The sequence below is a fragment of the Phyllobates terribilis genome, unplaced genomic scaffold (assembly GCF_046119375.1).
Source record: "Phyllobates terribilis strain yellow unplaced genomic scaffold, ASM4611937v1 Scaffold_11__3_contigs__length_659146591, whole genome shotgun sequence".
Taxonomy (NCBI): domain Eukaryota; kingdom Metazoa; phylum Chordata; class Amphibia; order Anura; family Dendrobatidae; genus Phyllobates; species Phyllobates terribilis.
This window is the reverse complement of record NW_027362771.1, coordinates 378,227,115-379,380,547: the sequence shown is the minus strand read 5'-3', so window position 1 is coordinate 379,380,547 and position 1,153,433 is coordinate 378,227,115. Positions and strand designations below refer to the sequence as shown.

At 44.5% G+C, this 1,153,433-nt stretch overlaps 3 protein-coding genes and 1 long non-coding RNA gene across 11 annotated transcripts in view; 2 read left to right on the top strand and 2 right to left on the bottom strand.

Annotated features, from left to right (window-relative positions):
• The window catches only part of MYO1E (myosin IE), a 192,976-nt gene extending 47,561 nt beyond the window's left edge, over positions 1 to 145,415 (bottom strand). The window contains exons 1-18 of one of the 2 annotated variants that reach the window (XM_073652953.1): positions 145,092 to 145,415; positions 67,481 to 67,624; positions 62,631 to 62,720; positions 55,979 to 56,073; positions 50,891 to 50,978; positions 50,507 to 50,596; positions 50,200 to 50,331; positions 43,472 to 43,606; positions 42,355 to 42,487; positions 36,804 to 37,000; positions 35,180 to 35,260; positions 35,016 to 35,102; positions 34,450 to 34,536; positions 32,730 to 32,897; positions 24,733 to 24,818; positions 20,691 to 20,772; positions 20,330 to 20,436; positions 19,723 to 19,821 (exon numbers count right to left, since the gene is read on the bottom strand). In XM_073652953.1, the coding sequence (XP_073509054.1) occupies positions 19,723 to 19,821; positions 20,330 to 20,436; positions 20,691 to 20,772; positions 24,733 to 24,818; positions 32,730 to 32,897; positions 34,450 to 34,536; positions 35,016 to 35,102; positions 35,180 to 35,260; positions 36,804 to 37,000; positions 42,355 to 42,487; positions 43,472 to 43,606; positions 50,200 to 50,331; positions 50,507 to 50,596; positions 50,891 to 50,978; positions 55,979 to 56,073; positions 62,631 to 62,720; positions 67,481 to 67,624; positions 145,092 to 145,094 (1,904 nt within the window). In that variant the 5' untranslated portion in view covers positions 145,095 to 145,415. Of the gene's footprint in view, positions 1 to 19,722; positions 19,822 to 20,329; positions 20,437 to 20,690; positions 20,773 to 24,732; positions 24,819 to 32,729; positions 32,898 to 34,449; positions 34,537 to 35,015; positions 35,103 to 35,179; positions 35,261 to 36,803; positions 37,001 to 42,354; positions 42,488 to 43,471; positions 43,607 to 50,199; positions 50,332 to 50,506; positions 50,597 to 50,890; positions 50,979 to 51,062; positions 51,088 to 55,978; positions 56,074 to 62,630; positions 62,721 to 67,480; positions 67,625 to 145,091 lie in introns of those variants that run through there. The other variant, XM_073652954.1, reaches the window with a different exon arrangement.
• A 158,906-nt stretch (positions 145,416 to 304,321) lies between these two features.
• Positions 304,322 to 379,890, top strand: LOC141165189 (uncharacterized). 4 transcript variants are annotated; one of them, XM_073650821.1, is made up of 9 exons: positions 304,322 to 304,455; positions 308,672 to 308,896; positions 309,009 to 309,428; positions 311,296 to 311,325; positions 327,292 to 327,381; positions 329,311 to 329,335; positions 333,388 to 333,419; positions 376,521 to 376,798; positions 379,558 to 379,890. In XM_073650821.1, the coding sequence occupies exons 1-8, from the start codon at positions 304,326 to 304,328 to the stop codon at positions 376,787 to 376,789; spliced, it is 1,221 nt and encodes a 406-aa protein (XP_073506922.1). In that variant the 5' UTR covers positions 304,322 to 304,325; the 3' UTR covers positions 376,790 to 376,798; positions 379,558 to 379,890. The 4 variants fall into 4 exon arrangements, with proteins under 4 accessions (XP_073506922.1, XP_073506921.1, XP_073506920.1 ...); XM_073650820.1 differs by having other exon boundaries at positions 311,293 to 311,325; positions 379,558 to 379,889; XM_073650819.1 differs by having other exon boundaries at positions 311,242 to 311,325; positions 379,558 to 379,889.
• A 45,250-nt stretch (positions 379,891 to 425,140) lies between these two features.
• Positions 425,141 to 497,639, bottom strand: LOC141166353 (uncharacterized). The gene is made up of 3 exons (XR_012251285.1): positions 497,440 to 497,639; positions 429,217 to 429,299; positions 425,141 to 425,327 (listed from the first exon to the last, which is right to left on the bottom strand). It is a non-coding gene; the product is annotated as an uncharacterized lncRNA (long non-coding RNA).
• Positions 497,334 to 957,753, top strand: CHRNA7 (cholinergic receptor nicotinic alpha 7 subunit). Of its 4 annotated transcripts, none has more exons than XM_073652949.1 (10): positions 497,336 to 497,943; positions 498,202 to 498,341; positions 790,747 to 790,791; positions 832,050 to 832,159; positions 879,488 to 879,567; positions 886,122 to 886,289; positions 887,227 to 887,421; positions 903,941 to 904,027; positions 908,115 to 908,224; positions 949,325 to 957,752. In XM_073652949.1, the coding sequence occupies exons 1-10, from the start codon at positions 497,889 to 497,891 to the stop codon at positions 949,847 to 949,849; spliced, it is 1,515 nt and encodes a 504-aa protein (XP_073509050.1). In that variant the 5' UTR covers positions 497,336 to 497,888; the 3' UTR covers positions 949,850 to 957,752. The 4 variants fall into 4 exon arrangements, with proteins under 4 accessions (XP_073509051.1, XP_073509050.1, XP_073509052.1 ...); XM_073652951.1 differs by lacking the exon at positions 497,336 to 497,943 and adding an exon at positions 608,843 to 608,938 and having other exon boundaries at positions 498,215 to 498,341; XM_073652950.1 differs by lacking the exon at positions 886,122 to 886,289 and having other exon boundaries at positions 497,334 to 497,943; positions 949,325 to 957,753.
• The last annotated feature ends 195,680 nt before the right edge of the window (positions 957,754 to 1,153,433 follow it).

Genomic DNA, 1,153,433 nt, shown 5'->3' with positions numbered 1-1,153,433 from the left:
TCTGGTGCGTACTGTGCTGTCGAGACTACCCAGGAGAAGCAGTTGTTTGAAGAGGGTGGTGTAGATGATGAGGTCCTTGACCCATCATGGCGTGAGGGACAGGAAGGTGGTGGGAGCAGCTCTGAGGAAGAGATTCCCCGAACGGCCCAAAAAGGAGGGAGAGGGAGGGGGCAGACTTGGTTGCCTGTAGCCTCCACTTCGGCACCCATTAGGAGCATGGCTCTTCCAAAATCCAAAGCGGGCGCTCCCAAGACTTGCAGTGCCTGGTCCTTTTTTGACACAGTTGCAGATGACATTTGCTTTGTCAAATGCAAGCTGTGTAATCAGAAGGTGAAAAGAGGGAAAAGTGTCAGCAACCTCAATACCACAAATATGTGGAAACATGTGCGGACCAAGCACGTGGTGGAGTTACACAAACACACTGAAGACCTAGGCCAACCTACAGCGCCACCTACCACCTCTTCAGCTCGTGTTGTAGCCTCTTCCTCCAGCTCACACACAGCTGGTTCGGCTTCCTCACAGGATCGCCATGGAAGAATCTCTGGCACTGTTGTACAGAGACACAGTGTAATTCCACCCACAGCACCACTTTCCCAGTCATCCTCACACTCCCAGGCCAGTCTACAGCCATCGTTAGCACAGGCATGGGAGAAAAGGCGCCCATACTCGGCAAACCACCCCCGAGCACAGGCTCTGAATGCTGGCATTGCTAAACTACTGGCCCTTGAAATGCTATCATTCAGGCTGGTGGAGACTGACACATTCCGTAACTTTATGGCATTGGCAGTCCCACAATACAACGTGCCCAGCCGCTTTTATTTCAGCAGGCAAGCCGTCCCTGCCCTGCAACATCATGTGGAGGGAAAAATTAAACATGCGCTACAAAACGCCGTCAGTAGCAAGGTCCACCTGACCACTGATGCGTGGACCAGTAAGCATGGACAGGGACGATACCTTTCCCTCACTGCCCATTGGGTAAATGTTGTGGAGCCGGGTACAGATCTTGAGAGTGGCGCTGTACGTGTTCTGCCAACTCCAAGGATTGCAGGAATCCAGTCTGTACACATTGACTCCTCCTCATACTCCAGTTCCTCTGAATCAGCGCTGCAGGAGCCGTCACGGTCTACCTCCACATCGACCCGTGAACGGTTACCTGTTATGATGACCGATATGAGCACAGCCGTGGCCAAACGTCAACAGGCCGTATTAAAATTAATTTCTTTGGGGAATCGAAGCCACACAGCGCAGGAGCTCTGGAATGCCATCAAGCAGCAGAGTGACGTGTGGTTTGTGCCAGCGAATCTCCAGCCAGGCATGGTAGTGTGTGACAATGGCCGAAATCTGGTGGCAGCTCTGGGCCTAGGCAACCTCACTCACATCCCATGTCTGGCACATGTGCTCAACTTGGTCGTGCAGAGTTTTTTGAGGGACTATCCGGATCTTGATGCACTGCTTCACAAGGTCCGCATAGAGTGCGCTCACTTGCGGCGTTCCAGCAATGCAAGATCACGCATTGCAGCTCTGCAGCGCCGATTATGTCTTCCGGAACATCGCATCATATGTGACCTACCCACCAGGTGGAATTCAACGTTACATATGTTGGAGAGGTTGTGTGAGCAGCAGGCAGCAGTAATGGAGTACCAGCTGCAGCAGGCGCAAACAAGTCGCAGTGCGCGCCGTTCACACTTCACCACCACTGAGTGGGCCTCTATGAAGGACATTTGCCACGTTTTGCGTGCCTTCGATTATTCCACGCGGATGGCGAGTGCAGATGATGCACTAGTCAGCATGACTATCCCCCTTATCTGCCTGCTTGAAAAAACACTGCAAGCACTAAGGGACGAGGTTTTGGAAGAGGTGGAGGATGAGGAGTCACAAATGCCATCTGCTTCTCTACAGTCTGCGCAACGTGGTTCCTCACAAAGGCCTAGGCAGGGGACACTTTGTGAGGAGGATGAGGAGGAGTCAATGGATGAGGAAGACATCTGTCCAGAGGAGGGAGGTACACAATGCTCTAGTAGTCAGTATCTAGAGCGAGGGTGGGGTGATGCAGAGCAGGCAGAGATCACGCCTCAAGCAGGGGACAGCGTTTCTTGGCCAGTTGGCAGTCTGCAGCACATGGTTGATTTCATGCTGCAGTGCCTCAGAAACGACCGCCGCATCGCCCACATTCTCAACACGGCTGATTATTGGGTGTCCACCCTCCTAGATCCTCGCTACCGGGACAACTTACAAAGCCTCATAACACCATTGAACCGGGAGCGTAAAATGCGGGAGTACCAAGACGCACTGGTGCATTCCATCATGTTCTCCATTCCAACCGAGAGCAGTGCTGCTAGTGCTTTACAAAGCAGCTCAGTGCGTCGAGGCAGTGGAGGAAGCTCTGCACAAAGAGGGAGCAGAAGCAGCGCCTCAGCACAAGGCAAGACCAGTATGGCCGAAATGTGGCAAAGTTTTGTGTCCCCGCCGCCACAAATGTCTACACCATCACAGACAGCTCCAGTCAGCAGGAGGCAACGTTTCCGTCAGATGGTGACAGACTACATGTCTTGCCCTCTTAGTGTACTCCCAGACGGCTCTTCTCCCTTCAAGTTTTGGGTCTGTAAGCTGGATACATGGCCAGAGCTTAGTCAGTATGCACTGGAGGTGCTAGCTTGCCCTGCTGCTAGTGTATTATCGGAACGCGTCTTTAGTGCCGCAGGTGGTGTACTAACAGACCGTCGCATGCGACTATCCTCCGATAACGTTGACCGGCTTACTTTTCTCAAAATGAACAAGGCCTGGATCTCTCATGAATTTGCCAGTCCTCTTCCAGAATAAATAATTGGTTGGCAACAGTATCCAGGTCTCCTGTTCTGTTCATGTTTCTACCACCTGAACTGTAATCCCTGAGCTCCAACACCGCCAGTTGGCGCTCGGAAGTGCCGTCTGCACAGTCAACACTTGCTGCCGTGTTATTGGGGTTCAGTAACGTCAGCTGTTCTCCTGCTGTGCGGACGGCAATTTCTCCTGATTTGTCCACATCCACTGTACTACACATTTTAAAGTTGCTCCAATTACTCCTCTGGCTCCTCTGTTTTCATTCTTATCCCTGGGCTCCAGCACCGCCAGTTGGCGCTCGGAAGTGCTGTCTGCACAGTCAACACTTGCTACCATGTTATTGGGGTTCAGTAACGTCAGCTGTTCCCCTGCTGTGCGGACGGCAATTTCTCCTGCTCTGTCCACATTCTCACTACTACAGATTTTAAAGTTGCTCCAATTACACCTCTGGCTCCTCTGTTTTCAGTATTATCCCTGGGCTCCAGCACCGCCAGTTGGCGCTCGGAAGTGCCGTCTGCACAGTCAACACTTGCTGCGGTGTTATTGGGGTTCGGTAACGTCAGCTGTTCCCCTGCTGTGTTCACGGCAATTTCTCCTGCTCTGTCCATATTCACTGTGCTACTTATTTAAAACTTGCTCCAATTACACCTCTGGCTCCTCCGTTTTTAGTATTTACCCTGGGCTCCAACACCGCCAGTTGGCGCTCGGAAGTGCTGTCTGCACAGTCAACACTTGCTGCCGTGTTATTGGGGTTCAGTAACGTCAGCTGTTCTCCTGCTGTGCGGACGGCAATTTCTCCTGCTTTGTCCACATCCACTGTACTACACATTTTAAAGTTGCTCGAATTACACCTCTGGCTCCTCTGTTTTCATTCTTATCCCTGGGCTCCAGCACCGCCAGTTGGCGCTCGGAAGTGCCGTCTGCACAGTCAACACTTGCTGCGGTGTTATTGGGGTTCGGTAACGTCAGCTGTTCCCCTGCTGTGTTCACGGCAATTTCTCCTGCTCTGTCCATATTCACTGTGCTACTTATTTAAAACTTGCTCCAATTACACCTCTGGCTCCTCCGTTTTTAGTATTTACCCTGGGCTCCAATACCGCTAGTTGCTGCTCAGAAGTGCCGTCTGCACAGTCAACGCTTGCTCCAGTGTTATTGGGATTCAGTAACGTCAGCTGATCCCCAGCTGTGTGTCCGGCAAATTCTCCTGCTTTGTCCACATCCACTGTAGTACGGATTTAAAACCTCCTCCAAATACACCTCTGGCTCTTCTGTTTTTAGTATTTACCCTGGGCTCCAGCACCGCCAGCTGGTTCTCGGCAGTTCCATTGGCTCTTGTACCTTCTGCTACCCATCCGGGTTCCAGTACCGTCAGCTGGTTCTCGGCAGTGTCTTTGGCACGGGTACTCCCTCCTGCCCAGCCTGGTTCCAGCACGCCAGCTGTTTCCGGGTAGTGTCAACGTCACTTTGCCTCCAATGCGTTGTCCTGTCGTGTTGCGGTCGGGTTAGCCGACTCTATGGTGCCTGCAGTTTAGGTGACTCCTATGTGGGCTGCGGGATCTGGCAATGAAGGCTGGTTCCATAGTGCCAATAGGACAAGCACCCTCTGTAGGACTGTGGGTTTTGGTAACTGCGGCCGGCTCGCGGCCTTGAACTTTTTTTTTACATGGGTACCTTCTGCTACCCATCCGGGTTCCAGTACCGTCAGCTGGTTCTCGGCAGTGCCTTTGGATTAGGTGCCTCCTTCTCGGTATCCAAGTTCCACCAACGTCTGCTGGTCCTTGGTAGTGCTTTCTGGCACAGGTACCTCCTGCTTAGTAACCGAGTTCCAGTAACATCAGCTGGTCCTCGGTAGTTCCATTGGCTCTTGTACCTTCTGCTACCCATCCGGGTTCCAGTACCGTCAGCTGGTCCTCGGTAGTTCCATTTGCTCTTGTATCTTCTGCTACCCATCCGGGTTCCAGTACCGTCAGCTGGTTCTCGGCAGTGTCTTTGGCACGGGTACTCCCTCCTGCCCAGCCTGGTTCCAGCACGCCAGCTGTTTCCGGGTAGTGTCAACGTCACTTTGCCTCCAATGCGTTGTCCTGTCGTGTTGCGGTCGGGTTAGCCGACTCTATGGTGCCTGCAGTTTAGGTGACTCCTATGTGGGCTGCGGGATCTGGCAATGAAGGCTGGTTCCATAGTGCCAATAGGACAAGCACCCTCTGTAGGACTGTGGGTTTTGGTAACTGCGGCCGGCTCGCGGCCTTGAACTTTTTTTTTACATGGGTACCTTCTGCTACCCATCCGGGTTCCAGTACCGTCAGCTGGTTCTCGGCAGTGCCTTTGGATTAGGTGCCTCCTTCTCGGTATCCAAGTTCCACCAACGTCTGCTGGTCCTTGGTAGTGCTTTCTGGCACAGGTACCTCCTGCTTAGTAACCGAGTTCCAGTAACATCAGCTGGTCCTCGGTAGTTCCATTGGCTCTTGTACCTTCTGCTACCCATCCGGGTTCCAGTACCGTCAGCTGGTCCTCGGTAGTTCCATTTGCTCTGGTATCTTCTGCTACCCATCCGGGTTCCAGTACCGTCAGCTGGTTCTCGGCAGTGTCTTTGGCACGGGTACTCCCTCCTGCCCAGCCTGGTTCCAGCACGCCAGCTGTTTCCGGGTAGTGTCAACGTCACTTTGCCTCCAATGCGTTGTCCTGTCGTGTTGCGGTCGGGTTAGCCGACTCTATGGTGCCTGCAGTTTAGGTGACTCCTATGTGGGCTGCGGGATCTGGCAATGAAGGCTGGTTCCATAGTGCCAATAGGACAAGCACCCTCTGTAGGACTGTGGGTTTTGGTAACTGCGGCCGGCTCGCGGCCTTGAACTTTTTTTTTACATGGGTACCTTCTGCTACCCATCCGGGTTCCAGTACCGTCAGCTGGTTCTCGGCAGTGCCTTTGGATTAGGTGCCTCCTTCTCGGTATCCAAGTTCCACCAACGTCTGCTGGTCCTTGGTAGTGCTTTCTGGCACAGGTACCTCCTGCTTAGTAACCGAGTTCCAGTAACATCAGCTGGTCCTCGGTAGTTCCATTGGCTCTTGTACCTTCTGCTACCCATCCGGGTTCCAGTACCGTCAGCTGGTCCTCGGTAGTTCCATTTGCTCTTGTATCTTCTGCTACCCATCCGGGTTCCAGTACCGTCAGCTGGTCCTCGGTAGTTCCATTTGCTCTTGTATCTTCTGCTACCCATCCGGGTTCCAGTACCGTCAGCTGGTTCTCGGCAGTGCCTTTGGATTAGGTGCCTCCTTCTCGGTATCCAAGTTCCACCAACGTCTGCTGGTCCTTGGTAGTGCTTTCTGGCACAGGTACCTCCTGCTTAGTAACCGAGTTCCAGTAACATCAGCTGGTCCTCGGTAGTTCCATTGGCTCTTGTACCTTCTGCTACCCATCCGGGTTCCAGTACCGTCAGCTGGTCCTCGGTAGTTCCATTTGCTCTTGTATCTTCTGCTACCCATCCGGGTTCCAGTACCGTCAGCTGGTTCTCGGCAGTGCCTTTGGATTAGGTGCCTCCTTCTCGGTATCCAAGTTCCACCAACGTCTGCTGGTCCTTGGTAGTGCTTTCTGGCACAGGTACCTCCTGCTTAGTAACCGAGTTCCAGTAACATCAGCTGGTCCTCGGTAGTTCCATTGGCTCTTGTACCTTCTGCTACCCATCCGGGTTCCAGTACCGTCAGCTGGTCCTCGGTAGTTCCATTTGCTCTTGTATCTTCTGCTACCCATCCGGGTTCCAGTACCGTCAGCTGGTTCTCGGCAGTGTCTTTGGCACGGGTACTCCCTCCTGCCCAGCCTGGTTCCAGCACGCCAGCTGTTTCCGGGTAGTGTCAACGTCACTTTGCCTCCAATGCGTTGTCCTGTCGTGTTGCGGTCGGGTTAGCCGACTCTATGGTGCCTGCAGTTTAGGTGACTCCTATGTGGGCTGCGGGATCTGGCAATGAAGGCTGGTTCCATAGTGCCAATAGGACAAGCACCCTCTGTAGGACTGTGGGTTTTGGTAACTGCGGCCGGCTCGCGGCCTTGAACTTTTTTTTTACATGGGTACCTTCTGCTACCCATCCGGGTTCCAGTACCGTCAGCTGGTTCTCGGCAGTGCCTTTGGATTAGGTGCCTCCTTCTCGGTATCCAAGTTCCACCAACGTCTGCTGGTCCTTGGTAGTGCTTTCTGGCACAGGTACCTCCTGCTTAGTAACCGAGTTCCAGTAACATCAGCTGGTCCTCGGTAGTTCCATTGGCTCTTGTACCTTCTGCTACCCATCCGGGTTCCAGTAACATCAGCTGGTCCTCGGTAGTTCCATTGGCTCTTGTACCTTCTGCTACCCATCCGGGTTCCAGTACCGTCAGCTGGTTCTCGGCAGTGCCTTTGGATTAGGTGCCTCCTTCTCGGTATCCAAGTTCCACCAACGTCTGCTGGTCCTTGGTAGTGCTTTCTGGCACAGGTACCTCCTGCTTAGTAACCGAGTTCCAGTAACATCAGCTGGTCCTCGGTAGTTCCATTGGCTCTTGTACCTTCTGCTATCCATCCGGGTTCCAGTACCGTCAGCTGGTCCTCGGTAGTTCCTCAGCTTTCTTGTACCTTCTGCTACATTTCCAAGTTCAAGCTTTTTGAAATGGTTCTTGGTAATCACTCTGGATCTCCCTGACGAGGACCCTGAAGACGAGGACCCTGAAGACCAACCCTAAGAAGACGAGGACCCCGAAGACAATGACCCTGAAGACGAGGACCCTGAAGACCACCCCGAAGAAGACGAGGACCCTGAAGACCACCCCGAAGAAGACGAGGACCCTGAAGACCACCCCGAAGAAGACGAGGACCCCGAAGACGAGGACCCAGAAGACCAACCCGAAGAAGACGAGGACCCCGAAGACGAGGACCCCCGAAGACGACGACCCTGAAGACCACCCCGAAGAAGACCAAGAAGATGACCCTGAAGAAGTTGACCAAGAAGACAAAGAAGAGAAGACAAGCACCAAGATACAGAAAAACAAGAGACAGAAAACCAAGAAGCAGAAATACAAGAAGCTGCAGAACAAAAAGCGGAAGAACATTAAGCATAAGACTAAAAATCAGAGCAAAAGATAATATCTAAATTATAAGCAGAAGATGACTAAGCAGTGTATGGGGGTGAGTCCGTTCCTCCTCGTGGTGCCCCTGGAAAAGACCTGCTGCTGCAGGCCAAACTGAACGCGGACAAATCCTGTTGTAAATCTTTTGTGACGGGCAGAACGAAAGGTGTAATGTCCAACCTTTTATAGATAACAACTACAGGAATGCCTGTCACAAATAAGAATATGATGAAGAAGAAGAATATGAAGAAGATGAAGAAGTAGAATATGAAGAATGTAAAAAAAAGAATAATACGAAGAAGGTGAAGAAGAAGAAGGTGAAGAAGAAGTGGATGAAAAAGATGCTGAGGATGATGAAGGAGAAAGTGTGGGAGAAGTAAAAAAGAAGGTGAAGAGCATGGAAGTAGTGAAACATAAATATCTGACAAAATATAAAAATACTTAACATAGTTAATATTTCCGTAACTCAGAACATAATAAAAAAATATTAATTCCTGCTATTCCATTTGACTGAGCTAAACCTCTATGCCTTTATTGTCTCCCCCACCTCCCCCAATACATTCTACATTATTCTTAGTTGTTTTCCTTCATGTAGAAATAACCTACAAGGAAAGAAAGGGTTTATTTTAATTCCGATATTTATGTCCCATTGACTTGCATTGGTTTCCGGTATCGGAATCGGCGATATCCGATACTTTTTCGGTATCGGTCCGATCCAATCCGATCCGATATTTCCCGATATCGGAAGGTATCGCTCAACACTATTCGTGACAGATTGCATTTTTAAAGGCAGTTCAGGTTAAAAGTAATCACAGCTATACTCGTATAGAAAGAAAATCTCTACTTTGTCAATTCATTCGATACGTAATTTTTTTTTTTTTCTTCTTCTTACACAAACCCACCAACATTTAGTTTGGTATGAATCTTACAATGTATCAGTGGTGTGTCTTACTTAAGTGACATTTTTAGTTTAAATAGAACTTTGAATTATTTAATTTCTCCTCTTACTGTATACAATTACCATATATTAGAATATATGTTACAGAATTTATATTAGAATTATATTACATACATGATCATCTAAAAGTACAAGCCCACATTTCTATTAAATATTAAAAGTGTTCACACCCCAATTCTAGAGATCTTCCATCAATGCTAATTTGTCACAATCCACAGTTCTGATTTTTCTACAAAATATTAGAAAAAAATTAATGGTTTGACTAATGTATGCCTATACATGTGTAACAAGCTTTGGTTATTAAGGCAATTGATTCACAGAAACTACTAGTGTCACGGTTTCAAAGTCTAAGATTTTTCTTGTGCTGCACCAGTTCTCTGGAATGCGCTGCCCCAGACAATACTGTGGATACTGTGAATTAATCAAATTAACTGTGCCCTAAAATACATCTTTTTAGAGAGGCCTTTCACATCACCTTACTAATGTAACTGCTCTTAATGCTTTTCTTGGTAGCATTTTGTATCTGGACAAACAGATGCAGCTTAAATGAACACTCGTATTATAAAAATGGCTGGACCACAAAATAAAATCATTTTTTACCTTGTGTGTCAGCCCTACTTCCCTATAGATTGTAAGCTCTTGCGAGCAAAGCTCACTCCTCTTGAATGAATTGTTGAACTATATATTATTCGGTAATGTCAGATATTGTTTGTACATATACGGTAACTCCTCACTAGTAAAATGGGTCGGATTAGTAGTAGTAGTAATAAATTAATAATAAAGTTGTGCTGCAAAAAAAATAGGGCTTCATAAACTGCATTGTAAAATACGGATATAATATGGAATTATATTGAAGGCCTTGAAAGTTTATAAGCCAGTGTGCCAAATAGAAATACATGATCACTACTGTTGAGAGCATTAGTCCTCGGCACAGGCTGTAATTGTGTACCGTCTACAAGACAAGTTTCTAGGTGGAAAGAATTACATAATCCGTAATAAAACTGCTCTGTTCATAAAGTTCTCTTATCAATTATGGCAATAACTTCCTGAAAATGGAAGGGATGGAAACTTCAAAGTTCATTTCTTAAATCATATCTGACAAGTAAAGGGAATAAATAGTTATTTTAGTTAATAATGTTGAATGGCTATGTAAAACGGTCCTAATGTCAGGCCTCATTTGGCCACTCGCATCAAATGAGATTGTTTGGGTGGGCCATTATGGCACAAGGTTCACTCTGTTAGGTCGGCTTTATAAATATTGGGCAAGGAAAAACTTGGACTGAAAGAAAGTCTTGCTCTCTAAGAACCTTACTAAAAATCATAACAGTTGGATTGCTAAATTTCCTAAAGTATTTTTCCTGAATGATGTTCATAAGTGGTTAATCTAGAATTCTAGGGCGCCATACGGTTGCCTTCTTCCAGTTATATTGGCAGTGTAGGCAGCACATGGTAATGGAATTAGTGTAGGCCAACAGCAAACGAGCTCCCTCCGCACAGCCTATTACCTGAACGCATGTGGAAAGCAGCATCTAATTAATCCAATAATATTATTGTTAGTCACTCAAGTGTGACATTTCTTTCTGCTTGTCAAAGGCTTTCAACAGACAAAATGTCACTTCTGAATAACAAATGAAAAGAAAAATATTGGCGAATTTATAAGCGGTGTTTTTTCTTTCAGAAAGAATTGGGTGGGGGTGCTGTCTCAACTCTCAAATATTGCACAGGTAAGAAGGCATTTTATCATTATTTTTACAACTGCTATAAATGTGAGAATATTCTGCAGTGCTCTACTGGTAATCAGGACATTTTAGGTACATGATCAGGGGCTTAACGATCGCGGATGAAAAGGTCGCAACCGGGCCTGTACGGGTGAGGGGTCCGCTCACACCAGCACAAACTTCAACTGGATGTGCATCCTCAGACAGACATTCAGCTGAAATGTATTGCAGCGCAGGGGTTCGTGCACTGCAATACATACTGCCGGCCAATCAGAGGCCAGTAGCCAACGTCGGGGTGCACATGACTGGGGGCGCACGGCAGTGACGTCATGAGTTCCCGTCGCTTGCACGAGAAAGTCAGCTGCAAGCTTCAGAAGAGGACACCACGTGGTGGAGGAGCAGAGGGAAGGAGAGTAGAATCTTTTTTTTTTCTATGCATTAAAGAACTGCGGCAGATTGGGGGACATATACCAGGATAAGGGACACACATACCACGAAGGGGCGCGGGATAAGGGACACGCATACCACGAAGGGGCGCGGGATACGGGACACGCATACCACGAAGGGGCGCATGATAAGGGACACGTATACCAGGAAGGGGCACAGGGTAAGGGACATGTATACATTTAGAACACAGCAAGAGCTCATACATATGACCAACATGCGGGGGCAGATGGGGCGGGGGCTGGTTGTGGCCCAGGTGCAAATTTTGCACCAGAGGCCATTGGACTCTTGTTACGCCACTGTACTTGATGACAGCCATGTAAGACCTTTTATAAATACTTGGAGAGATAGGCTCGTCTGCTAGAGCTTACAGTTTTAGGCTTTGTTCCCATAATTTGTCTGTTCCATTTTTAGAACAAATAGAATATATAGCCAAAACTGAAGCAGGGAGATCATTGATTATGGAGTCCATCTGGTTTTGGGGCTCACTTTTTAGAATAGAGGAAACCGTTCTGCAAGCTGCACTTTTATTTTTGTTCTCATAAAAGGACACCAAACAGAAACCAGATCGACTCCGTAATAGTCAATGGGGCCCCTCTGTTTCCGTTTACATCAATTAGCAGTTTTGAGCATGAATTCCGTACGTCTGTTCTTAAAATGAAATCGACAAATGCAGTTATGACACAGTAAGTGGAAGTGCTTATAATTACAGGTGTTATTTTATTCATCATGATAAATGGGACAGACATCAGTGGGAGTGCGCAGTTATAAAGTCCACTCTGGATAAAATAGAAACAGCTTGGAGGATTCAATAAAGTAGCAATTGAGCTTTTTATTAAGGTGTAAACATGTTAGACAATAAGATTGCAGTCCTTGATATCAAAGTGTAATAAGTACCACTGAAAGACGTGCTTTCATAATCTTTTAGTTCGATTTTGTAGAATAAGGGTATTTATTACTCATTTCTTATGTATCACTAAGATATTCAGTAGTGCTGTACAGAGCTCGTCACCAGTCACATCAATCCCAGTCCTCAATGGAACTCCATCCATTTTTCCATTTAAGACGCAGACACTAGGGACACTGACTGCAGACTTGTGCATCTCCACAGTGCATACTGTGAGGATTCTCCAGTGCCAGCAGCAAGACAGTGCAGTCATGTCACCAAGTATGCGATATCCATACTTCTGGCCATATTAAATCTAATAATCATTTTTATTTATATAGCACCAACATATTCCGCATCACTTTACAATTACGTAGGGACATATACAGACAATATAAACAGTACAATGTATCATATTTCAACAGCTACAGGAGGATTGAGGGCCCTGCTCGTAAGCTTACAATCTATACGGAAAAGGGGGGACACAATAGGTAAAACATGGTCAACAGCCAGTATCCGTATAAGGACAGTTACCGTGTGGTATTTGGTGCATGGAGGATGTGGAGACAGAGGAATAAGCAGGGGCAGATTAAGATTAACATTTAGGAGGGAACAGGGAAGAGTTAGGTTGGTGAGTTGAGGTGGTAGGCTTGTCTAAACAGATGTGTTTTTAAAGCACACTTGAAGACATGGGGGCTAGATATAAGTCAGATTATTTGGGGCAGTGCATTCCAGAAAACTGGCGCAGCAGGACAGAAGTCTTGGAGACAGAGGTGTGAGGTTTGGATTAAGGAGGATATCAGTCTTCGATCAGTTGCAGAACGGAGGGCACGGGAGGGGCGATAGACAAAATGAGGACTGAAATATAGGGCGCTGCAGAACTGTGGAGAGCTTTGTGGGTGAGAGAGATGAGTTTGTATTGTATTCTGTGGTGAATGGGTAACCAATGCAATGACTGGCACAGGATAGAGGCGTCGGTGAAGTGGTTTGATAGAAATACGACTCTGGCTACTGCATTCAGAATAGATTGGAGAGGACAGTTTGTTTAGAGGGAGACTGATCAGAAGAGACTTGCAGTAGTCCAGACAAGAGTGAATAAGAATGACAGTAAGAGTTTTTGCAGTATCAAAAGTGAGAAGAGGTCAGATTCTGGAGATCTTTTTAAGGTGCAGGTGACATGAGCGAGTGAGTATATGGGAAATAAAGGAAAATTGTGTGTCAAATATGACTCCAAGACAGCGAGCTTGCTGCTTGGGAGTTATGGTGGCGACACCCAAGGAAATTGAAAAGTCAGGTATAGGTAGGTTAGCAGAGGGAGGAAAAATAAGGAGTTCAGTTTTGGAGAGATTCAGTTTCAGATAGAGGGAGGACATGATGTTAGAGACAGCGGACAGACAATCACTGGTATTTTGTATTAGAGTGGGGGTGATATCAGGTGAAGAGGTGTATAGTTGGTGTCATCAGCATAGAGAGGATACTGGAAACCAAATCTGCTGATGGTTTGTCCAATAGGGGCAGTATACAAGGAGAAGAGGAGAGGAACTAAGACTGATCCTTATGGAACCCCGATAGTAAGGGGAAGATTAGAGGAAGAAGAGCCGGCAAAAGACAAAGTGAAGGAGCGGTCAGAGAGGTAGGAGGAGAACCAGGAGAGAGCGGTGTCCTTGAGGCCTATAGAGCGGAGCATAGTGAGGAGGAGCTGGTGATCCACAGTGTCAAAAGCGGCAGGGATGTCAAAGAGAATCAGCAGGGAGCAGTGACCATTCGAGACTTTAGTGAGGGCAGTTTCAGTAGAGTGTGAGGAGCGGAAACCGGATTGTAAAGGGTCAAGATGAGAGTTATCTGAGGAGATAGCGGATTAGACGGGAGTGGACCAAGCGTTCCAAGAGTTTAGAGATGAAGGGAAAATTAGACATAGGTCTATAGTTAGCAGTGTCGTTCTCGTCCAGGGATGGGACATTCCGACTAGACATGTGCATAATCGCTCAATATAAGTGAATTGAGTGATGCTGTGCACATCCAGTCGGAAAATGGCTGGGAGTATGGATATCGCATACTTACAGTCACATGACCGCTAGCACCACAGAACCCTTACAGCGAGCTGCGTGGATTCAGGATTCAAAAGCCTGCAGTCACATTCATGATAAACCTGGAAAACCCCTTTACTAGGAAGTCTATTAACCTCTTACTATATTTCTGAGTGTGGGGCAACATTTGAGTACCCAGAGGAAACCAATGCAAACACAGGGAGAACAAACTAATGTTATAGATCTAAGAAAAGAGCATTCCAAAGTACAGGTGCAGCTCGAGAGTACTGCTGAAGGTTTAAGTGGCAGTATTCAAAAGCAGTTACTCCTCTCCACATAAATGAGCAATATGAAACTGAGCCACTTCTCACAGACAAGCCGTGAGTCAGGGAAGTCAAGGAGTCCGAGATCAAGAGCCAGAAGGGTACATTATAAACAAAGGGAAGAGACAAAGGAGTAGCCAGGTAACTGTCTGATGTCAGAATATTAAGAGGATAACGGATCAGAGCAAAGGGGCTAGGCAAAACGGATGGTTAGAACGAGGTCCAAGGTTGGGCAGCAAAAAGATCCACAAGCAAAGCACAAGGCACAGAGAAACAAACCACAGAGCTGAATCTACACCTTGCAGAGATCTGGGAATGGCAGGCCAGCTAAGCAGCTGAGCAATCACCTGGGACAGGGAACACCTGAAGGCAGTCCAGCACCTCCCAGTCTCAGATTGGCCGGCCGAGCTGTCAATCAAAACATAGTCATCTTAGCACGCATCTGCACTAGACTGGATGGCAGAGCTGTTAGTAACTGCATCCAAGACACACTGAGGGGTGGAGTTGTGACAACCAATTTCACTAGTAGGCTGAAGCAGTATGGTTGAGTGGCTATCTCATGACATGAGAATTTAAAGTTTAGGATATATAGTGAATTTTCTAAGCAATAATGTTATTAATCTCACCAGATTTTGTGTGACAGATCCACCAATGTTGAGGTGACTGGATCATATTGGCAGAACTATTGACATTGCATATATTACATCTGTCTCAGATAGAGGTAATACATATAATGCTACCATGGTCAAATGGTTATTATGAATGATCTTAAAAAGTGCACCATTCCACTGCCTTTGAGGCTTCCCGTTTTCGGGGGTGAGGCGGTGTGCTCGGGATAATTGACAGTTCTAAACATCTCCATGGCTGCACCGTTCCTGAACATTGCCATCTTCTACGCTGCTAAATAAAGTAGCTTTGCCTCTGCTGAACAAAGTTAGGCAGATAAGAAGCAACACTTGTAATATCTATAGCAAATAACTTGCAAGGCCACACTCCTTGCCTAGGAGATCAGCCATGGCTGATAGACTGTAGAGATGGCTAGTAACTTAAGCAACGATCAGTAAACTATAGGATTAAATTCCCACCATGCTTCAGAATGGACAGGATTATTAAATATGAAGTCAAATTGCAATGTTGCTTATTTTTAAAAGAACTTTGTAATTTCACCCATTTCTAATTATATTTCCATGTAAGGGTACAGGGATTTTCTATCACCAGTTTTTATGCAACCTAATTTGAGAGCAGCATTATGTAGAGACATAGACCCAGATACCAGTGATGTGTCACTTATTGGGCTGCTTGCTGTAGTTTTCACAAAAATATCACTGTTTTAATCAATAGATTATCCCTCAAGGCCTAACAAACCTGCTGCCATATAGTCCTCCATATTCAAGAGCTCAGTATAATCCCGCCCCCACCACTGATTGGCAGCGTTCTGTGTACACTGTGCATAGACAGAAAGCTGCCAATCAGTGGTGTGGACGGGTTTATACAGAGCTCGGCATTCAAAAAACTGGTAAGTCTGCAGCAGATAAAACACTGACTATCAAAATTGCAGCAAGCAGCCCAGTAAGTGACAACTGGAATCAGGGTCTCTGCTACCCAATCTGAGAACAGCATGATGTAGAGGCAAACCCCTGGTGACAGATTCCCTTTAAAAATGTTACAACAATAACATTATTCATCTAAGTGGCAGTCTTTTCTGTGGACTGTATTTAATCATGGCATTTTCTGATCTGCAGCAGAAGCTTGTCGATAGCTAATGTATATTCTACCTGATATATAAAGCACAGCTTCTCATTTTTAGTCTGTAAATATATTGCGGTGATCCAACATCTATGGAAACAATAGAGCTAAAATGGTAGAAAAAGTGATTATTTTTCATTTCTTTGGATTGTTTCTGGATAGAAAATGTAGACATTAAAGCTTGTGTTTCCAATGACTGTACATTTCAAACACACCAGTCATTCACTGGGATCTTTGCATGCAAATAAAAAATACTGCACAGAATTGGCTATTCACATCTCTGGTTATTCAGTGCCGCCAGGAATCTGTCAGAAGGAGATCGCAGCAAATAGAGAAACACGCATTTCCAGTGCTGCCGGGTTCTTACACACAACCTCTTCCTTTTATTACAGCTCTTAGGACATGAATGATGTCACTGAATCAAAGAGTTACACACTAATCCTGATCTGCAGCATGGCTGCCGAGTGTAAGCTGGCCAAACCTGCAAGTGCTTATTTTCCAACTTGCAAGACACAATAACCCTCTAAATAAACTGTGTGATAGATTGGAGGACCCGTCTAACAAAAGTGATCATAGCGTATTAAAAGTATTACCAACTGACCATAAAAGTTGATTGTTAAAAATATATATTTTTTCCAATCTTTGATTTTTTGCAGAAAATAAAGTGCAATACTGAGCTACGTAACAATTAAGGGGGCGTATAAATCCCAGCAGCAACCCAGTCCCTGCAAGCAAAACTGTAGAACCAACCCATGAGTGAATTAAATTTTACAATTTGATCTTTACACATTGATAAAATAATATTCCCATCTTAAAAATGTATGGCATCTGAGGTATATGCCATTAACACCTGATCAATGTGGTTCCCAACTCTCTCTGCAGTTACCCCCCTCATTAAACTATGGAGATGATGACGGCCATGAGTCAGCGCAGAGTAGTTAACACCCCTGTACTCATTGATCAGGGTCCCAGTTTTATGCCCATTTAGGCTGAAAATCACATCGGTGAGAATGGAAAGACACCAGTGCTGTGTTTACAGTCTCTACTAGAAGTTACACGCCAGGATGAGACGTTTCCCCTTCGATGCAACTGAATGTTGATAAACTTGATGGATCATGTGGTAAGGTGGAGAGAAAGCTGTACACTCCCTAGTGCAGAGAACATGAATAGCCGTCTGCATAGCACACATGGGTGTGGTGAAGAATTACACATGCTTTCACAGATCGCACAAAAAAGAATGAAATGATGGGCATCCTTTGGGTGCGTTTCCCCTTTAAACACTGAAATTTCACAAAATTTACACAACATAGATGACACAATATTGGAGCATCCAATTTCTGTGTGAAGGGCGTTGTGACGCATACAGGTCAGGGGCACACAGACAGAAGTGGGCCCCTGTGCAAGAGCAATATATGCGCCCATTATAGTCCAAAAGCTCATCATATTGCACAATTCCACCTAGTTTGGGAGGTATAATTGGGCCCTCTTACCTCTTGGGCCCCTGTGCAGCAGCACAGCTTGTAATAATGGTAGGTCTGTCACTGATACAGACTACTACAGCAGTCAAGATCTTTCATTTTCCTGAAGCACAGCAATGATATTGGAATAATAAAATAAGCATTAAGCTTTGGCATTTGGATAGCATGGTTAAAGGGGTTGTCCACTACTTTATATGATCCCCCAATGTATTCCCCCAGGGGCCAGAAGTGTTTTTGTAAATACCTTGAGGTGCCTTTTCTGCATGCGAACGGCGCTATCACTGGCCGCTTACAGGCATCACGTGACCCCCGGCTGCAGCCGACTCTGACATCCGCTGACTTCACGACAAGTCCAGGCTGCAGCCGAGGGTCCCTCTTCCGCGTTCCAACGGTGGCTGCTGGGTTGTGGGCAGGGTTACCCAGCATGTAACACCCAGCATCCACCGCGCGCTCTCCCTCTCTTCATTCACTGGGAAAGCGCGCGGTGGATGCTGGGTGTGACACATGGGGTAATCCCGCCCACAGCCCAGCGTCCACCACGTCACGCCTCACTTGACGTGTCACGTGATGCCTCTGAGCGGCCAGCGATAGCGCCACTCAGAGGCAGAAAAGGTACCGCAAAGTATTTACAAAAACACTTCTGGTCCCCGGGGGGATACATTGGGGGATTCATATAAAGTAGTGGACAACTTCTTAAAGGTTGTAGGATACATTTGTCTTACTTATGGAGATTTTCTTTAAAAGGGGTGGTCCGCCATTTTATATTTATGGCCTATCCTCTGGCTAGATCATTAATATCAGATTGTGGGGGTGCAGCGCACAGCACCCCTGTTTATCAGACGTTCTCTGTGGTAGCAGAAGCCAGATGTGCTCAGTTATAGAGCGGAACTACACAGCTCTATTAACAATAAAGTGGCTGCAGTGGGGTACTGCACATTTGCCTCCTAAAACTTCAAGAATTAAAGAGGTTGTCCACTACTTTTTAACTGATGACCTAGCCTCAGGATAGGTCATCAATGTCTGATCAGTCAGGGTCCCACACCGGCACCCCGCCAATCAGCTATTCTCAGTGTTGGCGGCCGAAACTGCGCGATTGTGGAGTTGCTCAGTCTTCTGATAGTGGCCACAGCAAGGTACTGCACAGCAGCTTCCTATTGATATGAGTAGGAGGCGGATGTGCAGTATCCTGCTGTGGCCATTGTTAGAAGACTGAGCAACGCCACAATCCAGCAGTTCCAGGCCACGGCCGACATCGAGAACAGCTGATTGGCGGGATGCCGGGTGCCTGACCCCGACTGATCTGATATTGATGACCTATCCTTAGGATAGGTCATCAATATAAAAGTACTGGACAACTCCTTCAAATACAGAATGAGAAGTTAAAAACAAAAAAAGGAGAAAATGGTTATTCCAATGGGTTATTCATAAAACATTTAAGCAAATGCGGTATTTCAGCATCACCATAAAGAGGAAATTCTCAGACTCACTTTACCACTCCCTTAGTTTGGCACTTTTCTACATTGGGCAGGGAAACACAGCCGCCGTATAACTCCTGCAATGATCGCATCGCACTGAATGGACGGGCTGGCACCTCTACTGACCTGAGCATGACAGCATGATGGATTTCTATGCAGCTGTCAAGCTCCGGTCAGGAGAAGTGCAGGTGAGTACTAGGTTTACCATGCAATCCTCGGACGAGAAATACGGCAGTGTACCCCTGCCCTTAAGAGAAGTCTGTCCAGAGACCACAAGATACTGTCTCATCAACTTGCAGAGTTTTCAGATCTCAAAAAAACAATATAAAAACAGAACCTGTACAAAAACAAAGATGTGCAAAAGAAATGTCTAAAACTTAGTAGTTTGTGAAAATCTGTAGTATATAGTTAGACCCCTGAATGATGTAACCAGATAGGTCTGGATAAACTGCCAGACTTCCCTAACTTGTATGTCACATTTAGCAGATTGTCTCTTCAGAGAGGAAGAGGACTAGAACTCTAGTGTCACCTACAGGAAGTAGCAATCCTAAAAGTCAATAGTGACCCTTTAATGAGCCTTATCACATGACTTAGGATAAAAGCCAATACCAGAAACTCAATTTGCAGACACTGTTTTGGGGTACTGCCCCTCGTCAGTGCAAAGTGTGAGTTCTGGCTTGGCTGGGTGAGAGGCGGCAGACCTGTATCTAGGGGTAATATTTCGCCTTGTGGAGAGTGACATGTTAGAGGAATGCCATCCTCACCTCTGCAGGAATTTCTTGAACACCCTCCTGTAGGCATATCCTGCTCGGCGCACGCGGATGTTTTCCTTCAGACCCAAATATTCTACTTGATGTTTCACCCTTTGGAAAAATCAGAGACTTCGATTACAATAGTTGAAAAAGGTCAAGGTTACACGAACACAAAGTTTTCAACATACCATATAGACATGCCGAATTCTTGCAGTTCTATGCAAAGCTAATATTACAAAATGCCATGTTCAGTGGGAAACCCGAGTCACAGAAGATCTGTAGGATGGACCATACAGTGATCCATCATATAGTTTAGACAAGCTATTTTCCAAAATGATTTAGGGAATTTGGTCTAGAAACATATTTCTATCACAGTAGCCAAAAATGATAAATTTAAGACCACCAAGTTTAGATAAGTAACTTAATGACCCCGACGGTATATACAAATAATGCTTTAATCCACCCTGATAACGATGTCCTTGTTTTAAAGGTGTTAGACTGAAATTGTACAAAGTAAAGCAAACTACTACTAGGCGATTCCCTCTCTAGTGGTCGCATGTTGCACATTGAATGATAACCGCTTAAATCTTAATACCTTTATAAATGAATGGCTACATACCTGCTCTCCTCCCAGTCCCGAGGTTTCTTGGTTTCATTAGGCTTGATGCAGCGGATATAGTGTGGGGTACACTTCATCAAGGTGTTCACCAAGTCATTGGCTTGTTTCTTTAAGAAAAAAAAAAATGGTAATGAGCAAATTACTGCACAGATAATGATTCACTTACACAATGGACAGAGCAAGAAAACTATTGCTAGACTTACTAAAAAAAGTGATATCATAAGCACCAACATAAAGCAGCCTAAAGCGATGAGAAACTAATTTGTTACTGCTTTCCTAGAATCTGTTCAGACCTGCGCAAAAATCAAAACGTGAAATCTATCAGTACATCCTTATTTAGATCCTACTTTCAGAAACTTGCCTTGATTTTACTGCTTGCCGTTGTCGGACGACCCTTCTTTTCGGCTTGAAGATTTTCAGGAAATAAAGCTTTTATAAAAGGCCTGAAAAAGGTTAAAAAAATAAGCTTAGAGTAACTAAATATTTGCTATTTTTATATGTTCTAGTCTTGCAATTAAAGGGGTTGTCCGGTCTCCAACTACAAGTCTGAAGTCACTATGGACTGCAGACTAGTGAATACTCAAATTGCGCGATGTTAAGATTCTCTGGTGTCAATGCCGGGAACAGAAGTCGTGTGACCGCAAATATGCGATCTGCATACTCCTGGCCACATTCCACATAGGCTGCTTATGGCCTCGCTCAATACACTTGCTTTGAGTGCGGCCGCACCCATTCAGTCGAAGTATGGCCAGGAGTATGCATAGCACATACTTGCAGTTGGCGCATGTAAGAATTCACAGATCTTCAGCCACAGTGTGACTGCAGGCCTGTAGCTTAAGACCGGACAACCACTTTAATTGCAAGTTAATTGGTGAGAGCCTTGGTCGTGAGATACACGCCGATCGCTCAAAAACACCCCGAGCGGTGCGCAGCTCTATAGATTGGAGCGCACGCACAGATCGAAATATGGATGCAGTAGAATCATAGACTTTCTACTGCCTCTGTACCCTGCTCTGTGTGCGCGCTCCACTCTCCAGAAATGTACACCTTTAGGGAAGTTTTTGAGCAATCAGTGGGGATCTCACAACCCAGACCCCCACCAATTAAGAGAACAACATGTAAAACATAACAAACAACGTTTCGTTACTGTAAATGTAAAGATGCCAATGTACCTTGAATAACTATCTGGTAATCAAGTTATTTCTCCCAAACTCCCATACATATTCAATTGATCATGCATGTGTTGCCAATATCAGATGTCAAACAAGGGGAGAGGGGGATTAACTGGGCAGGAGAGGTTAGGTTGAATTGGAGCGGTTCAATGGTGCTACATGAGAGGTGGGAGATGGACTACATAACAGTGCAAAATATCTGTAATCCTGGGCGCAGAAACATGATGGAATGCTGTACTAGTAGAGCGGAGACAAAGTGATCCCAGATATTAACATATTTGCAACAAACATGCAAGACTTTGTGACCGTACTGGAGCCGGTCAGATGTTTAATGAACAAAAATTTTCTAGGCACTGTACACCGGCTGACTTAACCCTCAGGAAGGCCGAACCATGGCAAATTTCATCTGTACACAGACATAAATAACAGCTGGGCACTGTCATCAAAGATTAGCTTGTGGGAGAACCTGAGGTTCTGTACAGCTTTTACCAAGTATTCCTTTCATTTCTGGCACTCCTTTGTCAAAACACGCAGTCATTTTTTGTAAAGACGTAGTCTGAGAGGTTATTTTCCCAACAATTTGTAGACCACAATTGCTATTTTTCTCTCTCGATTGTGGTTTTATGTACAATCCAGAAGGAAAGAACCGGTCATGCAATGTAAGCCTAAATGTCAACTACTCCCTTGGTGAACAGCAAGCCATCTTTGGTGCAAGGAAATAAAACGGATAGTCAAAAGGTTTGGTGAATAGTGGGTTTTCCAAGAAAAAGTCAAGGTGTTTCAGTAAAGATGAAGATGCTGCTTAACCCATTAAGGATAGAACAATTTTTCATTTTTGCACTTTCATTTTCTCCTCCCCTTCTCGCCTATATTCCATTGCTTACAAAGCCAAATGAGGGCTTGTTTATTTCATGGAACTAGTCCTTTTGAATGACACCATCGATTTTATTATACTGTTTACTGGAAAATGGGAAAAAAACTCAAAGTGAAGTGAACTTTTTTTTGGGGAGGGAGTGGGGGAGTTTATGCTACAGAAAAAAAAAAAAAAAAAAAAAAAAATCACCAGGAAATATGATTGTTCATGTCAGTGATTATTACGATAATACCAAAGGTGATTTTTTTTAAAATTTATTTATTGGGGAAAAAAATTCAGAAATTCGTAAAGAATTTTTTTTCCCACAAAATCTGCAACATTTTTATTTTTTTGTTGATGAATCTGCACAAGGGCTTGTTTTTTTGCGAGGTGATCTAATTTTTGGGGTATGTAAACAATGCTTTGATTGCTTCTTATTGCATTTTTTTGTGGAGTTGCAGCAACCAAAAACCCCCATTTAATTTTTTCTTCACTATACAGTTTTACAGCTTGGGTAAATTAATTGTAAAATGTATATAGATCGGACCTTTATGGACAGGTCAATAACAAATAAATGTAAAAAAAGATGTACATTTGGTAACTGGGAAAAAGGGGAGCGATTTGAAATTTTTTTTTTGTAATTAAAAAAAAAAACAAACAACTTTTTTGCTTTAATTTTTACTTTGTTAGTCCCCTTAGGGGCCTTGAACCTGTGACCATCTGATTGCTTCTACTATACACAGCACTACAATACTATTGTTGTATATAGTAAAAATCACTGTCTATGATGCCGGCTGGACATCACAGAGAAGATCACATAAGAGGCATGCGGGCATTCAGCTGGCCCCTGGCTGTCATAGAAACCCATTGGCTCCCTGAAATTGCTCAGCAGGGAAGCCAATGGCCACCCGAACTAACATCCAAGCAGGATCGTTGCTCTTAAATGCCACTGTCAGCAATTGTGGTTGTTTCCTGAAGACAAGGTTGGAGTACCTTGAAACGCATAGATCCACACCACGGAATAAATAATTGTTCTATCTTATTGATTCTCCGCAATGTTTTGTGGGACATTGACAGCAGCGCAGGAAAGCCACCTATCTCCTTCCACTTTGACATTAATGGCAGCATTCAGCTGGCCCCTGTCTGTCATAGAAACCCACGGGCTCCCTGCAATCGCTCCGACGGGAAGCCAATGGCCACCCAAACTAACGTCTAAGCAAGATCACTGCTCTTAAATGCCACTGCCAGCGACATTTAAGAGGTTAACAGCATTGATTCACCTATCCTCTACTAAAGTCAGCACTTACACTTACAGTAGTACCCATGAAACTAGAAGTGATAGCATGAATCCTGTGAAAGCAATATCCTTTATATTACAGGAGCTGATAAGACTGATATATAGTTGAAAAGTAGAATCCCAGCGACTTCAGTAGTCTGGGCAGTAGGTATAAAATAGGCTGTGATTTATAGTAGCAATCAAAGGAGATTTGGAGCAAAGCCAAAATATGCAACAGATGGTTTATTAGAAACTATTAGAACAACTCCTCCCCCAGAGAGCTAGTCTACCATTATTAAAAGGGAACATGTCAGCAGAAAGTTTCCTGTTTATGTAAATGTATTTCACTCCATTTTTCCATGTCACAATCTATATTTAAAAATGAAATCTTGCAATTGTCATACTGGCCTCTAGGTCTTCTACTATAGACTCACTTTTTCTGTACAGGAGACTGTTCAGCAGTCTCATCATCATCAGAGACAGGATTACAATGACAGGTATAGCATCTCTACATAAAGTAGATAACACAGTTCGACCATTCACAATAAGTGATTGTCACAGCTCACCTCCAACCCCTCCCTTCAAAATGGCATTTGCCCTAATAAGAGCAAGTTGAGATTAAAAACTCAGAAGCCTTCTTTACAAAAGATGGGGTCTGACTCAGTTTAGTGCTGCTAATGTCTATATAGAGGTAGGAGCCTTAAATTAGCTCAAGGAACCACTGAAGATTGCAAGATTTGTTTATTTCATTAAAGAGGTTGTCCACTAGTTTACTATTGATGACCCATCAGAAGACGGAGCAGCTCCGCAATTGAGCATTTTTGGCTGGCAGCCACCGAGAACAGCTGATCGGCGGGGGTGCCGGGTGTCAAACCCCAACCAGACATTGATGAACTATACTAAGGATAAAGCAGTGGACAATCTCTTTAATATAGAATACATAAAAACACAATTTAAACAATAAGCAATTTTCTGATCACTAATGAAAATCTCTCCTCAGGACAGTCAGAACAAGAATCAATGAGTACAAAATGATGCACAAGATAAGAATTACAAAATAAGGGGACTATGTTAGGGAGAAGATCAGATGCTGAATACTTACAACTGGCTGCTTTGCATAAGCTCAATGAGGTCAGTAAAAAGCACATCCCGATTCCGCTCACAGAATCCATCCATGTCATAAGACACCTGCAGAATAAATAGAAATGAGGGACCCAATACTTTCCCAGCTGCATTTTCGGAGATTCTAAATCATAATACCTATGTGTTTAATATTCTCTTTCCCTTGTAGTTTTGTCAAACTATTTTTCAAGTTGCCTGCAGTTTATTACCAATTATGGTTAATTTCTCCTGACTCTGTACGGCACAAGAGGATGCAGGTGGAAAACAGAAGTAGGACACTATTGTTATGCAGGAAGAATAGTAAAAAGGAACCTTCAATGATTTCCTAACATTGTATGATGGACAATCACTTTACTCCCCAAAACGGCCTCAAATAATTCAGAAGCCAATACTGGGGTGACAAAATAGCAGAGGTCATGCCGTATGACAATATAAGGAAATGTGCTAGTTTGTCACTCCAGTACCTTTCAGTCTATATCACAATTTTATAACTCGTCATGTACAGTAAGTAAACATCCATGTATCCTGGATTTCTCAGGAACCAACCCCTCTAAAAGCTACGTTCACACAACCATATTTTTGATTGGAGTGCTGTCCATAAAAAATAAAATATGACCTCATAAGGACAACTTTCGGATTGAACGCAGCAGGAAGCCGGTTGTCTGTCAACATGACGTCAGCATTGGCACCTCAAACAGCAGAGCAGAAGAGAAGGAGCTGCTCTGTCAATGCAACATCACAGGAAGTAAAAAGAATCACCACCAGGAGCGGGCCATGACTGCTGAGCCGGGAGAGATGGTAACAGGGCAGAGCTGGCAGGTAGTTAGTATCTACCTGCTGATAAGTACTTAGCCTCATAGGAAAAAAAATGTAAGTCCCAGATAACTCCTTTAAGTGCTGATGTATAAAAACGAACTATAGAGATAATACAGATGAAAAAAATCTTTATTTTTTTTCAGGATGAAAATCAGCTAATTTCAGAGGATCATATCAAAAATCGTCTGAACACATAATTTCTCTGCTACTAATATGTAGTGTATACACAGCTACCAGATATTACAGTATGTATTGTATTAAAGTAAATGCAAAGAAAATCCACTTCTAAGTGCCGCTCGTGTTCCTCTGTCACTTGTGTATGTTCGCACACTATACTAGTGTTGTATTTCTATCCTGGCTCCAATTACATTTAAAGATCCCTTTGATATTTGTTATTTCCACTTAAGTCCTTTCTGCTGATAAAATTAAATCTGCTTTCCAGTTTTTACTGCGTTAACCACAACACGATTATAAAAAGGAGCGGGCAGAGCAAAGTGTGCGCGGCTGTCAGCACATTCTTAGGCAATTAAACAAAATGCATACACACAGGGAGTATTAAACAAACATCAAACCCCTCGGAAAAGCCTGGCATCATGAGCACGAAATGAAGACTCCACTAAATATTTCACCTACACAGAGGACTTTACAGAGAGTCATTCTGGATTAACTGAATTGGTGTTGAACAGAATTAGCTTTATGATAAGTCACACTTGCCCATCTAGTTTCACGGGGAAACACCAGCTGTAATATGCTGTCTTGTATATACATAGTCTTACTTGGCCTTGAAGATTGTATTTCATTTACCTGACTAAATAAGGCCAAACGTATATTTATTTTTGTTATGTGACCATCTTATTAAAAATAAAATGTTGAATATTTCCGTTTTCACAGTGTCCACATGAGCGCATACTGTTATCATGACATTTTCTATATCTCTTTTGTGGGATTTGCTGTGTAAACTGGGATAGGGTCAGCAGCAGACAGGGGAATTAATGAAGGCTTTATTGTACTGCTGACGGCTTTGTTGATGCGGTATAGTACCAACATATATTGTATACACAGAAAAAGATTTGTATGCCTCTCCCCTGGCACCTCCTAGTCTCTGGGGCAGGGGCTGCACCCCAGCAATTCACGGAGACTTTAAAAGGCCCATTGACAATTCATTGACCATTAACACTTTAATTACCACTGTATCATGTTCTTAGAGTAGTAGTTTAAGGGATTTCAATAGGCACAATAAGATATTGAAGCTCTTTAGAAGGAGATTACAGCGCTATGTGCGGTTCAATCGCAATTCTTAGACTATCGCGACCAGACTTGGTATTAGGCATGGATCAAAGACATTAGTTGCTTGTTGCTTTTCATGACAGCATCAATGTGTCTGAAACTTTTATCGGTGTATTGGCACGGCTCTACTCTAATGGAGAGTCATCAGTCACCAATCATGGGTTGTCAGCACTGAAGGCAAGGTAAGCATTTTGCTCCCAAACCCAGATATAGGTCTGAGCTCTTAAAATAATTTCATCCAAGTAACCCCTTTAGAAAGTATTAATACTCCCTTAGTACCCCCATAAAAAAGTAATGAAGCTCCCTGAGCGCCCCCACCAAAAGTAAAAATGGCACCTTTGTAGCACCCATCACAAAAAAAAAAAATCTAATTCCGCGAATACGAACAATTAACCGAGCCTTCTACCCTGCACTCAGATCGGACTGACGCAGGCAGCATATTGCAGTGACAACATTGCACCACCTGCGCTCGGCTGCTGAAATCTTGTAGGTTGCAGTCTACAGGACTGAGCGTGGTGGGCCTGGTAGCCTAGAACTCCCTGCTCCACCACAGAAACCAACTGCATTGGTGTCATGTTGACACCGAAACGACACAAAGTGGTGCTTGTCTGGAGATCCAGGGTACCTGGCCAAAAGTCTGGGGTAGGAGTCCCAGATCTTCAGCACTGCTTGAAAAAAGAACAGGTAAAAGGTCTATTATAGATATAAGCAAGTTTTATCTTACATGTTCTGCCTTATACTATGCATGATATTTCAGGTTTCCTGTTATGATCTGCTACAAGCACTACAATAGAACTAAGCTGGATCCCTACGATGTAACGGGGAACCTGATCCTGCGATCAGACCCGCTAAAGTCCTCGGCTAGTCTGAACGAAGACCTATAGATGTGAGGGAAGGGATCCCTACAAGAACTAGGGACTGGGAGAAAGATGGACACCTCCTAGCAGAAATTGTAGCAGAAAAAGGACAAACAAAATAGAACATAGAGGTCCGAAGACCTAGCAAAACTGACAGAGAAAGGTAACAGAGTACCAAGCTAGCTCAAGAGTAGAAATTACAATGAAGTCCAGCAAGGCCAGGAGGGCGGAGCCGGATTAAATAGGCAAAAATGGTCATGTGACCAGCAAACTAGAAAAAAAACTAACAGGAGAGTTCTAACAGTACCCCCTCTTCTAAGAGGATCCTCCGGATTCCCTAGGCCCGGGCTTATTAGGAAACCTCCTGTGAAACGCTCTGACAAGTCTGGAAGCAGAAACATCATCCGCCCTCACCCATGAGTTATCCTCGGGTCCGAAACCCTTCCAAGCGACGAGATACTGCAAACTCCCCCTATACCGTCTAGAATTTAGGATGCGGGAAATTTCATATTCCCCGTCCTCCACCACCGGAGGAACAGTGGCAGAGGCGTCACCAACCGACACATCAGCTTTTTTCAACAGAGAAACATGAAATACCGGATTAATCTTCCAGGAGGTAGGAACCTCCAACCTAACAGCAGATTGGTTAACTATCTGAACCACCTTAAAGGGCCCTACGAACTTGGGACCCAATTTTTTAGAAGGAATCCTCAATCGCAGATTCTTAGAGGACAACCAAACCATGTCACCAACAGCAAACAAAACCTCTTGCCGTTTCCCATCAAAGTACCTCTTAGATTTTTTGTTAGCCTCCTGAAGATTACCACGCACATCCGTCCAAACTTTCTCCAAATCACCGGAAAAACTCTCCTCCTCAGGCACAGCCGATACCAATTTGGAGAATGACCCAAAAGACGGATGTCTCCCAGAACAACAAAAAAAAGGCGAACACCCAGCAGAAGAGGATGTATGGTTGTTAAGAGCAAATTCAGCAAGTGGCAGAAACTCAGACCACCCCTCTTGATTGTCCGCCACAAAACAACGCAAGAACTGCTCAACATCCTGGTTCTTTCTTTCTGTCTGGCCATTAGACTCAGGATGATATCCGGATGAAAACGACAAATGAACTCCCAACCGGTCACAAAAGGCACGCCAAAAACGAGCCACGAACTGAGGTCCCCTATCAGAAACAATGTCAGTAGGAACGCCATGTAGTCTGACAATTTCCTTGACAAAGGCCTTAGAGAGTGTCTTAGCGCAGGGCAGTTTGATGAAGGGAACCAAGTGACACATCTTGCTAAAACGGTCCACGACCACCCAGATGACCGTGAAACCCTCAGAGGGGGGAAGGTCAGTAATAAAGTCCATAGCCAGATGTGTCCAAGGTGCACTAGGAACCTCCAGAGGGCAAAGCAACCCCGCAGCAGGAGCATGCGAAGACTTAGATCTAGCACACACAGTACATTGATGCACCCACTTAATGACTTCCTTCTGCCATCCAGGCCACCAAAAACTGCGACCCACAAGTCTCTTGGTCTCAGAAATTCCTGGATGACCTGCCAACCGAGACTCATGACACTCAACAAACAAATCTCTCCTAAAGGCTCTAGGCACGAACAACCTCCCATGGGGAGTGTTAGATGGGGCATTCTCCTGAGCTTTAAGAATCTCATCCTCCAAAACGGAGTCCAAAGCAGCAATCACAACACCTTCTTGTAAAATGCTCCCCTCCTCCTCCTCAGCACCGACCATGGGAGAAAAGCTGCGAGACAAAGCATCAGCTTTAACATTCTTGGTACCCGGGATGTAAGTAACGGAAAAAAAGTGCCCACCTAGCCTGACGGGCATTCAAGCGCTTGGCAGCATCAAGATAGATCAGATTTTTATCATCAGTGAAAACCCGAATGGGAAATTCAGCACCTTCCAAGAGATGACGCCAGTGTTCAAATGAGAGTTTAATAGCCAGCAATTCCCGATTACCAATATCGTAATTAAGTTCAGTCTCAGAAATTTTTTTTGAAAAAAAGGCACAGGGATGTACTCCATCCTTGTTTTCCTGAGACAACACCGCACCGACCCCCACAAAAGAAGCATCAACCTCAACCAAAAACGGCTTAGTCACATCAGGCTGCATAAGGATGGGAGCAGAGGTGAACCTCTCCTTTAGAAACACAAAAGCTTCAATGGCCTCAGAAGTCCACTGAAAAGCATTAGCACCTTTCCTGGTGAGATCGGTCAGTGGTTTGACAATAATAGAAAAATTTTTTATGAATTTTCTGTAATAATTGGCGAAACCCAAAAACCTCTGTATCGATTTCAAACCAATAGGCCTAGGCCATTCCTACACAGCTTGAACTTTAACCGGATCCATCTCAAAACCTTCACTGGAGATAATGTAGCCCAAAAAACTAATTCTCTGTACAGCGAACTCACATTTCTCTAGCTTAGCAAAAAGCGAATTGTCCATTAATAACTGTAAAACCTCACGTACGCTCCGCCAATGAGACTCCAGATCCGGCGAATAAATCAAAATGTCATCCAAATACACAACCACATTTTTGCCGATCAAAGGTCTAAGGATATCATTAATAAGATTCTGAAAAAATGCTGGAGCATTGGTAAGACCAAAAGGCATAACCAGATTCTCAAAATGACCCACAGGAGTGTTAAAAGCAGTCTTCCATTCATCACCCTCCTTCATGCGCAACAAATTGTATGCCCCCCGGAGATCAATTTTAGAGAACCACTTGGCCCCCACTAACTGGTTAAACAAATCAGGAATCAATGGCAGTGGGTAAGGATTGCGTACAGTAATTTTATTAATCTCACGAAAGTCCAGACAAGGACGTAAACCGCCGTCCTTTTTTTTAACAAAAAAAAATCCAACAGCCACAGGAGACTTGGAAGGCCTAATGTGACCGGCGGCCAAGCTTGTCTATATGTATTCCTCCAAAGCCTTTCTCTCAGGAATAGTAAGATTAAATAAACGACTTTTAGGAAGAGTCGCTCCAGGGACAAATTCAATGGTACAATCATAGTCTCTATGGGGAGGCAAAATTTGCGATTCCTTCTCAGAAAAAACTTTCCAAAAATCCTGAATAGGTACAGGTAATTCCCCTTTATCCACAGCAGCAATGCGCCCGTTACAACACTTGTCATAACACGTAGGGCTCCAGGACTTAATTTCATTGGTAGACCAATCTAGTACAGGATTGTGCAATTTTAACCAGGGTAACCCCAACACTGGAGAAGGCAAATTATTTAATACTACCAAATCCAAATTCTCTTGGTGAATACCATTAATAGTGAGGGGAAATTCACAGACCTTGTGAGTAACACTCTTTAAGGGAGAGCCATCGACAGAAACCACAGCAATAGGGGATGACAAAGGTTTGGGTTTTAATTTAAGTTTTTCCAGGAATCCCCCATCAATCACATTCAGAGTAGAACCACAATCCACAAATACCCGAAATTCAATTAATTCTTCCTGAGCAGTGGTAGTAGCAGAAAGAAGTACACCCTTAGTATTTAAACAGGCTATACGAGCATAACTGACCTTTTTTTTTTTTCTTTGTTCATACGAAGCACACAGTTCTTAATGAGATGATCAGATTTTCCACAATAAAAGCACAAACCTTCAGAAAATCTGCGGTCTTTTTCCTGAGAGCGGGGTGCCATCGCCCCAATCTCCATCGGCTCACCAATGTCAGTACAGACCCTCTCAAGACTCGGAGCTGACATGGCAGAGGATTTACTCTCATTAACCCTTGCACGCAGTTTCCTGTCCACCCATATAGCTAATTGCATTGCCTCCTGCAAGTTTCCAGGTGAAGGATAAGCAATCAGCAGATCCTTAACCCTTTCACCTAGCCCCGTAAGAAATGAACTTTTCAAAGCTGAATCGTTCCACTCCACCTGAGCAGACCACCGACGGAAGGGAGTACGATAATTTTCCACATTACCTGATCCCTGCCTCAAACGTCTTAATTCAGACTCAGCAGATGAGACACGATCAGGATCATCATACAACAACCCCAAAGCAGAAAAAAAACTATCCACTGATCTAAAGCACGAATCACTAAGTTGGAGAGAAAAGGCCCATCCCTGAGGTTCTTTGCGCAAAAGTGACATTATGAACCCTATGCGCTGTGATTCATCACCAGAGGATCTGGGTCTCAAACGAAAATACAATAAACAAGCATTTTTAAAGGAAAAAAAATCTTGTTGTTCACCAAAAAATAGATCAGGCAGACGTACCTTTGGCTCTACAAAATGTGCTCCAGGGCAGCTACTCACGTGTTGTTGGAGCTTGACCACCTCCAGAGAGTCCCTGCAAGCGTTGAGCCAAATCCTGAACAAAGACCATGATGGAAACTGGGGGTCTTTCCTTAGAGAAATTTTTTATTTTTTTTTTTTTGGGCTGGACTTACTGTTATGATCTGCTACAAGCACTAAGGAAAGACAGATGATCTGTCCCTACAATAGAACTAAGCTGGATCCCTACGATGTAACGGGGAACCTGATCCTGCGATCAGACCCGCTAAAGTCCTCGGCTAGTCTGAACGAAGACCTATAGATGTGAGGGAAGGGATCCCTACAAGAACTAGGGACTGGGAGAAAGATGGACACCTCCTAGCAGAAAAAGGACAAACAAACAAAATAGAACATAGAGGTCCGAAGACCTAGCAAAACTGACAGAGAAAGGTAACAGAGTACCAAGCTAGCTCAAGAGTAGAAATTACAATGAAGTCCAGCAAGGCCAGGAGGGCGGAGCCGGATTAAATAGGCAAAAATGGTCATGTGACCAGCAAACTAGAAAAAACCTAACAGGAGAGTTCTAACATTTCCCTCAGACCGTCTGGGTTTACCAGTGTAACTTGTATCAGTACTATTGATGCTCCATGGGAAACCACATTGCTGCTAATAGGTCTCCACATTCCTGAAATTTCTCATGTATTACAGTAACCTGTTTTGCCAACCTGATAAGCTGCTTGCATTTTTGCCTTTGCTAACGTACCTTTCCAGCATAGTGATGAATAATAAAACCCTGATTCCAGCTGTTAAAATGTTCATGAGTCCCCACCGCCATCTGGAGCTTCTGTAAGAGAGTCTGGTCTGCTCCTTCTCCCACGGCATGCATTGTGGCACATACATCATCCAAAATACTCATCACACCTGGTGGATTCTGAAGAAGCCAGCAAACAACAAGCACATACAGTAAACATTAGGAAGTCTTTACTTGTTGTTACAACAGGCTGGAAGTCATCATGTAAACACATTTATATAAAGACCTGATCATTACACTCACATTTTTGTGCAATGTGTAGACACAGAAGATCTGATGGGAATCCATAACAAAATACAGTACATGTGAATGGCGTTTTAAAAACTATTCACAGGTAGTAGAACCTGTACCTATTTAGTTATGAATTTGCATTGTATATTAGCTGACACTGAAAATGCATGGTGAAAACAAATTCACATGTGACACCCCTACCGTGACAATGTTTTGAATATTGACATTTTTGTCTGTCATACAATTAAGACACTGAAGTAAGGCTTTGTTCACATCTGATTTTGAAGCTTCTGAGATAATTATGTTCCTTCATTTCTCTGGGGTATTCACCAATGTGCAAGGAAGCATCCATGTGTCATCTCACTTTAAAGACAAACTTCTTTGCATGTAAGAAGTGTATTCCTTTTGAGGTATGGAATTTATTATTAAATATATCTATATAAACAAATCCATTTTTACAAATTGGAGATTGGTAGATATTCCAGTCTATTACACATGTGTGGTCATATAAAGTGCAAAAAGACTCTGATCAGTCTTCTGATGATCAGCAATGGTGCCAGACAGAACCCATTGACTAGATCAGGGTTTGTCAGACTTCTGTCACAGCACGACGTGCTATTTTGGCTGGATCTAAGACAGGAGATCTGAAAGCAGCAGCATCAAACTCCGATGTGTCCAAGAGAACTCTGATCCACATTTTATACCAATACATAACCAATTAGTCTTGTTTTATCTCCATATAAATTCTTTAGAAAGACAGTTCAGGACCCGCTTACGCCAGCCAAAACATTGGTACGGTACATATGACCCATTGATACCACCATGTGTAATTTCTTATGCCAATGTAGGTGTTGCCTTACACTGTTCAGGTAAAGTGACTGATACTCAGCAATAAATACAACGGCATATAATTAAGCCATAAATTACAAAAATATGTACTGTATAGTGCTCTGCTGAAAATTAGGGAAGAAAATGGTATGTTTTACTGAAGAGTACAGAGGCTTTACCTTTAAAGAGAAACTTATTGGCATATAATGAGATCGGTATTACTTATACTTCTAAAAGCAAATGTATTTTTACATGAGTAATACGCACTGGAGATTGGTACCAGTCCAATATAAGAATTTGAGTTAAAGAATGCGGCTTCTGCATCCAATAATGATCAACTTGCTACTGTTTGTGTGTTATTGGTGCCATAATATAATAAGCTGATCATTATTGTATGCAGAAGGCACATTCTTTTACAAGAATTTTGCTTGGGAAAAAAGGGATCAGTTCACATTTAGCTTTCATGCATCTACAGGTTACTGTAGATTGATGCGGTCTCAACACCACCATTGTTAAAATATGTGTTTGGTCATTAAACTGTATAAAGACCAGATTAATATAATAAAAGCAAACTGATGTTAGGGCTGATGCAGAAAAACGTTGTTACACTTACCACCTTATTCTCAATGAGGTCACACACAATTTTATTGTTAAAATACTCTATAGGAGTCCATCGGATTCCTTCCTGGACGTATTCTTCCTGCAAGTCCAACGACAAGCAACTATAACTAATGTATCATAGCAAGAAAAAATCCAAATAAGGTCAGAATGCTGATGGAAAGGGGTAAACCCATCTCCAAGATCCTATCCCAATCTGTAATAGGTGTAATATTAGCAAATACTTCCAATTAGAAATGTAGTGTTGTTCTTCTTATAAGCTACTGCAATGCCCTGTACTTCAGGTAAGCAACATAGCTTAGGTATCCAGGGTTACGACCATTCAGTGACAGTTATTAGTGGTCGTAACAATAGATATCTAAGCTACTGCAATGCCCTGCACATAGGACAAATGACATAGCGAATGAGAAGAACTATACATTTCTAATTGGAGGCATTTGCCAATTGTATCATCATTACACCTACTACATATTGGGAAAAGATCTTGGAGATAGGAATACCCCTTTTAAGCCTTATCCTTGTAGCTATATGAATTGTAAGTATATCCACAGATTTACTGACCTGTTCTGCTTTGAGAGTCAGCTCTATAAATATTTGCTGTAACTTTTCATTAACAAAATTGATGCAGAACTGCTCAAATCCATTTTTCTGAAAATAAACAGATACAGATTTTGATGTATAGATTGTTGTCGGTAAATTGGCACTTGTGCCTTCATTTAACTTACCTGGAAAATCTCAAAGCCATAAATATCAAGCACACCAATATTGTATTCTTCATGATCCTTCTGCATAGCTTTATTAATAGACTGAAAAAAAACAAATATTCTTCAGTAAATTACTGTGCACAGACTAATGGCATGCTTATCAATTCTTATATACAGTACTGAGCAAAGGTCAGAGCCCATCAATTTTGTCTGTGTAACTTCCTGTTAAAACCACCATAAAGAAAACTCATTGGGGCAGATTTATCAATCGTGTCTAATTCTTGGACAGAGCAAATTTAGACTAGTTAGTAATAAAAAGCACCCGATTTATCAGACAGCATGAACCACTATGAGAAATCTGGTGCTTTTTAAATACTGTCTAATATAAGCTTACACCGCCTATTTGGCATAGCCTGCTCAGCAAAACATTGGGCCAAAAATGTGTGCCACAATATTGGTGGAATGTCCCTGTTTAGAGAAGCTGCACTCCCTTGCCAGACAAGTACAAGTCATGAAATGCAGGTTTTTTTGGTGCCCTCCAGAATTCTGCCACCTTTAGCTTGATAAGTTTCCCTCTCCTTGGGCTGTGATTGTAACGTTTCATAGTTGAGAAGGCTGAAAGGTTGAAGACATCGCTCCAACAAGTCCAATCTATAATGGTAATGCATTTTTCCAGAAGAAAGCACCCCAATCTTGGCACCATCTTCCAATGCTTTTCTTGGTTTACATACTATTGCCTTATTCTTCTTATGAAGAGCCTAAATGTATATCCATCAGTAAGCAGAATCGTACTCTACATCTCAGATATCCAAATTCAGTTTTCCAGTTCAATTTTTTTTGTGCTTAATTCCTTTCTCCATAATGGACTCCTTGGCAGGTCCCTTCAAATTTATAGCAGTGAGAAGTCTTCTACAGTGGAAGGTAGACAAAGTGTGGAGTTCCTATGCAAAACGAGAATGTGGGCTCTACGCTCTCCAATCAGAGAACCCATTTATGTCCTTCTAGCAATCTACCAGTCATTGTGAGCTATGAAATTAGTCCTGTCTCTAACATGCAAGCTGTTAGACAAGGAGTGACCGTTACCTTCATGCCTACTGGCCCCCGTGTAGCTGCACATTTTCTACATATAATATATCTACCCCCTAGAAAGACAGAAAAGTTTGCATTTTTTTAAATGCTCTGAAGAAAGAGTATGGTGGTATTGTTACAGCGCTTATTGTCCACATGGTGACCAAGTCTTCTTTTTTATATAGGTTATATAAGTACTTGGCAGTTTCAATTGATGATTAAAATAGCCAAAGACTAGATCTGTGAATTTTCCATAGTATTATTTCAGGTGAACGTGTTGACTTGGTAATGAAATAAGGTCACTATATGATTAGAATGTTCAAAAACCCTATAGAATATTATTTATTTTTACTTTTGCTGAAACTAAATCTCATGTAGGTTTAAGGACCCCAAGAAGAACAGGAGACTAAACAGAAAAAAAGATATTTAGAACGTTCTTCAGGAGTAAGTTTCTCAATAAACCTGATTACACATCAAGACAAAAACACTGGGGTTGGAAAGATCACGGTCAGGTTTATGTAAGTAAAATAAGGTTAGTACCACCCAAGCTTACACGTGTACATAAGGTTATACTTACATCCACCAGAAAATCAAATAGACGAGAATGCAGTGCTTTGGCTAACGCGTCTCTGGTGTAACAAGCTTGCTCCACGTTCAGGGTCACATTGATGGACTCGGACTTGCCGCCCCACTTGCTGTCCATCTGCCTGCTTGTTAACTTCTCTTTTAAACGACTCTCATTTATTCCAAGAAGAAATGTAGGGAATGCTAGAACTGCAAATATATGAAACTATTACCATGTATAGCAAACAGGTACAGCACATCCAGAAGCCACATATTGGTTTTATTGAGAAAAAAAGATGTTTAAGAAGAATTGCCCCATTAGAAAAACACATGCCCATATATATTAAGGAATACGGATGTCAAAGGGGTTTTCATCACAAAGGAGCCGCCTTTAATAAGCCAGAGCCATTTAATATTGGTGGACTCAGCCAGTTATTTGCCTACTGCTAGCAATTGTAAAGTTTTCAAGAGTTGTACCCAAGTTTTTGTTTCCTAAGGTTAGTCTTGGAGAAGAAATCCCTTTAAGACAATGCCTATGACAAAGCTTAGAACAAAAGTAATTGGATGGCTCTTGACATGCTAATAAGGTTCTTCTGGACTGAGAAGACCCAGCTTGTTCTGGATTCACTTTATAGATTTCTGTGTGTATGTATATGAAGGCTGACTCTATAGCCAAGCAAACACCAAGAAACTATTTTCAGTTGATCTTAACTGAAACATAACACAAGAAACAAATGAGCAAAATACTTAGGTGCGGATATTCCACAAGAATATAACACCTAAAAACATGTATAGTTTGACCAAGAAGATAAATTTACTGCCACTAGGAGTGAAAAGTTACTTTGAAGCAATGTCAGATTCAAGAGGAACAAAAACATTCATTAGTTATTATAAAGCGTCCACGTGACACGCATTTTCTGGACAATGCTTTCGGCATACAAGTTAAACTTTCCTATACGGAGGGCCTTCACACAAAAAACAAATATCCCTGTGTACTTCTTTCTTTACAGTGGGACCATTTGGGTGAAGTATGTCGCTGTATGCCTATAAAATGGTGTAGAACTTCCATGGTAAGTGAATCTTTCTAACATACATCGCTGATGCAGTGTGCACTGAGCCTTACAAATTAATGCGGAGGAAAAAACAGAAATTACAGTTACAGGCAAACGCTTGGCTTAATTAATCTTATTGCAAGGAGCCTGCATACCAAATCTCCTTGGAGACTTTTTTGACCGCCGCCAAGCTCATTACTGTACTGATGTTTTTAAGTTTTGCTTTAAAGTATACTTCATTATCCCTACTGAGTTTAAGATAATTAAAATGAGATTAAGAAAACAAACGATTCCTGAAGGCGTCATAAGATTATTTAGGTAATAAGGCCACGTTATTAAAAGTCCTATGTGCCCAGTATTCGGTCTATGGGATTTTTTAGTACTTGTGTAAAAAAGACAATTATAAGTGTGCATATATCCAGATATGGTTTAAGAAGAGATTAACATTTTTTGCTTCTCACCATTTACATTATATACATACATACATACATACATACATACATACATACATACACCTCACTAAATTTGAATATTATCAAAAAGTTCATTTATTTCAGTTCAATACAAAAAGTGAAACTCATTATACATAGTCATTACAAATAGAGTGGTCTATTTCAAGTGTTTATTTCTGTTAATGTTAATGATTATGGCTTACAGCTAATGAAAACGCAAGTCATTATCTCAGTAAATTAGAATAATTAACAAAAACCTGCAAAGGCTTCCTAAGCATTTAAAAAGGTCCCCAAGTCTATTTGAGTAGGCTCCACAATCATGGGGAAGACTGCTGACTTGACAGATGTCCAGAAGGCAGTCACTGACACACTCCACAAGGTCCCAAAGTTCCAATTTTCATTTGGAAATCAAGGTCCCAGAGTCTGGAGGAAGAGTGGAGAGGCCACAATCCAAGCTGCTTGAGGTCTAGTGTGAAGTTTCCACAATCCGTGATGGTTTGGGGAGCCATGTCATCCGCTCATTTAGGTCCGCTGTGTTTTATCAAGACCAAAGTAAGCGCAGCACTTCATGCTTCCCTCTGCCGACAAGCTTTTTGGAGTTGGAAATTTCATTCTCCAGCAGGACTTGGCACCTGTCCACACTGCCAAAAATACCAATACCTGGTTTACAAACAACAGTATCACTGTGCTTGATTGGCCAGCAAACTCGCCTGACCTTAACCCCATAGAGAATCTATGGGGTATTGTCAAGAGGAAGATGAGACACCAGACCCAACAATGCAGACGAGCTGAAGGCTGCTATCAAAGCAACCTGGGCTTCCATAACACCTCAGCAGTGCCACAGGCTGATCGCCTCCATGCCACGCCGCATTGATACAGTAATTGATGCAAAAGAAGCCCCGACCAAGTATTGAGGGCATTTACTGAACATACATTTCAGTAGGTCAACAATTCTGATTTTAAAAACATTTTTCGAGCAGTTATAAAGTATTCTAATTTACTGAGATAATGACTTTTGTGTTTTCATTGGCTGTAAGCCATAATCATCAACATTAAGAGAAATAAACACTTGAAATAGATCACTCTGTTTGTAATGACTATATATAATGAGTTTTACTTTTTGTATTGAACTGAAATAAATGAACTTTTTGATGATATTCTAATTTAGTGAGATGCACCTGTATATATGTATATTATTTTTACTCACTTATAGAACACCATTAATTCCACAGCGCTTTACAGACATTATGGGCACGGTGCCCATCAGGACTCACAATCTACATTCCCTATCAGTATGTCTTTGGAGTGTGGAAGGAAACCGGAGAACCTGGTGATAACCCACACAAACACGGGGAGAACATACAAACTCCTTGCAGATGTTGTCCTTGGTGGGATTTGAACCCAGGACCCCAGTGCTGCAAGGCTGCAGTGCTAACCACTGAGACACTGTGCTGCCCGTGTGTGTATAATGTGAAATATATATATTATATATATATATATATATATATATATATATATTATATTATATTATATTATATTATATTATATTATATTATATTATATTATATTATATTATATTATATTATATTATATTATATTATATTATATTATAATATATATATATATATATATATATATATATATATATATATATATATATATATATATATACATACATACATACATACATACATACATACATACATACATACATACATACATACATACATACACACACACATACTGACCCCCAACAAGATAGCGAGACTGGAAGAACAGTTTTTAAGATCAGGATTGTGATTCCTGCATCACATTGTTCCCCGGGATCCTGGAAGCAATTTCTACACATTAAAAAGTATTTTACTTTCCCCCATCCTCTTTCTTCTAGATTAATAGCAGATTGTGGCCACATTGCTGCTATATCTGTGCACCATATTAGTGCTAATGATGGGCTAAGTGTGATGGAAGGCAGAATGCATGCATACAGGAATTACTGTCATCCAGCTCACTTAAAAGACATTCGCTACAACACACTGTTGTTCTAAAAATATATCTGATATCGAGGCATATCAATTTCTCCTCATGAAATATCAATGGGTTATTCTGGCTTGTGGCATCTTTACTTCCAGAAGCGCTCTAACGCCTGCCCAGTCTATTCCCATATAACAATGAAGTGACAGATCAGGCAGGAGGCAAGATATCGGATAACTAGTGACGGACACATAATAGTCAGCATGGAGGAGACACATTTCAACTTCATTCGGATAATCCACGGACCAAAAGTAATGTAATAAAAGTCAGATGTATTAAAGGTGTTCTCCTATTTTGCAGTTTTAATATTGACAGGTGATCCTTATTTTAGATTGGAGGGAGTGTGACTTTTTGCTCCTCAGGTGCTTGAAGGTGATGTGGTGCTCCCGCGAGTCCTGTGTCTTCAGTAGACCGCCATGTTGGACATTCAGTAGTGGCACTGCTGGAGTTTTGCCCCATATGAGTCGAATCACCATCAATCTGAAACTGTTGGCCTATACTAAAGCCCCCGTCACACTAAGTGAGATCGCTAGCGAGAACGCTGCTGAGTCACAAGTTTTGTGACGCAACAGCGACCTCAGTAGTGATCTCGTTACGTTTGACACTTAGCAGCGACCAGGCCCCTGCTGTGAGATCGCTGGTCGTGTCGGAATGGTCTGGACATTTCTTTGATTGTTGAAGCCCCGCTGGGTAGCATGCATCGGTGTGTTTGACACCTTACCAATGACCTTGTTAACGACTCAGACACAGAAACACATAGGCGTGCATCGTTATACAGATCGTTACGGGTCGCCGCATCGTTGGGAAGATTTGACTCACCAGTGACCACATAGCGACGCAGCAACGATCCCTGACAGGTCGTATCGTTGTCGGGATCGCTGTAGCGTCGTTTAGTGTGACGGGGCCTTAAGGCTACGACAGCAGTTTTGAAGAAATGGAAAACCCCCTTTAAATTTGTACACTGAGCAGCAACAACAACCGTATAAAATGCTTTAAAATGAATAAAACAAGTCCCTCCAATAATTTCTTCTAGCATTGATACAAAGATGTCAAATAAGATACGTGACAAATAAAACAGCTATCCTGGTTTCCATAGTTAAAAGTGGTAGTCATAGACAGGAATGCAATTTTGTATATAAGCATCTTTGCACATCTTAAAGACCAATAAAATTGATTAGCAATAGAGGACTAAATTACGTCAACCTTTCAAGCCCACCTACGACCTTCGTCAGACAATAAAAATCAAGAATGGGAGACAGAATCAACCATGAGCCATCTTCAGGTAGTGATGAGATCATGATCGGTATCCTATTTCCTTCTATTATGCTTGACTTGATGGTCTAATGAAATTGTGACAAATGGTCATACATTATGTACATTAATTGTTAGTGAATTTGCAGAGGATTATCCGGTTTGGATTGTTGTGAATGCTACTTTTACGCTATTTGAATTACTGCCTCATACCATGTAACACATGCAAGTTTCAGGTAATACAAAGGTTAGCATTTTCAATTAAAACCAACTTCAGAAGTGTTTTACAAATGACATAATAAAATGCACAACAAAAACACAAGGTGTCTATAGACATTAAAGAAGCACTTTGGTTATTTTTTATTCCCTAAACCTGTGTGAATGTAAATGTAGTGTAGGTGTAATATACTCACAGATTGCCATCTTTCCCAGTTTCCAGCACCGATCTGGTCCTCCGACTCTCCAGATCACACTGGGGTCTATGTGATGCAAAGTCGCTTTTACAATGCAAGTCTATGGAGCTTTAGAATGAGGCTCCATAGACTTACATTGTAAGAGAGACTTCCGGCTCAGAGTGTAGTGCGATTAGGCTGGTTGGAAGAGCTGTCACTCAGAGGAGAACTGGAACAGCGCTGGACACCAAAGAAGCCAGTGATTGTTGAGTATAACACACTTACATTACACTAACATATATATACATGTTTAGGGAATAATAAGAAAAAGTAACATGAGTGCTTCTAGAAGGATCAGTCCATAAGTCATATACAGAAATACCTACACTCTTCACTCTCCACTGCTGCATAGTTTCCTTTTTCTTTGAAGCTAATGTTACCCAGATGGAGAATTCCTGCTGCAATCTGCAACACCATCGCTTGCTCTTCAGCAAAAATACCAATGACACTCATTGCATGCTGTAGGGAACAAATGAGAATTTTAGAGATTAGCTGATCCTAGCATCTCATATATACACATACATTTTTTTAAATTTTTTTTTCATTTTATAGATTTTCTTCACTGTACTAAAGCAGGTATGGGAAGGGAAACTGCTGGTTGAACCATGAGCAATGGTTTTCTAGTCCTTTTTCAGGAAACTAGTTTAGCTTAACAATCCTCAGAAGTTTACACTGAATGCATCAATCCCTTTAAATTTTCTCATATATGGAATAAGGGTTTTCCAATGTTACATATGCATAATTGTTAGGACTCCACACTCCTTAACTTTACTGGTGAAAGTTTTGCAGAAGCACTGCCAACTCCTTATATTGTTGGTGGCGATGTCATAACTAGTTGACCAGGTGTCAAGAAATTTCAGATGTCCTAAAAGTTTGTTGGGAGTTCAAGGTAAAATCAGAAACTTTCAGAGATTTAAGGCTTTAATCAATGAGAGAACTAAAAAGCAAGTGTTCATTTCCCCGCCAGCTCCAGCATACAGGAGAAGGAGCATTACATAGTGCTCATTAAAGTCAATTGGATGGCTGATTAAAATATGTATGTGCAGGCTCCTCCAGGGTGACAGACACTGTCAGTTTCAACACTGATTAACAAATGAGGGTCCTGAACCATACACAACCCCTCCAAGGCAGTGTTCACATAGTGCTTGTGATCTTCATTCATTTTCTGGTGCATGCCCCTACTCACTAGGCCTACTGGGCTGTACTTTTGCCAAGTATAAATTACTTTACTGTATAGAAGGGTAGTAGACCATCATTCTAAGCAGAAGTGGAAGCCTATGGTCACATATGTCAGGGTATGCTCTGCTGCCTTTCACCAGGGTAAAAAAAAAGTTATAGTAGGCCTGTGATGGCTGACAAGGAGAACTACTCCACTTTTCCCATACACTAACTTTGATAAATTACCCCAATATATACAAATGTAAACAGACAAATATCACTTACCATGGTTTCTTGAAAGTCCCTCTTATCATTAATGTCATCTACTTTGTAAGAGCCAGACTGACTAAGGTAGTAATAATAATCTAGGTTTGTAATCCCAAGGTCATTCCTTTGTTCCTTAGAAGCGCCTTCAATCAACTGCAGCAAGTGATAGAAAACATTGGGATTATGTTGCGTTTTCCGCCACAATAATTTCACCCACATACACATTGTACATTGTGATCTTATAGGGAATTCGTCACAAGGTTTTGGCTACTCATCTGAGAGCAATCAGTAACTGTACTCGCACACAGGGATGGTGTATAGTTCTACATTAAGAAAACAGCATTTAGCATCACCCAACCGGCAACTGAATATTTAAAGAGAACCTGTCACTTGAAAAAAAACACTATTAACCTGCAGATATGGGTTAATCTGCAGGTTAATAGCATTGTGAACCTGCCCGTTGCCTGCACTTAGACCCCCCCCACCTATGTTCGAGTTGCAGTCATAGGTGTGGTGCCAACTGCTGGCTCAGCATGCAGGGGCAGGGGCGCGGTTACAGCCGCAGCTGTCTATACAGAGCCCGAACACTGCCGGGAGGAATAAAGTTAATTTCCTCCAGCAGGGGTCTAAGTGCGGCAAGTTCACAACGCTATTAACTTGCATAATAACCCCATATCTGCAGGTTAATAGTGTTTTTGTCAGGTGGCAGGTTCACTTTAACATCCTATAATGCAAGAGGTTGGTGTATCCATTTAATATCCCTAACTGGCCTGAACGTGGTTTTGTACAACTTGATATATCTGGACTTTTATATTGCTTATATTTTGTAATATTTTTACTTAATGCGGTTTTCTTAATATAGAACTACACACTTATCACTATGTGCGAGTTATTGTTTGGTAATCCAAGTTTATCCTGTAGTGGTTCAGGACCACTACTCTTAGGCAGGTGATATTTACAGTGGCTATTAGCGCCAGTGGTATTTCCTAACATTCCATCTGAGAGCAGCATTATGTTGTGACAGAGACCCCGATTCCAGAGATGTATCACTTACTTAGCTGCTTGCTGCTGTTTGGATAAAATCATTTTTATCTGCTGCAAATCTACCAGTTCCCTGAAAGAGTTCTGTATAACCCACCCACACCACTGATTGGCAGCTTCTGTGTTCACGGTGCATAGGCAGAAAGCTGCCAATCAGTGGTGGAGGCAGGTTTTATTCAGCTCATATATGGAGGACTATATGGCTGCAGGTCTACTAGTCCTCTAGTGATAAAACAATGATTTCAGCAGCAGGATATTATCAAAACTACAGTAAGTAGCCTAATAAGTGACAATGCTGAAATCAGGGTCTCTGTCTGTACATTATGCTGGTCACAGATAGGGGGAAAAAACATTGTGACAGATTCCCTTTAAATATGTTAAAGCAACACTCCAGCGTTTTTTTTTTATTGCAGTGCTGGAGCGATTCTACCAATCTAAGTTCCCTTCCCCTAGTCTTATACTTTATAGCCACCATCATCTTTTATCAGCACCGCTACAGTCGGTCTCCAGCCTTTTGTGACCTGCCGGATCACTCTTGTATTTGCTGGAGTGATCCTGAAGTCACAACAAGCCAGAACAAGGTGCTCAGACTTCCAGTGAGAGCTTGTGATCATTACCTCTGACTTTTGGTCAGTCAGAAGTTGCGGTCATAAGATTGTGGTGCTGGGAACAGCGTCTGGTAAATATAATACTAAGGGAAGTGAACTTCGATTAGTAGCATCACTCCAGCACTGCAAAGAAAATAAAGTGGTGTATTAAAAGGAGTATTCCCATCTCCAACATCCTATCCCAATATGTAGTAGGTGTAATACTAGCAAATACCTCCAATTAGAAATGTAGTATAGTTCTTCTGATTCACTGTCGCTTACCCCATGTGCAGCGCATTGCAGTAGCTTAGGTATCCATGGTTATGACCACTGCACATTGTAAGAGACCTAATGAATTAGAAGAACTATACTACATTTCTAAGTGGAGGCTTTTGCTAATATTATTACACTTACTACATATTGGGATAGGATATTGGAGATGAGAATATCCCTTTAAGTTTATCTCCACATAAGGCAAGGGATAAAAGAGCAGGTTATCATACAGTATTGTGTCCCACTGGTCCATAGTCAGATAAACATGTCTGACTTTAAAAAAGTAAAAGATTTTGCCCTATTGGACAATTTTTTTTTAACAAAGTCAGTCTGTGTTTTAGCCAAAGTTACAAATACAGGTTCTAAAGCCCATTAGACCTCAATCAGCCGTCCATCTGTTTTTTTTGGGGGGGGGTGGTGGGGTGAGAGGAGAAGAGGTGCGGGCAGTGGTTGGTGTTCGTAGTAACCATCAGTTTTGGATCCCATTTGATTGTGCGTATTATATAATTAATATATAATATAATATAATATAATCTATATGGAACTGAAGGTAACTGGATACTAAGTCACAGTAAACAATGTTTGTGTTTGTTTTCACTCTCACCCCCTTAATCCTTCACTTCTTACAACCACCCCTAATCCCTACACTCTTCATCTCTCCCTCCATTCTCCCCACCCATCTCACCTCCTCCTCAGAGCTATTCCTCAACATACAATCCTTTGTCTCCAAACAGACAGCCATCTCATGCCCTCTCCAGCTCCTACCTACCAACGCTTTCTCTGCTCCTCCTCACTGCCGGTGACATCTCTAGACATCCCGGCCCTGTTCACCACATCCCTACAATCACTTCCACCTCCTACCCACGATCTATCCCAAACTGTCGTAACCCTTCTAACCTTATACCCATCCGCCCAGCCCCCGCTTCCCCAGTCCCTCTAACAGGAGCTCTATGGAAAGCTCTCAGTCTGCAACAAACTTTCCTACATTCACGACCTCTTCATCACTAACCAGATTTCCTTTTCGGCATCACTGAAACCTGGCTCACCCCCTCTGACATGGCCTGTCCTGCTGCACTTTCGTACGGCGGATTCCACCGCTCCCATACCCCCCGCCCCACTGGCAAGCATGGTGGAGGAATAGGTTTCCTCCTCTCAGATAACTGCTCCTTCACCCATATCCCACTGCCGCCCTCCATTACTCTCCCCTCTTTTGAAGAGCACTTCGTGCGCATCTACTCCCCCTCCAGCTGGCTGTCATTTACCGCCCCCCAGGATCACCCACCACTTTCTTTGACCATTTCACCACTTGGCTACTTCATTTCCTCTCCCTTGACATCCCCACTATCCTCATGGGCGACTTTAACATCCCCATTGACACTTCCCTCTCAGCTGCCTCTAAGCTTCTATCCCTCACTTCCTCCTTCGGTCTTACTCAGTGGTCTTCCACACCCACCCACAAAGACGGCCACACACTGGACCTCATCTTCACCCGCCTCTGTTCCTCATCTAACCTCTCTAACTCACCTCTCCCTCTCTCTGACCACAACCTACTTATATTCTCTACCCTCTCCTCTCCAGGGCAACAATCCCCACTCCACAAACTTGCATACCCTCGCAGAAATCTTAAATACCTTGACCTACACTCACTCTCTGAATCCCTTCTCCCTCTTACAGACATAAGCTCCTTACATGATGCAGATGTTGCTGCCACTTTATACAACACCACAACAGCTGCAGCTCTCGATTCCGTCGCCCCCTCTCACACATACCAAAACTCGCACAATCAACAGACAACTCTGGCACACCAGCCTAACTAAAGAACTGCGACGGGCCTCCACGGTTGCTGAGCGTAGATGGAAAAGATCCCACTCCAATGAGCACTTCATCGCATTCAAACAGTCCCTCACTACCTTCAAGTCCACACTCACTGCAGCAAAAGAAACACACTTCACATCTCTCATATCCTCCCTGTCTCACAACCCCAAACAACTATTCAACACCTTCAATTCTCTCCTCAGTCCCCCAGTGCCTCCTCTCTCTCCTCTTATTTCAGCTGAAGACTTTGCCTCATTCATCAAGCAGAAGATTGACACCATCAGACAAAGTTTTTGCCTAAAGCACCCACAGCCCCTCCCCACACCTACTCAACCCTCCTCCTCCAAAACTACTTTCTCCACCATTACGGAAGATCAACTTTCCTCTTTACTCTCCAAATCACACCTCGCCACCTGTAAACTTTACCCAATCCTGTCCCACCTCATCCCAAACCTTACCACCATCTTCATCCCAACCCTAGCCCACCTCTTCAACCTGTCACTAACAACTGGTGTCTTCCCCTCATGCTTCAAACATGCCTCAATCACACCCATCATCAAAAAGCCCTCCCTTGACCCATCCTCTCTAACTAGCTATCGCCCCATATCACTTCTCCCCTATGCCTCAAAACTACTGGAACACCACGTATATTCTGAGCTGACCTCCCCCTCTCCTCCTGCTCCCTCTTCGACTGCCTACAATCTGGTTTCCGACCGCACCATTCTACTGAAACTGCCCTGACTAAAGTCACCAACGACTAGGGTTGAGCGAGTATGTTCTGTCCGAGTATGCTCGGGCCGAGCTCCGAGTATTTACAGATGCTCGGTGATCAGGTTAAATCGCTCCCGTGTGCATGATTTGCGACTGTTTGACAGCTTTATTACATGTGAGGAATGTGTAAGAAATCGGCATTCCTCACATGTAATAAAACTGTCAAACAGTCGCAAATCATGCGCACGGGAGCGATTCAAACATATCACCGAGCAGCTGTAAATACTCGGAGCTCGGCCCGAGCATACTCGGTGAAAGGGTTAATAGAACATACTCTCTCAACACTACCAACGACCCATTAACCGCCAAATCCAAGCGACACTACTCTGTCCTTCTCCTCCTAGACCTGTCATCTGCCTTCGACACAGTGGACCATTCCCTCTTACTACAGACACTCATCTCTCGGCATCACAGACTTGGCCCTATCCTGGATCTCCTCATACCTAACAGACCGGACATTCAGTGTCTCCCACTTGCATACCAACTCCTCATCTCACCCCCTATCTGTCGGTGTCCCCCAAGGTTCAGTTCTAGGACCCCTACTCTTCTCCATCTACACCTTAGGCCTGGGACAGCTCATAGAGTCTCATTACTTTCATTAACACCTCTATGCTGATGACACACAGATCTACCTCTCTGGACCCGGTATCACCTCCTTACTAACCAAAATCCCACAATGTCTGTCTGCGATTTCATCCTTCTTCTCTGCTAGATTTGTAAAACTTAATATGGACAAAACAGAATTCATCATCTTTCCGCCATCTCACTCAACCCCCTCAACTGACCTATCCATCAACGTCAATGGCTGCCCACTCTCCCCAGTCCCTCAAGCTCGCTGCCTTGGGGTAATCCAGGACTCTAATCTCTCCTTCAAACCACATATCCAAGCCCTTTCCACTTCCTGCCAACTCAAACTCAAAAATATCTCCCGGATCCGCACATTCCTCATCCATGAATCTGCAAAAAACACTAGTGCACGCCCTCATCATCTCCCGCCTTGACTACTGCAACCTCCTGCTCTGTGGCCTCCCTTCAACACTCTCGCACCCTTCCAATCTATCCTAAACTCTGCTGCCCAACTAATCCACCGGTCCCCCTCGCTATTCCCCGGCCTCTCCTCTGTCAATCTCTTCACTGGCTCCCCATTGCTCAGAGACTCCAGTTCAAAACTCTAACCATGGCATATAAAGCCATTCACAACCTGTCTCCTCCATATATTTCTGACCTAGTCTCCCGTTACATACCCGCACGCAACCTCCGATCCTCGCAAGATCTCCTTCTCTACTTCCCTCTTATCTCCTCCTCCCACAATCGCATACAAGATTTCTCCCGTGCTTCCCCCTACTCTGGAACTCTCTACCCCAACATATCAGACTCTCGTCGACCGTGGAAACCTTCAAAAGGAGCCTGAATACCCACCTCTTCCGACAAGCCTACAACCTGCAGTAACCACCATACTGCTGCACGACCAGCTCTACCCCCACCTACTGTATCCTCACCCATCCCTTGTAGATAGTGAGCCCTTGCGGGCAGGTTCCTCGCTCCTCCTGTACCAGTCGCTGTCACACAATGTTCAAGATTATTATAATTGTTTTTGTATGTATACCCCTTTTTCACATATTATAGTGCCATTTATACCATGGCGCTTTACAAATCATAGTTGTTTTTTTTGCAGGCACTCAGTCCACAAAAAAAACAAAAAAAAAACAACAAAACACTGGTATGTGAACCCCTTTAAAAAAAAAATGGAAAATCAGTGGCAAAAATCCATGAGAAATTACAACGTGCGGATTAAACCTGAATCTGTACAGAATTCTGCACCATCTGAACTCAGCCTTTATTCCTTACACAATGTGGTTGATTTTCAGATTGTTACTTAGACTTGAATTGCATTCAATGGACTTAATCAGTAACTCGTGTAATCCCACATGATGACACAATGAGCTTCACAGTTTATTGCACTCCTTTGCCAAGTATTAGCCACCGAAGACAGTGTAACAATAATATCATCTGTTGACACGGGAATAGATTTTAAAACATTTAATAATATTAATATGACATTAGCACCCAGACATTCCTACAGGGAACTGCAGAATTATTCAGGTCAGAAGGCCTTGGAACAAATATGTATATATACAAATGGAGAACAGAAAGCTAAAAAGAAAACAATCCAAGATTCTTTAGTACATGCACTTCTTTTTTTTTTTAAATAATAATTCACAAATTATATTAAATAATATTTTCTGTTCATGTTCATACCTGATAAAAAATATGAAAACTTCTCTCTCCTGGATTTCTCATCACCACTCGAGATTTTTCCAGCAAAAAGTTAGATATTTTGCCTCCATCTGGTTCTCCTCCGGGGCTGAACTGGATTTCAAAGTATTTTCCCTTTTGGAAATACAGATTTAAAACGTATCATGGATAACTGAATGCACTAATATATTAGCGTTATCTGCTTGGCTGATCGAACTAAATCAATTTCTTTGCTATGGTCAATTAAGAGAATCAAGATTAGGATGTTACATACACAACTGCATAAGAAAGTGAAATATGTGCAACTTACAAATCTACTGGAGTTGTTATTTCTGACCGTCTTTGCATTCCCAAAGGCCTCTAACAAAGGATTGGACTGCAGAATAATATCCTTCACGTGCTGCAAATGACAAAAAGGAGACTGCTATCAACAAGTCATATGTTGTTTTGGAAAAAGACTTGCTGTCTAAAAGATTTCTTGCAGAGCTGTAAAGGTGGTTTTTGCCCAAGCCCTAGAGGAACATGCAGAGTAATATCACTATGTCTCAGAAGCCTTACAAACAGACTGTAGCCAGATGTCGTATAATGTCAAATTACCTACTGAAATGTTTTGGACTGCTGGATGTAACATCCTTTCTGAAGAAGATATCATTTCCAGCAGTATTTAGCACAAGTAAAAAGTAGTTTTCTTTACCTGAACTTTTGGGCCTCCTCCTGATACTTTAGAAACGTAGCCCATGATGTATTTCGCAGCGACTGTTTTTCCTGCACCACTTTCTCCGCTAAGTAGCAAAAAAGAAGGGAATATACATCATATGCACCAAAATATTATCACATCATAAAAATATGCAATTTAAACAAGATACTCTTAAAAACGGTATTCTCAAGTTGTCCCTTGAGCAGCTCAGAGCTCTGCAGTCTCCTTACTTCCTGAATACTTGGGGGTGGGTGCTCTCCTTGAGTGACTGTTAATTAATGTGTAGTAGCAGAATGAAGCTACTCACCAGAACTGTCTGTACATGCTTGTTTTCCAAATCTACACTGTTCGTTTGCATATAGAGATACAAGAGACTTTGAACAAGCACACGGGTGAGGAAAGTAAGTCTTGACTAGGAAACTTGCTCTGGAAATTGCTCAAGTTGAATGTCAAGGGCTTGTAATTCTACAGGACTGATAAGAGCCTTTCAGGAGCTGAGAGGTAGTGAGAGCAGCTGCATAAAAACCAATAGGCTGGAGAGAGCTGACTGGTATGTTAAAAGGGACTGTCAGAGCAGAATGACTGTTCAAACCAAGTACACCTCGGTGCTTCATAGCGGGGCCAATCATTTATATACACCTTCCTAACTGCTTGGTTTCCATCTATCTCCACCCTTCTGGCTCTATGAAGCCAGAGCTGTCAAAGAAGAGGGGGGTGGAGATTGAAGGAAAACAAGCAGGTGGGAAGCTGTATTTAAATTATTGGCCCTGTTCTGAAGCACTGAGCATCAGGACTTCATTTGAACAGTCATTCTTTGTTGACAAAGTTCCTTTAAGAGATAACGCCTTTTGTGGAACATAACTACTGCACACACTCAGCCAAACACTGGTGGCTGAGCTCCATGGAAACCAGCTGTGCACTGTGCAAGATAAAAAGCTCTCATTGAAGGAGAATGACAGCAGATCGTTAAATAAAGAATATTTGGAGTGCATACACAAGGAGAGTGTTCAAGGTGATCGTGAAAAGGGAGCGAATCCCTAATATACGTTCAAGGAATTATTCACTGCACATTGAATTCAGTTCAAACAAAAAAGTGATGTTTATTCATTTATATAGGTATAGGTAATGCATTCAAAAGGAAGAAATTGCTGAAAGTCCTGTGAATGTTATAATACTCTAATAAGGGAGAATGATAGGTTTGGTTTGATATTGATACTAGTTATGCAAGAAGTAATATAGAAAGTTTCAGCATTGTTAATAGCTTTGTAGAGAAATAAGAATTAGGCCACGTTCACACGTTCTGTATTTATCACCTACTCCTGGTTTTGACTTACAAATACTGATGTAAAATACTGAAGTGGTGACTTTTCCTTTGATTGTTCCACTCCTGATTTTGGATTACAGATACTGATGTAAAATACTGACCAAATACTGAATGTGTTAAAGGGGAAAGCTATTTATGATGTGAAAGACAAAAAAAAAAGATAAATGACAAAGGCGGCCAGTCAATTATAAGATAAAGCAATAATGGCAACACTACTAGGGCAATTAGGGAGCATTCCTTTAGTAGAGTTGACTTGCGGAAAATACAAAAACATCTCAGCATTAATGGAAAATATATGGAGTACAGCAAAGATTATATGCTACTTTTCATGAAAGGAGAAATGGAAATGTGGCTTTGGGATTATATATCGGAAGCTTTGTGGCTAGGATGAGGTCACCCACCCACATGAGGATGGTGCAGAGGACAGCTTGCTTAGATTGTAGCGTCACTACAAAATGTTGACATAATGCAGTACTTTAAATAGATGATGGATACATGTGCATTCTATGTATATAGCTTTATACTGTCAATCTATATAATTGTCTTATCCCGTCTGTCTGTCCTGGAAATCCCGGCTCGCTGATTGGTCCGGCCGCGGCCAATCAGCGACGCGGCATTTCAGAAAAACATGGCGGCCATTAGCGGCTCATGTGTGGCACGGAGGTCAGCAGCGATGCAGCCGGGAGATGCAGCCGGCTGCTCGCAGCATAAGTCCCCCGACCGCAGGGGCCGATGACCTACATGCGGCTATCGTCGGAAGATCAGCGGCTACGGCCGCTTGTCTCCCGAGGACAAGTGTGACGCCTCTCCCCTCCCCTCTCCTCTCCTCTCCTCCCGTCCCTCCCCCGCTTGATCAGGACCCCGGCATCATACTTACCCCTCCCGATGCCTGCGCAGCAGCTCCTGTGTCTTCCGCTGCAGCTCTGTGACGTCTCAGGTCAGAGGGCGCGGTGACGTCTTTACACCGCGCTCTCTCCTGACCGGTCACAGAGCACAGCGTGAAGATGCCGGCTACGCTGGAGTCCAGAGAAGCAGTGAGGTGAGTATTGGATTTTTTTTATTTTTTTTTGTATGGGGCCATAGGGGACCTGCATGGGGCACTATGGGGGGATGGGACATCCTGAATGGGGTATTATATAGGGGGGATGTGACAGCCTGCATGGGGCATTATATGGGGGGAGAGGTGACATCCTGCATGGGGTATTATATAGGGGGATGTGACATCCTGCATGGGTCACTATAGTGAGATGTGACTTCCTGCATGGGGCATTATATGGGGGGAGAGGTGACATCCTGCATGGGGTATTATATAGGGGGATGTGACATCCTGCATGGGTCACTATAGTGAGATGTGACTTCCTGCATGGGGCATTATATAGGGGGGATGTGACATCCTGCATGGGGTATTATATACGGGGGATGTGACATCCTGCATGGGTATTATATACGGGGGATGTGACATCCTGCATGGGGTATTATATGCATGGGTTATTATATACAGGGGATGTGACTTTCTGCTTGGGGCATTATAAAGGAGGGTCGGGAGACATATGCTAGAATACCCGATGCGTTAGAATCGGGCCACCATCTAGTTTTGTAATAATTTTCTATTCCTTTTAAAATTTGTTTTATTGTTTAAGCTCATTAAACAGTTGGCTACAATCAAAACATTAATGGGCAATAGCTTTCTACTTGTAGGTATGGTCACAAATTCATCAAACATGTTTTATTTAGGGTTTGTAACATCTTAAAACGGTCAACAACTTGACGTCAAAAACACACTTGGTTTGTGAAAGGGTGAAATGTCCCATTACAATTACAAGAATTTGGCATGGTCAGGTATTTTGAAAAAGGAAATTTTACAAATATCCGTCATGCCTAGGAAAACATGAATATTGTAAACCAATACAATAAATAAGGAGTATATTAAAGCTTTATTCAGATACACTACCTTCCTACTCATAAGTGCCTGATATTTCAGAATACTAGGTTTTGGTGGAGTTTACCATGAGACATATTTATAACTTTTCTGTTGGTAAAAGGCGGCATATTTTTTCATTGTTCTCCTAATGTCTCATGTTTTATCCTAAAAAGGTAAATTTAGGATATTACCAATGAATTATGGCATCTCAACTAAAGGTGTCTTTTACAGGGAATCTGTCACCAGGTTTTTGCTACCCCATCTGAAAGCAGCATGATGTAGAAAAAGAGACAATGATTCCAACGATCTATCACTTACTTTACTGGGTGCAGTTGAGTCAGTTTTTAGACCTTGATTCCAGTGATGTGTCACTTACTGGGCTGTTTGCTGCAGTTAACAAAATCAGTGTTTTTTCAGCTGCAGATCTAGCAGTTCTGTGAATTCTGAGCCCTCTATAACCCGACCCCACCACTGATTGGCTGTTTTCTGTGAACACTTGGCAGAAAGCTGCCAATCAGTGGTGTAGGTAGGGTTATACAAAGCTCATGAGTATGAAGGACTACTTGCCACCAGGTCTACTAGTGTTGCTGATGAAACACAGATTTTAATCAAAACTATAGTAAGTTGCCCAGTAAGTGACACTGCTGGAATCCGTGTCTACATTCTGATGCTGTCTTGTGTATGGCTTTCAGTTAAACATTCTAGAATTTAGTGTACATGATTCTTCTTAAATGTCAGTAAAAAATAACCAATGGTTTAATGAACATAATTATTTTTTCCGCACTTATTTTTTCTACATAGATAATAAGGTGAGCAATCCTCCAGTTCCTGTGAATCCCCATGTGTACCATCCACTTTACTCGCTATCCAGGGGCTTTAATTACACTTACTAATAAGGCGCCTCCTCTGAGGTATGACTGGTGATCACAGCATGATCATTACTAAAAACAGATGGACTCATTAGCTTTTTATTCTCCCCAAGCATAGCAAACTTTTGAGGTTTGGGCAAAAGATGCCAGGATATGAGTCAATTGGGACAGTTGTCCACTGGCAGGATCACGTGAAACAACATTTTTGGAAGACCACTTTCCAAACTTTGTGGGACACACTAACAGAGTAAAGTAAAATACATAAATAGTAAAAATATTATCACTGGAAAAGACCTCAAAACAAGCAATTAGTCATTTCCTGACCACCATAGATGTGGTATTAAGCTAACCCTATTCAAAGAAAGAAACGCTGCAATAGAGGAAACTGCAGAGACCTTCCTAAAGTTACTTCTGACAGGGATTGTTAGGACAACACGCATCTAGCTGACAACTAAGAATTTTTAGCTTCTACAGCATACATGAAAGTGTAATACATTTTTAGGGAAAAAAGGGTCATCTTCCTCACCAGAGTCCACAAAGGTTGGATTTGCTTTGGAAATTCTCAGAAGTTAAAGTAGTTGTCTGGTCTTCTGATAAAATACTGCAGCCGCACTGCAAGCAAACGGCACGCTGTCAGGATTCTCCGGAGTTGCTGGCGAGACCAAGTAGTCATATGACCGCAAATATGTGATTTGCATACTTCCGGCCACATTCTGACTAGACGTGCTTGGTCTTATTCAATTCACTTATATTGAAAGGTGGCTGGAAATATGGAAATTGCGTACTTGCAGTCACAAGACCACCCGTACTGACCGGCAGCACCAGTGGATCCAGACAGCGTGTGTTGCACACCCTATAAAGATTCAGAAGTCTGCAGTCACTAACAGAAGTCCCGAAACCCTTTAAATCCACAGGGAAATACACAGCAGATCAAATTGTGTAAAATGGAGTCAAATTGATAAATCTCTTACCTTATAATGACACATTGGTTTTCCCTGTCAATGATCATGTTTCTGTACATGTTGTCAGCTAATGCATAGATATGTGGTGGATTTTCATACTGAGCCTAGAACACAATAATAAAAAGTTGGAAAGTAAAATAAAACTGTCTTATATGCAAGTTGTCGCAATTGGTCAATTTGTTAATACATTTAGATCTGTGACCAAATTTCATAATACAATCTATATACATTAAAAAGTTGAGACTGGTATAGTTATTCTGAATAACAGTAAAAATGGATATAATCTTCAAATAAAAACAAGCATTTTATGAGTCCAGCTGGAAATGGACTTATAAAAACGCTCACCAAGAACTATACTTTGAAAATATTGGAATGGTTGCAAGTACACCAGCCTCACCAAGTCTAATATATCTGTTTATTAATGTAGACCAATTCATTTTAAGCTCTACACTGAATAATAAAAAAAAAACCTACTCTACAACTTTCTGTTAATCATTATCATAACATTACGTGCGTCACTGTGATAATGGTATGTATAAAGTCCCTGTACAGCTGGAGTTAAGGACTAGAATATAGTTTGTCATTATTTCTCAAATTGTGATGGATCACTGCATCTAAAAGGCAGATCAGGAGATTTGTAAGAAAAAAAATCCTGTATACTAAAATGTGCAAGCTTTTTAGGCAGATGTGTCAAAAATGCTGCAAAGCAAGAATGCTTTAAAAAAACAAACAAACCCGGGAAAATTAAATAAAAATAAACTATCAATTAACAGAATAAAGTGAACAAACAAAAGAGAAATTTAAATCAAATCAATATTTGGTGCGACTATTCTTTACTTTCTAAACAGCATAAATTCTTGTTCAAAATCAGGGATTTTGTAGGATTATAGTCAGATATAGAAGTAGGCAATTATACCAAACAAGTGATAATGATCATGTTCATGCATAGGTTTAAACACAGTAACTAACTGAAACAGAAACCGTTGTGCAGGAGGTTTAAAATGGGTGAGGAACAGTCAAACTCTGCTACAAAAGGTGAGCTTGTGCAAGACAGTTTCATGATTGATTACACTCAGTAGGAGAAACAATCTTCTAGGTATGATACCTTTTAATGGCTAACAAAAATAGAAAAAGTGATGTTACAAAGCAAGCTTCCGAGACCACTTCGGTGTCATCAGGCATGGTATAACAAAGTATGACCTGTTACATAAAACAGACCATGGCAGGACTGAGAACAGCAACAAGACACAAGGTAGTTCTACTGCATCAGCAAGGTCTTTCACAAGGGTTTCAATATGTGCAAACTAAGCACATTTTAAGAAGCACCAAGAAATGGGCATTGTTGAGGATCGTAGACAGTGCTTGGCAAAAGTTACTTGGAGCAACAGGTGAAAGACATCATGCTTGCTTCCCTTCAAAATTGTCAAGCAGTGCCATTTACCTCAGAACTGGCCTGGTGGGACTCCGCTACACTTATCTGCTACTCAGAAGTCTGGCCAGAAGTGGTCTTCATTAAATAATTGCGGTCAAAAAGCTATATCTTTGATCTAGAAACATGGTCAAATAACTCATCTATGCACCAAAATATATGAACTGGGGGTGCAGAAAAATGGCAGCAGGTGCTCTAGATGAAGGAGTAAAAATCTGAAATATTTGGGTGTAACAGAAGGCAGTTCATTTGCCAAAGTGCCTGCAAGTAACAGTGAAAAGTGAAGCATGGTGAAGGTCCCTTGCAAGTTTGGGACTGCATGCAGTTAGGGATTTGGTCAGGATTACTGGGGTCCTCAATTCTGAGAAGTACAGGAAGATAATTAGTCTTCATGCAATACCATCAGGGAAGCGGTAGATTAGCTCAAACTATTCAACAGCAGGACAATGACCCCAAATATACAATGTCATTAGGCACAAAGGCCCCATATCAACATTGAATTGTTTTGGGATTATATGAAGAGAGACGGATTTGTACAAGAATCTGCAGAAGATATTGGGTTAGTTCTCCCAAGATGTTTGGAACGATCTACCGGTCAAGCTCCTTCAAAAACTGTGCAAATGTACCTGGAAAAATTAATGATGTTTTGACGTGAAAGGGCAGTCTGCCCAAATATGGATTTCATTTAGATTTCTCTTTTGCTCGTTCACCTTTTGTTTTTTAATCAATTAACAAATACAAACTAACACCTATAAAACTAAAGCATTCTTCCATAGCAAATTTATTTTATTTTTTTAACACCTGTAAAACTTTTGCATACTGCTGTAAATGAATCTGATTTAAATATCTCAAGCAATGGGTCACATATTTCCACAAGAAAAGCCTTTAGATCAGCATATGCTGTCACTTTCCTGAGCACATACGACACACAGATGTATTAAGAAAATTCAAAAAATATTTACATTTTGGCAAAACTTCTATAAAATCTAATATGGAATGAAATCAATGTTTTATTGTACGGTATCACAAAAGTTTATTGCCAAAGTTTGAAAGAAAAAAAATATCATTTGTCCCAAACATAGTATCTGGGTCACTATGTCCCTGGTTCCTCCTGTGTCCATCCTTGATCACTTACGGTTTATACACCGGTATAATCCACATAAAATGAGGTGACAGCTTATATTACAGTAAGACCATGGTCGTTTGAAGTCTTTGCAGGCCTAAGACTATGTTCACATGTTTTGGAAATCTGTTGAATATTTGATAACAAATCCACAAGGAAATTCACAAGTAACACATGAGGATTTGGCTGCAGATTTTTCCCTACTTCATTTACTGAGCATTTAATAGGGGGAAAACTGCAATGAAAATCTGCACAATGAGGAGCATGCTGCAGATATGAGCACTTTCACTTTTGTGCAGGTTTTTCTTTGCAACGTCTGACTGGGATTTTGAAAAAACATTTACTGTAAATTGCTGTTGATTTGCAGTGTGGAAACTGCATTGTAAATCTGAAACGTGAACTTGGCCTAAAAATCATCATTGACAGCACATATTCCAGTTTAAAACAAGCGATATTATGCCAGCAATGTGAAAACCATATAGAGACCATATGTATTAATGAAGTTTTGTCCCCATACAGTTTGCATTAGCCTGTATAAAAGGGGTTTAAACGAGTAGCTCTTATATTGTCAATCACGCTAGTTTAGCCGAATATTAGGTTTATGGGCTTATTCTAATTAGTGGCCAATAGTACATCATAAATAAGGTGGTTTATGCCTCTCGGTAGGGATTAGATCTACATAAAAAAAAATCTGTAAAATGTTGTTCAAAGTGAAAATGCACTAAAATGGATAAAGAAGCTAATTAGGTCTACACATCCCCAGGATGTGAGTAACAATCATAAAAACCCCAAAAACTTGTAAATAAACTTTTAAAAAAAAATAAATAAATAACTAAATTATTTTAAACTTCTCTAAAAATAATTATTTTGTAATAGAGTTATCATTTGGAAATCTTTCATAGTTTTAAAGGTTGGAAGACAAGTCCATCCAGTAGAACCTGTAACCTGATGTGTTGATCCAAAGGAAGGCAGATACTAATCGCCCCATGTTAGGCAGTCAGATGGATGGATGGATGGATGGATGGATGGATGATGCATGGACTAGTGGCTGGTGGCTCTTCATTAATTTCGATGTAGCTGGTGTCACGCTTGGTTGGAGAGCCGCGGACAGTCCGAGCATTGTGGTCTGATCTTGGCCTGATTTATATGGCTGCCTGACTGCTCTCTTAGGGGCATCATTCCTACCTAACTCCCAATATGGCAATATAATACTGCATACTACCTAGAAGTATGTGCTGAAGGACTGAAGGTGAAGGATGGTGCACTCACTACCAGAAAAGGTTACATCATCCTTTCTAAATAAAAGGTGGCTATTGATTACTATTACCCTGACCTACAGTAATAGTCTGTGCTATAAGATAGCAACTCATACATTTAATCAGAAAATAGTAACCAGGTACAATCGTTTCAAGAGCTTGTGTTTTGTGCAACCAGGATAAAAGAAATAAACCCATCTGACGTGCCGGCCCTCACATGATCAGAGTTTACACAGATCTGCCGCCGTCACCATTCTATTCTGAGGAGAGGAAGTGGCCAGCTGCATTTCATTGGACTCATTGTACAGTCACTTTGATTCATCTTTTTTTTTCTAAACTGACTTTTATATCTTTAATGATTTCCTTTTAGTACGAAGCGCTAACAAATAATAAATATGTTTGATCACGGCAATAAATAGATCTGTCTTTGTTGCTGGTCATGAACAAAGTGAAACGTGGACTGTAATCCAGACCAGATTCCTCATTGGTGACATCTAAGGGCTTTCATGTTAGACACAAATACGGATATTGTGGTATTCTTTACTGTAAACTAGATAATATATGCATCATGGAGTACAGGAGAATATAAGATTCCATATGTTTGATCAATATATAGAAATGCAATGGACCGTGTACCCTTTGTAATTCGGAAATGTAGAGTCTTAATATATACTGATAACTAAACTATTTCAGACACAATGGGCCCGATTCATCAAAGATCTCGCTGGCGTAAAAGCTTTGAAAAGTCGCTAAATTTTGGCGCAACTCAGTTGCGGCAAAATTTTGCAGCTTTAGATGCCAGTTTATGCCAGCCAGCTCGTTTAAAGGGGTCTCCCACAAACAAAAGTTCATTAAAAAAATTGTCTGTGTCTGACCGTGTACGGAACATACCACATCTCCTGAGCAGGGGGGGGGGGAGCAAAAGACAACACAGACATTACAGCTGGGGATCGCAGAGGATTCATTTTGTGAGGTAAAATATTTCACTGCCTGTTATTAAACAATATTTTACCTCACAAAATGAATCCTCTGTGATCCCATGCTGTAATGTCTGCATACTATTTTGCTTCCTCCCCTGCCCAGGAGATGTGGTGTGATCAGACAGTGTTTCGTACATTGACAGCCAAAGCCAATTTCTAAAATTAACTTTTGTTCATGGGGAAAAAACCCTTTAAATTTATAATGAACTGTGTTGTTCTTGGCCAGAAATCTCACTCCAGTCCCTGACTGGAGTAAGATTTCTGGGATGGCGCACACCACTTGTCAGACACTCCCGATTCATGAGTCAGGAGTGTCTTGACTCCAGTAGTGTTCACACCGGTTATGATGAATCGGGCTCTATATATCTAAGCTAGTTATGCAACTATATAGCTAGTTATGCAATTACTAATTAACAAACCGCTGCAAAAATATTCCAAGATTAAACATTATGATCGAGCACTAGAGCTTGGAAATAATTCATACTGAAATTGAAGTCCTGAACTATCCACAGTAATCGCACAAATACCTTGTGCAAAAAGTCAATATGAGAATTGTCATGATTGACAGAAGTAGTCCACAACTTTCTTCCTCATAGAAAAATGATGAGGATGTGTGATCAAATGTATCCATGGCGCTCCATTCTTTATATACTGTATATCATGCATTCCCTGTTCAAATTATTTGTATCCCACTGTATTTAGCGAGGACATGTTGGTGGATTCATACTGCCCGATCCAGCATGAAACAGACACTGTTATTTCCGGTATGTCGGCTTAAGGGCGCAGTCAGATGACCATATAGTACGGACGACTATGGCATCACAGTGCACGGACAGGCCGGCGGCACTCCTGACAGCTGCATAGAAATACATGCGGTCGCGCTTGGGTCAGAAGAGCCGTCGGGCAGTCCAAGCATTGGCATGCGATCGTCGTCCGTTTTATACAGCCGTCTGACTGCAACCTTACTCTGAAATGCGGTGGAGTTTAAAAAAAAAAAAAAAACATCATCCAAAAGCAATAGTCGCAGCTATTTCACAATAACAGATAAATTACCAGCGGTCTCTCCCTGACCACTCAATATGTCCCTATTCAGGGTTGCAAATTCGGATGTGTTGGCAGGAATAGCACTGCACAAAATATCTGCATTTTTTACAATTCATCAAAATGGGTGACAAACGCTGCAAACATGCTGAAAGAATTGCCATGCAGGATTTAAGCAGTTTCAAATCTGCCGCAAGGAAAAATCAGCATCATGTGCATGAGACGTCAGAAGTTCCATTCTTTGCTGGGACAGTAAAATGCTGGCTAATATAAATATAATATAATATAATATATATATATATATATATATATATATATATCTCATTTTCCTGGTCTATAGACTGCAACTGACATTTATAGATGACATCAATGGTTTGCGCCTACAGTGTTTTTTTCAGGTGAGCGATCCTGCCAAAATTTTCAAAAAGGTACTTCAGGACGCGTGGACATTTTTTTCTTTTCCACTAAAGCATCTTTTTTTAGAGATGTCATTTTTCAATATAAAATGTTGGAAAAAACATGTTATAAAAAAAAAAAAAAAAAAAAAGAGAAGGACACCTGGGCATCTTCTGGCCGTTTTTTTTAAAACTTGCCATTGACTTCCATTATAAAATTATAGAGCATTGTCAGAGTGGAAATTGCCCGAAGAACGGTCAGATCACTTCTTTTAACTTATTGGCGTTTTTGGAAACCTGAAGTGGTTAAAAGACGCTCACAAAAAAAACTGAGCATATGACCTGCAAGTCATTTTTACATACAAGAATTAACAAATGCATGTCTGAGTATTTTTCGGACGCTTTAGAGGGCTTCTAAATCATAATGTCATACTTACAGCGCCTTGGTACATTTCAATCTCCTTTTCTCCAAAGTAAGGCATTTGTTTAAATGGATTCACAGAGATCAAGACAGGTCCAATGTATGTCTGTGAGCAATTAAGGTCAATAAGTTAACATTTTTTTGAACAATTATCAGTTTTAAAGTTCAATATGTTTATCCTCCTGATCGGTGCAGCAAGCTCAAACAGCTGACTGACAGGACCCCCTCTAATATGATGCAGACAACCCATCATGAAGGTGCTTGAAACTTTCAGCAGAGGTGGCTGGAAAATCTTAGTAGGCAAATTTAAAAAAGCCTGGGATGAACCTATATCCCCCTCAAGCTAAAAATAGTTTTTTTAATTCATAAAGGGAAGAACAGCTAAGATTTAATCATGGTAAAATCCCTTCAAAGAAGAAGTCGGACATTTTCTCTTGTTAATGCCGCTTTCTCACTCAATTGTCCATATAAGAGCTGCTGGTGAGGGAGCGCAAGACCAGACCTGTCCATCAGCTCCTCCACTTGTAAATCACCTGACTTGGGAAAGCATTCCAGAGTTTTCATTCATATGCAAATTAGGTGTTAAGTGCTCTGGGCATGACAGAGCACTTTGAGATTCTGACTCCCAAGGTTGTTTCCAGCACCAGCTTTAGCTTGCTAGGCCACTGTTTGATTTCCTTTGCTGGTCTCTGACATTACGCAGACAGTGAGCCATCAAATCAAGCTAAAGAGGCTGGTGCTGGGCGGGAAACAACCTGGTCGAGGAAGTGGCTAGTTAGTGCTCAGTCATGCCCAGAGCACTTAATGCCTCCCTTGCATGTTAATTAAAATACTGATTTCTTGGGACTGCAGCAACAGATAAAAGAATTTACATCAAAAAAATCTGCATGCCCACGGTTGGGTGTGGGGTAATTAACTCACTGACAAACTGTCCCTAAATGTCTCTCCCCAAAGTCTACAATTTTTAAGCAACACAAGGAAAAAATTAAAATAAAAAAAACACTATGCTTCACTGCACAAGCTCCAAAACTAGAAGTCAAAGCTAGGAGTTAAGATAGTGTTAGCATGATGATACTTTGTTTGAGGGCAAAATATATGTCCTTAGTAGGAAGCTTTTTATTTTTATTTTTTTTTTATAGAATTTCCTAAAAATTTGCAGATTCTATCAAATCTGAATTTTTGGGGATTTGATTTGCACAAAGTCAGAAAAATGGAGATCATTTTAGCTGAACAGCCTATCATTGTCTGCACTTCTTTATAAGTTTTACCCTCTCCAATCAACTTTTTAATCAAAGTACACTGTTCTTCTGAACAAGGTCTCAAACGACCCACATGTCTCAGGCTTTCAAGGAGAAATGCATTCACACCTGTTTCTTCACAGAATGATTGACCTCACTAATTGAACTCCACACTGTTATTATTTTGAACACTCCCCCTTTCAATTAATTATTCAAATACACAGACTCAAAAACATGCAGATCATGAATGCGGAGCCTGTTGGTTTTCTTAGATCATGTGGTAATACAATTTATACCAAAAGCAGTGATTAATCTGGTTAGTCATATTGGACTGCTATTTTGAACACTACTGTATATGTTTGGCCTACACATTAAGAGCATTTCAAGGCGTACATGTCGGATGTACACAGCAGGCATAATGTGAACAGAACCTTACTGCACCCAAATTAATGTGTTACTTATCAGGCCTTCTATAATACAATGTCATAAAGCACTGCTTAGTTAGGAAAAAATGGGAAGTCAGCAGTTTTCAAAAATGTATTCATCATTAAAAAGAAGAAGTACAAAGAAAATATGGGACAATAAACGTCAGACTAAAATAAATACATTGTGTAAAAAAAAAAAAAAAAAATCTATACATTGTGACAAAAAAGGGAACAAATACAATATGTTATGCTGGCTTATTCCCATATGGCAGTGGACTTCATAACCTGAAATATCACATATACAAAGTCTAAAATGCATGGTGTCATGTAAACTAAAAGGAGGTTGTGAAACATTTATGGTAAATAGGTCACTGATGAGAGAAGAGACTTATGGACACTCAGCATATAGAATATGGGCTTTTACTAGAGCATCCTTCATGGACAGGACAGTTTGTAGATAAACAATGGCACCATTTGATCGCGTGTGGAATAATCCAGCCTTCAGTGGCACAGTTTATCACTCATTCATGACTGCGCACATAAACAATCAGTTCATTCAAAGTCTACTGGACGCTACGCTAATCCTTTGTGGGTTCTAAGACTCAACATTAATGGAATGTCCCCGCTTCCACCAAACAGTTATTCACTGCTTTACATATATACTACATCACATTAAATACCCAGGATGGATACTAAAGGGGTTTTCCAAGCTATGACACAAAGCACACTATGTGAATGCAGACTGCTGAAATCGTGGCAGTGCGTGATGCGCTCGCTGTCACGATTCCCCTGTATTCCCCATGCGAGTGGGCAGTCATGTTCTAATGAGAGTCTAGTAGGTATGTGACTACAGCTATGCAAATTGCATACTTTAGTCTCCCTGCGAATGGGCAGTCATGTGATTTCGAGGGGCATCATGACTGTGAATGCAAACTGCCAAATTGTGGCAGTGTGCAATGTCCAGAGTGACTGCAGACATTTATGCTCAGCCCGGAAAACCCCTTTAAAAAAGGGGATATTCTAAGACCACTGATTCACTGCAGTGCTCTCTTGGATAGTCAGGGATTTCACTGCTGTAGCACAGTAAACAAAGACTGATGGTGAAGTGTTGACGCCCCAATTATCTGCGAGACTGCTGCACCCAATCACTTGCCTCAGTGGTGGTGTGGTCACATGGGTAGTCATGACACAATCGAGCAAGACAGGCTTAAAGAAAGCCCTGGAGCAGCAGAAAATCGATCAAGTAGCTAATGCGTTTTACATTTAATGCAATTTTACCTCCTTAGATGCATTATTTAATGAGTTGGCAACCCCCTTCAATTTGGCAAACTGAAAAATATATTTATTAAAGTATTTAATACAATATTTAAAAAGCTCACGCCACGACATATGGAGTTGTCCTAGAGTCCTTAAGGACTAGTTTGTGATATTATAAGGAACATATACCTAAATAATTACTGTACTTATTCACATTGAGGAGCATGGAAAAACAACTGAATTCTCTTGTTGCACAAGGAAAAAAAAGGGAAGATATCCCAATATTTCCTAAGCTGGCAGTAGAACTCACGGATGTCAAAATTATCCTTTCTGAATAGATTGATAAAAGTAACAGTGGCTAACAGCCAATCTTCCCGAATGACTTAACATCTATTTTTTTCACTTATTTTTAACGAGAGAATAAACTCTAGAAACATCATCTGCCAGAACATAACGGAAGATTTTCCATTCACAAAAGGCAACACAAAGCTATTATTTTCAAATCCAATGGGGAATAAAAAAAATTAATGGGAATCTTTGATGTGAAGGAAAATATAGTAACAATTCCACTATAAAATTCTGCTGAGTCTAAAAGGTTTTGGTAGTAAGATTTGTAAAACAAGGCAAAAATGGTATGATGTGCTTTTTTTTAATAACGAAACTAGCAGTTTTCAATATTTAAAATATGGGATGCTAATACTATGATAGTTATTTCTTTGCCAAGATACAGTTTGACATGTTTTTATTCCCATTTGTAGAAGTGATCACTTATTTCTGGGATAGGAATTAATTTGCTGATCAGTGGGGGTCCGACTGCTGGGACCTCCACAGATCCCAGAGAAAGGGTCAGCAGAGTCTCATCTGAATGGAGCTGCTGGTTAGACACATGCACCACTGCTCCATTCAGTCTTTATGGGACTGTCAGAAAAATCTGGAGCACTGCACTTGGCTAGCTCATCCCATAAAGAAAGAATAGAGCTGTGGTACACATGTGCATTCAGACGTGGTGTTTCAGAGCAGTGCTCTTCGGATTGGTGGGGATCCTACCAGTTACACCCCATCAAATCAGCAAGTTATCCCCTACTTATATATAAAAATTAGAAACTCTTTAGATGGGAATATAACCCTTTAAGTGCACTCTATACAGTTTTAAAATAGTAAATGTGTTTATAGAGGAGAAAACATTTCGAACAAATATTGGTCAAACATAAATTGAAAGGGCACCATTAAGTTTGGACAGTGTACACCTAAGGGCGCATTGCCATCCATTTTGGAATGTTTTTCCAATTAATATCCTGACTATGCACCACAACATTGTGTGGGAAGAATCCTATTGAGTATTCCAGACTGGGGATTAATATGCATAATGGCAATAATTTCATGATTAGACATTAGTTGCACTTTAATTAGAGGTGCTGGCGGCACTTTGTGAAGTTGATGAGAAGGATTTGGAATGTGTTGTGCAAAGGAGAGGGACAGCAGCTTAGACAACTCGAAGGATATCTGCCCCCCAACTGTCCTGTCCCACAGCCCACAGTTATTCTTCTGGGTGTGCCCCAGGCCAGCCTAATTCAGATAATACATTTTGACCTAAAAATGTTATTTTGACTTTCTACAGAATTATGTGAAAAATAGCCTTGGGCAACCTGGGTGATCCAATGGTGCAATTAACCAGAGTTACTAAATATCGCCATATAAGAATATATGGTATATACTCCTATGCAATGTCTAAATTACTGTGCTACATTTTCAGCATCCACAAACAGTAAAGAAGACTTTAGGTTATTAGCTGGAGAGTTGAATTGCCCCAGAGTACATATGACATGAGTAGAGCTAAGCATATCGAATCTCCTCTCCAGCAATTTGATAATGTAAGATATTACTTTTCAAATCAGAATTAGGCTGTGACTTCATGGATCTGGTATGAAATACAGTGGAAAGGATACAAAGATGAAGTCATCCATATAGCGCTTTTTCAAGTTTTCCACTATAGAATCTTCAGTAATTTTGGACAACAGGACCATATCATCCACTCCGCTGTGCTTGACATTGTGGCTTTGCCAGTGGTATCTGTAATGTCCTTTGCTGCCCTGTAAATAGAACAACAATAGTACTTGAGAAAATAGCATTACAGTGAATCAGACATGCAGCTTTTGTAGTAGTTTTGAGCCAAACACCAGAATGGGTGCTACAGAGAAAAGGAAGTATTAGGGCAGAGACAGACTGCCGTATTTCTCGTGCGAGGATCACATCGTAAACCTTGTACTGGCTGTCTGCTCTCCTGACCGGAGCTTGACAGCTGCATAGAAATCCATCATGCTGTCATGCTCAGGTCAGTAGAGGAGCCAGCCCGTCTATTCAGTGCGATGCGATCGTCGCATGAGTTATACGGCAGTCTGTCTCTGCCCTTAGTCTTATTTATTGCATCCTTCGAGGATGCAAAAAAAAAAAAAAAAAAGTATACAGACATTACAGCACTTGATCGCAAATAATTCTCGGAGATAAAACCTTGTTTAAAAACAGGCAGGGAAATGTTTTACCTCAAAGAATTAGCTGTGATCCCATGCTGTAATGTCTGTATACTCTTGCTTCCTCCCCAGCCCAGGAGCTGTGGTATGATCAGACCTTGTTCCTGTACGGTCAGACACAGCCATTACACAGTACACAGCAGGGGCACATTCATAAGATCTCAGCACAGGAACATTTTTTTATAACACATCCAATTGTGGAAGTTATTATTCCAAGATCTATTGATTAAAATTAATTTTTGTCAGTGGGAAAATTGATCCGAGCACAGACCGCAATGCATGGACAGGCCGCGGGTCTCCTGACCGGAACAGGACAGCTTCATACATTTCTGAGGCGGTCACGCTCAGGTCCGGAGAGTCCTGGCCAGCCTATGCATTGTGGTCCATACTGGGACCAATTTGCATGGATGTCTGAATGAGCACTAAGGCTTAGGTTTTTTTTTTTAAATTGGTTTTAGAATACTACTAAAGTTGGCATGCAAAACAACAAGTCATTATTTATGTAAACCTGACACTTTGCTTTCCACTTAGTAATTGGGAACTAAATAACGGGTGATAACTGACTGCAAAGTTGTGAAGCCAATTAACAGATTATTATAGAAAAATTGTGATATGTAAGAGTATGGTGTTCAATGAGGTGTACTTTAAAAAAAAAAAAAAAAAAAAGGGAACATCACCACCATAACTAAATATAAGCCCATTCTTGGATTATAAGAAGGTCCTGTATAAACCATACACTTATTTCTAGGTTATAAATCTGGCTTGCGGTATACAAATTAGTCAGGACTAGTCTGGCCTTGGATCTTGTATTCACGTCGAGGGGAACAAGAGGACATCCACCACACAGGCAATGCCACAATCTCGGCTCTGCAATGCTCATGTGTGAATGGACCCCATGGTCTGTTCTCCTGGCCGGGCCACGTGCTTCATCAGTGCACTGTGTATGTCCAGTCAGGTATTAAATATGCAAATTTCCTCTTCAGAGAGGAATAGTATTTGAACTCAAACTCTATTGCGACCTACTAGAAGTAGCAATCCCACGATATGTCAATATCGACAGTTTAATGCGCCTAGCCGCATGATTTAGGATAAGAAGCCATACCAGGAACTCCATTTGCAAACATGTGTTTCGGACTGTTTGCCTCAAGAGTATAAATCCTACCTTGCAGACAGCCGCAGTGAAGCTGGCGGTGAATGATCACGTCCCCTGGGCATGATAAGATCCAAGACTTGACTATGACTAGTCTTTGGGAATCAATGCCCAGCTTTGATTAGGCTTATTTGCATAATGAGAGAGATTTTTTTTTATTTTTTTTTTACATAGAAATAAATATTATAATAAATGTGACCATTTAGCAGGGGCTTGGAAGCTGACAGGTTCATTTTAAATTAAAAGGAACGATAATGTAGGTGTGCAGCAATACCAGGTTGAGATCCATGTAGGGATCAGACATTACAACTGACTCGCTCTTTAAAAGGTAAAACATTACTTAAAAACAGGCAGGGAAAGGTTTTGCCTCACAGACTCAGCTGTGATCCCCTGCTGTAATGTCTGTATACTCTTTTGCTTCCTCCCTGTCCAGGAGCTGTGGTATGATCAGACCATGTTCCTGACGGTCAGACACAGCCATTACACAGTACACAGCAGGGGCACATTTATAAGATTATCTCATCACAGGAACATATTTTTTTTTATTTTTTAAAAACACTCCCAATAGTGGAACGCCCCAATTAATAGATTGTGGAATAATAAAGTGTACTTCGTTCGTGGGTAAACCCCTTTAATAACATTTTAATTAAAAAGGGTAAATCATGAATTAATGATCAGCGGGGGTGCCTCATCAGTTGAGGCCCTATAGCTAAATGGGGATGTGCTGCAGTACCAGGTCCAGATCCATGTAGGAATTAGCTTCTGTGCCTAGATTTAAAAATATGTGATACGTAAAAGTGGTTACATCCATGGATATGCTCCAGCGACATCTGCTTAAATCACCAGGTCAAGCCAAATTCAGTTTGTGGGCGATGCTGGTGATGGAAGACATGTCATGGCCAAAATCACTGTACGGTACAAGTACTGACCAGCCAGAGACACTGGTGTGGCCGAGATCTGTGGTACTACCGGCCAGCAGGCTAAGGCATCCTTGCCTCAGACTCACGACTGCAACCAGCAGCTACTTAATGGACGCAACCCAGATCTCATATGGATTAAAGCACATGTGTCAAACTCTGGCCAGTGGGCCACATCTGGCCTTCAGGGTGATTATATTTGGACCACAACGCCATTTGGAAGACTAAGTGGGGCCCATTATTCTGCATGGGAGGACTATGTGGGGCCCATTACATTGTGGGGAGGGCTGTATGGGGATCACAGTTGGGGCATCATACTGTGATGGTGTCACCATTCTTGGCCTGGGGAGTTGAGTGGGGGAAGGGGGTACAGTAGGGTCATCATACCATAAGTGTCGAGGAATTCACTGTGGGGGTATCATACTGTGTTTGGGGTGCACTTATGTTTGCATCATATTTTATAGGGGCAATGAAAGGGCAATCTAGGGGCTTCAATAGGAGGAAAATTACTCAGTAAGGGCAGCAAAGTTGTGACCCCGCCAAATATTAAGGTGTTTGTTTTTTTAAACTAAATATCAAGGTTGCCCCCGCCACTTTGTCCAAGTTTTTAATTTTGGCCCTCTGCGTATTTGACTAGCAGATCCCTAAGGAACCAAGTCCTTCAACCTTTAATCCAGGGATGTCAAACTCAGAGTGGCTAGCGCCAAGTCTGTTCAAGGAAGCCTTTTTTTGAGCTAACAGACTTTACAATAGTGTGGCATTTAATGTATAAATCTTTAAATTAAAAAGGCAGATCATGAATGTTTCATCAGTAGGAGCACCTTATCAGATCAGTCCCTTTTACTTAAATGGGTGTATGCTGCAGTATCAGAACTAGATTCATGTATCCACACAGGGATGATCCTCTGTGCTCAGATAAATATTAACGAAGCCTTATTTGTATGGGGAGCAGTACTCCCATAAATAAGTCTCCACAAATGAGACATTTAAAGATCTCCCTTTAAAACTGGACCTGTCACCAGATTTCACAATATAAACTGCAAACCTTATTAAATTTGTCTTAGTCCTGATGACTTTGATGTTCATTTGAAGACTAGGACGAAAAACAAATAAAAATAATTCAGAGTGGCTGTCTATTCCTAAGAGCGCTATTTAATAATGAAGGAAATTTGTTAAAATTGGGTGACCGATTTGCTTTACAAATTATATCCATGGTATATTTATACTAGTGAAAAATCATCAGCAGGGTTAGTTTTCAATACCATCTCTTTGCTGATCATACACATCATTCACTGATCAAGCCGAGCAGCCAGGGAGCGGGCCCCGGAGCTGCACTCAGCGAGCAGTGTCCGGTCACTCACTGAGCGCAGCTCCGGGGCCTGCTCTCTGCAGTGCGTCATTCTCCCCGGTGTGATTGGTCGCATGGATTACAGCGGGGGACACTTATGACAGGTGAGTATAAGGATTTTTCATTTTATTCTTATATTCACAGTTGGACACTGCGGGAGCAGACACTACTACTCTCATCATTGTCCCTGCTGGTGCTGATTGCAGTGCTTGGTACTTTAACTGAGTTAAGCTGTAAAGTAGGAACGATTCCATTTTCAACCCTCACTTATATTAAAACGGTAGAAAGTGAATCTCTGATGACGCTTCAGTTTTTAGAAAGGATTCCCAATGCCTTTGCTTAAAAAATCAATTTACTGTATTTATCGGACTATAAGATGCAGTTTTTTCATCCAAAATTTTTGAGGAAAGTAGGGGATGCGTCTTATAGTCCGAACATATGTTCTGTGGCTGTGGGTGGTTGGGGGCTGGGGGCAAGAGGTAGAGGATTGGGTCACAGGAGGCGGCAGCAGCCGAAGCTTGCTGCAGCCTACGCTGTGCCTGCTGCTAAAGAAAATTAACATTCCCTGCCCAGCTCCCCACACCCATGGGCGTGGAGAGCAATGAATATTCATTTTCCTTAATAGCGCACACTGTACCTGCAGCGCGGCTCCTGCTGCAGCCGGCGGTCTGTGTGTCCGCTATTAAAGCTCATGAATATTTGCTACAACAGACTCCCATGGGTTGTAGTGAATATTCATGGTCTTTAATAGCGGGCACACTGACCGCCGAGTGCAGCAGGAGCCGCACTGCGGCTACATTGTGCGCGCTATTGGAGAGTGAATGGTCACTGCTCCCCACGCACACACAGTCCCGGCATGGGGAGCAATGACTATTCCAGCATAGCACTTCACTGTGTGAGGGCGCATGGCAAGGACGCCATGCGCGGCTCACACAGAGAGAGTGTCGGCAGCAGAGCCAGACGCAGCGCTGGAGGAGAGATGAGGGGAGTATAATGGTTTATTTTTTGTGGGCAGTGTGATGGGGATGGGGGTGCCAAGCATACAAAGATGGGGATGAGGGCCACGCATACAAAGATGGGGATGAGGGCCACGCATACAAAGATGGGGATGAGGGCCACGCATACAAAGATGGGGATGAGGGCCACGCATACAAAGATGGGGATGAGGGCCACGCCTACAAAGATGGGTGATATTAACAATTGTGGGACATTACCCCAATACCAGTGTCAGCAGCAGACCTCCTTCCCCCATAACAGTGCAGCATGACCACATTTTTTTGCTTACATTTTTATTTCTATTTTCCTCCTCTAAAACCTAGGTGCGTCTTATAGTCCAAAACATACGGTACATATGGATGGATGAAATCGATATTGATTTATTAGTTGTGATTACAAGCAAAGTAAGACTGTTGGATCACATACGATTAGAAAAATGTAAAAATATTAAAAACATAACGCATTTCAACTCTTAGGAGCCTTCGTCAGGTGTATAGCAGGTATACCACAAATACTATTTATACTTGTCCTCCCTGTTTGTAAGTGTGGTTCTCTCTCACTGAGATCCAATCATTGTGATTAGTATTCCTACCAATCACGGGGAGGGCATTTTTTGGAGGTCACTATCGGGCACACTGATTTATTTTTATTTCATCTAAAATTACCCAATTAAATAAATTGGGTGTTTCCATAGAGAATATGTGAATGATTGCTAGTTAGTTATCATGGATGGATGATAAATATTATTTACGTGGTATACCTGCTCTACACTTGACGAGGGCTCATAAGAGTTGACATGTGTTTTAGGTTTTTAATATTTTAACTTTTCTAATCAGATGTGATCCAACAGTCTTTGAATGTAATCACAACTAATAAATTCATATCGATTTCATATGTAAATTGATTTTTAGGCAAAGGCATTGGCAATCCCTTCTAAAAACGGAAGCGCCAGAGACTCACTATTATATTCACGTGGAGGAGCTTCTGGGCCAGGAAAGCACACTGCCACGGCTATCGGATGAGCCGCATGCCGCAGGAGGGATTCCAAACAGTTGAAAGCTACTACATAGCACAACCTGCTCAGGTGAGCACATTACCATTCATTCTTTTTATATTACTTTATATCATAATGACTGTGCTTAGGTAGCGTGCTCTTTTCTTTTCCTGCGCAATATATTTCTAAGATTATATTAAAATGGATTATCCAGTTTCTGAAATAAATGAACCCCACTACAAATGCTATTTAAAAAACAAAACAAAAACACTACTCACCTTTTTAATTCTCTGCCGATCCAGGTGCCCCCCTTAGTTTATGAGAAGTCAGCACGTGACTGCTGCAGTGGTCACAGACAAGGGGGAACGCAGGAGCATCTGTGCTGGATCAGTGGGGAATTGTAAAGGTGGTCAGTCGTTTTTCATCATTTTATAGCATTTACTGCTGATTTTATTTTTTATTTAGTTTTGTAGAAACCGGATAATCACTTTTAACCTAAACCTGATGTCGGCACTTTAATAGTGATGACTAGTACTTTTTTTTTCCATGATATAGTAGATATGTAGAGGTTCTCTAACTGTAGTACTGCATGCAGTTACTGAATATTATTTAACTTAGAGGCTATAAAAAGTAATAGTGGTGAATCTACTGTGGAATAATGAAACAAGAATAAAATTCTACCTCCACTTATGGGCAAAGAATGTATTCAGCAAAGTGCTATATGGCTGCGCGCACATGTGGGGCAGATGTCAACATACTGGTACGCAGCTCCACAGACTGGTGATGTGGCTTGTTGTCATTTTTAAAGCTTAAAAGACATTTTACCAAAAAAAGGAAGAAAAATGCTAGAGGAGTAATTCAACTCTTCAATACATTTCCTATTTTAACTGCAGTTTCCTGCATTTCTGAAGCTCAGGAATGTGCGGAATTTCTAGCACCAGGCAGCGCTCACATCTACAGCCCTTCTGCCCACAATAGGATATTGGATTGTTCTCAGAAAAAAAAAAAATATGTTCATTATAAAGCACTAAAACTGACTAACATATTAAAATGTAAGCCAAATAGATGTAGGTAACAGAATTCTACTAAACATAGCGATCTATTAAACACGTGGACAAAATTGTTGGTACCCCTCGTTTAATGAAAGAAAAACCCACAATGGTCACAGAAATAACTTGAATCTTGCAAAAGTAATAAATTAAAAATCTACGAAAATGAACAAATGAAAGTCAGACATTGCTCTTCAACTCAGCTTCTACGGAATTTTTAAAAAAAATTAAACTCATGAAATAGGCCTGGACACGTGACCACGTGTGTAGATACATGAATTGTGTTACTTTCACGTATGTTAGGCATCCCTTCTGCAGTAGGGACAATTTTCATAGTTTTTTTTTTTTATCCCAGGGAACACTGCCTGACCTTTAAAAACACGCTACGACATTTGGCATTTTCCATAAGGAGAAACATTACCCTCTTAAATCCAAAAATTCAACTGGATCTCCAAGCTATCATGGTGTCTTGTGGTCCTTAGTAACCAAGGCCCAGGTGCAAAAGCTAACTGAACCTCCACCCGTTAGGACATGTACATACGACATCTGTTAGAACGCTGGTGTACCCACTAGGACTCAGGAAAATGCCAGCAGTATTTTACTGAAGTGTCTTTTTTTTTTTTTTTTTTTACATCTTTTCTGCCATCACACCACACACCAAACGCATAGGTAGCCAGTCATTTTCACACCGCAATGCATATTGTTTTTTTTTGGGCATTTTTTAGAATTTTTTTTTATTTTATTTTTTTTAAAGCAGATCTAAAGAGGAATCGGCCTGAAAAAAAAGCTGTGTGCTTATACCATGACTTTTATTTATCCATAATTGCCTGATGAGGGACAACCTGTAGCAAAAGAACTGCCCATTGATAAAACAGCAGATATAGCTAACAGGCTCATTAAATCCAGTCTGTGCTCCTGATGCTATGGTTATAGATCATCTGTGGTTACCATTATCAGCCTAGAGTGCAAGGAATACAAACTGTAACAGTTGTATGTTCGTGGCATACTTCTGGGGGTTTCCTCTGGGTACTCGGGTTTCCTCCCATACTCCAAATTCATACTGATAGGGCATGTAGATTGTGAGCCTCAGTAGGGACAGTGATTATGTCTGTAAAGCGCTGTGCAATATTATGGCGTTATAAGCGAGTAAAAATAAATAAGGAAAAAAGATCATCTATGGCCTGCGACGTCAGCACCGCCAACTGTATCGGCATCCAGGATGCCGATACAGTTAAAAGCAATGATGGAAGCGGGAAGCTGTCCACACCCTCCCCCATCATCCTTCCTCTGTCTGATATCTCAGTGCACCGGCCATGATGTCACTATCTTGCACCGGCTGTGCCGAGAAAAGCTTCAGAGCCCTCGCTGCCAAGAGCAAAGCAGTGGGGGAATGAGGAAAGGCGAGTATTTTTAATGTGGGGCCCATTTTGCTTTATGGAGGTCTATATGGGGGCCCATTACACTGTGTGGAGGGCTGTGTGGGGAACACAGCTGGGGTCACCATACTTTGCCAGGAAGGTTGGGGGGTACAGTAGGGTCATCATACAGTGTGTCGAGGGTACTGTGAAGGAATACACTATGAGGGTATCATACAGTGTTCAGGGGGCACTTCTGTTGGCATCATACTTTATGGGGACAATTAAAGCGTAATCTAGGTGCTTCAGTAAGAGGAAAATTACTTTGTAGTGGTGCAAAATTGTGAGATTAATATTCGGTGGGGTCACAGAAGAGTATAAGTTTTTTTTCTTTTTGGGGTAGGGGGCAATTATAACTTCTGCTCTGCGGTCCCATGATTTTTTATATACACCCTTCCCAGTGAGGAAATACCCAATGCTCTGGTCATGTGATCGGACCCTTAAGATCTATTAATTAAAATGTACTTTGTTCGCAAGACAGCCCCTTTAAGTTTGTTTCCATTCAAAAAGTTCATCGTTTTGTTTGATAAGGAAAAACGTCCTCAATTGTAGACTTTTTTTTTAATAAGTATCAAGTTGGCCCGCAACTTTGTCTAAGTTTTTAATTTCGGCCCTCAGTATTTGAGTTTGACATCCCTGATTTACAGCCTAATAAAACATTAAATAATTTAAATATTATGAATAAAACAATAATTTATGGCAATAAATAACATTGCAACATTTGCGGTCTAGTTTCTTCCATAATGTCTTTTTGTCTCATGGTTAAACATAGCAACATATTGTTATATTGACTCATTATCAGCAGACTTCATGAAGTCATCTCTTCAGACATCTGCCAGACCTGTGTTCTCTCTGTATAGCCACACACCTTTCATTACACTGCATGTAGCTGTAGTTCTGGCCACATAACCCCCATTTTATTGCTCTATTGGAAACTTGGGATTAGCGTTTTGCACCTCCAAATCAATCATCTCCGATCAATAAGCCAATATTTAAGTAAAGTTTTTGATTAAAAAACAAAGTACAACGGCTCAGGGTCCAATGCAACTGTTACCATGGAACAATATACCATAACTGCGCTCAAGAGGTCCTACTTGCATTAGATTGCAGTAGGCATGGGAACACTTAAAAATCTACTAATTAAAGCACTAGTGTACAGCAAATAGTGTACAGCGTCAGAAGAGCACATGGACTGAATATGCAGAAGTCAAATCATATTTCCACCCAATAACCACTTTTCATGTAAGGGCTTGTTCACACACTGGTTTTACCCTTGAAAAATGTGCGGAAACCACCCTCAACCCCCCCCACAAAAAAAAGCAAGTGAATGAAAGGTCTGAAATGTCATGCACCTGCTGCTCAATTTTATTTTGCAGATTTGAATAAAACTTTTTCTTTAAATTCTTCAGCATGTCAAATTCTCAGCGTTTTTCACCCAAATTAGTGGGAAAAATGCGCAAGTAAAAAGAAAAACGCATAACAAAATGTAAGTAAAAACATACGTATTTTCAACAGCGTTTTTCCCTTCACTTGTATATTTGCAGATTTTTCAGTAGCAAAAATCCAACATGATACATATTATAAAAGTTGCTTACAAGTGAATCTTATGAATGGGAGGAATTTTAACTTATGGCCTTTAAAAATGTGTGATTTCCAAATCTTGGGAATTGTAAAGAATTCAGGTAATAGAATATATATATATTTTTTTCCTTTTCCTTTTTTTCAATTTTTCATACATCTACACACACGGATCACAGAGAAGGAAAGAGATCGGGAACTGCAGATTCATTTAGTGCATTCAATGGTGATATTTTTCTTCCATGAGAGACCTTATGTTATCATTTGATAAATTCCAGATCCTATATTAGTGAGGATTTCTTTTTTTTTTAAACCAATTATTTTTATTTAGGTTTCAAAAATTTACAGCAAACAGTTATCAATATACATCTAACAATTCACATAACGTGTAGTAATACAGTCAAAACCCTCTCCCCCCTCCCGCCAATACTCCTTATGCCGGGCATACCTGGGAACATTGACAATCATATTACCGCCATCCATGCGGACCATATTTTCCCAAAAGTTCTCTCTCCATGCCTCCGCCTGTAAATGCTTTCCTCTAAATGCATTACCGTACGTGTCTGAGCAATAAATTCCCTCCTAGTGGGGGGTTCCGAATCTGTCCATTTTCGTGCTATTAGTTTGCGTGCCACATATAGCAATCGCGCTATCGCCACTTTGTAATGTTCTGAGACAGGTATTCCATCCACCTCCCCCAAAACACACAGCACCGGGTTTCTGTCAATTGTACATGTATAAGCCCTCTCAATTTTGTTAACAACGACCAACCAATAAGCCACTAGCCGTGGGCATGACCATAGCATGTGTAGCAGTCCGGCCTGGTCCGTGCCACATCTCGGGCAACTGGAATCTCCCCTCAAGCCCGCCTTGTATAGGCGCAGCGGTGTTTTGTATGTCCTATGTATTATGTATAATTGGGAGATCCGTGCCTGCTCGCTTAGACAGATCTTCGGGACATATTCTAGAATTGCCTCCCATTGTTCTGTTGTGAGGGTACCCACCTCCCTTTCCCATTTACTCTTTGCAATGAAGTGATTTCCCCCCAGATAGGAGTGCAGTAGGTCATGATATAAGCTCGATATGACTCCCCTCGTCCCTCCCTTCATACATACAGAGTCTAGTACAATGTCACCCTGAACCGTCATGGCTCCCAATCCACACTGTGCCCTCCAAGCATGTCGAAGCCTATAGTATTGAAATCCCCATACCAAAGGCAAATCAAATTCTTCTCTCAATTTCTCAAAGGTCTTCAGGTCCGTTCCACTCTGCAGCTGGCACACATATCTCACTTCTTGCGCCTTCCAATTGCCCATTTGACACAGCTTATTAAGTTCCGGCAGATGTTCATTGCCCAACACCGGTGAGTACTTAGTCAGCCCGTCCACCCCCCTGATCTTTTTAATAGTGTCCCATACCTTCTGAGTCAAGCCTAAGGTAGGATATATTGCTCCCAATTTCTTAAAGGTACCATCCTCTAACGCCTGGACCAGTGGGCGTCTCCCCGACACATGTACCAGCACCCGGCAAGCTGCCCCTCCACAATCGGGTTCTCTCCATCCCCTGACATGCTGGCCCTGTACTGCCAAGAAATAGACCCAGGGATTGGGTGCGGCCAATCCTCCCTCCTCCTTCCCATTTTGCAGAGTTCCCAATTTAATCCTTGCCTGCCTCTTGCCCCATATCAAGGATCTGAAGATAGAATCAATACCCTGAAATCGTTTTTTTTGGTAGCCATATCGGTGAGTTGTGCAAAACGTACATTAGTTGTGGCATAAGGACCATCTTAATCAGGTTAGTTCTACCCGTCACCGTCAAAGCCAATTGGCACCATGCGCCTATTTTCTTTTTAAATTTCTCTAGCAGAGGAACTAAATTCAGATCCGTGAATCGTGTCAATGGAAGCGCCACCCATATCCCAAGGTATTTAAATTGTGAAACCAGCTGGAGCTGCTTCCCCCTCTCATCTATCTATTAGTGAGGATTTCTACCGCCACTACTGACAGGGGTATATATACAAAACATTAATACCAGGGAACTATCAGAAAACTAATACTATATAATACACTGCACGTCTTGATGACCTGCTCTTCTGTACAGACCAGTTCTCAAGCAAAGAAAATTCACACAAAAATTGTGCAAAACAATTGAATTTTTGATGTGGAAAAATCTGCTGTTGAAATTTACACCATGTAACCAAATGGGAAAAAAAATTCTGCACCACATACATGGTATAATTTTCCCGCTGTAATTCTTTCCCTTGATTGTGTTGTGGATTTTAGATGTGGAATCCCGGCACATGGATTTCAGAGCATAATTTCAACTATTACACAAATCTGCAAAAAAAATAATCCACAGCTCACACAGCAAAATCTACAATCACAAAAAATAGTTGGACCACAGTATAAAATGTAAATAAAATAAGAATTCAATAACTTGGAAATCAATTACAGCCATAGTTTATTCACAACAGAACATAGCACACGCAACAGAAGGTGAAAAGGTAGAAAGATTCAGAGATTCTGGAGAAATCCATGTGCACAAGGGACCTGGGATCAGGAATACGTCCAGAAATAATGGTCTAAACACATTTCACCATGCAATCTACAAATGTAAGTTAAAGCTCTATCATATTAGGAAGAAATCATATATCAACATGATCCCAAAACGCTTATGTGTTCTCTGGGCCAAAGCTCATTTAAAATGGACTGAGGCAAAATGTAAAAGTAAATAGCCGCCTGCAATCCAGACCTTTCACTAATGGATCATTGCTGGATTTTTCATTCCATAGTGCAACAAATGTTTTCTGAAGACTGGAGCAGCTAGAATCCTACATCAGACAAAAATGGGATAACATGCCTCTCCCAAAACTCCAGCACTTGGTCTCCCAACTTCCCAGATGTTTACAGGTTGTTGTAAAAATAGGAGGTGATGCTACAAAGTGGTAGACATGGACCCATCACAACTTTTTGAGATGTGTTGCTGCCATCAATTTCTAAAAAAAGTGTTTTTTTAAATGCAATGGGAAAATATAAGTCTAATGTTTACCCTCTGATCTATGTCAGATATTCTTTTGTGAATAAAATATCGCTATAAGATTTCCAGATCATTGAATTTTCTTTATATTTTATACAGCATCCCGACTATTTTGGAATTATGGTTGCATGTTCGTGTCTTGTGGCTAATTAGAGTGCCATATTTTTACTTCATATGTATTTATCCTCAAGAAGAAGCACATAGTACAGAAAGAAAAAGCCCTCAGAAAGAAGTCTTCGTGAGTAACTCAACTGTCAATGTCTATCAACTTCTTATCCATTTTGTGCTATATGGGTATATCCCTATAAGGGTATGTGCACACTATCCGTGCTGTCAGCGCTTTGAACGCAGTATACTTTATACTTCATCTAAAGCGCTGCATGCAGGTGAGTCCGCATGTGTTGATTGAACCTTGCGGATTCACCGTATTCAATACATTGCACTGATCTCATTTCTCTTGCGGAGGCTAGCGACTCCGCAAGAGAAATTGACATGCTGTGGTCTGGATAGATGCGCTGCATGTCCGTGTCCGCGGGTGATCTGCAGTTGTATGGAGACCCATAGTGGGCATGGGATTTCTTGAAATCCCATCCACTTTGCTTGTAATGTAGAACGCTGCGGTTTGTACGCAGCGCAAGTGTGCTCTCCGCAGCGTTTCCTGACCGTGTGCACGTACCCTAACTATGTAATAAACAAAATTTGCTGCAACGGTTTTTTTACCACCCAAAGGGTGTGTCCGTATAAGGCCACGTTCACACACTCAGTATTTATCATAATAACTACAGAAGTGGTGACGTGTTTCTATTATACTTTTCCTGATTGTTCCACTCCTGATTTGGCTTATATATAGTGATCTGAAATACTGAATGTGTGAATGTGGCCTTATTGGCATTTACAGCAGAACGAAAAGGATTCACTCAATAAACTGGCATAAAAGGTCCTAATGTATGCATGCATGTATTAGTATCATTCTGGCAATGTGCATTATTGGTAATTATCCTTAATAAAAAAGCTAAATCGGACAGATTACCATTCATAATTGCCCATAATAAAAGCTATATACATTCCTTGTGTCTGTGTTGTACACTGCAACAAAGCTCATGAACAATGACTGCAGCTTACAGAATGTGGCTTATTCGTCACATTGGATAGTATGAGCATGGTAATTAGGCGCAGAGCTCAACGGGATTCATGGACTCAAAGATAGTTCGTTGTAAATATGGCACATTTTTCTGAGCTGCTGTAGCACGTAATTAAAAAAAGTTATATCATCTATCTAATTATATAAAAAAAAACAAAAAAAACAAAAAAACAACAAAACACACTTTCACACAGTTCCAATATGCGATTTTTACTTCTGCATAGACTTCAATTGATTTGAAAAAAAAAAGTAGCCGGTCCTCCTAGGATTACTCAGGGAGACAGTGCTGTATTTGAGGAAGAGAATAAATATCAGATTCCAAATTTTATATAAAAGGGAACAATTTGTGCAAGACGGCAAACAGATGTGCCTACAAATGGAAACCATATTAATGCAAAACAGGAATCAGAAGAGCAGATACACTAAAAACGCTTTAAAGTAAAATTGAGCGCTTAAGCTTTTTTATTAATATGGGATATGGCAGTGTCCCTAAACCTTAAAGTGAACCCAAAGACAGACCGAAAAATAAACTGAAGACTATGCATCAATTCTACTTTTTGGAATTGTATCAAAATGGTCAACTGATCAGTGTCCCCTGAGATCCGATAAAGAGAAGGAGCCAGGCATACAAAGCACACCATATACTCCGTACCAGGCATTTTCATGTGTCACCCAATGATGTGCCACTTCTAGGAGACATGGTTTGGCTTCCTGAAAGTAGCTCAGGCTTTATAGGGGCAATGGTTACCAGTTTATGAATGTCAATTCTCAGGTCTGAACCTGCATGATCAGTCTTGATTACTTCTAGACCCAATTAGGTGAAGGGTACAGGCAAATAAAAATGAAATTGCATTTTCTCTTGCATGTCAGCCAATTGCATTCATCACTGCTACTTATGACTTGTAGTAAAGTGATCAACAACCACCATAAAAGGGGCTGTACATAAGAGAAACCGGTTTATTTTTTCACAAAACAGTGCCACATTTGTCTACGGGTTGTGTGTGGTATTGCAGCTTAGCTTTTAAAAGTGAATTAGACTGGAAACCACACAAACCACGGACAGGTATGGCACAGTTTTTGGAAGAAAGCAGCCATGTTTTCCTAGGCCTTGGGTTACACTGCAACCTCGGCTGCGTAGTCAAAAAAAAAAATCACGATGTGCAGCTTCCACATCGCAGCATAGCGCAAATACAAGGGGTGACATTGTGCATTGAGGAGTAAAAGGAGATGGATATTTCGGGTTGACCGCGCTGCTGCTGAAAAAGTAGTCGTTCCTCGCTGTGGTAGCATTTAATAGTGGCTTTTTTACAAGTTTCAAGTTCATACCGAACACTTTTTAGAAAATAGACAACCCTATATGAGCTTGTAGCTAATAAACTGTGCTACCCTAGGTATTCATAAGTCATGGTTTGGGACACATGAATTAACTGTCAATCACTTGCTAGCTACAGCAGCGAAGTAATTACACAGTGCTGAGCAAAAATCATTCTGTAATCACAGTAAATACGGTCGGGTTTACACCAAGTTACCATGATCCTGATGGGACTTCCATGACATAGTAACTGGCTGGCTGTAAAGCAACCACATTCACATTACGGTGCCATTCAGCATCACTATGCTGCCATCTTTGACCACGACGTGTGTTGTGTGTAAATTCACTGTGTAGCCCCCAGGCCTAAATCTCTAGTTTAAATAAAACAAATGGCAAAATAATGCTGAGAAGCTTGTAAAACTACAAAGGGTTAATGTGCAGTTCTGGATGGATATGAGTAATCTTCATTCTGCTGCGTCTATTAAGCTAGAAATAATAATAAAAAAAACAGGATGCCCCCTCTTTTTCAAACAAAATCCATTTTCTTACCATTGCCTTAGTCATCGGCATCTGCAGAGGGTGGTTTCCAAAATAAAAACACACTGCTCCTTATTTGCTTGCCATTCACGCTCGGACCCCTCAGATGGCATCATTTTAACCATTTCAGTTAACCATATGCAGAAACTACTTAACCCAGGCAGACATGGTGAGAACCAGCCCTCCACGTAGACACGCCGCCGCTCTTCATCTTTCACTATATAGAAGGTTTGTTAAATCTGCGCTTTACATTTAGTAACTCATGTGTGCTCCCACAGTGCTCGGCTCTGGAAAAGGGAACCCAGACAAATTCTTCATTTAACTTTACACTCAAAAGGATTCTCCCTCTAGTAAAATTATGGCATTATGCCTGCATATTCCATCATGAATTGATCATGAGGCTGCAACTGCTGGGACCTCCACAATCAGAATGATGGGTCAACAGTACAAGTTAAATTGGGTTTCCCATCCTTAAAGAGAATCTGTCAGCAGGTTTTTGCTATGTAATCTGAAGACAGCACGAGGTAGGTGTTAAAACACAGATTTCAGTGATGCCTCTCTTATTAAGCTCTGGTTTTGTTTGCTTGCAATGACCGTTTTAGCACCAGGAGCATATCATTGCTGGACACAGCAGTGCATGCCTGGCAGTCAGACTCGCCCCCTCCTGTGATCGGCACCTCACTGTCTATGGACATTGTATATACAGAGCCTGGTGTGTGTGGGGTTAGCTTCCTCAGCTCTGCTGTATTGCTCAAATCTAAAAACTGATTGTGACAGAACGAGTGCACCCAGTAAACTAAGTGATACATCGTTGGATTCAGCTTCTCTTTGCCTACATCAGGTTGCTCTCAGATCAGGTAGAAAACAAATACTGCTGACAGATTCCCTTTAAAAGTATATATAACACTTCACTCACAGTAGGCAACACTAGGGGGTATAATGGAGTCTAGACACAATGAGATTTAAAATTACAATTTTTATTGCATCATACTAAAATATTACACAAACAATTTAAAAAAAGTTAAGCAGGAAAATTTCAGCTGACTTTTTCCTGCTCAACTTTTTTTTAATTATTTCTGTGTAATATTTTAGTATGATTCAATAAAAATTGTAAATTTAAATCTCATTGTGTCTAGACTCCATTATACCCCCTAGTGTTGCCTACAGTGGGTGAAGTGTTATATATACTGACTCTGGAGTGACTAAATTCCGTTTTTTTGACAGGTGTTAGTTTATCCCTTTAAAAGTAGTCTGACACTTGAATGGGGTTCACTTGGGGGGGGGGCTGTACAGTTGAGAGGCAGAGAACGCCAAGGTTCAGGGGGAAGGAAAAAAAAGGGTGATGTAACGCTACAGCAGCACTATGGCTCTTCTATTCACCTGATCAGTGAGGGTAATAAGACATCACTTTGTAAACTTGGGCAAACTGCAGCCCAAGGGCCACATCTGGATTTTTGGTGCTTGTTCCTGTCTGGACGGGACAGCCAAAGGGTTGGAAACGCAGCCACCCATCTCTTGATGTTGCAATTTCACTTAAATCTACATCCGCATTAGGAGGGGGCATAATACGTTGTGTGTAAGGGGGGGTGGGGTCGGAGAGCGCTGGTTATCAAGGTACAGTACAAGGACTGAATAGCAGGAGCAGTGGGATTTACTGCTTTTTATAACCATTTTAAATAGGGAGAAAATCATACGGTTTTGATTAGCTGCTAGTGATGAGAGCAGGTTACAACAAGCCCATCTCTTGGCAGGAAAAACGCTCCGTAAAATAGGCACTTTTTTTCAGCTCCCCCCCCCCCCCAATTATGAGTGAAATCTGCAGCAAAAATGCTGAAATAATTGGCATTCTGCAGATTTAAATCTGCACCTCACAAAATAAGCAACGTGTGGATGAGACTTCAGGATTCTCATTCACTTTGCTGACATCTGGAAACCCTTCAGGTTTTGTAACAAATCTGCACAGAAAAATAAAGACGTGGCAAATCTGCAACGTGTGCACAGGCCCCAACATGTCTTAGCAGTAGTCAGAAGACTCAATTCTGCTTAGTATTGAGTGATCGTAACAATATTATTAATAAGCAGAATTCAGTTTGGCCTATTGGTTGAGCCCCCCACAACAGTCATTGTCTCATGTGGCCCATTGGGAGAATAAATTGCCCACCCCTGGTTAATTTGATGGGAATAATCATTTAAGATATTAATACGCCTAACTTGATTCATGATTACAGTATAGCAGCACTTAGTACTAAGTAGGTCAGGACAACTGCCTAAGACTACGGTCACATATTCAGTATTTGGTCAGTATTTTACATCAGTATTTGTAAGTGAAAATCAGGAGTGGGTGATAAATACAGAAGTGGTGATGTGTTTCTATTATACTTTTCCTCTGATTGTAAGCCAAAACCAGGGGTGGAACAAACACTGATAGTGGGGCCGTAGCCCAATAGAGGTACTATTACCCACACTAACATACAGCAATATTCCTGATTCCATTGTGTACTACTTGTACATTTAACTAAATAAATGTGCCCTACATAATAGTCTTTGCTTCAAGACCATAGTCCGAAAACATTGCTCCATTTGTTCATGAAAGGTTTGTCCCTTAGATCAGCAAATGAAGGAAGTTAGTCATTAGGATTTTGGCTGAGAAATCATACCCCAATGACCTAATTGTTCCTATGTATTAAACATCTCAGAGTATGCCTTGGTTACACCCTGACTAAAGTGCTCTAAATTGCCAGGTCTTTGACTTTCACATTTGCTGAACTGCAGCCAGATAGAAGCCAGCCAGTAAATGCCTTAATTGTCCAGACAGGAGCCTGTCAACAGGAGCATTACGCAGCATCACCTCCTTAAGATTTAATAGTGAAAAGTAATATTGATGGGAATACAAAGCTTTATACGGGAGGTTTACAATAACATTGTGTAGAAATGAAGACTAATGAATTTGACAGCCTCTATGATGTACAAATACAACCAGTGGCGTAAGATTCGGACCGGGCTCCCCTCCCCCCAACCCCTCCGCTCTGGGATATTTGTCCCTTATCCTGGGCTCCATCCTTGTATACATGTCTCTTATCCTGGTATATGTCTCCGTTCTGCTGCTGTTCATTAAAGCATAGAAAACAAACAAAAAAATTCTCACCTTCCCTCCACTTCCTAGCCACACTGTCCTTTTCTGAAGCCGGCAGCTGACTTCAGCGAGCAAGCGACGACAGCACTGCCATGCACACTGATGTCAGCTGCTGGTCTCTGATTGGCTGGCAGCATGTATTGCTGCGCATGGACCTTACGGGTCAGTGTGCCGCAATACACTTCAGCTTAATGTGCATCCGAGGAAACACATACAGTTGAAGTTTGTGCAAGCATCGGTGGGCCCTTCACCGGCCCCTGGATACAACACATTCACTGCTTCCCCAGAACAAGTGAATGAGACTTGCACTACAGTAACACCTATCCTTACTAGGTAGCTGGTTACTGGCATCCAGATGGTTAAGGAGTTTGACCATGTTCACACTTTGCATTTTTGCAGCAGTTTTTTATGCAAAATTAAAAGCAGCTTTTTTACGATAACAGCAGAAGCTATAATATTTTACTGTCACTGACAGTGTGCAGTTTTACTACTAACATTTGTTACCGTCCATGCTTTGTGAAAGTGAACTGCAATTTTACCTGCAAAGCTGATGCGGACATAAGCAACTGTCCATTAACTGCACTGATGAACAAATACTTGTCATTACCCAGAGTAAGATTCTGCATATTCAGTTCAGAAAGGGTGTAATCCAGTAAACAAATATCTTGCTTGATACTCATTAGAATAAGCGCATGTGCACACATTTGGTTTTTGGTGCAGAATAATATATTGCAAATACGAGCGTTGGCAGGAAAACGGCTGCATCAAACACATTTTTCACTTTTCTGATGCATTTTTATGTGCGTTTTAGCTATGTTCCTATGAGGAGCTTTTGGTGAGTATTTTACGCTGCATATTTTAGAGAAAAAAGCAAGTAACCCATTTTACTTATGGGTGCAGCAAATCTGCAACATCAAAAACTTTATTGTGGGAACTTAGCCTTGTCCCCATTCATTTCAATGGGTGGAAAACGCTGCAGAGATGCTAAAAGAATCAACATGCAACGGATCTGAAAAAATGCTTTTATGGATCAATTATGCAAGATAGAAATAAGCTGGATGTGCACGAGACTTCAGAAATCTCACTTTGCAGCATGATCTGCCTTTAAAAACCGCAGCAGGTGAACAAACCCTAACCCTCTGAGACCAGCATGTCTTACACACTGGGCTTTTACATCCCAAGGTGCCCAAGAGCTGTGTTAACACTGCCTACAGCATATAGGTGTAGTATATTTTAACTGACCAGTCATGTGACAGTTTTTCATTTATGACTAAACAGCGACTTAAATTCATCCTAAGAAATAAAAACCCTTTAAAAGAGAATCTGTCAGCAAGTTTCTGCTATTTAATCTCAGGGCAGCATAATGTAGAGGCAGAGAGCCCAATTCCAGGGATGTATCACTTATTAGGCTGCGTGCAGTAGTTTCAAGACTATCAGAAGGAGATTAGCACTACTGGACTGCAGGTCAGTCAGCCTATTGTGTGTAACCCCACGCCCACCACTGACTGGCAGCTTCCTCTGTACACTGTGCATGGTCAACCAGCTGCCAATCAGTGGTGTGAGGGTGTATACACAGCCCAAAGTCTTAGCTCTGCGACATCTCTACATCAGACAAGACAGGGATTCTACCAAAACTGCACCAGGCAGCTCAGTAAGTGACATACTGCTGGAATCAGGACCTCTGTCTTTACATTATGCTTCTATAGCAAAAACCTGCCAAGAGATTTCCTTTAAGAAATAAAAATTAGGCAGAAAAACTTCTGGAAAAAAACAAAAAAAAAGTGAACTTTGCTTATTGACATCATCTGTGAAATCGAATAGTAGTCATTTCATGAATCAGCACCTAGTATGATGTTTATACCATACCTGAACACAAGGTGTGACCATCTATCGGGGTGTGACACAAGGTTGTCATTCTTTATAAGCAGAACATGCCTAGAGGAACACTGAGTCACTCTGCACAGGTCCTAATTAATAAAACTCAAGAGTTGTTGGCATCCCGTCTGTCACGTTACTAGAAGACTTTAAATGACTGCACTTCAGGAGAAATTCAGTTTCATTATAACTATCAATGTATTCATCTAATCTATTGTCTGTACAGATCTGTCAGACTATTCTGTAAGGGCAGAATACTATGGGGACAGGTCTGCGCACTCGTTAGACATAAAAAGGGACACAAAACAAATTGGTGGCTTCAAAGAATTCACCAATGCCCTAGTTTAGAAATCTGGTGTATTCATGCCAGACCTTAGGGTGGTTATTGATGGCTGCTGTATATCTGCTTAATCAGCAGCTCATCATGCACTGTGAGGAGGGCGATACAGTCAAGTGCCGCCCTCACAACTACATCGGACTCAAACTATGGCCATGTTCACACGGTCAGTATTTTACATCAGTATTTGTAAGCCAAAACCAGGAGTGGGTGATAAATACAGAAGTGGTGACTTGTTTCTATTATAGTTTTCCTCTGATTTTAAGCCAAATCAGGAGTGGAACAAATACTGATGTGTGAAGGTAGCCTATGTGTAAGCCTGGCTCTTATTGGCCAAGAAACCACGTAGGGGTAAATGAAACTAGACAAGCATGCTAAATTCTGTAAGGGGAGAGTCGCACAAGGATCGCAACGCAAAGCTCGGACTGGCTGTCCGCTCTCCCAACCCAAGTGACCGCTGCATAGAAACTCATGCTGTGACGCTCAGTCGGGAAAGCTGCCGGCAGGTCAAAGCATTGTGATCTTTGTCCGAGTTATATGGCAGTGTGACTCTCCCCTCATTTTGTAATATATTCAAAAGTTAGAACTCTTCTGTCAAATATTTTAACTTCTTTATTTGGTGACTATTTTATAGTTCGGCATTTAACTTATTCCCAAGATGACCAGTGAGATAAGGTTCAGCATAAAAAAGGGTGGGGGTGGGGATTTAACAGGCTCCTTATCACAGGTAGGATTACAATGACAGGCAACACCTCTATACACAGCACAGCTGATAACACAGGATCCAGCTATAACACAATAGTTGATGTCACAGCTGACCCTGCGCCTTCTCCCTTCACAATGGCCTTTGACCCAATCTTTATATTTGAGCATCTAATGAGAAAGTGCAGAATCTGGTGATTATGGCTAATGTCCATATGGATTTCCTGAAGACAGGAAGTTAAGAATCTAAAAAGACCCCAGTGATCAGTGTGAAAACTGCAAGATTTCTACTTTTTTTAGATTTTGATAAAATAATTCACGGCAGAATCTGCTTTAGCGCACAGTCAGACGGCCGTATGACACGGACGACAATCGCATGGCAATGCTTGGACTGGCCGTCTGCTCTTCAGACCCAACAGTGACAGCATGTACTTCTATACAACTGTCACGCTCGAGTCAGGAGAGCCGCCGGCCATTCAGAGCACTGCGATGCGATTGTCGTCCATGTTATACGGCCATCTGACTGTTCCCTTAACATAATAAAACAAGCATTACTTTACTACTGAAGCCCCTGTGGCTACAATACCACCTCTATACTGTTCCCCACCAGTATTAGACAGCTTGAGCCTCTGCCACATTGTAAACTACCACTGCTGCAGCCAATCACTAGAGTCATTGGTCATGCAGTGACGTGTTGTAACAGACGAGCAGCAGAGAAGAGGCACTGCAGCAGCAAGGGCTACAGCAGGCAAGTAATGATTGCCTTTTTATTTTAAAGCAGATCCAACCTGAAGGCCATTTTCCTATGAAACTGAATAATCCTTTAAGATGGGACCACCTTCAACTCACTTCTGGGGGAAAAAAAAGACCACTATCCCCTAACAGATTTGCACCAAGTTTATGATTTATCCTCTAACCTATTGATGGGTGATAAGTTATTGATCACTGGGGCTCTAAACTGCATGAAACCCACCAATCCCAAGAAGGACTTCATAAAAACCCTTTAAACAGCTACATCAATGCACATTCACACATTAGAAAATGTATCAATTTATAAATGCTATGTTATTAAATATAGTCTACTTTTAAAATAATGAACTATGATAAGCCACACGTATTTGTATCATGGCTAAAAAAGTCTAAGACTACGGCTGTTCAATAACCAAGACTAATCAAAGTCATCATATTCTACAGAGCACTTTTCCCCATCTTGATCTTCAGCATCCACAGCACCAAAGTGAAAACTAAAAAGTAGATAATTTACCCAGAGATCCCTACCAATCAGGCACTGGTTATTAGAACAATTAACCCATTTCATTTAATGTGCAGCCCAGTCTTTGTTCTTGAAGGTGTATTTTCTTGGTGTGCCAAAAAAAATACTTGGTCCATTTGCTTATAACCACAATAGAAATAGGAGGGAAAATAATGACAGTAACTTTGATCTACATGAATTACTTGATGCTAGAATCACAATCTCTATTTAGTATTTCTTGAATTTTGTCTCTTGTATGAAAAAAAATAAATAAACAAAAACACAACATTTTCCAACAGTGTGGCTGGCAGTTGGGCAATCCAGTCTGGCTTATGAAGAGTTAACAAGGACAGACTAGTAAAGGATTACAGTAAATCACTGGTCAGAGAACCACTGCCAAGATCTAGAGGCCACACACTGCTAGAGTCATAAATTGGACTATTGTTGTAACTGAAGCATGCCTATAGTGGACATACAGTTGTGCTCAAAAGTTTACACACCCCAGCAGAATTTTTCCTTTCTTGGCCTTGTTTCAGAGAATATGAATGGTAACAAAAAAACTTGGTAAAAGTTGAAGGAAAGATGGATGCAGCACATTATCAGCAAATACTGGAGGCAAATTTGCACTCAACAGCCCGGAAGCTGCACATGGTACGTACTTGGACGTTTCAACATGACAACGATCCAAAACACAAGGCCAAGTCGACCGGTCATTGGCTACAGCAGAACAAAGTGAAGGCTCTGGAGTGGCCATCTCAGTCTCCTGAACCCAATATCATTGAGCCACTCTGGGGAGATCTCAAGAGCGCAGTTCATGCTAGACAGCCCAGGAATTTACAGGAACTGGAGGCTTTTTGCCGAGATGAATGGGCAGCTTTACCATCTGAGAAACTAAAGAACCTCATCCACAACTACCACAAAAGACTTCAAGCTGTCATTGATGTTAGAGGGGGCAATACACCGTATTAACAACTGAGGTATGTCAACTTTTGATCAGGGTCATTTGGATGTTTTTGGTTGTCATTAAGATTTAAAAAGAGAAAACACAGTAGTTTGACAATAAATGGCTTCACCCAACCAATAACCATGAGTGGAGAAAAAGTTTTTTTTTTTTTTTTTTGTTATCATTCATATTCTCTGAAACAAGGCGAAGAAAGGAAAGATTCTGCTGGGGTATGTAAACTTTTGAGCACAACTGTAGTATGTCATCTTTAGGGTACATTCCCAAGTTCAGGACTCGCTGCAGCCCTGACACTGCAGAACTTCCGCACTAATTATGCAAATTAACAGACACGTAATTTTTTCTTTTTTTTTTTTCTTTTTTACACATGCCGATTTTCCTCATTGATGGAAGTGTATGGGGAAAATCTGAATGCGTACCTGCAAGAGAAATTGCCTTACTGTGGATCTGAAATTAGCATCGTATGTAATTTTCCATAGGTGTACAAAGACACACAGTGGACATGGGATTGTTAGAAAGCCCATCCACTATGCTGTAACATCTGGCTGCAGTCAAAACGGCAGCAAATCTTGAACCTGGGAATGCACTCTTAAACGCATCGTGGGCACACAGCCTAAGTGTTTCCGCAGCGGCAAAAACACTGCAGAAACGCTTAAAAAACGCATGGTAAAAGGCCTGCCATGTCCCCCAATGATAATCCGCATGTGCTCTGCACATGCTGCGGAAATTTCTGCTGCGGATTATCATTGCGGAAAAAAACGCAGCATTACCAATTATTTTGCGGAAGTGCTGCGTTTTCGCCGCCATTGACTTGCATTAGGAGCCAATTCCGCAAGACTGCATCCGTACTTGCCCAATTGGCGCGTTCTAATGTGCGGATGGTACCCGGGTGTAGAGGAGAGTCTCATCCACACCCAGGTACCATTAAAAAAAGCTGTAAAAAAAATAAAAAATAAAATATATACTTACCTTCCGGCGGCCCGCACTGCATTCCTCCTTGCTTCCCGGCACTTCGCGATGGAATGAAGGACCTGCGCTGGTGTCAGAGTCATGTGATGGGTCACGCGACGCTGACGTCGGCAGGTCTTTCAATCCACCGCTGCCGGCAGCCGGGACAGTGAAGCAAGACAGCGCGGGCCATCGGAGGGCAAGTATAGATTTATTTATTTATTTTTTGACATGCTCTCGGGTCACACTATATAAATCCATGCTGTTTGCATGGATTTATATAGTGTGACCAAGTTGACAAGCACTTTCCAAGTGATGCTAAAATCGCTTGGAAAGCGCTTGTCAACCCGCATGCGGAAATGCATGTGAAGAACGCATCACATCCGCATGTCCCTGACAGGAAAAAACACATGTACAATCCGCATGTACAATCCGCATGCGTTTTTTTCTGCCAGGGAGATGCAGAAACGCTCAGGAAAAAATCCTGAGCATTTCGGCATCGTAGGCACATAGCCTTACAGTTTATAGATTTAAAGGGGTATTCCCATCTCCAAGATCCTATCCCAATATGTAGTAGGTGTAATAATAATATTAGCAAATACCTTCAATTATAAATGTAATATAGTATTTTTGATTCGCTATCTCTTTCCTCAAGGTCTTGCAATGCCTGCACATGAGGAAAGAGATAGCGAATCAAAAATACTATATTACATTTATAATTGAAGGTATTTGCTAATATTATTATTATTACTACACCTACTACATATTGGGATAGGATCTTGGAGATGGGAATACCCCTTTAATGCCACCCCATACTTCACTTATGGTAAGCAGCTATTTGTTTGTAAAACTGAGCCCTGCCCCCTTATAACTACCATAAAATTAGCACTAATGAAAAATTGTGCATACTTCGGTGTACAGATATCAAATTTAAAGGGGTTGTCCGGTATTTTAAAAAATTGCCAGAGTGTTTTAATGCTAAATACAGCCTTCTTTCTAATTACCTTGCTCTGTTGATACTGCCTGTGAGCGGCGCTATCGGTGGGCGCTCACAGGCAGCACGTGACCCCACGCTGACTGCTGGGTTGTGGGCGGGGTTATTCCCCTGCGTCACACCCAGCATCCACCTTGCGCTTTCCCAGTGAATGAGGACAGGGAGAACGCGTGGTGGATGCCGGGTGTGATGCAGGGAACTAACCCCGCCAACAACCCAGCAGTCACCGTGGGGGTCACGTGCTGCCTGTGAGTGGAGCTATCAGCAGCGCACGGTAATTAGAAAGAAGGTTGTATTTATCATTAAAACACTTTTTTTTTTTTTTTTTTTTTAAATACCAGACAATTCCTATATAAAAATTAAAAAAAAAGCACAAACTGGCCAATTTTGACCAGGACTGTGTCCTTTGAGGAGTGCCAGTGTTATGGGGGTACAGTACCGATCAAATGTACATAAGCTAACGTATTAATATACTTGAGCAATAGCCAGATTTTCTCTGTGGGCTTCTGTTACAGACCTTCACACAATTGCCAGTTTCTGTGAAATGTTATAAATCCATTTATTCTGTGCACTATGTAGATACTAATAAGCAGAGAGAGGAAACAGATGTTCATAGCCCTAGAGGTTACACAAATAGCTAACGTGTAATGCCAGTGATGCACTACTCTGCCATAGGTCACACACATGTGGTGTGCAAGTATTACCAGTTCACTAAGGCAGGAATAAAAGTAAAAGACAATGTAGTACGTGACGCCAGGGTGCACTGTATTAACTTCTGTGACCTGGTGTGATGATATGTTGTGCACCCGATAGTCCAGAAAAACAGACACGGATAGGCTATTGGTAGACTTTACTTCTTGCAACAAATACAGGTAAATCCAGACAGACGATTTAGCAGAGTTTCTATTTCAATGCAGCAAGCACAGTTACTTTCCAGTATGATAATGTAGATACACAAATGGTTCAGTGACTGCTGAGTCCTAGCTTCTGCTTATCTGTACAGTCTTTATCACACAGCTGTGACTGTGGACTCATACACCAGATACCTGGGCTTCCATACCTGTTCCTCAGCTTGTGGCTGTGTGCCCATGATGCGTTTTTCAATCATTTACTCAGCGGAATTTCCACAGCGTAAACGCTTGGTAAACCTTCCCCCATGGTCTCCAATGCAATCCCCATGCTGCGGATTTTTCCGCAGCGTTTATGCTGCGCTCAAAAATCCGCAGCATGTCCGTTAATTTTGCGGAAGCGCTGCGTTTTCGGCGCCATTGACTTGCATTAGAACGCGCCAATTCCGCAAGACTGCATCTGTACTTGCGTAATTGGCGTGTTCTAATGTGCGGATGTAAAAAAAAAAGAATAAAATAAAAAAATAAAGATTATATTCACCTTCCGACGGCCCCCGGACTCCTTCCCTGTGCTTGCCGACAGATCGCGCAAGACTGAAGGACCTGCGCTGACGTCACAGTCATGTGACGGCAGGTCTTTCAGTACAGCGTACCGCCGCGATCTGCCGGCAGCCAGCACAAGAGCGCAGCAAGTCTCGGGGGCCATCACAAGGAAAGTATAGGTTTTTTTTTTTTATTTTTAACCATTCTCTCGGGTCACACTATATAAATCCATGCCAGTTGCATGGATTGATATAGTGTGACCAAGTTGTCAAGCACTTTTCCAAGTGATACTAAAATCGCTTGGAAAGTGCTTGACACCCGTATGCGGAAATGCCAGTGAAGAACGCTTCATTTCCGCATGTCCCTGGCATGAAAAACGCATGTGACGCACCCCCTGGGCCGTGGGGAACCCGGAACCGGGCCTTCTAGGAGTGCTGGGGGTTGTAGTCCTTGCGTGGCGATGACCCGGTCCCGTGGCTCAGGGTGGTCAGACCAATGGCGGATTTACTGGTATTGTCCGACTACGCCACCCGTGGATTGCGGTCAGGTCGAACCACCGCTGCAGGGCAGACAGCTGAGGCTGGTGTTGTGGGTGCAGCAGAGTATGGTATAACTCCCCACGGGAGGAGTATAGCCTCAGGGCAGTGTGTAGGGAGGATGGGGGTGATGGTGCAGGAGTAGCAGTGACGACACAGTCAGTGATGCAGTCCAGGGCCTTTACTCACAGTTCTTATACTCCAGACCACTTCTACAGGTACCGGCTGCCCATGTCGCACTGTGCTCACCAGGTGAGGGGCTCGGCCGACTCCCAGGTATCTCTGAAGTGCTTCACAGGACCCCCTTTGTGTGTCCTTCCTCTGGCCTGTCATACCCCACCAGTGACCACGCTTCTGTCCAGCTGCCTCGGGCCTTGGCGGGCAAACAGGGTCCAGGGAAACGGAACGCACATGTACCTTCCTAGCGGGTGTAGGGAGGGGCTGCGCCACTTGAAATGTCGCAGCCTCCGGTTCTTAGCTGAGGGTAGATTCGCGCCTCCACTAGTAAGGGATCCGGTACCCTCTCTTGGCCTGACCCTCTACGCAGGTAGATACGGGCGTGCAGTGGCGACTGGCCGGTCTGCACCCCTGGGATCCCTTCGTTCCTCTGTTCCTGGAGCCTCCTCCGCTCCCCTCTCCTTCCTCTCTTTCTTTCTCCAGGCTTAGGCCTCCTGACAGTGCCAGCCTGGGGAGCAGAGCCATGCAGCAGCTCTGCTCCCTGACTTCTCCTCTCACAGAACTCACTCACTAAGATGGCCCCCACATTTTTATACTCCTCTCTGTGCATCCAGGAACTGCTTCCTCTCTGCTCCTGCACTACTGGGTTCCCCCTGTTCTGGGTGTTCCCTCCCTCCCACTCCAGCCAGGGACATGGTCTGTCGTGCTCGCTGCTGGGAGCACCGTCGAGCTGTCCCCCGGAAGTGTGCAGCTGTCGGGGTCCTGATCCACACTCCATCCTTACCTGGAAGTGAGATACCACACCTCTAACTGAGATGCAACACCTCTGTAGCAACCGAGCCCTTGGGGTGCTACACATGTACAATCCGCATGCGTTTTTTTCTGCCAGGGAGATGCAAAAACGCTCAGGAAAAAATCCTGAGCATTTCTGCATTGTGGGCACATAGCCTAACACCGGCAAGATCAGACACCACAGGATGTCTCCTCTTTCTCCCTGAGCACACACTGAGCTAATCTCAGGACCTTGGCATGGTGTCTAACCATGTGACCTTATTGCCATATATGGAAAGCAGGGCTAAGGCTATGATCCCATGTTGCAGAAGTGCTCAGGATTTTTCCTAAGCGTTTCTGCATCTCCCTGGCAGAAAAAACGCATGCGGATTGTACATGCGTTTTTGCAGCCAGGGACAAGCGTTTGTCACGCGTTTGCACATGCGATTTCGCATGCGGGTTGTCAATCGCTTTCCAAGCGATTTTAGCATCACTTGGAAAGTGCTTGACAACTTGGTCACACTCTATAAATCCATGCAACCGGCATGGATTTATATATAGTTAAAAAAAACAAACAAAAAAAAAAAACACACATTATACTCACCTTTCGATGGCCCCCGGTCTCCCGATGGTGTAAAAGGACCTTCCATGACGTCATTTAGTCATGTGACAGGTCATGCGTCCGCCGACGTCAGCGGTTGGGTGACCTGTCACATGACTAAATTACATCATGGAAGGTCCTTTTACACCATCGTGAGCCACCAGGGAGCCTGGACGCACTGTACAGGAGACTGGGGGCCATCAGAAGGGGAGTATAATGTCCCCCCCCCCCCCCCCAGGTACTATGGTACCTGGGCCCAGAGGGGAGTCTCCTTCTCCAGACCCGGGTACCATCCGCACATTGAATCGCTTAATATCCGCATGTGCACATGTAGTCATGTGGATATTAAGCGATTCAATGCAAGTCAATGGCAGCAAAAAACGCCACGATTCCGCAAAATTAATGGTAGTGCTGTGGATTTTCCTGCAGTGATAATCCACAGCGGAAATTTCCACAGCATGTGCACAGCACATGCGGATTATCATTGGGGACCATTGCATGCCTTCTGCCAAGCTTTTTTTTTTTTTAAGCGTTTTCGCGGCGAAATTGCCGCTGTGGAAACGCTTAAAAAACGCATAATGGGTACGCAGCCTAAATCATGAACTCTTGGTAATCTGTTATTGTGTTCTGCTAAGTACATCACTCTCTGCATATATAAAACATTCTGTACTTTATGGGCAAAGGGAATATGAACATTGTGCAGACATAATGAGATAGCTGCTGGCTCTGCTACATCGTAAAGTGGCATACACATACAACTTTAGGGCACTACACATGTACTCCATAATATAACCAACATAGAATAGGCATGCAGTGACAGGTCACCTCGTGATCTACATTTAAGAAAAATATATCCAATGACTCATGGAACCATCCCTTTTGGATACGGTGAGCCATAGCGCGGGACAGTCCCGTATTGCGCGGGACAGTCCCGTATTGCGCGGGACAGTCCCGTATTGCGCTCACTGGTCAGTGAATAAATTCAATTATATTACTCACCTCTTTCTCCTGTGATCAGCCCATGACTCAAACTGGGAACTCAGTGTCCAGAGGCTGCAGCTCTCAATAGTGAACATAGGAGGATTTAGTTGTTATCTTAACTCTACAATGTAGTCAATGAACCCAGAAACAGCTCATACATCTCCAAAATAAATTTTGTATAGCAATGTATTTTTATGGTACCTGTATACTGAGCAGAAGAAAATTATTTTTTTGATACTATAAATAAAAGTAGTAAATTTATGAGCAATGTAAATTTTTTTTATTCTGCGAGTCCATGGTCTTGAACCCACAACCTTAAGGCTATGTGCACACGATGCAGAAATGAAGCAGAAAATTTCTGCATCATTTCTGCATCTCCCTGGCAGAAAAAACGCATGCAGATTGTGCATGTGTTTTTCCTGCGGATTCACAAGCAATCCGCATGTGGATTGACAAGTGCTTTCCAGGCGATTTTAGCATCACCTGGAAAGTGCTTGACAACTAGGTCACACTATATAAATCCATGCAAACAGCATGGATTTATATAGTGTGACCCGAGAGAGTGGTAAAAATAAAAAATAAATTTACACTTTACCCTCCGATGGCCCGCGCTGTCTTGCTTCGCTCGGTCCCGGCTGCCAGCAACTTTGAATTGAAAGACCTGCCGACGTCAGCGTCACGTGACCCGTCACATGACTCTGACGTCAGCGCAGGTCCTTCAACTCACTGCAAAGTGCCGGGAACCAAGCAGGAGCGGTGCGCGGGCCGACAGAAGGCAAGTATACATTTATTTTTTATTTTTTTTACAGATTTTTTTTAATGGTACCTGGGTGTGGATGAGACTCTCCTCTCCTCCACACCCGGGTACCATCCGCACATTAGAACGCGTGGATTACGCATCTACATATACAGTGATGCGTAATCCATGCGGTCTAATGCAAGTCAATGGCAGCGAAAACGCCGCGTTTCCGCAAAATTAATGGACATGCTGCGGATTTTTGAGCGCAGCATAAACGCTGCGGAAAAATCCACAGCATGGGCACAGCACATGCGGATTATCATTGGGGACCATTGCTGCCCTTCTACCATGCGTTTTTAATACGTTTCCGCAGCTGCACAAACGCTGCGGAAAAGCATTAAAAACGCATCGTGTGCACACAGCCTTAAACATTACTGACACAAACAATTAACCTGCAGAGCCACAAGCTATAGTGATATCAATGTTAGAATTTGGTCTACTTGATCTGTACTGCAGGATCTGCCTAGGATAGTAATACACTGATACATAGTACACAGCAGTGTATTTCTATTCTACATGGAGAAAAACGTCATTTTCAATGCGTTTTGTAAAAAATAATGAACATCACAAATCAGCAAATAACACGGACATATTTGGTGCCTCTAAACGTAACGATCCGCAGAACACAGCGATCAGATTTACGGGAGATCAGTAAATGGCGTAAAAAAAAAAAAAAAGAAAAAAAGCGCCGTCATTGATATTTTTTCTTTATTAAACCCATAAAAATAATGTAATAAAACTAATGCTGAGGCAGTGTTCACACGTAGCGTAAATGCTGCGTTTTTTGCTGCAAGTGTCTGCAGCACATGATGCAGTAACAATCTTCTCTGACTATTGTGTGCTTGCTGCGTTTTTTTTATGCATTCTCCTGCTTATTTGATGTGATTTTGGGGCAGATATGAAGCAGTTTTTAACTCTTAATAGTACAGAAAAGCTTTGATTCTGCGCTTAAAAATGCAGCAGCGTTTTTTTTTTTTTTTGCATACGTTTTTTCAGAAGAAGCCTACAGAGAAAAAAATGCACCAAAAAAGCAGAGCAGTGATGAGCGAGCGTGGATTGTTAACCCTTTTGGCGAGCACGCTCGGGTGTTCGCCGAGTATTTTCGGCGTGCTTGGCCTCTATGTTTGAGCCGCAGCGGCTGCATGTGTCGCAGCTATTAGACAGCTGTGACACATGCAGGATGCCGTGGCACATGCAGCCGCAGCGGCTCAAACATAAATGCCAAGCGTGCTTGCCGAAAGGGTCAACACACGCTTGCTCATCAATACTGCAGAGCTCAGTAGTGTCTTCAAACGCTTTTATGTGGAGCCAAAAAAAAAAAAAAAATGCAGATACTTCATTAAGTGCAAAATCAAAGCTTTTCTGTACTATAAAAAGCACCTTAAAAATGCGACCACATAAGCGCCAGAGATGCATCAAATAAGGGGGAAGAGAGATTGTTGAGGAGTTTGGTGCAGAAAACAAAGAACACAGTATTTCTGCAATGTGTGAACACGGCCTTACATACAATAAAAAGCCAGATGTCGTCTAGTGATGCTACATAAAGAGGAGAACGTTCTGGCGGCTCTGACTGTGAATGAGGAACAAAATATAATCTACAGGTCCCAACAAGAGATGAGCAGGACGCACAGATGACATCGCGCTGCCATGAAAGATAAGAGCCGCCAGGCAGCACTGATCTGGACGCTCAACTGGAGACCCGAGAACCCATCCGCTCATCTCTAGTCCCAACTGTCCCGGATACAGCGGACAGTCCTGGATTTGGGTCTACAACCTGCAGTCTCGGCCGTTTGCTGAATTTCCCTTACTACCAGTGCCCCTCTGAGAACTCCTCCTGCCAGGGGAGAAAGGTAATGGTAAATTGGCATGGATTGGGGTGTGGCCAAAATTTGCATACACCCCAAAGCCTGTCTCATGACTGTCAATTCTAAATTAACTTAAAAGGGAATGCGTCACCCCCCTGGGAGATATCAGACCTCTACTATGGCCATACAGGGTATAGAAAAGTAAATCTATACATACCTGTATGGCCCATAATAGAGGTCTGATTGCAGAGAAATCTGGTTTTATAAACTGTTTTGCACAGGCTTGGCGTCCGTGGGATGCCAATAAATCCCCGCCTATATGCTTAATTACCCCCCCCCCTCCCACCTGCACGTCACAGGGTCCTGTGACATGTACTGTGCTCCCTGACTTCTGGGCATGCGCCGCTCACAGAGCGCGCTTTGCTTCCTCCCGGTCCCGTCTCTCCGTGCTCTGCGCCGCAGGTTTCTATTGCACAGGCGCCGGGAAGTGACTGACTCCCTGGTGACTGCGCAATAGAAACCTGCGGTGCAGTCAGGGGTGGATAAGAGTAGCAAGGGCCCCGGGCATGTCACATGATCCCCTGTGATAGATCATGTGATAGTTCACGTGAAATTAATTTGGCACAATATTAATATTTAATTATATGACTTAATATTGAGCAGAATTCAGTATGCTGACATCCCCTATATACAGTGGGAGGCTGCACGGCACCCCCCCCCCCCCCAGAGGCAGGCCGCACGCCACCAGAGACAGCGGGAGGCCGCATGCCCCCCCCAGAGACAGCGGGAGGCCGCCTGTAGCCACCTATACACAGCGGGAGGCCGCACGGTGCCCCCCCCCCAGTGACCGCGGGAAGCCGCACGCAGATACACAAAAATACACATAAACAGACATCACACAATGATATCACCCTGCACGCACACACACAATCCCCCGGCTCAGCTCCAGTCGTCCAGCTCCTCTTCGGTGCAGCAGTGCAGGGCGTACACTGCGTGACATCACACTTGTAGACACGGCCGCGCACAGGGCCGTGTCTCCTAGCTGTAACATGGCCGGGCCAGCACACAGGGAAGTTAACAGGTGCAGTGCTGGCCCGGCCGAAGAAGAAACAGCTGCTGGGGGAGCGGTCCGGGGGCCCCCCCGCCTCTGCCTGTTGGTATGTGCTGCATTGGCGCCGCACATATTATAATGTGAGCAATCTGGCCATGGGCCCCCCGGAGCCCTGGGGGTAGCCCACATTGCCCTCATTATATCCGCCTATGGGTGCAGTGCACAGAGAGATGGGCCAGGAAGAAGCAAAGTGCGATCTATGTGAGCGGCGCTTTGCGCATGCCAGGGAATTCAGGGAGCACAGTGCACATCACAGGGCCCTGTGACTTGCAAGGGAGGGGGAAATATGGTAACTAAGCATCTAGGCGGGGATTTCGGGGAATAAAACAGTAAGGCGGGGATTTCTTGGCGTCCGGGAGATGTCAAGCCTGTGGAAAACAGAAGTTTAGAAAACACATTTCTCTGCAATCAGACCTCTGCTGTGGGCCATATAGGCATGTATAAATTTACTTTTCTATACCCTGTATGGCCATAGTAGAGTATCGCCCAGGGGGGGGGGGGGTGACACATTCCCTTTAATTTTGCCTAAACAACATCAATATATTGCACAGCCAGTCGTCATCGTTCACATCTGTCCTGGTCTCTAACTGCGCGCACATACTACACATCTGACACTCAAAACAGCAAACTTAAACCAATTAACCTGTCACTAGGTTTTTGGAGTGTGGGAATATACCAGACTAGATGGATAAACCTCCTACACACCGGGGAGAACATACAGACTACAAATGTTGTCCTTGGTTAATAACTTGGATTTGTTGCAATATCTTAAAGTTAAAAGTACATGATTAAGAAATTCTCAAGGCGATTTGACTAATTTATGTACCGCATTAACCAACGTCAATAGCAGTGGACTAACAAACTACAACATCTGCATAGTCAGTACTACGGCGCTGTAGCTATATGAATCCGTATATTGTTTACTGATGCAAATGCAGACAACATGGCATAAAGCCCCTTTGTATATTAATCTAGAACTGTAGTGAGACTGACCAGAAATACTAAATACGTAACTGTTTACTCAGTGTTTGAGTCACAGAAAACCCCCGCCAGATTTACAGATTACGGTGTGAGACAAGTCTTTTTCTCAAGCCGTTTTTGTAAACATACGGCACACTGCCTCCTATATTATTCCGTTTTCCTGGGCAGCTTACAAGTTGATAAAGTATTTCTGGATACTATGAATAAGTGCAGGTACCTGCTGCAAATTTTAGCATTATGAAAAAGGAGTAAAGATTTAATCGGTTACCGTGATACAGGACCTCAATGTTTACCCAGGAGAATTTCAATAATGCTGATTTTTATTCCCCCCCATAGTAAAACATTGACGCTGCAACGTCAGAAGAGCGCAGGGGCTCTGAAACAGTGCATGCAAGCAGTATAGCAAACACGCGCTACTTGTCTAGCAGACTGGCCATCTCTGATAGATTGGCCAGTACCCTAACCACTATTACAATTATAGAATAAAATCCCTCTCTTCTTGAGAACAAAGAGGATTTTCAATAAGCAATAAATTGCAAAGTTGCTGGTTTTTATAAGCAGTTTACAATTGTTGCAATGCTTTGAGGGCTCGCTCACAGTGTATACATTGGACGAGCGTTGCTTAGGTTTTAGCGGATAGCACATGGACCAATATTATTCTATGGGGCAGTGCTGATCAGCATTTTTTTCTCATACCAATTTGGCATGAGAGAAAAAAAAAAATTTGTAGCATGCTGCGATTTGTAGTGCAATCAGATCACACTAAGCTGACACACCGATCAAACTCGGCTCAGAGTGTGATGAGGGTATCATTTACATAATCTATCCAATTCTCTTGTAAGAGCGTCTACGGTCATGTGACCTTGGCCTTAAAAGGAATCTGTCAGCAGGTTTTTGCTACCTCATCTGAGTACAGCCTGATGTAGGCAAAGAAGCAGAATCCAATGATGTATCACTTAGGTTACTGGGTGCAGCTGTTCTCACAGTTTTTAGATTTAGAATGAAGCAGAGCTGAGAAAGCTAATCCCGCCTACTCCAGGGCCAGGATAGACAGTGTGGTGCCTATCACACGAGGGGGCAGAGTCAGACCAGGAGGCACAAGCTGCTGAGTGCATTGATAAGCTCCTGGTGCCAAAATAATCATTGCAAGCAAACAGAACCACAGAGCTTGATGAGAGACATAGCTGAAATCTATGTTTTAACCCCTACAGCATGCTGTCTTCATGTTTACATAGAAAAAAAACTGCTGACAGATTCCCTTTAAAGAAATAAACCGAGGCATATTCACCCACTAACACCCCCTGTAAATGCAGCAAAACACGCACAGGTGGTCTGGCATCCTGGCTGCAGAGATCTGACTGGAAGGCTAACGTCACAACAGTTTCTCATTTAAATTAAAAAAAAAAAATAAAAAAAAAAGCTAATTAGGCTGATCCGATTCTCAGACATGAAGAATAAAATAAAAAAAATCTCCATCTTCTCCATTCAGTCAATCCGTGACAATGCGATTGTTCTTGCGATTGGAGTGCATTTTCAGTAAGAGGTAAATTGAAAGATTGCTTGTTTTTACAAACGCTATACAAATGTATCCATGTAAGAAGAGGAGACATCCTTTTAAAGCACCACTCCAGCGTTTTGGTTTGTTTTTTTGTAGCTGGAGTAGTGCTACTGATCTAAATTCCCTCCCATCAGTCTTCTACTTATACGGTGCTGTCTTCATCTTTTATCAGCACCGCTCCAGTCAGTCTTTTGCATGTAGTGGCCTACCGGATCACTCTAATCCTTGCTGGGCGATCCGGAAGTCACAACTCAAAGCAAGTCTATGAGGAACATAAAGGTTCTCATAGACTTACATTGAGAGCTTGTGATCATTACATCTGACTTCCAGTCAGTCAGAAGATGCGGTCACAAGATGGTGGCGTGGGACCAGAGTGGCGCCGGGAACAGCTGAAAACGACAGTTGTAAAGTATAATACTAGGGTCAAAGAACTAGTTGCATAACAAGCAGTAAAAAAAAACAAAACATAAAAATACACACTGTAGTGGTGATTTAATGTTTTAGAAACAGTCTAACAGTTGACTTTTGTTTTAATATATTAGACAACCCCTTTAAGGCTATTCAACCTTGAGTCTACATTGTGCCCAAGCCCAATGCAGATAATAAAGATCAACATAGAAAAAGTCATCTCTATGAACACCTTTTAATACTTCCAATGTGATAGATTTAAAGTGAATCATGGTAGGCGTTAACACCTTATTCTTCGATATAATAAGTCTGGTAAACTACAGGAGTAATACAGGGAAGAGGTTGTCTGGCACACCGGGGGGCAGTGAAGGGAGAGATTGGTAAGGAATCCAGTAATCTGGATTTTTCTGGAAATTTTGAGCAGGATGGCTCAGGCCATTCAACTAAACTACTTTTGCTATCCATACTGGACTATACAAAGCTATACGACCATAAGACCCAATAAAGAAAACCGAACAAAAAACAAAAAAAAAGTCAAAATACACAACATGGCAAGATTAAAAAAAAAAACTTTAATATACAGTGGTGGCCAAAAGTATTGGCACCCCTGCAATTCTGTCAGATAATACGCAGTTTCTTCCTGAAAATGATTGCAATCACAAATTCTTTGGTATTATTGTAGCGCCCCAAGGGCTCGGCCGCTACAGGGGTATTGCACCTCTGCCAGAGATGTGATATTCCACTCCGGGGTAAGGATGGAGTATGGACCAGGGCTCAGGTAGCTGCATACAGCACACTCACCCCATTTCCGAGGGACAGTTCAACGGTGCTCCCATTAGACACCAATGCAGGCACGACAGATCACGTCTCTGGCTGGAGTGGGGAGGGGGGAGGAAAAATCAGTAATGTAGGAGCAGGAGGGGACGGTTCCTGAGCGTAGGTAGGAGCCCATTGGTTGCTGGTCACCATCTTAGATCAGGGTCAGTCTGTTCAGTGAAGTTCAGTCAGAGGAGAAGACAGGGAGCAGAGGCTCTGTAGGAGCTCTGCTCAGGAGTGGGCCTAGAGAAAAGGCCGAGAAAGGAGGAAGAGAAGGAACAGGAGAAAAAGGAACAGGAGAGAGAGAGAGAGAGAGAGAGAGAGAGAGAGAGAGAGAGAGAGAGAGAGAGAGAGAGAGAGAGAGAGAGAGAGAGAGAGAGAGAGAGAGAGAGAGAGAGAGAGAGAGAGAGAGAGAGAGAAACAGAAGGGCTCAGGAACAAGAAGGTGGAAGGGACCCTAAGAACCCATGAGAATACAGGGTGAAGGGTCAGGCAGATTAAGGGTACCAGATCCCAAGTTGGTGGAGGACAAACTACCCTCAGCCAAAGACCAGAGGTCGTGATCATTTATTGGTGCGACACCTCATCAAACCTGCTAGGAAGGCACCATATAGGACAGCGGGGAACGGGGCCCACGTTTACCCGCGCAGATCCGCGGCAGCTGGACAAAAGTGGGTCACTGGTGCGGCAGGCCAGAGAAAGGACAAAAGGGGGTCCTGAGCCAGACTTCTGAACTGCCTGGGAGTTGACAGAGCCCCACACCTGGTGGACGCAGCACGGCTCGGGCTTGTGTGTACCACATTGAGCATGGAGAAAAGAAAGACCAAAGAACTGTCTGAGGACTTGAGAAGCCAAATTGTGAGGAAGCATGAGCAATCTCAAGGCTACAAGTCCATCTCCAAAGACCTGAATGCTCCTGTGTCTTCCGTGTGCAGTGTCATCAAGAAGTTTAAAGCCCATGCACTGTGGCTAACCTCCCTAGATGTGGACGGAAAAGAAAAATTGACGAGAGATTTCAATGCAAGATTGTGCAGATGGTGGATAAAGAGCCTCGTCTAACATCCAAACAAGTTCAAGCTGCCCTGCAGTCCGAGGGTACAACAGTGTCAACCCGTACTATCAGTCAGCATCTGAATGAAAAGGGACTGTATGGTAGGATACCCAGGAAGACCCCACTTCTTACCCCGAGACATAAAAAAGCCAGGCTGGAGTTTGCCAAAACTTACCCGAGAAAGACTAAAACGTTTTGGAAGAATGTTCTCTGGTCAGATGAGACAAAAGTAGAGCTTTTTGGGAAAAAGCATCAACATAGCGTGTACAGGAAAAAAGAGGCATTTAAAGAAAAGAACACGGTCCCTACAGTCAAACATGGCGGAGGTTCCCTGATGTTTTGGGGTTGCTTTGCTGCCTCTGGCACTGGACTGCTTGACCGTGTGCATGGCATTATGAAGTCTGAAGACTACCAACAAATTTTGCAGCATAATGTAGGGCCCAGTGTGAGAAAGCTGGGTCTCCCTCAGAGGTCATGGGTCTTCCAGCAGGACAATGACCCAAAACACACTTCCAAAAGCACTATAAAATGGTTTGAGAGAAAGCACTGGAGACTTCTAAGGTGGCCAGCAATGAGTCCAGACCTGAATCCCATAGAACACCTGTGGAGAGATCTCAAAATGGCAGTTTGGAGAAGGCACCCTTCAAATATCAGGGACCTGGAGCAGTTTGCCAAAGAAGAATGGTCTACAATTCCAGCACAGCATTGTAAGAAACTCATTGATGGTTACCGGAAGCGGTTGTTCGCAGTTATTTTGGCTAAAGGTTGTGCAACCAAGTATTAGGCTGAGGGTGACAATACTTTTGTCCGGCCCATTTTTGGAGTTTTGTGTGAAATGATCAATGATTTGATTTTTGCTTCATTCTCTTTTGTGTTTTTTCCTTGCAAGCAAATTAAATGAAGATAATAATACCAAAGAATTTGTGATTGCAATCATTTTCAGGAAGAAACTGAGTATTATCTGACAGAATTGCAGGGGTGCCAATACTTTTGGCCACCACTGTAGATGGGTCAATGGGTGGCACTGTAGAAACAGGCACTCTCACTTTATAACTATACACAATGTAAAAGAGAAAATTCAGATAATACAAGTCTTGAACAAAAGATATATTCTACATATGTAAGGAGATCAATATAAAAATTACATAGCTATGAGAAAACATATCTACAGTATTAGAGTATATCACGTATGCCAATTATGCACTGTAGCTGCTGCAATGATTATATAGGACTCAACAGTCCAATGTGAATCAGCACTGTATAACTATGTCTAACCAATAAGGGGATTAAGGACTGGGAAGATCAGAAATCTACCCCACTCGTTATCTGATCCAGTGAAGAAGAAATCACAACACATATGTAAAGTGCTAGTGCAATAAAAAAAATTTAATAGTGCAGAAACACAGGTAGCGGTCAAAGATCTCATAACATACCTAATTGTTCCCAGGAGACTTGTATGGTGCCGGCCTCGACGTGCGTTTTGGCGTGGGCCTTCGTTAGGGGGTGAGCTATACGACCATAAGACCACGGCCCCACTATCAGTATTTGGTCAGTATTTTTCTCAGGAGCCAAACCCAGGAGTGCGTGATGAATGCCGAATTGGTGACTTGTTTCTATTACACCTTTTCTCTGATTGCTCCTCACCTGGTTTTGGCTCCCACTCCTGAGAAAAAATACTGACCAAATACTGATAATGGGGCCATAGCTTTACATCTAGTTCTGTGGTGAGCCGAAACAGGCACATACTAGGCAAGAACAGTTATAACCTTTCAACAGTCACACTAGAGACACGTCATGCCATTTTATATAGGAAGATTATCGATGATGTGGTGTTCTGTCCATGAGAAGACGTCCTTTTATGCTCTATATTCAGACCATGTATTACATGAAGACTTCATGACTTTAGACGTCTCGGTTTTGCTACACAGAGTGAAAACCTTTCTTCAGCGGAGGTTTTCTGAGGTTACCATTCGAGACTTGAAAAGCACTGTTAAAGACTTGGCTGCTGGCGACGTCTGAGGTAGCTCGGCTAGCACTGATCAATCTATTATTTATGCTGAAGAAACACCACTCAGTCCAGCGCTAATAAAATCCTAGCTTTAATAATGTAACCACATCATGCATTTTTTTAAAATACATAGCCTGTTCATTGCCGGGCATGCCACTTTAGACAAAATGTTACCCTGTCAGCATTAGGACCCAGGAAGATATTTCAGATGTACAACATCTGATCTTGCAATATGACTTTATAAATGTAATGTCTTAAAAACAGAACAATGCAGAACGCACTTGACCTTGCATTAATAATGCAGACATATAATGAATAGAACATAAGCATGTAATACAACAAAATGCACTTCTTCCGGTATGGATAGATCTTAGTAAATCTGACCCCACTCTAAACAGCGGTTGCAGATAATATATTACATACCATGGTGCCAACAGTTTAAATAAGGAATAGGAAAATCTTTAATCTGCCCTTTCCGCACTGCCACCTTCAGAGCTCCTGGATTAAAAAGACATTTCAAGCCAAAAAAACAGATTCCGCTCCAAATTCTACATAAAAAACGCTATCAATACGTTTTGAAATTCAGATCACTGAACGGAGGGGAAAGCAGGGTCAGCCGTGACATCACCTATTGTAATTGGTGGATCCTGTGTTATATAGGCAATACCCAACATTATATTCCCACCTCTGCTGATAAGGAACCTTAAAAAGAACAGTAAGCGTGCAAAAAAAAAAAAAAAAAAAAGCCCTAGTGACCAGCGTGAAAATTGCAAGGTTATCATTTTATTTTTATTTATTTTATTTTTAATAAAGATCATAATATGGGGGGGGGGGGGGTGGAAAGGTTGCCAGAACTATTTTTTTTAATACATGTATCAAAAACCTAACTTAAACAATAGGTCATTTACAGATATCTTCTCTGTAAGCCATTCCCCGATAACTGAAACAAAACGGAGAGTGCAATGTCCCTTTGGCTGCTTGGAAAGCTGAGAAAACGGATGTATATAAAGTCTAACATGTACACCACTAACAATCTATCCTATGATGAGCCAAACAGAGCTGATCAACTATGAACGAAACTACTGTATAGTGAGACTTTACATGAACTCTCCAAGAAAAACCAGACAATGTATCAACGCTAGTGGAGCCCGAGCACACCATGAACAACAGAGTCAAAGAGCCTGAACTTCTTCCAAGCTACTCAAAATAAAACACTCGCTCAGCAGTACATAAAGGATGAGCTACAAAAATTGTGTCTGGCCAGAAAAAAAAAAAAAAAAAAAAATTCCCAGTCTGTAAGAAATGGTCTACATACTGAAAACTTAATAGATTTTTCCCTGAATAGCTCCACCCAGGTTTCTATGAAATACGGTACATTTCCAGTCTCTTGTCCCTTTTCCAGTTCCCAAACAGGAAAAGAGGCAAAAAAGTGAGGAGTCTAAAAATCCAGTGTAATGGACTATTTCAGTGAAATGTAGTGTGACTGGCAGCCTTGGGAAGGTTTTATCACGTTTCCCAACCATCGTATGGGGACTAAACATGCAGTTGTCAGATTTATGTAAAAAGGTATACATATACACACATACAATTTTTTCCTGGCATTTTTCAAGTACTAAGGAAAGTGTGATGGAAAAAAAAAAATCAAAATACAATATCAAATCAGAGCATGCGGCCTAAAAAAAACAAAAAAACAAACGACACAATCAAATACTTTGTGTATAGACTTTTCTAGATTTCATTATATACTATAAAAGAAACATTTAAAGCTCCAAAAACTGAAAAACACCAAAAGGATAAAAAAGAAAAAACACTGCACTGAGATTTTAGCCTAGTCATTTTCCTCCACCATTTCACATGCTATTCTTTGTAAAAGGCCACGGCCCCACTATCAGTATTTTTTCTCAGGCGTGGGAGCCAAAACCAGGTGTGGAGCAATCAGAGAAAAGGTATAATAAATGCAGAATTGGTGACTTGTTTCTATCTCCCACTCCTGGTTTTGGTTCCCACTCCTGAGAAAAAATACTGACTGAATACGGATAGTGGGGCTGTGGCCTTAGAGAGTCCCATTCCACCACTCTGTGTGGCAGTTTATACTTAAAGCCATAAAGGACTGGGAAAGTCACTGGTACAGGGTTATCATCCCTCCACGAACACATAGTCTCCCACTAGTCTCTAGGCCAGGCGCGAGGAACCTCAGGCCCGAGGGCTGTTTGTGGCCCACAGCAACTTTCTCCGGCCCCTGGGCAGATTCTCAGGGGCCGCAGTGCTCGGGACAGTGGTCACATTTTGATAGACCTTTAATTCCTTCTTGCGAGAACACTGGAGTGCATGCACTGAGGGATTACAACCTGATGCTGGCCAGTTTAAGGCTGTGTGCCCACGATGCATTTTTTAAGCGCTTCTGCAGCGGCAAAAACACTGCAGAAATGCTTAAAAAAATGCATGGTAGAAGGCCTGCCATGTCCCCCAATGATAATCCGCATGTGCTGTGCACATGCTGCGGAAATTTCCGCTGCGGATTATCATTGCGGAAAAAAACGCAGCACTACCAATTATTTTGCGGAAGTGCTGCTTTTTCACCGCCATTGACTTGCATTAGAACGCGCCAATTCCGCAAGACTGCATCTGTACTTGCGTAATTGGCGCGTTCTAATGTGCGGATGGTACCCGGGTGTAGAGGAGAGGAGAGTCTCATCCACACCCAGGTACCATTAAAAAAGCTGTAAAAAAATAATAAAATAAAAAATAAGTATATACTTACCTTCCGGCAGCCCGCTCCTCCTTGCTTCCCGGCACTTCGCGATGGAATGAAGGACCTGCGCTGACGTCAGAGTCATGTGAAGGGGCACGCGACGCTGACGTCGGCAGGTCCTTCAATCCACCGCTGCCGGTGAAGCAAGACTGCGGGGGCCATCGTAAGTATATGTTTATTTTTTATTTTTTGACAGTCTCTCGGTCACACTATATAAATCCATGCTGTTTGCATGGATTTATATAGTGTGACCAAGTTGTCAAGCACTTTCCAAGTGATGCTAAAATCGCTTGGAAAGCGCTTGACACCCGCATGCGGAAATGCAAGTGAAGAACGCTTCATTTCCGCATGTTCAGGAAAAAATCCTGAGCATTTCTGCATCGTGGGCACATAGCCTTAATGTCTGGAAATATTTTGTGGACGGAGTTAGCACATCCGATAAATGAAAACAGCTGCAGCCCTGCTGTCTCCTGTGATGTCCGTGCTCCAGCCCCACAGTCTCCTTGTGTATAAACTCCAGCTCCAGTGTCCTCTATGTGAAGTTTACTACATACAGCAGTCTTGGTGTCTCCTATGTGATGCATACAGCAGTCTGTCTCCTGTGTGATATATATACTGCAGATCTCCCACTACTTGCTTCTATAAATGTAATGTGAGCAATGATGAATTTCCCACTTTGAGGAGACCTGCAGTGCAATTTACATTTGTGTTCGGAACAACTTACTGCTGCAAGTTCTTTACAAAACTTAGAGTTGACTGTGATCCAGACTGACAAACCCAGAAAAGCAGTTGCAGGTAGCAACATGGTCAATACCACCCAACATCACAGCCACACCAAAGAGAAGGAGTTCCAGCCATCATATTAGGGGTGAGTTCATCTGTTTGACCCAATATAGCAAGATCAAAGTTGAAATTTTTATTTTGCAGCCCCCTAATGAAGGTATAAATATTGAAATGGCCCTTGGAAGAAATAAGGTTCCCCACCCCTGCTCTAGTCCGTTAGCTACTGGTTCTTTATCTCCTCTTCTTCCAAGAGCCATAACTTTATTTTTCCATCCACTCAGCCATATGAGGGCTTGTTTTTTGCGGGACAAGTTATACACTTGAATAGCATAATTCTTTTTATCATGCGATGCACTGGAAAGCGGGGGGAAAAAAATTCCAAGTGGAGCAAAATTTAAAAAAAAAAAAAAAGCATCCGCCCACCATCTATCATGTTCACTATACGGTAAGAATGACCTGGAAATATGCATGTTTGATATTTCCATAATCGTACTGACCTGAAAATCCTATGTATTGGCATTAAATTCAAAAATTTGTTAAAAAAATAAAAAAAGTTGGTCGTCATTTTTTGAAACATTTTACATTTTTGGTCAATGGGACTGTGTGAAGGCTTATTTTTGCACCCTGAGCTGATATTCTTATTTATACCATTTTGGTAGATACAATGTTTTGATCACCTCTTAATGTTGGCGTTAAGATTTTTTTCTCATTGCACTGGTCGGTATAATTAAATATTTTAATAGATTGGACGTTTCAAATGTAACAATACCACTTTTTTTTTTTTTTTTAAATCAGGCAAAAAAAAAAAAGATTTGAACTATATATATTTTTAGAAACTTTTTTTTTTTTTTACTTTTCACTGCATCTGTTAGTGCCCCTTAGTTGACTTGAACCCGAGATCATCAGATTGTATATAGCAAAAACCTCAATAAAGTACTGCTGTGTATTTATATATGTAAAAAACAAACAAACACAGTCTCCTATGAGCACCAGCCAGAAGCTTGCATTCACAAGAGTACAGTCTTAGGGGGTCTTATAACCCAGGCTGCCATGGTAAACGGCCCCATAATCGCATCACAGGGGTGTCGAACAATGCATGGAATGATGCCCCCACCAGCACACTAAGTGCCACTGTCGGAGACTGACAGCGGCGTTTAACAGGTTAACAGCCGCAGGTGGCGCTCCACCCCATGCGTGACTGTTAGGGCGGGTTTCACACATCCGTATATTTCTGGTACCGGAAATCTGTCCTGTGTGGGTCACACATGTGTTGCATCAGAATCACAAGTACCGGAACCTGGGAATCAGCGCTACAGTTAGCGCTGCTCCCAAGCGCAGGGTGCTGAACACTGCCCTCATGGTTCCCTGCCGGCGCTGAGATCAGCAACAGCAGGGGCAATGATGAGGGTAGTAGTGTCTGCTTCCGCAGTGTCCATGTGTATAAATAATAAAATAAAATCCATATACTCACCTGTCCAGAGATGTCCCCCACTAATTCTCTGACCGCTGATGCCGGGCAGAATGAGCCACTCCAGCTAGCGGGCACGGAGCTGAGCTCAGGAGCGGTGTCCTATTACTCACGGAGGGCAGCTCCGGAGCAACTCGCTGCAGCGGTTCATTCTCCCTGGCTCTTCAGCACCAGCAGTCAGAGGATTACAGCGGGGGGACATCTCCGGACAGGAAAGTATATGGATTTTATTCTTATTTGTACACATGGACACTGCAGGAGCAGACACTACTACCCTCATCATTGTTCTTGCTGGTGCTGATCACAGCGCCGGCAGGGAACCATGATGAGGGCAGCATTCAGCAACCGGCGCTTTGGAACAGCGCTAACTGTACACCGATTCCCAGGCGCCAGTACGTGTTACACTGATGACACATGGATGTTCAGCGCGAGACACTTTTGCGGACCATGCATCCGCAAAAAAAACAGACATGTCACCGCGTGGAGCACACAGACACACGGTCTGTGAAACACAATGACATGTGCGTAGACCCATAGATTTGAATAGGTCTCCCTGTGTCAGTGTCTAAAGTACATGTGGAAACGATCACCACAAATACCGGAGATACTGACGTGTGAAAGAGCCCTTAGAGGCGGATGATGGCAGATTATCACAGCCAACATCTGCCTACTTGCAGATCCTCAAATGAATGTTAAGGATATTAGATACCACAAAGTACTTACAGTGGTGCTTGAAAGTTTGTGAACCCTTTAGAAGTTTCCATATTACTGCATAAATTTGGTACTGTGTACTTACAATTGCTCATTTTGCCTTTCTGCCCAGTTAATTCTTCTCTTTTCCATTAGGTCTATGACATCACGTGATTAAAAACTGACTAGCTGAATCCTAAGCTCTATGTAGAAACAGGAGGTAAATTTTCCCTGTATGAGTCATAAGTCACTGCAAAAGTCCCTGGCAGAGGGGAGGAGCAAAGCTGCTGCAATTTCACAGAATATGAGGTTACTTGCACCAACTCTGGGGTTACCATTTGCTTTTGGAGTGATCTTTGTTGGGCGACTACTCCTGGGGAAGGTCATAATGGTCTTGAATTTTCCCTCATTTGTACAATTGGGATTGGTGGAGTCTAAACTCTATTGAAATGGTTCTGATACACTTTCCAGCATAATGAGCATTAAAAGGGGCGTTCTGAAGTTCAGTCATTTTTCTCCTAAATAAATATTTAGTGTCATAATCAAAATTGTTTAATATACTTCAATAAAAAAATAAAAAAATTCCCTATCCTTCCCCAACTACCAGCATTTTTTTTTTTTTTTTTTTTTTTTTTTTTATGACGCTTCATGTGAGAATTCAGTAAATGCTGGGACTCAAAGCGCCATCAGAGGCAGGGGCTGCGGTCACTGCCGCAACCCCTACCCACTCAGTGACACTCGATTCAGGGGCTGGGCTAGTCCCAGCTCTGTCACTATGCACAATGCCAGCGTACTCTGTTGCTGGCTCAGATCAGCAGTAACGAGCCGGCAGAGTGCGCTGTTCTTGTGAACACTGCACAGGGACTAGCCCAACCCCTGAAACAGGTCACTTATGATGCTTAAATTTCAGAGAGGGGGCAGAGGCTGCTGCAGTGACACAGATGCCATAGATATCTATGGGAATGTCCAAGAACCTGCTGCTAACATCTTAGTGCCAGATACCACAGGACGTTTTCAGCTCATATTTTGATGGGTCAGAGCTGTTTTTGGCAGCACAGGGGAAACCTACACAATATCAGACAAAACACACACACTTTTTTAAATTTATGAAAAAGTGTAACAATCTCAAGCAGATTTTAGCTATAGTAGGACACCCTAGATCTAGAAGAGCCCTCAGTAGAGACATTAATTGAAAAGCATTTCTCAGTACCTGGCTGAATCAGAATGCGGCGTACTAGCCTAATGGGTACAAAGCCAAGAAATTCTAAGACACAACACATCACCATTTGTTAAATAAACACATTACTGCTGACATATATTAATATAATATTTATTCTAGAGATCTATGCCAGACATTACATGATTGCTACCAAACTGGCGAAGAAGAAGGATGAACATCAAGTGCAACATGTTAAAAAAAACAAACCTAAACCTGTCTAAGAATTCAGTGTAATCTAGTTTGCCTCAGAACATTTTGCCAGGTCTCTCAACTTGGTTTTTAAGAGGTTTTATTTGCTAAAGCGAGGAACCTACAGTGGTGGCCAAAAGTATTGGCACCCATGCAATTCTCTCAGATAATATGCATTTTCTTCCTGAAAATGATTGCAATCACAAATTCTTTGGTATTATCTTCAATGAAAAAACAAAGAGTTGTCCTAAAGCCAAATTGGATATAATTCCACACCAAACCTAAAAAAAAGGGGTGGACAAAAGTATTGGCACTGTTTGAAAAATCATGTGATGCTTCTCTAATTCGTGTAATTAACAGCACCTGTAACTTACCTGTGGCACCTAACAGGTGTTGGCAATAACTAAATCACACTTGCAGCCAGTTAACATGGATTAAAGTTGACTCAACCTCTGTCCTGTGTCCTTGTGTGTACCACATTGAGCATGAAGAAAAGAAAGAAGACCAAAGAACTGTCTGAGGACTTGAGAAACCAAATTGTGAGGAAGCATGAGCAATCTCAAGGCTACAAGTCCATCTCCAAAGACCTGAATGTTCCTGTGTCTTCCGTGCGCAGTGTCATCAAGAAGTTTAAAGCCCATGGCACTGTGGCTAACCTCCCTAGATGTGGCAGAAAAGAAAAATTGACGAGAGATTTCAACGCAAGATTGAGCGGATGGTGGATAAAGAACCTCGTCTAACATCCAAACAAGTTGAAGCTGCCCTGCAGTTCGAGGGTACAACAGTGTCAACCCGTACTATCTGTCGGCGTCTGAATGAAAAGGGACTGTATGGTAGGATACCCAGGAAGACCCCACTTCTTACCCCGAGACATAAAAAAGCCAGGCTGGAGTTTGCCAAAACTTACCCGAGAAAGACTAAAACGTTTTGGAAGAATGTTCTCTGGTCAGATGAGACAAAAGTAGAGCTTTTTTGGGAAAAAACATCAGAGTGTACAGGAAAAAAACAGGCATTCAAAGAAAAGAACACGGTCCCTACAGTCAAACATGGCGGAGGTTCCCTGATGTTTTGGGGTTGCTTGGCTGCCTCTGGCACTGGACTGCTTGACCGTGTGCATGGCATTATGAAGTCTAAAGACTACCAACAAATTTTGCAGCATAATGTAGGGCCCAGTGTGAGAAAGCTGGGTCTCCCTCAGAGGTCATGGGTCTTCCAGCAGGACAATGACCCAAAACACACTTCCAAAAGCACTATAAAATGGTTTGAGAGAAAGCACTGGAGACTTCTAAGGTGGCCAGCAATGAGTCCAGACCTGAATCCCATAGAACACCTGTGGAGAGATCTCAAAATGGCAGTTTGGAGAAGGCATCCTTCAAATATCAGGGACCTGGAGCAGTTTGCCAAAGAAGAATGGTCTACAATTCCAGCAGAGAATTGTAAGAAACTCATTGATGGTTACCGGAAGCGGTTGTTCGCAGTTATTTTGGCTAAAGGTATTAGTATTAGGCTGAGGGTGCCAATACTTTTGTCTGGCCCATTTTTGGAGTTTTGTGTGAAATGTTCAATTATTTGATTTTTGCTTCATTCTCTTTTGTGTTTTTTCCTTGCAAGCAAATTAAAAGATAATAATACCAAAGAATTTGTGATTGCAATCATTTTCAGGAAGAAACTGAGTATTATCTGACAGAATTGCAGGGGTGCCAATACTTTTGGCCACCACTGTATTTAATCGAAAAGCACCATAATATGCCTTTATATAACAGCAATGGAGAATTCTAGTACTAAAGATTGACTAAAAATACAGCAGTAGGCTGTATATGTGAAAAATCAGTACCAGAGCCAGTGTTTTTCCAGTATGGATAGAGAAAGAAATTACCAAGCTGCGCCTATACTTTGCAATGTTAAACATGTAAAGCACATGATCGGCACACACTTGCCACCCGTGTGCTGTACATGTTTTTCATGGACCCATAGACTTGTCATCTGCGCTGCTGGAAAAAAAAAAAAAACGGACATGTCTCCATTAGTGATGAGCGAGTGTATTCTTTACCATTCGCACGGATAGTACGGTATTCGGGTTACTCGTTATTCTGCGAGTATTTGTGTACTCGCCTCGCTATAGTCGGATGTCCCGTCCTGCAGTTTTGGCGCCTGCTTTACAGCCACTAAACATGCTGGGCTTGTTAACCAATCACAGTAATGCCGCAGACATCTTGGTTGTGGCATTACTGTGATTGGCTAGCCGCCCAGCATTATAGGGTCTATTTAAGCCCTGTCGCCGCCATTTTGTGCACATTGCATCTGGTGCCTGCGTTGTAATTCCCTAGCTTCTCAGCGATCTCTCCCTAGGGAGAGTGTTTAGGCCTCTTGATCAAACAAAAGCCTTTAAGGGCTACCTGCAGTGTATACTAGTTCTGTGTTTAAAGGAGCCGCTCACTAGCTCCATAATACCACCAAAAAGTAGCTCTTTTCAGAGCTGAAGGCACACAACAAAGTCAGAGTACAGGGAGGGAGAGATTGTGTATTAAGTAGGGAAAGGTTAACGTGTTCTTCCAGTGTCCATCTTAAAACAGCTCATCAGAGGCAAAGCAATATTTTTCCAGCACACAGTAGTAGTATTTTCCTGCACCAACCTCATGAGCGGTGATCAGGCTATTATCAGCGCAACCATCCCGTTGCTGTGTCTCTTGAAACACTCACTGCATAAACTCAAAGAGGAATCTTTGAGTACCCAGCATGTTGGTATGGAGCCAGATTTCCCAATGGGTGATACAACCCAGCCCAGCCAACAATGGGTGATGAGGAGGAAGAGGACTTGTTTTTCTGTGCTACCAAAGGGACTCGTAATGCTACAGAGGGGACACCCACCCCAAGATTCATGTCTTTCCAGGCTGGATGGGCTGGAGAGGAGGAGAGTCAGCGTGAAGAGAGGATGGATACTTTTTCTACTGTTGAGGACACAGAATATTTGCCTTTTTTGCAGCTTGGCCCACATGGCACAGTTCATATGTAAGTGTTTATGGCAAGACCCTCGTGTTATACACATTTTATCCAACAACCTATACTGGTTGGGCACCTTTCTCAATCCACGGTACAAGGAGAAATTCTCTTCTTTCCTTTTGGAGTCACCGAGTTTTACAATGGAATCGTTCAAGAAGAACGTTGTAGATCAGTTGCTTTAAAAAATCACCCTCAGACAATGCTGGTAGCAGAGGTACCGGCTCTTTTCAACACCAAGGGATAATGGGGAGAAACACGAACAGCTCCAACAGAGGTGGGGGGAAAATGTCCACAAATTGGGCAATTTTCAATAAACCAGCACAACAGCAAGGGCTATCTCTGCCTCTAAAATGCCAAGGAGGGATAAGTTGCAGAACATGGTCAAGGGGTACTAAAGTGATCATACGCGTGTCCTTTCTGACACTTCAGTTCCCTTTAATTATTGGGTGTCTAAGCTGAACACTTGGCCTGATCTCTCCTTATATGCCTTGGAGGTGCGGGCCTGCCCGGCTGCTAGATTGGTGTCAGAGCGTGTTTTCAGTTCTGCTGGAGCAATCACTGATAGGCGCACTCGCCTCTCCACAGAAAATGCAGACATACTTACTCTGATTAAATTCAACGAGGACTGGATATCTCCACAGTTTGTATTCCCTCCAGATGACAGCAAGCCAACCTAAATTCACCAAAAATGCAGATTCATGCTACTGCTGTTAACGTTGCCCCCTTCCCATAAAAAAATAGTTTCCTTCCTTCGTCAACCATGACTCAGCCCATAGGGCTCATTTTTTACAAACCCTATGCACATTATGCAGTGGACAAACCAGGACAGTATTCCTACTCCAGTCTAACTACTATTTGTGATTGGAGGCCCTTGGGATGGTGGCTACCTACGTCAACCATGACTCAGCCCATAGGGCTCATTTTTACAAACCCTATGCACATTGTGCAGTGGACAAATCTGGAATGTACAGTGGTCCTACCAAATTAATATTTGTCATTGGAGGCCCTTGTCACAGGTTGTACCACATTGTGACTGAGATCGAGGATACATATTCAATAGAAATGTACTGTCAGTCACCCTATTTGGCAAAAAACATGCATGGCTTGTGCCACATTGTGACTGAGTGTAAATTTCTATTGAATATTTATCCCCTAACTGTTGATGACCAACTGATGGCCCTCTGAAAACTTGAATTGAGGGTCACAACTACTACAGTACTCCATCGTAGATAATGTTTGATAAGGGAGGCCCTTGTCATGGAATCTCCCTGCACCCATGACAGCCCCCAGGAGTAATTTTTAGAAATATGATGCACATTCTGCACTGGACCAAGTAGTACAGTATCAAGAAGTCTTCTCTTCCTATATAATCTGGGGAATATTGACAGTCAAAATCTGAGCCATTTGGAGAAGCCGCTCCAACCCATCCTGGAGGGGGGCAACATATATCCTTTGTCTTGCACAAGTGATATATTTGAGCTCGTCATCCACTTGACTAGTGCAGCTTTATTTTTCCGGTTCACAGAGTTCAACCTGAGGATCGCAGGCCGCACTCACTGCTACCTTCTAGTTCTCCATGTCTCTTTGCCTTTTTCTCTGTAGTCTCTGCCCTTAAATGAGTTAAATAATAGAGTGAGGGCCCTACAATATGAACAAGTGAGGGCACTCTCAAATGTATTGTACACAAGAGGGACCTCCAAAATCTCTAGAGGAGGGCACTTCAAAATGTATGTTAGGCTGTGTCCACAATGCAGGAACGCTCAGGATTTTTTCCTGAGCGTTTCTGCATCTCCCTGGCAGAAAAAAAACGCATGCGGATTGTACATGCGTTTTCCTGCCAGGGACATGCGGATGTGAAGAGTTGTTCATATGCATTTCTGCATGCGGGTTGACAAGCGCTTTCCAAGCGATTTTAGCATCACTTAGAAAGTGCTTGACAACTTGGTCACACTATATAAATCCATGCAAACAGCATGGATTTATATACTGTGACCCGAGGGAATGTCAAATAATAAATAAATCTATACTTGCCTTCCGAGGGCCCCCGCAGTCTTGCTTCACCGTCCCAGCTGCTGGCAGATCGCGTTACACTGAAGGACCTGCCGACGTCAGCGTCGCGTGACCCGTAACATGACTATGATGTCAGTGCAGGTCCTTCAGTCCATCGCGAACTGCCGGCAAGTGAAGAGAAGGAGAGCGGGGGCTGCCATAATGTAAATATATTTTTTATTTTATTCTTTTTTTTACAGTTTTCTATGGTAACCAGGTCTGGAGGAGAGTCTCCTCTTCTCTAGACCCAGGTACCATCCGCACATTAGAACGCATGGAATGCGCATCTACATATACAGTGATGCGTAATCCATGCGGTCTAATGCAAGTCAATGGCGGCGAAAACGCAGAACTTCCGCAAAATAATTGGCAGTGCTGCATTTTTTTTCCGCATGGGCACACAGCCCTACAGGGTCACACGAAGGCTCTCTCAAAACTCAGTTTTCCTGCCTACTACAGGGCTTCTGAACATTTGAATTTAGGGCCGCAGTATCACATAGTGGTGGTGGAGAAGGGTCAAGCCCAACGCTACAATGGGCACATTGTAAACTGCTATTGAATATGTATTCCATTATGTGAGTGTCAATGATGGAGGGACCGCCCAAATGTCTAAGTAACAGCTGTCCCTCCAAAACGCATGTTACAGAGCCACCTGAAGCCTCTCAGGTCAAAGATCAACATACCTACTAGTACGTTCAAGCTGTGCTTGTAAAGTGCTGGGGAATAGCGAACTAAAAATTATGTATGACAGAGGGACCTACAGAATGTATGAGTCAGGGCCCTCCCAATTCAAACAGACGAACAAAAGCCACAACAGTATGTGTGAACAAAGGCTAAAAAGGGATATTTTTTTGGTTTCTCTGGCTTACTTAGCTTTATATACAAGTGATTGTGCAGTTAAAACGGTTTAACCTTTTTGGCCTGTTAACTGCAATTTAGGCTAGGTTTGGTAGTTGTTCTTGTGTGTCTGTAAAAGTGCTGTAATACTGCGACAAACTTATTCCCAGAAACTATATGCGAGTCAGAAATACATGCAGGCACATTCTCCAGGCTCTTCCCATTCTGTTACATTACTTTCCCATCCATTTCAGCCTTTTTCTCAGGCCCCCAGACCCTTTTGTAGGGTCCAGCAGAAAATTACTTGCATTTCCCATTGACTTACATTGTACTCGCTATTCGGAACGAATAAGCGATTACAAAAGTACTCGTTACGAGTATAGCGATTACGAATATTACGGTACTCGCTCATCACTAGTCTCCATGTGTTTTACATGGACACAGTCAAGTGTCAAAAAGCAGGCATATGACTAGCACTATAGGTTATAATGGGTACGTGTTTAGCAAAATCTAAACATAGCAAGACAGGATGATGGGCGGGAAAAAAAAAAAAACAACTGATGGAAGTTTCCCCAAGCTTCGCCTTACAACCGGACACTAAAACATGTATAGCATCAAAGTGCTGCCAATCTTTTTTTTTGGACCACTTAACTTGAATGGACAAATTTGGGTGAGCTTCGACTATAGGTGTGTAGAAAAAAAATATTGGACAAGTGAAAAGGTGCATAAAATAAGGTGTGTGCGCAGCTTTATAAAAAAATCAAATAGCACATGTAAAACAAAAAAATGGACCTGTGAATGAAGCCTTATATGAAGTATGGTTTTTAGCTTGATCTGTAGTATGTTTTGTATGAAAGCAAGAACGTCACATCAGCGTAAACTTCCACAGGGAACTCCGCCAGCCACAAATACCTATACACATTATCTGATCTCTGGTTTAATTAAACACCTTAATAATTAGGATCAGATGGAAATATTTAAAAACCACCCTTGTACAGGTTTGAGAAGTCAATGTAATGCAATGGCACAATAACGCAAGATTCACTGGTTAAGGATTGATTTCTTTTCAATGAATGGGAGGTTGTCGTAGCCCATCATTCCTCTGCATTTCTATACTGCTGATAGTTTAAGTCAATGCATAGATCATTGCCTTGTCAGTGCCAAGCATGGAGCAGGAAAAACCCAGGAAGATTTTATATATTGTATGAAAATTAATGTTTTGTCACACAAGGGAAACTATAATGTAGTTTGTGGACGCTGAAAGTGTCAAAAGGCACCAAAGTCCACATCTAGTAAATCGAACGTCCGCAGCACATCACTAGATAGGCGGTAGAGTTCCCATGAGTGCATTACGTCAGCAGCATCCAGTCTATATTATCACATTTGCTTCCCTCAAATGTAAGGGAAAGAAAATCTGCAGTGTTAGGTTAGTGAATCTTTAGATATGTAAGCAATGGAGTATAATTAAAGGGGTTAGCTGACATAAAAAAAGATTTGAAATGGGATAGACGTTTTTAAAGCAATAAACAGAAGCATAGTAACCCACTATAAAGCCACGGCCCCACTATCAGTATTTGGTCAGTATTTTTTCTCAGGAGTGGGTGATAAATACAGAATTGGTGACTTGTTTCTATTATACCTTTTCTCTGATTGTTCCTCACCTGGTTTTGGCTCCCACTCCAGAGAAAAAATACTGACCGAATACTGATTGCGGAGCTGTGGCCTAAGTGCAAGGGTGGTCTGTGCCTTGACCAGAGGTAATGTCGCTGAGGCAAGCGATTCTCCAAACTGCACGTAGTGAGGTGTCCCTTTAGCCAGTCGCAGGCCTCAGATCAGGTGACTGAAGGGGAGGTCATAGTTGCTGGCCCCTATGCAGACCACCAGTGCAGCCTGGGCTAGATCCAAGAGCGTCAGAGCAGGTTGAACGACCCCTTCAGCAGTGGTAAAGCCAGTGTTTCATATACAGTGATTATTTGTTACAAACTCATGATTTACAGTGTACCACACTTTGTGGCTGCCAGGATTAGGTTATTCAAATTTTTTTTTACAGCTATAGCAAGAATATTTATTCTTTGAAGTAAGTGTTAATACACTAAGAACCATATCTTAATCCTTAAAAGCATCTTTTATAAGTAAAAATGTCAGCTCCCTAGCCACTCCTAAACCACCACAAGTTTATACATTAGCCTATTCCTGGATTATAAAATGGTTATTTATGTACTATACAATTATTTCTAAATCTGAAAGATAAAGTTATAAATCTTGTTCCTGGGGTGCAAATTAGCCAGGACTAGTCTGACGGGGCGTTGTTTCCCCCAGACTAGTCCTGTCTCAGATTTTATAATCACGCCCAAGGAGGGGGTGATGGGGACGGCATAACACCCACTACAATGGCAACGTCACTATCACGTTTCCATAATGCATGACCATGACATTTTACCTTCCTGGTCATGAACAATGAAGCTGGGTGTATGGTCGGTACACTCTTGGGGGGAACTTAACTTTTAGACTTAAAATAAAAATTATACAGTTTTAATAAAATATGCCAGATTCTGTTTTGCCATTCCTCTAGAAAACATGAATAGACTGAGAACTAAGTTTTGCCATTCCCCTTGTCGATAGAATGTATCCCTACACATGTGGAAACTGCCCAATCAGTTCTTATAGTCCGGGGTGTTGTGACCTCTTCTGTTCCCACTATTGTCCTTTTAAGGAGGCATACAATAAAGGAATTTATAGGCAAAGAAAGTACTGTACATTGTAAAATATGCCAATCTGAAGGGAATATGCCCTGGTGAGATGCTCCTAAGTATAAGAGGATAAATGATATTTGGCAGTCAGAATTTAATTCAAAATTTATGGGCGCAGATTAGATTCTACTATCATTAGACCTAGCATCAGAAGTCCCTCATTCTCAATATACTTACGCTCTGTGCATTTATTCCCCCCCCAAATTGGAAGCACTTATGGCATTTTATCAGCTGCAATTATCGTTTACCATAAACATGGTTTTGTTTTTGCATATATATTCGCTTTTTTGTTACTGACACATTTCCCAGTGCTTCAAGTTTCTCTTAAACTGCAAAATTGCTTAGCGGGATGATGCCTTAAAAACAGATCCATATAAGTTTGCAAGAGAATTGCTGGGCTTCTCATGCTGTAACCACGAAGCTAACATATTTTCCATGTATTTACCTTGGCGAACAAAGTAGTGCAAGAAAAAAAAAAATATGGTTCACTAATGTGAACCATGTGGTCCTAGCTACCCAAGTGTTCTGGATTCTGGCGGAGGTCAGGGTTATGGTAGATGCTACTGGAAGGGAAATTCTGCATTCAGGAGTATTATAAAATATCTGATATCATTTCTGTAGGAATATTTATTAGTCTTCAAGAAAAAACACCTAGATATTAAAGGGAAAGACTGATCATCTGAATTCCCAGGACTAAAACATCACTTAAACGGTATTTGCTAACTTCATTACTACATAGAAGGCACTGAGATTTTTTTCTTCATTTTACAGGATTTTGGGGCAGCCAGCTGCCTAAACTGCTGCCCTGATCTGTAAATAGTTTAGGCATTTGCTTTACAGCCACATCGACATAACTTTAAATTAGAAAATTCACTGTAGGAGACCTGCACAGAGACCAATGTGAGGGAGTGACAAACCCTAATCATATAGTGACCATTGAGTCTTCAAGGAATATATATTTTAGAGAGCCGCTAGATGGCCATAACAATTAGTAATAACCCACATCTCTTGGAAGACTATAAAAACTTGACAAGTAAGGGAGGAGAGTGAGGTCAGAGCCTAAATAAAATTAGTGCTCAGAGAAAAGCACTTTGATATCTATTTAAGTAACACTGTTGTAAACACTGATGTGTCACCTACATTGTCATTAGGTGTGACCGCCTAGCAAAGTTGTGAAAGATGGCCCTGAACAGACAACACAGGAGTGTACAAATTCACTAAAGGGGTTGTTTCATGTTGCAGCTCAGAATTTCCGAGTTGGACCATCATTTATTTTTCAACAGGACAATGACCCCAAACACACCTCCAGGCTGTGTAAGGGCTATTTGACCAAGGAGGAGAGTGATGTGGTGCTACGCCAGATGACCTGGCCTCCACAGTCACCAGACCTGAACCCAATCGAGATGGTTTGGGGTGAGCTGGACCGCAGAGTGAAGGCAAAAGGGCCAACAAGTGCTAAACATCTATGGGAACTCCTTCAAGATTGTTGGAAGACCATTTCCAGTGATTACCTCTTGAAGCTCATCAAGAGATTGCCAAGAGTGTGCAAAGCAGTCATCAAAGCAAAAGGTGGCTACTTTGAAGAACCTAGAATATAAGACATATTTTCAGTTGTTTCACACTTTTTTGTTAAGTATATAATTCCACATGTGTTAATTCATAGTTTTGATGCCTTCAGTGTGAATGTACAATTTTCAAAGTCAAGAAAATACAGAAAAATCTTTAAATGAGAAGGTGTGTCCAAACTGTTGGTCTGTACTAATATATATATATATATATATATATATATATATATATATATATATATATATATATATATACATATATACATATATATATACACACATACATACATACATACATACAAGATTTATTCAGTCGCCCCAGATCCAGGAATGCATCTCTGCTGCTGCCCCCGGTCATTGTTGACAGTCTGCAGTGGTGACAGTATGTACATGAATGCTGCAGTTAGTCACTGGGCTCCTTGACTAGCACCAGCGACATCATTGCTGATCCCTATGATTGCCTATATTGGTCACATGCACTGGTGTTCTCGTGTCACTGCAACAGCAATGAGGCATTGCTGGACCAGCAGAGGATGAGTAACTTGGCTTTTAATATTGTTCTCTGGTGCAAGCATGTGGGCATTAAAAAAATAAAATAAATTTAAAATGGAAGACACCTTTATGTTTTAGTTTTCACCATTCACTGTTAGTAATGGTATTTATCGGACTGGATGTAGCTCCATGCAAATTTTAGAATGTCATGAGGGCTACACCAAAACTGGAAAAGTAGGAAGACATCTTCAAGTATTGCATGGTGCTTTTCAATTGACCGCATAGACATGATGGGTTCCCCAGAAAGAAAGAAAGACTTTGTATCCATTCTGCGATGGATAAATTATAAGATCTCGGATCTCCCACTATTGAATGGGGTTTTCTGAAGAAAATTGCCTAAAGGTGGTCTCTGCCATTCTCGGTTTACCTTTCCATTTCAATGAGGTCCCCATTTACCCGTTGGAACGCTACAGCAAAAGTCCTACAATCTTTAGGCAAGTAATTGGCTGCAATGGTCACATTGGTTATTTTACTGCAATGAATGTCAGTCTACCTAAGACCAGCAGTAGGTCTGTCATGCTAAGGCCACGGCCCCACTATCAGTATTTTTCCTCAGGAGTGGGTGATAAATGCAGAATTGGTGACTTGTTTCTATTATACCTTTTCTCTGATTCTCCAAAACCAGGTGAGGGAGAGAGAAAATTGCAATATCTAGATAGGTGTATAGAGGCCCATTTCCAACAACCACCACTCCAGTGTTTTAATGGTACATTGTGTTTGCTAACTGTGTTAGAAGGCTAATGGATGTTTAGAAAACCCTAGAAAACCCTTGCACAAGTATGTTAGCCAAGCTGAAGACGGTTTGGCTTATTTGATAAGCTATAAAATTGACCTTCCTTTGAGCTAGTTGAGAATCTGGAGCATTACATTTGTTTGTTCTATGAAACTCTGAAAATGGCCAGAAAAAGAGAACTTTCATGTGAAACTCGACAAGAATAGACTGTTCTTAGAAATGAAGGCTATTCCATGCGAGAAATTGCTACAACGGTGTGTGCTACTCCCTTCAGAGGAGAGCACAAACAGGCTCTAACCAGAGTAGAAAGAGAAGTGGGAGGCCCCGCTGAACAACAAGACAAGTACATTAGAGTCTCTAGTTTGAGAAATCGACACCTCACAGCTCCTCAACTGGCAGCTTCATTAAATAGTACATGCAAAACGCCAATGTTAACATCTACAGTGGAGAGGCGACTCCGGGATGCTGGCCTTCAGGGCAAAGTGGCAAAGAAAAAGCCATATCCGAGACTGGCTAATAAAAGGAAAAGATTAATATGGGCAAAAGAACATACACATTGGACAGAGGAAGATTGGAAAAAAGTTTTATGGACAGACGAATCAAAGTTTGAGGTGTTTGGATGACACAGAACAACTGAAAAGATGCTGGAAGAGTGCCTGTTGCCATCTGTCAAGCATGGTGGAGGTAATGTGATGGTCTGGGGTTGCTTTGGTGCTGGTAAAGTGGGAGATTTGTACAAGGTAAATGGGATTTTGAATAAGGAAGGCTATCACTCCATTTTGCAACGCCATGCCATTCCATGTGGACAGCGTTTGATTGGAGCCAATTTCATCCTACAACAGGACAATGACCCAAAGCACACCTCCAAATTATGCATGAACTATTTAGGGAAGAAGCAGGCGGCTGGTATTCTATCTGTAATGGAGTGGCCAGTGCAGTCACCAGATCTCAACCAAATTGAGCTGTTGTGGGAGCAGCTTGACCGTATTGTACGCAAAAAGAGCCCATCAAGCCAATCCAACTTGTGGGAAGGGCTTCAGGAAGCGTGGGGTGAAATTTCTCAAGATTACCTCAGCAAATTAACAGCTAGAATGCCAAAGGTCTGCAATACTGTAATTGCTGCAAAGGGAGCATTCTTTGACGAAAGCAAAGTTTGAAGGAGAAAATCATTCTTTCAAATAAAAATCATTATTTCGAACCTTGTCAATGTCTGGACTATATTTTCTATTCATTTTGCAACTGATTTGATAAATAAAAGTATGAGTTTTCATGGAAAACACAAAATTGTCTGGGTGACCCCAAACTTTTGAACGGTAGTGTGAGATCTATCTATCTATCTATAAAAAAAAAAAAAAGTTTAAATCATACCCCTTTTGCCCTATTCAAAATAAAAACGAAAAAAAAAAAAAAAAATATCTATTACACATATATTTGGTATCGCCGCGTTCAGAATTGCACGATCAATATAAAAAAAAAAAAAAAAAAATTTAATCCAAATCGGTAAACGGCGTAAAGAGAAAAAAAAATTCGAAACACCAGAATTACTTTTTTTGGGTTGCTGCAACATTTCAATAAAAGACAATCAAAACATTGGATCTACCCCAAAATGGTATAAAAAACGTCAGCGTGCAAAATATAAGTCCTCACTCTGCCCCAGATCTCAAAAAATGTAGATGTTACGGGTCTCGGAAAATTGAGATTTTTTTTTAAGAAACTTTGGATTTTTTTTTTTTCACCACTTAAAAAAAGAACCTATACATGTTTGGAATCTACGAACTTGTAATGACCTGGAGAATCATAATGGCAGGTCAGTTTTAGCATTTAGTGAACTTTTTTTTTTAACACACAGACGTGAAATTGCACTTTTTTGGCAATTTCACCGCACTTGGAATTTTTCCTGTTTTCCAGTATACTATATGGTAAAACCAAATGGTGTCGTTCAAAAGTACAACTTGCCCCGCAAGAAATAAGCCCTCACATGGCCAGATTGACACCCCCCCCCCCCCCCAAAAAAAAAGTTATGGCTCAGGGAAGAAGGGAAGCAAAAAACTAAAATGCAAAAATGGAAAATGGCCCAGTCGTTAAGGGGTTAAGCAAGTCGCACTGCGGTATTGGCACTCGCACCAGCAATACTGAAGAACCCTGGCTGCATATGCACCGAATGCCATCAGGATTCAGAAGTCTGCGGTCACACAGAATGGACTGCAGACTCATCCAAAGCCTGGACATCCCCTTTAATACAGACAATTTCCAGCTAAAAAAGAGTCAATCATTATCAGATACATCTGTACATGTGTGTATTTGTATTCATCTCAGAAATAAACAAGTATAACAATGAAAGACTCACAGGAGTCTGGAATCTCTGCTGTGTCCAGAAACGTCACTTATTTAGAGCTTTGTTGTGTCCTAAAAATAAACTTCCCTTGGTCAGCAGAAATAGCAGAACACCAGCAACACTGATAAGGCCCAGTAAGATACAAAATAACCTCAACATTCCCAAATCCCAGTACACACAATTCACAGACTAGAGAGTAACTGGATGTAAATGAGATGGCATCTGTTCCATTCAACTTGTATTAAAAAACAGCTGGGCACACACCAACACAATGCCGACAGTCTCCATTGCACGTTGTAGTGTTGAGGACTGCTGTCCTAACCGGATATATTGCTTTAAGATTGGCTTTACAAGTCTAGCTTGTTTGGTAAGGCAGATTTTAGGAAAAGTCATTACAAATACATGAAACAGAACAGATCTAGTGTCCATGTACTGTATACGTTCTCTAGCAGATGATAAAGCTGAGCTCCTAGTCACTGGCTGCAGGTCCAGCTGCTGTTTATATAGTGTAAGGAGCAGGAAATCTATTGAACATGTGGAGCTCAGATGCTGGAGCAGGTGGTGAATTCATTCCTATGTAAATGGATCCTATACAGAAGGCTCTGAACTGCGGCCCCTGCTTATTTCTGGCCTATGAAGGGCATGTGACATCTCCACAGAGGTTAGAGAAGACAATACTCAAATTGAGAGCACATGGACATCGCTTGATGCAGGATAGCATTCAATTTAGCCGGCATTTACAAATCAGACCTGTAAAGGGTTGTGTTAGACGAGGCACGCCGACATTGGCATATGGAATGGAGCACGAGCATACTACACCCTTCCAGTCTTTTGTTTGCTGTAAAGTCCACAAACATTATCTTCCATAGCTTGGTAATTTTTGGCACAGTTTCCATGAAATGTATCATTGCACACTAGCATTTGAGTGGTTATTTCCTCTAAAACCAAATAGAAGACAGTAGAAAAGCTAAGGATACTGCTCTGCAGGGGTGGACACATCATTGGTGCAACCTGTTAAAAGTCCCAAGAGGCAAGGTGGAATTGTGAAGTATGATGAGCTTCTGGACTGCAAAGAGTCCATATACTGTTTTTGTACAGGGGTCTCTTCTGTCTGTGTCCGCTCCTGCTGCTTTGCTAGAACATGGTAGATTCTCCCATACCTGCCCTTGACCAACATACATCACTGTTTTACATATGGATTAAGGATGAAGTTGGGAAGGGAGGGTATGTCAATCAGTTGGGGTAGACAAATATCATTCAGGGCGAATTAATTCTTAACACCCTCAAAAATAGCAAATAGGTGGGTCGCTGAGGGGTAATTGGGAGGTTGAATGCATTAAAATAGGCAGGAAACTAAAATGGAAAACAACTAATCTGTTAGTCCTCTCCATTCTGGAAGTTACAGGTTGAAATCCATGATCAGTCTGGGTCCTTCACTTATTCCAGCTTTAGTCTTTGTTGGATTTTTTTGCATTTGTGAAATAGCAGCTGCGAGGAACAGCATTTCATTTATGCAATAAAGTGATGTGACAGTACAATCCACCACAACTCAATGAAGGTCAGAATACCAACACTCAATGTGGGAGCCTTGCTACTTGGCTAAAGGTATCACAACGAGACAGCACCCACATTATCTGACAATCCATAGAAGGAACATAAGTTTTTTTTCCATAAGCAAGAGTTAAATAGGGATGGTCTCAACTGCTTCATGAGCACACAGCTCCCAGCCCTTGATTTCCTGCTTTGCAGGGGATGGTGCACTCTTGAAGATTGACGGTTCAGACCAGCAGCATAGTCAGTGATACGAATGGAGTGCTTTCTCAGGCTGCTAGCAGCGGTAGCGGAGCCTCTGCAGCTTGGGAGAAGCTTAGGGGGGCTGAAGCTAGTCGGCATCAGCGATCCAGCCAGCGTTAGAAAGGCACGAGCAGGCTCTAAAGCAAAAGAGCCTGATAGCTGTCACTGCTCTACGCAAGAACAAAATGTTCAGTATTTTACATCAGTATTTCTAAGCCAAAACCAGTAGAGAAACAGAGTAAAAGTATAATAGAAACACGTCACCACTTCTGCATTTTTCACCCACCCCTGGTTTTGGCTGACAAATACTGAACATGTGAACGTGGCCTTATTCCGAGACGGCAGGGTGGCCAGAAACCAAGGCAAAAAGCTGTACACTATAGAATTAAAAATCTCTATCTAAAGCACTTTGCAGTTTTCACCACATTTAAACTTGAGAAACCCCCTATAACCAACCAGCTATGCTTAGAAAATATACTAACTATAGTGATGCCTCACATCAAAACAGAAGGCAATGAAGAGTATGAAGACTGCAAGCAATATAGCTGGAACTGAATCAAACAAAAGTCAAGGGCAAAGAAACCAAGCGACACATGCTACTCAATTACTGGCTGTGCAGTGAAGCCTTTGTTCACCGTCTGGATCGGTTTACCATCAATATTCAAGAACATGAGTTATGTAAGAGTAAGCTCAAACTGGCATCCTCATATTATGTCAGAGTGTGTTCAAAAATAAGGCAGTCCAAAACTTCAATAAAAAAAAGAAAATAAGATGTCCTGTACATACAGTGGGTATAAAAATACTACACACCCCTGTTTAAATGCCAAGTTTGCTATATAAAAAAAAAAAAAAAAAAACACCTCATACCAATAAGAATAATTTCCAAACTTTTCCACCTGATCGGCCGGGGTCCAACACCCAACATCCCCGCTGATCAGCTGTCATCGGTGTTGGAGGAGACTGGAAGTGCTCACTTGTGGAGCTAGCCATCTACTTGTAGTGGCTGGGGCTTGGTACTGCACATCCACCTACTATTCAAATCAATAGGATGCGAATGTCCAGTAAGAAGCCCCGGCCACTACAAGTAAACGGCCAGCTCCACAAGTGAGCACTTCTGGCCGGCTGACACCACCTGTGGTAACAGCTGATCAGCAGGGGTGCCGGACCCCGACTGATCAGGCATTTATGGCTCATTTATATGGGAATGCCGGTTAGATTAATCTTATACAGCACCACACTATAGTGTATTATGGAGTATTGTCAATCTGTGTGATGCAGTCATGTGTAGGAGGCCTTAGGCTGCTCTGCTGACTTCCATACAACCTGTTGTAGCAAAGTTATCTATTCTCACAGACCAAATGTTTATTGTTGATTAGAAATGCAGAGCCTACGCACACAAAATACCAGGTAAAAATCCTTGGGCAGAAACACACAATGTCTTCAGATAGTAGTAGGTGTACACCTTCTAGGCTTAGCTTTCAGAACAGGCAGGGTTACCAGTCCAACAGGTCAGGACTCTCGGAATTCTTATTGCTATTAGATACTCTTCTAAAAAGACACTCCAGCCACTAATCCCGACCACAGTTAATATAAAGAACTTCAATAACAGATATTCACCACCACTGGCAGAAGGAGATTTTATGCTTGCTAAATACACACCTGTATTCATTCTTAAAGGGGATGTCCTCTTTATATTTTACTAATTGTGTTTGGGAGATGATTTTGTGTCATTACAAGTTCTCCTCCTGCACTTGCTAGTGCCACCTTCCTCACAGAAGAGCTGCCGGTGGAGGAGCGTGTGACCAGACCTGTTTATTAGCTCCTCTAACAGAAAAACAAAATTCAGCTGGTGGACAGGTCTGGTCGCATGCTTCTCCACCAGCAGATATTCTGAGGATAAGAGCTGTGCAGTCTGAGGTATGTAACACTAACAAAAGCAGGAGTAATACATACAGGTGAATCTCACTAAATTAGAATATCATTAAAAAGTTAATTTACTTCAGTTCTTCAATCCAAAACATGAAACTCATTATATATAGTTATTACAAACAGTGTGATCTATTTCAAGTGTTTATTTCTGTTACTGTTGATGATTATGGCTTACAGCCAATGAAAACACAAAAGTCATTATCTCACTAAATTAGAATACTTTATAACAGTGTGAACAATGTTTTTAAAATCCAAAATGTTGGCCTACTGAAATGTGTGTTCAGTAAATGCACTCAATACTTGGTCGGGGCTCCTTTTGCATCAATTACCGCATCAATGTGGCGTGGCATGGAGACGATCAGCCTGTGGCACTGCTGAGGTGTTATGGAAGCCCAGGTTGCTTTGATAGCAGCCTTCAGCTCTTCTGCATTGTTGGGTCTGGTGTCTCTCATCTTCCTCTTGACAATACATAGATTCTCTATGGGGTTAAGGTCAGGTGAGTTTGCTGGCAAATCAAGCACAGTGATACGGTTGTTTGTAAACCAGGTATTGGTACTTTTTGCAGTGTGGACAGGTGCCAAGTCCTGCTGGAGAATGAAATTTCCATCTCCAAAAAACTTGTCGGCAGAGGGAAGCATGAAGTGCTCTAAAATTTCCTGGTAGATGGCTGCGCTGACTTTGGTCTTGGAAAAACACAGTGGACCTACACCAGCAGATGACATGGCTCCCCAAACCATCACTGATTGTGGAAACTTCACACTAGACCTCAAGCAGCTTGGATTGTGTTCACTCTTCCCCCTGACTTTGGGACCTTGATTTCCAAAAGAAATGAAAAATTTACTTTGCATTTACTTAGTGTCAGTGACTGCCTTCTGGACATCTGTCAAGTCAGCAGTCTTTTCCACTACGGGACATTTTTAAACGCATTGGAAGCCTTTGCAGGTGTTTTTTGTTAATTATTATAATTTACTGAGTTAATGACTTGTGTTTTCATTGGCTGTAAGCCATAATCAACATTAACAGAAATAAACACTTGAAATAGATCACTGTTTGTAATGACTATATAATACACTGTGTGCAGAATTATTAGGCAAGTTGTATTTTAGAGGATTATTTTTATTATTGATCAACAACTATGTTCTCAATCAACCCAAAAGACTCATATTTTCAAGCTTAATATTTTTGGAAGTTAGAGTGGTTTTTTTTTTTTTAGATTTGGCTATTTTAGGAGGATATCTGTTTGTGCAGGTAACTATTACTGTGCGAATTATTAGGCAACTTAATAAAAAACAAATATAATCCCATCTCACTTGTTTATTTTCACCAGGTAAACCAATATCAGTGCACAAAATTTAGAAATAAACATTTCTGACATGCAAAACCAAAAAAATTAGTGATCAATATAGCCACCTTTCTTTATGATGACACTCAGCCTTTCATCCATAGATTCCGTCAGTTGCTTGATCTGTTTTCGATCAACATTGCGTGCAGCAGCCACCACAGCCTCCCAGACACTGTTCCGAGAGGTGTACTGTTTTCCCTCCCTGTAGATCTCACATTTTATGATGGACCACAGGTTCTCTATGGGGTTCAGATCAGGTGAACAAGGGGACCATGCCATTATTTTTTCTTCTTTTAGACCTTTACTGGCCAGCCACGCTGTGGAGTAGTTGGATGCATGTGATGGAGCATTGTCCTGCATGAAAATCATGTTTTTTCTTGAACGATACCAACTTCTTCCTGTACCACTGCTTGAAGAAGTTGTCTTCCAGAAACTGGCAGTAGGTCTGGGAGTTGAGCTTCACTCCATCCTCAACCCGAAAAGGTCCCACAAGTTCATCTTTGATGATACCAGCCCATACCAGTACCCCACCTCCACCTTACTGGCGTCTGAGTCGGAGTGGAGCTCTCTGCCCTTTACTGATCCAGCCTCTGGCCCATCAAGAGTCACTCTCATTTCATCAGTCCATAAAACCTTTGAAAAATCAGTCTTAAGATACTTCTTGGCCCATTCTTGATGTTTTATCTTATGTTTCTTGTTCAAAGGTGGTCGTTTTTCAGCCTTCCTTACCTTGGCCATGTCCCTGAGTATTGCACACCTTGTGGTTTTTGATACTCCAGTAACATTGCAGCTCTGAAATATGGCAAAACTGGTGGAGAATGGCATCTTGGCAGCTTCACGCTTGATTTTCCTCAATTCATGGGCAGTTATTTTGCGCCTATTTTGGCCAACACGCTTCTTGCGACCCTGTTGGCTATTTGCCATGAAACGCTTGATTGTTCGGTGATCACGCTTCAAAAAGTGGAATTTTCAAGACTGCTGCATCCCTCTGCAAGACATCTCACAATTTTGGACTTTTCAGAGCCCGTCAAATCTCTTATCTGACCCATTTTGCCAAAGGAAGGAAAGTTGCTTAATAATTAAGCACACCTTATATAGGGTGTTGATGTCATTAGTCAACACCCCTCCTCATTACAGAGATGCACATCACCAGATTTACTTAATTGGTAGTTGGCTCTCAAGCCTATGCAGCTTGGAGTAGGACATGTATAAAAAGTATCATGTGATCAAAATACTCATTTGCCTAATAATTCGGCACACAGTGTATAGGAGTTTCACTTTTTGTATTGAAGAACTGAAAAAAATTAACTTTTTGATGATATTCTAATTTAGTGAGATGCACCTGTATATTACTAAGTTCCACAAAATTACATCCAACACATTTGCTAAAATAAGGATAAAGTGGACAACCCTTTTAAGTTGCTTGCTTTGGAAACCCCCCTATTAGTGAGTTCTATTTCTATAAATCCTCTCTACTTTATTGGAACTGCAAGACGTTAGTAGAAGTTTAAGTAGACTGATATTTGGATCATGGTTGCAGAGAATACACATTGTATGTCACTTTCATCCGATTTCATTGTTGCACTCAGCTGGAAACAAAAAAAAAATGTGTTTATTGTAGAGAACTTGCAATTTCCCCCCAGAGTGTAGCTGTGCATTGTGTTATTATTCTTTCCCTGTGGGCTGAGCAAAAAGTCCACGGGTCAATGGCTACACATGAAGCCAACACTGAATAATTGCATCTAGGATGGCTGAAACAGCAATTTCCCTTGGGAGAAAAATACATGTTCTCCGTCTGTTAGGCTATGTGCCCACGATGCAGAAATGCTCCGGATTTTTTCCTGAGCGTTTCTGCATCTCCCTGGCAGAAAAAAAACGCATGCGGATTGTACATGCGTTTTCCTGCCAGGGACATGCGGATGTGAAGCGTTCTTCACATACATTTCTGCATGCGGGTTGTCAAGCGGTTTCCAAGCGATTAGCATCACTTGGAAAAGTGCTTGTCAACTTGGTCACACTATATAAATCCATGCAAACGGCATGGATTTATATACTGTGACCGAAAGAATGGTAAAAAATAAAAAAAATAAATATACACTTACCTTCTGATGGCCCCCGGAGTCTTTATCAGATGCGTCCTGGCTGCCGGCAGCGGTACACTGAAGGACCTGCCGATGTCAGCGCAGGTCCTTCAGTCCATCGCGATCTGCCGGCATGAAAGAAAGAGTGCAGCGGGGGCCGTCAGAAGGTAAATATAATATTTCTTTTTTATTTTATTCTTTTTTTCACAGTTTCTATGGTACCCGGGTCCGGAGGAGAGTCTCCTCTCCTCTAGACCTGGGTACCATCCGCACATTGAACGCATGTATTCCGCATGTCCTTATCTAGTGAAGTGGAATACACGCGTTCTAATGCAAGTCAATGGCGACGAAAACGCACCGCTTCCGCAAAATTGGTAGTGCTGCGTTTTTTTTCTGCAATGATAATCCGCAGCGGAAATTTCCACAGCATGTGCACAGCACATGCGGATTATCATTGGGGAACATGGCAGACCTTCTACCATACGTTTAAGCGTTTTTGCCGCTGCAGAAACGCTTAAAAAACATTGTGGGCACACTGCCTCAAGGACATCGAATACAGTTTACAATGCTCTTTAATTTTCTGAAGAACAGTCTATAAAAAGCACCAATACATAAAAATATGGTCATCTAGAGCCAGTGATCATAGAAAAATTCCCCAAGTCATCCAGTCTTCTGCTTGGGTGTCATAAAAGGATTGCAAAAACATGGCTGACTGAGACATGCCCACCTGTCCACAGACTGTGTGTGATATTGCAGCTCAGTTCTATTAAAGGGAATGTAGAGAAGCTGAAATACTTTAGGCAAACTGTTGACCGGTGTGGTACTGTTTTAGGAAGAAAGCAGCCATGTTTTTGTAATCCTGGGCTCGTTCACATGACTATTTTCGGTCTGAGTTCTGTCCATGGAAAAACGGAACGGGCAGCACTCAGTGTTACTTGATGAGGCAGTGCAGATGAGCATTTCTCTGTTATTTTTTAATGACTAAATCTGCGTGAAATAAGCCATATAGAGCCACAGTATAGTATCCCATGTTTGCAGATACAGTGCACTTCTGAAACATAGCTGTAAATTATTAATAGCTGCCACTGTAGAAAAAACAGATCACATACAGACTACACAAGGATGACAAGCGAGAGAAAAAAAAAAAGTCTGAATGATTTATATGTTTGACTCCACGGGGTTAAAAAAACAAAAAAAAACAAAACAAAACACAACCTCAGTTAATGACTGAAAAATGAAAATGCTACAAAAGCAGATTTTGTAAAAAAATATAAATTCCAGTTTGGTATTGCCATAAATGTACTGATCTGGAGAACCATATTACCAGGTCATTTTTACTGCACAATGAACGCCATCAAAACAAAATCCAAAAGACAATTGCGGAATTCCATTGAATGGTGCAATGGATGGTTTCTCTCAAAAGTACACCCTCATATGGCTATATCGACAGAAAAATAAAACAGTCATGGCATGGAAGAAGGGGAATTAACAAGGATTTATTTTATTTTTATTTTTTTGGGGGTATTGCATTGTAATAGCAAAACTAGAATACACTGAATACCTGAGACGTAAAAGGGGTTCTAGACAGATTTATGCAATCACTTTGTGACTGCAGATTGTGGAACCATGACAGTGTGTACAGTGCTCACTGTCAGTTTCCCTGTATAGATCACAGACAAGCAGATGAGAATCTACATGACCACAACTACACCAGTCACATACTTCCGATAGTGTTACCGCCCCCACACGCTGGGAATAAAAGGCAATCATAACAGTGTGCAGATTGCACACAGTCATAATTCGGCAATCTTTAGAAGAGTGCAAAAACTTCTCTAGAGCCTGGTAAACCCCTTTAATATGAAACTTGACTATCCAATACTTCTCGCAGGGCATGCTTTACTCCCATCCCTCAATTAACTGGTTCTTAACATGTGTCCAAAATAAGTCACCAATAAGTCACCATCTGGTCATTTGTGTGTCAAGTGGAAGGTCAGGGTTGATTTTATCTTAGCTTGGTCTGACCTCAGGATTCTAAAAAGTTCAAAGGCATCAAACACTTCCTGTCCCTTCTGCATTGTCCTTTCACATCCATGAAGCACGGATAACACAATGTTTCTTTTTATACATACAGCATTGCTTTTTAAGATAATTTCTATGCCTGTGATCTTTGCTCTTCTAAGTGCCAGTTTGCTGTAGCTCTTAACAGTTTTGTGGCTAAGGGTATATTCACATTGGCCAGTGTTGCTGTGATTAAGAAAAAAAAAAAATAAATAATTATACAGACGGAAAACCTGTGCCCCAGTCACAAAAAGAATACAAAGGTTTTTACAAACATTGTTGCACTCTTTTGGATTACTTTGTGGTGTAAACTCTCCGCTCTCCCTTTCCCCACCACCACCTCTCAACTGGTGATTTTCTGTTGTGATGTATAAAGGCTGCGTTCAAAAGTCACGGTTGTAATGCGTTTTGTCACGATAGTGGAAAATGACAGCAAAATGATTTTTTTCTTTTTTACGCTATTGCGTAAAAAAAAAAAATATATATATATAATATTACACACACACACACACACACACACACACACACACACACACACACATCATGACCGCAACATATGAACACAGCCCAAATTAAGTGATTACATTGCTAATGGCCTTTGTTTCTGCATGGAGTGAGGAAAGATAAGAATAATCGTTTATGTTTTTATGGTTTAATGTGTCTGAGGACAGCGCCAAGGCGGGAGCCAATATTACAGAATGGGGCTCAATATGGGCAACATTACAGGAAGGAGGCAATTATTACAGGACGAGGGACAAGGTTACAGAATGAGTGGGGGAGTAGGCAGGAGATGGCTGAATATCAGTTTTACCGAAAGCTGAAAGCTAACCAGCTTTAATAATCCTTGATAATACTTTGGTCTACTCTGATTAATAAGAGTTCTTTACGTAATAGCCGCTGAAAATGCATTGAAATGTTTCTACTGTGCTTTTTCAGGAGCAATTTGGTGGAGGAAGTATTACTAATAGAGCACAGTATCTCCTTATGGTACACTTCATTACATGCATGCCATCTTTGCAGTGTAACATAACCAATGCTGGTTTCAAAGCAGTATTAAAAAAAAAAAAAAAAAAATTTAAAACAAAATATAATAAATCACATGCACAATCTAGCTTCCAGCTAACTGTACAAGCTGACATTTCTCAAATTTCAAACATAAAGATGAAGGACTAGTACCAAAAAAAAAAAAAATATATAAAAACCTACAGGCTTCTCACTGTGACCTACTGTACTTAAGTCAGAAAGTATTGCTGCTGCTATTGTTGTGCATTGAGTATGTATAGCTATAGTAACTGGACAAGAATGGAGTCTACAGGAAGGATTAAATCACCAAGTAAGGAGAAATTTTGCAATGGAAGCAATAATGAATCTGTACAGTTTAGATGTACTGGGAAAAGCCAAACCTAGCCGCTCCATTCTTGTAGTCTATTGCGCTGGATACCAGCAATCACAAACAGGAGGTTACCTTTCCTTCCTTCTACAACTGAATGACTAGGCTTCCACCCATTGTAACCAATACCCCTATTATATTGATGGCTGGACCACACACTACAAGCACTTTGTCACCTTTTGTGTCACTACTTTTTCCCCATAGATTGTAAGCAGGTCCTCACCGCTCTTGGCATTTGTTGATTATGCTAGTAGTAGTTGTCACCTCTTGTCCAGCCAGTAGCTACTGTTATCTCCTCTTCCCCAATAATGAACACAGCCCTCCCTTGCCCAATAAGCATTAATGCAAGGCACAGTTGACATTGTTCAGTCTCCCTCTCTGTGGACACAGAGTGCCCCTTCCAGTAGTTGCTTCTACCAGCCTCGCGTCCACTCTCAAAAGTCAGAGGTAACAAATTGGACAGATATTCATTGTTTTTTTGTTTGTTTTTTGACGGCCAAAACAGACAAGATTTTCAAGCGGAAACTGTCAGGAAAGAAACGTCTTCTGTTCCTGGAAAGGTTTGTAGACCTTTCTATTGGCGCGTCTTTTCAGCATATTTTACAGGTTACATATGGGTTAATAGGAGAACCCCTTGTCAATCTGAATGTTCGCACCAGTTAAAATAAAAACGCCTATACTCCCCTCTGATGCCAGCACTCTGGTTCCCAGGGCCACATGAGCCATAAACCCAATCTGCGCTGGAGTCACTGTCCCCGCTTTTGGAGAAATCAATCAAGAGGAAGTTAGCGCAGCCCTGAACTTCCTGTTGATGTTTGATTCATCCAAAGGGGAGGCCAGTGACTCCTGCGCAGATTGGGTGAAAGGTTCACGTACCATAACCTCACGTGAGCCCCCGGAGTGAGAATGCCGACTCCACTGGAACGGAGATGGCACCGTACGGGAGTATAAGTGTTTAAATTTTAACTGGGGCAAACATTCAGACTGAGAAGGGGTTGTGCTAGTAGTGGACAACCCCTTTAAGTAATGAGTAAAACAAGCATTTTTTGGCAGGGGTGTGAAAACGCTCCCCAGGGGTCTTCTGGGAATTTTTTTTTTGCCTTCTCCATTGTAAAACTATAGGGCAGCTTGCAAGTGAAACACCTGAAGAATGGTCAGGTCACTTCTTTTAACTACTTGGCATCTTTAGAAACATAAAATGGTTAAAAAGGACACTTAAACTTGAACATATGAACAGCAAGTCGTATTACATAGAAAGATTGTTTTGAGATTTTTCTATTAATTTCTGAGTGCTTTTCAGAGCAGACCCACTAAACCCACGCAGGAAAAAAAATAAAAATGAACAAATCATACATACACAAGTTATGTATGATGTAAAAAAATAGAAGTCATAATACAGTAACAGCGTGAATGGAGCTCAAATAAAATACTAGTCATGCTTGTAACCCTAGTTCTACATTCTCCTATACAGGTTGGCATGGTCAAACAAGTAATACTAGTGCAAACACGTCATGAGTATGGGGTCTCACAGGTGAAACACGGAAAAGTTTCATGTAAGGCTTTTATACTTTTACAAGATGGTTTTATTTCAATAAAGGACTTATTTTAAACAGAAAGAATAAACTGATAAGGAGCATAGACTCCACAAGGTTCTCTTAAATACCCCTGTGCACAATTCAGGGCTGTGGAGTCGGTAAGCAAAACCTCCGACTCCACGACTCCCTCATACATGGCTCATGTTTAAGTGATAAATTTACTGTAGCACAGATTCATCTCAGATAAAAGTCTAGACCCTTAGATCAGGAATAGGACATTTCATAACTTTCCCAAACTCTTAAGAAAAAAATATTCCCCACAAACTGCATTGAACTACTGCACCCAATTTATTAGATATTTTAGGAGTCGGAGTTGGTCTATTTTATACTGACTCCACAGCCCTGGTGCACATACAGCGTGACTGGTACAATATGGATAGTAAGTAATCATACAGAACGCACGACAATCTCAGTGTATAGACAAGCTTTATTGAAGGGACTAGAGGTGGCCTACACAAAAGATGTCCCCCGTGGAAGCGACAGCCCCCTCCTAACACTTGGGCTAACCTCTTTCATAGAGGACATTCTCAGAGAGCAGATATTGCTGGGTGTGAGCAGGTACAGCAGCACACCTGTAACATGTCATCACCATGACACACCTGTCTCTGCAGACACGTGACAGCGATGCACGACCAAAACAAACGTCTTTCCTTGTTGTAATGAGTAATGCATTATCTGCCAATTCATCCCAATGATACTGTGACACCAGAAGTGATCACATAGACGGAATTAGGTGTGTGATGAAAGTCTGATGACAGCCACTCTGTCCTTCCCAAAAACAGCTCCAAGTCAGTCAGGAAATGAAAGCAAGCAAAGAGGAGCCACAGCAGCTTACACCCAGCTCAGTGTGCAGCCAGCACACTGCCTCCATTCACCAGTGCGCTCACCCAGTGGGAAAGGTGTAAACACCAGCAGTATGGAAGGCAGGACTAACACAAAGATGCCTTCTCTACATACACACACCTCCAACCTTCCTTCCAAAGGCAGCGTTAACCCTTTCTACTTCCAAAAACCTGCCTCCTGTTTCATGCCCAGACTTACTGCTAAGATATAGCTGCTTTATAAATTGTATTATGACTAAGAGACTTCTCCATTGCTGGGGCCGGTTTCCTTTTATTGTGCTTTGGATACCTTTGACCTTTGGTGGTCTGGTGAAGACTATAGACCCCATCCCATAATAATGCTTTAAATGGGCATTCACACCCGGTATATCCCATTTAATATTAACCTCATAGTAGGAATATTTTTTTTCTATTTTGAAAAAACACACATTACTGTACTGTTTAAGCTTTACAACCCTCTGCAGTGACCTACATTCTGGGGTCCACAACATTGTGGTGATTGCCACGGTCACCCCCAGCATTAATGGTCACACTTGTGCAGTTTTAGCAATACATTTTGCAGGTAGGATGACCAGAAGCCTGAATGCTGGAGCATGTGCGTAACTACACCACCTCTCTGCAGCTCCACTGGATGACTCCAGGGCATGCACAGAGACCCTCGAGCCAAATTCTTACCAGTGGAGCCCGTTATTCTGTATGGAGGACTGTGTGGGGCCCATTATTCTGTATACTGGTTGGCCAGTGACTTTGTCCAAGTATTTAATTTTGGCTCTCACTGTGTGTGTGTGTATTTCAGTTTGACATCCCTGCACTTGAGTGCCAGTAGTGTAGTTCTGCCCAAAAATAACCCTCCAGAGCCCTACAATCTGCAGTGACATAGATATTTCAGAAATGACAAATCTTGATAAGAATAAATATTTGACCACAACATCTATAGGTTCTGACGGTTAATTACATGCACTATATAGGAAACAGATCAGTACTTCATACTGCATAGGCCACATTCATGCGTTCAGTATTTTCCATCAGTATTTGTAAACCAAAACCAGGAGAAGGTGATAAATACAGAAGTGGTGACGTGTTTCTATTATACTTTTCCTCTGATTGTTCCTCTCCTGATTTTGGCTTCAGGTTTAGGGTTCAGAAACATGAATAGGAGTCAGCCATTCTACCACTTATAGGTCTCATGAGGGCATCTCTTTTGGAATAGTGGCCAGCATGGCAACCAGCAAATGAGGTCTGGTCCAGCTTCTGAAACCCATCAGCTGTTATTGCTTCTTGGCCAGACATGTTCCCTGCAGGAATATCTGAATGGCTGTCCATGTAATACAAGTCTAGGCCAGGTCCACCACCTTACAGAGCGGCTATCTGTTCTGGCACATGGGGGAGGTCCTGAGTGCTGGGCTTCCTGTAATGTAAGATTTACTGTACATAATGAAGTCAGGTACAATGATGTCCCTATGGAGTCTGTAACCCTAGAGACTGGGAGGGAACACACAGGGCTGCTCTCTAGGAGGGAGCGCACCGGGTCCTGGAGGTGATCACCCAGATTTCCAGCTTATTAATTGTGTTTGCATTAAGCGCAGCAGGGGGATGATCAGGCTCCCCGGCCAGGTACAGCCCTTCCTACAAAGGACAGGGTTAAAGATTTACTAGGAACAAACATTGTAAAGTGAAGAAAGGGGAAGAAGCCGCACATTAACCACACCTGTCAGCGCTCTATACCTACTGTAGTGCCACCATGGCACCGGCCAGAGGGAGCATCTACTGTACTAGAGGAGCAGGGTGAGAGGTGGTTTTATAGGACCAGTAACTGGGTATCTGAAGCGTGGCACTTCTGTACCCCTGTGAAACTGGCACAGCCCTAGCCAGGCTCTCTTCAGATGAGTGCTATAGCTGAATAAGCTGACTGTGGCTTTTTAGCACCAAGAGCACAACCACCTCCCTCCCCCCATGATACATCCTGACACCGGGGCACTCAGGCAAGGAGCACTGGCATTGTTGTGGGCAATATATACACCGCCACACAAAATATCTAGTGACGTCCATTTGATTGTCACCTTATGTCAGTTCCAGTTGGTGATAGAGATCGGTGCTGATGGGGCTGAGGAGACAAGGGGACCGGTCTTGTAGGACCCCAGACAAGTTAGATGATGCATTGGGCTGCCAGCCAGATAAGGACACATTAGACTGGATTTAATAAGGTCTAGGACTTTATAAGGCTTTTGAAAACTCCTTAAGTCCTATCAGAGAGAAATATTATGAGACAGATAGATATACATGTCAGACTGGATCTAATCTATAGATATAACGTCTCATACACACACATATATTACACGCTAGATCCAGAGTACCCGCAGCATACCCCGCTATCACACACGTCGGTGCCAGGAGCGGGCAGCACTCACCATGGTGCAGGCTCAGTGCTGGGACGCGGCAGGTTACAGGTCTTCCTTCCTGATGTGTATCCTGAGTCCAGCAGACATGAAGGGCTCCTACCCCAGACCCAGGACAGCAGCAGGGACGAGGGGCAGAGCGCGGGTGGCAGAGCCTCCTGTGTAGCAGAGCCTCCTGAGTAGCAGAGCAGCCGTCACTGAGCTCCTGGAGCCGCTGTCTGCGCTGCCGCCTCTTCTCCCAGTGGATGCTCCTGAGGTTACAGCTGCAGCCGCTTTTCCCCTCAGTCATGCGATTTACAATGATATTCCAGGCACCAGTCCGGGCTGTCCCTGTCCATAAATGGCAAACAAAGCTTCACGTCAGCCAATCAGCGGCCGCCAGACCACGCGTCACCGCGTCCCCAGGGAATAGGACTGGATGGCCGGAGCGGAGGGAGGCAAAGGGTTTTGGGAAATGTAGTTTTTCGCCGCTCTTACCATATGGAATAAGTAGTATGGAGGGAGGACACAGGCTGCTGGGAATATGTAGTTTATGGTGATCCCTGTGGGGATTGTCCTGCTGTACATTACACCAGTGACAACGCCAATGAATTAAATCTATCACCAACCCAGGGACACACACCAGTGGGCCCCCACAGGAGCAAGAGAGGGCCACTGCCACCTCCACAGGATTAGGCCTGGAGAGGTCCCATATATTGTTCTTGTTCAGGGACCTCTTCTGTGTGTGCCCACTCCTGTATCTATCTATTTATTTAATCTATCCAATCAAATCAAATGGGCTTTATTGGCAGAACATGTTAGCATTGCCAAAGCAAGTGGTAAAACAATGGGGGGATGGGGATAGGGACACATCCAGGGTGGGCTATCTGGGTCCATGACATATCAGACTCCTCTTAGTCTGTGGCAGGCAGTGACATAATCTACAGTATATCATAGAATAGTTAGACAGATAGATAAGATACGTAGGTAGATAGATTCTGGTGTCTGGATTAGTTTTCGGCTCTTAGGTCTGGTCTGCATTAAATAGATTATCTGAGCTTTATAAAAAAAAATTGCATTTTGACAGCGGTTAGCATAGTGAGCCAAGTAAAGGAATACAACCCCTGGCAAAAATTATGGAATCACCGGGCTCGGAGGATGTTCATTCAGTTGTTTAATGTTGTTGGAAAAAAAGCAGATCACAGACATGGCACAAAACTAAAGTAATTTCAAATGGCAACTTTAGGGCTTTAAGAAACACTATAATAAAATCAAGATTAAAAATGTGGTACTCAGGGTAATTTTTTTCAGACCAAGCAGAGGGTAAAAATTATGGAATCACTCAATTCTGAGGAAAAAATTATGGAATCACCCTGTAAATTTTAATTTCCAAAACTAACACCTGCATCAAATTAGATCTGCTCGTTAGTCTGCATTTAAAAAGGAGTGATCACACCTTGGAGAGCTGTTGCACCAAGTGGACTGATATGAATCATGGCTCCAACACGAGAGATGTCAATTGAACCAAAGGAGAGGATTATCAAACTCTTAAAAGAAGGTAAATCATCACGCAATGTTGCAAAAGATGTTGGTTGTTCACAGTCAGCTGTGTCTAAAATCTGGACCAAATACAAACAACATAGGAAGGTTGTTAAAGGCAAACATACTGGTAGACCAAGGAAGACATCAAAGCGTCAAGACCAGAAACTTAAAGCAATATGTCTCCAAAACAGGAAATGCACAACAAAACAAATGAGGAACGAATGGGAGGAAACTGGAGTCAATGTCAGTGACCGAACTGTAAGAAATCGCCTAAAGGAAAAGGGATTTACATACAGAAAAGCTAAACATAAGCCATCATTAACACCTAAACAGAAAAAAACAAGGTTACAATGGGCTAAGGAAAAGCAATTGTGGACTGTGGATGACTGGATGAAAGTCATATTCAGTGACGAATCGCGAATCTGCATTGGGCAAGGTGATGATGCTGGAACTTTTGTTTGGTGCCGTTCCAATGAGATTTATAAAGATCACTGCATGAAGAGAACATGCAAATTTCCACAGTCATTGATGATATGGGGCTGCATGTCAGGTAAAGGCACTGAGGAGATGGCTGTCATTACATCTTCAATAAATGCCCAAATTTACATTGATATTTTGGACAGTTTTCTTATCCCATCAGTTGAAAGGATGTTTGGGGATGATGACATCATTTTTCAAGATGATAATACATCCTGCCATAGAGCAAAAACTGTGAAAACATTCCTTGAAAGAAGAAATATAAGGTTAATGTCATGGCCTGCAAATAGTCCGGATCTCAATCAAATTGAAAATCTTTGGTGGAAGTTGAAGAAAATAGTCCATGACAAGGCTCCAACCTGCAAAGCTGATCTGGCAACAGCAATCAGAGAAAGTTGGAGCCAGATTGATGAAGAGTACTGTTTGTCACTCATTAAGTCCATGCCTCAGAGACTGCAAGCTGTTATTAAAGCCAGAGGTGGTGCAACAAAATACTAGTGATGTATTGGAGTGTTCTTTTGTGTGCTTGTTTTTCATGATTCCATAATTTTTTCCTCAGAAGTGAGTGATTCCATAATTTTTTCCCTCTGGTCTGAAAAAAATTACCCTTACTTAGTACCACAATTTTTATCTTGATTTCTTTTAGTGTTTCTTAAAGCCCTAAAGTTGCCATTTGAAATAACTTTAGTTTTGTGCCATGTCTGTGATCTGCTTTTTTTCAACAACATTAAACAACTGAATGAACATCATCTGAGCCCGGTGATTCCATAATTTTTGCCAGCGGTTGTAGTCACTTTCTATTCCTCTGCTGCTCCATGACATTAGTCCACTGCCCCTCATGAGAGTCTTATATACTAACCAACATTCACAATTAAAAATTTAAGACATTTAAAAGGGGTTATCTGCTTTCAGAATTCTCTCCATTATTTCCAATCCATTTTGTAATGCACTTACATTTGTGTGTCTCCTTCTCGCTTCCGGGGTACGTGGCCACGGTCAAGAGCCGCTGCAGGTTTGACGCTGCGTGTTTATACAGCGTCAAACACGCAGTGTCCAGATGTTACAGCTTAGTGGATGGGATCTCTACAAATCCCATGTCCACTATGTGTGCATCAGAGGCTGCAAATCACCTGCGGACACTGACATGCGGTGCGTCTTTCAAGACTGTAGCATGTGAAATTCTCTTGTGGAGTCGCTAGTCTGCACAACAGAAATTTGACCACTAGAAAGTATTGAATGCTGTAAATCCGAATAGAATGCAACGTTTTGGACGCAGCAAAAATTTGCGTCCAAAGCGCTGCTATGTCCAGATCGTGGGCATAGAGCCTAAAATAAAAAAAAATGCCTGTGTACCCACACCTGTGATCCTGTACCTGTGGCCATCCTGTGTTCTTGCACCTGTCCTGTTTGTGCCTGAATCCAACATTCGTCTACCAGCCGTATCTCTCTTGCTATTCCAGTTCCTGACCGGTCCTGCTTCCCTGCCCCTTTGGGGGGTCAGCTGCCACGGCTCCGGGGTCTGTCCTGGAGTAGCACCTGGTGTCCACCTGGGTTCAAGTCTAACCATACCATCAGGGGCTCTAGTGAAGAAAAAGGTGTTCGCTTAGTTACGCCCCTCAAGGCTCTCCACGGACCGTGGCACAGTGGTTCCACAACCACGTGCGTAACACGGAGATGCGTTCTAGACATACGAATGAAAGAGACATTGGGTTACCATTATGTACACTGTGTATATGATCCATTACATACATACATCCCTTGCCAGTTTTTATAGATCGCAGGTGTTCTCTAAACCTGACAAAAGTTGAATTGTCTTTCTGATGAAGTAAAATCTGCACTTTTATACTGTATAAGAGCTTATCAATGAAGTCTGAATGTCATGTAATAAAATAATGAACCGTGTGGAAATATATCTTCCCAATCTAATGGTCTTGACAATTCAATACTGAACTCAAAATGAACAGTGTCCACATTTCATATTCGGACAGAGATAGATTTATTAAGCCAATTTGATATTACATCACAAAAATATCCTCTCACTAGATGATCACACAAATTTTTGCATGTACGAAAGGTAATGATTAGTAGTCAATATGATGAGGAGTACAAAACGGTTTTCACTGCGCTGCTGGTTAGTCCACATGGAAATATCATACCAATGGTTCCAATAAAGGATTTTAAATCTCTTTTTATTGAATTATTGTAAGATTTGTCTTACCTTATCCTGATGAAGAAGTTGGGCAAAACTTTGAAACGCGTTGATTTTAATATGTAACGGACAAGAATTCAATAAAAAGAGATTTAAAATCCTTTATTGGAACCATTGGTATGTTGTTTCCACGTGGACAAACCGGCAGCGCAGTGAAAACCGTTTTGTACTCCTCATCATATTGATTCCTGATCCCAGTGATCTACGGTTGTGCAGCAGCTGGTACACACTTACATTAAGTTGCAGGTTGCAACCTGCTAAGGTGAGTGCATTTTCAATATCTTTGCACTGCTTTTAATCAGTTAAAGCCCTATGTTGCGGTCATTATTTTTCCAGTAATTTTACTCAGGTAATGATTAGTGATTTCCTTGCTCCGACTGCTAAATCTGCATCAGAGTCAATAAAATGACAAGATCTGCGGATGGAGTTTTTTGTGTGTTGAGCTAATGGGCTATGTTGGAAAGAGAAAACAAATTGTGCATCTTCTCTTTCATTTATTTTCTTATATAATAATATTTATAAAGCGCCAACATATTCCGCAGCACTTTACAATTTAGATGGGACATTTGCAAGACATTACATGATAACACATAATTCAACAATTGATAAAAGGAGTCTCAGCTCACAAGCTTACAATCTATTAGGAGAGTGGATGAGACAAAAGGTAAAAATAAAGTGCTTGTAGTGTATGGTCCAGCCATCAGTATAATAAATAAATAGGGATATTCAAATAACGGGATCTGAACACAAGTATATCATGATTCTGATTAATAGCTCTAGTGAATGCTTAATTTATTACAGATCCAGGATACCCTCTATCTCTAAGACGCTTTGCCAAATCCATTGATTGTTCAATGAGATGACCGTATCCACTACTTATTCTTCTAAGACAAATAAACTGACTATAAGGGACATTTTTTTTTTTAAATTATGTGGATGGTGACTCTTAAAGTGCAGGAGGGCATTCATGACAGTTGACTTCCCAAAACCCTTGGTGACAACATGATTTTCTACTATTTCAATACTGACATTGAAAAAATGTAATTTTCAAATCCCCAAAAATGAGGTAAATGTTATATTAAGATGATTGACATTTAAATAAACCATAAAGTCTGCAAACTCTTCCACAGTGTCTGCCCAAATGGTAAAAATATCATCATTAAAATGTGACCAATGTTTTACGCACCCCAAGTTTAGACAGCAGAAAATAGGAAAAACATTTTTACTCCCAATTAAAACTTCCCTTAGGCTGTGTGCCCACGATGCGTTTTTTAAGCGTTTCCACAGCGGCAAAAACGCTGCAGAAACGCTTAAAAACGCATGGTAGAAGGCCTGCCATGTTCCCCAATGATAATCCGCATGTGCTGTGCACATGCTGCGGAAATGTCCGCTGCGGATTATCACTGCGGAAAAAAACGCAGCACTACCAATTATTTTGCGGAAGTGCTGCGTTTTCGCCGCCATTGACTTGCATTAGAACGCATGGATTACGCATCACTGGATATGTAGATGCGCATTCCACACGTTCCAATGTGCGGATGGTACCCAGGTCTAGAGGACAGGAGACTCTCCTCCAGACCCGGGTACCATAGAACCTGTAAAAAAAAAAGAATAAAATAAAAAAATAAATATGATACTTACCTTCTGACGGCCCCCGGTGCACTCGTCCTCCCTTGCCGGCAAATCGCGATGGACTGAAGGACCTGCGCTGACGTCATAGTCATGTGACGGGTCACGCGAGGCTGACGTTGGTAGGTCCTTCAGTGCAGTGTACCGCGATCTGCCGGCAGTCAGCACCGAACGAAGCAAGACCGCGAGGGCCATCGGAAGGTAAGTATAGATTTATTTTTTATTTTTTAACATTCTTTCGGTCACAGTATATAAATCCATGCCGTTTGCAAGGATTTATATAGTGTGACAAGCACTTTTCAAGTGATGCTAAATTTGCTTGGAAAGCGTTTGTCAACCCGCATGCGGAAATGCATGTGAAGAACGCTTCACATCCGCATGTCCCTGTCAGGAAAAACGCATGTACAATCCGCATGTGTTTTTTCTGCCAGGGGAGATACAGAAAGGCTCAGGAAAAATCCGGAGCATTTCTGCATCGTGGGCACATAGCCTATTGGTGGAAAGTGGAGAGCTCAATATTAATAATTTTAATGCACTAGGGTAGAATAGGGAAGTAATAAATCTATTAGGATTTCTCTGCACCAGGCAGTACACATATATACACAATAATGCTGCATGGACAGTACACGCACACTCAGCTTTGCTACATACACACACAGCTTTGCTACATATGATAATTTACAAACACACAGCTCTGCTATGTATGAACATTTACATTCACACACAGCTCTGATACATTTATTTACACACATTGAACATTTATATACACACACAGCATATGTGCAAATGCACATTTACATTCACAGTCCTGCTGCGTATGCACATTTACATACACAAATAGCTCTGCTACATATGCACATTTTCATACCCACAGCTTTCTTGCATATGCACATTTGATTGATCACATGACCTGAAATGTTCTTGAGTTAGTTAGGTGGAAGGCCCTCCATCTGCTCAGTAAGTGCAGTCTCAGTGAAGTTCCCGGTAGCTTCCTCCCCTGCCCTGCACTGATCGCATTGATCAGTGTGGGGCACGAGGCGAGAGAGAGCAGTTCTCTCCGTGATGGGGAAGGAGGCTGTGTCAGCATTTTCGTCGATCATAGGAAGCTGTCTCAAGACTATAAGACACACATCCTTTTTAGCAAGATTTTTTTAAATGAAAAATGCTTCTTATAGTCTAAAAATTATGGTAGACTGTTCCTCCTAAGAGGCTAAAAATAAATTTGTAAAAGTTGGGAACACTGGCGTGCCTATTGTAGTTCCAGTGCTTTGCGCACACTAGTGGCCTCCAAAACAAAATGTATGGTGCAAAAGTTCAAATTCCAGTGCGTCACATACAGTTAAGACCAGAAATATTTGGACAGTGACTGAATCTTGGTGATTTGGACTCTACATGCCACTATTTTTTATTTAAAATGAAACAACTGAGATACAATTGAAGTGTAGACTTTCAGGTTTTATTAACCTGGTGTGAAGACCCGGGATCTTCCTTGGGCATAATACTAGTGAGGGTAAAACAGTATGGCAATACTTTATTGAACTGCCAAATAGACAATAAACATATAGAACAGTTCTAGCAAACACCCAAGATGGTGCAAAATTACACAGGCTCACCCCTCCGCTGGCCCGCCGGGAATAGAGCAGCTGTGACTTTAGGACTTCCAGTTCCAACTACCTCAACCAGTGGCATCCCCACTTTGGGTGGACACTCACAGAGAAGAGGTAGCTGCAAGCCTAGGAAGCTGACAGTCTATTGAGGCACGTGGCCAGGAGACCCAAGGGTTCCACCCTGGCTTCTCCGAACATATCAATGGAACCAGGTGACCGGATGGTCCCAACCTGGCCTTCTCTGAACACATCCAGGTGACCGGATAGTCCCAACCTGGTTTTCTCTGAGCATATCCATGGGTTCCAGGTGACGGGTGGGTCCCTGTCATGCTAGTTAAGGGAAGGACCAAGTGTACAATGGTGGATAAAGGGGGAAATCCCAACAACCAAGGAGAGTGGAGACCCCTAGGGAAATCTTACAACACCCTGACTCCCCTAACGTCCCTAAATAGGTTCTGCACCTATTGCTGAGCAGGATACCTAATCCCTGACTAACCCTAGAGCTAGGCCCTAGGTAGGGAGGGGAAGGGGTGAGCACTAGTCAGCCCCACTGCAACTTAAGACAAACAAGACAAACAGCCAAGGGGATACACTTAGCTTTGAGAAGACACCAGACAGATCACAACAAATATCCACCAAGGAACTCAAATAAGAAACTAGCCGACTGCTAGAACTCCAAGCCTGAACAGAGGAAAATAGTTCTATCACCAGTTACTCTCTGGACAAACTAAGGGGTTTTAAATATCAAGCAAGGGTGTGACAATTAGCAGCAGAAGGTGGAGATCACTGCTGGGTCCTAGCGAGAGAAGGATACCACTACACTACAGAGATGAAAAAAACAAGAAGTTTTCTGCAAAGACAAGCGCAGCAATCTTCTACAGCTGGATTCAGAATGACTGTCTGTCAAACCTGATACACCCGTGACAGTCCCAACCTGGATTTCTCTCGAATGTAACCGTGGGTTCTGTGATAGTCAAGCATATCTGTATCCCTCTGGTTGGAGCCATGCTGTCCTGTAGAGCTGTCACTTAGAGTGTTTCTATTTGTGGTTTTGTAAAAAGACTCTTGATACATAGGCCCTAACGCCCTTATATAATTCACAACTGTCCTTCAATACATTTTATACAGGTCAGGGTGGAGGTGAGATGAGTTTAACTCTCCATTGTTTGAGCATTTAATTAATCTGCATAGCTTATACTCCTCTGCTCTGCGAGTCAACAAGCCACAGGGCCCACACAATGGTTGATCAACATATTTAGCAAACATTCATTGTTCAAAGACCCTGTGCAAAGATAACAGTACAATAAACTGCAGGAGCTGATATAAGATGTAAATAACAGCTATTCATCAATTAACAAATATCAACTCAACCTACAAGAGAAGTCAACATTCAGACTTATGACAAAAGTCCATGTTTCTTGTCCCACCTGAAGAAAGAAACACATAAATTCAAAAAGTCAACATTAAAATAAAGGTGTATGGCTCCTGGCCTACTGCATTTACACGTCTGAATAATTAAGATTAAAAGCTAAATCGTCACACGTGAGTTACACAAAAATATCCTGTGAAACGTTTAGGAATTACAACCATTTTTCTGCAGAGCCTCCTATTTTCAGTGACTCAAAAGTAATTGTACAAATTGACTTTACCATAAAGTAATTTTTCATTTTTAATACTTTGTGGAGAATCATTTGGAGGCAATGACTACCTGAAGTTTAGAAGCCAGGGACATCACCAAACACTGGGTTTCCTCCTTTGTGATGCTTTGCCAGACCTTTACTGCAGCTGACTTCAGTTGTTGCTTGTTTGTGGGTCTTTCGGCCTTAAGTTTTGTCTTAGGCATGTGAAATGCTGCTCAATGGGGTTGAGATCTGGTGATTGACTCGACAATTGCAGAATATTCCACTTCTTTACCTTAAAAAATTCCTGCGTTGCTTTGGCAATATGTTTTGGTTCATTGTCCATCTGTAATGTGAAGCACCATCCAATCAACCTTGCTGCATTTGGTCGAATCTGAGAAGAAAGTATAGCCCTGTACACTTCAGAATTCATCCGGCTGCTTCTGCCTTCAGTCACATCATCAATAAACACTAGTGGCCCAGTGCCATTCGTAGCCATGCATGCTCATGCCATCACACTGCCTCCGCCGTGTTTTACAGAGGATGTGGAATGTTTTGTATCATGAGCCGTTCCAAGCCTTCTCCATATTTTTATATTTTTTTTTTCTTCCCATCATTCTGATTCAAGTTGATCTTAGTTTCATCTGTCCAAAGAATGTTTTTCCAGAACTGGGCTGGCTTCTTTTTTTCCGGCAAAGTCTAATCTGGCCGTTTTATTTTTAAAAGTAAGAAACAAAGTTCACATCAGCTCACCAGTGCAGGCATTGATTCACAGATGGTGCGGTGCACAGACAAATACTGACTCTGGTTTCAGTTAAGTAGACATGGAGAGAAAAAGGCAAAAATGCCCAGCTATTGCGGAAGCTGGAATTTTTTGCCTTTTTATCTTCATTTCTATTTTTAAGGCTGATTAATGGTTTTCACCTTGCGGTGAACCTTCTGTATTTGCTCTGATTAAGTCTTCTCTTTATGGTAGACTTAGATACTGAAACACCTACTTCCTGGAGAGTGTTCTTCACTTGGATGGATGTTGTGAAGGGTTTTTTCTTCACCGTGGAAAGGATTCTGCAATCATCCACCACTTTTATGTTCCATGGACATATAGGCCTTTGTGAGTTCCCAAGCTCATCAGTGCACTCTTTTTTTGCAGATTGTACCAAAGTGTTGATTTGGTTACTTATAACATTTCTGCTATCTGTCTGATGGATTTCTCTTCCATTGAGAGCTCTTTTGACCGCATGTTGTGAGTTCACAGTAACAGCTTCAAAATGCAAATGTCACACCTGGAATCAGCTCCAGGCCTTTTACCTGCTTAAATGATGATGGATTAATGAGGGAATAGTCCATGCAGCCCATTAAAAAGCTTTTAAGATAATTGTCCAATTACTTTTGGTCCCTTTAAAAAGAGGCAGCTACATATTAAAAATCTATAATTCCTAAATGCTTACTCCAATTACGATGTGAATACCCTCAAATTAGCTTAGAGTCTGCATTCTAAGCCCATATTCATTATATAACTATATTTTGAATGTGTATTGGTAAAAGCAAAAATGCCAAAGCTTGTGTCACTGTCCAAATATTTCTGGAGCTAACTGTATATACATGACATAGGAGATACTGGGACTAGTGTATACAGGCCAAAGATAGATTCATATGCACCATTGATGAACGTGTGCTGAACTCGGCTGGGCCTCCCACCAGGTCCAAAAGCAATATATACAGTTGAAACCAGAGGTTTACGTACAATATATAAAAAGACACATATACATGTTTTTCTCAATATCTGACAAGAAATCAGAATAAACCTTTCCCGTTTTAGGTCAATTAGGATTACCATAATTTTTTATATTTGCCAAATGCCAGAATAATGAGAGAGAGAAAATTGCCACCCTGAAAAAGCTTAGGGCATTCATATATTAGAATAGCTTATGGGTGACAGATGCCAAACAGAAGAAATGGAGGCCATAACATAAGGTGTGAACAAGATTGTGTATTCATTAGAAAATCAGTATTTCAAACCACCTGAAATCTTTGCTCATGGCACTTAGCTACTGTCTTCAATGCAGGAGCGTGTAATAAAGTGAAAGAAGTGTGCAAAACAGTAAGGATCACCAAATGAAAAAATATATTTTTGTACTGTGTTAGCCAGTAGATAGAAAAATATTTAGATTTGAGAGTCCTCAGTGGTTGATACCTTTTAATGGCTAACTGAAAAGATGGTAACAAGTTGCAAGCTTTCGAGACTACGCAGGTCTCTTCATCAGGCTAGTATAATGCAAAATCTGAAGAGTCACATATTTATACATAATAAGACACCGAAATAATGCAATAGATGAGGCAGGTGACGGAAAGCAGAGTTATTACTATGGGAGAGATAAACAGTTCTGGCTATAAATATTTTAGCCGTTAATAGATAAGGAGTGTGAAGATTTTATTGTCCTGTGACTAGGTCCAGTGTTATGATGACCCCAAAAGTCTGATGGGCACATTCCTTAGTTGATGTAGAATTATATAAATCCATGCGACATATTCATTCCTGCTCTGAAGGTGTCAAAGGTCACCATTAATTTATATTTTGAGATTCTTCTTTCTCTTTGAGATTTGAAATTACCTTTCAATACCAGTTATTTCATGCCTTTGATGCTGTGATCAGGGGAACAAAAATGCTTGGCTACAGGTACATCTATTCTTTTTCTTTTATTGTGTGGCGATGATGATTCATCCTTGTCCTAAGTTTTTGCCCTGTCTCCCCTACATAAAGACCCCCAGTTGGACATTTGGTACATATAATTAAGTACACTTCATTAGATGTGATGCAGCTGAAAGCACCTGGGATTGTAGCGTCGGCGTCCCTGCCTCCTGCTAGGCAGAGACGCCGTTCCTCTCACCTCCCTGCTCGCCGCTTCCCGGGCACTGTGCTTAGGGCGCGCGCGCTCCCTCTCTCTTAAAGGGGCCGCGCGCGCCGTCCTAAGGAGTCCCCGGCCAATTGCCGGTGGAGCTCCCATATATAAGGCACCTCCTCCAAAATGGAGGTGCCCGAGCAAAGTTGTTGCAAAGCCTTTAACCTCTGCTTAAGCCCTCAGGTCCCGTTGCCAGTCTGTTTTCCAGCTCTGTCTACCTGCTTGCATTCCCTGCGGTCCGACAGTCTGTCTACCAGCATCCGCCAGTCTGTCTATGGACCAGTCCGCCTGCGGATCAGGAAGCACCTGCCTGATACCTGCCTGATACCTGTCTGATACCTGCCCGATACCTGCTTGATACCTGCCTGAGACCTGCCTGAGACCACCTGCCAGCCAGCTGAGAGACTCTTATCCGCTCACCTGGGAACGCTCACCTGCTACCCGCCAGCTAGCCTACCTGGAGGCTCTGCCGTCACCACCCCCCAGCCAGCCGAGAGACTCTTACCCGCTCACCTGGGAGCGCTCACCTCCTACCCGCCAGTTAGCTTACCTGGAGGCTCTGCCGTCATATGCCGTGACCACCTGCCAGCCAGCCGAGAGACTCTTACCCTGCTGTCACTTGCCGTGACCACCTGCTTGTCTAGAGACTCCTACCCTGCTGTCACTTACCGTGACCACCTGCCTGTCAAGAGACTGTTCCCGTCACTTGCCGTGACCTCCTGCCCTTCTATCCAGAGACTGTCACTTGCCGTGACTACCTGCCCGCCTTCCCTGGGAGCCACCCGCTTCCGTACAAGGACTGCCCCTTTGTATAGTAGCTCAGAGGTTCCACCTCCCAGACCCGTTACAGGGATCTTGTAGTCCTGATGTGAATTGGGGATATTTATCTTGTCTGTGGTCGTTATAAACAGACAGGTTTTAATTTTTTTGTGGTTGCAAGGAAATGTACCTGTAGCTATTGGAGATGGCAGGGAGTTCAGCTCTTTTTAATCATTGCAAGCAAAAGATTGTAACCATATCTATTAAAAGTTATATTTTATTGATACTTAACAGAGATCCTTCTGCTGTAGTTTTGAATTCCCATCTGAAGAGATAATAAGGCCATTTAGATTAATGGAAATTATGCTTGATTAATAACTCTGGAATGCTTCAATGAATCCCAGTAATTCTGAGAGTGTTAGTCATGCTGTACAAAATAATTTGTAAATAACATTTCCCATTTACTACTTTACATCAGCATTATTTTTTAAACATAATTTTGTTTTGTTAGGAAGTTAGAAGGGTTAAAAGTTTATCAGCAATTTCTATTTTTTTTTTCAACAAAATTTACAAAAACATTTTTTTAGGAAGCACATCACGTTTTAAGTGACTTTGAAGGGCCTATGTGACAGAAAATACCCCAAAGTGACACCATTTTAAGAACTGAACCTCCCAAAGTGCTCAAAACCACATTCAATAAGTTTACTAACCCTTTAGGTGCTTCACAAAAAAGAAAGCAATGTGGAAGGAAAAAATTAACATTTTAATTTTTTCCACAAAAATGTTCATTTAGCCCCAGATTTTGAATTTTTGCAAGGGTAACAGGAGAAAATGAACCATACAATTTGTTGTGCAATTTCTCCTGAGTACGCCGATACCCCATATGTGATGGAAAACTACTGTTTGGGGGTGTGGCAGGGCTTGGAAAGGAGTGAAATGGTGCGCCATTTGACTTTTGTACCTCAAAATTGGCTGGAATAGATAGGGGACACCATGTCGTGTTTGCAGAGCTCTGATGTGCCTAAATAGTGCAAACCTCCCACAAATTACCCCATTTTGGAAACTACACCACTCACAGAACTTATCTAGAGGTGTGCTGAGCACCTTGAACCCACAGGTGCTTCACAGCATTTTATAACTTTGAGCCTTGAAAATGAAAAAAAAAATTTTTTCCTGCAAAAATGTTGCTTTAGTCCAAATTTTTGATTCTCACAAGGGTAACAGGAGAAAATAGACCATAGACAATTTGTTGTGAAATTTCTCCTGAGTACAACTATATCCCATATGTGGTGAAAAACTACTGTTTGGTTACACATGGCGGGGCTTGGAAGGGAAGGAGTGCCAATTGAATTCTGGAGCCCAATTTTGGCTGGAATAGATTGCGGGTGCCATGTCACATTTGAAGAGCCCCAAAACAGCATAAACCTCAAGTGATCCCATTTTGGAAACTACACCTCTTGAGGAATTCATCTTGGGGTGTAGTGAGCCTTTTTAACCCTAATGCGATTCACAGAATTGTATAACATTGGGCTGAGTCAATGGAAAATGATCATTTTTTCCAATAAAATGTTGCTTTGGCCCCAAGTTTTCAATTTTCAAAAGGGGTAATGGGAGAAAATGAATGGTACAATTTGTTACGCAATTTCTTCTGAGTGTGCTAATACCCCATATGTGGTTGAAAACTACTTTTGAGGCACAGTGCTAAGCTCAGAAGGGAAGGAGCACCATATTGTTGTGCAGATTTCGCTGGAATGATTTGAGGGTGCCACTTCACATTGTCAGAGCCCCTGAGGTGCCAGAACAGCAGAACCCCCCATAAGTGACCTAATTTTACAAACTACACCTCTCAATGAACTTATTTAGGGGTGCAGTGATCATATTGACACCAGAGGTCTGTCACTGAATTTTATACGATTGGGCGGTGAATAGAAAATAATTACATTTTTTGGCACAAACATTTTGTTTTAGCCCCAGATTTTACATTTTCGCACAGAGAAATGGGTAAAAATGGCACCAAAATTTGTTACACAATTTCTTATGAACGTGACAATACCCCATTTGTGGCTGTACAGTACTGCTTAGCCACACAGCGAGACTCGGAAAGGAAGGAGCGCTATTTGACTCTTGGAGAACAAATTATAGTAGAATAGTTTGCGAACAGAGCACATAAGTGGCAGAAGAGCAGAATCCCTCTTCAAGTGACCCCATTTTGGAAATTACACCCCTTTGGGAATTTATCTACAGGTTTAGTGACAGTTTTAACTCCATGGATGTTTGCCAGAAACAAGCAGCAGTAGATGTTGCCGAGTGAAAATTGCAAAATCTGCCATTGTAGTGCACATACGTTGTAGTGCTCATCACATTGTAGTGCCTATATATTGTGGACACCTTGTGCTTCTGGAGACATGGACCCTGTAAATTAAGTGGGCTTTCATCACTACAGAGATGCCAAACATGTGGACTCTAAATGTGGTTTAGGAACACTGCGGGGGTCAGAAGGGAGGAAGGCATTTTATTTGGGAGCGCAGAATTCACTAGATTTCTTTAGGGGGGCAAGAAACCATAGCGCTCTTCCAGAGCCTTTGTGCTACCAGTATTGTAGAAGCCCCCTATATTTCCATTGACGGGGACTTGCTTTTTTGTGTATTGAGTTGAAGCTTTTATTGGGTACATTTTACATAACATTTTGAATCACATTTATCATGTGCTCGACACTGAGCGCTTACATCAGGGTTTCCATCTAAATCTCAGAATGACGTCATTTAGATCAAACACCTGAGGGATCCATTCACTATAATGAGGCAGTAGAGTTACTCTGGACTCCATCTGGCCCCTGTTTAGCGGTGTCCTTCTTTTCAGAGGTGCAAAAAACTGTGTTCGACCATGCTTTTATGCATGCTTAAAAAGACTGACACTGACAGATCATAGGCCAGACAGAGTCCAAAGTGTCTCCATCTGCCTCATTATAGGGAATCTTCCATTGAGGGTTCCGTCTGAACCATGTATTTCAGAGATTTACACGAAAACCCCAATGTAAGCACTCAGCGTAGAACGCAGGATAAGTGTGAGCCGAGCCGAACTCTGTGATCTTTGGGAGGCAGAATGAACAAATCAACAGAAGGTCAATAATTGGTTTTATTTTTTTTTTCGCCATTCCTTGTGTGGTATAAGTGATTAGACGACTTTATTCTTTGGGTTGGTGCGACTACACCGACACCATATTTATGTATTTTTTTTATGTTTGGCTGTTGTCACACACTAAAAAACATTTTTTTTTTTTTGCAAAACAAAGTTTTTGTGACTCGCCCCCTGGGCCGTGGGGCACTCGGATCCGGGCAATAGGGAGACGATGGGGGTAGTAGTGGCGACCCGGTTCCGTGGCTCAGGGTGGTCAGGCCAGTGGTAGTCCGTTATGTGCTATTATGTCCGACTACGCCACCCGTGGATTTGCGGTTATTAGGAACCGCCGCTGCATGCAGACCGCTGGGGCTGATGAGGTGTGCAGCTAGGGTAGTGTGACTCCCCACGGGAAGAGTGCGGCCCCAGGGCAGTATAATGGATGTTGGGAGTGATGGTGGTGAGAGTCCCAGTGCTGAATATACAGTCCCCTGCGAACTGGTTATCTGCTGGAGAATGTGGAATCCTCCCAGCCTCAGACACCAAAGTCTGGTAATTTAAGTTCGTGATCTGCCAAGACAGGCTCACTTCGCCTCTTGTCTCTGGCTTGTGGCTCTCCTACTGCCACACTTCCTCTTAGGTGCAATACAACTGTCTGTCCCTGCTCTGCTCCGGGACACGTCTCAGTGCTGAGACGGGCCATCCAGTTCTCTCTAACCCTGCCCCCAGTACCAGCTTTTATAGGGACAGCCTGCTCCCCCTACTGGCCTGAGACAGGAGGTACTGCATGCTAATGTTCCCCTGACTAGAGAACCTCCCCCTTGCTCTCAGACACAGCTTTATTACATTTTGTGGCATCCAGGCCAGGGTGACACATTTCCCCCTAGTGAAATTTAGTACTCCGGGACTAAACAGTAAACAAAGACAATATGCATAACCATAAAACATTAATAGACAGACGACGCACAAATTGAGTTCTTAAGGTCACAGTGTGGCCTGTGACCGGGTGTCCATATCACCAGCACAACGGGGAGCCTTAACCAGGTGGGGGTCTGTCCTACCCCAAGTCCTTTACAGTCTTAGTTCATTCCTTGGTTAGGCTCCGAACGCAGTCCATACAAGGTCCCGGTTATAAAAAGTCCATAACCTGTGAGTCCTTACGGTAGCTGCAAGAAACTGAAACACAGAATTACCAAACATGCACGTAACTTGGCAAACATTTCAACATTTGGCAACAGGATTATTTACAATTTTAGTACACACTATATTTTCCAGCGAGCGGGTATCTGCCCCTTTGTGCCCCTGGTTGACCTCCTTAACCCACTGTCTGGTGGTGGACTGACTTGGCTTTCCCCACTAGCGTTAGGGGTGCAGCTACTAGCTGGGTGTACAGGTAGGGCAGGCAGCTGTCTGCGGGTCCTTTGGCTTACCGCAGGCATGGCAGGCTCACTGTCAGCAGAGGGTTGACTCTCCTGGGCTGCTGATACAGGCTCTTCCGCCTCTGGAACCGCTTGCTCCTCTTCACCTTCCGGCTCTGGTGTTGGTTGTTGCTGTGCCGGTTGCAGGAAATGCAGGACGGGTACCACTATGGCATCATTTATGCGAGTCCAGGACTGAGGGAACTCTCCGAGAACGGTGCTGATCATTTCTTCCTTGTCCTCTGCGGGTTCAAGGTCACTCTGATCCTCTTCTGCACTACGGAGTTGCTCGGGGCATCTTTTGAGGTGGTCTCTGGAGACGGTGCTAGTGGTTTCTCCTCCGTCCTTGGTGATCACGCACACCTTCGGGTTGTCGTGATCAGACTGCAGTACGGTGTAGGGTTCCCTTTCCCTTTCCCACTGGTCGTCCAACTTATGTAGCCTTCTCTTCCGCTTCAGGACTTGCTCACCAGGTTCTAGGGGACCAGCAGGGGCGTGTTGGTTGAAGAGTTTTTCTTGCCTCTCTCTCACCTGGGCCAGGCTCTTCTCCACACTCTCCTGTACCTTCTTGTACTGCAGTTGCCTTTCCGTATCCCAGTCTGCATCCGGGGAGGTGTCCTCAGGTGTTCCCATCTCCAGGTCTACGGGCAGCTTACCTGGTCTGGCTCGCATCAGGTAAGCCGGGGTGCAGTTGGTAGCATTCACAGGGATATGATTGTATAAGTCTATCAGGTCCGGCAGTTTTTCTGGCCACAGACTGCGTTCCTCCAGGGGCAACGTCTTCAGGAGATCGATAACTATATTGTTCATCTTCTCACACATCCCGTTGGTTTGTGGATGGTAAGACGTTGTCCGAATCTTCTTACAGTCATAGAGGTTGCAGAACTCCTGGAAGATTTCAGCTTCGAACGCTGGACCCTGGTCTGTCAGGACCTGTTCCGGATACCCGTGTGGACGGCAGAAGTATTGCTGGAAGGCTCTGGCCGCTGTTTGGGCTGTCAAGTCCTTTACCGGGACCACCACTAGGAAACGGGAATAGTGGTCCACGATTGTCAGGGCATAGATGTATCCTGACCGGCTGGGAGCCAATTTGACATGGTCCAGAGCTACCAGCTCAAGAGGCTGCGTGGTGACGATGGGCCTCAAGGGTGTCTTCTGGCTGGCACGGTCCTTCCTCCTTAGGTGACAAGGGCCACAGTCTCTGCACCATTTTTCTACAGCTCCTCTCATGCCGACCCAAAAGAACCTTCCTCTTAGCAGGAACTCCAGTTTCTTCCAACCGAAGTGTCCCGCTCTGTCATGGTAAGCCCCCAGGACCATAGCTGCATCCCGCCTTGGGACCACGACTTGCCAGGTCAGCTCGTGCGTCCGGTGGTTGACAATCCTTCTGCACAACTTGCCTTCGTAGAGGAACAGCTTGCTCTTCTCTTTCCATAGCTGCTTGGCTTCCTCTGGGGCATCTGGATCTAAGCGGGCGTCTTCCCGGGTCAGCGATCCTTCACCAGGCGGATTGCAGGGTCACTATCTTGGGTCTCGGCCCAGCTGTGGTGAGGTAGGGGATTGATCATCACGGTTGTTAGATCCTCCTCATTCACGCGGTGGGAGTATTGAGCGGCTCCATACCGGTGAAATGCGGGGAGTTCTACCTCCTCCAGCTCTTCTGGGTCTTCGTCACCTTCAGGTAAGTGAGGCATTCTTGATAGGGCGTCCGCATTGGCATTGGTTTTGCCTGCCCGGTACTTGATCACGAAGTCATAGTTGGAGAGACGGGCACCCAGTCTTGCATTGTCCAGGTGTTGTCCGTGTACACGGTGAACTTCGCGGAGGCCAGGTAATGCTTGAAGCGTTCCGTCACGGCCCACACCACCGCCAAGAATTCTAGCTTGAAGGAGCTGTAATTCTCCGGGTTCCTCTCGGTGGGCCTCAGCTTCCGACTGGCGTACGCGATCACCCGTTCTCTGCCCTGTTGGTTTTGGGACAGTACGGCTCCCAGTCCCACATTACTGGCGTCTGTGTGGAGAATGAAAGGCTGGCCATAATCAGGGTAGGCCAGGATCTCATCCCCAGTGAGGGCCATCTTTAGCTGGTGGAAGGACTCCTCTTCCGGTTTATCCCACTTGAAGGGTGGCTTTTGGCTCCTGGACTTAGACTGTCCGATTAGGAGGTCCTGCATGGGAGCCGCCATCTTAGTGAACCCGGGGATGAACCTTCGGTAGTAGCCTACCAACCCGAGAAACTGTCTCACCTCTTTGATGTTCGAGGGGCTTGGCCAGCTCTTGATTGCCGTGACCTTGTCAGGGTCGGGGGCTACTCCTTCCGCGCTTACCACGTGCCCTAGGTACTGGACCTTTGGTTTCAGCAGCTGACACTTCGATGGTTTCACCTTCAGGCCATAGCCTGCCAGGGCTTCGAACACCTCAGCCAAGTGCTTCAGATGGTCCTCGTAGGTCTTCGAATAGACGATCACGTCGTCCAGGTAAAGGAGGACCGTCTCGAAGTTTCGGTGCCCTAGACAGCATTCCATCAGCCGCTGGAAGGTCCCTGGCGCGTTGCAGAGCCCGAAAGGCATACAGTTGAACTCACTCAGTCCCATCGGGGTGGTGAAGGCGGTCTTCTCCTTGTCAGCCTCTGCCACAGGAGCCTGCCAGTACCCGCTAGTAAGGTCCAAAGTAGAAAAGAAGTTAGCTGATTTTAGTGCGGCTAAAGACTCCTCTATTCTAGGCAGCGAATATGTGTCTTTGTGAGTGATACGGTTGATTTGTCTATAGTCCACGCACATTCTCATGGTGCCGTCTTTCTTTTTCACCAGAACCAAGGGGGCTGCCCAGGGGCTACAGCTATCTCTAATGACCCCAGCTTCTTTCATCTCTCTTAGCATGCCCTTGGCGTTCTGATAATGTGCAGGGGGTACAGGCCTGTGTCTCTCTTTTATTGGTGGGTGGCTCCCTGTGGGGATGTGGTGTTCTATCCCTTTTACTCTGCCGAAGTCTAGCGGGTGCTTACTAAAGACTCTCTCGTACTCCTGTACCACCCGGTAGACTCGTTTTTGGTGCAGGGGAGTGGAGTCAGCACCCACGTGGAGTTTCTGGCACCAGTCCTCCTTTTGTTTCTGGGAGCCATTACCCTCCGCCTGAGGAGATGGAGGCAAGGGTTCCACGGCCCTGATAGCTTTGTGTTCGACAACAAACAGTTTGGCGATTGTAGCGTACCTGGGTAAGTGTACTTCCCTCTCCCCAATGTTGAGGATGCGGACGGGCACCCTCCCATGATGGACATTAACCACCCCCCGGGCTGTCAAAATGGTGGGCCTGCTGTCTGAGTACACGGGTTCTACCTTGGCTTGGTAGTCTCTACCTCTCAACCCGATTGCAGTCCGACACCAGATCATCATTTCACTTTTGGGAGGCATGGAAATGGGGAATGGGTCACTCATTCTTACTCTACCGATCTCACCACCAGACAGTTCTACCTGCTGCCGTCTCATCAGGGCTTTTATCTCCTTGTTGAGGACTCTCTGTTGGCTGGAACTAGCATTCACCGCCACCTGTTGTAGAATTACAATTACCTCTGAAAGACAATTTTCAATTACATTAGTACCCACAGTTATTTTAGGGTGACTTTCACGACGGTCCATGTCCACAATAATCACTCCCTGTGCCGGTAGTTCAACTTTACCAATTTTAATGGTCATCTCCTTGAACCCCATCTGCGGCACGGGTAAGCCATTACTGGCGATGATGCTCAAGTTACTGCCTGAATACCGTGTGATATCAGCATCAGTCCAATACTGCTTAAAAAGTACATAAGGGATAGTGGTTACTTGCGACCCAGTATCCAGCAAGGCGCTCATGGGGATACCTTCCAGCACCACGGGTAAAATCGGGCGCCCCTCAACGTACCATAAGGGCCTGGTGATCTTATGCCTGGGGGTTGGCCCTCTGCCCCAGGTTGGACCCGTTTAAATTACAGTACCTGGAAATGTGTCCGGGCTGGTTGCATCGACGGCAAATGGGCTGTCCATCCTCTGCGTAGCGGTCTGTGGGCCTCCCTCGGAACGACGGGGTCCTCCTCTGTCGACGCCACGGGACATCCTTCGGACTTGAAGCCAGCTCGATGGGTCTTGACGGGTCCACTTGCAACGCCTGGACTGTCCTGGTCAACGCCGCGACGCTCCTGGTCAGCTCCTGGACTTGGTGGTGCAGGTCTTTCGATGGGGCTTGGTTCAGGGCCTGTGCATCAGCCCACAAGGGGTCCATAGAGGAGGGCGTCGCCTCCTGGTGGTAGGTGAGAGCAGGGCGCCGGGGGTTTATAGCGCCACTGGTTGCAGATTCACGGAGCACCCTTATGGCCCTGTCCTTAAATTGGGCAAAGGTCAGGTCGGGGTTCTGAAAGAACATGAGGCGCAGTTGGGCCCTGTGGGCGCTAGACAGCAGACCTTCTATGAATTGTTCTGTTAGCAGCTTATCCGTATCCTGCACGCTGCCAGGGTCAGTTTGTTGAATAGCCCTCAAGGCTTCCTGCAGATTTAGGGCATAGTCTCTAATGCTGTCCTGTGCCCGCTGCTTACATCCATAGAACCTCATTTTAATTTCAGCGGAGGTACGTGTGTCAAAGGTACCCCGCAGCCGGGCCAGAATACCCTTCACGGTCCTTTTCTCCTCAGTGGGCCATGATTTTACCTCCCTTTGGGCTGCGCCAGTTAACTGCCCTGTCAATATGCCGACCTTCTGCTCCTCTGTCAGGGGGTAAACCTGGAACAAACTGTACAGCCTTTCTTTAAAGTCAGTTAGGGCATGGGGCTCCCCTGAGTATTTGGGCAGCCAGGCCACTCCAGGGATGTAGGGCAGGGAAAAGGGCATCACCGCTGCTGCAGCTGTGTTGGTGGTATTGGGCGCCTCTGTGTCCGACATCTTCCTCCCCCCTAGTTAAGCGTGGCCTACCTTCCGACGATCCTCTTCTGTAGGCCGCGGCTCCGCTGCTGCTGCTATGGACGAGGACCTGGCGTCGCGTCCTGATGACGTCAGCGTCGCTCTCTCTCCCTTCCAGGACCTTGCGCAGCGTCGGTGCGTGGGGCGGAGCTTCGGATCTCACGCGGTTTTGACGTCCACGCCCCTCTTCTTCCCGCGCGGCGTCCTGAAGATGGCGTCCGATGGCGGGAAGCAGCTGCGGATGGCGGGAAGACGGCAGAAGACAGCGGGAAACGGTCCAAGATGGCGTCTGATGGCGGGAATCGGCTCCGGATGGCGGGAAACTTCGCCACAGGTAAGTTACAAAAGTCTTTTTTCAGGCACGCAGTACCCGGTGGTTATGGGCACGAAATCCTGCCGACTACGCCAAAGCTGACTCGCCCCCTGGGCCGTGGGGCACTCGGATCCGGGCAATAGGGAGACGATGGGGGTAGTAGTGGCGACCCGGTTCCGTGGCTCAGGGTGGTCAGGCCAGTGGTAGTCCGTTATGTGCTATTGATTATGTCCGACTACGCCACCCGTGGATTTGCGGTTATTAGGAACCGCCGCTGCATGCAGACCGCTGGGGCTGATGAGGTGTGCAGCTAGGGTAGTGTGACTCCCCACGGGAAGAGTGCGGCCCCAGGGCAGTATAATGGATGTTGGGAGTGATGGTGGTGAGAGTCCCAGTGGTGATAGTGCTGGAGGAGCAAGGAGCACGCAGACAACAGGTTGCAGTCCAGGGTCTTTACTAGAACAGGTAAATTGACCCACAAACAGTCCCAGCTAGGAGGGGACTTGAATGTCTGAGAGCAACGGGGAAATTGGCCCTGGTCAGGGTGAGGGTGTAGGCCTACCGTGCTTTCTGCGCTCCTTCTGGCTATCTCCTCGTTATAGGGTAACAGCCCACGTTTCCGAGCTTTCCGTGTATTCTCGCCTGTATGACCTGCGACGTGGGTTCCTTTCTGCTCCCAGCCTTGTACGGCTTTGCTGGTCCCTTCTGTTGTGGCAGGGCCTCCAGGCTTCTTAGGCCAAGGAATATACAGTCCCCTGCGAACTGGTTATCTGCTGGAGAATGTGGAATCCTCCCAGCCTCAGACACCAAAGTCTGGTAATTTAAGTTCGTGATCTGCCAAGACAGGCTCACTTCGCCTCTTGTCTCTGGCTTGTGGCTCTCCTACTGCCACACTTCCTCTTAGGTGCAATACAACTGTCTGTCCCTGCTCTGCTCCGGGACACGTCTCAGTGCTGAGACAGGCCATCCAGTTCTCTCTAACCCTGCCCCCAGTACCAGCTTTTATAGGGGCAGCCTGCTCCCCCTACTGGCCTGAGACAGGAGGTACTGCATGCTAATGTTCCCCTGACTAGAGAACCTTCCCCTTGCTCTCAGACACAGCTTTATTACATTTTGTGGCATCCAGGCCAGGGTGACACATTTGCATCACCATATTCTGAGAGCTATAATTTTTCGATATTTCGGCCGGCAAAGTTATGTGAGTGCTTGTTTTTTGCAGGACGAGTTGACATTTTTATTGCTACCATTTTTGGTCATATAACATTTTTATAAAAAACTATTTTAGAAAAAAAAATAATCGTTTTTACGTCGCTATATTTTTAGAGCTATAGCCTTTTTATTTTTTCGCTGATGGAGCTGTGTGGTGGCTTAGTTTTTGCAGGACAAGATGATATTTTCAGCTATACCATTTTTATTTACATTCGACTTTTTGATCACGTTTTATTCGTCTTTTTGGTCGGCAGTATGATGAAAATGCATAGTTTTTGCCATGTTTTTTATTAATATTTTTTTTTGCGATGTTCACCGAAGGGGTTAAATAGTGTGACAGTTTTATAGGCTGGGTCGTTCCGGATGCGGCGATACCAAATATGTGTGCTTTATTTATTTATTTTAGTTTTTACATAAATTATATGTATTTATTGGATTAATATTTTTTTGTTCTTTATTTTATGATTTTTTTAAATTATTTTTACAATTTTTTAAAACTTTTTTTTACCTGATCTAATACTCTGCAATGGTTTTGCTTTGCAGGGCATTAGATCAGGTAATCGCACATGGAGGAGGCGTGTGAGCTCCTGCTCTGAGCAGGATCTTACAGGCCACTGTACCTAGATGACCCCATGGCAATCTTTCGGTCCGGGGTCACCTTAGAGACCATCGGCATAACGCAATCGCAATCGTGTTGTGCCAATCGGGGCAGAGAATAATAGAATGTTAGGTCCATTGCCTTTTCGAGTTGATGGTGTCAAAAACCTTTTAAATAAAATGGCTCACAGTTGACATTTACAGATAGTTGTTACTCAGTTTTCTTGTATTATCCATCAAGCCCAAATGGTTTTGCTGCCAGAGCTCCTTGCTCTTGTGCCACTCATGCATGCATGTTGCATAACAACCACAGATCCCCCTCCCCATTTTCCCGAACTTGATTCTGAGGACCCACTTTTAATCTCTAGAAAACAAAAGTGTTATTATTAGAGGAGGTTTTCGAACCAGACTAATTTTCGTCAGGCATTGTATCTTACAGTATTGTCATAAGATCCACAATGTTAGGATCTGTCTCTACTTATCTATTTGAGCTGTCATCAGGTGATCACTAGTGATGAGCGAGTATGTTCTGTTAACCCTTTCGCCGAGTATGCTCGGATGAGCACCGAGTATTTACAGCGTGCTCGGTGATATGTTTGAATCACTCCCGTGCATGATTTGTGACTGATAGCTTTAATACATGTGAGGAATGTGTAAGAACCAGACATTCCTCACATGTATTAAAGCTGTCAAACAGTCGCAAATCATGCACACGGGAGTGATTCAAACATATCACCGAGCACGCTGTAGCTACTCGGTGCTCGCCCGAGTATACTCGGCGAAAGGGTTAACAAAACATACTCGCTCGTCATTAGTGATCACTCATATGTGATTTTCATTCTTTTGGTCATGTGTCAATCAGCTAATCTTCCTGCCTCTCTGAATATTAATGTTTAAGCATTAATGAAGCAGGAAGAGAAGTTATTCAGCACAAAACCAAGATAAGTATGTAAATCGCATATGCTCAGACGTGATGACTGATCAAACTGGCAAGCTGGACCAAGTATACTACACATTGCTAGGATTTGGATTGATAACCCTGGCCTTGAAAACCCCTTTAATAATAATGCAAAATGACACATGGGAAAGAGATGTGCAGTGTAGCTCCACAAATGTTTGCATCTGGCCGTTCCTGAGGCCATTACCGCTGATCAATAGGGGTACTGAGTGTTGGATCCCCACCAATCCGATATTAATAACCTTTCCCAGGGTTAGGTCATCAATGTTATTTTCCCAGAGAAGCCCTTTAGTGTTTTCACCTATGATATCCCCCTAGATACAGTATGAAGCCTTCACAGCTCCTCTAAATGCAATATAGGGCCCCCATAACTCTCTTATATAAAATATGTACATATATATGTATATATATCCAGTTATGTGTCCCCACAGCTCAGCTATGCACAGTATATACGGGTTTACAGTGACAGAGAGGAGACAGAAGACCGCAGTGTCTGAGTTTATGTACTCCTGCGTTGAGTAGAAGCACTTCTAACTCTTATCAAATGGTGCTGGTTTCTTTCAGCAGTGCAGGAGTTAATCTGCTCAGCTTGGAGTCTCTGTAGCTTCCTTCTTGGCAGTTCTCAACTGTACAGTATCAGCAACTCCTCTCTCCTATATAGTCTCTGCTCTGGCAATCTATATTGCCAGCATTAAGTATTATACTGCCTGGTGAGGAGGGGCGTACATAGCATAGGAATCATGGGGCCCCATAGCAGAAGTTCTAGTTGGCCCCCCAACCCATCCCCACCTCAAAAAAAAAGAAAGAAAAATATTTATCGAGATCACAGAAGAGCATATCTTACAACTTTCCAGCCTTTACATAGTAATTTTCCTCCAGCTGAAGTCCTAGATTCCTCTTTCATTGCCCCTATAAAGTATGATGCCAACAAAAGTGCCCACCAAACACAGTATGATATCCCCATGGTGAATTCCTCCACATTAGCCTCCACATGACAGTATAATGACCCCACTATACCCCGCCTCAACTACCAAGGCAAAGTATGGTGACCCCAACACAGTATGATCCCTAACTGTTACCACCACACAGCCCTCCATGCAGTATAATGGGCCTACATACAGGATAATGGCCCCACACAGTATAATGGCCCCCACACAGCCCTCTAAACAGAATAATGGCCCATAGTATAATGCACTCCCCAATGGTCCTCCACAGAGTATAAGACACTCCCCATGGTCCTCCACAGAGTATCAGGCTCTCCCCATGGTCCTCCACACAGTATAATGCACTTGCCATGGTCCTCCACAAGGTATAATGCACTCGCCATGGTCCTGCACACAGTATAATGCACTCACCATGGTCCTGCACACAGTATAATGCACTCCCCATGGTCCTCCACACAATATAATGCACTCGCCATGGTCCTCCACATGGTATAATGCACTCACCTTGGTCCTGCACACAGTATAATGCACTCCCCATGGTCCTGCACACAATATAAGACACTCGCTATGCTCCTGCACACAGTAAAATGCAACCCCCATGGTCCTCCACACAGAATAATGTACTCCCCATGGTCCCCCACACAGTATAATGGACTCCCCATGGTCCTCCACACGGTATAATGCACTCACCATGGTCCTGCACACAGTATAATGCACTCCCCATGGTCCTGCACACAGTATAAGACACTCCCCATGGTCCTACACACAATATAATGCATTCGCCATGGTCCTCCACACAGTATGATGCACTCGCCATGGTCCTCCACATGGTATAATGCACTGCCCTTGGTCCTGCACGCAGTATAATGCACTCCCCATGGTCCTGCACGCAGTATAAGGAGACAGATAAGGGCTCAAGAGAACAGCAAGTTACATGGCCCCAGCATCTTCACCATCTGAAGTAACCTGGGGAACAGGGATAGATAGAACGCCCCTAGTGTTAGGGACAGGGTAGGAGCACCTGGTCCTGGGTTGTCAGACAACAGCATTGTGACATCCTCTATATGCAATATGGGTGCCCACAGCTCCCTTTTATACAATATGGGATCCCCACAGCTCCCTTATATACAGTATAGTAATCACGGCTCTTAATATACAGTATGATGGCCCACAAGTCCCTATATACGGTTAAGGGGCCCCACAGGTCCCTTATATACAGAATTTCCTCATTTAGTGCATTTGGTATTTGCAACTTGTACTTTACATGGATTCTGCTCATTGCATTGTGGTATTACCACTATATATTTGACGTCTGGCTGCCTTTTAGATTATTTTTTCCTTAGCATTGCTGCTACTCTTTTGGTGTTATTATGTATTTTATTATTATTATTATTTTTTTTTTATATAGCACCATTGACTCCATGGTGCTGTACATGGGAAAAGGTTTTCATACAAAATACCGATCTCACTTACAGTAAACGAACTAACAATAATAGACTAGTACAGAGGGAAGAGGACCCTGCCCTTGAGGGTTTACGTTCTAAAGGATGATGGGGAAGGAGACAGTAGGTTGGGGGGTTGCAGCAGCTCTGGTGGTGGTGAGGAGGCAGAATGGTCATTGCAAGCTGTAAGCTTTCTTGAAGAGATGGGTTTTCAGGTTCTGTCTGAAGGATCTGAATGTGGTGGCTAATCAGACGTGTTGGGGCACAGAATTCCAGAGCATGGGGGATATTCAGGAGAAGTCTTGGAGGTGATTGGGTGAGGAACGAATAAGTGGGGAGGAGAGAAGGAGGTCTTAGAAGGACCGGAGATTACGTGAGGGAATATATCGGGAGATTAGTTCAGAGATGTACGGAGGAGAAAGGTTATGGATGGCTTTGTAGGTCAGTGTTAGTAGTTTGAACTGGATAAGCTGGGGAATTTGGAGCCAGTGAAGGGCTTTACAGAGGTGGGTAGCAGAGGAGTAGCGAGGAGAGAGATGAACTAGTCGGGCAGCAGGACAAACTGGAAAGGTGTGTTAGCAGGTAGGCCACAGAGGAGGATGTTGCAGTAGTCGAGGCGGGAGATGATGAGGGCATGCACAAGCAGTTTAGTATATTGAGGGTTGAGGATGGAACGGAAGGGATGTATACAGCAGTGTTATATATATTTTGTGTTTTTCACCTCTGCACATCAGCTTTTTGGAGTTTTGGGTATACATATTTTTCACTATTTAGTTGGTCTCTGTCTGAGTGCTTTTTTTTTTGTCCCACACTCTCGTTTTTATCTGATTTTAGCTTAATGTTTTTCATTTGCTTTAATAAAGATTATGGATATGTTATTTTGATTGCTTTTTCTTTTCAGATTTGTTTATTCACAGTATCTGCATCCTTCGTGTGCAGATATTTTTGAAATCCAGACACAGTACAAGAATGGGGAGAGCTGATGCCATTTGTTACTGGGTTATCCCCGACTAAGGGTCCACACAGTGATCATAAGATCTGTTGTTATGGATGTCCCTGAAGGAGAGGGCAGGGCCCACCAGAGGATGCTCCGGTTCTTTGGTGGGCCAGTCCGATGCTGTGCAAAGTACTCAGTGACTTACAGTGAAGTGTATTGAGTTCCACCCAAGTGTCTGTCATTTGGCTGGGAAAAACTAGTTGGGATTTACATAATCTGTGATTTAGTCATAGCTTCAAATGTATAACTAGCTTAAACTGTTAAACAGGTGTTTTTATTAAAAATTCTTACAATTTTTGGTGCCCTTAAATCATTATATTTAATTTTATTTCAGTAAGACAAATACACCTGTGCTAACAATAGAACAGTTATGTATAACTCCACTTCAGACCTACTTGTGTGGAGGAGGAATTTAGTTTTCCGTCTTGCATAGTAGCTTTGTTTTCGTAGAACCGTTTAAGCCGAAGCATTTCCTATTACTATTCCCATTGCTTCCCACAGATGTCATGACTAATGCTGACCTTACATGGTTATTTCCTGGATTTTGATCCTGTTGATGTATTTGCCTGTTGCAGGTTAGGACCTATCAATGGTCAGTCATTTGTAAGTATTCCAATTCTATATATTTTCTTTGGCTCTACATCACTAAAAAAAGGTATATTTAATGATGAAATGTAAGGCTAAAGGTCCAAACCAACTTATGATGAATTAGATTGCCTTATCTGGCTCATATCCAGCATTGTTTCTGGAGGTATTGAAAGTCTTCAGTTTCCGTCTTTGCTGATTTCAGAAAAGTAGGTCTCAGTTCGAAAAGGATACAGATATATTTCTTTGTTTTTGTAGACTAGAAATTGTGTTGTGTAATACTTATAATTATTATATAAAAAAATCACAAAATTATTTGATTTTATACTACTGCCTATTGCAGAATACATACCTAAGAAACTAGGCATACATACGATATACAGTACTGGCAAAAACTTTAGTCACACCTACCAATAGGAGTTTTCTGCCGTATTTTTCACACAAATTAGAATAGCTAATACATTGTGACCGAAAATAAGTAATACAGTATAGAACCATCTTATATTTTAGGCCCGATTCATCATTTGCTTTTTTTTTAAGTCACTTTCCTTTTTCGTCTTGTGTTGGGTATTAGTTGCTGTTTTTGGTGCAAACTTCATAAAATTTGGCGCCTGCGATTCATGAATTTGTCTCAAAGTCACAAATGGTCTTTCTTCCTGTCTTGAACTATTTTTGTGACTTTTTGGCACCAAGAGTCACACGATGGTGCCAAATGTGACCAAAATTTTGTCAAAATGCTGGAATAATGAAAAATGCACCAGGGGGGACTGAAGTGAAGTTGCAACAAATTTTGCGACTTTTTAAGGCTCACGATCAGGAATTCTAATTCCCGCACTTGTGTTTAGGTCATATGTGGATTTACCGCATCTAATGACTTTCTATTATGGAAATTAACATGCTGCAGCTCGTAAACCCACACCGCAAGTAAGTTTACGCAGCATTAAATAGAAGCACAGTGGGCATGGGATTTCTATAAATCCCATCCACTGTGCTTGCAATGTAGAATGCAGCATTTTGGAGGCAGCGAAAGTATGCTGTGTCCAAAATGCTGCTATTCCTGATCGTGGGCTCGTAACCTTAAAAAGACGCAATTGATGAATCAGGCTAAAACATCTGGAACTGCTAGACTCTGGCACAAAGCACAAAAAAACAAAAAAACATGCAAGCTCATATAAAAAAGACTTAAACAAAGACGCAAATAGAATAATGAATTGGGTGCAAGCAAAAAATAGGTGGAGAACACACCAAAAAAAAAAAACAGGCGCAAAGTTATAAGGAATTGGGACCTTAGTTTTTTCAAAGTGACCACTCTTTGCCTTGATAACAGCTTGCGTTTTGGGTCATTGCCCTTTTCAGTAAAGTAACTCTTGGTCTGTCTTTCCTGTGGTGATCCTGGTCAATGGTTTTGATCACTGCACTTGCAAAAATGTTCAGAGTTCTTGATTTTTTTGGCTTTGATACTGTATATAGAGAGGCTATGTGGGTGCTCACACTGTAAACAGGGTGCTAGGTGTGGGCTCATACTATATGTAGAGGGGCTATGTGGGGTCTCATACTGTATATAGCAGGCTATGTGGTGGCTCATACTGTATACAGGGGGCTATTTGAGGTTTTTGTCTTGGAACTCTCCCATGCATGCCATTTTTGCCCAGTCTCTTTCTTATGGTGGAGTCATGAACACTGACCTTAACTGAGGCAATTGAGGTCTGCAGTTCTTTGGATGTTGTTGTGGTTTTTTTTGTGACCTCTTGGATGAGTTGTCGCTGCGCTCTTGGGGTAATTTTAGTCAGCTGGTTACTCCTTGAAAGGTTCATCACTGTTCCATGTTTTTTGCCATTTGTGGAAAAATGGCTCTCACTATGGTTTGCTGGAGAGCCTAAGCTTTAGAAATGGCTTTATAACCTTTTACAGATTGATAGATCTCAATTACTGTGTTTATCATTTGTTCCTGAATTTCTTTGGATCGCAGCATGATGTCTAACTTTTGAGGATCTTTTGGTCTACTTCACTTTGTCAGGCAAATCCTATTAAGGGATTACTTGATTGAGAACAAGTGTGGCAGTAATCTTGCCTGTGTGTGGCTAGGGAAATTAAACTCAGCTCCCCAAAGATGTGATAAACCAGTTAATTTATGTTTTAAGGGGGGGGGCAATCACTTTTTCACACAGAGCCCTGTAGGTTTGGATTTCTTTTTCCCTTAATAATAAAGACCTCCATTTATAAACTGCATTTTGTGTTTACTTGTGTTATCTTTGTTTAATATTTAAATTTGTTTTTTGATCTGAAAAATTTAAGTCTGACAAACATGCAAAAGAATAAGAAATCAGGAGGGGGCAAACACTTTTTTCACACCACTGTATAATTATAAAAACAAATAAAAGCTGAAAAAATCCACCAAATGTGTCCATATTAAAACTAACACGTCTCTTCTAATGTCCATGCCAAGGTAAACCACTGTTCAAAATAAATTCGGACTACAGTAAGAATGTATGACATCATGGAGTCTAGCATGTCCCTCTATGTGAAACCTGAAAGTGCAAAATACATACAAATGTATACATATATATAGTTATGGACTGAAGTAATCAAATAAAGATGTGAGTCCTGTATAGATGACTGATAAGTCCTACACAAAGACAAGAAAATCCAAATGATGCACTAAATTCAAGTATATAAAATAATGTCCAAGTACAACAAAATAGGTATGTGCAAGCTATGTCTAATGAACACATAAAGCAGGGGGGTGTGAGATGAAAAGAACAAGCATGCTTGCCAAGGCTGATAATGAGACTAACCGTGGAAAAAAATAAAAGCAAAGCAATCATGTATAAGTGGAACCTGCGTGCGAGGACAAAGTATCTGTAAGGCGTGGAGACTCCATGCGTATCGCCACCAAAAGCGTGGGTTCCTCAGGGGTCATGGTGGGTAAAATGAGAAAAGTTCGTTCAATATATATGCAAATTTCATAATAGATAATAAAATGATTATTACCATATGGTCAGAAAGACGTGAGGTCCAAAATGGTGTATAGGCACAGGCGTGTGACGTCAATCAATGAAATGTATCTACTGCGCCTGTGCGCACGGCAAGCAGTCACAGCTTGTTTGTGCAGGTTTGTGACATCAGTCAAAGAAAAATGTGCTGCACCTGCACGAACTGCCCATGGTCATGTTAACCAATTTAACCAAGCAGGGACATGAATATGCAAAACATTATTATGTCAACGAGTCGAACAGAGGACCCAATTCACATGTGTGTAAATATAAGACCAGCATCTTAAGAGAATAAATCAGTGTAATAGTATTATTCCAAATAGATGGCACAACGATATCCCCACAACGATAACATAGTGATGCCATTTAGTGCTGAAAAGTGCAAGAGAACATGATGATTATAGGTATCGTCCACTGAGCCCCAAACATGTATCTCATCAAGTAAATACCAGATGCAATATATGATTAATACATATACTATTAAGTGTGCCCCAAAATATGGTTGCAAAAATTAAAATGGAGAATGTGAGAAGCAGGTTTTTATAAAAGTAATCCATCTTCTAATTGTCAGATAGGTTGCTTCCACATTTACTGTATTACAGCTTTGCCTTTCCTAACACATTTTTTATTTTCTTTTTTTTCACATAAGTTCTTATTGGAAACATTCTGCCCTTTGACATCGTCAAGGCGTCTTACTTTGCTCCACAATTGGGACCAGCTTCTCATCTTTTCCATTTGTGATGCACGTTTACAATTTTCTAGCATTTCTGGGACTTTGTACCAGTTTATCTACAAAGAAACTTTTCCATACTCTATTTTATTTTTCATTTTGTCATTAATTATTATGATAATTTTTCTCTACTTATTATATTTTTTATTTTTCATTTTATTAACACATTTTTCTCTTCAATGGCCTCACCTCCAGTGTGTCACTCTTTTAGCTGTTGGTGTGTATTAACATTGACTATATGCCTACAGATTGACAGATTTCACACAAATGTACCCACTTCTGTGGGCCTTGAATTGTTACGCCACTACTGTTGTGTTTTTGACATTTTTCTAAATTACCTTTTGATAGTGGATTGATTGGATGCACACTGTCAGCTACCATGTACATCTCGTGATTGTTATTTGCTTGTAGTACATGCTTTCCACCTTGAACGTTTTGTGAAAAATTCATTTGTTCTATTGTAGAAGAATGATGAAAGGTGTCGGTAATTCCGCGCTCCTCCATTAAATTAGATTATACAGGATCCAGTCCTTTTGTGATAGATTTATTCCTTTGACAAGCTAAAAACAGACGCGTTTCGTGGATGTCCCGTCCACTTCTTCATGTGTATAGCTTAAGAGAGGTTAGCAGCAGGGAACATATATACCATGTTAAGTGCAAAAAAACTGGCGCCAAAATGCCAGCAGCTTTTTTTTTTAAACAAAACTTTACATATTCCTTAAAACAGTGTGTCTGATAGTGTCATTAGAAGGACACTCATAAAAAAGTAATGAGAGTTGTATAAAATTGAAATAGACTTAAAATATCTTCCACATAAGTTATAAAGAGTAAAAAATATATATATACAGTACAGACCAAAAGTTTGGACACACCTTCTCATTTAAAGATTTTTCTGTATTTTCATGACTATGAAAATTGTACATTCACACTGAAGGCATCAAAACTATGAATTAACACATGTGGAATTATATACTTAACAAAAAGTGTGAAACAACTGAAAATATGTCTTATATTCTAGGTTCTTCAAAGTAGCCACCTTTTGCTTTGATGACTGCTTTGCACACTCTTGGCATTCTCTTGATGAGCTTCAAGAGGTAGTCACCGGAAATGGTTTTCACTTCACAGGTGTGCCCTGTCAGGTTTAATAAGTGGGATTTCTAGCCTTATAAATGGGGTTGGGACCATCAGTTGTGTTGTGCAGAAGTCTGGTGGATACACAGCTAATAGTCCTACTGAATAGACTGTTAGAATTTGTATTATGGCAAGTAAAAAGCAGCTAAGTAAAGAAAAACGAGTGGCCATCATTACTTTAAGAAATGAAGGTCAGTCAGTCTGAAAAATTGGGAAACTTTGAAAGTGTCCCCAAGTGCAGTTGCAAAATCCATCAAGCACTACTAAGAAACTGGCTCACATGAGGACAGCCCCAGGAAAGGAAGACCAAGAGTCACCTCTGCTTCTGAGGATAAGTTTATCTGAGTCACCAGCCTCAGAAATCGCAGATTAACAGCAGCTCAGATTAGAGACCGGGTCAATGCCACACAGAGTTCTAGCAGCAGACACATCTCTACCACAACTGTTAAGAGGAGACTTTGTGCAGCAGGCCTTCATGGTAAAATAGCTGCTAGGAAACCAATGCTAAGGACAGGCAACAAGCAGAAGAGACTTGTTTGGGCTAAAGAACACAAAGAATGGACATTAGACCAGTAGAAATCTGTCCTTTGGTCTGATGAGTCCAAATTTGAGATCTTTGGTTCCAACCACCGTGTCTTTGTGAGACGCAGAAAAGGTGAACGGATGGACTCTACATGCCTGGTTCCCACCATGAAGCATGGAGGAGGTGTGATGGTGTGGGGGTGCTTTGCTGGTGACTCTGTTGGGGATTTATTCAAAATTGAAGGCATACTGAACCAGCATGGCTACCACAGCATCTTGCAGCGGCATGCTATTCCATTCGGTTTGCGTTTAGTTGGACCATCATTTATTTTTCAACAGGACAATGACCTCAAACACACCTCCAGGCTGTGTAAGGGCTATTTGACCAAGAAGGAGAGTGATGGGGTGCTACGCCAGATGACCTGTCCTCCACAGTCACCAGACCTGAACCATATCAAGATGGTTTGGCGTGAGCTGGACCGCAGAGTGAAGGCAAAAGGGCCAACAAGTGCTAAGCATCTCTGGGAACTCCTGCAAGATTGTTGAAAGACCATTTCCGGTGACTACCTTTTGAAGCTCATCAAGAGAATGCCAAGAGTGTGCAAAGCAGTCATCAAAGCAAAAGGTGGCTACTTTGAAGAACCTAGAATATAAGACATATTTTCAGTTGTTTCACACTTTTTTGTTAAGTATATAATTCCACATGTGTTAATTCATAGTTTTGATGCCTTCAGTGTGAATGTACAATTTTCATAGTCATGAAAATACAGAAAAATCTTTAAATGAGAAGGTGTGTCCAAACTTTTGGTCTGTACTGTATATAAAAAGAGTAAAAAAATATATAAAAGAGTTTTTCGTATATATATAGTAATTCGAACCCGTCTTTCCTTGGAATTATATGACATATCAAGACAACGTCCATGGTTAGTGCCTCTAGACCAGAGGTCCCCAACCGCCGGTCCGCGGACCAGGACTGGGCCGTTGGGGTTTTTCAGCCGGTCCGCGGCGCCGCTGACAGCTAGCTCCGCGGCCCTGCGCCTGGTCAGAGCTCGCTCTGTGTGGATTTATAATGTTTTCTGCCATAGCCGTGACAGCTCGCAGCTCCTGGCAGAGAACATTATGCAGGACGGGGTGGGGCGTCGGGCGGGTCTTAGTGACGCGGCCCTCCACAGCACAGCATGGTGTGTTCCTGACGGGGTGGGGCGGCAGGCTCTCCTCACTGACACGCCCCCGGCAGAACATGTTATGTGGGGCGTGCTGGGGCAGCAGACTGGCTTCAGTGACGCGGCTCCCGGTACCGGTGTTCAGTGTGTAGCGCTGCTAAGCAGCAGCGCTGTATACACTGACGCTCAATGTACAATGCTGCTACTTAGCAGCGCTGTACACCGAGGTCCCGCCAGCATCCTCCCCATACAGCTCCACCCCTCCATAACCCCACCCCCATATGACCAAAGCCCCGCCCCCACCCCCACCGGGCCATGGAAAACTGGTCTTCCTTATAGCCGGTCCCTGGTGCAAAAAAGGTTGGGGACCTCTGCTCTAGACCACAGAGGTATCTGATAGTTGGTCAACATTGTTTAGTCATTTTTTTCATTTTTTAGGAGAGATACAACTGTATGAACGCATTAACAAGAATTAGCATAATTATAGTGTATGTTCATGGTGTAACCCTGACCAGTTTATGCATATGCTTCCTATCTTGTCCGTGTCCCTATTGTCAGGATGAAATATAAATATGCTTCTTGTCACCAATAAAGCCAAAGCAGCGATTAAATTAAATTAACCGCATCAAGAGGAAAGGGTATGATAGTATTTTGTGCTCCTCCTAAGATCTAATTTCACAAGGTTTACTATCCCGGATAGTAGGGATAATGAAAATGGGTACTCAATGATCCCGTAAGTCAATTGGATATGCGACGGAATCTCCTCTTGTGCAAAGCGTGTTGCAGTACAGTCTGAAATAGTTTTGCTCCATTAGGGGGTGATAATCTGGCAAATGAGGAATTGAACTGACATGGGCTGCTCTCTTCTATGTTTTTGATGATTGCGGATCGCACTGGCGCGTTGCGGTCCTGAGTGGAAAGAAAGCCTATGACCACACCGGAGCATTGTGGCTAGGTGCGGGAGATCACTTGTTGTATGGAATTGACGGATATCTTTTTGAGAGTGCTGGAAGGAAGCTAGCTAAAGAGGAATTGGAAGTGGGACCCATGGTGACGGGAGGCGCTGTGATATGACACCCCAGGAGATGAAAGGGAATGCTGAGCCACTGTAATATTGTTAATGTAACATGTGTTGACAAGGCGCTGCACTGCAACATCTTAACAAGTAAGAGGGGATATTGAGCCTTTTTGGTGTTTAAAGAGAGGAACTTTGCTGTGACCAGTATTTTAGGTGCTTTTTAGAGAAAGGTCTCTGTGATCTCATTTAAACCTCGTGGTTTCAGTGTATCCAATTTGTATATCCAGTAGATCTCTTTTCTGTTGTTACCATGTCACAGTCCCGCAAGGTAAGCACATTCTCATTTAATAATTTGGTTTGCCTGGGTAACAGCACTATTGCGCCCCCGTTCTTATTTCTTTGTAGTATATTCCTATTGCAATACTGGCATATTTGTGCGTACGTCCATTATTTTTTTTTTGTGTGTCAATACCCCAACTTACCTGAGTTGAGAATATATCTATAGTTACCTTGATCATTGAAACTGGAATTTGACTGAAAAATAAGCACTCATTTTCTTCCGAGTTACATCCAATGTTATTACCTTCTTCCTTCTGCCATTTTATGCCTTCTGCAGTGTACAGTATGTGATTCTGTAGCACGAGTTTGGTTAGTCCATATGTGGTGTTTTTGATTTGCTAAACTTGTGGAGCTGCAGCTTGATTTGTTTTTTTATTTTGCACATGTATTAATTCTTTCTTTATTTTTACTTTTTATGTATATTTTCTTCATTGGATACATCATTTTTCATCTACATTCTGTGTTGTACTATGATGCACCTTGTTGCATTATTATACATTTCCACTTTTACATATTCGAGCACATTATACAATATTGTGTATACATATGACAGAAGACAACATCATCTTCTGTGGGATCTCTTACTCATGGTATGTTCTTCTATATGTTAAAATAGCCACTAGCATTTTATTACACTTGAGCTCTTTCACGTTATTACTAGTGTTGAGCGAGTATGTTCTATTAACCCTTTCGCCGAGTACGCTCGGGCCGAGCTCCGAGTATTAACAGCTGCTCGGTGTTATGTTTGAATCGCTCCCCGTGTGCATGATTTGCGACTGTTTGACAGCTTTATTACATGTGAGGAATGTCTATTTCTTACACATTCCTCACATGTAATAAAGCTGTCAAACAGTTGCAAATCATGCACACGGGAGCGATTCAACCATATCACCGAGCAGCTATAAATACTCGGAGCTCGGCCCGAGCGTACTCGGACAGAACATACTCGCTCAACACTAGTTACTACTTCTTTAGACAAGACTATATGGTTCCAGAATATTATATATAGAGTTTATTTTTAACAACAATAGTTATTTTTATATATATATTTCTGTGAACAGAGAATCGTGCAATTATGGCGTAGGTATATGGCTAGGTACTTTCATGCATTGATAATTACCAACATGCAAAGAAAATGAAATAAGTATTTCTTATTTATATAGTGTGAAGTGATGTAATTCATTGTTGTGTTATATATAATTTTTGTATTTTTTTGCTACCTTGCACATTGTCTTTTCAGCGCATTCATGCATTTAAATATTAATCCTATTTGATTTGCGCAAGCGCATTTTGGGGCACGTGATGGTATTTGTATTAATCATATATTGCATCTGGTACTCACTTGATGGGATGCATATTTAGGGCTCAGTGGACGATACATATATTCATCATGTTCTCATGCACTTTTCAGCATTTAATGGCATCACTGTGTTTTTGGTGTTATCATTGTGCCATCTATTTGGAACAATATTATTACACTGATTTGTTCTCTTAACATGCTGGTCTCATATTTACACGCATGTGATTTGGTTCTTAACATATCATGGCTCATTCTTGTATTCGCATGTTCGATAGCAAGGTCTCTGTTTGACTCATTGACATCATAATGTTTTGCATATTTATGTCCCTGCTTGGTTAAATTGGGTAACATGACTATGGTACACTTGCGCAGTAATATCTCTTTTTGATGTGCCTATGCGCATGCATGTACTGGATTTTTGTATGTTATGATTGGTCGCCATGCGCATTTGCGCAGTATAAATATCTCCTCTGTCTTGAATCATTTTCACACACCTGCGTATGCATGTTTGCCATGGTTCATACGAGCAGGCTTCAGTAGATATTTCTTTGACTGACGTCACACGCCTGCGCATACATGCCGTGATTGCTTGCTGTGCACACAGGAGCAGTAGATACCTTTCTTTGATCGACGTCACGCGCCTGTGCATACACACTTTTGGGAAACCAATTTCATTGAGTGCATGCGAATTGTGGACCTCACGTCATTATGACTATTTGAACCCGTTATCTGTATAAAAGACACCTGTCCACACACTCAATCAATCACACTCCAACCTCTCCACCATGGCCAAGACCAAAGAGCTGTCTAAGGACACTAGGGACAAAATTGTAGACCTGCACAAGGCTGGGATGGGCTACAGGACAATAGGCAAACTTCTTGGTGAGAAGGCAACAACTGTTGGCGCAATAATTAGAAAATGGAAGAAACACAAGATGACTGTCAATCTTTTTCTATTGTATCAAATACTTATTTTATGCAATAAAATGCAAATTAATTATGTACAAATCATACAATGTGATTTTCTGGATTTTTTTTAGATTCTGTCTCTCACAGTTGAAAAATAACAGACCACATCATTTTTTTTATAGGGGGGGTGGGGGGACTTGCAAAATCGGCAATGTATCAAGTACAAAAAGATGCCCGATCACAATCCATATTTCCAGACCCCCCACTTCTGTGTTTCAGGCAGCCCCCAAATCTTTTTGTAAGATGCCCGATCACAATCCATATTTCCAGACCCCCCACTTCTGTGTTTCAGGCAGCCCCCAAATCTAAGAAGCATCATTGTCAGAAGCTCCCTGTCATCTCCAATAGCTACAAGTACATTTCCTTGCAACCACAAAAAATGTAAAACCTGTCCATTTATAACGACCACATACAAGATAAAGATCCCCAATTCACATCAGGACTACAATATCCTTCTGCTTTCAGCTGCATCACATCTAATGAAGAGTACTTAATTATATGTACCAAATGTCCAACTGGGGGTCTTTATGTAGGGGAGACAGGGAAAAAGCTTAGGACAAGGATGAATCATCATCGCTACACAATAAAAGAAAAAGAATAGATGTACCTGTAGCCAAGCATTTTTGTTCCCCTGATCACAGCATCAAAGACATGAAATAACTGGTATTGAAAGGTAATTTCAAATCTCAAAGAGAAAGAAGAATCTTGGAATATAAACTAATGGTGACCTTTGACACCTTCAGAGCAGGAATGAATATGTCGCATGGATTTATATAATTCTACATCAACTAAGGAATGTGCCCATCAGACTTTTGGGGCCATCATAACACTGGACCTAGTCACAGGACAATAAAATCTTCACACTCCTTATCTATTAACTGCTAAAATATTTATAGCCAGAACTGTTTATCTCTCCCATAGTAATAACTCTGCTTTCCGTCACCTGCCTCATCTATTGCATTATTTCGGCATCTTATTATGTATAAATATGTGACTCTTCAGATTTTGCGTTATACAAGCCTGCGTAGTCTCGAAAGCTTGCAACTTGTTACCATCTTTTCAGTTAGCCATTAAAAGGTATCAACCACTGAGGACTCTCAAATATTTTTCTATCTACTGACAAACACAGTACAAAAAATATATTATTTCATTTGGTGATCCTTACTGTTTTGCACATTTCTTTCACTTTTTTACACGCTCCTGCATTGAAGACAGTAGCTAAGTGCGATGAGCAAAGATTTCAGGTGGTTTGAAATACTGATTTTCTAATGAATACACGATCCTGTTCACACCTTATGTTATGGCCTCCATTTCTTCTGTTTGGCATCTGTCACCCATAAGCTATTCTAATATATGAATGCCCTGAGCTTTTTCAGGATGGCGATGTTTAATAGATGCGATTATAGCTAATGGGTGACGGATAACACTGTAAGATATACATTTAATGAATCCTAAAAGCCTATGACACATCTGTTAAATGAATGCCTGAGATGGATGCCAGACAGTGACATGTTCTCCTATCGATTTCCATATTAAAAAAATAAATACTTTAACACTCTATGTTCTATAGAGCCCTACAGACATGTTTAGTGTGTACAATAGAAAATTTCCAGGTACACACTAAATGCACGGCAAAATAATGGTGTGAACAATGCCTTATCAGTTATACTTAATATTCTAATCCACCTGCTATTTTAACAGAGTTGTTAAAGGGGTTGTCCTGACTTGGGTTTTAAGTCTGCAAGTCAGCAGTTACTCTATGTGACTACAGTCTTGTGAATCCTCACAGCGCGCAGTGTGTGCACTGTCAGGATTCTCCATTACTGGCACCAAGAACGCGCGGGCACGTGACCGCAAATATCCTATTCGCATACATGCGGTCAAGTGCTGGCTAGACGTGGCCAGCCACAATCAATACAAGTGAATATTACGAGACCAGACACATCTAGTCAGAATGTGGCCGTAAGTATGCAAATTACATGCTGATGGCCACATCACTGCCTGCTCCCAGCTCTGGAAAAGCCTGACAAGCAGACACTGCATGCTGGGAGGATTCACAAGTCTGCAATCACATTGAGTGACTGCAGACTTGAGTCCCAAGGCTGGACAACTCCTTTAACCCCTTTACGACATAGGGCGTATTAATACGTATCTGTGCCCTTAGCCTTATGGACCAGATATGTATTTATACGCCCTATCTTTAATGTGGCACCACGACCGAAGTCGCGGTGATAGCATTAAATTCCGGTGCCATCTTTCCTTAGGGTAGATGGCACCGGCATCTCGGGGGTTGTCGCCGCCCCTTCACACCCACGATCGCTGTGATTGGCTGTTCAATTCTGAACAGCCAATCACAGCATTTCTCACTGTTTCCGGCAATCAGATTGCCGGAAACAGTGATGTGCAGCCTAGGATCGGTGCTCCCAAGAGCACCGATCCTAGGCTGTTGCCTAGTAACCCCAGCCCTCTCCCCAAACTGCTAGGATCGGTGCGATCGCCGATCAAATCGATCGCACCGATCACAGCGGGACCGCGCAGTAACAGGGCGGTCACGGGGCAGTGACCGGCTTGTGACCTGCCTGTCACCTCCCCATGACCCCCTGTGATGTCATAGATCCCCCAGCCAGCCCCCAGCCAGCTCTGATTGGAGCGATCGATGATGACATCGATCGCTTCAATCAGAGTACCTGAACACAGGTGACAGGGCGGTCACAGGGCGGTGACCGGCTTGTGACCTGCCTGTCACCTCCCTGTGACCACCTGTGGTGCGTGCCCAGGCCCCAGCCATCTCTGATTGGTGCGATCGATGTCATCATCGATCGCACCAGAGTACCTGACCGGGAGGTGACCGGCCTGTGACCTGCCTGTCACCATCCTGTCACCCCCCCTGTGACCACCCTGCAGATCCTCACACTTGGTGAGGATTTCTACAGAGCGGTCACGTCTGATCTGCGCTGTGCTGGGCCTTGTAGTGCCATAGAATCTTCTGTTACACTACAAGACCTTTCTCCTACCTGCTCCAGTCGCTGCTGCTGCTCCGGCATCCTGCTGTGGTCTCCAGGATCCTGGATCTCCTGCTCCGGCGTCCTGCTGCTGTCTCCAGGTTGCTGGGTCTCCAGCTTCGGCGTCCTGCTGCTGTCTCCAGGGTCCTGGGTCTCCAGCTCCTTGTCTTGCTTCTGCGGATCCTGCTCCAGAGCCTCTTCAAGAACCTGCTGCTGATCCTGCTGAAAGAAGAACAGAGAAGACTTTGGTAAGTCCATCTCTGTTCTCCCCTCATCCACCCCTCTCCCCCCCTCCTTTTACCCCCAATCCTCCTCCCCCCCAGTTTTTTTTTTTTTTTTCGTGCGTCCTGCAGTGGCCGAGCGCTGAGCAGAGTTTACGTCACTGATCAACGTCCATGCTCGCTGCTTTTTCTTGTCCCTGTCAATTCCCCCCCCCACCTTTGCACCACATCCGCGCACACACCCAGCAGCTGCCGAGAGTTGATTGGTGACATAGTTCACCGATCCGCACTCGTGCTCGCTGTTTGCACCACCTACGGTAGTTCATTTTTTTCTCTTTTTTTTTTCAGAAAAAAAAAGTTCACACCAAGCACACTGACACACAGACACTCTAAATAAAGTACTGACACACACGCACCACATACATGAGAAAAAAAAATGTCCGGCTCATCCCAAACTCGCTATTCAGCGGAGGAGGCATACGCTATTGTTGCCTCCGACACTGAGACTGACAGCGAGGGCAAGGATCCCACATTTCTTTACTTTTCCGACGCCTCATCGTCTTCCTCTTCCTCCTCTTCTTCCTCCTCTTCCTCCTCAGGTGCTGCTGGACCGCCCCGCAGTCGTCGCAGGAGAGAAGATGTTCCAGCGCCCCCCACTACTGATCTCGTATGGACCTTGCCCCCTGAAAATTTTGACCCACTGATTCCTGATTTCGTGGCGGAATCAGGAATCAAGTTTGACACCACCGGCTTCACAGAAATAGACTTTTTCAAAGTCTTTTTCTCTGCGCATTTTATAAACCTCATGGTGGGCCAAACTAATTTGTATGCTCATCAATTTTTGGAACAAAACCCCTCTTCATCATTTTCTAACTGGTCTCCTGTAGACGCAGAAGAAATGATGAAGTTTTGGGGCCTGGTCCTTCATATGGGGATGCTGAAAAAAACAGAGGTTCAGCAATACTGGAGTGTTGATGCTTTGTATAACACTCCAGTGTTCCGAACGGTCATGACCCGGACACGTTTTGAGGCCATCCACAAGTTCTTGCATTACCAAGATAATGCAAGGTGTCCTGCACGCGATGACCCAAACTTTGATCGTCTTTTCAAAGTTTGGCCGGTCATCGAGCACTTCAACAACAAGTTTGGTGAAGTGTACGTGCCCCAAAGGGACATCTGCGTGGATGAGTCCTTAATTTATTTTAAGGGGCGGTTTGGATTCCGGCAGTACCTGCCCAGTAAAAGGTCCAGGTACAGGATCAAGCTGTATAAACTTTGTGAGAGTACCTCAGGGTACATGAAAGAAAAAAAGCAAAGGGTAGAGTAGGCAACAAGCACAGTAAATAATCAAATATAGAGGCAGTGTGTTGAAAACATTGTAGAAATTTTATTATAGAAAAGACATACAACACCACTTAGTTAAAAAATACAGTTAAAAAACATATAAGACAAAAAACGCATGGACAGAAATACCCCTCTAGAGAGTTCTAACATGTGAATCCAATAGGTATAGTGTACATACAGATATCTACATCAGAGAATATATGGCACAAATCTAATATGAGATCCAATGATCCTTGTTGTATAAACAGACCGCTATAATAAGCCCTCTGAATGATCTATATGACATAGGTATAATATAAGATCCGATAATCCTAATACTGCGAACAAGCTACTACGATGAGCCCTCTGAATAATTAATAAAAATGTCACTATAATAGAGAATTCAAATATCAGGGAAGAATATATCCTCCCAGAAATAAGTGCATATCTGACAGTTAAGGATCTAACAGAGAGGCTGCATGAATCAATCAAAAGGTATGATACTAACCATATGGGTTCGCAATAGAATGCAGGGGATGTCACCGATGCGTGACCCTACGCGTTACGCCATTAAGTCCTGGCTTCCTTAAAAATAAAAAAGTGTTTTTTTTTCCACTTTTTCATTTTTACGAATCAATTTGTGAAGCACCTGGGGGTTCCAAGTGCTCACTATGCATCTAGATAGGTGCCTTGGGGGGTCTAGTTTCCAAAATGGGGTCACTTGTGGGGGAGCTCCAATGTTTAGGCACACAGGGGCTCTCCAAACACGACATGGTTCCAATTTGTTAGCGGACACCATATCGCATTTGGAGAGCCCCTGTGTGCCTAAACATTGGAGCTCCCCCACAAGTGACCCCATTTTGGAAACTAGACCCTCCAAGGCACCTATCTAGATGCATAGTGAGCACTTTGAACCCCCAGGTGCTTCACAAATTAATCCGTAAAAATCAAAAAGTGTTTTTTTTCCACTTTTTCATTTTTACGAATCAATATCTGAAGCACCTGGGGGTTCCAAGTGCTCACTATGCATCTAGATAGGTGCCTTGGGGGGTCTAGTTTCCAAAATGGGGTCACTTGTGGGGGAGCTCCAATGTTTAGGCACACAGGGGCTCTCCAAACGCAACATGGTGTCCGCTAACAATTTGAGCCGATTTTCCATTCAATTTGTTAGCGGACACCATGTCACGTTTGGAGAGCCCCTGTGTGACTAAACATTGGAGATCCCCCACAAGTGACCCCGTTTTGGAAACTAGACCCCCCAAGGCACCTATCTAGATGCATAGTGAGCACTTGGAACCCCCAGGTGCTTCACAAATTAATCCGTAAAAATAAAAAAGTGTTTTTTTTTCCACTTTTTCATTTTTACGAATCAATTTGTGATGCACCTGGGGGTTTCAAGTGCTCACTATGCATCTAGATAGGTGCCTTGGGGGGTCTAGTTTCCAAAATGGGGTCACTTGTGGGGTAGCTCCAATGTTTAGGCACACAGGGGCTCTCCAAACGCGACATGGTGTCCGCTAACAAACTGAATGGAAAATCGGCTCAAATTGTTAGCGGACACCATGTTGCGTTTGGAGAGCCACTGTGTGCCTAAAAATTGGAGCTCCCCCACAAGTGACTCCATTTTGGAAACTAGACCCCCCAAGGCGCCTATCTAGATGCATAGTGAGCACTTGGAACCCCCAGGTGCTTCACAAATTAATCCGTAAAAATAAAAAAGTGTTTTTTTTCAACTTTTTCATTTTTACGAATCAATTTGTGAAGCACCTGGGGGTTCCAAGTGCTCACTATGCATCTAGATAGGTGCCTTGGGAGGTCTAGTTTCCAAAATGGGGTCACTTGTGGAAAAGCTCCAATGTTTAGGCACACAGGGGCTCTCCAAACGCAACATGGCGTCCCCTAATTATTCAAGCAAATTTTACAATCAAAAAGTCAAATGGCGTTCCTTCCCTTCCGAGCCCTGCCGTGCGCCCAAACAGTGGTTTTTCCCCACATATGGGGTATCTGCGTGCCCAGGGGAAATTGCACAACAAATTTTGGGGTCCATTTTTTCTTGTTACCCCTGCGAAAATAAAAAAATTGGGTCTAAAGTAACATTTTTGTGAAAAAAGTTAAATGTTCATTTTTTTCTTCCACATTCCAAAAATTCCTGTGAAGCACCTGAAGGGTTAATAAAGTTCTTGAATGTGGTTTTGAGCACCTTGAGGGGTGCAGTTTTTAGAATGGTGTCACTTTTGGGTATTTTCTGTCATAAAGACCTCTCAAAGTGACTTCAAATGTGACGTGGTCCCTAAAAAAATGGTTTTGTAAATTTTGTTGGAAAAATGAGAAATCGCTGGTCAACTTTTAACCCTTATAGCTCCCTAACCAAAAAAAATTTTGGTTCCAAAATTGTGTTGATGTAAAGTAGACATGTGGGAAATGTTATTTATTAACTATTTTGTGTGACATATCTCTCTGATTTAAGGGTATAAAAATTCAAATTTTGAAAATTGCAAAATTTTCTACATTTTCGCCAAATTTCCATTTTTTTTCACAAATAAACGGAAGTGATATCGAAGGAATTTTACCACAATCATGAAGTACAATATGTTACAAAAAAACAATCTCAGAATCAGTGGGATCCATTGAAGCGTTCCAGAGTAATTACCTCATAAAGTGACCGTGGTCAGAATTGTAAAAATTGGCCTGGTCATTAACGTGCAAACCACCCTCGGGTGTAAAGGGGTTAAGAAAAGTTATTTTCATTTCTTTCTTTAGTATGGTCTGTACTTGTTTCCTCTGAATCATAAAGTGCTGTGGAATATTATTATTTGTCAGTGATATTACTAATATTTGAAGTGTGCACTGTTTTGCCAGAGTACTTTTCTAAAATACACCTCTGCTGCCCTCTACTGCTGAAATATATTTTCTGTAACATTCGTGTTGAACTCACCGGCTTGAAGATTTGCACAGTAAACAAGAACTTGTGTAAAGGAAAAACGGAAAAATAAATCTTCTTAGAAGTGATCAGTTTGTCAAAATTGCTGCAAAAGAACTCATCCAATAACTAAAGAATATACACATCTTTTTGAACATAGGTTAAAAACAAGCAAGGGAGAAAAAAAAAATCCAAGACAGATTAATTAGTAATGTAGCATGCAAATTGCCTCTTCAGAGAAAAAGAGGACTTGAACTCTATAGCGCCACCTATTGGAAGCAGCAATCCTACGTCACAATCAACTCTTTAACGAGTCGTGCAATATGACTTAGGATAAAAGCCAAATCAGAATCTCAATTTGCAGACACGGTGTTTCGGGCTGTTGGCCCTCGTCAGTGCAAAGTATGAGAACTGATTTGGCTAGATGAGATGCACTGAGGAGGGCCAACAGCCTGAAACACCGTGTCTGCAAATTGAGATTCTGATTTGGCTTTTATCCTAAGTCATATTGCACGACTCGTTAAAGGGTTGATTGTGACGTAGGATTGCTGCTTCCAATAGGTGGCGCTATAGAGTTCAAGTCCTCTTTTTCTCTGAAGACGCAATTTGCATATTAAATTTCCCAGAGGAGCATTGCACGGCGAATAAGCCTCCTTACCTTGACATGCCAGAGCTGGTATGTCACTCTCCACAAGGAGAAACGTTACCCCTTAGACCTTAATGTAGCATGAACACTTTTTTAAGGTTAGAATTCTAGGGAACTCTGGTGTTTAAAAAATATATTCAATTAGCTTCCCTATTACGGAGGAAAGCTTATTGAATATATTTCTGATCATCTCCGTGAATGTGTTCTTATGTATGTTCAATCACATACGGTAAGTTACAAATCTTGAGGTGTCTCTACTGTGTTCAAGAATGAAGTATTTTGCAGCATAAGATGTATTATGAGTAGAAGCCTGACTAGTATAATATAAATGTTTTCTAATCTTATATAACCACAACTTTTTTATATCAATATATGGAAGGCATGGCAGGCATAAGAACGTTCCATACATTCAAAACGCGTTGGTTTTTCATGTTTTTTGTTTTTCATGTTGCTTCCGATGCTGCAATTTATTACCAAATTATAATTAAATAATAAAGAAAACTAAATTTGAATTCATAATACATTGATGTTAGGCTCAGGTAAGGTGGATCCTCCAAAACCAAGGTCTGGGTGGGTACACGGGCAACGGCCGTCAGTACCTCGAACGGGTGAGACATGTGTAGCGGTGTCCAAACAACACTGTAAGGCAGGATTCAAGTACGGCACAGCAGACGAGGAGGCAGAAACAAAACACCGGCTTTATTACGTAAAAGAGGATATATGCCGGAAGATAGGAATAACAGTTTTTATAACAATGATGTTAATAACATAAATATAAGGAGAAATAGCTGAAGCGGGTCACAAAATTATGCTCCAGCTATGGCAATGATAGTACAATACAGACAGTATAAATCAGGTTTACAAACTACTATCGGCTAATTCACTACCTTTTTTTTCCGCTAAGCAGGCAATGATGCTACAGCATCCTAACTAAAGAGAAAACTGAACTACACCCTCATACAGTATGATACTGGTGTTTCACTCACAATTGTGCGGTTCAGGAATAGACAGGCTGCTGCTGCTTGGTTCTGTTGTAGCTGAGCCGGATGATTTATGCTTGAGTTCTTTCTCCTGTAGATTTGATCTCTGTCTCTCTTCCAGTCAGGCTAGTCTTATTCCCCTCTCAATGACGAGGGATGGCTGACACACTGTGTTATCTGTTACATCAGGTCACCAATCTTGCAATAATCCAGTCTATTTTCAGCATCTTCCAAAACTTTTCCCTCCTTGTCAGAGTATCCCATGCATCAGGGCCTGGGCGCCGAGAGGGTCTGAGAAAACTGTCCCACACCTTTGATTATTTTTTCCCCAGAGAACATCAGGTCCTCTTATTATCTCTCCTTATGAGGACACAAGCAAATGTCCTGTCTGTTACCTCAGACACACACAAGGTCTCTCTCACTTCTTGGTTCTTTTCCCATCAACAGAACACACCAAAACAACACGGTGAAGCGACTAGTCCTAGATCAATAATCAGAGGGGAGCATGGTCTCTTAAAGTCACAGTGTCATTCAATGTCCAGTAAGGGCTGACCCCCTACACATGCAGCGCACGGATAGCTAGGATATTGGAAACCGCAGGCAGTCAGGTGTCATCAAGAAGACCACGAATGGGCAGCTGGTATGCTGGAAACTGCAGGAAGGTAGGAGACGTATAGGAGACCGTTGATAGACAGCTGGGATGCTGGAAAATGCAGGCATGCAGGATACATCCAGGAGATCATGGACAGGCACCTGGGATGCTGGAAATCACAGGCAGACGGGAGACATCAAGGAGACCATAGACAGGCAGCTGGGATGCTGGAGGCCATAGGAAGACAGGAGACGTCCAGGAGACTGTAGGCATGAAGCTGGGATACAGTGACCCGCAGGCAGGAAACTTCCAAGAGACAGCAGATAGGCTGCAGAGCAGGTCAAGGGATTTAAAGCAACTCAGAGTCTTAGGTGCACTGAAGTCTTAATATTGAGACACAGGTGTGTGTCTTGGTGAGCATTATATAGGCCCAGGTGCCCACATGGGATCATGCTGAGCCATTTGCAAAGTCCGACATAGAGAACAACAAAGTCTAGTGGAGCAGGGTGAGGGAAGCAAAGCACGGAACTGGTACAGGTACATAACTGTACCCTCCTCTTAAGGCCCCTCCCAGAAGAATTAATAAAGGAAGAAAGCAGGGTGAGGGAAGCAAAGCACGGATCTGGGACAGGTGGATAACTGTACCCTCTTGTTAAGGCCCCTCCCAGAAGAATCAATAAAGGAAGAAAGCAGACACTTCATGAGTCACATTGGAGCATTTAAGTTCTTTTTCAGTATCCAACATCTCTCTTCAGGATCATATCCCTTCCAGTCAATCAATTAGAGGAGATTACCGCAAATCCTCTTACAGTCGAAGATCTGGTTGCTCTCATGCTCCTTGTTGGCATCAGAAGCGGGAGCAGGGACAGTCTTGACCATACAAGAGAACTTATTGAGGACCAGATGACGTAGAAGAGAGACATGAAAGGCATGAGGAATTCTCAGAGTGGGAGGTAGTTTAAGACGGAAGGTAGCTGGGCTTACATGATTAGAAGTTTGAAATTAACCATTGAACTTATGGTAAGTGCAAGTCTTCAAGCGGACGTTTTTCAAGGAAATCCATACCTTATCTAAGGGAGCGATGTTGGGAACAGGTCAACAGTGTCTATGAGCACTCTTCTTAATTTAGCTGCAGCTGCAGCAAAAGCTAACTTGTACCTTAGTCTAAATGTTATGGGAGTCTTGATGGACGCTGTTCACAGCAGGAAGTGCGCTTTTAGCTGTAATAGGGCACAAAGAGAAAAATGGCGTAAATCCAGCTCACCAAGAGGATTAATATGACAAGAATGCTATATTTATTCAAACATAAAAACATGTAAAACATATATTTATAGAGATCCATCAGATATGAGGCTCATGGAGGTGGAAGCTCTGTCCCCAACCACCACTATTTCTCCCTGTGTGGCGTCCCCACCTTACACAAGCACGTGTCCCAGAATATTTCCCGTGCCCTCACCAATGCAGTTACTTGGAAGGACCGCCTAACCACAAACACGTGGACAAGTGCTTGTGGCCAGGGACAGTACATCTCATTGGGTTAATATTGTGGAAGCTGGGACACTGTCGGACCCTGGGACGGAACACATCCTCCCGACGCAGGGGATTGGGGGTCCTGGGTCAATCAGGGTTGCCCCCACATTCTACAGCTCCTGCACCTCCTCCTCCTATTCAGTGTAACATACCTGGTGGCGGGCTTGCATGGTGCACCATCTCCCACTATGCAAGACCGCAAACTTGATCATCAGTCCAGTCTGCTAGCCTGGCTTCTTTCCATGCTGTCTGCCTCTGTTCTGGCTGCTTAGGGCGGCGGCCCGGTCACTTCCTGTTTCTTGTAGCTGCTGTGGGCACACCCCTAATGCGTCCTCAGCCTATTGCTGTCAGTCATTGGATATTTAAACCAGCTCCACATACAAACTGGGGCCTGAGCACCTTTAACATTCAGTGTGCTCCTTGACTCTGAATGTGCCAGGTCCTGTTCTGTTTTTCCCTGCCTGTCCGCCTTCCTGGAGGCTGTATTTCCAGGCCTGTCTGAACACGCTCCTAGCCTGTTCGTTTCTGCCTCTGGGGGCCGTATACCCAGCCTCGTTCCTGTATTTCGCTGCAGTAAGAGTTCCTGTCTGAACTGTCTCCTAACCTGTTACTTGTTTTGTCTCTATGTTCGTTTCCTCCCTTTTGCTGCACTGTCTGAACCAGCTCTTGGCTATACCTAGGCTCGATCCTGTATTTCGTTGCAGTACAGTTCCTGTCTGAACTGTCTCCTAACCTGTTACCTGTTTTGTCCCTATGTCCGTTTCCTCCCTTTTGCTGCAGTGTCTGAACCAGCACTTGGCTATACCTAGTCTCGTTCCTGTATTTCGTTGCAGTACAGTTCCTGTCTGAACTGTCTCCTAACCTGTTACCTGTTTTGTCCCTATGTCCGTTTCCTCCCTTTTGCTGCAGTGTCTGAGCCAGCACTTGGCTATACCTAGGCTCGTTCCTGTATTTCGTTGCAGTACAGTTCCTGTCTGAACTGTCTCCTAACCTGTTACTTGTTTTGTCTCTTTGTCCGTTTCCTCTCTTTTTCTGCAGAGTCTGAACCTGCACCTAACTCCTACTCGTTGTCGCTGTAATTCTGTTTGTGAGTTTGGAGTCCACTCGCTACTTCTTTGCAAGTACCTTGTGTGTATCTGGTTCTGCCTTTCCCTTCCTGTCTGTTCCGTGTGAACAGAGCCCTGTCCCCTCTGCTCTTTCTTTGCTCACCGCTTTTGCGGTTTATCTCTGCTCTGCTTTGTCCACCGCGCCTGCGGTTTCGCTCTGCTCAGCCTTGTCCACCGCGCCTGCGGTCTCGCTCTGCTCAGCCTTGTCTACCGCGCTTGCGGTTTCGCTCTGCTCAGCCCTGTCCACCGCACTTGCGGTTTCGCTCTGCTCAGCCCTGTCCACCGCACTTGCGGTTTCGCTCTGCTCAGCCCTGTCCACCGCACTTGCAGTTTCGTTCTGCTCAGCCTTGTCCACCACACCTGCGGTTTCGCTCTGCTCAGCCTTGTCCAATGCACCTGCGGTTTCGCTCTGCTCAGTCTTGTCCACCGCACCTGCGGTTTCGCTTTACTCTGCTTGATTACCGCATCTGTGGCTCTGAACCTGTCTCCTAGTCTGTACTGGACCCTACCCAGCCTGTGCTCTAACCTGCCTGTTCCTGTATTCCCCGGTGTTGGTCAACAGCCGTGTCCGGGGCCTGACCTGGAGTCGCACCTGGTCCCTCTGCTCGGTTCCTCCCTGGTGCACAGGCGTCATTAGCCGTCGTGCGACCTTGGTCGGATCGGGTAGATACTTAGTTACGCCCCTCCAGGCACTCTCCGGTTCATGGTCCAGTGGGATCACTAAACATGCACACGCCAGTCAGTCCGGGCGTGTGCATAACATTCAGTCTCCATCTCCATCACTTGATTAATTTTTTTCAGGAGATATTACAGATTATGGACTTAAACTTCATGGGTGCCAATAACAATAAGCAGGACTGTATGCTTAGGTGACAAACAGCACACCGCTGCAGAGTTGTTGAAAGCTGTAACAGAGAAGGCAGATCTGTGGCCCTTACTGCTGAAGCTACAGCCAGGCATGGTCGTGTGTGACCATGGCTGGAACTTGGTGGCGGCTCTGAAGGTGGGCAAGCTCACACACGTACCATGCCTGGCCCATGTGCTCAACTTAGTGGATCAGCGGTTTCTCAAAACCTATCCAGATCTGCTAGAGTGGCTTATGAAAGTAACCTGCATGTGTGCCCATTTCAGAAAGTAAGCTACAGCTTCTGCCGCCCTGGCAGTGCTTCTGCAGCATTTGCAGCTTCCAGCTCACCGACTGGTGTGCAATGTGACCACGCGTTGGAAATCAACGTTGCAGATGTTTGGAATGTTTTGTGAGTAGAAGAGGGCAGTTGTTAAGTACCAGCTTCAACACGCCAGTCGGAATTCAGGTCAGCCTCCACATATAAAAGCTGATGAGTGGGCATGAATGTCTGACATCTGTGCCATCTTCCAAAACTTTGAGGACTCCGCCAAGATGGTGAGCGGCGATGACGCCATAATTAGCGTCACCATCCGGCTTCACTGTCTACTGAAACGCTTGCTGCTCACAATTACAGAGGAGGCATTGCAGGTGGAGCATGATGAGATGGACAAGGAACTATACAGGGTGATGCTACACAGCCCAGCTTCATCTCATCTCAAAGCGGATTGGGTGATAACGAGGAGGAGGAGGAAGAGGAGGATAACATGGACAGTCATCCTCTTGGTGAGTACAGGGAAGTCTTGGCTGTTGGCAGTCTGGCGCACATGGCTGACTTTATGTTTCGCTGCCTTTACCGTGACCCTCGTGTTGTACATATTTTAGACATTACAGAAAACTGGTGCGGCACGAGAGAAATCTTGGAGACGGAGGTGTGAGGTTCAGATTAAGGAGGACTTTAGTCTTAGATCAGTTGCAGAACGGAGGGCACGGAAGGGGTGATAGACAGAAATGAGGGATGAGATATAGGGCGGTGCAGAACTGTGGAGAGTTTGGTGGGTGAGAAAGATGAGTTTGTATTTTATTCTGCAGTGAATGGGTAACCTAACAAGTGCAATGAATGGCAAAGGGTTGAGGCATTGGTGAAGCAGCTTGATAGAAATACGACCCTGGCTGCTGAATTCAGAATGGATTGGAGAAGAGAGAGATTGTTTACAAGGAGACTGATTAGAAGAGAATTGCTCTAGTGAATAAGAGTGGCAGTAAGAGTTTTTGCAGTATCAAAGGTGAGAAAAGGTCGGATTTTGGAGATGTTTTTAAGGTGCAGGTGACATGAGCGAGTGAATGATTTTCCATGGGGGAATAAAGGAAAGTTGTGTGTCAAATATGACTCCAAGACAGCAAGCGTGCTGAGTGGGAGTTATGGTGGTACCACCTAAAGGAGATTGCAAAGTCAGGTATAGGTAGGTTAGTAAAAGTCAGATATAGGTAGGTTAGTAAAAGTCAGGTATAGGTAGGTTAGTAAAAGTCAGGTATAGGTAGGTTAGTAGAGGGAGGAACAGGGGGTTAAGAGGGAGTTAATTTTTGGAGATATTCAGTTCAGACCCTTGTTGAAGAATTATAAAAAAAAAATTCCCATCTGACAACGCTGGCGGCAGAGGTCACAGACAGTTTATTGGATAACCAAAGAGTACAGGTGAGGGAGACACACACCAGATGCGGCAGAGGCAGGGGAATGCTATCAAAGGTTTGGGACACTTTTCTCAGACGCTCCCAGTGCCCAGGCCCTGATACACTAGGTACTCTTACAAGGAGGGAAACGTTTTGGAAGATGCTGAAAGACTACCTTGGCGACTGTATCAGCATTAGAGATGAGCGTTGTTCTACTCGAACTGTTCGCCAATCTCAAATTCGAGCTGTTTTGGGCGGTGTTCGATCCGTTCGGCGAACACGAACGATTTGAGAAAAATTCAGCTGTTCGAGGTTATGTTCGATAACTGTTCGTGCACCAAAATCATAACTGGATTTTTTCTCAGTAATGATGAAAATTAATGTTAATACGCAGTTTGAGTGTACAGCGGGGTGGGGGGAGGGGCAGGGGATGGATCTCTGCAGGAATAATGAAGATCTCCATTTTTTTTTCTCTTTCCCGCATTTGCAGTGGGGAGGTGCAGTCTGTCAGCCTATCAGCAGCGCACACACGGAGCGAACTGCTGTTTTTCACACAAGCAAGGGCATGTGTCATTGGCAGTGTATGTCACATGTCCTTGCCCTATAAGACCAAGCCATTTTCCCCGTCGCCACCATTTTCTCACTGCTGCAGCTGCGTGTTAGACGGCACCGCTGTTGCTGTGTGCGCTATACCTTGTTAATTTCAAGCAAATTTTCGCACAAATCTACAGATAGCTTGGGAGTAGGGAATAGTTGTGATTGCAGTCCTTTTAAGGACTAGCTTACAGCATTTCCTACGACTTTTATCAGGCAGGTCTGTGCTCTTAAATAGCTAGATTGTGGGAGTAAAGACTAATTGTAATTGCAGTCCTTTTCAGGACTAGGTTACATCAGTTCCTATCAGTTTTTGCCAGGCAGGTCTGTGCCAGTGCTGTGCAAGTTTTTTTCACAGCATTTGGCTGAATCTAGCAAAGCTAATCCTTTTTGGCCTATTGCAGAGTGTGTTAGTCAGTGGAGTAGCCTATCTGTGTTGCAAGATATACCACCTGTGTATAGAATACCAATTTTTTACTGCACCTAGTGAAGTAAAATCTTTTGGGCATAGCATCATTCTATTAGTCCATCTATACTGACCTCCATCAGGTTGCAAATTGAATATAATTTTTTTCTGCATCTAGCTCTGAAAAAATATTTGGGCTTCTAGCAGTGTGTGGGACTTGTTCTATTAGTCCATCTATACTGACCTCCATCAGGTTGCAAACTGAATATAATTTTTTGCTGCATCTAGCTCTGAAAAAATATTTGGCCTTCTAGCAGTGTGTGGGACTTTCTCTATTAGTCCATCTATACTGACCTCCATCAGGTTGCAAATTAAAAATAATTTTTATCTGCATCTAGCTCTGAAAAAATATTTGGCCTTCTAGCAGTGTGTGGGACTTTCTCTATTAGTCCATCTATACTGACCTCCATCAGGTTGCAAATTGAATATAATTTTTTTCTGCATCTAGCTCTGAAAAAATATTTGGGCTTCTAGCAGTGTGTGGGACTTGTTCTATTAGTCCATCTATACTGACCTCCATCAGGTTGCAAACTGAATATAATTTTTTGCTGCATCTAGCTCGGAAAAAATATTTGGCCTTCTAGCAGTGTGTGGGACTTTCTCTATTAGTCCATCTATACTGACCTCCATCAGGTTGCAAATTAAAAATAATTTTTATCTGCATCTAGCTCTGAAAAAATATTTGGCCTTCTAGCAGTGTGTGGGACTTTCTCTATTAGTCCATCTATACTGACCTCCATCAGGTTGCAAATTAAAAATAATTTTTATCTGCATCTACCTCTGAAAAAATATTTGGGCTTCTAGCTGTGTGTGGGACTTGTTCTATTAGTCCATCTATACTGACCTCCATCAGGTTGCAAACTGAATATAATTTTTTTCTGCATCTAGCTCTGAAAAAATATTTGGCCTTCTAGCAGTGTGTGGGACTTTCTCTATTAGTCCATCTATACTGACCTCCATCAGGTTGCAAATTAAAAATAATTTTTATCTGCATCTACCTCTGAAAAAATATTTGGGCTTCTAGCTGTGTGTGGGACTTGTTCTATTAGTCCATCTATACTGACCTCCATCAGGTTGCAAACTGAATATAATTTTTTTCTGCATCTAGCTCTGAAAAAATATTTGGCCTTCTAGCAGTGTGTGGGACTTTCTCTATTAGTCCATCTATACTGACCTCCATCAGGTTGCAAATTAAAAATCATTTTTTTTCTGCATCTACCTCTGAAAAAATATTGGGCTTCTAGCTGTGTGTGGGACTTGTTCTATTAATCCATCTATACAGACCTCCATCAGGTTGCAAACTGAATATAATTTTTTTCTGCATCTACCTCTGAAAAAATATTTGGGCTTCTAGCTGTGTGTGGGACTTGTTCTATTAGTCCATCTATACTGACCTCCATCAGGTTGCAAACTGAATATAATTTTTTTCTGCATCTAGCTCTGAAAAAATATTTGGCCTTCTAGCAGTGTGTGGGACTTTCTCTATTAGTCCATCTATACTGACCTCCATCAGGTTGCAAATTAAAAATAATTTTTATCTGCATCTAGCTCTGAAAAAATATTTGGCCTTCTAGCAGTGTGTGGGACTTTCTCTATTAGTCCATCTATACTGACCTCCATCAGGTTGCAAATTAAAAATAATTTTTATCTGCATCTACCTCTGAAAAAATATTTGGGCTTCTAGCTGTGTGTGGGACTTGTTCTATTAGTCCATCTATACTGACCTCCATCAGGTTGCAAACTGAATATAATTTTTTTCTGCATCTAGCTCTGAAAAAATATTTGGCCTTCTAGCAGTGTGTGGGACTTTCTCTATTAGTCCATCTATACTGACCTCCATCAGGTTGCAAACTGAATATATTTTTTTTCTGCATCTACCTCTGAAAAAATATTGGGCTTCTAGCTGTGTGTGGGACTTGTTCTATTAATCCATCTATACAGACCTCCATCAGGTTGCAAACTGAATATATTTTTTTTCTGCATCTACCTCTGAAAAATTATCGGGCTTCTAGCTGTGTGTGGGACTTGTTCTATTGGTCCATCTATACTGACCTCCATCAGGTTGCAAACTGAATATAATTTTTTTCTGCATCTAGCTCTGAAAAAATATTTGGCCTTCTAGCAGTGTGTGGGACTTTCTCTATTAGTCCATCTATACTGACCTCCATCAGGTTGCAAATTAAAAATAATTTTTTTTCTGCATCTACCTCTGAAAAAATATTGGGCTTCTAGCTGTGTGTGGGACTTGTTCTATTAATCCATCTATACAGACCTCCATCAGGTTGCAAACTGAATATAATTTTTTTCTGCATCTAGCTCTGAAAAAATATTTGGCCTTTTAGCAGTGTGTGGGACTTTCTCTATTAGTCCATCTATACTGACTTCCATCAGGTTGCAAATTAAAAATAATTTTTTTTCTGCATCTACCTCTGAAAAAATATTGGGCTTCTAGCTGTGTGTGGGACTTGTTCTATTAATCCATCTATACAGACCTCCATCAGGTTGCAAACTGAATATAATTTTTTTCTGCATCTAGCTCTGAAAAAATATTTGGCCTTCTAGCAGTGTGTGGGACTTTCTCTATTAGTCCATCTATACTGACCTCCATCAGGTTGCAAATTAAAAATAATTTTTATCTGCATCTACCTCTGAAAAAATATTTGGGCTTCTAGCTGTGTGTGGGACTTGTTCTATTAGTCCATCTATACTGACCTCCATCAGGTTGCAAACTGAATATAATTTTTTTATGCATCTAGCTCTGAAAAAATATTTGGCCTTCTAGCAGTGTGTGGGACTTGTTCTATTAGTCCACCTATACTGACCTCCATCAGGTTGCAAATTCAAAATAATTTTTTGTTTGCATCTAGCTCTGAAAAAATATTTGGCCTTCTAGCAGTGTGTGGGACTTTCTCTATTAGTCCATCTATACTGACCTCCATCAGGTTGCAAACTGAATATATTTTTTTTCTGCATCTACCTCTGAAAAAATATTTGGGCTTCTAGCTGTGTGTGGGACTTGTTCTATTAGTCCATCTATACTGACCTCCATCAGGTTGCAAATCGAATATAATTTTTTTCTGCATCTAACCCAGCCAATAGTTTTGGCCTAATACCACAGTTTGGCCACTCAGCTCTGCTCGGTTCCCATCCATTGTTTTTTTGTGCAAACAACTCCAGAGTTGTGAATTAGTTAACCACCAAAATGAGTGGAAAAAGGCCTGCTGCTGGTGGAAAGGGGAATAGGCGTGTTGGGAAGGGGAAAAAAGGTTGTGTCCGTGGGGTAGGTGTTAAAGCAACAGTAACATCTGCAGAAGAAAGACCATCTTCCAGCCAAACTAAAATGTCTACTTCTTTTAGCGGACAATGTGATAAGATCCCTTTCTTACGGCCACGCCAATCGCTACAAATTCCAGATGAGGCACAAAAACAGCAGGTGCTTCAACGGATATCAAGTGCTCCTTTAAGTGGGCTCTCCTCCACATCAACTTCAACATCACAAATACTCCAGTCCTCAAAGGTGTCACCCCAATCGCACTTGCTTCCTCACAGCTCCCAAATCTCCAGCTGCCCGTCTGAGTATGAGGTAGAACAGATGGTTGAGTCTGCAGAGCTGTTTACTCATACTATAGCCTGGGAATCAGAGGTCGACTCCAGCGCTTCTGTGAATCCAGACGAGGAAATGATCTGCACTGATGCCCAGAATCTTTATGAGTCGGATCCAGGACCAGACGCAGAAGGTTCTGTCCATAATGTAGACCCTCATTCCCAAACTGTAACTCCTGTTGGTGGAGACAATGAGGAAGACGATGATGAGACTCAAATACCTGATTGGAGCGACAACTTTAGTTTTTTGTCAGGGCAGGAACAGGTTGGCTCTGAGGACGACGGGTGTGATAACGCACAGGGTGATGATGATGAGGTTGGAGATCCCACTTACTGTCAACCCACAGTCAGCCAAGAGATGAGGTCAGCAGAGGAGGTGGAGGAAGATGCTAGTGACGACGAGGTCAGGTTGCGCCTTCCTGGACAGAGACGTAGTACTGGAAGCACGTCAACAACTGCATCCTCAAACACAACTCTGCCTCTCACCACAAGTCGTGGTGGCTCTTCAGGTCGCATGGGTGCTAAGCCTTGCATAGCCTGGGCATTTTTTCAGATCGATAAAGATGACCCAACTCGTGTTATCTGTAACATTTGTCAGCAAAAGCTAAGTAGAGGCCAAAAAATACATAGTTTGAGTACTTCATGCATGAACCGGCACATGGACATGAAGCATAAGTTGCAGTGGGAAGCTCAGTGTGCTACAATGCGGCCTAGCCGGCCGGGCCAACCACCGTCTGCCATATCTTGTGCATCCGCGGCCTCTTCATCCTCTGTGACTGGGGGGACAGCAGTCACACCTGTTTTGGGGCGCAGACCTGCCACCTCTTTACCCGCAACAGCCAGCGTGATTGGCAGATGATCATTTTCTTTGGAGGTGGTAACACCAGCTGGTGTTGAGCGCTGTCCGACATCGATAGCACCACCTTTGGATCAAGGCAACCTAACATGTCCGCCTGCATCTTCCTCACAGACCGGCAGTTTGCCGGGGACACCCTTATCAACCCCGTCTAAGCACAATAGCCAGCCCTCGGTCCCTCAGGTGTGGACAAGTAAAAGACCATTTCCTCCTAGCCATGAGAAAGCTAAGAGGTTGAATTTCACCATCTGCAAGCTCTTGGCTACAGAAATGCTGCCTTTCCGCCTGGTGGACACAGAGGATTTTCGAGACCTTATGTCCGTCGCAGTGCCCCAGTACCAGATGCCCAGTCGGCACTACTTCTCAAAGAAAGGTGTGCCTGCGCTCCACCAGCATGTCGCACACAACATCACCGCTTCTTTGAGAAACTCTGTGTGTGACAGGGTGCATTTCACCACAGACACTTGGACGAGTAGGCATGGACAGGGGCGTTACATGTCGCTGACTGGGCACTGGGTAACTATGGTGACAGCAGGACAAGGGGCTGCTGTCCAAGTCTTGCCGTCCCCACGAGTTGTGCGTCAATCCTCTTTATGTCAAAGTTCCTCCACTGCTTCTGCCTCCTCAACCTCCTCTCGGTCTTCCACCTGCACCCAAAGCCTGTCTGGTCATGCCACAAGCTTTCTAACTGCGCAGAAGGGATCCTGCACACCTCCTTACTATGCTGGCAGTAGGGCTCAACGTCATCAGGCGGTTTTTACTTTGAAATGTCTGGGAAATGTGAGTCACATAGCTGAGGAGTTGTGGTCAGCTCATTTCATGAATGGTTGTCTCCACTGGACCTGAAACCAGGGAAGGCCGTGTGCGACAATGCTGCAAACCTGGGTGCGGCCCTTCGCCGGGGCAATGTCACACACGTGCCTTGTATGGCTCACGTGTTGAACCTGGTTGTCCAGCAATTTTTAGCCCACTATCCCAGACTAGATGGCCTTCTGCAGAGGGCACGGTCGCTGTGTGCTCACTTCCGCCGTTCGCATCCCGCAGCTCAGCGACTTACATCTCTACAGAAGTCGTTGGGCCTGCCACTTCACCGGCTAAAATGCGATGTGCCTACCCGGTGGAATTCAACTCTGCACATGTTGCAGCGACTGTGGCAGCACCGACAAGCCCTGGTGCAATACGTTCTGACGTATAGCCTGGGCCAACGAGATCCAGAGGTGGGGCAAATCACGCTGGAGGAGTGGTCTCAGATCAGGGACCTATGCACCCTTCTGCACAGTTTTGAAATGGCGACGAAGATGTTTAGTGCTGACGATGCCATTATCAGCATGACTATTCCGGTGATTTACATGCTGGAGCACATGTTAAACAGAATTCGGAGTCAGGTGGTGGCACAAGAGGAGGTGGAGGAAGTAGAGGAGGAGGAGTTGTATGCGGAAGGGCTAACATCTGCAAGGTCCAGACGGTCGGCAGCACCAAGGCGGCAGGCATGTGAGGGTGGGGGAGATGGTTTTACCAGGGCGCATGGTAGCAGCCAAACTAGTGAGGAAGGTGCAGGAGCCCAGGAAGAAGTGGAGGACGAACTGATGGAAGACTCATCAGATGAGGGAGACCTTGATCACATTTCTGTTGTGCGAGGTTGGGGGGAGAGGACAGAGGAAGGAAGCATGATTGTTACCTCGCCACCAACACAACAGGGACTTGGTGCTCCTGGATGCGCAACACACATGAGTGCCTTCTTGCTGCACTACCTGCAACATGACCCTCGAATTGTGAGAATTAGAAATAATCCTGACTACTGGGTTGCCACACTGTTAGATCCCCGGTACAAAAGTAAATTTGCCGAAATTATTCCTGCCATAGAAAGGGATGCACGCATGCAGGAGTATCAGCAGAGACTGTTGCAGAATCTTACATGTGCTTTTCCACAAAACACCAGTGGTGCACGTAGTGAATCTCACAGTTCCAACTTGCCAATCGTGGGACCGTCAAGTTTTCAGCACTCAAACCGTAACAGAACCACAGTATCTGCTGGTAACATCAATTTTGCGGAATCATTTCACCACTTTTTTAGCCCATCCTTTGCAAGGCCACAGGAGACAAGAAGTCTGATACATAGTCAACGCCTAGAGACGATGGTACAGGAGTATCTCCAAGTAAACATTGAAGCCATGACTGTGTCACTGGACCCTTGCTCTTTTTGGGCTTCCAATCTGGATAAATGGCCGGAGCTAGCCACTTACGCCTTGGAGATCTTGTCATGCCCCGCAGCCAGCGTTCTGTCTGAGCGTGTGTTCAGCGCTGCTGGTGGTGTGCTGACAGATAAGCGCACGCGGCTCTCCACTGATAATGTAGACAGACTCACGTTCATAAAGATGAACAAATCATGGATCCGAAACGACTTTTCTACCCCTGTGTCATCCTGGGAGAGTAAAAGCTTGATGATTGGTTAAAATCACCCTACCAACCGTTTTAAGCTTTCAAATTACTAATCATGTTTATCTGTATCTTGGCTGGAAAATAATTTGGGCTTTGTAGCAGTGTGCAGCACTGATTCTATTAGGCCATCTATAATAAGCTCCACCAGATTTAAAATTACTAATCATGTTTATCTGTATCTTGGCTGGAAAATAATTTGGGCTTTGTAGCAGTGTGCAGCACTGATCCTATTAGGCCATCTATACTAAGCTCCACCAGATTTAAAATTAATAATAATTTTTAGCTGCATCTAGCCCGGAAAATAATTTTGGGGCTCCGAGATGCGCAAGACACATAAGTGCCTTCTTGCTGCACTACCTGCAACATGACCCTCATATTGTCAGAATTCAAAGTAATCATGACTACTGGGTTGCCACACTCTTAGATCCCCCAAACTTTTCGATCAACCTTTTCATTTTAATAAAGACCAAAAAAAATGTCATTTTTGAAATTATAAGCATTAGCAGGTTATTAGAAACCGAAATCAAACAGTTTTCAACTCAAAACTTTATTCTAGGTGATGTTACATTTTCACATAGGACCCCTTGTTCGAAAGGAGCTTCTGAACTCTCTCGTCCATTGAATTTGTCAGGTTTTGGATGGTTTCTGCTTCAATTGTTTTGCATGAGGACAGAATACCCTCCCAGAGCTGTTGCTTAGATGTGAACTGCCTCCCGCCATCATAGACACTCCTTTTGATGATGCTCCAGAGGTTCTGAATGGGGTAGAGGTCAGGGGAGCATGTGGGTCACACCATAAGTTTGTCCCCTTTTATGCCCATATCAGCCAGAGATGCAGATGTTTTATGTGCAGCATGAGATGGTGCATTATCATGCAAAAAATGATCTTGCTGTGAAATACACGGTTCTTCTTCTTGAACCATGGCAGGAAGTGCTGTTTGAGAAAATCCACATACATTATGGAGTTCATCTTTAGCGCCTTCAGGGATCCTAAAGGGGCCGACAATCTCTCTCCCCATGATTCCAGCCCAAAACATTACTCCACCTCCTCCTTGTTGGCGTTGTAGCCGTGTTTGCGTGGGGTGTCCATCAACCAGCCATCCTCCACTCCATCCATCTGGACCATCGAGCGCTGCACGGCACTCATCCGTGAACAAAACAGTTTTGAAATCAGTCTTCATGTAATGTTTAGCCCACTGGAGCCGTTTCTGCTTGTGTGAAGTGGATAGAGGAGGTCGACAGGATGGCGTATGCACAGCTGCAAACCTCTGAAGGACCCTGCATCTTGTTGTTCAGGGGACGTTGGAGGCACCAGCAGCTTCAAAAACTTGTCTGCTGCTATGACAAGGCTTTTTTGCCGCTGCTCTTTTAACCTGACGTAATTGCCTGTAGGAAAGAGTCCTCAATTTGCCCTTATCAGCACGCACACGTGTGTACTGTGAATCAGCTACATACTTCTTGATTGCCAAGACACTTCATCCTGATCATCGCACAATGTTGATTGTAGTCATGCCTTGACCTAAACACTCCACAATTTGTTGCTTCTCAGCAGCCGACACATCCTTTTTCTTTCCCATTTTGGCAGAAAATGTAGGCTGCTTAATAATGTGAGACAGCCTTCTTAAGTAGTCTTGCCTTTCATTGGACACACCTGCCAAACTAATTAGCACAGGTGTCTGCAATTGCTTACAGTGATATAAAGAGCCCTGACACACATCACCATCAATGAGTTTAACTGACAAACAAACAAATTCTTCCCTTATCACTCCTAAACACTTTTTGCATAATAATTTGGAACACAGTGTACATGTGCTTTTCCACAAAACACCAGTGGTTCACGTAGTGAATCTTACAGTTCTAACTTGCCAACCGTGGTCTGTATGGAGTTGTTCAATAAAGGGCCCAAAATTAAGATAACATAGATGGGAGAGGTCTCTATGAATAGGAATTCCTAAGTATTTGATACCCTGTGAGGGCCAGGCAAAGGGAAAGTTGGACTGGATGGAATCCTATATGGATTTGGGGAGGGAGACATCGAGGGCCTCAGACTTCGCTGCATTGATTTTAAAATTTGACCATGTAACAAAGTGATCTATTTCAGCCATAACAGCATGGATGGATATATGTGATTGAGTGATATATACTAGGACATCATCAGCAAATAGTGAGCACTTGTACTCGGTGCCTCCCACCTCAATCCACCTAATATTGGGGTTATGGCGAATTGATGAGAGCAGGTGCTCCGTCACTAGGATGTATAAGAGAGGGGACAGAGGACATCCCTGCCTTGTCCCATTGGTGATTGTGAAAGGTGATGAAAATGTTCTGATGCACCCCCTGGGCCTTGGGACACCCGGAGCCGGACCCTTTTTGGTGGATGCTGGTGGTTGTAGTCTTCGTGGCGGCGACCCGGTTCCGTGGCTCAGGGTGGTCAAACCAGTGGCGGAACTATTTATGTGGTTTTGATGTTTAAATGTCCGACTACGCCACCCGTGGATTGCGGTCAGAGTGAACCGCCGCTGCAGGGCAGACCGCTGAGGCTGGTGTTGTGGGTGCAGCAGAGTGTAGCATAACTCCCCAAGGGAGGAGTATAGCCTCAGGGCAGTGTATGTGGAGGATGGGGGTGATGGTGCAGGGCAGCAGCAGTAACGACACGGAGTCAGTGATGCAGTCCAGGGCCTTTACTCACAGTTCTTATTATCCAGACCACGTCTGCAGGTAACGGCTGCCCACGTCGTACTGTGCTCACCAGGTGAGGGGCTCAGACAACTCCCAGATAACTTTGGAGCGCTTTACAGGACCCCCTTTGTGTGTCCTTTGTCTGGCCTTTCTTACCAACCCTTCTGTCCGGCTGCCTCGGGCCTCCTCTTGGTAAACTTGGCGCCAGTTTCCCTGACCCTATGTGGTGCCTTCCTAGCGGGTGTAGCGAGGGGCTGCGCCACATAAAATGTCACAGCCTCCGGTTTCTAGCTGAGGGTCGTTTCCTGCCTCCACTAGTTTCGGGGACCGGTCTCCCCCTTTGGCCTGACCCCTCCACGCAGGTGGATTCGGGCGTGCGGTGGCGACTCGCCTGTCCGCACCCCTGGGATCCCATCATTCCTCGTTCCTGGAGCCTTCTCCGCTCCTCTTCCTTCCTTCTCCCTCTTCCAGGCCTGGGCCTCTGTTACTAGGCCCGCCTCCGGAGCAGAGCTCATGCAGAGCCCCTGCTCCCTGCCACTTCTGCTCAGACTTCTCTGCACTGAACTAAGATGGTGCCCACCTTTTATACTCCCTTCTCAATGCACCCAGGAACTGCTTCCTCCCTGCTCCTGCACTACAGGGTTCCCCTTCCTCAGTGTTCCCTCCCCCCACTCCAGCCAGGGACAGGGACTGTCGTGCCCATCTCAGAGGCATATTGGTCGCCCTGCCTCACGGCAATGTGGTGTAATGCATGCAGGTGTCGGGTCCTGATCCACACTCCATCCTTACCTGAGAGTGAGATATCACACCTCTGGGTGAGGTGCAATACCTCTGGGTGCTACAGTTCCATTTATCTTCAGCCTACGTGACGTATTGTGATACAGGGCCGTGATTTTGGCTATAAAAGGGTCCCCTAGACCCCTACCCCAAGCTTTTTAAGAGAAACATATATGGCGTGCCAGGAGACTCTATGGAATGCTTTCTCAGCATCCAACGAGAGTATCTAATTACAAATTTTTAACTGCATCTAGCCCAGGAAATACTTTGTGCCTAGTAGCAGTGTCTGCTAGTCAGCGGATTATCCCGGCTGTTAAGCAAGCTACACCACCTGTAGTTTGGACACTTAATTTTTTCAAAGGAAATGCCTCGGGACCACGGGATACTCAGTGAAGAGCATCAGGAGGCACCCCAAGGCATAGGGGCTGGGACTGGCAGTAGGATGCCTTGCGGTGGACAGCCGAGCTCGATCCTTATAAAAGCTTTTTAACTGCAGCAGCTTTAGTGGACGCTACTGGAGCTGGAATTACGCGGCTGCTGGCATGAGACTTGCCCTCCAATAGATCCTTGTAAATGGATTTAAAGTGTATTCATTCAAATTAGAGAGACAATTTAAATTAAAAAGCTTAGAGCTGCCTCCACCACAGGGGGGCTCGCTCGACCCACCAGCGGACAGGCACCAGTATTGGGAGAGGGGGGCTGGCCGTCAGGGTTCACCGCGGCTCTGGCACAAACCCGGCGACACGGAGGTGGCACGGGCAGGAGCGGACTGAACGTGTCGGCTTCTCACTTTTTGGATTTTAGAAGGGCATGACATGCCTATATCTGTGTCTCCCCCTCCTTTTACTCCTCCACCTCTTTTCTTTTCGCATGACTATATGTACTTGTCACTTTTCCATGTGTTAGTTGTGTCTTCTGAGCAGTTTGTCAGCTTTTGGACACCTTTGAAGGTGTTTTCTATGTGTTTCTATGTGTTTTTGTTTGCCTGCCATTGGTTTTAACGGTGTTCGAAGGTGTTCGACGAACAGTTCGGCGAACACACGGGTGTTCGACGAACCGAACCGAACTCGAACACTACGGGGGTGGCTCAACACTAATCAGCATCCTCCATGATTCCGTTCTGTGCCTTACAACTGTTGGGGGTCTATTCCCATACACCCCTTCATACCCAGACATGGGTAATATGGATTTCTTCTATCCTCCACCACCATATCACTAGGGTGACTATCAGGCAAAGCCGACATAATATTTTTTAAGTGTGTTTATGATGCGTGTAGGAACTATTTTTAGAAGCCTACCTTATTAAACTTATTAAACCTGACAGGACACACCTGTGAAGTGAAGACCATTTCCGGTGACTACCTCTTGAAGCTCATCAAGAGAATGCCAAGAGTGTGCAAAGCAGTCATCAAAGCAAAAGGTGGCTACTTTGAAGAACTTAGAATATAAGACATATTTTCAGTTGTTTCACACTTACTTGTTAAGTATATAATTCCACATGTGTTAATTCATAGTTTTGATGCCTTCAGTGTGAATGTACAATTTTCAAAGTCATGAAAATACAGAAAAATCTTTAAATGAGAAGGTGTGTCCAAACTTTTGGTCTGTACTGTATATGTATACCCCCCAGGGGTAAATGTCTTTAAATTGAGTATAATATTTGACACGTTCCATAAAAATGTCAGTATTACTACCGCAGTAGTATCTGATAGTCTGACGACCATGGTTTTAGTCAGCAACCTTGTAGTACACTTAGTATTGGTCAGCGACCAGGTGTGAATAGGTTCAAAAACACACAGCTGCCATACTTTAAATGGAGTAAAATATTTGACACGCTCCCAAAAAATTCAGGATTATTACCGCAGTAATATGGGATCATGTCGGATGACCACGGTTTTAGGCACTGGCCTTGTTGGATGGTATTTGTCCGGGACCAAGCATAAATAGGTTCAAAAACACACAGCTGCCATACTTTAAATGGAGTAAAATATTTGACACGCTCCCAAAAAATTCAGGATTATTACCACAGCAGTATGGAATCACGTCTGATGACCACGGTTTTAGGCACTGGCCTTGTAACAGATAATGCTTCTAGTCAGTTTGCCACCACCACCCTGTCTTCCACACAGTCCAGTCTCAGGAGCCGTAAGTCTGGACCACTTATTCCTCACCCTGATACTCCTTCCTCCCACCATGCCGATTGCCCGGAGACAAGTGATACCACACTTGGACACTCCGAAGAGCTGTTCACATTTCCATTTATAGATTCTGGCCACTCGCTCGGTCCGCTGAAAGCGGGGCAAGAGGAGATCACATGTAGCGATGCCCAAATATTTGACCAGCCACGGTCACACGAAGGCGACGGTGGGAAAGTGCAATTACTGTCGCAAGAGGTGGATGATGATGATGACGAGACAAAATTGTCAGCAAGTCAGAAGGAGGCCCAGGGTGCTTACGTGGAAGACGAGGTGGTGGACGATGAAGTCACTGACCCAACCTGGCAAAGTGACATGCATAGCGAGGACAGCAGTGCAGAGGGGGAGGGGGGCATAGCACCACACCCTCCATGCACAAGCTAACTGCACTCGATACTTGACTATTGCACTTAAACATACTGGCTGATGATCGGATCATGCAGTATTATATGATTATGATTGCCAGACCTGAAATAACAAGCACTTTTCCCCAATTCTGTCCACCCATTTCCTTGTAGATTGTAAGCTTGCGAGCAGGGACCTCACTCCTAATGTAACTGTTTAAACTGCCTTACCTTGTATTTTGAATTTATTGTATGTACATGTCCCCGCTTAATTGTAAAGTGCTGCGGAATATGTTGGCGCTATATAAATAAAAATTATTATTATTATATTATCAGTACCACAACAGGCAGGAAGAAGCAATGGGGTGTCCGCAGACAAGGCAGGCAACTGTTCCCCAAAACACCAATAAGAGAGAAGTTGCCAGTCCAACTGTTAGGTCTTCCCGAGCCTGACTCTTTTTTAAAGACTATCCAGTTAACCCAAAAATGCCATTTGCAACATCTGCCATGCCAGCATCAGCAGGGGCAGCAAAACTACCAGCCTGACCACCATCAGCATGCTCAGACACATGACAGCAAAGCAACTGACTAGTTGGGCCAAACGCCAGGGTCCAGAAACAGTGTCTGCGGTTGACACCACTGCCTCTTCCGCTGTTGCACATGCACGCCAAGCCTCTGTCCATAATGCAGGCGAAGATGCCTCCCACCCTGCATCTGTCGTTGCACACTTGCAACCATCACCGTCAGCAATGACGTCCACGTCCTTGTCCGATCGCCAGCGCTTTTGTTGTCCCTACCCCAGTACTTGGAATGCAAGCGCAAATACGCTGCCACCCACCCACAGGCTACAATACTAAACTGCCACATTTCTTGACTGCTTGCACTGGAACTGTTGCCTTTTAGGCTTGTGGAGATAGAAGCTTTCCGAAACCTCATGGCAGTGCAGTCCCTCGGTACTCGTTCCCCAGCCACCACTATTTCTCCCAGTGTGCTGTCCCCGCCTTACACAAGCATGTGTCCCAGAACATTACCCGTGCCCTCAACAATGCAGTTACTGGGAAGGTCCACCTAACTACGGGCACATGGACAAGTGCTTGTGGCCAGGGATGATACATTTCACTGACAGCACACTGGCTTAATATTGTGGAAGTCGGGACCCAGTCGGACCCTGGGACGGAACACGTCCTCCTGACACTGAGGATTGCGGGCCCTGGGTCAATCAGGGTTGCCCACACATTCTACAGCTCCTGCACCTCTTTCTCCTCCTCTTCTTCAGCCTACATCCCCGAAAAGACCACATCAGTCGGAAGCTGGAAGCACCTCAGCACTGCCTCGGCAAAGCGGTAACAGAAGCTGTGCTGCAGCTAATATGCTTAGTGGACAAAGCGCACACCGCTGCAGAGTTGTTGACAGCTGTAACATAGCAGGAAGATCTGTGGTTGTCACCGCTGAACCTACAGCCTGGCATGGTCATGTGTGACAATGGCCGGAACCTGGTGGCAGCTTTGAAGCAAGGCAAGCTAGCACACATACCATGCCTGACCTAAGTGCTCAATCTAGTGGTTCAGCAGTTTCTCAAAACCTATTCAGATCCGCCTGAGCTGCTTGTCAAAGTACGCTGCCCTTTTCAGAAAGTCAGCTACAGCTTCTGCCGCCCTCGCTGTGCTTCAGCAACATTTGCAGCTTCCAGCTCACCGACTGCTGCATGATGTCACCACGCATTGGAACTCAACCTTGCATATGTTGGGAAGGATTTGTGAGCAGCAGAGGGCAGTTGTTGAGTACTGGCTTCAACACGCCCATCGGTATTCAGGTCAGCCTCCGCAAATAAGAGCTGATGAGGGGGCATGGATGTCTGAAATCTGTGCCTTCCTCCAAAACTTTGAGGATTCCACCAAGATGGTGAGTGGCGATGATGCCATAATTAGCGTCACCATCCCACTTCTCTGTCTACTGAAACGCTCACTGCTCACAATTAAAGAGGAGGCATTGCAGGTGGAGCACGATGAGATGGAGCAAGGAACTATGCAGGGTGATGCCACATAGCCCAGCCTGATCTCATCTTTACACGGATTGGGTGATATGGCCTCTGGACACTCAGGACCAGGTTTCTCAGGATAAGAAGTGTGAAATGAACGAATCAACCTGGGAGTGTTCACCTCTGATGCTGAAACCCACATCCTCTCTTCTGGACCATAACCCTTCCAGTGCACCAAGTATTGTAGGAAACGACGTTCAGCGAACAATTTTACTGAACCTAGCTACAACCACCAAAACCACAATTTTGCCTGCAGAAACCAGTAGGTCCTTAATAAAATCCATGGACAAGTGTGTCCATGGCCTACTAGGGATAGGTAGCGGAAGAAGTGTACAAGACCAACGGGTATGCAAAACCTTAGAACGCATGCTAATACTACAAGCAGACATGTGTTCAATCACATCCCGATGCAACTCCGGTCACCAAAAATGACGAGAGAGGATATCCTTACCACCTGGATGACTAGCAAGCACAGAGTTATGATGTTCCTTAATTACTTTGTGACGCAGATTAGATGGTACAAATAACCTTCCTGAAGGGAAGGAGTCAGGGGCGTCCCCCTGATCCTCCAACACCTCACCCTCCAGTTCAGGATATAATGCTGAAATGACTACCCCCTTCTGCAATATCGGGGCAGGGTTCTCATGGTCACCACCAGGGAAGCTCTGGGACAAAGTATCAGCCTTGACATTTTTGACCCCTGGACGAAAAGTGACAACAAAATTGAACCTAGTAAAAAACAGGGACCATCTGGCTTGCCTAGGGTTGAGACGTTTAGTTGATTGGAGATATGACAGGTTCTTATGGTCAGTAATAACAGTAATAGGATGGACAGCCCCCTCCAAACAATGTCGCCATTCTTCGAACGCTAATTTGATTGCCTAAAGTTCCCTATTACCCATGTCATAATTCCTCTCAGCCGAAGACAATTTTTTAGAAAAGAAAGCGCTTGGATGCCATTTACCAGGAGACGGACCCTGAGACAACACAGCCCCAACCCCCACATCCGCCGCGTCAACTTCCGCAATAAAGGGTTGGGAAACATCAGGTTGACAGAGCATAGGTGCAGTGGAAAAATAATTCTTTAAGGAAGAAAAAGCCTGGAGGGAGGCATCCGTCCATTTAGAAAAATCAGACCCCTTCCTAGTCATGTCAGTAAGGGGTTTCACGATTACTGAGTAATTTTGGATTAATTTCTGGTAAAAGTTAGTAAAGCCCAGAAAACGTAGGGCCTTCAAGTTCTCGGGACGGTCCCAATCAAGGACTGCTCGGATCTTCTCCGGATCCATCTGAAAACCCGAAGATAACAACAAGTATCCCAAAAACTGCACCTCCGGAATGGCGAAAACACATTTTTCTAGTTTGGCATATAGTATGTTATCCCTTAATATCTGGAGCACCTGTTTAACATGCTCCCGATGTGTCTCAAAATCAGGTGAGTAAACCAAAATATCATCCAGATAGACCACAACAAACCTCCTCACCAAATGATGGAAAATATAATTTTGCTGGAACATCGCAGGTGTATTGGTCAAACCGAAAGGCATAACCAGACTCTCGAAATGCCCTTCAGGGGTATTGAACGCTATTTTCGATTCGTCCCTTTCTCTGATTCTAATCAGGTTGTAGGCTCTCCTTAAATCCAACTTGGGGAATACCTTAGCTCCTACAACCTGGCTGAACAAATCTGGAATCAGAGGAAGAGGGTATGGCTCTCGGATAGTAATTTGATTTAATTCCCGGAAATCTAAACATGGACGTAGACCGCCATCATTTTTCTTCATGAAGAAGAACCCTGTCGCCACAGGCGAAGATGAGGGCCTAATGTATCCTTTCTCTATACTTTCCACAATTAAATCCTTCATGGCGTGTCTCTCAGGGCCAGAAAGATTATACAGTCTAGACTTCGGTAGTTTAGTTCTGGGGGTCAGGTTAATAGGACAATCATATGCACGATGAGGAGGCAAATCCTGACACCCCCTCTCAAAAAAATTGTCCTCAAAACCAGACAGAAAAGTAGGTAATATTTCCATAGAGACTGTAGCAAGGGAAATATCTAAACAGCTTTCATGGGAGGAATCATCCCATTCAATAATCTCCTTGGTTTGCCAATCCATCAACGGATTATGTTTCACCAACCAGGGAACACCCAAAGCGATTGGGTTGGGAAGACCGTCCAGGATATAGCAAGGGATTATTTCACAATGAACTGACCCCACCCTCAGTTTTACATTATGTATAATCTGAGTAAATGTTTTCTGTGCAAGTGGCGCTGAGTCGATGGCGAAGATGGGAATAGGCTTAGCTAAAGTACAGCAAGCAAGTCCATGAGTTTTCACAAACTCAGCATCAACCATGCTGACTCTGGCTCCAGTGTCAACAAGAACAGAAATTTTCTACTTCTTGCTCTTTTGCACCACCTCTGCTGTCAGGACAAACCGGGAACTGCAGGTTGGCGATAAATGCACCCCTTGCTTATCCAACTCCAGACTTCCAAGAGTTAATCAAGTCTCCTTTTGCTTAGGAAGCAAAGGACAGGTCCCAATAAAATGTCCCTTTTTCCCCACAAAAAAAAGATGCTTTTTTCTTGCAAATCTTTGGGGAAATCTATGAAGTAGAGGCACCCCCTAACTGCATGGGTTCCTCCACCTCCCCAGTACTAGTTCACCGCCAGACCGCTCCCCCGGCAGAGGTACATTATCCCAACAAGAAGACCCCAGAGAAGTTATTCCCACCTAAGGTGTCTATCAATACGTATGGCCAACGACATGGCAGCCTCCAAGGACTCAGGGGTTTTATATACTGCCAAAGCATCTTTCAACCTTTCAGTAAGGCCCTCACAAAACTGGCTTCTAAGGGCTGAGTCATTCCATTTAGAATCTGTTGCCCATCTACGGAATTCAGAACTGTACGTCTCCACTGACCGATTCCCCTGCTGATAGCGACGTAGCCTAGACTCAGTCAAGGCAACTCGGTCAGGGTCATCATAGATGAGGGTCATGGTCCCAAAAAAACCCTCTACAGACTGGAGACAAACTGAATCCTGCGGTAAAGAAAAAGCCCAGGATCAAGGATCTCCCTGCAGGAGTGAGATCACAGTTCCCACTTGTTGCTCCTTACTTCCGGAGGAGTAAGGACGAAGTTTAAAATACAATTTGCAGGCCTCCTTGAATACAAAATACTTGTCCCTACCTCCTGAAAACCTTTCTAGAAGGGAAATCTTGGGTTCTGGTTGGACAGGCCTACCTGCAGAGACCCCCACATTAGGGACATGTAGCCAGCGGATGGTGTTGCTGAACCTCACAGCGGAGGTCATTCACCTCCAGAGACAGACCGCACAGCCGTTCTGCGAGCTCTGCAACTGAACCCATACCAAGGAGAAAGGAAAAAAAAACCACACCTGGAAAAAAAAGTCCACACAATTAAACCCAAGTGTCAGTTTTTTTTTTCTAAATGTGCACCGTCGGTGACAATATCACGCAAGGTGTGGGAAAGACTAAATGCAACACAAAGGATTGGTGGGAAGGGAGCCTAGATACTAGGGAAAGGGGTAGTGGAGACCTTCTAGGCTGATCTGATATCACCATGTCTCCCCTATTGTCCCTATATTGGATTCTCACCAATCGCTGCACAGGAACCTAAAACCCTGTATCTCTCTAGAGCTAGGCCCTGGCTAGGGAAGGGGGGGTGAGCACTAGTCAGTCCCCACTAACAACTAAAGACAGCAAGGGGAGACAAACACGGGGGGAAATAACTTAGCTTGAGCCGAATTCAGTGAGATTACACCATGGATCCTCCAAACACCATAGAGTATGTAAGCAGACTGCAATAGCTCCAACCCTTCACAGGGAAACATGTGAATATCATCGGCGCCTCCCTATAGCAAACTGAAAGTATTTAAACACTCAGACTAGGGTGTTAATTAGAGCAGGAGGGAGGTAGTCGCTGGGTCCTAGAGGGAGACAGATTTTAAGAAGATGTCTGTAATGCCAAACGAAAAGATCTCCTGCAGCCAACTGCAGGGCGACTGTCTGTCACATCTGACACACCCGTGACACTATCTTAATATTTCCAGTATTTTACACCCCAATTGATTTACAATGATGCATTTTGGTCATATCATGTAATGTTATCAAATACTTTTAATTGATTTCTTGTTTGTCCTGCTATTATCTTGTTTTATGCCTATTTGGGTCTCTTTTATTGTGTGTGTGTGCTCCTTTCTTTTTGCCACCACAAACCCACTTGTTATTATAATAAAGGTATTTTAATTATAACCATCTATGTTTTGACCACTCATTTGGGCTATTCATTTTTGGTTTTGCACTCATTGTAGGTGTGCACTCTATATGATGTATGTTCATTTGTCTAGTTACATAGTGTGTGCATGTGTGTCTGTGTGTGCTCGTGCGCATATCTATAATTATGTACATATCAGTGTTAATCTGTGCGTATGATGTGTTTGTGCTAATGGTTGTGCGTGTGTGGAGTCAATACTTTTGCAAGCCACTGTATATAATTAAGTTTGTGTATATATGTGTGTGTATGTATAATATATATATGTGTGTGTGTTTATCCCCAGTGACCAGGCCAATTTTTTGAAATCTGACATGTGTCACTTTATGTGCTAATAACTGCTAATGCTTCAACATATCCCATTGATTTTGAGTTGTTATTTTAGTGACATATTATACTTTATGATAATGGTAGCTTTAGGTTGATATGTTTGGCGTTTATTTATAAAAATATAAAAAGTGTGACAAAAAATTAAAATAATTAGGAATTTTCTAATTTTGAATGATTATCCCTTTAATTCAGATAGCCATACCCCACAAAACCAATAATAAATGACATTTCCCTCATGTCTGCTTTACATCAGCACCATTTGTAAAATATTCTTTCATTTTGTCAGCATTGTAGGTTTAAAAATGTAGCAGTAATTTTACAAAACTTATTTTTATAGGCACCTGTTCAGTTTTGAAGTGACTTTGGGGGTCCTATATATTGGAAGCCCCCAAAAGTGATACCGTTTTAAAAACTGCACCCCTCAACGTATTCAAAATCGCTTTCAGATAGTTCATGTGTGTGTCATCAGTGTGGGACGTTTTGCGGGTCGTGCAGCGTGATAAAACAGACATAGTCTGTTTTTCCCGCAGACACATGGTCCATGGAAACACACTGAATGAGTCATTTGAATGAGTTTAGGTGTGTCAGTGTCTCCGGTACGTGTGAAAACTGTCACGAGACTCACCAGACACACTGATGTGTGAAAGATGCCTGGGACATAGCCTTGACCTGGGGGGGGGGGGGGGGATCTCCCTCTCAATTCGAGACTATCCTGGTGGATCGGCTGGGAGATACGGATTTGATATTTTGGGTTCCATATGACTTTCTGATCTTTTTATTTCATTTCTTCAGGTGAAATGACCATAAAACAGAAGTTCTGTCATAAGTGACCATAAAACAGCATTTTGTCGGGCATTCACTGTAAATTCTGATATGTATTAGTTTGGAAAATCACACATGCTGAGACACCAAATGTTTCTATTTACATCTTGGTGAAAGTAGGGTGATAAAAACTGTTTTTAACAACAATTTTTTTAATTAGTCAATGTGACTTGAACCAGGGGTCCCTTAAAGGGACTCTGTCACCCCCCTGGGTGATATCAGACCTCTACTATGGCCATACAGGGTATAGAAAAGTAAATCTATACTTACCTGTATGGCCCATAGTAGAGGACTGACTGCAGAGAAAAGCTCTTTAATCAATTCTATTTTCCACAGGCTTGGCGTCCGGGACGCCAAACAATTCCCGCCTATCTGCTTATTATTCCCCTAAATCCCCGCCTCTCTGCTTAATTATCATATCCCCCCCTCCCCTGCACATCACAGGGCCCTGTGACGTGCACTGTGCTCCCTGACTTCCGGGCATGCGTAAAGCGCCACTCACATAGAGCACACTTTGCTTCATCCCGGCCCTGTCTACCTTTGCTCTACGCCGCAGGTTTCTAATGCGCAGGCGCCGGGGGGGTCACTGTCACTTTCCGGCGCCTGTGCAATAGAAACCTGCGGTGCAGAGCAAAGGTAGACGGGGCCGGGATGAAGCAAAGCGCGCCCTATGTGAGCGGCACTTTGCGCATGCCAGAAAGTCAGGGAGCAACAAGACCATATAAACAGCTTTGGGGAAAGGATTCTTCTGAAAGATTCCCAAATGAAGTTAATTAAAAAAATATTGTTCAAAGTAGGAACTTAGGAAAAAAATACATATTTGGTATCATTACAACCAGAGTTATTTGCTTAAAAAATCCTAAAACAGTGCCAGAATTGTTTGTGCGCCCCAAAATTGTGCCTTTGTACTTCAGCTAATAAGCCCTCATATCGGTACATCAGCGGAATACTTTTTTTTTTCATACAGAAAGTTCTAAATGAGCAGCAGTAATTTTTCATGGTTCAGTTTTTTGGATCCATACTGATCCAGAGAATGAAAGTGTGTAGAAAAGTGTAGCACAAGCCTCAAATATGGTCCATCAAAACACCTACAGTATATATGTAACTACTTCAAATCTATGATTTCACAATTAGATTTTAATCTTAATAAAAGATTTGATGATTTGCATAATTCCAATAAAGAAATAAATAAATAAGTGACTGATTACCATTAATAAAAGGGTAGATGAAATATGTGCTAAACAAGTTAATTACTTATTAAAATTAAAAGTAAAAATGCTAAAAATAAAAATTACAGATCAGGAGGATAGAAACCGTAGAAATAATCTAAAATTTAGGGGCATTCCCAAGCATATTCCTCCGCCTGATTTTTCCACATACAGTACAGACCAAAAGTTTGGACACACCTCATTTAAAGATTTTTCTGTATTTTCATGACTATGAAAATTGTACATTCACACTGAAGGCATCAAAACTATGAATTAACACATGTGGAATTATATACTTAACAAAAAAAGTGTGAAACAACTGAAAATATGTCTTATATTCTAGGTTCTTCAAAGTAGCCACCTTTTGCTTTGATGACTGCTTTGCACACTCTTGGCATTCTCTTGATGAGCTTCAAGAGGTAGCAGAAAATTTCCGCAGCATTTCTGCATGTCCTTGCCAGTAAAAACACATGTGTATTTTAACACTCGTTTTTACATGCGGATTTGCCATGCGTTTTTCAAATGCATTGAGAAGGCAAATCCGGAAACGCACAAATAATGGACATGCTGCGGATTTTTCCGCACAGAAAATCCGCTGGGAAAATTCCGCAGCATGTGCACAAAACATGCGGATTGTCATTGGGGACCATGGGGCGCGTATTACCAAGCATTTTAAAAGCGTTTCCGCTGCGGAAATTCACAGCAAAAACGCTTGAAAAATGCATCGTGGGCATGCAGCCTAAAGAGACAAAATTTAGAGATAAAAATCCCTCCAAATTCTCTTCCGACAAAAAAGCGGGAGTGTTAATGGTGATTAGAGACTCTATATCTTTTCAATTCATAAAAGAAGTAATGGACCCCAATGGAAGATTTCATATTTTAATTTGGGAATTAAAATCGGTAGTCCACACAGTAGTTAATATATATGGTCCCAATACAGGCCAAATCTCATTTTTAAATAAACTTGTGGAAAAAGTTAATAAAATTCGGAAAGGAATCCTTATTGTCTTGGGAGATTTCAACACTATTTCTGATAAAATTATCGACACAACAGCTTCCTCCAGAGGTAATATGGTGACACTTAATAATAAGAACTATCTCATTTGTGAACAACTTTTTGATGTCTTTCGTTGTCGAAATTCCACATCAAGGGAATTGACATTTTATTCCAAGTCTCAAAAATCATCCTCTAGAATTAATTGAATCCTTACAGATATTCATGCTATACAAAAATTCTCAGAGGCCACTATTGGTCCAATAGCATGGTCAGATCATGCTCCAATTTCATGTAAAATCCAGATATCATCAGTAGAGAGTATTCCACGGGAATAGAAAGGAAACTCATTTATTTTCAATCATCCTCTTTATAAAAAAAATGGAAGAAGCTATAGATAATTACTACAGAGAAAATTCCACTCCTGACATTTCTCTATCATGTCTATGGAATGCACATAAAGCTGTCATTCGAGGCACTCTTATACAATTAAACACTATTTATCAAAGAAAGGCCAAAGAAAAAATCATAGAAACCACAAAAGAAATTAGCAAAGAAGAAAAAAACAAAACAAAATTACCCCACTTCTAATACTCATTTTACTCTTTTAAAATTAAGAGCAGAGCTAAAATCTCTTTTATTCAAAGATTATGACAAAATGCTAAAAATTTCTAAACAGAAATATTATTTATATAACAAAATGTCTAAGTTAACTGCTAATAGAGTTAAGGAGCATCGAGTCAAATCTAGAGTAAAAGCTATCAAAATGGGTTATATATTATATACTCTTCCGCGGGACATTGCAAATCTATTTGGAAAATTCTATTCTTCTCTCTATAATTTAAAGGAAAACCTGAATTGCCCCCAACCCAACATGGAAGATATTAATATGTTCCTCTCTAGTGTCAATCTTCCTCAATTAAACCCGCTTCAAATTAATTCTTTAAATCAACACTTTCAACACTCAAGAGGTAGCATCTGTTATTTCAAAATTAAAGGACAACAAAGCATCGGGCCCAGATGGCTACTCAAACGAATATTACAAAATTTTTCAACAACATTTTATTACGCCATTAACATCTTTCTTTAACGACGCAGCTACTTCAAGTTTCTTTCCAAAAAATCTCTACATAGTAATATTATAGTCATTCCAAACCAGATAGTAATTTGGAAAAATTCAAAATTATCGTCCCATCTCATCTCATTAGTGACTGTTCTTGTCTACTTTTAGGTCCAAATAAAGACACTATAACAAATTATCAAAATCTAAAGACTACATATGGATTACCAGCGGAAAAACTTTTTAATTTATTAGATCTTAGAAAGTTTATTAGCCTTCCGTTGGCTTTACCTACAGCCATCAATTCTTTACACAACAATATTCATCTGGACTCAGTATGGAACATGAAGAGCATATATACCATCCTCAATTCAGATATTGAATTTGTAAAATCAAATCCAATATTAAAATGGGAGTCAGAGTTAAATAAAAAAAAATCCGGGTAATGATTGGCAACAAGCTTTTAAATTAACCTATAAACATAGTATTAATGCCAATATCCAAGAGAATTTGTTCAAAATTTTTTACCCGTTAGCATCTGATTAAGATTAAAGAAAGCTTTTCCAAACTATTCAGATGAATGCTGGAGAAACTGTGGCAATAGAGGTAACTTAATGCATATTTTTTGGACTTGCAAAAAATTAAACCTTTTTGGAGAGAGATATATGATCTTCTATCTAAAACAGGAAATCATAAATTGAATATGTCTCCCCAACTTTCTCTACTTTCTTTGGAAGCAGATACTCTTCCCAGTGAAATTAAATTAATTTCCTTACATATGTTTGCAGTAGCTAAATTGCTCATAGGGGCTAAATGGAAAACAGCAGATATTCCGAATATAAACGACATAATAGAAAAAATTTGAATGCATAACTCATTTGAATTAGCCTTGGCCCTAAGCAACAACTCTCTGCCCAAATATGAAGCCAAATGGTCAACATGGAATAAGTTCCTTTCTATCTAGAGCAGAATTCCTTTTTTCTCTTTTGTTTTTAGAATTCGCTTTAATTCTTAGCCAGCCAGATAGTAAATTCTATAATAGGATAACTTATTTTAATAGTATAGACATCTTTATTAGTGATAATTTTCTCAGAAGACTACTTTTTCCTTCCCTTTCCCTTTCCCTTCTCCTTAATGTTTACTTTTCCTTCAAAGGATGTTTATTACATTAAAATTACTTATGTTTATTTACAATTGTTAATAATTAAGTTAATATTTTTAGATTATTATGCTTGTATAGATATTATTCCTGTATATAATGACATATATCCTATGTTCCCCCTCCTTGTTTATTGTAAAATTCCCCCAATAAAAAAATTATTGAAAAGAAAAGTGCAGCACAGCTCTATTTTAGCCAACGACATTATACAGCCATCACAGCTGGTGTCGGGAGCGGAGACTCAGGAGTTGGACACATAGGGAGTCAACACTTACTCCTAACAACCAACATTTTGTTTTCACACAACTTTAGGTGGTTCTACTCAGCCTCCTTCACCAAAAAAGAGGAGTGGTGCGCCCCCTGTGGGAAGTATATATGACCGTATCTGTCCAAGGATTAAAACATAAAATTTAACATCTAGAAAGCAGGTAAAGTATTGTTTTTTATTTAACTGTATTTATCTTGACCACTTTTCAGGACATAATCACATTTCTATAACCTATGTAATTGATTTTAATGCATGTAGGGCCCAAATCACTACGATACAGTCACTGTTCAAATGTTTCTGGAGCTAGCTGTATATGCAATTTATTTGCTGAGTATATTCAGCACCTGTATTGTGCTCCAATCCTGACACATTCTGGCATCAGTATTGCCCCATTGAATAACATTGGTCCAATAAAAAAATCGAATAGCACTTGTCCGATGTATACGCTGGTGTGAGCGAACCCTTACATGACAAGACACATAGCAGACTACTATGTCATAGGTAAAGCATATCATGATGTGGGGCATACCCCAGTGCAGAGTGAAGATGCAGGAAGAGAACATTGCATGCAGTGAAGACAGAGAGGAGAAAATGGAGGGAGCTGCAGCGGTGGGACAGAGAAGCAGCATGGTATTTTTTTTTTCTGTCTACACTTATTATGCCCTGGAGAGACACCAGAGCATGGTAATGAACAATCCATTCACACAATTTCATGCAAAACAAATTTCCTGGAGCAAATTGCTGAATTAGAATTTCGGCAGAATCAGTCATCCTATTACAAGGGTTGTCCACTAATTGAACAACCCTTTTCCAATCAATTGCTATATTCCCCCATTGTAGCGCTGGCGTCCCTGCCCTCTGCTAGGCAGGGACGCTGCTCCCCTCACCGCTCTGCTCCGTGCCCGGCGTCCTCTCCCCGCTCTGCTGTCAGCGCGCGCTCCTGCCCGGCGTCCTCTCCCCGCTCTGCTCTCGGCGCGCGCTCCTTCCCGGCCCCTGTGCTTAGGGCGCGCGCGCGCGCGCTCCCCTCCTCTTAAAGGGGCCGCGCGCGCCGCCCTAAAGAGTCCCCGGCCAATGGCCGGAGGACTTCATCATATAAAAGGCACCTCCTCCAAAATGGAGGTGCCCGAGCAATGTTGTTTGCACCTGTGTCTCACCTGTGCTTCAGCCCTCAGGTCCCGTTGCCAGTTACCTGCCAGTTTCCTGCTAGTTACCTGCCAGTTACCTGCCTGATTCCTGCCTGAATACTTGTTACCTGTCTGCCAGTCTGAGGTCCGACGGTCTGCCTTACTACTCCTGTCAGTCTGTCTAAAGGACCAGCCTGCCCGCTCACCTGGGAGCGCATATCAGCTACCTGCCTGCTTGCCTGAGGTCCGACGGTCTGCCTTACTACTCCGGTCAGTCTGTCTATGGACCAGCTTGCCCGCTCACCTGGGAGCGCTTCTCCGTTATCTGCCTGCTTGCCAGCCCGGAGGCTCCGTTGTCACGTGCTGTGACCACCAGCTATCTCAGAGACTCTTGCCCGCTCACCTGGGAGCGCATCTCCGTTACCTGCCTGCTTGCCAGCCCGGAGGTCCCGTTGTCACGTGCGGTGACCACCAGCTATTCCAGAGACTCTTGCCCGCTCACCTGGGAGCGCTTCTCCGTTACCTACCTGCCTGCCAGCCCGGAGGTTCCGCCGTCACGTGCCGTGACCACCTGCTATTCCAGAGACTCTCGCTTGCTCACCTGGGAGCACACATCTACCATCTGCCTGCTAGCCTACCCGGAGGCTCTGCCATCACAGGTCGTACCTACCCCTTACCCAGAGACTGCCCTGATCACTTGCCGTAACTCCCTGTCCGTTCACCCAGAGACTGCCACCCGCTCCCTTACAAGGGCCGCCCCCTTGTATAGTAGCTCAGAGGTTCCGCCTCCCGGACCCGTTACACCCATGTAAAATACTCATCTCTGATGCCTGTGCCGTTCCATTGCTATGTCACGTGATCCCTGCAGCCAGTCACCGGTTGCTTTATTCTCACTTCATTCAGACAAATCTGACATCTGCAAGAAGTAAAAGGGTAAAAGCTGCTGCTCTCTGACTTGGGGCTCGTGCAGATGGCTGTAATAATCAGACAATTGCACTCGTTCCCATGTAATCCAATAAAGCAGTGCACATGTCCAAACTTGCAGCATACCAGACTTTGATCTTATATTCGGATCGCACTCAGCCATGCAAGTCAATGAGTGTGGGGAAAACACTGGAGTGCACTCGGATGACATCTGGGTGCACTCCGATTTGCACGGACTGACAAAATGAAGAAGATGCAGTTTTTTCTCTGTCTTTTCCATATCCAAGAAAATCAGATCACACGCTGTGATTAGGATAATTGATCCGATTTTCTCGAATGAGAAAAAAACACAATCGTCTGCACCCACCTTTTCTCTGAATGTCCATTACGTATAAAGGAAGTGAGAGGAAAGTGGCTGCTGATTGGCTGCAGGGCTCATGTGACATTGTTATGAAACCCAAAGTCCCTAAAACAGTGAGGTGAAAAGAAGTTGTCCGAGTATCAGAGAGAATGACTGAGGGAATCCCTCTACTATGCCAGGGCTGAGCACTCATGAGTGTGACAAGCATGACACCAGGCAAGGCTAGATGTACTACTGGCGCTGCCCTCAGCACCCAGTCTAAATACTCTCCATAAGGTTGGATTCACATATCTGTGTATTGTGATCTGAGTATGGACTGCGATGCACAGGTCAGCTGCGAACTTGACAGCTTCATGTATACTCGGGTCAGGAGAAACACAGCCGATCCTCGCATTGCAGCCCATACTCAGCGAAACAGAAATATGTGATTCTGACTAAAACCTGGGACGATGGAAGTGGTTACCATCAGTAGAGGTCTGACATTTAATGGGGCTAACCTTCATGTAGCTATCAGCCACACTGTCCATGAGGAAGCATCTTAAAAAAAAAATCTGTGATGACAAAAGGTAGATTTCACATTGAAAACAATGGGAGGCAGTTTGAGTCTTGATTTCACTTGGACATAGTTAAAAACCTTCATGAAATTTCCACTATACTCTAATTTTTTGGTGGTGTATGCTTCTACAGCTGACATTTCTGGGATAAACATGTGTGTGTATATATACACCAACAAACATATGCATATATATCCTCACATTATACACACACTGCATGTATGCATTCCACAAATTGCAGATACACAAACTGCACACACTTATACAGTACATATACACAATGCACACATACATATACAGTATATACACACACTGCACACTGACATAGCTAAAGTATATACACAAAATATATACAGAATATATACACAGTGCACACACAAATACAGTGGTGGCCAAAAGTATTGGCACCCCTGCAATTCTGTCAGATAATACTCAGTTTCTTCCTGAAAATGAATGCAAGCACAAATTCTTTGGTATTATTATCTTCATTTAATTTGTCTTCAATGAAAAAATGCAAAAAGAATTGTCCTAAAGCCAAAGTGGATACAATTCCACACCAAACCTAAAAAAGGGGGTGAACAAAAGTATTGGCACTGTTTGAAAAATCATGTGATGCTTCTCTAATTCGTGTAATTAACAGCACCTGTAACTTACCTGTGGCACCTAACAGGTGTTGGCAATAACTAAATCACACTTGCCACCGGTTAACATGGATTAAAGTTGACTCAACCTCTGTCCTGTGTCCTTGTGTGTACCACATTGAGCATGGAGAAAAGAAAGAAGACCAAATGTGACGCAGAGTCTCCGGTTGATGCCCTATTAGTCGGTAGCAATGGGCACTCTTCTCCGTTGCTGCGGACACGAGATCCTGCCGACTACGCCAGGTTGTGACGCACAGTCTCCGGTTGAAGCCCTATTAGTATACCCTGGGTGTTGGGGGGACTCGGAGTCGGGTCCTGTGATGGAGAGATGGGATGCAGCCGTGGCCCGGACCCGACCCGTGCTCAGGGCCATCACATTAAAAGGAGATGGTGTGGGCTTGTCCGGGTTGAGTGGCTAATGAACGACTACTCCACCTGTGGTGCCTGGTGAAGGGCCACCAGCGCCGCTGCAATCCTCTGAGGCATGATGTTATGGCGGTCTAAGTTATTACTACTCCCCACAGGCGGAGCAAGGCCTCAGGAAGTCCTCCACCCTCACCCACTAACTGGTTCCCCTAACTCTTGGTTCCCCAGTCTCCCTGTAACCAGGGGAGCAGCACCTAGTGCATACTAGCTCCCTCTGGTGGAGAAATGTGGTGTTGGATGCAAAGGTTGGGTCACGACTATTACACTGGCCTTACCTCAGAGGAGGAACACCACACTCCATTAGAGAAGTGCAGCATCCCTGTGGCGGTCGAACCCTCAGGGGCGCCACACAAAGAACTGACTGAGGACTTGAGAAACCAAATTGTGAGGAAGCATGAGCAATCTCAAGGCTACAAGTCCATCTCCAAAGACCTGAATGTTCCTGTGTCTTCCGTGCGCAGTGTCATCAAGAAATTTTAAAGCCCATGGCACTGTGGCTAACCTCCATAGATGTGGACGGAAAAGAAAAATTGACGAGAGATTTCAACGCAAGATTGTGCGGATGGTGGATAAAGAACCTCGACTAACATCCAAACAAGTTCAAGCAGCCCTGCAGGCCGAGGGTACAACAGTGTCAACCCGTACTATCCGTCGGCGTCTGAATGAAAAGGGACTGTATGGTAGGATACCCAGGAAGACCCCACTTCTTACCCCGAGACATAAAAAAGCCAGGCTGGAGTTTTCCAAAACTTACCTGAGAAAGCCTAAAACGTTTTGGAAGAATGTTCTCTGGTCAGATGAGACAAAAGTAGAGCTTTTTGGCAAAAAGCATCAACATAGAGTGTACAGGAAAAAAAAAGAGGCATTCAAAGAAAAGAACACGGTCCCTACAGTCAAACATGGCGGAGGTTCCCTGATGTTTTGGGGTTGCTTTGCTGCCTCTGGCACTGGACTGCTTGACCGTGTGCATGGCATTATGAAGTCTAAAGACTACCAACAAATTTTGCAGCATAATGTAGGGCCCAGTGTGAGAAAGCTGGGTCTCCCTCAGAGGTCATGGGTCTTCCAGCAGGACAATGACCCAAAACACACTTCCAAAAGCACTATAAAATGGTTTGAGAGAAAGCACTGGAGACTTCTAAGGTGGCCAGCAATGAGTCCAGACCTGAATCCCATAGAACACCTGTGGAGAGATCTCAAAATGGCAGTTTGGAGAAGGCACCCTTCAAATATCAGGGACCTGGAGCAGTTTGCCAAAGAAGAATGGTCTACAATTCCAGCAGAGCATTGTAAGAAATTCATTGATGGTTACTGGAAGCGGTTGTTCGCAGTTATTTTGGCTAAAGGTTGTGCAACCATGTATTAGGCTGAGGGTGCCAATACTTTTGTCTGGCCCATTTTTGGAGTTTTGTGTGAAATGATCAATGATTTGATTTTTGCTTCATTCTCTTTTGTGTTTTTTCCTTGCAAGCAAATTAAATGAAGATAAGAAGACCAAAGAATTTGTGATTGCAATAATTTTCAGGAAGACCAATGTGAAGGCGTTACAAATGACTAGTCGTAGATTGGATAAAAATTAAATGAGCTTTATTTGGAATAAATAGATAAAAAGTATTAAAAACAGTTAAAAGTTGATGAAGTCTCCGAACCAGAGGCCAGTATATCTTAGAGAATAGAAGTGACTTATTATATTTTGATAGAAGATGATCCTTAACGTGGTCCAGAGGTGTAAAACCTGTGGAAAAGGGTAAGGGGGGTTAGTTTAGTGGGATTCTTTAATAAGGTCTAGATGAGATAGATGGTAACCAATGTACCTGTTATAGGGTCCTTGTTCTTATTTCTGCACTGGTGGATAAGTACCATGGACTATGGACTGCTAGGTAGGTGATCTTATTCCGTGGTGCGAGAACCTACGGGGCTAAATAATAAGTATGGAGGATTAATTAAAATAGAGAGGTGCTGCAAGGTAAATAGAATGAATGTACCTATTGTAATCCGGGCGGATATTAGTTTCAGGTAAGAAGAGGTCCAGGGGCTCTGGGCTTCCTGTAGAATTAATTAACCCCATTTATAAGGCAAGAAATCCCACTTATTAAACCTGACAGGGCACACCTGTGAAGTGAAAACCATTTCCGGTGACTACCTCTTGAAGCACATCAAGAGAATGACAAGAGTGTGCAAAGCAGTCATCAAAGCAAAAGGTGGCTACTTTGAAGAACCTAGAATATAAGACATATTTTCAGTTGTTTCACACTTTTTTGTTAAGTATATAATTCCACATGTGTTAATTCATAGTTTTGATGCCTTCAGTGTGAATGTACAATTTTCATAGTCATGAAAATACAGAAAAATCTTTAAATGAGGTGTGTCTAAACTTTTGGTCTGTACTGTATACATATACATATATATATATATCACAGTATATATACACAGTGCACACACATATATAGTCTACACACACCGCACACATACATATAGAGTAAATATTTATGTCTCACAGTATATATACACAGCGCACACACGTCGATACAATACACACACACCACACACATACACAGAGTAAATATATGTATGTATACATGCACACTACACATAGATACAGTATACACACACATACATTATATATACACACACCATACACATAGAGTATATATACAGTATATACATGTGACGCCTCAATTCTCGAAAGAGCCCTTTTAGTTTTGAGTTTACCCTGGGTGATGGGGGACTCGGTGTCGGGTCCTGCGATGAAGAGATGGAATGTAGCCGTGGCCCGGACCCGACCCGTGCTCAGGGCCGTCACATGAAAAGGAAGATGTTATGGGCTCGTCCGGGTTGAGTGGCTTATTTTAACGACTACGCCACCTGTGGTGCTTGGTGAAAGGTCACCAGCGCCGCTGCAGTCCGCTGAGGCCCGGTGTCATGGCAGCTAAAGTTCTCACTGCTCCCCACAGGCAGAGCAAGGCCTCAGGGTAGGCAAACAGGAAAGAGAGGGGGTAGCAGTGCGGGGAGTACGGGCACCGCGTCGCATGGTATGGCGCGTAATGAACAGTCCGGAGGCCATAGGGGTGAACTTCCAAGGCTTTACTAACTCAGAGCTGACAGCGGGAAGGCGACTCCCTGCTCCCCGCGGAGTCCTGCGGCCACCAGGGGTCCGACTACCTCCGAGAAAGTCCAGTGTTCGGTAGTGACCCTACACCAGAGTGTTCCTGCACTACAAACTTCACCCTTTCCCGTCTGTGCTTGTGTAGATAGGCCGGGTCTCCCTCTGAGCTCCTCTCAGGACTAGGGCACGGGTGGCAATTCCTCTCCATCCGATGCCCGGCGGGATCCTCAGGGCCTAACCGGGCTTTCCTGTCCAGGACATAGAGTACAAGGTCGGGTGTCGGTACCCCTCTTGCAGCCGGAATCCCTCTGAATAGATCAGGTAGGCGAGGACAGGTGGGTGCTCTGCTCCGTCTGCATCCTCCCCGGGACCCATTTGCTGGGGAGCCACACTCTAAAGCTCCCGGGGCCTTCTTGATCCTGGTCCTTGGCCAGGTTGAGACATTCCTTGTCTACAACCTACCTCTCGTCCCATGGCCAGGGTACAAGGGCTGTGTCCCTTACTGGTGCAGGCCCACACAGGATCTGCGCTCCCGGAGGGAAGTCACATTACACACAGTATTTTGACAGCACAGAGACAGCCGACAGACTAGCAAAGGCTAGACAAAATAAGGACGGACCAAAAGACCAAGATCAAAGATGGCATTCTATTAAATATGAAATATAAGGTGTAACTAACTAGTAAGTCCTCCACCCTCACCCACTAACTGGTTCCTACCACTTTGTGTTCCCCAGTCTCCCTGTAACCAGGGGAGCAGCACCTAGTGCATAATAGCTCCCTCTGGTGGAGAAGTGTGGTGTTGGATGCAAAGCTGGGTCACGACTATCACACTGGCCTTACCTCAGGGGAGGAACACCACACTCCATTAGAGAAGTGCAGCATTCCTGTGGCGGTCGAACCCTCAGGGGCGCCACATTCCCCCCTGGTAAAACACAGCACGTCCGCGGGCTGCAAAAGAAGTAACACCCAGGAAATTTTCTTTTTATAATAACAAAACTATCTTCCCTTTATTGGAGGCACATTTCTTAAACGTTGCATAACAAGTATAAAAATACAAAAGTATAAAATTATAAAAGTGCTAGCATTTTTCCAGAGACATTATTGCAAACAGACAGGTTAAGGTGCAAAGACGCAGAGTCAGTTCAGAAGTGCGAGGGACCTGTCCTAAGCCCCCAACGTTGGCCCTGGGGTGGCTGCAGGGCATGAAGATCCCGAGTTGGATCTCCCGGGGAGCCACCCTATCAGGTTTTCCTTCTGAGGTTTGAGGTAGAAAATATCTGCGGTTTTGTATAAAACCAATATGGAGCACCTAAAGAGATGTAAACTACAGTACAGACCAAAAGTTTGGACACACCTTCTCATTTAAAGATTTTTCGGTATTTTCATGACTATGAAAATTGTACATTCACACTGAAGGCATCAAAACTATGAATTAACACATGTGGAATTATATACTTAGCAAAAATATGTGAAACAACTGAAAATATGTCTTATATTCTAGGTTCTTCAAAGTAGCCACCTTTTGCTTTGATGACTGCTTTGCACACTCTTGGCATTCTCTTGATGAGCTTCAAGAGGTAGTCACCGGAAATGGTTTTCACTTCACAGGTGTGCCCTGTCAGGTTTAATAAGTGGGATTTCTCGCCTTATAAATGGGGTTGGGACCATCAGTTGTGTTGTGCAGAAGTCAGGTGGATTCACAGCTGATAGTCCTACTGAATAGACTGTTAGCTGCTTTTTTCTTGCCATAATACAAATTCTAAGTAAAGAAAAACGAGTGGCCATCATTACTTTAAGAAATGAAGGTCAGTCAGTCCGAAAAATTGGGCAAACTTTGAAAGTGTCCCCAAGTGCAGTTGCAAAAACCATCAAGCGCTACAAAGAAACTGGCTCACATGAGGACTGCCCCAGGAAAGGAAGACCAAGAGTCACCTCTGCTTCTGAGGATAAGTTTATCCGAGTCACCAGCCTCAGAAATCGCAGGTTAACAGCAGCTCAGATTAGAGACCTGGTCAATGCCACACAGAGTTCTAGCAGCAGACACATCTCTACAACAACTGTTAAGAGGAGACTTTTTCAGCAGGCCTTCATGGTAAAATAGCTGCTAGGAAACCACTGCTAAGGACAGGCAACAAGCAGAAGAGACTTGTTTGGGCTAAAGAACACAAGGAATGGACATTAGACCAGTGGAAATCAGTGCTTTAGTCTGATGAGTCCAAATTTGAGATCTTTGGTTTCAACCACCCTGTCTTTGTGCGACGCAGAAAAGGTGAACGGATGGACTCTACATGCCTGATTCCCACCGTGAAGCATGGAGGAGGAGGTGTGATGGTGTGGGGGTTCTTTGCTGGTGACACTGTTGGGGATTTATTCAAAATTGAAGGCTACCACAGCATCTTGCAGTGGCATGCTATTCCATCCGGTTTGCGTTTAGTTGGACCATCATTTATTTTTCAACAGGACAATGACCCCAAACACACCTCCAGGCTGTGTAAGGGCTATTTGACCAAGAAGGAGAGTGATGGGGTGCTACGCCAGATGACCCTGCCTCCACAGTCACCAGACCTGAACCCAATCGAGATGGTTTGGGGTGAGCTGGACTGCAGAGTGAAGGCAAAAGGGCCAACAACTGCTAAGCATCGCTGGGAACTTCTTCAAGATTGTTGGAAGACCATTTCCGGTGACTACCTCTTGAAGCTCATCAAGAGAATGCCAAGAGTGTGCAAAGCAGTCATCAAAGCAAAACGGGGCTACTTTGAAGAACCTAGAATATAAGACATATTTTCAGTTGTTTCACATTTTTTTGTTAAGTATATAATTCCACATGTGTTAATTCATAGTTTTGATGCCTTCAGTGTGAATGTGCAATTTTCATAGTCATGAAAATACCGAAAAATCTTTAAATGAGAAGGTGTGTCCAAACTTTTGGTCTGTACTGTATATACATGGGGAAAGAGTCTGTCTGCTAGTCCGCAGGGACACGTGTCTCTAGAAACCGGGTAGGAAATTAAGCATAATGGGAAAAAGTCAACTTTCAAACTTGTAAACAAAACTGCAACAACAGCCGGGGGCTGCTTTAAACTTCGGGCTGACTTCTTAGAAAGGGCTCATTCCTCCCAACGGAGGCTAGCCGGTCCCCTGAGGCTGAGCGCGGGGTGGCGTCGCTCCCGGACACTTTCTGTACGTCCAGGGCGTACCACCCACGCTCCCCCTGGTGGCGAGTGAAAGTCACTGTGTCGCCCGGGAAGAGGTTCCGACTGGGGTGTCCCTTCTTGAGGCGCTGCTCTACGTCCCGCCGGCTGACGAACACATCGTCCTGGAACTGGGGACACCGGATGAACCCCCACCCCGCCTCATGATGAAAACGGACAACTTGGCCTTCGTACCGGGGACTGGGATGGGTGGCCTCCTCCTGACGCCCCCGAGTTTTTGCAGCAATGGTCCGGGCCTCGAGGCTCTGGCAGCGTTGCTCCCGCCAACGCTGCTCCCATGCAAGCTGGAATATCTGGTCGCTGCACCACTGGCTCCTCCTCCGCGCTTCAGCCCGGGTCTCCCGGGGTAAGCCCATTAGGTCGCCCCCCTGGTTTTCCCAGGCCCACTCCTCAGCCTCGGGCCAGGTTACTGCCGGTGCAGGTAGCGGGATTAGAACGGGTTGCTGCGAGTCCTCTGTAGACGCGGACCAGTCCGGGTTGGAGCCGGTAGTTACCTCCGCAGCTTCAGGCACCTCCGTATCAGGGTTTGGGCTGCATTGCAGGTCCCCACCCATGGCTGCCGATTGCAGCTCTGGAGCCAACGCTTGCTCCCAGGTGACTGCGGGGGGAATCAGGTACTCCGACATGAGGTCCAAGATAGTCACGGTAGGCTCTGCTGCCGGGGCAGGGGTTGCACACTCACCCGCCGCTGGGCCGCTCTCGACCTCTGTCACTGAGTCGACTTGTCCTAGGCCTTCAACTCCTTGTCGGCGGTCCCGGATACGCAGCAGCATCTCCTCCCGCCACGCAGCCATCGCCGCCTCCTGGGCCTCTCTCTGCCTTCTTAGGAGTTCCGGAGCTTCCTGCTGGAGAAATGCAATATCTCCTGGGGTCAATACGCTGCCGCCTTGCTCTCGGCCGGGTGAAGGGCCTGAACCGGGTTCAGTAGACGCGTGGTCTTGCTCCCCAGAGGCATCCATGTCTGCCTCCGTTGACCGCCAAGCTCCGACTGCCATGGCCGCACCTTGTTACTTTGCTTCTTCCTCCACTTTCGGGGCGGTTCCTGGGCGGAATGCTGACAGGCCCGCTTTCGTCCAGCCCATCCAGTTTGACGGGCATTACCCCGCGGACAGTCTCTGATGGAAGGGGCAGTCCACATTTTTGGCGCCAAACGGGAGCCCAGCCCACGATGGGAGGCGTTCAAAGACAGTCTTTTCAGAGCATTATGGCGTCTGTTCTTCTTGGGCGGGCGCCATTTTAAGTGTAAAACAACAGTTCAAGGTGTAAGGCACACGGTACCCGATAGCAATGGTCACTTCTTCCTTTGCTGCGGGCACGCGATCCTGCCGACTACGCCAGGTTTGTGACGCCTCAATTCTCGAAAGAGCCCTTTTAGTTTTGAGTTTACCCTGGGTGATGGGGGACTCGGTGTCGGGTCCTGTGACGAAGAGATGGAATGTAGCCGTGGCCCAGACCCGACCTGTGCTCAGGGCCGTCACATGAAAAGGAAGATGTTATGGGCTCGTCCGGGTTGAGTGGCTTATTTTAACGACTACGCCACCTGTGGTGCCTGGTGAAGGGTCACCAGCGCCACTGCAGTCCGCTGAGGCCCGGTGTCATGGCGGCTAAAGTTCTCACTGCTCCCCACAGGCGGAGCAAGGCCTCAGGGCAGGCAAACAGGAAAGAGAGGGGGTAGCAGTGCGGGGAGTACGGGCACCGCGTCGCATGGTATGGTGCATAATGAACAGTCCGGAGGCCATAGGGGTGAACTTCCAAGGCTTTACTCACTCAGAGATGACAGCGGGAAGGCGACTCCCTGCTCCCCACGGAGTCCTGCGGCCACCAGGGACGGGGGTCCGACTACCTCAGAGAAAGTCCAGTGTTCAGTAGTGACCCTACACCAGAGTGTTCCTGCACTACAAACATCACCCTTTCCCATCTGTGCGTGTGTAGATAGGCCGGGTCTCCCTCTGAGCTCCTCTCAGGACTAGGGCACGGGTGGCAATTCCTCTCCATCCGATGCCCGGCGGGATCCTCAGGGCCTAACCGGGCTTTCCCGTCCAGGACATAGAGTACAAGGTCGGGTGTCAGGGGCCGGTACCCCTCTTGCAGCCGGAATCCCTCTGAATAGATCAGGTAGGCGAGGACAGGTGGCGTGCTTCGCTCCGTCTGCATCCTCCCCGGGACCCATTTGCTGGGGAGCCACACTCTAAAGCTCCCGGGGCCTTCTTGATCCTGGTCCTTGGCCGGGTTGAGACAGTCCTTGTCAACAACCTACCTCTCGTCCCATGGCCAGGGTACGAGGGCTGTGTCCCTTACCGGTGCAGGCCCACACAGGATCTGCGCTCCCGGAGGGAAGTCACATTACACACAGTATTTTGACAGCACAGAGACAGCCGACAGACTAGCAAAGGCTAGACAAAAGAAGGACGGACCGAAAGACCAAGATAAAAGATGGCATTCTATTAAATATGAAATATAAGGTGTATCTAACTAGTAAGTCCTCCACCCTCACCCACTAACTGGTTCCTACCACTTTGTGTTCCCCAGTCTCCCTGTAACCAGGGGAGCAGCACCTAGTGCATAATAGCTCCCTCTGGTGGAGAAGTGTGGTGTTGGATGCACGGCTGGGTCGCGACTATCACACTGGCCTTACCTCAGAGGAGGAACACCACACTCCATTAGAGAAGTGCAGCATTCCTGTGGCGGTCGAACCCTCAGGGGCGCCACATACACACTGCAGACAGCTACAGTAGACACATACAGTTTATACACACTGCACAGTCATGCTTGCACTTTACACATATGTACAAACACTTCACTCATATACACTACTTATATACAGGTACTGAAAATAAATAAAACTCCTCTTGTCTGGCACATATCCTCTGTCTGGAGGTAGCTTTTATTTTGCCCATTACATTTCTTCCTCTCACCTCTACTTGTTCTGACAGTGAGAGGAGGGGTACAATCAGTAATCCGGCAGCTGCAGGAGTCTTCAGATCATAATTTAGGTGCTGTATACAAGTGTTTGCAAGGGGTAGTGAGAATCCCACAGCGAGGACTTGAAGCAAGGGAGGTGGAAGCGCACAGGCAGCTCTTCAACTCACTGCCTGATGAAGTGTGAAGACACAGAAAGAGCTGCCTGTACACCCTGGTAGTAGATTATTGTGCTTTCCCAGCAGATGCAGGGCAGGATCGCTGTGTTATTGCCGACTCATAGCACAATAGTCACCATTGTATTACAGCAGCACAGCGATCCTGCCCATCATGTATAGTGTTAATAGTTACCTTTCTGGCCAATGAGCAGACTGACTGCTCCATGCAGACGGTCTGCTCAGTGCTGGACTGCTGGGAATCTGCCAGACCCACTGTTCTCAGCCCTGCAGCAGGCGGACTGCACAGGCCGGGGATGTAACTGAACCAACACTGTAAGTGCTGAGCATCACTGACACAAGGATAGTGAAAGTAAACTTACTGCAATGCATCCTGGGGGAGTGATGTCAGCAGAGCAGAGGAGCCTGGGAATTTCCCTCCTGGGAGTGGAGGTGACTTCAGCTGAAGTCGGCTCATTTCAGTGAGAGGCTGGTGCCATGAAGAGCTTTTCTCTATTTTGCTATATCCTTAATTAAAAGTTTTTTTTTGTCAAATCATTAATGTTGTTGCATGTGCTTTTATATTAAATAATAACATTTTTAGTGATAGGTTTGCTTCAAGTCAGGAAACCGTGGCTAGCCAATCAAAGCGCAGGAAGCATCCACAGTGTCCCAGACATAAGGGCTTCTGCATTTGGCTGCTGAGATCACATGTCCTCTCCATATAAAAACCGGTCATGTTCCCATTTTATGCATGTCACTCGTGTTAGATGCTGCTCCTGCATCCAGCTCCTGTGTACTGAGAGATATTAGCTAGATACATGGGCACTTCTGTGGAAGTCAGATAGTGTAGATAAGTCTTGTGCTGTGTACGTGTTCAATCTACCTTGCAGCACTTTATTTTTGTTTTTGTGCAATTACTGAGATTCTGACAGAAAGAGCTGGGCCTATGGCGTAGAACGTGTTGTGCACTGGTTAAACTGTCTGTGCTCCATGCAAGAGTATACCTTCAATCTACTTTTGCACTTGCTAATGTGATCAAGCAAGAAAGCAAGCCCTTGTAGACCACTTTTTAATTTTGTTGGGTTGAAATTCAGTTATCTGCAGAGCTTGTCAGTGCAGAGCTTCTGAGTGCAGAGCACAAAAAACTTTTTTGATAGTGCAAGCTGTGTTAGCCCAGTTTGTCATTTTTTTGGTGGATTTGTTTGTGCGGCAAACGTGCTACACTCAGCCAAAGGCCACCTACTATCTTAGTGGCGGTGAACCTCAGCTGTTTTCAGAGTTAAAAAATGATTTTTTTGTCTTGCTAGGCAGAGTCCACAAAAGATTTTTTTTGTGTGGCAAACGTCATACACTGTGCTACACGTCAACTACTACATTAGCGGCGGTGAACTTCAGCTGTTTTCAGAGTAAAAAAAAAGATTTTTTTCTGTTGCTAGCCACAGTCCAAAATTTTTTTTTTTCTGTCGCAAACGTGTTACACTTCGCTATAAGCCACCTAGTCCTTTTAGTGGCAGTGAAATTCAGCTGTATTCAGAGCTTGTGCAGAGTCAAAAAATCTATTTTTTGCTGTTCCTAATGTGATACAGCACGCTAGATCTGAGTTTGAAATCATTTGGAGAATATCTCGTATGTTCGATTCCTAATGTTATAGAGCAGGACATCTCAGTTTGAAATAGTTTGGAGAATATCTCCTATGTTATACAGGCCTCATCCACATTAAAAAAATACTTTCTTCTGTTACTAACGTCATACACTAGGGGACATCTGAGGGTGCCAAGGGAGAGTGGTTCACTGCGATCGAGGGAGGGTGGCGATACCAGAAAAACTGTTAGTGAAGGCGAGGAACACATGGAAGAGGAAGTGGTGATGGGCGATCAACAGTCAGAACATGAAGAAGATAATCTCTATTCTTGTTTGGCGGGAGGGGACGGAGCAAACAAGCATCAGAATTACCCAGCCACCAACACTGCATGGGCTTGAACCTCATGAAAGAGCCCGACATAAGAATGCATTCATGCTGCACTATCAGCAACATGATCCCAGTATAGTTATGATTCGAAATAGTGCTGACTACTAGGTTGCCACCCTGTTAGATCCACGTTATAAGAGTAAATTTTGCCAGATGCTTCCCGCCCTGGAAAGGGATCCGCGAATGCTGGAGTATCGAAACACCCTTTTACACAACCTTAAGATAGATTTTCGCCAAGCCAGCAGTGAGGCACACAGAATTTATCGCATCTCTACACTTTCAACCTCCGGCACGTCAATTTGTCAACGCCAAAATATTAGCAGCAGCAGTAGTGTAAGTAGCAGAAGCAATTTCTGTCAGTCCTTTCACACATTTTTTAGACCAGCTCGTGTACCTGCACAACAGAGTACAAGTCTGACACATGGTGAATGATAGGAAAGGATGGTGCACTCGGGATTGAGTCTCCATCTACTGGGTTGGCTCTAGGGGAAGAGGTGTCGTTCCTAATTCTACAATTTCTACTGTAGTGAAATTGATGCCACTTTGCTGGTGTCTGCCACTAATTTTTGTAAATGTGGGGAATCCTGATAGGGTCCCCATCTGCTAGGTTGGCTGTAGGAGATGAGGTGTCATTCCTAATTCTGCAATTTCTGCTGTGCTGAAACTGATGCCACTTTGGTGGGTTTAGGCCCTAATATTTTGAAATGTGGAGAAGCCTGATTGGGTCTCTCCATCTATTGGGTTGGTTGTAGTAGAAAAGGTGTATTTCCAAATTCTACAATTTCTACTGTAGTAAAATTGATGCCACTTTGCTGGTGTCTGCCACTAATGTTTGGAAATGTGAACACTCCTGAATGTGTCTCCATCTATTGGGTTGGCTGTAGTGGAAGAGGTTTCGGTCTCCATTAAACTACTTCTAATCTACTGAAACTGATGCCACTTCAGTGGTGTCAGGCCCTAATTTTTTTTAATGTAAACACTCCTGGTTGGGTCTCCATTTGCTGGGTTGGCTGTATTGGAAGAGGTTTTGGTCTCCATTATATTGTTCTCAACACAGGGGTACACAAACATGATAAACTCAAAATGGGTTGGCTGTAGGGGAAGAGGTGTCATTCCTAATTCTACAATTTCTACTGTAGTGAAATTGATGCCACTTTGTTGGTGTCTGCCACTAATGTTTGGAAATGTGGGAAATCCTATTTGGGTCTCCATCTATTTGGTTGGCTGTAGTGGAAGCGGTGTTGGTCCCCATTATACTACTTCTACTGGGGAGGGCACGGGTAATGTGCTGGGACCCGAGCTTGTGGAAGGTGGGGACGACATCGGGAGAAATAGTGGCGGCTGGGGACCGAGTATGGAGACCCGGCCGTCACTGGCATGAGGTTGTGAAAAGCTTCTTCTCGGACCCAACTTCGTCCAGGCCCAGATCAACTAAAAAAAAATTTGGGCTTCGCTACACATGCTTTCCCCCTCTCAAGTCTGTGAATCTTTGGATCCTTCGATGCCCCAGAATAGAATGTGTGAACAGCTCTGCAGACTCGCCCATCTGTGCTTCCCAACAGTCAGCTGGCCGGTTGGAGAGTTGTGATGTGCGTGAAAATAAGGGAAATTGGGGTGCCTCCTCTGAGGACTGTACTGTGTGTGATGTTAAGGTGGAGGAAGGGGAGCAGAGGCCACTTGATGCAGCACTTGTCATCTACTGGAGCACATGTTCCCCTCATCTATAAGGCGTACCGCTGTGCGACGGCCAAAGAAAAGGAGTGGAGTCCAGTAATAGAAGTTTTCAAAATGCTGCACAATTGTTCGCTGCAGCAAAACAAACCTACTTCTCATCTCTCATAGCATACGTGTCTCACAACCCTAAACAGCTATTCAGTACTTTCAAGTCCCTCCTCTGTCCACCATCTCCCCCTCCCTCTCCTCTCCTCTCCTCTCATCTCAGCTGAAGACTTAGCCTCATTCTTCAAGCAGAAGATTGACAACATAGGGCAAAGATATGAGCCCCTTCTCATAACGACTCAACTCTCCTCCTCCAAAACCAGCTTCTCCGCCATCACAGAAGATCATCTTTACTCTCCAAATCACATCTCACCACCTGTTAACCTGACCTAATACCATCCCACCTCATTCCTAACCGTACCACAGTCTTCATCCCAAACCTAACCCTCCTCTTCTACCTGTCACTAACAACTGGCTTCTTCCACTCATGATTCAAACATACCTCGATGACACCCATCCTCCAAAAGTCCTCCCTTGACCCATCCTATGTTTAGCTATCACCCCATCTCACTTCTCCCCTATGCCTCCAAACTACTGGATCAACACGTCTAATTTGAACTATCCTCCCACCTCCTCCTCCTCCCTCTTTGACCCCTTACAATCAGACTTCCGACCTCACCATTCCACTGAAACTGCCCTGACTAAAGTCACCAACGACCTACTAACTGCCAAATCCAAGCCAGACTACTCTGTCTTCCTCCTCCTAGACCTGTCATCTGCCTTCGACACAGTAGACCATACCCTCTTACTACAGACTCTCATCTCTCAGCATCAGAGACTTGGCCCTGTCTTGGATCTTTTCATATCTAACCGACAGGACATTCAATGTCTCCCACTCACACACCACCTCCTCATCTCACCCCTATGTGTCGGTGTCCCCTAAGGTTCAGATGTAGGACCCAGGCTTTTCTCCATCATCACCTTCAGCCTGGGAAAGCTCATAGTCTCACGGCTTTCAGTATCACCTGTATGCTGATGACACACAGATATACCTCTCTTGACCTGATGTCACCTCCTTGCTAACCAGAATCCCACAATGTGTGTCCTGTATTTGATCTTTCTTCTCTGCTAGATTTGTAAAAATTAACATGGATAAAACAGAATGCATCATCTTTCCACCATGTTATTCACGCCCCCAACTGACCTATCCATCAAAGTGAATGGCTGCCCACTCTCCTCTTGACTCTGATCTGTCCTTCCAACGTCAGATCCAAGCCCTTTCCACTTGCTGCTGACTCCAACTCCAAAGTATCTCGGGGATCCGCACATTCCTCAATCATGAATCTATAAAAACGCCAGTGCACGCCCTCAAAATCTCCCACCTCGACTACTACAAGCTCTTGCTCTGTGGCCTCCCTTCTGCCACTCTCGCACCCCTGCTCTTTAATCGGCCATCCTAAACTGTGCTGGCCGATTAATCCACCTTTCACCCCACTATTCCCAGGCTTCTCCCCTCTGTCAGTCCCTTTGCTGGCTCCCTGTTGTCCAGAGACTCCAATTGAAAAGCCTAACTTTGGCATACCAAGCCATCAAAAACCTTTCTCCTCCATACATGTGTGACCTAGTCTCCTTGTACTAGTTACCTGCACGCAATCTCCCATCCTTCCAAGATGTCCTTCTCTACTTACCTCATATCTCTTCTTGTCACAATCGCATACAAGATTTGTCCTGTGCATATCTGCTATTTTGTAACTCTGTACCCTAACACATCAGACTCTCGCCTACTGTGCAAACCTTGAAAAGGAAGCTGAACCCTCGCTCCAGCATACCGCTGCACGACTAGCTGTACCCTGTCCTACTGTATCCTCACCCATCCCTTGTAGATTGTTTGTGCACCCTCACGGGCAAGGTCCTCTCTCCTCTTGTTTCCAGTCGGAAAAGTGCCATGGAATTAATGTCGCTATAATAGTAATAATAATTATAACACTTGTACTCTGTGTCAATTGATGGCACTTTCCAGGTGTCTACCCCTAATTTGATGTGTTTTGGCAGCTTTTGGGCCCATTTGAAGGAGTTGTGTATGCGTTTTTTTTTGCTTCCCATTGAATCCGTTCAACGTTCGATAAATAAATTGGCGAATATTGCAAATTCGGCTTTCACAATCTGAATCGAATATTGAAGCATTTGCTCATCTCTAATTTTGACAAGAGGTCTCCAGTGTCCCCTACCCACTGTGTGCAGTGCACAGGAACCCCAATTTGGTCTGACACTACAGACTGCTGGGGGCTAAATGGCCATCTCACGCCATCCCATTTCTCCCTCAATACCATCGGTCAGCCAAGCATATGTTGTTCTCAAAAGGGCAAGGGAAGTAGGCTACTTATAAAAACCTCTGACGGTAACTTATCTAAGGCCAAAACCAGGAGTGGGTGAGAAATACAGAAGTGGTGACGTGTTTCTATTATACTTTTCCTCTGATTGTTCCACTCCTGGTTTTGGCTTACAAATACTGATGTAAAATACTGACCAAATACTGAACGTGTGAACGTGGCCTATAAGGGATGTTGTCACCATCTTCATGTATGGCTTATCCACGGGATATAAACTGACACATCCGACAAATGAATTCTTCAAATAAAACATTTTTATCCAATAAAGTGGAAAAATGCAGTCCAGGAAGGATATATACAAAAAGTAGATAACTTTCTGTGCATATTGCTAGCTTAAACGGACATTGCTGTAGATCCCAGGAGAAACTGGTACATACTGAGACACTGCAAGGAGGAACAGGACGCCGGCACACCTGTGCATGGGATATTCCACATGTGTGATAGATGCGTTTCCCACCATCTTAGGAATGGGGCCTGCTTGCATGGTCTTTGGGACTTCAGCATATTGCCTTCAGTGCTGGAGACCGGCCCTCCAGCATCAGCTTTTTGAGTGAGGCTCAGTAGCTTGTCTGTGTATATACAATAGTGTAGAAAAGTTTTAAGTGTGGAAAAAAAATGCTGCCAAGTGAGAATGCTTCTAAAAATAAAAGTGTTAATAGTTTTCATTTTGTTAGTTGATAAAAATAAAATGAATGAATAAAACGAAAATCTAAATCAAATCAATATTTAGTGCGACTAGCTCCAAACTTGCAAAGACCCTCTACCAAGCTTTACTTTGCCTGCAGACACTCATTATTGTGCTCCAGCCTTTTGGTGACAAACTGCCTTCTGTAACAGCCAAATATTTCACATTTTGACTTATCAGTCCAGAGCACCTGCTCACATTTTTCTGCACCCTAATTCCTATATTTTCATACATAGTTGAGTCACTTGGTCTTCTTTCCATGTGGAAGGTATGGCTTTTTGGACACAGTTTTTCCATGAACTGCATTTTTGGCCAGTCCTCTCTGAACAGATGGTGGGTGTAGCTGGGTCCCACTACTTGCTGCTATATCTGAGCTGATGGCAGTGATGAACATCCTTTGATTTTGAAGGGAAGTAATCATGATGTGTCTTTCATCTGCTGCAACTGAAACAGACGAAACTGTCTGCCACAACCTCACCTTTTCTAGTACAGTTTGGCTGTTCCTCACCCAGTTTTAAATCTCCTGCACAGAAATTTCTTTCAGTAATTGGCTGCTTCGACCTACATATGAAATGATGATCATTATCACCTGTTTGATATTATTGGTTTTTCATTCACCTTACAAAATCTCTGACTTTGTCTTCAAAACAACAAATTCTTCTAGTTACACTTGAACAAAGTGTGGTATTTTTATCCATTTATTATCTATTTTTGTCTGGTTTTATAATTAATTAGTAAATTATTCTTTTTATGTAAACAGCTTCAAGTGCAATGAGAAAATCAACTGTAAAGAAGAGTGTGAAAACATTGACTCCTTACTTATTCAGCCCATTTTATATACCAGGAGATCCCATGTCCGCATATAAGGGACCGGATGATACCTGGATAACCGTATCTGGGTGAGCTATGTTGTATTTTTTTTCCTCCCAAATTATAGGACTAAAGAATAAATGAGTGTGAGATATGTTTGGTGAAGCTAGGGATACCATCCATTGTCCATCACTACAAGTTCCAATACACTTAATACACTCAAATAAGGTCCAACAATAATTGCTTCCCAATTATCATATAATCACAACTAGAAACCATTGTTCTATCGCACTAATTTCAAGAGTAGGAAGATACAAAAATAACCAACATATCTTTAAAATGAATATTTTTATTTCAAATATTTTAAAATAAATATTTGATATAGGGAAAATATATATTCTTGTACAGTGTTAGCCAGTAGATAGAAAAATATTTAGATTTGAGAGTCCTCAGTGGTTGATACCTTTTAATGGCTAACTGAAAAGATGGTAACAAGTTGCAAGCTTTTGAGACTACTCAGGTCTCTTCATCAGGCTAGTATACCACAAAATCTGAAGAGTCACATATTTATACACAATAAGACACACAAAAATGCAATAGGTAAGACAGGTGATGAAAAGCAGAGTTATTGTGGAAGAGATAAACAGTTCTGGCTATAAATATTTTAGCAGTTAATAGATAAGGAGTATGGTTACCATCCAGGAGCTTGCTCAATGCTTGCAAGGGTTGACTCTGGAGGTTGCCGATCTTCAGCAGTAGTGAGTAAATACCCTGCAGAACGCTATGAAGAACCTAAGGTAGGCGTACCTGAGTGTTTTTCGGGGAAACGACAGGATTTTTTTTCATTTAAAAATGCTTGTTTGTTGTATTTTCGGCTCAGACCTAGATCTTCTGGTAGTGAACTACAGCGTGTAGGAATTTTTATGTCTCTATTGCGTAAGGAACCTCAAATCTGGGCGTTTTCCTTGTCTCCTGATGATCATTGTTTGAGTTCTGTGGAGGCATTTTTTGATGCCATGGGTTTGCTATATGATGATCCTGATCGGGTTACATCAGCTGAGGCAGAGCTCAGACGTCTCAAACAGGGTTCTCTTGATGCTGAGAGTTATTGCACCCTGTTCAGACGATGGTCTGCAGAGGTCAGGTGGAACGACCCTGCACTCAAGTTTCAGTTTCTGAACCCATTCCATTTCAAAGTCACTTTTCATGGAGCGGAGCTTTCAACGCCACATGCGCTACATTACAGCTGACCACCATCAATCAACCTATGGGAGTGCAGTGAGAGGATTTTCATCTCACTGGTTAAAAGTGCATAATCCTTTGCTGGACTGGTCATCTGGTTCCATAAGATCCTGGGGTCAGGGGTGTTATGGTAAGTGTTGTAATGTTCACATTGCAGCTGTTGTGAAGGGGGAGTTACCTGAACCCATTCCATTTCAAAGTCACTTTTCATGGAGCGGAGCTTTCAAACGCCGCATGTGCTACATTACAGCTGACCACCAACAATCAACCTATGGGAGTGCAGTGAGGGGATTTTCATCTCACTCCTGAGAAAAAATACTGACCAAATACTGATAGTGGGGCTGTGGCCTTAGATTTAAAATAAAACCCCACCCAATTAATTTGATACAGAGCTGATTATTCTATTAAGCTTTCCTGAAATGAGGAATCCCATATGAACCACACAAGCAGTTGCACAAGAGTTCCATTAAGTGGGGGCAAAAGACATCATCAGTTTTAGGTACGCCTTTATTTTTTGAAACTCAAATTGTTCTCAAATTATGTACTTATTACTATAAGGCCATGGCCCCACTATCGGTATATGGTAGGTATTCGGTCAGTATTTTTTCACAGGAGTGGGAGCCAAAACCAGGTGAGGAAAAATCAGAGAAAAGGTATAATAGAAAAAAGTCACCAATTCTGCATTTATCAATTTATCACCCACTCCTGGTTTTGTCTCCCACTCCTGAGAAAAAATACTGACCAAATACTGACCAAATACTGACAGTGGGGCCATGGCCTAAGGCTGCGGTCAGGCAGCCATCGATTCTCTCATGGGAGAGAATTGACTCAATTATGCTAATGACACTCAGCTCAAACTCAAATTCTGTCAGAGTTTGATCCAAGTGCCACTTTAGGGCTCTTTCGCATGTCAGTGTTTCTGGTACGTCTGGTGACAGTTTCCACACGTACCGGAGACACTGACACATGTAGACCCATTCAAATGAATGTGTCTCCGCACATGTCAGTGTGCTTCCAAGGACCATGTGTCCTTGTGATTCACAGGTAGACATGTCCATTTATGGCTGGTAACACAGATCACACAGACCCATTCAAGTCAATGGGTCCATGTAAACATGTACCGCATACGGATGCCATCCGTGTGACATGTACCGGCGTTTGGGAATCAGTGTTCAGTTAGCGCTGTTCTCAAGTGCTGGGTGCTGAACGTTGCCCTCATCATAGTCCCTTGCCTGCACTGTGATCAGCACCAGCAAGGAATAATGATGAGAGTTGTAATCTGCTCCCGGTGTCTCCACCTGTAAAAATAAGAATAAAATTTAAAAAAAACATAGGAATGGTGAGTATAAGTGTCCCTCACTGTAATCCATGCGACCGATCACGCCGAGGAGCAGAGGGACCCGGAGCTGCGCTCAGCGAGCGGTGTCCTGTCACTCACTGAGTGCAGCTCCCGGGCTCACTCGCTGCAGGAGTCATTCTCCCTGGCTCTGCTGCTGAGCAGTCGTATGGATTACAGCGGGGGACAATTAGGACAGGTGAATATATATATATTTTTATTTTATTCTTATTTTTACAAGTGGAGAAACCGGGAGCAGACTACAACTCTCATCATTATCCCCTGCTGGTGGTAATCGCAGCGCCAGCAGGGGACAATGAAGAGGGCAGCGTTCAGCACCCGACACTTGGAAACAGCACTAACTGTACTGCTGATTCCCGGTATATGTGCTCCTGATGCGGCACACGGTTGCAGCACTTGTACCACACAGGTGCACACGGACATGGATATCTCCGGTACTTCTTTTCCGGTACTGGAAATATCCGGACGTCTGAAACTGGCCTTAGTGTGATCCGATGCTCTCATATAAGATAATCAGAGTGCAGGTGTGGAGAAGACGGAGAACTTCATTTCTCCATCTTCTCCATTGTCCGTGCCAGCAGATGTCAAACTGCACTTGGATGACATCCGAGTGCAGTCCAATGTTTCACACACACCCTTAGACTTGTATGGGTGCACGTGATCTAAATTGAGAAACAATGAGAAAAAATTAGCAGATCAGCACTGCCTCATAGAATAACATTGGTCTGAGTGCTATCCGATAAAACATCGCACAGCACTCGTCCAAGTTATACGCTCGTGTGAGCGAGCATTTAAAGTATGCATTTTTTGACACTGGCTCAATAATACTCATACAAATGTCCAAATTCTTTGGTGCACACAGCTAGAATTAAAGGGAATCTGTCACCACATTTGACCTGTATAAACTATTAATATGGGCATACAGGCTATACACTTCTGAAAAATGAGAGAGAGAAAGGGAGACACATTAGCCCGAAACTTCCATGGATCTGCTCATCCTTAGTTACTAGTGTGATGTGCGATGGCCGCTTTCTGCTCTCCTGTTCTCACTGGAGAGATGTGAGCTGTTAGAACTGACACATCTGCAGGCTCCTCTCAGATCCAGCCTTCATCTCACAGGCAGACAAGGCTGCAGAGCTCAGAGAGATGCAAAAAAAAGTTCATCTCACCTGTTCTGTGTTCGGTACTTGTCTCACACTGATAACTCCCCCATCATGTAAAACAAGCTCTGGAGACAGAGTTATCTTCCAGTCAGCGTCCTCCCTAGAGCCTGGAAGAGGTCATTTAGAGAAAGGGATAACAGATGATTGCTCAACAATAAGACATCTGATATGAGACATACATGCATCACTCTCCTCAGCAGTCTATAACCTGTATGGCCATATGAATAGTTTACATAGGTCAGATGTGGTGACAGATTCCCTTTAAGTGATTACATTCTGGCAAATGCCACTAGAGGGAGCTGACTGCTGTGGATTTTTAGGATTAGCATTGAATTCAATGGTATATGTGAAAACTGTAGGCAGTAAATTCATTCTAATGGTGACTGTGGGTACACAAAATGTAATAATTTAACCCCTTTACCCACGAAGGCTGTTTGCACGTTGATGACCAGGTCAATTTTTACAATTCTGACCACTGTCACTTTAGGAGGTAATATCTCTGGAGCGCTTCAATGGATCCCACTGATTCAAGGAGTGTTTTTTCGTGACAAATTGTACTTAATGACAGTGGTAACATTTATTCAATATGACTTGCATATATTTGTGAAAAAAAATAGAAATTTGGCAAAAATTTAGCAATTTTCAAACTTTGCATTTTCATACCCTTAAAACAGAGAGATAAGTCACACAAAATAATTAATAAATAACATTTCCCACATGTCTACTTTATATCAGCACAATTTTGGAACCAAAACTTTTCTTGTTAGGAAGTTATAAGGGTTAAAAGTTGATCAGCGATTTCTGATTTTTCCCACAAAATTTACAAAACCATTTCTTTAGGGACCACATCACATTTGAAGTGACTATGAGGGGTCTATATGACAAAAAATACCCAAAAGTGACACCATTCGAGAAACTGCACCCCTCAAGGTGCTCAAAACTACATTCAAGAAGTTTATTAACTCTTCATGTGCTTCACAGGAATTTTTGGAATGTGGAAGAAAACAATGAACATTTAACTTTTTTTTCACAAAAATGTTACTTTAGATTCAAATTTTTTTTATTTTTGCAAGGGTAACAGAAAAAATTTGACCCTGAAATTTGTTGTGCAATTTCTCCTGAGCACGCCGATACCCCATATGCGGAGCTCCATTTGACTTTTTGAATGTAAAATTTGCTTGAATAATTAACGGACGCCATGTCACATTTGGGGAGCCCCTGATGTGTCTAAACAGTGGAAACCCCCCACAACTAACACTATTTTGTAAACTAGACCCATCAGGGAACATATCTACATATATGGCGAGTACCTTGAAACCCTAGGTGCTTTAGGGAGGTTTATAACATTGAGCTGTAAAAGTTAACTTTTCACATTTTTCCCACAAAAAAATGTTTTTTTCAGCCCCAAATATTGCATTTTCATAAGGGTAAGAACTTGAACGATATCATTTGTTTTGCAATTTCTTCTGAGTAAGCCGATACTCCATATGTGAGGAAAAAACACTGTTTGGACGCACAGCAGGGTTCAGAAGAGAAGGAGCACTGTGTGACTTTTTGAACGCAAAATTGGTTGTAATCGAAAGCGGACGCCATGTCACGTTTGGAGAGCCCTGATGCACCTAATCAGTGAAAACCCGCCACAATTGACCCCATTTTGGAAACTAGACCCCTCAAGAATTTTATCAAGGGGCATAGTGAACATTTTGAACCCACAGAATTTCATAACATTAGGTCATCATATTGTCTATGTTGCCATTAGTTGATTTTGCATCGGGTACTTGGGTATGCACCAAGTTTCTTGGGATCTCTAGTAACATGTTTGAGTCCCCGCCCCGCATGTTTCATGGTTGTTAGACACCCCCCAAACAAAACATGCAGGGATTTCTTGAGCATTCCAGGCAATCCTAACGTGTTTTTTGGGCTGTAGCAAACTCAAGTAGAAAGCACATGCGCTCAACACTTGTCGCTATATCATCATTATTTCTTTTTCTTTACTCCCAACTCCAACCTAACCCCAACCCTAATCCTAACCGTAACCCTAATCCTAACCTTAACCCTAATCCTAACCGTAACCCTAATCCTAACCCTAATACAACCCTAACCCTAATACTAACCCTAGCGCAACCCTAATTCTAACACAATCCTAACCCGATGGATCCATTCACTATAATAAGGCAGCGGAGTTACTCTGGAGTCCATCTGACCTCTGTTTAGTGGTGTCCTTTTTTTCCAAAGTTCACAAAACTGCTTTTATGCTCGCCCAAGGCCATGGCCCCACTATCAGTATTTGGTCAGTATTTGGTCGTCAGTTGCTGGATAGAGTCATTCTCCCCAGCTCCTCTGCGTGAGCGGTCAGGTGTATTACAGCGGGGGACATCCTCGGATAGGTGAGTATAAGGATTTTTTTATTACATTTTTATTTTTACACCAGGACACAGCGGGAGCAGAATACTACTCTCATCATTGTCCCTTGCTCGCGCTTATCGCAGCGCAAGCAGGGGACAATGAAGAGGGCAGCGTTCAGCACCTGGCGCTTGGAAACAGTGCTAACTGTACACTGATTCCCAGGCGCCGGTACATGTCACACTGATGACACATGGATGTCATCCATGTGGGATGTTTTGCAGCACTTCAACGAGAAAAGAAATGGACATGTCAATGTGTATTGTCCATGGACACACGGTCCATGGAAACATGAAAACTAATGTGCACAGACCCATTCATTTGAATGGGTTTGTGTGTATATGTGTCTCTGGTACATGTGGAAACTGTCACCACACGTACCGGATACACATACGTGTGAAAGAGGCCTAACTCTGCTGCCTCATTATAGTGAATGGATCCCTCTGGGTTCATCTGAAATATGTAGGAACTGTGTATATGGGGTCTGCATACTATACTAGGAAATTATGCGCTCCAGGAGGCAGATAGCGCTTCGTCCCTCCTGAGTCTCACTGTGTGGCTAAGCAGTACTGTACAGTCACATATGGGGTATTTCTACATTCAGAAAAAATTGTGAGACAAATTTTGGTGCCATTTTTACCCATTTCCCAGTGTGAAAATGTAAAATCTGTGGCTAAAACCAAACTTTGGTGGTAAAATTGTAATTATTCTTTCTTCACCAACCAATGGTGTAAAATTCTGTGAGGCATATGTGGTGTCAAGATGCTCACTGCACCCCTAGATAAATTCATTGAGAGGTGTATTTTGTAAAATTGGGTCTCTTATGTTCTGCTGTTCTGGCCAATGTGGCTCCAATATGGCGCTTCTTTACTTCTTCGCTTTGCACTGTGCCTCAAAAGTAGTTTTCAACCACATATGGGGTATCTGCGTGCTCAGGAGTAATTGAACAACAATTTTTGGAGTCCAATTTCTCCTGTTACCCTTGTGAAAATAAAATAATTGAGGCTAAAAGATCATTTTTGTGGGAAAAAGTTATTTTTTTATTTTCATGTCTCTACGTTATAAACTTTTGTGAAACACTTGGGGGTTCGAAGTGCTCACCACTAGTGTTGCGCAAGCACTAAAATGCTTGGGTGCTCGAAGCTCGGGCCGAGCTTGCCGTGATACTCGGGTGCTTGACCCGAGCAAGGAGCCCAATGTTAGTCTATGGGAGACCCAAGCATTTTTGCGGTGGCACCCCCGGCAGTTTGTAGAAAGCCTAAAAAGTGGCCAAAACGATAGTGACAGTGCTCAAATGACATGGGGACAGCATGGGGATCGCCCCAGGAAGCATTTCTGACCCCCAGGTCACTGCTGTCAACAATGTGGTCAGAGGTATTAAGCCACTTTTACGGGCTCACAATAAAACGTTCAAAAACGAAAATGAAACTGTTTTCCTGTGAAATATGTTAAGGAACATTCTTTCCAGGGTAAAGACTTGTATATAAGGTAAAATAAATAACCAAAAACAAAAATACTCCTCCACACCTTGGGCTATGTTCACAAGTAGCATTTTTTATGCGTTTTTGCACTTTTGTATTGCTTTCAACCGTGACAAATGCATTCACCGGGAAATGTCATTTTAACATTTTACAACCTTATCTGGCCATGTGCTGTGTAACACATGTACACAGTGCTGAAAAGACATGGGAACAGCATGGGGAAGACCCCTAGAAGCATCTCTGACACCCAGGTCACTGCCTAAAAGTGTGCCCATCAGAAGTGATCCTTGCCACATCAGAAGATGCAGACTTGCAACTATCCCCGTGCAAGTCCTTGTCCCAGGGCAGTGTTCAATTGTACCTCCCCATTCCTTGCAATGCAAGCGCAAATATGCAGCCACCCACCCACCCGCAGGCTGCAATACTATACTGGTAGCTTGCACTTGAAATGGGGCCTTTTAGTTTGGAGGAGGCCGAAGCTGGCCACTGCCTCATGGCTGCTTCGGCAGCGAGGTCTCCATACTCAGTCCCCAGCCACCACTATTTGTCCTGGTAACCTTCCCCACACTTTTCTTAGCCTGGCCTGCTTTAGGGCAGCATTGGACGAGCCCACCAGACAACCATACTCCTCCGGTGGGCCCTGGCTTCTCCATCAGGGGAGTTGAGAGTGCCAAGGTGTGGAGCATGATCATGATGATAGAAGTTAGCATCTGCTTTGTTTTCTTGGAATGCAAGCGTAAGTGTGCAACCTGCCACCCACCCATCCCCAGGCTGCAATACCATACTGCTAGCTTGCTTGCACTTGAAATGAGGCCTTTTAGGCTTGTGGAGGCAGACGCCGGCCACTATGTCATGGCTGCGTCGGCGGCCTGGTATCCATACTCAGTCCCCAGCAGCCCGTCGGCCAGGTGTCCACACTCTGTCCCCAGCCGCCAGGGGGTGGCCGGGTGTCCATACTCGGTCCCCAGCCGCCCCTATTTGTCCCGGTGCGCCTTATACACAAGCGCGCATAACAAAACATTACCTGTGCCCTCCCCAGTGCATTTAGTGGGAAGGACAGCCTGTTCCGCTGTAGTGTGTGCACGCCAACCCCCTGTTCATGGCACATGCGAAGATGCCTCCCGACCTGCACCTGTCGTTGCCGACTTGCAACTATCCGCATTCAAGTACTTGTCCCAGGGCAGTGTTCAATTGTACCTCCCCCATTCCTTGGAATGCAAGCGCAAGAATGCAGCCTGCCACCCACCCACCACCAGGCTGCAATACCAAACCGCTTGCTTGCTTGCACTTGAAATTGGGCCTTTTAGGCATGTGGAGGCGGAATCTGGCCACCACGTTATGGCTGCGTCAGCGGCCTGGTATCCATACTCAGTCCCCAGCCACCCCGCGGCCGGGTGCTCACGCACGGTCCCCAGCCGCCTGGGGGCGGCCGGGTGTCCAAAAATGGTCCCCATCCGCCCCTATTTGTCCTGGTGCGCCTTATACACAATCGCGCATACCGAAACATTTCCTGTGCCCTCCCCAGTGCATTTAATGGGAAGGACAGCCTAACCACAAACATGTGGACAAGTGAATGTGGCCAGGGATGATCCATCTCACTGATGCCTTCACACTGGGTTAATATTGTGGAAGTCGGGACACAGTTGGACACTGGGATGCAACACGTCCTCCAGACATAGAGGATTGCGGGTCCTGGGTCAATAAGGCTTCAACACAAAGTTCAGAAGGTAGACAGCAGCAGTGGTCGGCTTCCTACACAATGAGTAAATTATTCATGATCATTAGGCCATCCATCTCCTTAGCTTTCTGTTCCTTAGAATGCAAGCGCATGTATGTAGTAGCGGCTAGGCCTGAGGTGGTCAGCGTTTTGTCGCATATCCTACCTCCTCCAAGGATTGCTGGATGTTTTCCTGCTACTATCCCAGTTCCATGACTCCTGTTAAAACAAAGCTTCAGGTGATGAATGATGGATGAGGTGGTGGCAAAGGAGAAAGAGCAGGAGAAACAGGGACCATTCACATCAATATCAGGCCAGTCAACCACACATGTCTTGTAGGATATGTTTCTGCACCAAAAGGAGCGGTTCGGCTACACAGTTATAGGGCATGCAGTGAGTGCAATGCCTACCAAAAATTTCGAGGCACTCCAATGCCCCTTGGAAGTGACAAGGAGGTCAGAGGGCCTTAACTAAACCATTTTTTCCATTTATAGCAACTGGGTCTCCTGTACACTTTTGACCTAAGCAGTGAATGGAAGGCTTTGAAAAAAAAATTATGAGGAACTGAAATGCCCCTTGAAACAGATGTGGATTACAGCGTACTAAAAACCTTCTACCCATTATTGGGGAGTGGGTCTCCCTTAGTGTTCGCCTATGCATTGAAAAGCAAAAGCTGACTAAAATTAGGAGGAAATGCAATGCCCATTGGAAGAGTCGTGGAGGTTAGAGGTAATTAAAGACAACATTTCAATGCCCCTTGGAAGAGCTGTGGAGTTCAGAGTGGTTTAACAAGACAGTTTTAATGCCCCTTGGAAGAGATGTGGAGGTCACAGTAGCTTAACAAGATGGTTTTAATGCCCCTTGGATGACTGGTGGAGGTTACAGTGGAATAAAAAGAGATTATCAATGCCCCGTGGAAGAGACGTGGAGGTCACAGTAGCTTACCAAGACGGTTTTAATGCCCCTTGGAAGTGTGGTGGAGGTTGCAGTGGAATAAAAAGACAATATCAATGCCCCTTGGAAGAGACGTGGAGGGCCCAGTGGAATAAAAAGACAATATCAATGACCCTTGGAAGAGACGTGGAGGTCTCAGTAGCTTAACAAGACGATTTTAATGCCCCTTACAAGAGCCATGCAGTACAGCATATTAAAAACATTAGTCCCATTATTGGGGAGTGGGTCTCCCATAGTCTTTGCCTATGCCTTCCAAGCAAAAGCTTCCAAAAATTAGGACGGAGGAACTTGCAATGCCCCTTACAAGAGCCATGCAGTACAGCATATTAAAAACATTATTCCCATTATTGGGGAGTGGGTCTCCCATAGTCTTTGCCTATGCCTTGCAAGCAAAAGCTGCCAAAAATTAGGACAGAGGAACTTGCAATGCTGGCAACACGGACCACGTTCACCCTGGTGGTATAGTCGTGATGGAGGCTGAGGATAAGGAGAAGAGCAAAAAACAGCCGAAATGAGGAAGCGTATACCCATGTGTGGGTGTGAAGCGGTGCATGGGAATACACCTCCCGAAATAACACAGTGGATTTGACTTTATTTTACTCTGCTGTCATTTGGTGGTGATGAGAAGTCTGGCCCAATCCAGCCCTTGGTCATTTTGATAAGGGTCAGCTTGTCAACATTGTCAGTTGACAGGCGAGTGCGCTTATCAGTTATAATTCCTCCAACAGCACTAAAAACACGCTCCGATAACACGCTAGCGGCAGGGCAGGCCAGGACCTCCAAGGCGTACAGAGCGAGTTCATTCTCAGTGTCCTGCTTGGATACCCAATAATTAAAAGGCACAGAGGAATCATGGAGGACGCTGGTACGGTCGGCAAGGTACTCCCTCACCATCTTTTTAAACTTTCCACTCCTTGTGAGAGTACCCCTCGCCTCAGGGCCTGTAAGCTGGGTGGGTCTCAGAAAACTGTCCCAGAACGTTGACAGTGATCCCCTGCCTCTGCTGGATTGGAGTTGTATCTCTCTCGCCTGTATGCCTTGGTTGGGCAACGAACTGTGACCTCTGCTGCTAGCATGTTCAGATGGGAATTTTTTTAACAGTTCTGCAGCAAGGGCCTTCTGGTACTGCCCCATTTTTGTAGACCTCTCCACCTCAGGAATAAGAGAGTGAAGTTCTCCTTGTAGCAGGGGTCTAAAAGTGTCACAAACCAGTAATGACTGTCACCCAACATTTTGACAACGCGAGAGTCACGGTTAAGGCAGCGTAACGTAAAGTCAGCCATGCGTGCCAGACTGGTAATGGGCAAGACTTCCGTGTCCTCACCAATATGATGACTGACCATGCTCTCCTCCTCCTCCTCCCCCCTCTCCTCAGGCCACCCACGCTGAACCGACGGTATGACAGTTGTACAGGTACTACCATATACAGCGCATGATACCAGCTCCTGTTCTTCCTCCTCTCCCCCATTGTCCCCCAATGCACGATGGGATGAGATGAGGCTGGGCTGTGTGTAATCGCCCGCTATGGCTTCTTGATCCATCTCATCATACTCTGGCTGCAATGCCTCCTCTTTAATTCTCTGCATAGAGCGTTGCAAAAGACAGACAAGTGGGATGCTGACGCTAATGACGGCGTCATTGCCACTCACCACCTTGGTGGACTCCTCAAAGTTTGTCAGGATGGTACGTATGTCAGACATCCAGGTCCACTCTTGAGGTCTTATGTGTGGAGTCTGACCTGAATATCGACGGCCTTGTTGCAGCTGGTACTCCACAACTGCTCTCTTCTGCTCACAAATCCTTTGCAACATGTGGAGGGTAGAGTTCCAACGTGTGGGGACATCACACACCAGTCAGTGTGCCGGAAGCTGCAAACGCTGCTGCAACACAGCAAGGGTGGCACAAGCTGTAGCCGACTTCCGAAAATGAGCTGACAGGCGGCGTACTTTGACGAGCAGATCTGGCAACTCGGGGTACGATTTAAGAAACCTCTGAACCATGAGGTTAAGCACATGAGCCAGGCATGGTACTTGTGTGATCTCGCCTCGCCTCAGAGCCGCCACCAGGTTACGGCCATTGTCACACACGACCATGCCTGGATATAGGTTCAGCGGTCTCAGACACAGATCTGCCTGCTCTTTCACAGCTATCCACAACTCACAAGCAGTGTGAGGTTTATCACCTAAGTTTATGAGTTTCAGCACAGCCTGTTGCTGCTTGGCTGAGGCAGTACTGCAGTGCTTCCAGCTTGTAACTGATGTGGTGATATCTGAGATGGAGGCTGAACATGAGGAGGAGGAGGATGATGCGCAGGAGCTGTACACTGTGGGGTCAACTCTGACTGACATAGGGCCCACAATCCTCAGTGTGGGGAGGATGTGTTCCGTCCCAAGGTCCGACTGGGTCCCGGCTTCCACTATGCTTACCCATTGTGCCGTCAGGGACGTTGATGCTGTTTCTTGAGAAACTGCCATAACAAGTGAAGACTGAGAGGAGGGGGCATCTTTGCATGCAGTATGGACAGGGGATTACCTTGCACGCACAACAGGGGCTTCTCTTACACGCACAACAGCGGAAGAAGCAGTGGTGACACCCGCTGACACTGGTCGTGGACCCTGGGGTTCGCCCTACAAAGTTGGGTGCTTAGTTGACATGTGCCTGATCATGCTGGTGGTGGTCAGGCTGGTAGTTTTGTCACCCCTGCTGATGCTGGCCTGGCAGGTGGTACAAATGGCCTTTTTGGGGTTATCAGCAGAGTCTTCAAAAAAATTCCAGACTCTGGAAGACCTACCGGTTGTACTGGCAACGTCCCTCGTGTTGGTGTTACGGGGAATGGTTGCCCGCCTTCTGTCTGCAGCCACCACACTGCTTCTTCCTGCCTGTTGGGGTACTCTGCCTCCCTCCCCCTGTGTGCTGCTGGCCTCGCTCTGCGTGTCCTCCTGCCATGTTGAGTCAGTTACTAGATCACCACCTCCTCCTCTTCCACTTCCGCACCACGGTCCTCCTCTTCACTTCGTGGCAATTGTGTCTCATCATCGTCCACCTCTTGTGACAAATTGCCAGCGTCGCCTTCCTGTGGCATTGGCTGTTCAAATATTTGGCCATCGCTACATGGGATCTCCTCTTCCACCACTTCAAGAGGAGCAGGCGAGGGGCCCAAATATGGAAATGGACTAGTGAACAGCTCTTCAGAGTGTCCAACTGTGGCATCAGTTGCTGTCTGACGACACTCGGCATGGTGGGAGGAAGGAGCATCAGGGTGAGGAGGTGTATGCAGTTGAGACTCACGGCTACTAACACTTGACCAGTTGACTGGAAGTATTATCTGCTATCCAATTAATCACCTGTTCACACTGATCAGTTCGCAATAGTAGTGCTGTTGTGTGCTTCCCTAGTAATTCGGTCAAGAACTGGGAGCGAGAAGATGTGGCTGTTGGTTGTGGCACATTTTAACCTTGGCCATGGCCCCGTCCTCTGCACGCACCATCACCAGAACGTCCAGTTCCACGTCCCTTGCCACGCGCCTTCCCCATTGCCCCAAAAAGGTAATAAAAAGGAGATTTGAACCGTGGAAGAGGAAAACCACAGTTCTAGTTATCTGGCCTACACCAGAATCTTTTAAACAGATATATTTGTGTCTGAACAGTCAGCGAGACACTCAAACTGTTTTTTTTTATGTAAAAAAGGCAAAAAAGTGGATTACACCCAGATTTGAACCGTGGAAGAGGAAAACCACAGTTCTAGTTTTCTGGCCTCCACCAGAATCTTTTAAACAGATATATTTGTGTCTGAACAGTCAGCAAGACACTCAAACTGTTTTTTTTAATGTAAAAAAGGCAAAAGGGTGGATTTCACCCAGATTTGAACCATGGAAGAGGAAAACCACAGTTCTATTTCTCTGACCTACACCAGAATCTTTTAAACAGATCTATTTGTGTCTGAACAGTCAGCGAGACACTCAAACTGTTTTTTTTTATGTAAAAATGGCAAAAAGGTGGATTACACCCAGATTTGAACCGTGGAAGAGGAAAACCACAGTTCTATTTCTCTGACCTACACCAGAATCTTTTAAACAGATCTATTTGTGTCTGAACAGTCAGCGAGACATTCAAACTGTTTTTTTTTATGGAAAAAGGCAAAAAGGTGGATAACACCCTGATTTGAACCGTGGAATAGGCAAACCACAGTTCTAATTTCCTGGCGTATACCAGACTTTTTTAAATAGATATATTGGTGTCTGAACAGTCACCGAGACACTCAAACTGTTTTTTTTTTAATGGAAAAAAGGAAAAAAGGTGGATAACACCCAGATTTGAACCGTGGAAGAGGAAAACCACAGTTTTAATTTCCTGGCGTATACCAGACTTTTTTAAATAGATATATTTGTGTCTGAACAGTTAGCGAGACACTCAAAACTGTTTTTTTTTTTTATGGAAAAAAGGCAAAAAAGTGGATAATACAGAGATTTGAACCGTGAAACTGCAAAACCACAGTTCTAGTTATCTGGCCAAAACCAGACTCTTTTAAACAGATATAAAAACCAACAAGAAACGCATATTGGAGAAAGAGGTTATGCATAGAGGGGAAAGAAACCCCTTAGTGAAAATAATTATCTTAATATACCTATAGGTAATCTCCAGAATGACACAGAAGGGATTTAAATCATAAAATATAAACTTTATTGAAAGAAATTTATTTGTAATATACAAAATCAATCAAATATAAATAGTAGGAGAGGGGTATGGGGAAGGGGAGAGGGGACAGCTAAAGAAGGAGGCAGGATAAGATGGAAAAGTCCTGCAAGGAGACTTACATCCCTTGAACAGCATTCAGTAAGTAACAGATGTAAGTATATGCTGCCAGCTAGGTAATGAATTAAATAAAGGTCCTAGCATAGACTATATCAGATGGTTTTAAATCAGAAATCCCACAAAGGAAGCCAGTAGATAAGATAAGATAGTATAACATATAACGGCTCTCCCTATATAAGATGTATAGTCAAATATTTGAAATATTTGAAAAATTGGGTGCATAATGGTGGGCTGTGAGCTCAATTGTTACACTGGAGGAACACCCACATCGTCAAATCAGAGTTAGTACCATCAGCGTGAAGAGGAATGCTGAGGGTGTGTTGCAGCCTCAACGCGCGTTTCGCCCGGTAATGGCTTCGTCAGATATATTTGTGTCTGAACACTCACAGACACACTCAATTTTTTTTTTTTGGGGGGGGGGAATACCAAAAGGTTAATAAGACTGGTATTTGTACAGTCTGACTGATGAAAAAAAAAAAAGAGGATTTAGATGAAAAAAAAAGGATTTTTCCTGACCCCTGAGACCTGGGCTAAGTGTAGCAATTTGAGCAGCAGCACACAGGACTGTAATGCAGTGTTTGCTGGTATAACCACTGCGTCTCCGATTCAGCCTGCCTGCCTGCCTGATATCTGGGATGGATATTAGTCCTCAGAAGGACTGTTTGTTTGATTTTGCAGGCTTTAGAGATCCTACACTACCTATTTTGCAGTATAAATCTCTCCCTAGCTCAGCAGCACTCTCCCTACACTGTCTGATCCGGAGCGACTGTGTCCAAGATGGCGGCACCCAGTTTTAAATACTCGAGGTGACGCTGTGCGGCCAGCCAATCACTGTAATGCCCACAACCAACATGACTGCGGCATTACAGTGACTGGCTGGCAATCCCTGCATGTTCATTGGCTCTGTAAAGAGCGCCAAACATGCAGGGCGGAGGCCCGAGCTCCCGCCCAAGTAACCCGAAAATGCTCGGTACTCGCCGAACATCCCGAGTAGAGAGATGCTCAGGCGAGTACTGAGCAGTGTCGAGCATGCTCGCTCAACACTACTCACCACACATCTAGATAAGTTCCTTAAGGGGTCTAATTTCCAAAATGGGGTCACATGTGGGGGGTTTCCACTGTGTAGGTACATCAGGGGTTCTCCAAACGCGACATGGAGTCCTCTAATTATTCAACAAAGTTTACATTCAAAATGTCAAATGGCGCTCCTTCCCTTCTGAGCCCTGCCGTAAGCCCAAACAGTGGTATTCCCCCACATATGGGGTATCGGTGTGCTGAGGAGAAATGGCACAACATATTTTGGGGTCCATTTTTTCCTGTTACCCTTGCGAAAATGAAAAAATTTGAATCTAAAATAACATTTTTGTGAAAAAAAGTTAAATGTTCATTGTTTTCTTCCACATTCCAAAAATTCCTGTGAATCACTTGAGGGGTTAATAAACTTCTTAAATGTGATTTAGGACACCTTGATGGGTGCAGTTTTTTGAATGGTGTCACTTTTGGGTATTTTCTGTCATAAAGGCCCTTCAAAGTCACTTCAAATGGTCCCTAAAAAAATGGTTTGGTAAACTTTGGTGGAGAAATGAGAAATATAACTTCCTAACAAAAAAAATATTGGTTCCAAAATTGTGCTGATGTAAAGTAGACATGTGGGAAATGTTATTTATTAACTATTTTGTGTGACATACAGTATCTCTCTGATTTAAGGGCATGAAAATTAAAAATTTGAAAACATTTTCTACATTTTTGCCAAATTTACCAATTTTTTCACAAATAAACGCCAGTCATATCAAATACATTTTACCAATATCATGAAGTAAAAAATAACTACATGGCGCAAGTTAAATTTTGCAAGGTACTTTATTTAAATACATTTAAAAATGTAATAAAAAGGAATGAAAACACCACAGATGAAAAACAATGGTGGGTGAACCTGGACACATGAAATATATGTAAAGGTATTCTCAGAGATAATGCAAAAGGTAACAAATAGTAACACCAGGCGGGTATAATAATTTAACCATCAAATCTATTCAAAAAAATGCCTATGCATAATTTATCATATGTGTGACATACAGTGGCAAACAAATGTATATATTCTTAATGGAACAAGCACGGAGGGACCAGATAGTATAGACCCATAGTAAGATCAATTGATCAGTGTCAAACATGATATGGGAAATAATCAGTAAGAGTTATAAGTCCTAAATAAGGAATACACTAGGTGGTCACCCCATGAATGTTCATTGTACAAGAATATGCCACTTATGGAAATAAGTACATCAAAGCACAAAAGGAACAATAAAAGAGCCACCTGAAAGAATCATGAATATGACATTGTTGCTGAGAAAAGCCTAAAAGCACATTACCTCAGGGAGTATAAAGTCCAGCCACCCACCACACCGATGCGTGTTTCGCACTGAAATGCTTCGACCCCAGGATGAAGCACTTCAGTGCAAACCGCGCGTTGGGTGTGGTGGGTGCCTGGACTTTATACTCCCTGAGGTAATGTGCTTTTAGGCTTTTCTCAGCAACCATGTCATATTTATGATTCTCTCTGGTGGCTCTTTTATTGTTCCTTTTGTGCTTTGATGTACTTATTTTCATAAGTGGCGTATTCTTGTACAATGGACATTCATGGGGTGAATAAAGTACCTTGTAAATTTTAACTTGGACCATGTAGTTATTTTTTGCTTTATTTCTTTGGTATTTATTATTCATTCTTGACCATTCAGGATTTATCTCATCATTGTGTGTGTGTATATGTATGTATGTATATATACAGTACAGACCAAAAGTTTGGACACACCTTCTCATTTAAAGATTTTTCTGTATTTTCATGACTATGAAAATTGTACATTCACACTGAAGGCATCAAAACTATGAATTAACACTTGTGGAATTATATACTTAACAAAAAAGTGTGAAACAACTGAAAATATGTCTTATATTCTAGGTTCTTCAAAGTAGACACCTTTTGTTTTGATGACTGCTTTGCACACTCTTGGCATTCTCTTGATGAGCTTCAAGAGGTAGTCACCGGAAATGGTCTTCCAACAATCTTGAAGGAGCTCCCAGAGATGCTTAGCACTTGTTGGCCCTTTTGCCTTCACTCTGTGGTCCAGCTCACCCCAAACCATCTCGATTGGGTTCAGGTCTGGTGACTGTGGAGGCCAGGTCATCTGGCGAAGCACCCCATCACTCTCCTTCTTGGTCAAATAGCCCTTACACAGCTTGGAGGTGTATTTGGGGTAATTGTCCTGTTGAAAAATAAATGATGGTCAAACTAAACGCAAACCGAATGGAATAGTATGCCGCTGCAAGATGCTGTGGTAGCCATGCTGGTTCAGTATGCCTTCAATTTTGAATAAATCCCCAACAGTGTCACCAGCAAAGCACTCCCACACCATCACACCTCCTCCTCCATGCTTCACGGTGGGAACCAGGCATGTAGAGTCCATCCGTTCACCTTTTCTGCGTCGCACAAAGACACTATGTATGGGACCAAAGATCTCAAATTTGGACTCATCAGACCAAAGCACAGATTTCCGCTGGTCTAATGTCCATTCCTTGTGTTCTTTAGCCCAAACAAGTCTCTTCTGCTTGTTGCCTGTCCTTAGCAGTGGTTTCCTAGCAGCTATTTTACCATGAAGGCCTGCTGCACAAAGTCTCCTCTTAACAGTTGTTGAAGAGATGTATCTGCTGCTAGAACTCTGTGTGGCATTGACCTGGTCTCTAATCTGAGCTGCTGCTAACGTGCAATTTCTGAGGCTGGTGACTCGGATAAACTTATCAACTGAAGCAGAGGCTACTTTGAAGAACCTAGAATATAAGACATATTTTCAGTTGTTTCACACTTTTTTGTTAAGTATATAATTCCACCTGTGTTATTTCATAGTTTTGATGCCTTCAGTGTGAATGTACATTTTTCATAGTCATGAAAATGCAGAAAAATCTTTAAATGAGAAGGTGTGTCCAAACTTTTGGTCTGAACTCTATATATATATAATATATTTATACACACTATCATGAAGTACAATATGTCACGAAAAATAATATCAAAATAAGTGGGATCCATTGAAGCGTTCCAGAGTTATTACCTCATAAAGTGACAGTGGTCAGAATTGAAAAAACTGGTTTGGTCATTAACGTGCAAACAGCCTTCGGGGGTAAGGGATTAATTAAAATTGTTGGGGTTTGCATGCATATGCTGCTCCAGGTGTCAGAGAGCTTCTGCTGCTATGTCCAAGTTGGTGGCTCCAGCTTTTTTCTGAGCCACTGAGCTCGCTGATTGGTAGTAGCGCTATAAACATGATGTCTGTGCTGCAGACAATAACATACACCAGGAGCTGGACCTGGGAAGGCTGAATAAACCAGTTTTTTTTTTTAATATGTTAAAAAAATCCCTCTGTACCTTGGGACAGGGCTTTTCTGAAATTGAAAAATCCCTTTTACTGTGTTTTAACCCAATAGTAACTTTTATGGCATGTATCTAGATTATGCCCCCCCCAAAAACACAAAATGTCAGCATTCTCTCTGCACTGTGCTGCTTCTGACCCGGTGTTGCACTGTGGATGTGCAAAATCCTGTTGTATACTTTATAATTCAGTGTATGGTTCCCAATCCTTTCCTGAAGCAAAAGAGAGGGTAACTGTTCAGGGAATCAGCGGTACACTTAACGCTCTTCCCAAGTGCCAGGTGCTGAAGCGATCACGCCTTCATTGTCCCCTGCTGGCCCTGCAATCAGTGTTAGCAAGGGACAATGTTGAGCGTAGTATTCTGCTCCCAATGTCTCCAAAACCTGTAAAAATAAGAAAATAAAAAAAATCATTATACTCACCTGGCTTGAAGCGTCTGCACACACCGAGGAGCAGATGAGAATGACGCACTCCAGTGAGCAGACCCTGGACCCAAACTGAGCTCACTGAGTGACAGAACACAACTCATGAGCTCAGCGCAGGGGCCCGCTCGATAGAGCGCGTCATTCTTCTCTGCTCCTCGGTGTCTGCGGTTGTTTCAAGCCAGGTAAGTATAATGATTTTTTTTTATGTTATTCTTATTTTTACGGTATTTGAAGACATTGGGAGCAGAATACTACTCTCAACATTGTCTCTTGCTAGCACTGATCGCAGCGCCAGCAGGGGACAAAGATGAGTGATCGCTTAAGCACCGGGACCTGGGAACTGCTCTAACTGTACCGCTGATGTCATCCGTGTGTCATCATTGTGGGACTTTTGTGGCCAATACAGAATGAAAAAAAACAGACATGTCAGCGTGTTTTGCCCATGGACATACAGTCCATGGAAACACTCTGACATGTGCACTGACCCATTCATTTGAATGGGTCTACTAGTGTCAGTGTCTCCAGTATGTGTGAAAACTGTCACCACTAGTGTTGAGCGAGCACTAAAATGCTCGGGTGCCCGAAGCTCGGGCCGCGCTCACCATGATACTCGGGTACTCGACCCGAGCAACGAGCCCAATGTTAGTCTATGGGAGACCCGAGCATTTTTGCAGTGGCACCCCCGGCAGTCTGTAGAAAGCCTAAAAAGTGCCCAAAACGATAGTGACAGTGCTCAAATGACATGGGGACAGCAAGGGGATCATCCCAGGAAGCATTTCTGACCCCCAGGTCACTGCTGTCAACAACCTGGTCAGAGGTAATGTTGAGCCACCCCCGTAGTGTTTGGGTTCGGTTCGTCGAACACCGGCATGTTCGTCGAACGGTTTGTCGAACACAGTCGAACACCGTTAAAGCCAATGGCAGGGATTGTCTGCCACTCACTGTAATGCCACAGCCATGGCGGTTGTGGCATTATAGTGGTTACCCAAATCGATGGGAACAGTGCTCACAGTGAAACATGAAAAGCTGGCAATTCAGCAGCGGCATACACCGGTACCCGACAATTTAGAACAGAAAGAATAGAGCATCACACATAGATTAGATGGATAGAAACATGTCAGTCACATATATAATAAGTACAGTGATAGTGTTGATTACTGTACTTGTCATTTAGTGTTAAAATAAAGGATTTATTAAAAAAAAAATTGGTGTGGGGTTCTGTTATGGGGACGGTTGCAAACAAACTTTATTATAATGGAAAGCAACCGACCCCGGGGTCCGCAATGCAGCCTGATGGACTGCAGCCGAACACCTTCTGGGTGAGAAGGAAAACAACCAACTTAAATATAAACCCTTCCGTGTTACAGCACACAGGAATGGGTATAGCGGTTCGCTCTATCTCCGTTAACTGCACGGGAGATGTGCGACCGGGGAAATAGCTGTAGCCCTGTTAACTACACAGGGGCTACGCAGTAGGCGCTAGGGTGCGGGTGTGATACCCGCCGGGTATACGTGCTCTCAGCCGCCGTGCTACCGGACTGAGGGGACTAGGTCCACGTGGCTCACAGGCGGTTCCGGGAATACAGCGTCTACAAACGGCTCGGCGTGTATGGCGACCCCCTTGTCAGAGCCAGACCGCCGGGCGAAGCTACCTGCCTATTTCCACTAACCTGCCTATTTTTACTAGACCTGCCTATTTCAACTACTGCTCACGGGGAGCTCAAACGCCCAAGCGTACACACCACACCACCACTGCTCAAAGATCAGAGCGCACCGCCATGTTCGTGGGCGGACCTTTTAAAGACTAAGCCCTGCCCACCGTCGCACCATTGGTGACGCCACCCGTGAACCAATCAGGCGGTGCCAGGTCCCCGGATCAGGTGGTTGCCAAACCACCAATCACGGTCCGCCAGGTCACGGCATGCTCAGTGCGGCACCTCTCGGACTTAGGCTGCAGCAGCCTAGTCTCCCTCCGCAACCTGTGCTTCATGTTGCTAGGCACAAATACCCAAGATACCACTTGAACATCTTGTGCATTGGCTAGGCGTTGGGACCTACGGCGATGCTGTGCAGCATCAGCCCTGGCTGGACCAGAATGGGAGACTACAGAATCCACTGATGACTCAGAACTAGTGTTGAGCGAACATGCTCGACACTGCTCGGTACTCGCCCGAGCATCACGCTACTCGGGATGTTCGGCGAGCACCGAGCATTTCTGGGTTACTCGGGCGGGAGCTCGGGTCTCTGCCCTGCATGTTTGGTGCTCTTTACAGAGCCAATGAACATGCAGGGATTGCCAGCCAGTCACTGTAATGCTGCAGCCATGTTGGTTGTGGGCATTACAGTGATTGGCTGGCCGCACAGCGTCACCTCGAGTATTTAAAACGGGGCGCCGCCATCTTGGACACAGTCGCTCCGGATTAGACAGTGTAGGGACAGCGCTGCTGATTTAGGGAGAGATATAAACTGCGAAATAGTTAGTGTAGGGTCTGTAAAGGCTGCCAGAACAAACAAACAGTCCTTTTCAGGACTAATATCCATCCCAGATACCAGGCAGGCAGGCTGTATAGGAGACACAGTGGTTATACCAGCAAATGCTGCATTACAGTCCTGTGTGCTCCTGTTGCTGAAATTGCTGAACTTAGCACCAGGTGTCGGGGGCCAGGAAAAATCCTTTTTTTTTCATCTAAATCCTCCTTTTTTTTCCCTCCTTCACACAGTACAAATACCCGTCTTATTAACCTTTTGTTGTGTCCCCCCCACCCCCAAAAAAAAACGTGTCTCTGATTTTTCAGACACAAATATAACTGTTGAAAATAGTCTGGTGTAGGCTAAAGAAACAGAAGTGTTGTTTTGATCTTCCACGGTTCAAACCTCTGTATTATCCATTTTGGGCCATTTGTATCTAAAGAAAAAAAACAGTTTGAGTGTGTCGCTCACTGTTCAGCCGCAAATATCTCTATTTAAAAAAGTGTGGTATACCCCAGTAAACAATAACTGTGGTTTTGCCATCCCACGGTAAAAAATCTCTATTATTCAGGTTTTGGTAGTTTTTTCCGTAAAGAAAAACAGTAGTGTCTCCTGACTGTTGTGACACAAAAATATATCTGTTGAAAATAGTCTTGTGTAGGCCCGACATCCCAGTGTGGTTTAGCAGTTCCACGGGTCAAATTGCTGTACTATCCAGTTTTGGGCCTTTGGTATCTAAAAAAAAGCAGTTTGAGTGTGTCGCTCACTGTTCAGCCGCAAATATCTCTATTTAAAAAAGTGTGGTATACCCCAGTAAACAATAACTGTGGTTTTGCCATCCCACGGTAAAAAATCTCTATTATTCAGCTTTTGGTATTTTTTTCCGTAAAGAAAAACAGTAGTGTCTCCTGACTGTTGTGACACAAAAATATATCTGTTGAAAATAGTCTTGTGTAGGCCCGACATCCCAGTGTGGTTTCGCAGTTCCACGGGTCAAATCGCTGTACTATCCAGTTTTGGGCCTTTGGTATCTAAAAAAAAAGCAGTTTGAGTGTGTCGCTCACTGTTCAGCCGCAAATATCTCTATTTAAAAAAGTGTGGTATACCCCAGTAAACAATAACTGTGGTTTTGCCATCCCTCGGTAAAAAATCTCTATTATGCAGGTTTTGGTAGTTTTTTCCGTAAAGAAAAACAGTAGTGTCTCCTGACTGTTGTGACACAAAAATATATCTGTGAAAATAGTCTTGTGTAGGCCCGACATCCCAGTGTGGTTTCGCAGTTCCACGGGTCAAATCACTGTACTATCCAGTTTTGGGCCTTTGGTATCTTAAAAAAAAGCAGTTTGAGTGTGTCGCTCACTGTTCAGCCGCAAATATCTCTATTTAAAAAGTGTTGTATACCTAAGTGAACAATAACTGTGGTTTTCCTCTTCCACGGTTCTAATCTACTCTTTATTACCCTTTTTCCATTGATAGTGCAAGTGTAAGCTATTTTACTTCGTTTACAATGGGCAAGGCGCGTGGCAAGGGACGTGGAAGTGGACGTTCTGGTGATGGTTCGTGCAGAGGACGGGGCCGTGGCCAAGGTGAAAATGTGCCACAACCAACAGCCACATATTCTCGCTCCCACTTCTTGACCGAATTACTAGGGAAGCACAGAACAACACCAGTATTGAGAACTGATCAGTGTGAACAGGTTATTAATTGGATAGCAGATAATACTTCCAGTTACCTGGGCACCACCACCTCCGGTCTGTCTTCCACACGGTCAACTCTTAGTAGCCGTGAGTCTCGACCGCATACTCCTCCTCACCCTGATGCTCCTTCCTCCCACCATGCCGAGTGTCGTCAGACAGCAAGTGATCCCACACTTGGACACTCTGAAGAGCTGTTCACTGGTCCATTTCCATATTTGGGCCCCTCGCCTGATACGCTTGAAGTGGTGGAAGAGGAGATCCCATGTTGCGATGCCCAAATATTTGAACAGCCACAGCCACAGGAAGTCGACGTTGGCAATCTGTCACAAGAGGTGGACGATGACGAGACACAATTGCCAGGAAGTGAGGAGGAGGATCGTGGTGCGCAAGTGGAAGAGGAGGAGGTGGTGGATGATCTAGTAACTGACCCAACGTGGAAGGAGGACATGCAGAGTGAGGCCAGCAGCACACAGGGGGAGGGAGGCAGAGTACCCCAACAGGCAGGAAGAAGCAGTGTGGTGGCCGCAGATAGAAGGCAGGCAACCGTTCCCCGTAACACCAACACGAGGGACGTTGCCAGTACAAGCGGTAGGTCTTCCAGAGTCTGGAATTTTTTTTAAAGACTCTGCTGATAACCCCAAAAAGGCCATATGTTCCACCTGCCATGCCAGCATCAGCAGGGGTGACAAAACTACCAGCCTGACCACCACCAGCATGATCAGGCACATGGCAGCAAAGCACCCGACTTTGTGGGGCGAAACCCAGGGTCCACGACCAGTGTCAGCGGGTGTCACCACTGCTTCTTCCACTGTTGTGCGTGCAATAGAACCCCCTGTTGTGTGTGCAAGGCAATCCCCTGTCCATACTGCATGTAAAGATGCCCCCTCCTCTCAGTCTTCACTTGTTATGGCAGTTTCTCAAGAAACAGCATCAACGTCCACGTCCACGTCCCACCGCAGCGTTCAATTGTCCATATCCCAGACCTTTGAACGAAAGCGGAAATTCGCAGCTAACGCCCCACAGGCCACAGTCCTAAATTCGCACATTTCACGACTGCTTGCATTGGAAATGCTGCCTTTTAGGCTGGTGGAGACGGAATCCTTCCGCAATCTTATGGCGGTGGCCGTCCCTCGGTACTCGGTCCCCAGCCGACACTATTTTGCCCGGTGTGCCATCCCCGCACTACACAAGCATGTGTCCCAAAGCATCTGCCATTCCCTCAACAATGCAGTTACTGGGAGAGTCCACCTGACAACGGACACGTGGACAAGTGCTTGTGGCCAGGGACGGTACATTTCTCTGACGGCACACTGGGTAAACATAGTGGAAGCCGGGACCCAGTCGGACCTTGGGACGGAACACATCCTCCCCACACCGAGGATTGCGGGCCCTATGTCAGTCAGAGTTGCCCCCACAGTGTACAGCTCCTGTGCATCCTCCTCCTCCTCATGTTCAGCCTCCATCTCAGATATCACCACATCAGTTACAAGCTGGAAGCATTGCAGTACTGCCTCCGCCAAGCGGCAACAGGCTGTGCTGAAACTCATAAGCTTAGGTGATAAACCTCACATTGCTTGTGAGTTGTGGACAGCTGTGAAAGAGCAGGCAGATCTGTGTCTGAGACCGCTGAACCTACATCCCGGCATGGTCGTGTGTGACAATGGCCTTAGTAACCTGGTGGTGGCTCTGAGGCGAGGTGAGATCACACACGTACCATGCCTGGGTCATGTGCTTAACCTCGTGGTTCAGCGGTTTCTTAAATCGTACCCCGAGTTGCCAGATCTGCTCGTCAAAGTACGTCGCCTGTCAGCTCATTTTCGCAAGTCGGCTACAGCTTCCGCCGCCCTTGTTGTGTTGCAGCAGCGTTTGCAGCTTCCGGCACACCGACTGGTGTGTGATGTCCCCACACGTTGGAACTCTACCCTCCACATGTTGCAAAGGATTTGTGAGCAGAAGAGAGCAGTTGTGGAGTATCAGCTGCAACAAGGCCGTCGATATTCAGGTCAGACTCCACACATAAGACCTCAGGAGTGGACCTGGATGTCTGACATATGTACCATCCTGACAAACTTTGAGGAGGCCACCAAGATGGAGAGTGGCGATGACGCCATCATTAGTGTCAGCATCCCACTTGTCTGTCTTTTGCAACGCTCTCTGCAGAGAATTAAAGAGGAGGCATTGCAGCCAGAGTATGATGAGATGGATCAAGAAGCCGTAGTGGGCGATTATACACAGCCCAGCCTCATCTCATCCCAACGTGCATTGGGAGACAATGAGGGAAAGGAGGAGGATGAGGAGGAGGAGGAAGAACAGGAGTTGCTATCATGCGTTGTAGACGGTAGTACCTGTACAAGTGTCATACCGTCGGTTCAGCGTGGGTGGCCCGAGGACAGGGGGGAGGAGGAAGAGGAGGAGGAGAGCATGGTCAGTCGTCATCTTGGTGAGGACACGGAAATCTTGCCCGTTACCAGTCTGGCACACATGGCTGACTTTATGTTACGCTGCCTTAACCGTGACCCTCGCGTTGTCAAAATGTTGGGTGACAGTCATTACTGGTTGGTGACACTTGTAGACCCCCGCTACAAGGAGAACTTTCACTCTCTTATTCCTGAGGTGGAGAGGTCTACAAAAATGGGGCAATACCAGAAGGCCCTTGCTGCAGAACTCTTAAAAAATTTCCCATCTGAACACGCTAGCGGCAGAGGTCACAGTTCGTTGCCCAACCAAGGCGTACAGGCGAGAGAGATGCAACTCCAATCCAGCAGAGGCAGGAGAACACTGTCAACGTTCTGGGACAGTTTTCTGACACCCGCCCAGCTTACAGGCCCTGAGGTGCGGGGTACTCTCACAAGGAGTGGAAAGTTTCAAAAGATGGTGAGGGAGTACCTTGCCGATCGTACCAGCGTCCTCCGTGATTCCTCTGTGCCTTTTAATTATTGGGTATCCAAGCTGGACACTTGGAATGAACTCGCTCTGTACGCCTTGGAGGTCCTGGCCTGCCCTGCCGCTAGCGTGTTATCGGAGCGTGTTTTTAGTGCCGCTGGGGGAATTATAACTGATAAGCGCACTCGCCTGTCAACTGACAATGCTGACAAGCTGACCCTTATCAAAATGAACAAGGGCTGGAATGGGCCAGACTTCTCATCACTACCAAATGACAGCAGAGTAACATAAAGTCAAATCCACTGTGTTATTTCGGGAGGTGTAATCATATGCACCGCTTCACACCCACACATGGGTATACGCTTCCTCGTTTCGGCTGTTTAATCTTCTTCTCCTTATCCTCAGCCTCCACCACCACTATACCACCAGGGTGCCAGCATTGCAAGTTCCTCCGTCCTTATTTTTGCCAGCTTTTGCTTGCAAGGCATAAGCAAATACTATGGGACACCCACTCCCCAATAATGGGACTTATGTTTGTAATATGCTGTACTGCATGGCTCTTGTAAGGGGCATTGCAAGTTGCTCCGTCCTAATTTTTGGCAGCTTTTGCTTGGAAAGCATAAGCAAATTCTATGGGACACCCACTCCCCAATAATGGGACTTATGTTTGTAATATGCTGTACTGCATGGCTCTTGTAAGGGGCATTGCAAGTTGATCCGTCCTAATTTTTGGCAGCTTTTGCTGGGAAAGCATAAGCAAATACTATGGGACACTCACTCCCCAATAATGGGACTTATGTTTGTAATATGCTGTACTGCATGGCTCTTGTAAGGGGCATTGCAAGTTGCTCCGTCCTAATTTTTGGCAGCTTTTGCTTGGAAAGCATAAGCAAATACTATGGGACACCCACTCCCCAACAATGGGACTTATGTTTGTAATATGCTGTACTGCATGGCTCTTGTAAGGGGCATTGCAAGTTGCTCCGTCCTAATTTTTGGCAGCTTTTGCTGGGAAAGCATAAGCAAATACTATGGGACACCAACTCCCCAATAATGGGACTTATGTTTGTAATATGCTGTACTGCATGGCTCTTGTAAGGGGCATTGCAAGTTGCTCCGTCCTAATTTTTGGCAGCTTTTGCTGGGAAAGCATAAGCTCATACTATGGGACACCCACTCCCCAATAATGGGACTTATGTTTGTAATATGCTGTTCTGCATGGCTCTTGTAAGGGGCATTGCAAGTTGCTCCGTCCTAATTTTTGGCAGCTTTTGCTGGGAAAGCATAAGCAAATACTATGGGACACCCACTCCCCAATAATGGGACTTATGTTTGTAAAATGCTGTACTGCATGGCTCTTGTAAGGGGCATTGCAAGTTGCTCCGTCCTAATTTTTGGCAGCTTTTGCTGGGAAAGCATAAGCAAATACTATGGGACACCCACTCCCCAATAATGGAACTTATGTTTGTAATATGCTGTACTGCATGGCTCTTGTAAGGGGCATTGCAAGTTGCTCCGTCCTAATTTTTGGCAGCTTTTGCTGGGAAAACATCAGCAAATACTATGGGACACCCACTCCCCAATAATGGGACTTATGTTTGTAATATGCTGTACTGCATGGCTCTTGTAAGGGGCATTGCAAGTTGCTCCGTCCTAATTTTTGGCAGCTTTTGCTGGGAAAGCATAAGCTAATACTATGGGACACCCACTCCCCAATAATGGGACTTATGTTTGTAATATGCTGTACTGCATGGCTCTTGTAAGGGGCATTGCAAGTTGCTCCGTCCTAATTTTTGGCAGCTTTTGCTGGGAAAGCATAAGCAAATACTATGGGACACCCACTCCCCAATAATGGGACTTATGTTTGTAATATGCTGTACTGCATGGCTCTTGTAAGGGGCATTGCAAGTTGCTCCGTCCTAATTTTTGGCAGCTTTTGCTGGGAAAGCATAAGCAAATACTATGGGACACCCACTCCCCAATAATGGGACTTATGTTTGTAATATGCTGTACTGCATGGCTCTTGTAAGGGGCATTGCAAGTTGCTCCGTTCTAATTTTTGGCAGCTTTTGCTGGGAAAGCATAAGCAAATACTATGGGACACCCACTCCCCAATAATGGGACTTATGTTTGTAATATCCTGTACTGCATGGCTCTTGTAAGGGGCATTGCAAGTTGCTCCGTCCTAATTTTTGGCAGCTTTTGCTGGGAAAGCATAAGCAAATACTATGGGACACCCACTCCCCAATAATGAGACTTATGTTTGTAATATGCTGTACTGCATGTGACGCGCCCCCTGGGCCGTGTGTACACGTGTGTGGGATACCCGGTGCCGGATCTCTAGGGTCTGTAGTCTCCGTGGCGATGACCCGGTCCCGTGGCTCAGGCTGGTCAAACCAGTGGCAGTCTTTCTTAGGTTTTGTGGTTAATTGTCCGACTGCGCCACCCGTGGATTGCAGTCAGGGAGTACCACCGCTGCGAGGCAGACCGATGAGGCTGGTGTTGTGTGCGCAGCATAGAATGGGATAACTCCCCTCGGGAGGAGTATAGCCTCAGGGCAGTGAGTGTGGATGATGGGGGTGATGGTGCACGAGCGCAGCAGGAATGACTCAGAGTCTTTGCAGTGCAGTTCAGGGTCTTTACTGATGATTATAAGGTAGACCCTCCCGGGAGTACTGACTAGCATAAGAGGTCTGGTCAGTCTGTGAGCAAGCAGGAGTTCCCCTGGCCAGGTGGAGTTGTAGGCCTCCCCGTCTGTCTGCACTCTTCCTGGCTACCTTGCTGTAAGCGGGTAGAAGTAGCCCACGTCCCTGAGTGTACCGTGTAGTGCTCACCCGTATGGCTGGTGACTTGGGGCCTTCTGTTAGCCTCCGCTCCACGACGGCGGTGCTGGTCCCCTGCTTGTGACTGAGCCTCCGGGCTTCTATGGCCAGAGGACCTGAAATCCCCTGCCGGCTGGTTTCTGCTGCTGTATATATAAGTCCTCACAGCTTCGGACTCCTGTGTCCGGTTCCTATTGTCTTCTGCCAGGGCGAGCTCTGCTCAGCTTCCAGCCCCTGGTCTTTAGCTCCTAGGACACGGAAATCTTGCCCGTTACCAGTCTGGCACACATGGCTGACTTTATGTTACGCTGCCTTAACCGTGACCCTCGCGTTGTCAAAATGTTGGGTGACAGTCATTACTGGTTGGTGACACTTGTAGACCCCCGCTACAAGGAGAACTTTCACTCTCTTATTCCTGAGGTGGAGAGGTCTACAAAAATGGGGCAATACCAGAAGGCCCTTGCTGCAGAACTCTTAAAAAATTTCCCATCTGAACACGCTAGCGGCAGAGGTCACCGTTCGTTGCCCAACCAAGGCGTACAGGCGAGAGAGATGCAACTCCAATCCAGCAGAGGCAGGAGAACACTGTCAACGTTCTGGGACAGTTTTCTGACACCCGCCCAGCTTACAGGCCCTGAGGCGCGGGGTACTCTCACAAGGAGTGGAAAGTTTCAAAAGATGGTGAGGGAGTACCTTGCCGATCGTACCAGCGTCCTCCGTGATTCCTCTGTGCCTTTTAATTATTGGGTATCCAAGCTGGACACTTGGAATGAACTCGCTCTGTACGCCTTGGAGGTCCTGGCCTGCCCTGCCGCTAGCGTGTTATCGGAGCGTGTTTTTAGTGCCGCTGGGGGAATTATAACTGATAAGCGCACTCGCCTGTCAACTGACAATGCTGACAAGCTGACCCTTATCAAAATGAACAAGGGCTGGAATGGGCCAGACTTCTCATCACTACCAAATGACAGCAGAGTAACATAAAGTCAAATCCACTGTGTTATTTCGGGAGGTGTAATCATATGCACCGCTTCACACCCACACATGGGTATACGCTTCCTCGTTTCGGCTGTTTAATCTTCTTCTCCTTATCCTCAGCCTCCACCACCACTATACCACCAGGGTGCCAGCATTGCAAGTTCCTCCGTCCTTATTTTTGGCAGCTTTTGCTTGCAAGGCATAAGCAAATACTATGGGACACCCACTCCCAATAATGGGACTTATGTTTATAATATGCTGTACTGCATGGCTCTTGTAAGGGGCATTGCAAGTTGCTCCATCCTAATTTTTGGCAGCTTTTGCTTGGAAAGCATAAGCAAATACTATGGGACACCCACTCCCCAATAATGGGACTTATGTTTGTAATATGCTGTACTGCATGGCTCTTGTAAGGGGCATTGCAAGTTGCTCCGTCCTAATTTTTGGCAGCTTTTGCTGGGAAAGCATAAGCAAATACTATGGGACACCAACTCCCCAATAATGGGACTTATGTTTGTAATATGCTGTACTGCATGGCTCTTGTAAGGGGCATTGCAAGTTGCTCCGTCCTAATTTTTGGCAGCTTTTGCTGGGAAAGCATAAGCTCATACTATGGGACACCCACTCCCCAATAATGGGACTTATGTTTGTAATATGCTGTACTGCATGGCTCTTGTAAGGGGCATTGCAAGTTGCTCCGTCCTAATTTTTGGCAGCTTTTGCTGGGAAAGCATAAGCAAATACTATGGGACACCCACTCCCCAATAATGGGACTTATGTTTGTAATATGCTGTACTGCATGGCTCTTGTAAGGGGCATTGCAAGTTGCTCCGTCCTAATTTTTGGCAGCTTTTGCTGGGAAAGCATAAGCAAATACTATGGGACACCCACTCCCCAATAATGGAACTTATGTTTGTAATATGCTGTACTGCATGGCTCTTGTAAGGGGCATTGCAAGTTGCTCCGTCCTAATTTTTGGCAGCTTTTGCTGGGAAAACATCAGCAAATACTATGGGACACCCACTCCCCAATAATGGGACTTATGTTTGTAATATGCTGTACTGCATGGCTCTTGTAAGGGGCATTGCAAGTTGCTCCGTCCTAATTTTTGGCAGCTTTTGCTGGGAAAGCATAAGCTAATACTATGGGACACCCACTCCCCAATAATGGGACTTATGTTTGTAATATGCTGTACTGCATGGCTCTTGTAAGGCGCATTGCAAGTTGCTCCGTCCTAATTTTTGGCAGCTTATGCTGGGAAAGCATAAGCAAATACTATGGGACACCCACTCCCCAATAATGGGACTTATGTTTGTAATATGCTGTACTGCATGGCTCTTGTAAGGGGCATTGCAAGTTGCTCCATCCTAATTTTTGGCAGCTTTTGCTGGGAAAGCATAAGCAAATACTATGGGACACCCACTCCACCACAATAATGAGACTTATGTTTGTAATATGCTGTACTGCATGTGACGCGCCCCCTGGGCCGTGTGTACACGTGTGTGGGATACCCGGTGCCGGATCTCTAGGGTCTGTAGTCTCCGTGGCGATGACCCGGTCCCGTGGCTCAGGCTGGTCAAACCAGTGGCAGTCTTTCTTAGGTTTTGTGTTTAATTGTCCGACTGCGCCACTCGTGGATTGCGGTCAGGGAGTACCACCGCTGCGAGGCAGACCGATGAGGCTGGTGTTGTGTGCGCAGCATAGAATGGGATAACTCCCCTCGGGAGGAGTATAGCCTCAGGGCAGTGAGTGTGGATGATGGGGGTCATGGTGCACGAGCGCAGCAGGAATGACTCAGAGTCTTTGCAGTGCAGTTCAGGGTCTTTACTGATGATTATAAGGTAGACCCTCCCGGGAGTACTGGCTAGCATAAGAGGTCTGGTCAGTCTGTGAGCAAGCAGGAGTTCCCCTGGCCAGGTGGAGTTGTAGGCCTTCCCGTCTGTCTGCACTCTTCCTGGCTACCTTGCTGTAAGCGGGTAGAAGTAGCCCACGTCCCTGAGTGTACCGTGTAGTGCTCACCCGTATGGCTGGTGACTTGGGGCCTTCTGTTAGCCTCCGCTCCACGACGGCGGTGCTGGTCCCCTGCTTGTGACTGAGCCTCCGGGCTTCTATGGCCAGAGGACCTGAAATCCCCTGCCGGCTGGTTTCTGCTGCTGTATATATAAGTCCTCACAGCTTCGGACTCCTGTGTCCGGTTCCTATTGTCTTCTGCCAGGGTGAGCTCTGCTCAGCTTCCAGCCCCTGGTCTTTAGCTCCTAGCTCCTACAGAGCTCCTTGCTGTTACTTTCCCTTGCTCTCACTCTGACTCTGACTGTTCTCTGACTCACTCAACCCCGCCCCAGATCCAGTTTATAAGGGCAGAATTCTCCCCTCCCAGGATTGTGGCAGGAGGATGTTGCATGTTTAAGGGATCCTGACCAGGAAACCTCCCACTTGCTCTCCGACGTAATATCTCTATTACTGTGGTGACCAGACCGCTGGGGTGCCACACATGGCTCTTGTAAGGGGCATTGTAGTTCCTCATAATTTTTGGAAAGCCTTCCATTCACTTCTTAGGCCAACAGTGCACGGGAGACCCAGTTGCTATAAATGGAAAAAAAAGGTTTAGTTAACGCCCTCTGACCTCCATGTCATTTCCAAGGGGCATTGGAGTGGCTCGAAATTTTTGGTAGGCATTGCACTCACTGTATGCCCTATAACTGTGTAGCCGAACCGCTCCTTTTGTTACAGAAACATATCCTACAAGACATATCTGGTTGACTGGCCTGATATTGATGTGAATGGTCCCTGTTCCTCCTGCTCTTTCTCCTTTGCCACTACCTCATCCATCATTTATCACCTGAAGCTTTGTTTTAACGGGAGTCATAGAACTTGAATAGTAGCAGGAAAACATCCAGCAATCCTCGGAGGAGGTAGGATATGCGCCAAAACGCTGACCACCTCAGGCCTAGCCGCTACTACATACATGCTCTTGCATTACAAGAAAACAAAGCAGATGCTAACTTCTATCATCCTCATCATGCTCCTCACCTTGGCACTCTCAACTCCCCTGATGGAGAAGCCAGGGCCCACCGGAGGAGTCTGATAGTCCGGTGGGCTCGGCCAATGCTGCCCTAAAGCAGGCCAGGCTAAGAAAAGTGTGGGAAAGGTTACCGGGACAAATAGGGGTGGCTGGGGACCGAGTATGGACACCCGGCCACCCCCTGGAGGCTGGGGAGCAAGCGGGGACACCCGGCCACCAGGCGGCTGGGGACTGAGTATGGATACCAGGCCGCCAACACAGCCATGGCGTGGTGGCCAGATTCCGCCTCCACATGCCTAAAAGGCCCAATTTAAAGTGCAAGCAAGCAAGCAGTATGGTATTGCAGCCTGGGGGTGGGTGGGTGGCAGGCTGCATACTTGCGCTTGCATTGCAAGGAATGGGGGAGGTACAATTGAACACTGCCCTGGGACTAGAACTTGCATGGGGATAGTTGCAAGTCTGCATCTTCTGATGCGGTAAGGATCACTTATGATGGGCACACTTTTAGACAGTGACCTGGGAGTCAGAGATGCTTCCAGGGGTCTTCCCCATGCTGTTCCCTTGTCTTTTCAGCACTTTATGCATTCACACAGCACATGGCCAGATAAGGTTGTAAAATGTTAAAATGACATTTCACGGTGAATGCATTTGTCATAGTTGAAAGCAATACAAAAGTGCAAAAACGCATAAAAAATGCTACTTGTGAACATAGCCGAAGGTGTGGAGGAGTATTTTTGTTTTTGGTCATTTATTTTAACTTATACACAAGTCTTTACCCTGGAAAGGATGTTCCTTAACATATTTCACAGGAAAAAAGTTTCACTTTCGTTTTTGAACGTTTTATTGTGAGCCTGTAAAAGTGGTTTAATACCTCTGACCACGTTGTTGACAGCAGTGACCTGGGGGTCAGAAATGCTTCCTGGGGCGATCCCCATGCTGTCCCCATGTCATTTGAGCACTGTCACTATCGTTTTGGGCACTTGTTTGGCTTTTAAAAGACTGCCGGGGGTGCCACCGCAAAAATGCTCGAGTCGCCCATAGACTAACATTGGGCTCGTTGCTCGGGTCGAGCACCCGAGTATCACGGCGAGCTCGGCCCGAGCTTCGAGCACCCAAGCATTTTAGTGCTTGCTCAACACTACTCAGAACCCATTTCTGATCCAGCAAGCGCCCGGCACCTCACTGGTTCCCCGTAATTTTAGTCTCTATCGGAGGTTAAGCAGACGGCTGGGGCAGATGTTTGAAGCCTGGGAAGGGGGTAGTACCCATGGAGCTTCCCAGGCTACTAATATCAGCCCCCAGCTGAATACCTAGCCTTTACTAGGTATTAAAATGGGGGACCCCCTATTTTAATAGCTAGCAAAGGCTAGGCAGACAGCTGGGGGCTGATATTAATAGCCCAGGAAGGGTGCCATGAATATTGGCCCCCTCCCAGGCTAGAAACACCAGCCGTCAGCCGCCCCAGAAATGGCGCATCCATTCAAAGTTAAAAGTTAAAAAAAACACAAACACCCAGAATAAAGTCCTTTAATTGAAATAAATACACATTCCTTTAATGTTCTAAATTAAACTCTACTTACCGTATCGCCCATTCCAGCTGAAGCCAATGTTTTCTGCAATAAAAGTAAAATAATAAACAAACCTCATCCTTACCTTTCCATGGTTGCCAGGACAGCTTCAGCTCTGCTACATTGACATGACAGGCTGGATCGTAGCAGAACGCTGCCATCCAGCTTGCCATGCTGCAGACACTGAGAAGCTCCATCGATTTGGGCAACCACTGTAATGCCACAATCACCATGGATGTGGCATTACAGTGAGTGACAGACAATTCCTGCATGATTGAAATCCAGTTACGCTTTTGGTGTACGAACAGTTATCGAACATAACCACGAACAGCCGAATTTTTTTTGCTAATATGTTAAGGAGAACATCCTTTCCAGGGTAAAGACTTGTGTATAAGGTAAAATGAATAACCAAAAACAAAAATACTCCTCCACACCTTGGGCTATGTTCACAAGTAGCATTTTTTATGCATTTTTGCACTTTTTTATTGCATTCAACCGTGACAAATGCATTCACTGGGAAATGTTATTTTAACATTTTACTACCTTATCTGGCCATGTGCTGTGTGACACATGCATACAGTGCTGAAAAGACATGGGAACAGCATGGGGAAGACCCCTAGAAGCATCTCTGACACCCAGGTCACTGCCTAAAAGTGTGCCCATCAGAAGTGATCCGTGCCGCATCAGAAGATGCAGACTTGCAACTATCCCCGTGCAAGTCCTTGTCCCAGGGCAGTGTTCAATTGTACCTCCCCCATTCCTTGCAATGCAAGCTCAAGTATGCAGCCTGCCACCCACCCACCCCCAGGCTGCAATACCATACTTCTTGCTTGCACTTGAAATTGGGCCTTTTAGGCATGTGGAGGCGGAATCTGGCCACCACGTCATGGCTGCATCGGCGGCCTGGTATCCATACTCATTCCCCAGCCGCCCGGCGGCCGGGTGTCCCCGCTCGGTCCCCAGCCGCCAGGAGGCGGCCGGGTGTCCATACTCGGTCCCCAGCCGCCCCTATTTGTCCCGGTAACCTTCCCCACACTTTTCTTAGCCTGGCCTGCTTTAGTGCAGCATTGGCCGAGCCCACCAGACAAACAGACTCCTCCGGTGGGCCCTGGCTTCTCCATCAGTGGAGTTGAGAGTGCCAAGGTGAGGAGCATGATGATGATGATAGAAGTTAGCATCTGCTTTGTTTTCTTGTAATGCAAGCGTAAGTGTGAAGCCTAAAACCCACCCACCCCCAGGCTGCAATACCATACTGCTAGCTTGCTTGCACTTGAAATGAGGCCTTTTAGGCTTGTGAAGGCAGACGCCGGCCACCATGTCATGGCTGCGTCGGCGGCCTGGTATCCATACTCAGTCCCCAGCCGCCCGGTGGCCGGGTGTCCACACTCGGTCCCCAGCCGCCAGGGGGTGGCCGGGTGTCCATACTCGGTCCAGAGATGCCCCTATTTGTCCCTGTAACCTTCCCCACACTTTTACACTTTTCTTAGCCTGGCCTGCTTTAGGGCAGCATTGGCCGAGCCCACCAGACAACCAGACTCCTCCGGTAGCCCTGGCTTCTCCATCAGGGGAGTTGAGAGTGCCAAGGTGAGGAGCATGATGATGATGATAGAAGTTAGCATCTGCTTTGTTTTCTTGGAATGCAAGCGTAAGTGTGCAGCCTGCCACCCACCCACCCCCAGGCTGCAATACCATACTGCTAGCTTGCTTGCACTTGAAATGAGGCCTTTTAGGCTTGTGAAGGCAGACGCCGGCCACCATGTCATGGCTGCGTCGGCGGGCTGTTATCCATACTCAGTCCCCAGCCGCCCGGTGGTCGGGTGTCCACACTCGGTCCCCCACCGCCAGGGGGCGGCCGGGTGTCCATACTCTGTCCCCAGCCGCCCCGCGGCCGGGTGCCCACACACAGTCCCCAGCCGCCTGGGGTGGCCTAGTGTCCATAAACTGTCCTCAGCCGCCCCTACTTGTCCCGGTGCGCCTTATACACAAGCGTGCATACCAAAACATTACCTGTGCCCTCCCCAGTGCATATAGTGGGAAGGACAGCCTAACCACAAACATGTGGACAAGTGAATGTGGCCAGGGATGGTCCATCTCACTGACGCCTTCACACTGGGTTAATATTGTGGAAGCCAGGACACAGTTGGACACTGGGATGCAACACATCCTCCAGACATAGAGGATTGAGGGTCCTGGGTCAATCCTGCTTCAACACAAAGTTCAGAAGGTAGACAGCAGCAGTGGTCGGCCTCCTACACAACGAGTAAATTATTCATGATCATGAGGCCATCCATCTCCTTAGCTTTCTGTTCCTTGGAATGCAAGCACATGTATGTAGTAGTGGCTAGGCCTGAGGTGGTCAGCGTTTTGGCGCATATCCTACCTCCTCCAAGGATTGCTGGATGTTTTCCTGCTACTTTCCCAGTTCTATGACTCCTGTTAAAACAAAGCTTCAGGTGATGAATGATGGATGAGGTGGTGGCAAAGGAGAAAGAGCAGGAGGAACAGGGACCATTCACATCAATAATCAGGCCAGTCAACCACACATGTGGTTTAACAAGACGGTTTTAATGTCCCCTTGGAAGAGATGTGGAGGTCACAGTAGCTTAACAAGACGGTTTTAATGCCCCTTGGAAGAGACGTGGAGTTCAGAGTGGTTTAACAAGACGGTTTTAATACCCCTTGGAAGAGACGTGGAGGTCTCAGTGGAATAAAAAGATAATATCAATGCCCCTTGGAAGAGACGTGGAGGTCCCAGTGGAATAAAAAGACAATATCAATGCCCCTTGGAAGAGTGGTGGAGGTTACAGTGGAATAAAAAGACAATATCAATGCCCCTTGGAAGAGTGGTGGAGGTCGCAGTGGAATAAAAAGACAATATCAATGCCCCTTGGAAGAGTGGTGTAGGTCGCAGTAGAATAAAAAGACAATATCAATGCCCCTTGGAAGAGTGGTAGAGGTCGCAGTGGAATAAAAAGACAATATCAATGCCCCTTGGAAGAGTGGTGGAGGTCGCAGTGGAATAAAAAGATAATATCAATGCCCCTTGGAAGAGTGGTGTAGGTCGCAGTAGAATAAAAAGACAATATCAATGCCCCTTGGAAGAGTGGTAGAGGTCGCAGTGGAATAAAAAGTCAATATCAATGCCCCGTGGAAGAGACGTGGAGGTCACAGTAGCTTAACAAGACGATTTTAATGCCCCTTACAAGAGCCATGCAGTACAGCATATTAAAAACATTATTTCCATTATTGGGGAGTGGGTCTCCCATAGTCTTTGCCTATGCCTTCCAAGCAAGAGCTGCCAAAAATTAGGACGGAGGAACTTGCAGTGCTGGCAACACGGACCACGGTCACCCTGGTGGTATAGTGGTGGTGGAGGCTGAGGATGAGGAGAAGAGCAAAAAACAGCCAAAATGAGGAAGCGTATACCCATGTGTGGGTGTGAAGCGGTGCATGGGAATACACCTCCCGAAACAACACAGTGGATTTGACTTTATGTTACCCTGCTGTCATTTGGTGGTGATGAGAAGTCTGGCCCAATCCAGCCCTTGTTCATTTTGATAAGGGTCAGCTTGTCAGCATTGTCAGTTGACAGGCGAGTGCGCTTATCAGTTATAATTCCCCCAGCGGCACTAAAAACACGCTCCGATAACACGCTAGTGGCAGGGCAGGCCAGGACCTCCAAGGCATACAGAGCGAGTTCATTCTCAGTGTCCTGCTTGGATACCCAATAATTAAAAGGCACAGAGGAATCACAGAGGACGCTGGTACGGTCGGCAAGGTACTCCCTCACCATCTTTTGAAACTTTCCACTCCTTGTGAGAGTACCCCTCGCCTCAGGGCCTGTAAGCTGGGCGGAAAACTGTCCCAGAACGTTGACAGTGTTCCCCTGTGTAACATCCCTGGCGGCGTGCTTGCATAGTGTACCACCTCCCACTATGCAAGACCGCAATCTTACCTGTCAGTCCAGCCTGCAAATCTTGCTCCAGTTCATGCTGTGTGCATGTCTCTTGACTGACTGCTTAGGGCGGCGGCCCGGTTACTTCCTGATTCTTATAGCTGCTGTGGGCGCACCCCTAATTCGTCTCCAGCTTATTGCTGTGAGTCACTGGAAATGTAACCCCCCTGCACCCAGTAGGAGGTGCCTGAGCAACACTAACATTCAGTGTTCTCCTTGACTCTAAAGTTGCCAGGTCCAGTTCTGCTTCTTGTCTGTTTCTGCCATCTCTGGGGGCTGCATACCCAGACCTGTTATCTGTGACTTCTTGTCCGTTTCCGCCATCTCTGGGGGCTGTATACCCAGGCCTGTTATCTCTGACTTCTAGTCTGTTCCGCCACTCTGGGGGCTGTATACCCAGGCTCGTTCTTGTATCTCATTGCAGTAGCAGTTCCTGTCTGAACTGTATCCTAGCCTGTTACTTGTTTGTCTCATGTCTGTACCTTCCCTTTTCCTGCAGTATCTGAACCTGCACCTACTCCAACTCATTGTCTCTATACTTCTGTTTGTGAGTTTTGTGTCCACTCGCTACTTCATAGTAAGTACCTTGTGTGTATCTGGTTCTGCTTGTCCCTTTTCCCTTCCTCTGTATCTTCCTCCTGTGTTCTAGCCATCTTCCTGTATTTTCCAGTCTGTTCCATGTGAACAGAGCCCTTTCCTCTCTGCCTTGTGCACCGCACCTGCGGTATCGCTCCGCTATGTCTTGCCCACCGCTCCGGCGGTTTCTCTCTGCTGTGACTTGGCCACCGCTCTGGCGGCTTCCCTCTGCTCTGCCTTACCCACCGCTCCGGCGGCTTCTCTCTGCTCTGACTTGCCCACCGCTCCGGCAGCTTCTCTCTGCTCTGCCTTGCTCACCGCACCAGCGGTTTCTCTCTGCTCTGACTTGCCCACAGCTCCGACGGCTTCTCTCTGCTCTGCCTTGCCCACCGCTTCGGCGGTTTCTCTCTGCTCTGTCTTGCCCAACGCTCCGGCGGTTTCGCTCTGCACTGCCTTGTCCACCGCTCCGGCGGTTCCGCTCTGCTCTGCCTTGCCCACTGCATCTGCGGTTTCCGCTCTGCTTGCTCACCGCACCAGCAGTTCCTCTCTGCTCTGCCTTGTCCTCCGCTCCGGCGGTTTTGCTTTACTCTGCTTGTCTATCGCATCTGCGGCTCTGTACCTGTCTCCCAGTCTGTACTGGACCCTATCCAGCCTGCGCTTCAACCTGCTAGTACCTCCTTGTCTGCACTCCAGCCGTGCTTGCCAGTGCCCACTTGTCTGCATACCAGCCGTGCTTGCCAGTGCCCATCTGTCTGCATACCAGCCGTACTTGCCAGTACCCACCTGTCTGAATACCAGCCGTACTTGCCAATACCCACCTGCCTGTTTGCCAGTCTAACCTGCCTGTTCCTGCATTCTCCAGCGTGTGGGTCAACAACTGTGACCTGGAGTCGCACATGGTCCCTCTGCTCGGTTCCTCCTTTGTCCACGGAGTCGAGTAAGCCGCCGTGCGACATTGGTTGGATCCGGTTGATATTTAGTTACGCCCATCCAGGCACTCCTCGGTTCATGGTACAGTGGGATCACTAATCACGCTCACGCCAGTCAGTCCGGGCGCGAGCGTAACACCCTACCTCTGCTGGATTGGAGTTGCGTCTCTCTCGCCTGTACGCCTTGGTTGGTCAACCAACTGTGACCTCTGCTGCTAGCGTGTTTAGATGGGAATTTTTTTAACAGTTCTGCAGCAAGGGCCTTCTGGTACCGCCCCATTTTTGTAGACCTCTCCACCTCAGGAATAAGAGAGTGAAAGTTCTCCTTGTAGCGGGGGTCTAAAAGTGTCACCAACCAGTAATGACTGTCACCCAACATTTTGACAACGCTTGGGTCACGGTTAAGGCAGCGTAACATAAAGTCAACCATGCGTGCCAGACTTCCGTGTCCTCACCAAGATGACGACTGACCATGCTCTCCTCCTCCTCCTTCTCCTCCCCCCTGTCCTCAGGCCTCCCACACTGAACCGGCGGTATGACAGTTGTACAGGTAGTACCATCTACAGCGCATGATACCAGCTCCTGTTCTTCCTCCTCCTCCTCCTCTCCCTCATTGTCCCCCAATGCAAGTTGGGATGAGATGAGACAGGGCTGTGTGTAATCGCCCACTACAGCTTCTTGATACATCTCATCATACTCTGGCTGCAATGCCTCCTCTTTAATTCTCTGCAGAGAGCGTTGCAAAAGACAGACAAGTGGGATGCTGACGCTAATGACGGCATCATCGCCACTTACCATCTTGGTGGACTCCTCAAAGTTTGTCAGGATGGTACATATGTCAGACATCCAGGTCCACTCCTGAGGTCTTATGTGTGGAGTCTGACCTGAATATCGACGGCCTTGTTGCAGCTGGTACTTCACAACTGCTCTCTTCTGCTCACAAATCCTTTGCAACATGTGGAGGGTAGAGTTCCAACGTATGGGGACATCACACACCAGTCGGTGTGCCGGAAGCTGCAAACGCTGCTGCAACACAGCAAGGGCGGCGGAAGCTGTAGCCGACTTCCGAAAATGAGCTGACAGGCGGCGTACTTTGACAAGCAGATCTGGCAACTCGGGGTACGTTTTAAGAAACTGCTGAACCACGAGGTTAAGCACATGAGCCAGGCATGGTACGTGTGTGATCTCGCCTTGCCTCAGAGCCGCCACCAGGTTACGGCCTTTGTCACACACGACCATGCCTGGATGTAGGTTCAGCGGTCTCAGCCACAGATCTGCCTGCTCTTTTACAACTGTCCACAACTCACAAGCAGTGTGAGGTTTATCACCTAAGCTTATGAGTTTCAGCACAGCCTGTTGCCGCTTCGCTGAGGCAGTACTGCAGTGTTTCCAGCTTGTAACTGATGTGGTGATATCTGAGATGGAAGCTGAACATGAGGAGGAGGAGGAGGAGGAGGATGATGCTCAGGAGCTGTACACTGTGGGGGCAACTCTGACTGACATAGGGCCCGCAATCCTCGGTGTGGGGAGGATGTGTTCCGTCCCAAGGTCCGACTGGGTACTGGCTTCCACTATGTTTACCCAGTGTGCCGTCAGGGAGATGTACCATCCCTGGCCACAAGCACTTGTCCACGTGTCTGTTGTCAGGTGGACTCTCCCAGTAACTGCGTTGTTGAGGACAAGGCAGATGTTTTGGGATACGTGATTGTGTAGTGTGGGGATGGCACAATAGTGTCGGCTGGGAACCGAGTACCGAGGGACGGCCACCGCCATAAGGTTGCGGAAGGATTCCGTCTCCACCAGCATAAAAGGCAGCATTTCCAACGCAAGCAGTCGTGAAATGTGCGAATTTAGGACTGTGGCCTGTGGGGTGTTGGCTGCGAATTTGTGCTTTCGTTCAAAGGTCTGGGATATGAACGCTGCGGTGGGACGTGGACGTTGATGCTGTGTCTTGAGAAACTGCCATAACAAGTGAAGACTGAGAGGAGGGGGCATCTTTGCATGCAGTATGGACAGGGGATTGCCTTGCACGCACAACAGGGGGTTCTCTTACACACACAACAGCGGAAGAAGCAGTGGTGACACCCGCTGACACTGGTCGTGGACCCTGGGGTTCGCCCCACAAAGTCGGGTGCTTTGCTGACATGTGCCTGATCATGCTGGTGGTGGTCAGGCTGGTAGTTTTGTCACCCCTGCTGATGCTGGCCTGGCAGGTGGTACAAAAGGCCTTTTTGGGGTTATCAGCAGAGTCTTTAAAAAAATTCCAGACTCTGGAAGACCTACCGCTTGTACTGGCAACGTCCCTCGTGTTGGTGTTACAGTGAATGGTTGCCTGCCTTCTATCTGCGGCCACCACACTGCTTCTTCCTACCTGTTGGGGTACTCTGCCTCCCTCCCCCTGTGTGCTGCTGGCCTTGCTCTGTGTGTCCTCCTGCCACGTTGGGTCAGTTACTAGATCATCCACCACCTCCTCCTCTTCCACTTCCGCACTACGGTCCTCCTCCTTACTTCGTGGCAATTGTGTCACGTTATCGTCCACCTCTTGTGACAAATTGCCAGCGTCGCCTTCCTGTGGCCGTGGCTGTTCAAATATTTGGCCATCGCTATATGGGATCTCCTCTTCCACCACTTCCAGCGGAGCAGGCGAGGGGCCCAAATATGGAAATGGACCAGTGAACAGGACTTCAGAGTGTCCAACTGTGGGATCAGTTGCTGTCTGATGACACTCGGCATGGTGGGAGGAAGGAGCATCAGGGTGAAGAGGAGTATGCGGTCGAGACTCACGGCTACTAACACTTGACCGTGTGGAATACAGACCGGAGGTGGTGGTGCCCAGGTGACTGGAAGTATTATCTGCTATCCAATTAATAACCTGTTCACACTGATCAGTTTGCAATAGTGGTCTTGTTGTTGTGTGCTTCCCTAGTAATTCGGTCAAGAACTGGGAGCGAGAAGATGTGGCTGTTGGTTGTGGCACATTTTCGCCATGGCCACTGCCCCGTCCTCTGCACGCACCATCACCAGAACGTCCAGTTCCACGTGCCTTGCCACACACCTTGCCCATTGTAAACGAAGTAAAATAGCTTACACTCGCACTATCAATGGCAAAAGGGTAATAAAAAGGAGATTAGAACCATTTTATGCAAAAAGGTGGATTACACCCAGATTTGAACCGTGGAAGAGGAAAACCACAGTTCTATTTCTCTAGCCTACACCAGACACTTTTAAACAGATATATTGGTGTCTGAACAGTCAGCGAGACACTGAAAGTGTTTTTTTTTTATGGAAAAAAGACAAAAAAGTGGATAATACAGAGATTTGAACCGTAGAGCTGCAAAACCACAGTTATAATTTCCTGGTGTATACCAGACTTGTTAAAATAGATATATTTGTGTCTGAACAGTCAGCGACACACTCAAACTGTTTTTTTTTTTATGGAAAAAAGGCAAGCAGGTTGATAACACCCAGATTTGAACCGTGGAAAAGGAAAAACACAGTTCTAGTTCTCTGGCCTACACCAGACTCTTTTAAACATATATATTTGTGTCTGAACACTCACAGACACACTCAATTTTTTTTTTGGGGGGGGGGGGGATACCAAAAGGTTAATAAGACGGTACAGTCTGACTGAGGAAAAACAAAACAAAAACAGGATTTAGATGAAAAAAAAAGGATTTTTCCTGGCCCCTGAGACCTGGGGATAAGTCTAGCAATTTGACCAGCAGGAGCACACAGGACTGTAATGCAGTGTTTGCTGGTATAACCACTGCATCTCCTATACAGCCTGCCTGCCTGCCTGATATCTGGGATGGATATTAGTCCTGAGAAAGACTGTTTGTTTGATTTGGCAGCCTTTAGAGACCCTACACTAACTATTTCGCAGTATAAATCTCTCCCTAGCTCTGCAGCACTGACCCTACACTCTCTGATCCGGAGCGATTGTGTCCAAGATGGCGGCGCCCGGTTTTAAATACTCAAGGTGATGCTGTACAGACAGCCAATCACTGTAATACCCACTAACAACATGGCTGCGGCATTACAGTGACTGGCTGGCAATCCCTGCAAGTTCATTGGCTCTGTAAAGAGCGCCAAACATGCAAGGCGGAGACCCGAGCTCCCGCCCGAGTAACCCGGAAATGCTCGATGCTCGCTGAACATCCCGAGTAGTGAGATGCTCGGGCGAGTACCGAACAGTGTCGAGCATGCTCGCTCAACACTAGTCACCATTAGTGATGAGTATGTTCTTCGGCGAGTATGCTCGGGCCGAGCACCGAGTAGTTACAGCTGCTTGGTGTTATATTTGAATCACTCCCATGTGCATGATTTGCGACTGTTTGACTACTTTAGTACATGTGAGTAATGTGTAAGAAATAGACATTCCTTACATGTACGAAAGCTGTCAAACAGTCGCAAATCATGCACACGGGAGTGATTCAAACATAACACCGATCAGCTGTAACTACTCGGTGCTCGGCCCGAGCATACTCGCCGAAAGGGTTAACAGAACATACTCGCTCATCACTAGTCACCACACATACAGGAGACCCTAACTTATGAAAGAGCCCTTACAGTGTAAGTATATGGAGCATCAGAATGTTGCCATTTAGCAATTTGCTGTATATAGCTCAAGTGATCAGACAATTGCAGCTTCATATCCCCTAAGGGGACTAATAAATACAGTGACACATTAAAAATTTTTTTAGAAAATGCAAAAGTTCAAATCATCCACCTTTTCCCCCATTAAAAACTAAGAAATTAAAAAAATAAATACACAAATTTGGCATGACTGTGTTCGTAAAAGATTCCGATCTATCAAAATATAAAATAAATTAATCCAATTGGTAAATAGAGTAACGAGATGAAAAATCAAAAATTCAGAATTGCCGTTTTTTGGACGCTGCAACAACACAAAAAAGTAATAACAGACTATCTACCCCATAGTATTACCAATAAAAACATGTATTCGTGGTGCAAAAACAAATCCCTCAAACAGCTCCATACCTTGAAAATTTAAACCTTTGTGTATCTTGTAAAATGGCGACACAAGCGAAATTTTGTTTTACTAATTTCTGAATTTTTCCCCTCACTTAAAGAGAATAAAAACTATACATGCTTGGTAGCTGTGTAATCGTACTTACCTGGAGAATCATATGGCCAGATAATTTTTACTGTAATATGAATGCTGTAAATAAAAAAACCCTAACAACTATTGTTGAATTGCACTTTTTTTTTTTACTATGCCTTCACACTTGGAATTTTTCTCCTGCTTTCCAGTACATCACACTATGAAATCGATGGTATGATTCAAAAGTATAACTTGTCTCGCATGGTTATGTCTGCAGAAAAATAAAAAGTTATGGTTTTTGGAATAAGGGGGGAAAATTGCCTGGTTGGTAAGGGGCTAAAATCTAAAGAGAGAAATATCTGATTTATATAATTATTACACCACTGTTTATAGCAGGGGACCCCATTCAACAGATAAATAACCACCCCAGAGATGAATTTATTGGATTTGTACAAAAAACATAAAACAAGGCCAGCACACTTACTGTATAGTATTAAATTAATATGCAGGTGCACATACACTGTGACCAATATACACAATATACAAACATATGCACTATATGTCAGCAGACTGTGATTAATGAATACAGGGACTCCATTACTGCTATATAGGTAAAAAATGAAAGGTACTTACAAAAGTTAAAATTTTTAATCAAAAAGTGTATAAGCCATCCACCTGCAGCAAGCTGATCTGAATGGATGGGCCTACATGTTTTTATATATCTCTATATGTGCCAACCTGGCCTCAAATAACCTAGGAAAGTGATTTAAAAATGTGAATTAGGTACCATATACTTTATACATCTATAGCGATTGTAACATAGTAACATAGTCTTCCTTCAACCTTAAAAACTAAGTCCATCTAGTTCAACCCATAGCCTAACATGTTGATCCAGAGGAAGGCAAAAAAAAAACATGTGGCAAACACCAAGCTCCACATTGGGGAAAAAAATTCCTTCCTGACTCCATACAGCAATCAGACTAGTTCCCTGGATCAACGCCCTATCAAGGAATCTAGTATATATGACCTGTAATATTATACTTTTCAAGAAAGGCATCCATGCCCTTCTTAAATTTTAGTAGTGAATCACTCATTACAACATCATGCGACAGAGAGTTCCATAGTCTCACTGTTCTTACAGTAAAGAATCCACGTCTGTGATTATGATTAAATCTTCTTTCCTCCAGACGTAGAAGATGCCCCCTTGTCCCCGTCTCAGGCCTCAGAGTAAAAAGATCAGTCTTTGTACTGTCCCCTTATATACTTGTACATAGTAATAAGATCACCCCTAAGCCTTCGTTTTTTCCAAACTAAATAACCCCAAGTGTAATAACCTGTCTTGGTATTGCAGACCCCCAGTCCTCTAATAACCTTGGTCGCTCTTCTCTGCATCCGCTCTAGTTCAGCTATGTCTTTCTTATACACCGGAGACCAGAACAGTATTCTAAGTGTGGTCGCACTAGTGACTTGTATAGAGGTAAAATTATGTTCTCCTCATGAGCATCTATGCCTCTTTTAATGCATCCCATTATTTTATTTGCCTTTGCAGCAGCTGCCTGACACTGGCCACCAAACGTGAGCTTGTCGTCCACCACTACACCCAGGTCTTTTTCAGTTACAGTTTTGCTTAGTGTTTTACAATTAAGCATATAATTATGCATTTTATTTCCTCTGCCCAGGTGCATTACCTTACATTTATCCCCATTAAAGCTCATTTGCCATTTATCAACCCAAGCTTCTAGTTTACATAGATCCTCCTGTAATATAAAATTGTACTCCTCTGTATTGATTACCCTGCAGAGTTTAGTGTCATCTGCAAATATTGAAATATTACTCTGTACCTACAAGGTCATTAATAAATATGTTAAAAAGAAGCGGGCCCAATACTGACCCCTGTGGTACCCCACTGTTAACTGAGACCCAGTCTGAGTGTGTTCCATTAATAACCACCCTTTGTTTCCTATCACTGAGCCAGTCCTTAACCCACTTACATATATTTTCCCCTATCCCCATTGTTCTCATTTCATGTATCAACCTTTTTTTGTGGAACCGTATCAAAAGCTTTTGAAAAGTCCATATACACAACATCCACTGCATTTCCTTGGTCCAGTCCGGAACTTGCCTCCTCATAAAAGCTAATCAGAATAGTTTGACAGGAACGGTCCCTCGTAAACCTATGTTGATATTGGGTCATGAGGTTATTCTTCCTCAGATACTTTAGTATAGCATCTCTTAGAAAACCCTCCAGGATTTTACCCACAGTAGAGGTTAAGCTTAATGGCCTATAATTTCCAAGTTCGGTTTTTGTCCCCTTTTTGAATATTGGCACCACATTTGCTATACGCCAGTCCTGTGGTACAGACCCTGTTATTATGGAATCTTTAAAGATTAAAAATAATGGTCTATCTATGATGTTACTTAATTCCTGCAGTACTCGAGGGTGTATCCCATCCGGGGATTTGTCAACTTTAGTGATTTTTAGACACCGCCATACTTCCTGCTGGGAATCTGTCATGCGATTTTCCTGTATAAATACTGTTGAAAAAAAAATCATTTAGCATATTGGCTTTTTCCTCATCCTCATCCACCATTTCACCCAGACTATTTTTAAGGGGGCCAACACTATCAATTTTTAGTCTTTTACTATTTATGTAGTTAAAGAATATTTTGGGATTATTTTTACTTTCTTTGGCAATGAGTCTCTATGTCTCAATCTTTGCTGCCTTTATTTGGTTTTTACAGAATTTATTTAATTTTCTGTATTTATTTAATGCCTCAATACTACCTACTTGCTTTAGTTCTCTAAATGCTTTCTTTTTGTCACTTATTGCGCCCTTTACAGCTCTATTTAGCCATAGTGGTTTCCTCCTATTTCTAAAATATTTATTCCCATAGGGTATATATTGTGCACAGGTCATATTCAGGATGCTAATAAATGTCTCCCATTTGCTTTGTGTCATTTTATATCTCAGGATATCGTCCCAGTTTATTGCACTAAGATCATCTCTCAACCGTTGGAAATTTGCCTTCCTGAAGTTTAGTGTCCTTGTAACCCCTCTACTACACATCTTATTAAAGGATACATGAAAACTTATTATTTTGTGATCACTATTACCCAAGTTACCCCCAACTCGTTTATTTGATATGCGGTCTGGCCTGTTGGTTAATATTAGGTCTAGCAGTGCCCCCCTTCTTGTTGGGTCCTGAACCAGTTGTGAAAGGTAATTGTCTTTCATAGTTGTGAAAAACCTATTACCTTTGCTTGAACAACAGGTTTCTGTTCCCCAATGTATTTCAGGGTAGTTAAAGTCCCCCATAATAATGACTTCTCCTTGAGTCGCTGCTTCATCTATTTGCTTTATGAGGATATTCTCCCGCTGCTTCCATTATTTTCGGAGACTTATAACAAACCCCTATCAGTAATTTATTATTTTTTCCCCCTCCCCTTATCTTCACCCACAGGGACTCCACATTTTCATTAGATTCACATATATTCTCACACAAGATGGGTTTTAAGGATGATTTTACATATAAACACACCCCCTCGCTTGTTTGTAGAATTCATGTATTCATTAATTGCAGTGTGATGACACACAGTGTATGTACATACCTCCCAACTTTTTAAGAACAGAAAGAGGGACAAATTATGTGCAGTAGCAAATTTTGGCCACTTCCTTGGCCACATCCCAGTCCACACCTATTTACCATTTTTTTCTACCCTGGCAGGAGGAGATATCAGAGGGTCGATGGCAGTGAAGGACATTCAGCAGACGCCTGAGACTGCAGGGTGTAGACCCAAATCCAGTACTGTCCTCTGTATTCGGAATAGTTGGGACTAGAGATGAGTGGATGAATTCACAGGTCTCTGGTCCAGCGTCCAGACCAATGGTAGCAGGCAGATGGGCTGGAGGCCACGAATTTCTTACCAAAAAGGCGTCCCCGACGCAGCTTTTAATTAGCTATGGTTGGCACAACGTTATCTGTGTGTCATTCTCATCTCTAGTTAGGACCTGTGGATTTATTTTTTGTTCATTCATTCACAGTTGTAGCTGCCAGAACTTTCTCATCTTTATGTACAGTATCTTCACTATACGACATCAGGCTTTTTGGTGTTTGTAAAGCCGTATTCAGACGTTGAAGAAATACTGTGTTTTTTGTTTTCTGCTGGTGTCCGCACCAAGCTATGCAATAACAATCTTCACTGGTTATTGTCTCCGTGTACCTGCGCACCTTCCAGACCGCAGCATGTCAATTTCTCCGGCAGGTCCGCATGCGGGCTTTCCCCATAGACCTAACCTCTATTAGGAAAGTCTGCAGGTGAAAAAAAAATTGGCGCCGCTCATTTACATAAAATGAGCGGAAGCTGCCGACGGCTATTCTACTGTGTCAGGGCTGCAGGCGGCTCCAAACAGTGTACACATACCCTTATTTGATGTATTGTTTTGGGCAGATGTGAAGCCGCCTTTTAATGTATTTTTTTTATAGTACAGAAAAGTTTTGATTTTGCACTTAAAAAAGTATCTGCAATTTTTTACATGTGTTTTTTTTTTTTTTAGGCTCCACATGCAAGCCTCCAGAGAAAAAAATCCGCCAAAACCGCACAGTTCAGCTCATGTTTAGACGATCAGGGGGCGCAGTTCTCATGAAATCACATTCACTTTGCTTGGACAATTAAATACAGCAGAATTTCTGTGCAAAAAAAGCAGCAGAAAATATGCAGCATTTATGCTGCATATGAACATAGTCTAAGTGTAGGGCTATGGAGTCGGAGTCGGAGCCCATTTTGGTGGAGTCGGAGTCAGTATAAAATGGACCAACTCCGACTCCTAAAATATATAATAAATTGGGTACAGTAGTTCAACGCAGTTTGTGGGGAATATTTATTTCATAAGAATTTAGGAAAGTTATGAAATGTCCTATAAGTGTCTGTCCTATTCCTGATCTAAGGGTCTAGACTTTTAGTTGAGATGAATCTGTGCTACAGTAAATTTATCACTTAAACATGAGCCATGTATGAGGGAGTCGGAGTTGTGGTGTCGGAGGTGGAGTCGGAGTCATGGAAACTGAGGAGTCAGAGGTTTGGATTACCGACTCCACAGCCCTGTCTAAATGTTCCAGCAAAGTGGATGTAATGTCATGAAATGTTCTGTCCTCGGTGCATCTAAAGAAGCTGCTGAACTGTGCGACTTTTTTTTCCTGTATAGGCTTCTATGTGGAGCGCATGTAAAAAAAAACAAACTTTGTTACATTTTTAAACATAGAATCAAAGCTTTTCTGTAGTATTAAAAAACATTTAAAATGCGGATTCACATCTGTACCAAAAATGCATCAAATATGGGGGAACACGCATAAAAGTAACCAAAGAAGCACTCAATAATCAGCGAAGATTGTTATTCTGTCACGTCGTGCAGACACCTTCAGAAAGCGTGCAGAAAAAAATGCAGTTAAAAAAAAATTAGCATTTATTTAGCTATGTGTGAACACTGCCTCAGCCTTACATTTTTCTTATTTTTTTATGGGTTTAATAGAGAAAAAATATCAATCACACCATTTTTGATGCCATTTCTTGATCCCCGTAAATCATCTAATCGCTGTGTTATGTGGTTCTGTATGATTACATGGACACCAAATATGTCCATATTATTTGCTTATTTATGATGTTTATTACTTTTTTAAAAATAACATTGTTGTAATTGTTTTTCATAATTTTTTAGTAGTTTTATAGTAAAAAAAAATACACTGTTATATACAATGTATCTCTATGTCTCAGTATAATCTTCCTGTATGGTTAGTGGCTGCAATACAGATCAAGTATACAAAATTCTCTTAGTGCTGTCACCAGAGCCTGTGGATCAATTGCTTTATCTCCTGCCTGCAATTATAGAGGTTGTCGGTTCGAATTCCAGAGAGATTCACAAAAAAGAGAAAATGACTTTTTTTGTAATTGATTTTCATTATTTTTAGTACTATTATAGGAGCAAAAATATCTGACTTAAAAATACATAGAAATAAATACATAGAAATAAAAATCTGTATAAAATGTATCTCTATGTATAATAGTGTAATCTGCTTTTGGGTTCACTGCTTGCAGTGCAGCTCAAGATTACCAAATTCTCCTATATACATCATTGTGGCCAGGTGCTCATCACTAGAGCTGCTAACTGTGAACATGAGATCGTCTGTTCAAGTCACAGGGTGAGCAGATCACGAGACAAGAAGTGAATAGTTTAATTTAAAGAGGTTATCCACTACTTTTACATTGATGGCCTATTGATCTGAATAGGAGGCGTTTGTGCAGTACCAATTCTTAGCTACTACAAGTAGATGGAGCAGCTCGACAAGTGAGTACTTCTGGCTGGTGGCCGCCAACACCTATGACCGCTGATCGTTGGGGCTACCGGGTGTCGGACTCCGGCCAATCAGACATTGATGGCCTATCCTAAGGATAGGCCATCAATATACAAGTAGTGAACTACTTCCTTAGTTTATTAATTTAGCAGCGATATGCCCTTCTCTACCCCTGAGGATGAGCTATGGAGCAATGAAGGCGTCGCAGAGAGGTGAGTATTTGAAGCCCGGGAAAAAGCCCTGACGTGGCGGGACTAAGCCATCAAATCAGGACAGTCCAGCTGAATCCAGGATGGTTGGGAGTTATGCATGTATATTGGACACAGAGGTATAATATTTTGGCTAATCTCAGCCATCAGTACAATATGTGACCAAATAAACCACATCATCAATCAACAATGGTAATACTTTCTTTCTGTACTGATATGTATGGAGGAATGGGTTTTTCTGGCACACATCTAGTAAAATAAATTGGAATGGTTCCATTTCATTAAAGGGAACCTGTCATGACAGCTACCGATATCAATCTGCAGATATAATGTTTATCTTCAGGTTAAGAGAAGGTGGACACGACCGATTTTCTTGTACGAGACCTATCCGTAGTTTTCACAGATAGCACTTATATTCTATGGGGCTGTGCACATGTCTGATTTTTTTTCCTCAGACCAAGTGGTTCACTGAAAAAATTGGAGACACGTCCAATTTTGATCTAAGTGATCAAAATTGGCAATGCAAGTCTATGATGAAATAAATCGGGCCGCTCTAGGGTTACATGATTTTCACGGACCTTTTTATTTTTCTCTTCATGTTGAAGAAAAATTTATGTCACTGATGAAAGTCTGATCAAAATAATTGGACCGTTTTTCTCGAATGTGCAGAAAACAGTTTTGTGACCCTACTCTATGACCCTACTCAATGCTGAATGGCTACGGGGAGAAAATTAACTTTATTGCTCCCCAGAGCTACCAGCTTTCAGTCATACAGGCTTGTTGGTGCGGCTACAGTCACCACTCACAACAATTGGAGCTGCATTTGTTAGCACGCCATAGCACTTTTACTGACTGTTGGCTGTGCACAAATGCCTGCAGAGCCAGCTGTCAATCAGAGAGTTGGGGCATACTTACAGCCTCTGCTCTCAGTTCTGTGAGTAATGTCTATAGCTGCACTAGCATGCCTGAATGACTGAAAACCGCCAGTTAATTTTCTCTCTTGTGCCGCACTTTCAGTACTGTGGCTGAGCACCTTAGCAATGCTATTAACCTTTAGATTAACCTTATATCTGCAGTTTAATAGCATTATCTGACGTGACAGGTTCCCTTCAACTGTAGATTCAAAGGAGTTTGGTTCTTAAATAGACTGTGGTCCTGTGTATACTTTTGATCATCTCTAACCTTGGTGAAATCTTCGGCAAGCATTGTTGGGATTCGACACTGCCGGTTCCAGCAATCATTACATGACCAAATGTTATCCACGTCTATGAACACTGTGAGACATAGCTGAGACTCTAGTTGCCACATAACAGAAAGTATGCAAAGCACATACTTGTGCTCATGTGATGACTGCCGGAGCTGGCAGAGCCGAATCCTAATGGCGTGTGCATTACACACCGTTAGGATTCAACAGACTACAGTGCTTGCCGAATATTTCATCAGTATCCTGTAAAAGAGGTAAGACGCACCGGACCATAAGATGTACCCCAAATTTTGGGGTGGAAAATAGGAAAAAAAATAATTTTCATAAGATGGGGGTCCATCTTAGTCTGAATTTAAGGTATTTTATCTGGGGGCAGCAGCGGTGGAGCAGGGTTGCAGTGTAGGAAGCTGGCGGTGGCAGAAGTAGGACAATGCTGCGAGCCCTGGGTAGGAGGAGGGGGTATCCCAGCGGTGCGAGGCTGCGAGCCCGATGTTAGCGGTGAGGCAGAGCAGAGTGCGTTGTGTGGAGCAGGGTCCCTTCCTCAGGATGCCGCCGGCGTCGGCAGAAGTTTGGCAATGCATGTCCGGTGTCGGAGGTGAGCAGAGCGGAGTGCATCATTGCTTTCCCGGTGGCCATTTTCCTAAAGCCAAGGGCCGCGCGTGCGCAGATTGGGTTCTCGCCCTCTTCTCTGACCTGACGCACCTGAGGTTCCCATAATAAGAAGGGGACAGTGGAGGAAGCAGGCGACTCATTGTAATTGATACTTTGCATCCTCCACTATTGTCCCTTGCGTACTGGGTGGCCGAACCTGCTAACTTTACTGACGAACACTCACTGGGGCATGTCTTGCAGGAGGACAGAGACAGCAGCCAGTGAGCGCTCTCATCAGTCTGATAGGGAAGCTTTCATTGGCCAGAATGCTTCTTTTCCTGTATGACACGCCTCTTTTTCAATGTTCGCACCCGGCGCAGCGCCAGTAACGCACAGCAAATTCAATGCAGTTTACAATATTGTGCTAGTTTATTGAGGAAAAAAACCTCGTAGAAAAAGATAAAGCCTTAGCAACACATTACCCATGCACTAGCAAGATGCAGCAGGTTTCCATGATAAAGGCAGGGGCAGCAAATATGCAAAATACTGATGCGACAGCCACTCACTAACCTACCAATTCATGGAGGGAGTGGCTGTGTAGTATTATACATGCACATGGATTGAACTTGCATAGGGCGCAGCACATGTGCTGCCCCCGCCTTTTTTATGGAGACCTGCTGCATCCTGCTAGTGCATTGGTAATCTGACCTGGTGTTGGTAAGGCTTTATCTTTTTCTGTGATGTTTTTTGAAATTTTGTCCCATATTCTAGTTTATTAAGGAAAATTTTGCCCCCTCTTAGGTGTCTCCCTGGGCAGTTACCTTCCCTGCCTACCTCATACTGACTACATACTGACTACTGACTACTTGACTACATAATACGTCTGAAGAAGCCTAACCTGTCATGATGACACATTCAGTGTCTGATAAGCCTGAAGTACAATGTATTTGTTTACATTCTTCCATTGTGACTATATACTGTACTTGTGGGGCAGTGGCAATTGAGGATATATTCTGCATTTCTACTGTAATGTGCATCATTGACATGACAATGACATGTTGCCTTTAAGTGGACTTTTAATAGCCTGTTTACCCAGGGCAAACCAAAGATTATTTCACTTGACAAAAGAGTATTTCGACAGCCTATTTAGACTTCATGATTATCGTGAAGGAGAACTCTTGCAGGATGTGCCAATGATGAGAAGAAATTGCAATCTGCTAGCCAGGTGAAATCAAGCAGAAGCAAGTTGTGCTACAAAAGTTGAAGGGGGAGCAAATTCAGATGCCGGACCTGATCAGATGACCTCCAGGAAATATTTTCTGGATATAAAAGTTCAGTACACCAAGCCACAAGTGGATTTGGCGCCAGGCTGCAGAGTGGAGCCGACGTGCTCCAGAGGTACCGCAGAGCCCAGCGCGACAGGTCTCAGCCGGAGGCCTGCATCGCACAAGAGCCAGACACCGCCTGATAAGCTCAGAACCCCTCTCAGATGTGCCTTGAGTTCTGCACATGTTGATGAGTTAGGACCTGCGTTCTGCGCTGGGTAAGTTCCTGGAACTCGACGTCGCCTGTCAGTAGCTGAGGTCTGGATCCTCTTACCCCAAATGTGAGAGACTGCCGTCAACGGTCAAGCTGAGAAGAGCTGAGAGAAGACTGTGACAGGAGTGACACGCCAGCAATAGTGGAGGAACCGCGCAAGTGAACAGGGCCATCATTTCCAACTTTCTGGGGACAGTTGAGATTAGGACTTCAAGTTGGTGCATGGGCCGGTTGGTGCATGGGAAGATAAATGGGATCTGATAGACTTTATCCGGAAGAGACTTGCGGCCTAGCGGGAAGAACCGGTGACCTGCGCTAGGGCCATATAAAGAAACTCATGTGGTGGCGCCCACGACTAAGTGCATCACATTTTTTGCAAAGAACTTTACTGTTATTCATTTAAAATACTTCCTATTGTTATTTCAAGTTACTGTTTATTACCCTTGTTTCTAACCCCCTTTCTGAATAATTGTTAGGCTATGTGCCCACGATGCAGAAATGCTCAGGATTTTTTCCTGAGCGTTTCTGCATCTCCCTGGCAGAAAAAAAGCATGCGGATTGTACATGCGTTTTCCTGCCAGGGACATGCGGAAAATGGAGCGTTATTCACTGACATTTCCGCATGCGGATTGACAAGCGCTTTCCAAGCGATTAGCATCACTTGGAAAGTGCTTGTGACAACTAGGTCACACTATATAAATCCATGCAAACTGCATGGATTTATATAGTGTGACCCGAGAGAGTGGTTAAAAATAAAAAAATAAATGTATACTTACCCTCCGATGGCCCGTGCTTTCTTGTTTCGCTCGGTCCCGGCTGCCGGCAGCAGTGGATTGAAAGACCTGCCGACGTCAGCGTCGCGTGACCCGTCACATGACTCTGACGTCAGCGCAGGTCCTTCAATCCACTGCAAAGTGCCGGGAAGCAAGGAGGAGCGGGCCGCCGGAAGGTAAATATACATTTATTTTTTATTTTATTCTTTTTTTTTACAAATTTTTTAATGGTACCTGGGTGTGTATGAGACTCTCCTCTCCTCTACACCCAGGTACCATCCGCACATTAGAACGCACCAATTACGCAAGTACAGATGCAGTCTTGCGGAATTGGCGCGTTCTAATGCAAGTCAATGGCGACGAAAACGCAGCACTTCTGCAAAATAATTGGTAGTGCTGCGTTTTTTTCCGCAATGATAATCCGCAGCGGAAATTTCCGCAGCATGTGCACAGCACATGCAGATTATCATTGGGGAACATTGCTGCCCTTCTACCATGCATTTTTAATGCGTTTCCGCAGCTGCAAAAACGCTGCAGAAACGCATTAAAAACGCATCGTGGGCACACAGCCTTATACATATAAAGTGGTTATATCAACCCCTGACTGTTCCCGCCTTGTGTCTCTGTGCGTTGCATTCCAGCACCTGTGTTACATAGACATGAGGAAAAACTGCGCGGTGACCACGGTGAGTAGGGCGGCTCTGAGGAGGCATGTGAGTTACTGCTGTGGCAATTAGTATAGAAGTGACACCAGGACAGTGGCAACCTTGGATTATATCACATGGTCTACTCTATGGTTTGTCAGGGTAAGGAAAACATTTTGAAAGGGGGAGAGGTCCTCATATTGATAGTGACAGTGGGCTGGCTCTCTGTTGCTCCATTAGGTTTGGCATAAGGAGCTTCCAGCATAATTAGTGCCAGGAGTCAGGCAGCTAGCAGCAGCTTCCTTTTTTAGAGAAAAATATACCTGGCTGCAATCTTGCAGCCTGGCTTTGGTTCATGCTGTGCACGGTTTGGGCAGCATGGATCAGGTAACAGGTTCCCTTAAATGGGGAGGGGGAGGGCATATGTGGACTTTGTGCCTAGTTTAGCAACAGTTACAAATATGGACATGAACGCAAGTTCCCCTAGCGTAATAGTCCAGGAGTTCCCATTTTGTAAAAGTGCACTAGATTAAAGAAAAATCTGCAATAAATTAGAAATGTTCTCCACCCTCTGTGTCCAAATATTACAGTTCCTTACTCAGACCACAACTTACTTAATTTTTCCTTGAAATAAAGTGAGCTAAAAGGAAGGATGTGGTTACAGTTAAGACAAGCTGTCAGACTCAGAATACATGTTTTAAACAAGTTATTAGTAAAAATGACTGCTGTAAGAAAAGTTATAGCTACTCTACTACTTTACTTATTGACGTCTCAAGAAAAGGGTAAGTTCCATGGAAAAACAGCTTTATCAGGAATGTGGTCTTATATTAAGGCTTTAGTTCATCCTCTGTGTTCTGACCTACAAGCTCCAGCTGGTGCTGTATCTATGAGGATATTCTCCCCTAGAAACATTGCATTGTAATACCTCTCCACATACACTATGTAATTGAACATGCTATCATTTTTTTCTTTTGTATTTGCCTTCATTCTGTATAAAATTCCGGGCATTTGTAAGTACAGAAAAGGGCTTATGCACCTCTCCTGTCGTCTGTAGCTTTCACTTAAACTAAAAAAAAACCTCTACATTTTTGCTATCTGTGCAATCATACTGACCTGGAGAATCATATTGCCAGGTCTGTTTTACCACATAGTGAACAATTTCAATGCACTTGGAATTTTTTTCCCCACTTTCCAGTGCATCACATGATAAAATGAATGGTGTCATTCAAAAGTACAACTTGTCCCGCAGAAAAAGTAAGCTCTTATACGGTTATGTGCATGGAAAAATAAAAACATAATGGCCTTGGAAGAAAGATAGGAAAATACAAAAACGGAAAATAGCCTGGTCATGATGGAGTTAAGGTGCACGGTCTTCGGGTGCATAGTTTTGGCTACCCTTTAACAAGATCACTGGGTGCTGAATGTTTTCCATGGCAGCCAGGGGCCTGATGAAGGCCCCAATGACTGCCATGTTTGTTCTTCTATGAAGGCAAGCGATAAAGGCACAAAGCAAGCAAAGAAAAAAATCTCAATTCCAGAAATGCTGATTTTCCATCAGTGCAGGAGAGGAAGAAATAGATTTTAGCTTTAATTCCCATTAATGTTTATGTGTTGTTGGTTATGGGTGAATTCATGTGATCTTGCTGTAGAAACAATTGTTCTTTAGTCTTTATTTCCTCTTTGTGTGCTGAAATGTCAACCCCTTCCTGATGTGTAGTAAAAATAACCTGGTAACGTGATTTTTCAGATAAGTATTACTATGGCGATTCCAAACTTGTATAATTTTTTTATTTTAGTGGCTAAAGAAAACTCAACTTTGAAAAATGTTTGTTTTATGTCACCATTTTCTGAGACCTGTAATTTTCTTAGTTTTCATTTGATGGAGCTGTATTAGGATTTGTTTTTTGTGTCCTGAGCCGACCGTTTTATTGATACTTTTTAACAGTACATACAAGATTTTGATTGCTTTCTTCTGCATTTTTTGGAGGAGGCGCAGTGTCCAAAAAACAGCAATTCTGGTGTTTATTTTACTACTTTTTAGGGCATTTCTGTATGTTACAGTTAATTTGTTTTATATTTTCATACATCAGACTTTTACAGTCATGTCAATGCAAGATATGTTATTTTAATATTTTTATTTTTCAACTGGGAAAAAGACGTTTACATTTTTTAAATATTTGTTAAAACAGTTTTTTCTTCATTTCGATTTAGTTTTTGTCTCCATAGGGTTTCTATGTATTTCAATCCAACATGGGAGCACTAAGATGGCAGTGATGGGGGCCTTTACCCAATCTGCACCCCATGATCATGTAAAAGGGTTGGAGGGAGCAATTGTTGCTGTAATGGTCACCTAAATACTGCTGTCAGATATTACCGCTGTCAGATACCTCTGTTAACATATTGTTTTTGTGTTTGTTTGTTGTGGAATTCCTGTTTTTTCCTTATATTTTCAACTATCTATATGTGTTGATAAAAAAATAATGATTATATATCTAGGATAAAAAATGAAAAATGATATGTTGTAATAAATAAAGAATAATCATATACTGAAGATTGTTCTTCACATTCATCTTTTTATGTACAATCATGTCTGTGTCCTGATAGTCTGGGACTGCACTTCATGGCATTGAGGGACCCTGGAGGAGGTAACACCCTATCTCTATAGCAGATGTTTATCCCAGGGCCAGGCTGGCCATTAAGCAATTCTAGTAAATGCTAGATGAGCTGGCATACTCGTACTGTGTTGGGGACACTGTTTTGTCATCATACTGTGTGAAGGTATATTTTTGAGGGCATCATCCTTTATAAGTGACATGGAAAAGATTTTATAGTGGGTTATAAATCTACAGAGCATCAAAAAAGGCAAAATAATTGTGCAAGTGCCGCAATACACGTTCCTCTTTGTGTCTTTAAAATTTGGGAGGTATGTCCTTCTGTGACTATGGCTATGTGCTATTATAAGAATCCTGCTATGGGGCCCTATGATTTTTATGTATGCATTTGCTCAGGGGCATTATTACAGTAAAGAGGCACTGGGGTTCATTATTATAAGGACACACAATATAGCCCACCTTCTTTTTAATAACAGTCATAAGCCTTCCATTCATGGGGTCTGTCAGTTTCTTAATTGCAGACGATCAACTTTTTGGCCAGCACCAACCACAGCATCTTGGACACCGTTTAGAGATCTGTTTTCCTTCATTGTAAATCTCCCATTTAATAAGGGTCCAAAAGTACGCTGTAGGGTTTCGGTCAGGTGAGGAAGGGAGCCATGTCACCATTCTTTCATCTTTAAGACCTGTACTGGCTAGCCAAGCAGTGGAGTATTTCAATGCATGCGATGGAACGTTGTCTTGCTTAAAAGTGAGTTTTTTTTTTTGAAAGATACAAACTTTTTGTTGTACCACTTCTTGAATAAAGTTTCTTCTAAAAACTGGCAGTAGGTTTGTGAATTGATTTCAAGTCCATCTTCAACCCGAAAAAGATCCATTTAGCTCATTTTTCATTATACCATCCTATAGCAATAACCTACCTCCACCTTGAACTCGAAGTGGACGTCTGTGCACATTACTGACTGAGCCATGGGTCCATCCATCAGATCCGTCAAGAATCACTCTCATCTTACGAGTCTATAAAACCTTTGAAAAATCTGTCTTCAGATATTTCTGGGCCCTGTTTTGCCAGTTCAACTTCTGTGTCTTGTTCAGTGGTGGTCAGGTTTCAGCCTCCCTTATGTTGGCAGTGTCTTTGAGAACTGAGCACCTTGTACTTTTGGGCCCTCCTGGTCACTTCATGTCTGATTCTTCTCAAATCTTTGGCAGTTAATGTGGGTATTTTATTTCTCAACCCACTTTTTTGCAAGATTGTTTACTATTTGCCTCAAAACTTTTTATGGTTCTGTGATCATGCCAGGGCCGGCATCAGCACCTGGCACACCCAGGCAATTGCCGGGGCCCTGGACAATCAGGGGGGCCCACTTGCCATCAGGGCTCGGGCCGCTGCCCCTGCATCTGTGCAGGACCTCTGGCGCTTTTTGATTTCCGGCACTTTACCAGACCTGGTGACAGTGCACTATGCGGCTGTGTCTGGTAGTAATGACACGGCAGGGGCGACACTGCACCTTTAATTGTGCTTCTGTCGCCCCTCCCGCGTCATTACTAGCACACACAGCCGCAGAGGGTACGGCCATGTCTAGTAAAGTGCCGGCAATCAAACAGCGCCAGAGGTCCTGCACAGATGCTGGGGGAGCGGCTTGGGCCCCGACTGCAAGTGGGCCCCCCTGATGGTCCAGGGCCATCAAACACACGCCGGCGGTCCTGTACAGCCACATGACTGAGGAGCTGGAAGGGACACAGGCCGGGGGCAGGTGAGCAAGGCTTTTTGCTGGCTTCCCCATTGCCCATATTAAAAATATTTTGTGTGTGTGTGTACATTTATGGCTGTTTTATATGTGTTTAAGAAATTGTGTTCAAATATGTATGCATGCCTGCGTACAGTGTATGTGCGCGCGTGTGCCTGCGTATAGTGCGTGTCCGCATTTCTGCATATATGAAGGATGAGGGGACAACCTGGACCCTGTGTTGTATACCTATATTTCTCCGCCGTATATGTGCATCATGAATCATGGTATGTGTTAAAGGGGCCCACGAAAACCTGGAGCTGGCCCTGGATTATGCCCTAATATCTTTTTTCAAAACTTTTTACAATTTTGAATTTTCAGAGTCAGTTAAATCTTTTATTTGAACCCATTATTCCTGAGGATAACAACCTGCCTACTAATTCTGCACAACTTGATAAAGGGTGTTGTATCCTTTGGCCTCACCCTCCTCATTTATCAAAGACACATCACCTGATCTGCTTCATCCAATAAGCATTCAAGTTTACAGCTTGGCTTGGAGTTGGAAAATCTGCATAAAAATTGATATGGTCAAAATAGTCACTTGTCTTATAATTGTGCACACAGGGTAGAACTAACAGACTGCTTTGTATATTTTGCAGTATATTCAGATGTTCTACAGGGAAACATTGATAACTTTACCTGCAAGGTGCCAGGAGAAGAGAAATATATAGCGTTCAAATATGATGATGGATTCTTTAAACTTACTGACAAAGTGTATGAGAATCCATCTGATGGTGGAATATTTACTTGTAATGAAAATCCTACAGTGCCAGGAGATGTGAGCTGTAAATCCCACAATATATCAATTTTCCTGCCAGTTTTAAGTAAGTAACATTCTTTATATAAACATAGAATATGATAAACATAAAAGGTATTCTTTGGTTATTAAGATATTGTGATAAAAGGCTAAATTTCAATTATTTTTTGTTCTTGCAGAAAATGTAACTCCGACAGTCATTAAAGAAAAGGTTGGGAAAAGTGTCAGCTTCCCAAGTCAGTTTAACGATTCTGGATCATTCACTTTGCTGTGGATATTTAAGCAGGAAAATTTCTTGAACTGTATATTTTCAGCTGCGGTAATTAAAACATTACCATACGTTGGCTCCGCAGTGAATAAACTGTGCTGTTCAACTGATGACAAAAAAGATAACGAAAAAGTTTTGTTTCGAAATGAAACACCTTTGAGTGACTCCTATCAAAATTTTCATTTAGACCTTGTTAATCTTACATCCTCGGACAGTGGAGAATATACATGCATCAAGTATGATGATGATGATAATGGTAAACGGAAATGGGAAACCTTAAATAAATATTCACTTGAAGTGACTGGAGATGAAGATCCAATAATTACATCAGGTATGTTCAGCTCAGCAGTGCTACTAGCCATACTTTATCCATTGGTTTATTATAGCTTCGTGCAGTACTGTCTGTCACCATGCTGTGATAATGATCTAACATAAATAACTTCTTCCTTGTGAGCATGAGCTTGACATTTTAGATGCTATTTTCAATTTCCTGTCTTTTGGAGCTTTGCATATTTGCATTTTTTTTAGGGGCATATTGGAAAAAATGCAATTATACATACACATTCACCTATGACTAGGCATACACAGTCATTTCCCCCCCTAAACATGCAGCATACAATGAATTAAAAGATTATTCAGAAAAGCAAATATGGAAAATACATTCCTCCTACTGTACTGCACTACAGGTCACTGCATTAGTGCTTAACAATGCTTTAGTTTTAGTACTTTAGTATATTTCTTTACAAAGAAGTTCAGTAATGATTGTAGATTTAATGCCTTTCCATCTTCTGACTTAGTTGTAGGACCCACCCATAGTTTCACCTATAGTTTCTGACTTACTGCACGTCCATGCACATTATCAATGCCTGAAGGATAATTACACCTTTTTTTTCCTGCGTTTTTTTAATATTCAGTAGGTACATTAATTGCCAGCAGATCGGTGGTTGTCCAGATCCTGAGACCTCCACCGATCGCTCAATAGACCCCCGAACAGTGCGCAGCTAAGCAGACGAGCACACAGCTCCTCTCTGCTCATACAGAGCTACAAAGCCTATACTTTCTATTGAATCTGTACTCCACTTTGTGTGATCTCAGACAGGAGCAGTGCCAATAGATCTTAAAAGCCATTTACATATTAAGAAAAATGTGGATTTCTCTGGAATAACACATTGGATCACAGATATTAAAGTTTTTTTTACCACTTTTGTGGCCATTTTTTTTCTTACTTACATGCATGTAATTATGGCTAATAATCATTTTTGCACAGTTTGCCTGTAACAGATGCTTTCTTACACTCTCTATTGCTGGCTGCAAATTGAATTACCAGTTATTTTCTCAGATGTGTTGAGGACAGGATTTGTGGTGCTTACTATAATATAGGTATGACCGGTTCTCCTCCTGCTCTTGTTAGTGCAGCTTTCCTCACACACTGCACAGCTCTCCTCTCCATACAATGGCAGCAGGTGGAAGAGCATGGGACCAGACCTGTCTATCAGCCTTGTCCAAATGAAAACCTCACAGGAGAAAGCTGCTTTGGAGGAGCTGATGGACAGGTCTGGTCACATGTTCCTCCTCCAGCCGCCATGGTATGGACAGGAGAGCTGTGCAGTCTATGAGGAGAACCTGTCATATCTATATAACAGTAACTTAGTAAGTGCCACAAAGTCTAGTCCCCAACACATATAGTAAAATAATGTGACCGGTCCCGTTACTTCATTCTCCCGTCAGAAATTTACACTGTAATAGAGAGGCTATAGAAGATAAATGGTACAAATTTTTTTTATTAAAACCCAATTGCAAAAATTATTTTTAGTGGCAATTGCATGCATAAGAAAAAAAAAATTGTCCCCAAAGGTGGACAACCCTTTGAAGGTATTAGTTTATTCAGCTTCCTATGCCCTGCATGCCTATATACTGTAGCTTAGAAGGGTTTACCCTACTGACAGATTCCCTTTATAGTGACTGCTGAATATGAAAATAAAAACAAGTGCAAAATTTAGTTTGTGTAAAAGGAATCCATGCTATGTTTGAGAAATTGAGAACTTTTACGATTTGCAACTGTTTTAAATGGCAAACTTTCAAAATAAATGAAACAATTTGTCTAATATTATGATAATGGTCTAAATATTATAATTTATACATAGAAGCATTTAATCCCAATGAAACAACCGTTAACACTTCCTGTGGTGTTCCAGCAGAAAGAAATGACCAAGAAAAAAGGCAGAAAGGTAACAGAGTGTGAATATCTATGACTTGTTAACAGTTTTCTGGAAGAATGGTGAGGTTCTCTGATCCGCTCTGTTGCGTATGTGAGATGATGCAGTTTACAGTTGTTGTTTGTGAAAACTAGAAGACGTGTGTTATGGACCCTGTCCAGGGATAGGTAAAGACAGGCACGGTAAAGTAGGGACAATATAAACAATTTTCTTTTGATACCAGAGATCATTTTAGCAGTAAGGACCTCAGAAATTTAGTAGTTTTTGCAACGCTGCATTTAAAGAGCCATACATTTTGAAGTTATAAATTTCAGGTACAGATTCTGAGATAGATGTAACTTATTGATTAGCTTTTATTTATTTATTTATGTATTTATTTATTTTGATTTAGGGAAGGGAGAACTAGAAATCCTCCCCCCAGCAAATTCAATATTTTTTTTTCTTCCGTTGTCAGTTTACGCCTTTCACGGTGACAAAATTAGCATGTTACCTTAGTTCTTTGTGTCATTATGAATATGGAGATGTAGTTTTTTATGTATTACTACTTTTTCACATTAACGGTAACCTGTCATATATATGTGCTTTCTTGCTAATTAAATCTCTACCTTGTGTGACAAAGTCACAAGAAAAGTACTAGAGGGGAGATATGTAGCACTGAGATTGTTAGCTCCAGTAATATCAACAGAGAAAATGTTTCAGCACACAAAGTGATCAAGGGTTAATCAGCCATGTTTAGTGCTAAGGTAATTATTCACCTGTAGAGAGGATCAGAGGATAAATTCCCAGCCTTTAGAACATTTGGTGTGAGTTGGATCCTGGAGGTGAAGGCTCTGGAGCTGTTTTTGTCATGTGAAGGAAAGATAAATATTGGGTTGTTTGTTCCTGAAGTTGGCGGTTACCCGTAGCAACAAGGACTGTGCCATATGTTATGTTTTGTTTTTCCTGTTAGGTCGGGGAAGGCCATGTTTGTTTTGCAGCATTGCTGTGGTTTATGCTTTACTCTTAATAAACCACGACGGAAGATTTAAAGATACAGTGTTCCCGTGTCTACCTCACTGTCCATCAGAGTGAGCCGATCTACCACAGTTGGTGCTAGAAGTGCGGCAAAGTGGGGTGTGCAATATTATTCGGCCCCTTTACTTTCTGTGCAGCAAACTCACTCCAGAAGTTCAGTGAGGATCTCTGAATGATCCAATGTTGTCCTAAATGACTGGTAATTATAAATAGAATCCACCTGTGTGTAATCAAGTCTCCGTATAAATGCACCTGCTCTGTGATCGTCTCAGGGTTCTGTTTCAAGGAACACACCAGGCAGGTCCGAGATACTGTTGTGGCGAAGTTTAAAGCCGGATTTGGATACAAAAAGATTTCCCAAGTTTTAAACATCTCAAGGAGCACTGTGCAAGCGATCATATTGAAATGGAAGGAGTATCAGACCACTGCAAATCTACCAAGACCCGGCCGTCCCTCTAAACTTTCATCTCGAACAAGGAGAAGACTGAACAGAGATGCAGCCAAAAGGCCCATGATCACTCTGGATGAACTGCAGAGATCTACAGCTGAGGTGGGAGAGTCTGTCCATAGGACAACAATCAGTCGTACACTGCACAAATCTGGCCTTTATGGAAGTGGCAAGAAGAAAGCCATTTCTTAAAGATATCTATAAAAAGTCTCGTTTGAAGTTTGCCACAAGCCACCTGGGAGACACACCAAACATGTGGAATAAGGTGCTCTGGTCAGATGAAACCAAAATCGAACTTTTTGGCCACAATGCAAAATTATATGTTTGGCGTAAAAGCAACACAGCTCATCACCCTCAAAACACCATCCCCACTGTCAAACATGGTGGTGGCAGCATCATGGTTTGGGCCTTATTTTCTTCAGCAGGGACAGGGAAAATGGTTAAAATTGATGGGAAGATGGACAGAGCCAAATACAGGACCATTCTGGAAGAAAACCTGTTGGAGTCTGCAAAAGACCTGAGACTGGGACGGAGATTTATCTTCCAACAAGACAATGATCCCAAACATAAAGCAAAATCTACAATAGAATGGTTCAAAAATAAACGTATCCAGATGTTAGAATGGCCAAGTCAAAATCCAGACCTGAATCCAGTCGAGTATCTGTGGAAAGAGCTGAAAACTGCTGTTCACAAACGCCCTCCATCCAACCTCAATGAGCTCGAGCTGTTTTCCAAGGAAGAATGGGCAAGAATTTCAGCCTCTCGGTGTGAAAAACTGATAGAGACATACCCCAAGTGACTTGCAGCTGTAATCGCAGCAAAAGGTGGCGCTACAAAGTGTAACATACCTGGTGGCGGGCTTGCATAGTGCACCATCTCTCACTATGCAAGATCGCAAACTTGATCATCAGTCCAGTCTGCTAGCCTGCGAAAAGAAAAGAAAGGGCGCATGTGTAGACTCACAGGGCTATTTATATAATTTAAAAAGTGCCAGTACACTCACCTGTGATGGTTGTGTACGTCTACACAACCAAGATTAAGCGTGTGATTAATGAGGCTCCGGGTCACCTCTATTTGTAGTACCGTCCTGTCGGTGTTTGCCTCGCAACTCCGTGCTCCTCAAGTGGTCACACGATCCTGCTGGACCAGATGCCACGTCACCGCAGGTCCTCAGTAGTTTAACCCGGTGGCTGGATAACTGCAGGTCCTCACACATCCAAATATGCCCGGCTGCTCCTGCCGCTTTGGCTCCGTATGGAGATATTTCACAAGTAAACAATGGTGCAGCGGTCTCAATGTGGCAGTGGTATTGGAGGAAGAATAAAAGTCGATTGCCATCTATTAAATTGTCCAGTATTCCTTTGGCGCTCCCTGAGACCGCTGCACCATTGTTTACCAGTCTCCTAGCCTGGCTTCTTTCCATGCTGTCTGTTTGTCTCTGTTCTGACTGCTTAGGGCGGCGGCCTGGTTACTTCCTAATTCTTGTAGCTGCTGTGGGCACACCCCTAATGCGTCCTCAGCCTATTGCTGTCTGTCACTGGATATTTAAACCAGCTTCACTTGGAAGCTGATGCCTGAGCAACTTTAACATTCAGTGTGCTTTTAGACTCTGAATGTGCCAGGTCCTGTTCTGTTTTTCCCAGCTTGTCTGCCTTCCTGGAGGCTGTATTTCCAGGCCTGTCTGAACACGCTCCTAGCCTGTTCGTTTCTGCCTCTGGGGGCCGTATACCCAGGCTCGTTCCTGTATTTCGCTGCAGTAACAGTTCCTGTCTGAACTGTCTCCTAACCTGTTACTTGTTTTGTCTTTATGTCCGTTTCCTCCCTCCCTTTTTCTGCAGTGTCTGAACCAGCGCTTGGCTATACCTAGGCTCGTTCCTGTATACTGTTGCAGTAACAGTTCCTGTCTGAACTGTCTTCTAACCTGTTACTTGTTTTGTCTCTATGTCCGTTCCTTCCCTTTTGCTGCAGTGTCTGAACCAGCATTTAGCTTTACCTAGGCTCGTTCCTGTATTTCGTTGCAGTAACAGTTCCTGTCTGAACTGTCTCCTAACCTGTTACTTGTTTTGTCTCTATGTCCGTTTCCTCCCTTTTTCTGCAGTGTCTGAACCAGCGCTTAGCTATACCTAGGCTCGTTCCTGTATTCTGTTGCAGTAACAGTTCCTGTCTGAACTGTCTTCTAACCTGTTACTTGTTTTGTCTCTATGTCCGTTCCTTCCCTTTTGCTGCAGTGTCTGAACCAGCATTTGGCTTTACCTAGGCTCGTTCCTGTATTTCGTTGCAGTAACAGTTCCTGTCTGAACTGTCTCCTAACCTGTTACTTGTTTTGTCTCTATGTCCGTTTCCTTCCTTTTGCTGCAGTGTCTGAACCAGCGCTTGGCTTTACCTTGGCTCGTTTCTGTATTTCGTTGCAGTACATTTCTTGTCTGAACTGTCTCCTGGCCTCTTACTTGTTTTGTCTCTGTGTCCATTTCCTCTCTTTTTCTGCAGAGTCTGAACCTGCACCTAACTCCTACTCGTTGTCGCTGTACTTCTGTTTGTGAGTTTGGAGCCCACTCGCTACTTCTTTGCAAGTACCTTGTGTGTATCTGGTTCTGCCTTTCCCTTCCAGTCTGTTTCGTGAGAACAGAGCCCTGTCCCCTCTGCTCTGTCTTTGCTCACCGCTTTGGCAGTTTATCTCTGCTCTGCCTTACTTACCGCTCTGGTGGTTACTGCCCGCTCTGCTCGGCCCTGTCCACCGCACTTGCGGTTTCGCTCTGCTCAGCCCTGTCCACCGCACTTGCGGTTTCGCTCTGCTCTGCCTTGTCCACCGCACTTGCGGTTTCGCTCTGCTCTGCCTTGTCCACCGCACTTGCGGTTTCGCTCTGCTCTGCCTTGTCCACCGCACTTGCAGTTTCGCTCTGCTCTGCCTTGTCCACCGCACTTGTGGTTTCGCTCTGCTCTGCCTTGTCCACCGCACTTGCGGTTTCGCTCTGCTCTGCCTTGTCCACCGCATCTGCGGTTTTGCTCTGCTCTGCCTTGTCCACCGCATCTGCGGTTTCGCTCTGCTCAGCCCTGTCCACCGCACTTGCGGTTTCGCTCTGCTCAGCCTTGTCCACCGCATCTGCGGTTTCGCTCTGCTCAGCCTTGATTACCGCATCTGTGGCTCTGAACCCGTCTCCTAGTCTGTACTGGACCCTACCCAGCCTGTGCTCTAACCTGCCTGTTCCTGTATTCCCCGGTGTGGGTCAACAGCCGTGTCCGGGGTCTGACCTGGAGTCGCACCTGGTCCCTCTGCTCTGTTCCTCCCTGGTGCACAGACGTCGTATGCTGTCGTGCGACCTTGGTCGGATCGGGTAGATACTTAGTTACGCCCCTCCAAGCACTCTCCTGTTCATGTTCCAGTGGGATCACTAAACACGCACACGCCAGTCAGTCCGGGCGTGTGCATAACACAAAGAATCAACTCAAGGGGGCCGAATAATATTGCACGCCTCACTTTTCAGTTTCTAATTTGTTAAAAAAGTTTAAAATATCCAATAAATTTCGTTCCACTTCACAATTGTGTCCCACTTGTTGTTGATTCTTCCCCCAAAAATTAGAATTTTATATCTTTATGTTTGAAGCCAGAAATGTGACAAAAGGTAGAAAAGTTCAAGGGGGCAAAATACTTTCACAATGCACTGTATATATACTAGCTATTGAACCCGTTCTACGCCCGAGTGGCGAACATTTTTATTGGTATATGGTCTCCCATGCTGTTATGTGCTGCCCCCATCCTGGTATTTGTGCTGCCCCCATCCTGTCCCCACCATCCTATCCTGGTATGCATGGCACCCCTCACCCCCAATCCTGGCATGCATGGCACCCCTCACCCCCAATCCTAGTATGCATGGCACCCCTCACCCCCAATCCTGGTATGCATGGCTCCTCTCACCCCTAATCCTGGTATGCATGGCTCCTCTCACCCCTAATCCTGGTATGCATGGCACCCCTCATCCCCAATCCTGGTATGCATGGCAACCCTCATCCCCAATCCCGGTATGCATGGCATCCCTCATCCCCAATCCTGGTATGCATGGCTCCCCTCATCCCCAATCCTCGTATGCATGGCTCCCCCATCCCCAATCCTGGAAGGCAAGGCACCCCTCATCCCCAATCCTGGTATGCGTGGCACCCCTCATCCCCAGTCCTGGTATGCATCGCACCCCTCATCCCCAATCCTGGTATGCATGGTACCCCTCACCCCCAATCCCGGTATGCATGGCACCCCTCATCCCCAATCCCGGTATGCATGGCTCCCCTCATCCCCAATCCCGGTATGCATGGCACCCCTCATCCCCAATCCTGGTATGCATGGTATCCCTCATCCAGGTATGCATGGGCCCCTCACCCACATCCTGGTATGCATGGTACCCCTCACCCCCAATCCTGGTATGCATGGCACCCCTCATCCCCAATCCCGGTATGCATGGCACCCATCATCCCCAATCCCGGTATGCATGGCACCCCTCATCCCCAATCCCGGTATGCATGGCACCCCTCAGCCCCAATCCCGGTATGCATGGCACCCCTCAGCCCCAATCCTGGTATGCATGGCTCCCCTCATCCCCAATCCAGATAAGCATGGCGCCCCTCATCCCCAATCTTGGTATGCGTGGCACCCCTCATCCCCAATTGTGGTATGCGTGGTACCCCTCATCCCCAATCCTGATATGCATGGCAACCCTCATCCCCTATCCCGGTATGCATGGCATCCCTCATCCCCAATCCTGGCATGCATGGCTCCCCTCATCCCCAATCCTCATATGCATGGCTCCCTCATCCCCAATCCTGGAAGGCGTGGCACCCCTCATCCCCAATCCTGGTATGCGTGGCACCCCTCATCCCCAATCCTGGTATGCGTGACACCCCTCATCCCCAATCCTGGTATGCATGGTATCACTCATCCAGGTATGCATGGGCCCCTCACCCGCATCCTGGTATGCATGGCACCCCTCACCCCCAATCCCGGTATGCATGGCACCCCTCATCCCCAATACCGGTATGCATGGCACCCCTCAGCCCCAATCCCGGTATGCATGGCTACTCTCATCCCCAATCCCGGTATGCGTTCCCCTCTCCCCACAATCTTGGTATGTGTTGCCCCCTCATCCCTTTCACGCTGTACACACATACAGTACAGACCAAAAGTTTGGACACACCTTCACATTTAAAGATTTTTCTGTATTTTCATGACTATGAAAATTGTACATTCACACTGAAGGCATCAAAATTATGAATTAACACATGTGGAATTATATACTTAACAAAAAAGTGTGAAACAACTGAAAATATGTCTTATATTCTAGGTTCTTCAAAGTAGCCACCTTTTGCTTTGATGACTGCTTTGCACACTCTTGGCATTCTCTTGATGAGCTTCAAGAGGTAGTCACCGGAAATGGTCTTCCAACAATCTTGAAGGAGTTCCCAGAGATGCTTAGCACTTTTTTGGCCCTTTTGCCTTCACTCTGCGGTCCAGCTCACCCCAAACCATCTCGATTGGGTTCAGGTCTGGTGACTATTTTTTGCTGAAGACACACTGCAAATCTTGGCCATATGGAGTGCTGCTGCATTCTTTTGATATAATTTATAGTTACAGCAGCTGGCACCAGTTCACATTAGGGGGTGCTGGTCAGCTTTCTCTGTGTTGTATAACTATAAGGGGGTGTAACTGCCTCTTGCCTGATTCTGCACTCCTCCCATTAACCAGCAGGTGTTTTATAAACAGCTCTGCTTGCCCTTTAAATGTAGGTGTTTTTAGCCCAGTAGAAGACATGTTTGTCCGTTTAGTTGTAGGCTTGTAACCCAAAAGTGGCATGTAAGGCAGAGTAGTTACCCATCAGGGGGAGGTTATCATGCCGTGGTTGATGGGCAGAAGAACGCTTGGAACTGTTACAGGTAAGAGGAGTGTATGGCGGCGGAGATTGTGGTATGCATAGACACTGAATGCATACCGCAATCTCTGGCGCCATACTTACATACTTACCTGACCGGGAGGAGCGTTGCCGCGGCGCCTCTCTCTTCGCCGGAGACCGGGGCAGGAGTGAGGTGTCGGATCGGTGCGGGATTGGCGCATGCTGATAGCACTATCCGGCGCCATTTTACTGAAGACGCATTTGCATTGTGTCTTCAGCAAAATGGCGCCGGACAGCGCGGTGCTCCAGCGCCGCACTCCTCCCCACGCCTCCGGCAGAACAGGACACAGCAGCGCTGGAGCACAGAGAAGAAAGGTGAGTATTTTTTGTATGTATGTGTGTACAGCGTGAAAGGGATGAGGGGACCACACATACCAGGATTGTGGGGTGAGGGGACCATGCATATCGGGATTGGCGGGTGAGGGGGCCACACATATCAGGATTGTGGGGTGAGGGGACCATGCATACCAGGATTGTGGTGTGAGGGGACCATGCATACCAGGATTGGGGGATGAGGGGTACCACGCATACCAGGATTGGGGGATGAGGGGTACCACACATACCATTATTGGGGGATGAGAGGACCATGCATACCAGGATTGGGGGGTGAGGGGTGCCATGCATACCAGAATAGGGATGAGGGGTACCATACATACCAGGATGAGGGATGGGGTGCCATGCACACCAGGATGAGGGGTACCATACATACTAGAATAGGAATGAGGAGTATCATACATACCAGGATAGGGATGAGGGGTACCATGTATACCAGGAATGGGGATGAGGGACCCATGCATACCAGGATAGGGATGAGGAGTGCCATGCATACCAGGATTGGGTATGAGGGGTGCCATGCATACCAGGATTGGGGATGAGGGGTTCCATGCATACCAGGATTGGGGATGAGGGGTACCATGCATACCAGGATTGGGGATGAGGGGTGCCTTGCCTTCCAGGATTGGGGATGGGGGAGCCATGCATACGAGGATTGGGGATGAGGGGTTCCATGCATACCAGGATTGGGGATGAGGGGTACCATGCATACCAGGATTGGGGATGAGGGGTCCATGCATACCAGTATAGGGCTGAGGGGTGCCATGCATATCAGGATTGGGGATGAGGGATGCCATGCATATCAGGATTGGGGGATGAGGGGTGCCATGCATGCCAGGATTGGGGATCAGGGAGCCATGCATACGAGGATTGGGGATGAGGGAGCCATGCATGCCAGGATTGGGGATGAGGGAGCCATACATACCAGGATCGGGGATAAGGGGTACCATGCATACCAAGATTGGGGGATGAGGGAGCCATGCATACCAGGATTGGGGGATGAGGGAGCCATGCATACCAGGATTGAGGATGAGGGGTGCCATGCATATCAGGATTGGGGATGAGGGAGCCATGCATACCAGGATTGTGGATGAGGGAGCCATGCTTACCAGGATTGGGGATGAGGGAGCCATGCATACTAGGATTGGGGATGAGGGGTCCATGCATACCAGTATAGGGATGAAGAGTGCCATGCATACCAGGATGGGGTTGAGGGGTGCCATGCATATCAGGATTGGGGATGAGGGAGCCATGCATACCAGGATTGGGGATGAGGGGTATCATGCATTTTTCATTAGTTCATTAACATATACAGGTCTTTTTCACAATAAATTAGTGCATAATATATTCTCATTACTTTCCACTTTGTTTTACATCATTTGTGTCAAATTTAATATAATTAATTTTTTATACTTCAACAATTCATTCTTCATATAAAGTGCCAAGTGACTAAGTTGATAATAAATAGTGTCAGGTGCATCTCCTAAAATGGGAGTACGACTCACCCTTCATCAATCTCACATATTACATGTTTTCTGTTTGTCACGCTGTTCTCTGTGTCCTCTATTCCACACTGCGCATTTCTGCCATGATCCATCTTGAATTCCGTCATGTGACCGGAGCATTAGTGATCCGCCCACATGATGATGTCACTGGGCATGCACATTGCATTTGCGACCCTGCGGTCGTCATCTTTGGTCTACTGCCATATATAGAATTCTCATTCAATCCTGCCATTTGTTAGGTACATATATTAAAAACCATGACCAAACACTCGTTTTTTCTTTGCATACTAGTCTTATTATTATATTATATTCCATTCCTATAGTGGCAACAATAATATCCTCCTTCAGGAAATAATCATTATTAGTTACAATATGTTAGACTAGTGTGCATAATGATGTCCCATTAATAGATATTTTGAGAGATATTTTATATATTTCTTGAGCCCAATCACCCATCCATGGATTTTCCCATCTGTGAGTCTGTCCATGGAGGAAGATTAAGGATCAGAGGCGGAACCTTTTGGATCCCAACCTCTTTCCCAATCTTAAGGTGATATATTGGGTCTATTTACTTTTTTTAAAAAAAAAGCATCTCTCTCCACCTATGGGAACATTTTTTAATCCAATTGAATGTTTTTTCATTATTTTCAAATAATAGGCAGTTTAGTCACTCTAAATGAATAGAATTCAATTAATTATTAGAGGAGTCATTTTCAATATGTCGATCGTTGCAGGGTGAGTTGTCTCTACATCATAATGTTATAAAAATCTCCAAATAACCAAAAATTAAAATTACAATCATATAAATTAAAATACATATATTTTTACTACATTATTTAAAAATACTCCATATTTCATACACTGCTAATTTGTCAGAACGTGATTCTCAAGTTATTCCGGCTATATTGAATTCAACATTTAACCCATTGGGCCTTAGTGTTTCTTATTTATGTATCCACTCAAGTTCTCTTTTCCTCAATAATTTTATTCTATCACCTCCTCATCTTTGTATAGGTACAGTATCTATAATTCTGGCTCTTAATTGATATACCGCATGGCCTGCTTCCACAAAATGTTTCGATACGGGTAAATCCATCCTCCTTTTCCTAATTGAGTGTCTCTGATTATTTATGCGGGTTTTAAATTCACATATACAGTACAGACCAAAAGTTTGGACACACCTTCTCATTTAAAGATTTTTCTGTATTTTCATGACTATGAAAATTGTACATTCACACTGAAGGCATCAAAACTATGAATTAACACATGTAGAACTATATACTTAACAAAAAAGTGTGAAACAAATGAAAATATGTCTTATATTCTAGGTTCTTCAAAGTAGCCACCTTTTGCTTTGATGACTGCTTTGCACACTCTTGGCATTCTCTTGATGAGCTTCAAGAGGTAGTCACCGGAAATGGTCTTCCAACAATCTTGAAGGAGTTCCCAGAGATGCTTAGCACTTGTCGGCCCTTTTGCCTTCACTCTGCGGTCCAGCTCACCCCAAACCATCTAGATTGGGTTCAGGTCTGGTGACTGTGGAGGTCAGGTCATCTGGCGTAGCACCCCATCACTCTCCTTCTTGGTCAAATAGCCCTTACACAGCTTGGAGGTGTGTTTGGGGTCATTGTCCTGTTGAAAAATAAATTATGGTCCAACTAAACGCAAACCAGATGGAATAGCATGCTGCTGCAAGATGCTGTGGTAGCCATGCTGGTTCAGTATGCCTTCAATTTTGAATAAATTCCCAACAGTGTCACCAGCAAAGCACCCCCACACCATCACACCTCCTCCTCCATGCTTCACGGTGGGAACCAGGCATGTAGAGTGCATCCATTCACCTTTTCTGCGTCGCACAAAGACACGGTGGTTGGAACCAAAGATCTCAAATTTGGACTCATCAGACCAAAGCACAGATTTCCACTGGTCTAATGTACATTCCTTGTGTTCTTTAGCCCAAACAAGTCTCTTCTGCTTGTGGCCAGTCCTTAGCAGTGGTTTCCTAGCAGCTATTTTACCATGAATTCCTGCTGCACAAAGTCTCCTCTTAACAGTTGTTGTAGAGATGTGTCTGCTGCTAGAACTCTGTGTGGCATTGACCTGGTCTCTAATCTGAGCTGCTGTTAACCTGCGATTTCTGAGGCTGGTGACTCGGATAAACTTATCCTCAGAAGCAAAGGTGACTCTTGGTCTTCCTTTTCTGGGGCGGTCCTCATGTGAGCCAGTTTCTTTGTAGCGCTTGATGGTTTTTGCAACTGCACTTGGGGACACTTTCAAAGTTTGCCCAATTTTTCGGACTGACTGACCTTCATTTCTTAAAGTAATGATGGCCACTCGTTTTTCTTTACTTAGCTGCTTTTTTCTTGCCATAATACAAATTCTATCAGCTGTATATCCACCTGACTTCTGCGCAACACAACTGATGGTCCCAACCCAATTTATAAGGCAAGAAATCCCACTTATTAAACCTGACAGGGCACACCTGTGAAGTGAAAACCATTTCCGGTGACTACCTCTTGAAGCTCATCAAGAGAATGCCAAGAGTGTGCAAAGCAGTCATCAAAGGAAAAGGTGGCTACTTTGAAGAACCTAGAATATAAGACATATTTTCAGTTGTTTCACACTTTTTTGTTAAGTATATAAATCCACATGTGTTAATTCATAGTTTTGATGCCTTCAGTGTGAATGTACAATTTTCAAAGGCATGAAAATACAGAAAAATCTTTAAATGAGAAGATGTGTCCAAACTTTTGGTCTGTACTGTAGTTTCTCCAATATACCAAAGTCGACATGGACATTCTAATAAATATATAACATGATCAGAATCACATGTTAAATTGTGTTTGATATAATATTTCTTCTGAGTTTTTGGATGGACAAATTGATCTCCTTTTAACATAGGAAGTGAGCAGTTAACACATAAGAGACATGGATAACATCCCTTCCTTTCTTTCCCCGTTATATATGTTTGGGTCTTAGTTCTAAACGGACGAATGTCCGAATGTACTAGTACATCCCTGATGTTTTTATTTCTTTTATATGAGAATAACGGAGGATTTTTAAATTCCGGTACGTTTGGTAGACATTTTCCTAACATTTTCCAATGATTTCTAATTATATCAGCCACTTGTTCACTTTCTTCCCCAAATGTTGAAACCATGGGTATTCTCCCTTCATTCTTTTTCTTATTAGTTGTTTTTAATAGGGTATCTCTGTTTACTCTATTCACTTTTTCTCTTTGTTCAGCCAGAAGGTTATTGAGGTAACCTCTTGTTTTAAATGTTTTTGTCAATTCCTTCAAACTATTATAAACCATCCTCATTACTTTCTATTCTCTTAACCTTTAGGTATTGGCTGTATGCAATGGCAATGATTTTACTGTTCGTTTGGGATGATGACTGTTGAATCTTAAAATGTAATTTTTATCTGTCGGTTTTGTGAACAGAGAGGTCATCAGTTTCCTATTTTTTTGAGTGACAAGAACATCCAAAAACTGAATTACTTCATTAGAACAAACTAGTGTAAATTTAATCGTCCTATCCACTTGGTTTAAATATATATGAAATTCCTCCAATTCTTTCTGTGTGCCCGTCCAAAGTAGGAAGACGTCGTCTGTGTACCGCCACCACGCCATAACATGTCTGAAGTGGTGGGATACATAGAAGAGGTCCTCCTCCAATGCGGCCATGACAAGATTTGCATAAGCGGGGGCCATACTGGCCCTCATTGCAGTTCCTCTCTTCTGGAGAAAAAATTCATCCCCAAATAAAAAATAGTTATGATGTCATACAAAATTTAATAATTCAATTAGGAATTCTTGGCTATTACTTGTAAGATAAGTAAGTAACAACCTCCGTTTAATCACATCCATTCCTCTAATGTTGTCAATTGAGGTATAAAGAGAGACCACGTCGAATGAGGCCAAAATAACTTCATCCTCCAATTTTATCTCCTGTAATTTCAATAAAAAATCAGTAGTGTCACGTACAAATGATTTTGTATTTTTAGCCAAGGGTTCAATATTTTATCTAGATAAGTTCCAATTTTATTAGTCAGTGAGCCTATTGTATAGACAAAAGCATTTAGACCACTGGTCTGATATGAGCCATTCATTCAGTCCAGTTTCCTAAGCTCTACTGAAAGTAAGATGTTGCTGCATGTGTGGAGAGATTGCATTTGTGGGGTTTGAGGAGGTAGAGTAGTAGAAAAGTTGAAGGCACGTCTATTCACATGTGGAGAATATATGTAAAGCCCCCCCATACACATTAGATGGCTGTCAGCCAAACAATGGTTCTGTAGCGGTGTCCAAAGAACACTTCAAGGCTGGATTCAAGTATGGCACAGCGGAAACAAAACTCCGATTTTATTATGTATAAAGGAACTGTATGCCGGGCAATGAGAATAACAGTATTTTCAATGACAGTATCAATAACATGAACACAGGAAGAAATAGCTGGAGAGAGTTACAGAGCTATGCTCCAGCTATGGCAATGAAAGCTCAATACAACAATACACATCAAGTTTCACATGTTACTCTAGACTAGTCCCCTATCTGGCTTTCCGCTAATCGGGCCACACTGCTACAGTGTCCTATCTAAAGAAAACTACACTAAACCCTAGCACAGTTCACCACCGGTAAGTCACTCACTGTAGCGCAGATCAGACGCAGATGGAGGCCGCCTTGTTCGTGGTGTAACTGAGCAGTATCACGTCACTCAAGACCTTTCCTTTGTATATTGGATCTCTTCTTTCTGCAAGCAGGCAAACCTTGCTTCACTTTCACTGAGGTAAACTGGCTGGTACTCTGTGTTGTGTGTTACCTCAGGTCAGCAGCCTTCAGGGAAAATGTTCTTAAAAAGGGATGGATTTCTCTACTCTTGACACAGTCCTGACAACAAATCTTGATAAAGTCTACGCTCTTATCTTTCCAGAGACTTATAGTTTCTTTTTATAGCCTCTGTTTATCAGAAACAGGCAGAAGCCTGTCTCCTCCCTCAGACACACACACACACACACACACACACACACACACACACGACGTCTCTGTGCGTTCTGGTTCATTTCCCTCTCCCAGCACAGACCAAGAAGCAGGGGTGGGGGGTGACTAGTCCACAAGCAGAAAACCCAGAGGGGAGCATAGTTTCTTAAAGCCACAGGGTATTCAATGTCCGGTAAGGGCTGATCCCCTACAGTTCGGCCAATTGTTCGGCAGGCAGCCATCTCAGCCGTCTCTCCCATTCAAGGAGCACTCCTGTGCTCTCTATCAGCGAGCTGCTGCCAGAAATGTTTGGCAGCAGCTTATCTCTGGGAGATCAAAAGGATTGAAAGCCTGAAATTGTACATGCTCAATCATTGACTCTCCGAACAATGAATTATCCAGGGCCCCCAGTTGCATTAGACTGTCAGCCAAACCCATCATTATAAGCAAGTTTGGCAAAGATTAAGTAAATGCGTATGGGGAACTTAGGTCTTTGTTATACAAGGATATTTGGAAAACTATTGAGTATGCAAAACAAAATGGCAGCTTGAGTGAAATACTTGTAAAGTTATAGATGTCCCATTTCAGGTTCTAAATCAGGAGTTATTTGTCAGTGGTTTTCAAAATTGTTATGTGTAAGGCTATGTGCCCACGATGCAGAAATGCTCAGGATTTTTTCCTGAGCGTTTCTGCATCTCCCTGGCAGAAAAAAACGCATGCGGATTGGTCATGCGTTTTCCTGCCAGGGACATGCGGAAGTGAAGCGTTCTTCACTTGCATTTCCGCATGCGGGTTGACAAGCGCTTTCCAAGCGATTTTAGCATCACTTGGAAAGTGCTTGTCAACTTGGTCACACTATATAAATCCATGCAAACAGCATGGATTTATATAGTGTGACCCGAGAGAATGTTAAAAAATAAAAAAGTAAATATATACTTACCCTCTGATGGCCCGCGCTGTCCTGCTTCACCGTCCCGGCTGCCGGCAGCGGTACACTGAAGGACCTGCCGACGTCAGCGTCGCGTGACCCGTCACATGACTATGACGTCAGCGCAGGTCCTTCAGCACATCGCGAACTGTCGGCATGCGAGGAGGAGCGCACCGCGGGCCGCCAGAAGGTAAGTATATATTTATTTTTTATTTTATTCTTTTTTTTTTACAGTTTTCTATGGTACCCAGGTCCGGAGGAGAGTCTCCTCTCCTCTAGACCTGGGTACCATCAGCACATTAGAACGCATGGAATGCGCATCTACATATACAGTGATGCGTAATCCATGCTATCTACTGCAAGTCAATGGCGGCGAAAACGCAGCACTTCCGCAAAATAATTGGTAGTGCTGCGTTTTTTTCCGCAATGATAATCCGCAGCGGAAATTTCCACAGCATGTGCACAGCACATGCGGATTATCATTGGGGAGCATGGCAGGCCTTCTACCATGCGTTTTTTAAGCGTTTCTGCAGTGTTTTTGCCGCTACGGAAACGCTTAAAAAACGTATCATGGGCACACAGCCTAAATGTTGCTTGAAGTCTCAAGCACACGGCTGTAATAGGGTTCCCAATCATATGTGGTCTATGCATCTGGCATTGCGATTTGTATACAGCCTCACAAACTTTGTTTCTATGATAAAGCTAGTTTACTGGTTTCCTACATCATTTGTGAAAAATATTATTTTACTTATGTAATTTAATTGATAAATGTGTAGTTCATATAAAGAATTGAATTCTTTAATTTGAAATCATAACCAAATGTTAATCATGTTTTGCAGACACTTCTTATATTATTGCTGGATCTGTGGGAGGCTTTTTTGCAGTTCTTGCCATTTTATTACTTGCTATTTTTTGCATCAAAAATAAAGGTAAGATTATAAATTTATATGGGTCATTCACTCTAAGAAGCAAAGTTTACAGTCACTCTGTGTGACTGCAGTCTGCTGAATCGTGATAGGGTGCGATACACACAGTTATGATTTCCATGTATTCGTTGTGTGGGTAGGTAGTAAGATTACCCTATGTGTGCACTTTACGTACTTGCTGTCATGTGCCTACTAGACTTTCGTGCTTCTCTCAATTATCTTCTATTGAGAGAAGTCAGCAAGTGACCTCATGTAAGCAAATGACATACGTTAGTCAAGTGATTGCCCACCTACATGGGTGAATAAAGGGGAATCATGACTTGGCAGTCACAAAGTGACTGCAGACTTTGCTTTTACGGCCAGAAAACCACTTTAAGATGTTTGCTGGATGTATAGGTATGTAGGCTGGATGATAGACAGGAAGGTAGGTGGATGATTAATGAATTGATAGATAGTATGCTTTAGAGACAACACAAATATACAAAATCTCAAAATTCAAGTACAAATGTGTAGCCATACATTTTCATGAATTTTAATAAAGACAATCAGTCGGTAGAAAATGACTGTTCAAACTAAGTATAGCACATTGTAAGGAACATAAACTTCATAAATATCATACCTTTTAGTATCCAAATTTGTTCATGCATTTGTCAGAAATTGTCATTAATCAGATGTGCTACTGAGATGCTTGGTGCACCCTGGACATGGCCAAGAGGTTCAATGCACTGTCCCATCCACTTGTTTTCCAGCATCAACACAAGTACAATTTTTGTTAGGAATATGTTCATTACAAAGTGCTGTGCTTAGTTTGTACAGTCATTTTGTGCTGCCAGTATATCATTAAGGACCCCATTTCCTCAGTCATAAACTGCGCTGTTAGTTACCTCTTTCCTGGTGACCTGTTGTCAGGATTTCTTTTGATCCTGTTGACCTGTACAAATCTGCTACTAAACTGTACTGCCCTGTGTAAATGGCTCTATTGCTCTAAATGCAATTTAGAATCACCTCCTTCCGGAACAGCCTAAGGGCCTTAAGTGGCTGATGGCCACACTTTTCCCATGTCTGTGATAGACCATCACAATATCATATTTTTTAGTTTTAAAAAAATTGGTCATATGACATCACTCATCATGGGCTATGTAGAGTTAAGAGTAAAGGTACGAAAAGATACCTCTCTAGTAATGTACAGAAAATATCAGTGAACACCATTGTTTTTTCGTCTGAAGCTAATTACATTGCAGATTTCCTCTTCTATACTATTCACTGACAATGATCACAATGATCACATCAAATGCTTAAAGAGGTTGTCCACTACTATTAACAATGCCCCCATCAATTTAAACAGTGGAAAGCAGTGTTTTTCTAATTACCTTCCATTGTCATTGTTGTCTGTGAGAGGCGCTATTGCTGGCCGCTCACAGTCATCACTTAACCCCCGGCTGCAAGCGGCTCAGACATCCGCTGAGGTCACGTCAAGTTCTGGCTGCAGCCGGGCGTGACCCAGTGACGCGCTCCCCCCAGATTTATGGGTTTTGGGCGGGTTTTACAGCAAGTCACAGCCCAGCATCCACCGCACGCTTTCCCAATGAATACAGAGGAGAGGTAAAGCGCACGGTGGATGCTGGGCTGTGATGTCAGAGCACACATTGACCCTGTTCGCATCATTATAGTCTATGGCCCCATCAGCATATACGCCCGAATGCAGTTTTGCAGGGGGCTCGGACACAAGCTCCGATTGGACCACCAAATGTGGGCAAGAATGCAGTGTGAAAGGTAAAGCATATGATTCATTCTCAGGTCTTCCCTAAAACGCATATTGACCTTTATTCTTTTATCTTAAAATACTTAAAATCCAGGTGACATATAAGTTACTTATACTGTAGATAAATTGAAGAACTTGGGATGCTAATAACTTCTACTTTTTCTCGGTAGGCAGACGGACAAATATGAACAGAAGGTGATGTATTATATAACATCTAAACAAACAATAAAGATTAAGGCGCTAAATGTCTTTTAGGCCTCATTCATATGTCTGTGTTTTAACACATACGTGAAAATATGATTCCACTCTCATTAGTGTTTTGGATCTGTGTGTCATCGGTATATGGTCCGTATCCGTTTTTGCCATCAGTGTGTCATTAGTGTTTTTCATTAATGGATAAAGAAATAAATAACAAACCTTCTCATATCCTTTGCAGTGTTAAATATGGACAGCACATGGATTGCACACGGATGCCATCTGTATGCTGTATGTGTTTTTCATAGACCCATAGACTTTTATTGGCCTTTTCATCTGTGATACTGGAAAAAACGGACGTCTCCATGTGTTTTGCCAGGACACACGGTCCATGAAAACACATTGATATGTGAATAACACCAGAGATTACAATGAGTATATGTTGTACCCGTGAAAAAAATAACTAAAACATGTACAGTATATATACAGTATATATAATTTTTGGTCACAGAGAGCATTCAGAGACATGGTAGGAATAGGAACCAAGTAGCAACTCAACAATATGGTACCTTGGTAAACGTGTGTCCCAGAGACCCAAGAGTTTTTGGCACCTGGGACACATGCTTGGAGGGTAGCATATTGTGTGAGTTGTTACTTGATTATTTGTATCTTTTCTGTGAATGCCCACTGTGATCACATAGCACGACATGATATTTAAAGTCACATATAAGCAGATATTATCACTTGCACATGGAGATGATCTATATTTATATTTTTTTTAATTTATACTATATATTGGGTTGTCCCTTTAGCTGTTATTTTAATCCCTTTACACTGTGTTCCAAATTATTATGCAAATAATATTTTCTCAGATTTTCCCAAATTACCTATATGAATTGCAGTTATTGTAATTTTCCAGTCAAATAACTATTAGAGTACAATTGAAAGTTTTTTGTACAAACTGCCTATGATAACAGTATATTTTTTAAAAAATAAAAAACTCAAACTGCACTCAAAATGCATGTTCCAAATTATTATGCACAGCAGAGTTTTCAACCTTTTCATTTTAATAAAGAACAAAAAAATGGTCATTTTTGAAATTATAAGCATTAGCAGGTTATTACAAACTGAAATCAAACAGTTTTCAACTGAAAACTTTATTCTAGGTGATGTTACATTTGCACATAGGACCCCTTGTTCGAAAGGAGCTTCTGGACTCTCCCGTCCATTGAATTTGTCAGGTTTTGGATGGTTTCTGCTTTAACTGTTTTGCATGAGGACAGAATACCCTCCCAGAGCTGTTGCTTAGATGTGAACTGCCTCCCGCCATCATAGACACTCCTTTTGATGATGCTCCAGAGGCTCTCAATGGGGTTGAGGTCAGGGGAGCATGGGTGCCACACCATAAGTTTGTCCCCTTTTATGCCCATAGCAGCCAGAGATGCAGATGTGTTATGTGCAGCATGAGACGGGGCATTATCATGCATGAAATGACCTCGATGGTCCAGATGGATGGAGTGGAGGATGGCTGATTGATGGACACCTCATGCAAACACGGCTACGGCGCTAACAAGGAGGAGGTGGAGTAATGTTTTGGGCTGGAATAATGGGGAGAGAGATTGTCGGCCCTTTTAGGATCCCTGAAGGGGTAAAGATGAACTCCATAATGAATGTTGAGTTTCTCAAACAGCACTTCCTTCCATGGTTCAAGAAGAAGAACCGTGCATTCCGCAGCACGATCATTTTCATGCATGATAATGCCCCGTCTCATGCTGCACATAACACATCTGCATCTCTGGCTGCTATGGGCATAAAAGGGTACAAACTTATGGGGTAGCACCCATGCTCCCCTGACCTCAACCCCATTGAGAACCTCTGGAGCATCATCAAAAGGAGTGTCTATGATGGCGGGAGGCAGTTCACATCTAAGCAACAGCTCTGGGAGGGTATTCTGTCCTCATGCAAAACAATTAAAGCAGAAACCATCCAAAACCTGACAAATTCAATGGACGAAAGAGTTCAGAAGCTCCTTTCGAACAAGGGATCCTATGTGAAAATGTAACATCACCTAGAATAAAGTTTTCAGTTGAAAACTGTTTGATTTCAGTTTGTAATAACCTGCTAATGCTTATAATTTCAAAAATTACCATTTTTTTGTTCTTTATTAAAATGAAAAGGTTGAAAACTCTGCTGTGCATAATAATTTGGAACATGCATTTTGAGTGCAGTCTGAGTGTTTTATTTTTTTTAAAAATATACTGTTATCATAGGCAGTTTATACAAAAACCTTTCAATTGTACTCTAATAGCTATTTGACTGGAAAATTACAATGACTGCAATTCATATAGGTAATTTGGGAAAATCTGAGAAAATATTATTTGCATAATAATTTGTAACACAGTGTATATAGTGGTTGCATTTACTCAAATGTGAGGAGTGAGGGAGAGGTTGAGTGACATATTTTTATGAATACATACAGTAGGACTCATTACCATGTGCCCAGTGAATGCTGCTCAGGGTTATCAGGCAAATTATACATTTTCGGATGTTTTGTCATAATAATTCTTTGCGTCGCTATATTAGAAGTTGATCATCTGGGAGACCATCAGATTTCTCTTTTGAAATACCTCTGCACTTTGTTCCTGGTTACAAAAAAATGAAGAACATTTCTTGCTTCATTAAAAATGAGGAAGTGAGTCATGTAGTCATGCATGAAATCATATAGAGGAAAGTGCGCACACAGAACTAAATAAAAATATATTTTTATTACTACAAATGACAATAATAACAATAGTAACAGTTAAAATGATGGGCGGGTAAATTGTGGCAATAGGCCAAAAGGTGGCACCAAAGTGCAGCCAGGTCTACCTAAAAACTATATAGCATGCAAGTCATTTGTATAGAGACTAGAATATTGCAGAGATCACAGTCAAATAATTACTATGTTGATATAGAAAACATCCATATATAGGGTATCATAGAATGATACAATGCAATGCAAAAGCTCATAACAATGTTATAACAAGAAACCCAGGATCAAGCTGAAACACACAGTGTTACCAGGTCACTGCAATTATGGTGATAGATTTTTTTCTATTTAAGTTATGAAATTTTTCTTTAGAATTTTGTAAAAGAGTTTGTGTTTTTTGCTTTGTTTCATCATTTTTTGAGACCCGTAACATTTTTTTATTTATTTCGATGGGTCTGAATTATGACTTGTTTTTTGTGCGGCAACGTTTTTATTGATACATATGTGGGGTGCATGCAACCTTTTGGTTACTTTTTATTTCATTTTTTAGGGAAGTGAGGTGAAAAACATCTGCAGTTCTGATGTTTTGATTTTTTTTCTTTTTACAGTGTTTACCATATATATTTCTTAATTTTATATTTTGATAGGTCAGACATCAGCCAGGAGCGGCAATATAAACAATTTTTTTCCTTTTATTGCTAATGGGATAAAGGGGAGTTCATTTTTATATTTTTACATTTTTTATGTTTTTTAAAACTTTTTTTTACATAATTTTGAACCTGTGGTCATTTAATCGCTTGTACTAAATATTGCAGTAACAAAGTAATACAGTATGGCTTAATGGTAACCCATCATTATCTGGCAATCGAACTGTGGGGGGTACAGATGGGAGCGGGTGCACGTATGCACCAACAATTTAGACACAGATGCATATCTACCACTTCTCAACTCCGTCCACATTTACTGACCACTGCCCAGGACATTTATTCATGTCATAATGCAGGAAGAAGTTAAAATAGGTCATCAATATCAAGTTAGTGGGCGTCTGACACAGGGCACCCTCACCGATCAGGTGGCAGCCAGATGTTAACACATTGGACAGAGCCACGATCCACAGCTTCATTCATCATGTAGCTGTTCTGCAGTATCCGCCAACGGCCACTACACATTGAATGGGGAGCGCAGAGCACTACACAAATCTAAAATGTTTATTTCTGTAATTTCAGGCACTGGTGAGGGTGTGAATGTTCATAACTTACCTGGTATCTTAAAGTTAAATATGTATTTTTCTTTTTTTTGCCAGTTCTCCTGTTGGCCTTTCAGATGAATATGAATGTAAGTAATTTCATTTTAGAATTGATAAATATAAAAAATAAATGTGATCAACACAGTAAACAATTTTAAAAAAATGTAATAAAGCAATAATGAAGTCTATTGTTATGCCTAAAGGGGGTTGTCCGATATAGAAAAAAAATAATTTTAAGTCATGAAGTCTCTTAAAATAAAAAACAGTGGCATACTCACCTTCCAGCACCTCCACTGAGGTGGTACAGGCTGATGACATGCTCCTCTAGTCACTTGCCCACTGCAGCCAATAACCGAATGCAGTGGTCCTCTGATTTCTGATTGGAACAGGCATTACTGCTGGAGCTGGCGTAACCTCCAGAGTGGCCTATGTTGGATTTATTGGGCGTGTATCCACGCCCTATTTTTTTTTCAACCTTGGAAAACCCCTTACTTACCGGGGACGTATTAGTACGCATATTTGCGTACTGCCCGTTCAGTGAGGGCTGCTGCGCTGAGCCCTCACTGAACGGAGCACATGTCAGCTGATTCTTACAGCTGACATGTGCCCGCAACAGCCGCGGGTGGAATCGCGATCCACCCGCGGCTGTTAACATGTTAAATGCCGCTGTCAATCTCCGACAGCAGCATTTAACGCACGCTTCCGGGTAGCGCGTCATAAGCCCCGCCCACCGGCGACCCCGTCACGTGATCGCGGGTCGCCGATGGGTGGGCATGACAACCCAGGGTCTGCAGCAGACGCCTGTGGTTGTCATGATCTTGTCGCTATGAGCGTCACCTAGTGGTCGGCGCTCATAGCACAGGACCATTTCTGCTGCATGCAGGGGACCTGCTCGTCCCCTGTATGTAGCAGAGGCGATCGGATAGTTGCTGCTTCTAGTCTCCTATGGAGACTATAGAAGCATGCAAAAAGTAAAAAAAAAAAGTTTTTAAAAATATAAAAAAAAATAAAAAAATATAAAAGTTTAAATCACCTCCCTTTCGCCCCATTCAAAATAAAATATAAAAAAAACCCTCCACATACACATATTTGGTATCGCCGCGTTCAGAATCGCCCGATCTATCAATATAAAAAAAGAATTAATCCGATCGGTAAACGGCGTAACGAGAAAAAAATTCTAAACGCCAGAATTACGTTTTTTGGTCGCCGCAAAATTGCAATAAAATGCAATAACGGGCGATCAAAACATCGGATCTACCCCAAATGTTATCAATAAAAATGTTTGCCCGGTGCGCAAAAAATAAGCCATCAACCAGCCCCAGATCACGAAAAATGGAGACGCTACGGGTCTTAGAAAATGGCGCTATTTTTTTATTTTTTTTTTTTTCCAAATTTTGGAATTTTTTTTCACCACTTAAATATAAAAGAACCTATACATGTTTGATGTCTATGAACTCGTAATGAGAAGGGCAGGTCAGTTTTAGCATTCAGTGAACGTGGTAAAAAAAATAAATAAAAAACAACTGTGGTATTGCACTTTTTTTTGCAATTTTACCGCACTTGGAATTTTTTTCCCGTTTTCCCGTACAGGATATGGTAAAACTAGTAATGGCGTTGAAAAGTACAACTCGTCCCGCAAAAAATAAGCCCTCACATGGCCATATTTACCAAAAAATTCAAACGCTATGGCTCTGGGAACAAGGGGAGCAAAAACGAAAATGCAAAAACGAAAAATGCTCCGGGGCTTAAGGGGTTAAAAGTGTTATTTTATGCAAATTTTCAGCTGCGTTTTACAGTACCAGCAAAGTCTGAGATTTCAGAAATCTCATGCACACACATTGTTTTTTGTATCATTAGTATTTTGTTCTTTGCATGTTTTTTTGCATAATAGAGCATGTCACTTCTTTCAGCGTTTTCTCAGCGTTTTTCACCAATTGATAGTAATAGGTGGTGAAAAATCGCTGAAAAAACACCTAGTGTGAACATAGCTATCAGGTTTTGCTGCGTTTTTAGCGAAAAAAGTAAGCAGTATGTGAAACTCATTTATTTTTGCAATTTTACCATCTTGTCTTTGTCACCTAAGATGGCAGTTTGGATTAGGACAGTTTAATTTAAATTAGTAATGTATATCATATAAAGAATGACTGACCTAGGTGTGAGATTGAACAATATATGTAGCCTATGGAGGTGTGAAATTGAACAATCTCTGAGCAACTCGATGGCAGACCATAGTGTGAAAATAAATAGTGTCCTACAAACTCAATGCACTGCCAGAACAATTCACCCCCCCCACTGTTACATTTGTAATTCTGGATAATATGATTTCACATATGTCTTGCATTGGTGGCCTGAGTTCATGCTTCTGTGGTGGAAGCAAAGCTGAACTTTGGGATCCTGAAAAAGACAGCAAAAACACACCAAAAAACACAGCAAACCTGCGTTTTTTTTTCCTTTTTTTTCCCTGCCAATAGATCAGGTTTTGCTGCAGAAAAAAAAAATGCTGAGAAAATGCCTAGTGTGAGTATAGCCTTAAAAAGCAATGGGCGGTGCCAAAACGCAGCAAAAATGCAAGTATCAGGTTTTGCTGAGGAAGTTGAATCATGTTTTTTTTTATGCACTAAACTTTATCAGCAGGCACAAGAGACAAATTTATCTGCTAAAAACGCAGCAAATATGCTTCAAAAAATGCAGCAAATATTCAGCAAAACCTGCTTTTTGTAAGCAGCTTCTTTACTGCCAAAAAAGCAGGTTTTGCCTGCAGAAGAAAATGCTGCAAAACACAGCATGTGAACATACCTTTAGGCTATGTTATCGTCCAGCGTTTTTGCAAAGTTTTTTCGCAGCTTTTTTATGCAAATAAGAGGCTGCATTTTACAGTACCAGCAAAAGCTATGAGAATTCAGAAATCTCATGAGCATGCTTGTTTGTTTTGTTTTTTTTCCTTACTGAACTTGAAAACCGCAGCATTTTTTAAATCTGCAGAATTCTTTTAGTGTTTTTGCAGCGTTTTGGCAATGTTTTTTCACCCTTAGAAAGCAATGAGAAAGTCTAAAAAAACTCAGCAAACAGGTAACTTTATTAAACATGTACTGTAGACAAATCACACATATCCTCACAAAAAAATCCCACTGAAAAAATACTGTAAATATGCAGCAAAAGCGCAGCAATGCCTGCATTTAGAGCCCAAGTTTTTACTGGTAAGAGAGGAGGTTTTGGCTGCAGAAAAAACACTGCAAAAAACCTGTGTAAGAACATAACCTTATACATCAGTATTTTTAATCAATATTTCATTATTTGTAAGCTGAAACTAGGAGTGGCTCCATAACACAGAAGTGGGGAGAATCTTTGAATTAATGTTTTTCTCTCTATTTGGGTTCTACCCCAGATTTATATGCAATTATGGACCAAATACTGAAAAGTGAATAAGGCCCTAGTGTGCAGTTGACATATAAATGCTCTGCAACCGAAAGCATTCCAGATTCTTTTGACAAGTGCTAACAAGCACAAGAGTGACAGCTTATCTTGTATTGTATAATCTGATTAATTTTCTGTCTATTCATGTTAGGCCTCATTCACATGTCTGTGTTTAAACATGTACATTAAAAAATGATACCAGTGTCATCAGGGTTTTGGATCAGTATGTCACCAGTGTGTGGTCCATGCGTCTGTTTTCATGGATGGATAAATACATTATAAAGCTTCTCCTATCGTTTGCAATGATCAATACGGACAGCACATGGAGTGTGCACTGATGCCATCTGTGTGCTGTACATCTTTTTCATGGACTCATACACTTGTATTGACGCTTTTCATTCGTGATACTGGAAAAAAATGGACTCCGTGAGTTTTGCACGGAGAAACAGTCTGGCAAAAAACAAGTATATGTGAATAACACCATAGATTATAATGAGAATGTGCTGTATCCATGAAGAAACTAATAGAACACATATGTGAATGAAACCTTAAAGTTATTAGTGTTGATCGAGCACTAAAATGCTCGGGTGCTCGAAGCTCGGGCCGAGCTCATCGTAATACTTGGGTGCGCGACCCAAGCAACGAGCCCAATGTTAGTCTATGGGAGACCCGAGCATTTTTGCGGCGGCAGCCCCGGCAGTCTGTAGAAAGCCTAAAAAGTGCCCAAAACGATAGTGACAGTGCTCAAATGACATGGGGACAGCATGGGGATCGCCCCAGGAAGCATTTCTGACCCCCAGGTCACTGCTGTCAACAACGTGGTCAGAGGTATTAAACCACTTTTACAGGCTCACAATAAAACGTTCAAAAACGAAACTGAAACTGTTTTCCTGTGAAATATGTTAAGGAACTTCCTTTCCAGGGTAAAGACTTGTGTATAAGGTAAAATAAATAACCAAAAACAAAAATACTCCTCCACACCTTGGGCTATGTTCACAAGTAGCATTTTTTTATGCGTTTTTGCACTTTTGTACTGCTTTCAACCGTGACAAATGCATTCACCGGGAAATGTCATTTTAACATTTTGCAACCTTATCTGGCCATGTGCTGTGTGACACATGCATACAGTGCTGAAAAGACATGGGAACAGCATGGGGAAGACCCCTGGAAGCATCTCTGACACCCAGGTCACTGCCTAAAAGTGTGCCCATCAGAAGTGATCCTTGCCGCATCAGAAGATGCAGACTTGCAACTATCCCCGTGCAAGTCCTTGTCCTAGGGCAGTGTTCAATTGTACCTCCCCCATTCCTTGCAATGCAAGCGCAAGTATGCAGCCTGCCACCCACCCACCCCAAGGCTGCAATACCATACTGCTTGCTTGCACTTGAAATTGGGCCTTTGAGGCATGTGGAGGCGGAATCTGGCCACCACGACATGGCTGCGTCGGCGGCCTGGAATCCATACCCAGTCCCCAGCCGCCCAGCGGCCGGGTGTCCACGCTTGGTCCCCAGCCCCCAGGGGGCGGCCGAGTGTCCATAAACGGTCCCCAGCCACCCCTATTTGCCCCGGTGCGCCTTATACACAAGCATGCATACCAAAACATTACCTGTGCCCTCCCCAGTGCATTTAGTGGGATGGACAGCCTAACCACAAACACGTGGACAAGTGATTGTGGCCAGGGATGGTCCATCTCACTGACGCCTTCACACTGGGTTAATATTGTGGAAGCCAGGGCACAGTTGGACACTGGGGTGCAACATGTCCTCCAGACATAGAGGATTGCGGGTCCTGGGTCAATCAGGCTTCAACACAAAGTTCAGAAGGTAGACAACAGCAGTGTTCGGCCTCCTACACAACAAGTAAATTATTCATGATCATGAGGCCATCCATCTACTTGCATGTATGTAGTAGCGGCTAGGCCTGAGGTGGTCAGCGTTTTGGTGCATATCCTACCTCCTCCGAGGATTTCTGGATGTTTTCCTGCTACTATCCCAGTTCTATAACTCCCGTTAAAACAAAGCTTCAGGTGATGAATGATGGATGAGGTGGTGGCAAAGGAGAAAGAGCAGGAGGAACAGGGACCATTCACATCAATATCAGGCCAGTCAACCACACATGTCTTGTAGGATATGTTTATGTACCAAAAGGAGCGGTTCGGCTACACACAGTTATAGGGCATACAGTGAGTGCAATGCCTACCAAAAATTTCGAGGCACATCAATGCCCCTTGGAAGTGACATGGAAGTCAGAGGGCCTTAACTAAACCGTTTTTTCCATTTATAGCAACTGGGTCTCCTGTACACTGTAGGCCTAAGCAGTGAATGGAAGGCTTTCCAAAAATTATGAGGAACTGCAATGCCCCTTGAAACAGACGTGGATTACAGCGTACTAAAAACCTTCTACCCATTATTGGGGAGTGGGTCTCCCTTAGTGTTCGCCTATGCATTGAAAAGCAAAAACAAACTAAAATTAGGAGGAAATGCAATGCCCGTTGGAAGAGTCGTGGAGATTAGAGGTAATTAAAAACAACATTTCAATGCCCCTTGGAAGAGCTGTTGAGTTCAGAGTGGTTTAACAAGACTGTTTTAATGCCCCTTGGAAGAGACGTGGAGGTCACAGTAGCTTAACAAGACAGTTGTAATGCCCCTTGGAAGAGACGTGGAGTTCAGAGTGGTTTAACAAGATGGTTTTAATGCCCCTTGGAAGAGACGTGGAGGTCACAGTAGCTTAACAAGATGGTTTTAATGCCCCTTGGAAGAGACGGGGAGTTCAGAGTGGTTTAACAAGACAGTTTTAATGCCCCTTGGAAGAGACGTGGAGATCACAGTAGCTTAACAAGACGGTTTTAATGCCCCTTGGAAGAGACGTGGAGTTCAGAGTGGTTTAACAAGACGGTTTTAATGCCCCTTGGAAGAGATGTGAAGGGCACAGTAGCTTAACAATATGGTTTTAATGCCCCTTGGAAGAGACGTGGAGTTCAGAGTGGTTTAACAAGACGGTTTTAATGCCGCTTGGAAGAGACGTGGAGGTCACAGTAGCTTAACAAGATGGTTTTAATGCCCCTTGGAAGAGACGGGGAGTTCAGAGTGGTTTAACAAGACAGTTTTAATGCCCCTTGGAAGAGACGTGGAGGTCACAGTAGCTTAACAAGACGGTTTTAATGCCCCTTGGAAGAGACGTGGAGGTCACAGTAGCTTAACAAGATGGTTTTAATGTCCCTTGGAAGAAACGTGGAGTTCAGAGTGGTTTAACAAGATGGTTTTAATGCCCCTTACAAGAGCCATGCAGTACAGCATATTAAAAACATTATTCCCATTATTGGGGAGTGGGTCTCTCATAGTCTTTGCCTATGCCTTCCAAGCAAAAGCTGCGAAAAATTAGGGCTGAGGTACTTGCAATGCCCCTTACAAGAGCCATGCAGTACAGCATATTAAAAACATTATTCCCATTATTGGGGAGTGGGTCTCCAGTAGACTTTGCCTATGCTTTCCAAGCAAAAGCTGCCAAAAATTAGGACGGAGGAACTTGAAATGCCCCTTTCAAGATCCATGCAGTACAGCATATTAAAAACATTATTCCGATTATTGGGGAGTGGGTCTCCCATAGTCTTTGCCTATGCCTTCCAAGCAAAAGCTGCCAACAATTAGGATGGAGGAACTTGCAATGCCCCTTACAAGAGCCATGCAGTACAGCATATTAAAAACATTATTCCCATTATTGGGGAGTGGGTCTCCCATAGTCTTTGCCTATGCCTTCCAAGCAAAAGCTGCCAAAAATTAGGACGGAGGAACTTGCAATGCTGGCAACATGGACCACGGTCACCCTGGTGGTATAGTGGTGGTGGAGGCTGAGGATAAGGAGAAGAGAGAAAAACAGCCAAAATGAGGAAGCGTATACCAATGTGTGGGTGTGAAGCGGTGCATGGGAATACACCTCCCGAAATAACACAGTGGATTTGACTTTATGTTACTCTGCTGTCATTTGGTGGTGATGAGAAGTCTGGCCCAATCCAACCCTTGTTCATTTTGATAAGGGTCAGCTTGTCAGCATTGTCAGTTGACAGGCGAGTGCGCTTATCAGTTATAATTCCCCCAGCGGCACTAAAAACACGCTTCGATAACACGCTAGCGGCAGGGCAGGCCAGGACCTCCAAGGCATACAGAGCGAGTTCATTCCAAATGTCCAGCTTGGATACCCAATAATTAAAAGGCACAGAGGAATCACAGAGGACGCTGGTACGGTCGGCAAGGTACTCCCTCACCATCTTTTGAAACTTTCCACTCCTTGTGAGAGTACCCTGCGCCTCAGGGCCTGTAAGCTGGGCGGGTCTCAGAAAACTGTCCAAGAACGTTGACAGTGTTCCCCTGCCTCTGCTGGATTGGAGTTGCGTTTCTCTCGCCTGTACGCCTTGGTTGGGCAACGAACTGTGACCTTTGCCGCTAGCGTGTTCAGATGGGAATTTTTTTTAACAGTTCTGCAGCAAGGGCCTTCTGGTACTGCCCCATTTTTGTAGACCTCTGCACCTCAGGAATAAGAGAGTGAAAGTTCTCCTTGTAGCGGGGGTCTAAAAGTGTCACCAACCAGTAATGACTGTCACCCAACATTTTGACAATGTGAGGGTCACAGTTAAGGCAGCGTTACATAAAGTCAGCCATGCGTGCCAGACTGGTAACGGGCAAGACTTCCGTGTCATCACCAAGATGACGACTGACCATGCTCTCCTCCTCCTCCTTATCCTCCCCCCTGTCCTCAGGCCACCCACGCTGAATCGACGGTAGGACAGTTGTACAGGTACTACCGTCTGTAGTGCATGATACCAGCTCCTGTTCTTCCTCCTCCTCCTCTCCCTCATTGTCCCCCAATGCATGTTGGGATGAGATGAGGCTGGGCTGTGTGTAATCGCCCGCTATGGCTTCTTGATCCATCTCATCATACTCTGGCTGCAATGCCTCCTCTTTAATTCTCTGCAGAGAGTGTTGCAAAAGACAGACAAGTGGGATGCTGACGCTAATGATGGCGTCATCGCCACTCACCATCTTAGTGGACTCCTCAAAGTTTGTCAGGATGGTAAATATGTCAGACATCTAGGTCCACTCCTGAGGTCTTATTTGTGTAGTCTGACCTGAATATCGATGGCCTTGTTGCAGCTGGTACTTCACAACTGCTCTCTTCTGCTCCCAAATCCATTGCAACATGTGGAGGGTAGTGTTCCAACATGTGGGGATATCACACACCAGTCGGTGTGCCGGAAGCTGCAAACGCTGCTGCAACACAGCAAAGGCAGCGGAAGCTGTAGCCGACTTCTGAAAATGAGCTGACAGGCTGCTTACTTTGACGAGCAGATCTGGCAACTCGGGGTACGATTTAAGAAACCGCTGAACTACGAGGTTAAGCACATGAGCCAGGCATGGTACGTGTGTGATCTCGCTTCGCCTCAGAGCCGCCACGAGGTTACGGCCATTGTCACACATGACCATGCCTGGATGTAGGTTCAGCATTCTCAGCCACAGATCTGCCTGCTCTTTCACAGCAGTCCACAACTCACAAGCCGTGTGAGGTTTATCACCTAAGCTTATGAGTTTCAGCACAGCCTGTTGCCGCTTGGCTGAGGCAGTACTGCAGTGCTTCCAGCTTGTAACTGATGTGGTGATATCTGAAATGGAGGCTGAACATGAGGAGGAGGAGGAGGATGATGCGCAGGAGCTGTACACTGTGCGGGCAACTCTGACTGACATAGGGCCCGCAATCCTCGGTGTGGGGAGGATGTGTTCCGTCCCAAGGTCCGACTGGGTCCCGGCTTCCACTATATTTACCCAGTGTGCCATCAGGGAGATGTACCATCCCTGGAGTCAAGCACTTGTCCACGTGTCCGTTGTCTGGTGGACTCTCCCAGTAACTGCGTTGTTGAGGGCACGGCAGATGTTTTGGGACAGGTGCTTGTGTAGTGCGGGGATGGCACACCGGGCAAAATAGTGTCGGCTGGGGACCGAGTACCGAGGGACGGCCACCGCCATAAGGTTGCGGAAGGATTCCGTCTCCACCAGCCTAAAAGGCAGCATTTCCAACGCAAGCAGTCGTGAAATGTGCGAATTTAGGACTGTGGCCTGTGGGGCGTTGGCTGCGAATTTCCGCTTTCGTTCAAAGGTCTGGGATATGGACAATTGAACGCTGTGATTGGACGTGGACATTGATGCTGTTTCTTGAGAAACTGCCGTAACAAGTGAAGACTGAGAGGAGGGGGCATCTTTGCATGCAGTATGGACAGGGGATTGCCTTGCACGTACAACAGGGGGTTCTCTTACATGCACAACAGCGGAAGAAGCAGTGGTGACACCAGCTGACACTGGTGCTTTGCTGACATATGCCTGATCATGCTGGTGGTGGTCAGGCTGGTAGTTTTGTCACCCCTGTTGATGCTGGCCTGGCAGGTGGTACAAATGTCCTTTTTGGGGTTATCAGCAGAGTCTTTAAAAAAATTCCAGACCCTGGAAGACCTACCGGTTATACTGGCAACGTCCCTCGTGTTGGTGTTACGGGGAACGGTTGCCCGACTTCTGTCTGCGGCCACCACACTGCTTCCTGCCTGTTGGGGTACTCTGCCTCCCTCCTACTGTGTGCTGCTGGTCTCGCTCTGCATGTCCTCCTGCCACGTTGGGTCAGTTACTAGATCATCCACCACCTCCTCCTCTTCCACTTCTGCACCACGGTCCTCTTCCTCACTTCGTGGCAATTGTGTCTCGTCATCGTCCACCTCTTGTGACAAATTGCCAGCGTCGCCTTCCTGTGGCCGTGGCTGTTCAAATATTTGGCCATCGCTACATGGGATCTCCTCTTCCACCACTTCAAGCGGAGCAGGCGAGAAGCCCAAATATGGAAATGGACCAGTGAACAGCTCTTCAGAGTGTCCAACTGTGGGATCAGTTGCTGTCTGACGACACTCGGCATGGTGGGAGGGAGGAGCATCAGGGTGAGGAGGAGTATGCAGTCGAGACTCACGGCTACTAACACTTGACCGTGTGGAAGACAGACCGGAGGTGGTGGTGCCCAGGTGACTGGAAGTATTATCTGCTATCCAATTAATAACCTGTTCAAACTGATCAGTTCGCAATAGTGGTGTTGTTGTGTGCTTCCCTAGTAATTCAGTCAAGAACTGGGAGCGAGAAGGTGTGGCTGTTGGTTGTGGCACATTTTCACCTGGGCCACGGCCCCGTCCTCTGCACGCACCATCACCAGAACATCCAGTTCCACGTCCCTTGCCACGCGCCTTGCCCATTGTAAATGAAGTAAAATAGCTTACACTCACACTATCAATGGCAAAAGGGTAATAAAAAGGAGATTTGAACCGTGGAAGAGGAAAACCACAGTTCTATTTGTCTGGCCTACACCAGAATCTTTTAAACAGATATATTTGTGTCTGAACAGTCAGCGAGACACTGAAACTGTTTTTTTTTATGCAAAAAGGTGGATTACACCCAGATTTGAACCGTGGGAGAGAAAAACCACAGTTCTTGTTCTCTGGCCTACACCAGAATCTTTTAAATAGACATATTTGTGTCTGAACAGTCAGCGAGACACTCAAACTGTTTTTTTTTATGCAAAAAGGTGGATTACACCCAGATTTGAACTGTGGAAGAGGAAAGCCACAGTTCTATTTCTCTGGCCTATACCAGAATCTTTAAACAGATATATTTGTGTCTGAACAGTCAGCGAGACACTGAAACTGTTTTTTTTAATGGAAAAAAGGCAAAAAAGTGGATAATACAGAGATTTGAACCGTGGAACTGCAAAACCACAGTTCTAGTTATCTGGCCTACACCAGACTCTTTTAAAGAGATATATTTGTGTCTGAACACTCACAGACACACTCAATTTTTTTTTTGGAGGGGAAGAAATACCAAAAGGTTAATAAGACGGGTATTTGTACAGTCTGACTGAGAAAAAAAAAAAGAGGATTTAGATGAAAAAAAAAAGGATTTTTCCTGGCTCCTGAGACCTGGGGCTATGTCTAGCAATTTGACAAGCATCACACAGGACTGTAATGTAGTGTTTGTTGATATAACCACTGCGTCTCCTATACAGCCTGCCTGCCTGATATCTGGGATGGATATTAGTCCTGAGAAGGACTGTTTGTTTGATTTTGCAGGCTTTCGAGACCCTACACTACCTATTTCGCAGAGAAAAACCAAAGACAAGCAAAATACCCAAATACAGTTAGGTCCATACTATATATATTTGGACAGAGACAACATTTTTCTAATTTTGGTTCTAGACATTACCACAATGAATTTTAAACAAAACAATTCAGATGCAGTTGAAGTTCAGACTTTCAGCTGTCATTTGAGGGTATCCACATTAAAATTGGATGAAAGGTTTAGGAGTTTCAGCTCCTTGATACCTCGCAGCATTCCGGTGGCAAGAGGAGGTAAGTGCGATACTTACCTTCTCTGCCGGCGTCCTGCGGCGTCTGAGTCCAGTCCCGGATGTTGTCATGGTGACCCGATGTCATCATGACAACATCCGGGTCACTAGGATGCAGGAAGTTGCTTTGGTCGTGCGCAGTGCGCGACCAAATTAACTTCTCTCTGACAGGCTGCATAGCACAGGGATGGTGCTGCATTCCAGTGCTATACAGCTGAGCAGGCTGCAAAAAGTGAAAGTCCCATAGTGGGACAAAGTGTAAAAGTAATAAAAATATCAGAAAGTGAAAAAAAAAACTTGTAAAAATATTTAAAAAAATGAAAATAGTAATAATAAAATATATATATTGAACACATAAATAAATAATCTTATGAAAAAAAAAACAAAAACAATAAAAGTACACATATTTGGTATCACTGCGTCCGGAACGACCTGACCTATAAAACTGTTCCACTAGTTAACCCCTTTAGTGAACACGGTAAAAAAAAATAAATAAAAAACTAAGCATAAAACGATGCTTTATCATTATACCACCAAACAAAAAATGGAATAAAACGCGATCAAAAAGACAAATGTAAATAAAAATGGTACCGCTGAAAACGTCATCTTGTCCCGCAAAAAGAAGACGCCATACAGCTCCAACGGCCAAAAAATAACAAAAGTTATAACTCTCAGAATAAAGCGATACAAAAACAATTCTTTTTTCTATAAAATAGTTTTTATTGTGTAAAAGCGCCAAAACATAAAAAAATATATAAATGGGGTATCTCTGTAAACGTACTGACCCGAAGAATAAAGCTGCCTTATCAATTTTACCACACGCAGAATGGCATAAAAAACAAAAACAAAAAACAATTCCTGAATTGTTGTTTTTTGTTTATTCTGCCTCCCAAAAATCGGAATAGAAAGCAATAAAAAATGTCACATGCCCAATAAAACCGTCAACTTGTCCCACAAAAAATAAGCCATCACATGACTCTGTCGGCCGAAATATGGAAAAATTATAGCTCTCAAAATATGGCGACGCAAAAACTAATCTTTGCAAAAAAAAGTTTTTTTTAGTGTGAGACAGCTGTCAATCATAAAAACCCGATATGAATCTAGTATCGCTGTAATTGCACTGACCCGAAGAATAAAGTAGTCTAATCACTTATAGCGCACGAGGAACAGCGTAAAAAATAAACTTTAGGGTTAGGGTTGTGCTAGGGTTAGGGGTAGGGTTGTGCTAGGGTTAGGGTTGGGCTAGGGTTGGGCTAGGGTTAGAGATGGGCTAGGGTTGGGCTCGGGTTAGGGTTGGGGTTGGGATTTTTTCAGAACTAAAAAAAAATCAAAACGATATGGCGACTAATGTTGAGCACTTGGGGGGTGGGGTTTCCATTATTTAGGCACATAAGGGACTCCCCAAATGCAACATGGCGTCCACTAATTATTCAAGCAAATTTTACATTCAAAAAGTCAAATGGCGCTCCTTCCCTTCTGAACCCTGCCGTGCGCCCAAACAGTGGTTTTCCCCCACATATGGGGTATAGGCTTACTCAGGAGAAATTGCACAACAAATTACATGGTGCAATTTCTCCTGTTACCCTTATGAAAATGCGAAATTGGGGGCTGAAAAACATTTTTGTAGGAAAAATGTGAAAATTTTACTTTTACGACTCAATGTTATAAACTTCTCTGAATCACCTGGGGGTTCAGGGTGCTCAGCACACATCTAGATAAGTTCCCTGGGGGGTCTAGTTTCCAAAATGGTGTCACTTGTGGGGGGTTTCCACTGTTTAGGCACATCAGGGGCTCCCCAAACGCAACATGGCGTCCACTAATTATTCAAGCAAATTTTACATTCAAAAAGTCAAATGGCGCTCCTTCCCTTGCGAACCCTGCCGTGCGCCCAAACAGTGTTTTTTCCTCACATATGAGGTATCTGTGTGCTCAGGGGAAATTTCACAATAAATTTTGGGGTCCACTTTTTCCTGTTACCCCTGCGAAAATAAAAAAATTTGGGTCTAAAGTAACATTTTTGTGAAAAAAGTTAAATTTTCATTTTTTTCTTCCCCATTCCAAAAATTCCTGTGAAGCACCTGAAGGGTTAATAAACTTCTTGAATGTGGTTTTGAGCACCTTGAGGGGTTCAGTTTTTAGAATGGTGTCACTTTTGGATATTTTATGTCATAAAGGCCCCTCAAAGTCACGTCAAATGTGATGTGGTCCCTAAAAAAATGGTTTTGTAAATTTTGTTGTAAAATAAGAAATCGCTGGTCAACTTCTAACCCTTATAGGTCCCTAATAAAAAAAAAATTGGTTCCAAAATTGTGCTGATGTAAAGTAGACATGTGGGAAATGTTACTTATTAACTATTTTGTGTGACATATCTCTCTGATTTAAGGGCATAAAAATTCAAATTTTGAAAATTGCCAAATTTGAAAAATTTTCGCCAAATTTCCATTTTTTTCACAAATAAACGCAAATGATATCGAATAAATTTTACCACTATCATGAAGTACAATATGTCACGAAAAAACAGTATCAGAATCAGTGGGATCCGTTGAAGTGTTCCAGAGTAATTACCTCATAAAGTGACAGTGGTCAGAATTGTAAAAATTGGCCCGGCCATTAACGTGCAAACCACCCTCGGAGGTAAAGGGGTTAAATATTCATCTGTGTCTTCGTCATTTATTCAAGGCTCTTCTAGGATCACACAGTCCCATAATATACATGGGATGTATGAGCAGCAAATTATTTTTGTGAAAACAAATCATGTTTATTTCTTTTTAGAAATGATCTGTTTGTGATTTCTTATCCGATCAAGATCAGTAGTGCTGTGCAATCTTGTTAAATTAAAAATCAGTTAACATCAATAGGAAGGGGAAATAAAGAAAAAAAAAAGAAAATCAGAAACATACCCACAGATATCAATATGCTTGGAGATAACCAAAAAGGGCTTCATGTTACAAGCACTGATTAATACACATACAGAAAGGAATGACTATTAGTGATGAGCGAGCACTAAAATGCTCGGGTGCTCGTTGTTTGGGTCGAGCAAATTGGAATACTCGGGTGCTCGACCTGAGCAATGAGCCCAATGTTAGTCTATGGGAAACTCGAGTATTTTTCAGGCAGCTTCCCCCGGCGGTCTGCAGAGGGCCTAAAAATTGCCCAATCGATGGGAACAGTGCTCAAATGACATGGGAACAGCGTGGGGAAGACCCCTGGAAGTATTTCTGACTCCCAGGTCTCTGGTGTCAACAACGTTGTCAGAGTATTACGCCACTTTTATGGACTCACAATAAAACATACAAAAGCTAAACCAAAATGGATTTTCCTGGGAAATATGTTAGGGACATCTTTTCCAGAGTAATGACTGTATATAAGGCAAAATAAATAACCAAAACCAAAAATACTGCTCCACACCTTGGACTATGTTCAAACGTAGCGTTTTTGATGCGTTTTTGCACTTTTGCATTGCTTTCAAGCAAGACAAATGCATTCACTGGGAAATGTCATTTTAACATTTTACAACCTTATCTGGCCATGTGGTGTGTGACACATCATCAGACACATGCATACAGTGCTGAAAAGACATGGGAACAGCATGGGGAAGACCTCTGGAAGCATTTCTGACTCCCAGGTCACTGCCTAAAAGTGTGCCCATCATAAGTGATCCTTGGCGCATGTGAAGATGCCTCCCGCCATGCACCTGTCATTGCAGAGTTGCAACAATCACCGTCCACGTTCTTGTCCCAGTGCAGCGTTCAGTTGTTCCTACCCCATTCCTTGGAATGCAAGCGCAAGTATGCAGCCAGCCACCCACCCACCCACATGCTGCAATTCTATACTGCCAAATTTTTGACAGCTGCTTGCACTTGAAATGTGGCCTTTTAGGCTCGTGGAGGCGGAAGCTTTTCATAACGTCATGCCGGCGGCGGCCAAGTGTCCATACTCGGTCCCCAGCCGCCACTATTTCTCCTGGTATCGTCTCTGCCTTCGACAAGCACGGGTCCCACAACATTACCCGTGCCCTCCCCAGTGCACTTACTGGGAAGGACCACCTAACCACAAACACGTGGACATGTGAATGTGGCCAGGGACGGTACAGTGCCAGTTCACAGTTTTTTTTTGCTGAGACTTGTATTTAGCTCCGTTAAAGGACTGGCATAGAGGGAAACTGTATCTACTCTGGGTGTCATTTCTCCCAGGAAGTCCTCTAATGCAGCTTGCAGCAGAAGCAATGGCAGCCAGTCCAACATCAACTCACACTTGTTGGTGGTGCTTTGACACACAAACATCTTTCTTTGTGCATTTAATTTCATGACTACAGAGGGCAATGGCCTGATCTGCAATGCGGTTTGAGAAATAACATGCATAAGCACGTCCAATCCACATTTAAAAAGCAGCCATAGAGTGCCCGGGAACCTTCCCTCTTACTTTTGTTAGCCAGGGCTGCTTCTCGGCAGGGTTGGACGGGCCCACCAGAAAACCGGAGACTCCTCCGGTGGGCCTTGGCTTCTCCTTCAGGAGAGTTCATAGTGCCGAGGTGAGGCCATGATGATGATAGAGGCCACCATCTGCTTAGTTTTCTGTTACTTGGAATGCAAGCGCAAGTATGCAGCCAGCCACCCACCCACCCACAGGCCGCAATACTAAACTGCCAGATTTCTGGACTGCTGCTTGCAATTGAAATGTGGCCTTTTAGGCTCGTGGAGGCGGAAGCTTTTCACAACCTCATGCCTTGTGTCCATGTTCGGTCCCCATTCGTCACTATTTCTCCCGGTATGGTCTCTGCCTTCTACAAGCGCGGGTCCCTGAACATTACTGCTGGTACTTTTCTGTAGAAATTTGCTTGCCTCCTACCAGCCTGGAATATTTCCAGTAAACTATGGTACAACGCCATGGTATTAGCACTGCCCCCAGTACCAGTAGCGAAGCCATCCCCAATTTCCTTCTCAGGAATTTTATTTGGTAGACTGAGTGGCTGCCCAAATACATTAGTTTCTCACGAAGGAGCTGAAGATAGAGTGGCAGTAGGTGCAAGTTTCTCCAGCCTGTTAAATATTAGAGGGTGAATGGCAGCACATTGGATCAGTGGTTATCACAGAAGCCTTGCCGCGCTGGGATCCTGGGTTCAAATCCCAGCAAGGACAACATCTGCAAGGATTTTGTATGTTCTCCCTGTGTTTGCGTGTGTTTCCTTCTCAGTAAAAAAGCAGCCATAGAGTGTCCAGGAACCTTCCACACACACTTTTCTTAGCCAGGACTCTCGGCAGGGTTGGACAGTACCACCAGAAAATCCTCTGGTGTGCCCTGGCTTCTACCTCAGGAGAGTTCATGATAGCGCTAACTTTGCAGCTGCTATGGGGCTCTTGAGCGGGGGAGAAAGGTGAGCCCTCAAAATCAAATCCTCTGGTTGGCACAATGTTTTTCAATCTGAAACAGCTTCTTAGTGGGAGTTGTATTTCACCACAGCCATATTCTGAAAGGACTGGCAAAGAGGGAAACCGTATCTACTCCTGCTGTCATTTCTCCGTTACCAGGTTCCGCCCATTGTCACACACGACCATGCCTGGCTGTATGTTCAGCTGTGAGAGCCACAGATCAAGCTGCTGTGTTACAGCTTTCAACAACTCTGCAGCACTGGGCGGTTTGTCACCTAAGCATTAAGCATGTTATCTTCAGCACAGCCTGTTGCCGCTTGGCCAAGGCAGTGCTGCAGTGCTGGCAGCTTGTGACTGATGAGGTCATTTCGGAGATTGAGGAGGAGGTACAGGAGCTCAACAATGTGATTACATTGAGATTAAATTGGCGACACTGTTTTTTATACTAAAGAAAGATCCTAATGTTCTTTTTTTTTACGTTATTTTTTAAGCCAAATGCATTCACCGGGAAATGTCATTTTAACATTTTACAACCTTAACTGGCAATGTGGTGTGTGACACATCATCAGACACATCCTGTTTCATTTATGATGGAGGGACTCTGAAAGTCATAAAGCCTATTTTTATAGGGCCATCATACGGCCAAAAATTGGACGCAACCCAATACCCCTTTGAAGAGACATAGAGGAGGGTCTCAGTAAAAAAAATGTTCCCATTATAAAGGAGCGGGTTTCCTATAGTGCTAATGCCCATGCTGTGACTGCAAAGGCTGCCAAAATTTGGGAAAAAACACCACTAAGAATTTAAAGACACAGAGCATGGCCACAGTAACGATTTTTTTGTCACCTTGCATTGGAATATCAGGTATAATAATATAGCATCTGAACAAATTGTACTAAAAAGCAAGGTGCTAAATGCAAAATATAACCATGCATATGTATTTTTACTTGATTTGGAACTATAATTAGTGTTGAATTTTTATAAGATCGCCTTTATTATTGGGTATTACAGCTCCTATACCTTTTTTCCTGCACTTTGTCTGTTTTTTAATAATTTTGAGATATCTAATATAATAATATTTTATTTGAACTAACATATCACTTCTAGTTATCGCCAGGGATAAATAGAACACCTAGTGAGGTCTGTGGTTAAGTTATAGGGTATGCAGTGAGTCCAACGGCTGACCAATTTTAGGAAAAACCCCACTAAGAATTTAAAGACACATAGAGCAGGGCCACAGTAACAAGTACGACATGTTCCCATTAAAAAGGAGAGGGTCTGCTATACAGTTATAGGGTATGTAGTGAGTCCAACAGCTGACCAATTTTAGGAAAAACCCACTAAGAATTTAAAGACACATAGAGCAGGGCCACAGTAACGACAAATTCCCATTAGAAAGCTGAGGGTCTCCCATAGTGTTGGCCTATGCAGTGAATGCAAGGGCTGCCAAAAATTGGAAGGCACTCCAATGCTCCTTGGAAGAGACTTAGAGGGCCTCATTAAAAATGTTCCCATTAGAAAGGAGCGGGTCTCCCATACTTGTAATGCACATGCACTAAGGGTATGGGCTGACAAATATTTACCCCTGGGGGGTATACATGAACATACTGTATAAAAACATTTTTTTACGGGCATCATAAACACCCTTTAAAAAAATTATGTGGGTGTTGCATCACGGACCACGGTCACCCTGGTGATATGGTGGTGGAGGATGAGGAGAAGGAGGAGGACAAGAGCTAAGAGCCAAAATCAGGAAACGTATACCCATGTGTGGGTGTGAAGAGGTGCATTGGAATACACCTCCCAAAAAAAGACACTGGATTTGAGTTTATGTTATGCTGCTATCATTCGGTGGTGTTGAGAAGTCTGGCCCAAGTTCATTTTTATAAGAGTCAGCCTGTCAACATTTTCAGATGACAGGCGGATGCGCTTATCAAGTTATAATTCCACCAGCGGCAATAAAAACCCACTCTGATAAAACGCTGGCGGCAGGGCAGCCCAGGACCTCCAAGGCGTAGAGAGCCAGTTCATTACACATATCCAGCTTGGATACCCAATAATTAAAAGGCACATTGGAATCACGGAGGACGTTGGTACGGTCGGCAAGGTACTCTCTCAGCATCTTCCAAAACTTTGCACTTCTTGTGAGAGTACCCCGCACTTCAGGGACTGTGCGATGGGAGGGTCTGAGAAAACTGTCCCAGAACTTTGACGGTGTTCCCCTGCCTCTGCTGTATTGCATTTGTGTCTCTCTCGCCTGTACTCCTTGGTTGTCCAACGAACTGTGACCTCTGCCTCCAGCCTTTTCAGATGGGAATTTTTTTAATAGTACCGCAACAAGGGCCTTCTGGTACTGCCCCATTTTTGTAGACCTGTCCGCCTCAGGAATAAGAGATATAAAGTTCTCCTTGTAGCGTGGGTCTAGAAGTGTCACTAACCAGTAATGAATGTCACCCAAAATTTTGAGAACGTGAGGGTCATGGGAAAGGCAGCGTAACATAAACTCAGCCATGCGTGGCAGACTGCTAACAGACAAGACTTCCGTGTCCTCACCAAGAGGATGACTGACCATGCTCTCCTCCTGCTCTCTGTCCCCTGGCCATCCACTCTGAACAGACGGTATGACAGTTGTGCAGGTAGTACCATGTATAGTGCATGAAACTAGCTCCTGTTCTTCCTCCTCCTTCTCCTCTTCCTCATTGTCATCCAATCCACGTTGGGATGAAATGAGGCTGGGCTGTGTGTAATCACCCTGTATAGATCCTTGCTCCATCTCATCGTGCTCTGCCTGCAATGCATCCTCTTTGATTGTGAGAAGAGAGCGTTTCAGAAGACAGAGAAGCGGGATGGTGACGCTAATTATGGCATCATCGCCACTCACCATCTTGGTGGAATGCTCAAAGTTTTGGAGGATTCTACATATGACTCGCCCCCTGGGCCGTGGGGCACTCGGAACCGAACTTCAGGGCAATGCTGGGAGTAGTAGTGGCGACCCGGTTCCGTGGCTCAGGGTGGTCAGGCCAGTGGTAGTCTGCTATGTGCTGTAGGTAATGTCCGACTACGCCACCCGTGGATTGCGGTCAGGGCTAACCGCCGCTGCAGTGCAGACCGCTGGGGCTGATATAAATGTGCAGCACTGAATAGTTAAACTCCCCACGGGAGGAGTATGGCCCCAGGGCAGAATATATAATGGATGATGGAGGGGATGATTCCGACCGCGATAGCCAGGAAACGGAGGCCTCTTAAACAGTTCAGGGTCTTTATTAGAACAGGTAATATGACCCAGAAACAGGCCCGGCTAGGAGGGGGCCTGGATGTCTGAGAGCAAGTGGGAGGCTGGCCCTGGTCAGGGTGAGGGTGTAGGCCTACCGTGCTCTCTGTGCTCCTTCTGGCTATTTCCCTCCTTGTAGTGTAACAGCCCACGTTCCCGAGCTCACCGTGTCCTCTCGCCCATATGGCTTGGGTCCCTTTCTACTCCCGGCCTGGTACGGCTTTGCTGGTCCCTTCTGCTGTGGCGGAGCCTCCGGGCTTCTTAGGCCAAGGAACATACAGTCCCCTGCGGACTGGTTATCTGCTGTAGGACATGGAATCCTCACAGACTCAGACACCAAAGTCTGGTAGATTAGTCTCTTCGTCTGCCAGGACAGGCGCACTTCGCCTCTTGTCCCTGGCTCGTGGCTCTCCTACTGCCACACGTCCTCTTAGGCTGCAACACAACTGTCTGTCCCTGCTCTGGGACACTTCTCTATCCAGAGAAAGGTTGTCCAGTTCTCCCTAACCCTGCCCCCAGCTCCAGCTTTTATAGGGGCAGCCTGCTCCCCCTACTGGTCTGGGACAGGAGGTGCTGAATGCTAATGATCCTTGACTAGAGGACCTTCCCCTTGCTCTCAGACACAGCTTTATTATATTTGTGGCATCCAGGCCAGGGTGACACACATATGTCTGACATCCATGTCCACTCCTGTGGTCTTATGTGTGGAGTCTGAACTGAATACCGACGGCCTTGTTGATGCTGGTACTCAACAACTGCCCTCTTCTGCTCACAAATCCTTCCCAACATCTGCAGTGTAGTGTTCCAATGCGTGGGGATATTACATACCAGTCTGTGAGCCGGAAGCTGCAACCGCTGCTGAAAAACGGCAAGGGAGGCGGAAGCTGTAGGTGACTTTCTAAAATGGGCAGACAAGCGGCGTACTTTAACAAGCAGATCTGGCAGCTCCGGGTAGGATCTGATAAACCGCTGAACCACGAGGTTAAGCACATGGGCCAGGCATGGTACGCGTGTGAGCTCGTCTCAAATCAGAGTCGCCATGAGGTTCCGGCCATTGTCACACACAACCATGCCTGGCTGTAGGTTCAGCAGTGTGAGCCACAGATCTGCCTGCTCTTTCAGAGCTGTCCACAACTCTTCAGCATTGTGCAGTTTGTCACCTTAGCATATTAGCTTCAACACAGCCTGTTGCCGCTTGGCCGAGGCAGTGCTGAAGTGCTTCCAGCTTGTGACTGATGTGGTCATTTCGGAGATGGAGGCTGAAGAGGTGGAGGAGGCTGAGGAGGATAAGGTGCAGGAGCTGTAGACTGTGGGGGCAACCCTGATTGACCTAGGGCCCGCAATCCTTGGCGTCGGGAGGACGTGTTCCTTCCCAAGGTCCGACTGGGTCCCGGCTTCCACTATGTTAACCCAGTGTTCCATCAGTGAAATGTACCGTCCCTGCCCACAAGCACTTTTCCACGTGTCCATGGTTAGGTAGACTTTCCCGGTAACTGCGTTGTTGAGGGCATGGCTAATGTTTTGGGACACGTGCTTGTGTAATGCGGGGATGGCACACCGGGAGAAATAGTGGCGGCTGTGGACCGAGTACCAAGGGCGGCCGCCACCATCAGGTTGCGGAATGCTTCCGTCTCCACGAGCCTAAAAGGCAACATTTCGAGCGCAAGTAGTCAAGAAATGTGGGAATTTAGTACTGTGGCCTGTGGGGCATTGGCTGCGTATTTGCGCTTGCGTTCCAAGGACTGGGGTATGGACAACTGTACGCTGCACTGGGACAAGGACGAGGACGTGCTTCCTCATGATGCTACTTGTGCAATGACAGGTGCAGGGCAGGAGGCATCTTCGCATGCACCATGAACAGGGGATTGGCTTGCATGCACAACAGCGGAAGAAACAATGGTGCCACCCACAGACACTGTTCCTGGACCCTGGGGTTCGGCCCACAAAGTCGGGTGCTTTGCTGCCATGTGCCTGATCATGCTGGTGGTGGTCAGGCTGGTCGTTTTGCCATCCCTGCTGAGGCTGGCCTGGCAGGTGGTGTAAATGGCCTTTTTGGGGTTATCGGCAGAGTCTTTAAAAAACAACCAGACTCGGGAAGACCTAACAGTTGTGCTGGCAACTTCCTTCGTGTTGGTGTTACGGGGAATGGTTGCCTGCCTTCTTTCTGCGGCTACCACACTGCTTCTTCCTGCCTGTTAGGGTGCTCTGCCTCTCTCCCCCTGTGTGCTGCTCTCCTCGCTCTGCATGTCCTCCTACCAGGTTTGGTCAGTTACTATATCATCCACCACCTCGTCTTCCACTTCCGCACTCTGGTCCTCCTCCTGAGTTTCTGGCAATTGTGTCTCATCATCGTCCACCTCTTGTGACACTTTCCCACCGTCGCCTTCGTGTGACCGTGGCTGCTCAAATATTTGGCCATTGCTACATGTGATCTCTTCTTGCCCCGCTTCAAGTGGACCGGGCGAGAGGCCAGAATCTATAAATGGGAAAGTGAACAGCATTCCGGAGTGTCCAAGTGTGGGATCAGTTGTCTCTGGGCACTCGGCATGGTGGGAGGAAGGAGGTTCAGGGTGAGGAATATGCGGTGGTGGCTAAGTGGCTGGAAGCATTATCTGCTATCCAACCAATAACCTTTTCACACTGCTCTGTGTTCAATAGTGGTGTTCTGCGGTTAATTGGGACAGGAAGGTCGAGCTAGAAGATGTGGGTATTTGTTGTGGCACAATTTCAGCTTGCCCACTGCCTCGGCTTCTGCATGCACCATCATCACCATCATGTCCAGTTCCCCGTCCCTTGCCACGTGCCTTGCCCATTTTAAATGCAGGACAATATCTTCCATGCTCACAACAAATGATTGAATTTGGAGCGAACTTATATGTGATCCGTGTGACGGACAAACCACAGTTTTAAATACCTGGTCTGTAGATAACTATTTTGAACAGCAATCTGGTGTCAATTGCTTCACTGACACACCGAAACAAATTTTTAATGGAGGCCAGAAATGGCAGTATTTTCTGAAAACATATATGTGATCCGTGTGATGGGGAAAACACAGTTTTATATACCTGGCCTGCAGGTAACAATTTTGAACAGCAATCTGGTGTAAATAGCTTCACTAGCACACTGAAACAAATTTTTAATGGAGGTCAGAAATGGCAGTATTTTCAGTGCAATTATATGTGATCCTTGTGATGGACAAACCACAGTTTTAACTAGCTGGATTTTTAGCGCTGTAATATGGAAAGGACCTGGCTGTATTCTGCAGTGCCAACAAGCAAATGGCGCAGAAAAACTATGTTCTCTGGATTGCTTTTTTAGCAAATAATGGGCCTATTTCTAGAAATATCTAACAGCAGCAGCAGACAAAGCTGGAATGGAGCCTCTCATCCTATGTGTACTGCAGTCTGCTATATACCCTGCCTGCCTATATACACTTCCTGCTATCGCTGCAGATAGATTAGTCCTCAGAAGGACTGTTTGTTGAGATGGATATGTGTCTCTAATATAGTCTGGTATAACTACACTAACTAGAAACAAGGAAATCTCTCCCTAGCTCATCAGCACCTCTCCCTACACTGTCTGATTCCGGAGTGACTGTGACTAGCATGGCGGCGCCAGGTCTGATGATGCTGTGCAGCCAGCCAATCACTGTAATGCCACAACCAACATGGCTACGGCATTACAGTGAGTGGCAGGCAATCCCTGCATGTTCATTGGCTCTCTAAAGAGCGCCAAACATGCAGGGAGGGGACCCGAACTCCCGCCAAGCATGTCGAGCAGTGAGATGCTCGGGCGAGCACCGAGCAGTAGCGAACATGTTGGCTCATCACTAGTGACTATCATTCTGCAGAGCGCATGCAGTTTTTTGCATCCTGACTTTTTGAGCACTTTTTCAGCATCTATAACAATACCAGCTATAGGGTACATATAAAGTGAAATGCACAGCACCTTTTGCAGTATTAGCTATATGCCCCCATGTGCAGTAATTAACAAAGAACTATCAAATACAGTGTCAGCCAATAGACAAAATTCCATTCTCATGCAACACAGCACAGTCACATATCCTGGAAAAGTGGCTGCCACAAATGTCCCTAAGTGTCATATTTCCTTGCATGTAGAGTGCTAACAACATGCCCCTTCATATACAGTGCAAACCAGAGCCTCAGTGAACCCTTTTAGAAAAGCCTCCTCCTGGGTCAAAACTGATTATGCTTTCTCCAAAACAGTGCAGACTTAATAAATGTAATATTCTCACCACTAATGGATCTGAAGCTACCAGCCAAGGACCTTTTGTGTTTTGGCAGAAATTGGACAGGCATGCTATCTGGAACACAGGGATATGCTTTTAGGCACAGATGTCAGCTGCTCCATATGCGCCTCTTTCATTAATATCATCTGACTCCGTACCTGCAGCAAGGAATACAGAGGAATGCACTTTATAAGGCCTCATTCACACGTTCAGTATCTGGTCAGTGTTTTGCATCAGTATTTGTATGCTAAAACCAGAAGTGGAACGTATAGAGAAAAACTATAATTGAAAGATTGATGTTCTGTGTTTTGGAGGCCTTCTTGATTTTGGCATACAAATACTGATTAAAAATACTGATGTGAGGATAAAGCCTTAGGGCTCTTTCACACGTCAGTATCTCCAGTACAAGTGGTGACAGTTTCCACCGGAGACACAGACACACGCAGACCCATTAAAATCAATGGGTCTGTGCACACCTCAGTGTGTTTCCACGGATCGTGTGTCTGTGTGCTCCACACGGAGACAAGTCTGTTTTTTTACAGCTACACGGTCCGCAAAACGTACCACACTGATGACATTGGTGCTGAACGCTGCCCTCAGCTTTTTTCTCTCTAAATCTGTTTATATGTGTATGTAGTGTTGTGTCAGTAATTAAAGGGATCCTGTCATGTAAAATAATGCTATTAACCTGCAGATATGGGGTTAATCTGCAGGTTCAGGGTCGGACTGGGGTGCCTAGGGCCCACCAGGGGAACTGACTCTAGGGGCCCACACTACAGCCCACCATAAACGGTTTTATTGCTTGTTATGCTTTTCTATAATGTACTATAATTACATGATTGGCCGCGCTGTGGAGCACTGAGCGGCAGGACTTTGTTCGAACAGTCATTCCGTACTGCCAGAGTCCCTTTAATGGTAACTTGTCACCTTGAAAAACGCTATTTATCTGCAGATATAGGGGTAATCTGCAGGTAAAAAGGGTTTAAAGCCTGGTTAGATGGCTTAATGGAAAAGCATTGGCTACACGGAGAAAATTACATTTTATTCTCCCTGCCGCCACTCGCTTCCTGTTATTGGGTCGGTGCAAGGAGGGAGACATTACAGTCACTGCGAACTACAATGTGAGGATGCTGCAATAACGTCCGGCACCTTGATTGTTACACTTCCATGGAGCCCAACCCCAGGCTGAGCTTCATTGAATGACTAACATGGCAGGAGCACCTGGCAACTAGCGCTGAGTGAGTGTGGTCGGATAAGGTGTGATCCCAGCATGCTCGGGTGTTATCTGAGTATCTTGTAGTGCTCTGCTAATATGCTCGAGTCCCCGGGGTAGCATGTTTTGCGGCGGTAGACAGAAGCAACACATGCAGGGATTACCTAACAAACAGGCAATTCCTGCATGTGTTGCGTCTGTCTACCGCCGCAAAACATGCTACCCCGGGGACTCGAGCATATTAGTGACTTGCCCCCGGGGCAGTGTGGTACTCAGCTGCCGGGCCTGTGGATACTGGTGAGGGATATCACTGTGGCTGGCCCAGTCCGTGGCCCAGGGCAGTCAACAAAAAGGGGAAATATTATTTGTAGGGGTTTTGGGTTTATATGGGGTTTTGGAATAGTTCGTGACGCCACCTATGGAATGCGGCCAAAGGGAGCTGTCGCTGCGGAGCAGTCCTCTGAAGCTGATGTTACTGCAGCAGTGATGGTGTGGCTCTCCACAGGAAGAGCCAGCTCCAGGGCAGTGTCGATATTGTTGGTTGTGCTGGGCGTTGTAGTGTAGGGGGAAGATGGAGCAGCTGAAATAATGGACGGAGGCAGTGCGGTACAATCATCCGAGTCTTTACTCACAGTTTTTAAGTTCCTCAGGTTGTACTGTCCAGCTTACAGCCTCCCACGTCGCGCTGCATTCACCAGAACGGGGGTTCAACTCTTCCTCAGGTAATTTAGGAGCACCTGACGGAACCCCGCTTTCTTGTGTTCCTCTCTAGACCATCTTCACGCTGGGTCTTCTCCCTCCTGCCCTGTGCTTCCCCACTCTCAGTCCCGCTCGGGTGCTCTGAAGTCCCTTCTGTCTAACTGGAGTTCCCGGACCTGCTTGACCCTCACGGTGGCTAGAATGAGGCTTTGGCAACTGGACTATGAAAGCCAGAAGCCTCCGGTTTTTCCAGCCGAGACCTGCAGTAACACGGCTGGTCCAGGGGCCGGTCCCCTTCTTGCGGCCTACGATCCCTCTGTCTTCTGACAGATTCGGGGCGTACGGGTGTCGTCCTGCAATCGCCGTACCCCCTGGGATCCCTTTAACAGAATGGAGCCTACTCCCCTGCTCCCCTCCTGGGCCTCTAGTATTGGGCCCTACTTGTGGAGCCGAGCTCCTAAGGAGACTCTGCTCCCAGAGTGACTTCTCCCACTGACTAATATCTCCTACTGTCCTGCCACCCTAAGATGGCTTCCCTTTTTATACCTCCTTCCATGGTGCTCCCCTAAACTGTTTCCTCCACCCACACCCACTACTGGTTCCCCCTACCTTTGGGTTCCCCCCACTCCAGCCAGGGACAGGGCTCAGCACTGCGCATGCATCTTGCCCTTCCAGCCGGCCTGGAGCAGTGTAGTGTTGAATGTGAGTGTTGGGGTTCTGGGCAGCGCTCCCTCCTTACCTGAGAGAAGGAGATACCACACCTCTGGGTGAGGTGCAGTACTGTGGCGACTGAACCCTCAGGGGCACCACATTAGCAGAGCACTACAAGATACTCAGATAACATCCGAGCATGCTGAGATCACACCTTATCCAACCACACTCACTCAGCACTAGTTGCCAGGTGCTGCTGCCATGTTAGTCATTCAATGAAGCTCAGCCTGAGGTTGGGCTCCATGGAAGTGTCACAATCAAGGTGCCGGACGTTATTGCAGCACCATCACTTTGTAGTTCGCGGTGACTGTAATGTCTCTTATCCGACCATGCTCACTCAGCATTACTGGCAACCCATCAGCAACCTGCAACTGCGTCACAGGGGGCTGAAGGGAACAGGTGACTGCATGCACCGGCCATCGTGCTATCTAAATGCCGCTGTCAGTGATTGACAAGGGTACTTAAATACTCAAAACAGCAGCAATCAAGGCAAGCTCTGATCACTGCTGTTACAGGCAGACGCCGGCTATGTAACACAGCCGACATCTACCCGGTATGGAGCAGGCTCAGCTCCTGAACCCGCTCCATACAAGCACATCCCAATGGTGACAGTTATGACAAGGTTAGCAAATTTAACTTGTCTGTTCCTAAATGTGGAAAGACAAATGGAATTCCCTAACACATGTGAAAGAGACCTAATAGATTTAGTAAAGGTGCCCCAAGCGTATGAATGTTATTACACACCACAATGCACAGTTACATACACGCATCTTACAAAAATACATATTATTCCAGATACGCAGACGCACGCAAACACACAGACGCGTGCAAACACACAGACGCGCACAAACACACAGACGCGAGCAAACACACAGACGCGCGCAAACACATCAGTACCTGAATACATCATCTGAACCACCATCAATTGTAATGTCAGGTCAGCCCCATATATCTTTGTATCGCATAAACCTACAACTCCCAGTATGTAATTAACAATAGAGATACTGGGAGTTGTTATCAGTCATCATCAGACTGTAGACCATACAGGAACCACAGTACTGATGAGACACAGGCAGTATCACAAATGAACATTTACATCCAGGTATCTTACCTGAGACATCTTCTCTGATTAGAGTCGTTCTCTTTCTTTTCTTCCTCTTGTCCAGACTCCATGATGACTTTTCTCATCCACAGCTCGTCTCTGCAGACTTCCATCTTCTCCGGTCTTCTGCAGCACATCCCCACACGATGCCCTTAAAGATGGCAGAATTATTATAATGCTCCTAAATAAAAATATCTACACTGAGCCCCTGAATACACTGTGTTCCAAATTATTATGCAAAAAGTGTTTAGGAGTGATAAAGTAAGAATTTTTTTGTTTGTCAGTTAAACTCATTGATGATGATGTGTGTCAGGGCTCTTTATATCACTGTAAGCAATTGCAGACACCTGTGCTAATTAGTTTGGCAGGTGTGTCCAATGAAAGGCAAGAGTACTTAAGAAGGCTGCCCCACATTATTAAGCAGCCTACATTTTCTGCCAAAATGGGAAAGAAAAAGGATGTGTCGGCTGCTGAGAAGCAACAAATTGTGGAGTGTTTAGGTCAAGGCATGACTACAATCAACATTGCCAAGACACTTCATCGTGATCATCGCACAATCAAGAAGTATGTAGCTGATTCACAGTACACGCGTGTGCGTGCTGATAAGGGAAAATTGAGGACTCTTTCCTACAGGCAATTACGTCAGGTTAAAAGAGCAGCGGCAAAAAAGCCTTGTCATAGCAGCAGACAAGTTTTTGAAGCTGCTGGTGCCTCCAACGTCCCCCGAACAAGATGCAGGGTCCTTCAGAGGTTTGCAGCTGTGCGTAAGCCATCCTGTCGACCTCCTCTATCCACTGCACACAAGCAGAAACAGCTCCAGTGGGCCAAACAATACATGAAGACTGACTTCAAAACTGTTTTGTTTACCGATGAGTGCCGTGCAACGCTCGATGGTCCAGATGTATGGAGTGGAGGATGGCTGGTTGATGGACACCCCATGCAAACACGGCTACGGCGCCAACAAGGAGGAGGTGGAGTAATGTTTTGGGCTGGAGTCATGGGGAGAGAGATTGTCGGCCCCTTTAGGATCCCTGAAGGGGTAAAGATGAACTCCATAATGTATGTTGAGTTTCTCAAACAGCACTTCCTGCCATGGTTCAAGAAGAAGAACCGTGCATTCCGCAGCAAGATCATTTTCATGCATGATAATGCACCGTCTCATGCTGCACATAACACATCTGCAACTCTGGCTGCTATGGGCATAAAAGGGGACAAACTTATGGTGTGGCCCCCATGCTCCCCTGACCTCAACCCCATTGAGAACCTCTGGAGCATCATCAAAAGGAGTGTCTATGATGGCGGTAGGCAGTTCACATCTAAGCAACAGCTCTGGGAGAGTATTCTGTCCTCATGCAAAACAATTGAAGCAGAAACCATCCAAAACCTGACAAATTCAATGGACGAGAGAGTTCAGAAGCTCCTTTCGAACAAGGGGTCCTATGTGCAAATGTAACATCACCTAGAATAAAGTTTTGAGTTGAAAACTGTTTGATTTCAGTTTGTAATAACCTGCTAATGCTTATAATTTCAAAAATGACCATTTTTTTGTTCTTTATTAAAATGAAAAGGTTGAAAACTCTGCTGTGCATAATAATTTGGAACATGCATTTTGAGTGCAGTTTGTGTGTTTTATTTTTTTTAAAAATATACTGTTATCATAGGCAGTTTGTACAAAAACCTTTCAATTGTACTCTAATAGTTATTTGATTGGAAAATTACAATGACTGCAATTCATATAGGTAATTTGGGAAAATCTGAGAAAATATTATTTGCATAATAATTTGGAACACAGTGTAAACCTAACTCTTGCAATGCTCCCTGCACAAAATATAACATACACTCTACCCCTCTTATGGTACCAGCTCTCCACACTGTCCTCTCCTTACCATACTGGGCCCCCTCTTCACACTGTCCTCTCACACTGTGTTCCCCCTATACTGCCCAGTCTCTATACTGTGCTCCTTCATCACACTCCCCCTCCTCAGCATACTGTTCGCTCCTTTCTGTGCCTTCACACTGTTTCCCCTATACTGCCGCATCTCTATACCTTCCCCCACACTACCTAGTCTCTGTGCTGTGTCACCTCCCACTTTTCTCCCTCCATACCATCTCCTTACACTATTCCCCCACTCTCCATACTGTCTCATACATCCCCCTTCCCCATTCTGTTGCCGCACCCATTCCCACCCCTCCTCTAGTTCACCATACTGTTTCTTCACACATCTCCCCATTCTGTCTCCTAAAATTTCTCTCCCATCTCTCCCCAAATATAATTGTGGCACCCCAGGGGTCTGGTTTTCCACAGTAATGTAATGTTATGTCTGAGAGCAGGTGGGAGGTCCTTTGGTCAGGGATCCTGTGCATGCCACACCTCCTGCCCAGTCTTGGGAGGGGAAGAACTTCCCCTGTATAAACCCTGGGCTGAGGCAGGGTTAGTCAGTCAAGGAGAGTAGAGACAAGAAACAGTCACAGGAAGAAACAGCAGAAGCTCAGTGGGAGCAATACTACTACAAGTCAGGGGCTGGCAGCTGCAGAGCTCGCCCTGACTGAGAAGCTTTCTTACCGGACCCGGCGTCCGAGGCTGTGGGGACTAACTCTTACCCAGCAGCAGAATCCGATCGGCAGGGGATTTCAGGTCCTCAGGCCCAGAAACCCGAAGGCACGGTCACACGCGTGGGACCAGCACCGCCATCGTGGAGCGGAAGCCATTAGAAGGCCCCGAGTCACCGGCCATACGGGTGAGCACCACACGGTACACTCAGGGACGTGGGCTACTTATATCCGCTTCTAGCAAGGTAGCCAGAAGAGTACAGTCAGTTTGGGAGGCCTACAACTCCGCCTGGCCAGGGGAGATCCCATCTGCTCAAGGACTGACCAGGCCCCGTTCACTAGCAAGTACTCCGGGAGGGTCTATCGTTGTTACCAGTAAAGATCCTGAATTACACCGCACCGTCTCTGAGTGGTTCCTGCTACCCCCATCATCCACATCTGCTGCCCTGAGGCCATACCCCTCCCGTTGGGGCTTATACCATCTACGCTGCACCATCCATCCACCGGCCTCAGCGGACTGTCTTGCAGCGGCAGCTCCATAGCTGCATTCAACGGGTGGCGTAGTTGTCCTACATCTACCGCTGTTACATCGCCGCTCAGTTTGACTCCCTGGGCACGGACCGGGTCACCGCCACGAGACTACAACCCTCAAGAGATCCGGCTCCGGGTAAGCTCCCGCGTGCGCAACGCAGCGCGACACAGGCCCAGGGGCGCGTCAACTTTGGCGTAGTCGGCAGGATTTCGTGCCCGCAACCACCGGGTACTGCGTGCCTGAAAAAGAGACTTTTCAAACTTACCTGTGGTGAAGATTCCCGCCATCCGGCGCCATCTTCAGCCTTCTTCCCGCCATCGGTGAAGTTTCCCGCCATCCGGCGCCATCTTCTGCCTTCTTCCCGCCATCCGTGGAGTTTTCCCGCCGTTGGACGCCATCTTCAGCCTTCTTCCCGCCATCCGTGGAGTTTTCCCGCCATTGGACGCCATCTTGAGGACGCCGCGCGGGAAGAAGAGGGGCGTGGACTCCGAAAGCGCGCGAGAGCTGAAGCCCCGCCTCACGTCCGGACGTTGCGTAAGGTCCTGGAAGGAGCCCAGCAGACGCCGACGTCACAGGAGCGCGACGGAAGGTCCTCAACCCTGACGATCCACTGCGGAGCCGTGGCCTACGGAACAGGATCATCGCAAGGTAGGCCACGGTCCACTAGGGGGGAGGAAGATGTCGGATACGGAGGAGAGCTTCACTGCCTCAACCCCCGCCAGCGCTACTGCTGCTGCAGTTATGCCCTTCACCATGCCCTATATCCCGGGAGCAGCTTGGCTACCCCAGTACTCAGGGGAGTCACATACCCTGCATGACTTTAGAGAAAAGCTGGATAGCCTCTTCCAGGTGTACCCCCTCACAGAAGAGCAAAAAGTGAGCATCCTGGTGGCCCAACTAACCGGGGCAGCCAAAAGGGAAGTAAAATCCTGGCCACCTGGGAGGAAGACTGTCGCAGGGATACTAACCCGGCTGAAGGACACCTTTGATACCCGCACCTCAGCCGAGATTAAGCTTAGATTCTACGGGTGCAAGCAGCGAGCGCATGAGAGTATAAGGGACTATGCACTAAACCTACAAGAGGCCCTGAGGGCCATTAAGCAGACCGACCCTGATGGAGTGGGAAACGAGGACAGGCTGTTGACCGAACAGTTTATAGAGGGACTGTATTGTAATACCCACCGAACCCAGTTGCGGGCAATGGCCTTACAGGATCCCCATCTGGGCTTTGCACAGTTCAAGGACAGAGCCATCCGGGTGCTCCGAGAACCGGCACCGGGTGGCGTTGTGACCCACAAGCGCCCTGCTATCACTTACCACCAGGAGGCGGCGCCCTTGTCGGCAGGGCCTGTGGGAGCTGATGCGCAGGCTTTGGACAATGACCCGGCTCCAGACCTACACCATCAGGTCCAAGAGCTAGCTAAGAGCGTTGCTGCGCTAACCCGAACTGTGCAGTCTTTACAGGCTTCCACCCCAGGGAAGATCCAGCTGGCATCCGGACCGGAGGACATCCCATGGCGTCGACCAAGGAGGACCCCACCGGCCAGAGGAAGACCCAGTGACCGATACAGCGAGGACGGACGACCCATCTGCCGCCGCTGCAATCAACCTGGACATATGGCAAGGTACTGTTCTTTAAACGGGCACAACCTGGGGTAGAGGGCCAACCCCCAGGAAAAAGATCACCAGGCCCATCGAACTGGCGCGACAGATATGTGGGAGGACGTCCAGTCTTGCCTGTGGTACTGGATGGCATTCCCATGAGTGCCCTACTGGACACCGGGTCACAGGTCACCACCATCCCGTACGTGCTCTTTAAGCAGTACTGGAATGACTCGGATATTACCCGCTACCCTGACGACGACTTGAGTATCATCGCCAGCAATGGTCAGCCCGTGCCACAGATCGGATTTTAAGAGGTGACCATCAAAATCGGTAGAGTCGAACTGGCAGCACAGGGACTGATCATTGTAGATATTGACAAACATGAGAGTCACCCAAAAATAACTCTAGGAACTAATGTAATTGAAAATTGTCTTGCAGAGGTGATTTTCCTTTTACAGCAGGTTGCCAAGAACGCCAGCTCCGGCGAGCAGCGGGTGCTCAAGAAAGAGATCCGGTCACTGATGCGACGGCAACAGGTGGAACTCTCCGGCGGTGAGATTGGTAGCGTAAGAATGTGTGACCCTTTTCCTATTGCCATGCCCCCAAAAAGTGAAATGATGATTTGGTGCCGGGCAGCTATTGGTCTGAGAGGTAGAGATTACCAGGCAATGGTAGAACCAGTTTACTCAGACAGTAGGCCCACCATTTTGACAGCACGGGGGGTGGTCAATGTACGCCATGGGAGGGTGCCCGTTCGCATAATCAATATCGGGGAGAGGGAAGTGTACCTGCCCCGGTATGCCACGCTAGCCAAATTATATACCATCAACCAAAACTCTATACAGTCTGTGGAACCCTTGCCTCCATCTCACCCGGAGGAAGGTAACGGCTCTAAGAAAGTAATGGAGGATTGGTGTCAGCAACTACACTTGGGAACTGACTCCACTCCCTCCCACCAGAAACAGGGAGTCTACCGGGTGGTTCAAGAGTATGAGAGAGTGTTTAGTAAACACCCGTTAGACTTCGGGCGAGTCAAGGGGGTAGAACACCGCATCCCCACGGGAGATCATCCTCCCATAAAAGAGAGGTATCGGCCCGTGCCCCCTGCACATTACCAACACGCCAAGGGGATGCTTAGAGACATGAAGGAGGCTGGGGTAATCCGGGATAGCTGTAGCCCCTGGGCAGCCCCACTAGTTTTAGTCAAAAAGAAAGACAACACTATGAGGATGTGTGTAGATTACCGGAAAATCAACCGTATCACACACAAGGATGCGTACCCTTTACCAAGGATAGAGGAGTCTTTGGCTGCTTTAAGATCTGCTAACTTCTTCTCCACCTTGGATCTCACTAGCGGGTACTGGCAGGTTCCTGTAGCAGAGGCGGACCGGGAGAAGACCGCATTCACCACCCCGATGGGACTTAGCGAGTTCACCTGCATGCCGTTCGGACTCTGCAACGCTCCGGGAACCTTCCAACGACTAATGGAGTGTTGTCTGGGCCACAGAAACTTCGAGACGGTCCTGTTGTACCTGGACGATGTCATCGTATATTCCAAGACGTATGAGGACCACCTGAAACACCTGGCGGAAGTGTTCGAAGCTCTGGCAAGTTACGGCCTAAAGGTGAAACCCTCCAAGTGTCACCTCCTGAAACCAAAGGTGCAGTACCTGGGACACGTGGTGAGCGCTGACGGAGTGGCTCCCGACCCTGATAAGATCACCGCAATTAAGGAATGGCCAAGCCCCTCCAGCGTAAAAGAAGTGCGGCAGTTCCTCGGGTTGGTAGGCTACTACCGAAGGTTTATTCCCGGTTTCACCAAAAAGGCAGCACCTATGCAGGACCTCCTGATAGGCCAGTCCCGGAAGGCCAAGAACCATAAGGCGCCCTTCAAATGGGAGGAGCTGGAAGAAGAGTCCTTCCGCCAGCTGAAGATGGCCCTCACGGGGGACGAAATCCTGGCGTACCCGGATTATAGCCAGCCCTTTATTCTCTACACCGACGCCAGTAACATCGGGCTAGGAGCCGTACTGTCCCAGATCCAGCAGGGGAAGGAACGAGTAATCGCCTACGCCAGCCGAAAACTGCGACCCACCGAAAGGAACCCCGAGAATTACAGCTCATTTAAGCTAGAGTTCCTGGCCGTAGTATGGGCAGTCACCGAGCGCTTTAAGCATTACCTCGCTTCTTCCCGGTTCACCGTGTACACGGATAACAACCCGTTGACACACCTGGACACGGCAAGACTCGGTGCCCTGGAGCAGAGGTGGATGGCCCGTCTGTCCAACTACGAGTTCACAATCAAATACCGGGCAGGACGCTCCAATACCAACGCGGACGCCCTGTCCAGGATGCCCAACTTGCCGGACGGAGGAGAAGATCCGGAGGGACTGGAAGAAGTTGAACTCCCTGCGTTCCACCGTCATGGGACTATCCAGTATTCCCACCGGGTAAGGAGTAAGCAGGCTGCTACGTTGAACCCCTTACCCCACTACAACTGGGCGGAAACGCAAGACAGCGACCCTGCCGTCCGACTGGTGAAGGAGATGCTGACTCGGCCGGAGGCTCGCCTTGAACCAGACGCTCCGGAGGAAGCCAAACAACTATGGGCAGAGAAGCGTCGACTGTTCCTTTACAAAGGGAAGTTGTGCCGCAGAATGGTTAACTCCCGGACGCATGAATTACTCTGGCAAGTAGTGGTGCCACGAAGAGACGCAGCGATGGTGATGGAGGCATACCACGACGGAGCTGGACACTTCGGGTGGAAGAAGCTGGAGTTCCTGCTGCGCGAGCGGTTCCACTGGGTAGGCATGAGGGGAACCATCGAGAAGTGGTGCAGAGACTGTGGCCCGTGCAACCTGAGAAGGAAGGACCGTGCCAGCCAGAAGACTCCCCTGCAGTCCATCGTCACCCGGCAACCGTTGGAACTGGTAGCCTTGGATCATGTAAAACTGACCCCAAGCAGAAGTGGCTACGTCTACGCGTTAACCATCGTGGATCATTACTCCCGGTTTCTGGTTGTCGTCCCCGTCAAGGACTTAACGGCTCAAACAGCAGCTAGAGCCTTCCAGCAGCACTTTTGCCGTCCACACGGGTACCCGGACCAAGTGCTGACGGACCAGGGACCTGCCTTTGAAGCGGAGGTCTTGCAGGAATTCTGCAATCTGTATGGCTGCCGGAAGATAAGGACGACACCCTACCATCCGCAAACTAATGGACTTTGTGAGAAAATGAACCAGGTGGTAATGGATCTTCTAAAAACGTTGCCCCTGGAAGAACGCAGTCTGTGGCCTGAGAAGTTGCCCGATCTGGTGGACCTATACAACCACATCCCGGTAGGTTCCACCAACTGTACCCCGGCTTACCTAATGAGGGCAAGACCTGGTAAGTTACCTGTTGACCTGGAAATGGGAGTCCTGACACCCGAGGACACTTCACCAGAAACAGACTGGGACACAGAGAGGCAGCAGCAGTACCGGAGAGTACAGGAGAGCGTGGAGCGAAGTCTCTGTCAGGCTAGGGAAAGACAAGAGAAAACTTACAACCAGTATGCTCCCGCTGTTCCCCTGGTACCCGGAGAGCAGGTCTTGAAGAGGAAGAGACGGCTCCACAAGTTGGATGACCAGTGGGAGAAGGACCCGTACACCGTACTGCCCTCAAGCCACGAGAACCCGAAGGTTTGTACCATCAGTAAAGACGGAGGGGAAACCACAGCCATTGTATCCCGGGACCACCTGAAGAAGTGTCCCGAACAACTGAGGAACCCTGAAGAGGAACAAGAAGACCATCGACCCGTAGAGGAAAGGGAAGATATGGTTAGTACTGTGCTCGGGGACTTCCCTCGGTCTTGGACTCAAGTCAATGGTGCAGTTGTGGTACCCGTACTCACCTTCCTCCAACCAGCATCCCAAGCACCTACGGAGCAACAGGTAGAGCTGGAAGAACAGCCGGTCCAGGAGGCAGAAGACTCCACACAAGCAGGACAGGAGGATCAACCCTCTGCTTATAGTGAGCCTGCCGTACCCCTAGTGAGACAAAGAGCCGGTAGACAGCTGCCCAGTTTACCCTTGACAGCTCCTACACCCTGTAGTTCAGGGCCAGACAGTCAGCTCCGTAGGTCCACTAGGGCCACTAGAGGCCAGTTACCCGCACGCTGGAGGATTTGAAGTGTATAAATTGTTTTATTTATGTTTATCTGTGTATTGTTGCTTGTGTATAATTTTGTGTTTCCAGTTATTTTTAGGAATCCTTGGTGGATTTACCGGGAATCCTTGTACATAGTTGGAGCGTAACCCAGGATGGACTAGAGACTGTTAAGGACTCGGGGTAGGACAGACCCCTACCTGGTTACGTCTCCCTGTTTTGGTGAAATGGACACCTTGCTTTCTTCAAAGACTACACCCGGTTACGGACATGCCATGACCACCTTTATGTGTTTCTTCTTATTGTACTATTATTGTTGTTATATCTTGTTATGTTTTTTCTAAAATATGTTTAGTCCCGGAGTACTAAATTTCACTAGGGGGGAATGTGGCACCCCAGGGGTCTGGTTTTCCACAGTAATGTAATGTTATGTCTGAGAGCAGGTGGGAGGTCCTTTGGTCAGGGATCCTGTGCATGCCACACCTCCTGCCCAGTCTTGGGAGGGGAAGAACTTCCCCTGTATAAACCCTGGGCTGAGGCAGGGTTAGTCAGTCAAGGAGAGTAGAGACAAGAAACAGTCACAGGAAGAAACAGCAGAAGCTCAGTGGGAGCAATACTACTACAAGTCAGGGGCTGGCAGCTGCAGAGCTCGCCCTGACTGAGAAGCTTTCTTACCGGACCCGGCGTCCGAGGCTGTGGGGACTAACTCTTACCCAGCAGCAGAAGCCGATCGGCAGGGGATTTCAGGTCCTCAGGCCCAGAAACCCGAAGGCACGGTCACACGCGTGGGACCAGCACCGCCATCGTGGAGCGGAAGCCATTAGAAGGCCCCGAGTCACCGGCCATACGGGTGAGCACCACACGGTACACTCAGGGACGTGGGCTACTTATATCCGCTTCTAGCAAGGTAGCCAGAAGAGTACAGTCAGTTTGGGAGGCCTACAACTCCGCCTGGCCAGGGGAGATCCCATCTGCTCAAGGACTGACCAGGCCCCGTTCACTAGCAAGTACTCCGGGAGGGTCTATCGTTGTTACCAGTAAAGATCCTGAATTACACCGCACCGTCTCTGAGTGGTTCCTGCTACCCCCATCATCCACATCTGCTGCCCTGAGGCCATACCCCTCCCGTTGGGGGTTATACCATCTACGCTGCACCATCCATCCACCGGCCTCAGCGGACTGTCTTGCAGCGGCAGCTCCATAGCTGCATTCAACGGGTGGCGTAGTCGTCCTACATCTACCGCTGTTACATCGCCGCTCAGTTTGACTCCCTGGGCACGGACCGGGTCACCGCCACGAGACTACAACCCTCAAGAGATCCGGCTCCGGGTAAGCTCCCGCGTGCGCAACGCAGCGCGACACAGGCCCAGGGGCGCGTCATAATAAATCTTCGGAAGAGCACACAGACATGCAGAAGCGCGCTTACACACACGAAAACAAGCGCACGCAGACACATACTAAGGGCTCTTTCACACATCAGTACATGCAGTAACAGTTTCCACACGTACCAGAGACATTGATGCACGTAGACCCATTCAAATGAATGTGCACATGTCAGTGTGTTTCCACTTTCCACAGACCATGTGGTGTCCGTGGGCAAAACACGCTGACATGTCTGTTTGTTACCTGCTGCACCTCCCGCAAAACGTCCTGCACACTAATGACAGATAGCGCTCTTCCCAAGAGCCGGGTGCTGAACGCTGCCCTCATCATAGATCCCTGCCGGCGCTGCGATCAGCAGGAGCACGGTCAATGATGAGAGTTGTAGTCTACTCCCGCCGTGTCCAACTATAAAAATAGGAATAAAATAAAAAAATCCTTATACTCACCTCTACTAAGTGTCACCCGCTGTAACCCGTGCAAGCGCTCACGCCGAGTAGAATGACTCCTGCAGCGAGTGGACCCCAGAGCTGCGCTCAACAAGCGGTGCCCTGTCAATCACTGAGCGCAGCTCCGGGGCCCGCTCGCTGCATGAGTCATTCCCCTCAGCGTGAGCGCTTGCGCGGATTACAGCGGGTGACAGTTAGGAGAGGTGAGTATAAGGATTTTTTTTTTTTATTCCTATTTTTACAGTTGGACACGGCAGGAGTAGACTACTACTCTCATCATTGACCCTGCTGGTGCTGATCGCAGCACCGGCAGGGATCTATGATGAGGGCAGCGCTCAGCACCCGGCTCTTGGGAACAGCGCCAACTGTATACTGATTCCCAAGCGCCAGTATGTGTCACATGGATGACACAGGTGGACAATGATATCTCCAGTCCCGTAAATATCAGGACATGTGAAAGAGCCCTAATATACACACGCAGATACTCATGCTCACAGAAATGGGGACACGTACACACGCAGGCAAGCACACACAGAAATGCACACACAGTCATGCACAGACACACTCAGACAATCACACACAAAAATGCAGACACGCAGGGAAGCACGCACACACGTGTGATGACACATATACACGTAGACATGCATGCACTCAAATGCATACACACAAACACATGCAGGCATATACACACTACACACACACATATGCAGGTATATATACACACACATGCAGGCATATACACACTACACACACACACATATGCAGGTATATATACACACACATGCTGGCATATACACACACAAACTGTACACACATGCAGGCATATACATACACACACACACACACACACATGCAGGCAGGCAGGCATATGCACACGCAGGCATATACACACACACACTGTACACACACAGGCATATACACACACAGGCATATACACACACACAAGCATATACACACACACTGTACACACACACTGTACACACACAGGCATATACACACACACACTGTACACACATGCAGGCAGGCATTTACACACACACACGCAGGCAGGCATATACACACACACGCAGGCATATACACACACACGCAGGCATAAACACACACAGGCATATACACAAAGGCATATACACACACACAGGCATATACACACACACAGGAATATACACACACACACAGGCATATATACACACACAGGCATATACACACAGGCATATACACACACACCGGCATATATATACACACACACACACACACACACACACACACACACACACAGGCATATACACACAGAAGCATATACATAAAAATTCATACAAACACACACAAATATTACACTACCTGTACAGTACAGACACGCTCCTTATGCGGGAGACTGCAGTGCAGGTCGCGCTGTGACGTCACTTTCAGCAGACGTGCGGCCCTGTCTGCTGAGTGTGATGCAGCAGTGCAGCCCCTGCTCTGCTCTTCGGCTCTTCTGCTCCCAGGCCCCTCCCGCTACTGTCCTGGGCATCGCGGCGGCGAGAGTGCGTGCACGCGCCCTTAAAGGGCCCGCGACCACTTTTTTTTTCCTTTTTTTTTAAAATTCTCCTCTGTCTTCTCTGCAGGGGGCCTGGGGCCCACTGGGAAATTTCCCGGCACCCCGCCAGGCCAGTCCGAGCCTGTGCAGGTTAATAGTGTTTTGACACAAAGCGGCGCCGACACTGAGAGGCCCGCTGCCGGGAGGAAATTAACTTTATTCCCCCCGGCAGCCATTCGGCATTCAGTCATGGGGGCAGCACCGGAATGGTGTCAGTCCCTTCTCAGTGTATAGATGAGTGTATTAACACATACACACTATGCTGCATGCACATATACACAGATTTAGGCTGGGGTCACACGAGCGATGAACTTAATTTCTCCATCTTCTCCATTCTCTGATGCCGTGGAAGTGGGACTGCATTCAGATGACATCCAAGTGCAGTCCGATGCTTTACCTGCACCTACAGACTTGAATGGGTGTGTGTGGTCTGATTTGTGGAGCCACTCGCAGCATGTGACAATTTTATTCTCATGCCAAATCCGCATGAGAAAAAAATGCAGATCTGTACTGCCCTATAGTATAACATTGGTCTGAGTGCTATTCGATAAAATGTCAGATAGCACTTGGCTGTTTTATACGCCTGTATGTGTGGCACCCCAGGGGTCTGGTCTCCACAGTAATAGCAATGTTATGTCTGAGAGCAGGTGGGAGGTCTCTTGGTCAGGAATCCTATGCATGCCACACCTCCTGCCCAGTCCTGGGAGGGGAAGAACTTCCCCTATATAAAGCTGGGGCTGAGGCAGGGTTAGTGAGAAGAGAAGAGAAGAGTTGAGAAGAAGAGAAGCAGCATAGGAAAGAAGGATCAGGAGCTCTGTGGGAGCAGGCTAAAAGGAATCAGGGGCTGGCAGCTGAAGAGCTCGCCCTGATTGAAGAGTTACTACCGGACCCGGAGTCCGAGGCTGTGGGGATTAACCCAGACCCAGCAGCAGAAACCGCCCGGCAGGGGATTTCAGGTCCTCTGGCCAAGAAACCCGAAGGCACGGTCACACGCGTGGGACCAGCACCGCCGTCGTGGAGCGGAAGCCACTAGAAGGCCCCGAGTCACCGGCCATACGGGTGAGCACCACACGGTACACTCAGGGACGTGGGCTACTTTTACCTGCCTCTAGCAAGGTAGCCAGAAGAGTACGATTAGTTGGGGAGGCCTACAACTCCGCCTGGCCAAGGGGGATCCCATCTGCTCAAGGACTGACCAGGCCCCGACCGCTAGCCAGTACTCCGGGAGGGTCTATCTTTGTCACCAGTAAAGACCCTGAACTACACCGCATCGTCTCTGAGTGGTTCCTGCTACCCCCATCATCCACGTCGGCTGCCCTGAGGCCATACCCCTCCCGTTGGGGGTTATACCATCTACGCTGCACTATCCTACCACCGGCCTCAGCGGTCTGCCCTGCAGCGGCAGCTCCATAGCTGCATTCAACGGGTGGCGTAGTCGTCCTACATCTACTGCTAATATACCGCCACTTAGTCTGACTCCCTGGGCACGGACCGGGTCTCCGCCACGAGACTACTACCCCCAACAGGCCCGGCTCCGGGTAGTCCCCGCGTGCGCAACGCTACACCAAGGAGGCCCAGGGGTGCGTCATATGTGCGAACCCTTAGGGCAAACAGTTCATGGGAGGTCTTCTTTTATTGTGAATTTGGTGGACCAGCATTTTTTCTTTTCTGTGTGCAAGAATGTTGTAATGTTACCTTAAAATTTAAAGCAAAACATTGTACATTCTACATACACAGGATTTTGGTTTGGGATTTTTGTGGTCTATTTGGGATTCTTTACATTTTATCAATATGCAGTATGTTCTAGTTATGATACTTTTCGCTATCTATTTCCCTATATGTCTTCAAAATAGCGCAAAATGGCTCATAAAAATTACCATTCCAATAAAGCAGATGGGTGCTGATTCACCATTGCCTCTGCATCTGTTTTCTCTCTAGTTTTGTGTTTTGTGCCTGTTTTTTTGTTGCACCCATTGTTCATTGTTCTATTTTCGCCTTTTTTGCAGTCTATCTTATCTGCGCAACAGTTTTTCTTTGCTTTCCGCTTTGCGGTTGGAGTTTTGTAATTCCAGATGTTTTGCCTAATTCATCAATTGCAACTTTTTTTTAAAAGTCGCAATCCAACATTGTTTTTTTTGCCACTTTTATCATCAAAAGTTGCAAAAGTGGTTCAAGACTGGAAAAAGGCCTATATTTGACTTTGCACCAAATTCATGAATCGCGTGCGCCATTTTGATGAATTTGGCTCTAAAACCGGCAATTAATACCACGTGACAAAAAAAGGAAAGTGACTTAAAAAAATCTCCCACAGATGAATCGGGGCTCTGGTGTTTTTTTTGTATCTTTATAAACAGACAAAAAAATGTAAGAAGGCAAAATAAATCCACTTTCCTACCATTTTAGTGTTGCTTTCCTTTACTCAAAATTTGTAATAATAATTGTAATTGTAATAATAATTATCTTAATTTCTTTACATGCTTGTGTTAAATAGAACTGTATTTTATTACAGGTTCGCCCTACGCAGTTAGTGAACGAAAGGAGGAGATGCCCACTGTTATTTACTCACTGGCACAAGACACAGGGACAACCCCAGATTCTGAATATTCTGAAATTCAGCTCACAAATGCGACTTCATCTGGGGCTCATTGTTCTAAATCTGACGTGAAAGCAAATATTTCAGATGGAGAGTATGCTGAAGTCAAGAAAGAAAAAAAAAAGAAGGACGAGGGAGATAATGCATGCACTGCCTACTCTGTAGTGAGCATAAATACCATTTAACTAGGACAAGTAAGTTTGTGTTTTTTCTTCTATAGTGGAGAACTTTCACAATTAGAATAGTCAATGACCATAAAAATGCATATAACAATGTTGCAGCCTAACCAAGACTACATGTTGACACCATGCATCATATTTATTACCAATATTATCAACACAAGGCCCAAATAATACCACCACAATTTGACCTCCACCTTTACCACTGCATAATGCAAATACAAATATTACTAATACCAATATACTGCTATGAAGGCTACCTGTCGTCCTTATGCCACTAGTCCTGTCAAGTCTTTGGATTCTTTACAACTTGATTATCACAATCAGGTTAACCAAGGGCTTGCAATGTGACTCCACTCACTTATTTACTGTTATGTAGCAGCGACATATATCGATCTTTGGCTGCACGACCTGTGTCTTGGCCAAATTCACAGTGGAGCCCTAGCCTTCATTTGTTTTATTTCTATTATACTCTGGCTAGGTGAACATGGATGGTAACCAGTGATAACCAGCACCCTCAGTTTCTGACTTTGTAAGCTACTTAAATTATATAAACGGTACAAAAATAATTAAATTTTTGGAGCAATTGCCTGACTTGCTTGAATTCGTACAGAGATGGTGCAAACGGAAGAAGTCGAGGCTTTCTCACATGGGAGCGCAAAAATTATCCATATTTGGGGAGTATCAGGAACTTTGTTCTTTGCTAAATGGAGAACTGATAACTGTTTCATGAGCAGTCCAAAAATTATCCCTTTATTTATGTAAACTAAACAAGTGTACCGTTTGGAACGTGAAAAAGTAATGGTTTCTAAATTACTAGAAAAAAATTATACCTTTTTTTGGGATCCACAACAGATTTGCTATTCACAAAATGATTAAGCTATTTCAAAGACTTTTTATTAATCCTTCTGAAAACTGTATCTTTTTTTAAGCAGCAGGAACAGGCCAGCTGTTTGCAAAATGAAGAAGCAATGGCTTGTCATCAAGTCTTTCCAACCATTAGCCAGAGAGGCAAAGGAGGCTAAATTTTACCTGCATGTGGTATCACTACTGCTGGATCGGTTGCTGCCAGCAGTGGCAGTGGTGTTGCTGTAGCTAGCACCTCTCACTTTTTTTTTTTTATTCTTCTATCACTCTACCATATCCATTGCCAGTGTCACCTTTTAATTTAGCACATTATCATTAGACAAGTGTAACATTTAATTCAATTCCAAAACAATGTTACCACACTAAGCCAACCAAGGAGCAACATGAAATCAACCAAAACTGCTATGCAGGGTTCAACAATTTGAATAATCACAAGCACTCCATGTTGCAAATAATGTTGCGACGTTTGGCATTTTTACACCAGTTTGAAGTAGCTTCACTAAAATGGTGGAAGTGGGGAGACGCTGGGGTGGAATGTGGAGTTCTGCCTATCAAATTTAACAAAAGTGACAACATTCCTAGTGTTTCTAAAGCCAGAAATGTTACTCAATTCCCTGCTTGGAGTAACATTTCTGGTGAGGTGAACAGAGGAACACGACATTGATAAGATGTGCCAAATTCTTTAAATGGCGTGTGCCTCTTAATGAATTTGGCACATTTTATTCCTGAACACTATCATCCATACATCTAGATCAGGGGTCTCAAACTCGGCTGGGTATATGGGCCGCACACGGAAAATTTTTAAATTTGGGGGGCCCCATTCTTTGCAGGACAAAGTGACATTTTTAGTGGTACCATTTTTTTTCTATACACCTTTTGAACATTTTTGCTGTTTTATTTTTTATAGCTTGGGTCGTTATGGATGTGGCGATAATAAAACATGCACTTTTTTTGTTTGCTTTAGTTTAGATATAAAGCAGCATTTTTAGTGGCAAAATATTTTTTCATGCTTTATTTTGAAGTTTTTCTGCCAAAATCTTGTAGTAATGTGCTCCACCCTGGTCTGCATCTTGTAATGTCCCCCATCTTTGTCCCCATCTTGTCGTAATGTTACATACCGGTGCCCATCTTTTAGGACTGTTCCCAGCCTAGTCCCCATCTTTTAGGACTGTCCCCAGCCTGGTCCCCATCTTTGAGGACTGTCCCCAGCGTGGTCCCCATCTTGGAGGACTGTCCCCAGCCTGGTCCCCATCTTGGAGGACTGTCCCCAGCCTGGTCCCCATCTTGGAAGACTGTCCCCAGCCTGGTCCCCATCTTGGAGGACTGTCCCTTGTGCCGTTCTACACATACATGAGAAAAAAAAAGATTCTTCTCACCTGTCCTCCGTTCCCTCAGCGTCCTTTCTGTACCTGTGGCCCGCAGGCACCATAGACCCGATCGCGGCCCGGTCCAGGAGCTGCCGGCAGCTGCGCTTCAGTTCAGTGTATTGCAGCGCAGAGACCGGCTCTCTGCACAGCAATACCAGTGTCAGCCGCCCACCTATCAGAGGCTAGCAGCTGACATCTGCGCGTGTCAGTGACGTCATACGCCGCTGCGCTGGGATGCAGATGTCCGCTGCTGGCCTCTGATAGGCCGGCGGCTAGCACTGGTATTGCTGTGCAGAGAGCCGGTCTCTGCGCAGCAATACACTGAACTGAAGCGCAGCTCCTGGACCGGGCCGCGATCGGGGTCTATGGTGCCTGCGGGCCACATGAACCAGCCTGAAGGGCCGCATGCGGCCCGCGGGCCTCGTGTTTGAGACCCCTGATCTAGATGGACTTGATTTTTTAATCTGTCGCCAGATAAATGGGAAATATAAAACAAATCTGCCACATGACCATTTACAGTATTTTATTTTTCTTTGTCAGTATTCAGAGTGTGAAGATCTACTCATAAAGAAGGACAGCAGAAAGACTTTGTACATACAATAATTTTTCTTCAAGAGACCAGAACTTATTTTTGGAACTTCTCTTTTCTCTGTTTAATCTCATTAATCCTCTGTATTATTAAACACGTGAAAAAACAATTCAGGAGTAATTTTATGTAGAGCTACTGCTACTATATAAATATATATTTAAATTTCACTGATATAGCTACATGAGTCTTTGTTTTATGTGGGAGAAATTGTTTTACTTTTCAGTACTTTCTAGGAGCTTATGAATTATTGTGTAATTTATATTCAGTTTTTTTGTGACATAAATAAAAGTGAGTTTTGAAATGGTTTCTTGTTTATTCTTTATACTGTTCACAATTCCCACTGAATAACTAGATGACTTAATTCTTGAGGTTATTACGGTTGTGTGGATACCTAATATGTGTAGGTTTTCTTTTAGCAATGTTTATTCAATAATGACTTTTTTCTATTCTTTTTTATTGGATAAGGGAACTTTTTTTTGTCTGAAAAACATCTCTGACAGACATTATATTCTTCCTTAAAATGGTTGTCCTCTACTAGGACAACTCCTTCTTGATCTAAATGTTTGGCCCCGATAAAATAATAAAGCTTATACTCACCTCTCGTGCTGGCGTCATTCCAGCGGTTTCGGCACTCGTGTTCCTGAGACTCTCGTGTGGTTGTTATGACACGTGAGCCTGGTGCCCAATCAGCGCTGCCGTTACTGTCCCGCCTTTGTACGAATTGGACATAAGAAGAAGTCAGAGATTAGATGGATTGTCAGTAAAAAGGACTTTGTTTTAACAATTTGTCTGATTTTCTCATCATGGAGTTAAAGGGGTCCGATGCAGCAAATCGTGGCAGAGCTGAACCTGAAGGTGTCCACAACAACCTCACCATGCACACACCCAGGAACCCTGTTTTCCCTCTAGTGTGCCAGGGCGTGCAAGACAACTATCTTGCCCATGGCTACCGCCCCGTGCCATATTACACAGTGGTGCCAAAGTACATTGCTACAAACTCTGGATTCACATCGCCAGAAGACAATGGATGGTCTTTAAGGGGTTAAAATCCTTTTATAGGTTTGACTGCACTAAAAACTGCATATAAACATTGATTGAATTCATACAGAAATTTCGGCAACTGTAAGTGAGTTCCATGTATGAATGTTTCTGCAGCAAGCACATGGATTTCTGCAAGTCCAATTCCGATAAATGGAGCAGTAACAGTTAATTTGCAAACAAATTGATACATGTGACCTCAGGGTGGTAAAAAATAAAGATTATACTTACCTTCTGATGGCCCGCGGTCTCCTTCTCCGATGCGTCCGGTCTCCTCGGTGTCTTGCGGTTGTGTAAAAGGACCTGCCATGACGTCATTGAGTCATGTGACAGGTCACGCGACCGCCGACGTCAGCGGTCACGTGACCTGTCACATGACTAAATGACGTCATGTCAGGTCCTCACACCACCGCGAGCTGTACAAGAGACCATCATACAGGAGGCCGGGGGACATCGGAAGGTAAGTATAATCTTTATTTTTTATTTTAAATTATTTTTTTTTATAGGTACTATGCTACCTGGGTCTGGAGGAGAGTCTCCTCTTTTCCAGACCCAGGTACCATCCGCACATTGAATCGCTTCATATCCGCGTGTGCACATGTAGTGATGCGGATATCAAGCGTTTCAATGCAAGTCAATGGCGGCAATTACGCTGCGTGTCCGCAAAATTAATGGACATGCTGCGTATTTTTCCGCAATGATAATCCACAGCGGAAATTTCTGCAGCATGTGCACAGCACATGCGGATTATCATTGGGAACCATGGGGCACGTATTATCAAGCGTTTTTTAAGCATTTTCGCTGCGGAAATTCCACGGCAAAAACGCTTGAAAAACGCATAGTGGGCACGCAGCCTTACCCACGTCAGGCTGATGGTCATTGTGGTGGGCAGAGGGTTGGCCAGATATGGCTGACTGTAACGTCTGGCTGTACCTTGATAAGAAAAATCTCACAGCTTGTTGTGGTTACTGTGTTATTTTTTACTTCATTGGGGGAACATTTTTTTTTCAAATCACATCATTACAAATAAACACTGTGGTAAATTATTGCCAGCTCATAACAAAAGCCAATGAGATGGGGAAGCAGAGGGGGATATGGTTTACTTGTACTACTATTCCTTTCACCAGTCTTAGATGCATTTGTCCTGAACTAAGACATACATGCCTTCTAATAAACTTGACGCATCTTTGGCTGTCCATAAGTAAGAAATGTAAACTATAAGTTAAAACTTTTGGTGGTTGAAAACCTCACCACATCCACTTTTCTTATTACTTTTGTTTCCCATTTTGAAAAGTGAGAAGTGTTAGATTTTAGTGCAAATATGGCATAAGCAAAAGTTTTTTGAGCTGAATGATAGACCGCAGTGGTCATGTTCTGTTGTTGTGATGTGACCACTGCAGCGATGTAAAAAACTACAATGGGCAATGTCAGAGAGGGAGCACAGGAGTGGCAGGGTATAAGTAAAGCTCATTTAATTATTATTATTTTTTTTAGTACAGAAAGCCTATGGAAAAAAAATGAAGGTTGAAAACCCATTTAATAAAATCATCCGATTGTGTTTTTAAATTTAGGCTAGTTTTTCAATTGCTCTCCATGCAGCAAATGAAGTGAAATCAGCAAAAAAATAATCAGATCAATAGATGTTATCTGCGTGACAGCGTGGCAAATCAGGGATGTTCATGGGCAGAGCCGTTTTTTGGCGCGAACAAGTTGGAACCCCGAACACGAACCCGGATTTGAAATGCCGAACAAATTCGCTAAACACTAATCAGTATTGCCAGTTGGTCACATAATTGACTGATTATAGTGTGAGTAACTAAAGGGCATGATAGGAGCAGGATCACACCGCCACGCTGCCATTGAAACAATTTGCGGTGTGGTACAGTAGAGACTGTGAGGATTAGCATTGTCGTGCCCCTGGGTATTAGGGTCAGCTCAGTGTAGTGAGGGCTATTTAGGACCTCCTTGAAGCTTCATCTGATTAACTGGTATACAAGACGGATGTCTGATGTAACAATCGTTCCCTTTAGATAAAGAAAAATATTTGGATGAGATCGTTTCTAGCTGTTTAATGGATATATTTTCTTATTTACAAGTTATATATATGTGAGCAATGACATTTTATGCAGTAAATTAACACCAGTATTAGTTTTATGTGAGCTAAACCTCTGTTAGCTTTAGATACTATTTGTGAACTGAATCATTGTCAGGGTCACTATTTCACAAACTGAACCACTGTCAGTTTTATATTGATTAGTCTGACCTCAAATGAGTATGGTTGTGTCTTATTGCCGCTTATAGGAAATATTTTAAGATTTTGTCTATTTTAACAAAAGTAATTAAAAGTTATATTTTATTTTAGTAAGCCTCACCTTAAGGCCACGGCCCCACTATCAGTATCCGGTCAGTATTTTTTCTCAGGAGTGGGGGCCAAAACCAGAAGTGGGTGATATATGCAGAATTGGTGACTTGTTTCTATTATACCTTTTCTCTGATTGTTCCTCACCTGGTTTTGTCTCCCACTCCAGAGAAAAAATACTGACCAAATGCCGATAGTGGGGCCGTGGCCTTATGCTGATTTTGGCTTAATGAGTCTGTGGAAACCATCAGACTGCACTCGAATGACATCTGCGGTCTCCTTCAATGTCAAGCAGCATCTCTGCCTTCAATATTCCTGCTCTTTGAGCTGAGAGGATCGTCTACACCAGAATTACTTCTGTCTCATTATTATGGTGAATACAGTGGATGTAGTATTACTGTACAGTATATACTTACTCCATGTGAAATTTTTTTTCCAAAAGTAATATAAATTGAACACTCTTCGAAATGTTGATGTCTTGTGCCATGCTTTTTTGGATTGCTATACGGTGAGCAGTTTCTGGAAATGACTGCATTACGGCAGATATAAGACAAGGTGTAGAAAAAGTCCTCTCATGTATACAGTCATTCTAAGGCCTTATTAAGACGTCCATGAATTGCGTACATGTTCTATCCATGTGTTTCACTGAACATGTACCATTAACATTTGTAAACATGTCCATTTTTTTTATCCAATCGTAGATTCAAATTATCTATACAAGTGCAACATTGACGAGGGACAGCCACAGGACGAGTGGTACTGCAACAATCACCACATATGCACAAAGATTAGATAATATAAAATGTATACTTACTAACCAGTTTAATTACCATCCTTTCCTTTGTTTTATAAACAGTCTATAAGTAACAAATACAATGACAGCAGTTACTCTCAAGAACAAAAAAATACAAGTATTCGCAGGTACACTTAAACAGAATTAACAGTTATATGCGAACAAAATACAATGCGATTAACCCTTTCTATGCATAAATCAATAAAACTACAGTGTTGTGCCAGTACTTTAGTTTTCGCCTGCTCGGAGCAGTTTTCAAAGTGTCTCTTACAGAAGAGGTCTTTTCTCCTAAGTAACTGGACCTCTATAAGGTGATTTATATATGCGCACATATATATTCAGATATAAGACCGGTACGTCCTGAGACTGAAGTAGAAGGATCCTTGCTGGGCTGAGTGCCAAATAATCAGAAATGCCGTCTTGAAGCTATTAGGGAATGCCAATCTCTCCAATGTAGGGTTTCGCTAAATATTTAGAGATAGGGCCTCACGTGGCCTAGCCCAGGATGCTGTGTACTTGGTTGTCCTCACCAAGTCGGCTCATGTCAAGCTGAACAATGCGTCTCAAAATCACCAACAACAGATCCATAGTCGCATCGCTTTATTCAGATATTCTCCAAGGATGCACAGCTTCACTTCCACCTAGTCTCTTCTTCGATTCCTCCCAACTTCCGACAAACTGCCAAACCCTGTGCTCCAACACCGCCCTCTACTGGTCATATCATATATTAGATCACAATTTTCCAATAATACAGTAAACTAAAGTCTATGGCCCCAATTCCTAAAAGATCTTATACCAGAATTCTAGTATTAAAAGCTTTAAAAGAATTGCAAAGTGTTTACGCAATGCAACAAGGCATGACTGGGCATGGCGATCCCTGCTTGTCAAATTGATGATGAACCACCGTGTCACAAATCTTACTCTAGTCACTGACTGGATTTAGATTTGTGGCAAGGTGCACATGAAGGCCACATTGCACCTCACCTGATTCATTATGAGGTGTGCATCTGTTAATGAGTCAGGTGCCTCACACTCTACCACTTCCCCTCAGGCCCTGATTCATCAAGACTGACATGTGTCCATGGAAATCACAGACTGCGCACACTGCCATCTGTGTGCAATCCGTGTGCGATTAATTTTTAACATTGTAATATATAGGAGAAGCTTTGCAATTTATTATTTCATACGGGCTCATACACACGACCGATTATATCAGATGAGTGCTATTCGTGGTTTTTACACATAGTGCTTGTACCCACTCTGATGAGAAAAATCTGACTTTTTTTCTTAGATGGAGAGAAAACGGTCATTTGCACATACCCTATGAGAAGTCAACTGATAAAATACTTACGAAAACTGGGTCAAAAACGCTGATGAAAATTGGTCTGTTTTTTTTTTGCGTACCAAAAAAGTATGTTTTTTTACAAATGAAGCCTAACATAAATTTACAAAGTAAGTAGACCACGGTTAAGTGATCTAATTAATAATGTATGATCTCTGTTTTGTGAAATCTGGTAACAGATCTACTCTGTCACCAGGTTTTTGCTACACCATCTGAGAACAGCATGATGTAGAGACAGAGATCCTGATTCCAGCGCTGTATTATTTACTGGGCTCCTTGAGGGCAGTTTTGATTAAATCACTCTTTTTTTCTGCTAAAGATTTACCAGTTCTCAGTGCTGATTAATAGCTTTTTGTATACACTATTCACAGGCAGAAAGCTTCCAATCAGTGGTGAGGATAGCGTTATATACAGCTCATGAATATGGAGGACAACATGGAAGCAAGTTTACCAATCCTCTAGTGATAATCTCCTGCTGATAAAACTGTAATGTTATCAAAACTACAGGAAGCAGCCTAGAAAATGACACACCACTGGAATCAGGGTCTCTGCTCTGCCCCTACATTATGCTGCACTTTAGGTGGCAAAAACTTGGTGAAAGATTTCCTTTTAAGATGTCTAAAAGAAAACCCCTTTTATAAACATTTGGGTACACAATTGGCATCTCTAAACCCTGATAATAGGCTTTTGTTGCCAGAGGCCACTGAGTCTGGGTTCTGAAGGAGAAATGTAGCATTTCATACCGATATATGAACAGAGGTTGTCTCTGTCTCAGCGAAAAATTCATATTTAAGTGATCTTTTAGAGGTTAACCTGCTTAGTGGTTACATAATGCAATTTGTACAAAAAATAGAATAAAGATTCTTTACAGTCACAATTTCTGCTCTTACACAATTCATCTTCTTCTTTACCTGGAACAACTATATATTTGAAAGATTTAACACTTGTCATTAGAGGTTTCATAAATTTCTTGAATTAATGTTAGGAGTTCCCACGAGAGAGCACTACTATACATGTTCTTCCATGGCACTTAATCTTGATACTGTTAATCTATTCGTTATAGTAAGATTGATGGAGCATGATGCAGTGCAGCTATTTATATTACTTGTAGAAATGTTTTCAGGAATAAAAGCAATGCAGATTTTCATTGTTACACAAGGTTACTGGATTATCCTTTTAGCGTAAATTCATGATGCCAAATTTCATTTTCAGATCACTGTGCAGCAGTTATAATATATACAATGTCTTCTGAAAGTTCTCACCCCCTTGGTGATTTTGCATTTTTTGTTCAATTAACCAGCAGTTAAATTTGAGTTTATGTAATCCAAGCGGTTACATTGAAATGAAAAGATAAATTAAAATAATTAAATAAATGTCTTGAGTGCATATGTGATGGTGGAGAAATGGCAATCCAACTCCTATGACACCTCCTGATAGTTGTATATATGAAAATGGACTGTGTTTTATTGTTGTCCTCCTGTTAGACTGCAGTTCCTGATAGTCAGGTGTCACTAGGGTTAACTGTAGGGCCAGCCCATAGTTGGAGAGGAGTAATAGGGATCTGTGGGTTAGATTCAGTTTATGTAGTTAGCTAGTAAGAAAAGAGAGGGAAAGGAAGAAGTAAAAATACCCTCAAAAAGAATGCTCAGAACTGGGTGTGTGTGTGAAGAGAATCAGAAGAAAGAGGACCCATCGGTATCGGTGGCAGCAGTAAACTAAGCAAGCGAGTCTGGGACACATGGGAGCATTATGTTATTTGCCCATTGGCATGCCTGTGATGTGATTGTGGGTTGCCATGACTGCCTGGGGTCTGTTGAAGACCTCCATGCTTGTTATTAAGGAGCTCGCTTGAAACCCTTCCTGTGGCTGATTTTTATTATATGCAGCAATACCATGATATTGCAGTATATAGTACAGTATAAGCTATTAGAAGATCGCAGGTTCAAATCCCCTATGGGGACTAACAATTACAGTGAAAAGTTTAAAAAAAATGTTTTAAAAAATATGAAAAAATAAATAAATAAAAGTTAAAATCATCACACTTTTCCCCAATTAAAAATAAAGATAATTAAAAAAATTTAAAAAATAAACATGGTATCGCCGCATTCAGAAAAATCCGATCTATGAAAAGATAAAAATAATTAACCTGATTGGTAAACACCATAAACATAAAAAATGAAAGAATGACAAAATTACGCTTTTTTGGATGCTAGAATACCACAAAAAATGCACTACACTGCACTTGCAATTTTTTCCAATTTTCCAGTACATTATGTGGTAAAATGAATGGTGTCATACAACTTATCCCGCAAAAAACAAGCTCTCATACGTCTATGTGGACAGAAAAATTAGAAAGTTATGGCTTTGAGAAGAAGAGGAGGAAAAAACGAAAGCACAAAAACAGAAATTAGCCACGTCGGGAAGGGGTTAAAAAGAAAACATGCTTGTATACGATCAAACAGCATGCGTAACACTTTCTAAAAGTATAAAAAGGTTCTGTGGTCAGATGAAACCCAACTCTTCCCATCACTCCAAGAGTACCATTCCCACAGTAAAGAATGGTGGCAGTATCATGCGGTGTGGTTGCTTTCTTTGACTTTTCTTGAAGAAAACCTGGATGAGTCTGCCATGGATTTGAGATTGGGTTTACCCTTCTGCAGAGCAATGACCCAAAGAATACCACTAAAGCTACACTGGAGTGGATTATGGGAAACATCTAAATGTCTTGGAATGTCATAGTCAAAACCCAGATATTAATCTAATCGAGAATCTGGGGCATGATCTGAGGACACAAAACCAACCCACTGAATTTAAGTTAGAGCGACTTTGTTTAGAAGAAAGGTCATAAATTCCAGTGTCTAAATGTGCTTCACTAATAGAGACAAGCACCCAAAAGACTTGCATCTGTAATTGCAGCAAAAGGTGGCTCTGCAAAGTATTGACTTTCAGGGGGTGTAAAAACAATGCCAAAAATCCGATACAAAGCATTTTATATATATAGCTAACAGAAGTTGTAACTAAATTCTTACCTAACTGTATAGTCTGAATGTGTGCTTAGAAGACTAAACAGTTTCCATGTTTCCTCCTCCGGATGCTTCAATCACAACACTGACCCTAAAAATTTTGTGCTGAGAACTATATTTTATTGTATAATTTCAGCATGCACTATGCATATCATTAAGATCCTGTTCCCACTGCTTTATACAGTGTGTCCAGAGTTTCCTTCAAAATATCAGAAAAAAAACAGGATTAAAAAGGAACCTCCAACAGAGCGATGAACTGCAATGGAGTTCAGTTGGACTCTTTTATTTTTCTGATGTTGTCTGCCTTTCCCGATGTTGTCTAAAAAAGACTAACATTGTGGCAAAAAAGTCTATGGTTCCATCAGATGCTATATTTGGGGGATGTACAGTGCGGTAAATAAGTATTTGATATACTGCTTATTTTGCAAGTTTTCCCACCTACAATGATTAGAGAGGTCTTATTGTAGGTACACTTCAACTGTGAGAGACAGAATCTTAAAAAGAAATCCAGAATTCTAAGAATCACATTCTATGATTTTTACATAATTAATTTGCATTTTATTGTGTAAAATAAGTATTTTATACAATAAAAAAACAGAACTTAATATTTGGTACAGAAACCTTTGCTTGCAATTACAGAAGTCAGACCTTTCCTGTTTGCACACACTGCAGCAGGGATTTTGACCCACTCCTCCATACAGATCTTCTCCAGATCTTTCATGTTTCGGGTCTGTCGCTGGACAACATTGAGTTTCAGCTCCCTCCAAAGATTTTCTATTGGATTCAGGTCGGGAGCCTGGCTAGGCCACTCCATTAACTTGAAATGCTTCTTATGGAGCCACTCCTTAGTTGTTCTGGCTGTGTGTTTCAGGAGGACCCAACCATGACCCATCTTCAATGCTCTTACTGAGGGAAGGAGGTTGTTGGCCGAAATCTTGTGATACATGACGCCATACTCCCTTCAATACAGTCGTCATGTCCCTTTTGCAGAAAAGCATCCCCAAAGTATGATGTTTCCTCCACCATGCTTCACGGTTGGGACGGTGTTCTTGGGGTTGTACTCATCCTTCTTCTTCCTGCAAACACGGCGAGAATATTGATACCAAAAAGTTCTATTTTGGTCTCATCTGACCACATGATCTTTTCCCATGCCTCCTCTGGATTATCTAGATGGTCATTGGAAAACTTCAAACAGGCCTGAACGTGTGCTGACATGAGCAGGGGGACCTTGCGTGTCCTGCAGGAGTTTAATCCATGATAGCTTAGTGTGTTACTAACGGTAATGTTTGATACTGTGGTCCCAACTCTCTTCAGGTCATTGACCAGGTCCTCCCGTGTCGTTCTGGGCTGATTCCTGACCTTTCTCAGAATCATCCCTACCCCACGAGGCGAGACCTTGCAAGGAGCCCCAGATCGAGAAAGATTGACACTCATCTTGTGTTTCGTCCATTTTCTAATAATTGTGCCAACAGTTGTTGCCTTTTTACCAAGCTTCTTGTCTATTGTCCTGTAGACTATCCCAGTCTTGTTAAGAATTATTGCTGTTTGATAGGTGATCAAATACTCATTTCATGCAATAAAATGCAATTTAATTATTTAAAAATCATACAATGTGATTTTCTGGTTTCTATTTTTAGATTCCGTCTCTCACAGTTGAAGTGTACCTATGATAAAAATTACAGACCTCTCCATTCTTTGTAGGTGGGAGAACTTGCAAAATATTGGTAGTGTATCAAATATTCATTTTCCCCACTGTAGATGGAAGCATTATTCAAAAGCAGTGTGAACAGGGCCTAAAGCAGCAATTCAAGCAACATTGATAGGTGGTATCAATAAGTCATGTTGGAATTAGGTATTTACCATTTTTTTCGTACCACAAGACACACTTTTTCCCTCCAAATTTGGGAGGAAAATGGGGGGTTGAGTCTTATGATCCGAACGTAGCTTGCTGGGGAGTTGTGGTGGTGGTGGAGCGGGGTGGCAGGAAGCAGGGTCCCTCCCTCAGGAACCAGGAAGTCAGGCAGAGCAAAGTGCATTGCTTTTTCAGCGGCCATCTCCTGAAGCCGTGATTTGCAGGGAAATGGGAGAATGGGATCTCGGTGGCCATTTCCCTGAGTCCTTGGCTTCAGGAAGATGGCCGGTGAGCTGCCAGTATGCCCATGAGCCTGTTCGGGTGGCCATTTCCCTGTAGATTTCAGCTTCAGGAAGATGGCCGCGGCTGCCGGAAAAGCAATGCACTGCACTTTGCTCTGCCTGACTGCCGACACTGGTGTCTGCTGCCGCTGAGTTTCTGAGGAAGGGACTCTGCTCCCTGAGATCCCACACGACCACCACCGCAACCACCCGCTGCTGGGGCACCCCCTTCTCCCACCCAGAGCCCTCAGCATTGCTCCACTACTGCCGCCGCCGGCTTCCTGAGGGACCATGCCTCCTGTTACCCCCGCTCCAACGCCCCCCCAGGTAAGATACCTTTAAAATGGACTCCCATCTCATAATTTTTTTTTTACCTATTTTCCATCCCAAAATTTGGGGTGCGTCTTGTGCGTCTTATAGTCTGAAAAATACGGTACATAAGGGATAGTTCAATGTATACTCCACGAAGACGGGAGTCTGAAATGGTTTAAGATGCCGCGGACACTAAGAAATATCTAAGTTTCCTGGTGTTAGAGTACAATCACACACTGTAAAATCCTGCCTATAAATTTGATGTATTACCATTAGTGTTGAGCGAGCACTAAAATGCTCGGGTGCTCGACCCGAGCAACGAGCCCAATGTTATTCTAGGTAACTTTATTAAACATGTACTGTAGACAAATCACACATATCCTCACAAAAAAATCCCACTGAAAAAATACTGTAAATATGCAGCAAAAGCGCAGCAATGCCTGCATTTAGAGCCCAAGTTTTTACTGGTAAGAGAGGAGGTTTTGGCTGCAGAAAAAACACTGCAAAAAACCTGTGTAAGAACATAACCTTATACATCAGTATTTTTGATCAATATTTCATTATTTGTAAGCTGAAACTAGGAGTGGCTCCATAACACAGAAGTGGGGAGAATCTTTGAATTAATGTTTTTCTCTCTATTTGGGTTCCACTCCAGATTTATATGCAATTATGGACCAAATACTGAAAAGTGAATAAGGCCCTAGTGTGCAGTTGACATATAAATGCTCTGCAACCGAAAGCATTCCAGATTCTTTTGACAAGTGCTAACAAGCACAAGAGTGACAGCTTATCTTGTATTGTATAATCTGATTAATTTTCTGTCTATTCATGTTAGGCCTCATTCACATGTCTGTGTTTAAACATGTACATTAAAAAATGATACCAGTGTCATCAGGGTTTTGGATCAGTATGTCACCAGTGTGTGGTCCATGCGTCTGTTTTCATGGATGGATAAATACATTATAAAGCTTCTCCTATCATTTGCAATGATCAATACGGACAGCACATGGAGTGTGCACTGATGCCATCTGTGTGCTGTACATCTTTTTCATGGACTCATACACTTGTATTGGCGCTTTTCATTCGTGATACTGGAAAAAAATGGACTCCGTGAGTTTGGCACGGAGAAACAGTCTGGCAAAAAACAAGTATATGTGAATAACACCATAGATTATAATGAGAATGTGCTGTATCCATGAAGAAACACATATGTGAATGAAACCTTAAAGTTATTAGTGTTGATCGGGCACTAAAATGCTCGGGTGCTGGAAGCTCAGGCCGAGCTCACCGTGATACTCGGGTGCTCGACCCAAGCAACGAGCCCAACGTTTGTCTATGGGAGACCCGAGCATTTTTGCGGCGGCACCCCCGGCAGTCTGTAGAAAGCCTAAAAAGTGCCCAAAACGATAGTGACAGTGCTCAAATGACATGGGGACAGCATGGGGATCGCCCCAGGAAGCATTTCTGACCCCCAGGTCACTGCTGTCAACAACGGGTTTTCATAAACGGTCCCCAGCCGCCCATATTTGTACCGGTGCGCCTTATACTCAAGCGCGCATACCAAAGTATTACCTGTGCCCTCCCCAGTGCATTTAGTGGGAAGGACAGCCTAACCACAAACACGTGGACAAGTGAATGTGGCCAGGGATGGTCCATCTCACTGACGCCTTCACACTGGGTTAATATTGTGGAAGCCAGGACACAGTTGGACACTGGGATGCAACACGTCCTCCAGACATAGAGGATTGCGGGTACTGGGTCAATCAGGCTTCAACACAAAGTTCAGAAGGTAGACAGCAGCAGTGGTCGGCCTCCTACACAACGAGTAAATTATTAATGATCATGAGGCCATCCATCTCCTTAGCTTTCGGTTCCTTGGAATGCAAGCGCATGTATGTAGTAGCGGCTAGGCCTGAGGTGGTCAGCGTTTTGGCGCATATCCTACCTCCTCCGAGGATTGCTGGATGTTTTCCTGCTACTATCCCAGTTCTATGACTCCCGTTAAAACAAAGCTTCAGGTGATGAATGATGGATGAGGTGGTGGCAAAGGATAAAGACCAGGAGGAACAGGGACCATTCACATCAATATCAGGCCAGTCAACCACACATGTCTTGTAGGATATGTTTCTGTACCAAAAGGACCTGTTCGGCTACACAGTTATAGGGCATACAGTGAGTGCAATGCCTGCCAACAATTTCGAGGCACTCCAATGCCCCTTGGAAGTGACATGGAGGTCAGAGGGCCTTAACTAAACCATTATTTCCATTTATAGCAACTGGGTCTCCTGTACACTGCTGGCCTAAGCAGTGAATGGAAGGCTTTCCAAAAATTATGAGGAACTGCAATGCCCCTTGAAACAGACGTGGATTACAGCGTACTAAAAACCTTCTACCCATTATTGGGGAGTGGGTCTCCCTTAGTGTTTGCCTATGCATTGAAAAGCAAAAGCTGACTAAAATTAGGAGGAAATGCAATGCCCGTTGGAAGAGTCGTGGAGGTTAGAGTTAATTAAAAACAACATTTCAATGCCCCTTGGAAGAGCTGTGGAGTTCAGAGTGGTTTAACAAGACGGTTTTAATGCCCCTTGGAAGAGTGGTGGAGGTCGCAGTGGAATAAAAAGACAATATCAATGCCCCTTGGAAGAGTGGTGTAGGTCGCAGTAGCTTAACAAGATGGTTTTAATGCCCCTTGGAAGAGACGTGGAGGTCACAGTAGGTTAACAAGACGGTTTTAATGCCCCTTGGAAGAGACGTGGAGGTCACAGTAGCTTAACAAGACGGTTTTAATTCCCCACGAAAGAGACGTGGAGGTCACAGTAGCTTAAAAAGACGGTTTTAATGCCCCTTGGAGGAGTGGTGGAGGTCACAGTGGAATAAAAAGACAATATCAATGCCCCTTGGAAGAGTGGTGGAGGTCGCAGTAGCTCAACAAGACAGTTTTAATGCCCCTTGGAAGAGACGTGGAGGTCACAGTAGCTTAACAAGACGGTTTTAATGCCCCTTGGAAGAGTGGTGGAGGTTACAGTGGAATAAAAAGACAATATCCATGCCCCTTGGAAGAGACGTGGAGGTCACAGTAGCTTAACAAGCCAGCTTTAATGCCCCTTGGAAGATTGATGGAGGTCACAGTGGAATAAAAAGACAATATCAATGCCCCTTGGAAGAGTGGTGGAAGTCGCAGTGGAATAAAAAGACAATATCAATGCCCCGTGGAAGAGACGTGGAGGTCACAGTAGCTTAACAAGACGGTTTTAATGCCCCTTGGAAGAGACGTGGAGGTCACAGTAGCTTAAAAAGACGGTTTTAATGCCCCTTGGAGGAGTGGTGGAGGTCACAGTGGAATAAAAAGACAATATCAATGCCCCTTGGAAGAGTGGTGGAGGTCGCAGTAGCTCAACAAGACAGTTTTAATGCCCCTTGAAAGAGACGTGGAGGTCACAGTAGCTTAACAAGACGGTTTTAATGCCTCTTGGAAGAGTGGTGGAGGTTACAGTGGAATAAAAAGACAATATCCATGCCCCTTGGAAGAGACGTGGAGGTCACAGTAGCTTAACAAGCCAGCTTTAATGCCCCTTGGAAGATTGATGGAGGTCACAGTGGAATAAAAAGACAATATCAATGCCCCTTGGAAGAGTGGTGGAAGTCGCAGTGGAATAAAAAGACAATATCAATGCCCCGTGGAAGAGACGTGGAGGTCACAGTAGCTTAACAAGACGGTTTTAATGCCCCTTGGAAGAGACGTGGAGGTCACAGTAGCTTAACAAGACTGTTTTAATGCCCCTTGAAAGAGTGGTGGAGGTTACAGTGGAATAAAAAGACAATATCAATGCCCCTTGGAAGAGTGGTGGAGGTCGCAGTGGAATAAAAAGACAATATCAATGCCCCGTGGAAGAGACGTGGAGGTCACAGTAGCTTAACAAGACGGTTTTAATGCCCCCTGGAAGAGACGTGGAGGTCACAGTAGCTTGACAAGACGGTTTTAATGCCCCTTGGAAGAGTGGTGGAGGTTACAGTGGAATAAAAAGACAATATCAATGCCCCTTGGAAGAGACGTGGAGGTCACAGTAGCTTAACAAGACGGTTTTAATGCCCCTTGGAAGAGTGGTGGAGGTCGCAGTGGAATAAAAAGACAACATCAATGCCCCTTGGAAGAGTGGTGGGGATTACAGTGGAATAAAAAGACAATATCAATGCCCCGTGGAAGAGACGTGGAGGTCAGAGTAGCTTAACAAGACGGTTTTAATGCCCCTTGGAAGAGACATGGAGGTCACAGTAGCTTAACAAGATGGTTTTAATGCCCCTTGAAAGAGTGGTGGAGGTTACAGTGGAATAAAAAGACAACATCAATGCCCCTTGGAAGAGTGGTGGAGGTCGCAGTGCTTAACAAGATGGTTTTAATGCCCCTTGAAAGAGACGTGGAGGTGGCAGTAGCTTAACAAGGTTGTTTTAATGCCCCTTGGAAGAGTGGTGGAGGTTACAGTGGAATAAAAAGACAATATCAATGCCCCTTGGAAGAGTGGTGGAGGTCGCAGTAGCTTAACAAGACGGTTTTAATGCTCCTTGGAAGAGACGTGGAGGTCACAGTAGCTTAACAAGACGATTTTAATGCCCCTTGGAAGAGACGTGGAGGTCAGAGTGGTTTAACAAGATGGTTTTAATGCCCTTTGGAAGTGACGTGGAGGTCAGAGTGGTTTAACAAGATGGTTTTAATGCCCCTTGGAAGAGACGTGGAGGTTACAGTGGGCTAAAAAGACAATATCAATGCCTCGTGGAAGAGACGTGGAGGTCACAGTAGCTTAACAAGACAATTTTAATGCCCCTTACAAGAGCCATGCAGGACAGCATATTAAAAACATTATTTCCATTATTGAGTCTTTGCCTATGCCTTCCAAGCAAAAGCTGCCAAAAATTAGGACGGAGGAACTTGCAAAGCTGGCAACACGGACCACGGTCACCCTGGTGGTATAGTGGTGGTGGAGGCTGAGGACAAGAAGAAGAGCAAAAAGCAGCCGAAATGAGGAAGCGTATACCCATGTGTGGGTGTGAAGCGGTGCATGGGAATACACCTCCCGAAACAACACAGTGGATTTGACTTTATATTACTCTGCTGTCATTTGGTGGTGATGAGAAGTCTGGCCCAATCCAGCCCTTGTTCATTTTGATAAGGGTCAGCTTGCCAGCATTGTCAGTTGACAGGCGAGTGCGCTTATCAGTTATAATTTCCCCCAGCGGCACTAAAAACACGCTCTGATAACACGCTAGCGGCAGGGCAGGCCAGGACCTCAAGGCGTACAGAGCGAGTTCATTCCAAGTGTCCAGCTTGGATACCCAATAATTAAAAGGTACAGAGGAATCACTCAGGACGCTGATACGGTCGGCAAGGTACTCCCTCACCATCTTTTGAAACTTTCCACTCCTTGTGAGAGTACCCCGGGCCTGTAAGCTGGGTGGATCTCAGAAAACTGTCCAAGAACGTTGACAGTGTTCCCCTGCCTCTGCTGGATTGGAGTTGCGTCTCTCTCGCCTGTACGCCTTGGTTGGTCAACGAACTGTGACCTCTGCCGCTAGCGTGTTCAGATGAGAATTTTTTTAACAGTTCTGCAGCAAGGGCCATCTGGTACTGCCCCATTTTTGTAGACCTCTCCACCTCAGGAATAAGAGAGTGAAAGTTCCCCTTGTAGCGGGGGTCTAAAAGTGTCACCAACCAGTAATGACTGTCACCCAACATTTTGACAACGCGAGGGTCACGGTTAAGGCAGCGTAACATAAAGTCAGCCATGCGTGCCAGACTGGTAACGGGCAAGACTTCTGTGTCCTCACCAAGATGACGACTGACCATGCTCTCCTCCTCCTCCTCCTCCCCCCTGTCCTCAGGCCACCCACGCTGAGCCGACGGTATGACAGTTGTACAGGTACTACCGTCTACAGCGCATGATACCAGCTCCTGTTCTTCCCCCTCCTCCTCCTTCTCCTCTCCCTCATTGTTCCCCAATGCACGTTGGGATGAGATGAGGCTGGGCTGTGTGTAATTGCCCGCTATGGCTTCTTGATCCATCTCATCATACTCTGGCTGCAATGCCTCCTCTTTAATTCTCTGCAGAGAGCGTTGCAAAAGACAGACAAGTGGGATGCTGACGCTAATGACGGCGTCATCGCTAGTGTTGAGCCACCCCGGTAGTGTTCGAGTTCGGTTCGGTTCGTCGAACACCTTCGAACACCGTTAAAACCAAGGTTTCCAAAAGCTGACATACTGCTCAGAAGACGCAACTAACACATGGTGGAGGCAGCTCTAAGCTTTTTAATTTAAATTGTCTCTCTAATTTGAATGAATACACTTTAAATCTTTTTACAAGGATCTATTGGAGGGCAAGTCTCATGCCAGCAGTCGCGTAATTCCAGCTCCAGTAGCGTCCACTAAAGCTGCTGCAGTTAAAAGCTTTTATAAGGATCGAGCTCGGCGGTCCACCGCAAGGCGTCCTACCGCCAGTCCCAGCCCCTATGCCTTGGGGTGTCTCCCCGATGCTCTTCACTGAGTGTCCCGGGGGCCTGAACCATTTCCTTTGAAAAAATTAAGTGTCCAAACTACAGGTGGTGTAGCTTGCTTAACAGCTGGGATAATCCGCTGACTAGCAGACACTGCTACTAGGCACAAAGTATTTCCTGGGCTAGATGCAGTTAAAAATTTGTAATTAGATACTCTCGTTGGATGCTGAGAAAGCACTCCATGGAGTCTCCTGGCACGCCATATATTATTCCCTTAAAAAGCTTGGGGTAGGGGTCTAGAGGACGCTTTTATAGGCAAAATCACGGCCCTGTATCGCAATACGTCACCTAGGCTGTAGATAAATGGAACATTTTCATCACCTTTCATAATCACCAATGGGACAAGGCAGGGATGTCCTCTGTCCCCTCTCTTATACATCCTAGTGACGGAGCACCTGCTCTCATCAATTCGCCATAACCCCAATATTAGGTGGATTGAGGTGGGAGGCACCGAGTACAAGTGCTCTGCATTTGCTGATGATGTCCTAGTATATATCACTCAATCACATATATCCATCCCTGATGTTATGGCTGAAATAGATCACTTTGTTACATGGTCAAATTTTAAAATCAATGCCGTGAAGTCTGAGGCCCTCGATGTCTCCCTCCCCAAATCCATACAGGATTCCATCCAGTCCAACTTTCCCTTTGCCTGGCCCTCACAGGGTATCAAATACTTAGGAATTCCTATTCATAGAGACCTCTCCCGTCTATGTTATCTTAATTTTGGGCCCTTTATTGAACAACTCCATACAGACTACGGTTGGCAAGTTAGAACTGTAAGATTCACTACGTGAACCACTGGTGTTTTGTGGAAAAGCACATGTACACTGTGTTCCAAATTATTATGCAAAAAGTGTTTAGGAGTGATAAGGGAAGAATTTGTTTGTTTGTCAGTTAAACTCATTGATGGTGATGTGTGTCAGGGCTCTTTATATCACTGTAAGCAATTGCAGACACCTGTGCTAATTAGTTTGGCAGGTGTGTCCAATGAAAGGCAAGACTACTTAAGAAGGCTGTCCCGCATTATTAAGCAGCCTACATTTTCTGCCAAAATGGGAAAGAAAAAGGATGTGTCGGCTGCTGAGAAGCAACAAATTGTGGAGTGTTTAGGTCAAGGCATGACTACAATCAATATTGCCAAGACACTTCATCCTGATCATCGCACAATCAAGAAGTATGTAGCTGATTCACAGTACACACGTGTGCGTGCTGATAAGGGAAAATTGAGGACTCTTTCCTCCAGGCAATTACGTCAGGTTAAAAGAGCAGCGGCAAAAAAGCCTTGTCATAGCAGCAGACAAGTTTTTGAAGCTGCTGGTGCCTCCAACGTCCCCCGAACAACAAGATGCAGAGTCCTTCTGTCGACCTCCTCTATCCACTGCACACAAGCAGAAACGGCTCCAGTGGGCCAAACAATACATGAAGACTGACTTCAAAACTGTTTTGTTCACCGATGAGTGCAGTGCAACGCTCGATGGTCCAGATGGATGGAGTGGAGGATGGCTGGTTGATGGACACCCCACGCAAACATGGCTACAGCGCCAACAAGGAGGAGGTGGAGTAATGTTTTGGGCTGGAATCATGGGGAGAGAGATTGTCGGCCCCTTTAGGATCCCTGAAGGGGTAAAGATGAACTCCATAATGTATGTGGAGTTTCTCAAACAGCACTTCCTGCCATGGTTCAAGAAGAAGAACCGTGTATTCCACAGCAAGATCATTTTCATGCATGATAATGCACCGTCTCATGCTGCACATCACACATCTGGATCTCTGGCTGATATGGGCATAAAAGGGGACAAACTTGTGGTGTGGCACCCATGCTCCCCTGACCTCAACCCCATTCAGAACCTCTGGAGCATCATCAAAAGGAGTGTCTATGATGGCGGGAGGCAGTTCACATCTAAGCAACAGCTGTGGGAGGGTATTCTGTCCTCATGCAAAACAATTGAAGCAGAAACCATCCAAAACCTGACAAATTCAATGGACGAGAGAGTTCAGAAGCTCCTTTCGAACAAGCAGTCCTATGTGCAAATGTAACATCACCTAGAATACAGTTTTGAGTTGAAAACTGTTTGATTTCAGTTTCTAATAACCTGCTAATGCTTATAATTTCAAAAATTACCATTTTTTGTTCTTTATTGAAATGAAAAGGTTGATCGAAGAGTGTGGGGGATCTAAGAGTGTGGCAACCCAGTAGTCAGGATTACTTCGAATTCTGACAATCTGAGGGTCATGTTGCAGGTAGTGCAGCAAGAAGGCACTCATGTGTCTTGCGCATCTAGGAGACCCAAAATTATTTCCGGGCTAGATGCAGCTAAAAATTATTATTAATTTGAAAGCTGGTGGAGCTTAGTATAGATGGCCTAATAGAATCAGTACTGCAAACTGCTACAAAGCCCAAATTATTTTCCAGCCAAGATACAGATAAACATGATTAGTAATTTTAAATCTGGTGGAGCTTAGTATAGATGGCCTAATAGAATCAGTACTGCAAACTGCTACAAAGCCCAAATTATTTTCCAGCCAAGATACAGATAAACATGATTAGTAATTTTAAATCTGGTGGAGTTTAGTATAGATGGCCTAATAGAATCAGTACTGCACACTGCTACAAGTCCCAAATTATTTTCCAGCCAAGATACAGATAAACATGATTAGTAATTTTAAAGCTTAAAATAGTTGGTGAGGTGATTTTAACAAATCATCAAGCTTTTACTCTCCCCAGGATGACACAGGGGTAGAAATGTCATTTCGGATCCATGATTTGTTCATCTTTATGAACGTGAGTCTGTCTACATTATCAGTGGAGAGCCACGTGCGCTTATCTGTCAGCACACCACCAGCAGCGCTGAACACACATTTAGACAGAACGCTGGCTGCAGGGCATGACAAGATCTCCAAGGCGTAAGTGGCAAGCTCCGGACATTTATCCAGATTGGAAGCCCAAAAAGAGCAAGGGTCCAGTGACAAAGTCATGGCTTCAATGTTTACTTGGAGATACTCCTGTACCATCGTCTCTAGGCGTTGACTATGTGTCAGACTTCTTGTCTCCTGTGGCCTTGCAAAGGATGGGCTAAAAAAGTGGTGAAATGATTCCGCAAAATTGATGTTACCAGCAGATACTGTGTTTCTGTTACGGTTTGAGTGCTGAACACTCGATGGTCCCACGGTTGGCAAGTTGGAACTATGAGATTCACTACATGCACCACTGGTGTTTTGTGGAAAAGCACATGTAAGATTCTGCAACAGTCTCTGCTGATACTCCTGCTTGCGTGCATCCCTTTCTATGGCAGGAATAATTTCTGAAAATTTACTTTTGTACCGGGGATCTAACAGTGTGGCAACCCAGTAGTCAGGATTATTTCTAATTCTCACAATTCGAGGGTCATGTTGCAGGTAGTGCAGCAAGAAGGCACTCATGTGTCTTGCGCATCCAGGAGCACCAAGTCACTGTTGTGTTGGTGGCGAGGTAACAATCATGCTTCCTTCCTCTGTCCTCTCCCCCCAACCTCGCACAACAGAAATGTGATCAAGGTCTCCCTCATCTGGTGAGTCGTCCATCAGTTCGTCCTCCACTTCTTCCTGGGATCCTGCACCTTCCTCACTAGTTTGGCTGCTACCATGCGTCCTGGTAAAACCATCTCCCCCACCCTCACATGCCTGCCGCCTTGGTGCTGCCGACCGTCTGGACCTTGCAGATGTTAGCCCTTCCGCGTACAACTCCTCCTCCTCTACTTCCTCCACCTCCTCTTGTGCCACCACCTGACTCCGAATTCTGTTTAACATGTGCTCCAGCATGTAAATCACTGGAATAGTCATGCTGATAATGGCATCGTCAGCACTAAACATCTTCGTCGCCATTTCAAAACAGTGCAGAAGGGTGCATAGGTCCCTGATCAGAGACCACTCCTCCAGGGTGATTTGCCCAACCTCTGGATCTCGTTGGCCCAGGCTATACGTCAGAACGTATTGCACCAGGGCTTGTCGGTGCTGCCACAGTCGCTGCAACATGTGCAGAGTTGAATTCCACCGGGTAGGCACATCGCATTTTAGCCGGTGAAGTGGCAGGCCCAACGACTTCTGTAGAGATGTAAGTCGCTAAGCTGCGGGATGTGAACGGCGGAAGTGAGCACACAGCGACCGTGCCCTCTGCAGAAGGCCATCTAGTCCGGGATAGTGGGCTAAAAATTGCTGGACAACCAGGTACAACACGTGAGCCATACAAGGCACGTGGGTGACATTGCCCCGGCGAATGGCTGCACCCTGGTTTGCAGCATTGTTGCACACGGTCTTCCCTGGTTTCAGGTCCAGTGGAGACAACCATTCATGAAACTGGTTCTCCAGAGCTGACCACAACTCCTCAGCTGTGTGACTGACATTTCCCAGACATTTCAAAGTAAAAACCGCCTGATGACGTTGAGCCCTGCTGCCAGCATAGTAAGGAGGTGTGCAGGATCCCTTCTGCGCAGTTAGAAAGCTTGTGGCATGACCAGACAGGCTTTGGGTGCAGGTGGAGGACCGAGAGGAGGTTGAGGAGGCAGAAGCAGTGGAGGAACTTTGAGATAAAGAGGATTGACGCACAACTCGTGGGGACGGCAAGACTTGGATAGCAGCCCCTTGACCTGCTGTCACCATAGTTACCCAGTGCCCAGTCAGCGACATGTAACAACCCTGTCCATGCCTACTCGTCCAATTGTCTGTGGTGAAATGCACCCTGTCACACACAGAGTTTCTCAAAGAAGTGGTGATGTTGTGTGGGACATGCTGGTGGAGCGCAGGCACACCTTTCTTTGAGAAGTAGTGCCGACTGGGCATCTGGTACTGGGGCATTGCGATGGACATAAGGTCTCGAAAATCCTCTGTGTCCACCAGGCGGAAAGGAAGCATTTCTGTAGCGAAGAGCTTGCAGATGGTGAAATTCAGCCTTTTAGCTTTCTCATGGCTAGGAGTAAATGGTCTTTTTCTTGTCCACATCTGAGGGACCGGGGGCTGGCTGTTGTGCTTAGACGGGGTTGAGAAGGGTGTCCCCGACAAACTGCCAGTCTGTGAGGAAGATGCAGGCGGACATGTTAGGTTGCCTTGATCCAAAGGTGGTGCTATCGATGTCGGACAGCGCTGAACACCAGCTGGTGTTTCCACCTCCAAAGAAAATGATGACCTGCCAATCACGCTGGCTGTTGCGGGTAAAGAGGTGGCAGGTCTGCGTCCCAAAACAGATGTGACTGCTATCCCCCCAGTCACAGAGGATGAAGAGGCCGCGGATGCACAAGATGTGGCAGACGGTGGTTGGCCCGGCCGGCTAGGCCGCATTGTAGCTCAGTGAGCTTCCCACTGCAACTTATGCTTCATTGACATGTGTCGGTTCATGCATGAAGTACTCAAACTATGTATTTTTTGGCCTCTACTTAGCTTTTGCTGACAAATGTTACAGATAACACGAGTTGGGTCATCTTTATCGATCTGAAAAAATGCCCAGGCTATGCAAGGCTTAGCACCCATGCGACCTGGAGAGCCACCACGACTTGTGGTCAGAGGCAGAGTTGTGTTTGAGGATGTGTAACATACCTGGCGGCGTCCTTGCATAGTGGTCCATCTCCCACTGTGCAAGAGCGCGCACTTGATCTCCTGTCCAGAATGTCTCTCTGGCTTCCCTCCATGCTGTCTGTTTGTGTCTGTTTCTGCTGCTTAAGGGCGGCGCCCGATCACTTCCTGCTTTTTGTACCTGCTGTGGGTCACACCCCTTGTGCGTCCTCAGCCTATTGCTGTCTGTCACCTGGTATATAGCTCAGCTGCGCCCATCTATCCCTGCCTGAGCATAGTGTTTCTTTCAGTGTGTGCTTGCACTCTGTAGGTGCCAGGTCCCGTTCTGTGTTCTCTTTTCTGCCTATCCTGGAGGCTGTATTTCCAGGCCTGTCTGAACATGCTCCTAGCCTGTTCTTCCTGCCTTCTAGGGGCCGATTACCTAGACCTGTTCCTGTATCTTGTCTGACCTGTCTGAACACGCTCCTAGCCTGTTCCTCCTGCCTTCTAGGGGCCGATTACCTAGACCTGTTCCTGTATCTTGTCTGACCTGTCTGAACATGCTCCTAGCCTGTTCCTCCTGCCTTCTAGGGGCCGATTACCTAGACCTGTTCCTGTATCTTGTCTGACCTGTCTGAACACGCTCCTAGCCTGTTCCTCTCGCCTTCTAGGGGCTGATTTCCTAGACCCGCTTCTGTATCTTGTCTGTCCTGTCTGAACTCGCTCCTTGCCTGTTCGTCCTGCCTCTCTGGGGGCCGTATTCCCAGACCCGCTCCTGTATCCCGCTGCAGTGTCGGTCTCCTCCGTACACTCAGTTCCAGTCTGAACTCTCTCCTATCCTTTACCTGTTTTGCCTCTATGTCCGTTCCCTTCCTTTTTCTGCAGAGTCTGAACTCGTACCTAACTCCTGCTTGTTGTCTCTGTACTCCCGTTTGTGAGTTTGTGGTCCACTCGCTACTTCACTGCAAGTACCCTGTGGGTGTCTGGCTCTGCCTTTCCCTTCCTGTCTGTTCCGTGTGAACAGAGCCCTGTCCCCCCTACTCAGCCTAGCCTGCTCTGACTCCTTTGCTCGCTGCTCCGGCAGTCCTGTCCTGCCCTGCTTCTGCCCGCTGCTCCGGCAGTCCTGTCCTGTCCTGCCCTGCTTCTGCCCGCTGCTCCGGCAGTCCTGTCCTGTCCTGCCCTGCTTCTGCCCGCTGCTCCGGCAGTCCTGTCCTGTTCTGCCCTGCTTCTGCCCGCTGCTCCGGCAGTCCTGTCCTGCCCTGCTTCTGCCCGCTGCTCCGGCAGTCCTGTCCTGCCCTGCTTCTGCCCGCTGCTCCGGCAGTCCTGTCCTGCCCTGCTTCTGCCCGCTGCTCCGGCAGTCCTGTCCTGCCCTGCTTCTGCCCGCTGCTCCGGCAGTCCTGTCCTGCCCTGCTTCTGCCCGCTGCTCCGGCAGTCCTGTCCTGCCCTGCTTCTGTCCGCTGCTCCGGCAGTCCTGTCCTGCCCTGCTTCTGTCCGCTGCTCCGGCAGTCCTGTCCTGCCCTGCTTCTGTCCGCTGCTCCGGCAGTCCTGTCCTGCCCTGCTTCTGCCTGCTGCTCCGGCAGTCCTGTCCTGCCCTGCTTGTGCTCGCTGCTCCTGCAGCCCTGTCCTGCTCTGTTCTTGCCCACCGCTTCGGGCGTTCCCTCTCTGCTGTGGTTGTCTACCGCATCTGCGGTTCTGTGACCCAGTCTGTACTGGGTCTTAACCTTTCTGTGCTCCAGCCCGTCCTTTCGGCCAGTACCTCCCTGCCTGCATACTCGCCTGTATCCACCCATCTGCATACCTGCCGTGTTTGCTTATATCCACCAGTCTGTGCCAGCCTAACCTGCCTGTTCCTGAGTCCCAGTGTGTACTGGGTCCTATCCCGCCTGTGTTCCTACCTGCTAGTGCCTCCCTGTCTGCACTCTAGCTGTGCTTGCCTGTACCCCTCTACCTGTATTGTTCCTGAGTCCCAGTGTGTACTGGGTCCTATCCCGCCTGTGTTCCTACCTGCTAGTGCCTCCCTGTCTGCACTCTAGCTGCGCTTGCCTTTACCCGCCTGCCTGCATACCAGTCGTGCCTGCCTATACCCTCCAGTCTGTGCGCCAGCCTAACCAGCCTGATCCAGTAATCCCTGTGTGGGTCAACCCCCGTGTCCGGAGTTTGACCTGGAGTAGCACCTGGTCCCTCTGCCCGGTTTCTCCCTGGTGCACTGGCGTCGTATGCCGTCGTGCCATCTTGGTCGGATCGGCCAGATACTTAGTCACGCCCCTCCAGGCACTCTCCGGTTCATGGTCCAGTGGAATCACTACAATCACACGCACACGCCGCTCAGCCCGGGCGTGTGCATAACAGCATGCTCAGGCCATGGTTCCTGTTGAGCCCCACGGCCTTCGCTCTCTGAGAAGTTTTCCAGCGAATACATGCATTAAAATAAATAAATAATTTTTTTTTTCCTTTAGCTGAGTTCCAGGCGAATTACGCACCCGTCCAGATGGATCTATCTGCTCTCGTTCCCGCGGATCCGCTACGTTATTATGGGGATCCTAGACAAAGTCGTGCATTTGTGGAGCAATGCATGCTACACTTCAAGTTCTACCCTCTATGTTTTCCCACCGATCGGGTTAAGGTGGCATTCATTATGTCTTACCTGGCGGGTGATGCCTTGGAATGGATCAACCCCCTATATGAACACAGGATCCGATCCTCCTGGACCTAATGGCCTTCCTGGTGGCCTTTCTAATGGTCTTCGATGATCCTAACCCGGAGGCTCCTGCTGAAGCTTCACTTCCCAATATCCCGGAGCAGCCCCAATGGGTAATGTGTGTGGGTAGCGCAATAGTCCTCCAGCCCAATGAGACTACTGCCCACCCAGAATCCTCACAGGGTGACTACGCTTTCCAGAATACTTCTCCCAACCTCAAGAGGCAGTCCAGACGTGCTAGACGTAGAGGCAAGCCGTCACGCCAGGGTCTGTCCTCCCTGAGACCTCCTGACCCCAACCTTGAAGTCCCTACTGAAGCTTCATCTCCCTGTATCCCGGAGAAGCCCCAACGGGTAATGTGCGTGGGTAGTGCACCAGTTCTCCTGCCCGAAGAGACTTCTGCCCATTCAGACTCCACACAGGAGAACTTCCTGCACCCGGCATCAGATGCTTCACCCACTTTAACCGGTGTGCATGTCCAAGGATGTTCCAAAGCTGTGGTTACCTCAGAGTCTGTGCACCTCTACTACCTGGCGGAGGACCCCCTGTTGCCTCCTGAATCCTCCGGGATACCACTCGATGACAAATGGAGAGAGAATTCTCTACACCCGGTACTCGATACTTTGTCTGCTTCGTCCTGTGAGCCTGACAATGGGTACCCCAAAGTGGTAGTTACCCCCAAGTCTCTACACCCCTCCGACCAGGCGGAGGACCTCCAGTTGTCTCCTGAACCCTTCGGGGTGCTACCTGGTAGCGAAAGGACAGAGACTCTCCTATACTCTGTACCTGATACCTCGCTCGCTTCGTCCAGTGAGTCCAACCTAGTGTACTCCGAAGCAGAGGTTACTCCCGAGTCTCTACACTCCTCTGACCAGGCGGAGGACCTCCAGTTGTCTCCAGAACCCTTCGGGGTGCCACCTGGTGGTAAATGGACAGAGACTTTCCTATACTCGGTACCCGATACCTCGCCTGCTTCGTCCAGTGAGTCCGACCTAGTGTACTCTGAAGCAGATGTTTTCTCTGAGCCTCTGCACTCTTCTGACCCGGCGGAGGACCTCCAGTTGTTTCCTGAATCCTCCGGGGTACCACCAGAAAACAAAGAGACAGTGACTTTTCCTCATTATGTACCTGATAACCCGTCTATTTCTTCCTGTGAGCTTGACAAGATGTACCTCGAAGCAGAGATTACCCCCAAGTCTCTGTCCCCCTCCAACCCGGTGGAGGACTTCCAGTTGTCTCCTGTACCCTCTGGGGTGCCACCTGAAAATATGTGGAGAGAGACTTCCTTGTGTGCTGTTCCTGGTACTCCACCCGTTTCGTCTGTTGCTAAGGGTTGCTGGATGGGAGGTAGCATCCTAGCTAACCAGATGAGATCAGTTTTTCCGGTGGACAGGGGAAATGATCTCTTCGAAGTGAAGAATTGGCCCTCGAATTCCCTGCGGAAGATTCTGGCAGGCCTGAAGAAGAGGGGGCGTAAGGGGGGGGGTACTGTAACATACCTGGCGGCATCCTTGCACAGTGGTCCATCTCCCACTGTGCAAGAGCGCGCACTTGATCTCCTGTCCAGAATGTCTCTCTGGCTTCCCTCCATGCTGTCTGTTTGTGTCTGTTTCTGCTGCTTAAGGGCGGCGCCCGATCACTTCCTGCTTTTTGTACCTGCTGTGGGTCACACCCCTTGTGCGTCCTCAGCCTATTGCTGTCTGTCACCTGGTATATAGCTCAGCTGCGCCCATCTATCCCTGCCTGAGCATAGTGTTTCTTTCAGTGTGTGCTTGCACTCTGTAGGTGCCAGGTCCCGTTCTGTGTTCTCTTTTCTGCCTATCCTGGAGGCTGTATTTCCAGGCCTGTCTGAACATGCTCCTAGCCTGTTCCTCCTGCCTTCTAGGGGCCGATTACCTAGACCTGTTCCTGTATCTTGTCTGACCTGTCTGAACACGCTCCTAGCCTGTTCCTCCTGCCTTCTAGGGGCCGATTACCTAGACCTGTTCCTGTATCTTGTCTGACCTGTCTGAACACGCTCCTAGCCTGTTCCTCCTGCCTTCTAGGGGCCGATTACCTAGACCTGTTCCTGTATCTTGTCTGACCTGTCTGAACACGCTCCTAGCCTGTTCCTCTCGCCTTCTAGGGGCTGATTTCCTAGACCCGCTTCTGTATCTTGTCTGTCCTGTCTGAACTCGCTCCTTGCCTGTTCGTCCTGCCTCTCTGGGGGCCGTATTCCCAGACCCGCTCCTGTATCCCGCTGCAGTGTCGGTCTCCTCCGTACACTCAGTTCCAGTCTGAACTCTCTCCTATCCTTTACCTGTTTTGCCTCTATGTCCGTTCCCTTCCTTTTTCTGCAGAGTCTGAACTCGTACCTAACTCCTGCTTGTTGTCTCTGTACTCCCGTTTGTGAGTTTGTGGTCCACTCGCTACTTCACTGCAAGTACCCTGTGGGTGTCTGGCTCTGCCTTTCCCTTCCTGTCTGTTCCGTGTGAACAGAGCCCTGTCCCCCCTACTCAGCCTAGCCTGCTCTGACTCCTTTGCTCGCTGCTCCGGCAGTCCTGTCCTGCCCTGCTTCTGCCCGCTGCTCTGGCAGTCCTGTCCTGTCCTGCCCTGCTTCTGCCCGCTGCTCCGGCAGTCCTGTCCTGTCCTGCCCTGCTTCTGCCCGCTGCTCCGGCAGTCCTGTCCTGCCCTGCTTCTGCCCGCTGCTCCGGCAGTCCTGTCCTGCCCTGCTTCTGCCCGCTGCTCCGGCAGTCCTGTCCTGCCCTGCTTCTGCCCGCTGCTCCGGCAGTCCTGTCCTGCCCTGCTTCTGCCCGCTGCTCCGGCAGTCCTGTCCTGCCCTGCTTCTGCCCGCTGCTCCGGCAGTCCTGTCCTGCCCTGCTTCTGTCCGCTGCTCCGGCAGTCCTGTCCTGCCCTGCTTCTGTCCGCTGCTCCGGCAGTCCTGTCCTGCCCTGCTTCTGTCCGCTGCTCCGGCAGTCCTGTCCTGCCCTGCTTCTGCCTGCTGCTCCGGCAGTCCTGTCCTGCCCTGCTTGTGCTCGCTGCTCCTGCAGCCCTGTCCTGCTCTGTTCTTGCCCACCGCTTCGGGCGTTCCCTCTCTGCTGTGGTTGTCTACCGCATCTGCGGTTCTGTGACCCAGTCTGTACTGGGTCTTAACCTTTCTGTGCTCCAGCCCGTCCTTTCGGCCAGTACCTCCCTGCCTGCATACTCGCCTGTATCCACCCATCTGCATACCTGCCGTGTTTGCTTATATCCACCAGTCTGTGCCAGCCTAACCTGCCTGTTCCTGAGTCCCAGTGTGTACTGGGTCCTATCCCGCCTGTGTTCCTACCTGCTAGTGCCTCCCTGTCTGCACTCTAGCTGTGCTTGCCTGTACCCCTCTACCTGTATTGTTCCTGAGTCCCAGTGTGTACTGGGTCCTATCCCGCCTGTGTTCCTACCTGCTAGTGCCTCCCTGTCTGCACTCTAGCTGCGCTTGCCTTTACCCGCCTGCCTGCATACCAGTCGTGCCTGCCTATACCCTCCAGTCTGTGCGCCAGCCTAACCAGCCTGATCCAGTAATCCCTGTGTGGGTCAACCCCCGTGTCCGGAGTTTGACCTGGAGTAGCACCTGGTCCCTCTGCCCGGTTTCTCCCTGGTGCACTGGCGTCGTATGCCGTCGTGCCATCTTGGTCGGATCGGCCAGATACTTAGTCACGCCCCTCCAGGCACTCTCCGGTTCATGGTCCAGTGGAATCACTACAATCACACGCACACGCCGCTCAGCCCGGGCGTGTGCATAACAGGATGCAGTTGTTGACGTGCTTCCAGTACTACGTCTCTGTCCAGGAAGGCGCAACATGACCTCGTCGTCACTAGCTTCCTCCTCCACCTCCTCTGCTGACCTCATCTCTTGGCTGACTGTGGGTTGACAGTAAGTGGGATCTCCAACCTCATCATCTTCACCCTGTGTGTTATCACACCCGTCGTCCTCAGAGCCAACCTGTTCCTGCCCTGACAAAAAACTAAAGTTGTCGCTCCAATCAGGTATTTGAGTCTCATCATCGTCTTCCTCATTGTCTCCACCAACAGGAGTTACAGTTTGGGAACGAGGGTCTACATTATGGTCAGAACCTTCTGCGTCTGGTCCTGGATCCGACTGATAAAGATTCTGGGCATCAGTGCAGATCATTTCCTCGTCTGGATTCACAGAAGCTCTGGAGCCGACCTCTAATTCCCAGGCTATAGTATAAGTAAACAGCTCTGCAGACTCAACCAATCTGTTCTACCCCATACTCAGACGGGCAGCAGGAGACTTGGGAGCTGTGAGGAAGCAAGTGCGATTGGGGTGACACCTCTGAGGACTGGAGTATTTGTGATGTTAAAGTTGAGGTGGAGGAGAGCCCACTTAAAGGAGCACTTGATATCCGTTGAAGCACCTGCTGCTTTTGTGCCTCAACTGGAATTTGTAGCGATTGGCGTGGCTGTAAGAAAGGGATCTTATCACATTGTCCGCTAAAAGAAGTAGACATCTTAGTTTGTCTTTCTTCTGCAGATGTTACTGTTGCTTTAACACCTACCCCACGGACACAACCTTTTTTTCCCTTCCCAACACGCCTATTCCCCTTTCCACCAGCAGCAGGCCTTTTTCCACTCATTTTGGTGGTTAACTAATTCACAACTCTGGAGTTGTTTGCACAAAAAACAATGGATGGGAACCGAGCAGAGCTGAGTGGCCAAACTGTGGTATTAGCCCAAAAGTATTGGCTGGGTTAGATGCAGAAAAAAATTATATTGAATTTGCAACCTGATGGAGGTTAGTAAAGATGGACTAATAGAACAAGTCCCACACACTGCTACAAGTCGAAATATTTTTTCAGAGCTCGATGCAGAAAAAAATTATATTGAATTTGCAACCTGGTGGAGGTTAGTATAGATGGACTAATAGAACAAGTCCCACACACTGCTAAAAGCCAAAATATTTTTTCAGAGCTAGATGCAGAAAAAAATTATATTGAATTTGCAACCTGATGGAGGTCAGTATAGATGGACTAATAAGAACAAGTCCCACACACTGGTAGAAGCCGAAATATTTTTTCAGAGCTAGATGCAGAAATAAATTATATTGAATTTGCAACCTGATGGAGGTCAGTATAGATGGACTAATAGAACAAGTCCCACACACTGCTAGAACCCTAAATATTTTTTCAGAGCTAGATGCAGAAAAAAATTATATTGAATTTGCAGCCTGATGGAGGTTAGTATAGATGGACTAATAGAACAAGTCCCACACACTGCTACAAGCCAAAATATTTTTTCAGAGCTCGATGCAGAAAAAAATTATATTGAATTTGCAACCTGGTGGAGGTTAGTATAGATGGACTAATAGAACAAGTCCCACACACTGCTACAAGCTGAAATATTTTTTCAGAGCTCGATGCAGAAAAAAATTATATTGAATTTGCAACCTGATGGAGGTCAGTATAGATAGACTAATAGAACAAGTCCCACACACTGCTAGAAGCCGAAATATTTTTTCAGAGCTAGATGCAGAAAAAAATTATATTGAATTTGCAACCTGATGGAGGTTAGTATAGATGGACTAATAGAACAAGTCCCACACACTGCTACTAGCCGAAATATTTTTTCAGAGCTCGATGCAGAAAAAAATTATATTGAATTTGCAACCTGTTGGAGGTTAGTATAGATGGACTAATAGAACAAGTCCCACACACTGCTACAAGCTGAAATATTTTTTCAGAGCTAGATGCAGAAAAAAATTATATTAAATTTGCAACCTGATGGAGGTCAGTATAGATGGACTAATAGAACAAGTCCCACACACTGCTAGAAGCCGAAATATTTTTTCAGAGCTAGATGCAGTAAAAAATTATATTGAATTTGCAACCTGATGGAGGTCAGTATAGATGGACTAATAGAACAAGTCCCACACACTGCTAGAAGCCTAAATATTTTTTCAGAGCTAGATGCAGAAACAAATTATATTGAATTTGCAACCTGATGGAGGTCAGTATAGATGGACTAATAGAACAAGTCCCACACACTGCTAGAAGCCTAAATATTTTTTCAGAGCTAGATGCAGAAAAAAATTATATTGAATTTGCAACCTGATCTAGGTCAGTATAGATGGACTAATAGAACATGTCCCACACACTGCTACAAGCCTAAATATTTTTTCAGAGCTCGATGCAGAAAAAAATTATATTGAATTTGCAACCTGATGGAGGTTAGTATAGATGGACTAATAGAACAAGTCCCACACACTGCTAGAAGTCTAAATATTTTTTCAGAGCTCGATGCAGAAAAAAATTATATTGAATTTGCAACCTGGTGGAGGTTAGTATAGATGGACTAATAGAATGATGCTATGCCCAAAAGGTTTTACTTCACTAGGTGCAGTAAAAAAAATTGTATTCTATACACAGGTGGTGTTGCTTGCAACACAGATAGGCTACTCCATTGACTAACACACTCTGCAATAGGCCAAAAAGGATTTACTTTGCTAGATTTAGCCAAATGCTGTGAAAAAAACTTGCACAGCACTGGCACAGACCTGCCTGGCAAAAAGTGATAGGAACTGATGTAACCTAGCCCTGAAAAGGACTGCAATTACAATTAGTCTTTACTCCCAACCTATCTATTTAAGAGCACAGACCTGCCTGATAAAAGTCATAGGAAATGATGTAACCTAGTCCTTAAAAGGACTGCAATCACAACTCTTCCCTACTCCCAAGCTATCTGTAGATTTGTGCGAAAATTGGCTTGAAATTAGCAAAGTATAGCGCACACAGCAACAGCGGTGCCGTCTAACACGCAGCTGCAGCTGTGAGAAACTGGTGGCGACGGGGAAAATGGCTGGGTCTTATAGGGCAAGGACATGTGACATACACTGCCAATGACACATGCCCTTGCTTGTGTGAAAAAAAGCAGTTCTCTCCGTGTGTGCGCTGCTGATAGGCTGACAGACTGCACCGCCCCACTGTAAATGCGGGGAAGAGAAAAAAAAATGGAGATCTTCATTATTTCTGCAGAGATCCATCCCCTGCCCCTCCCCCCGCCCCGCTGTACACTCAAACTGCGTATTAACGTTAATTTTCAGCATTACTGAGAAAAAATCCAGTTATTATTTTGGTGCACGAACAGTTATCGAACATAACCTCGAACAGCCAAATTTTTTTCAAATCGTTCGTGTTTGCTGAACGGCTCGAACACCACTCAAAACAGCTCGAATTTGAGATTGGCGAACAGTTCGAGTCGAACACCGCTCATCTCTAGTTATCGCCACTTGCCATCTTAGTGGACTCCTCAAAGTTTGTCAGGATGGTACATATGTCAGACATCCAGGTCCCCTCCTGAGGTCTTATGTGTGGAGTCTGACCTGAACATCGACGGCCTTGTTGCAGCTGGTACTCCACAACTGCTCTCTTCTGCTCACAAATCCTTTGCAACATGTGGAGGGTAGAGTTCCAACGTGTGGTGACATCACACACCAGTCGGTGTGCCGGAAGCTGCAAACGCTGCTGCAACACAGCAAGGGCGGCGGAAGCTGTAGCCGACTTCCGAAAATGAGCTGACAGGCGGCGTACTGTGACGAGCAGATCTGGCAAGATCTTATCTCGTGATAAGATATAAGAAACCGCTGAACCACGAGGTTAAGCACATCAGCCAGGCATGGTACGTGTGTGATCTCGCCTCAGAGCCGCCACCAGGTTACTTCCTTTGTCTCACACGAACATGCCTGGATGTAGGTTCAGCGGTGTCATCCACAGATCTGCCTGCTCTTTCACAGCTGTCCACAACTCACAAGCAGTGTGAGGTTTATCACCTAAGCTTATGAGTTTCAGCACAGCCTGTTGCCGCTTGGCTGAGGCAGTACTGCAGTGCTTCCAGCTTGTAACTGATGTGGTGATATCTGAGATGGAGGCTGAACATGAGGAGGAGGAGGATGATGCGCAGGAGCTGTACACTGTGGGGGCAACTCTGACTGACATAGGGCCCGCAATCCTCAGTATGGGGAGGATGTGTTCTGTCCCAAGGTCCGACTGGGTCCCGGCTTCCACTATGTTTACCCAGTGTGCCGTCATGGAGATGTACTGTCCCTGGCCACAAGCACTTGTCCATGTGTCCGTTGTCAGGTGGACTCTCCCAGTAACTACGTTGTTGCGGGCACGGCAGATGTTTTGGGACACGTGCTGGTGTAGTGCGGGGATGGCACACTGGGCAAAATAGTGTCGGCTGGGGACCGAGTACCGAGGGACGGCCACTGCCATAAAGTTGCGAAAGGATTCCGTCTCTACCAGCCTAAAAGGCAGCATTTCAAATGCAAGCAGTCGTGAAATGTGCGAATTTAGGACTGTGGCCTGTGGGGCGTTGGCTGCCAATTTGCACTTTCGTTCATAGTTCTGGGATATGGACAATTGAATGCTGCGGTGGGACGTGGACGTGGACGTTGATGCTGCTTCTTGAGAAACTGCCATAACAAGTGAAGACTGAGAAGAGGGGCATCTTTGCATGTAGTATGGACAGGGAATAGCCTTGCATGCACAACAGGGGGTTCTCTTACACGCACAACAGTGGAAGAAGCAGTGGTGACACCCGCTGACACTGGTCATGAACCTTGGGGTTCGCCCCACAAAGTTGGGTGCTTTGCTGACATGTGCCTGATCATGCTGGTGGTGGTCAAGATGGTAGTTTTGTGACCCCTGCTGATGCTGGCCTGGCAGGTGGTACAAATGGCCTTTTTGGGGTTATCAGCAGAGTCTTTAAAAAATTCCAGACTCTGGAAGACCTACCGGTTGTACTGGCAACGTCCCTCGTGTTGGTTTTACGGGGAACGGTTGCCCGCCTTCTGTCTGCGGCCACCACTCTGCTTCTTCCTGCCTTTTGGGGTACTCTGCCTCCCTCCCCCTGTGTGCTGCTGTCCTCGCTCTGCGTGTCCTCCTGCCACGTTGGGTCAGTTACTAGATCATCCACCACCTCCTCATCTTCCATTTCCGCACCACGGCCCTCCTCCTCACTTCGTGGCAATTGTGTCTCGTCATTGTCCACCTCTTGTGACAAATTGCCAGTGTCGCCTTCCTGTGGCCGTGGCTGTTCAAATATTTGGCCATCGCTACATGAGATCTCCTCTTCCACCACTTAAAGCGGAGCAGGCGAGGGGCACAAATATGGAAATGGACCAGTGAACAGCTCTTCAGAGTGTCCAATTGTGGGATTAGTTGCTGTCTGACTACACTCGGCATGGTGGGAGGAAGGAGCATCAGGGTGAGGAGGAGTATGCAGTCGAGACTCACGGCTACTAACACTTGACCGTGTGGAAGACAGACCAGAGGTGGTGGTGCCCAGGTGACTGGAAGTATTATCTGCTATCCAATTAATAACCTGTTCACACTGATCAGTTTGCAATAGTGGTGCTGTTGTGTGCTTCCCTAGTAATTCGGTCAAGAACTGGGAGCGAGAAGATGTGGCTGTTGGTTGTGGCACATTTTCACCTTGGCCACAGCCCCATCCTCTGCACGCACCATCACCAGAACGTCCAGTTCCACGTCCCTTGCCACGCGCCTTGCCCATTGTAAATGAAGTAAAATAGCTTACACTCGCACTATCAATGGCAAAAGTGTAGCAAAAAGGAGATTTGAACCGTGGGAGAGGAAAAGCATAGTTATAGTTATCTGGCCTACACCAGAATCTTTTAAACAGATATATTTGTGTCTGAACAGTCAGCGAGACACTCAAAATGTTTTTTTTTTATGCAAAAAGGTGGATTACACCCAGGTTTGAACCGTGGGAGAGGAAAACCACAGTTCTATTTCTCTGGCCTACACCAGACTCTTTTAAACCGATATATTGGTGTCTGAACAGTCAGCGAGACACTGAAAATGTTTTTTTTTATGCAAAAAAGACAAAAAAGTGGATAGTACAGAGATTTGAACCGTGGAACTGCAAAACCACAGTTATAATTTCCTGGTGTACACCAGACTTGTTAAAATAGATATATTTGTGTCTGAACAGTCAGCGACACACTCAAACAGTTTTTTTTTTATGGAAAAAAGGCAAGCAGGTTGATAACACCCAGATTTGAACCGTGAAAGAGGAAAACCACAGTTCTATTTCTCTGGCCTACACCAGACTCTTTTAAACAGATATATTGGTGTCTGCACAGTCAGCGAGACACTCAAACTGTTTTTTTTTTTTATGGAAAAAAGGCAAGCAGGTTGATAACACCCAGATTTGAACCGTGGAAGAGGAAAACCACAGCTCTAGTTCTCTGGCCTACACCAGACTCTTTTAAACAGATATATTGGTGTCTGAACAGTCAGCGAGACACTGAAAATGTTTTTTTTTATGCAATAAAGACAAAAAAGTGGATAATACAGAGATTTGAACCGTGGAACTGCAAAACCACAGTTATAATTTCCTGGTGTATACCAGACTTGTTAAAATAGATATATTTGTGTCTGAACAGTCAGCGACACACTCATACTGTTTTTTCTTATGGAAAAAAGTCAAGCAGGTTGATAACACCCAGATTTGAACTGTGGAAGAGGAAAACCACAGTTCTATTTCTCTGGCCTACACCAGACTCTTTTAAACAGATATATTGGTGTCTGAACAGTCAGCGAGACACTAAATTTTTTTTTTGGGGGGGGGGGGGGAATACTAAAAGGTTAATAAGACGGGTATTTGTACAGTCTGACTGAGGGAAAACAAACAAACACAGGAGTTAAATGAAATAAAAAAAGGATTTTTCCTGGCCCCTGAGACCTGGGGATAAGTCTAGCAATTTGACCAGCAGAAGCACACAGGACTGTAATGCAGTGTTTGTTGGTATAACCACTGCGTCTCCTATACAGCCTGCCTGCCTGATATCTGGGATGGATATTAGTCCTGAGAAGGACTGTTTGTTTGATTTGGCAGGCTTTAGAGACCCTACACTAACTATTTTGCAGTATAAATCTCTCCCTAGCTCAGCAGCACAGACCCTACACTGTCTGATCCGGAGCGACTGTGTCCAAGATGGCGGTGCCCGGTTTTAAATACTCGAGGTGACACTGTGCGGCCAGCCAATCACTGTAATGCCCACAAACAACATGGCTGTGGCATTACAGTGACTGGCTGGCAATCCCTGCATGGTCATTGGCTCTGTAAAGAGCGCCAAACGTGCAGGGCGGAGACCCGAGCTCCGGCCTGAGTAACCCGGAAATGCTCGGTGCTCGCCGAACATCCCGAGTAGTGCGATGCTCGGGCGAGTACCGAGCAGTGTCGAGCATGCTCACTCAACACTAATTACCTTACTTATACTGAGCAGAACTGATACAAGAACAGCTTCAGTGTATACCCGTCTTCATTAGTAGGAGAGTTAGTAAGCTGTGAAAGGCCGAGAGAGGAAGTTAGAGAAAAAAGATGAGTGGCAGATGGGGAGAGGGAATTATCAATAGGGATATTAAGTCCCCCAAGGTAAAAGTAGGAATATCACAGGATAGAAAGTGTGGAAACCATGAGGCAAAGTGATCCAGGAAGTGGTAGAATTGGCCGAGAGGGCGATACACAACCGCCATTTACAGGGAAAAGGGCTGGAAAAGTCTGACAGTGTGGTCCTCAAAAGATTTGAAGATAAGAGAGAGTATTGGGGGATAATCTGGAAAGTGCATTGTGATGAAAGAAGCAGATCAACACCTCCATCTTGTCTGTTCTCAGGTCTGGGTGTATTTGAGAAATGTAGGAAACCATAGGAGAGAAGCAGAGGCGGTGGTGTCCGATTGCTGGATTCAGGTTTCAGCAAGAGAAGGTTAAGAGAATTTGAAAGGAAAAAATCAAGGATATAGGGGAGTTTGTTACACGCTGTCCATGAGATTAAAAAGGCACAATTAAAGAATACAGGAGAAGGCATGCAAAAATATTAATGAGATTAGCGGGCTTTCTGTGAGTAGCAGAGCAGAGAAGGAGTTAAATTTACTATTACAAGGAGCGCCCAGGTTAGGGGAGATATTTGCTGCGACTAGGAAAAGGAGAAAAGAGTGAATGAGCAGATGGTTCAGTGATTTGTAAGAATGTCTCTTTCGTTGCATGGTTAGAGTGAATGCATCTGTGTGGTACAACAATATGAATAGAGCACGTGAGCTGTACATAGGAGAGGGGAGGAGAGAAGGACTTATACAGATAAGTGCGCAGAGTGTGTCAAACTGCGTACGATATGAAGGAATGCAGCAGCTAAAACATAGATAAAACAAATAGATATGGTAGAACCATCTTGTAGCACTAGCAAAATAAAAACATGTTTGTGCGTATGTCTTGCATAACTTACCTGTCCCCTGTTGCGACTGCCATGTTTAACTGCCTGGCACTTTGAAAAATAGGACACTTTGATAAAATCTGTACAAGGGCTCCCCTACACGAGTGCCTTCCCCTTGGCTAGGTCTATACTTATAGGGAATTTCTGCTTATAACTAGGGCAAATTTAGCCCATTTAACAATTAATCAACTAGCTCAAGACAGGACGAAGCAATAAGATGCAAAGACAACAAGCATCTAGGCCAATATCGGCCATAAAGTCTTTGAGGTAAGTGAGATGACCTTTCAGCATTTGGGATTGACTCAGTAAAACAAAATGAACATGAACCATGATTTAATACTTGCAATGCTGGAAGTTCAGTCAGGCTTAAGAAGGTTAATACAGCACATGAAATAAACATGTACCTGTTTGAAGAGAAGAGAGATGAGTGTTAGATTCATGTCATGTTTAAGTGCCTGCCACGTTGAAGTCAAAAGTTTTGCATTTTGAGGGCATTTATAGAGTAATCTATTAGAGTAGAGGAAGTGATAAATATTTCATCATATTATAACTTTAATCCCATATGCTACATTTTTTAGAATTTGCTGTCAAATCTGGTTCTTTAGTTTAGCTGTAACCAGATATTCCCAGAAATTCTTAACATGGGCACAAGATGTCAGTGTTTGGCTTCGCAAGCACCAGATTCATTCATAGATGGTAGAACAGAGCACAAATTCACTTTCTTGCAAGAAACAACATGCATCTGTTCCCTAATCTTAATATGATGATGAATAATTTTTGAAATATTGTACGTTGTAGGTAAATAGAGAATCTGCATGCTTCAACTGGCATATAATTATAGAAAGCAGTAATCTTACTAGAAAGTCATATTGTTTTTTGATTGGTTTCTGCACTTTCTCAGCACATTCCTGGAGGGAGATCAAGATGGCTGCTAGAAAGTGCAGGTGCTGCAGGTCAGCTGGAAGTGATACAGTCACACTGGTATTATTTAAGTAACCATCAATTTGTACACAGGGATAAAGCTGTAATTACCTGGAGAACAAAGTGGGGAAAGAACATATTTAGTGAATCGCTCTCATTTACTGTCTGGAAAACTAATAAAAAAGAGAGAGTTTAAAGTGGTTTTATTTCATTTACTATATTTGGAAAATATGGATATAGAGCTATGTGTGTTATAAATTAAATTGTCATGTTGTGCATGTCGTATGATTTGTGGACAGGAAGAAAAGGAGAAACTGAGCAGAATGATCTGTGGGATTGTGGGAAAATATTCAGTATATTGTGTTTTATATTCATTGAAATCCCTGACTTTTGTATACATATTAGTCCAGTCGGAGGTCCTACACAGCTATCTCTGCATGTACAGACATACAGGGAAGACTTATAATCACAGAGTGGGACAACCCACTGGACTCATACATATACAGGGATTTCAATAAATAAAATGCCAGATTTACTGAAACTTTTCCCACAAAAATATATATCAATCTGATCAGCTCCTCCTGCTCTATAACATAATGCCTGCACATCAATTATTTTCAACGTGACAGATTCACTTTAACACCTTGCACAATTATCCTTTCAGACTCTACCGCCAAACATAAGCCGTACGTCCAATGGGTTTTCTCATTAAGTGTAACAGAGCATATACAGTAGACATCATAGAGTGGGATCATCACTTGTGCCGCCTTTCTATGAGCCAAAATGGTGATGCGCCCTCCATGAGTGCCTACCATTCTGAAGGACTTGAAGGTCTCACGTACATGGGGTTCAGGCCTTCTTATTGAAATGGTCTGTATTTTATCATTGGAGAGTTTCCAAATTTCTCCCTTATTAAAGGGGCTGTCTTAACTCAAGAATAGAGCTTATAAATCCTCAGTCAGCATGCACACTACTGCTTTCTTTACTTTCCATAGGACTGCTGGAGATAGTCGAGCTTCGTACTTGGCCAACTCTGGCAGTCCAATAGTTAATGAGATAGTGCTTACTGTCATATTTTCTTCTTAAATCTGGGATGAGATCCAAAATACTAAAAAGAACGTACAATTTTTAGCCTTTGTTTCCATTTGGATACAAGGCAGTATCTCAGCAATGGCTATGTAAGAAGTCAATAGAACATAGGTTTTCAATGCACAGGCAGTGGTTCAATAAATGGCCAGCACACAGAAAGAAGTACAAATATGTTTCATATTTCCATTCAAGCAAGAGCAAGCCAAATGGCTTTAGTGGAAGCAGGGTCGGACTGGGGTGCCTAGGGCCCACCAGGGGAACTGACTCTAGGGGCCCACACTACAGCCCACCATAAACGGTTTTATTACTTGTTATGCTTGTCTATAATGCACTATAGTTACATGATTGGCTGCGCTGTGGAGCACTGAGCGGCAGGACTTTGTTCGAACAGTCATTCCGTACTGCCAGAGTCCCTTTAATGGTAACTTGTCACCTTGAAAAACGCTATTTATCTGCAGATATAGGGGTAATCTGCAGGTAAATAGGGTTTAAAGCCTGGTTAGACGGCTTAATGGAAAAGCGTTGGCTACACGGAGAAAATTACGTTTTATTCTCCCTGCCGCCACTAGCTTCCTGTCATAGGATCGGTGCAAGGAGGGAGACATTACAGTCACTGCGAACTACAAAGTGAGGGTGCTGCAATAACGTCCGGCACCTGGATTGTGACACTTCCATGGAGCCCAACCCCAGGCTGAGCTTCATTGAACGACTAACATGGCAGCAGCACCTGGTAACTAGTGCTGAGCGAGAATGGTCAGATAAGGTGTGATCCCAGTATGCTCAGGTGTTATCCAGGTATCTTGTAGTGCTCTGCTAATATGCTCGAGTCCCCAGGGTAGCATGTTTTGCGGCGGTAGACAGACGCAACACATGCAGGAATTGCCTGTTTGTTAGGTAATCCCTGCATATGTTGCTTCTGTCTACCGCCGCAAAACATGTTACCGCAGGGACTCGAGCATATTAGCAGAGCACTACAAGATACCTGGATAACACCCGAGCATGCTGAGATAACACCTTGTCCGACCACGCTCACTCAGCACTACTGGCAACCCATCAGCAACCTGCAACTGCGTCACAGGGGGCAGAAGGGAGCAGGTGACTGCATGCACCGGTTAGCTAAATGCTGCTGTCAGTGATTGACAAGGGCACTTAAATACTCAAAACAGCAGCAATCAAGGCGAGCTCTGATCACTGCTGTTACAGGCAGACGCCGGCTATGTAACACAGCCGACATCTGCCTGGTATGGAGCAGGCTCAGCTCCTGAACCCGCTCCATACAAGTACAACCCTATGGTTATGACAAGGTTAGCAAATTTCACTTGTCTGTTCCTAAATGTGGAAAGACAAATGGAATTCCCTAACACATGTGAGTGAGTCCTAATAGATTTAGTAAAGGTGCCTCAAGCATATGAATGTTATTACACACCACAATGGACTCTTACATACACGCATCTTACAAAATACATATTATTCCAGATACGTAGACGCGCACACACACGCAGAAGCGCACACACACGCAGACGCGCACAAACACGCAGACGCGCACAAACACGCAGACGCGCACAAACTCATCAGTACATGAATACATCATCTGAACCACCATCATTTGTAATGTCAGGTCAGCCCCATATATCTTTGTATCACATAAACCTACAACTCCCAGTATGTAACTAACAATAGAGATACTGGGAGTTGTTATCAGTCATCATCAGACTGCGGACCATACAGGAACCACAGTACTGATGAGACGCAGGCAGGATCACAAATGAACATTTACATCCAGGTATCTTACCTGAGACGTCTTCTCTGATTAGAGTCGTTCTCTCTCTTTTCGTCTCCCTCTTGTCCAGTCTCCATGATGACTTTTCTCATCCACAGCTCGTCTCTGCAGACTTCCATCTTCTCCGGTCTTCTGCAGATCATCCCCACACGATGCCCTTAAAGATAGCAGAGTCATTATAATGCTCCTGAATAAAAATATCTACACTGAGCCCCTGAATAAACCTAACTCTTACAATACTCCCTGCACAAAAAAATGACATACACTGTATCCCTCTTATGGTACCTGCTCTCCACACTGTCCTCTCTTTACCATACTGGGCCCCCTCTTCACACTGTCCTCTCACACTGTGCCCCCCCTAAACTGCCCAGTCTCTATACTGTGCCCCTTCATCAGACTCCCCCTCCTCAGCATACTGTTCCCTCCTTGCTGTGCCCTCACACTGTTCCCCCCATACTGCCGCATCTCTATACCTTCCCCCACACTACCTAGTCTCTGTGCTGTGTCACCTCACACTTTTCTCCCGCCATACTGTCTCCTCACACTATTCCCCTACTCTCCATACTGTTTCCTCATACATCCCCATTCTGTTCCCGCACCCATTCCCACCCCTTCCCTAGTTCACCATACTGTTTCTTCACACATCTCCCCATTCTGTCTCCTAAAATTTCTCTCCCATCTCTCTCCAAATATAATAAATCTTCGGAAGAGCACACAGACATGCAGAAGCACGCTTACACACACAAAAGCAGACACATACTAAGGGCTCTTTCACACGTCAGTACATGCGGTGACCGTTTCCACACGTACCAGAGACACTGACACACGTAGACCCATTCACATGAATGCGTATGTGCACATGTCAGTGTGTTTCCACTTTCTACAGACCATGTGGTGTCCGTGGGCAAAACACGCTGGCATGTCTGTTTTTTACCTGCTGTCCAGACCGCAAAAAGTCCCGCACACTGATGACAATTAGCACCCGGTGCTTGGGAAGAGCGCTGAGCGCTGCCCTCATCATAGATCCCTGCAGGCGCTGCGATCAGTACCAGCAGGGTCAATGATGAGAGTAATAGTCTATACAAGCTGTGTCCAACTGTAAAAAGAATAAAATAAAAAAAACCTTATACTAACCTCTACTAAGTGTCACCCACTGTAATCCGTGCGAGCGCTCACGCCGAGGAGAATGTCTCCTGCAGCGAGTGGGCTCCGGAGCTGCGCTCAACAAGCGGTGCCCTGTCATTCACTAAGCGCAGCTCTGGAGCAAGCTCGCTGCAGAAGTCATTCTCCTCGGCGTGAGCGCTCGCACGGATTACAGCAGGTGACACTTAGGAGAGGTGAGTATAAGGATTTTTTTATTTTATTCTTATTTTTACAGTTGAACACGGACACGGTGGGAGTAGACTACTACTCTCATCATTGACCCCGCTGCTGCTGATCACATCGCCTGCAGGGATCTATGATGAGGGCAGCGCTCAGCACCCGGCTCTTGGGAACAGCGCTAACTGTATACTGATTCCCAAGCGCCAGTATGTGTCACTTGGATGACACACAGGTGGACACGGATATCTCCAGTCCCGTAAATATCAGGACATGTGAAAGAGCCCTAATATACACACGCAGATACACATAGTCACAGAAATGGGGACAAGTACACACACAGGCAAGCACACACAGAAATGCACAGACACACTCAGACAATCACACACAAAAATGCAGACACGCAGGGAAGCACACACACACGTGTGAAGACACATAAGCACACAGGCATACACAATGGACACACACAGGCATATACACACACACCGGCATATACACACACACATACAGGCATATATACACACACACACACACAGGCATATACACACACAGGCATATAAACACACACACACAGGAATATAAACACACACACACAGGAATATAAACACACACACACAGGAATATAAACACACACACAGGCATATAAACACACTGTACACACACATACACTGTACACACACACACACACAGGTATATACACACACAGGCATATACACACACTGTACACACACATACACTGTACACACACAGGTATATACACACACACAGGCATATACACACACTGTACACACACATACACTGTACACACACAGGCATATAAACACACTGTACACACACATACACTGTACACACACACACACAGGTATATACACACACACAGGCATATACACACACTGTACACACACAGGCATATACACACACTGTACACACACAGGCATATACACACACTGTACACACACAGGCATATACACACACTGTACACACAGGCATATACACACACTGTACACACACAGACATATACACACACTGTACACACAGGCATATACACACACTGTACACACACACACACATACACACTGTACTCACACACACAGGCATATACACATACTGTACACACACACAGGTATATACACACTGTACACACACACACAGGCATATACACACACACACAGGCATATACACACACACACAGGCATATACACACACACTGTACACACACAGGCATATACACACACGCTGTACACACACACAGGCATATACACACACACTGTACACACACAGGCATATACACACACACTGTACACACACACACAGGCATATACACACACACACAGGCATATACACACACACTGTACACACACACATGCAGGCATATACACACACACTGTACATACACACACAGGCATATACACACACACTGTACACACACAGGCATATACACACACACTGTACACACACAGGCATATACACACACTGTACACACACAGGCATATACACACACTGTACACACATGCAGGCAGCATATACATAAAAATCCATACAAACACACAAATATTACAGTACCTTGGCTTGTCTCCAGCCCACAGACACGCTCCTAATGTGGGAGACTGCAGTGCAGGGCGCGCTGTGATGTCACTTTTAGCAGACGTGCTTCCCTGTCTGCTGAGTGTGACGCTGCAGTGCAGCCCCTGCTCTCCTGCTCCCAGGCCCCTCCCACTACTGTCCTGGGCATCGCGTCGGTAAAAGTGCGTGCGCGCGCCCTTAAAGGGCCCACGACCACTTTTTTGTTTTTAAATTCTTCAGTTCCCTCTGCATGGGGCCCGGGGCCCACCGGGAAATTTCCCGGCGCCCCGCCAGGCCAGACCGAGCCTGAGTGGAAGGGTTGCTCTAGTACATAATATAACTGACTGATCGTTCTTTTATGCTCATTTGCTCTATTGTCATCTAAACACAAAGAACAACATATTTCTCTGAATACAACATCTGATTTAAAAGGGCCATTGTATAAGACTCACTAGGATAGAAGGAAAAATACAGCATGTATGGGTTTCAATGTAATGTGCTCGAATCATTAATGTCAAATTTTGTTAACCTCTTCGAGGCATTTGTTGACCCTTAAACAACAGACTTAAGGGGGAGTTGTAATCCTATATCACAAGGAATTGTAGTTTTGTTAAAGAAACAGATACACAAGAGTATGTGGGCTACAAAAATCCAGAGTAGTTTTTCGATTTATAAAGTATACAAAATATAAAAAAGTCCAAATGTTATTATTATTTATTAGTACCAACATTTTATAACACAATGTTAGCTCACTTTACAGCAACTACAGTGTCATGAAAAGGTATAAAAGTTGTTGGAAGCTAATAAGCAAATATTTCTATAAGGTACGACATATTAGGTTAGAGGACAAAGTTCAAGACTAGGTCAGTAGATATGGGTGCCATCTGCATACATGTTGATGAGGCCAAAGGTAGAGCATAATTTTCCACATCCAGTTGTGTAACGAGAGAAATGGCCAAGATCTGACACTCGGATACATCAGCACAAAGCAGAGTGAAGGGGCAAATGGTATCATTCTGAAAAGTAACAGAAAAATTAGAAGTGTAGACACAAGTTTCAAGAGAAAAATAGAGGTCAATGTGGTGAAGCAGGAAAAAGTAACCAGATTAAAGAAGACATAAAATCCTGGAGTAGTTACTGACTGTCAGTATAGCAAGATGTGGCCAAAGATGGAGCTGGGTTATATGCAGAACGGTAAATGGATGCCAAAGCAGAGGATGAGGCAGAAAAAAGGCAAAAGAGTAGTCAAACCACCCTGAAGTCTGCACAAAGTATTCAGTCCCATAGGGGAAGAGTTCAGATGCTGGATAAGGTAATAAGCCAGGTCAGAACCACACAAGGTATCATAGGAAGAATCACTTCTGCCCTGGGTTGAGATGGACAAAAAAATCATCAGGCCCCTTTCATTGATGATGCTTTGCCACCCTATACCATCCTTGAGTATCAGCATATACTATGTGTCAAGATAAAATTGGGAAGTAGGGACAGGTGAGAGATCCAGGCAGAGTCGTAACAGGAGATTGGTGAGAGAGTATAGTTTCTTTTAATTTTTTTAACTATTCTCAGTTCTTTTCCAAAATTGTTTCATGCTATAAAATCTCTTTAACTTGCAAATTCTCTGGATGATTTCTACAAGACTGTTTCTTTCAGGAGTTTACAAAGAATCCTTCAGAATGGTACACAACATAAGTAAGTAAGTTTGGCGTTTACTTTTAGCATTCATTTCTAGTGTTCCTTTAAGTGGATTCCTTTAATAGGCGGTATATCTAATAGCTTATCAGGCCTTATTAGGCAGTTAATAGTAAAGTCATCAGAATCAGACGGGTTGGGTATTTCCACAGAATATTATTAGGTGAATAATGGGCTTGCCATTGATTAAATGTCCCAAATAGAATTATTTTCTTGAGTTCTTGGAACATAAAAACTGGATAGCAGGGAGGTTGCCAGGTCCTGTATCAATCCAGGTTACAAATTCTAGAATGTAATTTGTGGCAGATTCATGGCATGTACCCTGAAATCTATGCCAATAATATATAAAACATGTTGGTATTCTTTGGACCAGGTAATTGGAACTGGAATCTGAAGGTGATGGCATTGTCAGCTTATTTCTCTTCATTTAGAAACCTGTTCCATCATTTAACACTATTGTATAAGCCCCGACCAGTGGAGTATACTAAGCACTGGGGAGGAAATTAAAGCAAAATAGAAATACTTCTCCTCCATTCCCAATGCTATATGCACTGGCTGCTGAAGAACGTGGTCTGGCTGACTGGTGGCGCAGGTGAGTGACATTGCCACCTATTATTATACTAAGTACATGCCCCTTTGGCTTTTCACTTCAGTGATCTCTGTATGTGAATTACACTTCCATTTATTACATAGTGCAAACTCTTCTTACAGCTCCTGTGCTTTTCTCTTTACTATAGCGCTCTTACACTTTCTTAAATTTAAGTTTGCGCAGTATATTTTATTACATGCAATTTCTCTTCAAATAAAAATGCAAAATGTGCAAAAAAGTTATTTAGAAACATATCATTTGAAATTATGATTTCAAGAGTGACACCTTTTCTTAATTTCTAATTTGTATGCCTATAAAAACTACTTTAGTCATTCTACACTTTTGAAAGGTTTCTGTCCAAAGGTATCTCAGCATTTTGTCATGTGGCGCCTCAATGCTAATCAGAGCAAGAAGAATCTTACGTAAAGGGAATCTGTCAGCAGGTTTTTGCTAGGTAATCTGAGGGCAGCATGAGGTAGGGACACTGGTTTCAGTACTGTGTCACTTATTAGGCTGTGTGCAGCGGTTTCAATACAATGAGTGTTTTATCAGCAGGAGATTATCACTGCCCAGACTATAGTTCTTCTGAGTCCTGGTTCAACTCCGCCCCCAGCACTGATCAGCATCTTATCATCAATATACAATATACAGTTATATGAAAAAGTTTGGGCACCCCTATTAATCTTAAGCTTAATGTTTTATAAAAATTGGTGTTTTTGCAACAGCTATTTCAGTTTGATATATGTGATAACTGTTGGACACAGTAATGTTTCTGCCTTGAAATGAGGTTTATTGTACTAACAGAAAATGTGCAATCTGCATTCAAACAAAATTTGACAGGTGCATAAGTATGGGCACCTCACCAGAAAAGTGACATTAATATTTAGCAGATCCTCCTTTTGCAAAAATAACAGCCTCTAGTCGCTTCCTGTAGCTTTTAATGAGTTCCTGGATCCTGGATGAAGGTATTTTTGACCATTCCTCTTTACAAAATAATTCCAGTTCAGTTAAGTTTGATGGTCGCCGAGCATGGACAGCCCTCTTCAAATGATCCCACAGATGTTCAATGATATTCAGGTCTGGGAACTGGGATGGCCATTCCAGAACATTGTAATTGTTCCTCTGCATGAATGCCTGAGTAGATTTGGAGCGGTGTTTTGGATCATTGTCTTGCTGAAAGATCCATCCCCTGCGTAACTTCAACTTTATCACTGATTCTTGAACATTATTGTCAAGAATCTGCTGATACTGAGTGGAATCCATGCGTCCCTCAACTTTAACAAGATTCCCGGTGCCGGCATTGGCCACACAGCCCCAAAGCATGATGGAACCTCCACCAAATTTTACTGTGGGTAGCAAGTGTTTTTCTTGGAATGCTGTGTTTTTTTGCCGCCATGCATAACGCCTTTTTGTATGACCAAACAACTCAATCTTGGTTTCATCAGTCCACAGGACCTTCTTCCAAAAAGAAATTGGCTTCTCCAAATGTGCTTTTGCATACCTCAGCCGACTCTGTTTGTGGCATGCTTGCAGAAACGGCTTTTTTCGCATCACTCTCCCATACAGCTTCTCCTTGTGCAAAGTGCGTTGTATAGTTGACCGATGCACAGTGACACCATTTGCAGCAAGTTGATGCTGCAGCTCTCTGGAGGTGGTCTGAGGATTGTCCTTGACTGATCTCACCATTCTTCTTCTCTGCCTTTCTGATGTTTTTCTTGGCCTGCCACTTCTGGCCTTAACAAGAACTGTCCCTGTGTTCTTCCATTTCCTTACTATGTTCCTCACAGTGGAAACTGACAGGTTAAATCTCTGAGACAGCTTTTTGTATCCTTCCCCTGAACAACTATGCTGAATAATCTTTGTTTTCAGATCATTTGACAGTTGTTTTGAGGAGCCCATGATGCCACTCTTCAGAGGAGATTCAAACAGGAGAACAACTTGCAAGTGGCCACTTTAAGTAGCTTTTCTCATGATTGCATACACCTGGCTATGAAGTTCAAAGCTCAATGAGCTTACAAAACCAAAAAAAGTGCTTTAGTAAGTCAGTAAAAAGTAGGTAGGAGTATTTCAAACAAGAAAATGATAAGGGTGCCCATACTTATGCACCTGTCAAATTTTGTTTGAATGCAGATTGCACATTTTCTGTTAGTACAAGAAACCTCATTTCAAGGCAGAAACATTACTGTGTCCAACAGTTATTACATATATCAAACTGAAATAGCTGTTGCAAAAACACCAATTTAAAGAAAACATTAAGCTTAAGATTAATAGGGGTGCCCAAACTTTTTCATATAACTGTACACAGAAAGCTGTGGTGTGGGTGGGATCAGCTACATGCTACATCTAAAAACTCTGATTGTATCATAAGTGCTGCACCCAGTAAACTAAGTGATACATCTTGGAATCAGGTTCTCTGCCTCTACATCATGCTGTTCTCAGATGAGGTAGCAAAAACCTGGTGACAATATTCCTTTTAACATACTGCACACAAAGTGGTTAGGAGACTGGAGCATGATTTTACAGCATGGTACTCCAACAGCAGGCAGGATTTACTTTTTGAAGAATTTTGTTACTATGACAGATTGCATTTAACTGTTCACAGTCATTCATCTGCTTATTGTACATACCTGGCAGTCCAGTGGCTTTTGTCCAGATGATCTAGTGATGTTTTTTTTAAAGGTAACCTGTTGGATCCATTATGCTTTTCTTCCTGAAGTAGAGGCAGAGACACTAATTTAAAGTGTACGTCACTTATGTGGGAAGGCACTATCAGTTTTGTTGTCTAGTCCAATGTGAGTCAGAAGTTGCAAAGCTCCTGTTGCCCACTGACCGCTGATTGGCAGCTTTTCTCTACAAATAATAATACCAAATAAGGTGTCAATCAGCATTGATTGGACAAGGGGTGCCTGCATGAAAGTAGCAGACTCCTGCCACATCAGACTCCTGCCACATGAGACTCCTGCCACATCAGACTCCTGCCACATCAGGCGCCTGCCACATCAGACTCCTGCCACATCAGACTCCTGCCACATCAGACTCCTGCCACATCAGACTACTACCACATCAGACTCCTGACACATCAGACGCCTGCCACATCAGACTCCTGACACATCAGACTCCTGCCACATCAGACTCTTGCCACATCAGACTCTTGTCACGTCAGACTCCTGCCACGTAGAACTGGTATCACCCTGCAACAATTACATTGTAAGTCCTCCAAAACTAAAGAACATTCATAGAAAAGTGATATACCACTAAAATTTGTATATATGTCACTAATTTTTGTTGCACAAAAAGATGGCAGCACATTGTATTGACAGCTTCTCATTGAGCCACCTTTGAGTAACTAGGTAGCATTCCCGTAGGTCAGATTTGATAATAATATTGCTGAAAAGCAAATGTAAACCAAAGTGAAGCCTGAAAAGAATATTTAGATGCTCAAATCAAGGATCTGCATTCGCTGGTGATTTTTACACTTTAGGAATATTCCATTAAAATAAGTAATGGAACACAAGAAGATTATTTGTAAATTATAATAATAGATTATTACAGAAAAAGTTAAATGCAGATAATAAAATCCAAACTTGATTTAAGCAATGTTTTATAGATTATCTGATCTTGAAAATTGTGTAGATATGGTTAAAATACAGTATGATTTATCACTTATTAATTTATTAGTAACTGGCATAATTCTGTAAGGCTATGTTCACATTTCCAGTATTCATCCATTAGAACGGATCCAGCAGCAATCTATTGACTAAAAAGTTGTGCAGACACAACTTTTTTGTCTGCCTGAAAAAAAACCTGATTTCAACTGGATCCATTTTTTTTAACATTGAAGTTTATGGAAAGCAAAAACAGATCCTTTTCAAATGGGAGAAAGATGAATGGCTATTTAATGGATCAGTTTTCCATGGACTTCAATGTAAAAAAAAATGGATCCATTTGAAAGGCGGACAAAAAAATTGCATCTGCACAACATTTTTGTCAGCGGATTGTTGCTGAATCCATTCTAAGGTCACGGCCTCACTATCAGTATTTGGTCAGTATTCGGTCAGTATTTTTTCCCAGGAGTGGGAGCCAAAACCAGGTGAGGAACAATCAGAGAAAAGGTATAATAGAAACAAGTCTCCAATTCTGCATTTATCACCCACTCCTGGTTTTGGCTATCACTCCTGAGAAAAAATACTGACTGAATACTGACCATGGGGCTATGGCCTAACACGCCCTCTCATGAAGCCTGGGGTGGAAATCGCTCTTGATGAATCGGGGCCATTGTCTGTGGGAGGGAACATCATGGTAAATGTAGCCTGTTTCATTGTAACTGCACTCACTAAAATCCTCAGCAGCATTAAAACAAGGGTGCAACACAGAACTAGGCAAGAGTACAGTCATGGCCAAAAGTATTGAGAATGAGACAAATAGTAATTTTTCCAAAGTTTACTGCTTTATTTTTTGGAATGGCAATTTGCATATACTCCTGAATGTCAAAGAGTGATCAGCTTAACAGCAATTACTGTACTTGCAAAGTCAATATTTGCCCAGAAAATGAACTTTAACCCCCAAAACACATTTCAACATCATTGCAGTCCTGCCTTAAAAGGAGCAGCTAACATCGTATTAGTGATTGATCCATTAACACAGGTGTGGGTGTTGATGAGGACAGGGCTGGCGATCAATCAGTCATGATTAAGTAAGAATGACATCACTGGACACTTTAAAAGGAGGCTGGTTCTTGGTATCATTGTTTTCCTTCAGTTAACCATGGTTATCTCTAAAGAAACACGTGCAGCCATCATTGCACTGCACAAAAATGGCCTAACAGGGAAGAGTATCACAGCTACAAAGATTGCACCTCAGTTAACAATCTATCGCATCATCAAGAACTTCAAGGAGAGAGCTTCCATTGTTGTCAAAAAGGCTCCAGGGCGCCCAAGAAAGACCAGCAAGCGCCAGGACCGTATCTTAAAACTGTTTCAGCTGCGGGATCGGACTACCAGCAGTGCCGAGCTTGCTCAGGAATGACAGCAGGCTGGTGTGAGTGCTTCTGCACGCACTGTGAGGCGGAGACTCTTTGAGCAAGGGCTGGTTTCAAGGAGGGCAGCATAGAAGCCACTTCTCTCCAGAAAAAACATCAGGGACCGACTGATATTCTGCAAAAGGTACAGGGAGTGGACTGCTGAGGACTGGGGCAAAGTCATTTTCTCTGATGAATCCCCTTTTCGATTGGTTGGGACATCTGGAAAACAGCTTATTCGGAGAAGAAGAGGTGAGCGCTACCACCAGTCTTGTCTCATGCCAACTGTAAAGCATCCTGAAACCATTCATGTGTGGGGTTGCTTCTCAGCCAAGGGAATCGGCTCACTCACAGTCTTGTCTAAAAACACAGCCATGAATAAAGAATGGTACCAGAATGTCCTCCAAAAGCAACTTCTCCCAACCGTCCAAGAGCAGTTTGGCGCCCAACAATGCCTTTTCCAGCATGATGGAGCACCTTGCCATAAAGCAAAGGTGATAACTAAATGGCTCATGGAACAAAACATAGAGATTTTGGGTCCATGGCCTGGAAACTCCCCAGATCTTAATCCCATTGAGAACTTGTGGTCAATCATCAAGAGATGGGTGGACAAACAAAAACCAACAAATTCTGGCAAAATGCAAGCATTGATTATGCAAGAATGGACTGCTATCAGTCAGGATTTGGTCCAAAAGTTGATTGAGAGCATGCCAGGGAGAATTACAGAGGTCTTGAAGAAGAAGGGTCAACACTGCAAATATTGACTTGCTGCATTAACTCATTCTAACTGTCAATATAACCTATTGGTACTCATAATATGATTGCAATTATATTTCTGTATGTGATATAAACATCAGACAAACACTAATAAAAACCAGAGGCCAGCAGATCATGTGAAAATATAATTTTGGTGTCATTCTCAAAACTTTTGGCCATGACTGTATATTAAAAAAAAAAGAATTACTTCTGAGCTATGGTGTCATCATATTGACACACATATACTGTAGATAATTTTCTTTATTTACTTTGAGAAAACATCATCTTAAACATGAGAATGAAGCTCTGAATTAAGATAACATTTCTTAATGCATGGCATACTAATACAGTAGAAAATAACACTAGTGATATGTCCTGATTACACTAGGAAACTCGACCTTTTTACAGCTACTCAAACAGCATTTGATGTGTAATACGTATGTAGGACATGATTTCAAAAGCAATTTACAAGGAAAGTAAAGCCGTGTAATTCTGTCTGTAGTATAAAATTAATTATTATTACGTTTTGCCTCATTTCTTCATTAAAGAGTGCAATTAGTTTGACACTATGTAAATTACTGTAATTACTCAGACAGATTTGATTTCTCCTTTGTGCTTCTCTGTATTTTTCTATATGTTTTCTATTGCTTTTTTATTATTTATACACATTTTATTTCTTTTTGCTTGCTGGACGTGCGAACACTGCTAGTCTTTAATCCTTTCATGGTCAATGTGCTCTTTTCAACAATGCGGTCCATGTGCTTTATGACTTTACTATTTTATTTTTTTCTGTTATCTTTTTGTGTTGTTCACAGTCCACCCCACTCATCACCATCACCACTGTCCTGATACATTTTATAGGCTGAAATGATATTGCTCATTTCTCACTGGTATTGGAAAATTACAAAGCGCTGCTAAAAGCTAAGCCACTGAACTTTAATTATTTTTAAACAAAGTAAAGAAATCATAATTTCTACCAATTTTACCTTTATGCATACAAGTACACAGGTATTTATTACAAATATGGACTTAACTGTAATTTTCACCCTTTTTTCAGTAGGCATGTAAGTTATTTATTAGGTTAATTTATTATATACAGTGCAATTCACACATTTGGGTGCATTATGGCCCACATATATCAAGCAGTGTTTAGCATAAACACAACCACAAAAAGCTGGAAATTGTGCCAAAACTTTCTGCACCTCACCCAGAGGTGTGGTGACTCCTTCTCTCAAGGTAAGGAGGGAGTGCTGCCCGGAACCCCAACACCCGCATTCAACACTACACTACTCCAGGCCGGCTGGAAGGGCAAGATGCACTGTGTTTCTGCTGAGCCCTGTCCCTGGCTGGAGTGGGGGGAACCAAAGAGAGGGGGAACCAGTAGTGAGTGAGGGTGGAGGATGCAGAACAGGGGAGCACCATAATAGGAGGTATATAAATGGAAGCCATCTTAGGGTGGCAGAGTAGTGCAGAGGACATAAAGTGAGTAGCAAGGAGAGAAGGGGAGCAGAGTCTCTTTAGGAGCTCTGCTCCATAAGGGGCCTAGTAATAGAGGCCCAGCAGGGGAGCAGAGGAGGAAGGCTCCGTCGACAGAAGGGATCCCAGGGGGTACGGTGAGTGCAGGACGGCACCCGCACGCCAGAATCTGCCAGGTGTCAGGGGGATCAGGCCGCAAGAAGGGAACCAGTCCCTGGACCAGCCGTGTTACTCCAGGTCTCAGCTGGAAAACCGGAGGCTTCTGCACTTCCATGGTGCAGTTGCCACAGTCTCACCCTAGTCACCGTGAAGGGCATCAAGTAGGTCCAGGAACTCCAGGTTGCCCAGAGGGACTTCAGACCACCCGATCGGGACTGTGTGTGGGAAAGCACAGGGCAGGAGGGAGAAAACCCGGCGCGAGAAGTCGGTCTAGTAAGGAACATAAAGAAAGCGGGGTTCCGTCAAGCGCTTCTGATATACTTGAGAAAGAGCTGGACCCCTTATCTGGTAGACGCAGTGCGACGCGGGAGGCTGACACCCGTACAGTGTACCTGAGGAACTTGAACAGTAAACTCGGATGACTGCACTCCACTGCCTCCGTCAGTTATTTCCGCTGCGCCATCTATCCTGCACCACAAGCCCCAGCATAACCATCATCTATACTACACTGCCCTGGGGCCCACTCCACCGGTGGGGAGCCGTTCCAACTCAGCTGCCCTACCAACCGCCCAAGAGGTCTGAAGCAGCGCTGGTATCTATTACCAGAAGCCACAGGTGACGTCACGAAATAAACCATACACTAAAAATCCCTTTTTCAAGAGAGACCCCAGAGGACGGGCCCGGGAGCCGACTGCCGTGACATCCTAAGCAAGGTAAAAGGCCCGGGTACCGAGTCCCCTATATTCCCCCTGGGTGAAACACACACAAACCTTTTTTTTACGCTTCACTATACTTGTTAGTCCCCTTAGGGTACTTGAACCTGTGATTGTCTGATTGTGCTATATACAGAAATACCACACTATTGCTACATATAGTAAAAATCACAGTCTTCTTTGAAGCCCAGGCTGGGTTTCAAGGAATCTCCATAATGACAGGCACAGAAGTCTTCAGCAGACCCCTGGCTGATGTACCAACCCATCGTCGACCTACAATCACATCACGAATGATGTGCCCCCATGCCGGCTTGCAGGGCTGCCACTAAGAAGTTCAGGGCTCCATACTGTCAAAATTTTCAGGCCCCCTTGAGACTCCATCCAGGCTCCACCCCAGCTCACCCTCCACCCCTTGAACCTTCCACAGTCCCACCGCCCACTCTTGGAAAAACTCCACTTCTGCACCACGTCCTCACCAATCACGCATTAACAGTTCCCATTGAACACCATATCAGATACATAGCCATCAGCTTTTGTTTTGACCAATAGATTTTTTAAGCCAGCCACCATGATAAGGTAGACTCTTTTGGCACGGTCCTAGTCTACTCTAACCTATGAAACATTTCTTAAAATATCTAATACTCTTTTTTTAGGTATATTTTTATTTCTTTTTAGAGGATTTTTTTTTCTTTTTAGAGGAGTGCAGCCTCGGTTAATACAAGTATATTGAGTCTGCACTAGTGTTGAGTGAGTATGTTCTATTAACCCATTCGCCGAGTATGCTCGGGCCGAGCTCCGAGTATTTATAGCTGCTCGGTGATATGGTTGAATCGCTCCCGTGTGCATGATTTGCAGCTGTTTGACAGTTTTATTACATGTGAGGAATGTCTATTTCTTACACATTCCTCACATGTAATAAAACTGTCAAACAGTTGCAAATCATGCACATGGGAGCAATTCAACCATATCACCGAGCAGCTATAAATACTCGGAGCTCGGCCCGAGCATACTCGGACAGAACATACTCGCTCAACACTAGTCTGCACCCATATAGTCGGATTCTGGCCTGGAGTCTGTATTTCACATCCTTGCAGCCACATGACCACCGTTCCTGGCTCTGACATTAGCGAATCCTCACAGATCACAGTGTGTATGATGTGAGGATTCACAAGTCTGCAGTCAGAGTGACACAGAGGGACTGCAGCTTTGTGGATTTTTGAGCGGACAACCCTTTTAAGGCTCATTCAGCTGTCTGTGAATATCGGTCTGCATTCGGACCGCAGTGCATGGACTGGCCGCAGGTCTCGTGACTTGAACTCAGCAGCCTCACAGCATGTCGGGCATTCCACAGTCTGACTGTTCTGACTGTAAAGAATCCTTTCCTAGCCTGGTCCTCTCCTCAGCCTCACCCTGCCGGATGCAGCCTCCCCTCAGCAGCCTCCCCTCACTACGCTCCCCTCACTACACTCCCGTCATTAGACTCCCCTACGCGGCCTCCTCCTCACACATTGCCCACCACCTCCTCCTCTTCACACACTGCACACTGCCTTCTCCTCACACCACTGCCTGCCACTGCCTTCCCCTCACACACTGCCCGCTTGTGGCTCAGCCTGCCTGCCTGCCGTCTCCAATGTGGCTTGTCTACAATGCACGTGGCACACTGCTTTTCTCCAGAATGAAGATGTGTGCGCAGTGTGTCATGTGACCAGCGTCTGGACCATGATGCACCCGGCGTATGTAGATGCAGTGTTGTTATGCATCTGGAATATAGCAGCCCTGAACTGTTGTCCCTGGGGGGGAGGGGAAAACCAGGCTGCCAGTGTGTCTGGGCCCCCCTTTTTGCTTATACTCAATTGGCCCCATACAGTAGTAAGAGCAGTAATGCCTTGATGGCAGCCCTGCTGATGTGTGTTAAATGTGGCTGTCAGAATTTGACAGCAGCATTTAAAAGGTTGTTAGAGACAGATCCTAGATGTAACGCACAGCCGTTACCTGCTGAGTATGGGCCGAATTTACCCTGTGAGCCCACTCCATACAACCACTACCGACTTGAGCCATACATGTACAGTAAATGTCGGTGAGGGGTTAAGAGGAGTGGAAAAGACAGTGGTCATCGCATGATCACAAGTATGCAAGTGCAAGTGAGAGGTCACGTGATGAGTGCCTGGAGTGCAGAAACAGCAGAACCTTAACGTGTATTATGTACTGTTAGCATTCTACATGTTAGACTCTTAGACACATTATATGTACAAACTCTTTCATGTGATGTAAAAAATGGGTCTTTCTAAAGACATTTTTATTAGAAATGGTACAATTCATTATCCCGTCTTCAAATTTAATATCTCACATGTTCAATGGAGTCATTGATTCACACTTATTAGTACCAGTGTGTTTAATGCCAGTCAAAATGGAGAGGGTCGTTGGCAAGGTTTATACAAAATTTATTTGCAGGCATATTCCTCTTACTAAATTGGGCACATTTTGGCCCCTTAGACAGAAATACAATCTTCTTATGCCAGCTATAAGCAGAAATGGTCATGGACCATAACTTTGCAACAATTTTCTTGCCCCATTTTAAACTTGATAAGTTATATTTTATGGTACGAAAAAAAATGGAAAAAATTATTTTAACGTTTTGCTTTCCAGTTTTAAAACAAATTTCTCCTGCTTAGTACCTTTCATTTTCTTTGCTATTACATTTTGACTTTTGTGACCTTGTATGTCCTTTTTATCAAAACTATATTTATAAAGCATACCGAAAATGCTAAGAAAACTTCACTTCACAGGAACAAGCAACAACACATTTTAGCACATTCTCCCTGCTGCATATTTTTATGATATGACTCATTTTGTAACTAAAGATTTCAGGTAATAGTGGAAATGTGCTCCTTAAGGAGAGCAGACAATACACTTATTGCTCACAATGAAGAAGTCATTCTGTATATTGAGTCTGGTTATCTCAAAGCCTGCTGATATGAATAAAGATTACCCACTAACAATATTGTGTGGCATCTTGAGTAGGTGTCCTTAGAAAGTCTCTCCGCTGGGTTGTTGTCATAAGATAAGAATACATGCTCACAATGCTGTAAAATCTAACATTACATAGAACGTTCCATGCCTGATTTGCGGGAAGTATAGCAATGGCAGAGAGGACAATCAGGAAAAAAAGGACGCTTATGGGATACGTATGTTTAGACAGTTGATATAAAAATAAGATAAAATTAGGGTGTTCATTTTTTGGAGTTTTGTTACAGTGGGCACAACTCTAATTAAGACATTTAACTGGATATAGCTGCTGCCAATGTCCTTTTCTTTTTGCTAGCATTCTTTGGCCAAGAGAAGTTACTTCCCTGGTTGACAAGGGCACATCTGTAATCCTGTAGAGTGCTGAACATATAAAAGGGCACTCGTATACAATTGAAATCACCACGGAATATTTAGCAAAGGACTGACTTTATTCAAAAAGTCTCAGGGTGCAACGCTTTTGCGGAACGGTCTCTGGTCCATTTCTGAAAGCAATAAATTATATTTGGTCAGAATGGATGGTATATGGTAATGTGGGCTGGGATGCTGAAATAATGATCCTTTAGCCAAGGATACAGTAACAGTTTTTATTACACCAATAAATATGAATTAAAGAGAACCTGTCATCAGGATCAGTCATGATAAACTAAATGTATGGGCATAAAGGTGTTGTCTTACTGGTTTAATAGGTACCTTCACTGTACAAATCTGCACACAGGTTGTTCTTTAATTATTTTTGAAATTTGTGTGCAATAAGATGTTCGTGCATCGGGGCGGGACTGTGGCTAGGGTCTTCATCTCTGCCATGGCCCCTCAACTGCCTTTGGGGTCAGTATCTTATTATTTAAAATTTTCCTCGAAGGAAACATGTGCTTAGGATTTAGCTATGGAATAGGTTCAACACCAATTCAGAGCTTGCTCAAGAGTGAAAGCAGGAAAGAGTGAGTGCATCTGGATGCACAGTGCGGCAAAGGCTTTTTGAGGTTGGCTTAGTGTCAAGAATAGTAGCAAAGAAGACATTTCTCTACAAGAAGAACATCAATGACAGACTGACATTTCGAAGGTAGTATAGGGATCGGACTGAGCAGAACTGGAGTAAAGTTATTTTCTCTAATGAAGCCCCCTTCAGACTGTTTGGGACATTTGGAAGATTTTTTGTCTGGAGAAGAAAAGGTGAGGGTTACCATGAGTCCTGTGTCATGGCAAGAGTAAAGCATCCTGAGACCATTCATTTCTGGAGTTGCTTTTCATACAAGGGAGTGAGCTCACTCACAATTTTGCCACAGAACACTGCCATGAATAAAGAATGGTATCAAAACATCCTCCAAGAGAAACTTGTCCCAATAACTGAGGAGAAATTTGGTGATAATGCTTTTCCAGCACGATGTAGCACCATGCCACAAGGAAAAAGTGGTAACTAAATGGCTTGAACAAAACATTGAAATTCTGGTTCCATGGTCCATGGCCAGGAAACTCAACAGATCTCAATCCTATTGAGAACCTGTGATCAATGTTCAAAAAGCGGGTCAATAAAAAAACCCACAGAAATTGTGATAAACTCTAAGCATTGATTAGGCAAGAATGGGTGGCGATCAGTAGGAATATGGCACAGAAGCTGATATCCAACATGTTAGGGCGAATTGCGAAAGTTTTGAAATATACTGGTCAACACTGTAAATATCGAGTCTTTGAATAAGCCTGATGTATTTGTCAATAAAAGTTTAACAATGCATGAAAAAATAAATAAAATGCTTATAATTGTACTTCAGTAACCATAGAAAAATCTGACTAAAAGATCTAAAAAAACTGAAGTAGAAAGCTTTGTGAAAACCAAAATAGGTATCAGTCTCAAATCTTTTGGTCACAAATGTACAAGCGATCAAGTGTTGACAGATTCAAATCCCCTAATAGGATATAATATCAATAGGATGAAATAAGAATCAAACACGTCACCAATTTTCTAAGTAAATATATTTCTAAAGGACGCCTTCTGTATGGAGAAATTAGTCACATGCATTGCTCAGGTACTATTTTGGCCCTTTCAATATTTAAACAAGCCTGCGAAATACTGGGTGAATATAGTCTGGTCTGATGAGACCAAAATTGAACTCTTTAAATGCCATAATACACACCATATTTGGAAACTAAAAGGCACTGCATATCACCCAAAAACACCACACCAACAGTGAAGTTTGAAGGTAGCAACATCATAGTGTGGGGCTGTTTTCCATCATACGGAACTGGCAAACTTCATATAATTGAAGGAAGATGTATGGACAAATGTATAGAGACATTCTTGATAAAAATCTGTTGCCATCTACCAGGATGATGAAGATGAAATGAGGGTGGACATTTCAGCAAGACAATGATCCCAAACACACAGCCAAGGAAACTCTCAATTGGCTTCAGAGAAAGAAAATAAGCTGCTAGAATGGCCCAGAAAAATTCATGGAAGGAACTAAAGCTCAGAGTTCATAGAAGGAGCCCACAGAAACTTCAGGATTTGAAGAGTGTTTGTGTGGAAGAATGGGCCAAAATCACACCTGAGCAATGCATACGACTAATTTCTCCTTACAGGACGCGTCTTGAAGCTGTCATCATCAACAAAGGCTTGTGTACGAAGTATTAATATCATGCTTCTGAATTTGAACCCTTGAGCCTGTGCTTTGTGGCCGCTTTCTCTGTCTGCCAAGCCACAGCTGATGCACCTTTTCTTTGGGTCTTTAGTTTCTGTTATCCTGGCTAAAGTTTGTTTAGGGTAACAGGTGTTTTCATTAGCTAATTTTGTCTGACCCATTACTTTTCGTGTGCGGATTTATATATTTTCCCCCTGCTGGTATTTCCTATGCCAAAAGTTGTTGCCTTCACACCAAGCTGCTTGTCTATTGTCCTGTAGCCCATCCTAGCCTTGTGCAGGTCTACAATTTTGTCCCTGACGTCCTTAGACAGCTCTTTGGTCTTGGCCATAGTGGAGAGGTTGGAGTGTGATTGATTGCGTGTGTGGACAGGTTTCTTTTTCAACAGATAACAAGTTCAAACAGGTGCAATTAATACAGGTAATGAGTAGTGTTGAGCCACCCCCGTAGTGTTCGAGTTCGGTTCGGTTCGTCGAACACCCGTGTGTTCGCCGAACTGTTCGTCGAACTGTTCGTTGAACACCTTCGAACACCGTTAAAACCAATGGCAGGCAAACAAAAACACATAGAAACACATAGAAAACACCTTCAAAGGTGTCCAAAAGCTGACAAACTGCTCAGAAGACATAACTAACACATGGAAAAGTGACAAGTACATATAGTCATGCGAAAATAAAAGAGGTGGAGGAGTAAAAGGAGGGGGAGACACAGATATAGGCATGTCATGCCCTTCTAAAATCCAAAAAGTGAGAAGCCGACACGGCCAGTCCGCTCCTGCCCGTGCCACCTCCGTGTCGCCGGGTTTGTGCCAGAGCCGCGGTGAACCCTGACGGCCAGCCCCCCTCTCCCAATACTGGTGCCTGTCCGCTGGTGGGTCGAGCGAGCCCCCCTGTGGTGGAGGCAGCTCTAAGCTTTTTAATTTAAATTGTCTCTCTAATTTGAATGAATACACTTTAAATCCATTTACAAGGATCTATTGGAGGGCAAGTCTCATGCCACCAGCCGCGGTAATTCCAGCTCCAGTAGCGTCCACTAAAGCTGCTGCAGTTAAAAAGCTTTTATAAGGATCGAGCTCGGCTGTCCACCGCAAGGCATCCTAGTGCCAGTCCCAGCCCCTATGCCTTGGGGTGCCTCCTGATGCTCTTCACTGAGTATCCCGTGGTCCCGAAGCATTTCCTTTGAAAAAATTAAGTGTCCAAACTACAGGTGGTGTAGCTTGCTTAACAGCCGGGATAATCCGCTGACTAGCAGACACTGCTACTAGGCACAAAGTATTTCCTGGGCTAGATGCAGTTAAAAATTTGTAAGTAGATACTCTCGTTGGATGCTGAGAAAGCATTCCATAGAGTCTCCTGGCACGCCATATATGATTCTCTTAAAAAGCTTGGGGTAGGGGTCTAGGGGACCCTTTTATAGCCAAAATCACGGCCCTGTATCACAATACGTCACCTAGGCTGAAGATAAATGGAACTGTAGCACCGAGGGCTCGGTTGCTACAGACGTATTGCACCTCACCCAGAGGTGTGATATCTCACTCTCAGATAAGGATGGAGTGTGGATCAGGACCCGACACCTGCATGCATTACACCACATTGCCGTGGGGCAGGGCGACCAATATGCCCCTGAGATGGGCACGACAGTCCCTGTCCCTGGCTGGAGTGGGGGTAGGGAACACTGAGGAAGGGGAACCCTGCAGTGCAGGAGCAGGGAGGAAGCAGTTCCTGGGTGCATTGAGAAGGGAGTATAAAAGGTGGGCACCATCTTAGTTCAGTGCAGAGAAGTCTGAGCAGAAGTGGCAGGGAGCAGGGGCTCTGCATGAGCTCTGCTCCGGAGGCGGGCCTAGTAACAGAGGCCCAGGCCTGCAAGAGGGAGAAGGAAGGAAGAGGAGCGGAGAAGGCTCCAGGAACGAGGAATGAAGGGATCCCAGGGGTGCGGACGGGCCGAATCCACCTGCGTGGAGGGGTCAGGCCAAAGGGGGAGACCGGTCCCCAAACTAGTGGAGGCAGGAAACGACCCTCAGCTAGAAACCGGAGGCTCTGACATTTTATGTGGCGCAGCCCCTTGCTCCACCCGCTAGGAAGGCACCACATAGGGTCAGGGAAACTGGCGCCAAGTTTACCAAGAGGAGGCCCGAGGCAGCCGGACAGAAGTGTTGGTAAGAAAGGCCAGACAAAGGACACACAAAGGGGGTCCTGTGAAGCGCTCCAAAGTTATCTGGGAGTTGTCTGCCCCTCACCTGGTGAGCACAGTACGACGTGGGCAGCCGTTACCTGCAGACGTGGTCTGGATAATAAGAACTGTGAGTAAAGGCCCTGAACTGCATCACTGACTCCGTGTCGTTACTGCTGCTGCCCTGCACCATCACCCCCATCCTCCGCATACACTGCCCTGAGGCTATACTCCTCCCGTGGGGAGTTATGCTACGCTCTGCTGCACCCACAACACCAGCCTTAGCGGTCTGCCCTGTAGCGGCGGTTCACTCTGACCGCAATCCACGGGTGGCGTAGTCGGACATTTAAACATCAAAACCACATAAATAGTTCCGCCACTGGTTTGACCGCCCTGAGCCACGGAACCGGATCGCCGCCACGAAGACTACAACCACCAGCATCCACCAAAAAGGGTCCGGCTCCGGGTGTCCCAAGGCCCAGGGGGTGCGTCAGAACATTTTCATCACCTTTCACAATCACCAATGGGACAAGGCAGGGATGTCCTCTGTCCCCTCTCTTATACATCCTAGTGACGGAGCACCTGCTCTCATCAATTCGCCATAACCCCAATATTAGGTGGATTGAGGTGGGAGGCACCGAGTACAAGTGCTCTCTATTTGCTGATGATGTCCTAGTATATATCACTCAATCACATATATCCATCCCTGCTGTTATGGCTGAAATAGATCACTTTGTTACATGGTCAAATTTTAAAATCAATGCAGCGAAGTCTGAGGCCCTCGATGTCTCCCTCCCTAAATCCATATAGGATTCCATCCAGTCCAACTTTCCCTTTGCCTGGCCCTCACAGGGTATCAAATACTTAGGAATTCCTATTCATAGAGACCTCTCCCATCTATGTTATCTTAATTTTGGGCCCTTTATTGAACAATTCCATACAGACAACGGTTGGCAAGTTAGAACTGTAAGATTCACTACGTGAACCACTGGTGTTTTGTGGAAAAGCACATGTACACCGCGTTCCAAATTATTATGCAAAAAGTGTTTAGGAGTGATAAGGGAAGAATTTGTTTGTTTGTCAGTTAAACTCATTGATGGTGATGTGTGTCAGGGCTCTTTATATCACTGTAAGCAATTGCAGACACCTGTGCTAATTAGTTTGGCAGGTGTGTCCAATGAAAGGCAAGACTACTTAAGAAGGCTCTCTCACATTATTAAGCAGCCTACATTTTCTGCCAAAATGGGAAAGAAAAAGGATGTGTCGGCTGCTGAGAAGCAACAAATTGTGGAGTGTTTAGGTCAAGGCATGACTACAATCAACATTGTGCGATGATCAGGATGAAGTGTCTTGGCAATCAAGAAGTATGTAGCTGATTCACAGTACACACGTGTGCGTGCTGATAAGGGCAAATTGAGGACTCTTTCCTACAGGCAATTACGTCAGGTTGAAAGAGCAGCGGCAAAAAAGCCTTGTCATAGCAGCAGACAAGTTTTTGAAGCTGCTTGTGCCTCCAACGTCCCCCGAACAACAAGATGCAGGGTCCTTCAGAGGTTTGCAGCTGTGCATACGCCATCCTGTCGACCTCCTCTATCCACTTCACACAAGCAGAAACGGCTCCAGTGGGCCAAACATTACATGAAGACTGATTTCAAAACTGTTTTGTTCACGGATGAGTGCCGTGCAGCGCTCGATGGTCCAGATGAATGGAGTGGAGGATGGCTGGTTGATGGACACCCCACGCAAACACGGCTACAGCGCCAACAAGGAGGAGGTGGAGTAATGTTTTGGGCTGGAATCATGGGGAGAGAGATTGTCGGCCCCTTTAGGATCCCTGAAGGCGCTAAAGATGAACTCCATAATGTATGTGGATTTTCTCAAACAGCACTTCCTGCCATGGTTCAAGAAGAAGAACCGTGTATTTCACAGCAAGATCATTTTTCTGCATGATAATGCACCATCTCATGCTGCACATAAAACATCTGCATCTCTGGCTGATATGGGCATAAAAGGGGACAAACTTATGGTGTGACCCCCATGCTCCCCTGACCTCTACCCCATTCAGAACCTTTGGAGCATCATTAAAAGGAGTGTCTATGATGGCGGGAGGCAGTTCACATCTAAGCAACAGCTCTGGGAGGGTATTCTGTCCTCATGCAAAACAATTGAAGCAGAAACCATCCAGAACCTGACAAATTCAATGGACGAGAGAGTTCAGAAGCTCCTTTCGAACAAGGGGTCCTATGTGAAAATGTAACATCACCTAGAATAAAGTTTTGAGTTGAAAACTGTTTGATTTCAGTTTCTAACAACCTGCTAATGCTTATAATTTCAAAAATGACCATTTTTTTGGTCTTTATTAAAATGAAAAGGTTGATCGAAAAGTTTGGGGGATCTAAGAGTGTGGCAACCCAGTAGTCATGATTACTTCGAATTCTGACAATATGAGGGTCATGCTGCAGGTAGTGCAGCAAGAAGGCACTTATGTGTCTTGCGCATCTCGGAGCCCCAAAATTATTTTCCGGGCTAGATGCAGCTAAAAATTATTTTTAATTTTAAATCTGGTGAAGCTTATTATAGATGGCCTAATAGGATCAGTGCTGCACACTGCTACAAAGCCCAAATTATTTTCCAGTCAAGATACAGATAAACATGATTAGTAATTTGAAAGCTTAAAACGGTTGGTAGGGTGATTTTAACCAATCATCAAGCTTTTACTCTCCCCAGGATGACACAGGGGTAGAAAAGTCGTTTCGGATCCATGATTTGTTCATCTTTATGAACGTGAGTCTGTCTACATTATCAGTGGAGAGCCGCGTGCGCTTATCTGTCAGCACACCACCAGCAGCGCTGAACACACGTTCAGACAGAACGCTGGCTGCGGGGCATGACAAGATCTCCAAGGCGTAAGTGGCTAGCTCCGGCCATTTATCCAGATTGGAAGCCCAAAAAGAGCAAGGGTCCAGTGACACAGTCGTGGCTTCAATGTTTACTTGGAGATACTCCTGTACCATCGTCTCTAGGCGTTGACTATGTGTCAGACTTCTTGTCTCCTGTGGCCTTGCAAAGGATGGGCTAAAAAAGTGGTGAAATGATTCCGCAAAATTGATGTTACCAGCAGATACTGTGGTTCTGTTACGGTTTGAGTGCTGAACACTTGACGGTCCCACGGTTGGCAAGTTGGAACTGTGAGATTCACTACGTGCACCACTGGTATTTTGTGGAAAAGCACATGTAAGATTCTGCAACAGTCTCTGCTGATACTCCTGCATGCGTGCATCCCTTTCTATGGCAGGAATAATTTCTGCAAATTTACTTTTGTACCGGGGATCTAACAGTGTGGCAACCCAGTAGTCAGGATTATTTCTAATTCTCACAATTCGAGGGTCATGTTGCAGGTAGTGCAGCAAGAAGGCACTCATGTGTGTTGCGCATCCAGGAGCACCAAGTCCCTGTTGTGTTGGTGGCGAGGTAACAATCATGCTTCCTTCCTCTGTCCTCTCCCCCCAACCTCGCACAACAGAAATGTGATCAAGGTCTCCCTCATCTGATGAGTCTTCCATCAGTTCGTCCTCCACTTCTTCCTGGGCTCCTGCACCTTCCTCACTAGTTTGGCTGCTACCATGCGCCCTGGTAAAATCATCTCCCCCACCCTCACATGCCTGCCGCCTTGGTGCTGCCGACCGTCTGGACCTTGCAGATGTTAGCCCTTCCGCATACAACTCCTCCTCCTCTACTTCCTCCACCTCCTCTTGTGCCACCACCTGACTCCGAATTCTGTTTAACATGTGCTCCAGCATGTAAATCACCGGAATAGTCATGCTGATAATGGCATCGTCAGCACTAAACATCTTCGTCGCCATTTCAAAACTGTGCAGAAGGGTGCATAGGTCCCTGATCTGACACCACTCCTCCAGCGTGATTTGCCCCACCTCTGAATCTCGTTGGCCCAGGCTATACGTCAGAACGTATTGCACCAGGGCTTGTCGGTGCTGCCACAGTCGCTGCAACATGTGCAGAGTTGAATTCCACCGGGTAGGCACATCGCATTTTAGCCGGTGAAGTGGCAGGCCCAACGACTTCTGTAGAGATGTAAGTCGCTGAGCTGCGGGATGCGAACGGCGGAAGTGAGCACACAGCGACCGTGCCCTCTGCAGAAGGCCATCTAGTCTGGGATAGTGGGCTAAAAATTGCTGGACAACCAGGTTCAACACGTGAGCCATACAAGGCACGTGTGTGACATTGCCCCGGCGAAGGGCCGCACCCAGGTTTGCAGCATTGTCGCACACGGCCTTCCCTGGTTTCAGGTCCAGTGGAGACAACCATTCATGAAATTGGTTCTCCAGAGCTGACCACAACTCCTCAGCTGTGTGACTCACATTTCCCAGACATTTCAATGTAAAAACCGCCTGATGACGTTGAGCCCTACTGCCAGCATAGTAAGGAGGTGTGCAGGATCCCTTCTGCGCAGTTAGAAAGCTTGTGGCATGACCAGACAGGCTTTGGGTGCAGGTGGAAGACCGAGAGGAGGTTGAGGAGGCAGAAGCAGTGGAGGAACTTTGACATAAAGAGGATTGACGCACAACTCGTGGGGACGGCAAGACTTGGACAGCAGCCCCTTGTCCTGCTGTCACCATAGTTACCCAGTGCCCAGTCAGCGACATGTAACGCCCCTGTCCATGCCTACTCGTCCAAGTGTCTGTGGTGAAATGCACCCTGTCACACACAGAGTTTCTCAAAGAAGCGGTGATGTTGTGCGCGACATGCTGGTGGAGCGCAGGCACACCTTTCTTTGAGAAGTAGTGCCGACTGGGCATCTGCTACTGGGGCACTGCGACGGACATAAGGTCTCGAAAATCCTCTGTGTCCACCAGGCGGAAAGGCAGCATTTCTGTAGCCAAGAGCTTGCAGATGGTGAAATTCAACCTCTTAGCTTTCTCATGGCTAGGAGGAAATGGTCTTTTACTTGTCCACATCTGAGGGACCGAGGGCTGGCTATTGTGCTTAGACGGGGTTGATAAGGGTGTCCCCGGCAAACTGCCGGTCTGTGAGGAAGATGCAGGCGGACATGTTAGGTTGCCTTGATCCAAAGGTGGTGCTATCGATGTCGGACAGCGCTCAAGACCAGCTGGTGTTACCACCTCCAAAGAAAATGATGACCTGCCAATCACGCTGGCTGTTGCGGGTAAAGAGGTGGCAGGTCTGCACCCCAAAACAGGTGTGACTGCTGTCCCCCCAGTCACAGAGGATGAAGAGGCCGCGGATGCACAAGATATGGCAGACGGTGGTTGGCCCGGCCGGCTAGGCCGCATTGTAGCACACTGAGTTTCCCACTGCAACTTATGCTTCATGTCCATGTGCCGGTTCATGCATGAAGTACTCAAACTATGTATTTTTTGGCCTCTACTTAGCTTTTGCTGACAAATGTTACAGATAACACGAGTTGGGTCATCTTTATCGATCTGAAAAAATGCCCAGGCTATGCAAGGCTTAGCACCCATGCGACCTGAAGAGCCACCACGACTTGTGGTGAGAGGCAGAGTTGTGTTTGAGGATGCAGTTGTTGACGTGCTTCCAGTACTACGTCTCTGTCCAGGAAGGCGCAACCTGACCTCGTCGTCACTAGCATCTTCCTCCACCTCCTCTGCTGACCTCATCTCTTGGCTGACTGTGGGTTGACAGTAAGTGGGATCTCCGACCTCATCATCATCACCCTGTGCGTTATCACACCCGTCGTCCTCAGAACCAACCTGTTCCTGCCCTGACAAAAAACTAAAGTTGTCGCTCCAATCAGGTATTTGAGTCTTATCATCGTCTTCCTCATTGTCTCCACCAACAGGAGTTACAGTTTGGGAATGAGGGTCTACATTATGGTCAGAACCTTCTGCGTCTGGTCCTGGATCCGACTCATAAAGATTCTGGGCATCAGTGCAGATCATTTCCTCGTCTGGATTCACAGAAGCGCTGGAGTCGACCTCTGATTCCCAGGCTATAGTATGAGTAAACAGCTCTGCAGACTCAACCATCTGTTCTACCTCATACTCAGACGGGCAGCTGGAGATTTGGGAGCTGTGAGGAAGCAAGTGCGATTTGGGTGACACCTTTGAGGACTGGAGTATTTGTGATGTTGAAGTTGATGTGGACGAGAGCCCACTTAAAGGAGCACTTGATATCCGTTGAAGCACCTGCTGTTTTTGTGCCTCATCTGGAATTTGTAGTGATTGGCTTGGCCGTAAGAAAGGGATCTTATCACATTGTCCGCTAAAAGAAGTAGACATTTTAGTTTGGCTGGAAGATGGTCTTTCTTCTGCACCTACCCCACGGACACAACCTTTTTTCCCCTTCCCAACACGCCTATTCCCCTTTCCACCAGCAGCAGGCCTTTTTCCACTCATTTTGGTGGTTAACTAATTCACAACTCTGGAGTTGTTTGCACAAAAAAACAATGGATGGTAACCGAGCAGAGCTGAGTGGCCAAACTGTGGTATTAGGCCAAAACTATTGGCTGGGTTAGATGCAGAAAAAAATTATTTTTAATTTGCAACCTGATGGAGGTCAGTATAGATGAACTAATAGACCAAGTCCCACACACCGCTAGAAGCCCAAATATTTTTTCAGAGCTAGATGCAGAAAATTTTTTTATTCAATTTGCAACCTGATGGAGGTCAGTATAGATGGACTAATAGACCAAGTCCCACACACTGCTAGAAGCCCAAATATTTTTTCAGAGCTAGATGCAGAAAAAAAATATTTTTAATTTGCAACCTGATGGAGGTCAGTATAGATGGACTAATAGACCAAGTCCCACACACCGCTAGAAGCCCAAATATTTTTTCAGAGCTAGATGCAGAAAAAAATTATATTCAATTTGCAACCTGATGGAGGTCAGTATAGAAGGACTAAGAGATCAAGTCCCACACACTGCTAGAAGCCCAAATATTTTTTCAGAGCTAAATGAAGAAAAAAATTATTTTTAATTTGCAACCTGATGGAGGTCAGTATAGATGGACTAATAGACCAAGTCCCACACACTGCTAGAAGCCCAAATATTTTTTCAGAGCTAGATGCAGAAAAAAATTATTTTTAATTTGCAACCTGATGGAGGTCAGTATAGATGGACTAATAGAACAAGTCCCACACGCTGCTAGAAGCCCAAATATTTTTTCAGAGATAAATGAAGAAAAAAATTTTTTTTAATTTGCAACCTGATGGAGGTCAGTATAGATGGACTAATAGACCAAGTCCCACACACTGCTAGAAGCCCAAATATTTTTTCAGAGCTAGATGCAGAAAAAAATTATTTTTAATTTGCAACCTGATGGAGGTCAGTATAGATGGACTAATAGACCAATCCCACACACCGCTAGAAGCCCAAATATTTTTTCAGAGCTAGATGCAGAAAAAAATTATATTCAATTTGCAACCTGCTGGAGGTCAGTATAGAAGGACTAATAGAACAAGTCCCACACACTGCTAGAAGCCCAAATATTTTTTCAGAGCTAAATGCAGAAAAAAATTATTTTTAATTTGCAACCTGATGGAGGTCAGTATAGATGGACTAATAGACCAAGTCCCACACACTGCTAGAAGCCCAAATATTTTTTCAGAGCTAGATGCAGAAAAAAATTATTTTTAATTTGCAACCTGATGGAGGTCAGTATAGATGGACTAATAGACCAAGTCCCACACACCGCTAGAAGCCCAAATATTTTTTCAGAGCTAGATGCAGAAAAAAATTATATTCAATTTGCAACCTGCTGGAGGTCAGTATAGAAGGACTAATAGAACAAGTCCCACACACTGCTAGAAGCCCAAATATTTTTTCAGAGCTAAATGAAGAAAAAAATTATTTTTAATTTGCAACCTGATGGAGGTCAGTATAGATGGACTAATAGACCAAGTCCCACACACTGCTAGAAGCCCAAATATTTTTTCAGAGCTAGATGCAGAAAAAAATTATTTTTAATTTGCAACCTGATGGAGGTCAGTATAGATGGACTAATAGAACAAGTCCCACACGCTGCTAGAAGCCCAAATATTTTTTCAGAGATAAATGAAGAAAAAAATTATTTTTAATTTGCAACCTGATGGAGGTCAGTATAGATGGACTAATAGACCAAGTCCCACACACTGCTAGAAGCCCAAATATTTTTTCAGAGCTAGATGCAGAAAAAAATTTTTTTTAATTTGCAACCTGATGGAGGTCAGTATAGATGGACTAATAGACCAAGTCCCACACACCGCTAGAAGCCCAAATATTTTTTCAGAGCTAGATGCAGAAAAAAATTATATTCAATTTGCAACCTGCTGGAGGTCAGTATAGAAGGACTAATCGAACAAGTCCCACACACTGCTAGAAGCCCAAATATTTTTTCAGAGCTAAATGAAGAAAAAAATTATTTTTAATTTGCAACCTGATGGAGGTCAGTATAGATGGACTAATAGACCAAGTCCCACACACTGCTAGAAGCCCAAATATTTTTTCAGAGCTAGATGCAGAAAAAAATTATATTCAGTTTGCAACCTGATGGAGGTCAGTATAGATGGACTAATAGAATGATGCTATGCCCAAAAGATTTTACTTCACTAGGTGCAGTAAAAAAATTGGTATTCTATACACAGGTGGTATATCTTGCAACACAGATAGGCTACTCCACTGACTAACACACTCTGCAATAGGCCAAAAAGGATTAGCTTTGCTAGATTCAGCCAAATGCTGTGAAAAAAACTTGCACAGCACTGGCACAGACCTGCCTGGCAAAAACTGATAGGAACTGATGTAACCTAGTCCTGAAAAGGACTCCAATTACAATTAGTCTTTACTCCCACAATCTATCTATTTAAGAGCACAGACCTGCTTGATAAAAGTCGTAGGAAATGCTGTAACCTAGTCCTTAAAAGGACTGCAATCACAACTATTCCCTACTCCCAAGCTATCTGTATATTTGTGCGAAAATTGGCTTGAAATTAACAAGGTATAGCGCACACAGCAACAGCGGTGCCGTCTAACACGCAGCTGCAGCAGTGAGAAAATGGTGGCGACGGGGAAAATGGCTTGGTCTTATAGGGCAAGGACACGTGACATACACTGCCAATCACACATGCCCTTGCTTGTGTGAAAAAAAGCACTTCGCTCCGTGTGTGCGCTGCTGATAGGCTGACAGATTGCACCTCCCCACTGCAAATGCGGGAAAGAGAAAAAAAAATGGAGATCTTCATTGTTCCTGCAGAGATCCATCCCCTGCCCCTCCCCCCGCCCCGCTGTACACTCAAACTGCGTATTAACATTAATTTTCATCATTACTGAGAAAAAATCCAGTTATGATTTTGGTGCACGAACAGTTATCGAACATAACCTCGAACAGCCGAATTTTTCTCAAATTGTTCGTGTTCGCCGACCGGCTCGAACACCGCCCAAAACAGCTCGAATTTGAGATTGGCGAACAGTTCGAGTAGAACAACGCTCATCTCTAGTAATGAGTGCAGAGTCTGTGAGAGACAGAATTCTTGCTGGTTTGTAGGTGATCAAATACTTATTTCATGCAATAAAATGCAATAAAAAATCAATTTAAAATCATATATGCAATTTAAGATTCTGTCTCTCACAGTTGGAGTGTACCTACGATAAAAATTACAGACGTCTCCATTCTTTGTAGGTGGGAAAACTTGCAAAATCGGCAGTGTATCAAATACTTATTTTCTCCACTATATATAACCGAAAAAGTTGGCACTCTTGAAATTGATCCAGAAAATTAAGTTTTTTCCTCCAGAAAATTATTGTAATTTCACATGTTTTGTTATGCCTTCTCCCAACAGCACTTCCACAAATGTTGAATGGGATTTATTTCCGGACTCATTGCTGGCCACTGCAGAACTCTCCAGCACTTTGTTTCCATCCATTTCTGAGTGCTTCTTGAAGTATGTATGGGGTCATTGTCCTGCTGGAAGACACATGACCTAGGATGCAAATACAGCTTTCTGACACTGGGCACTACATTGCAACCCAAATTCGTTTGGTAATCTTCAGATTTCATGGTGCCTTGCACACAGTCAAGGCACCCAGTGCCAGAGGCAGCAAAGCAACCCCAAAACATCTTTGAACCTCCACCATAATTGACCGTAGTTTCTGTATTCTTTTCTTTGTAGACCTCTTTCCATTTTTGATAAACAGCAGAATTATGTGCTTTAACAAAAAGCTCTATCTTGGTCTCTTCTGTCCATAAGACGCTTTCCCAGAAGGATTTTGGCTACTCACATACATTTTGGCAAATTGCAGTCTAGATTTTTTACTTATTTGTGTCAGCAGTGGAGTCCTCCTAGATCTCCTGCCATAGTGTTTCATTTCATTCAAATGTCGACAAACAGCTTGAATTTTTTTGGAACTTGATTGGGGCTGCCTATCCACCATCTAGACTGCGTTGCAACCTTTCATCCATTTTTCTCTGCCATCCACATCCAGGGGATTAGCTGCCGTGCCATGGTGTGAGGACACAGCTACTAATCTTAATTAGCCAGACATCTAGATTTGTTAAGCCAAGAGAAATACACTATAGTGTTTGTGTTGACTTTAGAACTTGTGTGTTTCTTTGATGGGTCAAGAAGGATAGACCAGTATTTATGTAACCCTGAATGTTGGCTTCTATTGGTCTGTGAACAATGATGTTTGTTACTATGCTAATTGCATATTGTACTAAACCAGCTAGTTGTTGATTTACAAGAGCACCATCTATGTAAATTGATTAAATTCTCAAACAATGATACCTGATCCCTGCACCTTTCCCCCGACCTGTAACTGATGATCTTAGCCACATTGTAAAAATAAAAAGGGTTTTTCTATCCTGCTGCAAAGAGAATCAAAGATCAGGCACTCTTCAGAAAAGCAGCTTGGTAGCATGGCTCGATCCAGAGAGACACAGATTTGGATTCTACAGGATTCCAGTCTAAGGGTATATGGCCCTGACTGTAAGGATACAGATCTGCTCCATTGATCATCAGAGAACTCATGGATACATTTGGGGAAAGCAGGCTGGGACAATGAGATCACCTGGTCCCATGGATATGTTGTTTGGGGTTGCCAGGTGGGACCCTCCGGTCACCTGGAACCCATGGAGATGTTTGGAGAAGGCAGAGTGGGACCAAAGTGGGACCAGCCAGTCATTTGGCTACATGGTAACTCTCGGAGAGGCCAGGGGGACCCTCGAGTCTATTGGCCTTTTACCTCGATGGACTGTCAGCTTCCGTTTCCTTCTCTCGGTGGGGGCCCGCCAAAAGCAAGGGGTCACTCGTTGAGGTAGCTGGCCCTGGAAGTCCCAAAGTCGCAGCTGCTTTATTCTCGGTGGGCCAGCGAAAGGGTGAGACTGTGTAATGTTGTACCATCTTGGGTATTAGCTGGGACTGTTCTATCTGTTTATTGTCCATTTGGTGGTTCAATAAAATATTGCCACACTGTTTTACCCTCACCCTGTGTTGTCTGTGTAGTATTATGCCTACGGAAGACCCCGAGTCTTCACACATGGGTTGTAAACTTTTTGATTATGTTGCACACCGTGGACAAAGGAACATCAAGATCTCTGGAGATAGACTTGTAACCTTGAGATTGTTGATATTTTTCAACAATTTTGGTTCTCAAATCCTCAGACAGTTCTCTTCTTTCTGTTCTCCATTTTTAGTGTGGCACACACATACACAAAATTCAAAGACTGAGTCAGCTTCTCCCCTTTTTATCTGGTTTCAGGTGGGTTTTCCTTTTTGTCCACACCTGTTTCTTGCCACAGGTGAATATGAACAAGCATCAAATGATTGAAACAAACTTGTTTACCCACAATTTTGCAAAGGTGACAACAATTTTGTCTGGTTCATTTTTTAGGATTTTGTGTGAAATTATGGCTTTAGGCTTTATTCACACATCAGTATTTGTGATCAGTATTTGCATACCAAAACCAGGATTGTCTCCAAAACACAGAACAGGTGTCAATCTTTCAATTATAGTTTTTCTCTCTAAGTTCCACTCCTGGTTTTGGCATACAAATACTGATAAAAATGCAGAACAAAAACTGAACATGTGAATAAGCCCTTACTCTGATAAGCTGTTGTGTTTCAGATAAAACATACTTTGATAAACCAGTTGAGGACTATGCTTTTCAGAAGACTAGTCTGAGGCTGGTACTCAGTGACCTTTTCCTGCCCCGCTCACCTTATGTGTTTGTGGGTAAGGAGAGACCTGTCAGTCCAGGAAAGAAAACGGATTGAATCCGCCAGGTACTTGGGTCAGACTAGTCATTCAAGATGTATAGTCTCCAGTCACAACTTGGTTTGGGCAGCATGAATCAGCTGATAGATCTTTAAAGGGCACCTGTCAAATTCTTATGAAGCCACTGCTGCAGTTAGGAGTCAAATAATAAGCATATAAAGTAACTGGTGGTTGGATAAGACTGAAAATGGTTATATCATTGGACTTTCTACTGTTTGTTGCACAATTGACATGTAATTTCTCAAAAAAAACCCTTCACATTAACTGTTACTTAAAGGAACACTTAAATCTAGTACTGTTACCACACTAAGGGACCTGACAGGTGCCTTTAAGAGCTGATTAATCTCAGATTATCTAATAATTCTGTATTATTTAATGTATGATTGTTATAATTTTATGCTTTTCTTGCCTTTTTTTATTGTAACCTGTTAATTAATTTAAGAGGCGACCTTTAATTATTTCAGATTCATGCAACTAGACCTTGTACAGGTGTTAATTTACTACTGAAAGTTATTAGAGGCTTGGAGCTGTCATTACAAGAGACACTTAGCATAAAACAAATTCCCAGATCTGACTGGAGAAATGCTCCCAGTTTTGCTGAGTCAGATATGAGAGGAAGAGAGGCCAGAAAACAAATAGACGCAGGTAATGTGTTTGCTAATTAAGTCATCCTTGATATCTCCACTGCCTCACAATGTAAATTGAATATCAAAAATGACTGTGAGGGTAAATTTGTTCTGGGTAATTATTTTTAAGAAATATTTCAATCACTGGAGACATATCTATTACATTTTGTTTAATAAAGTTACTTTATAGTGAAATATCATGTATGTTGCCTTTGGCAAGTTATATAGCTGTCATATATACAGTGCATTGTGAAAGTATTTGGTCCCCTTGAACTTGGGAAATCTTTTTGTATCCAAATCCGGCTTTAGGCTGAGTTCACACGATGTGTTTTTAATGCGTTTCAGCTGCGTTTTTGCAGCTGCGTAAACGCCGCGGAAAAGCATTAAAAACACATGGTAGAAGGGCAGCAATGTTCCCCAATTGAAATCTGCATGTGCTGTGCCCATGATGCGGATTTTTCCGCAGCGTAAACGCTGCGCTCAAAAATCCGCAGCATGTCAATTAATTTTGCGTAAACGCTGCGTTTTCGCCGCCATTGACTTGCATTAGAATGCGCCAATTCCGCAAGACTGCATTTGTACTTGCGTTATTGGCGCGTTCTAATGTGCGGATGGTACCCGGGTGTGGAGAAGATGAGACTCTCCTCCACACCCAGGTACCATTTAAAAAGCTGTAAAACAAGAATAAAATAAAAAATAAAGATATATTCACTTTCTGACGGCCCCCGGTCTCCTTCCCTCTGCTCGCGTTCAAGACTGATGGACCTTCGGTGACGACACAGTCATGTGACCGCAGGCCCTTCAGCGCAGTGTCTCGCGATATCCCGGCAGCCAGGAACAAGCCAGGAACGAACGCGGCAGCACACGCCGGGGCCATCAGAGGGTAAGTATAGCTTTATTTTTTATATTTTTAAACATTCTTATACGGTCACACTATATAAATCCATGCTGTTTGCATGGATTTATATAGTGTGACCTAGTTGTCAAGCACTTTCCAAGTGATGCTAAAATCGCCTGGAAAGCGCTTGTCAATCTGCATGCCGAAACGCATGTGAATCAGCATGTATTCTGCAGGAAAAACGCATGTACAATCCGCATGCGTTTTTTCTGCCAGGGAGATGCAGAAATGATGCAGAAATTTTCTGCTTCATTTCTGCATCGTGTGCACATACCCTTAAACTTCACCACAACAGTATCTTGGACCTGCCTGGTGTGTTCCTTGGTCTTTATGATGCTCTCTGCACTTGAAACACAACCCTGAGACTATCACAGTGCAGGTGCATTTATACGGAGACTTGATTACACACAGGTGGATTCTATTTATCTTTACAAGTCATTTAGGACAACATTGGATCATTCAGAGATCCTCACTGAACGTCTGGAGTGAGTTTGCTGCACTGAAAGTAAAGGGGCCGAATAATATTGCATGCCCCACTTTTCAGTTTTTAATTTGTTAAAAAAGTTTAAAATATCCAATAAATTTCGTTCCACTTCATGATTGTGTCCCACTTGTTGTTGATTCTTCCCCAAAAAAATAGAATTTTATATCTTTATGTTTGAAGCCAGAAATGTGGCAAAAGGTAGAAAAGTTCAAGGGGGCCAAATACTTTCACAATGCACTGTATATACAGTTATGCTCAAAAGTTTACATACCCCGGCAGAATTTTTCCTTTCTTGGCCTTGTTTCAGAGAATATGAATGATAACAAAAAAAACTTTTTCTCCACTCATGGTTATTGGTTGGGTGAAGCCATTTATTGTCAAACTACTATTTTCTGTTTTTAAATCTTAAAGACAACCAAAAGCATCCAAATGACCCTGATCAAAAGTTCATATACCCTGGTGATTTTGGCCTGATAACATGCACAGAATTTGACACAAATGGGTTTGAATGGCTACTAAAGGTAACATCCTCACCTGTGACCTGTTTGCTTCTAATCAGTGTGTGTGCATAAAAGCTGAGTGAGTTTCTGGGATCCAGACAGACTCTTGCATCTTTCATCCAGCCACTGATGTTTCTGGATTGTGAGTCATAGGGAAAGCAAAAGAATTGTCAACAAATCTACAGGAAAAGGTAGTTGAACTGTATAACACAGGAAAGGGATACAAAAAAATATCCAAGGAATTGATAATGCCAGTCAGCAGTATTCAAACTGTGATTAATAAATGGAAAATCAGAGGCCCTGTAAAAACCAAACCACGGTCAGGTAGACCAACAAAAATTTTGGCCACAACTGCCAGGAAAATTGTTCGGGGTGCAAAGAAAAACCGACAAATAACATCAGCTGAAATTTAGGACTCTCTGAAACCTAGCGGTGTGGCTGTTTTAAGATGCACAATAAGGAGGCATTTGAAGAAAATGGGCTGCATGGTCGAGTTGCCAGAATAAAGCCATTACAGCGCAAATGCCACAAAGTATCTCGCCTACAATACGCCAAACAGCACAGAGACAAGCCTCAAAACTGGAACAAGGTAATTTAGAGTGATGAGACCAAAATTGAACTTTTTGGCCACAACCATAAACGTTACATTTGGAGAGGGGTCAACAAGGCCTATGATGAAAGGAACACCATTCCTACAGTAAAGCATGGAGGTGGATCGCTGATGGTTTGGGGACGTGTGAGCTACAAAAGCACAGGAAACTTGGTAAAAGTTGAAGAAAAGATGAATGCAGCACGTTATCAGCAAATATTGGAGGCAAATTTGCACTCATCAACCCAGAAGCTGGGCATGGGACGTACTTGGACGTTACAACTAGAGATGAGCGTTGTTCTACTCGAACTGTTCGCCAATCTCAAATTCGAGCTGTTTTGGGCGGTGTTCGAGCCGGTCGGCGAACACGAACAATTTGAGAAAAATTCGGCTGTTCGAGGTTATGTTCGATAACTGTTCGTGCACCAAAATCATAACTGGATTTTTTCTCAGTAATGATGAAAATTAATGTTAATACGCAGTTTGAGTGTACAGCGGGGCGGGGGGAGGGGCAGGGGATGGATCTCTGCAGGAACAATGAAGATCTCCATTTTTTTTTCTCTTTCCCGCATTTGCAGTGGGGAGGTGCAATCTGTCAGCCTATCAGCAGCGCACACACGGAGCGAAGTGCTTTTTTTCACACAAGCAAGGGCATGTGTGATTGGCAGTGTATGTCACATGTCCTTGCCCTATAAGACCAAGCCATTTTCCCCGTCGCCACCATTTTCTCACTGCTGCAGCTGCGTGTTAGACGGCACCGCTGTTGCTGTGTGCGCTATACCTTGTTAATTTCAAGCCAATTTTCGCACAAATATACAGATAGCTTGGGAGTAGGGAATAGTTGTGATTGCAGTCCTTTTAAGGACTAGGTTACAGCATTTCCTATGACTTTTATCAGGCAGGTCTGTGCTCTTAAATAGATAGATTGTGGGAGTAAAGACTAATTGTAATTGGAGTCCTTTTCAGGACTAGGTTACATCAGTTCCTATCAGTTTTTGCCAGGCAGGTCTGTGCCAGTGCTGTGCAAGTTTTTTTCACAGCATTTGGCTGAATCTAGCAAAGCTAATCCTTTTTGGCCTATTGCAGAGTGTGTTAGTCAGTGGAGTAGCCTATCTGTGTTGCAAGATATACCACCTGTGTATAGAATACCAATTTTTTTACTGCACCTAGTGAAGTAAAATCTTTTGGGCATAGCATCATTCTATTAGTCCATCTATACTGACCTCCATCAGGTTGCAAACTGAATATAATTTTTTTCTGCATCTAGCTCTGAAAAAATATTTGGGCTTCTAGCAGTGTGTGGGACTTGGTCTATTAGTCCATCTATACTGACCTCCATCAGGTTGCAAATTAAAAATAATTTTTTTCTTCATTTAGCTCTGAAAAAATATTTGGGCTTCTAGCAGTGTGTGGGACTTGTTCTATTAGTCCTTCTATACTGACCTCCAGCAGGTTGCAAATTGAATATAATTTTTTTCTGCATCTAGCTCTGAAAAAATATTTGGGCTTCTAGCGGTGTGTGGGACTTGGTCTATTAGTCCATCTATACTGACCTCCATCAGGTTGCAAATTAAAAATAATTTTTTTCTGCATCTAGCTCTGAAAAAATATTTGGGCTTCTAGCAGTGTGTGGGACTTGGTCTATTAGTCCATCTATACTGACCTCCATCAGGTTGCAAATTAAAAATAATTTTTTTCTTCATTTATCTCTGAAAAAATATTTGGGCTTCTAGCAGCGTGTGGGACTTGTTCTATTAGTCCATCTATACTGACCTCCATCAGGTTGCAAATTAAAAACAATTTTTTTCTGCATCTAGCTCTGAAAAAATATTTGGGCTTCTAGCAGTGTGTGGGACTTGGTCTATTAGTCCATCTATACTGACCTCCATCAGGTTGCAAATTAAAAATAATTTTTTTCTTCATTTATCTCTGAAAAAATATTTGGGCTTCTAGCAGCGTGTGGGACTTGTTCTATTAGTCCATCTATACTGACCTCCATCAGGTTGCAAATTAAAAATAATTTTTTTCTGCATCTAGCTCTGAAAAAATATTTGGGCTTCTAGCAGTGTGTGGGACTTGGTCTATTAGTCCATCTATACTGACCTCCATCAGGTTGCAAATTAAAAATAATTTTTTTCTGCATCTAGCTCTGAAAAAATATTTGGGCTTCTAGCAGTGTGTGGGACTTGGTCTATTAGTCCATCTATACTGACCTCCATCAGGTTGCAAATTGAATAAAAAAATTTTCTGCATCTAGCTCTGAAAAAATATTTGGGCTTCTAGCGGTGTGTGGGACTTGGTCTATTAGTCCATCTATACTGACCTCCATCAGGTTGCAAATTAAAAATAATTTTTTTCTGCATCTAGCTCTGAAAAAATATTTGGGCTTCTAGCAGTGTGTGGGACTTGGTCTATTAGTCCATCTATACTGACCTCCATCAGGTTGCAAATTGAATAAAAAAATTTTCTGCATCTAGCTCTGAAAAAATATTTGGGCTTCTAGCGGTGTGTGGGACTTGGTCTATTAGTCCATCTATACTGACCTCCATCAGGTTGCAAATTAAAAATAATTTTTTTCTGCATCTAACCCAGCCAATAGTTTTGGCCTAATACCACAGTTTGGCCACTCAGCTCTGCTCGGTTACCATCCATTGTTTTTTTGTGCAAACAACTCCAGAGTTGTGAATTAGTTAACCACCAAAATGAGTGGAAAAAGGCCTGCTGCTGGTGGAAAGGGGAATAGGCGTGTTGGGAAGGGGAAAAAAGGTTGTGTCCGTGGGGTAGGTGCAGAAGAAAGACCATCTTCCAGCCAAACTAAAATGTCTACTTCTTTTAGCGGACAATGTGATAAGATCCCTTTCTTACGGCCACGCCAATCGCTACAAATTCCAGATGAGGCACAAAAACAGCAGGTGCTTCAACGGATATCAAGTGCTCCTTTAAGTGGGCTCTCCTCCACATCAACTTCAACATCACAAATACTCCAGTCCTCAAAGGTGTCACCCAAATCGCACTTGCTTCCTCACAGCTCCCAAATCTCCAGCTGCCCGTCTGAGTATGAGGTAGAACAGATGGTTGAGTCTGCAGAGCTGTTTACTCATACTATAGCCTGGGAATCAGAGGTCGACTCCAGCGCTTCTGTGAATCCAGACGAGGAAATGATCTGCACTGATGCCCAGAATCTTTATGAGTCGGATCCAGGACCAGACGCAGAAGGTTCTGACCATAATGTAGACCCTCATTCCCAAACTGTAACTCCTGTTGGTGGAGACAATGAGGAAGACGATGATAAGACTCAAATACCTGATTGGAGCGACAACTTTAGTTTTTTGTCAGGGCAGGAACAGGTTGGCTCTGAGGACGACGGGTGTGATAACGCACAGGGTGATGATGATGAGGTCGGAGATCCCACTTACTGTCAACCCACAGTCAGCCAAGAGATGAGGTCAGCAGAGGAGGTGGAGGAAGATGCTAGTGACGACGAGGTCAGGTTGCGCCTTCCTGGACAGAGACGTAGTACTGGAAGCACGTCAACAACTGCATCCTCAAACACAACTCTGCCTCTCACCACAAGTCGTGGTGGCTCTTCAGGTCGCATGGGTGCTAAGCCTTGCATAGCCTGGGCATTTTTTCAGATCGATAAAGATGACCCAACTCGTGTTATCTGTAACATTTGTCAGCAAAAGCTAAGTAGAGGCCAAAAAATACATAGTTTGAGTACTTCATGCATGAACCGGCACATGGACATGAAGCATAAGTTGCAGTGGGAAGCTCAGTGTGCTACAATGCGGTCTAGCCGGCCGGGCCAACCACCGTCTGCCATATCTTGTGCATCCGCGGCCTCTTCATCCTCTGTGACTGGGGGGACAGCAGTCACACCTGTTTTGGGGCGCAGACCTGCCACCTCTTTACCCGCAACAGCCAGCGTGATTGGCAGGTCATCATTTTCTTTGGAGGTGGTAACACCAGCTGGTCTTGAGCGCTGTCCGACATCGATAGCACCACCTTTGGATCAAGGCAACCTAACATGTCCGCCTGCATCTTCCTCACAGACCGGCAGTTTGCCGGGGACACCCTTATCAACCCCGTCTAAGCACAATAGCCAGCCCTCGGTCCCTCAGATGTGGACAAGTAAAAGACCATTTCCTCCTAGCCATGAGAAAGCTAAGAGGTTGAATTTCACCATCTGCAAGCTCTTGGCTACAGAAATGCTGCCTTTCCGCCTGGTGGACACAGAGGATTTTCGAGACCTTATGTCCGTCGCAGTGCCCCAGTACCAGATGCCCAGTCGGTACTACTTCTCAAAGAAAGGTGTGCCTGCGCTCCACCAGCATGTCGCACACAACATCACCGCTTCTTTGAGAAACTCTGTGTGTGACAGGGTGCATTTCACCACAGACACTTGGACGAGTAGGCATGGACAGGGGCGTTACATGTCGCTGACTGGGCACTGGGTAACTATGGTGACAGCAGGACAAGGGGCTGCTGTCCAAGTCTTGCCGTCCCCACGAGTTGTGCGTCAATCCTCTTTATGTCATTTTTCCTCCACTGCTTCTGCCTCCTCAACCCCCTCTCGGTCTTCCACCTGCACCCAAAGCCTGTCTGGTCATGCCACAAGCTTTCTAACTGCGCAGAAGGGATCCTGCACACCTCCTTACTATGCTGGCAGTAGGGCTCAACGTCATCAGGCGGTTTTTACATTGAAATGTCTGGGAAATGTGAGTCACACAGCTGAGGAGTTGTGGTCAGCTCTGGAGAACCAATTTCATGAATGGTTGTCTCCACTGGACCTGAAACCAGGGAAGGCCGTGTGCGACAATGCTGCAAACCTGGGTGCGGCCCTTCGCCGGGGCAATGTCACACACGTGCCTTGTATGGCTCACGTGTTGAACCTGGTTGTCCAGCAATTTTTAGCCCACTATCCCAGACTAGATGGCCTTCTGCAGAGGGCACGGTCGCTGTGTGCTCACTTCCGCCGTTCGCATCCCGCAGCTCAGCGACTTACATCTCTACAGAAGTCGTTGGGCCTGCCACTTCACCAGCTAAAATGCGATGTGCCTACCCGGTGGAATTCAACTCTGCACATGTTGCAGCGACTGTGGCAGCACCGACAAGCCCTGGTGCAATACGTTCTGACGTATAGCCTGGGCCAACGAGATTCAGAGGTGGGGCAAATCACGCTGGAGGAGTGGTCTCAGATCAGGGACCTATGCACCCTTCTGCACAGTTTTGAAATGGCGACGAAGATGTTTAGTGCTGACGATGCCATTATCAGCATGACTATTCCGGTGATTTACATGCTGGAGCACATGTTAAACAGAATTCGGAGTCAGGTGGTGGCACAAGAGGAGGTGGAGGAAGTAGAGGAGGAGGAGTTGTATGCGGAAGGGCTAACATCTGCAAGGTCCAGACGGTCGGCAGCACCAGGGCGGCAGGCATGTGAGGGTGGGGGAGATGATTTTACCAGGGCGCATGGTAGCAGCCAAACTAGTGAGGAAGGTGCAGGAGCCCAGGAAGAAGTGGAGGACGAACTGATGGAAGACTCATCAGATGAGGGAGACCTTGATCACATTTCTGTTGTGCGAGGTTGGGGGGAGAGGACAGAGGAAGGAAGCATGATTGTTACCTCGCCACCAACACAACAGGGACTTGGTGCTCCTGGATGCGCAACACACATGAGTGCCTTCTTGCTGCACTACCTGCAACATGACCCTCGAATTGTGAGAATTAGAAATAATCCTGACTACTGGGTTGCCACACTGTTAGATCCCCGGTACAAAAGTAAATTTGCAGAAATTATTCCTGCCATAGAAAGGGATGCACGCATGCAGGAGTATCAGCAGAGACTGTTGCAGAATCTTACATGTGCTTTTCCACAAAATACCAGTGGTGCACGTAGTGAATCTCACAGTTCCAACTTGCCAACCGTGGGACCGTCAAGTGTTCAGCACTCAAACCGTAACAGAACCACAGTATCTGCTGGTAACATCAATTTTGCGGAATCATTTCACCACTTTTTTAGCCCATCCTTTGCAAGGCCACAGGAGACAAGAAGTCTGACACATAGTCAACGCCTAGAGACGATGGTACAGGAGTATCTCCAAGTAAACATTGAAGCCACGACTGTGTCACTGGACCCTTGCTCTTTTTGGGCTTCCAATCTGGATAAATGGCCGGAGCTAGCCACTTACGCCTTGGAGATCTTGTCATGCCCCGCAGCCAGCGTTCTGTCTGAACGTGTGTTCAGCGCTGCTGGTGGTGTGCTGACAGATAAGCGCACGCGGCTCTCCACTGATAATGTAGACAGACTCACGTTCATAAAGATGAACAAATCATGGATCCGAAACGACTTTTCTACCCCTGTGTCATCCTGGGGAGAGTAAAAGCTTGATGATTGGTTAAAATCACCCTACCAACCGTTTTAAGCTTTCAAATTACTAATCATGTTTATCTGTATCTTGACTGGAAAATAATTTGGGCTTTGTAGCAGTGTGCAGCACTGATCCTATTAGGCCATCTATAATAAGCTTCACCAGATTTAAAATTAAAAATAATTTTTAGCTGCATCTAGCCCGGAAAATAATTTTGGGGCTCCGAGATGCGCAAGACACATAAGTGCCTTCTTGCTGCACTACCTGCAGCATGACCCTCATATTGTCAGAATTTGAAGTAATCATGACTACTGGGTTGCCACACTCTTAGATCCCCCAAACTTTTCGATCAACCTTTTCATTTTAATAAAGACCAAAAAAATGGTCATTTTTGAAATTATAAGCATTAGCAGGTTGTTAGAAACTGAAATCAAACAGTTTTCAACTCAAAACTTTATTCTAGGTGATGTTACATTTTCACATAGGACCCCTTGTTCGAAAGGAGCTTCTGAACTCTCTCGTCCATTGAATTTGTCAGGTTTTGGATGGTTTCTTCTTCAATTGTTTTGCATGAGGACAGAATACCCTCCCAGAGCTGTTGCTTAGATGTGAACTGCCTCCCGCCATCATAGACACTCCTTTTAATGATGCTCCAAAGGTTCTGAATGGGGTAGAGGTCAGGGGAGCATGGGGGTCACACCATAAGTTTGTCCCCTTTTATGCCCATATCAGCCAGAGATGCAGATGTTTTATGTGCAGCATGAGATGGTGCATTATCATGCAGAAAAATGATCTTGCTGTGAAATACACGGTTCTTCTTCTTGAACCATGGCAGGAAGTGCTGTTTGAGAAAATCCACATACATTATGGAGTTCATCTTTAGCGCCTTCAGGGATCCTAAAGGGGCCGACAATCTCTCTCCCCATGATTCCAGCCCAAAACATTACTCCACCTCCTCCTTGTTGGCGCTGTAGCCGTGTTTGCGTGGGGTGTCCATCAACCAGCCATCCTCCACTCCATTCATCTGGACCATCGAGCGCTGCACGGCACTCATCCGTGAACAAAACAGTTTTGAAATCAGTCTTCATGTAATGTTTGGCCCACTGGAGCCGTTTCTGTTTGTGTGAAGTGGATAGAGGAGGTCGACAGGATGGCGTATGCACAGCTGCAAACCTCTGAAGGACCCTGCATCTTGTTGTTCGGGGGACGTTGCAGGCACAAGCAGCTTCAAAAACTTGTCTGCTGCTATGACAAGGCTTTTTTGCCGCTGCTCTTTCAACCTGACGTAATTGCCTGTAGGAAAGAGTCCTCAATTTGCCCTTATCAGCACGCACACGTGTGTACTGTGAATCAGCTACATACTTCTTGATTGCCAAGACACTTCATCCTGATCATCGCACAATGTTGATTGTAGTCATGCCTTGACCTAAACACTCCACAATTTGTTGCTTCTCAGCAGCCGACACATCCTTTTTCTTTCCCATTTTGGCAGAAAATGTAGGCTGCTTAATAATGTGAGAGAGCCTTCTTAAGTAGTCTTGCCTTTCATTGGACACACCTGCCAAACTAATTAGCACAGGTGTCTGCAATTGCTTACAGTGATATAAAGAGCCCTGACACACATCACCATCAATGAGTTTAACTGACAAACAAACAAATTCTTCCCTTATCACTCCTAAACACTTTTTGCATAATAATTTGGAACGCGGTGTACATGTGCTTTTCCACAAAACACCAGTGGTTCACGTAGTGAATCTTACAGTTCTAACTTGCCAACCGTGGTCTGTATGGAATTGTTCAATAAAGGGCCCAAAATTAAGATAACATAGATGGGAGAGGTCTCTATGAATAGGAATTCCTAAGTATTTGATACCCTGTGAGGGCCAGGCAAAGGGAAAGTTGGACTGGATGGAATCCTATATGGATTTAGGGAGGGAGACATCGAGGGCCTCAGACTTCGCTGCATTGATTTTAAAATTTTACCATGTAACAAAGTGATCTATTTCAGCCATAACAGCAGGGATGGATATATGTGATTGAGTGATATATACTAGGACATCATCAGCAAATAGAGAGCACTTGTACTCGGTGCCTCCCACCTCAATCCACCTAATATTGGGGTTATGGCGAATTGATGAGAGCAGGTGCTCCGTCACTAGGATGTATAAGAGAGGGGACAGAGGACATCCCTGCCTTGTCCCATTGGTGATTGTGAAAGGTGATGAAAATGTTCTGACGCACCCCCTGGGCCTTGGGACACCCGGAGCCGGACCCTTTTTGGTGGATGCTGGTAGTTGTAGTCTTCGTGGCAGCGATCCGGTTCCGTGGCTCAGGGCGGTCAAACCAGTGGCGGAACTATTTATGTGGTTTTGATGTTTAAATGTCCGACTACGCCACCCGTGGATTGCGGTCAGAGTGAACCGCCGCTACAGGGCAGACCGCTAAGGCTGGTGTTGTGGGTGCAGCAGAGCGTAGCATAACTCCCCACGGGAGGAGTATAGCCTCAGGGCAGTGTATGCGGAGGATGGGGGTGATGGTGCAGGGCAGCAGCAGTAACGACACGGAGTCAGTGATGCAGTTCAGGGCCTTTACTCACAGTTCTTATTATCCAGACCACGTCTGCAGGTAACGGCTGCCCACGTCGTACTGTGCTCACCAGGTGAGGGGCTCAGACAACTCCCAGATAACTTTGGAGCGCTTCACAGGACCCCCTTTGTGTGTCCTTTGTCTGGCCTTTCTTACCAACACTTCTGTCCCGCTGCCTCGGGCCTCCTCTTGGTAAACTTGGCGCCAGTTTCCCTGACCCTATGTGGTGCCTTCCTAGCGGGTGGAGCAAGGGGCTGCGCCACATAAAATGTCAGAGCCTCCGGTTTCTAGCTGAGGGTCGTTTCCTGCCTCCACTAGTTCGGGGACCGGTCTCCCCCTTTGGCCTGACCCCTCCACGCAGGTGGATTCGGGCGTGCGGTGGCGACTCGCCCGTCCGCACCCCTGGGATCCCTTCATTCCTCGTTCCTGGAGCCTTCTCCGCTCCTCTTCCTTCCTTCTCCCTCTTGCAGGCCTGGGCCTATGTTACTAGGCCCGCCTCCGGAGCAGAGCTCATGCAGAGCCCCTGCTCCCTGCCACTTCTGCTCAGACTTCTCTGCACTGAACTAAGATGGTGCCCACCTTTTATACTCCCTTCTCAATGCACCCAGGAACTGCTTCCTCCCTGCTCCTGCACTGCAGGGTTCCCCTTCCTCAGTGTTCCCTCCCCCCACTCCAGCCAGGGACAGGGACTGTCGTGCCCATCTCAGGGGCATATTGGTCTCCCTGCCCCACGGCAATGTGGTGTAATGCATGCAGGTGTCGGGTCCTGATCCACACTCCATCCTTATCTGAGAGTGAGATATCACACCTCTGGGTGAGGTGCAATACGTCTGTAGCAACCGAGCCCTCGGTGCTACAGTTCCATTTATCTTCAGCCTAGGTGACGTATTGTGATACAGGGCCGTGATTTTGGCTATAAAAGGGTCCCCTAGACCCCTACCCCAAGCTTTTTAAGAGAATCATATATGGCGTGCCAGGAGACTCTATGGAATGCTTTCTCAGCATCCAACGAGAGTATCTACTTACAAATTTTTAACTGCATCTAGCCCAGGAAATACTTTGTGCCTAGTAGCAGTGTCTGCTAGTCAGCGGATTATCCCGGCTGTTAAGCAAGCTACACCACCTGTAGTTTGGACACTTAATTTTTTCAAAGGAAATGCTTCGGGACCACGGGATACTTAGTGAAGAGCATCAGGAGGCACCCCAAGGCATAGGGGCTGGGACTGGCACTAGGATGCCTTGCGGTGGACAGCCGAGCTCGATCCTTATAAAAGCTTTTTAACTGCAGCAGCTTTAGTGGACGCTACTGGAGCTGGAATTACGCGGCTGCTGGCATGAGACTTGCCCTCCAATAGATCCTTGTAAATGGATTTAAAGTGTATTCACTCAAATTAGAGGGACAATTTAAATTAAAAAGCTTAGAGCTGCCTCCACCACAGGGGGGCTCTCTCGACCCACCAGCGGACAGGCACCAGTATTGGGAGAGGGGGGCTGGCCGTCAGGGTTCACCGCGGCTCTGGCACAAACCCGGCGACACGGAGGTGGCACGGGCAGGAGCGGACTGGCCGTCTCGGCTTCTCACTTTTTGGATTTTAGAAGGGCATGACATGCCTATATCTGTGTCTCCCCCTCCTTTTACTCCTCCACCTCTTTTCTTTTCGCATGACTATATGTACTTGTCACTTTTCCATGTGTTAGTTGTGTCTTCTGAGCAGTTTGTCAGCTTTTGGACACCTTTGAAGGTGTTTTCTATGTGTTTCTATGTGTTTTTGTTTGCCTGCCATTGGTTTTAACGGTGTTCGAAGGTGTTCGACGAACAGTTCGACGAACAGTTCGGCGAACACACGGGTGTTCGACGAACCGAACCGAACTCGAACACTACGGGGGTGGCTCAACACTAGTTACAACATGACAACGATCCAAAATACAAGGCCAAGTCGACCTGTCATTGGCTACAGCAGAACAAAGTTGAAGGTTCTGGAGTGGCCATCTCAGTCTTCTGACCTCAATATCATTGAGCCACTCTGGGGAGATCTCAAGCGTGCAGTTCATGCTAGACAGCCCAAGAATTTACAGGAACTGGAGGCTTTTTGCCAAGAAAAATGGACAGATTTACCATCTTTACCAAGCTGTCATTGATGTTAGAGGGGGCAATACATGTTATTAAGAACTGGGGTATGTGAACTTTTGATCAGGGTCAATTAGATGTTTTAGGTTGTCATTAAGATTTAAAAAGAGCAAACACAGTAGTTTGACAATAAATGGCTTCACCCAACCAATAACCATGAGTGGAGAAAAAGTTTTTTTGTTATCATTCATATTCTCTGACACAAGGCCAAGAACGGAACGATTCTGCCGGGGTATGTAAACTTTTGAGCACAACTGTATATAAAGCTGGCCATACGAATGAGATTGTGTATTGACCGAAAGCGTGTTTTGCAGACATCTATCTCTCCTGACTTCCCATAGACATGGCTCAGCTGTGCGTTCATATGTTTTCTCCTCTGACAGCAGATTATGTTTCCCTGGAAACGAAAGTATCAGGTATTCAAATTCCAACTGCCTGATCCTTCTCTGGGGGAAAGATGGGAGGCTTCCATACACATCAGATGGTTGGCCTGTCCAACCATCATCATCGTCGGGTTCAGTTGACTTTTGTCTAATATGTGTGAGGCCTTTCAGGGAATCTGTCACTAGGTTTTTGCTACCTCATCTCAGAGCAGCATAATATAGGAAAATATTCCACTAATGGATCACTTAGTTTATTGGGTGCAGCAGTTCTGACACAATCAAAGTTCTTAGATGTAGCAGAGCTCTCTGTGTACATTGTCTATTGACAGTAAGCTGCTTATCAGAGGAGGGGGTGTGGTCGGACCAGGGTTCACACAAGCATCAGTCCAGGAAGTAATAATCTACGGGTGATAAAACCTTCATTGTATGGAAACAACAGCACACAGCTTAATATGTGACACATCCCTGAAATCTGTGTTTGCTGCTACTACATGCTTTCCTCAGATTAAATAGTAAAAACCTGCTGACAGATTCCTTTTAAAGAGGTTGTCTTCTTTAAGTTAATGTTCATCCCTGGTTGCAAACTGCACTGTACCCACTTTCTTTGAGTCCATCGACATGTCTCCGCTGTTGCTCTTGGGGCCTGGTATTGGCTGCAGCACTGACGTCATGTCGACAGCAGGCCAGCAAATCATTAAACTCAGAGGCTATGCCAGTGTAGACAGAACGTGCCACTCCTAGCCGCAAAGCTCATTGATTGGCTGTCACACTGTAGACGTAATATCAATGCCATAACTAATGCCAGACAAAGTGAGCAGTGGCAGAAATTCGCCGATGGACTCAGGGAAGGTGAATAAAGTGAGATTTTTTTTTTTTTATACCAAACTACGACCAAGGACAAAAGTAAACTGAAAGGGACAACCCCTTTAAGTGTGGTCTCTTCTGTGGACTGCTTATTTCTATAGCATATTTTACCATATTATGCTTTTTAGCATGCTGTATGCAGTCTGATGTTATTCTACAGCCTATAGTCAAGTGTATTACTAAATACACTACATGCAAACTATTTTTAGGTCAGCATGTTTTTGGGTTGTGCTTGAGCTTTCTTTTATGTTTTTATTTATTTTTTTACCATTATTGCTGTATGCAACATACTGTGATGTTTTTTTTCTGACAATTTTTCTCTATAGGACGGGAAAACTGCCTGGTTAAACAGTTACAAAATGAAAAACGCCAATATAAATGTTTGTACATTTTTTTCTACAAGCATATAAAAAATATATAATGTATTTAAACAGGAATGCAATTGTGGCACCCCAGGGGTCTGGTTTCCACAGTAATGTAATGTTATGTCTGAGAGCAGGTGGGAGGTCCTTTGGTCAGGGATCTTGTGCATGCCACACCTCCTGCCCAGTCTTGGGAGGGGAAGAACTTCCCCTATATAAACCCGGGGCTGAAGCAGGGTTAGCAGTCAAGGAGAGTAGAGACAAGAAACAGCAGAAGCAATACTACTACGAGTCAGGGGCTGGCAGCTGCAGAGCTCGCCCTGACTGAGAAGCTTTCTTACCGGACCCGGAGTCCGAGGCTGTGGGGACTAATCCTTACCCAGCAGCAGAAACCGACCGGCAGGGGATTTCAGGTCCTCTGGCCAAGAAACCCGAAGGCACGGTCACACGCGTGGGACCAGCACCGCCATCGTGGAGCGGAAGCCATTAGAAGGCCCCGAGTCACCGGCCATACGGGTGAGCACCACACGGTACACTCAGAGACGTGGGCTACTTATATCCGCTTCTAGCAAGGTAGCCAGAAGAGTACAGTCAGTTTGGGAGGCCTACAACTCCGCCTGGCCAGGGGGGGGATCCCATCTGCTCAAGGACTGACCAGGCCCCGTTCACTAGCAAGTACTCCGGGAGGGTCTATCGTTGTTACCAGTAAAGACCCTGAATTACACCGCACCGTCTCTGAGTGGTTCCTGCTACCCCCATCATCCACATCTGCTGCCCTGAGGCCATACCCCTCCCGTTGGGGGTTATACCATCTACGCTGCACCATCCATCCACCGGCCTCAGCGGACTGTCCTGCAGCGGCAGCTCCATAGCTGCATTCAACGGGTGGCATAGTCGTCCTGCATCTACCGCTGTTACATCGCCGCTCAGTTTGACTCCCTGGGCACGGACCGGGTCACCGCCACGGGACTACAGCCCTCAAGAGATCCGGCTCCGGGTAAGCTCCCGCGTGCGCAACGCAGCGCGACACAGGCCCAGGGGCGCGTCAACTTTTGGCGTAGTCGGCAGGATCTCGTGCCCGCAACCACCGGGTACTGCGTGCCTGAAAAAGACTGTTCAAACTTACCAGTGGTGAAGATTCCCGCCATCCGGCGCCATCTTCAGCCTTCTTCCCGCCATCGGTGAAGATTCCCGCCATCCGGCGCCATTTTCAGCCTTCTTCCCGCCTTCCGTGGAGTTTTCCCGCCGTTGGACGCCATCTTGAAGACGCCGCGCGGGAAGAAGAGGGGCGTGGACTCCAAAAGCGCGCGAGAACTGAAGCCCCGCCTCACGTCCGGACGTTGCGTAAGGTCCTGGAAGGAGCCCAGCAGACGCCGACGTCACAGGAGCGCGACGGAAGGTCCTCAACCCTGACGATTCACTGCGGAGCCGCGGCCTACGGAAAAGGATCATCGCAAGGTAGGCCACGGTCCACTAGGGGGGAGAAGGATGCCGGATACGGAGGAGAGCTTCACCGCTTCAACCCCCGCCAGCGCCACCGCTGTTGCGGTCATGCCTTTCACCATGCCCTATATCCCGGGGGCAGCCTGGCTACCCCAGTACTCAGGGGAATCACATACCCTGCATGACTTTAGAGAAAAGCTGGATAGCCTCTTCCCGGTGTACCCCCTCACAGAGGAGCAAAAAGTGAGCATCCTGGTGGCCCAATTAACCGGGGCAGCCCAAAGGGAGGTAAAGTCCTGGCCACCTGGGAGGAGGACTGTCGCAGAGATACTAACCCAGCTAACCGAGGAGGAGCTGCAGTACTACCAATACGAGGAAAGCCAAGAGGACCCGGACGGGTCTGAGGACTACCCTCAGGAGGGAGCACAAAGAGGACATAGCTACTGAAGGGAAGTAGCGTGAAAAAAGAGCTGTAAATAGTTACCCGTAAGGGTACAAGGACTGCTGCTAATTAAAATATAGTCCCCGTTGGGATTAGTGAATTGTTCCCCGTGTGTCCCTATCCCTTACCAGGCTGAGGACTGTGAGCAGCCATCCCCTATCCCTTACCAGGCTGAGGACTGTGAGTAGCCAATCCTTATCTCCACTGGCCGAGGACTGAGAGCGGCCATATCCTGTAAATAATTATGTGTTTCTAGTAATTTATAGGAGTCCTTGGTGGATTTACCGGGAATCCTTTGTACAGTTAGTGGAGCGTAACCCAGGATGGACTAAAAGACTGTTAAGGACTCGGGGCAGGACAGACCCCTACCTGGTTACGTCTCCCTGTTTTGGTGAAATGCACACCTTTGCTTTTCTTCAAAAACTGCACCCGGTTGCGGACACGCCGTAACCATCTTTATGTGTTTTTCTTATTGTATTATTATTGTTTATACCTTGTTATGTTTTTCTAAAAATATGTTTAGTCCCGGAGTACTAAATTTTACTAGGGGGGAATGTGGCACCCCAGGGGTCTGGTTTCCACAGTAATGTAATGTTATGTCTGAGAGCAGGTGGGAGGTCCTTTGGTCAGGGATCTTGTGCATGCCACACCTCCTGCCCAGTCTTGGGAGGGGAAGAACTTCCCCTATATAAACCCGGGGCTGAAGCAGGGTTAGCAGTCAAGGAGAGTAGAGACAAGAAACAGCAGAAGCAATACTACTATGAGTCTCGGGCTGGCAGCTGCAGAGCTCGCCCTGACTGAGAAGCTTTCTTACCGGACCCGGAGTCCGAGGCTGTGGGGACTAATCCTTACCCAGCAGCAGAAACCGACCGGCAGGGGATTTCAGGTCCTCTGGCCAAGAAACCCGAAGGCACGGTCACACGCGTGGGACCAGCACCGCCATCGTGGAGCGGAAGCCATTAGAAGGCCCCGAGTCACTGGCCATACGGGTGAGCACCACACGGTACACTCAGAGACGTGGGCTACTTATATCCGCTTCTAGCAAGGTAGCCAGAAGAGTACAGTCAGTTTGGGAGGCCTACAACTCCGCCTGGCCAGGGGGGGGATCCCATCTGCTCAAGGACTGACCAGGCCCCGTTCACTAGCAAGTACTCCGGGAGGGTCTATCGTTGTTACCAGTAAAGACCCTGAATTACACCGCACCGTCTCTGAGTGGTTCCTGCTACCCCCATCATCCACATCTGCTGCCCTGAGGCCATACCCCTCCCGTTGGGGGTTATACCATCTACGCTGCACCATCCATCCACCGGCCTCAGCGGACTGTCCTGCAGCGGCAGCTCCATAGCTGCATTCAACGGGTGGCGTAGTCGTCCTGCATCTACCGCTGTTACATCGCCGCTCAGTTTGACTCCCTGGGCACGGACCGGGTCACCGCCACGGGACTACAGCCCTCAAGAGATCCGGCTCCGGGTAAGCTCCCGCGTGCGCAACGCAGCGCGACACAGGCCCAGGGGCGCGTCACAATAAACATAAAAACCAAGTAGGGTGGATTTATGCTTCAATTCTGCACTGAATTCAAGTGCCTGTGTTGTAGAATCTCTGGTCCTGCTCCGTAAACTACTACATAGGAGAAATATAGTGTTAACTCCTATGAATATTGCAAAATGAAAAGGATTGTGATATTGTAATGTACGGATACTGTACCTAAGTGAAGAAACCATAGCATTAGTCACTTACACGATACATAATTGGCACTGACAGATTGATGTTTAGATCAGATATAGGGGAGACAGTTCACAACAAAGCAATGTAATGTGCAGAATATGTGTAAGAAGTCCACAGACATTAGATATTTCAGCATGATCTACTGAACAATCTAATATCTAAGCGACTGTTTGACCTTTTGAGAGAATGAAATGGAAATGTTGGTATTTTTCCTTAGATTGTGTCTGGCAGCTGCTCTTCTCAGTAAGATAATTTCAGTTTTATAAAGACGTACTTCAAGGTACACTGATAAAATCTATATCGTAATTTTGCCTGAGATTGTCCCAGGGGGCACGTCAACAGTTACACAGAGATCATTGGTCATCATAGCTAAACTCAGAACTTTGCCAAAAATTACTATTGTTCTATTCAATTTAATGTACAGCATTATTTCATAGCATATTCTTTATAAGAGTTAGATCTGCAAATTGCACACAGTAACACTAAATCCTTTGCTTCCTTTCACACAGTCATAGAGAATAAATAATGAAATTCTGTCTGCGTAGAGCTGGCACTAGGGGAGTTAACTGCGAATAGATTGATATCACTAGTATTGAACTCAATGGGAGTTGTAATGCTGTTCAGTGCTGGGAGCCCCTCACCATGGGACCAGTGTGGTCAGCTTCTGAAGAAGATACACCACTCATGTATTTTCCTTGTCTGGTAATCCAAGTAGACACAAAAGGAGATAAAATATAAAATACTGACAAATGATGATTTTATTTACTTGCTTGTTAGTATCTACCCGGAAGGTAATACCAAAACAGATACTGAAAAGAACAAAAGACACGGTCTGCTAAGCAAAATAAAAAATATGAACATGTGGTTGTTAGTTCACCTTTTCATCACGCTGCAGGTCGTAGCACTAGTAGCTGTCACTGTTTAGTCCAGCACCAGGGTTTAGTTTAGGGACTAGGTTTCTGGGAAGTGGCAAGTAAACTTCTACAGTTTGATCACAATGTGTAATAAAAATCTTATCTTCATTTTTGAAACATGTAATATATAGTTTGCTTAGTAGCAAGAGATCTATTACTTCTCCCGGATGCAGCATTGAGAACGGAAAATTCAGGTAGTTGGCGTTCGCCGCTGCTAATGTCAATCACCATCCCACTTTTCTTATTTTGTGCCTACTAACACATTCAGCTCTGCAATACTGCCATAGTGTACCACCTGACATACACAACTATGTTGGTGGGCTTTGCTACATCACTGGACTCTTCTTCATAGCTGTTGTGCGTATTCTGACATAACCCAGCTGTGCTACATCAATGGATTCTGCTGTATTGATACTGTGTGCCTCCTGATATATCCAGTTCTGCTACATCGCTCGGCTCAGCTACATTGTTACAACACTAAGACTGGCTTGGGGTTCTGGTTTCAGCGTGGACGATGGGAGCGCCACATGCAACCTCTCGTCCATTGGTGAGTTTTACAATAAATAGTCGGTGCCTTAGCCCTAACTTCACCCCTCAGAAGAAGCTGTGAGCGAAATGCGTGTCAGGGGTGTTCTTCTTTGGTCTGACGTCCAATAGGTTTTACCTCCTCTTAGATTTTGTCATGTCTTACAGCCGGCACTTTATATTATAACTGCTTGGATCCAGGTCCCTGGGTGTCGTATATGTTTCCACCATTAATACTGTAGGATTTGTTCCACAGGCTCATCTTCTCCTATGACTCTATGTCCTGGATTCCATTAACTGGTTCTGACACTGCCAATTGATCACTGTGGTCATTTGTATGACATTGCTTTACCATCAGTGTACTGATTATGGAATAGGAATTTGCATATATAAATTTGTCTGTTGGCAATTTATGTGTCATGACTCTGTTGTCAGGTATCCCGGGACCAGGGGCTCCTTCCCTGTCCCTAACGCTAGGGGGCACCCTAGCTATCCCTGTTCCCCGGATTACTTCTAAACCTGAAAATTCTGGGGCCACGTACCTTGCTGAGCTCCTGATTCCGCCCTCAGTCTGTTCCCTCCACCAACCCAGGGAAGAGGGGAGTAGTGGTGTATGGCAATACACCAACCAGACTAACAAGGTAATATGAACAAGTGAACAGGGATAAAGAAAAATACCAATCATACAAATATGCACACACAAACAACAGAGGAAAACATCAGGGAGTGGAGGATGGCGACAAAACAAAGTAGGAGAAGAAGAAGATTTGCACATAACCAAAACCACACAACACGCTTAAATAGATCCACCAAACACCTTCTCAAGCAACAACTCTCCACCAACACCTGAACCATGCAGCATGAAGCTAGCTCTGGCAATGACTGCGAGCCAGAGTCCAGTATATAGAGGAGGGGAGTAGTCAACAGTGAACAGTTGGAGCCTTAATGCAGGTAAGCTTGCAAGAGCTCTCAACTGAGCAGATTAACCCCTGCATTGATAGAATAAACCTGCACCATTTAATATGAAGGAGAAGTGCTTCTAATTAGTGCAGGAGTAGGAGAGAAATCAGACGGCGTGGTCTTCTGGCTCCTCTCTGTCGCGTTAAATTGGTGACATCATATTTTCTAATTTAGGCACCTGTTGTGGTATCAGCCTCTGTTTTAACATCTCCTTTTAACATTCTCTTTATATTCTTATTATGTGTTTCCCAAAAAAATGTATTCAGTTTTATTTTGGCTGTTGTACTCCTGGTATTTTTGCAGGTCTTTTATTGTTACACAACACTATGTACCTCCAGACATACCCAGCTATGCCATATTGCCTTATTATGCTCCACAGACAGTGAGTGCCTCCTGACATACCCATCTCTGCTACATCAGTGGGCATTGCTATTTGCTATGTTGAGACTGTGTGCCTCCTGACCTACCTGGCTGTGCTAATTGCTGGGTCCTGCTCAGGCCCGGATTGATAATCTGGCACACCGGGCATTTTCCCGGTGGGCCCTGGATGTCTGCATGTATAGTGGGCCGCGGGGCCTGCTGATCCAACCGCCGGCCCTTTAAATCTGGAGGCACAGTGACAGCCAGGATTAGGGGCGCGCTGCGTGCACACACAGGGTTCAATATTTGAACCGCTGCGTGCGTCGCACATAAGAGAACGCTGACGTTGACACGTCACGTTCTGTGTGGGGGGGGAGAACATGCGCTCCTCTCTCCCGAGGCCCGCCTTTGCAACGCTGGCTGCAGCACAGTGGCGTACCGAATGGAGTCGTCCAGATCTCTGCAGGCTGCAGCGCCAGGCCCAGTGAGTGTGCTATGTGTGGCAGGATGGCTGCCTTGCTGTGCTGTTTAGGCAGTGTGAAAAAGATATTTGATTTTAAATATTTAATGATTGGCCTAACAGCAGAACTGGCTTGGGGTGGGTTGCTTGTGGGGCTGGGTCTTGCTTATTGGGCCGGAGGCTTACTTCTTGGACTGGGGGCTTACTTATGGGGCTGGGGGCATACTTATGGGGCTGGGGGATTACTTATGGGACTGGAGGCTTACTTTTGTGATTGGTGGCTTACTTATGGGACTGGGGGCTTACTTATGGGACTGGGGGCTGACCTCTGGGACTGGGGGCTGATCTCTGGAACTGGGGGCTGACTGATGATTTCTGGGACTGGGGGCTTACATATGGGACTGGGGGCTTACTTATGGGGCTGGGGGCTGACTGCTGACTTCGGGGGCTGACTGATGGGTTTGTGGGCCTGTGATACATATTCAGCAGTCGTGGTGTCTCCTATGTGATGTATATGTGTCTCCTGTGATGTGTGCATCATAATATAGTATAATGCAGTCTTAATTATAATGTAGAGTTGTGTATATATAGTGTAGAGATGTTTATTTAGTATGTGCTTTGTACATACTGTAGTATATAGTGTGGAATCCACACTATATACACTGGCACATCCCTACACTATATAATATATAGTATATACACAGCTCCACTCTATATTCTTTTGCACAGTATATAGTGTGGAGCTGGGTATATAATTGATTGTAACATATATTGTGGAGCTGTGTATGATGTGTATACTTCTCCTGCCCTGTATACATGGTGTCATTCTCAGTATCTGCTCTTATTATGTTTGCGTGTGTGTGTGTTTATACATACATACACGCATAATATAATAATATATTTATCTCAACACTCTGATTGTCAAAAAAAGTAGAGAAGTCTTTATTAGCCCATGTGGTAATGTTTCGGATTCATAACAGAACATTTCTGTTATGGAACTGAAATGTCATCACATGGGCTGGCTTCTGTGGGGTACAAATGTATATATACACTGCACAGTACCACTCCTCCTGTCCTGTATATATACACTGCACAATACCACGTCTCTTGTCCTGTATATATACACTGCACAGTACCACTTCTCCTCTCCTGCATATATACACTGCACAGTACCACTCCTCCTGTCCTGTATATATATATATATACTGCATAGTACCACTCCTCGTGTCCTGTATATATACACTGCACAGTACCACTCCTCCTGTCCTGTATATATACACTGCACAGTACCACTCCTCCTGTCCTGCATGTGTGTGTGTGTGTATGTATGTATATGTACACTGCTCAATTTCACATGCTGTTCTGCAAATGGAATAGACAATAGATGGAAATTATTGGCAATTATCAAGACACACTCAATAAAGGAGTGGTTCTGCAAGTGGGGACCACAGACCACATCTCAGTACCAATGCTTTCTGGCTGATGTTTTGGTCACTTTTGAATGTTGGTTGTGCTTTCACACTCGTGGTAGCATGAGATGGACTCTACAACCCACAGAAGTTGCTCAGGTAGTGCCGCTCATCCAGGATGGCACATCAATGCGAGTTGTGGCAAGAAGGTTTGCTGTGTCTGTCAGCGTAGTGTCCAGAGGCTGGAGGCGCTACCAGGAGACAGGCCAGTACACCAGGAGATGTGGAGGTGGCCGTAGGAGGGCAACAACCCAGCAGCAGGACCGCTACCTCCGCCTTTGTGCAAGGAGGAACAGGAGGAGCACTGCCAGAGCCCTGCAAAATGACCTCCAGCAGGCCACAAATGTGTATGTGTCTGCACAAACGGTTAGAAACCGACTCCATGAGGGTGGTATGAGGACCCAACATCCACAGATGAGGGTTGTGCTCACAGCCCAACACTGTGCAGAACGCTTGGCATTTGCCACAGAACACCAGGATTGGCAAAGTCGCCACTGGCGCCCTGTGCTCTTCACAGATGAAAGCAGGTTCACACTGAGCACATGTGACAGACGTGACAGAGTCTGGAGACGCCGTGGAGAGCAATCTGCTGCCTGCAACATCCTTCAACATGACCGGTTTGGCAGTAGATCAGTAATGGTGTGGGGTGGCATTTCTTTGGAGGGCCGCACAGCCCTACATGTGCTCGTCAGACGTAGCCTGACTGCCATTAGGTACCGAGATGAGATCCTCAGACCCCTTGTGAGACCATATGCTGGTGCAGTTGGCCCTGGGTTTCTCCTAATGCAGGACAATGCCAGACCTCATGTGGCTGGAGTGTCTCTGCAGTTCCTGCAAGATGAAGGCATTGAAGCTATGGACTGGCTCGCCCGTTCCCCAGACCTGAATCCGATTGAGCACATCTGGGACATCATGTCTTTCTCCATCCACCAACATCACGTTGCACCACAGACTGTCCAGGAGTTGGTGGATGCTTTAGTCCAGGGCTGGGAGGAGATCCCACAGGAGACCATCCGCAACCTCATCAGGAGCATGCCCAGGCCGTTTAGGGAGGTCATTCAGGCACGTGGAGGCCACACACAATACTGAGCCTCATTTTGACTTGTTTTAAGGACATTACATCAAAGCTGGATCAGCCTGTAGTGTGTTTTTCCACTTTAATTTTGGGGGTGACTCAAAATCCAGGCCTCCATTGGTCAATAAATTTGATTTCCATTGATGATTTTTGTGTGATTTTGTTGTCAGCACATTCAACTTTGTACAGAACAAAGTATTCAATGAAAATATTTCATTCATTCAGATCTAGGATGTGTTATTTGAGTGTTCCCTTTATTTTTTTGAGCAGTGTATATATATGTAGATATATATATATATATATATATATACACACATACACACACACACACACACTGCACAGTACCACTTCTTGTGCCCTGTTGTCAGAGGGGCAACATTAGACTTTGAAAGCGTTAATATTGGTTTATTATTTTCAATATTCCCATGTGAAAATAATAATAATAAATATTGGAAAACCTGTTTAAACGGATCATCCCAAGTAATCCTCTATCCTGAGAATTTTCCATTCACTGGGGGTCTGACCACTGAGACCCCCATGATCCTGAGATCCAGAGCTCTGAAGAGCACCATGTAAGTGGGGCTATGGTGGATCATACAGACTGCTGCGCCATTCACATGTGGCTCATCAAATAACTCCTTAAAGGGAGTGATGAGGGGCATGACAAAGTATAGCAAAATTTACTGATCGGGGGTAATGAGTGTTATAGTATGTGGGCTGGTGGGGTTTGTGTGGCAGGGCTGCTTTTTTGTCCCAGTCCGGCCCTGGTCCTGCTACAAAACCACTGTTTGCTTCTTGACAATCTCAACTCTTACTTCACTGGACTTTGATTCATCACTTCAGAGAGCATCCTGATCTACTCTTCTGTTCCACTATTTCTCTACTTCTCCAGTTGACATCCAGTCACTACAGCCTCTATAATTCCAACTAGACCACCCTGCTGCACCCACATCATCAGTGTTATGCACACGCCCGGGCTGAGCGGCGTGTGTGTGTGATTGTAGTGATTCCACTGGACCATGAACCGGAGAGTGCCTGGAGGGGCGTGACTAAGTATCTGGCCGATCCGACCAAGATGGCACGACGGCATACGACGCCAGTGCACCAGGGAGAAACCGGGCAGAGGGACCAGGTGCTACTCCAGGTCAAACTCCGGACACGGGGGTTGACCCACACAGGGATTACTGGATCAGGCTGGTTAGGCTGGCGCACAGACTGGAGGGTATAGGCAGGCACGACTGGTATGCAGGCAGGCGGGTAAAGGCAAGTGCAGCTAGAGTGCAGACAGGGAGGCACTAGCAGGTAGGAACACAGGCGGGATAGGACCCAGTACACACTGGGACTCAGGAACAATACAGGTAGAGGGGTACAGGCAAGCACAGCTAGAGTGCAGACAGGGAGGCACTAGCAGGTAGGAACACAGGCGGGATAGGACCCAGTACACACTGGGACTCAGGAACAGGCAGGTTAGGCTGGCACAGACTGGTGGATATAAGCAAACACGGCAGGTATGCAGATGGGTGGATACAGGCGAGTATGCAGGCAGGGAGGTACTGGCCGAAAGGACGGGCTGGAGCACAGAAAGGTTAAGACCCAGTACAGACTGGGTCACAGAACCGCAGATGCGGTAGACAACCACAGCAGAGAGGGAACGCCCGAAGCGGTGGGCAAGAACAGAGCAGGACGGGGCTGCAGGAGCAGCGAGCACAAGCAGAGCAGGACGGGGCTGCAGGAGCAGCGAGCACAAGCAGGGCAGGACAGGACTGCCGGAGCAGCGGGCAGAACAGGACTGCCGGAGCAGCGGGCAGAACAGGACTGCCGGAGCAGCGGGCAGGACAGGACTGCCGGAGCAGCGGGCAGGACAGGACTGCCGGAGCAGCGGGCAGGGCAGGACAGGACTGCCGGAGCAGCGGGCAGAAGCAGGGCAGGACAGGACTGCCGGAGCAGCGGGCAGAAGCAGGGCAGGACAGGACTGCCGGAGCAGCGGGCAGAAGCAGGGCAGGACAGGACTGCCGGAGCAGCGGGCAGAAGCAGGGCAGGACAGGACTGCCGGAGCAGCGGGCAGAAGCAGGGCAGGACAGGACTGCCGGAGCAGCGGGCAGAAGCAGGGCAGGACAGGACTGCCGGAGCAGCGGGCAGAAGCAGGGCAGGACAGGACTGCCGGAGCAGCGGGCAGAAGCAGGGCAGGACAGGACTGCCGGAGCAGCGGGCAGAAGCAGGGCAGGACAGGACTGCCGGAGCAGCGGGCAGAAGCAGGGCAGGACAGGACTGCCGGAGCAGCGGGCAGAAGCAGGGCAGGACAGGACTGCCGGAGCAGTGGGCAGAAGCAGGGCAGGCTAGAACCGCCGGAGCGGTAAGCAAAGGAGTCAGAGCAGACTAGAACCGCCGGAGCGGTGAGCAAAGGAGTCAGAGCAGGCTAGAACCACCGGAGCGGTGAGCAAAGGAGTCAGAGCAGGCTAGGCTGAGTAGGGGGGACAGGGCTCTGTTCACACGGAACAGACAGGAAGGGAAAGGCAGAGCCAGACACCCACAGGGTACTAGCAGAGAAGTAGCGAGTGGACCACAAACTCACAAACGGGAGTACAGAGACAACAAGCAGGAGTTAGGTACAAGTTCAGACTCTGCAGAAAAAGGAAGGGAACGGACATAGAGGCAAAACAGGTAAAGGATAGGAGAGAGTTCAGACTGGAACTGAGTGTACGGAGGAGACCGACACTGCAGCGGAATACAGGAGCGGGTCTGGGAATACGGCCCCCAGAGAGGCAGGACGAACAGGCAAGGTGCGTGTTCAGACAGGACAGACAAGATACAGGAGCAGGTCTAGGTAATCGGCCCCTAGAAGGCAGGAGGAACAGGCTAGGAGCGTGTTCAGACAGGTCAGACAAGATACAGGAACGGGTCTAGGTAATCAGCCCCTAGAAGGCAGGAGGAACAGGCTAGGAGCGTGTTCAGACAGGCCTGGAAATACAGCCTCCAGGATAGGCAGACAAGAGAACACAGAACGGGACCTGGCACCTTCAGAGTGCAAGCACACACTGAATGAAACACTATGCTCAGGCAGGGATAGATGGGAGCAGCTGAGCTATATACCAGGTGACAGACAGCAATAGGCTGAGGACGCACAAGGGGTGTGACCCACAGCAGGTACAAAAAGCAGGAAGTGATCGGGCGCCGCCCTTAAGCAGCAGAAACAGACACAAACAGACAGCATGGAGGGAAGCCAGAGAGACATTCTGGACAGGAGATCAAGTGCGCGCTCTTGCACAGTGGGAGATGGACCACTATGCAAGGACGCCGCCAGGTATGTTACAATCAGTCTGTGATATATTCCAACTGCTCTTCCGGACCGATGGCTTTGAGGATCCACCAAACCAGGTGAGACATAACAAGATCCCTATAAAGTATTGTATGTATCAACCTGCACAAACTACAGCCCTCACTGAGACATAAAACGTGATGTAGACTAGAAGAAAATGAGCATTTGTGAGAACATGAAAGTTTTATTAGTTAGTCAGACTTTTCCTATCCTTTAACACAAATGTTTCAGTGGTTAAAATCTGTATGAAATAAGGGAATTAGGCTTTATTTCCAGACATTTTTAGGGGCTGTGACTCCCTTAGGCCACGTTCACACGTTCAGTATTTGGTCAGTATTTTACATCAGTATTTGTAAGCCAAAACCAGGAGTGGGTTAATAATACAGAAGTGGTGACGTGTTTCTATTATACTTTTCCTCTGATTGTTCCATTCCTAATTTTGGCTTACAAATACTGATGTGAAATACTGACCAAATACTGAACGTATGAACGTGGCCTTAGACTAAGTTCCCACTATGAGCATTTGGTGCATTTTTCCACTGTGTATTTTCACTGCACACAAATCACAGAGTATAACAGTTTCAGCAAAGTAGACAGAATTTTTTTTTTAAGCCCACTGTGCTTTTTATTAGCGATGCTTAAACTGACCTGTTTTACGTTTTTGAACTCCACAACATGACAATATCTCATACCTTTAATATTTGTTTTTATTTGTGTATTTTCCTCATAGACTTGAATAAGAAGCAGAAAATTGACAGATAATAAACCCATATGCAGTTCCACAGTGGAAATACACTAAAAACTCTTGTACTTCATACATCACTTTATCAGTAAAATTTCATCAAAGCCAAGTAACAGGAAGTGTTGAAAACAAAGAAGTTTTATGTAACAATTAAAATACCAAAAGAAGACAAAAAAACACACTGAAAGAAACACAATAACACATGAAAAAAAACACACTGAAAGAAACACAATAACACATGAAAAAAAACCACACTGAAAGAAACACAATAACACATGAAAAAAAACACACTGAAAGAAACACAATAACACATGAAAAAAAACACACTGAAAGAAACACAATAACACATGAAAAAAAACCACACTGAAAGAAACACAATAACACATGAAAAAAAACACACTGAAAGAAACACAATAACACATGAAAAAAACCACACTGAAAGAAACACAATAACACATGAAAAAAAAACACACTGAAAGAAACACAATAACACATGAAATAAAAACACACTGAAAGAAACACAATAACACATGAAATAAAAACACACTGAAAGAAACACAATTACACATGAAAAAAACACACACTGAAAGAAACACAATTACACATGAAAAAAACACACACTGAAAGAAACACAATAACACATGAAAAAAAACCACACTGAAAGAAACACAATAACACATGAAAAAAAACACACTGAAAGAAACACAATAACACATGAAATCAAAACACACTGAAAGAAACACAATAACACATGAAATCAAAACACACTGAAAGAAACACAATAACACATGAAAAAAACACACACTGAAAGAAACATAATAACACATTAAAAAAAAACACTCACTCAAAAACACAAGAAAAAAAATGAAAGTAAGCTAATTTATCGAATAGGTGCAGAAAGGCTGGAGAAAATCTGCAGCATCAAAAATGCACCAAATATTCATTGTAGGAACTTAGCCTTCTGGGTAGTTTTGTATTTTCTTTAGATGATGTTAATATAGATGTGTATCTTGATGACCTTCCTCGTTGCCTAGACAGAGAAGCATTACGTCTATACATATCATCAGCTCAAACACTCTGCCTAAAGATACAAGTGTAAAACACACACTGATAATGATGTATTTATTTCCATCTAATAGAAGGATATTATTACTCCAGTGCACAATTACATTAGGAGAATGTACTCGATAATGACTCATGCATGCCTAATTTGATAAATTTTAAATAAAACCCAGTATGTAGAATCTAGGCCATTTCAACATTATTGTGACATGTCTTTAAATTAAGAAGCCATAAGTGCCAAATTCTCTTGGACTCGCTTCCTTAAAACCCTTTTTAGTAATAATCCAGCAGATCAGCCTAAGACATCCCCAGGAATCTTTAAAGGATTTTTAGTCCAGCAACATAACAAGCACATACCGTGACTTGAATCCTTTAGATATCAACACTTCCAATTTGCAAGTTTTGTAGTACCATGCTCGTGAATGCTCAGTTGGAAGAATTATTTTGGAATTTTGTGATCGGAGCTTTTTTTTTAATTCTAAAGTTCTTTAGAGTTGATAGAATATGCATGAACCAGGAGGTCCAGGATGAACAGTGATTTAAAGGGGTATTCCCATCTCCTATATCCTATCCCAATTTGTAGTAAGGGTAATAGTAATAATATTAGCAAATACCTCCAATTAGAAATGTAGCATAGTTCTTCTGATTCGCTATGTCACTTACCCCATGTGCAGGGCATTGCAGTAGCTTAGGTATCCATAGTTATAAGCCCTGCATATGGGGTAAGCAACAGAGCGAATCAGGAGAACTATACTACATTTCTAATTGGAAGTATATGCTAATATCATTATTATTGTACCTACACATATTGAGATAGGATCTTGGATATTCTTCCAGATTTTGCAGTACATTGGGCTGAGAACGGTTAGAAAAATGGTAAGAAGGTTATTAATGAAGCTTGTTAATACAACTTGATTAACCTCTTAGGGCTCCAGGAATAGACATTTAAAAGTTAAAGTTCTTAACTTCTGTAAGATGACATCCTGGGCCACTGGGCACATGTCTGCTACAATAATTTCACACAGTCACTCCAAAGTTTTTCTATGGAACCTGACAAGGGTTAATAGCTTCTAGAGGGCATAACATGTTCTAATACCCCATTCTAGGCACATAAGTCTTCTTTATATTTACTGATGGAAATATACTCTGGCAAACATGAATATCTAAACTGGCAGATAGAATTAAATATGTCTAGTTGATTATGTGAAATACGTCAGACAACCATTAGAGGCATTTACAAGATTATGCCTTTTAATCAAATGTAGCAGGGAGAGCGCTCTGAATTTTTAGGTTGCAAGGATCTTTACTGTACAACATGTCATTAATAGGGGAGCACTTCCAGTCTTCTCTAAAGGCTATATAATTATTAATATTGCTCCCTTAAAGGGAATCTGTCGGTGGGGTTTTTGCTACCTCATCTGAAAACAGCACAATGTTGGAAAAAAGACAATGAATCCAACAATGTGTCACTTAGTTTACTGGGTTCAGCCCTTGTGACACAATCAGAGTTTTGTGATGTAGCTGAACTCAGAAAGTTAACCCTGCCCACTCCAGGCTCTCTTTGTCCATTGCTTATCACAGGAGGGGGTGGAGTTGGACGCCTTGGCACGAGTGGCAGCTAGTCATAGCAATGATAATATCCTAGTGATTAAACCTTTACTGTAAGTGGCTTCTGCTTGTCATAATTTCATAAATGAAGGATGACATTAACCCCTTCACCCCCCGGGCCATTTTTTGTCTTTGTCTTTTGCTCCCCTTTTATGAGAGCCATAACGTTTTTATTTTTCCATCAACAAGGCCATATAAGGGCTTATTTTTTGCAGGACGAGTTGTACTTTTGAACGACACTATTGATTTTACCATATAGTGTACTGGAAATCGGGAAAAAAACTCCAAGTGTAGTGAAATTGCAAAAAAAAGTGCAATTCCACAGTTTTTTTTTTACCACGTTCACTATATGGTAAAACAGACCTGTCATTATATTAAAAACTGAATAAAAGGTGAATATACAAGCCCCTCGGAGGAAGCTGATGCGAAACGCGCGTCAGGGGTGGTCCTATGTTCACCCCCGAATCGGTATGCTCTCCCTGTCACTCTTCATCTACTTGTCATGCTGACCCTGCCTGTGTTTTCCACTTTCCCCATGTCAAACATGATATATATATTAGTGCGACATGAAACATTTTGTTGAATACTTGATGCACCTCTCTCTACTGGAATTAGTCTAATACCCTGCCTGTGTATTCCACTTTCCCCTATATGTCAAATATGAGATATATTACTGGGACATTAAATACTTTATTGAATACTTTATACCTCTCTTTAGTAGAATTAGTCAAATACCCTAAGCATCTGGTGTATTTTTGATCCATGATCCATGTTACACAGTTTAAACACTTATTTGCATGCTTTATTCTGATTGATTATATCCACTATGAAAACAGGCTGGCATCCACCTGATGTTAAACTTTGATTTGAAGGGGGAAGACTGTGTAAATTTTTTTGAGTGATTTCTATAGACTCCTATGGGAGAGATGAGGTAGGTACTCAGCTGATATATGATTTACCTCCCCCAACTGATCTGTTAGCGCACGACTGTTGCTTTTATATTCACCTTTTATTCAGTTTGTAATATATGTATGTGTATGTCCATTTGTTGAAATAAAAATTCTTTCTATATTTTGGCATATTGCTTCAGTATTTCTTGTAGGATTTCTATATTATTGTGGAGTGCCTTTTGATTTCCCTTTGTTTAGTTGCTTATAGACCTGCCATTCTTATTCTCTGGGTCATTATGAGTTCGTAGATACCAAACATGTATAGGTTCTTTTTTATTTAAGTGGTGGAAAAAAATCCAAAATTTGATATACAGAAAAAAAGAGTTGCCATTTCCCGAGACCCGTAGCGTCTCCATTTTTGGGGATCTGGGGCCGGGTGAGGGCTTATTTTTTGAACGCCGAGCTGATGATTTATTGATATCATTTTGAGGTAGATCCGATGTTTTGATCACCCATTATTGCATTTTATTGCAGTGTTGCGGCGACCGAAAAACGTAATTCTGGCGTTTTGATTTTTTTTCTCGTTACGCCGTTTACCGATCGAATTAATTGTTTTTATAAATTGATAGATTGGGCAATTCTGAATGCGATGCTACCAAATATGTGTTTTTTTTCTATTGCTTTGAATGGGGCGAAAGGGGAGATTTAAACTTTTATATCTTTTTAATATTTTTTAAAAACATTTTTTTTACTTTTTTGCTTGCTTCAGTAGTCTCCATGGGAGATTAGAAGCTGCGATGTTCTGATCGCCTGTGTGTAGCAGAAATGTTCTCTTGCTATGAGCGTTGACTGCTAGGCGCCGCTCATAGCCTCCTGGCAATGACAACCGCAGAGGTCTCCTGCAGACCCCGGGTTGTCATGCCAACCCATCGGCGACCCGCGGTCATGTGATGGATGGGACTTATGACATCCTTCTGCTGCGGCCAGGTGGATCGCGATTAGGGGCACATGACAGCTGATGAGATCGGCTGTCATGTCCCGGAAAGGTGCGGGCTCATCGCCGGAGCCCGCACTGAAGGAGAGACATGACAAGTATGGCACATGTCGAAAAGGGGTTAAGTTGGTACTTGCCTGCTTTGATTGTTTTTGTGGAACACTTTTCCTGGCATTATAGTTTAATGAAGAAACTCTGCAAATGGTTGTGATTTTGGGGCCCTATGCCTCCAATATTTATATGTGAAACCCTGCAGACAGTATCACGTATTTGGTTGGATTCAGATGGCCATACTAAAACTAGTATGTGTGCTCATCCACATTTCAGACTAGTACAAGAACTGCTTGTTACTTACATGCACTAGTCTGGTCCATAAGTATGACAAAAGCAGTGCATGCTGCCATTTCTTTCCACGTAGTAGGCTAATCCGTATGGAATATCACTCAGCCAAGTACACTAGCACATTGGCTGTGATGGATCTATGTGCTCTCCATGTGTGCTTCTTGGCTCACAAGTCTGTATAGTTCGCTGGTCTCAACTAGTGTTGAGCCACCCCCGTAGAGTTCGGGTTCGGTTCGGTTCGTCGAACACCGGGATGTTCGAGGAACTGTTCGTCGAACTGTTCGTCGAACACCTTAGAACACCGTCGAACACCGTTAAAACCAATGGCAGGCAAACAAAAACACATAGAAACACATAGAAAACACCTGCAAAGGTGTCCAAAAGCTGACAAACTGCTCAGAAGACACTCTCTTTAAAAAAGCCGGCCGGCAAATTCAGCAGCGGCATACACCGGTACCCGACAATTTAGACAAGAAGGAATAGAGCCTCACACATAGATTAGATAGATAGAAACATGTCAGTCACACATAAAAGAAGCACAGTGACAGTGTTGGTTACTGCACTTGTCATTTAGTGTAAAGGATTTATTAAAAAAAATATTAGTGTTTTCATGCACCGTCTCTTTAAAAAAGCCGGCCGGCAATTCAGCATCTGTACCCGACAATTTAGAACAGAAAGAATAGAGCTTCACACATAGATTAGATAGATAGAAATATGTCAGTCACATATATAATAAGTACAGTGATAGTGTTGCTTACTGTACTTGTCATTTAGTGTAAAGGATTTATTTAAAAAAATAATAGTGTTTTCATGCACTGTCTCTTTAAAAAAGCCGGCCGGCAATTCAGCAGCGGTACCCGACAATTTAGAACAGAAAGATAGAGCATCACACATAGATTAGATAGATAGAAACATGTCAGTCACATATATATGAAGTACAGTGATAGTGTTGGTTACTGTACTTGTCATTTAGTATTAAAATAAAGGATTTATTATTAAAAAAATTGGCGTGGGGTTCCCCTTAATTTTAGGCTCTAGCGGAGGTTAAGCAGACGGCTGGGGCAGATGTTTGAAGCCTGGGAAGGGGGTAAAACCCATGGAGCTTCCCAGGCTACTAATATCAGCCCCCAGCTGAATACATAGCCTTTACTAGCTATTAAAATGGGGGACCCCCCCAAAAAAATGACGTGGGGTCCCCCCTAATTTAATAGCTAGCAAAGGCTAGGCAGACAGCTGGGGGCTGATATTAATAGCCCAGGAAGGGAGCCATGAATATTGGCGCCCTCCCAGGCTAGAAACACCAGCCGTCAGCCGCCCCAGAAATGCGCATTCATAGGATGCGCCAATTCTGGCACTTAGCCTCGCTCTTCCACGCTGCCCTGGTGCGGTGGCAGGGGGTAATAGGGTTGGGGTTGATGTCAGCTTATAATGCCAGCTGACATCAAGCCCAGGTTAGTAATGGAGAGGCGTCTATAAGACACTCCCATTACTAACCCCATAGTCAAAGTTAAAAAAAACACAAACACCCAGAATAAAGTCCTTTAATTGAAATAAAGACACAATCCTTTATTGTTCTAAATTAAACCATACTTACCATCACGCCCATTCCAGCTGAAGCCAACGATCTCCTGCAATAAAAGAAAAATAATAAAGCAACCTCATCCTTACCTTTCCATGGTTCCCACGACAGCTTCAGCTCTGCTACATCGAGATGACAGGCTGGACCGCAGCAGAACGCTGCCATCCAGCCTGTCATCCCGCAGACACTGAGAAGCGCAGGCTTGCTTGCGCTGCTCAGCGTCTCTCTGTGACGACATCCAGATGAGCCGAGTTCATGTCCAATGAACTCGGCTCACCTCATGCACGTCACTGACAGCGTGGGAAAATTCTCACGCTGAAGCGCTGATTGCAGGAGAATTTTCCCACGCTGTCAGTGACGTGCAGGAGGTGAGCTGAGTTCATTGGACATGAGCTCACCTCATGCACATCACTGACAGCGTGGGAGAATTCTCCTGCACTCAGCACTTCAGCGTGAGAATTTTCCCACGCTGTCAGTGACGTGCATGAGGTGAGCCGAGTTCATTGGACATGACCTCGGCTCATCTGGATGCCGTCACAGCGAGACAGTGAGGAGCGCAAGCATGCCTGCGCTTCTCAGTGTCTGCGGGATGACAGACTGGATGGCAGCGTTCTGCTGCGGTCCAGCCAGTCATCTCGATGTAGCAGAGCTGAAGCTGTCGTGGGAATCATGGAAAGGTAAGGATGAGGTTGGTTTATTATTTTTCTTTTATTGCAGGAGATCGTTGGCTTCAGCTGGAATGGGTGTGATGGTAAGTATGGTTTAATTTAGAACAATAAAGAATTGTGTCTTTATTTCAATTAAAGGACTTTATTCTGGGTGTTGTGTTTTTTTTAAATACTTTACTAGAAATTCATGGCGGTCATGTCTAATACTGGCGTGACCCCATGAATTTTGGGCTTGGGGCCAGCTGATAATACCAAGCTGGCCCTAACCCCTTTATTACCCAGTGAGCCACCGCACCAGGGCCCTGGATGAGTTGGGTACAGCGCCAGAAGATGGCGCTTCTATGAACGCGCCATTTTCCGGGGTGGCTGCGGACTGCAATTTGTAGCGGGGGGGGGCCCAGAAAGCTTGGGCCTCCCTGCGCTGCAGATTCCAGCCCCCAGCTGCCTAGTTGTACCTGGCTGGACACAAAAATAGGGCGAAGCCCCACGTACTTTTTTTTTAATTATTTCATGAAATTCATGAAATAATTAAGAAAAAAAGGCCTTCCCTATATTGTTGTGTCCGGCCAGGTACAAATAGGCAGCTGGTGGTTGGGGGCAGCCCGTTCCTGCCTGCTGTACCTGGCTGGACACAAATATAGTGCGAAGCCCCACTTCAATTTTTTTTAATTATTTCATGAAATTCATGAAATAATTAAGAAAAAAAGGGCTTCCCTATATTGTTGTGTCCGGCCAGGTACAAATAGGCAGCTGGTGGACCCCAACCACCAGCTGCCTATTTGTACCTGGCCGGACACAACAATATAGGGAAGCCCTTTTTTTCTTAATTATTTCATGAAATAATTTAAAGAAAATTGACGTGGGGCTTCGCCCTGTTTTTGTGTCCAGCCAGGTACAACTAGGCAGCTGGGGGCTGGAATCCGCAGCGCAGGGAGGCCCAAGCTTTCTGGGCCACCCCCGCTGCAAATTGCAGTCCGCAGCCACCCCGGAAAATGGCGCGTTCATAGAAGCGCCATCTTCTGGCGCTGTACCCAACTCATCCAGGGCCCTGATGCGGTGGCTCACTGGGTAATAAAGGGGTTAGGGCCAGCTTGGCATTATCAGCTGGCCCTAAGCCCGAAATTCATGGGGTCACGCCAATATTAGACATGACCACCATGAATTTCTAGTAAAGTATTTAAAAAAAACACAACACCCAGAAAAAAGTCCTTTAATTGAAATAAACACACAATTCTTTATTGTTCTAAATTAAACCATACTTACCATCACGCCCATTCCAGCTGAAGCCAACGATCTCCTGAAATAAAAGAAAAATAATAAAGCAACATCATCCTTACCTTTCCATGGTTCCCATGACAGCTTCAGCTCTGCTACATCGAGATGACAGGCTGGACCGCAGCAGAACGCTGCCATCCAGCCTGTCATCCCGCAGACACTGAGAAGCGCAGGCTTGCTTGCGCTCCACAGTGTCTCTCTGTGAGGGCATCCAGATGAGCCGAGTTAATGTCCAATGAACTCGGCTCACCTCATGCACGTCACTGACAGCGTGGGAAAATTCTCCTGCACTCAGCGCTTCAGCGTGGGAGAATTCTCACACTGAAGCGCTGAGTGCAGGAGAATTCTCCCACGCTGTCAGTGACGTGCAGGAGGTGAGCTGAGTTCATTGGACATGAGCTCACCTTATGCACGTCACTGACAGCGTGGGAAAATTCTCCTGCACTCAGCGCTTCAGCGTGGGAGAATTCTCACGCTGAAGCGCTGAGTGCAGGAGAATTCTCCCACGCTGTCAGTGACGTGCAGGAGGTGAGCTGAGTTCATTGGACATGAGCTCACCTTATGCACGTCACTGACAGCGTGGGAGAATTCTCCTGCACTCACCGCTTCAGCGTGAGAATTTTCCCACGCTGTCAGTGACGTGCATGAGGTGAGCCGAGTTCATTGGACATGAACTCGGCTCATCTGGATGTCGTCACAGAGAGACGCTGAGCAGCGCAAGCAAGCCTGCGCTTCTCAGTGTCTGCGGGATGACAGGCTGGATGGCAGCGTTCTGCTGCGGTCCAGCCTGTCATCTCGATGTAGCAGAGCTGAAGCTGTCGTGGGAACCATGGAAAGGTAAGGATGAGGTTGCTTTATTATTTTTCTTTTATTGCAGGAGATCGTTGGCTTCAGCTGGAATGGGCGTGACGGTAAGTATGGTTTAATTTAGAACAATAAAGGATTGTGTCTTTATTTCAATTAAAGGACTTTATTCTGGGTGTTTGTGTTTTTTTTAACTTTGACTATGGGGTTAGTAATGGGGGTGTCTTATAGACGCCTCTCCATTACTAACCTGGGCTTGATGTCAGCTGGCATTATAAGCTGACATCAACCCCAACCCTATTACCCCCTGCCACCGCACCAGGGCAGCGTGGAAGAGCGAGGCTAAGTGCCAGAATTGGCGCATCCTATGAATGCGCCATTTCTGGGGCGGCTGACGGCTGGTGTTTCTAGCCTGGGAGGGGGCCAATATTCATGGCTCCCTTCCTGGGCTATTAATATCAGCCCCCAGCTGTCTGCCTAGCCTTTGCTAGCTATTAAATTAGGGGGGACCCCACGTCATTTTTTTTGGGGGGTCCCCCATTTTAATAGCTAGTAAAGGCTATGTATTCAGCTGGGGGCTGATATTAGTAGCCTGGGAAGCTCCGTGGGTATTACCCCCTTCCCAGGCTTCAAACATCTGCCCCAGCCGTCTGCTTAACCTCCGCTAGAGCCTAAAATTAAGGGGAACCCCACTCCAATTTTTTTAATAATAAATCCTTTATTTTAATACTAAATGACAAGTACAGTAACCAACACTATCACTGTACTTCATATATATGTGACTGACATGTTTCTATCTATCTAATCTATGTGTGAAGCTCTGTTCTGTTATAAATTGTCGGGTACCGCTGCTGAATTGCCGGCCGGCTTTTTTAAAGAGACGGTGCATGAAAACACTATTATTTTTTTTGATAAATCCTTTACGCTAAATGACAAGTACAGTAAGCAGCACTTTCACTGTACTTCGTATATATGTGGCTGACATGTTTATATCTATCTAATCTATGTGTGAAGCTCTATTCTTTCGGTTCTAAATTGTCGGGTACAGGTGTATGCCGCTGCTGAATTGCCGGCTTTTCATGTTTCACTGTTGGCACTGTTCCCATCGATTTGGGCAATCACTGTAATGCCACAACCACCATGGCTGTGGCATTACAGTGAGTGGCAGACAATCCCTGCATGATTGGTGCTCTAAATAGCGCCAGACATGCAGGACACGCTTTTGGTGCACGAACAGTTATCGAACATAACCTCGAACAGCCGAATTTTTTGCAAATCGTTCGGGTTCGTCGAACAACTCGAACACCGCCCAAAACAGCTCGAATTTGAGATTGGCGAACAGTTCTAGTCGAACACCGCTCATCTCTAGTCTCAACAACTATGTCTGGATAAAAAGTAGAAAAGGTAGTACTCCAATATATTAAACAAGATGTGTTAGTTCATCCTTATTCACAGGTATGATGCTTCAGCTACTCCCTATTTTAAATATAGAACTGTTCAAAATATATAACTGTGATAAAACCCTTTACAGATATTTTATTATATATTTCATTAAGGGAACAGGTCCTCATCCGCTCAGTAACTTAATAAAAAAATCTATGGGTCTGAACAACACAAGCAGCATTTGCTGAATGTCCAAGAATGATACTATTTTAAACTCCACAACTTCAAGGAGTTTCAGATTTCCCCAACTTGCCCTTTGGGGGCTATCAGTGGAATATAGACGCTGTTTGTGACAGACTGCGCATTGTTGCTTCAATGCTTATACAGGCTGATGCAGTGTAAAAACAGCATCACAGGTCATGATGGCCTCTGTCAGGAGCATATTGATTGAAAGTAAATGAGATGCTATAAACTGCACATGAGCTACATTGTGTTGAGAAATTTCAAAAGATTTGTCGCTAGTTTTTGCATTTTTAGAACTAATTGTGCACATGAAATAATATTACTTTATTAACATCTATTAATCATTGCATTCACATTAGCAGTAATATTAGTTAGCAATATTAACATCTGCTAATAGAGATGTGTGAATATTTTAAAATTTAAATTTGCTCTCTTAGGCAAATTTTTCTCACAAATTTGATTCATAGTCAATCAATTTGAATTGAATTGCAAGGGCTGCAAAGCCTCCAGTTGCCCTACATTGTGTCAGCAGTGATGCACACTGCTCTCCCGGGTTGTCTAATGCTGGGAGGAGTAATGACATACTGCTCTCCACTCCTCTCAGAGTTAGACAACCCGGGAGAGCAGTGCGCGCGTCACTGCTGACATGATCATCTGCTGCTGACTGTCGCTCACTATGTGTAAGTATAAGGAACAGAACACTGTTGCGTCCTGATGGCTTTTTATATCACCGCTCGTCCTAGAGTTAGGCAATCCGGGAAAGCGTTAGGTATAGGCAACGCTGGCTCATGTGTCTTATGTTTATTTTGCCAGCAGGTGTCAATGGCTGGGCCCTCCGGTGAATTTTTCGATGGGCCAGTTCGACCCTTCTCCAAAGTAAGTGGAATTGTGTATTATGAAGAGCTATTGAACGACAAAGGGCCATATTAAGTTCTTGCATAGGGCCCTCTTCAGTCTGTGTCCACCAGTGGTTCATATGCTGTATGTATGCTAGCCATTGGACATAAAGGCAGCAGACTGTAACCTGTGAGATGTGAGATTCCAGCTGTTGTAGCACTACATCTCCTAGCATGTTCTCCAGGTGCAATTCTCTGCACTTAGGGCGATTTCACACGTCCGGATACCGGAAAAGCCCATACCGGAGATATCCGTGTCTGTGTGTCTGTGTGTGGCAGCCGTGTGCCGCCCGTGTCCCGCATCAGGAGCACACGTACCAGAGCTTGGGAATCATTGTACAGTTAGCTCTGTTCCCAGGCGCCAGGTGCTGAACGCTGCCCTCATCATGGTTTCCTGCCGGCGCTGTGATCAGCACCAGCAGGGACAATGATGAAAGTAGTAGTAGTCTGCTCCTGCAGTGTCGGACTGTAAAACTAAGAATAAAATAAAAAATCCTTATACTCACTTAAGTGCTCCCCGCTGTAATCCATGCGACCGATCACGCCGAGGAGCCAGGGAGAATGACTCCTGCAGCGAGCGGCCTCAGTGAGTGACAGAACACCGCTCGCTGAGCGCAGCTCCAGGGCCGCTCGCTGCAGGAGTCATTCTCCCCAGCTCCTCTGCTGAGCAGTTACATGGATTACAGCGGGGGACACTTAGGCAGGTGAGTGTATGGATTTTTTTATTTTATTCTTATTTTTACAGTCAGACACTGCAGGAGCAGAATACTACTCTCATCATGGTCCCTTGCTGGTGCTGATCGTAGCACCAGCAGGGAACAATGATGAGGGCAGTGTTCACCACCCCGTGCTTGGGAACAGCACTAACTGTACCGCTGATTCCCATGCACCAGTACGCGTCACACAAATGGCATCCATGTGCGGTACATGTTTACATGGACCCATTAAATTTAATGAGTTTGTGTGATCTATGCTGTCGTCCAAAAACGGACATGTTAGCGTGTTTTGCCCATGGACGCACGGTCCGTGGAAACACACTGACATGTGCGCAGGCCAATTCCTTTGAATGAATCTACGTGTTTCAGTGTCTCTGGGAAAACATGTGGAAACTGTCACCACACGTCCCGGAAATACTGACGTGTGAAGGAACCCTAAGACAAAGCATGCAATGTCACGTTGGCCAGCACTTCATTGCAGCTGTATTGGTTACACATGGCTCTGGACGGTGCAGGATGGAGGATGTGGCACAATTGCTAATAGAAATATGGGTTGTTTTGATAATATTTAGACATGTCCTAATAAAATATTATACACCAGAGTAACTCTTTAAAGTCTTCTGCAGTCTCCTAGTTTATTCATTGTAAAAAGAGTATTACAATGACATGGAATTGACAGTCATGCAATTCTTCATTATAATAATCACATTAGCTCTTAAGGTGGAGCTGTACTTTAATTGGCCCAAAAAACCTAATACCTGGCAGCTCCTTAGTGTATGTATACACTAGTATCCCACCCACTGCATTGAAATTCTAGTTACCATGCAGTGGTTATCAAATCTATTTCACTACTTATGACACCGTACTAAAAATACCATCGCGGAGGGCGCAGATGTTCATACTCAGGTATACGCTGCTACTGAATGTGCCTTAGTGGCATGCTCAGCAGTGGATGGGTTAATACTCACGCCAGATCTGGGCTGCTGCTCTGCCTCCTCCTCGCCAGCTATAAAATACAATGCAATGAACAGAGCTCAGACTGAGACAGGATCAGAAGTCACAAGCTTCACGTGGAGCCCATCTGAATGGAGCCATTGCTTTTCTGACAAGTGACAGCACTAAGCTCAGGGGGAGTGATCAGAGGCAGCTGGGAACTACTGGGATCCCCCCCAATAACATAGACGCAATGCATGCTTAAATATGAAGACAATCCCTGGCTTCCCATCATCAGTGAAGTCTCACACACAGGGACTGTGATACTTTAGTAGTCACCACCTCCATTGCCTGAGCCTGGATGCAGCCAGAGAGCTGATCTTCTGCATTCATCAGCATCCAGGACTCCGTTTATTGTCATCAAATCATAAACTTTTCCCCCTCTGCTGGGAATCTGAAGACCTCCTTTTCTTGATCTCATAAAATGGGAGCTGGGGAGATCCAATTGTGGATGATCATATCAATCTGCTTGATCCATGGTAAATAGATTTCACTATTACTCTGCATTCCCCCCTATCCTATAACACCCCATTCTCTATAAGTCCAAGGCCATGCACATGATGAGCTGATCCCTGTACAAGCCTCCCTCTCTCACTTTGTCTCTCTCTCCCATCTCTCCCTTTCACTTTCCCTCTATACTGTGTATGTCAGTAGAATGTGCTGCTGTGCTGTCCATGGTACTGTACATTGCCTCCCTGGATGAGTAGTGCTGATCATGCTCTTCTCTTGGTTTGAAGTGTCCCTGCAAGGAGAATACCAGAGAAAGCTCTACAGGGAATTACTGAAGAATTATAATCCTTTAGAGAGGCCAGTGGCTAATGACTCCCATCCACTCACTGTCTACTTTGGGATGAATCTGATGCAGATCATGGATGTGGTAAGTGTTACAGAATATATTGTGCCTGTGTATTCTTCTCAATCTGCTGTGCTGGAATAGGTGCAATACTCATTTCTGGGGTCGGGTGAGGATAACATAGCTGATAATGATAGTGATTACCTAACACAGCTCTTCTATATCGTAGAATAATATGAAGTTAATAGATGTACACATCTTTTCTTCAGGGTTATACTTTATGCTAACTTTGTATCAGTTTTTTAAGATCACCTTGGACCTCTATCCCCTTGGACTTCTATGGGGAGTATAATAATTTTTAGGTGTGAATTATACAGAAGTCTCACCACTACTTGAGTTCCTCTACACTTCTCTCATACCCAGGTGACACCTAACCCTACACCTAATATATACTAACATATAATGTACAGTAGGTTTGTATGGCTAGAAAAGTTAATTGTGTTAAGCACATTTATTTTGTGCTTTATTTTCCACTGTTTTGTCACATAGACAAATTTCTTTCCAAAATGGTATATTTCGTTACCCTAATAACACCAACGGAGTGGGTATGATCCAAGGGCTATACGTTAGACTGCGCTGTATCTTTAGTATAGTAGTTTTCCCGGAAGAGATTATTTGACAAGACCAAAAAAGAGTTTCTTGAAGTCAATGAGCAAATATGTCTACTAAGGGCATGAGTACAAGTTTAGTATTTGCAACAGATTTTTCAGCTGCAGAAACCAGGGTAATGGCAGGAAAATCACTGCATAAAATAAGCTCCCCCCAACATTTTTGTATGTTTTTTGATGCATTTTTACTTTCTTCCCCCCCCCCCCGTTCATTTGAATGGGTAAAAACGCTGCAAGAAGAATTGACATGCAGTAGATCTGCAAAATAAAAAAACTCCTTCAATTCTGCAAGGAAAAAAAAAGCAGCACGTGCGTGAGATTTCAGAAATGTCATTCACTCTGCTGATATTGTAAAATGCTGGGTTTTTTTCTGCTGGAAAAACGCAGCAAAAGCGCAATGTGTGAACAAGCACTTAGGATGCATTGTTCATGCCATGAGTCCAATGTAATAAGCACTGGTCAAAAGCATTAAGCATCAGAATATTTCTTTTGGCTTTATGGTCATTACACGACAACAGAGTAAAGACTAGGTAGAGTGATTTTTTTTTTTTACAAAAGTTTCTCTGGATACAAAACTCATTGTCATAGCAACTTGCATCTTTGGGACAGAACATCATTGAAGAACATTTTCCTTAAATTCTTCACAGGAGTGTTCTTATGTTCTAAAGGGATGGCATATTGGTGAGGGTCTGACACCCCCAGATCCAGGAATGGCTCCTGCACATTCTCTTTGTACACTTTGCTCCATCCATCTGCTGGGCAGTGGGAAGTATAGTTACCTATACATACAGTAAATTGTTGGCGCCACCATGCGGAAAAGGGGCCACAGCACTAACTTAGGGCTCCGGAGGTCGCACCCCCACCAGTTATGAAGGAATTGCATATCACTTTACCCCTCACATGCACTACTTCTTGTGTAATACTTCTAGGTATTGTTATCCAAATTAACAAATAACTTGCTTAATGCGAAAGGTAAAATAATCTGAATGGACTTGTTTTTGCAACTTGTGCATAGGTTTCATTCAGATGAATGGGGCAGCTGCCGAAATTTCTGCATTAAATCTTCTGCATGTGAACAAAGCTTTAGTCTCTCCTCGTGCTAGTTTTGTGAAAAGGTAATTGGTGTTGCAGCTGGATATTATAGATACATGAGCTTGTGAAGTGTCACAAGTAATTGTGTAAAACTCTTTATTAGCATAATAAGTAATATTAATTCTGTTATTTGTATTCATTTTTGCTGTTTTATCCCCTTTGCACTATTAGTATTTTCCCCATACTTCTAACAGCAAAGTAAATATGAATAATTTGACGTGCTCGGTTTGTTGCCATGCTATTGGTAATGACGTACATTAATATTTGCTACTTTATTGCTGGTTGTTTGGAAGTCTGTATGACAAGTCTGGCTTATTATACATGGATGCAAATAACTAGAAGATGATGTGTATGTAGTAATTATGGGACTACTGTGTTTTTCTTAAGAAAGAAAGAAAAATGTTAGCATTCAGGGCCAATAGCACAAATTAATGATTACTAATACAGTCTCATGTTTCTAACATACTGACATTCATTATTTGCTTTGGCTACTAATTATTGGTTTTCATTTATTTTCTCCATGTTCTGATGTAAAATTCTGCTGTGCAGAATGATATGTGTCTGCTTTTTAGTGATAGAAATTGAAATAAGAAATAAGTGTATGTATGAAATGCCGACTTTTAAATTAAAGACCTACTATTCTGCTGGATAAATGGTGATAGAAGGAGACTGTGGTTTCAATATAGTGTAGAAACCAAAAAAGTGTAGCAGCACACACTGTCCACTAATGTGTATGCAAACATTGAATATGTGAATGATAACTGCATTATTGCCAAACAGAATATACTTTTAAAAAGAAGGTGCTTCTCATTGATTGGCCCATTTGTCTGTTCCCACCAGTCATGACAAGGTGACCTTTCTCTGGAGGGACCATAACAATTTCTATCAGATATACCTTTTGCTGGCCAAATGCCTACGCATTTAAAGGTGTTGTCCCAAGAACAAAGTACATTTTAATCAATAGATCTTGGAATAATAAGTTCCACAATTGGATGTGTTAAAAAAAATGTTCTTGTCCTGCAATAATCTTATAAATGTGCCCCTGCTGTGTACTGTGTAATGGCTGTGTCTGACCGCGCAGGAACATGGTCTGATCATACCACATCTCCTGGGCAGGGGAGGAAGCAAAAGAGTATACAGACATTACAGTAGGGGATCACAGCTGATTTTTTTTGTGAGGTAAAACATTGTTTAAAAACAGGCAGTGAAATGTTTTACCTCACAAGAAAGAATCAGCTGTGATCCCCTGCTGTAATGTCTGTATACTCTTTTGCTTCCTCCCCTGCCCAGGAGCTGTGGTATGATCAGACCATGTTACTGCATGGTCAGACACAGCCATTACACAGTACACAGCAGGGGCACATTTATAAGATTATCTCAGCACAGGATGCATATAGCTGGTGACTGCGAATGGAAGTTGGAGGTATGATCTGATATTTGATACTTCCAAGTATGAGGATGAAAGCACTTTAACCACTTACTTGTCTTTGAAACAAACCATAAGATTTATATAGAAAAAAAAAGAAAAATCTAATGTAATGATAGGTTTCCAACAGATATAATGAGTGAAGTGTTTAGTTATCTCTGGCAGTCCCATGAGTGAATGGTGTGGCGGTTGGGCATGTGCTCTGCCACTCAGCAGTTAAAAGTTCCCTGTTTTGGTGATTACTGGGAGTCTCAATGATCAAACCAATATCAGTCGAGAAGTTATCACCGCTCCTCCACATAATATTGTACTAAACAGCTGTGTTTCTTTGCTGCAAACTAATACTAAATACAATCTTGAGTCTATCACGAAAACGTTTGTTCATAAGTGTCAATTGTGCTGCAGAACAAAGACCTCAACAATAAAAATGATACGTTTGACACATTATGCATAAATAATTTTTTAATGGATATTTTTTACATTTAAAGGGAATCTGTTATATAAAATGACGCTATTAACCTGTAGGTATGGGGTTAATCTTCAGTTTATTAGCATTCTGACACCGTGCAGTGCTGGCACTGAGAGCCCTGCTGCCAGGAGAAAATTAACTATATTCCCCCGGTAGTGTTCAGCTTCCAATCATGGGGGCGGTGCAGGTTCAGTCACCGCTCTGTGCATAAAGAGCTGCAGCTGTAACCGTGCCCCCAACACTGATTGACAGTGGGCTCAGCATTAGTTCATTTCAGTTCATTATCCGACAGCGGGACTCTCAGTGCTGGTGCTGCACAGAAATTATATCATATCCCAACCAGTGGTGAACACAGACGAAAGAGGGCCATTGTGTGCAAGAACGGTATATGGGCCCCTCTTTGTGTCTGTGACAGGACCTGCTTACTGATTTGAAGGTGAAATTGGGCCCCCTTACTCTTGGGCCCCTGTGTGGCTGCACACGTTCAACCAATGATATGTCCGCCCCTGATCCCAACCCTAATTCTGATGAATCTACCACATGATGGAAGTATAGATTAATTCCCCCTGTATTGTGATGCATACTGTATAATTCTAGTGTTCTATTGATGGCAAGAAATCTGTGAGTCTATTCCACATATGTTGAATCCTAGAATTACATTGTTCAACAATGTGTAGTGGAGCTAAGGGCAAAGCTGCATCGTGCATTTTTTACTTAGTTTTAATTAGTCTAAAGGTATGTGCACACTGCCTTTTTTTCTTCAGATTCCACATGAATATGTGCACAGCAATGTAAAAACGAGTTGCTGTGCACATGTCTCCTCTTTTGTCACTTCCTTTAACTGCTTCAGGCTTCAAAAGCTGTGCAGCAGATAAAAGAAGTGATCGATGCACTCTTGTGGTAGCTTCCGCTTGGAAGCCAACTTTATTTTATATATAGAATATTAAAAAAGACACCAGCGGCAGAGTCGCCGTAAAAGCTGTCCAAAAAGGTATCAAAAAAGATGCTTCAAGTAAAACAATGCGATGTACGCATACCCTAAAACTGCATGGAGTTTTTGCATACACAGGTGTGGTTTTGACTAATAATTGTTTAGTGGGATCATTACCAAAGATCAATTTATTCAATGTTGATTACCTTTACTGATACTCCTGGTAAGCAACATGCAGTATCAGCTGGCTAACTTCTGCACACTGTTAAAAAAGTATGGTGAGGACAGGGATAAATATGACAAAAGTCACAAAATTTGGGTGCAACTAAGAAGCTATGTCCACAAGTAGCATTTTTGCTGCATTTTTTTCTTCAGCCAAAACCTATTCTCTTGGACGTAAAAATGCTGTGTTCAAAACGCCAATTTTTCACCGTTTTTGTAGCATTTTTGTCACTTTTTTTGTGCACCATTTTTTCGGTGTGGATTACGTGTGCTTTGTCTACAGTACATGTTTAATAAAGTTAGTTTTATTCAGCAAAAACGCTTAAAAATGCTGCGAAAATGCAGCAAAAAACGCTGTTGCGTTTTTTTCTGTATTTTTTCTTATGTTTGCATTGTGAAAAAATGCTGCCAAAACTATGAAAGAATTGACATGCTACAGATTTAAAGAACGCTGCAGTTCTCAAATGAGTTAGGAAAAAAAACAAGTGTGTGTTTGAGATTTCTGAAATCTCATAGCTTTTGCTAATACTGTAAAAAACAGCTCTTAATTTGAATAAAAAAACGCAGCAAAAATGCTGCATCAGAACATAGCCTTACAGACAATTTTGTGCGTTTCAAATATTTTCACACGGAATTTTGGCAAAAATTGTTTAATGATTTGGCCTCTAGGGCCACGTTCAAACATTCAGAATTTAGTCAGTTTTTTACCTCTATATTTGTAAGCCAAAACCAGGAGTGGAACAATCAGAGGAAAAGTATAATAGAAACACGTCACCACTTCTCCATTTTTCTCCCACTCCTGGTTTTGGCTTATAAATACTGATGTAAAATACTGACCAAATACTGAATGTGAGAACGTGGCCTTAGAGTATATTTCCATGAGTCATTTTTATCAGCAGCAAGAACTGTAAACTGTTGATGCGATTAGTTTTTTGCTATTCTCACATTTAATTTAATTTACGTGTTTCACATTCAAAAGCAACAAAAACTGTTCAACAAACAACAAAAGTTTGTGATATCAGTACACAAGGTTGTTGTCCTATTTTTTCTCATTGCTGAAGAAGAGGACAAAATTGATTCATATAAATGCACCGTTAGTTCTCATGCATTCCTTATTTTTTGGATGATTTCACAAATAATCTCTTAGTGAGTCGCTCTTTTTCTATTTAGATAGAGTTTGAGTGCACAGAATAAAACCTTATCAACTATAAATTAGGAAGGCAGCAATTTTTTTTTCTTTAGGATCCAAATCAGAGCTGATTTTTGGGGCTATATATTCCAACTTTGAAAAGTGTACCAGTTAGAAAGCAATAAAACTAAGATGTAATAAGCTTTGGAGTTGTCCTACCAAACTCTTTGTACAGTGCAGGATAATATGTATAGTCCATGTAGTATAGACTGCTGAAATCACAGCAGGCACAGTCTGTCATTAAACGACCTATGTGTACTAGTAGTGCTGCATGGATGATTTAAATCAGTGATTCTCAAACTCCAGTCCTCACTGCCCCCCCAACAGATCATGTTTTCAGGATTCTCTTAATATTAGACAGGTGTGAGAACTTGTGACAATTACTGATACCTTTATAGTAATTCCATCACCTGTGCAAAACTAGGGAAATATTGAAAACATAACCTGTTGGGGGACGATAAGTAGAGATGAGCGGATCTTTTGAAATTTGAATTTGTCGACTTCACCAAATTTTTCACCAAAATTTGATTTGTGATGAATATATTTGTGCAAATTTCAATACTTGGAAAGCTTGTTATTGGTTGTAAAATACACATGGGAGAGAGGAGCAATAGAGGATCCCACTCATCGTAAGAGCTTAAAATTTATAAGCAAGAAAGAAAGAGGACCCTGCTGACCATAAGAGCTTACACTCTATAGGAGAGAGAGAACCGCACTGATCATAAGAGCTTACACTCTACAGGAGAGAGGACCCCACTGAACATAAGAGCTAACACTCTACAGGAGAGAGGACGCTGCTGACCATAAGAGCTTACACTCTACAGGAAAGAGAGAAGACTCCACTGATCATAAGAGCTTACACTCTACAGAAGAGAGAGGACCCCACTAATCATAAGGGCTAATATTCTACAGGAGAGACAGGAACCCACTGATCATAAGAGCTTACAATTTACAGGCAAGAAAGAGAGAAGACCATACTGATCTTAAGTGCTTACACTCTAAAAGAGAGAGAGAGGACCCCACTGATCATAAGAGATTACACTTTACAGGAGAGAGAGGACCCTGCTGACCATAAGAGCTTACACTCTACAGGAGAGAGAGGACCATGCTTACCAACAGCGCTAACACACTACAGCAGAGAGAGACTTGCCCAGTGACTGTGGAGATGGAAAATGACTGTGCCTACCAAACTGTGCTCCACTAAGAACCACTGATTTTTGATGGCCCAGGTACTGACCAACTCTGTATAAGATGTGATAATTTGTAAGTTGTAATAGCAGCAGGACATTATGGGGAAACCCATAGAGCAATGCAATATGACATTAACCTGCTCTCTGATGCTTTAGCAGTGTGGGAAATGGTGCTAGGCATTTTTTTTTTTTGCAAATCGAATCTCAAAATGTTTAAATTTGTGTGAAACGCGATTTTCTGGTAATTTGATTCGAGCTAACCATGAGGACTGGAGTTTGGGAAACACTAGTTTAAATTCTAAATGGTTCTAATTCTCATCATGAGAACGATTGTTGGTTGTGGAGGTTATTTTTAAAGATTATATACAGAGATCACCACTAGGCGAGCACTGAAATGCTCGGGTGGCCCGGCGGTCTGCAGAAGGCCTAAAAATTGCCCAAATCGATGGGAACAGTGCTTAAATGGCATGGGAACAGCACAGGGAAGACCCCTGGAAGCATTTCTGACTCCCAGGTCACTCCTGTCAAGATTGTTGTCAGAGGTATTAGGCCACTTTTATGGACTCACAATACTCACATACTAAAGCGAAACCAAAATGGATTTTCCTGGGAAATATGTTAAGGAACATCCTTTCCAGGGTAATGACTTGTATATAAGGCAAAATAAATAACCAAAAACAAAAAATACTCCTCCACACCTTGGGCAATGTTCACACGTAGCGTTTTTGATGCGTTTTTTTTCACTTTTTCATTGCTTTCAACCGCGAAAAATGCTTTCACCGGGAAATGTCATTTTAACATTTTATAACCTTATTTGGCCATGTGGTGTGTGAGACATGATCAGACACATCCTGTTTCATTTAAGAAGGAGAGACTCTGAAAGTCACAAAGCCTATTTTTATAGGGCCATCAGGCGGCCTTTACTATTCTTAAAGGGCCAACAGTCGACCCTCACTATTCTTAGAGAGCCATCAGCCGGCTAGGCTTTGTTGTTCCCATTACTAAAGAGTGGGTCTCCTATACTGTTATTGCGTATGCAGTGAGTGGCAGGGCTGCCCAAAATTTGGACGCACCCCAATACCCCTTTGAAAATTTGGACACACCCCAATACCCCTTTGAAGAGACTTAGAGGAGGGCCTCCTGAAAACAATGTTCCCATTATTAGGAAGTGGGTTTCCCATTGTGTTTGCCTATGCAGTGAATGCAAGGGTTGGCAAAAATTTGGAGGCACTCCAATGCCCCTTGGAAGAGATGTGGAGGTCAGAGGGTCTCCTGAAAAAATGTTCCCATTATTAGCAAGTGGGTCTCCCATAGTGTTGGCCTATAAAGTGAATGCAAGGGTTGCCAAAAATTTGTAGACACTTCAATGCCCCTTGGAAGAGACGTAGAGGGCCTAATGAAAAAATGTTCCCATTATTAGGAAGTGGGTCTCCCATACTGTTGGCCTATGCAGTGAATGCAAGGGCTGTCAAAAATTGGGAGGCACTCCAATGCCCCTTGCAAGAGACGTGGAGGAGGGCCTCATAAAAATTTTTCAAATTAGAAAGGAACGGGTCTCCTATACTTGCAGTGCCCATGCACTAAGTGTATGGGCTGACAAACATTTACCCCTGGGGGATACAGTATACATGAACATACTGTGTAAACATTTTTTTTATGGGCATCATAAACACCTTTTAAAAAATTATGTGGGTGTTGCATCACGGACCACGGTCACCCTGGTGATATGGTGGTGGAGGATGAGGATGAGGAGAAGGAGGAGGACAAGAGCAAATAGCCAAAATCAGGAAGCGTATACCCATGTGTGGGTGTGAAAAGGTGCATGGGAGTACACCTCCCAAAAAAAGGCACTGGATTTGAGTTTGTTATGCTGATATCATTCGGTGGTGTTGAGAAGTCTGGCCCAATCCAGCCCTTGTTCATTTTTATAAGAGTCAGCCTGTCAGCATTTTCAGTTGACAGGCGGATGCGCTTATCAGTTATAATTCCACCAGCGGCATTAAAAACCCGCTCTGATAAAACGCTGGCGGCAGGGCAAAACAGGACCTCCAAGGCGTAGAGAGCAAGTTCATTCCACGTATCCAGCTTGGATACCCAATAATTATAAGGCACAAAGGAATCACGGAGGACGTTGGTACGGTCAGCAAGCTACTCCCTCAGCATCTTCCCAAACTTTGCACCCCTTGTGAGAGTACCCCACGCCTCAGGGCCTGTGCGATGGGAGGGGCTGAGAAAATTATCCCAGAACTTTGACAGTGTTCCCCTGCCTCTGCTGGATTGGAGTTGTGTCTCTCTCGCCTGTAGTCCTTGGTTGTCCAATAAACCGTGACCTCTGCCGCTAGTGTTTTTAGATGGTACTGCCCCATTTTGGTAGACCTGTCCGCCTCAGGAATAAGAGATATAAAGTTCTCATTGTAACGTGGGTCTAGAAGTGTCACCCACCAGTAATGACTGTCACCCAAAATTTTGAGAACACAAGGGTCATGGGAAAGGCAGCGAAACATAAACTCAGCCATGTGTGCCAGACTGCTAACAGGCAAGACATCCATGTCCTCACCAAGAGGACGACTGACCATGTGTCACACTGTCACAGAATACTGGAGGTAGGGGGCCTAAGCTGACCCTAAGCTGGGGCCCTGACTAATCCCTCATCCTGGAGGTACTGTTAAAGGTACAGAGGTCCAGGCCGCCAGCGTAACCCCTACCTCCTGAGGATCCCTGCACCACAGTAATCTAGTCCTGAGAAGGACCCCGATCACAACAATTGGGAACCAGCGATAATATGCCCACACACAGTATTTAGACGAACGAGACAGTACAAGGGAAAAACCAAAACCACCTTGCATACAACTTCAACAAAACTACAACAGAGGGAACACCAACGGGAAAGGAGATAAATGATAAAGCGAGGAAAGGGAAATAACACTTTCAAATACGCTTATCTCAGCAACTCCAAACACCACGATCCGCTCTGTAAGTCTGAATGAAAAGCTTTCACCGACACCTCACAAACAGACCTGCAGGAATATAAAGGAGTCTCACTAACGAAGCATTGATTGCAGCTGGGCGAGGCTGGACCTCAGCTAGCCCAGAGAGAGAGAGAATTAACTCCTTCACAGCCGAGAAAACACAAAGCACCAACAAGTCAGCTGCGAGAAGTCAGGCTGTGTACTCGTGACGATCTTCGTGGCAACACACCCGTGACAGTACCCCCCCTTGTACGAGGGGCCTCCGGACCCTCAGGGCCAGGTTTATCCGGGTGAGTCGTGTGGAAGGCCCGAACTAATTGGTCTGCGTTAATATCCGACGCAGGAACCCACATCCTCTCCTCAGGACCATACCCCTTCCAATGAACCAAGTACTGAAGGGACCGGCGATTAAAGCGTGAATCAATGACCCTCGATACCTGGAACTCCAAGTTACCATTGACAACCACAGGAGGGGGAGGTAAAGGTGACGGTACCACCGGCGCCACATACCTCTTAAGCAATGATCTGTGAAACACGTTGTGAATTTTAAACGTAGGGGGGAGGTCAAGACGGAATGCCACCGGATTAATAACAGAACTGATTCTGTACGGCCCGATGAACCTGGGACCCAGTTTCCAGGAGGGAACCTTAAGTTTTATATTCCTGGTAGACAACCATACCCGATCGTTCACACTTAGGTCCGGACCAGACACTCTCCTCCTATCAGCCATACGTTTGTATCGGTTCCCCATAGTATTCAGATTCTTCAGCACCCCTCTCCATACTGAAGCGAGAGATGAGGAAAATCGTTCCTCCTCCGGAACCCCCGAAGAGCCCCCCCTACTGAAAGTACAAAACTGGGGGTGAAAACCATATGCCCCAAAAAACGGGGACTTACCAGTGGACTCGCTTCGCCTATTATTGAGAGCAAACTCTGCCAGAGGTAGGAAAGAAGCCCAGTCCTCCTGGTTCTCTGACACAAAACACCGAAGATATGTCTCCAAGCTCTGGTTCATACGTTCCGTCTGACCATTGGTCTGAGGATGAAAAGCCGACGAGAATGACAAATGCATCCCCCGCCGTGCACAAAACGCCTTCCAGAACTTGGACACAAACTGAGACCCCCGATCAGACACCACCTCGGAGGGTACCCCGTGAAGCCTCACAATCTCCCCAATGAACACCTGCGCAAGAGTTTTAGCATTAGGGAGAGCCGGAAGAGCGATAAAATGTGCCATCTTGCTGAACCTGTCCACTACAACGAGTATGACCGTTTTACCCGAAGACGGAGGGAGGTCCGTAATAAAGTCCATAGACAGATGAGTCCAAGGACGCTCCGGGATCTTCAAAGGTAAGAGGGCCCCAGACGGACGGGTATGTGAGGTCTTAGAGCGCGCACAAACCCCACAGGACGCGACAAAAGTTACCACCTCTTTATGTAAGTTAGGCCACCAAAACCGACGCGAGAGGAGATCCACAGTTGCTTTACTCCCCGGGTGTCCTGCAAAAACTGAGTTATGGTGTGCCTCGATCACCTTTTGTCGCAACTGATCTGGAACGAACAGTCTCCCCGGAGGTCCAACAGGGGCGTCCCCCTGAGCCTCCAATATCTCCTCCTCCAGCTCAGAGCATACTGCCGAAACCACCACCCCCTCCTGAAGAACAGGAATCGGGTCGTCCGTATTCCCGGCCCCAGGGAAACTACGAGATAAGGCATCCGCCTTTACATTTTTAGACCCAGGACGATATGTAACGACGAAATTAAACCTGGTAAAAAACAATGACCACCTAGCTTGTCTGGGATTCAGACGTTTAGCGGACTCCAGATATAGCAGGTTCTTGTGATCGGTGATGACGGTGACCGGATGAACTGCCCCCTCCAAAAAATGGCGCCACTCCTCAAAAGCTAACTTAATGGCCAGGAGTTCCCTATTGCCGACATCGTAATTCCTCTCAGCGGACGACAATTTTTTAGAGAAAAAGGCGCACGGATGCCACTTACCAGGGGACGAACCCTGTGACAATACTGCTCCCACCCCTACCTCGGAAGCGTCTACCTCTACAAAGAATGGCTGAGACGCATCAGGTTGAATGAGTATGGGTGCCGAGGCAAAACATTTTTTCAAGGAGGAGAATGCTTGACAAGCCTTGTCAGACCACCTAGAAAAATCCGTCCCCTTTTTAGTCATGTCTGTGAGAGGCTTAACCACGGACGAGAAATTACGAATGAACTTCCGGTAATAGTTAGCAAACCCCAGGAAACGTTGTAGTGCCTTAAGATTCTCCGGCCGATCCCACTCAAGAACTGCCCGCACTTTCCCAGGGTCCATACGAAAACCGGACGCAGAAACCAGGAAGCCTAAAAACTGGAGTTCCTGTACGGCGAACACACACTTTTCCCACCCTTTGTTCTTCACTGCCCGATGACCGAGGCCGCAGCCGAAAGTACAATTTGCATGCCTCCCGGAAAACAAAAAACTTGTCCCGCCCCCCAGTGAACCTGTCAGGGAGAGCTACTTTAGGTTCTGGTCCGGCTTGCTCCAGAGGATGCAAAACCTTGGACCTAACGTCCGCCAGCCCCATGGACAAACTCTGCAACTGCTGAGCTAGACCGGCTACTGGATCCATGGTAGCTGGAGAAAAACTAAGTTGGTCGGTGAAAATGTCACACTGTCACAGAATACTGGAGGTAGGGGGCCTAAGCTGACCCTAAGCTGGGGCCCTGACTAATCCCTCATCCTGGAGGTACTGTTAAAGGTACAGAGGTCCAGGCCGCCAGCGTAACCCCTACCTCCTGAGGATCCCTGCACCACAGTAATCTAGTCCTGAGAAGGACCCCGATCACAACAATTGGGAACCAGCGATAATATGCCCACACACAGTATTTAGACGAACGAGACAGTACAAGGGAAAAACCAAAACCACCTTGCATACAACTTCAACAAAACTACAACAGAGGGAACACCAACGGGAAAGGAGATAAATGATAAAGCGAGGAAAGGGAAATAACACTTTCAAATACACTTATCTCAGCAACTCCAAACACCACGATCCGCTCTGTAAGTCTGAATGAAAAGCTTTCACCGACACCTCACAAACAGACCTGCAGGAATATAAAGGAGTCTCACTAACGAAGCATTGATTGCAGCTGGGCGAGGCTGGACCTCAGCTAGCCCAGAGAGAGAGAGAATTAACTCCTTCACAGCCGAGAAAACACAAAGCACCAACAAGTCAGCTGCGAGAAGTCAGGCTGTGTACTCGTGACGATCTTCGTGGCAACACACCCGTGACACCATGCTCTCCTCCTCCTCTCTGTCCTCAGGCCATCCACGCTGAACAGACGGTATGACGGTTATGCAGGTAGTACCGTCTATTGCGCATGAAACTAGCTCCTGTTCTTCCTCTTCCTCCTCCTCTTCCTCATTGTCATCCAATCCACGTTGGGATGAGATGAGGCTTAGCTGTGTGTAATCATCCTGTATGGTTCCTTGCTCCATCTCATCGTACTCCACCTGCAATGCATCCTCTTTGATTGTGAGCAGAGAGCGTTTCAGAAGACAGAGAAGCGGGATGGTGACACTAATGATGGCGTCACCATCTTGGTGGAGTCCTCAAAGTTTTGGAGGATGGTACATACGTCTGACATCCATGTCCACTCCTGAGGTCTTATGTGTAGAGTCTGAACTGAATACCGACGGCCTTGTTGAGGCTGGTACTCAACAACTGCCCTCTTCTGCTCACAAATCCTTCCCAACATCTGCAGTGTAGAGTTCCAACGCGTGGGGACATCACACACCAGTCTGTGAGCCGGAAGCTGCAAACGCTGCTGAAACACGGCAAGGGCGGCGGAAGCTGTAGGTGACTTTCTAAAATGGGCACACAGGCAGCGTACTTTAACAAGCTGATCCGGCAGCTCCAGGTAGGTTTTGAGAAACTGCTGAACCACGAGGTTTAGCACATGGGCCAGGCATGGTACGTGTGTAAGCTCGCCTCGCCTCAGAGCCGCCACCGGCTTCCGGCCATTGTCACACACGACCATGCCTGGCTGTAGGTTCAGCGGTGTGAGCCACAGATATGCCTGCTCTTTCAGAGATGTCCACAACTCTTCAGCATTGTGCAGTTTGTGCGGTAAGCATATTAGCTTCAGCACAGCCTTTTGCTGCTTGGCCGAGGCAGTGCTGAAGTGCTTCCAGCTTGTGATTGATGTGGTCATTTCGGAGATGGAGGCTGAAGAGGAGGAGGCTGAGGAGGATGAGGTGCAGGAGTTGTAGACTGTGGGGGCAACCCTGATTGACCTAGTACCCACAATCCTTGGCGTCGGGAGGATGTGTTCCGTCCCAAGGTCCGACTGGGTTCTGGCTTCCACTATGTTAACCCAGTGTGCCGTCAGAGAGATGTACCATCTCTGCCCACAAGCACTTGTCCACATGTCCGTGGTTAGCTGGACTTTCCGGTAACTACGTTGTTGAGGGCACGGCTAATATTTTGGGACACGTGCTTGTGTAATGTGGGGACGGTACACAGGGAGAAATAGTGGTGGCTGGGGACCGAATACCGAGGGTTGGCTGCTGCCATCAGGTTGCGGAATTCTTCCGTCTCCACATGCCTAAAAGGAAACATTTCAAGCGCAAGCAGTTGCGAAATGTGGGAATTTAGTAGTGTGGCCTGTGGGGCGTTGGCTGCATATTTGCGCTTGCGTTCCAAGGACTGGGGTATGGACAACTGAACGCTGCACTGGGTCAAGGATGTGTACGTGCTTCCTGATGCTGCTACTTGAGAATGTGCAACGACAGATGCAGGGCAGGAGGCATCTTCTCATGCACCATGGATAGGGGATTGGCTTGCATACACAACAGCAGAAGAAGCAGTGGTGCCACCCACACACACTGTTCCTGGACCCTAGGGTTCGGCCCACAAAGTCAGTGCTGCCATGTGCCTGATCATGCTGGTGGTGGACAGGCTGGTAGTTTTGCCACCCTTGCTGTTGCTGGCCTGGCAGGTGGTGCAAATGGCCTTTTTGGGGTTATCGGCGGAGTCTTTAAATAACAACCAGACTTGGGAAAACTTAACAGTTGTACTGGCAACTTCCTTCGTGTTGGTGTTACCGGGAATGGTTGCCTGCCTTCTGTCTGCGGCTACCACACTGCTTCTTCCTGCCTATTGGGGTACTCTGCCTCCCTCCCCCTGTGTGCTGCTGTCCTCGCTCTGCATGTCCTCCTGCCAGGTTGGCTCAGTTACTATATCATCCACCACCTCGTCTTCCACTTCCGCACCGTGATCCTCCTCCTGACTTTCTGGCAATTGCGTCTCATCATCGTCCACCTCTTGTGACACTTTCGCACCATCACCTTCGTGTGACCGTGGCTGCTCAAATATTTGGGCATCGCTACATGCGATCTCCTCTTGCCCCGCTTCAAGTGGACCGGGCGAGAGGCCCAAATCTATAAATGGAAAAGTGAACAGCTCTTTGGAGTGTCCAAGTGTGGGATTAGTTGTCCCTGGGCACTCTGCATGGTGGGAGGAAGGAGGTTCAGGGTGAGGAATATTCTGTCCAGACGCACGGCTACTGAGACTTGACCGTGTGGAAGACAGGGTGGTGGTGGTGGTGGCGAAGTGACTGGAAGCATTATCTGCTATCCAACCAATAACCTTTTTACACTGCTCTGTGTTCAATAGTGGTGTTCTGCGGTCCCCTATTAATTTGGGCAGGAAAGTAGAGCGAGAAGATGTGGGTGTTTGTTGTGGCACAATTTCAGCTTGCCCACAGCCTTGGCCTCTGCATGCACCATCACCATCACGTCCAGTTCCCCATCCCTTGCCACATGACTTGCCCATTTTAAAAGGAGGACAATATCTTCCACGCTCACTACAAATGGCTGAATTTGGAGTGAAATTATATATGATCCATGTGACAGACAAACCACAGTTTTAAATAGCTGGCCTGTAGGTAACTATTTTGAACAGCAAACCGGTGTCAAAAACTTTGCTGACACACTGAAACAAATTTTTAATGGAGGCCAGAAATGGCAGTATTTTCTGAAAACGTATATGTGATCCGTGTGATGGAGAAAACAGTTTTAAATACCAGGCCTGTAGGTAACTATTTTGAACAGCAAACCGGTGTCAAAAACTTCGCTGACACAATGAAACAAATTTTTAATGGAGGTCAGAAATGGCAGTATTTTCTGAAAACGTATATGTGATCCTTGTGACGGAGAAACCACAGTTTTAAATACCTGGCCTGTAGGTAACTATTTTTAACAGCCCCGACCTCGTGTCAATAACTTCACTGACACAAAAAATTTCAATGGAGGCCAGAAATGGTAGTATTTTCAGCGCAATTATATGTGATCCATGAGACGGACAAACCACAGTTTTAAATAGCTGGATTTTTAGCGCTTTAGTATGGAAAGGACCTGGCTGTATTCTGCAGTACCAACAGGCAAATGGTGCAGAAAAACGATGTTCTCTGGATTCCTTTTTTATGCAAAAAATGAGGATTAAGATCCAAAAAAAATTATTCCTGGCCCCTGAGACCTGGGCCTATGTCTATAAATGTCTAACAGAAGCAGCAGACAGAACTGGAATGGAGCCTCTTGTCCTATGTGCAGTGCAGTCTGCTATATACCCTGCCTGCCTATATACACTGCCTGCCTGATGTCTCTGCAGATGGATTAGTCCTCAGAAGGACTGTTTGTTAAGATGGATATGTGTAATATACTTCTGTTCTACCTACACTACCTAATAAACAAGCGAATCTCTTCCTAGCTCATCAGAACCTCTCCCTACACTGCCTGATTCCGAAGTGACTGTGACGAGCATGGCGGCGCGACGTCTGATATAGACCTGATGACGCTGTGCGGCCAGCCAATCACTGTAATGCCACAACCAACATGGCTATTACTTTACAGTGAGTGTCAGGCAATCCCTGCATGTTTATTGGCTTGTAAAGAGCGCCAAACATGCAGGAAGGGCACCCGAGCTCCCGCCGAGCAACCCCGGAAATACTCGTCGAGCGCCGAGCATCTCGAGCAGTGAGATGCTCAGGCGAGCACCGAGCAGTAGTGAGCATGCTCGCTCATCACTAAACACCACTATTGCAGAAACGATCACTTAGAGGTAGGTTGCATCTGACCAAGGATAATAAGAAGGCCTCTGCCCAATTGCCAGGTACATTGTCAGCAATTCAGCATTGGGAATATTTTTTTTCATTAGATTAGCAATCTCGTAGTGTATTTGGAAAGTTGTATAATTGCAGTTTTATATAAGCATTGGACCGTCAAAGGTGAGACAACACTTTAAAGGGAATCTGTCATCAGGTTTTTGCTATGTAATCTGACAGCAACATGATACAGGGGCAGAGACCTTGATTCCAGTGATGTGTCCCTTAGTTTACTGGGTGCAGCAGTTGTAATACAATCACAGTCTTCACTGCTGTACATCTAGCAGAGCTCTGAATGCTGTATATAAACCTGCCCACACCACTGATTAGCAGCTTTCTGCGTATACTGAATATTGACAGAAAGCTGCTAATCAATGATGGGACGTGGCTGGACCAGGAGACTAAAGACATCTAGTCATGTAGGGATAACTGCTGGGATTACTGCTGATAAAACACGATAAAACACGATTTTATCAAAACAGCAAAACACAGCCCAATAAGTGACACTACTGGGATCAGGGCCTCTACCCCTTCATCATGCTTTTCTCAGATTATATAGCAAAAACCAGCTGACAGATTCTTTTCAAGAACTGCATAAAAATCTCAATCTGATACTGACATTTCAGCTTGATGTTTCGTAATTCTAAAAAGTATTCTTGTTTGTAATGATTAATCTTTGGAAATTTTATCTCATTGTTCTTGATCTTTTCTAGTTGATTGACTGACCTTTAACCATTATTTATTGTCTGTAATTCAATATAACATGTGAGTCAAGATACATCCAAGACATTTTTATTCTAGTTTAGGTATTAATTATATTTCGGTATAATGGACTTCATGCTGATTTATGCAAGTGTGTTTTTTCTTTCTGAAATTTTAATACATCAGTTACACTCAGGGCTGGACTGAAACTGAAATTCAGCACTGGTATGTGAAAGCCCACTGGCACATGCTGCTCACTCCCCTTCCCCAGATGGGGGGTCTCAATTTTTAACCCCTTTATCCCTGGGCCATTTTTCATTTTTGCACTTTCTTTTTTTGCTCCCCTTCTTTCCAGAGCCATAACTTTTTTATTTTTTGGTAAATACGGCCATGTGAATGCTTATTTTTTGCGGGACAAGTTGTAATATTGAACGACATAATTGGTTTTACCATATTGTGTACTAAAAAATAGGAAAAAAATTCCAAGTGCATTGAAGTTTAAAAATAAATGCAATTCCACAGTAGTTTTTTTTTTTTTTTACCATGTTCACTACATGGTAAAACTGACCTGCCATTATGATTCCCTAGATCATTGTAAGTTTGTAGATACCAAACATGTATAGGCTCATTTTTATTTAAATGGTGAAAAAAAATTCAAAAGTTTGTTAAAAAAAAGGCCATATTTTCCAAGACCCGTAGCGTCTCCATTTTTCGGGATCTGGGGCTGAGTGAAGGCTTATCTACCCCAAAATGACATTTTACCATTTTGGGGTAGATACGATGTTTTGATCTCCCATTATTGCATTTTATTGCAATGTTGTGGCGACCAATAAAACGTAATTCTGGCGTTTTGATTCCTTTTCTCATTACGCTGTTTACCAATTGGATTGTTTTTATATATTGATAGATAGAACACAGCAATACCAAATATGTGTATATTTGATTAATATTTAATTTTTTTTTTTACTTTACACTTACTTCAATAGTCTCCATAGGAGACTAGAAGCTGCAATTGTCTGATCGCCTGTGTGTAGCAGAAATGCTTACTTGCTATGAGCGCCGACTGCTGGGCAGCGCTCATAGTCTCCCGGCAATGACAACCGCAAGGGTGTCCTGCAGACCCCGAGTTGTCATACCAACTCATCAACAACCCGCGTTCATGTGACACGGGCACTGATGGGCGGGTCTTATGACGTCCTTCCGCAGCAGCCATGTTAAATGCCGCTCTTAGAGATTGACAGCTGCATTTAACATGTTAACAGCCGAGGGTGGATTGCGATTGAACCAGTGGCTGTTAGGGGCACATGACAGCTGATCAGATAGGTGTGGGCTCATCGCTGGAACCTGCACCAAAGGAAGAGACCCGACATGTGCCGTACATGTACGGCATATGTCGGAAAGGGGTTTATTACCTTGCCAAAGAAAATAAAAGTTTACTACAAAGCCTATTATTTCCAACAATACCGCTAAATAAAATTAAATAATAATGATAATAATACCACAATAATAATATTGCAGTATAATCAATAAATACTACCAGACCATAGCCAAATATTACAAGCAAATATGTTAATGATAATACTTCCATACTGACCAATAACCAAAACCACTATACTAAGATTGATATTACCAACATACTCTGAGCATATAATGGTAATATCAGTTTTACAGCAGGGATCTGCAGACCATATATATATACAGTACAGACCAAAAGTTTGGACACACCATCTCATTTAAAGATTTTTCTGTATTTTCATGACTATGAAAATTGTACATTCACACTGAAGGCATCAAAACTATGAATTAACACATGTGGAATTATATACTTAACAAAAAAGCGTGAAACAACTGAAAATATGTCTTATATTCTAGGTTCTTCAAAGTAGCCACCTTTAGCTTTGATGACTGCTTTGCACACTCTTGGCATTCTCTTGATGAGAAACCATATAGTACTATTACCAGTGCACTAGTAATAATGCCCTTCTATGCCCTGCACAATAATAGTACCCTCCTTTTGCCCCGTCTGTGCTCCTACACAGTAATAATGTTCTCCCTGTAATTCTTCATGGTATTAATGATCTCCTGTGCCTCCTTTAATAACCCCTCCCATGACACCTTTTAATTCTAATGACCCATACCTCTTTATCATAATAAAAACACCCTCTTTGCTTTTTTTATATCTTTAATAATAATACATATGTGCTTTCACTATAATGACAATACTAATTAATTTAATTAATAATAATTAACTATAATTATTATTAACTTTATAGTGAAAGCACAGGGGTAGGAGATTATAATACCCTAATGCACAACTGAGTCCGCTCGCCATTCGGTGTGGAGCCAAATCGCCTTTCCCGGATCCGGTCAGAGAAGTCGCAGTAACTCAGATGAGAAAAAAGGAAAGGATGATCCAGCGTATCAGGCTAGTTTCTTAAAATAATACATAGCTTTTATTGTGCCCATTAAAACACCAATGTGGAGCAATGTTTTAATGGACACAATAAAAGCTATATTTTATTTTAAGAAACTAGCCTGATACGCTGGATCATCCATTCCTTTTTTCTCATTATAATTCCCTAGTTTGCCTCCTTATAATAATGCCCCTCCTTGTGCCTCATTATAATAATGACCCTCAATGACTCTTTATTGTAATATTGCCACTGTACAGGGGAATACATAAAAATCATGGGGCCCCATAGCAAAAATCCTCTAATGGCGCATAGACACAGTGACAGAAGTACATACTTCCCAACTTTTAAAGACAGGGTGAGAGACATTTAATTTCAGTACTTACAGTTATTTTGCCATTATTAAAGCCCCTTAGAGTTCTCACTCAGTATGATACCCCTTCCATGTCCCCCATAGAGCATGATGCTCCCAAAAATGACCCCATACAGTTTGATGACCTCCACTGTGCCCCCAACATATGTGCTCATGTTCTTCCACCCACACAGTATGATTTCCCCATAATCCCAGCACACAGTATGATCTCCCACAACTCCCCACACAGTATGATGTCCCCCACAGAATCCCATACACAATATAATGGTCAGTACAGCCCACCATACATAGCATGATGATCACCACAGCCCACCATACAGTATTAAGGCCCCCACAGCCTCTCCTATATGGATATTTGGTATAATGGCATCCACACCTCTTCCACCACTGCACCCTTTTCCAAAGCCGATTAATTTCTTGTATACTGTATATAGCGTACAAGTAGAGTATAAGTAAAATGTGAAGAGAGTTAGTCTGTATGGTTCTGAGCAAATGTTTTAGGAAGGTGTGGCAATTTTTTTTTATCACCTAGCATCCTTATGATGTCAGTATGCAATGCATTTTTAGCATAATCTTTTACATACTATAATGCTCTATGTAACTTAAAACTAGTTTACAAAACTAATAAACCAATCTCACATAAAGAAATCAATAGATAGATGATAGAAAGATATTAGATGTAGGTCAGCATGGTGGCTCAGTGGTTACCCCTGCAGCCTTGCAGCGCTGGGGTCCAAATCCAAGCAAGGGCAACATCTGCACGGAGTTTGTATGTTTTCCCCGTGTTTGCGTGGGTTTCCTCCCACACTCCAAACATATACTGATAGGGAATTTAGATTGTGAGCCCCAATGAGGACAGTGTCCATAATGTCTGTTTAACTAATGGTACTATATAAGTGAGTAACATAAATAAATAAAATATATATTAAATAGATATCCTGAAGATATATCATTTCATAAGCCCCCTACATATTATAAACTTTTTAAATTAAATAGCTTTTTAGGCTTGTTTTACTTAATGAATAAATAATTAAAGAAAACGTTGTAGGCTCCCCCCTATTTTTTGATAACTAGCAAAGGTAAAGCAGACAGCTGCTGGCTGATATTATCATGCTGTGAAGGTCCATGGATATTCGGCCCTTCCCAGTCTAAAACAACAGCCTGCAGTGACGCGCCCCCTGGGCCGCGTGTGTGTGGGGATACCCGGAACCGGACCCGTTGCGGATGCTGGGGATTGTAGTCCTCGTGTGGCGGGGACCCGATCCCGTGGCTCAGGGTGGTCAACTCAAATGGCAGTCTATTTATGTGTTTTTTATGATTAAATGTCCGACTACGCCACCCGTGGATTGCGGTCAGAGTGAACCGACGCTGCAGGGCAGACCGCCGAGGCTGGTGTTGTAAGCGCAGCAGGAAATAGTATAACTCCCCACGGGAGGAGTATAGCCTCAGGGCAGCATGTGTGGATGTTGGGGGTGATGGTGCACAGGAGCAGCAGTAACGACAGAGAGTCCTGTAATGCAGTCCAGGGTATTTACTCACAGTTCTTTATCCACGTTATTACAACTGGTCATAATGTCCCTCGTCGCGCTGTGCTCACCAGGTGAGGGGCTCGGCCTACTCCCAGATAACTTCGGAGCGTTTCACAGGACCCCCTTTATGTGTCCTTTCTCTGGCCTGTCATATGTGACACTCGCAAGCCCTGCCCTGGGAAGATGGGGTACTCGGAGCTGGGTCAGATGTTGAGGGGGATGCAGTCGTGGCCTGGACCCGAAAAATGATGTTAGGGCTTTCCGGGTTGAGTGGTAATTGTCGACTACGCCACCTGTGGTGTCTGGTGATGCGCCACCAGCGCCGCTGAAGTCCACTGAGGCCCGATGTCATTGCGGCTAAAGTTCTCGCTGCTCCCCACAGGCAGAGCGTGGCCTCAGGGCAGGCAAGGCAGGATGAAGGGGGTAGTAGTGCGGGAGTAGGGACGCAGCGTAGCACGGTATGGCGCGTAATGAACAGTCCGGAGGCCATAGTGATGAATTTCCAAGGCTTTACTCACAGTTCTCATAAGCAGCGCAAGGCTTCTCCCTGCTCCTCGCGGAGTCCTGCGGCCACCAGGGACGGGGGTCCGACTACCTCCGAGGAAGTCCAGTGTGAGGTAGCATCCCTACACCAGAGTGTTCCTGCACTACAGACTTTACCCTTTCCCATCTGTGCGTGTGTAGATAGGCCGGGTCTCCCTCTGAGCTCCTCTCAGGTGTATGGCTCGGGTGGCAATTCCTTTCCATCCCAAGCCCGGCGGGATCCTCAGGGCCTAACCGGGCTTTCCCATCCTGGACATAGAGTATGAGGTCGGGTGTCGGGGGCCGGTACCCCTCTTGCAGCCAGAATCCCTCTGAATAGATCAGGTAGGTGAGGACAGGTGGCGTATTCCGCTCCGTCTGCATCCTCCCCGGGACCCATTTGCTAGGGAGCCACACTCTAAAGCTCCCGGGCCTTCTTGATCCTGGTCCTTGGCCGGGTTGAGACATTCCTTGTCTACAACCTCCCTCTTGTCCCATAGATCGGGGTACGAGGGCTGTGTCCCATGCCGGTGCAGGCCCACACAGGATCTGCGCTCCCGGAGTCAGTTAACACACAGTATTTTGACAGCACAGTGCGACCTCTTGACAGACACACTGTCGGAGACCACACAGGTCTGAAGGGCTGGACAGGTCCACACAGGACCAGAGCAGAACCAAGATCAAAGGACAGAAGACCTAGGACCAAGATGGCATACTATTAAATATGAAATTAGAAGTGTCACTAACTAACTGTTCCTCCACCCACACCCACTAACTGGTTCCTACCACTTTGTGTTCCCCAGTCTCCCTGTAATCAGGGGAGCAGCACCTAGTGCATAATAGCTCCCTCTGGTGAAAATGTGGTGTTGGATGCAAAAAGCTAGGTAACTACCATCGCACCGGACTTACCTCAGAGGAGGAACACCACACTCCATTAAAGAAGTGCAGCATTCCTGTGGTGGTCGAACCCTCAGGGGCGCCACACATACCCCGCCAGTGACCTCGCTTCTGGCCGGCTGCCTCGGGCCTTCTCTGGTAAACTTCGGCGCCAGTTTCCCTGACCCTACATGGTGCCTTCCTAGCGGGTGTAGCGAGGGGCTGCGCCACGTGCTGAGGGTAGTTCCCTGCCTCCACTAGTTTCGGGGACCAGTCTCCCCCTTTGACCTGACCCTTCTACGCAGGTAGATTCGGGTGTGCGGTGGCGACTCGCTGGTCTGCACCCCTGGGGTCCCTTCCTTGACCCTCCTCCACTCCTCTTCCTTCCTTCTCCTTCCTTCTCCTTCCTTCTGCTTCCTCCAGGCTCTGGCCTCTCTCTTAGGCCATGCAGAGCCTCTGCTCCCACCTCCTGCACCCTCTTTTTCTCTCACTGATCTGAACACTGAACTAAGATGGTGCCCACCTTTTATACCTCCCTCTAGGTGCACCCAGGAACTGCCCTCTCCCTCCTATGCACTACAGGGTTCCCCCTTCCTCGGTGTTCCCTCCCCCCACTCCAGCCAGGGACAGGGACTGTCGTGCTCTACTTGGAGCATATCGGTCGCCCTGCCCCCCCGGAAATGTGGGGTAATGCATGCAGGTGTCGGGGTCCTGATCCACACTCCATCCTTACCTGAGAGTGAGATATCACACCTCTGGGTGAGGTGCAATACCTCTGTAGCAACCGAGCCCTCGGGGTGCTACAGCAGCTGCACCAGAAATGGTGCATCACATGAGATGCCCCAATTCTAGCGCTTCGCCTTTGCTCTTCCCGATTGCTCTTATGCGTTGGCAATCGGTGTAATGGGGCTTGGGGTTGATGTCAGCTGTGAATTTTCAAGTATCGCAGCTGGCATCAAGCCCTGTTGTAAGTAATGAAGAAGTATCTATGAGACACCTCCATTGCTAACCCAGTAATCAAAAACACACACACACAAAAAAAAACTTTATTTGAATAAACACTCCCTGGCACTTTCCCTGGTTCACCAATTTATAAAAAAAAAAACTGCATGCAGATCCGCTGTAGTTCTGGGAATCTGATGTGGCCACCGAATGCAAACCTTAGTTTTTATTATTTTCTATACTGTACCTATATCAGTTCTTATAAAACTTATAAAGTGTCTATTTAGTTTCAATCTGAATATTAGTGTCATAGTTTTATGATTGTTCGTGTTATACCCAAACATCTAGACGTAACAGTTTTCCCCGAGAGTAGAACGTTTCTTGGCTGAGCGTATGATCTAATTTTGGTCAGACAGGGAAAGGTGACTTGACTATGATCAAATTAATCTTTTGACCCCAGATTTTCCACAATGATCTCTGAGTGTCGTTGTTTCACTTGTGATAGTTTATAAAATAGATAGGAGACTCATTTTAAATCCTCTGTAATATAGAAAACATTGGTGACAGATTTATTCTTCAGAAGTTATTGCAAAGCCAAATCCTTTCCTGTGCTGTTAGGATTTAACACAAAGATTTGCTCACCGACTAATACCACAAACCTAGATGTCATGTCCAATTCTGGGCAGTTGTGCTCATTGTTTCATTATACCTATCTTTATACCCATTAGCCCGGCGGTAAATGCTTTTTGTCAACTATGTTTGGTGTTCAAACTTTTGTATGAGTAATATATAAGTAATTGTCTTCCATCTGCCTTACCTTTCTATTATTGTTTAAAGGGGGGAACCACAGAAATATGTGAGAAGATCACATTGGAGAAATCTATGTTCTTTAACTATCTCTAATTTCCAATATGCTTAAAGAATGTTAAAGCCCCTTTGACAATCCTCATAGATTTCAGTTAGAAATTTGGCACAGGATTTGACATAAACTGAAAATCTATAACAGTGTGCTTAAAATGTGTCACATTTTCAATAAGCAGAAAAGTATATATATATATATATGATGTATACAGTATAAGTAAATACATATCCACCTAAAGCCAGTAATATTTAGTTGACAAAAATTCCTGTACTTCGTGTCGTCTAGGATTTTTAAAAAAATGCTATGCGTTAAATTACTTCGTGGTGTCTTATTTTTTTGTATAAGTCCCCTCAGAAAAGAATTATGTGTTACTTCGTGATGTCTTATTTTTTTGTATAAGTACCCTCAGAAAATAATTATGTGTTACTTCGTGGTGTTTTATTTTTTTGCATAAGTCCTCTCAGAAATTAAATATGTGTTACTTCGTGGTGTCTTATTTTTTTGTATAAGTACCCTCAGAAAAGAATTATGTGTTACTTCGTGGTGTCTTATTTTTTTGCATAAGTCTTCTCAGAAATGAATTACGTGTTACTTCGTGATGTCTTATTTTTTTGTATAAGTACCCTCAGAAAAGAATTATGTGTTACTTCGTGGTGTCTTATTTTTTTGTATAAGTCCCCTCAGAAATGTAAAGTGCTGTGTAATATGATGGTGCGATAGAAATAAAACTTATTATTAAAGGGCAGGAAAAGTGTTAAAATAACAACTACTTTTCTGTTCAATTGCCTGCTGATTCAGCATTGGTATTCCAGAAGTCTTCCACAATGATGTCATGTCCGTCACTCATGTGACCTCTACAGCCGGTTATGTCTCAGAGGTGACAAGTGCTACATTCAAAATCACTTCTGACACTAGAGACTGGCTGCTGCGGTCATTTAACGATGGATATGACCTCATCGGTTTGGAGACTACCAAAGTGGTGTCACTGGTTGAATTTTATGGGTAATTGACTGTTATTTTATTATTTTAAGATAGCAGTCACTTAGACTTTTGTTTTGAATCATGTCCAATTCCTCACCTTCATAAAGTCTACTCTTGTGAATGTTCCACATGGTTTGTTACTGAGTAACAAGTCACCAAATGTTACTGACATGGGAGACTTTAATTGACTGAACAAAGATCAACTTTTTTAAATTCCGCTTCTCCCTCATAGAGATATTAGCAATCAAATTATTTGACACCTGCTTCTACCGGTATGAGTTGCTATCTAACACCCACATGGACTTAACCAAAGTTAACTCATTAGGTGCCAAATATTTTTCATTACTAATTCGGTACCAAATTTCTTTCATCCTGCTCTGCAGCCACTATTATATCGTGTGCCCAGTTCAACATGAACAATTTGGTGAACGGACCTCTTTAAGATGGCCATACATAGTAGAGCAAAGTTGGGTAAATCTGCGGTTATTGGAGGAACCAGTCAGCTATCTTATGTGCATGAGGACCTACTGACTCCACACGGCCAGAGGAAAGAAAATTCAATCATGCAATTTCAACGCCCAATCCTTTTGATTTAATGAAGGATAAACTGCCGCTTTAGGTGTCTGATAGTGCTTATTCCTAACTCCCCATTCAGAAAACATGCACGCTTGGCTGAACCGATAGCCGAGGGTCCTCTCATATATAAGGCACCTCCTCCAAAATGGAGGTGCCCGAGCAAAAGTTGATGCACAGTATACTTATCTCTGCTTCAGCCCTCAGGTCCAGTTGCCAGCCTGACTACTGTTCCAGTCCGCCAGCCTGACTACTCTCCAGCCCGACAGTCTGCCTTCTGTTTTACCCGCCAGTCTGTCTATGGGCAAGTCCACATGCTTACCAGGAAGCACCTGCTAGTTACCTGCCTGCTACCTGCCGTGCCTGCTAGCCCGCTCACCTGGGAGCATTCGCATGTTACCTGCCTGTTACCTGAAAGGCTACCTGGAGGCTCCTCCTGTAACTTGCCGTGACCACCCACCTGCTAACCTAGAGACTTCAGCCTGCTTGGCTGTCACTTGCCGTAGCCTACCTGGAGGCTCCTGCTGTCACTTGCCGTGACCACCTGTCAACTATCCAGAGACTCTTGCCTGCCTGTTGTGTCCATCCGCTATACCGGTCAGTCCCAGTCTGCTGACCCGTGGGAGCCATCTGCTCTCTTACAAGGTTGTCCCCAGAGTAGCACCTGGTCCCTCTGCTCGGTCCCTCCCTGGTCACGGAGTCGTTAGCCGCCGTACGACCAGGGTCGGTCTGAGTTGATACTTAGCCACGCCCCTCTGGGTCCCTCCTTGCACCGCGGCACAGAGGTTCCACCACCCGGACCCGTAACAGTTTGCTCGAGCCATGAAACCCGGTGGCCCCCAGACCCCCGCAATCTTCGACTTGCACCAGGAAGTCTTACGTCAGAGAGCTCAACAGGAATCGGTCCTGTCCTTTCTACGGTCTGTTAACTCTCACCTAGGCGCATTGTCTGACTCGTCTGTGTCTATTTCCGGTCCAGTGGTGCCTGTTCCTGCGGCATCGCAATCCAGTCCCATTATGGCACCCGGCTATGGACCTCGGCTCCTGGCGCCTCCACGTTTTGCTGGCGATCCCGCTTTAGACCAGGGCTTCATAAACCAGTGCACCCTGCACTTTGAACTCTTGGCATACCAGTTCATCTCCGACCGGTCCAAGGTGGCCTTCATCATGTCCCATCTCACTGGGGAGGCACTGGCATGGCTAAATCCCCTGTGGGAAAGAGGGGATCTCCTGGTGTCCGAACTGTCATCTTTCCTCGCTGCTTTCCAGAAGGTCTTCAATGAACCAGGATGGAAAACTTCTTCTGCCTCCTCTCTGCTATGTCTTCGCCAAGAGAGTCTCACAGCGGGCCAATATGCCATACGGTTCCGTACCCTCGCTTCTGAGCTTGCCTGGGAGAACAAGGCTCTGGTGTCTGTCTTCTGGGAGGGTCTTTCTGGTTGGATTAAGGACAAGTTAGCCGGTCGGGACATTCCTACCACCCTGGATGACCTGGTGTCACTAGCTACCCGGATCGACATCCGGTTCCAAGAACTTACCAAAGAGACTTCTCTGGACAGAGAGTTTTCCCGCCTTGCTCCTACTTTCCAGAGTTCTGCCTCTCAACCAGTCACTCCCCGGGCGTACTCGCCCGAACCTATGCAGATCGACCAGACCAAGATGGTCAAATCTCGCCAAGAGTCACGCCGAACCGAGGGAAGCTGTTTCTATTGTGGCTGGAAGGAGCACTTCATCCGTTCCTGCCCAGAGAAGCCGGGAAACGCCAGTGTCTAGGACCGCTCGGAGAGGTCGTCCTAGGCAAAAGTAAGCCCTCTCCAACCCTGACTTTGTCCGTCTCTATCTCCTGGGGTGAAAACCGTCACTTTGAAATTGCTCACCTGGATTCTGGAGCTGCTGGAAACCTCATTTCCCAGTCCCTGGTAGAGAGATACCAGATTCCCAGCAAACCTCTGGCTGAACCATTGTCTGTTGCCTCTGTGGATGGAAGACTCCTTTCGATGACCATCCTGCTCGTCACAGAACCCATAACCCTTCCATGTGCTACCCGGACTCTCCCACTCCCTATTGCTAGGTCTACCCTGGCTCCAGACACATGAACTCGTGCTGAACTGGCAATCCGGTGAAGTACTCCGGTGGGGTCAGGACTGCCAAAGGAACTGCCTGGTTCCGGTTTGCCCGGCTCGTCCACCATCTACCCCAGCTAATTTACCCGGTCTTCCGGCTCCTTACTGGTCCTATGCGGATGTCTTCAGTAAAAAGGAAGCGGAGACACTGACACCCCATAGGCCATATGATTGCCCGATCGTCCTGGTACCTGGCGCCACTCCACCTCATGGGCGTATTTATCCATTGTCGGTGGCCGAAACCCGGGCCATGTCTGAATACATTGAGGAGAATCTGGCTAGGGGATTCATCCGGAAATCTACCTCCCCGGCTGGAGCCGGATTCTTCTTTGTCAAGAAGAAGGATGGCTCGCTATGCCCCTGTATTGATTATAGAGGACTCAATCAGATCACGGTAAAAAACAAATATCCCCTGCCACTCATCTCCGAGTTGTTTGATCGCCTTAAGGGCGCCAGGATCTTTTCCAAGCTGGATCTTCGTGGAGCGTATAACCTGGTCCGAATCCGTCAAGGAGATGAGTGGAAGACGGCATTCAATACCCGGGACGATCACTATGAGTACCGTGTGATGCCCTTCGGTCTCTGCAATGCTCCCGCTGTCTTCCAAGAATTGGTCAATGACATCTTCCGTGATCTTCTTTACTCCTTCGTGAACGATATCTTGGTCTTCTCTCCGGATCTTCCCACACACCGGAGGGATGTTCGTCAGGTCCTGCTTAGGCTCAGACAGAACCACCTCTATGCAAAATACGAGAAGTGCCTCTTCGAGCTGACCTCTCTTCTATTCCTGGGCTATGTTATCTCCCAGACAGGCCTACGAATGGATCCTGAGAAGCTCTCTGCTGTCCTAAAGTGGCCCCGTCCGGAGGGGTTGAAGGCGATTCAGCGATTCCTGGGCTTCGCCAACTACTATCGTCTCTTCATCCCGCAATTCGCTTCTCAGACTACTCCCATATCTGCGCTCACCCGTAAGGGAGAAAATCCCAGGGAATGGTCGCCCGAAGCTGAGGAGGCCTTACTTTCATTAAAACAAGCCTTCTCCTCTGCCCCAGTGCTGCACCGTCTGGATAGCAACAAACAGTTCTACCTGGAGGTTCATGCTTCCGCCTCCGGAGCCGGAGCAGTGCTCACCCAAAAGTCTTCTTCCGGGAGGATGGTAACCTGCGGCTTCTTCTCCAAACTCTTCTCCTCCTCTGAGCGCAACTACTCTATAGGAGACCGAGAACTGTTAGCCGTTAAATTGGCGCTAGAGGAGTGGCGTTACCTGCTTGAAGGGGCTCTATACCCGGTGATCATCTATACAGATCACAAAAATCTGGCATATCTCCAAAACACCCAAAGACTCAATCCGCGTCAGGCCCGGTAATCTTTGTTCTTTGCTCGCTTCGACTTCGTCCTACATTTCCGCCCGGCGGACAAAAATGTCAAAGCCGATGCCTTGTCCCGATCCTTCCTGTCCTCCGACCAAGAGGAGGAGCCTATGCACATCATCGATCTCTCCAAGGTTATGAATGTGGCCCCCTTGGATCTGACTCGTCTTCCACCTGGTAAGACGTTTGCAGCAGTACCAGATCGGAAGAAGGGTCTTCACTGGGGTCATTCATGTAAACTAGCCGGCCATGCTGGCCAGAAAAAGACCTTCCTGCTCATTACCCGACATTACTGGTGGCCTACCCTGCGCAAGGATGTGGTAGACTTCGTCTCAGCCTGTTCGTCTTGTGCCCGCAACAAAGTTCCCAGACATCTACCAGCCGGTCATCTACCTCTTCCCGTACCTGATGCCCCGTGGCAACACATTGCTATGGACTTTATTACAGATCTCCCTGTCTCTGCCGGTTGTACAGTCATTTGGGTGGTCGCCGACCGCTTTTCTAAATTGGCCCACTTCATCCCTCTGCCTGGTCTCCCATCTGCATCAGAGCTAGCTAAGGACTTCTTCCTTCATATCTTCCGTCCCAATGGTCTACCCCTCCACACCATGTCGGATCGTGGGGTTCAGTTCACCTCACGTTTCTGGAGAGCTACGTGTAAACTGCTGGATGTCACCCTAGATTTCTCCTCCGCTTACCATACAGTCCAATGGTCAAGTGGAGCGGATCAACCAGATCCTTACCGGCTACCTCCGGCACTTTGTTAATGCTCACCATACTGATTGGGTGGATCTCCTACCATGGGCTGAATTCTCCTACAACAACCATGAGAGCGAATCGACTTCCAAGTCCCCATTCTTTATAGTCTATGGTCAACATCCCCGGATTCCGTTTCTCATCTCCGCTTCTGTGGACAACCCTGCTGCGGAGTCTCTGGTCAGCAAATTTTCCACCATTTGGGAGAATACTAGGTCCGCACTTCTTCAGTCCTCCGAGCGGATGAAGAAATTTGCTGACAAAAGACGTCTGGATCCTCCTCAATTCCGTCCGGGAGACAAGGTTTGGCTCTCCTCCAAACATGTTCGGCTCAAAATACCCTCCTACAAGTTGGGTCCTCGGTTCATCGGTCCATTTGAAATCCTTAAACAAATCAATCCAGTGGCCTACAAGTTAAAGCTTCCAGCCACCTTACGGATTCCCAACTCCTTCCACGTATCTCTCCTCAAACCAGTTGCCTTTAATTCTTTTTCCAACAATCCAGGTACTTCCCCTGCCCCGGTTTCCGCTGAGGACGTTTTTGAGGTAGAGAATATTCTGGCCACCAAGAGGGTAAGAGGAAAAACCTTTTTTCTGGTGGATTGGAATGGGTTTGGCCCAGAGGAGAGAACTTGGGAACCCAGGGAGAACATCCATGCCCCGCTTCTCCTTGAAAAATTTATTTCTGGCCTAAAAAAGAGGGGGCGTAAAGGGGGGGGGTACTGTAGCATTGGCGTCTCTGCCCCCTGCCAGGCAGAGACGCCGTCCCTCTCACCTCCCCGCTCCCCGCGCGGCGACCTCCTGTGCTCCTCTTCCTGCTGCTTCTGGCGCGCTGCTTCCCGGGCACTGTGCTTAGGGCGCGCGCTCCCTCTCTCTTAAAGGGGCCGTGTGCGCCGTCCTAAGGAGTCCCCGGCCAATAGCCGAGGGTCCTCCCATATATAAGGCACCTCCTCCAAAATGGAGGTGCCCGAGCAAAAGTTGATGCACAGTATACTTACCTCTGCTTCAGCCCTCAGGTCCAGTTGCCAGCCTGACTACTGTTCCAGTCCGCCAGCCTGACTACTCTCCAGACCGACAGTCTGCCTTCCGTTTTACCCGCCAGTCTGTCTATGGGCAAGTCCACCTGTTTACCAGGAAGCACCTGCCAGTTACCTGCCTGCTACCTGCCGTGCCTGCTAGCCCGCTCACCTGGGAGCGCTCGCCTGTTACCTGCCTGTTACCTGAAAGCCTACCTGGAGGCTCATCCTGTCACTTGCCGTGACCACCCGCCTGCTAACCTAGAGACTTCAGCCTGCTTGGCTGTCACTTGCCGTAGCCTACCTGGAGGCTCCTGCTGTCACTTGCCGTGACCACCTGCCAACTATCCAGAGACTCTTGCCTGCCTGTTGTGTCTATCCGCAATACCGGTCAGTCCCAGTCTGCTGACCTGTGGGAGCCACCTGCTCTCTTACAAGGTCGTCCCCAGAGTAGCACCTGGTCCCTCTGCTCGGTCCCTCCCTGGTCGCGGAGTCGTTAGCCGCCGTACGACCAGGCTCGGTAAGAGTTGATACTTAGTCACGCCCCTCTGGGTCCCTCCTTGCACCGCGGCACAGAGGTTCCACCACCCGGACCCGTAACATATTGCAAGTGATTTCTTTTCTCCCCATGTACTTTTTAGCAGTGGCTTTATTGCTACACATTGTAATGACTTTAATTGATGGGTGAAAGGTGAATTTCGAGCTTAATAAACTGTAATCTAAAATTAATGAATAACATAAATTTTGACTCTACAATTTTCAAGTTCCATCATCGTCTGCATTCTGCGAGAGTCCCACCAATGTTATGAAAGTTGCGTAAAGTCTGAAATAAAGTATTTTTCCTGGATTATACAAAATTGCTATTGACTATTCCTGCCTGGACCTCACTGGTTCTGTGGCGATATCCTGTACATCAGCCACCTGATGGCTAGAGCCAATTACTTGTGTCAGCGGTCATCCACTGTATATGCAAACGTCATTGCCCAGTAGCTGCAATTATCAGGTGACTAATGGATGGGTCATTGTCACTTTTGAAACTGTTGGGGACTCCTAGAGTGTTGGGATACGGATGGCAGATATACTGTCACTGTGTATTTTACCATGTAGTTAAGATGAGCGAATCGATTTGATGCAAGTTGAATTTATGTCTTATTTTTAGGAATTTTCTGAACCCAGTAAATTAAAACAATTTGTAACTCAATTTACGCAAATCTCCTAAAATGGGCACGGCCATTTTATACATTTCAGAAAATTGCATAAGACAGAGAAGGCTCACATGACTTCAGCCGTAGTTAGGTGGGCTCCTCCATAATGCCTATCACAACCTATATAAAAGCAGAGGAAAAAGCTATTTTGTGGTGAATCTGGATCATGAGAGGATGTCACAACTTACAGCTTAGTAATAGAGATAGGGAGAGAAAACAATAAAACAGTGAATAAACATGACATATAGTGTGTGACAGCTCAGCAGTGAAGAACAGTTACCATCCATTCACCCATAGTCATACAGTGGCATGTAAATGGGCACCCCTGGTCACAATTACTGTTATTGGGAACATTTACGCAAGTTATAGATTAAATCATCTCTTAAAGGCCTAAAGTTAAAGATAACACATTTCCTTTGTATTTTTGGCCCACCTAACCATGTTGAGGCCACTTTGACATTACTAAAGAGTTGTTAGTATTAAAGAGCTTGAACTTAGTTGAGCACATTCCTAAAATACCTCAGATCAATATACACATATTATCAGGACGATTGGAGTATTTCTCACTAGCTTCAAATTACATTTTTTGGTAAAAATTTGGAGAACCAGGAGAATTCAAATTTCATAACATTCTCTGATGTCTACCATATTGTACCACTATCATAATGTGTGAACAGTAATTTACAAATACATAAATACATGGGAGACTTCCAGTTCGGCATGCATGGAAGCATCCTGAGAAAACTACTATCTGAAAACTTTGGGTATTTCTGACTTCTACCTGTACTAATTGGGTCATACCAATCTGCTCTACCCTTATTAATACGGTATCTACTGCTTATGGAGATATCTGTAACGAAAGGAGCAACACTCAGACAACAGACACTGCAGCCCAAGAAAGAGACAAGGCATATGTAAAATGGCCACTGACTCGGGAAGAACATCTAGAAGCTCAAATCCCACTTCTCATTCATTGTCATGCCAGATTGAATAGGATCTCGAGGAATATGAGCAAGATCAGGAACCTATTAGCTCTGTCTGGTCATTAGAAGTGATCAAATTGCTGGTATCGGACATTAAAGCCTCATTTTAGGTCAATGTTGCTTTTATTCTTATACAGATACAAGCTGATGTAATGATGTAGTGACACATACCAGAAAGATAGCAGAGTTCTAGGAAAGGTTAACTATGATGCAGTATGATTTCATGATTGAGCAGACACAACTAAAGATCCCCATAAACATTAGACTAAAGTTGGGTGACCCAACTGATACCGTCGGGTTTAGCCGGCGGTCTAATATGAATGGGGTGCCAGCTTACTGATGGTTGGTAGATATGTCAATCGTGCATGTCCGATTTTGGACTGCCAATCCCACTGTTCTCCCTGAGATAAGCCGCCAACTGACATAACAGTCGATGTCTTTCCCATTGAGAACACAGGAACGCTCGGTCAAACAAACACTCCTGTGCATGGGACAGTCAGCCGAAGCATCATTCACTATCTAGTGTTTATGGCCAGCTTAAGACAGGTGCTGAGAACAAACCAGTCCTTGAAAGATAAATTGTAGGGCCTTAAGATTAGGTACGGGAGAAACAATAGCTGAATAATAGGACTTAGAGACGCCGTCCCAATAAGGTAACTCCAGCAATTATGTGAAATAGAACTACCACAGGTTCTGTGTATAAATATAGAATATGAAGTTGACAGGGTCATAGACTGGGCCTGCATGGAAATAATGGAGAATACAGATAGAGACCCAGATGTGTAATTGTTAAGTACCTCAATTATGACAAAAAGATGCGCCTACTGCAGGCATTTAATAAATCCGGAAGACCTGTTCAATTAAAAGACTGCAAAATGTTGCTCTTTGGCGACTTCACATCAGAAGTGGCAACAAAGGGAAAATCCTTCTCAGGAATATCTTGCACATTTGTCAAGAAACAAATATATTTCTCCCTATAGTTCCCAGACATACTGAGAGTATACGGAAATGATAGCACAATGGAGACACTGGAATAACCAGAAGAGATAAAAAAGTACCTGACAACACAGCAAAGTAGCTCATAAAGAAGTTCACCTCAAAGAGACGGAGTCACAGACTACGGATCTCCCAGACCATCAGCCACCAGAGACTGAACAATACACTGAGAGCTATAAACTAAGAGTATTAACTATGTGGTCTGGACATAATAAAACGTGCATCAGAATATGAACATCGATAGTTATTCCTTAAATTATATATTCATGATGTTGTAAATGTTCTACATTGTAGCTACTCTCTACCCACTGAGAGATGATTAAGATAAGTAGGGGGTTATATACAGTATGAAGTAATAGGTGAAAAGGAAGTATTAACATTGCTACTTTACCAGAAGCTATGGAGACTTCACTATAATGTGTGAAAAAAAAGTTAATAATAGAAAATTCCTAAATTGTTTAAATTTGAACACACTGTACTTATTCTAATTGATTATTTTACCTGTATATTTTCTACAGTTAAAAAGAGAGGTTATTATGGGGGAGCAAAACTGGGAATACTGCAAACAAGTTATTGGCTGCCAGAGAGACTCACTTTCTGCAATACTACCCAAGAAATGCAGCTTTTTTCTTTGGAATGTTAAAGAAGTTGTCCTACCCTGAAATCCAAATTTTTTTTAAGCTAATCTGTGTATTGTAATATTCAACAACCCTATACATTTTTGTTTTTTACTTCACTTCCTGCACCCAACTCTTGCAGACCAGCTCCCTGGGCTTTTCCTCTGAGCTCACATCCAGAGGTTGCTCTGCCCCTGCCTACACACATTTGCTGTTAGTATCTGCCCCAGCACTGACCTTTGTCATTCATCTCAGCATTGGAATTGTTATAGGAGCGGTCCTGCGTCCTCATCTATATGCAGCACCGATAACTACACTTCACATCACATTCACAGTGGTGATAGAGCCGTCACATGTCCTCTACTTTACCCCTAGCATATAAATAGTGTGAAGTGAAAAGTCTATAGTCATGTGTGTATATATCTACATACATAATAACCTCATAATACACCTAAGCAGCTGCAGAACCTCACAATACACACATCAGCTACTGTAGAACATAATAAACCACACCTCTGCTGCTCAAGAACATCATATTACACACCTCAGGTGCCGCAGAACATCATAATATACATCTCAGCGACTGCAGAACATCATAATACACACCTTAGCTACTGTAGAACCTCATAGTACTCACCTCAGCTATTGCAGAAGAGCATTATAGACACCTCAGCTGCTGAAGAACCTCAAAAAACACACCTCAGCTGTTGCAGAATCTCACTATAGACCGTCAGCTGCTACAGAACCTCATAATAGACACCTCAGCTGCTGCAGAATCTCATAATACACATATCAACTGCTGCAGAACCTCAAAATACTCACCTCGGCTTCTACAGAACCTCACAATACACACGTCAGCTGCTGCAGAACCGCTTAATACACACCCCAGCTGCTGCAGAACCTTATAATGCACAGCTTAGCTGATGCATAACCTCATAATACACACCTCAGCTGCTGCAGAACCTTATAATACACAGCTCAGCTGCTGCAGAACCTCATAAAACACATATCAACTGCGGCAGAACCTCACAATACACACCTCAGCTGCTGCAGAACCTCATAATACACACCTCAGCTGCTGCACAACTTCATAATACATCTTAGTTGGTATCAGTGAATTAAATTGATCGAATTGCTTTTATTTCCACATTGAGTCATTACATGGTGATCTGCAGATCGCAGTATGTAATGTATGATGCTGAGGTTTCCAGTGTTATTTTGCCCCACGATAAGGAACTTGACAGCTGATTCCTACTGCACAATGCAGGCAGCAGGAATCAGACATTGGTTCAATTATTGCAGTTGTGCATGTTTTACTCTGAAATTCTGCCACGTTTCAGATAAAACATACATTTAATATCCCTCCAGGGACTATGATGATTAGTTCAAGAGTCCGGTCCCCTGCTTCTTATCTCTGCTTTGCTCCCCTAGACTCACAGGTGTCCCCTGTGTTTGTAATTCTGCAAGTTGACATTGACATGCTGAGTCGTAAAGGTTGAAAATTAGAACAATGAGAGAAGCAGGAGGAGGCGTCAGTCATCACATGACCACAAGTCTGCATAGGCTGAGAATGCACTTATTATTCTCATTCACAAAATGCCTAGTCAATTATATCTATTTTTGTCATATAGCTTAATGCAGAAACTAAAAGAAATCAAAAGTGAAATCACCGTCATTTCTAATCACTCACCAGTCATGAGGCAACTGCTTCAGGTATCATGACAATAGTGGCTAGCGTACACCCAAAATAATAAAGAACACATAATCAACCCATTGCTTTATTGGGATGCCAGCAAAACTATTTTTAGGTGGAAAATCATAGCCTATATAATGTAAAAAAAAAAAAAAATTAAATCTAAACATTTACAGGCCTCTAGAGAAGAACAGCTGCGATACACAGTCTTCATCACTGATCCTAACAAAACAAAAAAGTGGGACAGTGTAAAAGAATATAATTGCTCCATGGGGATCAGATATCTGCAACTTTTTTTTAGGTATGGTAACAAAGCAGGGAGACGCCTGGCTAATTTTACAAAGGGTAGACGACCTCAATAATGTATCCAGGGACTGTTAGGTGCAACAGGGACTCTACAAAAACACACAAAGAAAGTATACGAGGTATTAAAAGAATTCCTTCGGCAGGTGTATAAAAGGGATTCAGTGGATGTCGAGAAGGGTTAGGAAATTTTAAGAGGAATTATGTTGCTACAAGTGGAAGAGGAAGCAGAAGAAATTCAGGCCACAATTAAATTATTGCATGCAAAGCCTCGGGTCCTAATGGACTTTCAGGAAGGCAGTTGTGCCAAAACACGCGTCGGGGTGAGCGCCATTGAGGAGTGTGTCTGCATCTACTGTGGTCGTGAGTATTTTGTGTGATCCACATAATGATTTATTGGCTGCCGTTTTTTATTTCTTCTATTTATTTAGATATATTCCCCAGGCTATAATATGCATTAGCAAACTTGTTTGTCCAATAACCTGGGGGTGTTAGGACACTGATGGTGTTTATAGGAGTCTGCTATTTCCTTCATTGGCACTTGCACATATATATGTTTAGATGATACTATCAGTTTATTTATAGCAGATATTTCCGATTTTCATACATTTTTCAGGCACTTGCACTTTATTAAATATTTTATTTATTTGACTAATATAGCCTACTTCCTTGGCAGCTTGATAATTAATTGATACCTGATAAATCATGTCATTATATTACATGCTCCTTGTTGGTACCCCTCTACCGCCTAGTTTTTAATTTGTCCCTGTATCTGTGATTCATATTCTTTTTCTGTAATAATAATAACTAATAAAATATTGTTATTTTTTCATCATTAATTGGACTCTGATTCAAAGTGTGTCTCTCTTGTTTCTCAAGTGGAAGAGGAAGCCGAAGAAATCCAGGCCACAATTAAGTTATTGCATGCAAAGCCTTGGGTCCCAATGGACTTTCAGGAAAATTCTAAAAAGGCTTACAAATTAAGATACCATTGAAAATGGTGAAAGTTTTTAACCATATTCTTAAAGGAAATCAAATTCTCCCACTAACACGGCTTACAACAAGGTCTCGTATAATGCATGGAAGGACCTGTTGCATTGCAATTCTTATAGACCAATGTCCCTGATAAATCAAGATATAAAACTGCTCCCTAATACGTCACAGCTCAGCATCCACCGCGGTTAATGAATGCAGAGGGAAAGCACGTGGTAGATGCTGGGCTGTGACGTGCGGTGAGACCCCGTCAACAGTCCATCAATCAGGGGGTGTCTGCAACTGGGTCAACCCTCCATGAATCTGGAACTTGATGTGACATCAGCAGATGTCAGCCGAGGTTGCAGCCAAGGTCATGTGATGCCTGTGAGCGGTCAGCGATAGCACCGCTCACAGCCACAATTGGCAGCAATATGTACTTACAAAAAGACTTGTTTACAAGGTTTAAATCAATGGGGGCAGTATACTATGTAGTGGACAACAACTCTGGTCTTAATGAATCGGGGCCTTTCTGTCTTCTTATATCAACAAGGGAATAAAGACATTCACAAAAGAAGATAAACTCACCTCTTTTGCGAATGACATACCATTATTTTTAAATTTTCCAGAGCATTACCTGGTGACAATACTAGATACTTTGACACAATATGGATCTTTGTCAGGTACCAAATAAACATCTTTAAAGGGGTTATCCAGGACTATATATTTTTTACTGTGGGCCTAAGAATTAACAGGCAGGTAGTTGCTTAATCCCTGCCTGTTGTGCCTGGCTCCAATCTCTGCCAGCACAAAGCAGTCACAGACCGCTCATGTCGGCAATTCATTGGCTTCTGTTGACATTATGTTGACAGATTAATGCACTATGTCATGGGTATATATGCTTTAAACACACCTCCAAAAAAATTGCTGATTTAGTAAAACTGCCAGAGACAATTCGGTTCCTGTACAAGAAGGTACCAATGCTAAAATAATTAAAATTATAGACTTCATTGTTTTACAAAAAAATATAAAAATCAATTAAGAATTCAAGCACGTGGGTTTCTCAATTGTAGCTTACAGGCATAACAGGTCCAACTTAAAATATAAGTTAATGTTCCAATATCTTAGGAATCAGTATTCTTTCTATATTTGAGTAACATGTAAAAGTCATAAATTTCGAAAGTGCATAGTGCTGAATTGTATTTAATAATTCTTATATACAACATTTTCGAGGTTTTATAGTTCCAATCATGTATGGTAGAGTATTTCACAGAGGTTTTACAAAACTGCTATACTGCTGGAAAAATAGTAATATATATAGTGCAAGTGCTTTTGAATTGACCAGATTTCCAGCCAAGTGAAGTGAAAGGCAAATGCTACATGCGCCGATACACCTGGACTTCCGGATACCTGGCCCAATCACAGGAGGTTACAGGGTTTTTTAAAAAAAGCACATGGTATACTGAAGGTTACACCACTGTTTGACAAAGCTAAGGTGAAACGGCGTCATCATGTTGGTAGCCCAGGCGCATACAAGTCTCTATCACCATAACTGTAAGTCAGATTATAATTGAGTTTTTCATGCCTTCTTTATATATTTGTATTGGTGACACAATATAACATCACTCCACTGGGCTGGAAATCTGGTCAATTCAAAAGCGCTTGTACTATATACTGTATATTACTATTTTTCCAGCAGTATAGCGGTTTTGTCAACCCTCTGTGAAATACTCTAAAATACATCATTGGAACTATAAAATCTTGAAAATGTTATATATAAGAATGGATAAATACAATTCAGCACTATGCACTTTCGAAATTTGTGACTTTTACATGTTACTCAAATGAAGAATGAATACTGATTCCTAAGATATTGGAACATTAACTTATATATTAAGTTGGACCTGTTATCCCTGTAAGCTACAATTGAGAAACAAAAATGCTTGAATTCTTAATGCATTTTTATACTTTTTGTAAAACAATAAAGTCTATCATTTTAGTTATTTTAGCATTAGTACCTACTTGTACAGGGACCGAATTGTCTCTGGAAGTGTTACTCCATTATGTCGACAGAGCAGTGACTTCTATTTCGCTATGCTCTGTTGATGGGGCATAACTGCTGAACATGCTGGTTGAGCAGTCTGGAAGCAGAAGAGCTGCTCTCTTGTCGTGGAGCAGCTGAATCGCTTGCTGGAGCGGTCGGGTGGAACAGACAGGTCATTGCCCCTATTTTTAAGGCCCATAGTAAAAAATAAAGCCCCTCTAAGTCTTAAAATCCCTCCCAGACAAGCTAAGGCTGGAGTTGAAATAGCCCACACTTTGCTGGCTCATCTAGGCATGAAGGTTTGTAAAATATCTCGCTCGTAATAAACAAAATTCCACAACAACTAGAGAGATGAGCAAACCTGCCCCATACCATTAAATTGATACGTTTTGCAAAATGGCTTTATTGCTTACAAAAGATCCTATTTTTTTGCCATGCAAATGTGTAAAAATGACAATGCGAGTTTTTGTCTTTCCTGTGGTAGAAAAGGAAGCTATATATCATGAATATCGAAATAAGCTGGAGGGTGGATTGAGACTATCTAATATTAGAGGATATAATTTAAAAGCATTCTTCCGAAGGGATTGGGTCTTCAATACTAATTTCTTCTCTCCATCTTTCCCTTGGAAAAATAATTGGCTCCTCCTTTGCACATGAAATCACTTCTACATACAAAATATAAAGCCTTATTAACTCACGTGAAAGAAAGCTCTCTAGATGGGTACATGGAAAACAATAAGCAAACTATATAAACTCCCAACAAACATCTCTAAATAGATGCCGCTTTGGTCCTTACCGGCTTTTAAGCTAGGACTTATCAATTACTGCTAGAGGAAGTGGAAGCAAAAACAAATCAAAACAGTAAATGACCTACTGTAGGTGGAGGAGGGCCAACTATTCACATGGGAAGAAACCAAAGAGTAATATGGTCTATACCCCTGTGCCAACACCTTCAATATGCTAAAATAAAAGGGTTTTATACAACATTAACCATAAAATTAGGATAATCTGGAAGAGTAGGGAAATCTGATAATCTCATAGGTCCACAGGAGAAACAAGTTTCTTTATTAATGATCTACCGTAAATTGAAAACTCAACTGGAGCAGAAAATAACCCCATCATTTTTTGGCAAGTGGTGTTCAGATTCCACAGATGAAAATCCTGACAAAGAGTATGTACCTGCATATTGAATGAACAGTGAAGGGAGATGCATTACAAGATTATGCATAGAGCAATTTATGCTTATGACTTGGCCATAGGAAGCCAAGAACACTATCTGACCTGAGGCAATGTCCAAACTGTAGTTAGGCAAAAGCTACCTTACTCCGTTGGATATAGGAATGCAAAGACATTATCCCCTTTTGGAAAGCAGTGGATGATTTTATTACAGAAGAATAGAGGGCGGAAATCCCCTTCTTGCCATCAGATTTCATTTTTCATTACATCCATACAAGTAATGTATTAGATCCAAAAGAGGGTAAGTTGGCCACTAAGAGGAACCATTTAGCTGTAAGTTTGAAAAGCATTTTGAGGCATTGAACAGAAACTCTGAGGCGTGGGGAAGTAATTGAAACTCTCAAAACTCTGATTAAATAAGAAAGACTAGAGACAGAAAAACTTAAGAAGAAACCGACAGAATCATTCTTTTAGAAAATGTAGAGACTTTGCAATAAAATGTTTGAATAGGAATGAGATATTGTATGGAAGATCTGGGAGGTACTCTGGGAAAGTACAAGATCTGAAGAATCAAAAGGGCATAAAATTGTACGGACTCAACTTTAAAAGTTAGGTACGAGCAGTAGCGTTGGAGGGGGGGTTAAGAATGGGGATGTTATGATGTTCCTTTTTAAATATACAATGTGAGATTTTAATTGTGAAACAGATCATATTAATTTTAATAATGACAGATAGTTGTCCAATGTAGTTAAACAAGAAGAACCAGATCTATGGTTTAGGGAAGGCCACAACTACCATATATTCCTCCTGTATAAAATTACCTTCTTCTTCTTGTTTTCTAGTATAATACATGTAACACAATATAAACATGTTCATGATCCGTACATCTTGTTTTTCTAAAAACAAAAATAAGAATGTTATGGAGAAAAATAAAAATGACAAATAGATGAAGAAAAGAAAATTCCTTTTGTTCCCAACAGAAAATAATAGAATTGTGACTGAAATATTCATGGCTAATACACATAATAAGGTCAATCAATTTATTATTTATTAATAATAAGTTTTGTTTAATCGTGTTAATTATCGTAAAATAAATTGCCAATAAATTCACTCAGGTAATATGATACTTGTAAAATGGCACCAGTGTAGAATTTGCTTCGTTGTGTCTTGGTTTACCCTGTTTTATCACTTTAACCGCTTCGCGACGGCCCACTGTAGATAAACGTCGGCGATTGCTGGGCTCTCTGCAGCGCCGATGCTTAAAAACGGCGGGTGGTCTCGCAGCGCTCAGGACCCCCAGGGTCCTGCAAGCGCTGTGATTCCGGTGCAGAGCGTTAGCTCTGACAGGGAACATCATCGGGACCTGATTGGATCAGGTCCCAGTGATGATAACCCTTTGCTGTCTTCTATATGCCGCGATCTATAGTGATCGCAGCATATAGAAGACAGCAGGAGGAGAGGGGGTCGTCCACTTACCTCTCCGATGGCCCCCTTATACCTTCCAGGACCTGGCGTTGCTATGGCATCTGAAGGTCACATGACCGCCTCCAGATCTGCCATATATGGTGTCCTGCCTGGCTCAGCCTGCAGCTGAAGCCTGGCAGGACACACTGACTGTGAAAGTCAGCAAAGATCTCATGTAATGTAATACATGTCTATTACATTACATGAGATCAGTGATCAGAAAAATAAAAATTAATGTCCCATACAGGGACTAAGTAAAAATGTAAAAAAAGTAAACAAGCCGTCACATGACTCTGTCGGCCAAAATATGGAAAAATTATAGATCTCAAAATATGGCGATGCAAAAACTAGATTTTGCAAAAAAAAGCGTCTCTTAGTGTGTGACAGCTGTCAGTCATAAAAACCCGATATAAATCTGGTATCTCTGTAATCGCACCGACCCGAAGAATAAAGTAATCTCATCACTTATACCGCACGGGGAATGGCATAAAAAATAAATAAAACCAATTCTTCACCTGCTACTGATTTGTTTATTATGTCTCCCAAAGATCGCAGTAAGGCTCTGCCCACATTTATCCTGCGCTCTGCGCTAAGCACTTACACCAGAGTTTCCGTGTAAATCTCTGAAATACGTGATTCAGATGGAACCCATGACGGAAGATTCCCTGTAATGAGGCAGATATGGGCCACTGTGGATGCCGTCTGGCCTGTGATCCCACGGTGTCATTTGTTTTAGGCGTGCATAAAAGTGCGGTTGGCCACAGTTTTGTGCACTTCAGAAAAAAAGGACACCGCTAAACAGAGGCCAGACGCAGTCCAGAGTAACTCTGCTGCCTCATTACAGTGAATGGATCCCGCAGGGGTTTCATCTGAATTACATCACTTGGAAATTTAGATGGAAACCCCGATGTAAGTGCTCAGCCTCGAGCGCCGGATAAATGTTACGTAAAATGTTCCCAATAAAAGCTTCAACTCAGTCCTCAAAAAAGCTAGTCCCCACTCAGGTCCGTCATCTGTTAAAAATATAAGGGACTTCCAAGTTACTGGTAGCAGAAAGGCTCTGGAAAAGCGAAATGGCCCTTGCCCCACAAAAGAAATTCAGAAAATTTTGTGCTCCCAAATCCAAATGCCTATTCTACAATAATTTGTTCTCCAATTGTCAAATAGCGCTCCGTCCCCCCCAGATCTCGCCGTATGGCTGAGCGGTACGATACAGCCACATATGGGGTATTGCCACTTTTAGAAGAAATTGTGTGACACATTTCGGCACCATTTTTACCCATTGCCCTGTGTGAAAATGTAAAATCTGAGGGTAAAACATTTTTTGTGGTAAAAATATAATTATGGTTTTTTCACTGCCCAATGGTATAAATTAAAAAATTAAAAAATACTCACTACTTCCCTAGATGAATTCCTTGAGAGGTGTAGTTTACAAAATGGGGTCACTTGTGGGGGTTTCTGCTGTTTTGGCATGTCAGCGACTCTTCAAATGTGACATGGTGTCTGCAACCTATCCCAGCCAACATAGCGCTCCTTTCTCTTCCGAACCCTGCCGTACACCAAAGCAGTGGTTTTCCCCCACATATGGGGTATCTGCGTACTCAGGAGAAATTGCACAACAAATTTCATGGTGCAATTTATCCTGTTACCCTTATGATAATGCAAAATTAGGGAATGAAAAACATTTTTTTGTGGGAAAAATGTGAAAATTTTATTTTTATGGCTCAATATTATAAACTTCTGTGAAGCAGCTGGGGGTGCAAGGTGCTCACCACACATCTAGATAAGTTCCCTAAGGGGTCTAGTTTCCAAAATGGTTGCACTTGTGGGGGTTTTCCACTGTTTAGGCACATTAGGGGCTCCCCAAATGCGACATGGCATCTGCTAATTATTCAAACAAATTTTACATTCAAAAAGTCAAATGGCGCTCCTTCCCTTTCAAACCCTTTCAAACCTTTACTTCATAAAGTGACAGTGATCAGAATTGAAAAAATTAGCCCGGTCACGAAGGCAAAAACAGGCTCTGGTGCGAAGAGGTTAATAGAGTTTTGAATTCTAACCTTTGAATAAAAACTATAAAACTATTGTGCCGTATTTCTGCTCAAACTTTACAGCTAAATTGCTGCATGTAATATTCACCGGTGCTTGAAATCCACCTTCAATTGACAGATTACCGTGAGAGTAGATGTATGTATGTCTTGCATCAGCAAATAAGAAAGTAAAACGATTAAAAGGTCACGCATGAAATTTATGCTACTTTGGGTGTATGCACATTTTTAAAGGCTTTGTCTTAAGTAACTTTTCCAGTTCCATTGACATGATATTTTATACTGATTGCAATGCCCTGTTCACATGTAAGAAAAGTAGTTCTGCTCAGCTGCGGGGACCAACTGAGCTGCTGAATAATTCATGTCAAGCCCATTGGTATTTGTGCTTGATGTGATACTGATGTCATGGGCAAAGCGGCAGATGTGAGGGCCAATCTTGACAAAGGAGAGACTGAAATATATATGAGCAAATAGTGCTACAAATTTACAAAAATTGTGGGAATGGGCTCCATTATTATCCATTTATGGTCTGCTTGGTCATCGTGTGATGTCTGCTTTGTCATCGTGTGATGTCTGCTTGGTAATCATTTGATGTCTGCTTATATGTACAAAATAGGTTATCACTTTCCTTTATTTTATGCAATTTGCATTACAGTGTTTGCAGCCTTTATTTAGTATGTACTTATCTATAAATTCAAATTTAAATAAATATATCTGTCTGTGTACCATGCAACTCCTAACAATGCTTCTTAGCATTATGATGATGTGAAATTTGGCGGTGCCAACTCCTTGTCCCCTTCTTCAGCAATATGTTTTCAGCTCTCTCACGCTGCACAATACATATGAATTTCTAATAAAATGATTGCATGCTGAGAACTGGTTATTAACATAGTTCTACTTTTGAAATATTTGATGCACATAATGAATGGGGACCATTTAATTCAAAGTCCATTGTATTAAATGGGTTCAAAGTGTAAAATGAATGATATGTGCCTATGATTGATGAGATTTAAGGGCATCAGTAAAGATCTACAACTTAACCTATTTAATACAAGCTACCCTATAAACTCTAAAGTTTACGTGATTGTGCATATATACATCATAACACTATGCATTCTAAATATATTTATATTCTGGACAATTATGGATTAACTATTCCTTTTATTTGTTTGTTAGTATTTATTTTCTTTGTTAGCATTAGTGGTCAGATAAGATTGGCAGCATTGTGCCCATGCAGAAAATTTGGTTATGCATTAGGGTTGCAAAATATTTATGAAAGGACTGGTTTTAAATATTTTTAATTATATTCTCATCGATTCCTCTCAGCTCGTGATATAATGCTTACCCAGTCCCAGTGACGGACATATCATTGGTACAACCTGTGCAGCTGCACAGGGGCCCAAGAGGTAAGGAGGCCAATTTTCATTTCCAAAACAGGTGGAATTTTGCATTATGATGAGTTATTGGGCTGCCCAGTCCCCACTGGTTTCCACTTTCTGGTCATGGCTTGGCAAGCCAGAAATGGAAAGAAATGTTAGCTCAGCCAATCACTGAGGTGGTTGACTACAGTGTGTCAAAATGGTGCCAGAAAGTAGAGACAAGGTAAGCGTAGGAACAGGAGTATTACTGTATTTTTCGGATTATAAGACACACTGGACCATAAGACGCACACCAAATTTTGGGGTGGAAAATAGGAAAAAATATTTTTTATAAGATGGGGGTCCATCTTATAGTCTGAATAGGTACGGTATCTTACATGGGGGGTGGTGGAGCGAGGGTCACAGGAGGCAGGGTCCTTCAGGAAGCCGGCGGAGGTGGAGGAATGCTGTGGACCCTGAATGTGAGAAGACAGTGCTCCACCAGCGGGGAGTTGAGGTGGTGGTGGAGCAGGATCACAGGGCTCTCCATTCCCTCCCTCCCTGAGGAACCTGGTGGCTGCAGCAGAAGAGGTGAGATGCTGTGGGGCCAGGGTCTGCCTGGGGCCAGGGTCTGCCTGAGGGAGGGAGGCCGATGTCTGCCTGGGGCTGGGGTCTGCCTGAGGGAGGGAGGCCAATGTCTGCCTGGGGCCGGTGTCTGCGTGAGGGAGGTTGGGGTCTGCCTGGGGCCAGGGTCTGCCTGAGGGAGGCCGATGTCTGCCTGGGGCCGGGGTTTACCTAAGGAAGGCCGGCCGGGGTCTGCCTAGAGCCGGGGTCTGCCTGAGGGAGGCCAGGGTCTGCCTGAGGGAGGGAGGCCAGGGTCTACATGGGGCCGGGGTCTGCCTGAGGGAGAGAGGCTGGGGTCTGCCAGGGGCCAGGGTCTGCCTGGGTCCAGGGTCATCCTGGGGCCGAGGTCTGCCAGGGGCCAGGGTATGGCTGTGAGCAGCATGGCAAAGCGGCGTGCATAGCTTTCTGGTGGCCGTGGCCATCTTCCTGAAGCTGTGATGTACAGGAAAATGGCCGCCTGAGCTCCCAGCCTACGCATGCCATGGCCATTTTCCTGTAGATCACCGCTTCAGGAAGATGGCCGCGGCCACTGGAAAGCCGCGCACGCCTCTCTGCAGATGTGCCTCACCGCCGACAGCCAGACTCCTGACCCGCAGCATCTCACCTCTTCTGCTGCTGCCGCCAGGTACCTGAAGGAAGGAGGGAACGGAGGGCCCTGTGATCCTGCTCCACCCAACCGCATCTAGCCCATAAAGTTTTTTTCAGACCATAAGACACACCCCCCATTTTCCTCCCAAATTTGGGGGAAAAAAGTGTGTCTTATGATCTGAAAAACACTGTACTTCTTTTATTTTACTTTTTTAACCAGTCTAACCCCTTTTTAAAAATTGTATTTCTAACATGGAAAACACCTTTATAGATCACTGGGCTTGCATTTTCAGTATGTACAACTCATTTGGTATCACTAAACAAACCCCATGGTCAGTGTCTTGTAGTATTCTGCATTTGTGCAGTAACAAGTAAAAGAAATGCTTCTTCCTGGCCTATTGACTCTGCAAAACATTATGCATTTGCAGTTTTTGTGACTTTGAACATCCTCAAAGATCTTCCTGCAGAAAAGTTAAAAGAAAAAGCTTAGTCTGTAGGATCTTAATGCGGACTAATACAATTCTGCTTTTAGCAATATATTTATCTTTGTAACCCGGCTGCTTTAATTAACAGCAATACATTAAAATGCCCTTTAAAAAGTGCTTATTTAATCTTGTTCGCCGACGTTATTTATTTATTGTGGATTATAAATATGTGGAAAATGCTATTAATTGATTAACAAGACAGTTTATGCCTTTTTATATAACACTTTAGTTTTTAGCCTGGGAATTGTCCTAGAGTACATTTGTAATTCTAATTAAAATGTTTCATGAACAGCTTTTCACAATATTCTGCCTACAACATATTGAAATAGAAGAAACTCAAGGCAGAAATATGTTTTTCAAATGAATGGCTCTTAAATCCTGCTCATGTGAAGTCTGTATTATTCCAGTCCAAACAGATATAAGTGCTCATAATAATAGTTGGCAATAAAAATGTATTCATCAATGATGTATTTGATCGTTCATATAAAAAAAATACATATTTTCCATGTTTTAATGAAGGTTAATGGTGCCACACTCATGATATGTACACAAATTATTATTTATTATTTATTATTATAGCGCCATTTATTCCATGGCACTTTACATGTGAAATAAGGGTATACATACAGTACATGAACAATTACAATGATCTTTAAGAAAACGTGATGGCGACTGGTACAGGAGGAGTGAGGACCCTGCCCGCAAGAGCTCACAATCTTCAGGGGATGGGTGAGGATACAGTAGGTGAGCTGGTCGTGCAACAGTATGGTTGAGCAATGGTTGGTGCAGGTTGTAGGCTTGTCGGAAGAGGTGAGTCTTCAGGTTCTTTTTGAAGGTTTCCATGGTAGGTGAGAGTCTGATATGCTGGGGTAGAGAGTTCCAGAGTAGGGGGGATGCACGGGAGAAATTTTGTATACGATTGTGGGAAGAGGAGATAAGAGGGGAGTAGAGCAAGAGATCTTGTGAGGATCGGAGGTTGCGTGTAGGTATGTACCGGGAGACTAGGTCACAGATATAAGGAGAAAACAGGTTGTGGATGGCTTTGTATGCCATGGTTAGGGTTTTGAACTGGAGTCTCTGGGAAATGGGGAGCCAGTAAAGGGATTGACAGAGAGGAGAGGCCGGGGAATAGCGTGGGGACAGGTGGATTAGTCGGGCAGCAGAGTTTAGGATAGATTGGAGGGGTGCGAGAGTGTTAAAAGAAGCCACAAAGCAGGAGGTTGCAGTAGTCGAGGTGGGAGATGATGAGGGTGTGCACTATTGTTTTTGCAGATTCGTGGTTGAGGAATGTGCGGATCCGGGAGATATTTTTGAGTTGGAGTCGGCAGGAAGTAGAAAGGGCTTGGATATGTGGTTTGAAGGAGAGGTCAGAGTCCAGGGTTACCCCGAGACAGCGAGCTTGCGGGACTGGGGAGAGTGAACAGCCGTTGATGTTGATAGATAGGTCAGGTGGGGGGGTGAATGAGATGGTGGAAAGATGATGAGTTCTGTTTTATCCATGTTAAGTATTAGAAATCTGTCAGAGAAGAAGGATGAGATAGCGGACAGACATTGTGGGATTTTGGTTAGTAGGGAGGAGATATCGGGTCCAGAGAGGTAAATCTGTGTGTCGTTAGCATAGAGGTGGTACTGAAAGCCGTGAGACTCTATGAGTTGTTCCAGGCCAAAGGTGTAGATGAAGAAGAGCAGGGGTCCTAGGACTGAACCTTGGGGGACACTGACAGATAGGGGGCGAGATGAGGAGGTGGTGTGTGAGTGGAAGACACTGAATGTCCTGTCTGTTAAATATGAGGAGATCCAAGATAGGGCCAAGTCTTTGATGCCAAGAGATGAGAGAATCTGTAGTAAGAGGAAATGGTCCACTGTGTCGAAGGCAGATGACAGGCTAGGGGTAGGAGGACAGAGTAGTGTCGCTTGGATTTGGCGGTTAGTTGGTCGTTGGTGACTTTAGTCAGGGCAGTTTCAGTAGAATGGTGCGGTTGGAAGCCAGATTGTAAGCGGTCAAAGAGGGAGCAGTAGGAGAGGTGGGAGGACAGTTCAAAGTGGACATGTTGTTCCAGAAGTTTTGAGGCGTAGGGGAGGAGTGATATGGGGCGATAGCTAAACAGAGAGGATGGGTGTGATTGAGGCATGTTTGAAGCATGAGGGGAAGACACCAGTTGTTAGTAACAGGTTGAAAAGGTGGGTTATGGTTGGGATGAAGACTGTGGTGAGGTTAGGGATGAGGTGGGATGGGATTGGGTCAAGTTCACAGGTAGTGAGGTATGATTTGGAGAGTAAAGAGGAAACTTGATCTTCCGTAATGGTGGAGAAGCTGGTTTTGGAGGAGGATTGAGTAGGTGTGAGGAGGAGCTGTGGGGACTTTAGACAAAAGCTTTGTCTGATGGTGTCTATGAGGCAAAGTCTTCGGCTGAGATGAGAGGAGAGGGAGGAGGCGCTGGGGGACGGAGGAGAGAATTGAAGGTGTTGAATAGTTGTTTGGGGTTGTGTGACAGGGAGGATATGAGAGATGAGAAGTATGTTTGTTTTGCAGCAGTGAGTGTGGACTTGAAAGTAGTGAGGGACTGTTTGAATCGTATGAAGTGCTCATTGGAGTGGGACCTTTTCCATCTACGCTCAGCTCTTCGGTTAAGCTGGTGTGCTAGGGTTGCCTGTTGTTTGTGCGAGCTTTGGTATTGTGAGGGGGCGACCGAATTGAGGGCTGCAGCTGTTGTGGTGTTATATAAAGTGGCAGCAACATCCGCGTCATGTAAGGAACTGATGTCTGTAAGAGGGAGGAGGGATTCAGAGAGTGAGTGTAGATCAAGGTATTTAAGATTTCTGTGAGGGTGTGCAAGTTTGTGGAGTGGGGATTGTTGCCCTGGAGAGGAGAGGGTAGAGAATATAAGTAGGTTGTGGTTAGAAAGAGGGAGAGGTGAGTTGGAGAGGTTAGATAGGGAACAGAGGCGGGTGAAGATGAGTTCCAGTGTGTGGCCATCTTTGTGAGCGGGGACAGAAGACCATTGAGCAAGACCAAAGGAGGAAGTGAGGAATAGAAGCTTAGAGGTAGCTGAGAGGGAAGTGTCAATAGGGATATTGAAGTCACCCATGATGATGGTGGGGATATCAGCAGAAAGGAAATGAAGTAGCCAGGTGGTGAAATGGTCTAAGAAGGTGGTGGCTGGTTCTGGGGGACGGTAGATGACGGCCATTTGGAGGTTGGAGGGGGAGTAGAGGTGCACACAGTGCACCTCAAAAAAGGGGAGAGTAATGGAGGGTGGCAGTGGGACTTGGGTGAAGGAGTAGTTGTCTGATAGGAGAAAACCTACTTCTCCACCATGCTTGCCATTGGGGCGGGGGTGTGGGAAAAGTGGAATCCACCATATGAAAGTGCAGTTGGAGAGGCAATGTCAGAGGGGGTGAGCCAGGTTTCTGTGATGCCGAGGAAGGAAAGTTTGCTAGTGGTGAAAAGATCATGGATGTAGGAAAGTTTGTTACAGATGGAGCGAGCGTTCCATAGAGCTCCTGTTAGTGCGACTGGGAAAGCGGGGGCTGGGTGGATGTGTATGAGGTTAGAAGGGTTGTGAGAGCTTGTGATAGTTCATGGATAGGAGGTGGAAGTGACTGTGGGGATGTGGTGAGGAGGGCCAGTATTTGGGGAGATGTCGCCAGCAGTGAGGAGGAGAAGAGAAAGTATTAGTAGATGGGAGCAGGAGAGAGCATGATGTGGCTGTCTGTGCTTAGAGACACAGGATTGAATGTTGAGGAATAGTTCAGAGGAAGAGGTGAGATGAATGGGGAGGATGGAGGGATATATGAAGAGTTCGTTTCTGGGTGTAGGGATTAGGGGTGGTTGTAAAAAGTGAAGGATTAAAGGAGAGAGAGTGAAAACAAGCACAAACATTATTTACAGTGTCAAGAATCCAGTTACCTTCAGTTCCCTTCAGGTTCAATTCAGGTATATTTCAGATCTCACACTTAAGCAATGGTACACTTAAGGTGATAGGCTGCAGACTATGTCTTTACCAGACTCCTTACTCACAATATATGGGCTACAGAATACATTCAGGTGTGAACCAGAGGGGAGTGTTCTGTGCTCATCTTGATCAGCTGATTAAGGCTAAGCCAGACGTAGGGTATTCAAGGGCCAAATAAACATAGTCATAAAAAAGAGTGGGAGTTAGTAATTAGTTGAAGAACGTACCAAGTGTATGTAGAAGCAGAGGAAGGGAGAGGTCAGCATGGGAAAGCTGGATCACGTACCTAGTGTATATAGAAGCAGAGGAAGGGAGAGGTCAGCATGTGAAAGCTGGATCACGTACCAAGTGTATATAGAAGCAGAGGAAGGGAGAGGTTAGCATGGGAAAGCTGGATCACATACCAAGTGTATATAGAAGCAGAGGAAGGGAGAGGTTAGCATGGGAAAGCTGCATCACGTACCAAGTGTATATAGAAGCCGAGCAAGGGAGAGGTCAGCATGGGAAAGCTGGATCACGTACCTGTAGGAGGAATGGATAAACAGAGATATGGATTAGAGTGCGATGGTGGCACTTAACAAGATACAGTCTGTATGCATCATATTAATCAGGTATAATTCAGATCTCACACTTAAGGTGATGGGCTGCAGACTACGTCTTTAGCAGACTCCTTGCTCACAATGTCTTTATGAATGGATACTTATATCACTTTTGCATATTAGCTTATATCCAATACATACAATACATGATATTGAGAAATATCCAATATATCTTAATATTTGCCTTAGTTATAGGCAATCTGACAGCTGATTCCTTCTGACAGAACTAGAATCAGACATTGGCTGCCTTATTGCAGCCATGTATGTTTCAGAGAAAAGCCACAAGGAGATTATGGCCCTGATTCATCAAAGTTTTTAGTCCAGGAAAGTGTTGGAAAATCTTTTAAACGTTGAAAAACTACAAGTTGCGCCAAAACGTTTCACCTTTTGGCATTTTCAAACCAGTTTCTCTCAACTGTGCCAAAATGTTTGGAGCTGGAGAGGAAGGGGCACTGTGAGGGCGAGAATTAAGCAAGATGTGATACTCTGTACAAAAGAAATCTCACTCCAGTCCCCGACGTGCACACCACTCGTTAGATGCTCCAGATTCATGAAGAGATGAAGAGACCTCTTTATTTATGAATCAGGAGCTTCTTACTTCACCATGCCCCCTCAATAAGACCAGTGAGAAAAATCACTGGCCTTAATGAATTGGGGACTATGTCTCTTGAATGACTAGTAGGTCCTCACAGGCTTTTCACCACTCCACTTCCCATGAATGACAGGTATCTACCTATACATACATAAGGAGAGACCTGTCATTCTTGGGAGTGGAGCCGGGAGACGCCACCTAGAACCTGTCTCTTGGATTAGTCATCCTAGTCATCTTAGTTGAATCGTCTCCAGTTAGCTCTGAAAAGCATGTTTTCTCTGATGCGCACCAATATTTCAGAGTAAAATATACATGGCTGCATTAACACTGGCTGTTTCTTATTCATGGAGCCCATAAATGGGAGCATGAATCAGCTGACAGCTTCCCATTAATGAGCTGAAAAAGGGACAATCACAGTTGTTCCTTCCCAGGCCAGAACAATGTTCAATGCCTATTATACAATTCAATGGCAGTTTAATTTGGATGCGTATGTGGCCCATATTTTTGTTACTCTAGGGTTAGATTAAGCTATTATGATTAGTAGATATAACGTGTTTACACCTTGACTATTGTGGATGGTTGGTAAAAAAATTGTAAGTTCAGACACAATACAGTTATATGAAAAAGTTTGGGCACCCCTATTAATCTTAAGCTTAATGTTTTATAAAAATTGGTGTTTTTGCAACAGCTATTTCAGTTTAATATATGTAATAACTGTTGGACACAGTAATGTTTCTGCCTTGAAATGAGGTTTATTGTACTAACAGAAAATGTGCAATCTGCATTCAAACAAAAATTGACAGGTGCATAAGTATGGGCACCCTTATCATTTTCTTGTTTTAAATACTCCTACCTACTTTTTACTGACTTACTAAAGCACTTTTTTTGGTTTTGTAACCTCATTGAGCTTTGAACTTCATAGCCAGGTGTATGCAATCATGAGAAAAGCTACTTAAAGTGGCCACTTGCAAGTTGTTCTCCTGTTTGAATCTCCTCTGAAGAGTGGCATCATGGGCTCCTCAAAACAACTGTCAAATGATCTGAAAACAAAGATTATTCAACATAGTTGTTCAGGGGAAGGATACAAAAAGCTGTCTCAGAGATTTAACCTGTCAGTTTCCACTGTGAGGAACATAGTAAGGAAATGGAAGAACACGGGGACAGTTCTTGTTAAGGCCAGAAGTGGCAGGCCAAGAAAAACATCAGAAAGGCAGAGAAGAAGAATGGTGAGATCAGTCAAGGACAATCCTCAGACCACCTCCAGAGAGCTGCAGCATCAACTTGCTGCAGATGGTGTCACTGTGCATCGGTCAACTATACAATGCACTTTGCACAAGGAGAAGCTGTATGGGAGAGTGATGTGAAAGAAGCCGTTTCTGCAAGCACGCCACAAACAGAGTCGGCTGAGGTATGCAAAAGCACATTTGGAGAAGCCAATTTCTTTTTGGAAGAAGGTCCTGTGGACTGATGAAACCAAGATTGAGTTGTTTGGTCATACAAAAAGGCGTTATGCATGGCGGCAAAAAAACACAGCATTCCAAGAAAAACACTTGCTACCCACAGTAAAATTTGGTGGAGGTTCCATCATGCTTTGGGGCTGTGTGGCCAATGCCGGCACCGGGAATCTTGTTAAAGTTGAGGGACGCATGGATTCCACTCAGTATCAGCAGATTCTTGACAATAATGTTCAAGAATCAGTGACAAAGTTGACATTACGCAAGGGATGGATCTTTCAGCAAGACAATGATCCAAAACACTGCTCCAAATCTACTCAGGCATTCATGCAGAGGAACAATTACAATGTTCTGGAATGGCCATCCCAGTCCCCAGAACTGAATATCATTGAACATCTGTGGGATCATTTGAAGAGGGCTGTCCATGCTCGGCGACCATCAAACTTAACTGAACTGGAATTGTTTTGTAAAGAGGAATGGTCAAAAATACCTTCATCCAGGATCCAGGAAATCATTAAAAGCTACAGGAAGCGACTAGAGACTGTTATTTTTGCAAAAGGAGGATCTAGTAAATATTAATGTCACTTTTCTGGTGAGGTGCCCTAGCACAACCCTAACCCTAGCACAACCCTAACCCTAGCACAACCCTAACCCCAAACCCAGCCCTAACCCTAGCCCAATCCTAACCCAAGAGTTTATTTTTGACGCCATTCCTCGTGCGGTATAAGTGATTAGACGACTTTATTCTTCGGGTCAGTGTGATTACAGCAATACCAGAATCATATGGGGTTTTTATGACTGACAGCTGTCACACACAAAAAGACGCATTTTTTGTAAAATCTAGTTTTTGCATCGCCATATTTTGAGAGCTATAATTTTTCCAGATTTTGGCAGACAGTCATGTGATGGCTCGTTTTTTGCGGGATGAGTTGACGTTGTTATTGGTGCCATTTTCAGGCACGTGACATTTTTTGATCGCTTTCTATTTCGATTTTTGGGAGGCAGAATAAACAAAAACCAACAATTCAGGAATTGTTTTTTTTTTTTTTAATTCTGTTCCACGTGTGGTAAAAGTGATAAGGCAGCTTTATTCTTCGGGTCAGTACGTTTACAGCGGTACCACATTTATATCGTTTTTCTATGTTTTGCACTTTTACATAATAAAAGCAATTTTATAGAAAAAAATATTTTTTAGCATAGCTTTATTCTGAGAGCTATAACTTTTTATTTTTCGGCTGATGGAGCTGTATGTCAGCTTGTTTTTTGCGGGACGAGATGACGTTTTCAGCGGTACCATTTTTATTTATATTCGTCTTTTTGATCGCATGTTATTCCATCTTTTATTTGGCGGTATGGTGATAAAGCATTGTTTTTTGCTTGTTTTTTTTTTTTTTTTTTTACCGTGTTCACTGAAGGGGTTAACTAGTGGGACAATTTTATAGGTCAGGTTGTTCCGGACGCGGCGATACCAAATATGTGTACTTTTATTGTTTTTTTTTATAATAATATTTATTGATGGGTACATTATATTTTTATTTTTGGTGGATTATTTTATTTTTTTTTTTTTACTATTTTTGCAATTTTTTTTTTTTTTTCACTTACTGACAGTTTTTATACTTTATTACTTTGTCCCACTATGGGACTTTCACTTTTTTTTCTCTGACCGCCTGCATGGCACAGGAATGCAGCACCATCCCTGTGTCATACAGGCTATCAGCTCTGCACAGTGAGAAGATTGTTTGGAGATGCACTGTGCATGTCCAAACAATCTTCCTGCTGTCTGCAACACCCGGGAAGCCTTTGCAGACAGTGCTGGAAGCCGGAAGAGGAGGTGAGTATCTGCGATCACCTCCCCTTGCCCCCGCAATGCTGCGATCGGCTGCGATCGACTTCGATTGCAGCATCGCAGGGGTTAATGTGCTGGGAGCGGTGCAGGACCGCTCCCTTCACATAGTACCGGGTGTCAGCTGTGACAATCAGCTGACACCCGGCGGCGATCGCGCCCGCACAGCCTGTGTGCGCTCGCGATCGCGATGACGTACTAATACGGGTCTGGCTCTTAAGTCCCAGGGCACAGACGCGTATTAGTACGTCAGATGTTATTAAGGGGTTAAATGCGGGGAATCCAGAAATGTAATTTTTTTTTTTTTAATTGGAAGTGGTTCCAGAAATATGAAGTTTTATTAAGGGATTTCCATTGTACAATAATACATGTGCTAGAAATCCAAGCGGCCGAATTAATTCTTTAGCATAAAACACATATACAATTTTTTTTCATTTGTGTGTGGCCAGGGTGCTTTGTATATTATACACTGCACCTATTTGCCCTTCCTTTTATTAAAGCCAGAGCAAATAAACACTTTAACTGTTTTATTTTTCAAAACAAATCTGCCGAAGAGCAAATAAGTCTCAAGGACAAACACTTGAACAAGTCGGCATTTATTTGCCTAAGCCCGTGATTGGACATGGCCAATTATATGTGGCGTTTTCAAGAGTTCGTAGGAGAGCAGATGTAAGGGTGAAGGTATTGGATACCCCCACACAAGGAAGATTGATCGAAAATTGTGAAAGAGTATTCACTCGGAATGTTGTGTGCCAAAAGGTACTTTAACATCGAGATAGAGAATTTAGCTTTGGTGGCTGAAAAAAACGCGAGTGTCTACTTCAGAAAGCCAGAGGGGCAGCAGACAGAGAGATTTCCACGCAATCTGCCCTGGGCAATTCACTTTTTGAATTGACGAACGTCTCTGTAATCTTATGCATTTTATTTTTGTTTTCCGTAATGCCATTTACTAATTTATTAATTATGACAACTTTGTTGTTTATCGTGTAAAAAGACTGAAAGTAAATAGTCATGGGTAATTTGAGTTAGTTTTTATTATGTAGAGCACATTTTTCTAGCTTTCGAAACTTATTTGTTTTGGAACTCGGGCTACTATATATTACAAAATACTAAAGAGACTGTAATGCATTAAAACTTTACAAGTAGAACAATGTCTGATGCATGCACCATAACTCTTCATAGCATTTATTGAAGCACTGCAGTGAGGTATAGAGGAAAGCTGCAGTGAGGTGTTTACTTGAAGATACAGATGTCCGGTGAAAGTAAAAAAAAGACATTTATTTGATAAATTTCACAATTAGAAAAACAACTTCCATACACAGCATATTAATCAGCTCACAGGAAATAAAATGTCAGTTCCTAACAACACAAAGTGCATTAAATGTCCCATTTCATCAGCACTTCTTAAATGCTTTGTCTTCTGTTATCCTGCAGAGGTAGTAAAAAACCTTATAACAGGAAACCTATCATGAAAATTTGGGACTTTGGCACCCCAAAATTTGATTGAAACTACTTATATACTTCTAAAGATGACAGCCCATAAAAAATCAGACTTACAGTATCGATCTCACTACTTTGGTTGTACAGAAAAAAAAAAGGTTTATATACAATGCAAATTGTGTGGCCAAGGTCTCAGTGCTACACTTCACCACTCACTGATCCTGTGATCCAGTGTACAGAGGGCAGCTGGTACAGACGGGCAAGAGGGATGAGAACTCGCCCACATTGACACTGTATGTGTGCGTGATTACTGGGATCCTGCAGTGTCAGTGCACACGTGCAGGGATTGGGGATTCGGGGGAAACGCGGGGCATGCTGATTGAGGGGCTAGAACTGTGCATTGAGTCCATGGCCACTCTAACGGTACACCTAAGAGTCATCATTTGCATATGAAATTAAATGAAATAAAATGTTTTTACTTTTTTTTCCATACAGCTAAAGAAGTGAAATCAATTGAGCTACCTATAGGACAGTATAAATATTTTAGATCAAGTTTCAGGGGTGACAGACTCCTTTAGGCAACCAGCAGTATGCTTCATGATTAATACCTTTCAATATTGTCTACACATATATTACTAGACACCACCTGTAATACCCTTTTTTGTGTTGGGGTGTTGGACACGTGTCAATTTTCCAGAGTCTTTGTTCTACCAGTAATGTGGGAACCCTCTATATTTCCAGTGACACATGGGGAACCTGAGTGGGGGCTGGTTTTGTGTGGGATAAATTAGGGTTTTTATCTGCAATATTTTTGGTTACATAACATTTTTTGATCACTTCTAGTATAAGGCTGGATCACATTCTTGTGTTCTACGCTGAGCACATACATTGAGGCTTCTGTGTAAATCCCACAAAAATACGATTCAGACTCCTGAAGAATCACCCACCATAATGAGGCAGATGAAGACACTTTGGAGTAAGTTTGGCGTCTCCTCCAGTGGTATCCATCTTTTTAGGTGTTTACAAATCTGTGGTCACCCACACTTGCGGTAAAAATACGCCTAAAATGATGGGTCATCGCCGGAACAGAGACCGGATGGAGTTGAAAGTGTCTCTTTGTGCCTCATAAGTGTGTGGTTCTATCGGGGGGCTTTGTCTGAACTGTGGTTTTAGGGGATTTATACAGAAACACCAATCAAATGACCTTGGGGTACCATGGCAACAATTGGCACCTGCGATTACGATCACAGGGAGTCGATCCTGCTTTTAACCCCCTTTCAACCACTTAGATACCGCTGTCTTGATTGACAGCGGTATTTAATGGGTGAAACAGCCCCGATCGGCTCCAAAACCGCCTTGTGACGATATCACAGTATGGCAGCTGTCGTGTACAGCTATTACCCACTGGGTATACACTTATTCCCGATTACTGTTTTAAAACAGCAATGAGGTAATAAGGCCCCTTAATGGCCACCGTTTTAATGCATATTGGTGATCGTTAAGGGGTTAAGAATGGGACCTCATTGCTTGTTGATTTCGGTGGAGAGTTGATCAGACTTCCCATACAAATGAATAGCCATTGCAACCACTTCTCCACTTACAGCGGGGTACCTCAGAGCCCCATTCTCAAGATAGATACAAGTCCCATTGATTAAAATAAGCTATTAACACTTCTTTTTATGAAAGTATTGTTACTTTGCAGCATTTTTCCACACCTGCTTAAAACCTTTGCACTGTACTATATATAAGGGTGTTCATGCATCATGCATTTTGCATTTGTTACATCGTACTGTGCAAAAGTTTTAGACAGGCATGGAAGCTTGTTGCAAAGTAAAAATGCTTTAAATATAGAATTAATATTTTATCTTTATCAATTAGCAAAATGCAAAATGAATGAACAAAAGTAAAAATCAAGTCAAACCAATATTTGATGCATCCGACCTTTGTTTTCAAAACTGCATCAATACTTCTAGGTACACTTGTACAATTGCAGTTTTTTAAAGAACTCGTCAGGGAGGTTGTTCCACACATCTTGGAGAACCAACCACAGATCTTCTGTGGATGTGGGTTTATGCAAATCCTTTTGTCTCTTCATGTAATCCCAGACAGACCTGATAATCTTGAGATCAGTGCTCTGTGGGCAAGGGTGGAAGAGGGGCATATCATCACTTCTAGAACTCCTTGTTTTTCTTTAAACTGAAGATAGTTCCGAATGAGATTGGCTGTATGTTTCAGGTCATTGTCCTACTGGAGAATACATTTCAGATGCCTCCCTGATTGTATTGAATAATGGAAAAGTATCTGTCTGACACCATTAATCCTGACCAAATTCCCAACTCTATTTGTTGAAATACAGCTCCAAACTTGCACAGAATCTCCACCATGCTTCACTGTTAACTGCACATACTCATTTTTGTATGGCCCTCCGGTAAACAAACTTCTGTTACAGCCAGATATTTAAAATTTTGATTCATCGGTCCATACCACCTGTTGCCATTTTTCTACACCCCAGTTCCTATATTTTAGTGCATAGTTGATTCACTTGTTTGAAAGGTATAAATTTTGGTGACTTTTGTCCACTTCTGACCAGACCTCTCCGAACAATAGATGGATGAAGCTGGGTCCCACTGACTGCTGCCTGTTCTGAGCTGAAGGTATTGGTGGACATCTTACAATTTTGAAAGGAAGAAAGAAAGATGTGACTTTAATTTGCTGCATGAGATATCTTTCCTAGCCCTGGCCCTTCTTGTAATAGTAAGTTTATCTCCTTCCCTACCACACTCAGAAACCCTGAAAATCTCATTAATATTCTTTGCATGACTTCTGTCTCTTTTAACTATGCCCTCTGGAACACACGGTTTTCCTTTCAAATTTCCTTCACCTTCTTGCTTTCACTGAGACCTAGATCCAGCAGTCGGACCCCATCGCCGCTGCCGCTCTCTCGTATCGTGGCCTACATTTTCACATACCACCAGACCTGAGAACAGACCAGGTGGAAGTGTTGGTCTGATCCTTTCAACAATGTTCCTTTCAGTTATGCCCCCACTACCCTCCAGTATCTTCCCTTATTTTGAGATCCACATTGTCAGACTTTTGCGGCCCTTCTCCTTGCGAGTGACGGTTGTGTAGCGCCCTCCTGACTCATCCCATCAGTTTCTGGATCACGTTGCTACCTGGCTTCCACTATTTCTATCCTGTGACATTTCCACTCTTATCATGCGGGACTTTAACATTCCCATTGGTAATTCCCCTCCCCATATGCCTCTTACCTTTTATCTCTAATGTTCTCCCTCAGCCTTTCAGGCTATGTGCACATGTTCAGGATTTGATTGCAGAAATTTTTGCAGTGTGTATGCATCTCTTGGCAGGAAAATTCTGAAGAAAAAAATGTGTGTTTTGCTGCGATTTTGATGCGTTTTTAAATGCATTTTTAATGCATTTTTGTACATCAATGAATGCTTTTTGGAGCTAAATAAAGATATTTGAAAAAAGAAACGTGGGACATTGCTTTAACCCTTTTATTACCATCAGACCTGGGGTGAGTGTATTGGTTAATTTAAATGATTAAAGAATGCATCTGTTGTATTTCAAATAAAGTATTCACTCTGTGTGTGTTTATTTAACTCTTTACTTTAATTTACTTAGGTGTAGTAATGAAAGGGTCTGATTGACACCTTTTCATTACCAAACAAAAGGGCTAAATGTCAGCAAATCCCGTATACCCAATATCATTAGCATTTCCATTCATGTAATTTCTGGGGCAGCTGAGGGCTGCTATTCTTAGACTAGGAAAGTGCCATTAGGCAAATATGTTCCCTGACTATTAATAACAGCTCACAGTTGTTTCGTTAGCCGCTACGTTCCCCTGATCAGCTACTAGCAGCGCTTTGGACGCAGCGTATTTTAGCTGCGTCCAAACACTGTGTTCTAATGCCGCACTTTTATTGTCAATACATGTGGATCCACCGCATATAATGACATTTCAATCGGTCTCCGCTACAGAAATTGACATGCTGCGGGTGAGTTTGGGTATGTGGCCACGATCAGTAGCCGCTGCAGGTTTGAAGCTGCGTGTTTACACAGCATAAAACCCGCAGCGTTCAGATGTTACTGCAAAGTGGATGGGATTTCTAGAAATTCCATGTCCACTATGCATGCATCTGAGGCTGCAGATGACACGTGGACACTGACATGCAGCGTGTATTTCAGGACCGCAGCATGTCAAAGTCTCTTGCGGAGTCGCTAGTCTCCGCAACAGAAATTTGACCACTACAATGTATTGAATGCAGTAAATCCGCATGGTTCAGTGAACACATGCGGATTTACCTGCGTTCAATAGAACGCAGCGTTTTGGACGCAGCAAAAATATGCTGCGTTCAAACCGCTGCTACATCAGAAGCACATAGCCTAATATTAAAAAAAATGATGTGGGCTCCCACATCATTTTCATAACTAGCAGAGGGAAAGCCGACCGCTGGGAGTTGATATTAGTAGTTGGGGAAGGGGCCATTAGCCAAAAATGTTCCCTGGCTATTAATAACAACCTAGAGCTGCTTGCTTAGCCTTTGCTGGCTAGAATACAGGGGTACCACAGAAAAAAATTGACATAGGGTCCCCCTATAAAATCTAACCAGAAAAGGCTCAACACACAGCTGCGGGATGATATAAGCCAGGGATACTAGCCCCCTCCATTGCTATTAAGATCAGCTCGCAGCAGTCCCAGAAATGGCGCATCCATAAGATGTGCCAAATCTGGCACTTAGCCTCCGCTCTTCCCACTGCCGTGTAGTGGTGGCGAATGGGGTAATAGGGTTGCGGTTCTTGTCAGACTTGTATTGGCGGCTGACATAAAGCCCAGGTTAGTAATGGAGAGGCATCTATAAGACGCCCTCCATTGCCAACTGCGTAGTAAAGGTTTTCGACGCCTTTTCAATAAATACACGGCCAGAATAAAGCCTTTTATTGAAATAAAATGACACACGGTTTTAATTTTTTTTAATATTCTCCTAATCCCCGAAACCCTCCTGTAAAAAAAAATAAAAAAATAAAAAACAACCATATCCTTCACCTGTCCACCGTCATGACATAATCCAAGTGTCCCACGGTGATCTGGGTCACTTCTACAGCAGTGGCATCAGAAATCACTGATGTGACTGCTGTAGAAGACAGCACTGTACACTGACAGGAGTATAATCACTCCTGTCAGTGTACATCACTGCTGCTGGATGAAGTCAGGTGAGTTAATCAGCTGGAGATCAGCTGATAAGCTCAAGTTACCTCATTTCAGTGCATCAGTGCTGGTGGGAAAATTTGTGACAGCACCGGTGCCGTAAAGTGAGGTCCTGGAGCTCGTCAGCTGATCTCCAGCTGATGAACTCATGTGAACTCAGTCCAGGCAGCAGCGATATACACTGCCGGGAGCGAGCGCGTTCCCGTCAGTGTACCGCCGGCCGCCGGGTGATCGGGTCGCCGGGGGACATCGGGAGGATGGAGAACAGGTGAGAATAGGTGTTTTTTTCATTTTAAAAGAGATTTTTACTTCTTTTTTTTTTTTTTACATAGCGCGCACAGACGTCGGCTCATCTGAGGAGACTACTTCTCCCCTCAGATGATGGGAGAAGTTGTCTTCCCCAGCCGGCCCGGGTACCATTCTTTGTGCGTTTTTGCAACGTATTTGACCCAGTGACTAGCCAAGTACGCAGCAAACAACCGCAGCAAATCCGCAAATATATTTATACCTGCGGGTTTTCTGTGGTTCAATTGAAGTCAATGGGCAGGAAATGCTGCAGAAACGCTACAAAGAATGGACATACTGCGGATTTAAACGCAATGACAATCCTGAGCGGAAAATTTCACATCATGTGCACAGCACATCAGGATTGTCATTGCATTAGCTGGCAGACGGATTACATAGCATTTTTGGTGCATTTCCGTGTGGAAGAAGTGCCGCGAAAACGCATCAAAAACGCACAGTGTGCACATAGCCTTACAGCTTACTAACTCTCCTACACATGAATACGCTGGACCAGTGCATTATTTTATTAACTTCCTTCTCCTGCTCTCTGACCACAACCTTCTTTCATTCTCTGTCAAGAACTGTTACCCCGCTCAAAACACCCCACTTACCCTATGTATAGGAATATATGTGACATTAATACCTAGAAATCTACGAAGAATCTGCAGTCATCATTGGCCCCAACCTCCTCACTCTCATGTCCCGACTCTGTTTTGAAACATTATAGCGAAACACTGCACAGCGCCCTGAATGAAGCTGCACCTACTACACATAAAACAACTCAGCACAGACAGTGGCAACCCTAGCATATGCTGCAAACATGTTTTCTCCAGTGCTGCTCCACGTGTGCCGAACGTCTGTGGAGAAAATCGAATCTGGCCGAAGATTTCATCCATTATACTGTAGGTTTATGCCTAAAACATACAACTTTGCCCTTCACCTCTCCAAACAAACCTACTCCTCTGTGCTTGTCACCTCCCTATCCAACAATCATAAATGACTCTTTGAAAAATTTCATTCCCTCCTCAGTCCAAGAGTGCAGGCCCCCATCATCAACCTCAGCGCTGACGATCTGGCCAATTATTTTTGAAATCAAAAAGATCATATCCGACAGTAAATTTTCTCCCAATCCCCTTATATCATGTATTTTCTTCTCTCCTGCACTTCATCTAGCTTACTTTCTGTCTTTGAACTGATTATTGAAGAAGTTCATTCACTTTGCATTTTATTAATTGAGAAAAATTAACTATTAACACTTTAAATCTTGAAAGCATTTTTGCTTTGCAGCATTTTTGCCACACCTGCCTAAAACGTTTGCAAAGTACTGTACATCATTAAAAAAGCATTAAAAAATCATTAAAAAGCATAATCAACTATACAAAACAAACTGTATGCACAAAAATAAATAAAGCATGGTATACCTTTTTATTTAATGGGAGTCAATAACAGACATGTAATTGTACAAGCATACATTCAACAGAATGTTTCAGATGGTCGCTTTGAAAATAATGCCTGATCATGCTGTGAGGCTAGCTTTAAAGGGAGCCTGTCATCTGACTCATGCTGCCCAAAGAATGGGCAGGGTGAATCAAAGTTTGGCTGTAGGATTGCTCTGGTGTTTCAAAGAAAATATACTTTAAAGATCTAGCCAGGGACTATAGCTGGAGATGAGACTGACTTCCCAGCACTGTTGCAGGTGACTGATAGGTCTATGTACAGATGAGAGAGAGACCTATCAATTACCTAGAGCAGCGCCGGGAAGAGCAGGCCAGGGGCGCAGCCAGAGTGGTCACATTTTAGTCCTCCCTGGGGAGGACCCTTAAAGTATGTTTTCTCTGAAACGCTGAAGCATTTCAGAGAGGTGTATACCTGCTGCAGTCATGCAGCCAGGCTCTTATTCATGCTGCCTAAGGTTTGGGAAAAATGAATTGACTGACAGGTTCCCTTTTAATTTTCTGGTGGGGTGCGTTTATAGCCTATATTATTATTTATTATTGTATTTTCTAGATTTTACAATTTAACAAAGGTATGATGGTTTGATAATTTTTATATCTATGAAAATAATTTGAGCTACATATTTAGTTCAGTGCAAAGTCTAGTCCACCCCAAAATTTGGGGAGATCCCTTTTAATTTCCGAGTACAGAAAAATAAAACCTTTAATCTCAGCAGCTTTCTATAATATCTAAGAGCTTCTATACTTGCTGCCTGCTATCTCTGCACAGTTTAGAGATTGTTATGGTTCGTTTTAATGGACTTCAAAAATCAAAGGAAATATTGAGGCATGGATATTTGCAGTCTTGACAACATACACATTGTGGTCAGGGTTAGAAAAATGGGTTTTGTTTTCATTTCAAGCTTCATTTAGGCTGTATCAGTGACTGCATCCCTTCAAAAACTCAATGATGTCTGTTTTTTAAATTCTTAAACAAAACAGCAAAAATCAACCACATAAATATATTTCAAAAATTCATTTAATTTTTATTTTTTTACTCATAACAATATGTGCTCATTATATGAGGCATTGACGAAGGCTCTTATATGAGTCATTATTTCAAGATAATCATTCTGAACTAATTTGGTGCACCATTAAATTTGAAATCATTCCTATTACATCTTCTAACTTTACCACCGGCAGTTCAGAAGAAGCCATTAATAAAGCTCCTATTACTAGAGATTTCTGTTTTGGATATTTTCACCAATTTTAGTTGCCCGAGCTCTTTTCCAGCTATGGATAGAGAGAAACTATCGGCCCGTATAAAGTCTGTTTGAAGTCTACATTAAGATGACAATTCTTGAAAGTCTCTACATTGAGCAATTCCTCTATTATTCCATCAGTAATTCTATGAATAATTTGACAGTTGCGCAACTACAACATGAACTTACTATTTACCCTGTTTAATAAACTTACCTGTCATGTTCCTTCTCTTGTTTCCTCTGCTGTCAGGCACTGGAAGTCTAAGGGCTCATGCAGGCGACTGTAAAAATCGGACAAATGCTATGCGTCATCGTTGTTGTATGGGGCCGTGCACATGTCCGATTTTTTACTCAGACCGAGTTGGTCCAAGGAACAAATCGCAGCATGCATAAGTTGCATCCAATTATGGGATCACACTCATTTATAAGGGTCCATGGATAAAATTGCACCCCACTTGGATGATATCCAAGTGCGGTTGCATTTTCACGGACTGACAGAATAGAGAAGATGGAGAATTTTTTTTCTCCATATCCTTGAAAATGGGATCAGACTCAGATCAAACTTTGATCAAACTCTGATAAACAAGGCTATCAATTTAAATCTCATAGGGCTATTATCATTGCCAGTTACTGTTACCTACAGGATATTGCTCTAGGGCACTTAATATTGGTTTGACCTCTAGTAGGAACCTGACTTTGTTCTCTGTTAATTCAGCTGTTTAACCCCTGAATGCTCAGCTGCAGTTGATTCTTGTACGGCCTGACTACGTTCTCTGCCTTCCTTAGCTTGAACCTGGCTATCCCTTAACCAAGCTTTGCTTTAACTTTTGGCACTCTGCTTTCCTCTCTGGTTCTGACTGGGCTTAAGCCAGCAGCTACTCTGCACACAACCCAGGAGCCCCTGCAGTGAGGGCCATATCGGGTAGAAGGGTGAATACCAGAGAACTCCTGGTACCTGCTTGCACACAGTATATCCATGAATACTTATTTTGAGCTGATGGATATCTTGAAGCCTTGCCAATGTGATGTGTCCTTATACAATCTGATACTGTCAGTCCACACATCCTGCTGACAAGGAGAGGTGCAATATCTTGTTGTGAATTTATTCATACATTTCCAGTACAAAAAGATATTCCAGAATTGTTATTTCATGTAGAACTAACAGGTTCTATAAATCCGACATTGCATGAGAATGTATATACCACCTGTCTGGGTACTGTACAGGTCCTGATATGTTTTTATCAGAAAGTGAAACATTGTGTGGTTGTAAATAAATGTCACAAAATTGTGTTAAAAACATCCATCTATTTAGTAAAAACTAAATGAACTGATTGTCATCTGGAGTAACAATAATTGAGCACTAACGTTATAAGTAGTGTTGAGCCACCCCCGTAGTGTTCGAGTTCGGTTCGGTTCGTCGAACACCCGTGTGTTCGCCGAACTGTTCGTCGAACTGTTCGTCGAACACCTTCGAACACCGTTAAAACCAATGGCAGGCAAGCAAAAACACATAGAAACACATAGAAAACACCTTCAAAGGTGTCCAAAAGCTGACAAACTGCTCAGAAGACACAACTAACACATGGAAAAGTGACAAGTACATATAGTCATGCGAAAAGAAAAGAGGTGGAGGAGTAAAAGGAGGGGGAGACACAGATATAGGCATGTCATGCCCTTCTAAAATCCAAAAAGTGAGAAGCCGAGACGGCCAGTCCGCTCCTGCCCGTGCCACCTCCGTGTCGCCGGGTTTGTGCCAGAGCCGCGGTGAACCCTGACGGCCAGCCCCCCTCTCCCAATACTGGTGCCTGTCCGCTGGTGGGTCGAGAGAGCCCCCCTGTGGTGGAGGCAGCTCTAAGCTTTTTAATTTAAATTGTCCCTCTAATTTGAATGAATACACTTTAAATCCATTTACAAGGATCTATTGGAGGGCAAGTCTCATGCCAGCAGCCGCGTAATTCCAGCTCCAGTAGCGTCCACTAAAGCTGCTGCAGTTAAAAAGCTTTTATAAGGATCGAGCTCGGCTGTCCACCGCAAGGCATCCTAGTGCCAGTCCCAGCCCCTATGCCTTGGGGTGCCTCCTGATGCTCTTCACTAAGTATCCCGTGGTCCCGAAGCATTTCCTTTGAAAAAATTAAGTGTCCAAACTACAGGTGGTGTAGCTTGCTTAACAGCCGGGATAATCCGCTGACTAGCAGACACTGCTACTAGGCACAAAGTATTTCCTGGGCTAGATGCAGTTAAAAATTTGTAAGTAGATACTCTCGTTGGATGCTGAGAAAGCATTCCATAGAGTCTCCTGGCACGCCATATATGATTCTCTTAAAAAGCTTGGGGTAGGGGTCTAGGGGACCCTTTTATAGCCAAAATCACGGCCCTGTATCGCAATACGTCACCTAGGCTGAAGATAAATGGAACTGTAGCACCGAGGGCTCGGTTGCTACAGACGTATTGCACCTCACCCAGAGGTGTGATATCTCACTCTCAGATAAGGATGGAGTGTGGATCAGGACCCGACACCTGCATGCATTACACCACATTGCCGTGGGGCAGGGCGACCAATATGCCCCTGAGATGGGCACGACAGTCCCTGTCCCTGGCTGGAGTGGGGGGAGGGAACACTGAGGAAGGGGAACCCTGCAGTGCAGGAGCAGGGAGGAAGCAGTTCCTGGGTGCATTGAGAAGGGAGTATAAAAGGTGGGCACCATCTTAGTTCAGTGCAGAGAAGTCTGAGCAGAAGTGGCAGGGAGCAGGGGCTCTGCATGAGCTCTGCTCCGGAGGCGGGCCTAGTAACAGAGGCCCAGGCCTGCAAGAGGGAGAAGGAAGGAAGAGGAGCGGAGAAGGCTCCAGGAACGAGGAATGAAGGGATCCCAGGGGTGCGGACGGGCGAGTCGCCACCGCACGCCCGAATCCACCTGCGTGGAGGGGTCAGGCCAAAGGGGGAGACCGGTCCCCGAACTAGTGGAGGCAGGAAACGACCCTCAGCTAGAAACCGGAGGCTCTGACATTTTATGTGGCGCAGCCCCTTGCTCCACCTGCTAGGAAGGCACCACATAGGGTCAGGGAAACTGGCGCCAAGTTTACCAAGAGGAGGCCCGAGGCAGCCGGACAGAAGTGTTGGTAAGAAAGGCCAGACAAAGGACACACAAAGGGGGTCCTGTGAAGCGCTCCAAAGTTATCTGGGAGTTGTCTGAGCCCCTCACCTGGTGAGCACAGTACGACGTGGGCAGCCGTTACCTGCAGACGTGGTCTGGATAATAAGAACTGTGAGTAAAGGCCCTGAACTGCATCACTGACTCCGTGTCGTTACTGCTGCTGCCCTGCACCATCACCCCCATCCTCCGCATACACTGCCCTGAGGCTATACTCCTCCCGTGGGGAGTTATGCTACGCTCTGCTGCACCCACAACACCAGCCTTAGCGGTCTGCCCTGTAGCGGCGGTTCACTCTGACCGCAATCCACGGGTGGCGTAGTCGGACATTTAAACATCAAAACCACATAAATAGTTCCGCCACTGGTTTGACCGCCCTGAGCCACGGAACCGGATCGCCGCCACGAAGACTACAACCACCAGCATCCACCAAAAAGTGTCCGGCTCCGGGTGTCCCAAGGCCCAGGGGGTGCGTCAGAACATTTTCATCACCTTTCACAATCACCAATGGGACAAGGCAGGGATGTCCTCTGTCCCCTCTCTTATACATCCTAGTGACGGAGCACCTGCTCTCATCAATTCGCCATAACCCCAATATTAGGTGGATTGAGGTGGAAGGCACCGAGTACAAGTGCTCTCTATTTTCTGATGATGTCCTATTATATATCACTCAATCACATATATCCATCCCTGCTGTTATGGCTGAAATAGATCACTTTGTTACATGGTAAAATTTTAAAATCAATGCAGCGAAGTCTGAGGCCCTCGATGTCTCCCTCCCTAAATCCATATAGGATTCCATCCAGTCCAACTTTCCCTTTGCCTGGCCCTCACAGGGTATCAAATACTTAGGAATTCCTATTCATAGAGACCTCTCCCATCTATGTTATCTTAATTTTGGGCCCTTTATTGAACAATTCCATACAGACCACGGTTGGCAAGTTAGAACTGTAAGATTCACTACGTGAACCACTGGTGTTTTGTGGAAAAGCACATGTACACCGCGTTCCAAATTATTATGCAAAAAGTGTTTAGGAGTGATAAGGGAAGAATTTGTTTGTTTGTCAGTTAAACTCATTGATGGTGATGTGTGTCAGGGCTCTTTATATCACTGTAAGCAATTGCAGACACCTGTGCTAATTAGTTTGGCAGGTGTGTCCAATGAAAGGCAAGACTACTTAAGAAGGCTCTCTCACATTATTAAGCAGCCTACATTTTCTGCCAAAATGGGAAAGAAAAAGAATGTGTTGGCTGCTGAGAAGCAACAAATTGTGGAGTGTTTAGGTCAAGGCATGACTACAATCAACATTGTGCGATGATCAGGATGAAGTGTCTTGGCAATCAAGAAGTATGTAGCTGATTCACAGTACACACGTGTGCGTGCTGATAAGGGCAAATTGAGGACTCTTTCCTACAGGCAATTACGTCAGGTTGAAACAGCAGCGGCAAAAAAGCCTTGTCATAGCAGCAGACAAGTTTTTGAAGCTGCTTGTGCCTCCAACGTCCCCCGAACAACAAGATGCAGGGTCCTTCAGAGGTTTGCAGCTGTGCATATGCCATCCTGTCGACCTCCTCTATCCACTTCACACAAGCAGAAACGGCTCCAGTGGGCCAAACATTACATGAAGACTGATTTCAAAACTGTTTTGTTCACGGATGAGTGCCGTGCAGCGCTCGATGGTCCAGATGAATGGAGTGGAGGATGGCTGGTTGATGGACACCCCACGCAAACACGGCTACAGCGCCAACAAGGAGGAGGTGGAGTAATGTTTTGGGCTGGAATCATGGGGAGAGAGATTGTCGGCCCCTTTAGGATCCCTGAAGGCGCTAAAGATGAACTCCATAATGTATGTGGATTTTCTCAAACAGCACTTCCTGCCATGGTTCAAGAAGAAGAACCGTGTATTTCACAGCAAGATCATTTTTCTGCATGATAATGCACCATCTCATGCTGCACATAAAACATCTGCATCTCTGGCTGATATGGGCATAAAAGGGGACAAACTTATGGTGTGACCCCCATGCTCCCCTGACCTCTACCCCATTCAGAACCTTTGGAGCATCATTAAAAGGAGTGTCTATGATGGCGGGAGGCAGTTCACATCTAAGCAACAGCTCTGGGAGGGTATTCTGTCCTCATGCAAAACAATTGAAGCAGAAACCATCCAAAACCTGACAAATTCAATGGACGAGAGAGTTCAGAAGCTCCTTTCGAACAAGGGGTCCTATGTGAAAATGTAACATCACCTAGAATAAAGTTTTGAGTTGAAAACTGTTTGATTTCAGTTTCTAACAACCTGCTAATGCTTATAATTTCAAAAATGACCATTTTTTTGGTCTTTATTAAAATGAAAAGGTTGATCGAAAAGTTTGGGGGATCTAAGAGTGTGGCAACCCAGTAGTCATGATTACTTCGAATTCTGACAATATGAGGGTCATGCTGCAGGTAGTGCAGCAAGAAGGCACTTATGTGTCTTGCGCATCTCGGAGCCCCAAAATTATTTTCCGGGCTAGATGCAGCTAAAAATTATTTTTAATTTTAAATCTGGTGAAGCTTATTATAGATGGCCTAATAGGATCAGTGCTGCACACTGCTACAAAGCCCAAATTATTTTCCAGTCAAGATACAGATAAACATGATTAGTAATTTGAAAGCTTAAAACGGTTGGTAGGGTGATTTTAACCAATCATCAAGCTTTTGCTCTCCCCAGGATGACACAGGGGTAGAAAAGTCGTTTCGGATCCATGATTTGTTCATCTTTATGAACGTGAGTCTGTCTACATTATCAGTGGAGAGCCGCGTGCGCTTATCTGTCAGCACACCACCAGCAGCGCTGAACACACGTTCAGACAGAACGCTGGCTGCGGGGCATGACAAGATCTCCAAGGCGTAAGTGGCTAGCTCCGGCCATTTATCCAGATTGGAAGCCCAAAAAGAGCAAGGGTCCAGTGACACAGTCGTGGCTTCAATGTTTACTTGGAGATACTCCTGTACCATCGTCTCTAGGCGTTGACTATGTGTCAGACTTCTTGTCTCCTGTGGCCTTGCAAAGGATGGGCTAAAAAAGTGGTGAAATGATTCCGCAAAATTGATGTTACCAGCAGATACTGTGGTTCTGTTACGGTTTGAGTGCTGAACACTTGACGGTCCCACGGTTGGCAAGTTGGAACTGTGAGATTCACTACGTGCACCACTGGTATTTTGTGGAAAAGCACATGTAAGATTCTGCAACAGTCTCTGCTGATACTCCTGCATGCGTGCATCCCTTTCTATGGCAGGAATAATTTCTGCAAATTTACTTTTGTACCAGGGATCTAACAGTGTGGCAACCCAGTAGTCAGGATTATTTCTAATTCTCACAATTCGAGGGTCATGTTGCAGGTAGTGCAGCAAGAAGGCACTCATGTGTGTTGCGCATCCAGGAGCACCAAGTCCCTGTTGTGTTGGTGGCGAGGTAACAATCATGCTTCCTTCCTCTGTCCTCTCCCCCCAACCTCGCACAACAGAAATGTGATCAAGGTCTCCCTCATCTGATGAGTCTTCCATCAGTTCGTCCTCCACTTCTTCCTGGGCTCCTGCACCTTCCTCACTAGTTTGGCTGCTACCATGCGCCCTGGTAAAACCATCTCCCCCACCCTCACATGCCTGCCGCCTTGGTGCTGCCGACCGTCTGGACCTTGCAGATGTTAGCCCTTCCGCATACAACTCCTCCTCCTCTACTTCCTCCACCTCCTCTTGTGCCACCACCTGACTCCGAATTCTGTTTAACATGTGCTCCAGCATGTAAATCACCGGAATAGTCATGCTGATAATAGCATCGTCAGCACTAAACATCTTCGTCGCCATTTCAAAACTGTGCAGAAGGGTGCATAGGTTCCTGATCTGAGACCACTCCTCCAGCGTGATTTGCCCCACCTCTGAATCTCGTTGGCCCAGGCTATACGTCAGAACGTATTGCACCAGGGCTTGTCGGTGCTGCCACAGTCGCTGCAACATGTGCAGAGTTGAATTCCACCGGGTAGGCACATCGCATTTTAGCCGGTGAAGTGGCAGGCCCAACGACTTCTGTAGAGATGTAAGTCGCTGAGCTGCGGGATGCGAACGGCGGAAGTGAGCACACAGCGACCGTGCCCTCTGCAGAAGGCCATCTAGTCTGGGATAGTGGGCTAAAAATTGCTGGACAACCAGGTTCAACACGTGAGCCATACAAGGCACGTGTGTGACATTGCCCCGGCGAAGGGCCGCACCCAGGTTTGCAGCATTGTCGCACACGGCCTTCCCTGGTTTCAGGTCCAGTGGAGACAACCATTCATGAAATTGGTTCTCCAGAGCTGACCACAACTCCTCAGCTGTGTGACTCACATTTCCCAGACATTTCAATGTAAAAACCGCCTGATGACGTTGAGCCCTACTGCCAGCATAGTAAGGAGGTGTGCAGGATCCCTTCTGCGCAGTTAGAAAGCTTGTGGCATGACCAGACAGGCTTTGGGTGCAGGTGGAAGACCGAGAGGAGGTTGAGGAGGCAGAAGCAGTGGAGGAACTTTGACATAAAGAGGATTGACGCACAACTCGTGGGGACGGCAAGACTTGGACAGCAGCCCCTTGTCCTGCTGTCACCATAGTTACCCAGTGCCCAGTCAGCGACATGTAACGCCCCTGTCCATGCCTACTCGTCCAAGTGTCTGTGGTGAAATGCACCCTGTCACACACAGAGTTTCTCAAAGAAGCGGTGATGTTGTGTGCGACATGCTGGTGGAGCGCAGGCACACCTTTCTTTGAGAAGTAGTGCCGACTGGGCATCTGGTACTGGGGCACTGCGACGGACATAAGGTCTCGAAAATCCTCTGTGTCCACCAGGCGGAAAGGCAGCATTTCTGTAGCCAAGAGCTTGCAGATGGTGAAATTCAACCTCTTAGCTTTCTCATGGCTAGGAGGAAATGGTCTTTTACTTGTCCACATCTGAGGGACCGAGGGCTGGCTATTGTGCTTAGACGGGGTTGATAAGGGTGTCCCCGGCAAACTGCCAGTCTGTGAGGAAGATGCAGGCGGACATGTTAGGTTGCCTTGATCCAAAGGTGGTGCTATCGATGTCGGACAGCGCTCAACACCAGCTGGTGTTACCACCTCCAAAGAAAATGATGACCTGCCAATCACGCTGGCTGTTGCGGGTAAAGAGGTGGCAGGTCTGCGCCCCAAAACAGGTGTGACTGCTGTCCCCCCAGTCACAGAGGATGAAGAGGCCGCGGATGCACAAGATATGGCAGACGGTGATTGGCCCGGCCGGCTAGGCCGCATTGTAGCACACTGAGCTTCCCACTGCAACTTATGCTTCATGTCCATGTGCCGGTTCATGCATGAAGTACTCAAACTATGTATTTTTTGGCCTCTACTTAGCTTTTGCTGACAAATGTTACAGATAACACGAGTTGGGTCATCTTTATCGATCTGAAAAAATGCCCAGGCTATGCAAGGCTTAGCACCCATGCGACCTGAAGAGCCACCACGACTTGTGGTGAGAGGCAGAGTTGTGTTTGAGGATGCAGTTGTTGACGTGCTTCCAGTACTACGTCTCTGTCCAGGAAGGCGCAACCTGACCTCGTCGTCACTAGCATCTTCCTCCACCTCCTCTGCTGACCTCATCTCTTGGCTGACTGTGGGTTGACAGTAAGTGGGATCTCCGACCTCATCATCATCACCCTGTGCGTTATCACACCCGTCGTCCTCAGAGCCAACCTGTTCCTGCCCTGACAAAAAACTAAAGTTGTCGCTCCAATCAGGTATTTGAGTCTTATCATCGTCTTCCTCATTGTCTCCACCAACAGGAGTTACAGTTTGGGAATGAGGGTCTACATTATGGTCAGAACCTTCTGCGTCTGGTCCTGGATCCGACTCATAAAGATTCTGGGCATCAGTGCAGATCATTTCCTCGTCTGGATTCACAGAAGCGCTGGAGTCGACCTCTGATTCCCAGGCTATAGTATGAGTAAACAGCTCTGCAGACTCAACCATCTGTTCTACCTCATACTCAGACGGGCAGCTGGAGATTTGGGAGCTGTGAGGAAGCAAGTGCGATTTGGGTGACACCTTTGAGGACTGGAGTATTTGTGATGTTGAAGTTGATGTGGAGGAGAGCCCACTTAAAGGAGCACTTGATATCCGTTGAAGCACCTGCTGTTTTTGTGCCTCATCTGGAATTTGTAGCGATTGGCGTGGCCGTAAGAAAGGGATCTTATCACATTGTCCGCTAAAAGAAGTAGACATTTTAGTTTGGCTGGTCTTTCTTCTGCACCTACCCCACGGACACAACCTTTTTTCCCCTTCCCAACACGCCTATTCCCCTTTCCACCAGCAGCAGGCCTTTTTCCACTCATTTTGGTGGTTAACTAATTCACAACTCTGGAGTTGTTTGCACAAAAAAACAATGGATGGTAACCGAGCAGAGCTGAGTGGCCAAACTGTGGTATTAGGCCAAAACTATTGGCTGGGCTAGATGCAGAAAAAAATTATTTTTAATTTGCAACCTGATGGAGGTCAGTATAGATGGACTAATAGAAAAAGTCCCACACGCTGCTAGAAGCCCAAATATTTTTTCAGAGATAAATGAAGAAAAAAATTGTTTTTAATTTGCAACCTGATGGAGCTCAGTATAGATGGACTAATAGACCAAGTCCCACACACTGCTAGAAGCCCAAATATTTTTTCAGAGCTAGATGCAGAAAAAAATTATTTTTAATTTGCAACCTGATGGAGGTCAGTATAGATGGACTAATAGACCAAGTCCCACACACTGCTAGAAGCCCAAATATTTTTTCAGAGCTAGATGCAGAAAAAAATTATTTTTAATTTGCAACCTGATGGAGGTCAGTATAGATGGACTAATAGAACAAGTCCCACACGCTGCTAGAAACCCAAATATTTTTTCAGAGATAAATGAAGAAAAAAAATATTTTTAATTTGCAACCTGATGGAGGTCAGTATAGATGGACTAATAGAACAAGTCCCACACGCTGCTAGAAGCCCAAATATTTTTTCAGAGATAAATGAAGAAAAAAATTATTTTTAATTTGCAACCTGATGGAGGTCAGTATAGATGGACTAATAGACCAAGTCCCACACACTGCTAGAAGCCCAAATATTTTTTCAGAGCTAGATGCAGAAAAAAATTATTTTTAATTTGCAACCTGATGGAGGTCAGTATAGATGGACTAATAGACCAAGTCCCACACACCGCTAGAAGCCCAAATATTTTTTCAGAGCTAGATGCAGAAAATTTTTTTATTCAATTTGCAACCTGATGGAGGTCAGTATAGATGGACTAATAGACCAAGTCCCACACACTGCTAGAAGCCCAAATATTTTTTCAGAGCTAGATGCAGAAAATTTTTTTATTCAATTTGCAACCTGATGGAGGTCAGTATAGATGGACTAATAGAGAAAGTCCCACACACTGCTAGAAGCCCAAATATTTTTTCAGAGCTAGATGCAGAAAAAAATTATTTTTAATTTGCAACCTGATGGAGGTCAGTATAGATGGACTAATAGACCAAGTCCCACACACTGCTAGAAGCCCAAATATTTTTTCAGAGCTACATGCAGAAAAAAATTATTTTTAATTTGCAACCTGATGGAGGTCAGTATAGATGGACTAATAGAACAAGTCCCACACGCTGCTAGAAGCCCAAATATTTTTTCAGAGATAAATGAAGAAAAAAATTATTTTTAATTTGCAACCTGATGGAGGTCAGTATAGATGGACTAATAGACCAAGTCCCACACACTGCTAGAAGCCCAAATATTTTTTCAGAGCTAGATGCAGAAAAAAATTATTTTTAATTTGCAACCTGATGGAGGTCAGTATAGATGGACTAATAGAACAAGTCCCACACGCTGCTAGAAGCCCAAATATTTTTTCAGAGATAAATGAAGAAAAAAATTATTTTTAATTTGCAACCTGATGGAGGTCAGTATAGATGGACTAATAGACCAAGTCCCACACACTGCTAGAAGCCCAAATATTTTTTCAGAGCTAGATGCAGAAAAAAATTATTTTTAGTTTGCAACCTGATGGAGGTCAGTATAGATGGACTAATAGACCAAGTCCCACACACTGCTAGAAGCCCAAATATTTTTTCAGAGCTACATGCAGAAAAAAATTATTTTTAATTTGCAACCTGATGGAGGTCAGTATAGATGGACTAATAGAACAAGTCCCACACGCTGCTAGAAGCCCAAATATTTTTTCAGAGATAAATGAAGAAAAAAATTATTTTTAATTTGCAACCTGATGGAGGTCAGTATAGATGGACTAATAGACCAAGTCCCACACACTGCTAGAAGCCCAAATATTTTTTCAGAGCTAGATGCAGAAAAAAATTATTTTTAATTTGCAACCTGATGGAGGTCAGTATAGATGGACTAATAGAACAAGTCCCACACACAGCTAAAGGCCAAATATTTTTTCAGAGCTAGATGCAGAAAATTTTTTTATTCAATTTGCAACCTGATGGAGGTCAGTATAGATGGACTAATAGAGAAAGTCCCACACACTGCTAGAAGCCCAAATATTTTTTCAGAGCTAGGTGCAGAAAAAAATTATTTTTAATTTGCAACCTGATGGAGGTCAGTATAGATGGACTAATAGACCAAGTCCCACACACCGCTAGAAGCCCAAATATTTTTTCAGAGCTAGATGCAGAAAATTTTTTTATTCAATTTGCAACCTGATGGAGGTCAGTATAGATGGACTAATAGACCAAGTCCCACACACTGCTAGAAGCCCAAATATTTTTTCAGAGCTAGATGCAGAAAAAAATTATTTTTAATTTGCAACCTGATGGAGGTCAGTATAGATGGACTAATAGAACAAGTCCCACACGCGCTAGAAGCCCAAATATTTTTTCAGAGATAAATGAAGAAAAAAATTATTTTTAATTTGCAACCTGATGGAGGTCAGTATAGATGGACTAATAGACCAAGTCCCACACACTGCTAGAAGCCCAAATATTTTTTCAGAGCTAGATGCAGAAAAAAATTATTTTTAATTTGCAACCTGATGGAGGTCAGTATAGATGGACTAATAGACCAAGTCCCACACACTGCTAGAAGCCCAAATATTTTTTCAGAGCTAGATGCAGAAAAAAATTATTTTTAATTTGCAACCTGATGGAGGTCAGTATAGATGGACTAATAGACCAAGTCCCACACACCGCTAGAAGCCCAAATATTTTTTCAGAGCTAGATGCAGAAAAAAATTATATTCAGTTTGCAACCTGATGGAGGTCAGTATAGATGGACTAATAGAATGATGCTATGCCCAAAAGATTTTACTTCACTAGGTGCAGTAAAAAAATTGGTATTCTATACACAGGTGGTATATCTTGCAACACAGATAGGCTACTCCACTGACTAACACACTCTGCAATAGGCCAAAAAGGATTAGCTTTGCTAGATTCAGCCAAATGCTGTGAAAAAAACTTGCACAGCACTGGCACAGACCTGCCTGGCAAAAACTGATAGCAACTGATGTAACCTAGTCCTGAAAAGGACTCCAATTACAATTAGTCTTTACTCCCACAATCTATCTATTTAAGAGCACAGACCTGCCTGATAAAAGTCGTAGGAAATGCTGTAACCTAGTCCTTAAAAGGACTGCAATCACAACTATTCCCTACTCCCAAGCTATCTGTATATTTGTGCGAAAATTGGCTTGAAATTAACAAGGTATAGCGCACACAGCAACAGCGGTGCCGTCTAACACGCAGCTGCAGCAGTGAGAAAATGGTGGCGACGGGGAAAATGGCTTGGTCTTATAGGGCAAGGACATGTGACATACACTGCCAATGACACATGCCCTTGCTTGTGTGAAAAAAAGCACTTCGCTCCGTGTGTGCGCTGCTGATAGGCTGACAGATTGCACCTCCCCACTGCAAATGCGGGAAAGAGAAAAAAAAATGGAGATCTTCATCCCCTGCCCCTCCCCCCGCCCCGCTGTACACTCAAACTGCGTATTAACATTAATTTTCATCATTACTGAGAAAAAATCCAGTTATGATTTTGGTGCACGAACAGTTATCGAACATAACCTCGAACAGCCGAATTTTTCTCAAATTGTTCGTGTTCGCCGACCGGCTCGAACACCGCCCAAAACAGCTCGAATTTGAGATTGGCGAACAGTTCGAGTAGAACAACGCTCATCTCTAGTTATAAGTGCATACGTGAAACCATTTTCTGGAATAATTTCAAAGGTGCCACAACATTTGTCCATGACTTTATAAGAGTGATGGCAGTATTATTGCTTATAGTAAATGTCATTGTGGAACAAATCGTATTGTGGTTGGTTATCATGGCCAGATTGAGTATTCAGTCCAGTATTTTTTATATATATACTTCACTGTATAGCTTAAATGTAATGACCACTTAAATCAATATTGTTTGCTCTCGGAGTGAAGAAGGAAGAAAGGGAGAATAAGTATGAAAATGCAAAGATGAACAGCTTCACGTAAACTCACATTATCATGTTTACAAACTTTGGAGGGCACTGTGATTCTGGAAAAAAAAAAGATTGTGGTATAGCGGAACTACCTCCACCATATATCAATAATACACATGAAAATAAGAAACATTGTAATATATCTTATAAGAGAAATCTGCTTCTTTCTCCTCCTGTATTGATATTTTACTCTCAAAACTCTTAATTCTTGGGTAAAATGTGTCTTCAGTGAATACAGATCTTCTCATTACTGAGATAGGAGACGGCAGTTGGTGCTCATAAAGTTCTATTCAAAATTGCAGCTGTCATTTCAGAAGAACTTGCAGCAGAATGTTTGTGTCTGCCTCTAGCTCATCCCTCCTCCATAGAAATTTAAAAGCACCAAATGTCATTTCTTATCTCACTAATGGGAAAATCTGTCTTCACTAAAAAATAGATTTTACCTATGAATTGAGAGAGAAAACTCAATCCATGAGGAGAAAGAAGCAATTTTCTCTGATAAGAAATATTAGAAAGTTGTATATTTTTCAAGTGTTCTATTGATTCACAAAATAAAAATGACAATGATGGCTACTATTGAAGGAAGAATTCACATCCTGCAGATTTTGTAATGGAAAGTTCTGCAACTGTCTCCTTCATTTAAAGCAACCCTATTCCGTGAAGAGAATTGATTTTCAGTCGCAGAAATTTCTGCAACAAAATCTGCAATGTGGAAATTCATTCAAGTAAAGGACAAAATAAGATGTTAAGTTGACAAACACAATCATTACATTAGAATAGTCTCTTTAATTTAATCATGATGCATATCACAGTAGGTAGTTAGTGCTCAGTGTCCCTTGCCATCCCTTTCCATTGTGATATTTTCTCTGCATACTTTATATGCATATATTAACCAAATAATCCACATTTCTCAGGAACAATTGATTTGTTGTTTTTTTTCCCACAAACTTTTCTATATAAATGGATTTAAGCCTGGGGCTCCTTTTGCTTCTGTTTATTGGAAGAGACAGACAGTTATGGCTGGATTGGGGAACTTCTTTTGAAAAGACCTCATTAAAACGCTGAGTCTTGTATCAAGCACGAAAATAAAATCTTGTAGGAGAGATCGAAATGTGAAGACTGTGCATTTTACAGAAATATCTGGAGAAATTTCAGCTCTAAACATGATTAACCTTTAAAACTGTGAGAATGGTTCACCCATAACTACTACAAGTAAATGTACTGAGTTATTTTCATGGTGAGTTTGTATAGGAGAGGCTTTTCATTATATATGATGGCAAACCTGTTTTTTAGGCTTAGGCTTCATTATATTTCAATGGGTAATGGAAACATCCAACGTAACGTAAGTAGTATGATGAAATGCAATTTTACAAAATGCAGAATTTGTAGGCAGGTGAATGTAAAAGTTTGCTATATAGTATGTGCTCCATTTGGAAAAATGGACATAACTACCAAGGTAACAAGCATAGCAGTTCTCTCTTACCGTTCCTAAATTAGTGACAGTATTACACACCACAGGTGCAAACACAATTTCCCTGGCTAAAGATTTGAGCAGCTTATTCCTCATTCCTCAATAATGTAAACATGCTGAGTTTTCAGATTGGGGGACATGGCTCTTGGAAGAGATCTATCTCATGGATATGTCCGACTGTGCCCCCACTGTGTTATCGGAGCTCATTGAAACAGAATGTGTCTGTAAATAAGATTAATGACGTTTTCCATAAAACCCTGCAGACTTTTGACTGAATAAAACTTAGCCTCATGTGCACCTGCCCTACACTATAGTAAAAGGGATACCATACAGTATAAAAGCTAGTGACCCGTCATAGTGTTTTCTTAAAAATAGAAAGTAATATAATGTATGACTTTGCATTGGAGTCAACGGCTGCATACTGGGCTTTCACAATGAGAAGGTTGAGCACTGCTTAAAGGGAACCTGTAATCATGAAAATGCAGTCCAGTCTGCAGGCATCATGTTATGGAGGAGACTGATATATCATTTTGTGAGAATACATTCAGTATAACCTGTGTTTTCATTATTTAAGCTTCTTTACTTTCTTGGATTTTCAGTCCAGTGGGCAGTCCTATCAGTAACTGAAAGCTTTCTCTGTGTAACTGTTCATACAGAGATAGCTGTCAGTCACTGATTGGACCGCCCACTGGACTGAAAATCCCAAAAAGTAAAGGGGTTTAAATGATGAAAACACAGGACATACTGAATCTTTTCTTACAAAACTATATATCAATCTGCTCAGTTCCTCCTGCTCTATAACATAATGCCTGTAGGTTGGACTGCAATTTCATAGTGACACGTTCATTTTAATCTCTTGGTCCTCCCTACTGACCCATGGAAGAACATACAGTATAGACCTTTTTTAATGATTTTTAATTATGGGTTCCCATGTTATGTTGGTAAGAGATAAAATCAGAACCCGGATTGTAATTAAATGCTGGCCAAAAAAATAGCTGGTATGGTATCAAATGTCAAAACCAGTGCACAGTACAACTATCTAGACAACCAGAGAGACATCATGCTAATAAAGTAGGATCACATAAATTCCCTTTGGTATGACAGCAGGTAGAAGTTGGTCATAATAAAAAAACTTATGTTAGAATTTACTTATTTGGTGTAAATTGTCACATAGGATTACAAATGTCACGTGATAAGTACGGTAATAAACATGCTTGACAATTTTACTCCAACTCACATTTGTTGGGCATTAAATACTGGCGCATGTCAGTGCATTTACAGACTCTCCAAACTCACGCTTCTCCTTCTAGACAGTTTGGAAAAGTGAGGCACACACATTGTTCTTTCGGGTGCAAGGCAATAATACATTTGTTTAAATTGATTAATGATTATAAAAAAGTGGAAAATTATTTCAGATTTCTAGTGCAACGACAGTAATAAATGTGGGACATTGAACCATTTTTGCGGTACATTTAATTTGATAACAGAGTTATAGATATTTTGCATTTCCTTTTTAGCCATACACATTCATTGGCAATAATAACCATAATAAAGAAATATTGTTTTAATGGTAATTAAAAATTTTCCACTCTTCTCATTTTATCTTCTAGAAGTTGCTACTCAGCCTTTTTTAAGTTTACTTTTTGATAATTTATGATTTTCTCATTACTAGGTCTACTTTTTCATTTTGGACCCAAGCTATTATTAAATGAGTATATAAGATGAAGGTGAAAGCAGATAATAAATGTGTCACCACAGACAACTATTAATCACTTAGTGCTTGTATCTGATTTCATCCAGCCCCGTCAGCTCAGTATTTGAATTATTTTTTCCTCGTCTGATTTTTCCAGCAAACCATATTACATTAATACATAAATATTCAAAAAAACATTGAACGGAACAAACTATAAACCCCATCATTGTTGTCCTGATTGTCAGATAAACTATCACTACTCGTAAAATACTATAGTAGTGTTACAGGAAAAATATATATCTTTGTACCGTGTTAGCCAGTAGAAAGAAAAATATTACGATTTGAGAGTTCTCAGTGGTTGATACCTTTTAATGACTAACTAAAAATATGGTAACAAGTTGCAAGCTTTCGAGACTACTCAGGTCTCTCCATCAGGCATATGCCTGAGAAATCTCAAATCTTAATATTTTTCTATAGTAGTGTTAACAGGGCCAAAATATTTATAGTATATAAACTGAAATGAACTCCTAAAATTATGTTAAATTATGTTTAAAGTGAACCTATCAGGTCCCAAAGCCTCTCAAACTGACACTATTAGGCTTTATAGCCCTATCCCTGCTTTTATTTCCATAATGTCCCAGACCAACAACTTATATAGTGCATTTGCTAATTAGCTAGAACTAGTCCGGTTGGGCATCCCTTCACCCAGGTGCTGTTATCACACCTGCCTGGACATCCTACCTACTGGCCACATTATCTCTGTAATTGGGTCACTATGCTTTCCATGGCATGCACAGTGCACCAATGAAGTCAGGAAGAGTTCCCCTTGGTTCACTGTGCAAGCTCAGGAAGGCATAATGATACTATTCCTAAGATGACTTGGCCTTTTGGAAGGACTTGATCATTCCTGGAGGAAAAAGGGGCCTGATTTCAACATGTAAAGTAAGACAAATTAAGTCCTACCAAGAATATTCCTAGCCAAGATATTGCTTTACACACATATGAAGATTTTTTTTCGACATTAAGGACATTATTTGAAAGCAGGAATAGAATTCTAATGCTTAATGGTGGCAGATTGGGAGGCTTGGAGAATATGACAGGTTTCCTTTTATGAATGAATATCATTGTGTATGAAAGTTATGTAGAAAAAAAAGTGCTCCCTGCCCTACTCTAGTTGACTGATAGGTCTTTCCCTTTGTTTATACCCATCAGTCAAAAGGACTGGGGCAAGGAGAAGCCCCCCGGGGACTGCATTTGTCTTGCAGAAAGTATATACCAAACACTTTACACTAGCACTTTATATATATATATTCTTGATCTATAGATACTATATGGGATGATTATAAGGGAGGATAGAAATAATATCATACATATTGCTTGATTGATTTTTTATGAGGATTCTCTGTGACAATGACCTGCTATTTGACCGTGGGCCTACAGCCTTAATCACCTGTGCTCTTGCTTGCTACCATTTTTAATTTTCATGTGTATTATGTTAGCCTAATGCTGTATATTTAATAAAAGCTTTTGATATATACTTTCTTTGGACTTTGGCTCTATGATTTTTGTAGGAATATATCGCTAAGGAGTGTCCATGTGGACTATTGATTGTAGCCACTTAATCAAGGCTATTGGACATGACTGACTTAATCTGTTGATAATGTTGTCAGTTCGGATGATATTGATGATATATTTGTCTTGCAGAGTAGTCAGCCAAGACACATAGAATCTCGACAAAGTATATTTACTCTGAAACACAGCAGCATCTCAGAGTAAGGCTGTGTGCCCACGATGCGTTTTTTAAGCATTTCCACAGCGGCAAAAACGCTGCAGAAACGCTTAAAAAACGCATGGTAGAAGGTCTGCCATGTTCCCCAATGATAATCCGCATGTGCTGTGCACTTGCTGCGGAAATTTCCGCTGCGGATTATCATTGTGGAAAAAAACGCAGCACTACCAATTATTTTGCGGAAGCACTGCGTTTTCACCGCCATTGACTTGCATTGGAACGCATGTAATCTGCATCACTGTATATGTAGATGCGCATTCCATGCGTTCTAATGTGCGGATGGTACCCAGGTCTAGAGGAGAGGAGACTCTCCTCCAGACCTGGTTACCATAGAAAACTGTAAAAAAAGAATAAAATAAAAAATAAATATATGCTTACCTTCTGCTGGCCCCGCTGCGCTCCTCCTCACATGCCGACAGTTCGCGATGGACTGAAGGACTTGCGCTGACGTCATAGTCATGTGACGGGTCACGCGACGCTGACGTCGGCAGGTCCTTCAGTGTACCGTTGCCGGCAACGGAGAACAAAGGTAACAAGACACCGGGGGCCATCAGAGGGTAAGTATATATTTATTTTTTTATTTTTTAACATTCTCTCGGGTCACAGTATATAAATCCATGCCGTTTCCATGGATTTATATAGTGTGACCAAGTTGTCAAGCACTTTCCAAGTGATGCTAAAATCGCTTGGAAAGCGCTTGACAACCCACATGCGGAAATGTATGTGAAGAACGCTTCACATAGAATCATAGAATCATAGAATCATAGAATGGTAGAGTTGGAAGGGACCTCCTGGGTCATCTGGTCCAACCCCCTGCTCAAAGCAGGATTCACTAGATCATCTCAGACAGATGTCTGTCCAGCCTCTGTTTGAAGACGTCCATTGAAGGGGAACTCACCACCTCTCGTGGCAGCCTGTTCTACTCATTAATCACCCTAACTGTCAAAAAGTTTTTTCTAATATCTAATCTGTGTCTCCTCCCATTTAGTTTCATCCCATTGCTTCTAGTCTTTCCTTGTGCAAATGAGAATAAAGATGATCCTTCTACAATGTGACAGCCCTTGACATATTTGTAGACAGCTATTAAGTCTCCTCTCAGTCTTCTTTTTTGCAAGCTAAACATTCCCAAATCCTGCAACCGTTCCTCATAGGACATGGTTTGCAGACCAGTCACCATTCTGGTCGCTCTTCTCTGAACTTGCTCCAGTTTGTCTATGTCTTTTTTAAAATGTGGTGCCCAAAACTGTACACAGTATTCCAGATGAGGTCTGACCAAAGAGGAGTAAAGACCGATAATGACTTCACGTGATCTAGACTGTATGCTTCTGTTAATACATCCCAGAATTGTATTTGCCTTTTTTGCTGCTGCATCACACTGTTGACTCATGTTCAGTCTATGATCTATTAGTATACCTAAGTCTTTTTCACATGTACTGTTGCTTAGCTCTATTCCTCCCATTCTGTATATGCTTTTTTCATTTTTATTGCCCAGATGTAGTACTTTGCATTTTTCCCTGTTAAAAACCATTCTGTTGGTTGCTGCCCACTGCTCCAGTTTATTTAGGTCTTTTTGAATCCTCTCTCTCTCTTCTCTAGTATTAGCTATCCCTCCTAGCTTTGTGTCATCAGCAAATTTAATCAGTTTACCCTCAATTCCTTCATCTAAATCATTGATAAAGATGTTGAACAATACAGGTCCCAGGACGGTGCCCTGTGGTACCCCACTTGAGACATTCATCCAGCTGGATGTGAAGCCATTTACAACCACCCTTTGAGTCCGATCACTAAGCCAGTTATGAATCCACCTAACAGTTGCCTGGTCCATTGCATACTTGGTCATTTTTTCAATAAGGATGGTGTGAGATACTTTGTCAAATGCTTTGCTGAAGTCAAGATATACTATATCTACAGCATTTCCCTGATCCACCCAGTCAGTGATTCTGTCATAGAAGGAAATTAAGTTAGTCTGACATGACTTGTTAGTTACAAACCCATGCTGACTCTGGTTAATCACTTCATTCTTATCCATGTACTTACATACATGTTGTTTAATAATTTGTTCAAATATCTTTCCTGGTATAGAAGTCAGACTCACCGGCCTATAGTTCCCTGGGTCCACCTTCTTCCCCTTTTTGAAGATAGGAACAACATTTGCTCTTCTCCAGTCTTCTGGGACTTCTCCTGTTCTCCAAGAATTTTCAAAGATTATGGAGAGTGGTTCTAAAATTTCTTCTACGATCTCCTTCAGTACTCTGGGGTGTAATTCATCTGGACCTGGAGATTTGAACTCATTTATGTTAGCTAAATATTCCCTCACAATCTTTCTGTTTACAGATAACTTGGATTCCTCTATTCCTTTAAAAGGACAGTGAAGATCAGTTGATGTTACATTTTCTTTCTGAGAGAAAACAGATGCAAAATAGGAATTAAAAAGTTCGGCCTTCTCAACATCCTCTCTTACCATTTCTCCATTTTCATCCTGTAAAAATCCTATAGCATCTTTGACTTTTCTTTTACTTTTGACATACCCCCAAAATCCTTTTTTATTGCTTTTGGCATCTCTTGCAAGCCTTAATTCATTGTCAGCTTTAGCTAACCTGATACGTGCCCTACAGGATCTGCAGACTGCATTATAATCTTCTTTAGTTATGCCTCCCTCTTTCCATTTAATAAACATTTCTTTCTTTCTTTTTAGCATGTGTTTAAGTTCTGTGTTCATCCATCCTGGTTTCCTTAAATGCTTCCCATTCTTCCTACTTTTCGGGATTGTTAACGATTGTGCTTTGAGAATCTCATTTTTAAAAATTTCCCATCCTTCCTGGACATTTTTGTCCTTAAGGACATCCAGCCATTGGATCCCTCCTATTCTCTTTCTGAGTCTCTTAAAATCTGCCTTTCTAAAATCTAACCTTGAAGTCTGAGTCTTCACATGTCTTCCTCCTCTAGTTATCCAAAATTCTATAATAGCATGATTGCTGCCTCCTAGGGTCCCAGCCACCTTTACCTCCTCAACCATTTCCTCCCTGTTTATAAGGATTAGATCCAAAGTAGCAGATCCCCTTGTTTTCTCCCCTACCTTTTGGAAGATAAAGTTGTCAGCAAGAGAGGATAAGAATTTGCTTGACCTGTTAGTTTTACTTGAGAGAGATTCCCAACAAATGTCTGGATAGTTGAAATCTCCCATGACCACTACGTCATATTTTTTGGAGAACTTGGTCATTTGATACATAAAGAGTTCATCCATATCTTCAGCTTGCCCAGGTGGCCTGTAGTAAATGCCTACAATGGTGTCCTTTCCGTTGTTCTCTCCTTGTATTCTTACCCAAACAGTTTCCACAGAACTCCCAGTCTCTGAAGCTTCAATCTCTGTGCAGATATACGCTTTTCTAACATACAATGCGACACCTCCTCCTCGTTTATCAAGTCTGTTTCTTGCAAATAAGTTGTATCCTTTTAGCCTTTTATTCCAATCATGTGTATCGTCCCACCAAGTTTCAGTGATTCCAATGACATCATATTCCTTTTCCTGCATTAGTAGTTCCAATTCTCCTTGTTTGTTGCCCATGCTTTGTGCATTTGTATAAAAACATTTTAGTTTGTGATTGGTTTCTCTTCCTCCCATATTTTTATTATTTAAATTGTTTTGTCTTTGTTCTTCCTTTCCACTTCCAGTAGCAGAGATCTCAGTAGTATTTGTCAGCTGTATGGCTTTTTCTGGCCTTTTGCTTCCCTTCCCACATTGTTCTAGTTTAAAGCTCTTCTGATGAGTGTAGCAAGGCGACTTCCAAATACATGTTTTCCAGTCTTCGTAAGGTGCACCCCATCTCTAGCAAGTAGTCCATCGTATAGGTAATTCATTCCATGATCCAGAAATCCAAATCCTTGTTGACGGCACCATCGACGTAGCCAGTTGTTCACCTGTAGAATCTTATTCCACCTCATTGTTCCATGGCCATCCACTGGGAGGATGGATGAGAAGACCACCTGCGCTCCCAATTCTTTCACTTTCTTGCCTAAGTCTTCAAAGTCACTGCAGATGGTTTCCAGGTCCTTTCTTGCGGTGTCATTTGTCCCCACATGTATTAGCAGGAATGGGTAGTGATCTGTAGGTCTGAAGAGTCTTGATATCCTGTCAGACACATCTTTAATTTTTGCTCCTGGAAGACAGCACATTTCTCTTGAGGTTATGTCTGGTCTGCAGATAGCGGCCTCTGTTCCTCTTAACAGGGAATCCCCCATGACCACCACTCTCCGTTTTTTCTTCACAACATTCCTCTTTCTCCATCCAGGAGGATTCTGAGGGCTTACAAGGTTATTCATTGCTGGCAAAGTCTTATTTTGCTGTATTTCTTCATGGTTCTCCTGCGTGAGAGCCTGGTACTGGTTCCTGAGCAGTATGGGTGCTGACTGCCTCTCGATCCTCCTGCTTCTGTGGGTCACATGCTTCCATTCCAATGTTTCGTCAGGTGAAGTTCGAATTTCTTCTCTTTCTGAATCATGAAGAGATAATTCTGCTCTGTCTAAGAACTCTTCACCTTCCTTAATGATTTTCAAGGTAGTTAACCTCTCTTCTAGATTTCGCAACTTTTCCTCCAACAGGGACACAAGCTTGCATTTCTGGCATGTGAAGTTTGGCTTTTCCACTGGCAAGTCTGTGAACATGTAGCAGGATATGCAGCTCACCAAATGGCTCCTGGACTCTTCCATGTTCTTATTGTTAATGTTCTGAAAACAGTGAAAAAAGCTTAAGAAAAAAGCTTCAAAATGCGCGCGCCAGTAGGCGCGCGGTTTACCGATGTCCTCTTTTCAGCTCCAACAGCCAAACTCCAGTGTTCTTTGAGCTCGCGGAGACTCTTCACTTACCCCAAAATGCAGTGGGAATATGCAAATTATCTCCTCAGGACCTCCACTACCCAGGAGATGTGGTATGATCAGACCATGTTCCTGACGGTCAGACACAGCCGTTACACAGTACACAGCAGGGGCACATTTATAAGATTATCTCAGCACAGAACATTTAATTTAAACACATCAGATTGTGGAAGTTATTATTATTCCAAGATCTATTGATTAAGATGAACTTTTGTTTGTGGGAAAACCCCTTAAAGTGCATTTCTCACAATAGACTTATGACTTATCAACTAAAATTGACATAACAGTGTGATTGTGTAGGTGAGACTGTTGGGACAACAACTCTTTAAATTGTGGTCATAGTGACCACTGTATCAAACTGTTTGGAGATAGTATGCAATGAATTTCCATTCTCTGTGTTCAGTCTAGTTATAAACCTTTATGCAATATATAAAGAGATTTGATGGGCTATTTCTGAATGCTTCCCTAGAGTGCAACCCTGAAATCAACATTGGTTGCTTCTTATCATTGAATGTTTAGATATGATTGCATTTTACCATATATAGGTGCTTCTCACAAAATTAGAATATTATCAAAAAGTAAATTTCTTTCAGTTCTTCAATGCAAAAGTGAAACTCATATATTATATAGAGTCATTACAAACAGAGTGATCTATTTCAAGTGTTTCTTTCTGTTAATGTTGATTATTATGGCTTACAGCCAATAAAAACACAAAATTCATTATCTCAGTAAATTAGAATAATTAACAAAAAACATCTGCAAAGGGTCCCTATGTGTTTAAAAAGGTCCCTTAGTCTGTTTCAGTAGGCTCCACAATCTTGGGGAAAACTCCTGACTTGTCAGATGTCCAAAAGGCAGTCATTGACACACTCCACAAGGAGGGTAAGCCACAAAAGGTCATTGCTAAAGAAGCTGGCTGCTCACAGAGTGCTATATCCAAGCATATTAATGGAAAGTTGAGTGGAAGGAAAAAGTGTGGTAGAAAAAGGTGCACAAGCAACCGGGATAACCGCAGCCTTGAAAGGATTGTTAAGAAAAGGCCATTCAAAAATTTGGGGGAGATTCACAAGGAGTGGACTGCTGCTGGAGTCATTGCTTCAAGAGCCACCACACACAGACATATCCAGGACATGGGCTACAAGTGTTGTATTCCTTGTGTCAAGCCACTCATGACCACTAGACTACACCAGAAGCGTCTTACCAGGGCCAAGGAGAAAAAGATCTGGACTGTTGCTCAGTGGTCCAAGGTGTTGTTTTCAGATGAAAGTAAATTTTGCATTTCATTTGGAAATCAAGGTCCCAAAGTCAGGGGAAAGAGTGAACACAATCCAAGCTGCTTGAGGTCTAGTGTGAAGTTTCCACAATCAGTGATGGTTTGGGGAGCCATGTCATCTGCTGATGTAGGTCCATGGTGTTTTATCAAGACCAAAGTCAGCGCCGCCATCTACCTGGAAATTTTAAAGCACTTCATGCTTTCCTCTGCTCATAAGCTTTTTGGAGATGAAAATTTCATTCTGCAGCAGGACTTGGCACCTGTCCACACTGCCAAAAAAGTACCAATACCTGGTTTGAAAACAACAGTATCACTGTGCTTTATTGGCCAGAAAACTTGCCTGACCTCAACCCCATAGACAATCTATTGTCAAGAGGAAGATAAGATACCAGACCCAACAATGCAGACGAGCTGAAGGCTGCTATCAAAGCAACCTGGGCTACCATATCACCTCAGCAGTGCCACAGGCTGATCGCCTCCATGCCACGCCGCATTGATGCAGTAATTGATGCAAAAGGAGCCCCGACCAAGTATTGAGTGCATTTACTTAACATACATTTCAGTAGGCCAACATTTCGGATTTTAAAATAATTTTTCAAGCTGCTGTTATAAAGTATTCTAATTTCTGAGATGATGACTTTTGTGTTTTCATTGGCTGTAAGCCATAATCATCAACATTAACAGAAATAAACACTTGAAATAGATCACTCTGTTTGTAATGACTCTATATAATATATGAGTTTCACTTTTTGCATTGAAGAACTGAAATAAATTAACTTTTTGATGATATTTTAATTTTGTGAGAAGCACCTGTACAATCCTATTTACTGCAGTATGGCTTCTAACATTTTCAAGTTCTGACGGAGAGGAAATGTTGAACTGTTCATACATGAAATGGTATAATCGTAGCGAAGACTGAACATAAGCATACTGACTGTGATTCTGGATTAAAATGATGATTTATGTATACAGAATACAGAAGTTGGGGTGACAACCTCTAAAGCTTATATAAAAGAGGCCAGTAGGCTGTGGCCTATGTAGATACATTACATATAAAAGCATAAATTGCTTTCTTCAAACATCAGAATCAGAATCACAATGACTTTTAGACACCCTGAGTATGTTCATGGTTGATCTCATAAGCCAAGAAAAATAGCTTTTAACAACTGAGTGTATGGCTCAATGTTACGTGCACTGGCTTCTAGACATAGAGTTTCGGGTTCAAGTCCCAGCAGCAAACTGTGACTTTTTTTTATAAGTCACATATCAAAGTCACATATCAAAGTCAGATGCCAAAATTACATGTCAAAGTCACTTATCAAATTCAGATGTCAAAGTCACATATCAAAGTCAGATGTCAAAGTAACTTATCAAAGTCAGATGTCAAAGTCACATATCAAAGTCAGTTCTCAGACAGGATATTTAGCCTCAAACTTGCTTTATTCTGATGTTTGACTTTGATATATGATCATGTCCTAAAATGGACACTGTGCCAGTGCATGTACACCAAACTCCCCTCAAGAGTCATCTCCAGACACCAGTTTCTTATAACCATATGACTGCTCTAAGGCATATATCTGAACTGCTGTTAAGCTGATGAGACCAGCAGCTGAAGGGTGAAAAGTATCAATATCTAGTTGTAATTAGTAGTCTAGGTGATACAGTCTCTACAGACTCTATAATTATTTGACAGACTTAAGAGTTTAGACCTCAACATGAATACACACTCAAAAGCAATGAAAATCCCCAAATGCTGCTGTCTAGCAGAAGTGGCCACACGTGTGCAGTGCTTACAAGCTGTTTTCTTTTGAGCTTTTAAGGATTAATGTGAAGTTGGCAGACATTGCTGGAGCTATTCTTATGAATGAAAAAGCAGTTGTGGTCTGTTTCCTGGGCAACGAGCTGTAAAGAAAAGAAAAGAGTTGACATCTCAAGAATGACTGAAAGTTTAATTAAAAACCCACTAAACGGCAAAAGTGGAAAAATCTGGGAAGATGGGAATAACTCTTTAAAGAGAACCTGTTAACAGGATTTAGCAGTATTACTTTATATATTAATGCATGGCCATAATGGCACTGATATACTGATTAAATTTATATTTTTGGTGAATCAATCTGCTTTGTGGTTCTTGATTTGAAGTTTTCGTCTCATGCACAGGAACGGTACTGTGGGTAGGTAGCGTCTTCATCTTCTTCTCTGGCCCCTCTGCCTGCCTCTTGTGTTTCTATGACAGGTCACTAATTCTTAAGTTAAAGGGAATCTGTCAGCAGGTTTTTTCTATGTAATCTGAAGGCAGCCATGAGGTAGGGGTTAAAACACAGATTTCAGCTAAGCCTCTCTTATAAAGCTCTAATGGTTTGTATGCACTTGTATTTAATCATTGCTGTGACTAGCTGGTCTTGTGAGTCCTGGTCTCACATGCCCCCTAGTGTGATAGGCACCTCACTGTCTATGTACTTTGTACATACAGAGCCTGGTGTGGGCGGGATTAGCTTCCTCAGCTCTGCTTCATTGCTAAATTTAAAAGCTCTGATTACTGCACCCAGTAATCTAAGTGATACATCGTTGGATTCAGCTTCTCTTTACATCAGGTTGCTCTCAGATAAGGTAGAAAAAACCTGCAGATTCCCTTTAAGCTAAGAAAGAACTAAGAAAATATAGTTGCACTCTGAAATGCTATAATATGCAAGTGACGCGACCCCTGGGCCGTGGGGTACTCGGTGCCGGGCCGGTCGTTGCTAGGGGAGATGTCACAGTGGCGGTGACCCGGTCCGTGACCGAGGGCGGTCAGTAAAAAGGGGATTTTATAGTTTTTAGGTATAAAGCTCGTGATGCCACCTGTGGTATGCGGCTAAAGGGAGCCACCGCTGCAGAGCAGGTCCTCTGGAACTGATGTTAGTGCAGCGAAGCAGGTGTGGCTCTCCACAGGTAGAGCTTAGCTCCAGGGCAGTGTAGATGTTATAGGTGATGCTGGGTGTTGTAGTGCAGGGTTTGATGGCGCAGCAATAATCAGTCCACAACTTAAAGGCGGTTTCCTCTTATCTTTACTGGCGGTGATTAGGCAAACCTGGACTAGGGTACTGGCAAGAAGTGGAAGTCCGGGCAGCCTGGAAGCAAGTAAGGAATCAACCTCACCAGGTGAAGTTGGAGGCCTTCCCTTTCCACTAATCTCTTTGGCCCTGCTGCTTATAGCTGTGCAGTGGCCCTCGTCCCTGAGTGCAACGTCTTTGTGCTCACCCGTATGGCAGGCAGCTCGGACCTTGCTGATGCGTCGCTCCCACTTGGTGGTGCTGGGCCCTGCGGTGCTGCTGAGCCTCCGGGCGTCTGCTGGGGCCAGGAGACCTGCAGTCTCCTGCCCTCCGGTTTCTGCTGCTGGACCTTCAGTGCCCCACAGCCTCGGACTCCCGTGTCCGGTTCCTCTGTGTTGGTTCCTTCAGGGGAGAACTGCCGTGCAGCTCCACTCCCCAGCTCCTCTCGGGTCGACGTCCTCACTTCAACTCCTCACACCTAGTCTAACTAACCCCGCCCACAGATCCCAGTTGCCAAGGGGAGTGGCTCCCCTTGCTGGTCTGGAGCCAGGAACGTGTTGCATGTTAGTATACCTGACTAGGGGACCCCTGCTTGCTTCCAGGCATGGCATCACCTCTTGTGAGGGAGGCAATGCCACTGTGGCAACAGGACCCCTGGGGTGCCACACAAGCAATGAATATAGAAAATTGGAACAGCATTACTGTTATAGAAAATAAAGATACTTAGCTCATAAATTGGCCAATTCATGAGGGCCCAACAGCCAATGACAGGGCATCATACCTCAGTGCTTTGACTCTAACATAATGATACAATTTATAGGGCAGGTAGGATCCAGATCTAATTAAAATTGCCATAGGCTGATGGGAGGAGTGCTCAGTCAGGAGGAGGGGTTTATTACAAATACAAATTGATACTTTTGGTGAATCAATCTGCTTTGTGGTTCCTGTTTAATCAGGTTTTGAAGTTTTCATCTAATGATATTTCAGTGCACAGGGACATAACTGTGGGTAGGATCTTCTTCTTTTCTGACCCCTCTACCTGCCTCTTGTATTTCTATGACAGGTCACTGATTCTTAAGTGACCTGTCGCCTTTTAGAAAATTTGCGCCGCCGCCACTGTCACTGGTGTGGGTGGTGCATGCACAGTTTGTTCCATGGCTTGACTTCTAGTCTTTAATAAAGTGGCATTTTATTGAAGACAGGAAGACAGGCCCTGGAATCTAACTGCACAAGCACTTCCCAAAGCAAAATTTCAAATAGGAGACAGGTTACTGAAGAATCAGTGACCTGTCATAGAATCACAGGAAGCAGGCGGAGAGGCCAAAGCAGAAGGAGAAGACCCTACCAACAGTCTCACCCCTGTGCACTGAAATATCATTAAATGAAAACATCAGATCCTAATTTTACAAGAACCACAGATCGGATTGATTCACCAAAGGTATCACTTTAATCTGTATAACAGCGCCATTATGGCCATGCCTTTACTTTATATTGCTAAATCCTGCTGACAGGTGCTCTTTAAGAACTTAAACTTCAGACTCCAGAAGAAATCAGTCCCTAAAATAAGTTACTATAGACCTGTGTTTCCCAAACTCCAGTCCTCAGGAGGACCCCAAACAGATCAGGTTTTCAGGATTTCCTTAGTATTGCACAGGTGATGGAATTATTATTAAGGTTTCAGAAACTGCCACGGGTTCTCTCACCTGTGCAATACTAAGGAAATCCTGCAAACATAATGTGTTGGGGGGGCTGTAAGGAGGGGGTTTGGGAAACACTGATGTAGATACTTGACTTCAGAAACTGGTAAATTGTATATTAGAAGTCTTTGTTATTGACAATCTGTGTTGTGTCAGATCTTTTTGCACTTAGTATGTTACAAGATGATGCATGCAAAATTTAAAAACCCAGTAAAAAATCACAGACAGTTAAACATTTAAACATCCATTATTCAAATTTTATTGCAGTTGCTAACATTTATAGATTCATTCTTTTAGAATAGCTGAAATATGCAGCTTTAAAATATTGTCAAGTTGTCATCTATGATCATGAAAACTGGAAAAACAAATGGGTTATTCTGAAGAAGAAAGGATGAAGGATACCAATACAGTTGCAGGTGGTTTTATTCGTCAGCGTATTTCGAAGTATACAACTTCTTCATCAGGACAAACCACAAACATTCTTCATCCTTTTTTCTATGGCAGCGCAGAATAACCCATCTGTTTTTCCAGTTTTTATGTTTGTATCTCCTCGTGGGTCTGCAGAAGCCTTAAGCGTTATCAGTGATTGTGTGCACACAACCCAACCATGTGAACATAATCGACTAGAACTCTAGTGCCACCTTGCCACATGAATTACCATTGAGAGCCAAACCAGTCACTCCATTTACAAACATGTGTTTCAGAGAGTTTGCCCCTCATTAGTGCAAACCATGAGGTCTGATTGCTAAGCCGGCGTATGGAGACGTATAGGCTATGCAATCTGGCATATTAAATATGAAACTATCCTCTTCGGAAAGAAAGAGGACTAAAATTTGGGGCCACTTATTGGTGGTATTTCTCCTAAAATTCAATATTGACCCTTTAACTAGCTTAACAACATGACTTAGGATAAATACATTTTCTACGGTCTTTAAAAACTGTATATTTTTATTACAACACAGTCTACTTCGAGAAGCCTTCATGTGAAATAATAGCAGGGGTCATGCAAAGTTAATTTATTTATTTGCACACTGTGATGCCCATGCAGCAATAAACCTTTCTAATTTGTATTAAAGTCGCTCAAACAGAATGTTAAATCAATGGAAGAGGATATTAAATAGAGAGAATGGATGAGGGATAAACAGACCTAAACTGAACCTTTATTGAGTTATACTGATCTATGAAGCATGAATCTTACATAAAGATCGATTTTTTACTGTATGTCTCAACTATTCCACTCAATGTATATATAAACCATGAGATAACCTTGATCTACTGTACCTTAATGCTGGTGAAAGACAATGGATTGATACAATTTGTATATTTTTAGTGGGTGCTCATTTAAACAGATTGCTAAGGCCCTCATTCATTAATGCTTTTATGCCACAAAACTGGTGCAAAAAGTTTTGAAAATTTGCACATTTTTTGAGTTTTACGAGTCAGAGTTTTGTGACTTTTGGCTTTTTCACGCCAGTTTCTTAGGTGGGATGGGGGAGCATGACATCGCAGCTTGTGCAATTCATGATGAGCTGACTGGAGTAAATTTGTGGCAAGGTACAAGGATGTGCATGCCACTATTCAGACTCTCCTGATTCTTTAAGATGTGTGCACATCTTAAAGGGGTTGTCCGGTCCAAATCGATAAGTCTCCAGTCACTCTATGTGGAATTTGCCAGTTTCAGACCCAGGACCAGAGGATATGTATGAGTTATACATACCGGTCAGTGGGAGTGGCCTCACTTCCATATACTTCTATGGAACGAGGCTGGGCCTTCTAGTCGGCCACGCCCACAGGATAGTCGCTTCTATAGATGGGGCGCGGCCTCGCTCTATACAAGTGTATGGAGCGAGGCTACGCCCACTAGCTGGGATTATGTATAACTCATACATATCCTATGGTCCTGGTCTGAAACCGGCGAATCCCCGTAGCACACAGTGCATGCACTGGAGGGATTCATAAGTCTGTAGTCACACAGAGTGATTGTAGACTTATCGGTTTGGACTGGACGACCCCTTTAATGAATCAGAAGCATCTGAAATCACCATGCCTCCTCATCAAGACTGCGTGAAAATCACCAGTCTTGATGAATTGGGGCTTTAATTTTTAAATAAAGTCTCAAATGTAAGATCTTGAGTTAATTTATTCATTGCATATGCTATGTCAGGTACAGTAATCATTTAGACCTAGTTTTCTTCTAGAGAATCGCATAGACAAAAGCAGGATAGCCATCAACGTAGCTCACGAAGCTCAGAGTCCCCACGATTTTATTTCAATGACCTATCCCAAAGATAGGTCATCAATATTCTAGTAGTGGAAAAACATGTTAATAATAGTATTCAATTCAATTCAACTGCATCTAGGGTCAGTGAGATGCTGTTATGTCTGTGGCTGCTGGACAGGAGAAGGAGTATCACCTTTTACCTGGCAGCATCTGCAGCTCTTCTTTTTATTAGCCAACATCACATGTGCGGTACTCTTCAACAATGATTCCACTAGGAAGATGCTCAAAACTTTACAATACAAATCAATGGGAAAGCTAAAAAAAAGCACGGCAGTGACCAAGCATTTTTCACGTTTTTTTTTTTTTTTTTAGCAAAAATCTTAAGTATTTTCTTAAGTTCTTTATGGATATCAAAAAAAACATCCAGAAAACACCAGAAGAAAATGTAAAAATGCGTGGAAAAAAACACTTAAAAGAAAACGCTCAGGAAACAACAAAAGAAAAAAAAAACATTTGCAAAAGATGCTTCAGGTTTATGAAACTCCAGAGGAAAGGAGAGTATCCTGAAACATCTGCTTGAAAAATGGATGTTTTTGACTGACCGAAGAAAGTCCAGTGTGAACATACCCTTAGGACTTATTCTTCTTTATGAGTGCATTTGTAAATGTTTTATTGGTTTATTTTTCTTTTCTTTTTCTGGATTAACAGAAGGGAACAAGGTTCTAAGAGTAACTTTTCCTTCTTACTTCCATCCTCATCCTCACCCTCATAATTCAACTTAATAACTATATGGACTTAAAGCGGTTGTCCACTACTAGGAAGATCCCTTTTCAATCTGAATGTTTGCCTACATTAAAATAAAAACACTTATACTCACCTCCCATGCTGGGGCCATTCCAGCGGTGTCGGCACTTGCTCTCGTGCGGTTGTTACGTTATGTGAGCCCTGCACCCAATCAGCGCTGGAGTCACTGTTCCCTTCTTCGGACGTATAAGTAATCCAGAGGGGGTGAGCGGCCACCTGCAGCACTGAAATGGGAGGTGAGTATTGGTGTTTTTATTTTAACGGGGGAAATATTCAAATTGAAAAGGGGTTACCCTAGCAGTGTGCAACCCCTTTAAAGTTATTTTCTCCTAAAAATTACTTCTTGAGTCTGGGTAGTAGAGCAAATTAGTTGTAAGTCTAATTTTCCAAGCTGCTTTGCTTTTTGATGGGTACCTCTCTCTCAATGTCAAAATGAGGGGTCATTTCTAGTGATGAGCGAGCATGCTCGCTACTGCTCGGTGCTCGCCCGAGCATCTCACTGCTCAAGATGCTTGGCGCTCGCCGAGTATTTCCGGGTTGCTCGGACGGGAACTCGGGTCCCCTCCCTGCATGTTTGGCGCTCATTAGAGAACCAATGAACATGCAGGGATTGCCTGCCATGCACTGTAATGCCGTAGCCATGTTGGTTGTGGGCATTACAGTGATTGGCTGGCCGCACAGCGTCATCAGGTCTATATCAGACCTGGCGCCGCCATGCTCGTCACAGTCAGTCCGGATCAGACAGTGTAGGGAGAGGTGCTGCTGCTATGTCAGGGAGAGATTTGATCGTGTATTAGGTAGTGTAGGGAGAAAAACTGTACATTACACATATCCATCTTAACAATCAGTCCTTCTGAGGACTAATCCATCTGCAGAGATATCAGGCAGGCAGGGTATAAAGGCAGGCAGTGTATATAGCAGACTGCAGTGCCTATAGCACAAGAGGCTCCATTCCAATTCTGCCTTCTGCTGCTGTTAGATATTTCTATACAAAGGCCCAGGTCTCAGGGGCCAGGAATACTTTTCTTTGGATTTTAATCCTCATTATTTGCTTAAAAAGCAATCCAGAGAACACCATTTTTTCTGCGCCATTTGCTTGTTGGCACTGCAGAATATAGCCAGGTCCTTTCCATATTAGAGCGCTAGAAATCCAGCTATTTAAAATTGTGCTTTCTGCGTCAAACGGATCACATATATGTTGTCAGAAAATACTGCCATTTCTGGCCTCCATTAAAAATTTCCATTAGTGTGTCATTGAAGCAATTCACCGCAGTTCGCTGTTCAAACTACTTACCTACAGGCAAGGTATTTAAAACTCTGTTTTCTCTATCACACGGATCACATATAAGTTCGCTCCAAACTCAGTCTTCCACACGGTCAAGTCTCAGTAGCCGTGAGTCTGGACTGCATATTCCTCACCCTGATCCTCCTTCCTCCCACCATGCCGAGTACCCAGAGACAACTGATTCCACACTTGGACCCTCTGAAGAGCTGTTCACTTTTCCATTTATAGATTCGGGCCTCTTGCCCGGTCCACTTGTAGCGGGGCAAGAGGAGATTGCGTGTAGCGATGCCCAAATATTTGAGCAGCCACGGTCACACAAAGGCAATGGTTGGAAAGTGTCACAAGAGGTGGACGATGATGAGACACAATTGCCAGAAAGTCAGGAGGAGGACCAGGGTGCGGAAGTGGAAGACGAGGTGGTGGATGATATAGTAACTGACCCAACCTGGCAGGTGGACATGCAGAGCGAGGACAGCAGCACACAGGGGGAGGGAGACAGAGTACCCCAACAGGCAGGAAGAAGCAGTGTGGTGGCCGCAAACAGAAGGCAGGCAGCCGTTCCCCTTAACACCAACATGAAGGAAGTTGCCAGTACAACTGTTAGGTCTTCCCAAGTTTTTTAAATACTTTGCCGATAACCCCAAAAAGGCCATTTGCACCACCTGCCAGGCCAGCATCAGCAGGAGTGGCAAAACAATCAGCCTGACCACCACCAGTATGATCAGGCACATGGCAGCAAAGGACCCGGCTTTGTAGGCCGTACCCCAGGGTCCAGGAACAGTGTCTGCGGGTGGCACCATTGCTTCTTCCACTGTTGTGCATGCAAGCCAATCCCCTGTTCATGGTGCATGCGAAGACGCCTCCTGCCCTGCACCTGTCGTTGCACACTCTCAAGTAGCAGCATCAGGAAGCACGTCTATGTCCTTGTCCCAGCGCAGCGTTCAGTTGTCCATACCCCAGTCCTTGGAATGCAAGCGCAAATATGCAGCCAACGCCCCACAGGCCACATTACTAAATTCTCACATTTCACGACTGCTTACGCTCGAAATGTTGCCTTTTAGGCTCGTGGAGATGGAAGCATTCCGCAACCTGATGGCGGTGGCTGTCCCTCGGTACTCGGTCCCCAGCCGCCACTATTTCTCCCGGTGTGCCATCCCCGCATTACACAAGCACGTGTCCCAAAACATTAGCCGTGCTCTCAACAACGCAGTTACCGGTAAAGTCCACCTAACCACGGACACGTGGACAAGTGCTAGTTTGCAGGGACGGTACATCTCGCTGACGGCTCACTGGGTTAACATAGTGGAAGCCGGAACCCAGTCGGACCTTGGGATGGAACACATCCTGCCGACGCCAAGGATTGCGGGCCTTAGGTCAATCAGGGTTGCCCCCATGGTCTACAGCTCCTGCACCTCATCCTCCTCAGCCTCCTCCTCCTCTTCAGCCTCCATCTCCGAAATGACCACATCAGTCACAAGCAGGAAGCACTGCAGCACTGCCTTGGCCAAGCGGCTACAGGCTGTGCTGAAGCTAATATGCTTTGGTGAAAAACCGCACAATGCTGAAGAGTTGTGAACAGCTCTGAAAGAGCAAACAGATCTGTGGCTCACAACGCTGAACCTACAGCCAGGCATGGTCGTGTGTGACAATGGCCGGAACCTGGTGGCGGTTCTGAGGCGAGGCGAGCTCACACACGTACCATGCCTGACCCATGTGCTTAACCTCGTGGTTCAGCGGCTTCTCAAATCCTACCCGGAGCTGCCGGATCAGCCTGTTAAAGTACGCTGCCTGTGTGCCCATTTTAGAAAATCAGCTACAGCTTCCGCCACCCTTGCAGTGTTTCAGCAGCGTTTGCAGCTTCTGGCTCATAGACTGGTGTGTGATGTCCCCATGCGTTGGAACTCTACACTGCAAATATTGGGAAGGATTTGTGAGCAGAAGAGGGCAGTTGTTGAGTACCAGCATCAACAAGGCTGTTGGTATTCAGTTCAGACTCCACACATAAGACCTCAGAAGTGGACATGGATGTCAGACATATGTACCATCCTCCAAAATTTTAAGGACTCCACCAAGATGGTGAGCGGCGTTGACGCCATAATTAGCATCACCATCCCGCTTCTCTGTCTTCTGAAACGCTCTCTGCTCACAATCAAAGAGGATGCATTGCAGGTGGAGCACGATGAGATGGAGCAAGGAACCATACAGAGTGATTACACACAGCCAAGCCTCATCTGATCCCAACGTGGATTGGGTGACAATGAGGAAGAGGAGGAGGAGGAGGAAGGACAGGTGCTAGTTTCGAGCACTATAGATGGTACTACCTGCACAGCTGTCATACCGTCTGTTCAGCGTGGATGGCCAGAGGACAGAGAGGAGAAGGAGGAGAGCATGGTCAGTCATCCTCTTGGTGAGGACACGGAAGTCTTGCCGGTTAGTAGTCTGGCACGCATGGCTGAGTTTATGTTACGCTGCCTTTCCCATGACCCTCGCGTTCTCAAAATTTTGGGTGACAGTCATTACTGGTTGGTGACACTTCTAGACCCATGCTACAAGGAGAACTTTATATCTCTTATTCCTGAGGCGGACAGGTCTACAAAAATGGGGTAGTACCAGAAGGCCCTTGTTGCGGAACTATTAAAAAAATTCCCATCTGAAAACGCTGGTGGCAGAGGGCACACTTCATTGGACAACCAAGGAGTACAGGCGAGAGAGACACAACTTCAATCTAGCAGAGGCAGGGGAACACTGTCAAAGTTCTGGAAGAGTTTTCTCAGACCCTCCCATCGCACAGGCCCTGAGGCTGAGTTCACACGATGCGTATTTAATGCGTTTCCGCAGCGTTTTTGCAGTTGCGTAAACGCCACGGAAACGCATGAAAAACGCATGGTAGAAGGGCAGCGATGTTCCCCAATTGAAATCCACATGTGCTGTGCCCAAGATGCGGATTTTTCCGCAGCGTAAACGCTGCGCTCAAAAATCCGCAGCATGTCAATTAATTTTGCGTAAACGCGGCGTTTTCGCCGCCATTGACTTGCATTAGAACACGCCAATTCCGCAAGACTGCATCTGTACTTGTGTTATTGGCGCGTTCTAATGTGCGGATGGTACCCGAGTGTGGATAAGAGGAGAGTCTCCTCCACACCCAGGTACCATTAAAAAAGCTGTAAAACAAGAATAAAATAAAAAATATATATATACTTACCATCTGTCGGCCCACGCAGAGCTCCTGCTTGGTTCCCGGCACTTGCAGTGAATTGAAGGACCTGCGCTGACGTCAGAGTCATGTGACGGGTCACGTGACGCTGACGTCGGCAGGTCTTTCAATTCAAAGTTGCCAGCAGCCGGGAGAACGGAGTGTAAAGCAGGACAGCGCGGGCCATCGGAGGTAAGTATATACACTCTCTCGGGTCACACTATATAAATCCATGCTGCTTGCATGGATTTATATAGTGTGACCTAGTTGTCAAGCACTTTCCAGGTGATGCTAAAATCGCCTGGAAAGCGCTTGTCAATCTGCATGCGGAAACGCATGTGAATCCGCATGTGGATCCGCATGTATTCTGCATGAAAAATGCATGCACAATCTGCATGCGTTTTTTCTGCCAGGGAGATGCAGAAATGATGCAGAAATTTTCTGCTTCATTTCTGCATCGTGTGCATATACCCTGAGGCACGGGGTACTCTGACAAGGAGTGCAAAGTTTGGGAAGATGCTGAGGGAGTACCTTGCCAACTGTACCAACGTCCTCTGTGATTCCTCTGTGCCTTATAATTATTGGGTATCCAAGCTGGATACGTGGAATGAACTGGCTCTATGCCTTGGAGGTCCTGGCCTGCCCTGCCGCTAGCGTTTTATCAGAGCGGGTTTTTAGTGCCGCTGGTCGAATTATAACTGATAAGCGCATCCGTCTGTCAACTGAAAATGCTGACAGGCTGACTCTTATAAAAATGAACAACGGCTGGATTGGCCCAGACTTCTCAACACCACCAAATGATAGCAGCGTAACATAAACTCAAATTCAGTGTCTTTTCTTGGGAGGTGTATTCTCATGCATTTTTCACACCCACACATGAGTATACGCTTCCTGATTTTGTCTATTTGCTCTTGTCATCCTCCTTCTTCTCATCCTCCACCACCATATCACCAGGGTGACCGTGGTCCGTGATGCAAGACCCACATTATTTTTTAAAGGGTGTTTATGATGCCCGTAAAAAAATTTTTTTATACAGTATGTTCATGTATACCCCCCAGGACTAAATGTTTGTCAGCCCATACACTTAGTGCATGGGCATTACAAGTATAGAAGGCCCGCTCCTTTCTAATGGGAACATTTTTTATGAGGCCCTCCTCCACGTCTCTTCCAAGGGGCATTGAAGTGCCTCCAAATTTTTGGCAGCCCTTGCATTCACTGCATAGGCCAACACTATGGGAGACTCTCTCCTTTCTAATGGGAATTTGTCGTTACTGTGTCCCTGCTCCGTGTGTCTTTAAATTCTTAGTGGGGTTTTTCCTAAAATTTGTCAGCCGTTAGACTCACTGCATACCCTTTAACTGTATAACAGATCCTCTCCTTTCTAATGGGAACATGTCATACCTTGTTACTGTGGCCCTGCTCCATGTGTCTTTAAATTCTTAGTGGGGTTTTTCCTAAAATTGGTCAGCCGTTGGACTCACTGCATACCCTATAACTGTATAGCAGACCCTCTTCTTTCTAATGGGAACATGTCGTACCTTGTTACTGTGGCCCTGCTCTATGTGTCTTTAAATTCTTAGTGGGATTTTTCCCAAATTTTGGCAGCCCTTTCAGTCACAGCATGGGCATTACCAATATAGGAGACCCGCTCCTTTATAATGGGAACATTTTTTTTGTGGTATTGGGTTGCGTCCAAATTTTTGGCAGGCCTTGCAGTCACTGGATACGCAATAACAGTATAGAAGACCCACTTGTTAATAATGGGAACAACAAAGCATAGCCGGCTAATGGCTCTCTAACAATAGCTAGGGCCGACTGCTGGCCTTTTAATAATAGTAAGGGCCATCTGATGTCCCTGTAAAAATAAGCTTTATGACTTTCAGAGTCCCTCCATCATAAATAAAAAAGGATGTGTCTGATGATGTGTCACTCACCACATTGCCAGATAAGGTTGTAAAATGTTAAATGACATTTCCCGGTGAATGCATTTGTCTTAAAAAATAACGTAAAAAACCCCAAAACAATAGGATCTTTCTCTAGCATAAAAAACATCGTCACCAATTTAACCTCAATGTAATCACATTGTTCAGCTCATTCACCTCCTCCTCCATCTCCGAAATGACCACATCAGTCACAAGCTGACAGCACTGCAGCACTGCCTTGGCCAAGTGGCAACAGGCTGTGCTGAAGATAACATGCTTAATACTTAATTGACAATCCGCCCAGCGGTGCAGAGTTGTTGAAAGCTGTAACACAGCAGCCTGATCTGTGGCTCTCACCGCTTAACATACAGCCAGGCATGGTCGTGTGTGACAATGGGCGGAACCTGGTGACGGTTTCCCTCTATGCCAGTACTTTCACCAAGCTAAAGAATATGGCTGTGTTGAAATACAACTCCCACTGAGAAGCTGTTTCAGATTGAAAAACATTGTGCCCACCAGAGGATTTGATTCTGAGGGCTAACCTTTCTCATCCACTCAAGAGCCCCATAGCAGCTGCAAAGTTAGCGCTATCATGAACTCTCCTGAGGTAGAAGCCAAGGCACACCAGAGGATTCTCTGGTGGGACCGTCCAACCCTGCCGAGAAGCAGTCCTGGCTAAGAAAATTGTGTGGGAAGGTTCCTGGACACCCTATGGCTGCTTTTTTACTGAGGATGAAACACATGCAAACACGGGGAGAACATACTAAGTCCTTGCAGATGTTGTCCTTGCTGGGATTTGAACCCAGGATCCCAGCGCTGCAAGGCTTCAGTGCTAACCACTGATCCAATGTGCTGATGTTCACCCTCTAATATCTAACAGGCTGGAGTAACTTGCACCTACTGCCACTCTATCTTCAGCTCCTTTGTGAGAAAATGTATTTGGGCAGCCACTCAGTCTACCAAATAAAATTCCTGAGAAGAAAATTGGGGATGGCTTCGCTTCTGGTACTGGGGGCAGTGCTAATACCATGGCGTTGTACCATAGTTTGCTGGAAATATTCCAGGCTGGTTGGAGGCAAGTAAATTCCCACAGAATAGTACCAGCAGTAATGTTCAGGCCACATTTCAAGTGCAAGCAGCTTTAGAGGACTTCCTGGGAGAAATGACACGCAGGGTAGATATGGTTTTCCTCTATGCCAGTCGTTTCACCGAGCTAAATACAACTCTCAGCAAAAAAAGTTGTGGACTGGCTCCGTACCGTCCCTGGCCACATTCACCTGTCCACGTGTTTGTGGTTAGGCGGTCCTTCCCAGTAAGTGCACTGGGGAGGGCACGTGTAATGTTGTGGGACCCGTGTTTGTGGAAGGCGGAGGCGATACCGGGAAATATAGTGGCGGCTGAGGACCGAGTATGGACACCCAGCCGCCGCTGGCATGAGGTTGTGAAAAGCTTCCGCCTCCACGAGCTTAAAAGGCCATATTTCAAGTGCAAAGAGCTGCCCAGAAATCTGGCAGTTTAGTGTTGCAGCCTGTGGGTGGGTAGGTGGCTGCCTGCATACTTGCACTTGCATTCCAAGTAACAGAAAACTAAGCAGATGGTGGCCTCTATCATCATCATGGCCTCACCTCGGCACTATGAACTCTCCTGAAGGAGAAGCCAGGGCCCACCGGAGGAGTCTCCGGTTCTCTGGTAAGCTCGTCCAACCCTGCCGAAAAGCAGCCCTGGCTAAGAAAAGTGTGGGGGAAGGTTCCCGGACACTCTATGGCTGTTTTTTTAATGTCGATCGACCATGCTTATGCATGTTATTTCTCAAAACGCATTACAGATCAGGCCATTGTCCAACTCTGTATTCAAGAAATTAAATGCGCAAAGAAAGATGTGTGTGTGTCAAAGCACCACCGACAAGTGCGAGTTGATGTTGGACTGGCTGCCATTGCTTCTGCAACAAACTCAATTACAGGACTTCCTGGGAGAAATGACACGCAGGGTAGATGCGGTTTCCCTCTATGCCAGTCCTTTCACCGGTCTAAATACAACTCTTAGCATAAAAAGTTGTGGACTGGCTCCGTACCGTCCCTGGCCACATTCACCAGTCCACGTGTTTGTGGTTAGGCGGTCCTTCCCAGTAAGTGCACTGGGGAGGGCACGGGTAATGTTGTGGGACCTGTGCTTGTGGAAGGCGGAGGCGATACCGGGAAATATAGTGGTGGCTGGGGACCGAGTATGGACACCCGGCCGCCGCCGCCGGCATGAGGTTGTGAAAAGCTTCCGCCTCCACGAGCCTAAAAGACCACATTTCAAGTGCAAGCAGCTGTCAAAAATTTGGCAGTATAGTATTGCAGCCTGTGGGTAGGTGGGAGGCTGCCTGCATACTTGCGCTTGCATTCCAAGGAATATGGTAAGGACAACTGAACGCTGCAGTGGGACAAGGACGTGGACGGTGATGTGCAAGTCTGCAATGACAGGTGCATGGCGGGAGGCATCTTTGCATGCGCCAAGGATCACTTATAATGGGCACACTTTCAGGCAGTGACCTGGGAGTCAGAGATCCTTTCTGAGGTCTTCTCCTCCCCATGCTGTTCCCATGTCATTTCAGCACTGTATGCATGTGTCTGATGATGTGCACACACCACATGGCCAGATAAGGTTGTAAAATGTTAAAATGACATTTCCTGGTGAATGCATTTGTCTTGGTTGAAAGCAATTCAAAAGTGCAAAAATGCATCAAAAACGCTACGTGTGAACATAGCCCAAGTTGTGGAGGAGTATTTTTGTTGTTGGTTATTTATTTTGCCTTATATACAAGTCATTACCCTGGAAAGGATGTTCCTTAACATATTTCCCAGGAAAATCCATTTTGGTTTTGTTTTTGTATGTTTTATTGTGAGTCCGTAAAAGTGGTGTAATACTCTGACCACGTGGCTGACAGCAGTGATCTGGGAGTCAGAGATGCTTCGAGGGGTCTTCCCCATGCTGTTCCCAAGTCATTTGAGTACTGTTCCCATCGATTTGGGCAATTTTTAGGCCCTCTGCAGACCGCCGGGGGGAGCCGCCTGAAAAATGCTCGAGTTTCCCATAGACTTACATTGGGCTCGTTGCTCGGGTCGAGCACCCGAGTATTCCAATTTGCTCGACCCGAGCAACGAGTACCCGAGCATTTTAGTGCTCGCTCATCACTAGTCATTTCCTTTTTGATTAACTTCCCTTTTAAGGACCAGGGAATTTTTCCGATTTGTGCTTTTTTTCTCACCTTCTTCCAAGGGCCATAACTTTTTTAACATTTAGTTTAACATTTAATGCACGGGAAAATAGGAAAAAAAACTTCCAAGTGCTGTGAAATTTGTTATAAAAAATGCAATTCTGCTATTTTTTGGGGTTTTATTTTTATGTTGTTCATTCTATGGTAAAATGATTCTGAAACATAATTCCCCAGGTCGGTATGGTTATGACAACACCAAACCTGCTTAGATTCTGTTTATAATTAAAAGTTTAAAAAAAATCCAGAAGTTTGTAAAAAAAAAATAAATAAATTTTGCTTTGTGTCACTATTTTCCTCTACATATTCATGTTTCCATTTCTTGAGTTGTATGAGAGCTTGTTTTTTTGACCAAAAAAACCACAATTCTGCCATTTAGATTTTTTTTCTCATTACTGCTTTTACTGTATTGGTTAATTGATTTTACAATTTGATAGACCAGACTTTTATGAATGTGGCAATACAAAATATGTTTTTTTTTCTTTTTAGTCTCTTTATCTTTAAATGGGGAAAAAGAGGGTTTATTAAAATTGAATATTTAAAATAAATCTTTTTCATTTTTTTTTTATTATTCAGTTTCCTTAAAGGACTAGAACCTGTGATCTTCTGATCTCCATGTCATTGTAGTATATAGTTAAAATCTCAGTTTCCTATGAAGCCCAGCATGTGGTTTGGAGTACCAAGAAGGCAGCAACTGGAGTACCAAGAAGGCAGCAACTGGAGCTCCAGCAGGCCACTAGCTACCATGGAAACCAATCGGTGCCATGCAATTTCAAATTCATTGGGCAGATGGGAGCCTGTATGCACAAGTAATGATGCACGATCCGTTTAAACGCTGATGTCTGAGAATAATAGCAGCAATTGAATGGTTAACAGCAAACAGCAGCAGTAGGAACTCACATAGCCAGCATCAGAAGTGAGTGGAGATAGCTGAGCTCCTTTACAAATATGATCACATCTGCAATTGCATATATTTATGTGTTTTTGCATTAATTGGTTAAATTGAGCAATTGGTTGGCCAGTGTATAGGCAATGCAATTTAAACAAGGATTCCTTTTTTAACTGACTGCATTCTGTGTAATATTTCCCATTTGCTCTCAGATCATAAAACTGCTTTGAAAATCTACTGGTGATTATGTAAGCCATATTTTTTACATAGTTTTTGGGGATTTACTTGGTGTCAGTCATGCCCAGCAATAAGATCTGAGGGTTGGTGGTATCTCAAAGACAAAATATATACAGTATATATAGTACCTCCTTTATTACAAAGCTGCACATGTTCTCGAGAGACTGGTCCCAGGTCTTCTATGTACCATCAAGTGGATACACCTGCTGCATAAGACTTTAATAATGTAAAGATTCACATTCATCCATTCTGTCACATATCTGCTGTGTTATCATCATATCTACTAGTTGAAGTTTTTGCATTCTTCATAGGTTTATTGTTGCAGCTTTCTCATTTGACCGTAGACATTTGGGTTCGTGGAGACGTCTCATTGTGTATAATAGCCATCTTAAGAACTGATGAGCCAGGTAATTTTCCCTTATACAACAATTCTGTGCAGAATTTTGCTTTACACTAAGAAAGTTATTTTTAAATCTTCTGCAAGTTCTCAGAAATGTACTAGAAGTCTTTATGTAAAGCAGCTTTTCTCTTTGTTTCATAATTTATCTAGACTTAACATTTCCGTGACATAAATTATGTTAATACAAATCTCTTGTTCATTAATAATTTACAATATTTTAAACCTGAGAAATGACAATACTGTCAAAATGATGACCTGGTAATGCCATAGTCTCAGGTGTTCTTAAAGATCTACTTATGCAGCAGTTTTACTAATATTTCAGAACTTTTTAATAGTCAGTTCTAGAGAAGATAAAACAAGTATGTTAAATGAATATCTGGGTTTGGTCAAAAATAGGGAAGAGCGAACCCGAAGAAGTTTGGGTTCTGGTACCCGATCGAACTGTAGTCCAAAGTCCGAACTTGAACCTGAACCCGAACACAGTCAAAATCAATGGGGACCCAAACTTTGGAGCTGGAAAATTCTCTCTCCTTCCTTGACTCCCAAACACTAAAATGGTCTTCCAGGTCCGTGTACGGCTTTCAGCACTGATATCCGGTACAAACTCCGAACTTTACAGTTCGGGTTCACTCATCTCTAGTCATGAATATATCATATAGTAACTAATGTATAAATATATATATGTATATACACTACTCAAAAAAATAAAGGGAACACTTAAACAACAGAATGTAACTCCAAGTGAATCAAACTTCTGTGAAATCAAACTGTCCACTTAGGAAGCAACACTGATTGACAATCAATTTCACATGCTGTTGTGCAAATGGAATAGACAATAGATGGAAATTATTGGCAATTATCAAAACCCCCTCAATAAAGGAGTGGTTCTGCAGGTGGGGACCACAGACCACATCTCAGGACCAATGCTTTCTGGTTGACGTTTTGGTCACTTTTGAATGTTGGTTGTGCTTTCACACTCGTGGTAGCATGAGACGGAATCTACAACCCACAGAAGTTGCTCAGGTAGTGTAGCTCATCCAGGATGGCATATCAATGCGAGCTGTGGCAAGAAGGTTTGCTGTGTCTGTCAGCGTCATGTCCAGAGGCTGGAGGCGCTACCAGGAGACAGGCCAGTACACTAGGAGACGTGGAGGGGGCCGGAGGAGGGCAAAAACCCAACAGCAGGACCGCTACCTCCACCTTTGTGCAAGGAGGAACAGGAGGAGCACTGCCAGAGCCCTGCAAAATGACCTCCAGCAGGCCACAAATGTGCATGTGTCTGCACAAGCTGTTAGAAACCGTCTCCATGAGAGTGGTATGAGGGCTCGACGTCCACAGATGGGGGTTGTGCTCACAGCCCAACACCGTGCAGGACGCTTGGCATTTGCCACAGAACACCAGGATTGGCAAAGTCACCACTGGTGCCCTGTGCTCTTCACAGATGAAAGCAGGTTCACACTGAGCACATGTGACAGACGTGACAGAGTCTGGAGATGCTGAGGAGAGCAATCTGCTGCCTGCAGCATCCTTCAGCATGACCGGTTTGGCACTGGGTCAGTAATGGTGTGGGGCGGCATTTCTTTGGAGGGCCGCACAGCCCTCCATGTGCTTGCCAGAGGTAGCCTGACTGCCATTAGGTACCGAGATGAGATCCTCAGACCCCTTGTGAGACCATATTCTGGTGCGGTTGGCCCTGGGTTCCTCCTAATGCAGGACAATGCCAGACCTCATGTGACTGGAGTGTGTCAGCAGTTCCTGTAAGATGAAGACATTGAAGCTATGGACTGGCCCGCCCGTTCCCCAGACCTGAATCCGATTGAGCACATCTGGGACATCATGTCTCGCTCCATCCACCGTCACGTTGCACCACAGACTGTCCAGGAGTTGGCGGATGCTTTAGTCCAGGTCTGGGAGGAGATCCCACAGGAGACCATCCGCAACCTCATCAGGAGCATGCCCAGGCGTTGTAGGGAGGTCATACAGGCACGTGGAGGCCACACACAATACTGAGCCTCATTTTGACTTGTTTTAAGGACATTACATCAAAGTTGGATCAGCCTGTAGTGTGTTTTTCCACTTTAATTTTGGGGGTGACTTCAAATCCAGGCCTCTATTGGTTAATAAAGTTGATTTCCATTGATGATTTTTGTGTGATTTTGTTGTCAGCACATTCAACTTTGTACAGAACAAAGTATTCAATGAGAATATTTCATTCATTCAGATCTAGGATGTGTTATTTGAGGGTTCCTTTTATTTTTTTGAGCAGTGTATATGCATATATCTATATATATAAATATATAAATGGTCTGGTAGATCATCTCAGTCGGCTGCACATAGAAGTAGACACAGGAACGCTGTGTTTTTAAATCTTCCACTGGTTTATTATGGATACGGCATAAACCAGTCAAAGTTAGCAAAATAAACATGGCCTTTCTGGCCTAAAGAGAAAACAAAACATAACATAAGGCACAAGCCGCGTTGCTGCGGGGATCTGCCGGATCAGGAGCCAACATATAAAGGTTCAGCTTTCCTTAACACAAACATCCAGCTTTGTCCAGGCACACCCCAATAATGAATCACCAGAAGGCTATGTATTTATCCTCTGTAACCCACCCTGGGGTGGAGATACTGTATATTGAACAGCCTCCCACCCACTGTACAGACGTTCAACCAACCGAGCCCTAAACATGGCCAATTAACCCCTCTCAGCACTAAGTGGGCTGGAGCATTTTTCTATGTTCATATCACTGAAGCTAACATCCTCAATGATACATATCTCCCCTCCAGTACTTTGCCAGTGACTTTGTCACAATACATATATATATATATATATATATATATATATATATATATATATATATATATATATATATGCCTTACCATACCCTGTATCTGTGTATAACCAAAATACTTCTACCATGTGGTTGGATGAACACATGACACATCAAGGCATTTATATATGTGAGCAATACCAAGCTGAAGGGCAGTTATCACTGACTTAGTATTCACCAGTTCCTGCTGCATTTACCACCCACTTTGAAGTGCTGTGCAGGAATGTACAGCGTGATGTGGGCAGTTACAGGCACAAGAGGTTCCATGCTTAGCGGCCCTCAATCGTTGTCCTGGGACAACAACTCTGCCTTTAAGAGGATGCATTTTCTGTTACAGTCACCTTCCTGGGACTGGATATTTACTATTATGTTATATCTGTTATTAGGAGTTGTTTCACAAAACAGGAGCAATCAATTATATGGCATTGAATAAATGAATATTGATTTGGGAGGTGACCACTATAAAAGGCTATGGGGTCTAAGTGCTTCTGTAGCTCTATTCCATTTTGACCCCCGGTATTGTTAGATCTCATTTGTTGGCATTGGTTGAGTTTGCAATAATGCAAAATTACTGAATATAAGGTTTACATTGAGGTTTGTAGCTTTAGGTTTTTTTTAAAGAGAAGTTGCTATTAATATGTAATTTCTTACTTAAAATGCAGCTATCCTCTTGAATCTTGTGTTGTTTTTTCTAATGTCCCTACACCTCTCCATTCCTGAGATATTACCCCCTATTCCTTGTATGTAAATCTATTCTTATTAGTCAAGAAGGTGTGGTAATCAGCTCTTCCCTGTAGGAATCTTCTTGAGCACCACACCCAGTTGGTAACAACGGCTAGATTTATATATGGGAAAGGGGGTCATATCTCTGCAAAAGAGAGACGCAGGAATAAAGAAAACACAAAATGCAAAGAACAGCAGCAAATAAATATTTATGGTAAAGGACAGGTTTTCTTTCCCTCTCAATTTTTTGTGTCACTTCTATAAAGGCATTTTCAGCTTGAAGGGTCATTTAGGTTTAACCTCCATGATAAGGTAATTTACGCACATCTTATGAGAATTACAAATGGCTGCTGCCTTAGCTACATAGTTATCAGGTGCTCCAGGTAATATAATATAGGGTAAAACCTTTTTAGCAGCGTAATTAGAAGATCAAAATTACATTCACAGCTGCATATTGTCGAGTGCTGTACTTCAATTTTCATAGTAAAGCTAGAGGAACAAAGAGCTAAACTTTGAGAAGAAATTGAAAAAAAGTATGTAAAGTTGTATAAATGAATTATATAATGCTTGTGGATGCAATGTTTTTGTCTCGTGGGCAGTAAAGTCTAGTGCAATAGTGGTGTAACATTGGCCAGAATCTTTATCACATACAACTACTCTAAATTTTGTTTTATACAGTAATACTGACTTTTAATTTTGAGCACAAGGCATACTTCTGTTGTTCGGCTGAACTAAATTGTAATTTATATCCTCACTCTCTCATAACCATTTTCCTCCAAACTTAAATGCCTTTTTCCAAGTACTCAAAAAGCCAAGCAAAAAGGTTAAAGACTGGTCAAATTGAATAACGCTAAGAGGAGAAAAATATTTTAGTACTTCCCTGTACCTGTAATTTTGTTCAAAATATGTACAGTACAGACCAAAAGTTTGGACACGCCTTCTCATTTAAAGATTTTTCTGTATTTTCATGGCTATGAAAATTGTACATTCACACTGAAGGCATCAAAACTATGAATTAACACATGTGGAATTATATACTTAACAAAAAAGTGTGAAACAACTGAAAATATGTCTTATATTCTAGGTTCTTCAAAGTAGCCACCTTTTGCTTTGATGACTGCTTTGCACACTCTTGGCATTCTCTTGATGAGCTTCAAGAGCTAGTCACCGGAAATGGTCTTCCAACAATCTTGAAGGAGTTCCCAGAGATGCTTAGCACTTGTTGGCCCTTTTGCTTCACTCTGCGATCCAGCTCACCCCAAACCATCTCGATTGGGTTCAGGTCTGGTGACTGTGGAGGCCAGGTCATCTGGCGTAGCACCCCATCACTCTCCTTCTTGGTCAAATAGCCCTTACACAGCCTGGAGGTGTGTTTGGGGTCATTGTCCTGTTGAAAAATAAATGATGGTCCAACTAAACGCAAATCGGATGGAATAGCATGCCTCTGCAAGATGCTGTGGTAGCCATGCTGGTTCAGTATGCCTTCAATTTTGAATAAATCCCCAACAGTGTCACCAGCAAAGCACCCCCACACCATCACACCTTCTCTTCCATGCGTCACGGTGGGAACCAGGCATGTAGAGTCCATCCGTTCACCTTTTCTGCGTCGCACAAAGACACAGTGGTTGGAACCAAAGATCTCAAATTTGGACTCATCAGCCCAAAGCACAGATTTCCACTGGTCTAATGTCCATTCCTTGTGTTCTTTTAGCCCAAACAAGTATCTTCTGCTTGTTGCCTGTCCTTAGCAGTGGTTTCCTAGCAGCTATTTTACCATGAAGGCCTGCAGCACAAAGTCTCCTCTTAACAGTTGTTGTAGAGATGTGTCTGCTGCTAGAACTCTGTGTGGCATTGACCTGGTCTCTAATCTGAGCTGCTGTTAACCTGCGATTTCTGAGGCTGGTGACTCGGATAAACTTATCCTCAGAAGCAGAGGTGACTCTTGGTCTTCTTTCCTGGGGCGGTCCTCATGTGAGCCAGTTTCTTTGTAGCGCTTGATGGTTTTTGCAACTGCACTTGGGGACACTTTCAAAGTTTTCCCAATTTTTCTGACTGACCTTCATTTCTTAAAGTAATGATGGCCACTCGTTTTTCTTTACTTAGCTGCTTATTTCTTGCCATAATACAAATTCTAACAGTCTATTCAGTAGGACTATCAGCTGTGTATCCACTAGACTTCTGCACAACACAACTGATGGTCCCAACCCCATTTATAAGGTAAGAAATCCCACTTATTAAACCTGACAGGGCACACCTGTGAAGTGAAAGCCATTTCCGGTGACTACCTCTTGAAGCTCATCAAGAGAATGCCAAGAGTGTGCAAAGCACTCATCAAAGCAAAAGGTGGCTACTTTGAAGAACCTAGAATATAAGACATATTTTCAGTTGTTTCACACTTTTTTGTTAAGTATATAATTCCACATGTGTTAATTCATAGTTTTGATGCCTTCAGTGTGAATGTACAATTTTCAAAGTCATGAAAATGCAGAAAAATCTTTAAATGAGAAGGTGTGTCCAAATTTTTGGTCTGTACTGTATGTATAACTCTTCAATATCTCTCGTACTGTAGTCAACATCCATGGTGTTATTAATGGAGTGATATATGTCAAAATTTGGGCTGTGTAGGAGGGGAGAACCTAATATATTATTTAAAGTCCCCAAATCACCAAATGTTATGTTTTTAGAAAGCTCGACTGAAAAAAAACTTTCAACATTTAACCATTCAGGTACTCGATAGTTTGGCATGTGGACTTTCCTACCATTATTATAACCAACTGAATAAACAGTGCTCTAGTTGAATGACATTCAAATTAAGCTTTTAATGCATCATTCATTATGAAGGTGAACAATAAATGCAGGAATATTTTAGATGTGCATTCACTACAAAATGCCTAGAATGTCCACAGAGGCAGGCATCAATTAAAGATTAATTTAAAGCGGACTTTTCACTAGACATTACAATGAGGAGAGCAGACTGTCTCACAATATGTGTCTCACACAGGAGAAAGCCTGTTCCAAGCAATTGTGGGTATGTGTTCTTTATTCCACTGTAAATTGCTGTCATCTTATGATTGGTCAGGTTCATGTAAGGGAAGAAGTACACGCCCCAGTGAAAAATATCTGTTAATGCCCAGTTGGGTTTGTCATAAATTATAACCCAAACTTTAGAAGCTACAATGGAGAGAGAAAATTAAAAAAAAAAATACATTTTACTCTACAGCCATAATTCCATGATGTGGCCAGTTTAACATGCTGAAACTGGTTAAAGGTGCTCTTTAAGTAAAAGTGTTTGCTAAAGCAGATATTCACTTGAAGCCTTTGGTTTGTGTCATCAGTCAGGTGACTGTGATGGGACATCACCGGATGTTCAGCCTGTGAATGTTGTAGCTAATCAGAGGAATTAGCAGTCTGGTGGTGTATCATTCCTTCTAGTCCAGGAGGAAACTACAAGACTTCGAGATGGGTGATCTGACAGGTACGTATTCATTTACAGTGGCGAAAATAAGTATTTGATACATTGCTGATTTTTAAAGTTTTTCCACCTACAAAGAATGGAGAGGTCTGTAATTTTTGTTATAGGTACACATCACCTTTGAGAGACAGAATCTTAAAAAAAAATCCAGAAAATCACATTGTATGATTTTTACATGATCAGTTTGCATTTTATTGCATGAAATAAGTATTTGATACAACAGAAAAACAGAACTTAATATTTGGTACAGATGTCTTTGTTTGCAATTACAGAGTTCAGACGTTTCCTGTAGTTCTTGACCAAGTTTGCACACACTGCTGCAGGGATTTTGGCCCACTCCTCCAAACAGATCTTCTCCAGGTCTTTCAGGTTCCGGGGTTATCACTGGGCAACATTGAGTTTCAGCTCCCTCCAAAGATTTTTAATTGGGTTCAGATATGGAGACTGGCCCAATACCACACGGTAGCTGCACTTAGACAGATACTGGCTAATGACCATGTTCTACCTATTGTGTCGAGATGAGCGGTGTTCGACTCGAACTGTTCGCCAATCTCAAATTCGAGCTGTTTTGGGCGGTGTTCGAGCCGTTCGGCGAACGCGAACAATTTGGAAAAAATTTGGCTGTTCGAGGTTATGTTCGATAACTGTTCGTGCACCAAAATCATACCTCGATTTTTTCTCAGTAATGCTGAAAATTAATGTTAATACGCAGTTTGAGTGTACAGCGGGGTGGGGGGAGGGGCAGGGGAAGGATCTCTGCATAAATAATGAAGATCTCCATTTTTTTTCTCTTTCCTGCATTTACAGTGGGGAGGTGCAATCTGTCAGCCTATCAGCAGCACACACACGGAGCGAACTGCTTTTTTTCACACAAGCAAGGGCATGTGTCATTGGCAGTGTATGTCACATGTCCTTGCCCTATAAGACCCAGCCATTTTCCACGTAGCCACCATTTTCTCACTGCTGCAGCTGCGTGTTAGACGGCACCGCTGTTGCTGTGTGTGCTATACTTTGAGTGTTAATTTCAAGCCAATTTTCACACAAATCTACAGATAGCTTGGGAGTAGGGAATAGTTGTGATTGCAGTCCTTTTGAGGACTAGGTTACATCACTTCATACGACTTTTATCAGGCAGGTCTGTGCTCTTAAATAGATAGGTTGGGAGTAAAGACTAATTGTAATTGCAGTCCTTTTGAGGGCTAGGTTACATCAGCTCCTATCACTTTTATCAGGCAGGTATATGCTCTTAAATAGATAGGTTGGGAGTAAAGACTAATTGTAATTGCAGTCCTTTTGAGGGCTAGGTTACATCAGTTCCTATCACTTTTATCAGGCAGGTCTGTGCACTTAAATAGATAGGTTGGGAGTAGGGACTAATTGTAATTGCAGTCCTTTTGAGGGCTAGGTTACATCAGTTCCTATCACTTTTTGCCAGGCAGGTCTGTGCCAGTGCTGTGCAAGTTTTTTTCACAGCATTTGGCTAAATCTAGCTAAGCAAATCCTTTTTGGCCTCTTGCAGTGTGTGTTAGTCAGTGGAGTAGCCTATCTGTGTTGCAAGCTACACCACCTGTGTATAGAATACAATTTTTTTACTGCACTTAGCCAAGTAAAACCTTTTGGGCATAGCATCATTCTATTAGTCCATCTATACTAACCTCCACCAGGTTTCAAATTCAAAATAATTTTTTTCTGCATCTAGCTCTGAAAAAATATTTTGGCTTGGGCTTGTAGCAGTGTGTGGGACTTGTTCTATTAGTCCATCTATACTAACCTCCACCAGGTTGCAAATTCAAAATAATTTTTATCTGCATCTAGCTCTGAAAAAATATTTGGGCTTGGGCTTGTAGCAGTGTGTGGGACTTGTTCTATTAGTCCGTCTATACTAACCTCCACCAGGTTGCAAATTCAAAATAATTTTTATCTGCATCTAGCTCTGAAAAAATATTTGGGCTTGGGCTTGTAGCAGTGTGTGGGACTTGTTCTATTAGTCCATCTATACTAACCTCCACCAGGTTGCAAATTCAAAATAATTTTTATCTGCATCTAGCTCTGAAAAAATATTTGGGCTTGGGCTTGTAGCAGTGTGTGGGACTTGTTCTATTAGTCCATCTATACTAGCCTCCACCAGGTTGCAAATTCAAAATAATTTTTATCTGCATCTAGCTCTGAAAAAATATTTTGGCTTGGGCTTGTAGCAGTGTGTGGGTCTTGTTCTATTAGTCCATCTATACTAACCTCCACCAGGTTGCAAATTCAAAATAATTTTTATCTGCATCTAGCTCTGAAAAAATATTTGGGCTTGGGCTTGTAGCAGTGTGTGGGACTTGTTCTATTAGTCCATCTATACTAACCTCCACCAGGTTGCAAATTCAAAATAATTGTTATCTGCATCTAGCTCTGAAAAAATATTTGGGCTTGGGCTTGTAGCAGTGTGTGGGACTTGTTCTATTAGTCCATCTATACTAGTCTCCACCAGGTTGCAAATTCAAAATAATTTTTATCTGCATCTAGCTCTGAAAAATATTTTGGCTTGGGCTTGTAGCAGTGTGTGGGTCTTGTTCTATTAGTCCATCTATACTAACCTCCACCAGGTTGCAAATTCAAAATAATTTTTATCTGCATCTAGCTCTGAAAAAATATTTGGGCTTGGGCTTGTAGCAGTGTGTGGGACTTGTTCTATTAGTCCATCTATACCAACCTCCACCAGGTTGCAAATTCAAAATAATTTTTATCTGCATCTAGATCTGAAAAAATATTTGGGCTTGGGCTAGTAGCAGTGTGTGGGACTTGTTCTATTAGTACATCTATACTAACCTCCACCAGGTTGCAAATTCAAGATAATTTTTATCTGCATCTAGCTCTGAAAAAATATTTGGGCTTGGGCTTGTAGCAGTGTGTGGGACTTGTTCTATTAGTCCATCTATACTAACCTCCACCAGGTTGCAAATTCAAAATAATTTTTATCTGCATCTAGCTCTGAAAAAATATTTGGGCTTGGGCTTGTAGCAGTGTGTGGGACTTGTTCTATTAGTCCATCTATACTAACCTCCACCACCTGTGTATGTAATAAAATTGTTTTACTGCATCTAACCCAGCCAATACTTTTGGGCTAATACCACAGTTTGGCCACTCAGCTCTGCTCGGTTCCCATCCATTGTTTTTTGTGCAAACAACTCCAGAGTTGTGAATTAGTTAACCACCAAAATGAGTGGAAAAAGGCCTGCTGCTGGTGGAAAGGGGAATAGGCGTGTTGGGAAGGGAAAAAAAGGTTGTGTCCGTGCGGTAGTTGTTAAAGCAACAGTAACATCTGCAGAAGAAAGACCATCTTCAAGCCAAACTAAGATGTCTACTTCTTTTAGCGGACAATGTGATAAGATCCCTTTCTTACGGCCACGCCAATCGCTACAAATTCCAGATGAGTCACAAAAACAGCAGGTGCTTCAACGGATATCAAGTGCTCCTTTAAGTGGGCTCTGCTCCACCTCAACTTCAATATCACAAATACTCCAGTCCTCAGAGGAGTCACCCCAATCGCACTTGCTTCCTCACAGCTCCCAAGTCTCCAGCTGCCCATCTGAGTATGGGGTATAACAGATGGTTGAGTCTGCAGAGCTGTTTACTCATACTATAGCCTGGGAATCAGAGGTCGGCTCCAGAGCTTCTGTGAATCCAGATGAGGAAATGATCTGCACTGATGCCCAGAGTCTTTATGAGTCGGATCCAGAACCAGACGCACAAGGTTCTGACCATAATGTAAACCCTCGTTCCCAAACTGTAACTGCTGTTGGTGGAGACAATGAGGAAGACGATGATGAGACTCAAATACCTGATTGGAGCGACAACTTTAGTTTTTTTGTCAGGGCAGGAAGAGGTTGGCTCTGAGGACGACGGGTGTGATAACTAGTGTTAAGCCACCCCCGTAGTGTTCGAGTTCTGTTCGGTTCGTCGAACACCCTTGTGTTCGCCGAACTGTTCGTCAAACTGTTCGTCGAACATCGTCGAACACCGTTAAAACCTATGACAGGCAAACAAAAACACATAGAAACACATAGAAAACACCTTCAAAGGTGTCCAAAAGCTGACAAACTGCTCAGAAGACATAACTAACACTTGGAAAAGTGACAAGTACATATAGTCATGCGAAAAGAAAAGAGGTGGAGGAGTAAAAGGAGGGGGAGACACAGATATAGGCATATCATGCCCTTCTAAAATCCAAAAAGTGAGAAGCCGACACGGCCAGTCAGTTTCTGCCCGTGCCACCTCCGTTTGTGCCAGAGCCGCGGTGGACCCTGACGGCCAGCCCCCCTCTCCCAATACTGGTGCCTGTCCGCTGGTGGGTCGAGCGAGCCCCCCTGTGGTGGAGGCAGCTCTAAGCTTTTTAATTTAAATTGTCTCTCTAATTTGAATGAATACACTTTAAATCCTTTACAAGGATCTATTGAAGGGCAAGTCTCATGCCAGCAGCCGTGTAATTCCAGCTCCAGTAGCATCCACTAAAGCTGCTGCAGTTAAAAAGCTTTTATAAGGATCGAGCTCGGCTGTCCACCGCAAGGCGTCCTACCGCCAGTCCCAGCCCCTATGCCTTGGGGTGCCTCCTGATGCTCTTCACTGAGTATCCCGTGGTCCCGAAGCATTTCCTTTGAAAAAATTAAGTGTCCAAACTACAGGTGGTGTAGCTTGCTTATCAACCGGGATAATCCGCTGACTAGCAGACACTGCTACTAGGCACAAAGTATTTCCTGGGCTAGATGCAGTAAAAATTTGTAATTAGATACTCTCGTTGGATGCTGAGAAAGCATTCCATAGAGTCTCCTGGCACGCCATATATTATTCTCTTAAAAAGCTTGGGGTAGGGGTCTAGGGGACCCTTTTATAGCCAAAATCACGGCCCTGTATCGCAATGCGTCACCTAGGCTGAAGATAAATGGAACTGTAGCACCCCGAGGGCTTGGTTGCTGCAGAGGTATTGCACCTCACCCAGAGGTGTGATATCTCACTCTCAGGTAAGGATGGAGTGTGGATCAGGACCCCGACACCTGCATGCATTACACCACATTGCCGTGGGGCAGGGCGACCAATATGCCCCTGAGATGGGCACGACAGTCCCTGTCCCTGGCTGGAGTGGGGGGAGGGAACACTGAGGAAGGGGAACCTTGTAGTGCAGGAGCAGGGAGGAAGCAGTTCCTAGGTGCATTGAGAAGGGAGTATAAAAGGTGGGCACCATCTTAGTTCAGTGCAGAGAAGTCTGAGCAGAAGTGACAGGGAGCAGGGGCTCTGCATGAGCTCTGCTCCAGAGGCAGGCCTAGTAACAGAGGCCCAGGCCTGGAAGAGGGAGAAGGAAGGAAGAGGAGCGGAGAAGGCTCCTGGAACGAGGAACGAAGGGATCCCAGGGGTGTGGACGGGCGAGTCGCCACCGCACGCCCGAATCCACCTGCGTGGAGGGGTCAGGCCAAAGGGGGAGACCGATCCCCGAAACTAGTGGAGGCGGGAAACGACCCTCAGCTAGAAACCGGAGGCTGTGACATTTTATGTGGCGCAGCCCCTCGCTACACCCGCTAGGAGGGCAGCACATAGGGTCAGGGAAACTGGCGCCAAGTTTACCAAGAGGAGGCCCGAGGCAGCCGGACAGAAGGGTTGGTAAGAAAGGCCAGACAAAGGACACACAAAGGGGGTCCTGTGAAGCGCTCCAAAGTTATCTGGGAGTTGTCTGAGCCCCTCACCTGGTGAGCACAGTACGACATGGGCAGCCGTTACCTGCAGAAGTGGTCTGGATAATAAGAACTGTGAGTAAAGGCCCTGGACTGCATCACTGACTCCGTGTCATTACTGCTGCTGCCCTGCACCATCACCCCCATCCTCCACATACACTGCCCTGAGGCTATACTCCTCCTGTGGGGAGTTATGCTACGCTCTGCTGCACCCACAACACCAGCCTCAGTGGTCTGCCCTGCAGCGGCGGTTCACTCTGACCGCAATCCACGGGTGGCGTAGTCGGACATTTAAACATTGAAACCACATAAATAGTTCCGCCACTGGTTTGACCGCCCTGAGCCACGGAACCGGGTTGCCGCCACGGAAACTACAACCACCAGCATCCACCAAAAAGGGTCCGGCTCCGGATGTCCCAAGGCCCAGGGGGTGCGTCAGAACATTTTCATCACCTTTCATAATCACCAATGGGACAAGGCTGGGATGTCCTCTGTCCCCTCTCTTATACATCCTAGTGATGGAGCACCTGCTCTCATCAATTCGCCATAACCCCAATATTAGGTGGATTGAGGTGGGAGGCACCGAGTACAAGTGCTCTGCATTTGCTGATGATGTCAATCACACATATCCATCAGCAGGCTGTTATGGCTGAAATAGATCCCTTTGTTACATGGTCAAATTTTAAAATCAATAGAGCGAAGTCTGAGACCCTCGATGTCTCTCTCCCCAGATCCATACAGGATTCCATCCAGTCCAACTTTCCCTTTGCCTGGCCCTCACAGGGTATCAAATTCTTAGGAATTCCTATTCATAGAGACCTCTCTCGTCTATGTTATCTTAATTTTGGGCCCTTTATTGAACAACTCCATACAGACCACGGTTGGCAAGTTAGAACTGTAAGATTCACTACGTGAACCACTGGTGTTTTGTGGAAAAGCACATGTACACTGTGTTTCAAATTATTATGCAAAAAGTGTTTAGGAGTGATAAGGGAAGAATTTGTTTGTTTGTCAGTTAAACTCATTGATGGTGATGTGTGTCAGGGCTCTTTATATCACTGTAAGCAATTGCAGACACCTGTGCTAATTAGTTTGGCAGGTGTGTCCAATGAACGGCAAGACTACTTAAGAAGGCTGTCCCACATTATTAAGCAGCCTACATTTTCTGCCAAAATGGGAAAGAAAAAGGATGTGTCGGCTGCTGAGAAGCAACAAATTGTGGAGTGTTTAGGTCAAGGCATGACTACAATCAACATTGTGCGATGATCAGGATGAAGTGTCTTGGCAATCAAGAAGTATGTAGCTGATTCACAGTACACACGTGTGCGTGCTGATAAGGGCAAATTGAGGACTCTTTCCTACAGGCAATTACGTCAGGTTAAAAGAGCAGCGGCAAAAAAGCCTAGTCATAGCAGCAGACAAGTTTTTGAAGCTGCTGGTGCCTCCAACGTCCCCCGAACAACAAGATGCAGGGTCCTTCAGAGGTTTGTAGCTGTGCGTACGCCATCCTGTCGACCTCCTCTATCCACTGCACACAAGCAGAAACGGCTCCAGTGGGCCAAACATTACATGAAGACTGATTTCAAAACTGTTTTGTTCACGGATGAGTGCCGTGCAACGCTCGATGGTCCAGATGGATGGAGTGGAGGATGGCTGGTTGATGGACACCCCACGCAAACACGGCTACAGCGCCAACAAGGAGGAGGTGGAGTAATGTTTTGGGCTGGAATCATGGGGAGAGAGATTGCCAGCCCCTTTAGGATCCCTGAAGGGGTAAAGATGAACTCCATAATGTATGTGGAGTTTCTCAAACAGCACTTCCTGCCATGGTTCAAGAAGAAGAACCGTGTATTCCACAGCAAGATCATTTTCATGCATGATAATGCACCATCTCATGCTGCACATAACACATCTGCATCTCTGGCTGATATGGGCATAAAAGGGGACAAACTTATGGTGTGACCCCCATGCTCCCCTGACCTCTACCCCATTCAGAATCTCTGGAGCATCCTCAAAAGGAGTATCTATGATGGCGGGAGGCAGTTCACATCTAAGCAACAGCTCTGGGAGGGTATTCTGTCCTCATGCAAAACAATTGAAGCAGAAACCATCCAAAACCTGACAAATTCAATGGACAAGAGAGTTCAGAAGCTCCTTTCGAACAAGGGGTCCTATGTGCAAATGTAACATCACCTAGAATAAAGTTTTGAGTTGAAAACTGTTTGATTTCAGTTTCTAATAACCTGCTAATGCTTATAATTTCAAAAATGACCATTTTTTTGGTCTTTATTAAAATGAAAAGGTTGATCGAAGAGTGTGGGGGATCTAAGAGTGTGGCAACCCAGTAGTCAGGATTACTTCGAATTCTGACAATCTGAGGGTCATGTTGCAGGTAGTGCAGCAAGAAGGCACTTATGTGTCTTGCGCATCTCGGAGCCCCAAAATTATTTTCCGGGCTAGATGCAGCTAAAAGTTATTATTAATTTTAAATCTGGTGGAGCTTAGTATAGATGGCCTAATAGAATCATTACTGCACACTGCTTCAAAGCCCAAATAATTTTCCAGCCAAGATACAGATAAACATGATTAATAATTTTAAATCTGGTGGAGCTTAGTATAGATGGCCTAATAGAATCATTACTGCACACTGCTACAAAGCCCAAATAATTTTCCAGCCAAGATACAGATAAACATGAATAGTAATTTGAAAGCTTAAAACGGTTGGTGAGGTGATTTTAGCCAATCATCAAGCTTTTACTCTCCCCAGGATGACACAGGGGTAGAAAAGTCGTTTCGGATCCATGATATGTTCATCTTTATGAACGCGAGTCTGTCTACATTATCAGTGGAGAGCCGCGTGCGCTTATCTGTCAGCACACCACCAGCAGCGCTGAACACATGTTCAGACAGAACGCTGGCTGCGGGGCATGACAAGATCTCCAAGGCGTAAGTGGAGAGCTCCGGCCATTTATCCAGATTGGAAGCCCAAAAAGAACAAGGGTCCAGTGACACAGTCATGGCTTCAATGTTTACTTGGAGATACTCCTGTACCGTCGTCTCTAGGCGTTGACTATGTGTCAGACTTCTTGTCTCCTGTGGCCTTGCAAAGGATGAGCTAAAAAAGTGGTGAAATGATTCCGCAAAATTGATGTTACCAGCAGATACTGTGTTTCTGTTACGGTTTGAGTGCTGAACTCTCGATGGTCCCACGATTGGCAAGTTGGAACTGTGAGATTCACTACGTGCACCACTGGTGTTTTGTGAAAAAGCACATGTAAGATTCTGCAACAGTCTCTGCTGATACTCCTGCATGCATGCATCCCTTTCTATGGCAGGAATTATTTCTGCAAATTTACTTTTGTACCGGGGATCTAACAGTGTGGCAACCCAGTAGTCAGGATTATTTCTAATTCTCACAATTCGAGGGTCATGTTGCAGGTAGTGCAGCAAGAAGGCACTCATGTGTCTTGCGCATCCAGGAGCACCAAGTCCCTGTTGTGTTGGTGGCGAGGTAACAATCATGCTTCCTTCCTCTGTCCTCTCCCCCCAACCTCGCACAACAGAAATGTGATCAAGGTCTCCCTCATCTGATGAGTCTTCCATCAGTTCGTCCTCCACTACTTCCTGGGCTCCTGCACCTTCCTCACTAGTTTGGCTGCTACCATGCGCCCTGGTAAAACCATCTCCCCCACCCTCACATGCCTGCCGCCTTGGTGCTGCCGACCGTCTGGACCTTGCAGATGTTAGCCCTTCCGCATACAACTCCTCCTCCTCTACTTCCTCCACCTCCTCTTGTGCCACCACCTGACTCCGAATTCTGTTTAACATGTGCTCCAGCATGTAAATCACCGGAATAGTCATGCTGATAATGGCATCGTCAGCACTAAACATCTTCGTCGCCATTTCAAAACTGTGCAGAAGGGTGCATAGGTCCCTGATCTGAGACCACTCCTCCAGCGTGATTTGCCCCACCTCTGGATCCCGTTGGCCCAGGCTATACGTCAGAACGTATTGCACCAGGGCTTGTCGGTGCTGCCACAGTCGCTGCAACATGTGCAGAGTTGAATTCCACCGGGTAGGCACATCGCATTTTAGCCGGTGAAGTGGCAGGCCCAACGACTTCTGTAGAGATGTAAGTCGCTGAGCTGCGGGATGCGAACGGCGGAAGTGAGCACACAGCGACCGTGCCCTCTGCAGAAGGCCATCTAGTCCGGGATAGTGGGCTAAAAATTGCTGGACAACCAGGTTCAACACGTGAGCCATACAAGGCACGTGTGACATTGCCCCGGCGAAGGGCCGCACCCAGGTTTGCAGCATTGTCGCACACGGCCTTCCCTGGTTTCAGGTCCAGTGGAGACAACCATTCATGAAATTGGTTCTCCAGAGCTGACCACAACTCCACAGCTGTGTGACTCACATTTCCCAGACATTTCAAAGTAAAAACCGCCTGATGACGTTGAGCCCTACTGCCAGCATAGTAAGGAGGTGTGAAGGATCCCTTCTGCGCAGTTAGAAAGCTTGTGACATGACCAGACTGGCTTTGGGTGCAGGTGGAGGACCGAGAGGAGGTTGAGGAGGCAGAAGCAGTGGAGGAACTTTGACATAAAGAGGATTGACGCACAACTCGTGGGGACGGCAAGACTTGGACAGCAGCCCCTTGTCCTGCGGTCACCATAGTTACCCAGTGCCCAGTCAGCGACATGTAATGCCCCTGTCCATGCCTACTCGTCCAAGTGTCTGTGGTGAAATGCACCCTGTCACACACAGAGTTTCTCAAAGAAGCGGTGATGTTGTGTGCGACATGCTGGTGGAGCGCAGGCACACCTTTCTTTGATAAGTAGTGCCGACTGGGCATCTGGTACTGGGGCACTGTGACGGACATAGCCAAGAGCTTGGAGATGGTGAAACTCAACCTCTTAGCTTTCTCATGGCTAGTGTAGCATCGGCGTCTCTGCCCCGTTCTAGGCAGAGACGCCGTCCCTCTCACCTCCCCGCTCCTGGCGCGGCGTCCTCCAGCGCTTCTCTCCCCGCTGCTTCCGGCACGCGCTCCTTCCCCGGCAGTGTGCTTAGGGCGTGTGCGCGCGCGCTCCCCCTCTCTTAAAGGGACCGCGCGCGCCATCCTAAGGAGTCCCCGGCCAATTGCCGGAGGACCTCCCATATAAAAGGCACCTCCTCCAAAATGGAGGTGCCCGAGCAATGTTGTAGCACTGTTCACTACTCTGCTTCAGCCCTCAGGTCCCGTTGCCAGTTACCTGCCAGATACCTGCCAGATTCCTGCCAGCTTGCTGTCTTATCCCTGCCTGTTATTCTGCTACCTGCCTGCTAGCCTGAGGTCCGACGGTCTGCCTTCCAACTCCTGTCAGTCTGTCTAAGGACCAGCTTGCCCGCTCACCTGGGAGCGCACATCTGCTACCTGCCTGCTTGCCTGAGGTCCGACGGTCTGCCTTCCAACTCCTGTCAGTCTGTCTAAGCACCAGCTTGCCCGCTCACCTGGGAGCGCTCATCTGCTGCCTGTCTGCTAGCCTACCTGGAGGCTCTGCCGTCACGTGCTGTGACCACCCGCCTGTCCAGAGACTTCTGCCCGCTCACCTGGGAGTGCTCATCTGCTACCTGTCTGTTGGTCTTCCTGGAGGCTCCGCCGTCACATGCTGTGACCACCCGTTTATCCAGAGACTCTCGCCTGCTCACCTGGGAGCTCACGTCTATCATCAGCCGCCACAGGTTGTACCAATCCTTTACCCAGAGACTGCCCCGGTCACTTGCTGTGACCTCCTGCCCGTTCATCCAGAGACTGCCCCGGTCACTTGCCGTGACCTCCTGTCCGTTCATTCCGAGACTGTCCCGGTCACCTGCTGTGACTGCCTGCCCGTCTACCCTGGTCGCCACCCGCTCCCTTACAAGGACCACCCCCTTGTATAGTAGCTCAGAGGTTCCACCTCCCAGACCCGTTACAGTTTGCTCGGGCCATGGAACCCGGTGGCACCCAAGCTCCCTCGCTCTCGGACCTGTGTCATGAACTGTCCCGTCAGAGGTCCCAACAGGAGTCCATCCTGGGTCACCTGCGGAATGTCAATTCTCGCCTGGACACTCTGACGGCTCTGCCTGCAACCACCGCCAGTGCCATGACTCGCAATCCGGCAGCTCCACTGCTCACTAATAACATGGTATCCTACTCCGGACCCCGGCTTTCTGCACCTCCTCGCTTCGGAGGCGACTCCGCCCAGGCTCGGGGCTTCATAAATCAGTGCACCCTGCACTTTGAACTCCTGTCTCACCAGTTTAACTCCGACCGGGCCAAAATTGCCTTCATCATGTCCCATCTCACCGGGGAGGCCTTGGCCTGGCTAAATCCTCTATGGGAGAGAGGAGACCCCCTGGTGTCCGACTTGCCTGCCTTTCTTACGGCTTTCCGGAAAGTCTTCGATGAACCCGGACGGAAGACCTCATCCGCATCATCACTGCTACGCCTCCGTCAGGGAAGTCTCACCGTGGGCCAATATGCCATACGGTTCCGTACCCTTGCCTCGGAGCTGGCGTGGGATAATGACGCTCTGGTATCCGTCTTCTGGGAGGGTCTGTCCGGCCGCATTAAAGATGAACTTGCCGGTCGGGACATTCCTACCACTCTCGATGACCTAATAACTCTTGCCACCCGGATTGACCTACGGTTCCAGGAGCGTGCCAAAGAGGTCACCCGTGAGAGGAGGTTTCCACGTCTAGCTCCTACTTTTCAGAAACCTGTCACTCCCTCCGTCTCTCCTCAGGTACACTCTCCTGAGCCTATGCAGGTCGACCAGACCAAGATGGTCGGTTCTCGCCAAGAATCTCGCCGAGCCGAGGGAAGCTGTTTCTATTGTGGCAGTATGAAGCACTTCATCCGTTCCTGCCCGGAAAAGCCGGGAAACGCCAGTGTCTAGGACCACTCGGAGAGGTCGTCCTAGACAAAAGTAAGCCCTCTCCATCTCTGACCTTACCGGTCTCTATTGCTTGGGGAGAGAACCGTCTCTTTGAACTCGCCCATCTGGATTCTGGAGCTGCTGGAAACCTCATCTCCCAGTCTCTGGTAGAGAGATACCATATTCCCACCAAGTCCCTGGCTGAACCATTGTCAGTCACCTCCGTGGATGGAAGACTTCTCTCGGAGACCATCCTGCTTGTCACTGAACCCATAACCCTGCAGGTGGGAATGCTGCACTCTGAGGAGATCTCATTCCATGTGCTGTCCGGACTTTCTCACTCCCTGTTGCTAGGTTTACCTTGGCTCCAGACACATGAACCCGTATTGAACTGGCGGTCCGGTGAAGTACTCCGATGGGGTCCTGACTGCCATAGGACCTGCTTGGTCCCGGTCCGTCCACTTCGCCCTCAGCCTACTCCAGCTAACTTACCTGGTCTCCCGGCTCCCTACTGGCCCTATGCGGACGTCTTCGGTAAGAAGGAAGCTGAGACGTTGCCACCCCATAGGCCATACGATTGCCCGATCGACCTGGTACCTGGTACCACTCCTCCCCGTGGGCGTATCTACCCGTTGTCTGCAGCCGAGACCCGGGCCATGTCTGAGTACATTGAAGAGAATCTGGCTAGGGGGTTTATCCGAAAATCTACCTCCCCGGCTGGAGCTGGATTCTTCTTTGTCAAAAAGAAAGACGGCTCGCTACGTCCCTGTATTGACTACAGAGGACTCAATCTCATCACGGTAAAAAACAAATATCCCCTGCCACTCATCTCCGAATTGTTTGACCGTCTCAAGGGCGCCAGGATCTTCTCCAAGCTGGATCTACGAGGAGCGTATAATCTGGTCCGTATCCGTCAAGGAGACGAGTGGAAGACGGCATTCAATACCCGGGACGGTCACTACGAGTACCTTGTGATGCCCTTCGGTCTCTGTAACGCTCCCGCGGTCTTTCAGGAACTAGTCAACGACATCTTCCGTGACCTCCTGTACTCCTGCGTAGTGGTATACCTGGACGATACCTTGGTCTTCTCTCCGGATCTCCCCACACACCGGAGGGATGTTCGTCAGGTCCTGCTTAGGCTTCGGCAGAACCACCTTTATGCCAAATACGAGAAGTGCCTCTTCGATCAGACCTCCCTTCCGTTCTTGGGCTATGTTATCTCCCAAACAGGTCTGCAAATGGATCCCAAGAAGCTCTCTTCCGTTCTAAAATGGCCTCGTCCTGAAGGTTTGAAGGCGATACAGCGATTCCTGGGCTTCGCTAATTACTATCGTCTTTTCATCCCACACTTCTCATCTCGGACTGCTCCCATATCTGCACTTACCCGTAAGGGGGCTAACCCCAGGACATGGTCGCCTGAAGCCGAGGAGGCCTTCCTTTCCCTAAAGAAAGCCTTCGCCTCTGCTCCCATCCTGCACCGTCCGGACTGTAATAAACAATTCTACCTGGAGGTTGATGCCTCCTCCTCCGGAGCCGGAGCGGTGCTCACCCAAAAATCTTCTACCGGGAGAATGGTAACATGCGGCTTCTTCTCCAAAATCTTCTCCTCGTCGGAGCGCAACTACTCCATAGGAGACCGTGAATTGCTAGCCATCAAATTGGCACTGGGGGAGTGGCGCTATCTGCTTGAAGGGGCTCTCTACCCGGTAATTATCTACACGGATCACAAAAACCTGACATATCTCCAAAATGCCCAGAGACTCAATCCTCGCCAGGCCCGGTGGTCGTTGTTTTTTGCCCGCTTCGACTTCATTCTTCATTTCCGTCCGGCGGACAAGAACGTCAAAGCTGATGCCTTGTCCCGGTCCTTCCTGTCCTCCGATCAAGAGGAGGAACCTACGCACATCATCGACTCCTCCAAAGTGATGAATGTGGCCCCCTTGGATCTGACTCGTCTTCCACCCGGTAACACGTTCGTAGCTGTGCCAGATCGGGAGAGGGTTCTTCGCTGGGGACATTCTTCTAAACTAGCTGGCCATGCTGGCCAAAAGAAGACCTTCCAACTTATTACCCGGCATTACTGGTGGCCTACCCTGCGTAAGGACGTGGTAGACTTCGTCGCGGCCTGTTCATCCTGTGCCCGTAGCAAAGTTCCCCGACATCTACCTGCCGGCCATCTCCTGCCCCTTCCCGTACCTGCTGCTCCTTGGCAACACATCGCTATGGACTTTATCACCGACCTTCCAGTTTCTGCCGGTTGTACTGTCATTTGGGTTGTCGCTGACCGTTTTTCTAAGATGGCCCACTTCATTCCCCTGCCTGGTCTCCCGTCTGCACCCGAGCTGGCTAAAGATTTTATCCGCCACATCTTCCGTCTCCATGGTCTGCCTCTCCACATCGTGTCGGATCGTGGGGTTCAGTTCACCTCACGCTTCTGGAGAGCCACATGTAAGCTGCTGGACATTACCCTGGACTTCTCCTCCGCTTACCACCCTCAGTCCAATGGTCAAGTGGAGCGGATCAATCAGATCTTGACCAGCTACCTCCGGCACTTCGTTGATGCTCACCACTCGGACTGGGTGGATCTCCTACCATGGGCCGAGTTCTCTTATAACAACCATGAGAGCGAATCCTCTTCCAAATCCCCGTTCTTTATAGTCGGTGGCCAACACCCCCGGATTCCACTTCCTGTCTACGTTTCTGTGGACAACCCTGCTGCGGAGTCTCTTGTCAGCGAATTTTCTACTATTTGGGAGAGCACCAGGTCCGCTCTTCTTCTCTCCTCTGAGCGGATGAAGAGATATGCTGATAAGAGATGTCTGGATCCGCCCCAATTCCGTCCGGGAGACAAGGTTTGGCTCTCATCCAAACATGTGCGGCTCAAAGTACCCTCCTACAAGTTGGGTCCTCGATTCATCGGTCCCTTCGATGTCCTCAGGCAAATTAACCCTGTGGCCTACAAATTAAAACTCCCGGCCACCCTACGGATCCCCAACTCCTTCCACGTATCTCTCCTCAAACCCGTTGTCTTTAACTTTTTTTCCAAAAATCCAGGTACCCCTCCTGCTCCGGTTTCCGCTGATGACATCTTTGAGGTAGAGAGTATTCTGGCCTCCAAGAGGGTAAGAGGAAAAACCTTTTTTCTGGTAGATTGGAAGGGGTTTGGTCCTGAGGAGAGAACTTGGGAACCCAGGGAGAACATCAACGCCCCGCTTCTCCTTGAAAAATTTCTTTCTGGCCAAAAAAAGAGGGGGCCTAAAGGGGGGGGTACTGTAGCATTGGCGTCTCTGCCCCTTTCTAGGCAGAGACGCCGTCCCTCTCACCTCCCCGCTCCTGGCGCGGCATCCTCCAGCGCTTCTCTCCCCGCTGCTTCCGGCACGCGCTCCTTCCCCGGCAGTGTGCTTAGGGCGCGCGCGCTCCCCGTCTCTTAAAGGGACCGCGCGCGCCGTCTTAAGGAGTCCCCGGCCAATTGCCGGAGGACCTCCCATATAAAAGGCACCTCCTCCAAAATGGAGGTGCCCGAGCAATGTTGTAGCACTGTTCACTACTCTGCTTCAGCCCTCAGGTCCCGTTGCCAGTTACCTGCCAGATACCTGCCAGATTCCTGCCAGCTTGCTGTCTTATCCCTGCCTGTTATTCTGCTACCTGCCTGCTAGCCTGAGGTCCGACGGTCTGCCTTCCAACTCCTGTCAGTCTGTCTAAGGACCAGCTTGCCCGCTCACCTGGGAGCGCACATCTGCTACCTGCCTGCTTGCCTGAGGTCCGACGGTCTGCCTTCCAACTCCTGTCAGTCTGTCTAAGGACCAGCTTGCCCGCTCACCTGGGAGCGCTCATCTGCTGCCTGTCTGCTAGCCTACCTGGAGGCTCTGCCGTCACGTGCTGTGACCACCCGCCTGTCCAGAGACTTCTGCCCGCTCACCTGGGAGCGCTCATCTGCTACCTGTCTGTTGGTCTTCCTGGAGGCTCCGCCGTCACATGCTGTGACCACCCGTTTATCCAGAGACTCTCGCCTGCTCACCTGGGAGCTCACGTCTATCATCAGTCGCCACAGGTCGTACCAATCCTTTACCCAGAGACTGCCCCGGTCACTTGCTGTGACCTCCTGCCCGTTCATCCAGAGACTGCCCCGGTCACTTGCCGTGACCTCCTGTCCGTTCATTCCGAGACTGTCCCGGTCACCTGCTGTGACTGCCTGCCCGTCTACCCTGGTCGCCACCCGCTCCCTTACAAGGACCGCCCCCTTGTATAGTAGCTCAGAGGTTCCACCTCCCAAACCCGTTACAGCTAGGAGGAAATGGTCTTTTACTTGTCCACATCTGAGGGACTGAGGGCTGGCTGTTGTGCTTAGACGGGGTTGATAAGGGTGTCCCCGGCAAACTGCCGGTCTGTGAGGAAGATGCAGGCGGACATGTTAGGTTGCCTTGATCCAAAGGTGGTGCTATCGATGTCGGACAGCGCTCAACACCAGCTGGTGTTACCACCTCCAAAGAAAATGATGACCTGCCAATCACGCTGGCTGTTGCGGGTAAAGAGGTGGCAGGTCTGCGTCCCAAAACAGGTGTGACTGCTGTCCCCCCAGTCACAGAGGATGAAGAGGCCACAGATGCACAAGATGGGGCAGACGGTGGTTGGCCCGGCCGGCTAGGCCGCATTGTAGCACAGTGAGCTTCCCACTGCAACTTATGCTTCATGTCCATGTGCCGATTCATGCATGAAGTATTCAAACTATGTATTTTTTGGCCTCTACTTAGCTTTTGTTGACAAATGTTACAGATAACACGAGTTGGGTCATCTTTATCGATCTGAAAAAATGCCCAGGCTATGCAAGGCTTAGCACCCATGCGACCTGAAGAGCCACCACGACTTGTGGTCAGAGGCAGAGTTGTGTTTGAGGATGCAGTTGTTGACGTGCTTCCAGTACTACGTCTCTGTCCAGGAAGGCGCAACCTGACCTCGTCGTCACTAGCATCCTCCTCCACCTCCTCTGCTGACCTCATCTCTTGGCTGACTGTGGGTTGACAGTAAGTGGGATCTCCAACCTCATCATCATCACCCTGTGTGTTATCACACCCGTCGTCCTCAGAGCCAACCTGTTCCTGCCCTGACAAAAAACTAAAGTTGTCGCTCCAATCAGGTATTTGAGTCTCATCATCGTCTTCCTCATTGTCTCCACCAACAGGAGTTACAGTTTGGGAATGAGGGTCTACATTAAGGTCAGAACCTTCTGCGTCTGGTCCTGGATCCGACTCATAAAGATTCTGGGCATCAGTGCAGATCATTTCCTCATCTGGATTCACAGAAGCGCTGGAGCCGACCTCTGATTCCCAGGCTATAGTATGAGTAAACAGCTCTGCAGACTCAACCATCTGTTCTACCTCATACTCAGACGGGCAGCTGGAGATTTGGGAGCTGTGAGGAAGCAAGTGCGATTGGGGTGACACCTCTGAGGACTGGAGTATTTGTGATGTTGAAGTTGATGTGGAGGAGAGCCCACTTAAAGGAGCTCTTGATATCCGTTGAAGCACTTGCTGTTTTTGTGCCTCATCTGGAATTTGTAGTGATTGGCGTGGCCGTAAGAAAGGGATCTTATCACATTGTCCGCTAAAAGAAGTAGACATTTTAGTTTTGCTGGAAGATGGTCTTTCTTCTGCAGATGTTACTGTTGCTTTAACACCTACTCCACGGACACAACCTTTTTTCCCCTTCCCAACACGCCTATTCCCCTTTCCACCAGCAGCAGGCCTTTTTCCACTCATTTTGGTGGTTAACTAATTCACAACTCTGGAGTTGTTTGCACAAAAAAACAATGGATGGAACCGAGCAGAGCTGAGTGGCCAAACTGTGGTATTAGGCCAAAACTATTGTCTGGGTTAGATGCAGAAAAAAATTATATTCAGTTTGCAACCTGATGGAGGTCAGTATAGATGGACTAATAGAACAAGTCCCACACACAGCTAGAAGGCGAAATAGTTTTTCAGAGCTAGATGCAGAAAAAAATTCTATTCAATTTGCAACCTGATGGAGGTCAGTATAGAGGGACTAATAGAACAAGTCCCACACACTGCTAGAAGGCCAAATATTTTTTCAGAGCTAGATGCAGAAAAAAAATTATATTCAATTTGCAACCTGATGGAGGTCAGTATAGATGGACTAATAGAACAAGTCCCACACACTGCTAGAAGGCCAAATATTTTTTCAGTGCTAGATGCAGAAAAAAATTATATTCAGTTTGCAACCTGATGGAGGTCAGTATAGATGGACTAATAGAACAAGTCCCACACACTGCTAGAAGCCCAAATATTTTTTCAGAGGTAGATGCAGAAAAAAATTATATTCAGTTTGCAACCTGATGGAGGTCAGTATAGATGGACTAATAGAACAAGTCCCACACACTGCTAGAAGGCCAAATATTTTTTCAGAGCTAGATGCAGAAAAAAATTATATTCAATTTGAAACCTGATGGAGGTCAGTATAGATGGACTAATAGAACAAGTCCTACACACTGCTAGAAGGCCAAATATTTTTTCAGAGCTAGATGGAGAAAAAAATTATATTCAGTTTGCAACCTGATGGAGGTCAGTATAGATGGACTAATAGAACAAGTCCCACACATTGCTAGAAGCCCAAATATTTTTTCAGAGGTAGATGCAGAAAAAAATTATATTCAGTTTGCAACCTGATGGAGGTCTGTATAGGTGGACTAATAGAACAAGTCCCACACACTGCTAGAAGGCCAAATATTTTTTCAGAGCTAGATGCAGAAAAATATTATATTCAATTTGCAACCTGATGGAGGTCAGTATAGATGGACTAATAGAACAAGTCCCACACACAGCTAGAAGCCCAAATATTTTTTCAAAGGTAGATGCAGAAAAAAATTATATTCAGTTTGCAACCTGATGGAGGTCAGTATAGATGGACTAATAGAACAAGTCCCACACACTGCTAGAAGCCCAAATATTTTTTCAGAGGTAGATGCAGAAAAAAATTATATTCAATTTGCAACGTGATGGAGGTCAGTATAGGTGGACTAATAGAACAAGTCCCACACACTGCTAGAAGGCCAAATATTTTTTCAGAGCTAGATGCAGAAAAAAATTATATTCAATTTGCAACGTGATGGAGGTCAGTATAGATGGACTAATAGAACAAGTCCCACACACAGCTAGAAGCCCAAATATTTTTTCAGAGGTAGATGCAGAAAAAAATTATATTCAGTTTGCAACCTGATGGAGGTCAGTATAGATGGACTAATAGAACAAGTCCCACACACAGCTAGAAGGCCAAATATTTTTTCAGAGCTAGATGCAGAAAAAAATTATATTCAATTTGCAACCTTATGGAGGTCAGTATAGATGGACTAATAGAATGATGCTATGCCCAAAAGGTTTTACTTCACTAGGCGCAGTAAAAAAATTGGTATTCTATACACAGGTGGTGTAGCTTGCAACACAGATAGGCTACTCCACTGATATCGATATCGGAGTATATTTCTGATGCCTCATTTGTCATCTAGTAGAGTGATTGAAACTTTGTACAGGAACAAAAGTTTGATGTCATCGGCCAATTAGTCGGTTGTATTTCTGTGAGCGGGCGGATGAAAGCTCACCTTTCATTGGCTGCATTGATCGCCATCATTCCAATTTTTCCTCCTACTTTTCATAAATGTGTATTGCTGTAAGAAGAGTTATCCTGTATACTTATACCCCCATCTTATATTCGGTTATATACATAATATAAAGATAGATATAATATTTTTTCTCTGCAATAGGCCAAAAAGGATTAGCTTTGCTAGATTTAGCCAAATGCTGTGAAAAAAACTTGCACAGCACTGGCACAGACCTGCCTGGCAAAAACTGATAGGAACTGATGTAACTTAGTCCTGAAAAGGACTGAAATTACAATTAGTCTTTACTCCCACAACCTATCTATTTAAGAGCACAGACCTGCCTGATAAAAGTCGTAGGAAATGCTGTAACCTAGTCCTTAAAAGGACTGCAATCACAACTATTCTCTACTCCCAAGCTATCTGTAGATTTGTGCGAAAATTGGCTTGAAATTAACAAGGTATAGCGCACACAGCAACAGCGGTGCCGTCTAACATGCAGCTGCAGCAGTGAGAAAATGGTGGCGACGGGGAAAATGGCTGGGTCTTATAGGGCAAGGACATGTGACATACACTGCCAATGACACATGCCCTTGCTTGTGTGAAAAAAAGCACTTTGCTCCGTGTGTGCGCTGCTGATAGGCTGACAGATTGCACCTCCCCACTGTAAATGTGGGAAAGAGAAAAAAAAAAATGGAGATCTTCATTATTCCTGCAGAGATCCATCCCCTGCCCCTCCCCCCGCCCTGCTGTACACTAAAACTGCGTATTAACATTAATTTTCATCATTACTGAGAAAAAAATCCAGTTATGATTTGGGTGCACGAACAGTTATCGAACATAACCTCGTACAGCCAAATTTTGTCAAATCGTTCATGTTCGCCGAATGTCTCGAACACCGCCCAAAACAGCTCGAATTTGAGATTGGAGAACAGTTCGAGTCGAACAACGCTCATCTCTAGTGATAACACACAGGGTGATGATGACGAGGTTGGAGATCCCACTTACTGTCAACCCACAATCAGCCAGTCGATGAGGTCAGCAGAGGAGGTGGAGGAGGATGCTAGTGACGACGAGGTCAGGTTGCGCCTTCCTGGACAGAGACGTAGTACTGGAAGCACGTCAACAACTGCATCCTCAAACACAACTCTGCCTCTGACCACAAGTCGTGGTGGCTCTTCAGGTCGCATGGGTGCTAAGCCTTGCATAGCCTGGGCATTTTTTCAGATAGATAAGGATGACCCAACTCGTGTTATCTGTAACATTTGTCAGCAAAAGCTAAGCAGAGGCCAAAAAATACATAGTTTGAGTACTTCATGCATGAACCGGCACATGGATATGAAGCAGAAGTTGCAGTGGGAAGCTCACTGTGCTACAATGCGGCCTAGCCGGCTGGGCCAACCGCCGTCTGCCCCATCTTGTGCATCCATGGCCTCTTCATCCTCTGTGACTGGGGGGACAGCAGTCACACCTGTTTTGGGACGCAGACCTGCCACCTCTTTACCCGAAACAGCCAGAATGATTGGCAGGTCATCATTTTCTTTGGAGGTGGAAACACCAGCTGGTGTTCAGCGCTGTCCGACATCGATAGCACCACCTTTGGATCAAGGCAACCTAACATGTCCCCTGCATCTTCCTCACAGACCGGCAGTTTGCCGGGGACACCCTTCTCAACCCCGTCTAAGCACAACAGCCAGCCCTCGGTCCCTCAGATGTGGATAAGTGAAAGACCATTTCCTCCTAGCCATGAGAAAGCTAAGAGGTTGAATTTCACCATCTGCAAGCTCTTGGCTACAGAAATGCTGCCTTTCCGCCTGGTGGACACAGAGGATTTTCGAGACCTTATGTCCGTCGCAGTGCCCCAGTACCAGATGCTCAGTCGGCACTACTTCTCAAAGAAAGGTGTGCCTGCGCTCCACCAGCATGTCGCACACAACATCACCGCTTCTTTGAGAATACTCTGTGTGTGACAGGGTGCATTTCACCACAGACACTTGGACGAGTAGGCATGGACAGGGGCGTTACATGTCGCTGACTGGGCACTGGGTAACTATGGTGACAGCAGGACAAGGGGCTGCTGTCCAAGTCTTGCCGTCCCCACGAGTTGTGCATCAATCCTCTTTATCTCGAAGTTCCTCCACTGCTTCTGCCTCCTCAACCTCCTCTCGATCCCCCACCTGCACCCAAAGCCTGTCTGTCATGCCACAAGCTTTCTAACTGCGCAGAAGGGATCCTGCACACCTCCTTACTATGCTGGCAGCAGGGCTCAACGTCATCAGGCGGTTTTTACTTTGAAATGTCTGGGAAATGTGAGTCACACAGCTGAGGAGTTGTGGTCAGCTCTGGAGAACCAGTTTCATGAATGGTTGTCTCCACTGGACCTGAAACCAGGGAAGGCCCTGTGCGACAATGCTGCAAACCTGGGTGCGCCCCTTCACCGGGGCAATGTCACACACGTGCCTTGTATGGCTCACGTGTTGAATCTGGTTGTCCAGCAATTTTTAGCCCACTATCCCGGACTAGATGGCCTTATTCAGAGGGCACAGTCGCTGTGTGCTCACTTCCGCCATTCGCATCCCGCAGCTCAGCGACTTACATCTCTACAGAAGTCGTTGGGCCTACCACTTCACCGGCTAAAATGCGATGTGCCTACCCGGTGGAATTCAACTCTGCACATGTTGCAGCGACTGTGGCAGCACCGACAAGCCCTGGTGCAATACGTTCTGACGTATAGCCTGGGCCAACGAGATCCAGAGGTGGGGTAAATCACGCTGGAGGAGTGGTCTCAGATCAGGGACCTATGCACCCTTCTGCACAGTTTTGAAATGGCGACGAAGATGTTTAGTGCTGACGATGCCATTATCAGCATGACTATTCCGGTGATTTACATGCTGGAGCACATGTTAAACAGAATTCGGAGTCAGGTGGTGGCACAAGAGGAGGTGGAGGAAGTAGAGGAGGAGGAGTTGTATGCGGAAGGGCTAACATCTGCAAGGTCCAGACGGTCGGCAGCACCAAGGCGGCAGGCATGTGAGGGTGGGGGAGATGGTTTTACCAGGGCACATGGTAGCAGCCAAACTAGTGAGGAAGGTGCAGGAGCCCAGGAAGGAGTGGAGGACGAACTGATGGAAGACTCATCAGATGAGGGAGACCTTGATCATATTTCTGTTGTGCGAGGTTGGGGGGAGAGGGCAGAGGAAGGAAGCATGATTGTTACCTCGCCACCAACACAACAGGGACTTGATGCTCCTGGATGCGCAAGACACATGAGTGCCTTCTTGCTGCACTACCTGCAACATGACCCTCGAATTGTGAGAATTAGAAATAATCCTGACTACTGGGTTGCCACACTGTTAGATCCCCGGTACAAAAGTAAATTTGCAGAAATTATTCCTGCCATAGAAAGAGATGCACGCAATGCAGGAGTATCAGCAGAGACTGTTGCAGAATCTTACATGTGCTTTTCCCCAAAACACTAGTGGTGCATGTAGTGAATCTCACAGTTCCAACTTGTCAACCGTTGGACCGTCGAGTGTTCAGCACTTAAAATGTAACAGAAACACAGTATCTGCTGGTAACATCAATTTTGCGGAATCATTTCACCACATTTTTAGCCCATCCTTTGCAAGGCCACAGGAGACAAGAAGTCTGACACATAGTCAACGCCTAGAGACGATGGTACAGGAGTATCTCCAAGTAAACATTGAAGCCATGAATGTGTCACTGGACCCTTGCTCTTTTTGGGCTTCCAATCTGGATAAATGGCCGGAGCTCGCCACTTACGCCTTGGAGATCTTGTCATGCCCCGCAGCCAGCATTCTGTCTGAACGTGTGTTCAGCACTGCTGGTGGTGTGCTGATAGATAAGCGCACGCGGCTCTCCACTGATAATGTAGACAGACTCACGTTCATAAAGATGAACAAATCATGGATCCGAAAGGACTTTTCTACCCCTGTGTCATCCTGGGGAGAGTAAAAGCTTAATGATTTGTTAAAATCACCTCACCAACCATTTTAAGCTTTCAAATTACTAATCATGTTTATCTGTATCTTGGCTGGAAAATAATTTGGGCCTTGTAGCAGTTTGCAGTACTGATTCTATTAGGCCATCTATACTAAACTCCACCAGATTTAAAATTACTAATCATGTTTATCTGTATCTTGGCTGGAAAATTATTTGGGTCTTGTAGCAGTTTGCAGTACTGATTCTATTAGGCCATCTATACTAAACTCCACCAGATTTAAAATTGCTAATCATGTTCATCTGTACCTTGGCTGGAAAATAATTTGGGCCTTATAGCAGTTTTCAGTACTGATTCTATTAGGCCATCTATACTAAGCTCCACCAGCTTTCAAATTAATAATTCTTTTTAGCTGCATCTAGCCCGGAAAATAATTTTGGGGCTCCTAGATGCGCAAGACACATGAGTGCTTTCTTGCTGCACTACCTGCAACATGACCCTCAGATTGTCAGAATTCGAAATAATCCTGACTACTGGGTTGCCACACTCTCAGATTCCCCACACTCTTCGATCAACCTTTTCATTTTAATAAAGACCAAAAAAATGGTCATTTTTGAAATTATAAGCATTAGCAGGTTATTAGAAACTGAAATCAAACAGTTTTCAACTCAAAACTTTATTCTAGGTGATGTTACATTTGCACAGAGGACCCCTTGTTCGAAAGGAGCTTCTGAACTCTCTCGTCCATTGAATTTGTCAGGTTTTGGATGGTTTCTGCTTTAATTGTTTTGCATGAGGACAGAATACCCTCCCAGAGCTGTTGCTTAGATGTGAACTGCCTCCCGCCATCATAGACACTCCTTTTGATGAAGCTCAATGGGGTTGAGGTCAGGGGAGCATGGGGGTCACACCATAAGTTTGTCCCCTTTTATGCCCATATCAGCCAGAGATGCAGATGTGTTATGTGCAGCATGAGACGGTGCATTATCATGCATGTAAATGATCTTGCTGCGGAATACACGGTTCTTCTTCTTGAACCATGGCAGGAAGTGCTGTTTGAGAAACTCCACATACATTATGGAGTTCATCTTTACCCCTTCAGGGATCCTAAAGGGGCCGACAATCTCTCTCCCCATGATTCCAGCCCAAAACATTACTCCACCTCCTCCTTGTTGGCGCCGTAGCCGTGTTTGCATGGGGTGTCCATCAACCAGCCATCCTCCACTCCATCCATCTGGACCATCGAGCGTTGCATGGCACTCATCGGTGAACAAGGAGGAGGCAGCAGCAGCTTCAAAAACTTGTCTGCTGCTATGACAACGCTTTTTTGCCGCTGCTCTTTTAACCTGACGTAATTGCCTGTATGAAAGAGTCCTCAATTTTACCTTATCAGCATGCACACGTGTGTACTGTGAATCAGCTACATACTTCTTGATTGTGCGATGATCAGGATGAAGTGTCTTGGCAATGTTGATTGTAGTCATGCCTAAACACTCCACAATTTGTTGCTTCTCAGCAGCTGACACATCCTTTTTCTTTTCCCATTTTGGCAAAAAATATAGGCTGCTTAATAATGTGGGACAGCCTTCTTAAGTAGTCTTGCCTTTCATTGGACACACCTGCCAAACTAATTAGCACAGGTGTCTGCAATTGCTTACAGTGATATAAAGAGCCCTGACACACATCACCATCAATGAGTTTAACTGACAAACAGAAAAATTCTTACCTTATCACTCCTAAACACTTTTTGCATAATAATTTGGAACACAGTGTACATGTGCTTTTCCACAAAACACCAGTGGTTCACGTAGTGAATCTCACAGTTCTAACTTGCCAACCGTGGTCTGTATGGAGTTGTTCAATAAAGGGCCCAAAATTAAGATAACATAGATGGGAGAAGTCTCTATGAATACGAATTCCCAAGTTTTTGATACCCTGTGAGGGCCAGGCAAAGGGAAAGTTGGACTGGATGGAATCCTGTATGGATTTGGGGAGGGAGACATCGAGGGCCTCAGACTTCGCTGCATTGATTTTAAAATTTGACCATGTAACAAAGTGATCTATTTCAGCCATAACAGCAGGGATGGATATATGTGATTGAGTGATATATACTAGGACATCATCAGCAAATGCAGAGCACTTGTACTCGGTGCCTCCCACCTCATTCCACCTAATATTGGGGTTATGGCGAATTGATGAGAGCAGGTGCTCCGTCACTAGGATGTATAAGAGAGGGGACAGAGGACATCCCTGCCTTGTCCCATTGGTGATTATGAAAGGTGATGAAAATGTTCCATTTATCTTCAGCCTAGGTGACGTATTGCGATGCAGGGCCGTGATTTTGGCTATAAAAGGGTCCCCTAGACCCCTACCCCAAGCTTTTTAAGAGAATAATATATGGCGTGCCAGGAGACTCTATGGAATGCTCTCTCAGCATCCAACGAGAGTATCTAATTACAAATTTTAACTGCATCTAGCCCAGGAAATACTTTGTGCCTAGTAGCAGTGTCTGCTAGTCAGCGGATTATCCCAGCTGTTAAGCAAGCTACACCACCTGTAGGTTGGACACTTAATTTTTTCAAAGGAAATGCTTCGGGCCCCCGGGACACTCAGTGAAGAGCATTGGGAGGCACCCCAAGGCACAGGGGCTGGGACTGGCGGTAGGACGCCTTGCGGTGGACCGCCAAGCTCGATCCTTCTAAAAGCTTTTAAACTGCAGCAGCTTTAGTGGACGCTACTGGAGCTGGAATTCCCGCGGCTGCTGGCATCAGACTTGCCCTCCAATAGATCCTTGTAAAAGGATATAAAGTGTACTCATTCAAATTAGAGAGACAATTTAAATTAAAATGCTTAGACCTGCCTCCACCACAGGGGGGCTTGCTCGACCCACCAGCCGACAGGCACCAGTATTGGGAGAGGGGGACTGGCCATCAGGGTCCACCGGGGCTCTGGCACAAACCCGGCAACACGGAGGTCACACTGGCAGGAATGGACTGGCCTTGTCGGCTTCCCACTTTTTTGGTTTTAGAAGAGCATGACATGCCTATATCTGTGTCTCCCCCTCCTTTTACTCCTCCACCTCTCTTCTTTTCGCATGACTATATGTACTTGTCACTTTTCCATGTGTTAGTTGTGTCTTCTGAGCAGTTTGTCAGCTTTTGGACACCTTTGAAGTATTTTCTATGTGTTTTCTATGTGTTTCTATGTGTTTTTGTTTGCCTGCCATTGGTTTTATCGGTGTTCGAAGGTGTTCGACGAACAGTTCGACGAATAGTTCGGCGAACATATGGTTGTTTGACGAACCGAACTCGAACACTACGGGGGTGGCTCAATACTACTATTGTGTCTCCCTATTTCCATATAGATTGTAAACTTGTGAGCAGGGCCCTCACTCCTCCTGTAACTGTTGAAATGTGTTACATTGTATTGTTTTTATTGTCTGTACATATCCCTACTTAATTGTAAAATGCTGCGGAATATTTTGGCGCTATATAAATGAAAATTATTATTATTATTATTACTACTGGCTAGCCACTCCAGGACCTTGAAATGTTTCTTACAGAGCCACTCCTTAGTTGCCCTGGCTGTGAGTTTCTCTTGTCATTGTCATGCTGGAAGACACAGCCACGACCCATCTTCAATGCTCTTACTGAGGGAAGGAGGTTGATGGCCAACGTCTCACTATACATGACTTCATCCATCCTCCCTTCAAGACGGTGCAGTCGTCCTGTCCCTTTGCAGAAAATTACCCCCAAAGTATGATGTTTCCACCACCATGCTTCATAGTTGGGACAGTGTTCTTAGGGTTGTACTCATCCTTCTTCTTCCTCCAAACGGCTAGTGGAGTTGATACCAAAAAATTCTATTTTGGTGTCATCTGACCACATGACCTTCTCACATGCCACTTCTAGATCATCCAGATGGTCATTGGTAAACTTCAAACAGGTCTAGACATGTGCTGGTGTGAGCAGGGGGACCTTGTGTGCCCTGCAGGATTTCAATCCATGACGGCGTAGTGTGTTACTAACTTTAATGTTTGAGACTGTGGTTCCAGCTCATTTCAGGTCATTGACCAGGTCCGCCATGTAGTTCTGGGCTGATTCCTGACCTTTCTCAGAATCATCCTTATCCCACCAGGCGAGATTTTGCATGGAGCCCCAGGAAGTTAGACAGTCATCTTGTGTTTCTTCCATTTTCTAATAATAGTGCCAACTGTTGTTGCCTTCTCATCAAGCTGATTGTCTATTGTCCTGTAGCCCATCCCAGCCTTGTGCAGGTCTACAATTTAATCCTCAGTGTCCTTAGGCAGCTCTTTGGTCTTGGCAATGGTGGAGAAGTTGGAGTGATTGATTGAGTATGTGGACAGGTGTCTTTTCTACAGGTAACGAGTTCAAACAGGTGCAATTAATACAGGTAATGACTGCAGAGTAGGAGGGCTTCTTAAAGAAAAACTAACAGGTCTGTGAGAGCCAGAATTCTTGCTGGTTGGTAGGTGATCAAATACTTATTTCATGCAATAAAACGCAATTTAATTATTTAAAAATCATACAATGTGATTTTCTGTTTTTTATTTTTGGATTCTGTCTTTCACAGATGACACTTACCTAAAAAATTACAGCTCTCTTTATTCTATGTAGGTGGGAAAACTTGCAAAATCGGCAGGGTATCAAATACTTATTTCCCCCACTGTATTTGTTATTTTATATAAATATACGCTTTCACAGAAACTTTTATTTAAGTTGGACAACTTTTTACACTTTTACTAGCAGAGTAGTCTCTCATTCTTCATCATTCTCTTCATTCTGTAATTCTGTCATCTATTGTAATTACTTATTTGCTTGTCATATGTGTATATCTGTATATTGTATAATAATCTCTCTATTTAACATGTAAAGTGCAGTACTGGTTCCATCTTAGTAAATAAATATAATGATATTCATGGTGAATTTTATTTAAGTGGCTATAAATAAAAATATGCCAAATTAAAGGGATCCTATCACATGCGCTAACCTCCTCACTATCACTACCACCACTGCGATACTTTGCCTCATTCCTGCATTTTTAACATGTCTGGTGTTCCTGTCAGAGACATCAGTCACATCCAAGGGGGGCATAATTACAATGTACAATTGAAACCAGAAGTTTACATACACTATATAAAAAGACACATATGCATGTTTTTCTCAATATCTGACATGAAATCAGAATAAACCTTTCCCGTTTAAGGTCAATTAGGATTAACATAATTTTCAATATTTGACAAATGCCAGAATAATGAGAGAGATATAATGTTTTAAGGCATTTTTATTACTTACTGCAAAGTCCAGTCAAAAGTTTACATACCCTAAGATTACTATGCCTTTAAACATTTCTGGACTGCCCATATGATGATATCATGTGTTTGGAAGATTGTAATAGTTTTTTTGGCAACATCTGAGTTAATTAGAGACACACCTGTGGATGTATTTTAATGCACACCTGAAACACACTGCTTCTTTGTACAGCATCATGGGAAAGTTTAAAGAAATCAGCCAAGATATCAGGAAGAGAATTGTGGATTTGCACAAGTCTGCCTCATCCTTGGGTACAATTTCAAGATACCTGAAGGTATCTATATCATTCATCTATACAAACAATTATACCTAAGTACAAACAAGATGGGAATGTCTAGTCATCATACCACTCAGGAAGGAGATGGGTTCTGTGTCCCAGAGAAGAATGTGCTTTGGTCCGACATGTGCTTATCAACCCAAGGACAAAAGCAAAAGACCTTGTAAAGATGATGGTCTAAGCTGGTAAGATTGTGTCAATAACTACAGTGAAACGAGTACTGTTTCAACATGGCTTGAAAGGCCACTCTGCCAGGAAGAAGCCATTGCTCCAAAAAAACATAAAAAAAACAGATTAAGGTTTTTAAATGCAAACAGGGACAAAGACTTTAATTTTTGGAGACATGTCCTGTGGTCTGATGAAACTAAAATTTTACTTTTTGGGCATAATGACCATCGTAACATTTGGAGGAAAAAGGGAGAAGCTTGGAAGCCTAAGAACATCATCCCAACTGTGAAACACGGGGGTGGCAGCATTATGTTGTGGGGTTGTTTTGCTGCAGGAGGGACTGGTTCACTTCACAAAATAGATGACATCATGAGAAAAGAAGATTATGTGGCAATGCTGAAGCAACATCTCAAGACATCAGCCAGAAAGTTAAAGCTTGGTCAGAAATGGGTCTTCCGAATGGACAATGACCTGAAGCATACTGCCAAAATGGTAACAAAGTGGCTTAAGGATAACAAAGTCAATGTTTTGGAGTGGCCATCACAAAGCCCTGATCTCAATCCTATTGAAAATTTATGGCAAAGCTGAAAAGGCAGGTGCGAGCAAGGCCCTACAACCCTGGATCAGTTACACAAGTTTTGTCAGGAGGAATGGGCCCAAATTTCGACCAACTATTGTGAGAAGCTTGTAGAAGGATATGACAAATGTTTCACCCGAGTCATTCAGTTTAAGGGCAATGGTACCAAAAACTAATGAAATGTATGTAAACTTTTGACTTTGCAGTAAGTAATAAAAATGCCTTAAAATGTTCTCTCTCTCTCATTATTCTGGCACTTGGCAAATATTAAAAATGATGGTAATCCTAATTGACCTAAAAAGGGAAAGGTTTATGCTGATTTCATGTCAGATATTGAGAAAAACATGCATATGTGTCTTTTTATAGAGTGTGTGTAAACTTCTGGTTTCAACTATATGTAGCTGGGCTATTCCTGAATGAAGCGCCACCTAGATAAATGGTAGAGTTTAATTAGCATGAGCTCGCAACCGCTATAAAGTTCATTTTGGTCAGAATATTTAGCTTGACGTTGAAGCATTTTAGAAATGCAGTAAAGGGGCAGAATATCTCCATAGTGGTAGTTTGGAGAACTTACAGGATGTTTCAGTTTCTTTTTACACATTAAATGAGGAAATACATTTGTATATAAACTTAGGATGTAAAATAATTTACAGTATTAGATTTTGAGCATTGTATGGGCTCCTTATTAAAATCCCATGTCAACCATTATTTGTAGTATTTTATAAGCTTTCTTTCTTATGCTTTTTTATTTTCCTACATGTGTAATATTAATTTTCCCTGGCCTTTTAACTATAGGACTTGAAAAACTGAAAAAACAACATAGCCAGAGCAAACTGCATTTAGAAAAAAACTGTAATTCCCTGAAAACTCTACAAAAATGCCAGAACCCAAAATGCTCTTTAAGTATTTTTTTTTCAATTTTTGACTTTAAGTTTCCAAGATGAAAAAAAAAAACATTTAAAAATAGCAACAAAAAGGCAATAAAAAGTTTGTGAATCCAGCATTTTTTGCTCTCTAAGATACAAAGAGAAATAACTTCACTGGTTTCCAATATTACCTGTCGTAATACATGCTGCTCTACTATCTGTAAAGTTTGGCAGTAGAAAGTCAAATTAATAATGGAACTAACAGGACGGAATCAATGTACATGACTTCTGTGTTGCGCTCTTCCTTTAAAATGATTAAACATGTTCAGCATCAATTATGCAATAGCCACTTACTTGCAGAAAGTTATTTCTTCTGAAGCCATCCATAAGACATAACGTTTCTGCTGTTTCACAGGGATGTGCTGTCACCGCTTAAATCTGACAGAACTGTTAAAATACAGGAGTTCAGATGGAGAATCACAGTCATGTCCTTTAGTGCCCCGAGGTGCTTATTTTGATTATCCGAGGAATAGTACAAAACTTTCCATCAATGCAAGCCTCACAAATGTCACAAGCATCAACAAAAGTAGGGCGGAATAAATCCATCACCCTGAGTTAGAAAAAAAAGAAACCTTATATAAACCTGCAGATATAAACATCAAGCTGACAAATGTCGTCCTGGCAGGGCTGGATGCTGGAAAGGTCGTCATCAGAATTTCTGAAAAGAGTTTAGGTTTGTTCTTTACATTTAGGGGCCACTAATATTTTACAAGTCTTTTTTCCATGTTATACTGAGTTATGTAGTTACCCATATCATGTATTTCAATATGTATTTATACCCTAGTTAGTGATGAGCGAGTATATTTCTGTTAACCCTTTCTGCGAGCATGAGGAATACCTAAGAAACAGGCATTCCTCACATGTATTAAAGCTGTCAAACAGTCCCAAATCATGAGCACGGAGTGACTGAATCATAGCACCCAAGCATGCTGAAGATACTCGGAAAACACCCGAGCATGCTCGTAAATCTCGAGTAACGAGTATGCTTGCTCATCACTAACCCTAATGTGTATTTGAATATATATTATATTTGAATATATACAGTAATGGCAGAAAGTGTTGTTCCAAAAATTGAGGTATTTCTCCCAGAAAATTACTGTAATTGCACATGTTTTGTAATACACATGTTTATGTCCTTTGTTGTTATTGGAACAACACAAAAAAAAACTGAGAAAAAAGGCAAATTGGACATAATTTCACACAAAACCCCCAAAATGGGCACTTTCAGGAATAGTTTATAGCAAGGCTCCATGTTATCAGAGGCAGGATAACATTTATTTCCTGTTAAAAGAGGAAGTTAAAGGGAATGTGTCACCATATTTAACCTATCTAAACTATTAATATGGACATACAGGTTATAAAGCTGCAAAAATAACATAAAAAATAAGCTCTGGAGGCAGTGTTATCTTCCAGGCAGCGTCCTCCCCATAGCTTGGAAGAGGTCATTTACCTATAGGAAAATCTTGGATTTCTTTGAAATAAGACATTGCAGATATCAAGATATCATTTTATTCAGCTTCCTATGACCTATATGCCCATATAGATGGCTTAGGAGGGTTTATCCTGCTGACAGATTCCCTTTAGTCTGAAAAAGCCCCAGTGGACAGTGTGATAATTGTGAGATTTATTTTTTCTAAATTTTTAATACAGATTGTGACTTAAAAAAAACATTGCCAAAATAAAAAAAAAATACATTTAGCACCACAACCCTATTTAAACAATATAGGCAGTGTCCAGGTTATGAGCTAGATAGGTTATGTAGGTTTGCTCATAATTTATATGTAAATTGGACCAAAGCAGGGAAAATCCCCCCCCCCCCAAATAATACTCGCTTCATGGCTGACCTCTCTGGCCCCCCCACTGCTTGCTACCCACCATCTGGTCCTCTTCTTTCTGCGATAACGCACTGCATCTCCGTCTCTTCTCCATAGGTCAGGACTTCCAGCTGCGTCCAGTTCTCATAGGTCAGTGCGCATCATAAGGTCGTGGCACATGTCTTGATGTCACAATATTGCAACCTTACAAAATGCAGTGACCTCTGAGTTCTGGACACAGTGGAAGTCCTGTACTATAGTGAAAATGGCCAAGATGCAGCTCTTGACAGAGGAAGGAAGATGACTGGATGGCGGGCAGCAGTGTGGTCGGAGAGATAAGTGATTAGGTGAATATTATTATTTTTTTAACTTCTTACATTCAGAACTAGGAGACATTGTAAGTCGGATGTTCATAAATCGGGGAATGCCTGTAGGTCATCTTCTGATGACAAATTCCCTTTAAATCACACATCAGATCTTGATAAATAATAGATTCAAGTTGACAAACTTTTCTAATATACAGTGAAGGAAATAAGTATTTGATCCCTTGCAGTTTTTGTAAGTTTGCCCACTGACAAAGACGTGAACAGTCTATAATTTTAAGGGTAGGTTAACATTGAGAGAATATCCCCCCCCCAAAAAAAATCAATAAAATCACATTGTATAAATTAGATATTTTTTTTGCATTTTGCAGTGAGAAATAAGTATTTGATCCCACTGGCAAACAACACTTAATACTTGGTGGCAAAACCCTTTTTGGCAAGCACAGCAGTCAGATGTTTTTTGTAGTTGATGAGGGTTGCGCACATGTCAGTAGGAATTTTGGTCCACTCCTCTTTGCAGATCATCTCTAAATCATTAAGATTTTGAGGCTGTTGCTTGGCAACTTGGAGCTTCAACTCCCTCCAAAAGTTTTCTATGCGATTAAGGTCTGGAGACTGGCTAGGCCACTCCATGACCTTACTGTGCTTCTTTTTGAGTCACTCCTTTATTGCCTTGGCTGTATGTTTTGGGTCATTGTCTTGCTGGAAGACCCAACCACAACCCATCTTCAATCCTTTTACTGAGGGAAGGAGGTTGTTGGCCAAAATCTCACGATATATGACCCCATCCATCTTCCCTTCAGTATGGTACGGTCGTCATGTCCCCTTTGCAGAAAAGCACAGCCAAAGCATAATGTTTCCCCAACCATGCTTCACGGTTGGGACGATGTTCTTAGGGTTGTACTCCTCCTTCTTCTTCCTCCAAACACGGCGAGTTGAGTTAACGGCAAAGAGCTCAATTTTTGTCTCATCTGATCACAGCACCTTCTCCCAATAATTCACAGAATCATCCAGGTGTTCAGTGGCAAATTTCAGACGGGCCTGCACATGTGCCTTTTTCAGCATGGGGACCTTGAGGGCACTACAGGATTTTAAACCTTGAATGCCTAATGTGTTAACAATGGTTTTCTTAGTGACTGTGGAAGATGCCTTGAGATCATTAACAAGTCCCCCCATGTAGTTTTAGGCTGATCTATCACTTCCTCATGATCAAGGATACCCCACGAGGTGAGATTTTGCATGGTGCCCCAGATCGATGTATATTGACAGTCATTTTGTATTTCTTCCATTTTCTTTCTATTGCACCAATAGTTGTCTCCTTCTCACCCAGCATCTTACTTATGGTTTTGTAGCCAATTCCAGCTTTGTGCAGGTCTATGATCTTGTCCCTGACATCCTTAGAAAGCTCTTTGGTCTTGCCCATGTTGTAGAGGTTAGAGTCTGACTGATTAATTGAGTCTGTGGACAGGAGTCTTTTATACAGGTGACTATGTAAGACAGCTGTCTTTAATGCAGGTAACGAGTTGATTAGGAGCGTCTAACTAGTCTGTAGGAGCCAGAACTCATAATGGTTTGTAGGGGATCAAATACTTATTTCTCACTGCAAAATGCAAATAAATGTATCTAATTTATACAATGTAATTTTCCTGATTTTTTTGGACATTCTATCTCTCAATATAAAATTAACCTACCCTTAAAATTATAGACTGTTCATGTCTTTGTTAGAGGGCAAACTTACAAAAACGGCAAAGGATCAAATATTTATTTCCTTCACTGTACTCTGTGTAACAAAATGGCATATCAACAATATATGGAAACCGAAACCATCAACTGATTGAGGGCTGGTTTTGAATCGCGCCAAAAATCAAAGTTTAAAATTTATGTGAATTTCATCACATTAACCTATAACGTGAATCAATAGCGTGTAAGGCGTCTATGAGCCTGTATATATTCCTGACAGTGCCTGGGCATGCTGTGATTATATGGCAAATGGTGTTCTGTTGGGAATCTCCTCCTATTTGTTCAGTGAAGTTTTTTTGGCAGTGCTTCATGAAGCAATTTTATTTTTCTGTTCTACCGTATTTATTACAATTTATCGTTACAGAGCTATAGGAAAAAATTATTATAACTATTAAAACTTGAGTAAACACAAATAATATTTTCATTTGTTTAAATAAAATATTCCAGACTGGCTAGACAGAAAAATATTAGTCTGGAAATACTAATGCTCTGATACATCAGTGAGACCCATTGGAGCAGATATATGATGCCTATAGCAGCTAATCAAAGCTCAGCTTTCATTTTTTAAGAGCAGAAAATTAAATGAAAGCTGTGCTGTTATTGGTTGCTATTGGCAACAAAGACAGTTTTCATAAATCTCAATTATGTCAAAATGGAGAAATCAATTGCAACGGCAATGAATCTCCCCCAAATTACTGTAACAATACATCGATTAATAATTATGGAATTCACAAAATAACATAGAACAGAAGTCTCACTCATCTCAAGTTAGGTCTGCATTCTCAATTTTGCCATTAGAAAGCTGCGGGGCACAAGTGGTATCCATAGCTACTTGGCTAAATACTACTTCTAATCTAAACACGAGAAACGTGAAGATTTATCTCACTGTTGCCAAAGACACTTTGGATAATTTAGCCTCAACATGCTTATCTAACTATCCCTGTTTTGCCCATACAAAATTTTCTAAAGAAATGCATATTTAAGGCACGCTTAAATCTGTGGGTATTGGGGATTAATCGAAGTGTCCTAGGTAGTTCATTCCAAAGAACTGGTGCAGCATGCGAGAAGTCATGAAGATGGGAGAGGAAGGTTCGGATTATTGAGGATGTTAATCTTAGGTCATTAGCAGAATGGAGGGCATGGGTAGGGTGGTAGACTGAGACGAGGGAAGAGACGTAGGGTGGTACTGTTGCGTGGAGCATTTTGTGGGTGAGAGTGATGAGTTTATATTGAACTCTATCTTGGATGGGCAAACAGTGTAATGACTGGCACAGGATAGAGCCATCGGTGTAGCGGTTATGATCCTGGTTCCTGCATTCAGGACGGATTGGAGAGGGGAGAGTTTAATAAGAGAGAGACTGATTAGTAGAGAGTTGCAATAGTCCAGACGAGAGTGAATAAGAGCTACAGTAAGCGTTTTTGCACAGTGAAAGGTAAGAAAAGGTCAAATTTTAGAAATGTTTTGACATGATGACATGTGTAGATTACATGAGCGGGTGAGTGATCATATGTGGGGAGTGAAGGAAAGATCTGAATCAGTTATGACCCCAAACAGCTGGCATATTGCTGGGGAGTAATGATAGAACCGCACATGGAAATGGCAATATTGGGCATAGGTAGGTTAGTGGGGGAGGAAATACAATGAGTTCAGTTTTTGATGGGTTCAGTTTCAGATACAGGGAGGACATGATGTTAGAGACAGCGGAAAGACAATCACTGGTGCTTTGTAATAATGCAGGGGTGATGTCAGGAGATGAATGATGTGTATAATTGGGTGTCATCAGCATAGAGATGGTGCTGAAAACCAAATCTACTGATTATTTGTCCAATAGGGGCAGTAGAACAACTTCTCTACAAAATTAAATTTGTGGTAAATCCACACGAACAGGCAAATTCGAATTTTGTCAGATCCGCTCATCTCTATTGACTACTTATATATGGTATGCGTAAAGGTATCTCTGTGACTTGATCAAAGGAGGATCCCCAGTTTGCTTTCCTTCTTCATGTAGAAATCCGCTTTGAACATAGCATACAAGGTGTTAAACGATGGAAATGTGAGGTTTCGCTTATACCTGTGGTTAGAGCTGGACTGCTGTTGTGTGTTACAGCCATGGTCCAGCTTGTTATCATGCAGGCACAGTGACAGTGCCTACGTGACCAGAGAGCCATAACAGCTCAGCACAGGTCCTTTGAGGACTCCTGCTCTCATTGAACTATTATACCGCAGGGCCTCAAGGGGTTGATCTATCACTTTTTGAATGTTGTTGGGTTTTTGATTTAAAATATTTAGATATTCCATATCCCCCAGTCTAAGTATTGGAATATTTGGCAATTCCTCTCGTATTTGTACAAACTGGATTTAAGAAATATAGTAAATGTTTTCGTAAAAGACAAACAGACAAAATGTGGAAACGAAAAGTGCAATTTTCTAGAGCAAACATTATCTGCTGTGGATTTTGTTTTAATGCTGATTGTGCTTGCTCATCTGTTAATACGCTGCTCTCCTGTTCTCCAAAATGTATTTAGCTTCAGTTCATTCTTTTGAAGACGACGTGTGGGCAGCGCACTTCTAACCTTTCTCCCCTCCTTATGAAACGAGTTGGTTTTTCTCTAACAGGAAGAATGACATTATTTACGCAGCATCCATTACACTGAAGATGGTTTTTAAAGTCAAACTTCAAAATTTATTATGGATTAAAATATCACCGTTACATTTCTGCCTGTTTTATGCTTAGAACATTTATCTTTTTAATGCAGACCCATTAGGTGATAATGATAAGCACAAACACTGCCTGTTACATTGTGTGCGGCCATGCACCGGCTTCCTATCTGTGGTTATCCATTTTATGTTCCTTTGTTAACCTTCGTTTGAAAGAATTTCTATCCGGACCTTGTGAAGACCTTGATAACTTTGCCGTCCTTGGAGCTATGAGGTGTAACATGCATACAATATATACGTTCAGACCATCATCTTTTATTGAAGTATTTCAAAGGCCACTGATGAAAAAAGTAATAAGAATTCAAAGCAATAGTTAAGACAAGGTGTGCTGCAGGGGGCACTTAACATTACCGAATGTTGGACTGTTGGGGCTGAAGTTGATTAGGAGCTTACCTTGTCAGAATGCCTATAAATGTTCTTACATTACAGCTCTTCTTTTTACCCTTCTGGTTTTTCCAAGCCTTTTATTTATTTTTTTAAAGAAACATGTTGGGTAGACTAATTTCACATCATGCCATACAAGCCAATAAAAAGCGATTTCGGATGCACCCCTGAATTTTTTCTGAACAACACGCAACTATTAGTTATACCATTTGAATTGACTTTTTTTTTCTGTGCCCCCTCAACAGAATTCAGAAATGTGCCTTACCACATGGAGGACAATAGCAGTCTATGAACCACTGAAGAAACCAAAGCAGGGATAAAGTAATATGGTTATTAACTACAGGACCTATAGAAGTTATACCAACCTCTATCAGCACTATCATCCTTATCAGCCAGGTGAAGATTATAGTGGAGAAGAACTTGCCACTCTTCAAGTTGCAATTCAATAAAATGTATTCATAAACGCAATCCACATTGATATCATAACATTTCGGTCCATTCATAGACCTTTTCCAGATGCACTGTACATAAAATCAAATAATACAGACAAAGAACAAATAAGATAATATCTAAATATAGTACAAACAGTATATAAAGGAAACAAAACAGGTATATAACCAAAGTACAGGGAATGGGAATGGTTGGTGATATCAACTTACTGTTTGTGGCACATTAGAATATGGGAGGGGGAAAACTTTTCCAGATTGGTGGTGACCATGGCGGCCATTTTGAAGTTGGCCATTTTGGATCCAACTTTATTTTTTTTCAATGGGAAAAGGGTCATGTGACACATCAAACTTATTGAGAATTTCATAAGAAAAACAATGGTGTGCTTGGTTTTAGTTTATGACCACTTATAAAATGTGTTCAAATTGCTGCCCATTGTGTTGGATTGTCAATGCAACCCTTTTCTCCCACTCTTGACACACTGGTAGGAACACCGCAGAAGAAATGCTAGCACAGGCTTCCAGTATCCGTTGTTTCAGATGCTGTACATCTCGTATCTTTATGGTATGGTGTGGTATATGCGGTACAAAGATAGTGAGGCCATTCTTCATCAACGGAAACCTCAATGCCACTGGATATCTGAAATTGCTACATGATGATGTGTTGCCCCCTTTATGCACTGCAGATGGCACGTTCCCTGAGTTTTTCCAACAAGATGGTGCACCACCACATTATGGGTGTCAGGTCCGAGCATTCCTACATGAACAGTTTCCTGGAAAGTGGATTGGTCATCGTGGGCCAGTTGAATGGCCAACAAGGTCTCCTGATTTTACCCCCTTAGACTTTTATCTTTGGGGTCATCTGAAGGCAATTGTCTATGCTGTGAAGATACGAGATGTGCAGCATCTGAAACAACGGATACTGGAAACCTGTGCTAGCATTTCTTCAACTTTAATTCTTTGGGATTGACTCGGTGGCTCTCTGTCTGTAAATCCTCCTTATCCATGACATACTGATATTTTGTTTGTTAATTACTTTTAATGAATTCTTTCAGATAAATATTTTATTTTAACTGTATTGGTGGTTTATGGTTACTCCAATTCTTCTCTTCTAAGCAGTGCCACTAATAAGATGGAATTACTAATGTGCATATAGTGAAAAGGGTATATAAACACGTGGTCAAAATTGTTGCTACGTATCTTTTAATGAAAGAAAAAACCCCACAATGGTCACAGAAATAACTCGAATCTGACAAAAGTAATAATAAATTAAAAATCTATGAAAATGTACAAATAAAATTTTGACATTGCTTTTCAACCCTGCTTCGACAGAATTGGCCTGGACAGAAATGATGGTACTCTTAACTTAATATTTTGTTGAACAACCTTTTGAGGCAATCACTGCAATCAAATGATTCCTGTAACTGTCAATGAGACTTGTGCACCTCTCGACAGGTATTTTGGCCCACTCCTCATTAGCAAACTGCTCCAGTTCTCTCGTCCAATGTTTTCCTCTTAGGCATTCTTGGGTGTTTTTAGCTGTGTGTTGTGGGTCATTATCCTGTTGCAAGACCCATGACCTGCGATTAAGACCAAGCTTTCTGACACTGGGCAGCACATTTCTCTCTAGAATCCCTTGATAGTCTTGAGATTTCATTGTACCCTGCACAGATTCAAGACACCCTGTGCCAAATGCAGCAAAGCAGCCCCAGAACATAACAGAGCCTCCTCATTGTTTCACATTAGGGACAGTGTTCTTTTCTTGATATGCTTCATTTTTCTGTCTGTGAACATAGAGCTGAAGTGCCTTGCCAAAAACTTCCATTTTTGTCTCATCTTCCATAGGACATTCTCCCAGAAGCTTTGTGGCTTGTCAACATGTAGTTTGGCAAATTCTAGTCTGTTTTTTTTATGATTTTTTTTTAACAATGGTGTTCTCCTTGGTTATCTCTCATGAAGTCCACTTTGGATCAAACAACGACGGATGGTGCGATCTGACACTGATGTTCCTTGAGCTTGAAGTTCACTTTTAATCTCTTTAGAAGTTATCCTGGGCTCTTTTGTTACCATTCGTATTATCCGTCTCTTTGATTTGTCATCAATTTTCCTCCTAAGGCCACGTCCAGGGAGGTTGGCTACAGTCCCATGGATCTTAAATTTCTGAATAATATATGCAACTGTACTCACAGGAACATCAAGCTGCTTGGAGATGGTCTTATAACATTTACCTTTAGCATGCTTGTCTATAATTTTCTATCTAATCTCCTGAGACCACTCTTTCCTTTGCTTCCTCTGGTCCATGTTGAGTGTGGTACACACCATGTCACCAAACAGCACAGTGAGTATCTGTAGCCCTATATACAGGCCCACTGACTGATTACAAGATTGTAGACACCTGTGATGCTAATTAGTGGACACAACTTGATTAAATATGTCCCTTTTGTCACATTATTTTCAGGGGTACCATCATTTCTGTCCAGGCCTATTTCATGAGTTTCATTTTTTTTTAAATTCTGTGGAAGCAGGGTTGAAAAGCAATGTCTGACTTTCATTTGTTCATTTTCATAGATTTTTAATTTATCATTACTTTTGTCAGATTCAAGTTATTTCTGTGACCATTGTGGGTTTTTCTTTCATTAAACGAGGGGCACCAACAATTTTGACCACAATGGTTATTAGTGAAGAAGAGATCAATATGACCTACCTGACTGCCACCAAATAGAAATATTTAGACAGAAATGTATGAACAAATAAAGACTCCAGAGGAGAGCAGCACCCGGAAGTAGTGGAAAACCACAGTGTATCTGAAGAAGGTCTATGAATGGATCGAAACGTTATGATTTCACTGTGGATTGCATTTATGAATGAAATTTTCCTGAATTGCAACTCGAAGAGAGACAAGTTCTCCACCATTTTATTGCTACGGATTGACTTTAACTTGTGCACCACTACTCAGGAGTGCTTTGTCCTATTATTACATATTTAGTGAAGAATATACACTGCTCAAAAAAATAAAGGGAACACTCAAATAACACATCCTGGATCTGAATGAATGAAATATTCTCAATGAATACGTTGTTCTGTACAAAGTTGAATGTGCTGACAACAAAAACACACAAAAATCATCAATGGAAATCAAATTTATTAACCAAAGGAGGCCTGGATTTGGAGTCACCCAAAAATTAAAGTGGAAAAACACTTTACAGGCTGATCCAACTTTGATGTAATGTCCTTAAAACAAGTCAAAATGAGGCTCAGTATTGTGTGTGGCCTCCATGTGCCTGTATGACCACCCTACAATGCCTGCATATGCTCCTAATGAGGTTGTGGATGGTCTCCTGTGGGATCTCCTCCCAGACCTGGACTAAAGCATCCGCCAACTCCTGGACAGTCTGTGTATGCAACGTGACGTTAGTGGATGGAGCGAGACATGATGTCCCAGATGTGATCAATCGGATTCAGGTCTGGGGAACAGGCGGGCCAGTCCATAGCTTTAATGCCTTCATCTTGCAGGAACTGCTGACACACTCCAGCCACATGAGGTCTGGAATTGTCCTGCATTAGGAGGAACCCAGGGCCAACCGCACCAGCATATGGTCTCACAAGGGGTCTGAGGATCTCATCTAGGTATCTAATGGCAGTCAGGCTACCACTGGCGAGCACATGGAGGGCTGTGCAGCCCTCCAAAGAAATGCCACCCCACACCATTACTGACCCACTGCCAAACCGGTCATGCTGAAGGATGTTGCAGGCAGCAGATCGCTCTTCACGGCGTCTCCAGACTCTGTCATGTGTGTCACATGTGCTTAGTGTGAACCTGCTTTCATCTGTGAAGAGCACAAGGCGCCAGTGGCGACTTTGCTAATCCTGGTGTTCTGTGGCATTTCTTTGGAGGGCCGCACAGCCCTCCATGTGCTCGCAAGAGGTAGCCTGACTGCCGTTAGGTACCGAGATGAGATCCTCAGACCCCTTGTGAGACCATATGCTGGTGCGGTTGGCCCTGGGTTCCTCCTAATGCAGGACAATGCCAGACCTCATGTGGCTGGAGTGTGTCAGCAGTTCCTGCAAGATGAAGACATTGAAGCTATGGACTGGCCCGCCCGTTCCCCAGACCTGAATCCGATTGATCACATCTGGGACATCATGTCTCGCTCCATCCACCAACGTAACGTTGCACCACACACTGTCCAGGAGTTGGCCGATGCTTTAGTCCAGGTCTGGGAGGAGATCCCAGAGGAGACCATCCGCAACCTCATCAGGAGCAAGCCCAGGTGTTGTAGGGAGGTCATACAGGCACGTGGAGGCCACACACAATACTGAGCCTCATTTTGACTTGTTTTAAGGACATTACATCAAAGTTGGATCAGCCTGTAGTGTGTTTTTCCACTTTAATTTTGGGTGTGACTCAAAATTCAGGCCTCCATTGGTTAATAAATTTGATTTCCATTGATGATTTTTGTGTGATTTTGTTGTCAGCACATTCAACTTTGTACAGAACAAAGTATTCAATGAGAATATTTCATTCATTCAGATCTAGGATGTGTTATTTGAGTGTTCCCTTTATTTTTTTGAGCAGTGTAGTAAATGTAGTAGTGTAAATACCAAGGCATATTATCTATTGTAGGATTTATACAAGCAGAGATGTAGGAGAAGGAGTGCACAAGAGGTATAGTATTAATAGCTTCTGGAAACTAAAGTTACAAGGACTTATGAGGACAATAATGGCTACCATTATTGGTTATCCTTATGAAATTCTGCAAGGTCTTGTACTAGTTTGGAAAATGAAATTTGATTTGAGCCCCTAAAATGTCTAAAAGTATACCTTTTAAAACTGTATGAAGCGTATTGCCTTGACTTTCTGCTGTGAGATGAATCCTGTGACTTTGTAGATGAAATACTGTACATAACCCTGTTTACATAAATTCCAAATGTCTCTCGCTTTTGCCATCTGAAGTAGTACATACTTTGTAGTTGTGCTGCTATAAAATGATTGCTAGCCATTGCTGCCAAGTATTTGCTTACAGCATAGACAGCCAGAAGCAGTGCTTTTCACACATCAAGCAAAAGTCATCAAAGAACACAACCATATAATCTGCACTTAGGAACTGAAACCACTGTAAAAAAGTAAGAAAAAGTATTGAAAAAGTTTTGTATTTTTTTTAAAAATATTTAGATTTGAGAGTCCTCAGTGGTTGATACCTTTTAATGGCTAACTGAAAAGATGGTAACAAGTTGCAAGCTTTCGAGACTACGCAGGTCTCTTCATCAGGCTAGTATAACACAAAATCTGAAGAGTCACATATTTATACACAATAAGACACAACAATAATGCAATGGATAAGACAGGTGACGGAAAGCAGAGTTATTATGGGAGCGATAAACAGTTCTGGCTATAAATATTTTAGCAGTTAATAGATAAGGAGTGTGAAGGTTTTATTGTACTGTGACTAGGTCCAGTGTTATGATGGCCTCACAAGTCTGATGGGCACATTCCTTAGTTGATGTAGTATGACATAAATCCATGCGACACATTCATTCCTGCTCTGAAAGTGTCAAAGGTCATCATCAGTTTATATTCTGAGATTCTTCTTTCTCTTTGAGATTTGAAGTTACCTTTTAATACAAGTAATTTCATGTCTTTTATGCTGGGATCAGGGGAACAAAAATGCTTGGCTACAGGTAGATCTATTCTTTTTTCTTTTGTTGTGTGGCGATGATGATTCATCCTTGTCCTAAGTTTTTGCCCTGTCTCCCCTACATAAAGACCCCCAGCTGGACATTTGGTAATATAATTAAGTACACTACGTTAGATGTGATACAGCTGATAGCACCAGGGATCTTATAGTCCTGATGTGAATTGGGGATCTTTATCTTGTCTGTGGTCATTATAAACGGACAGGTTTTCAATTTTTTCTGGTTGCAAGGAAAGGTACCTGTAGCTGGTGGAGATAGCAGGGAGCTTCTGACAATGATGCTTCTTAGATTTGGGTTGCCTGTTATTTTTGTCTTATTGTGTATAAATATGTGACTCTACAGATTTTGTGTTATACTATGCCTGATAAAGAGACCTGAGTAGTCTCGAAAGCTTGCAACTTGTTACCATCTTTTCAGTTAGCCATTAAAAGGTATCAACCCCTGAGGACTCTCAAATCTAAATATTTTTCTATCTACTGGCTAACAAGGTACAAGAATATATATTTTCCCTATATCAAAATGGAGGATACCAGAATGTACCGCATCTTCATTGTATTTTTTTTAGACATATGAAGGTGCACTCAAACAAAACACTAATTGATTTAAAAACAATGCCTTAAACAACCTTAAAGGGAACCTGTCACCATAAAAAAACACTATTAACGTGTAAATATGAGGTTAATCTGCAGGTTAATAGTGTTACTAACCTGCCCGGCTCCTGCACCTAGCCGAAAGCTGCGGGGAGAAAATGAACTTTATTCTCCCCAGCAGCGTTCCAGTTTCAGTCATGGGGGCGGCACCGGCGTGGGTTCAGTCACTGCTCTGAGAATACAGAGCGGCAGCTGTAACCGCCCCCCCGACCTTGACTGACAGCCGGCCGCAATGCCAAGCCAGTGTCAGTCAGGGCCGGGGACGCAGTTATAGCCGCCACTCTGTATACTCCGTGCTGTGACTGAACCCACACTAGTGGCGCACCCGTTAATTTTCTCCCTTCAGCGTTCGGCTAAGTGCAGGTGCCGGGCAGATTAGAAGCACTATTACCCCATATCCGCAGGTTAATCATGTTTTTCTTCTGGTGACAGGTTCCCTTTAAGCTAGTATCTCTTATGACTGACTCTCAGATACTGGCATGAATAAGGAGATATTTTTATCACTCCACCATGGAGAATTTTTTGGCCGTGACATGACTACTTGTCTTGAAAGGTGTTAAGAAATATAGCATGTCAACATTACCAACGGTGTATTTCCAGATTGTATTAAATGACCTACTGTTAACTTAAGAGCTTATTGTAGGGGGACAGAAAGTACTGGGACATACTATTATATCAGTGAAGTAAAGTAAGGCAGTCAGTAAGTCTAGTCTACTAAAAATGAAGATGAATATTTAATCTAGTGTGAATATTTTTTGCTAATTTGTGCAGTGTGCAGACTATAAATGAATTTCTATGTGTTTACATAAATATTAAAAAGAAATTGAAGTCCCAGCTGAAAACCCAGCAAAAGAGTGTTATACTGTGATGTAAGTAAAGCTGAAAATAGTTCAGTAGTTTAGTGCTCTATTCCACTAATATATTTGCTGTGGCTGCAAGAATAAGAAGGGATGAGGTACTTGTTTAGGATGTGCAAATTGCCTCTTCAGAGAAAAAGAGGACTTGTGCTCTATAGCGCCACCTATTGGAAGCCGCAATCCTACGTCACAATCAACCCTTTAATGAGTCGTGCAATATGACTATGACAATGAATCTCAATTTGCAGACACGGTTTTTCGGGCTGTTGGCCCTCGTCAGTGCAAAGTATGAGAACTGATTTGGCTAGGTGAGAGGCTCTGGACTGAGGTCTAAGGGGTAACGTTTCTCCTTATGGAGAGTGACACACCAGCTCTGGCATGTAAAGGTAAGGAGCCTTATTCACCATGCAATGCTCCTCTGACAAATTTAATATGCAAATTGCCTCTTCAGAGAAAAAGAGGACTTGTACTCTATAGCGCCACCTATTGGAAGTAGCAATCCTACAAGTCACAATCAACCCTTTAACGAGTCGTGCAATATGATTTAGGATAAAAGCCAAATCAGACTCTCAATTTGCAGTCACTGTGTTTCGGGCTGTTGGTCCTCGTCAGTGCAAAGTATGAGAACTGATTTGGCTAGGTGAGAGGCTCTAGACTGAGGTCTAAGGGGTAACGTTTCTCCTTATGGAGAGTGACACACCAGTTCTGGCACGTAAAGGTGCATCCTTTGTTTAGGATGTTTTTTTGTACAGTTTTGTGTCACAGCTGGTGAGGTGGATCCTTGCCCTTTGTTCAGAAGAGCTGTTCTTAAACAGCACGGTCAGGAGGTGCAGGTGCAACTGGGTGGTTAAGTTTGAACAAAGATAATAGAAGTGGCAGTACTGAAACTAAGAGAGCATAATTTTTGGAGCAGGAGCAATTGCAACAGATATAGCAGAAATGAAATCACGGCAACTGGAGTAGCAAAAATTTAATCTACAAAGAAGCAGAAGAATGTAATACAGGTGCTTCTCACTAAATTAGATATCAAAAAGTAAATTTATTTCAGTTCTTCAATACAAAAAGTGAAACTCATATATTATATAGAGTCATTACAAACAGAGTCATCTATTTCAAGTGTTTATTTCTGTTAATGTTGATGATTATGGCTTATAGCCAATTAAAACACAATAGTCATTATCTCAGTAAATCAGAATACTTTATAACACCAGCTTGAAAAATGTTTTTAAAATGCAAAATGTTGGCCTACTGAAATGTGTGTTCAGTAAATGCTCTCAATACTTAGTCGGGCTCCTTTTGCATCAATTACTGCATCAGTGCGGCGTGGCATGGAGGCGATCAGCCAGTGGCACTGCTGAGATGTTATGGAAGCCCAGCTTTGCTTTGATAGCAGCCTTCAGCTCGTCTGCATTGTTGGGTCTGGTGTCTCTCATCTTCCTCTTAAGAATACCCCATAGATTCTTTATGGAGTTAAGGTCAGGCGAGTTTTCTGGCCAATCAAGCACAGTGATACTGTTGTTTTTAAACCAGGTATTGGTACTTTCCGCAGTGTGGACAGGTGCCAAGTCCTGCTGGAGAATGAAATTTTCATCTCCAAAAAGCTTGTCGGCAGTGGGAAGCATGAAGTGGTAGACGGCTGCGCTGACTTTGGTCTTGATAAAACACAGCGGACCTAAGTCAGCAGATGACATGGCTCCCCAAACCATCACTGATTGTGGAAACTTCACACTAGACCTCAAGCAGCTTGGATTGTGGCCTCTCCACTCTTCCTCCAGACTCTAGGACCTTGATTTCCAAATGAAATGCAAAATTTACTTTCATCTCAAAACAACACCTTGGACCACTGAGCAACAGTCCAGGTCTTTTTCTCCTTGGCCCAGGTAAGATGCTTATGGCGTTGTCTATTGATCATGAGTGGCTTGACACAAGGAATGCGACACTTGTAGCCCATGTCCTGGATATGTCTGTGTGTGGTGGCTCTTGAAGCAATGACTCCAGCAGCAGTCCACTCCCTGTGAATCTCCCCCAAATTTTTGAATGGCCTTTTCTTAACAATCCTTTCAAGCCTGCGGTTATCCTGGTTGCTTGTGCACCTTTTCCTACCACACGCTATCCTTCCACTCAACTTTCCATTAATATGCTTGGATACAGCGCTCTATTAACAGCTAGTGCCTTTAGCAATGACCTTTTGTGGCTTACCCTCCTTGTGGAGTGTGTCAAAGACTGCCTTCTGGACATCTGTCAAGTCAGCAGTCTTCGCCATGATTGTGGAGCCTACTGAAACAGACTAAGGGACTGTTAGAACCTTGCTCTTAGGTTTTTTCCTTTGCTGGTCTCATGACCTTGTTGGCCTATTTAATCCTGCTCCGCCCTTCTGGCTTTGCTGGACTTCATTGTATAACTACTTTCTAGCTAGCCTGTGCTCTGTATCTAACTCTGTTAGTTTGCTTGGTCTACAGACCTCTTTGTTCTATATATTTTGTTTGTTCGTCTGTCTGCTACTATTTCTGTTAGGAGGTGTCCCATTTTCCTCCCAGTCCTTAGTACTTGTAGGGATTCCTTCCCCATATCTATAGGTCTCCGTACAGACTAGCTTAGGACTTTAGCAGGTCTGATCGCAGGATCAGGTCCCCTGTTACATCGTAGGAATTAAGCTAAGTTCTATCGTAGGGACAGATCTCCTCTCTTTCCTTAGCTCTGGTAGCAGAACATAACAGTAAGTCCAGCCTGCAAATTCTCTAAGGAAAGATTTTTCTGTTCCATCATGGTGTCGGTTCTGGATTTGGCTAAACGCCTGCAGGGACTCTCTCTGGAGGCGGCCGAGCTCCGTCAGCACGTGAGTAACTGTCCTGGAGCACATTTCTTGGAGCCTAAGGTATGTTTGCCGGATTTATTTTTTGGTGAACACCGAGAATTTTTTTCATTTAAAAATGCTTGCTTATTGTATTTTCGTTTGAGACCCAAGTCCTCTGGGGATGAATCCCAGCGCATAGGGTTCATAATGTCACTTTTGCGCAAAGAGCCTCAGGAGTGGGCCTTTTCTTTGCAACCTAGTGATACATGCTTCAGATCAGTGGATAGTTTTTTTTCTGCTTTGGGACTATTATATGATGATCCTGACCGTGTCTCATCAGCTGAGACTGAGTTAAGACGTTTGAGACAGGGATCAGGTAATGTGGAAAAATATTGTACTCATTTCCGTCGTTGGTCTACTCAAACAGGGTGGAACGATTCTGCTCTGAAAAGTCTATTTCTTGCTGGGCTCAATGAAAGGGTTAAAGACCTGCTAATTGCTTATCCTACACCTGAAGATTTGCAACAGGCTATGCAATTAGCTATACGGGTGGATAGGAGACTGCGTGCAAGGGTTAATGAGAGCAAATCCTCTGCTATGTCAGTTTCTGGTTATGAGAATGTGTGTACTAACAGTGGTGAACCGATGGAGATTGGATCGGTGGCACCTCGCTCTCAAGAAAAAGACCGTAGATTTTCTGAAGGCTTGTGTTTCTATTGCGGAAAATCTGGTCATTTGATTAAAGGCTGTGAGCTTCGTATGAAGAAAGAAAAAAAAATGGTCAGTCATGCCCGTATTGCCTGTTTAAATTCCAAGGGTGTATTTTTAGCTGCTTCCACGATTGCTCAGGAAAAATTAATGGAATTTCGGGTGTTTGTTGATTGTGGGTCTACTCTGAATGTAATTGATGGGGGATTCTTGGAAAGACTCAATTTAAAACCCGAACTTTTATCATCCCCCATTGCTGTGGTTTCTGTGGATGGTTCCCCTTTGAAGAATATTACTCTCAAGGTCTGTGAATTTCCTCTCACTATTAATGGTGTTCACCATGAGAAATTGGATTTAGTAGTTTTGAATAACTTGCCTTCTCCAGTAATATTGGGATTGCCCTGGTTAAAATTTCACAATCCTGTACTGGATTGGTCAACCAGTGAAATTAAATCCTGGAGCCATAAATGTTATGACAAGTGTTGTAACGGACGTATTGCAGCTTTGGATAGGGGAGAATTGCCTGTTCCTATTCAGGATTTTTGGAGAGTTTTTTCTGAGAAGGAATCGCAGGTTTTGCCTCCCCATAGAGACTATGATTGTTCTATTGAATTTGTCCCTGGAGCGACTCTTCCTAAAAGTCGTTTATTTAACCTTACTATTCCTGAGAGGAAGGCTTTGGAGGAATACATACAGACAAGTTTGGCCGCCGGTCACATTAGGCCCTCTAAGTCTCCTGTGGCGGTTGGATTTTTTTTGGTAAAAAAAAAGGACGGCGGTTTACGTCCTTGTCTGGATTTTCGTGAGATTAACAAGATTACTGTACGCAATCCTTACCCACTGCCATTGATTCCTGATCTGTTTAACCAGTTAATGGGGGCCAAGTGGTTCTCTAAAATTGACCTTAAGGGGGCATACAATCTGTTGCGCATGAAGGAGGGTGACGAATGGAAGACTGCTTTTAACACTCCTGTGGGTCATTTTGAGAATCTGGTTATGCCTTTTGGTCTTACTAATGCTCCTGCATTTTTTCAGAATCTTATTAATGACATCCTTAGACCTTTGATCGGCAAAAATGTGGTTGTATATTTGGATGACATTTTGATTTATTCGCCGGATCTGGAGTCTCATTGGCGGAGCGTACGTGAGGTATTACAGTTATTAATGGACAATTCGCTTTTTGCTAAGCTGGAGAAATGTGAGTTCGCTGTACAGAGAATTAGTTTTTTGGGTTACATTATCTCCAGCGAAGGTTTTGAGATGGACCCGGTTAAAGTTCAAGCTGTACAGGAATGGCCTAGGCCTATTGGTTTGAAATCGATACAGAGGTTTTTAGGTTTCGCCAATTATTACAGAAAATTCATAAAAAATTTTTCTAGTATTGTCAAACCTCTGACCGATCTCACCAGGAAAGGTGCTGATGCGGTTCAGTGGTCTTCTGAGGCCATTGAAGCTTTTGTGTATCTCAAGGAGAGGTTCACCTCTGCTCCCATCCTTATACAGCCTGATGTGACTAAGCCGTTTTTGGTTGAGGTTGATGCTTCCTCTGTGGGGGTTGGCGCAGTATTGTCTCAGGATAACGGGGATGGATTACATCCCTGTGCATTTTTTTCAAAAAATTTTTCGGAGACTGAACTGAATTACGATATTGGTAATCGGGAATTATTGGCTATTAAACTCGCATTTGAACACTGGCGCCACTTCTTGGAAGGTGCGGAATTTCCCGTTCAGGTTCTTACGGATCATAAAAATCTGATATATCTTGATGCTGCCAAGCGCCTGAATGCCCGTCAGGCTAGGTGGGCACTGTTTTTCTCGCGGTTTAATTTCTCCGTTACTTACATCCCTGGTACTAAGAATGTTAAGGCGGATGCCTTGTCTCGCAGTTTTTCTCCCATAGTCGGTGCTGAGAAAGAGGAGAACATTTTACAACAAGGTGTTGTGATAGCTGCTTTGGACTCCGTTTTGGAAGATGAGATTCTTAAAGCACAGGAGAATGCCCCATCTAACACTCCTCATGGGAGGTTGTTTGTGCCTGGGACCTTTAGGAGAGATTTGTTTGTTGAGTGTCACAAATCTCGGTTGGCAGGTCATCCCGGAATCTCTGAGACCAAGAGACTGGTGGGTCGCAGTTTTTGGTGGCCTGGATGGCAGAAGGAAGTCATTAAGTGGGTGCGTCAATGTACTATATGTGCTAGATCTAAGTCCTCACATACTCCTGCTGCGGGGTTGCTTTGTCCTTTGGAGGTTCCCAGTGCTCCTTGGACACATTTGGCTATGGACTTTATAACTGACCTTCCCCCCTCTGAGGGTTTTACTGTCATCTGGGTGGTCGTGGACCGTTTTAGCAAGATGTGTCACTTGGTTCCCTTCATCAAACTGCCCTGCGCTAAAACTCTCGCTAAGGCCTTTGTCAAGGAAATTGTCAGACTTCATGGCGTTCCTACTGACATTGTTTCTGATAGGGGTCCTCAGTTCGTGGCTCGTTTTTGGCGTGCCTTTTGTGACAGGTTGGGAGTTCATTTGTCGTTCTCGTCCGGATATCATCCTGAATCTAATGGCCAGACAGAAAGGAAAAACCAGGATGTTGAGCAGTTCTTGCGTTGTTTTGTGGCAGACAATCAAGAGGGGTGGTCTGAGTTTCTGCCACTTGCTGAATTTGCTCTGAACAATCATACATCTTCTTCTGCTGGTTGTTCGCCTTTTTTTTGTTGTTCTGGGAGACATCCGTCGTTTGGGTCGTTCTCCAAGTTGGGATCTGCCGTGCCTGAGGAGGAGAATTTTTCCGGTGATTTGGAGAGAGTTTGGACGGATGTGCGTGGTAATCTTCAGGAGGCCAACAGAAAATCTAAAGACTACTTTGATAGGAAACGACAGGAGGTTTTGTTCGCTGTTGGTGACATGGTTTGGTTGTCCTCTAGGAATCTGCGGTTGAGGATTCCTTCTAAGAAATTGGGTCCCAAGTTTGTAGGGCCCTTTAAGGTGCTTCAGGTTGTCAACCAATCTGCTGTTAGGTTGGAGGTTCCTACCTCCTGGAGAATTAATCCGGTATTTCATGTCTCTCTGTTGAAAAAAGCTGTTGTATCGGATTGTGACGCCTCTGCCTCTGTTCCGCCGGTGGTGGAGGACGGGGAATATGAAATTTCTCGCATCCTTAACTCTAGACGGTATAGAGGTAGTTTGCAGTATCTTGTGGCCTGGAAAGGTTTCGGACCCGAGGATAACTCTTGGGTGAGGTCTGATGAGGTTTCCGCGTCCAGATTTATCAGAGCGTTTCACAGGAGATTTCCTGATAAGCCTGGTCCTAGGGGATCCGGAGGATCCTCTTAGAAGGGGGGGTACTGTTAGAACCTTGCTCTTAGGTTTTTTCCTTTGCTGGTCTCATGACCTTGTTGGCCTATTTAATCCTGCTCCGCCCTTCTGGCTTTGCTGGACTTCATTGTATAACTACTTTCTAGCTAGCCTGTGCTCTGTATCTAACTCTGTTAGTTTGCTTGGTCTACGGACCTCTTTGTTCTATATATTTTGTTTGTTCGTCTGTCTGCTACTATTTCTGTTAGGAGGTGTCCCATTTTCCTCCCAGTCCTTAGTACTTGTAGGGATTCCTTCCCCATATCTATAGGTCTCCGTACAGACTAGCTTAGGACTTTAGCAGGTCTGATCGCAGGATCAGGTCCCCTGTTACATCGTAGGGATTAAGCTGAGTTCTATCGTAGGGACAGATCTCCTCTCTTTCCTTAGCTCTGGTAGCAGAACATAACAGGGACCTTCTTAAATGTGTAGGAAGCCTTTGCTGGTGTTTTTTTGTAAATCATTCTAATTTACTGAGATAATGACTTTTGTGTTTTCATTGGCTGTAAGCCATAATCATCAACATTAACAGAAAGAAACACTTGAAATAGATCACTCTGTTTGTAATGACTCTATATAGTATATGAATTTCACTTTTGGAAATGAAGAACTGAAATGATGATATTCTAATTTAGTTAGAAGCACTTGTATATTAGACACAGCAGACCTGAGTCTGCAATGGTGCCACAGGGTAGCAAAACTGGCACAACAATGCAGCAGAGAGTTGACACAGCGATTTGGTACTGATGCAGGAGAGCTGCGCAGTATAGCAGAGCTGGCACAGCACTATAGCAGAGCTGACACAGTGATGTGGTACCGATGCAGCAGAGCTGAGGTTACAATGGTGGCTCAATCTAGCCTGGCTGCTAGAGCATTCTTGATACTGGGTAACAAGCAGCTCTATGAGTGAATGCGTGCATGGAGCTTTCCCACATCCAGAGCCACCAGAAATAATAGGGTCCATAGCAAAATTAGCAAAAATTATACAGTTTCTGTTGAACTTACAGGTAGCTGAGAGCTTGGCCTAATAGTCGTGGGTAAACAGAATTTTATTGATTTGCTCAAGAATTGTGTAAAAAGAAGTAACAGGAACAGTTTATTTTATGGCCACATAGCAATAGAGTGTGTTACTTCAATGGTAGGTACGCCACTGAGAGACGCCCATACAGAATGTAAATGCACAAATAATTCTAACCTACGCAGCTAAGGTCCTTGAGATCATGAACTGAACTACAGCAACACTGAAACTCAAGAATTCACATCAAGTTTAGTGCTTTGTAATGTGAACTCCGTATGTGAACTTACCTTACAGCAGTTGAAAAAGTCACCACCTTTGATGGTCTTGGTGCTTTTTTGTACTCTGAAACAGACATGTCCTTTTAAAGATGTATAAAACTGCCACCCTAAGTCTGCAAACTTTACTTGTTAAAAATATACACTGTGAGGAAAACTTTTCTTAAGAAGTGAAAACACAGCTCATTAATTCTTGTATGGTAAAATACTAGGCAAATAAAAACTGAAAACAGCAGTGACACATGAAAGGAGCATTACAGTATATACATTGTAGAAGAAGATCATTTAAACTGCATCAGGATTGTTTTAAATCTTGAAAACGTTACAGCAGACAAATCAAATCCACTATGTAAAATCTGCAGAATTTACATTGTTATTTTAAGAGGTATTTTTGGTAATACACTTTTTCTGGCATTTCTTCAAGTCCTTTAAAGAAATATGAGAAACAATACCAGAAAAAAAACACAATACCAGAGCTAGCTTTGTTTTGAAAAACACCAAGATTCATAAACACTGAAATGAAATGCAAATTAGACACCTTGATGTGCAAAGTTAAGTAAGAACGAAGCAGTCTTAATAGATTATTGATATTAAGGGCAAACTCCGCTAATGACAGATGTTCCACTCAGTAAGACTGCTGATCAGAGGCAATAACCTATCCACCAAAATTATTGGTTCTTAGTCAAATACAGTAGTATCGCTAATCCCACGGTGACCTGCAAGGACAAAATCATGAGACTCTTGGAGTATTCATAGATGAAAGTGGGGAAGAACAAATCATTTTTGGGAAGGACTATTGTCAGGTGCTAACTTCTGAGATTTGTGTACTATATCTCCTACACAAGATTAGCAGAAACTTCTGCTTTCATGTTTATACTACCAGTAACAATAGAATTATTTGCATGTGATTAATGTTTATAAACCATTTGGGTTTGATGCATATGCATATGTTATGTGTTCATCTATGTGATTTTATTAATTGGGTGTAGCATTTTCAACTGGGACTGCTTCTATAAGAGTGAGGAAATACCATATCCTCTATCCAGAAAGGCAGTGTGAAAAGTTGCAACTGGCCAGAGCACTTTCCACTGAGTATCCTAGATGATATATGGCCATTTGCATGGATTTATATAGTGTGACCAAGTTGTCAAGCACTTTCCAAGTGATGCTAAAATCGCTTGGAAAGCTCTTGACAACCCGCATGCGGAAATGTATGTGAAGAACGCTTCACATCCGCATGTCCCTGGCAGGAAAAACGCATGTACAATCCACATGTACAATCCGCATGTACAATCCGCATGTGTTTTTTCTGCATCGTGGGCACATAGCCTATCGCCTACAAATATTGAACTTTTGCACTGCATACCCTCTTCAAGGTCATTAGTAGATATGTTAAAGAAAAGAGGGCCCAATATTGACCACTGTTAACTGTGATCCATTACAGCCACCCTTTGTTTCTTATCACTGAGCAAGTTGATAAGTCAATTTGCACATATTTTACCATAGTCCCATTGCTCTAATTTAATGTACCAACCTTTAATTAGACACTGTATCAAACGCCTTTGAAAAGTGCAAGATAGACAACATCCACGGTCTAACCCTGGTACAGTAGAAATTTACCATCTTATAGAAGAATATCAAATTAGTCTGACTGGACTGATCTCTCACGCACCAATGTTGATGCTGGGTTATGAGGTTATTCTTATTGAGATACTCCAGAATAGAAAACCCTCCAAGATTTTGCCTGTAGTACAGGTTACATTTACAGGCCTATAGTTTCCAGGCTTAGTTTTTGTCTCCTTTTTGAATATAGGTTACACATTTTCTATGTACCTGTCCTGTGGTATAGACCCTGTTTGTCTGTCTGTTATGGTACTTAATTCCTGCAGTACTCTGGGGTGTATGTGTGGCGCCCTGCTGCGCATTGGTGCCACAGATCCCAGAGGGGTGCAAGGATGGAATTCTCCCCAGTGGCCTCAATACATGCAGACACCTCCACCCAAGTCCACTAGATGGAGCCCTGTCAGGTATACTGGGGGGGTGGAGTTCAGGAAGTCAGTCAGTGGGAAGCAGACAGTGTGACACCGTTCTGCAGCTCCAGGCAAGCTGAAGTCTGTGTGGCTGAAGGCCAGGCTAGGCCCAAGCTTCGGGCTAGTCTGGCCAGTGAGAGCTCGGAGCGGGCTAGAAGGCAAGTGAGAGTTCCCGTCAGGCACAGACAGGGACAGAACTCAGAGAGTCTGCTCAGGGAGTCTGCATGAGAGAGTCTGCAGACTGAGGAGAAGAAGGAGAAACGCATAGGCGGCAGAGGAGCATAACAGGCTCACCCCGAACCATATACCGGACACCGGGTCCGCGCCTACAGGGATCTTTATGACCAGTAGGAACAACCGGAATCCCTGGAGAATTACAAGTCCCAGGTTAACCAACCGCTGACTTCAGCAACAGGGTTAGATACCACTAAGGCTCCAGTGACCAGGAATAGTGGGAACCAGGAGAAAACCCTACCGCCAGGTCAGTAGGTACAAGAAGGAAGCAGTAAGCAAGCCAGGCCTAGCTCCAGGCAGGCCCGAAGCTTAGAGAGTAAAAGACACAGATCAGGAGGCCTTACACCCGCTCACTGGGGAGATTCCAGAAATGTACCCTTCGCCCTGAGTGCCCTGGACCGTACCTGCATCACCACCAGTAAAGGTATTGAAGTTTACCCTTGTGTGTGTGCCTGTACTTCCTCTGGGACCGTCCTGCCATCTCCCTCCTGCTTCCACCATCTTTCTACATCTCTACACTGCCCTAAGGCCTGCTCCACCTGTGGGGAGCCGTCCCATCATAGCTGAACCTAACATCAGCCTCAGTGGACTGTCGCAGCGCTGGTAACTTCTTACCAGAATCCACAGGTGGCGTCACGACAATTTCCCCTATAAACATTCCCCTATTTTCACTGACCGCCCTGGGTCACGGACCGGGCCAGCCACCGTGATATCCCCCGGCAACCGGAGGCCCGGGGGGCGAGTCATATGCCATCCCAGCTCGATGATTTGTCTACTTTAGTGTTTTTGAGATGCGTCGTGCACCGGTGCTATGCACCATGACTGCTGGATCCTTAACATTCACTCCCAATAATGTATCATAATTGAAAAATTTGGAAAATGTTTTATTAAATATTTAGAAATAGATTATTTGTGACAGTATATGAACAGCAGTACTGACTTAGCACTAGAGAGATATGATAGATTATTGAATATTTCACTCTCTTTGTGTATATGAGACATCAGTGTCAAAGGCAATAATATTTCCCCCTGCATATGCTTGTCTGATTATTTTTAGATGACTATGCAGCCGCTTGATTTAAACTGTTTTGCAGGTTGAGAAAAAAAGTTTATAAATCACAGTGTGCAGATGAAGGTGCTGGGGCATCATTTCCAGCATGGCTGAATGCACAATATATTGCTAAATTTATCATGTGCACTGCACTTCATATGGATGCCATTCATTCAGACAGTATATATTTACAATTGATTAAATTTAACTCTCACAGCACTGATAACTGAAGTATTGAAGTGGCTGCAAAAGTGCATGCAAATAACATATTTAGCTGTTTCATTAATGGGTAAAGTCACAATCCTATAAAAAAAACACTAGGATAGCAAAGTTTTATATTTGACATAAAGCATTAAGAATAAGATACAAATTCTATAAAGCTGGCTGCATTTCGCTGACAGTTTAATGTGTGTGGTTGCAGTGGACTGTCCGCTGACATTTGGCATCAGCGGAAAATATGTGTTGAGCCTATTAAATTTCAACACTGCAGTTATTTTATTCCCCGGGGGAAGAATAGCCATCAATAAGCAAGCATTCAGCTAACAGCTATTTTATTTATATGGCCAGCCTTACACATATAGTATGTTATAAAAACTACTATTAAAGCGAACCTAGCAGCAGGATTTTGCTAAGTAAACTACAGGCAGTGTAATGTTGGGGCTGTTATACTGATTAAAATGATACCTGATGTGAAGAAATCCATCTTGTGGTTCTTGTGTAATCAGTGCTTGGAGTTTTGAGTTAATGATATGCCCGTGCTCCGTGGCGGGACTGTAAGCAGGGTCTTTCCTTGGTGCTCTAGGCTAGATCAGCCCCTAGCTGTCTTTCTGTATGGCTGTCTCTCTGATGAGAAACATACTTGTGCTTCGAGGAGGGCATGTAACGTAATGTGAATGTATTAATATACTCACCTACTGACGCTTTCTCCGGTGTCCAGTGCCGTTTTTCTCAGCTTCTCTGTGACGTCACTGCAATTCTGACTAGCGCTCTGCATGAGACAGAAATCTATTTTACAATGAAAGCTTATGGAGCCTTGTTCTAACACCCTATAGACTTTCATTGTAAAAGATAATTTCGAGTCATGCACAGTGTGACCCAATCAGTCTGCAGAATGGTGACGTCACAGAGAAGAACGGAGCGGGACACTGGAGAGAGCAGCCGTAGCTGAGTATTTTAATATACTCACACTACATTACATGCATGTACACACATTTACTGCACAAAAAAATTAGTGGGAGTGCTTTTTAATGTTTATAACCTCATATAATACAATGCTCACACCTTATTTGGACTTTAATAGATATTATAACAGTACTGTCAATTCAGCTGAAAAAAAAATCCTCTAAGGATTTCAGGCTCATTGTCATATCTCAAGACTTGAGAAAAGCTCCGTTGAGTAGGGCTGAAGGCAGGGCCAGAATGGAACTGCGATTCAGCTGTGGTATTTTGAAAGTACACAGGCCAATACTGCTCCTCCCTCAATCTGCTCAACCCCAAATGGGGTTCTCTTTAGGCCACGTTCACCTGTTCAGTATTTGGTCAGTATTTTACATCAGTATTTGTAAGCCAAAACCAGGAGTGAAAAATGTAGAAGTGGTGATGTGTTTTTATTATACTTTTCCTCTGATTGTTCCACTCCTGATTTAGGCTTCCAAATACTGATGCAAAACACTGACCAAATACTGAACATGTGAACATGGCCTTACTCATATTTCCCGGCATGGAAGAAATCAAGATTAATGCAAGAACAATATCACTAATTATACTAGTATAAAATATTAAATAATACTGCTATGCTGTGACTATATAATACTACCACATATTGACAAAATAGTGCCATCATGCTAATCAATAAAGAGGTTGTACACCACTGAGAAAATTTTCAGCCTGTAGTAGTGCAGCCTGTCACATTTTAAGAGCTCTTTCACACGTCAGTATCTCCGGTACGAGTAGTGACAGTTTCCACACGTACCGGAGACACTGACACACGCAGACCCATTCAAATCTATGGGTCTGTGCACATCTCTGTGTGTTTTCACGGACTGTGTGTCCGGGTGCTCCACACAGAGACAAATCCGTTTTTTTACGGAAACACGGTTGGCAAAAGTGCCTCACACTGAACACACATGGGTGACATCCGTGTGTCATCAGTGTGACACGGACCGGCGCCTGGAAATCAGCGCTACAGGTAGCTCTGTTCCCAAGCGCCTGGTGCTGAACACTGCCCTCATCATGGTTCCCTGCTGTCGCTGTGATTAGCACCAGCAGGAACAATGATGAGGGTAGTGGTAGTCTGATCCCGCTGCTGCAGAGGAGCAGGGGAGAATGAGTGACAGGACACCGCTCCTGAGCTGCAGCTCTGGAACCGTTCATGCTCCCCGGCTCCTCTGCAGCAGCGGTCGCATGGATTACAGTGAGGGACACCTAGGAGACGTGAGTACATGGATTTTATTATTTTATTCTCATTTTTACAGGTGGGGACCCTGCAGGATCAGACTACCACTACACTCATCATTGTTCCTGCTGGTGCTGATCGCAGCTCCAGCAGGGAACCATGATGAGGGCAGCATTCAGCACCGGCGCTTGGGAACAGCACTAACTGTAGCGCTGATTCCCAGGCGCTGGTCTGTGTGTTCCTGATGCGGAACACGGGTGACACACGGTTGTCACACGTGTGACACACACGGACACACGGGACACGGATATCTCCTGTACCGTTTTTTCCGGTACTGGAAATATCCAGAGATGTGAAACGGGCCTAACAGTGTGTAATATACAGTATAAAGTTGATCAGTAAAATTGTCCTGATAGGTTCGCTTTAACTTTTGTATGAAGTTCACTGGAGCCTCAGAAACCTTTCATTTATTTTGTGCAAGCAAAATACAGAAAAACTAATGAGTATCCATTCTCAAATTCTTTAAATAAATTACTAATTTGACAGTTTTAAGAATATAAATACATTGTAATTCAATAAAATAATTTCACCTGATTCAGTATTGGATGTTGGTCTTAATGAATCCATGTACAATAGCTGAAAATGATTGAAATGTTATCATTGCTTTGTTACAGTAATGTGCCTCTAATGTTAATCACAAGTAAAGCTGCTCAGTTTGATCCGCTAATCATTTTGGACTCAAACAATGCTTTCATTTTAGTCTTTTTACTTCATAAAAGTGAGTGGCATTATTAATTTAATCACATCACTTGACATTATGTAGGCTGTAAAGAAATTGTTATACCCTTTTCTTTGTACACATTTTCACAAACAAATTCATCTCTTCATCAAAGCCTAAAAGTGTATGTTATGTTTAGAAATATTTTGTTCCACAAAGAATGACCAACACTCAATAAGAAACAATTATTCTGGTCACAAAGCATACAGCCCAGTCCAAAATAAAAGCTATAGAACCACGTATTGGAAGTTTTAATTCCATTTTTAATTTTAATCATCAAACACATTTGCCATCAATTTGTGTGATATATTTTTTAAAAAATATTTTCCTAATATTCCTAACATTTTCTAGTTTTACATTGCCCACCGAACCTCACCATATTCTATCACTATTATAGACATCACTGTTCAGCTTCAGCTGCGTACACAAGGGATAAAACTGGGCATTAAAGGGGTAGCCTCAAATTTGCAAGTTATCCGCTATTTATGGGATAGGGGATACCTTCCCAATTGCTGGAAGTCCAACCACTAGGACCGACACCAGTCCAGAGAACTGGAGTTTTGATTCATCCTGTGTGAATGGTGCCTTTGTTGATCATTTGCACTAATGCTCAATTCTTACTGGAACCACCGGAGATCGCCAAACATTGCTCTCAACTGGTCTTCAGCACTTCCATAAGAATGAACGGCGCATCAGTGCTTTGGTCGACATTCACTCCTTTCACACAAGAGTCTTCAGAGTCCTAGTTCTGTGGATTAGTGGGGGTTGCAAGAAGCATTTTCAGATCCTTAAAAATCAGGAAGTTGTTTCCTGTCCCTTGGATGTAGGGTAATTTCCAGAGTTGAGAGCACCCCTTTAATCTCATTGTCATTAGAGGGCAGAATTAAAATGCAACCACATAACATATCTGTTAGCTGGAGGTGCATAATACAGCATCACTTATGTGACGATCTTAAGCAAATTATGAAAACAGTTTAGCTTCAACCATCTGTGCACAGTGATCTTTGCACAAGTTACAGAGTATGCCCACATCACTCTACCACAAACATCAATTTTTTATGGAAATTTCCTAGGTACACATACAGAAAATCAAAATTCTAAAACTGCTTTTCTTAGCATAATTTCGTTTTGAACAAATATGGCTATCACCATATTTGTGTAACGAAAATAATTATAAATGCATTATCAAAAATAACTGAAGCTTAGAAAAATAAGTCTGTTTCATTCTAAAAAGTTATTGTTTAAAAATAATTCCCTTTAAAGTAAATCTGTTATGAGATGCTGACTGTACTATGGAGTTTCAGAGAAAACATACTTTGTAAAGCCGACAGGAGACTAAGAGCTCACATAGACTGATAGTTCTCTCCTTATGTGTATGTATAGGAACAGACATGTCAGTCTAGGGGAGTGTGATAGATATAAGCAGGCGGGAACCTGCCTTGGACTAGTCATCCAAGACGCTCTGTCCCCACTTCACCATGGTTTTAGAGTAAAACACACACACAGCTGTAATAATGCTGCCATTGTCTGATTCATGGTTCGTGGTTTCTGGCAGCATGAATCTCATGAGAGGTTGCATTTAAAGAAAGAGAGAAACTGAGAGGTTAGATCAGTGAAGTAATATTAGAGGCCTGTATAAAAAGATGAAGTTCTAGGGCACTCTTAAAACTGTGGACATTTCATAGTCCATACTTTCTACTGAATCCTGCTCTTGTGTGCTCTCAGGCAGGAGCTGTGTACTCCAGTCACCTGAGCTTTGCATGTTTGTGTGCTGTTTGTATCTCTTTTTTTGTTACTAATTATTAGTGTTGAGCGAGCACTAAAATGCTTGGGTGCCCGAAGCTCGGGCCGAGCTCGCCGTGATACTCGGGTGCTCAACCCGAGCAACGAGCCCAATGTTAGTCTATGGGAGACTCGAGCAGTTTTGCGGTGGCACCCCCGGCAGTCTTTTAAAAGCCTAACTAGTGCCCAAAACGATAGTGACAGTGCTCAAATGACATGGGGACAGCATGGGGATCGCCCCAGGAAGCATTTCTGACCCCCAGGTCACTGCAGTCAACAACGTGGTCAGAGGTATTAAGCCACTTTTACAGGCTCACAATAAAACGAAAGTGAAACTTTTTTCCTGTGAAATATGTTAAGGAACATCCTTTCCAGGGAAAAGACTTGTGTATAAGTTAAAATAAATGACCAAAAGCAAAAATACTCCTCCACACCTTCGGCTATGTTCACAAGTAGCATTTTTTATGCGTTTTTGCACTTTTGTATTGCTTTCAACTATGACAAATGCATTCACCGGGAAATGTCATTTTAACATTTTACAACCTTATCTGGCCATGTGCTGTGTGACACAGGCATAAAGTGCTGAAAAGACATGGGAACAGCATGGGGAAGACCCCTGGAAGCATCTCTGACTCCCAGGTCACTGTCTAAAAGTGTGCCCATCATAAGTGATCCTTGCCGCATCAGAAGATGCAGACTTGCAACTATCCCCATACAAGTTCTAGTCCCAGGGCAGTGTTCAATTGTACCTCCCCCATTCCTTGCAATACAAGCGCAAGTATACAGCCTGCCACCCACCCACCCCTAGGCTACAATACCATACTGCTTGCTTGCTTGAACTTGAAATTGGGCCTTTTTGGCATGTGGAGGCGGAATCTGGCCACCACGTCATGGCTGTGTTGGCGACCTGGAATCCATACTCAGTCCCCAGCCGCCCGGCGGCCGGGTGTCCATACTCAGTCCCCAGCCGCCCCGCGGCCGAGTGTCCACACGGTCCCCAGCCGCCTGGGGGCAGTCGGGTGTCCATAAACGGTCCCCAGCCGCCCCCATTTCTCCTTGGAACATCCCCCCACACACTTTTCTTAGCCCGGCCTGCTTTAGGCAGCATTGGACGAGCCCACCAGAGAACCAGACTCCTCCGGTGGGCCCTGACTTCTCCATCGGTGGAGTTGAGAGTGCCAAGGTGAGGAGCATGATGATGATGACAGAAGTTAGCATCTGCTATGTTTTCTTTTAATGCAAGTGTAAGTGTGCAGCCTGCCACCCACCCACCCCCAGACTGCAATTCATACTGCTAGCTTGCACTTGAAATGGGGCCTTTTAGTTTAGAGGAGGCCGAAGCTGGTCACTACCTCATGGCTACTTCGGCAGCGAGGTATCCATACTCAGTCCCCAGCCACCCCTATTTGTCCTGGTGTGCCTTATACATAAGATTAAGCGCGTATACCAAAACATTACCTGTGCCCTCCCCAGTGCATTTAGTGGGAAGGAGAGCCTATTCCGCTGTAGTGTGTGCATGCCAAACCCCTGTTCATGGTACATGCGAAGATGCCTCCCACCTTGCACCTGTCGTTGCAGACTTGCAACTATCCCCATTCAAGTCCTTGTCCCAGGGAAGTGTTCAATTGTACCTCTCCCATTCCTTGCAATGCAAGCGCAAGTATGCAGCCTGCCACCCACCCACCCCCAGGCTGCAATACCCTACTGCTTGCTTGCTTGCACTTTAAATTGGGCCTTTTAGGCATGTGGAGGCGGAATCTGGCCACCACGCCATGGCTGTGTCGGCGGCCTGGTATCCATACTCAGTCCCCAGCCGCCTGGTGGCCGGGTGTCCCCGCTTGCTCCCCAGCCTCCAGGGGATGGCCGGGTGTCCATACTCGGTCCCCAGCCACCCCTATTTGTACCGGTAACCTTTCCCACACTTTTCTTACCCTGGCCTGCTTTAGGGCAGCATTGGCCGAGCCCACCGGACTATCAGACTCCTCCGGTGGGCCCTGGCTTCTCCATCAGGGGAGTTGAGAGTGCCAAGGTGAGGAGCATGATGAGGATGATAGAAGTTAGCATCTGCTTTGTTTTGTTGTAATGCAAGCGCATGTATGTAGTAGCGGCTAGGCCTGAGGAGGTCAGCGTTTTGGCGCATATCCTACCTCCTCCGAGGATTGCTGGATGTTTTCCTGCTACTATCCAAGTTCTATGACTCCCGTTAAAACAAAGCTTCAGGTGATAAATGATGGATGAGGTAGTGGCAAAGGAGAAAGAACAGGAGGAACAGGGACCATTCACATCAATATCAGGCCAGTCAACCAGATATGTCTTGTAGGATATGTTTCTGTAACAAAAGGAGCGGTTCGGCTACACAGTTATAGGGCATACAGTGAGTGCAATGCCTACCAAAAATTTCGAGGCACTCCAATGCCCCTTGGAAATGACATGGAGGTCAGAGGGCGTTAACTAAACCTTTTTTTCCATTTATAGCAACTGGGTCTCCTGTGCACTGTTGGCCTAAGCAGTGAATGGAATGCTTTCCAAAAATTATGAGGTACTGCAATGCCCCTTACAAGAGCCATGTGTGGCACCCCAGGGGTCTGGTCACCACAGTAATAGAGATTACGTCGGAGAGCAAGTGGGAGGTTTCCTGGTCAGGATCTCTTAAACATGCAACATCCTCCTGCCCCAGTCCTGGGAGGGGAGAATTCTGCCCTTATAAACTGGATCTGGGGTGGGGTTGAGTGAGTCAGAGAACAGAGAACAGTCAGAGTCAGAGTGAGAGCAAGGGAAAGTAACAGCAAGGAGCTCTGTAGGAGCTAGGAGCTAAAGATGAGGGTCTGGAAGCTGAGCAGAGCTCGCCCTGGCAGAAGACAATAGGAACCGGACACAGGAGTCCGAAGCTGTGAGGACTTATATATCCAGCAGCAGAAACCAGCCGGCAGGGGATTTCAGGTCCTCTGGCCATAGAAGCCCGGAGGCTCAGTCACAAGCAAGGGACCAGCACCGCCGTCGTGGAGCGGAGGCTAACAGAAGGCCCCAAGTCACCAGCCATACGGGTGAGCACTACACGGTACACTGAGGGACGTGGGCTACTTCTACCCGCTTACAGCAAGGTAGCCAGGAAGAGTGCAGACAGACGGGGAGGCCTACAACTCCACCTGGCCAGGGGAACTCCTGCTTGCTCACAGACTGACCAGGCCTCTTATGCTAGCCAGTACTCCCGGGAGGGACTACCTTATAATCATCAGTAAAGACCCTGAACTGCACTGCAAAGACTCTGAGTCATTCCTGGTGCGCTCGTGCACCATCACCCCCATCATCCACACTTACTGCCCTGAGGTTATACTCCTCCCGAGGGGAGTTATTCCATTTTATGCAGCGCACACAACACCATTCTCAGCGGTTTGCCTCGCAGCGGTGGTACTCCCTGACCGCAATCCACGGGTGGCGCAGTCGGACAATTAACCTCAAAACCTAAGAAAGATTGCCACTGGTTTGACCAGCCTGAGCCACGGGACCGGGTCACCGCCACGGAGACTACAGACCCCAGAGACCTGGCACCGGGTATCCCACACACGTGTACACATGGCCCAGGGGGCGCGTCACATGCAGTACAGCATATTACAAACATAAGTCCCATTATTGGGGAGTGGGTGTCCCATAGTATTATCTTATGCCTTGCAAGCAAAAGCTGCCAAAAATTAGGACGGAGCAACTTGCAATGCCCCTTACAAGAGCCATGCAGTACAGCATATTACAAACATAAGTCCCATTATTGGGGAGTGGGTCTCCCATAGTATTTGCTTATGCTTTCCCAGCAAAAGCTGCCAAAAATTAGGACGGAGCAACTTGCAATGCCCCTTACAAGAGACATGCAGTACAGCATATTACAAACATAAGTCCCATTATTGGGGAGTGGGTCTTCCATAGTATTTGCTTATGCTTTACCAGCAAAAGCTGCCAAAAATTAGGACGGAGCAACTTGCAATGCCCCTTACAAGAGCCATGCAGTACAGCATATTACAAACATAAGTCCCATTATTGGGGAGTGGGTCTCCCATAGTATTTGCTTATGCTTTCCCAGCAAAAGCTGCCAAAAATTAGGACGGAGCAACTTGCAATGCCCCTTACAAGAGCCATGCAGTACAGCATATTACAAACATAAGTCCCATTATTGGGGAGTGGGTCTCCCATAGTATTTGCTTATGCTTTCCCAGCAAAAGCTGTCAAAAATTAGGACAGAGCAACTTGCAATGCCCCTTACAAGAGCCATGCAGTACAGCATATTACAAACATACGTCCCATTATTGGGGAGTGGGTCTCCCATAGTATTTGCTTATGCTTTCCCAGCAAAAGCTGCCAAAAATTAGGACGGAGCAACTTGCAATGCCCCTTACAAGAGCCATGCAGTACAGCATATTACAAACATAAGTCCCATTATGGGGGAGTGGGTCTCCCATAGTATTTGCGTATGCTTTCCCAGCAAAAGCTGCCAAAAAATTAGGACGGAGCAACTTGCAATGCCCCTTACAAGAGCCATGCAGTACAGCATATTACAAACATAAGTCCCATTATTGGGGAGTGGGTGTCCCATGGTATTTGCTTATGCTTTCCCAGCAAAAGCTGCCAAAAATTAGGACGGAGGAACTTGCAATGCTGGCACCCTAGTAGTATAGTGGTGGTGGAGGCTGAGGATAAGGAGAAGAAGATTAAACAGCTGAAACGAGGAAGCGTATGCCCATGTGTGGGTGTGAAAAGGTGCATGTGAATACACCTCCCGAAATAACACAGTAGATTTGACTTTATGTTACTCTGCTGTCATTTGGTGGTGATGAGAAGTCTGGCCCAATCCAGCCCTTGTTTATTTTGATAAGGGTCAGCTTGTCAGCATTGTCAGTTGACAGGCGAGTGCGCTTATCAGTTATAATTCCCCCAGCGGCACTAAAAACACGCTCCGATAACACGCTAGCGGCAGGGCAGGCCAGAACCTCCAAGGCGTACAGAGCGAGTTCATTCCAAGTGTCCAGCTTGGATACCCAATAATTAAAAGGCACAGAGGAATCACGGAGGACGCTGGTACGATCGGCAAGGTACTCCCTCACCATCTTTTGAAACTTTCCACTCCTTGTGAGAGTACCCCGCGCCTCAGGGCCTGTAAGCTGGGCGGGTGTCAGAAAACTGTCCCGGAACGTTGACAGTGTTCTCCTGCCTCTGCTGGATTGGAGTTGCATCTCTCTCACCTGTACGCCTTGGTTGGGCAATGAACTGTGTCATCTGCCGCTAGCGTGTTCAGATGGGAATTTTTTTAAGAGTTCTGCAGCAAGGGCCTTCTGGTATTGCCCCATTTTTGTAGACCTCTCCACCTCAGGAATAAGAGAGTGAAAGTTCTCCTTGTAGCGGGGGTCTACAAGTGTCACCAACCAGTAATGACTGTCACCCAACATGTTGACAACGCGAGGGTCACGGTTAAGGCAGCGTAGCATAAAGTCAGCCATGCGTGCCAGACTGGTAACGGGCAAGATTTCCGTGTCCTCACCAAGATGACAACTGACCATGCTCTCCTCCTCCTCCTCCTCTTCCTCCTCCCCCCTGTCCTCAGGCCACCCACGCTGAACCGACGGTATGACACTTGTACAGGTACTACCATCTACAACGCATTATAGCAGCTCCTGTTCTTCCTCCTCCTCCTCCTCCTCCTCTCCCTCATTGTCCCCCAATGCACGTTGGGATGAGATGAGGCTGGGCTGTGTGTAATCGCCCGCTGCGGCTTCTTGATCCATCTCATCATACTCTGGCTGCAATGCCTCCTCTTTAATTCTCTGCAGAGAGCGTTGCAAAAGACAGACAAGTGGGATGCTGACACTAATGATGGCGTCATTGCCACTCACCATCTTGGTGGCCTCCTCAAAGTTTGACAGGATGGTACATATGTCAGACATCCAGGTCCACTCCTGAGGTCTTATGTGTGGAGTCTGACCTGAATATCGACGGCCTTGTTGCAGCTGGTACTCCACAACTGCTCTCTTCTGCTCACAAATCCTTTGCAACATGTGGAGGGTAGAGTTCCAACGTGTGGGGACATCACACACCAGTCGGTGTGCCGGAAGCTGCAAACGCTGCTGCAACACAGCAAGGGCGGCGGAAGCTGTAACCGACTTGCGAAAATGAGCTGACAGGCGGCGTACTTTCACGAGCAGATCTGGCAACTCGGGGTACGATTTAAGAAACCGCTGAACCACGAGGTTAAGCACATGACCCAGGCATGGTACGTGTGTGATCTCACCTCACCTCAGAGCCGCCACCAGGTTACGGCCATTGTCACACACGACCATGCCGGGATGTAGGTTCAGCGGTCTCAGACACAGATCTGCCTGCTCTTTCACAGCTGTCCACAACTCACAAGCAGTGTGAGGTTTATCACCTAAGCTTATGAGTTTCAGCACAGCCTGTTGCCGCTTGGCGGAGGCAGTACTGCAATGCTTCCAGCTTGTAACTGATGTGGTGATATCTGAGATGGAGGCTGAACATGAGGAGGAGGAGGAGGATGCGCAGTAGCTGTACACTGTGGGGGTAACTCTGACTGACATAGGACCCGCAATCCTCGGTGTGGGGAGTATGTGTTCCGTCCCAAGGTCCGACTGGGTCCCGGCTTCCACTATGTTTACCCAGTGTGCCGTCAGAAAGATGTACTGTCCCTGGCCACAAGCACTTGTCCACGTGTCCGTTGTCAGGTGGACACTCCCAGTAACTGCGTTGTTGAGGGCACGGCAGATGCTTTGGGACCCGTGCTTGTGTAGTGCGGGGATGCCACACCGGGCAAAATAGTGTCGGCTGGGGACCGAGTACCGAGGGACGGCCACCGCCATAAGATTGCGGAAGGATTCCGTCTCCACCAGCCTAAAAGGCAGCATTTCCAATGCAAGCAGTCGTGAAGTGTGCAAATTTAGGACTGTGGTCTGTGGGGCGTTAGCTGCGAATTTCCGCTTTCGTTCAAAGGTCTGGGATATGGACAATTGAACGCTGCGGTGGGACGTGGACGTGGACGTTGATGCTGTTTCTTGAGAAACTGCCATAACAAGTGAAGACTGAGAGGAGGGGGCATCTTTACATGCAGTATGGACAGGGGATTGCCTTGCACACACAACAGGGGGTTCTATTGCACGCACAACAGTGGAAGAAGCAGTGGTGACACCCGCTGACACTGGTCGTGGACCCTGGGTTTCGCTCCACAAAGTCGGGTGCTTTGCTGCCATGTGCCTGATCATGCTGGTGGTGGTCAGGCTGGTAGTTTTGTCACCCCTGCTGATGCTGGCATGGCAGGTGGAACATGTGGCCTTTTTGGGGTTATCAGCAGAGTCTTTGAAAAAATTCCAGACTCTGGAAGACCTACCGCTTGTACTGGCAACGTCCCTCGTGTTGGTGTTACGGGGAACGGTTGCCTGCCTTCTCTCTGCGGCCACCACACTGCTTCTTCCTGCCTGTTGGGGTACTCTGCCTCCCTCCCCCTGTGTGCTGCTGGCCTCACTCTGCATGTCCTCCTTCCACGTTGCGCACCACGATCCTCCTCCTCACTTCCTGGCAATTGTGTCTCGTCATCGTCCACCTCTTGTGACAGATTGCCAATGTCGACTTCCTGTGGCCATGGCTGTTCAAATATTTGGGCATCGCAACATGGGATCTCCTCTTCCACCACTTCAAGCGTATCAGGCGAGGGGCCCAAATATGGAAATGGACCAGTGAACAGCTCTTCAGAGTGTCCAAGTGTGGGATCACTTGCTGTCTGACGACACTCGGCATGGTGGGAGGAAGGAGCATCAGGGTGAGGAGGAGTATGCGTTCGAGACTCACGGCTACTAAGAGTTGACCGTGTGGAAGACAGACCGGAGGTGGTGGTGCCCAGGTAACTGGAAGTATTATCTGCTATCCAATTAATAACCTGTTCACACTGATCAGTTCTCAATACTGGTGTTGTTCTGTGCTTCCCTAGTAATTTGGTCAAGAAGTGGGAGCGAGAAGATGTGGCTGTTGGTTGTGGCAAATTTTCACCTTGGCCACGGCCCCGTCCTCTGAACGAACCATCACCTGAACGTCCACTTCCACGTCCCTTACCACGCGCCTTGCCCATTGTAAATGAAGTAAAATAGCTTACACTTGCACTATCAATGGAAAAGGGGTAATAAAGAGTAGATTAGAACCGTGGAAGAGGAAAACCACAGTTATTGTTTACTGGGGTATACCACACTTTTTTAAATAGAGATATTTGCGGCTGAACAGTGAGCGACACACTCAAACCGGTTTTTTTTTTAGATACCAAAGGCCCAAAACTGGATAGTACAGCGATTTGACCCGTGGAACTGCGAAACCACACTGGGATGTCGGGCCTACACAAGACTATTTTCAACAGATATATTTTTGTGTCACAATAGTCAGGAGACACTACTGTTTTTCTTTACGGAAAAAACTACCAAAACCTGAATAATAGAGATTTTTTACCGTGGAACAGCAAAACCACAGTTATAATTTACTGGTGTATACCAGGCTTTTTAAAATATATATATATATTTGCGGCTGAACAGTGAGCGACACACTCAAACTGTTTTTTTTAGATACAAATGGCCCAAAAGTGGATAATACAGAGGTTTGTACCGTGGAACTGCAAAACCACACTTGTATTTCTCGGGCTTACACCAGACTATTTTCAACAGATATATTTGTGTCTGAAAAATCAGGGAGACACTATTTTTTTTTTTTTACAGCAAAAAATGCAAAAAGCAGGATAATAGAGATTTTTTACCGTGGAACAGCAAAAGCACACTTCTGTCTCTCTGGCCTACACCAGACCATTTTCAACAGATATATTTGTGTCTGAAAAATCAGGGAGACACTTATTATTTTTATACAGCAAAAAATGCCAAAAACAGGATAATAGAGATGTTTTACCGTGGAACATCAAAACCACAGTAATAATTTACTGGTGTATACCAGGCTTTTTAATATATATATATATTTGCGGCTGAACAGTGAGCGACACACTCAAACTGTTTTTTTTAGATACAAATGGCCCAAAAGTGGATAATACAGAGGTTTGTACCGTGGAACTGCAAAACCACACTTGTATTTCTCGGGCCTACACCAGACTATTTTCAACAGATATATTTGTGTCTGAAAAATCAGGGAGACACTATTTTTTTTTTTTTTACAGCAAAAAATGCAAAAAGCAGGATAATAGAGATTTTTTACCGTGGAACAGCAAAAGCACACTTCTGTCTCTCTGGCCTACACCAGACTATTTTCAACAGATATATTTGTGTCTGAAAAATCAGGGAGACACTTATTATTTTTATACAGCAAAAAATGCCAAAAACAGGATAATAGAGATGTTTTACCGTGGAACATCAAAACCACAGTAATAATTTACTGGTGTATACCAGGCTTTTTAAAATATATATATATTTGCGGCTGAACAGTGAGCGACACACTCAAACTGTTTTTTTTAGATACAAATGGCCCAAAAGTGGATAATACAGAGGTTTGTACCGTGGAACTGCAAAACCACACTTGTAGTTCTCGGGCCTACACCAGACTATTTTCAACAGATATATTTGTGTCTGAAAAATCAGGGAGACACTTATTATTTTTATACAGCAAAAAATGCCAAAAACAGGATAATAGAGATGTTTTACCGTGGAACATCAAAACCACAGCAATAATTTACTGGTGTATACCAGGCTTTTTAAAATATATATATATTTGCGGCTGAACAGTGAGCGACACACTCAAACTGTTTTTTTTAGATACAAATGGCCCATAGAACTGCAAAACCACACTTCTATTTCTCTGGCCTACACCAGACTATTTTCAACAGATATATTTGTGTCTGAAAAATCAGAGGCACACTTTTTTTTTTGGGGGGGGGGGGGGGCACCAAAAGGTTAATAAGATGGGTATTTGTACATTGTGAAGGAGGAAAAAAAAAAGAGGATTTAGATTAAAAAAAAGGATTTTTCCTGGCCCCCGAGACCTGGAGCTAAGTCCAGCAATTTCGGCAACAGGAGCAGCACACAGGACTGTAATGCAGCGTTTGCTGGTATAACCACTGCGTCTCCTATACAGCCTGCCTGCCGGCCTGCCTGATATACCTGGGATGGATATTAGTCCTGAGAAGGACTGTTTGTTTGATCTGGCAGCCTTTACAGACCCTACACTAACTATTTTGCAGGATATATCTCTCCCTAAATCAGCAGCGCTGTCCCTACACTGTCTGATCCGGAGCGACTGTGTCCAAGATGGCGGCGCCCGGTTTTAAATACTCGAGGTGACGCTGTTCGGCCAGCCAATCACTGTAATGCCCACAAACAACATGGCTGCGGCATTACAGTGACTGGCTGGCAATCCCTGCATGTTCATTGGCTCTGTAAAGAGCACCAAACATGCAGGGCGGAGACCCGAGCTCCCGCCCGACTAACCCGGAAATGCTCGGTGCTCGCCGAACATCCCGAGTAGCGTGATGCTCGGGCGAGTACCGAGCAGTGTCGATCATGTTCGCTCAACACTACTAATTATGCACCATAGAGGCATCTTTCCAGTTGTTTAAGAAGCTTATGGGCCCTGTAAGGTAGCGCTAATGAACGTGTTGAGGGGCACTCTCTTCACCTGGTCAATTAAAGCACACATGCAACTTTTTCCAGTAATATGAAGTCCAGTAGTTTATTACACATTATAAACTGCTTATAACATAGTCCATCTCAGTGGCTAGCAGGAATGTTACACATGTAATATCCTAGAGCCTTTTCAGTGGCAGCTATGCCCGCTTGGCTTCAAATACAGACTTCAGCAAGGTAACAACAGCAATGTCCTTGCAGCAAGTCCTGTTGTCGTTTCTCAAATGCTTGCTGCTGCGATTTTAACTAACACTTTAATCGTAACCTTGTCAGACTTCCCCACGCTCCCAGCGGTCAATACAGCAGTGCGACTCACTTGCGCTTGTATCTAAGGTCCGGTCCGACTCCGTACTGTCTCGTACTCTATTGGGACTTTTGCATAATGATGTCCCAGACACAGGGATCAGGCCTCTTGCCTTTCAAGGCTATTGGTGTCCCAGACACAGGGATCAGGCCTCTTGCCTCCTCCAAGGCTAATGGTGTCCCAGACACAGGGACCAGGCCTCTTGCCTCTCCAGGCTAATGGTTCCAAGGCACAGAGACCAGGCCTCTTGCCTCTCCAGGTTTATGGTGTCCCAGACACAGGGACCAGGCCTCTTGCCTCATCAGGCTAATGGTGTCCCAGACACAGGGACCAGGCCTCTTGCCTCTCCACTGTTTCAAAACCACCAGGATTTATATATCCTTCTGTGCCCACAGGACCTGTGATGATGTCACAGTCATGTGATCAGTCACCTGAAGGGGAGGTACATGGTCAGCCAGAACACACCCCCTGGAAATTTTAGTAATGCAGCAAGCCGCTGCATTACAGCCCCAATGTAAAATCTCCAACAGGGCCCTCAACTATCACATGATCTTAAATAGTAATAGTCTTTTCATATGGGAAAAAGGGACCTTTTGGGTTCCCCAAGTCTCCGGGGACTATTGCAGTTCTTCCACCTATTAAAGTTACGCCCCTGGTTTTTTCTTCATAGTAAGATGAGTCTGAGGCAAAATAAAATGTTTTGGGTGAGGTTGTTTGCAATTATTTCTTATTCCTTTTACCCATACCACTCCTTTATTTTGATGAGTCAAGACTATTTATATGATTCAAATAGCCTCAGTAATAAAACTATTACAAATGTTCAAGAAGCAATAATGGTCATGATAGAATTCAGAAAATAAAGCCGAAAAAGCCCTGGTCTCTCGTTCAAACTTGGCCTTTACTAAATTGTTTGTAGCCGGCAGAGCAATAATTTAAAGTCTTTGACATCTTATTACTGATGTGTGCAGAACAAATCGTGCATACAATTAAACTAACATGGTAATTTCGGTTTAAAAAAATGGATGTAACCTTTCCTGCGTTCTAACTGCCTGGGAGACTCTGGCATTTGTATGCAAGTCTGATAGAACACGAATTTCACTTATGAAAAGGGAAATAATGATATGTTTAGACTTAAAGATGCCTCATTTACACATCATGGCGGAAGATTTTTCATAGTTTAGGTTTTCTCTATATTGTGGGAGTAATTGATTCACTAAACCTGTAGTTTGTCTTATTTGATATTTTTCTGGAAAAATGAGCCAGTCAATTTTCATTAAAATGCCATTATGCGATACATAATATGCTCTAAATATGTGGTAGATATTAAGGATTTAAATTGTAAAATAACAAGTTTTTGAACACAATACACGTTTGTACTGTAAATGATGCAGTTTGAAGCCCGTTGATTACAGTGTTTACTACGAATATACATAAAGATATAAATAGTAGAGTAGAAACTGTGTAAGAAATTGTTCATTTAATTTTCACTATATGTATAGAAGAAGAGCAAAAAATTTGTCTTTTGTATGCTATTAAAGGTAAGTTAGGGCAAGATCCGTCAAAGCTTCCATTCAAATATGTCTATTTTGGAGATTACTGAATCTCAATTTTTTGTCATTTGCCTGAAAAATTGCTGGTAAAGGAGTTAAAAAAAATTGATGCTCACCTGTCTCAAGCCCAAAAATGTATAAAGAACAAAATTATCAGAAATGTGTAAATGTATTTAGCAGCAAGCACAAATTACATCATGATCTTATATGAGATAAAAAACAAGATGTTTGAGAGACTAAATAGAAGAGTGTAAAACATACATGTTTTTTTCTGAATGGGAAGTTTAGCCTCTTACAATTTGTTTATCTTTGTCAACATGCAATTGACCAGGAATTCCCTTCAGGCGTTTAACCCCTTCACCAAGCCAGTTTTCACCTTCATGACCAGGCCAAATTTTACAATTCTGACCAGTGTCACTTTATTAGGTAACAACTCTGGAACACTTCAACGAATCGCGCTGATTCTGAGATTGTTTTTTGTGACATATTGTACTTCATGATAGTGGTAAAATTTGTTCGATATGACCTGAATTTATTTGTGAAAATATCGGAAACTTGACGAAAATTTGGAAAAGTTCGCAATTTTCAAACTTCTAACTTTTATGCCCTTGAATCAGAAAGTTAGTTCATAAAATAGTTCAGAAATAGTTCAGAAATAACATTTCCCACATGTCTACTTTACATCAGCACGATTTTTAAAGCATAACTTTTTTTTGTTAGGAAGTTACAAGGGTTAAAAGTTGATCATCGATTTCTCATTTTTCCAACAAAATTTACAAAACCATTTTTTTTAGGGACCACATCACATTTGAAATGACTTTGAGGGGTCTATATGTAAGGAAATATACCCAAAAGTGACACCATTCTAAAAACTGCACACCTCAAGGTGCTCAAAATCGTGTTACTTTAGACTAAATTTTTTTTACTTTCACAAGGGTAGCAGGAAAAAAATGGACCCCAAAATTTGTTGTGCGATTTCTCGTGAGCACGCCGATACTCCATATATGGGGAAAACCACTGTTTGGGAGCACAGTAGGGGTTGGAAGGGAAGGAGCGCATTTGTCTTTTTGAATGTAATATTTGCTGGAATAATTAGCAGACACCATTTCGCACTTGAAAAGCCCCTGATGTGCCTAAACAGTGGAAACCCCCCACAAGTGACATCATTCTGGAAACTAGACCCCTCAAGGATCTTATCTAAATGTGTGGTGAGCATTTTGAATCCCCAGGTGTTTCACAGAAGTTTATAATGTTGAGCCATGAAAATAAAAAAATCAACTTTTTCCCACAAAAATGTTCTTTAACCCCAATTTCTTTATTTTCACAAGGGCAACTATAGAAAATGTATCCCGAAATTCTCCTAAGTACACAGATACTCCATATGTAGGATAAAATTACTGTTTGGGCACAGAGCAGGGCTCAGAAAATAAGGATTGACAAGTGAACCCATTTTGCAAACTAGATGCCTTGAACCCACAAGTACGTCACAGAATTTTACTACGTTGATCTGTGAAAATGAAAAAAATATATTTTTCCCACAATAATGTTGTTTTATCCCCAAATTGTTTCATTTTCACAAGGATAGCAGGAGAAAATGGACCTCATAATTTGTTGTGCAATTTTTCTTGAGTACGTTGATACCCCACATGTGGTTGAAAACTACTTTTGAGGCACAGTGCAAAAATCAAAAGGGTAGAAGCGCCATATTGCAGTTAAGATTTTGCTGGACTGTTTTGAGAGTGCCATGTCACATTGGCAGAGCCCCTGAGGTGCCAGAACAGCAGAACCCCCATAAAACACCCCATTTTACAAACTACACCTCTCAAAGATTTCATCTAGGGGTGTAGTGATCATATTGACACCACAGTTGGGTCACAGAATTTTATACAGTTGGGCAGTGAGGAAAAAAATAATTACATTATTACCACCAAAATTTTTCTTTATCCCAAGATTTTACATTTTTACACTGGGAAATAGGTAAAAATAGCACCAATATTTGTCACACAATTTCTGCTGAATGTAGAAATACCCCATATGTGGCTGTACAGTACTGTTTAGCCACACGGCAAGACTCAGGAGGGGCAGAGTGCTATTTGCCTACTGGAGCGTCTGAAACAACGGATACTGGAAGCTTGTGCTAGCATTTCTTCTGCGGTGTTGCTATCAGTGTGTCAAGAGTGGGAAAAGAGGGTTGTATTGACAATCCAACACAATGGGCAGCACTTTGAACACATTTTATAAGTGGTCATAAACTTGTAAAAAAACTCATGAAAGAATAAAGTTACGTTAAAACCAAGCACACCATTGTTTTTCTTATGAAATTCTCAATAAGTTTGACGTGTCACATGACCATCTTCCCATTGAAAAAAATAAAGTTGGATCCAAAATTGCCGACTTCAAAATGGCCGCCATGTCACCACCTATCTGGAAAAGTTTTCCCCCTCCCATATACTAATGTGCCACAAACAGGAAGTTGATATCATCAACCATTCCCATTTAATTTAGGTGTATCCATATAAATGGCCCACCCTGTACTGATGTAGTGACGATTTTGACACCAGAGTTGTTTTTCAGAAACAAGCAGCAGCGGATGTTGCTGAGTGAAAATTGAAAACTGCCGTTGTAGTGTCCAGCATGTTGTAGTGCACAGCTCATGCTTCTGGAGACATACACTCGTAAATTAGGTGGGCTCTCATCGCAACAGAAATGCCAAACATGTGGACGTTAACTGCGGTTTAGGCACACAGGGGCTCAGAAGGGAGGGGGCATTTGGATTTGGGAGCACAGAATTTACTGAATTTCTTTTGAAGGGTGAGGAGCCATTTTGCTTTTCCAGAGCCTTTGTGCTATCAGTGACGTGAAAGCCCCCTATATTTCCAGTAACAGATGTCGAACCTGAGTGGGGGCTTTTTTATGGATTGAGTTTCAGCTTTTGTTTGGAACATTTTACATAACATTTGGGATCATAGTTTTCCGGAGCTCTACGCTGAGCACTTACATCAGAGTTTCCATCTAAATCTCCGAAGGACGTGATTCAGATGAATCCCCAGAGGGATCCATTCACTATAATAAGGCAGCAGAGTTACTCTGGACTCAGTCTTGCCTCTGTTCAGTGTTGTCCTTCTTTTTACAGAGGTGCATAAAACTGTGGCCAATGGCGCTTTTATGCATGCTTAAAAAGACGCTGTCTGACCTGGATCACAGGTCTGATGGCGTCCACAGTGCCTTCATCTGACTAATTATATGGAATCTTCCGCCGGGGATTCCGTCTGAATTACAAAGGGCTTGTTTTTTGCGGGACGAGTTGACGTTTTTATTGGTACCATTTTTGGGCACATGACATTTTTTTATTTTCTGATTTTTGGGAGGCAGAATGAACAAAAACCAGCCATTCAGGAGTTGATTTTTTATATCTTTCTGCTTGAGGTAAAATTGATAAGGTCGCTTTATGCTTCCAGTCAGTACGATTACAGCGGTACCACATTTATATAGTTTTTATATGTTTTGGTTCTTTTACACAATAAAAACTATTTTATAGAAAAAATATTTATTTTTGCATTGCTTTTTTCTGAGAGCTTTAAATTTTTTATTTTTCTGCTGATAGAGCTGTATTCTGGCTTGTTTTTTGTGGGACAAGATGATGTTTTCAGCGGTACCATTTTTATTTACATTTGTCTTTTTGATCGCGTTTTATTCCACTTTTTGTTCAGTGGTATGATGATAAAGCATAGTTTTTTGCCTTGTTTTTTATTTTATTTTTTTACGGTATTCACTAAAGGAGTTAACTAGTGGGACAGTTTTATAGGTCAGGTAATTGTTACTTTTTTTACTTTGTCCCACTTTGGGACTTTTACTTTTTGCTAGCTGACCACTTGTAAAACATAGGAATGCAGAAGTATTCATATGCTTTACAAACTGTTAGCTCTGCAATGACAGATAAACTTGCTACATTATGCTCTGAGCATGGTGTAGCAAGTTTGCTTGCTCTGGTGACCTGGATGTCATCATTATGACATCGGGTCACTATTACAACCCCAGTGATTATGTTGATCCAGGGGTAGAAGGGCTTCCTCCCTCTGCCTGCTCTCTAAATGCTGCGATCGATTTTGATTGCAGCATTTAGGGGGTCAAAGTGCTGGGAGTGGTGTAGAATGGATCCTGGCACTGAGTGCTGGGTGTCAGCTGTCACAATCAGCTGACACCTGGTGGCGATTGTGCTCACAGCTCCTGTGCACGCAAAATCGCCATGACATATCCATACATCCAAGGTCGGTAAGTACCAGGCAACCTCGAAATATGGATACGTCAAAGGTAGTGGAGGGGTTAAAAGATACCCCTCTGTGAGTATGAAAGGCATTATCAATTGTTTTGTCTGTTGAATGACACCGAACAAAAGCCTCATAATTCTTAAAAAATGCATGTTTTTTCTTTACTTCACTCCATCTCTAGATTCTTCAGATTTATCAAGCAATTCATCAATTGCACTTGGTCTGTTGCTAGCTGCAAACTAGGCATCGAAGAATGCAGCCATTATTGTAAAAGTCAGCTTTTTTACATATGGAGTGAAATATTCAAGATATACCCCCTCCCGCTCTTAGCTTCCAAAGTTCAGTTGCTATTCTAACATAATGAACAGCCACAAAGGTATATTGTTCTTGAAGTTGTTTAGACAGAATGTTTTTTACTCCATTTGGGGGCTAGGGAGGGCATGTTAGCCTTCTTGACATGCCTTTCACAGTTAATAAGTACAGTACAGTATTTCCAATGAAATAGGAATTTTGGAACATATTTTGTTAGAAGTTTCCCTTGTGCTAGTCCTTTGTTAATCCTCTTGGAAGTATTAGAATAAATTAACAGCAAAGCTGAAATGAAATGAAGATTTTAAACTATAGTTTATGGTTTATCGATGATCTTTTTTGTGCATTTAAATTATTCAATTTATTAGGCAGCTAATAAAAAAGAGCAAATAAACATACAGAACCTTAGTCCAATTGCCACATTAATGTTCTAAACAGGAACCCTGTGGACCACCTCCTACCTGCTGATTTTACTAAGCTGTTCTTTTGATTAGCCGGCCTGGTGCGATGTCATATGTGTATCACTATGCAGCGATGATATTGCACCAGGTGGCTAATTATAAGAGGAGTCAGGAGTGCCGTCAGAGGGAGGCGGTGGTTCGTAGAGCTAATATCAAGCGGCTGTGAACTTCTGACCGCCAGGGCCATGTTAATTGATTTGCTCATATGTAGCAGTTAACGTTCTGATTTCGATTCAGAAACAAATGCTAATTACTATTAAAGAGGTTGTCCACTACTTGAACAACCCCTTCTTGATCTAAATGTTTGGTCCCGATAAAATAAAAAAGCTTATACTCAGTTCCCTTGCTGGCACCATTCCAGCAGTGTCAGTACTTGCAGTCCCGAGGCTCTCATGTGGTTGATGTGACACAAGACCCCAATGCGCGATCAGCGCTGGTGTCACTGTGCCCACCTTCAGACATATCAAACATGGAGAGGAAGTCCAGGCTGTGGCTGCTTTCTCACTTCTTCTTCATGTGCAATTAGACAGGAGGCGGAACAGTGACGCCAGCGCTGATTGGGCACCAGGGTCACGGGTCACAACCACAAAACGGGAGCCCCAGGGAGAGCGAGCGCTGACACCTCTGGCACGGGAGATGAGTATAAGCTTTTTTATTTTATCTGGGTCAAGCGTGGGGTATGACAAGGAGTTGTCCAAGTTGTGAACAACTTCTTTAAGTAACAATGTTTCTTTATGTTATAGCTATTATATGAAGGAGAAATATCATATGTATGAGGAACATCTTACATTTACTATATGGATGAAAGTATTGAGACATTATATATTACTGCTGCAGGACATTTTATGATATCCAATTTTAAAGAGGACTTTTAATAACTTTTTACATTTTAAACTGGCTATGTCCAGAGTAAGGACCTGAGCTGATAAACATTTTTTTTTATTTTGTAAGAGACCTTTTCATTCCTGAGATATGAGCTTATAAAGTTTTTGTCTAAACTTTCCCTTCCGTCACATGGGTGGTAACAGATTCTTCTTAGGCTTCTTAGGCATATTGCGTTTTTTCAGCGTTTTTTTTTTCAGCAGCAAAACCTGATCTCTTGGCAGGAAAGAAGCTGCATCAAAAACGCAGGTTTTGGTGCATTTTTTGGTATGTTTTTCGTGCGTTTTTCAAGATCCCAAACTTCAGCTTTGCTTCCACCACAGAAGCATGAACACAGGTTACCAATGCAAGACATATGTGAAACCATATTAACCAGAATTTCAAATGTAACAGTGGGGGAGGTGAATTGTTCAGGAATAGTTTATCTAAGACACCAGCAGTGCATTGAGTTTGTATGAAACTATTTACTTTCACACTATGGTTTGCCATTCAATTACACAGGCATTGTTCAATTTCACACCTCCTTGGGCCACAGGTATTGTTCAATCTCACATGTAGCTCAGCCAATGTTTAACTGTACACATCACTAATTTAATTAAACTCTCCTAATGCAAACTACCATCTCAGTGACCAAGACAAGATGGTAAAATCACAAAAATAAATGTGTTTCAAATACTGTTGTACTTGCTTATTTTCACTAAAACACAGCAAAACCTGATAGCTATGTTCACACTATGTGTTTTTCAGCGTTTTTTAACTAACCATTACTTCCAATGGGTGAAAAACGCTGAAAAAATGCTGAAAAAACGCCGAAAGAAGTGACATGCTCTATTCTGCAAAAAAACATGCAAAGCACAAAATACTGATCAAACAAACACCAAGCTGTGTGCATGAGATTTCTGGAATCTCATAGACTTTGCTGGTACTGTTAAATGTAGCTGTAAATTTGCATAAAAAAACACTGAAAAAGAGCTCAATTTGTGAACATAGCCTAAGGTGGCATTTAATATTTCAAACTTTGACGATGACCAACCATAAACCAGGTGGTGTTATGTTCTGCTACCAAAGCTAAGGAAAGAGAGGAGATCTGTCCCTACTATAAGACTCAACTGAATCCCTACGATGTAACAGGGAACCTGATCCTGCGATCAGACCTGCTAAAGTCCTAATCTAGTCTGTACGGAGACCTATAGATTTGGGGAGGGAATCCCTACAAGTACTAAGGACTGGGAGGAATATGGGACACCTCCTAACAGAAATAGTAGCAGACAGACGAACAAACAAAATAGATAGAACATAGAGGTCCGTAGACCAAGCAAACTAACAGAGTTAGATACAGAGCACAGGCTAGCTAGAAAAAAGATATACAATGAAGTCCAGCAAAGCCAGAAGGGCGGAGCAGGATTAAATAGGCCAACAAGGTCATGTGACCAGCAAAGGAAAAAAAACCTAACAGCAAGGTTCTAACAGTACCCCCCCTTCTAAGAGGATCCTCCGGATCCCCTAGGACCAGGCTTATCAGGAAATCTCCTGTGAAACGCTCTGATAAGTCTGGACGCGGAAACATCATCTGACCTCACCCAAGAGTTATCCTCGGGTCCGAAACCTTTCCAGGCCACAAGATACTGCAAACTACCTCTATACCGTCTAGAGTCAAGGATGCGAGAAATTTCATATTCCCCGTCCTCCACCACCGGAGGAACAGAGGCAGAGGCGTCACCATCCGACACAACAGCTTTTTTTAACAGAGAGACATGAAAGACCGGATTAATTCTCCAGGAGGTAGGAACCTCCAACCTAACAGCAGATTGGTTGACAACCTGAAGCACCTTAAAGGGCCCTACAAACTTGGGACCCAATTTCTTAGAAGGAATCCTCAACCGCAGATTCCTAGAGGACAACCAAACCATGTCACCAACAGCGAACAAAACCTCCTGTCGTTTCCTATCAAAGTAGTCTTTAGATTTTCTGTTGGCCTCCTGAAGATTACCACGCACATCCGTCCAAACTCTTTCCAAATCACCGGAAAAATTCTCCTCCTCAGGCACGGCAGATCCCAACTTGGAGAACGACCCAAACGACGGATGTCTCCCAGAACAACAAAAAAAAGGCGAACAACCAGCAGAAGAAGATGTATGATTGTTCAGAGCAAATTCGGCAAGTGGCAGAAACTCAGACCACCCCTCTTGATTGTCTGCCACAAAACAACGCAAGAACTGCTCAACATCCTGGTTTTTCCTTTCTGTCTGGCCATTAGATTCAGGATGATATCCGGACGAAAACGACAAATGAATTCCCAACCTGTCACAAAAGGCACGCCAAAAACGAGCCACGAACTGAGGACCCCTATCAGAAACAATGTCAGTAGGAACGCCATGAAGTCTGACAATTTCCTTGACAAAGGCCTTAGCGAGAGTTTTAGCGCAGGGCAGTTTGACGAAGGGAACCAAGTGACACATTTTGCTAAAACGGTCCACGACCACCCAGATGACAGTAAAACCCTCAGAGGAGGGAAGGTCAGTTATAAAGTCCATAGCCAAATGTGTCCAAGGAGCACTGGGGACCTCCAAAGGACAAAGCAACCCCGCAGCAGGAGTATGTGAGGACTTAGATCTAGCACATATAGTACATTGGCGCACCCACTTAATGACTTCCTTCTGCCATCCAGGCCACCAAAAACTGCGACCCACCAGTCTCTTGGTCTCAGAGATTCCGGGATGACCTGCCAACCGAGATTCGTGACACTCAACAAACAAATCTCTCCTAAAGGTCCCAGGCACAAACAACCTCCCATGAGGAGTGTTAGATGGGGCATTCTCCTGAGCTTTAAGAATCTCATCTTCCAAAACGGAGTCTAAAGCAGCTATCACAACACCTTCTTGTAAAATGTTTTCCTCTTTCTCAGCACCGACTATGGGAGAAAAACTGCGAGACAAGGCATCCGCCTTAACATTCTTAGTACCAGGGATGTAAGTAACGGAGAAATTAAACCGCGAGAAAAACAGTGCCCACCTAGCCTGACGGGCATTCAGGCGCTTGGCAGCGTCAAGATATATCAGATTTTTATGATCCGTAAGAACCTGAACGGGAAATTCCGCACCTTCCAAGAAGTGGCGCCAGTGTTCAAATGCGAGTTTAATAGCCAATAATTCCCTATTACCAATATCGTAATTCAATTCAGTCTCCGAAAATTTTTTTGAAAAAAATGCACAGGGATGTAATGCATCCCCGTTATCCTGAGACAATACTGCGCCAACCCCCACAGAGGAAGCATCAACCTCAACCAAAAACGGCCTAGTAACATCAGGCTGCATAAGGATGGGAGCAGAGGTGAACCTCTCCTTGAGATACACAAAAGCTTCAATGGCCTCAGAAGACCACTGAACCGCATCAGCACCTTTCCTAGTGAGATCAGTCAGAGGTTTGACAATACTAGAAAAATTTTTTATGAATTTTCTATAGTAATTGGCGAAACCCAAAAACCTCTGTATCGATTTCAAACCAATAGGCCTAGGCCATTCCTGCACAGCCTGAACCTTAACCGGATCCATCTCAAAACCTTTGCTGGAGATAATGTAGCCCAAAAAACTAATTCTCTGTACAGCGAACTCACATTTCTCCAGCTTAGCAAAAAGCGAATTGTCCATTAATAACTGTAATACCTCACGTACGCTCCGCCAATGAGACTCCAGATCTGGCGAATAAATCAAAATGTCATCCAAATACACAACCACATTTTTACCGATCAAAGGTCTAAGGATGTCATTAATCAGATTCTGAAAAAATGCAGGAGCATTAGTAAGACCAAAAGGCATAACCAGATTCTCAAAATGACCCACAGGAGTGTTAAAAGCAGTCTTCCATTCGTCACCCTCCTTCATGCGCAACAGATTGTATGCCCCCTTAAGGTCAATTTTAGAGAACCACTTGGCCCCCAATAACTGGTTAAACAGATCAGGAATCAATGGCAGTGGGTAAGGATTGCGTACCGTAATTTTGTTAATCTCACGAAAATCCAGACAAGGACGTAAACCGCCGTCCTTTTTTTTTACAAAAAAAAATCCAACCGCCACAGGAGACTTAGAGGGCCTAATGTGACCGGCGGCCAAACTTGTCTGTATGTATTCCTCCAAAGCCTTCCTCTCAGGAATAGTAAGGTTAAATAAACGACTTTTAGGAAGAGTCGCTCCAGGGACAAATTCAATAGAACAATCATAGTCTCTATGGGGAGGCAAAACCTGCGATTCTTTCTCAGAAAAAACTCTCCAAAAATCCTGAATAGGAACAGGTAATTCTCCCCTATCCAAAGCTGCAATACGCCCGTTACAACACTTGTCATAACATTTATGGCTCCAGGATTTAATTTCACTGGTAGACCAATCCAGTACAGGATTGTGAAATTTTAACCAGGGCAATCCCAATATTACTGGAGAAGGCAAGTTATTCAACACTACCAAATCCAATTTCTCATGGTGAACACCATTAATAGTGAGAGGAAATTCACTGACCTTGAGAGTAATATTCTTCAAAGGGGAGCCATCCACAGAAACCACAGCAATGGGGGATGATAAAGATTCAGGTTTTAAATTGAGTTTTTCCACGAATCCCCCATCAATAACATTCAGTGTAGACCCGCAATCAACAAACACCCGAAATTCCATTAATTTTTCCTGAGCAATCGTGGAAGCAGCTAAAAATATACCCTTGGAATTTAAACAGGCAATACGGGCGTGACTGACCATTTTTTTTTCTTTCTTCATACGAAGCTCACAGCCTTTAATCAAATGACCAGATTTCCCGCAATAGAAACACAAGCCTTCTGAAAAACGACGGTGTTTTTCTTGAGAGCGAGGTGCCACCGATCCAATCTCCATCGGTTCACCACTGTTAGTACACACATTATCATAACCAGAAACTGACATAGCAGAGGATTTGCTCTCATTAACCCTTGCACGCAGTCTCCTATCCACCCGTATAGCTAATTGCATAGCCTGTTGCAAATCCTCAGGTGTAGGATAAGCAATTAGCAGGTCTTTAACCTTTTCACTGAGCCCAGCAAGAAATAGACTTTTCAGAGCAGAATCGTTCCACCCTGTTTGAGTGGACCAACGACGAAAATGTGTACAATATTTTTCCATATTACCTGATCCTTGTTTTAAACGTCTCAACTCAGTCTCAGCTGATGCGACACGGTCAGGATCATCATATAATAGTCCTAAAGCAGAAAAAAAACTATCCACTGATCTGAAGCATGTATCACTAGGTTGCAAAGAAAAGGCCCACTCCTGAGGCTCTTTGCGCAAAAGTGACATTATGAACCCTACGCGCTGGGATTCATCCCCAGAGGACTTGGGTCTCAAACGAAAATACAATAAGCAAGCATTTTTAAATGAAAAAAATTCTCGATGTTCACCAAAAAATAAATCCGGCAAACATACCTTAGGCTCCAAGAAATGTGCTCCAGGACAGTTACTCACGTGCTGACGGAGCTCGGCCACTTCCAGAGAGAGTCCCTGCAGGTGTTTAGCCAAATCCTGAACCGACACCATGATGGAACAAAAAAAAATCTTTCCTTAGAGAATTTACTGGCTGGACTTACTGTTATGTTCTGCTACCAAAGCTAAGGAAAGAGAGGAGATCTGTCCCTACTATAAGACTCAACTGAATCCCTACGATGTAACAGGGAACCTGATCCTGCGATCAGACCTGCTAAAGTCCTAATCTAGTCTGTACGGAGACCTATAGATTTGGGGAGGGAATCCCTACAAGTACTAAGGACTGGGAGGAATATGGGACACCTCCTAACAGAAATAGTAGCAGACAGACGAACAAACAAAATAGATAGAACATAGAGGTCCGTAGACCAAGCAAACTAACAGAGTTAGATACAGAGCACAGGCTAGCTAGAAAAAAGATATACAATGAAGTCCAGCAAAGCCAGAAGGGCGGAGCAGGATTAAATAGGCCAACAAGGTCATGTGACCAGCAAAGGAAAAAAAACCTAACAGCAAGGTTCTAACAGGTGGTCACCGAGGTGGAGCATAAAGAACAAACTGCCAAAGATTGTCACACCATGGATTCGCAGTCCATCTGTTTTTGGTGAGCAAGATCAGGATCATTTGGCTCCGCTCACCAAAAAGTCGGCTTCTTTGCATCCCAAACAAATCCCCATTATATGTGTTCGCCAAAGGTGAGCACATATTTAACATAAAAGCACTACAGTCAAAATCCTGCCCATCCACCTGAAACCCAGCCTACCTAGTGAATTCATTGGGTAGCTGTAGGTGGGTGTGGTTTCCGCTTGGCAATGTGCTTGGTGATGTAAAGCTTGCATGCAGATGATCAGCCATGGATACTGTCATAGATGGAATGGTAAAATGGGATCAAGATTCATAAAGCCATCTCTTAAGAAGGGACATGTTACTCTGGCTTAGTTATAACTTGGGAAAGGAACAAGAGCTAGCACTTCATCTGCTTCATGACCTTCTGTTGTGAACAGGTAATTGAAGTGCAGACAAGAAGTCTAGGGCTCAGTGTATACAAGAACATGAGAAGTATGACTTTTCTCACTTGGGGAAATAAGTTTTCATTCTTCAAAGCCACATTTGGCCAAAAGTATGAGACATTAGGGCACCGAAGTCCAGTTATGAATATTGTTTTCTTTTTGTGAGATGACATAGGTCCTCTAGCTATGGGAGACATATTTTCGGCGTTGTGATGGAGTGGCAAATGTAACGCATTTACTTACACCACTGGGTTGACTTTGCATCATCTCCAAATTAATATTTGACAGATTGATAACGATTAGTGATGAGCGAACGTGCTTGCCACTGCTCGATACTCGCCCGAGCATCACCGTGCTCAACGAGCTCGGTGCTCGGCGAGTATTTCCGGGTTGCTCGGGCGGGAACTCGGGTCCCCTCTCTGCATGTTTGGCGCTCTTTAGAGAGCCAATGAACTTGCAGGGATTGCCTGCCATGCACTTTAATGCCGTAGCCATGTTGGTTGTGGGCATTACAATGATTGGCTGGCCGCACAGCATCATCAGGAGTATATAAGACCGGGTGCCGCCATGCTCTTCACAGTCTACTCTGGAACCAGGCAGAGTTGGGAGAGCTGCTGCTGCATCAGGGAGAGATTTGCTTCTTCATAGTTAGTATAGGTATTCCACAACATATATATATATATCCAACTGAACTAACAGTCCTGCTGAGGACTAATCCAGCTGCATATATTCAGTGGTGATAGCAGGAGTTAGGCAGGTAGTGTATGTGGCATACTACAATGCATGATACAGCACAAGAGGGTCCATTGAACGTCCTGTTAGTATAGGTATTCCACAACATATATATATCCATCTGAACTAACAGTCCTTCTGAGGACTAATCCAGCTGCATATATTCAGTGGTGATAGGAATTATGCAGTCAGGCAGTGTATGTGGCAGACTGCAGTGCATATAGTGCAAGAGGGTCCATTGAACGTTCCTGCTGCTGCTGTTCTTACAGATATTCGTAGACATAGCCCCAGATATCAGGGGCCAGGGAATTTTTTTTATCTTAATCCTGGTTATTGGCTTCAAAAGCAATCCAGAGTACACAATTTTTATTCTCCGTTTGCTTGTTCTCACTGCAGAATAAAGCCAGATCTGTTCCATATTTCAGCGATAAAAATTTAGAAATTTAAACTGAACGTGGAAAATATTGGCCTCCTTTTCCATTCTGTTGCAGTGTGTCGGTCAAGCTATTCACACTAGGTGTCTGTGAAGGATAGTATTAGCAAATTACAGGCCTGCTATTTAAAACTGTGGTTCTCTGTCAGAAATAACACCTATAAGAGTGTTCCAAAATCAGCCATTTCTTCCATTTTCATTCCGTTGCAGTGTGTTGGTCAAGCTAGTCACACTAGGTATCTGTGAAGGATAGTATTAGCAAATTACAGACCTGCTATTTAAAACCGTGGTTCTCTGTCAGACATAACACCTATAAGAGTGTTCTAAAATCAGACATTTCTTCCATTTTCCTTCCGTTGCAGTGTGTCGGTCAAGCTATTCACACTAGGTGCCTGTGAAGGATAGTATTAGCAAATTACAGGCCTGCTATTTTAAACCGTGGTTCTCTGTCAGACATAACACTTATAAAAGTGTTCCAAAATCTGACATTTCTTCCATTTTCATTCCGTTGCAGTGTGTTGGTCAAGCTATTCACACTAGGTGCCTGTGAAGGATAGTATTAGCAAATTACAGGCCTGCTATTTTAAACCGTGGTTCTCTGTCAGACATAACACTTATAAAAGTGTTCCAAAATCTGACATTTCTTCCATTTTCATTCCGTTGCAGTGTGTTGGTCAAGCTATTCACACTATGTGTCTGTGAAGGATAATATTAGCAAATTACAGGCCTGCTATTTAAAATTGTAGTTCTCTGTCAGACGTATCACATATAACTGCGTTCAGAAATCAGACATTTCTTCCATTTTCAATTCCGTTGCAGTGTGTCGGTTAAGCTATTCGCACTAGGTGTCTGTGAAGGATAGTATTAGCAAATTACAGGCCTGCTATTTAAAACCATGGTTCTTTGTCAGACATAACACCTATAAGAGTGTTCCAAAATCAGCCATTTCTTCCATTTTCATTCCGTTGCAGTGTGTCAGTCAAGCTATTCACACTATATGTCTGTGAAGGATAGTATTAGCAAATTACTGGCCTGCTATTTAAAACCGTGTTTCTATGTCAGACATAACACCTAAAAGAGTGTTCCAAAATCTGACATTTCTTCCATATTCATTCCGTTGCAGTGTGTCGGTCAAGCTATTCACACTGGGCGTCTGTGAAGGATAGTATTAGCAAATTAAAGGTCTGTTATTTAAAATTGTGGTTCTCTGTCAGACGTATCACATATAACTGCGTTCGAAAATCAGCCATTTCTCGTGAACATGGAAAATATTGTCCTCCATTAAAAATGGGCAAGGTGCGTGGCAAGGGATGGGGAAGTGGATGTGATGGTGATGATGCATGCAGAGGCCGAGGCCGAGGACGTGGACGTGTGCAAGCTGAAATTGTGCCACAACAAATACCCACATCTTGTCGCTCGACCTTCCTGTCCCAATTAATAGGGGACCACAGAACACCACTATTGAACACAGAGCAGTGTCAAAAGGTTATTGGTTGGATTGCAGATAATGCTTCCAGTCACTTAGCCACCACCACCAACACCCTGTCTTCCACATGGTTAAGTCTCATTAGCCGTGAGTCTGGACCGCATATTCCTCATCCTAATCCTCCTTCCTCCCACCATGCCGAGTGCCCGGAGACAACTGATCCCACACTTGGACACTCAGAAGAGCTGTCCACTTTTCCATTTGTAGATTCGGGCTTCTCACCTGGCCAGCTTCAAGCGAGTCAAGAGGAGAACGCGTGTAGCCATGCCCAAATATTGGAGCAGCCACGGTCACACGAAGGGGATGGTGGGAAGGTGCAATTACTGTCACAAGAGGTGGATGATGATGATGATGAGACACAATTGCCAGAAAGTCAGGATCAGGACCAGGGTGCGGAAGTGGAAGATGAGGTGGTGGATGATATAGTAACTGACCCAACCTGGCAGGGGGACACATAGAGCGAGGACAGCAGTACACCGGGGGAGGGAGGCATAGCACCACATCAGGCAGGAAGAGGCAGTGTGGTTGTTAGAACTCTCCTGTTAGTTTTTTTCTATGTTGCTGGTCACATGACCTTTTTGCATATTTAATCCTGCTCTGCCCTTCTGGCCATGCTGGACTTCATTGTAATTTCTACTCTTAAGCTAGCCAGGTGCTTTGTAACCTTTCTCAGTCAGTTTAGTTAGGTCTTTTTGACCTTTATGTTCTATGTTGTGTGTTTGTCTTTTTACTGCTACAATTTCTGCTAGGAGGTGTCCATCTTTCTCCCAGTCCCTAGTTCTTGTAGGGATCCCTCCCTCACATCTATAGGTCTTCGTTCAGACTAGCTGAGGACTTTAGCGGGTCTGATCGCAGGATCAGGTTCTCCATTACTTCGTAGGGATCTAGCTTAGTTCTATTGTAGGGACAGATCTCCTGTCTTTCCTTAGTGCTTGTAGCCTATCATAACAGTAAGTCCAGCCCAAAAATATCTCTAAGGAAAGACCTCCAGTTTCCATTATGGTGTTGGTTCAGGATTTGGCTCAACGCCTGCAGGGACTCTCTCTGGAGGTGGCTGAGCTCCAACAGCACGTGAGTAGCTGTTCTGGAGCGCATTTTGTGGAGCCAAAGGTACGATTGCCTGATTTATTTTTTGGTGAACAACAAGATTTTTTTTCCTTTAAAAATGCTTGTTTATTGTATTTTCGTTTGAGACCCAGATCCTCTGGTGATGAATCACAGCGCATAGGGTTCATAATGTCACTTTTGCGCAAAGAACCTCAGGGATGGGCCTTTTCTCTCCAACCTAGTGATCCGTGCTTCAGATCAGTGGATAGTTTTTTTTCTGCTTTGGGGTTGTTGTATGATGATCCTGATCGTGTCTCATTAGCTGAGACGGAATTGAGACTTTTGAGACAGGGATCAGGTAATGTGGAAAATTATTGTACTCACTTCCGTCGGTGGTCTGCTCAGGTGGGGTGGAACGATTCAGCTCTGAAAAGTTTGTTTCTTGCTGGGCTAGGTGAAAGGGTTAAGGATCTGCTTATTGCTTATCCTACACCTGGAAACTTGCAGGAGGCAATGCAATTAGCTATACTGGTGGACAGGAGACTGCGTGCAAGGGTTAATGAGAGTAAATCCTTTGCCATGTCAGCTCCTAGTCTTGAGAGTGTCTGTACTGACATTGGAGAGCCGATGGAGATTGGGGCGATGTCACCCCGCTCTCAGGAAAAAGACCACAGGTTTTCTGAAGGTTTGTGCTTTTATTGCGGAAAATCTGACCATTTCATTAAGAACTGTGTACTTCGTATGAACAAAGAAAAAAAAAAAAAAAGGTCAGTTACGCCCGTAAAGCCTGTTTAAACACTAAGGGGGTATTTCTGCTACTACTGCAGCTTAGGAAGAATTAATTGAATTTCGGGTATTTGTGGATTGTGGTTCTACTCTGAATGCGATTGATGGGGGATTCTTGGTAAAACTTAAATTAAAACACAAACCTTTGTCATCCCCTATTGCCGTGGTTTCTGTCGATGGCTCTCCCTTGAAATGTGTTACTCACAAGGTTTATGAATTTCCCCTCACTATTAATGGTATTCACCAAGAAAATTTGGATTTGGTAGTATTAAATAATTTGCCTTCTCCAGTAATTTTGGGGTTACCCTGGTTAAAATTGCACAATCCTGTACTGGATTGGTCTACTAATGAAATTAAGTCCTGGAGCCCTAAGTGTTATGACAGGTGTTGTAACGGGCGCATTGCTGCTGTGGATAAAGGGCAATTACCTGTACCTATTCAGGATTTTTGGAGAGTTTTTTCTGAGGAGGAGTCGCAAATTTTGCCTCCCCATAGAGACTATGATTGTACCATTGAATTTGTCCCTGGAGCGACTCTTCCTAAAAGTCGTTTATTTAATCTTACTATTCCTGAGATAAAGGCTTTGGAGGAATACATACAGACGAGCTTGGCCACCGGTCATATCAGACCCTCTAAGTCACCTGTGGCTGTTGGATTTTTTTTTGTTAAAAAAAAGGACGGCGGTCTACGTCCTTGTCTGGACTTTCGCGAGATTAATAAAATTACTGTACGTAATCCCTACCAACTGCCATTCATTTCTGATTTGTTTAACCAGTTAGTGGGGGCCAAGTGGTTCTCTAAAATTGATCTCCGGGGGGCATACAATTTGTTGCGCATGAAGGAGGGTGATGAATGGAAGACTGCTTTTAACACTCCTGTGGGTCATTTTGAGAATCTGGTTATGCCTTTTGGTCTTACCAATGCACCAGAATTTTTTCAGAATCTTATTAATGACATCCTTAGACCTTTGATCGGCAAAAATGTGGTTGTGTATTTGGATGACATTTTGATTTATTCGCCTGATCTGGAGTCTGATTGGCGGAGCGTACGTGAGGTATTACAGTTATTAATTGAGAATTTGCTTTTTGCTAAGCTAGAGAAATGTGAGTTCGCTGTACAGAGAATTAGTTTTTTGGGCTACATTATCTCGAGTGAGGGCTTTGAGATGGACCTGGTGAAAGCTCAAGCTGTGCAGGAATGGCCTAGGCCTATTGGTTTGAAATCGATACAGAGGTTTTTGGGTTTCGCCAATTATTACAGAAAATTCATTAAAAAAATTTCTATTATTGTTAAACAACTGACCGATCTCACCAGGAAAGGTGCTAATACGGTTCAGTGGACTACTGAGGCCATTGAGGCGTTTGTGTTTCTAAAGGAGAGGTTCAGCTCTGCTCCCATCCTTATGCAGCCTGATGTGACAAAGCCGTTTTTGGTTGAGGTTGATGCTTCTTCTGTGGGGGTCGGTGCGGTGTTGTCTCAGGAAAACAAGGATGGAGTACATCCCTGTGCCTTTTTTTCAAAAAAATTTTCTGAGACTGAACTTAATTACGATATTGGTAATCGGTAATTGCTGGCTATTAAACTCGCATTTGAACACTGGCGTCATCTCTTGGAAGGTGCTGAATTTCCCATTCAGGTTTTCACTGATCATAAAAATCTGATCTATCTTGATGCTGCCAAGCGCTTGAATGCCCGTCAGGCTAGGTGGGCACTTTTTTTTTCGCGGTTTAATTTTTCCGTTACTTACATCCCGGGTACCAAGAATGTTAAAGCTGATGCTTTGTCTCGCAGCTTTTCTCCCATGGTCGGTGCTGAGGAGGAGGAGAGCATTTTACAAGAAGGTGTTGTGATTGCTGCATTGGACTCCGTTTTGGAAGATGAGATTCTTAAAGCACAGGAGAATGCCCCATCTAACACGCCCCATGGGAGGTTGTTTGTGCCTAGGACCTTTAGGAGAGATTTGTTTGTTGAGTGTCATGAGTCTCGGTTGGCAGGTCATCCAGGAATTTCTGAGACCAAGAGACTTGTGGGTCGCAGTTTTTGGTGGCCTGGATGGCAGAAGGAAGTCATTAAGTGGGTGCATCAATGTACTGTGTGTGCTAGATCTAAGTCTTCTCATACTCCTGCTGCGGGGTTGCTTTGGCCTCTGGAGGTTCCTAGTGCACCTTGGACACATCTGGCTATGGACTTTATTACTGACCTTCCCTCCTCTGAGGGTTTCACGGTCATCTGGGTGGTCGTGGACCGTTTTAGCAAGATGTGTCACTTGGTTCCGTTCATCAAACTTCCCTGCGCTAAGACACTCGCTAAGGCCTTTGTCAAGGAAATTGTCAGACTCCATGGTGTTCCTACTGACATTGTTTCTGATAGGGGACCTCAGTTCTTGACTTGTTTTTGGCGTGCCTTTTGTGACAGGTTGGGAGTTAATGTGTCGTTTTCATCTGGATATCATCCTGAGTCTAATGGTCAGACAGAAAGGAAGAATCAGGATGTTGAGCAGTTCTTGCGTTGTTTTGTGGCAGACAATCAAGAGGGGTGGTCTGAGTTTCTGCCGCTTGCTGAATTTGCTCTTACCAACCATACATCCTCTTCTGCTGGGTGTTCGCCTTTTTTGTTGTTGTTCTGGGAGACATCCGTCTTTTGGGTCATTCTCCAAATTGGTATCGGCTGTGCCTGAGGAGGAGAGTTTTTCCGGTGATTTGGAGAGAGTTTGGACGGATGCGCGTGGTAATCTTCAGGAGGCTAACAAAATATCTAAGAGGTACTTTGACAGGAAACGTCAAGAGGTTTTGTTTACGGTTGGTGACATGGTTTGGTTGTCCTCTAAGAATCTGCGGTTGAGGATTCCTTCTAAAAAATTGGGTCCCAAGTTTGTAGGGCCCTTTAAGGTGCTTCAGGTAGTTAACCAATCTGCTGTTAGGTTGGAGGTTCCTACCTCCTGGAAGATTAATCCGGTGTTTCATGATTCTCTATTGAAAAAAGCTGATGTATCTGATGGAGACACCACTGCCACTGTTCCTCCGGTGGTGGAGGACGGGGAATATGAAATTTCCCGCATCCTTAATTCTAGACGGTATAGGGGGAGTTTGCAGTATCTCGTCGCTTGGAAGGGTTTCGGTCCCGAGGATAACTCATGGGTGAGGGCGGATGATGTTTCGGCTTCCAGACTTGTCAGAGCGTTTCACAAGAGGTTTCCTGATAAGCCTGGTCCTAGGGGATCCGGAGGATCCTTTAAGAAGAGGGGGTACTGATAGAACTCTCCTGTTAGGTTTTTTCTATGTTGCTGGTCACATGACCTTTTTGCCTATTTAATCCTGCTCCGCCCTTCTGGCCATGCTGGACTTCATTGTAATTTCTACTCTTAAGCTAGCCAGGTGCTTTGTAACCTTTCTCAGTCAGTTTAGCTAGATCTTTTTGACCTTTATGTTCTATGTTGTGTGTTTGTCTTTTTACTGCTACAATTTCTGCTAGGAGGTGTCCATCTTTCTCCCAGTCCCTAGTTCTTGTAGGGATCCCTCCCTCACATCTATAGGTCTTCGTTCAGACTAGCTGAGGACTTTAGCGGGTCTGATCGCAGGATCAGGTTCCCCGTTACATCGTAGGGATCTAGCTTAGTTCTATTGTAGGGACAGATCTCCTGTCTTTCCTTAGTGCTTGTAGCCTATCATAACAGTGGTGGCTGCAGGCACAAGGCGGGAAAGCAATCATCGTAACGCCAACACGACGGAAGTTGCCAGTACAACTATTAGGTCTTCACGAGTCTGGTTATTTTTTAAAGACTTTGCAAATAACCCCAAAAAGGCCATTTGCACCACCTGCCAGGCCAGCATCAGCAGGGGTAGCAAAATTAGCAGCCTGACCACCACCAGCATGATCTGGCACAAGGCGGCAAAGCACCCGACTAAGTGGGCTGAACCCCAGGTTGCAGCAACAGTGTCTGTGGATGACACCACTGCTTGTTCCGCTGTTGTGTGTGCACGCCAATCCCCTGACCATGGCGCATGCAAAGATGCCTCCCGCCCTGCACCTGTCATTGCACACTCTCAACTAGCACCATCAGCAAGCACGTCCACATCCTTGTCCCAGCGCAGCATTCAGTTGTCTCTACCCTAGTCCTTGGAATGCAAGCGCAAATATGCAGCCAACGCCCCACAGGCCACACTACTAAATTCACACATTTCGCGAATGCTTGCGCTCAAAATGTTGCCTTTTAAGCTTGTGGAGACAGAAGCTTTCCGAAACCTGATGGCGGTGGCCGTCCCTCGGTACTCGGTCCCCAGCCACCACTATTTCTCCTGGTGTGCCGGGAGAAATAGTGCCCACATTACACGAGCACGTGTCCCACAACATTAGACATGCATTCAATATTGCAGTTACTGGGAAAGTCCACCTAACCATGATCACATGGACAAATGCTTGTGGGCAGGGACGGTACATCTCGCTGATGGCACACTGGCTTAATATAGAGGAAGCTGGGACCCAGTCGGAACTTGGGACGAAACACGTCTTCCCAACGCCTAGCATTGTGGGCCCTGGGTCAATCAGGGTTGCCACTCTACAGCTACTGCACCTCCTTCTCCTCTTCAGCCTCCATCTCCGAAATGACCACATCAGTCGCAAGCTGGAAGCACTGCAGCACTGCCTCGGCCAAGCGGCAACAGGCTGTGCTGAAGCTAATATGCTTAGGTGACAAACTTCACAACGCTGAAGAGTTGTGGACAGCTCTGAAAGAGCAGGCAGATCTGAGGCTGACACCGCTGAACCTACAGCCAGGCATGGTGGTGTATGACAATGGCTGGAACCTGGTGGCAGCTCTGAGGCGAAGCGAGCTCACACACATACCATGCCTGGCCCATGTGCTTAACCTCGTGGTTCAGCGGTTTCTCAAAAACTACCCAAAATCTGTTGGATCTGCTTGTCAAAGAATGCCGCCTGTGTGCCCATTTTAGAAAGTCAGCTGCAGCTTTTCTCCGCCCTTGCCGTGCTTCAGCAGCGTTTGCAGCTTTCAGCTCACCGACTCATCTGCGATGTCCCCACGCGTTGGAAATCTGCATTGCAGATGTTGGGAAGGATTTGTGAGCAGAACAGGGCAGTTGTTGAGTACCAGCATCAACAAGGCCATCGATATTCAGGTCATACTCCACACTTAAGACCTCAGTAGTGAACATGGATGTCAGACATATGTACCATCCTCCAAAACTTTGAGTATTCCACTAAGATGGTGAGCAGCGATGACGCCATAATTAGAGTCACCATCCCACTTCTCTGTCTTCTGAAATGCTCTCTGCCCACAATTAAAGAGGATGCATTGCAGGTGGAGCACGATGAGATGGAGCAAGGTACCATACAGGGTGATTCCACTCAGCCCAGCCTCATCTCATCCCAACATGGACTTTGTGACAATGAGTAAGAGGAGGAGGAGGAAGAACATCAGCTAGTTTCCTGTGCCATAGACGGTACTACCTGCACAACTGTCATACCGTCTGTTCAGCGTGGATGGCCTGAGGACAGGGAGGAGGAGGAAGAGGAGGAGGATGAGGAGGAGAGCATGGTCTGTCGTCCTCTTGGTGAGGACACGTAAGACTTGCCTCCTTGCAGCCTGACACACATGGCTGAGGTTATGTTACGCTGCCTTTCCCTTGACCCTCGCGTTGTCCAAATTTTTGATGACAGTCATTATTGGTTGGTGACACTTCTAGACCCACACTGCAAGGAGAACTTTCTGTCTCTTATTCCCTTGCAGGACAGGCCTAATAAAATGGTGCAGTACAAGAAGGCCCTTTTTCGGAATTATTAAAAAAATTCCCATCTGAAAACGCCGGTGGCAGAGGTCACAGTTCGTTGGGCAACCATGGAGTTCAGGCGAGAGAGACACAAATGCAATCGAGCAGAGGCAGAGGAACACTGTCAAAGTTCTGGGACAGTTTTCTCAGACACTACCATCGCACAAGCCCTGATGCGCGGGGTACTCTCTCAAGGAGGGAAAAGTTACAGAAGATGCTGAGGGAGCACTTTGTCGACCGTACCAACGTCCTCCGTGATTCCTCTGTTCCTTATTATTATTATTATTGTTATTGGGTATCCAAGCTGGATACGTGGAATGAACTGGCTCTCTATGCCTTGGAGGTCCTGGCCTTCCCTGCCGCTAGCATTTTGTCAGAGCGGGTTTTTAGTGCCGCCGGTGGAATTATAACTGATAAGCGCATCCACCTGTCAACTAAAAATGCTGACAGGGTGACTCTTATAAAAATGAAGAAGGGCTAGATTAGGCCAGATTTCTCAACACCATCGAATGATAGCAGTGTAGCATAAGCTCAAATACAGTGTGTTTTTTTTGGAAGGTCTAACTCTACTCCCATGCGCCTGTCTTCACACCCAGACATGGGTATACGCTTAATGATTTTGTCTATCTGCTCTTGTCCTCCTCCTTCTCTGCATCCTCTTTCTCCACCACCATATCACCACCACATGTTCCATATCAACATATCTACGTCTCTTGCAAGGGGCATTGGAGTTCCTCAAAATTTTTGGCAGCCGTTGCTTCACTGCTTAGGCAAACAGTATGGGAGACCGACTTCCTAATAATGGGAACATTGTTTTCAGGAGGCCTTCCAACCTCTACGTCTCTTGCAAGGGGCATTGGAGTTCCTCCAAATTATTGGCAGCCGTTGCTTTACTGCATAGGCAAACAGTATGGGAGACACACTTCCTAATAATGGGAACATTGTTTTCAGGGGGCCCTCCGACCTCTACGTCTCTTGCAAGGGGCATTGGAGTTCCTCCAAATTTTTGGCAGCTGTTGCTTTACTGCTTGGCAAACAGTATGGGAGACACACTTCCTAATAATGGAAGTATTTTTTGGAAGGAGGTTCTCCCACCTCTACGTCTCTTGCAAGGGGCATTGGAGTTCCTCCAAATTTTTGGCAGACATTGCTTCACTGCATAGGCAAACAGTATGGGAGACAAATGTCCTAATAATGGGAACATTGTTTTCAGGAGGCCCTCCGACCTCTACATCTCTTGCAAGGGGCATTGAAGTTCCTCCAAATTTTTGGCAGCCGTTGCTTTACTGCTTGGCAAACAGTATGGAAGACACTCTTCCTAATAATGGGAACATCTACAAAATAGTTAATAAATAACATTTCCCACGCATGTACTTTACATCAGCACAATTTTGGAACCAAAATTTTTTTTATTAGGGAGCTATAAGGGTTAAAAGTTGACCAGCGATTTCTCATTTTTCCAACAAAATATACAAAACCATTTTTTTAGGGACCACCTCACATTTGAAGTGACTTTGAGGGGTCTTTATGACAGAAAATACCCAAAAGTGACACCATTCTAAAAACTGCACCCCTCAAGGTGCTCAACACCACATTCAAGAAGTTTATTAACCCTTCAGGTGCTTCACAGAAATTTTTGGAATGGGGAAGAAAAAAATGAACGTTTAACTTTTTTCACAAAAATGTTACATTAGACCCAAATTTTTTTATTTTTGCAGGGGTAACAGGAAAAAATGGACCCCAAAATTTGTTGTGCAATTTCCCCTTAGCACACTGATACCCCATATGTGGGGAAAAAACACTGTTGGGGCGCACGGCAAGGCACAGAAGGGAAGGAGCGCCATTTGACTTTTTGAATGTAAAATTTGCTTGAATAATTAGTGGATGCCATGTTGCGTTTAGAGAGCCCCTGATGTGCCTAAACAGTGGAAACCCCCCATAAATGATACCATTTTGGAAACTAGACCCCTCAGGGAACTTATCTAGATTTGTGGTGAGCACCTTGAACCCCCAGGTGCTTTACAGAAGTTTATAACATGGAGCCATGAAAATAAAATGTTCACATTTTTCCCACAAAAATGTTTTTCAGCCCCCAATTTAGCATTTTCATAAGGGTAACAGGAGAAATTGCACAATGCAAATTATTGTGCAATCTCTCGTGAGTAAGCCGATACCCCATATGTGGGGGAATACTACTGCTTGGGTGCACGGCAGTGTTCGGAAGGGATGGAGCGCCATTTGACTTTTTGAATGTAAAATTTGCTTGAATAATTAGAGGACACCATGTTGCGTTTGGAAAGCCCCTGATGTGCCTAAACAGTGGAAACCCCATAAGTGACACCATTTTGGAAACTAGACCCCTCAGGGAACTTATGTAGATGTGCGGTCAACATCTTTAACCCCCGGGTGCTTCACAGAAGTTTATAACATGGAGCCGTGAAAATAAAAAAATCAAACTTTTTCCACAAAAATGAACTTTTGCCCCAAATTTTGTATTTTCACAAGGGTAAGAGGAGAAAATGGAACCTAAAAACTGTTGTGCAATTTCTCCTGAGTATGCCAATACCCCATATGTGGGGAAAATACACTGTTTTGGCGCATGTCAGGGTTCAGAAGGGAAGGGGCACTGTGTGACTTTTTGAATGCAAAATTGGCTGGAATCAAGAGCGGACACCATGTCACATTTCGGGAGTCCCTGATGTACCTAAATAGTGGAAACCCCCCCCAAATTGACTCCAATTTGGAAACTAGACCCCTCAAGGATTTTATCAAGGGGTATAGTCTACATTTTGAACCCAGAGGTACGACAGAATTTGATAATATTAGGTCATCATATTGAATAAGTTGTCATTAGTCTTGAGCTCAAGTGCTCGCTACTTGAGTTTGCATTGGGTACTCGGGTATGCACCATGTATCGTGGGTGCTAGAGTGAAATGTTTGAGTCTCCACCCCGCATCTTTCACGGTTGTTAGACACCCCAAAAAAAACATGCTGCGGTCACTCGTGCATGACAGGCGATCCCAGCAACTTTTTTTTGGCCGCGAAGCATATGGGGCAGAGACTCGAGCATGTCACTCGAACACCCACGATACTCAGTGCATACCCGAGCACCCGATGCAAACTCAAGTAGTGAGCACTTGTACTCAACACTGGTCGCCATATTTTGAAAAAATCCCAACCCTAATACAACCCCAACCCTAACCCTAGCCCAACCCTAACCCTAGCTCAACCCTAACCCTAGCCCAACTCTTACCCTAGCACAACCCTAATACAACCCTACACCAAGCCCAACCCTAACCCTAGCCCAGCCCTAGCCCTAGCCCAACCCTAACCCTAGCACATCCCTAACCTCAACCCTAATACAATCCTAACCCTAACCCTAGAGTTTAATTTTTACGCTGTTCCTCGTGTGGTATAAGACGACTTTATTCTTCGAGTCGGTGGGATTACAGCGATACCAGATTAATATCTGGTTTTTATGATTGACAGCTGTCACACACTAAAAGATGCTTTTTTTTTCAAAGACTAGTTTTTGCGTCGCCATATTTTGAGAGCTATAATTTTTCGATATTTCGGCCGACAGAGTCATGTGACGGCTTGTTTTTTGCGGGACAAGTTGACGTTTTCATTGGTACCATTTTCGGGCATGTGACATTTTTTAATCGCTTTCTATTCCAATGTTTGGTAGGCAGAATAAACAAAAACCAGCAATTTTGGAATTGTTTTTTTTTTATGCTACTCCGCATGTGGTAAAATTGATAAGACAGCATTATTCTTCGGTTCAGTTTGTTTACAGCGGTAGCACATTTATATAGTTTTTTTTATGTTTTGGCGCTTTTACACAATAAAAACTATTTTCTAGAAAAAAATATTTTTTTGTATCGGTTTATTCTGAGAGCTATAACTTTTTTATTTTTTGGATGATGGAGCTGTGTGGCAGCTTGTTTTTTGCGGGACAAGATGTCGTTTTCAGTGGTACCATTTTTATTTACATTCGTCTTTTTGATCGCGTCTTATTCCATTTTTTGTTTGGTGGTATGATGATAAAGCATTGTTTTTTGCTTGTTTTTTTGTTTATTTTTTTTACCGTGATCACTAAAGGGGTTGACGCAGCAATACCTAATATGTGTACTTTTATTGTTTTTTTTTTTTCATAATAAATAAATAATATGGGTACAATATATTTTTATTTTTCGGGGATTATTTTTTTCATTTTTTTAAATATTTTTACCATTCTTTTTTCTTTTTTTTTTTTACTTTCCTACCCTTTTTTTTACTTTTACACATTTTCCCACTAAGGGACTTTCACTTTTTGCAGCCTGATCGGCTGTATAGCATAGAGAGCAGCAGCTCCCTATGCCATGCAGCCTGTCAGCGCTGCACACAGGGAGACATTACTTTGGTCATGACCAAAGTAGCGTCCTGCCTCCTGGTGACCTGAATGTTGCCATGACGACCTCGGGTCGTCATGACAACATCCTGGAGCCGCTGGAGAGGAGGGGAGGTGAGTGCCTGCGCTTACCTCCCCCCTTGCCCCCGCAATGCTGCGATCGACTTCCCGCACTGCTCCCTGCACATAGCACCGGGTGTCAGCTGTGACAATCAGCTGACACCTGGCGGCGATCACCTCGCTTGTGTGCGGGCGCGATCACCGCACGTGTAATAGTACAGTACATACCTGGTCCATAAAGCCCAGGGCGCAGGTACGTACTATTACTGACGTGGTCGGAAAGGGGTTAAGAATAGTAAGGGCCACCTGATGGCCCTATAAAAATAGTCTTTGTGACTTTCAGAGTCCCTCCATCATAAATGAAATAGGATGTGTCTGATGATGTGTCACAAACCACATGGCCAGATAAGGTTGTAAAATGTTAAAATGACATTTCCCGATGAATGCATTTGTCTTGGTTGAAAGCAATGCAAAAGTGCAAAAAGGCATCAAAAGCGCTACGTGTGAACATAGCCCAAGGTGTAGAGGAGCATTTTTGTTTTTGTATATTTATTTTGCCTTATATACAAGTTATTACCCTGCAAAGGATGTTCCTTAACATATTTCCTAGGAAAATCCATTTTGGAGTCAGTAAAAGTGGCGTAATACCTCTGACAACGTTGTTGACAGCAGTGACTTGGGAGTCAGAAATGTTTACAGGGGTCTTCCCCATGCTGTTCCCATGTAATTTGAGCGCTGTTCCCATCGATTTGGGCTATTTTAGGCCCTCTGCAGACCGCCAGGGGGAGCCGCTGGAAAAATGCTCGAGTTTCCCATAGACTTACATTTCCCTCATTGATACGTCCGAGCACTTGAGCATTCCAATTTGCTTGACTTGAACAACGAGTACCCGAGCATTTTAGTGCTCGCTCATCACTAATAACGATATATATGACATGTTTCCTATTTATGGAAAGCTAAAATCATGATAGGAAATATGGCATTAATATCTCCTACCTGGGACCACCAGGTGGAAAGATATCCTGAAAATTGTGGATCCCATAATTTTTTGGGACTTAGCCGCATCCCATTGACCAGCCATAGTCTGGGGTCACCCAGAGGAAGCGTGTGGGTGAGACTTTTATCTGATAAATACGGATTTTGAATTATAATCATTGTCAGTCCTGGAAGACACAGCTTGCTATAGTTCTGTACCATTTTCTTAAAAGGAGAGCTTCCCTTCCTCTAAGATCTGCATAATTTCTGTGACATAGATTTAGTATTTTTCTTCTGCTATCCCTATTTATTTTATTTAATTACAGTTGTGCTCAAAAGTTTACATACCCCGGCAGAATTTTTCCTTTCTTGTCCATGTTTCAGAGAATATGAATGATAACTTTTTCTACACTCATGGTTATTGTTTGGGTGAAGCCATTTATTGTCAAACTACTGTGTTTTCTATTTTTAAATCTTAATGACAACCAAAAACATCCAAATGACCCTGATCAAAAGTTCACTTACCCTGGTGATTTTGGCCTGATGACATGCACAGAATTTGACACAAATGGGTTTGAGTGGCTACTAAAGGTAACATCCTAACCTGCGACCTGTTGTAATCAGTGTGTGTGCATAAAAGCTGAGTGAGTTTCTGGGATCCAGACAGACTCTTGCATCTTTCATACAGCTACTGATGTTTCTGTATTGTGAGTCATGGGGACAGCAAAGGAATTGTCAACGGATCTAAGGGAAAAGGTAGTTGAACTGTATAACACAGGAAAGGGATACAAAAAAATATCAAAGGAATTGATAATGCCAGTCAGCAGCATTCAAACTGTGATTATCAAATGGAAAATCAGGGGCTCTGTAAAAACCAAACAAAGTCAGATAGACCAACAAAAATTTCGGCCACAACTGTCAGGAAAATTGTTCGAGATGCAAAGAAAAACCCACAAATAACATCAGCTGAAATTCAGGACTCTCTGAAAACTAGCGGTGTGGCTGTTTCAAGATGCACAATAAGGAAGCACTTGAAGAAAAATGGGCTGCATGGTCGAGTCGCGAGAAGAAAGCCATTACTGCGCAAATGCCACAAAGTATCTTGCCTACAATACGCCAAACAGCACAGTGACAAGCCTCAAAATTTCTGGAACAAGGTAATTTGGAGTGATGAGACCAAGATTGAACTTTTTGGCCACAACCATACATGTTACATTTGGAGAGAGGCCAACAAGGCCTATGATGAAAGGAACACCATTCCTACAGTAAATCACGGAGGTGAATCGCTGATGTTTTGGCGATGTGTGAGCTACAAAGGCACAGGAAACTTGGTAAAAGTTGAAGGAAAGATGAATGCAGCATGTTATCAGCAAATACTGGAGGCAAATTTGCACTCATCAGCCCGGAAACTGCGCATGGGCACAAGGCCAAGTCGACCTGACGTTGGCTACAGCAGAACAAAGTGAAGGTTCTGGAGTGGCCATTTCAGTCTCATGACCTCAATATCATTGAGTCACTCTGGGGAGATCTCAAGCGCGCAGTTCATGCAAGACAGCCCAGGAATTTACAAGAACTGGAGGCTTTTTGAAGCAGAAGAATGGGCAGCTTTACCATCTGAAAAAATAAAGAACCTCATCCACAACTACCACAAAAGACTTCAAAATGTCATTGATGTTAGAGGGGGCAATACACGGTATTAAGAACTAGGGTATGTGAACTTTTGCTTAGGGTCATTTGAATGTTTTTGGTTGTCATTAAGATTTTAAAAGAGAAAATAGCAGTTTGACAATAAATGGCTTCACCCAACCAATAACCATGAGTGGAGAAAACGTTTTTTTGCTACCATTTATATTTTCTGAAACAAGGCCAAGAAAGGAAAAATTCTGCCGGGCTATGTAAACTTTTGAGCACAACTGTATTTATATACTGTATTGTTTTGTCCCCTTTTGTAACATAATTTGTACCTTTTTTAAAACACTACTTTTTGGATTAAATAAATAAAATGTTCCTCTTATTTCATGAACCACACCCCTAAAGCCATACACTACCTGTTGCAGCTGTCCAATTGGCCTATAAAAATAATTGGTGGTGGCACCTAGTTTATTTGGGTTATTGTGGAGCATGGCAGTGACTATACTGAAGTATGTGTATAGAAGCACCCTTTTGAGCTAGTACAGCCATGAGTCTTCTTGGGAATGATGCAAAACGTTTTTCACACCTGGATTTGGGGATCCTCTGCCATTCTTCCTTGCAGATCCTCTACTGTTCTGTCAGGTAGAATGGTGAACATTGGTGGACAGCCATTTTCAGGTCTCTCCAGAGATGCTCAATTGGGTTTAGGTCAGGGCTCTGGCTGGGCCAGTCAAGAATGGTCACAGAGTTGTTCTGAAGCTACTCCTTTGTTATTTTAGCTGTGTGCTTAGGGTCATTGTCTTGTTGGAAGGTGAACCTTCAGCCAAGTCTGAGGTCCAGAGCACTCTGGAAGAGGTTTTCATCCAGGATATCTCTGTACTTGGTCGCATTCATGTTTCCTTCAATTGCAGCAGTCGTCCTGTCCCTGCAGCTGAAAAACACCCCAATAGCATGATGCTACCAGCACCATGTTTCACTGTTGAGATTGTATTGGGCAGGTGATGAGCAGTGCCTGGTTTTCTCCACACATACCGCTTAGAATTATCACCAAAAAGTTCTATCTTCATCTCATCAGATCAGAGAATCTTATTTCTCATAGTCTGGGAGTCCTTCATGTGTTTTTGAGCAAACTCTATGCGGGCTTTCATATGTCTTGCACTGAGGAGAGGCTTCCGTAGGGCCACTCTGCCATAAAGGCCTGACTGGTGGAGGGCTGCAGTGATAGTTGACTTTGTGGAACTTTCTCCCATCTCTCTACTGCATCTCTGGAGCTCAGCCAGAGTGATCTTGGGGTTCTTCTTTACCTCTCTCACCAAGGCCCTTCTCCCACGATTGCTTAGTTTGGCTGGATGGCCAAGTCTAGGAAGACTTCTGGTGGTCCCAAACTTCTTCCATTTAAGGATTATAGAGGCCACTGTGCTCTTAGGAACTTTGAGTAATGCAGAAATTCTTTTGTAACATTGGCCAGATCTGTGCCTTGCCACAATTCTGTCTGTGAGCTCCTTGGGTAGTTCCTTGGAGCTCATGATTCTCATTTGGTCTGACATGCACTGTGAGCTGTGAGGTCTTATATAGACAGGTGTGTGCCTTTCCACATCAAGTCCTATCAGTTTAATCAATCACAGCTAGACTCCAATGAAGGAGTAGAACCATCTCAAGGAGGGGTCTGAATACTTTTCGTACCCACTGTGTATATATATATATATATATATATATATATATATTCCATGCGTTTGAATCGGAGGTGTATATAATATACGTTCACTGTGAGCTGCCCAATATCTGGCTTAGTAGTGAAAGCAGCTGTGGCCTCATGCATCAATTTTCAGTCAATTGCCTAATTGTCCTGATGATTAGAGGCAATGGATTGCTGGTTTGCGACAACTCAGTAACAGTGGGGAGGATATCTCCGGGATCCCCCAGCTGGTTCCCTGACAATTGGTGGCAGAGGTGGGATATCTGTATGACCTCCTGGCTGTTGTCTTAACAGAAACCCATGCTATGAAGCTCCCAGTGCACAGTGTTTGTGTTTAGTTTAAAGGGGTTGTCCACTACTTTAACATTGATGCCCTATCCATAGGATAGGGCATCAATGTATGATCGGCCGGGGTCCCGCACCCGGTACCCCCGCCGATCAGCTGTTATTGGTGCCGGCGGCGGTGCCGCCGAAAATGCTCACCTGCGGGGCTCCACCGTCAAGTGGTGGCCGCCGCGGTGTACTGCACATCAGCCTCCTATTCAATTGATACGGATAGGGTATCAATGTAAAAGTAGTGGACAACTTTTTTAATGGCATAGAATGTTTTGGACTAATGAATCGACAGAGCACTGGCAACTTTTATGCACTAAATGCCTCAGCACTTGTGACCTGCTCTGTAACTACACGAGTTGCTGTGGTTTCTAAACACTTCTGCTTTTCAATATTACGACTCACAGTTGAATGTGGAATATAAGAGGGCAAAAATTTAATGAGCTGATTTGTTACAACAGTGGCATCCTATTATAGTACCACGCTCAAAGACAGTGAGCCCATTCTTTTACAAAGGTTAGAAAAGGCAGCAGAGCGCATGGATAATGGCTGGATTTATTATACTTTTGACAAAGGGACTGAATGAAAAAATTGCATTTCCATAAAGCATGTTTTTTCTCACTTGATTCCAAAACATTTTACACTTATTCTGTCATCAAAAACAACATAAAGAAAAAATCCACATTTTTGTCACTTTCCAAGTTTTTGAGCTACCTAAAGGGGTACTTCAGGGAGATAAAAAAATGTTGTTCTGTCCCTGCCTTCATAAAATATAAAGATGAGATGCAAGTGCACTTTAATTATCTTTAGAACACTTATAATTCCATGTGACAAAAGCTGCTTTTCACTGCTCCCCCCTACCACCTGGTACAATACGTCACACAGTGGTGTTCAGCTCCACCTGTGAGTAACATCCAATCTGAGAAGAGGGGGCATGGCCACACCCCCATTCTATGTTTCCTTGTCTGCAATCCAAGGTGAGGGAGAGTGGTCTCCCTCTCCCACTTCTAGTAGTAGCCAGCCCCCTGATAATGTCTCCTTCACTGCAATGCTAACAGCACGGAGCAGGCCACGACCCCGTCAGACCCCCTCACCTCAGACTGCAGACAGGGAGACATTATCAGGGGGCTGGTGTGACAAGAGCTGCTCTTCAATACTCACTCCTCTGTCTGGGACATTGCAGCAGTGTACAGCTCCATGCTATTACTATCCACCAGTCTTCTGATAGTAGCCTCTTTTCTGCAGAGGATAAGGGGTGTGGTCATGCCCCCTCTTCTCAGGCTGGTTGTTACTCACAGGGTGAAGCTGAACACTGGTGTGTGATGTAATGTCCCAGACAGGAGGGGTGAGCAGTGAGGAGCAGCTCTTGTTACATGGAATTATAAGTGTTCTAAAAATTAAAGTGTACTGGGCATCTCTTCTTTAAAGTGTACGAGGGCAGAGCAGGAACAATTTTTTTATCTCCCCCCAGTACCCCTTTAATTTAAGATGAGTGTCATCTTTACAGTTCTAGGTAAATATTGTATGTTATTCATGCACAGCAGCATATAAAAGTTTGGGCACCCCTGGTCAAAATTACTGTTATTGTGTACAGCTAAGCAAGTTGAAGATGAAATGATCTCTAAAAAGCCTAAAGTTAAAGATGACACATTTCCTTTGTATTGTAGACAAATAAAACATATTGTCATTTTTTACATTTTAAAAATTGCAAAAAGGAAAATGGGCCAATGCAAAATTCTGAACTTTCCGCCTAATAGGTACAGGTGCATTTCACTAAATTAGAATATCATCAAAAAGTTAATTAATTTCAGATCTTCAATACAAAAAGTGAAACTCATATATTATATAGAGTCATTACAAGCAGAGTGATCAAAAATTAACTTTTTGATGATATTCTAATTTAGTGAGATGCACCTGTAGTATCTTAAAGTGTCCAATGCCCACTTTATGGCCAAACATTCCTTCTCCACAATAGATTTGTTTTTCTCACAGTAAGACAGTTTCTGACTCAGGTACATTACCGGGTGTTCTTGCAGGGTTTTTTACAACTCTCTCATCTCCTTCAGCATGATTGGAGTCCCTTATTCCAGTTGGATCTCCTTAAGCAACCCCGTTCTGGAAAAGATATTGACCAACTCCCGAGCTATACACTTAGTGGAGGAGTTTTGTAATGGTACGGCCTCCGAATACTGTGTAGCATAGTCCAGAACCACGAGGGTCTACTTACCCTCTGACTGACTTGACAAGGGGTCCCACTAGATCCATGGCTATGTGATCAAAGGGGACCTCAATGATGGGCAACGGCACTAAGGGACTAAGGAAATGAGCCACTGGGGAGGTCAGCTGGCAGGTGGAACAGGGCCTTCAATAGTTCATGACTTATTGGTGACAACCGGGCCAATAAAACCTCTAGTGGATCCGTTCCTAGATTTTGTCTAACCCCAGATGACCATCTAACACATGAGTATGGGCCAGGTCTAACACCTTACATCTGTATGGCCCTGGCACCAGTAACTGCTTGATTACATCACCTCTTTGTTGGTGACCCGATATAGTAACTCCCCATTTACGGCAAATATGGATATCGGGTATTGGCTCCCAGCTCTTGAGCAACACCATTAAGTACAGTCACATTATCAGAAGCTCCTTTAAGAGTTGGGTCCCTTAGTTGGGCATTACCAAAGTTTCTCCCGGACACTATCAGCTCAGGAATATTGGCTTCAGTGATCGCTGCCTCATCCTCAGTGCCAACTAGCACACAAAAGAGAAACCCGTCAGACTCGGGTAGCGTTGAGCTTTCTTTGAGGGTGACCTGGCTGTCATCTGAGTAACCAGGCGATCCCACATCCCCCACAAGTCCCAAAAAAAAGGCAAAGTCCCAACCTATTAAAACAGGGTGTATTAGGTGCCTGACTATTCCAACCTCATGGGACTCAATGCCACAGTTTGTGTCAGTGAGCAATTGGGCCACAGTGTATGCTTTAGTGTCTCCATGGATACAGCAGATGCCTACCATCTTCCCAGGAATCAGCCGGAGAGGAAGATGACCCTCACTAGGGTTACTAAGCTTCCCAAGTCCAACAGACTAGTCATTGGCACTCCATTCACTCATACGGGACATGCCTGCAGCCCCCGCCAGATTGAGAGTGAACACTGCAAGCAAGGTATGCAAAATATGAGCAGCACCGTCCTATGCTGCAGTCCATCGACGTACTGATTGTGAAACAACTGGAGGCTATGTGACCTGAAGCATGACACCTCCAACAGGTAATGCTATTAGATGGGTCCATTGTCAACAACTCAGATGCTTCCTGGGCCCTTGGACGCCCCCCTGGATGTGGCTCTAGTTCCCTTTTTTGGGTGTGCGCCTCAATTTGGGAAACCCAGTATGGAGATGTTAAGACCCTTTGCTTCCCCAAGGTACTCTCACCTGCATGGCACTTTGTACACCAGGTCCACCAGGTCATCGGTATTCCGGGGATCTCCCTGGGCAACCCATGACTGCACCATCCTCGGAAGGGAGTGAATGAACCTCTCCATGATGACCCACTCCACCATATGCATTGGGGAAGAGGATTCCAGTTACAATGACTTTTGAACCAGGTGCTCTGTATGGAAGACGTCAATTCTCAGGGATTTATTCAAACACGTGGTTTTTATTCAACGTGTTTCAAAGAGTCAAGCACTTCTTCAGGAAATGACCACATACAACCATGAGGCATACAAGCTTGCAGCGTCGCGGGAGGTATCCACAAATTATTCCTATCATCATGCTTCTCAGTTTTGCAACCCGTGGATCCTCAGCAGTTGTACAATGATTTAAAAACGGCTTTAATTCATAAATCAGGTTAATACAATGAGTTAAATAACTCCAATTGTATGTCAGATAAGACCCTATTTGCGCGACTTTCTCCCAAGTGGTTTATTTTGAACCAGGTGTAATAGGTCGACCATTTGGGACTGGGGAGATTTGTCACCGTGATTGGTCCAGTGGTGCACCTATTGCGCCCTGAAAGTTAGAGTTACTCCCAAGCACGCCAAGATCTCCATTTTCAACTTGGAGTACTCTTTTGTGCCCTGCAAGACCAGGTCATAGCAGGCCTTCTGTGGTTCCCCTGTTAGATATGGAGCCAGAACCTACGCCCACTGCCCAGGAGGCAGTTTCTCACATTCCAAAGACTCTTTAGAACACCATCAAGAATACCTCGACATCATCACCCAGGGTCATCTTTTGCAAGGCTCTCTTTACCGTCTTCCTCACGTGTGAGTCATAACCTTGACTTGGGGGTGGTGCAGTTTTCCTGCCTCAGAAAGCCTCTAATAGGAGTTACACCTGTCATTGCTGCTGTTGTATCTATTGTATCAGGAGCATGTTGATCTCTTGTTGGACCTGCTGCTGCTGGATGTTAGCCTCAACCAGCTGCTTGATTAGCTCCTCTATGGCTTCACACCGCACTTGCACTGTTACAGCTGCCTTGACCTAGGACGTACAGATTCCAGATGGCAATCACCTGTGTCCCCTAGGATTTCTGCCCGCATTCGCAGCACCAATTATAAGGGATCGGCTCTGTGCTAGACACTAGTACAAACACAAGGATTCAGTTTGTTGGTTGAAAACAAACATACGGCTTATTAAATGTTTATAAACCATTTAGCTTAACAAAACAAAACAGCCTGTACCAAAGATACAACCAAAATGGAAAAAAAACAGTCAATTTTTTAGCATGGGCTCATCCATTTAAAAGTCAGACCTTCACTCAATCTCTAGAGGATACTGAGCCACACAAATAAGGTCTTTTCACCTAGCATACACTGCTTTTCTGGGCTTACATCTCCATATCTCCCCTTGAGGACTTGTCCAGTGGCCATCTTACAGTACCTTGATGCAGTAGAAATAGGCTAATATGTGCCTTAATAAAGCAGAGTTGAATATGTTGATAGTACCTTGAAACATTAGAGACAAGTCAGCAGACAGATACCTTGATGTAGCAGAGTTTAGTGTCCGTATAGCATATTGAGTTGACAATTAGACATCTAGTTGTAGCCGAGCTGGATATACGGATATGTAGCACCCTGAGGACTCGGCTGCTACAGGGGTATTGCACCTCACTCCAGAGGTGTGGTATTCCACTCCCGGGTAAGGATGGAGTGTGGGACTGAGCTCAGTAGGCTGCATGCACTACATGCATCCCATTTCCGGGGGACAGAACTATGGTACTCCCACCAAGTATATGTGCAGGTACAACAGCGTCTGTCCCTGGCTGGAGTGGGAGGGGGGTGGAACATCCCAGTAGTGTAGGGGCAGATAGGGGGAGTACTCTGGGTAAAGCTAGGAGCTCATTGGGTGCTAGTCACCTGGGCTCACACATAGAGGGAGTATATAAGGTGGGCACCATTTTAGAAGAGGGTCGAGGTCAGTCTGAGGAGGAGCAGAGCAGAGGAGCTCAGCCAGGAGGGCTGACAGGGAGCTGTGGCTCCAGCTGGGCCCAGCTCCAGAGCCAAGCCTGCAGAGGAGAGAGGAGAAAGAAAGGCCCAGAGTGGAAGACCAGAGGGAACCCTAAGAACCCAGAATCAGACCAAAAAGGGTGAAGGGTTGGCGGACACGGGTACCGGAACCAGAACTGGTGGAGGCCACTTATCCTCAGCCAGGAACCGGAGGTCGTGGTCAAGATTTGCCACGACCCTCACCAAATCCACCAGAAAGGCACACCAAGCATAGGGTCAGGGAACCCAGAGGAGGTTTGACCACTAAGAGACCCGAGGGAGCCGGCCAAAGGTGGATCCCTGGTGGGAATGGCCAGAGACAGAGAGGGAGAAGGGAGCTCAGGACCACGCTCCAGAACTGCCTGGGGGTTAGCCGAGTCCAGGACCTGGTGGACGCAGCACGGCTCGGGTGGTCACTCAAGGCCAGAGTGACTGAGAGAACACTTGTGAGTAAAACCCCTGAAACTGCATCTCCTGACTCTGACTCTTCTTACTGCACCGTCACAACCCCCCTCATCTTCACCTGCTGCCCTGAGGCCATACCCCTCCCGTTGGGGGTTATACCACCACGCTGCACATCCTTATACACCTGGCCTCAGTGGACTGTTCTGCAGCGGCGGCTTCAAAGCCGCACTCAACGGGTGGCGTAGTCGATCAAGTTAACATCTACTACCATAGACTGCCACTTAGTTTGACACCCTGGGCACGGACCGGGTCACCGCCACAAGGACTACTACCCCTACCCAGATCCGGCTCCGGGTATCCCCTGAACATGGCCCAGGGGGTGCGTCAGATATTACTCCCAAACAGCTGAGCTGGTTATGAAATTAGGCACCTTGTTGTAGCCAAATTAGATGTGCAGATAGCAATCAAAAACCGCAATGCTGAGCAAGTAATCAAACACCGTATTGTAGTAGAACTTGATGTGCTGATGGCACTTAGAAACAGTAGCCCTTAGTAGACAATCAGGCACCTGGTTGATGCAAAGCTGAATGAGTGGATAGCACTCAGTAACAGCAGAGTTGTGTAGGCAATCAGGCACCTTTAAATAGGAGAGCTGGATGTGCAGATAGCAGTAAGGAGCAGCTATGTAGACTATCAGGAACCTGGCTGTAGTAGAGCCAAGTGGCTAGTGTGACTAGACTCTTGGAAATAACATGACAGTAATGTGCACTTGCTATCTGAATACATCTGAATGCATGTCACCTAAGCTTTCCTTGGATGATGACATCAGAGGTGCACATTGGGTTACCATTCTGACCCAATGACAATAGAACAGAGAAAGCCAGCCACTGAGGAAGGAGAAGTCAAAGCCTGGCACTGGAGCAGTGACAGGTGAGTAACACTTTACTTTATTTAAAGAGGAAAGCTAAATAATAGATGCCTTTTCAATGAACAGGGAATCTGTATATTCTATAGAAAAAGGTGTACAATTTGGTTAATCAGCACCATCATTTTAAATTGGTAAAAACATTTCAGTGAGTATGTCCCTTTACTTAAACTTAGCTTATGATCATTCTCTGCATGTTAATTATACATTATGGGAATGTAATTAGTTTAATAACAAGAAATGGACTTTATGCAGAAGATATCTAATTAAGCATACAAGCAATCCTTAATAGCTTAAAAGGAACATGCAAGATTTCTTTTATATGATAAAAAGAATGCATAGATTTAATTCTTGGACTGTAGTAATGATTCCATTATAGAAATTGAATTCAGTCCATAATTCTGTATAATTAAATGCTTTGATCTGTACAAATATTGGAATAAATTAGACTCATCAGCATTTTTTAAAAGAAGGTCCTAACATGTAAGCTATTAGAATAAAACAAGTTTATCTCAAAATATGATTTTAAAAATAAGTTTTGTGTTTGTTCCAATTTTATTATACTTGTTTTAAAGACTCACTTATTTGCAAAGTAATATATATATATATATATATATATATATATATATATATATATATATATATATATACACACAGGGGGGGCTATTTATATGGATACACCTAAATAAAATCGGAATGGTTGGTGACATCAACTTCCTGTTTGTGGCACATTAGTACAGTTATATGAAAAAGTTTGGACACCCCTATTAATCTTAAGCTTAATGTTTTATAAAAATTGGTGTTTTTGCAACAGCTATTTCAGTTTGATATATGTGATAACTGTTGGACACAGTAATGTTTCTGCCTTGAAATGAGGTTTATTGTACTAACAGAAAATGTGCAATCTGCATTCAAACAAAATTTGACAGGTGCATAAGTATGGGCACCCTTATCATTTTCTTGTTTTAAATATTCCTACCTACTTTTTACTGACTTACTAAAGCACTTTTTTTGGTTTTGTAACCTCATTGAGCTTTGAACTCCTTCAAGATTGTTGGAAGACCATTTCCAGTGTCTACCTCTTGAAGCTCATCAAGAGAATGGCAAGAGTGTGCAAAGCAGTCATCAAAGCAAAAGGTGGCTACTTTGAAGAACCTAGAATATAAGACATATTTTCAGTTGTTTCACACTTTTTTGTTAAGTATATAATTCCACATGTGTTAATTCATAGTTTTGATGCCTTCAGTGTGAATGTACAATTTTCATAGTCATGAAAATACAGAAAAATCTTTAAATGAGAAGGTGTGTCCAAACTTTTGGTCTGTACTGTATATCTATTGGAACAGTTATACACTTATAGGTGTTGCTTTAAAAGTAATAAAATAATGTATACTTACCCACTTGCTCCAGTACAGGCCACTCTGTTGGTCTCTGGGGGGGACTGGAATGTAAAGTCAATGGATGTCGTGTTCTAGTCACCAGACTGCTGCAGCCAATCACCAGTTATAGCAAGGAGAGTCCTGCATAGAAGCATTGCAATCCATAATTGTAATAAAAAAAGAAAATAATCTATATTTCTGGGCTGATTTTTAGCAAAAGATGTGTTATCTAAATCACTACAATTTATCTTAACCTATAGCACACACACAGTTGTACTGTTCATGTCTTTTGTTGTGTACTTTGAGTAAAAATCCATAGAGCAAGGAGAAAAGTAAGTGAACTCTTGAATTTAATAACCCTTTTATCACCTCAACAAAGTTTTCCTGCTACGGCAAATAAAGTCTGACATTTGTGGAGTAATTTTAGCCAATTTTTTTTCTGTAAATGTGTTTCCGTTCATCAGTATTTCTATGTTGCCTTGTGTGCACAGCCCTCTCCTAGTCATGCCACAGTATCTCAATATAGTAAAGTCAGGACTATGACTCGGCCATTGCAAAACACAAATCTTATTTTAAACCTACTATTTAGTTGATTTACTTATTTGCTTTGCGTCATTGGCTTATTTCATTACCCAATGTCTCTACAGCTAGTCATAGATTTTCTGCCCTTATAGTCTCCTATAATGTTTTCATACACAGTTCTCATACTTTGCACTGATAAGGGGCAATATACCGAAACACCGTGTGTGCAAATTGATATTCTGATTTGTCTTTTTATCCTAAGTCATACTGCAAGACTCGTTAAAGGGTCAAAAGAGACTTGTGGGATTGCTGCTTCCAACAGGTGGCGCTGTGGAGTTCAAGTTCTCTTCCTCTCTGAAGAGGCAATTTGCATATCTTCATACACTTTTGAATTAATCGTTCCAAAAAAAAAATACCGAAGTAGCCCAATTCACAGTTGGGTGCACTTTGGTGTTTGTGTGCACCATTTTTTTTCTTCCAAAAGTTTCACTTTTATTTCATCTGTTCAAAGAAAATTTTCTCAGAAGCATTGTCGTACTTCCAGGTCGGATAAGATGGGTTTTTCTTAGACAGCAATGGATTCCTTTGTGATTCCCTTCCATCATGAACATGATTTTTTTTCAGTCTTTTACTAACAGTAGACAGAGGAACAAAGGTTTTTGTTGTTTATGGAGTCTTCACTATGTATTTTACTATCACCTCTGGGTTCTTTGCCCTTTTAATTGAACATTGTGCTTTTGTTGTAATTTTTACACGATACCCAGTCTTAGGAAGGATAGTAACTAGTGATGAGCGAGTATGTTCTGTTAACCCTTTCGCTGAGTATGCTCGGGCCGAGCTCCCGTGTGCATGATTTGCGACAGTTTTAATACATGTGAGGAATGTCTATTTCTTACACATTCCTCACATGTAATAAAGCTGTCAAACAGTTGCAAATCATGCACGCGGGAGTGATTTAAACATAACACCGAGTAGCTGTAACTACTCGGAGCTCGGCCTGAGCATACTCGGCGAAAGGGTTAACAGAACATACTCGCTCATCACTAATAGTAACGATCAGAAATCTTTTCATCTATAGACAATTTAATTATTGATTAGTGTTGAGCCACCCCCGTAGTGTTCGAGTTCGGTTCGGTTCGTCGAACACCCGTGTGTTCGCCGAACTGTTCGTCGAACTGTTCGTCGAACACCTTCGAACACCGTTAAAACCAATGGCAGGCAAACAAAAACACATAGAAACACATAGAAAACACCTTCAAAGGTGTCCAAAAGCTGACAAACTGCTCAGAAGACACAACTAACACATGGAAAAGTGACAAGTACATATAGTCATACGAAAAGAAAAGAGGTGGAGGAGTAAAAGGAGGGGGAGACACAGATATAGGCATGTCATGCCCTTCTAAAATCCAAAAAGTGAGAAGCCGACACGCTCAGTCCGCTCCTGCCCGTGCCACCTCCGTGTCGCCGGGTTTGTGCCAGAGCCGCGGTGAACCCTGACGGCCAGCCCCCCTCTCCCAATACTGGTGCCTGTCCGCTGGTGGGTCGAGCGAGCCCCCCTGTGGTGGAGGCAGCTCTAAGCTTTTTAATTTAAATTGTCTCTCTAATTTGAATAAATACACTTTAAATCCATTTACAAGGATCTATTGGAGGGCGAGTCTCATGCCAGCAGCCGCGTAATTCCAGCTCCAGTAGCGTCCACTAAAGCTGCTGCAGTTAAAAAGCTTTTATAAGGATCGAGCTCGGCTGTCCACCGCAAGGCATCCTACTGCCAGTCCGAGCCCCTATGCCTTGGGGTGCCTCCTGATCCTGATGCTCTTCACTGAGTATCCCGTGGTCCCGAAGCATTTCCTTTGAAAAAATGAAGTATCCAAACTACAGGTGGTGTAGCTTGCTTAACAGCCGGGATAATCCGCTGACTAGCAGACCCTGTTACTAGGCACAAAGTATTTCCTGGGCTAGATGCAGTTAAAAATTTGTAATTAGATACTCTCGTTGGATGCTGAGAAAGCATTCCATAGAGTCTCCTGGCACGCCATATATGATTCTCTTAAAAAGCTTGGGGTAGGGGTCTAGGGGACCCTTTTATAGCCAAAATCACGGCCATGTATCGCAATACGTCACCTAGGCTGAAGATAAATGGAACTGTAGCACCCTGAGGGCTCGGTTGCTACAGAGGTATTGCACCTCACCCAGAGGTGTGATATCTCACTCTCAGGTAAGGATCTAGTGTGGATCAGGACCCGACACCTGCATGCATTACACCACATTGCCGTGGGGCAGGGCGACCAATATGCCCCTGAGATGGGCACGACAGTCCCTGTCCCTGGCTGGAGTGGGGGGAGGGAACACTGAGGAAGGGGAACCCTGTAGTGCAGGAGCAGGGAGGAAGCAGTTCCTGGGTGCATTGAGAAGGGAGTATAAAAGGTGGGCACCATCTTAGTTCAGTGCAGAGAAGTCTGAGCAGAAGTGGCAGGGAGCAGGGGCTCTGCATGAGCTCTGCTCCGGAGGCGGGCCTAGTAACAGAGGCCCAGGCCTGGAAGAGGGAGAAGGAAGGAAGAGGAGCGGAGAAGGCTCCAGGAATGAGGAACGAAGGGATCTCAGGGGTGCGGACGGGCGAGTCGCCACCGCACGCCCGAATCCACCTGCGTGGAGGGGTCAGGCCAAAGGGGGAGACCGGTCCCCGAAACTAGTGGAGGCAGGAAACGACCCTCAGCTAGAAACAGGAGGCTGTGACATTTTATGTGGCGCAGCCCCTCGCTACACCCGCTAGGAAGGCACCACATAGGGTCAGGGAAACTGGCGCCAAGTTTACCAAGAGGAGGCCCGAGGCAGCCGGACAGAAGGGTTGGTAAGAAAGGCCAGACAAAGGACACACAAAGGGGGTCCTGTGAAGCACTCCAAAGTTATCTGGGAGTTGTCTGAGCCCCTCACCTGGTGAGCACAGTACGACGTGGGCAGCCGTTACCTGCAGACGTGGTCTGGATAATAAGAACTGTGAGTAAAGGCCCTGGACTGCATCACTGACTCCGTGTCATTACTGCTGCTGCCCTGCACCATCACCCCCATCCTCCGCATACACTGCCCTGAGGCTATACTCCTCCCGTGGGGAGTTATGCTACGCTCTGCTGCACCCACAACACCAGCCTCAGCGGTCTGCCCTGGAGCGGCGGTTCACTCTGACCGCAATCCACGGGTGGCGTAGTCGGACATTTAAACATCAAAACCACATAAATAGTTCCGCCACTGGTTTGACCGCCCTGAGCCACGGAACCGGGTTGCCGCCACGGAAACTACAACCACCAGCATCCACCAAAAAGGGTCCGGCTCCGGGTGTCCCAAGGCCCAGGGGGCGCGTCAGAACATTTTCATCACCTTTCACAATCACCAATGGGACAAGGCAGGGATGTTCTCTGTCCCCTCTCTTATACATCCTAGTGACGGAGCACCTGCTCTCATCAATTCGCCATAACCCCAATATTAGGTGGATTGAGGTGGGAGGCACCGAGTACAAGTGCTCTCTATTTGCTGATGATGTCCTAGTATATATCACTCAATCACATATATCCATCCATGCTGTTATGGCTGAAATAGATCACTTTGTTACATGGTCAAATTTTAAAATCAATGCAGCGAAGTCTGTGGTCCTCGATGTCTCCCTCCCCAAATCCATATAGGATTCCATCCAGTCCAACTTTCCCTTTGCCTGGCCCTCACAGGGTATCAAATACTTAGGAATTCCTATTCATAGAGACCTCTCCCATCTATGTTATCTTAATTTTGGGCCATTTATTGAACAACTCCATACAGACCACGGTTGGCAAGTTAGAACTGTAAGATTCACTACGTGAACCACTGGTGTTTTGTGGAAAAGCACATGTACACTGTGTTCCAAATTATTATGCAAAAAGTGTTTAGGAGTGATAAGGGAAGAATTTGTTTGTTTGTCAGTTAAACTCATTGATGGTGATGTGTGTCAGGGCTCTTTATATCACTGTAAACAATTGCAGACACCTGTGCTAATTAGTTTGGCAGGTGTGTCCAATGAAAGGCAAGACTACTTAAGAAGGCTGTCTCACATTATTAAGCAGCCTACATTTTCTGCCAAAATGGGAAAGAAAAAGGATGTGTCGGCTGCTGAGAAGCAACAAATTGTGGAGTGTTTAGGTCAAGGCATGACTACAATCAACATTGTGCGATGATGAGGATGAAGTGTCTTGGCAATCAAGAAGTATGTAGCTGATTCACAGTACACACGTGTGCGTGCTGATAAGGGCAAATTGAGGACTCTTTCCTACAGGCAATTACGTCAGGTTGAAAGAGCAGCGGCAAAAAAGCCTTGTCATAGCAGCAGACAAGTTTTTGAAGCTGCTTGTGCCTCCAACGTCCCCCGAACAACAAGATGCAGGGTCCTTCAGAGGTTTGCAGCTGTGCATACGCCATCCTGTCGACCTCCTCTATCCACTTCACACAAGCAGAAACGGCTCCAGTGGGCCAAACATTACATGAAGACTGATTTCAAAACTGTTTTGTTCACGGATGAGTGCCGTGCAGCGCTCGATGGTCCAGATGGATGGAGTGGAGGATGGCTGGTTGATGGACACCCCACGCAAACATGGCTACAGCGCCAACAAGGAGGAGGTGGAGTAATGTTTTGGGCTGGAATCATGGGGAGAGAGATTGTCGGCCCCTTTAGGATCCCTGAAGGCGCTAAAGATGAACTCCATAATGTATGTGGATTTTCTCAAACAGCACTTCCTGCCATGGTTCAAGAAGAAGAACCGTGTATTTCACAGCAAGATCATTTTTCTGCATGATAATGCACCATCTCATGCTGCACATAAAACATCTGCATCTCTGGCTGATATGGGCATAAAAGGGGACAAACTTATGGTGTGACCCCCATGCTCCCCTGACCTCTACCCCATTCAGAACCTTTGGAGCATCATTAAAAGGAGTGTCTATGATGGCGGGAGGCAGTTCACATCTAAGCAACAGCTCTGGGAGGGTATTCTGTCCTCATGCAAAACAATTGAAGCAGAAACCATCCAAAACCTGACAAATTCAATGGACGAGAGAGTTCAGAAGCTCCTTTCGAACAAGGTGTCCTATGTGAAAATGTAACATCACCTAGAATAAAGTTTTGAGTTGAAAACTGTTTGATTTCAGTTTCTAACAACCTGCTAATGCTTATAATTTCAAAAATGACCATTTTTTTGGTCTTTATTAAAATGAAAAGGTTGATCGAAAAGTTTGGGGGATCTAAGAGTGTGGCAACCCAGTAGTCATGATTACTTCGAATTCTGACAATATGAGGGTCATGCTGCAGGTAGTGCAGCAAGAAGGCACTTATGTGTCTTGCGCATCTCGAAGCCCCAAAATTATTTTCCGGGCTAGATGCAGCTAAAAATTATTATTAATTTTAAATCTGGTGAAGCTTTAGTATAGATGGCCTAATAGGATCAGTGCTGCACACTGCTACAAAGCCCAAATTATTTTCCAGTCAAGATACAGATAAACATGATTAGTAATTTTAAATCTGGTGGAGCTTATTATAGATGGCCTAATAGAATCAGTGCTGCACACTGCTACAAAGCCCAAATTATTTTCCAGCCAAGATACAGATAAACATGATTAGTAATTTGAAAGCTTAAAACGGTTGGTAGGGTGATTTTAACCAATCATCAAGCTTTTACTCTCCCCAGGATGACACAGGGGTAGAAAAGTCGTTTCGGATCCATGATTTGTTCATCTTTATGAACGTGAGTCTGTCTACATTATCAGTGGAGAGCCGCGTGCGCTTATCTGTCAGCACACCACCAGCAGCGCTGAACACACGTTCAGACAGAACGCTGGCTGCGGGGCATGACAAGATCTCCAAGGCGTAAGTGGCTAGCTCCGGCCATTTATCCAGATTGGAAGCCCAAAAAGAGCAAGGGTCCAGTGACACAGTCGTGGCTTCAATGTTTACTTGGAGATACTCCTGTACCATCGTCTCTAGGCGTTGACTATGTGTCAGACTTCTTGTCTTCTGTGGCCTTGCAAAGGATGGGCTAAAAAAGTGGTGAAATGATTCCGCAAAATTGATGTTACCAGCAGATACTGTGGTTCTGTTATGGTTTGAGTGCTGAACACTTGACGGTCCCACGGTTGGCAAGTTGGAACTGTGAGATTCACTACGTGCACCACTGGTATTTTGTGGAAAAGCACATGTAAGATTCTGCAACAGTCTCTGCTGATACTCCTGCATGTGTGCATCCCTTTCTATGGCAGGAATAATTTCTGCAAATTTACTTTTGTACCGGGGATCTAACAGTGTGGCAACCCAGTAGTCAGGATTATTTCTAATTCTCACAATTCGAGGGTCATGTTGCAGGTAGTGCAGCAAGAAGGCACTCATGTGTGTTGCGCATCCAGGAGCACCAAGTCCCTGTTGTGTTGGTGGCGAGGTAACAATCATGCTTCGTTCCTCTGTCCTCTCCCCCCAACCTCGCACAACAGAAATGTGATCAAGGTCTCCCTCATCTGATGAGTCTTCCATCAGTTCGTCCTCCACTTCTTCCTGGGCTCCTGCACCTTCCTCACTAGTTTGGCTGCTACCATGTGCCCTGGTAAAACCATCTCCCCCACCCTCACATGCCTGCCGCCTTGGTGCTGCCGACCGTCTGGACCTTGCAGATGTTAGCCCTTCCGCATACAACTCCTCCTCCTCTACTTGCTCCACCTCCTCTTGTGCCACCACCTGACTCCGAATTCTGTTTAACATGTGCTCCAGCATGTAAATCACCGGAATAGTCATGCTGATAATGGCATCGTCAGCACTAAACATCTTCGTCGCCATTTCAAAACTGTGCAGAAGGGTGCATAGGTCCCTGATCTGAGACCACTCCTCCAGCGTGATTTGCCCCACCTCTGGATCTCGTTGGCCCAGGCTATACGTCAGAACGTATTGCACCAGGGCTTGTCGGTGCTGCCACAGTCGCTGCAACATGTGCAGAGTTGAATTCCACCGGGTAGGCACATCGCATTTTAGCCGGTGAAGTGGCAGGCCCAACAACTTCTGTAGAGATGTAAGTCGCTGAGCTGCGGGATGCGAACGGCGAAAGTGAGCACACAGCGACCGTGCCCTCTGCAGAAGGCCATCTAGTCTGGGATAGTGGGCTAAAAATTGCTGGACAACCAGGTTCAACACGTGAGCCATACAAGGCACGTGTGTGACATTGCCCCGGCGAAGGGCCGCACCCAGGTTTGCAGCATTGTCGCACACGGCCTTCCCTGGTTTCAGGTCCAGTGGAGACAACCATTCATGAAATTGGTTCTCCAGAGCTGACCACAACTCCTCAGCTGTGTGACTCACATTTCCCAGACATTTCAATGTAAAAACCGCCTGATGACGTTGAGCCCTACTGCCAGCATAGTAAGGAGGTGTGCAGGATCCCTTCTGCGCAGTTAGAAAGCTTGTGGCATGACCAGACAGGCTTTGGGTGCAGGTGGAAGACCGAGAGGAGGTTGAGGAGGCAGAAGCAGTGGAGGAACTTTGACATAAAGAGGATTGACGCACAACTCGTGGGGACGGCAAGACTTGGACAGCAGCCCCTTGTCCTGCTGTCACCATAGTTACCCAGTGCCCAGTCAGCGACATGTAACGCCCCTGTCCATGCCTACTCATCCAAGTGTCTGTGGTGAAATGCACCCTGTCACACACAGAGTTTCTCAAAGAAGCGGTGATGTTGTGTGCGACATGCTGGTGGAGCGCAGGCACACCTTTCTTTGAGAAGTAGTGCCGACTGGGCATCTGGTACTGGGGCACTGCGACGGACATAAGGTCTCGAAAATCCTCTGTGTCCACCAGGCGGAAAGGCAGCATTTCTGTAGCCAAGAACTTGCAGATGGTGAAATTCAACCTCTTAGCTTTCTCATGGCTAGGAGGAAATGGTCTTTTACTTGTCCACATCTGAGGGACCGAGGGCTGGCTATTGTGCTTAGACGGGGTTGATAAAGGTGTCCCCGGTAAACTGCCGGTCTGTGAGGAAGATGCAGGCGGACATGTTAGGTTGCCTTGATCCAAAGGTGGTGCTATCGATGTCGGACAGCGCTCAACACCAGCTGGTGTTACCACCTCCAAAGAAAATGATGACCTGCCAATCACGCTGGCTGTTGCGGGTAAAGAGGTGGCAGGTCTGCGCCCCAAAACAGGTGTGACTGCTGTCCCCCCAGTCACAGAGGATGAAGAGGCCGCGGATGCACAAGATATGGCAGACGGTGGTTGGCCCGGCCGGCTAGGCCGCATTGTAGCACACTGAGCTTCCCACTGCAACTTATACTTCATGTCCATGTGCCGGTTCATGCATGAAGTACTCAAACTATGTATTTTTTGGCCTCTACTTAGCTTTTGCTGACAAATGTTACAGATAACACGAGTTGGGTCATCTTTATCGATCTGAAAAAATGCCCAGGCTATGCAAGGCTTAGCACCCATGCGACCTGAAGAGCCACCACGACTTGTGGTGAGAGGCAGAGTTGTGTTTGAGGATGCAGTTGTTGACGTGCTTCCAGTACTACGTCTCTGTCCAGGAAGGCGCAACCTGACCTCGTCGTCACTAGCATCTTCCTCCACCTCCTCTGCTGACCTCATCTCTTGGCTGACTGTGGGTTGACAGTAAGTGGGATCTCCAACCTCATCATCATCACCCTGTGCGTTATCACACCCGTCGTCCTCAGAGCCAACCTGTTCCTGCCCTGACAAAAAACTAAAGTTGTCGCTCCAATTAGGTATTTGAGTCTTATCATCGTCTTCCTCATTGTCTCCACCAACAGGAGTTACAGTTTGGGAATGAGGGTCTACATTATGGTCAGAACCTTCTGCGTCTGGTCCTGGATCTGACTCATAAAGATTCTGGGCATCAGTGCAGATCATTTCCTCGTCTGGATTCACAGAAGCGCTGGAGTCGACCTCTGATTCCCAGGCTATAGTATGAGTAAACAGCTCTGCAGACTCAACCATCTGTTCTACCTCATACTCAGACGGGCAGCTGGAGATTTGGGAGCTGTGAGGAAGCAAGTGCGATTGGGGTGACACCTTTGAGGACTGGAGTATTTGTGATGTTGAAGTTGATGTGGAGGAGAGCCCACTTAAAGGAGCACTTGATATCCGTTGAAGCACCTGCTGTTTTTGTGCCTCATCTGGAATTTGTAGCGATTGGCGTGGCCGTAAGAAAGGGATCTTATCACATTGTCCGCTAAAAGAAGTAGACATTTTAGTTTGGCTGGAAGATGGTCTTTCTTCTGCAGATGTTACTGTTGCTTTAACACCTACCCCACGGACACAACCTTTTTTCCCCTTCCCAACACGCCTATTCCCCTTTCCACCAGCAGCAGGCCTTTTTCCACTCATTTTGGTGGTTAACTAATTAACAACTCTGGAGTTGTTTGCACAAAAAAACAATGGATGGGAACCGAGCAGAGCTGAGTGGCCAAACTGTGGTATTAGGCCAAAACTATTGGCTGGGTTAGATGCAGAAAAAAATTATATTCAATTTGCAACCTGATGGAGGTCAGTATAGATGGACTAATAGAGAAAGTCCCACACACTGCTAGAAGGCCAAATATTTTTTCAGAGCTAGATGCAGATAAAAATTATTTTTAATTTGCAACCTGATGGAGGTCAGTATAGATGGACTAATAGAGAAAGTCCCACACACTGCTAGAAGGCCAAATATTTTTTCAGAGGTAGATGCAGAAAAAAATATATTCAGTTTGCAACCTGATGGAGGTCTGTATAGATGGATTAATAGAACAAGTCCCACACACAGCTAGAAGCCCAATATTTTTTCAGAGGTAGATGCAGAAAAAAATATATTCAGTTTGCAACCTGATGGAGGTCAGTATAGATGGACTAATGCAACAAGTCCCACACACAGCTAGAAGCCCAATATTTTTTCAGAGGTAGATGCAGAAAAAAATATATTCAGTTTGCAACCTGATGGAGGTCTGTATAGATGGATTAATAGAACAAGTCCCACACACAGCTAGAAGCCCAATATTTTTTCAGAGGTAGATGCAGAAAAAAATATATTCAGTTTGCAACCTGATGGAGGTCAGTATAGATGGACTAATACAACAAGTCCCACACACAGCTAGAAGCCCAATATTTTTTCAGAGGTAGATGCAGAAAAAAATATATTCAGTTTGCAACCTGATGGAGGTCTGTATAGATGGATTAATAGAACAAGTCCCACACACAGCTAGAAGCCCAATATTTTTTCAGAGGTAGATGCAGAAAAAAATATATTCAGTTTGCAACCTGATGGAGGTCAGTATAGATGGACTAATACAACAAGTCCCACACACAGCTAGAAGCCCAATATTTTTTCAGAGGTAGATGCAGAAAAAAATATATTCAGTTTGCAACCTGATGGAGGTCTGTATAGATGGATTAATAGAACAAGTCCCACACACAGCTAGAAGCCCAATATTTTTTCAGAGGTAGATGCAGAAAAAAATATATTCAGTTTGCAACCTGATGGAGGTCAGTATAGATGGACTAATACAACAAGTCCCACACACAGCTAGAAGCCCAATATTTTTTCAGAGGTAGATGCAGAAAAAAATATATTCAGTTTGCAACCTGATGGAGGTCTGTATAGATGGATTAATAGAACAAGTCCCACACATAGCTAGAAGCCCAATATTTTTTCAGAGGTAGATGCAGAAAAAAATATATTCAGTTTGCAACCTGATGGAGGTCAGTATAGATGGACTAATACAACAAGTCCCACACACAGCTAGAAGCCCAATATTTTTTCAGAGGTAGATGCAGAAAAAAATATATTCAGTTTGCAACCTGATGGAGGTCTGTATAGATGGATTAATAGAACAAGTCCCACACACAGCTAGAAGCCCAATATTTTTTCAGAGGTAGATGCAGAAAAAAATATATTCAGTTTGCAACCTGATGGAGGTCAGTATAGATGGACTAATACAACAAGTCCCACACACAGCTAGAAGCCCAATATTTTTTCAGAGGTAGATGCAGAAAAAAATATATTCAGTTTGCAACCTGATGGAGGTCTGTATAGATGGACTAATACAACAAGTCCCACACACAGCTAGAAGCCCAATATTTTTTCAGAGGTAGATGCAGAAAAAAATATATTCAGTTTGCAACCTGATGGAGGTCAGTATAGATGGGCTAATACAACAAGTCCCACACACAGCTAGAAGCCCAATATTTTTTCAGAGGTAGATGCAGAAAAAAATATATTCAGTTTGCAACCTGATGGAGGTCAGTATAGATGGACTAATAGAATGATGCTATGCCCAAAAGATTTTACTTCACTAGGTGCAGTAAAAAAATTGGTATTCTATACACAGGTGGTATATCTTGCAACACAGATAGGCTACTCCACTGACTAACACACTCTGCAATAGGCCAAAAAGGATTAGCTTTGCTAGATTCAGCCAAATGCTGTGAAAAAAACTTGCACAGCACTGGCACAGACCTGCCTGGCAAAAACTGATAGGAACTGATGTAACCTAGTCCTGAAAAGGACTCCAATTACAATTAGTCTTTACTCCCACAATCTATCTATTTAAGAGCACAGACCTGCCTGATAAAAGTCGTAGGAAATGCTGTAACCTAGTCCTTAAAAGGACTGCAATCACAACTATTCCCTACTCCCAAGCTATCTGTAGATTTGTGCGAAAATTGGCTTGAAATTAACAAGGTATAGCGCACACAGCAACAGTGGTGCCGTCTAACACGCAGCTGCAGCAGTGAGAAAATGGTGGCGACGGGGAAAATGGCTTGGTCTTATAGGGCAAGGACATGTGACATACACTGCCAATGACACATGCCCTTGCTTGTGTGAAAAAAAGCACTTCGCTCCGTGTGTGCGCTGCTGATAGGCTGACAGATTGCACCTCCCCACTGTAAATGCGGGAATGAGAAAAAAAAAATGGAGATCTTCATTGTTCCTGCAGAGATCCATCCCCTGCCCCTCCCCCCACCCCGCTGTACACTCAAACTGCGTATTAACATTAATTTTCATCATTACTGAGAAAAAATCCAGTTATGATTTTGGTGCACGAACAGTTATCGAACATAACCTTGAACAGCCGAATTTTTATCAAATTGTTCGTGTTCGCCGAACGGCTCGAACACCGCCCAAAACAGCTCGAATTTGAGATTGGCGAACAGTTCGAGTAGAACAACGCTCATCTCTATTATTGATTGTACACTTAGGCAATGTGATAGTAGCTTTTTTTCCATGCAAAGCACCTGTGAAACTCTGATTTCCAATCTCAGCATCATATTAGAGAGCAATATTCCCCAAACAGTGGTTTGGAAATGGATATACTGCTATGCAACGTGCAGCTATGACACCAGGCATGTTGTTCACTAAATTACTTTAACTTTGTATCACGACAGAATTATATTCTGCTGCTAGTTATTATCACTGTTAGACCACTTACACACGTTCAGTATTTGGTCAGTATTTCACATCAGTATTTGTAAGCCAAAACCAGGAGTGGGTGATAAATACAGAAGCGGTGACGTGTTTCTACTTTTCCTCTGATTGTTCCTCACCTGATTTTGGCTTACAAATACTGATATAAAATATTGACCAAATAGTGAATGTGTGACCGTGGCCTAAGATTCATGGTCAGGATCATTTAACTGGGTATCTAACACTGTGAAACTGAACTTTGCACCAACAACATGTGCCCTTTAAAGGAAATCTGTCAGTAGGATCAACCCTCTTATGCCATCTATATGTTCATGTAGGTCATAGAAAGTTGAATAAAATGATACCTTGATGTCCACGATTCAATATCTTATTACAGAAAAAGCCACATTTTTTTTAATACATAAATGAGCTGTTAAGACCTATGGGTCAAACACAGATCTCCCTGAGACTCTATCAGCAGAGTTTATTTTAAATTAAAAGGAGGATTACCAGCATTACCAGCATGAGACATGTAGATCAGAAGAGCAGACTGCTAGTCATTACATGTCTCACACTGGTAACACTAAATAAGCTTTGGAGGCAGATTTGCAGGAAGAATCTTCGGCCCCTCCATTCCTTACTAGCATCCGTCTGGTCCTTATCGCATGTTCAGATCCCCTGCTGATTGCGTTGGAACCTTTAGTCCTCATCACCGTGCCACACGTCCGTGTATCATGGCACCTGGGAGGGTTCTGCGCATGCACGTGGAAGATCACGGCCCATGTCGTGACATCATGATGTCATTGACCTCTCACATGCCTACGCACAACTCTCCTGAGCGCCATGACGCCTGAAAGTATGAGCAGACCAAAGATTCCAATGTGAGTGTTTGGGATTAGAAGGCTAGACAGGTGGTGGTGAGTAGCGGAGGGGCAAGAGAAGTGAGCGCAGGGTGAGTGTAATGATTTTTTTTTTTAATTTTACATATTACATTTTTTATGCTCTCTGGTCTGGAAAGAACCTAGAACATAAGAAGGGAAATTATTTTCATGGAGAATAACTTCTATGCAAATCGAATTTCCTGGTTAAAAACTGTGCAAACAGGTCAATTTGTATTTTGCCTGATCTGCTCATATGTAATTAGCACTAAATAAAAAGGCCAATATATTTAGAAGCATATGACAGATTAAAAAATATATATATAAAATAGAATACTCATGGGAAAATGAAATAAGAACAAAAACTGGTCAATTTTGACCTGGTGACGGGTCCTCTTTAAATTCATTTGTATTTGGCTTGCAAATGCTGAAGTCTAGAAAAACATTTTGAAGTTTATTTTGTTTGTGTGCTTGATAAATCTAGTCTTACACATTGATTTTATTGATTTTTTCTTCTGTGTGTTTTACTTTTGGCACAAAGAGAGCCTTCCATTAATATACTTTACTTGATTAATGTTCCTTCTTACTATGCCTAACCTACTGTGTAATAGTTTTAAGGGTAAAAACCTGCGTACCTTGGCCATGGTCATAAATCAGTAGACAATATGAAAAATGTTGGTGTGAATCTTTACAGCTAGGTTAATCTTCAGGAAAGATTTATGATATTATAACTTACTGTATAATTTTTTATTAGGAAAATTGAGTAAGAATTTATTTTAAAAAAAATTTAAGATGGGTTTGTATATCAAGACAAACAAAGAGGTCTTTAATGACAGCAGGATTTACAGTAAGCTGTTATTTATTATGCTTCTTTTGTTCCATAATTATAGGGTTCTCTTCTCTTTTCCTTGGGATTTGATACCTTTACATTTCTTTCTTCGGCAACATAAATCTAAAGATTAGGACTGGACAAAACCTATTGATCGGCCCTCTGTGCGGCCCACATGCAGCTGAGCTGCTCTGAACTTTCACCAATCATAAAAAAAATCTAAGTATGGCTGTGTGCCCACGATGCGATTTTTAAGTGTTTCCGCAGCGGCAAAAACGCTGCAGAAGTGCTTAAAAAAACGCATGGTAGAAGGCCTGCCATGTTCCTCAATGATAATCCGCATGTGCTGTGCATATGCTGCGGAAATTTCCGCTGCGGATTATCATTGCGGAAAAAAACGCAGCACTACCAATTATTTTGCGGAAGTGCTGCGTTTTCGCCGCCATTGACTTGCATTAGAACGCATGCATTCTGCTTCACTAGATAAGCACATGCGGAATACATGCGTTCAATGTGCGGATGGTACCCAGGTGTGGAGGAGAGGAGACTAGCCGGTCATCTCCCGGCTGCTCGCAGCAGAAGTGCCCCGACCGGCGGCCTCGCTCCCCGGTCCTCCCTTCACACTTGCCGTCGGGAGATCAGCGGACCTAGCCGCTGATCTCCCGACGGTAGCCACATGGAGGTCAGCGGCGATGCAGCCAGAAGATGACCGGCGCTAGCCGGTCATCTCCCGGCTGCTCGCAGTGGAAGTACCCGCACAGGCAGCGTGCGTCTGGTCGGCCGCATACATATTCTAGAATACCCGATGCCTTAGAATCGGGCCACCATCTAGTAAAAAATAAATATATACTTACTTTCTGGCGGCCCCCGGTGCGCTTCTCCTCTCATGCCGGCAGATCGCCATGGACTGGAGGACCTGCGCTGATGTCATAGTCATGTGACGGGTCACGCGACGCTGACGTCGGCAGGTCCTTCAGTGTACCGCGATCTGCCGGCAGCCGGGACCGAGCGAAGCAAGACACCGGGGGCCATCGGAAAGTAAGTATAGATTTATTTTTTATTTTTTGACATTCTCTCGGGTCACACTATATAAATCCATGCTGTTTGCATGGATTTATATAGTGTGACCAAGTTGTCAAGCACTTTCCAAGTGATGCTAAAATCGCTTGGAAAGCGCTTGTCAACCCGCATGCGGAAATGCAAGTGAAGAACGCTTCACATCCGCATGTCCCTGGCAGGAAAACACATGTACAATCCGCATGCGTTTATTTCTGCCAGGGAGATGCAGAAACGCTCAGGAAAAATCCGCATCGTGGGCACATAGCCTATAAATTAATTTAGTATAAAATGGCACACAGAAGTTTGGTTGAAAACCGAGTAACAGAACACAACTTTTATCTATTTTTTAATTCAGCTGACAAGAAATTATTCATGAAACAGAATTAAATCAAAAGTCATCAGGAGTTAAAGGTTAGTCTAAAGTTAGATATTGGGGAGGAGCAAAACAATACAGGAATAGAAAGCTTTTTGGCTACTTTACTTATTGATGTAGGATTACTAAAAGTTTAGTATATATAACAAGCTTCTAGAGTAAACATGCACCTAAAAATAGATTATCTAGCACAATCATGTGCAGTCTACACATACTGCTGTGTAAACTTCATTGGACTGGTGCTGAAAAATGCAAAAGTGTTAAAATATAAAATATGAAATATTTATTTCCATACATCATAACTGGTACTGAGCACCTATTTTTATTTATTTTTATCAAATCATGGCATTCCTTCTAGGTGAGGAAGCATATACAGTACTGTACAAAAATTTAAGGCAGGAATGGAAAAAATGCTGCAAAGTTCCAAAGAAAGACTTTTTGTTTTAATTCACAAAATGCGAAGTGAATGACAAATTGAGAAATCTAAATCAAACCAATATTTGGAGTGACCACCCTTTGTCTTTAAAACAGCATCAATTCTTGTACAAATATTTGCACACAGTTTTTGAAGTAACTTAACAGGGAGGTTATTCTAAACATATTGAAAAACTAACCACAAATCTTCAGTTGATGTAGGGTTGCACGAATCCTTCTGTCTCTAACTTAATCCCAGATAGACTTGATGATGTTGAGATCAGGCCTCTGTGGGGGGGCCAAATCATTACTTCCATGACTCTTTGTTCTTCTTTACACTGAAGATAGTTGTTCTTGAAATTGCCTGTATGTTTAGGGTCATGGTCTTGCTGCAGAATGATTTGGAGCCAGATGCCTCCCCGATGTCCTGATCATATTGCATGATGGATAAATATCTTCTTGTATTTCTCAGCATTGAGGACATCATTAATCCTGACCAAATTCCCAACTTAATTTACCAAAATGCAGCCCCAAACTTCCTTGGATCCTCCACCATGCTTTACTGTTCCCTGCAGACACTCATTATTGTACCACTTTCCAGACTTTCTGTTAAAGGGGTTGTCCGATCAAAAATGATAAGTCTGCAGTCACTCTGTGTGACTGCAGACTTATGAATCCCCACAGCGCATGCACTGTGTGCTGCGGGGATTCACTGGTATGAGACCCGGTAATGGAGGGTATGTACAGTACAGACCAAACGTTTGGACACACCTTCTCATTTAAAGATTTTTCTGTATTTTCTTGACTATGAAAACTGTACATTCACACTGAAGGCATCAAAACTATGAATTAACACATGTGGAATTATATACTTAACAAAAAAGTGTGAAACAACTGAAAGTATGTCTTTTATTCTAGGTTCTTCAAAGTAGCCACCTTTTGCTTTGATGACTGCTTTGCACACTCTTGGCATTCTCTTGATGAGCTTCAAGAGGTAGTCACCGGAAATGGTTTTCAGTTCACAGGTGTGCCCTGTCAGGTTTAATAACTGGGATTTCTTGCCTTATAAATGGGGTTGGGACCATCAGTTGTGTTGTGCAGAAGTCAGGAGGATACACAGCTGATAGTCCTACTGACTAGATTGTTAGAATTTGTATTATGGCAAGAAAAAAGCAGCTAAGTAAAGAAAAATGAGTGGCCATCATTACTTTAAGAAATGAAGGTCAGTCAGTCCGAAAAATTGGGCAAACTTTGAAAGTGTCCCCAAGTGCAGTTGCAAAAACCATCAAGCGCTACAAAGAAACTGGCTCACATGAGGACTGCCACTGGAAAGGAAGACCAAGAGTCACCTCTGCTTCTGAGGATAAGTTTATCCGAGTCACCAGCCTCAGAAATCGCAGGTTAACAGCAGCTCAGATTACAGACCAGGTCAATGCCATACAGAGTTCTAGCAGCAGACACATCACTTCAACAACTGTTTAAGAGGAGACTTTGTGCAGCAGGCCTTCATGGTAAAATAGCTGCTAGGAAACCACTGCTAAGGACAGTTTACAAGCAGAAGTGACTTGTTTGGGCTAAAGAACACAAGGAATGGACATTAGACCAGTGGAAATCTGTGCTTTGGTCTGATGAGTCCAAATTTGAGATCTTTGGTTCCAACCACCGTGTCTTTGTGCGACGCAGAAAAGGTGAACGGATGGACTCAACATGCCTGGTTCCCACCGTGAAGCATGGAGGAGGAGGTGTGATGGTGTGGGGGTGCTTTACTGGTGACACTGTTGGGGATTTATTCAAAATTAAAGGCATACTGAACCAGCATGGATACAACAGCATCTTGCAGCGGCATGCTATTCCATCCGGTTTGCGTTTAGTTGGACCATCATTTATTTTTCAACAGGACAATGACCCCAAACACACCTCCAGGCATTGTAAGGGCTATTTGACCAAGAAGGAGAGTGATGGGGTGCTATGCCAGATAACCTGGCCTCCACAGTCACCAGACCTGAACCCAATCGAGATGGTTTGGGGTGAGCTGGACCTCAGAGTGAAGGCTAAAGGGCCATCAAGTGCTAAGCATCTCTGGGAACTCCTTCAAGATTGTTGGAAGACCATTTCGGGTGACTACCTCTTGAAGCTCATTAAGAGAATGCCAAGAGTGTGCAAAGCATTCATCAAAGCAAAAGGTGGCTACTTTGAAGAACCTAGAATATAAGACATATTTTCAGTTGTTTCACACTTTTTTGTTAAGTATATAATTCCACATGTGTTAATTCATAGTTTGGATGCCTTCAGTGTGAATGTACAATTTTTATAGTCAAGAAAATACAGAAAAATCTTTAAATGAGAAGGTGTGTCCAAATTTTTGGTCTGTACTGTATGTAATATACATACCCCCGGCCTGTGGGCGCAGACTCTTCCTCATACACTTGTATTGAGTGAGGCCGCACCTTCTAGTCGGACACGACCACTGGTCGTCCATGTCACTAAATGGGGCGTGGCCTCGCTTGATACAAGTGTATGGAGCGAGGTGGCACTGAATGGCCGGGGGTATGTATAACTTATACATAGCCTCTGGTTCCGGGTCTCATACCAGCGAATCCCTGCAGCACACAGTGCCTGTGCTGGGGGAATTCATAAGTCTGCAGTTACACAGAGTGACTGAAGACTTATCACTTTTGACAACCCCTTTAAGGCTAAATATTTCACGTTTTGACTCATCAGTCCAGAGCTCCTGCTGCCATTTTTATTCACCCCAGTTTCTATGTTTTTGTGCATAATTAAGTGGCTTGGCTTTGTTTCCATGTTGAAGGTGTGGCTTTTTGACTAGACTTCTCAAAAAAGTAGCTGTGTATAGCTGGGTCCCACTGGATGCTGTGGTTCTGAGCTGATGGCCCTGCTGGACATTTTTGGATTTCAAAGGGATGTAAGCATGAGATGTCATTCATCTGCTGGACTAAGTTTTCTTGGCATACCACTGCATTCACAGTCCTCAACGTTGGCCATTTCTCGATCCTTCTTCAAAATAGCTTTATGGGATCCTTTCACTTGATTTTTACTGCAGGCAGCATGAATCAAAGTCTGGTTACACAATTACTCCCAGGTATATTTTTCTCTGAAATGCTACAGCTTTCAGTAAAAATATACTTTAAAGATCTGGCCAGGGAGCCTAGCTGGAGACCAGACTAGTCTGACTCTGCCCCCCACACTGCTACTACCTTTAGTTTTCAAAAGTAGCCAAAGATAAAAAAAAACTATGTAAATGTGGTATCACTATGATCGTATTGAAGCAAAGAATAACATTTTTTAATCACTTTTACTCCTTGATAAGTGAGAAAAATAAAATAATATTCATATATAAGAACAATTCAGGAATTGATGGTGCTTGTTCACCCAGGTCTTTTGGCAAAAAATAAAAAAAATATAGCTCTCAGTATATGGTGATGTAAAAACAAGTACATTTTTATAAAAAGTATTTTTATATAAAAATTGTAAAAAACTATATAAACCTAATGTCACTGAAATCGCACTGACTAAAGTAATCTTATCACTTCTACTGCATGGTGATTGCTAGTACATCAAAGACCCTGGATAAGCACAAAAAAAATGAACCTGTAAAATTCACAATCCCTAAGCCAAATGGCCCCCTTTAACATGTCTGGCATTGATGCAAATGGGAATACCGACTTAAAGGCCTTCTCTAGAAGTTAATGATTGATCATCTATCCACTGGATAGGTCATCAATATGAGATGGGTGGGGTTCAGCGCTCAATACACAGACTGATGACCTGAAAACTGCTCTGGCAGTGGCTGGGCCTAAGTGATGTACTGTACATTGTTCTGTGGCTACAGATAAGTACAGCTCTTTATCTTCCACTGAAGTGAATGTAATGTGAGAAATTGCTTTACATGTTATGAAGTTCATTTTCTCCTATCACTTCTTGTGAAAATAAAAAGACAACATTCTATTGGAAAAAACATATTTTTTTGTTTCCACGACCCACCATTAAAAATTGTGTGAAGCATGTGTGGATTTAAAATGCTGACTACACCCTTAGATTAATTTCTTGAGAAGTGTATATTTTCTGAAATGGCATAACTTTGGGGGGTTTTCTGCTCTTCTGTGACCTGATAGCTCTGCAACAAACTTGTGCCAAAAGCCAGATAGCAATCCTTCCTATATATGGGGTACGAATTTTAGTGTCTTTTTACCCTCACCCCCTGCGAAAATGAAAATTTTGTGTCTAAAGCATCATTTCAGTGGAAAGAAAATTATATTTTTTCAAATTTTTGCACCAAAATGCTATAAACTTTTGTGAACACTTGAGGGGCCATAAAGTCACTACATCCCTAGATGAATTTATTGAGTGTGTAGTTTAAAAAATGTATTCGGCACATTGGGGTCATTGAAAATACGACATAACATCCATATTTTATTGAGCCAAAATTGCGCTCCAAAAGCCAAACAGTGCTCATTCTCTTCAAAGCTGTCGTGCGCCCAAACCGTAGTTTTTCACCACATAGGGGGTGTTGGCATACTGAAGAGAAATTGTTTTACAAGTTGTATGGTCCATTTTCTTCTGCTACTCTTATGAATAAGAAAAATTTATGGCTAAAACATTTGTGCCGAAAAAATGTAGTTTTTAATTTTCATGTTCTAAACTTTCATGAAGCACAGGGGGGTCCAAAGGTCACAACACCCCTATATAAATTCCTTGAGGGGTGTGCTTTTTAAAATGTGGTCACATATAAGAGTTTTGTGCTCTTTTGGTATTTTGAAGACACTGCAAATAAGACATGGCATCCAAAATCTATTCCAGCCAAAACGATTTTGTGTGGAACGAGTATCAGTTATAAGGGCATAAACATTCTAAATTTGGAAACGTCAAACTTCTGATATTTTTATAAGCAAATTCAAATCATATCAATCAAAATTCACTACTATCATGACGTACACAGTGTCAGGAAAGAACTATTTCAGAAAGACTGAGATTGGAAGATGCATTACAAATGCTGTGATAGCCAGAGATTGGGCAATGCCATGAAGAGGCCTTTTTGAGAGAATGTCACACTGGTTCTATTACTAATATTATGATATAGGGCAGCAAATGTATGGTAGCTGGTTTTCTCCAATTTTCATGCCATGTATGCTAACAGCTTGGCATTACATTGAACATTGGAACTAGTGGTATGGCCATTTCTCCAAAGTGTACCAGCAGCTGGTTTTCAACATGACAACACCAGGCCACAAGTTGGCCTTAACATACAACAATGGCTTTCAGGGTCTCCAGACTTGTCTCACATCAAGCACATCTGGGATGTCATTGTCATTTGCTGGTAATTGTAAAAGGATCTGCCAGTAGCGGATCTTGATGATTTGCGAGCCCAAATGCTTTCAGCATGGCCGAACATTCCTCAAACAACCATTGATAAACTCATTAATAACATACCAAGGCAAATAAGTGCGTGTATTTTTGAATGTCTTCCTTGATGCTGAATAAATCGAGATTTTTTGAAAATGTTTTTTTCTTTTTTTTCCCCATCATTTGCATATCATTAACATGTCCATTAATCTTGTGTTTTCCAGAACTCCATAACTTCTCCTTCTTGGTGCTCCAATTTCAATGCTGAGGGATGTATAATAGGAAATAAATCTATGATTTGCAGGGCACGTGCTTACATGAATAAATTTCATAATCTGCGCTTTTTTAAGTGATTTTTCTTTTTCATCTTACTTTTTTTTTGCCATATTCTTCAAAATGTCGAGCACAGCTAACAAATTTTGTACAATATGAAAATCCAATCCATTTCAGTGTTTATCTTTTTGCGCCCTTTTAGATCAAAAAGCATGTTCTGCTAAAGTCTCGTAAAAGTTGTCCAAAAATGTTTAGATGGAAAAAAAATCGCTTAGAGAAAGTGGAATATGGGGGTATGAAAAAATGCTCAAAAATTTTGCGACTTTTTAAAAAGTCGCAATTGATGAATCAGCCAAAATCATCTGGATACCTCAATCCCTGTTTACAGTGACAAACATAAATAAAGGAGATAACATACAGCATGGACTTTAAAAAAGACACAAGTTAAAAGAACAGGATGCAAATGCCAAATAAACACCAAAAACTAGTCAAAAATGCAATAATGAATTGGGCCCAATATGTTACAAACTAAAAGTGCTAAATAAATAACATGTTGAAATCTTTTATGAAATAGCTAGTGATAAGCGAGCACTACAATGCTCGGTGTGCTCGATGCTCGGGTCGAGCACATTTCAATACTCGGGTGCTCGACCCGAGCAACGAGCCCAATGTAAGTCTATGGGAACCTCGGGCATTTTTCAGGCGGCTCCCCCCGGCGGTCTACAGAGGGTCTAAAAATTGCCCAAATCGATGGGAACAGTGCACAAATGACATGGGGACAGCATGGGGAAGACCCCTGGAAGCATTTCTGGCACCCAGGTCACTTCTGTCAACAACATTGTCAGAGGTATTACGCCACTTTTACTGATTCACAATAAAACATACCAAAACGAAACAAAAATGGATTTTCCTGGGAAATATGTTAAGGAATATCCTTTCCAGGGTAATGACTTGTATATAAAGCAAAATAAGTAACCAAAAACAAAAATGCTCCTCCACACCTTGGGCTATGCTCACACGTAGCGTTTTTGATGCATTTTTTCACTTATGCATTGCTTTCAATCGTGACAAATGCATTCACCAGGAAATGTCATTTTAACATTTTACAACCTTATCTGGCCATTTGGTGTGTGAGATATCATCAGACACATCATGTTTCATTTATGAAGGCGGGACTCTGAAAGTCACAAATCCTATTTTTATAGGGACAGCAGGCGGCCTTTACTATTCTTATAGGGCCAGCAGTCGGCCCTCACTATTCTTAGGGAGCCATCAGCCGGCTATGTTTTATTGTTCCCATTACTAAAGGTTGGGTCTCCTATACTGTTATTGCGTATGCAGTGAGTGGCAGGGCTGCCCAAAATTTGGACGCACCCTAATACCACTTTGAAAATTTGAATGCACCCCAATACCCCTTTAAAGAGACTTACAGGAGGACCTCCTGAAAACAATGTTCCCATTATTAGAAAGTAGGTCTTCCATTGTGTTTGCCTATGCAGTGAATGAAAGGGTTGCCAAAAATTTGGAGGCACTCTAATGCCCCTTGGAAGAGACGTGGAGGTCAGAGGGCCTCCAGAAAACAATGTTCCCATTATTAGGAAGTGGATTTCCCATTGTGTTTGCCTATGCAGTGAATACAAGGGTTGCCAAAAATTTGGAGGCACTCCAATGCCCCTTGGAAGAGACATGGAGGTCAGAGGGCCTCCTGAAAACAATGCTCCCATTATTAGGAAGTGGGTCTCCCATTGTGTTTGCCTATGCAGTGAATGCAAGGGTTGCCAAAAATTGTGAGGCACTCCAATGCCCCTTGGAAGAGACGTGGAGGAGGGCCTCATAAAAAAATTTTCCCATTAGAAAGGAGCTGGCCTCCTATACTTGTAATGCCCATGCACTAAGTGTATGGGCTGACAAACACTTACCCCTGGGGGGTATACATGAACATACTATATAAATTTTTTTTTACGGGCATCATAAACACCCTTTAAAAAATGATGTGGGTGTTGCATCACAGACCACGGTCACCCTGGTGATATGGTGGTGGAGGATGAGGAGAAGGAGGAGGACAAGAGCAAATAGCCAAAATCAGGAAGCGTATACCCATGTGTGGGTGTGAAAAGGTGCATGGGAATACACCTCCCAAGAAAAGACACTGGATTGGAGTTTGTTACGCTGCTATCATTCGGTGGTGTTGAGAAGTCTGGCCCAAACCAGCCCTTGTTCATTTTTATAAGAGTCAGCCTGTCAGCATTTTCAGTTGACAGGCGGCTGCGCTTATCAGTTATAATTCCACCAGTGGCACTAAAAACCCGCTCTGATAAAACGCTAGCGGCAGGGAAGGCCAGGACCTCCAAGGCATAGAGAGCCAGTTAATTCCACGTATCCAGCTTGGATACCCAATAATTATAAGGCACAGAGGAATCACGGAGGATGTTGGATATGGTCGGCAAGGTACTCCCTCAGCATCTTCCCAAACTTTGCACTCTTTGTTTGAGTACCCCGCGCCTCAGGGCTTGTGTGATGGGAGGGGCTGAGAAAATTCCCCCAGAACTTTGACAGTGTTCCCCTGCCTCTGCTGGATTGAAGTTGTGTCTCTCTTGCCTGTACTCCATGGTTGTCCAACGAAGTGTGACCTCTGCCGCCAGCGTTTTCAGATGGGAATTTTTTTAATAGTTCCACAGCAAGGGCCTTCTGGTACAGCCACATTTTTGTCGACCTGTCCGCCTCAAGAATAAGAGATATAACATTCTCCTTGTAGTGTGGGTCTAGAAGTGTCACCAACCAGTAATGACTGTCACCCAAAATTTTGAGAACGCGAGCGTCATGGGAAATGCAGCGTAACATAAACTCAGCCATGCGTGCCAGACTGCTAACAGGAAGACTTCCGTGCCCTCACAAAGAGGATGACTGATCATGCTCTCCTCCTCCTCCTCCTCTCTGTCCCCTGGCCATCCACTCTGAACAGACGGTATGACAGCTGTGCAGGTAGTACCATCTATAGCGCATGAAACTAGCTCATGTTCTTCCTCCTCCTCCTCTTACTCATTGTCCCCCATTCCACTTTGGGATGAGATGAGGCTGGGCTGTGTGTAATCACCCTGTATGGTTCCTTGCTCCATCTCATCATGCTCCAACTGCAATGCATCCTCTTTGATTGTGAGCAGAGAGCATTTCAGAAGACAGAGAAGCGGGATGGTGACGCTAATTATGGCGTCATCGCCGCTCACCATCTTGGTGGAGTCCTCAAAGTTTTGGAGGATGGTATATACTGTATGTCTGACATCCATGTCCACTCCTGAGGTCTTATGTGTGTAGTCTGAACTGAATAGCGATGGCTTTGTTGATGCTGGTGCTCAACAACTGCCTTCTTCTGCTCACAAATCCTTCCCAACATCTGCAGTGTAGAGTTCCAATGCGTGGGGACATCACACACCAGTCTGTGAGCCAGAAGCTGCAAACGCTGCTGAAACATGGCAAGGGCGGGGAAGCTGTAGGTGACTTTCTAAAATGGGCACACAGGCGGCGTATTTTATCAAGCAGATCTGGCAGCTCTGGGTAGGATTTGAGAAACCGCTGAACCATGAGGTTAAGCACATGGGCCAGGCATGGTACGTGTGTGAGCTCGCCTCACCTCAGAGCCACCACCAGGTACCGGCCATTGTCACACACGACCATGCCTGGCTGTAGGTTCAGCGGTGTGAGCCACAGATCTGCCTGCTCTTTCAGAGATGTCCACAACTCTTCAGCATTGTGCGGTTTGTAACCTAAGCATATTAGCTTCAGCACAGCCTGTTGCCACTTGGCCGAGGCAGTGCTGCAGTGCTTCCAGCTTGTGACTGATGTAGTCATTTCGGAGATGGAGGCTGAAGAGAGGGAGTAGGCTGAGGAGCATGAGGTGCAGGAGCTGTAGACTGTGGGGGCAACTCTGATTGAAATAGGGCCCGCAATCCTTAGCGTCGTGAGGACGTGTTCCGTCCCAAGGTCCGACTGGGTCCCGGCTTCCACTATGTTAACCCAGTGTGCCGTCAGCGAGATGTACCTTCCCGGCCCACAAGCACTTGTCCACGTGTCCGTGGTTAGGTGGACTTTCCCATGCAACTGCGTTGTTGAGGGCACGGCTAATGTTTTGGGACACATGCTTGTGTAATGCGGGGACGGCACACCCGAGAAATAGTGGCGGCTGGGGACCGAGTACCGAGGGATGGCCACTGCCGTCAGGTTGAGGAATGCTTACGTCTCCACGAGCCTAAAAGGCAACATTTCGAGCGCAAGCAGTCGTGAAATGTGAGAATTTAGTAGTGTGGCCTGTGGGGCATTGGCTGTGTATTTGCACTTGCATTCCAAGGACTGGGTTATGGACAACTGAACGCTGTGCTGGGACAAGGACGTGGACGTGCTTCCTGATGCTGCTACTTGAGAGTGTGCGCGACAGGTGCAGGGCAGGAGGCATCTTCGCATGCACCATGGACAGGGGATTGGCTTGCATGCACAACAGCGGAAGAAGCAATGGTGCCACCTGGACCCTGGGGTTTGGCTGACAAAGTCGGGTGCTTTGCTGCCATGTGCCTGATCATGATGGTGGTGGTCAGGCTGGTCGTTTTTCCACCCCTGCTGATGCTGGCCTGGCAGGTGGTGCAAATGGCCTTTTTGGGGTTATCGGCAGAGTCTTTAAAAAACAACCAGACTCGGGAAGACCTAACAGTTGTACTGGCAACTTCATTCGTGTTGGTGTTACAGGAAACGGTTGCCTGCCTTCTGTCTGCGGCCACCACACTGCTTCTTCCTGCCTATTGGAGTGCTCTGCCTCCCTCCCCCTGTGTGCTGCTGTCCTCGCTCTGCATGTCCTCCTGCCAGGTTGGGTCAGTTACTATATCATCCACCACCTCGTCTTCCACTTCCGCACCCTGGTCCTCCTCCTGACATTCTGGCAATTATATCTCATCATCGTCCACCTCTTGTGACACTTTCCCACCGTCTCCTTCGTATGACCGTGGCTGCTCAAATATTTGGGCATCGCTACATGCGATCTCCTCTTGCCCCGCTTCAAGTGGACTGGGTGAGAGGCCCAAATCTATAAATGGAAAAGTGAACAGCTCTTCAGAGTGTCCAAGTGTGGGATCATTTGTCTCTGGGCACTCGGCATGGTGGGAGGAAGGAGGATCAGGGTGAAGAATATGCGGTCCAGACTCATGGTTACTGAGACTTGACCGTTTGGATTGGAAGACAGGGTGGTGGTGGTGGTGGTGGTGGCTAAGTGACATTATCCACTATCCAACCAACAATCTTTTGACACTGCTCTGGGTTCAATAGTGGTGTGCTGCGGTCCCCTAGGAATTGGGACAGGAAGGTCGGCCTTTCCCACAGCCTCGGCCTCTGCATGCACCATCACCATCACGTCCACTTACCTATCCCTTTCCACATGCCTTGCCCATTTTAAATGGAGGACAATATCTTCCACGCTCACTACAAATGACTGAATTTGGATCGAACTTATATGTGATCCGTGTGATGGAGAAAACACAGTTTTAAATACCTGGCCTGTAGGTAACTATTTTGAACAGCAATCTGGTGTGAATTGCTTCACTGACACACTGAAACACATTTTTAAAGGAGGTCAGAAATGGCAGTATTTTCTGAAAACGTATATGTGATCCGTGTGATGGAGCAAACACAGTTTAAATACCAGGCCTGTAGGTAACTATTTTGAACAGCAAACCAGTGTCAAAAACTTCGCTGACACAGTGAAAAATAATTTGAAAGGAGGCCAAAAATGGCAGTATTTTCTGAAAACGTATATGTGATCCGTGTGACAGAGAAAACACAGTTTTAAATAGCTGGATTTTTAGCGCTGTAATATGGAAAGGACATGGCTGAATTCTGCAGTGCAAGCAAGCAAATGGCACAGAGAAATGGTGTTCTCTGGATTAATTTTTAAGCAAATAATGAGGATTAATATCCAAAAAAAAAGTATTCCTGGCCCCTGAGACCTGGGCCTTTGTCTAGAAATATCTAACAGCAGCAGCAGAAGGCAAAACTGAAATGCAGCCTCTTCTGCTATATGCACTGCAGTCTGCTATATACACAGCCTGCCTATATATACACTGCCTGTCTGATATCTCTGCAGATGGATTAGTCCTCAGAAGGACTGTTTGTTGAGATGGATATGTGTAATGTACGGTTTTTCTCCCCACACTACCTAATACTCAACCAAATCTCTCCCTGACGCAGCAGCACCTCTCCCTACTCTGCCTGATTCCGGAGTAACTGTGACGAGCTCAGCGGCGCCAGGTCTGATATAGACCTGATGACGCTGTGCGGCCAGCCAATCACTGTAATGTCATAACCAACATGGCTGCAGCATTACAATGAGTGGCAGGCAATCCCTGCATGTTCATTGGCACTCTAAGGAGCTCCAAACATGCAGGGAGGGGACCCGAGCTTCCGCCTGAGCATCTCGCAAGTACTCGGCGAGCTCCGAGCATCTCGAGTACTTAGATGCTCGGGCGAGTACCGAGTATTTGCTAGTATGCTCGCTCATCACTAGTAATAGCCACATGTAATTATTATTTGTTTACAAAGGTATTATTTGTTACAATTTGTCTTTTAATTGCATCTGCAACGGCCATGTCATTGTCATCTATCTCCTACCTAAATAATTCTGAAAAAGTCACTTATATTGCATTTTCCTGTAGAAAGAGCCAAAGCTTTGCCAGCACAATGAAGTGAAAACTCCTCTGTGTAGTCTCAGCCTTATGGCTGTGTATTTGCTTTGTTCATGAAATAGAGAGTTGCTCTAGCAATATAATCAGTTCTTTTCTAACTGTTATGCACACTCAATGGATATCTTCGGCACAATTTCTATTTAGAGTGATCACAGTAAATGTCGTGGAATACGCAAAGACAATTAGTGAGTGGCAAACAACAATGAAAGAGGACCGCACAGCACCACACATACATGCTGCCTGCCAGTTCTGCGCTAATTATGAATTAAAATGTCTCTCTCTCTAGTCTCATTAAAAATCAACCCCACAGGAGACAAGCAATTAACTTTAATTAGGTAGAATCAAGTAGGCAAAAAATTTACAATAGGATTTGCTGAAAACAGAAGATGATTTTGCTGCATCTATCTCTTCTACAAAGCCACACATGGTAATTACAAGAGCTTGATAACTTTTACATCTTACTTCCTGACGTAACAGGATTTTTTCATTCAATGCCTTCAGTTTCCGTAAAAGGAACATTATTAAATAATAATTTCTCCTATGATAATATAAATTGTTTGTCATCAGAGACCAGAGTAAGGTATTGATATTCTGACAGTTCCACTGTAATGTCTGCAGGATGGCACCATGTGGCAGCTTTTTCTGCCTATGTCCTTTAGTGGATTTTTGTAATTGGTACATGCTGTTCAATGGGAACTGCTAGATACATAAAATGTCATCATTACCTCAGTGGCAGACTTTATGGCTCGTCCAGATAAGCATACCATTTGTACCTGTACTGACCATGTTAAAATTGGATAGCACACGGATCAATGTTATTCAATAGGACTGTTCAGATGGTAGGTCTGTGAAAAAAAATCACAGCATGCTCTGTGATTTTTTTGATGAGTTTTAGATAAAGCGGGCTCACTAGGAGAGATAGATCCTCCTAGCCCGAGGTCAGGGTGGGCACACGGACCACAGGTGTCGGTGCAGCAGCTAGGTGGAGCATGCGGAACACTGACAACTGAGGGACTGGAATTTGAAGGTAGACAGGTGGAATGCTGTAAATTGCAGGTGAGCTGGAGATGTCCAGGAGACCACAGGAAAGTAGACGGATAAATAGAAGGCAAACTAAAGTTTTAATAAAGCATTGGAAACTGCAAGCAGACAGTAGACGTCCTGGAAGCCGCAGGAAAACAAGTAAAAGGCAAACTAAAAATCTTACTAAAGTCCTGGAAACCACAGACAAGCAGGTGGGATGCTGGAAACTGCAGGCAAGCAAGACACGTCCAGGAGACCGCAGGCAAGCAGGCAGGATGCTGGAAACCGCTGGCAGGTGTGAGACATCCAGGAGACCACAGGCAAGCAGACGGGAAGCTGGAAACCGCAGGCAGGTGGGAGATAACCAGCATATCACAGCAAGCAGGCATGATGCTGGAAACCACTGGCAGGAGAAGATATCTGGGAGACCAAAGGCAAGCAGGCAGGATGATGGAAACTACAGGCAGATGGAAGACATCCAGGAGATCACAAGCAGATTACAGGGTTAATGAATACCTCGGACAGATTGTAGAGTTACTGAAGAACATAGGCAGACAGGAGGCATCATGGAGATGCAGACAGGTAGCAGACAAAACTCAGGAGTAACAAGAAAGTCTAATACCATGGAAGCCGCACTTAGCCAGAAAGACATCCTGGAAACCGCAGGCAGGTTGTGATACTGGAAACTGCGGGCAAGTAGGTAGTGATACTGGATACATAGACAGGTAGGTAAATTCCTGAAGGCCACTAACGGTAGCAAGGTTACTCTAAACTGCAGACAAGTATGTAAGGTCCTCCACTGACAGGTAGCAAAATTACTGGAAACGCAAACAAGTAGGTGAGGTCCTCCGGTAAGGCCTTCCCGCAATTCCTAAATGTTTCCCAGGATATTTTTGTTCAACCCCTTTAATTAAAAGTCTACACTTCAATTGCAGTCTACACTGAAAGTCTACACATCATTTGCATCTCAGTTGTTTCATTTTAAATAAAAAATAGTGACATGTACAGCCCAAATCACGAAGATTCGGTCACTGTCCAAATGTTTCTGGATCTAACAGTATATGCTGTGAATTAAGTGCAATCAATATAACCAATAAGGTGCATTGCATATGAAACAGATAAATCATATAAGAAGTATCTGATAGCAAATATGCATAATAAAAACAATCACAGAGATAATCCAATGGCGTTAAATATACCTACATGTTTAGTTGATAAACAAAGCTAAATGATGGAATTGTTAAATAAATCAGACCTTTAATATGGAATCCAAACGATCTGAAATATAACATTGGATTTGATCACATGATGTCAAAACTGCAAACTAATCACTAAGTCACCATACTGCCTATGCTGTGGAATATTTTTGACTATGTTGGTCGACAGCCACTTTGGTAGCTGTGATAGATTTCATATTGGTGGCAACAATTTTCTCTTTTCTTTTTTTTAATATTTATTTTAAAATACCATTAATTCCAGGGTGCTGTACATGTAAAGAGTATTTACACACATAATACATATATAAAATACGAGTATAGTAAAAGAAGGTACTAACAGTGACAGACTAGTATAGTTGGGGAGATGAACCTGCCTTCACAAGCTTACTATCTACTTGGTATTGAGGAAAGCGCAATGGATTAAAGAAATAAATGTTCCAGCTCCAAAAAGTTAATTGTTAAAACATTTCTTAGAAAATTTTATTTAAGAAAAATTATTTTCAAAACAGACAGGATACAAGGGCAGCAGTGACTAATACAATGTAACAACCATACAAAAAACGCACAGAGAAGAGGATACTAGGCTATGCATTTTAACTGGCATAAAGACTGCAGTTGCAGTCGAAGCACGTAGCCTATTATCCTCTTCTCTGTGCGTTTTTTGTATGGTTGTTACATGGTATTAGCCACTGTGGCCCTTGTATCCTGTCTGCTTTTACAATAATTTTTCTCAAGTAAAATTTTCTATAATTTTTTTAAAAAATTAACTTTTTGGAGCTGGAACATTTATTTCTTTAATCCATTGATTAACTGCGTGAGGATCAGGACAGAGTTCCGTGCACCCCTCTGGAAAATTGGTGAGCTGACAACTATCTTTTTCCTAACTGCTTTATTCAATTGAGGAAAGAGACAGTAGGTTGGGGGGTTGCAGTTGCTTCGGTGGTTGTAAGGAATATGCAGGTTTATTACATGTTGTAAGCTTTCCTAATAAAATGAGTTTTCAGGTTGTGTCTGAAGATTTCAATCATAGAAGGCAACTAGATGTGCTTAGGTGGTGAGTTGCAGAGGATGTGGGATGCTCGGGAGAAATTTTGGCAACATAGAGTGAGGAACATACAAGGAGAAAGGAAAAAGGAGATCTTATGAAGATCATAGATCTTGTGAAGACCTGTCTCATAGGTAAATAAAACAAACATAAACAGGTAGATTTAGCAATTTAATAAGAAAAAACAATTCAAGAACATTTATTGACTGATGATTTTACAAAGAAATGCTCATTAACCCCTTTAATATTTAGGGTGGTTTGCACGTTAATGACCGGGCCAATTTTTACAATTCTGACCACTGTCACTTTATGAGGTAATAACTCTGAAACGCTTCAACGGATCCCACTGATTCTGAGATTATATTTTTCATGACATATTGTACTTCATGATAGTGGTAAAATTTCTTCAATAAGACTTGTGTTTATTTGTAAAAAAAATCATAAATTTGGCAAAAATTTTTAAAATTTCGCAATTTTCAAACGTTGAATTTTCATGCCTTTAAATCAGAGAGATATGTCACACAAAAAAATGAATAAATAACATTTCCCACATGTCTACTTTAGATCAGCACAATTTTGGAGCCAACATTTTTTTTGGTTAGGAAGTTATAAGGGTTAAAAGTTGACTAGCGATTTCTAATTTTTCCAACAAAATTTACAAAAACATTTTTTTAGGCACCACATCACATTTGAAGTGACTTTGAGGGGCCTTTATGACAGAAAATACCCAAAAGTGACACCATTCTAAAAACTGCACCCCTCACGGTGCTCAAAACCACATTCAAAAAGTTTATTAACCCTTCAGGTGTTTCACAGGAATTTTTGGAACGTGGAAGAAAAAAATGAACATTTAACTTTTTTCACAAAAATTTTACTTTAGACCCCAATTTTATTTTTGCAAGGGTTACAGGAAAAATGGACCCCAAAATTTGTTGTGCAATTTCTCCTGAGCACGCCAATATGGCATATGTGGGGAAAAACCACTGTTTGGGTGTGCGGCAGGGCTCGGAAAGGAAAGAGCGCCATTTGACTTTTTGAATGTAAAATTTGTTTGAATAATTAGCAGACGCCATGTTGCGTTTGGAGAGCCCCTGATGTGCCTAAACAGTGGAAATTCCCCACAAGTGACACCATTTTGGAAATTAGACTCCTCAGGGAACTTATCTAGATGTGTGGTGAGCACCTTGAAGCCCTAGGTGCTTCACAGAAGTTTATAACATTGAGCCGTAAAAATCAAAAAATCAAACATTTTTCACAAAAATTATGTTTTAGCCCCAATTTTTTTATTTTCACAACAGTAAGAGGAGAAAATGGACCCCATAAATTTTGTGAAATTTCTCATGAGTACGCTGATACCCCATATGTGGGGAAAATACACTGTTTGGGCGCACGGCAGGGTTCAGAAGGGAAGGAGCACTGTGTGACTTTTTGAAGGCAAAATTGGGTAGAATTGAGAGCAGACGCCATGTCGTGTTTGGAGAGCCCCTGATGCGCCTAAATAGTGAAGCCCCCCACAAGTGACTCCATTTTGGAAACTAGACCCCTCAAGGATTTTATCAAGGGGTATAGTGAACATTTTGAACCCATAGGTACAACACAGAAATTGATAACATTAGGTCATCATACTGAATAAGTTGTCATTAGTCTTGAGCGCAAGTGCTCGCTACTTGAGTTTGCATTAGGTACTCAGGTATGCACCATGTATTGCGGGTGCTCGAGTGACATGCTCGAGTCCCTGTCCCGCATGTTTCACGGTTGTTAGACACCCAAAAACACCATGGGGGGATCGCTCGTGCATGGCAGGCAATCCCTGCAAGGTTTTTTTGGCCGCAAAGCATATGGGGCGGAAACTCGAGCATGTCACTTGAGCACCCGCGATACTTGGTGCATACCCGAGCACCCGATGCAAACTCAAGTAGTGAGCACTTGTGCTCAACACTAGTCGCCGTATCGGCATCATTTTTTTTTCTTTACTTTTGAAAAAATCCCAACCCCAATATAACCCTAACCCTAACACAACCCTAACCCTAGAGTTTATTTTTTACGCCTTTCCTTGTGTGGTATAAGTGATTAGACGACTTTATTCTTTGGGTCGGTGCAATTACAGCGATACCAGATTCATATGGGGTTTTTATGATTAACAGCTGTCACACACTAAAAGACGCTTTTTTTTTGCAGAGACTAGTTTTTGCATCGCCATATTTTTGAGAGCTATCATTTTTCCATATTTTGACCGACAGAGTCATGTGATGGCTTTTTTTTTGCGGGATGAGTTGACGTTTTTATTGGTGCAATTTTCAGTCACGTGACATTTTTTGATCGCTTTCTAGTCCGATTTTTGGGAGGCAGAATAAACAAAAACCAACAATTCAGGAATTGTTTTTTTTTATGCCGTTCTGCGTGTGTTAAGATTGATAAGACAGCTTTATTCTTTGGGTCAGTATGTTTACAGCGGTACCACATTTATATATTTTTTTATGTTTTGGTGCTTTTACACAATAAAAGCTATTTAATAGAAAAAAAAAATTCTGCATCGCTTTATTCTAAGTGCTATAACTTTTTTATTTTTTGGCTGATGGAGCTACATGGCGGCTTGTTTTTTGTAGGACAAGATGATGTTTTCAGTGGTACCATTTTTATTTACATTTGTCTTTTTGATCACATTTTATTCCATGTTTTGTTTGGCGGTATGATGATAATCATTGTTTTTTTGCTTTGTTTTTTATTTTTATTTTTTACTGTGTTCACTAAAGGGGTTAACTAGTGGGACAGTTTTATAGGTCAGGCAGTTCTGGATGCGGCGATACCATTCATGGGTACAATATATTGTTATTTTTTGGGGATTATTTTTTTCTTTTTTTTATATTTTTTTCAAATTTTTTTTCTTTTTTTTTCACTTTCTGACACTTTTTTAACTTTTACACTTTGTCCCACTATGGGTCTTTCATTTTTTGCAGTCTGATCGCCTGTATTACATAGAGATGCAGCTGCATCTCTATGCTATACAGCCTGTCAGCGGTGCACAGGCAGAAGTTACTTTGATCTTGCACTGCACATGATCAAAGTAACTTCCTGCAGTCTGGTGACCCTGATGTCATCATGATGACATCAGTTCACCATGACAAGCACCGGGACGCGGCAGAGACAGCGCAGGACACCGGAGAGGAGGTAAGTAAGCAGCTCTTACCTCCCCTTTCTCCCAGAATGCTGCAATTGACTTAAATCGCAGCATTTCGGGGTTAATGTGCTGGGAGCGGTGTGGAATCGCTCCTAGCACATAGCACCGGGTGTCAGCTGTGACAATCAGCTGACTCCCGGCAGAGATCGCCCCGCACAGCTTGTGTGCGGGCGCGATCACATTCTTCATAATAGTACATCCCTGGCCCAATAGGCCCAGGGCAAAAGGACGTACTATTACCACAAATGTCAGAAAGGGGTTAAGTGGAAGTTTAAGATGGTGTATATATGGGTGTTTTGGATGGTCGTGTAACTGATGTACTTGAAAAAAAAAATGTTTTCCACATCCTTTGCACGCAGGAAATCAGACATAATCTTACTACATAAAGAGCTTAATGTTGAGGTGAGTCTGAGAAAAACATCAGCTGATGTTGGAGCGATGACTCTGTTGTAGATGACGCCGATGAAAGGGAACATTTTCCTATTAAATTTTTAATTAGCTTAACCCCATCAGTCATGCCAAGTTATTGCCTTAGACTTAAGGTGGGCAGTATTATTATTTTGTTGAGAAATTTGGATACAAAACGAGGTACACGATTAGTTGTAACATCATTGAATAGAAATGTTTTGAGGCAGAGATTTTAACAGGATCAACTGAAGGTGATAAGGCATACAGAGAGATTTCCACGCGATCTGCCCTGGGCAATTCACTTTTTGAATTGGCAAACGTCTCTGTAATCTTCTAAATTGTATTTTTTGTTTTCCGTAATGCCATTTACTAAGTTATTAATTATGACAACTTTATTGTTTATTGTGTAAAAAGGCTGAAAGGTAAATAGACATGGGTAATTTGAGTTAGTTTTTATTATGTAGAGCACACTTTTCTAGCTTCCGAAAGTTATTTGTTTCGGAACTCAGGCTGCTAGTATATTACTCTTCGCTGTCCATGGTGTTAGCAGAATACCAACATTTTATCTGCAGTTTACAAAAGCTGCATTCATCCATTTGAAATCCACTTTATTTGTGAATGGCTAAGGTAAAGGATTATTTTTTTTATTTCGAAATAAGAGTCATTTTATGCTCAGAATTGATGTAATTGATGTCTCTTTGTCCCACACTTGTTAGGAAATAGAATACACAATCTGCAATGCTTTCAGCCATAAGTAGCTCTTTGGTGTTCACAGAGTGGAGATGCAAAGGTGGATCAACAAATGTAATATTAGGCAATCTTTTACTTTCTTACCTCAATCTCCTTTCTAGATAAAAAGTGAAGTATTGAATGGAAAAAAATATAAGTGAAAATACCTTAGAAAGTTCAATTTCGTCATAAGTTTATGAAAAGCGTCTGCTTTAATGTTTATGCAGCATCTGATATAGTCTGTTATCCCCAAAATGATCTGTTGAACAGATCATTAGTTCAAGAAACAATAATGAAAGCTGTAAGGGCAAAAGATAAAAGAGCTTTTATACAATATCTTATTGTGGAAGGAATCCATCAATTAGGCATGTTTTATTTCAACATGCTGATTCTTTGTTTTCATGAGAGATATTGTATGTTATGGTCAAAGGTGTCATGTGGCTTGTTTCCCTCTAGGCTCTAAAGACACATAGGCTAAAACCCCCCATACACAGTAGCTGTCGGCCAAATTATTGTTCATCCAATCGTTCTGCTGGCAGGCATCTCTCCAGACTCCTCCTATGAGAGATCTGATGTCAGACCCCTCTGGCGGCAGCTTATCTTACTGAGAACAAAAAAATAGACAGTCCAAAAACAGACATGCCAATCAGGATCCTTATCTACTCCAACATCTCTCTTGAGGGATCCAGCCGACATTAGTCATGAAAAAAACAAACTGAGCATATACCCTGTAGTAAATAAATAAGTAAATAGTAATAGTACATATAAATAACATGGGATACTTAGTTAATAGTGTTGAGCGAACATGCTCGACACTGCTCGGTACTCGCCCGAGCATCACGCTACTCGGGATGTTCGGCGAGCACCGAGCATTTCCGGGTTACTCGGGCGGGAGCTCGGGTCTCCGCCCTGCATGTTTGGCGCTCTTTACAGAGCCAATGAACATGCAGGGATTGCCAGCCAGTCACTGTAATTCTGCAGCCATGTTGGTTGTGGGCATTACAGTGACTGGCTGGCCGCACAGCGTCACCTCGAGTATTTAAAACCGGGCGCCGCCATCTTGGACACAGTCGCTCTGGATTAGACAGTGTAGGGACAGCGCTGCTGATTTAGGGAGAGATATAAACTGCGAAATAGTTAGTGTAGGGTCTGTAAAGGCTGCCAGAACAAACAAACAGTCCTTTTCAGGACTAATATCCATCCCAGATACCAGGCAGGCAGGCTGTATAGGAGACACAGTGGTTATACCAACAAACGCTGCATTATAGTCCTGTGTGCTCCTGTAGCTGAAATTGCTGGACTTAGCACCAGGTGTCAGGGGCCAGGAAAAATCCTTTTTTATTCATCTAAATCCTCCTTTTTTTTCCTCCTTCACACTGTACAAATACCCGTCTTATTAACTTTTTGGTGTGTCCCCCCCCCCCCAAAAAAAAAGCGTGTCTCTGATTTTTCAGACACAAATATAACTGTTGAAAATAGTCTGGTGTAGGCTAGAGAAACAGAAGTGTTGTTTTGCACTTCCACGGTTCAAACCTCTGTATTATCCATTTTGGGCCATTTGTATCTAAAAAAAAAAACAGTTTGAGTGTGTCACTCACTGTTCAGCCGCAAATATCTCTATTTAAAAAAGTGTGGTATACCCCTGTAAACAATAACTGTGGTTTTGCCATCCCACGGTAAAAAATCTCTATTATTCAGGTTTTGGTATATTTTGCGTAAAGAAAAACAGTAGTGTCTCCTGACTGTTGTGACACAAAAATATATCTGTTGAAAATAGTCTTGTGTAGGCCCGACATCCCAGTGTGGTTTCGCAGTTCCACGGGTCAAATCGCTGTACTATCCAGTTTTGGGCCTTTGGTATCTAAAAAAAAGCAGTTTGAGTGTGTCACTCACTGTTCAGCCGCAAATATCTCTATTTAAAAAAGTGTGGTATACCCCAGTAAACAATAACTGTGGTTTTGCCATCCCACGGTAAAAAATCTCTATTATTCAGCTTTTGGTAGTATTTTCCGTAAAGAAAAACAGTAGTGTCTCCTGACTGTTGTGACACAAAAATATATCTGTTGAAAATAGTCTTGTGTAGGCCCGACATCCCAGTGTGGTTTCGCAGTTCCACGGGTCAAATCGCTGTACTATCCAGTTTTGGGCCTTTGGTATCTAAAAAAAAAGCAGTTTGAGTGTGTTCAGCCGCAAATATCTCTATTTAAAAAAGTGTGGTATACCCCAGTAAACAATAACTGTGGTTTTCCTCTTCCACGGTTCTAATCTACTCTTTATTACCCTTTTTCCATTGATAGTGCAAGTGTAAGCTATTTTACTTCATTTACAATGGGCAAGGCGCGTGGTAATGGACGTGGAAGTGGACGTTCAGGTGATGGTTCGTTCAGAGGACGGGGCCGTGGCCAAGGTGAAAATGTGCCACAACCAACAGCCACATCTTCTCGCTCCCACTTCTTGACCGAATTACTAGGGAAGCACAGAACAACACCAGTATTGAGAACTGATCAGTGTGAACAGGTTATTAATTGGATAGCAGATAATACTTCCAGTTACCTGGGCACCACCACCTCCGGTCTGTCTTCCACACGGTCAACTCCTAGTAGCCGTGAGTCTCGACCGCATACTCCTCCTCACCCTGATGCTCCTTCCTCCCACCATGCCGAGTGTCGTCAGACAGCAAGTGATCCCACACTTGGACACTCTGAAGAGCTGTTCACTGGTCCATTTCCATATTTGGGCCCCTCGCCTGATACGCTTGAAGTGGTGGAAGAAGAGATCCCATGTTGCAATGCCCAAATATTTGAACAGCCACGGCCACAGGAAGTCGACGTTGGCAATCTGTCACAAGAGGTGGACGATGACGAGACACATTTGCCAGGAAGTGAGGAGGGGGATCGTGCTGCGCAAGTGGAAGAGGAGGAGGTGGTGGATGATCTAGTAACTGACCCAAAGTGAAAGGAGGACATGCAGAGTGAGGCCAGCAGCACACAGGGGGAGGGAGGCAGAGTACCCCAACAGGCAGGAAGAAGCAGTATGGTGGCCGCAGACAGAAGGCAGGCAACCGTTCCCCGTAACATCAACACGAGGGACATTGCCAGTACAAGCGGTAGGTCTTCCAGAGTCTGGAATATTTTTAAAGACTCTGCTGATAACCCCAAAAAGGCCATATGTTCCACCTGTCATGCCAGCATCAGCAGGGGTGACAAAACTACCAGCCTGACCACCACCAGCATGATCAGGCACATGGCAGCAAAGCACCCGACTTTGTGGGGTGAAACCCAGGGTCCACGACCAGTGTCAGCAGGTGTCACAACTGCTTCTTCCACTGTTGTGCGTGCAGTAGAACCCCCTGTTGTGTGTGCAAGGCAATCCCCTGTCCATACTGCATGTAAAGATGCCCCCTCCTCTCAGTCTTCACTTATTATGGCAGTTTCTCAAGAAACAGCATCAATGTCCACGTCCCACCGCAGCGTTCAATTGTCCATATCCCAGACCTTTGAACGAAAGCGGAAATTCGCAGCGAACGCCCCACAGGCCACAGTCCTAAATTCGCATATTTCATGACTGCTTGTGTTGGAAATACTGCCTTTTAGGCTGGTGGAGACGGAATCCTTCCGCAATCTTATGGCGGTGGCCGTCCCTCGGTACTCGGTCCCCAGCCGACACTATTTTGCCCGGTGTGCCATCCCCGCACTACACAAGCACGTGTCCCACAGCATCTGCCGTGCCCTCAACAACGCAGTTACTGGTAGAGTCCACCTGACAACGGACACGTGGACAAGTGCTTGTGGCCAGGGACGGTACATCTCTCTGACAGCACACTGGGTAAACATAGTGGAAGCCGCGACCCAGTCGGACCTTGGGACGGAACACATCCTCTCCACACCGAGGATTGCGGACCCTATGTCAGTCAGAGTTGCCCCCACAGTGTACAGGTCCTGTGCATCCTCCTCCTCCTCCTCATGTTCAGCCTCCATCTCAGATATCACCACATCAGGTACAAGCTGGAAGTGTTGCAGTACTGCCTCCGCCCAGCGGCAACAGGCTGTGCTGAAACTCATAAGCTTAGGTGATAAACCTTACACTGCTTGTGAGTTGTGGACAGCTGTGAAAGAGCAGGCAGATCTGTGGCTGAGACCGCTGAACCTACATCCCGGCATGGTCGTGTGTGACAATGGCCGTAACCTGGTGGCGGCTCTGAGGCGAGGTGAGATCACACACGTACCATGCCTGGCTCGGTTTCTTAAATTGTACCCCGAGTTGCCAGATCTGCTCGTGAAAGTACGCCGCCTGTCAGCTCATTTTCCCAAGTCGGCTACAGCTTCTGCCGCCCTTGCTGTGTTGCAGCAGCGTTTGCAGCTTCCGGCACACCGACTGGTGTGTGATGTCCCCACACGTTGGAACTCAACCCTCCACATGTTGCAAAGGATTTGTGAGCAGAAGAGAGCAGTTGTGGAGTACCAGCTGCAACAAGGCCGTCGATATTCAGGTCAGACTCCACACATAAAACCTCAGGAGTGTACCTGGATGTCTGACATATGTATCATCCTGACAAACTTTGAGGAGGCCACCAAGATGGTGAGTGGTGATGACGCCATCATTAGTGCCAGCATCCCACTTGTCTGTCTTTTGCAACGCTCTCTGCAGAGAATTAAAGAGGAGGCATTGCAGCCAGAGTATGATGAGATGGATCAAGAAGCCGTAGCGGGCGATTACACACAGCCCAGCCTCATCTCATCCCAACGTGCATTGGGGGACAAAGAGGGAGAGGAGGAGGAGGAGGAGGAAGAACAGGAGCTGCTATCATGCGTTGTAGAGGGTAGCACCTGTACAAGTGTCATACCGTTGGTTCAGCGTGGGTGGCCTGAAGACAGGGGGGAGGAGGAAGAGGAGGAGGAGGAGAGCATGGTCAGTCATCATCTTGGTGAGGACACGTAAATCTTTCCCGTTACCAGTCTGGCACGCATGGCTGACTTTATGTTACGCTGCCTTAACCGTGACCCTCGCGTTGTCAAAATGTTGGGTGACAGTCATTACTGGTTGATGACACTTGTAGACCCCCGCTACAAGGAGAACTTTCACTCGCTTATTCCTGAGGTGGAGAGGTCTACAAAAATGGGGCAGTACCAGAAGGCCCTTGCTGCAGAACTCTTAAAAAAATTCCCATCTGAACACGCTAGCGGCAGAGGTCACAGTTCGTTGCCCAACCAAGGCGTACAGGCGAGAGAGATGCAACTCCAATCCAGCAGAGGCAGGGGAACACTGTCAACATTCTGGGACAGTTTTCTGACACCCGCCCAGCTTACAGGCCCTGAGGCGCAGGGTACTCTCACAAGGAGTGGAAAGTTTCAAAAGATGGTGAGGGAGTACCTTGCCGACCGTACCAGCATCCTCCGTGATTCCTCTGTGCCTTTTAATTATTGGGTATCCAAGCTGGACACTTGGAATGAACTCGCTCTGTACGCCTTGGAGGTCCTGGCCTGCCCTGCCAATAGCGTGTTATCGGAGCGTGTTTTTAGTGCCGCTGTGGGAATTATAACTGATAAGCTCACTCGCCTGTCAACTGACAATGCTGACAAGCTGACCCTTATCAAAATGAACAAGGGCTGGATTGGGCCAGACTTCTCATCACCACCAAATGACAGCAGAGTAACATAAAGTCAAATCCACTGTGTTATTTCGGGAGGTGTATTCACATGCACCGCTTCACACCCACACATGGGTATACGCTTCCTCGTTTCGGCTGTTTTATCTTATTCTCCTTATCCTCAGCCTCCACCACCACTATACCACCAGGGTGCCAGCAATGCAAGTTCCTCCGTCCTTATTTTTGGCAGCTTTTGCTTGCAAGGCATAAGCAAATGCTATGGGACACCCACTCCCCAATAATGGGACTTATGTTTGTAATATGCTGTACTGCATGGCTCTTGTAAGGGGCATTGCAAGTTGCTCCGTCCTAATTTTTGGCAGCTTTTGCTTGGAAAGCATAAGCAAATACCATGGAACACCCACTCCCCAATAATGGGACTTATGTTTGTAATATGCTGTACTGCATGGCTCTTGTAAGGGGCATTGCAAGTTGCTCCGTCCTAATTTTTGGCAGCTTTTGCTTGGAAAGCATAAGCAAATACTATGGGAGACCCACTCCCCAATAATGGGACTTATGTTTGTAATATGCTGTACTGCATGGCTGTTGTAAGGGGCATTGCAAGTTGCTCCGTCCTAATTTTTGGCAGCTTTTGCTTGGAAAGCATAAGCAAATACTATGGGAGACCCACTCCCCAATAATGGGACTTATGTTTGTAATATGCTGTACTGCATGGCTCTTGTAAGGGGCATTGCAAGTTGCTCCGTCCTAATTTTTGGCTGCTTTTGCTTGGAAAGCATAAGCAAATACCATGGAACACCCACTCCCCAATAATGGGACTTATGTTTGTAATATGCTGTACTGCATGGCTCTTGTAAGGGGCATTGCAAGTTGCTCCGTCCTAATTTTTGGCAGCTTTTGCTTGGAAAGCATAAGCAAATACTATGGGAGACCCACTCCCCAATAATGGGACATATGTTTGTAATATGCTGTACTGCATGGCTGTTGTAAGGGGCATTGCAAGTTGCTCCGTCCTAATTTTTGGCAGCTTTTGCTTGGAAAGCATAAGCAAATACTATGGGAGACCCACTCCCCAATAATGGGACTTATGTTTGTAATATGCTGTACTGCATGGCTCTTGTAAGGGGCATTGCAAGTTGCTCCGTCCTAATTTTTGGCAGCTTTTGCTTGCAAGGCATAAGCAAATACTATGAGACACCCATTCCCCAATAATGGGACTTATGTTTCTAATATGCTGTACTGCATGGCTCTTGTAAGGGGCATTGCAAGTTGCTCCATCCTACTTTTTGGTAGCTTTTGCTTGCAAGGCATAAGCAAATACTATGGGACACCCACTCCCCAATAATGGGACTTATGTTTGTAATATGCTGTACTGCATGGCTCTTGTAAGGGGCATTGCAAGTTGCTCCGTCCTAATTTTTGGCAGCTTTTGCTTGGAAAGCATAAGCAAATACCATGGGACACCCACTCCCCAATAATGGGACTTATGTTTGTAATATGCTGTACTGCATGGCTCTTGTATGGGGCATTGCAAGTTGCTCCATCCTAATTTTTGGCAGCTTTTGCTTGGAAAGCATAAGCAAATACTATGGGAGACCCACTCCCCAATAATGGGACTTATGTTTGTAATATGCTGTACTGCATGGCTCTTGTAAGGGGCATTGCAAGTTGCTCCGTCCTAATTTTTGGCAGCTTTTGCTTGGAAAGTATAAGCAAATACTATGGGACACCCATTCCCCAATAATGGGACTTATGTTTGTAATATGCTGTACTGCATGACTCTTGTAAGGGGCATTGCAAGTTGCTCCGTCCTAATTTTTGGCAGCTTTTGCTTGCAAGGCATAAGCAAATACTATGGGACACCAACTCCCCAATAATGGGACTTATGTCTGTAATATGCTGTACTGCATGGCTCTTGTAAGGGGCATTGCAAGTTGCTCCATCCTAATTTTTGGCAGCTTTTGCTTGGAAAGCATAAGAAAATACCATGGGACACCCACTCCCCAATAATGGGACTTATGTTTGTAATATGCTGTACTGCATGGCTCTTGTAAGGGGCATTGCAAGTTGCTCCATCCTAATTTTTGGCAACTTTTGCTTGGAAAGCATAAGCAAATACTATGGGAGACCCACTCCCCAATAATGGGACTTATGTTTGTAATATGCTGTACTGCATGGCTCTTGTAAGGGGCATTGCAAGTTGCTCCGTACTAATTTTTGGCAGCTTTTGCTTGCAAGGCATAAGCAAATACTATGGGACACCCACTCCCCAATAATGGGACTTATGTTTGTAATATGCTGTACTGCATGGCTCTTGTAAGGGGCATTGCAAGTTGCTCCATCCTAATTTTTGGCAGCTTTTGCTTGGAAAGCATAAGCAAATAATATGGGAGACCCACTCCCCAATAATGGGACTTATGTTTGTAATATGCTGTACTGCATGGCTCTTGTAAGGGGCATTGCAAGTTGCTCCGTCCTAATTTTTGGCAACTTTTGCTTGGAAAGCATAAGCAAATACTATGGGAGACCCACTCCCTAATAATGGGACTTATGTTTGTAATATGCTGTACTGCATGGCTCTTGTAAGGGGCATTGCAAGTTGCTCCGTACTAATTTTTGGCAGCTTTTGCTTGCAAGGCATAAGCAAATACTATGGGACACCCACTCCCCAATAATGGGACTTATGTTTGTAATATGCTGTACTGCATGGCTCTTGTAAGGGGCATTGCAAGTTGCTCCATCCTAATTTTTGGCAGCTTTTGCTTGGAAAGCATAAGCAAATAATATGGGAGACCCACTCCCCAATAATGGGACTTATGTTTGTAATATGCTGTACTGCATGGCTCTTGTAAGGGGCATTGCAAGTTGCTCCGTCCTAATTTTTGGCAGCTTTTGCTTGCATGGCATAAGCAAATACTATGGGACACCCACTCCCCAATAATGGGACTTATGTTTGTAATATGCTGTACTGCATGGCTCTTGTAAGGGGCATTGCAAGTTGCTCCGTCCTAATTTTTGGCAGCTTTTGCTTGGAAAGCATAAGCAAATACCATGGGACACCCACTCCCCAATAATGGGACTTATGTTTGTAATATGCTGTACTGCATGGCTCTTGTAAGGGGCATTGCAAGTTGCTCCATCCTAATTTTTGGCAGCTTTTGCTTGGAAAGCATAAGCAAATAATATGGGAGACCCACTCCCCAATAATGGGACTTATGTTTGTAATATGCTGTACTGCATGGCTCTTGTAAGGGGCATTGCAAGTTGCTCCGTCCTAATTTTTGGCAGCTTTTGCTTGGAAAGCATAAGCAAATACTATGGGACACCCACTCCCCAATAATGGGACTTATGTTTGTAATATGCTGTACTGCATGGCTCTTGTAAGGGGCATTGCAAGTTGCTCCGTCCTAATTTTTGGCAGCTTTTGCTTGGAAAGCATAAGCAAATACTATGGGAGACCCACTCCCCAATAATGGAACTTATGCTTGTAATATGCTGTAGTGCATGGCTCTTGTAAGGGGCATTGCAAGTTGCTCCGTCCTAATTTTTGGCAGCTTTTGCTTGCAAGGCATAAGCAAATACTATGGTACACCCACTCCCAATAATGGGACTTATGTTTGTAATATGCTGTACTGCATGGCTCTTGTAAGGGGCATTTCAAGTTGCTCCGTCCTAATTTTTGGCAGCTTTTGCTTGCAAGGCATAAGCAAATACTATGGGACACCCACTCCCCAATAATGGGACTTATGTTTGTAATATGCTGTACTGCATGTGACGCGCCCCCTGGGCCGTGTGTACACGTGTGTGGGATACCCGGTGCCGGGTCTCTGTGGTCTGTAGTCTCCATGGCGGTGACCGGGTCCCGTGGCTCAGGCTGGTCAAACCATTAGCAGTCTTTCTTAGGTTTTGAGGTTAATTGTCCGACTGCGCCACCCGTGGATTGCGGTCAGGGAGTACCACCACTGCGAGGCAGACCGCTGAGGCTGGTGTTGTGTGCGCAGCAGAGAATGGGATAACTCCCCATGGGAGGAGTATAGCCTCAGGGCAGTGAGTGTGGATGATGGGGGTGATGGTGCATGAGCGCAGCAGGAACGACTCAGAGTCTTTGCAGTGCAGTTCAGGGTCTTTACTGATGATTATAAGGTAGACCCTCCCATGAGTACTGGCTAGCATAAGAGGCCTGGTCAGTCTGTGAGCAAGCAGGAGTTCCCCTGGCCAGGTGGAGTTGTAGGCCTCCCCGTCTGTCTGCACTCTTCCTGGCTACCTTGCTGTGAGCGGGTAGAAGTAGCCCACGTCCCTGAGTGTACCGTGTAGTGCTCACCCGTATGGCTGGTGACTTGGGGCCTTCTGTTAGCCTCCGCTCCACGACGGCGGTGCTAGTCCCTTGCTTGTGACTGAGCCTCCGGGCTTCTATGGCCAGAGGACCTGAAATCCCCTGCCGGCTGGTTTCTGCTGCTGGATATATAAGTCCTCACAGCCTCGGACTCCTGTGTCCGGTTCCTATTGTCTTCTGCCAGGGCGAGCTCTGCTCAGCTTCCAGCCCCTGGTCTTTAGCTCCTAGCTCCTACAGAGCTCCTTGCTGTTACTTTCCCTTGCTCTCACTCTGACTCTGACTGTTCTCTGTTCTCTGACTCACTCAACCCCGCCCCAGATCCAGTTTATAAGGGCAGAATTCTCCCCTCCCAGGACTGGGGCAGGAGGATGTTGCATGTTTAAGGGATCCTGACCAGGAAGCCTCCCACTTGCTCTCCGACGTAATATCTCTATTACTGTGGTGACCAGACCCCTGGGGTGCCACACATGGCTCTTGTAAGGGGCATTGCAGTTCCTCATAATTTTTGGAAAGCCTTTCATTCACTGCTTAGGCCAACAGTGCACAGGAGACCCAGTTGCTATAAATGGAAAAAAAGGTTTAGTTAACGCCCTCTGACCTCCATGTCATTTCCAAGGGGCATTGGAGTGCCTCAAAATTTTTGGTAGGCATTGCACTCACTATATGCCCTATAACTGTGTAGCCGAACCGCTCCTTTTGTTACAGAAACATATCCTACAAGACATATCTGGTTGACTGGCCTGATATTGATGTGAATGTTTCTCCTTTGCCACTACCTCATCCATCATTTATCACCTGAAGCTTTGTTTTAACGGAAGTCATAGAACTTTGATAGTAGCAGGAAAACATCCAGCAATCCTCGGAGGAGGTAGGATATGCGCCAAAACGCTGACCACCTCAGGCCTAGCCGCTACTACATACATGCGCTTGCATTACAACAAAACAAAGCAGATGCTAACTTCTATCATCCTCATCATGCTCCTCACCTTGGCACTCTCAACTCCCCTGATGGAGAAGCCAGGGCCCACCGGAGGAGTCTGATAGTCCGGTGGGCTCGGCCAATGCTGCCCTAAAGCAGGCCAGGGTAAGAAAAGTGTGGGAAAGGTTACTGGGACAAATAGGGGTGGCTGGGGACCGAGTATAGACACCCGGCCACCCCCTGGAGGCTGGAAAGCAAGCGGGGACACCCGGCCACCAGGCGGCTGGGGACTGAGTATGGATACCAGGCCGTCGACACAGCCATGGCGTGGTGGCCAGATTCTGCCTCCACATGCCTAAAAGGCCCAATTTAAAGTGCAAGCAAGCAATCAGTATGGTATTGCAGCCTGGGGGTGGGTGGGTGGCAGGCTGCATACTTGCGCTTGCATTGCAAGGAATGGGAGAGGTACAATTGAACACTGCCCTGGGATAAGGACTTGAATGGGGAGAGTTGCAAGTCTGCAACGACAGGTGCAAGGTGGGAGGCATCTTCGCATGTACCATGAACAGGGGTTTGGCATGCACACACTACAGCGGAATAGGCTCTCCTTCCCACTAAATGCACTGGAGAGGGCACAGGTAATGTTTTTGTATACGCGCTTAATCTTATGTATAAGGCACACCAGAACAAATAGGGGCGGCTGGGGACTGAGTATGGATACCTCGCTGCCGAAGCAGCCATGAGGTAGTGGCCAGCTTCAGCCTCCTCCAAACTAAAAGGCCCCATTTCAAGTGCAAGCTAGCAGTATGGAATTGTAGTCTGGGGGTGGGTGGGTGGCAGGCTGCACACTTACACTTGCATTAAAAGAAAACATAGCAGATGCTAACTTCTGTCATCATCATCATGCTCCTCACCTTGGCACTCTCAACTGCACCAATGGAGAAGTCAGGGCCCACCGGAGGAGTCTGGTTCTCTGGTGGGCTCGTCCAATGCTGCCTAAAGCAGGCCGGGCAAAGAAAAGTGTGTTGGGGGATGTTCCAAGGAGAAATAGGGGCGGCTGGGGACCGTTTATGGACACCCGGCTGCCCCTAGGCGGCTGGGGACCGTGTGTGGACACCCGGCCGCGGGGCGGCTGGGGACCGAGTATGGACACCCGGCCGCCGAGCAGCTGGGGACTGAGTATGGATTCCAGGCCGCCAACACAGCCATGACGTGGTGGCCAGATTCCGCCTCCACATGCCTAAAAGGCTCAATTTCAAGTTCAAGCAAGCAAGCAGTATGGTATTGCAGCCTGGGGGTGGGTGGGTGGCAGGCTGCATACTTGCGCTTGCATTGCAAGGAATGGGGGAGGTACAATTGAACACTGCCCTGGGACTAGGACTTGCATGGGGATAGTTGCAAGTCTGCATCTTCTGATGTGGCAAGGATCACTTATGATGGGCACACTTTTAGACAGTGACCTGGGAGTCAGAGATGCTTCCAGGGGTCTTCCCCATGCTGTTCCCATGTCTTTTCAGCACTTCATGCATGTGTCACACAGCACATGGCCAGATAAGGTTGTAAAATGTTAAAATGACATTTCCCGGTGAATGCATTTGTCATAGTTGAAAGCAATACAAAAGTGCAAAAACGCAGAAAAAATGCTACTTGTGAACATAGCCGAAGGTGCAGAGGAGTATTTTTGTTTTTGGTCATTTATTTTAACTTATACACAAGTCTTTTCCCTGGAAAGGATGTTCCAAAACATATTTCACAGTTAAAAAGTTTCACTTTCGTTTTTGAACGTTTTATTGTGAGTCCGTAAAAGTGGCTTAATACCTCTGACCACGTTGTTGACAGCAGTGACCTGGGGGTCAGAAATGCTTCCTGGGGCGATCCCCATGTTGTCCCCATGTAATTTGAGCACTGTCACTATCGTTTTGGGCACTTGTTAGGCTTTTAAAAGACTGCCGGGTGTGCCACCGCAAAAATGCTTGAGTCTACCATAGACTAACATTGGGCTCGTTGCTCGGGTCAAGCACCCGAGTATCACGGCGAGCTCGGCCCGAGCTTCGAGCACCCGAGCATTTTAGTGCTCGCTCAACACTATTAGTTAACACTATTTTGAAAAAAAAAAAAGTGTGAAAGCCTTTCCACTAATGTATACCCAATCAGGATCGTCCTATCTCTAGTATTAAAACCTGACCTTGTGTCAGCCGAGCTCAATATAGATAATGGAAGAGCAGGAACCAGACCTGACTGTTCAGAGCCCTGTCATTGAGAAGCTATATGGATGAAATGCCTAGCTCAAAAATGGGGAGCCATGCCTCTGTTTGTACAGTGTAAAAGAAAGTACATCAAAGCCAAAGAAATGAGCAGGAGCATAGGTTGGTAAGCGACCAACTTATGCAGTGGCTCATTTCTTTAAATTTAATGTGTATGGTGGCCTTAATCAAGTGTGCTATGGGGGTGTTGGGAGAATAACTATTCAGATGACGTCTGTCTAAGACATATGGGCACCTTAACAGTGTCAGTTAGTATCATGATGTATTGGTGTATTATTGTGTTCTGGCTTTTCCAAGAAATAATATTACATATGCCATTATATATAACTAGCAATTGAGCCTGTTTGCCGCCCGGGTGGAGAGCATTTTTATTGGTATATGGTCTCCCATGCTGGTATGTGCTGCCCCCATCCTGGTATTTGTGCTGCCCCCATCCTGGTATTTGTGCTTCCCAATCCTGTTCCCCCATCCTGTTATGTGCTGCCCATATCCCCATCCTGGCACGCCTCATTACTATCCCGGTATGCATGGCACCCCTCACCCTCAATCCTGGTACTCATGGCACCCCTCACCCTCAATCCTGGTACACATGGCACACCTCACCCCCAATCCTGGCATGCATGGCACCCCCCACCCTCAATCCTGGTATGCATCCCTATCCTGGTATACATGGTACCCCTCATCCCTATCCTTTTATGCATGGCCCCTCATCCGAATCCTGGTATGCATGGCCCCCCAGATCCCTATCCTGGTATGCATGGTACCCCTCATCCCCCAATCCTGGTATGCATGGTACCCCTCATCCCCCAATCCTGGTATGCATGGTACCTCTCACTCCTCAATTCTGGTATGCATGGTACCCCTCACTCCTCAATCCTGGTATGCATGGTACCCCTCTTTCCCCAATCCTGGTATGCATGGCACCCCTCATCCCCAATCCTGGTATGCATGGCACCGCCCATCCCCAATCGTGGTGTGCATGGCACCCCTCATTTCAAATTGGGTATACATGGCACCCTCATCCCAATCCTGGTATGTATGGCACCGCTCATCCCCCAATCCTGGTATACATGGCACCCCTCATCCCCCAATCCTAGTATGTATGGTACCAAATCCCTCATCCTGGTATGCATGGTTTTCTCATCCCCAATCCTGGTATGTATGGCCCCCTCATCCCTATCCTGGTATGCATGGCCCTCCTCATCCCCCAATCCTGGTATGCATGGTACCTCTCATCCCCCAATCCTGGTATGCATGGTACCCTCATCCCCCAATCCTGGTATGCATGGTCCCCTCACCCCCAATCCTGGTATGCATGGTCCCCTCATCCCCCCAATCCTGGTATGTGTAGCCCCCTCATCCCCCAGTCCTGGTATGTGTGGATCCCTCATCCCCCAATCCTGGTATGTGTGGCCCCTCATCCCCCAATCCTGGTATGTATGGCACCCCTCATCCCTTTCATGCTGCACATATACAAAAAAAATAAACACTTATACTCACCTTTCTTCCCTGTGCTCCAGCGCTGCTGTGTCCTGTTCTGCCGGAGGCCGGGGGAGGAGTGCACTGCAAATGTGTCTTCAGTAAAATGGCGCTATGCGCATGCGCCGATTCCGACGCCTTCACTCCGCCCCCGGTCTCCGGCCAGAAGAGAGGCGCCGCGGCAACGCTCCTCCCGGTCAGGTAAGTATGTAAGTATGGTGCCGGAGATCGCGGTATGCGTTCAGTGTCTACGTATACCATGATCTCCAGCGCCATACACACTCCTCTTACCTGTAACGTCTCCATGCATTCTTCTGTCTGGAGCCAGACTGCGTGTCGCGCATGCGCAGTCTATAGAGGCTTCAGACAGAGGGACGCTTCGACGATTATATTATAGATTTTACCTTACAGCCTGGTTTATTGCTATGCTCTTATCAAACACTTCCACACTTGCTTTAGAATGAGACATGTCCATGCATGAACATAAAACATGTATTAAAATGAATTATTGTGCTGTGTGCCATTTACAACAGTTAAAAAAATATTCTGCAAACCACCACCATGTATTATATTTAATGCGACAATGAGGTCAATAAAAGGATGATTAAGTCTAGGCAAACAAATTTAAAATATGAAAGCTGTAAAATAAGAGAGAATCAATTACAACAAAGTGTCACAATGCAAACACAAGATGTCCACCAAAAGATATGAAACTAGCTAGAAGTTTACATACACTATATAAAAAAGACACATGCATGTTTTTCTCAATATCTGACATGAAATCAGAATAAACCTTTTCCGTTTTAGGTCAATTAGGATTACCATCATTTTTAATATTTGTCAAATGCCAGAATAATGAGAGAGAGAGAGAATGTTTTAAGGGATTTTTATTACTTACTGCAAAATCAAAAGTTTACACACACTTAGATTACTATGCCTTTAAACAATTCTCGCCTGCTCATATGATTATGTCATGTGTTTTGAAGCTTCGGATAGATTTTTTTGCAACATCAGTTAATTAAAGACACACCTGTGGATGTATTTTAATACACACCTGAAACACACTGCTTCTTTGTGTAGCATCATAGGAAAGTCTAAAGAAATCAGCCAAGATATCAGGAAGAGAACTGTGGACTTGCACAAGTCTGGCTCATCCTTGGGTACAATTTCAAGATACTTGGAGGTGTCTCACTCATCTATACAAACAATTATATGCAAGTACAAACAAGATGGGAATTTCCAGCCATCATAACGCTCAGGAAGGAAGCGGGTTCTGTGTCCCAGAGATTAACGTGCTTTGCTCCAACCCATATCAACCCAAGGACAAAACCAAAAGACCTTGTGAAGATGATGGCGGAAGCTGGTAAGATTGTGTCAATATCCTTAGTGAAACGAGAACCGTATCAATATGGGCTGAAAGTGCACCCAGGAACAAAGATCTTAATTTTTGGAGACATGTCCTGTGTTTTGATGAAACTAAAATTGAACTTTTTGGGCATAATGACCATCGTTAAATTTGGAGGAAAAAGGGAGAAGCTTGAGAGCCTAAGAACACCATCCCAACTGTGAAACACGGAGGAGGCAGCATCATGTTGTGGGGTTGTTTTGCTGCAGGAGGGACTGGTGCACTTCACAAAATAGATGGCATTATGAGAAAAGAAGATTATGTGACAATACTGAAGCAACATCTCAAGATATCAGCCAGGAAGTTAAAGCCTGGATGGACATGTATTCCAAATGGACAATGACCCTAAGCATACTGCAAAAATAGTAACAAGGTGGCTTAAGGATAGCAAAGTCCATGTTTTGGAGTGGCCATCACAAAGCCCTGATCTCAATCCTATTGAAAATTTATGGGCAAAGCTGAAAAGGCAGGTGCGAGCAAGGCGACTGACAAACCTGGATCAGTTACACCTGTTTTGTCAGGAGGAATAGGCCCAAATTCTGGCCAACTATTGTGAGAAGCTTGTGGAAGGATATCCCAAACGAACGTTTGACCCAAGTCATTTAGTTTAAGGGCAAAGCTACCAAATACTACTGAAATGTATGTAAACTTTTGACTTTGCAGTAAATAATAATATGCCTTAAAACATTCTCCCTCTCTTATTATTCTGGCATTTGGCAAATATTAAAAATGATGGTAATCCTAAATGACCTAAAATGGGAAAGGTTTATTCTGAGTTCATGTGAGATATTGAGAAAAACATGCATGTGTCTTTTTATATAGTGTACGTAAACTTCTGGTTTCAACTGAACATGTATTTACATGTATACAGGTATTTAGTTGAGCATGGTTAGGCACAGATATTCACCCAGGTCATAAAAGCGATAGTCACTCTCTGCAAAGGAAGTAATTATGTCTTATAGTGCAAAGTTCATGTTTATCAAAACTCTGTTTTATATCTGGGTATAGAAAGATTCTTGCCAATCAGGGTTTGCTGGGCAGTGACAAGTCAACGTGGAGCCATTGAGAAACTGAGCCTTGTATTTTGAAAGCTATGTTTCTTCTAAAACACCGCTGCCATGCGAAATAGAACATTTTATTGTTATTATAGAAGTTTATTTTTCATGCTGCCTGTAGTTAGGGCACCACAATCCTGCTGGTAGGTTCCTTTTACAGTGTTTGTTTATAAATGTTGTAGCTTATTATTTTTTAAAGCTTTCCTTGAGATGTCATGTTGGAGACATTTCTTTGCTATATTGTCTGTCTTGACAATGCTTACAAATGGCAAATGAATTTTTATGTGGATAAATGTAAGGTTGTGCACTTGAACTTTATTATACAATGACTTAAAGGGGTGGTCTGGCTCCTAAAATGTATTTTCTAACTATTTATCCTTACACCCTAACCACTTTGTATTTAGCTTTACCACACAATACCCAACACTTTTCCCTCTCTAGCTAATCCCTAAATGTGATATTTTACTGCACTTCCTGTGATGTTTCGTTTGAGAGAAGTCTCAAATGTGACATCACAGGAGGCTGGGGCTACACTCACTCCAGGAAGCGTCCATTGTCCCTCCTGGAACAGTACATAATGGGAGAAGCGCTGCAGTTAATCATTAGTTTCTTGCATCGCTGCCACCTCTGAAGATATATACAGTACAGACCAAAAGTTTGGACACACCTTCTCATTTAAAGATTTTTCTGTATTTTCTTGACTATGAAAATTGTACATTCACACTGAAGGCATCAAAACTATGAATTAACACATGTGGAATTATATACTTAACAAAAAAGTGTGAAACAACTGAAAATATGTCTTATATTCTAGGTTCTTCAAAGTAGCCACCTTTTGCTTTGATGACTGCTTTGCACACTCTTGGCATTCTCTTGATGAGCTTCAAGAGGTAGTCACCGGAAATGGTTTTCAGTTCACAGGTGTGCCCTGTCAGGTTTAATAAGTGGGATTTCTTGCCTTATAAATGGTTTTGGGACCATCAGTTGTGTTGTGCAGAAGTCTGGTGGATACACAGCTGATATTCCTACTGAATAGACTGTTAGAATTTGTATTATGGCAAGAAAAAAGCAGGTAAGTAAAGAAAAACGAGTGGCCATCATTACTTTAAGAAATGAAGGTCAGTCAGTCCGAAAAATTGGGAAACTTTGAAAGTGTCCCCAAGTGCAGTTGCAAAAACCATCAAGCGCTACAAAGAAACTGGCTCACATGAGGACCGCCCCAGGAAAGGAAGACCAAGAGTCACCTCTGCTTCTGAGGATAAGTTTATCCGAGTCACCAGCCTCAGAAATTGCAGGTTAACAGCAGCTCAGATTAGAGACCAGGTCAATGCCACACAGAGTTCTAGCAGCAGACACATCTCTTCAACAACTGTTAAGAGGAGACTTTGTGCAGCAAGCCTTCATGGTAAAATAGCTACTAGGAAACCACTGCTAAGGACAGGCAACAAGCAGAAGAGACTTGTTTGGGCTAAAGAACACAAGGAATGGACATTAGATCAGTCGAAATCTGTGCTTTGGTCTGATGAATCCAAATTTGAGATCTTTGGTTCCATCCACCGTGTCTTTGTGCGATGCAGAAAAGGTGAACGGATGGACTCTACATGCCTGGTTCCCACCGTGAAGCATGGAGGAGGAGGTGTGATGGTGTGGGGGTGCTTTGCTGGTGACACCGTTGGGGATTTATTCAAAATTGAAGGCATACTGAACCAGCATGGCTACCACAGCATCTTGCAGCGGCATGCTATTCCATCCGGTTTGCGTTTAGTTGGACCATCATTTATTTTTCAACAGAACAATGACCCCAAACACACCTCCAGGCTGTGTAAGAGCTATTTGACCAAGAAGGAGAGTGATGGGGTGCTACGCCAGATGACCTGGCCTCCACAGTCACCAGACCTGAACTCAATCGAGATGGTTTGGGGTGAGCTGGACCGCAGAGTGAAGGCAAAAGGGCCAACAAGTGCTAAGCATCTCTGGGGACTCCTTCAGGATTGCTGGAAGACCATTTCCGGTGACTACCTCTTGAAGCTCATCAAGAGAATGCCAAGAGTGTGCAAAGCAGTCATGAAAGCTAAAGGTGGCTACTTTGAAGAACCTAGAATAAAAGACATATTTTCAGTTGTTTCACACTTTTTTGTTAAGTATATAATTCCACATGTGTTAATTCATAGTTTTGATGCCTTCAGTGTGAATGTACAATTTTCATAGTCAAGAAAATACAGAAAATCTTTAAATGAGAAGGTGTGTCCAAACTTTTGGTCTGTGCCGTATATATCAAATAAATCGTCAGCAGGGGGCATTGCTAGAAGCAGTGAGTGACACCAGCACCTCCACACAGCTTCTAGCAAATGAATGATCAACAGGGGGAGGTGCTGATATCACTCACTGCTTACAGCACCGCCCCTTATTACGATTCATTATAGGGCCGTACTAGAAGGTTTTGGGTGGTGCTGGGATCACTCACTGGTTCTACCTTTGTTCCCTGATGTTTTTTTTCATAGGCACTATGGTGGCTGCGGAGATAAAAGTAGAGTGTCGGTGCTGCACTCACCTCTCCCACAGCAGCGTCCATCACCTAGAATGTCTTCAGAGGGGGCAGCGATGAAATAAACTAGCAAGTAACTTCTGTACTGCCTCCTGGTGACATCCTGGTCCAGGAGGGGCGATGGACGCTGTGGGGAGTGAGTGCAGCCCTAGCCTGCTGTAATGTCTCATTTCAGATTCCCCTCAAGTTAAACATCACAGGAAGTACAGTGAAAAAAACACATTTAGGGATTAACTACATAGGTAGAAGGGTCTTGTTGTGTAATAAAGCAAATTACAAAAGTGGTTAGGATGTAAGGATAGATATTAGAAAATACATTTTAGGTGCCAAACCACCCCTTTAATAGTAAAACACTGAGTAAAACTACTACTAAAAGAAACATAGTGGACATGTAAATGGTTAGCAGTTTTCACTCAAATTGGACTATAAGCAGGAGATGTTTTTACAATAACAAAATAAGAATTATTTACCTGCTGAATTAAGTGCTACTCCACTTCCATCGCTCCATTGGTCCTCTCCAATTTATATTTACAGGGCATCAGCACAACACGAGACTGCTGCAACTGATCACTGGCACAGAAGCCAAGATAGACAGCAGGAGCAAGCTGAGGCCATTGATTGCCTGCAGTAGTCGCATATTGTAGATGGGACAATTCCCATTGCAACCTTGTAAACACAGACTGGGACAATCTCCTTACTATATACAAAACATTAGAGGGCTATGTTTAAAGATCTTTAGAAAACTAGGCTTGTAATCATCACAAGAGAGCATTCTCTATATCTACAGTAAAAAAGGTTTCATCGCAGATGAAGATTCTTTACTAAATGAGCAGTGAAGCTATGTAACTCTGCCCTACCAAGTTTGTGGTGGTTGATTCAATGAACAAGGTCACAAGAGGCCTGGATTCCTTTCTTGAAAGATATAATATCTTACATTGTGAATACTTAATATTTGGAACTGGAACATGGATCTAGGGACTAAGAGCTGCTCACATGAGCGTATAACATGGCCAAGTGCTATGCAATGTTTTATCACATAGCAATCGGACCAGTGTTGTTCTATGGGGCAGCTAAGATCGGTTCGGCATGAGAAAAAAAATCGCAGCATGTTGTGAGTGCATCCGAGTATCAGATTGCACGCACCTATATCTTTGCGAATGCTGGCAATGGAGGATATGGAGAAATTACTTTCGAGAGAATCGGAGCACAGTGCACAGACACTCGGCTCAACCTCTGACAGCGTTTGAGCAGTGTGTCATTTGCATAATCGGCTCCGATTTTCTCGCATGATAGAACATACACTCGTGTGACCCCGGCCTTATTCTCACAGTTATATTTGGAACTAAGAAAGAATTTCCCCTGATATGAGGCAGTTAGCAATTTTTGCCTCACTCTGGGTTAACTGTAAGATTAATGGTCGAACAATTTTTTTTTCAAATTATCAGCTACAGAATTAAACTATGTAAGAGTCCCTGGAAAGGAATGGAGAACAACCCCCGCCCAAGACACCAGTGCCGTGGAATATGCATAGAGAGCCATATAATTTTATAACGTGTATAATATGTTATATTGTTAATATATTTTCTTTTTCAAACCCTCTGACAGTTCTGTGCAGTACAGCTGTCATTAACCCTTTTTCCTGCCAGAACAATGTCACAATTTTGATATACACATATGCAGAGAAAAATAATATTTTATCCTTGCATTCATTTCCCAAACTTAGAGATCTAGTAAATTGTGCATATACCACCAAAACCAATGATTTCTTGCTTTCATGGGCACCTTCACGAAATTTGCATCAAGATGTAACATTTAGTAAAAACTGCAAAAAGTGTCATGCAGAGGCTTCAAACAATTCTTGAATTACTATGAGGCTTCCCACTGACCTACATTGGCTCACCAGCGATAAGGGAATGAAGACAGAGAAGCAGAGGCACTGTCAGAAAAGCCGGAGATCTGCACCTGCCGAATTTGTAAAGATGAAATCTTTCTTCATTGGATAAAGGAAATATTGATTAGTCCTTTGATGTTTTTTGCCGTCTTTCTTACTTATCGAGAGCCTGCCATTTACATGTTTTCTGAACTGGCTGTCAGTTTAACACCTAGCTCGGAGAATAGCCAAATCTCACTCCCTGGAGGTGGAAAAATATAGGCCCGTGGGAAACACCTCAGACTACCACAATAGGCTGTGCTTGGGACAACTGCACCGCCTGCCTCCCAGTTACGCCCCTGGAGTCTGGCATTGTCATGTTGAAATATGGCTTCTGGGACACTTTGGAGATATGGCCCTAACACTCACACCATGAACAAATCAATGTAATGCTGAGCAGTTATTCTACCTGGAATGAAGACTAGAGGGGTCTGGCTGCTTTACATTGCAAGCCAATGCAGCCATGTTCTGGTGCTCATTAGACTTACATTGTAAAAGCCACTTCTGGTTCATGCATAGAGTTGGCTGGCTAGTCGAAATTGGGTTAAAATCACTGAGAAACGGAGCAGATCGTAGCTGGATACAGAGACGGCAGTGGTAGGCGAGTATATTAATACACTCACACTACACTACATGCATATATACACACATTTAATAAAAAATATAGATGGGAGTGCTTTGTTAATAACCAGCATGGTGGTATTATTACTACTGTATATGCTGGTGTTATTTGTCTGTTATATTGCAATATTATTATTATTATTATTTCTTATATAGCGTGTGTTATTGGAAATATAGGTAGTAGTAAATCTTGATTTTCTGTAAGTAGGGTAATTTAAAGGGAATCTGTCATCCCCTGGGACTTATATGACCTAATAATATGGGCATACAGGTGATAGAAATGTCAATCTATTCATACCTGTATGCCTCATATTAGAGGTCTAGTTGCTGTGAAATTTCTTTTTACTCATTCAGGTTTCTGATGCGTTCCAATCTCGGGGCCTGGATGAAATCCCCACCTCCTGTGTTAATTATAATGTCTCCCCCCTCCCCCTGTGCAGGCGTGGCCAAATCCCACGCCTGCACACTTCACTTTTTGGACAAACCGCACTTCTTCCTCCCATCTATGTTCATTGTACTGCAGGGATCTTGTACGCAGGTGAGTCACTGTGACTTCCCAGTGCCTGCGCACAAGATTCCTGCAGTACAATGAACATAGATGGGAGGAAGAAGTATGCCTTGTACAAAAAGTGAAGTATGCAGGTGCGGGATTTGACTACCGCTACTGCACATCACAGGGCATTGTGATGTGCAGGGGAAGGGGGAAACATTATAATTAACACAGTAGCGGGGATTTCATCCGAACCCTGGGGCTGGAGTGCATCAGAAACCTGAATGAATAAAAAGAAATTTCACAGCAACTAGACCTCTAATATGAGGAATACAGGTATGAATAGATTTACATTTCTATCACCTGTATACCCATATTATTAGGTCATATAAGTCCCAGGGGGTGACAGATTCCCTTTAAATTACCCTACTTGCAGGATGGAGCTGGAATGGGCCTGTGTGCTTTCAAATGCCAGGGCTGAATTTTCGTTCCAGTCGTCCCTGTATCTATGTGTATATTAATAACTGACTTGTGAGGTGATCAGAATACAGAGCTCTAACTTTTCTTAGCAGGAACTGTTAGAAATATGAAGGAATTCTATCTAGGGAACAATATATAGACTTCACAAGTACAGAACAATAATTGAATATAACAGTAGGGATATTACTCTCTAAACACATTTTCATTCTCATTTTAGGATGAAAAAAATCAAGTTTTAACTACGAATATATGGCTACAAATGGTAAGATATTATGTTTCTTCCAATATTTAATATAAAGATGTGAGGTCTTTCTGGATCTCATAAGCTGAATGAGCAATGACTCCATATTAAAATGAAGTTTAGTTCAATGTTTAGAGTAAATACTTCATGACAGGAAAAAAATGACAAATGCTTATTGAATTTATTATATCCTCAGTGGTATCCAGTGTCTGGTGTTTATATGGAAGATAGTGTTTCATCTGTAGTACTTTAAAATATATGCATCTGTATATAGCTTTATTAATAAAAACTCTCACACATACTATTATTGTAGACCCATCCCTGTAACATCTCTAACACTAAGAATTCTACAAGAATTGCAGCCGTTATTGCAATTCAATTTATATGGAGATGAGAAAAATGTTTACTAAAATGCATTCCAGTTTTCAGAATATCTAGCAAACCGTAAGACAGTAACCTTTTTTATAATAACATGTTGGTACATAAAGTGGCATAGGCCAATATCATTATTGGTTATCTACCATGAGAACCTCTACTGGACCTTGGCACTAGGGTTCTTTGCATCAACCATGGCACAATTAATGCTTGTGTAAATAAGTAGTGCTATCTTATGATGATTATTTTCTCCTTTTGAGGTTTATCTATACAAACTACATGCTTACACCATGCATAATGTGTCAAAAGAGTCAGACTGATCCATTGAAGAACCAAAGTGACATCTGGCAGATACAGAGTCTGTCAAAATAATGGTCAAATAATCAAACCAATATTTGGTGTGACCACCCTTTTCTTTTATACCAGCATCAATTCTTCTAGGTACACTTGCACAAAGTCAGGATTTTTGTAGAGTTACAGTCCTGTGTATGATGCAACAGAAAATCCCAGAGGCATATTGCCCAGGACCTCACAGTAAATGCCACTCACTGTGTGCGTCTATAGATATAAAACTCCAAAGACACGCATAACACAAAAGAGAAGAGTTTTTCAAATGTTATAAAAATTGTATAAATTTTATTAACCAATAATTAGAGCAAGAAAAAACATACCATAAAAGAAGGGACGTGTGCCAGAGGACTGGAAAGAGTAGCAGCAAGGCACCAACAATGTCGGGGGAAGGCTACATAGAATCACATAATATGATTACTGTCACAAATTGGCAAGTATAAATAACACCCCTAAATCACATAATAGAGTTGCTGTTACAGGCTAGCTAAACCGCATTTACCTCTGTAGATTACATATTTAACATGGCAATTTCATACCTATTAAGTAGCTGTAAAGTATACTAGCCATGATAAATTAAGCAATGTGACGGTAAGCCACTTCAAGATTCAGCAGCAACAGCATTAACTGGATGTAAGGTGGTAACGCTTACCCCAGGCCATGGTCGTGCCAAGAAATAAAAGTGTAAGCCGCTTCCCAACGCGCGTTTCGCGTGTAATCTAGTCGGCATTCTCAAGGAAAGGTAGATTTGTGTGGCCGAAGGACCTTAAAATACATCAGGTGGGCGGTCACATGGTGCACCATGTGACCATTTAACCACCAATAGCATCAGTGGTACGGCGCGTGCACAATGGAACAGGCAGGTCCCGCAGCAGCTACACGGCGGTCACTTCCGGGAGCGCGCAGCCGGGATGCTGCGCTGTCACAGAAGGGAGGACGTCGGGCGCCGCAGTTCGGGACATGACCGCGCCAAGCGCACGCGCACAAGATGCTGATGGAAAGGTATATACATAATGTGTTAGAGCAGCAAGGCACCATGACACCCTATGGATAAACTGCATACATAAATAGAACATATAAACACATTTATAGATATAAATACACAGCAATAATACATACAAAGAATCAAAAAATAATAAATTCTGGTGTATGATAAGTGCATGGCTGCATATCTTGGGAAGATGAAAAACACCTGAACAGAGAATAAACGAAACAAAAATAAGGAAAGAAAAAATTAGGAAACACCATAAACACCACACAAAAGAAAAATAATAAAAAATATAAATAAAAGCTGCTAAAGCATCACTGAAAGGTCTTCGATTAAGACCATGATATAATTTAATCAGGAGAAGGAACGCACGTGGGTGTTCATAAAAATGAAGCAAAACTGAGGGTTTCATTCAATCCCTTTGGGGACAATGTATCCAGTGTGACAATCCACTTAGTTTCTCTCTGTGCCATAAGGCGCTTCACATTACCCCCTCTTGCCCCAAGATGAACTACATCTATGCCCCGAACAGAAAGTGATGAGGGATCGCAATCATGGAAAAGGCGAAAATGTCGGGGGAGGGTTTTTAACTCAGAAAGATCAGTCACTGACTTGGCCGCAGCAATGTCCCTAACATGTTCCCGGACTCTGACTCTGAGTTCCCTGGATGTAAGGCCAGCATAAATGAGTGAACAGCCACAAGTGGCGTAATAAATGACATTAGTGGAACTGCAGGAGATACGATGATTAATGACATATTGTTTATCTCCTGCTGCAGAGTCAAAAGTCCGGGTACGTAGGACATTGCTGCACACCAGGCAGTGTCCGCATGGGAAGCACCCCAATGTGGGTTGGAATGCAGAGAGAAAGGTCTTATTAGAAGGGACATAGTGGCTCCTGACAATCAGGTCACCGAGGTTTTTGGCTTTCCTAGACGTCATAGACGGGGAATCTCCCATAGCGCCCGCCAAGGAGGGTTCTGTTAACAGTATAGGCCAATGTCTCTTAAGAATGGTACGCATCTCATTCCACTTGGTATTATATGTGGAAATGAAACGGGTCTGATTGTCAATTGGTTTAGTACTTCTCTGGCCATACAGTAATTGAGAGCGAGATGTTGCCTTGGCTCTATTATAACCCCTTTTAATCGAGCGTTTACTGTAGCCGCGTTGGAGGAATCTTGACCTCAGGGACCTGGCTTGATCTTCAAATGCCTCCGAGGAGGAACAGATCCGCCTGACCCTCAGGAACTGTCCAACCGGGACGGCCCTAATAGTTGCGGGATTATGTGCGGAGGAGGCATGAATCAGTGAGTTTACAGCTGTTGACTTCCTAAATACGTCAGTCCTGATGGAGAAATCATCATCAACCTCCAGGCTGACGTCAAGGAAGTCAATTTTAGCTGCATCCGCTTTATATGTTAGGCGGATGTTCAAATTATTGTTATTAATCTCACCTATAAACCTCCCGAGCTGCTGCAGTGTACCCTTCCACAGAAAAAGGATATCATCTATATATCTGTACCAGCATAAAACATGGGTAGCGGCCATTCCCCTTCATCGCCAAAAAGGGATCTCTCCCAGGCCCCCAGGAAGAGATTGGCGTATGAAGGCGCGCAGGCCGCGCCCATGGCTGTACCACGTAACTGGAGATAGAATTGATCCTTAAAGGTGAAAAAGTTGTGGGTCAGGATAAACCGCAGCAGCTCTAAAATAAAGTCGCAAAGAGGGCCGCCCAGGTTGGAGGCCCCGAGGAAGAGGCGGATCGCCTCCAACCCATCAGAATGGTCAATACACGTATAGAGAGTCTCCACATCTGCTGTCACCAATAAAATATTGGAGTCCACAAAGACACCGTCAAAGCGAGTAAGGACGTCCGTCATGTCCTTTAAATATGATGGGAGAGTCTCTACGAGGGGCTTAAGATAGAAGTCCACAAATTTACAAATAGGTTCGCAGAGACTCTCAATTCCGGACACGATCGGGCGTCCCGGTGGATTGACGGCGTCCTTGTGGACCTTAGGTAGCAGATAGAAAGTGGAGACCCTAGGGAACCGCACTGTAAGACCCTTAAGGACCTTTTTGTCAATAATATTGGCCTCAAAGGCCCTACCCAAAATGGATTGGAGCTCTGCTGAGAAGGAAGACAATGGGTTGTAACCCAATTTAGTATAGGTGTTTTTATCACGTAGTTGGCGTAGTGCCTCTTTTTCATAGAGGGCACACGGCCAAACTACGATGTTCCCCCCTTTGTCAGCTTGTTTAAATACCAGGTCAGAATATGACTGGAGTTTAATTAGTGCTGCTCTCTGAGGACCCGTGAGATTATCCTGTCCCCGTGTATTAGAGGTTTTCTTAAAATCCTCATAGACCAGTTTAGTAAATATCTCAACTGCTGGGCTGATCAAAAGGGGGGGGAACGTGTAGATTTTGGAATTATCTGTGGAGGGAACCTACCTCTGGCTTCTGACGCCTGTTCACCGAGGAGGTCCTCCAATGATTGTAATGCCTCCCTCTCAGCAGAGCTCATCGCCGAAGGTGTGGTTCTGTCTTTATGATGCAGCTTCTTCAGAATTAATTTACGTGAGAAAAGATTTAGGTCCTTGAGGGCTGTGTATGAGTAGCCAATTATACCAAACAAGTGATATTGAGCATTATTTTCATAAGTAGGTTGAAATACAGTCATTAGCTGAAATGGAAACAGCTGTGTAGGGGGCTAAAATAGGCATATAGTGTTACAAAGGTGATGTTGAGAAAGACATTTTCATGTCACAGGTCATGCACCATGGCAAGACTGAGAACAGCAACAAGGTATAAGGTAGTTATACTGCATCATAGTGGTCTCTCCCTGGCAAAGATTTCAAAGCAGACTGGGGTTTCAAGATGTGCAGTTTAAGCACTTTTGAAGAAAAGGACTGTAACTGCAGCGTTGAAGACCGTAGATGCAGTGGTCGGCCAAGTAAACGTAATGCAGCAAATGAAAGACACATCATGTTTCTGTCCTTCTAAATCGCAAGATGTGCAGCAGCTCCGAACTAGCAGAAGCCAACAAGAACTAGCAAGTACCCATCTACTTTTTTAAGAATTCTAGAATTGAGGCCAAAAAGCCTTACCTTTAACATGGAATCAAAGCTAGGCCACTCAAATGCACACAAAAACGTAGGAACTGGGGTGGAGAAAAATGCCAGCAAGTTCTCTGGACTGATGCGTCAAAATTTTATATATTTGTCTGTAAAAGAAGACAGTTTCTTCATCAAAGGGTTGGAGAGTGGTACAATAATGAGCATCTGCAGTCATCAGTTAAAGCACACTGGAGATTAATTGCAAGTTTAGGGCTTCATATCAGCAAATTGATTTGTTCAAGGTTAATAGTGAGCTCAATGCTGAGATACACAGGCAGATATTTACCCGTCATAGAATATCATCAGGGAGGTATCTGATTGGCTCCAAACATTATTTACAGCAAGACAACAACCCATAACATATAGTCAATGTCTTTGAGAACTATCTTCAGCGTAAAGGACAACAAGGAGTCCTGGAAGTGATTATATGAACCCCATAGAGCCCGGATCTAAACATCATTGAGTCTGTCTGGGATTATATTAAGAGATAGAAGGATATCTGCTGAGTTCCTTCAAAAACTGTGTGCAAGTGTACTTAGAGGAACTGATGTTGTGTTGATGGTAAAGGGATAGTCACATCAAATACTTATATAGTCATGCGAAAAGCTAACTCTTGAATTCCTCTTTGAATTCTATGGTTTTTCATCTCAGGTCATATTAAAAGAACATTTGGGCTTTAGAAGATCTCAAAATTAGATAAATACAACCTCGAATGAACAACAAAACAAGATAAATTACACTGATACACTTTACCTTTTGAATTTTGAATTTAGAATTCATTGGCATTCTGAGAATTTCATAGTCAATGAAATGAATGCACGGTGTTCAGGTCCTGCATCTGCAAAACAACCTAAATAATCACCCCTCCAACATTGTGCTGTAAGGCTGGTAAAAGATGTTTCTGCTTTTTTTTTTTTTTAACAAATGTGGCACGGGGCATTAAGGCCAAACTGTACACTGGTTTGCCCAATGGAAATTGTTCCGGAAGTATTGTGGTTTGTTCGGACGCAACTTTACAAGTTTTCAAATTTTAGTTGTGCTGTGTCAAGTTCTTTTTTGAAAGATCAGGCATTTTACTAGCAACCATTCCAAACAAGCCATACATGTTTAGTTTTTTTTTAATTGTATTGTCATGAATTAGAACATTTAACATGCTGAGGCCTTTTCAGTCTAAGGTGTAACTCTTGTTCTTTTTTTTTAACAATTCTCTGAGAGTATTTCATGGCCTGACTTTGGGATGAACTTGCTGTAAGTTCACTCCTTTAAAGATTGTCAGTTGTCTTGAATATTTTCCATTTGTGAATTATCTTTGTCACTGTAGAATAATGGACTCCAAATTGTTTGGAAATGGCCTTATCACCCTTCCCTGACTGACAGGCAGTTATTTCTCTAAGACAGTTTCTGATGATGTTAACACACACCAGAATGTTTCAGTCGAGCAATCTGCCCAAATTTCTGCTTTTATAGAGGTGGTCACACTTAATGAACAATTAATCATGGGTTTTTGATTAGCAGATCTAGCTGCTACTTACCCTCTTTATTTCAATAGAAGCTATAAGAGTGTGCCTAATTTTTCACAAATTCATTTGCATTTTGTACTCTTTGTTGCTAAATAAATGACGACATAGTGTAATTCTGTAGGAATTAAGACCTCTAGTGTTAAATGTCAAGCCACCTATCCAGAAGCAATAACTTGGTCAAAATTTGGTCATGCAACAAGGACAATGATCCCAAACACACCAGAAAATCTACATCTGAAAGGCTGAAAAAGAAAAGAATCAAGGTGTTGCAATGGCTCAATAAAATATTAGACCTCGGCCCAATTGAATTGTGGAAGGACCTTATTAGAGCTCAGCATAAATGAGTGTGCATGAACCTCAATGAACTTAAAGGGGTTGTTTGGTCTAAATTGATAAATCTGCAGTCACTCTGTCAGACTTACGAATCCCCCCAGCTCACGCACTGTGCGCTGTGAGGATTTGCCGGTTTCTGAGCCCAGATCAGCGAGCATTGCACTTGCACCAATGTTATTCAATGAGGCAGTGTTCATATGCGAGTTTTTCCTCAGCTATAATTGGGCTGAGGAAAAAATTGCAGCATGCTGCGTATGGCCCCGTAGAACAACCTAGACTCACTAATGCAAGTCAATGAGTGCAAGAAAAAAAATCACACGGCACATGGACCATGCGTGCATCATCTGATTTTTATGCACACAGCTCAATGGAAACCAGACATTTTATCAGCCAAGTGCAATAAACTCACAGCCCGAACCGTCAGAATAGAATTGATAGATAGAAATATGTCAGTGAGATATATAATCAGTGCTCTGCATGTGTACTTTTCTGTATTTGTATTTAGCTAATAAATAAATAATAATAATAAATAATTCTTTTAATAACCAACCAACTAAGAGACAGCAGACAGGTGTGAGTTGGTCTTATTAGTCTGGGAAGGGAATAATAAACATGGAGCTTCCCAGCCTATTAATAGCACCTCTCAGCTGTCTGCTTAACCTTTACTGGTTATTAAAAAGGGGGAATATCAGTAAGGTTACCGCAGTTCAGTGGCTGTGAACCACAGTAACCTTACTGACATCACCGCTCGTTACAGCATAAGAAGAGGAGACTGGAGCAGCAGCCAATGCTGGTTCTCATGCTGTGGTGGGCGGTAACATCAATAAGGTTACCGAGCAGTGCAGCATGAGAATAGGCAATGGCTACTACTCCATTCTATGTTTTATTATTATTATTTATTTATATAGCACAATTGATTCCATGGAGCTGTACATAAGAAAGGGGTTACATACAAAATACAGACATCACATACAGTAAACGAACTATCAATGATAGACTGGTACAGAGTGAAGGGCTTACATTCTACAGGATGATGAGGAAGGAGACAGTAGGTTGGGGGGCTGCAGGAGCTCTGGTGGTGGTGAGGAGGCAGCGTGGTCATTGTAGGTTGTAAGCTTTCTTGAAGAGATGGGTTTTCAGGTTCCGTCTGATGGATCCGAATGTGGTGGCTAATTGGATGTGTTGAGGCACAAAATTCCAGAGGATGGGGGATAATGAGGAGAAGTCTTGGAGGCGATTGGGTGAGGAACGAATAAGTATGGAGGAGAGAAAGAGGTCTTGGGGGGATCGGATATTACATGAGGTAAGATATTTGGAGATGTACGGAGAGAAAGGTTATGGATGGCTTTGTAGGTCAATGTTAGCAGTTTGAACTAGATACGCTGTGGAATTGGGAGCCAGTACAGGGATTTGCAAAGGGGGATAGCAGAGGAGTTGTGAGGAGAGAGCTGAACTAGTCGGAGCAGCAGAGTTAAGGATGGACTGGATAGTTGCAAGAGTGTTAGCAGGTAGGCCACAGAGGAGAATGTTGCTGTAGTCAAGGCAGAAGATGATGAGGGCATGCACAAGCAGTTTAATAGATTTAGGATTGAGGAAAGGACAGATTCTGGAAATATTTTTGAGCTGGAGGCGACAGGAGGTGTTGAGAGCTTGGATGTGCGGTTTGAAGGACAGGGCAGAGTGAAGGTTTCCTCAGAGGCAGCGATTTTCCGGTACAGGTGAAAGCATGATGTCATTTATTGTGATAGATCAGGTGAGGAAGATACAAGAGATGGAGGAAAGATAATGAGTTCAGATTTGTCCACATTGAGCTTGAGGAAGCAAGAGGAGAAGAAGGAGGATATGACTGATAGACACGCTGGGATTCTGAACAGCAGAGAGGTGACATCTGGGCCAAAGAGGTATATCTGAGTGTCATCAGCTGATGGTACTGAAAGCCATGGGACTTTATGAGCTGTTCCATGCCAAGGGAGAAGAGTAGGGGCCCTAGAGAGAAGCCTTGAGAGACTCCAAAAGAGAGAGGGCGGGATGAAGAGGTAGTGTGGGAGCAGGAGGCGCTAAATGTGATATGAGGAGATCCAAGATAGGGCAAGGATTTTGACGCTGAAGGAAGATAGGATCTGTAGTAGGAGGCGGTGGTCAACTGTGTCTAATGCAGAGGACAGGTCAAGAAGGAGTAGTATAGAGAATTGTCTGTTAGCTTTGACTGTAAGTCATTAATAATTTTGGTCAGGGCAGTTTCGGTGGAATGGTGGGGACAGAAGCCTGATTGTTGGTTGTCGAAGAGAGAGTTAGATGAAAGGTGAGAGGAAAGCTCAGCGTGAACATGTTGCTCAAGGAGTTTGGAGGCAAATGGGAACAGTGATATGGGGCCATAGCTGGACAAAATGGTTGGGTCGAGGGATGGCTTTTTGAAGATGGGTGTGATTGTGGCATGTTTGAAAGCAGAGGGGAAGGTTCCGGAGGTTAGTAATAGGTTGAAGAGATGGGTTAGGGATGGGATGAATGTTGGGGTGAGGATGAGGTGGGATGGGGTCAAGTGCACAAGTGATGAGGTTTAATTTGGAGAGGAGACGAGTAGGCTCTCCTTCACTGATGTTGGAGAGGGAGGTTATGGGGGAAGGGCATTAGTTGGTAAACAAAGGGGTTGTGGTGGTTGAACAATAAACACTTGCCTTGTTTGGTCGATCTTGTTTTTGAAGTGTGTGGCAAAGTTTTCAGCAGAGATTAGGGAGGTCGGAGGGGGCAGTGAAGGGTGGAGGATGGAGTTAAAAGCATTGAATAACTGTTTGGGGTTGTAGGATAAGGAAGATATGAGGGTTGTGAAGTAGGCCTGTTTAGCAAAAATGAGGGCTGATTTGAATGCGAGTGTTGCTTGTTTGAATACAGTGAAGTCATCTTGCAAATGTGTTTTCTTACAACGCCGCAACCCTGGATGCTTGCCAAAGCTTTTTAGTGAGGTTATTGTGCCAGGGTTGTTTATTAATTCGTCGCACTCTGCCATGCATGAGAGGAGCGACCGAGTCAATAGCTGACAAGAGAGTGGCAATGTAGAAAGCTGTGGTGCTGTCTGTGTCATGGAATGTAGATATACATGCCAGTGATAGAATAGGGTGAGAGAGTGTGTGTGTCTAGATGTGCGAGGTTTCTGCGGGGGTGTGCTAGTTGCTGGACATAGGTGGCAGGTGAGGAGGACAACGATGAGAAAGTGAGTAAATGGTGGTCAGATAGATGGAGAGGGGATTGTTACGGGTCCGGGTGGTGGAACCTCTGTGCTTCGGTGCAAGGAGGAACCAGAGGGGCATGACTAAGTGCCTACTCGGCCTGACCAAGGTCGTACGGTGGCTCAATAGACTCCGTGAACCAGGGAGGGACCAAGCAGGGGGACCAGGTGCCACTCTGGGACCGACCTTGTGTGAGAGCAGGTGACTCCCACAGGTCATATGGCAGGAACTGACCGGTACAGCGGATGAGCACAGCAGGAAGGCTGACGGGTGGTCCGGATAGATAAGCAGGCTGGTTCGGCAGATAACCAGACAGGTGCTCTGGGTAGGCAAGCTGGCGGGCACAACAGGTAACAGGTAGGTGCTCCAGGTAGACTGGCAGGCAGGCACGACAGGTAACAGGCAGGTGCCCCAGGTAGGCAGGGTGGCATGCACTACAGGTAACAGGCAGTTGCTTCCAGGTAAGCAGGCTGGCGGGCACGGCATGTAACTGGCAGGTGCTTCCAGGTTGGCAGGCTGGTGAGCACGGCAGGTAACTGGCAGGCGGACTGGCAGACAGGCCTGACAGGCAGACTGGCGGGCAGGACTGACAGGCAGCAGGACCTGAGAGCTGAAGCAAGTGTTAGCACACAGAACAACAACCTTGAACGGGCACCTCCATATTGGTGGAGGTGCTTTAAATAGGGGAAGTCCTTCGGCCATTGGCCGGGGACTTTTTAGGATGGTGCGCGCAGCCCCTTTAAGAGGGAGGGAGCGTGCGCTCACGCCCCCTAGGCACTGTGCCCTGGAAGCTGCGCACAGTGCTCGCCACAGTAGCTGCAGGACGGGAGCCAGAAGACACCGGACCAGGGCCGTGGCGGTGAGGGGAAAGGAGTCTCTGCCCGGCAGGAGGCAGAGACGCCGATGCTACAGTACCCCACCCTTTACGCCCCCCCTTCTTTAAGCCCGAGAGAAATTTTTTAAGAAGATGAGGGGCATGAATGTTCTCCCTGGGTTCCCAAGACCTCTACTCTGGGCCAAACCCCTTCCAATCCACAAGAAAGAAAGTCTTTCCTCTTACCCTCTTGGGGGCCAAAATGTTTTCTACCTCAAAGACGTCCTCAGCGGAGACTGGAGCTGGAGAGGATGTACCTGGATCATCAGAGAAGGAATTAAGGACAACAGGTTTGAGGAGGGATACATGAAAGGAGTTTGTAATTCGTAAGGTGACCGGGAGTTTCAGCTTGTAAGCCACGGGATTGATTTGGTTCTGAACCTCGAACGGACCGATGAACCGCGGACCCAACTTATAGGAAGGTATCTTGAGACGGACATATTTGGAGGAAAGCCAGACCTTGTCTCTTGGACGGAATTGAGGCGGATCCAGACGTTTCTTATCAGCATGTCTCTTCATCCGCTTGGAGGACTGAAGAAGTGCAGATCTAGTGTCTTCCCAAATAGCCGAAAATTCTCTGACAAGAGACTCCGTGGCAGGATTGTCCACAGAAGAGGAGATGGGAAAGAACGGGGATTTAGTAGAAGACTCGCTCTCATCTCATTGACGAAGTGCAGGAGAAAACTGGACCTAGTTGATACGTTCCACTTGTCCATTGGATTGAGGGTGATAAGCAGAGGAAAAATCCAAGGAGACATCCAGCAGTTTGCACGTAGCTCTCCAGAACTGCGAAGTGAACTGAACCCCGTGATCAGACACAATGTGGAGGGGTAGACCGTGAAGATGGAAGATGTGATGGATGAAGTCCTTAGCCAGCACAGATGCAGACGGAAGACAAGGCAAATGACTGTACAACCGGCAGAGACAGGGAGATCCGTAATGAAGTCCATAGCTATGTGTTGCCACAGAGCGGAAGGCACGGGAAGATGAAGGAGACGGCCGGATGGCAGGCGCCGGGGAACCTTGTTACGGGCACAGGAGGAACAAGCCGCATCGAAATCCGCAACATCCTTGCGCAGAGAAGGCCACCAGTAATGTTGGGAGATGAGCAGAAAGGTCTTCCTCTGACCAGCATGACCAGCTAGTTTGGATGAATGGATGAATGGCCCCAGAGTAGAACTTTCTTACGATCTGGAACTGCCACAAAAGTCTTACCAGGTGGAAGAAGAGACAGGTCAAACGGAGCCACAGTCATTACTTTAGAGGGGTCGATGATATGTAGAGGCTCCTCCTCTTGGTCAGAGGACAGGAACGAGCGGGATAAAGCGTCAGCCTTAATGTTCTTGTCCGCCGGGCGGTAATGCAGAGTGAAGCAGAATCGGGCAAAGAATAGAGACCACCTGGCCTGACCTGGGCATTTTGTAAATAGGCCAGGTTTTTGTGGTCAGAGTAGATGACCACCGGGTGCAGGGCCCCCTCCAGTAGGTAATGCCACTCCTCCAGCGCCAATTTGATGGCTAGCAGCTCACGATCTCCTATGGAGTAGTTGCGCTCGGACGAGGAGAAGAGCTTGGAGAAGAAGCCGCAGGTTGCCATTCTCCCGGACGGGGATTTCTGGGTGAGCACCGCTCCGGCTCTGGAGGAGGATATATCAACCTCCAGGAAGAACTGCTTGTTGCAATCCGGACAGTGCAGCACAGGGGCGGAGGAGAAAGCTTGTTTTAGGTAGACGAAGGCCTCCTCCGCTTCGGAAGTCCATTCCCTGGGATTTGCTCCCTTACGGGTGAGCGGGGAGATGTGGGCGGTCCGGGAGGAGAAATGAGGGATGAAGAGGCGGTAATAATTTGCGAAGGCCAGGAATCGCTGAATCGCCTTCAACCCCTCCGGTCGGGGCAACTTTAAGACGGCAGAAACCTTCTCGGGATCCATCCGCAGACTAGTCTCGGAGATAATATAGCCCAGGAACAGAAGGGAAGTCTGCTTGAAGAGGCATTTCTCAAATTTTGCGTATAGGCGATTCTGCCGGAGCCTTAGCAGAACCTAACGAACATCCCTCCGGTGTGTTGGCAGGTCCAGAGAGAAGACCAAGATATCGTCCAGGAACACTACCACGCAAGAATACAGGAGATCACGGAAGATGTCGTTAACCAGCTCCTGGAAGACGGCTGGGGCATTACAGAGACCAAAGGGCATCACGCGATATTCATAGTCACCGTCCCGGGTGTTGAATTCCGTCTTCCACTCGTCTCCCTGGCGGATCCGGACCAAATTGTACGCCCCACGAACATCGAGCTTGGTGAAGATCTTCACGCCTTTAAGACGGTCAAACTGCTCCGAGATGAGAGGCAGCGGGTACTTATTCTTGATGGTAATCTGGTTAAGACCCCTGTAATCGATACAGGGACGTAGTGAGCCGTCTTTCTTCTTAACGAGAAGAATCCTTCTCCAGCCGGGGAGGTAGATTTCTGGATGAATCCCCTAGCAATAGCAAGATTCTCTTCTATGTACTCAGACATGGCCCTGGTCTCAGCCAGCAACAAGGAGTAGATACGCCCGCGGGGAGGAGAAGCACCAGGTACCAGGTCGATTGGGCAATCATACGGCCTATGAGGTGGAAGTGTCTCTGCCTCCTTTTTGTCGAAGACGTCCGCATAGGACCAGTAGGGTGCCGGCAGACCAGGTAGATTAGCCGGAGTAGACGGAGGTCGAGCTGGACGAACCGGAACCAGGCAGGACTCATGGCATTCCTGCCCCCAATGGAGCACTTCACCAGACCTCCAATTCAGGACAGGTTCATGTCTCTGTAATCAAGGTAGACCAAGCAAGAGGGAGTGAGAGAGACTGGACAGCACATGAAAGGAAATCCTCTCTGAGTGCAGCATTCCCACCTGAAAGGTTACAGGCTCTGTGACGAGCAAGATGATCTCCAGAAGAAGTTTTCCATCCACAGAAGTGACCACCAATGGTTCAGCCAGGTGTATGGTAAGGATCTGATAGCGCTCCACAACAGCCTGTGAAATGAGATTCCTAGCTCCAGAATCTAGGTGGGCAGTCTCGAAGAAGCAGGTCTCACCACTGGAAATAGAAACAGATAGAGTCAAGGACAGAGAGGATTTATTCTTGCCTAGGACGACCTTTCCAAGTGGTCCTAGACACTGGAGTTTCCCAACTTCACTGGGCAAGAACAGATAAAATGCTCTTTACTGCCACAGTAGAAGCAACTCCCCTCAGCTCGGCACGTCTCCAGGCGAGACTTGACCATCTTGGTTTGGTCAATTTGCATAGGCTCTGGGGAACGTGTCCGAGGAATAGCTGGTTGCGTGGCTGGGCTTTGGAATACAGGAGCGAGATGCGGAAGTCTTCTCTCCCGGGTAGTCTCCTTAGCTCGTTCCAAAAAACGGATGTCAATCTGGGTAGCTATTGACACCAGGTCATCCAGGATGGAAGGGATGTCACGACCAGCTAGCTCATCCTTGATCCGCCCGGAAAGACCCTCCCAGAAGGTGGACACCAGGGCCTCGTTGTTCCAGGCAAGCTCAGATGCGAGGGTTCGAAAATGTATGGCATACTGGCCCACGGTGAGACTCCCTTGATGGAGACGGAGAAGTGAGGAGGCAGTAGAAGATTTTTGTCCGGGCTCATCGAAGACCTTCCAGAAGGCAGTGAGGAAAGCCGGAAGATCAGACACCAGAGGATCCCCTCTTTCCCACAGAGGGTTTAGCCATGCCAGTGCCTCCCGGTGAGGTGTATTTCTGATTCATTTAATGTTAGCTTCATTGAACAAAAATGTGCTTTTTTTTCAAAAATAATGACATTTCTAAATGACCCCAAGCTTTTGAATGGTAGTGTACATGAGTAAGCCAGGATGAGACTAAGATAGAGCTCTTTGGTAAAGCACATCATTCTACTGTTTACCGAAAATGAAATGAGACCTACAAAGAAAAGAACATAGCACCTACAATTAAGTATGGTGGAGGTTCAAAGATCTTTTGGGGTTGTTTTGCTGCCTCTTGCACTGGGTGACTTTACTGTGTGCAAAGCATTAGGAAATATGAAGAATGCCAAAGGATTCGGGGTCACAATGTAGTGCCCAGTGTCAGAAAGCTGGGTTTATGTCTTAGGTCATGGGTCTTTCAGCAGGACAATGACACCAAACATACTTCAAGAAGCACACAGAAATGGATGGAAACAAAATGCTGGATAGTTCTGAAGTGGCCAGCAATGAGACTGGATCTAAATCCCATTGAACACCTGTGGAGAGATCTTAAATTTGCTGTTGGGGTGAGGCACCCTTCAAATATGAGAGTCCTGGAGCAGATGGCAAAAGAAGAGTGCTCCAAAACTCCATCTGAGAGGTGTAAGAAGCTGGTTGATGGTTATAGGAAGCGATTGATTGCAGTTATCCATTCCAAAGGGTGTGCAAGCAAATATTAAGTTGAGGATGCCAGCAATTTTGTCTGGCCCATTTTTAGGGTTTTGTGTGAAAGTACAGTATGTCCAATTTGCCTTTTTCCTGTTTTTTTTCAAGGGTGCCAACACTTTTGGCCATGATTGTAGGTACTGAAACACCTACTTCATGGAGAGTGTTCTTAACTTAGGTTGATGTTGTGAAGGGGTTTTTCTTCACCATGGAAAGGATTCTGCGGTCATCCACCACTGTTGTCTTCTGTGGATATCCAGGCTTTTTTGAGTTCCCAAACTCATCAGTGCGCTCTTTTTTTGGAGAATATACAAAACTGTTGATTTGGCCACTCCTAAAATTTCTGCTTTCTGTCCTTTGGTCCTTTGGCCACATGTTGTGGGTTCACAGCAACAGTTTCCAAATGCAAATGACACATCTGGAATTAGCTCCACACCTTTTACCTGCTTAATTGATGATGGATTACTGAGGGAAATGCCCATGCAGTACATTAAATTAAATAGCATTTCAGATAATTGTCAGATTACTTTTGTTTTTTTTAGAAAGAGGTTGCTACACATTAAAGAGCTATAATTCCTAAACCCTTACTCCATTTAGGATGCAAATACCCTCAAATTAAAGCTGAAAATTTGCACTTTAAGCCCATATTGACTTTATAATGTATTATGTATTTTGAATATGTTTTGGTAAACAGCTAAAATGCCAAAACTTGTGTCACTGTCTAGAAATTTCTGGACCTAACTGTATAACATCTGCCTAAATTGCTGTCTACGCGATTGTCAGCCTTCTCTGTCTATCAATACCTATAATGATCTTTGCCACTTCTAAGCATTATTTGTAGGTTGCTCTTAACACCATGTTATTCACTAAGAGAAAAATATACTGTATTTTCAGCAGCATGCCTACACTTACATTACAATAGTGTAAATCTGATCCTTCAAGGCATTGATGTGTGGTCATGTTCATATCTGTAAGGTACACCTGCCTTGCATACCATGGTTTTTCAAATAATTTGAATATGGAAACATGTATGTTATTAAAGTGACAATATATACAGACTCCTACCGAATTGTGGATGACTGCATTGTAATTCTTGGTCTACTTTAAATTATACAGTATATATAACAATTATTAACCCGAATTTTCACTGTGCCATGAACGTTAATTTGATATACTGATCATTTGTATGCAAACTGCAGCTGCTCGAAAAATCAAATGATCGACTATGGTACACAAACTGCGCAGGTGAACAGTGGTAATGATGTAGTACACCACTCAGGTATGCTTTACAATTGCTAATTCTGTACTACTAAACTGTTTCAGAGAAGCATACTGTAGTTAGCAGGGTTAAAATTTTAATTTCAAGTAGTTATCAGTTGTTCTTTTGTAATAGGACAACAGATTCCTTACTGATTTGAAGAATGGCAGAATTAAAAAACCTATCTTTGGCAATCTTGTACAGATCTTGTAATATATTTAAGATGCAAGGAGGGCGGTCAAATCCTTTACAGGCACAATACTGCGACACATGGACTGCATAAGCATCTGGAATATGAATCTTTTGGGACTCTGCGCCCCATGTGTATGAAACCCTAAATTATACATTCTCGTGATGTGATTCTATAGCTGAATTCTATAGGTTCATCCCACAAAATAGCTTCTCCTACTAGTCTCAAAAATGCCTTCATGTATCATTTGCCTGTTGGCAAATAACTGCCTTTGAATCCTCTTTTGTCTTACTATGCTTTTGAATTAAACATCCTTAGTAAGCGTCTTCATACATACAGGTTTACAGAAATAAAGACAGTAATCAGAGAAATTGTTCTTTTTAAGATGGCAAATTTATTGGAATACAGAAAAGGAAATTCTCAAATGACTTGAATTATGTGAATTGCCTTAAATGCCGACCATTTCCTGCATAATTTCTTGTCTCTTTTAAGCTTATAATGTACTTTAGATCTGTAAGTTACTTTCATTGCACTGCTGAAAGTGTGAATATCATGGTATTCTTTTTTTTGATTACGCAATGGAAAATTAATTCTGCAGGTTAATAAAATTTATGTTTTTCAGAAAAAAAAAGATCTGACGATATCGATCATTTTGAATGTTCTTACCCTTTTTTTTAATTTGAGTAATATATAATGCTGAAAAGTAATTGTGTCTTTGATACTACAAATTAAACATTTATATATCCTCTCGGCAGTAAGGTGCTGTTCTACGGATGATGCAGATTACTTGACCTTGTTATTGTTAAGAAATGCATGCAGATGTCTTTAATACATGTATAAAGCCAGCGCAACATGACATGAGCCACTGGGTGTTCTTCTTTGTGATTTTTACAAGGTGATGGTGGCATTACTGACATAGGTGGCAAAACAGACCTCGCCCAATATCAAAAATTTAAACAAGGCACTGTTAAAATAATAAGAACATTTTTTACTTTTGCAAGGGCATGTGTCATTGGCAGTGTATGTCACATGTCCTTGCTATATAAGACCAAGCCATTTTCCCCGTCGCCACCATTTTCTCACTGCTGCAGCTGCGTGTTAGACGGCACCGCTGTTGCTGAGTGCGCTATACCTTGTTAATTTCAAGCCAATTTTCGCACAAATCTACAGATAGCTTGGGAGTAGGGAATAGTTGTGATTGCAGTCCTTTTAAGGACTAGGTTACAGCATTTCCTACGACTTTTATCACGCAGGTCTGTGCTCTTAAATAGATAGATTGTGGGAGTAAAGACTAATTGTAATTGCAGTCCTTTTCAGGACTAGGTTACATCAGTTCCTATCAGTTTTTGCCAGGCAGGTCTGTGCCAGTGCTGTGCAAGTTTTTTTCACAGCATTTGGCTGAATTTAGCAAAGCTAATCCTTTTTGGCCTAGTGCACAGTGTGTTAGTCAGTGGAGTAGCCTATCTGTGTTGCAAGATATACCACCTGTGTATAGAATACCAATTTTTTTACTGCACCTAGTGAAGTAAAATCTTTTGGGCATAGCATCATTCTATTAGTCCATCTATACTGACCGCCATCAGGTTGCAAATTGAATATAATTTTTTTCTGCATCTAGCTCTGAAAAAATATTTGGGCTTCTAGCAGTGTGTGGGACTTGTTCTATTAGTCCATCTATACTGACCTCCATCAGGTTGCAAACTGAATATAATTTTTTTCTGCATCTAGCTCTGAAAAAATATTTGGCCTTCTAGCAGTGTGTGGGACTTGTTCTATTAGTACATCTATACTGACCTCCATCACGCTGCAAATTCAAAATTATTTTTTGTCTGCATCTAGCTCTGAAAAAATATTTGGCCTTCTAGCAGTGTGTGGGACTTTCTCTATTAGTCCATCTATACTGACCTCCATCGGGTTGCAAATTAAAAATAATTTTTATCTGCATCTACCTCTGAAAAAATATTTGGGCTTCTAGCTGTGTGTGGGACTTGTTCTATTAGTCCATCTATACTGACCTCCATCAGGTTGCAAACTGAAAATAATTTTTTTCTGCATTTGGCTCTGAAAAAATATTTGGCCTTCTAGCAGTGTGTGGGACTTTCTCTATTAGTCCATCTATACTGACCTCCATCAGGTTGCAAATTAAAAATAATTTTTATCTGCATCTAGCTCTGAAAAAATATTTGGCCTTCTAGCAGTGTGTGGGACTTTCTCTATTAGTCCATCTATACTGACCTCCATCAGGTTGCAAATTAAAAATAATTTTTTGTCTGCATCTAGCTCTGAAAAAATATTTGGCCTTCTAGCTGTGTGTGGGACTTGTTCTATTAGTCCATCTATACTGACCTCCATCAGGTTGCAAACTGAATATAATTTTTTTCTGCATCTAGCTCTGAAAAAATATTTGGCCTTCTAGCAGTGTGTGGGACTTTCTCTATTAGTCCATCTATACTGACCTCCATCAGGTTGCAAATTCAAAATAATTTTTTGTCTGCATCTAGCTCTGAAAAAATATTTGGCCTTCTAGCTGTGTGTGGGACTTGTTCTATTAGTCCATCTATACTGACCTCCATCAGGTTGCAAACTGAATATAATTTTTTTCTGCATCTAGCTCTGAAAAAATATTTGGCCTTCTAGCAGTGTGTGGGACTTTCTCTATTAGTCCATCTATACTGACCTCCATCAGGCTGCAAATTAAAAATAATTTTTATCTGCATCTACCTCTGAAAAAATATTTGGCCTTCTAGCTGTGTGTGGGACTTGTTCTATTAGTCCATCTATACTGACCTCCATCAGGTTGCAAACTGAATATAATTTTTTTCTGCATCTAGCTCTGAAAAAATATTTGGCCTTCTAGCAGTGTGTGGGACTTTCTCTATTAGTCCATCTATACTGACCTCCATCAGGTTGCAAATTAAAAATAATTTATATCTGCATCTAGCTCTGAAAAAATATTTGGCCTTCTAGCAGTGTGTGGGACTTTCTCTATTAGTCCATCTATACTGACCTCCATCAGGTTGCAAATTAAAAATAATTTTTTGTCTGCATCTAGCTCTGAAAAAATATTTGGCCTTCTAGCAGTGTGGGACTTTCTCTATTAGTCCATCCATACTGACCTCCATCAGGTTGCAAATTAAAAATAATTTTTTGTCTGCATCTAGCTCTGAAAAAATATTTGGCCTTCTAGCAGTGTGTGGGATTTTCTCTATTAGTCCATCTATACTGACCTCCATCAGGTTGCAAATTCAAAATAATTTTTTGTCTGCATCTAGCTCTGAAAAAATATTTGGCCTTCTAGCAGTGTGTGGGACTTTCTCTATTCGTCCATCTATACTGACCTCCATCAGGCTGCAAATTAAAAATAATTTTTAACTGCATCTACCTCTGAAAAAATATTTGGCCTTCTAGCTGTGTGTGGGACTTGTTCTATTAGTCCATCTATACTGACCTCCATCAGGTTGCAAACTGAATATAATTTTTTATTGCATCTAGCTCTGAAAAAATATTTGGCCTTCTAGCAGTGTGTGGGACTTTCTCTATTAGTCCATCTATACTGACCTCCATCAGGTTGCAAATTAAAAATAATTTATATCTGCATCTAGCTCTGAAAAAATATTTGGCCTTCTAGCAGTGTGTGGGACTTTCTCTATTAGTCCATCTATACTGACCTCCATCAGGTTGCAAATTAAAAAAAATTTTTTGTCTGCATCTAGCTCTGAAAAAACATTTGGCCTTCTAGCAGTGTGTGGGACTTTCTCTATTAGTCCATCTATACTGACCTCCATCAGGTTGCAAACTGAATATATTTTTTTTCTGCATCTACCTCTGAAAAAATATTGGGTTCTAGCTGTGTGTGGGACTTGTTCTATTAATCCATCTATACAGACCTCCATCAGGTTGCAAACTGAATATAATTTTTTTCTGCATCTACCTCTGAAAAAATATTTGGGCTTCTAGCTGTGTGTGAGACTTGTTCTATTAGTCCATCTATACTGACCTCCATCAGGTTGCAAACTGAATATAATTTTTTTCTGCATCTAGCTCTGAAAAAATATTTGGCCTTCTAGCAGTGTGTGGGACTTTCTCTATTAGTCCATCTATACTGACCTCCATCAGGTTGCAAATTAAAAATAATTTATATCTGCATCTAGCTCTGAAAAAATATTTGGCCTTCTAGCAGTGTGTGGGACTTTCTCTATTAGTCCATCTATACTGACCTCCATCAGGTTGCAAATTAAAAATAATTTATATCTGCATCTAGCTCTGAAAAAATATTTGGCCTTCTAGCAGTGTGTGGGACTTTCTCTATTAGTCCATCTATACTGACCTCCATCAGGTTGCAAATTAAAAATAATTTTTTGTCTGCATCTAGCTCTGAAAAAATATTTGGCCTTCTAGCAGTGTGTGGGACTTTCTCTATTAGTCCATCTATACTGACCTCCATCAGGTTGCAAACTGAATATATTTTTTTTCTGCATCTACCTCTGAAAAAATATTGGGCTTCTAGCTGTGTGTGGGACTTGTTCTATTAATCCATCTATACAGACCTCCATCAGGTTGCAAACTGAATATAATTTTTTTCTGCATCTACCTCTGAAAAAATATTTGGGCTTCTAGCTGTGTGTGGGACTTGTTCTATTAGTCCATCTATACTGACCTCCATCAGATTGCAAACTGAATATAATTTTTTTCTGCATCTAGCTCTGAAAAAATATTTGGCCTTCTAGCAGTGTGTGGGACTTTCTCTATTAGTCCATCTATACTGACCTCCATCAGGTTGCAAATTAAAAATAATTTTTATCTGCATCTAGCTCTGAAAAAATATTTGGCCTTCTAGCAGTGTGTGGGACTTTCTCTATTAGTCCATCTATACTGACCTCCATCTGGTTGCAAATTAAAAATAATTTTTTGTCTGCATCTAGCTCTGAAAAAATATTTCTCTTTCTAGCAGTGTGTGGGACTTTCTCTATTAGTCCATCTATACTGACCTCCATCAGGTTGCAAACTGAATATATTTTTTTTCTGCATCTACCTCTGAAAAAATATTGGGCTTCTAGCTGTGTGTGGGACTTGTTCTATTAATCCATCTATACAGACCTCCATCAGGTTGCAAACTGAATATAATTTTTTTCTGCATCTACCTCTGAAAAAATATTTGGGCTTCTAGCTGTGTGTGGGACTTGTTCTATTAATCCATCTATACAGACCTCCATCAGGTTGCAAACTGAATATAATTTTTTTCTGCATCTACCTCTGAAAAAATATTTGGGCTTCTAGCTGTGTGTGGGACTTGTTCTATTAGTCCATCTATACTGACCTCCATCAGGTTGCAAACTGAATATAATTTTTTTCTGCATCTAGCTCTGAAAAAATATTTGGCCTTCTAGCAGTGTGTGGGACTTTCTCTATTAGTCCATCTATACTGACCTCCATCAGGTTGCAAATTAAAAATAATTTTTATCTGCATCTAGCTCTGAAAAAATATTTGGCCTTCTAGCTGTGTGTGGGACTTGTTCTATTAGTCCATCTATACTGACCTCCATCAGGTTGCAAACTGAATATAATTTTTTTCTGCATCTAGCTCTGAAAAAATATTTGGGCTTCTAGCTGTGTGTAGGACTTGTTCTATTAGTCCATCTATACTGACCTCCATCAGGTTGCAAACTGAATACAATTTTTTTCTGCATCTACCTCTGAAAAAATATTTGGGCTTCTAGCTGTGTGTGGGACTTGTTCTATTAGTCCATCTATACTGACCTCCATCAGGTTGCAAATTGAATATAATTTTTTTCTGCATCTAACCCAGCCAATAGTTTTGGCCTAATACCACAGTTTGGCCACTCAGCTCTGCTCGGTTCCCATCCATTGTTTTTTTGTGCAAACAACTCCAGAGTTGTGAATTAGTTAACCACCAAAATGAGTAGAAAAAAGCCTGCTGCTGTTGGAAAGGGGAATAGGCGTGTTGGGAAGGGGAAAAAAGGTTGTGTCCGTGGGGTAGGTGTTAAAGCAACAGTAACATCTGCAGAAGAAAGACCATCTTCCAGCCAAACTAAAATGTCTACTTCTTTTAGCGGACAATGTGATAAGATCCCTTTCTTACGGCCACGCCAATCGCTACAAATTCCAGATGAGGCACAAAAACAGCAGGTGCTTCAACGGATATCAAGTGCTCCTTTAAGTGGGCTCTCCTCCACATCAACTTCAACATCACAAATACTCCAGTCCTCAGAGGTGTCACCCCAATCGCACTTGCTTCCTCACAGCTCCCAAATCTCCAGCTGCCCGTCTGAGTATGAGGTAGAACAGATGGTTGAGTCTGCAGAGCTGTTTTCTCATACTATAGCCTGGGAATCAGAGGTCGACTCCAGCGCTTCTGTGAATCCAGACGAGGAAATGATCTGCACTGATGCCCAGAATCTTTATGAGTCGGATCCAGGACCAGACGCAGAAGGTTCTGACCATAATGTAGACCCTCATTCCCAAACTGTAACTCCTGTTGGTGGAGACAATGAGGAAGACGATGATGAGACTCAAATAACTGATTGGAGCGACAACTTTAGTTTTTTGTCAGGGCAGGAACAGGTTGGCTCTGAGGACGACGGGTGTGATAACGCACAGGGTGATGATGATGAGGTTGGAGATCCCACTTACTGTCAACCCACAGTCAGCCAAGAGATGAGGTCAGCAGAGGAGGTGGAGCAAGATGCTAGTGACGACGAGGTCAAGTTGCGCCTTCCTGGACAGAGACGTAGTACTGGAAGCACGTCAACAACTGCATCCTCAAACACAACTCTGCCTCTCACCACAAGTCGTGGTGGCTCTTCAGGTCGCATGGGTGCTAAGCCTTGCATAGCCTGGGCATTTTTTCAGATCGATAAAGATGACCCAACTCGTGTTATCTGTAACATTTGTCAGCAAAAGCTAAGTAGAGGCCAAAAAATACATAGTTTGAGTACTTCATGCATGAACCGGCACATGGACATGAAGCATAAGTTGCAGTGGGAAGCTCAGTGTGCTACAATGAGGCCTAGCCGGTCGGGCCAACCACCGTCTGCCATATCTTGTGCATCCGTGGCCTCTTCATCCTCTGTGACTGGGGGGACAGCAGTTACACCTGTTTTGGGGCGCAGACCTGCCACCTCTTTACCCGCAACAGCCAGCGTGATTGGCAGGTCATCATTTTCTTTGGAGGTGGTAACACCAGCTGGTGTTGAGCGCTGTCCGACATCGATAGCACCACCTTTGGATCAAGGCAACCTAACATGTCCGCCTGCATCTTCCTCACAGACCGGCAGTTTGCCGGGGACACCCTTATCAACCCCGTCTAAGCACAATAGCCAGTCCTCGGTCCCTCAGATGTGGACAAGTAAAAGACCATTTCCTCCTAGCCATGAGAAAGCTAAGAGGTTGAATTTCACCATCTGCAAGCTCTTGGCTACAGAAATGCTGCCTTTCCGCCTGATGGACACAGAGGATTTTCGAGACCTTATGTCCGTCGCAGTGCCCCAGTACCAGATGCCCAGTCGGCACTACTTCTCAAAGAAAGGTGTGCCTGCGCTCCACCAGCATGTCGCACACAACATCACCGCTTCTTTGAGAAACTCTGTGTGTGACAGGGTGCATTTCACCACAGACACTTGGACGAGTAGGCATGGACAGGGGCGTAACATGTCGCTGACTGGGCACTGGGTAACTATGGTGACAGCAGGACAAGGGGCTGCTGTCCAAGTCTTGCCGTCCCCACGAGTTGTGCGTCAATCCTCTTTATGTCAAAGTTCCTCCACTGCTTCTGCCTCCTCAACCTCCTCTCAGTCTTCCACCTGCACCCAAAGCCTGTCTGGTCATGCCACAAGCTTTCTAACTGCACAGAAGGGATCCTGCACACCTCCTTACTATGCTGGCAGTAGGGCTCAATGTCATCAGGCGGTTTTTACTTTGAAATGTCTGGGAAATGTGAGTCACACAGCTGAGGAGTTGTGGTCAGCTCTGGAGAACCAATTTCATGAATGGTTGTCTCCACTGGACCTGAAACCAGGGAAAGCCGTGTGCGACAATGCTGCAAACCTGGGTGCGGCCCTTCGCCGGGGCAATGTCACACACGTGCCTTGTATGGCTCACGTGTTGAACCTGGTTGTCCAGCAATTTTTAGCCCACTATCCCAGACTAGATGGCCTTCTGCAGAGGGCGCGGTCGCTGTGTGCTCACTTCCGCCGTTCGCATCCCGCAGCTCAGTGACTTACATCTCTACAGAAGTCGTTGGGCCTGCCACTTCACCGGCTAAAATTCGATGTGCCTACCCGGTGGAATTCAACTCTGCACATGTTGCAGCGACTGTGGCAGCACCGACAAGCCCTGGTGCAATACGTTCTGACGTATAGCCTGGGCCAACGAGATCCAGAGGTGGGGCAAATCACGCTGGAGGAGTGGTCTCAGATCAGGGACCTATGCACCCTTCTGCACAGTTTTGAAATGGCGACGAAGATGTTTAGTGCTGACGATGCCATTATCAGCATGACTATTCCGGTGATTTACATGCTGGAGCACATGTTAAACAGAATTCGGAGTCAGGTGGTGGCACAAGAGGAGGTGGAGGAAGTAGAGGAGGAGGAGTTGTATGCGGAAGGGCTAACATATGCAAGGTCCAGACGGTCGGCAGCACCAAGGCGGCAGGCATGTGAGGGTGGGGGAGATGGTTTTACCAGGGCGCATGGTAGCAGCCAAACTAGTGAGGAAGGTGCAGGAGCCCAGGAAGAAGTGGAGGACGAACTGATGGAAGACTCATCAGATGAGGGAGACCTTGATCACATTTCTGTTGTGCGAGGTTGGGGGGAGAGGACAGAGGAAGGAAGCATGATTGTTACCTCGCCACCAACACAACAGGGACTTGGTGCTCCTGGATGCGCAACACACATGAGTGCCTTCTTGCTGCACTACCTGCAACATGACCCTCGAATTGTGAGAATTAGAAATAATCCTGACTACTGGGTTGCCACACTGTTAGATCCCCGGTACAAAAGTAAATTTGCAGAAATTATTCCTGCCATAGAAAGGGATGCACGCATGCAGGAGTATCAGCAGAGACTGTTGCAGAATCTTACATGTGCTTTTCCACAAAACACCAGTGGTGCACGTAGTGAATCTCACAGTTCCAACTTGCCAACCGTGGGACCGTCAAGTGTTCAGCACTCAAACCGTAACAGAACCACAGTATCTGCTGGTAACATCAATTTTGCGGAATCACTTCACCACTTTTTTAGCCCATCCTTTGCAAGGCCACAGGAGACAAGAAGTCTGACACATAGTCAACGCCTAGAGACGATGGTACAGGAGTATCTCCAAGTAAACATTGAAGCCATGACTGTGTCACTGGACCCTTGCTCTTTTTGGGCTTCCAATCTGGATAAATGGCCGGAGCTAGCCACTTATGCCTTGGAGATCTTGTCATGCCCCGCAGCCAGCGTTCTGTCTGAACGTGTGTTCAGCGCTGCTGGTGGTGTGCTGACAGATAAGCGCACGCGGCTCTCCACTGATAATGTAGACAGACTCACGTTCATAAAGATGAACAAATCATGGATCCGAAACGACTTTTCTACCCCTGTGTCATCCTGGGGAGAGTAAAAGCTTAATGATTTGTTAAAATCACCTCACCAACCGTTTTAAGCTTTCAAATTACTAATCATGTTTATCTGTATCTTGGCTGGAAAATAATTTGGGCTTTGTAGCAGTGTGCAGCACTGATCCTATTAGGCCATCTATACTAAGCTCCACCAGATTTAAAATTAATAATAATTTTTAGCTGCATCTAGCCCGGAAAATAATTTTGGGGCTCCGAGATGCGCAAGACACATAAGTGCCTTCTTGCTGCACTACCTACCTGCAACATGACCCTCATATTGTCAGAATTCGAAGTAATCATGACTACTGGGTTGCCACACTCTTAGATCCTCCAAACTTTTCGATCAACCTTTTCATTTTAATAAAGACCAAAAAAATGGTCATTTTTGAAATTATAAGCATTAGCAGGTTATTAGAAACTGAAATCAAACAGTTTTCAACTCAAAACTTTATTCTAGGTGATGTTACATTTTCACATAGGACCCCTTGTTCGAAAGGAGCTTCTGAACTCTCTCGTCCATTGAATTTGTCAGGTTTTGGATGGTTTCTGCTTCAATTGTTTTGCATGAGGACAGAATACCCTCCCAGAGCTGTTGCTTAGATGTGAACTGCCTCCTGCCATCATAGACACTCCTTTTGATGATGCTCCAGAGGTTCTGAATGGGGTAGAGGTCAGGGGAGCATGGGGGTCACACCATAAGTTTGTCCCCTTTTATGCCCATATCAGCCAGAGATGCAGATGTTTTATGTGCAGCATGAGATGGTGCATTATCATGCAAAAAAATTATCTTGCTGTGAAATACACGGTTCTTCTTCTTGAACCATGGCAGGAAGTGCTGTTTGAGAAAATCGACATACATTATGGAGTTCATCTTTAGCGCCTTCAGGGATCTTAAAGGGGCCGACAATCTCTCTCCCCATGATTTCAGCCCAAAACATTACTCCACCTCCTCCTTGTTGGCGCTGTAGCCGTGTTTGCGTGGGGTGTCCATCAACCAGCCATCCTCCACTCCATCCATCTGGACCATCGAGCGCTGCACGGCACTCATCCGTGAACAAAACAGTTTTGAAATCAGTCTTCATGTAATGTTTTGCCCACTGGAGCCGTTTCTGCTTGTGTGAAGTGGATAGAGGAGGTCGACAGGATGGCGTATGCACAGCTGCAAACCTCTGAAGGACCCTGCATCTTGTTGTTCGGGGGACGTTGGAGGCACCAGCAGCTTCAAAAACTTGTCTGCTGCTATGACAAGGCTTTTTTGCCGCTGCTCTTTTAACCTGACGTAATTGCCTGTAGGAAAGAGTCCTCAATTTGCCCTTATCAGCACGCACACGTGTGTACTGTGAATCAGCTACATACTTCTTGATTGCCAAGACACTTCATCCTGATCATCACACAATGTTGATTGTAGTCATGCCTTGACCTAAACACTCCACAATTTGTTGCTTCTCAGCAGCCGACACATCCTTTTTCTTTCCCATTTTGGCAGAAAATGTAGTCTGCTTAATAATGTGAGACAGCCTTCTTAAGTAGTCTTGCCTTTCATTGGACACACCTGCCAAACTAATTAGCACAGGTGTCTGCAATTGCTTACAGTGATATAAAGAGCCCTGACACACATCACCATCAATGAGTTTAACTGACAAACAAACAAATTCTTCCCTTATCACTCCTAAACACTTTTTGCATAATAATTTGGAACACAGTGTACATGTGCTTTTCCACAAAACACCAGTGGTTCACGTAGTGAATCTTACAGTTCTAACTTGCCAACCGTGGTCTGTATGGAGTTGTTCAATAAAGGGCCCAAAATTAAGATAACATAGATGGGAGAGGTCTCTATGAATAGGAATTCCTAAGTATTTGATACCCTGTGAGGGCCAGGCAAAGGGAAAGTTGGACTGGATGGAATCCTATATGGATTTGGGGAGGGAGACATCGAGGGCCTCAGACTTCGCTGCATTGATTTTAAAATTTGACCATGTAACAAAGTGATCTATTTCAGCCATAACAGCATGGATGGATATATGTGATTGAGTGATATATACTAGGACATCATCAGCAAATAGAGAGCACTTGTACTCGGTGCCTCCCACCTCAATCCACCTAATATTGGGGTTATGGCGAATTGATGAGAGCAGGTGCTCCGTCACTAGGATGTATAAGAGAGGGGACAGAGGACATCCCTGCCTTGTCCCATTGGTGATTGTGAAAGGTGATGAAAATGTTCTGATGCACCCCCTGGGCCTTGGGACACCCGGAGCCGGACCCTTTTTGGTGGATGCTGGTGGTTGTAGTCTTCGTGGCAGCCACCCGGTTCCGTGGCTCAGGGTGGTCAAACCAGTGGCGGAACTATTTATGTGGTTTTGATGTTTAAATGTCTGACTACGCCACCCGTGGATTGCGGTCAGAGTGAACCGCCGCTGCAGGGCAGACCGCTGAGGCTGGTGTTGTGGGTGCAGCAGAGCATAGCATAACTCCCCACGGGAGGAGTATAGCCTTAGGGCAGTGTATGCGTAGGATGGGGGTGATGGTGCAGGGCAGCAGCAGTAACGACACGGAGTCAGTGATGCAGTCCAGGGCCTTTACTCACAGTTCTTATTATCCAGACCACGTCTGCAGGTAATGACTGCCCACGTCGTACTGTGCTCACCAGGTGAGGGGCTCAGACAACCCCCAGATAACTTTGGAGCGCTTCACAGGACCCCCTTTGTGTGTCCTTTGTCTGGCCTTTCTTACCAACCCTTCTGTCCGGCTGCCTCGGGCCTCCTCTTGGTAAACTTGGCGCCAGTTTCCCTGACCCTATGTGGTGCCTTCCTAGCGGGTGTAGCGAGGGGCTGCGCCACATAAAATGTCACAGCCTCCGGTTTCTAGCTGAGGGTCGTTTCCTGCCTCCACTAGTTTCGGGGACCGGTCTCCCCCTTTGGCCTGACCCCTCCACGCAGGTGGATTCGGGCGTGCGGTGGCGACTCGCCCGTCTGCACCCCTGGGATCCCTTCATTCCTCGTTCCTGGAGCCTTCTCCGCTCCTCTTCCTTCCTTCTCCCTCTTCCAGGCCTGGGCCTCTGTTACTAGGCCCGCCTCCGGAGCAGAGCTCATGCAGAGCCCCTGCTCCCTGCCACTTCTGCTCAGACTTCTCTGCACTGAACTAAGATGGTGCCCACCTTTTATACTCCCTTCTCAATGCACCCAGGAACTGCTTCCTCCCTGCTCCTGCACTACAGGGTTCCCCTTCCTCAGTGTTCCCTCCCCCCACTCCAGCCAGGGACAGGGACTGTCGTGCCCATCTCAGGGGCATATTGGTCGCCCTGCCCCACGGCAATGTGGTGTAATGCATGCAGGTGTCGGGTCCTGATCCACACTCCATCCTTACCTGAGAGTGAGATATCACACCTCTGGGTGAGGTGCAATACCTCTGTAGCAACCGAGCCCTCAGGGTGCTACAGTTCCATTTATCTTCAGCCTAGGTGACGTATTGTGATACAGGGCCGTGATTTTGGCTATAAAAGGGTCCCCTAGACCCCTACCCCAAGCTTTTTAAGAGAATCATATATGGCGTGCCAGGAGACTCTATGGAATGCTTTCTCAGCATCCAACGAGAGTATCTAATTACAAATTTTTAACTGCATCTAGCCCAGGAAATACTTTGTGCCTAGTAGCAGTGTCTGCTAGTCAGCGGATTATCCCGGCTGTTAAGCAAGCTACACCACCTGTAGTTTGGACACTTAATTTTTTCAAAGGAAATGCTTCGGGACCACGGGATACTCAGTGAAGAGCATCAGGAGGCACCCCAAGGCATAGGGGCTGGGACTGGCAGTAGGATGCTTTGCGGTGGACAGCCGAGCTTGATCCTTATAAAAGCTTTTTAACTGCAGCAGCTTTAGTGGACGCTACTGGAGCTGGAATTACGCGGCTGCTGGCATGAGACTTGCCCTCCAATAGATCCTTGTAAATGGATTTAAAGTGTATTCATTCAAATTAGAGAGACAATTTAAATTAAAAAGCTTAGAGCTGCCTCCACCACAGGGGGGCTCGCTCGACCCACCAGCGGACAGGCACCAGTATTGGGAGAGGGGGGCTGGTCGTCAGGGTTCACCGCGGCTCTGGCACAAACCCGGCGACACGGAGGTGGCACGGGCAGGAGCGGACTGAACGTGTCGGCTTCTCACTTTTTGGATTTTAGAAGGGCATGACATGCCTATATCTGTGTCTCCCCCTCCTTTTACTCCTCCACCTCTTTTCTTTTCGCATGACTATATGTACTTGTCACTTTTCCATGTGTTAGTTGTGTCTTCTGAGCAGTTTGTCAGCTTTTGTACACCTTTGAAGGTGTTTTCTATGTGTTTCTATGTGTTTTTGTTTGCCTGCCATTGGTTTTAACGGTGTTCGAAGGTGTTCGACGAACAGTTCGACGAACAGTTCGGCGAACACACGGGTGTTCGACAAACCGAACCGAACTCGAACACTACGGGGGTGGCTCAACACTAGTAAAATACTGAACGTGTGAACGTGGCCTTATTCTTTTCCTCTGATTGCTCCACTCCTGATTTTGGTTTACAAATAATCATGTAAAATACTGACCAAATACAGAACATGTGAATGTGGCGTAATACAGCATTTAAAAGAGTATACCACTTTTTTCCAGATTATAAAAAAGTTTATAAGAGCAGATATCCAACACAATCATGAGTTAGGTTAATTCATGAAAAAATTGGATGCAAAAATAAAAAATGTTCTTATTATTGTAACAGTGCCTTGTTTAAATTTTTGATATTGGGTGAGGTCTGTTATGCTGTTTAATTTTTAAAAAGGAAAAAATAATTTTTTTAAAAAAAAAATTTAAGTTTTTTTATTTTTTTTGAAAAAATATCTATATTTTTTTTTCTTTGCATTTTTTGTGCACTAGCACTATGCATCTCTTTGTGTCACACAATTTAAAAGTACCCTAATTACCTTTATTATATCATCGTACAGAACATTGGGCCTTACAAGACCCTTTAGTAATAAATACCAGAATTTTATCAAACTATATGGTTTAAAATCGCAGATTAATATGGAATTTTTTAATACTAATCGGGAATGTCATAGAGAACTCCTTATTTCTGAAATTTTGGGTTTCTCAAGCAATAATTCATCATTGAATGTTAATATTAATTTTCAACCGTTAAATGAGACAGATAAGCAACAAATGTTAAAACTTTTCTCAGATTATGAAAACAAGAGCAAGACTGAGATTACAAATCATGTGGACACCCTTTTTCTAAGACGTTATATAGCTGAAAATATTGTACCCAGAGGTCTGAGGTTATCACAAAAATCCTCTTTTCCACAAGACCTAGCATTTACCAAAGAATGGGATGACCATTCGCTGAATTGTTCCTTTGGTATGATGAATCTTCTCATCACCAAGAGAACTCTTCTAGCGCAACAGGCCCTAGAGGAACTTAAATCTCTCAGAAGGAAGCTTGATTCATTTGTTCCCTTTGTAGAGTTTAATGAGAAGGATGCAAATCTCAAAATCAGACTAATTAAATTTGAAGAGGAGATTATAAGGAAAAAAGCAGCAAAATTACTACGGGATAGGAAGGATATATGTGCAATTGATGCAATTGCTGGTTCCTCTGTTCTATCCCGACAGGATCCAGCTATTATCTCTGAGGGATCGAAATCTGATCCTATTCTAATTCCAAATCCTCCGTTTACCACACCCGATTCCCCTGACAAAAAGAGAAGTTTGTCTTTAAAATTTCTTAAATCTATTAAACAAAATAATTTTTATGAACAGCACAAGAAAACTTTACCAACTGTTTCTACAAAAATGGGAGTTATGAAATCTATGGCAGATAAAAATAGGTCAGAAAATAGCAAGAGGGTTTCAATTGATACAAAAAATTTAGACACTATTCAGACGATGCAGTCCTTTTTGGACTTAAATCCTACATCTTTGGATCTAGCCCCAATAGTCCATTCCATAGATAAAGATCCAGTCCAGTTTCCATCAGACCTTGAAATCAACTCCACACCCACAGCCATATCTACACAAATGGAGGTCCATGTTGACCCCAAGAATTTATCCTTGTTGACAGTGCACAACTATACACTTTCTCAAGCTGATCTCCATCCAATCAACGGTGACCCTTTGTTTGAATCACCGGTTGTGGATGGGATCTGCACTTCTCTGATTAAGGAATCTAATACCACCAACATCACTCATCCTGTAGTTCCTTTACTTGCTTTTCGAAATGTGTTTTCGACAATTGACTTAACCCCATCTGTACAAGAATCATCAACTAGAGCCCATTTTTCGGTTTCTCTGAAGGAGAAAAATACTACTTATATTCAGAATCCCAATATGAGGGATTCAAAAATCACACAGTTTTTTCGGCTTGCCCCCGGATGTCACCCAAAGAGAAAAAGAGAAAGCGGGGTTGTAGAGGGAGAAGACAAACCCACTGCAAACCCAGTACCTCTACTGGATATATCCCAAAAAAGGACAAAGGCAGATTAGAACACAATAGTACGAATGGGAATTTAGGAATTTTTAATTTATCGGACCATATTTTAACCGATGATGAGATCCGATTACTTGAACGAGGTCTGTCCTTCTGCCCTAATTCTCCTACTAATGTGTTTTCTTTATATCTTGATCTCAATGATTTTTTTAAAAAATTAACTACACAACGACATTTTTTATTAGAAGAAAGGAGAGGAAAAACTATAATTCCACCTCGAAAAAGCCCCTCACTGGTCACCAATCTAGAGACTGAACCGATGCATGTAGATGTGCATGGACATTCGAGTAAATTCTACCCATTGCATCTTATAGGTTCCCATATTGAAACATTTCAACAACTTATTTTAAAGGAGATTCGGTCCTTTAAACATCAAAAAATTAGGGATAATCTGAGTCCCAGTGAGAGACGAGCCGTCATCTCACTTAGAGTCCTTTAAACATCAAAAAATTAGGGATAATCTGAGTCCCGGTGAGAGACGAGCCGTCATCTCACTTAGAGACAACCAAAATCTGATTATCAAGAATGCAGACAAAGGGGGTGGCATAGTACTCATGAATAGAGGCTGGTATATTGGGGAGGGAAAGAGAATTCTGGATGATCATGACTACTACGAAATGCTATCTCAGGACCCGTCGGTCTCTATATTTTTAAAATATAAGGAGCATATTAGGACCGCACATGCAAAGGGTCTTCTAAACAAAAAAGAGAAAATTTTTTTGGATATAACTACATTCAGGGTTCCTTTTTTCTATTTCCTCCCCCAGATACACAAAAACCCCATCAATCCCCCGGGCCGCCCAATCATTTCGGGAATTGGTTCCATCACCAGTAACCTTTCCCATTATATAGACCTTTTTCTTCAAAAATATGTTCTTAAGCTTGATTCCTACCTGAGAGACTCCTCCCAACTAATTAAACTTTTGAGAAACCTCCCCCCTATGAATGATTGCCTCATCTTGACCCTTGATGTTAGTGCTCTTTATAGCAATATATCCCACGACTTGGGGTTGCAAGCAATCGATCAATTCTTGCCGATGGACACTAATATTCCAGTTGAGCAAAGGAATTTCCTTAAAACATCTATTATGTTTATATTAAATAATAATGTATTCACATTTGAAGGGGTGGTTTACCGTCAGATAAAGGTCTGCGCGATGGGGACGAGGTTCGCCCCCAGTTATGCAAATTTGTTTATGGGGGTTTTTGAGTCCATCTTCATCGCGCAGTCCCCCCTGGTGGCCAACCATGTGGTGTTTTATCGCCGCTTCATAGACGACTTATTTTTCCTGTGGAGGGGAACTAGCGAGAGTGCATTGAAATTCGTTGAGGAACTCAACGCCAATCCATGTGGTTTATCATTTACAGCGACCTTTTCTGAAACCGTCTTACAGTTTTTGGATCTTATGGTGTAGTTTGATCCAACAGGAAGATTGTTCACATCAACTTTTTTTAAACCTGTGGATGTTAACAGTTATTTAAGGTTCGATAGTGGACATCTCCCGAAAGGATCACCAATGTCCCTTATGGGCAATATTGGAGGGTCCGAAAAAACTGCACCAGAGATTCTGAATTTTTAGTGGAATCTAAAATATTGAAAAAATGATTTCTACAGAAAGGCTACCCCAAGAAGTTATTGATGGATGCTTTCTCCAGAACTAAAACCCTTACACAGGATATGTGTCTTGATAAGATTGAGTCATTCACCGATAAAAATAAGAGTAGAAATAAATTAGCCTCAGATTTGACTAGATGGAGCATGGTCACCACATTTAGTCAATCTAGGGTTACCATCCATAATATTTTGGATAAATTCTGGTTTATCTTGAAGGGTGACCCCATTTTAGGACCCTTTATACCTAACAAGCCGAGCATTATTTATAGGAAGAACAGAAATTTGCAAAACTTAATAGCACCAAGTAATACATCCCTGAAATATAGAATACAACCCCCACAAGAGGGCATCTGTTCGGGGTGTCTTCCATGTAATATGCCTAAATGTTTATGTTGTAGAGTCATTCAAAATGGTAATCAAAAGAATTTTTCATCATATACCACAGGAAAAAAATTCTCTATCAAACATAATGTGAATTGTCAGTCGACATATGTGATCTATTTACTTGAGTGCACTTGCAACCTCCAGGACGTGGGTCGAACGATACAAACGATGCACGCACGTCTAAATAAACATAGACATAACATTCGAATAGGTTATCAATTACACAGTGTATCCAAACATTTTAGCATTGTTCATCAAAAAGATCCAGGAGATATGAGGCTTACTATTATAGACCACATACCTGATACTGTCCCCGACCGATTAGTGAGTTTGATTAATAAAGAAAGTTTTTGGATCTTCAAGTTGGGCACGTTGGCCCCTGAGGGTCTGAATTTGGCCCTTGAAAATGTAACCAGCTCTTAAGGTCATTTCCTTCTCCTTTCTAATGAAATTATTATTGCTATGTTTTAAATACAATAATCTTGAACACAATGTGACAGTGACTGGTACAGGAGGAGCGAGGACCCTGCCCGCGAGGGCTCACAATCTACAAGGGATGGGTGAGGATACAGTAGTTGAGGGTAGAGCTGGTCGTGCAGCGGTATGGTGGAGCGGTGGTTACTGCAGGTTGTAGGCTTGTCGGAAGAGGTGGGTCTTCAGGTTCCTTTTGAAGGTTTCCACGGTAGGCAAGAGTCTGATACGTTGAGGTAGAGAGTTCCAGAGTAGGGGGGAAGCACAGGAGAAATCTTGTATACGGTTGTGGGAGGAGGAGATAACAGGGGAGTAGAGAAGGAGATCTTGTGAGGATCGGAGGTTGCGTGCAGGTATGTAACGGGAGACTAGGTCAGAGATATATGGAGGAGACAGGTTGTGAATGGCTTTGTATGTCAAGGTTAGGGTTTTGAACTGGAGTCTCTGAGCAATGGGGAGCCAATGGAGAGGAGAGGCCGGGGAATAGCGGGGGGACAGGTGGATTAGTTGGGCAGCAGAGTTTAGGATAGATTGGAGGGGTGCGAGAGTGTTAGAGGGGAGGCCATAGAGCAGGAGGTTGCAGTAGTCAAGGCGGGAGATGATAAGGGCGTGCACTAGTGTTTTTGCAGGTTCATGGTTGAGGAATGTGCGGATCCGGGAGATATTTTTGAGTTGGAGTCGGCAGGAAGTGGAAAGGGCTTGGATATGTGGTTTGAAGGAGAGTTCAGAGTCTAGGGTTACCCCAAGGCAGCGAGCTTGAGGGACTGGGGAGAGTGGGCAGCCATTGACGTTGATAGGTCAGCTGGGGGGGTTGATTGAGATGGCAGAAAGATGATGAATTCTGTTTTGTCCATGTTAAGTTTTAGAAATCTGGCCGAGAAGAAGGATGAAATAGCAGACAGACATTGTGGGATTTTGGTTAGTAAGGAGGTGATATCGGGTCCAGAGAGGTAGATCTGTGTGTCATCAGCATAGAGGTGATAATGAAAGCCATGAGATTCTATGAGCTGTCCCAGGCCTAAGGTGTAGATGGAGAAGAGCAGCGGTCCTAGAACTGAACCTTGGGGGACACCGACAGATAGGGGGCGAGATGAGGAGGTAGTGTGTGAGTGGGAGACACTGAATGTCCTGTCTGTTAGGTATGAGGAGATCCACGATAGGGCCAAGTCTATGATGCCGAGAGATGAGAGAGTCTGTAGTAAGAGGGAATGGTCCACTGTGTCAAAGGCAGATGACAGGTCTAGGAGGAGGAGGACAGAGTTGTGTCGCTTAGATTTGGCGGTTAGTAGGTCGTTGGTGACTTTAGTCAGTGCAGTTTCAGTAGAATGGTGCGGTCGGAAACCAGATTGTATGCGGTCGAAGAGGGAGCAGGAGGAGAGGTGGGAGGACAGCTCAGAGTGGACATGTTGTTCCAGTAGTTTTGAGGCATAGGGGAGAAATTATATGGGGCAATAGCTAGACACAGAGGATGGGTCAAGGGAGGGCTTTTTGAGGATGGGTGTGATTGAGGCATGTTTGAAGCATGAGGGGAAGACACCAGTTGTTAGTGACAGGTTGAAGAGGTGGGCTAGGGTTGGGATGAAGATAGTGGTAAGGTTTGGGATGAGGTGGGATGGGATTGGGTCAAGTTTACAGGTGGTGAGGTGTGATTTGGAGAGTAAAGAGGAAAGTTGATCTTCAGAAATGGTGGAGAAGGTGGTTTTGGAGGAAGAGGGTTGAGTAGGTGTGAGGAGGGGCTGTGGGGGCTTTAGGCAAAAGCTTTGTCTGATGGTGTCAATCTTCTGCATGAAGAATGAGGCAAAGTCTTCGGCTGAAATAAGAGGAGAGAGAGGAGGCACTGGAGGACGGAGGAGAGAATTGAAGGTGTTGAATAGTTGTTTGGGGTTGTTAGACAGGGAGGATATGAGAGATGCGAAGTATGTTTGTTTTGCTGCAGTGAGTGTGGACTTGAAGGTAGTGAGGGACTGTTTGAATGCGATGAAGTGCTCATTGCAGTGGAACCTTTTCCATCTACGCTCAGCAACCCTGGAGGCCCGTCGCAGTTCTTTAGTTAGGCTGGTGTGCCAGGGTTGTCTGTTGATTGTGCGAGCCTTGGTATGTGTGAGGGGGCGACCGAATCGAGAGCTGCAGCTGTTGTGGTGTTGTATAAAGTGGCGGCAACATCTGCATCATGTAAGGAACTAATGTCTGTAAGCGGGAGGAGGGATTCAGAGAGTGAGTGTAGGTCAAGGTGTTTGAGATTTCTGCGAGGGTATGCAAGTTTGTGGAGTGAGGATTGTTGCCCTGGAGAGGAGAGAGAAGAGAATGTGAGTAGGTTGTGGTCAGAAAGAGGGAGAGGTGAGTTAGAGAGGTTAGATAGGGAACAGAGGCGGTTGAAGATGAGGTTCAGTGTGTGGCCATCTTTGTGGGTGGGTGTGGAAGACCAATGAGTAAGATCGAAGGATGAAGTGAGGGATAGAAGCTTAGAGGCAGCTGAGAGGGAAGTGTCAATGGGGATGTTAAAGTCGCCCATGAGGATAGTGGGGATGTCAACGGAGAGGAAATGAAGTAGCCAAGTGGTGACGTGGTCAAAGAAAGTGGTGGTTGATCCTGGGGGCGGTAGATGACAGCCAGTTGGAGGTTGGATGGGGAGTAGATACGCACGCAGTGCACTTCAAAAGAGGGGAGAGTAATTGAGGGCGGCAGTGGGATATGGGTGAAGGAGCAGTTATCTGAGAGGAGGAAACCTATTCCTCCACCGTGCTTGCCGGTGGGGCGGGGGGTATGGGAGAGGTGGAATCCGCCATACGAAAGTGCAGCAGGAGAGGCCGTGTCAGAGGGGGTGAGCCAGGTTTCAGTGATGCCGAGGAAGGAAAGCTTGTTAGTGATAAAGAGATCGTGAATGTAGGAAAGTTTGTTGCAGACAGAGCGAGCGTTCCATAGAGCTCCTGTTAGGGGGACTGGGGAAGCGGGGGCTGGGCGGATGGGTATAAGGTTAGAAGGGTTACGAGAGTTTGGGATAGATCGTGGGTAGGAGGTGGAAGTGATTGTAGGGATGTGGTGAGGGGGGCCGGAATGTGGAGAGATGTCGCCAGCAGTTAGGAGGAGCAGAGAAAGCGTTAGGTGGGAGCAGGAGAGGGCATGAGGTGGCTATACCTTATCCAATGTGTTTTTGATACTTTGTATTCATGTGAAGGTGGCTTATGTGAAACCAATGTGGACACTTCGCACCAGCACATGAATGGTTTCCTTTGTTTGGACCCAGGTTAACTAATTAGTAACAACCAATCATTGTGAATCTTTGTCTATATATATTTAATGTTTGCGCTCATACACCACCTGAGGAAGATAGTTTACTATTGAAACGCGTTGTGGAAAGGGCTCATTCAATTTATTTTTTAGCCCTAAAATTTTTTTCACCTCTAGTGTTCATTCGTTTAGCGCCCTATAAACCGTTTTTTTATTTAATTTGGACCACTTTCAATCCCCCTTTGGAGGTTAACGGTAGGAGCAGCTTCTAGTTAATCATTCTAAAATCCCCCCACTATAAAATTCCCCTTTGGCTGCTCAACTCAGGATCTGTGGTTGGGGGCTGCACTCTCCTAACGTTCAGGACCTGTGGTGATGCACATGTGATCCTGAGTCACGTGATCTGTGGGCGGACACGTGGCCTGCAATTTTGGAACCTGGAAGTGGTGAGCACGAGCGGCGGTCTGCAGCACATGGCACGTGTTGTGCCAAGCTACCTGAACCTTGCGGTGAGACGTGCCTGCTCCTTCCATTTTCACACTAACACTGGAGTTGTGCAGGGGTGCACAATTCCAACAGGTGAGTGGCCTTTTGGCTGTTTCCGTCACATCTACCTATCAGGTCCTTCACATGGTGTGCTTTTTCTCCCTTTCTCTTCCAAAAATTTAAACAAGGCACTGTTACAATAATAAGAACATTTTTTATTTTTGCATCCAATTTTTTCATGAATTAACTTAACTCATGATTGTGTTGGATATCTGCTCTTATAAACTTTTTTATAATCTGGAAAAAAGTGGTATACTCTTTTAAATGCTGTATTACGCCACATTCACATGTTCTGTATTTGGTCAGTATTTTACATGATTATTTGTAAGCCAAAATCAGGAGTGGCACAATCAGAGGAAAAGAATAAGGCCACGTTCACACGTTCAATATTTTACATCAATATTTGTAAGTCAAAACCAGGAGTGGGTGAAAAATAGAAGTGGCACATGTTTATATTAGGCCATGTTCACACATTCAGTATTTATTCTGCATTCTACCTCAGTATTTGTAAGCCAAAATCAGGAGTGGAACAACCAGAGGAAAAGTATAATAGAAACATATCACCACTTTTGTATTTTTCACCCACTCCTGGTTTTGACTTACAAATATTGATGTAAAATACTGAATCTGTGAACGTGGCCTTATACTTTTCCTCTGATTGCTCCACTCTTGATTTTGGCTTACAAATAATCATGTAAAATACTGACCAAATACAGAACGTGTGAACATGGCCTTTCGATTCACTGTAGAATCAAAAAAATAATGATGCACTTCTCCTAAAGTATGTTCACACAGAGGTTTAGGATTTGGATTTTGGAGCAGATTAAAATGCTATTATAATAAGCTTTCTCTTGATTTCAATGGAAAAAAATGCCTATAGTGCACAAGTGCAGATTTTGTTCCATGTGTTTTTTTCATATAGAAAAAGAAACAACATATCAATTCTTGGGACATTTTTACTAAAGAAAATAATGCAAATTTGTCAACTGAATCATCTGAAAACACAGACAACGGTATCGAAACACACCAAAATATATTTTTTTCAGCCAGATACATCTGCATAAAAAACTCTGTTAGAATATACCCTATATAATTTTTTAATATTTAAAACACATAGAACATCTGTTCTGAATAAAGAATATTTCTTGACAAAAAGAATATATATCTTTTAGCTTCTGCCTACTTAGGCAACTGGAAAACACGAGAAGACTTCATAAGACGTCATGCACACTCAGCCTGAAACATACAAGATAATATTTTCATATTTCTTTTTCTGCAGCCTATATAGGGCCGACATATTTCACAGAGCTGTACATGGATTAACACTCAAATTAACTCACAGAGTAATTTCCATTTCCTAAGGTCACACACACTCTAATGCCAATTAACCTAATACTCTGATTTTGACACGTGGAAGAAAACCCAGAAGAAACTCACCCAAATGCACTTTGGGGAAGTGGCATGTAGGAACCAGAATAATACTATGTTACATTAAAAAGAATAATGATTCGGGGAGACATTGCATAAAAATAGAAATAGGCTTTAAATGTATACTACATCAGTAAAGGAAATTGTCAATTCCTTTGGGAACTGTACCGCTGGTAATCTAGGCAGCCGGTAGGACTCATGGGAAGACAGTTGAATAGCGCTGCTTTGAGTGCTACATTAAAACATATAGAAAGGTTAACGTTATCCTAGAATTTAGCCTAAAAGCTTTCACTGCAGTATTCATGGCATTTATTTCTCTAAATCCATTTTTCTACCCATAGTACACTCAGTACAATACATATATATGTTTTGCTCCAACGTAACAAATCATGATTTTCATAGTCTAAAAAAGGCAGGAGAACATTTCAAGTTTCTAGATGACCGCAAAGAAACATTTTGCAACAAAGGAGCCTGCTTCCACTCCGCTTCTTGAAAAGAAATGCAATCAGACTTATTGTACGTTTTCTGCTAAACAATCAGCTGCTTGACAATTGTATGCTCTGTGCAGTATGTAATCGTACATGCGGGCATACTTGAGTTCTGTCCATTTATAAGCTTTTTTCCTGCTGCTAGATCATGGCCCCTGACTTGTATAGCTCACTTTCTAATGGTGTTTTAAAGTTAGCTAAGCCCTCTTCTTTCAATCATTTTATTCCTTGTGAGTTAAGTGGTACCCTTATGAGTGACAGCTGAACATTTCGCTGGGCGTTATATAAATCCCCAGTGAGAAGCAATAGTTAAATGCTTCTAATTTTTTTTTTTATACTTCTAGTATTGGACAGATTACTATTTACAGTGGAATGTGTCTGAATATCCTGGAGTGAAAAATGTTCGCTTTCCAGATGGACAAATTTGGAAGCCGGATATCCTTCTATATAACAGGTATGTGTTTGCCTTGCACAAAAAGCTATTTTTCTCTAATTAACAACCAGAGTTTACTTATACATAATGGTGCAGTAACAGAATGAGCTGTCATGACTGCTTTGGTGTCACAATCCAGAAATAGCATACTATACAACAAATGAGGTTAGAGCTTCATCATCCGACAATGCTTTCTCAGATAAATGTCTATGTAACATTGCTTATGTGCAATTAAAGTGTGTAATAGGACAGCCCATATGTATGGTGGTCATCACATTATTTTCAGGATCTTGGTGAACATGGGGGCCATGTTGTATGGTACCCAGTCCAAAGATAACAACTGAAGTGTTGCCGATGGCAACCAATAAGAAGCTCGATCCATTTTCTAGACTTTGTACCTGTCAGATTGTAACTAATCTAATGCCTTGCAAAAGGCAACTGGTTTGTTGTCATTTTTTAATCATGACCCTCAGTGACTCCCATTCATCTAGTTACAGCTTTTGGAAGCTTTAGTATCATGAACTTTACTATCACGACTCACAGCCAGTGTATTTATGAAATGCAGCCTTAAAGGGAATCTGTCACCAGGTTTTTGCTACCACTGTTGAGAGCAGCATAATATAGGGGCAGAGACCCTTATTTCAGCAATTTATTTTTCATAAAATCATTGTTTTATCTGCTGCAGATTTACCAGTTCTCTGAGTTTTGAGACCCTATATAACCCCACCCACTGATTGGCAGCTTTCTGTGTACACTGTGAATAGGCTGAAAGCTGCCAATCAGTGCTGGTTGTGGGGTTATATAGACCTCATGACTCTGGAGGACTACATGGCAGCAGGCTCACTAGTCCTCTAGTGATTATCTCCTCCTGATAAAACCGTGATCTTATGAAAAAACTGCAGCAAACAGCCCAGTGAGGCATCACTTTAATCAGGTTTTCTGACTCGACATTAAGTTGCTCTCAGATTAGGTAGCAAAATCCTAGTAACAGATTCCCTTTAAAGTTCTTTGCTACACCCTCCTATTAATGCTGCTGTCCTCCAAAACTGCATAGCCCTTCTGTCCATAAAATGGCTGCTGATGGAGAAGAATGTGACTAGACCAATCCATCAGCCTCCTTCAATAGAAAAGCAGCTTTTCCACAGTACCAGCAGTTTAACCACAGTATTGCAATACATATGAGAAAAAGCACAGTTCTATGAAGAGGGCTAACATTGAAGCTACAGGGGGCCTTCAGCAGGCCCCGACTGCTATGGTATCTTATCGGTTTCTCGCAATGACGTTATTTAAATGCCTCTATCAAAGATTAACTGATGGGTTGCCATGACAGCAGGGGGTCTGCTGAAGACCTCCATACTTGTCATGACTATTCTCCTGGGAAAAACAGCGTTTGGCTGTCGTTTATAGGAGACCGTGACTTTTACTATACATAGCAGTGCATGTGCACTGCTATGTATAATACAAGCGAACGGGTGATCGCAGCTTCAAGTGCCCTTAGGGGACTAATAAATACGGTAAAAAGTGAAAAAAAAAAAGTTTTTAAAAAATGAAGAAAATAAAAAATATAAGCATTCAAATCACCTCCCTTTTGCACGATTAAAAATAAAGCAATTTATAAAAAAAACACCTGAATTGGTATCAAGATTCCAAAATGGTATTAGTAAAAATATCAACTCAAGGTGCAAAAAACAAGCCCCCACACAGCCCCATTTCACAAAAATTGAAAATGTTACGGATCTCAAGAAATGGTGGCACAAGCAATTTTCTTTTTACAAATTTCCACATTTTTTTTCATCACTGAAATAAAAAAAATATATGCATGTTTGGTATCTGCGTAATCGTAGTGACCTGGAAAATCATATTACCAGGTCAGTTTTACTGTACATGGTAAATAAAAAAACAAAAAAAATGGCTTTTTTTTGCAGTTTCAATGCACTTGGAATTTTTTGTTACTGCTTTCCAGTGCATCACATGATAAAATGAATGGTGTCATTCAAAAGAAGAATTCATCCTGCAATAAACAAGCCCCCATACGGCTATGTGGATGGAAAAATAAAAAAGTTACAGCTTTTGGAAGAAGGAGAGAAAAAAAACAAAAATAAAAAAAGCTGAAATTGGCCGTGTTGTGAAGGGGTTAAGCTACAGATCCTGAATTGCTACTAAACAGATCTGCTTCCAGTATAACATCTTGACAGCACTCAGCTGCTTTAGTGGATATTGCCATTTATATATTGAATAGATTTTGAAGATACATCTAATCGTTATTAAACTTAACAGTTTGAATGGGTTCTTCTAAATACTGTCTTTAGCCATAAATGTACAGCAATGCCATAAGCAAGTGGTCAGATTTCCATACAAAGGTAAACTATATAGGAAACAGGAACCAATATGTGCCTCAAAAGCTTTTGTGAAGAACAAACATGCTCCAGTAGAGAATGTGAAATTATTTTATCCAAAACGACAGCAAATTTTTCTTTGAGATATTCTGGCTTATAGAGGATGACCACAGTATGGTATTGGCACTGCTATGTGTTTACTGGGTATTACATGTAACATTGTATTTTCAGGTCTTTGTAAGCCACTGTTTTATTACTACAAATTTCCATGCTGCAGCAGGACCGTACTTTTCACTTAGATGCTAATAAGATAAGGTAGAATCATGATGAAAATATACAGCTGATCAGTCAGAAGGTATATGCCTATCTTCATAATGTTCTTTGTGAATAGTCGCATTCACTGAGTCATGATATCATGCTCGCTGAGTTCTCTATGTTTAGTAATAGGTTTATGATTGAACCTTTAAATGGCTCGCTTCTCGAGCAGCAAACTAGTTATTTCTCTTCCGATCGGCTCTGCGATATGGATGGATCTATTTTATGCACAAGTAGTTACTTTCCATTCTTTGAAATATAATCCAGGTTTCTTGGAGCCAAACGATCAGCTCTTGCTCTAAATTGCAAACTTTTAGAAGTGCATGATACATAGAGGAGCAAATAGACCTGGTAAATATTTGTTTCTTTCAAAACCTGCGGAGCCCAGTTCTTAAGTTGCAGATTCCCATAGCTCGCTGCAGGAGAACACAATGTAGAGAATATTTGCTTCTGGATTGCTTCCTGCATCTATACCAAGCGCACAGTAATTGCTTTCACCACGTGCACTGTATGAAAGAGACTAGAATGCATCGCATCGGTTTAATATGCCAAGGATATTTAACATATAAATTACAGCCTCCCAAGAATAGTCTCGGACGTCAGAAAATGTCATAGGATTTTTATTCATAATTAATGCATGGAATATATACTTCTGTGGTGAATATGTTTCCTCATAAATTCCTATTTTAGTAACTGTCTGGAACTATCTGCAGTAATATCATAACAGCAATGTTGGTTACAGCTGGATATCGTGTGTTTATTCTTTGTAAATAGAATTAACAAGAAACACTGCAATAATGATAAAAATGTCACCAACATTATTAGTATTATTTTATATTATTATCTCCTCCTTTTTATGCTCCAGTTATTGGCTAGAAATCACATTAAAAGCATCATCAAATCTACATTATTTGTGTTTTTTTTTTTTTTTTTTTACTTTTGTTTTTTATCCCCGCCCTCCACAACCAATAACTTTTTTATTTTTCCATTGACACATAAAGGTTTAAAGGAGTTATCCAAAACTTTAAGGTTTTTTTTTGGTTAAGGAGTTAAAAACTTATTGGAAAGTAGTTGTTAGCTAAGTGCCTGTTCTGCCCTGCTACAATGTGTTGCAGCTCAGGTGGCGATTCTCTTGCTTCTGGTGACGTTGCATCAAGACAGCTCTTTCACTTCCGGTCTGCTTTGCCAACTGGGCATCACTGCCGATGTCTTGCTAATTGACTGCTCCCTGCAGTTAGACAGCAGGGAGATGACTGTTAATCATCATGATATTGGCAGCGTTTAATTGACAGAGCTGAACGTAAGAGAAGGAACTGATCTGTTGACGTGATGTCACAGGAAGCAGGAGAATCACCAGCAAGGGTGGTCCATAAAAGCCCTGAGCCGGAAGAGTTTGACGCAGAACAGACAGGTGGTTAGCAACTACCTGCTCGTAAATTCTTAGCCTCGCACCCCAAAAAAGCCCAACGTCCTTAATAACACCTTTAATGACAACAATTAAGTTAACAATTTAATTTAATATAAAGAACTGGAAAGCAGAAAAAGAGTGTTTATGCTGAGTGGGATTCAATTTTTAGGCGTTCATTTTGCAGTAATAATGACATGACAACTTTTCTCTGTGCGTCAGTCTGAATAAGGTAATATCAAATTTATAGTCTTTATGTTTTACTACTTAAAAAAAGAGTTGCATTCACTGAGGCATAATATCACCTTGATGTGGACAAAAACAAAAGAGGACCCCTGTGTAAGAACAGTATATGGGCCCTGTGCAGTCCAGTAGCTCACCATACTGCACAGTTCCACCTGCTTTAGAGGTAGAAGTGCCCCCCTTACCTCTTGGGCCTCTGCACAGGTTGCACCAATGGTGTCTGCCTCTGATATCGTATATTTCTATAGCTATCTTTCTATATATTTTTTAAAATAAAAATCTTGTGCTAAAACATTTTTAACCCCATAATGTTTTATTTTTACATTGATGGAGCTATTTGAGGTGTTTCGTGAGATGAGCTGTAGTTTTTATTGGTACCAATCTGGGTACATATACTGTAGCTTCTCATCTACTTCTCTTCCATTTCTCTTAATTTTCTATTGAGAGAAGATGAAAATGTGTTTGTCAAAGAACATAATTATGGTCACGTGACAACTGCTTGAACCACCTAGTAAAGCCGAATCAGAATTTTACGCACTGTTAGTATTCAGCAAGCTGCACTGCTGACTGAGAATTTGCCCTGAGTGGAAAACCCCTTTAGGGTATGCTCACACTGGCATATAATACGGTTGAGTGGTATCCAATGCTTTATCAGATAGCACGCGGACCAAGGGTATACTATGGAGCGGTGCAGTTCTGCATTTTTTTTCTACAGACCACATGCTGCGAGTGGCTTCGGAAATCAGATCACACACACCCATACAAGTCTATGCGTGTAAATTAAGTTCTCCGTCTTCTCCACACCTGTTGTATGGTTTTCTCATGTGAGAGAATCAGATCACAGTAAACTGGCACTCTGCTCAAACTTAGATTAGAGTTTGAGAAGAGTGTCATTAGGATAATCAATTCAATTCTCTGGCAATCATCGATCATGTGAGCAAGCCCTAAATGTTATAAACACATAAAGAAAAAATTAAAGGCGATGTCCAGTCAGGGGATACTAATGACCATTCCACAGAATAAGTCATAAATGTGAGATCAGCGGGGGTCTGTCGCTCAGCACCCACACCAATCACCCGTTATTTTTTATGGCAGCTGACAGAGGTAAACACGTTGAATAGAACTGCTTAGCACTACAGAAGGGCTTGTAACCAGCATCCAACAGCAGCCAAAACACATTCAGAGAGTTTACCTCCTGCAGGTGCCATAACAAAAAACATCTGAACGCTGGGGGTGATGAGCATCAGACCTCCACGAATCTCATATTGATGACTTTTTCTGTGGAGGGGTCATCAATATTTCCTGACTGGACATCCTCTTTAACTTGAGTCCTGTTTGCAAGGACTGTCAGGCAGAACTAAATGACCACTAACTGATAGTCTTTTAGCGATTGGTGGTTGTTTATTAGCCTGTGTACACAGAGTGATTTTGGTAAATGATGTGCAATGAATGATCAGTTATAAATGCATGCGATGTAAGGATTTACAAGTCTGCAGTCACATAGAGTATCTACAGACTGTCGTGAAAAACCTGGACAACCTTTTTAAGAACGCTTGTTCATGATTACATTTCACTTCCCATTAAGCTTTATTCCTTCATTTTCCCCACCCCTATCGCATACAGATGCTGACTACAGAATCAGCAAGATATTGGGGCCTAAAGTGATCTTTGTAGAGGCTGATTTAACTTCTATAAGGGCTGGATAATCAGTCCCTATAAAAATCATAATTTCTTGGCCAAATAAGCTCCTGGTGCAAAACTGGCTGGAGGACTGGCCGTTTTTAGTAAGAGGAAAATATAATTATCATCAGTCTCAAAAGTCAGTCACCAGCCAGTTCTGGACCAAAGGAGGGAAACATAAATATTTAAAGAGGTTGCCCACTACTTTAACATTGATGACCTATCCTTAGGATATCCTTATCCAGTGGCATAATTAGAGTCTGAGCCCCGGTTCAAAATTTGGACCTGGCTCCCCCCGCAGGTTATTCAGATGTATGGGCCCATGTAGTGTTCTAATTCCTATAAGGACATACAAGTTTCCTCCCCCATTATGTAGTAATGTCCCCCATCATGGTCCCCCTCTTGGTATATGTCCCATATCCTGGTATATGTCCCCCATCCTGGTATATATCCCCCATCCTGGTATATGTCTCCCATCATGGTCCCCATCCTAGTATATGTCCCTCTTCCCGGTAAATGTCCCCCATTCTGCCAGCGACACAGCGTCGTCTTCTGAAGCCAGCAGCTGATTTCAGCATTCAATCACTGGGAGTGCATGACATCACTGCCATAAGCCCCCAATCACGTACACGCCAACATCAGCTGCTAGCCCTGATTGGTCGGCAGCGTGTATTGCCGCACACTGACCTGGCGAGTTAGTGCACTGCAATACACTCCGAGGAAGCACATCCAGCTGAAGTAGGGGCTGGTCTCAGCAGGCCCCTCACCCTTACGAGCCCGGTCGCAGTGGCGACCACGGTCGTTACGCTACTGTCCTTAGGATGGGTCATCAATGCATGATTGGTGTTGGAGCAACACCTGGCACTCCGCCAATCAGCTGTTCTCAGTGACAATACAGCTCTGACTACTGTATAATGGCCGCAACCGGGTACTGCACATCCTCCCCTTATTGATTTGAATAGGTGACGAATGTGCAGTACCCGGTCATGGCCATTATATAGTAGACTGAACTGTCCTGTGCAGTTCTGTCCGTTGTCGACATTGGGAACAGCTGATCCTAAGGATAGGTCATCAGTGGTCATCAATGTTAAAGTAGTGGACAACCTATTTAAATTTACTAAATTTGTGTCTGGGTTGGGATATAACACTAACTCACCCATTGACCCAGATTGCTGCAGATTGGGGCAGGAACAACAATGACAACACACTGGGGCTGACTGCTGGTCTGGAGCATACATAGAAATCATGGGGCCCCATAGCAAAAGTCCTAATAGCCCTGCACATAGTATGGTGGTCCCACAAATAGTACTGAACACAGTGTGATGACCCCACAAATAGTCTTGCATATAATATGATGGCCCCACATATAGTCCTGCACATAATATGATGGCCCCACATAGTCTCCCATATAGTATGATGGCCCCACATATAGTCCCAAAGATAGTATATTGGCCCCACATCTAGTCCCGAAGATAGTATGATGGCCCCACATATAGTCCTGCACATAATATGATGGCCCCACATATAGTCCTGCACATAATATGATGGCCCCACATATATTCCCCCATATAGTATGATGGCCCCACATATAGTCCCGAAGATAGTATGATGGCCCCACATATAGTCCCGAAGATAGTATGATGGCCCCACATATAGTCCTGCACATAATATGATGGCCCCACATATATTTCCCCATATAGTATGTTGGCCCTACATATAGTCTTGCACATAGTATGATGGCCCACATATAGTCCAGCACATAGTATGATGGCCCCACATATAGTCATGTACATAATATGATGGCCCCACATATAGTCCTGCACATAGTATAATGGCCCCACATATAGTCCTGCACATAGTATGAGGGCCCCACATATAGTCCTGCACATAATATGATAGTCCCACATATAGTCCTGCACAAAATGATAGTCCCACATATAGTAATGCTCATAATATGATGGTCCCACATATAGTAATGCACATTGTATGATGGTCCCACTTTATATAGTCCTGCACATAGTATGATGGTTCCACATATAGTCATGTACATAGTGTGATGGTTCCACATATAGTCCTGCACATATGATGGCCCCTCATATAGTCCCTCATATAGTCTAGTCCCCCATTATAGTATGATGGCCCCACAAAGTACTGATTGATTAAAACAAAAATTACTCACCTCTCCCCATTCTCTGCTACTTCGGTCGGGGCACGGCTGCAGGATTACTACGATGGGAGAGCAGAGCGCGTGCTCCCTGCCCACAAAGAATGCTCTGCATTGCCACACCGCGACCCACCAGGTAAATGCCCGAAAGGGCAGATTAGCAGTCTGGAGCTGGGGGAATCCACATGATTGTAAAGTGACAGCATATTTTAGCGATTTTTCTTACACTGAGAACACATTTAAAGAACTTTTTAACTAAATGGTTGCTTCTTTCTCTTTTATCTTTCCTATGAATTTTATTAAAATGATGTAAATAACAGTTTCATGCCGAACAGATCTAATTTGCATAACAAAACATCGCTAATCACTCAACCTGTTACATTATTAAAACCATTGGTGTCAAAAAACGTAAAATAGTAATGACATTCACATGCTCTGCAATACTCTATGATGGCTGTAACGTTAGCAACAGTCTAATTTTAAAACCATTTATTCATTTGTTCTTTACTTTATAGGCCAATTTGTATATTTGTGACAAAACGGAACACTGCAACTTTTTTCTTTTGAAAATTTTATTATACATTATAAAGTAAGCATGCCTGTTTTTATAGCAGTGAAAAGTTAAATATTAATCAGGTATCTCAAGAGCGCTGACAAGTTGCAAAATCACTGAAATACAACCGAGTTTCAAGTAGACTTTTACACCTGTTATTAGCCCCAATTCTTTTTGATACTTCTATATGTTAATAAGGCTATTTATTATTTATCAGGGACATTTTGGAAGTTTGTTAAAGTTTAAAAAAAAATGGATGCTATATACAGGTGCATCTCACAAAATTAGAATATCATCAAAAAGATAATTTATTTCAGTTCTTCAATACAAAAAGTGAAACTCATATATTATAAACAGAGTGATCTATTTCAAGTGTTTATTTCTGTTAATGTTGATGATTATGGCTTACAGCCAATGAAAACACAGAAGTCTTTATCTCAGTAAATTAAAATAATTAACAGAAAACACCTGCAAAGGCTTCCTAAGCATTAAAAAAGGTCCCTTAGTCAGTTGGCTCCACGATCATGGAGAAGACTGCTGACTTGACAGATTTCCAGAAGGCAGTTATTGACACAATCCACAAGGAGGATAAGACACAAAAGGTCATTGGTAAAGAAACCATGTCATCTGCTGGCAGGGTCGGACTGTCCCATCGGGGGATCCTCCGGTGGGCCCAGGTATTGACATCATCTGCTGGTACAGTAAACATTCGTCACATGTGCCAGTGATGCGCGTACTGATCGCTCTCCCACGTTGTCTAACTGGAAGGAGCGGTGACATAAGAAGCTGTCAGGGCGCAACAGCGCTCTGTTACTTACAAGTAGCAGTCTGCAGCATGGGAGCGGGTCTTCAGTGATCAGTGATGCGCACTGTGCTCTCCTGGGTTACTGTGGGAGGAGCCGCCAGCAGGACATCACTACTCTACCCAGTTCCTTCCAGAGTTACATAACCTGGGCGGGATAACAGAGTGCAGCGCGCATCACTGAATACTGAAGCCATGCTCCCCTGCTGCAGATTGCTACTTGTAAGTAACAGACTGTTGTTGCACCCTGATAGCTTCTTATGTCACCGCTCTTCCCTGCCTTGAACAAGCAGAGAGAGCGGTGGAGCTCTTGATAAGGCTAACACTGATTGGTCACAGCACAGCCAATCAGTGTTAGCTTTGTGTGTGTCCTCTCCAGCTGTACAGCACAGCCTGTGAAAGTGCTCTCTCCCCTCCCCCACAGTGTCAGCAGCAGAGGGAGATAGACGACTACCTCATACAGCTACAGTAATTGAAAGAGGCCTCCCTGCCGGACTAGTGAGTAAGTGCAATGGGGGGCTTTAGTCAGGGGTGATAGAGAGGGAGGTGGCTTAGTTACTTAGGGATAAATGAGGGCCCTATTCCCTCATCCCTCTAATCACCTCTGACTGTCTCCCTCCCTGCATCACCCATAACTGCACCCCATCACCCTATATCACCACTGACAGCACCCTCTTCCACCTATATCACCCCTGACTGAGCCCCCTCTCCCTGTATCACCCCTGACTGAGCCCACTCTTCCTGTATCACCCCTGACTGAGCCCCCTCTTCCTGTATCACCCGTCTGAACCCCCTCTCCATGAATCACCCCTGACTGTGCCCACTCTCCCTGTATCATTCCTGACTGAGCCCCCTCTCCCTGTATCACCCCTCACTGTGCCCCCTCTCCCTGTATCACCCCTGACTGATCCCACTCTACCTCTATCACCCCCAACTGATTTGATTTCCCTTTCCATGTATCACCCCTGACTGATGCCCCTCTCTCTGTATCACCCCTAACTGCGCCCCCTCTCTCTGTATCACCCCTGACTGAGCCCCCTCTCCCTGTATCACCCCTGACTGAGCTTTCTCTCCCTGTATCACCTGTAACTGCACCGCATCTACCTGTATCACCCCTTACTGAGCCTCCTCTCCCTGTATCACCCCTTACTGAGCCTCCTCTCCCTGTATCACCCCTGACTTATCCTCCTCTCCCCCTATCACCCCTGTCTGATTAAAAGTTTTTTTCCCCACTACTAACAAAATGAGGCTCTTCATAAAAAGTTATGGCCCTAAATGTGGCAGAGAGATTTCCGTAAAAAGTGTGCGGGGGAGGTAAGGGAAATCTTTCAATATCACTCCAGTGTCATAAATCTGTGATGTAGGGCCCCTATCACTATTAGAGGGCACATTCACAATTTATTTGCTGCTTAATATCTACAATGGAAATCCCACAGCAAAGCGATAATATCCACACATATATTGTGCAGATATTGGTGTGTTTTCTACTGATGCACCTTATCCACTGACTTGATCCACAATTGGTGGTCTTGTATTTATTTCTGTGTAGCTACATAGTGGGCCCCAAGAATGATTTTCTCTGGTGGGCCCAATGTACTCCATTGCGACTCTGTCTGCTGTTGTAGGTCTACTGTGTTTTATCAATGAAAAAGTCAGCGCAGCCGTCTACCAGGAAATTTTAGAGCCCTTCATGCTTCCCTCTGCCGAAAAGCTTTTTGGAGATGGAAATTTCATTCTCCAGCAGGACTTGGCACCTGTCAACACTGCCAAAAGTACCAATACCTGGTTTAAAAACAACGGTATCACTGTGCTTGATTGGCCAGCAAACTCGCCTGACCTTAACCCCATAGAGAATCTATGGGGTATTTTCAAGAGGAAGATGAGAGACACCAGACCCAACAATGCAGACGAGCTGAAGGCTGCTATCAAAGCAACCTGGGCTTCCATAACACCTCAGCAGTGCCACAGGCTGATCGCCTCCATGCCACGGCGCATTGATGCAGTAATTGATGCAAAGGAGCCCTGACCAAGTATTGAGGGCATTTACTGAACATACATTTCAGTAGGGCAACATTTCGGGTTTTAAAAACATTTTTCAAGCTGTTATAAAGTATTCTAATTTAATGAGATAATGACTTTTATATTTTCATTGGCTGTAAGTCATAATCATCAACATTAACAGAAATAAACACTTGAAATAGATCACTCTGCTTGTAATGACTCTATATGATATATGAGTTTCACTTTTTGTATTGAAGAGCTGAAATAAATTAACTTTTTGATGATATTCTAATTTAGTGAGATGCACCTGTATACGTGCAACACGGACGTCTGTATAAGGCCTAAAAGAGGCTTCCGACTCCTGCATACAGCATAGAGTGAGCTGGATAGCATGAAGAGTGGTGACGTCACTGAGAAGAGGAATAGAACGGCACTGGATCCTGGAGAAGACGTTTGTAGGCAAGTATGCTAATACACTCACACTATATTACATGATGCACAAATACACACATTTAGAGAAAAAAGTTCATTGGATGGCTTCTTTTAAACCCTGGCTTATTAAGTGCCAAACTTAGTAAATTATCTTGATGTATTTTACTTGTCTCCTATATTTAATTTCACAAATTTTAGATAGGGTAACACAGTTATCCAAGATGGCAGAGTGTACAAAATATTTTGTTACTGTGCACTATAAGTTTTTCTTGCCTCTAATTAATATGAACAGAAGACAGTGAAGATTGGGGCGCTGCTGTAGTCTCTCTCATTTGATATGTGAGATTCCATTCTATGAGTAGCAGAAGAGCCGACTATTCACTGCCACATTCTGAAACTTCTATTTGTATGTTTTGTTTACTCTCTTTCGCAACGACATGTACAGGATCGAGGTAACAGAGCTTCCTTGAATAATTTTATGGCCAGTAGGGTATGATTCATTCATAAAGAAACTACCAAAGACTCTCACCCATTTTCTTTGGACATGGAATAGGACAACTATAGGCATCATTTACATAGCTATATTATTGCTGCTAAACATAGCTTTTGCTGTTGTGGTATATTATGGCATGCTACCAAAAACAAAAAGTGACCAGCACCTCTTAACAGAATAAAACAAGTGTGAACCGGTGCAAGCTGCTCTGACTGTTTTAATAATAGGTGGAGGTGGAGAATTCTTGTTCTGTGAGGGTGTTCTCCTTTCATAATATTAATATACAGACATGGACAAAATGGTTGATATCCTTCTGTTAAAGTAAGAGATACCCACAATGATCAGTGAAGTAACTTGAAACTGACAAGAGTAATTTTCTATTTAAATGTATTGATTATGGTAAAAATCAGACATTTTAATTGAATTTTGGTTTAACAGAAAAAAACTAATGAAAATAGCCTGGATAAAATAATGGTACACCTAAAAGTGGCTGAAAATAATTTTACTATAGAGCCATGGTAATCTAAGGTTTGTCCTGTAATAAGCATCACAGGTGTCTACAAGCTTGTAATCAGTTTGCCTATTTAAAGACTGAAAAGTAGTCAATGTGCTGTTTGGTATCCTTGTGTGTACCCCACTGAATTTGGACCAAAGAAAGATAAGGAGAGAGTTGTCTAAGGAGATTAGAAAGAAAATTAGAGACAAGCATGTTGAAGGTAAAGGCTTTGAGAACATCTCCAAACAGGTTGATGATCCTGTTACTACAGTTGCATATATCTTTAAGAAGTTTAATCCCATCGCGACATTTGATGTAAGCTTATGTCATATGTCGTGTCCCTGCCTTTGATGTAGGATCACATGTCAAGCTCGCACATGATCGCAGACTTATTTAGCCATCACATGCCTCTAACAGCAGCTAACCTGCTAAATCTGGCTCTCCATCTCTGATGGCGGCATTTAACACGCCCAAGAGACCGCATCATTCCATGCTCCCATCAGCGCGCCTGTGATGTGATCCCGGGGCGCTGATGGGTTGTTATGATGGTCGGGGGTCTGCTGAAGACCCCTATCCCTGCCATTATGATCCTCATGTGAAAGCTGTTCATGGGAGATCGTGATTTTAGCTATACATAGTAGTGCTGATGTACTGCTTCATTAAAAATAATACAATTTGAAAAAAATAAAAAATATACATATTTGGTATCACTGCGCTCGTAAAAGTTCGATCTATCAAAATATAAAATAAATTAATTCAATCGGTAAACGGCATAATGAGAAAAACATCAAAACACCAAAATGTTTTTTTGGCAGCCGCAACACTGCAATAAAATGCAATAATAGACATTCAAAACATTGCATCTAATCCAAAATGGTATCAATAAATATGTTAGCTCAGGGTGCAAAAAATAAGCCTTCACGCAGCCCCAAATCCCGAAAAATGCAAACGTTACTGGTCTCGGAAAATGGTGACAAAAGAAATTTATTATTTTTACTTACAAATGTCCACATTTTTTTCACTACTTAAATAAAAAAAAAAACTATATATATTTAGTACCTGCATACTTGTACTGACCTGGAGAATCATATTACCAGGTCAGTTTTACCATGTCATGGATATAGTAACTTAAAAACAATTTTTGTATTATTTATGTTTAACCACAATTCAAAAGCAATGTCTGATTTTCATTAGCTCATAATCAGTAAATTTAAATAAAGAAAAAAACTTTTCTCAGTTTCAAGTTATTGTGTTGTTTTCTTACTTTAACAGAAAGGTACCAATAATTTTGTCCATGTATTTTTAAATTGTAGCCTTATATTAACTTTGATTGTCCTTATTGCTATAATCAGCTCTGTACATTAATGGGGAAAGAGCAGATATTGGACAGTGGGGAACATAAATGCACAATGTCCAATTGCTAATTAGCATATTCACAAACAATGCCCAGGGCAGGATCAACCCAGCAAGAAATATGCATTAGACTTGCTTGTGCTGCTTTAATGAAAACTATGACACAGGAAATCAATTACAGAATGCTTAATTAATACGTAAAGCACTCCACAGCAAATTACTAGGATTTTTATGTGGCTTGACGCTGATTAAAAACATGCTATTAAAATATTATGCACTCGTTATGTACAATTCATTTAAAGGGGAAAATGTTATTTTACATTCATGAAAAAGCACATTGAGATCATTCCAAATTGAGTAAACAGTGTCAAATTCCATGTCAGCTTGAACGTACCTTCTTGGGCTCATCTGTTACTACTACCCAGCAATTGCTTTACATAATCAAGGGGAATCTGTCAGCATGTTTTTGTCACCTAATCTGAAAATGAGATCAGCATAATGTAGAGTCACAGACCCTGATTCCAGCGATGTGTCACTTACTGGGATGCTTGCTGTAGTTTTGATCAAATGTTTTATCAGACGGAAAATATCCCTAGAAGACTAGTAAACCTGCTGACATGTAGTCATCCATATTCATGAGCTCTGTAGAACCCCTCCCAAACCACTGTTTGGCAGCTTTCTGCCTATGCACAGTATACACATAAAGCTGTCAATCAGGGGTGTGGGTGGAGTTATACAGAGCTCAAGATCAAAGAATTAGTAGATCTGCAGCAGATAAAGCATGAATTTTATAAAAAATGCAGTAAGCAGCCTAGTAAGCAGCAAATTGCTGGTATCAGGGTATCTGCCCCTACACTATTGTGACATGCGGAAGTAGTGCTGTTGCAGAGTGTGACATGCAGAAGTAGTGCTGTTGCTTTAAAAGCATTCAGCAACTATTAGAAGTAACACAAGCACATGAGACAGGAAGTGTTGTGCTCCAGAAGCATCCACCAAGTAGAGGGGTTAACACAGTCACAGGAGAAGGGGAGTGTTTTAGCAGAGCCCCAGGGGGATTGTGGGGAAGTTGTTTACTGTCTGGCTGGAGTCAAAGAGAAAGGTGGTGTGTGTGTTCTGTATCTCACAGAAGCGCCCCTGTAAGTGAAAAGGATTCAAGTCTGGAGGGAAGCTAAGCACAGGTCAGGTAGAGTTCCTCAACTAACAGTGCAGAGTATTGTCAGGCAGAAAGATAAGGACTGGAAGAAATGGTGTCACAGGGATCACCTCCCTCAGCAAACCCTCCCTCCCTTCTCCATCTCACAGTGCTGTAAAGAATGCTGTGTTCATTAATGTGCCTTTGCATTAGAACTGTGCTTTCCTGTACTACTGGGAAGACTGTGAACTGCTGTGCTGCTAAGGAAACTGTACTGTTTGTCACTGGAGCCTGTTGCTCATAAGACTTGCACTGGCTGTGCGGCTTCTTATTAAATGCTACTGTTCTACCGTTTATGAGGACTCTTGTCAAGTGTGTCTGGTCAGCAAGTGAAACAACCTATGTGTCTGTGCCTGAGGGTCAGTACCCCTGTGTGCCTGAGAGAAGCTGCAACACATGGTCTGTGGTCGCCCTGAGTAACAGTTCCCCCAGAATTCCAAAGAATTCATGTAACCTGTCTCGCCCCTATCTGAACCTAGCGGTGTGCGCGTTACACTATGCTACTCTTAGATGGAGTATAAAAACCTGATGACAGATTACCTTTAAATATTATATTCCTTTTATTCTCCAATGTAAAATAAAAGCACCATATACATACAGGAGCCATTCCAGTGGTGTCATTGCTGGGTCTCCCAAGGGGCGTGTGACACACAGTCCTGTGTCTCCCTCAGCATTTCTTTCTTTTTAATATTTCCTTAACATACTCTGCAAGACTTTCTTTTTCTGGGCACTGCCAACTGGGATGCAAATTATATATATCATAAAGAAATTGTAAGCAAAATAATATTCTAATTTCTTTTTACTGTAATGACCCTTGTCTCATGAATATCAATTATTTGGGGATTAAAACTTGTTTTTATAATTAGTCCCTTGGCTGAGGTACCATCATTTACACAATATAATATATGTCACTGTTTAAAAAGTGAGTAAGGCATCAATATTATTATTTTTTCTTTTTAATCTAAAACTCCCATTCTTTTCTCCAAGACTTCTCTTGAGCTGCACCAGTTCTCTGAAATGCACTATCCTAGACAATCAGGGTGATTCCCAAAATAAACAGCTTTAAGTGTACAATAAAAGCATATCTTTTTAAGCAGACCTATCACATTCACTAAGCTAACTTGTCTTCTTACCCTCACATTGTTTCTACATTTCCCTTAGAATGTTTTTTCTTTTTTCATTTCTTTTACTTTATACACACAAATAAGCACAAACAGATACTGTCTGGTGACTGGGTCAAGATTACTTTAGTATGAAAGATGACTGGATCATACATTACAAGTGATTTCTATTTTTGAGCCTCCTTATTCCCTCATAGATTGTAAACTTGGGAGCAGGGTTCTTAGTCCTTTTTTCTAATTGTTGAATACTGTATTACTCCTTAATGTCTGATCTTCTTTGTACCTGTACTCTCGGAATTTTATAGAACACAGTAATGTCTCTTGTAACCTAATAACATTTTACATATTGCAGACTTTATAAGTTGTTACTGGGTAGCCGTATGAGCAGAACTTTGTTGTGAACGTCAGATGTTTAATACTGTATTTAGTAAGAGTTAAGAATGAGCAGATTTGAAGTTTAAAGACTTATATCTGAAAAATATATAATTTTCATGGGATAATTAGAAGAGCTCAATACCCTGCTTATTCTGCAATATTCTCTTAAGTAGAATATTTTGTTCTAATTATTCTCTGGCAGAGACATCTGGAAATTATAAGTATGGAAAATAGATCAGACACTGTGGTGAAAGAAATATCTAGGTCTTCTAAAAACATCCTTACACTATGTATTTTATTAGGACTTGTGCAGAATTTTCTAAACAGTTTACAGCTGGTTTCGGATTTTTGGAGTTGTATCCAAAGGATTAACTCGCCAAAACTTCTAGAAGCTCACTGTGTTTTTAAAGGCATTTTCCTAACAGGTCAGCCTATATACTGTACCATATTGGTTTGGGTACATTGCCCTTCTTGATCACTATGTGGCATTTTTCTACTCAACCTTCCATATTTTAAACCTTATATTGAATATATAGTTTATTTTTTTTGTTTAATTTCATGAAGTTTCTTGTATGTTGTATGGCAAGTGTGAACAGACAGTTTGAGCTGCCTGTTAATGATGTTGTACCACATTGCCTGCATTGTGAATACACTTTCTACTTTTTTCTTAGAGTTCCATACCTCTCAAAGAGGATCTAATGGGCCAGCAGTTGAACCCCCATGAATCAGACATTTATCGCAAATCAAATAGATAGTCTAAGCATGTTCTTTATGGGAGAACACCTTTAGAATAACAGAGATGACTAATTGCTTTTTTCTCTATGCTACACATATGCAAAGAAGGCATGAACAGGTTGAAGCCCGAGATATGTAAAAAGTGTTGCATTGTTAGTCTCTCAACAGAATCACAAATTGTGATATTTGCATTGAAAATATAATATAACATGGCACCAGTGATGAACAAAAAAATTGCAGGACCTGATACAGCGGCCATGTCGGTAGTCTGCCTTCTCTTTCCTATTGGCATCCAAGCACCTCTTCTGATTGGCAGGCCTGGCATGACATCATGAGTGTAACATCGTAACAATGATGCTGGGCCTATTAATCAGAGGAGCCACCAGGGATCTCACATGCAAGAGGAGATTTGCAGGGTTCCGGTCTTGCGTGGCCCACTGTATCAAGGTCATGTGAATCTCTTTGCTCAACTCGACATGGCACAGATTCAAATGAATATATCTGAGCCAAGTTCTCTAATGCAGATGCTGCTTTTCTATTGTGGGCATCTGCCATGGCTAATAAAATGGGTCCCTATCACTCTATGACATTGATGTAAATACTTTTATGTCCAAAAATGACAAAAGTATTCTCAGTGATACCTTTATTGGCTAACCAGAAAAAATATATTTGCAAGATTTCAGAGCACAGGGGCTCCTTCATCAGGCAGATTTTTGTAAACCTGCCTGAAAAAGGAGCCCCTGTGCTCTGAAAGCTTCCAAATATATTTTTTCTGGTTAGCTAATAAAGGTATCACTCCGAGAATACTTTTGTCATTTTTGGTCATAAACTTATTTATATAGATATTTTGTGGCTAACACGGTACCACAATATTATTATTTATTATTATAGCGCCATTTATTCCATGGCGCTTTACATGTGAAAAAGGGGTATAATACAAGAACAATTACAATAATCTTGAACACAATGTGACAGCGACTGGTACAGGAGGAGCGAAGACCCTGCCCGCGAGGGCTCACAATCTACCAGGGATGGGTGAGGATACAGTAGGTGAGGGTAGAGCTGATCGTGCAGCAGTATGGTGGAGCGGTGGTTACTGCAGGTTGTAGGCTTGTCGGAAGAGGTGGGTCTTCAGGTTCCTTTTGAATGTTTCCACGGTAGGCGAGAGTCTGATATGTTGGGGTAGAGAGTTCCAGAGTAGGGGGGAAGCACGGGAGAAATCTTGTATACGGTTGTGGGAGGAGGAGATAACAGGGGAGAAGGAGATCTTGTGAGGATTGGAGGTTGCGTGCGGGTATGTAACGGGAGACTAGGTCAGAGATGTATAGAGGAGACAGGTTGTGAATGGCTTTGTATGTCATGGTTAGGGTTTTGAACTGGAGTCTCTGAGCAATGGGGAGCCAGTGGAGAGATTGACAGAGGAGAGGCCGGGGAATAGCGGGGGGACAGGTTGATTAGTCGAGCAGCAGAGTTTAGGATAGATTGGAGGGGTGTGAGTGTTAGAAGGGAGGCCACAGAGCAGGAGGTTACAGTAGTCAAGGCGGGAGATGATGAGGGCGTGCACTAGTGTTTTTGCAGATTCATGGTTGAGGAATGTGCAGATGCGGGAGATATTTTTGAGTTGCAGTCGGCAGGAAGTGGAAAGGGCTTGGATATGTGGTTTGAAGGAGAGTTCAGGGTCCAGGGTTACCCCAAGGCAGCGAGCTTGAGGGACTGGGGAGAGTGGGCAGCCATTGACGTTGATAGATAGGTCAGTTGCGGGGGGTTGAATGAGATGGCGTAAAGATGATGAATTCTGTTTTGTCCATATTAAGTTTTAGAAATCTGGCCGAGAAGAAGGATGAAATAGCAGACAGACATTGTGGGATTTTGGTTAGTAAGGAGGTGATATCGGGTCCAGAGAGGTAGATCTGTGTGTCATCAGCATAGAGGTGATAAGGAAAGCCGTGAGACTCTGAGCTGTCCCAGGCCTAAGGTGTAGAAGGAGAAGAGCAGCAGTCCTTGAACTGAACCATGGGGGACACCGATAGATAGGGGGCGAGATGAGGAGGTAGTGTGTGAGTGGGAGACACTGAATGTCCTGTCTGTTAGGTATGAGGAGATCCAGGATAGGGCCAAGTCTGTGATGCCGATAGATGAGAGAGTCTGTAGTAAGAGGGAATGGTCCACTGTGTCAAAGGCAGATGACAGGTCTAGGAGGAGGAGAACAGAGTAGTGTCGCTTAGATTTGGTGGTTAGTAGGTCGTTGGTGACTTTAGTCAGTGCCATTTCAGTAGAATGGTGCGGTCGGAAACCAGATTGTAGGCGGTCAAAGAGGGAGCAGGAGGAGAGGTGGGAGGACAGTTCAGAATGGACATGTTGTTCCAGTAGTTTTGAGGCATAGGGGAGAAGTGATATGGGGCGATAGCTAGACACAGAGGGATTTTTGAGGATGGGTGTGATTGAGGCATGTTTGAAGCATGAGGGGAAGACACCAGTTGTTAGTGACAGGTTGAAGAGGTGGGCTAGCGCTGGGATGAAGATAGTGGAAAGAGGTGTGACGGGATTGGGTCAAGTTTACAGGTGGTGAGGTGTGATTTGGAGAGTAAGGAGGAAAGTTGATCTTCAGAAATGGTGGAGAAGGTGGTTTTGGAGGAAGAGGGTTGAGTAGGTGTGGGGAGGGGCTGTGAGGGACTTTAGGCAAAAGCTTTGTCTGCTGGTGTCAATATTCTGCTTGAAGAATGAGGCAAAGTCTTTGGCTGAAATAAGAGGAGAGGGAGGAGGCACTGGGGGACTGAGGAGAGAACTGAAGGTGTTGAATAGTTGTTTGGGGTTGTGAGACAGGGAGGATATGAGAGATGCGAAGTATGTTTGTTTTGCTGCAGTGAGTGTGGACTTGAAGGTAGTGAGGGACTCTTTGAATGCGATGAAGTGCTCATGGGAGTGGGACCTTTTCAATCTACGCTCAGCAACCCTGGAGGCCCATCGCAGTTCTTTAGTTAGGCTGGTGTGCCAGGGTTGTCTGTTGATTGTGCGAGCCTTGGAATGTGTGAGGGGGGCGACCGAATCGAGAGCTGCAGCGGTTGTGGTGTTGTATAAAGTGGCAGCAACATCTGCATCATGTAAGGAACTAATGTCTGTAAGAGGGAGGAGGGATTCAGAGAGTGAGTGTAGGTCAAGGTTTTTGAGATTTCTGCGAGGGTATGCAAGTTTGTGGAGTGGGAATTGTTGCCCCGGGGAGGAGAGAGAAGAGAATGTGAGTAGGTTGTGGTCAGAAAGAGGGAGAGGTGAGTTAGAGAGGTTAGATAGGGAACAGAGGCGGGTGAAGATGAGGTCCAGTGTGTGGCCGTCTTTGTGGGTGGGTGTAGAAGACCAGTGAGTAAGACAAAAGGAGGAAGTGAGGGATAGAAGCTTAGAGGCAGCTGAGAGGGAAGTGTCAATGGAGATGTTAAAGTCGCCCATGAGGATAGTGGGGATGTCAACGGAGAGGAAATGAAGTAGCCAATTGGTGAAATGGTCAAAGAAAGTGGTGGTTGATCCTGGGGGGCGGTAGATGACAGCCAGTTGGAGGTTCAATGGAGAGTAGATGTGCACGCAGTGCACTTCAAAAGAGGGGAGAGTAATTGAGGGCAGCAGTGGGATATGAGTGAAGGAGCAGTTTTCTGAGAGGAGGAAACATATTCCTCCACCGTGCTTGCCGGTGGGGCGGGGGGTATGCGAGAGGTGGAATTCGCCATACGAAAGTGCAGCAGGAGAGGCTGTGTTGGAGGGGGTGAGCTTAGTTTCAGTGATGCCGAGGAAGGAAAGCTTGTTAGTGATGAAGAGATCGTGAATAGAGGAAAGTTTGTTGCAGACGGAGCGAGCATTCCATAGAGCTCCTATTAGTGGAACTGGGGAAGCGGGGGCTGGGCGGAGGGGTAAAAGGTTAGAAGGGTTACGAGAGTTTGGGATAGATCGTGCGTAGGAGGTGGAAGTGAGTGTAGGGATGTGGTGAGGAGGACCGGGATGTGGAGAGATGTCGGCGGCAGTAAGGAGGAGCAGAGAAAGCGTTAGTAGATGGGAGCAGGAGAGGGCATGAGGTGGCTGTCTGTGTTTGGAGGCAAAGGATTGTATGTTAAGGAATAGGTCTGAGGAGGAGGTGAGATGGGTGGGGAGAATGGAGGGAGAGATGAAGAGTTCATTACTAGGTGTAGGGATTAGGGGTGGTTGTAAGAAGTGAAGGATTAAGGGGGTGAGAGTGAAAACAAACAAACATTGTTTACTGTGACAAAGTATCCAGTTACCTTCAGTTCCCTTCAGGTTCAATTCAGGATTAATTCAAATTTCATACACTTCAGCTAATGGACACTTAAGGTGATGGACACATACTAAAGTCTTTTTGATTGTGCATCACTCTATGGCATCCAAACTATTTAATTACGTTTTCCAGGATTACAAATATTGACAATCTATCCTTATATTAGTAGGGTCTAAAACTGCCAGCTGACTAAAGGGGCTACTGTGCTCTACCAGGTACAGCTCTGTACATTTTGTTGTGACCGTGTTCTGTATTGCAAACTGGAGTCAGAGTGAGCTATAATACCAGATACAGTGAGCAAATTGAAGTGGTCAGTGGGGCGCTAGAAACTGGATAAGGCGCTGGAAAAGGATAAAACAAACCTCTTTATTGAAGTTCTAATGCCCACAACGCGTTTCTGCAGCGGTCTGCTGCCTTCATCAGGTGGAGTTATGGGAAAATGGCAGAAACAGGCACTTTTATACATAAAACAAAGTAACTCAATGGGAGGTGCCAAGGGAGAATTTGGTACTTAACCCCTTAGTCACCATTAAAAAAGACAATTACAGTTTAATAACAAAGGGGACTTAAAAAAGCATTACGGGTCAATAACTACACATTATAAACTTACTATGAAGATGCAAGATGCAGACATTAACGGCAATGCTTTAAAAATACATACATATAAAAATGCATATATAAATGAGGGTAAATAGGCATATTACATAAAAATTGGTGAGGCATATCCTGAGTATACCCCTCAACCAGTTTTTATCCCCCCAAAACTATATAAATATTAATAATTCATCTGAACACATTATCAATCGCTAAATTCAAACCTTCCGGATATAATGTACCCAATTTAAAAATCCAAAAATTCTCTCTCTTCATAAGATAATTAAGCCGATTTGTTACATTATCAGGTACTTGTTCTAAAATCGTGAGTTTCCATCTAATGGGATCTCTCTGGTGGGCAGTCAGAAAGTGCTTGGAAACACTATGCTGCACATACCCATTCTTAATATTAGAGCGATGTTTATTAAGGCGGGCCTGCATTCTTTGTATAGTTCGGCCCACGTATTGTAGACCACATAGTCAGAATGACAGTCTACTTTACAGGTGATGGGGAATTGTTCACCAGTGGTTTGCGAGCAGAAGGATACTGCCCCATGATTAATGGTACTACAGCATAAACAGCCAGGAGATCTGCAAGCAAAACAACCTACTCCTACTTGCCTTTGCCTCCCATATCTCCGTACTGAAGCTGTTTAACCTGGGTTGTGTGGTCTGCACAACCCACTCAGATGAGCAGACCACTGTATCTGCACGTATATTCCACTTCCATACAGGTTCACACAAGCACTGCTCTTTTCCACCCCACCCCCTTTTTTGTAATACCAGATACAGACACAACAAAATGCCCAGCGCTGTACCTGGTAAACAATGAAAGGACGTGCCTTTAATAACCTGATTGGTAGGAGCCAGAAGTCAGCTCCGGGTACAAGTGGCCTATCCAAAGGCCATGAATATTAACCTCTTTACCACGGCATAAAAACAGAGTTTATCTTTTATTTTTAAATACAGATGAAGGCATACTGACAGTGTTCTTTATTCCATATTAGTTATATGACAGCTCATAACGCAGCAAATATTTATTTTTTATTACTGCAGTCTGGCAATGCATCTTTCCTCTAAGCACGCAGTAAAATGTGCCATATATTTTACTGCCCATTATGTGAAAATAAACCTGCCTAATAAATTGACTATATTTTTCCTTTAATTCTTCCCTCAGTAACATATCTAGATTACAGATCTATAAGTAATTTGAAAATCTAATAAGAAGCCTGACGTTCAGATGTACTCTTTGATGGAACACTGCAGTATCTCCTAGAGATTAGGACCACATCCAGACTAACAAATAATTAGTAAGAACACATCACAGATATCTTCAGTCCAGGCCAATGTTCAGACTTCTATTTAATTTTCCCCTTCCCACAAGTAATGGACTAAATCAAGATAATTACTGCATTCAATTAGCCTTCCAAGACTTGGTTTTTGTAGCATTATCAGCATGGAGATAATGCCCTTCAGGGGTGGCATAGCCCTGACCTTTTCATTTGAAGCTTTCCAGATAATGTTCTAACTAGTATATGTCATATTTCCTTGATAACATCTGCCCAGTTCTCTCTTGCATGACTTCTTTGTGAAACATAATTTAATTGTGACATTATCTGTGACTGTATCTCACTATAAAGGTTGTTGCTATTGTGATACATAATTTGAAATATAATACATTTTGTTGTATGCAATATATCATTAGTCTTAAAAAAATATAATGAAAAATGTATTTATTTGATGTAGTGGTAAATCACCATACATATTATAATCACTCATATCCGTTCCATTCTTATTACAATCTAATTTCTAAGGTGCAATCTTCAATTTGTATGTGGCACCCAGAAATGTTAATGGGATTCTATACACCCAATAAGAATTAGATAAATCTGAGATTTTCTGTGATATTCACCATGAATTCAATAGAAATATATTGCGGCATACTCCATTGGATGTCATATTATGGAGATTATAGGACTAGTTCGTCAAAGCTTTTTTACTATTATTCTGGCTTGAAAAGCTTTGAATAGTCGCATAATTTTGGGGCAGCTCAAGGCAGCTCTAACATTTTATGACTTTTAGCTTTCTCGTGCTATTTTCGCCCAGCTCCGACAAAGTGGGCAGAGAGGGGGCAGTGTAACATTCCTGGCGGCGAGCTTGCATGGTGCACCACCTCCCACCATGCAAGACCGCAATCTTACCTGTCAGTCCATGCTGCACTCTTTGTTTCAGTTCCTGCTGTGTCCATGTCTCTTGTCTGATTGCTTAGGGCATCGGCGCGGCTTTCTGCTTGTTTCTTATAGCTACGGTGTGCACAGTCCTAATGCGTCCCCAGCCTATTGCTGTGAGTCACTGGATACTTAAACCCCCTCCACCCAGTAGGAGGTACCTGAGCAACACCTTCACTTTCCATCTGTTTGTTCCTTGCAACTTAGTTGCCAGGTCCTGTCCTGACTCTAGTCTGTTTCTGCCACCCTGGGGGCTGAGTACCCAGGGCCGCTACCTGTACCTGTGACTTCTAGTCAGTTTCTGCCACCCTGGGGGCTGAGTTCCCAGGCTTGTTCCTGTATCTTGTTCCTGGTTCAGGCCCTGCCTGAACAGTGTCCTAGTCTGTTACTTGTTTGTCTCTATGTCTGTATCTTCCCTTTTTCCTGCAGTATCTGAACCTGCACCTAACTCCAACTCGTTGTCTCTGTACTTCTGTTTGTGAGTTTTGTGTCCACTCGCTACTTCATTGCAAGTACCTTGTGTGTATCTGGTTCTGCTCGTTCTGTTTCCCTGCCTCTGTATTTAACTCCTGCGTTCCAGCTATCTTCTTGTGTTCTCCAGTCTGTTCCATGTGAACAGAGCCCTGTCCTGTCTACCGCACCTGCGGTTTTGCTCTGCTTTGCTTGTCTACCGCATCTGCGGTTTTGCTCTGCTTTGCTTGTTCACCGCATCTGCGGTTTCGCTGTGCTTTGCTTGTTCACTAGTGTTGAGCGATACCTTCCGATATCGGGAAATATCGGATCGGATTGGATCGGACCGATACCCAAAAAATATCGGATATCGCCGATTCCGATACCGGAAACCAATGCAAGTCAATGGGACACAAATAGCGGAATGAAAATAAACCCTTTCTTTCCTTGTAGGTTAATTCTACATGAAGGAAAACAACTAAGAATAATGTAGAATGTATTGGGGGAGGTGGAGGAGACATTAAAGGCATAGAGGTTTAGCCCAATCAAATGGAATAGCAGAAATTTAATATTTTTTTTAAGACGTTTGGAGTTACAAAGATATTGACTATGTTAAGCTTTTTTATATTTGGTCAGATATTTATGTTTCACTACTTCCATGCTCTTCACCTTCTTTTTTACTTCTCCCACACTTTCTCCTTCATCATCCTCAGCAACAGCATCTTTTTCATCAACTTCTTCTTCACCTTATTCATCTTCTTCTTCTTCACCTTCTTCCTATTATTCTTTTTTTTACATTCTTCATATTCTTCTTATTCAACTATTATTCTTCTTCATATTCTTCTTCTTCATCATATTCTTATTTGTGACAGGCATTCCTGTAGTTATCTATAAAAGTTTGAAGATTGCACCTTCCGTTCTGCCTGTCACAAAAGATTTACAACAGGATTTGTCCGTGTTCAGTTTGGCCTGCAGCAGCAGGTATTTTCCAGGGGCACCACGAGGAGGAACGGACTCACCCCCATACACTGCTTAGTCTTCTTCTGCTTATAAATTAGATAATGTCTTTTGCTCAGATTTTTAGTCTTATGCTTAATGTTCTTCTGCTTTTTGTTCTGCAGCTTCTTGTTCTTTTGCTTCTTGGTCTTCTGTCTCTTGTTCTTCTGTATCTTGGTGGTTGTCTTCTTGTTCTTTGTCCTTTTGGTCATCTTCTTCAGGGTCATCTTCTTGGTCTTCTTTGGGGTGGTCTTCAGGGTCGTCTTCTTCGGGATCGTCTTCTTCGGATTGGTCTTCAGGGTTGTCGTCTTCAGGGTTGTCGTCTTCGGGGTCATCGTCTTCTTCGGGGTGGTCTTCAGGGTCGTCGTCTTCAGGGTCGTCATCTTCGGGGTCCTTGTCTTCTTCTGGGTCCTCGTTAGTGTTGAGCCACCCCCGTAGTGTTCGAGTTCGGTTCGTCGAACACCCGTATGTTCGCTGAACTGTTCGTCGAACTGTTCGTTGAACACCTTCGAACACCGTTCAAACCAATGGCAGGCAAACAAAAACACATAGAAACACATAGAAAACACCTTCAAAGGTGTCCAAAAGCTGACAAACTGCTCAGAAGACACAACTAACACATGGAAAAGTGACAAGTACATATAGTCATGCGAAAAGAAAAGAGGTGGAGAAGTAAAAGGAGGGGGAGACACAGATATAGGCATGTCATGCCCTTCTAAAACCAAAAAAGTGCGAAGCCGACACGGCCAGTCCGTTCCTGCCGGTGCGACCTCCGTGTCGCCAGCTTTGTGCCAGAGCTGCGGTGGACCCTGACGGCCAGCCCCCCTCTCCCAATATTGGTGCCTGTCCGCTGGTGGGTCGAGTGAGCCCCCCTGTGGTGGAGGCAGGTCTAAGCTTTTTAATTTAAATTGTCTCTCTAATTTGAATGAATGCACTTTAAATCCTTTTACAAGGATCTATTGGAGGGCAAGTCTCATGCCAGCAGCCGTGTAATTCCAGCTCCAGTAGCGTCCACTAAAGCTGCTGCAGTTGAAAAGCTTTTATAAGGACCGCCAGTCCCAGCCCCTATGCCTTGGGGTGCCTCCTGATGCTCTTCACTGAGTATCCCGGGGTCCCGAAGCATTTCCTTTGAAAAAATTAAGTGTCCAAACTACAGGTGGTATAGCTTGCTTAACAGCTGGGATAATCCGCTGACTAGCAGACACTGCTACTAGGCACAAAGTATTTCCTGGGCTAGATGCAGTTAAAAATTTGTAATTAGATACTCTCGTTGGATGCTGAGAAAGCATTCCATAGAGTCTCCTGGCACGCCATATATTACTCTCTTAAAAAGCTTGGGGTAGGGGTCTAGGGGACCCTTTTATAGCCAAAATCACAGGCCTGTATCGCAATACGTCACCTAGGCTGAAGATAAATGGAACTGTAGCACCCCGAGGGCTCGGTTGCTACAGAGGTATTGCACCTCACCCAGAGGTGTGATATCTCACTCTCAGGTAAGGATGGAGTGTGGATCAGGACCCCGACCCCTGCATGCATTACACCACATTGCAGTGGGGCAGGGCGACCAATATGCCCCTGAGATGGGCACGACAGTCCCTGTCCCTGGCTGGAGTGGGGGGAGGGAACACCGAGGAAGAGGAACCCTGTAGTGCAGGAGCAGGGAGGAAGCAGTTCCTGGGTGCATTGAGAAGGGAGTATAAAAGGTGGGCACCATCTTAGTTCAGTGCAGAGAAGTCTGAGCAGAAGTGACAGGGAGCAGGGGCTCTGCATGAGCTCTGCTCCGGAGGCGGGCCTAGTAACAGAGGCCCAGGCCTGGAAGAGGGAGAAGGAAGGAAGAGGAGCGGAGAAGGCTCGAGGAACGAAGGGATCCCAGGGGTGCGGACGGGCGAGTCGCCACCGCACGCCCGAATCCACCTGCGTGGAGGGGTCAGTCCAAAGGGGGAGACCGGTCCCCGAAACTAGTGGAGGCGGGAAACGACCTTCAGCTAGAAACCGGAGGCTGTGGCATTTTATGTGGCGCAGCCCCTCGCTACACCCGCTAGGAAGGCACCTCATAGGGTCAGGGAAACTGGCGCCAAGTTTACCAAGAGGAGGCCCGAGGCAGCCGGACAGAAGCGTTGGTAAGAAAGGCCAGACAAAGGACACACAAAGGGGGTCCTGTGAAGCGCTCCAAAGTTATCTGGGAGTTGTCGGAGCCCCTCACCTGGTGAGCACAGTACGACGTGGGCAGCCATTACCTGCAGAAGTGGTCTGGATAATAAGAACTGTGAGTAAAGGCCCTGGACTGCATCACCAACTCCGTGTCGTTACTCCTGCTGCCCTGCACCATCACCCCCATCCTCCACATACACTGCCCTGAGGCTAAACTTCTCCCGTGGGGAGTTATACTACGCTCTGCTGCACCCACAACACCAGCCTCAGCGGTCTGCCCTGCAGCGGCGGTTCATTCTGACCGCAATCCACGGGTGGCGTAGTCGGACATTTAAACATCAAAACCACATAAATAGTACCGCCACTGGTTTGACCGCCCTGAGTCACGGAACCGGGTCGCCGCCACGGAGACTACAACCACCCGCATCCACCAAAAAGGGTCCGGCTCCGGGTGTCCCAAGGCCCAGGGGGCGCGTCAGAACATTTTCATCACCAATGGGACAAGGCAGGGATGTCCTCTGTCCCCTCTCTTATACATCCTAGTGACGGAGCACCTGCTCTCATCAATTCGCCATAACCCCAATATTAGGTGGATTGAGGTGGGAGGCACTGAGTACAAGTGCTCTGCATTTGCTGATGATGTCCTAGTATATATCACTCAATCACATATATCCATCCCTGCTGTTATGGCTGAAATAGATCACTTTGTTACGTGGTCAAATTTTAAAATCAATGCAGCGAAGTCTGAGGCCCTCGATGTCTCCCTCCCTAAATCCATACAGGATTCCATCCAGTCCAACTTTCCCTTTGCCTGGCCCTCACAGGGTATCAAATACTTAGGAATTCCTATTCATAGAGACCTCTCCCATCTATGTTATCTTAATTTTGGGCCCTTTATTGAACAACTCCATACAGACCACGATTGGCAAGTTAGAACTGTAAGATTCACTACGTGAACCACTGGTGTTTTGTGGAAAAGCACATGTACACTGTGTTCCAAATTATTATGCAAAAAGTGTTTTGGAGTGATAAGGGAAGAATTTGTTTGTTTGTCAGTTAAAATCATTGATGGTGATGTGTGTCAGGGTTCTTTATATCACTGTAAGCAATTGCAGACACCTGTGCTAATTTGTTTGCAGGTGTGTCCAATGAAAGGCAAGACTACTTAAGAAGGCTGTCCCACATTATTAAGCAGCCTACATTTTCTGCCAAAATGGGAAAGAAAAAGGATGTGTCGGCTGCTGAGAAGCAACAAATTGTGGAGTGTATAGGTCAAGGCATGACTACAATCAACATTGCCAAGACACTTCATCCTGATCATTGCACAATCAAGAAGTATGTAGCTGATTCACAGTACACACGTGTGCGTGCTGATAAGGGAAAATTGAGGACTCTTTCCTACAGGCAATTAGGTCAGGTTAAAAGAGCAGCGGCAAAAAAGCCTTGTCATAGCAGCAGACAAGTTTTTGAAGCTGCTGGTGCCTCCAACGTCCCCAGAACAACAAGATGCAGAGTCCTTCAGAGATTTGCAGCTGTGCATAAGCCATCCTGTCGACCTCCTCTATCCACTGCACACAAGCAGAAATGGCTCCAGTGGGCCAAACAATACATGAAGACTGACTTTAAAACTGTTTTGTTCACCGATGAGTGCCGTGCAACGCTCGATGGTCCAGATGGATGGAGTGGAGGATGGCTGGTTGATGGACACCCCACGCAAACACGGCTACAGCGCCAACAAGGAGGAGGTGGAGTAATGTTTTGGGCTGGAATCATGGGGAGAGAGATTGTCGGCCCCTTTAGGATCCCTGAAGGGGTAAAGATGAACTCCATAATGTATGTGGAGTTTCTCAAACAGCACTTCCTGCCATGGGTCAAGAAGAAGAACCGTGTATTCCACAGCAAGATCATTTTCATGCATGATAATGCACCGTCTCATGCTGCACATAACACATCTGCATCTCTAGCTGATATGGGCATAAAAGGGGACAAGCTTATGGTGTGACCCCCATGCTCCCCTGACCTCAACCCCATTCAGAACCTCTGGAGCATCATCAAAAGGAGTGTCTATGATGGCGGGAGGCAGTTCACATCTAAGCAACAGCTCTGGGAGGGTATTCTGTCCTCATGCAAAACAATTGAAGCAGAAACCATCCAAAACCTGACAAATTCAATGGACGAGACAGTTCAGAAGCTCCTTTCGAACAAGGGGTCCTATGTGCAAATGTAACATCACCTAGAATAAAGTTTTGAGTTGCAAACTGTTTGATTTCAGTTTCTAATAACCTGCTAATGCTTATAATTTCAAAAATGACCATTTTTTTTTCTTTATTAAAATGAAAAGGTTGATCGAAGAGTGTGGGGGATCTGAGAGTGTGGCAAGCAAGTAGTCAGGATTACTTCGAATTCTGACAATCTGAGGGTCATGTTGCCGGTAGTGCAGCAAGAAGGCACTCATGTGTCTTGCGCATCTAGGAGACCCAAAACTATTTTCTGGGCTAGATGCAGCTAAAAATTATTATTAATTTGAAAGCTGGTGGAGCTTAGAATAGATGGCCTAAAAGAATCATTACTGCACACTGCTACAAAGCCCAAATTATTTTCCAGCCAAGATACAGATAAACATGATTAGTAATTTTAAATCTGGTGGAGCTTAGTATAGATGGCCTAATAGAATCAGTGCTGCACACTGCTACAAAGCCCAAATTATTTTCCAGCCAAGATACAGATAAACATGATTAGTAATTTTAAAGCTTAAAACGGTTGGTGAGGTGATTTTAACAAATCATCAAGCTTTTACTCTCCCCAGGATGACACAGGGGTAGAAAAGTCGTTTCGGATCCATGATTTGTTCATCTTTATGAACGTGAGTCTGTCTACATTATCAGTGGAGAGCCGCGTGCGCTTATCTGTCAGCACACCACCAGCAGCGCTGAAGACACGTTCAGACAGAACGCTGGCTAGCTCCGGCCATTTATCCAGATTGGAAGCCCAAAAAGAGCAAGGGTCTAGTGACACAGTCATGGCTTCAATGTTTACTTGGAGATTCTCCTGTACCATCGTCTCTAGGCATTGACTATGTGTCAGAATTCTTGTCTCCTGTGGCCTTGCAAAGGATGGGCTAAAAAAGTGGTGAAATGATTCTGCAAAATTGATGTTACCAGCAGATACTGTGTTTCTGTTACGGTTTGAGTGCTGAACACTCGATGGTCCCACGGTTGGGAAGTTGGAACTGTGAAATTCACTACGTGCACCACTGGTGTTTTGTGGAAAAGCACATGTAAGATTCTGAAACAGTCTCTGCTGATACTCCTGCATGCGTGCATCCCTTTCTATGGCAGGAATAATTTCTGCAAATTTACTTTTGTACCGGGGATCTAACAGTGTGGCAACCCAGTAGTCAGGATTATTTCTAATTCTCACAATTCGAGGGTCATGTTGCAGGTAGTGCAGGAAGAAGGCACTCATGTGTCTTGCGTATCCAGGAGCACCTAGTCCCTGTTGTGTTGGTGGCGAGGTAACAATCATGCTTCCTTCCTCTGTCCTCTCCCCCCAACCTCGCACAACAGAAATGAGTCTTCCATCAGTTCGTCCTCCACTTCTTCCTGGGCTCCTGCACCTTCCTCACTAGTTTGGCTGCTACCATGCGCCCTGGTAAAACCATCTCCCCCACCCTCACATGCCTGCCGCCTTGGTGCTGCCGACCGTCTGGACCTTGCAGATGTTAGCCCTTCCGCATACAACTCCTCCTCCTCTACTTCCTCCACCTCCTCTTGTGCCACCACCTGACTCCGAATTCTGTTTAACATGTGCTCCAGCATGTAAATCACCGGAATAGTCATGCTGATAATGGCATCGTCAGCACTAAACATCTTCGTCGCCATTTCAAAACTGTGCAGAAGGGAGCATAGGTCCCTGATCTGAGACCACTCCTCCAGCGTGATTTGCCCCACCTCTGGATCTCGTTGGCCCAGGCTATACGTCAGAACGTATTGCACCAGGGCTTGTCGGTGCTGCCACAGTCGCTGCAACATGTGCAGAGTTGAATTCCACCGGGTAGGCACATCGCATTTTAGCCGGTGAAGTGGCAGGCCCAACGACTTCTGTAGAGATGTAAGTCGCTGAGCTGCGGTATGGGAACGGCGGAAGTGAGCACACAGCGACCGTGCCCTCTGCAGAAGGCCATCTAGTCTGGGATAGTGGGCTAAAAATTGCTGGACAACCAGGTTCAACACGTGAGCCATACAAGGCACGTGTGTGACATTGCCCTGGCGAAGGGCCGCACCCAGGTTTGCAGCATTGTCGCACACGGCCTTCCCTGGTTTCTGGTCCAGTGGAGACAACCATTCATGAAACTTGTTCTCCAGAGCTGACCACAACTCCTCAGCTGTGTGACTCACATTTCCCAGATATTTCAAAGTAAAAACCGCCTCATGACGTTGAGCCCTGCTGCCAGCCTAGTAAGGAGGTGTGCAGGATCCCTTCTGCGCAGTTAGAAACCTTGTGGCATGACCAGACAGGCTTTGGGTGCAGGTGGAGGACCGAGAGGAGGTTGAGGAGGCAGAAGCAGTGGAGGAACTTCGAGATAAAGAGGATTGACGCACAACTCGTCAGGACGGCAAGACTTGGACAGCAGCCCCTTGTCCTGCTGTCACCATAGTTACCCAGTGCCCAGTCAGCAACATGTAACGCCCCTGTCCATGCCTACTCATCCAAGTGTCTGTGGTGAAATGCACACTGTCACACACAGAGTTTCTCAAAGAAGCGGTGATGTTGTGTGCGACATGCTGGTGGAGCGCAGGCACACCTTTCTTTGAGAAGTAGTGCTGACTGGGCATCTGGTACTGGGGCACTGTGACGGACATAAGGTCTCGAAAATCCTCTGTGTCCACCAGGCAGAAAGGCAGCATTTCTGTAGCCAAGAGCTTGCAGATTGTGAAATTCAACTTCTTAGCTTTCTCATGGCTAGGAGGAAATGGTCTTTCACTTGTCCACATCTGAGGGACCGAGGGCTGGCTGTTGTGCTTAGACGGGGTTGAGAAGGGTGTCCCCGGCAGACTGCCGGTTTGTGAGGAAGATGCAGGCGGACATGTTAGGTTGCCTTGATCCAAAGGTGGTGCTATCGATGTCGGACAGCGCTGAACACCAGCTGGTGTTTCCACCTCCAAAGAAAATGATGACCTGCTAATCACACTGGCTGTTGCGGGTAAAGAGGTGGCAGGTCTGCGTCCCAAAACAGGTGTGACTGCTGTCCCCCCAGTCACAGAGGATGAAGAGGCCGCGGATGCACAAGATGTGGCAGATGGTGGTTGGCCCGGCCGGCTAGGATGCATTGTAGCACAGTGAGCTTCCCACTGCAACTTATGCTTCATGTCCATGTGCCGGTTCATGCATGAAGTACTCAAACTATGTATTTTTTGGCCTCTACTTAGCTTTTGCTGACAAATGTTCAGATAACACGAGTTGGGTCATCTTTATCGATCTGAAAAAATGCCCAGGCTATGCAAGGCTTAGCACCCATGCGACCTGAAGAGCCACCACGACTTGTGGTCAGAGGCAGAGTTGTGTTTGAGGATGCAGTTGTTGACATACTTCCAGTACTACGTCTCTGTCCAGGAAGGCGCAACCTGACCTCGTCGTCACTAGCATCCTCCTCCACCTCCTCTGCTGACCTCATCTCTTGGCTGACTGTGGGTTGACAGTAAGTGGGATCTCCAACCTCATCATCATCACCCTGTATGTTATCACACCCGTCGTCCTCAGAGCCAACCTGTTCCTGCCCTGACAAAAAACTAAAGTTGTCTCTCCAATCAGGTATTTGAGTCTCATCATCGTCTTCCTCATTGTCTCCACCAACAGGAGTTACAGTTTGGGAACGAGGGTCTACATTATGGTCAGAACCTTCTGCGTCTGGTCCTGGATTCGACTCATAAAGATTCTGGCCATCAGTGCAGATCATTTCCTCGTCTGGATTCACAGAAGCTCTGGAGCCGACCTCTGATTCCCAGGCTATAGTATGAGTAAACGGCTCTGCAGACTCAACCATCTGTTCTACCCCATACTCAGACGGGCAGCTGGAGACTTGGGAGCTGTGAGGAAGCAAGTGCGATTGGGGTGACACCTCTGAGGACTGGAGTATTTGTGACGTTGAAGTTGAGGTGGAGGAGAGCCCACTTAAAGGAGCACTTGATATCCGTTGAAGCACCTGCTGTTTTTGTGCCTCACCTGGAATTTGTAGCGATTGGCGTGGCCGTAAGAAAGGGATCTTATCACATTGTCCGCTAAAAGAAGTAGACATTTTAGTTTGGCTGGAAGATGGTCTTTCTTCTGCAGATGTTACTGTTGCTTTAACACCTACCCCACGGACACAACCTTTTCTCCCCTTCCCAACACGCCTATTCCCCTTTCCACCAGCAGCAGGCCTTTTTCCACTCATTTTGGTGGTTAACTAATTCACAACTCTGGATGGGAACCGAGCAAATCTGAGTGGCCGAACTGTGATATTAGGCCAAAAGTATTGGCTGGGTTAGATGCAGATAAAAATTATATTGAATTTGCAACCTGATGGAGGTTAGTATAGATGGACTAATAGAACAAGTCCCACACACTGCTAGAAGCCTAAATATTTTTTCAGAGCTAGATGCAGAAAAAAATTATATTGAATTTGCAACCTGATGGAGGTCAGTATAGATGGACTAATAGAACAAGTCCCACACACTGCTAGAAGCCTAAATATTTTTTCAGAGCTAGATGCAGACAAAAATTATATTGAATTTGCAACCTGATGGAGGTTAGTATAGATGGACTAATAGAACAAGTCCCACACACTGCTAGAAGCCTAAATATTTTTTCAGAGCTAGATGCAGAAAAAAATATATTGAGTTTGCAACCTGGTGGAGGTTAGTATAGATGGATTAATAGAATGATGCTATGCCCAAAAGGTTTTACTTCACTAGGTGCAGTAAAAAAAATTGTATTCTATACACAGGTGGTGTAGCTTGCAACACAGATAGGCTACTCCACTGACTAACACACTCTGCAATAGGCCAAAAAGGATTTGCTTTGCTAGATTTAGCCAAATGCTGTGAAAAAAACTTGCACAGCACTGGCACAGACCTGCCTGGCAAAAAGTGATAGTAACTGATGTAACCTAGCCCTGAAAAGGACTGCAATTACAATTAGTCTTTACTCCCAACCTACCTATTTAAGAGCACAGACCTGCCTGATAAAAGTGATAGGAACTGATGTAACCTAGTCCTTAAAAGGACTGCAATCACAACTCTTCCCTACTCCCAAGCTATCTGTAGATTTGTGCGAAAATTGGCTTGAAATTAACAAGGTATAGCGCACACAGCAACAGCGGTGCCGTCTAACACGCAGCTGCAGCAGTGAGAAAATGGTGGCGACGGGGAAAATGGCTGGGTCTTATAAGGCAAGGACATGTGACATACACTGCCAATGACACATGCCCTTGCTTGTGTGAAAAAAAGCACTTCGCTCCGTGTGTGCGCTGCTGATAGGCTGACAGACTGCACCTCCCCACTGTAAATGCGGGAAAGAGGAAAAAAAAATGGAGATCTTCATTATTCCTGCAGAGATCCATCCCCTGCCCCCCCCCGCCCCGCTGTACACTCAAACTGCGTATTAACATTAATTTTCAGCATTACTGAGAAAAAATCCAGTTATGATTTTGGTGCACAAACAGTTATCGAACATAACCTCGAACAGCCGAATTTTTTTCAAATCGTTCGTGTCCGCCGAACGGCTCGAACACCGCCCAAAACAGCTTGAATTTGAGATTGGCGAACAGTTCGAGTCGAACACCGCTCATCTCTAGTCCTCGTCTTCTTCGGGGTGGTCTTCTGGGTCCTCGTCTTCTTCGGGGTGGTCTTCAGGGTCGTCGTCTTCGGGGTCCTCGTCTTCTTCGGGGTGGTCTTCAGGGTCGTCGTCTTCAGGGTCGTCGTCAGAGAGATCCAGAGTGATTACCAAAAACCATTTCAAAAAGATTGAACTTGGAAATGTAGCAGAAGGTACAAGAAGGCTGAGGAACTGCCGAGAACCAGCTGACGGTACTGGAACCCCGATGGGTAGCAGAAGGTACACATGAAAAAAAAAGCTGCAAGGCCGCGAGCCGGCCGGAGTTACTGAAACCCACAGTCCTACAGGGGGTGCTTGTCCTATTGGCACTATGGAACCAGCCTTCATTGCCAGATCCTGCAGCCCACATAGGAGTCACCTAAACTGCAGGTACCATAGAGTCGGCTAACACGACCGCAACACGACAGGACAACGTATTGGAGGCAAAGTGACGTTGACACTACCCGGAAACAGCTTGCGTGCTGGAACCAGGTTGGGCAGGAGGGAGTACCCGTGCCAAAGACACTGCTGAGAACCAGCTGACGGTACTGGAACCCGGATGGGTAGCAGAAGGTACAAGAGCCAATGGAACTACCGAGGACCAGCTGATGGTACTGGAACCCGGTTACTAAACAGGAGGTACCTGTGCCAGAAAACACTACCAAGGACCAGCAGATGTTGGTGAAACTCTGATACCGAGAAGGAGGCACCTAAGCCAAAGGCACTGCCGAGAACCAGCTGACGGTACTGAAACCCGGATGGGTAGCAGAAGGTACACATGAAAAAAAAAGTTGCAAGGCCGCGAGCTGGCCGGAGTTAATGAAACCCACAGTCCTACAGGGGTGCTTGTCCTATTGGCACTATGGAACCAGCCTTCATTACCAGATCCCGCAGCCCACATAGGAGTCACCTAAACTTCAGGCACCTTAGAGTTGGCTAACCTGACCGCAACACGACAGGACAACGTATTGGAGGCAAAGTGACGTTGACACTACCCGGAAACAGCTGGCGTGCTGGAACCAGGCTGGGCAGGAGGGAGTACCCGTGCCAAAGACACTGCTGGGAAACAGCTGGCGGTGCTGGAACCCAGGGTAAATACTAAAAACAGAGTGAAGCCAGAGGCCTAATTGGAGCAAGTTTAAAATCAGTAGTAGCGTGAATGTGGACAGAGCAGGAGAAGTTGCCGGACACACAGCAGGGGATCAGCTGACGTTACTGAACCCCAATAACACTGGAGCAAGTGTTGACTGTGCAGACGGCACTTCTGAGCAGCAACTGATTTAATCTGGAAGAGGACTAGTTAATTCATGCAAGATCCAGGCCTTGTTCATTTTCAGAAAAGTAAGCCGGTCAACGTTATCAGAGGATAGTCGGATGCGACGGTCTGTTAGTACACCACCTGTGGCACTAAAGATGCGTTCCGATGATACACTAGCAGCAGGGCAAGCCAGCACCTCCAATGCATACCGGCTAAGCTCTGGCCATGTATCCAGCTTAGAGACCCAAAACTAGAAGGGGGAAGAGCCGTCTGGAAGTACACTGACAGGGCAAGACATGTAGTCTGTCACCATCTGACGGAAACGTTGCCTCCTGCTGACTGGAGCCGTCTGTCATGGTGTAGACATTTGTGGTGGGGACACAAAACTTTGCCACATTTGGGCCATACTGGTGTTGCCTTGTGATGAGGCGCTGCTTCTGCTCCCTCTTTGTGCAGAGCTGCCTCGACGCACTGAGCTGCTTTGTAAAGCACTAGCAGCACTGCTCTCGGGTGGAATGGAGAACATGATGGAATGCACCAGTGTGTCTTGGTACTCCCGCATTTTACGCTCCCGGTTCAACGGTGGTATGAGGCTTTGTAAGTTGTCCCGGTAGCGAGGATCTAGGAGGGTGGACACCCAATAATCAGCTGTGTTGAGAATGTGGGCGATGCGGCGGTCGTACTGCAGACTGCCAACTGGCCAAGAAACGCTGTCCCCTGCTTGAGGGGTGATCTCAGCCTGCTCTGCATCACCCCACCCTCGCTCTAGATACTGACTACTAGAGAATTGTGTACCTCCCTCCTCTGGACAGATGTCTTCCTCCTCCAATGACTCCTCCTTATCCTCCTCACAAAGTGTCCCCTGCCTAGGCCTTTGTGAGGAACCACGTTGCGCAGACTGTACAGAAGCAGATGGCATTTGTGACTCCTCATCCTCCACCTCTTCCAAAACCTCCTCCCTTAGTGCTTGCAGTGTTTTTTCAAGCAGGCAGATAAGGGGGATAGTCATACTGACTAGTGCATCATCTGCACTCACCATCCGCATGGAATAATTGAAGGCACGCAAAACGTGGCAGATGTCCTTCATAGAGGCCCACTCAGTGGTGGTGAAGTGTGAACGGCACGCAGTGCGACTTGTTTGCGCCTGCTGCAGCTGGTACTCCATTACTGCTGCCTGCTGCTCACACAACCTCTCCAACATATGTAACGTTGAATTCCACCTGGTGGGTAGGTCACATATGATGCGATGTTACGGAAGGCGTAATCGGCACTGCAGAGCTGCAATGCGCGATCTTGCGATGCTGGAACGCCGCAAGTGAGCGCACTCTATGCGGACCTTGTGCAGCAGTGCATCAAGATCCGGATAGTCTCTCAAAAAACTCTGCATGACCAAGTTGAGCACATGTGCCAGACATGGGATGTGAGTGAGGTTGCCTAGGCCCAGAGCTGCCACCAGATTTCGGCCATTGTCACACACTACCATGCCTGGCTGGAGATTCGCTGGCACAAACCACATGTCGCTCTGCAGCTTGATGGCATTCCAGAGCTCCTGCGCTCTGTGGCTTCGATTCCCCAAATAAATTAATTTCAATACGGCCTGTTGACGTTCGGCCATGGCTGTGCTCATATCGGTCGTAACAGGTAACCGTTCACGGGTTGATGTGGAGGAAGACCGTGACGGCTCCTGCAGCGCTGATTCAGAGGAACTGGAGTAAGAAGAGGAGTCAATGTGTACAGACTGGATTCCTGCAATCCTTGGAGTTGGCAGAACATGTACAGCGCCACTCAAGATCTGTACCTGGCTCCACAACATTTACCCAATCGGCAGTGAGGGAAAGGTATCGTCCCTGTCCATGCTTACTGGTCCACGCATCAGTGGTCAGGTGGACCTTGCTACTGACGGCGTTTTGTAGCGCATGTTTAATTTTTCCCTCCACATGCTGTTGAAGAGCAGGGACGGCTTGCCTGCTGAAATAAAAGTGGCTGGTCACGTTGTATTGTGGGACTGCCAATGCCATCAAGTTATTGAAGGTGTCAGTCTCCACCAGCCTGAATGATAGCATTTCAAGTGCCAGTAGTTTTGCAATGCCAGCATTCAGAGCCTGTGCTCGGGGGTGGTTTGCCGAGTATGGGCGCCTTTTCTCCCATGCCTGTGCTAATGATGGCTGTAGACTGGCCTGGGAGTGTGAGGATGACAGGGAACGTGGTGCTGTGGGTGGAATTGCACTGTGTCTCTGTACAACAGTGCCAGAGGTTCTTCCATGGCGATCCTGTGAGGAAGCCGAACCAGCTGTGTGTGAGCTGGAGGAAGAGGCTACAACACGAGCTGAAGAGGTGGTAGGTGGCGCTGTAGGTTGGCCTAGGTCTTCAGTGTGTCTTTGTAACTCCACCACGTGCTTGGTCCGCACATGTTTCCACATATTTGTGGTATTGAGGTTGCTGACACTTTTCCCTCTTTTCACTTTCTGATTACACAGCTTGCATTTGACTAAGCAAATGTCATCTGCAACTGTGTCAAAAAAGGAGCAGGCACTGCAAGTCTTGGGAGCGCCCGTTTTGGGTTTTGGAAGAAGCATGCTCCTAATGGGTGCCGAAGTGGAGGCTACAGGCAACCAAGTCTGCCCCCTCCCTCTCCCTCCTTTTTGGGCCGTTCGGGGAATCTCTTCCTCAGAGCTGCTCCCACCACCTTCCTGTACCTCACGCCATGGGTCAAGGACCTCATCATCTACACTAGCCTCTTCAAACAACTGCTTCTCCTGGGTAGTCTCGAGAGCACAGTACACACCAGAAAGTGGCACCTGAGACTCATCATCAGATGCGTACTGAGGTGTGCTGACCATAGGCACTGGCCCACCCGCCTCTTCAGAGAGACAAAGCAGTTGCCCATCACTGCATACTACCTCTTCTTCTTCAAATTCTAGAATTCTGCTTGGCTGGCCCCCTTTTTCCAAGCCAGGAGATTCAGAGAACAGAAGTAGAGGTGGCTCCTGTCCAGGGCTCTCTGACTACCTGGGCAATTTGGCAGGTGGTGAAGAGACAGATGGGTGCTCTTCAGTGCTCAGGACCTGAGAGGATCTGGAGTTAATTGAAGTCGATGCGTTAGCTGCCATCCATCCGACAATGGCTTCAATTTGGTCCTCCCGCAACAGTGGGGTATGGCGAGCTCCTACAAAGCTGCACATAAAGGACTGTTCCCTGGTAAAACTGGGGGATACTGAGTCACTGGTGCCGGCAGCAGGCACAGAATCCCCACATCCTCTCCCTGCATCCACAGAATCCCCACATCCTCTCCCTGCAGAAACTCTGCGCCCACGCCCACGACCACGACCACATGCCTTACTCCCTGCCTTCTTCATCTTGGTAGACTGATAAAGATAGGCAGAAAAGTACTAAGGGCTTAGTGTGCTTATTCCTGAACAGCTGCTAACAGGTATAAGAAACACTAATTTTATAAAGTGTGGACTAGACTTTAATATGAGCTAATGTGGCCTACACAACTGTAAAGTGGAGTGTTTGGTGAACTTTATTTACGTTTTTTTTTTCACAATTAGACACTGGATGTGCCCAAAGATGTAAAACCGATAGTATCACAAACTTTTTGTAGCCATTACAATGCAGGAAGGTAACCTAAATGCAATAGATGAGGCTACAAAAAATAGGCTAATACTAATCTGGCTGGGGCTGCAGGGCACAAGGCTGCAGAAAGGCTCCTCTATCTACTCCTATATAGTGTGTTTGGAAGCAATCTATCTGGATACGGATGGAACCACACTAACAGGAGAAAACAGGAAAAATGAGCAGCACTAATGCAAAAAAGCACAATGTATGAGGCAGTGACGCACGCTGAGCGGACTACAACCGGACGTGGCTGCAGAACACACTACAGTGTGAGCTGCACTCACACACAGAGACCTCGCAGACAGCCGTGAACAGTGCAGAGAACTGTACACTAGCGCTGCAAGGCAAAAGAAAGCTTTATAAAGTAGCCTGGGTAAAGCACAATAAATCAAATAGGTAGCTAAAACTGTCCCTCAGAACAGCAGCGTCCTGTCCCTAACTAAATTCACAGCAGAGTGAACCCAAAATGGCGGCGGCTGCTTTTATAGTGCATCATGACATCATTTCAGTAGCCAATCACAGCCATGCCATTAGTTAACATGCCTAACATGCCTAACAGGATGTGCCCACACTTCTTAGGATCCTCATTGGCTGAATAAAATGAAACTGGCTCATTGCATTATGGGAACTTCCGATTCCCTTATTCAATATTCTAAAAGTATCGGAACTCGGTATCGGAATTCCGATACCGCGAATATCGGTCGATACCCGATATTTCAGTATCGGAATGCTCAACACTATTGTTCACCGCATCTGCGGGTTTTGCTCTGATTTGCTTGTTCACTGCATCTGCGGTTTTGCTCTGCTTTGCTTGTTCACCGCATCTGTGGGTTTTTCTCCGCTCTGCTTGTCTACCGCACCTGCAGCTCCGTTCCTGTATCCCAGTCTGTACTGGTCCCTATCCTGCCTGCATTTCTACCTGCCAGTACCCGCCTCTCTGCATGTCAGCCGTGCCTGCCTGTGCCCACCTGTCTGCAAGCCAACCATGCCTGCCAGTGCCCACCTGTCTGCATACCAGCTGTGTTTGCCAGTACCCACCTGTCTACATGCCAGTCTAACCTGCCTGTTCCTGCATTCCCCGGTGTGGGTCAACAGCTGTGACCGGGGTCTGACCTAGAGTAGCACCTGGTCCCTCTGCTCGGTTCCTCCCTGGTTCACGGAGTTGACTGAGCCGCCGTGCGACCTTGATACTTAGTTACGCCCCTCCAGGCACTCCTCGGTTCATGGTACAGTGGGATCACTAATCACGCTCACGCCAGTCAGTCCGGGAGCGAGCGTAACAGTTTGCTCAGGCCATGGTTCCCGTTGAGCCCCACGGCCCTTCGCTCTCAGAGACATTTTGAATCCTTGTCTGGCGAATACGTGCACCAAGAATTTTTTTTTTTTTCTCAAGCTGTGGCCCAGGCGATTTACGCACCAGCCCAAATGGATCTATCAGCACTCGTTCCTGCGGATCCACCACAGTACTATGGGGATCCAAAACGAAGCCGTGCATTTGTGGAGCAATGCATGCTGCATTTCAAATTCTATGCTCACTATTTTCCTACTGATCGGGTTTAAGTAGCATTCATGATGTCCTACCTAGCGGGTGATGCCTTGAAATTGATCACCCCCCTATGGGAAGCATGGGATCCTATCATTTATGACCTGCAGGCCTTCCTGTTGGCCTTTCTAATGGTCTTCGATGACCCTAACCCTAAGGCTTCTGCTAAAGCTTCCCTTCCCAGTATCCCGGAGCAGCCCCGATGGGTAATGTGTGTAGGTAGCCTAGCAGTTCTCCAGCCTGAAGAGACTTCTGCCCACACAGAATCCACACAGGATGACAATGCTCCACAGAATACTTTCCTTCCCAACCTCAAGAGGCAGTCCAGACGTGCAAGGCGTAGAGGTAAACCGTCATGCCAGGTTCTGTCCTCCCAAAACCTCCTGTTCCCCAGCCTGTAGAGGCTGCTCTCCACACAGAATCCATGAAGGATGACTATGTTCGTCAGGCAAAGCAGAGGCCAGAACTCAGTCACAAAATCGGATTGCGGCCCCGCTGTGGTTGTTTGGGACCCCCTGACGGTCTTTGTCCAGCGAAGGTTGGAGAATCCCAAGACATTAGGCCTGTAGGAGAAGCTGCCCTTGGCATTAGTGTTTCCTCTCCACAGATGACCATGACTGTCTCCGTGGCAAGTGAAGGCCTCGGATTAACCAGAAGTTTCGGGCTTAAAGACTTGAAGAGTTGGTGTCTGATTCCCGTCCGACAACTCCAGAAGCCGGTTTGGGCATTGTCAGCAGAAGGGCGAGCCCTACTTAGAAACAGTCAAAATATGTCTGTACAAATTAAGCTTCAGATTGGAGCATTACACATGAAGAAGTTCACATTTCAGGTGCTGTCTGGTTTACCCACAGGTCGTCCAGAGCCGAGAGATCTAGTGCCCGCTCAGGTCTAAAAATCCTGTATGGTGTTTCCTGGGGACTGCTGAGGTGCAAGAGGTGTCCAGTCCCCATATCTTCAGGACAGTCAGCAGTTTCTTCTTCTTCTTCACCAGATCTGCTAGTCGCTGACTCGCTGTGCGCTGAAGTCTCCGAAGGAAGGGAAGCGGAGGCATTGTCCCCACACAGTCTTGACGATTGTTCCAATGATCTGGCTTTAGGCACCGCCCCGCCTCGCAGACATGTCATCTCAGAAACCAGACTGAAGTTGGTCACTAATCAAGGATCCTCCATCTCTAACATATCTGGCAATAAGTCCATCAAGGCGGTGGCTACCTCCAAGTCTCTGCACCCCTCCAACCAGGTGGAGGACCTCCAGTTGCCTCCTGAATCCTCCGGGGTGCTATCTGATAACAAATGGAGAGAGATTTTTCTGCACCCTGTACCTGGTCCTTCTCCCACTTCATTCAGTAAGCTTGGCAAAGTGTACGTCAAGGCGGTGGTTACCCCCGAGTCTCTGCACCCCTCCAACCAGGTGGAGGACTTCCAGTTGTCTCCTGAATATCCCGGGGTGCTACCTGATAACAAATGGAGAGAGACTTTTCTGAACCCTGTACCTGGTACTTCTCCCACTTCATCCAATAAGCTTGGCAAAGTGTACGTCAAAGCCGTGGTTAACCCCGAGTCTCTGCATCCCTCCAACCTGGTGGAGGACCTCCAGTTGTCCCGTGAATCCTTTGGGGTATTTCCCGATGATAACAAGTGGAAAGAGACTTTTCTGCATTCTGTACCTGGTACTTCGCCCACTTCATCTTGTAAGCTTGGAAAAGTGAACGTCAAGGCGGTGGTTTCCCCCGAGTCTTTGCACCCCTCCTACCCGGTGGAGGATTTCCAGTTGTCCCGTGAATCTTTTTTGATGCTACCCGCTATTAATAATTGGAGAGAGACTTTCCTGTGTCCTGTTCCTGGTACCTCGCCCACTTTATCTGTTTCTGAGGATGGCCCAATGGAAGGAAACATCCTAGTTACCAAGATGATGAGACCTGCTTTGTTCCCTCTAGTGAACAGAAGAGGAAATCTTCTTGAGGAGAAGGCTCAGCCTCCAAATTCTTTGCAGAAAATCCTTGCTGGCTGGAGGAAGAGGGGGCGTAAAGTGAGGGGGACTGTAACATTCCTGGTGGCGTCCTTGCATGGTGCACCACCTCCCACCATGCAAGTCCGCAATCTTACCTGTCAGTCCATGCTGCACTCTTTGTTTCAGTTCCTGCTGTGTCCATGTCTCTCGTCTGATTGCTTAGGGCATCGGCGCGGCTTTCTGCTTGTTTCTTATAGCTACGGTGTGCACAGTCCTAATGCGTCCCCAGCCTATTGCTGTGAGTCACTGGATACTTAAATCCCCTCCACCCAGTAGGAGGTACCTGAGCAACACCTTCACTTTCCATCTGTTTGTTCCTTGCAAATTAGTTGCCAGGTCCTGTCCTGACTCTAGTCTGTTTCTGACACCCTGGGGGCTGAGTACCCAGGGCCGCTACCTGTACCTGTGACTTCTAGTCAGTTTCTGCCACCTTGGGGGCTGAGTTCCCAGGCTTGTTCCTGTATCTTGTTCCTGGTTCAGGCCCTGCCTGAACAGTGTCCTAGTCTGTTACTTGTTTGTCTCTATGTCTGTATCTTCCCTTTTTCCTGCAGTATCTGAACCTGCACCTAACTCCAACTCGTTGTCTCTGTACTTCTGTTTGTGAGGTTTGTGTCCACTCGCTACTTTATTGCAAGTACCTTGTGTGTATCTGGTTCTGCTTGTTCTGTTTCCCTGCCTCTGTATTTAACTCCTGTGTTCCAGCTATCTTCTTGTGTTCTCCAGTCTGTTCCATGTGAACAGAGCCCTGTCCTGTCTACCGCATCTGCGGGTTTTGCTCTGCTTTGCTTGTTCACTGCATCGGCGGGTTTTGCTCTGCTTTGCTTGTCTACCGCACCTGCGGTTTTGCTCTGCTTTGCTTGTTCACCGCATCTGCGGGTTTTGCTCTGTTTTGCTTGTCTACCGCATCTGCGGGTTTTGCTCTGCTTTACTTGTTCACCGCATCTGCGGTTTTGCTCTGCTTTGCTTGTTCATCGCATCTGCGGGTTTTGCTCTGCTTTGCTTGTTCACCGCATCTGCGGTTTTGCTCTGCTTTGCTTGTTCATCGCATCTGCGGGTTTTGCTCTGCTTTGCTTGTCTACCGCATCTGCGGGTTTTGCTCTGCTTTACTTGTTCACCGCATCTGCAGTTTTGCTCTGCTTTGCTTGTTCACCGAATCTGCGGTTTTGCTTTGCTTGTTCACCGCATCTGCGGTTTTGCTTTGCTTTGCTTGTTCACCGCATCTGCGGGTTTTGCTCCGCTCTGCTTGTCTACCGCACCTGCGGCTCTGTTCCTGTATCCCAGTCTGTACTGGTCATTATCCTGCCTGCGTTTCTACCTGCCAGTACCCGCCTCTCTGCATGTCAGCCGTGCCTGCCTGTGCCCACCTGTCTGCAAGCCAGCCGTGCCCACCTGTCTGCATACCAGCTGTGCCTGTCAATATCCACCTTTCTGCACAACAGCCGTGTTTGCCAGTACCCACCTGTCTACATGCCAGTCTAACCTGCCTGTTCCTGCATTCCCCGGTGTGGGTCAACAGCTGTGACCGGGGTCTGACCTAGAGTAGCACCTGGTCCCTCTGCTCGGTTCCTCCCTGGTTCACGGAGTCAACTGAGCCGCCGTGCGACCTTGGTCGGATTGGGTTGATACTTAGTTACACTCCTCCAGGCACTCCTCGGTTCATGGTACAGTGGTACATGGTACAGCTAATCACGCTCATGCCATTCAGTCCGGGAGCGAGCGTAACAGGCAGGATAGGGGCATGATGTCTGCCACTCGTCAAATTTATGATGCGTGGTCACATTCGCAATTACACCAATCATACTCTAGAAGGGATTGGAGTATGATTTGTGGTGAAGTGCACACAGAGCCAATGCTTCTAGCTCATGAAGAAGCATATGCCAGGACATCTGACTCCAGTACATCTCCTCATCAAGGCATCAGGAGCGTCTGACCCTAGCACATCTCCTGTTCAAGGCATCAGGAGCATCTGACCCCAGCACGTCTCCTCTTCAAGGCAGCAGGAGCTTCTGTCTCCAACATGTCTCCTCTTCAAGCCGTCAGTAGCGTCTGTCTCCATCACATCTTCTCATCAAGGCATCAGGAGTGTCTGACTCCAGCACATCTCATTAAGATCGGTATCAAAAAAGTTGGTCTTGATGAATTGGGCTGAATATCTTTTCCCCAGTTGAATTGGGTAGTATCTACAGCTTCATAGTACAGACGCAGAGACTCTATATGCCGTCTTTTAAGCTCACATGCAGTTTCGTTACAGGTATTTTCCTCAGGGTTGTAAAGCAACTGTACTCCCCTATAACCTAATAACACAGGAGCAGGCAAAAATTTTTTATTCAATACACCTTATTTTATTAAATATTTATTTTATTTTGTGAGGTCAGAAGTGTGGAACAGATCAATTATATTCTCTCGCTAAATAAACACTTTGTGCCGCTGTAGATGAAAAATACTTAAATCCGACTAAATTGTATTTCTCAGCAACACCCATCATTGAAAATGACAACAGAGACAGGAAATCTTTAGGTAATACATGGCAAATGACATGTGATTATAGGTAAAGAATGATGCTATTCAATCACACATTTAACAAGTCTTAGATGTGAAGAGACAGCTACGCTTGTAATATATTGATTTATAATCACTGGCTGCCACTTTCTTACTCTTTATGTTATATTTTGTAGCGCAGATGAAAGATTTGATGCTTCATTTCATACTAATGTACTAGTGAACTCATCTGGACACTGCGAGTATTTACCGCCAGGTAAGATGACCATTTACGTGTTTTGCCTTGATTATACCAATTTTATGTCCTGATCTTCTTGTTATCTGTTTAGGATTGCATTTTGTCATGACGTTGGATAGTCCTTGCCTTAACTTCCATTTAAAACATATAATCTATAAATGTTTTTCAATCCCAAAGATTTTTTCTAAACATATCTTTAGAGTCAGTAGTTACTTTTATGTCTTATCATTGCTGCTCTATCATACTGTTTGATAATGATTGAAATATTTACAGTAATATATCTTATGACTGTTTTCAGGCATTTGTCTGATGGTAGTATTCTCCTTAGTCATGAGTTCTAAGATGAGGTGCTGTATTCCAGTTCCTACTGCAAAGTGAACCACGTATAGTATAAATCTAGACAAAAAGAGAAACCACACCACAGGCTTTCTTGTATTTAGTGTATGTATTTTATTCAACAAAATAGGGTTTCACATAAAGTTATACAATATGGTAGCAAGATTATGGAGTCTTCCATCAAGCTAGAGCAAGCATGCCTGAGCATGTGTAGAATCCCTATTTACTGTGGTTTCTAGTTCACTGGATTGGATTTTAAAGGGAATGCTGCATCAAAAAATTACCTATTTCTTAATCAGGTTTTGTATTAAAACGGAGGTCCGAAGTCAAAGTAAATTTCATCCTAAATCCCTATCTATTTATGACCATAATCAAAACTAATTTGTAATATACTTGCATTAAAAATTCCCTAAATTATCTAATAACTTCTCTAATTTTTCTCCTTACTTCCTTTCTGATGAAGCTTCATTTGAAAATCCCAATGCATGCTGGGATACTCAAACAAAGTGTCATCAGGGGGTGTAGGCTGCGGTCAATGACGCAGCCCCTACTCCCCCACTGAAATGAAGCCTTCGCAGGTGAAGTCACTGGTCTCTGCACACTGGGTATGCTGACAACGCTCTATTACCAGCTCATCACTGCTCATCTGATTCAGTGACATAGCGCGCGCTGTGATTGTGCACATCGCACAGTGGACTGCGCGCAGGGACTAGACCCACCCCTAAACAAGCATCACTGATAACTATTCATTTCAGGGAAGGGGCAGAGGCTGCAGCAGTGGCCACAGCCTCTTCCCCCTGATGATGCTTTGTTTGAGTATCCCAGCATGCACTATGATTCTCAAATGAAGTGTCATAATAAATGAAGTATGGAAAAAAAGTAGAAAAGCTATTAGTGTATTTAGGGAATGGTAGGGAATTTTTAATGCAATTATATTAGAAATTATTTTAGATTATGGCACTAATTAGATAGGGATTTAAAATGAAATTTATTTTGACTTTGGACCACACCTTTAAATGTATTGTTTTTTTCCATATCACAATCTGCATTAAAAAAGTTACATGACTAACAATTTCCACACTGGCTTCTAGATTCACACTTATTTACAGAATACTTTTCAGCACCATTATTAGGCTTTATTGCAATGACAGGAAACACCTCTATACTCAGATCATAACCCAGGATCCACCATTCACATTAGGTGATTTCACAGTTGACCTTGCTTCTATTTCCTTCACAAAGAACCTTTGCAGGCAATCCTTTGATGCTTCAGTCCCCAAAAAATTGGGTCTAAGCCAGTCTTTTACTGCTGATGTACACTTGGATTTCCTGAAACAACAGGAAGTATGAATCTAGAATAGCCTCAATAGCCAGGGTGAAAATTGCAAGATATTTTTATTAAATAGATCATCATGATATGAAAAAAAAAAATAATTTAACATAAAAACCTTATTTGAACAGTAGGTCATTTTATGATGACACATTTCCTTTTAAACAGAATTTGTATCTGTTACTGGTTTCTTAATTGTGAATGTAGAGAAGTGGAGAAATCCTTTTTGCCTGGGGTGTTCTTGTATCAACAATAGGTAGCGTATGAAATATGTTGTTGATCACTGGTAAAATTACCTAAAATTTACACTGTAGCAATGTACATACTAATGACAAAAAAAATGACAAAAATATGTGTAAAAATCTAAATCTGTAATAAAATGTGCAATTTAGAACTCTACACTATTTGCTTTAAAGTTAAGTACGTGTTAAAAAACAAATCTAGTGCTTGTGATATGGTTTTGACCCTAGTACCTAGTTCCTGATTGTGTCTTCGGATTCCATACAAAGCTTATCACAGTTTGAGAATTGCAGGCTCCAGAACCATTGGGTGGAGCACTTCTCAATATAACCCCTCTAAAATGATAACCATTTTCTTTAAAAAAACACTTTCTATTTGCTTCAATGAACATTGAACGATGTTTCTGAAATTCTATGAAATTACAATATAATTGGTTTAACGGTACTAGATTAGCTAACAAGAAAGCATGAAAGAAATAGATGTCTATGTGAGACAACATGCGAACAACAATGAAAAATTGATTTATAATATTTGTACTTTTTTTCTTCCGATATACTACTGCAATTCGAAAACACAGAGAATATATTCTCCTACATAAACCCACCATGAAGCTGATTTTTCATGACTAGTACCATGCCATGACTGTGCTAGTCTTTTGATTGCTTCTCCAACAAATTCACTTTGATTGTTCTGTATTTTCAATCGGTGTAATTTCCAGTGTAAAGAAATTGTAAGAACTTTTTTGTTAAGGAAGCTGCATTGTGAAGAGAACAAATACAGTACCTTATTAGAGTATAAGAACATCATTGTGGTGGGCCTAAGCTATTAGCTAGAGAAGATAGCCAATTCCAAAGTGCGGCTCATGTTTTTGTGGAGCCGACCTTCATATATTTACATGGCCTTTTTTTTCAATTGGGTTGGGTGGTGGGAGTTTATGGCATTCCGCAGCTCCCTGCTGTAATAAAATTTTTGCAATAATGTGATTGTTGAGTTGGCTTTTTCTTAAAAATAAGTTTTCGTCATGAGATAACTGTTAATATCATTCTCATTGATTCATCTTCATTATACATTAAATCATCTGCGAGGTAATGCCATCTCTATTTTATTGTGGATGTATGGTGACGTATAAAATCACTCCACCTTTAGGCACCAGCCAAGTAGTTAATTTGCATCGCTATCTATATATCTTCACAGTGAGTAGAAATAAGTTCCTTAAAAAATACCAAATAACTTGTTTACAAAGCCCTAAAAGATCAATAGCAATGTATCAAAAAAGCAATGAAAAAAACATCCTCAAAAAGTTTTCATTCTTCAAGTTTACGAAAGTACAAATCATAGATAAAAATGAATTAAATTTAAAAATCTAATGAAACATTTAAATATAATAGCAACCAATATTTGATAAAATCTAGAATGAGCAGAAGCCACATCACCTAGGTTCTAGTCACATAGGTTATGGGTTGGGTTGGGCATCTCTATAAACTAGTGTACAACATGTGAACATATACTACACACAGGGATGAGTTCAGGACTCTCTATTACAGTCATCTTTAGTCCATCTCTACTGTAGACTTAGTAGGTGATATTGAGATTTGTTTGCAATATGACAGCACTATATTCCTAATCTAATATTCCAGTCCTAAAAAACTAATATTCCAGTCCATACTTCTAATATTCCATTATTTACTTATTATTTTACCTTAACTTGTAGAATTCTGCATTGGAAAATGCATTTCCATTCAAAAAAGTATTTTACAACACTGTTCAGCCTGTAGATTTTGATGTTTGCAATTCTGAAGATTACATCTTTTTTATATAGATAGAAAAGTCACCCTCTGTCACCATAAATATTTGTTAGGTTTTTTTTTCCGTACATACACAATGGTATGAATAAGTCATAAATTTAATTAAAAAATGTCATAGTAATTTTTTAAAATATTGTATTTGGTATACCAGCCAGTGTTGTAATTCATGAGGTGTGGTCTCAGTTATGTAGAAAAAATAAGTACAGGTGTATACACAATAACCAGTTCTCTCTTACTGTGGTCCATATATTTGTGCCCACTGGCACACACCAATTATAAATCAGATGCTTTTTAAGACAGTTTGTTCCATTTGGATTTATGATATTTGTGTTTCTTCATTTTTTTTATTGGCAATATGTTATTTTTAATCAGGATTTGTTCTATTTTTTGTTTAATCTGCTTGTATTTTCCTAGGCATTCCCATTAATACTTCTTTCCACCGTACTACGGACCGGGTTTTGTGGGTCACTATTTGATAGATGGTGACCCTATATGCATTTATTAATGCATGTTTTGCATAAATGTATTCATTTTAAGAGCAATTTTCAATAAACCATTATATTTTATTTTCCATTCACATCTTTTCCCTTCCCATTTTATACTTGATGTAATGATGGTGATGTACACCAGTGAATGGCAGTCTAATGAGATATGACCTCTATTTCTATTTTCCTAGGGACAATCCACCTTCTATCATGTTACCTATGCTTAAACCTATAAAAATTATCAAACATATGCAGACTGCGTATTCTTGATAATTTTTCTAGGTCAATACATTTGTCTCCTGAGTAGCAGATATTTTTAATTTCTAGGAGGTTATTTGGATGTATATCATGTTACCTAAGACTGGTATTGTTTGATACTTAGGTTACATGGAGTTTTTTTTGTACATTAATAGGATTGTCAGAATCTTTTACATTGATGGCCTATCCTAAGAATAGGGCATCAATATTTTATTGGTGAAGGTGCGACACTCAGCAGTTGTGGAGCTGCACAGCTATGTAAAAAATGTAGTGGCCATGGTCAGGTACTGCACATCCACTCTCTATTGGGTGGATAAGGGGTGGATGTGCAGTACCCGACCATGGCCACTATAACGTTCACAGAGTTGTGCAGTGCAGATCCGCAACTGAGCTCTTCCGGCCACCTCCAACACTGGGAACATATTATTGGTACGTTATAATTAGTGTCGCAGACCCACAGATTAGATGTTAATGACCTATCGTAATAATAGATTATCATTGTTTGTGTCCGAGACAGCCCCTTTAAGCTTATGCAAAATATGCCATATTGCATTTGTAGTATGTTGTTCTTTTCTACCTGTTTTCTTTCAGTGAAAGAATTAATTAAAACTAAATAAAGATTGGAAGACTTTTATCCAAGAATCTGGAACGTTTTTACATCTTTAGACTTACTTAAGCCACCTTTCTAGACACTTTTCAACAGTGAGGTGCACATATCCCTTCTTTTTGGAGCTAATCAATAATACATTTGTGCAACAGCAATATAAGATGTGCCTCATTTCTTCCTTTTCTCCTCTTTCTGTCACCAGAAGAAACATTTTCTCTCCTTTGTGTTAAAATGAACCTGACATCAGATTCAAGGTGCCTGAACCATGGGCAGCATGAATCAGAGACCAGCTGTGTTATTGCAGCCGTGTATGTTTCACTTTGAAACACTGTGGCTTTTTAGAGAAAATATCATTTTAAAAGCTGATCAGGTACCATGTGCTCTCGGATGACTCATCCAAGTGGCATGTTCCTGGTGGCTGCTCTGCACCCCACTCCTATAGACTCAGATGTATCTACATAAGTGTGTGTAGAGGCAGAGATTTGTTAGTCTAAAGGAGCGAGGCAGGGAGAAGCCACCGGGAAAAGCCTCTCACTAGTCCTGGCTAGATTTTAAAAGTATGTTTTATTTAAAACAATGCAACTTTTCAGAGAAAAAATAGTCACAGTTGCAATAGCGAAGCCAGTCTCTGATTCATTCTGCCTGTGGTTCAGGCAGCATTAATCTGTAACTCAGTGCATCACTTTATTATGGAATGATTCATTAGACTACACAATATGATTAAAAGTCATACATCTAATAATTTATTTATATAAAAAGAAAGCGCAGCAGCCCTCCATTATGGCCAAGATACATAAAAACAATAAAACCATTTAATTTAAACTGTGTTATTACTCAATAAGCTTTACTTACAAAAAATGGAGGTTCTTAGCGCATAAATTGGCCAATTTATGTGTGCCCATCAACCGCTGCAAGGTGACCTCCCATCTGATGGGTACTACTCTGCCTACATGCCTCTCTTGGGCTACAAGCCTATAACTCTGGACAGAACATGTCACTTCTGGGCTAAAACACCTACAATTTAAATGGGCTGGTAGAATAGAATATACATCACCTGCTGGTTAAATGGGGGGAGTGCAAGGTCAAACAGGAGGCAGTTCCCACCTCCTATAGTAATATGTCAAAAAAAACTGACCAGCACATCCCAAATGTGAACAGGTGCAAGCTGCAGAAACTGCATAAGATATATGAAAAGAAAGCGCAGCAGCACTCCATTATGGCCAAGATGCATAAAGACAATAAAACCATTTAATTTAAACTGTGTTATTACTCAATAAGCTTTACTTACAAAAAATGGAGGTTCTTAGCGCATAAATTGGCCAATTCATGTGTGCCCATCAACCGCTGCAAGGTGACCTCCCATCTGATGGGTACTACTCTGCCTACATGCCTCTCTTGGGCTACAAGCCTATAACTCTGGACAGAACATGTCACTTTTTTTTGACATAATAATTTATTTAGGTATGTTTTGACATAAAGCCCAATGTTCTTTTTCTTTTATCCGTCCCTAGGAATATTCAAGAGCTCTTGCTATATAGATGTTCGTTGGTTTCCTTTTGATATTCAAAAATGTAAACTAAAGTTTGGATCTTGGACTTACGGGGGTTGGTCCCTGGACCTACAGTTGAAAGAAGCAGACATTTCTGAGTATATCTCTAATGGAGAGTGGGATCTTGTTGGTATGTTTTGAATTAGGAATGTCACTTCATTGCTTGTTTTTCTTTCTGAATTTATCTCAGGATAGGTTTTTTGTGTACTGCCCATATCTATCACATTATGTGCTGCTACCATTTACCCCTGGTTGTATAACTCTTGACAATGTTCTTTAACCCCTTCACAACATTTGCAGTACATGTATGGCTCTAGTCAGTAGCGGGTGTATGGAGTGGACTCATGGAGTGAGCCCACCCCATACTCGGTAGGTGATGGCTGTGTTTTAAAGCTAGGACCTGCCGTTAACTATTGCATGTGGAGCAGAGCTATGGGATCTGTTGAAGCCCTCTGTGCTTGTCATTATGGAACTCATTTGAAACCCTGCCTGTGGCCGGGCTTCAAAGGAGACCGTGATGCTATGTCATTGCTGTATATAGCACAAGCGGTCCAACAATTGCAGCGTCAAGAGTTAAGAAGAGTGAAAAGTAAAAAAAACATATGAAAAAATAAAAAAAAACATAAAAGTTCAAATCACCCTCTTTTCCCCAATTAAAAATAATGATTACAAAAAAAATGAAAAAATACACATACTTGGTATCATTGTGTTCAGAACAGTCAAAATATAAAAATAATTAACCCGATCGGTAAACACTGTAAACAAAAAAAATGTTACACTTGCCTGTTATGGCTGTAGATTAACTCTTTGACTTACTTTTCTGCAGTGGAGAATGATGCTAGTGTCAGATGCTAGGGTGGGGGACCCAAGAAGCTACATATTTTCTGTTAGGGTATTTAGATACAGGGCAATGAAATTACTGTTTTCCATGGGTAAGGAAAGCCTAGTTAATACTCTGTCATTCTTTCTAATAAATTACTTACATTTTCAGGTGCATTTCTATATTAATATGCTGAATAATATTTCATGGAATTACAGAAAAAGTGACAAATATATTTTCTCTTCAGGAGTACCAGGAAAACGGAGTGAGAGTTTTTATGGATGCTGCAAAGAGCCATATCCAGACGTGACATTTACCATTACAATGAGACGAAGGACATTATATTATGGACTGAACCTTCTTATTCCCTGTGTTCTGATTTCTGCGCTTGCCTTGCTTGTGTTCCTTCTTCCAGCAGACTCAGGAGAGAAGATCTCACTTGGTAAGCATGCAGTTACTGAAAAAAAATAGCTCTGACTTTCATAAAATCTGCAAAGTTTAGACTTTTCAAACTTAAATTTGAGAAAAGACTTGGGTAATTATACAGGAAGATATTATGCAGCCAGAAGCTGAAGTCACATGCATTATTATTCAGGACGCTTCATTGCAAGGCATCCTTTAGATGTGAGAGTTGAATTGTTCCTTAAACCAACATTCATTTTTGTACATACATCAGTAAGGATGCCAGCAGTTTGTATGGCATATAGGGATATATTTTATACTGGAAAGCGTTTTAAAGATGTTTTATGTGCTCTGCTGGGCAGCCAAGTTTTCACTATAAAAATCTTGGGTTGGGAATAATGCAGAATTATTACGATTTGAGGCACAAACATTCAGAAACAGACATTTTTACTCTTCTAAAATATGTCACCACTAGAAGCCAGTATTAGAAGTGCTGTGTACATTAAGCAAATTGCTCTCAGTCAGAGTGCAATGATTACTAAAAGTTTGTAATGTATTCACTTCACTGATTGGGTCTCTAAACTGAGAACTCGGTTTACACAAGCAAGTTTTACAGTGGATCTATGAACTGTAACATACCTGGCGGCGTCCTTGCATGGTGGTCCATCTCCCACTGTGCAAGAGCGCGCACTTGATCTCCAGTCCAGAATGTCTCTCTGGCTTCCCTCCATGCTGTCTGTTTGTGTCTGCTTCTGCTGCTTAAGGGCGGCGCCCGATCACTTCCTGCTTTTTGTACCTGCTGTGGGTCACACCCCTTGTGCGTCCTCAGCCTATTGCTGTCTGTCACCTGGTATATAGCTCAGCTGCTCCCATCTATCCCGGCCTGAGCATAGTGTTCTTTCAGTGTGTGCTTGCACTCTGAAGGTGCCAGGTCCCGTTCTTTGTCTCCTGCTTTGCGGTATCTGTTCCCGTGTCTGAACTGAGTCCTGTCTGTCTCCTGCCTTGCGGTTTCAGTTCCCGTGTCTGAACTGAGTCCTGTCTATGTCTCCTGCCTTGCGGTATCAGTTCCCGTGTCTGAACTGAGTCCTGTCTGTGTTCTCTTGTCTGCCTATCCTGGAGGCTGTATTTCCAGGCCTGTCTGAACACGCTCCTAGCCTGTTCCTCCCGCCTTCTAGGGGCCGATTATCTAGACCCGCTCCGGTATCTTGTCTGTCCTGTCTGAACACGCTCCTAGCCTGTTCCTCCCGCCTTCTAGGGGCCGATTACCTAGACCCGCTCCGGTATCTTGTCTGTCCTGTCTGAACACGCTCCTAGCCTGTTCCTCCTGCCTTCTAGGGGCCGATTACCTAGACCCGCTCCTGTATCTTGTCTGTCCTGTCTGAACACGCTCCTTGCCTGTTCATCCTGCCTCTCTGGGGGCCGTATTCCCAGACCCGCTCCTGTATTCCGCTGCAGTGTCGGTCTCCTCCATACACTCAGTTCCAGTCTGAACTCTCTCCTATCCTTTACCTGTTTTGCCTCTATGTCCGTTCCCTTCCTTTTTCTGCAGAGTCTGAACTCGTACCTAACTCCTGCTTGTTGTCTCTGTACTCCCGTTTGTGAGTTTGTGGTCCACTCGCTACTTCACTGCAAGTACCCTGTGGGTATCTGGCTCTGCCTTTCCCTTCCTGTCTGTTCCGTGTAAACAGAGCCCTGTCCCCCCTGCTCAGCCTTGCCTGCTCTGACTCCTTTGCTCACCGCTCCGGCGGTTCTAGCCTGCTCTGACTCCTTTGCTCACCGCTCCGGCGGTTCTAGCCTGCTCTGACTCCTTTGCTCACCGCTCCGGCGGTTCTAGCCTGCTCTGACTCCTTTGCTTACCGCTCCGGCGGTTCTAGCCTGCTCTGACTCCTTTGCTCGCTGCTCCGGCAGCCTTGCTCCGCTCTGACCCTTTTGCTCACTGCTCCGGCAGTCTCGCTCCGCTCTTATCCTTTTGCTCACTGCTCCGGCAGTCTTGCTCCACTCTTGCTCACCGCTCCAGGCGGTCTCGTCCTGCTTTACTCTTGCTCACTGCTCCGGCAGTCTCGCTCAGCTCTGACCCTTTGCTCACCGCTCCTGGCGACCTTGTCCTGCTCTACTCTTGCTCACCGCTCCAGGCGGCCTTGTCCTGCCCTGTTCTCGCTCACCTCTCTGGGCGGCCTCACTCTGCTGTGTTTGTCTGCCACATCTGTGGTTCTGTTCCTGAGTCCCAGTGTGTACTGGGTCCTATCCCGCCAGTGTCCCTACCTGCTAGTGCCTCCCTGTCTGCACTCTAGCTGTGCTTGCCTGTACCCCTCTGCCTGTATTGTTCCTGAGTCCCAGTGTGTACTGGGTCCTATCCCGCCTGTGTTCCTACCTGCTAGTGCCTCCCTGTCTGCACTCTAGCTGTGCTTGCCTGTACCCCCCTGCCTGCATACCCGCCTGCCTGCATACCAGTCGTGCCTGCCTATACCCACCAGTCTGTGTGCCAGCCTACCAGTCTGTTCCTGTATTCCCCTGTGTGGGTCAACAGCCGTGTCCGGGGTCTGTCCTGGAGTAGCACCTGGTCCCTCTGCTCGGTTCCTCCTTGGTGCACTGGTGTCGTATGCCGTCGTGCGACCCTGGTCGGATCGGGTGAATACCTAGTTACGCCCCTCCAGGCATTCACTCTCCGGCACGGTCCAGTGGAATCACTACAATCACATGCACACGCCGCTCAGCCCGGGCGTGTGCATTACATGAACAAATGCAATACATACAAAGACCCATTGGATAGGTACATGCTATTTTAAAATATATAGTTAATTTAATTCCAACATTAAAGGCATAGTCTCATCTTGTCTTCAGGATTATATCACTCTCCAGCAGTAATAGTGTTCTGCTTGTTTGAAGGGCGCTCCTGATTGACAGTTCGGGTCAGTAGCACCGTCAAGTTGTTGGCCTGATCTGTGCGCTCTCCGATGCTGTTAGCACAGGCAGCTGTGTCTCCACAGTATGAAAGGAGTGCAAGAGCACTGAAGCTGGCTGGATCGTGCTCTCCATCAATTTGGCCAACTTCAGTGCAGTGCTTCAAGCTCTATAGAAAAGAGCTTGTAGACTTTTGGTTCCGGCGCTGATCATGTAAGGACATGTCTCTATGGGCTCCTGCAAACCCTGATCTGTCCCACACCTCACTACATAACAATGAATTAATGGTCCGGATACTGACTCAACATATATGGTTATCTCCTGCTTAGCTGGTCAAAATCCAGTGAATCTCTGCCTGTATCTGCGCAACACAGGAAAAACATGGTGGCATCACTTCCATCCCTTCGCGCCACTCAGCTACCCGATGAAGAAAACCTCCAGGAGACTCGGAAGCCAACGGCTCCATGGACTCAGTCACCAGCTCTAGATTAGAAACAACTAGCCTTCGAAGTAGCTAGCAAACTTTTGCCTGAAATATCGCTTACATTAAAAGAGTCCGTTGCCTTGGGATTACATGCAGTGCAAGAGCAAGTAAGTGAAACTGCTGAACAAGTGCATGCAATAGAGGCTAGGATCTCTACTATAGAAGATGATGCACACACAGACCATACAACCTTATCTTGGCTCCCCAAGGAAAATGTTGTCCTCAGAGATCGTATAAATGAACTAGAAAAGTGGTCCAGGAATAGCAACCTCCGTATTGTCGGACTGCCAGAATCATTTCTTTTTGGGAAACTGCGAAACCTATGTAAATCTTCTATTCCTAAAGCTCTTAATATCTCAGGTGTTTGAAGGATTGAAAGGGTGCACCACATTGGCCCCCCAAAAAGGGACTTCGACAAAGATGACAACAGGCATCTAACACAAGTCATAACAAAATACCTAGACTTTACCAACAAAGTGACATAAAACAGGCCTACCGATGACTTAAACAACCCCTGTCGATTACTTCTTTTTGAGGACTTCTCAGCTAAAGTGACCAGGCAACACTGGTCTTTTACCTCCGTCTGCTTAACATTGCACTTGAAAAATATCTGTTTTCAACTGTGATATCCAGCAACCATACATATACCCCACCAAGATTGGAACTTTCGCTCTTTCACAGATCCCAGGGAACCCGAATGCTACACTGAACACCTTCTCAGTACACACAGGTCAGAATGATCCCCTACACAGGACTACAGATTGGTGCACTGGTCATTTAATGAAGATACCAGAAAAGCACCCACCAACACACCGAGAGAACACAGGCAAATTTGGACGGTGAAAAATCCCTGAAAATTGACATCATTATTACCTTACATAATCACCCATTCTGGGGTAAGAGGTACAGACACAAAGAGAAACTTTAAAATGGGACACTCTTATGCTAAATCTAAATAGAAAGTTTTTATCAAAGTTATGGCCGATATGGTTAGGAATAGATCTTTCACACAAGGTCCACTACAATTAAGAGACTATAATGGAGTGATACAAACTAACCCTCTACTGGTAACAAATATTTTAGGATCCTTTTATAAAGGCCAATATACAGACAACACAGAATAAGAAACACCTCAAACTAACATATTAGACAAAGTTATCCTTCCCAAATTATCTGAGGCTCACAAGCAATATCTCAATGTTAAAATCACATTAGATGATATAATGTCCACAATAAAGGGCTCACATAATCACAAAGCCCCCAAACCAGATGGCTACACATGCAAATTTAATAAACTCATGATAGAAGAAATATCTCCTGTATTAACAGAATTATTTAATAATATGCTGAAGGGGAAAACAGTACTCCATTCGGTTAATCTAGCCCATACAAAATTGTTACCCAAACAAGGAAAAGACCCTTTATCTCCAGGATCTTAAAGGCCAATATCACTCATTAACCTTGACATTAAGATCCTTTCCAAAATAATAGCCAACTGCCTTGCCATCATTATGCCAAAACTGATCACCCTTTCACAAGCAGGTTTTGCCAAGGGGTGATCAGCAGCACTAAACATCAGGAAGATACTTTTAGCACTAGACAGGGTAAACCTAAAACCTAACCTAAATGAGACCTGTGCTTTATTAACAATAGATGTCGAAAAGGCTTTCGATAATGTAAGATTGAACGAGCTACAGTGCTGGCCAAAAGTATTGGCACCCCTGCAATTCTGTCAGATAATACTCAGTTTCTTCCTGAAAATGATTGCAATCACAAATTCTTTGGTATTATTCTCTTCATTTAATTTGTCTTCAATGAAAAAAACACAAAAAGAATTTTCCTAAAGCCAAATTGGATATAATTCCACACCAAACCTAAAAAAGGGGGTGGACAAAAGTATTGGCACCCTTTGAAAAATCATGTGATGCTTCTCTAATTCGTGTAATTAACAGCACCTGTAACTTACCTGTGGCACCTAACAGGTGTTGGCAATAACTAAATCACACTTGCAGCCAGTTAACATGGATTAAAGTTGACTCAACCTCTGTCCTGTGTCCTTGTGTGTACCACATTGAGCATGGAGAAAAGAAAGAAGACCAAAGAACTGTCTGAGGACTTGAGAAACCAAATTGTGAGGAAGCATGAGCAATCTCAAGGCTACAAGTCCATCTCCAAAGACCTGAATGTTCCTGTGTCTTCCGTGCGCAGTGTCATCAAGAAGTTTAAAGCCCATGGCACTGTGGCTAACCTCCCTAGATGTTGACGGAAAAGAAAAATTGACGAGAGATTTCAATGCAAGATTGTGCGGATGGTGGATAAAGAACCTCGACTAACATCCAAACAAGTTCAAGCTGCCCTGCAGTCCGAGGGTACAACAGTGTCAACCCGTACTCTCCGTCGGCGTCTGAATGAAAAGGGACTGTATGGTAGGATACCCAGGAAGACCCCACTTCTTACCCCGAGACATAAAAAAGCCAGGCTGTAGTTTACCAAAACTTACCTGAGAAAGCCTAAAACGTTTTGGAAGAATGTTCTCTGGTCAGATGAGACAAAAGTAGAGCTTTTTGGGAAAAAGCATCAACATAGAGTGTACAGGAAAAAAAAAGAGGCATTCAAAGAAAAGAACACGGTCCCTACAGTCAAACATGGCGGAGGTTCCCAGATGTTTTGGGGTTGCTTTGCTGCCTCTGGCACTGGACTGCTTGACCGTGTGCATGGCATTATGAAGTCTGAAGACTACCAACAAATTTTGCAGCATAATGTAGGGCCCAGTGTGAGAAAGCTGGGTCTCCCTCAGAGGTCATGGGTCTTCCAGCAGGACAATGACCCAAAACACACTTCCAGAAGCACTATAACATGGTTTTAGAGAAAGCACTGGAGACTTCTAAGGTGGCCAGCAATGAGTCCAGACCTGAATCCCATAGAACACACCTGTGGAGAGATCTCAAAATGGCAGTTTGGAGAAGGCACCCTTCAAATATCAGGGACCTGGAGCAGTTTGCCAAAAAAGAATGGTCTACAATTCCAGCAGAGCATTGTAAGAAACTCATTGATGGTTACGGGAAGCGGTTGTTCACAGTTATTTTGGCTAAAGGTTGTGCAACCAAGTATTAGGCTGAGGGTGCCAATACTTTTGTCCGGCCCTTTTTTGGAGTTTTGTGTGAAATGATCAATGATTTGATTTTTGCTTCATTCTCTTTTGTGTTTTTTCCTTGCAAGCACTCATTGCTTTCTGTCACCTCCATTTTCCCTACTCAAAGGTACCAGACAGGGATGTCTGCATTCTCCATTACTTTTCAATCTAGCATTAGACCCCTGGTAAGAATTCCCAACAATCTTCCAAGGAATTCTTATTAATAAAGAAAGAATCCAGGCTACATTCTTCACAGATGACCTATTACTTTTCCTTTCTGATTCCCAAAAACAGATACCCCAAATTTTAAAAATACTACAGTGCTATGGGGAATATTCAGATTTTAAAATTAATATGGCCAAATGTGAACTGTTATCTCTAGGGAAATCTGATACTCTGACATATTCTAATTTAACTTATAGTGATATTATGATATCAGAGTCCCATATAACATACCTGGGCATAAAGATAGGCATAACCCTTACCTCCCTTTATAACTTAAACTTCCCTCCTCTCTTAACTCGCATAATTGATGATCTTAAAAGATGGCAAGAATTACCACTTAGCCTAATGGGTAGAATTCATTTATTCAAAATAATGAGTGTTTCTAAATTCATGTATCATATCCAAACCATTCCTCTGCTCCTAAAACATACGAACATTATCCCCCTAAATAAAACATTCTCACCCTTTATATGGAGAGGCAAAAGATCTCATATTAGTCTTAAAAATTTGATGGCCACAAAAATTAATGGAGGAATGAATCTACCTAATATCACAGAAGAGGTGTAGCTAGGGGTTGGGTTCAGGGGAGGGCGAAAATTCTGAGTGGGCCCCTAACCAGGTAACCTGATTACAGCTATGGTGACATACCCTAATATTGGATGTAGGAGAACCTCAGCAGATGGCTGCCCTGTTACTAAAATAAATCTCTATACAAAGACCAACATTGATATTACCGACATATGGTGACATATAGTGGTAGATACCAGTCCTGCAGAACATATAAGAGATTACAGTACAGTTACAGGTAGTAACTTACAGCTGACGTTCTCTCTGATGGAGTCATTCACTTTTCTCATATTTTCCATCTGGCCCAAGCTAACATGGCAACTTCTTCCAGCCAAGACTCGGCTGCACAGATTACAACAAAGACACATTAGACTTCACACATTTCAGGCACCGCCTCCATTTATCCCCAACCTGCACAAACTGCTCATCCTGCTGTAACCCCAATACTGATCCGCTGCTGCCGTATGTGTCCCTATTACTGCACCTGATGTGTGGTACTGTGTGCCCTCTAATTTTCCTCCTACTGGAGCCCTAGATTCCCCTTTCATTGAATTCGTAAAGTATGATGGCCCTACTGTACCCAACCCCTCAACTGCCTCGGAAAAGTATGGTGACCACAAGACAGTATGATCCCCAACTGTGCCCCCACACAGCCCTCCATGCAGTATAATGGGTCTACCTACAATATAATTTCTCCATGCCTCTCCACACTGTATAATGGCCCCCATACAGCCCTCCACATAGTATGATGGACCCCACACAAACTTTCACACTGTATAATTGCTTGCATATAGTTTAAATGCCTCCCCATAGTCCTCCATACAGCATAATGCATCCCATAGTCCATACAGCATAATGCACCCCACAGCCCATACAGCATAATGCATCTCACAGCCCATACAGTATGACACACCCCATAGCCCATACAGTATAATGCACCCTGTATGCACCCCCATATAGTATGATGCACCCCATAGCCCATACAGTATAATTCACCCCCATATAATATAATGCACCCCACAGCCCATACAGTATAATGCACCCCATATAGTATAATGCACCCCACAGTCCATTCAGCACAATGCATCCCCATATAGAATAATGCAACCCATAGACAATTCAGTATAATGCACCCCCATATAGTATAATGCCACCCATAGCCCATTCAGCATACTGCATCCCATATAGTATAATGACCCCCATAGCCCACTCAGTATAATGCACCCCCATATAGTATAAAGCCCAACATAGCCCATTCAGCATAATGCACCCCAAGATAGTATAATGCCTCACATATCCTATTCAGTATAATGCATCCCATATCCCATTCAGCATAATGCACCCACATATAGTACAATGCCCCCCATAGCCTATTCAGTATAATGCACCCCCATATAGTATAATGTACCCCATAGCTCATACATTATAATGCACCCCATTCAGTATAATGCACCCCATTCAGTATAATGCACCCCATATAGTGTAATGTACCCCCACCCCCATTCAGTATAATGCACCTCCATTCAGTATAATGCACCCCATATAGTATAATGCACCCCCAAATAGTATAATGCACCCCATTCAGTATAATGCACTGAAGCTTCAGGTGATGCTCCCTCCTCCATCGCTTTCAACTGTATCGGCTGATGCCAATACAGTTGAGCTTGCAGAGGGGGCTCCAGTGGCAGTGCAGGGAGATCGTGTCTCCCTGCTCTGCCACAGACTTTAACTGTATCAGCGCATGCTGATACAGTTATAACTAGCGTAGCTCCGGGTGGGCACCTCAGAGCGCGGGGCCCCGGCTACACCCTTTGCCTCCCCGGTAATTACGCTATTGTGAGGTTATAATATAGCCTGCCTCTCTAGACACCTAATGGATTGGATCCATGGCTCTAGTCAACACTCAGCAGATCCATTGGAAAAAGGTTATGCTTTGCCCTAAACTTAAGTTCTACTCCACTCAAGGCAATCTATGTTGCCCTCCCAGATCAGACATTCCTCACTGTTCAGGGATACCATAGTAACATGGAAGTAAGTCAGGAAAATGTACAAATTATCACACAGAATCTCCAAATATTTCCTCTTTAGAATAATGTAGAATTTTTACAGGGAATGGAGAACAAACTATTTGAGCAGTGGAGGAGGAAAGGCATACAAAATATCTCCCATCTACTACATCCTTCAGAGCTGAGATACCTGAAAAGGGAGGAACTAATTAGAAAATTCCTTCTAAGATCTAATCAAATAATCCAATTCGAACCGATTAAACATATTTTTATGAACCAGCTAGACAATATCACTCAAGAAAACTCGTATGACATATTTGACTGCTTTTTAAGGGCTTTCATTGACTCGTCCTCTAGTTCCTCCTTATATGGCTGAATGAGGGATGAGTTGTTGGATATCCACCATAAGACTTTTTTTAACCATTGGGTGAAACAACTTAATGACCAGGACATAGGGTCTAAAATAAGAGGACGGTGGCTCAAAATATGCAAAATCATCCTGAATGCACTATGAAGAGAAATTCAATTTAAAATTATACATAGAGCTATTTATGCTTTTGGTCTTCCAAGCACACCCCTCAAACGAGATCTTTTACATGGTATTTGGGCTTGTACATACTTACAAAAAATTCTGGGAATTATTAGTTGCATTGAAAATATTTGTGAATTTAAACTACATCCCTCTCCCACTCTGATATTATTGGACGAGGGAAAACGATGGAGTACTAAACCTTCCATCCCCTCCCCAACCCCTTCATGTAATAATATTGCTTGCTAAGAGGTTGCTGCTCAAATATTGTCTGAAACCATCTGTTCCAACACTACAGGAACTCATAGCCAAACTGAATCATTTACTATATGTGGAAAGGCTTGATGCTGAGAAAAAGAGCGGACAAGTAAATATTTAAAAAATGGAAACAATTTATTTTGAAATACTGTAATTCAGAAAAAATATCTCAGATAGTTACAGCATTCATTACGTCCACATGGTATCATACGGAGAAACGAAAAGGCACTCTGGACAAACTAATGGTAGATGTCTACAGATTTCAACTCTATGACAATACCAGATTAATTTCTGCCCTAACATAAATCATTTGAAAGAAAAAGCAGGAAACTGTTTTCACAGAACAGCAATCGGTTTTACAACAACTAAGAGTTAAGCTAATTGTTAAGACCAAAATCAACCATGAAAATGTATACCAACACACCTGCATGCATGCATTAAAATGCTATCTACAATGTAAAGATATAATTTTTATCTTATTTGTTTTTTTGTTTACTTTATGCACAAAATCAACACAAAATATATTTTAAAAAAGAAAAGAAATTGCAAAAAACAATAGAGTTAAAAATCCATCTGTTCTTGAGAATGTAGAGAATTTCTAATAAAAGAAGAAGAAAAAGGCAAACTTTACATGCCAGAAATGCAACTTGTGACTCTGTTAGTGGAAAAGGTATGAAGTCTTCAGGAGAGAATAGCTACACTGAAGCTCATCAAAGAAGATGAAGATTTCCTGGACAGAGCAGAAGAATCTCTTCAGAATGTTGCAAGAGAAGAACTTTTCAGCATTCCTGCAGAAGCTAAAGACAGAGTAGAAATATCTATTCAGAATGTTCGAAGAGAAGCACCATTCAATGTACCAGTAGAAGAAGAAAAACGGAAGCATGTGACCCAAAGAAGCAGGAGGATGAGGAGGCAGTCAGCACCCATACCGTTGAAGAACCGCTACTGGGCTCTCACGCAGGACAACTATAAAGACGTACATTAAAAAAGTGCTTTGCCCACAAAAAAAAACACTCCAGAAAGAAATCAGAAGCCTCTTGAAGGGAAAAAAAGAAGCGCTGTGGTGAATAAGAAAAGGAGAGTGGTGGTTGTGAGGGATTCCCTACTAAGAAGAACATAAGCCGCTGTTTGAGTAAGAATACAAGGAGAGAAGAACAGAATACAAAAAGAGAAGAACAGGAAACTATTGTAGGTGTTTACTATAGGCCACCTAGACTGAAGATATGGAGAACTCTTTTTAGATCAGATGTCTCTGTTCTCAAAAAAGCATGACATAGTGATCATGGGAGATTTTAACCATCCAGTTATTTGTTGGGAATCTCTCTCAGGCAAAAGTAATGGGTCCAGAAAATTCTTATCGTCTCTTGCTGACAACTTTATCTTTCAAAAGGTAGAAGAGGGAACAATAGGATCTGCCATCTTAGACCTAATTCTTATCAACAAGAAGGAAATGGTTGAGGAATTAAAAGTGGCTGGGAATTTAACAGGCAGAGATCATGCTATCCTCGAATTTTGGATTACAAAAGGAGGATGACCAACGAGGACTCAGACTTTAAGGTTGGACTTCAGAAAGGCCGATTTTAATGGACTCAGGAGCTACAAAAGGTCCAATGACTGGATGTTCGAAAGGAAAGAAATGTCCAAGAAGGTTGGGAGATTTTCCTAAATTTAATTCTCACTGCACAATCAGTAACAATCCCAAAAAGAAGGAAGAATTGGAAGCATTTTAAGAGACAAAGATTGATGAATACAAAAAATCAACACTTGTTAAAAAGGTCAAAAGAAATGTATATTAAATGGAAAGAGGGGGACATATCTAAAGAAGAATATAATGCTGTCTGCATGGAATGAATGGCCAAAACCAGTAATGAAGTGAGGCTTGCAAGGGAGACCAAAAGAAATAAAAAAGGATTTTGAGGGTATGTCAAAAGCAAAAGAAAAGTCAAAGATCATTGGATTTTTACAGGATGAAAAGGGAGAAGTGGTCAAAAATGATGTTGAGAAGGCCAAACTTTTAAATTCCTATTTTGCATCTGTGTTCTCTAAGAAAGGAATTGTAACATCAACTGATCTTCACAGTGCTATCGAAGGAATAAAATAATCCACATTATCTATAAACAGAGAGATAGTGAGGGAACACATAGCTAATTTAAATGAATTTAAATCACCTGGTCCAGATAAATTACAACCTAGTGTACTGAAAGAGATAGTAGAGGAAATTGCTGAACCACTAGCCAGAATCTTTGAAAAATCCTGGAGAACAGGATAAGTCCCAGAAGATTGATTGGAGAAGGGCAAATGTCCCTATCTTCAAAAAAGGAAAGAAGATGGAGCCAGGAAATTACAGGCCAGTGAGCCTTACTTCTATACCAAGAAATATCTTTGAGCAAATTATTAAACAGCATGTATGTAAGTACTTGGATAAGAGTGCAATAATTAACCAGAGTCTGCATGGGTTTGTAGTAGCAAACATGTTATGCCAGACTAATCTAATTTCCTTCTATGATGGAATCAATGACGGGATGGATCAGGGAAATGCAGTAGATATATCTCGACTTCAGCAAAGCATTTGATAAAATATCTCATACTATCCTTATTGAAAAACTGACCAAGTATGGGATTAACAAGGCTATAGTTAGGTGGATTCATAACTAGCTAAGTGATCATATTAAAACATTCTGTATATGTTTTTTTAATTTTTCTTGCCCAGGTGTAGGACTTTCCATTTCTCCTTGTTAAAAAAAACATTCTTTTGTTGCTGCCCACAGTTCCAGTTTGTTTAGATTTTTTTGAATCCTCTCTCTCTCTTCTCTAGTATTAGCTATCCCTCCTAGCTTTGTGTCATGAGCAAATTTAATCAGCTTACCCTCAATCCCTTCATCTAAATTGTTGATAAACATGTTGAGCAACACAGGGCCCAGGACAGAGCATTGTGGTACCCCACTTGAGAAATTCTTCAAACTGGATGTGCAACCATTTATGACCACTCTTTGGGTTCGATCACTAAGCCAGTTATGAATCCACCTAACAGTTGCCTTGTCCATTCCATGGTTGGTCACTTTTTCAATAAGAATGGTATGATCACGTGACATTGTTATGTCACGCAATCCCTGCAAATCAGACATCAAGAGGAAGTGAGAGCTGAGGATGACGCTCACTTCCTATTGATGTCTGATTTGTCCGAAGGTGGGCAGCGTGAAGGCAGTGCTGATTGGCCACAGGAATCGCGTGACATAACAATGTGATGTGTTCCCCGGGAGAGGAGAGCGAGTGCCGACACCGCTGGAACAACGCTGGCACCAAAGGTGAGTATAAATGTTATTTTACTGGGGGGCAAACATGCCGATTGAGATGGGGTTGTCCGAGTAGTGGACAACCCCTTTAATGATCTATGAAACTGATTGAACTGTTGTACACTGATTACTCTCCTACTAAGGGTCCATTGCTGCCTGGACCCCTTATCACTGTTCTGCAATAGGAGATACTGTACTCAGCACGATCGTGGCTGTTAAACAACCACCTAACAGCCATGTGCAAGCTGATCGGCATTGCTAAATGGCCTGGTTAGAAAGGCCAGCCACAATACTATGCACACAGAATGATTATTTATAAGACCATTCCGATTAATAAAATATCATGTTTTCCATGTTTTCGTCAGCACATCAATTATTTACACAGGACATTGTCAAGGTAGCGTCATATAAGTAACTCACCCACAGCAGATGTCCACAAGACCCTCCAGCCACTGGGACCCCCCAACAGAGGTGATGATGAAGGCAGCGCTGTAAGCTCCTCTTTCAGGATACAATTAGTATGCTATGAAAAAATCACCTGACAAATTCCCTTTAAAGAGGTTCAGTAGTTTAAAAAAATGTTTTGCGAGTGTGAAAACACCACTTTTCTCACCGGTTACATCCCAACTGTCCCCGTGACAATGCTTTTTCTACATTGATGTAGTGATGATTTTACCAAAATTAGTAGTGGTTTGAGGGTTAAATGGTCATGAATGCTTGCTAGTGCCTTCCGCATGTAAAAAGAACATTTAGACGAGTATAAAGTGTGTTTTATTGGAATCAGTGTCTTCTAATTGTGTGCAGTCATTCCATCAAAGATAAAACTGACAGGCGATCTGTCACCGACAGGCAAACTGTAGTAAAGCAGCTGTCTCATGACACCACTCATCACATCTTACGAGAGGAAGGCTCTGTGGTAAATATCTGTCATCTCAGAAGCCTTGAAGAAAGTATTAGTAGTTATTGTATTATGCACTTCGATATACACAGTTTTTTTATGCAATTTTATGCTGATCCTCATATTTTATTTCTGTTTCTAAGTGTAAAGTACCACTTGGATATCGTTTAGAGATCAGCGGATAAGGCAAAATTAAAATTTGCCTGTTTGCGCAAATTTTTCTAGGAATTTCGATTTGACAAGAAGTTATTCTCCACAAATTGATTGTCCCTTATTAGATATCTAGACCCAGAGCATAATAACAGTAAGATGTAAAGCAAAAATAATTAAAAATATACTTATATTCACCTCAGCTCCTCATAGTCACACCTCTGAGCCTGAAGTTAGCATCACACTTCACAGGCATAAAGCCCGATTTTTGTATGCAGCCGGGATTTGCCTAAGCACGTCCCATATTCGGAGGGACGTGCTGGCATTGCTAAGATCTGGCTGCGTGTTATCATCACGTCACTGTTGACAGCCGGTCCCTCAGTCGCGATATTATTTATTTATTTTACTCACTTATATAACACCATTATTTCCATATACGATTAGTCCACAGGTACCTCACTCTCCCTCATTAGATTCACAACCACTAGGTATTAATCTAAATTAGTATTGTATATATACTCTGTGCTTGCCCCACTTACCTATGAACTTTCCCTGATGAAGCTGCAATAATGCAGCGATACGCGTGGGGTGTCTGGGTTACCCGAGTCACGAGACTTCATGGGTGATATGGTTTTCCTCCTAGCTTGTTGTTTTGATTACCTAATGCTGGTATAGGGCACCTCACCTAGCACAATGCATTATACCCACTCAGCCTTTATTGCTATAGCAGACCTATGGGCTATTTAACACACTTATTGTGGGCTTTTTTGCATATGGGGGGGGCAATACAATACTTCATTAATATATTTGACAATTTTATATTATTATTGCTCTTAATATTGTAAGAGATTGAACTTCATGATCTCTTTCATTATATTGTATATTCAGTTACAGCCTCCTCTTACTATCGATGTACTATTCCGATTTCACCATTATTGTACATATTGCATACTGTTTGCTATAGTCGATTGGTTTTGCATGTAATAACTATGACATCTATTATTGCCAGGATAATATACTATACTGTTTGCAATTAGTGCAGAGTGTGTGCCTTTTTTGTGTATATCTCATGGGCCAAGGCCCCACTTTCAATATTTGGTCAGTATTCGGTAAGTATTTTTTATCAGGAGTGGGAACCAAAACTAGGAGTGGGTGATAAATGCAGAATTGGTGACTTGTTTCTATTATACCTTTTCTCTGATTGTTCCACTCCTGGTTTTGGCTCCCACTCCTGAGAAAAAATACTGACCAAATACTGATAGTAGGGCCGTGGCCATACATTCTTGCTAGAGGTGGTTACATCAGACCACAATACTGCATCACGCAGTTTATACAATTTTGACCGTGACAAATTGGCCCATTATTTGCATCTTAATAGATGTGTTTCAAGTTTTGTACTTGCATTTTTATAGTTTTTAATTGATTGTACTTCAATAAAGTTTTGGTAGAGTTTAGATGTGTGCCTCAATATTGTGTTTCTTTTCTCTTCTCCATGTTGTCTATTATTGATACATGATGCCGCACCTTGTGGTTATATATAGGCTGTGCACCCATTTTCTATATGTTACACGTCCAATCCTCGTTGTATCTTCTTATCACTTTCACGAGCATGAATGCCCCCGGGCCTCTTAATGCTAGGCCAGGATTTCCAGCTCTGATACGACCTGGGACAGTTCTGCGCACGTGTGTATAAGGTCACAACTTCATAACGTCACGGCGTGTGCCTTGACCTTACGCGTGCATGGGATGAAATGTCCCAGGCCCGAGAATTTAGTGGTCACAGCGGTGATGAGAAGAAACGACGAGGACCGGTTAGATGACCTGAGGAGCGGACGAACCAGAGAGGTGCGTGGTAGGGTGAGAATAAGTATTTTTTTTAACATTTTGATGGGTTATTGCTGTTCAGTAAAATGGTGGCCACTGCTCAGCATTTCGCTGCATCTGAGCGGAAGCAAATTATAAAAAAATCCACATTTTGGTGAAAGCAGCTTTTTTAATAATCGAGTAGAATTCAATTTCACTCGAATATATTCTTTCATCTCTAGTATGATTTCTTCTGGATTGTGTCATTATTGTGTCATTCTGATTGTTCCTTTTTGTCTGTTTGTTTTTTAGGTATAACTGTGCTTTTATCTCTTACTGTATTCATGCTGCTAGTGGCGGAGATAATGCCAGCCACATCCGACTCAGTTCCGTTAATAGGTAATATTATTTATCTATGTAGAAAACATCAGACACATACATGATAATTAAAGATATAGATTAGAAAGGAAACCAATTTAAAGCTTTTCATGAATCCCTGAGCGATTCCTTTGCTCAAATTAGTCAATAATTAAATGATAGATCAGTATTGTGTTTCTGCATTAAGCAACATACAGACATAAAGTAATGTCCTATTTATGATATTTCTAGGGAAAATTGAACAACTCCGTAATAATGTAATGTGTTGCATATTGAGATATGCTATAGGTACAGCACCGTAAAATTGGATTAACACAGTATTTCATTGCAATTTGCCGAAATGGTATTTTCATAGGGCAGATGTACTAGGTTAGTGACTGGGAATTGCAGACAGCTTTAATGCAAGCTAATTTTTTCCAGCCATATTATGAGTGCCATACTCAGAAACCCTAAGTCCAAGTATTGCAGTGAGAATATAGATGCGAATAGCTGGCCATATTTGATCTTTAGTGTATGCTTTAGTGTATGCTTCAATAAAAATACATCTTTTAAATAGAGCAGTGGTTGAGCACGTACACTAATGTTCCACTCAAGATCTATGGGCTTTAGGCTATGTGCACACGATGCAGAAATGCTCAGGATTTTTTCCTGAGCGTTTCTGCATCTCCCTGGCAGAAAAAAACGCATGCAGATTGTACATGCGTTTTCCTGCCAGAGACATGCGGAAATGAAGCGGTCCCACTGACATTTCCGCATGCAGATTGACAAGCGCTTCCCAAGCGATTAGCATCACTTGGAAAGTGCTTGTGACAACTAGGTCACACTATATAAATCCATGCAAACAGCATGGATTTATATAGTGTGACCCGAGAGAGTGGTAAAAATAAAAAAATAAATGTATACTTACCCTCCGATAGCCCCCGGTGTCCCGCTCACTCCGTTCTCCCTTGCCGGCAACAGTGAATTGAAAGACCTGCCGACGTCAACGGCATGTGACCCGTCACATGACTCTGACGTTAGCGCAGGTCCTTCAACTCACTGCAAAGTGCCGGGAACCAAGCAGGAGCGGTGTGCGGGCCGACAGAAGGTAAGTATACATTTTTTTTTTATTTTATTCTTGTTTTTACAGCTTTTTTATGGTACCTGGGTGTGGAGGAGAGTCTCATCTTCTCCACACCCGGGTACCATCCGCACATTAAAACACGCCAATAACGCAAGTGCAAATGCAGTCTTGCGGTATTGGCGTGTTCTAATGCAACTCAATGGCGGCGAAAACGCCGCGTTTCCGCAAAATTAATGGACATGCTGCGGATTTTTGAGCGCAGCATAAACACTGCGGAAAAATCCGCAGCATGGGCACAGCACATGCGGATTTCCATTGCGGAACATTGCTGCCCTTCTACCATGCGTTTTTAATGCGTTTCCGCAGCTGCAAAAACGCCGCGGAAGCGCATTAAAAACGCATCGTGTGCACACAGCCTTATACAGATAACAGTATACCTCTCAGCTGTGTCTGTCATCCCTATAAACTTAAAATAGAACACCAATGTACAATCTCGAGTGCTGCCTATTCCAGTTGTGGGGCTCCAGGGATTAGCAAAGTTGTCATATTGGAACAAACATTTAAGGCTATGCTCTTACAATGCAGAAATGCTCCGGATTTTTCCTGAGCGTTTCTGCATCTCCCTGGCAGAAAAAACACATGCGGATTGTACATGCCTTTTTCCTGTCAGGGACAAGCGTAAGTGAAGTGTTCTTCACATGCATTTCCGCATGCGGGTTGACAAGCACTTTCCAAGCGATTTTAGCATCACTTGGAAAGTTCTTGACAACTTGGTCACACTATATAAATCCATGTAAACGGTATTGGTATTGGCTTAGGCTAAGTGCCCACGATGCAGAAATGCTGCAGATCTTTTCCGCATCTCCCTGGCAGGAAAAACGCATGTAGATTTTGCATGCGTTTTTCCTGCCAGGTAGAAGCGTTTGTCAAGCGTTTTTGCATACATTTCTGCATGCGGGTTATCAATCGCTTTTCCAAGCGATTTTAGCATCACTTGGAAAAGTGCTTGACAACTTGATCATACTCTATAAATCCATGAAACTGGCCTGGATTTATATAGTGTGACCAAGTTAATAGTTAAAAAAAAAAAAAAATGGTAAAAAATAAAAAATAAAGATTATACTTACCTTTCGATGGCCCCTGGTGTATTCTCCGCTGCGTCCGGTCTGTTGTATGGCTCATGGTGGTGTGAAAGGACCTTTCATGACATCATTTATTCATGTGACAGGTCACGCGACTGCCGGCGTGAGCTGTCACATGACTAAATGACGTCACCGCAGGTCCTTTTAGACCATCGCGAGCCGTACCAGAGACCAGATGTAGCGGAGAAAACACCGGGAGCCATCGGAAAGTAAGTATAATCTTTATTTTTTATTTTAAATTCTTTTTTTAACAGGTTCTGTGGTACCCGAGTCTGGAGGAGAGCCTCCTCTTCTCCAGACCCGGGTACCATCCGCACATTGAATCGCTTAATATCCGCATGTGCACATGTGCTCATGCGGATATTATGCGATTCAATGCAAGTCAATGGCAGCAGTTACGCTGCGTGTCCGCAAAATAATGGGCATGCTGCGTATTTTTCCGCAATGATAATCCGCAGCGGAAATGTCCTCAGCATGTGCACAGCACATGCGGATTATCATTGGGGACCATGGGGCACGTATTACCAAGCGTTTTTTAAGCGTTTTTGCTGCGGAAATTCCACGGCAAAAACTCTTGAAAAACACATAGTGGGCATGCAGCCTTTAGGTGCATGTTTACCATTCATTGGAATGCTCGTCCACAATAATTGTACAGACTAAACAGGCTACAAATCACTTGATGAATGAGCAAAATGCTTAGTTGGGAGAAATTATCTTTTGATTTGTACAGAAGGTCATCATTCTCGGCAGCGTATTGTCCTGCGTAAACAGGACTTGTGCTTCCGAGAACAATGCAAGCCTACTGTACGTATGTGTACTGGACCATCTATTACTGATTGTTCAGTGCATATCTGAAGCATGGTTGGCCTATGTAAACATGTTTGTCGTTTAACTCTGCATATCGCACAGTGTGAATGAACCTTTATTCCCTTTTCCTCATTTAAAATACATGCACATGTGGCACAACGAGCTTACATCAGCATTTGGGAGGGAGATGGAGGTCAAGAGAAATGAATGTTTAGTTGACATTGATTGAGGCACCTTAGACTCAAAATCACTTGGCATTTTTAGATTACTAGGTGAGAAAATGTTGTTCCATACAATGGATAAAATAGCTGTTTTGACTGTTTATATTTTTAATTAATCAATATAGCCTTAGACCTTAATCAGACGCCTGTTTTTCATGTTTCATTTTACATGTTCTTCATAGATAGACTATTATGGGTATGTGTGCTATGTGTCTATTCACATGTTGGTGTTTTTTCGCACATTGAGTAGTTCTCAAAAAAATAAAACAGTCCATTTTTAATACGAGTGACAGATAAAAGATAAAACCGGCCAATGTAAGTCTATTAGTTCATGAAAATCATGGACTGTACACAGTTGCAATAAATAGGATATTCTTTGCAACTTTTTTTTTTTTTTTCATATGAGAAAATCACAGATGAAAATGATGGTAAAAACCGAATAATTGATTAAACACTTATTTAAATCGGAACCAGCACACTGATGAAATTCGTACCCTTTTTCTTTGCGTAAAAGGATAATAATTGATGTATGAATGGGGCTTAAGTTATTCAGAAACCACATTATATATAATATGATGTATTTATTGTGACCAGACTGGTTCTCATTACAGGCATTGCGCAATGGTAAAAAGTACACAAAACTATGTCTATAGAGTCTCCTTATTGAAGGTAGCTAGAGCTGCCATATTGGTCATTGCCCAGCCCCATTAATGAGACTTGCAATATGACCAAAGATATTAGCCAAACTAAAAATTCATATAGAGACAGGCATTTTGGGGAACTTACCCCTCAACAGTACAAAGTATGTAATATAAAATAAATTGCATCTTTAACCATATGTACTCATTCTGTTTTTTCATTATTATGTTTTGCAGCTCAGTACTTTGCCAGTACAATGATAATTGTAGGTCTCTCTGTGGTTGTAACCGTTATTGTCCTTCAATATCACCATCATGACCCACATGGAGGAAAAATGCCAAAATGGGTATGTTCATCAATTGTTCATATCTAATTTTTAAACATGCATTAAGAAATCTATTAGAGAGAATTTACTGTATGATTATGAGTTACATAAATGCTGAACGGCTAGGCAGCAGCCAAATAGGTCTGGACAGCTGTCTATAAAGGGGTTAGGCTTCAAGTCGGCACTCTATGTGACTGCAAACTTGTGAATCCTCACATCAAGTGAACTGATCACTGTGAGGATTCTCCGGTTCTGGGAGTGGGCAGTCATGAGACCTCAAGTATGCGATTTTCATACTTGCGGCCACATTCCTACTAGACTGTATCTGGCCTCTCTCAATACACTTGCATTAAGTGAGGCCGCGTCGATCTTATTCAGAATGTTACCACATAAATGCAAATCACATACCAGCAGTTACGTGCCCGTTGCTCCTGGTTTCGGCACCGGAGAATCTTCACAGTGCGTGCAATGTAAGGATTCACAAGTCTGCAGTCACATAGAGTGACAGCAAACTTGTAGTTTAAGGCTGGACAAACCCTTTAAGCAGGACCACCACTAAAGGGTGATATTTATTAATATTTCTGCTCCTTTACTTTGTGGGCCAGCCATGTCCATAACTTGCAAGAGTGACTGGTGTTCGTGCAGCTCCATCTGCTCATCTGCGTAGTGAATGAGTTTAGGAGCTGCCTGCTAATTACAATAATTAGGTTAGTCCATAATTTGGACCAAAATTGCACATGCTGCAATTTTTTTCAATGCAGACCTGAGGTTTGTGTGGTAAATAACCCATGTCACTACACATAGACTAACATTGGTCTATGTTATGTCTGGGCGAAGTCCATTGTGTGGACTGAAAGTAGAGTTGTCTGGATGTAGCCCATCAATATGTCCTATCAATACGTTAGAAAAATTGGGGTGGGGGTTGCCATTGACAGAAGGGAAATTGTATCCCTGCTAGAAAGTATCTTGAAATATTAATAGGAAAATGACTTCATCTCTCTAAATACAGCATATTTGTAAATCAATTGGAAATACTTTTCCTCCTGATGTGTCTTCAAATTGCTTCTTGCGTAGTGATTGTAAGATGCAGCATGGGGTTACAGTATTTTTAAAGCTCATGTGGCTGCAAGTGCAATTAAAAATGACTTGCTTACAAACAGGAAGGAAAATCAGCATGTGCAGAATAATTTTAACTAGTACAGTATAATTTAAGGTATCCTGCATTCTGTTCATGTATGAAAACATTTACATTCACATTTGTAAGCTTTGCAACCAAGTATACTACAAACACCAGAACTCTGAACAGACGTTTCTGTTTCACAGTATGGAAATGAGCACTTACTAATGCTGATACTTACTAAGATTTAGCAGGAAAAAGTATGAATTATTCTGTGTTCATTTACATATATTGGATCAATTTAATTACAGACCCAAAGCTAATATATACAAAACCTAAATTAAAGTGATTGTTTTTAATGAGAAAAAAAAAGTATTTTTTCCTAATGAAACAGTGTACCTGAGAGTAATGGGAAGGGTGCATGCATTTATAACATTGTTTACCAATGTTTGACCACTTATTATATACACATTCAAAAAATATGATCAATGTCCTTAGTACAATATAAAAAATGTGAGGAAAAGGCAAATTAATACATAACGATAGCCTTTCATGTATTGGTGGGTGAGTAAATAATATAAAATACACTTGGAGTATGAAAAAATGCAAAAATGTGAACATGGAGTCAAAGTCTATTGGATAGTAGAGGTATTATGCAGTATATATGTCCATATATTATATAAATCCTATAAGTAAAAAGCACCACATTTGGCAGATTTCTTCTGTGGGCATTGAGTTGATGAGTAAAAGCAAAGCGCTTTATACCGTTCCACTACTTCTACCCATCTCAGGACTATATCAGCCAGGGCCATGCCAAAAATGTCAGACTATTCCCAATGTCTATGTCTTTGACTCTGGTTTCAAATGTCTCCATTGTTTTGCTTAATTTGGAAGCATACAGCTCAAAGCAATTATTAATACATTTGGAATCTTTATTGATAATACTTCACTCTGAGTATATCTTGCAATTTTTGCTCTCCAATACATTATGGTATCACTACAATGATTAAAGGGATTTTCCCACGAACAAAAGTTCATTTTAATCAATGGCTGTGTCTGACCATGTACGGAACACGGTCTGATCATACCACAGCTCCTGGGCAGGGGAGGAAGCAAAATAGTATACAGACATTACAGCTGGGGATCACAGAGGAGTCATTTTGTGAGGTAAAATATTGTTTAAAAACAGGCAGTGAAATATTTTACCTCACAAAATGAATCCTCTGTTATCCCCTGCTGTAATGTCTGTATAGTCTTTGCTTCCTCCCCTGCCCAGGAGATGTGGTATGTTCTGTACATGGTCAGACGCAGACAAATTTTAAATTAACTTTTGTTCGTGGGAAACCCCTTTAATTTCCCTTTTCCAATATTACTCTTCTACATGCTGAATCTGATTATTTTGCTGTTCCCTTATCAAGCATACAGTGGGTACAGAAAGTATTCAGACCCCTTTAAATTTTTCACTCTTTGTTTCATTGCAGCCATTTGGTAAATTCTAAAAAGTTCATTTTATTCTCATTTAAGTACACTCTGCACCCCATCTTGACTGAAAAAAAAAACAGAAATGTAGAAATTTTTGCAAATTTATTAACCCCTTAAGGACCCTGGGATTTTCCATTTTTGCATTTTTGTTTTTTTGCTCCCCTTGTTCCCAGAGCCATAGCGTTTTTATTTTTTGGTCAATATGGCCATGTGAGGGCTTTTTTTTTTGCGGGATGAGTTGTACTTTTGAACGAAATTACTGGTTTTACCATATCGTGTACGGGAAAACGGGAAAAAAATTCCAAGTGCAGTGAAATTGCAAAAAAAGTGCAATACCACAGATGTTTTTTTTTACATTTTTTTTACTACGTTCACTGAATACTAAAACTAACCTGCTATTCTTATTCTCCAGGTCATTATGAGTTCGTAGATACCAAACATGTATAGGTTCTTTTTGTTTAAGTGGTGAAAAAAAAATCCAAAGTTTGCTTAAAAATAAAAATGGCGCCATTTTCCAAGACCCGTAGCGTCTCCATTTTTCTGGAGGGCTTATTTTTTGCGTGCCAAGCTGAAGTGTTTATTGATACCATTTTGGGGTAGATCCGATTTTTTCATCGCCCGTTATTGGATTTTATTGCAATGTTGCGGCGACTAAAAAACTTAATTCTGACGTTGAGAATTTTTTTCTCGTTACGCCGTTTATCGATAGGATTAATTCTTTTTTTATATTGATAGATCGGGTGATTCTGAATGCGGAGATACCAAATATGTGTATGTAGGTTTTTTTTTAATTATTTTATTTTGAATGGGGCGAAAGGGGGGTGATTTAAACTTTTATATTTTTTATTTATTTTTTTTATTTTTAAAAACATTTTTTTTACACTTTTTGCATGCTTCAATAGTCTCCATAGGAGACTAGAAGCAGCAACTGTCCGATTGCCTCTGCTACATAGAGGTGATGAGCAGATCACCTCTATGTAGCAGAAATGCTTCTGTGCTATGAGTGCCGACCACTAGGTGGCGTTCATAGCGATCAGTACATGACAACCACTGGGGTCTGCTGCAGACCCAGGGTTGTCATGCCCACCCATCAGTGACCCGCGATCACGTGACGGGGTCACCGATGGGTGGCGTAAGTGACGCACTTCCGGCACGGCGCTGTTAAATGCCGCTGTCAGAGATTGACAGCGGCATTTAACAAGTTAACAGCCGCGGGTGGATCGCGATTCCACCCGCGGCTGTTGCGGGCACATGTGAGCTGTAAGAATCAGCTGACATGTGCCCGGTTCAGTGTGGGCTCAGCGCCAGAGCCTGCGCTGAACAAGGGGTGATAGCCTGGTGCATACTATTATGCCCCAGGCTGTAAAAGAAAAACTGAAATATCACATGGTCATAAGTATTCAGACTGTTTGCTCAGACACTAATATTTAAGTCACTTGCTGTCCATTTCCTTGTGATCCTTCTTGAGATGGTTCTACTCCTTCATTGGAGTCCAGCTGTGTTTAATTAAACTGATAGGACTTGATTTGGAAAGGCACACAACTGTTTATATAAGACCTCACAACTCACAGTGCATGTCAGACCGAGCTCAAAAGAAACTGCCCAAGGAGCTCAGAGACAGAATTGTGGCAAGGCACAGATCTGGCCAAGGTTACAAAAGAATTTCTGCATTGCTCAAGGTTCCTCAGAGCACAGTAGCCACCATAATCTTTAAATGGAAGAAGTTTGGGACCACCAGTAGTCTTCTTAGACCTGGCCATCCAGCCAAACTGAGCAATCCTGGGAGTAGAGCCTTGGTGAGAGAGATAAAGAACAACCCCGAGATCACTGTGGCTGAGCTCCAGATATGCAGTATGGAGATGGGAGAAAGTTCCACAAAGTCAACTATCATTGCAGCCCTCCACCAGTCGGACCTTTATGGCAGAGTGGCCCGACGAAAGCCTCTCCTTATTGCAAGACATATGAAAGCCTGCATAGAGTTTGCTCAAAAACATATGAAGGACTCCCAGACTATGAGAAATAAGATACTCTGGTCTGATGAGACAAAGATTTTTGGTGATAATTCTAAGCGGCATGTGTGAAGAAAACCAGGCACTGCTCATCAACTGCCCAATACAATCCCAACAGTGAAACATGGTGGTGGCAGCATCATGCTATGGGGGTGTTTTTCAGCTGCAGGGACAGGACAACTGGTTGCAATTGAAGGAAACATGAATGCGGCCAAGTACAGAGATATCCTGGATGAAAACCTCTTCCAGAGTGCTCTGGACCACAGACTTGGCCGAAGGTTCACCTTCCAACAAGACAATGACCCTAAGCGCACAGCTAAAATAAAGTAGTGGCTTCAGAACAACTCTGTGACAATTCTTGACTGGCCCCGCCAGAGCCTGACCTAAACCCAATTGAGCATCTCTGGATAGACCTGAAAATTGCTGTCCAACAACGTTCACCATCCACCCTGATGTAACTGGAGATGATCTGCAAGGAAGAATGGCAGAGGATTCACAAATCGAGGTGAGAAAAACTTGTTGCATCATTTCGAAGAAGACTCATGGCTGTACTACAGTAGCTCAAAAGACTGCTTCTACTCAATACTGAGCAAAGGGTCTGAATACTTATGACTAGTGATGAGGGAGCACTAAAATGCTCGGGTACTCGTTGCTCGGTTCGAGCAAATTGGAATACTCGGGTGCTCGACCCAAGCAACGAGCCCAATGTAAGTCTATGGGAAACACGAGCATTTTTCAGGCGGCTCTCCCCGGCGGTCTGCAGAAGGCCTAAAAATCGATGGGAACAGTGCTCAAATGACATGGGAACAGCATGGGGAAGACCCCTGGAAGCATCTCTGACTCCCAGATCACTGCTGTCAATAACGTGGTCAGAGTATTACACCACTTTTACGGACTCACAATAAAACGAAACCACAATGGATTTTCCTGGAAATATGTTAAGGAACCTCCTTTCCAGGGTAATGACTTGTATATAAGGCAAAATAAATAACCAAAGCCAAAAATACTCCTCTACAACTTGGACTATGTTCACACGTAGCGATTTTGATGCGTTTTTGCACTTTTGCATTGCTTTCAACCAAGACAAATGCATTCACCAGGAAATGTCATTTTAACATTTTACAACCTTATCTGGCCATGTGGTGTGTGACACATCATCAGACACATGCATACAGTGCTGAAAAGACATGGAAACAGCATGAGGAAGACCTCTGGAAGCATCTCTGACTCCCAGGTCACTGCCTAAAAGTGTGCCAATCATAAGTGATCCTTGGCGCATGCGAAGATGCCTCCCGCCATGCACCTGTCGCTGCAGACTTGCAACAATCACCGTCCACGTCCTTGTTCCACTGCAGCGTTCAGTTGTCCCTACCCCATTCCTTGGAATGCAAGCGCAAGTATGCAGGCAGCCACCCACCCACCCACAGGCTGCAATACTATACTGCCAAATTTTTGACAGCTGCTTGCAGTTGAAATGTGGCCTTTTATGCTCGTGGAGGCGGGAGCTTTTCACAACCTCATGCCGGCGGCGGCCGAGTGTCTATACTCGGTCCCCAGCCGCCACTATATTTCCCGGTATCGCCACTGCCTTCCACAAGCACGGGTCCCACAACATTACCCGTGCCCTCCCCAGTGCACTTACTGGGAAGGACCGCCTAACCACAAACACGTGGACAGGTGAATGTGGCCAGGGATGGTACGGAGCCAGTCCACAACTTTTTTGGCTGAGAGTTGTATTTAGCTCGGTGAAAGGACTGGCATAGAGGGAAACCGTATGTACCCTGCGTTTCATTTCTCCCAGGAAGTCCTGTAATTGAGCTTGTTGCAGAAGCAATGGCAGCCCGTCCAACATCAACTCGCACTTGTCGGTGGTGCTTTGACACACACACATCTTTCTTTGCGCATTTAATTTCTTGAATACAGAGTTGGACAATAGCCTGATCTGTAATGCGTTTTGAGAAATAACATGCATAAGCATGGCCGATCCACATTAAAAAAGCAGCCACAGAGTGTCTGGGAACCTTCCCCCACACTTTTCTTAGCCAGGGATGCTTTTCGGCAGGGTTGGACTGGCCCACCAGAGAACTGGAGACTCCTCCGGCGGGCCCTGGCTTCTCCTTCAGGAGAGTTCATAGTGCCGAGGTGAGGCCATGATGATGATAGAGGCCACCATCTGCTTAGTTTTCTGTTACTTGGAATGCAAGCGCAAGTATGCAGCCAGCCACCCACCCACCCACAGGCCGCAACATTAAACTGCCAGATTTCTGGGCAGCTCTTTGCACTTGAAATATGGCCTTTTAAGCTCATGGAGGCGGAAGCTTTTCACAACCTCATGCCGGCGACGGGCGGGTGTCCATACTCGGTCCCCAGCCGCCACTATATTTCCCGGTATCGCCTCCTCCTTCCACAAGCACGGGTCCCACAACATTACCCTTGCCCTCCCCAGGGCACTTATGGGAAGGACCGCCTAACCACAAACATGTGGACAGGTGAATGTGGCCAGGGACGGTTCGGAGCCAGTCCACAACTTTTTTTGCTAAGAGTTGTATTTAGCTCGGTGAAAGGACTGGCATAGAGGGAAACCGTATCTACCCTGCGTGTCATTTCTCCCAGGAAGTCCTCTAAAGCTGCTTGCACTTGAAATATGGCCTGAACATTACTGCTGGTACTTTGCTGTGGGAATTTGCTTGCCTCCAACCAGCCTGGATTATTTCCAGCAAACTATGGTACGACGCCATGGTATTAGCACTGCCCCCAGTACCAGTAGCGAAGCCATCCCCAATTTCCTTCTCAGGAATTTTATTTGGTAGATTGAGTGGCTGCCCAAATACATTTTCTCACAAAGGAGCTGAAGATAGAGTGCCAGTAGGTGCAAGTTTCTCCAGCCTGTTAGATATTAGAGGGTGAACGGCAGCACATTGGATCAGTGGTTAGCACTGAAGCCTTTCAGCGCTGGGATCCTGGGTTCAAATCCCAGCACGGACAACATCTGCAATGACTTTTTATGTTCACCCCGTGTTTGCGTGTGTTTCCTCCTCAGTAAAAAAGAAGCCATAGAGTGTCCGGGAACCTTCCCACGCACTTTTCTTAGCCAGGACTGCTTCTCAGCAGGGCTGGTGTGCCTTGGCTTCTACCTCAGGAGAGTTCATGATAGCGCTATCTTTGCAGCTCCTATGGGGCTCTTGAGCGGGTGAGAAAGGTTAGCCCTCAGAATCAAATCCTCTGGTGGGCACAATGTTTTTCAATCTGAAACAGCTTTTCAGTGGGAGTTGTATTTCACCACAGCCATATTCTTTAGCTTGGTGAAAGGACTGGCATAGAGGGAAACCATATCTACCCGGCTGTTATTTCTCTGTCACCAGGTTCCGCCCATTGTCACTCACGACCATGCCTGGCTGTATGTTCAGCGGTGAGAGCCACAGATCAGACTGCTGTGTTACAGCTTTCAACAACTCTGCAGCACTGGGCGGTTTGTCAATTAAGCATTAAGCATGTTATCTTCAGCACAGCCTGTTGCAGCTTGGCAAAGGCAGTGCTGCAGTGCTGTCAGCTTGTGACTGATGTGATCATTTCGGAGATGGAGGAGGAGGTGCATGAGCTGAACAATGTGATTACATTGAGGTTAAATTGGTGACGCTGTTTTTATGCTAAAGAAAGATCCTATTGTTTTGGGTTTTTTTACGTTATTTTTTAAGACAAATGCATTCAATGGGAAATGTCATTTTAACATTTTACAACCTTATCTGGCAATGTGGCGTGTGACATATCATCAGACACATCCTTTTTTATATATGATGGAGGGACTCTGAAAGTCATAAAGCCTATTTTTACAGGGACATCAGACGACCCTTACTATTCTTAAAAGGCCAGCAGTCGGCTATAGCTATTGTTAGAGAGCCATCAGCCGGCTATGCTTTGTTGTTCTCATTATTAACAAGTGGGTCTCCTATACTGTTATTGCGTATCCAGTGACTGCAAGGGCTGCCAATAATTTGGACGCAATCCAATACCCCTTTGAAGAGACATAGAGGAGGGTCTCAGTAAAAAAAAATGTTCCTATTATAAAGGAGCGAGTCTTCTATAGTTGTAATGCCCATGCTATGACTGCAAGGGCGGCCAAAATTTGGGAAAAACCCCACTAAGAATTTAAAGACACACAAAGCAGGGCCACAGTAACAAGGTACGACATGTTCCCGTTAGAAAGGAGAGGGTCTACTATACAGTTATAGGGTATGCAGTGAGTCCAACGGCTGATCAATTTTAGGAAAAACCCCACTAAGAATTTAAAGACACACAGAGCAGGGCCACAGTAACAAGTACGACATGTTCCCATTAGAAAGGAGAGGGTCTGCTATACAGTTATAGGGTATGCAGTGAGTCCAACGGCTGACCAATTTTAGGAAAACTCCACTAAGAATTTAAAGACACACAGAGCAGGGCCACAGTAACAAGGTACGACATGTTCCCATTAGAAAGGAAAGGGTCTGCTATACAGTTATAGGGTATACAGTGAGTCCAACGGCTGACCAATTTTAGGAAAAACGCCACTAAGAATTTAAAGACACACGGAGCACGGCCACAGTAACAAGTATGACATGTTCCCATTAGAAAGGAAAGGGTCTGCTGTACAGTTATAGGGTATGCAGTGAGTCAAACGGCTGACCAATTTTAGGAAAAACCCCACTAAGAATTTAAAGACACACAGAGCAGGGCCACAGTAACAAGTACGACATGTACCCATTAGAAAGGAGAGGGTCTGCTATACAGTTATAGGGTATGCAGTGAGTCCAACGGCTGACCAATTTTAGGAAAAACCCCACTAAGAATTTAAAGACGTATAGAGCAGGGCCACAGTAACTTTTATGTTCTGCTACCAGAGCTAAGGAAAGAGAGGAGATCTGTCCCTACGATAGAACTCAGCTTAATCCCTACAATGTAACAGGGGACCTGATCCTGCGATCAGACCTGCTAAAGTCCTAAGCTAGTCTGTACGGAGACCTATAGATGTGGGGAAGGAATCCCTGCAAGTACTAAGGACTGGGAGGAAAATGGGACACCTCCTAACAGAAATAGTAGCAGACAGACGAACAAACAAAATAAATAGAACATAGAGGTCCGTAGACCAAGCAAACTAACAGAGTTAGATACAGAGCACAGGCTAGCTAGAAAGTAGTTACACAATGAAGTCCAGCAAAGCCAGAAGGGCGGAGCAGGATTAAATAGGCCAATAAGGTCATGTGACCAGCAAAGGAAAAAAACCTAAGAGCAAGGTTCTAACAGTAACAAGGTACGACATGTTCCCATTAGAAAGGAGAGGGTCTCCCATAGTGTTGGCTTAAGCAGTGAATGCAAGGGCTGCCAAAAATTTGGAGGCACTTCAGTGCCCCTTGGAAGAGACGTGGAGGAGGGCCTCATAAAAAATGTTCCCATTAGAAAGGAGCGGGCCTCCTATACTTGTAATGCCCATGCACTAAGTGTATGGGCTGACAAACATTTTCCCCTGGGGGGTATACATGAACATACTGTAAAAAAAATTTTTTCACAGGCATCATAAACACCCTTTAAAAAAATTAAATGGGTGTTGCATCACAGACCACGGTCACCCTGGTGATATGGTGGTGGAGGATGAGGAGAAGAAGGAGGACAAGAGCAAATAGCCAAAATCAGGAAGCGTATACCCATGTGTGGGTGTGAAAAGGTGCATGGGAATACACCTCCCAAGAAAAGACACTGGATTTGAGTTTATGTTACGCTGCTATCATTCGGTGGTGTTGACAAGTCTGGCCCAATCCAGCCCTTGTTCATTTTTATAAGAGTCAGCCTGTCAGCATTTTCAGTTGACAATTATAATTCCACCAGCAGCACTAAAAACCCGCTCTGATAAAAAGCTGGCGGCAGGGCAGGCCAGGCATAGAGAGCCAGTTCTTTTCACGTATCCAGCTTGGATACCCAATAATTGTAAGGCACAGAGGAATCACGGAGGACGTTGGTACGGTCGGCAAGGTACTCCCTCAGCATCTTCCCAAACTTTGCACTCCCTGTGAGAGTACCCCGCGCCTCAGGGCCTGTGTGATGGGAGGGTCTGAGAAAACTCTCCCAGAACTTTGACAGTGTTCCCCTGCCTCTGCTGGATTGAAGTTGTGTCTCTCTTGCCTGTACTCCTTGGTTGTCCAACGAAGTGTGCCCTCTGCTGCCAGCGTTTTCAGATGGAAATTTTTTTAATAGTTCAGCAACAAGGTCCTTCTGGTACTGCCCCATTTTTGTAGACCTGTCCGCCTCAGGAATAAGAGATATAAAGTTCTCCTTGTAGCGTGGGTCTAGAAGTGTCACCAACCAGTAATGACTGTCACCCAAAATTTTGAGAACGCGAGGGTCATGGGAAAGGCAGCGTAACATAAATGAGGTTAAGCACATGGGCCAGGCTTGGTACGTGTGTGAGCTTGACTCGCCTCAGAGCCGCCACCAGGTTCCGGCCATTGTCTCACACGAACATGCCTGGCTATAGGTTCAGCGGTGTGAACCACAGATCTGCCTGCTCTTTCAGAGCTGTCCACAACTCTTCAGCCTTGTGCGGTTTTTCACCTAAGAATATTAGCTTCAGCACAGCCTGTTGCCGCTTGGCTGAGGCAGTGCTGCAGTGCTTCCAGCTTGTGACTGATGTGGTCGTTTCGGAGATGGAGGCTGAAGAGGAGGAGGAGGCTGAGGAGGATGAGGTGCAGGAGCTGTAGACCATGGTGGCAACCCTGATTGACCTAGAGCCCGCAATCCTTGGCGTCGGGAGGACGTGTTCCGTCCCAAGGTCCGACTGTGTCCCGGCTTCCACTATGTTAACCTAGTGTGCCGTCAGCCAGATGTACCGTCCCTGCCCACAAGCACTTGTCCACGTGTCCATGGTTAGGTGGACTTTACCGGTAACTGCGTTGTCGAGAGCACGGCTAATGTTTTGGGACACGTGCTTGTGTAATGCAGGGATGGCACACTGGGAGAAATAGTGGCGGCTGGGGACCGAGTACCGAGGGATGGCTGCCGCCATCAGGTTGCGGAATGCTTCTGTCTCCATGAGCCTAAAAGGCTACACTTTGAGCGCAAGCAGTCATGAAATGTGAGAATTTAGTAGTGTGGCCTGTAGGGCGTTGGCTGCATATTTGCTCTTGCGTTCCAAGGACTGGGGTATGGACAACTGAACGCTGTGCTGGGACAAGGACATGGACGTGCTTCCTGTTGCTGCTACTTGAGAGAGTGCAACGACAGGTGCAGGGCAGGAGGCGTCTTCACATGCACCATGGACAGGGGATTTGCTTGCATGCACAACAGTGAAAGAAGCAATAGTGCCACCCGCAGACACTTTTCCTGGACCCTGGGGTTCGGCCCACAAAGTCGGGTGCTTTGCTGCCATGTGTGTGATCATGCTGGTGGTGGTCAGGCTGGTCGTTTTGCCACCCCTGCTGATGCTGGCCTGGCAGGTGGTGCAAATGGCCTTTTTGGGGTTATCGGCAGAGTCTTTAAAAAACAACCAGACTCGGGAAGACCTAACAGTTGTACTGGCAACTTCCTTCGTGTTGGTGTTATGGGGAACGGTTGCCTGCCTTCTGTCCGCGGCCACCACACTGCTTCTTCCTGCCTGTTGGGGTACTCTGCCTCCCTCCCCCTGTGTGCTGCTGTCCTCGCTCTGCATGTCCTCCTGCCTGGTTGGGTCAGTTACTATATCATCCACCACCTCTTCTTCCACTTCCGCACCCTGGTCTTCCTCCTGACTTTCTGGCAATTGTGTCTCATCATCGTCCACCTCTTGTGACACTTTCCCACCGTCACCTTCATGTGACCGTGGCTGCTCAAATATTTGGGCATCGCTACACCCGATCTCCTCTTGCCCCGCTTCAAGTGGACAGGGCGAGAGGCCCGAATCTATAAATGGAAAAGTGAACAGCTCTTCGGAGTGTACAAGTGTGGGATCAGTTGTCTCTGGGTACTCGGCATGGTGGGAGAAAGAAGGATCAGGATGAGGAATATGCGGTCCAGACTCACGGCTACTGAGACTTGACCGTGTGGAAGACAGGGTGGTGGTGGTGGTGGCTAAGTGACTGGAAGCATTATCCGCTATCCAACCAACAACCTTTTGACACTGCTCTGGGTTCAATATTGGTGTGCTGCGGTCCCCTAGAAATTGGGACAGGAAAGTCAGGCTAGAAGATGTGGGTGTTTGTTGTGGCACAATTTTGGCTTGCCCACGGCCTTGTCCTCGGCCTCTGCATGCACCATTACCATTACGTCCAGTTCCTCATCCCTTGCCACGTGCCTTGCCCATTTTAAATGGAGGACAGTATCTTCCACGCTCACTACAAATGACTGAGTTTGGAGCGAACTTATATGTGAAAAACAGAGTTTTAAATACCTGGCCTTTAGGTAAGTAGTTTGAACACCAAACTGCGGTGAATTGCTTCAATGACACACTAAAGGAAATTTTTAATGGAGGCCAGAAATGGCAGTATTTTCTGACAACGTGTATGTGATCCGTTTGATGGAGAAAACACAGTTTTTAAATAGATGGATTTCTAGCGCTCTAATATGGAAAGGACCTGGCTGTATTCTGCAGTGCCAACAAGCAAATGGTGCAGAAAAAATTTTGTTCTCTGGATTGCTTTTTAAGCAAATAATGAGTGTTAAGATCCAAAGAAAAGTATTCCTGGCCCCTGAGACCTAATATCTCTAACAGCAGCAGAAGGTAGAACTGGTATGGAACCACTTGTGCTATATGCACTGCAGTCTGCTACTGTATATACACTGCCTGCCTATACACCCTGCCTGCCTGATATCTCTGCAGATAGATTAGTCCTCAGAAGGACTGTTTGTTAAGATGGATATGTGTAATGTACGGTTTTTCTCCCTACACTACCTAATACACAAGCAAATCTGTCCCTGACGCAGCAGCACCTCTCCCAAAACAAGCAAATGGCACAGAAAAACGGTGTTCTCTGGGTTGCTTTTTAAGCAAATAATGAGGATTAAAATCCAAAGAATAGTATTCCTGGCCCCTGAGACCTGGGCCTTTGTATATAAATATCTAACAGTAGCAGAAGGCAGAATTGGAATGGAGCCTCTTGTGCTATATGCACTGCAGTCTGCTATATACACCGCCTGACTATACACCCTGCCTGCCTGATATCTCTGCAGATGGATTAGTCCTCAGAAGGACTGTTTGTTAAGATGGATATGTGTAATGTATGTTTTTTCTCCCTACACTACCTAATACACGATCAAATTTCTCCCTGACACAGCAGCAGCTCTCCCTACACTGTCTGATCCAGAGTGGCTGTGACGAGCATGGCGGCGCCAGGTCTGATATAGACCTGATGACGCTGTGCGGCCAGCCAATCACTGTAATGCCCACAACCAACATGGCTACGGCATTACAGTGCATGGCAGGCAATCCCTGCATGTTTATTGGCTCTCTAAAAAGCGCCAAACATGCAGGGTGGGAACCCGAGTACTCAGCGAGCGCTGAGCATCTCGAGCAGTGAGATGCTCGCTCATCACTACTTATGACCATGTGATATTTCAGTTTTTATTTTTTAATAAATTTTCAAAAATTTCTACATTTCTGTTTTTTTTTTAGTCAAGATGGGGTATAGAGTGTACTTTATTGAGAAAAAATGAACTTTTAACAATGTACAATTTGCAATGAAACAAAGAGTGAAAAATTTAAAGGGGTCTGAATACTTTCCATACCCACTGTATAATATAATTTATTGTGAGAATGCTGCTAATTTACTAAGTAATGAATTTAATAACTGAGCTATTTGAAGGGGTATTCCCACAAACATTTTACTCAATAGATTTTGGAATAATAATAACTTCTACAATTGGATGGGATTAAATAAAATGTTTCTGTGCTGAGATAATCTTATAAATGTGCCCCTTCTGTGCACTGTGTAATGGCTGTGTCTGACCATGCAGGAACATGGTCTGATCATACCACATCTCCTGGGAAGGGGCAGGAAGCAAAAGAGTATACAGACATTACAGCATGGGATCACAGCTGATTCTTTTTGTGAGGTAAAACATTTCACTTCCTGTTTTTAAACAATGTTTTACTTCAAAGAAAAAATCATTTTTGATCCCATGCTGAAAAGTCTGTATACTTTTTTTCTCCTCCCCTGCCCAGGAGCTGTGGTATGATCAGACCATGTTCCTGCACGGTCAGACACAGCAATTACACTGTACATAGCAGGGGAACATTTATAAGATTATCTCATCACAGGAACATTTTATTTAAACACATCCAATTGTGGAACTTATTATTATTCCAAGATCTACTGATTAAAATGAACTTTTGTTCGTGGGGAAAACCCCTTTAATGGTAATACATTGGAGAGAAAGTTTACCAGTGCTTTAAAAATAAAAAAGTCAATATTTTTTTCCAAAAGATGTCTTGAGGATGTTAACCCAAAATAAAAGAAAATATTGGCAGATTGGAGTATGGCAAGTTACTTTAGACTATGGTATGAAGTTGTGGAATCATCACAGAATTAATTTTTTTCTGCTTTCCAAGCTGCTATTACATGCTATTGGAGATGAGTTGATCATTTGAAATTTGAATTCTCCCCAAAAATTCAATGTGTGCAACTTGCAATGCTGTAAAGCCTCTAATTGTCCAGAAAGTACATGTATAACAATCTGAGGTCTCCTAGGTGTGTATTGAACCTGTTTTGATCTCTGTAATGCAAACACAGCCTTATTAATGTCCATGTGATCTCAACCTATCTGTCTAGCGGAAAACACATGATGATCAATGGTAACCATCGGCCTAAGTAACTACACACACTGTACGTGGTGCAAACAGAAGAAGCCGTGGCTTTTTCACATGGTGTGGGCAAAAATGAACCCAGTTTGTGTAGTATCAAGAGCTTTGTTCTTTTCTAAATAAAGAAGTGATAGTTTTTATTTTACAAGCCGTCCAAAAATTATCCCTTTATTTAGGGATAGAGTTGAGCCACCCCCGTAGTGTTCGAGTTCGGTTCGGTTCGTCGAACACCCGTGTGTTCGCCGAACTGTTCGTCGAACACCGTCGAACACCGTTAAAACCAATGGCAGGCAAACAAAAACACATAGAAACACATAGAAAACAGTGACAAGTACATATAGTCATGCGAAAAGAAAAGAGGTGGAGGAGTAAAAGGAGGGGGAGACACAGATATAGGCATGTCATGCCCTTCTAAAACAAAAAAAGTGCGAAGCTGACACAGCCAGTCCGTTCCTGCCCGTGCGACCTCCGTGTCGCCGGGTTTGTGCCAGAGCTGCGGTGGACCCTGACGGCCAGCCACCCTCTCCCAATACTGGCGCCTGTCCGCTGGTGGGTCGAGCGAGCCCCCCTGCGGTGGAGGCAGGTCTAAGCTTTTTAATTTAAATTGTCTCTGTAATTTGAATGAGTACACTTTAAATCCTTTTAAAAGGATCTATTGGAGGGCAAGTCTGATGCCAGCAGCCGTGGGAATTCCAGCTCCAGTAGCATCCACTAAAGCTGCTGCAGTTAAAAAGCTAGGCGGTCCGCCGCAAGGCGTCCTACTGCCAGTCCCAGCCCCTGTGCCTTTGGGTGCCTCCCCGATGCTCTTCACTGAGTGTCCCGGGGGCCCGAAGCATTTCCTTTGAAAAAATTAAGTGTCCAAACTACAGGTGGTGTAGCTTGCTTAACAGGTGGGATAATCCGCTGACTAGCAGACACTGCTACTAGGTCCAAAGTATTGCCTGGGCTAGATGCAGTTAAAAATTTGTAATTAGATACTCTCGTTGGATGCTGAGAAAGCATTCCATAGAGTCTCCTGGCACGCCATATATTATTCTCTTAAAAAGCTTGGGGTAGGGGTCTAGGGGACCCTTTTATAGCCAAAATCACGGCCCTGTATCGCAATCCGTCAGCTAGGCTGAAGATAAATGGAACGTTTTCATCACCTTTCATAATCACCAATGGGACAAGGCAGGGATGTCCTCTGTCCCCTCTCATATACATCCTAGTGATGGAGCACCTGCTCTCATCAATTCGCGATAACCCCAATATTAGGTGGATTGAGGTGGGAGGCACCGAGTACAAGTGCTCTGCATTTGCTGATGATGTCCTAGTATATATCACTCAATCGCATATATCCATCCCTGCTTTTATGGCTGAAATAGATCACTTTGTTACATGGTCAAATTTTAAAATCAATGCAGCGAAGTCTGAGGCCCTCGATGTCTCCCTCCCCAAATACATACAGGATTCCATCCAGTCCAACTTTCCCTTTGCCTGGCCCTCACAGGGTATCAAATACTTAGGAATTCGTATTCATAGAGACCTCTCCCGTCTATTTTATCTTAATTTTGGGCCCTTTATTGAACAACTCCATAAAGATCTTACTTCTTGGACGGTGAAGGATTTTTCCTGGTTCGGCAGAATAAGTATACTAAAAATGAACATCCTACCTAAACTCTTATACCTCTTCCAAACCATTCCCGTAGTAATTCCCTAACATTTTGGAAAAGACTACGCAGTAGCTTTTAGTCTCCCCAGGATGACACAGGTGGGGCAGATGGTGGTTGTCCCGGCCCGCTAGGCCGCATTGTAGCACAGTGAGCTTCGCACTGCAACTTATGCTTCATACCCATGTGACAGTTCATTCATGAAGTACTCAAACTATGTATTTTTTGGCCTCTACTTAGCTTTTGGTGACCAATGGTACAGATAACACGAGTTGGGTCATCCTTAGCGATCTGAAAAAATGCACAGGCTATGCAAGGTTTAGAGCCCATGCGACTCTGCTACTAGCAATGCTATCAAATGATTGGCTGGGTTAGATGCAGAGCGTCTGGGTTTGGTTGGGGGTCCCCATAGTCTGCCTAGGCTAGATGCAGTTAAAAATTCTCATTAGATACACAGGCGGTGCAGCTTGCTTCGCAGCTGGGCTAATACGCCCAAAGTATTGGTAGACTCTATACTAAATAAGGAAGGAGTCACTGACTGTGGTGGCCCCTCCGTGGGCAGTGGCGATTGGTGGAGATTTGGTGGATGATTATAGGAGAAAGCTCCTTAATAGAGAAAGTTGGTGGATTTATACTTTAAATACACGTGTACCAGCGGGTTTAAACATCAGACATGATTTGATGTATCATTATGAGTGATCATTTATAGATTATTATTATATATATGTTCCTTTTTTCTTCTTTTCTTTTTCTTTTGGATTATTTACATTTATATGCATTGTTTCTATGCTATACGATTTTAACATGGTATGTGTGTTTAAATTTCTGATTAACTCCTTGAACAGGTGCATAGCAGGACATGACATATAAATACCACTTCCTTGCTTTTTTATGCTACGCAATGATTAAGAACTCGTATATATATTGTGCAGAAAGAAGGGTGAAAGTCCGCCCAGGCGGGAGGAAATTGGAGTTTCATAACACATATTTGAACTGGAGAGGTATTAGAGGCCTGCAATGGCCACAGGTACTAATGGAGGTAATCAAGGTAGGGAGAGAGGCAAGAGGTCCGGTCATCTTAGTTATACAGGCCGGGGGAAACGACATAGCTTATCACAAGAGCGCATAACTAATGGCAATAATGAAACTAGAAACTAAGCGCTTCAGAGAATTTTTCACAAAACTAACTATAGTATGGTCAGAGATTGTGCCGAGAACGGTATGGCAAGGTGCGTGAGACATCACGGCCATCGAACGGACAAGGCAGGTAATAAATATTCGGATGGCAAAATTTATAAGAGACAGAGGCTGTGTAGTGATACGACACCGACAACTGGAAGGAGATAAACACTTAATGGATATTGGACTGGACATATTACTGTCAGGACTCCAGGACGGAGTGGAACAAGCGTTAAGAGTGATGGATGGGGGTCAGAGTCCTGCATACGAGTAAGCAGGATCCTCCGTGGCCTGGAAATAGAAAGGACTTGTTGGAGAGTTACACTTGTTGGCCAACTTGCCGTTGTGGAGACTGGAGACACAGGACATGCTGCAACAAGCTGAATTATTTTAGAAATAAAATGCATTTCTAATGGAATGAGTATAAACAGTTAATAAAGCTGTGACCGATCCTCACCCATCCAGTTGTAAGAGTTACATGATTCTATTGTCAATGAAAGGGGGGTGTTAGGGGGCTGAGTGTCTGGGTTTGGTTAGGGGCCCCCACAGTCTGCCTAGGCTAGATGCATTTAAAAATCATTATTAGATACACAGGCGGTGCAGCTTGCTTCACAGCTGGGTTACTACGCTGACTAGCAGACACTGAAGCTTTGGAGCAGACCTCTGAGTAAACAGCTCTTCAGACTCAACCATCGGTGTTACCCCAAGACATAGTGTATGTATTTTCTTACGATTAAAAGGTAGGGGGGGAGACCCAACCCACCTCTAATTGATGATGGCAACGTCACGTAAAACAAAGCAAGGGGACTCCAAAAAGAGTCTCCATTTTTTCCAAAAATTTGTGGCACAGACACCACTTAAGTGGCATCAATTGCCCCAGAGTTGCTTAAAACGGTTAGTTAGAATGAGTACCACACACTGCTACTATGCCCAAAATAATTTTCCAGACAAGATGCAGCTAAAAATTATTATTAATTTGCAAGCTGGTGGAGCTTAGTATAGATGGCATAATAGAATGAGTACCACACACTGCTACAGGCCCAAAATTATTTTCCAGACAAGATGCAGCTAAAAATTATTAGTAATTTGCAAGCTGGTGGAGCGTAGTATAGATGGCATAATAGAATGAGTACCTCACACTGCTACAGGCCCAAAATTATTTTGCAGACAAGATGCAGCTAAAAATTATTAGTAATTTGCAGGCTGGTGGAGCTTAGTATAGATGGCATAATAGAATGAGTACCGCACACTGCTACAGGCCCAAAATTATTTTCCAGACAAGATGCAGCTAAAAATTGTTAGTAATTTGAAAGCTTAAAACGGTTGGTGAGGTGATTTTATGAAATCCTCAAGCTTTTACTCTCCCCAGGATGACACAAGGGTAGAAAAGTCCTTGCGGATCCAGAATTTGTTCATCTTTATGAACGTGAGTCTGTCTACATGATCAGTGGACAGCCGCGTGTGCTTATCTGTCAGCACACCACCAGCAGCGCTGAACACACGTTCAGAGAGAACGCTGGCTGCGGGGCATGACAAGATCTCCAAGGCGTAAGTGGTGAGCTCCGGCCATTTATCCAGATTGGAAGCCCAAAAAGAGCAAGGGTCCAGTGACACAGTCATGGCTTCGATGTTTACTTGGAGATACTGCTGTACCATCGTCTCTAGGCGTTGACTATGTGTCAGACTTCTTGTCTCCTGTGGCCTTGCAAAGGATGGGCTAAAAAAGCTGTGAAATGATTCCGCAAAATTGCTGTTACCAGCAGATACTGTGTTTCTGTTACGGTTTGAGTGCTGAACACTCGACAGTCCCACGGTTGGCAAGTTAGAACTGTGAGATTCACTACGTGCACCACTGGTGTTTTATGGAAAAGCACATGTAAGATTCTGCAACAGTCTCTGCTGATACTCCTGCATGCGTGAATCCCTTTCTATGGCAGGAATTATTTCGGCAAATTTACTTTTGTACCGGGGATCTAAGAGTGTGGCAACCCAATAGTCAGGATTATTTCGAATTCTGACAATTCGAGGGTAGTGTTGCAGGTAGTGCAGCAAGAAGGCACTCATGTGTCTTGCGCATCCATGAGCACCAAGTCCCTGTTGTGTTGGTGGCGAGGTAACAATCATGCTTCCTTCCTCTGCCCTCTCTCCCCAACCTCGCACAACAGAAATGTGATCAAGGTCTCCCTCATCTGATGAGTCTTCCATCAGTTCGTCCTCCACTCCTTCCTGGGCTCCTGCACCTTCCTCACTAGTTTGGCTGCTACCATGCGCCCTGGTAAATCCATCTCCCCCCACCCTCATATGCCTGCCGCCTTGGTGCTGCCGACCGTCTGGACCTTGCAGATGTTAGCCCTTCCGCATACAACGCCACCTCCTCTACTTCCTCCACCTCCTCTTGTGCCACCACCTGACTCCGAATTCTGTTTAACATGTGCTCCAGCATGTAAATCACCGGAATAGTCATGCTGATAATGGCATCGTCAGCACTAAACCTCTTCGTCGCCTTTTCAAAACTGTGCAGAAGGGTGCATAGGTCCCTGATCTGAGACCACTCCTCCAGCGTGATTTGCCCCACCTCTGGATCCCGTTGGCCCAGGCTATACGTCAGAAATTATTGCACCAGGGTTTGTCGGTGCTGCCACAGTCGCTGCAACATGTGCAGAGTTGAATTCCACCGGGTAGGCACATCTCATTTTAGCCTGTGAAGTGGCAGGCCCAACGACCTCTGTAGAGATGTAAGTCGCTGAGCTGCGGGATGCGAACGGCGGAAGTGAGCACACAGCGACCGTGCCCTCTACAGAAGGCCATCTAGTCCGGGATAGTGGGCTAAAAATTGCTAGACAACCAGGTTCAACACGTGAGCCATAAAAGGCACGTGTGTGACATTGCCCCGGCGAAGGGCCGCACCGAGGTTTGCAGCATTGTCGCACACGGCCTTCCCTGGTTTCAGGTCCAGTGGAGACAACCATTCATGAAACTGGTTCTCCAGAGCTGACCAGAACTCCTCAGCTGTGTGACTCACATTTCCCAGACATTTCAAAGTAATAACCGCCTGATGACGTTGAGCCCTGCTGCCAGCATAGTAAGGAGGATCCCTTCTGCCCAGTTAGAAAGCGTGTGGCATGACCAGACAGGCTTTGGGTGCAGGTGGAGAACCGAGAGGAGGTTGAGGAGGCAGAAGTAGTGGAGGAACTTCGAGATAAAGAGGATTGACCCACAACTCGTGGGGATGGCAAGACTTGGACAGCAGCCCCATGTCCTGCTGTCACCATAGTTACCCAGTGCCCAGTCAGCAACATGTAATGCCCCTGTCCATGCCTACTCGTCCAAGTGTCTGTGGTGAAATGCACCCTGTCACACACAGAGTTTCTCAAAGAAGCAGTGATGTTGTGTGCGACATGCTGGTGGAGCGCAGGCACACCTTTCTTTGAGAAGTAGTGCCGACTGGGCATCTGGTACTGGGGCACTGCGACGGACATAAGGTCTCGAAAATCCTCTGTGTCCACCAGGCGGAAAGGCAGTATTTCTGTAGCCAAGAGCTTGCAGATGGTGAAATTCAACCTCTTAGCTTTCTCATGGCTAGGGGGAAATGGTCTTTTACTTGTCCACATCTGAGGGACTGAGGGCTGGCTGTTGTGCTTAGACGGGGTTGAGAAGGGTGTCCCCGGTAAAATGCCGGTCTGTGAGGAAGATGCAGGCGGACATGTTAGGTTGCCTTGATCCAAAGGTGGTGCTCTCAATGTCGGACAGCTGGTGTTTCCACCTCCAAATAAAATGATGACCTGCCAATCACGCTGTTGCAGGTAAAGAGGTGGCAGGTCTGCGTCCCAAAAATGGTGTGACTGCTGTCCCCCCAGTCACAGAGGATGAAGAGGCCGCGGATGCACAAGATGGGGCAGACGGTGGTTGGCCCGGCCCGTTAGGCGCATTGTAGCACAGTGAGCTTCCCACTGCAACTTATGCTTCATATCCATGTGACGGTTCATGCATGAAGTACTCAAACTATGGATTTTTGGCCTCTACTTAGCTTTTGGTGACAAATGTTACAGATAACATGAGTTGGGTCATTCTTATCGATCTGAAAAAATGCCCAGGCTATGCAAGGCTTAGCACCCATGCGACCTGAAGAGCCACCACGACTTGTGGTCAGAGGTAGAGTTGTGTTTGAGGATGCAGTTGTTGACGTGCTTCCAGTACTACGTCTCTGTCCAGGAAGGCGCAACCTGACCTCATCGTCACTAGCATCCTCCTCCACCTCCTCTGCTGACCTCATCGACTGGCTGACTGTGGGTTGACAGTAAGTGGGATCTGCAACCTCGTCATCATCACCCTGTGTGTTCTCACACCCGTCGTCCTCAGAGCCAACCTCTTCCTGCCCTGACAAAAAACTAAAGTTGTCTCTCCAATCAGGTATTTGAGTCTCATCATCGTCTTCCTCATTGTCTCCACCAACAGGAATTACAGTTTGGGAATGAGGGTCTACATTATGGTCAGAACCTTCTGCGTCTGGTCCTGGATCTGACTCATAAAGATTCTGGGCATCAGTGCAGATCATTTCCTCGTCTGGATTCACAGAAGCTGTGGAGCTGACCTCTGATTCCCAGGCTATAGTATGAGTAAACACCTCTGCAGACTCAACCATCTGTTCTACCCCGTACTCAGACGGGCAGCTGGAGACTTGAGGAAGCAAGTGCGATTGGGGTGACACCTCTGAGGACTGGAGTATTTGTGATGTTGAAGTTGAGGTGGAGGAGAGTCCACTTAAAGGAGCACTTGATATTCGTTGAAGCACCTGCTGTTTTTGTGCCTCATCTGGAATTTGTAGCGATTGGCGTGGCCATAAGAAAGGGATCGTATCACATTGTCCGCTAAAAGAAATAGACATCTTAGTTTGGCTGGAAGATGGTCTTTCTTCTGCAGATGTTACTGTTGCTTTAACACCTACCCCATGGACACAACCTTTTTTTCCTTCCCAACACGCCTATTCCCCTTTCCACCAGCAGCAGGCCTTTTTCCACTCATTTTGGTGATTAACTAATTGACAACTCTGTAGTTGTTTGCACAAAAAACGATGGATGGGAACTGAGCAGAGCTGAGTGGCCAAACTGTGGTATTAGCCCAAAAGGATTGGCTGGGTTAGATTCAGTAAAACAATTTTATTACATACACAGGTGGTGGAGCTTAGTATAGATGGACTAATAGAATAAGTCCCACACACTGCTACAAGCCCAAAATTATTTTCCGAGCTAGATGCAGATAAAAATTATTTGTAATTTGCAAGCTGGTGGAGCTTAGTATAGATGGCCTAAGAGAATGAGTACCGCACACTGCTACTATGCCCAAAATTATTTTCCAGACAAGATGCTGCTAAAAATTATTTGTAATTTGCAAGCTGGTGGAGCTTAGTATAGATGGCCTAATAGAATGAGTACCACACACTGCTACTATGCCTAAAATTATTTTCCGAGCTAGATGCAGCTAAAAATTATTTGTAATTTGCAATCTGGTGGAGCTTAGTATAGATGGACTAATAGAATAAGTCCCACACACTGCTACAAGCCCAAAATTATTTTCCGAGCTAGATGCAGATAAAATTATTAGTAATTTGCAAGCTAGTGGAGCTTAGTATAGATGGCCTAATAGAATGATGCTATGCCCAAAAGGTTTTACTTGGCTAGGTGCAGTAAAAAAAATGTATTCTATACACAGGTGGTGTAGCTTTCAACACAGATACGCTACTCCACTGACTAACACACACTGCAAGAGGCCAAAAAGGATTTGCTTAGCTAGATTTAGCCAAATGTTGTGAAAAACACTTGCACAGCACTGGCACAGACCTGCCTGGCAAAAAGTCCTAGGAAATGTTGTAACCTAGTCCTCAAAAGGACTGCAATTACAAGTAGACCCTACTCCCAACCTATCTATTTAAGAGCACAGACCTGCCTGCTAAAAGTCGTAGGAAATGCTTTAACCTAGTCCTCAAAAGGACTGCAATCACAATTATCCCTTCGTCCCAAGGTATCTGTATATTTCTGATAAAATTGGCTTGAAATTAACATTGAAAGTATAGCGCACACAGCAACAGCGGTGCCGTCTAACACGCAGCTGCAGCAGTGAGAAAATGGTGGCGACGGGGAAAATGGCTGGGTCTTATAGGGCAAGGACATGTGACATACACAGCCAATGACACATGCCCTTGCTTGTGTGAAAAAAAGCAGTTTGCTCCGTGTGTGCACTGCTGATAGGCTGACAGATTGCACCTCCCCACTGTAAATGCGGGAAAGAGAAAAAAAAATGGAGATCTTCATTATTTATGCAGAGATCCATCCCCTGCCCCTCCCCCCGCCCCGCTGTACACTCAAACTGCGTATTAACATTGATTATTAGCATTACCGTGAAAAAATCCAGTTATGATTTTGGTGCATGAACAGTTATCGAACATAACCTCGAACAGCCGGATTTTTTTCAAACCGTTCGTGTTTGCCGAACGGCTCGAACACCGCCCAAAACAGCTCAAATTTGAGATTGGCGAACAGTTCGAGTCAAACACCGCTCATCTCTATTTAGGGATACAAAACAGGTGTACTATTTTGAATGTGAAGAAGTAATGGCTCCTCAACTAGGAGTGAAAAATTATATCTTTTTGGGCTCCACAACAGATTTGGTATTCACAAAATGATTAAGCAATTGAAAAAGTTTTTCTCAAGCTGCCCAAAAATTATCTTTTTTTTTAGAGAGCAAGAACAGGTTAGTCTTTTCAACATGAAGAAGCAATGGCTTGTCACCTAACCTTTACATAAATTAGCCCCACTTTGGGATCTGTTTCATGATTATATACCCTCAAGAGTGTGTGTTTTCCATCATTAGTATAGTCTAGCACTAAAAAGCAGTGTAGACAGCCAGGAGATGTGTGGCTGTCATGGCTGTGCAGTGACAGTGGCAGAAGTTGCATGGTAGAGGGTAGGCAAGAAGATTTCTGACAGTGTAGGGCAAGCAACGGCAACTCTGCTAGCAGCACAGCTTTCTAGCCCTATAAAACACTGTGCAATGGCAGGTAAAAAATGAGTTTCATCATGTTAAATATCCTGCTCGGCCCTTATTTACATTTACACCATTTGACATATGGTAAGGTTTTAATACTAGAGGTTAGGACCCCCCCCCCCCCCAACGTGGTGCGATGGCTTTTATGTTTTTTTGATTAAAATTATGTTAACTGAGTACCCTATGTTATTTTCATGCACTATTACTATCTATTTATTTACTGCAGGGTATTTGCTCATTTTGTTTTTATCTTAGGTTCTGTATGTTAAATATACTGTAGCTGTTACTGCTGCTGCCTTGGATGTTGCCTTTGGGTCTGTTGGTCAGTTATAGGGGTATCAGGTGTCCACTTAGTGAAAGCTTCATAGAGCAGATAACAGTGCTTATCCTGGCAATAAGCCAACTTGGACTCCCTTTTGGATCCTGGAAAGAGTTCCCCCATTCTGCTTTTAATGCGAGGGTCTAAAAGTGTGTTCAATAGTCATCCATTTGCTTGATATTAACAGTATGCCTTTCATCCCACAAGGATTCCAGCATATAGCTTGCCATGCTCACCAGTATGACCAAAAGATGCTGTTTGTTTATTTTCATCACTTCGCTGGTACAGTTGGTTGTCATGGCCAGCACCATTGACATCATTATTTCCACTTTGATTGTCAGCCTTGTTCCCTGCCTGTGTCAAGTCTACGTTCCCCTCCATATTCACCTGTTGCATTATCCTCCTTCTCCAAATCCTGGAGAATGCAACCTGGACCTTAAAGGTTCCCAATAGACAATGAGTGACGATGAACAGATGCAATTTGCTCTGCTTCCTCCGTCCCTCTTTCATTCTGGTGAGTTTTTTTTCCATGATAAATATGAGCGGGATAATATCATTGATTTCATAAGGGTCCCTATTGACAAATTTTGGCACTTGTTTGAAGAGCTTCAGTAGGCGACACGCATCCCTCACTAGCTACCAATGTCAAATTTCAAAGTAACCCATGTTCCAGTATGCCTGCTGTATGATCCTTACATTTGTGAAAGAAATATTGCACTCATAATTTCAGGACATGGTCCATGCATGGAGCGTGAAAGTATGGCAGCCAGAAGGTTGTATGCATTGTTGCTCATGACAATTCAGAGTTGCAGTTTATGGGGAGCAAGCCAGCGGCCGAGTTGCCACTTGATGCATAGAAGCAATTTGTCCTCCATATGACTTTTCTCCCCCAGACTTTTAAGCTGTAAAACCACTTGGCAGCACTTTATCATGCATGATCAAAAAGAATGAGGGTGGTGTGTGAAATCAACTATGTACCCTGTGCCTGTTGGGGATGGGGTCATATCAGTTGAGCAGGATCTGAAGGACGAGTAGAAGGACACAGATAACCACCACCTGGTAGTATAAACAGAGATCTTTTATAGTTACGAAGGCCTCACCACCTGCTTCAGTTTTGCTAAAAACATTCATCCAGTGAGCTATGAAACTCATGTATTACCCATAGCTTCTTGAAAGGCAGCAGACTCCACATGGTGGTTCGGCAGCAACTGCACCACCAGCAATTTGACTAGGTGAGAATTTAGTTGGTAAACCTGGGATTATATGCTAGTTTTCTTGACACACAATCAAGGATGGTTATTTGCCATTGCGACAGAGAAGAAGGAGGATGTGTCATTGGAGTATGACAAACAGTAGCGGTGGATGATGAATGATGATGCTGGTGATGATGACACCGACCAGGAACTGCCTGAAGGTGCAGCCTTGCTGTCAAAAAGACATACACGGTGAGAAGGGGGAAGAGGACAAGTTGAGGTTTGCTCTGATTGCTGACCAGCTGGACTTTCCCAAATGTAGGTGATGTCGCGTCATATGCTGATGGAGAGTCGTAGTTCCTAATCTCTGCAAGCTGGAACAGGATGTCCATGACTTATTTTTCTCTTGTAGGGCACACAGACTTCAAAAGAATCATCAAATGGCAGCATGCAAAAGAACTCCCACACAGGAGATTCCTGCACGTACAATTCACAACCACTGCAACCAGACCTATCAGGCGCTATTGTTCCTCCTCGACCAACAGCACATGTAGCATCACTTGCTCCAGGGCTGATTGCAGGAAAAGCTGATTTTGCCCCAGAGAATCTTTTAGCCATGTCTTGCCTGTTGTATAGGTGAGGCCAACATCCTCCTACTCTAATGACTTTCCTCGCTACCCATGTCTGATTCCTAGGTCTTGTCCACCACAAGATTGTCATCATCATTGTCACCCCTGATTCTACTGACAGTTTCCGCTTTGTGGGAAATGGTTTGAGATCCTTGCCCCTACCTGTTTCCCAGCTCAAAATTTGACTGACTCAAAATGCTGCTACCTTTGTGAGTACTCTTACCACCATGGCTCGCAGAGTCAGCAACACAGCTTGGCGTTAAAATCATGTTTTCTATCTCCTCCGACCCCATGTAATCTGAGAACAAAGGCTACCTGTTCATCTCTTCCAATAAATGAGCTTGAAGTTGTTCTGATGTTTTATCTTCCGTAGCCCCTGGGGTGCAGTGGGTTGGCAGACTAAGGCGCAGAACAGAGACACGTGACATTGACGGAATAGAAATTCCACTCTGCACAACATAAACTGTTATGGCGGTAGAGGACATGGACTGAGCTAACTCCAGCTCATGATGTTGCTGTCAGAAGACATCATCTTGCTGTGATTGGTATTAATGGTGTGACAGATATTCAATTATGCCCTTTACTTCCTCCCCACTAATATGCCTGCCAGATGCAAAGAAGGCCAAGTGCAACCTGCATTTGATGTTACTACCGCCAGGATGGTTACTGCCAGTAGTGCCATTTGTGTTTTTCTCTGTCATGCTACCACATCCTTTGCCTGTGCCACATTTTGGTTTTACATTTGTGATTGACACAACTGTAATGTAAAGTTCAGAAAAAATATTAAATAAACTGGAAAGGCTAGGTAGAGTTCATATGACGGACTAAAAAGATAATTCAACAACAGCTTTCTTGTAATATCAATGTGGAGTGTATATCTCTCCAATTTGACAATATAACCAGGTGTGACAAAGCCTGCACAGTTAAATGTCTCAGTTTACTATAATAGTTTGTTTGCACATTTTGGTTTAAAGCACATTAATCCCCCCAGCCATAAAGGACCAGATAATGCCAGAGGGTAGGAGCACCGTCTAAAAATGCAGCAATAGAACAAAGTATAGATGTGTGGTGTAACATTGCCAAACTGGAAAATTCAAATGGGCATGCAAAGAGTAAAAATTTCACATAATGGAAAAAGAGTTTCTGCACGGCTCTCAATTTTCTCAAATAGACAGAAAATCAACTGGGGCTCAGTAACTAATTGCAATGGTGGTGCTTTCTATGTGAATAGGGAACATATCAAATATATAAGCTGGAGGAAACGTAATTGAATACAAAACGGACGTCATTCAGTCTTACACCCGAATAAGTTTTCTTCCACGTAGCTTGGTGAGAACCATATTTTTTTTTTATATTTAAAACATAAAATGTGTACAACTGCGCATTATTTTTTTTCAGTTTCTTTCTTTGGGTGGAGGATAGATATATATTGTTTTAAATTCTCCCCTCCTTATCAAAAATTGCTTAACCTTTAAAAAATAAGTAGCTACATTGTTATACGCATGGAAAGTAATTTGCAGCAACAGCTAGCAGTATTGTTGTGGCAACTACGATTGTTAAATGCAACTAGAAAAACAGTTGCAAAATGGTAACCTAACCTTATATTGTATTCTTTTTTTTTTCAATTTTAACTATTTCCCCTTCATAAATTTACGTAAAGTTACGTAAACCTAAAATGCTATGTTGTAAGTTACATTAGCAACAAAAGAAAAAGGTTTCCGGACAAACCAATACATAACTGACCACACGGATTCGCAAATCATTAAACCTACAAAGAGCAACTATGAGTCATAAGGGGTTAAAAACTGTTATCATCAAACATAATTTTATTAGATAGTAAGCATACAAAGACTTATTCACAAACACATTAAAATGAGCCATGCTCATTAGCATAAGCACCAAAGGGCAATCCCTGAGAATAATACAGAGGTTTCAGTTTAGGCTCACAACCAAAAATGGATGGGAATCAGAAGCACATAGGTCAAAGAAAGTACAGTAAAGTACTACCTCAATGCATACACATTTTGAGGTAGTCTTTTGTGTTAAATTGTCTTGATTATAAACATTTTTTAGGTTGTTAAAAAATATGGCTTGCCCATCTTACCTTGGAGGATGTACATTTTTTTGGACCTGCAGACCTTGGAGTCAGGATTTTGTTTCAGTTGTAATAATAGTACTGAGCAGTTTAAAACTGCCCTCCTAGTTGAGTCCAGTGGACATTTTTCACCGCCAAAGGCCACTCTGTGCAGGCTCGGAATGTTATGGCTGATTTTTTTAAACTTGTAATTTTGGCTTGAGAAAGGTCTATTGTTTCATTTACATCAATTTTAACCACTGCCATATGCTTTTAAAGATAGAATAAAAGTTATATTTTATCCCTATGAAAATGATTTTGATACTGCCCTCCTAGTTTACATTGTGTGAAGAATAAAAAAGGCTGTTATTAAGATGCTGTTACTGAGGTATATCTCAGATAAATGAATTCTCAGTCACACTGAGTGACTATGCAGCTACTGCACTTCCCTATATATCACTTGAGTCTTTGGATTATTATTCACAGACTGTGACTAGCACACCCATTTTTAATGTACTTAAGCACTGGGGGCGCAATTAGCAGAGCGGCGTTTAAATTTGGCGCTCAAATCGCTGATTGGTCGCGTTAGGCAACCGCGACCAATCAGCAAAGCGGTGTTTAAATTTGGCGCCAATACTGCTAATTGGTTGCGGCCGCTGACCGCGACCAATCAGCAGAGCGATACAGAGCGGGGCTTAAATTAGGCACCAAAATCGCTGATTGGTCGCTGGCCGCGACCAATCAGCAGAGCGGTGTTTAAATTTGGCGCCAAAATCGCTGATTGGTCGAGGCCGCCGGCCACGACCAATCAGCGATTTTGACGCAAAATGTAAACAACGCTCTGCTGATTGGTCGCGGCCGTCAGACGCGACTAATCAGCGACTTTGGGCCAAATTTAAACCCCGCTCTGCATCGCTCTGCTGATTGGTCGAGGCCGGCGACCACGACCAATCAGCAGAGCGTTGTTTAAATTTGGCGCCAATCTCGTTGATTAGTCGCGAATGGCGGCCGCGACCAATCAGCAGAGCGGTGTTTAAATTTGGCGCCAAAATCGCTGATTGGTCGCGGGCGGCGGCCGCGACCAATCAGCGAACCGTGTTAGTAAGGAATGGAGAGCGTGTTTAAATTTGGCACCAAAATCGCTGATTAGTCGCGACCGCGACCAATCAGCAAAGAGGTGTTTAAATTTGGCGACAATACTGCTGATTGGTCGCGGCCGGCGACCGCGACCAATCAGCAGAGCGTTGTTTAAATTTGGCGCCAATACTGCTGATTGGACGCGTCTGGCGTCCGCGACCAATCAGCAGAGCGTTGTTTAAATTTGGCGACAAGCTGGCTGATTGGTCGTGGCTGGCGTCCGCGACCAATTAGCACAGCAGTGTTTAAATGTGGCGGCAAGATCGGTGATTGGTCGCGGCCGCTATTTAAATGTGGCGCCCAAATTGGTGATTGGTCGTGGGCAGCGGCCGCGACCAATCAGCAGAGCGGTGTTTAACTTTAGCGCCAAGATCACTGATTGGTCGCGTGCGGAGAGCACGACCAATCAGCGAATCGTATTGGTGAGGAGCGGGGAGCGGAATCGTATTAGTGAGGACCGGGGAGCGCCGCTGCCTGTGCGGCTACTTCCGCTGCGAGAACCTGGGACATGAGCGACTGCTCGCAGCAGAAGTATCCCGACCCGCAGTACCGCTCCCCGGTCCTCCCTTCACACCCTAGCCGCTGATGTCCCCACAGTATCCGCATGGTGTTACTAAGGTCCGGACATTTGTGTTAAAAATCGCTGATTGGTCGCTGGCGCTGCCCGCAACCAATCACCGATTTGGGCGCCAAATTTAAATATCGGCCGCGACCAATCACCGATCTTGGCTCCACATTTAATCACCGCTGTGCTGATTGGTCGCCGACGCTGGGCGCGACCAATCACCGATTTTGGCGCCACATTTAAATAGCGTCCGTGACCAATCAGTAGAGCGGTGTTTAAATGTGGAGCCAAGATCTGTGATTGGTCGCGGCCGATATTTAAATTTGGCGCAAAATCGGTGATTGGTCGCGGGCAGCGCCAGCGACCAATCAGCGATTTGTAACACAAATGTCCAGACCTTAGTAACACCATGCGGATACTGTGGGGACATCAGCGGCTAGGGTGTGAAGGGAGGACCGGGGAGCGGCGCTGCGGGTCCGGATACTTCTGCAGCGAGCGTCCGCTCATGTCCCTGGTTCTCGCAGCAGAAGTATCCGCACAGTCAGCGCCGCTCCCCGGTCCTCCCTTCACACCCTAGCCGCTGATGTCCCCACAGTATCCGCATGGTGTTACAAAGATCCGGACATTTGTGTTAAAAATCGCTGATTGGTCGCTGGCGCTGCCCGCGACCAATCACCAATTTGGGCGCCAAATTTAAATATCGGACGCGACCAATCACCGATCTTGGCTCCAGATTTGAACACCGCTGTGCTGATTGGTCGCGGCCGATATTTAAATTTGGCGCCCAAATCGGTGATTGGTCGCGGGCAGCGCCTGCGACCAATCACTGATTTTTAACAGAAATGTCCGGATCTTTGTAACACCATGCGGATACTGTGGGGACATCAGCGGCTAGGGTGTGAAGGGAGGACCGGGGAGCGGCGCTGCGGGTCGGGATACTTCTGCTGCGAGCAGTCGCTCATCTCCAGGCTTCTTGCAGTGGAAGTATCCGCACAGGCAGCGGCGCTCCCCGGTCCTCACTAATACGATTCCGCTCCCCGCTCCTCACCAATACGATTCGCTGATTGGTCGCGCTCTCCGCACGCGACCAATCAGTGATCTTGGCGCTAAAGTTAAACACCGCTCTGCTAATTGGTCGCGGCCGCTGCCCGCGACCAATCACCGATTTGGGCGCAACATTTAAATAACGGCCGCGACCAATCAGTACAGCGGTGTTTAAATATGGAGCCAAGATCGGTGATTGGTTGCGGCCGATATTTAAATTTGGCGCCCAAATCGGTGACTGGTCGCGGGCATCGCCCGCGACCAATCAGCGATTTTTAACACAAATGTCCGGATCTTTGTAACACCATGCGGATACTGTGGGGACATCAGCGGCTAGGGTGTGAAGGGAGGACCGGGGAGCGGCGCTGCGGGTCGAGATACTTCTGCTGCGAGCGCCCGCTCATGTCCCGGGTTCTCGCAGCGGAAGTATCAGCACAGGCAGCGCCGCTGACATCCATGCGGCAAGGGTGTGAAGGGAGGACCAGGGAGCGGCGCTGACATCCAATTGGTCGCGGCCGCTACTTAAATGTGCCGCACAAATCGTTGATTGGTCGCGATCTTGGCCCGCGACCAATCACTGATCTTGCGGCTAAAGTTAACCACTACTGTGCTGATTGGTCACGGCCTATATTTAAATTTGGCGCCCAAATCGGTGATTGGTCGCGGGCAGCGTCCGCGACCAATCAGCACAGCGGTATTTAACTTTTGCGTTAAGATCAGTGATTGGTCGGGTCCGAAGACCGCGACCAATCATCGAATCGTCTTGGTGAGGACCGGGGAGCGGCGCTGCCTGTGCGGCTACTTCCGCTGCGAGAAAGCGGGACATGAGCGGGCGCTCGCAGCAGAAGTATCCCGACCCGCAGCGCCGCTCCCCGGTCCTCCCTTCCGCATGGATGTCAGCGACGCCGGCGGTCCTTCCGCTGCTACCGGCCGGGAGATGAGCGCCTCGCGGCGCTCATCTCCCGGCTGCAACGCCGCAGAACTCCGTACCGCAGATGAGCCGCTAACGGCCGCCATCTTTTTTCTGAAATCCCGCGGCGCTGATTGGCCGCTGCCGGACCAATGAGCGACGCGGGATTTTCTGGACAGACAGACAGACAGACGGGATAATACAATTATATACAGTACAGACCAAAAGTTTGGACACACCTTCTCATTTAAAGATTTTTCTGTATTTTCATGACTATGAAAATTGTACATTTACACTGAAAGCATCAAAACTATGAATTAACACATGTGGAATTATATAGTTAACAAAAAAGTGTGAAACAACTGAAAATATGTCTTATATTCTAGGTTCTTCAAAGTAGCCACCTTTTGCTTTGATGAGTGCTTTGCACACTCTTGGCATTCTCTTGATGAGCTTCAAGAGGTAGTCACCGGAAATGGTTTTCACTTCACAAGTGTGCCCTGTCAGGTTTAATAAGTGGGATTTCTTGCCTTATAAATGGGGTTGGGACCATCAGTTGTGTTGTGCAGAAGTCTGGTGGATACACAGCTGATAGTCCTACTGAATAGACTGTTAGAATTTGTATTATGGCAAGAAAAAAGCAGCTAAGTAAAGAAAAACGAGTGGCCATCATTACTTTAAGAAATGAAGGTCAGTCAGTGCAAAAACTCGGGAAAACTTTGAAAGTGTCCCCAAGTGCAGTTGCAAAAACCATCAAGCGCTACAAAGAAACTGGCTCAAATGAGGACCGCCCCAGAAAAGGAAGACCAAGAGTCACCTCTGCTTCTGAGGAAAAGTTTATCCGAGTCACCAGCCTCAGAAATCGCAGGTTAACAGCAGCTCAGATTAGAGACCAGCTCAATGCCACACAGAGTTCTAGCAGCAGACACATCTCTACAACGACTGTTAAGAGGAGACTTTGTGCAGCAGGCCTTCATGGTAAAATAGCTGCTAGGAAACCACTGCTAAGGACAGGCAACAAGCAGAAGAGACTTGTTTGGGCTAAAGAACACAAGGAATGGACATTAGACCAGTGGAAATCTGTGCTTTGGTCTGATGAGTCCAAATTTGAGATCTTTGGTTTCAACCACCATGTCTTTGTGCGACGCAGAAAAGGTGAACGGATCGACTCTACATGCCTGGTTCCCACCGTGAAGCATGGAGGAGGAGGTGTGATGGTGTGGGGGTGCTTTGCTGGTGACACTGTTGGGGATTTATTCAAAATTGAAGGCATACTGAACCAGCATGGCTACCACAGCATCTTGCAGCGGCATGCTATTCCATTCGGTTTGCGTTTAATTGAACCATCAATTATTTTTTAACAGGACAATGACCCGAAACACACCTCCAGGCTGTGTAAGGGCTATTTAACCAAGAAGGAGAGAGATGGGGTGCTACGCCAGATGACCTGGCCTCCACAGTCACCAGACCTGAACCTGGACCGCAGAGTGAAGGCAAAAGGGCCAACAAGTGCTAAGCATCTCTGGGAACTCCTTCAAGATTGTTGGAAGACCATTTCCGGTGACTACCTCTTGAAGCTCATCAAGAGAATGCCAAGAGTGTGCAAAGCAGTCATCAAAGCAATAGGTGGTTTCTTTGAAGAACCTAGAATATAAGACATATTTTCAGTTGTTTCACACTTTTTTGTTAACTATATAATTCCACATGTGTTAATTCATAGTTTTGATGCCTTCAGTGTGAATGTACAATTTTCATAGTCATGAAAATACAGAAAAATCTTTAAATGAGAAGGTGTGTCCAAACTTTTGGTCTGTACTGTATATAGATATGTTATGTTCCCTGTACTGAGAACTGCTACACAGATAGTAAGTTACAGTACATAACATGAACATCGGTACTATTCCTGGGCATAGTAGACAAGTACATGCACCAAAAGCAGTTTTGTCTTGCAGGGGATTCATGCAGCATGAACTGTGTAAAATGACAGGTTTGCATTAAGTGACAAACTACTTAATCCGGTGTGCCTGTTACTACTATATTGTATCCTCATAGAAAGAAACATAAGGGCTCATCTAGATATCAGTGATTTTTCTAGTACGCAAAAAATGGTTCAAGTTTCATCTGTGTTTTTGATCAGAGCATCATCAGAGTTTTGTCAGTGTGTCAATTTTTACCATCAGCGTTTCATCAGTTTTTCTCTGATTAAAAAAAACAACTGATGGAGGCTTCTCAAGGTTCTCCTGTCCAACAGACCAAGAAAAATGGACAGCATACAGAATGCATCCGAATGCTGTCCAATTTTTTTTACAGGTCTATAAACTTGCATTTGTGAGTTTGATCCAATAGTGAATATCAAAAAGTCATTGTGGTTTTGTGAAGACCACTCACTCCGATGAAATAATTGAACACATGAATTACCATATAGGTTATAATAGAGAGTGCAAGACCCCCATAGCATCCATGCAAGAAAAAGTGATGTCTGTATGAACCCTAAGTGAAATTATAGATTACCATTAGCATTTAAGGCCTTAGTATTTTTTTTGTTACAGTATATTGTTTGTCTTAGCAACAGGTATTGAATTCTATGAAGCCCAAAGGCTGTTTATTTATTTTAATTGAATGCTTGAAACTGTTCATCCAATAGACTGAAACAACAGATTCTCAAATTAAAGCAAACCCATGCCAATTTCTTGTGAATTGCTGTCACTTCGATTAATAGAATGATCAATTATAATTTTAATGTTAAAACAAGTAATTCAATCTTATAATTTGGATTAGTATAATCATTGTCACAGCATGACTATTGCTCTTTAGTCTTTTTGGCAGCACAATAACTCCTAAGTAACAAAATAGAACTACAGTCAGATAGAAGAAACACTCATTCATTTTTATTAACTAATTAGACGTGATGATTGATATTGAGGAGTTTCCCAAACACTGAAAAATTGAGAATCCAAATGAAAAATGTTCCAAACCTACTTCATAGATCATGCTTGTAATAGCGTTACTTATGTAACTTTTTGTATTTGAAAGTAATGAAAAAAGTTGAAATACTCTTATTGTATATACTGTATATATTGGTCTGTAGACTGAGTTGTGGTTGGAATTTGATGAAATTAGTAAAATAGTCGTTATTGCTTCTGAAACTCCATTATTCTGCTGGAGTTTATCGCAGTGTCACATACCAAGTTGAAAATCTTTTCACATCCATAAAGGATTTCTATTAAACCAAAGTGAAATATTATGAGATATTGCTTTTCAAGGAACCTTGAAAACAGAGCAATGAAATGAGTTTTTCCACCATAAACATTAATATCATCAGCTTCAGATGTTTCTGATGCACCCATAAATTTATATATGCAGAAAGTCACACTCATGCGAGGATACTCTTCTGCTCAATCTAAGGACCTTGACTAAACTAGGTCTGGTTATTTTGATTTATGAGTTGCACATTCACTTATTAGGTGTAAATTTATTTAACCGAATGCCCTATCCTTAGTAGAGGTCATCAATTTCAGATTAGCGGAGATCTGATCAGCCAACCCATGACCCATAACCTGAATGAATGAATGAATTCACATCTGAAGTGGCACAACTCTGTACATTGCAATGTTACTGAGAATGGTACTGCAAGCTCTCTCTTACAGTTAGGTCATCAATACTGAAGTACCTTTTAACTCTAAGGCCCCAACTCTAAGGCCTCCAGTCTTATAGTGGAGTAACATTTCTAGCGAGACGTACAGCGGTGCATGCCACTGATGTGCCGAATTCATTAAATGCCGTGAGCCTCTTAATGAATTCTTGAAAGGAAAAGGTCCTCTAACGACAATCGGGTGAGTATATATAAGACTTCACTTTTATTTCATAAAAGTTAAAACACTAAATAATGGAGGCAAAAGGAACAACAAAACTAGGCTTATAGGCTTATCCTTGGTACCAACCTTTATTCATAGCTGCGGATAAGGGTTACTAACCAGTAACACGTGATCTTATGGATCCTTCATTTTTTTAACCTTTTTGCTTTTTCTCAAAATGTTTTTAACTGCACAGTGAAAGTTATATTTTAATATTTTCTGTTGGTGCTGGAGCCCAGTCCTCATGGACCTTCTCCTATGACTTGTTCATGTGTCTGTAGTATATATTCCGTGAACTACACACAGTGTGATCATTCTGTGACCCTTTAGTCAAGCTTTAACTTAACTATTTTGAAGGAATTATGAAGTCTAAAATATACCCAACAAAGCTTAAGGATATTTGCGCATCTGCCTATAAAATGAGGCAAAAGCATAATTGAGCTTTGTCCTGGTATGGACATCAAAATTTAACTGGGGCCAAACTGAAAAGAGCAATTTGTGCTGAAAAGCTAGTGCAGGGTCTAAATTATGGCTGTTCTGTAAAGAAGAACATTGCTCCCTTTTTCCAATGTGTCACTTTGTTTAAAAATCAGATTCTATTCAGTGTGACGGATGTGCTATTATTCACACATCTATCTGACAGATGCTTTTGCATATGGCTGTAACAGAGCATTCTGATTATTATTTTGATGCAACATCTGTACTCTTTAAAATTATCATCTGAGTAGTGGTTGTAGAGAGGTTTTCTGCTTTTAATGGAGCACAATACTGGAGAGTGATTATGTCCTTGATTCATATATGTATTGGATCCCTCATTAGGAGGATCCATTTTAAGGTTTGTCTGGCATCTATAGCATCCATCATGTGTTGGATTCACCCCTGGATTGAGTTTTGTCATTTTTTTCCTAATACAAAACAGATTAATATAACTCTAAATGCTGGTGTGGAATCTGCAATAGATGAATTAGTCTTCATTTTGTCTTCTGCTACCTGGAGTCATCTTTACAACATTGCTATGAAATGCAGATTGCATGATTACATAAAAAGGCATCCAGTAAAAAATAATTCATTTTTTGGAAGCATGGGAGCCTGTAGTAGAGAATTATACGATGATATCTGCCACAGATATCATGACTTTGAAAATTGTACATTCACACTGAAGGCATCAAAACTATGAATTAACACATGTGGAATTATATACTTAACAAAAAAGTGTGAAACAACTGAAAATATGTCTTATATTCTAGGTTCTTCAAAGTAGCCACCTTTTGCTTTGATGACTGCTTTGCACAATCTTGGCATTCTCTTGATGAGCTTCAAGAGGTAGTCACCAGAAATGGTCTTCCAACAATCTTGAAGGAGTTCCCAGAGATGCTTAGCACTTGTTGGCCCTTTTGCCTTCACTCTGTGGTCCAGCTCACCCCAAACCATCTCAATTGGGTTCAGGTCTGGTGACTGTGGAGGCCAGGTCATCTGGCGTAGCACCCCATCACTCTCCTTCTTGGTCAAATAGCCCTTACACAGCCTGGAGGTGTGTTTGGGGTCATTGTCCTGTTGAAAAATAAATGATGGTCCAACTAAACGCAAACCGGATGGAATAGCATGCCGCTGCAAGATGCTGTGGTAGCCATGCTGGTTCAGTATGCCTACAATTTTGAATAAATCCCCAACAGTGTCACCAGCAAAGCACCCCCACACCATCACACCTCCTCCTCCATGCTTCACGGTGGGAACCAGGCATGTAGAGTCCATCCGTTCACCTTTTCTGCGTTGCACAAAGACATGATGGTTGGAACCAAAGATCTCAAATTTGGACTCATCAGACCAAAGCACAGATTTCCACTGGTCTAATGTCCATTCCTTGTGTTCTTTAGCCCAAACAAGCCTCTTCAGCTTGTTGCCTGTCCTTAGCAGTGGTTTCTTAGCAGCTATTTTACCATGAAGGCCTGCTGCTCAAAGTCTCCTCTTAACAGTTGCTGTAGAGATGTGTCTGCTGCTAGAACTCTGTGTGGCATTGACATGGTCTCTAATCTGAGCTGCTGTTAACCTGCGATTTCTGAGACTGGTGACTCGGATAAACTTTTCCTCAGAAGCAGAGGTGACTCTTGGCGTTCCTTTCCTGGGGCGGTCCTCATATGAGCCAGTTTCTTTGTAGCGCTTGATGGTTTTTGCAATTGCACTTGGGGACAAATTCAAAGTTTGCCCAATTTTTCTGACTGACTGACCTTCATTTCTTAAAGTAATGATGGCCACTCATTTTTCTTTACTTAGCTGCTTTTTTCTTGCCATAATACGAATTCTAACAGTCTATTCAGTAGGACTATCAGCTGTGTATCCACCAGACTTCTGCACGACATAACTGATGGTCCCAACCCCATTTATAAGGCAAGAAATCCCACTTATTGAACCTGACAGGGCACACCTGTGAAGTGAAAACCATTTCCGGTAACTACCTCTTGAAGCTCATCAAGAGAATGCCAAGAGTGTGCAAAGCAGTCATCAAAGCAAAAGGTGGCTACTTTGAAGAACTAGAATATAAGACTTATTTTCAGTTGTTTCACACTTTTTTGTTAAGTAAATAATTCCACATGTGTTAATTCATAGTTTTGATGCCTTCAATGTGAATGTACAAATTTCATAGTCAGGAAAATACAGAAATTTCTTTAAATGAGAAGATGTGTCTAAACTTTTGGTCTGTACTGTATATGGCGGAAGCTTTTTAGAACAAGATCAAGGAATGCCATAATAGCCTATAGATGATGGATGCTGAGCTTTCCATTGGGAAATCCTCCCTACTATAACTTGGGATGCACAATGAAAACAGACACTGTATACTAGCTTACCAGTGTAACATAAATAAGTTAACATTATTTTATGCGCTAAGTCGAGCAAGATTTGACTATACAATTAAATTAAAAACTTTGTGCATCAGTAGAATCTAAATAATTCAAAGGATGAATAAAAATCATGCACGTGTAGGTTAAAAAATCCAGTTCTGTATGCTATCAAGGCAGCTAAGTGATGATTATGTTTGATTTCTGTGCTACATGGAACAGTGAGGTCCTCATGTAAATTGCTTCCATAAAATCAACATTCTAAGTTATTGAATAATACGAAGACTAAATACTGAAAAATGGTTTGGATGGCTATAGATAAAAATTCAAATTTCATATACCTGTAACTGTCAATCATACATTATCTAAACTTCACAAGCTAAAGTCTCGGCAATGGAAGATGAGAAATGAAAAAAATAAAAGCTACATGTTCATGTCTTCAGCCACTATTCCTTGTTGTGGTCAGTAGAGGTGAGCGGATCACTTCATGCAACCCTCGTCCGCAATACAGGTCAATAGTCTCCTGCTGTGGACAGTGTAACAGTGTGTCACCCCTAGTCTGTCTTCATGGACCTTAAGGCAATCAGACCCTCCATTAGCATTCCCTGGTGGGGGATCAGTGCCTTTGTTTTTCTCTGCTCAGGGGTTCCCTGATACACAATCCTACACACTGGCTGGAATAAGGACTTCATTGACCCTTTTCCATTCTTTGAATTAAATGTAACTAATGTTTACGGCTGCGGGTTGTGAGCACCTCTATCCAACCAAGATGCTGATCTCAAGAAGGAGGTAGAAAGGAAAAGACAAATTGTGGGTTCTGGTTGGACATATGACAACTGTAGCTACTCAGTGTGTCAATATATCCAGTGATCAGGTACAACAATTGCAAAGTCAAGATGGTATTGCTAGAGCAAAAAGTACAAGACTAGTTCTGGAGCGAGAACATCAAAACTGGAGTGGAGAATCGATAAGTACAGTGCGGCTTGTTTCTTAAACTTATCACATTCAAGGCTGTTTTCAAAAACATTTTCCGTAGCTGGACAATCTTTTAAACGTGTAAACTTAAGGTTATTTCTCATGTTGTTCTTCAAATTCTAAAATGTAATCAATTCTTGCTGTCATCCAATTGCATGGATACTTTTGTATTTCAACACTTATGTTTAGTGATCTAACATAAATCTCTTGTAACACCATAGCGCTTCTTGGTTGTGAGACCTGAAGTCATTTTTAACATGTTACAATAAAATTACTGACCTTTCATATTGTTTTTTTTCTCTTTCTCAGACAAGAATCATTTTATTAAATTGGTGTGCATGGTTCCTCAGAATGAAGAGACCTGGTGAAGATAAGGTCAGACCTGTTTGCCAGCATAATAATAAGCAACGGCGTTGCAGCATGGGAAGTGTAGAAGTTAATACTGTAAGTGGTCAACAGTCAAGTAATGGGAACATGCTCTATATTGGCTTTCGTGGTTTAGAAGGCATCCATTGTACACCAACAACTGATTCTGGAGTAATATGTGGAAGAATGGCATGTTCCCCAACACATGATGAAAACCTGCTCCATCACCCACGCCACACAGAAGGGGAACATGACTTAAGCAAGATTTTGGAAGAACTGCGATATATTGCTAATCGATTCAGAGACCAAGATGAAGATGAATCTATATGTAATGAGTGGAAGTTTGCAGCATCTGTCGTAGACCGGTTGTGTCTTATGGCTTTTTCTATCTTTACCATCATTTGTACTATTGGAATTTTAATGTCTGCTCCAAATTTTGTGGAAGCCGTGTCAAAAGATTTTGCTTAACTTCAATTTGTATTTTTTGGAGCTGTGTTTTCCACCAGATTGAACCTTTTCTATACAATCAATGCTCAAAAGGATATACTATGCTCTTATTGGGGAAATGCATGACTGTGCATTAGTGCCAACTGACATTAACTTCAAAATGTTTAATTTTTTATTTATTTATTTATTTTTTAATTAATTGAATATTATTTAATTACCTATACAGGGTTTGTGACTTTTTCATCTGGTCACTATCATACATAGAAAACTGCATAGTAAGATAGTGTTGAAAACATGATTATTAGATAGTGTGTGTACTCTTATTACATAACAGTTATAAGAGTTGCAGCATTCTTTTGCCTACTACCCAAGCACAGTGTTATATATACAGTTATTTAACCACCACCATATATTGTTACAAAGTACAGCTGATTGGGCCAAGAATAAAGATTATGATTTTATTTTTGTATGAATTTGTATTAAATATAGAAAGAGGTTTGGAAAGAAGTCATTTACAAATGGAAGGCATATATTTTTGGTGAAAACAAGTGTATTTTATTGTGTATGTATGGTACATATTTGCCTACAGCCTGTACAGTGTAAATGTTCAAAGAGATTGTGTCTGTGTTAACACACTGCAGGGTAAAGTCACATGTGAATGATTTGCTGAATACATTTCTTTAACTTTTCAATATATCTGAAAGGGGTTTAAAAGGAATCTGTCACTAGATTTTTGACACCTAATCTGATAGCAGCATAACAGAGAGACAGAGATCCTGAATTCAATGTGGGCTGCTTACTGTAGTTTTGATAAAATAACTTTTATCAGAAACAGATTGTCACAAGAGACTAGTAAACCTGCTGCCACGAAGTCCTCCATATTCATGAACTCTGTATAATCCCAACTTCACCACTGATTGGCAGCTTTCTGTCTATGCACAGTGTACACAGAAAACTGCCAATCAGTGGTGTGGGCGGGGTTATACAGAGCTCAGCATTCAGAGAACTGGTGGATCTGCTGCAAATAATTTCAGCAAAATGACAGCAAGCAGCCCAATAAGTGATACATCACTGGAATCGGGGTATCTGCCCTTACATTATGCTGGTCTCAGATGGGATAGCGAAATCCTTGCAAACCTTATTCACATGTATAGAAAGAATTTTTCAGTTGATAAAATCTGTGTAACTAATCAGTCACCTGCAAATGTGCCCTTTATAAATGATTATTTCTACATTGAAGATGAAGATTTTGGAACATCATGGTGAAGTATTTACTGCCCATTTTATAAATGCATATACATTGGAACACATCAAAGAAAGTTTTTGAAGGGTTTGAACATTCTTGTAATTTAATTTAGCAGTAATGAAAATAAAATGAATCTTTATCTGTTTTCTAGTTAGAGGAAGATAAGCAATGTTTTCATTCTGGTTGCTACAGCTGCGTCCACTGACATATATGGATCCCTTTAGTGATTGTGTCTGCTATATTTACAATTTTTTATAGCAAAAAAAATCTGCATGCCTACTAAACGTCACACTTGCTATATAGTAGAATTATATATTAAATAAGCACTCCCATCAAAGATTTTATTTTCAATATATTGCAGTCATCATATGGCACTGTTTACTTAGAATTGCTCATTTTGCCTTTCTACCCAGATAATTCTTCTGTTTTCCATTAGGTCTATGAAGGTCTATGACATCAAGTGATTAAAAACTGACTAGCTGAATCCTTCTAAGCTCTGTGTAGAAACAGGAGGTTAATTTTCCCTGTATGAGTCATGAGTCACTGCAAAAGTCCCTGGCAGGAGGGAGGAGCAGAGGAGCTGGGTCAGGAGTTGAGTAGGGGGATGACTCATGCAGGGAGAAGAGATTTTCTGTTTCTACATATAGCTTAGAAGGATTCCGCTAGTCTATTTTTAATCACATGATGTCATAGACCTAATTGAGAAGTGAAGAATTAAAGAGGTTGTCCACTACTTTTTCATTGATGACCTATCCTTAGGATAGGTCATCAATGACTGAGAGTTCAGGGTCTGACACCCGGCACCCCCGTCGATCAGCAGTCTTCGATATTGGCAGCGGTGGTGGTTGCCGGCCGGAACCACTTGATTGCGGAGCTCCTCTATCTTCTGATTGTGGACATGGCAGAGTACTACACATCTGCCTCCGATTCAGAATAAATAGGATGCTAACGTGTACAGTCATGGCCAAAAGTATTGAGAATGAGACAAATAGTAATTTTTCCAAAGTTTACTGCTTCATTTTTTGTAATGGCAATTTGCATATACTCCTGAATGTCAAAGAGTGATCAGCTTAACAGCAATTACTGTACTTGCAAAGTCAATATTTGCCCAGAAAATGAACTTTAACCCCCAAAACACATTTCAACATCATTGAAGTCCTGCCTTAAAAGGAGCAGCTAACATTGTTTTAGTGATTGATCCATTAACACAGGTGTGGGTGTTGATGAGGACAGGGCTGGCGATCAATCAGTCATGATTAAGTAAGAATGACATCACTGGACACTTTAAAAGGAGGCTGGTTCTTGGTATCATTGTTTCTCTTCAGTTAACCATGGTTATCTCTAAAGAAACACGTGCAGCCATCATTGCACTGCACAAAAATGGCCTAACAGGGAAGAGTATCGCAGCTACAAAGATTGCACCTCAGTCAACAATCTATCGCATCATCAAGAACTTCAAGGAGAGACCTTCCATTGTTGTCAAAAAGGCTCCAGGGCGCCCAAGAAAGACCAGCAAGCGCCAGGACCGTATCTTAAAACTGTTTCAGCTGCGGGATCGGACTACCAGCAGTGCCGAGCTTGCTCAGTAATGGCAGCAGGCTGGTGTGAGTGCTTCTGCACGCACTGTGAGGCGGAGACTCTTTGAGCAAGGGCTGGTTTCAAGGAGGGCAGCAAAGAAGCCACTTCTCTCCAGAAAAAACATCAGGGACCGACTGATATTCTGCAAAAGGTACAGGGAGTGGACTGCTGAGGACTGGGGCAAAGTCATTTTCTCTGATGAATCCCCTTTTCGATTGTTTGGGACATCGGGAAATCAGCTTATTCGGAGAAGAAGAGGTGAGCGCTACCACCAGTCTTGTCTCATGCCAACTGTAAAGCATACTGAAACCATTCATGTGTGGGGTTGCTTCTCAGCCAAGGGAATCGGCTCACTCACAGTCTTGCCTAAAAACACAGCCATAAATAAAGAATGGTACCAGAATGTCCTCCAAGAGCAACTTCTCCCAACCGTCCAAGAGCAGTTTGGCGCCCAACAATGCCTTTTCCAGCATGATAGAGCACCTTGCCATAAAGCAAAGGTGATAACTGAATGGCTCATGGAACAAAACATAGAGATTTTGGGTCCATGGCCTGGAAACTCCCCAGATCTTAATCCCATTGAGAACTTGTGGTCAATCATCAAGAGACGGGTGGACAAACAAAAACCAACAAATTCTGCCAAAATGCAAGCATTGATTATGCAAGAATGGACTGCCATCAGTCAGGATTTGGTCTAAAAGTTGATTGAGAGCATGCCAGGGAGAATTACAGAGGTCTTGAAGAAGGGGCAACACTGCAAATATTGACTTGCTGCATTAACTCATTCTAACTGTCAATATAACCTATTGGTACTTATAATATGATTGCAATTATATTTCTGTATGTGATATAAACATCAGACAAACACTAATAAAAACCAGAGGCCAACAGATCATGTGAAAATATAATTTTGGTGTCATTCTCAAAACTTTTGGCCATGACTGTAGTTGTGGACAACCTCTTTCACTGGGTAGAGTGGCAAAATGAGCAATTGTAAGTACACCGTACTATATAATATTTTGATTGCAATATATTAGGAGGATAAAAACTTTGATGGACGTGCTCTTTAATTTATCTAGCACAGAACAGAGTAAAATGTGTATTTATTTCTAGACATGCTTTCCTGTTCTTGGACATGCTCCTTGCTATGGCAGCAAAAGCAAAAGTAATCATTTGAAAAAAAACTATAAACAAAGGTCCCAATTCATCAACATCAATGTTATTCACATGGCCAGGGTGAAGTGTGAGGTGCCTGATTCATTAAGAGGCACACACAAGATTTTTGGTGTAAGGAATGCCACCGCTCATCATGAATTTGATGAGTGAGGGGTCGCCACTCCTCATCACACACCCATCCCACCCAACTCCATCCACTTTGTCGGAGCTGTGTGAAAATGTTGTGAAAATGCCCAAAGTGGCAAAATTTTTGAGCAGTCCGATGTTGCACAAGAATTTTGTGAAGTTTCAAAGCTTTTCATGCCATAACTTGAAAACTTTAATGAATTGGGGCGAAGACTTGTTAGTTACTCCTGAGTCCTGATTCATTAAGAGGTCTGCACTTCTTCATGGATCAGGAGCATCTGACTCCATCCCGGCCCCTTATCAATACTGGCATGAAAATGCCAGTCTTGATGAATTGAGGCTAAAAAGTGCATATTTTTCTTATAGTGACTATAGCCGCTATAAGGCTGTGTGCTTAGTTTATAATCTCAGTTTGAGCTGACAAATTTCCTTTAAAAATTACCTAGACTTTGGAAAAATTTTCTTTTTTATATTAAATTCCTTGTGGATTGGTGGGCGTCCGGGTCCTGAGACCCCCGTCAATTGCTCAGAAGCACAAATGAAGAGGCAGTAGAACACAGATCCTGCCTGAGCAGTCTCACAGAGGGGACGACTGATTCAATAGAAAGTCTGAACATGCTCACACAGTGGTATAACATTTCAGTAGTACATCTGTGAGCACAGAGCGGTGTATGAGGCAGGAACTGTGGACTCCTGAGGAGTCTTTTGAGCAAACAGCGGAGGACTTAGAACCCAAACTGACACTGATTTTCAGGGATTTTAGGGGCCTAAAATATGAAAATTTACTAAAGTTTAGCTACTCAGACTCTTCATAAAAAGGGGTGGTCAGCTATTTGTTTAATATATTGCTTTTTTTATTTACTTATCTGCCATCCTGTCATTTTAAATCTACATTTTCAATGTTCTGAAAGCAATACATGTGCAAAATTAATCATAACTCAGAAATCTATAATCTGTATATTTCTCTTATGCCTTTATTGGGAACTGACAGGGCCCTGAATCATAAAAGTGACCAGCAGAGCCATAAACAACAAATGAAATGTAATATTCACTACATAAAAAAAAACATTTTGATTAGTGGTGAGTTTTTGGGTTAGTAGCATCATTTGCAAAATGCAACATGCTCTGGGTGTGTCATTTTTTTGTGATTTATTAGCATAATATTCTTCTTAGGACTTGAAAAATGCCAAAAAACTTTGTGCTACATATGTAAAAAAAATAAAAAATGCCCCCAAAAGGGTTCTAAAAACACTAAGAAAAACACTTCAGATCTATGGTGTTTTTACAAGATTTTAAAAATGCAGTGTGTGTTGTGTGAAGGAGGTTTTATATGGCATTTCAGAACCATGTTTGACAATGTATGGTGCCATTGACAGTTAGGTAATGATGGTCTCAGGTATAAACTTAAAGAGAACCTGACAACTGACACATGCTGCCTGCTCTATGAGTAGTATGTGTCAGTCACTGTGTCTATGATCTCAGCCAGTTATGTTTGACTCTTAAAAGCTGCAGCATTTCAGAGGAAAACATACTATAAAAGCCAGCCGGGGTTCCAAGCTGGATAGGAGATTAGTCGGACTGGCAACACCACAACTACTTTTCCCTTAAAGTGACAGGTCTCAGCCTGTATAGCAAAATTTCTGTCAGTCACTGGCAGCAGCCAAGCAGAAGCCTCTGGGTACTTACATGTCCAACTTGTAACCCATGCGACTTGGTCCTGGTGACTTTTAAAGTATGTCAAACATACATGACTGAAATTATATAATTAGCGCTTTATACATCCTGCCCGTTGATCAAACAGCATGTATCAGCTGTCAGATTCCCTTTTAAGGCTATGTGCCCACGATGCAGAAATGCTCAGGATTTTTTCCTGAGCGTTTCTGCATCTCCCTGGCAGAAAAAACGCATGCGGATTGTACATGCGGATTGTACATGCGGATTGTACATGCGTTTTTCCTGCCAGGGACATGCGGATGTGAAGCGTTCTTCACATGCATTTCCGCATGCGGGTTGACAAGTGCTTTCCAAGCGATTTTAGCATCACTTAGAAAGTGCTTGTCAACTTGGTCACATTATATAAATCCATGCAAACGGCATGGATTTATATACTGTGACCTTAAGAATGGTAAAAAATAAAAAAATAAATCTATACTTGCCTCCCGATGGCCCCTGCAGTCTTGCTTCGCTCCGTCCTGGCTTGCCGGCAGCTCGCGGTACACTGAAGGACCTGCCGTCACATGACTAAATGACGTCAGCGCAGGTCCTTCAGTCCACCGCGATCTGCTGGCAAGTGAAGACGAGCGCACCGTGGGCCATCAGAAGGCAACTATCACATTTATTTTTTATTTTATTCTTTTTTTTTACAGGTTCTATGGTACCCGAGTTCGGAGGAGAGTCTCCTGTCCTCCACATCCGGGTACCATCCGCACATTGAAACGCATGGAATCCGCATGTACAGATCCAGTGATGCGTAATCCATGCGTTCCAATGAAAGTCAATGGCGGCGAAAACGCAGCGCTTCCGTAAAATAATCGGTAGTGCTGCGTTTTTTTCCGCAATGATAACCTGCAGCGGAAATTTCCTCAGCATGTGCACAGCACATGCGGATTATCATTGGGGGACATGGCAGGCCTTTTACCATGCATTTTTAAGCGTTTCTGCAGCGTTTTTGCCGCTGCAGAAACGCTTCAAGAATGCATCGTGGGCACACAGCCAAAGGGGTTGCCCACTACTTAGATATTGATGGTCTATCCTTAGGATACTGTATGCCATCCATATTAGATTAGAGGAGATTCGACAAACAGATCCCCCACCAATCAGCCTATTACAATGCCCTCAGCATCTGGATGTAAACAGTTTTGGAGCCAAAACAGCAGAGCTTCCAGCACTATTTACATCAGGACAGAAATGCTAAAAGTTGAACAGTTGGGCTCCAGGTGTCAGACTCCCACTAATATGATATTTATTATCTATCCAAAGGATATTTCATTGATATCTAAGGAGTGAACAGTCACTCTAGGAAAATGTATTTCTTACAATTTTGAATTGAAGAAGATTCAAGACAAATGCAATATTGGGTTGCAGAATGATATTGTACATACCTTAGCTGACTGTCTCGCGTTGTAAGTGACCTTCCAAGTAGTGTTAAACTGTATTGCCAAAAATCACTTAAGCAATAGCTTTGAAAATAATAAAATGTTATTTTTAAGATTTTTTTAAAAGCAAAACCATAATTCTTGAACTATTTTAAAATAATATTTAGTGTTGTCTATTGTACAATGTGACTGTGACCTGTTATCTAAACAATTGTTTTACACACTTTCCCTGCAGAAAAAACACCTCTGGCCTGTTTGAACAAACTTTGTTAATAAGTGTGCACATCACATATTTGTTTATGTAATTATTATTACTGCATATGTAACTTTCAATGCAAATAAAATGACAGAAACATCTATACAAATTGCATATATAATACTTTATTTTAGGAAAACCACAGTGTAAACATCTAAATACTGTTTTTTTTACTTTAATATATAGTTATAACTCACGTTTTACCTCATTGCCAAAGATAAAGAATAATATTCAATATGTAGGTGAAGAAGTAGCTCAGAATGACACCAGTATTGTAAATGACCCATGGTAAGTTGGTATGTGGATGTTAAAGAGATTCTCCACTTTATCTTTATTTTAGCCTCTTAGTGACCACGCCACATTTTTCAATTCTGACCAGTGTCACTTATATAGTAATAACTCAGGAATGTTTCAATATATTTCCATGATTCCAAGATTATTTTCTCGTGGCACATTGTACTTTATGCTAGTAGTAAATTTAGGTCAAGCTCCTGTGGTAACAGCCAGGGCTAGTGCCCGCAACACCCCTGGCTGATTAACCCTCCAGATTTAGAAGGTTGACCAAACAGTACTGTACAGCCACATATGGGGTATTGCCACATTCAAAAGAAATTGTGTAACAAAATATGAGGTAATTTTGATCTATTTCCCCTTGTGAAAATGAAATATCTGGGGCTAAAACAACATTTTAGTGATAAAAATGTAATTACCTTTTCTTCACTGCTCAATGGTATAAAATTTTGTGAAAAACATGTGGTGCCAATATGCTCACTGCACCGCTAGATGATTTCATTAAGAGGTGTAGTTTGTAAAATGGGGTCACTTATGGGGGGTTCTGCTGTCATGTCCTCCCAGAGGCTCTGCCTATGTGATATGGCACCCGCAAACCATTCCGGGCAAATCTGCACTCTGATATAGCGCTCCTTCAATTCTGAGTTTCGTAAGATGCCTGAAAAGTGATTTTTGACGACATATGGTATATTGCTGTATTCAAGAGAAATTGTGTAACAAATTTTGCATTCCATTCTCCCCTATTGGCCCTTTGAAAATTAAAAACTTGGGGCTAAAACAACATTTTAGTGGAAAAAAATTAATTTTCCATTTTCACAGTCCAATGTTATAGAATTCTGTAGGCTTAAAATGCTCACTACACCCCTTGAGGAATTCTTCGAGAGGTGTAGTTTCCAAAATGGGGTCACAGGTAGGGTTTCTGGTGTTTTAGAACTTTGGCTGCTCTCGAATGCAACATCGCATCCTTTATCTATTCCAGCCAATTTTGTGCTCCAAAAGCCAAATGGTGCTCCTTCCGTTCCAAGCTCTGCTGTGTACCCAAACAGCAAATTTTATGGCACTTTTTCTCCTGTTACCCTTGGTAAAATGAAAAAATTGGGGATAAAGCAACATTTTTGTGGGAAAAATATATTTTTCCATTTTTACAGTTCAACGTTATAAAATTCTGTAAAGCACCTGTGGGTTCAAGGTGCTCACAACAGCGCTAGATAAATTCCTTGAGGGGTGTAGTTTCCAAAATTGGGTCATTTGTGGGGGATTTTGGTGCTTAGGCACATCAGGGGCTCTGCAAATGTGACATGGCAAATTTTGCACTCCCAAAGTTAAATGGTACTCCTTCCCTTCCAAGCCCTGCCGTGCACCCAAAGAGTAGTTTTCCACTACATATGGGATATCCGTGTACTCAGGAGAAATTGCACAGCAAATTTTATAGTGCATTGTCTCCTGTGAACTTTGTAAATATGAAAAAAGTAGGGCTAAAGCAACATTTTTGTGTGAAAAATTATCATTTTAATTTTTTCATTCCACATTGTTTTAATTCCTGTGATGCACTTAAAGGGTTAATAAACTTTTTGAATGTGGTTTTGAGAACTTTGCATATTTTCTGTCATACAGTCCCTCAAAGTCGCTTCAAATGTGATGTGGTCCCTAAAACAATAGGTTTTGTAAATATTGTTGGAAAAATGAGAAATTGATAATAATCTTTTTACACTTCTAACAATAAAAAAAAGTTTAAAAAATGATGATGATGATGATGGAAAGTAGATATATGGGAAATTATATTTATTAACTAGCTTGTATGGCATAACTATCTGATTTAAAGGCATAAAAAGGCAAAGTTTGAAAATTTAGAAATTTCTTATTTTTTTGTCACATTTTCAATATTTTCCATCTAAGAGGTAAGGTTTCTGCTTGTGGAAAGTGACAAGCCAGGTCTGGCTTGCCTGTATGAGGAGACTTAAATGCCTTGCATGCTCCTCTGGGAAATTAAATATGCAAATCGTCTCTTCAGAAAGGAACAGGATTTGAACTCTAGTGCCACAAATTGGAAGTAGCAATCCTACAAGTCAATATCAACCATTTAACAAGCCTTGCAATGTGACTTAGGATAAAAGCCAAGTTCAAGTTCTCATCCTCTCTGAAGGGACAATTTGCATATTTAATTTCCCATAGGCGCATGCAAGATGTTTAAGTCTCCACATAGGGGCATGCCAGACCTGTCTTGCCACTCTCCACAAGGAAAAACCTTAACCCTTAGATCCCAGTCTTAGCCTCTCACCTACCCAAATCAGATCTCAAGCTTTGCTCTGATGAGGGGCAATATTCCGAAAAACTGTTTCTGCAAATTAGGATTCTGGTTTGGCTTTTATCCTAAGTCATATTGCAAGGCTCATTAAAGGGTTGATATTGACTCCTCTTCCTCTCTGAAGATATAATTTCAATATTTCCATAAATAAATGCTAATTATATCAACCAAAATTTACCACTAACATGAAGTAGAATGTCATGAAAATCTCAGAATCACTGGCCTATGTTAAAGCATTCCAGAGTTATTACCACATAATGTGATGCTGATCAGATTAAAAAAATGAGACTCGGTCAAGTTTTCATATTTTTCAACGATATTTACAAAACCTATACTTTTAGTGACCTATTCAGTTTTGAAGTGATTTTGAATATGTAGCGACGGCATCTCTGCCTCCTGCCAGGCAGAGACGCCGTTCCCCTCACCGCCGCGGTCCCGGTCCGGCGTCCCCCAGCTCCCCTGCAGCTGCTGTTGCGCACACCGCGCGCAGCTTCCCAGGCACTGTGCTTAGGGCGCGCACGCGCTCCCTCCCTCTTGAAGGGGCTGAGCGCGCTATCCTACAGAGTCCCCGGCCAATGGCCGGAGGACAACTCCTATTTAAAGCACCTCCTCCAAAATGGAGGTGCCTGTGCAAGGTTGTTGTTTGTGTGCTTACACTTTCCTCAGCCCTCAGGTTCCAGTGCCAGCCAGTCTGTCTATCAGCAGTGCCCGCCTGCCTATCAGCCGTGCCCACAAGCCTGTCTATCAGCCGTGCCGGCCTGCCTATCAGCCATGCCGCTTACCTGTCTATCAGCAGTGCCCGCCTGCCTGTCTATCAGCCATGCCCGCCAGCCTATCAGCCGTGCCTGCCTGCCTGTCTATCAGCCGTGCCCCCCCAGCCGTGCCCGCCAACCTGCCTACCTGCCATGCCCGTAGGCTTGCCTACCCGGATCACCTGTCAGGTTACGTGCTTTGCCCGCCTGCTTGTCAACTGGATCACCTGTCTAGCTACCTGCCGTGCCCGCCTGCTTGCCTACCCGGATCACCTGTCAGGCTACCTGCCGTGCTCATCCGATGTACCTGTCAGCCTCAGCCACCTGACCCGTGGGAGTCGCCTGCTCTCACGCAAGGCCGCTCCGGCGGCACCTCAACCCAGTGGCGCTGTGGCACCCGGCTTTGGACTCCGGCTTTCTGCATCTCCATGTTTTGATGGTGACCCTGTCCTATGTCGGGGCTTCATAAATCAGTGCATGCTGCAGTTTGAACTCCTGGCACAGCAGTTCACCACCGACTGGGCCATGGTGGTATTCATAATGGCTCACCCCAACGGAGAGGCGTTGGCGTGGCTTAACCCTCTGTGGGAGAGAGGGGATCCTCTGGTGTCAAATCTCCAGGCTTTCCTCGCGGCTTTTCGGAAGGTGTTCGATGAGCCTGGACGAAAATCTTGTACTGCCTCCTCACTACTCCGACTCCAAGCTAGCCGGTCGTGACATACCTCCCTCCCTGGATGACCTGGTGTCATTAGCTACCCCGATTTACATCCGTTTTCTGGAACGCGCTAAGGAGATGACCCATGAGGGGAAACCTCCGCGCCTCGCTCCTGTCTTCCAAAGTCCAGTCTCGCAACCTGAACTCCCCCGGGTGTCTTCTTCAGAGCCTATGCAAATTGATCAAGTTAAGATGGTCGAGGCTCGCCAGGAGACCCATCGTGCTGAGGGGAGTTGCTTCTATTGTGGCAATATAGAGCATCAGATCTGCTGTTGCCCGGTGAGCCTGGGAAACTCCAGAGTCTAGGACCGCTCGGAGAGGTCATCCTAGGCAAGAGTTCTTCCTCTCCGCCCTTGACTCCGTCCGTTTCCGTTACCAGTGGTGAGACCCTCTTCTTTGAGACTACCCATCTGGATTCCAGAGCCACTGAGAATCTCATCCAACAGGCCATTGTGGAGCATTTTCAGATTCCTACCATACATCTGGCAGATCCTTTAGCGGTTTCCTCTGTGGATGGAAAGCTTCTTCCTGAAACCATCTTGTTGGTTACTGAGGCGGTAACTCTTCAGGTGGGAATGCTGCACTTGGAGAAGATCTCCTTTTACATACTGTCCGGTCTCTCTCATCCCCTCTTGCTTGGTCTGCCTTGGTTACATAGACATGAGCCCGTCCTGAATTGGAGCTTGGGTGAGGTGCTCCGTTGGGGTCAGGAATGCCATAAGACCTGTCTGGTTCCGGTTCGTTGTGCTCAACCCCCTTCCAGGCCTGCCAGCACCCTACTGGCCCTATGCGGATGTCTTTGATAAAAAGGAGGCAGAGACACTACCACCTCATAGGCCGTATAATTGCCCCATCGACCTAATACCTGGTGCTTCACCTCCTCGTGGGCGAATATACCCCTTGTCACTGGCCGAGACCCGTGCCATGTCTGAATACATTGAAGAAAATCTTGCCAGGGGATTTATCCAGAAATCCACCTCTCCGGCTGGAGCAGGATTCTTCTTTGTCAAGAAGAAAGACGGCTATCTTCGTCCTTGTATCGACTGTAGGGGCCTAAACCAGCTTACCATCAAGAATAAGTACCCCCTGCTTCTCATCTCGGAGCTGTTTGACCACCTAAAAGGCGCTAAGATCTTCTCTAAGCTCGACTTGCGAGGGGCGTACAATCTGGTCCGGATTCACCAGGGAGACGAGTGGAAGACGGCATTCAACACTTGGGATGGTCACTACGAGTACCGTGTGATGCCCTTCGGTCTCTGTTATGCTCCAGCCGTCTTCAAGGAGTTAGTAAATTATATTTTTCGAGATCTCCTGTATTCCTGTGTAGTGGTGTACCTGGACGATATCTTGGCGTTCTCCCCTGATCTGCCCTCTCACCGGAGGGATGTTCGTCAGGTCCTGCTGAGGCTCCGGAAGAACCGCCTGTATGCTAAGTTTGAGAAATGCCTCTTTGAGCAGACCTCCTTGCCATTTCTGGGATATATCATCTCTGAGCCTGAACTGCGGATGGATCCCGGGAAGGTGTCTGGCGTCTTAAAGGGGCCCCGACCGGAGGGCTTGAAGGCTATTCAGTGGTTTCTGGGATTCGCTATTACTGCCTCTTCATTCCTCCCAGACAGCTCCCATCTCTGCTCTTACCCGTAAGGGAGTAAACCCCAGGGAGTGGCCTCCCGAGGCAGAAAATGCCTTTATCTCTCTTAAACAAGCCTTCTCCTCCGCTCCTGTGCTACACCATCCGGATTGCAATAAACCGTTCTTCCTGGAGGTTGATGCCGCTTCTTCCAAAGCCGGAGCAGTGCTTACCCAGAAATCCTCGTCTGGGCGAATTGTAACCTGCGGCTTCTTTTCCAAACTCTTCTCTCTGTCCGAGCACAATTACTCCATAGGAAATCGAGAACTGCTTGCCATCAAATTAGAGCTGGAGGAGTGGCGCTACTTGCTTGATGGGGCTCTGCACCTGGTGGTCATCTACACTGACCATAAAAACCTCACTTATTTGCAGACTTTGTTCTTTGCTCAATTCCGCTTCACTCTCCATTACCGCCCGGCAGACAAGAACATTAAAGCAGATGCTCTATCCCGCTCTTTTCTGTCTTCCGACCTAGAGGAGGAGCCTCTACACATCATTGACCCCTCCAGAATTATGACTGTTGCTCCATTTGATCTGTCTCATCTAACTCCTGGTAAGACCTTTGTAGCGGCCCAGGATCGGAAGAGGGTCTTACTCTGGGGCCATTCGTTCAAACTTGCTGGCCATGCCGGTCAGAGGAAGATGCTTCTGCTCATTACCCGGCATTATTGGTGGCCCACCCTGTGCAAGGATGTTGCGGATTTTGACGCGGCTTGTTCCTCTTGTGCCCGTAACAAGATACCTAGGCATCTTCCAGCCGGTCGTCTCCTTCCTCTTCCCGTGCCTTCCACTCCGTGGCAACATACAGTACAGACCAAAAGTTTGGACACACCTTCTCATTTAAAGATTTTTCTGTATTTTCATGACTTTGAAAATTGTACATTCACACTGAAGGCATCAAAACTATGAATTAACACATGTGGAATTATATACTTAACAAAAAAGTGTGAAACAACTGAAAATATGTCTTATATTCTAGGTTCTTCAAAGTAGCCACCTTTTGCTTTGATGACTGCTTTGCACACTCTTGGCATTCTCTTGATGAGCTTCAAGAGGTAGTCACCGGAAATGGTTTTTCAACAATCTTGAAGGAGTTCTCAGAGATGCTTAGCACTTGTTGGCCCTTTTGCCTTCACTCTGCGGTCCAGCTCACCCCAAACCATCTCGATTGGGTTCAGGTCTGGTGACTGTGGAGGCCAGGTCATCTGGCATAGCACCCCATCACTGTCCTTCTTGGTCAAATAGCCCTTACACAGCCTGGAGGTGTGTTTGGGGTCATTGTCCTGTTGAAAAATAAATGATGGTCCAACTAAATGCAAACCGGATGGCATAGCATGCCGCTGCAAGATGCTGTGGTAGCCATGCTGGTTCAGTATGCCTTCAATTTTGAATAAATCCCCAACAGTGTCACCAGAAAAGCAACCCCACACCATCACACCTACTCCTCCATGCTTCACGGTGGGAACCAGGCATGTAGAGTCCATCCGTTCTCCTTTTCTGCATCGCACAAAGACACGGTGATTGGAACCAAAGATCTCAAATTTGGACTCCTCAGACCAAAGCACAGATTTCCACTGGTCTAATGTCCATTCCTTGTGTTCTTTAGGCCAAACAAGTCTCTTCTGCTTGTTGCCTGTCCTTAGCAGTGGTTTCCTAGCAGCTATTTTACCATGAAGGCCTGCTGCACAAAGTCTCCTCTTAACAGTTGTTGAAGAGATGTGTCTGCTGCTAGAACTCTGTGTGGCATTGACCTGGTCTCTAATCTGAGCTGCTGTTAACCTGCTATTTCTGAGGCTGGTGACTCGGATAAACTTATCCTCAGAAGCAGAGGTGACTCTTGGTCTTCCTTTCCTGGGGCGGTCCTCATGTGAGACAGTTTCTTTGTAGCGCTTAATGGTTTTTGCAACTGTACTTGGGGACACATTCAAAGTTTGCCCAATTTTTCGCACTGACTGACCTTCATTTCTTGAAGTAATGATGGTCACTCATTTTTCTTTACTTAGCTGCTTTTTTCTTGCCATAGTACAAATTCTAACAGTCTATTCAGTAGGACTATCAGCTGTGTATCCACCTGACTTCTGCACAACACAACTGATGGTCCCAACCCTATTTATAAGGCAAGAAACCCACTTATTAAACCTGACAGGGCACACCTGTTAAGTGAAAACCATTTCCGGTGACTACCTCTTGAAGCACATCAAGAGAATGCCAAGGGTGTGCAAAGCAGTCATCAAAGCAAGAGGTGGCTACTTTGAAGAACCTGGAATATAAGACATATTTTCAGTTGTTTCACACTTTTTTGTTAAGTATATAATTCCACATGTGTTAATTCATAGTTTTGATGCCTTCAGTGTGAATGTACAATTTTCAAAGTCATGAAAATACAGAAAAATCTTTAAATGAGAAGGTGTGTCCAAACTTTTGGTCTGTACTGTATTACAATGGATTTCATCACGGATCTTCCTGTATCGGCCAATTGTACTGTCATTTGGGTGGTCGCCGACCGCTTCTCCAAGATGACTCATTTCATCCCTCTTCCTGGCCTTCCATCTGCACCTGTGCAGGCTAAGGACTTCATCCGTCACATCTTCCGTCTCAACGTCTTGCCCCTCCACATTGTCTTGGACCGAGGAGTTCAGTTCACTTCTCGCTTTTGGAGAGCCATGTGCAAGCTGCTGGATGTCTCTTTGGATTTTTCTTCGGCGTATCATCCTCAGTCCAATGGTCAAGTGGAACGTATCAATCAGATCCTTACAAGTTTTCTTCGGCACTTTGTCAACGCTCACCATAGCTATTGGGTTGAGCTCCTGCCGTGGGCCGAGTCCTCTGCTAAATCTCAGTTTTTTGTGGTCTACGGTCGACACCCCCCGGATTCCGTTTACCGTCTCCTCTTCAGTGGACAATCCTGCCGTGGAGTCTCTTGGCAGTGAATTTTCTGTGATTTGGGAAGACCAGATCTGCGCTTCTTCAGTCCTCCAAGCAGATGAAGAAGCATGCTGATAAAAGACGTCTGGATCCGCCTCTATTTAGTCCAGGAGACAAGGTGTGGCTTTCCTCCAAAAATAGTCCGTCTCAAGATACCATCATACCGCGGTTCAACGGTCCGTTCGAGATTCTGAACCAAATAAATCCAGTGAGACTTACAAGCTGAAACTCCCGGCCTCCCTACAAATCCCCAACTCCTTTCACGTGTCTCTCCTCAAACCGGTTGTCCTTAATCCTTTGTCTGACGTTCCAGGTAGCACTCAAACTCCAGTCTCTGCGGAGGACGTCTTTGAGGTAGAAAATATTTTGGCCATCAAGAGGGTAAGAGGAAAGACTTTCTTTCTTGTGGATTGGAAGGGGTTTGGTGTTGAGGAGAGGTCTTGGGAGCCCAGGGAGAACATTCATGTACCTTGTATTCTAGAAAAATCTCTTGCAGGCCTAAAGAAGAGGGGGTGTAAAGGGGGGGTACTGTAGAGTTGGCGTTTCTGCCTCCTGCCGGGCAGAGACGCCGTTCCCCTCACCGCCGTGGTCCCAGTCTGGCGTCCTGCAGCTCCTCTGCTGCCGCTGTTGCACGTACTGCTCGCAGCTTCCCGGGCACTGTGCTGTTGCGCACTCCCTCCCTCTTAAAGGGGCCACGCGCGCCTTCCTAAAAAGTCCCCAGCCAATGGCGGGAGGACCACTCCTATTTAAATCACCTCCTCCAAAAGGGAGGTGCCTGTGTAAGGTTGTTGTTTGTGTACTAACACTCTCCTCAGCCCTCAGGTTCCAGTGCCCGCCAGTCTGTCTATCAGCTATGCCCACCTGCCTGTCTATCAGCTGTGTCCGCCTGCCTGTCTATCATCCGTGCCCGCCTGCCTATCAGCCATGCCCACTTGTCTATCCGCCGTGCCCATCAGCTTGTCTACCTGCCATGCCCACCAGCTTGCCTACCCGGATCACCTGTCAGGTTACCTGCTGTGCCCGTCTGCTTGTCTACCGGATCACCTGTCTGGCTACCTGCCGTGCCCGCCTGCTTGCCTACCCGGATCACCCATCAGGCTACCTGTCATTCTCATCTGCTGTACCTGTCAGCCTCAGCCACCTGACCCAGGGGAGTCGCCTGCTCTCACACAAGGTCGGTCCCAGAGTGGCACCTGGTTCACCTGCCTGGTCCCTCCTTGGTTCACGGAGTCAACTAAGCTGCCATGTGGCCAGGGTCGGTCCGAGTTGGCATTCAGTCACGCCCCTCTGGTCCCTCCTTGAATCGCAGCACAGAGGTTCCACCACCCAGATCTGTAACAGAGTAGCCCTATATATTCCACACTCCCCAAAATAGATAACATTTTAACAATTGCACCTCTCAAAGTATTCAAAACGGGAAATAACAAAGTGGAGTGAATGATATGAAAATAAAAAATTATATTTTCTCTACTAAAATGTTGCTAACATCCTAACAGTACACCATAGCTGGCAGACCCTGAGGACAATACTGGGCCGCAGATTACCATGACAACCATCAGGACAACATAATCACAATTTTGGGGTGCTGATGGGTTTAAAGAAGGTGCCCACTCTTTCTATTAACCATCTAGATGCCTGGGTTGCTATTGATAGTAGCCAGTCGATGCAGCAGTGTGTCAACAATAGTATAAAGCTCACACTCTGCATTTTAACCCATCTGGGGATGCTATTCTCTTATTCTTCAGGTCAGTAAAAAAAGGCTTACTGGTGGCCATTAAGGGTTTAACAAATGTGTTTGGGGGTGATATATAAGTATTCCATGTTCTCCTTCATTTTGAAGCTATGCTTGTCTCTACAGCCTTCCTCACAGACTGCTTGATGCAGAAAACACCAGACCTGTCAATCAACCACCTCCAATTGGAACACAGCTTTCCAATGTGCAGAGCTTTTCAGTTGGAGGAAGCTAATGGGCAGGTCTGGTCAAATAGGAATCCATCAGCAGCTATTAATTAGACATATGTGTTGATCAGTATATGAGGAAAGATGTGTTAACAAGGGCAGGAGAAAAACGTGTAATACTTATAAATTAGAGAATCCCCAACATGTGTTAAGATAAACATAAATTGAGCAAGTCCTTTTACCTTCCAGTGACAGACCTGTCTGATTTTCCCTTTTCGATGTTCAATTACAAGTTCATCTAACATTGTTCAGAAAGGGAACATTTGTTTTTAACCTTTCCTGACATGATTAAAGACACATTCTCGAAAAGCATTTTGTAACAGAAAAGCAACATAAATTAGGTGATTAGGTATTTTTCCCATCACATCTGGTACTTGTCACTTTTTGAAGGGAGATGTAATTGGTTAAATGAACCATTTATGTGGCTTCATATGTTCTGCCATAAATGTCTCATTTGGCATATGTTCAGATGTACTTTGATATTCCAGTGTGCTACATTTGTATAGACACCAGTTTAGATTTACGGAGTGGATTTCTGCAATCTCTTGCACCTGCCCTGAAATCCCACAAAGCCATCAACTTCTGTTCTGCGACTTTCCACTGGAACGTAGCACATGCTGCTTACATGTAGTGAACAAAAGAATAGATGCTGACGAGAAATTCATTTTGGATTTTATAATTCAGTTTATTAATAGGAAAGCTTTTTTTCTTGAAGTGGTACATGATTATGACCATTCATCCTTTGTGGGCAAATTAGAATGACATTCTGTAGTGACCATTAAAGCCTTAAACGCATGGCTATATTATTGCGTCATACAAGTTTTGGGTTGTGTGGAGTTGTTATAAAAGCATTTATGGAAGCCTGTAGTCCAATTCTGAAAACTGCTCCTCTATTTCCATACAAAATACATGTACAGTGGTGGCCAAAAGTATTGGCACCCCTGCAATTCTGAAAATGATTGCAATCACAAATTATTTGGTATTATTATCTTCATTTAATTTGCTTGCAAGGAAAAAACACAAAAGAGAATGAAGCAAAAATCAAATCATTGATCATTTCGCACAAAACTCCAAAAATGGGCCAGACAAAAGTATTGGCACCCTCAGCCTAATACTTGGTTGCACAACCTTTAGCCAAAATAACTGTGAACAACCGCTTCCGGTAACCATCAATGAGTTTCTTGCAATGCTCTGCTGGAATTGTAGACCATTCTTCTTTGGCAAACTGCTCCAGGTCCCTGATATTTGAAGGGTGCCTTCTCCAAACTGCCATTTTGAGATCTCTCCACAGGTGTTCTATGGGATTCAGGTCTGGACTCATTGCTGGCCACCTTAGAAGTCTCCAGTGCTTTCTCTCAAACCATTTTATAGTGCTTTTGGAAGTGTGTTTTGGGTCATTGTCCTGCTGGAAGACCCATGACCTCTGAGGGAGACCCAGCTTTCTCACACGGGGCCCTACATTTTGCTGCAAAATTTGTTGGTAGTCTTCAGACTTCATAATGCCATGCACACGGTCAAGCAGTCCAGTGCCAGAGGCAGCAAAGCAACTCCAAAATATCAGGGAACCTCCACCATGTTTGACTGTAGGGACCGTGTTCTTTTCTTTGAATGCCTCTTTTTTCCTGTACACTCTATGTTGATGCTTTTTCCCAAAAAGCTCTACTTTTGTCTCATCTGACCAGAGAACATTCTTCCAAAACGTTTTAGGCTTTCTCAGGTAAGTTTTGGCAAACTCCACCCTGGCTTTTATATGTCTCGGGGTAAGAAGTGGGGTCTTCCTGGGTATCCTACCATACAGTCCCTTTTTATTCAGACGCCGACGGATAGTACGGGTTGACACTATTGTACCCTCGGACTGCAGGGCAGCTTGAACTTGTTTGGATGTTAGTCGAGGTTCTTTATCCACCATTCGAACAATCTTGCGTTGAAATCTCTTGTCAATTTTTCTTTTCCGTCCACATCTAGGGAGGTTAGCCACAGTGCCATGGGCTTTAAACTTCTTGATGACACTGCGCACGGAAGACACAGGAACATTCAGGTCTTTGGAGATGGACTTGTAGCCTTGAGATTGCTCATGCTTCCTCACAATTTGGTTTCTCAAGTCCTCAGACAGTTCTTTGGTCTTCTTTCTTTTCTCCATGCTCAATGTGGTACACCAAGGACACAGGACAGAGGTTGAGTCAACTTTAATCCATGTTAACTGGCCGCAAGTGTGATTTAGTTATTGCCAACACCTGTTAGGTGCCACAGGTAAGTTACAGGTGCTGTTAATTACGCGAATTAGAGAAGCATCACATGATTTTTCAAACAGTGCCAATACTTTTGTCCACCCCCTTTTTTAGGTTTCGTGTAGAATTATATCCAATTTGGCTTTAGGACAATTCTTTTTGTGTTTTTTCATTGAAGACAAATTATCAGTATTATCTGACAGAATTGCAGTGGTGCCAATACTTTTGACCACCACTTACTGTATAGACATTTAAGTAATTAATTTATACAGCCCCTATTCCAAATAAGTTGGGACGCTGTGTTTGGTGAACCTTTGACTATCTTTGCTTCTAGGAGACTCTGCCTCTCTAATATGCTCTTTATATACACGATCATGCCACTAAGTTAAAAATATACCCTCCAGCTGTTTTACATTAGCACCACTTTTCCAGCCTTTTGTTAACCCTGTCCTAACTTTTATTTAAATTTGTTGCTGCCATGTAGGTCTGGTGCCTTGGGCAGCTGGCTAGGATGGGGCGACTCCAAAATGAAGGGTAAAAAAAATAATTTTTACCTTCCCTCCCCTGCATCAGACTGTATAATAAAAATGTTGCCTTTGTAGAGAAGGGGGAGGCACACCTCCATAGGACTCAAATACAAATGAACCACCAAAACAGGTAGCTAATTGCACTTCCAAGGTCAGAAGAGCGCCATTCAGCTCACTGCTTAGATGTGCAGTGGCGTTCTAACACTGCTGATGTAGCTGCAGTATAATAAGATCATCTCACCATGCTGCAGACGTCACAGCAGCGTGCTGCAGAGGAGGAAAGACACCAGAGCCAGGAGCAGGTAAGCACTCATAGAGCCAAAAAATCATCATGGGGGATCAGTATAGACAGTGGGACACTATGGGGAGCTCAGTATGTAGAGTAGGGTAGCATTTGGGGTTCAATATCGAGAGTGGGGAAGCATGGAGAGCTCAGTATCGAGAATATGGCAGAATGCGGGGGAAGTATGGAGAGTGGCAACTATGGGGGGTTCAGTATTGAGAGAGTAGTGGCATAGGGGCTTAGTATAGAGAGTTGAGCAATCTGGGGTTCTCAGTATGGAGAATGGAGCAGTTTGAGGGCTAAGTATGGAGAATAGAGTAGTATGGAGTGCTTATTATGGAGAATGGGGCAACATGGGGGGCATAGTATGGACATGGGCAGCGTAGGGGGCCCAGTATGGTGTGGTGCAGCATTGGTGACGTGGATAAAAAAAAATTGGATGTGTTAAAAAAAATGTTTCTATGCTGAAATAATCTTATCAATGTGCCCCTGCTATGTACTTTGTAATTGCTATCTCTGCCCATGCAGGACCATGGTCAGCACATACCACAACTTCTGGGCAGGAAGGACACAAAAGAGGGGATACAGATATTTCACCACAGGATTGCAGCTGATTCTTATTGTGAGGTAAAGCATTTACCTCTGCTGTATCCACTGATCCCTGCTTATATCATTCTATCTGTCCTGGGTATGTTTCCTGCATCCAATATCTGCTGTATCCACTGATCCCTGCTTGTATCATTCTATCTGTCCTGTTTATCACCTCAATCATTTGATCCCAATACACACTTGTCCCTATCTGTCTATTTCCTGAAAGCATTTAGCCTCTGTCTCCTAATTACTCCCCCGCTCCACCCTGTGCTCTGTGACTAGTCTCCCTGCGGCTCCTCCCTCCTGCCTTCTGCACACAGCTGATCCACCCTCATGTGCTGTTAAGTACTTCATAAATCTAAAGACCCAGGTCTGGCTAAGACCGTGGGTCTGGCTCTGAAGGGTCTAATCAGAAATATGCCAGAAATGGGCCAGAAGTGACCAGAAGGTACAAATAACTATTTACTAATTCTACTTTCTCATTCACACTTAAACCTTCACTATGCTTACATATGCTCTTACAGTTTTTGCTCACTCTCCTTTGTTATCCCCAGCACCCTCTAATCAAACAATCATCTCTCCTACCCTCTTACCTCCCCACCTGACTTCATCTGCAGACCTGCTCTTCAACCTCAAATCTATCCTACCAAAACATAAAACAAGCCAGACACTCTCCTTCTCCCACCTGCTCTCCCTCTCTCTCTGCTTCTCCTCACTTCTGCACATATCTCCCAAACCTGGACTCCCACAGCTTACACCGCAACCAATTCCCCCTCCTATCGCTTCCAACCAACTGAAAACTACCGCAACCTCTCCTATGTAAAACCCGTACCCCTAACGCCCACCCCCCTGCTCCCTCTCTCTGGAGCACTCTGGAATGCCTGCTCTTTCTGAAACAAGCTCCATTTTGTCCACAACCTCTTTACCTCTCATATTCTCTCCTTCCTGGGCATCACAGAGACATGGTTAACACCCACCAACACTGCCTCCCCTGCTGCGCTGTGTTATGGTGGCCTCCACTTCACCCACACTCCTCGCCCTGGTAACAGACATGGTGGAGGAGCGGGTCTTCTCTTTTCTACCAACTGCACCTTTAGCCCTATCCCAACTCTACCCCCCCTTATTCTTCCTTCTTCTGAAGTCCACTCTGTCCGCATCTACTCTCCCTCCAACCTCCAAGTGGCTGTCATATATCGACCTCCAAGCCCAGTCACTGCCTTTATTGACCAATTCTCCACCTGGCTTCTTTACTTTCTCTCTGTTGACATTCCCACAATCATCATGGGGGATTTCAACATCCCCACTGACACTCGCCAATCAGCAGCATCCAAACTCCTGTCGCTTACTTCATCCTTTGGACTTACTCAGTGGTCCTCCTCAGCCACCCACACATACGGACACACACTAGACCTCATCTTCACCCGATTCTGCTCTCTATCTAACCTCACAACCTCCCCCCTACCCCTATCTGACCACGATCTACTCATGTTTTCATCCATGTCCTCCTCACCTGTCATCCATGTCCAGCAACAAGCACACCCAAGCAGGAACCTTGCACATCTAGACACTCACACACTCTCTGACTCTATTCTACCACTGACATCCATATCTTCACTCCATGACACAGACAGCGCCACTGCTTTCTACAATGCCACTCTCGCATCAGCTATTGACTCGGTGGCCCTTCTTGTGCATGGCACAGCGCGATGAGTCAATAGGCAACCCTGGCACAACAACCTCACTAAACCGTTTCGGCAAGCGTCCAGGGTTGTGGAGCAGCGTTGCAAAAAAATGCATTCGCAAGATGACTTCACTGCATTCAAACAAGCAACACTCACATTCAAATCAGCCCTCACCTCAGTTAAACAGGCCTACTTCACAACCCTCATATCTTCCCCCACCATTCCACCGAATCTGCCCTTACCAAAATTACTAATGACTTACAGCCAAAGCTAACAGACAATTCTCTGTACTCCTTCTTCTTGACCTGTCCTCTGCCTTCGACGCAGTTGACCACTGCCTCCTACTTCAGATCCTCTCTTCATTTGGCATCAAAGACCTTGCCCTATCTTGGATCTCCTCATACCTTTCTAAGCGCACATTTAGCGGCTCCCACTCCCACACTACCTCCTCATCCCACCCCCTCTCTGTTGGAGTCCCTCAAGGCTCTGTCCTAGGACACCTACTCTTCTCAATCTATACCCTTGGCCTGGGACAGCTCATAAAATCCCATGGCTTCCAATACCATCTGTACGCTGATGACACCCAGATCTACCTCTCTGGCCCAGATGTCACCTCTCTGCTGTCCGGAATTCCAGCATGTCTATCAGCCATATCCTCCTTCTTCTCCTCTCGCTTCCTCAAGCTCAATGTAGACAAAATTTAACTCATCATCTTTCCCCCTTCTCGCATATCTTCCCCAGCTGATCTTTTTATCACAATAAATGACATCACGCTTTCCTCTATACCGGCAATCCGCTGCCTCGGAGAAACCCTTGACTCTGCCCTGTCCTTCAAACCCCACATCCGAGCTCTCGCTGCCTCCTGTGGCCTCCAGCTCAAAAATATTTCCAGAATCCGTCCTTTCCTCAACCCTTAATCTACTAAACTTCTTGTGCATGCCCTCATCATCTCCCGCCTCGACTACTACAACACCCTCCTCTGTGGCCTACCTGCTAACACTCTCGCACCCCTCCAGTCCATCCTTAAGTTTGCTGCGTGACTAGTTCATCTCTCGCCTAGCTACTCCTCTGCTATCCCCCTTTGCAAATCCCTTCACTGGCTCCCAATTGCCCAGCGCATCCAGTTCAAACTACTAATAGTGTTGAGCGAGCACTAAAATGCTCGGGTGCTCGAAGCTCGGGCCGAGCTCGCCGTGATACTCGGGTGCTCGACCCCAATGTTAGTCTATGGGAGACTTGAGCATTTTTGCGGTGGCACCCCCGGCAGTCTTTTAAAAGCCTAACAAGTGCCCAAGACGATAGTGACAGTGCTCAATGTAACATACCTGGCGGCGTCCTTGCATAGTGGTCCATCTCCCACTGTGCAAGAGCGCGCACTTGATCTCCTGTCCAGAATGTCTCTCTGGCTTCCCTCCATGCTGTCTGTTTGTGTCTGTTTCTGCTGCTTAAGGGCGGCGCCCGATCTCTTCCTGCTTTTTGTACCTGCTGTGGGTCACACCCCTTGTGCGTCCTCAGCCTATTGCTGTCTGTCACCTGGTATATAGCTCAGCTGCTCCCATCTATCCCTGCCTGAGCATAGTGTTTCATTCAGTGTGTGCTTGCACTCTGAAGGTGCCAGGTCCCGTTCTGTGTTCTCTTGTCTGCCTATCCTGGAGGCTGTATTTCCAGGCCTGTCTGAACACGCTCCTAGCCTGTTCCTCCTGCCTTCTAGGGGCCGATTACCTAGACCCGTTCCTGTATCTTGTCTTACCTGTCTGAACACGCTCCTAGCCTGTTCCTCCTGCCTTCTAGGGGCCGATTACCTAGACCTGCTCCTGTATCTTGTCTGTCCTGTCTGAACACGCACCTTGCCTGTTCGTCCTGCCTCTCTGGGGGCCGTATTCCCAGACCCGCTCCTGTATTCCGCTGCAGTGTCGGTCTCCTCCGTACACTCAGTTCCAGTCTGAACTCTCTCCTATCCTTTACCTGTTTTGCCTCTATGTCCGTTCCCTTCCTTTTTCTGCAGAGTCTGAACTTGTACCTAACTCCTGCTTGTTGTCTCTGTACTCCCGTTTGTGAGTTTGTGGTCCACTCGCTACTTCTCTGCTAGTACCCTGTGGGTGTCTGGCTCTGCCTTTCCCTTCCTGTCTGTTCCGTGTGAACAGAGCCCTGTCCCCCCCTACTCAGCCTAGCCTGCTCTGACTCCTTTGCTCACCGCTCCGGTGGTTCTAGCCTGCTCTGACTCCTTTGCTTACCGCTCCGGCGGTTCTAGCCTGCCCTGCTTCTGCCCGCTGCTCCGGCAGTCCTGTCCTGCCCTGCTTCTGCCCGCTGCTCCGGCAGTCCTGTCCTGCCCTGCTTCTGCCCGCTGCTCCGGCAGTCCTGTCCTGCCCTGCTTCTGCCCGCTGCTCCGGCAGTCCTGTCCTGCCCTGCTTCTGCCCGCTACTCCGGCAGTCCTGTCCTGCCCTGCTTCTGCCCGCTGCTCCGGCAGTCCTGTCCTGCCCTGCTTCTGCCCGCTGCTCCGGCAGTCCTGTCCTGCCCTGCTTCTGCCCGCTGCTCCGGCAGTCCTGTCCTGCCCTGCTTGTGCTCGCTGCTCCTGCAGCCCCGTCCTGCTCTGTTCTTGCCCACCGCTTCGGGCGTTCCCTCTCTGCTGTGGTTGTCTACCGCATCTGCGGTTCTGTGACCCAGTCTGTACTGGGTCTTAACCTTTCTGTGCTCCAGCCCGTCCTTTCGGCCAGTACCTCCCTGCCTGCATACTCGCCTGTATCCACCCATCTGCATACCTGCCGTGTTTGCTTATATCCACCAGTCTGTGCCAGCCTAACCTGCCTGTTCCTGAATCCCAGTGTGTACTGGGTCCTATCCCGCCTGTGTTCCTACCTGCTAGTGCCTCCCTGTCTGCACTCTAGCTGTGCTTGCCTGTACCCCTCTACCTGTATTGTTCCTGAGTCCCAGTGTGTACTGGGTCCTATCCCGCCTGTGTTCCTACCTGCTAGTGCCTCCCTGTCTGCACTCTAGCTGCGCTTGCCTTTACCCGCCTGCCTGCATACCAGTCGTGCCTGCCTATACCCTCCAGTCTGTGCGCCAGCCTAACCAGCCTGATCCAGTAATCCCTGTGTGGGTCAACCCCCGTGTCCGGAGTTTGACCTGGAGTAGCACCTGGTCCCTCTGCCCGGTTTCTCCCTGGTGCACTGGCGTCGTATGCCGTCGTGCCATCTTGGTCGGATCGGCCAGATACTTAGTCACGCCCCTCCAGGCACTCTCCGGTTCATGGTCCAGTGGAATCACTACAATCACACGCACACGCCGCTCAGCCCGGGCGTGTGCATAACACTCAAATGACATGGGGACAGCATGGGGATCGCCCCAGGAAGCATTTCTGACCCCCAGGTCACTGCTGTCAACAACGTGGTCAGAGGTATTAAGCCACTTTTACAGGCTCACAATAAAACGTTCAAAAACGAAAGTGAAACTTTTTTCCTGTGAAATATGTTAAGGAACATCCTTTCCAGGGTAAAGACTTGTGTATAAGTTAAAATAAATGACCAAAAACAAAAATACTCCTCCACACCTTCGGCTATGTTCACAAGTAGCATTTTTTATGCGTTTTTGCACTTTTGTATTGCTTTCAACTATGACAAATGCATTCACCGTGAAATGTCATTTTAACATTTTACAACCTTATCTGGCCATGTGCTGTGTGACACATGCATAAAGTGCTGAAAAGACAAGGGAACAGCATGGGGAAGACCCCTGGAAGCATCTCTGACTCCCAGGTCACTGTCTAAAAGTGTGCCCATCATAAGTGATCCTTACTGCATCAGAAGATGCAGACTTGCAACTATCCCCATGCAAGTTCTAGTCCCAGGGCAGTGTTCAATTGTACCTCCCCCATTCCTTGCAATACAAGCTCAAGTATGCAGCCTGACACCCACCCACCCCCAGGCTGCAATACCATACTGCTTGCTTGCTTGAACTTGAAATTGGGCCTTTTAGGCATGTGGAGGCGGAATCTGGCCACCACGTAGTGGCTGTGTTGACGGCCTGGAATCCATACTCAGTCCCCAGCCGCCCGGTGGCCGGGTGTCCATACTCGGTCCCCAGCCGCCCCGCGACCGGGTGTCCACACACGGTCCCCAGCCGCCGGGGGGCAGCCGGGTGTCCATAAACGGTCCCCAGCCGCCCCTATTTCTCCTTGGAACATCCCCCCACACACTTTTCTTAGCCCGGCCTGCTTTAGGCAGCATTGGACGAGCCCACCAGAGAACCAGACTCCTCCGGTGGGCCCTGACTTCTCCATCGGTGGAGTTGAGAGTGCCAAGGTGAGGCGCATGATGATGATGACAGAAGTTAGCATCTGCTATGTTTTCTTTTAATGCAAGTGTAAGTGTGCAGCCTGCCACCCACCCACCCCAGACTGCAATTCCATACTGCTAGCTTGCACTTGAAATGGGGCCTTTTAGTTTGGAGGAGGCCGAAGCTGGCCACTACCTCATGGCTGCTTCGGCAGCGAGGTATCCATACTCAGTCCCCAGCTGCCCATATTTGTCCTGGTGTGCTTTATACATAAGATTAAGCGCGTATACCAAAACATTACCTGTGCCCTCCCCAGTGCATTTAGTGGGAAGGAGAGCCTATTCCACTGTAGTGTGTGCATGCCAAACCCCTGTTCATGGTACATGCGAAGATGCCTCCCACCTTGCACCTGTCGTTGCAGACCACCCACAGGCTGCAATACCATACTGCTTGCTTGCTTGCACTTGAAATTGGGCCTTTTAGGCATGTGGAGGAGGAATCTGGCCACCACGCCATGGCTGTGTCGGCGGCCTGGTATCCATACTCAGTCCCCAGCCGCCTGGTGGCCGGGTGTCCCCGCTTGCTCCCCAGCCTCCAGGGGGTGGCCGGGTGTCCATACTCGGTCCCCAGCCACCCCTATTTGTCCTGGTAACCTTTCCCACACTTTTCTTAGCCTGGCCTGCTTTAGGGCAGCATTGGCCGAGCCCACCGGACTATCAGACTCCTCCATTGGGCCCTGGCTTCTCCATCAGGGGAGTTGAGAGTGCCAAGGTGAGGAGCATGATGAGGATGATAGAAGTTAGCATCTGCTTTGTTTTGTTGTAATGCAAGCGCATGTATGTAGTAGCGGCTAGGCCTGAGGTGGTCAGCGTTTTGGAGCATATCCTACCTCCTCCGAGGATTGCTGGATGTTTTCCTGCTACTATCCAAGTTCTATGACTCCCGTTAAACCAAAGCTTCAGGTGATAAATGATGGATGAGGTAGTGGCAAAGGAGAAAGAGCAGGAGGAACAGGGACCATTCACATCAATATCAGGCCAGTCAACCAGATATGTCTTGTAGGATATGTTTCTGTAACAAAAGGAGCGGTTCGGCTACACAGTTATAGGGCATACAGTGAGTGCTATGCCTACCAAAAATTTCGAGCCACTCCAATGCCCCTTGGAAATGATATGGAGGTCAGAGGGCGTTAACTAAACCTTTTTTTCCATTTATAGCAACTGGGTCTCCCGTGCACTGTTGGCCTAAGCAGTGAATGGAAGGCTTTCCAAAAATTATGAGGAACTGCAATGCCCCTTACAAGAGCCATGTGTGGCACCCCAGGGGTCTGGTCACCACAGTAATAGAGATATTACGTCGGAGAGCAAGTGGGAGGTTTCCTGGTCAGGATCCCTTAAACATGCAACATCCTCCTGCCCCAATCCTGGGAGTGGAGAATTCTGCCCTTATAAACTGGACTTGGGGCGGGGTTGAGTGAGTCAGAGAACAGTCTGAGAGCAAGGGAAAGTAACAGCAAGGAGCTCTGTAGGAGCTAGGTGCTAAAGACCAGGGGCTGGAAGCTGAGCAGAGCTCGCCCTGGCAGAAGACAATAGGAACCGGACACAGGAGTCAGAAGCTGTGAGGACTTATATATCCAGCAGCAGAAACCAGCCGGCAGGGGATTTCAGGTCCTCTGGCCATAGAAGCCTGGAGGCTCAGTCACAAGCAAGGGACCAGCACCGCCATCGTGGATCGGAGGCTAACAGAAGGCCCCAAGTCACCAGCCATACGGGTGAGCACTACACGGTACACTCAGGGACGTGGGCTACTTCTACCCGCTTACAGCAAGGTAGCCAGGAAGAGTGCAGACAGACGGGGAGGCCTACAACTCCACCTGGCCAGGGGAACTCCTGCTTGCTCACAGACTGACCAGGCCTCTTATGCTAGCCAGTACTCCCGGGAGGGTCTACCTTATAATCATCAGTAAAGACCCTGAACTGCACCGCAAAGACTCTGAGTCATTCCTGTTGCGCTCGTGCACCATCACCCCCATCATCCACACTCACTGCCCTGAGGCTATACTCCTCCCGAGGGGAGTTATCCCATTCTATGCTGCGCACACAACACCAGCCTCAGCGGTCTGCCTCACAGCGGTGGTACTCCCTGACCGCAATCCACGGGTGGCGCAGTCGGACAATTAACCTCAAAACCTAAGAAAGACTGCCACTGGTTTGACCAGCCTGAGCCACGGGACCGGGTCACCGCCACGGAGACTACAGACCCCAGAGAACCAGCACTGGGTATCCCACACAAGTGTACACACGGCCCAGGGGGCGCGTCACATGCAGTACAGCATATTACAAACATAAGTCCCATTATTGGGGAGTGGGAGTCCCATGGTATTTGCTTATTCTTTCCAAGCAAAAGCTGCCAAAAATTAGGACGGAGCAACTTGCAATGCCCCTTACAAGAGCCATGCAGTACAGCATATTACAAACATAAGTCCCATTATTGGGGAGTGGGTGTCCCATAGTATTTGCTTATGCTTTCCCAGCAAAAGCTGCCAAAAATTAGGACGGAGCAACTTGCAATGCCCCTTACAAGAGCCATGCAGTACAGCATATTACAAACATAAGTCCCATTATTGGGGAGTGGGTGTCCCATAGTATTTGCTTATCCTTTCCCAGCAAAAGCTGCCAAAAATTAGGACGGAGCAACTTGCAATGCCCCTTACAAGAGCCATGCAGTACAGCATATTACAAACATAAGTCCCATTATTGGGGAGTGGGTGTCCCATAGTATTTGCTTATGCTTTCCCAGCAAAAGCTGCCAAAAATTAGGACGGAGCAACTTGCAATGCCCCTTACAAGAGCCATGCAGTACAGCATATTACAAACATAAGTCCCATTATTGGGGAGTGGGTGTCCCATAGTATTTGCTTATGCTTTCCAAGCAAAAGCTGCCAAAAATTAGGACGGAGCAACTTGCAATGCCCCTTACAAGAGCCATGCAGTACAGCATATTACAAACATAAGTCCCATTATTGGGGAGTGGGTGTCCCATAGTATTTGCTTATGCCTTGCAAGCAAAAGCTGCCAAAAATAAGGACGGAGGAACTTGCAATGCTGGCACCCTGGTGGTATAGTGGTGGTGGAGGCTGAGGATAAGGAGAAGAAGATTAAACAGCCGAAGTGAGGAAGCGTATACCCATGTGTGGGTGTGAAGCGGTGCATGTGAATACACCTCCCGAAATAACACAGTGGATTTGACTTTATGTTACTCTGCTGTCATTTGGTGGTGATGAGAAGTCTGGCCCAATCCAGCCCTTGTTCATTTTGATAAGGGTCAGCTTGTCAGCATTGTCAGTTGACAGGCGAGTGCGCTTATCAGTTATAATTCCCCCAGCGGCACTAAAAACACGCTCCGATAGCACGCTAGCGGCAGGGCAGGCCAGGACCTCCAAGGCGTACAGAGCGAGTTCATTCCAAGTGTCCAGCTTGGATACCCAATAATTAAAAGGCACAGAGGAATCACGGAGGACGCTGGTACGATCGGCAAGGTACTCCCTCACCATCTTTTGAAACTTTCCACTTCTTGTGAGAGTACCCCGCGCCTCAGGGCCTGTAAGCTGGGCGGGTGTCAGAAAACTGTCCCAGAACGTTGACAGTGTTCCCCTGCCTCTGCTGGATTGGAGTTGCATCTCTTTCGCCTGTACGCCTTGGTTGGGCAACGAACTGTGACCTCTGCCGCTAGCGTGTTCAGATGGGAATTTTTTTAAGAGTTCTGCAGCAAGGGCCTTCTGGTATTGCCCCATTTTTGTGTCACCAACCAGTAATGACTGTCACCCAACATTTTGACAATGCGAGGGTCACGGTTAAGGCAGCGTAACATAAAGTCAGCCATGCGTGCCAGACTGGTAACGGGCAAGATTTCCGTGTCCTCACCAAGATGATGACTGACCATGCTCTCCTCCTCCTCCTCCTCTTCCTCCTCCCCCCTGTCCTCAGGCCACCCACGCTGAACCGACGATAAGACACTTGTACAGGTACTACCGTCTACAACGCATGATAGCAGCTCCTGTTCTTCCTCCTCCTCCTCCTACTCCTCCTCCTCTCCCTCATTGTCCCCCAATGCACGTTGGGATGAGATGAGGCTGGGCTGTGTGTAATCGCCCGCTACGGCTTCTTGATCCATCTCATCATACTCTGGCTGCAATGCCTCCTCTTTAATTCTCTGCAGAGAGCGTTGCAAAAGACAGACAAGTGGGATGCTGACACTAATGATGGCGTCATCGCCACTCACCATCTTGGTGGCCTCCTCAAAGTTTGTCAGGATGGTACATATGTCAGACATCCAGGTCCACTCCTGAGATCTTACGTGTGGAGTCTGACCTAAATATCGACGGCCTTGTTGCAGCTGGTACTCCACAACTGCTCTCTTCTGCTCACAAATCCTTTGCAACATGTGGAGGGTAGAGTTCCAACATGTGGGGACATCACACACCAGTCGGTGTGCCGGAAGCTGCAAACTCTGCTGCAACACAGCAAGGGCGGCGGAAGCTGTAGCTGACTTGCGAAAATGAGCTGACAGGCGGCGTACTTTCACGAGCAGATCTGGCAACTCGGGGTACGATTTAAGAAACCACTGAACCACGAGGTTAAGCACATGAGCCAGGCATGGTACGTGTGTGATCTCACCTCGCCTCAGAGCCGCCACCAGGTTACGGCCATTGTCACACACGACCATGCCGGGATGTAGGTTCAGCGGTCTCAGCCACAGATCTGCCTGCTCTTTCACAGCTGTCCACAACTCACAAGCAGTGTGAGGTTTATCACCTAAGCTTATGAGTTTCAGCACAGCCTGTTGCCGGTTGGCGGAGGCAGTACTGCAATGCTTCCAGCTTGTAACTGATGTGGTGATATCTGAGATGGAGGCTGAACATGAGGAGGAGGAGGAGGAGGATGCGCAGGAGCTGTACACTGTGGGGGCAACTCTGACTGACATAGGGCCCGCAATCCTCGGTGTGGGGAGGATGTGTTCCATCCCAAGTTCCGGCTGGGTCCCGGCTTCCACTATGTTTACCCATTGTGCCGTCAGAGAGATGTACCGTCCCTGGCCACAAGCACTTGTCCACGCGTCCATTGTCAGGTGGACTCTCCCAGTAACTGCGTTGTTGAGGGCACGGCAGATGCTTTGGGACTTGTGCTTGTGTAGTGCGGGGATGGCACACCGGGCAAAATAGTGTCGGCTGGGGACCGAGTACCGAGGGACGGCCACCGCCATAAGATTGCGGAAGGATTCCATCTCCACCAGCCTAAATGGCAGCATTTCCAATGCAAGCAGTCGTGAAATGTGCGAATTTAGGACTGTGGCCTGTGGGGCATTAGATGCGAATTTCCGCTTTCGTTCAAAGGTCTGGGATATGGACAATTGAACGCTGCGGTGGGACGTGGACGTTGATGCTGTTTCTTGAGAAGCTGCCATAACAAGTGAAGACTGAGAGGAGGGGGCATCTTTACATGCAGTATGGACAGGGGATTGCCTTGCACACACAACAGGGGGTTCTATTGCACGCACAACAGTGGAAGAAACAGTGGTGACACCTGCTGACACTGGTCGTGGACCCTGGGTTTCGCCCCACAAAGTCGGGTGCTTTGCTGCCATGTGCCTGATCATGCTGGTGGTGGTCAGGCTGGTAGTTTTGTCACCTCTGCTGATGCTGGCATGGCAAGTGGAACATATGGCCTTTTTGGGGTTATCAGCAGAGTCTTTAAAAAAATTCGAGACTCTGGAAGACCTACCGCTTGTACTGGCAACGTCCCTCGTGTTGGTGTTACGGGGAACGGTTGCCTGCCTTCTGTCTGCGGCCACCACACTGCTTCTTCCTGCCTGTTGGGGTACTCTGCCTCCCTACTCCTGTGTGCTGCTGGCCTCACTCTGCATGTCCTCCTTCCACGTTGGGTCAGTTACTAGATCATCCACCACCTCCTCCTCTTCCACTTGCGCACCACGATCCTCCTCCTCACTTCCTGGCAATTGTGTCTCGTCATCGTCCACCTCTTGTGACAGATTGCCAACGTCGACTTCCTGTGGCCGTGGCTGTTCAAATATTTGGGCATCGCAACATGGGATCTCCTCTTCCACCACTTCAAGCGTATCAGGCGAGGGGCCCAAATATGGAAATGGACCAGTGAACAGCTCTTCAGAGTGTCCAAGTGTGGGATCGCTTGCTGTCTGACGACACTCGGTATGGTGGGAGGAAGGAGCATCAGGGTGAGGAGGAGTATGCGGTCGAGACTCACGGCTACTAAGAGTTGACCGTGTGGAAGACAGACCGGAGGTGGTGGTGCCCAGGTAACTGGAAGTATTATCTGCTATCCAATTAATAAAATGTTCACACTGATCAGTTCTCAATACTGGTGTTGTTCTGTGCTTCCTTAGTAATTCGGTCAAGAAGTGGGAGCGAGAAGATGTGGCTGTTGGTTGTGGCACATTTTCACCTTGGCCCCGGCCCCGTCCTCTGCACGAACCATCACCAGAACATCCACTTCCACGTCCCTTGCCACGTGCCTTGCCCATTGTAAATGAAGTAAAATAGCTTACACTTGCACTATCAATGGAAAAAGGGTAATAAAGAGTAGATTAGAACCGTGGAAGAGGAAAACCACAGTTATTGCTTACTGGGGTATACCACACTTTTTTAAATAGAGATATTTGCGGCTGAACAGTGAGCGACACACTGAAACTGCTTTTTTTTTAGATACCAAAGGCCCAAAACTGGATAGTACAGCGATTTGACCCGTGGAACTGCGAAACCACACTGGGAAGTCGAGCCTACACAAGACTATTTTCAACAGATATATTTTTGTGTCACAACAGTCAGGAGACACTACTGCTTTTCTTTACGGAAAAAACTATCAAAAGCTGAATAATAGAGATTTTTTACCGTGGGATGGCAAAACCACAGTTATTATTTACTGGGGTATACCACACTTTTTTAAATAGAGATATTTGCGGCTGAACAGTGAGCGACACACTCAAACTGCTTTTTTTTTAGATACCAAAGGCCCAAAACTGGATAGTACAGCGATTTGACCCGTGGAACTGCGAAACCACACTGGGATGTCGGGCCTACACAAGACTATTTTCAACAAATATATTTTTGTGTCACAACAGTCAGGAGACACTACTGTTTTTCTTTAAGGAAAAAACTACCAAAAGCTGAATAATAGAGATTTTTTACCGTGGGATGGCAAAACCACAGTTATTGTTTACTGGGGTATACCACACTTTTTTAAATAGAGATATTTGCGGCTGAACAGTGAGCGACACACTCAAACTGTTTTTTTTTTTAGATACAAATGGCCCAAAATGGATAATACAGAGGTTTGAACTGTGGAAGTGCAAAACAACACTTCCGTTTCTCTAGCCTACACCAGACTATTTTCAACAGTTATATTTGTGTCTGAAAAATCAGAGACACGCTTTTTTTGGTGGGGGGGGACACACACCAAAAGTTTAATAAGACGGGTATTTGTACAGTGTGAAGAAGGAAAAAAAAAGGAGCATTTAGATGAAAAAAAAAGGATTTTTCCTGGCCCCCGACACCTGGTGCTAAGTCCAGCAATTTCAGCAACAGGAGCACACAGGACTGTAATGCAGCGTTTGCTGGTATAACCACTGTGTCTCCTATACAGCCTGCCTGCCTGGTATCTGGGATGGATATTAGTCCTGAAAAGGACTGTTTGTTTGTTCTGGCAGCCTTTACAGACCCTACACTAACTATTTCGCAGTTTATATCTCTCCCTAAATCAGCAGCGCTGTCCCTACACTGTCTAATCCGGAGTGACTGTGTCCAAGATGGCGGCGCCCGGTTTTAAATACTGGAGGTGACGCTGTGCGGCCAGCCAATCACTGTAATGCCCACAACCAACATGGCTGCAGCATTACAGTGACTGGCTGGCAATCCCTGCATGTTCATTGGCTCTGTAAAGAGCGCCAAACATGCAGGGCGGAGACCCGAGCTCCCGCCCGAGTAACCCGGAAATGCTCGGTGCTCGCCGATCATCCGGAGTAGCGTGATGCTCGGGTGAGTACCGAGCAGTGTCGAGCATGTTCGCTCAACACTAACTACTAACACTGACCTACAAAGCCATCCATAACCTTTCTCCTCCGTATATCTCTGAACTAATCTCCCGATATATTCCTTACGTAATCTCCGGTCCTCCCAAGACCTCCTTCTTTCCTCCACACTTATTCGTTCCTCATCCAATCGCCTCCAAGATTTCTTCCGAATATCTCCCATCCTATGGAATTCTTTGCCTCAACACGTCCGATTAGCCTCCACATTTGGATCCTTCAGATGGAACCTGAAAATCCATCTCTTCAAACAATCTTACAGCCTGCCATGACCTTGCTTGCTGCTACCTCAACAACACCAGAGCTACTGAAACTCCCCAACCTACAGTCATGGCCAAAAGTTTTGAGAATGACACCAAAATTATATTTTCGCATGATCTGCTGGCCTCTGGTTTTTATTAGTGTTTGTCTGATGTTTACATCACATACAGAAATATAATTGCAATCATATTATGAGTACCAATAGGTTATATTGACAGTTAGAATGAGTTAATGCAGCAAGTCAATATTTGCAGTGTTGCCCCTTCTTCTTCAAGACCTCTGTAATTCTCCCTGGCATGCTCTCAATCAACTTTTGGACCAAATCCTGACTGATAGCAGTCCATTCTTGCATAATCAATGCTTGCATTTTGCCAGAATTTGTTGGTTTTTGTTTGTCCACCCGTCTCTTGATGATTGACCACAAGTTCTCAATGGGATTAAGATCTGGGGAGTTTCCAGGCCATGGACCTAAAATCTCTATGTTTTGTTCCATGAGCCATTTAGTTATCACTAGAGATGAGCGTTGTTCTACTCGAACTGTTCGCCAATCTCAAATTCGAGCTGTTTTGGGCGGTGTTCGAGCCGTTCGGCGAGCACGAACAATTTGATAAAAATTCGGCTGTTCGAGGTTATGTTCGATAACTGTTCGTGCACCAAAATCATAACTGGATTTTTTCTCAGTAATGATGAAAATTAATGTTAATACGCAGTTTGAGTGTACAGCGGGGTGGGGGGAGGGGCAGGGGATGGATCTCTGCAGGAACAATGAAGATCTCCATTTTTTTTTCTCTTTCCCGCATTTGCAGTGGGGAGGTGCAATCTGTCAGCCTATCAGCGGCGCACACACGGAGCGAAGTGCTTTTTTTCACACAAGCAAGGGCATGTGTCATTGGCAGTGTATGTCACATGTCCTTGCCCTATAAGACCAAGCCATTTTCCCCGTCGCCACCATTTTCTCACTGCTGCAGCTGCGTGTTAGACGGCACCGCTGTTGCTGTGTGCGCTATACCTTGTTAATTTCAAGCCAATTTTCGCACAAATATACAGATAGCTTGGGAGTAGGGAATAGTTGTGATTGCAGTCCTTTTAAGGACTAGGTTACAGCATTTCCTACGACTTTTATCAGGGAGGTCTGTGCTCTTAAATAGATAGGTTGTGGGAGTAAAGACTAATTGTAATTGGAGTCCTTTTCAGGACTAGGTTACATCAGTTCCTATCAGTTTTTGCCAGGCAGGTCTGTGCCAGTGCTGTGCAAGTTTTTTTCACAGCATTTGGCTGAATCTAGCAAAGCTAATCCTTTTTGGCCTATTGCAGAGTGTGTTAGTCAGTGGAGTAGCCTATCTGTGCTGCAAGATATACCACCTGTGTATAGAATACCAATTTTTTTTACTGCACCTAGTGAAGTAAAATCTTTTGGGCATAGCATCATTCTATTAGTCCATCTATACTGACCTCCATCAGGTTGCAAATTAAAACTAATTTTTATCTGCATCTACAGTACCTCTGAAAAAATATTTGGGCTTCTAGCTGTGTGTGGGACTTGTTGTATTAGTCCATCTATACTGACCTCCATCAGGTTGCAAACTGAATATATTTTTTTCTGCATCTACCTCTGAAAAAATATTTGGGCTTCTAGCTGTGTGTGGGTCTTGTTCTATTAATCCATCTATACTGACCTCCATCAGGTTGCAAACTGAATATAATTTTTTTCTGCATCTAGCTCTGAAAAAATATTTGGCCTTCTAGCAGTGTGTCGGACTTTCTCTATTAGTCCATCTATACTGACCTCCATCAGGTTGCAAATTAAAAATAATTTGTATCTGCATCTACAGTATCTCTGAAAAAATATTTGGGCTTCTAGCTGTGTGTGAGACTTGTTGTATTAGTCCATCTATACTGACCTCCATCAGGTTGCAAACTGAATATATTTTTTTCTGCATCTACCTCTGAAAAAATATTTGGGCTTCTAGCTGTGTGTGGGTCTTGTTCTATTAATCCATCTATACTGACCTCCATCAGGTTGCAAACTGAATATCATTTTTTTCTGCATCTAGCTCTGAAAAAATATTTGGCCTTCTAGCAGTGTGTCGGACTTTCTCTATTAGTCCATCTATACTGACCTCCATCAGGTTGCAAATTAAAAATAATTTGTATCTGCATCTACAGTACCTCTGAAAAAATATTTGGGCTTCTAGCTGTGTGTGGGACTTGTTGTATTAGTCCATCTATACTGACCTCCATCAGGTTGCAAACTGAATATATTTTTTTCTGCATCTACCTCTGAAAAAATATTTGGGCTTCTAGCTGTGTGTGGGACTTGTTGTATTAGTCCATCTATACTGACCTCCATCAGGTTGCAAATTAAAAATAATTTTTATCTGCATCTACAGTACCTCTGAAAAAATATTTGGGCTTCTAGCTGTGTGTGGGACTTGTTGTATTAGTCCATCTATACTGACCTCCATCAGGTTGCAAATTAAAAATAATTTGTATCTGCATCTACAGTACCTCTGAAAAAATATTTGGGCTTCTAGCTGTGTGTGGGACTTGTTGTATTAGTCCATCTATACTGACCTCCATCAGGTTGCAAACTGAATATATTTTTTTCTGCATCTACCTCTGAAAAAATATTGGGCTTCTAGCTGTGTGTGGGTCTTGTTCTATTAATCCATCTATACTGACCTCCATCAGGTTGCAAACTGAATATAATTTTTTTCTGCATCTAGCTCTGAAAAAATATTTGGCCTTCTAGCAGTGTGTCGGACTTTCTCTATTAGTCCATCTATACTGACCTCCATCAGGTTGCAAACTGAATATATTTTTTTCTGCATCTAACCCAGCCAATAGTTTTGGCCTAATACCACAGTTTGGCCACTCAGCTCTGCTCGGTTACCATCCATTGTTTTTTTGTGCAAACAACTCCAGAGTTGTGAATTAGTTAACCACCAAAATGAGTGGAAAAAGGCCTGCTGCTGGTGGAAAGGGGAATAGGCGTGTTGGGAAGGGGAAAAAAGGTTGTGTCCGTGGGGTAGGTGTTAAAGCAACAGTAACATCTGCAGAAGAAAGACCATCTTCCAGCCAAACTAAAATGTCTACTTCTTTTAGCGGACAATGTGATAAGATCCCTTTCTTACGGCCACGCCAATCGCTACAAATTCCAGATGAGGCACAAAAACAGCAGGTGCTTCAATGGATATCAAGTGCTCCTTTAAGTGGGCTCTCCTCCACATCAACTTCAACATCACAAATACTCCAGTCATCAAAGGTGTCACCCAAATCGCACTTGCTTCCTCACAGCTCCCAAATCTCCAGCTGCCCGTCTGAGTATGAGGTAGAACAGATGGTTGAGTCTGCAGAGCTGTTTACTCATACTATAGCCTGGGAATCAGAGGTCGACTCCAGCGCTTCTGTGAATCCAGACGAGGAAATGATCTGCACTGATGCCCAGAATCTTTATGAGTCGGATCCAGGACCAGACGCAGAAGGTTCTGACCATAATGTAGACCCTCATTCCCAAACTGTAACTCCTGTTGGTGGAGACAATGAGGAAGACGATGATAAGACTCAAATACCTGATTGGAGCGACAACTTTAGTTTTTTGTCAGGGCAGGAACAGGTTGGCTCTGAGGACGACGGGTGTGATAACGCACAGGGTGATGATGATGAGGTTGGAGATCCCACTTACTGTCAACCCACAGTCAGCCAAGAGATGAGGTCAGCAGAGGAGGTGGAGGAAGATGCTATTGACGACGAGGTCAGGTTGCGCCTTCCTGGACAGAGACGTAGTACTGGAAGCACGTCAACAACTGCATCCTCAAACACAACTCTGCCTCTCACCACAAGTCGTGGTGGCTCTTCAGGTCGCATGAGTGCTAAGCCTTGCATAGCCTGGGCATTTTTTCAGATCGATAAAGATGACCCAACTCGTGTTATCTGTAACATTTGTCAGCAAAAGCTAAGTAGAGGCCAAAAAATACATAGTTTGAGTACTTCATGCATGAACCGGCACATGGACATGAAGCATAAGTTGCAGTGGGAAGCTCAGTGTGCTACAATGCGGCCTAGCCGGCCGGGCCAACCACCGTCTGCCATATCTTGTGCATCCGCGGCCTCTTCATCCTCTGTGACTGGGGGGACAGCAGTCACACCTGTTTTGGGGCGCAGACCTGCCACCTCTTTACCCGCAACAGCCAGCGTGATTGGCAGGTCATCATTTTCTTTGGAGGTGGTAACATCAGCTGGTGTTGAGCGCTGTCCGACATCGATAGCACCACCTTTGGATCAAGGCAACCTAACATGTCCGCCTGCATCTTCCTCACAGACCGGCAGTTTGCCGGGGACACCCTTATCAACCCCGTCTAAGCACAATAGCCAGCCCTCGGTCCCTCAGATGTGGACAAGTAAAAGACCATTTCCTCCTAGCCATGAGAAAGCTAAGAGGTTGAATTTCACCATCTGCAAGCTCTTGGCTACAGAAATGCTGCCTTTCCGCCTGGTGGACACAGAGGATTTTCGAGACCTTATGTCCGTCGCAGTGCCCCAGTACCAGATGCCCAGTCGGCACTACTTCTCAAAGAAAGGTGTGCCTGCGCTCCACCAGCATGTCGCACACAACATCACCGCTTCTTTGAGAAACTCTGTGCGTGACAGGGTGCATTTCACCACAGACACTTGGACGAGTAGGCATGGACAGGGGCGTTACATGTCGCTGACTGGGCACTGGGTAACTATGGTGACAGCAGGACAAGGGGCTGCTGTCCAAGTCTTGCCGTCCCCACGAGTTGTGCGTCAATCCTCTTTATGTCAAAGTTCCTCCACTGCTTCTGCCTCCTCAACCTCCTCTCGGTCTTCCACCTGCACCCAAAGCCTGTCTGGTCATGCCACAAGCTTTCTAACTGCACAGAAGGGATCCTGCACACCTCCTTACTATGCTGGCAGTAGGGCTCAACGTCATCAGGCGGTTTTTACATTGAAATGTCTGGGAAATGTGAGTCACACAGCTGAGGAGTTGTGGTCAGCTCTGGAGAACCAATTTCATGAATGGTTGTCTCCACTGGACCTGAAACCAGGGAAGGCCGTGTGCGACAATGCTGCAAACCTGGGTGCGGCCCTTCGCCGGGGCAATGTCACACACGTGCCTTGTATGGCTCACGTGTTTAACCTGGTTGTCCAGCAATTTTTAGCCCACTATCCCAGACTAGATGGCCTTCTGCAGAGGGCACGGTCGCTGTGTGCTCACTTCCGCCGTTCGCATCCCGCAGCTCAGCGACTTACATCTCTACAGAAGTCGTTGGGCCTGCCACTTCACCGGCTAAAATGCGATGTGCCTACCCAGTGGAATTCAACTCTGCACATGTTGCAGCGACTGTGGCAGCACCGACAAGCCCTGGTGCAATACGTTCTGACGTATAGCCTGGGCCAACGAGATTCAGAGGTGGGGCAAATCACGCTGGAGGAGTGGTCTCAGATCAGGGACCTATGCACCCTTCTGCACAGTTTTGAAATGGCGACGAAGATGTTTAGTGCTGACGATGCCATTATCAGCATGACTATTCCGGTGATTTACATGCTGGAGCACATGTTAAACAGAATTCGGAGTCAGGTGGTGGCACAAGAGGAGGTGGAGGAAGTAGAGGAGGAGGAGTTGTATGCGGAAGGGCTAACATCTGCAAGGTCCAGACGGTCGGCAGCACCAAGGCGGCAGGCATGTGAGGGTGGGGGAGATGGTTTTACCAGGGCGCATGGTAGCAGCCAAACTAGTGAGGAAGGTGCAGGAGCCCAGGAAGAAGTGGAGGACGAACTGATGGAAGACTCATCAGATGAGGGAGACCTTGATCACATTTCTGTTGTGCGAGGTTGGGGGGAGAGGACAGAGGAAGGAAGCATGATTGTTACCTCGCCACCAACACAACAGGGACTTGGTGCTCCTGGATGCACAACACACATGAGTGCCTTCTTGCTGCACTACCTGCAACATGACCCTCGAATTGTGAGAATTAGAAATAATCCTGACTACTGGGTTGCCACACTGTTAGATCCCCGGTACAAAAGTAAATTTGCAGAAATTATTCCTGCCATAGAAAGGGATGCACGCATGCAGGAGTATCAGCAGAGACTGTTGCAGAATCTTACATGTGCTTTTCCACAAAATACCAGTGGTGCACGTAGTGAATCTCACAGTTCCAACTTGCCAACCGTGGGACCGTCAAGTGTTCAGCACTCAAACCGTAACAGAACCACAGTATCTGGTGGTAACATCAATTTTGCGGAATCATTTCACCACTTTTTTAGCCCATCCTTTGCAAGGCCACAGGAGACAAGAAGTCTGACACATAGTCAACGCCTAGAGACGATGGTACAGGAGTATCTCCAAGTAAACATTGAAGCCACGACTGTGTCACTGGACCCTTGCTCTTTTTGGGCTTCCAATCTGGATAAATGGCCGGAGCTAGCCACTTACGCCTTGGAGATCTTGTCATGCCCCGCAGCCAGCGTTCTGTCTGAACGTGTGTTCAGCGCTGCTGGTGGTGTGCTGACAGATAAGCGCACGCGGCTCTCCACTGATAATGTAGACAGACTCACATTCATAAAGATGAACAAATCATGGATCCGAAACGACTTTTCTACCCCTGTGTCATCCTGGGGAGAGTAAAAGCTTGATGATTGTTTAAAATCACCCTACCAACCGTTTTAAGCTTTCAAATTACTAATCATGTTTATCTGTATCTTGACTGGAAAATAATTTGGGCTTTGTAGCAATGTGCAGCACTGATCCTATTAGGCCATCTATAATAAGCTCCACCAGATTTAAAATTAAAAATAATTTTTAGCTGCATCTAGCCCGGAAAATAATTTTGGGGCTCCGAGATGCGCAAGACACATAAGTGCCTTCTTGCTGCACTACCTGCAGCATGACCCTCATATTGTCAGAATTTGAAGTAATCATGACTACTGGGTTGCCACACTCTTAGATCCCCCAAACTTTTCGATCAACCTTTTCATTTTAATAAAGACGAAAAAAATGGTCATTTTTGAAATTATAAGCATTAGCAGGTTGTTAGAAACTGAAATCAAACAGTTTTCAACTCAAAACTTTATTCTAGGTGATGTTACATTTTCACATGGGACCCCTTGTTCGAAAGGAACTTCTGAACTCTCTCGTCCATTGAATTTGTCAGGTTTTGGATGGTTTCTGCTTCAATTGTTTTGCATGAGGACAGAATATCCTCCCAGAGCTGTTGCTTAGATGTGAACTGCCTCCCGCCATCATAGACACTCCTTTTAATGATGCTCCAAAGGTTCTGAATGGGGTAGAGGTCAGGGGAGCATGGGGGTCACACCATAAGTTTGTCCCCTTTTATGCCCATATCAGCCAGAGATGCAGATGTTTTATGTGCAGCATGAGATGGTGCATTATCATGCAGAAAAATGATCTTGCTGTGAAATACACGGTTCTTCTTCTTGAACCATGGCAGGAAGTGCTGTTTGAGAAAATCCACATACATTATGGAGTTCATCTTTAGCGCCTTCAGGGATCCTAAAGGGGCCGACAATCTCTCTCCCCATGATTCCAGCCCAAAACATTCTCCACCTCCTCCTTGTTGGCGCTGTAGCCGTGTTTGCGTGGGGTGTCCATCAACCAGCCATCCTCCACTCCATCCATCTGGACCATCGAGCGCTGCACGGCACTCATCCGTGAACAAAACAGTTTTGAAATCAGTCTTCATGTAATGTTTGGCCCACTGGAGCCGTTTCTGCTTGTGTGAAGTGGATAGAGGAGGTCGACAGGATGGCGTATGCACAGCTGCAAACCTCTGAAGGACCCTGCATCTTGTTGTTCGGGGGACGTTGGAGGCACAAGCAGCTTCAAAAACTTGTCTGCTGCTATGACAAGGCTTTTTTGCCGCTGCTCTTTCAACCTGACGTAATTGCCTGTAGGAAAGAGTCCTCAATTTGCCCTTATCAGCACGCACACGTGTGTACTGTGAATCAGCTACATACTTCTTGATTGCCAAGACACTTCATCCTGATCATCGCACAATGTTGATTGTAGTCATGCCTTGACCTAAACACTCCACAATTTGTTGCTTCTCAGCAGCCGACACATCCTTTTTCTTTCCCATTTTGGCAGAAAATGTAGGCTGCTGAATAATGTGAGAGAGCCTTCTTAAGTAGTCTTGCCTTTCATTGGACACACCTGACAAACTAATTAGCACTGGTGTCTGCAATTGCTTACAGTGATATAAAGAGCCCTGACACACATCACCATCAATGAGTTTAACTGACAAACAAACAAATTCTTCCCTTATCACTCCTAAACACTTTTTGCATAATAATTTGGAACACAGTGTACATGTGCTTTTCCACAAAACACCAGTGGTTCACGTAGTGAATCTTACAGTTCTAACTTGCCAACCGTGGTCTGTATGGAGTTGTTCAATAAAGGGCCCAAAATTAAGATAACATAGATGGGAGAGGTCTCTATGAATAGGAATTCCTAAGTATTTGATACCCTGTGAGGGCCAGGCAAAGGGAAAGTTGGACTGGATGGAATCCTATATGGATTTGGGGAGGGAGACATCGAGGGCCTCAGACTTCGCTGCATTGATTTTAAAATTTGACCATGTAACAAAGTTCAGCCATAACAGAATGGATGGATATATGTGATTGAGTGATATATACTAGGACATCATCAGCAAATAGAGAGCACTTGTACTCGGTGCCTCACAGATCAATCCACCTATTATTGGGGTTATGGCGAATTGATGAGAGCAGGTGCTCCGTCACTAGGATGTATAAGAGAGGGGACAGAGAACATCCCTGCCTTGTCCCATTGGTGATTGTGAAAGGTGATGAAAATGTTCTGACGCGCCCCCTGGGCCTTGGGACACCCGGAGCCGGACCCTTTTTGGTGGATGCTGGTGGTTGTAGTCTCCGTGGCGGCAACCCGGTTCCGTGGCTCAGGGCGGTCAAACCAGTGGCGGAACTATTTATGTGGTTTTGATGTTTAAATGTCCGACTACGCCACCCGTGGATTGCGGTCAGAGTGAACCGCCGCTCCAGGGCAGACCGCTGAGGCTGGTGTTGTGGGTGCAGCAGAGCGTAGCATAACTCCCCACGGGAGGAGTATAGCCTCAGGGCAGTGTATGCGGAGGATGGGGGTGATGGTGCAGGGCAGCAGCAGTAATGACACGGAGTCAGTGATGCAGTCCAGGGCCTTTACTCACAGTTCTTATTATCCAGACCACGTCTGCAGGTAACGGCTGCCCACGTCGTACTGTGCTCACCAGGTGAGGGGCTCAGACAACTCCCAGATAACTTTGGAGCGCTTCACAGGACCCCCTTTGTGTGTCCTTTGTCTGGCCTTTCTTACCAACCCTTCTGTCCGGCTGCCTCGGGCCTCCTCTTGGTAAACTTGGCGCCAGTTTCCCTGACCCTATGTGGTGCCTTCCTAGCGGGTGTAGCGAGGGGCTGTGCCACATAAAATGTCACAGCCTCCTGTTTCTAGCTGAGGGTCGTTTCCTGCCTCCACTAGTTTCGGGGACCGGTCTCCCCCTTTGGCCTGACCCCTCCACGCAGGTGGATTCTGGCATGCGGTGGCGACTCGCCCGTCCGCACCCCTGAGATCCCTTCGTTCCTCGTTCCTGGAGCCTTCTCCGCTCCTCTTCCTTCCTTCTCCCTCTTCCAGGCCTGGGCCTCTGTTACTAGGCCCGCCTCCGGAGCAGAGCTCATGCAGAGCCCCTGCTCCCTGCCACTTCTGCTCAGACTTCTCTGCACTGAACTAAGATGGTGCCCACCTTTTATACTCCCTTCTCAATGCACCCAGGAACTGCTTCCTCCCTGCTCCTGCACTACAGGGTTCCCCTTCCTCAGTGTTCCCTCCTCCCACTCCAGCCAGGGACAGGGACTGTCGTGCCCATCTCAGGGGCATATTGGTCGCCCTGCCCCACGGCAATGTGGTGTAATGCATGCAGGTGTCGGGTCCTGATCCACACTACATCCTTACCTGAGAGTGAGATATCACACCTCTGGGTGAGGTGCAATACCTCTGTAGCAACCGAGCCCTCAGGGTGCTACAGTTCCATTTATCTTCAGCCTAGGTGACGTATTGCGATACAGGGCCGTGATTTTGGCTATAAAAGGGTCCCCTAGACCCCTACCCCAAGCTTTTTAAGAGAATCATATATGGCGTGCCAGGAGACTCTATGGAATGCTTTCTCAGCATCCAACGAGAGTATCTAATTACAAATTTTTAACTGCATCTAGCCCAGGAAATACTTTGTGCCTAGTAGCAGGGTCTGCTAGTCAGCGGATTATCCCGGCTGTTAAGCAAGCTACACCACCTGTAGTTTGGACACTTAATTTTTTCAAAGGAAATGCTTCGGGACCACGGGATACTCAGTGAAGAGCATCAGGAGGCACCCCAAGGCATAGGGGCTGGGACTGGCAGTAGGATGCCTTGCGGTGGACAGCCGAGCTCGATCCTTATAAAAGCTTTTTAACTGCAGCAGCTTTAGTGGACGCTACTGGAGCTGGAATTACGCGGCTGCTGGCATGAGACTTGCCCTCCAATAGATCCTTGTAAATGGATTTAAAGTGTATTCATTCAAATTAGAGAGACAATTTAAATTAAAAAGCTTAGAGCTGCCTCCACCACAGGGGGGCTCGCTCGACCCACCAGCGGACAGGCACCAGTATTGGGAGAGGGGGGCTGGCCATCAGGGTTCACCGCGGCTCTGGCACAAACCCGGCGACACGGAGGTGGCACGGGCAGGAGCGGACTGGCCGTGTCGGCTTCTCACTTTTTGGATTTTAGAAGGGCATGACATGCCTATATCTGTGTCTCCCCCTCCTTTTACTCCTCCACCTCTTTTATTTTCGCATGACTATATGTACTTGTCACTTTGCCATGTGTTAGTTATGTATTCTGAGCAGTTTGTCAGCTTTTGGACACCTTTGAAGGTGTTTTCTATGTGTTTCTATGTGTTTTTGTTTGCCTGCCATTGGTTTTAACGGTGTTCGAAGGTGTTCGACGAACAGTTCGACGAACAGTTCGGCGAACACACGGGTGTTCGACGAACCGAACCGAACTCGAACACTACGGGGGTGGCTCAACACTAGTTATCACCTTTGCTTTGTGTCAAGGTGCTCCATCATGCTGGAAAAGGCATTGTTGGGCGCCAAACTGCTCTTGGACAGTTGGGAGAAGTTGCTCTTGGAGGACATTCTGGTACCATTCTTTATTCATGGCTGTGTTTTTAGGCAAGACTGTGAGTGAGCCGATTCCCTTGGCTGAGAAGCAACCCCACACATGAATGGTTTCAGGATGCTTTACAGTTGGCATGAGACAAGACTGGTGGTAGCGCTCACCTCTTCTTCTCCGAATAAGCTGTTTTCCAGATGTGCCAAACAATCGAAAAGGGGATTCATCAGAGAAAATGACTTTGCCCCAGTCCTCAGCAGTCCACTCCCTGTACCCTTTGCAGAATATCAGTCGGTCCCTGATGTTTTTTCTGGAGAGAAGTGGCTTCTTTGCTGCCCTCCTTGAAACCAGCCCTTGCTCAAAGAGTCTCCGCCTCACAGTGCGTGCAAAAGCACTCACACCAGCCTGCTGCCATTCCTGAGCAAGCTCAGTACTGCTGGTAGTCCGATCCCGCAGCTGAAACAGTTTTAAGATACGGTCCTGGCGCTTGCTGGTCTTTCTTGGGCGCCCTGGAGCCTTTTTGACAACAATGGAAGCTCTCTCCTTGAAGCTCTTGATGATGCGATAGATTGTTGACTGAGGTCCAATGTTTGTAGCTGCGATACTCTTCCCTGTTAGGCCATTTTTGTGCAGTGCAATGATGGCTGCACGTGTTTCTTTAGAGATAACCATGGTTAACTGAAGAGAAACAATGATACCAAGAACCAGCCTCCTTTTAAAGTGTCCAGTGATGTCATTCTTACTTAATCATGACTGATTGATCGCCAGCCCTGTCCTCATCAACACCCACACCTGTGTTAATGGATCAATCACTAAAACGATGTTAGCTGCTCCTTTTAAGGCAGGACTGCAATGATGTTGAAATGTGTTTTGGGGGTTAAAGTTCATTTTCTGGGCAAATATTGACTTTGCAAGTACAGTAATTGCTGTTAAGCTGATCACTCTTTGACATTCAGGAGTATATGCAAATTGCCATTACAAAAAATGAAGCAGTAAACTTTGGAAAAATTACTATTTGTCTCATTCTCAATACTTTTGGCCATGACTGTACTGTCTCCTTCCCCATTCCTGTAGAATGTAAGCCCACAAGGGCAGGGTCCTCTTCCCTCTGTACCAGTCTATTGTTAGTTGGTGTAAGTGGTATCTGTATTTTATATGTAACCCCTTCTTATGTACAGCACCATGGAATCAATGGCGCTATATAAATAATAATAAATAATAATTTGCTGTATACTCTCTTTGCTTCCTTCTCTACCCCGGAGATGTGCTATGATCAGACCATGGTCGTGCACGGTAAGATACATCCATTACACAGTACACAGCAGGGGCACATTCATAAGATTATCACAGCACAGGAACATTTTATTTAACACATCCAATTGTGAACTTATTTTTATTCTAAGATCTGTTGATTAATATGTGCTCTGTTCATGAGAAAATCCCTTTAAAATATGAATTGTTAATCCGTTCACATAACAATTCACATAATAAAGTCATATATATAGATAAGAACTTAATATAGATTTTAAAGGCTTTATCCTGTTTTTAGCATAACAAAAAATACACTAGTACTCTTCATGGTGTTTGCATCTGAGGTGGCAGCCTCACCAAACATCTAGACAAAGCACCAGCACTTATGTCGTCAATATGAAGATGCTTCAGACTTATATGAAGTAAGTATACTGTACACCACAATATGAAGCATTCCAGGTCTACCATGGACTTTTTTTTAATACAATGTATATGCTGTTTGACAAAGGCTTGTGAAGAAGCCACAAAGTAATGTATGCTTCCCTGACACAAATAAACCAGAAGATGTTTATGGTGTTCTATTTAATCTGTTAACACATTTTGTATTGAAATGTTTACAAGAAAACATTTTATAATTTAATGAAGAACTCCCATCAAAGTTTTTATCTTCTTACTATATTGCAATCATCATATTGTATGGCACTGTGTAATTACAATTGCTCATTTTGCCTCTATACCCAGTAAATTAATGTATTTTCTCTGCTCTATGTAGAACAGGAAGTCTCTTTCCCTGTATAAATCATTCTCCTCTTCAACTCCTGAACCAGCTGCTCCCTCCTGCCAGAGACTTTTGCAGTGACTCATGAGTCACGCATAGGTAATAGACTTTTGTTTCCACATAGAGCTTAGAAGGATTCGGCTGGTCAGTTTTAAAGCATGTGATGTCATAGACCTAATGGAAAAGAAGAAATAACTGGGTACAGTGCTATATAATATGATGACGCCAATATATTAAGAGGATAGAAATTTTGATGGGAGTACTTCCTTAAGAAAAAAGCCAAAAGGTGACTGATAGTGTTGAGCGAGTATGCTCGACACTGCTCGGTACTCGCCCGAGCATCTCGCTACTCAGGATGTTCGGAGAGCACCGAGCATTTCCGGGTTACTCGGGCGGGAGCTCGGGTCTCCGCCCTACACGTTTGCCGCTCTTTACAGAGTAAATTAACATGCAGGGATTGCCAGCCAGTCACTGTAATGCCGCAGCCATGTTGTTTGTGGGCATTACAGTGATTGGCTGGCCGCAGAGCCTCACCTCGAGTATTTAAAACCGGGCGCCGCCATCTTGGACACAGTGTAGGGAGAGTGCTGCTGAGTTAGGGAGAGATATATAGTGCGAAATAGGTAGTGTAGGGTCTCTAAAGCCTGCCAAATCAAACAAACAGTCCTTCTCAGGACTAATATCCATCCCAGATATCAGGCAGGCAGGCAGGCTATATAGGAGACGCAGTGGTTATACCAGCAAACGCTGCATTACAGTCCTGTGTGCTCCTGTTGATCAAATTGCTAGACTTATTCCCCGGTCTCAGGGGCTAGGAAAAATTCTTTTTTTTTCATCTAAATACTGTAATTTTTTTTTCCTCAGTCAGACTGTACAAATACGCGTCTTATTAACCTTTTGATATCCCCACCCCACCAAAAAAAAAAAATTGAGTGTGCCTGTGACTGTTCAGACACTAATATATCTGTTTAAAAGAGTCTGGTGTAGGCCAGAGAAATAGAACTATGGTTTTGCAGTTCCACGGGTCAAATCTCTGTATTATCCTGCTTTTGGCATTTTTTGTCGTAAAAAAAAACTGTAATAGTGTCTCCCTGACTGGTCAGACACCAATATATCTGTTTAAAAGAGTCTGGTGTAGGCCAGAGAAATAGAACTGTGTTTTTTTTCAGTTCCACGGGTCAAATCTCTGTATTATCCTGCTTTTGGCATTTTTTTCCATAAAAAAAAACTGTAATAGTGTCTCCCTGACTGGTCAGACACCAATAAATCTGTTTAAAAGAGTCTGGTGTAGGCCAGAGAAATAGAACTGTGGTTTTGCAGTTCCACGGGTCAAATCTCTGTATTATCCTGCTTTTGGCATTTTTTTCCGTAAAAAAAAACTGTTATAGTGTCTTCCTGACTGGTCAGACACCAATATATCTGTTTAAAAGAGTCTGGTGTAGGCCAGAGAAATAGAACTGTGGTTTTGCAGTTCCACGGGTCAAATCTCTGTATTATCCTGCTTTTGGCATTTTTTGTCGTAAAAAAAAACTGTAATAGTGTCTCCCTGACTGGTCAGACACCAATATATCTGTTTAAAAGAGTCTGGTGTAGGCCAGAGAAATAGAACTGTGTTTTTTTTCAGTTCCACGGGTCAAATCTCTGTATTATCCTGCTTTTGGCATTTTTTTCCATAAAAAAAAACTGTAATAGTGTCTCCCTGACTGGTCAGACACCAATAAATCTGTTTAAAAGAGTCTGGTGTAGGCCAGAGAAATAGAACTGTGGTTTTGCAGTTCCACGGGTCAAATCTCTGTATTATCCTGCTTTTGGCATTTTTTGCCGTAAAAAAAACCTGTAATAGTGTCTCCCTGACTGTTCAGACACAAATATTTCTGTTTAAAAGAGTCTGGTGTAGGCCAGAGAAATAGAACTGTGGTTTTCCTCTTCCACGGTTCTAATCTCCTTTTTATTACCCTTTTTCCATTGATAGTGCAAGTGTAAGCTATTTTACTTCATTTACAATGGGCAAGGAGCGTGGCAAGGAACGTGGAACTGGACGTTCTGGTGATGGTGCGTGTAGAGAACGGGGCCAGGGCCAAGGTGAAAATATGCCACAACCAACAGCCACATCTTCTCGCTCCCACTTCTTGACCGAATTACTAGGGAAGCACAATACAACACCAGTATTGCGAACTGATCAGTGTGAACAGGTTATTAATTGGATAGTAGATAATACTTCCAGTTACCTGGGCACCACCACCTCCGGTCTGTCTTCCACACGTTCAAGTTTTAGTAGCCGTGAGTCTCGACCGCATACTCCTCCTCACCCTGATGCTCCTTCCTCCCACCATGCCGAGCGTTGTCAGACAGCAACTGATCCCACACTTGGACACTCTGAAGAGCTGTTCACTGGTCCATTTCCATATTTGCGCACCTCGCCTGCTCCGCTTAAAGTGGTGGAAGAGGAGATCCCATGTAGCAATGCCCAAATATTTGAACAGCCACGGCCACAGGAAGTCGACGCTGGCAATTTGTCACAAGAGGTGGACGATGACGAGACACATTTGCCACGAAGTGAGGAGGAGGATCGTGGGGCGCAAGTGGAAGAGGAGGAGGTGGTGGATGATCTAGTAACTGACACAATGTGGCAGGAGGACACACAAAGCGAGGCTAGCAGCACACAGGGGGAGGGAGGCAGAGTACCCCAACAGGCAGGAAGAAGCAGTGTGGTGGCCGCACACAGAAGGCGGGCAACAGTTCCCTGTAACACCAACATGAGGGATGTTGCCAGTACAACCGGTAGGTCTTCCAGAGTCTGGATTTTTTTTAAAGACTCTGCTGATAACCCCAAAAAGGCCATTTGTACCACCTGCTATGCCAGCATCAGCAGGGGTGACAAAACTACCAGCCTGACCACCACCAGCATGATCAGGCACATGTCAGCAAAGCACCCGACTTTGTGGGGCGAACCCCAGGGTCCACTACCAGTGACAGCGGGTGTCACCACTGCTTCTTCCACTGCTGTGCGTGTAATAGAACCCCCTGTTGTGCGTACAAGGCAATCCCCTGTCCATACTGCATGCAAAGATGCCCCCTCCTCTCAGTCTTCACTTGTTATGGCAGTTTCTCAAGAAACAGCATCAACATCCACGTCCACGTCCCACCGTTGCGTTCAATTGTCCATATCCCAGAGCTATGAACGAAAGTGCAAATTCACAGCCAACTCCCCACAGGCCACAGTCCAAAATTCACACATTTCACGACTGCTTGCGTTGGAAATGCTGCCTTTTAGGCGGGTGGAGAAAGAATCCTTCCGCAATCTTATGGCGGTGGCCGTCCCTCGGTACTCGGTCCTCAGCCGACACTATTTTGCCCGGTGTGCCATCCCCGCACTACACAAGCACGTGTCCCAAAACATCTGCCGTGCCCTCAACAACGCAGTTACTGGGAGAGTCCACCTGACAACGGACACGTGGACAAGTGCTTGTGGCCAGGGATGGTACATCTCCCTGACAGCACACTGGGTAAACATAGTGGAAGCCGGGACCCAGTCAGACCTTGGGACGGAACACATCCTCCCCACACCGAGGATTGCGGGCCCTATGTCAGGCAGAGTTGCCCCCACAGTGTACAGCTCCTGCGCATCATCCTCCTCCTCCTCCTCATGTTCAGCCTTCATCTCAGATATCACCACATCAGTTACAAGCTGGAAGCACTGCAATACTGTCTCAGCCAAGCGGCAACAGGCTGTGCTGAAACTCATAAGCTTAGGTGATAAACCTCACACTGCTTGTGAGTTGTGGACAGCTGTGGAAGAGCATGCAGATCTGTGGCTGAGACCGCTTAACCTACATCCAGGCATGGTCATGTGTGACAATGGCCGTATCCTGGTGGCGGCTCTGAGGCGAGGCGAGATCACACACATACCATGCCTGGTTCATGTGCTTAACGTCGTGGTTCAGCGGTTTCTTAAATCATACCCCGAGTTACCAGATCTGCTTGTCAAAGTACGTCACCTGTCAGCTCATTTTCACAAGTCGGCTACAGCTTCCGCCGCCCTTGCTGTGTTGCAGCAGCGATTGCAGCTTCCGTCACACCGACTGGTGTGTGATGTCCCCACACATTGGGACTGTACCCTCCACATGTTGCAAAGGATTTGTGAGCAGAAGAGAGCAGTTGTGGAGTGCCAGCTGCAACAAGGCCGTCGATATTCAGGTCAGACTCCCCACATAAGACCTCAGGAGTTGACCTGGATGTCTGACATATGTACCATCTTGACAAACTTTAAGGAGTCCACCAAGATGGTGAGTGGCGATGATGCCATCATTAGCGTCAGCATCCCACTTGTCTGTCTTTTGCAACACTTTCTGCAGAGAATTAAAGAGGAGGCATTGCGTCCAAAGTATGATGAGATGGATCAAGAAGCCATAATGGGCGATTACACACAGCCCAGCCTCATCTCATCCCAACGTGCATTGGGGGACAATGAGGGAGAGGAGGAGGAGGAAGAACAGGAGCTGGTATCATGCGCTGTAGACGGTAGTACCTGTACAACTGTCATACAGTCGGTTCAGCGTGGGTGGCCTGAGGACAGGGGGGAGGAGGAGATGGAGGAGGAGAGCATGGTCAGTCGTCATCTTGGTGAGGACACCGAAGTCTTGCCCATTACCAGTCTGGCACGCATGGCTGACTTTATGTTACGCTGCCTTAACCGTGACCCTCGCATGGTCAAAATGTTGGGTGACAGTCATTACTGGTTGGTGACACTTTTAGACCCCCGCTACAAGGAGAACTTTCTCTCTCTTATTCCTGAGGTGGAGAGGTCTACAAGAATAGGGCAGTACCAGAAGGTCCTTGCTGCAGGACTGTTAAAAAAATTCCCATCTGAACATACTAGCGGCAGAGGTCACAGTTCGTTGACCAACCAAGGCGTACAGGCAAGAGAGACGCAACTCCAATCCAGCAGAGGTAGGGGAACACTGTCAACATTCTGGGACAGTTTTCTGAGACCCCCCAGCTTACAGGCCCTGAGGCGTGGGGTACTCTGACAAGGAGTGGAAAGTTTCAAAAGATGGTGAGGGAGTACCTTGCCAACCGTACCAGCGTCCTTCGTGATTCCTCTGTGCCTTTTAATTATTGGGTATCCAAGCTGGACACTTAGAATGAACTCACTCTGTACGCCTTGGAGGTCCTGGCCTGCCCTGCCGCTAGCGTGTTATCGGAGCGTGTTTTTAGTGCCGCTGGTGGAATTATAACTGACAACCGCACTCGCTTGTTAACAGACAATGCTGACAAGCTGACCCTTATCAAAATGAACAAGGGCTGGATTGGGCCAGACTTCTCATCACCACCAAATGACAGCAGAGTAACATAAAGTCAAATCCACTGTATTATTTCGGGAGGTGTATTCCCATGCACCGCTTCACACCCATACATGGGTATACACTTCCTCATTTTGGCTGTATTTTGCTCTTCTCCTTATCCTCAGCCTCCACCACTATACCACCAAGGTGACCGTGGTCCGTGTTGCCAGCATTGCAAGTTCCTCCGTCCTAATTTTTGGCAGCTTTTGCTTGGAAGGCATAGGCAAAAACTATGGGAGACCCACACCCCAATAATGGGAATAATGTTTTGAATATGCTGTACTGCATGTCTCTTTTTTGCCAGCATTGCAAGTTCCTCCGTCCTAATTTTTGGCAGCTTTTGCTTGGAAGGCATAGGCAAAGACTATGGGAGACCCACTCCCGAATAATGGGAATAATGTTTTTAATATGCTGTATTGCATGGCTCTTGTAAGGGGCATGAAAACCGTCTTGTTAAGCTACTCTGAACTCCACATCTCTTCCAAGGGGCATTAAAATCATCTTGTTAAGCTACTGCGACCTCCACCACTTTTCCAAGTGGCGTTAAAACCGTCTTGTTAAGCTACTGCGACCTCCACGTCTCTTCTAAGGGGCATTAAAACCGTCTTGTTAAGCTACTGCGACCTCCACGTTTCTTCCAAGGGGCATTAAAACCATCTTGTTAAGCTACTGCGACCTCCACCACTTTTCCAAGGGGCATTGATATTGTCTTTTTATTCCACTGCGACCTCCACCATTCTTCCAACGGGCATTTCATTTCCTCCTAATTTTAGTCAGCTTTTGCTTTTCAATGCATAGGCGAACACTAAGGGAGACCCACTCCCCAATAATGGCTAGAAGGTTTTTAGTATGCTGTAATCCACGTCTGTTTCAAGGGGCATTGCAGTTCCTCATAATTTTTGGAAAGCCTTTCATTCCCTGCTTAGGCCAACAGTGCACAGGAGACCCAGTTGCTATAAATGGAAAAAACGGTTTAGTTAAGGCCCTCTGACCTCCATGTCACTTCCAAGGGGCATTGGAGTGCCTCGAAATTTTTGGTAGGCATTGCACTCACTGCATGGCCTATAACTGTGTAGCCGAACCGCTCCTTTTGGTACAGAAACATATCCTACAAGACATGTGTTGTTGACTGGCCTGATATTGATGTGAATGGTCCCTGTTCCTCCTGCTCTTTCTCCTTTGACTCCACCTCATCCATCATTCATCACCTGAAGCTTTGTTTTAATGGGAGTCATAGAACTGGGATAGTAGCAGGAAAACATCCAGCAATCCTCGGAGGAGGTAGGATATGCGCCAAAACGCTGACCACCTCAGGCCTAGCCGCTACTACATACATGCGCTTGCATTCCAAGAAAACAAAGCAGACGCTAACTTCTATCATCATCATCATGCTCCTCACCTTGGCACTCTAAACCCCCTGATGGAGAAGCCAGGGCCCAATGGAGGAGTCTGGTTCTCTGGTGGGCTCGTCAAATGTCCAATGCTGCCCTAAAGCAGGCCATGCTAAGAAAAGTGTGGGGGAAGTTCCAAGGAGAAATAGGGGCGGCTGGGGACCGTTTATGGACACCCCACTGCCTCCAGGCGGCTGGGGACCGTGTGTGGACACCCGGCCGCCCCCTGGCGGCTGGGGACCGAGCGTGGACACCCGGCTGCTGGGTGGCTGGGGACTGAGTATGGATACCTCGCTGCCGAAGCAGCCATGAGGTAGTGGAGTGGCCAGCTTCGGCTTCCTCCAAACTAAAAGGCCCAATTTCAAGTGCAAGCTAGCAGTATGGTATTGCAGCCTGGGGGTGGGTGGGTGGCAGGTTGCACACTTACGCTTGCATTCCAAGAAAACATAGCAGATGCTAACTTCTATCATCATCATCATGCTCCTCACCTTGGCACTCTCAACTCCCCTGATGGAGAAGCCAGACCCCACTGGAGGAGTCTGGTTCTCTGGTGGGCTCGTCCAATGCTGCCCTAAAGCAGTCCAGGCTAAGAAAAGTGTGGGGGAAGTTCCCAGGAGAAATAGGGGCGGCTGGGGACCGTTTATGGACACCTGGCCGCCCCCAGGCGGCTGGGGACCGTGTGTGCACACCCGGCCGCGGGGCAGCTGGGGACCGAGTATGGATACCAGGCCACCGATGCAGCCATGACATGGTGGCCGGCGTCTGCCTACACATGCCTAAAAGGCCCAATTTCAAGTGCAAGCAAGCTAGCAGTATGGTATTGCAGTCTGGGGATGGGTGGGTGGCAGGTTGCACACTTATGCTTGCATTGCAAGGAATGGGGGAGGTACAATTGAACACTGCCCTGGGACAAGGACTTGCATGGGGATAGTTTCAAGTCTGCATCTTCTGATGCGGCAAGGATCACTTCTGATGGGCACACTTTTAGGCAGTGACCTGGGTGTCAGAGATGCTTCCAGGGGTCTTCCCCATGCTGTTCCCATGTCTTTTCAGCACTGTATGCATGTGTCACACAGCACATGGCCAGATAAGGTTGTAAAATGTTAAAATGACATTTCCCAGTGAATGCATTTGTCACGGTTGAAAGCAATACAAAAGTGCAAAAACGCATAAAAAATGCTACTTGTGAACATAGCCCAAGGTGTGGAGGAGTATTTTTGTTTTTGGTTATTTATTTTACCTTATACACAAGTCTTTACCCTGGAAAAGAAGTTCCTTAACATATTTCACAGGAAAACCATTTCAGTTTCGTTTTTGAACGTTTTATTATGAGCCCGTAAAAGTGGCTTAATACCTCTGACCACGTTGTTGACAGCAGTGATCTGGGGGTCAGAAATGCTTCCTGGGGCGATGCCCATGCTGTCCCCATGTCATTTGAGCACTGTCACTATCGTTTTGGGCACTTTTTAGGCTTTTTACAGACTGCCGGGGGTGCCGCCGCAAAAATTCTCGGGTCTCCCATAGACTAACATTGGGCTCGTTGCTCGGGTCGAGCACCCGAGTATCACGGTGAGCTCGGCCTGAGCTTCGAGCACCCGAGCATTTTAGTGCTCGCTCAACACTAGTGACTGACCTACTAATGCATACTTTTTCAATAAAGAATGTTTTATTCCTTGATTAAAATGATTTTTTTAACATATTTTTCGTTTGTCTCTGTTCTCTTTAGCATAGGAAAAATAGTCTGTTATTTGGAAACTGTAAACAGGTGCATATGGTTTTACCATGAATCATAGAGTATATGACAAGAATTTAGTTCTACCCGTTTCTAAATCACTAGTCAGGCAATATATCTAATATTACGTTCTGTTTATGGCATCAGTCTAAAAAAAAGACAGTAGAGCTTGAATGGATATAAAGATGGCCAACCAAAATTGTAATAAAATGAATGGACTGTAGAGATGAGCAAACCTGACAAAATTCAAATTTAGCAGATTCACTTGAATTCGGCTGGGAAACACAGTTTGCATCAAATTTATTAAAATGAAAAAATAAATAAAAAAAATATTATACTCAACTCACCTTTCATCTGTCTCACTGACGCAAATCCCCTCCCTGTCCTCCACTGACTCCATCCATCTGGTGCAGTTTTTTTCTCTTCAGTCTTCCCTCTTCGGCGCCTCCATATTTGAAAAGGCCTTACAAAATGTTATTATGTCCTTCATCCCATGACCCTATGATATTCTGTGAATCCTAGTCAGTGCCAGAGGCATCAAAACCTGAAGACTAAAGAGTGTGAAGGCTCAGAGTGAAGACTTGGTCCTCTGCTTGCTTCATCTATTCCAGTCTTCTCTTCAGTCTTCACCGAACTTCTCCAACTCCAACTTCTGAGGACTAGTCAATGACTAAGCCTCATTAGGCCTTATGAGATGTCAAAGAGTGGAGAAGAATGGAGTCAAAGGAAGGAAGCTAGTGAAGGACCAGTCAAGGAGCTGCAGCATTGGGTAGGTAAGGGACAAGGTGAATATAATATTTTTCAATGTTTAACTCCTTTGTGGCCGTAAAAAGAATTCAGCAAATGGCCACTTACCATTTTGCTTGATTTGAGTTAATCAATTCGCAAATAAATGTATTCTGACGTGTCCGAATTTTTCAGGATATTTTATAGTAAATTTTATTAGCTTTGAATCCATTGGCTCAACAACTATTACAACTACTGTGTTTACTAGAGATGCTAATTGCTGCATTTTAGGGGAAAAATTCATTCCTGACTCCATGTGAGTCAATCAGAATAAATGCCTGAACCAACATACCATCACAGAATCTAATACCCATAACCTGTAATATTTTATTTTTCAAGAAAGATATCCAGGCCTCCTTCAACTTACTCAATAAATCAGCCATCAGAATATATTGTGGCAGAGACTTCCATAGTTTCACTGCTCATACAGTAAAAAGTAACAATCTATGATGTTGATGAAATATTCTTTCCTCTTTCCGTAGTGGCACGCCAGTGATGCAGGCTTATAGATAAAATGATCATAAAGACTTGTCTCAAAAATGTATAGCTACGACTGTAACTATAGTTGTGTTATCCACTGCATCAGTTACTGGGAATAGAAAAGGGTTAAATTCACCTTTTTCCTCATTTTTTCCTAATTTTGGAATGCCATTAAAAGATATTGGACTGAACAATAGAATATATATCAAAGTTGTCATGCTTGAGGAAAGGATATGAATCCAGTGACATAAATATAGAGACTCTCAGCACTGATACAAATAAGATACATTTTTCTTGCTTGCAAAAAAAAAATAATTTATTATCAGATCCGGCATCAAGGAGGTCTTTATCAAGGACATCTGTGGTATATAAACTTACGCAACATAGAATTATCAAAAAGTAGAAGTTTCATATGTACAGTGTCAAAAAATATACAAGATGACAAGGACGGAGTTGATACCATACAGAAAATTAAGCAGAAAAATAAATTAAGAGAACAAATGAAACATACAAAGGAAAACATTTACAGAGGAAAAAACATATACAGAGGAAAAATTGTTTTTATAAAGGAAAAACTAATAATGAAACTTCCAAAGAAAAAATTGTTCCAACAAATTAGGATGATATGAAACTAATAAGGGCAAGGAGGAAAGGGGGGAGAAAAAGGGAAAGGATAAGGTAGGGATCTGTTTAGAGTAAAAGAAATAAGATGGGGTGGTAAAAACTGGACAATGAATCATGATTCCAAGATAATAATAAGACTTTTATATTTTTTTAGGTTTAAAAAATAATTGAAGAATTTAAATAACCTCTACTACTACCTTTCTTATTATTACTATCTTGCCTGTAGATAAGCACACCATCATTCATGTGCACTGTGAAAGCTGATGAATGCGTTTTGATTAGAGATGAGCGGTGTTCGACTAGAACTGTTCGCCAATCTCAAATTCGAGCTGTTTTGGGCGGTGTTCGAGTTGTTCGACGAACCCGAACGATTTGCAAAAAATTCGGCTGTTCGTGGTTATGTTCGATAACTGTTCGTGCACCAAAAGCGTGTCCTGCATGTCTGGCGCTATTTAGAGCACCAATCATGCAGGGATTGTCTGCCACTCACTGTAATGCCACAGCCATGGTGGTTGTGGCATTACAGTGATTGCCCAAATGGATGGGAACAGTGCCAACAGTGAAACATGAAAAGCCGGCAATTCAGCAGCGGCATACACCGGTACCCGACAATTTAGAACCGTAAGAATAGAGCTTCACACATAGATTAGATAGATATAAACATGTCAGCCACATATATACGAAGTACAGTGAAAGTGCTGCTTACTGTACTTGTCATTTAGCGTAAAGGATTTATCAAAAAAAATAATAGTGTTTTCATGCACCGTCTCTTTAAAAAAGCCGGCCGGCAATTCAGCAGCGGTACCCGACAATTTAGAATAGAAGGAATAGAGAATCACACATAGATTAGATAGATAGAAACATGTCAGTCACATATATATGAAGTACAGTGACAGTGTTGATTACTGTACTTGTCATTTAGTGTAAAGGATTTATCAAAAAAAATAATAGTGTTTTCATGCACCGTCTCTTTAAAAAAGCCGGCCGGCAATTCAGCATCTGTACCCAACAATTTAGAATAGAAGGAATAGAGAATCACACATAGATTAGATAGATAGAAACATGTCAGTCACATATATATGAAGTACAGTGACAGTGTTGCTTACTGTACTTGTCATTTAGTGTAAAGGATTTATTAAAAAAAATAATAGTGTTTTCATGCACCGTCTCTTTAAGAAAGCTGGCCGGCAATTCAGCAGCGGTACCCGACAATTTATAACAGACAGAATAGAGCTTCACACATAGATTAGATAGATAGAAACATGTCAGTCACATATATATGAAGTACAGTGATAGTGTTGGTTACTGTACTTGTCATTTAGTATTAAAATAAAGGATTTATTGTTAAAAAAATTGGCGTGGGGTACCCCTTAATTTTAGGCTCTAGCGGCGGTTAAGCAGACAGCTGGGGCAGATGTTTGAAGCCTGGGAAGGGGGTAATACCCACGGAGCTTCCCAGGCTACTAATATCAGCCCCCAGCTGAATACATAGCCTTTACTAGCTATTAAAATGGGGGACCCCCCCAAAAAAATGACGTGGGGTCCCCCCTAATTTAATAGCTAGCAAAGGCTAGGCAGACAGCTGGGGGCTGATATTAATAGCCCAGGAAGGGAGGCATGAATATTGGCCCCCTCCCAGGCTAGAAACACCAGCCGTCAGCCGCCCCAGAAATGGCGCATTCATAGGATGCGCCAATTCTGGCACTTAGCCTCGCTCTTCCACGCTGCCCTGGTGCGGTGGCAGGGGGTAATAGGGCTGGGGTTGATGTCAGCTTATAATGCCAGCTGACATCAAGCCCGGGTTAGTAATGGAGAGGCGTCTATAAGACACCCCCATTACTAACCCCATAGTCAAAGTTAAAAGAAAACACAAACACCCAGAATAAAGTCCTTTAATTGAAATAAAGACACAATTCTTTATTGTTCTAAATTAAACCATACTTACCGTCACGCCCATTCCAGCTGAAGCCAACGATCTCCTGTAATAAAAATAAAATAATAAAGCAACATCATCCTTACCTTTCCATGGTTCCCACGACGGCTTCAGCTCTGCTATATCGAGATGACAGGTTGGACCGCAGGAGAAAGCTGCCATCCAGCCTGTCATCCCGCAGACACTGAGAAGAGCAGGCTTGCTTGCGCTCCACATTGTCTCTCTGTGACGGCATAAAGATGAGCCGAGGTCATGTCCAATGAACTCGGCTCACCTCATGCACGTCACTTACAGCGTGGGAGAATTCTCACGCTGAAGCGCTGAGTGCAGGAGAATTTTCCCACGCTGTCAGTGAGGTGCATGAGGTGAGCTGAGTTCATTGGACATGAGCTCACCTCATGCACGTCACTGACAGCATGGGAGAATTCTCCTGCACTCAGCACTTCAGCGTGAGAATTTTCCCACGCTGTCAGTGACGTGCATGAGGTGAGCCGAGTTCATTGGACATGACCTCGGCTCATCTGGATGCCGTCACAGCGAGACACTGAGGAGCGCAAGCATGCCTGCTCTTCTCAGTGTCTGCGGGATGGCAGGCTGGATGGCAGCGTTCTGCTGCGGTCCAGCCTGTCATCTCGATGTAGCAGAGCTGAAGCTGTCGTGGGAACCATGGAAAGGTAAGGATGAGGTTGGTTTATTATTTTTCTTTTATTGCAGGAGATCGTTGGCTTCAGCTGGAATGGGCGTGATGGTAAGTATGGTTTAATTTAGAACAATAAAGAATTGTGTGTTTATTTCAATTAAAGGACTTTATTCTGGGTGTTGTGTTTTTTTTAAATACTTTACTAGAAATTCATGGCGGTCATGTCTAATACTGGCGTGACCCCATGAATTTTGGGCTTGGGGCCAGCTGATAATACCAAGCTGGCCCTAACCCCTTTATTACCCAGTGAGCCACCGCACCAGGGCCCTGGATGAGTTGGGTACAGCGCCAGAAGATGGCGCTTCTATGAACGCGCCATTTTCCGGGGTGGCTGCGGACTGCAATTTGCAGCGGGGGGGGGGGGGCAGAAAGCTTGGGCCTCCCTGCGCTGCAGATTCCAGCCCCCAGCTGCCTAGTTGTACCTGGCTGGACACAAAAATAGGGCGAAGCCCCACGTATTTTTTTTTTAATTATTTCATGAAATTCATGAAATAATTAAGAAAAAAAGGCCTTCCCTATATTGTTGTGTCCGGCCAGGTACAAATAGTCAGCTGGTGGTTGGGGGCAGCCCGTTCCTGCCTGCTGTACCTGGCTGGACACAAATATAGTGCGAAGCCCCACTTCAATTTTTTTTAATTATTTCATGAAATTCATGAAATAATTAAGAAAAAAAGGCCTTCCCTATATTGTTGTGTCCGGCCAGGTACAAATAGGCAGCTGGTGGTTGGGGGCAGCCCATTCCTGCCTGCTGTACCTGGCTGGACACAAATATAGTGCGACGCCCCACTTCAATTTTTTTAAATTATTTCAGGAAATTCATGAAATAATTTAAAAAAAATTGACGTGGGGCTTCGCACTATATTTGTGTCCAGTCAGGTGCAGCAGGCAGGAACGGGCTGCCCCCAACCACCAGCTGCCTATTTGTACCTGGCCGGACACAACAATATAGGGAAGCCCTTTTTTTCTTAATTATTTCATGAAATAATTTAAAGAAAATTGACGTGGGGCTTCGCCCTGTTTTTGTGTCCAGCCAGGTACAACTAGGCAGCTGGGGGCTGGAATCCGCAGCGCAGGGAGGCCCAAGCTTTCTGGGCCACCCCCGCTGCAAATTGCAGTCCGCAGCCACCCCGGAAAATGGCGCGTTCATAGAAGCGCCATCTTCTGGCGCTGTACCCAACTCATCCAGGGCCCTGATGCGGTGGCTCACTGGGTAATAAAGGGGTTAGGGCCAGCTTGGCATTATCAGCTGGCCCTAAGCCCAAAATTCATGGGGTCACGCCAATATTAGACATGACCACCATGAATTTCTAGTAAAGTATTTAAAAAAAACACAACACCCAGAAAAAAGTCCTTTAATTGAAATAAACACACAATTCTTTATTGTTCTAAATTAAACCATACTTACCGTCACGCCCATTCCAGCTGAAGCCAACGATCTCCTGAAATAAAAGAAAAATAATAAAGCAACATCATCCTTACCTTTCCATGGTTCCCATGACAGCTTCAGCTCTGCTACATCGAGATGACAGGCTGGACCGCAGCAGAACGCTGCCATCCAGCCTGTCATCCCGCAGACACTGAGAAGCGCAGGCTTGCTTGCGCTCCACAGTGTCTCTCTGTGAGGGCATCCAGATGAGCCGAGTTAATGTCCAATGAACTCGGCTCACCTCATGCATGTCACTGACAGCGTGGGAAAATTCTCCTGCACTCAGCGCTTCAGCGTGGGAGAATTCTCACACTGAAGCGCTGAGTGCAGGAGAATTCTCCCACGCTGTCAGTGACGTGCAGGAGGTGAGCTGAGTTCATTGGACATGAGCTCACCTTATGCACGTCACTGACAGCGTGGGAAAATTATCCTGCACTCAGCGCTTCAGCGTGGGAGAATTCTCACGCTGAAGCGCTGAGTGCAGGAGAATTCTCCCACGCTGTCAGTGACGTGCAGGAGGTGAACTGAGTTCATTGGACATGAGCTCACCTTATGCACGTCACTGACAGCGTGGGAGAATTCTCCTGCACTCAGCGCTTCAGTGTGAGAATTTTCCCACGCTGTCAGTGACGTGCATGAGGTGCGCCGAGTTCATTGGACATGAACTCGTCTCATCTTTATGCCGTCACAGCCAGACACTGCAGAGCGCAAGCATGCCTGCGCTTCTCAGTGTCTGCGGGATGACAGGCTGGATGGCAGCGTTCTGCTGCGGTCCAGCCTGTCATCTCGATGTAGCAGAGCTGAAGCTGTCGTGGGAACCATGGAAAGGTAAGGATGAGGTTGCTTTATTATTTTACTTTTATTGCAGGAGATCGTTGGCTTCAGCTGGAATGGGCGTGATGGTAAGTATGGTTTAATTTAGAACAATAAAGGATTGTGTCTTTATTTTAACTAAAGGACTTTATTCTGGGTGTTTGTGTTTTCTTTTAACTTTGACTATGGGGTTAGTAATGGGGGTGTCTTATAGACGCCTCTCTATTACTAACCTGGGCTTGATGTCAGCTGGCATTATAAGCTGACATCAACCCCAGCCCTATTACCCCCTGTCACCGCTACAGGGCAGCGTGGAAGAGCGAGGCTAAGTGCCAGAATTGGCGCATCCTATGAATGCGCCATTTCTGGGGCGGCTGACGGCTGGTGTTTCTAGCCTGGGAGGGGGCCAATATTCATGGCTCCCTTCCTGGGCTATTAATATCAGCCCCCAGCTGTCTGCCTAGCCTTTGCTATCTATTAAATTAGGGGGGACCCCACGTCATTTTTTGGGGGGGGTCCCCCATTTTAATAGCTAGTAAAGGCTATGTATTCAGCTGGGGGCTCATATTAGTAGCCTGGGAAGCTCCGTGGGTATTACCCCCTTCCCAGGCTTCAAACATCTGCCCCAGCTGTCTGCTTAACCTCCGCTGGAGACTAAAATTAAGGGGAACCCCACGCCAATTTTTTTTAATAATAAATCCTTTATTTTAATACTAAATGACAAGTACAGTAACCAACACTATCACTGTACTTCATATATATGTGACTGACATGTTTCTATCTATCTAATCTATGTGTGAAGCTCTATTCTGTCTGTTATAAATTGTCGGGTACCGATGCTGAATTGCCGGCCGGCTTTCTTAAAGAGACGGTGCATGAAAACACTATTATTTTTTTTAATAAATCCTTTATAGAGATGAGCGTTGTTCTACTCGAACTGTTCGCCAATCTCAAATTCGAGCTGTTTTGGGCGGTGTTCGAGCCGTTCGGCGAACACGAACAATTTGAGAAAAATTCGGCTGTTCGAGGTTATGTTCGATAACTGTTCGTGCACCAAAATCATAACTGGATTTTTTCTCAGTAATGATGAAAATTAATGTTAATACGCAGTTTGAGTGTACAGCGGGGTGGGGGGAGGGGCAGGGGATGGATCTCTGCAGGAACAATGAAGATCTCCATTTTTTTTTCTCTTTCCCGCATTTACAGTGGGGAGGTGCAATCTGTCAGCCTATCAGCAGCGCACACACGGAGCGAAGTGCTTTTTTTCACACAAGCAAGGGCATGTGTCATTGGCAGTGTATGTCACATGTCCTTGCCCTATAAGACCAAGCCATTTTCCCCGTCGCCACCATTTTCTCACTGCTGCAGCTGCGTGTTAGACGGCACCGCTGTTGCTGTGTGCGCTATACCTTGTTAATTTCAAGCCAATTTTCGCACAAATATACAGATAGTTTGGGAGTAGGGAATAGTTGTGATTGCAGTCCTTTTAAGGACTAGGTTACAGCATTTCCTACGACTTTTATCAGGTAGGTCTGTGCTCTTAAATAGATCGGTTGTGGGAGTAAAGACTAATTGTAATTGCAGTCCTTTTCAGGACTAGGTTACATGAGTTCCTATCAGTTTTTGCCAGGCAGGTCTGTGCCAGTGCTGTGCAAGTTTTTTTCACAGCATTTGGCTGAATCTAGCAAAGCTAATCCTTTTTGGCCTATTGCAGAGTGTGTTAGTCAGTGGAGTAGCGTATCTGTGTTGCAAGATATACCACCTGTGTATAGAATACCAATTTTTTTACTGCACCTAGTGAAGTAAAATCTTTTGGGCATAGCATCATTCTATTAGTCCATCTATACTGACCTCCATCAGGTTGCAAATTAAAACTAATTTTTATCTGCATCTACAGTACCTCTGAAAAAATATTTGGGCTTCTAGCAGTGTGTGGGACTTGTTCTATTAGTCCATCTATACTGACCTCCATCAGGTTGCAAGCTGAATATATTTTTTTCTGCATCTACCTCTGAAAAAATATTGGGCTTCTAGCTGTGTGTGGGTCTTGTTCTATTAATCCATCTATACTGACCTCCATCAGGTTGCAAACTGAATATAATTTTTTTCTGCATCTAGCTCTGAAAAAATATTTGGCCTTCTAGTAGTGTGTCGGACTTTCTCTATTAGTCCATCTATACTGACCTCCATCAGGTTGCAAATTCAAAATAATTTTTTTCTGCATCTAACCCAGCCAATAGTTTTGGCCTAATACCACAGTTTGGCCACTCAGCTCTGCTCGGTTACCATCCATTGTTTTTTTGTGCAAACAACTCCAGAGTTGTGAATTAGTTAACCACCAAAATGAGTGGAAAAAGGCCTGCTGCTGGTGGAAAGGGGAATAGGCGTGTTGGGAAGGGGAAAAAAGGTTGTGTCCGTGGGGTAGGTGTTAAAGCAACAGTAACATCTGCAGAAGAAAGACCATCTTCCAGCCAAACTAAAATGTCTACTTCTTTTAGCGGACAATGTGATAAGATCCCTTTCTTACGGCCACGCCAATCGCTACAAATTCCAGATGAGGCACAAAAACAGCAGGTGCTTCAACGGATATCAAGTGCTCCTTTAAGTGGGCTCTCCTCCACATCAACTTCAACATCACAAATACTCCAGTCCTCAAAGGTGTCACCCAAATCGCACTTGCTTCCTCACAGCTCCCAAATCTCCAGCTGCCCGTCTGAGTATGAGGTAGAACAGATGGTTGAGTCTGCAGAGCTGTTTACTCATACTATAGCCTGGGAATCAGAGGTCGCCTCCAGCGCTTCTGTGAATCCAGACGAGGAAATGATCTGCACTGATGCCCAGAATCTTTATGAGTCGGATCCAGGACCAGACGCAGAAGGTTCTGACCATAATGTAGACCCTCATTCCCAAACTGTAACTCCTGTTGGTGGAGACAATGAGGAAGACGATGATAAGACTCAAATACCTGATTGGAGCGACAACTTTAGTTTTTTGTCAGGGCAGGAACAGGTTGGCTCTGAGGACGACGGGTGTGATAACGCACAGGGTGACGATGATGAGGTCGGAGATCCCACTTACTGTCAACCCACAGTCAGCCAAGAGATGAGGTCAGCAGAGGAGGTGGAGGAAGATGCTAGTGACAACGAGGTCAGGTTGCGCCTTCCTGGACAGAGACGTAGTACTGGAAGCACGTCAACAACTGCATCCTCAAACACAACTCTGCCTCTCACCACAAGTCGTGGTGGCTCTTCAGGTCGCATGGGTGCTAAGCCTTGCATAGCCTGGGCATTTTTTCAGATCGATAAAGATGACCCAACTCGTGTTATCTGTAACATTTGTCAGCAAAAGCTAAGTAGAGGCCAAAAAATACATAGTTTGAGTACTTCATGCATGAACCGGCACATGGACATGAAGCATAAGTTGCAGTGGGAAGCTCAGTGTGCTACAATGCGGCCTAGCCGGCCGGGCCAACCACCGTCTGCCATATCTTGTGCATCCGCGGCCTCTTCATCCTCTGTGACTGGGGGGACAGCAGTCACACCTGTTTTGGGGCGCAGACCTGCCACCTCTTTACCCGCAACAGCCAGCGTGATTGGCAGGTCATCATTTTCTTTGGAGGTGGTAACACCAGCTGGTGTTGAGCGCTGTCCGACATCGATAGCACCACCTTTGGATGAAGGCAACCTAACATGTCCGCCTGCATCTTCCTCACAGACCGGCAGTTTGCCGGGGACACCCTTATCAACCCCGTCTAAGCACAATAGCCAGCCCTCGGTCCCTCAGATGTGGACAAGTAAAAGACCATTTCCTCCTAGCCATGAGAAAGCTAAGAGGTTGAATTTCACCATCTGCAAGCTCTTGGCTACAGAAATGCTGCCTTTCCGCCTGGTGGACACAGAGGATTTTCGAGACCTTATGTCCGTCGCAGTGCCCCAGTACCAGATGCCCAGTCGGCACTACTTCTCAAAGAAAGGTGTGAATGCGCTCCACCAGCATGTCGCACACAACATCACCGCTTCTTTGAGAAACTCTGTGTGTGACAGGGTGCATTTCACCACAGACACTTGGACGAGTAGGCATGGACAGGGGCGTTACATGTCGCTGACTGGGCACTGGGTAACTATGGTGACAGCAGTACAAGGGGCTGCTGTCCAAGTCTTGCCGTCCCCACGAGTTGTGCGTCAATCCTCTTTATGTCAAAGTTCCTCCACTGCTTCTGCCTCCTCAACCTCCTCTCGGTCTTCCACCTGCACCCAAAGCCTGTCTGGTCATGCCACAAGCTTTCTAACTGCGCAGAAGGGATCCTGCACACCTCCTTACTATGCTGGCAGTAGGGCTCAACGTCATCAGGCGGTTTTTACATTGAAATGTCTGGGAAATGTGAGTCACACAGCTGAGGAGTTGTGGTCAGCTCTGGAGAACCAATTTCATGAATGGTTGTCTCCACTGGACCTGAAACCAGGGAAGGCCGTGTGCGACAATGCTGCAAACCTGGGTGCGGCCCTTCGCCGGGGCAATGTCACACACGTGCCTTGTATGGCTCACGTGTTGAACCTGGTTGTCCAGCAATTTTTAGCCCACTATCCCAGACTAGATGGCCTTCTGCAGAGGGCACGGTCGCTGTGTGCTCACTTCCGCCGTTCGCATCCCGCAGCTCAGCGACTTACATCTCTACAGAAGTCGTTGGGCCTGCCACTTCACCGGCTAAAATGCGATGTGCCTACCCGGTGGAATTCAACTCTGCACATGTTGCAGCGACTGTGGCAGCACCGACAAGCCCTGGTGCAATACGTTCTGACGTATAGCCTGGGCCAACGAGATTCAGAGGTGGGGCAAATCACGCTGGAGGAGTGGTCTCAGATCAGGGACCTATGCACCCTTCTGCACAGTTTTGAAATGGCGACGAAGATGTTTAGTGCTGACGATGCCATTATCAGCATGACTATTCCGGTGATTTACATGCTGGAGCACATGTTAAACAGAATTCGGAGTCAGGTGGTGGCACAAGAGGAGGTGGAGGAAGTAGAGGAGGAGGAGTTGTATGCGGAAGGGCTAACATCTGCAAGGTCCAGAAGGTCGGCAGCACCAAGGCGGCAGGCATGTGAGGGTGGGGGAGATGGTTTTACCAGGGCGCATGGTAGCAGCCAAACTAGTGAGGAAGGTGCAGGAGCCCAGGAAGAAGTGGAGGACGAACTGATGGAAGACTCATCAGATGAGGGAGACCTTGATCACATTTCTGTTGTGCGAGGTTGGGGGGAGAGGACAGAGGAAGGAAGCATGATTGTTACCTCGCCACCAACACAACAGGGACTTGGTGCTCCTGGATGCGCAACACACATGAGTGCCTTCTTGCTGCACTACCTGCAACATGACCCTCGAATTGTGAGAATTAGAAATAATCCTGACTACTGGGTTGCCACACTGTTAGATCCCCGGTACAAAAGTAAATTTGCAGAAATTATTCCTGCCATAGAAAGGGATGCACGCATGCAGGAGTATCAGCAGAGACTGTTGCAGAATCTTACATGTGCTTTTCCACAAAATACCAGTGGTGCACGTAGTGAATCTCACAGTTCCAACTTGCCAACCGTGGGACCGTCAAGTGTTCAGCACTCAAACCGTAACAGAACCACAGTATCTGGTGGTAACATCAATTTTGCGGAATCATTTCACCACTTTTTTAGCCCATCCTTTGCAAGGCCACAGGAGACAAGAAGTCTGACACATAGTCAACGCCTAGAGACGATGGTACAGGAGTATCTCCAAGTAAACATTGAAGCCACGACTGTGTCACTGGACCCTTGCTCTTTTTGGGCTTCCAATCTGGATAAATGGCCGGAGCTAGCCACTTACGCCTTGGAGATCTTGTCATGCCCCGCAGCCAGCGTTCTGTCTGAACGTGTGTTCAGCGCTGCTGGTGGTGTGCTGACAGATAAGCGCACGCGGCTCTCCACTGATAATGTAGACAGACTCACGTTCATAAAGATGAACAAATCATGGATCCGAAACGACTTTTCTACCCCTGTGTCATCCTGGGGAGAGTAAAAGCTTGATGATTGGTTAAAATCACCCTACCAAACGTTTTAAGCTTTCAAATTACTAATCATGTTTATCTGTATCTTGACTGGAAAATAATTTGGGCTTTGTAGCAGTGTGCAGCACTGATCCTATTAGGCCATCTATAATAAGCTCCACCAGATTTAAAATTAAAAATAATTTTTAGCTGCATCTAGCCCGGAAAATAATTTTGGGGCTCCGAGATGCGCAAGACACATAAGTGCCTTCTTGCTGCACTACCTGCAGCATGACCCTCATATTGTCAGAATTCGAAGTAATCATGACTACTGGGTTGCCACACTCTTAGATCCCCCAAACTTTTCGATCAACCTTTTCATTTTAATAAAGACCAAAAAAATGGTCATTTTTGAAATTATAAGCATTAGCAGGTTGTTAGAAACTGAAATCAAACAGTTTTCAACTCAAAACTTTATTCTAGGTGATGTTACATTTTCACATAGGACCCCTTGTTCGAAAGGAGCTTCTGAACTCTCTCGTCCATTGAATTTGTCAGGTTTTGGATGGTTTCTGCTTCAATTGTTTTGCATGAGGACAGAATACCCTCCCAGAGCTGTTGCTTAGATGTGAACTGCCTCCCGCCATCATAGACACTCCTTTTAATGATGCTCCAAAGGTTCTGAATGGGGTAGAGGTCAGGGGAGCATGGGGGTCACACCATAAGTTTGTCCCCTTTTATGCCCATATCAGCCAGAGATGCAGATGTTTTATGTGCAGCATGAGATGGTGCATTATCATGCAGCAAAATGATCTTGCTGTGAAATACACGGTTCTTCTTCTTGAACCATGGCAGGAAGTGCTGTTTGAGAAAATCCACATACATTATGGAGTTCATCTTTAGCGCCTTCAGGGATCCTAAAGGGGCCGACAATCTCTCTCCCCATGATTCCAGCCCAAAACATTACTCCACCTCCTCCTTGTTGGCGCTGTAGCCGTGTTTGCGTGGGGTGTCCATCAACCAGCCATCCTCCACTCCATCCATCTGGACCATCGAGCGCTGCACGGCACTCATCCGTGAACAAAACAGTTTTGAAATCAGTCTTCATGTAATGTTTGGCCCACTGGAGCCGTTTCTGCTTGTGTGAAGTGGATAGAGGAGGTCGACAGGATGGCGTATGCACAGCTGCAAACCTCTGAAGGACCCTGCATCTTGTTGTTCGGGGGACGTTGGAGGCACAAGCAGCTTCAAAAACTTGTCTGCTGCTATGACAAGGCTTTTTTGCCGCTGCTCTTTCAACCTGACGTAATTGCCTTTAGGAAAGAGTCCTCAATTTGCCCTTATCAGCACGCACACGTGTGTACTGTGAATCAGCTACATACTTCTTGATTGCCAAGACACTTCATCCTGATCATCGCACAATGTTGATTGTAGTCATGCCTTGACCTAAACACTCCACAATTTGTTGCTTCTCAGCAGCCGACACATCCTTTTTCTTTCCCATTTTGGCAGAAAATGTAGGCTGCTTAATAATGTGAGAGAGCCTTCTTAAGTAGTCTTGCCTTTCATTGGACACACCTGCCAAACTAATTAGCACAGGTGTCTGCAATTGCTTACAGTGATATAAAGAGCCCTGACACACATCACCATCAATGAGTTTAACTGACAAACAAACAAATTCTTCCCTTATCACTCCTAAACACTTTTTGCATAATAATTTGGAACGCGGTGTACATGTGCTTTTCCACAAAACACCAGCGGTTCACGTAGTGAATCTTACAGTTCTAACTTGCCAACCGTGGTCTGTATGGAATTGTTCAATAAAGGGCCCAAAATTAAGATAACATAGATGGGAGAGGTCTCTATCAATAGGAATTCCTAAGTATTTGATACCCTGTGAGGGCCAGGCAAAGGGAAAGTTGGACTGGATGGAATCCTATATGGATTTGGGGAGGGAAACATCGAGGGCCTCAGACTTCGCTGCATTGATTTTAAAATTTTACCATGTAACAAAGTGATCTATTTCAGCCATAACAGCATGGATGGATATATGTGATTGAGTGATATATACTAGGACATCATCAGCAAATAGAGAGCACTTGTACTCGGTGCCTCCCACCTCAATCCACCTAATATTGGGGTTATGGCGAATTGATGAGAGCAGGTGCTCCGTCACTAGGATGTATAAGAGAGGGGACAGAGGACATCCCTGCCTTGTCCCATTGGTGATTGTGAAAGGTGATGAAAATGTTCTGACGCACCCCCTGGGCCTTGGGACACCCGGAGCCGGACCCTTTTTGGTGGATGCTGGTGGTTGTAGTCTTCGTGGCGGCGACCCGGTTCCGTGGCTCAGGGCGGTCAAACCAGTGGCGGAACTATTTATGTGGTTTTGATGTTTAAATGTCCGACTACGCCACCCGTGGATTGCGGTCAGAGTGAACCGCCGCTACAGGGCAGACCGCTGAGGCTGGTGTTGTGGGTGCAGCAGAGCGTAGCATAACTCCCCACGGGAGGAGTATAGCCTCAGGGCAGTGTATGCGGAGGATGGGGGTGATGGTGCAGGGCAGCAGCAGTAACGACACGGAGTCAGTGATGCAGTCCAGGGCCTTTACTCACAGTTCTTATTATCCAGACCACGTCTGCAGGTAACGGCTGCCCACGTCGTACTGTGCTCACCAGGTGAGGGGCTCAGACAACTCCCAGATAACTTTGGAGCACTTCACAGGACCCCCTTTGTGTGTCCTTTGTCTGGCCTTTCTTACCAACACTTCTGTCCGGCTGCCTCGGGCCTCCTCTTGGTAAACTTGGCGCCAGTTTCCCTGACCCTATGTGGTGCCTTCCTAGCGGGTGTAGCGAGGGGCTGCGCCACATAAAATGTCAGAGCCTCCGGTTTCTAGCTGAGGGTCGTTTCCTGCCTCCACTAGTTCGGGGACCGGTCTCCCCCTTTGGCCTGACCCCTCCACGCAGGTGGATTCGGGCGTGCGGTGGCGACTCGCCCGTCCGCACCCCTGGGATCCCTTCATTCCTCGTTCCTGGAGCCTTCTCCGCTCCTCTTCCTTCCTTCTCCCTCTTCCAGGCCTGGGCCTCTGTTACTAGGCCCGCCTCCGGAGCAGAGCTCATGCAGAGCCCCTGCTCCCTGCCACATCTGCTCAGACTTCTCTGCACTGAACTAAGATGGTGCCCACCTTTTATACTCCCTTCTCAATGCACCCAGGAACTGCTTCCTCCCTGCTCCTGCACTACAGGGTTCCCCTTCCTCAGTGTTCCCTCCCCCCACTCCAGCCAGGGACAGGGACTGTCGTGCCCATCTCAGGGGCATATTGGTCGCCCTGCCCCACGGCAATGTGGTGTAATGCATGCAGGTGTCGGGTCCTGATCCACACTCCATCCTTACCTGAGAGTGAGATATCACACCTCTGGGTGAGGTGCAATACGTCTGTAGCAACCGAGCCCTCAGGGTGCTACAGTTCCATTTATCTTCAGCCTAGGTGACGTATTGCGATACAGGGCCGTGATTTTGGTTATAAAAGGGTCCCCTAGACCCCTACCCCAAGCTTTTTAAGAGAATCATATATGGCGTGCCAGGAGACTCTATGGAATGCTTTCTCAGCATCCAACGAGAGTATCTAATTACAAATTTTTAACTGCATCTAGCCCAGGAAATACTTTGTGCCTAGTAGCAGTGTCTGCTAGTCAGCGGATTATCCCGGCTGTTAAGCAAGCTACACCACCTGTAGTTTAGACACTTAATTTTTTCAAAGGAAATGCTTCGGGACCATGGGATACTCAGTGAAGAGCATCAGGAGGCACCCCAAGGCATAGGGGCTGGGACTGGCAGTAGGATGCCTTGCGGTGGACAGCCGAGCTCGATCCTTATAAAAGCTTTTTAACTGCAGCAGCTTTAGTGGACGCTACTGGAGCTGGAATTACGCGGCTGCTGGCATGAGACTTGCCCTCCAATAGATCCTTGTAAATGGATTTAAAGTGTATTCATTCAAATTAGAGAGACAATTTAAATTAAAAAGCTTAGAGCTGCCTCCACCACAGGGAGGCTCTCTCGACCCACCAGCGGACAGGCACCAGTATTGGGAGAGGGGGGCTGGCCATCAGGGTTCACCGCGGCTCTGGCACAAACCCGGCGACACGGAGGTGGCACGGGCAGGAGCGGACTGGCCGTGTCGGCTTCTCACTTTTTGGATTTTAGAAGGGCATGACATGCCTATATCTGTGTCTCCCCCTCCTTTTACTCCTCCACCTCTTTTATTTTCGCATGACTATATGTACTTGTCACTTTTCCATGTGTTAGTTGTGTCTTCTGAGCAGTTTGTCAGCTTTTGGACACCTTTGAAGGTGTTTTCTATGTGTTTCTATGTGTTTTTGTTTGCCTGCCATTGGTTTTAACGGTGTTCGAAGGTGTTCGACGAACAGTTCGACGAACAGTTCGGCGAACACACGGGTGTTCGACGAACCGAACCGAACTCGAACACTACGGGGGTGGCTCAACACTAATCCTTTACACTAAATGACAAGTACAGTAAGCAACATTGTCACTGTACTTCATATATATGTGACTGACATGTTTCTATCTATCTAATCTATGTGTGAAGCTCTATTCTGTCTGTTATAAATTGTCGGGTACAGATGCTGAATTGCCGGCCGGCTTTTTTAAAGAGACAGTGCATGAAAACACTATTATATTTTTTAATAAATCCTTTACACTAAATGACAAGTACAGTAAGCAACACTGTCACTGTACTTCATATATATGTGACTGACATGTTTCTATCTATCTAATCTATGTGTGAGGCTCTATTCCTTCTTGTCTAAATTGTCGGGTACCGGTGTATGCCGCTGCTGAATTGCCGGCCGGCTTTTTTTAAAGAAAGCGTCTTCTGAGCAGTTTGTCAGCTTTTGGACACCTTTGAAGGTGTTTTCTATGTGTTTCTATGTGTTTTTGTTTGCCTGCCATTGGTTTTAACGGTGTTCGACGGTGTTCTAAGGTGTTCGACGAACAGTTCGACGAACAGTTCCTCGAACATCCCGGTGTTCGACGAACCGAACCGAACCCGAACACTATGGGGGTGGCTCAACACTAGTTTTGATCTGAAAATATGTTTAAATCACACAGCATGACCGCGTATGCAGAAGATCAGGTGTGTTTCCATTGTTGTAAAATAAAAATAAAACTAAACTAAGCAAAATTAAGCTAAATTGTTTTTGGTCTTTCATAAAATGCAACAAAGAAAACGAAATACATCAACCATTAGTTGATGTGTAGGAGCACTGACTGGAATTAAAAATATCAGGAGATATAACAATTTTGTGGAACAAAATATTAAGATGTTTACCACAAAAAAATATGAAGATCAATCATTCTAAACAAAGTACTCAAAATTTAACAAGCAGAAAGATAGTTATCTTTTAAAGGTCAAGTGCCATGTGGTATCAGTCATAGGAAAAACAACTTATTGGACATAATTGCTCTGCTGTTCAGTCAGTTGAGTCATTAAGGATGACATTGCACTGATATTATTTGAAGCAAAGAGTTCTATGTTCGTTTAAAACTAGTGATGGGCGAGCACTAAAAACCCGGATGCTCGATGCTTGGGTCGAGCACATTGGAATACTCGGGTGCTCGACCCGAGAAACCAGCCCAATGTAAGTCTATGGGAAAGTCAAGCATTTTTCAGGTGGCTCCCCGCAGCGGTCGGCAGAGGGTATAAAAATTGCCCAAATCGATGGGAACAGTGCTCAAATGACATGGGAACAGCATGGGGAAGACCCCTGGAGGTATTTCTGACTCCCAGGTCACTTCTATAAACAACATTGTCAGGTGAATTACACCACTTTTACGGACTCACAATAAAACATACAAAAAACGAAACCAAAATGGATTTTCCTAGGAAATATGTTAAGGAACATGCTTTCCATGGTAATGACTTGTATATAAAGCAAAATAAATAACCAAAAACAAAAATACTCCTCCACACCTTGGGTTATGTTCACACTTAGCATTTTTGATGCATTTTTGCACTTTAGCATTGCTTTCAACTGTGACAAATGCATTCACTGAAAAATGTAATTTTAACATTTTACAACCTTATCTGGCCATGTGGTGTGTGAGATATCATCAGACACATTGTGTTTCATTTATGAAGGAGGCACTCTGAAAGTCATAAAGCCTATTTTTATAGGGCCATCAGGCGGCCTTTACTATTCTTAAAGGGCCAGCAGTCGGCCCTCACTATTCTTAGAGAGCTATCAGCCGGCTATGTTATATTGTTCCCATTACTAAAGAGTGGGTCTCCTATACTGTTATTGCGTATGCAGTGAGTGGCAGGGCTGCCCAAAATTTTGACGCACCCCAATACCACTTTGAAAATTTGGACGCACTCAAATACCCCTTTGAAGAGACTTAGATGAGGGCCTCCTGAAAACAATGTTCCCTTTATTACAAAGTGGGTCTCCTATTGTGTTTGCCTATGCAGTGAATGCAAGGGTTGCGAAAAATTTGGAGGCACTCCAATGCCCCTTGGAAGAGACGTGAAGGTCAGAGGACCTCCTGTAAACAATGTTCCCATTATTAGGAAGTGGGTCTCCCATAGTGTTGGCCAATGCAGTGAATGCAAGGGCTGCCAAAAATTGGGAGGCACTTCAATGCCCCTTGCAAGAGACGTGGAGGAGGGCCTCATAAAAAATGTTCCAATTAGAAAGGAACGGGTCTCCAATACTTGTGATGCCCATGCACTAAGTGTATGGGCTGACAAACATTTACCCCTGTTTGGTATACATGAACATACAGTATAAAATTTTTTTTTTACGGTCATCATAAACACCCTTTAAAAAAACTTATGTGGGTGTTGCATCACTTACCACGGTCACCCTGGTGATATGGTGGTGAAGGATGAGGAGAAGGATGAGGACAAGAGCAAACAGCCAAAATCAGGAAGCGCATACCCATGTGTGGGTGTGAAGAGGTGCATGGGAATACACCTCCCAAAAAAAGACACTGGATTTGAGTTTTTGTTACGCTGCTATCATTTGGTGGTGTTGAGAAGTCTAGCCCAATACAGCCCTGTCAGCATTGTCAGTTGACTGTCAGATGCTCTTATCAGTTATAATTCAACCAGCGGCACTAAAATCCTGCTCTGATAAAATGCTAGCGGCAGGGCAGGCCAGGACCTCCAAGGTATAGAGAGCCAGTTCATTCCACGTATCCAGCTTGGATACCCAATAATTATAAAGCACAGAGGAATCACGGAGTACGGTCGGCAAGGTACTCACTTAGCATCTTCCCAAACTGTGCACTCCTTATGAGAGTATCCCGCGCCTTAGGGCCCGTGCGATGAGAGGGGCTGAGAAAATTCTCTCAGAACTTTGACAGTGTTCCCCTGCCTCTGCTGGATTGAAGTTGTATCTCTCTCGCCTGCACTCCTTGGTTGTCCAACGAACTGTGACCTCTGCCGCCAGCATTTTCAGATGGGAATTTTTTTTAATAGTTCCACAACAAGGGCCTTCTGGTACTGCCCCATTTTGGTAGACCTGTCCGCCTCAGGAATATGAGATATAAAGTTCTACTTTTAGCGTGGGTCTAAAAGTGTCACCAACCAGTAATGACTGTCACCCAAAATTTTGAGAACGCGAGGGTCATGAGAAACGCAGTGTAACATAAACTCGGCCATGCGTGCCAGACTGCTAACAGGCAAGACTTCCGTGTCCTCACCAAGAGGACGACTGACCATGCTCTCCTCCTCCTCTCTGTCCTCAGGCCATCCACGCTGAACAGACGGTATGACAGTTGTGCAGGTAGCACCATCTATAGCACATGAAACTAGCTATGTTCTTCCTCCTACTGTTCCTCTTTCTCATTGTCACCCAATCCACGTTGGGATGAGATGAGGCTGGGCTGTGGGTAATCACCCTGTATGGTTCCTTGCTCCATATCATCATGCTCCGCCTGCAATGCATCCTCTTTGATTGTGAGCAGATAGCGTTTCAAAAGACCGAGAAGCGGGATGGTGATGCTAATTATGGCGTCATTGGTGGAGTCCTCAAAGTTTTGGAGGATGGTACATATGTCGGAGATCCATGTCCACTCCTGGGGTCTTATGTGTGGAGTCTGAACTGAATACCGACGGCCTTGTTGATGCTGGTACTTAGCAACTACCCTCTTCTGCTCACAAATCCTTCCCAACATCTGCAGTGTAGAGTTCCAATGCTTGGGGACAACACACGCCAGTCTGTGTGCCGGAAGCTGCAAACGCTGCTGAAACACGGCAATGGCGGCAGAAGCTGTAGATGACTTTCTAAAATTGGCACACAGGTGGCGTACTTTAACAAGCAGATCCGGCAGCTCCAGGTAGGATTTGAGAAACCGCTGAACCATGAGGTTAATCACATGGGCCAGGCATGGTATGTGTGTGAGCTCGCCTCACCTCAGAGCGCCCACAAGGTTCCGGCTATTGTCACACATGACCATGCCTGGCTGTAGGTTCGGCAGTGTGAGCCACAGATCTGCCTGCTCTTTCAGAGCTGTCCTCAACTCTTCAGCATTGTGGGGTTTGTCACCTAAGCATATTAGCTTCAGCATAGACTCTTTTCGCTTGGCCGAGGCAGTGCTGAAGTGCTTCCAGCTTGTGACTGATTTGGTCATTTTAGAGATGGGGGCTGAAGAGGAGGAGGAGGCTGAGAAGGATGAGGTGCAGGAGCTGTAGACTGTGGGGGCAACCCTGATTGACCTAGGGCCCGCAATCCTTGGCGACGGGAGGTCGTGTTCCATCCCAAGGTCCGACTGGGTCCCGGCTTTCACTATATTAACCCAGTATGCCATCAGCGAGATGTACCGTCCCTGCCCACAAGCACTTGTCCACGTGTCTGTGGTTAGGTGGGCTTTCCTGGTAACTGTGTTGTTGAGGGCACGGCTAATGTTTTGGGACACGTGCTTGTGTAATGCGGGGACGGCACACAGGGAGAAAAAGTGGCGGCTGGGGACCGAGTACCGAGCAACGGCCGCTGCCATCAGGTTGCGGAATGCTTCCGTCTCCATGAGCCTAAAAGGCAACATTTCAAGCGCAAGCAGTCGTGAAATGTGGGAATTTAGTAGTGTGGCCTGTGGGGCCCGGCTTCCACTATGTTAACCCAGTGTGCCATCAGCGAGATGTACCGTCCCTGCCCACAAGCACTTGTCCACGTGTCCATGGTTAGGCTGGACTTTCCCAGTAACTGCATTGTTGAGGGCACGGCTAATGAGCAACATTTCGAGTGCAAGCAGTCGTAAAATGTGGGAATTTAGCAGTGTGGCCTGTAGGGGGTTGGCTGCGTATTTGCGCTTACGTTCCAAGGACTGGGGTGTGGACAACTGAGCGCTGCGCTGGGACAAGGACGTGGACGTGCTTCCTGATGCTGCTACTTGAGAGTGTGCAATGACAGGTGCAGGGCAGGAGGCATCTTCGCATGCACCATGGACAGGGGAATGGCTTTCATGCACAACAGCGGAAGAAGCAGTGGTGCCACCCACAGACACTGTTCCTGGACCCTGGAGTTTGGCCCACAAAGTCGGTTGCTTTGCTGCCATGTGCCTGATCATGTTGGTGGTGGTCAGGCTGGTAGTTTTGCCACCTCTGCTGATGCTGGCCTGGCAGATGGTGCAAATGGCCTTTTTGGGGTTATCGGCAGAGTCTTTAAAAAACAAACAGACTCGGGAAGACCTAACAGTTGTACTGGCAACTTCCTTCGTGTTGGTGTTACGAGGAACAGTGGCCTGCCTTCTGTCTGCGGCCACCACACTGCTTCTTCCTGCCTGTTGGGGTGCTCTGCCTCCCTCCCTCTGTGTCCTGCTGTCCTCGCTCAGCATGTCCTACTGCCAGGTTGGGTCAGTTACTATATCATCCACCACCTCGTCTTTCACTTCCACACCCTGGTCCTCCTCCTGACTTTCTGGAAATTGTGTCTCATCATCATCCACCTCTTGTTACACTTTCCCACTGTCGCCTTCATGTGACCGTGGCTGCTCAAATATTTGGGCATTGCTACATGCCATCTCCTCTTGCCCCGCTTCAAGTGGACAGGGCGAGAGGCCCGAATCTATAAATGGAAAAGTGTACAGCTCTTCAGAATGTCCAAGTGTGGGATCAGTTGTTTCCGGGCACTCAGCATGGTGGGAGGACGGAGGATCAGGGTGAGGAATATGCAGTCCATACTCACGGTTACTGAGACTTGACTGTGTGGAAGACAGGGTGGTGGTGGTGGTGGCAAAGTACCTGGAAGAATTTTCCGCTATCCAACCAACAACCTTTTGACACTGCTCTGGGTTCAATAGTGGTGTGCTACGGTCCCCTAGGAATTGGACAGGAAGGTCGGGCGAGAAGATGTGGGTGTTTTTTGTGGCACAATTTCAGCTTGCCCACGTCCTCGGCCTCTGCATTCACCATTACCATCATGTCTAGTTCCCCGTCCCTTGCCACGTGCCTTGCCCATTTTAAATGGAGGACAGTATCTTCCACGCTCACTACAAATGGCTGAATTTGGAGCAAAGTTATATGTAATCCGCGTGATGGAGAAAGCACAGTTTTAAATACCTGGTCTGTAGGTAACTATTTTGAACAGCAAACCGATGTCAAAAACTTTGCTGACACACTGAACATTTTTTTTAATGGAGGCCAAAAATGGCAGTATTTTCAGCGCAATTATATGTGATCCGTGCGACGGACAAACTACAGTTTTAAATAGCTGGATTTTTAGCGCTGTAATCTGGAAAGGACCTGGCTGTATTCTGCAGTGGCAACAAGCAAATGGCGCAGAAAAACGGTGTTCTCTGGATTGCTTTTCAAGCAAATAATGAGGATTAAGACCCCCAAAATATTATTCCTGTCCCCTGAGACCTGCGCCTTTGTCTAGAAATGTCTAACAGCAGCAGAAGGCAGAACTGGAATGGATCCTCTTGTGCTATATGCACTGTAGTCTGCTATATACACTGCCTGCCTATATACACTGCCTGCCTGATATCTCTGCAGATGGATTAGTCCTCAGAAGGACTGTATGTTAAGATGAATATGTGTAATGTACTTGTTTTCTCCCTACACTACCTAATACACAACCAAATCTCTCCTTATCTCAGCAGCACCTCTCCCTACACTGCCTGATTGCGGAGTAGATTGACGAGCACATCGGCACCAGGTCTGATATAGACCTGATGACGTTGTGCGGCTAGCCAATCACTGTAATGTCACAACCAACATGGCTGCGGCATTGCAGTGAGTGGTAGGCAATCCCTGCATGTTGATTGGCACTCTAAAGAGTTAACATAGTTAACATAGTGTGTTCCTTTGTATTAACATTAGAGCAATTAATTGATAGGCTGGCACTATTGCCCAGATGAATTGTGCTCTAAAGAATGACTGTAGTAGTATAGCAAGTAGAATAAACTTCAGCACAAAATACGATCCATTAAGATATATTTAAAACATCTGATGCTTTATTAATCTGACCAGTGGAAAACAGATATTCACTCCGTTGTTTTGACCTTAAATGTTTTTTCTCAAGGTTTATCTAAATATAAGTAATATAATACTAAAAATGGTGGCAAGAATAACATAAAAAAGACCAAAAAAGTAGTTATTTAATACATGTGTTTATATGTCTCCTCTTGTGTACACATACATTTGGATAAGAGAACATGTTAAGGAGAAATATGTAGAGCTAAACTCAGAGATAAACATACTACTTACAGTGAGTATGGAAAGTATTCAGACCCCTTTACATTTTTCACTCTTTGTTTCATTGCAGCCATTTGTTAAATTCTGAAAAGTTCATTTTTTTCTCATTAATGTATACTCTGCACCCCATCTTGACTGAAAAAAAACAGAAATGTAGAATTTTTTGCAAATTTATTAAAAAAGAAAAACTGAAATATCACATGGTCTTAAGTATTTAGACCCTTTGCTCAGTATTGAGTAGAAGCACCCTTTTGAGCTAGTACAGCCATGAATCTTCTTGGCAATGATGCAACAAGTGTGCTTAGGGTCGATGCTGTGTGCTTAGGGTCGTTGTCTTGTTGGAAGGTGAACCTTCGGCCAAGTCTGAGGTCCAGAGCACTCTGGAAGAGGTTTTCATCCAGGATATATCTGTACTTGGCTGCATTCATGTTTCCTTCAATTGCAGCCAGTCGTCCTGTCCCTGCAGCTAAAAAACACCCCCATAGCATGATGCTGCCACAAACATGTTTAACTGTTGGGATTGTATTGGGCAGGTGATGAGCAGTGCCAGGTGTTCTTCACACATACCGCTTAGAATTATCACCAAAACATTCTAACTTCGTCTCGTCAGACCAGAGAATCTTATTTCTCATAGTCTGGAAGTCCTTCATGTGTTTTTGAGCAAACTCTATGCAGGCTTTCATATGTCTTGCACTGAGGAGAGGCTTCCATCAGGCCACTCTGCCATCAAGGCCCGACTGGTGGAGGTCTGCAGTGATAGTTGACTTTGTGGAACTTTCTCCCATCTCCCTACTGCATCTCTGGAGCTCAGCCACAGTGATCTTGGGGTTCTTCTTTACCTCTCTCACGAAGGCTCTTCTCCCACGATTGCTCAGTTTTGCTGGACGTCCAGGTCTAGGAAGACTCCTGGTGGTCCCAAACTTCTTCCATTTAAGGATTATGGAGGCCACTGTGCTCTTCGGAACCTTGAGTTCTGCAGAAATTCTTTTATAACCATGGCCAGATCTGTGCCTTGCCACAATTCTGTCTCTGAGCTCCTTGCGCAGTTCCTTTGAGCTCATGATTCTCATTTGGTTTAACATGCACTATGAGCTTATATAGACAGGTGTGTGCCTTTCCAAATCAAGTCCTATCAGTTTAATTAAACACAGCTGGACTCCAATGAAGGAGTAGAACCATCTCAAGGAGGATCACAATGAAATGGACAGCATGTGACTTAAATATGATTGTCTGAGCAAAGGGTCTGAATACTTATGACTATGTGATATTTCAGTTTTTCTTTTTTAATAAATGGGGTGCAGAGTGTACATTAATGAGAAAAAAAATGAACTTTTTATAATATACCAAATGGCTGCAATGAAATAAAGAGTGAAAAATTTACAGGGGTCTGAATACTTACCATGCCCACTGTACAATGTTAATCATTTTTCTTTCACTTTTTCTTCATGAATGTGGGAAGAATCACTGGAATAAAGTCTATGTAGGCCTGACCTGAAAAGAAAGGAATATAGGCAAGTATAAGAAAAATAAATAAAGATCAAAAAATGAAAAGATGTAAAAAATGTATAAAAAAAAAAAATTAAAAAATGCTGAAAAAAATTAAGATGTCAAAAGACTGTCCGTCACTTCCAAAACAGACAACTGGTGTGTACAGGTGCTTATTAACAGTAGTCATCTTCATATATACAGTTGTGCTCGAAAGTTTACATACCCCGGCAGCATTTTTCTTTTCTTGGCCTTGTTTCCGAGATTATGAATGATAACAAAAAATCTTTTTCTCCACTCATGGTTATTGGTTGGGTGAAGTCATTTATTGTCAAACTACTGTGTTTTCTCTTTTTAAATCTTAATAACAACCAAAACATCCAAATGACCCAGATCAAAAGTTCACATACCAAAGTTCTTAATACCGTGTATTACCCCTTTTAACATCAATGACAGCTTGAAGTCTTTTGTGGTAGTTGTGGATGAGGTTCTTTAATTCCTCAGATGGTAAAGCTGCCCATTCTTCTTGGCAAAAAGCCTACAGTTCCTGTAAATTGCTGAGCTGTCTAGCATGAACTGTGCGCTTGAGATCTCCCCAGAGTGGCTCAATGATATTGAGGTCAGGAGACTGAGATGGCCACTCCAGAACCTTCACTTTGTTCTGCTGTAGCCAATGACAGGTCGACTTGGCCTTGTGTTTTGAATCATGTTGGACCGTCCCATGCGCAGCTTCCGGGCTAATGAGTGCAAATTTGCAAATTTTTACTAACATAATCTAGGCCCTTGTTAGACAATAAGCCCAGGCACTTGAATAGATGAGATAAATAGAAATATTACTATTCTTTTTTAAAGATTTATCAAGAACTGTAGTTAAAAGTTTTTTAGATCCTCACTATAAATTAGTTTGCACTTTAATTAAAAGCAAGCACCTCAATCAGGCACAATTTAATAATGAAAATCAATTGACCGTGGTTATGATAATAATTAAAGAACAGATAGCTGTGTGAAAAACGATTTTTGCCTAGAGTAATAGTAAGATCAAGTAAAAAGTGAATTGCAATTTAAAACAGAAGCTGCTTTATTCTTAAAAGCAGAAAAATAAAACCTATCCTTTGGAAATATTCTCCTTTAAATAATTTATCTTCACTTTGTCTTAATCCTTCCATTGCCCTGGTGTTAGCTGCTATGTATAGTGCATGTAAAATAGTATATAGTGCAATACTTAAAATAAAAATTGGCTCAAGAAACCTCAATACTATCTGATTCTATCACAGAGCAACATTAATACCACAATTAATTTTTCAGTGCTAAGTTCAGCTATAATGTAAAAATGTCCATCCTTTAATCTTAAGATAATTAGTGTTAACATATATCAGATGGTCACGCTCTTTGACCTATATGAAACCTTAATTTCTGCATATACTGTATACTAAGCTTCCTTCAATTGTGCACTCTGAGTCATAAATTTTTTCCACCAAACACATTCAGTTTCATATCTTTTTGCTTAGTAGGTTGAATAAATGCTCTTATTTAGGAGTAAATTTTTATAAATTCTGAAGCAAAATCGGGTAACAAACAATAATAGGATCTTAAAATAAAACTTAGACAGGGCCCTTCAATATACAATGACCTATTAATAATACATTATTATTAATAATCTTCAAGAAATGAAAGGGATCGAATTTCCCTCCTTTATTTTTATTTCTTTGCATTACATTTTATATTACCTCTATTCCCTCTCCTTCTTTTTATACTTCTTTAGCAATAAAATTGAGCCCCCTCAGTTGAACCCCAAAGAAGTCGTAATGCTTGCGACTTCAGTAGTCACTCCCATGAATTTAATTGTAGGAAGGAGATGGGTGGGATATTTGCTGGATTTCAAAGGAGGGATGACAGCAAATATTTTGTACTGTGTGATGGAAAGCCAACCATGACTTTGTCCAGTATAATATTGTAGGAAGGAGATGGGTGGGATATTTGCTGGATGTCAAAGGAGGGATGACAGCAAATATTTTGTACTGTGTGATGGAAAGCCAACCATGACTTTGTCCAGGATAATATTATACATGCAAATGTAAGAATACAATCTGAGTTGAGGTGTGAATACTGTTTATTGTCTGTGATTAGCTACATGTTATAGAATATTTTTTACCCAAGTGCTGACTGTCCTTGTGTAAGGTGTCCCAGCGAGGTAGTCGTGGGTGAGCTGTAGCCTCTGCTCGCTCTGGCACCCTACAGACAATACGTGCTCTCCCTCTGATGTGTGGCTGTGCATGTGGTGCTCTCCACTTACTTCAGACCATCTGATCGCAGCTGTCTCCAGGCATTTCTCTTCTGGGACCAGGGTAGCAATAAATTCAGAGGACACGAGGTTCTTAACCATAACTTGGACTTTACTTGGGGAAGAGGAATATATACAATATTTCCAGGCAGATATAATGGATAAGGCCTGACAGGTTATCATCTCCCTCACAGGCGCTGGCAACTTCTTCAGCCCTGGTTCCTTCTTTAAGTGAAGCATCTCTGTGACTCAAATCTCTAGTCCAAGAGAATCTTCTTCAATATCAACAGTGTATCCGGATCCTATATCTCCCCACGTCTTAGCTTGGAGTCCTATCTTCCTCTGCTACCTGCAGACTAGAAGTGCCCTGGGTCCTCAAAACCTCCGTTGAGTTTCTTCGGCCGGCTAACAGGACTCTTTCGTAGAGAGAACTTCACACTGGTGATCCCACTGTCTGAGGATACGGAGCTCCCGTCTACCCTACCAGCCACAATATACTCAGGTTGCCCATTTGGTTCACTGTCCCAACTCTTTCTGACTTGTTCTGGAAAACTCACCTCTGTGGGCTGTCATCACAACCATTAACCCTATCACTGTCTGCAATACTGCTGGCAGACTGAACCTGGCATCTGCACCCGGGACAGTGGCATCTTGTGGCTGGTTACCAATACTACAGCCCACAAGGAATTATATCAGAAACAGGCTTTATAAACACTCAATGTTTGATCACGACACTAAGTTCCCCCTCTACTCTATTGACTGGACCACTGCAGCTAATCCCTTAGCTCGGCCTAACAACAGTTCAGAGAAGTCTAACTCCAGGAACATTCTCCTTTAATTACATCAGTGCCAAAGGAAGGCTACGTCCTTCCCCACTATTACACTTGTTTGATGGGCACTTGTCATAGATGCTCTCTGAGCAGTAGCCAGGAAGACATAAAAGTAGTGATGAGCGAGCACTAAAATACTCAGGTACTCATTGCTCGGGTCGAGCAAATTAGAATACTCGGGTGCTCGACCCAAACAACGAGCCCAATGTAAGTCTATGGGAAACTCGAGCATTTTTCAGGCGGCTCCTCCAGGCGGTCTGCAGAGGGCCTAAAAATTGCCCAAAACGATAGGAACAGTGCTCAAATGAGATGGGGACAGCATGGGGAAGACCACTGGAAGCATTTCTGACTCCCAGGTCACTTCTGTCAACAACGTTGTCAGAGGTATTACGCCACTTTTACGGACTCACAATAAAACATACCAAAACGAAACCAAAATGGATTTTCCAGGGAAATATGTTAAGGAACATCCTTTCCATGACATGTACAATGTATAGAAAGCAAAATATATAACCAAAAACAAAAATACTCCTCCACACCTTGGGCTATGTTCACACGTAGCGTTTTTGATGCGTTTTTGCACTTTTGCATTGCTTTCAACCAAGACAAATGCATTCACCAGGAAATTTCATTTTAACATTTTACAACCTTATCTGGTAATGTGGTATGTGACACATCATCAGACACATTCTGTTTTATTTATGATGGAGGGACTCTGAAAGTCATAAAGCCTATTTTTATAGGGACATCAGACAGCCCTTACTATTCTTAAAAGGCCAGCAGTCGGCCCGAGCTATTGTTAGAGAGCCATCAGCCGGCTATGCTTTGTTGTTCCCATTATTAACAAGAGGGTCTCCTATACTGTTATTGCGTATCCATTGACTGCAAGGGCTGCCAAAAATTTGGACACAGCCCAATACCCCTTTGAAGAGACATAGAGCAGGGTCTCAGTAAAAAAAATGTTCCCATTATAAAGGAGCAGGTCTCCCATAGTGGTAATGCCCATGCTGTGACTGCAAGAGCTGCCAAAATTTGGGAAAAACCCCACTAAGAATTTAAAGACACATAGAGCAGGGCCTCAGTAACAAGGTACGACATGCTCCCATTAGAAAGGAGAAGGTCTGCTATACAGTTATAGGGTATGCAGTAAGTCCAACGGATGACAATTTTAGGAAAAACACCACTAAGAATTTAAATACACATGGAGCAGGGCCACAGTAACAAGTACGACATGTTCCCATTAGAAAGGAGAGAGTCTACTATACAGTTATAGGGTATGCAGTGAGTCCAACGGCTGACCAATTTTAGGAAAAACACCACTAAGAATTTAAAGACACACGGAGCAGGGCCACAGTAACAAGGTACGACATGTTCCCATTAGAAAGGAGAGGGTCTGCTATACAGTTATAGGGTATGCAGTGAGTCCAACGGCTGACCAATTTTAGGAAAAACTCCACGAAGAATTTAAAGACACACGGAGCAGGGCACAGTAACAAGGTACGACATGTTCCCATTAGAAAGGAGAGGGTCTGCTATACAGTTATAGGGTATGCAGTGAGTCCAATGGCTGACCTATTAAATACAAACACCACTAAAAATGTAAAGACACATGGAGCAGGGCCACAGTAACAAGGTACTACATGTTCCCATTAGAAAGGAGAGGGTCTGCTATACAGTTATAGGGTATGCAGTGAGTCCAACGCCTGACCAATTTTAGTAAAATAACCACTAAGAATTTAAAGACACATGAAGCAGGGCCACAGTAACAAGTACGACATGTTCCCATTAGAAAGGAGAGAGTCTACTATACATTTATAGGGTATGCAGTGAGTCCAACGGCTGACAATTTTAGGAAAAACCCCACTAAGAATTCAAAGACACAAAGAGCAGGGCCACAGTAACGACAAATTCCCATTAGAAAGGAGAACGGTCACCCTGGTGATATGGTGGTGTAGGATGAGGAGAAGGAGAAGGACAAGAGCAAATAACCAAAATCAGGAAGTGCATACCCATGTGTGGGAATACACCTCCCAAGAAAAGACACTGGATTGGAGTTTATGTTACGCTGCCATCATTCGGTGGTGTTGAGAAGTCTGGCCCAATCCAGCCCTTGTTCATTTTTGTAAGAGTCAGCCTGTCAGCATTTTCAGTTGACAGGTGGATGCGCTTATCAGTTATAATTCCACCAGCGGCACTAAAAACCCGCTCTGATAAAACGCTGGCGGCAGGGCAGGCCAGGATCTCCAAGGCATAGAGAGACAGTTCATTCCACGTATCCAGCTTGGATACCCAATAATTATAAGGCACAGCGGAATCACGGAGGACGTTGGTACAGTCAGCAAGGTACTCCCTCAGCATCTTCACAAACTTTGCACTCCTTGTGAGAGTACCCCGCGCCTCAGGGCCTGTCCGATGGGAGGGTCTGAGAAAACTCTCCCAGAACTTTAACAGTGTTACCCTGCCTCTGCTGGATTGAAGTTGTGTCTCTCTCGCCTGTACTCCTTGGTTGTCCAACCAAGTGTGCCCTCTGCAGCCAGCGTTTTCAGATGGGAATTTTTTAAATAGTTCCGCAACAAGGGCCTTCTGGTACAGCCCCATTTTTGTAGACCTGTCTGCCTCAGGAATAAGAGATATAAAGTTCTCCTTGTAGCGTGGGTCTAGAAGTGTCACCAACCAGTAATGACTGTCACCCAAAATTTTAAGAACACGAGGGTCATGGGAAAGGCAGCGTAACTTAAACTCGGCCATGCTTGCCAGGCTACTAACAGGCAAGACTTCCATGTCCTCACCAAGAGGATGACTGACCATGCTCTCCTCCTCCTCCTCCTCTCTGTCCTCTGGCCATCCATGCTGAACAGACGGTATGACAGTTGTGCAGGTAGTACCATCTATAGTAGATGAAACTAGCTCCTTTCCTTCCTCCTCCTCCTCCTCTTCCTCATCGTCACCCAATCCATGTTTGGATGAGATGAGGCTTGGCTGTGTGTAATCACCCTGTATGGTTCCTTGCTCCATCTCATCGTGCTCCGCCTGCAATGCATCCTCTTTGATTGTGAGCAGAGAGCGTTTCAGAAGACAGAGAAGCGGGATGGTGATGCTAATTATGGCGTCATCACCGCTCACCATCTTGGTGGAGTCCTCAAAGTTTTGGAGGATGGTACATATGTTTGACATCCATGTCCACTCCTGAGATCTTATGTGTGGAGTCTGAACTGAATACCGACGGCCTTGTTGATGCTTGTACTCAACAACTACCCTCTTCTGCTCACAAATCCTACTCAACATCTGCAGTGTAGAGTTCCAACGCATTGGGACATCACACACCAGTCTGTGAGCTGGAAGCTGCAAACGCTGCTGAAACACAGCAAGGGCGGCGGAAGCTGTAGCTGACTTTCTAAAATGGGCACACAGGTGGCGTACTTTAACAAGCAGATCCAGCAGCTCCGGGTAGGATTTGAGAAACCGCTGAACCACGAGCTTAAGCACATGGGCCAGGCAAGGTACGTGTGTGAGCTCGCCTCGCCTCAGAGCCGCCACCAGGTTCCGGCCATTGTCACACATGACCATGCCTGGCTGTAGGTTCAGCTGTGTGAGCCACAGATCTGCCTGCTCTTTCAGAGCTGTCCACAACTCTTCAGCATTGTGCGGTTTTTCACCTAAGCATATTAGCTTCACCACAACCTGTTGCTTCTTGGCCGAGGCAGTGCTGCAGTGCTTCCAGCTTGTTACTGATGTGGTCATTTCAAAGATGGAGGCTGAAGAGGAGGAGGAGGCTGAGGAGGATGAGGTGCAGGAGCTGTAGACGTGGGGGCAACCCTGATTGACCTAGGGCCCGCAATCCTTGGTGTGGGGAGGACGTGTTCCGTCCCAAGGTCCGACTGGGTCCCGGCTTCCACTATGTTTACCCAGTGTGCCGTCAGCAAGATGTACCGTCCCTGCCCACAAGCATTTGTCCACATGTCCGTGGTTAGGTGGACTTTACCGGTAACTGTGTTGTGCCACAATTTCGGCTTGCCCACGGCCTTGTCCTCGGCCTCTGCATGCACCATTACCATCACGTCCAGTTTCCAGTCCCTTGCCACGTGCCTTGCCCATTTTAAATGGAGGACAGTATCTTCCATGCTCACTACAAATGACTGAGTTTGGAGCGAATTTATATGTGATCCGTGTGATGGAGAAAACACAGTTTTAAATACCTGGCCTGTAGGTAAGTAGTTTGACCAGAAAACTGCTGTGAATTGCTTCACTGATACACTGAAAATTTTTTTTATTGGAGGCCAGAAATAGCAGTATTTTCTGACAACATATATGTGAGTCGTGTGACGGAGAAAACACAGTTTTAAATACCTGGCCTGTAGGTAACTATTTTGAAAAGCAATCTGGTGTCAATTGCTTCACTGACACACTGAAATTTTTTTTTAATGGAGGCCAGAAATGGCAGTATTTTCTGAAAACGTATATGTAATCCGTGTGACGGAGAAAATGCAGTTTTAAATACCTGGCCTGTAGGTAACTGTTTTGAACAGCAAACCAGTGTCAAAAACTTTGCTGACACAGTGAAGAAATTTTTTAACGGAGGCCAGAAATGGCAGTATTTTCTGAAAACGTGTATGTGATCTGTTTGACGGAGAAAACACAATTTTAAATACCTGGCCTGTAGGTAACTGTTTTGAACAGCAAACCAGTGTCAAAAACTTTGCTGACGCCCTGAAAATTTTTTTTAATGAAGGCCAGAAATGGCAGTATTTTCTGAAAACGTATATTATTATTATTATTAAATATTTATATAGCACCATTAGGTTGCATGGCGCTTTACAAGTGCAGGGGAGACAGGGACATTAACATGAAGCATCAGACGAGGCGCACTGGTACAGTAGGGCAGGGGGTCCTGTCCACGAGGGCTCACAGTCTATAGGGGATGGGTGGGGAGACAGGAGGAAGGGGGAGAGGAGAGGGTAAGATGGTGTAGCGGATGGGTCTCAGCGTAGGCTGTAGGCCTGAAGGAAGAGGTGAGTCTTTAGGTTTTTCTTGAAGGTTCCCAGGATGGGGGAGTGTCAGATGTGATGGGGGAGACAGTTCCAGAGTATGGCGGATGCACGAGAGAAGTCTTGTAGGCGGTTGTGGGAGGAGGAAATGAGAGGGGAGAAGAGGAGAAGTTCTTGAGAGGAGCGAAGATCGCGTGGGGGAACATATCTGGAAACCAGGTCGGAGATGTAGGGGGGGGGACAGGTTATGTATGGCCTTGTATGTTAGAGTTAGGGTTTTGAACCGTGATCTCAGGGCAATGGGGAGCCAGTGAAGGGCTTGGCAGAGGGGGGAGGCGGGGGTGAAACGTGAAGATAGGTGGATGAGTCGGGCAGCAGAGTTGAGGATGGTGCGGAGAGATGCGAGGGAGGAAGCAGGGAGGCCCGTGAGCAGGGGGTTGCAGTAGTCAAGACGGGAGATGATGAGGGCGTGGATGAGTGTTTTTGCCGAGTCCTGGTCGAGGAACGAGCGGATTCGGGCAATGTTCCTCAGTTGGAGTCGGCAGGCAGTGGCGAGGGCTTCGATGTGGGGCTTGAAGGAGAGGGCGGAGTCGAGGATTACCCCGAGGCACTTGGCGTGGGGGACGGGTGAGAGGGTGCAGTCGTTGATTGTGATGGATAGGTTGTAGAGCTGGGGAGAGTGGTTAGGGGGGAAGACGATTATCTCAGCCTTGTCCATGTTGAGTTTGAGGAAACGGGCGGAGAAGAAGGATGAGATGGCGGATAGGCATTGGGGAATTTTGGATAGTAAGGCGGAGATGTCGGGGCCAGAGAGGTAGAGCTGGGTGTCGTCGGCGTAAAGGTGGTATTGGAGGCCGTGGGATTTGATGAGTTTCCCCAGGCCGAGGGTGTATATGGAGAAGAGTAGTGATCCCAGGACTGAGCCTTGGGGAACTCCAACAGAAAGGGGGTGGGGCGAGGATGAGGTGTGGGAGTGGGTGACGCTGAAGGTCCGGTCCGTTAGGTAGGAGGAGATCCATGAGAGGGCTAGGTCGGTGATGCCAAGGGATTCTAGGATGTGGAGTAGGAGGGGGTGGTCGACTGTGTCGAAGGCGGCGGAGAGGTCGAGGAGGAGGAGGACGGAGTAGTGTCGCTTACTCTTGGCGGTCAGTAGGTCATTGGTGACTTTAGTTAGGGCTGTTTCGGTGGAGTGGTGGGGTCAGAAACCAGAATGAAGGCGGTCGAAGAGGGAGGAGGAGGAGAAGTGGGAGGACAGCTCGGCGTGTACGTGCTGTTCAAGTAATTTTGAGGCAAAAGGGAGGAGAGATATCGGGCAGTAGTTGGAGACTATTGCAGGGTCAAGGGAGGGTTTTTTGAGGATGGGTGGGATTGTGGCATGTTTGAAGGATGATGGGAAGGTGCCGGATTTAAGTAATAGGTTGAAGAGATGGGTTAGGGCGGGGATGAGGACAGTGGTGAGGTTAGGGATGAGGTGGGAGGGTAGAGGGTCGAGGGCGCAGGTGGTGAGGTGTGAGTGAGCTAGCAGAGAGGAGAGGAGGTCTTCTGTCATGAGGGAGAAACTGCATTTGGGTGAGGGGGGTTGGGCGGTGGGGGAGGGGGGCCGAGTGGCTTGTAGATCAAAGCTTTGTCTGACTTTGTAAATCTTGTCCTTGAAGAAGGTGGTGAAGTCGTTGGCTGAGATGAGGGGCGAGGGGTGGTGCAGGGGGACGGAGTAGGGAGTTGAAGGTACTGAAAAGTTGCTTGGGGTTGTGGGATAGGGCGGTTATTAGGGAAGAGAAGTAGTCTTGTTTTGCATTCGTGAGAGCAGTCTTGAAGGCGGTGAGGGACTGTTTGAACAGGTTGAGGTGTTCCGTGGAGTGGGATTTCTTCCATTTCCGTTCAGCCACTCTGGACGTCTGTCAAAGTTTTTTCGTGTGGGGCGTTAGCCAGGGTTGTCTGTGTGCACAGGTTGTGATGTGTGAGAGCGGGGCAGCTTGGTCGAGGGCTGTGGTGAGGGTGGTGTTGTAGAGGGTGGTGGCGGCGTCGGTGTCCTGAGAAGAAGCAAGGCCAGAGAGAGGGATGAGGGACTCGGAGAGTGAGTGGAAGTCGATGAGTTTGAGGTTTCTACGGGGGTGGGGGAGTGTTCGGGGAGGGGCGATCAGAGGGGGGGGAGAAGGTCAGTAGGTTGTGGTCAGATAGGGGGAGAGGTGAGTTTTCGAGGTCAGCGAGGGAACAGAGGCAGGTGAAGACAAGGTCCAGTGTGTGACCGTCGGTGTGTGTGGCGGATGAGGTCCATTGGGAGAGACCGAGGGAGGAGGTTAGAGATAGGAGTCTAGAGGCGGCGGTGCAGGGGGTGTCGACGGGGATGTTGAAGTCGCCCATGATGATGGTGGGGATGTCAGAGGAGAGGAGGTGGAGGAGCCAGGTTATGAAGTGGTCGAAGAAGGAGGAGGGTGATCCTAGGGTACGGTAGATGACTGCCAGTTGGAGGTTGCAAGGGGAGAAGATGCGCACGGAGTGTGCCTCGAAGGAGGGGAGGGGGCAGGAGGGGGGCGGCATAATCGGGATGAATGAGCACGTGTTGGCCAGGAGTAGGCCGACGCCTCCACCGCGGGTGTTGTTGGGCGGGGGTGTGGGAGAGAGTAAGTCCGCCATAGGAGTGGGCGGCTGGGGAGGTTGTGTCAGAGGGGGTGAGCGAGGTTTCCGTGATGCCGAGGAAGGAGAGTTTTTTGGAGATGAAGAGGTCGTGGATGTATGGTAGTTTGTTGCAGACCGAGCGGGTGTTCCAGAGAGCGCCTGGGAGGGAGACTGGGGAAGCAGGGGCAGGAAGGATGGGTCTGAGGTTGCTGAGGTTACGGGGGTTGGTTATATGTCGTGGGAGTGGGGGGGTGGTATGATGGGGTGGGCCAGGATTGGGGGAGATGTCGCCCTCAATTAGGAGGAGCAGGGCGACGGTGAGAAGGTGCGGGCAGGAGAGCTTGTGTGGCGGGCGTGTTTGTTTGGAGATGGAGGGTTGAAAGTGGAGGAATAGTTCAAATGAGAGGGTGAGGTGGGTAGGTAGGATGGAGGGAGAGATGAGAATTTCATTGCTGGGAGGAGCAATGAGTGGGGGTAGAAGGAAGTGAAGAAGGATGGGAGTCAGGATGAGAAGAAGTGGGAACATTGCGAGGGTGAGTAGTGGGCGAGAGGTGATGGGGTAGGAGGCAGCCCGGGAGCGATGTATGTGGGGTGGGTCCTAGTGGGGGACAGGTGGCCACATGTGGGGTGATGTTGGGGGATAGGGTGTGGTCCGGGTGGGGAGCAGTTCAGGGTTGAGTTGCAGTCCAGGGGAGAGGTACAAACAACCGGGGTAGAGATGAGGGTGAAGCAGCCAGGGGGAGATGCAGCAGCAGTGGACGAGGTGATGGAGCCTGGATAAGAGGGTGCGGCTGGGGGTAGGATGGTACGGTGGGGATGGGATGGTGCAGTGGGGATGAGATGAAGCAGCCGGAGATGAGGTGATGCAGCAGTGATGAGATGAAGCAGCCAGAGATGGGGTGATGCAGTAGGGATGAGATGATGCAGTCAGAGATAAGGTGATGTGATCCGTGTGACGGAGAAAACACAGTTTTAAATACCTGGCCTGTAGGTACCTGTTTTGAACAGCAAACCACTGTCAAAAACTTTGCTGACACACTGAACATTTTTTTTAATGGAGGCCATAAATGGCAGTATTTTCTGAAAATGTATATATAATCCGTGTGACGGAGAAAACACAGTTTAAATACCTGGCCTGTAGGTAACTGTTTTGAACAGCAAACCAGTGTCAAAAACTTTGCTGACACACTGAAAAAAAAAATTAATGGAGGCCAGAAATGGCAGTATTTTCTGACAACGTATATGTGAGCCGTGTGACGGAGAAAACACAGTTTTAAATACCTGGCCTGTAGGTAACTGTTTTGAACAGCAAACCAGTGTCAAAAACTTTGCTGACACACTGAAATTTTTTTTTAATGGAGGCCAGAAATGGCAGTATTTTCTGAAAACGTATATGTGATCCATGTGACGGAGAAAACACAGTTTTAAATAGATGGATTTTAGCGCTGTAATATGGAAAGAACCTGGCTGTAATCTGCAGTGCCAACAAGCAAATGGTGCAGAAAAACCGTGTTCTCTGGATTGCTTTTTAAGCAAATAATGAGGATTAAGATGCAAAAAAAATTATTCCTGGCCCCTGAGACCTGGGCCTATTTCTAGAAATATCTAACAGCAGCAGACAGTACAGGAATGGAGCTTCTTGTGCTATATGCACTGCAGTCTGCTATATACACCACCCGCCTATACACCCTGCCTGCCTGATATCTCTGCAGATGGATTTGTCCTCAGAAGGACTGTTTGTTAAGATGGATATGTGTAATGTACGGTTTTTCTCCCTACACTACCTAATACACAATCAAATCTCTCCCTGACACAGCAGCAGCTCTCCCTACACTGTCTGATCTGGAGTGACTGTGACGAGCATGGCGGCGCCAGGTCTGATATAGACCTAATGACGCTGTGTGGCCAGCCAATCACTGTAATGCCCACAATCAACATGGCTACGGCATTACAGTGCATGTCAGGCAATCCCTGCATGTTCATTGGCTCTCTAAAGAGCGCCAAACATGCAGGGAGGGGACCCAAGTTCCCGCCCGAGCAACCCGGAAATACTCGCTGAGCGCCGAGCTTGTCGAGCACCATGATGCTCGGGCGAGTACCGAGTAGTGGCGAGCACGTTCGCTCATCACTACATAAAAAGTCTTTCATTGACAGGCGAATTACGGGAGCAGGCTGAAAAAAGTTGGTCGATAAGCCACGTCAATACCTGGAGGTCAAGAATAGGACTAGAAACATCCAACAGATGGATCAATAAAATAAGAGCAGAGGTCAAAGCACAGGAATCAAACAAGCAGAATTGAGGCTGTAAATCACAAGCTACCAGAAAGCTTCTAACTGGCAACTAGTGGTGAAAGTCAGGGGATTAGTCAGTGAAAGTTTAAACCCCAGCCAGGCTCACAGAATGGAGCAATTTAGATAACAAGTAGGATTTAACCACTAAACTCTCAGTCTGGTATATAACATTAGCTCCAAAATAACCTAAAACTTTTGGCATTGTCACCCAGCTGTGCCCGCAAGGGAGATGTGCCCACAGCCTAGTGACAGAAGCAGAAACCAAGGAAACAAACATGGAAGTGGATGCAACTGCACAATAATGCTGGAATAAGAGTCATTTTTACCTCAGCTTTGTCACTACAGTAAAACAGCTAAAACCAAACTGTAGTAAAAATATAATAATTTACAAGTACTGGTCCCTTATGCCACAACACTGCAGGAAAGAGCACCTAGTCCCCAGAGTTAGGTTTATTCATGTAGTGTTTATTGGTGCAGCAGTTACCAGGAAGAATTATACACATTTGATGTATTATACGTACGCAAACTGACCATTTTATTGGTTACATTTGCAATGTTTTATCAAACTCTAAAGGTACCAAAATATCTTAACTTGTTCAGTGGACAGCTGTCTCTAGTGACCTCGCCTAACTCAAATGATCATTCGCCATTGCAGCTTATGTCCTAAGGAATCAAACCAATCTGGTATTCATATTCAACATGCTCAATCCTACTTCTCCCTGACATCAGACACATTAGATTGACAGCTGCACACTGAAAACTGAAAAAATTCTCTATTTTTTATGGAGGCCTATAGTGGAGAGTGTTTTAGGCTTACGGACGTTTGAGATGTACATCTGATACCAAAGATGTTCTCAGAAATTTAATTTGAGATTGCAACACTTGATGTGAGCGTAATAGCTAGAGATGAGCGAACGTGTTCGGAAAACATTAGTTTTTTTCAAATTCGGCACAAACACTGCACTTCGGATTCGTGATCGGACAACCGAGCGATTTTAATGAAAATTGTCCCAAATTGGCAAAAGTGGGGGAAATGATTGTGTTTCCACTACTGTATTTCTTAGGACTTTGGCTAGGGTAGTGGTGCTGTATGTTGAGCGGGGGGATGTGTTTGATGAGGGGAGGGGGTTGAAGAGTTCAGAGTAGTGGCGGGCTGTTAATCTTTTTTTTTCTTAACTTAGTGTGTGCAAATTTCAGAGCAGGAACCATCCACAACGTTCAAACACAAGGGCTTCTGTCATTGACTGCTGAAGTCACATGTGCTGCTCCATGTAAAGAGTGGACATGTTGTTTTAGCGCCATTTTGTCAGTGTAACAGCGCAGAGAGGCTACTCCTGACGCCAGCTTCGGACTGGAGTACCTTCGGCCCACCAGAGAAAATCATTCCTGGGGCCCACTATTTAGCTACATAGAAATAATACAAGCCCACCAATTGTGTGGTAAAATGTGCTAATATTGTGGTGTAACATAAAACACAATGGTCCACAATTATAGAAAATGGCGTAATTTGAGCCAAATCTTGTGTACTCACTTTAACTCCATTATTTCATATTTATCAAATTTTACTCCTAATGATAAATTTGGGACAAATTATTTAAGCACAACATTTTAAGCAAAGTATCAAACTTCTCAATGCTAAAAAAAGAGCTGGCGTACAGTGTGTCAAATGTTGCATAGTTATATAACTATGCACATACATAAAATCAATTCAAAACATTAATCCCTTGGCACAAATGAACATACAGTACCAGTATGTCCACAGCAGGGTCTGCATGTGTGGAGTTGGCTCAGGAGCAGAGCTCGCTTCACACACAACATATAACTGCGTTATACAGAGGGCAGGTGCCTGTATGGTTACCACGCAGCTATGCGCCCCACCTTGATACTCCTGTGAAGTCCAGCATTAGGCTGGATTCATATGAGATCATTATTTACACTATATACTGCAATACTGTGCTGGAGCATGGCTCACCGACACCAATTTCACCTAGATGTGCGTCCTCTGACGCACATTCTGCTGAAATATGTTGTGACGCAGAGACCCGCCAGCTCCCTGCACTGCAATATGCATTGTTGGCCAATCAGAGGCTGGCAGCAGATGTCAGCTAGGATGGCAGACATTATACCAGGATGGGAGACATTATACCAGAATGGTGGACATTATATCAGGATGGTGGGCATTATATCAGGATGGGGAGAAATTATGTCAGGTTGGGGGACATTATACCAGGATGGGAGACATTATACCAGGATGGGAGACATTATACCAAGATGGCGTACATTATACCAGGTTGGTGGACATTATATCAGAATGGCTGACATTATGTCAGGATGGGGACATTATACTAGGATGGCTGACGTTATATCAGGATGGCGGACATTATATAAGGATGAGGGGACATTATATCAGGATGGGGGGACATTATACCAGGATGGCGGGACATTATACTAGGATGGCAGACATTATGCCAGGATGGCGAACAATATACCAGGATGGGAGACATTATACCAGGATGGGAGACATTATACCAGTATGACAGACATTATATCAGGATGGTGGACATTATACCAGGATGGGGACATTATATCAGGATTGCAGACATTATACCAGTACGGGGGAATTATATCAGGATGGGAGATATTATATCAGGATGGGTGACATTATACCAGGATGGTGGACATTATACCAAAATGGGGACATTATACCAAAATGGGAACATTAAATTAATCATGGGTGGTACAGAGGGGCTCAGACAGTCAGGGGTGATACAGGGGAGCTCAGTCAGTCAGGGGTGATACAGGGGGGCTCAATCAATCAGGGTTGATACACGAAGTGAGTGAAGAGGGTCCTCATGCATACCTTAATGCCTGAACCCTCTCCCCCTATATCACCAATGAGTAAAGGCTTTGTTAGTTATGGGTCATAATCCTGCTCAGCTACATATATCTAACCTTTGGTGAGTGATGTAGCAGGGAGCCATCCTTCTCCCTGTGCTTCTTACTGTATGCCTGTGACACTGTGGGGGAGGACCACCATAGTTACTCAGCACAGCATGGCTCATTACCTCAGCTGTGAGGAACCATGGGAGAATAGGGAGAGTGCACGGGTCACTGCATCTCTTCTGCTGCAGACAGCAGCTTGTATTGACCAGGACGTTGATCAATCATGCTGGATCCTGATCACTGTGATATCGCACTTGGAACAACCAGGGAGAGCAGTGCAGCCATCAGGGAATCTCTATCTTCTCCTGCAGACTGCAGCTCATGTGTACCGAATGGAACACTTTTCCGATCAGCCGGTATTTTATCACTGTTGTGCCTGTAGCTGTAGACAGCTCATAGTGCCAGCACGTGGGCCCACCGAAGGATCCTACGGTCCCCCAGTGGGCCAGTCCGACCCTGCCTGATGCTGCTCCTGGATACTTAGAGATTTGAGATAGTTAACAAGGCAGTTGCTTCTAAGTCAGATAGTTTAGATAGATAGGATCCTGTGTGACTGTGAAATTGACCTTCCAGCAGATCAATCATTTTTGCTATTAATGTGGTCCAGACAGAGACAGCATGCCACATTTTAGCATAAAACTCTGTTGTGAACTGCTGATTTTGTGCTGCATGCAGGAATACATCTTTGAAACTCTAATTTTTTATGTTACTATGGTGTTACATACAGCATACCACATCTCAGCTTGTAATTTTTTGGCGGTGAAATTCAGCTGTATTCAGAGCTCATCCACAGTAAAAAAAATTGAATTTATTCTGTTACTAATGTGATACAGCAGGCCACATCTCAGCTTGTATTTTTTTTGCGGTGAAATTCAGCTGTATCAAGAGCTGGTTCACAGTAAAAAAAAAATTACATTTCTCCTGGTAGTAACGTGATACAGCAGGCCACATCTCAGCTTATAATTTTTGGTGCATATATTCTGCTGTATACAGGCCTCATTCACAGTAAAAAATCAATTTTTTTCTGTTACTTACGTGATACAGCAGGCCATATCCCAGCTTATAATTTTTGGAGCATATATTCTGCTGTATACAGGCCTCATCCACAGTAAAAAAATCAAATTTTTTCTGTTACTTACGTGATACAGCAGGCCACATCTCAGCTAAAAACCTATCAACCGACTATACAATATATGGTCCGCAATCCCTATAACAATAGCATGACCGAAAAATGGCGTATTGGAGGGAAAAGTTATACGCAGAGGGGAGGAAACCACTCGCTAAAAGTAAATGACTCAATATACCTATAAGTAATCTCCAAAGTAGCACAAAAAGGGATTTTAATTCTAAAATATAAATTTTATTGAAAAATTCATGTAATACACAAAATTGGTTAAATATAGATATAATTATGAGTAGTGGGGAAGAGGTGTGGAGGGAGAGGGACAGCTAGAAGAGAAAGCAGGGTGAGGTGAAAAAACCCTGCAAAGAGACTAACATCCCATATACAGCATTCGATGAATAACAATTGCAGGTATATGCTGCCACCCAGATGATGAATAAATAAGTGGATATCCTAGCATAGACCAGACCATGTGATATTAAATCTAAAACCCCACAAAGGAGACCTGTTGATGAGATATGGTAATCTAGCATACGACAGCTATCCCTATACGAGATATCTAGTCCAGTATTGGGGAATTAAATGCATGATAGTGGACTATAGATTTAGTCACTGCGCTCTGTAAGTGAATAAATTCAGCAAAAATTATGATATTGCGCAGTGAAAACACCTACATGATCAGTTCATCAGTGCATTGGTTCAAGGTTAATATCACCGAATATCCATTACCTTGGGTCATGGTGAGGTCTAAGGCAGCGTAAAATGGGGGTGCTTGGGATGTGTGTAGCAGCCTCGACGCACGTTTTGCCCGGAAGTGGCTTTTTGGCGCATATATTCTGCTGTATCCAGGCCTCATCCACAGAAAAAAATCTAATTTCTTCTGTTACTAATGTAATACAGCAGGCCTCATCTCAGCTTGTATTTTTTGTGTGCATACAGTACAGACCAAAAGTTTGGACACACCTTCTCATTTAAAGATTTTTCTGTATTTTCATGACTGTGAAAATTGTACATTCACACTGAAGGCATCAAAACCATGAAATAACACATGTGGAATTATATACTTAACAAAAAAGTGTGAAACAACTGAAAATATGTCTTATATTCTAGGTTCTTCAAAGTAGCCACCTTTTGTTTTGATGACTGCTTTGCACACTTTTGGCATTCTCTTGATGAGCTTCAAGAGGTAGTCACCAGAAATGGTTTTCACTTCACAGGTGTGCCCTGTCAGGTTTAATAAGTGGGATTTCTTACCTTATAAATGGGGTTGGGACCATCAGTTGTGTTGTTCAGAAATCAGGTGGATACACAGCTGATAGTCCTACTGAATAGACTGTTAGAATTTGTATTATGGCAAGAAAAAAGCAGCTAAGTAAAGAAAAACGAGTGGCCATCATTACTTTAAGAAATGAAAGTCAGTCAGTCCGGGCAATTTGAATGTGTCCCCAAGTGCAGTTGCAAAAACCATCAAGCGCTACAAAGAAACTGGCTCACATGAGGACCGCCCCAGGAAAGGAAGACCAAGAGTCACCTCTGCTTCTGAGGATAAGTTCATCTGAGTCACAAGCATCAGAAATCACAGGTTAACAGCAGCTCAGATTAGAGATCAGGTCACTGCCACACAGAGTTCTAGCAGCAGACACATCTCTACAACAACTGTTAAGAGGAGACTTTGTGCAGCAGGCCTTCACGAAGGCCCCAGCGTCCAAGGATAGTGGTAGCCAGAAGAAAGTTCTTACCACCAAGCATACAGGTTAGGAGAGTGAAAGAGTACAGAAGCTAGGCCTAGTTTCAGGCTGGTCAGAAGCTTCAGAGTGAGAGGAAGAAACGGATCAGGAGGCCTTATACCCGCTCACTGGGGAGAGTCCAGAAGTACATCCTTCCTATCAAGTACCCTGGACCGTACCTGCCGTCTACACCAGTAAAGGTACTGAAGCGAACCCCCTGTGTGCGTGTCTGTTATTCTCCCCTGACCTGACCTAGCCACTTCTCACCTGCATCCCTTCCATCAACCCTGTCCCGGGGGCCCGCTCCGCCTGTGGGGAGCAGAAACATCCCAGCTGCCATCCCATCACCCCCGGAGGTCTGCAGCAGTGCCGGTACTCATTACCGGGAACCACAGGTGGCGTCACGAGACAAAAACTGTTAACAAAACCCCTTTTAAAGAGTGACCCAGAAGACGGGCCCAGGAGCCGACTGCCGTGATATCCTACAAAGAAAGTAAAGTCCCGGGTACCGAGTCTCCCCCATATATCCCCCTGGGCGAGTCACACTCTTCCTGGGGTCACAAACAGGATTTCGTGCCTGTTGCCACCGGGTACTGTGTGCCGTATTTGAACTGTGTTTGAACTGTGGTGAACATCGCCGCCATTACCGCGTCGCCGCGTGGGAAGAAAAGGGGCGTAACCGCGGGAACCAGAGAGGTGTGAAAGTTGGTAGCACGCGAAGCTCAAGCCCCGCCTCGTGCACTGACGCAGCACCAGGAAGCATCAGGTCCTGGAAGGAGACCGTCGTCTGCGGAGCTGCGGCCTACCTGATAAACGTAAAGAAGGTAGGCTACGGTTTACTAGGGGGGCGCAACCATGGCCGACAACCAGCAAGACGCTGGAGCACCGGTTAACGCTCCCGATGCTCAACTCGCGCCCGGCGCTGCTCAGGCCGGAGCGGCCGCCCCACCAGCAGGGGTCATGGCTCCAGTGATACCCATGGCCCTGCCGTATGTCCACAGGGTGGTGGAGGAGAGCAAACCCTCACCACCTAGATCTGATGACACGGCTGGGCCAGCCTATTGTGAACAGGTGCTTCCCCGGAGGGAGCAGCATTATTGAACTGCTGAAAAGTACTGTAAATAGTTACCCGTAAGGGTACAAAAATTTAAAATTTGTTTTTGTGTGAACTAAAAATAATGTGTGCCTTTAGTTACCCGTAAAGGGTATAAAGACTTGCAGGCTGAGGACTGTGAGCAGCCGAGAACTGTCCATTGTACGTAGTTGCACTTATTAAAGTGCCCCTTATTGGTTTTATTTCCACAACAAAAGACCCCAGAACAAAAACCCGTTTGGCGTGGCCGAAGACGTGGTCCAACACCTGGATCACTTATGCCCTGCAGCCACGCCCAGGGCCTACGTTGGGGGTTTTCTGACGGGTCCCTCATCCTGCTCATGTTGCACCTTCACCAGTGAGATGGACACCTGGTTATGGGACTCACTGTAACTTTGATATGTGTTATTGTTATCGTAATTGTTGTTGTTACCTGTTTTACAGAAATGCTTCAGTCCAGGAGTACTGAGTTGTACTAGGGGGGAATGTGGCACCCTGCTGCACACAGGTACCACGGGATCCAAAGGGTGCATGGACGGACTTCTCCACCAGAGGCTCTCATTACATAACAGACACCTCCACCCTTCCACCTCATACCACCAAAGGGAGCCCTGTTAGGGATATATATACTGGAGGGTGGAGTTAGGCAGTCAGAGTGTGTGCTGGCACTGAGATCAGTAAAGAAGCAGCATGTGAGCTGCTGTGCTGAGGGCCAGCCAGGGCCTAAGCATGTGCTGAAGCCTCAGGGCCTAGAGCGTGGCCGGAGGCAAGGAGAAGAGTGAGAGGAGTTATGGGGGCAGAGGAGCACCTTAGGTCTGCGCCTACAGGGTCCTCTACGTCCAGTAGGAATAACCGGTATACTAGGAGGATTCTAAACCCCTGGTCAACCTGAAGCTACAATCATTTAAAGGACTAGGAACCATGAAGGCCCCAGCGTCCAGGGATAGTGGTAGCCAGAAGAAAATTCTTACCACCAAGCATACAGGTTAGGAGAGTAAAAGAGTACAGAAGCTAGGCCTAGTTTCAGGCTGGTCAGAAGCTTCAGAGTGAGAGGAAGAAACAGATCAGGAGGCCTTATATCCGCTCACTGGGGAGAGTCCAGAAGTGCACCCTTCCTATCAAGTACCCTGGACTGTACCTGCCGTCTACACCAGTAAAGGTACTGAAGTGAACCACCTGTGTGCGTGTCGGTTATTCTCCCCTGACCCGACCTAGCCACCTCTCACCTGCATCCCTTCCATCAACCCTGTCCCGGGGGCCCGCTCCGCCTGTGGGGAGCAGAAAACATCCCAGCTGCCATCCCATCACCCCCGGAGGTCTGCAGCAGCGTTGGTACTCATTACCGGGAATCACAGGTGGCGTCACGAGTAGTGTTGAGCGATACCTTCCGATATCGGGAAATATCGGATCGGATTGGATCGGACCGATACCGAAAAAGTATCGGATATCGCCGATTCCGATACCGGAAACCAATGCAAGTCAATGGGACATAAATATCGGAATTAAAATAAACCCTTTCTTTCCTTGTAGGTTATTTCTACATGAAGGAAAACAACTAAGAATAATGTAGAATGTATTGAGGGAGGTGGGGGAGACAATAAAGGCATAGAGGTTTAGCCCAGTCAAATGGAATAGCAGGAATTAATATTTTTTTATTATGTTCTGAGTTACGGAAATATTAACTATGTTAAGTATTTTTATATTTTGTCAGATATTTATGTTTCACTACTTCCATGCTCTTCACCTTCTTTTTTACTTCTCCCACACTTTCTCCTTCATCATCCTCAGCATCTTTTTCATCCACTTCTTCTTCACCTTCTTCTTCTTCACCTTCTTCGTATTATTCTTTTTTTTACATTCTTCATATTCTACTTCTTCATCTTCTTCATATTCTTCTTCTTCATCATATTCTTATTTGTGACAGGCATTCCTGTAGTTGTTATCTATAAAAGGTTGGACATTACACCTTTCGTTCTGCCCGTCACAAAAGATTTACAACAGGATTTGTCCGCGTTCAGTTTGGCCTGCAGCAGCAGGTCTTTTCCAGGGGCACCACGAGGAGGAACGGACTCACCCCCATACACTGCTTAGTCATCTTCTGCTTATAATTTAGATATTATCTTTTGCTCTGATTTTTAGTCTTATGCTTAATGTTCTTCCGCTTTTTGTTCTGCAGCTTCTTGTATTTCTGCTTCTTGGTTTTCTGTCTCTTGTTTTTCTGTATCTTGGTGCTTGTCTTCTCTTCTTTGTCTTCTTGGTCAACTTCTTCAGGGTCATCTTCTTGGTCTTCTTCGGGGTGGTCTTCAGGGTCGTCGTCTTCGGGGGTCCTCGTCTTCGGGGTCCTCGTCTTCTTCGGGTTGGTCTTCTGGGTCCTCGTCTTCGGGGTCCTCGTCTTCTTCGGGGTGGTCTTCAGGGTCCTTGTCTTCTTCGGGGTGGTCTTCAGGGTCCTCGTCTTCTTCGGGGTGGTCTTCAGGGTCCTCGTCTTCAGGGTCATTGTCTTCGGGGTCCTCGTCTTCTTAGGGTTGGTCTTCAGGGTCCTCGTCTTCAGGGTCCTCGTCAGGGAGATCCAGAGTGATTACCAAGAACCATTTCAAAAAGCTTGAACTTGGAAATGTAGCAGAAGGTACAAGAAAGCTGAGGAACTACCGAGGACCAGCTGACGGTACTGGAACCCGGATGGATAGCAGAAGGTACAAGAGCCAATGGAACTACCGAGGACCAGCTGATGTTACTGGAACTCGGTTACTAAGCAGGAGGTACCTGTGCCAGAAAGCACTACCAAGGACCAGCAGACGTTGGTGGAACTTGGATACCGAGAAGGAGGCACCTAATCCAAAGGCACTGCCGAGAACCAGCTGACGGTACTGGAACCCGGATGGGTAGCAGAAGGTACAAGAGCCAATGGAACTACCGAGGACCAGCTGATGTTACTGGAACCCGGATGGGTAGCAGAAGGTACAAGAGCCAATGGAACTACCGAGGACCAGCTGATGTTACTGGAACTCGGTTACTAAGCAGGAGGTACCTGTGCCAGAAAGCACTACCAAGGACCAGCAGACGTTGGTGGAACTTGGATACCGAGAAGGAGGCACCTAATCCAAAGGCACTGCCGAGAACCAGCTGACGGTACTGGAACCCGGATGGGTAGCAGAAGGTACCCATGTAAAAAAAAAGTTCAAGGCCGCGAGCCGGCCGCAGTTACCAAAACCCACAGTCCTACAGAGGGTGCTTGTCCTATTGGCACTATGGAACCAGCCTTCATTGCCAGATCCCGCAGCCCACATAGGAGTCACCTAAACTGCAGGCACCATAGAGTCGGCTAACCCGACCGCAACACGACAGGACAACGCATTGGAGGCAAAGTGACGTTGACACTACCCGGAAACAGCTGGCGTGCTGGAACCAGGCTGGGCAGGAGGGAGTACCCGTGCCAAAGACACTGCCGAGAACCAGCTGACGGTACTGGAACCCGGATGGGTAGCAGAAGATACAAGAGCAAATGGAACTACCGAGGACCAGCTGATGTTACTGGAACCCGGATGGGTAGCAGAAGGTACAAGAGCCAATGGAACTACCGAGGACCAGCTGATGTTACTGGAACTCGGTTACTAAGCAGGAGGTACCTGTGCCAGAAAGCACTACCAAGGACCAGCAGACGTTGGTGGAACTTGGATACCGAGAAGGAGGCACCTAATCCAAAGGCACTGCCGAGAACCAGCTGACGGTACTGGAACCCGGATGGGTAGCAGAAGGTACCCATGTAAAAAAAAAGTTCAAGGCCGCGAGCCGGCCGCAGTTACCAAAACCCACAGTCCTACAGAGGGTGCTTGTCCTATTGGCACTATGGAACCAGCCTTCATTGCCAGATCCCGCAGCCCACATAGGAGTCACCTAAACTGCAGGCACCATAGAGTCGGCTAACCCGACCGCAACACGACAGGACAACGCATTGGAGGCAAAGTGACGTTGACACTACCCGGAAACAGCTGGCGTGCTGGAACCAGGCTGGGCAGGAGGGAGTACCCGTGCCAAAGACACTGCCGAGAACCAGCTGACGGTACTGGAACCCGGATGGGTAGCAGAAGATACAAGAGCAAATGGAACTACCGAGGACCAGCTGACGGCACTGGAACCCGGATGGGTAGCAGAAGGTACAAGAGCCAATGGAACTACCGAGGACCAGCTGATGTTACTGGAACTCGGTTACTAAGCAGGAGGTACCTGTGCCAGAAAGCACTACCAAGGACCAGCAGACGTTGGTGGAACTTGGATACCGAGAAGGAGGCACCTAATCCAAAGGCACTGCCGAGAACCAGCTGACGGTACTGGAACCCGGATGGGTAGCAGAAGGTACCCATGTAAAAAAAAAGTTCAAGGCCGCGAGCCGGCCGCAGTTACCAAAACCCACAGTCCTACAGAGGGTGCTTGTCCTATTGGCACTATGGAACCAGCCTTCATTGCCAGATCCCGCAGCCCACATAGGAGTCACCTAAACTGCAGGCACCATAGAGTCGGCTAACCCGACCGCAACACGACAGGACAACGCATTGGAGGCAAAGTGACGTTGACACTACCCGGAAACAGCTGGCGTGCTGGAACCAGGCTGGGCAGGAGGGAGTACCCGTGCCAAAGACACTGCCGAGAACCAGCTGACGGTACTGGAACCCGGATGGGTAGCAGAAGGTACAAGAGCCAATGGAACTGCCGAGAACCAGCTGGCGGTGCTGGAGCCCAGGGTAAATACTAAAAACAGAAGAGCCAGAGGTGTATTTGGAGGAGGTTTTAAATCCGTACTACAGTGGATGTGGACAAAGCAGGAGAATTTGCCGGACACACAGCTGGGGATCAGCTGACGTTACTGAATCCCAATAACACTGGAGCAAGCGTTGACTGTGCAGACGGCACTTCTGAGCAGCAACTAGCGGTATTGGAGCCCAGGGTAAATACTAAAAACGGAGGAGCCAGAGGTGTAATTGGAGCAAGTTTTAAATAAGTAGCACAGTGAATATGGACAGAGCAGGAGAAATTGCCGTGAACACAGCAGGGGAACAGCTGACGTTACCGAACCCCAATAACACCGCAGCAAGTGTTGACTGTGCAGACGGCACTTCCGAGCGCCAACTGGCGGTGCTGGAGCCCAGGGATAAGAATGAAAACAGAGGAGCCAGAGGTGTAATTCGAGCAACTTTAAAATGTGTAGTACAGTGGATGTGGACAAAGCAGGAGAAATTGCCGTCCGCACAGCAGGAGAACAGCTGACGTTACTGAACCCCAATAACACGGCAGCAAGTGTTGACTGTGCAGACAGCACTTCCGAGCGCCAACTGGCGGTGTTGGAGCCCAGGGTAAATACTAAAAACGGAGGAGCCAGAGGTGTAATTGGAGCAAGTTTTAAATAAGTAGCACAGTGAATATGGACAGAGCAGGAGAAATTGCCGTGAACACAGCAGGGGAACAGCTGACGTTACCGAACCCCAATAACACCGCAGCAAGTGTTGACTGTGCAGACGGCACTTCCGAGCGCCAACTGGCGGTGCTGGAGCCCAGGGATAAGAATGAAAACAGAGGAGCCAGAGGTGTAATTGGAGCAACTTTAAAATCTGTAGTAGTGAGAATGTGGACAGAGCAGGAGAAATTGCCGTCCGCACAGCAGGGGAACAGCTGACGTTACTGAACCCCAATAACATGGTAGCAAGTGTTGACTGTGCAGACAGCACTTCCGAGCGCCAACTGGCGGTGCTGGAGCCCAGGGATAAGAATGAAAACAGAGGAGCCAGAGGTGTAATTGGAGCAACTTTAAAATCTGTAGTAGTGAGAATGTGGACAGAGCAGGAGAAATTGCCGTCCGCACAGCAGGGGAACAGCTGACGTTACTGAACCCCAATAACATGGTAGCAAGTGTTGACTGTGCAGACAGCACTTCCGAGCGCCAACTGGCGGTGCTGGAGCCCAGGGATAAGAATGAAAACAGAGGAGCCAGAGGTGTAATTGGAGCAACTTTAAAATCTGTAGTAGTGAGAATGTGGACAGAGCAGGAGAAATTGCCGTCCGCACAGCAGGGGAACAGCTGACGTTACTGAACCCCAATAACACGGCAGCAAGTGTTGACTGTGCAGACAGCACTTCCGAGCGCCAACTGGCGGTGTTGGAGCCCAGGGTAAATACTAAAAACGGAGGAGCCAGAGGTGTAATTGGAGCAACTTTAAAATCTGTAGTAGTGAGAATGTGGACAGAGCAGGAGAAATTGCCGTCCGCACAGCAGGGGAACAGCTGACGTTACTGAACCCCAATAACATGGTAGCAAGTGTTGACTGTGCAGACAGCACTTCCGAGCGCCAACTGGCGGTGCTGGAGCCCAGGGATAAGAATGAAAACAGAGGAGCCAGAGGAGTAATTGGAGCAACTTTAAAATGTGTAGTACAGTGGATGTGGACAAATCAGGAGAAATTGCCGTCCGCACAGCAGGAGAACAGCTGACGTTACTGAACCCCAATAACACGGCAGCAAGTGTTGACTGTGCAGACGGCACTTCCGAGCGCCAACTGGCGGTGTTGGAGCTCAGGGATTACAGTTCAGGTGGTAGAAACATGAACAGAACAGGAGACCTGGATACTGTTGCCAACCAATTATTTATTCTGGAAGAGGACTGGCAAATTCATGAGAGATCCAGGCCTTGTTCATTTTGAGAAAAGTAAGCCGGTCAACGTTATCGGAGGATAGTCGCATGCGACGGTCTGTTAGTACACCACCTGCGGCACTAAAGACGCGTTCCGATAATACACTAGCAGCAGGGCAAGCTAGCACCTCCAGTGCATACTGACTAAGCTCTGGCCATGTATCCAGCTTACAGACCCAAAACTTGAAGGGAGAAGAGCCGTCTGGGAGTACACTAAGAGGGCAAGACATGTAGTCTGTCACCATCTGACGGAAACGTTGCCTCCTGCTGACTGGAGCTGTCTGTGATGGTGTAGACATTTGTGGCGGCGGGGACACAAAACTTTGCCACATTTCGGCCATACTGGTCTTGCCTTGTGCTGAGGCGCTGCTTCTGCTCCCTCTTTGTGCAGAGCTTCCTCCACTGCCTCGACGCACTGAGCTGCTTTGTAAAGCACTAGCAGCACTGCTCTCGGTTGGAATGGAGAACATGATGGAATGCACCAGTGCGTCTTGGTACTCCCGCATTTTACGCTCCCGGTTCAATGGTGTTATGAGGCTTTGTAAGTTGTCCCGGTAGCGAGGATCTAGGAGGGTGGACACCCAATAATCAGCCGTGTTGAGAATGTGGGCGATGCGGCGGTCGTTTCTGAGGCACTGCAGCATGAAATCAACCATGTGCTGCAGACTGCCAACTGGCCAAGAAACGCTGTCCCCTGCTTGAGGCGTGATCTCTGCCTGCTCTGCATCACCCCACCCTCGCTCTAGATACTGACTACTAGAGCATTGTGTACCTCCCTCCTCTGGACAGATGTCTTCCTCATCCATTGACTCCTCCTCATCCTCCTCACAAAGTGTCCCCTGCCTAGGCCTTTGTGAGGAACCACGTTGCGCAGACTGTAGAGAAGCAGATGGCATTTGTGACTCCTCATCCTCCACCTCTTCCAAAACCTCGTCCCTTAGTGCTTGCAGTGTTTTTTCAAGCAGGCAGATAAGGGGGATAGTCATGCTGACTAGTGCATCATCTGCACTCGCCATCCGCGTGGAATAATCGAAGGCACGCAAAACGTGGCAAATGTCCTTCATAGAGGCCCACTCAGTGGTGGTGAAGTGTGAACGGCGCGCACTGCGACTTGTTTGCGCCTGCTGCAGCTGGTACTCCATTACTGCTGCCTGCTGCTCACACAACCTCTCCAACATATGTAACGTTGAATTCCACCTGGTGGGTAGGTCACATATGATGCGATGTTCCGGAAGACATAATCGGCGCTGCAGAGCTGCAATGCGTGATCTTGCATTGCTGGAACGCCGCAAGTGAGCGCACTCTATGCGGACCTTGTGAAGCAGTGCATCAAGATCCGGATAGTCCCTCAAAAAACTCTGCACGACCAAGTTGAGCACATGTGCCAGACATGGGATGTGAGTGAGGTTGCCTAGGCCCAGAGCTGCCACCAGATTTCGGCCATTGTCACACACTACCATGCCTGGCTGGAGATTCGCTGGCACAAACCACACGTCACTCTGCTGCTTGATGGCATTCCAGAGCTCCTGCGCTGTGTGGCTTCGATTCCCCAAAGAAATTAATTTTAATACGGCCTGTTGACGTTTGGCCACGGCTGTGCTCATATCGGTCATCATAACAGGTAACCGTTCACGGGTCGATGTGGAGGTAGACCGTGACGGCTCCTGCAGCGCTGATTCAGAGGAACTGGAGTATGAGGAGGAGTCAATGTGTACAGACTGGATTCCTGCAATCCTTGGAGTTGGCAGAACACGTACAGCGCCACTCTCAAGATCTGTACCCGGCTCCACAACATTTACCCAATGGGCAGTGAGGGAAAGGTATCGTCCCTGTCCATGCTTACTGGTCCACGCATCAGTGGTCAGGTGGACCTTGCTACTGACGGCGTTTTGTAGCGCATATTTAATTTTTCCCTCCACATGATGTTGCAGGGCAGGGACGGCTTGCCTGCTGAAATAAAAGCGGCTGGGCACGTTGTATTGTGGGACTGCCAATGCCATAAAGTTACGGAATGTGTCAGTCTCCACCAGCCTGAATGATAGCATTTCAAGGGCCAGTAGTTTAGCAATGCCAGCATTCAGAGCCTGTGCTCGGGGGTGGTTTGCCGAGTATGGGCGCCTTTTCTCCCATGCCTGTGCTAACGATGGCTGTAGACTGGCCTGGGAGTGTGAGGATGACTGGGAAAGTGGTGCTGTGGGTGGAATTACACTGTGTCTCTGTACAACAGTGCCAGAGATTCTTCCATGGCGATCCTGTGAGGAAGCCGAACCAGCTGTGTGTGAGCTGGAGGAAGAGGCTACAACACGAGCTGAAGAGGTGGTAGGTGGCGCTGTAGGTTGGCCTAGGTCTTCAGTGTGTTTGTGTAACTCCACCACGTGCTTGGTCCGCACATGTTTCCACATATTTGTGGTATTGAGGTTGCTGACACTTTTCCCTCTTTTCACCTTCTGATTACACAGCTTGCATTTGACAAAGCAAATGTCATCTGCAACTGTGTCAAAAAAGGACCAGGCACTGCAAGTCTTGGGAGCGCCCGCTTTGGATTTTGGAAGAGCCATGCTCCTAATGGGTGCCGAAGTGGAGGCTACAGGCAACCAAGTCTGCCCCCTCCCTCTCCCTCCTTTTTGGGCCGTTCGGGGAATCTCTTCCTCAGAGCTGCTCCCACCACCTTCCTGTCCCTCACGCCATGATGGGTCAAGGACCTCATCATCTACACCACCCTCTTCAAACAACTGCTTCTCCTGGGTAGTCTCGACAGCACAGTACGCACCAGAAAGTGGCACCTGAGTCTCATCATCAGATGCGTACTGAGGTGTGCTGCTGACCATAGGCACTGGCCCACCCGCCTCTTCAGATTCAGAGAGACAAAACGGTTGCGCATCACTGCATACTACCTCTTCTTCAAATTCTCGAATTCTGCTTGGCTGGCCCCCTCTTTCCAAGCCAAGAGATTCAGAGAACAGAAGTAGAGATGGCTCCTGTCCAGGGCTCTCTGACTGCCTGGGCAATTTGGCAGGTGGTGAAGAGACAGATGGGTGCTCTTCAGTGCTCAGGACCTGAGAGGATCTGGAACTAATTGAAGTCGATGCGTTAGCTGCCATCCATCCGACAACGGCTTCAATTTGGTCCTCGCGCAGCAGTGGGGTACGGCTAGCTCCTACAAAGCTGCGCATAAAGGACTGTTCCCTGGTAAAACTGGGGGATGCTGAGTCACTGGTGCCCGCAGCAGGCACAGAATCCCCACGTCCTCTCCCTGCAGGCACAGAATCCTCACGTCCTCTCCCTGCAGAAACTCCACGCCCACGCCCACGACCACGACCACATGCCTTACTCCCTGCCTTCTTCATCTTGGTAGACTGATAAAGATAGGCAGAAAAGTACTAAGGGCTTAGTGTGCTTATTCCTGAACAGCTGCTAACAGGTATAAGAAACACTAATTTTATAAAGTGTGGACTAGACTTTAATATGAGCTAATGTGGCCTACACAACTGTAAAGTGGAGTGTTTGGTGAACTTTATTTAGGTTTTTTTTGTCACAAAAAGACACTGGATGTGCCTAAAGATGTAATAACGATAGTATCACAAACTTTTTGTAGCTATTACAATGTAGGAAGGTAACCTACAATGCAATAGATGAGGCTGCAAAAAATAGGCTAATACTAATCTGGCTGGGGCTGCAGGGCCCAATGCTGCAGAAAGGCTCCTCTATCTACTCCTATATAGTGTGTTTGGAATCAATTTAGCTGAATATGGATGGAACCACCACACTAATAGGAGATATCAGGAAAAATTATGAATTGGCAATAAAGGACAATGTATGAGGCAGTGACACACACTGAGTGCACTACAACCAGACGGGGTTGAAGCACACACTACAGGGTGAGCTGCACTCACACACCAGACCTTGCAGACAGCGGTGAACAGTACAGATGCAGAGCACTGTGCACTAGTGCTGCAAGACGGAAAAAAATTCTCTATCTACTCCTATATAGTGTGTTTGGAACCAATTTAGCTGAATACAGATGGAACCACCACACTAATAGGAGATATCAGGAAAAATTATGAATTGGCAATAAAGGACAATGTATGAGGCAGTGACACACACTGAGTGCACTACAACCAGACGGGGTTGAAGCACACACTACAGGGTGAGCTGCACTCACACACCAGACCTTGCAGACAGCGGTGAACAGTACAGATGCAGAGCACTGTGCACTAGTGCTGCAAGACGGAAAAAAATTTCTCTATCTACTCCTATATAGTGTGTTTGGAACCAATTTAGCTGAATACAGATGGAACCACCACACTAATAGGAGATATCAGGAAAAATTATGAATTGGCAAAAAAGGACAATGTATGAGGCAGTGACACACACTGAGTGCACTACAACCAGACTTGGCTGAAGCACACACTACAGGGTGAGCTGCACTCACACACACAGACCTTGCAGATAGCGGTGAACAGCACAGGGAACTGTGCACTAGCACTGCAAGGCACAGTGATTTAGAAAGTAGCTTGGGTAAAGCAGTATAGAGCAAATAGGTAGCTAAAACTGTCCCTCAGAACAACAGCGTCCTATCCCTAACTGAATTCACAGCAGAGTGAGCTCAAAATGGCGGCGGTGGCTTTTATAGTGCATCATGACATCATTTCAGCAGCCAATCACAGCCATGCCATTAGTTAAGATGCCTACATGCCTAACAGGATGTGCCCACACTTCTTAGGATCCTCATTGGCTGAATAAAATGAAAATGTCTCATTGCATTATGGGAACTTCCGATTCCGGTATACGATATTGCAATAGTATCGGAATTAAGTATCGGAATTCCGATACCGCGAATATCGGCCGATACCCGATATTTCAGTATCGGAATGCTCAACACTAGTCACGAGACAAAAACTGTTAACAAAACCCCTTTTAAAGTGTGACCCAGAGGATGAGCCCGGGAGCAGACTGCCGTGATATCCTACAAAGAAGGTAATGGTCCGGGTACCGAGTTTCCCCCATATGTCCCCCTGGGCGAGTCAAGCACACCACATCTTTCTCAATCCACTGTAATATCTCTGCCTGCACCTCACTCACGGTCCAGCAGTTTGTCGTGTTCACCCTACTCCACCCTCTCTCAGCTCAGCAGCCAGCCCTTGGTCCCACAATTGTGGTCACGTAAAAGATTGTTTTCTCCCACACATGCGAAAACTAAGAAGTTGAACTCCACCATCTCCAATCTGCTGGCAACGGAAATGCTGCCTTTCCGAATGGTGGATACAGACGGTTTCCGAAAGCTGATGGCTGTCGCAGTCCCCCAATTGCAGTTGCCAAGTCGCCATTGCTTCTTTCAGAAAGCTGTGCCTGTGCTACAACAGCATATCGCCGACAACATCACTCGTTCCTTGACTAAATCGATGTCTGCCAGGGTGCATTTAATCATAGACACCTGGACGAGTAAGCATGGCCAGGAGCTCGATGACTAGGCAATGGATGACTCTGGTGGCAGGTGGAGAAGGGGCTGCTCCACAAGTCATGAATTCCCCAAGGCTTGGGGGACAAACCTCTGTATCTAACACTTCCTCCACTGCTTCTGCCTTCTCTCCTCCTCTGGGGCCTCCACCTGTGCCCTCAACCTCTGCCTTAATGAGAAAAACGTTCCAACAGTGCAGAGCAAATCCCCACCACCTCCGTACTGCACAGTCAGGGCTCACTGCAATCAGGCAGTCTTAAAATTAATATGTCATGGAGATTGCATTCACACAGGTCAAGAGTTATGGATAGCTATCCAGGATGAGTTTGAGCAATGGCTGGCTCCACTGAGCCAGGGAAGGCCATGTGCGATAACGGTGCAAACCTGGTGGCGTTCCTATGCCGGGGCAACCTCACACACGTGCCTTGCATGTCCTCAACCTGGTGGTACAGCAATTTCTCTGACACTATCCCGGCCTGAGCACGCTGCTGCAGAAAGCACGGTTGCTGTATGCTTACTTCTGCCGATTGCACCCCGCGGGTCACCAACACATGAGCACTTTCTTGCTTCACTATCTGCAATATGATCCCCTTATAATTATGATTCGAAATAGTGCTGACTACTAGGTTGCCATTCTGTTAGATCCACATTACAAGAGTAAATTTTGCCAGATGCTTCCCACCCTGGAAAGGGACACGCGCATGCTGGAGTATCAAAGCACGCTTTTAGACAACCATAAGAGAGGTTTTCCCCAATACAGCAGTGAGGCACACAGTGTGCATCACAGCTCTAGACTTCTAACCTCAGAACGTCAATGCAAAAACATTAGCAACAGCAGCGTAAGTGGCAGAAGCAATTTCTCTGAGTCCTTTCACACATTTTTTAGACCAGAACAAGAGTACAAGTCTTACAAGTGGTGAACGACTAGAGAGGATGGTGCAGGAGTATTTCAAGCTCAATATCAATACCATCCAGGAGGGTTTGGACCCTTTTACATTTTGGTCTTCACAAATGGAAGAGTGGCCTGAGCTCACCTGTCCTGCCTTGGAGGCTTTATCGTGTCCGGCACCCAGCGTTCTCTCAGAATGTGTCTTCAGCGCTGCTGGTGGTGTACTGACGGATAAGCGCATCTGGCTGTCCCCTGAAAGTGTAGACCGCCTAACTTTCATAAAGATGAACAAGTCATGGATCTCCAGGGACTTTTGCACTCCAATCACAGACTGTGCAGACTAGACGATAGTGTTTTTTTAGTGTGCTGCATTGATTTTGCGTTATTGCAGTCTGTGATATCTTTGCCGTGGCTTCAGTGCCTGCTGTTGCTGCTGCTGATGTTAACACTAATTTTTGGAAATGTGGAGCCAGGCCCTGAGTCATCACTTCCATATCACACTTTCTGACAAGATTATAATCTCAGTAGTTTCTGACACCAGGTTCCATGAAAGCAGGCATGTCCCTGGGTATCTGACTGATAAATGACTGCAGGATTGCAGATTAGAACACCAGACTGATTATGTGCCCATGTTTAAGATTTAAGTGGCCCCTCCACTTTCTGAGGAACCCATGCAGATTGGAGTTACTTGGTCTCTAGTGTCACATATGGTTATGCATTTGGTCATGCACTCGCCGCATAGGTTCCGGTGAACATTCAGTTGCAATGTATTGGGGTGAAAAAAACCAACAGCTTCCTGAACTGCAATAGTTACATTGGTTATCAGCCTATCAGAGGCCATCAGCTGACTTCGGTGTGCACATCGTGGTAGCGCATGACGTCACTGCCATGCACCGCCCTGTCTGCACTGCATATGGAGCAGCAAGTGGACACTGCTCGCTGTGGGAGCACTGGCAGGTAAGAAGAATCATTTTTCAATAATTCTTTGTTATGTTACATACGAGTGTCAATAGGGTTGACATAGGGGCCAAGGATCAGTAACATAGGGGACCAGTATGGAGGACATAAGGACCCAGGATGGAGGACATAGCACAACATGATGAAGGACATAATGGCCCAGGATGAGAAACATAAGGGTCCAGGATAGTGGTCATAGGGGACTAAGATGGAGGACATAAGGGCCCAGGATGGCGGTCATAGGGGCCTAAGTTGGAGGACATAAGGGCCCAGGATGGGGGACATAGGGAATCAGGATGGAGGACATAGGTTCCCATGATGGGGGACATAGCGGCCCAAGATGGAGGAAATAAGGACTTTGGATTGAATACATATGGGTTGAGGAAAGGGGACATTATTAGATAAAGAGGCCGAGGATGGGAGACATTACAGGAAGGGCCCAGGATAGTGGAAATTATTACAGGAAGGGGTCCAGGACGGGTGGCATCATTACAGGAAGTGGACAGGATGGGGGACATTATTAGCTTAAGAGGCCCAGGATGGGGGTCATTAATACAGGAAGAAGCAAGGGTGAAGGTCATTGCTCCAACTTTCCAAATTGCCTTTTATTACAGACAAATGTTTCAAACTTTTACTCATCAGTAGAGATGAGCGGTGTTCGACTAGAACTGTTCGCCAATCTCAAATTCGAGCTGTTTTGGGCGGTGTTCGAGTTGTTCGACGAACCCGAACGATTTGCAAAAAATTCGGCTGTTCGAGGTTATGTTCGATAACTGTTCGTGCACCAAAAGCGTGTCCTGCATGTCTGGTGCTATTTAGAGCACCAATCATGCAGGGATTGTCTGCCACTCACTGTAATGCCACAGCCATGGTGGTTGTGGCATTACAGTGATTGCCCAAATCGATGGGAACAGTGCCAACAGTGAAACATGAAAAGCCGGCAATTCAGCAGCGGCATACACCTGTACCCGACAATTTAGAACCGAAAGAATAGAGCTTCACACATAGATTAGATAGATATAAACATGTCAGCCACATATATACGAAGTACAGTGAAAGTGCTGCTTACTGTACTTGTCATTTAGCGTAAAGGATTTATCAAAAAAAATAATAGTGTTTTCATGCACCATCTCTTTAAAAAAGCCGGCCGGCAATTCAGCAGCGGTACCCGACAATTTATAACAGACAGAATAGAGCTTCACACATAGATTAGATAGATAGAAACATGTCAGCCACATATATACGAAGTACAGTGACAGTGTTGCTTACTGTACTTGTCATTTAGCGTAAAGGATTTATCAAAAAAAATAATAGTGTTTTCATGCACCGTCTCTTTAAAAAAGCCGGCCGGCAATTCAGCATCTGTACCCGACAATTTATAACAGACAGAATAGAGCTTCACACATAGATTAGATAGATAGAAACATGTCAGTCACATATATATGAAGTACAGTGATAGTGTTGGTTACTGTACTTGTCATTTAGTATTAAAATAAAGGATTTATTATTAAAAATATTGGCGTGGGGTTCCCCTTAATTTTAGGCTCTAGCGGAGGTTAAGCAGACGGCTGGGGCAGATGTTTGAAGCCTGGGAAGGGGGTAATACCCACGGAGCTTCCCAGGCTACTAATATCAGCCCCCAGCTGAATACCTAGCCTTTACTAGCTATTAAAATGGGGAAACCCCCCCAAAAAAATGACGTGGGGTCCCCCCTAATTTAATAGCTAGCAAAGGCTAGGCAGACAGCTGGGGGCTGATATTAATAGCCCAGGAAGGGAGCCATGAATATTGGCCCCCTCCGAGGCTAGAAACACCAGCCGTCAGCCGCCCCAGAAATGGCGCATTCATAGGATGCGCCAATTCTGGCACTTAGCCTCGCTCTTCCACGCTGCCCTGGTGCGGTGGCAGGGGGTAATAGGGTTGGGGTTGATGTCAGCTTATAATGCCAGCTGACATCAAGCCCAGGTTAGTAATGGAGAGGCGTCTATAAGACACCCCCATTACTAACCCCATAGTCAAAGTTAAAAAAAACACAAACACCCAGAATAAAGTCCTTTAATTGAAATAAAGACACAATCCTTTATTGTTCTAAATTAAACCATACTTACCGTCACGCCCATTCCAGCTGAAGCCAACGATCTCCTGCAATAAAAGAAAAATAATAAAGCAACCTCATCCTTACCTTTCCATGGTTCCCACGACAGCTTCAGCTCTGCTACATCGAGATGACAGGCTGGACCGCAGCAGAACGCTGCCATCCAGCCTCTCATCCCGCAGACACTGAGAAGCGCAGGCTTGCTTGCGCTGCTCAGCGTCTCTCTGTGACGACATCCAGATGAGCCGAGTTCATGTCCAATGAACTCGGCTCACCTCATGCACGTCACTGACAGCGTGGGAAAATTCTCACGCTGAAGCGGTGAGTGCAGAAGAATTCTCCCACGCTGTCAGTGACGTGCATAAGGTGAGCTCATGTCCAATGAACTCAGCTGACCTCCTGCACGTCACTGACAGCGTGGGAGAATTCTCCTGCACTTAGCGCTTCAGCGTGAGAATTCTCCCACGCTGAAGCGCTGAGTGCAGGAGAATTTTCCCACGCTGTCAGTGACGTGCATGAGGTGAGCCGAGTTCATTGGACATTAACTCGGCTCATCTGGATGCCCTCACAGAGAGACACTGTGGAGCGCAAGCAAGCCTGCGCTTCTCAGTGTCTGCGGGATGACAGGCTGGATGGCAGCATTCTGCTGCGGTCCAGCCTGTCATCTCGATGTAGCAGAGCTGAAGCTGTCATGGGAACCATGGAAAGGTAAGGATGATGTTGCTTTATTATTTTTCTTTTATTTCAGGAGATCGTTGGCTTCAGCTGGAATGGGCGTGATGGTAAGTATGGTTTAATTTAGAACAATAAAGAATTGTGTGTTTATTTCAATTAAAGGACTTTTTTCTGGGTGTTGTGTTTTTTTTAAATACTTTACTAGAAATTCATGGTGGTCATGTCTAATATTGGCGTGACCCCATGAATTTCGGGCTTAGGGCCAGCTGATAATGCCAAGCTGGCCCTAACCCCTTTATTACCCAGTGAGCCACCGCATCAGGGCCCTGGATGAGTTGGGTACAGCGCCAGAAGATGGCGCTTCTATGAACGCGCCATTTTCCGGGGTGGCTGCGGACTGCAATTTGCAGCGGGGGTGGCCCAGAAAGCTTGGGCCTCCCTGCGCTGCGGATTCCAGCCCCCAGCTGCCTAGTTGTACCTGGCTGGACACAAAAACAGGGCGAAGCCCCACGTCAATTTTCTTTAAATTATTTCATGAAATAATTAAGAAAAAAAGGGCTTCCCTATATTGTTGTGTCCGGCCAGGTACAAATAGGCAGCTGGTGGTTGGGGGCAGCCCGTTCCTGCCTGCTGTACCTGGCTGGACACAAATATAGTGCGAAGCCCCACGTCAATTTTTTTTAAATTATTTCATGAATTTCCTGAAATAATTTAAAAAAATTGAAGTGGGGCTTCGCACTATATTTGTGTCCAGCCAGGTACAACAGGCAGGAACGGGCTGCCCCCATCCACCAGCTGCCTATTTGTACCTGGCCGGACACAACAATATAGGGAAGCCCTTTTTTTCTTAATTATTTCATGAATTTCATGAAATAATTAAAAAAAATTGAAGTGGGGCTTCGCACTATATTTGTGTCCAGCCAGGTACAGCAGGCAGGAACGGGCTGCCCCCAACCACCAGCTGCCTATTTGTACCTGGCCGGACACAACAATATAGGGAAGGCCTTTTTTTCTTAATTATTTCATGAATTTCATGAAATAATTTAAAAAAAAGTACGTGGGGCTTCGCCCTATTTTTGTGTCCAGCCAGGTACAACTAGGCAGCTGGGGGCTGGAATCTGCAGCGCAGGGAGGCCCAAGCTTTCTGGGCCCCCCCCCCGCTACAAATTGCAGTCCGCAGCCACCCCGGAAAATGGCGCGTTCATAGAAGCGCCATCTTCTGGCGCTGTACCCAACTCATCCAGGGCCCTGGTGCGGTGGCTCACTGGGTAATAAAGGGGTTAGGGCCAGCTTGGTATTATCAGCTGGCCCCAAGCCCAAAATTCATGGAGTCACGCCAGTATTAGACATGACCGCCATGAATTTCTAGTAAAGTATTTAAAAAAAACACAACACCCAGAATAAAGTCCTTTAATTGAAATAAAGACACAATTCTTTATTGTTCTAAATTAAACCATACTTACCATCACACCCATTCCAGCTGAAGCCAACGATCTCCTGCAATAAAAGAAAAATAATAAACCAACCTCATCCTTACCTTTCCATGGTTCCCACGACAGCTTCAGCTCTGCTACATCGAGATGACTGGCTGGACCGCAGCAGAACGCTGCCATCCAGTCTGTCATCCCGCAGACACTGAGAAGCGCAGGCATGCTTGCGCTCCTCACTGTCTCGCTGTGACGGCATCCAGATGAGCCGAGGTCATGTCCAATGAACTCGGCTCACCTCATGCACGTCACTGACAGCGTGGGAAAATTCTCACGCTGAAGTGCTGAGTGCAGGAGAATTCTCCCACGCTGTCAGTGATGTGCATGAGGTGAGCTCATGTCCAATGAACTCAGCTCACCTCCTGCACGTCACTGACAGCGTGGGAAAATTCTCCTGCAATCAGCGCTTCAGCGTGAGAATTTTCCCACGCTGTCAGTGACGTGCATGAGGTGAGCCGAGTTCATTGGACATTAACTCGGCTCATCTGGATGCCCTCACAGAGAGACACTGTGGAGCGCAAGCATGCCTGCGCTTCTCAGTGTCTGCGGGATGACAGGCTGGATGGCAGCGTTCTGCTGCGGTCCAGCCTGTCATCTCGATGTAGCAGAGCTGAAGCTGTCGTGGGAACCATGGAAAGGTAAGGATGAGGTTGCTTTATTATTTTTCTTTTATTGCAGGAGATCGTTGGCTTCAGCTGGAATGGGCGTGATGGTAAGTATGGTTTAATTTAGAACAATAAAGGATTGTGTCTTTATTTCAATTAAAGGACTTTATTCTGGGTGTTTGTGTTTTTTTTAACTTTGACTATGGGGTTAGTAATGGGGGTGTCTTATAGACGCCTCTCCATTACTAACCTGGGCTTGATGTAAGCTGGCATTATAAGCTGACATCAACCCCAACCCTATTACCCCCTGCCACCGCACCAGGGCAGCGTGGAAGAGCGAGGCTAAGTGCCAGAATTGGCGCATCCTATGAATGCGCCATTTCTGGGGCGGCTGACGGCTGGTGTTTCTAGCCTGGGAGGGGGCCAATATTCATGGCTCCCTTCCTGGGCTATTAATATCAGCCCCCAGCTGTCTGCCTAGCCTTTGCTAGCTATTAAATTAGGGGGGACCCCACGTCATTTTTTTGGGGGGGTCCCCCATTTTAATAGCTAGTAAAGGCTATGTATTCAGCTGGGGGCTGATATTAGTAGCCTGGGAAGCTCCGTGGGTATGACCCCTTTCCCAGGCTTCAAACATCTGCTCCAGCCGTCTGCTTAACCTCCGCTAGAGCCTAAAATTAAGGGGAACCCCACGCCAATTTTTTTAATAATAAATCCTTTATTTTAATACTAAATGACAAGTACAGTAACCAACACTATCACTGTACTTCATATATATGTGACTGACATGTTTCTATCTATCTAATCTTTGTGTGATGCTCTATCTTTCTGTTCTAAATTGTCGGGTACCGCTGCTGAATTGCCGGCCGGCTTTTTTAAAGAGACAGTGCATGAAAACACTATTATTTTTTTAAATAAATCCTTTACACTAAATGACAAGTACAGTAAGCAACACTATCACTGTACTTATTATATATGTGACTGACATGTTTCTATCTATCTAATCTATGTGTGAAGCTCTATTCTTTCTGTTCTAAATTGTCGGGTACAGATGCTGAATTGCCGGCCGGCTTTTTTAAAGAGACGGTGCATGAAAACACTAATATTTTTTTTAATAAATCCTTTACACTAAATGACAAGTGCAGTAACCAACACTGTCACTGTGCTTCTTATATGTGTGACTGACATGTTTCTATCTATCTAATCTATGTGTGATGCTCTATTCCTTCTTGTCTAAATTGTCGGGTACCGGTGTATGCCGCTGCTGAATTTGCCGGCCGGCTTTTTTAAAGAGAGTGTCTTCTGAGCAGTTTGTCAGCTTTTGGACACCTTTGCAGGTGTTTTCTATGTGTTTCTATGTGTTTTTGTTTGCCTGCCATTGGTTTTAACGGTGTTCGACGGTGTTCTAAGGTGTTCGACGAACAGTTCGACGAACAGTTCCTCGAACATCCCGGTGTTCGACGAACCGAACCGAACCCGAACACTACGGGGGTGGCTCAACACTACTCATCAGTCCAGAGCACCCACTGCCATATTTTTGTGCCCTAGTTCCTATGTTTTTTTGCATAGTTGAATAGCTTGATCTTGTTTTAATGTTGATGGTATGGCTTATTGGCCGCAACTCTTCCATGAAGACTATTTATTGCAAGACTTTTCTGAACTGTAGATGGGTTTAGCTGGGTTGCACTGTCTGCTGACAGTTCTGAACTGATGGCACTGCTGCATATCTTCACATTCCGAAGGAAAGCAAGCATTCTGAGTCTTTCATCTGCTGCAATGTTTAATTGACCTACTTCTGTCTGGATGGGCATCAAACCAGTATAACTATCTTGAGTCTTGCTGTAATAAATCTTGTCATGGTATATGACCTGTATTGGTGTTGCATTACATTTGTGCAGAGCGAGCTGTCAATGAAAGTGCTGGGTTGTGATTACAGCCATGGCTCACAGTATACTAAGCTGTGACACCAGCCGCTCTGGTATGCCTCTATGACTGAAAACCTGCTGTTGCCAGGAGGATATTAACCTAATTTCCTTCCTGTAGCCACTCTTTCAGTAAGGTGGTCATACAGCATTGGAATGCTATTGATCTGCAGATTGACCCAATATCTGCAGGTTAACAGCATTTGAAAACATGAGAGATTCCCTTTAACCTTTAATTGGTTGTGTGGGATCCATTGAACCCCAAGCAAGTTTGTTTTTGTCATCTCTCTGTAAGTATGGAAATTAGGTAACTGTCCATTTCCCAACTTGAGCGCTTCTCCCTCCTTAGTGCATCTCCAAACACGATGTCTACTCCACGTGCCACAGCAAGTTGCGACTAATAGTGTAAATATTTTGGCGTGACTAACTGAAGGTTAAAAGTGTTTATGAATTTGTTTACAAGTACATTTTTTATATTGCTGGAGAACCCCTTTAAAGACACCAAATTCTCCAAGTGACATGTCCAGCACATTTTACTACACTATGCAGCTTTGTTTCTCACTATGATACAAGTAATGTAACACATGAGAAAACATCTGTATTTGACACTTGAAAATCTGCAGGCAATAATTTAAAAAATACTATTCAATGTATGTCACTTTTTGCCTACAGAGCTCAGAAACCCCTAAAAATAAAATTTGAATAAGTGTTTGATGAATTCCGAATAATGTGATGTCTATAACACCTTGTCCTAAGTCAAATATACAAGTCCATCATTTATTTTCTATTTAATAAATTACAAATGCATGAGAGACAACATTTTTACTGCACAGGAATTTACAAAACTCATAATAAACAGTAAAATGGCAGAGGGCACCCTAACCTAACATAAAACTTTATATCGGAAGAATGTTATATAGATAGGATAGGTAGCGAATAAGCGTAATAACACTATAAAGTACACATTTCCATAGTAGTTCATTAGGAAAACAGAAATACTAAGCTAAATACAAGCAGCTCTACTATTTTTTTCTTTAAACCTGCTTTAAAAAAAACTGCTAAAAGTTCCTACAATGTGAATTGAAATACTAGGAACTGGTACAGAATGATGTCTGGCTACAACTCAGTAGTTAAAAGAAAGCAAAAAGATAAATGCTAACATATTTTACCAACTTATTATCATACTTTCCATCTTTAGGCTATGTTCCCACGATGCAGAAATGCTCCGGATTTTTCCTGAGTGTTTCTGCATCTCCCCTGAAGGAAAAAACGCATGTGGATTGTACATGCGTTTTCCTGCCAGGGACATGCGGATGTGAAGCGTTCTTCATATACATTTCCGCATGCGGGTTGACAAGCGCTTTCCAAGCGATTTTAGCATCACTTGGAAGGTGCTTGTCAACTTGGTCACACTACAGTATGTAAATCCATGCAAACGGCATGGATTTATATAGTGTGACCCCAAAGAATGGTTAAAAATAAAAAAATAAATCTATACTTACCTTCCGATGGCCCCCGCAGTCTTGCTTCGCTCCGTCCTGGCTGCCGGCAGATCGCGGTACACTGAAGGACCTGCCGACGTCAGCATCGCGTGACCCGTCACATGACTATGATATCAGCGCAGGTCCTTCAGTCCACCGCGATCTGCCGGCATGGGAGGACGAGCACAGCGAGGGCCGTCAGAAGGTAAATATAACATATATTTTTTATTTTATTCTTTTTTTTACAGGTTCTATGGTACCTGGGTCTGGATGAGAGTCTCCTCTCCTCCATACCCGGGTACCATCCGCACATTGGAACGCATGGAATGCGCCTCTACATATACAGTGATGCGGAATCCATGCGTTCCAATGCAAGTCAATGGCGGCGAAAACGCAGCGCTTCCGCAAAATAATTGGTAGTGCTGCTTTTTTTTCCGCAATGATAATGGGCAGCAGAAATTTCCGCAGCATGTGCACAGCACATGCGGATTATCATTGGGGAACATGGCAGGCCTTCTACCATGCGTTTTTTAAGCGTTTCTGCAGCGTTTTTGCCGCTGCAGAAACGCTTAAAAAACGCATCATGGGCACACAGCCTTACCGACGTATTACACTGGAAGACTGGACTCTTACAAACTGATAGAATAAACCACAAGGTGTACTATACACCACGTAATGAAGAATCTCTTTATAAGAAATACAAAACCATTTGCAAAACCACAATATAAAAAAAATCAATATATGTCAGCAAATATGATGTGGAAAATAAGATTAAACTGGAGGAAAAGAGCTAAGCAATGAATAGCGTAGAGTTAACATAGATTTATCTAAATTAACCCATTATCTACGAATGTCCTTTATATGGGACGCCTAATTTTTTGCTTCTAGCAACTAAGATTTTCTACCGTGGCAGTGGGCTTCATACAGTCTGATCAGAATGTTAAACTAAGAACCTCATGTTCAGTTTTATATATTTTTGCCGAGAGGCATTAGATCAAATGTATGATTTTTGGAGGTGCGGTCCATGCTTCTTTTTTTTGCATTGCATATTCTTTCCCCTTTCTTGGACCAGCACTCCTCCCATTTGGCACAGGCCATTTTAATTAGCAGGAGACTGCAAAGAGGGTCTAGCCTATTTTTGCTCTCACTTGAGAGCTTGAGGAAGGTGAGCTACAATGCTCCTTTCATGTGGTGTTGGTGCAGTGTGTCGGCCATTGTTGCTGTGGTTTTGTGCTTGTGGGGTGGCGTGGCCTGGAGTCATGGGAACTCGGTCTTGCAGCATGGGTGCTGTGAGGCACCAGGCCACCCGCCCTGCTGGTGCATTGTCGCTGTGGCGGTGGTTGGCGCACGGCTCCGCTCCCGTTCAGGTAGGAAATGTTAGGACCCACTACGAGGTTTGCCGTGACGTGGCAGTGGGTTTCATACAGTCTGATCAGAATGTTAAACTAAGAACCTCATGTTCAGTTTTATATATTTTTGCCGAGAGGCATTAGATCAAATGTATGATTTTTGGAGGTGCGGTCCATGCTTCTTTTTTTACTAAGATTTTCTAATTAGGTCCAATTAGGTCCAAAAAAACGAAAATTGCTAATTTGGCAAGTAATGGGTTAAAAAAGTTGTCCACTACTTTATATGAACCCCCCAATGTATCCCCCCGGGGCCCGAAGTGTTTTTGTAAATACCTTGCGGTACCTTTTCTGCCTCTGAGCGGCACTATCGCTGGCCGCTCAGAGGCATCACGTGACCCGTCACTGATGTCACGTCAAGTGAGGTGTGACATCAGTGACACACTCCCTGCGGTGGATGCCGGGTGTGACGCGTGGGGTAACCCCGCCCACCACCCAGCAGCCACCGGTGGAACGCGGAAGAGGGACCCTCTGCTGCAGCCTGGACTTGTCGTGACGTCAGCGGATGTCAGAGCCGGCTGCAGCCGGGGGTCACGTGATGCCTGTGAGCGGCCAGTGATAGCGCCGCTCACAGGCAGAAAAGACACCACAAGGTATTTAGAGAAATACTTTTGGGCTCTGGAGGAATACATTGGGGGATCATAATAAAGTAGTGGACAACCCCTTTAATTCACTATATTTTTACATACTATGAAGAAATTTGTAAGAGGAAAATGGATAAGCCATAATCAAAAATTCTCTGATGAAGCCCCTTTTAGACTGCTTGGAACATCTGGAAGAATGATTGTCTGGAGAAGAAAAGGTGATTGCTACCATGAGTCCTGTGTCATGCCAAATGTAAAATAGCCTATGACCATTCATGTTTCTTGTTGCTTTTCAACCAAGAGAGTGGGCTCACTGACAGTTTTGCCTAAGAACACTTCCATGAATATAAAATAGTATCTAAACATCTTCAAGACCATGATCCATGAGCAATTTGTTGATGAACAATGCTTTTTCCAGGATGAAACATGTCACAAGGCAAAAGTGATAACTGAGTGGCATGATGAAAAAATCATTGAAATTTCGGGTACATGGCCAGGAGACTCCACAAGTCTCAAACCCACTGAGAATCTGTAGTCAAACCTCAAAAAGAGGGAGGACAAACAAAGAAACTACAGAAATAGTGATAAACTCCAAGCACTGATTTGAGAAGAATAGGTTGCCATTAGTGATGAATGATGAGCGAGCGTGCTAGTGACTACTCGTTACTCGCCCAGGCATCACTGTGCTCGGGATGCTTGTTACTCGACGAGTCTTTTTTTAATGATCGGGGGGGGGGGGGGAGCTTGAGTATCCGCCCCACATGTTTGGCGCTTTTTAGGCAGCCAATAAACATACGGGGATTGCCTGTCACTGTAATACTGTAGCAATGTTGGTATCAGTACTACTGTGATTGGCTGGCCGCATAGTGTCATCGGGTCTATATAAGACCTGGGACCCTATGCCAGTCACAGTCTACCCTGGAAACAGGCAGAGTAGGGAGAGCTGCTGCTGAGTGAGGGAGAGAATTGTAGCTGCATTTAGGCAGGGATTCCACATCACTTTTATTTCTTTTATCTGCAACAACAGCCCTTGTAAGGGCTCATTATAATCAATATTAATACTGCTGATAGGCAGAGTTTGTGGAGGAATAGCGTAAGACAGGATAGAGTTCATTGCACGTTCTTTCTGCTGCTGGAACTCATATCTATAGTCCTTCTCAGGAATAAATGGCCATAGATAAATTATTGGCTATTTTTAAAGCACAGTGGCCCACCTTTTATAAGTAAAGGGACACAGCCCAAGAGAAGTGGGGTCAGTGACTAAGCCGATATAGAGATAATAACAAACGGCATATAAAAACGCTGAGCTGTATATACACAATAAGCCCCCAGTTAATATAACAGTACAAACCGAGTTGCTTACCAGGGATGGAGGAAGGGAGCTGTTTTACCCTCACCACCCGTTCTCCATCCCTGGTAAGCAACTCGGTTTGTACTGTTATATTAACTGGGGGCTCATTGTGTATATACAACTCAGTGTTTTTATATGCCATTCGTTATTATCTCTATATCGGCTTAGTCACTGACCCCACTTCTCTTGGGCTGTGCCCCTTTACTTATAAAAGGTGGGCCACTGCGCTTTAAAAATGGCCAATAATTTATCCATGGGAGTCACAAACGAACATGTGAGGTGTATTTGGCCATAGGGCATAGTGTAATAGTTGTTTGGACACAGTGGATATTTTTACCTGATACGGTGCTCCCTGCTTCTATAATGCTCTGAGTCTGTATTCCATCATACTCCGCTCCCTTCAATAGTCCTCATACAGGTTCATATTTATGTACATACCTTGTTGGGTTCACTTCGTATGCTGTCTTCGTACAATTTTTACTGATATTTCCTAATAAAATGAATTCATATATTTCCACTATTTTAGCTGTCATTTTCTCCTATTTTTCATATGCTCTTTAAAAAGCCAGTGGTAGGGGGGTTCCACCACCCATTGTGGAGTAGTGACCCACCCCTTCAGGCTTATATTTGTTATGGCTATGCCAAGTTGTTGAATATTGTCCGGTAACCAGTAGCATCGCAATATTGGTATTGCACTGTACCAAGTTGATCTGAGGTGGACAAATTTTACTCCACTAAAAATACTGCACAGTTTTCTCAGCAGGGAAATATCACACATACTTTGAAATGGGCAAGGCTCGTAGTAAGGGAAGTGGACGTGATGCTGATGGTGAGCGCCGAGGCAGTGGCAAGATGAAACTTTGCCTGATGCGGTAGCACAACAAACACACACATCATGTCGACCTAGCTTCCTGTCGCACTTTTTAGTGGGGGAGCGGAACACCATTCTTGAAGCCAGACCAATGTAAAAAGGTTGTTGGTTGGATAGCAGATAATACTTCCAGTCTGTTTGCTAGCACCACCCTGTCTTCCATATGGTCCAGTCTCAGTAGCCATGAGTCTGAACCACATAATCCTCACCCTGATCCTCCGTCCTCTCTTGGTGCTGAGTGCCTGGAGGCAAGTGATCCCACACTTGGACACTCTGTTCACATTTCAATTATATAGATTCTGGCCTCTTGCCCTGCCTGCTTCAAGCGGGACATGAGGAGATTGCATGCAACAATGCCCAAATATTTGATCAGTCACAAGAAGGCGACGGTGGGAAAGTGCAATTACTGTTGCAAGAGGTGGATGATGATGAGACACAATTGCCAGCAAGTCAGGAGAAGGACCAGGGTGTGGAAATGGAAGACGAGGTGGTGGATGATAAAGTCACTGACCCAACCTGGGAAGGTGACATGCAGAGTAAGGACCGCAGCACAGAGGGGGAGGTATCCGCAGCACCGCAACAGGCAGGAAGAGGTAGTGGGGTCAGACACAAGGTGGGCAACTGTTCCCCAAAACACCAAAATGATGGAAGTTGCAAGTCCAAGGGTTAGGTCTACCCTAGTCCAGCGCTTTTTTAAAGACTATCCCATTAACCCAAAAAAGGCCATTTACAACATCTGCCATCCCAGCAACAGTAGGGGCAGAAAAACTACAAGACTGACCACTGCCAGCATGGTGTCGTTGCACACTTGCAACCACTGTCAGCAACCACGACCGCGTTCTTGTCCCAGCGCAGTGTTCAGTTGTCCCTACCACAGTCCTTGGAATGCAAGCGCAAATATGCAGTCACCAACCCACAGGCCGCAATAGTAAATGGCCACATTTCCAGACTGCTTGCCCTGGAAATGTTGCCCTTTAGGCTTGTGGAGACAGAAGCTTTCCACAACCCTATAGCGGTGGCTGCTCCTTGGTACTCGGTCCCCAGCCACCACTATTTCTCCCGGTGTGCCATCCCCGTCTTACACAAGCACATTATTATTATTATTATTTATTATTATAGCGCCATTTATTCCATGGCGCTTTACATGTGAAAAAGGGGTATACATACAAGAACAATTACAATAATCTTGAACACAATGTGACAGCGACTGGTACAGGAGGAGCGAGGACCCTGCCCGCGAGGTCACAATCTACAGGGGATGGGTGAGGATACAGTAGGTGAGGGTAGAGCTGGTCGTGCAGCGGTATGGTGGAGGGGTGGTTACTGCAGGTTGTAGGCTTGTAGGAAGAGGTGGGTCTTCAGGTTCCTTTTGAAGGTTTCCACGGTAGGCGAGAATCTGATACGTTGGGGTAGAGAGATCCAGAGTAGGGGGGAAGCACGGGAGAAATCTTGTATACGGTTGTGGGAAGAGGAGATAAGAGGGGAGTAGAGAAGGAGATCTTGTGAGGATCGGAGGTTGCGTGCGGGTATGTAATGGAAGACTAGTTCAGAGATATATGGAGGAGACAGGTTGTGAATGGCTTTGTATGTCATGGTTAGGGTTTTGAACTGGAGTCTCTGAGCAATGGGGAGCCAGTGGAGAGATTGACAGAGAGGAGAGGCCGGGGAATAGCGGGGGGACAGGTGGATTAGTCGGGCAGCAGAGTTTAGGATAGATTGGAGGGGTGCGAGGGTGTTAGAGGGGAGGCCACAGAGTAGGAGGTTGCAGTAGTCAAGGCGAGAGATGATGAGGGCGTGCACTAGTGTTTTTGCAGATTCATGGTTGAGGAATGTGCAGATCCGGGAGATATTTTTGAGTTGGAGCACATGTCCCAGAACATTACCCGTGCCCTCACTAACGCAGTTACTGTGAAGGTCCACTTAACCACAGACACATGGACAAGTGCTTGTGTGGCCAGGGATGCTACATTTCCCTGACGGCACACTGGGTGAATATTGTGGAAGCCGGGATCCGGTCGGACAATAGGATGGAACACATGCTACTGACGCCAACGATTGCATGCCTTGGTTCAATCAGGGTTGCCCCCACCTTTTACAGCAGTTCCTGAAACGTCAACATCAGTCTCAAGCTGGAAGCACTGCAGCACTACCTCGGCCAAGTGGCAACAGGTTTTGCTGAAGCTAATCTGCTTAAGTGACAAACCGCACAGAATTGCTGAAACATCTAACAGACCTGACTGATCGGTGGCTCTCGCCTCTGAACGTACAGCCAGGTATGGTCATGTGTTACAATGGTTTAACCCGGTGGCGGCTCTGACGCTTGGCAACCTCACACACGTACCATGCCTGCCCCATGAGGTCAACTTAGTGGTTCAGCGGTTTCTCAAAACTACGTGTGTGCCCATTTCCACAAGTCAGCTACAGCTTCCACTGCCCTGGCAGTGCTTCAGCAGCGTTTGCAACTTGTAGCTCAATGACTGGTGTGCAATGTCACCACGCGTTGGAACTCAACCTTATATATGTTTGCAAGGCTTTGTGAGCAGCAGAGGGCAGTTGTTAAGTACCAGCTTCAACATGCCTGTCGTTATTCTGGTCAGTCTCTGCACATAAGAGCTGATGAGTGGGCATGGATGTCTGTCATCTGTGCGATTCTCTAAAACTTTGAGAACTCCACCAAGATGGTGAGCGGCGATAAAGGCATAATCAGCGTCAAAGTCCCGCTTCTCTGTCTACTGAAATGTTCACTGCTCACAATTTAAGAGAAGGCTTTGCAAGCAAAACAAGTTGAGATGGAGCAAAAACACAGGGTGATGCTACACAGCCTCATCTCATCTTCTCAATGTAGATTGAGTAATAATGAGGAGGTAATATTAATGCGCTACATACAGTACTACCCACCGTGAACAGGAAAATCAGCTCACCTGGACGTCTTGTGGTGCATGGAAGCAAGGGAAACGTGTGGCCACATGTGGTAAACAGCAAAGAGACGAAAAAATCCAGCTTCCAAAAATCTAAAGTTTATTGATAAAAAAGTAGCTTCACACAATTAAAAAAAACAAAAAAACACTACCCATACCACCTTCATCCCATCTGTTCAGCGTGGATGGCCTGAAGAGGAGGAGGAGAGGGAGGATGAAGAGGTGGACTAGGAGGAGGACGAGGAGGAGAACATGGACAGTCGTCTTCTTGGTGGGGACAGAGAAGTCGTGGCTGTTGGCAGTCTGGCTGAGCTTATGATCTGCTGCCTTTTCCATGACCCTCACATTGTACACCACCAGATGACAACAGTGGGACATAAACTCAAATCCAGTGTTTTTTTTTTCTGGTCTACACCCAAACATAAGAATATGCTTCAGGATTTTGTCCTCCTCCTTTTCCTCCTCCACCGCCATATCAACAGGGTGATCATTATGCAACTCCCCCCATTAATTTTTTAAGGGTGTTTATGATGCCCACATTAATAATTTTTGGAGGCCTTCCTCTAACATTCTTTTATATATCTGTTTACCCCCCAGGGGTAAATGTTTTTCAGCCCATGCACCTAGTGCATGCGCATTATCAGTCTAGGATACCCACTCCTTAATAATGGGAAAAATATTTTCTGAGGCCCTCTACTACAACTCTTCAATGGGCTATTGGAATGCCTCCTTCTAATTTTTGGCATCCCTTGCACTTAGTGCATACGCTTTACTAGTCTAGGAGACCTACTCCTTAGTAATGGGAAAAATGCTTTTCTGAGGCTCCACCTTCTTGTTGAGGGAACATTTTTGGAAACCAAAAGAACTTGTGGTTTCTATTATTACATTATCCAATGCCTTGCTGTGGGCTGTCAGGTGGTCGTCACATATGTAGTTCTCACACTGCATAAAAGATTTCTCAGCCGGGAGAGGATACTTTGTACAGTAACTACAGAAGATCCTGGTCTCCTTCATATCAGGCTGAGTATATGCGAAATGCTCCACTATATTCCCCAGCAGGGTTCATGAAATAACAGTCTTTGGTGCTGCAATTGAAAAAAAAAAAAGTCTATTCTATTCCCTATTAATACCGCTGATGGCTGCATTTAGTATAGGGATAGGTACTGGGTATCATCTGGAAATGAGTGTTCATTCTGGTGACATACATCTCTTCCACTGTCTATAACTTGATTGTTTTTTTTTTAAAATCTTTGACAGAGTCGTGATTTTTATGGTGATCTGTACTCTGAAATTCATCTAAGAAGGCAGGGTTGCTTGCGTTCCTCCACAGTTTGGTACTGCTGCATCAAAAGAAAACCTCTTTTCAGAGCAAATTCAAATCTATTCTATATTGTACAATATTACCTCTCTTATCTGCAATTCGTGTAGGGGTGAGCTATCGCACTAGGGATAGAGTATTACAGGAATGTATTCAGGGATTATTGCCTTATAGTCCTTGCTGCTGCAACCGAACCAAAAAAAGAAGTCTATTCTATTCCCTATTAATACCGCTGTTAGCTGCATTTAGTATAGGGATAGGTGCTAAGCATCATCTGCTGGAAATGAGTTTTCATTGTTGTCACATGCATCTCTTCCATTGTTTATATCTTGATTGTTTTTTTTTAAATAATTGACAGATTCATAATTTTTATGGTGATCTGTACTCAGAAACTCATCTAAGAAGGCAGGATTGCTTGCGTTCCTACACAGTTTGGTGCTGCCACTTCCAAAAAACTTTTTGTCAGGGACGATTCAAATCTATTCTATATTCTACAATATTACCTCTCTTATCTGCAATTCGTGTATGGGTGAGCTATCGCATTAGGGATAGTGTATTACAGGCATCTATTCAGGGATTATTGCCTTCTAGTCCTTACTGCTGCAACCAAAAAAAATAAATAAATAAATTTTCTATTCCCCATCAGGGTTGCCCCCACCTTCTTCAGCAGTTCCTGCACCTCCTCCTCCTCACACTCCATCTTCAAAACGTCAACATCAGTCGGACGCTAGAAGCACTGGAGAACTGCCTTGGCCAAGCGGCAACAGGCTCTGCTGAAGCTAATCTGCTTAGTTGACAAACCACACACCGCCGAATTGTTGAAAGACCAGACTTGATAGCTTTTTTTACAAAAACTCATTGACAGATGTGTTTTTTACTGTGATCTGCACTGAGAAATTCATCAAAGCAGGCAAGATTGCTTGCGTTCCTCCACAGTTTGGTGCTGCCACATACCAAAAAAACCTCTTTTCAGGGCCGGTTAAAATCTTTTTTATATTCTACAATAGTACCTCTCTTATCTGCAAATCATGTACGGTGAGCTATCGCACAAGGGATAGCATATTGCGGGCATCTAGTCAGGGATTATGGCCTTATAGTCCATGCTGCTGCAAATCAAAAAAAAAAAAGAAAAAAACATTCTATTATATTCCCTATTAATACCACTGTTGCCTGCATTTAGTATAGGGATATGTGCTAAGTGGTATCATCTGCTGGAAATGATGGTTCATTCTGGTCACATACATCTTTTCCAGAGTCCATAACTTGATTGACTTCTTCCACTCATTGACCCATTCATAATTTTTACAATGATCTGTACTCAGAAATTCATCAATGTTGACAGAAATTCATCGAAGTTGACATAAATTGATTAAAGTTGACAGAAATTCATCAGAGTTGACATAAATTGATTAAAGTTGACATAAATTCATCAAAGTTGACATAAATTGATCAAAGTTGACAGAAATTCATCAAAGTTGACAGAAATTTATCAAAGTTGATAGAAGGTAGTGTCGTCACTGCATTCTGGGTCTTCTATCCTTTGGATTACGATATCAGAGAGAATGAGACACAGGACAAGATGTTTGTGTCTTAACAATCTCTAAACTTTATTACAAAACACAGGGTTGATATACACCCTGAAGGCAGGAAACGGATTTACCATATATGGTTCGATTATACAGTTTAGCTGAACAAGCGAAAAAGCTAGTTTCTGTATGCTTTAAAATATTTAATTAGACGTATCTGGCTAGCAAGGCCACATTATCTTCTTGCAAGAACACATTATTGCTACAAGAAGAAACATCTGGCCAGGGAGGACACGTTATCTTCTTAGCAAGGACACGCTATTGATACAAGAAAGGAACATTTCAGCTTGCTGTTATTTTCACCTAAAATAACTGTCAGACTTATATAGCATAGATGGGGCCCTTAAACTTAAGGGACTCCATCTTCTGCTATAACAGTAGTAAGAGGTAATGTTGAGTGACTGGATGCTACTGGAGCTGAAATTACCACTTCAGAACTCTCCAGTGCTTTGTTTCCATCCATTTATGGGTGCTTATTGAAATATGTTTGAGGTCAATGTCCTGCTGTAAGACCCATGACCTAGGATGCAAACCCAACTTTCTAACACTAGGCACTACATTGCTACCCAAAATCCTTTGGGAATCTTCACATTTCATGATGCTTTGCACACAGTCAAGGCACCCAGTGTCAGAGGCAGCAAAACAACCCCTAATTATCTTTTAACCTTCACCATATTTGACTAGAAGTACTGTGTTCTTTTAATTGTAGGCCTCTTACCATTTACAGTAAACAGCTGAATGATGTGCTTTAACAAAAAGATCTATCTGGTGTCATATGTCAGTAAGACACCTGCTGGTCCTCTAAAAATATTGAAGGCCGCCTGCTGGCACTCTGTAAATTGTGAGGGCTGCCTGCGGGCCCTTCAAGTTTCAAACTGTACATAATATGAAACATAATATGAAAAAGAAAATTTGACCACCTCAGATGAATACATTATATTGTAGTAGCAATATACGTCTATGCAAAGCATAGATGGCTGTTAGCCCTTTAAAAATGCCTAGTGAGGGCTGGCTGCTGGCCCTCTAAAAATGCTGAGTGAAGTCTGGCTGCTGGTCCTGTAAAATTTGAGTGAGTGCCGCCTGCTGGTCCTCTGACAACAGTGAGGGCCGCCTGCTGGCCCTTTAACAATAGTGAGGGCTGCCTGCTGGCCCTCTAACAATAGTGGAGGCCAAATTCTGGACCTCTACCAATAGTAAGGGCCAACTGATTGCCTTCTACAAATAGTGAGGGTCGCCTGATAGCCTTGAAAATAAAAAGAGACTTTCAGAGTCCCTGCTTCATAAATAAAACAGGATGTGTTTGATCATGTCTCACACACCACATGGCCAAATAAGGTATTAAAATGTTAAAATTTATTTACTGGTGAATGAATTTTTCACTGTTGAAAAAAATGCAAACATATAAAAACGCAGCAAAAACACTTCATGAGAACATAGCCCAGCGTGAAGAAGAACATTTTTTTCTCTTATTTATTTTGCTTTATGTGCAAGTCATTATAATGGAAAGAATGTTTCTTAACATTTTTTCCAGGAAAATCCATTTTAGCTTCATTTCTGTATGTTTTATATTCAGTCTGTAAAAGTGTCGTAAACCTCTGACAACATTGTTCACAACAGCGACCTGGGATTCAAAGATGCTTCCAGGGGTCTTCCCCATGCTGTTCCCATGCCATTTCAGCACGGTTTCCATCGATTTGACCAATTTTTAGACCCCCTCCAGACCTCCAGGGAAGGGGTGCCGAAGGAAAAATGCTGGAGTTTCCCATTGACTTCGATTATACTCGTTTATCGGGATGAGCACCCAAGCATTACGATTTGCTTGACCTGAGTGATGAGTACCAGAGCAATTTAGTGCTCGCCAATCACTAGATGACATCAGTCAGAATTTGGCCCAGCATGCTATAGCAATTTGCAGAAGTCTTGAAAAACATGGGTCAACACTTTAAATATTGATTCTTTGCATAAACCTGATGTGCTTGACAAGAAAAGTTTCAAAACTTATGATATGCTTATAATTTCTACTTCAGTATACCATAAAAACATCCAACTAAAAGATCGGACAGCTGTAAAATGGCTCCCATAGACAGGCTTAGTACAAGTCACTCCATTTATCCAATTCCGGGAGTTGCAATAGCCTTCATACTTTAACCCCAGATCATGTTTGTCTTTTGAAGAGCATGGTATAAATTCCACAAATTCTGCAAACTTACAAGTGAGTGCCGGTCTTCTTATGTTATTTGCAATGGGATGCCAACCCAAGACACGAGCACCACGGACTGAGTGCCGACTGGAATTGATGTATATTAACTTCACACCAGGGGTCTGGACTTACACAGGAGCCCCTATGGAGCCAGCCTCTGACCAATGGTGCAGGCTGGCAGGAATAGTCAATTAACTGAATCAAATACATGCAGTCAAGGTAAAAAAACAGAAGGCAAAGAATGGTCAGGAAATGGGCCACGGTTAGACAACAGCAATATAAAGAAGCAACCCAGGAGCCGATAGCACATGGACTGAACCAGAGTACATAAACTATATCTGGCAGATCCACTTGTTGAGCTGGGAATTTTAGTAGTGTGTGGTGTCATTACATTGGCTAAAGCACGGAGCTGCTCCAGCTGAGCAGCACACACACTCATACAGCCATACGGGATGGCACTACAGGCTCCAGCCACCCTAGTCTCAGTGGCTGGTCAGGGCACGTTCCACCCAGAACTTCTGGTCCCGATATCTAGTGTTTTATACTCAAGTCTTAATGCAGTGTTCCCTGAAGTAAGATGTGCCAAATTCATACACCTCATAAACAATTAGGCACATCTTTCATCTTCCCACGCGTCTGGGTTCTAAAATATATTCCAGTCATGGACAGGAGTACATTTCTACTATAATTTAATCCACTTTTTGCTGTTTACTATAGTAAATTGGTTGGGCTGTGCTAGGCCACGTTCACTGCACTAAGCTACACCCACATTTTAAATAGTTGATAAAGTTGGCGTAAGAATGTCAAAAGCTGCAAACCTTTAGCACAACTACATGTTGCACAAAAATATGCAACTTTTCAATGGCAATTTTCTGAGTTAAGTGTTTGATGAATGCCCCCCAGTCTATTGAAAGTCAGAATAGACTCATTATGACATTATGCAATATCTTTAGAGCAATGAATGCCTACATACAACTAGCCTTCCATCTAACTTCTATTTAAGCTGTGCACACTGGAAGAAAAGAATTCAAACTGCATTCTAACAAGGGCAAAGATCCCAATAGCCGCTAAGTCTAACTGCACGATTTAGAATTTTTAACTCCATCATTCCCTATATCTGAGAGCGAACTGTTGAGAAGATAAATGAAGATAAATGAAAATGACAAGCACAGTGTTATAATATGCCCTTTTATAAATGAGAATGAGATCACAAATCAGATGTGTCTTTGTTCATTCATATCAAAGAGTTTAATGCATTAGAGCAAGTCACTGTTTTTCAATTTTAGTCTACCCATTGTACATTTTCTAAATTTGCAAGCTATTAGTACTTATGGACATCAAGAATAACTGTCTTGCATTGTCCACTCCTTGCTAACAAGATTACTTTCAATGTTAGGTGGCACTTCGACATCCAGGCTTTTAGATTTTTTAAAGAAATTGAAAATACAGTATAATCACTTATTTCCTCAGAGACCTGGAAATAATAGAAAAAAATGCAAAACACACATCAGTGTATAATGTTACTATTCTGACAAATCTAAGCTGTATAATAGAGATGTTCTTAAAAGGGAACTGTACTTTCAACAAACTTTACATAAATCAATAGTACAGGCGATTATATGAAAATTTGTATTGTTTCTTATCAGCTTCCTTCCTTACTTATCAGACTCTTCTATCCCTCCTCTCCCCTCCTGAACATGTCATCTATAGAGATGAGCGGTGTTCGAATCGAACTGTTTGCCAATCTCAAATTCGAGCTGTTTTGGGCGGTGTTCGAGCCGTTCGGCGAACACGAACGATTTGAAAAAAATCCGGCTGTTCGAGGTTATGTTCGATAACTGTTCGTGCACCAAAATCATAACTGGATTTTTTCACAGTAATGCTGATAATCAATGTTAATACGCAGTTTGAGTGTACAGCGGGGCGGGGGAGGGGCAGGGGATGGATCTCTGCATAAATAATGAGGATCTCCATTTTTTTTTCTCTTTCCTGCATTTACAGTGGGGAGGTGCAATTTGTCATGTCAGCCTATCAGCAGCGCACACATGGAGCAAACTGCTTTTTGTCACACAAGCAAGGGCATGTGTCATTGGCTGTGTATGTCACATGTCCTTGCCCTATAAGACCCAGCCATTTTCCCCATTGCCACCATTTTCTCACTGCTGCAGCTGCGTGTTAGACGGCACCGCTGTTGCTGTGTGCGCTGTTGCTAAAATTCAAGCCAATTTTATCAGAAATATACAGATAGCTTGGGAGTAGGGAATAGTTGTGATTGCAGTCCTTTTGAGGACTAGGTTACAGCATTTCCTATGACTTTTAGCAGGCAGGTCTGTACTCTTAAATAGATAGGTTGGGAGAAGGGACTAATTGTAATTGCAGTCCTTTTGAGGACTAGGTTACAGCATTTCCTAGGAATTTTTGCCAGACAGGTCTGTGCCAGTGCTGTGCAAGTGTTTTTCACAGCATTTGGCAAAATCTAGCTAAGCAAATCCTTTTTGGCCTCTTGCAGTGTGTGTTAGTCAGTGGAGTAGCGTATCTGTGTTGCAAGCTACACCACCTGTGTATAGAATACAATTTTTTTTACTGCACCTAGCCAAGTAAAACCTTTTGGGCATAGCATCATTCTATTAGGCCATCTATACTAAGCTCCACCAGCTTGCAAATTACTAATAATTTTTATCTGCATCTAGCTCGGAAAATAATTTTGGGCTTGTAGCAGTGTGTGGGACATATTCTTAGTCCATCTATACTGAGCTCCACCAGCTTGCAAATTACAAATAATTTTTATCTGCATCTAGCTCGGAAAATAATTTTGGACTTGTAGCAGTGTGTGGGACTTATTCTTAGTTCATTTATACTAAGCTCCACCAGCTTGCAAACTACAAATAATTTTTAGCTGCCTCTAGCTTGGAAAATAATTTTAGGCTTGTAGCAGTGTGTGGGACTTATTCTTAGTCCATCTATACTAAGCTCCACCAGCTTGCAAATTACAAATAATTTTTATCTGCATCTAGCTCGGAAAATAATTTTGGGCTTGCAGCAGTGTGTGGGACTTATTCTTATTCCATCTATACTAAGCTCCTCCAGCTTGCAAATTACAAATAATTTTTATCTGCATCTAGCTCGGAAAATAATTTTGGGCTTGTAGCAGTGTGTGGGACTTATTCTTAGTCCATCTATACTAAGTTCCTCCAGCTTGCAAATTACAAATAATTTTTATCTGCATCTAGCTCGGAAAATAATTTTGGGCTTGTAGCAGTGTGTGGGACTCATTCTATTCGTCCATCTATACTAAGCTCCACCACCTGTGTATGTAATAAAATTGTTTTACTGCATCTAACCCAGCCAATCCTTTTGGGCTAATACCACAGTTTGGCCACTCAGCTCTGCTCGGTTCCCATCCATCGTTTTTTGTGCAAACAACTCCAGAGTTGTCAATTAGTTAACCACCAAAATGAGTGGAAAAGAGACTGCTGCTGGTGGAAAGGGGAATAGACGTGTTGGGAAGGGAGAAAAAAGGTTGTGTCCGTGGGGTAGGTGTTAAAGCAACAGTAACATCTGCAGAAGAAAGACAATGTGATAAGATCCCTTTCTTACCGCCACACCAATCGCTACGAATTCCAGATGAGGCACAAAAACAGCAGGTGCTTCAACGGATATCAAGTGCTCCTTTAAGTGGGCTCTCCTCCACCTCAACTTCAACATCACAAATACTCCAGTCCTCAGAGGTGTCACCCCAATTGCACTTGCTTCCTCACAGCTCCCAAGTCTCCAGCTGCCCATCTGAGTATGGGGTAGAACAGATGGTTTAGTCTGCAGAGCTGTTTACTCATACTATAGCCTGGGAATCAGAGGTCGGCTCCAGAGCTTCTGTGAATCCAGACGAGGAAATGATCTGCACTGATGCCCAGAATCTTTATGAGTCGGATGCAGGACCAAACGCAGAAGGTTCTGACCATAATGTAGACCCTCGTTCCCAAACTGTAACTCCTGTTGGTGGAGACAATGAGGAAGACAATGATGAGACTCAAATACCTGATTGGAGCAACAACTTTAGTTTTTTGTCAGGGCAGGAAGAGGTTCGCTCTGAGGACGACGGGTGTGAGACCACACAGGGTGATGATGACGAGGTTGCAGATCCCACTTACTGTCAACCCACAGTCAGCCAGTCGATGAGGTCAGCAGAGGAGGTGGAGGAGGATGCTAGTGACGACGAGGTCAGGTTGCGCCTTCCTGGACAGAGACGTAGTACTGGAAGCACGTCAACAACTGCATCCTCAAACACAACTCTGCCTGTGACCACAAGTCGTGGTGGCTCTTCAGGTCGCATGGGTGCTAAGCCTTGAATAGCCTGGGCATTTTTTCAGATCGATAAGGATGACCCAACTCGTGTTATCTTTAACATTTTTCACCAAAAGCTAAGTAGAGGCCAAAAAATACATAGTTTGAGTACTTCATGCATGAATCGTCACATGGATATGAAGCATAAGTTGCAGTGGGAAGCTCACTGTGATACAATGCGGCCTAGCGGGCCGGGCCAACCACCGTCTGCCCCATCTTGTGCATCCGCGGCCTCTTCATCCTCTGTGACTGGGGGGACAGCAGTTTTGGGACGCAGACCTGCCACCTCTTTACCCACAACAGCCAGCGTGATTGGCAGGTCATCATTTTCTTTGGAGGTGGAAACACTAGCTGGTGTTGAGCGCTCTCCGACATCGAGAGCACCACCTTTGGATCAAGGCAGCCTAATATGTCCGCCTGCATCTTCCTCACAGACCGGCAGTTTGCCGAGGACACCCTTCTCAACCCCGTCTAAGCACAACAGCCAGCCCTCGGTCCCTCAGATGTGGACAAGTAAAAGACCATTTCCTCCTAGCCATGAGAAAGCTAAGAGGTTGAATTTCACCATCTGCAAGCTCTTGGCTACAGAAATGCTGCCTTTCCGCCTGGTGGACACAGAGGATTTTCGAGACCTTATGTCCATCGCAGTGCCCCAGTACCAGATGCCCAGTCGGCACTACTTCTCAAAGAAAGGTGTGCCTGTGCTCCACCAGCATGTCGCAAACAACATCACCGCTTCTTTGAGAAACTCTGTGTGTGACAGGGTGCATTTCACCACAGACACTTGGACGAGTAGGCATGTACAGGGGTGTTACATGTCGCTGACTGGGCACTGGGTAACTATGGTCACAACAGGACAAGGGGCTGCTGTCCAAGTCTTGCCGTCCCCAAGAGTTGTGCGTCAATCCTCTTTATCTTGATGTTCCTCCACTGCTTTTGCCTCCTCAACCTCCTCTCGGTCCTCCCCCTGCACCCAAAGCCTGTCTGATCATGCCACACGCTTTCTAACTGCACAGAAGGGATCCTGCACACCTCCTTACTATGTTGGCAGCAGGGCTCAACGTCATCAGGCGGTTTTTACTTTGAAATGTCTGGGAAATGTGAGTCACACAGCTGAGGAGTTGTGGTCAGCTCTGGAGGACCAGTTTCATGAACGGTTGTCTCCACTGGACCTGAAACCAGGGAAGGCCGTGTGCGACAATGCTGGAAACCTCGGTGCGGCCCTTTGCCGGGGCAATGTCACACACGTGCCTTGTATGGCTCACGTGTTGAACCTGATTGTCCAGCAATTTTTTGCACACTATCCCGGACTAGATGGCCTTCTGCAGAGGGCACGGTCGCTGTGTGCTCACTTCCGCCGTTCGCATCCCGCAGCTCAGTGACTTACATCTCTACAGAAGTCGTTGGGCCTGCCACTTCACCGGCTAAAATGCGATGTGCCTACCCGGTGGAATTCAACTCTGCACATGTTGCAGCGACTGTGGCAGCACCGACAAGCCCTGGTGCAATACGTTCTGACGTATAGCCTGGGCCAACGGCATCCAGAGGTGCGGCAAATCACGCTGGAGGAGTGGTCTCAGATCAGGGACCTATGCACCCTTCTGCACAGTTTTGAAATGGCGACGAAGATGTTTAGTGCTGACGATGCCATTATCAGCATGACTATTCCGGTGATTTACATGCTGGAGCACATGTTAAACAGAATTCGGAGTCAGGTGGTGCGACAAGAGGAGGTGGAGGAAGTAGAGGAGGAGGAGTTGTAGGCGGAAGGGCTAACATCTGCAAGGTCCAGACGGTCGGCAGCACCAAGGCGTTTGGCATGTGAGGGTGGGGAGATGGATTTACCAGGGCGCATGGTAACAGCCAAACTAGTGAGGAAGGTGCAGGAGCCCAGGAAGAAGTGGAGGACGAACTGATGGAAGACTCATCAGATGAGGGAGACCTTGATCACATTTCTGTTGTGCGAGGTTGGGGTAGAGAGGGCAGAGGAAGGAAGCATGATTGTTACCTCGCCACCAACACAACAGGGACTTGGTGATTCTGGATGCGCAAGACACATGAGTGCCTTCTTGCTTCACTACCTGCAACATGACCCTCGAATTGTCAGAATTCGAAATAATCCTGACTACTGGGTTGCCACACTCTTAGATCCCCAGTACAAAAGTAAATTTTCCGAAATAATTCCTGCCATAGAAAGGGATTCACGCATGCAGGAGTATCAGCAGAGACTGTTGCAGAATCTTACATGTGCTTTTCCACAAAACACCAGTGGTGCACGTAGTGAATCTCACAGTTCTAACTTGCCAACCGTGGGACTTTCGAATGTTCTGCACTCAAACCGTAACAGAAACACAGTATCTGCTGGTAACAGCAATTTTGCGGAATCATTTCACAGCTTTTTTAGCCCATCCTTTGCAAGGCCACAAGAGACAAGAAGTCTGACACATAGTCAACGCCTAGAGATGATGGTACAGGAGTATCTCCAAGTAAACATCAAAGCCATGACTGTGTCACTGGACCCTTGCTCTTTTTGGGCTTCCAATCTGGATAAATCGCCAGTTATGCCTTGGAGATATTGTCATGCCCCGCAGCCAGCGTTCTCTCTGAACGTGTGTTCAGCTCTGCTGGTGGTGTGCTGACAGATAAGCGCAAGCAGCTGTCCACTGAGAATGTAGACAGACTCACGTTCATAAAGATGAACAAATCATGGATTCGCAAGGACTTTTCTACCCCTGTGTCATCCTGGGGAGAGTAAAAGCTTGAGGATTTCATAAAATCACCTCACCAACCGTTTTAAGCTTTCAAATTACTAATAATTTTTAGCTGCATCTTGTCTGGAAAATAATTTTGGGCCCGTATCAGTGTGCGGTACTCATTCTATTATGCCATCTATACTAAGCTCCACCAGCTTGCAAATTACTAATAATTTTTAGCTGCATCTTGTCTGTAAAATAATTTTGGGCCTCTAGCAGTGTGCGGCACTCATTATATTATGCCATCTATACTAAGCTCCACCAGCTTGCAAATTACTAATAATTTTTAGCTGCATCTTGTCTGGAAAATAATTTTGGGCCTGTAGCAGTGTGCGGTACTCATTCTATTATGCCATTTATACTAAGTTCTTGTCTGGAAAATAATTTTGGGCATAGTAGCAGTGTGTGGTACTCATTCTAACCAACCGTTTTAAGCATCTCTGGGGCAATTGATGCCACTTAAGTGGTGTCTGTGCCACAAATTTTTGGAAAAAAATGGAGACTCTTTTTGGAGTCCCCTTGCTTTATTTTACGTGACGTTGCCATCGTCAATTAGAGGTGGGTTGGGTCTCCCCCCCCCTTTTAACCGTAAGAAAATACATACACTATGGCTTGGGGTAACACAGATGGTTGAGTCTGAAGAGATGTTTACTCAGAGGTCTGCTCCAAAGCTTCATTGTCTGCTAGTCAGCGTAGTAACCCAGCTGCGAAGCAAGCTGCACCGCCTGTGTATCTAATAAAGATTTTTAAATGCATCTAGCCTAGGCAGACTGTGGGGACCCCTAACCAAACCCAGATGCTCAGCCCCCTAAAGCCCCCCTTTCATTGACAATACTATCATGTAACTCTTACAACTGGATGGGTGCGGATCGGTCACAGCTTTATTAACTCTTTATACTCATTCCATTAGAAATGCATTTTATTTCTAAAATAATTCAGCTTGTTGCAGCATGCCCTGTGTCTCCAGTCTCCACAACAGCAAGTTCGCCAGCAAGTGTAACTATCCAACATGTCCTTTCTATTTCCAGGCCACGGAGGATCCTACTTACCCGTACGCAGGACTCCGACCCCCATCCATCACTCTTAACGCTTGTTCCACTCCATCCTGTAGTCCTGACAGTAATATGTCCAGTCCAATATCCATTAAGTGAACACCGTCGGGCCGTATGAGGCCTGCTTTATCTCCTTCCAGCTGTCGGTGTCATATCACTACACAGCCTCTGTCTCTTATAAATTTTGCCATCCGAATATTTATTACCTGCCTGGTCCGTTCGATGGCCGTGATGTCTCACGCACCTTGCCATACCGTTCTCGGCACAATCTCTGACCATACTATAGTTAGTTTTGTGAAAAATTCTCTGAAGCGCTCAGTGTCTATTTTCATTATTTCCATTAGTTATGCGCTCTTGTGATAAGCTATGTCGTTTCCCCCGGCCTGTATAACTAAGATGACCGGACCTCTTGCCTCTCTCCCTACCTTGATTACCTCCATTAGTACCTGTGGCCAACTTGGGAATCTGGTACCCTTCTGCGGCCTGACCCTTCACCTGATATCTCGTGGGTTCTTAGGGTCCCTTCTGCCTTCTTGTTTCTGGAGCCTTTCTACTCCTCTTTCTCTCCACCTTTCTTCCTTCCTTCTCCTTCTCCTCTTCTCCCTTCTGGCTCCAGCCTTCACCCTAGGCCTGCCTCGTGGAGCTGAGCTCAGACTGAGCCTCAGCTCCCTGTCAGCCCTCTCTGGCTGAACTTCTTCTCTCCACTGACTGAACTCCACTCCCTCCTAAGATGGACCCCACCTTTTATCTACTTTACTGTGTCTGAGCTCAGGTGACCTGTAACCAATGAGCTCCTTCCTATGCTCCAGAAACCGTCCCCTTCTGCTCCTACATCACTGGGTTCTCTCCCCCCTCCCCACTCCAGCCAGGGACATGGTCAGTTGTGCCTGCATATATATAAATGGGAGCACCGTCGAGCTGTCCCCCGGAAATGAGGAGTGTGTGTATGTATGTGTGCAGCTAACTGAGCCCTGGTACACACTCCATCCTTACCTGGGAGTGGAATATCACACCTCTGGTTAAGGTGCAATACCCCTGTGGCAACCGAACCCTCGGGGCGCCACATACTCATTCAAATTACAGAGACAATTTAAATTAAAAGCTTAGACCTGCCTCCCCCGCAGGGGGGCTCGCTCGACCCACCAGCGGACAGGCACCAGTATTGGGAGAGGGGGGCTGGCCGTCAGGGTCCACCGCAGCTCTGGCACAAACCCGGCGACACGGAGGTCGCACGGGCAGGAACGGACTGGCCGTGTCAGCTTTGCACTTTTTTGGTTTTAGAAGGGCATGACATGCCTACAGTACAGACCAAAAGTTTGGACACACCTTCTCATTTAAAGATTTTTCTGTATTTTCATGACTATGAAAATTGTACATTCACACTGAAGGCATCAAAACTATGAATTAACACATGTGGAATTATATACTTAAAAAAAAGTGTGAAACAAATGAAAATATGTCTTAGATTCTAGGTTCTTCAAAGTAGCCACCTTTTGCTTTGATGACTGCTTTGCATACTCTTGGCATTCTCTTGATGAGCTTCAAGAGGTAGTCACCGGAAATGGTTTTCCAACAATCTTGAAGAAGTTCCCAGAGATGCTTAGCACTTGTTGGCTCTTTTGCCTTCACTCTGCGGTCCAGCTCACCCCAAACCATCTCGATTGGGTTCAGGTCTGGTGACTGTGGAGGCCAGGTCATCTGGCGTAGCACCCCATCACTCTCCCTCTTGGTCCAATAGCCCTTACACAGCCTGGAGGTGTATTTGGGGTCATTGTCCGGTTGAAAAATAAATGATGGTCCAACTAAACGCAAACCAGATGGAATAGCATGCCACTGCAAGATGCTGTGGTAGCCATGCTGGTTCAGTATGCCTTCAATTTTGAATAAATCCCCAACACTGTCACCAGCAAAGCACCCCCACACCATCACACCTCCTCCTCCATGCTTCACAGTGGGAACCAGGCATGTAGAGTCCATCCGTTCACCTTTTCTGCGTCGCACAAAGACACGGTGGTTGGAACCAAAGATCTCAAATTTGGACTCATCAGATCAAAGCACAGATTAACACTGGTCTAATGTCCATTCCTTGTGTTCTTTAGCCCAAACAAGTCTCTCCTGCTTGTTGCCTGTCCTTAGCAGTGGTTTCCTAGCAGCTATTTTACCATGAAGGCCTGCTGCACAAAGTTTTCTCTTAACAGTTGTTGTAGAGATGTGTCTGCTGCTAGTACTCTGTGTGGCATTGACCTGGTCTCTAATATGAGCTGCTGTTAACCTGCGATTTCAGAGGCTGGTGACTCGGATAAACTTATCCTCAGAAGCAGAGGTGACTCTTGGTCTTCCTTTCCTGGGACAGTCCTCATGTGAGCCAGTTTCTTTGTAGCGCTTGATGGTTTTTGCAACTGCACTTGGCGACACTTTCAAAGTTTGCCCAATTTTTCGGACTGACTGACCTTCATTTCTTAAAGTAATGATGGCCACTCATTTTTCTTTACTTAGCTGCTTTTTTCTTGCCATAATACAAATTCTAACAGTCTATTCAGTAGGACTATCAGCTGTGTATCCACCTGACTTTTGCACAACACAACTGATGGTCCCAACCCCATTTATAAGGCAAGAAATCCCACTTATTAAACCTGACAGGGAACACCTGTGAAGTGAAAACCATTTCTGGTGACTACCTCTTGAAGCTCATCAAGAGAATGCTAAGAGTGTGCAAAGCAGTCATCAAAGCAAAATGTGGCTACTTTGAAGAACCTAGAATCTAAGACATATTTCCAGTTATTTCACACTTTTTTGTTAAGTATATAATTCCACATGTGTTAATTCATAGTTTTGATGCCTTCAGTGTGAATGTACAATTTTCATAGTCATGAAAATACAGAAAAATCTTTAAATGAGAAGGTGTGTCCAAACTTTTGGTCTGTACTGTATATCTGTGTCTCCCCCTCCTTTTACTCCTCCACCTCTTTTCTTTTCGCAAGACTATATGTACTTGTCACTTTTCCATGTGTTAGTTGTGTCTTCTGAGCAGTTTGTCAGGTTTTGGACACCTTTGAAGGTGTTTTCTATGTGTTTCAATGTGTTTTTGTTTGCCTGCCATTGGTTTTAACGGTGTTCGAAGGTGTTCGACGAACAGTTCGACGAACAGTTCGATGAACATACGGGTGATCGATGAACCGAACTGAACTCGAACACTACGGGGGTGGCTCAACTCTAGCCATCTACTGTGAAAATGCAGCACAAGTCGTCTTGCTTAGAGGAGGTGGACCACAGGTGTCATGTGAGACAGCCCATTATCCTCTATGGAAAGGGGGGTGGGAGGAGGAGTGAGGAACAGGGAAGGTAACAAACAAAGGCAAACAGAAAAACTTTGTGGACAGCTCTCTAACAAGTGTTTTACCTCACAGCAGAGCTTGAATCAAATCAAGCCAGCTCAGCTCTGCTGCATAGTGTCTCTATGTTGCTGCATCTTGTCTCTATGAGATTAAAAGATTAACAGTGAATGAAGAGCAGGCATTCCCTTCTCTGTGTTGTGCTGTCTATGGGAGAAATCACTGTAGCTAGTCTCCTCCCCAGCACTCTGGATTGCAAATAAAAGATAGAGTATTCAGGGGAAAAATTGGTGAGAAAGCAGGATACATGTTACATATTTGTCAGAAATAGTGTTATTCCTCATGTACACATATAGGACACTTTATTCTGAAAGGATACTTGAAACCACAGTTACCCTTTAAAACGTGCATACTGCTTATCATTTCCCAGTATGCACAGCAAAGTGGATAAGTAAGCTACAGAAAACAGGAAATAGAAGAAAAGCAGAAAAAAGAGGGGTACTTCTTCATACACTATCATCTGGGCATGTGCTGTATGAGAAAACTCAAGAGTACTAACCTAAAACAGTTGTGCAGTATTAGGCACAACACTAGAGAAAAATGTCGCTGGGAAAATAACACCTCCCAGCATTTGGAGACTGCTGCTCCACTTGGCTGTAAACCTCCAATATTTGCTGATGTTAGAATCTGAAGGAGTCTTGGGAATAATGAAAGCTGAGCATAATAAGTCAAAGGTTGGATGCTGCCTATCTTTTTGAGAAACAAAAACTTTTATTAATGTACAATAAAATCAATACAATTTGGTTCTGCATCTTCTTCAGGGTCAGCTATTCTTCAAGAAGATATCCTTATGAAAATATTACACCATTTTCCCTTGGCAGCGTTTGACCTTTGGCTTGCAATTACTCTCGACTTCCATTATTCCCAACAGGAAATGTCAACATTGTGTGCTCAAGTGGCTAGTGTAAAAACTGTAATATTATGAAGACTTTTTTATTTAGCTAGCTTCATGAAAATAAAGAATAAGCAATGAAAAAAATAAGAGATAAAATAAGTATGATGCAAAACTAATTTAAAATATATTTCATTTTCCGATGATACAATACTTGGCTAGTAAAAATACAGATAAAGCAATGTCAAACATAGAAAATAAAATATATACGTTCCAAAACTGGTTTAAATGATATTTCATTTTCTAATTATACGATGCAACAAAGAAGTGGATAAATCCGCAGAGGATTACGTTGAGTTTAATTTCCTGAAATATGAGATTCAATTTGTAGTTTGCAAAACAAAAAACTTGCCGAGCACCATTTCACTGCTGCAGCATCAGAATGCAGAGTAATGTTCTTTTTGTGTGGCCTGGCTTCACAATAATGTACCTCAGCTATGACATCTAGTGTAGTAACAAATAGTGTACGGAAGTGATTAGTTTCTCGGTCATCACAGATCAGCAGTTCCCAGTGGAGCACAATTTTACAGTAGAGTTGTTTTCAATCTCCAGAATTGCTGAGTAAGTCTATCTCATCTGTAGTGTGTAAGCTCTTTTGTTCAAGGTCCTCTCTTCTTCTTTTCTGTGGAGTGTACTTTAGAGTGTATTCTCTGGAGAGTGATATAAGCGCAGCATGCGCATCAGCGTCAATGTCAGTGTGATGCTCATTGCTGCGTGTCCAGTGGGGAAAATCAGACAGAGAGACAGAATCTTAAAAAATCCAGAAACTCATATTGTATGATTTTTATATAATTAATTTGCATTTTATTGCATGAAATAAGTATTTGATACAATAGAAAAAAAACAGAACTTAATATTTGGTACAGAAACCTTTGTTTGCAATTACAGAGGTCTGACGTTTCCTGTAGTTCTGGACCAAGTTTGCACACACTGCAGCAGGGATTTTGACCCACTCATCCATACAGATCTTCTCCAGATCTTTCAGGTTTTGGGGCTGTCACTGGGCAACATTGAGTTTCAGCTTCCTCCAAAGATTTTCTATTGGGTTCAATTCTGGAGACTGGCTAGGCCACTCTAGGACCTTGAAATACTTCTTACAGAGCCACTCCTTAGTTGTCTTAGCTGTGTGTTTTGGATCATTGTCATGCTGGAAGACCAAGTCATGACCCTTTTTCAATGTTCTTACTGAGGGAAGGAGGTTGTTGGCCAAAATCTCACGATACATGACCCCATCCATCCTCCCTTCAATACAGTGCAGTCATCCTGTCCACTTTGCAAAAAAGCACCCCCAAAGTATGATGTTTACCCACCCATGCTTTTACGGTTGGGACTGTGTTCTTGGAGTTGTATTCATCCTTCTACTTCCTCCAAACAGCGAGTGGAGTTGATATCAAAAAGTTCTATTTTGGTCTCATCTGACTATATGACCTTCTCCCATGCCTCCTTTGGATCATCCAGATAGTCATTAGCAAACTTCAAATGGGCCTGGAAGTGTGCTGGCATGGGCAGGGGGACCTTGCGTGCCCTGCAGAATTTTAATCCATGACGACATATTGTGTTTCTAATGGTAATATTTGAGACTGTTGTCCCAGCTCTCTTCAGGTTATTGACTAGATCCTCCTGTGTAGTTCTTGGCTGATTCCTGACCTTTCTCAGAATCATCCATACCCCATGAGGCGAGATCTTGCATGGAGCCCCAGACTGAGGAAGATTGACAGTTTTTTCCATTTTCTAATATAATTACACCAATCATTGTTGCCTTCACACCAAGCTGCTTGCCTATTGTCCTGTAACCCCTCCCGGCCTTGTGCAGGTCTACAATTTTGTCCCTGGCATCCTTAAACAGTTCTTTGGTCCTGGCCATGGTGGAGAGGTTGGAGTGTGATTGATTGAGTGTGTGGACAGGTGTCTTTTATACAGGTAGTGAGTTCAAACAGGTAAAATTAATACAGGTAATGAGTGCAGAGTAGGAGGGCTTCTTAAACAAAAACTAACAGGTCTGTGATAGCCAGAATTCTTGCTGGTCGATATTTGATCAAATACTTATTTCATGCAATAAAATCCAATATAATTATTTAAAAATCATACAATGTGATTTTCTGTTTTTCATTTTTAGATTCTGTCTCTCACAGTTGAAGTGTACCTACAATAAAAATTACAGACCTCTCCATTCTTTGTAAGTCGGAAAACTTGCAAAATTGGCAGTGTATCAAATACTTATTTTCCCCACTGTATATTACCCTAAGGCCACGGCCCCACTATCAATATTTGGTCAGTATTCAGTCAGTATTTTTTCTCCGGAGTGGGAGCCAAAACCAGGAGTGGCTCAAAAATGCGAAAGTGGTGCACTTGTTTCTATTATACCTTTTCTCTGATTGTTCCTCACCTGGTTTTAGCTACCACTCCTGAGAAAAAATATTGACCGAATACTGACCAAATACTGATAGTGGGGTCGTGGCCTAACCCTTCTACTCTCTGAATTAAGTGTCTTTTTGAAAAAAGATCAGGGACGGGTCAAAACATCACTTTGCCAATTGCATACGTCCCTATACCCAGCACTACTACATTGCATGAGTGCGGTTGATTTTTCTACAATTGCTTTTTGGGTTGCTACCCACTTTAACCGGAACCTACTTACCACGCTGAAGGCGCACTAAATCTCTCTACACTCTTATGGTCAGCAGGGTTCTCTCTCTTTCCTATAGAATGTAAGCTCTTATGGTCAACGGAGTTCTCTCTATTCTCTCCTACGGTAATTTTCTCAGCAATTACAAGCTTTCCAGTATTGAAATTTGCATATTATTTTGCGGCAAATTAAATTTTCAGGGAAAATTTGGAGAATGTGGCGAAGCCGAATTTCAAAAGATCTGGTTGTTGTTCAACTATTAGATCAGAGATCCCACATTAGCATTTATATATATGGAATAAATCTTTTATTGCACAAGGTAAATCCAAAAATGAGATTCATAGAAGGACAAAAGCTTTATGTTCATATTTTTAGATAAATAATATTACTGGTATGCAATATACACATCACTGTACACTTCATTTAAATATATTAAAGCATTTCTTTCTAGGAAATGAAATACAGTATAATCCAGGTTAAATACTTAGTATCCTGCTAGATTTGAAAACCTGCAGTGCAGTCTGGACCAGAGCCAGCTTTTATGAAATAATGAATAAAGTGAATTGAGGATTCAAGAAAGCCATTAATTTACTGCAGCATGGAATGATTCTGTCAAAATATCATCATTAAAATTCACAGTAGTGCATCAAGGAAGACTGTAAACAGACAGCTCATTAAATGCATGTGTTGCATTATCTTCAGTTTTACAGATATAGTAATACCAAAATAAGGTATTGTCCAACTAACATTTGTTGACATGGTGTTAATATTGAATGTATTTGAGCATATTTACATGAAGTGTTTTCCAGACTTCTTTTGCTGAGTTTTTTACAAAAATATACAACCTTAAATGGCCAATGCTGTTTCAATAAACTTTCCCTAAATTAACAGTATAAGCAAATATAAGAAACTTTATATTACATCTTAGCATAGAAATATGCTTCTTCCTTCCCATATCCAAGTTTCATCAACCCGCCTCAAATTTATCAATTGCTGTTAAAAACTGCTAAAATCCCTATTGCTCAAAATAACATAGACTTCCAGCTCACTGGTTACTTATGCATTTTGATGTCTATTAGTGATGGACGAGCACTAAAATGCTCGGGTGCTCGATGCTCGGGTTGAGCAAATTGGAATACTCGGGTGCTCGACCGGAGCAAGGAGCCCAATGTAAGTCTATGGGAAACTCGAGCATTTTTCAGGTGGCTCCCCCCGGCAGTTTGCAGAGGGCCTAAAAATTGCCAAAATCGATGGGAACAGTGCTCAAATGACATGGGAACAGCATGTGGAAGACTTCTGGAAGCATTTATGACTCCCAGGTCACTGCTGTCAACAACGTTGTCAGAAGAATTATGCCACTTTTATGGACTCACAATAAAACATACAAAAACGAAACCAAAATGGATTTTCCTGGGGAATATGTTAAGGAACATCCTATCCAGGGTAATTACTTGTATATAAGGCAAAATAAATATGCAAAAAGAAAAATGCTCCTCCACACCTTGGGCTATGTTCCCACCCAACGTTTTTGATGCGTTTTTGCACTTTTGCATTGCTTTCAACCAAGACAAATGTATTCACTGGTAAATGTCATTTTAACATTTTACAACCTTATCTGGCTATGTGGTGTGTGACACATCATCAGACACATCCTGTTTCAGTTATGATGGAGGGACTCTGAAAGTCACAAATGCTATTTTTATAGGGCCATCAGGCGGCCTTTACTATTCTTAAAGGGCCAGCAGTCGGCCCTCGCTATTGTTAGAGAGCCATTAATGAGTGGGTCTCCTATACTGTTGTTACGTATGCAGTGACTGCAAGGGCTGCCAAAAATTTGGAGGCATTCCAATGCCCCTTGGAAGGGACATAGAGGTCGGAGAGCCTCCTAAAACCAATGTTCCCATTATTAGGAAGTGGGTCTCCCATAGTGTTTGCCTATGCAGTGAAAGCATAAGCTGCCAAAAATTTGGAAGCACTCCAATGCCCCTTGGAAAAGACGTAGAGGTTGGAGAACCTCTTAAAAACAATGTTCCCATTATTAGAAAGTGGGTCTCCCATAGTGTTTGCCTATGCAGTGAATGCAAAAGCTGACAAAAATTTGGAGGCACTCCAATGCCCCTTGGAAGAGACATAGAGGTCGGAGAGCCTCCTAAAAACAATGTTCCCATTACTAGGAAGTGGGTCTCCCATATTGTTTGTCTATGCAGCGAATGCAAAAGCTGCCAAAAATTTGGAGGCACTCCAATGCCCCTTGGAAGAGACGTAGAGGTTGGAGAGCCTCCTAGAAACATTGTTCCCATTATTAGGAAGTGGGTCTCCCATAGTGTTTGCCTATGCAGTGAAAGCAAAAGCTGCCAAAAATTTGGAGGCACTCCAATGTCCCTTGGAAGAGACGAAGAGGTCAGAGAGCCTTCTAAAAACAATGTTCCCATTATTAATGAGTGGGTCTCCTATACTGTTGTTGTGTATGCCGTGACTGCAAAGGCTGCCAAAAATTTGGAGGCATTCCAATGCCCCTTGGAAGAGACATAGAGGTTGGAGAGCCTCCTAAAACCAATGTAACCATTATTAGGAAGTGGGTCTCCCATAGTGTTTGCCTATGCAGTGAAAGCATAAGCTGCCAAAAATTTGGAAGCACTCCAATGCCCCTTGGAAAAGATGTAGAGGTTGGAGAACCTCTTAAAAACAATGTTCCCATTATTAGAAAGTGGGTCTCCCATAGTGTCTGCCTATGCAGTGAATGCAAAAGCTGACAAAAATTTGGAGGCACTCCAATGCCCCTTGGAAGAGACATAGAGGTCGGAGAGCCTCCAAAAAACAATGTTCCCATTATTAGGAAGTGGGTCTCCCATATTGTTTGTCTATGCAGTGAATGCAAAAGCTGCCAAAAATTTGGAGGCACTCCAATGCCCCTTGGAAGAGACGTAGAGGTTGGAGAGCCTCCTAGAAACATTGTTCCCATTATTAGGAAGTGGGTCTCCCATAGTGTTTGCCTATGCAGTGAAAGCAAAAGCTGCCAAAAATTTGGAGGCACTCCAATGTCCCTTGGAACAGACGAAGAGGTCAGAGAGCCTTCTAAAAACAATGTTCCCATTATTAGGAAGTGGGTCTCCCATAGTGTTTGCCTATGCAGTGAATGCAAAAGCTGCCAAAAATTTGGAGGAACTCCAATGCCCCTTGCAAGATACGTAGAGGAGGTGATATGGTGGTGAATGATATGGTGATGGAGGATGAGGAGAAGGAGGAGGACAAGAGCAAATAGACAAAATCAGGAAGCGTATACCCATGTCTGGGTGTGAAGACAGAGGTGCAGGGGAATAGAATTAGACATCCCCCCAAAAAAACACTGTTTTTGAGTTTAGGTTACGCTGCTATTATTTGGTGGTGTTGAGAAGTCTGGCCCAATCCAGCCCTTGTTCATTTTTATAAGAGGCAGCCTGTCAGCATTTTCAGTTGACAGGCGGATGTGCCTATCGGTTATAATTCCACCAGCGGCACTAAACACCCGCTCTGATAAAACGCTAGTGGCAGGACAGACTAGGACCTCCAAGACATAGAGAGCCAGTTCATTCCACGTGTCCAGCTTGGATATCCAGTAATTATAAGGCAAAGAGGAATCACGGAGGACATTGGTACGGTCAGCAAGGTACTCCCTCACCATCTTCCCAAACTTTTCACTCCTTGTGAGAGTACTCAGCACCTCAGGGCCTGTAAGATGGGAGGGTCTGAGAAAACTGTCCCAGAACTTTGACAGTGTTCCCCTGCCTCTGCTGGATTGGAGTTGTGTCTCTCTCGCCTGTACTCCTTGGTTGTCCAACGAACTGTGACCTCTGCCGCCAGCATTTTTAGATGGGAATTTTTTTAATAATTCCGCAACAAGGGTCTTCTGGTACTGCCCCATTTTAGTAGACATGTCCGCCTTGGGAATAGGAGATATAAAGTTCTCCTTGTAGCGTGGGTCTAGAAGTGTTACCAACCAGTAATGACTGTCACCCAAATTTTTGAGAACGTGAGGGTCTCAGGAAAAGCAGCGTAATATAAACTCAGCTATGCATGAAAGACTGCTAACAGGCAAGACTTCCGTGTCCTCACCAAGAGGATGAGTGACCATGCTCTCCTCTTCCTCGTCCTCAGGGTATCCACGCTGAACAGACGGTATGACAGTTGTGCAGGTAGTACCGTCTATAGCGCATGAAACTAGCTCCTCCTCCTCCTCTTCCTCATTGTCACCCAATCCACGATGGGATGAGATGAGGCTGGGTTATGTGTAATCAGCCTGTATGGTTCCTTGCTCCATCTTATCATGCTCAGCCTGCAATGCATCCTCTTTGATTGTGAGCAGAGAGTGTTTCAGAAGACAGAGAAGCAGGATGGTGACGCTAATTATGGCATCATTGCCGCTCACCATCTTGGTGGAGTCCTCAAAGTTTTGGAGGATGGTACATATGTCTGACATCCATTTCCACTCCTGAGGTCTCATGTGTGGAGTCTGAACTCAATACCGACAGCCTTGTTGATGCTGGTAGTCAACAAAAACCCTCTTCTGCTCACAAATCCTTCCCAACATCTGCAATGTAGAGTTCCAACACGTGGGGACATCACACACCAGTCGGTGAGCCGGAAGCTGCAAACGCTGCTGAAACACGGCAAGGACAGCAGAAGCTGTAGGTGACTTTCTAAAATGGGCACACAGGCGGCGTACTTTGACAGGCAGATCTGGCAGCTCCGGGTAGGTTTTTAGAAACCGCTGAACCACGAGGTTAAGCACATGGGCCAAGCATGGTACATGTATGAGCTCGCCTCAGAGCCGCCAATAGGTTCTGGCCATTGTCACACATGACCATGCCTGGCTGTAGGTTCAGCGGTGTCAGCCACAGATCTGCCTGCTCTTTCAGAGCTGTCCACAACTCTTCAGCATTGTTCGGTTTGTCACCTAAGCATGTTAGCTTTATCACACCCTGTTGCCGCTTGGCCTAGGCAGTGCTGCAGTGCTTCCAGTTTGCAACTGATGTGGTCATTTCGGAGATCGATGCTGAAGAGGAGGAGGAGGAGGAGGTGAAGGAGCTGTAGAATGTGGGCGCAACCCTGATTGACCCAGGACCCGCAATCCTCGGCGTCGGGAGGATGTGTTCCGTCCAAAGGTCCGACTGGGTCCCGGCTTCCACTATGTTAACCCAGTGTGCCGTCAGCGAGATGTACCGTCCCTGCCCACAAGCACTTGTCCACATGTCCGTGGTTAGGTGGACTTTCCCAGTAACTGCATTTTTGAGGGCACGACTAATGTTGTGGGACATGTGATAGTGGAGACTGGGGACCGAGTACCGAGGGACGGCCCCCACTATCAGGTTGTGGAAAGCTTTGGTCTCCATGAGCCTAAAAGGCAACATTTTGAGCGCAAGCAGTCGTGAAATGTGTGAATTTAGTAGTGTGGCCTGTGGGGTATTGGCTGCGTATTTGCGCTTGCATAACAAGGACTGAGGTAGGGACAGCTGAACGCTGCACTGTTACAAGGACGTGGACGTGCTTGCTGATGTTGCTAGTTGAGAGTGTGCAATGTCAGGCGCAGGGCAAGAAGCATCTTTGCATACACCATAGACAGAGGATTGGCTTGCATGCACCACAGCGGAAGAAACAGTGGTGCCACCGGCAGACACTGTTCCTGGACCCTGGGGTTCGGCCCACTTAGTCGGGTGCTTTGCTGCCATATGCCTGATCATGCTGGTGGTGGTCAGGCTGCTAGTTTTGCTACCTCTGCTGATGCTGGCCTGGCAGGTGGTGCAAATGACCTTTTTGGGTTTATCGGCAGAGTCTTTAAAAAGCAACCAGACCCGGGAAGATCTGACAGTTGTACTGGCAACTTCCGTCATGTTGATGTTACGGGGAACGGTTGCCCCCGTTCTGTCTGCGGCCACACTGCTTCTTCCTACCTGTTGTGGTGCTACGCCTCCCTCCCCCGTGTGCTGCTGTCCTCGCTCTGCATGTCCCCCTGTCAGGTTGGGTCAGTTACTATATCATCCACCACCTCGTGTTCCACTTCCGCACCCTGGTCCTCCTCCTGACTTTCTGGCCATTTTGTCTCATCATCGTCCACCTCTTGTGACAGTTTCCCACCATTGCCTTCGTGTGACCATGGCTGCTCAAATATTTGGGCATTGCTACATGCAATCTCCTTTCTCCCTGCTTCAAGTTGACCGGGCGAGAGGCCAGAATCTATAAATGGAAAAGTGAACAGCTCTTTGGAGTGTCCAAGTGTGGGATCAGTTGTCTCCGGGCACTCGGCATAGTGGGAGGAAGGAGGATCAGGGTGAGGAATATGCAGTCCAGACTCACGGCTACTGAGACTTGACCGTGTGGAAGACAGGGTGGTGGTGGTTAAGTGACTGGAAGCATTATCTGCTATCCAACCAATAACCTTTTCACACTGCTCTGTGTACAATAGTCGTGTTCTGCGGTCCCCTATTAATTGGGACAGGAAGGTCGAGCGAGAAGATGTGGGTGTTTGTTGTGGCTCAATTTCAGCTAACCCATGGCTTCGGCCTCTGCATGCACCATCATCACCATCACGTCCACTTCCCCGTCTCTTGCCACGCGCCTGCTCATTTTAAATGGAGGACAATATTTTCCATGTTCACTACAAATGGCTGCATTTGAACCACAGTGATATGTGATACGTGTGACGGAAAACCACAGTTTTAAATAGCTGACCTGTAGGTAACTATTTTTAAGAGAAAACTGGTGTCAATAACTTTGCTAACACATTGCAACAAAATTTCAATGGAGGCCAGAAATGACAGAATTTTGAGTGCACTTATGATCCGTGTGACAGACAAACCACACTTTTAAATAGCTGGCCTGTAGGTAACTATTTTTAACAGCCACCTCGTGTCAATAACTTCACTGACACACTGCAACAAAATTTCAAAGGAGGCCAGAAATGGCAGAATTTTCAGAGCACTTATATGTGATCCGTGTAATGGACAAAACAGAGTTTTAAATAGCTGGCCTGTAGGTAACTATTTTTAACAGCAAACTGGTGTCAATAACTTTGCTAACACACTGCAACAAATTTTCAATGAAGGCCAGAAATGGCAGAATTTTCAGCGCACTTATATGTGATGTGATCCATGTGACGGACAAGAGGTGGACAAGAGGTGGACGATGATGAGACACAATTGCCAGAGAGTCAGGAGGGGGACCAGGGTGCAGAAGTGGAAGACGAGCTGGTGGATGATATAGTAACTGACTCAACCTGGCAGGGGGACATACAGAGTGAGGCCAACATCACACAGGGGGAGGGAGGCGTAGCACCACAACAGGCAGGAGGGAGCAGTGTGGTGGCCGCAGACAGAAGGCGGGCAACCGTTCCCCGTAACACCAATACGACGGAAGTTGCCAGTACAACTGCTAGGTCTTCCCGAGTCTGGTTGTTTTCTAAAGACTGCCGATAACCCCAAAGAGGCCATTTGCACCACCTGCCAGGCCAGCATCAGTAGGGGTAGCAAAACTACCAGCCTGACCACCACCAGCATGATCAGGCACATGGCAGCAAAGCACCCGACTAAATTCCCCAGGGTCCAGGAAAAGTGTCTGCTTGTGGCTCCACTGCTTCTTCCGCTGTTGTGCGTGCAAGCCAATCCCCTGTCCATGGCGCATGCGAAGATGTCTCCTGCCCTGCACCTGTCATTGCACACTCTCAACTAGCACCATCAGCAAGCACATCCACATCCTTGTCCCAGCGCAGCGTTCAGTTTTTCCTACCCTAGTCCTTGGAACGCAAGGCCAAATACGCCGCCAACGCCCCACAGGCCACACCATTAAATTCACACATTTAGCAACTGTTTGCGCTTGAAATGTTGCCTTTTTCGGCTTGTGGAGAAGGAAGCTTTCCATAACTTGATGGCCGTGGCCATCCCTCGGTACTCGGTCCCAAGCCGCCACTATTTCTCCCAGTGTGTCGTCCCCACATTACACAAGCACTTGTCCTACAACATTAGCCGTGCCCTCAACAATGCAGTTACTGGGAATGTCCACCTAACCACGGACACGTGGACAAGTGCTTGTGGGCAGGGACAGTACGTATTGCTGACGACACACTGGGTTAACATAATCGAAGCCGGGACTTTGTCGGTCCTTGGGATGGAACACATCCTCCCGACACCGAGGATTGCGGACCCTAGGTCAATCATGGTTGCCCCCACAGTCTACAGCTCCTGCACCTCATCTTCCTCCTCCTCTTCAGCCTCCATCTCCAAAATGACCACATCAGTCACAAGCTGGAAGCACTGCAGCAGTGCCTCAGCCAAGCGGCAACAGGCTGTGCTGAAGCTAATATGCTTAGGTAACAAACCGCACAATGCTGAAGAGTTGTGGACAGCTCTTAAAGAGCAGGCAGATCTGTGGCTGAAACCGCTGTACCTACAGCCAGGCATGGTCGTGTGTGACAATGGCCGGAACTGGTGGTGGCTCTGAGGCGAGGTGAGCTCACACACGTACCTTGTCTGGCCCATGTGCTTAACCTCGTGGTTCAGCGCTTTCTTAAAACCTACCCGGAGCTGCCAGATTTGCTTGTCAAAGTACGCCACCTGTGTGCCCATTTTAGAAAGTCACCTACAGCTTTTGCCGCCCTTGCCGTGTTTCAGCAGTGTTTGCAGCTTCCAGCTCACCGACTGGTGTGTGATGTACCCATGTGTTGGAACATCAAGAGAGCAGAAGAGGGCAATTGTTGACTACCAGCATCAACAAGGCCGTCGGTATTCAGTTCAGATTCCACACATAAGACCACAGGAGTGGACATGGATGTCAGACATATGTACCATCCTCCAAAACTTTGAGGACTCCACCAAGATGGTGAGCGGCAATGAAGCCATAATTAGCGTCACCGTCCCGCTTCTCTGTCTTCTGAAACACTCTCTGCTCACAATCAAAGAGGATGCATTGCAGGCGGAGCACAATGAAATGGAGCAAGGAACCATACAGGGTGATCACACACAGCCCAGCCTCATTTCATCCCAATATGGATTTGGTGACAATGAGGAAGAGGAAGAGGAGGAAGAACTAGTTTCATGTGCTATAGACGGTACTACCTGCACAACTGTCATACCATCTGTTCAGCGTGGATGACCTGAGGACAGGAAGGAGGAGGTGGAGGAAGAGGAGGAAAGCATGGTCAGTCATCCTTTTGGTGAGGACACTGAAGTCTTGCCTGCTAGCAGTCTAGCACGCATGGCTGAGTTTATGTTACGCTGCCTTTCCCATGCCCCTCGCGTTCTCAAAATTTTGGGTGACAGTCATTACTGGTTGGTGACACTTCTAGACCCATGCTACAAGGAGAACTTTATATCTCTTATTTCCGAGGCGGACAGGTCTACTAAAATGGGGCAGTACCAGAAGGCCCTTGTTGCAGAATTATTAAAAAAAAAATTCCCACCTGAAAACGCTGGCGACAGAGGTCACAGTTCGTTGGACAACCAAGGAGTACAGGCGAGAGAGACACAACTCCAATCCAGCAGAGGCAGGGGAACACTGTCAAAGTTCTGGAACAGTTTTCTCAGACCCTCCCATCTTACAGGCCCTGAGGCGCAGGGTACTCTCACAAGGACTGCAAAGTTTGGGAAGATGCTGAGGTATTACCTTGCTGACCATACCAACATCCTCTGTGATTCCTCTGTGCCTTATAATTATTGGGTATCCAAGCTGGACACGTGGCATGAACTGGCTCTCTATGCCTTGGAGGTCCTGCCTGCCCTGCCGCTAGCGTTTTGTCAGAGCGGGTTTTTAGTGCGGCTGGTGGAATTTTAACTGATAAGCGCATCTGACTGTCAACTTAAAATGCTGACAGGCTGACTCTTATAAAAATGAACAAAGACTGGATTGGGCCAGACTTCTCAACCCACCGAATGATAGCAGCGAAACATAAACTCAAATCCAATGTCTTTTTTTGGGTGGTCTGTTCCCATGCACCTCTTCACACCCACACATTGGTATATTCTTCCTGATTTTGTCTATTTGCTCTTGTCTTCCTTCTCCTCATCCTCCATCACCATATCATTCAACATCATATCTACCGTATCACCTCCTCTACGTGTCTTGCAAGGGGCATTGGAGTTCCTCCAAATTTTTTGCAGCCAATGCTTCACTGCATAGGCAAACACTATGGGAGACCCACTTCCTAATAATGGGAACATTTTTTCATGAGACCCTCTACGTCTCTTCCAAGGGGGATAGGAGTGCCTCCAAATTTTTGGCAGCTTTTGCATTCACTGCATAGGCAAACGCTATGGGAGAGAGACCCACTTCTTAATAATGGGAACATTGTTTTTAGGAGGCTCTCTGACCTCTACGTGTATTGCAAGGGGCATTTCAGTTCCTCAAAATTTTTGGCAGCTTTTGCATTCACTGCATAGGCAAACACTATGGAAGACCCACTTCCTAATAATGGGAACATTTTTTCAAGAGGCCCTCTTCTATGTCTCTTCCAAGGGGCATTGGAGTGCCTCCAAATTTTTGGCAGCCGTATACTCACTGCATACCCTATAACTGTATAGCAGAACCGCTCCTTTTGTAATGGGAACAAGTCGTTACTGAGGCCCACCTCTATGTGTCTTTAAATTAGTATTGGGGTTTTTCCCTAATTTAGGCAGCCATTGAACTCACTGCATACCCTATAACTGTATAGCAGATCTGCTCCTTTGCAATGGGAACATGTAGTTACTGTGGCCCTGCTCTATGTGTCTTTAAATTGTTAGTGGGGTTTTTCCCAAATTTTGGGCCTTGCAGTCACAGCATCGGCATTACCACTATGGGAGACCCGCTCCTTTATAATGGGAACATATTTTTTACTGAGACCCTCCTCTATGCCACTTCAAAGAGGTATTGAGTTATGTGCGTCCAAATTTTTGGCAGCCCTTGTGGTCACAGCATACACAATAACAGTATAGGAGACCCACTCATTATTAATGGCAACAACAAAGCATAGCCGGCTGATGGCTCTCTATCAATAGTGAGGGCTGACTACTGGCCCTTTAAAATAGTAAGGGCCACCTGTTGCCCCTATAAAAATAGGCTTTGTGACTTTCAGAATCCCTCCATCATAAATGAAACAGGTTTATTATAAAAACCAGAGTCGCTAATGTAACCTCAATGTAATCACATTGTTCAGCTCCTTCACGTCCTCCTCCTCCAGTTCAGCCTCCATCTCTGAAATGTCCACATCAGTCACAAGCTGAAAGCACTGCAGCACTGCCTTGGCCAAGCGGAAACAGGCTGTGCTGAAGATAACATGCTTAATGTTGCGCTTAGGTGACAAACCGCCCACTGCTGCAGAGTTGTTGAAAGCTGTAACACAGCAGTCTGATCTGTGTCTCTCACCACTGAAAATACAGCCAGGCATGGTCGTGTGTGACAATAGGCGGAACCTGGTGATGGAGAAATGACAGCCGGAGTAGATACGGTTTCCCTCTATGCCAGTCCTTTCACCGAGCTAAAAAATATGGTTGTGATGAAATACAACTCCCACTGAGAAGCAGATTCAGACTGAAAAACATTGGGCCCACCAGAGTATTTGATTCTGAGGGCCCACCTTTCTCCCCCGCTATGCCCCATAGCAGCTCCAAAGTTTACGCTATCATCATGAACTCTCCTGATGGAGAAGTCAGGGCCCACCCGAGGATTCTCTGGTGGGACCGTCCAACCCTGCTGAGAAGCAGTCCTGGTTAAGAAAAGTGTGTGGGAAGGTTCCCGGACACTATATGGCTGCTTTTTTACGGTGGATTGGATGTGCTTATACATGTTATTTCTCAAACCGCATTGCAGATCAGGCCATTGCCCAACTCTGTAGTTATGAAATTATAGGCGCAAAGAAAGATGTTTGTGTGTCGAAGCACCATGAAGAAGTGTGAGATGATGTTGGATGGGCTGCCATTGCTTATGCAAGAAGATACATTAGAGGACTTCCTGGGAGAAATTACAGCTGGAGTACATACGGTTTACCAAGTCCTTTCACCGAGTTAAAGAATATGGCTGCGGTGAAATACAACTCTCACCGACGAGCTGTGAACTGGCTCCATATCGTCCTTGGCCACATTCACTCATCCACGTGTTTGTGGTTAGGCAGACCTTCCCAGTGCACTGGGGAGGGCATGGGTAATGTTGTAGGACCCGTGCTTGTGGAAGGCAGAGACTACACCGGGACAAATAGTGGCGGCTGGGGACCGAGGATGGATACCCGGCCGCCGCCGGCATGAGGTTGTGAAAAGCTTCCGCCTCCACGAGCCTAAAATGCCACATCTCAACTCCAAGCAGCTGTCAAAAATTTAGCAGTATAGTATTCAAGCCTGTGGGTGGGTGGGTGGCTGGCTTCATGCTTGCGCTTGCATTCCAAGGAATAGAGTAAGGATAACAGAGCACTGTGGTGGGACAAGGACGTGGACGGTGATTGTTGCAAGTCTGCAATGACAGGTGCATGGCGGGAGGTTCACTTATGATGGGCACACTTTTAGGCAGTAACCTGGGACTCAGAGATGCTTCCAGGGGTCCTCCTCATGCTGTTCCCATGTCTTTTCAACACTGTATGCTTGTGTCTGATGATGTGTCACACACAACATGGCCAGATAAGGTTATAAAATGTTAAAATGACAGTTCCCAGTGAATGCATTTGTCTTGGTTGAAGCAATGCAAAAGTGCAAAAACGCATCAAAAACGCTATGTGTGAACATAGCCCAAGGTGTGGAGGAGCAGTTTTGTTTTTGGTTATTTATTTTGCCTTATATACAAGTCATTACCCTGCAAAGGATGCTCCTAAACATTTTTCCCAAGAAAATCCATTTTGGTTTAGTTTTTGTATGTTTTATTGTGAGTCCGTAAAAGTGGCATAATACTCTGACAACATTGTTCACAACAGTGACCTGGGAGTCAGAAATGCTTCCTGGTGTCTTCCCCATGCTGTTCCCATGTCATTTGAGCACTGTTCCCATCGATTTCCACAATTTCTAGTCCCTCTGCAGACCACCGGGGGGGCCGACGGAAAAATGCTCGAGTTTCCTATAGACTTACATAGGGCTCGTTGCTCTGGTCGAGCACCCGAGTATTCCAATTTGCTTGACCCGAGCATCAAGCACCCTAGTGGTAACTCAACAATTCTTAAAATTTATGTGTTGGAAACAGGAAGTAAGAAAAATATAAGGATCCTTGCGACTTTGACAATAGCTAAATTAATATTGCTAGACAATTTGGTGAACGGATGACAGAGTCACGAGCATCAAAAGCTCTGAGCAATGTTTCTCTGCCAAACCTTAGGCCATGGTGTACATTGGGATGTTACTTTGACGTATAATACCTACCTAAACATTATTGATATCCACATACACTCCTTCATAACAACAATATTAAGTAATGGCAATGAACTCTTTGAGCAGAATAAGGAAAACACTACAAACATTGTTAAAGGGAATCTGACACTGAGAGCAACTGTCTCAAACAAAATATTAGATAGCTCAGTGTCTGATTTCCTTGCCTAGCACCTGATGTCACACAGTAGAGAGGATAAAATGCCAGTTGAATTTCCTGAAATTTGCAGTTTCCCTTGAATTCAAACATGTGCAGAAATTCTTGTTAAAAAACTTGACTGCCACCATTTCCCACACTGCTGAAGCATAAGAGAGTGGGCTAATGTCTTTTTACATGGCCGGGCTTCCCACATCTAGTGGATTATCATATGTTGTACAGTGATGGTGATTACGTGGGAATCACAGATCAGCAGCACGAAGTGGAGCACAGTTTGTACGCAGAGTCGTTTTCCATCTCCAGAGGCACTGGTTAAGTCTCCCTCTCTTGTAGTGTGTAAGCTCTCATAGTCAGTTGTGTCATGTCTCTCACACCTGTAAACTGTAAGCTCTTATGGTCAGAGGGTCCTCTCTTTCTCTCCTCTCACCCATGTGTTTTTTCAAAGCAATTACAAGTTTTCCAGTATTGAGATTCGTGTAAATTTATTTGCCTCAAATCTTATTTCTTCGGAAAATGTGGGGACAGTGAATTTGAATTTCAAAACATCCATTCAGCTCTATTACACAGACAGTCAGCTGTCAATCAAGATGAAGAGGCTAGTGCTTTAAACAACCTTGGAAGGCAGTGGTTTAAGTGCTCTGTAACTGGAACATACTTAACAAGCCATTTGCATATGAATGAGAATGCTAATTGCTTTTGGGAATGCAGCAACAGATAAAAAGATGTAGATGGCTTTACATTTTAAAAGACCTACATATATGATGCTTGGGGAGTGGGGAGGAGGGGTTGATTTTGCTGACAAATTTTCTTTAAGATTTCATTCTGACTGAGCATCGGGGGTTTGTTGAGTCCATACCTCGATGAGCTGTTTTGGTGACCCAAGGAGGAGCTACACAATATTTGCAGCTGGTCACAATGTTATAGCCGATCAGTGTAAAACACACAGCTCTGTCTGTTGATTCAGATTTACAATGACGATTATTGCTGTATTCTATCAACTTTATCTGATTTTTTATAGAAAAGGTTGAATATTTAAATCAATATTGTTCTCAAAACTTTACCTAATTCTCTGCTTATTACCTTTAATTCATACTAGTTAGATGTCTTTAAAGGTTTGATAACATTACAATGGTGCTCTATATCAGCTCAATTAAAACCACTTCTTAGGTACGTGGGAAGGATGATGATTTGGATAGAGCTGAATCTAACCTTTCTCTCTGAAGTACATTGTCACATCCATGTCTGAATTTACTGCTGCAACCCCTGCCCCGATCGCTAGGTTGTGCCACACTAACAATAGTGTTTCTGCTGGACGTTGGGAGAATGTGGGTGTTTAGCTTTTAGATTGCTAAGACTAGTTCTCCCTTTGCTATACACTTGTGCTTTGCTGCAGTGAGCTGGTAGGTAATTAGCCCTCTTCTCTGAGCTATTGGTGGGGCTCCCTTCGACACAGTCTCTGGCTGCCAGTTATTAGTATTCAACTAGACCTAGGCTTTCTGTTTCTTGGGTCCTATGTTCTGTTTTGTATTTCCCATATTTTGACTCCAGCTTGAATCTTGACCGCCTGTGTGCCTTCTAATTGTGATTAACATGATTTCTCAGCTTTGACCTTGTTTGGCGGCTTTTTCTGCCTTTGGTTCTCTTTCCTGGATGGCAGGCCTTCCGTGGAAGCAATCTACTGGAACACATTGTAAGACCAAATCCCTGTACACGGGTTAAAGGGTGAAGGATCCTCTGGAATCTGCTGGACAGAGTGGCTTGTGCCACTGTGTGTTAATAAATGTGTTGAGCACATGATCTTGTGGCATTTACAGGTTTTCTTCCTACAATTGGTAGTAGTCCTCCTCACAGATTGTACAGCACTCCTATTCTCAATAGCTGCTGAAAAAGGGAATAGTAATCACTAGTGTTGAGCGAGCATGCTCGACACTGCTCGGTACTCCCCTGAGCATCACGCTACTCGGGATGTTCGGCGAGCACCGAGCATTATTCGAGCGGGAGCTCGGGTCTCCGCCCTGCATGTTTGGCGCTCTTTACAGAGCCAATGAACATGCAGGGATTGCCAGTCAGTCACTGTAATGCCGCAGCCATGTTGTTTGTGGGCATTACAGTGATTGGCTGACCGCACAGCGTCACCTCGAGTATTTAAAACCGGGCGCCGCCATCTTGGACACAGTCGCTCCGGATCAGACAGTGTAGGGACAGCGCTGCTGATTTAGGGAGAGATATATCCTGCGAAATAGTTAGTGTAGGGTCTGTAAAGGCTGCCAGATCAAACAAACAGTTCTTCTCAGGACTAATATCCATCCCAGATATCAGGCAGGCAGGCAGGCTGTATAGGAGACGCAGTGGTTATACCAGCAAACGCTGCATTACAGTCCTGTGTGCTCCTGTTGGTGAAATTGCTGGACTTAGCTCCAGGTCTCGGGGGCCAGGAAAAATCCTTTTTTTTTTTTCATCTAAATCCTCTTTTTTTTTTCCTCCTTCACACTGTACAAATACCCATCTTATTAAACTTTTGGTGTCCCCCCTCCCCCCCAAAAAATGTGTGTCTCTGATTGTTCAAACACAACTATATCTGTTGAAAATAGTCTGGTGTAGGCCAGAGAAATACAAGTGTGGTTTTGCAGTTCCATGGGCCATTTGTATCTAAAAAAAACAGTTTGAGTGTGTAGCTCACTGTTCAGCCGCAAATATATATATTTTAAAAAGTCTGGTATACACCAGTAAATTATAACTGTGGTTTTGCTGTTCCACGGTAAAAAATCTCTATTATCCTGCTCTTGGTATTTTTTGCCGTAAAAAAAAAAATTATAGTGTCTCCCTGATTTTTCAGACACAAATATATTTGTTGAAAATAGTCTGGTGTAGGCCAGAGAGACAGAAGTGTGCTTTTGCTGTTCCACGGTAAAAAAATCTCTGTTATCCTGCTCTTGCCATTTTTTGCCGTAAAAAAAAAAATAATAGTGTCTCCCTGATTTTTCAGACACAAATATATCTATTGAAAATAATCTGGTGTAGGCCAGAGAGACAGAAGTGTGCTTTTGCTGTTCCACGGTAAAAAATCTCTGTTATCCTGCTCTTGCCATTTTTTGCCGTAAAAAAAAAAATAATAGTGTCTCCCTGATTTTTCAGACACAAATATATCTGTTGAAAATAGTCAGGTGTAGGCCCGAGAAATACAAGTGTGGCTTTGCAGTTCCACGGTTCAAACCTCTGTATTATCCACTTTTGGGCCATTTGTATCTAAAAAATACAGTTTGAGTGTGTCGCTCACTGTTCAGCCGCAAATATATTTTAAAAAGTCTGGTATACACCAGTAAATTATAACTGTGGTTTTGCTGCTCCACGGTTAAAAATCTCTATTATCCTGCTTTTGGCATTTTTTGCCGTAAAAAATAAATAGTGTCTTCTGATTGTTCAGACACAAATATATCTGTTGAAAATAGTCTGGTGTAGGCCCGAGAAATACAAGTGTGGTATTGCTGTTCCACGGTAAAAAATCTCTATTATCCTGCTTTTGGCATTTTTTGCCACAAAATATAAATAGTGTCTCCTGATTGTTCAGACACAAATATATCTGTTGAAAATAGTCTGGTGTAGGCCCGAGAAATACAAGTCTGATTTTGCAGTTCCACGGGTCAAACCTCTGTATTATCCACTTATGGGCCATTTGTATCTAAAAAAAGCAGTTTGAGTGTGTCTCTCACTGTTCAGCCGCAAATATATATATATTTAAAAAAGTCTGGTATACACCAGTAAATTATAACTGTGGTTTTGCTGTTCCACGGTAAAAAAATCTCTATTATCCTGCTTTTGGCATTTTTTGCTGTAAAAAATAAATAGTGTCTCCTGATTGTTCAGACACAAATATATCTGTTGAAAATAGTCTGGTGTAGGCCCGAGAAATACAAGTGTGGGTTTGCTGTTCCACGGTAAAAAATCTCCATTATCCTGCTTTTGGCATTTTTTGCCGTAAAAAGTAAATAGTGTCTCCTGATTGTTCAGACACAAATATATCTGTTGAAAATAGTCTGGTGTAGGCCCGAGAAATACAAGTGTGGTTTTGCAGTTCCATGGGTCAAACCTCTGTATTATCCACTTTTGGGCCATTTGTATCTAAAAAAAACAGTTTGAGTGTGTCGCTCACTGTTCAGACGCAAATATATATATTTAAAAAAGTCTGGTATACATACACCAGTAAATTATAACTGTGGTTTTGCTGTTCCACGGTAAGAAATCTCTATTATTCAGCTTTTGGTATTTTTTCCGTAAAGAAAAAGAGTAATATTTTCTCCCTGATTGTTCAGATTGTTTAAAAGAGTCGGGTACAGGCAGAGAAATAAAACTGTGGTTTTCCTCTTCCACGGTTCTAATCTACTTTTTATTATCGTTTTTCCATTGATAGTGCGAGTGTAAGCTATTTTACTTACTTTACAATGGGCAAGGTGCGTGGCAAGGGACGTGGAAGTGTACGTTCTGGTGATGGTGCGTGCAGAGGACGGGGCCGTGGCCAAGGTGAAAATGTGCCACAACCAACAGCCACATCTTCTCGCTCCCACTTCTTGACTGAATTACTAGGGAAGCACAGAACAACACCAGTATTGCGAACTGATCAGTGTGAACAGGTTATTAATTGTATAGCAGATAATACTTCCAGTTACCTGGGCACCACCACCTCCGGCCTGTCTTCCACACGGTCGACTCTTAGTAGCCGTGAATCTCGACCACATACTCCTCCTCACCCTGATGCTCCTTCCTCCCACCATTCCTTCCACCATGCCAGCTGTTCACTGGTCCATTTCCAGATTTGTGCCCCTCGCCTGCTCCGCTTGAAGAGGTGGAAGAGGAGATCCCATGTAGCGATGCCCAAATATTTGAACAGCCACGGCCACAGGAAGTCGACGCTGGCAATTTGTCACAAGAGGTGGACGATGACGAGACACAATTGCCAGGAAGTGAGGAGGAGGATCGTGGTGCGCAAGTGGAAGAGGAGGAGGTGGTGGATGATCTAGTAACTGACCCAACGTGGCAGGAGGACATGCAGAGTGAGGCCAGCAGCACACAGGGGGAGGGAGGCAGAGTACCCCAACAGGCAGGAAGAAGCAGTGTGGTGGCCGCACACAGAAGGCGGGCAACCCTTCCCCGTAACACCAACACAAGGGACGTTGCCAGTACAACCGGTAGGTCTTCCAGAATCTGGAATTTTTTTAAAGACTCTGCTGATAACCCCAAAAAGGCCATTTGTACCCCCTGCCATGCCAGCATCAGCAGGGGTGACAAAACTACCAGCCTGACCACCACCAGCATCATCAGGCACATGGCAGCAAAGCACGCGACTTTGTGGGGCGAACCCCAGGGTCCACGACCAGTGTCAGCGGGTGTCACCACTGCTTCTTCCACTGTTGTGCGTGCAATAGAACCCCCTGTTGTGTGTGCAAGGCAATCCCCTGCCCATACTGCATGCAAAGATGCCCCCTCCTCTCAGTCTTCACTTGTTACGGCAGTTTCTCAAGAAACAGCATCAATGTCCACGTCCACGTCCCACCGCAGCGTTCAATTGTCCATATCCCAGACCTTTGAGCGAAAGCGGAAATTCGCAGCTAAAGCCCCACAGGCCACAGTCCTAAATTCGCACATTTCACGACTACTTGCGTTGTAAATGCTGCCTTTTAGGCTGGTGGAGACGGAATCCTTCCGCAACCTTATGGCGGTGGCCATCCCTCGGTACTCGGTCCCCAGCCGACACTATTTTGCCCGGTGTGCCATCCCCGCACTACACAAGCACGTGTCCCAAAACATCTGCCGTGCCCTCAACAACGCAGTTACTGGGAGAGTCCACCTGACAACGGACACGTGGACAAGTGCTTGTGGCCAGGGGCAGTACATCTCCCTGACGGCACACTGGGTAAACATAGTGGATGCCAGAACCCAGTCGGACCTTGGGACGGAAGACATCCTACCCACACCGAGGATTGCGGGCCCTATGTCAGTCAGAGTTGTCCCCACAGTGTACAGCTCCTGCGCATCATCCTCCTCCTCCTCCTCATGTTCAGCCTCCATCTCAGATATCACCACATCAGTTGCAAGCTGGAAGCACTGCAGTACTGCCTCCACCAAGCGGCAACAGGCTGTGCTGAAACTCCTAAGCTTAGGTGAGAAACCTCACACTGCTTGTGAGTTGTGGACAGCTGTGAAAGAGCATGCAGATCTGTGGCTGAGACCGCTGAACCTACATTCAGGCATGGTCATGTGTGACAATGGCCGTAACCTGGTGGCGGCTCTGAGGCGAGATCACACACGTACCATGCCTGGCTCATGTGCTTAACCTCGTGGTTCAGCGGTTTCTTAAATCGTACCCCGAGTTGCCAGATCTGCTCGTCAAAGTACGCCGCCTGTCAGCTCATTTTCGCAAGTCGGCTACAGCTTCCGCCGCCCTTGCTGTGTTGCAGCAGCATTTGCAGCTTCCGGCACACTGACTGGTGTGTGATGTCCCCACACATTGGAACTCTACCCTCCACATGTTGCAAAGGATTTGTGAGCAGAAGAGAGCAGTTGTGGAGTACCAGCTGCAACAAGGCCGTCGATATTCAGGTCAGACTCCACACATAAGACCTCAGGAGCGGACCTGGATGTCTGACATCTGTACCATCTTAACAAACTTTGAGGAGTCCACCCAGATGGTGAGTGGCGATGACGCCATCATTAGAGTCAGCATTCCACTTTTCTGTCTTTTCAACGCTCTCTGCAGAGAATTCAAGAAGAGGCATTGCAGCCAGAGTATGATGAGATGGATCAAGAAGCCGTAGCGGTCGATTACACACAGCCCAGCCTCATCTCATCCCAACGTGCATTGGGGGACAATGAGGGAGAGGAGGAGGAGGAGGAGGAAGAACAGGAGCTTGTATCATGCGCTGTAGACGGTAGTACCTGTACAACTGTCATACCGTCGGTTCAGCATGGGTGGCGTGAGGACAGGGGGGAGGAGGAGGAGGAGGAGGAGGAGAGCATGGTCAGTCGTCATCTTGGTGAGGACATGGAAGTCTTGCCCGTTACCAGTCTGGCACGCATGGCTAACTTTATGTTACGCTGCCTTAACCGTGACCCTCGCATTATCAAAATGTTGGGTGACAGTCATTACTGGTTGGTGACACTTTTAGACCCCCGCTACAAGGAGAACTTTCACTCTCTTATTCCTGAGGAGGAGAGGTCTACAAAAATGGGGCAGTACCAGAAGGCCCTTGCTGCAGAACTGTTAAAAAAGTTCCCATCTGAACACTCTAGTGGCAGAGGTCACAGTTCGTTGACCAACCAAGGCGTACAAGCGAGAGAGAGGCAAATCCAATCCAGCAGAGGCATGGGAACACTGTCAATGTTCTGGGAAAGTTTTCTGAGACCCGCCCAGATTACAGGCCCTCAGGCGCGGGGTACTCTCACAAGGAGTGGAAAGTTTCAAAAGATGGTGAGGGAGTACCTTGCCGACCGTAACAGCATCCTCCGTGATTCCTCTCTGCCTTTTAATTATTGGGTATCCAAGCTGGACACTTGGAATGAACTCGCTCTGTATGCCTTGGAGGTCCTGGCCTGCCCTGCCGCTAGCGTGTTATCGGAGCGTGTTTTTAGTGCCGCTTGGGGAATTACAACTGATAAGCGCACTCGCCTGTCAACTGACAATGCTGACAAGTTGACCCTTATCAAAATGAACAAGGGCTGGATTGGGCCAGACTTCTCATCACCACCAAATGACAGCAGAGTAACATAAAGTCAAATCCACTGTGTTTTTTCGTGAGGTGTATTCACATGCACCGCTTCACACCCACACATGGGTATATGCTTCCTCATTTCGGCTGTTTTATGTTCTTCTCCTTATCCTCAGCCTCCACCACCACTATACCACCGGGGTGACCGTGGTCCGTGTTGCCATTATTGAAAGTTCATCCATCCTTATTTTTGTCAGCTTTTGCTTGGAAGGCATAAGCAAACACTGTGGGAGACCCACTCCCCAATAATGGGAATAATATTTTTAAGATGCTGTACTGTATGGCTCTTGTAAGGGGCATTGCAAATTCCTCCGTCCTAATTTTTGGCAGCTTTTGCTTGGAAGGCATAAGCATATACTTTGGGAGACCCATTCCCGAATCATGGGAATAATGTTTGTAATATGCAGTACTGCATGGCTCTTGTAAGGGGCATTGCAAATTCCTTCATCATAATTTTTGGCAGCTTTTGCTTGGAAGGCATAAGCAAATACTATGGGAGACCCACTCCCCAATCATGGGAATAATGTTTGTAATATGCTGTACTACATGGCTCTTGTAAGGGGCATTGCAAGTTCATCCATCACAATTTTTGGCAGGTTTTGCTTGGAAGGCATAAGCAAATACTATGGGAGACCCACTCCCCAATAATGGGAATAATGTTTTTAAGATGCTGTACTGTATGGCTCTTGTAAGGGGCATTAAAAGCGTCTTGTTAAGCTACTGCGACCTCCACCACTTTTCCTAGAGGCATTAAAAGCGTCTTGTTAAGCTACTGGGACGTCCACGTCTCTTCTGAGGGGCATTAAAAGCATCTTGTTAAGCTACTGGGACCTCCACGTCTCTTCTGAGGGGCATTAAAAGCGTCTTGTTAAGCTACTGCGACCTCCACCACTTTTCCGAGGGGCATTAAAAGCTTCTTGTTAAGCTACTGGGACCTCCACGTCTCTTCTGAGGGGCATTAAAACCATCTTGCTAAGCTACTGTAACCTCCACCACATTTCCGAGGGGCATTAAAAGCATCTTGTTAAGCTACTGGGACCTCCACGTCTCTTCTGAGGGGCATTAAAACCATCTTGTTAAGCTACTGGGACATCCACGTCTCTTCTGAGGGGCATTAAAAGTGTCTTGTTAAGCTACTGTGACCTCCATGTCTCTTCTGAGGGGCATTAAAAGCGTCTTGTTAAGCTACTGGGACCTCCACCACTTTTCCGAGGGGCATTAAAAGCGTCTTGTTCAGCTACTGTAACCTCCACCACTTTTCCGAGGGGCATTAAAACTGCCTTGCTAAGCTTCTGGGACCTCCACGTATCTTCCAAGGGGCATTCAAACCATCTTGTTAAGCTTCTGGGACCTCCAAGTCTCTTCTGAGGGGCATTAAAAGCGTCTTGTTAAGCTACTGGGACCTCCCCATCTCTTCTGAGGGGCATTAAAAGCATCTTGTTAAGCTACTGGGACATCCACGTCTCTTCTGAGGGGCATTAAAAGCGTCTTGTTAAGCTACTGCGACCTCCACCACTTTTCCGAGGGGCATTAAAAGCTTCTTGTTAAGCTACTGGGACCTCCACGTCTCTTCTGAGGGGCATTAAAACCTTCTTGCTAAGCTACTGTAACCTCCACCACATTTCCGAGGGGCATTAAAAGCATCTTGTTAAGCTACTGGGACCTCCACGTCTCTTCTGAGGGGCATTAAAAGCGTCTTGTTAAGCTACTGCGACCTCCACCACTTTTCCGAGGGGCATTAAAAGCTTCTTGTTAAGCTACTGGGACCTCCACGTCTCTTCTGAGGGGCATTAAAACCATCTTGCTAAGCTACTGTAACCTCCACCACATTTCCGAGGGGCATTAAAAGCATCTTGTTAAGCTACTGGGACCTCCACGTCTCTTCTGAGGGGCATTAAAACCATCTTGTTAAGCTACTGGGACATCCACGTCTCTTCTGAGGGGCATTAAAAGTGTCTTGTTAAGCTACTGTGACCTCCACGTCTCTTCTGAGGGGCATTAAAAGCGTCTTGTTAAGCTACTGGGACCTCCACCACTTTTCCGAGGGGCATTAAAAGCGTCTTGTTCAGCTACTGTAACCTCCACCACTTTTCCGAGGGGCATTAAAACTGCCTTGTTAAGCTTCTGGGACCTCCACGTATCTTCCAAGGGGCATTCAAACCATCTTGTTAAGCTTCTGGGACCTCCAAGTCTCTTCTGAGGGGCATTAAAAGCGTCTTGTTAAGCTACTGGGACCTCCCCATCTCTTCTGAGGGGCATTAAAAGCATCTTGTTAAGCTACTGGGACATCCACGTCTCTTCTGAGGGGCATTAAAAGCGTCTTGTTAAGCTACTGGGACCTCCACCACTTTTCCGAGGGGCATTAAAAGCGTCTTGTTAAGCTACTGTGACCTCCACCACTTTTCCGAGGGGCATTAAAACAGTCTTGTTAAGCTACTGGGACATCCACGTCTCTTCCAAGGGGCATTCAGACCTTCTTGTTAAGCTTCTGGGAACTCCACGTCTCTTCTGAGGGGCATTAAAAGCGTCTTGTTAAGCAACTGGGACCTCCACTACATTTCCGTGCGGCATTAAAACCGTCTTGTTAAGCTACTGGGACCTCCACGTCTCTTCTGAGGGGCAATAAAAGCGTCTTGTTTAGCTACTGCATACTCCACCACTTTTCCGAGGGGCATTAAAAGTGTCTTTTTAAGCTAATGGGACCTCCACCACTTTTCCGAGGGGCATTAAAACCATCTTGTTAAGCTACTGGGATCTCCACGTCTCTTCTGAGGGGCATTAAAAGTGCCTTGTTAAGCTACTGGGACCTCCACGTCTCTACTGAGGGGCATTAAAAGCGTCTTGTTAAGCAACTGGGTCCTCCACCACTTTTCCGAGGGGCATTTAAACCGTCTTGTTAAGCTACTGGGACCTCCACGTCTCTTCTGAGGGGCATTAAAAGCGTCTTGATAAGCTACTGCGATCTCCACCACTTTTCCGAGGGGCATTAAAAGCGTCTTGTTAAGCTACTGGGACCTCCACGTCTCTTCTGAGGGGCATTAAAAGCATCTTGTTAAGCTACTGGAACCTCCACGTCTCTTCTGAGGGGCATTAAAAGCGTCTTGTTAAGCTACTGGGACCTCCACCACTTTTCCGACGAGCATTAAAAGCGTCTTGTTAAGCTACTGTCACCTCCACCACTTTTCCGAGGGGCATTAAAACCATCTTGTTAAGCTACCGGGACCTCCACGTCTCTTCCAAGGGGCATTCAAACTGTCTTGTTAAGCTACAGGGACCTCCATGTCTCTTCTGGGGGGCATTAAAAGTGTCTTGTTAAGCTACTGGGACCTCCACGTCTCTTCTGAGGGGCATTAAAAGCATCTTCTTAAGCTACTGGGACCTCCACGTCTCTTCTGAGGGGCATTAAAAGCGTCTTGTTAAGCTACTGGGACCTCCACCACTTTTCCAAGGGGCATTAAAAGCGTCTTGTTAAGCTACTGTGACCTCCACCACTTTTCCGAGGGGCATTAAAACCGTCTTGTTAAGCTACTGGGACATCCACGTCTCTTCCAAGGGGCATTCAAACCGTCTTGTTAAGCTACTGGGACCTCCATGTCTCTTCTGTGGGGCATTAAAAGCGTCTTGTTAAGCAACTGGGACCTCCACCACTTTTCCGAGGGGCATTAAAACCGTCTTGTTAAGCTACTGGGACCTCCACGTCTCTTCTGAGGGGCATTAAAAGCGTCTTGTTAAGCTACTGCGACCTACACCACTTTTCCGAGGGGCATTAAAAGCGTCTTGTTAAGCTACTGGGACCTTCACCACTTTTCCAAAGGGCATTAAAACTGTCTTGTTAAGCTACTGGGACCTCCACCACTTTTCCAAGGGGCATTAAAACCGTCTTGTTAAGCTACTGGGACCTCCACGTCTCTTCCAAGGATCATTCAAACCGTCTTGTTAAGCTACTGGGACCTCCACGTCTTTTCCGAGGGACATTAAAACCGTCTTGTTAAGCTACTGTGACCTCCACGTCTCTTCAAAGGGGCATTAAAAGCGTCTTCTTAAGCCACTCTGAACTCCACAGCTCTTCCAAGGGGCATTGAAATGTTGTTTTTAATTACCTCTAACCTCCCCGACTCTTCCAACGGGCATTGCATTTCCTCCTAATTTTAGTCAGCTTTTCCTTTTCAATGAAAAGGCGAAAACTAAGGGAGACCCACTCCCCAATAATGGGTAGAAGGTTTTTAGTATGCTGTAATCCACGTCTGTTTCAAGGGGCATTGCAGTTCCTCATAGTTTTTGGAAAGCCATTCATTCACTGCTTAGGCCAACAGTGTACAGGAGACCCAGTTGCTATAAATGGAAAAAACTGTTTAGTTAAGGCCCTCTGACCTCCATGTAATTTCCAAGGGGCATTGGAATGCCTCAAAATTTTAGGTAGGCATTGCACTCGCTGTATGCCCTATAACTGTGTAGCCGAACCGCTCATTTTGTTACAGAAACATATCCTACAAGACATGTGGTTGACTGGCCTGATATTGATGTGAATGGTCCCTGTTCCTCCTGCTCTTTCTCCTTTGCCACTACCTCATCCGTCATTTATCACCTGAAGCTTTGTTTTAACTGGAGTCATAGAACTGGGATAGTAGCAGGAAAACATCCAGCAATCCTCGAGGAGATAGGATATGCAACAAAACGCTGACCACCTCAGGCCTAGCATCTTTGCATGCAATCCCCTGCCCATACTGCATGCAAAGATGCCCCCTCCTTTCAGTCTTCACTTGTTATGGCAGTTTTTCAAGAAACAGCATCAATGTCCACGTCCACGTCCCACCGCAGGGTTCAATTGTCCAATCCCAGACCTTTGAGCGAAAGCGGAAATTCGCAGCTAAAGCCCCACAGGCCACAGTCCTAAATTCGCACATTTCACGACTACTTGCGTTGTAAATGCTGCCTTTTAGGCTGGTGGAGACGGAATCCTTCCGCAACCTTATGGCGGTGGCCATCCCTCGGTACTCGGTCCCCAGCCGACACTATTTTGCCCGGTGTGCCATCCCCGCACTACACAAGCACGTGTCGCAAAACATCTGCCGTGCCCTCAACAACGCAGTTACTGGGAGAGTCCACCTGACAACGGACACGTGGACAAGTGCTTGTGGCCAGGGACAGTACATCTCCCTGACGGCACACTGGGTAAACATAGTGGATGCCAGAACCCAGTCGGACCTTGGGACGGAAGACATCCTACCCACACCGAGGATTGCGGGCCCTATGTCAGTCAGAGTTGTCCCCACAGTGTACAGCTCCTGCGCATCATCCTCCTCCTCCTCCTCATGTTCAGCCTCCATCTCAGATATCACCACATCAGTTGCAAGCTGGAAGCACTGCAGTACTGCCTCCACCAAGCGGCAACAGGCTGTGCTGAAACTCCTAAGCTTAGGTGAGAAACCTCACACTGCTTGTGAGTTGTGGACAGCTGTGAAAGAGCATGCAGATCTGTGGCTGAGACCGCTGAACCTACATTCAGGCATGGTCATGTGTGACAATGGCCGTAACCTGGTGGCGGCTCTGAGGCGAGATCACACACGTACCATGCCTGGCTCATGTGCTTAACCTCGTGGTTCAGCGGTTTCTTAAATCGTACCCCGAGTTGCCAGATCTGCTCGTCAAAGTACGCCGCCTGTCAGCTCATTTTCGCAAGTCGGCTACAGCTTCCGCCGCCCTTGTTGTGTTGCAGCAGCATTTGCAGCTTCCGGCACACTGACTGGTGTGTGATGTCCCCACACATTGGAACTCTACCCTCCACATGTTGCAAAGGATTTGTGAGCAGAAGAGAGCAGTTGTGGAGTACCAGCTGCAACAAGGCCGTCGATATTCAGGTCAGACTCCACACATAAGACCTCAGGAGCGGACCTGGATGTCTGACATCTGTACCATCTTGACAAACTTTGAGGAGTCCACCCAGATGGTGAGTGGCGATGACGCCATCATTAGAGTCAGCATTCCACTTTTCTGTCTTTTCAACGCTCTCTGCAGAGAATTAAAGAAGAGGCATTGCAGCCAGAGTATGATGAGATGGATCAAGAAGCCGTAGCGGTCGATTACACACAGCCCAGCCTCATCTCATCCCAACGTGCATTGGGGGACAATGAGGGAGAGGAGGAGGAGGAGGAGGAAGAACAGGAGCTTGTATCATGCGCTGTAGACGGTAGTACCTGTACAACTGTCATACCGTCGGTTCAGCATGGGTGGCGTGAGGACAGGGGGGAGGAGGAGGAGGAGGAGGAGGAGAGCATGGTCAGTCGTCATCTTGGTGAGGACATGGAAGTCTTGCCCGTTACCAGTCTGGCACGCATGGCTAACTTTATGTTACGCTGCCTTAACCGTGACCCTCACGTTATCAAAATGTTGTGTGACAGTCATTACTGGTTGTTGACACTTTTAGACCCCCGCTACAAGGAGAACTTTCACTCTCTTATTCCTGAGGAGGAGAGGTCTACAAAAATGGGGCAGTACCAGAAGGCCCTTGCTGCAGAACTGTTAAAAAAGTTCCCATCTGAACACGCTAGCGGCAGAGGTCACAGTTCATTGACCAACCAAGGCGTACAAGCGAGAGAGAGGCAACTCCAATCCAGCAGAGGCATGGGAACACTGTCAATGTTCTGGGAAAGTTTTCTGAGACCCGTCCAGATTACAGGCCCTGAGGCGCGGGTTACTCTCACAAGGAGTGGAAAGTTTCAAAAGATGGTGAGGGAGTACCTTGCCGACCGTAACAGCATCCTCCGTGATTCCTCTCTGCCTTTTAATTATTGGGTATCCAAGCTGGACACTTGGAATGAACTCGCTCTGTATGCCTTGGAGGTCCTGGCCTGCCCTGCCGCTAGCGTGTTATCGGAGCGTGTTTTTAGTGCCGCTTGGGGAATTACAACTGATAAGCGCACTCGCCTGTCAACTGACAATGCCGACAAGCTGACCCTTATCAAAATGAACAAGGGCTGGATTGGGCCAGACTTCTCATCACCACCAAATGACAGCAGAGTAACATAAAGTCAAATCCACTGTGTTTTTTCGTGAGGTGTATTCACATGCACAGTTTCACACCCACACATGGGTATATGCTTCCTCATTTCGGCTGTTTTATGTTCTTCTCCTTATCCTCAGCCTCCACCACCACTATACCACCGGGGTGACCGTGGTCCGTGTTGCCATTATTGAAAGTTCATCCATCCTTATTTTTGTCAGCTGTTGCTTGGAAGGCATAAGCAAACACTGTGGGATACCCACTCCCCAATAATGGGAATAATATTTTTAAGATGCTGTACTGTATGGCTATTGTAAGGGGCATTGCAAATTCCTCCGTCCTAATTTTTGGCAGCTTTTGCTTGGAAGGCATAAGCGTATACTATGGGAGACCCATTCCCGAATCATGGGAATAATGTTTGTAATATGCTGTACTGCATGGCTCTTGTAAGGGGCATTGCAAATTCCTCCGTCATAATTTTTGGCAGCTTTTGCTTGGAAGGCATAAGCAAATACTATGGGAGACCCACTCCCCAATCATGGGAATACTGTTTGTAATATGCTGTACTACATGGCTCTTGTAAGGGGCATTGCAAGTTCATCCATCATAATTTTTGGCAGCTTTTGCTTGGAAGGCATAAGCAAATACTATGGGAGACCCACTCCCCAATAATGGGAATAATGTTTTTAAGATGCTGTACTGTATGGCTCTTGTAAGGGGCATTAAAAGCGTCTTGTTAAGCTACTGCGACCTCCACCACTTTTCCTAGAGGCATTAAAAGCGTCTTGTTAAGCTACTGGGACGTCCACGTCTCTTCTGAGGGGCATTAAAAGCATCTTGTTAAGCTACTGGGACCTCCACGTCTCTTCTGAGGGGCATTAAAAGCGTCTTGTTAAGCTACTGCGACCTCCACCACTTTTCCGAGGGGCATTAAAAGCTTCTTGTTAAGCTACTGGGACCTCCACGTCTCTTCTGAGGGGCATTAAAACCGTCTTGCTAAGCTACTGTAACCTCCACCACATTTCCGAGGTGCATTAAAAGCGTCTTGTTCAGCTACTGTGACCTCCACCACTTTTCCGAGGGCCATTAAAAATGCCTTGTTAAGCTTCTGGGACCTCCACGTCTCTTCCAAGGGGCATTCAAACCATCTTGTTAAGCTTCTGGGACCTCCAAGTCTCTTCTGAGGGGCATTAAAAGCGTCTTGTTAAGCTACTGGGACCTCCACATCTCTTCTGAGGGGCATTAAAAGCATCTTGTTAAGCTACTGGGACATCCACGTCTCTTCTGAGGGGCATTAAAAGCGTCTTGTTAAGTTACTGGGACCTCCACCACTTTTCCGAGGGGCATTAAAAGCGTCTTGTTAAGCTACTGTGACCTCCACCACTTTTGCGAGGGGCATTAAAACAGTCTTGTTAAGCTACTGGGACATCCACGTCTCTTCCAAGGGGCATTCAGACCTTCTTGTTAAGCTTCTGGGAACTCCACGTCTCTTCTGAGGGGCATTAAAAGCGTCTTGTTAAGCAACTGGGACCTCCACTACATTTCCGTGCGGCATTAAAACTGTCTTGTTAAGCTACTGGGACCTCCACGTCTCTTCTGAGGGGCAATAAAAGCGTCTTATTTAGCTACTGCGAACTCCACCACTTTTCCGAGGGGCATTAAAAGTGTCTTTTTAAGCTAATGGGACCTCCACCACTTTTCCGAGGGGCATTAAAACCATCTTGTTAAGCTACTGGGACCTCCACGTCTCTTCTGAGGGGCGTTAAAAGTGCCTTGTTAAGCTACTGGGACTTCCACGTCTCTACTGAGGGGCATTAAAAGCGTCTTGTTAAGCAACTGGGTCCTCCACCACTTTTACGAGGGGCATTTAAACCGTCTTGTTAAGCTACTGGGACCTCCACGTCTCTTCTGAGGGGCATTAAAAGCGTCTTGATAAGCTACTGCGATCTCCACCACTTTTCCGAGGGGCATTAAAAGTGTCTTGTTAAGCTACTGGGACCTCCACGTCTCTTCTGAGGGGCATTAAAAGCATCTTGTTAAGCTACTGGGACCTCCACGTCTCTTCTGAGGGGCATTAAAAGCGTCTTGTTAAGCTACTGGGACCTCCACCACTTTTCCGACGAGCATTAAAAGCGTCTTGTTAAGCTACTGTCACCTCCACCACTTTTCCGAGGGGCATTAAAACCATCTTGTTAAGCTACCGGGACCTCCACGTCTCTTCCAAGGGGCATTCAAACTGTCTTGTTAAGCTACAGGACCTCCATGTCTCTTCTGAGGGGCATTAAAAGTGTCTTGTTAAGCTAGTGGGACCTCCACGTCTCTTCTGAGGGGCATTAAAAGCATCTTCTTAAGCTACTGGGACCTCCACGTCTCTTCTGAGGGGCATTAAAAGCGTCTTGTTAAGCTACTGCGACCTCCACCACTTTTCCGAGGGGCATTAAAAGCGTCTTGTTAAGCTACTGGGACCTCCACCACTTTTCCAAAGGGCATTAAAACCGTCTTGTTAAGCTACTGGGACCTCCACCACTTTTCCGAGGTGCATTAAAACCGTCTTGTTAAGCTACTGGGACCTCCACGTCTCTTCCAAGGGTCATTCAAACCATCTTGTTAAGCTACTGGGACCTCCACGTCTTTTCCGAGGGACATTAAAACCGTCTTGTTAAGCTACTGTGACCTCCACGTCTCTTCAAAGGGGCATTAAAAGCGTCTTCTTAAGCCACTCTGAACTCCACAGCTCTTCCAAGGGGCATTGAAATGTTGTTTTTAATTACCTCTAACCTCCCCGACTCTTCCAACGGGCATTGCATTTCCTCCTAATTTTAGTCAGCTTTTGCTTTTCAATGAAAAGGCGAAACTAAGGGAGACCCACTCCCCAATAATGGGTAGAAGGTTTTTAGTACGCTGTAATCCACGTCTGTTTCAAGGGGCATTGCAGTTCCTCATAGTTTTTGGAAAGCCTTTCATTCACTGCTTAGGCCAACAGTGTACAGGAGACCCAGTTACTATAAATGGAAAAAACTGTTTAGTTAAGGCCCTCTGACCTCCATGTAATTTCCAAGGGGCATTGGAGTGCCTCAAAATTTTAGGTAGGCATTGCACTCGCTGTATGCCCTATAACTGTGTAGCCGAACCGCTCATTTTGTTACAGAAACATATCATACAAGACATGTGGTTGACTGGCCTGATATTGATGTGAATGGTCCCTGTTCCTCCTGCTCTTTCTCCTTTGCCACTACCTCATCCGTCATTTATCACCTGAAGCTTTGTTTTAACTGGAGTCATAGAACTGGGATAGTAGCAGGAAAACATCCAGCAATCCTCGAGGAGATAGGATATGCACCAAAACGCTGACCACCTCAGGCCTAGCCGCTGCTACATACATGCACTTGATTTCCAAGAAAACAAAGCAGATGCTAACTTGTATCATCATCATCATGCTCCTCACCTTGGCACTCTCAACTCCCCTGATGGAGAAGCCAGGGTCCACCGGAGGAGTCTGGTTCTCTGGTGGGCTCGTCCAATGCTGCCCTAAAGCAGGCCGGGCTAAGAAAAGTGTGTGGGGGGATGTTCCAAGGAGAAATAGGGGCTGCTGGGGACCGTTTATGGACACCCGGCTGCCCCCAGGCGGCTAGGGAACGTGTGTGGACACCCGGCCGCGGGTCGGCTGGGGATCGAGTATGGACACCCGGCCGCCCCCTGGCGGCTGGGGACCGAGTGTGGACACCCGGCCGCCGGGCGGCTGGGGACTGAGTATTGATTCCAGGCCGCCAACGCAGCCATGACGTCGTGGCCAGATTCCGCCTCCACATGCCTAAAAGGCCCAATTTCAAGTGCAAGCAAGCAGTATGGTATTGCTGCCTGGGGGTGGGTGGTAGGCTGCACACTTACGCTTGCATTCCAAGAAAACAAAGCAGATGCTAACTTCTATCATCATCATCATGCTCCTCACCTTGGCACTCTCAACTCCCCTGATGGAGAAGCCAGGGCCCACCGGAGGAATATGGTTCTCTGGTGGGCTCGTCCAATGCTGCCCTAAAGCAGGCCGGGCTAAGAAAAGTGTGTGGGGGGAAGTTCCAAGGAGAAATAGGGGCGGCTGGGGACCGTTTATGGACACCCGGCTGCCCCCAGGCGGCTGGGGACCGTGTGTGGACACCCGGCCACGGGGCGGATGGGGACCGAGTATGGACACCCGGCCGCCCCCTGGCGGCTGGGGACCGAGTGTGGACACCCGGCCGCCGGGCGGCTGGGGACTGAGTATGGATTCTAGGCCGCCAACGCAGCCATGAGGTGGTGGCCAGATTCCGCCTTCACATGCCTAAAAGGCCCAATTTCAAGTGCAAGCAAGCTAGCAGTATGGTATTGCAGCCTGAGGGTGGGTGGGTGGCAGGCTGCACACTTACGCTTGCATTCCAAGAAAACAAAGCAGATGCTAACTTCTATCATCATCATCATGCTCCTCACCTTGGCACTCTCAACTCCCCTGATGGAGAAGCCAGGTACCACTGGAGGAGTCTGGATCTCTGGTGGGCTCGTCCAATGCTGCCCTAAAGCAGGCTGGGCTAAGAAAAGTGTGTGGGGGGATGTTCCCAGGAGAAATAGGGGCAGCTGGGGACCGTGTGTGGACACACGGTCGCGGGGCGGCTGGGGACCGAGTGTGAACACCCAGCCGCCGGGCGGCTGGGGACAGAGTATGGATTCCAGGCCGCCAACGCAGCCATGACCATGACGTGGTGGCCAGATTCCACCTCCAGATGCCTTAAAGGCCCAATTTCAAGTGCAAGCAAGCAGTATGGTATTGCAGCCTGGGGTGGGTGGGTGGCAGGCTGCAGACTTGCGCTTGCATTGCAAGGAATGGGGGAGGTACAATTCTGCTGCGATCCAGACTATGGATGCGCCATTTCTGGGGCAGCTGAAGGCTGGTGTTTCTTGCCTGGGAGGGGGCCAATATTCATGGCACCCTTCCTGGGCTATTAATATCCGCCCCCAGCTGTCTGCCTAGCCTTTGCTAACTATTAAAATAGGGGGGACTCCACGTCAATTTTTTTACTTTAACACTAAATGACAAGTACAGTAACCAACACTGTCACTGTACTTCTTATATATGTGACGGACATGTTTCTATCTATCTAATCTATGTGTGATGCTCTATTCTTTCTGTTCTAAATTGTCGGGTACCGGTGTATGCCGCTGCTGAATTGCCGGCTTTTCATGTTTCACTGTGAGCACTGTTCCCATCGATTTGGGCAACCACTGTAATGCCACAACCACCATGGCTGTGACATTACAGTGAGTGGCAGACAATCCCTGCTTGATGTGAAAAAATCCAGTTACGCTTTTGGGGCACGAACAGTTATCGAACATAACCTTGAACAGCCAAATTTTTTGCAAATTGTTCGCGTTCGTCGAACGACTCAAACACCGCCCAAAACAGCTCGAATTTGAGATTGGCAAACAGTTCTAGTCGAACACCGCTCATCTCTAGTTGACAGTGTTCCCTTGTCTCTGCTGGATTGGAGTTGCGTCTCTCTCGCCTGTACGCCTTGGTTGATCAATGAACTGTGATCTCTGCCGCTAGCGTGTTCAGATGGGAACTTTTTTAACAGTTCTGCAGCAAGGGCCTTCTGGTACTGCCCCAATTTTGTAGACCTCTCCACCTCAGGAATAAGAGAGTGAAAGTTCTCCTTGTAGCGGGGGTCTAAAAGTGTCACCAACCAGTAATGACTGTCACCCAACATTTTGACAACGCGAGGGTCACGGTTAAGGCAGCGTAACATAAAGTCAGCCATGCGTGCCAGACTCGTAACGGGCAAGACTTCCGTGTCCTCACCAAGATGACGACTGACCATTCTCTCCTCCTCCTCCCCCCTGTCCGGGCCACCCACACTGAACCGACTGCATGACAGTTGTACAGGTACTACCGTCTACAGCGCAAGATACCAGCTCCTGTTCTTCCTCCTCCTCCTCCTCCTCTCCCTCATTGTCCCCCAATGCACGATGGGATGAGATGAGGCTGGGCTGTGTGTAATCGCCCGCTACGGCTTCTTGATCCATCTCATCATACTCTGGCTGCAATGCCTCCACTTTAATTATCTGCAGAGAGCGTTGCAAAAGACAGACCAGTGGGATGCTGACACTAATGATGGCGTCATCGCCACTCACCATCTTGGTGGACTCCTCAAAGTTTGTCAGGATGGTACATATGTCAGACATCCAGGTCCACTCTGTTATGCACACGCCCCACTGACTGGCGTGTGCGCGATTAGTGATCCCACTGTGCCATGAACCGGAGAGTGCCTGGAGGGGCATAACTAAGTATCAACCCGATTCGACCCAGGTCGCACGATGGCTACGACGCCGTGCACCAGGGAGGAACCGAGCAGAGGGACCAGGTGCCACTCCAGGTCAGACCCCGGACACGGCTGTTGACCCACACCGGGGAATACAGGAACAGGCAGGTTAGAGCACAGGCTGGGTAGGGTCCAGTACAGACTGGGAGACGGGTTCAGAGCCGCAGATGCGGTAATCAAGCAGAGTAAAGCGAAACCGCAGGTGCGGTGGACAAGGCTGAGCAGAGCGAAACCGCAGGTGCGGTGGACAAGGCTGAGCAGAGCGAAACCGCAGGTGCGGTGGACAAGGCTGAGCAGAGCAAAACCGCAGGTGCGGTGGACAAGGCTGAGCAGAGCGAAACCGCAGATGCGGTGGACAAGGCTGAGCAGAGCGAAACCGCAGATGCGGTGGACAAGGCTGAGCAGAGCAAAACCGCAGGTGCTGTGGACAAGGCTGAGCAGAGCGAAACCGTAGGTGCGGTGGACAAGGCTAAGCAGAGCGAAAACGCAGGTGCGGTGGGCAGGGCTGAGCAGAGCGAAACCACATGTGCGGTGGACAGGGCTGAGCAGAGTGAAACCGCAGATGCGGTGGACAAGGCTGAGCAGAGCGAAACCGCAGATGCGGTGGACAAGGCTGAGCAGAGCAAAACCGCAGATGCGGTGGACAAGGCTGAGCAGAGCGAAACCGCAGATGGGGTGGACAAGGCTGAGCAGAGATAAACCACCGGGGCGGTAAGCAAGGCAGAGCAAGGGGGAAACCGCCAAAGCGGTGAGCAAAGACAGAGCATAGGGGACAGGGCTCTGTTCACACGGAACAGACTGGAAGGGATAGGCAGAACCATATACACACGAGGTACTTGAAAAGAAGTAGCAAGTGGACTCCAAACTCACAAACGGAAGTACAGCAACAAAGAGTAGGAGTTAGGTGCAGGTTCAGACTCTGCAGGAAAAGGAAAACTACAGACATAAAGAAAAACAGGTAACAGACTAGGACAGTGTTCAGACAGGAACTGAGTGTTAAGACAGGAACTGACACTGCAGCGAGATACAGGAGTGAGTCTGGGTATGCGGCTCCCAGAAGGCAGGACGAACAGGCTGGGATCGTGTTCAGACAGGCCTGGGAATACAGCCTCCAGGAAGGCGGACAGGCAGGAAAAACAGAACAGGACCTGGCTCATCAGAGGCAAGAAGCCCTCTGAGGATAAGAGTTGCTCAGGCACCTCCTACTGGGTGGAGGGGGTTTAAATATCCAGTGACTCACAGCAATTGGCTGGAGACGCATTAGGGGTGCACCCACAGCAGCTATAAGAATCAGGAAGTAACCGGGCCGCCACCCTAAGCAGTCAGTCAAGGGACTTACAAACAGCATGAACTGGAACAGGAATAGCAGACTGGACAGACAGGTAAGATTGCCCTCTTGCATAGTGGGAGGTGGTGCACTATGCAAGCACACCGCCAGGGATGTTACAGTACCATTCCCTTATGCCCCCTCTTCTTCAAGCCTGCAAGGGTCATCTGTAGAGAATTTGGAGGCCAATCCTTCTCTTCAAGAGGATTACCTCTATTGTCCATTAGAGGAAACGAAACTGATCTCATCATCTTGGCGACTAGGATGCTTCCTCCCATCGAGCCATCCTCAGCAACAGATGAAGTGGGTGAAGTACCAGAAACAGCACACAGAAAAGTCTCTCTCCATTTGTTAACAGGTAGCACCCTGGTGGATTCAGGAGACAACTGGAGGTCCTCCGCCTGGTTGGAGGGGTGCAGAGATTCAGGGGTAACCACCGCCTTGACGTTCACTTTGCCAAGCTTACTGGATGAAGTGGGTGGAGTACCAGGTACCGGGTGTAGGAAAGTCTCTCTCCGTTTATCAGGTAGCACCCCGGGAAATTCAGGAGACAACTGGAAGTCCTCCGCCTGGTTGAAGGGGTGCAGAGACTCGGGGGTAATCACTGCTTCAACGTTCACTTTGCCAGGCTTACTGGATGAAGTGGGCGAAGTACCAGGTACTGGATGTAGGAAAGTCTCTCTCCGTTTATCAGGTAGCACCCCGGGGAATTCAGGAGACAACTGGAGGTCCTCCGCCTGGTTGGAGGGGTGCAGAGACTCAGGGGTAATCACTGCTTCAAAGTTCACTTTGCCAGGCTTACTGGATGGAGTGGGTGAAGTACCAGGTACAGGGTGCTGAAAAGCCGCTCTCCATTTTTTATCCAATAGCACCTCGGAGGATTCAGGAGGCAACTGGAATTCCTCCGCCTGGTTGGAGGGCGGCAGAGACTTGGAGGTATCCACCGTCTTTATGGACTTGAGACCAGATTTACTAGAGATGGTGCGTCCTTGCTTTGGGACCATCTTCAATCTGGTTTCAGAGATGACATGTCTGTGAGGCGGGGCGGTACCTGAAGCCAGATCATTGGTACAATCGTCGAGACTGTGTGGGGACATCGCCTCCGCTTCTCTTCCTTCGGAGACTTCAGCGCACAGCGAGTCAGAGTCTAGCAGATCTGGTAAAGTAAAAAAGAAGAAACTGCTGACTGTCCTGAAGATATGGGGACTGGACGCCCCTTGTACCTTAGCAGTCCCCCAGGATACACCATGCAGGATCTCCAGACCTGAGCGGGTACTAGATGTCTCGGCTCTGGACGACCTGTGGGTAAGCCAGTCAGCACCTGGAATGTGAATTTCTTCATGTGTAATGCTCCAATCTGGAGCTTAATTTGTACAGACATATTTTGACTGTTTATGAGTAGGGCTCGTCCTTCAGCTGACAATGCCCAAAAAGGCTTCTGAAGTTGTTGGACGGGAATCAGACACCGACTCTTCAAGGCTTTAAGCCCGAAACTTCCGGTTAATCCGAGGCCTTCACTTGCCACGGAGACAGTCATGGTCATCTGTGGAGAGGAAACACTAACGCCAAGGGCAGCCTCTCCTACAGGCCTAATGTCTTGGGATTCTCCAACCTTCGCTGGACAAGGACCGTCAGGGGGTCCCAAACCACCGCAGCGGGACCGCAATCCGATTTTGTGACTGAGTTCTGGCTTCTGCTTTGCCTGATGAACATAGTCATCCTTCATGGATTCTGTGCGAAAAGCTGCCTCTACAGGCTGGGGAACAGGAGGTCTTTGGGAGGACAGAACCTGGCGTGACGGATTACCTCTACGCCTTGCACGTCTGGACTGCCTCTTAAAGTTGGGAAGAGAAGTATTCTGTGGAGCATAGTCATCCTGTGTGGATTCTGGGTGGGCAGCAGTCTCTTCGGGCTGGAGGACTAGTAGGCTACCCACACATATTACCCATCGGGGCTGCTCCGGGATATTGGGAAGGGAAGCTTTAGCAGAGGCTTCAGGGTTAGGGTCATCGAAGACCATTAGAAAGGCCACCAGGAAAGTCTGCAGGTCAAAGATGATAGGATCCCATGCTTCCCATAGGGGGGTGATCCATTTCAAGGCATCACCCACTTGGTAGGACATCATGAATGCCACCTTAACCCGATCAGTAGGAAAATAGTGAGCATAGAACTTGAAATGCAGCATGCATTGCTCCACAAATGCACGGCTTCGTTTTGGATCCCCATAGTACCGTGGAGGATCCGCAAGAACGAGTGCTGATAGATCCATTTGGGCTGGTGCATAAATCGCCTGGGCCATAGCTTGAGAAAAAATTTTTTTTTTTCTTGGTGCACGTATTCGCCAGACAAGGATTCAAAATGTCTCGAAAGGCTGTGGGGCTCAATGGGAACCATGGCCTGAGCAAACTGTTATGCACACGCCCGGACTGACTGGCGTGTGCGTGATTAGTGATCCCACTGTACCATGAACCGGAGAGTGCCTGGAGGGGCGTAACTAAGTATCAACCCGATTCGACCCAGGTCGCACGACGCCTACGATGCCGTGCACCAGGGAGGAACCGAGCAGAGGGACCAGGTGCCACTCCAGGTCAGACCCCGGACACGGCTGTTGACCCGCACCGGGGAATACAGGAACAGGCAGGTTAGAGCACAGGCTGGGTAGGGTCCAGTACAGACTGGGAGACGGGTTCAGAGCCGCAGATGCGGTAATCAAGCAGAGTAAAGCGAAACCGCAGGTGCGGTGGACAAGGCTGAGCAGAGCGAAACCGCAGGTGCGGTGGACAAGGCTGAGCAGAGCGAAACCGCAGGTGCGGTGGACAAGGCTGAGCAGAGCGAAACCGTAGGTGCGGTGGACAAGGCTGAGCAGAGCGAAACCGCAGATGCGGTGGACAAGGCAGTGCAAGGGGTAAACCGCCAAAGCGGTGAGCAAAGACAGAGCAGAGGGGACAGGGCTCTGTTCACACGGAACAGACAGGAAGGGAAAGGCAGAACCAGATACACACGAGGTACTTGCAAAGAAGTAGCGAGTGGACTCCAAAATCACAAACAGAAGTACAGCGACAACGAGTAGGAGTTAGGTGCAGGTTCAGACTCTGCAGAAAAAGGAAAAGTACAGACATAAAAAAAAACAGGTAACAGACTAGGAGAGTGTTAAGACAGGAACTGAGTGTTAAGGCAGGAACTGACACTGCAGCAAGATACAGGAGTGAGTCTGGGTATGCGGCCCCCAGAATGGCGGACAAAGAGGCTAGAAGACACAGATAACAGGTCTGGATATGCGGCCCCCAGAAGGCAGGACGAACAGGCTTGGAGCGTCTTCAGACAGGCCTAGGAATACAGCCTCCAGGAAGGCGAACAGGCAGGAAAAACAGAACAGGACCTGGCACATCAGAGGCAAGAAGCCTCTGAGGATAAGAGTTGCTCAGGCACCTCCTACTGGGTGAAGGGGGTTTAAATATCCAGTGACTCACAGCAATAGGCTGGAGACGCATTAGGGGTGCGCCCACAGCAGCTAGAGGGACATTCAAACAGCATGAACTGGAGCAGGAATAGCAGATTGGACAGACAGGTAAGATTGCGGTCTTGCATAGTGGGAGGTGGTGCACTATGCAAGCACACCGCCAGGGATGTTACACACTCCTGAGGTCTTATGTGTGGAGTCTGACTTGAATATCGACGGCCTTGTTGCAGCTGGTACTCCACAACTGCTCTCTTCTGCTCACAAATCCTTTGCAACATGTGGAGGGTAGAGTTCCAACGTGTGGGGACATCACACACCAGTCGGTGTGACGGAAGCTGCAAACACTGCTGCAACACAGCAAGGGCGGCGGAAGCTGTAGCCGACTTCTGAAAATGAGGTGACAGGCGGCGTACTTTGACGAGCAGATCTGGCAACTCCGGATACGATTTAAGAAACCGCTGAACCACGAGGTTAGGCACATGAGCCAGGCATGGTAAGTGTGTGATCTCACCTCGCCTCAGAGCCGCCACCAGGTTACGGCCATTGTCACACACGACCATGCCTGGATGTAGGTTCAGCGGTCTAAGCCACAGATCTGCCTGCTCTTTCACAGCTGTCCACAACTCACAAGCAGTGTGAGGTTTATCACCTAAGCTTATGAGTTTCAGCACGGCCTGTTGCCGCTTGGCTGAGGCAGTACTGCAGTGCTTCCAGCTTGTAACTGATGTGGTGATATCTGAGATGGAGGCTGAACATGAGGAGGAGGAGGAGGGTGATGCGCAGGAGCTGTACACTGTGGGGGCAACTCTGACTGACATAGGGCCCGCAATCCTCGGTGTGGGGAGGATATGTTCCGTCACAAGGTCCGACTGGGTCCCGGCTTCCACTATGTTTACCCAGTGTGCCGTCATGGAGATGTACCGTCCCTGGCCACAAGCACTTGTCCACGTGTCCGTTGTCAGGTGGACTCTCCCAGTAACTGCGTTGTTGAGGCCACGGCAGATGTTTTGGGACACGTGCTTGTGTAGTGCGAGGATGGCACACCGGGCAAAATAGTGTCGGCTGGGGACCGAGAACCGAGGGACGGCCACCGCCATAAGGTTGCGGAAGGATTCTGTCTCCACCAGCCTAAAAGGCAGCATTTCCAACGCAAGCATTAGTGAAATGTGCGAATTTAGGACTGTGGGGCGTTGGCTGCGAATTTGTGCTTTCGTTCAAAGGTCTGGGATATGGACAATTGAACGCTGCGGTGGGACGTGGACGTAGACGTTGATGCTGTTTATTGAGAAACTGCCATAACAAGTGAAGACTGAGAGGAGGGGGCATCTTTGCATGCAGTATGGACAGGGGATTGCCTTGCACGCACAACAGGTGGTTCTTTTACACGCACAACAGTGGAAGAAGCAGTGGTGACACCCGCTGACACTGGTCGTGGACCCTGGGGTTCGCCCCACAAAGTCCGGTGCTTTGCTGACATGTGCCTGATCATGCTGGTGGTGGTCAGGCTGGTAGTTTTGTCACCATTGCTGATGCTGGCATGGCAGGTGGTACAAATGGCCTTTTTGGGGTTATCAGCAGAGTCTTTAAAAAAATTCCAGACTCTGGAAGACCTACCGGTTGTAATGGCAACCTCCCTCGTGTTGGTGTTATGGGGAACTGTGGCCCGCCTTTTGTGTGCGGCCACCACACTGCTTCTTTCTGCCTGTTGGGGTACTCTGCCTCCCTCCCCCTGTGTGCTGCTGGCCTCACTCTATTTGTCCTCCTGCCACGTTGGGTCAGTTACTAGATCATCCACCACCTCCTCCTCTTCCACTTGCGCACCACGATCCTCCTCCTCGCTTCGTGGCAATTGTGTCTCGTCATCGTCCACCTCTTGTGACAAATTGCCAGCGTCGACTTCCTGTGGCCGTGGCTGTTCAAATATTTGGGCATCGCTACATGGGATCTCCTCTTCCACCACTTCAAGCGGAGCAGGCGAGGGGCACAAATATGGAAATGGACCAGTGAACAGCTCTACAGAGTGTCCAAGTGTGGGATCAGTTGCTGTCTGACGACACTCGGCATGGTGGGAAAAGGAGCATCAGGGTGAGGAGGAGTATGCGGTTGAGACTCACATCTACTAAAACTTGACCGTGTGGAAGACAGACCGGAGGTGATGGTGACCAGGTAATTGGAAGTATTATCTGCTATCCAATTAATAACCTGTTCACACTGATCAGTTCGGAATACTGGTGTTGTAGTGTGCTTCCCTAGTAATTCGGTCAAGAAGTGGGAGCGAGAAGATATGGCTGTTGGTTGTGGCACATTTTCACCTTGGCCATGGCCCCATCCGCTACACGCACCATCACCAGAACGTCGAGTTCCACGTCCCTTGCCACGCGCCTTGCCCATTGTAAATGAAGTAAAATAGCTTACACTCACTATCAATGGATAAAGGGTAATAAAAAGGAGATTAGAACCGTGGAAGAGGAAAAGTTCTATTTCTCTGGCCTACACCAGAATCTTTTAAACAGATATATTTGTGTCTGAACACTGAGCGAAACAATCAATTTTTTTATTTTTTATGTAAAAAGGCAAAAAGGTGGATAATACAGAGATTTGAACCGTGGAACTGCAAAACCACAGTTATAGTTATCTGGCGTACACCAGACTCTTTTAAACAGATATATTTGTGTCTGAACAGTCGGGGAGACACTATTACTGTTTTTTTTTATGGAAAAAAAGCCAAAAGCAGGATAATACAGAGATTTGAACTGTGGAACTGCAAAACCACAGTTGTAGTTATCTGGCCTACACCAGACTCTTTTAAACAGATATATTTGTGTCGGAACAGTCAGGGAGACACTATTACTGGTCTTTTTACGGAAAAAATGCTAAAAGCAGGATAATACAGAGATTTGATCCGTGGAACTGCAAAACCACAGTTCTAGTTATCTGGCCTACATCAGACTCTTTTAAACAGATATATTTGTGTCTGAACAGTCAGGGAGACACTATTACTGTTTTTTTTCATGGAAAAAATGCCAAAAGCAGGATAATACAGAGATTTGACCCGTGGAACGGCAAAACCACAGTTCTAGTTATCTGGCCTACACCAGACTCTTTTAAACAGATATATTTGCGTCTGAACAATCAGGGAGACACTATTACTGTTTTTTTTAATGGAAAAAATGCCAAAAGCTGGATAATACAGAAATTTGAACCGTGGAACTGCAAAACCACAGTTCTAGTTATCTGGCCTATACAAGACTCTTTTAAACAGATATATTTGTGTCTGAACAGTCAGAGAGACACTATTACTGTTTTTTTCTAACGGAAAAAATGCCAAAAACAGGATAATACAGAGATTTGAACTGTGGAACTGCAAAACCACAGTTGTAGTTATCTGGCCTACACCAGACTCTTTTAAACAGATATATTTGTGTCGGAACAGTCAGGGAGACACTATTACTGTTTTTTTTTAAGGAAAAAATGCCAAAAGCAGGATAATACAGAGATTTGACCCGTGGAACTGCAAACCCACAGTTCTAGTTATCTGGCCTACACCAGACTCTTTTAAACAGATATATTTGTGTCTGAACAGTCAGGGAGACACTATTACTGGGTTTTTTTTACGGAAAAAATGCCAAAAGCAGGATAATACAGAGATTTGAACCGTGGAACTGCAAAACCACAGTTCTAGTTATCTGGCCTACACCAGACTCTTTTAAACAGATATATTTGTGTCTGAACAGTCAGGGAGACACTACTTATGTTTTTTTTACTGAAAAAATGCCAAAAGCAGGATAATACAAAGATTTGAACCGTGGAACTGCAAAACATCAGTTCTAGTTATCTGGCCTACACCAGACTCTTTTAAACAGATATATTTGTATCTGAACAGTCAGGGAAGCACTATTACTGTTTTTTTTTACGGAAAAAATGCCAAAAGCAGGATAATACAGAGATTTGACCCGTGGAACTGCAAAACCACAGTCACAGACACACTCAATTTTTTTTTGTTTGGGGGGGGGGGGGGGGGAATACCAAAAGGTTAATAAGACGCGTATTTGTACAGTCTGACTGAGGGAAAAAAAAAATACAAGATTTAGATGAAACAAAAAGGATTTTTCCTGGCCCCTGAGACCGGGGGATAAGTCTAGCAATTTGACCAACAGGAGCACACAGGACTTTAATGCAGCGCTTGCTGGTATAACCACTGCGTCTCCTATACAGCCTGCCTGCGTGCCTGATATCTGGGATAGATATTAGTCCTGAGAAGGACTGTTTGTTTGATTTGGCAGCCTTTAGAGACCCTACACTAACTATTTTGCAGTATAAATCTCTCCCTAGCTCTGCAGCACTGACCCTACACTGTCTGATCCGGAGCGACTGTGTCCAAGATGGCGGTGCCCAGTCTTAAATACTCGAGGTGACGCTGTGTGGCCAGCCAATCACTGTAATGCCCACAAACAACATGGCTGCGGCATTACAGTGACTGGCTGGCAATCCCTGCATGTTCATTGGCTCTGTAAAGAGCGCCAAACGTGCAGAGCGGAGACCCGAGCTCCCGCCCGAGTAACCCGGAAATGCTCGGTGCTCGCCGAACATCCCGAGTAGTGAGATGCTTGGGCGAGTACCGAGCAGTGTCGAGCATGCTCGCTCAGCACTAATTATTACATATCCTATAAATATGCAATAAATCTATTTCCCTTAGTCCTAACAATAAGCATGGACTTCCCATTATAGTTAGATGATCCCTTTAGTCTAGTTATTTAGAGTTCAATTTTATTCATTAAAAATTCCATCTGTTCCACTTGTACACAGGGGCAGAAATACAAATCATTGCTCAGCTGTTAGGACTAAGGAAAACTGTGAAAGAAAACTTAACAGTTAACACTTCCATATATTACATTTTGCAATCAGGGGCGGACCTACCGCCCGTGCAGCCGGTTCATTGAACGGGGGCCCCCGAGGGAGACGGGGCCCCTCCAGCCGGGCCGCCATCAGGGCATGACTGCCCTGACTCCAGCATGGGGCCCGGCCGGTCGGGGCCCCCTCGGAGCCCCGTTGGGGCCCCCCTTTTGTACATCTCCTCATGGGGACCTCCCGCCGTCACATGGCCCCCCGCCGTCACATGACCGGAGATGTCCCTGCGCTCAGCATGGGCACCCGGCCCCGTGCTGAGCGCAGGGACATCTCCAGTCATGTGACGGCGCCGGCGCAATACTTACCCCTCCCCGTGCCTCCACAGCGTCTTCCGCGTCCTCTGACTGTGACGTCTCAGGTCAGAGGGCGCGGTGATATGTTTACACCGCGCGCAATCTCTCCTGAGCTGTCACAGCGGGAAGACGCGGGCGATGCTGAGGAGTCCGGATCAGCATCAGGTGAGAAGTGAGGTGAGTATTTGATTTTTTTTTTTATTGGTTGAGAGTGGGTTGTGACATCCTGCATGGGGCATTATATGGGGGGGTGGCATCCTGCATGGGGCATTATATGGGGGGGTGTGACATACTGCATGGGGCATTATAAGAGGGGAAGGGGGGAAGTGACATCCTGCATGAGGCATTATATGGGGGAGGGGGGAATTGACATCTTGCATGGGGGCATTATATGGGGGTGGGGGTGTGTGTGACATCCTGCATGGGGCATTATAAGAGGTGAAGGGGGGAAGTGACATCCTGCATGGGGCATTATAAGAGGGGGAGGGGGGAATTGACATCCTGCATGGGGCATTATAAGAGGGGAAGGGGGGAAGTGACATCCTGCATGGGGCATTATAAGAGGGGGAGGGGGGAATTAACATCCTGCATGGGGCATTATATGGGGGTGGGGGGGAGTGTGACATCCTGCATGGGGCATTATAAGAGGGGAAGGGGGGATGACATCCTGCATGGGGCATTATAAGGTAGAGGGTGTGACATCCTGCATGGGGCATTATAAGAGGGGGAGGGGGGAATTGACATCCTGCATGGGGCATTATAAGGAGGGTGGGTGTGTGACATACTGCATGGGGCATTATAAGGAGGGGGTGTGTGACCTCCTGCATGGGGCATTAAAAGGGAGGGGGTGGTCTGACATACTGCATGGGGCATTGAAAAGGGGGAAGTGAAATCCTGCAAGGGGCATTATATGGGGGGGAGAGGTGACATCCTGCATGGGGCATTTTATGGGGGGTAGAGGTGACATCCTGCATAGGGCGTTAAAAGGGGGGTGTCATCCTGCATGGGGCATTATAAGGGGGGAACAGCCTGCATGGAGCTTTACATGGGGGCCAATATTCTGTATGGAGCGTTATATGGGGGTCAGTATTCTGTATGGAGCATTATATGGGGGACAGTATTCTGTATGGAGCGTTATATGGGGGTCAGTATTCTGTATGGAGCGTTATATGGGGGCCAGTATTCTGTATGGAGCGTTATATGGGGGTCAGTATTCTGTATGGAGCGTTATATGGGGGCCAGTATTCTGTATGGAGCATTTTATGGGGGCCAATATTCTGTATGCAGTGTTATATGGGGACCAGTATCCTATATGGAGCATTATATGGGGACCAGTATCCTGTATGGAGCATTATAAGGGGGTCAGTATCCTGTATGGAGCATTATATGGTGCCCATAATACTGTATGGAGGATTATACTGTCCGGTCTGCACTGTGCGCTGTGAGGATTCGCCGGTTTCTGAGCTATTGTAGAATTTACAATAGATATCGCTCGTGTAATGGGGCATTATAAGGGGGTAACAGCCTGCATGGAGCGTTATATGGGGGGCCAATATTCTGTATGGAGAGTTATATGGGGGTCAGTATTCTGTATGGAGCATTATATGGGGGACAGTATTCTGTATGGAGCGTTATATGGGGGCCAGTATTCTGTATGCAGTGTTATATGGGGACCAGTATCCTGTATGGAGCGTTATATGGGGACCAATATCCTGTATGGAGCATTATATGGGGACCAGTATCCTGTATGGAGCATTATAAGGGGGTCATTATCCTGTATGGAGCATTATATGGTGCCCATAATACTGTATGGAGGACTATACTGTCCGGTCTGCACTGTGCGCTGTGAGGATTCGCCGGTTTCTGAGCTATTGTAGAACTTACAATAGATATCGCTCGTGTAATGGGGCATTATAAGGGGGGAACAGCCTGCATGGAGCGTTATATGGGGGCCAATATTCTGTATGGAGAGTTATATGGGGGTCAGTATTCTGTATGGAGCATTATATGGGGGACAGTATTCTGTATGGAGCGTTATATGGGGGCCAGTATTCTGTATGCAGTGTTATATGGGGACCAGTATCCTGTATGGAGCGTTATATGGGGACCAGTATCCTGTATGGAGCATTATATGGGGACCAGTTTCCTGTATGGAGCATTATAAGGGGGTCATTATCCTGTATGGAGCATTATATGGTGCCCATAATACTGTATGGAGGACTATACTGTCCGGTCTGCACTGTGCGCTGTGAGGATTCGCCGGTTTCTGAGCTATTGTAGAATTTACAATAGATATCGCTCATGTAATGTAGTAAGTGAAATCCTTGGCCTTGTACTATATGTATATATTTCTCTGTGGTATCTGTGCATCATGAATCATGGTATGTGTTAAAGGGGCCCACTGAAACTCTGTCGCCCAGGGCCCACAAAAACCTGGAGTCGGCCCTGGGGGTAAGTATAACAAGTTTTATTTTTTTAAAATACAATTAATTAACTAGGAGTAGGGGGAATCAGAGATGCACGGAGGGGGGGGCCTTCATGCCCCCTATGAAGGGCAGGGGGGGGGCCCAAAAAAATTTCTTGCACGGGGGCCCACTACAGTCTGTGTCCGCCCCTGTTTGCAATAATATATCATAGAGGCAATTTCTTTGTTAGAGAAGTGGCTTTTTTATAAATGACTAAAAAAGTCATTTTGGAGTTTGTATTTACATTAATATTTTTATTTTTATCTTTATTGATCTACATTGCATGCAGTATACATATTTGTACTGGTGTAGAGCAGATACGTTGCTACAATGGTGATCGATACAGAGCGTATTAATAAAAACATCAGGCCAAATTGTAGAGATATAAAAAGTAATAGAAGGCAGAGAACAGAACCCATGAGAAAAAAGACATAAAGATCCAATGCTCAGAAGTGAATTTATCACAGAAAATTGTACAAATGCTCCGATACTAAGATGTTAAAAAGGACCTTATTACTGTGTTAAATTGTAACTGAATGCTTACCTAAAGCACACTGTACATAATATTAGGAATACAAACATAGATCTTTTTTAAGGAGAAAATATCTGTACTAATGCATTATAGTATATTTTATAAACGCAAAACATATGGGGTTATAGAATATTAGCAATTGTATACTGTGTGTGACGCGCCCCCTGGGACATATTCCTTTTTGAGGGGAATACCCGGCACCGGATCAGATGGGGGGGTTGTAGTCTCCGAGCGGCTGTGACCCGGCCCCGTGCCCAGGGCGTCAAGCTCAGTGTTATGTGGCAGTCCTACAGATGTTATTAAGAGTTCTTTTGTGTCGACTACGCCACCCGTTGTGATGCGGTCACTGTGGCCGCCGCTGCAGCAGGGTCCGCTGAGGCTGATGGTGGGTGCGCAGCTTGGTGGGATAACCCCCAACGGGAGGGGTATAGCCTCAGAGGGGACAGGTGCAGAGGATGGGGGTTGTGGTGGTGTAGTGCAGACGGCAGTGAAGACAGAGTCGGGTTGTGCAGTTAAGGGTGTTTACTTACTGCAGATGTTGTACTGGTCACTCCAGCTGCTAGTGACCACCCGAGCCGTGCTGCGTCCACCAGGTCCTGGATCCAGCCAACCCCGAAACAAGTCCGGAGCGTGGCCCTGAGCTCTCCCTCTGTCCTTTCTTCAGCCGTCCCCACCAGTGATCCACCTAGGTCCAGCTCCCTCGGGCCTTCTGTTGGGACACCCTTGGCCCTGGGTTACCTGACCCTTCATGTGGTGTGCCTTCGGGGTGGATGTGATGGGTGACCGTGGCAGACACTGCCCACGGTCTCCGGTCTCTGGCTGGGGATTGTTTTTACCCCCACCAGTTTGGGTTCCGGTACCCTTTTGCTGACTCCTCACCCGATGCTCTAATTTGGGTTCTTGGGTCCCTTCAGTCTTCCCCCTCTGGGTCTTTCTCTGCTCCACTCTCTCTCTCTCCAGGGCTGCTGTTTCCTTCTCTCTGCCGATTTGTTCTCTGCATCAGACAGGCTCCTCTCCAACTGACTTGTTCTCTACAACTGACCCTGATTCTAGTTGGTGCCCACCTTATATATCCCTCTATGTGTGAGCCCAGGTGACCAGCACCCAATGAGCTCCTATCTTTACCCAGGCTGCTCCCCCTATCTGCCCCTACACTACATGGGATGTACCACCCCCCTCCCACTCCAGCCAGGAACAGACTCGGTCGTACCTGCACATTTCTAAGTGGGAGTACCGTCGGTCTGCTCCTCGGAAATGGGATGTGTGTAGTGCATGCAGCCTACCGAGCTCAGTTCCACACTCCATCCTTGCCCGGGAGTGGAATATCACACCTCTGGGTTGAGGTGCAATACTCCTGTAGCAGCCGAATCCTCAGGGTGCTACATGTGCACAATTATTAGGCAATTTCTATTTTTAATCATTAATCTTAAAGAAGTTGTCCACTACTTTTACATTGATGCCCTATCCATAGGATCGGCTGGGGTCCCGCACGCAGCACCCCCGCCAATCAGCTGTTATCGGTGCTGGCGGCGGCGGCCGCAGGCCAGAAGTTCTCCCCTGCGGGACTCCGCCGTCGAGTGGTTGTGGCCGCCGCGGTGTACTGCACATCCGCCTCCTTTTCAAATGAATAGGAGGCGGATCTGCAGTACATCGCAGCGGCCACTACCACTTGATGGTGGAGCCCCCGCAGGTGAGAACTTCCAGCTGGCAGCCGCCACCCCCGGCAACGATAACAGCTATGGATAGGGCATCAATGTAAAAGTGTTGGACAACCCCTTTAATTTTGAACAACTACAGTGCTGTCGGCCAACCCAAAAGGTTAGTAAACCTGAAACCTGAATATTTAAGAAAGTAAAAGTGAGGTTTTGTCTTAGGAGAATATCTATGTGTCCAGAATTATTGGACAACTATTAATGTGCAGAAGTATTATGCAACTACATGAAAAAATTAAATTTTCCCATCTAAATTGTTTATTTTCATCAGTTACATTGAGAATAATAAATATCAACTCAAAATCTACAAAAATATATTTCTGACATTTCAAAAAAAAATATTAGTGACCTTTTAAGAAGGGCCCACAAGTTCTCAATAGGATTTAGGACAGGTAAGGAAGGGGCCATGTTATTATTCTTTCGTCTTTAAAGGGGCTGTTCTATTAAGAAAGTTCATTTTAACTAATAGATTTTGGAATACAAATAATTGACACACTTAAATCTGCTAAATTTTTTCCCTTTACTGAGATAATCTTATAAATGTGCCCCTGCTGTGTACTGTGTAATGGCTGTGTCTGACTGTGCAGGAACATGGTCTGATCATACCACATCTCCTGGGCAGTGGAGGATTCAATAGAGTATACAGACATTACAGCAGGGGATCACAGCTGCTGCTTTCTCTGAGGTAAAACATTTCACTGCCTATTTTTAAGCAATGTTTTACCTTACAGAAAGAATCAGCTGAAATCCCAGGCTGTCCTATACTTATCCTCTCTTTTGCTTCCTCCCCTGCCCTGGAGATGTGATATGATCAGACCATGTTCCTGTACAGCCAGACACAGCCATTACACAGGACACAGCATGGGCACATTTATAAGATTATCACAGGACAAGAACATTTTTTTAACAAAACCAATTGTGGAACTTATTTTCTAAAAAGATCTATTAATTAAAATGTGATTTGTTCATTGGACAACCGCTAACCACTTACCAACATTTGTAGTACTGGTACGGCATAGGCCAGTTCTGTGACTTTGATGCAGGCTTAGAAGCTGGGTCTGCATCTCTACCAGCAGATGATGGCTGAGTTATTTTCTCCCCGCAGCGTTCGGCTATGTTCAGGTGCCAGGCTGGTTAGTAATGCTATTAACCAGCAGATTAACCCCATATCTGCAGGTTAATAGCA

Coding starts and splice junctions, on each gene's coding strand:
- LOC141165189 (XM_073650819.1), top strand. CDS start 304,326: ATGTGGTTACAGTTAAGACAAGCTGTCAGACTCAGAATACATGTTTTA. Junction 311,326..327,291: donor CCAAGAAAAAAGGCAGAAAG/GTAACAGAGTGT, acceptor CATGTTTTGCAG/ACACTTCTTATATTATTGCT. Junction 329,336..333,387: donor CGGACAAATATGAACAGAAG/GTGATGTATTAT, acceptor TTTTTTTGCCAG/TTCTCCTGTTGGCCTTTCAG.
- CHRNA7 (XM_073652949.1), top strand. CDS start 497,889: ATGGGAGCTGGGGAGATCCAATTGTGGATGATCATATCAATCTGCTTG. Junction 790,792..832,049: donor CGAATATATGGCTACAAATG/GTAAGATATTAT, acceptor TTATACTTCTAG/TATTGGACAGATTACTATTT. Junction 908,225..949,324: donor GAGGAAAAATGCCAAAATGG/GTATGTTCATCA, acceptor TCTCTTTCTCAG/ACAAGAATCATTTTATTAAA.